Genomic DNA, 1,140,000 nt, shown 5'->3' with positions numbered 1-1,140,000 from the left:
TTGCACAGTTTTTACCCTGCAGCCATATCCATATTAAACACTGAACTTGAAAACCACTAAATACAATGCTGTGTTCTTAATGTGAATATTTATCATGTTCTTATATTATCTTATTCATTCGGCCTTTTATACAGTTTACAGTTCTTCCTGTGCCTGCGTGGATTCTCTGTGTCCACTGGTTTCCTCTTGCAGTCCAAACACATACACGTTAAGGCAACTGGTGTTACATTTGAACGAGTGTCTCTTTGTGTTAGCCCTGTGATGTCCAAGGTGTACGAAGCATCTCAAACTGTACTGAGACGGAGAGCCGTAAGCTGCTGCAACAGAATAGCGGCACACAGTGTTGCAGCAGCTTACAGCTAACTATGGCAGTTCAGACAGGCTGTTTAGAATTTTTTTTTTATCAGTGTTTCTCATTTCTTGGTATTCAAATTACATTATGCTGCAAGGATCCTAGCAACAACATTACCTACCAAATTTGGGAATATGTTACATTTATGTTCTAGAATTGTTACATTATTAAATATAACAGCATTACCCTGAGTATAATATCATAGTTAGCAAAATGCACTGCAGTCATATTGTCCATTTTAGTTCAGTAACCAATAACTGGCATTGCAGTTGTCCATCTGTTATATACAGTCTATGGATTTACTCAGCTGCTCCACACAAGTGCCCAACTATCCCAGTATCCCTCTGGCCTTCTGACTGACCTTAGACATCAGCACGTTCATGTCTTGGTGCATGATCAATAATCCACCTAAGGCATGCCAGAAAGTTAATTCATCTGGGTGCAGCATTTTCATTGGGGGAAAGCATTTTATCCCTCATCCAAGTGACTTCTTCACTCTCAGCAGGCGGCATGTTTCCCAGCTTTATACACAGCACAGATGCAGCATTGCCTACAAATGTGCCAAGAGCTCCTTCTCATGATCGTTAATATGCAAATTGTCATTTAAAGGTTTTTCCACTGAAAATGCTGCAAATCCTGCTGAACAGAAACTAATTAATGGGATCAGCATGTTAACATGCTACTCTAGTGCACAGCCTCATTAGGGTGACCAGAGCCCAACAAGCTAAAAGCAGGGAAAAGATTGTGTAGGTTGTGTAGTTTTACATTGCTGCTAATCTTACAGGTGGTTTAGCATTACAGGTTTAGCATGCTAAATGCTAAATATCAGTGATATTTAGCATTTAGCATGATAAATATACAGTGTTTATTAACCCTCGAAAGGAAACTAGGGAAAGCCTCACAGTCTTTACTGTAACTGTATGCCTTTTTCTTTGTAGTAGTTTCTGTTAGATTCACTGAAATCACCATCACTTGACTGACTTTAACTCACTAAAATGTTTCCTGGTGATCAAAAGATAAAGACAGCAAAAACATGATGAAAGCTTGTTTCACACCCTTTGGATACAGTCTGCTGTGCATTGTTGGCATTTGAAAACTTAATGAAAATGTGAGGCATTGTCTCAGCATGGGGGACCAGTGTGAAGGAGGACTAAAAGTGCTGAGCTGTGATGTAAAGAGGGACACTGGCTTTCATTTACCCACTGCTGTTATATTTGAGTGTTTATGTAATCCTTCACAAAGCAACACTCACCAGATGCCAGTGATGATGCATCTATAAGCGTCCATAAATCGAGGGAGGGGTTTGTGGACAGTCATTTCCTTTTTTTCAGTCTCTGGGAAGAGACAGAAAATGTGGATAAACAAACTGTAGACGGATGAATGGACAGAAATATCGATTGACACAAAAAAATAATAATTGTCTGACATGTGGATGAAAAACTGAAGCAAACGGGCTAAAACAGGTTAAAGGAGAGTAACCCGCTGCATCCTGTTGTCCACTTATTGGTGTCTTCCTTGCACCATAATGGATGAATGTAGGACAGAAACACACTTTGGGTGTCCACATGAATTAAGGGCGCAGGCCCTTCAATTCCCTGTGGGCTAGGGACATTTGTCTTTCTGTTTGTGCACACTGTCTTTTATTTATTTATTTGTTTGTCTCTATATCTCTACAATGTTTTATTGTTTAACAGCAATAAATCAAAATAGACATGTTTAATGTTGCAGAGAAAATAAGAGAAGAAAACCCTTCATGGTTAGGGTGAAACCAGAGTTGCAGAAAGCAAAGAAGCTCCGCAAATGTGAAATATAAAATACAAACTACTTATTTTCATGAATTTTAATTTTTAATCCCTTTTTTGTTGCATTTTTTTCACTTATTTGTAAATGAGTCAGCTTTACTGTAACTCTTCCATATATAGAGTATATGGCTGAACGCAAATATAGTTTCATATGGACTAAAGTACATAACCAATAAACACACAACTGTGCACATTCAACAATAAATAGCAAAACCAGACAGACAACAACAATCACGGGGTGGTTGATTGCAGTGATTGTAGAGACTCACAGTCTGACTCTTAATGCTGCAGAACCTTCTGCCTGATTGCAGAAGGGCAGCCAGGCTGTATGTGGGTTGGGTGGGGTTCTTCACAATAGCAGAGGCTCTGCAAATGCAGCATGTCTGGAACATGGATAAGGGGAAGGATGTTCCTATGAATGTTCTCACCTGCCTCACTGTGCTCTGCAGGAAGCTTTCTGCAGTTCCTCTGTTAAATGTTCAATTCAGTTTTATTTATTTAGTGCTAAATCACAACAACAGTCACCTCAAGGTGCTTTACATTGTAAGGTGAAGACCCCGCAATAATACAGAGAAAACCCAACAACCCTCTTTGAGCAAACACTTAGTGGGAGGGAAAAAAACAGGCTCGGGGAGGGTCGTCCATCTGTGGTGACTGGTTAGGGGTGATGGGGGGGACGGTAAGGATCGATGATGGGAGAGGTGTCAGAGATGTGCACAAAAAGAACTCTTTGCTTCTGACTCTACTTAAAAATCACTGAATTAGCAGTGAAGGCTGGTGGGCCTCTTTGGTTTTGTCTACCTTAAGAGACAGAGTGTTGTTGTGTTGTTGTGGTCCCAGCTTACCAGACGTTCCACCTCCTCTCTGTCTGATGCATCATCATTACTGCTGATCATGTCTTCAGCATACTTCATGATGAGGTTGAACTCAGACTTGGGGTTGCAGTAATGGGTGAGCCGGGTGAATAACAGAGCGCTGAGCATACAGCCTGAGGTGTTGAGGTTGAGCAGAAGGAGTTTTCTCACCAGCTGGAATTTTGACATGACGTTTGTCAAAGTGTGGTAAAGCAGACGGGTGTTGGAGATGTAGAGAGGTTGGGGAGGCAGGCAGTGGGGATGGAAGAGAGGATAGGGCTTTAGACCACTTCCTCAAAGCACTTCATTATAGTGGAAGTCAGTGCTACAAGGAGATAGTTACTGAGATAAGATTTGCTAAGATATTGATGATGTGCTCCTCAAATCAGCCATGGCCAGATGGAGCACCTGCTTCTCTATGGTGGGTGTAGAGGTAATTCAGACTCAAAATCCACCCAGCTGCCTTCCATTGGCGGTTTACAGGCCTGTCTAGCTCATAAAAGACCCAGAGGTGGACTTGAGATGTTAGCCATGGTTTCTAGTTTGGCTGACATGTGTGGTTACAGTCTTTTACTACAGTGATAGCCTTGATCTACTTCGCTGTGAACGGAGTCTATGTATTCCTCCAGACAGATGTGCTAGTCATAAGTGATTGCTTCCATGAATATATTGCAGCCTGTGCTCTCAAAGCAGTGCTGTAGGGTTGTGATGGCTCCACAGAGCAAAACTCTGATGGTTCTTTTTATTGGCCGGAATAGTTTGAGCAGTGATCTGTATGCTGGGAAGAGAAAAACACAAAGGTGGTAGGAATGACCCAGGTGGGGGACAGGGATGGCTTTGTGTGAGTCACAGATGTTGGAGTAAAATAGGTCAAACATATTCCCGCCCCTTCTGGCAATGTTGGGAAAAGTGTTGTGTGATAACTACTGAGGCATCAACACACCAGCCTCTGTTGATATAATAGACGAAGCCCACCACCACAGGCCTTATTCAGTGTTACTGTGTTCCCTCCATGATGGTGTTATCCCTGTATCTGGATGGCTGTATCAGGGATGTTACTGTACAGCCATATTTATATGATGATAAACATGCATCAGTTCTTTATTTCAGGCTGTGTATGAGACTTTGTAGTGAGATGGAGTCTAAGGCAATCCGATTTGTTTTCTAGAGAGTCTACACTGGCCAAAAGTACAAACAGTAGAGCTACTTAGTATTAGCTTTTAACCTACAGCAGACCTCCATCTGCTGGCCTCGATTCTGGGTCTCTTCGCACCTCTTTTGACACCTTGTCTTCCAGGCAGCCGAGTCAGGTGATGCTGCGGTGGACCTTGGTTTGCACAGATTACCTACACTAGTTTTCTTTGTTAGTGGTGCTGCCATTTGTATAACAGACCACAAGATCAGTTTGCATAGTGACTGTTTTTGTTTGATTTTTGTCAATAATTAAACTGAAGATTTTTTAAATGATCTTTCTAATTATTATTTCTTTTTCATAAATTTGAAAAATTGTTTTTAAATAAATGTTATACAATTCATTTTTCTATATCTTAGTCACTTTAACATCTCATGTACATTTATCATTTTATAGTCTTGAAATTATTTAAATCTCTTTTTGATTTTTGTGTTTTCATATTTATTTGTATTTTTATACCGCCATCTGTTTAGATTTATTTATTTATTCATAACTGTATGTTTTCAAAATGCATTTTCTCGTGCCTTTATTTTTATTTTCTGCATTTTCACATCATGTCACTCCTAATATGTTACTGCGCCTCCAGTTCCACACAATTTTACAGCTACATGGACAACACTAGACAGTTACAACACAATGACAGCTATTACTGTGCGAAGACTGCAATTCCATCTGTTTTGTTACCACGTTACACAACTGCCGCCTCTCTCCTCATAAATGTCAGGAGTGTAAAATGATGATGTCACTAAAATTGCCCAAACCAAATGTATTTCTGCTAAATGTGATTGTCGGGACGTAATCCTCTGGACAGTATCTGAAATTAAATGCTGTGTTTATTTCATCCTGTGGTGAAGAACACTTCTTCTTTTTTTTGCAAACAATAATCCGGTACTCTGTCATGGTAGCCTCTCCACACTGGCCTTACGCTACGGACCATAAATGTCACGGCTGTTTTGCATGTGGATGGAAAATGCTAATAAGTCTACTCATCGCTCTAAAAAAACCCAGCCTGGCTTCTTAAATGAACCTACTTGTATCCATCACAGGTTAGCGGTGCTTTAAGCCCTTCTTTGTTTGCGGCCTCATCAACATGCAGAGCTGTGTCACATTTGGAAGGTGCTACTACATCCGAGCCTGTCAGAAAATCAATACGCCATCTTCCGAAGGCTTCGGCTGTAACTCATATTGGCTTTTTGACAAACTCAGTTCAAGGACCGAGTCTTGAGATTGTTTACCACATGAAATATCTCAGAGCGTCGGGCGTGTGAGAGAAGAGCAGGATTGGGAGCGTGCACATCACACAGCGCATTGTCCTCCCTCAGTACAAAAGCAGAACCGCTGTTGCTTGTTCTCTCTGCAGCACGCTGCCTTTGTTTCTCCCTCACACACCCGTCCTGACTGCGCCTGCAGATTGTTGGAGTGTGTTTTAGACTGCTTTGTGTTTGTTATTGTTGGGAGGGCTCTTGAAGTGTTGCTCTGAATGTGCCGGTAAGACACAGTGCACAGATGTTGCAAAAAACTCAAAGCAAGAGTCAGCACGAGGATACAATGCCTCACACGTGCATGCGCACACACACACACACACACACATGCACACATAGAGCGACTGCTTAAATATGAAGGCGATGCCTGTTTCTAGGTCACCGTCTCACTGACTTGACGAGTTTTCCTCTCTCGGAAAGCTTTTGAAGTGTCTGCATTGATTTGATGAATGAATTCATGATATTTTCTTACTGACAACTGATGTATTTAAAACTTTAAATTTGAAAAAGTAATTTAAACTCAAGGCCTCAATCTTCACTTGTTCTGGAGCTGTCAGCAGTCACGCGCTCTCATCATTAGCAAATTGAGCTGTCATTTCTGACAGCTGTTCTCATCTGTGTTGAAATTTGACGGAGTTTCTGCTTTCTGTGTAGCTTTCGACCACATCGCGTGGTCCTCATCAAATGCTGTATCCACTCTGCCGGGGAACCTGTAGATGTTCAAACCTTTCCAATAATGGTTATCTGTGAATTTAGTGTTGAAAGGTGAGCTTTGTGGATCGTTCTTTTACTCAGGTGTTGACAGTCTTTTAGCCACATTGCAGGGTTTGCACAAGCAAGTAAAGTTTGCACTGCAGACCAGGTAGGAGAGTTCAAGTTCTAGCAGACACTTCGCAGGTCAGCAGAAGAGCCCACACAGGTGGGTGGCCCAGAGGCATCAACAGAACAACCCAAGGCTGCAGCACAGAGGACAGGCCATTTAGCTGGACAGGTCTGAGGCAGGGAAGACAGGTGGGATGGGTGGAGCAGGCGGTTGCTGCCTGAAGGTTTTGCAGACAGGAAATCTCCTGGCACCCAACCTGTAGGCTGAGTAGACAGGAGAGGACGATCCAGATAACAGCATGGAGGCAAAGCAGACAGGATAACCTGGGTCTACCTAGAACGCCGGCGGTGTTCAGTGTTGAGGTAGCTTACCTGGATGACCCAGAGGATGAGGAGACAGACAGGAGTAGTGAAGGCAGCGCTTGGCTGTGCAGAAAGTTGCATACAAAGGCAGAGCCCCTCGGGAGTCCGGACAGGAAGCCTTTGGAGAAGAGCAAAGCTCTCAGGAGGCCATGCAGGAAGTTGCAGATGTAAACAGAACCCCTGGGGAGGTGGTCAGCAGCAGTGAGGAGGCGGAGCTGAGAGGCTGTCAGGCAGGACAGGCAGAGGAGCTGTGAAGGAGCCCAGCAGAGCAGGCGGTAGCAGAGAAACTGAAGCCTCTGACTTGTGGAAATCTTTATAACAAGAACATGTCACACTGTTTGTGTGTGTGTGTGCTGTACATTGTGAGCTTTGTGTATGATCCTCATAAGGCACTGCATTTGATTCTATTGTAGGTGGCTTCAGTTTAGATTTTGACTGGTATCCCTGTACTGGTCAAAGTTTACACATAAACAAAATCCACACAAAAAACTTTAGAGATTTAGAGATGTTTGTAGCTGTAAACATGTTTATTTCTACTGTAAAGTTGTGCGTTTTAAGAGCTAGTCTATGGGAACTGATTCACAGCCTCAAGTGGCCATAAGAGGGAACTGCAGGTTGGGGCATTTGCATTGCAGCCTGTAGAGTGCCACTTGATCTCCACCCAAACAACATGTGCCAGGCTTGTTGTGGGTCTCTCCACTGTGTCACCCAGCCACTGTGAGCAGAGCTGAACCTTATAAGTTTCTGCTTACTGACTGCATGACCGAGAGGCCCACAGCAAAATATGAGCCGTGGGCCTCTATGGGTCCCCTCTGTGGATTGTTCTCTGCGAACATACAACCCAAGGCCTCTAGATTATATAATGAAGGCCTTTACCTTATTAGACCCTTGTCATTTCAGTTATAGACTGTTAGGTTACCACACAGTGTTATGGCTATATTAATCTGCATTTTATCAAATAACTTCCACACAATGAACCTTCAGGAAGCCAGAGGCTTGTTCCCCAACTGGTAATTCAGCTTTGGCTGATTGTTGTAGCAATTAAATTTTTCCTCTTCAGCAACACTTGTTTGCCACCAGCCAGTAGTTCTATTCTGCTGTACGTTTTCCTGCTGTAATTAAACTCAAAGGATCATCTCGATGAAGTTCGCTGAAGGATCAGAACACGTAAGGAGATCATTTCAAGCTGTTCACATGAAAAATATGTGAAAAATGAGGGTAAATCCCAGCTGAAAATTGAACTGAGCTAATAAGGGCTGTGTGATTGGGGTGAAAAGGTAATGTGCAAAAAGTGTTCGTTCACAAGCGCAGCGGTGGAGTCTGCTTGTATTAGCTAATTGGCATCAGGTGTTTCTTTCAAGCCTTTAAATCCTTTCACAGCTGTAGCTATCATCAGACTAACACTCACAATCATGCACGAGCTCCAACACGACATTTCTCACTATTCCTTTACGTGCCGCCATTAACTGTAATTTTGGTTCACACACAGGACTTTTACTCACGTGAGTGTTTATTAAATTGATTCGTTAAACCAGCATTGAGCTGTCAGATAGAGATGAGGCTCTTACAGGAAATCTGACTACTTAAATATCTGCTTTCAGTAATTTAGTATTCTTCAAGCGCTTTGATTGAGCAGGTAGGAGAGTCGGCCTTGATTTGGCACTAAGAAATGTTGACATCTGCTGACATTCAGTTTAATCGTCACTAAGACAAAAAAAGGTAAAAATCCTTGAGTTTTATTACAGTTTTTCACAATCCCTAAGACGCGTTTCTTGGAACTCACCATTTTTTTCTTAAAAGTCCAAACACAAACGCAAATATTTCCCTTTTGGCTCTCGGAGGAGGCGGACGCACTTTTCTCCTCTCCCTTATCTTCCCTGCTTAGCCTCTTGTGTCCTTGTCTTGTCTCGTATGTATTACTTTCCCTGGAACACTCTCTCACAGTCTGTTCTCTAAAACCTAAAAGAGAATTGTGGATTTGATCAACTGGTCTCTGAATGCTTTTGACACCCTTTTCTCAACAAGAAGTCTGGGCTCGGGAGAGCCTGAGTTCCCTGGAGGGACTTTCCCTGCCGGATACACGATGGACGGATGGCAGAAATGGAGGGTCGTGTGCCTGGCGGGACTGTCGATCGAGGACGCTGACGATATCTACCTATTCGGAACCATGATAACAGGGTTCTTGCTGATCGGAGCTGGCTTGGCCCTGGCTTATCGGAGAATTAAGAAAGTGGAACCGGCTGTTCAAACCCCCCCAAGGCTGCCCGCTGGGATTGAAACGATGGGACGAGGCGCGACTTCTCAGAATGGGCTCACTGAGTGCAGCATGGTTAAGAGCTTGGAGAAGCTTACGGCTGCCGTGAATACTCAGAATAACACCTCTGAGCGAAAGTTGGATCACATCTTGGAACAGCTGACTGCGGTCGTGAGTTCTCAGAATTGGCTCTTTGAGCAAAAGAATGACAACACCACAGAACTGAAGGTTAATAACATCATGGAAAAACTCGCGCCTCTCCAATGGGAGATTGAGAGACCAGTGTCGGAGTGTTAAAGAACAGCTTGAAAATTCTCATGAGTTGTTTGCAAAAGAAAAATTACCATCATAATGAGGCTACCCCTTCGGCGCCAGCTGTGGGCTCGAGGCTGGAGCCGAACAAAAACTCCCTGATAACGATTGTGTTGAGTCTGTTCCTTCCCATTCCATGCAAGGCCACCTGGGTTGGCTGGAAGACTGTTTACTTAGCCTGGCAGGGCGAAGGACACTGTCTCAGCTGAACTCTGGACACGCACACATACATATACTGATACTGATAAGCACTCACTGACGCATCGCCCTCCCTACCCCGGATCCAACGCCACTTCCAACGCTTACCTCCCCTCTGATGTGGACATCGGGTCAGTTGGAGGCGCAGTCGAAAGATTGCAGCGGTCCCAGATCAGATGTACACACTGGAACTCTTTCCCATGTTGCTGTCTGTGTTTATTGTGCTATGGTGTGTTGATATCTGTGCACTCCTGTATTATCCTTTTGTGTTACACATTTCGATGTCTTTTTTCCTCGCTACCTAGCCTGACCTGTCTCCCCAATGTGATGTTTGTGTATTGTATGTACGGTCGGCAAGGTCTTGGTCTGTCATCTCGGTTGTGGGCAAAAAACCTGGAACTGACAAATAAATGCTATCTCTCATCTCATTTCATAATGCATTCACGTGGACCTCTTACTCTTCTGGTAACATCTCAAAAAAAGATCATTACACAGCCTTATCTGTCCCAAAACTACACAAAGTCTCACAAACCAACCATTCAAAACAATAATGCTGCTGAACATCATTACACAATACATAAAAAATTGAAAACTCAGTGTTCAGGATATGCAGCTTGAGTTTTTGAAGCTGTATGTGGCTCGTCTTTAAATTCAACAAAAAAAGAGACAAAAACTTGAAATAAGAATAGAAATGGGTCTCTCACCGCCACTCACGCTCCCCAGCCTGCTTTATATTTCATGAAACATGAGTTTAAAGTAAAGACTTGAGAGTACGGTGCCAACAGATGATCTACTCTTTAACATACTCCCCCATTAACATGGGAAAAGAAATAAAACACATGTTCAGTGCTTATATTTTATACCATATTTTTTTCATCATTCATAATCTACTCACTTTTTTCTCATCAATTAGAATTATAAGAAGTATGAATCACGACATTCACAACATGAGTAACTCAACCGAGACACGTGGGTGTCATTTTATCCTTTTTCTATTCTTAAAATGTAGAAAATTTTAAGAAATTTTGTGCAAATGTTTTGTTCTCAAACCAATCAGATCACCGTATTTGGCAACAAGTGCACGCTGCTCTGGGCCACTCGGTTTCTCTGAAGTTATTTCTCTGCCTCCTCAGATGTGGTCCACACTCAGCCAAAAAGCTCAATCTGCCCCACTGGCGTCCTGAAATATGTACGAAAGCGGCCACAATACTGCTTCAACTCCTGGTTCAAACCATGAAATTCTTCCTGATTCTTTCTTCTCGTGAGAATCGATGGATCCAGAATCTCAGTTTCCTCCTTTTCTTGTTTAGAAACATTGGGACTAGCTCGTCATCGCTTGAAGTTGACTGTTTTTTTTTTCACAGTGCATTTTTTAAGGACAAATTATTCTCTAAACGCAACTCACTCGATATGTATGTACTTTACGAGACAAGTTTGCATCCGAAAAATTCAGTTTCATGTCATGTTTTCACAATGTGGCCTTTAGACAAAATATATAAAAACTGGATGTAACTTCTGGGTCTGAAGAGTTAAACTCACAGCGCCTTTAACTGGCATTCTTTTTTTTATGTCCAGCAGGGGGCGACTTCTCTGGTATCAAAAGACTTCCTGTTGTATAGTCTTTGGGAAATTAGCCGTCTCCTTTGATCTGTGACCTCTGTAAATACTTGCCTGATTAGTTTATGGGCACAATCAAAGGTTTTAGTTCATACTGAATATCATAAGAGGTCCATTTTATCACTAATGTTACTATTAGAGTAAGAAAGGAAGACTATCCAGTGCATGCTCACTGAGCTGATGAGCATGTGGTGCTCCTCGTTTCTCAGCCAGATCTTTCCCTTGTTTTGAATCTGGTTTGAAAAAGCCCAGATGGTAAGGATGAAAACACTCAGAAGAAATTTAATTTATATAAATATCTGTATATGTATGATATAAGGATGAAGTTGACATTTTGTGCTTGAATGCTAACAGCAGCAGGTATTGATTATTGCACATTAAGATATAAAGAAACCCCACTGTGTGCATGTGTGTATTCACACGTGTGCATTCACTGCTGCTGAGAGTCTGACAGCAGCTGGAAGGAAAGACCTCCTTCACACACTGTGGGTGCAGCAGCCTGTCACTGAAGGAGCTGCTCCGTGCTGTCAGAGTGACCTGCACAGGACGGGAGGTGTTCTCTAACAGGGGTGACAGCTTATCCACCCGTCTCCTGTCACTCACGACCTCCACTGGATCAAGAGTGCGAACCAGAACAGAGCTGGTCTCCTTGAGCAGCGATCCATGTGAATTCTGTGTATGTAGAAATGTAAATGTCAGCTTGACCTCATTCGACTGCCAACCAAGGACTGAAGACTGACTGCGTCTCATCGCCGTGTTAACGTCATGCTACCTCATCAAAGTTGCTTTAAAGATGGCAACTGGTCGCAGACGTGGCCCCTGTTTTCAATGCAACAATTTCAGCTGTTACATCATACGGTTGATGTTTCATAATTATGCATTAAGTGTGAACACATTTGAATGGCTGTATTTAACAAAGGGCACCTTTGCTGTGGTAGTTTTGAATCATTGTGCAAAAACGTGTTTGACTGAGTGCGAATATGTTTTGCAGAAAGGTGAATGAGACCTGAACACTGTGTGAAATGAGGTGACAACTTTGACAATAGCGATTCATTCAATAAATAAGCTTCCCAGACTGGGACACAATGAAGGCTGCTTCTAACAGCTTGGACGAGTTCACGGACACTGTCACCTCCTATATCCACTTCTGTGAGGACAGCATTGTGCCATCACGCACCAGGGTGAGTTATAACAATGACAAACCCTGGTTTACTCCTAAACTCAAAAAGCTGTGGCTGGAAAAGAGAAAGGCGTTCAGAAGCGGAGACAGGGACTGCTACAGAGAGGCCAAGTACAGGTTCACTAAAGAAGTGGACGTTGCTAAACATCAGCGCTCTGAGAAGATGCAGCAGCAGATCTCAGAGAATGACTCGGCCTCTGTGTGGAAAGGTTTTAGGAATATCACCAACTACAAGCCTAAAACCCCCCACTCCACTGACGACTTGCTCTTGGCCAACACCCTTAACGACTTTTACTGCCGTTTTGACGAGCCATCAGGCAGCCTTCACACCTCCAACGGCCCCAACAATAGAGACACTTTGGACACTCATTCCCCCACCTCTCCCCCCCTCCATAGAGCCATCACCACCTTCAAACTGTTCACCTGCAACACCCGCCCCCTCACCCCACACAAAAGAGGATTTCACACCACCTCCTCCGACCACAACTCTTCATATTCATGAAGCAGATGTGAGGAAGCAGTTTAGGAGTCTGAATGCTCGGAAAGCTCCCGGCCCAGACGGTGTGTCTCCTGCCACCCTCAGACACTGTGCAAACGAGCTGGCCCCAGTGTTTTCTGGCATCTTCAACTCCTCACTGCAGGCATGTCATGTGCCTGCCTGCTTCAAGTCCTCTACCATAATCCCTGTCCCCAAGAAACCTAGGATCACTGGACTAAATGACTACAGACCCGTGGCTCTGACATCTGTGGTCATGAAGTCATTTGAGCGCCTAGTTCTCTCCCATCTCAAGACCCTCACGGCCCCCCTCCTGGACCCCCTGCAGTTTGCATATAGAGCCAACAGGTCTGTAGACGACGCCATCAACATGGCCCTACACTTCATCCTGCAGCATCTGGACTCCCCAGGAACCTACGCCAGGATCCTGTTTGTGGACTTCAGCTCTGCCTTCAACACCATCCTTCCAGACCATCTCCGAGGCAAGCTTTCCCAGATGAATGTGCCTGATCCCATCTGCCGGTGGATCACTGACTTCCTGACGGACAGGAAGCAGCACGTGAGGCTGGGAAAGAATGTCTCGGACTCCCGGACCATCAGCACCGGCTCCCCTCAGGGCTGTGTTCTTTCTCCTCTGCTCTTCTCCCTGTACACCAACTGCTGCACCTCCACCCACCAGTCTGTCAAGCTAATCAAGTTCGCAGATGACACCACCGTCATTGGGCTCATCTCGGACGGGGACGAGTCTGCCTACAGGAGAGAGGTTGAACGTCTGGTGTCTTGGTGCAGCCACAACGACCTGGTGCTGAATGCCCAGAAGACAGTGGAGATTATTGTGGACTTCAGGAAGCACACAGCCCCACTCCCCCCCATCATCCTGACTGACACCCCCATCACCTCTGTGGACTCATTCCGCTTCCTGGGTACCACCATCACCCAGGACCTGAAGTGGGAGCCCACCATCACCTCCGTCATCAAGAAAGCCCAGCAGAGGATGTACTTCCTGAGGCAGCTGAAGAAATTCAACCTGCCAACACGGACGATGATGCAGTTCTACACTGCAATCATCGAGTCCATCCTCACCTCCTCCATCACCGTGTGGTACGCTGGAGCCACTATCAGGGACAAACAGAGACTGCAGCGTGTTGTGCGCTCTGCTGAGAAGGTGATTGGCTGCAGACTCCCATCTTTGCAGGACCTGTACACCTCCAGGACATTGCGGCGTGCAGCCCGGATCTCAGCTGACCCTTCTCACCCTGGACACAGTCTGTTTGACCTGCTCCCCTCAGGCAGGAGGCTCCGGTCCATTCGCACCAGAACCTCTCGCCACAAGAACAGTTTCTTCCCCTCTGCTGTTGGACACATGAACAATAACCATATGACTGTACCCGCCACTAACACATGACCCTACGCTGTGTCACTGCATCATTTCATGTTTGGCACTGATCACCACCTGCACTCATGTATATATCTTTCTACGTAGCACTCATAATTCTTATTCTCATGTATATATCTCATGTATATCTCATGCACATATCTTTCTTTCTACATAGCACTTTAATTCTTATTGTCTGCACTGAAGCACCGCAGCAATTTCCTAATGTTGTAAACCTCAACATCTGGCAATAAACCCATTCTGATTCTGATTCTGATTCTGATTCCCAGACAGCATTTTGCTGCTGAGTAACATCAGCTGACTGTCTGAAATGAAATGAAAGTCGTGTGGGTGTCAGCAAAGCGAAGTTTGTCTTTATTCATCATTTTATCGATTAGAGTCAAATTAAACTAAACACTTTTCATCAGAGAAGAGTGTTAATGAAAAATATTCACCATCACGACCCCTGAACTGCTCATCGCTGTAACATTTCCTGCTTCATTATTACCTCAAAGGATCATCTCAGTGGAGTTTGCTCAATTACAGGATCAAACACATAAGAGGATCATTTCCAGCCATTCAAAGGCATTTAAACTCATAAAAAAATGTGTTAAAGATATACACCACGATGAAAACTTAAACTTCTGACCTCTTGCCGGGGAGTCTATTTCCTATCCTCCGAGCGCACCGACACTGGTGTCAGCGCATCACAGGTTTGTAATGCTCACTCTGGTGGGGGGCACAGAGGTGATGGTTGTGACAGTGCAGACACGTTAGGTTCACATTGCAATTAATGAGACAGAATTTCACTGCAGAGAAACATAAATGGCTTCGAAGGCTCAAAGAACGTCAGGGACACGATTATAAATCGACACAATGCCGGAGTCGGCTATGAGAGAAGGTGACAACAGTCGATGTGATTATTTTTAAATAGAAGAAATATGAAAATCATCAGTTGCTCCTAGTCTGGAGCTCCATGCAAGATCTTTCCTCATGGGGTGAGGAGGATGATGATGAAAAAAGTGGTGGATGAGCGAAAAACTATACAGGAGGAGCTTGTTAACCTGAAGGCAGTAGGAACACAGAGCTCTACGCCATAATGGAGTGAAATCTTACATCGCCCACAAGGTCCCCTGCTCATGTACATACCCATCATAAGTTTGCCAGTGAACATCTACATGCTTCAGAGGAAGTGCTGTGGTCAGATGGAACCAAAATCAAACTCTAAATCAGAGGAAGAGAAATGCTGAGTACGAACCAAAGAGTAGCATCCCCACAGTAAAGCACAGAGGTGGAAACATTATGCTCTGTGGCTGTTTTCCTGCTGAGGGTTCAGGACGACTTCACCATACTGAAGGACCAGCAGAAGGGGTCGTGTACACTTCTGTCCCTCAGCTAGATCACAGAAGATCTGAAGTTGGGTTTAACAGCATGGTAATGACCCAAAACATATCACCAAGACAACAAAAGAGCGGCTAAAGAAGACTCACGTTAAGGTCATGGAGTGGCATCGCCAGACTTCAGTCCTACAAAAGATCTGTGAAGGGAACTAAAGCTTCGAGACGCCAAGAAACCTGAAGGATTTAGTGTTTCTGTACAGAGGAGTAGGCCAGAATCTAGAAATGTCTAGTTTTGTGGTTGCAAATCAAATTATAACTATTAGGAAATTTGTGTTTTTCTGGATTTGTGGTTTATATTATGTCTCTTTCCATTAAAATAAAAGGACTGTAAAAATGTGAGACCGTTCATTTAATGCTCGCGGTGCAGCTGGATGTTCAGAACTATTTCAAAGCAGTGGACAATCAAATATTGCATTAAAAAAACAAAGACGTGCATTTGTTTTCTTCACTGGAATAATGTGATCAAGATTTCTTACTTGATAAAAGACAGTCTGACGTGACCTCTGTTGCACAATCCACAGTGCAGTTCCATTTCTTCCAGTTCTGACTGAAGAATTAACATCAGTGTTTTAACCATGTTTTCTGGGTTAGGACGCCAAGACATGGATTCAGAGAACTGGAGTTACTGGTTTATCGAGAAAAAAGAGATAAATGATCTAAAAGATCTATTTATTTTTCTTCCAGCTGTCCTTTAATGTTTTCCACTCTGTAGAAAGAATATGAACAGCTTCATTAATGCAATTAGAAATAACTTTTTCACTCCAGACCATCTTCTGTCTGAACTCGTCGCAGGATTCGTCTGCAGGTTTTCACCGCTGAGTGCTCTCGTGAGAACGGGGCGTTTATCGGGACCTTTTACGGGGACCGGACACATGCTGATTACATAAATGTGTTACGCCTGCTTTGTCATCCTCCATGCATCTGGAATGACCCTTGGCACCGCTCTGCACACACACTCGCACACCGACACGCAAGCACACACAGGATTGTGTTGAGTCTCCAGCACTGGGGATGTTTCATGCCTTGATTGAAGATAAATTGTGTTTCAGATTAAACCAGAAGGGGGGGGGGGGGGAGGGGGTGGACTATATTGTGCTTGATGGTGAACTCCTCCAGCTGCAGGAAGAAGGGATTAAAAAAGACCATCTTACACAACCTTCTTGAAATAAACCCAGGTGGCCCCTCACAAAATCTACACTGAGAATAAATCACACGGCTCCACTGCAGCATGCACGGCACCTGTCAGGGATATTTTTTAGCACCTGACTGCTAGTCTCACAGACAAGCATGCATGCAGCTAGAAGCAGGCTAAAGAGTGGAAACAGTATCCTAACCACATAACCCAGTTTGTTATGGTCCCCCTGTTGCCACTACTGACACTTCAAGAGATAGCATACTCAGGGGAGGGCACTGTCACCTTGGATAAAGGCATCTTTTGATTAATGGCTCTCCGCGCGTCACTGGGTCTAAAGAAAGCTTTAGCGCACTGTGCATGAAGCATTTTGTGCACTCAGAGCCTCAGCGGTGTGGTTTTTGGCAGACATGGCATGAGAGTGTAATATCACATCTGATCATTTAATAGTTAAAATATGAATCAGGATCAGAATGAATACAGCCAGGAGAACTTCAAAACTAGTACAGGGCAGGAATTAACAGTTATTCTGACACATCATAATAAACCTGTGTTTTATGGCATACAAAAAATAAAGGGGTTAAGTAAATGTTCAGATTTGGCTGTTTTTGTCTACTCGAGAGATTAAAAAATGGACAATAACCAGAACATCTGAATATAATTATACCTGACAAGCTGGGATCAGAGGATATTTGACAGCTTTCCGTCATAAAATGACTTAAAATTGTTTCCCAACTTGTTTTGGCGCACGATCACTTAAAGTGAAGCAATGCGGACAAGAACAAGCGTTTCAGCCCAAGAACGATTTCCCTCAAAGACTGTTAAGTTTGAAAGGTTTCTCAGCTTTTACCAAAGAAGGTAAAAGCTGCTATAATTTTATATTTATGTTGGGCAGCTCGGTCTCACGACCTCTAATCTGTTTCTGGACACATTTACATCTGTCTGGTCTCATATGCTCTGATTTGTGTTAACGTATTGATAATAAATATTTTCCACTGTTGTAGAGTGAAAGAAATTCCACATTTGGAGGTTGGAAGATTTGATAGAGGAATAAATCATTTCCCCACTTACACCAGACGCCACAGCTGAAGTCATACAGCACACAGATTTTTAAAAATTCATTATTACATTACATTCAACTTAAAACTCATTATTTGTTTAACACTTTATCATTTTAACATGTTTTATTCTTTATTATTAAAAATGATTTAGTTACGTCTAGAGAGAGATGATAGTTTTGAGTAAAATACAGTGGTTACCACTCTTTTTGTGTTTTCCTGGGTTCCTGTTACAAAATCATGACTGCAATGAAAAAATAAACTCGATATCTCACAAATTAATACATTATTTTTTGAGACCGGCCTGATTACAGTGGAGCAAAAAAGTATTTAGTCAGCCACCGATTGTGCAAGTTCCCCCACTTAAAATGATGACAGAGGTCAGTAATTTGCACCAGAGGTACACTTCAACTGTGAGAGACAGAATGTGAAAAAAAAATCCATGAATTCACATGGTAGGATTTGTAAAGAATTTATTCGTAAATCAGGGTGGAAAATAAGTATTTGGTCACCTCAAACAAGGAAAATCTCTGGCTCTCACAGACCTGTAACGTCTTCTGTAAGAAGCTTTTCTGTCCCCCACTCGTTACCTGTATGAATGGCACCTGTTCGAACTCATCATCTGTATAAAAGACACCTGTCCACAGCCTCAAACAGTCAGACTCCAAACTCCGCCATGGCCAAGACCAAAGAGCTTTCGAAGGACACCAGGAAAAGTATTGTAGACCTGCACCAGACTGGGAAGAGTGAATCTACAATAGGCAAGCAGCTTGGTGTGAAAAAATCAACTGTGGGAGCAATCATCAGAAAATGGAAGACATACAAGACCACTGATAATCTCCCTCGATCTGGGGCTCCACGCAAGATCTCATCCCGTGGGGTCAAAATGATCATGAGAACGGTGAGCAAAGATCCCAGAACCACACGGGGGGACCTGGTGAATGACCTGCAGAGAGCTGGGACCAAAGTAACAAAGGTCACCATCAGTAACACACTACAACGGCAGGGAATCAAATCCCGCAGTGCCAGACGTGTTCCGCTGCTGAAGCCAGTGCATGTCCAGGCCCGTCTGAAGTTTGCCAGAGAGCACATGGATGATACAGCAGAGGATTGGGAGAATGTCATGTGGTCAGATGAAACCAAAGTAGAACTTTTTGGTATAAACTCAACTCGTCGTGTTTGGAGGAAGAAGAATACTGAGTTGCATCCCAAGAACACCATACCTACTGTGAAGCATGGGGGTGGAAACATCATGCTATGGGGCTGTTTTTCTGCCAAGGGGACAGGACGACTGATCCGTGTTAAGGACAGAATGAATGGGGCCATGTATCGTGAGATTTTGAGCCAAAACCTCCTTCCATCAGTGAGAACTTTGAAGATGAAACGAGGCTGGGTCTTCCAACATGACAATGATCCAAAACACACCGCCCGGGCAACAAAGGAGTGGCTCCGTAAGAAGCATTTGAAAGTCCTGGAGTGGCCTAGCCAGTCTCCAGACCTCAACCCCATAGAAAATCTGTGGCGGGAGTTGAAAGTCCGTGTTGTTCGGCGACAGCCCCAAAACATCACTGCTCTCGAGAAGATCTGCATGGAGGAATGGGCCAAAATACCAGCTACTGTGTGTGCAAACCTGGTAAAGACCTATAGTAAACGTTTGACCTCTGTTATTGCCAACAAAGGTTATGTTACAAAGTATTGAGTTGTATTTTTGTTATTGACCAGATACTTATTTTCCACCCTGATTTACGAATAAATTCTTTACAAATCCTACCATGTGGATTCATGGATTTTTTTTTCACATTCTGTCTCTCACAGTTGAAGTGTACCTCTGGTGCAAATTACTGACCTCTGTCATCATTTTAGGTGGGGGAACTTGCACAATCGGTGGCTGACTAAATACTTTTTTGCCCCACTGTATATACAGATGCAGAAGTGCTAAAAACTGCAGTGAGGGAATTTCTAGCATTTTACTCATCACACTAATTAGCAGATCTCTGCGTCTGCAGATGCACCATTACAGTTGTCACAGTCTGGCGGTGGCAGACTGTATTAATTGTGAAGAGTGGACCCAAAATGCAGACACGAAGAAACTTGGACCAAAGCTTGAGTATTAACAAAAAGCGAGCCGTTTAATAAGGCTGGTAAAAAAGGTACAAAGAAAGGGCAAACTGAAGTAAACTAACATCAACCTAAACTGGGAGAACTAAATAAACAACAAGAAAAACTTAGACATGAAACTTGGAAACATGACATGGAAACCTTGGCGTGAACAACAGACGACCTGACCAGGAGTGAACAGAAACACAGACTAAATACACACAAGGGTGATTAGGGGAAGTGGAAACACATGGGGAAACAGCTGACACTAGTCTGACATAAGGAGACAAAGGAAGCAAAGCTGACTACACTGACATAGGACACAGACCTTCAAAATATAACAGGAAACATGGGATGCAGACAAGACAATATAAACTTGACAACATAAGACACGCAGCATGAAACACATAAGGGGCAAAGGGAGAGGGAAACTTAAATACAGCGGTAGAAAACACAAATGGAAACTAATAAACAATTTAGCTACCCTAAAGAACTCATACATATCATCCAAATAAACTAACGCTGGGTCAAAACGCTGGGTCAACAGACCCAGGAACGTGACAACAGTTTATGGTTGAAGCCTGCTAAACGAGCTTCCTTCCATCAGATGTTAACTTGTTAAAAGGGGGATCAACAATTCTCATCCAAATATATTCACTACTAGATCTAGAGGGAAAAAACGCTAATGCTAATGTAGAGGCTTACGAGTGCCGTCACTGTTGCTGTAGCCAGCTTTTATTAAACACGTGACTCCCACACGCCACCTGTGACTCTCAAGTGAGGGATGAACGTCCTTCTTCAAATAGATGTTTTCTTACTTGGTGTTTGTTGATGATGGTTGAGAGTAATAACTGCTACCACATGAGTCCAAACATAAGACCACAGCATGACTTGCATTACTTTCATACTCAATGAATTATTTCTGACCATTCTGACCCTTGCATGGGGACATTGCTCTGGAAGAGCCTTGTTTCTTCAGTCGTGTTTTTAATGACCAGCAGGGGGCGACTTTTAAAGTCCCGTGTTTAGAAATGTACAGGAAAACATCCCTTTGGTTCACGTGCCCTGTGACCTCAGTAAACACAGTCCTGATGAGGTTTTGACTGTTTCAGGTCTTACTGAATACAACATGATATTAAACTTAAAAATTATGCTGACAGTTACAGTGATATAGATATAAAGCAGGACAACCGTGTGACTGAAAAGTTGGTTTTAAAAAAACCAACTCAATTACATAGAAAACCCTCATGTCAAGGCTTCATAAAAGGCGATGACACTTTATTACCAACTTTTATATATAGTTTATGTCCAAGCCTCATATGTCCTTGGCTAATACAGTAAAAACCCACCCAAGAGGAGATCTATTCAGAGTAATACTGACTAATAATAATAATAATAATAATAATAATAAGCATTTTTTTTCTTATCCTCTAACCTCTCTGGGACGCCCCACGCACACTAATGAGAACTTTAATATTAAGATTATTTGTAATTATTTTAATTGCTGGAGTCGCAAATTCATTCCCACTGAGATTTTATTTACAGTGATTTTGACGCTCATTTGTACTGAGTTGTATTTAAAAAGATCCCCGGGGATGCTTAACTTTATTGACACACTGGGAACCATCTGTCGATCTTGGCTCACAGCGAAATCTGTTGACTCTGCGCTCTGGCACTAATTCGTCTGGAAACGGGGGCACATGATAAAAGGGTTCCCTTCTCCTGGATGCTTGATAAGAGCACAGCGATGCGCGCGGAGCCTTTCACAAGCAGCTCACCCCGGGCTCGTCTGCTTTTAACTTTCTCGCAGCAGTGACGTCTAGATTGCGCGGGGGGGTTAAAGATTAGGGTCTGGAACACGGGCAGTCATTGCATAATTAACTCCACGCAGAGGAATCGAGTTATTCCTCAGTCACACTGGATACACTCGACAAAGTGGCACAACGTGGGGGCGTTGTGGGGACGCTGTGCACCACCGCGGCGGCTCCGCGCAGGAGTCAGAAGCTGGATGGGAAGCCGGGCGGACGTTAGGCTGTAGCTCGGGGAAACCTGACGTGAAACCATGCGTGGAAAAGGAGTTTTAGTTCGTGGGCAGCTTTAAAGGTGCGATAGTGTTTGTCTGGATTCCGGTCCTGTTCACGGAGGCAGCGATTTCACGGGAAACCGACCCTACCAGAGAGGTGACAGGCTGCTACACCCCAGCTCCGCAGCTCCTCATTAAATGATCCTGACAGTGTCTAACCTCTGACATTACCCGGACATCTACTCCCGGCCTAGCCACGCGGTTGTATTTTTTTTCTGGGTACAGTTCAGTCAACACCATCAGAAAACTGCGCTGCTGGGACTTTTTCCACTCCCAGTAACAAGGATAAAATACTTCAGTGAAGTAACAAGAAGACATTTAGTTCCACACATGGAAATTATGTGAAAAATAAAAGGCCTGGAAATGCGTCGCAAATGCTTTTATCTGCTGGGGGTAAGTTCTGCGTCTTTTTGCGCCTCCGCTTCGTCTTCTCGCCTTTGGACATTTAATTAAAACGTCCTAATAACAGCTCGGGGAAATCTGTGCTGTTATCGCTGATTGCAGTTGAGCACAGTCTTGGTGTGAAGGCTTTAACACTACCCCCCCATCCAGATGTCGGGTTTGGATATTGTCTCTGTCTCAGATTGCTATTTTAAATCAATTTTCATTAAAGGGACGAGAATCCGAGTTTGTCTGAGCTAAAATGTTTTAACAAGGACAATAATCTCTCTCTCTCTCTCTTTTATGTGTAAATATATAGTTATAGCACTTTGCATCCTATGACTTTAACTAAGCGCTGAAGCTTTGCTGAAGCGTGCCGGTGCGTTTTTACTTGTAAACACTGAAACTTGAACCAGGACTTTGGGTTAAGGTGGCATGAGAAAAACGATCCCAATGGCACGATTCCATACCCTCTGAAACCGGAGCTCAAGCACTGGTGAAGAAAAGGGGCAAAAAGCGGATCTGGGACACATTTCTGAGATGAAACTGGGTGTTTTAATGCAGCAAGTGCACTCCTTTAATATCGAACAAGAAAAGCGAGCGCGGTGATGTTGAAATTTCTCCAGCCCCATAACGCTGAGATCTGATATCACTCATGCTGTGACCCCTTCGTAGCAAAATGGAGAGCGAGCTGAGGCAAGAATAGGGACATGTGATTTGTTGCACTCACTTGCTGATGTTGTAGATGCCCGAGGTGAATTATTTCATCCACCTCCTGCCCATTGTGCAAAGTGCTGCTGCACTAAGAATAGTCAAGAATCCCGTGAGCCCTTTTTAAAAATCCCCCTGCTTTCTATTCGCGTCCCCATTGTTGTGATTTAAGACCCCACACTCACAGCAGCTCGCGTACTGAATGTCTACTGAGGTCATAAAAGAACAAACACCGGACTGTGTGCAGCTTTAAGGTGCGTGGATTTCTGTGCTGGAAATGGGGCCATTTAACGGTGTGGAAAGTAAAAGTCATGCGTGCAACATTTTATACAGTTAAGGAGTGAAGTATTTGCGTAGTGGTGCCTTTGCACACTCACCTAAATCAGATTAATGTCTGCATTATTGCATTGTTTGCACTGAATTATAGATGGAGCCGATCACATTTAGATGCAAAGCTGGGTGGCTGTAACTTCTCTTAAAATCTATTTTAATATATGTCACCACTTTTAGATACCCATCTGAGTTTGAGTAGGAAGCTGTTGGCAAACACACCTTGAACAGGATGCCATCACAGAGCGATGTCACAAATCTACTCATGTGTTTGGACTGTGAGGAGTGTAGGGAGAACCAAAGACTGTATATAAAAGATGGGATGCATATTAAAGCTTCCGCATTAGCGTTTTGGCTGAAACTATGTATTCAGGTTTTTGGAAGCACGAGTTACCATATTTGAATAAAAGTATGGAGTGCTGATTCATCAGCTAATTCTGATGTAAACATGCTTTTAAATCAGTTAATGTTAAACATTTCCATATGGGAGTCTGTGAGGATTAGAGGAACTGCACATTTGGCACCAGTTCCACTCAGTTTTTCTCCAGAGCAGGTTGTTGGTTGGGTAGAACCTACAAGCTTTCCACAGAAAATCAGCAGCCAATCAGGAGCTTCAAACCAGGTATCCTCTTACAGTTAAGGCTCTACTGAGCGCCCTTCAGCAGGTGTAAGTTTCACAATGACAGATCTTTACTAAATAATTCAAAGTGATGACATAATTATGATGTCTTTATAAGTAGAATGATAATAGCTATTTCACTGCTTTGTTTACTGTGTTTTGTCTCATTTGTGGATACTTACAAGTATCGAGAAATGGAGAGAGACCGAAGTTTGCGAAACACTGCATCACGTGAAATACAAACACGATCCAGAGATTTAAACGTTACGGTTATTGTAGGTACCTGTATGTGGCGACACCCTTATCACTGCGTGTTCTTCATAATAAAAACAATAGATTCCACATTATGCTGTGCCATTGTTCATATACACAAACAGTGTCTCCACCTGCTTTTATTTTGAATAGATTTTTATCATTCTCGTGCCAGAGCTGCCTCGTTCAGTCACGTTTGAGCGAGCAGCAGGAACGTTCGAGCAGAGTGACATTTCGCAGGTGAACCACACCTCAAACCTGCATCTGTTTTTTCCCGCTTCAGCATTTTTCCTCATGCTGGTTAATAAATCTCAGTCGAAAGCTGGTTTACGACTCTGCAGCAGATCCATGCCGGAGGACCTTTTAAAAGTGGAGACGGTTTTCAGCTGTAAATGCAGCCAAACTGATTCTCTAAATTAAAAGGAAAAGGATTAAAAACTGAATTAGAGTAAATACTGGAGGCATTGATCCGTCACTTTGTTGGCAAGAGCAACTGTGAATCATTCTGAATAGACTGTATGCCATAGCAGTAGATTGTTTTTATGTAGATACAATCTCAAATTTAAAAAAAAAAGGGCAAGAGGACTGTAAGCTGTAAAAAAGAAAGACTTTATTATGATCCGTATATGCATGAAAAGAGGCATTAAATGGCACATGGGACCCAGGAAAGTCTGGGATCAGCAGCTTTGTGCCCGTCCTCAGGCATCCATCCCGAGCGTGCCCACTTGGGAAGCCTCTTCCTCCACTGTTTTTATGCAGTGTCCTCATGTGATGTGGATCATGTGATTCAAACAAGAAGTGGAGATTTGTTTGTTTTATTTTTTTCTTTTGGGGTTTTTTTCAGTTCAGTATCTGATAGAGTAAAATAAATGCTTCTGAAACATCAGTACATCACTGGCGGTATACTCTTTCATGCATATGGTACTGAAATACTGCTTTTGGGATTTTGTCAATATGCACCTGTCCACAGTGAACCCTGCCTCTTGTTCTGTGGCAGCTGGACTACAGGCAGGGTAGCCACCCATTTAATAGTAAAAATACTTAAAACAAGGAGGCTTTGTCATCTTTGTCATGATATAGTATCATCCTGATTCTGTATTAAGTTTATTACTTGTAAAGATGCATTTTATTGGCAAAAATAAAAAATAAAAAATTTAAACTGCAATTCCTCTAGTGACCACTTGAGGCGCGGTCCAAAAGTGAGTCAGTCTCTATGGAAGTTTTCCATGTGACATCATACAGACATTGCTCAGGAGTTGTCTACCATGTTAGATGTGATATAGCCACCACTGATGGGGAAAAAGGTATATTTTTGGTTGCAAACCGGGGGCTTCTTGTTTATGATTGCTGGAGGATTGTAGTGGTTCCCTGTAGTTTGCATAGAAGATGCCAACTTGCCTGCAAAGGCGCGCTGCACACCAGTACCCAAGCTGCAAAAAGAAAACAAAAAAAGAGACAAAAGCAGCACAAACTGCAAACAGACAATGTTCAAGTTCAAAGGTCCAACTTTATTGTAAGGGAAACAGACCAGAGGTTACCAGAGGGTCACTGTCCGTCTCCAAGCCTGTGCAGATGAGTGCTGAATAATCAATTTCCCAGCAATTCCCCAAAGTCCAGCAGCAACTCATCAGCTGGTCAGGGAATACACATTTTTCCCGCTTGACTGGTGGCTGCCTTTGGCCTTTGTGGCATCATGTCTGATAATTTCAGTCACTGAAATTGACCTCGTGACTAAGTTTTGTGGTTTTGGAGACTTTTTAAAATTATGAAATAACAAATTATTATTGTTCTAATAATAACGCTTCCTGTGAGGTAAACAACAAGTCTGTGCTCCAGTTTTGGTTTTACTCGTCTGTTGCACCTGCACAGTTTATAGATGCATAAACAGCGTCCAACCCACAGTGGAAATATGGCCACTTCTGAATGCAAAAAACAAAGTGATGTTGATCCCAGATGACAAATCAAGGCTTTAAATCAGTCAGTGACTGAACCGTCTTCTGTAGCGCCCTCTGTGTGTCAAAGCTGGCATTACTTTGCATGTCTTTCTCATTAATGCCTAAGGACTACTGCTTAGTGTTCACCTTTTCCTCTTTTAGTTCCGTGTTTGTCTTTGATGTTTCTTGTGCCAGACTTATTGCCACTTCCTGTTTTATTTTGGAAAGTTTTTTATGTGTTGGTCTTCCTGTCTTTGTCTTTTTTCCCCACGTTTTATGATTGTTTTCTCCACACTTGCTTGTTTCACCTTTGTCAAGTTATTCCTGTGTATTAGTTGGTAGTCCTGCTTCTTTTCTGCCCACTCTTATTGTTTCTTTTTTTTTTTTTTTTTTGCTTCTTGTTTACAGTGTGCAAAAATCCACCAAGCCAATCTTTTTTTTGTTTGGGATACTCATTCCTTCATCCTGAACCTGCGTCCTTTCCCTGAACTTTGGATGAACATTTCACACCAGGTGTTTGGGACTAATGACCCAAGCCTGTCCTTTACATGAACCTCAACGATTTGACGCGGTTAAATCACACATAAAACGTGGAAAACATGCACACATGACATACGAGGTGTGGGCCAGAAGCAGTGTGACATTTATACACAGGTGAGTGCTGTGAATTCAGCAGTGAATCAGCTGTTAGATGTCACTGGTGCAGAACTATTTTTTTTCTTGTTGTGTCGCCAGCCTTCATTATTTGGATGCTTTCCAGTCGAGTCACTGGTCCAGGACGAAGGGATTTCAGTTGTGTTTGGATGAAATATTAATCCAACCACTGAATTCCACTGTGCTGGCATTTAACAAAGCCATAAATACAGGTTCTCCTGTTCTCCGTCCCGGAATAGAGCAGATGTTATCTAATGCTGTTATCAACTGTCGTCTCTTGAGACCCAGAGTCTGTAGTTTTAAAGAAAAATCTGCATTATTCAGTGTTTTCACCTCCTGCATAGCTGAAAAAAGGCTGATAGTAGCGCGATCCAGTAACAGAAAGACTTTAAATTTAGCATCAAAAGTCTTTAAGAAGTCATTTCTTCTTATCAGTGAACACAAGATTAGTGGGCTATGAGTGCAGATGATGAAATGCTCCAAATTTTGGGGGCATTTGCAGCTGTTAATTTATGCATCATCCACTCGAGGGACAGAAGGCAGTTACTGATTTTTAAAACAATACACAAATACCATAAAGGTCTTCCACACTGATATGATTTTGTTTTAAAAAGACCACCTGCTCTCATTCCTAATGCATCCAATACAGCTGCTTTCCTCCAGGCTTCTGGCTCTTGTGTTCAGGCAGTTGTAAGACACAATAAAATGTTCATAAAGGAACCCACGTTTAGGGTGAACTCACACAAGCTAATGATACACAAGCATGTTTGATCCCTAAAGTCCAGTTGTTTTTTCTGATTGGATCTAATGACAAGTCTTAAGGAACTTGTTACATACAATCCTGTAAAAAAGTGTTTTTCTCCTTCCTGATTTCTTAGATTGTTGCATATTTGTCACCTTATATATTTCAAATCATCACACAAATCTCAATATTAGACACAAATAACCCAATTTAATACAAACCTACCACACCTGTGTGAAAGAACAGCTGCTTCCTAAACATAATAACTGCTCGTCTCAGTTTTGGCAAGAACTCCAATCAAGCATGTGCGATAACTGGCAATGAGACTTTCACAGCACTGTGGAGGAATTTTGGCTCCCTCTTCTTTGGAGAATTCTTTTAATTAAGCCACATTGGAGGGTTTTCCAGCATGAGCCATACCAGAGCATCTTGATCTGATTTTTAAGACTTTTGACCAGGCTACTCTAAAACCTTCACTATTTCGAGTCATTCAGAGTGCTCAAAGAGTGGATCACTGTTCTGTTACATATCGAAGTCCTGAAGCAGCAAACAGCTCCAGGCCATCACACTTCCACCACCATGTTTGACCGTTGGTATGATCTTCTTGTTAGTTTTACGCCAATGCAACAGAATTGAAAGTTCAGCCTTTGTCTCGTCAGTCCACAGAGTATTTTCCTAAAACTGTGTGAGGGCTCTCACTGTGGTTCACTGGAGTACCTTAGAAATGGCTTTGCAACCCTTTACGGACTGACAGATATCAGTGATGTTGTTTCTCAGCTGTTTCTTTAGATCATCGTATGATGTGCCGCACTTTTGTCGGGCAGCTTCTGTTTAAGTGGTTTCTTGATTCAACAGGTCTGGCAGTAATCAGGCCTGTGTGTGGCACATGAAATGAAACTCAACCTCCAAAAAAAAAATGCAGTTAATCATACAGTGAGCGACGAATCAAGAATTATCTTTTTTTTCCTTTACACTGGACCAGCTCTGTTTGTGTAGCTTCTTTCCCTTTAAAACAGACTCGTTATGTTAAAACTGCATTTGTATTTAGTCTAAAATTTAAAATTTGAGGTAAAAACTTTTTCCCAGCTCTGTTAAGATTACTTCTTTTAACTGTTAGTAATACTTCATATTACAGAATCACCTGCTGAGAACGGCAACTTTTTTGTGCTTTTGTTGAACTTTGGCACAAAAGTTTGCACACTTTGGTTATCCTGACCGAACTGACATCACCTCGCTGCATATCGAGTTCATATTGGTAGCATCTCCACTATATAACCAGCAGCAAGCTTATTAATTTCCTTGGAGTGAAGCTAGCCGGATGCTGGTACCGCGGGTCTTTCATTCTTTGCATCCTCCTCCTCAGCACTGGAGCTGCTGTGCTGAGTGTCTGTCCTTGATCAGATGTGAAGAAGAGCTCTTTGCAGCTGACAGACACTTATTATCACCCAGGCACAATTTGCATTTCACTGCAATGTCGTTTTACTTTTCATCCACAAAAGCTTTCAGAGTGATGCGAGTGCTTCTGTGACGTAAAGGCTGTCCTTTCACTGACATTAGCACGCAGCTACCTGCTGAGGAAAAGGACACAAATATACGTTTTCGCTTTTGTTTTGTTTTGTTTTGTTGGACCAAAAAGACAGTGGAAGTGTGGGAAATATATTTCCACATTTCTTATGTGAACTATGTGGTTCCAGCCAGCCTTTAAACACTGAATCATTGTTGGCTGACCGTTTGTTGTTACTTGGCCGCCTGCTTGACGTCCTCCCAAGACTTTATAGCAACGGAAAACTTGATCATGAGAAATGTTAAAGTCATCTTTTTTTTTTTTATCAGAAAAGAAAATCTAGGATGAGTAAGAAACCCCAAAAACAAATATATCAAAAGCTCATACTCACAGTGTCTTGCTGTCATTGGAGGACTGATAAAAATAGTCTTTGTACACGGAGTGAACTTTGTGTGGATGTTTTCACTGATTATGCTGCTCTCTTGGATTTGCTTTACAGTGACTCTATTTGTGTCTTACTTCAGTCCAGGTTCATAGTTGGTTCAAACTTTTTACCAGTAATTTAATTGAATTCAGTTTTATTTACACAGTGTCAAATCACAGCAACAGTCGCCTCAAGGCACTTTATATTGTAAGGTCGACCCTACAATAATACATACAGAGAAAAACCCAACAATCATATGACCGCCTATGAGCAAGACCTTTGGCGACAGTGGGAAGAAAAAACTCTTTTAACAGGAAGAAACCTCCGGCAGAACCAGGCACAGGGAGGGGCGGGGCCATCTGCTGTGATTGGTTGGGGTAGCAACCAGCAGTATGTTTCTGCCTACATCGGGAAAAGGATGGCTAACGGCTTGGCTCGACAGAGATGGTTAAAATCTTAAATCACATTTTAAACTTAAAATTGGGTTTAGAACTTCTCACTCCTGTTGCAAGCTAGTAAAACTAGGCTAGTCTACACTTTCTCAGGGAGGCAGACCTCCGGACCTGAGTTTGTGGGAAGGTGCAGAGCTTCATATCATGAAACTACGAAATCTGTTTCACTCGGGCCTGATGTCCACATCCACACCCGTCTTTATGTTCATAAAGGAACCCACGTTTAGGGTGAACTCACACAAGCTAATGATACACAAGCATGTTTGATCCCTAAAGTCCAGTTGTTTTTTCTGATTGGATCTAATGACAAGTCTTAAGGAACTTGTTACATACAATCCTGTAAAAAAGTGTTTTTCTCCTTCCTGATTTCTTAGATTGTTGCATATTTGTCACCTTATATATTTCAAATCATCACACAAATCTCAATATTAGACACAAATAACCCAATTTAATACAAACCTACCACACCTGTGTGAAAGAACAGCTGCTTCCTAAACATAATAACTGCTCGTCTCAGTTTTGGCAAGAACTCCAATCAAGCATGTGCGATAACTGGCAATGAGACTTTCACAGCACTGTGGAGGAATTTTGGCTCCCTCTTCTTTGGAGAATTCTTTTAATTAAGCCACATTGGAGGGTTTTCCAGCATGAGCCATACCAGAGCATCTTGATCTGATTTTTAAGACTTTTGACCAGGCTACTCTAAAACCTTCACTATTTCGAGTCATTCAGAGTGCTCAAAGAGTGGATCACTGTTCTGTTACATATCGAAGTCCTGAAGCAGCAAACAGCTCCAGGCCATCACACTTCCACCACCATGTTTGACCGTTGGTATGATCTTCTTGTTAGTTTTACGCCAATGCAACAGAATTGAAAGTTCAGCCTTTGTCTCGTCAGTCCACAGAGTATTTTCCTAAAACTGTGTGAGGGCTCTCACTGTGGTTCACTGGAGTACCTTAGAAATGGCTTTGCAACCCTTTACGGACTGACAGATATCAGTGATGTTGTTTCTCAGCTGTTTCTTTAGATCATCGTATGATGTGCCGCACTTTTGTCGGGCAGCTTCTGTTTAAGTGGTTTCTTGATTCAACAGGTCTGGCAGTAATCAGGCCTGTGTGTGGCTCATGAAATGAAACTCAACCTCCAAAAAAAAAATGCAGTTAATCATACAGTGAGCGACGAATCAAGAATTATCTTTTTTTTCCTTTACACTGGACCAGCTCTGTTTGTGTAGCTTTTTTCCCTTTAAAACAGACTCGTTATGTTAAAACTGCATTTGTATTTAGTCTAAAATTTAAAATTTGAGGTAAAAACTTTTTCCCAGCTCTGTTAAGATTACTTCTTTTAACTGTTAGTAATACTTCATATTACAGAATCACCTGCTGAGAACGGCAACTTTTTTGTGCTTTTGTTGAACTTTGGCACAAAAGTTTGCACACTTTGGTTATCCTGACCGAACTGACATCACCTCGCTGCATATCGAGTTCATATTGGTAGCATCTCCACTATATAACCAGCAGCAAGCTTATTAATTTCCTTGGAGTGAAGCTAGCCGGATGCTGGTACCGCGGGTCTTTCATTCTTTGCATCCTCCTCCTCAGCACTGGAGCTGCTGTGCTGAGTGTCTGTCCTTGATCAGATGTGAAGAAGAGCTCTTTGCAGCTGACAGACACTTATTATCACCCAGGCACAATTTGCATTTCACTGCAATGTCGTTTTACTTTTCATCCACAAAAGCTTTCAGAGTGATGCGAGTGCTTCTGTGACGTAAAGGCTGTCCTTTCACTGACATTAGCACGCAGCTACCTGCTGAGGAAAAGGACACAAATATACGTTTTCGCTTTTGTTTTGTTTTGTTGGACCAAAAAGACAGTGGAAGTGTGGGAAATATATTTCCACATTTCTTATGTGAACTATGTGGTTCCAGCCAGCCTTTAAACACTGAATCATTGTTGGCTGACCGTTTGTTGTTACTTGGCCGCCTGCTTGACGTCCTCCCAAGACTTTATAGCAACGGAAAACTTGATCATGAGAAATGTTAAAGTCATCTTTTTTTTTTTTATCAGAAAAGAAAATCTAGGATGAGTAAGAAACCCCAAAAACAAATATATCAAAAGCTCATACTCACAGTGTCTTGCTGTCATTGGAGGACTGATAAAAATAGTCTTTGTACACGGAGTGAACTTTGTGTGGATGTTTTCACTGATTATGCTGCTCTCTTGGATTTGCTTTACAGTGACTCTATTTGTGTCTTACTTCAGTCCAGGTTCATAGTTGGTTCAAACTTTTTACCAGTAATTTAATTGAATTCAGTTTTATTTACACAGTGTCAAATCACAGCAACAGTCGCCTCAAGGCACTTTATATTGTAAGGTCGACCCTACAATAATACATACAGAGAAAAACCCAACAATCATATGACCGCCTATGAGCAAGACCTTTGGCGACAGTGGGAAGAAAAAACTCTTTTAACAGGAAGAAACCTCCGGCAGAACCAGGCACAGGGAGGGGCGGGGCCATCTGCTGTGATTGGTTGGGGTAGCAACCAGCAGTATGTTTCTGCCTACATCGGGAAAAGGATGGCTAACGGCTTGGCTCGACAGAGATGGTTAAAATCTTAAATCACATTTTAAACTTAAAATTGGGTTTAGAACTTCTCACTCCTGTTGCAAGCTAGTAAAACTAGGCTAGTCTACACTTTCTCAGGGAGGCAGACCTCCGGACCTGAGTTTGTGGGAAGGTGCAGAGCTTCATATCATGAAACTACGAAATCTGTTTCACTCGGGCCTGATGTCCACATCCACACCCGTCTTTATGTTCATAAAGGAACCCACGTTTAGGGTGAACTCACACAAGCTAATGATACACAAGCATGTTTGATCCCTAAAGTCCAGTTGTTTTTTCTGATTGGATCTAATGACAAGTCTTAAGGAACTTGTTACATACAATCCTGTAAAAAAGTGTTTTTCTCCTTCCTGATTTCTTAGATTGTTGCATATTTGTCACCTTATATATTTCAAATCATCACACAAATCTCAATATTAGACACAAATAACCCAATTTAATACAAACCTACCACACCTGTGTGAAAGAACAGCTGCTTCCTAAACATAATAACTGCTCGTCTCAGTTTTGGCAAGAACTCCAATCAAGCATGTGCGATAACTGGCAATGAGACTTTCACAGCACTGTGGAGGAATTTTGGCTCCCTCTTCTTTGGAGAATTCTTTTAATTAAGCCACATTGGAGGGTTTTCCAGCATGAGCCATACCAGAGCATCTTGATCTGATTTTTAAGACTTTTGACCAGGCTACTCTAAAACCTTCACTATTTCGAGTCATTCAGAGTGCTCAAAGAGTGGATCACTGTTCTGTTACATATCGAAGTCCTGAAGCAGCAAACAGCTCCAGGCCATCACACTTCCACCACCATGTTTGACCGTTGGTATGATCTTCTTGTTAGTTTTACGCCAATGCAACAGAATTGAAAGTTCAGCCTTTGTCTCGTCAGTCCACAGAGTATTTTCCTAAAACTGTGTGAGGGCTCTCACTGTGGTTCACTGGAGTACCTTAGAAATGGCTTTGCAACCCTTTACGGACTGACAGATATCAGTGATGTTGTTTCTCAGCTGTTTCTTTAGATCATCGTATGATGTGCCGCACTTTTGTCGGGCAGCTTCTGTTTAAGTGGTTTCTTGATTCAACAGGTCTGGCAGTAATCAGGCCTGTGTGTGGCTCATGAAATGAAACTCAACCTCCAAAAAAAAAATGCAGTTAATCATACAGTGAGCGACGAATCAAGAATTATCTTTTTTTTCCTTTACACTGGACCAGCTCTGTTTGTGTAGCTTCTTTCCCTTTAAAACAGACTCGTTATGTTAAAACTGCATTTGTATTTAGTCTAAAATTTAAAATTTGAGGTAAAAACTTTTTCCCAGCTCTGTTAAGATTACTTCTTTTAACTGTTAGTAATACTTCATATTACAGAATCACCTGCTGAGAACGGCAACTTTTTTGTGCTTTTGTTGAACTTTGGCACAAAAGTTTGCACACTTTGGTTATCCTGACCGAACTGACATCACCTCGCTGCATATCGAGTTCATATTGGTAGCATCTCCACTATATAACCAGCAGCAAGCTTATTAATTTCCTTGGAGTGAAGCTAGCCGGATGCTGGTACCGCGGGTCTTTCATTCTTTGCATCCTCCTCCTCAGCACTGGAGCTGCTGTGCTGAGTGTCTGTCCTTGATCAGATGTGAAGAAGAGCTCTTTGCAGCTGACAGACACTTATTATCACCCAGGCACAATTTGCATTTCACTGCAATGTCGTTTTACTTTTCATCCACAAAAGCTTTCAGAGTGATGCGAGTGCTTCTGTGACGTAAAGGCTGTCCTTTCACTGACATTAGCACGCAGCTACCTGCTGAGGAAAAGGACACAAATATACGTTTTCGCTTTTGTTTTGTTTTGTTTTGTTGGACCAAAAAGACAGTGGAAGTGTGGGAAATATATTTCCACATTTCTTATGTGAACTATGTGGTTCCAGCCAGCCTTTAAACACTGAATCATTGTTGGCTGACCGTTTGTTGTTACTTGGCCGCCTGCTTGACGTCCTCCCAAGACTTTATAGCAACGGAAAACTTGATCATGAGAAATGTTAAAGTCATCTTTTTTTTTTTTATCAGAAAAGAAAATCTAGGATGAGTAAGAAACCCCAAAAACAAATATATCAAAAGCTCATACTCACAGTGTCTTGCTGTCATTGGAGGACTGATAAAAATAGTCTTTGTACACGGAGTGAACTTTGTGTGGATGTTTTCACTGATTATGCTGCTCTCTTGGATTTGCTTTACAGTGACTCTATTTGTGTCTTACTTCAGTCCAGGTTCATAGTTGGTTCAAACTTTTTACCAGTAATTTAATTGAATTCAGTTTTATTTACACAGTGTCAAATCACAGCAACAGTCGCCTCAAGGCACTTTATATTGTAAGGTCGACCCTACAATAATACATACAGAGAAAAACCCAACAATCATATGACCGCCTATGAGCAAGACCTTTGGCGACAGTGGGAAGAAAAAACTCTTTTAACAGGAAGAAACCTCCGGCAGAACCAGGCACAGGGAGGGGCGGGGCCATCTGCTGTGATTGGTTGGGGTAGCAACCAGCAGTATGTTTCTGCCTACATCGGGAAAAGGATGGCTAACGGCTTGGCTCGACAGAGATGGTTAAAATCTTAAATCACATTTTAAACTTAAAATTGGGTTTAGAACTTCTCACTCCTGTTGCAAGCTAGTAAAACTAGGCTAGTCTACACTTTCTCAGGGAGGCAGACCTCCGGACCTGAGTTTGTGGGAAGGTGCAGAGCTTCATATCATGAAACTACGAAATCTGTTTCACTCGGGCCTGATGTCCACATCCACACCCGTCTTTATGTTCATAAAGGAACCCACGTTTAGGGTGAACTCACACAAGCTAATGATACACAAGCATGTTTGATCCCTAAAGTCCAGTTGTTTTTTCTGATTGGATCTAATGACAAGTCTTAAGGAACTTGTTACATACAATCCTGTAAAAAAGTGTTTTTCTCCTTCCTGATTTCTTAGATTGTTGCATATTTGTCACCTTATATATTTCAAATCATCACACAAATCTCAATATTAGACACAAATAACCCAATTTAATACAAACCTACCACACCTGTGTGAAAGAACAGCTGCTTCCTAAACATAATAACTGCTCGTCTCAGTTTTGGCAAGAACTCCAATCAAGCATGTGCGATAACTGGCAATGAGACTTTCACAGCACTGTGGAGGAATTTTGGCTCCCTCTTCTTTGGAGAATTCTTTTAATTAAGCCACATTGGAGGGTTTTCCAGCATGAGCCATACCAGAGCATCTTGATCTGATTTTTAAGACTTTTGACCAGGCTACTCTAAAACCTTCACTATTTCGAGTCATTCAGAGTGCTCAAAGAGTGGATCACTGTTCTGTTACATATCGAAGTCCTGAAGCAGCAAACAGCTCCAGGCCATCACACTTCCACCACCATGTTTGACCGTTGGTATGATCTTCTTGTTAGTTTTACGCCAATGCAACAGAATTGAAAGTTCAGCCTTTGTCTCGTCAGTCCACAGAGTATTTTCCTAAAACTGTGTGAGGGCTCTCACTGTGGTTCACTGGAGTACCTTAGAAATGGCTTTGCAACCCTTTACGGACTGACAGATATCAGTGATGTTGTTTCTCAGCTGTTTCTTTAGATCATCGTATGATGTGCCGCACTTTTGTCGGGCAGCTTCTGTTTAAGTGGTTTCTTGATTCAACAGGTCTGGCAGTAATCAGGCCTGTGTGTGGCTCATGAAATGAAACTCAACCTCCAAAAAAAAAATGCAGTTAATCATACAGTGAGCGACGAATCAAGAATTATCTTTTTTTTCCTTTACACTGGACCAGCTCTGTTTGTGTAGCTTTTTTCCCTTTAAAACAGACTCGTTATGTTAAAACTGCATTTGTATTTAGTCTAAAATTTAAAATTTGAGGTAAAAACTTTTTCCCAGCTCTGTTAAGATTACTTCTTTTAACTGTTAGTAATACTTCATATTACAGAATCACCTGCTGAGAACGGCAACTTTTTTGTGCTTTTGTTGAACTTTGGCACAAAAGTTTGCACACTTTGGTTATCCTGACCGAACTGACATCACCTCGCTGCATATCGAGTTCATATTGGTAGCATCTCCACTATATAACCAGCAGCAAGCTTATTAATTTCCTTGGAGTGAAGCTAGCCGGATGCTGGTACCGCGGGTCTTTCATTCTTTGCATCCTCCTCCTCAGCACTGGAGCTGCTGTGCTGAGTGTCTGTCCTTGATCAGATGTGAAGAAGAGCTCTTTGCAGCTGACAGACACTTATTATCACCCAGGCACAATTTGCATTTCACTGCAATGTCGTTTTACTTTTCATCCACAAAAGCTTTCAGAGTGATGCGAGTGCTTCTGTGACGTAAAGGCTGTCCTTTCACTGACATTAGCACGCAGCTACCTGCTGAGGAAAAGGACACAAATATACGTTTTCGCTTTTGTTTTGTTTTGTTGGACCAAAAAGACAGTGGAAGTGTGGGAAATATATTTCCACATTTCTTATGTGAACTATGTGGTTCCAGCCAGCCTTTAAACACTGAATCATTGTTGGCTGACCGTTTGTTGTTACTTGGCCGCCTGCTTGACGTCCTCCCAAGACTTTATAGCAACGGAAAACTTGATCATGAGAAATGTTAAAGTCATCTTTTTTTTTTTTATCAGAAAAGAAAATCTAGGATGAGTAAGAAACCCCAAAAACAAATATATCAAAAGCTCATACTCACAGTGTCTTGCTGTCATTGGAGGACTGATAAAAATAGTCTTTGTACACGGAGTGAACTTTGTGTGGATGTTTTCACTGATTATGCTGCTCTCTTGGATTTGCTTTACAGTGACTCTATTTGTGTCTTACTTCAGTCCAGGTTCATAGTTGGTTCAAACTTTTTACCAGTAATTTAATTGAATTCAGTTTTATTTACACAGTGTCAAATCACAGCAACAGTCGCCTCAAGGCACTTTATATTGTAAGGTCGACCCTACAATAATACATACAGAGAAAAACCCAACAATCATATGACCGCCTATGAGCAAGACCTTTGGCGACAGTGGGAAGAAAAAACTCTTTTAACAGGAAGAAACCTCCGGCAGAACCAGGCACAGGGAGGGGCGGGGCCATCTGCTGTGATTGGTTGGGGTAGCAGCCAGCAGTATGTTTCTGCCTACATCGGGAAAAGGATGGCTAACGGCTTGGCTCGACAGAGATGGTTAAAATCTTAAATCACATTTTAAACTTAAAATTGGGTTTAGAACTTCTCACTCCTGTTGCAAGCTAGTAAAACTAGGCTAGTCTACACTTTCTCAGGGAGGCAGACCTCCGGACCTGAGTTTGTGGGAAGGTGCAGAGCTTCATATCATGAAACTACGAAATCTGTTTCACTCGGGCCTGATGTCCACATCCACACCCGTCTTTATAAAAAAGTACTACACCAGCTGATATTACAGAGTATTATGTGGCCTTAATGGTAACAAAGTCGACTTGGATGTGGCAGAACAGGATTGCCAGATGTGTTGTGATGTTGATGTTTGTCAGATGAGATAAGACGCCGTTAGCTCGTGCTGCTCATTGTTGATGCTGGGAGTGGAGAGGGCATTGAGTCAAAGCCCTCCGTCTAAGTGTTGCATCCTTTGAATTTTTATGGAAGGTTCTTAACATAGCAGTCACTCCGAAGGCTATCAGAGGCAAGGCGGTCATGCCATGTCTCCCAAGTTACATCACAATTCGCCAAAGCATGCCCAATAAAATCTTCTCAATCACGAATAAAGTTGTATGTTTAATGTGTGCGTGTCAGACTGAAAGAGCAGGACGTATTTGATTGACCTCTGTGACTTTCCTCTGTTTGCAGGTGTGCGCCATCATGAGCCTCCTGCCATCAGCCTCGTTAGCAGATCTGACATGTGAAGCTCTGCTCATGCTGTCGGGGAATGTCTCGTGTAAGTTCTGGACAAACATCAGCTGGATTTTTATTACAGCAGCACGGCTACAGCAGCTGTTACAAGCTTTTAAAAGGCGCTCATTTCCCAGTACTGTCCAGCCAGTTTGTTCTAGCTGCCCCACTGTTAGTACACTTGAGATTGAATTGATTTTCAGTCTTTTCCATTTCATGGCCATAACCACTAAATGTCAAACCCTCATCCTCAGTCACAACTTCCCCCCTTGTGGATATTAGAAAACCGTTATTTTCCTACTATTCCGTTTCCTCGCAGACCTCTGCAGCACACCCAGAGGACTCACACAGGCACGCACAAATGCACAGGAATGATGTTCTTGTTATTTGCCCCAGGATACAGTCATAAAATCATTCCAGGTAGCTCTTAACAGAGTAATGATAACGCTCTGTTATCATGCTGTCACCCTGCTCAGCTGAACCGATTTCATTTGCTTCATAATTCATCAGAAATTATCTGCAAAGGAAATTAAATTATTATTTTTAATTATCTTTATTTGTTTTGGTAAATCTGTTAAGACGTTATTTAAATAAAAATGTTCATGACTCATTATCTGATGTCAACAGTCCAAAACCCAAAAATATCCAGTTTATTAAGCTATAAAATTATTAAACCAATAAAAGATCGCATTCTTAACTGGAATTATATGGGTTTCTTTTAATGGGGGCAAACCACAGAAACAGAAATAGTAATGAGAAGAATTTCTCATTAAGTCGACTCTGTTCCCTGTAGAAACAGTGTTTTTTTGTTTGTTTAAAAAAATGTGTTAACATAACATGACTACACAGTTATTTTCTGTCTTATGCTTCTGCTATTTATGAACTATGGATTTTGGCAAGCTGTCGCTCCAATCTTGGCCAATGGAGACATGTGTTACATTTTTAGTCCCAGGCCTTGAGATTCAACTCAGTGGCATGCAAAACTTGCGTCACATCCATATGTCACATGTCGCATTTATATTTAGTTAAATGCAATAAAATTTAGTTTGGATATGATAGTTACGTTCATGCAAATCTTTTTTTAATTGCAAGCATCGACTCTTTGGTTGCAGAAACAGGAGTTTTGCCTGTTGATTATCTAATTTTCAGTTCACGGGTGACAGACACAGGTGAAATCAAATGGGCCCAAGCAGTAAATCATATGTTAACCTGTTCAAATTTCCTATTTTCCATATGCAAAGAAAGAGAAGTAAATTCTGACACCAGCCTGAGAGGTTAATGTGTGATTTTATGTAAGTAAGCAAGAATACACTCAACTACTAAGCAGCTACACTCTATTACACTCTAATAATACTTACATCACAGCTTCACATCTGGAAAACTGGTACATTTTGTTTTTAAACTTCACCTTCCAAAGTCTTCCAAAGTCCCACTCGACCCTCTGGGCCCTGCGTTTGACATCCCTGATCGAAACAAAAGTACTGGGACATATTTCTGAACCTTTAAATTCACCTGTTTTCTGTCCCAAGGGTGCATAAAATCCCCAACAAAGCCATCTGCCTTTATTTGTGAAAGAATCTGTGAAATTACACCACGGCGTAATGGACAGAAATCTTGAAGCTGTGATCAGATGACACCCAAATCCACTTTTAGCTTTTCTGGTCGACCCGCCGTGTTTGAGAAATGCAGAGTATGACCCAAAGAGCACCATCCACACAGTCAAGCATGGAGGTGGAAACGTTATGCTTTGGGGCTGTCATTCTGTTAAGGGTATGGAACGACTTCAACACGTCGAGAGGGCCGTGTACCGTAAAATCCTGGATGAGAACCTTCCCTCATCCAGAATCATAAAGGTCGGAAAATGGGTTTTCCAGCAAGACAATATCACCAAGGCAACAAAGGGGCAGCTAAAGAAGTCATACAGTGGCCTAGCCAAGTCATATCATGCAAATCTATTTATAACTTTTACATAATATGTGTGTTTTTTCAGGATTTCATTCAGGATTCATCATTAAAATGAAACTAACAAAAAATTAGAACTTGTTCATTCAGCCGGGGATCAGCAGGAGATTATTATTTCCCTCACTGTACGTCAGCCTGTAACCTTTAAACGGTTAAAGCTACCCTGCTTTTAAAAATGTAAAACAAAATCCTTTTATGCATTTGAACAAATGACCAGTGGCAGCTTTTATGCACTTTTCATATTTTACTTTGTTTCATTCATTTTCTTGCCACACGTGGGTGTGAAAAGTGGTTTGGAAACCTCAAATGAAAGCATTAAAATTAAGTGTCACCTTTCCCCCTGCAGAACGTCCTTATCTCCGGATCCTTCTTATCTAATTCCTCTTGAGTTATTACAGAAGTAATAGTCTGACCCTCGGGGCATGTCTGGATTCATATTTGCTGCTACCGTCCTCTTATTGCTGGAGGAAAGGTCTGTCATCAGTGTTTACCGTTGCCCTTTCGTGCTCACCCTTTGTAGCTGTTAAGCTGAATCTAATGAGATTTTCATTGCCTCTTCTAAACTGAGCAAACAATGATTGAGGTTATTGATGAAGCTGTTTCTCTCTGGGTTGCAGTGCAGTCCCTGGCCGCCACCTGGAACCAAACCCTGAGTAACGCCACAAGCCAGTGGAGCGGTGAGTTGAGACGCGTGTGAAACCGATTCCCCGCACACTTACTGCAGAGCTGAGTTGTTGTTAGATACCCCGCAAGGGGAAAGCAAGTTTGATCGGAACTCAGATTATAAAGGACTAACATCAAAGAGGAAAACAATGCTGGAAATAGACGTGGCGTAGTGCCACAGGAGACGACGTTCAGCTCGGCAAAGCACAGGAGTAATCATTAAATCCTGTGTACACAAACAGCTCATTCTGATACCATATTTGTTGCCAGGATCTTTGGAGCATTATCTGGATTTCATGACATATATATATGCGGTTATGAAACATGACGGGAATGCGTGCACGTCCGTGTCTGACGCTTTTCTGTCCCCGCGCTTCAGGCTCGGGAATCTACTGTGAAACCTCCATCGATGGGATCGGCACCTGCTGGCCCAGGAGCAGCGCGGGGCAGCTGGTGGCGCGACCCTGTCCTGAGATGTTTTACGGCGTCCGGTACAACACCACCAGTAAGTCAATAAGCTGTCACCTCCTGCCCGCCTGCCTGCAGAAAAAAGCAAACCCAGACACAACTGATTCAAAACATGATTTAATACGATCCCTGCACCCTGCTTCGCCCTACCCCCACACTCAACGTCCCCTTGGGCAAACCCTGTTTGCGTAATTGTTTATACAGAAATTAGCATGAGCATACAAATTAGCAAAAGACGCAGAAAAGAGAAAAAAAAAGTGTACACAAGTGCAGATAACACACCATGAAGTGTCAAAGCTCAAAACAAAACATGACGAGGCGAGGCGAGGCGAGCACCCGCTGTGAAAAATGATGCTTTTGTATGAGGACTCAAATGATTCCAAAAAAAAGAAACGCAGAGAGAAAATCTAAAGATAAATCACCGCTGTCTGAGACGCTTAAGCCTATTAACTCTCCGGGACTCTCGACAATTGATTGTGTTGTTTCTTTCTTTTTTTTTCATCTTGGAAAATTAATAAAACGCTAAAAAATGAAACTACAATTTACTTTGTGGCCCATTTGCATAATTTAAAAGGCTTTTTGACAGTAGCAAGAGAGACAGGCGGGATTAAATAAAAAAGGAGGGGTTCAAACAATGGAAACATCGAGGAACAGGAGAAAAATTAGTCTTCATATATTTCCACAAAAAAACCGAAGCCTGGCTCCTAGAAGTGACTTTATTTATGTGTCTAAATCAGATAGAAGAGGTGGCTCATGTTTCTGCCAAACTATTCTTCAGCTCATCCTTAAAAAAGTTTCTTCTAAGGTCAAACTCTAAGTGCAGATAAAACACTGTTTGCCCTTAACTTATGAGTTAGGAGGTTGTTTATGTTGTGGCCCTTTGGGAGCTGTCAGTCAAACTCGTGCCACTCAGAGGAATGGAGCCCTCGCAGCATTCCTAATGTATCTTCAAAGATTTTTTTCAGCAATTTAAGGGTACAGAGCCCTTATTTAAACAGTGAAGCCTCAAAAATGTGAAGCTAGGCTTCAGCAACAATCAGAGACTAAGATCGTGAAACCGTTTAGTTATTTTCCCTGCAGGATCATTTTTTTCCCAGATAGTGTGAGAATACTTGCTATTATCTTCTTAAAACTCAATGTTGCATGTTTAAAACTGCTAATTTTCTGCTACAAAAAACCACAAACCACAAGTATATTCAGCTTTCTGTCATAAATGACAAAGAAAAATGTGTACGTGCGCTGCATTTGTACTTGTTTTGAAGTTGTGACTTGTTTTCTCAGAGACCCTTTCGCCACTAACTTCAGCCATAATCACTTGTTTTTAACACTTTATTGGATATTTTATCACCGCAGTGAAGGCATTTCTAGTGCAAACAAGGTCACAGTGTTTTCAGCTTGACCAAAGACCCTTTAGCATTCACACATATTGAAAGCTTGCAAAGCATTTTGCAATGAAAATAGTCTGCAGCACGTAGTGATTTGACATGTGTGTTCCCTTGTGTTGTGTGCCCAGGACCTTTAGTCTTACATCCTGAAGGGTTTTATAGTTTGAATCATGAGGCTTTGTGCTTTTTGTGCCTTTTTTTGCTATTCAAAGTATGACAGCAGGACCTGCACCGTTGGATACCCACCCAAATAATAACACAGGTGCCACTGAAGTTTCCCAATTTCTTGAATCAATGAGGAAATTTTGCTTCTGCGTGATGTGAAAAATCCTAAAATTGACGTAAATGCTCATGCTTCGGTCTCTTAAACATCAGCAGTGCTACCAATAACACTTCTGCGCTATAGACCAGGCGTGGCAGGGCATTGGTAAAAATCCATGTCTGCTTACTGGAGCCATCTAATGTCACCTGGAGGCAGACACAAAAATATGTGGAACAGCTAGTAATGCGGGCCACTCCTGTTCTTGTTTGTGTGGCTGTTGGCACAGACTGTATGTAAAAGACAATAGGAAACCTCTGGAGCTTAAAAATGAAGCCAAAAAGAACCACAGTTCCATTAATGACCACTTGAGGAAGGCTCCAACAGCGAGTAAGCGTGTCAAAATGTCCAACTTTACAGCAGAAACAAGCATCTTTATTGCGTGATGGTCCTCATAACAACTCTGAAAAAGTTGCTTTTTTATAAACGTATCCACCTGCATACTAGAGTTGATTGGTAGGTTTCCTGATGCCTCGGACTCTGCACGGTCTCATCTACTACTTCAAGTCATTAAACTGGCACTCTCCACAGTCTGAGTGCTGTTTGGAGCTAATACAGTGGCTCACTGGGTGGTACAGATCGTGCAAAAAGTTCTAGAAGGTGGCGACTTCTCTGGTTGGAAAAACGAAACATGGTTATGTAGACGTCTACGGACAACGTCCCCTGGCACCATCGCACTGTGAACTCTGTCTGTAACTAGTGTCAAGTTTTATTAAATTTAACATGAATTTAACTTTTGAAAGATTCAATTCAGAGCAGATTTTTCTGTGCTTGAATAGCTGCCTTTTCTCGATGTCTAGTCTTTGTTGAATAGCTCCAAGATGTAAGTTTGAATGTAACCTGGATAAACAAGATGAATCAAAGCATTCTTTATCTAGAGAAGAGAAAGAAAGGCAAGAAATAATATACCACTAGCTCTTAAGTGCATTTCTCATCCTGATGTACTAACTGAGCGTGACATTGACCTGAGCATAGTTTCAAACAATAATAAGCATTTTTATAGCACCATTCAAACTCATGCAAGGCTACTTGAGTCCATGAATAAAATATGGAGTTTGGATTGAATTCAGCATAATGAAAATTTATACCTTCAGAAGCACTATATTTTTATGATAAAATAAAGTACACAATTTAAGGGAAGTTATAAAGAATTGAACAAGTTTTATAATTAAACGGATCTATATTTATTTAATGTTGCGCTTAAAGACTGTATAAGAGCATGTCTCATAAATATTAACTATGATTTACTGGGTGTAACAATAGGCATCCCTGCAATTATCCTCAAGTGGATCAGCAGCCTGTGATGTGTGCCGGGACACTGCGGCACTGTGAAGGTAATGCAGACCTTCAGAGACATACAGTAAACACAAATAGCTAAATTTATGAGATGAAAGCCTGCGTGTTTCTGTGTGTTTCTGTGTGTTTCTGTGTGTTTCTTTGGTAATTTAAAGTCTAAACCTCCCCCAGGATCCAGACGATCCATTTGAGAGAGAAAGAGAGCCGCGCTGCAATTCAGGCAAGGCCCGCTGGTAATTTGACACTGCGAGGTTCATTTCACCTTCAGGATTATCATAATCTCCATTGAAGTGTAGCCTAAAAGCCTAAAAAAGACCGGCCATCAGCTGACTATGCCAGCGAAGGTCAACAGTGGAGGAAGCGTTCATGGATGAAGCTGAAAGCTGTTCGGGATGCAGGATGATGACACAATGCTGATTTTAAGTTTCATTAAATTCTCTGCGATAATATGAGCAGAACAGACGACAGATAAAGCCGGCGTGCTATAATTTGAGGTGTATTTTTAGCATGAATGCATTATTAATCAGTATTGATTGCTGATTTTCACAGCGGAGGTCAGCAGAGATACTCGAGCTGTTTGCTGTCCTTTCGTTATGCACAATGGGTTGTTGATTTGAGAGATAAATGCTCCCTGCGACCTTAAAGACTCCTGTCAGGCATCAGTTAAGGACGTTCTAACTCTCAATTTTCATTCAGGCTCGTACAGTCACCACTTTGAGCTGACGCTGGCAGGTCGCTGGGATGCTGTAACGCTGAGGCCAGGGCTAAAAACTTTCCTTCACTGTAACTTTATTCAGAAAACACAAATTTAAAATGTGATGGAGCTCAGTTATCAAAGAGCATACACGTTACTTATTTTATTCTTGAGTAGCTTTGCATGAATAGTTATTTTTTACTCCTCATTTTATCTACTATAAGCTTTTTTTAATACCTCAGATTTAATCTGATTGGCTGACCCTTAAGCGTTTGAACAGCAGGTGCCTGGTGCTCTGTAGTTTTATGTCATACAGAGCCAAAAGTAGAAAAAACTGGCTGAAACTGAGCATATGGGGCAGCCCGAGCTTTCAGCTCACAGGGTTAATTCTGCATCCATTCTTGCAAAAGTATAAATATGATGGAAAATAAGGAAAAGCATAATAGGTGGTTGTGTTATAAGGAGCAATGTATTATCCAAAACACAATGTTTTCCTGAACTGATAAAAGTAGTTTTTAGTACCCAAAAGCAAATAGTAAATTAAACACAGCATCGACTCTCTCTAGCAGTGGTCTTATCTGCAGAGGGACAGTAACTGTTGCCCCAGGACGAGAACACTGGACAAGCCTTTGTTTTTGCACTTGATGGACTCATCGTGAAAACCGTGGAAATCCATTTATAATACCAGCGTCACTAACAAGCACAAACACATTTACATGCTGTTGAAGAGAACTGCTTTGAATATGATAAAAATCTCTGTAATTACAGAGAAGATGAAGATGGTTTGAAACCACCAGTCAGAAATATACATGTTAGGTTAGTTTGGGATTCTAAATTGGCTGTAGGTGTAAAGGTGCCGAATAGTTTCTTTATGTATTTGACGTGCACCTGTCCAGGGTGTACTCCACCTCTCACAGTCATCTGGCTCTAGCTCCACGGTTACCGTGATTTGGATAAGCGGCGAGCACACAGAACAGCAAATGGTCAGTAACTGCCTGATAAACGCTTGTCACTGAGAAAACCAATTTTACCCAGCAACAGGAAGCAACCTTCTACATCCACTCGCCTACAAAACAAGACATACAAAGAGGTATATGAGGTTGCACTGAAAGGCTCCTAGCAGGTGCTCTGGCAGCTAGCACACTGCAACTTGTCTGCAAACACTTGCAGACTTCTCACTAAGCAGCAGTGAAACTGTGAAACCAGAAACATTTGCAATCACTGTGAAAATCACACGTTTTGAAACGCAGTGGTTTCAGCAGCGAGGCACAGCTTTTACATCAACTTTAGCCATTTCTGATTTGCATTGCTATTTTTTTTTTTAATTTCACTGGAGCTCATTGGCTAGTTAGCCAGCATTTTTATCTCCCATGGAAACCACAGGAAACTGCAGCAATACAATGACAGCAAGCAACTTCTCACAACTACTCACCAACCATTCAAGTACACAAGTCTCCTTATAGGTGTCCAGGCAGTGAGACAGTCTGTCTGAAATGGATGGATAACTTATCATTTGTCATCTATTGTCAGGATTTCCAGCTTCTAGACACAGCCAACTCTCATAGTAAAACTTGAAATAATAAAAGAAATTATCTTTTTGTTTGGACACAAATGTAGTCCAGGATCTTCAGGATGGACCTGATGTATCCTAACTCTAACCAAATCATTTATTTCATGGCAAGTAGAATATCATTAATTTAATTATTAATGTATAAAATAATACGAATGAAGTATAAAAATCTTTTACGTGTGAGATGCAAATCCACATCTCTATGATTTCCTCCCTCGCCAACATCCCCCCCAACCAGATGTGGACTTTTTTTCACCATTTAAAAGTGGAAAATAGAAATTGCACACACAGACACGAATCAGGACACATGAGACGAGACAAGTGAAAAATTGTGTTAAACGACAAAAACGTAAGGGTGGGAAATTTGCATTCACAAGCCAGATCCATGTCCCAAATAATGAATGAGTGGACTGGAGGTTGTGGCTGCTGTACGTTTTACTGAGAGGAGTGCATTTTGCCATGATATAAAATGCTCTCTGTTTCTGGCCACGAGTGTTGCTCCTCTCCTAGATATAAAGGTCAGATCTTTTCATTTGCCTGTAAGCAAACACTGACTGAGCCGTGATGGCACCAGTTAGCTTCATCTTCCTGGAGGTCTTAGTAGATTTCGGGAAGATGTGCGTTTTGATGTGGCCGAGCGCTCATTTAATGATCACTGTTGCCCCAAATCTTTTCACTTTTTCCAGCCATCATGAAATCATTCCAGCTGAAGATAGACAAGCAAGATCAGGATTATCCCAGAGCGATCCTTGGAGAATTACAAATCCCGCGCTCATGCATATATCACGGGTTTAGTGTCTAATGATAATTTCAGCACATTCCAGGGAGTAAATTAAGCGCCTTCTTTTAACCACGAGCACATGTAAGATGTTATGAATGGGACTTGGATTTCTTACAGGAGCTTTTACAGCCGAGAGAACGAGGTGTTTTGTGGAGGCGTCGGGAAAGCGTTGCCTGATATTTACAAGCACTCGGCGTGGCCGTGAATCAAAATAGTATCCGAAGAATGTGGAGATGCAGGCTAAACAGCCTGTTACAAATTTGTTCCACTAGATTTCGTAGTTAGATTTACTGCCACCCCGATCTCTATCAGTTCTTCTGTTTCTGTGTGCTGCTGTTTAACACGCTGTCCCGAGCTTCAGCCTCTTGTTGTATCAGAGGACACGACTGGGGATTATGCCTGACAGGAAAATGTCTCGGGGTTTGTAACTGTGACAAAGTTTAAGAGATATCAGATCTAAAAAGATCAGCTTGCACCATCTGTGGTCGATAAGGTCCAGTGCAGCTACGGAGCCTCTGCTTAAGCTGCAGGGTGTACAGCTGTTTATTCAGGCTTGAGACTGAATCCACGCTCTGCCTGGGTTACAGCGAAAGAGACACAAGTTTGTAGTTTTTTCATTGTTAGTCTTGTTTTCTGTGCTTTACAAAAAGAAAAGGATAAAGAAAGAAAAGTAGCAAAGGGTACAAATGTGCTTAGTTTGAGCAGAATGGAGCCAAACTGTCTTCTTTATTTTTCAAACTAAGCACGTGACTCGCAGCAAACCTAAACTCAATCTATGCACACGTAATATAAGGATCTCTATGGTTTCTACCCTAACCCTGATATATAAATAACTCTTAAGCTCAGTTACAGTGAGTTTTTTATACCCCGTTGTTTTGTATATTGTCAGTGAGAGCAGATATCACTAATATTATCAGGCGCATAGGCGCAATCGTAGAAGCCCCACCCACCTGCGTGTCAGCCAATCAGAATAACATTTGCTTAGAGATAAAAAAGAGTTTATTTCACACTGAAGAAGAGTTAGACGGCTCCACCATGGTCCAGTGTGATATAAATAAGGATTACTTTGAACTGTGAATCATGCAAAGCTGCTCTAGCAGAGTCCAAGTATGAAAGCACAGACTGGCACCTTAAAAAGGTTTCCACCATCTGAAACTTGACGCTTTGTGGTTTCAGATGATCTGTAATCAGGGTTAATGCTACTTAAAAGATGGCAGCAGATTTTTAAAAAATGTTTTTAAATGTTTGGCAGATGTTGTTAAAATTTACAGGGTATTTTAGTACATAAATTAAAATAATTAACTACCCAGTTGGTCAAAATGTGACTGAAATCATGCACAAGCCCACTTTGCACTCTTTGTTTTTGATCATTTTTCTAAAAGATTGTTATTTTATTTTTATTTTGTTCAAAGTGTCACTTCGTGTGATTCTAAAGAATGACAATAATAATAATAAAAAGAATTCAATGCATGTAAGAAAATAAGTCATATTTTCCAACCACCAAAAGAAGAAACGAGGTCTGAGTGCGATCACAGTGAAGTATATCTTGGCATGGGAAGGAGCAGTAAGTGGTATTGGGGCAGTAATAAGTGGCTTTAGGTGAGGACGAGGGCCACGGTGAGTCCTGAGTGGGCACTTAAAAGCCTGAGTGGATGTTCTGCTGGCCTCAGATCCAGAGGGAGATTATTCCAGAGTTCAGGTCCACGAGTGCAAAAGTCAGCTTCCCTGTTAGTCTGAGTTACAGGTACAAAAAAAGATCTTGGCTACATTTCAACCGCAGATCAACACCAGTGCCAGAGACTAATCCAGGAAAAGATTTACAGACAAGAAAAAAGGGTCTTAAACTGGAAGTTACAGCAGTGATGTGGATTCTTTTCTCTGCTCCAGTTACAGATAACACAGCGGGTCATGAACCGGACTCAAAAACCACAATATTAAGGCTGCTATGCAGCAAACTTGTCCTCGTCCTGACCCATTTGGATGAGACGATCAGAACAAAACTGTATTCAGAGCAGATTACCCAGAGCAGGCAGCCGAATGTGTGTGTGTGTGTGTGTGTGGCTGATCAACGGCGACAAAGTCACTACGCAGAAGTAAATGCGACATGTATTGTGACGCAGGGTTGAACATGTCCCTGCTCTGAATAGCAGCACTTCTATGAATCCAGGGCTGAGGTACCTGACTGGATTTCCAAAATTAGATGGTGACAAATCGCAGAGTTAAGTTGCTGAGCCAGACAGAAGGAGCGGATATGTATGGTTCCTTTCACTGCATCATTTTTATTCATCAAACTGATTATATTAGGCCAGATGAATAAATCGCTGGCAGAAGTCTTAACCCTTTCATTCTCAGTGGCCACTGTAGAGAGTACCTATTCTCTTATATACTGTTATAATTGTGGAAGTTTGTATTAAACAGAAATAATGTCAGAGTATGTAAAAATAGTGAGCCAACCATTCAGGTTTCAAACTGCTTTTCTGCTCGTGGCTCTGTGTGATGTCAGTGAGAGTGGATAGATCATGCAAAGCTACTCTGTGAGAGAACAGAAAACATGCAGCTAGGAATTAGCATAATGTGTGCACTTTAAATACTAATTTTAGATTTTTTTCACACACACACGCACACAAAGAAAGGCTGCAAGAGCTCATGCCAGCAGTCATGATGCATGCTTTTTTGTCCAGCTGGTCATTTTTCTGAGTCCCTACAATGCAAACGCTCGGTTGCAGTCATCCATGGAGCCACAATTAACAAAATAAAGGGAATTCAGCCAAAAACCGTACCAAAGGAGTTGTACCACCTTGTGTGCAGACACACAACAAAACAGAAATTATTGTGATGAGTTCCTGTTGGCTTTTAAAGGAACGAACATTTTAACTGTAAACACGAAAAAATGAGATGTGAGACCAAGACTGGATACACGAGATTCAGCATAGCCCACAGACACAGCCTTTGTTAATTTATCACTTAATTATTCCATATATATAGATATTTGTGGTTGTTTTTGTCAGTAGCTTAAAAAGACTAAATCTACATTTTTATACAAATTTGAGTTGTATAAAAGTGACCTGCTAAAGTTTAAACCCAGCATCAGAATGAGGAAGAAAGGAGATTTAAGTAACTTGATGTGGCTGTGGGTTTGAATGTTTCAGAAAGTGCTGATCTGCAGCACAAAGCAGGGTTTACATAGAAAACATCCACTGAGCAGCAGTTCTCTGGGTGAAAATGTCAGAGGTCAGAGAAGAATGGCCAGTTGGCTTCAAGGTGATAGGAAGGCAAGAGTAAGTCACATACCCACTTGTTACAGCCACGGTATGCAGAAGAGCATCATGTTAAACCCTACAGCAGCAGAAGACCACACCGGTTACCACTTATGTCAGCTAAAAACAGGAAACTGAGGGTACATTTCACACAGGCTAACAAAAAAATAGATAAGAGATGACTGGAAAATGTAGGCTGGCATCATAAACAACATCAAAGCACAGATCCTTAATGATTCAGGCTGCTGGCTGGTGCAATGATGTGTGGGGACAAGTCTCTGAGCATCATTTAAACGCCGCAGCCTACCTGAGTATTGTTGTTGACCATGTCCATGCCCTTTATGACCACAGTATACCCATCTAATGATGGCTGCTTCCAGCAGGATGTCACAAAGCAGAGATATTCTCAAAGCGAGTTCGTTGTACTGAAATGGGCTCCGCAGTCTCAGATCTCAATCCAGCAGAGCGCCTTTGGGATGTGGTGGAACGGAGCTTTGCCTGACGGATGTGCAGCCAACAAATCCGCAGCAACTGTGTGATGCTGTCATGTCAATATGGACCGAAATCTCTGAAGAATATTTCCAACGCGTGTGCCACAAAGAACCGAGGTGGTTCAGTTACTAGTGTGCTTGTACCTGAAGCAGTGGCTGGTGATGTATTTGTCATCTGGGGCATGGCTGGATATTTAGAAATCTACCACAGCCAACTGTTTTGGATGAATACTGAAATAATGAGAACGGCGGCTGTTTTGTAACAGGTTTTTTTCTCATCATCTTTGTGCAGGTCGCACTGTGACCAGGAAAGATTTTTATAGGTCCATCTTATATAAAACTCTTTTTTTTCACCCTTTTTCCTCTGACTGTATTTACCATGTGCTGCTGATCAGATGGCATCATGGTCCATTTCCTACAGCCTACATGACATTTGAGCTACATCCAGATGATGTCGCGTAACCTGTAAATCATATACATGTTATGTTCTGTCCCAGGTTGACGTGTTTGGCCTGATTGCAGAGGTGACTGATGCACTGCATCTGCACCATATCGAGACCCGTTTGCCTTAAGGCGCTCGTGTCACTTTATTACACGTCACGCTGTTCAAGATGGCTCTAATAAAATCTTGGTCTCCATCTTTGTCAGACACAAAATTAATTCAAGCCTGTGAGATTGTGAAAAGTGGAGCAATGCTCCAAACATGACGAGTTTTTATCATGTTTTGAAATCTGATGCTTGACATTGCCTCCATCATATACAGTTGAGGTCAGAAGTTTACGTATGCTCACTTTGGGCGTGAACGTCATGCTAATCTCTTTGAGCTGTTGTTTTTGACTGTGTCTGCAGTCATGACTGTACCTCAGATAAAGGTTTTTAACAATCTTTTATTAGTCACTGACTCAGGAGACTCGGCTGTGCTTTTGCATTTGGATCTGACAGCTGCCTTTGATACTGCTGACCACAACATCTTGATCTCGCGACTTGAGCATTGGCGGATCAAGGCCATTAGAGTGGTTCAGGTCCTGTCTGACAGGACTTTCTCTGTGAGCTTTGGAGATTTTATCTCTTCTTTAGCTCCCCTTACTTGTGGTGTTCCCCAGGGATCTATACTGGGACCAATTTGATTTTCTATTTATATGCTGATAGAAAATATAACATTTCTATCCATCTATACACCGATGACACTCAGATCTCTCTTCAACTGAAGAGACACTGTTGTGCTCCCTTACTTCAGTGTCTCGGTGAAGTTAAAGCCTTCATGGCCTCTAACTTCCTTAACTTTAATGGGAACAAAACTGAAGTGATAATTTTTGGACCAAATGGCAATTCCAGCACTTCTCATTTTAACCTTACCTTTTACCTTTTAACCTTCTCATTTTAGCAGTCTTGAGCCATTTATTAAGTCGCACACCAAAGATTTGGGGGTTATATTTAACAGCAATTACAAACTGAGGCTTTTATCTAAGGTGAAATCATTTTTATCTTTTAAAAACTGTGAACGGGCGATCCATGCTTTTATTACATATCAGCCGGACTATTGTAACTCCTTATATGTTGGAGTTAGTCGGACCTGCGTTGTAAGACTGCAGTTGATCCGTAAGCTGCAGCTTGTCTTCTGACACAAACTAAAAGACGTGAACATGATGCATGCATGCTTGCCTGTCTTCACTGGCTCCCTGTTTACTTCAGAGTTGATTTTAAAATTTTATTTATGACTTTCAATGCCCTGAATGGACACGCTCCTGGTTATTTGTCTAACCTCTTGCAGCCTTATGCGCCCTCTAGATCTCTTAGATCAAATGATCTTTTGCCTTTAGCCAAACCAGTCTGAATTTATTCAGCACTTTCTCTCATCCACAGAAGCCAAAATATATGCATATACTCGCTTAAACCTTTTAATGAGAGCTGAAAAGTTCTACAATGTGTTTTAACTTGATAAGGCCAAGGCCTTTTAACCTTTCGTTAGTCATGATGATTGGCTACAGCTAGTAGTTCTCTTTATAAGATAAAAAGGATTTGTTTGACAGCGCACACTCCTCTGACCAACTTAGTCAGGAACTTAGTGAAGATCTAAGAAGGGGAATAGATTTGTAAAAGTTACGAAGGTCTCTCTGAGCCATTTCTTGACAACCTTGGATTCCAAGATCATCAGATCAAATAACTGTAAACGGTCATCTTCAACTGTTTAGGATTTGTGGGAATAACCCAAGAACCACCAAGGCTCAAGCCTGCAATGAACTGGAAACTGTCAGAGAATGGGTGTATAGCACAAGCACAATGCAGGTCATAATATGTGTAAGATAATCCATTAAATAATGCTTCCCAAAGGTGTAACACCACAGACGGGCCCGGGTATACCAGCGTAGCTGCCCGTGTCGTCACCTGTCATACACCTGTCTGATTCTGCTGTAAAACTGAACTTTTAACATGAGAGCTTGTAGGTGTGACTCAATTTTGGAGACAGCCTCAAGTGGCCATTAAAGGAACTGCAGATTAATACAGTCTATGGTTTTACAACACATCGTCATCCCAACACCTAACATATCGACACTATGTGACAAATCGTCAGTATGTTACGCGTTGGAAATGATAACTCTGGGTTTTAGGAATGAACTTCAGTAAATCCAATCCTTCTTTTGCCTTCAACCCCAATTGTTTACCTGCATGCAACAAATTCCTGCTTAAACATCACTGTGCAATAACCCACGAGCTACGAATTAAAACCAGAAAACTCTTGTCTATTTCTACAGATGTTGCATGTTCAAATGCAGATTCGTGTTATTGGAGCTTATAACAGCTCCAACCAAGATTATTATAACTAAAACCAGGACTACACTTCAATATAACAGCTTACCTAATAACATTTTCTACTTGTACTACACTAAAATGTGGCATTAATGTGCACACAAAACAACAGATGTGAGATTGGTGTTTTGAAAAATTGTGTTTGTGTAATATGCATGTCCTCTTTCATGTAGCCTGAGAGCTTCATAAACAGGTACAAACCGCAGACAGATGTCACCAGCTGGTTTATGCAGTCTCATTATGAAGCCTCGAGCTGAGTGTGAAACACACATATGCACCGTGTAATTCCCATTTCTGACTGAATCACTGAATTCTTACCCAAATTTCCAAATGGACTTTTTTCCCTGAGTATAATCCAAAGTGAGTTACTGAGCCGAGGCCAAATCGAAGGTCCGCTTTTCTCAGTCACTTTTACAGCCCTGGAAGTCTTTTGCAACCACAGAATGCAGCTTTTCAACACGTCCTTATCTTTCAAACTATCTGTGGGACAAAAACCGAACAATAAATCATGTTTCACACTGATGATTGCTTTATGCATTTTCTATGAAAAAAAAGATAATTTAGTGTCTATCTCACTGCTGTCTGGACTACTATAACATTTCAACACACTTAACCCCATCTCGTTTAGTGTGACCTGTTGAAATAATCTAGCCTCATTTCTACGTGGAAGAAGAAGATGAAAAGATGTAAAATTAAATGTAATGAGTGGGAGCGGATGGGGGGGTCACGTCTGAAGATCAAAAAGAGCTGAATGCACTTTGGTTAACCTTCCTGCTGAGACTCGGCAGCTATGTGGAGTGATCAGCACGTTCTAATCATTACAAGCCCTTCACTATCTCTGATGTTCTCTCAGATGATTACAGCATGTTGTCAAACATATGCACGGAGGGGATGGCAGACGTCCGGCGGGGGTGTTGTCCAGCCCGCTCAGCCGCTGAGTTTGACAGGTGCCGTGGGCGCTGCGTGCCCTCCTCTCGGCTTAGAATAACTATCTTTGTTGTAGCCCGTCTTGCCCCACCCGGAAACCCCTTCAACATTTGTAGCCGAGCTTGACTTTCCCCTAATGGTCCCCAGAGGGAGGCCGGTGGATTTTAATATGTATGTGAGGAGCAGCTTGTGTGGCTTTATGTGGATGCTCATTTGGCTGTCTTGCTATAAGATGTCGGGTTTTGTCAGTTAAGAAAAATGAAGAGGAAAAGGAAGGCGGAGGGAGAGGAGGAGGCGGAGATGTTATTTAGAGCAGCGCTGGCAGTCGGGTGGCAAAGCCCTCTGCCCCGACTCATCCTCCTGCTCACTCACAAGAAAAACATCTTTTTGTTGAATGGGCTCGAGCTGGGCGGGGCGTTCATTAAATTTGAATTTATGAATGCATACGTGTGTCTGTGGAGGGGGTGACATCAAAGATAGAAAAGACAAAAGGGACGTGATGTGCATACATGTTTTCTTTACTCTCAAGTGGTCTTACACGCACTAAGACATGGAAAGTAAATTATTCTTCTCTCTGCAGAGCTTGTTTCAAAGCAGCCTGTGCAGTCCTCTGAAAACCCTCGAGGTGATTCGTTCCTCTGAGCCAGGATACACAGCCAGCGTGAAAACTGGCATCGGTTACCTTCAATAACAGGCAGTCTGTAATTTTCCATTTTGGCCGACTCGAATGTGTTTTATTTATGATAAAAATGAGGTGGCGGCAGACTTTTTCCAGCGTGTTTTCAGGTACAGCTGCTCACCTGAATACTGTGTGGATTATTTCAGAGTAGGCGTGTTGGGAGATTGTGGAAAGTTTAATCGATGTAGCTGCTGTGTGTTTGTTTCGGAAACGGTCTCACTTCTGGATTTATGAGTTGTTTGGGGAGAGATTTGTTTTGGTGGAGAGACTCAGGATTAGTTCCTCTTTTACTAGAGGAGGAGGGTGTATTATGATCCATTTAAAAGTACAAAAACCACAAAAACCTCACTGTAAAAACGCTCTGCCTGAAGTAAAAACATCGTTTGGCCTTATATAAGTATGGAAATAGGTTTGTGTGTTATTACTGTGTGACATATGCAATAATGTGTAAGCAGGCATAGCTTTTAGCTGTTTTATAAGCAGAAAAATCACTTTTGGTAATGAATTCATCTTCGTCTTGTGACTTTTTTCATTGTAACAATTCGACCCTTAAAATGATGTAAGTGAAAGAACATTTAAGTAAAGCAGGAATAGATTTTTTAAAATAAATCTAATTATTTGTGGTGATTTATTTTCTGCAATACTGTGAGGAAGTTTATGAATAACAAGCTTGTTACACACTCTTGTACTGTGTGTGCAAACTGGGAATATATGAGTAAATATAACTAGTGACTAAATATGGTCACATCCTCCACCTTTTACTCCAACACATGGTTGTGCGTGAGAGGTTGTAATTATGATGCATAGTTTGCAAATGGCTTTTAACACCTAAGTGTCTATTTTTGTTTTGGGATCCTCCCTGTACCTTTCGGCATACAGGTTGCCTGCTGAGCTATTCCCACACCCAAAACAATCATTCCTTTATTTAATGTAAAAATGATACCTTCACAGAGTTGTCCTGTCAGGGTTTCACATGAGAGAGAAACATGAAGGTGCAACTCCCCACTAGCAATTTATTTGACTTCGGACATGAGCTGTGCCCAAAACAACAAACAAAAAGGTTTCTAATGTTCCCTAAGCTTCCCTATTAAAACAAAAGCAAATAAAAGACAATTTTCTAACCTATGCTCCAAAAACATGAGAAAAAGGGTCAACAAAAAAAGGGCTTCTCAATCTGCTGCTCACTATATACAGTGAATACCAAAATTACAAGCAATGTTTAAACAACTATATACAAAGGCGCTCTTAACTCACACAGGGTATCTCAGTAACTGACGGCTCACACAGTCCAAAACACTACAGCTCAGGTTTTACACAGAAAAAGCTCAAAAACATGGCCAATGAGCTGGCACTTTGTTGGTGGTGGAGGAATCAAGGAGAGGGCGAGGTGGCTGTCTGCTGGAGGTTAAGTACTGGGGGTGATCAACCAACTATCCAATCCCAGGACAGGAACAAACTCCACCCAACGACTCAGCAGGCACACCCAGGTGTCCACCCCTGAGAGAGAGAAAAGGGAAAACCTACAGCCATCCTCTGGTGGGAGGAGTCACGCATAAATCACAAACACTGAATCATAACAGTTTGCAGTGCAGTAAAAATGAGTGCAAAGTGCAGGCTTTTATTTTTTGCCCTGATAATGCCCATTTAGTGATACTTGACACAATTTTGAGTTTATTTATTTTTATGCATGTGAATGTAGAATATGGGTAGCATTCATTCATTTTTAGTACAATTATTCTAAATGTTAAATGATAAATTTCAGTCGAATAAAGTATTTAATTTTTTGCTTTTCAAAGAAATATATTTTTTTTTAGGAATATTGTACATGTATTCAAATTGTTAGATATTTAAAGGGTTATAAACTGTAAAGTACCTAAAAATTCTAGGATATTTTATTTATATAACACTAAATATCAGTCACCTCAAGGTGCTACAGTAATAGAGTGATATTTAGATTCCATGTATATCTTCCCTATTTCCCTATGTGTTGTGTTGTCATTCCAAACAATGGCAGCAGGAAATAGTTCTATATCACCTTATTACAATTCTTCAGTAATTTAAAAAAAATACCTTCTCTGTAATTTGTTTTTTTGAAGGAAACCTAAATATTAACACAACAGCTGAGCGAAGCGCACTCAGCAGTGGGGTGCCACAGGGTTCTATGCTCGGCCCCTTTTTGTTTTTAAACAAAACTAAAGCACCATCATTCTCCCTGTTCATTCCTTAAAGTCCATTTTTGTGAACAACACATTTATACACAGGCTTTGACTCTTCTTCAGTCTGACCTCTAATTATCTCTTCGTAATCACAGACTTGTTTTAAAGGTAGGCAAGACCAAGTACACGATGCCAGCGACAGCTCCCCCACGGTATCTCCACAGTACTGAGTCATATAAAGCAAACTGTTATTTGTGATTCATATTCAACATTAGGCTGAAAAACAAAAGTTTTTAAAGTCTTGCACATAATCAAAGGTTGTTTGTTCTTTTTCAAGTATAAAACCTTTCTGCTGCACGTCGCAGCACTTTCCGATTTAACACTAACAGCTTGATAAAAAGATCTTAAGCTATTCATTTCTAAAGTTTTAGCTTTCAGTTTCCAATCTACCTCACATCAAGTGTCTGCTTAACCTTGGATGCTGCTTATGTACGTAAAAACCTTGGCAGAGCTGTTCTTTCCCTGCAAAGTAGAGTCCTTCACACCTTGTTTTTCCCTTTTTTATTTGATGTTTTCTATGCCACTCTTCACTGTTTTTATTATTACGACCTCGCATTAATGGTGTTTGATGATGGTTTCTTTGTCTGATTATTATGCTTTCATCTTCTCTGCACTCTGAAAATGTGATCTCAGACTACCTGATTAAACAAAGATTTAATATGAATAATAACATGGTAATATCTTACTGTAGCCGCAGAGGCTCTGAGCTGCGTGCACACCAGCACGGGCATCATGTTACTTCTGAGATTTTTGCAGTTTGTTTTGCTCTACAGCAGCACAGAAAACACAGTAGTTTGCTCTCAATTAATGCAAATAATATGTTCTTTTCTACCCTGCTGATGCTCGCTTTAATTAGACCCCTTCTCCAAATGCACAGAGGAGGAAGATGCTTCTTAGCGGCAGCCATTGATCTGCTAAGCCAGTGTGACTAAATTTGGGTCAGCATATTTGCCTGTGTAGTGGTGTGCAATTACGCCAACATTTCTGCTCTGTTATGCGTTTTCACCCGCAGAGAGGGCACGCTCTGGGTGTTTGTTACCGAGCTGCGTGTTTGTTTGGCCTGCGGTGTATGGAAATAAGATGAAAAGAGGATCATTTGGCCCCCGGGCGTGGAGGGATACCTAAAGCTCCTGTTTCCACTGGGAGGATTTATCACCTGGCTCAACCCATATCACTGTTTTTAACTCCCATTCAAACAACAATAGGAGGTCAGTGAGAAAACACAGAGCTGATATGTACGATGCACTTTACATCTCTTCAAGCGCTCAAATCGACTGTGAGCTTTCTAAGATGCTCCAGAGACGGACCTGTCCGCTGTTATTATAACTGCTGGCAAATCTCCAGTTTGGCTGAGGCCTCTGTGTGAAGTCAGCAGTTATTTCAGGACCTTGAGCTCGTGACCCGTGCAAAAGGCATTTTACAATTCTGTCGATGGCTCCCAACCCTTTGAAGACTGCAGGAGAATGTTAATAAAGTGGTGCTGCAGCAGTCTCAGTAATGTGACCGCTGTAAAAGAAATGAGAGGAACAACAAGGGTCTCATATTATCTTTAGTGTTTTTCACTAGTTTTTGTTTTTTAATGTTATTTTTAATTGAGTTTGAAGGGAGCAATTCAGTTTAGTTTTTATTAAATTTACTGTTTGCTTTATTTGGGTTTTACTATAATGTGGGGGTGTTTATCAGGGGCAACATTTAAGGAGTTGTAAGTGTGTAAGGTTAAAGCAAGATTTGGCAGGTGAAGGAATCCCATGATCCAGTGTAGCAGCACGGAGGGAACAATGAGACTAACTACCAGATTGATTTTTGTTTTCCTCTTTTTGACAGGCTCTGATCAGCTTACCTGACATTTACTGCTCGTTCTGGATTTGGCTAACTGCATCCTACAATATATAAGCAGATGTTACGTGATCTGCAGTGGCTGCTTTCCAACCCGTGGCCAGTACAAAGCTAGCATAAAGGTGAAATTTGGCAAGTGAAGCTAAAGAGCATCATCTGCTTAAATTCAATCCCTTGTGAGGACAGTGAGCACGGATACCACATGCTGCCCATCACAAGGCTATGCTCCATTACTCCATTCTCATTCTTCCTGTTAAAAGGGAGATTTTACTTCCCACTATCGCCAATTTCTTATTCATTTTGGTTTGCCTGATCATTGGGGTTTTCTCTCTTATTGTAGGGTCTTTACCTTAAAATATAAAACGCCTTGAGGCAACTAATGTTGTGTAATTTTGTACCATATGAATGCGCCACTTTGTCACATTCATGCATTAAGCTGTACCTCTGGACCATTTTTTTTTACTGCTCATGTCTTTTGGAGCACTGAATTTGATCGTCCAATATGTCTGCACTCTGCTAAGTGAAATTCTGCTACTTAAGCACTTAATGAAAGGTATCTGTGTCTTGCCTATACAAGCAGATGATACATGAGCTCTCATGGCTGCTGTCCAATGCTGAACCAGTTGAAAGCTAAAAAAGTGAAAAGAGCATCATCTGCTTTGCTGCCCTTGAACCGATCTTCAGCAAGTAGCCTGCCCAGCCAACATAGTGCATTGCTGCAAACATTACCATAGTACTGATTTTGTAACATAGCTGTTGGATTTATTACAGTGTTTATGAAATGTCACTTGCTGAGCCGTCCTTACCTTTGAACACGATCTCTTCTCTTCCTGTCACATTTCTCCATGTCTGAGAGTGAAGTGAAGTTCACACATTTACATTTTTTTCTCCCTGGAAAATAAATCAACTTTACAGATCCTGTGCCAGAATGGCAACGAGCCAGGTTCTGTGTTTGGTGGTTTCTGTTGAGCTGTTAGAAACGTTGCATTTGAAAATGACCTGCTACCTTCTGTAGCACCGAGCCCCTCAAACTTTAGAGGGTGGCTGCTGCCTTGCTTCCCAAGAAGCTAATACTTTTCTACTTAATAACAAAGGTTATAACTTTTACTTAAGTTTACAAAGCAGTAGTTCGCTATTTTGCAAAACCCTTACTTAACACAAAACAACCTTTAACCTCCTCTCCAGCATCATTTTTCATATAATACATCAGCATCATGGACACGAATGTTGGAGTTTTTTTTTCTTTCTCTTGGCTACATGTTTAAAAAAACGTCTTTAAGCCCCAGTTATAAGTTTTACGGTGCAAAGAAGACAACCTCATCATGTATCAAGGTCTCCTCACACACTCACAGTGTTGAACACATTGACAACAACTGTATTTTAAAAGCAAACTACTGTTTCGGTTATTTTCAGTCATTATTTCTGCTGTTAGTCTAGTTCTAGTTCAAATGAACGCGCTGACTGCACAGTATGTGTGTGGCAGACTGCAAATTTAATGAAGTGAGAAAAAGATCTGTCCAAGGAGCCACAAAAACTGGGCTCTGTCTTGACGTTACCACACAAGTACATTTTCTTTGTGGAAACAATCCCTGTGTTGTAACAGTAGTTTAACATTTTGGGAAATCCACTCATTCGCGTTCTGAAGAATTAGATGAAAGCTCGGTATGAATCTCACCTCTGTTTGTTGAGCGCGAGGCTGAAATCAGGGTATAATTGGTCAGAGGGCCCGGTGGCGCCAGTGTCCGGCAGCCTCGCCTCTGTCAGTGCGCCCCAGGGTGGCTGTGGCTACAATGTAGCTTGCCATCACCAGTGTGTGAATGTGTGTGTGAATGGGTGGATGACTGGATATGTAAAGCGCTTTGGGGTCCTTAGGGACTAGTAAGGCGCTATATAAATACAGGCCATTTACCATTTACCATTTATAATTAGCCCCGGCTTAGCACAGAGACTGTAAACAGGAGGAAACAGCCAGCCTCAATCTGTCAAAGTGAAAAAATACACCAATAAAGCTCGAGCTCATTAGGCTCCCAGTGACACTGTGACCTTTGTGCTTTCACTACGCTCCGTAGCAGGCGAGGGATGTCAGTGAGATCAATGAATCCATAAATAAAAACGCAGCCAATTCCTTCCTGTTGGGCTAATATGGATTTTGGGTTGCGGACTTCTTCTGTGAGTTTACCGGACGCTTGTCCATTTTAAAGTGAATCTCCAATTAGGAAATAGGTAATGACTTACAGGAGTCACCTGACGTGAAGCATCGCTCAGTCAGGCTTCAGCGCTTGAAGCGACGAGGAAACCTTTCCTGTTTCAGTTTGACTTTTAATGTAAAATTCTGCAGCATTTTGTGAACCCAGAAAACATTATTATCTCTCTCGGTGCTGTTTTCACGAGCATTTAAGAAAATCACATGGCTCAGGTTTTGATTTTTGTCTCTGATACCAAACACAAATTCTCATTTTTGCCTTAAAGCTGAAGTGAGGCCAAATGAAAGAGCTGAAATGTGTTAATTATTGAGCTTTAGAGGTTCTGCCATGTGTGTTTTCTCACTGCGGTCACAGCCCAGTTAGCAGCTTTGAGGAGTGAAACATTTTCCTCTCACATATCTGAGCCCATAAGGAAACAGGCTTAGTGCGTCTGCTGGAAACAACCAACAACAATACTGCTGCCTCTGTGTAGCGTGGGCGTTAAATCCTCCTTCATTTGCTTCGGCTTTTGAACTCGCTCATGCACACTGACAGCAAACTATGTCGGAAATAATGACACAGATGCATAGAAATACTTCTTTGTCATATAATAGTAGTGTGTGTGTATATAGATGTGGTCTATTTTTATAGTAGTTTAGCAGTATATCAGATACATCACCAGTAATCCCTCTGTGATGTAGTGCCTGACATGCTGTGTGTGTTTCAATAAGCCTTTTAAGTTAAACATTAAAGTGGGAATGATCAATAAGTGACAATGTGAAAACAACTTGCAAACCCCCCTCCCGGCTTAATGTTTGGCTTCTTTTATTTACTATTTTGGTTCGTTTCCTGCAGATAAAAGCAAAAAAGCTCATCCTTAGAGTTAGGATAAGGAGCTCAGTCATTCAGGGGGAGCTCAGAGTAGAGCCGCTGCTCCTCCACATAGAAAGGAGCCAGCTGAGGTGGTTTAGACGTCTAATCAAGACGCTTCCTGGACGCCTCCCAGGTGAGGCATGTCTGACCAGAAGGAGACACTGGGGCTGGATCTGGACCTGCTGGAGAGATTATGTCTCTGGGGTGGCTTGGGAACACCACAGTGTCCTCCCAGAAACTGGAGGTGGTCTCGGGAGAGGGAGGTGTGGCGATCCAAAACTTTGTCTTCCTGTCACATAATAAAATGCCACCTGCGCCTCCCCGTTATGTCCAAGGTGTCTTTTTGTGTCAGTGCTTTGATTCAGTAGTAACTGCAGAGCCTGTGTTAGGAGATCAGAGAGACGGCGGATGGTAAAAGTCACACTCACGGACGTAGTTCATATCCATTTGTGTCCTGTGTGTTTTGCACTTTGCTCTGATTGATTTCCTTCTTTTTTCAGTGCCTAGATTTGGGTACGTAGCTCAGCTCCTTGATTAGGTTTGGAAGAAGTTTGCAGGTGCAGTAAAAGATGCATTTTCTGCTGAGTCAGCTGCTCCTGTGACAGCGACTGAGGAACTGAAATAAAGTCAGGAGAGCAGAAAGAAAAGGAAGAATGGATGTGAGGCCCTCAAATTGCACTTGGAAGCTTCAGTCAGGAAAAAACAATTTAATAAATGTTTGGCTGCAAACAGGAGAAGAACAGCGGTGAGCACACTGGAGCAACCATCTTGGCACCACCACCTTACAAAATCAAGCCCTCATTTAAATTAATTGGGAAAGAACTACAACTTTTATTTTGATAGTCACCATGTAGTATGATTATTTGTTATTGCTTCAGATTTTTGGTGGCTTTGCCCCAAAATATGATTTCAAAAAGCTTTTCTCTGCAGGTGATACTTCTGCATCACATGCTCTCAGTTTTATACCATCACAGTTTCATGAAGGACTCAAACCACAAACTCATCACAGCACTGAAATCCACACGCTAGCTATGATGTGGATACAACGAGTGTAGAAAAACAGCAAGTTCACTCATTCTTAGATTGTACGTTTCCCAGTTCAGCCTTTGATCCGATGTTAGTTTTATCTAAAAAGAGCCAAGCACCTCCCTCTATTGTATATATAATTCAAGTTTAATGTATTATTATTACCAACACGCACACAAAAACACCACCATAATAGCATCATTTTAAAAAATGTCTCTATAACATACGCACATAATGAGACAATCAATGCAAATATTGTGAATGGAGGAGCAGCTGCAGAGAAGGTGTCTATATACATATATTGAACTTTATGCACTTCAAAATCCAAGAGAAGGTCTGCAAACATAATTTCTTTCTACAAGTTAAAAACAAAAAGGTCAGCATGATGTCATCAGGGGTGAAGTAAACAGTGCTGTGCTGCTGTTTATTTCACAAAAATCCAAATTTGGTCCTTTTTCTTATTTTTAATATTCGTAAACCAAAACTATTCCAGGTTTCGAGGCATTAACTGTCTCCTTCTTCTCGCACGTGTCAGAGAAACATTCAAAAACAAATCAAAGAGTTTATTCATTCTGTGTGACGGGGAAATATTTGCCAGTTGTGTATTTCAGCTTCTCGCACTTGCACACTGAAACAACACAAATTTTCCTATAAACGTACCATATTAACAGTGCCGGGCATTAAATCCACCATAATGTGCCTCCGTAGTAAAGCTCCCCTCACCTCTTCTCATGCAACTTGTCGAGCGATGCCAAGAAATTATCCCGAGCTACTTAATTCCCTTATTACATAAGAAATGCCTCCTGTGTTACTGAGGTTTAACAGTCATAAATCACTGTGTGGTCCAGTGCCAGAAAGAATTCATTTCAAGGTCATGCTGCTTAATTTGAAAGCTCCACCATTTCTACCTTTAATCTCTTGGCTCTGCATGAAGGTGATGTCTCAGTGCGGTCGGGTTTTCTTTCTGCTTTTACACACTTGCTTTGTAAATCTTTGTTTTTGTTAATGTGCATTGTTTTTTTTTCACAAAGTGACTTTATTGCTTTGACTTTAATAAATTCAGATTATGTGTGACCAAGTGCCCCGGAGGAAAGTTGTGCACTCATGCAGTGCCATGTAAAGAAGCTTTGTTATAAAAGAAAATGTGTCTTCAATGAGAAGATTTTGTTTGGCTGTGCAGTGAAAACGTGCAAAAAAAGCAAAAAAACTGATTTTTACAGGAATGAAAACACTGATAACCTGTTGTTTATGTGTCCACATCTCAGTAAAGGCTTACTTAAAATTTTAAAAACTATGAATTATGTGCATGGGCAGTCCATTAGGCAACTTTGTCGGTCTTAACTTTTGACATTGACGTAATCGTCCACAGACAGATTTTAAAGCTCTCTAGGATATTGCATTTGGGGTTTAGGGAATATCACAAGCTAGGTAATCTTGATTGGGGATGACAGTCCCTTTACACTGTCAACATCCTATTTTTAACCAGGTCATTGCACATTGTTGCCCTCAGGCAACCCAATCCGATTTTATCTCTTCCCCTCCCTGGACATTTATGATTATTAAAACATGCATTTAGGATTATCAGCCTCCATCTCAGGTGTCCGCATGCACACTGACGGGAACGCGTTTGATGTTTGTTATTTCTGTTTGCCTTCATCTTTCCTCTTTTTAGCTTATCTTGAGGATGGAGCTGATAGAGGGGGTGAAAAATAAAGCTTATGCTTATGTGCTTAAAACTGCAGTTCCTCTAATGGCCACTTGAGGCTTGCTGTGAAAGCAGGTTAGTGGCTTGTAATCACATGGGTGAGGGTCAAATTGAGACGTGTGCCTACCTGTAGTTTTCTTTATCCCTGCTCTGCTAAAAGTGGGATTTAGTATTTTAGTAGTAAAATCTAGTGTAGCAGAGCAAAGGAAAATGAATGAGCTCAAATAACTAAATATTAAATAAATACGATGTGATTTGTTTCATAAGTTCCAGTAAGAAAGATTAAATAAGATGTACTTTATCACAAAAGCTCCTCTGGAGCTTCAATTAAATAGGATAGTTCAATAAAATATAATATATGACAGCACAGAATATCTGAATAAGATAAGAAAAATAAACTTGGCCAGCTGTATCCTGCTGTGTATAAGCAGATGTTATATGATGATGCTATCGTGGCTGCTTTTCAGCCTAAAGCGAGAATAAAGGTGGAATTTGGCATGTGAAGCTAAAAAGCATCATCAGCTTAAATTCAACCCCTTAAACTAACCTAACAGTGTGCATGGATGCCGCATGTTGCTTTGCACCAGTCTAACATAAGTGACCAGTCATAACACTTCAAACTAACCCGCTCCGTAATCTGCAGAGGTGTTAACGGAGCTGAAGGCTTGACGGGTCACCCTGCTAACTTTAAACCTGAACAAAAAGCTGAGTTGTACAAGAATCGCCTGGTGTGCAGATGTTACGAGGGGCCTGTGTATTTACAGGGGTCCTGACCTCTGTAAACACTGTCTTGATGCCTTCATAGGCTCAGTCACTAGTTTCAGGTCATATTGAATAAGTCATGAAGTCCATTTGGGAACTTATCGTCATTATTAGTCTGAAACGAAGGAGACCTCCATGTCCAATGAGCATGCAGCGTCCAATAAAAGTGTTTGCCTCTGCGCTTTGTAACGGGAGCTCACCAACCAAAAAATTATGCCACGGGGGCTACGTCCATCTTTTACGCCGTTAATGATTTCCGTTAATGTCTGCCTTTGGGTGTCTACTAGTCCTCCTTCACCTTTGATCACCTGACTGGATCTCTGCTCTGTGTTTTTGACATCGATGCTTTTTCGAGCATTTGTGTGTGATTTTAGTGGAAAGATTTAGAGGAAAGAAGAAAAGTTCCATTGTTTATGGATGTTGACAGCTTTCTGACATTCAGTCTGAACAACAAAAAGTCCACTGTCACTGAAAAAGGTGTCCAATGACCCTTGGAAGCGACCCGCTCCGAGATCGGGGTCAGACCTGTCCATAAAAGTCTGGAAAATGTTTTGAAATGGGAGAAGTGACACGTGCATACGTGACTTCACTGCCAATTATCGCCCGACGGAAAGTCTGACCTGAAGATTGAGCTGCGGTCCCTAACAGCGCCCTAACGTGATTACGTGGCAGGCGGCATATCTAACTTCATTTCAACCATGATAATCATCAAATTAACTGAACCACAAGCGTACATTTCAACGTTTGATTCACACACTCGCAGCAAGCTCCTGCAGCTCCCCTGCAGGTAGCCCCGCATGTCAAACACCCACTCTAAAAAGAGTCTCCCTTCAACTTGAAATGGCCTCGTTTGAGGTCTTTCAGTTCCACGATGTCCCACTTGACGGATTTAATTTCCGTCATCTTTAGAGATAATAAATGTGAAATGACAAATGTGAAATTTGTTCCAGATTTACCGTGTCCTGTGCTGTGACACGGCGGGCCTGAGTGGAAAAATGTAATTTTACTCATCATTTGTCAGTGCCTCCATATCAACACCCCCTCCACTTTGTATTATCCAGCAATGTGGAGAAATCATTATTTGGGACTCGCTTTTGATTTTTACCCTCAAGTGACCAAGACTGAGTGACAGTCTTTGTGTTTCTCATTTCTGGATTGTTTCCTTCATCTGTGACAGATACTCTAAATTAATCTGATGCACATATTTTGGTTCTGTTTTACTTCCATTCATCCAGTTACATCCACTTCAGGATTATGGGGGTCTGGGGCTTTACCCCAGCAGTCATAGAGCAAGAGGGATTCACACCCAGCATCTTCATGCTGTGAGGCAGCAGTGCTACCCACTACACCACCACGCTGCCCTTATTTCCCCTTTGTTTGTGTCCCTGAACACTTTTATTTATCTCACACTGACTTGTGTCTGTGCAAAATCAACACATTCCCCCTTTAAAGGGGTGAAAACGTCTGAATTTGGATTCTGGCATCAGTTTGATGCTCACTCCAGAGAAACGCGTTCAAGTCTTGCACATCGAACATGTTTACACTTCATTGTTATTATTTTTTAACATGTTATTGTGTATTTTGTGTTCTTTCTGGGTACCCAAAAGCACACAGCATCATCAAGGACCACAGCCACCCAGCACACCAGCTGTTCTCCTTGTTACCATCTGGCAGACGTTACAGGAGTCTGTGTTTTTACCACCTAGCCGTACGACACCTCAACCACAATATTTAAACACACACACTACGCTCCACAGGATGCACGCAGACGCTGTCCTACAGTTTCACAGATACATACTACGCTCTGCACTGGTCACGTCATTTTTATTAGTATTTAAATAGAAATGACAACCCTTACTCTGTGCAGTCCTGCACTAACTGACACCGCTGACACTCAAACTTTGTGCTGTTCAGTTTGTACTGCTGCTCACTCCTGACACTTTATCTCATTTAAGATTTCTTTTTCTGTTTATACAAGTGTGCACATGTATTTATACTTAGTCTGTTAACATTTTTTACTATATTTTTTGCTGTGTTTTATAAATATTGTGGTTTTTTTTTTTACTATTTTTACTGTACTATACTGCTGAGTGACTGTCTTCTGCTCGTCAAATACATTTCATTGCAATGTTGACGCTGTGCTAACTTGCATATGACAAATAAAACTGAACTGAAACTGCTTCTAAAGTGTTAGCCCTGCAATTGGTTGGTGTCCTGTCCAGGGTGGACCCCACCTTTTGCCCTACGACAGCTGGGGCAGTCTTCAGCCCCGCAGCAGTTAAGAAATTGGACGGATGGATTAATAATTGTCATTAAAACCAGCTTTCATGTGTTCATATGCCATCTTGTCCTGGCTGATGAGTTTGGACACCATATATCTGCTGCAGACACAAAACATGCTTCTTGTTTAACTACTTTACTTTCAGAGTCGTGCTTTTGCAAAAAACGTGACAGCTGGTGTCCTTGAACACAAACAAACATTTTTTCATAACTGTCTCACATTTTCTTCTATGAGACTCAGCTGTGCAGTGTGCTCGTGTCAGTTCAACATCGAAATGTAGACGAGCCGAACCTCTGACAGTCATTACAGTCGGGCTCTCTGTGTGGGCTCTCAGTCGTCCCGGTCATGTTAGTCTGGAGTGGTTGAGTCAAAGGCAGCTTCTCAATCCGCCTTTATTGGCCTGAGCTGAAGAACTTCTGAATAAAAAGTGAAACATGTTCAAGAACCTAAAAGTTTCAATGCCTTTTAGTATTTAGTATTTAGTATTTATTTATTTATTGTCATTGTCAAGAACAATGAAATTGCGTTTGGGGCTTCCATACAACCCAAAAAAAAGAAGAAAATAATAAATACCCCTTAAAACCCAAGTGTACATATTTAACCCAGTGTGACTCCAATGCAATAAGACAATCCTTAGCAATAATGTTCGTAGAAATTCAGACAAAGACCTGAGAAACATGACAAAATACAACAATGCAACCCATTCAATATTATTGTACTGTGAGATATGATATCAGATATGATAGTTATCTATTTAAGAAAGGGGGGGGGGGGGGCAGGAGGGGGAAGAGAATAAAGATATGATGCACCAATGCAGACCAGTTCATTGCTATTAAGAAGTTGGATATGGTTATTGTCCGTGAGAGGGGGGCAGAGAGTTCAGGAGCCTCACAGCCTGTGGATACAGGCTGTTGGCCAGTCTGGATGTTCTGGCCTGTATAGACCTGTACCTTCTCCCTGAGGGCAGCAGATGGAAAAGGTGGCGCGCAGGGTGATGTTGGTCCCGCAGGATACTGTGCACCCTCCTCAGACAGCGAGTGGGGAAGATATTACTGATCTCTGGCAGACTTGTTCCAATAATTCTGCCAGCTTCTTTCACCACCCGCTGGAGTGCTTGCTGATCGGCCTTGGTGCAGCTGGGGAACCACACTAGAAATCCATACGTCAGAACGCTGCTGATGGCACAGTTGTAGAAGTTCAACATCAGAGATCTGGGAATGTGTGCGCTCCGCAGTCTCCTCAGGTAGTAGAGGCGCTGTTGGGCCTTCCGTACAACTGAGGTGATATGGTTGCCCCAGGACAGGTCCTCGGTCACAGTTACCCCCGAGGACCTGTCCTGGGGCAACCATATCACCTTTGAAGGTGTTACCAGTGAGCGGATCCTGAAGTGAGACCCAAAAGAGAGTGATTTCCTTTCAAATGGCTTTATTGTGCAGACTGAGCAACATGGGAGGATAACTCTGAGAGAGAAGGAAGGAGAGTCAGTCCTGACAGAATCGGACGCTGAGCTGTTCATGAAATGTTTCAGGAGGTGATAGTGAGACTTGGTCAGGATGTTTATTTGGGGAGAGTGAGCCAAATGTGAGAGACCGGGACTCCACCTGCAGATGGAGCTCAGATGAATCCAGCTCGAGAGATTTAGAGAGATGTTAAAGCACAACAGATGACCAGTGCAGGACCATGACAAACAGAAGTCTGGCTGCTGTTGACTCAACCATCTTAGTCCATAATCAGCGGCTCTCTCTGTTTCTAAATCCAAACATCTCGTTGTGGATGTGTAATTGTTCGTGTCCAGGAGCAGCTGGATTTAAGCAGGAGGCAGAGATGATTCAGCAACACGATAAAACAAACCGAACATTTCTGAAGTGGCACGTAGCCGATAGGACTGCACAGTTTGTGCTTTCAGCTAAACCTGTAAACTTAAACAGATCAAACTTTATTCACTTTATTTAATGATCTCAGACTGCTGTCACCTGCACCTTCGCACTCCTTTGGCCTGAACACCTTGGGGAGCAGATGGGTCGCTCATTAAATTCTTCAGTTTTTCTTACGCATCGCTTCAGAGATAATTGTCTAAATTATTATTTACTGAGCTTGTCATATTATTGCAGATTTTTATTCCCACCGCAAAGAAAAAACAACCACTTAAATATCCTCGACCTCCGTGTGTGTGTGTGTGCAATTCTTGAGTATTTATGACTATATCCACTTTGACCTTTGACCTATTTTAATCTGAAATCGTTTTGAGTGAAAAGTATGATCCTCATTATGTATTTTTTTTTTTTAATTTGTTATCTCTGACCCATTTAATTTTACATATGTGTGAATAGTATCATTATTATTTACTCCATAATCCTCAATTTTGCAAACATTAGACCAAAGGAAAGCTATTTTATTTTGTATATTATTAATAGTCACTTTATTTTAGGCCACATGGATGCTTCGTATATTTTATACCATAACACATAGACTGTTGACATGTCTGTGCTGACATTGCATCAGGAGTTCTCCACATGCAGCCCGTTTGACTTTGAGAGCAGTGGGAGACGGCGAGCACCTGCACTCTTCAGTGCCTTTCTCGTGACTGTAGGATGGGCTAATTGGCTTGGGATACACAAGTCCGCAGGGCTCTGCAGGACACATATCAAAGACAGATCCACATAGGAGACAGGAAACAGGGAAGGAACTGGAAAGTACTTTATTTTCTGAATATCTGCCAGAGTAGAACAGGCTGTGGAATTCGATGATTGGCTAACCGTGGTAGACCCTTCTCAATAAACTGAGAAGCTCCCTAGAGCCCAGCTGCTGCTGCTGCTGCTGCTGGCCCGTTCTCCACCGAGTTTGAATCTGCTCGTTACAACTTACCCCCCGGGGAGTGGTTTGTGTCTATTTTTTCTGCATGAATCCGTATTTCAATAAGTGATTTTCCAGAAGCTGCATCTCCGTTTTTACCTATTTTAAAGTTTTAAATAGTAATAAAACTGTAATTCAGGAGTACAGTTCTGTCCTCAGCTCCAGCGTCTGAAACAACAGGATGGACGTGAAGCGTACGTCATTTGCGGCTAAATCGTGGGCCTCAATTTAAAGAATAATGACAGTGCTTAGGCAGAAGGGTGGTAGACTGTTCCAACAGCAAACGTGTGAAAAATCACAGCTTGTGAGACTTTCTCTAATGATATCTCTCCCTATTAGTCTCAAAGCAGAAAAAGGTCACAGTGCCACTACGAATCGAGCACAAATTCCCATCTAGGGACACGAGGCCAAAAAGGAAAAGGCAAAAGAAATGTGATAAATCAAACAGTCTCCTCATCTGGTTTTTCTTCTTCTCTTGCTCTCTTTACAGATAATGTTTATAGGCGATGTCTTGCAAATGGGACGTGGGCGTTGAAGGGGAACTACTCCATGTGTAAGGCCATCCTTCACGAGGAGGTAAGAGTCAGCTGTCTGCACGTGTCTTGATTAATGTGGCCTTTAGGGAGGATCCTAAAAGTGTGGAGCCTACTGCATGGTAATCAGAAACACACAAAGGCAAGGTTAGTGGTGGAAGACGCCGCTTTGCTCGAGGCTTACTGGAATATTTATAGTAAATATGACTTCGGGGTTTGTTTGCCTGCAGACAAAAGAGCGAAACATCACTGAAAATACGGCAGATTGCCCGAGAGCATCTCTTTAAGGAATCTACTTGTTTTGATTTTTGCACTGCAGCGTGCTTTTAATGTCACCTTGCCCCAAGTTATTGAGGCGTCGCTGGTTTCAAATGTAGGTGGAAGCTTTAAATCAGCTTATCGACCTGCAGCTTTTTCTCTTCTGAAACACGGGTTTCATTTAAAAGAAAAGAAAACTTCCTCAAAAGAAACAACAGTGATTTTTCTAAACAGCATTGTCCTCCGGTGATGTGAGCGACTCGTGAAAGCCGAGAAGAAAACAGCCAGTCAGCACGCTGCTGTTATGGTCCTGCTGTGCTCTACATTTTAATCATTCACGTTTTTTTTCTTCCACTTTTTCTACTCATTTTTTTTTTTGTTCGTATCCGATGCGTCCTCGTGCAGTGTTTCGAGTTTTGTAAGTGCTCTTTTTCCCCCCTAAGGACTGAATGGTCCTGATAAAAATGCAGAACATGCTGAACCAAATCGAGCAGGAACAAATACACATTTCAAGTATCATTTCAGGGGGTCAAGTACTGCACTAGACCCCCTGAAATTACAGATACACGCGAGGCAGACAAATGCACACTAGGTGACCATTGTCATTGTTGCTTTAAAACACCACCTGGAGCAAAGGTAGATGGTAAGATTCAGCTTTTAGTTCCAAAGTCGACAGAAGGTTGTGTTTGTTCGTTTGTGGGTTTCGCCGCTGTTTGGCTTCACGTGCTTTTATTTACTTCACATACCTATTTTTTGTGCCTTCACTTTATTTCCACGATACAGAGCGCAAAAGATGGATGTATCCACTGTCACGTTAACTTGATTTATAAGCCTTTGTCCTATTAAGCGATCAAGTCCATGAAGTAAATCAGGAAACCATTACTGACGTCATATAGAGAGGGAGCAGAGGATCGTTTTCCCACAGAAATCATTCTGCAGCCACACCAATGTTCCCCTGGTGGCCATTAAAAAGAAGGCACTTATTCATTAGCTTCACTTTTCAGACCTGAAAGACACATCTGCTTTCCATGTGAAAATCTAACACCCAGTCCGTTTAAATGTGATGGAGGGGATCGCAAACAAGCATTTATAATGTCTTATTGACTCTATTTGCATAATTGCGTGAGTCCTCTTCTGTTTCAGTGCACCATGAAAGTGGCTACTGCATTTATGCGCGTGCTCCTCTGTCTTCTCTGCCATTATCACATCTTTCTGAGAGAGGACGGGCGGAGCAGCAGGAGAGAAAAGCACTGATAGTCCTAACTAACCAGAAGCTAGTCTGGCTGAGAGCAGTCAACCTGATAACTGACAAAAAGTTGGAGTCTAAATCCTAATCCTGCATTATGGGATAAGACCGATGCTCTTTTAAAACACCAAAACAATGCCGGCTCTGCTCTCAGTGCTGTCATCTCACTCTTTCAATCCCAATCCCACTGCTACTACAGAAGATTTTAAACCTTAAATTGGCTTAAAATCTATGATTCTTCTTTTTTTTTATCAGTGCCGTAGTGCTTAGAAATCATAACTCCATCACAATGAAATGTTAGGGAATAGTGTCAGCTGTGGATTAATATACATCTGCTGCTCTAGTGAGCGCTCAGAGCAGCCAGGAGGTGCCCGCCTGATTTAGTTGGCTTGATTCGGTGGTTATTTGATTGTTTATTTTGCTCAATCTCACCCTAAGAGAACGGGTGAGGAGAATAGAATGAATTTAGAAACAGGCGACAAGTCACTTTTTCCTCCCGGTGTACAAAAGTTAAACCAAAATATCTTTAGAATATCTCTGAATTTGCAGTTATTTATTTATTAACCTTTATTTAACCAAGAAGTGAAACTCCTCAGAGTGAGTAAGATCTGTTTTGTGAGAGTGAGCCCAGATTTGAAGCATTAATCTTGCATGTTTTTTGATGATGTAGTAGAGAACTAATTTCTGAGGTATTTCTGGCTTTGCTTTCCTCAGACATCTGGAGAGGCTGATAGTAGAACCGCTGCTCCTTTGCATTTAAAAAAGCGAGGTAATTCAGACTTCTAATCACGATCCACCCGGCTGCCTTCAGTTGGAGGTTTACAGGCTTGTCTAGCTCACAGAAGACCCAGAGGTGGACCCTGAACATCTCACTGAGATTATATATGCAATCGTCCCTGTAAATGCCTCAGGATCACCCAGGAGGAGCTGGGAAGTGTTGCCAAGGAGGAGGGCGTCTAGACGGACTTGTTTAGCCTTGGAGGGATTTCTATAATGCCATTCTTACTCTGAAATAGGGGCTCCATTAACACATTCGCCTTACACGTGAAAGATCCCCAGTTTGAAACTGGGAGCAGACACAAACCCAGCTTCAGTGCATCACAAGCTCAGCTAATTGGGAGGTTTGCATCAGGAAGGGCGTTTGGTGTCAAACCTGTGCTAAGTCAGCATGTAGATCCATCTGCTGTGGTGACCACTCGGGAAATAAGGGAGCAGCAAAAAGTACCGTCTCCATTCTTCCTCTTAAATACACCCGCCTGTTTTTCTATCCAGGGAAACGACTTTTAATGAGCAGAGCGCCATAAGATTATCATCACTGAAAGAATCAAAGACGTCGGCAACAGTTCAGGGGAGTGAAAAAGTCTGTACTGAAATATTGAGCTGGGAAAATTAGCAGCAGGTACAATAATTGGAAATATTGATTCAGTGTTGATTGAAAGGCGCTTTCTCAACATCAAAGTTGTGCCTGCTTTGACCCCGAGGCAACCTTTCCGACCTCAAGTCAATGCCGAGAGCAGAGCTGTTTGCCGAACACGATGTGTGTGAACGATTCAAATGAAAACGAAACAGTTTTAGTTTGTTGAAATTTAAAATATTACCTCACTCTCTGCAGGTTGTCAGCACAACATGAAACAGAGACACGCTTACTTTGCCGCTGCATCACCTCTTATTTTAATGTACCCTTTTTAGCATTTGGAAACGTTTGCAGAGTGAATCTTAAGCTGTTGTGACTGACATAGGCTCTGTCTTATTTTTGGAATATGTGCAGAATGTGATTTAGTAAATAAGTAAGACCATGCCTGGAAAAGAAACATGAGCAATATTACCGTTGGATTTATAAAACATTTTGTTCTAACCGCCATGCATAAGCTTGTGCAATCTGCATAACATCCCTACTTCTGTATATAAGGAAATAGTTGAAGCCCAGGTGACGTAGAGAAAAATGTGAGGATGTTGTAAGAGAGAAGCCTGCACCTCTAAAGCACGAAAGTCCAACTGAAGAAACTGAAATGATTGTGTCCAAAGAGGAAATCAGAGAAAGTTGAGCTGTTTTTTAAGATGTTAAAACATTTAAGAGAAGGTCAGATAAATATTCTTTAAATGGAAAGGTTAAAGCCAACACCTTTCCATTTTGGGAATTAAAGTATCCGAGAAAACCAAATTAATGACCAAAAGACAATAATAATTGTTGCACACTTCCAGGCGTGCATGAGTTCAGAATTGTTCTCTTTACTTGCTCATTTGCAACTGCAAATACAAAACACAAGCACTTCAGTTTAGTGTAGCTGCACTCTGCAGGCTATCTGTGCAGTAAAACACACAGGACCCCAAAGCCGCCCGATTCAGTGCCTGCGTGAGCACCACCAGTGGGAATCATCATTGACCAGAATATTCTAGCTGGATTGCCAGTGAGCACAGTATGTGTCAAAATAGTAATAAAGAACTGAATGCATAACGTAACAATGATAAGAAGGCCAAACACATGAAATTATGGAGGGAGGGAGGCAATATCTATTACAATACTTTCATCTTGTCCACCCATTACATGAGTTTCACATAATTCTAATAATAAATAGTAGTATTCATTTTAAAGACTTGTTTAAATTCACTAAAACAGCCAGGTCTTCATTTGTTCATATGCAGGCACCTCTAAATCTGTAAGTTAGTAAATGAGGCTCATTGTGTGGATGGCAGCTTACGTATGAACCAAATTCAAATTCAAATTCAAATTCAAATTTTATTTGTCACGTACACAGTCATACACAGTACGATATGTAGTGAAATGCTTGGACAACTGCTCGTGACCTAAAGAAAACAAAAAAGGAAAAGGCTATGAATAAGATAGGAAATAAATATGAAAAATTAAAAAGGGTAAATTTAACTAAGAAGTAATAAAATATAAATTAAGGTTAAAAATGAAATAACTGTACAACACAAATTAGAATGAAGGGTAAATTTAACTGGGAAGGAATAAGATAAAATATATAAATTAAAGTTGAAAATAAAATAACTGTACAACAAAATACACAATATAGAACTATATAAGAATGTATGAAGAAATCTAAATATAAATAAATATATACACAATAACAGCAGCTGTACAAGTATTAACCGGAAATGAAGAATATAGTGACCAGTGTTGTGCAAAAAAACAATGTGTGCAAAACCAAAGTCCAGAAAGTCCAGTGTGTGTGTAAGAACTATATGTGTGGGTCAGTACTGTGTGGTGGTGTGATTGAGAGACTGTATCGCCTGCGGGAAGAAGCTCCTCCTCAGTCTCTCTGTGTTGGTCTTCAGGGAGCGGAATCTCTTTCCTGACCTCAACAGAGAGAACAGTCTGTTGTTGGGATGGCTGAGGTCCTTCACGATCTTCCTGGCCTTGGTCCAGCACCGCCTGCTGTAGATTGAGTGCAGGTCAGGGAGCTCGGAGCGGATGGTGCGCTCAGCTGACCGCACAACCCTCTGTAGAGCTCGTCTGTCCTGCATGGTGCTGTTCCCGAACCAGGTTAAGATGTTTCCCGCCAGGATGCTCTCTATGGTGCACGAGTAAAAGTTCCTGAGCACCTTGGAGGGCAGTTGGAAGTCTCTCAAGCGTCTGAGGTGGTAGAGACGCTGTCGGGCCTTTTTCACCACGGTGTTGATGTGACAGGACCATGACAGGTCCTGCGTGATGTGAACTCCGAGGTATTTGAACCAGTACAGCCTCTCACGTCCTCGGCACCAATCTGATACTTATTCCAATAAGCAGGACAAAAATGCAGCTTTCAGTCTAAAAGTCCCAGACTGGACTCGGTGTCACCGGGAAGCGTTGAGATTTGAAAAATCTACCTCTCGGATTAATATTCACCTGTGAACATTTCTCAACTACCTTAAGTTTTGCTTTTAAAAGTATTAATTGTAATAATTATAATTAATATATGTTCATTCTTAATTAATACAGCCTCACAAAATCCCCATTTTCTTGGTTGCCATGAATGAAGACCCTCAAACAAAATATCCGTCTTATTAAAATACACAAAAACAGAATAAAACCAGCAGACACACAGCTTTTTGTTTTTTTGAAAGCAGAGTTGTGAAGACATGCTTTCGTGTAATTAGGTTGGCAGTTAGTCATTTGTACTTTATAGATCTGTGAGGATGAGAAAACAGAGTTTGGAGCGAGACCCTTCATTTACTGCCTTTTTTTTTCCACGGACTGACTGATCCATCGATCCCTTCAGGAGATGGATATAGAGCGTCTCACCTTTTACAAATATGTGTCTCAGTTTTTCTTCCACCAGGTATCAGCAGCGCTGTGATTGACATCAGAGGAGAGAGGGGGGACGTGAAGTAGCTTCCCTTTAAAGTTCAGGCTGTATTGAACCGGATATTCAGCGGTTCCACTGGGAGAAGAAACTGAGTGGATCAAAGGCTTATTAGAAAGTTTGTTTGAGGAAAAGAAGAATCCTCATTTCCTTTTGGGTCTTCCTCGAGGTTATTTTCTCAAATATAAGTGTCTTTGTTGTTTCTTATAAGGAGAGTGAGTCAGGTTTGGTTTTATGGCCCACACATTTTGTGAGACCCGAGGCTACTGGTGGTGGTGGGTGGGTCTTATATTATCTTCTTGCCATCCACCCCCTCCTCTCCTTTCAGGCTCAACTCGGTTCTCTCGTATCCATTTGAAAAACCTCCCATTTTCTTGATTTATACCTAGAAGTGTTAGCCTGCTCTACAGAAGTGCCTGTTGCAGAACTGATTCACGCACGTTTTTTATATCTATACACAAATGTCCATACACTGCATGCAGTAGAAATCAATGCACTCTTTGGTTATATGCGGTTAGACCTTTGGAAGAGATCTTTGTATTTTGCTCATTCACACTGAACGCATCATTGAATAGTGCGTGGAGCCCGAGGATGACAGCTTTAACAAAAGCTAACTGGAGTCAACAAACCGCAGTCAGATAAATGAAAGCACGTTGGAGGTGTGGTTTAAAGCTTCCTCTGATTTGTAAAAATACTCAGGGCTTTTCAGTCTGACGCATCTTCTTGAAAAAAGAGCTCTGAGGAGATTTGCATAAACCCAAAAAGTACCGTTAGAGATTTAGTCCAGCAGTTACTCTTCATAGAAGTTGACTTTAAAAGTTACTAAAGCCTTAAATGATTCACAGGACCTGGTTAACATGAGGTGACTGTAGACATAAATATCACAACTGCCTGCTGGAGTCTGAACACTTCTATCACGCTGCTGCCTGGGGAGATGTTATGTGGGCTAGTGCAGCTAGAGATGAGCTCTATGGGGAGAACGCAGCACCGTGACGCAGTGTAAGAAGGTCCTTCATACATCGTGAACTCGTCATGTACATGGTGAAGCACGGCGGTGGTGGCACCAGGATTTTGGCTGATTCATGGAGGGTGAAATTCATTTGCAAATTTTAACAAATTGTTTTGAAACACAGTGTCCAGGTTCTCAACAATGACACCGCTGGACTACATCTACTTAATGTCAATGTGGATGATGATCTTGGGGACTGTTAGTTATTGCCAATAGTTTGGAGATTTGTAGTTTGTTTTACCTTTAATGCTTTTAATTATTTTACAATATTATTAGATTTATATTAAAATTGATTTGCCCCACTCTAGTTATGACTTTTATTCAGTGGGGATGCAGAAAATGCATAAATGTTTCTGTGGTTGTTGCTAATCTGTTGCTAACTCTGTTTTATCCTGCTGGAAATGTAGTTAATAGAACACAGATTAGAAAAATGAAAACTGACAGTCAGTAATTTGTCTCTCTGTCACTGGTAACATTAATTTAAACTGAAATGATTTTCACATCGCCTTCATCAGAGTCAAACCTGAACATACTGAACATTTGAGTAGATTTTTTTTTTGCCAGGATTACTTTTTGGCTTTATTTGCAGTACCAACATTATATTTTTGCCTTTTTTATAGCTTTCTTATAAATCGACCCATTTTTTGTAGCACATTGAAATTATGTATCCAGTGTCTCTTGAAGAGCCTGATTGTGGATTTAGGATTTATTCAACCAGCTAATTCAAAGAAAACCTGGCTATGCTGAGCTGGCTATGTAGTGCACTGTTGTAGTGTAGTTGTGTTTGAATCACACTGTTTGCATTCTCTCCATTCCCTGCTCCACCTGGTGTTGACACCATCCGTAATTAGCGATCACATGGTTGGATCACCAGTGTGGAGTTGACTGCCCAACTCTACACTGACTCCAAAATTACCAAAGAAAATCCAACTTTTGGAGCAGTCCAGACCAAACCAAGGCTGTACATCCCACTGATGCTTCTGCTGTGTCTCTGTGGGTCATGCTAACTTGGCACTCTCAAACTTTGTTTAGGGGGAAACGATCCATCACACAAATCTGTTTATAACACTCTGATTAGTGCAAAGCTCCTTGCAGCTTTCCTAAAAGTGATCTTTGCACGAATCATTTTAAACATCCTCTGCACCCAAAGCGAAATGCAGATATTTGACACGTTGCATTAGCTGCATTAGTGATGTCCGGCGTGCTTAGCACGCTTGCTTTTTGTGACCTCGTCATTTCCCTGAAAAGGAGGTGGAAAGTGCGAAGTTGGCAGTACACAAAAAGCCACAATAGGCTTATATAATCCAAAATCATCCTTTAACACAACAGCAATACCATGAGCTGACCTCAAAGAGCTGCTCACATCCTGAGAATCTGGCTGAGCTGAAGCGGTTCTCTGAGGACAAGTGGTCCAAAACTCGTCCAGGACATTGTGCAGGTCTACTGGCAACACTTGTCAGAGATAACTGATGCCAGAGTTATTAAATTAAGATATTTAATCCAAGGATTCAACAACTTTTTTTACACCAGATTTGTGAATGTTTAATGTCATGCTCAAAAATTGTGTGTGTGTGTCTTTACTTGTGATTTGGATAAAGATCAGATCACATTTTATGAATAATTAAAGCAGAAATTTCCACACATACTCTTTTCTTGCCGCTAACCGCTCCTGTCGGTAATTACTCATTATTCCTTCTGTCATGTGACCTTTAAAATGTTCCCTTTAAACGATGGGAAACAAAAAGTCTACAGTCCTTTAACCGGTGCGCACGACATCCTGCTGTGAAGGAGGGATTTTTGACATATCTTGGATTTATCTTGGACATATCTCGCACCATCCGCTCCGAGCTCCCTGACCTGCACTCAATCTACAGCAGGCGGTGCTGGACCAAGGCCAGGAAGATCGTGAAGGACCTCAGCCATCCCAACAACAGACTGTTCTCTCTGCTGAGGTCAGGAAAGCGATTCCGCTCCCTGAAGACCAACACAGAGAGACTGAGGAGGAGCTTCTTCCCGCAGGCGATACGGTCTCTCAATCACACCACCACACAGTACTGACCCACACATATGGTTCTTACACACACACTGGACTTTCTGGACATTGTTTTTGCACAACACTGGTCACTATATTCTTCATTTCCAGTTAATACTTGTACAGCTGCTGTTATTGTGTATATATTTATTTATATTTAGATTTCTTCATACATTCTTATATAGTTCTATATTGTGTATTGTGTATTTTGTTGTACAGTTATTTTATTTTCAACTTTAATTTATATATTTTATCTTATTCTTCCCAGTTAAATTTACCCTTCATTCTAATTTGTGTTGTACAGTTATTTCATTTTTAACCTTAATTTATATTTTATTCCTTCCTAGTTAAATTTACCCTTTTTAATTTTGCATATTTATTTCCTATCTTATTCATAGCCTTTCCTTTTTTTGTTTTCTTTAGGTCACGAGCAGTTGTCCAAGCATTTCACTACATATCGTACTGTGTATGACTGTGTACGTGACAAATAAAATTTGAATTTGAATTTGAATTTGATTTTAACTGGTGTTTTTAATTAGTAATGATTCCTAATTGCATTGCATTCTGTAATTAGAGCACGCAGTGACGCTTTTCATAGCACTGCTGCGCTGTGCAGGCACTCTAACTGATTCAGCCACAGTTCGTAATCAGGTAGACACAGAGCACATGCTCGTTTTCATCATCAATATCGTATCAGGTTTTTTCTGCTTCTATTATTGCTGCATTTGTTTTCTTCCACCGTGAGCATTTTAATGTGAGCGCTCGCATAAAAGGGGGAATTTTACACATGATTGCACATTATTTCACTCGTATTCATCATTTCACACACAAAATAGACTGGTGCCTACTTTAGTCAGAGGCATTATCAGAGGAAAAGTAAAACATCAAAATCTTATATTTTTTCTTTTCCCTCTTGGAGCGCTCTCGGGGCTGCTGTTTATTTTTAACCTGACAGCTGCACATTAGACTTTAGTAAACTGGATCCATTTAAATATCAAAGGTTACTCTGAGTCCCACAGGCTAATCACACAGATGTGGACATGTTGAACTTTTACTGTAGTGATCTATCACACCAAAAATAAAGACAAAAATCTAGCTTTGCAGTACACCCCACAGCTCTGAGTCGTCTCCTCACAGCCTCCTGTTTTCTCGTAGCCTCGCTTGCTTTTTGATTTCTCTTTGTTTCACATTTTCAGCTGCTTTTGTTTGGAGGCTTTGATTTCCAGGTTTCCAGGTCTTTGGACTTTGTGTAGTTTAGCCACTGAAAGGCTCACTTTTATTTGACTTTTTCTTGCATCTGGGTGCTCTTTTGCATTTCACGACACTTAATTTTTGGTTATTTTGTTCTGCTTTTAGTATGTTTTTATGCCCTTGGAAGTCCTGTGAGCCTTTACATGTGATACTGAGCTATACAAATAAAACTGGAACAAAATCGCTGCACTTTTTGTCCGCCTGTCCCACATACTGAGACAGTGTCCGGCATTTTGACTGGATCTAGTTTATATAAACAAACACGCGAGTCAAACAGGTGTGCTAATAAACCTTAACAGACTGAACAGCAGCTGAAATCTCATTTTTGAGAATATTAAAAAAGAAATACTCAGGAGTGCATTTCAGCCTAAGTGTCCCACACAGTCACAATCTTTGCCCCGTGTTTAGTTTCTTAGGATCTGATGAGGCTGAATGTATTAAACTTCACAAATGAAGGATTTGTTGCCTTATATCTACTGAGATTTACCAAAGGAAGTAATCGGTAACTCAGTTTAAATGGCATTGTTTCAGACTCTGTTTAACAGCTGCACACAAAGAAACAGCAGTTCTGTAACCTGGTTTAATCTGTGAGAATGAACAGCTTCTGTTTAAAGGTAGAAATCTGACTGAAAAAATGTAGCAGGGTTCGATCTGTAGTGAGGACACAGTGTGTGGACTGTAGTCGTGTGTACTAATGAGATAACTAATGACTAACAAAGGCATTCATGGTGTAACTTTGACTGCAGTGAAAATGAGTGAAACTAGTTTTTAGTTTTTCTAGTTTTATTGGCACAAAGAACATTTCTCTTCATAAAGGACCCGATATGTGGCGGCCAGATAAAATATTAAATCCATGTGACAATGAGTGAAGTAACCGCCAGCAACACAAAGCCTCAACTTCAAGACAGGTTTATTGAAGCGACGGTCCTTTTGACTTAGACCTATGACAAGGTGCTGAATAATATTAGAGAGACACCGAGGCAGCCGAAGCCTGGAAGGTCTGCTAGCAACCAGCCATCAGCCACAAGTACCTAAAATATGTTTTAAAAAATTAATCTCGTTGGATGAATTTATTTTAATTCCTTTTTGCATAAAAATTATTTTAAAAAACCTTCAAATAGAAATAAAATATGTCACTCACTCAAAAAATATTTATCCCAAAAAACTGACTTTTCCATGTACTTTCTTTGCATAAATATAATGTTAAATGTTAAATTTGATGGAATTTGGTCAAATGAAATTTACTTGACTTGTATACAGTTAGTTTAAACCAACTTATTTTCCTTAATTATTAAAAAAACTTCTTTTTTATAAAGTTCATCTGCATTTTACTCAAAATTATTGCTTCATGTTCACGAGGGCAAAGAATCAGTTTTTTCAGTGTGGATAAAGGAAACCCTTTTGATAGTGTGATAAATGGCATCAGTAGAGCCATTTGTCTTTTAAATGTCTCTGTCTCATGAGCGACCAGAGCCTCGAGCTTTCCCAAACAATTCTTATTTGTTCCTTAAAATATGCCAACCTTTAACCGCAGAGGTGGGCGCTCAGAAAAAGAACTCATATGACTTCTTCGCATGGATCATGAGTCTTGTCACCCAGTCCTAGAAATATCCCTCCAAGGATCTATCAGAAAAACATCTTACAAAAAACAATAGAGCAATTTCCAATAAAGCAGCAGAGAGATGGCTGGCTGGCGCTTTTAGTCACAACAACATTTGTCCAGTACAGATTTAGAAGTTGAAGATTAGAGCTGTTGGACTAAAATATAGTGAATGGGACGCATGACGTTTTTCAGTGTGGATGAGGCAGGGATTAAACATGCCCACGCTTAATCTCGGCGTAGACACCAGTAGGTTACATAAATCCACTTACAGCACAGATTACTGTTGGTAGAGTGGGGGAAACCTGATCACAATGGATTTCTGAGGCACAGACAGTGGGCTTAGGCACCGATTTGCAGGAAGATGGGTCTGTGTTTGCATGAAATCTTATCACAAGGCCTCATGTGGATTCTCCATATGTGAGCGTGTGCAAAATCAAATGCTTCCCAGTATTCCTGTTTCCTAACCAGGAGTGGATCCAGTGGGGCGGCACAAGCCCCCATGAAATCTGGTTGGCCCTCCTGCAAGGCTCAGGGATTACTAGCCCCTGGACCACATCCTCTGTTTCCATCTCCTGTTGGAAAGTTGGCTCCAGAAAGTATATGCACAATCACTGCTGAGGAGACATAAAACAGCAACAACAGAACAACAAAGAGATGCAGAAATGCCAAAAGGAGAGGTGTAAAATAATAAAGCCACAGTGAGATCACCGGTGCCAGAGAGGCACCAAATGAACACAAATGTGGATAAAATGAACTGCTGAGAGACACAAACACACCAAAGAAATCCACAAAATGACTGTGAAGTGAAAATAATACCACGGAGAGACTCGGAACAGCAAATAACATTTACTAAATGCAAAAGCAATTCAAAACTCCCCCCAAAATGGCACCAAAGATGTGTAACACTTCCACTAAGAGACACACAAGTACCCTGAAATTACATAAATTGAATGCAACTGTATGAGCCAGAGTGCCAGAAGATGGACACACAAGATTAGGGATGACACAAAATGACTGCAAAAGACACCAAAAGAATAAAGGTCTAAAGAACTACACAGAGACACAAAAACAAGCAGAAAATAAAAGAAAATTTAGACAAAACTATGCTAAAGTATCACAAGGATGTGTTAAATAATCCACATGAGCACACAAACAGACCAAAAAGATGTCAGCAAAGAAATGTAAAATTATTTTAAGGTTATTCAAAATGATATGAGAGACACAAACATAAATAGTCGCAATTTAAAAATACATAAATCAGCAACAAATAGATAAATTTCTAAAAAGCCAAGCAAAATGAATATAAAGGGGAAACCGACCCAACAACATACTGAAGGGCAGCTATAAACTTCCACAAAGACACCAAAAAAAGCCAAAAGTGACAAAAACAAGATCAAAAAATAAGATTTTAGAAGAAGAAAAACTAAATGTACAGTACTTAGTAAGTAATTGGAAACTGGCACAAAAGTACCACCAAACAAAGTGCCTAAGATTGGAAAAGCACAATTTCAAAGAAAACTAGAAAGACTGCAGAAGGATTCTCAAATGTTGTGAAATATGGGCTGAGAGTGATGAGTAAACCTTCCACAAAGAGATCCAAAAGTTACATAAAAATACTCCACAAGTACCACAAAATGATCAAAAATGACTGCAAATGAACAGAAAACAGACAAAAGAGACAAAACAACAATAACGAAAATGATAGGAAAAAAGAGTTATTGCACAAAGGCTGAAGAGAGTCCAAGAATTCACAATGATTTGCAAAACTTGCACAAAAAAACTCACAAACATAAAAAAGTTTGTTTAAGAAATGTGAAAAAGAAAAGCCATAAAGAGATACAAAATCGATACAAAACCACTTCAAAAAGATGCAAACGTACCACAAAGTTATAGACACAAAATGACAAGAAAAAGCTGCACAAATATCTGCACAAAAAGGCCACAAAGAAAAAATGCAAACAGCATAATAAACTTTGCAGTTTTGTTCATTTTTTGTGGCATTTTTGCTGCGGTAACACAGTGAGACCTGTTACATGTTTGTGTTCGTTTAGACTCATTTTTGTCTAAATCCATCCACAGCTGTAGGATATTTAGAGATATTATTCCATATTTGAATATTTACCATTATTTTTGGGGTTCGATTATTGCCAGAAATAGACAGTTTAACAATTAATTATGAACAGCTTTGCATTCAGATTTAAATTGAGCCTTGACAGCCCTGTTGGGAATGCTAACACCCACTCCTGTTTAAAATCACAGCGGGAGTCATCCGTCAAAAATCGAAAAAAGAAAAGAGGATTTGTCACCCTTTGAAGTGTCCTGTCTTATCCAGAGAGAAGAAAATAAGAACTATTTCTGTGAATCAAAAGACTCATCCAGTGTTTCTCTTCTTCTTCTGCAGAAAAAAAGCAAGATGCACTACCAAATAGCCGTGATCATAAACTTCCTGGGTCACTGCATCTCCATGGTGGCGCTGCTCATAGCCTTCTTCCTCTTCTTGTGTTTGAGGTAAGTGTTGGTCTCCCTGCCACCAGTCCACTGATAATCCCCGATGTGACAGAGACGTCAGTATTTTCCAGATCCCAGTAGGTTCAAAGCATCTCTGGTTCTTATTCAAAAACCCATTTGGTCATGGGATGAAACCTCCCCTATCTCAATCCCGCAGATGTAAAAAGGGTTTAGACGCCCGCAAAAACTAGGGCACATTTCACCCCACAATTGGGAATAATAGACCCATCTCAAAACCGGGAGAAAACAGTCTCACGGAGGCCTGCCGGGACAATCGGTGGAGGCGGAAAAGGGTTTCTCTGGCAAACCGAAATAAGCCGTGCATTAACGAGAGAAAGGTCTTAGCACCCTCGACAGCCGGGGCTGTTATCGATCGCCGAGACACCCCCGGGGAGTGAGAAAAGCGTGAAAGGGCACAGAGAGACATAATAAGTAGAAGCTCTACAGGATAGCATTTATGCACAACCTGTGTTTGTGGGCCACAGTGGCATGAATAGAGAGTGGGGGAGGAAGAAGTGTCAGGCAGCTAAAAATGGCAGGAGAAGGAGTTTGGCATTTATTACTTACCTTCTTGACTTTGTAAAGAAATTGAGAACCATTTAAAGGAAAGCTGTTTGATGGAGGGAAACGCCGAGGCTCCTGTGCACTGGTGTGGATCTGGAAGGAAGGAGAGGAGCGCAGGGTAGAGCGAGGCGTAATGTTCATTATAAAATAGTGCAATGAGCAGTTTGGCGTATTTCCTGATAATCTTACTATAAAAGACAGTTTGAAGGGATTCTTTCCACAGAAGCTCACGAGTCTCCCGCTTAATCTAACAATAATGCAGATTTATGCCGTGGACATGAAGTTTAATAAGTTCTGACTGTTTCCAAGAGCTGCATTCATAATCTCCTGTTATTTATCAGAATAGCACATTCCTCGGGTTTGTGCTGGTTTTGAATTCTTTGTGAAAATATGAATTCGAGCTTCTGCTGAGTTTTTACTTTTATTCCCAACGGTTTGAAATTTAGGTTATTGTTTGGATTTTTTCTCTTTTAGTTGATCTTAGGCTTCATTTCCTGTGACATCACCAGGTTTTGATGGTTATTCTAGCGATCAGTCTCAGTTTTGGATCATGTATTTCAGTTCATGTGTTGGTTTAATTTCTCGCTGTCTCTGTTTGTCCTCCAGGATTCCTTCATCTCTGTCCCCATGTTCAGTTTGTTTTGGGCCGTTTTCTTAAGTGTTAGTACCCAGGTCTGTTTCATTCACCTTCGGTTACTTCTTGTTTTACTTTGATAGGGTTTTTATTTCTGCTTCCTGTTTGTCTCCCATCAGTTTTATTTATAAATCCTCAAATATCAGTAACAGTCGCTTCAAGGCGCTTTATATTGTAAGGTAAGGACCCATCAAGATTAGAGAGAAAACAACAACAATCAGACAGCCCCCTATGAGCAGGCACTCGGCGACAGTGGGAAGGAAAAAATCTCTTTTAACAGGAAGGAATCTTAGGCAGAACCAACCTCAGGGAAGGGCGGCCATGTGCACAACCGAAAGAGCGGACCAAAGACACGCTGTGAAAAAGAGCCAGAGATTAATAATCCCTGATGATTAAATGCAGGGAGCTGTATAAACACAGCCAGCAGCAACATAACTAAGGGAGGATTCAGGGACACCTGATCCAGCCCTGACTATATGCTTTATCAAAAAGGAAGGTTTTAAGCCCAATGTCAAAAGAAGACAGGGTGTTTGTCTCCTGAATCCAAACTGGGAGCTGGTTCCAGAGAAGAGGGGCCTGAAATCTGGAGGCTCCAAAGAACCAGAAGTAAACCAGCACTTTAAAGTGCTTTATTGTTGTCATGTGGTGCTTTGAGGTCATTAAGATAAGATGGGGCCTGATTAAAACCTTGTATGTGAGTTAAATTAGCTTCTTAATCTAACAGGGAGCCAATGAAGAGGAGCCAGCATGGGAGAAATATGCTCTGTCCTTCTAGTCCCTGTCATTCTCTTCACTTGTCTCATTACCCTCCTGCTGGTCCTTCCCTAATCAGCCCTCTTTGATTATCCCATCTTCCACTTCAGGCTTCCTCAAAAGTGTCTGTTATGTTTGGTTATGCTCCCTGTGCATTACCCTCCATGAGTGCCTGAATTTGATTTGGCTTTGTTTGACATTTTAGACTTCTGGAATTTGTTCAGTCCTAAGTGAAAGCCATGGGTAGTGTAGTGTAATAATCCACACAGTAAACTGTTTGATTACTAATGTCTGTTAATAAATGATTATCTTTGGATTTTGAGCTGTTGGTAAGACAAAAGAAGGAATTTTACTTATTCTGCTTAATGGGGACAAGTATGTGGCATGAACTATGCTACACACCACAGCATCTGCAGTGCCCATCCCTAGCTGAACTTTTACAACACAGGAGTCAATAAGCAACATAATCCGTGGAATAAATATACACATTAAGAAAGACTAATCTCAGAGCACAGCTGAGATATAGATCAGCGGGACAGCACAGGACGCAAGCTGCAGCATAATAAGGCCCCATTTAACAAGGCTGCACATTATTCATGACTGATCCCAATTTAAAAACAGCAAACAGGAAACTGTGTGTCCCGAAATGAGGATTTACATAATGCTACCTTTCAATTTCCAGTAGATGTTACTGAGCCCAGAGCTTTCAGAAGAACCAGGAGGTCTCTGAGCACCTGATGAGCCTGATTATCTGAACTTTACATATTTAATTTATTAAGAACAATTTTCAACTCAGTACAATTCAATGTTATTTATACAGCACCAAATCACAGCAACAGTCACCTCAAGGCTCTTTATATTGTAAGGTAGACCCTACAATAATACCTACAAAGAAAAACCCAACAATCATATGACCCTCTATGAGCAAGCACTTTGGCGACAGTGGGAAGGAAAAACTCCCTTTTAACAGGAAGAAACCTCCGGCAGAACCAGGCTCAGGGAGGGGCGGGGCCATCTGCTGCGACCAGTTGGGGTGAGAGAAGGAAGACAGGATAAAGACATGCTGTGGAAGAGAGACAGAGATTAATAACAGATATGATTCAATGCAGAGAGTCTATTAACACATAGTGAGTGAGAAACAATCCGTTTGTCATTAGTTAAACCTTGTTCGTACCAGATTAGACTCCCTTTTGTCAGTTGCTGCAAATCCATGATGAGAATCTCATGTTCCACCACAGCCCAGCCATGATCCATTCCACTGAGATTGGTGATTGTGGAGGCCGTCTGAATACATTAAACCCATTGTCCTGTTCAAGAAACCACCAACAACATTCAAATTCAAGCTTTGACGCTACCATCTGAATGCTGCAGCAGTGTTGCATGATGGAACGCTCAGACCAGCCCGTGCCATGTTCAGGGTCACTTAAATAACCGTTATTCCCAGTTCTGATGCTTAACTTAGCCTTCAGCGGGTCGTCGTGACCCTGTCTGCTTATCTAAATGCATTGAGTTACTGCCTTATGATTACCTGAGTAGTTCCACCAATCACTTAAAACATACACAGTTTGTTTGTTTGTTTGTTTTGTTTATTTTTAGCTGACAAACAAGGATCAGGCTGAAGTCATTAAGTAATCTGAACGAATGGAATATTTCTATCCAATTAAAATGAATGCACTTTTTCTGTGTACCTGAAAGCGAGGTGCCTTCAGGTACGCTCAAATGGACCTTGGGATAATTAGTTGACTGCAGTTTTAAATGAGGTCGTCTGTCGCCTTGAACCCTAACACAAGAACGCCAGCAGCATGAAGAAGTATCAATTAATGTGTTCAATTAACCACCACCACCCGAAGGCCTCTGTCTTTAACAGATAACAGATAGTGCCTGGTCTCGTTTTTATTAAAGACACAAGCAGTTTAAGTAACGCTACACAAGCTTTAGTAGACCACAAATCAAACCATTTTAAATGAAAGCAAGCAAAACAAAAAAGCCAAAACACAACAAAGTCTAATAAATCTTAAGAGCATGTAGCAAAAATTTGGGGTAATCTTCCTCCTAAACACTCAGTCGTTCCTTTCCATCATTTATCCTGTGCTACAAACTTGCAGAGCGTACTGTTGGTGTTACTGTGATTAAGGTGGATGGAGTATTTGTTCCTGTTGTTTCTGTAGACAAAGGTCCAATAACCTCACTGTTTCTCAAATATCTGCTCCAGTGACTGGAAAATAGGAAGAGGCGAGTGTTACTGAGGAGTGTTTCTGAAGTTAAAGATGTTTTTCCGAGCAGAAATGTCAACAGCAGCTGTGGGTTGTCCAACTTTAAACTTAACAAGCAGCATGAATGGGACAAAGCAGTGACAGGAAATTGGAAGAAACGCTGCTTAATTGGCCATCATTTTAAAATGTTTGGTGCTGACCAGCACATCCAAGTATCAGGTTGTGCAGCTGATCGCTATGCAGATGGACGAGTGCAGCATTGTAGTGGATTATTTCGTGGCACAAAACACACTTTTGCACCTAATTTGGAAAAAATGTGATAAAATATGAAGAGCAAATGGTAAAAAAAAAAAATACAGTCATTTTAATATTTCATACACTGTAGTACCATCAGGTGGTAAAGTTGTACAGAGGTATTGACCTATCAGTCGAAACGACCACATTCCCTAATAATTCACAACTAAAGAGCAAACGTGCTCGTTGGAGCAGGCCTCAAGTGGCCATTAGAGGAACTGCAGTTTGCATACTTTGATGTTGCCTTCATTTTACAGCCTTTGAAGTTGCTGCTTATTGTGAACATCTGACCTAAATTTAACTATTAAGTGAAGACTTATGAGATCTATACTGTAATCATAATGTTCTTTAATCTGGAGCAAAAACCGGGGAGTGAGTTGGAAAACAAATAAATAATAAGGCCTGCAGGAAAGCAGTCATTGTGTTTTGCACCTAACAGCAAATAGAAAATGTAATTTGTGTTAATGTTTCAAAGGCAAAGAAGTAAAAGTCCTGCACCAGCAATAAAAGTCAGGAGGAAGAGAAGTTGGCTTTCAGATTCTCCATCAGAAAGCAGCAGCTGGATGCCAAAATCCTGAAGTTACAGCAGGTCGTACCTCCTCATACTTCATTTCCTTTTACGTGACAAAGAACACCTCCATTTCTCCCCTTCCTGGACACATTTACGCACTGATCCCTGGCGATAAAACCCCTGTTATCACACAGCATATGGCACCTCTTCAACAGAAAACATTCAGCTCCCTGATTTTAGCCGGTTGACTTGTTTATATAAAAAAGCATGTGTTCATGTGAGTCTCAACAAACGTGACACGTCTTGCTCAAGGACCATTTGAGAGGAGTCAGTAAATAACCATCCCTGCGACGAGTGAACATGCAGCTCTACCTGCTGAGCAGCTGCTGCCCCACTTTGGTTGATGCCTATAAATACTCAGCTGTAAAAACTGTCATTTCAGTTCAGTTATTCATCCAAAACTGACCCAGAATCAGAAAGTGGAACTCATTCAGCCTCCTAAATGTTGTATCAGGTTTCTAAGAGTTATAGCTGTCACTGGTGGCGCATGTAACAGCATCATAAACCGGGTGTTTCTTATTGAAATGCACCTCAGGATTCGCACGTTTTCCCTACATGCGCGGACAAATCTATAACACCGACTCCTCGAGTTGATCTGACTGCAGTGAATCTTAGCCCAGCAGTGGAGCTCCTCACTGCAGACTGTGAGTGTGCTACATGGCATAATACTTACAGTGAAAAGCTTACTGTGCAATAATTCAGGTTAAAAAAAAAAATAGGCCACCCGGGCCACTTGGATTACCAGGGATCCATCTTCTTACCGTTCACACTGTCAAAACTGTGAACTGTGAACGCTGAGAAGCAAAGTTAAGTTTTGTGCTCCAAATATATCTGGAAGAAACTCTCAGAGAAAGCCAGAAATCGAAACTGTCCTCATTTAAGAGAGGGGCACAGCAGCGGCAAAGTCAGCAAATCTTCTAAAATGTCATCGTGATCTTACCTGCATACCAAACAGTGTCTGCAGCAGAATTACTGGGAACACAGTGGCCATGCTGAGCATAAATCCAGCACCATCTGAGCTGAGACCACATTTCTATTTTCAGCAGAAGACTGAACATCATTTCCTCTGGAGAATCTTCATTTTTCCTGGTGTGTCAAATGGATTATTACATCTGCCAAGAGGGTTATGTTCTTGTCGTCTGTCAGTCTCTCCCCCTGTTTGCAGGATTTGGGAAAACTACCCGGCAAACATTTTGACGTTGAGTACCTGCCAGATGACCATCTTTTCTCAACGCCTAGCCTCGGTGGAAAAGTAGTTCCAAAATGAAAATTGGGCCGACATCAGCGACAGAACGTCAATGACATAATGTCCGGGACAAAAAATGTGTACGATAAATGTTTTATTTAATCCTTTTATCAATAAATGGAGAAAGAACGTTAAACAAAGCTTTAAAAAAATCATGTTAGGACAGCTACCATGATAGCAACTCAAACTGGCACCCTCTGAGACCATTTCCTGTCAACAGAAAAGGAGGACACTGTGATTGGTCAAGGAGCCAATTCCTTTGTAGTGTTGACTGGTTATAACTTCATATTAGTAGCACTGTCACTGGCGTTTTATATTAAGATACTCAAAATCAATTGGACAAACTAACATGAATGTGAATCCTTTGCAGTGTCTGACTGTCTGAAGTCTAGCCTGTGATAAAATGCTGTTTCCTCCCTTGAGATGCTTTGCCTGCAGCTACCTTCAGTTGCTGCTTGTTTGTGGGTTCTCTTCCCTCTGTGCCTTCTGCTCTGTTTGGCTGAGATCAGGTAACTGATGTGTCCGTTGAAGAATGTCCCATTTCTTTTCCTTGGGTTGCTTTTGCAGTTTGCTTTGGATCTATTTGCACTGTGAAGGGTTGTCTGATCTAAGCAGAGAGTACAGCCCTGTGTACTTCACAATTCATTCCACTGCTTCTATCAACAGTCATATCATCAATAAATACTAGTGACCCAGTTCTGCTGGCAGCCGTGCACGCCCATACGATGCCCTCCATGATGTGGTGTGCTTCAGATTAGGAACTGTTTCTCTCCTCGTGTCGGGAAATGCATGGAGATGAGACCTAAATGCAAACTGCAGAGTCAGACTAGAAGAAAACAAAAAGTGAATCTTTACTGTGGCCAACGTCCAAAAACACAGAAGAAACCAGCAGGGAACACCCTAGGAACTTCACAGGGCTGAAACACAGCGTGACACAACTAAAAACACAGGCTATAAATACACATGAAACAGGAGGGAAACTAAACACAGCTGAATATGATCAAGGTAAACAACAGACAGGAGGTAAAACCAGAGACAATAAATGGGAGAATGTGATTAGCAAATTAAAGCTGAATGCGAGTAAACTGAATGAACGGAGGGAGACACTGAGAGATCAAACTAGCTAAAATATATACATATAAATGTAATAATCAAGCTAAGAACAAGCTAAGAACAAAGAAATCTTAATGAAGGAGAACCTAAAAGTCCAGAAACACCTTCTCATTTTTTCCCATCATTCTTCACCTTGTTTCATTTATATATTTATTTTTCCATAACTCTTCAGGCTCTTCTAGATGTTTTCCATTCAAAGTCTAATCTGACCTTCCTGATCTTCAGTGTAACCAGTGGTTTGCACCTTGTTCTGAAACCTCAGTAAACCTCAGTTCAGTCAAATAGTTCTGTCTAAATGCACTTCAGGTGTCGTCTGTGGCCTTTCGGGCCTTTCGGTGTTCCTCATTTTTAAGAATGCACCAGGTTTGTTGATTTGGCAGGTCCTAAGGTTTCTGCTCTGTCTCTAATAGGTTTATTTTGTGATCTCAGGCTAATGATGGAAACCTTTTTGTCCTTCATACTAAGAGTTACTTGGTTCAAGACTTGGAATCAACTCGAGCTCATTCATCTGCTTAATTTCTTACAAAATAACAACGGGAACAAGACTCAGACATGTAGCTGCTCATCAGCCGACTGATCCATTACTGTCTAAAATATGGGACTGTGTATAAAAATGGCAGTAATTTCTAAACAGAACTTGAATCACATCTTGGTTGTTTGATTTAAAATCTATTGTGGTGGCGTACAGATGCAAAGCTACAAATTTGAGTCTGCGGTTGTCGTATGATTCTGGACCTGTATGTTCAGTATCACATGAATAAAAACCCAGATCAAGTAAGATTGTAATATAAAATAATAACATTTTAAAAATTTGTGAGATTAGAAGAAAAGAAAAACAAATTTACTGTGCCTTTAACAAAGACTTGTTTGCAGGAGCATGTAGCCATTCTCTTAATTAGGTCCCATCAGGCCACACTGCCCCCACAGACAGCATGCCGAGGGCAGTGAGGTGCTTGCTGTGCTCCTGGCGTGGTGGCAACATTATAACATGATGTGGGGAAATTATCTTCTCATTTGTGGAACAACGGGATTTAAAAAACACAAAGTTATTTGATTTTTATCATCTCAAGGCTGCTTTTAAAACCTTATTTAAAATGACATTGTAATTAATCCAAACGGTGTTCGAGCTTTTTGAAGCCTGCTATGTTACTAATGGGGTAGAGCGTCTTCAGAGAGAAATAAAAAACATGATACAATTTGTACAACGTGCAATATAATAAATAAGTAAATACAATGCTGCTGGAAAATGCTGCTCATGCATCTGCTCAGTCAGCACAAAGCCAGTGAAAGTGACACCTATTAAGAATTAATGCATGCTGAAAAATAAATCACGTCACTCATGCTTGGCAGAAGAGGAAGCGGCCTTCGCCGGCTGATAATGCCGTCAGCTGGTGATAGCGAACGTGGCCGTCACTGCAGCGAGCGAGGATGGTTTGCTCAGTCCGTGCAGTCGTATGTTTCTATTTTCAAGCGCCCGCTCTGAGGCACTTGGGCAGATTTTAATTGTATCCCCGAGTGAATTTATTTACCGCATTTAAAAAAAGAAAAAAAACATCAGGCTTTCAGGGCATTACACAAACAAAAGAGTAGAGCGGGAATTAAGTCTTACTTCTTATTATATAAGTGAGGATTGATGGGAAATGTTCCTTTTGAGGCTACATCAACTCGTTATTCTTATCAGCTTCATTTTCTGTGTTTCCGATATTATAATTTGTAATGTTGGAGTCACACTGTAACTGTCAAAAATAGACTCAAACTCAGCAGGAGGAGATAATTAAATCAGATATTTCCTGCCAGCTTTCACATGTTTGCTTTTAAACTACATATATATTTTTTTTATCTTTCTTCTCAGAATTAAATTAAGCTCGTGACCTAACAACAAGAGAAATGTTGGAAAAGCAGCATCAGCAGTTGAGTTTTCCCTACTTCTGTTCTCACAGGAGCATCCGCTGCCTGAGAAACATCATCCACTGGAACCTCATAACCGCCTTCATCCTGAGGAACGCCACCTGGTTCATCGTCCAAATGACCATGAGCCCCGAGGTGCACGAGAGCAACGTGGTATGAGCCCATTTATGTGAGGTTTAATACAAAAAACCCCTAAACTTTGGTTTTAAAGTAAAGGAGATTTTTAACAGTATTTTTAATGCCTTAAAAACAAAATGAGATGAGCCAAATATATTTATTGGGTGAAATGTTCCTTCAGCGCCAGAACTCTCTAGCTTAGTTTGACTTAATCCCATAAACAGTCCTGCTGATGGAAGAAGAACATATGTATTAATCCAGGTGTGAAACTAATGCCGGTAGACCTCTGTGTGTCAGCCTGTGTAGGAAAATGATGTTTTTACTCTTTTTATTCAATTCAGTTGAGTCCAATCTCACTGATACATCACCAACAACAAGCACTACAACAGTCACCTGTTATATTGTCGGGTAAAGGTCCTACGATATTAGAGAGAAAACCCCACCAACAACAATCAAACGACCCTGTGAACAAGCACTTGGTGACACCAGGAAGGAAAAACTCCCTTTTAACAGGAAGAAGCCTCTGGCAGAACCAGGCTGGACCATGTAAATAATGGATATAAAGTCTATATGTTACAGTTAGATTGAAATATTTTTGTTTACTGAATTAAATTATTTGTTGGACATAACAAAAAAGAAACAAATTAATTCATTAAGGTATAAAAGTATGTCTTCCATAATAAGTTTAAGCTTGATTAGTTTAAATTGTTCTCAGAATGTAGAAATATTTACATTTTTGCCTTTAATTTGTCAGGTGAAAGTAAGACTAGAACAAGAGCAAGTACGAAGCCATGGATAACAGCTTGTAGATATGGCAGTTTTTAGAAGTATTATCAGTTTGTCTTGGCTGAATTTAATTCAGTAACTACACATTTAAGTCTGCTTAAATGCAGATAATTGTTTTCATTTTGCAGATATGGTGTCGCCTTGTAACCGCCTCCTTCAACTATTTCCACTCCACCAACTTCTTTTGGATGTTTGGAGAGGGCTGCTACCTCCACACCGCCATCGTCCTCACCTACTCCACCGACAAGCTCCGCAAGTGGATGTTCATCTGCATCGGCTGGTGTAAGCAGCCTTACTGCTTTTATCTTGAATTATCTGCAAAACACTTCTACAGTTATCAGTTAATATTTAACAAGGACATTTTGGGAAAATGGGAAACATTTACCAAAATTCTCTCTGATTAAATTGGCTCATAGTTACCAGATCAGTTCAGTAGATTTTTGGACCACTAAGAGTCTTTTTTTCTTTGCTTAAATAACCACTTAATGACAAATCTAAGAGCTTTTTAACAAATCTTATCTACTTACCAAACTAAGCCTAATCATCATTGACTAAAAACAAGTTACAATAAATCAGGACGGTGCAGCAGCTTGTAAATGGCTTAAAAGGTGATGGTGGTGTAAAATCCAGTTTTAAAGGGCTGCATTGCAGGCTCAGTGTCGTACTCCAGTCATCTGACGCACACAAAAATATATGAAAACAGCTTTTTTTACTAGTTCAGGCATATTAAAATATGTATAAACAGACAAAGCAAGGGAAAAACAAACAAATATCTGACCCCAGCTGACGCACGCAAGGATGCAAATATGATGAAACTCTGAAAGAACTAATACATTCACACACCATCAAGTGGCATTTTATTAGCAGTACATCAGTACTGGATTGAAGCCACACTCATGCATACTTTGAGAAAGATGGAGCGGAATTTTTTACAAAGCAAACCAACTGGTTTAATAACAGCAGTTTAGATAAATCTCATTAAGTGGAACATCAAACACTTCTTAATAGAGTGATAGAAAGGCTTAATACAAGTGTAACTAACAAAATTGTAGCAGTTCAAAATAAAACAGCAAAAGAAACCTGATGTAACCCTACTTATGGTTTATTAGCAAGAATGACCAAATTCCCACTAGGCCAGTATCAGATAATCTAGGACTGACAGGAGCCCAAGGTATAAGCATCAATAAGGAAGGACCACACCAAGGTAAACAGTGCACAGCTTGTTATATTTGACACAGCAGCTGCAAATAAATGTACTTGAAACAATAAAATACAAAATAGTTCCCCCCTAAAAATAACAAACTAAATAAAAGTGTGCGCATACAGCTTTCTCTGAGTCAAATGTATGAATGAATAATGTTGGATAACTGATGGATGTTTGGGGCTGTTCAGTTTGTTTAACTGTTGTCCTACCACACGCCGGTGAAGGAAGCTTCAATGGGAACGAAGCTCTGCCTTCAATAAAACCTCAGCAAATCCTACCCACTTTTGGGTTCCACTTAACTGGAACTGTGGAATCACTGCTCCTCGATGGAGGTTTGCTTCAGACTGCGTTCGTCTGTCCAGTCATCCTTTGACCAGATAACAAGAAACCTGACGTTGAACAGGGTGAAATTCGGAACAACCAAAAAAGCTGCAGCAGACTCCGTTGCAACTCCTAGCGATTCGGCTTCGGTAACATTAGTATGCCGAGCACATGGCACTGTATGAACAGGAATGAAAAGGCAACAAATCATCTGATTTGTTCACTTCTTCCTTTAACCCAAAAAAAGAAATGACTAAATCGTTTACATCATACACCCAAAAATTACTTTCTACTGCTCTTTTTTTCTAGCTGGGCTACACCGACATCATGACAATACAGATAAAAGATGGTGGCTAGCTTGGTTTGAGAGCCTGTATAACCTCTAAAGGTTCATCTAGCTTATTCTTCCACTGTCAGAGCTAACGCACAGAAAGACACAACCATTCAGTTAGAATCACCAATTAACCTATCCACAATAACTGCATGTCTGTACTGTTCGAGGATGGTGGAGTACCCTGCACACAAAGTCAAACCCAGGACCTTGTTGCTGTGAGGCAACAGTAAAGTAGTTTTTCCAGCATTAAACTAACCTCTTCTGGTCCTAATTTGAAACTTAAAGTCAAGAAAGTAGGTTTAATTTTCCTACTAATCTCTCAGAAAGAATTCCCAAAATGTCAAGCTAAGGACACTAAATGCTTTAGGGTTAGATTCACTTTGACTAATGGGAGTGTGTTGGCCCAGTCACACAGGCCTACAAATATATCGAAACTCCGCCAACCTGCCGGCCACTAGAAAAAAAGCCTGTAGGCCCGTGTGACTAAAACCTTATCAAAGAGATATCTCAGAGTCCAACTATGAACTTCAGAGCTGTGAGTTTCATCTCAAAAGACGTAGCTGAACATCAGATGCTATTTTATCAAACAGCAGGAGGCAGTTGACTTGATGGAGATCTCAGGATTTTGTGCGGCAGCTGGAAAATGCCTTGGTGTGCAGTTCACTGTCAGCCTGTTTCACATTGTCAAACTAAACTTTGAGTTGTTGAGATTAGGTGTATTGTCTAGCTGGATTACATTTCCCTCCGGGGATGATGTGAAGGCTCGGTGTGAAGGACAGACCGCAGCACATTTCATCAAAATAAATAAGGTCAGATTTTCTGTGCTTCGCTATATGTTGGATCACTGGCTTCGGGAGGACATCATTGCTTTCCACAAGTCAGGAGGTGGACAAGAGGAGAACACTGCAAGAAAAATGTAATTTATCAAGTAATCTGGAGCTGTGAGGGGAGAATTTCCTGCTGATGACAGTAAATTTCCCGCAGCGTGGAAATATTCCAGAGATTTGACTTAAATGTGTGACTCGTTGGCTCGTAGGGTCTTGACGCTCCTGTTAGTATCATTTAAAAGTGAGTGATGGCTGTTTTTTCTGCTTTATTAAGCTTTTATAAGTCGGTAAATCACGAGATCACGCCGCATTATCGTCAGCCAGAGTCCAGCTTTTTATTCATTCACAAAGAAACATTCAGATGGTGACAAGTCTTGGCTTGCATCTGTGGATCACGGCACACAGACAACAATTGCTCCTGACAGAGCTTGGCAGTCACTGGTGCTGTGCTTTAAAAAAAAAAGAAAAGGATTTCATATTCCAGCATGAAATCCCTGGAGTGATATTTTGTGATTTGAATAGCAGAGAAAGATGAAAGAACCACCTGTCATTTTGTGTTTTTTTGCCTTACAGGTATACCATTCCCGATAATCGTGGCGTGGGCCATCGGGAAGCTCTACTACGACAATGAGAAGTAAGCCTCTTTTCAAGATATTCAACAAGGAACTTTTTATTCTATCCGGGTAATAAAAGGACAAGGGCAAAGCGTTACATTAGGGAGATGAATGTCTATTAATAATCAGCCGTAATCACATTTGCATTGTACAATATTCTTAATTACACTCTAGCCCTGCCAGCATTTCATTGGGAGTGCTTGCTCTCTTTTCACACCTATTAGTGAGGTGAAAATTGATTCGGCAATTTAGAAACGGGCGCTGAATAATTGGAAAAGTCGGTTGATACGCTAGATTTCTCTAATTGTCACCAAATGCAATTAAAAGGCCAAAACCAGATTCTCCAAAGTCCTAAATCTGACTCCCCTGTGCTTCTGAGCTCTGCTGTGGTCCAGAAACTGTTAAAAACTGTGAGTGACATATTCCTTCATTACCACGAGCATACGCTGTAGTTTATTTTGATTCAGTCCCCCCACACAAACCATCCTGCTGCCAGAAATATAAAAATCGCTAGAGCAGTGAATGCATCGGAATCAATTTAATGGCCAAGTCTGATGACACATTCAAGAAATTTGGTTCCAGCTCCCATCAGCAGCAGAGAAAGTGTCTGCAGAGGGAAACCGTACACAAAGATAAGTAAAAAGTATACGCAACTGCATTAATGAGATTTTCCTGACAGCGAGTTGTCTATCGAAACATTAAGACTGCACAGACAGCTCATTTACACAGCTCATTTAAACCGAATAAAGTTTTATCCCACTGACCAGTGCAAGACCGTGGGTGTGATTGAACAGTCAAATATTCACACCATTTCTATGTTTTACAGAAAGCAGTGTTTCCCTCAGAAGTGATATTTGGGTTCCAAGGACCTCGTTAGCTTGCTTGGCACCATATTAGTGTTACTTAACACTTCCCAGTAAATGATGCAGTCAGGCTGAAGGTTGTTGACGTCTCCGGTCTAGCTGATGTCTTGAAACTGACTGTGAAGAATGAACGCAGACTTCAGAGGCACTCTTGATGAAACAGAAGACAAGCTGTTTATTTGGATGATAAAAACTCCAACGTGAATCCAAAACAGACCCAAAACAAAGTCCAAGATACAAAGTAATAACATCCAGGCAGCACAGCACAGTACAACTAGGTCTAAGTGAAACACGAGGTACATATACACACAGACGAACGCGCTGTGTGCTGATGAGGAGTGGAAACAGCTGGGGACCAAGAAACAGGTGAAGCTAATCAATGGTAACGAAAAGACAGAGGTCAAGAGACTACCGAGATAAAGCAGGAAGTGTTTTCACACAGAAGCACACATAAACTTGACACAGAAAGATCCAAGACTAGAAAGGTTACAAAAAACTCTACAAGCTTGCCTTAAACAGAAAACTAATGTAAAACACTGAAACAGAGAACTAAAGGCTAACGATACAGTTCACTCTAACCTTAACCAGAAGTTTTCAGGGATACAGAGCTTGTTCACTTCTTACTGGGTTACAGCATCATGCTGCATAACTACTCACTACTCAGAGAAGATACAACAAAGCATTTTGCATGGAGAGAATTTAAACCTTTTGGATTTCTCTGACAAGCATATATAGAAGACAATAGAATCTAGTCTGCAAGTTTCCTTGCAGAGAACCCAGAACTGGCCTTGATGCATTCATCAAGGTGTGAGTATTAGATAAACAGCACTTAGCTGTAGAAAGGAAGTGCTTGCGTGAATGAGACATGTTGCATAAAGCACTTTGAATACTCAAAAGTACTATACAATATAAGAACCAACCCTTTTACCTCAAGAATTACAGAAGAAGGCTAAAGTTATACTATCTATTATACTCCATGAAAAGATCTAAACAACACATAATTTAATGGAAGTCACCATTGTAATTCAAGTATAACTCTAAGCCTTTAAAAGTCATTTTGCAAGCTATTCTTTCCTTCTTTTAGTTTGTGACTTGTGGTCTTATAGTTGTTAAACGCCATCGTGTGAGCGCTTACACTGCTTTGCAGTTTTTAGGTTGAGACTAACATGCACAGTTTGAAGATATCCTCAGTATATCAACCTGCATCATACAGTACAGGGCTCAGCTGAGCAGCAAAACACACAATCCAAATAAGCAAAGCTCAAGGAAAGCAACAACCAAACAAAATGACAACAAAAAGAACCCAGGCTGCAAAGACCTGACAGCTGAAGGAGGGAACGCAAACCTCCCAGATACACGAGGCAGCAATCAGCTAAACAAACCCCGACAACACGGAAGCAAAATATGACACGTGAACAAATGAAAGTGCTCCGTGAAAAGAAAACAACAAATCAAATGAAGGCCAGTGATATACACAGATACAAAACCATGTCGACGGTATGAGGAGAGAGGGAACAAATGCAACCAGGCTGCAGAGATGATGGAGAGCAAACACACAAAATTCAAAAGAAATACAGCAAGACGCTAAGTTAATCCATTCCTCTACAAACTGATTGAAATCCTCCAGAAAAAGATTACCATTGATTTAACTCTTAGGCCTAAATCTTTGCCGATGATGAAACACAATCCCTCAGATAGAGACATGGGATTTTTCGTGGTAGGGGTGGGGGATACAGTTTTTTATTTGTGTGTGCTATTGTGCTTTTCCTTTCTTGAATGCCACAAATTTGGAGAACTTTTATTTAAAACTCATTATCAGTGAGGACTCAGACATCAGAGGGTTAATTATCGAAACAGAGTCACTCTGTGGTTCTTTCATTTTTAAGGGGTCAGTTTGTGCTCAAGGAGCATTTTTCGTAATTCATCAATGAACACAGACTTACTGGAGCCCCTGTTTACGCACGAATATCAGTATATTAAGAGTAGAGACTGTACAAACAAGGGTGTGGCACAGGTAGTGGAAGAGTGCTGTTTGTATTATTACACAGATAAAAATAGTCCCCAACAAATGCTCGGTTTAATCCTGTTTGAGTACGATTTGATGAAAACCGCAGGGGCCAGCTGCCACCAGCTGCCTTATTCCCTCTTGATTCATTTCAAGAAAATTACATAAGATCCTTTCTTCTGTTCTCACGAGGCTGGCAGATGTTTTCATTTATATTAAGGCAGAAGCCCTTAAATGTTACTTGTTTTAAAGGGTTAAAGTCCTGAGAGTATTTCCCACCTCTGGCTAAAATAATCTGGCTATAACTCATATTTTGGGTGAATCACTGACTGGAAAACACATGTTTAAACCCCTTGAGCACACATTGGGAAATGAATGCCAACACATACCGAAGGGGAGGAGATGAGTGACAATATAAATGGACCTGCTCGTTAGAACAAACCATGACTGATTGCTTTTGCTGACATTTCAGGTGCTGGTTTGGGAAGCGAGCTGGCGTGTACACCGACTACATCTATCAAGGTCCCATGATTCTGGTTTTAGTGGTAAGAGTCTCTTTTTTTGCCCTTCAGTAGTAGCATGTGCTTCAGAACCTGCTCGACATAATTTGCAGGTACAATTAGTCCTCATTATGTCTTTGAAATGCCTGACAGGCGTTGGAAAGTTGGAAAGTTGAACACATATTTCAATGATAAATGAGCCGGCCCGACGTTAGCTCTATCAAGATTAACGTTTAACTTGACAACCTCTGGGACTCATTTTGGACTTCAGGCATAAAAACATGAATAAAGTCCAAATATATGTTCAGTCTTGAAGGAATTATCTCTTACACTAGGCTATTTCCACCCCCTGGGGTGGGTGCCTTTCATCACAAATCAGCTTTTGCAAATCTGTCTTGTCACTTGAACTGAAAATATCTCTCATCTGCATCCAGTTTGCCGTCAAATCACAGCTGAGATTAATCTTCATTCTAAACTGTATGTCAGCTCCAAGAAAGACTTCTCCTTCAGCATTCGGATATGTGTTTTTGTGACTCACCCTCGCCCTGCCAGCCGTCCCTTGTGATTCTGAGCCCTTCAGCGGGGCTCATGTGAAAGGTCCTCGAGATTTTACAGAATAGCTGGGGACTCGTGTGAGCTTTGCTCAGCTCTCATCTGGACTAACCCTCTCCTGTCTGAGCATCCAAAATACTGTCCTCAGTCCCCTGTTGCAATGTAGATAAGTAGAATCGATCCAGTGCTGTGCTTAAATGTAAGAATTAGAGGAGTACGCTTTTTCTATTTTGTAATTTTACACAGAGGAACATGTTGCACTTTTACTCTACCACAATCACCTTTACAGATATGTCCTAATATAAATGCATTGTTTTTCATCTACATGTATTGATATCATTTGAATATACAAAATATTAGAATAGAGATCGGATTCAAAAGACAGATCCAGCTCAAACTGGTTATCGGTACTTCTGTAGAAGATGAGAGAGGGAGTTTTGACTGGCCAAGTTAATCTCTGAAGTATCTAGTACTCTGATGATGATGAGATGAGAGATGATGAGATAGCCTTTATTTGTCAGTTGCAGGTCTTTTGCCCACAACCGAGATGACAGACCTTGCCGACCGTACATACAATACAAACATCACATTGAGGAGACAGGTCAGGCTAGGTAGCGAGGAAAAAAAAACATCGAAATGTGTAACACAGAAGGATAATAATGCACAGATATCAACACACCATAGCACAATAAACACAGACAAGCAACATGGGAAAGAGTTCCAGTGTGTACATCTGATCTGGGACCGCTGCAATCTTTCGACTGCGCCTCCAACTGACCCGATGTCCACATCAGAGGGGAGGTAAGCGTTGGAGGTGGCGTTGGATCCGGGGTAGGAATGGGAAGGAACAGACTAAACACAGTCGTTATCAGGGTGTTTTGTTCAGCTCCAGCCTTGCAGCTGGCACCAAAGGGGTATCCACATAAGGGATGGTATTTTTTACTTTAGTGCGAACAGCTCATCTGAATTTCAAAGCAGTTCTACAGTCCAACACTGGTCTCTCAATCTCCCGTTGGAGAGCCGCGAGCTTCGCCATACTTGCGTTCTGTGACGTTGTCATTTCTTGTGCTCAAGGAGCCAATTTCTGAGAACTCACGGCAGTCCAATTTGCGCCCCGAGATGTTATTCCGAGCGAGCCCTTCCGAGATGTATCCAGTCTGCAGTCAGAGATCTTATTCTGAGTATTCACAGCAGCCGTAGCTTCTCCAAGATCTTATCCGTGCTGACTCAATGAGCCCATTTTGAGAAACTCACGCCTCTCCCATCGTTCCAATCCCAGCGGGCAGCCTTGTGGGGGTTTGAACAGCCAGTTCCGCTTTCTTAATTCTTCGATAAGTCAGGGCCAAGCCAGCTCCGATCAGCCAGAACCCTGTTACCATGGTTCCGAATAGGTAGATATCTTCAGCACTCAGGCTCACCCAAGCCCAAACTTCTCGTTGAGAAAGGGGTGTCAATTGCATTTAGGGACCAGTTGATCCAATCCATAATTCCTCTTTTAGGTTTTAGAGAACAGACTGTGTGAGAGTGTTCCAGGGAAAATACAAAAAAACCACGAGACTAGACAAGGACATAAGCAGGGAAGATAAGGGAGAGGAGAAAAAGTGTGTCCGCCTCCTCCGAGAGCCAAAGAGAGTGATGGAATGAAATTGTCTTACTTGGGATTATCTGGACATGAATAACAGGGGAGGTCCCAGGTCGACAGGCAGGTAAAAGAGAGGATCAGTGTACCCTTTGCACTTAATGTGTGCCCCGAATGTTCAAACAAACTCTGCACTCATTCCAGTCCTGAACCAAGCCAGCTTTCTTCTGATTGGTTGCCCCTCTGAAGTAAAACGTTTTAACAACAATTTGTTGGGGCAGGCAAACATGAGCCTTGGTCAGTGTTGGGTAGTAACAGAATACATGTGCCGGCGTTACGTATTTAAAATACAAAATATGAAGAATTGTAAACAGTTACCATTTAAAAAGGTAGTATTCAGAATACAGTTACTTTGTTGAAATTAATGGATTACACGGCGGTCTTTTCCTGTTTCATATGTTAGGCTGTCCCCTCTCTATTTCTGATCATTTCACTCCAGTGGAAACCCAAACAAAACACGCATTAAGAGGCTCTAATGTCTGTGTCTCAATCTCGCGGCCCATGTCACCTCTACTGCGGCATAATGGCATAGCATGTATGAAGCATGTAAATATAATAATAACCACTGCAGCCAAAAAGAGTGTCTGACAAGCCCAGTTGTAAGTAAGCTATATTTATATACGCGCGGAATAGTTTTCTACACGAGATCGCTGCAAAAAGTGCAGCCTTACCTAATGTCCACCTACTGTTACTCATTTATATTAAGATTTAAATGTTGGTATTGGTATGGCGAGTGTCCTTCAGTAATGGTAATAAATCACACAGCAATAGTACATTCATGTAGTTGTAAAAAAGCATGGTAATATATTAAGTAATCCAAAGTATTCAGAATATGTTACTCTCATTGAGTAACATAACGGACTACATGGGGCATGTAATCTGTAATCTGTAGTGGAATACATTTTAAAAGTAACCTTCCCAACACTGTCTTTGGAAGACATAATAGAGCTTTACAATAAGCATTTAGTAGACTGAACATTTACTAATTAAAAAACAACAGTTCACTTAAATATATATAAGTAAAAGTTAGCAGATCTTATGTACAAATGCAGATGTTTTAAAGGTTAAATCATTTTGCACCATCTATAACTCTTGAGAGTGTAGCGTTTAAAGATAAAACGTAACACATATGAGCGAGAGTCAAGTTAAATAGAAGTACAGGCTTTAAGCATCATGTTGCCTTTACTGGGTTGTTTTTGGGCAGTGGGGTTGTTTAGCATTCCTTGTAGGATGCTGCAAGCCGGACTGAGATGGTTTGGGTCGTTTTTTTGCCCATTTATGGTTTCGAGTATTCTGAAACCTGAGCTATGAGCTCACAGAGATGAGTTGTCCATTCTCAAACCTCCATATTTGAAACTTAACATTTTGGCCCTGTTGGATTTGAAAGTCCACTTGAACAGGATATATATGAGATAATATTAGGAGAAGCAGAATAGGTCTTGTTTAACTGAAGGATCAGATTATTTCCTCCCCCTCTACAGTCCACGTCTTCACACACTGTCACTGTTTGATCACGTCTTTGCTCAGTTTTGACTTTTTTGTCCCTGCTGGCTCTCGACTGGTCGAGTGACCTCCCCACCCAACATCCAAAACAGCACACCCTTATCCTCTCTTCTTTGAAAAAAAAAGGAAAAATCATCTCTTCAAGAGGCTCTTTACTGTGTTCGCTCCTGCTTTACTCGCCCCTGGAGCACATATCTGTCTGCTCTAATATCTCTCTGCTACTTTCCCTGAAATTTCTCCAGTCTTCCTTACAATGGCATGTTCTTGCGGGCTTTTATCTCTGTGCCCAGCACTTAATCCGACAGGGTGAACATGTGGTCACCAGGAAATTCGTGGTCTGCTCTCTGAGGGTGTTGCGTCGGTGGACTCTCCAGGTATCATCACCAGCGGCTCTTAATATCAGCAATAAAGTAATGTCCTGCCTTAATGAAGGAATCTGGTATGTTATTAAAAATTGCATGAGCTTAGTTAGACCAATAGAGTGCAGGGTCCCTGAGAGGCTGCCATACATCTGTTCGAGCCAAGGTCGGGTCAAACCGGCCCTGGAAAGTATTCCTATGTCTATTTTTACTCCCATGTGACATATTTCACACTTATTTCACAAGCTATTGATTTTGTCATTCGTCACACAGTGGAAAAATAATCTCAAGAAGCACTTTAGATACACAAAGAACATTTTTTAAGCAAGATTAAAGGAGAATGTAGGCATTATGTTAGATTTCTCTCTGTGCCAGTAAAGCCTCCTGTTTAACTAAAGCCTTAAACAGCTTAGTGCCTTATCGACATAGAGCTCCTTGTTGTACAGAAGCTGTTAACGTTGACTGACGTGTACTTCAACACCATCAACACGCACACTCTGTTTATTTTGAGTCATCTCCATCCTGCTGCCATAAAGGGTGGAAGAAGAAATCATTTTACTTGTGTGTAAAAGCAGCAGAAGCCCCGTATTGAAACACTAAAACTATCATCAGCTAAAAGTGATTAAAATCTATAATAAAAATAAAAATAAACTGTCAGTGTGTTTTAACGTGTAGCATTTCACAGCTGTGATGGATGGAGTTTAATTAGTATGTAGTTAGTGGGTACATTATGTAGCCGTATCATGTGTTAATGATAAAGGTCTACATCACCCAACAAGACTCCAGCTTCCCACATGATCTTGAAGTGGATAAGCAGAAGAGGATGGATGGATGGATGACCCCAACCGGTCGCAGCAGATGGCCCCGCCCCTCCCTGAGCCTGGTTCTGCCGGAGGTTTCTTCCTGTTAAAAGGAAGTTTTTCCTTCCCACTGTCGCCAAAGAGCTTGCTCATAGGGGGTCATATGATTGTTGGGTTTTTCTCTGTATCTATGAAGCGCCTTGAGGCGACTTTTGTTGTGATTTGGCGCTATATAAATAAAATTGAATTGAAATTGAATTGAATTGGATGGATGGATGATAAGGAGATATTAAATAAGAAGGAGATCTGGGAATCTGGGCGAAGTCTGATCTGCCAAAGGCGGCCGTTGACCTGTGCCTGTGCATAGTATGTTTTTCAGGAGGGAAAAACCTTTTTAAACCTTGTTTTGGTGCAAAGACACCAAACTTCTGAAACGCTTTTTATTGGCTCTTATTGGTGATTCTTTACTTTCATGTCATAATCCTACAGTTTTCTTGAGTTAAGCATTGGATCCTTTAATATTTCTCTGTTCGGGTTTGTACAGGATTTAGTTTTATTGCTTTTAAAGCCCTCTACGTTTCTGATTATTGTGAGGGTGAGGTTTGATTCATGTTCTGTTTTCATTATCATTGTAGTAACTTTACACTTTAGTTCCTGTTTTATTATGTGAGTTTTCAGTGCTTAGTGCTGACTGTTATATTGTTCAAGGGTTAGTTTGTGCAGCTTTGTGTGCAGTCTTGGGTTATTCGATGCCACTCGTGGTTATATAACAAACTCCATTTTGGACATTATTGTCATGAACTTCTCCTCAGCTTTTAAAACTCATCTTTTATTTCATTTTTTTGTCACCTGCATTCTGCATTTGGGTCCAACAATCCACATCCTTACAACAGCCCAGTGATCTTTAAAGCTAAACATATGCCCCTTTACCCCATTCACTTAGATGGGGACTTCAAAATATTTGTTTTTCTTCTAGAAGCACTTTGTCATCATCGGTGCTTGATATTCAGTAGCTGAAAAGAAAGTACTAGTGAAGGTGCATCAAAAAATGTACCAAAGTACATGACCTCAACAAGTATATGCAAGTACATTTGCAACTTGACATATTAATCTGTGTTAATGCACTGACCTGCCCAGCTACCATTCTTTCAATGGCACTAAATGTTTGTGTATAACTTTTAAATGTGAAATGTAACAAACTGCAATATTTAACTCATTCACTGCCAGCCATTGGCAGTGAATGAGTTAAACCCATTGACTCATTCACTGCAATTGACGGCTATAGACGTCAATGGCAGTGAATGAGTTAATCAGGAATTGAAAACCTGCCTAAAGTCCACAAACAGCATGTCGTGTCACGCTGGTGTCTGCACATTTTAAAGCTTCAGCTTCAGACCTTGCTTGGATGAGATGTTAGCATTAGCAGAGCTTGGTTATTAAGCTGTATTCATAAACTGCACAGGTAATGACACAGGTACAGACTTGTGATCATAACTGCCATATTATTGGACAGATAACTGATTATGGTACTACAAACTGGGAATGGGCCTCATTAAGCAGCTAGCACATCTAATACCCTTCTCCACATCCTTTTGGTAAACCCCATATCAATCTAGATATTTAAGCTTCTTTACCATGCATATGGCTGTTGCTGCTTCTGCAAGAAGCTTTGCAACCCACGTTCTATCAGGTCCCTCCTCTTCACACCATGCCTGACTACCTCAGTCTCATCGATGTCATTGTTGCTAGCTCTGTACCACCGCTGTCCCTGCCTTAGGCCTTCCACACATGTTTGTGGAACGTGATCCTTGCAGCACAGCCGGATATAAATTACCGTAGATGGAATAGCAATCATATTTTGACTCTACTGATATTGACAGAAATACAGTCAAGTGGTCCAGTTGAGTGACCCCAATTAACTGAGGTGAAGCCTAGCAGGCAAAGCCAGGCTGTAAACATGTTTATTTCTGCAGTAAAGTTGGGCATTTTAATACACAAGTCTATGGGGACCGATTTGCTCTTGGAGCCAGCCTCAAATGGCCATTTGTCAGCCCCAGAGTTGGCAGTTTGAGCAGCATGCCAAAGCACAAGTGAATTGCAACAACACATACTGTATGTTTTGAAGGAAACGTGATTTGCATGTGGGACATATTCTCTGCAAAACAAAAATTCACCACAAAAATGGCTTATAATCTTATAGGTGAGTCCTGTGTTTGCAAAGAACAGCTCACATTCCTTTGGTTCACCTTCCCTGACTAATTTTTAAATGTAAGGTTTTAATGTGGTTTTGTTTTTTGTTTTTTTAACTTTATTACCTTTGTGGTTTTTTCAATCTATATTAATGCAACACTTCTGTAGTTCTGACTCTATCTACTGCACAACAAGTATGCCCTGGGTGCTAATGAAGAAACCTTGAACCTCAGTGAGCAGCAGTCAATAATGTCAGAAAATGAGGTTTAAAATCATTTTAAAAGCCATTTAAAGGAAAACGAAAGGTGAAAGGGGTTAAGCAATATGAAGAGCACATCAATGAGGAGTAGATGGAAACAAAATAACCTTTCTCTGACACTGACACGCACTGTAAAGCCTTCATAAAGAGGTTCACATTGATTTACAGGACCTTTATTTATTTCAGATGAGATTAGTCCATATCATTAAAAAAAAAGAAAAACATTAAGGATGAAACTATCACAAAATATACAGACACTTGTTCCAGTATTTACCCACCAGACACCATATTACCCAGTCAGAATAAAAGAGATAAAATTCAGATAAAATTTCCTACATAATCAGTACCATGCTTACTTTGTTTGATTTCTCCACAGATCAATTTCATTTTCCTCTTCAACATCGTACGAATCCTGATGACCAAACTGCGAGCCTCTACGACATCAGAGACAATCCAGTACAGGTGAACTGAACGTTACCTGCTGTGAAAACACTTCCTCATTGTAGTGTGGGGTTTTTTTTTTTATACCACTTGCTTTTGCTTCTACCTGTTATAGAAAATGTGTTCCTTGGCAAGTCTGCCAACTACATTAGCCAGTTTTAGAGACACATTAGGAAGTTGGAAGTTTGAAGACTTAATTTGCAGGTTTTCCATTCAGGAAATCTTCTTTCATGTCCTTTTGGATCATCTGTGTCTCTTTCCTTTGCTTTCTTTTATTTGATAATTTATTTGATTTTTTTTTCACTTGTTTTCACTTTCGCTGTGAAAAACAACTAAAAATAATGTGATTATGTTTGGCTTGGTTTGGGCACTAAGAAGGATTTGGTTTGGTTTTGCCACTAAAACTGACTTGGTTAGGTTTGGTGCAAAAGCCTAAATATTTAGCCACTAAAAATCTGGTTGGTTTAATGTACTAAATAGTATTTAGTCAGGTTTAGACAGCAAAAACTGGGTAAGGCTAGGTTTGAGTGAATGGTTTGGGTTAAAACATGCCCCTTCACAATAAAACCCTGCACGCTGAATGTCTAGTTGAGAGTGACTTATTCTTCTCAGTAATTCCACTGGACAGTAAAGGACACCTTGTGTGTAAATGAGCCATGCTATTGTGAAAAAGCCACGAACTGAATGTGCTCTGCTGTACCTGAAGCATAGAGACCCTGGATCTTAGTCACGATTTACACTTAATCCTCAGTCAGGTAAAAGGATCCAAAAAGAGCCTTTAACACACAGTGAGCTGAGCCTGTCCGTCATGGTTGTCTGATCTGTGGTTTCTTCGCCTGCAGGAAAGCCGTGAAGGCCACGCTCGTCCTTCTCCCCCTCCTGGGAATCACCTATATGCTGTTTTTTGTCAACCCAGGGGAAGATGAGATCTCTCAAATCGTCTTCATCTACTTCAACTCCTTCTTGGAATCCTTCCAGGTACAATTTGTTTAAACAGTGGAGCCTTTCAGAGACAATCAGAGTATAATGACATTTGTGTGGGTGGATTTCTTTTTTTTGGGGGGGGGGATAAAGAGTAATTGTAATGATGGGACTGGGAAATGATTAAATGAATGTGTGTGATAAGCTGCTGTGTATATGTGATTAATCCAGGATCACAGCGCTGATGTTTTGGATGGCTTCCTCTTTGTTCATGTTTTGTCCTTTCTTTATCTCTCCCTTCCTCTCACACAGGGTTTCTTTGTGTCAGTATTTTACTGCTTCCTAAACAGCGAGGTAAGCAGAATCACACCGCCTTATTGATTTAACATTTTAAAGCCCCCACCCCCTTTTGCTTTAGACACTTATTTATATCTCCCCGTCTTCAGGCGGCTCCACTCGCCGTTTCGGTGGCTGCATGTTCCTATGTGTGTTTTTTTGCAGGGAGCAGAGTGATAAAGCTCGAAGCACTTATATTCAGGGCACAATTAAGACTTGTCATGTGCCGACATAAGTGACATCACTCGCTACACTTTATGACAGTGTCAGCCCTAATTTGGTTTCATGGCGAAATCAGGGGTGAAACCCTCTGAAAATAGAACTCCAGTATTAATATGCAAGCACGGAGGAATGCTACTTTATGTTTGATACGCTCATTGTTTAATATTAATATTAGTCATAGTTTTAGCATTTTAATTGGTATCTGCTCCATAGAAAAAATCACATTTAACACATTTAAGTCTTTGCACATTTTAAGCAGTAAGTAGTAACAAATGTATAAAGTGTTGCTCCTTTCCTGTTCCTTCCTTCCTACAAGAACAGTCCTCATTGCCTCTTTGCACCATCTGCAGATGTTTCCTCGCGGCTTACGAGCGTGCTGGCAGTTGTTTCTCTGTTTCTTTTACACGATACAAGCAGAACAAAATAGATAGCAGAAGTGAAACAGATGCTGCAGCTGAGGCCGGTGAGCTTTAGGCTGATGCAGATCTGTCAAATCAAGAAAGACTATATTTAGAGTGTGCAGCCCTGCTAGCAGCTATGTGGTGCTTTGCAGATCAGCACAGTGGTGCCTTACTGCTAACACCAGCATGCTAACCTGCTGATGTTCACTGTTTATTTCAGGGCATGAGCGTTAAACACAAAGTCTAGCTGTGGCTTGATGTTTTGAAGGTGAACTGATGATGAAACTGGCTTAAAGGGGGCGCTAGATGATTCCTATGGGAATAAAGAACATCTGTACAGATTAGCTGTATTTACTGTAATAGATCTAAATACTGTTTCTAAATAAATTTTAAAAAAAGCAAAACGCAAGTAGTTCAAACAGCAACATCCCAGCAGCTGTGCCTAAAACAGACACGTTAACGCCCAGGTCAAAACTGGTTGCTGTATATTAGTTTTGACAGATGCTGACCTTGTTTTCATTTACAAAAGAGGTTCAGCAGCAAATATCTGTCAGATCACTGCAATGAAGAAATCTTTATGTCTTTACTAAATGGGTGTAAATAGATGGCTACACAACGTGGACCTTGTTTGGTAGATTACAAACATGTCTGGGATGTTTTTTGCTGAAAAACATCAGCAGCTCATGCACGACTCCGACTGTACCTATTTATTGCATCATGACAGCTGTAACGTTTCAAGCACACCTGCACTTGATCAGACGAACTTTCTTGTGTGCACTGTCACAAACATCGCCCCCTGTGCCCCGATGTCAGCATTATAAACTCATGGTGTGGCTGAATTACTGTCAGGATCAGTTAGCTCAGCAAGTAAAAGACTCGGGAGAGAGGCTGACAGTTTAAGTTGCTCGTGTGGGGTTTTGTTCTCGACTTTCTTAATCTAAAGTCCAACATGGACATCGAGGCAAAGTTCAAGGAGCAGACAGCGAGGCTTCACGCCCAAACTTGACAGATCTTCTGTGTTTGAACTACTGCATGTTTTAGAGCTAATGTGACTTCTGGACGACCTCAGTGGGTTTTGTAATACTATTTTGGCAGCTACATGGAGCTGAGTTTTGCAGAGGGAGAGAGATGTTGGGTGGATAACTGTAGATATTACCTGAAAAACATTTTTAGATTGAACCACCACTGGCAGTTTCTCTGTCTTGTCTGAAAAACAGAATCAGAGATATTGTAGGCTCGACATTATAGTTGGTTGTTCTGGTAAAGGGGAATTTGTGTTGTTTGTTTGTTTGTTTGTTTGTTTGTTTGTTTTATTTTATTGCCTAGAATAAAACAGAGCAGACAAAGCATTCTCAGTCGAGCTTCAAGGATCCTGATCGCTTTCTCAGCCGACTGGTCTGTGGGGAAGACAGCTGATGAGAAGTGTTGTTTAATTTATTTATTTTTTAAACAGGCTTTGGTAATTCTATTCTATGCATGTGGAGTAGAAACCCATTTTGTAACCAATTTAGTTTTCAATCAGATGTTGCTTTAAAAAATTAAACCTGGCATTTTGTTTCTTTATTGGAATACTAGAGTAACTGGGCGATAACAACAATGTGTACAGTTCAAAATTTAAAAGCAAATAGTAAGAAGAGAGCTGCCCAAAAAATGAGTATTAAGTATTGAAATCTTTAGGTACACTCAAAGCAGTTTGTGGCACAACCTCTTCCTCTTCTTTATGAGAGAGAGGATAGCTAGCGTTGCATTATTAGCTTTTGATTTTGCCTTTGTGTCCTCAGCCCAACTTGAAACTGAATATTTTTTGTGTCATGCTGAACAATTTTAGGCCACTTCATTCTGTTTTTGTCCTCACTGTGAGCAGATCACCTTAAATTACCAGCACTGACAGGCATTAATAAATTGGTGGCTGTGGCTCAGGTGGCAGAGCACTTGTTGTTTGATTGCAGGTTGAGTGATTTAATTCCTGGCCTTGGACTCAATAGATGGCTTTTAGGCCGTTCACTTCTGTAATCAATATCGAGCTACGGTTAATTGAAAAGCAAACTGTAGTCTCTTCTGTCAGAGAATGCAGCTTTTAGCAACTCAGATTTTCTCTGGTTTTGTTGTAAATTTCCGTGTTTGCTTATTGAAGCAAAAGGTTGAACACTTCACACTTTTTTTCTGGCATTTTGTGAACTAAATGATCATTTATTAAGAAAGCAAGAGAAAAAAAATGACAGGTTAATGAAAAAAATATTTGCAGCTCCTGTAATATGAAAAGTGAAATGCGTGTGTGTGTCACGGGCTGCGATGGCAAAGACCGTGGAGTTGCAGTGAAAGTAGGGCCCAAATGCGAGACTCTGTGTGAAGGACAATGGATTTATTGACAGGGGGTGGAAAACACACAACTATATACAAAATCCCAGCACTGTGGTCCCGTGGCGATTCTCCCTGAATCCCACACAGTGCAGATGTTCATGAAAGGTGAAACAGTGGCGACTCCAAAAACTCCCACACTCCGCTCCAGATTCCTGGTAACATAGACACATACAGGTTAGCAGGGAATCTACGTTCTCAAAGGTTTATACCAAGTCCACAGCTGTACTGACGAGTTCTGACTCAAGGATGCAGTGTCGGCCTCAGCTCAGCTACAGTCTTAAATGCCGCTCCCTTGACGAGCGTAATCTGCTGCAGCTGGCAGAGGACGACGAGCGGCAGGTGTGGCTGTCTCTAGAGCAGAAACACTTCCAGGTTCGCAGTCTCCTCAGCACACCAAAACCTCTGGAAGCTCACACGGAAAAACATGGAGAGAAAACCAAAACACCACATGGAAAATATAAACATAAACATACACTAAAATACATGAGCCCTGGGTCCCTAGACCCAGGCCATGACAGTGTGGGTGTAATTTTTATCAGATTTGACTGATAGCTTTCACAGCAAAGACCATCATCACAATGTGACTGGTGCCCCAAAATGACGGGAAGTCCACACCCATTAGTTTAGTTTAGACTCCACATTATGAAGCCTCAGTGTTAGCACTTTGGGGTTTTTTGGAGACAGAAGTGACCATATTTGCATCCTGAAACTGTATGGATGTGACACTGACACACAGACTAAATATTTCAGTTTCACTCACCAAAACTGAAGCCCAGACTTCTTGGGCTATATTTATCACACATCAAGCCGGATCATTTCTTGCTTTTAGGCTCCACAAGGCAACAAAAGCACAAACCCGATGGAGAGGTCGAGTTCAGTGATGCAGATTAGACACATGACAGCCTATGGACCTTTGATGAACACACATATGGCTTATGAATGCTAATTAAGTTTGCTGTGGTGTGTTTCCGCCGAATGTTTGGTTACTAGCGTAACTGCGGTTCTCTGAAAACCAAGAGACTGCAGTTTGAAAGAGAACTCCCAAAACACCCTAAATTCAGCAAATACATCACGTGCCACCTTTTCATGTAAATAAGGTCACTTGGAAAAAATAATAATGCCAGTGTCAGCATTCAAAACCAATGGGTGATGTAATGGTGGCTATGCCCACTTTAAGCGCTAAAGTTGTTTTAATTAAGGAAGAAACTATCCAAAGAGGCCAAAGTGTATTTTTGTATGAGACTGTAATCATCTATGGGGACTGATTCATTTGAAGACAGCCTCAAGTGGCCGCTAGAGGAACTGCAGTTTTGGCTTTATTTTTTCAGCCCGGAGTTTGTAGTTTAAAAAGCCTACTCCTGCTTCCAAAATAGCAAAGAAATTTAGAAAATCTCATAAAATTTGTGTTCATGTAGAATTTCATCCTTCACAGCAGGAAGCCACCTGAGAAATGGCTAATGATTTGGTACGTCACAGTGTTTAGATGGACTGTTCTATTATGCTCTCCAAAGTCTCAATCAATACCTTTATTGCTGAAGAGACCATAGCCGTGCCACCTGAGCCACAAACTAGGCATAAAGGTAAACCTGCAGGATCATAACCTGATTTAGCTTCAGAGCCCGGCGTCATTTGACAGAACAATCATTACCTAACGAGTTATTCCTTGACTCGCTTGTAGATGTAATATCAGCTGACTGCTTGCCCTTTGGTACCGTCCCACACTGTGATAGCCGACTGAATGATGAACGACTGTCTCATCATGAACAGTGTTGTAGCTGCAATGAGGAGCTTAACCAGCATGTGCAGCCTACACAGGGTATTGATTTAGTGTTTTGTTACAGGCTGAGGGTAGCAGGGAAAAGCAGGGGGAAAAATGAAAGAGATGAACAAAGGATACCCACAGTCACATACAGGAGAAACGGAAAACATTTGGAGCAAAAACATCTGTAGAGGATTAAATGATCCTACTTTGGGCCACATGACCCAAGTGAAACACAATGGTGGTCAGTTATCTGACAGTCTGCCCTGTAAAGTCTAAAGTTGTGTGTTAAAGTAATGCTCTGTGGTTCACATTTTCGATTAGCGAAAGATAAGAATTGTGATTGTGGAGGTGGACAGAAATGGGACACATGGGGCGATTGATTTTTGGATTGATTGATTGATGGTCCCGTTTTAATCATCGTTAAAATAATTTATAGCCAGTTGTCACCGTATAGTATATGAAACATATGAGCTGAGGGCCATAAATGTGACTGTACAGTGCAGAGACTGCTATATGTATATGCACAGTACTGTCAAACAGTTTTTTTAATATTTTGGGAAAATGTGAAATATGTGTAGCAATGACACATATATAAACATACATGGAAACACATGCCTATAGATGCCTATATTAGGCAAAAAAAAGTTTTATTATTCTAGCCCTGCGAGAGACTGTGCAGGGTGTACCCTGCCTCTCGCCCTAAGTCAGCTAATTTCTTTAAGTAGTCTTCAGAAATGGTTCTCAAGGACGTCTGAAGGTCATGCTGAGCTCTTCTTTGGATGTTTGCTGTTCGCTGCTTTAATAATGTTGAGGTCTGGGCTCTGGGCTTTTTCATCCAGGTATGCTCTGGTTTCTTAGAGCCAAGTGCACTACATATGATTGAGTTGTTGAGTTATTGAGTTATTTTTTCCCCCCAAAAAATAATAAATTGCATGATACATTTTTAAGCAAAAAATGCAAAAAAAAAATGTCTGATGTTGCAAATAATACACAAATGTAAATTCAGATATGCAAATTATTAGTTCTTTTTTTTGTAATTTTGCAATTATTACATTGTTTAGTCTTTAAAGGGTTGACAGCATGTTTGTGATCGTTGTTTTCTGGAGAATGAAGCTGCTGCCAATCAGAAACTTTCCATGTTGTGTTGTATGATGTATCAAAATCTGATTTTATTTTTCTGCATTCAGAATTTCATCAATTTTGAGAAGATCTCCAACACCACTGGCTGGAATACAGCCCCAAACCATGATAAAGTCTCCACTGTGTTTTACAGATGGCTGTAGACACTCAGCCGTACCTCTGTTGTTGCAGCTCTCTCCTGATCTCGTCTGTATTTACTGGCTGTGATTTTAGCCAAAAATCTCCCTCAATAATTTCTGTCACCACTGATTTTCAGTCCAGATCTTATCAGGTCTTTTTCATATTTCTTAAGGATCTGACTTAGATACTGTTCGTCTGCTGTGGATAGTCTCTTGTTTTTTTCTTAGGTCACGTCTTCTTTTTCTTTTCTCCTCCACTTCTTTCTCTTGACAATTTTAAATTGGTTCTATGCTAAGTTGTCTGTTATGTGCAGACACAACAGTGGTGCTTTTTATCCTTAAATAATTTATATCAAATTTAAGTGGCTTAACAAACATAAAGACATTCCTGTGAAAAAGGTCAGGTACATAGACTGGAAATGAGTGAAAAAGAAAAACAAAACAGCAAACAAAATATAAAGAAACAATAAAGAAACAGGGGGTAGCTGAAGACTTTTGCACAGTACTGTGTGTGCATGTATTTAGACTCCTCCCAAAGAGGTCGGTTACCTTGTTAAAATGCTGCAGTCCCATTGCATAACACTGAATCCTGAAACTACAAATCACTGCAGTTTGACTCATTTCACTTCCTGAACGTCGGTCTTTCTGTCAAGTCTGTGAAAAAAGTTAAGGGTGAATTAAAAGGTAGAAAAATAGCCTATCACTCTGAAAATATTCACAGTATGAAGGTAAATAAAAATAAAGTCAGCTGATTCTGCAGCAGTCAGGTGGAGCGACCCACGAGGCAGCGTCTCAGTAAACAGCGTGAGCGTAAAAGAATTAAATCGGCTCAGCTGAACGACCAGTCGGCTGACAGATAATCATTCTTTGTTTTCTTTAATTCCTCGAGCTTATTGTTGTCGGTGTTGTTGTTGACAGGTGCGCTCAGCCGTGAGGAAGCGCTTCCACCGATGGCAGGAGCAGCACTCGATCCGAGCCAGGATGACCCAGGCCATGTCCATCCCCACTTCACCTTCACGGGTCAGCTTTCACAGCATCAAGCAGTCCACGTCGCTATGAAAGAGGAAACCAGCTTTGTCCTACATGCTCGCGCTTTGGGAGAAACCTCCAGCTGTCGTTGTCATCCTTTTCTGCCACATCACTGGAGTAACACTAAAACACTTTCTGCGGCTAGAGATCTAGAGAGAGGCTGCATCAGTCTCCTAAACCTCAGGAGGGACATTACACAGACTTTCAGGAGAAAATGGATGGGTACAGGCGGGAGAGGACATTGCAATGTTTGTGAAAATGGGAGGTTAGTGGATCAAAAAGATGCACGTGACCAAGCTGATGAGTGTGTACTGGAGTTTGAATGTACAGCACTTGTTTAATTGTCTGTCGTTTCCCCGCTGGCACTTTGTTTTTGCTAACATCGCCATCACGATTGAGGATTTATGCTCCTGGACTGCACCGAGCTGGATTCCATCTCAGCGGAGTCATGTGCTAGCAGGGGCCAGTGACTAAGTCGTTACTTATCCTGAGATTTTATTTTAAGTTTTTATTTTTCTCTCAAGCAGCTGTCTGCTTCTGGTGTTTGTTTATTTGATGTTGTGCTTTCTTCCTCTGTTCTCAGCTCGGTGCGCTCGTGCTGCTTTCATCGACTTTCCAGGAAGGTTAAACACATTCCATAATTCCTACCTGAAGAGTTTTGTTCCAGAAAAAACAGACACATTTACAGCTTTTACAGCTTTGAGTAACCTCCAAGTGACCCTCTGGGGACATTTATGACCCTACGTGTATATTTCTGTGACAACTTTAATTGTTTTCTGTAAGAAGTGGCCCATTGGGATGGCAGTGTTTGTCTTCTATTTACATTTTCCACCTTTTATCGCTGCATTGTGACAGTAACAGACTAAGAACAGCGTGATTTAGTGCTGCAGAAGCCCAATAATGCAATGAAAACAGCTCAGCTGATGGAAAAAATTCAGGTTAACTCCCATAATTTCTTACCTCTTAACACTTTAGAATATTGGTCATAGAGAAAGGAAACATAGTATGATGTTATAAAGATATAATCTAGCCTTTAAAACAATTTATTCCAGTATAGAATCTAATGGGGTCATAAATGACCCTACTCAGTCACTTTAGTGGTTATAGTAGCTCAGCTACCTGAGGTTTAAGGTTACTGTCAGTTAGTCTCACATCATTCATCTCCTTTCTGAGCTCAGGTGACTTCTTAGTCGAGCACAAAGAGTGAAAGTGGAGGAAATAGCCTTTTACTGCAGAATAATTACATGGCTTAACTCTCGCTTAAAGCACAAGCTATGATGTGTATGTTTCTATTGATGTACAGATTAAACAGGCGGGTCGATACACGATAATTAGGGCGGCGTAGGGTGGCTGTGGTTGAGATGATGGAGGTATGTCCACTAATTGAATTTAAAAACCTCCTCCTCACATACAAAGTCCTGGATGATCAGGCCCCATCATATCTTAAAGTCCTCTGAGCACCGCATTATCCCAATAGAGCACTTCACACTCAGTGAAAAGAACCTTGAGACGACTGTTTCTGTGAATTGGCGCTATATATGTAGGATTTAATCTAACTGAAGTAATTGCAGGGTTAGCTGTCCAGTCTTCAGCTCCCCCTATAATAAAACCCTGGACTGAAATGGCATGTGATAAAAATCTGCTGGATAAGCGAATTCCATTCAGCTTCATAAGTGCATATTTCTATATATAGCTAGCCTTTGCCCCTTTGACTACAGCTGCTGTGCCAAGTAAGGCTAATCACTTCCTGGCTTTAGCTCACATTGGGGCAAAATATGGTCAGAACGTCCCTACAGACCATTTCAATCTGACCCCAAACAGAGGAAAATTGAATAAGAATCAGCACTCAAACATCTCAAGGTGATTGTCTGCTATGACTGTGTGTGGTTATCAAATGCTGACACAACATTTAGTTGGAATTTTCTTTTATTGTAACCTGTAACAATGGTTTCTATTCAGCTACAGAGACGTGTAGCCTTTCTTCTAATTTATCTTACTGATCATTTATGGTGCCCGTCTCTGCGCCTGCAGATCTGCCTCAGTAATAATTGGTAGAGGGTTTTTTGTGCCGATTTGACCTACTTTGGCCTGAGAGGTTGGCTGCATTCAGACCATCTCTGAATCACGTGTGATGACCTGAATTTGGCTAAGATGTAGATCTGGTTCAGCTTCAGACTCATTGGGACTCTTGGGTGTCTCTTTGGCTGTGATTTTACTCCTGGCACACTGGTTCTGGACCATTTTGAAGCCAGACCAGTTTGGATACATGTGTACTCGGAAAGTGCACACATGGCATATTTTGTTTTCTATACACACACACGCACACAGTAACCATGCATGTATCTCACATATTCTCATCATCTTATCCAAACTAAATTTACCTAGAAAGAATAAACCTTTGTGGGCAGAAAAACAATATTAACATTAGAAAGTTAATGTGGCAACATACATTCAATTCTAGATATAAGAAAGACTTTTTTTTTAAATTAACCCACTTTCAAAAGATCAAATGTTTAATTATTTAATTTAGAAATAATTAGTATAATACCTGTGAAACTATTTATATTTTCTCTCTGGCACTTACCTCTAGAAAAACATAAGTCTAAGCATAAGAGAAGCAGCTACTAAATGCTTCACTGTGTTCACCAACTCTGTTTGTTTACATCTGAAAGAAACAAAAGAAACAGAAAAACCAAAAGAATCAGAATATTTAAAACCCAAAACTATGACCTGAAAGTTCCTCAAAAAGAGATTTTTAGAGATGTAACCACAGGACCAGTGTGAGTGACAGCATGTTTCACATTACTTGGACACACAATACATTTAATTTTGTGGCACTTTAAATCAAATTAAGTGTCGTGTTAGTTCAGGTCACGAAGTGATTAAAGTCTCTGCGGCATCCCGCATGGTTTTCTTTTACACATCCTGTTGGTTAAACCTCTCAGAGCCCACAGTTTCACTCTTTCAGCCTGCATGTAGTTGCTGTGAATCTGCAAGCCACTTTGCAACCAGTCATGTCATGGAAAGATTCTGCATTAGTGGTCCTTTTAGTGCAGAGACTTTCACAAAGTATAAAAACTGTGCAGTGAGAATGAGTGGACCACGTGTTCAGCAGTTCCTTTATTGCTTGTAAGTTAGTTAGTTGTTATATTTTTTACTTGTCAGGGACCAGGCACAAAAGGATTGAACTCATATGAGAAAAGATGCCTTATACTGGATTTAGCTACAAGCACTTTAAATAAATACAATATTAAACAAGCCTATACTACAAATGCAGATAAGAACTACAAGATAATCAAATGTACAAGCTTCTTCTTCTTTAGTGGATCATCTGCTTCCATTTCACTCTTTCTGTAGCATCCACCTCTGTCACATGACCCCCCTCACAACACCCATGAATCTTCACTGCAGTCTGTGCTGTTCGTCCTGCCTGGCAGCTGCCCTGTCCGGACTGTCTCGGCATTGCCTCACTAAGTTCCCATCCAAACACCTCAATCTGATGTACTTATTTCTAATCCTTTTCATGCTGGATTCTTCTAATGATAAGTACAGTTTCCACCGGCACCCTGTTAGCCAACAGCATCAGGGGTGGTCATTTATCCACCCCGGACCCTGACTCATTATGAGTCACGTGTTTGATTTGACTGCCCTTTCTGACGCAACCCTTCACATTTATCTGGGCTTGGGACAGGAAGTACGCAGTGTTGTGCTCGGCAGTGGCAGCAACAGGTATAAATGACCACAGATATGATTTCAACTGAGTCGAAAATAACAAGAAAGCTGGGAGAGAAGGTGGGTTGTAAAGCAGCTTTTACATGTCCAAAGTGCTATGCTCAAAGTGTCACCCATTTGAAAGCAAACCAAGTTAAAATTATCAGTCAGAATTTAGTTTAAAAAAAAGGAATAATCTTTATAGAAAGCAAATGAAATGATCAAGTTTTACAAGTTTTAGTCAGACCACCGCCGCCTCCGATGGTCTTTGTGGAACAAAACTCTTCAGCTGATCAAAGAGACTTAATAGATCGACTCGACCAGCAAGCAAAGGGTTCCTCCATTCAGGGTGGTGTTTATACTCATTCACACCTTTCTGTGGCGTTCGATTGACTTGAACACTTGCAGTAACTGTATTTACTGATGACCTGTAAATATATAAATATCAGAGGTGAGTGTGATGGGAGGGGGCTTTAAAATCCACGAATAGAAACCAAAAACACAAACCACACACTGTAAATCATATGGGCACATTTTCCATGTGATCAGCAATTCACAGTCCACATTCCTATGATACCAGTATGCCTAGCACCTGTGCATTTTTATGAGAAAATTGTATATGAACCTTTTCTTTTTGTCACCCTATTATTATAATTTTTTTACCCCTTGTAAGTGATGTGTGAGCTCTGGTTGTGATAAAAAAAAAAGTCAAATTATTTTAAGTAATTGAGTTTTACATGATGCTGATCATCACTTGTAACAGAGCAGCTGCTTTCAGCTTGATTCCAGCCTTTTGTGGTGGAGAAAATTCAAATTAAACGAAAGAAACGTGTAGTCGTCATGCAATTGTGCTAGGAATTTTCAAAATAAAAGTTTTACATCAGCAAGAATAAGAAATATAGAAACCATGCAAAGAGAATCTTCATCGTTTTGTGGTACGTATACGGTGGTCAATGAAAAATCACAATGTCATTCAAATTATTATTTATTGTTATTTATTTTCAATATTGTTATTTTCATACTTGAAAAAAATGTCAAGCGATAATAAACTGTCTGTTGCATTTGACTGAATGAAAAATTGAAGAGATTTATTTATAGACCAGTTTTTCTGAAAACAAGCCTGTAAAAAAAAAAAAGACACCATTACCCGCGATGGAGACTCCGGATCACACAGCCATTTGTCTCCACAGTCCCCCGAGACGAAAGCAAAGAAAGAAAACACATCCTGAGTATCGTGTGATCCTCTTAAGCTTTGTGTGTGAGTCTCGAAGGGGAGCACAGCCCAAATCTGGCTTTTAAATAAGATCCTTCTGCCCAAGTGAACATTCACCATTTTCTGGGTATGAGAAGGGAGGGGTCTTTGTGTGTGCACTAAAACACAAAGAAAGGACCACAGAAGTCGACTTTAACAGTATTCACCATGATGCACTATTGCTTAATTGAATGCAAACACTTAAAGAGAACAGGAAGGTTAGTCGTTGCCTGCGGAGCGGCTTTTGGGGGGACGATTACTCTGTCATCTCATGGATTCACTCTTCCACTCAGGGCTTCTAGCTTTGGGAGAGTTACTCATATTCGCAGTTCCAGATAAAACTGCAGTCAGCATGATTCAATTTCCTATTCTCATTACTTCTTGTCATGATTACATACTGACTGTTTATGTGGAGAAGCATCAAAGTGCTGTAGTAAACAAGTTTTGGCCTTTTTCTTACATGTGCACAAATTTACAGTTTATGGCATAAACACTGGAAAACAAATGAAATTCTGTGAAATATGAGACATGAGTACATTATAGACTGTATACAAAAGATGGACGTGGCCACTGTGACGTCATACATTGGTTTCTGAAATCCTGTTTTCAAACCTTGACTTTAGGATTTTGCTTAATAGCAGGTTGTTACTTCTGGAGGGTGGAGTACTAAATTATTAACTAATGCTAGTAAGGTTAGCAATATAGGCTAAAGAAAGAACATCACACACACAGCGGTGCTTGCTAGCTAGTACCATTACAACAAAAATAATATAATTTAACTCACTTATATTGGAGTAATAGACCTTTTGGACAGTTGGTAGAATTAGGGACACCACACAGTCAGTTTATTATTCACACTATTTTTGTCTGCATGTTTTAGTAAATGGTAAATGGCCTGCATTTGTAGCGCTTTTCTAGTCCCTAAGGACCCCAAAGCGCTTTACACTACATTCAGTCATTCACCCATTCACACACACATTCACACACTGGCGATGGCAAGCTACATTGTAGCCACAGCTGCCCTGGGGCACACTGACAGAGGCGAGGCTGCCGGACACTGGCGCCACCGGGCCCTCTGACCACCACCAGTAGGCAAACACGGGGTTAGTATCTTGCCCAAGGATATTTGGCATGCAGCGAGGAGGCAGCCTGGGATCGAACCACCGACCTTCTGATTAGTGGCTGACCTGCTCTGCCACCTGAGCTACAGCCACCCAGTATTCTTATTTCCTCTCATGTTGGTTTTTTGAAGCAAACAATACAAGTGGAAGTCTTTGAGAAAACAGCTTTCTGACTTCAAGTATGTTAAGTCCATTTTGCAAATGGTATCCTGCACAATGGTATCCTTGGTGCACAATGGCACCAAGTATCCTGCGTGTGCAGGATACTTGGTGCCTGAGAGTTTATTTGTGCTGTAAAGTTTGACATTCTAACATGGTAGTCTATGGGGATTGGCAGGCTTATGGAGACAGCCTCAAGTGGTTATTGGAGTTTTTCTTTAGGTATTTCTATAGGGCTTTGGAGCGTGATGTCACGGGGGTGGGCGTGGAAAGGATTTTGGCCCGATCCGCCATTTTGGGGGTCTAAGTAAGGAGCGAAAGCATAGCCATGGTTCGTACTTGCTGTGTGGTCGGCTGCAATGTTCGATCTTACGACCGGCACGGGAATAAGTTTCGATTGTCTTTTTATGCTTTCCCAACCTGGAAGCAACATGAAGGAGCTCATGTATCGGATATTACCAAACGAAGGCGCCGAGCCTGGATAGCAGCCGTGAGACGAGCTGATATCAAGTTCTGTTACGTCTCCAGATATCAGTTGGTGTGCTCAAGACATTTTCATTCCGGTAAGTTCTAAATATGTTCACATCACACTTTATAGCTGAATAATATTATCGTTGGTGGTCTCGGAAGTTATAGAAATTGTGATCAAACATCGAATGGAGTGACTTGATTGGTTGATGTAAAGACAATAAATGAAATGAGACAGGAAGGACACAAATTGGCGATAACTATTCTTCCCGCCCCATGAAGGACACCTGGATTGGCTGGAGGACTGTTTACTTAGCCTGATAGGCCGAAGGACACTGTCTCAGCTAAACTATGGACACGCACACACACACACTTACACTGATAAGCACTCACTCATCCCCCTCCCTTTCCAACGCCTTCGATGCTTGTGCCCTACCGGGGATGATAGCAGTCAACTGGACCAGCACAGATGCTGCAGGACCGGATGCGCTGTCTACGCCGGCTCTCTCTTACCCTTTACCCGCCCTGTTGCTTGTCTCGTGTTTCTATGGTGTATTGATAGTCATGTGCTTTTGTGCTGAGGTGTTTTCTCTTTTATCAAACTGTTCTCCCACTAGGAGCTCAGTCTGAGTGGAGTTTTTTTTCTCCTCCTCTTACCTCATGTAGTGTATTTTCGTTGTTTTTTTCCTATCAGCCTACCTTCTGACATGTCTGCCCAATGTGATGTTTGTGTAAAGTTGGTCAGAAGGTTCCTTTGTGAGTGCGCATGCGCCATTAGCGTGCTGCCTGCTGTAACCCCTAATTTCCCTCGGGATGAATAAAGTATTCTGATTCTGATTCTGATTCTGATAATTTACCCAATTATCAATGTGTTAACTTGCATGTACTTTACAAGTATGGGCATATAATATGATAACGATATTTTAGCAGTTAAATGATAAATGTGTAACATTAATTATGGTGGGGGGTGGAAAATGGCTATTTCACTCGATGCACTCCAGCTGACTTACTTTGACGACGTACTCAGAGTTTGGCGGCTTGAAAATAGCCAAATCTTACACCCAGCCAAATTCAAATTCAAATTTTATTTGTCACGTACACAGTCATACACAGTACGATATGTAGTGAAATGCTTGGACAACTGCTCGTGACCTAAAGAAAACAAAAAAGGAAAAGGCTATGAATAAGATAGGAAATAAATATGAAAAATTAAAAAGGGTAAATTTAACTAGGAAGGAATAAAATATAAATTAAGGTTAAAAATGAAATAACTGTACAACACAAATTAGAATGAAGGGTAAATTTAACTGGGAAGGAATAAGATAAAATATATAAATTAAAGTTGAAAATAAAATAACTGTACAACAAAATACACAATACACAATATAGAACTATATAAGAATGTATGAAGAAATCTAAATATAGATAAATATATACACAATAACAGCAGCTGTACAAGTATTAACCGGAAATGAAGAATATAGTGACCAGTGTTGTGCAAAAAAACAATGTGTGCAAAAACAATGTCCAGAAAGTCCAGTGTGTGTGTAAGAACCATATGTGTGGGTCAGTACTGTGTGGTGGTGTGATTGAGAGACCGTATCGCCTGCGGGAAGAAGCTCCTCCTCAGTCTCTCTGTGTTGGTCTTCAGGGAGCGGAATCGCTTTCCTAACCTCAGCAGAGAGAACAGTCTGTTTTTGGGATGGCTGAGGTCCTTCACGATCTTCCTGGCCTTGGTCCGGCACCGCCTGCTGTAGATTGAGTGCAGGTCAGGGAGCTCGGAGCGGATGGTGCGCTCAGCTGACCGCACAACCCTCTGTAGAGCTCGTCTGTCCTGCATGGTGCTGTTCCCGAACCAGGTTAAGATGTTTCCCGCCAGGATGCTCTCTATGGTGCACGAGTAAAAGTTCCTGAGCACCTTGGAGGGCAGTTGGAAGTCTCTCAAGCGTCTGAGGTGGTAGAGACGCTGTCGGGCCTTTTTCACCACGGTGTTGATGTGACAGGACCATGACAGGTCCTGCGTGATGTGAACTCCAAGGTATTTGAAGCTGTCCACTCTCTCCACTGGGCACTCGTTGATGACGGGGGTCTGGTAGTTCCTCTCCTGCTTAGTGCTGAAGTCCACTATCAGCTCCTTTGTCTTACTGACGTTTAGAAGGAGGTTGTTCCTCTGGCACCAGTTCTCCAGATTCCTAATCTCCTTCAGGTAGGCCGTCTCGTTGTTATCAGAGATCAGGCCCACCACGACGGTGTCGTCAGCAAACTTGATGATGGTGGTGGAGCTGGTAGTGGCCACACAGTCATATGTGTACAAAGAGTACAGCAGGGGGCTCAGAACACACCCCTGGGGGGCTCCAGTGCTGAGAGTGGTGGAGGCTGAGACATGTCTGCCCATCCTTACTGCCTGTGGTCTGCCAGTTAGGAAGTTGGAGATCCACTGACACATAGATGAGCTGAGTCCCAGATGCTCCAGCTTGGTGGTGAGTGTGGAGGGAATTATGGTGTTAAATGCAGAGCTGTAGTCTATGAAGAGCATTTTAACATAATTCCCCCTTCTAGTGTCCAAGTGAGTGAGTGATGTGTGGAGGAGATGAGAGATGGCATCGTCTGTGGAACGATTTGGACGGTAAGCGAACTGTAGTGGGTCCAGTGTGTCTGGTAGTGAAGAAATGATGAAGTCTCTGACCAGGCGTTCAAAGCACTTCATCACTACTGAGGTGAGGGCTACAGGGCGATAGTCATTGAGAGAAGCAGGGTGGGGTTTCTTCGGGACAGGAACAATGATGGACTCTTTGAAGCATGTGGGGATCACCGACTGAGATAAAGAGATGTTGAATATCTCAGTGAACACAGGAGCTAGCTGGTATGCGCAGTCTCTTAGGATACGACCTGGGATGCCGTCTGGTCCTGCTGCTTTCCTGGTGTTCACTCTTTTGAAGGCTCTCCTTACTTCATGCTCGGAGATGACGAGCACGTTTCCGGTGCTGGCAGTATCTTCCTGTCTGCAGCCGTTAGCGCCGCTAACACTAGCATTGTTGGAGACCTTAGCTGCAGCCTCGAAGCGAGCATAGAAAATGTTCAGCTCGTCTGCCAGAGTCACGGCCGCGTTCATCATACCGGTTGTTGGTGCTTTATAGTCCGTTATTGTCCTTAGTCCCCACCACAGGCTCCTAGAGTCACTCTGTTGGAGTTGTGACTCTAGTTTCCTCCCGTAGCGCTGCTTCGCCTCTTTCACCGCCCTCCGCACGTTATATGTATGCCATTTGTAAATTGGATGTGCGCCTCCAGTGACTTGTAATTACGAAACTGGTTCGCTGTGTAAGCGCTTACTCCACAAACAAGATACGTGAAGATAACGGGGTAGGACAGTGGCGGTAAGTCGTCTGGGTCTTTACTCCACTGCCGTATTTCAAATGGGTCCAGATTTGCGATGCACTCTATTTTTTTTCAAGTACCGCTGCTTCGCCTCTGGACGCAATCGGTCTCTATACCGTCCGTTTTCTTTTGAGCTGCTTTTAAGCATCTTTCTTGTCGTCGTCGTTCCAACACAGTGTGTTTGTTTTGATTCGTAGACCCCGAAAATGGAGCTGCGCTCCCACAATGCATTGCGGCGTGACGTCAACTCCAAAGCCCTATAGAGATTGACAGACCACGTGACTTTCGCACATTGCATGCCGGGAACTCGTGGCAAAACAATCCAAGTACCGCATCAAACGCAAGCATTTGCAGCACCGCAAAACATTCTTGGTTTTTCTTTGCCCCCCAAAAAAGTTATGTAGAAAACGAAGGAGAACAATGCCGGTCCGTACAAAGACAGACTCGACGAAAAGGCAAAGAAAAGATACGGGGGAAAAATCAAAGGAGTGAAAGGGTCAGACCCTTACGAGCACACAGAGTGGACAAAAGACGTTAGCGTGCTGCCCAACTTTCACCACGCTCAGATTTGTAATTATACGGTTCGTGGAGTGAGTGCATACACTCATGAAGTTTAGTAACTTCCGGTCACTGCAACAAGCCCAGGTACAGTTTACCGACGGATGGGTGCAGGACCTTGAAATGCACCGTGTAGAACGAAAGACCATCGTACGTATCATAAGTTTACCAGTCTCACAAATCGTCTTCATAAATACACATTCCTTAACCGTTTATTAATAGGACCTTTGAGCTCAACGGTAATTAATTAGTAGTGGAAATAATTTCTGGTTCGCATCACAGAAATGTAGCAGTGACAATAATACTGTATGCTGTAATCGCACTGGATCACAAGGTGATACAAAAAACCTGTTTTACCCTGTGAATAAAAGTATATGTTTTTGTCAATGTACCATAATAACAGAAGCGAAACGCAATATTGTGTCAGGTCAATTCACTATTTATGCACAATAAACAAAGGAGCATAGCGCGACAATTTCTGTTCAGCGCCAGACTTGCTTGTAATTGTATCACCAATTATGTTAAGAAAAATGACGCATTAACTACCACAGCAGACTGACCTTTGTGTAAATGCTTGGAGCAGACTAACCTGTGAGCTGGAGGGTTCTGAGACGTTATATTTGGTCTTTGAATGGCTGCAATCCAGGCCATCCGTCGGCTCTTTGTTACTTCGGAAACATGGCTCGAACAATTTCTCTTCAACGACGTAATCCGATAACAACCGATCTCTTTACCCGTCGGCTTCCCGTGGCTGTCATGCGACCGGCTATTGCAGTTAATAATACAACAGCTTCTTGACATTTTTTGTGTTTCTTTTTATCGCTGTGTGACTGATTTTAATTGAAAGCCTGCGTGCGCTAGTACCTCTTGCCACGAGTTCCCAGAATCCTTTGCGGTTTTAGCCCTGAATGAGGTCACATTTTCAATCTCTATACAACAGTGTGCATATTTGTACTAAAATTATATAACTTTTTTTTAAATTAAAAATACAGCCTAAAGCTTTCATAGTAGGAAGACTCCAAACAGACACAGGAAAAAGTCCAAAAAGCCAAATCCTCATTCCAAAAAATGGTGGTCATGCACTGTGGTCAGGTAGACAGCATGCACGGCAAACCAGCTGAGGAGCATAAAAAGGCAAACATCCATTAAGCCGGTTCAAAAGGACGTAAAAGCTGCTGCATATTTTGACTGCAAAGAAAACAAGATGAGTTTGGGCAAACTTGTGTGTGGATTTTCCCGTTTTTAAATAAAATTAAAACATCATACCTGGAAGAACTCTTTGGATCTGGAAGCATAAAAGTGTTCAGCAAACCAATGTTTACCCTGTTTTACTTGATGAGGTTTTGTGAGCCTTTGACTTAAGGCTCACAAGATCATCCATCACCTGGAATATTTCCATCTAACAAGTGAGCCTTGTCAAAAATTAGCTGGCAGGATTTCTTGACTTCTTAATTAGACCATTAGTCAGCAAAGAGCCCTGTTCTACTTCTAAAGTAATCAATGTTATGGCAAGAGCCACTCAGCAAAATAAAGACACGCACCAGTGCATCGTTACTGAAAGACTTCAGGGTAGGTCCATCCAGAAAATTGAATGCGATAATTTCTTCAAGTACAAAACGGCATCAAACTCTGTGATTCTCACGAGGACTGCTTCAGGAAAAGAGGACCAACAGTTCAGCACAGTTACAGAAATCAGCAGTTAATAACACTTCAAATGAGAGCCCTCGTCAAATGCTCCCCAGAGCTCAACATCAGAAAACTGTGTGAATCAGTCCTTCACGGAGGAGAGGAGCGAACTGCTGGGACCAGAAAGCACATAGACAGAACATCAGAGCAGAGACTTTGTCTTTCTGAGAGGCAGAAAGAGGTAAACCGATAATTACAAAGGAGTATTAGGGCCACGTTAAGAAAATAAATATATTATTGATCACGTTGAGAATAAAGTTGAAATGTGGAGATTAAAGTTCCATCCATCCATTCGCTACCGCTTATCCTTTTCAGGGTCGCGGGGGGTGCTGGAGCCAATCCCAGCTGTCATAGGGCGAGAGGCGGGGTACACCCTGGACAGGTCGCCAGTCTGTCGCAGGGCTAACACATAGGGACAGACAACCATTCACACTCACATTCACACCTAGTGGCAATTTGGATTATCCAATTAACCTATCCCCACAAACTGCATGTCTTTGGACGGTGGGAGGAAGCCGGAGTACCTGGAGAGAACCCACGCAAACACGGGGAGAACATGCAAACTCCACACAGAAAGACCCCGGCCTGATGGTGGAATTGAACTCAGGACCTTCTTGCTGTGCAGCAACAGTGCTAACCACCGTGCCACCGTGCTGCCCTGAGATTAAAGTTGTTGTATCAAATTGTCTTGGGTAGATGAGGTGGTGAAATCGTACTTCAGAATCAGTAACAAGAAAGGAAATTGTTTTTCCTTAAGCACATGAACACAGTGGTAAGTATGAGAACGCTGAAATAAAAACCCTCACAAACTTGAAACAGCTGCCTGGATTGATACAAAATGAAATGGCTGCCAGTGGACAGATGCAAGGATAGAGACGGTTGCACTCTTGTGCAATAAAGAGGGTGTATGTTGTATCACAAGACACGATAAGGCAGCTGATCAGTTTGCTTCACTAACTCATCTACACGGGACATTTTGTAGAGGCAGCCACGGCAGTTGATACACTTGAAACTTGAAGCCTCCTTAAATGTATCGTTCCACAATTTACCCCAAAATTCTTTTATTCTTGTTATTTTTTTCATTTCTCCTGAAACAAAACTATGATTTATACCTTTGCTTATTATAATCTCACATATTCAATTCCTACACTTTCAAATAAGCACAAGTGGGAATCTGTCTCAACCTTTCACAACAAAAGAACTGGAGGACAATCGATAACTCTGCATGTCTGCCACTTTCTGTATTTAAAACCGTGCCAATCACATTGTGGGTCAATAGGTAATTCTGTGCAGCCAGAAATCAATCAGACTTTGAGAAGTTTAATACCAATTGAAATGGAGTCTCGAAAGTCTCCATAGATGTTGGGATTTGTGTGAAATCATATCACATATGGCTCCAGTGAAAGGCTGGATAAATGATGTCAGACACTGTTTGCCGTATTGGAATGTGAAGAGTTTAGTCATCTTGCATCTTAAAGGAAAACAAAAGTGTACATTACCCAGATGACCCTGGGAGCTTTGTCCCATTAGAGCCAGCTGTCATGACAGCTGGCTCTCGGGGGTGCATTTATATGCATGAGAGGTAAGTTCATAACACAGTTAGGAAAAGCACCCGCAGTCCAGATGTAAACAATATAACTTTGTTAAGCTCATTTTCCAGTGAATGACTTCAGCTTAGACCAATATTAAAATGCTTCCTGTTGTGTTTAATCACCTTACTCCTGATGCTTTTGGACTTCACCTGTTAATAAGTCAAAAATATGGACCACACTTACACTGATGTATAAGTTCATTTCTTTAACCCTCATGTGACCAAGTTGTTTTAGTGACTGAAATTACTGAAGGAGGTCATGTATGAGCTCATTATAATTTAATTAAGAATGGCTTTTGATTGGTTCTGTGTGTGCATTTAAAAACAACTCCAGTGTGATGTAAATTCAACCTTTGAGAGCCTATAAAACCTAAGCCAAGGTACAGGTGCCAAAAACTGCAGTTCCTCTAATGGCCTCTTGAGGCTTGCTATAAAAGTGAGTCAGTCCCCATAGACTCCTGTGTTAAAATGTCCAAATTTACAGCAGAAATAAACATGTTTACAGCCTTGTGCAAAAAGCATTTTTGGCCTCCATGGATAGTTTTCACCCTCATAAATACTTTATAGCTGTAAGGGTTTTTTGTTAACTCACCCACATGGATAATGGTAAGGCTTAAAGTTGGGAATGTGGTTGCTTTCATTAGCAGTTAGCTGTAGCTGATCTGTGCTTTCTAAGCCCAACCTACGCTAACTGTAGCCCCCAAACTGGAACTTTTGACTGTGCTTATGCTGTTGGTGACCATGGTGACCATATCTGAGCATTTTAATTGAATTATCTGATAAAATAATGGAGTCTGGTGTGTTGTAAACACTTCAGTTATTTTAAGTCAAGCAAGCTATCTCCATCTTTTATGTACAGTCGACACTAAACACTGAAGTTGTTCAGCAAACTCATAATTCATATTAAATAAAGTAAAAGAGACCCATCGTCATCAAATATAGTGTTGCATCTCCAAGTAAAGTTTTAGCATTTTTCCTACTCTTTTGTGACTTTTTTAGGAATGGATGTGTTATCGGTATTGAGATGAGCATTTGCATAATGTTCATCTTTGCGCAGATGGAGCGGTCTGCTGTCTCATACCTGTATTACCTTCAGACTGAATCCACAGACTCTGACAAATCTAAAAATATCGTTGAGAATAAGAACAAGAAAAACTTTCATATCTTCCCCCAAAGGGAAACGTCTCTGTAACTGCTGGAAAAAATTGTGGAAGCTGTTCTAAAATTAAATTGAAAAGGATCTAATTACAATTTACAAATTAAAATTCAGCAGAAAAAAAGAGTACTGCTGATGAAATTGGACTTTCTGTGAGGAGTCTTTGACTGCTCTTCTGGGTGTGAGATGGATTTTAATGAGCATTTTTCTGTTCATTAGTATTATAGATGAAAATATCCTTTTAATGAAGAATATGCTGCAGAGCGGTCTGAGAAAAGTGATTATACAGAGTTAAATCTACCTAAAGAGGCGTTTAAGGGAGAAAAATGTGGGAATTTAATATATTTTAGCTCAATAAATACAGATTTAAGTAAAGGATTATATCACACTGTTTTGTAGCTGAATGCACTTATAATTTTTCCTGTGGTTAACTGTAACTGCAAACTGCTGTAAGTAAATGTAGATGCCGTTTTAATGGCATAAAAAGGTAACAGAACTGAATTTCATCCCCCTACACATGTTTAAGACTTGCCATGCATGCAGTAGGGCATTATATGCTTGGATGCTGATTATAAAAGCAAATTAAAAGTAGCACATTTGTGCATAGTGAATATCTGAGTGACCATTTTACAGGTTCTAGCTTCAGTCCGGTGATGTGTTATGTCTCAGCTCCATCTAGTGTTATTTCCATATAACTACATTTACATGTTGCTATCAGATGAACCACCGATGTTTAAAATGAGGTAAAGAAGGTGAACTTTCCAGAGGATTAAGTGAAACATCCTCCTCAGCATCAGAGCATTATGATGACAGTATCCTGAAGACTAATGGTGTTAATTCTCAGTTAACTCTCCCTAAGTTGGTGTTAAATGCAGATAGACAGAGCCCCAAACCATTTAAATGTCAAAACAAAAAGATTTTGTGACAGCCTCCTATTAGGTTTCCTGTTTCTATCACCGCATGAAGAAAAACTCGATTTCGTCAGCTGTTCTTACTTTGTTGAATTACTGTAACTTGCATTTTATGAAAATTAGGGGTTTTTTTTGGTGGGTGGCTGTAGCTCAGGACATAGAGCTCATGGTTTGATTCCTGTATCCCTGTACTGAAGTATCCTTGAATGTAATACTGATGCAAGTGAACCCCTGAGTGTGAATGTAAATGAGAAAAGCTTGTGTTAATGGGTGAATGTGGTCAGTTGTATAAATCACTTTGAGAACTCGAGTAGAAAATTGCTCTACAAGAACCAGCCCACTTACTAATGCATTATTTTGAGGAACATATTTTTATTAAACTGGTTTATTTATTTGACCCATTTAAATCAAACTGGACTTTATGCACTTTTATTACTTGCTATAGCACTCTGGTAGACCACCACTGTTCTCTGTATGCAGCTAAACGGTCATTCCTGTACGTCTATGTAAACCTTAGACTGATTTAGAATCAGTACAGCACTCACACATACGAGTTTATTTATTGATCTGATCATAAAGTTTCGCTGAAGTTTTTTTAATTTGTTTATCTGTTTTAACCCTGTTGAAATGATGTTAACACTGTATTTATCTGATTGTTTAAGTTTAGAGTTGTTACAATCTCTGCTGCCCTCTTGTTGGCATATCTTTAGAAAAATCTCCTGCACAAATAAAGGATGTGACAAATAATAATAAATAAAACATGAACTTCTTGTGCCACTGTACATAATCTAAATGTGTGTATGTGAGGCTGGGTGGAAGGATGAGCTGAAATGAAGGTGGAAAGGTTGCAGAAAAGACAAAGAAAAGGAAGAATTGAGAAAACTGAAAAGGTGAAAAAGACAAAAACAATGATAATGCAGCTGGAAAATGTGAGCATGTCATGTGAATAATAAAGTGTTTCATAGTGCAGTGAAGTCCATGTAAGGTCCTGTTTAAAATTTGGTGGATGATTTCAAGAAATTTGACTGGCCAGTAATGTATCCAGGCTGTCACACATCCAACACGGTCTCAGAACAGGACCTCTTCTTCTTCTTCTTCTTCTTCTTCTTCTTCTTCTTCTTCTTCTTCTTCTTCTTCTTCTTCTTCTTCTTCTTCTTCTTCCAGGTACTTCCTTTAGGAATCACCACAGCAGATCCTCTGCTTACATCCCACCCTATCCCTACCATCGTTTTCTGTGACCTTTCTTCATGTCTTCCTTCACAACATCCATTAACTTCCCTTGAGGTCTTGCTCTTCTCCTCCTGCCTGGCAGCTCCATCTTCAACATCCTTTCTCCACTATATCCACTCTCCATCCTCTGCACATGTCCAGCCCTTCTCAGCCTTGGCTCTCTAACGTTGTCTCCAAACTGCTCGACCTGAATCTTGTCCATCCTACTCTCTCCCAAAGAAAATCTTAACATCTGCTCGGCCTCCAGTCTTTTTGCCAGTGCCACCGTCTCCAAACTACGGTATCCATCGCTGCCTGTCTCGCTACCGTGTTGTAAAAATTCCTGGTTAAAATGTCTACTGCCCTCTCTCCTAGACATCCCCATACCCACACAGTTATGTCATCTGGAACAGCCACCTTTCCACTCTTCATCCTTTTCATACCTGCCAAAATTGGACCACTGAATGGCTTTCCACTACTACTTAAGAGTCAAAATGTATGGAAAGTTTCTAGATGTAGAAAGGTTTTTTGAGTCATAAAGACATCAAGTACTGCTGTATTCATTCTAAAGTTTAATATATGTCTCCATGTGATGACAGCAAACTCAGTGAATGCTCAGCTGAAATTGCACCTTTTCATTTGTTACAAGAAGAGAAAAACGTAACAAGAAAAAGATGCCTGGTGATATTATGTCAAATTTTCAAGGGAGAAGGTTAAAGGAGGTCTTGCTCTCTGGCTCAGGATTCCAGCTTCTTTTTTTTAATTAAATTTGCAGGTGCATTTTTTTTATTAAAGGATTTTCTGGGCCAGGCCCATAGTTTTGGTCTTTAGGGAGTTAATTTTCACCCTCATGCAGTAGAAGTATTTGATTTCAGAATAACAGACGCATCTCATAGGTGTGTAGATTAGTGAAACATGTGTGTCCCTGAAGTTTTGACCACATGACCATCAACGAGCACACAATATTCCAAATATTTCTCTTTCACCAACAACAGTGAGGTTGACCACTGATGTTGGCTAAGGTCTGCCTCACATTCGGAGCCAGATTATTAATTTACTGGCTTGAATAGAAATTCATATTTAAATTCAGTGCCATGTAAGAGGCGTAGAAGATATATCAATTCAGCAGCTGAAGAATGAAAAGGCAATGCGAAAAATCTCAAATACCTCCTCAAAAGATGCATTTTTTTTACATGTAAATGGTGACATTTGAATAAAAAAAGAGGGGAAAGGGATGCTTACAAAGTTCATACAGTGCAGTGGTTAAACATGTGGCCCAAGAGCCAGAACCAGCTGCCAAATGATCCCACTGGTCCCACTCTGAATCCATCAACAACTGTAGTTTTTCAGTAAAATGTGGTGATGTTCGCCTGACTATACAGAAATGAAAATGCATGAAAAGGTAAGTTTTTCAAATTGTTTGAACCACAAATATCTAAAATACTGAAGCTGTATACTTACAAAAACTCCAGATGTGAAGGTTTTTTCCAAGGTGATTTGCAAACTGTAACGCACATGTAATTACACTGTACTCAATGACTGTGGAATAACTTGGATATATTTTTATTTTTGCATTTATTTTTTAAATATTACCTTTTGTGGTTGTTTTTAACAGAGTGGGGTATGGAGACCTGCTTAACTCTTATGGTTTCAGCTTTTTAAAATCTTGCGCACAGCCCAGGTGCCCAGCCCAAAATCTGCTTCTTCACACTTAAAGAAAGGGGAAATTTGTCAGTGGTTTTACTGGCCTGGCTCGCCTAAGATCAAACTGGGCTGCATGTGGCTGCTGGGCTAAGATGAGTTTGACACCCCTGCTCTAAATGTTGAAAAGGCTTCACCCTCGGCCAGGCCTCTGCTCCTAAGTCATTTTCACTCCCCCTGCACGTACCTGAGAAAGGTCAGACTTAAGCTTTACTGACACAGCCCCACAGTTTGCCCCTCTGCGATGCTAACCGCTGGATATTCATGCAGCCAGCACAATGCTGCCTCACTGACTTATATATCCACCCATCCTGTCTCCGTTGCCTGTAAGTAAGCATCAGCAGCTTCAAGTGAATCTCCATTCTTGTAAGGGGTTTACCCGCTATTGTGCCTTTCACCGGTGAAATATCACCCCGCCAGCTCTTATCTGCTTAGAAATACGATGCAACAGAATATAGTAAACAAACTCACGCGCTGCCATTAGCTTTATGTTTGCGTTTTTTTTTATTGTGCAGTGAAAACCAGTGGCTCATTTCTAAGCAGTAGTCCCCAAAAGCAAAGCATCAAAATGGGAGACAGTGTAGTTACTTTGAGTGAGAACAGTCGCGTAATGGGGCAGTAAAAGGTGTGCTTCATAAATAACGGGTAAGTTGTGAAACATTTTCAAATAAAAACAATATATTTTGGGATAATGAAGTTTCATGCTATGAACTTTCGTCCACATTTCCGCTGTACGGGCATTTGCAAAGATTGACATCTGCAGCAGCCAATAGAAAGCCTCGAACTGGTCTCTCGACCAATAGCAGCGCAGGGGGGGCTGGTGTTATGGAGTCGTAAACGGTTAGTAACAGGACAAGCAGGTAAGTAAGATTTTGTCTTGTTATTTTCTTAAAATAAATGAACGCTCCGCTTGGCAGGAAAAAAACACACATTACGTTAAGCCCCCGGTTGTTTGGCTTGAGCTGGCGGAGTTTTTAAGCGCACTTTTCTGCTAAACGTGCAGCAGTCATTGAGAAGTCAGAGTGGGATCGGGAAGCAAACAAGCTAGCGAGCGTTAGCATCTCTTGCTAGCTCAGCTGGCTGCTATCTGGCAGCCTGGGAGTTCCAAACATTAGCCTGTTAGCTCCGCAACTGGAGAAACTACTGTTTGATTATAGCATAAATCTCCAGTGGCGCATTCCTTCACACAGCGTTCAGTGAAGGAGCCGCTTTTTGTAAACTTACATTTTAATTTCTACACCGTGGTGCTGACATTAAGCGACATTTAAAACTTTTTCATTATAAAAATTTGCAACGATAACGTTAGTGGATGTTAGCTTTAGCTAGCGTTAGCGTGGCAGCAGGACATTCAGATGAATAAATAAATAATAAATAATAAATAAACAGCTGGGGAGACGATACTCAAGACTGAGTCCTAGAAAAAAATAGTGGGGCGGGCGAAGAGGGTATAATTCAGAAAAAACGCTCAAATTCCGAGATTAAAGTCGCGCATTAACGAGAAAAATAGGAGAAATAGTGTTTATTTGTAGCCAATGAGTGACTTTGCTTCACTTTTGAACATTAAGTTTGAAAGAAAATCAGAAATGTGAACTCCTTGTAATAAAAGACCAACAACACCTCTTTCCAAGTATGTTGTTAAGGCAGACAACAAGCGACAAACTCATTTTCACTACGCTGCAGCGCAGGTCTACGTGCAGCAAGCGGTGGGAGGAGTGCACGGACCCTCAACAGTGTACAGCACTGGAAAAACGTCATGTATACTGACGTCCCGCTTCGCTCTCATACAGTGCCAATTTTATATTTATTTATTTTTTACGTACACTGCGCCTCGTTTTTCATATAACCCTGGCATTGTTTTTATTTTTCAGTTTTGTTTGTTTGTTACATTTTTTAATTGTGCCAGATTTGCAATTAACCCTAATTTTGCGTTTTTTTCCACTTAAATTTGCTATAAATTTTATTTGTATATATTCCTTTTTTCCCTTCTTTAATTTGCATTCGTTTTCTCAGAAATTAGCCCCACGTTTGTCATGTAAATTAGCTGTTCTTTATGTTAAATTGCCCCTAAATTCAAGGGTTGTTCTTTCCATTTTCCACTGGGCAATTTTCCAAAGTTTGCTATTTTTTTCCTCAAAAATTTGCCCCCCCCCCCCCCCCCCTTTTTTTTTCTTGTAAATTTACAATTTTTTTAGTTAGTGTAATGTGCTGATATCGATTTACTCATGTAATTGTTTTTGCCCGTTCGAATTTTCTTTCTCTATAGCATCAGGATTGGCAATCAGCATAAGAACTGAAGTAAAATAAAAAGTAAAATCTGCCAAATCAACAACATGGTCCAACAAGGGCCTTGTGAATTAAGGGAGCAGCTGATAGTAGCTTATATATCTGTAACTTGCAACATGTACAAACAAAAAATTCCACAAGAGTTACAGGCTTGCGCATCACCTAACCCTCTATCTTTTCCTACTACGCCATCATAGTTAAATGTATTGTCTGAAAATTTTGATTCAAGTAATCTTATTTTTTATTTTATTTGTTTCATTTTAGGTGTCATATTTTCATGTGTGGAAACTGGGAAAATGATCCCATGGATTATTGATTGGAGTTCACCGACAATGGAGTTAAAGGTATAATTGTTATATGCATTTACCTTTATTTTAAAGCCAGGGGGTGCTGCAGCCACCCAATGGCCTTGGAGAAAAGATCACATCAGGGATATAAGTAGTCTGGATTTTGAGCACCCGTGTGAAGAGCAACTGATTAGCATACTCTGTGGACATGTCCCTGTGGATGTATTTTGGTCAAGTGGGATGGATTACATATCCTTGAAGTCTGAAGGGATCACCTAGGAGGAGCACAAGGAAGTTGAGACATCTTTGCATCAGCTGTAACCTGGAGCAAGAGCAAATGGATGGATGGGTATTTGCCAGTTATAACAGTCACAAATCGGTTTGTTTTGTTTCTGTGATGTTTTTCGTTCACGTCCCATGAAGACCTGCGGGGGTCATTTTAGGTTAATACAAAGCAACAACAAAAGGAAAGAAGTAATATTAGGAGGTGAAAATCACACTTTTAAAAGTTACTGTGGTAAATCAATAAGAAATGGCAATCAAATTTTCAAGAAAAAAAATGCAGAAATTCTCAGAAATGAAACTAGCGACAAGACTGGTTCACTGAAAAAGTTATGTTTGTAAAAAGTGTAATATTCTTATAAAAACAACAAACATTTTTGAAAATGAGTCTTTAATATAAAAGAAAAGAAAATCCAGAAATGATCAGAGATTGAAGCCAACAACGTTTTTTTCTCTTAAGAAATGACAAGGTATATTTCTTTATTTTATTAAAGTAATTTGCAAGAGTTAAATGGAAGTATACCCCTGCTTCACTGTACAAGAGTTGGGAGTGGCTCAAGAGTTGGGACTTTGCCTTGTAATCGGAAGGTTGCCGGTTCGAGCCCCGGCTTGGACAGTCTCGGTCGTTGTGTCCTTGGGCAAGACACTTCACCCGTTGCCTACTGGTGGTGGTGGTCAGAGGGCAGCTGTCCGGCAGCTGTCTGGCAGCCTCGCCTCTGTCAGTGCGCTCCAGGGTGGCTGTGGCTGCAATGTAGCTGCCATCACCAGTGTGTGGATGACAGGTTGTGTAAAGCGCTTTCTTCCTCCCTCTGATTTCCACACACACAGATAATGAAGTGTTTATAATGCATGTCCTTTCTGGTAGTCTGATTATGCTCAGAGGCCATGCAAGACCTGTTAGAATAGAATTTTTAATACTTAACAAGCATCAGGAGATCAGAGGTACTGAAACAATCTAAAATCACATATTTTTTTCCATTTTCATTTAATAGTGGGCTTAAATGGTAGTGAGACAAGAGAGGATATAATGTAACTTTGTAAACATCTCAGCTCGGGTTTGTACCCGTTTCTAGACGAAAACACTTCTCAGTAGAGAACTACGTTGAATTTCTCTTTTAGTGTGGGAAAATGGCTGTCAGTGTGCAACGAGTCGTTTATAGGATTATCTTCTAGTGCACAGGATGTTATTAAAAGTTGTTTATTTAAATGTCAAAGAAGATAAACCAGACAAGCAAGAGACACTGGAGTAACAGTATGATCATCTAGTGATGGGCGAGTAGCTGCAGAAAAGTAGCCTCCCTTAGCAAAAAATAAAAAATAAAACCCATAAATAGTGTTTGAAAGAGAAACTTGAATCTGATATTACTTTTTAAACAATTTCAACAAAACACAGGGCATATTTTTCAATTAAAGTTGTGCCTAATGTAACTTGAAGTCCATCCAAGAAAATTAGGTTAACATACTCACTGTGCTAGAGCCGTGCTTAAAATACCTTCATATGATAAACAAAAATTCAATTAATTTGAAGCTACATGATGTTCAGGTTTATCATTCAAAAATAGATAAATGATATCTCAGTGTGTAGCCTCAATACAATTTAGACACAATTAAGCCTGGGAAAAAAATCAAAATGACAATGTAAATGTTTAGAAACAAGCTGTTCAGTGGCAAATATTAATTGTTTATTTTTCCATTGATGTGGATGTCAGTCAGCATCGCTGCAAATAGTAGCCAATAAGCTAGCCTTCAACCCAGCTGCTACTTCATCTCTTAAAAATAAAAATGAAAAGAAATTGTGCAATATGCAAAATTAGGTCAAGAAGAAGGAAGTACAATTTGTTAGATGAGATAAGATAAACTTTTAGTCCCACAGGTGGGGAAATTTGTTTACTTATTTGATCAGGTATATACCTGTTTAAATCTTACCTTAAATTGCAAAAGCTTTTGAAAGCAGAAAACAGTGGCCTGGGTTCGAGTCCAAACTGCTGACATGTCTTTCTTCACTATCCAATTTTTAGAAAAACAATTTTTAAAGGCAAAATAATAAAAAAATAAAATACAATAAAAATACTATTTTAAAAAGGGGGGCTTGAGTATCACTAATTAAGGTAATGCAGAGGGTTTTTCCTAGTTCAGAAGGGGCCTCTGTTGGGTTTGACTACACCCGTAAGCATGACTGATGCACATTTAGCTAAGGGAAGTAGTCTTTGTTATGTTATGTATGGCCATTTAAGAAACAAGCTCGAGTTCATTAAACCTCTGCAAAAATCTTCTTTAAGAAACAGAAGCTCTTTGGTGGGTGTCAGTATTTTGTTATTTGTAGGAAAATTCCTACTAAATGTGGGCCAGTCATGCTTGCATGTGAGGTCGCCCTCCAAAGGCCAATTTTGAGGCCTAAAAAAGAACTCATAGCATTTGAACTTAAAGCATTGCATGGATACAAAACACTGATAAGACTGACTTTATCTTACAATAAGATGATAACTCTGTTAGTCCCCACTCCCCTTTACAACTTCCCAGCAACCACATCCCCCCTCATTACTGAGGTCAGGGATTTGCATTTTTCCTTTAATTTGTCACCCATCCACATGATGATCTTTTCATTAAAAATCAGTCAGATGTGAACATTTTTTTTGGTCTGATCCCCTCAGAATCGGTTTTCCATAATACAAAGTAATAAGAGGTTTGTCTATAATAACAAAGACTTCCTGTGATCCAGGCCCTCCCAAATGCTTCATCTGCATCTGGACATCAGTCAAAATAAAATGAAAACGTCACTTTTTATTAAAAACTTTTAATAAAAGGTCTCTTTTTTTTTAAATCTATTAGGCAACAATTGAAAAATTTCACAGAAACACAGGTAGGAGTCAGAGTATATTATAGCAACTTTTTTAGCCTTAAACATGCTTGTATATATTTTATCCTGCAGTTTTGTTTTGCGGCTAATAAAAAAAGATAGCAGTATAAATGCAACAAAAACATGAGACCGTTCTAAAGAAAATGCTGTAAGTAAGTGTTTTAAAACATGCCATAGAAAGTACGTTTTTATAATGTTGTCAGACTAATTGATACTTAACAGGCTGTGTCGCCTTCATTATAAGGATTAAATATGTATTGTGGCTCAGTACAGAACTTTCTGGTCATAAATTGCTCAAATTAGATGGTGAAAAATAAAATATCTGCCACTAGAATGCATTATAATAAATCATTATAATGCATAGTAATAATAATCTAATTAGCACTGTAGATATTTATAATAAATATATTAATAAATAATAAAATTATAATAAATAGGGTTAAAATACACAAACTTTTTAGAAACTTTATTTCTTGTTGACCTAACATTTTGCTAAGAATGACATATTCATTAACTGAGTTTTGTTTCATTTATGCCTGTTCGGACATAGTTGGCGCTGTTTTTTGCACAATATGAAGGTTCACACGCGGCTCTGTGGGGAAGATCTCCTTCATGCGGCCAGTAACACTTGACACTAAACATAAACATTTAAGACTGATGAGTTAAATTGATTCCCTTATAGTTTTAGCTTAGTTTGTTCTTGTTTGGAGGTAGTTGGCGCTATGTTTGGGCACAGCGTGAGGCTTTTATTATTTTATTACACGCAGCACTGTGGAGAAGAGCTCCTTCATGTGGCCGCTGGCTGAACCTCGTCATGAAGCTTGTTGTGTGTAGTGTAGTGTGGTGTTTGTGGGCGATCCTGTTCCTGTTAAAAAGTGACAAGAGGCGCAGGCTCTGTTTGCACAAATTCTTCCAAAAAATAGCTGCTTAGGGGAGCAGATCCCGGCTGTAGTCCTCGTTCCTGTTAGTTATTGTTGATTTTCCGCGTAAATATTTAGCGCACAGGTGGTCTTTGAAGCATAAGGGGTATTTTCTGTGTGTACCGTTGGAGTAGGAGCATAGATATGGCGTGTTTAACCAGAAACAGCAGCGGTCGCGGAACCAGTACAGCAAGAAAATAAAAGTGTGTGTCCGCTGGTATCTTTTTTGGAAGACAATGCCCTCCTGTGGGATCTTCTTTTGAGCTTTTATGTCGTTTCTTATCTGCCCTTTACTCTAGTGGTGACTATGAGAAACGTCTCCCGCCTACCAGCTCTAGCACATACGCACACACTCACGCGCGCGCGCAGCACTTCTATGTTTGTCAGAGTCAAATCCGAGGGAGAGGAGCTAGCCGCCATTTTCTAAGCGTCTCTCCCTAAAACGAGAGAAAACGGCTCGCGGCAAACTGCCGTCTGGATTACCTCTTCCTCACCGGGAATCGGACTTTTCGGTAAAGGATTGCCGTGAAATCGCCTACGTTTGAAGTAATTTGGAGTAGAAAGGACGGTTTCGCGGCCTTGCCCTTATATTCGGCGAGGCTAGCTGGCGAGTAAGGTGTAGCTCGTTGATTCGCCCATTGCTGTATCCGGAACGAACCCGAGCGGCTCTGCGCTGTGGACCCGGGCCCCTTTTCCTCCGCTCTCTGGTTGCATTTATTATTTTATGGATATTAATTGATGGCTGAGTGATCGAGTCAACGCGCCACATTTTGTGCGTGTGTGTGCGTGTTAGCACCCTTGGATTTTTTTCCACCAGAAACTGCAGGGGATTGTTGCCGAAATTCCCTCGGATAGTGCAACCTCGTCACGTGGTAGGTTCCTCCTTTTTCTTTGTTAGCGAGCTAGCTAGACTTGGCTGGGTCTACCCCCAACTTCTCCGCTTTTGACACATTTCAGCCCCATTTGTTTGGCGAACTGAATGAGGACCGCTGTAGATTTAAATGTAAAAACAACAGGGCTGCCTCGCATGTGTTCCTGTAGGTCTAATTACAATGCAAACCATGTCTGCACCCTGCATTTAGCTCCCAGCGCGTTTTAAAATAAGTTCTGGGGATGGCCAGATGCTAACAAGAGGCCAGGATTCATTCTCACGCTAATTCTCCGTTTCGTTATTTATGCTCTCATAATACATGTCAGTGCTGGGCGTTTATGCGCCTCAAACTATCAGCCCGGGCGGTGCGCACAGGTTACGCAGGCTGGAAATGTTTACGTGCCTAACTGGGTTAGCTTAAAGTTTACGGCCGAGATATTGAAGGGAGAGCTTCAAAATAAAAGATCTAATGTGTCGCGGATGGGCAGCTTTTCACTGCAGCTGGAGGCTAAGCTTGCGGGCAGGTTGTGTTTCTTGCATCAGCAGCGTTAATTTGCACACAGTGTGTCTGAAGTGACAGGCTCCACGGAGGAGATATTTATCTGCCGAGTTTCCCTGCTGCGTGATCTCCTGCTCGCGTGTATGTTTTCTTAAGATATTCAGCCACGTCTCGATGCTACAATCGCTCTGCTCTTCGGTGGCTTCAAGGCTATGAATAGACTATTATAGCCGTGTGCTCTCAAAACGCTTTTGTAAACATCAGGAAGACATTTTGGTGATTGCGTTATGCTTTGCTAAACGTTGGATGTGGATATTATTTTTGTCGCATCTCTACAGAGGCTCACTAATGGTGCAGTCGGTCCGTAGGGTTGGTTATTTAAATTACCCCCCGTTCTATGCTCAGCGTGTTGCATGAACTCGCTCAGTGTGTTTAAAGCGGAATGGGCGTTTTTTTTTTTGTTTTTTTTTTTTTTTTAAGGTGGATGAATTGCATTGCATAATCTGCTTCGGAAATACCAACATGGCGTAGTGCGCGCTGACTAGAAACTGCGGTGAAAATACTGAGAGCCGCCTCCATTCATCTCGCCCTGCAGACGCTACAGCGTACATGCAGCTCGCTTTTTATCTGCTGAATTGTGAGAAGGGAGGCTTTTTATCTAAAAGTTTAACATAGATACAAGAGATACTTGGCACGTTTGACGTCCTTAAGGTTTTCTTTAAATTTGAATAATTTACTGACAGATGTAATTGGATAATAATTTAGGGAAAGGTGTAATAGCTGAAAATTAAACAAGAATCCAGTCAGGATGACATCATGTGTTTTGGGCTAATGCTGGGGCCTAAATCCACCTACTTACTGTAAGAAACCCTGCTGCATACTGACTTACCAGGGCACATGTAGGGCAGTGGGGTTTGGGGTAATTTGCATTGGCTTTTCCTGTTCCTCTCTCATAAAAAGATGTCTTCCAAAGCGTATTCTTTAAAGAGCAGCTTTGTTAAGTTAAAGACAATGAGGGCTTGTTCACACAGGCATGGGTGGAGTGGGAATAATAATTTATTAGCCTGGGATTTAGCTCAGTTGTCTGTTTATTCCATCTTTGTCTTTAGCATCACCAGCCCCAAGGTCAGTGTGTGCATTTTAATTTCTTTGTACTTACCAGATGTTGTGGGTCCCTCTGTTGACAAATTATTGTTGATTTCAGTGACAGCCAAAGAATGGTTCTGGAGTGAACGATTGTATTTTAAGAGACTGAAAACACTTTTGCCCGGGATTTTCTTACCCTTCAACTTTGCTTGTGTTTTATTCTTTAGCAGTTCACAGGTCAGCAGCATGTCAAAGAGTCAATGTCATGGAGTTTCCATTAGTATTAGTACATTTATATTGAACATATTTTAATAAACATTTAAGGCAAGAAACTTTCTTTTGGGGTGGTGGTAGTAATTTTCCACTCATTGTACAGTCTTACAGAACCTGTACAGCAAGTATTTCTGTTTAATGTTTTGTTGTATACAGGCACAGTCTGCATTCATGTTTTTCCCATCATGATATACAATTATTATGGAGAATATATTTTAAGTATATGGATGAAACATGGATTTTTCCTGGCTAACAGAGGGGCTGGGTGAGGGGGTGGGATACTACCAACATCAGCAAGATTAGTCGGTGTACAGTAAACACAAGGAGTTCCTGCTTTTTCCTGTTGCCTTGTTTGACAAAAAAACAAACAAATACAAATTCTCCCAGTATTTCTAACTATCTTGTGAAGAAAACCATTGTACATATTAGGGGTGGTTGATATAACCTCAGCATTAAATCTTGATAATCTTGAAAATACTGAATTCTTTATTCATGTTTGATTCTTGAAGCTTGTGGGTACACGTAAATGAAGGGCATGGCCCATCCTCCTTTTCTAATGAGCTAATATCATTGATGAGAAATTGCTAATTTGAAGTGTGAATCTATTGAAATAAAGTGTCAACAGCAGCAATAGTGTAGTAGTGACACAGCATTATATCCAGTGACACAGCAAAAGACAAATGTGGCCTTGTTTGCTTTTTCCCCAGGACATTTTAAGTATAAAATTGCTGTTTAACAATAGCTAAACCAACTTAACCCTGTAACAGTTCAGTAGCTGCACAATATTATCACATAATGAAACTGAAAAATATTTAATAACTTGTAACTTTGGTTGAGCTTTTTTAATCAGTTGCTGAAAGTCCTCCTTCACTACTATGTAACCGGATCAGTAATTTCCATCCACCCTTGTTTACATTTGGGAGCTACTAGTATCCCCTCCTCCATAGCCTTCTTTGTTTTTGTTTTTAAAGTTTATTTATTTTAATTATAATTTTTTCCTGAAGTGGTGACACACGTTTGTTTCCACCTTTAGAGTAGAACAATTTTCTTGTACGTTTTTTTTGTAAGGTACCGCACTTTATTGGAGATTGTTGAAATATTTCCCTTTTAGGCACCAAATCTTCATCGCTCTCAGACATGCCTGGGCTTGTTGCACATAAAAGCATATTGTTTTACAGTAATGATATTGTGATGACATTATTATGTCACCATACAAATTTATGCTGGTATGATGATCCCTGGATATATGATGTATCATGGCTGATGTATGACACAGTTGTAGTAATTTTGTAATAAAAAAAAGAATACAAAAGTCTTAGTATTTAAAATATTACTGTTTGTCTTTTTCTCCCTCTTCTTCTTCTTACTGTTGTTTTTATTGTTATATTGTTGCAATAATAATATTATTGTATTCATATCATTATTATAACAATAATAATAATCATAATAGAAGAAGAAGTGTGGACAACAGAAATTTCACTGTGCAAGCAGTGGTTTGAATAAAGCATATTTTTGTGTATACTTGGTTGCTGAACACAGTCACTAAAATACTGCATTTATTGCATCAAATATGGTTTCTCATATTTCAAGAACAGGTCTTATGGTTCCCTCACCTGAGTAATTTTGAATGAATGAATATAAATGACACTTATGGAGCTGCTGGTTTCAGTTTTAAATGAACATAGGTAGTATCTGTATGTTTGTTTACACCTTGTTATGAGGCACATCCCTGTATAAGGTTACTAATGTTATCTCTTAAGCGCTGATGGGAAATTTACCACACAACTCCCTCATGTGAAATAGTATCAGAATTTGATGATGGGTGGTTTTTGGTCATAAGGTGAGTCTTAACTTTTATTTCTTTTCTGTGGTTTTTTTTGTCCCTGCAGGCTGTCCTCAGGTGGGGCAGTAAGCGGGTGGAGTGGAGCAGGCCGCGGTGCCCGTCCCTCTGCACTGCATGGCTGCGATGGCGCCCGCTCTCACCGACGCCCCAGCCGAAGCTCACCACATCCGCTTCAAACTGGCTGCCCCATCCTCGAGTCTCTCACCAGCCAGTGCAGAGAACAACGGTAACGCCAGCAACATCCTCATCCACAGCAGCGGCCCCGCCAAGTGCAAGGCCACCTCCGAAGAGTGTCCCCTCGACTATTGTGGCGGAGGCGGTAACCAGGAACAGCAGCAGCCACAGGCCCAATCTGACTCTGTGTCCCAGGCCTCTGCCCTGGGCAAACTCCAGCCACTTGTGGCTTCTTATCTTTACCCGGATGTGACACCTGTCCCTTCAACTAAGGAGTCAATTAAGCTGCAAGGAGTCCTCATTAAACAGTCTGTGCTGAAAAGCCACAGAATACTGCCCAACTCTCTGCTCAACGGCAGCGGAGACTTCCTCAGGAAGAGGCAGGCGATTGAACTGTCGGGCGGCCAGCTCAAAAGTCTCATGAGTGGCGGCACCAACGGAAGCGGCCAGCCCATGGCACCCGTCAACGGCCTGGCCAAGAAGCTGGCCACCATGTCCAGCTCTGGCTGTGTGGTCGCGGTGAATGGCGACAAGCCTCCCGCCGCCACCGACTCTCAGCCCCAGAACCTGCCCTTTGACTCTGAGACCTTGACGGCGACCTTAACAGGGCACATCCCTTTGAAAGGAGCTCTCAAACGGAGGCATTCCTCTGGGGTTTCTCAAAACACAGATGGACAAAATGTCGAACCACCAGTGCTTCAGTCAGCTGCACTTTCTCCCTTTACCAGCAGCAACCCTAACCCAGTTGAACAGGCGAATTTGGAGGAAGCAGATCCAGATACCCCTACGAGTCAGCCACAGGGTTCTGATGGAGAGCGGCCAGGCAGCAGTCAGCAGGGCTCACCGCCATGTACGCCTGCACCTCCCATACCCTGCAGTTCCTCCTCAGATAGCCTCGACGTTCATGTAAGAGAACGCACTCTCATCAATAGCAGCCGCCAGGCTGAGCTCGAGAGCCGACTGCGACGCCTGCACAAACGTCTTCAGGTGGTACAGGCAAAGCAGGTTGAGCGGCACATTCAGCAGCAGCTGGGTGGCTTCTTGGACACGGCCTTGAATCGGCTACTAGGCAGCAACCGGAAATCAGAGACTGCAACCCCCACAGCTTCATGGAGGACCGGGCGCCACTCGTCAAACAACCGGGACGGTCTGAGTCGTTTCCTGAAAAGTGGCTCGATGCCCTTGGAGCTGGAGAGGTTGTATTTGAGTGGCTCAGCCAACCTTCATTCAGCAGAAAGCGCCTTTGACTCTGATGTAACAGAGAGTAGCTCTGGAGGGGACTCTGACCTGGAGGAGGAGGAGCTGTCCCGAGTGGACATTGAGCAGCGGCATGTCAAAATGTAAGTCACCCTCTGAAACGTCAGGCTATTAGGGAGTTTGTACACAAGCACACAGCTGGTTAGAGCCTTCAAAGACTGGAGGTGAACACTGAGGGAAAGACGTCTTATGTTGGAAAAAGGTTTTATACAGAAGCTCCACAGAAGGATTCATTCAAAATTTGGCTGCACTGTTTGGTAACGCCACAGTACTCTGACATTTCATGGTGCTGGGAGTTGTTCAGTCCCTATATTTCCAGGGAAAGTTTCTTGCTGCAGTTTTTCTGTTATGCCATTCCAGGTGCTAGTGACAATTGTAACCACATAGCCTGCCTCAGTAGTTGTTGGGTAAAACCCCAGGAAGGGGTAAGAGGTACGATTCACCCAGAGAGAGAGCGTGTGTAGTTGTGTGGGTGCTATCCTGTGGAGAACGAACCGGCTCGAATGGACTTGCTGCCTCCTGAGAGGGCCTGAGCTGAAATCAAGCGTTGTATTTATTTGCAGGGCGAAAAAGTGAGCACCCACAGAGCACGTCACTGTTTTGGTTTAAAACTGAAACCTAGTAGGAACGTAGAACTGCAGGGGTGGTGGTTTTTGCAGAAGGTGTGAGTTTTATATTTTAACATGCTGCCTGTTGTGACGTCAGGTTTCCCTCAGCCAGGAGGGTGGCCTGTGCATGTACTTCATGGGAAGTTCACATCAGAGAACGTGTTTCTGTGTCATTAGATTTGGGGAAAGTGTGTGTGTGTGTGGGGGGGGGGGGGGGGGGGTAGAGCAGGTGGTGTTAGCAGCATTAATGGAGTTACTGGCCTGTTGAAGATTGGGTAGATTATTAACAAAGCAGTTAAGATCACTGATTTTTATTATCCTTTCCAGTGTTGACTTTAGACCTTTGACCTAAATAACTCCATAACGTAACAAGAAACTTGTGTCCTTAGCATACATGACTGAGGGGTTCAGTTTTGGAGCAAATGGTTTTTGAATGTTTTCTGTGGAGCTCAATGGGGGCGAGAATATGTTGATTAAGTTATACTTTATACAATTTCTGTCTTGTTCAAACACGAAAAGAAGCAAACCAATTAAGAAAACTAAATAAATATGATACGCAAGATAAATAAAACATAAGTTAAAAAATTAAAGGGGAAAATAAATGTAAATAAAATAATTGATTCAACTATAGAGAGAATAACTAAAAATGTAGATCAAATAAAATAGAATGCCAGAGAAAATAAAACAAGACAAATAAAAGTGTTAAAAAAATAAGGTAGAAAATTGGGGAAAGTAACATTAAGCAAAATTGAAAATTAAATAAGATATGTTAAAACCCAGGATAAGAAGTTCTCTAATGCCTTTTAAAATGCCTGTATACAGTAGTAGTACTAGTAGTAGTCATTTAGGTAATAAGGGTGAATATGGCAGTTCAGAGTTGCATGTTTGTAATGAAAGTGAAAGCTGTCATGTCTGCAGGGGGTTCCCAAAGTTATGTTCTTAAAAATACTACGACAGGGTTTTGTTTTTTTGTTGTTGTTTTTTAATTCAGTCTCCTTTGTTTTCAGTAGTGGATACGGTTTGCCAGGAGGTCATCAGGGTCATGGTGATAGAAATGGGAAGTTGTGACATTTTAGATGGCTGTATTATTTGTGAACTCATAGCTGAGAGTTGCATCTTGTCAGTGAAAATGCCAGGCAGAGGAAACAGTATGGAAAGGTTGGTTTAATTAGAGGCCGTCAAGGCAAATTGGTGGATCAACTTAACCCTTTCTTTTAGCTCTAACTCAGCCCATTATAATGTAGGCATCTCTTGAATTTCCCCAAGTAATGATGATCAAAAGCACTTTTCACCAAGCACCTGAAGTACTTTGAGGTATTATTTGAGTTTACATGTTGGGCTCAGTTAGCTCTTTAGACATGATATAAATGACTCATACTGAGCTCATTACATTCAGTGATTTCTTTCTCTAAAGGGGACCAATCATCATGTAATAATCAGCTGAAATTCCCAACAGTGGCTTCATCTTTTCTTCATCTGCTTCAGTTAATCTTCTGTTATAGCCAACATGATATGTCTTGTTGCTGCTTTACCATGAAAGCTTTCCAGCCACCAGCCATCACAAGGCTTTTATTGTGAAGCAGCAACGGCTTCTTGGAGCCTTAGTCACTCTTAACAAGCACTAACTCTTCAGTGAATTCAAGCACGTCTCTGTGGAAAACTGTACACGTATTTACAGTTTTTTTTCCCCTCCACTCTGTGAAACGCTGGATTTTAACCTGTATGGTAAATGACGCATCAGAACTTGTGAGTGTATGACCGTTTCTAAATGTTGTTTTGCTCAGAGAAGATCACTAATCAATCATTGGCTAACAATGTTAACCCTACTGAAGCAAGCTTAGGGCCTACAGGTCAGGAGATGTGTTAAGCAAACAAGTGTCGTTTTTCCACTCATGTATGTGACCTTAACCTGAGAGCAACTAGTTAAGCTTTGTGTTTGAGGGCAGCAGAGTGCTCTTAGCCTGAATTACTTGAAATTTTATCAAGTTTCAACTTAACAAAGAATTGGTTTCACCTTGGATTGATTATAGATAAACATTCAAATTTCAGTTCTTTTAGATAAATCATGATTATTTAACAGATTGTGGAAATATAAATAGATTAATTGAACTCAAGAAACGTTAACACCTGTGGTTCCCAAGTAGTGTGCTCTAGGTAAGTATGAGTGTGCTACAGGATTTGTGACAACCATATGTTGCTGTGATATACAACAATTAAGTATTAATTCATTTGTTGCATCAGTACATGAAAGCTACCTGTCTTGCGACTTTAGTGAGAGGGGATATCAACAGGGCTCAACTGACGTGTGGCATCTGTAGTGAGGTGTTGGTTAATGCCACCATGATGTCAAGCTAGCTGACGAGGCATTTGGAAACGAAATATCTGCCAGTTAAAGAGTGTTGAATTTGAACCAGAAGGCACAAGACAGTTGGGTTGGGTTAAAGTATCAGAAGCAGGGATGGAGTTGAGGTACAGGTTGGGCTGTCAGAAGCCGCATTACAATATCAAAAAAGAATGAACAGCAGATAAGAGTACAGGTGTGCCTTGAAGTTTTGGTTTTGCCATTTGTGCGTGCACAAACCAGTGGACTACATGACTAAGGGTTGCTGCTCTCACTATTCAAAATGCTAGTTGGTTAAACTATTTGTTTTAATTGATAGTAGTTAGCTTCTTCCCTGACAGACAGAAGTGCCTCTCTTGAATGCAGATGAGTGGCTGTAACTTCACAGTAAACAGGTGTTTAAATACTGTTATATATTTGTAGTCAGCAATGCACATAATAGTGGGTTTACACTGAATATTAGTGTTTTATTAATGTCCAACACCAGTTAGCTGCTGGCTCTAAGGTGCTATGCAGCCACCCACCATTAGCCAGACAGGCAAACAACCGAAGTAAGAGGAATTATACCCCCACAAAGTAGTGTGGGTCTGCACTAGTTTGGTGTAAAATGTGAGAGTAGACTGATATCACTTAGCTGGAGCAATCGTTAGGCCTAGTGTGGACTCTAAACATGCTTATGCTCACCGGCCAAAGACAAATTTTGATCTTGGAAAAGCCCCTAAAATATACAGCTGGTAATTTGAAGACATTACACATGACAAGTTTTTCATTTTCAAAGCAGAGGAAAATTCTGTATTTTTTTTGTTCATGGTGATACCTGCTAAGAAAAAATGCAATATAAAACTTTTAATTTATCTGGCTCAAAATTGGCCTCTGGAGGGCGACTACAGGTGTATGCAATGTAATTGGTTTGCAGTAAGTCGGTGTTTTCCTAAGTCATCTGTGCATTTTCCTGTTTTTTGTTTTGTTTTGTTTTTTTGTCACATTGATTGTGAGTAAAATAAAACCACATAAAGTCAAACTTCTTTTAAAAAAAAAAAAATAATAATAATAAATATAAATATATATATATATATATATATATATAAAAAAACACCCAGCACGCCCCTGCGGGCGGTTTATCCTTCAAGCTCGGGTCCTCTACCAGAGGCCTGGGAGCTTGAGGGTCCTGCGCAGTATCTTAGCTGTTCCCAGGACTGCGCTCTTCTGGACAGAGATCTCCGATGTTGTTCCCGGGATCTGCTGGAGCCACTCGCCTAGCTTGGGAGTCACCGCACCTAGTGCTCCGATTACCACGGGGACCTTCACCCTCCACATCCTCTCCAGCTCTTCTCTGAGCCCTTGGTATTTCTCCAGCTTCTCGTGTTCCTTCTTCCTGATATTGCTGTCATTGGGAACCGCTACATCGATCACTACGGCCGTCTTCTTCTGTTTGTCTACCACCACTATGTCCGGTTGGTTAGCCACCACCATTTTGTCCGTCTGTATCTGGAAGTCCCACAGGATCTTAGCTCGGTCATTCTCCACCACCCTTGGGGGCATCTCCCATTTTGACCTCGGGACTTCTAGGTTATACTCGGCACAGATGTTCCTGTACACTATGCCGGCCACTTGGTTATGGCGTTCCATGTATGCCTTGCCTGCTAGCATCTTGCACCCTGCTGTTATGTGCTGGATTGTCTCTGGGGCATCTTTACACAGCCTGCACCTGGGGTCTTGCCTGGTGTGATAGACCCCAGCCTCTATGGATCTTGTACTCAGAGCTTGTTCTTGTGCTGCCATGATTAGTGCCTCTGTGCTGTCTTTCAGTCCAGCTTTGTCCAGCCACTGGTAGGATTTCTGGATATCAGCCACCTCCTCTATCTGCCGGTGGTACATACCGTGCAGGGGCCTGTCCTTCCATGATGGTTCCTCGTCTCCCTCCTCTTTCTTGGGTTTCTGCTGCCTGAGGTATTCACTGAGCACTCGGTCAGTTGGGGCCATCTTCCCAATGTATTCTTGGATGTTCCTTGTCTCATCCTGGACTGTGGTGCTGACACTCACCAGTCCCCGGCCCCCTTCCTTCCGCTTAGCATACAGCCTCAGGGTGCTGGACTTGGGGTGAAACCCTCCATGCATGGTCAGGAGCTTTCTTGTCTTTATGTCAGTGGCTTCTATCTCCTCCTTTGGCCAGCCTATTACCCCAGCAGGGTACCTGATCACGGGCAGGGCGTATGTGTTGATGGCCCGGATCTTGTTCTTACCATTCAGCTGACTCCTCAGGACTTGCCTGACCCTCTGCAGGTACTTGGTGGTTGCAGCCTTTCTAGCGGCCTCTTCATGGTTCCCATTTGCCTGCGGGATCCCCAAGTACTTGTAACTGTCCTCTATGTCTGCAATGTTGCCTTCTGGTAGTTCAATCCCCTCAGTTCTGACTACCTTCCCTCTCTTTGTTACCATCCGACTACACTTCTCCAGTCCGAACGACATTCCAATGTCATTGCTGTATAGCCTGGTAGTGTGGATCAGTGAATCGATGTCTCGTTCACTCTTGGCATACAGCTTGATGTCATCCATGTACAGGAGGTGGCTGACAACTGCTCCGTTCCGTAGTCGGTATCCGTAGCCAGTCTTGTTAATGATCTCACTGAGGGGGTTCAGGCCTATGCAGAACAGCAGTGGGGACAGAGCATCTCCTTGGTAGATCCCGCACTTGATGGTAACTTATATATATATATATATATATATATATATATATATATATATATATATATATATATATATATATATATATATATATATATATATATATAAATAAAACATGCCTGGTGATTTTCCTTGGGATAGAAGGCCAAAACCTCTTCTGTAATCAAGGAAGAACACGGACATTGTGTAGCTGTTCATTCAGTATATTTAAAAAATAAAAAACCCCAAAAAACTGGTTTCTTAGCTCCCAGCCCTGCGGCTCTGAAACCTTAGCTCCCTTTGTGAACATGTTCGTCTTCCTGGAAATAAGGTGTGTGTGTTTATGTACATATAACCATGAAGCCACATTTTCACAACTGGCACTTTGTCTCAGTTACCAATTACTGGCTTACAGCTTGGTACCACTCAACACTACACTCACAATGTAATGTTGTCTTCTTCAGGCCAGCAGCACCTCAATTATTTAATGTCAGCCGAGTTGACAGCGTTGTGTAAAATAACCTATTTGGATGCGTTGCATTACTTACAGCTAATCCCATCATCGCTGTCTTTACTGTAGACGTGGTTTCTCGTATCTCAGAGGATTGGGGGGCCAGCCAACTGGCCAGCATCTGGTGCAGGCTGTCAATGTGACGTCTGTCCATGTGACGTCTGTCCATGCCGCTTTCCTTTATAAACTATTTGCAGAATCACTTGGATGCATTAGATTAGGCCTGTTACACTGCATTGAGAAATGAGTGGGTACTTTTTTTTTCTTTTAGTTTCTGAGGCAACAATAAACGCTCATCAGGAAATCTCAGATGTTACATAATGCCTCGTAGACAGAACAATGAAAACGTCTGCGTATTTGCACTCAGGTTTGGGGGCTTTGCATGTTTTAGTTGATCAAACTGTGCTTCAGTGATGGAGTACATGTTGCTCATATGATACTAATGCATCGGGACAGTTAAATGACTGTCTGCCCACCTTGCTTCTGCTTGTGAATCAGGGTGACTAGTTTGGCCGGGACCACAGCGTGCCCTTCATGCTTATGGCTCAGCATTACTCTGCAGTCTCAGCTGCTCAGCTACCTTGTCCCCATACTCATTCCTCCATGTCTGTGTATTTACGGATGTATGCGAGCCCCTGTGTACGTTCCTGTCCTGCTCTGACACATCTGGATGCGTTTAGCTCGAGCTGAGTTCCTGAACACGAACCCACAGTCGTTACATAACCCTCCTCTTTTATGTAATGACTTGCTGCTGCTGCTGCTGCAGCTCTCTGGTTGAATTTGCCCTCTCTAGTTTCTCCTGCCCCACACCCTGCCTCGGCCTGCCTTGTTCAGTTTTCTTCCTATGAAAAGATGAGCCTGACCAGCTGCTAGCTCACCCCTGGCACATCAATTATATCTGAAGAAAATAATGTCAATGTTAGGATAGTTTTCAGCTCTTTTTATTATTTAATGTGTTTGAAAACCCTTCGCACAGGAGGACAAAGAACTAAAATGACAGCTGCTAACTTTAATTTCTCTGTTCTTGTTACATAGTATGAATGATGGCTTGCTGGTTGTGAAGCATAATTGAAAAAAGCGATTCAGAGGTCACACTTCAAAGTATCAATATAAGTATGGTAGAGAGTGGAAGTTATGGGAGTTTTAGTAGTGTAGTTTGGTTGGTTGGATTCATTTTCCCTCATAGTTTGCATACTTACACAAATACTGCAAGTCTTAAAAATGCTAAGCGGTGAATAATTGGATTTTATGATTAAAACAAAATAATAATTCACCATCCCTTTAATTCCAAAGAGAGTTAAAAAGATTGAGTAGCAGAGTCTTAAATCTTTCCTGCTTTGAGCTGTAGGATGCCTGAACTGGTCTGTTCACATTTAGATGATAGCTAACCTAAACTGCATTTGACACAGGGCTGGTACTGCAGCTTTAACCACCTTGTATAGTCCTGCAGAGATGTTTTGGAGGGTCCAACCTAAATCTGAGCTTTTGAAGTACAAATGAAGCTTTGTACTGGCTTTCTTTGTAGTAGTTACCTGTCTTGACAAAACTAAAAACCCCAGTCCCCATGGGCATTGCGATGGTGGTTCGCAGCTTTCAGTGTTAACTTGGGGTTACTGCTTCAGGCTGTAAGTGCATGGTGTGTTTGATGTGTTGTTTCACTTCTGTTTCGCACAAAATAAATAATTTGACTTCCATCTACATCAGTTATTATCAGAGGAATGTGTGATAATGATCTAGAAAGGATATAAACAGAGAAATGTAATTGTGGAGTATTTCTGCAGGAAGGTATTTATTTTTGTGCTTTCACAAATTAAATATTAATTTATTTTACCTCTCAGCAATGTAGTTTATTTGTAATTTGTACATTAGAGCTCTGAAACTTGAAACATGTGTCATTTAAACTGTCTTTTTATTAAGAGTTTTTCCTTTATACATATAAACAAAAAGAGAAGAAAAGGATTACAGATTATCTGTACATTCGGGGTAATTAGCCTGTACACTTAAGGCTGTGAAATATAAAAGGAAAAGAAAGCTAAATAAAGAAATATAAACATAAGTATTATAATAGTAATATTTCCCCAGATAACATAATCCCTGCAAAATAATCCGATTCATTCCCACCCAGGTCACTGCCCTAGACCTGTACACTGTATTTCCACTCCTGACATGAGGGAGTTGCACATAGACAAAAGTGAATGTACCTGAAAATCTGTGTCATTTAAATAGTTCCTGTGTTCAGGACTGACTCTGTCCCTTAGATCAATGACAGATGTGGAAATCACTTACATTTGTGGATGGATCAAAGTGAAATGAATTTGACTGATTTAAACCTCTTGGTTTTAAATACTTATCAATTTTATAATCCCTGTTCTGTCAGCTGCAGTTCCTGCAGTGTAAAACATACTTGGCAACAGATGAGTCCCAGCGTGAAAACATATTCATGCAAATTCTTGTGACAGTGCAACTCGTACTTGTACTACACAGCTTCCTTCTGCATTGCTAGTTGGGTTGCATATATAAAATGTATTTCTTCAGACACTAGAGCACACTCACGTTAAAGAGTTTTTAGTGTTAAGCTCAGCCTTGCTCTACTTGAACATAGGTCACTAAAGTTAAAGTAATCTCACTTATCCAAAAATCTGTGTATTTTCCTGTCATTTTAGACTTTGGAAGTAAGTGTTTTACTTTTGCATAAATTAACCAGTGAATTCTATTTAAAGTTTAAAATAATCCTCTTAATTAAAAACAAATTTTTCTCTTTTTTTAATTATAACAAACTCTGACATTTCCAGTTATTAAGTACTTGTTTTTAATCAGTGGTGCCAAACAATTTAACTGCAGTGGAGTTAATAATTAGATTTTTAAAAATAAGGTTAGGTTAGGGATTTCAGTGTTACTCCACTGGATTTAGAAGTATATGGAAAGTTAAAAGTATTTGTACCTCCTACATAGATTCTTTCACTCATAAAGAAGTTACTATTATTGTTTAGTTACAACAACAATTACATGGGAAGTTTTTGTAACCTTTCAGCCTGATCTTTAGACTCAAGGAATGACAGAAATGTTTAAAATTGCACTTTCCTGTCATGCCTTCAGTTGCCTGGCACATTTTATTTTAATTTTTTAAGGAAGTGAATTGAGGCAGATCTTTCAGTTGGTCTTATGGACCTGGTAAATGTTCTCCATAATGTACTTATTTAATGATAGAGAAACATTTGCAGAGGTATTTTTTGGGTTAAGGTTAAATAATAGTGATCCAAGTATAACAGCAGTACATTTAATGAATTTTTTGACCCGCTGGGTCAGATTTGACACTCCTGACCTGAACTGGAAGAAGTCTTCTTCCAGTTCAGCTCTAACTTGCCCACTCTCTTTATTGCCAGCCTGAGTAAAATATGAACATTCAATGACTGCTCTTTGGATTTGTGGCACATCTGTTGAGTATCAAATGTGTGCATTTGCTGAAGACTGCTTGAGAGGAAGGTGGAGGTAAAAAACGAGCCATCACTGCAAGTTGGAATGGGTGTGGGTGCACATTTTTAAACTGTCTCTCTCCTGGAAGATATTGATAGTGCTACATTTAGCTGTTCGCATGAAAGAGAGAGAAAAGTACAATGACCCAGCTCCTCTCTGACCTCCACACACAGCTTGCCAATCAGGCTGCGAGCCAGGAGCACATGTCAGATCATAAGTTTACGGAAAGTTACAGATTATGGGAGGCGCTCTGTCAAGGGTGTGTGTGACGCTGATGCTGTTAAATAATATGGCAATATGCAGTTTGGACCCGGATCATAAATATGGGTTAAGAGGAGGGAGAAAGTTAAGATAAAACCTACACTTTTAAACTAGCACTCACTGTATTTGTGCATCAGTGCCACAGAAAGCAGCTGATCACAGGTGACGTGGGTGGACATGACTTTTATTTACATGCACAATAGTTCTGTCTGTGCTTTGGCTGTGCAGTTAATCAAATTTTATATTAAACAAGATGATTAAGATAATCATCTGCCTTTTTTCTTTACTAATAGTCCAAAATGACACTTAGCCAGGCTTGTGGCAGTTTTACTTCAGTTCATATTTCTTTATGTAATTCAATTATATTTAAAGTGCATGGAAATCCACTTAATTCTTCTAAGTTGAAGCTGCTGTTTTTCCTGCATGTAATCATATTAATCTTGCTGTAATCACAAATCCCTAGTCTGTGTTAATGTCTGTCCTATACTAATTTTAAGTATTGTTGTGTAAGAGTGATAAAGTGAAAAAACAAACCTAACAATGCGTACTACAGTTGTATTAAGACTGTTGAGTTTCACTTATCCCCACAAAAAACAAACACAAAGAAGTAAATGTGTTTCTAGTTTTGAAACCTCTCTATTTGTGTTCCCTTCAGCATGCTTCAGGTGGGATGACTGCTGTCAGTTTTCAGCTTAGCATAAATACAGACAGCTTTTATTTTTAAATGCTTGTGTAACTTTTAAAACATAGTGGTGATAAAAGGAAGCATAAGAAAGGACAATTTTCATCACCTTTTACATTTCCTGATAAGGTGCTTCTCGAAGTACAGCATGAATGACAGCAGCGTCATCTTCACTGCTTTTCTGTTTTCAACCTTTTTGAGGAAAAATGAGGCTATTTGGGATGAATCTTGTAAAACATTCATTCAGTACCCTCTCATACTGCTTTTAATTTGCTGTTATGCTTCACAGGTGAATTCATGGCTGTGGTTGGTGGAAACACATTTTTGCTGTCCTTTGTGGCACCTTTTTCCCCCCTGTGGGTTTAAAAAGAGAATTAATTAGTGAGCTTCATTTCTAAAAAAAAAATGCCCAGCAGTCCAGTGTGATACAGTCGAAGCCCCTCTCATACTGCAGACATGCCTGTACACACTAGGGCTGCTCGATTATGGCAAAAATGATAATCACGATTATTTTCACTGAAATTGAGATCACGATTATTTGACGATATTTATTTAACCCTTTAAGACCTACTATAGAACCAAGTCCACCAGAGCTTATATTATTTTTTTTACATGCTGTAGTGCCATTTGTGGGAGCATTTCAAGTTGCTATACATCAATACAACTGTTATAGCCCATATTTTAATAATATGTATGCATTAAGTCCATAGTAATTACATAAATTGCAAAAAAGTGCAATAAACTACAAAAAAAATTGAAAATCGCTTTTGTTTTGTTTACATATATTTCTACTTGGAGAAATTTAAGAGGTTTATCCCTCAAAACTTTAAATACAATAAAGTTGCAAAAAATAGTTTCCCACCACAGGAAATTTATTTTGAGTGTCTTCATAGTTTTATTTTGGAGATGCAGCAATTTTTATATACTGCAGGAAAAACAAAAAACAATCCTATGATGCAAATTTGCAAAGAAAACAGCATGTGCATCATTTCACTGTGGGAAGTGTTACGAACAGCTGATAGGAACGGCAAAGCGTGTTTCTGGAATATTATGTTTTTGTTCCTGCAAGCGCTTTTTATGCAATTTTTGCAAAGCTATATGTGGAACGAAACCGTGACCGAGGACAAGCTGATGGCATAAGATGTAAGTACAACTCCTCCGGTTTCATATGCAAAACAAATTATTGCGCTAGCTTACGCGGTTCAGGTTCTACAGGGATTTAAAAATAGTTACGCAAAACGGAGCGTGCTGCTCTGACCGGCTTTAAAGGGTTAACAATGACTTTAAAAAAATAATATAAAATGGTGTGCAACACCACTGAAGTTTTTTTTTTTTTTTTTTTAAACTCTCTTTTCAACCAACGGCAGTCACTCTCCAAATAACTTCTGCTTAGCTTTCCGAGCTTCCCTCGGGTCCTCTTAATCAGCGGTCTCCAACCTTTTTTGCGCCACGGACCGGTTTATGCCCGACAATATTTTCACGGAACGGCCTTTAAGGTGTCGCGGATAAATGAGGGAGGGGCTAATAATCGGCTCAGTCATTTTTAATGATCGTTGAAAGCCCAGATCGTAATCGTGATTAAAATTCGATTAATTGAGCAGCCCTAGTTCAGCTTAAAGATTGCTTTACTTACTCTGCGCATAAAATGTAATTCATTATATTGGCATATTATTGCAATAATAGCTTCCCAGCAATTGCTCCACCAAATTGTCTTTCTACCTCCTGCCTTGTGTACAGGCCTGAAAGTAAACAAGTGAGCCGCAGACAAAAATGTCTCGCTCATAGTGTGAGATTTTCAGCAAAGAATTTGCTTCATTCTGCATCGCAAAAACCCTTCGCTGCTGTACAGGGAAAGCACTTCATGGCAGTATGTTGCATTAACTAGATTTCATCCATCAGTTGTACTCTTCCTCATCTGGTGGCTTTTGAGTGGTAGACTGTGTGATGCAGGACAAAAGTTTATTCATGTTCGGTGAGAACACATCATTATCTTTGGGTTACTTCATTTGTACGTCTGGGTAGATTTGGTCTGTAGCAGGTGAGTCATCTGTGTTCTCACACACAGGGCTGTGCGATATGACCAAAATCTCATATCCCGATATTAAGACATCTATCGTCCGATAACGATATAAATCACAAAAATGTAACATTTTCTGTAAATTCTGTGAATCTCGGGCAGCTCGACTTGCGTGAAGTGTTTCCAGCTGGGCGTCATGGACCTAGAGTCGAGTGTTTTAACTGATGCATGAAACTATACATTTTTAGACAGGTTGTAACGGCCACCGTTTTCTTTGTGAGTATTTATTACACGGCGTGCTGCGGGGAAAAGCCTGTTCTAACGTTTGAGTCTAAGGTTTATTTTTTTAGCACCTGGCGGCTCTTTTTTGCTTCTTATCCGTAAATACTCTGCATCTTTCACGTGATTCAGTTTATTTTGAAAAGTCTCAACAGGATCTTGAGCTTTATTGTGAAAGGTTTATGTGGAAAATAAACTAGCGGAAACGTTGTGGTTTAACCGTCGTTGTTGCTAACAACAACGCATAAAAACAAGCGCTTGCCTGTCTGTAGTGTGGTTATATTAAATATAAGAGAAAGGGAGAACTTTAAGAAATTAATATAGCCACTACAGTGACCATCAAAACGATGAAAAAATATTGCTGTAAATAGTTTATTTTGCGACACCACGAAACAAACGATAGCGTAAAATGAAACGATAGACGTTTTTATATCGTTATTCGATATATATCGTTATATCGAACAGCCCCACACACACACACACACACACACAGAGCAGTTAAGCATAATGCAATATAGTCAAGAAATAAATTGGTGACTTAAGCAATTTATACCACATCATGTATGATAAGCATTTTTTTCCTCTCCCATTTGTTGGCATCCTCTATGCAACGCTTGTGCTAGCTGCTCTTACCTCATGATGAGATAAAAGTGCATTGTGGAAAGGAATTAAACAGATCAGCCATTAGGTCAGTATGTTGAGTTCACCAATATCTGATCAGGATACTAACATCTGATTAAGATATCAGGTTGGTTCATCCTTACTAGCAGGTGAGAAATCCCTATGCACTGCTCATCGTTTTGTTACCAAACTACTGCACACCAAATCTGAATATCAGGTCTAGCCTTTTTGAGTAAAGATTGGACCATTGTCTGGTCCACATGTCGGGTTGTTGCACCCCTGATTAACATCCATAGGAAAACTGGTTGTTTTCACATGAGGCAGCGTCATGTGTCCAGCGGATGGGATATCAGGACCTGCTGGTTTTTGAGAGAGAGCTTTACTGAGAGGCAGCGTTACTGAGCGATTATGGTGGTTTTTGAAGGGGTCACTATGTTATAGACGACATATGTGCTGCATCCAGAGAAGCACCACAATGGAGAATCTGCTGACAGCCAGAAAACGGCCACCGAACCGGCTGCTGCTGGCACTTTGTGTGTGTATGTGGGAGTTGAGGGGGGAGGAAAATTTGTCCTGATTAGAGAGGAGGGGAGGAGCTCCTCGTTGGGAGAAAGAATGGGTGATAGTAGTGGGTTCTTTCTAACTGACCCCTCCTCTTTCTCAACCTCCTCAGTCACCCTGGTGATTGAGATCATTGGACTTGTAATGATCGCTCTGTTTGTGCTTTTGTAAACTGCAGCTGAAGCTCTTGCTGCTTCTCTTCTGTTATCTGATTTTAGGTTGTTCTGCACTTTCAGAGTGGATTATTTTAACTTACCTGGGATATTGTCTGTCAGTGCTGATGAGGTGTCCTAAGGACTGAAGCTCTTCATTCCCGTTCAGCCTTTCCTTATCATGTCTGTGATGTTTTGCTTCTGCTTTTAAGGAGCTGATGTATCCTCACTCGCCTTGGTGGTTTGGCTGTCTTTATGTGACTGCTGATCTTTGTATAATAACCATATTTAATGAACACATACCAAATTTTACTTTCATGCTATCAATATTTTCAAAGTTACAGACACTAGAAGAATAAAGGATTGGATAAGTCACCCATTATTATTATTATTATTATTATTATTATTATTATTATTATTATATTTAACAGCGCTTGTGTGCCCTCTTGAATTCTTGAGTACAGAAAATATCTGGAGGAAATGTTCTTTTATTAGGGCTGTTTAAAAACTGTATGTGAGAGGCCTCTCTTTTACATACATTACGTATCAGGCTCATCTACTAGCTGTGATGTCCTTTGCTCAGAGCTTAAAAACAAGATTTTGACTTTAGATTGTCACAGTTGGAGAATGTTTAAAATTTATTTGGTTGCAGTTTCTAACAGATTTTTATGTTGTGTAATAGTTGCTGAACTTTCACGTGGCTCAGAAATACCGTAGGAAATGACGTGGCAGTTTGACACACCCCTCTTTACCTTAAGTGCATATAACTTGATGCTTGTGCTAAGTAAAGCAAGACAGACAAATTATTTTAATGATTATAAGAGGACCAATTGTACTTGCGTGCAAGACTCTCCAGAATGTCAGTCAGTACCTTTACTGCAGTTGGACATCAAGTAGGCTGAATTTGGACCCTTTGGTGAGCTGGCTTTAGGTCCTGGGTCTCATGTTTGATACTTCTAATTCAAAGGGACTAAATGGAACTGATCTTGTGTGTGTGTGTGTGTGTGTGTGTGTGTGTGTGTGTGTGTGTGTGTGTAACAGCAACAGGAAGTAGTGCCAGCAGGAAACACTGCAGCTGTATTTACAGCATTGTCCTCCATACTATGTCGTAGTGAACGGGGACATAAGACTAGCAGATGTGTCAAGGAAGAAATCGGAATGTCTCTGATTGCACTGATCGGCTCCGTGATGGACGTCATCTGCCAGAGGAGCTCTGTTTCTGCTCAGCACCTCAGTAAGGCGGGATTCTTGGTTGGATTATTGGTTATTCCAGCGTCTGCACCCAGCCCCACCCCCCTCCTGCACCCTGTGCCCTGTAGATTTGCTTTTAAGGCCTGTCTGTTCCTCTCCAGACTGCCAGAGCGACCCTTCCCATCTCCCTTGTCTTTCTCTCCCATCTACCTCTGCCCTGGTGGAGGCTCTGGAAATTGAAAACAGGTTAGGGTGTGTGGGGAAGAGAGGAAAAAGAGGGAGTGCAAGGTCTATCTTTGTCTGCTATCTGAGTCATTACCTTCATTGTTCATCCACAGCCTCTGCGGCCCTGTCTTTGGAAGAAATGGCGCCCTCTGTGGTTGCTTCCGCACTGTGCAGGAGCAGACATTTTCCTCTCATGTCTGCCTTTGAAATGGCCATTCTGTGTGTCATACTGGTAAAATGGAGTACCCTGCTCTCAGCTGGCACTCGTTCCTTTCTCACAGAGCATACCCCTGCAGTGGAAACCCCCAGTTCTTTTTTTCTTTAATTTTTAATTTCTCCACATATTTATAATGCATGCCTAATCATGTTATTTTTTGACTCTAATGCTTTTCCAGGCTGCCTGCAGCTGCCACTGCTGGGAGCTCTGCTATAACGCTGATTCACTGACCTCTGCAGTCTGACAGCGGAAATGCTCCAAATAATCAATTTTAGTGTTTAATAATAGTTCAGTAAAACACCGGAAAGTACTTATATAAACTGGGAACAGACTAATAACTGTAGTTGAAGACCAGTTGCATAAATAAGTGGAGCTTCACTAAAGTCCACACTGGGTCCCAGCGAGATGAGGGCTGATGCCGACTGGTCGTTTTTTCTTATGAAGGTTGCTGATTGAAATGACCTGGAGGTGTCTGTGTGGCAGACACAATAAAAGCTGTTTGAATTCCTTAAATGCTAAGGAAGGGTGCTTCAGTGCTTCCTTTATTACCTCCTTTAGTAGCAGAGTGTACACTGAAACATCCTTTATAAAAGAAAATAATACTGTCCCACAGTTTCAGTAAATTAGGTGTGTTTTCTTTTTCACACAATAGTCTGTTGATATGTTTTGAGCCTTCATCAGCTGGCTGTGTTAAAACCTACATGTGACCTATGAACATCAAACTGCAATAATAAAACATGCTGCTTATCAAGTTGTTTCCTGGTGTGAGGTTGGGGGATTTTTACATGAGAAAGCTCAATAAATAAAGATTATGTGAGTTTGAAGTTCACCACAATTCAGTTGAGTGGACAGGATGAGTAATTAATCTCAGTGAGATAAATATGTTGTTTCACTTCATAGGCTGTTTAGTCCTTTTTATTTAAAATTACAGCCTTGGATATAAAGTTGTTTTTCATTGGTGTTTCTATTTAATTTGACCTTTGTGAAAAGAAATTAGTTTGTTTTTGTCCCCCACCCCAGTCCAACCTAAGGACAATTGAACAAGATAAGACCATGAAAGCAACTCGCTTGTTTCACAAGCCTGAATTAGACCTTGCAATCAAAGCACAATGATTAATCTTTAACTTTGATCTTGCACATATGTTTGTAAGGCTTAACAAGGTGTGTAGAAAGTTTCATTAAAAACAAAGTACTTAAAAAAAACAAAAAAAAAACTACTTGTACATTGCAGCCTTTTGAAACCCCCCTCAGCTCCTCCGTACTTTGATTTGACTCTTTTCAGTGCATCAGCTTCGAGACTCTTCCTTGCTATTGGTTGTTCCTTATCTTTGTGCATATGTGTGAATTTAAACACCAAAATAACAGCACATTTAAGACACATGGCTAACACAGGGCATTTACTCGCAGTAAAGATGTAGTAGTAAATAAGAACTTTATTTATATGATAGAGTCCTAAAAGGGAGATGAAAAAATGGTGAGAGATACAGCATCACATAAAAGGAAGCTTATAAGAACGTGGTTTTAGATTTCACTGGGTTTTTTTTGCCTGGCTCATCTCCTCAGACTGGTGGATCGAAATCCATCAGAGGTCCTGATGCCTCAGTTCAGATTGTCTGCCTGCAGCATAAACCTTCCTTTTTGTTGTATTCTGTATTAGCCCGTTGGCTTTTTTTTTTAGGTGTGCCTGTCTGTCTAGTTCAATGTGTCTGTGGAATTCAAACCATTGCTACAGCTGGTTTGGCTCAAATAAATAGAACCTAAAGTAGTGAAGAGTAGATTTGATCTGGACACACGTGACATAAATCACTATCACCCAGAGTATCTTCTGTTGACCATAACTTAAACACTCGTGTCATCCCCCCCTGCAGATGGAAGCGAGCAGAGAGCCGCTACACCGTGGAGAGAGCTGCCATCATCAGCCACTGGAACTGGCTCCAGGCCCACATCTCGGACTTGGAGTACCGCATCCGGCAGCAGACGGACATTTACAGACAGATCCGCGCCAGCAAGGTCGGTCCTTCCATTTATTAGACACGTCTGTGCATTTTAGTTTTTTTTTCTCTGATGTGCAGAAAAATCTTCCATCAAGTGTAATAAAATCAGAAAAGAGTCCTTTTATGTGTATTTCCACTGACACTGTAGGATGAAGAAGCTCTGTGATGCATTTTAACTTGTATTAATTTCTTTATCTTTGAATTGAAAGTATAACTCTCATCTCTCGATTTCTCAGGGCTCAGTAGAGCTGGGAGGTGTTTCGCCAAGTGGGGTGCTTGCAGGTGGGACAGAAGTAAAAGCAGAGCCTGTAAACACTCAGGTAAACAGATTTGTTTCTTTAAAAATTGTCTTTTTAATAGAACAGTAGCTGCTAGTGGCTTAAAACCATTGTTTTTATTCTTTTTGTTGACCTTTTTATTGTTTTTACATAATTTCTGTCACATGTATTGTTGCATTTGTACATGGTCACATGAAATAGGACAAACATTTAAAAAAATGAGGTCACTGTATGCACGAGTAATCCCTGTGAGTCAGTCTCATAAAGCAGTAAACAGTTCAAGACAGAGGTTGTCTTTAATCAACCTAGCCACTATCTTGGCTAGACAGACTGTTATCAGTTAAAATGGCAATTTTTACTATTTTTATATTCTTTTGATTTAGAAAAACATTTTGCCTGCATTAAAATACAACCGCTGACACGGTTTTCATAGCCCCCCTTTTCTTACTTAGCAAGGCTGATCCCATCATCTCAGGTACACAGCTCTGGCTGCAAGTTGCACAAGCTCCACCCACCAACTGTCCAAACCTTATTTTTGAGATGCACAACTAATCAGAATAAGTTGAAACTGTTTAAGACGGAGGATGAACCGAGATGAACTGAAAGCTTAACAAAGGGATTATTTTTGAATGAAGATGAGTTTAAAGATTTATGTAAGAGGCGAGCCTCAGATCAGTTTTTGTGAATACAAAGGGAAGAATACAAAAACAAAATTAGACAGCAGTAAGGTTACAAAATTTTCTTCTTGTTCTTCCAACAAATAGAAAATGGTGCAAGATAAAATCTTTAGCCTTCATCAATTCTTATAAATAACCCCATTCATTCTTGGCTCAAGTGTATAATGTAAAGATAAATAAATATTAATGAATGAATATTAGTTGTAGCCTTTATTCAGCACTTTGATCTTCGGATGCTGTGTTAGTGGGTAAATATAAGCAGCTCTGCTTTAGTCTATCCCTGAGAATGACTGAAATATTGAGCTTGTTTGTTTTCACACAGGTGGAAATGAAATGGTAAGTGTTCACGGGAAATTGTGTTCTTATCTGTTCCTCAGGTCTGACCGAATCAAAGCAGTTTAGAAAGGAAAAAAAGCTCCCTAACCCTCAGATCCAAATAATTTCTCTTGATGAGTCGGCCTGTCTGGGTGTTTAAATTGTTTATGTCTGTTCAGCTGCAGCTGTGCAGCCTCCCATTGCAGCGGTGTACATTTGCTCTACTGCATGTTGAACCTCATTAAATTAAATGTTTTTCTGTCTTTAAGGTAATCCGATTTGATAGCAAAGCTGCTATATAAATGGCAGTTGTTTATAGTAGCACGTTTCATTATACTTGACATATTTAACACAAGCTTTTAAAAAACTGTTTAAAATAAAAATATCAAAATGTTGCAAAGACGTAAAGTACAAATTAACACACGCTCAGCTATTGAGTTGAAATGATAGAGAAATGTGGAGCAGATGTTTGTGAAATGAGACAAGGTTGACTGGAATCATGAAACTGTTCACTTGTGTAAAAGCTTGCGGAAAAAGTGCTTCAGGTTTTTTATCTTGATGGTTTAAGCCTTGGGAGAGTGAAGGCCTTAGCCCAAATCTGGACTGAATAATTCAAGGCCACAGGACCAAGATGATTTAGTTTGTCTCTAATGCAGTTTCCTGAAATACCGCCGGCTGCCTGAGTGTTCAGCGTGGTCAGCCTGCCAGTTAACACGAGGTGTAGTCTAACTGGTTTTGGTCTTATCTGTCGATGCAGGACGCCGGTTCAGAACGTCTGGAGCACACGGGCACCGCCCATATCAGCAGCACAGAGCCGGGCCCTTGGAAAGGTCAAAACGGGCAGCCAGTCAACGGCGTCCTCAGCAGGTACAGCTGCTAATGATTACCTCATTTTGAGTTCTCGGAAAGGCTCGCTGCCTTTCCAGGAAACGCGAGAGGGGAGTCCTTCGTTTGGATTTACAGTTAGAGAGATGCTGATTTTAGCTGGAGTGATTAGTAGAAAAGTAATTAACCTTTTTCACAGCAGACATTTCAGCTGGAAAAACATCCACGTTAGTCATCTTTGCATAGTGGTGTTTTGCTGTGGTAATAAATGGACCCAACTATAATATTTGTCTCATGTGCTTTTCACGCAATCACAATATCCACTATGGACAAAGCTTTGTCTGTGACTTTTGTTTTTTGTAGTCTTAATACTGCATTTTTTAAAAAAAAAACTGGCACATCTTCTAAACATCAGCTTCCCTGAACTCATTTTTTTCTTAGCAAATGTGAAAGTGTAGCTGCTAGATGCCGCCTGATGAGACATGAAACAGTCTTTAACCTCCAGCTCAATAGTGCAAAGTTTGTTGAACTGCACCCGTGTTTGAATCAGGGATTTTTATTTAGTTTATTTTTGTTTCTGTTGTGTTTAGTTTTCAGGATGATTTTCTCCGTTTCGGTTTTGTTTTGATTATTAGTTTCAGTTATTTTTTTTCATTTCACGCAGTCAGTGGACACAGTCCTGTAGATATGTGTCAGTGAACTTCTGTACAAAAATCTACATAACATTTGTTTTTGTAAGTGTGCATAGGTTGTTTTTCACCTGGTTTTGGTTTTAGTTTCATTTTAATTAACTGTAATGACCTCTGTGAGAATGAAGTGAGTAATAATCGTGTGAGCTCAGCCTCCTACACGCTGTGCTCAGGCAGCTTCCTCATTGCTGATGAAGGTTTCTAAAGCAGGCCATCTCCTGTTGTTAGTGCCATATGAGAATAAGTCATTCTTTTTAAAATTACGGTAACCAAATAGGAAGCCACCTGACAGAATCTGCTTTACTTTCAGTAATGACTTCAGTGGATTTTAATGAAGCAGTACAGAATTTTACCTTCATGCTGTGAATAATTTGCTAAATACAGGCTCTTTAAACGTCGATGGGTGAATCGGAGTTTCCTCTTTTTCAAGTAAATGTGATATTTACAAGAAATTGTCAGCCCTGAAAATTACATTTAAGCTCTGTTAACACAAAAGAAATCTCCTATCACATACTGACCTGTGAAAAGTGTATTTTGGATAAAGTTTTCTGTAGCGAACGCTTGTTTATGTGCCTCTACATCATAGACATTAAAATTGGTGCAGTTTTGCTCCTGAACCTGTGGGTTAGAGTCACTTGGAGTGGGTGTAGAATTGATTTGCTCTGAAAATGCACCAAATTTCAACCCACTCGTATGGTGCTACAACCGCATCCCAAGGTAAATTTTTATTGTGTAGGTTCATGCTAAGGTTTCTGAAGGGGCACCAGTTGACTTTAATTAATTATAATAAAAAGGTGTCATAGGACAATGTATTGAATTGTGTGTCCAATGTTTGTGTGTGGAAACTGTTGAAGTTACATCCTGAAATATTCAGACTCTATAATACATTAGATTAAGTATTGTTCCAAACACAAGAAAGAGTGTGAAAATGTCCTCACAGATGGTTATTTGTAATCCTGTCACATAGGGTCAGCTCACATGTCTTGTTATTATCTTGAAGCCTGAATCCAGAGTTTAGGATGCTTGATGTGCTCAGTGATTTCGATTTTTTTAATTTTTTTTTTTTTTTAAATATTTGCAGTTTTTTGTTTTGCAAAGTTTATAATACTTTGGGCACTGTATCATACAGACTGTACAGCTGCTAGTACAGTCTGCTATCTCTGAGGTGTAGCACATCTGGCAGCTAAAGTCACATTGATGAGTTTTAAGCTAATGAGATGCACTCACAGCTACGAGCACGCCAGCTTTTAACAGGTGCTAAATCTTCTCTCCGTGTTGTAGGATGGCAGAGAGCACAGACGCCAAGCATCAGCAGCCGTCGGCCTACGACAGCACATGCGTGGCTGCACGTACGCGGCCGCTAATCAGCTGCCGCCGGCGGCGACTCATTCAGCCCAACACTGTGCCCAACCTTAACGGCAAGGTGAGTTTTCTGCTCTGTGTGATTATTCTTGAGTTTCACTTGAAAGAAGCTGCAAGGGCACACGCGTGTGAAGGAGTCTTTGTGGAAACGGCGCGAACATGCTGAATGTTCAGTTTCGCACATTTAAGAGCAGTGAAAGGGCTTTTTGTTAGACAGCGCCTAGTGTTTTAGGCTTCACTCTTCGGCTGGTGCGTGACCTAATAACTGAGTAAACGAGAGATGGGGAAAGTAGGGCATCTTTATTCAGAGTCGAACAACAAAGGGTAGTAATGGCCCCATGTGACGACTCACAAGTTTTAGTTGAGGGGGGAATAGAAACGTTTCTCTAATTGTTTACACCCCTCCCCACTCTCTGGGAGACTGAGTGTGACTTTAAGTCTCTAAATGTGTTGAGGCTTTTAAACTGAAAAATACTACTACTACTACAATTATGCAGTCATATTTCTCCTGCTTGTTTTTATAAACAATATTTTTAAAAAGGAAAAAAAACAGACTTTCAAAGAAACAACAAAAAGGTCCTTCAAATCAAAGCATGGTGAACCACATGATTCAGAAAGAGAGAAAATCCTATCAGTTCAGCAGGACATAAGAAGCTTAATGCATCTTTTACATTAAACAACTATTTACATTATAAAATCCAAATCGTTCACAGCTGTCGTTTTAAAATGCTGTGCCTCTAAAACAGCTTCTTTTTTAACATGTTTTTATGATGTAGTGAAAAATAATCTTAATCATTTCATGATTAGTTATAAATAACCCCACTTTTATGTTTACAGAGTGTCAGTATTTACAGTGTTGACCTGATTGGTTTATGTTCCCTCCTTATCGAAGCCCCAGGTTGATCACTTTGTGGACTCATCGTCTTCCACTGATTCAGGATAGTTTGGTGATGATCTGTTCATCATGGAGCACATCACAAGGCAAAAGTGAAACCAAGTGGCTCAGAGACCACCTGATTTTACACCAGGAAACTCCCTAAATCATAGCATAGAAACTTGAGGCACTACCACAGCTTCTTTAAAGAGTGTGCTGAAAGAGATTTAAATGTACTATATTAGTGTGTAATAATATGGTTGGTTTCAGTAGTGAGGAGGAAACACTGATTATTTCTGTGGGACGAAGTACAGCGAACTAAACCGGTGTCAGATACGTCCACGCGCGTTCATCTAGCAAAACATAATCAAAATAGGAGCTGATATCTCAGATGAGATGGAGGACATTTTCTGCAGAGGAACTTTTGAACACCAGTGATTTACAAATTCTAATAGGTATTGTCTGATTATATGGGGGGGGGGTTCTAGTAGGAGGACCAAACTCATTAAACACAACATGGCTTAAATAGAGTGGAACACAAACTGAAATGGCTCAGTATGAAAAAAAAAATGGCACAGCTAAATAGGAAAAAAATAGAATAAAATACAAAAGGTCAATGGAAAAGAAGAAAATCTAGATAAAATTCAACAAGGAGCTTAAGGAGCGGGTGCAGTCTGTTCTGTTTTTGTATCTATTAAAAAAGAGAGTTTCAGTAAAGTACCAGCAGAACTAATAATAGAGTAATTTTAAAAATGGGGGGAATAGACATAAAGCAGGCACACGGAGCATGACGTCAGCGGCTCTAAAGAGCAGAACATTTTCTGGCATGACTCACTCAATAAGTGTTTAACGGCCGTGTCAGTGAAGCCGCTGAATTATTAATAATCACAGCTTGGCTGTGAATGATTTGCAACCGCTCTCGTTTGTCCTCCTGGCAGGCCCCGAGGAGCAGCTGCATCCAGTGTAACTGCAGGGTTAACCCCACCTGTGTGATGTGCGGTGGCTGGCCCACCCCCAGAGAGGACCCTCAGTACGAGCTGCCCACCCTGGAGCGCCTGTCAAGGCTGGATCTTGGCGTCCACCCCATCCTCTCCTTCCCCGACGGTCAGTGCTGGTCTCAGAGCGGAGCTTGAGTTTACGCAGCCATTTCCTCCTTTACATTCAGAGGGGAAGACAAACAAGGCGTGACTGTGAGCTCAGCAGGAAGTTCTGCTGAACATATTTAGTCATTTAGAGTCTTCTCTCTCTCTGCGCAGCAAGGAACTCACATAAATGAAGACAGGAATTTCTGACTTTACTGCAAATCAAAACATGAACAGTTTTACACGACACGGACAAATGAAGCAGTAGGTTTGGCTGAAGCTCACAGAATAGATTATCTAAGGTTGCAGTGTAAAGCACACAGCCTGGTGCCAGATTCAGCCTATCAGGACGTCTGATTTGCTCCCAGAGGGAGGGCAAAACTTTTCAGGCAGTTTAGTGTTCTATTTTTGCTCTTAACGATAAATAAAATGTGTAACCAACAAACCAATAAATGACAGGAAATAAGTTTTATTTTTTAATTATACAGGGGGGAAAAGTGTAATTGTCTTAAGTCTGGGTTGTGGGCTGCTCGTCTGTTTTCCTGTAATTTAACTGGGTTATTTCTGAAACTCTGAGCCCAGAGGAGATGTGATGTCGTGTTTTCTTTTCACTGTTTAATCATTTTGTTTTTTCTTAAGCTATTTCAGGGTGTCTCATGGATGTAATTTTCACTGGGCACCTAAATTTGTTTACACTAAAACAAAGGGGGAACATTTTGGAGGTGACTTTAAAGGTTATTAGTGAACATTTGGACCGCTGCTCTGAGGCTTGTTTCATGTGAATCACTAAACTGCAGAAAACTCTTCAAGAGTTTATAGCACTAATTTTAGGAATATGTCTTTTGTATTCTTGGACTTGGCATGATTCATATTAAGGATGATAATTTCACCCACCCTCCACCCCAGACTACTTGAAATGCTATATTTGTGGCAGATATTTGTGTTTTTTCTCCTGTGAGTACAGCAGCATGCAATGTCACAGCTCCATACAGACCTTACCAGTCTGATCCCTGGTAGCTACAGCGCTTTCTTCTCCTGTTCTTGTTGCTTAATGGTGTCTGGCAGCCTGTATGTGCGTTACTGCTGCGTTCTTGTTCTAGTAGTAGTGCTTCAGTAGTGGATATTCCCTCTGGGGTTAAAAAAACAAACAAAAAAAACCCTGAGGGAATATATTTATTAGCTGAAGTTGGGCTGCACTGTGATGTAATATCAGTTTATGCTACTATGTGCTCATCTGAACCTCAATTTGCCTAAAAACGCTCAACACTTAACCCTCATTACATTTGAGTTTTAACACATCCACGGAAAACTTTGCCCCCTGGTGGGGGTAATGTGAGTGTAGTTACAGAAGTGCCCTCAGTTTGTCCTCCTGTGTGAAAAAAGTAAGCTCCTGATTGGCTGCCCCTTGGAAACATCTGGAAGGTCGAGATGTGTGCCTGAGAAGAGCCAAGTGTAGAAAAAAACTGCCCGAGACTGAGTCAGCATTTATCTCGTATGCTGACCTCGTTAATTTGAAAGTTTCACCGTGTTTAACGTGAACCTCCGTCACCATAACAAGAACGTATTTGACAGAATATGAGGGAAAGCATAAAATTTTCTTCAGGAAGTTGATTTTTCTGAGTCTCGTTTCCTCTGCCGCTGTCTTCCTCAGACGTTTGTATAGGTCTGCGCCTGCAGCAGGTGATGAAGAGCCAGTGGCAGACCAAGTCACTGGAGAGGAGCAAACCACTGAAGAAGCTCTCCCTCAAACACAAGCTCTCCTCATCCAAAGAGAAGCACAAGTTCACCAACTCGCTCATGGCAGTCAGTAAGTATGGGAGCTGTCCGAGCGGCAGCTTTCTGCCATTTGACGGCAGCACACGAGCACAGCGACGCCTCTGAGATCACATCACCCAGACTTAAATACGACCTCTCACATTCAAAATAAATATAAGACGTGAAGAAACAGACAAATGTGTACAAATGTACGATGTTACGAAATGTCATTTTTAAAGTCAGCACATTATTGGGACACAGTGTGATTGTTGTTCAGGTCAGGTTTCTGCTTAATTCCAGCTGTGTAGGTTTCACAGTTCACTCTGTCCTAGTAGCTGCCGTATTTCCTAATTTCACGCAATGAGACGCTTCTCAGAAAAGAATCTGCCTTCTGAGAAGGCCCGATCTCGATGTCATATCCACTCAGCTGAGAACAGAGCAGCTGTTGATTGGTTGTTATCCTAGAGGAGAAAATACGCATTTACTAATTCCACCATCTCACACGTGAAGATTTAATATCTGACATATGAACATAAGCCAACTAAAAACTTCAGGCAGTGGATTTTTAAACTCAACAAAAGTCTTGGAGTAAATTTTTATTATCTGAACATGTTTGTTTTAATGTGTAATGTAAACGTCCATGACTGTGGAAGCGCCGTCAGTTGTCCTAACCTGTGACATATATGACAGTAACCTGATGTACTCCTGGTGTTGCAGGATTGGGCCACAAGAGAAGCGCTGAGAAGTCGAGGACAGTTGACAGCAGCGTTGGCGGAGGCGGCAGCGGCAGCAGCGGCGTGATGAACGCGGCCAGGCTGGAGGGCCAGGCTGTGTGCAAGACAGAGCGGCTGCAGGCCATCTCGACCCCGTTAGGGCCGTACGACAAGAACTACAGCCGCAAGAGAATAAGGGAGCACTCGCTGGAGAGAGCGGACTGTGAGTTACACGTCTGCAGCAGGGACTGCTTTAATCTGAGGTCCCATCAGTGAACCCGCCTGACTTTTCCTTTCTTTCTTTCTTTCTTTCTTCCAGCCTCCCCCAAGCTCTTCATGGACTCGAGCACCCCCTGCACGACTCTAGCCAACATGCACTCGTCCCTGCACAGCCCCCTAACACGCCAGCTGTCCACATCTTCAGAGAACTCTGTGCCGCTGGGCCTGAGCAGCCAGAGTGTCCCGAGCACGCCTGTAAGGACGCCACCCCAGATCTCACACCTTATTTGGATGATTCAAATCATCAGTCCGGGGTTTTTAAAAATGCTTGCTGTGTTTTTTTTAAGCAGGCTTTACTGCAGTCATATATTTTATTAATGACATTCATTTATTTCAGTAGCTGCGTGGAAATCTGATGGTTTCACATGACACAAGATGACAAGCACAGCATTAAAAAAATGTGTTCCAGGGAAAGTCTTAGACGGGGTGTGTGTGGGAAAGCTGTGCTGTAGTGAGGAAGATGGGAAACAAACTGAGACTTCTGCGGCGGCAGCATGCAAACAAGCTGCGAGCGTCACTGTCTGATGCGTTTTTGGTGCCATTAATGCGAACAAAAGTAAAAGTTGAGGCTCGGTGTGAGAAGAACACTCCCTCAATAAACACTCATCACACAGTGTTTGTCGCTGGGCGGAGGTTCAGACGTTAAACTCGAGCTGAAACTTTTTTGTGGTTGCTGGAGCAGAAAAAGCAGCAGGAAACAAAAACACTCGGCAGACTCGTTGCGCCAGCTGCTGCCGTATCCGCTCTGTAACTCGTGATCTGTGACCCCGTTCGTGGTCGGAGCGCTTTAACGTGCTGCGCTGTCTGGGCTTGTTTTTGTTTTTGCTTTTTTCTCTCATTTTCATCATTATTATTTTAATAATTTTACTTTATTTTAATTCATTATTTTCACACTTCAGAATCAGGCTGTCTGTGTGGATGCTTAGCTTAGCTTCAGGACTTCTTAGCGAGTAATCTGAAACCATGAAGCAGCATTTTACTGATTAACCTGCTGCTGTGGATGGGCTCACTCCAGAGGTTCTCACGGCTGAAGTTCAGTCTGCTTTCAGCGTCTTCTTCCTGCCGTGTGAACTTTTGGAAGCAATTTAACTCGTCCTACGTCTTTTTTGTGCTTGTATTGAATTGCATGTACTCATCTTCACAAACTTGTTACAAGTCAATGATGTTTTGTCTTCATTTACATCCAAAGTTGAGTCTCTAAACCTCGTAAAGCCTCTTTTTCACGGATATTAAAGTTCATCTGGTGATTTTCTTGGAGCTGGATAAATCTGGAGCGCTCGGTTTTGCCTCGGTTTGTTTTTCGGGAGCTGAAGGAGTATTTGGACCTAGAAATGGTTAAATGCTGCAGACTCGACCAACTGATTGTGACCTGCAGGGCATCTTCAGCTCATTTGCACACTCACCCTAAAACATGAGCGTGTAATTGTTGCCTGCTGGTCTTTTACACCAACATGGACAACATTTATTAAACAAAGTCTCCTTGGATTAAGGAGGAAACCTGTAAATTGTAAATATCCAAATGTGTTTGTGAAGTGAGCTCATGATGACCTCAGTTTCTATTAACCTTCATCTTTTGGATTAACATGATGACACGTGTCATCCTCCCTGCAGGCTGTGAGAGCGTTTGAGCTGAAAGTGTGTCGGAGCCGGTCGAGTCGTTATTGTTTGCAGACTTCTGTGTAAAGTCTCGCTTGTTTACACTCCTCCTTTGTTCTCCAGCAGCAGCCAATCAAGAGGAGGCGAGGTGAAAGCTCCTTCGACATCAACAACATAGTAATCCCCATGTCTGTGGCTGCCACTACCCGCGTGGAGAAGCTTCAGTACAAAGAGATTCTCACGCCCAGGTAAACCGATACCTGCATGGAAAAATACCACTCTGCTGTGGCTGCTGGTTCCCTGCACTCACACGTTTTTGTCTTGTTTTCTAAAGCTGGCGGTGTGTGGACGCCTTCTCGCAGCCCATAACCGAGGAGGAGAACGAACGCGAGGTGAGAGAACCACCTCATCTGTGGTATTTATCAGATTTCACGTGTTAAGCTGGGATGTTAGGATCCGTTCAGGAGATCCTGAGCTGCTGAGCGAACAGCAGCTGGTCGGATCTGACTCGTACATTTTAACCTGTGAAGCAATCATGAAGGCTTTGAAAACCTAAAAACTCTTCTTTCAAATTCTTAGCGTGACATTAAAAGTTATAAAAACATCTCAGCGTCGTTGTTCGAGCTCAGATGGTCAAACTGCTTTCTCTCAGAGTGTTTGATGATTAAACTGAAGCAAACGAGTTTTGGGGGTCCTGATGACATGCGATGTTTCTGCAGGTGGAGGACCTGTCAGACGCAGCTTTCATTCAGCTCCATCAGGCCTATGAGGACCAGGAGCGCACTCGCTGGACTTGGAGGGCCCTGGCTCCTGCTAAGAGGCGGGGCAGCAGGTAAGAGCAGCATCATACGCCTCAGTAAGCGCCTCGCGTTTGTTGTCACGCGGCAGCCGTGACATTGACAACTCCTCCGTTTCTTCCTCAGGTCGTACAAGTCCGTGGACGGGCGCACCACACCTCTGCTGTGCGGGACCAACCCGCCCACCCCTCAGCCCGCGTCCCCCGACCCGGGCCACTGCCCAATGCTGCATGACTACAGCTACGTGCCGTCGCCCATGAGTCCCGCCAGCCCCGACACCGCCTCCAACCCCCACACGCCCTGCTCGAGGGACTCCCACCGGCTCCTGTCCAGTGAGGACACGCGGTGCTCCACGCCAGACTTCACCTTCGAAGAGCGGGTACGTAGCTCCACCCCTGAGGATCAGTCAGCCTGTGAAGCGTCTGAAACTTTCATTCGTTTTTAACACCCGCATTTTTTTCCCCCCCCCAGACGGTGGCGCCGTGGGAACGCCGGTGCTTCCCCCTGCCCGAAGACCCGACCCCAGAGCCCGAGTCTGAGAGCGACCACCAAGTCAGGCCCAGGATGCGCAGCATCTCAGGTTGCCGAGCGATGGCCTACGGACGCCTCGATTCGGATGACGCAGAGCCGCCCCTTGACGACGAGAACAGTGGCGGCGCCCTAAAACACAAGTCCTCCACCCACCGATGAATGAGGGCCCCCCCCACACACCCACACACACACAGCTCCTCTCTGGCATTAACAAGCAGAACCTCAGCGCAGAATAACATTAAATGGGTTCCTGTTGTTTGATATTCAAACATCAGTCTAATACTTTCACAGTTTTTAGTGAACATTACGGAGATAGAAGCCTTTCCCGACACTTGTTTTTTGTCACACGAAAGAAAAAAAAAAAAAAGATAAATGTTTAAAAAAAAAAAAGTATAAAAACAACACGTTACAAAAAAATTTCTGTAGTAGGCTAAACAATGTACATGGGGGCTTAGTGGTGTTTCATACGTCGCGTGTACACTCGTAGCGCACTATGTAGCGGACTCCTCAAAAATATGGCCAAAGGGTTTTTTTTGTTTTTGTTTTTATTGACTAGTTTGCTTGTAATTCCCATGTACATTTTTAGTGGAGTGACAAATAAAACAATAAAAAAAAGGAGAAAAAAAATCAGCCCTTCCTCTTCCTCCGCCCCCTCAGACCTTCCTCATCCAAATAAAACTGATACATTTGAGATGTGGTTCCCCCTCCTTCCACTAGAGGTCGCCTGAACTCACCAGAGCACTTCTTTAAACTGCCAAGTCTGGTTTGCTTCATTATGTTTGTTTTTTCATTCCTGACGTGTTTTTTGTTAGTTTTTCTCTCGTTCTGTTCTGACTCATCCTCTTCTTTTTTGTGCGTTCCTTTTAATAGTAAATCATTCCTTTTTTGATCTCCCGCCGCTGCCTCTGTTTTCAGTTCAGCTTCACAGAGGGCAGCACAAACAGACGCGGCGTTTTTAAGTTTGTTTTTTATTAGTGTTTTTTTTTCTTTTCTTTTTAAAGCACTTACCCCTCAAAGCGCCGCCGCTGCATGTCAGCAAACACGCTTGCGTCCGATCCCGACGGCACAAAGGCGTCCACTTAATTTAAAAAAAGAAAAGAGGAAATGGAAACGTCAAATCGCAGCGCGGCAAACAAACCCCGCCCTCCCTCCTCTCACATTTCACATGTAGCAGCTCTCAGCTGAAGCCGCCCTGAGCTCAGGTTCTCCAAGGGAAAAAATCTTCTGCTGCCCCCTCCGACTGATCGATCGATCGAACGTCACACTCAGACCGGATTTTATTTTCACCACATCCTCCATATAACCTCACACACTCCTCCTCCCTCCACCTTAAAGTAACTAATTGCTATGCAAAAAAAATCTATGGTTTTTCATTTTACACCTTTTTATCCCGCAGCCATTCAGTCACTGTTTGTTTTTTTCTTTTTTTGTAGTTAAGCGAGATGTCGATGTACCTGTTTGATTGTTGCAGCAGTTATAACCTAATCAAAAAGCTGAATTGTTTTTTCTTTTTTTGTAAATAGTACCATTAAAACATTTATGTTTAACTTGGTGCCGTGGTCCTGCTCTCAGCTCATTTTAACCTGTGTGATGTCACCGCTCGCCTCTCGCAGGTGTAGCGCTGCGTTTGTCCTCTGGCTCCGGGTGTTTGAATGCAGACTTTTCATAGGTGGTCCTGAACGAGCCAGAAATCTACATTTTTACTGTCAGATTTGATGAAGTGAAACAACTGTGATCAGCGTCCTGATTACACCACCACCTCCACCTGCTGCGTCTGGAAGTGTCATCCTCACTGAAGTGTCCTGTTTTAAATCCATAACCGAACAATCAGAACGCAGTAACATGAATGGTTTATGTAGAAAGTAAGATTTTCTTACTATGAAGCGAGGAGTTTTAATTCTGACTTACTTTGTCAGAGGTGTGAAAGGTTCACAGCTGGGGTTGAACGTACGCCCGGGCTCACGGGCACCCAGGCAGTGATTAAATGGGAGTTGAGGCATCTGCTGGAAAAATCAGCAGCGCTTTGAGCAGGTTAACAGGAAATGGAGCGACTCTTCTTTCAGGGTGTGAAACTCTAGATTAAACAGCTGAAAGGAGTTTCAATGCCACAACTTCTTTCAGTGGAGAGGTGACTGGTTTAAACGGTTTAGTGGTTAATGTGTCTGCCTCACCAGAGAAAGCTCCAGTTGACTCCCAGAAGACCCAGTTATCCTCTGGGATTATGTCAGGAAGAGAATAAAACATGAGGACTGACCTGCTGTCAGCAGCCTGAGGAGAAAGCTGCTGCTTTAAAAGTACAACTAGAAGTCTTGTTTGTACACACACCTACAATCTGCAGTTAGACCTGGATTGTGGGACGAAACTTAAACGCCACCTGGCGGCTCTGAGACGAGAGCGACCTTCCTGTTGTGACCGCTGCACCAATCCTCAGACTGCCGGCTCAGAAAGCTTCATTTCAGCTGAATGATGTCCATAAGTGTGCTAACCTGGCACTAAGTAACATTGTTTTGACATGGGTGACCTTTGACCTGTTACTACAGTTTAAAACTGAGTGTGAAAACTTTTTGGTTGGCTAAAACATTTATAAAAGTATTTTGGGCTTTAAAAACAAAACCTTACTTGATGAAATTGTTAACAGAACTTGTGGCTGTTTATTCAAACTTGGCTGTTTTTATGATGCCTGCTGTGAACTTTGAACTGAAAGAAATTAAAAATAAAGCGAACACTAAAGAAAAAAGCATAAACCTATAGCTATAGCACTGCTATTTTCTTATCGCTGACAACTTAAAGGTGCTTTTTGTTTCAACGTGTGAATGAAAACATTCACCACCAGTGGGCAGCATTTCACCAGTAGGTGCATTTTAATGTTTCCAGATGTTTGCTGCTGCTCGCGTCCTCTAAAGTCTAATCGTTCACCAGGCTGACATTTTAAAGTAGATCACTTACCTTATTTAAAAAACGTAAGCCTGCAATTTTAAAAACAATTAATCATAATTTTAAAAAAAAACCTCCACCTTCTAGAGCCTGAGAAAGTTCACACACAGTGCTCCATCTTGTGGTGCAAAGTGGTATTACATCAAAGTATACAGCTGCTTCAGAAATAAAATCAAAGCAGGTTTTACCTTTATTCACTGTTTAAGTGCCAGTGTTGGCCTCCAGTGACTGCTGAGGGCTCCCTGCTGCTTTGCTGATAATATTAAAGAACAGAATAATTTGGACAGATTGTGACTTTTACGTTTATTAGTGAATATCGATATAATTGTTGTCTGCAGGTCCCAGGGTTGATTGTTGTGCAGCTGCACTAAGAGGACGACCTCATACTGAACTCTGGATAAAATAAGACTGAAACAGGCCTTTTAAAAGTAATTTCTAAATTATTAGCTTAATCATTTTTATTCTTTAAATTAAAAGTGATTTTTTTTTTATTACAGTGACCGTTTCAGCTTTTACACACTAATAAATTTTCCCCCTCTTTTTCACAGCTGTTGCATTTTGCTCGTATAAATAAAAAGGAAAAAGTTTCTCTTATGTTTTATATTTCATAAATGCAGTAAAACACATCGTTACTGTAAAGAAAATGTAAAGCACCAAATAACATAAATATTTGAATTCCGCTGGAAACAGATGAATGAGTCCCGTCTGATCTGGGAGTGATTTTTTTGCACTCCTTCACCACCACGGTGACTTCATAGCATTTATTTTCAAATACACATATACAGCAACAAGAATCATCATAAACCAGTTATTGAGAAAATGCACAATAACGAGAACAATCACATTTCCACAACTGTACAGCGTCAGAAGTAACCCCGAAGAGAGGAAAACAAAAACGAAAGAAGGTGACGAGTTTTGTTACTGTGGAAACCTCTCGGAGATCGGCTCCCGTCCCTGGGTGCTCGCGTCCGTCCTGCACGCAGAGACGAGCGTGGAACTGGAACTAAAGAGGGTTTAGCATGCAGATAATGTTGCAAGCTTTTCGTGTGCTTGCTCGTTTAGGAAACCTTACAGCAAAGTCGGTGACCTTTTGACCCTTAATTGCACATTTTTTTATACAAAAAAAAAAAAAGAATTGGTACATCCGTCCAGTTCCAGAGCAAATATAAACAGGATATACAGAGAGATCGCTTTGTGAAAGGGGGGCAACAAGCAGACGGCTGTCTCTTACATGAGCTGCATGCAAGAAGCTGTTTCACTCATTTTAATGCGAGTAATGAATCAGCGGGGGGGGGGCACATCGGGACGTCTCTGAGCACATGAACTGGGTTTGTTTGCAGGGGAACGTCTTAACCTGGCTCCAGCTGGAGAACACAACAAAAACGTGACCACATATGCACCGCGTGGACAAAAGTAAGTGGACGCACCTGTCTGGCTCAACCATTTAAAAGGGATCATATTTTAATCTGATACTCGGGCACTTTTGCTGCTTAAAGGAAGGTCTATCTATCCTTTAACTTTGACGGGTTTTTTCCCAGTGCCAAAAACTGCAGTTCCTCTGATGGCCACTTGAGGCTGCCTCCATGTTCAAACAACAACCTCACAGTGGAAATAAGTGTTGGTTGTTAGGGCCAAATGATGCACCTGTGGCTAAAGCACCATGAAGGCAGTGAAATAATCACCTCCTCTAAATATTCCTGTTCTGGCCTTTGGTCAGAATTTACTGAGAATTTAGACACATTTTCTAAAAGTTAATTAAACACTGAGTCATAGTTAAATGTAACGACTCATCAAATGAATCCGAGAAAGTACCAAAACCCAAATGGCAAGTAATATCCGGCCCAAGTGTGAGGTTTCTTTTTGTTATCTGGGACCACTGTGTGCTGTGGCGTTCAGGTCTCCTCTGGCCCACCAAACACTTCCTGTGACGCTCATCAAGCCTCACTCGTGACTTTTGGACTACTGCTAAAAATCTGCAGCAGATAAGCTCTCATGCGTCCACAAACTTTTGCCACGAAGTGCACTTTTACTACTTTGCAGGGAGCGAGAAACACGGCCATCTGATCAGTCCTGTGTTTCAGGTGCATGTGTGTTGGATACAGACTGCCTAAGGAGGTCTTCACCGTCCGCCTGCCGTGCAACACTCACAATCTTCTCCGTACAAACGATCCATTAACAGTAAAACAGCCGTTTTCAGTGTTTGTGTCACCGCTGTGAAAACTTTAGTCTACCTACCTGTAAGTGCGTAAATACTGTTCTCAGCCTCCTCCTCGCAGTTTAGCTATGAAAATGTCACTTTAAGGTTAATTTTCCCTCCTCAAGCTGTAGCGCATTTACACAAAGCAGTAAAAAAAATGAACACTGACAGTAGCAGGCACGATACAAATGTTTCTTCATATCAAATACATGTCATATATCCACAGAGTACGATTATAAAACTGTGTCCAACACAAAGTCTCTACTCTAGCTCTTCACTTCGTCTTTTTTCTGTATTTTTTAAATCCAGGTAACGCTCCCCTGCCCCTCCCTCACCTACGACGCAGGGAGAGCGTCAGAAATGAGACCGCGGAGAGGCAGCAGCCCCTCGCTTCGTCACCGAGCTCAGATAATTGATCATTCTGAGCCGAACGACTCACACAGAGAACAGGAAACAGCGGGGAACAAAAACCAGCTTAAATAAGTCAAATAAAAACCGAAGAAGAAATGTTGACATTTTGTTTTTTAAATTTTTCCTCATTTAGCTTTAGTGTTCTTACAACACGTGACCGGGCCCTTTAACTTCCATATTTAAGGTGAAATATTCCCCAGCGTGCTGCTCACGTCTGCAGTGGAAGTTTGAACCCGTGAAAGTGCCACCAGGCTGTAACGAGGTCTCAGCAGCTGCGGGTCGCAGCAGACAGCACAGCTTTACCGTATCGTCGCCACAACAACGAGCCAGCTACTTTATAAGAAACTACAAAATCCTGATGCTTCAGTGTATTTATCGGTTAACAAATGTTTCAATGGCCGTTAGAACAAGATCACCCTCACTCGGCCATGTTTCTCCTATTAAGCAGGGAAGAGTTAAACAGCACAGCTGCCGTTGGTAAAGGCCTCTCTCAACCCTCCGTTAAGTGTAATTTCTCTCTTTCTTCTCAATCTCGCGGCTCTGAACGAACATCTGAGCTCGGCGCGTCCCGTAAAAAGTCGCGTGAAGGCGACGCGATCAGTCGCTGTTGTCTCTGCGGTCTCACTTCTGCCCCCTCCCACCCCGCAGTCTCCTGCAGTAGCTCGAGGTGCAGCACATGTCAGGACTACACAAAGCAAAGACAGCAGTGAGGTCTGAAAGCTTTTTCTTTTCTGCCTTGACGAGAAATATTTGCTACTTTTTCCTTCTAACTGTTCCTCCGCCCACTTCACCGGACCCTGTATCTGATCCCTCTGCTTTAGCGCAAACGGACCCCCACCCCCGTCCCACAAACAGTCTGCATTAACCTCCATCTTCAAGGTTCTGTTTTTTTTATCAAAAAATAAATAAATAAAAAAAAGAATCAGGGGACACCCGTCAAAGGTGACGCTGATAAGATACACTTCTAAAAGGGTTCACAGTCAATGTGACGGGAAACCGAGTCTTAGACGATTTAGCGGGATATGTACGGAGATCCTCAGAGGGAGGATTTCGCTCTGCTGGGGTGCTTTAACTCTTAAAGGGACACTTACAAAAGGTTCAAATTAAGTGTAGAGATCAAAGACCACAGAGAGATATTCAATACATGTTGGCCTACTGGTTAATCTGTTTTCTTTTTTAAGACCTCTAATAGCAACGCCTCGACGAGATTCAAAGGTTAGTGGAGGATAAACAGTGACGGGCAGCTAAAAAAATCAAATAAAAGTCCTGTGAAAGTAACGAGGAAGGCATCACAACTCCTCTACGTGGTCGTGCGGTCGAGGCGGGGAGTGCGGCGAGCGCGTTCACAAGCCTTGTTTGGCCAGGGAGGCGGACACCTGGTCAGCCAGCGTGGAGAGCTGTGGAGAGTCGGTCATGTTGATGCTGCCAGAGGAGGACACGGTGCTGAGCTGGTGAGGGGAGTCTTCCAAGGAGACGATCTCGGCGCCGTGGTCAGTGCGGGCCTTGGCTGTCTCGCGGAAGTTCAGTTTGTGGCTCTCAATCTGTGGCGAGATCGGAGGTGAAGGTCAGACATCAGATCAGCCATGGCCTGGATTTTTCTGATTTTTAAGGACTAATGATAGTCCTGCACTACGTAATCTTTTAATTTCCTGCGTTATGATTCGCCCTCAGCTGTTTACTCAAAAGTGTGTGCACATGAGGTACTGTTTGCATGCATGCAACAGAAATAAAGACGTTTACAGCTTCCATGTTCATAACATTTCTTTAAATGTTAAAGGAAACCGGTCAGCAACCAGCGAGCCACCTCCGGTTGATGGTTGCAGAGCGGTTGCAGGAGGTTTCTGGCTGTGTGAATGACCTCTTGGCCTGACTGATATGTTAGGTTAGCTTCACAGCACAGGCCTCAGATCCTGAAAACTCAAAATCAGCACTATCCACGTCATGTCTCATGTCTGAGAGTCTGAGATGAAGCAGCTTGTAGGTACTTACAAGAGTCCTCAATCTTTATGAGAGGGTTCGTCAGGATGGGTGTGATGGGTGCTGAAGGGACAGTCGGAGGTGACTGAGGGGGGGTGACAGCGGGGGAGAGGACCGAGGGGCTGTCTGAGGTGCTCCCCTCTCCGTCTTTCCCCTTCTCCCTCTACAGAGGAGCCCCAGCAAGGAAATAAAAAGGCATGCAACAAAAATACACGTGATGGTTTCAACAGAAATGAAAAATAAATAAAATAAAGCAAAACAATTGATGAGAAAATGCAGCACAGCGTCTCAGGGCCGCTGAAGGTAAAAAAAAAAATACAAATAAAAAAATGTGAGGAGCTTGGGGGAGGAGTCAAATTCAGAGAATATAATCAGAATTTTAAAGTTTGAAGAATTTAAAATTATTTTACAAGAAAAAGACAAAATTTCTGAGATTAAAAAAGACATTTTAAAGGAGAAAATTGGTAAAATTAGAAAAACTGAAATTTATTAGAAAAATCTGATGAATATATGAGAAAATTGTGATAAAATTACAAGAAAGAAACAAACCAATTTATTATTATTAAATTATTCACTGTTTTTCTCATACATTGCCAGTTTTTTCACATAAATTTTGCTAACTTTATCTCTTTAAATTGCCTTTTTTCCCCTGTAAACTTTTAGTTCCAGTGACCCCGAAACGCTGTCACAACAGTGAAATTTGACAAGAATGACAGTGAAAACTTTAAAATGAAGGGAAAATCAGCAGGATGAAGAAAATGGAAGCTTGAACAAAGGAGGGAAAAAGCAGAAAAACCAAGAAAAAAAAAGCTCTAAAAGCTGCTGTGTGTGTGACACCCTCACGAACGTCAGCGTGGCTGTTAGAGATCAGCTGAAATGTTCTCGCTGGTTTTAGTTTTGCTGTTTCTGTGTTGCTGAGTGTGTTTCACCCACAGAGACGCAGAAGAGCTGAAAGCTGGTTTTCCGAAGAAGAGAGCCGAGCACTGAAACATGCTTGAGGCCAAATGGTGCCAAACTTTAGTTAATTTAAATTGAATTTTAATTATATGTGTATATTGTCTATGTACTTTCAGTTCTAGAATTTTTATTTATTTATTTTTTCATTAGTAAATATGATGCTTTTGAAGTTTTTAGCTGCAAATTTTGTCTCGTTTTTTTTTTTTTTATCTTACTCTTAAACTGCATTAGCAGTAAACAAATAAATACAAAAAATCTGATGTTTAACTTTTAAGAGGAATAAGAGGAAAAGCTTGTAGAAATTTGAATGTAGTGAAGATCAAAATGTTTGTTTTCCGATTTTTTTCTTGGCACGGATTGGTCTCCATACAGAACTGTGACGAAGCGCCACGGTGCCCTGAGCGTTTTGCTTTTAGCCTGCAGAGAGCGCGTCGGTGGATTTTTACTTCACCTTCTTCTGCCCGCCTCCAGGAATGTGGCTGATGTTGCCCAGAGAGCCCACTTTGGACTGAACTTTAAACTCCAGCTTCTCGTTTTTGATCTCAATGTTTCCACCACCTAAAAAAAAAATTATAATCTGAGTGCAGCACCATTATTACAGAAGTGGAAGAACTTGTACTGGTACTTAGTGTAAGAACCAGCATCAGTACATTTCCTGCTTTTAAAATCAAACAATCAGAGCTACAGAAGTTTAACCAGTTTTTGTTAATATTAAGAAAACCATCATTAAAAAATGTTTTACTGAAATAATCACAGCTGCCTGAGACCTTCAAGCAGGGACCAGCTGACTGTTCCCACCCATCCGAAAATAAAAAAGGCAGACTGAGTGTTTGCCGTTCGGCTCTCCAAGCCGCTTTGCAACCCACCTCCACCCCAGCTTCTTAGGTTAATGCTTTTCATGGTATTCAGAGCAGAGGCATGGACATAAATTACTACGTGTGGTATTGCATTTACACTGAAGGTGGAGGAGACTTCTGCTACTAATTATATTGTCGTTATGTACTCTGTTCACAAAAGCTCGTCACCTAAAATTAAGCAGAAAGTTGGAATAATGTTTTACCCGGCTTGTGACGAATGTTGTCCTTCGAGCCACACTTAGATGTAACGTTGCTCAGATCGATCTTTTTGTGCACGATTTGAATCTGAGAGGAAAAAAACAGCACAAACAGAGTTTGAATGCAGACCAGCAGAGTCAGCAGCTCTGAAGTCGCCCTGCATGCAGCCACAGAGGAACTGATCCTATAAAACCGGCCTGTTAGTGAAACTGTTCCTGAAAGCAGGTTTAACGGTCTCTGAGTCGTACTTTAAAGTCGCGTTGGAGCTGTCTCTAAACGTGGGAGCTTTTAGTGAATCAACACCTTTGTTTTTAGATAAGAGCGACTCAGTCAGTCAATGAAATCAGATGATGATTTATGGGGGATTGTGTGGAGTCTTTAAATTTAAGGTTTCACTTGTTGCACGATGACCAATCATTTTTTAAATATGTATTAATAATAAATCTGTGATTTCCATCTTTCTCCTTACATTTACGACAGACTTGACTATAAAAACCTGCTTTCTGGAACCGGGTTATGGAAGGAAACACAGATTAACAGCACCGACTAACACACTGGATTAACACTTAAAGTTTTAATCTGAGCGGTGCGACCTTACCCCAGTGCAGAAAAACGAGTGACCATCTTCTGCACTAACTGATAAAAGCCAGATTTCAGCAGCCATGCATCACCATGCATGGATAGATGATGTCACTCTTGGCTGTTTGTCTGCAAACACAGAGCGCTCAGTCTCTCTGCGAGCTGAGGTCACCTCAGCGTGGACGACAACAGGCACTGTTTGGTGGAGAAGCCGAGGACAGCGGGGCTCTTTGTTACCCGATCGGGACACTTTGAGGGGACAATTAGTTCACTTCACATCAAGGTTTTAGGAAATAAAAATGTCCACAAACAGGATTCATGCGTGTGGCTTCAGGGACAGATTTGAGGGCAAAAACTCAACAGAGTTATCGGGCTTACGTGAGACGCAGAGCATTGCATAACACGGTAGATCCACTAAACTAAGAAGACTCTGATTTAGAAACTACAGAGCATCTAAACCAGTGAAAGAAAAGCACTGGGAGGGCGGTTTAGTGCTGTTCTAGTATGAAATGCTCAGATCTGTTCACGAGTTCAGTAAAACTGTTAATGGGAGAAGTTGACAGGTCAGCGTTTGGGAGGTCAGAAGGGCTGGACACAGACGGGAGGATCTGTGCTCCTTTCTGAGGATGCGTTCAGTGGAAGCACACCTCTACTCACATTGCCACCACCAGGTACATGTTTTATATTATCTTTGGAGCCACACCGGGACTGCACACTGCTCAAGTCCAACTTCTTATCGAGAATTTGCACCTGGAAAGTTGATACATGGGGGTGAAAAAACACAGTTATGGCGGCGAAAGCAAAGAGCTGCGAATGAAGACGATTACTGGAGAGGAAGATTAGATGTTGGAGGGACGAGTTTGAGGCTCGGGGGAGTGAGAGCTGACCGAAACCCTCGTGAGGAGATGTCCCCACATCCCCGCACTGGTGCTTTGAAGCCATTACAATCAGGTGAAGCATTTCAGAGGTTTTCAAACTGTACAGGGGCAACCATCAAGTTAGACCTCTGAGGGCCAAGTCATCATCGGAGATGACTCCAACTCTAACCTGCAGTAAAACTGGTTTTAATTTTATTTTCACTTAACTGTTTTCCACATTTTTGACAATCGGGGAAAAAATGAAACAATCAGAAAAAAGTTGAAGGTAATCCTGTGATGACTTTGACCGTACAGGGTTGAGACTTTTCATTAGAGATCGATAAATACACAGAGAGATGACAGCACCAGTTATAAATGCAAGAATATGACATTAAACACTCATCAGATACTTTTTTAGATAAATCTTCTTCAACTGCTCCTCACTGCAGGTATCCGTCATGGTTTGATGCTGAGTGGCAGGCTCGGTTAGAACCAAACGACTCTCAGACGGAAAACCGGACTCAAAGCAGCAGCTTTATTTTCTGGGAAAAATAATCCATAAAATAAATGGAAAACAAACCCAAACTTGAAGATAGAAACTGGAAACTAAGACGTCAACATTGGGAGGCTAGAAAACCAGGAGCACGGAGGAAACACACAGCAAAGAGAGGACAACACAGGGCTTAAATACACAAGGGAGTAACAAGGGAATGGGAAACAGGAGGGAAACACAGCTGGGACTAATCCGACATAACGAGACAGGGAGGAAGTAAAACCAATCACATGACAGCAACCTGATGCATTGAGGCATGTAGACATGGTGAAAGACCCGCTAAAGGCCATCAGACTGGGGGGAATAAAGGTGATTTAAGGGACTTTGAACATGGTGTGGTTGTTGGTGCTAGCGGAGTATTTGAGAATCTGTTCATCTTTTCCCCACACATCCATCTGTGGGTTCACAGAGAACTCTAAATGCACAACACGTCGAACCTTGAGGCAGATGCACAGTAATTAGACAAGAGAAGACCGAAGTCTCTGCTGCGACATTCAGATGGTGGGGTCAGAATGTGGCATAAACCCCACGAAAGCACGGATCCATCCTGCCTCTCATGAACGGTTGAGGATGGACGAGGTGGTGTAACGCTGTGGAGGATGTTGCTCACCATCTCTGGCATCATAATCACAGGTACTTTGAAAAAGATCGAGATTATTTACCACGACAGCTCTTTTTACAGAATTTGTAAAAATGGATTCAACATTTCCTCTTTTTATTGAGAGGATGTGCTTGAATTTGAACTTGAACTGATAAAGTTGTAGATTTAGTCACGTCAGACTCTGAAAACCTCTGAAATCCTTCAGTCTGGATGGAGAAGTGCACAGGTGAGGGGGAGACTGTTAACCCTTTGAGTCACAGAGCAGCGAGGCTGCAGGGGGAGCCTGGCGTATTTGGGTCCATGTGACATTTTCAGTGCATAATCAGTTGATTCTGATGAGGTCAGGTGTGAGGTACCTGCTGATTTTCATAGAATGGCGCTACTGTAATGACAGGAAGTTGCTTTTTTTTGTAAAACAAGCTGAACTGCACTTGTAAATGATGCAACAGGCTTTGTGAATAATCCCTTTGCTTGTGCCTTTGTGGAATTAGTGGGACTTCTTTTAAAGCTACAGTCTCTCTCACCTTGCCTCCACCAGGCGTGTGCTTTAGGTTGTCTTTAGAACCGCAGCGAGATTGGACGTTACTTAAGTCCAGCTTCTTCTCGAGGATTTTGACCTGCAACAAGACAGAAAACAAGTAAATTCTTCAGGAAATAAAAGGAGAACAGCTGGGGGGAGAGAATCAGCCCGAAAGGAGGAAGTGAGATGGTGAAAGAGATCTCGGCGTTAAAGCTGCCATCTGTAACTCTGCATAATTGTCACGTTTCGAGGAAGTCGTCAGTTTTCTGACGACTTTAGTGGAGCAGATTGCAAAAATAGCGATGTTTTAATGCAGCTGCAGAGTTTCAAACAGATGTTTTAGCAAGGATATTAAAGTTAATTAAAACTTAATTAAGTGTAAAAAAAAATCTCTTTAGAAACAGAAACATGAATAAAAAACAAAAAGCAACTAAGGAAATACGCTGCACTCACAAAATTACTTAAATGAAAAAGAAATACTAAAAATTGTATTAATTTTTTTTTAAAAATTGCTCAAATTTGTCAACATAACCAACTCGAGGAGGCTGTGTTAATGTTAACTGGGACAGACAGAGCTATTTGTTAAATATCAGAACTATATAACAGTGTTTTTTTTTCTGTGTTAAAAGCAAATCAATAATCAGTTTAATGTTAAAGATGCCAGCTTTAGCTCAGTACATCACCAGTTTTCAGTGAAAGAATTAAAATCATATAAAAACTTCAGTCTTATGTGCATAGACTGCATATAAATGATGGACGTAGCTTCTGGGTCTGAACAGTGAGCTGAATTAAACCTGCATTCTTTCTGTGTCCAGCAGAGGGCGACTCCTGTAGTAGCCAAAAGCAGTTTTTGTTAGGTACACCTGTCCTTCTGCTCATAATGCAATAACTAATTAGCCAATCACGTGGTAGCAACTCAATTCTTACGACTGAATGGACTCAACAGCTATTTTTCGTTTTTTTTTTTTATTTATTTGTTTTCTTAGATTTGAGCTTATTTTGCCATAAAGCATCGTCAGTCTGCTAATACAGTCTGATTGGTCTGTTAGGTCTGTCTTACAGGCGTAGAGACTAGTTGGCAACCACCCGGCAACCACCTGGTTGTTACAGAAAACTGTGTATTCACCAACTGGTTCCTGGCTGATGCAAAAAAGGTTCTGCACCCACAACCTCCTTGTTATTGCTTTAGTTGCTAGCAGACCGCCGTAGTCACCCACAGTTTGCACAGTAGAAGCCGACTTGTCTGTTTGTGGAGCCGTCGCTAAACTTGAAAAATTGCATCACAAACCGTTTCAAAATAAAAGTTGTGCCTTTTGAAACACGCTGGTTGCAGCAGCAGGACAACTTTTACTCTGAAGGTAAAACATTTCTGGTTGGTGCAGACAAGTTGCCGTCTTTCGTGCTAACTATGGGTGACAATCTGTTAATGGCCAAAGCAATAAAAAGGTGGTTTCCAGTGCAGCACCATATACCTCTGGGACTGTCAACCAAGTCCAGTAGCGGTTACTGGAAGAGAAAGCTCGTGATTATACTGGTGGCTACGTCTAGGGCTGTCCTTCCCTGTGATCTGGAAGACGCTGCTGCGTTGCATACCTCAGTTTCTCAGCCAAAACTAAGGCGTCAAAGACCAAAACAAACAGCTGGAAGCTGTTAAACGGGACTCAGCCTACCAGGGTGAGTGATGCCACAGTGGCTACATCCATCTTTTATATGCAGTCCATGCCAATTACGGATTATTGAGCAGATTGTGTTTCCACATCCAGTCCACCTTCTGATCGGATCATTAGAGGAGAGCACTTTGCTTTTACCAGGAGTTAGTTTCTGATGGTCATAACTGCAGAGATACTCAAGAGTCTGGAGTTGAGTTCATCCCCCAGTTACTCACATTGCCGCCACCGGGTACATGTTTGATATTGTCTTTGGAGCCACACTTAGACAGCACATTACTAAAGTCCAACTTCTGATCAAGGATTTGTACCTGGAAAAGTGAAAATGTCAGCTTTTAGATTTAGAGTTTAGACGATGGCTTGATTTGATTAAAGAAGTGGGAAGAAACTCGTGCGGGAGTGTGACCGCATGCGGGGTTGGTGAGAGTCAATAATTCAAAGTGTGCATTGGTCTTCACTTCTTCTCATTTCTTTACTTGTCCAACACTGGCAGGAACCAAAGACTGATTTTTCAGCTCTTCTATCATCTACCAGAATAAAAACTTTCTAGTTTGAACTCTGAATGGAGCTGAATTATTTATTTTGGTCCATAAATATCACAACACGTGATACTTTTGAGTTTCATCAGTAAAACATCGGACACGTGACTGCACCCTGAATAAAATTAGACCAACGACCTGCATGGCTTTAGCTAAAATAAACCTCTAGCGTCTCACACACACACACACACACACACACACACACACCGACATCACACTGCAGACTACACTCGACACACTGAGCTGCAGACTGGAGTTTTACTTCCACAAACATTTCTTAGAGACACGGCTGCCCCAGGAAGATTAGAGCTAAATAATATTGAAATAAAAAAATAACAATAATAATAAAATATCTTTTTTTTAAAAAGTTACATTGTGTCCTTATCAAAACTAACTTGATTAAAATAATCTTTAGTGTATTTGTCTGTTGAGACCTGAGGTGTGCGGATTATTGTGAGTCAGCTGCCTGACTTGTGTTTGTATAGTAACACCTGAACTTCTGAAATCTCACCCTGACAAATCGTCATCATCTAGTCTTCTTCTTTCGGTTCCTCTTTTTAGGGTCACCACACATCCCAGCATCCTCTTTTCCCACTTACCTTCACTACATCCTCCTTACATCTTCACTGTTACACCTGTCTCCCTCACCTGTCTGTGCTCTTCTCTTCAAGTTAAACTAACTAGTTAATCTGTGTGCTCTTCATTCTCTTCATAGCTGCTGGCCCCTGAAATAATGCCCTATATGTAATAATAAAAGTAACAATGGAGCAAGTAAAAAACTAAATGAGCAAATCCACTCTGGAAACAGACATGACAGGGAAATGGTAGGTGGAAGGAACAACAAAGGGTTCAGGGCCTTCTGTGTTGGTATTAAAACTCAAGCATGTAAAATGACCGAGTGGGGTCATCAGATGTTACACAAAACTGATTTGCAGTTTTTAAGAGGTGCTTCTCAGACCTGAAACCTGGACAAAACCTGAACTTCCTGCCTGGTCTCATCACGTTATTGTGCAGAAATATCAGCTGATTCTGAGGAACTTTGTCTCAGATTTGATCGTTTTTATAACTGGAACGACTCTCGAGGCTCTCGGTCTGTTAGCCACGGTTCACTGCAAAACATCACGTTTAATCACAATGCAGCGATTAAAAGAGGAAGAAATGATGTTAAAAACAGCTTTGAGGCTATCCATGATACACCAATAGGCCAAAATGAAACGCTGCAGAAACAGAGGGACACATTTGTGGCAGGAAAAGGTTTTATGATTAAAAACCCACAATGGCACATAGAAATATACGCCTGGATCATAGACGACTCCACTCGGTCACGTGAATGTTAAAACTCTGATCTGCAAACTCAGTGGGCAGTGTTCTGTGAGGGGGTGTATTCAGAGTATTTCCTGGGTTACCTTTCCCCCTCCGGGCTGATGCTTGATGTTTTCTGTGGAGCCGATCTTGGACCTCACGTTCTTCAGGTCTGGCAGCGGCGCCGCGGCAGCCAGAGGAGCCGGTGGACGGCTCTTCAGCGAGCCCGGGGATTTGGGGGTGGAGCGAACCACAGCCACCTTCTTCACTTTGTTGGCATCGGCCCCTGACTTTGCAGAATTTGATTGGCTACCGGGGGATTTGGGAGTGCCGGGGCTGCTCTGTCCACTCCTGGCATCTAGAGGATCCAGAGAAATTATAAGTTAGGAGGAGTGTGATGAGTCATGCATGTAGAAGAAATCATTAAAAAATAATAAAAAATAAAGCATACTAGGAGCTCTACTGGCTAAAAGCTGACCGAGTTTGATCCAGAAACAGCAGATCAGACCGTGTTATTGTGGCCATGCAAGGCTGGAAGCGATTTCTAATCATTTCCTTTATTTGATTTGATTTTTTTACCTTTTTCATTTTTTGGAGTGAGGGATTTGTTGGCACGAGCTAGATCACAGAAAATATAACACATCATTACCGCGTACTCCAAAAATACGGAAGCCTATATTAAAAATAATAATAGATTGCATTTATATAGCGCTTTTCAAGGCACCCAAAGCGCTTTACAATGCAACTATTCATTCACTCTCACATTCACACACTGGTGGAGGCAGCTACGGTTGTAGCCACAGCTGCCCTGGGGCAGACTGACAGAAGCGAGGCTGCCATGTCGCGCCATCGGCCCCTCTGGCCAACACCAGTAGGCGGTATGGAAAAGTGTCTTGCCCAAGGACACAACGACAAGGACAGAGAGCACGGGAATCGAACCGGCGACCATCCAGTTACAGATACGCTTCCCAACCCCCTGAGCCACATCGAGCTTTAAGAGCAGACTAAATAATTATTTTACCCGTTAGGTGCCATATTTTCTTTGAAGAGTTTCTCTGCACAGCTGTTTAGCCACCGACACAATTTCTGTTTTCCATTCACTTTGTTGCTTTTGGATTTTGGGGGGAGATTATTTCATGCCTGTTTCTGTGATTTAGTAAAGAATAATGACATTTCTACTGGTACATAAATCACATTTATGCAAAGAGTCCACTGATTCTTGGTTAGATGTGGGCAGTTTCCTAACCACAGATCCAGTCACACAGAGACTGGTCAGCGACCTCTACCAGCTGGTTTGCATGTGGTTGCTGGAGGTTGCAGGGAGTTGTGAGGTACTTACAACCTGCTTGTACCTTCTTTTTTTTTTTTTTTTTTTTCGCCTGTCCCATTTGGTTCTTTAACCATCAGAATTGTTGTCTGAAGACCAACAAGGATACCCAATGGATTTACTTTGCCAAATGGATCATCGTGGCATTGCCGTATTGGTCCATTTGGTCGATCTTTGTTTTTATTATTTATTATATTTTATTTTCAGATGTTACAGACGGGACAGACATGAGTGAGAGATAGGAAAGGGAGAAAGAAAGAGGAAGGAAAGGAAAAACAGAAGGGGAGAGGGACAGTGAGAAAGGGGGGGAGAAAAAAAAATTGCTTGTACCTTCTGAGATGGTGAGGCACAAGCACTACAGCACGGCCTGCGTTGCAGACAGCTCGGTGTCTATCAGGGACTACAAGTGACTGCAGCAACCTGCAAGCAACCAAAGCAACTACCACTAGGAACCTCTAACAACCACTCCCAGCCGGCGAACACATATTTTCCAGATGGATGGATCTCGATCAATCAGGATTTGGCCCAGAAGCTGATATCCAGCAGAGAATTACAGAAGGTGTGAATAAGAAGGGTCAACACTGTGAATATTGACTCTCTGCATAAAGAAATTACCGAAATATTTAACTGAAAAGGGCAATCACAGTCTGCAAACTAAAAGTAAATTTACAGCCAAACCCATTTGCTGTAAAAATGAGCGTGTTTCAGGTTTAAATGATATGGCTAATACAGTCCGCTTTAGGCTTCCATACTAAAATCAGTAAAATAAAAGTTGAGTTTAGCACAAAGTCCTCGGCTCGTACCTGGTTGAGCTGCAGTTCTGGCAGAAGTTTTGGCCCCTGGAGTCTGAGACTTTGCACCGCTCTGAAAGTCACCACAACACTATTTTAGTTTCCAGCAAAGAGACGTCTTGGAGATGGTTGAATGCAGTAACATTGCACACTAATCAGTGGGGAATTGATGAGTTGTTTCTTCATATAATGTTTGGTGATAATAGAGGGAGGAATCAGGTTCCAGTCCATGTTTTTCTTTGACCGTTTCAAACAAGATTCAGTCAGCGAGTGTGAAGAAAACTGAGCGAGTCAGTCGGCTCACGTCTGAGCTCTAAGCTGCATTCAGACCTGTACTTACTCCAGGCTGCCTGGGCCCTGTGCTGCTGACTTTAATGGGGATCGAGCTGTGGCCATTTCGGGAGGATGCAGGTGATTTGGCGCCCTTGGCGGTTATGGACGGTCTTTGAGGGGAAGAGGTCGGTGTGGTGGCAGTTTGAGTCTTTTTCATGAAGAGGAAGAAATGAATGAAAAACAAAAGGTCCAATGACAATGACCACAAAACAAAAGAATGATTAAAAATAACTGAAAGATGATAAAAATAAAGGATTTTTTTATGACATGAATAAAATGTTCTGGTTTATTATAACTTGGATCTTGTTTTTACACAAACAAATGTAGTGCCAAGAGAGGGGATAGTCCTAATATGGTCATCTCAGGCACAGAAGCCCCACCTCCCTGCTGTTTAGATAGGGCGTCCAATCCAATTTATTCTTATTATTATACTTGGAAGTTCAAGGGGGTGTGCTATTGGGCAAATCAGGCAGGTGCATGAACCAGCTTTTATAGAGTCGTTGGTTCAAGTCGAGAGGCATCATCCTGGGAAATGAGGCCAGTGCCTAAAAACTGCAATTCCTCCTGTGGCCACTTGAGACTTGCTCCAAATGTGAGTGAATCTCCGTAGACTTGCATGTTAAAATGTCCAACACAGGCAGGTGTAGCTGCTAGCTGCTTATTATGAATCACCTCCACTAATTGGAGTCCAGCAGGTTTTTGATATTGGTGCTTTTGCAGCATTTTGATGGGATTATATAATATATAAATATTATAGTTTGCAGTGTTTGTGCTCCAGTTTGAGCTAAACTGCAGTATTTTCTTAGTCTGATAATAAAACAGTAATTACTGAGAGCTCAACACTGTCGCTGGAAGGAGTTCAGTTAAATGTTGAATATATGTGATAGACATGGGTAATAATACGTCGTGTTTGTTAACTAAAGAAAATAAAACCAAAGGTTTTAATAAACCAGAATATTTCACAACAACTAAAAGGCATAAAGAAATGAGCGACTGAACCTAAAAAATGCCGTTGGTGACGTACCTTATCTCCGTTATCCATCACTCCTTGAGCTATAGAAAAGAAATAGAAGCAAACTTTAGCTTTTGGCACCTTTTTTTAAAAGCTTAATATCTATATTATTTTTTCATATCCACCCAAGTGCAATAAGTTAAGACTTTTGCTTCCATGAGCGTGCCAGAATGCATTCTCATGGAAAGTGAAATGAGTGATGTTGGGTATGCAGCATGCAAGAAAACACATAAAACAAAAAGGTGGCTTTTTTTAGGGCTGCATAACCAGCAAAGTGAGCAGAGATGGAGAGATGAAAGAAAAAAGCTAAAGTGGGGGGAGGGAGGACGACAAGCTTCTCCTCGGGTCAAAGTTAACGTCCATAGAAACACTTCGGAGGGAGAGTGCTGCATAACACAGAGCAGAAGCTGCGTTGGAAATCAAAGGAGTGGAAGGAGTGAACTGAAGAGGACTGGTTCTGAACTGGTGAACATGACAGCACACAGACCTTTGAAAACAGCGACCGGCACCAAAGACTTTCTGGCTCGGGTGCTTTGGGGGGGCGTTTTCTGGAGCTCGGCGGTGCCGGTGGTCTGAGCCACACCGCTCCTCATCTCTGAGTCATTAGAAATGTCAGGCTCTGAATAGCTGGCTGTATGTAACGATGAGTCACCGCTGTTTTCAGCTGCCGTGTCAGATGGCAATTTGTTAAAAAGGCGCTGCTTCTTGGAAAGGTCTTCACAATGAGAATCGGAGCTAGACTGGAGCGCACTTTGCGTATGAGGAGCCCGGGGTGTTTCTGACGTGATATTTTTGCTTCTGGAGTCACCGAGGGGCTTCGGAGCTGCTCCTTCAGCAGTCAGTCCATCGTTTGTTTCTTCAGAAATGAGCTCCTCGCCCTGAGGAACACACAAGTTTCTGTCCCCAATGGATGTCAAGTCCTCCAAAGCCGTGCTGCGGACTAAAGACATTCCAGAGAGGTTGCTCATTTCACTGAGGCACTCGGAGGCGTCGAGACTGATGGCCCTCTGAGGATCTGCAGCTCCTGCCCACTCAGGGCTCCCCCTGCTGGCCTGCATGTCCCGTTTAATCTCTGCCCCGCAGCTGAGGTCTTCAGAGACCCACGAAGACTCACTTAGCCTCTTCCCACACTCTCCCACTGCTTTGCTTCCTGGGTCCAGAGAGCAGGAAGCTCCCATGAAGTCAACGCCCTTCCCAGCGTCTCCGTGCAGATCGGACTCTGCAAATCCAAACTCACCACGGACTCCAGAACCAGGCCTCGCTAATTTGTTTGGAAAGCAGATTAATGGTGACATTCACAGCAGCACTTGTTATCCATCTCCCCAATGAAACAAACAAAAAAAAGAAAGTGGAGAAGTGATGAAGGAAAATAAAAGACTGTTTGATTACCCAGAACAAACACCAGACACTCAGAGAGCTGTGAGCGGTGATGATGCAACACAACAAACCCAGAAGTGATTAAAGGTGGAAAAGTGTGAGTTCACATGAAAACAAAATAAAAAATAATGCATCACAGTTGGGTGTCAGACGGAGAGATGATGCATTCCAGTGAACACAACACACAGACCAGTGATTTATGCTGTTACAGAATACGTGATTAAAATGTGATGTAAAGCCTTTCTGAGCCGACTCTAGCAGTGCAAAAATAACGTATCCCACCCCACAACGGACCTCTAAGTACACACACGAGTCTGGAGTGTTTCACAAGAATGAATTTGGACATTAATATCGTACAGTTATGCAAAAACGAATAATTAAATGATCACACAAAGAAGCAAATTTCCACATTCTGACATTAAATGATAAAAACCTTAAACAGTTATGTAGTTAAATACATGTATTATTAATCAATAAATTTATTTTTCCTTAAACATATAGAATTATCCATTAACTTATTTGATTTGTATTTAATTGTTATTTTAAGTAGTAGTATGAGCCACTGGATTCAGGGATGCCAGGTCATGATGCAGAGCGGACCACAGAGTCTTTATTATCAGGGACCGTTGTTAAAGCAGGTTTAGCCCAGTGCAGAGCTGTTTCTATTCAGTTTCATTTACAGGATCATGTTTAAGTTGAAGATTTGTCATTTTTCTTTTTCCAGTTTGATTTTTCTTTAGTTGGCTGCACTGCATCCAACACACTGAGCCACGGTTGTGAAGAAAGGAATAAATATTTATTTCTGCCTCCACCAGTCGGTCAACCTTCACAGTGACCTTGAGCCCGAGGACAGTTTGAGGGAAGACGCACTAGGCGATCACTGTGTGCAAGTTTCGTGATGAATACTCTGAGCCTAGAAGAAACATTTGCAAATTTGGACACCTTGCCGTGGCACGAGGTCATCAGTTCTTCAGCTGAATTAGCCAAAAACGTCATAAATTCCTTCGACTTTGATACAATACGGAGGCTATCCATGTACACCGACGTGTCAGGACTACGTTTACAGTATCTGGTCAAACGGTCAATATCAGAAAAACTATTCATTATAACACATTTTCCCTTTAAACTGAAAATAATGTTCAATTCCAGGAATCTCGAATTGAAAACTGCAGATGCTCAAATCTAAAAACAAAACAAAATAGAAAATATAAAAAAATGTAAAGACTGAATAATAATTATAAAAAAGTGCTTTATTGTTTCTTATTGTTACCGTAATGGGTGAGGGTTAGTGCCGTTTTAAAACTATAGAAATACTCTAAAAATAAAATAATGAAAAAATAATAACTTGTGCTAAATTATTATATTTACATATTGCGCAAGTTTGTTGTTTTGAACTTTTAAATGATGCTTGGTGTAATGTTTAGATGGAGGCGGATGATCTGCCGACCCTTACAGGAATCAGCCGAGAGGAGAAGGTGGTGTTTTTAACCTTTAATCCATAAACGCATCATTAAAGGAAACTGATGCAGAAATTTTAAAGATGTGCGTGTTTTACCATTTAAATAAACTGAAGTGACTGATTACATCTGAATTCAGGTGGAACACTCCAGACTCTTTAATATAGTAGCAGGAAAATCAGAAACTGTGGTCAGAGGTTTACATATGCAGACATGGATGCTGTGGTGATTTCAGCCTTATAATTATTTCCTTGAACTGTTTTTTTTCCAGAGGTGGAATGATTGTACAACATACATGTTTAAGGACTTGGGTAACACGAGTTTGAATATATTAAAAATATGAAATTGTAGACACAGGCTCAGATATATACATACATCCACTTAAATCTTTGAATTAATGGTGTTGAAGGTTCTAACTTGACAAAGCAGAGGTCTATTAACTTCTCATTAGTGACTGTGATTGATTAGAGCTGGTAGTTCTTCTTTGCAGCATTTGGAAGTTAGAAAGGTTCTTGGAGCCATTTCTAAAAAAACTGCAGTTTTAAGATCAGCAGTTTGAACAACTGCATGAAAGTAAAAGTTATTCTGTCACTGCTTTGCTGAGGAAGACCCAAACTGTCATCGTCAGATGAGAGTAAACTGGTTAGGATGTTCAGGAACAACCACCAAGGCTCAAGCCTACCACGAAACTGCCTGAACACCAGCATGGCTGATCACAGTGAAGCAAGGTTTACATCTTCAGGGATTGAGAAGATGCCAAAACAAGAAAGCCCTCCAAAAATCCAAAATCCAATGCTCCAACACCAACACCTTCAAGCTTGACTGAAATTTGAGACTTCCCCTTTACGGACAAGCCAAATGCCTTCTGGAGAAAAGCCTGATGACCAGGCGAGACAAAGATTGTTTGGTCACCATGATGTTTGGAGCACAGGTGAGTGATGTGGGTCAGGTCTGTCATGGTGGTGGTGCCATCAAACAAAGTGGATGGAATAATGAAGAAGAAGGACTATTCAATTCAATTGTATTTATATAGCACCAAATCACAAACAAGGCTGTCTCAAGGTGATTTATACTGTAAGGTAAAAACCCTACAATAAAGACTATACATGTATAAACTAATGGCCTCCCCAAAGCACCGACCTCTACGCTTTGATTTGAAAATTTGTGGATTACGATTAAAAGTCGAGTATGTGCCAGGAAACCAACCACTTTAAATTAATTCCACTGATTCTGCCATGAACAGCGGGCAAATGTCCAGACAGAATTATGCCAACAGGCTTGTTGATGGATACAAAAAACATCCGGCCGAGTTGCAACTTGCTAAGGGACATTTAAACTGATATTAGTGGGAGTGAACCTATCATTTTGACCATGTGTGGCTTAGAGAAAATCAAAAAAACTTTATTTGTTTTTGTTTTTTAAAGTCAACAAAGATGTATGTTGCACAATCATTGAACCCTGGAGAAAAAACAGTTTGAAGAAATCATTAAAAGCCCAAAATTACCACAATATTCATGCATGTCTGTAAACTTCTGACAACAACTGTAGAGAATAGAGGATCCATTTAATTTAACACTATATGGAACATACTAAAACACAACAGAGTGATCAGCTGCTTCCTCTCTGAGGTTGCTTTCATTGCACCTAGGCTCATTCATATCTATCTCCTGCAGTAAATAAATACTGTCTACGTGCAATCAATAAAACATACAACAGCCTACCTGTTGAAGACGCTCCTGCTGCTGATGGAACATAATGAGACAGATGGAAAAGATAGAGAGCTCAGTCAGTAATGGCTCTCTGTCACTCGTGTGTGATTAATACACCCACCCGGTGCAAACGAATCAATAAAAGCTTGCATACAGCATGTCTTCAGTCAAAGCAGAAAGCCCACAGCAAATACAGGTTAGATAAAGACATCATTCAAAATCATAAAGATGGATAAGCAGGCTTTTATTTTCTTGCCTCGTGCAGCAGTACCACACTGAACGCTGCTCTGTGTGGTACTTGAGCTGTTTTAAACATTACCCTGGCTTTCCCCGCAACCGTGCATCTGTTTAACAGATCACAGGACTCTTAAATCTGCCTGTGGTCTGGACGTTCCTTTCATTCTGAAATAGCCAGGATGTAACCATCTTTTTGTTTAAAAAAAGGGGGACATGTTTGCCTCTCGAGCCTTCTTACGATCATGTTGCAGTTCTGGAAGGGGCCGCATATATAACCGTCTGAAAGTAAGCATTGGAAGAAAAAAGCAAAGCCAAAACAGAAACCCAGAAACTCTGTTTTCCAGTGAAGATACTGAAAGAAACGCACAAACATACAGAGCAGCAGCAGGAAGCTTTGGTCACTTTGAAAAATACACTTATCAACTTTCTTCTGTGAGAGTTATCTAAGAATAAGAAGTCATAAAGGTTCCTCTGGCATCAGTGACGACTCACCATCAGCTTTTATGTCATTTTACAGCGTGCAAGGTTGAGCAGGGCGACTTTTAACCAAAATCATTACCCTTCTCTAAACCTCACCAAGTAGTTTTTGTGCCTAAAACTAACCAACTAACCAAACAATGTGTGAAAGCGAAAGAAAATGGATATGAAAAACAAAATCCACAGAAAAAAGTGAAGCTTGCAACAATCTTAACAACATTGGAGGAATTTCTGAGAATAACCAGAGTGTTTAATGGTCTGGGAAGAACGTGCTGAAACACTAACACTGTTCTCACGTCTGTACACGCAAAATAAAGACAATATTAGCTACAGTCAACCAGCTTAGCATATAATGAGCTATGTTATAATGGGTAACAGAGACAACTAGCTGACATGATAGTTATAGGTGCAAAATCATATAATTTTAACTTTGCTTTACTGCCGTGTCTCTTAATGCATATCTGTGGAGACAGAAGGTCAGTCCACTAATAAATTCATTAGAACTCCCCGAATTTTCAATTTGGTATCTATTTCCGATGGAATTTTCCTTTTTCTTCCTCTTCCCAAAATGGGATACCAACTTTGGTCTCCTGCATGCACTCAACCTCAAATTTTGTGAGCATTTCAAATGTGAATGAAGTCGACCTCTTCTGTAGTCTCAACCGGCAGATGGCCCCGCCCCTCCCTGAGCCTGGTTCAGCCGGAGGTTTCTTCCTGTTAAAAGGGAGTTTTTCCTTCCCACTGTCACCAAAGTGCTTGTCATAGGGGGTCTCTGTATGTATTATTTTAGGGTCTACCTTACAATATAAAGCACCTTGAGGCAACTGTTGTTGTGATTTGGTGCTATATAAATAAAACTGAATTGAATTGTAGTTCACATGAGAAAACCTTCTTTTAATAAATAACTGAGTGTTACAGGACTTGTCAGGGGGCCTCCTGCTTCCACTACATACATAACCCACGTAAACAAGTGGAGTCTCATGCTAAGCTAAGCTAAACTAACAGCTGTAGCTGCACATCTCATCGAGTAAGTGTATTTCTCAAAATGTCCTGCTATTCTTTTAACGATGCTGGGGAAACAAAAGGAAGCACGAGCAGCAGAAAAGAGGCAGCAGCTCAGCGTCTGGAGGCGTACCGAGTTGCCCCTCGTCTTTGCTCACGGTGCTCTCTGTATCTTCAGCTCCTGCTTTCTCTGCAGGCGCCTCTGCTGTTGGATAAATGGATCTCAGTCAAACATCAACAGGAATTGTTAAAGTCTAATCTGACACTTCATCAGGTTCACACAGCTCAGGCTAATGTTGTGTTTACTACCACACGTCAGCAGCTTCAGAAGCTGTTAAAGAGATCAAGGAGGTTTTTCAGCCCGATGACTTCCCACCTCGCTTCGCTTTGAAAAAGCTGTCAGTCTCAGTATTTATGATCAAAGCCTGCTCGACCCGGGCTGGAGTGACGCTACTGTGGCCACATCGTACAGGCACAGAGGGGCATTGTTTTCCATGTTAGTCACTGATCTGTTCATGTTCGCTGGCTCTTATTGCACTCTGTGTGGTAACAACACAACTCGCTGTAGAATCAGGCAAATCAAAAGGTTTTAGCAAGAAAACTCAAACTTGAATCATAAAAGTTTAGAGTTAGGGAGCAAAAGAAAACCAGCAAACCAAGACGAGCGTTTCTCTCAATAGAGCTCTAAATGAAGAAGATAAATCAAGTGATGATTTGCACACAAACTGAACCATGCTAAATAAGAGCTAAAACACGGGTTAAGCTGCAGCTCAGGCTTCATGTCAGAAGTGCAGGCGGGCGTACCGGGCTGCGCCTCGTCATCACAGTGGCTGCTGTCTGGCTGAGAGAGCTCAGACACAGAATTCACCCCATTCTCACTGAGTGCTGCTTCATCCTCTGCAAATCAAAGGTAAACTGGAGGTCAAAGCCGAGGTAATCGTGACAGAAACTTGGAAAAAACCAACCACACACGCTGCTTAGAGGTCAACTGTGAAGCAGAATTCAAAATGGTTAAAAGGCATCAGCGGCAGTCTGACATTTAAACCCAGAACCATGAAAAGTCTTCAGTCGGCTCTGTTTAAGGAGGTAACACATTTATTCACAGTCTACTCACCTTAAAACAATAAATACTGAACTACAGCAGAGCTACTGCCTCAATTTTCCAAAAAGGAAGACTATTTCTGGAACGATGCATTCAGACAGCATCGCCAGCCTCAGCTTGACTGAGGGCTACATGGCAGATTTGGATTATGTTAAGGTCCGGTTTAGAAAACTAGACATATATTTCCTGGATTATACTGTTGTGTGTTCATCAGGTCATCCTCACATACAATCTGCTTCATGTAAAGACTTCAGCAAATCACCAAAAATCCAGACAGCCTAGACGTTTACCCCATTTTGTTAGTCACAAGTATCAGCAGTGTTGGGAGAGTAGATAAAAACAATAGCCTAAAATGTTTGTGTTTTATTAATGAATTATTTATAATAAATAAAAGTCTGGCAGTCAGTTTAGGTCGTATTTGGTGCCCTTGTTTTGCTGTACACCACTTACAGGATATCAGACTATCTTAAATTAATTAGATAATTTAATTAGATAATTATGTTTTTCAGATTTTGACACTAACAAATTTTAACGGGAAGGTTGTTTCATGTCTGCAGCATCCAGACACAGTGGGGATGTGTCACCAAGGCAACCAAAAAACGCCTGGAGGCGTACCACGTCTTTGATGACACCGCCAAAATGTTAAAATCTGTCCCGTTATGGACTCGGACGGTGTAATTCTGTAATTCTGTAATAAATCAACATTATGGGATTAATTATGAAACTCTGTTTATAATCTCTTAATTATCTAATTTTAGAATTGTTATTACAATAATATTTATGAGGCATTAGATCAGGAAAGTCTCTAACTCTCTTAATTATGACATTTTAAACCCATAACTATGAGATTACAGTTGAAAACAAAATTAAAACACTAAATTATCTCTTGTTTGTATCGCACTTCCTTGCAGATCAATAGATACAGTTTTGAAAGCTCCAATTTTGTATGCATCACTCCAAAGAACTAAGCAAAGCACCTCTAAAGCATCAGATGGCTAAAAGCTCTAAATATCCTAAACGAACTAATCTCACTTTACAAATACGTCACTTTCCACACACCACATCTGCTGCTTAAAGGGATACTCACTTTGTGTTTCACTGCTGATACATGTGTTGTTTACCCCTGCAGATGGACCTGACTCTGTGCGCTGCTTCCTGTTAGCACATAAGATGATGGGAAATGGAAACGGGGAGAACGAATGCACTAGTGAGGGCTGTAAACTGGGGAAAGCTAGGCTACGTACTAATTAGCCATGTGGTTGATTTGGGTAGATTAGAAAAAAAGGGGAGAACACATTGCTGAGAGGTCTGACACTGATTATTCGCTCTGTGACGAATAAATCTGTCCAAACACAGTGAAGCAAACACGATGCATCTTTAGCCATTTATCTGCTCTTCGTTTACGTTTCAGGCATCAAATGGAGCTTTCTGAAAATGCTTTCTGTGCTGCATTAAAGGCCCGATTGTTTATGGACTGAATTGCGAGCGAACAGTGGAGCTGGATGGAGACGGGGCTCTTTCTCAGGGGTCTGACCCAGATGCCCGGATTACAGAGCACAGTGCAGCTGCAGTCGAGCATGTCTTCTATCCATTATGTAAGAGATTAAAACAAAGCTCTGTAGAAACTCAGGAGCTCGGCCTCCACCCAGACGACAGTGAAATTTGGTTTAACTCTACTTTTAAATTCTTCTCTTTGACATTCTTTGATGTCTATTCTAGGATTAAAGCTTTAATTAGAAACCCTTTACCTGTGAGCCCCACACACAGCTAATACATGCATTTCATACGTTGTTAAAACACATTAAATTGTAGTTTAATGTAATAATTAATATGAAGCATTTAAATCCTCTAATGAAGACAAACTGGATTTTACAATTTGGCAACTGTGTTTAATTAAGATGTCATAATCTGTTTACATAACAGCCTCTTTCCATCAGTGCTACAAAGGAAAACGACAAATCATTTACTCCAGGCTTTTATATGCTTATAAATGCTAAATAGGTAAGAAACTTAATAATAAAAGTGTTTATTGCACAAAAGAGCAAAGCTGTTTATTCTTTAGCACAAAGTTTCATTTATATTTAAATATTAAAACATTTTACATAACTTCCACTCAAACATGCTGTAATTTCAGAGACATTTTTACAGTTCGCTATAATTAGCAGCTAGCTCAGTCTATGTGATGTGATCATAGAGTTTGATTACAGCCTGCTAACGGCTCTCCTCCTATTTATCCACATGTAACATTTAGCCTCAGTGTTAGCAGTGACGCAGTGATCAATCAGTCAGTTTTATTACCGGGTGGGATCATGGTGGCTACGTCCATCGTTGATCCCTTTTCAGGAAGCTGTTATTAACACAAGGAAGATAATACCTCAGAGGTTTTATTGTTGTGGGCACCTCACAAACCTTTAGAGCTTAACTGCAGATGAAGAGCGGTTGACAACAAGTACGAATTTAGCATTTTTCACATTTCATAATCAGACGGATTTTTGTTGCTGGTGTACAAAATGAGTTTGTACTTCTGTAGGTCAGTTTTCATCAGACTAATAATATATAAGTCTTCGGGTATATTCAGAGACAACACGTTCTCACTCCAAAAGCGTAACATTTTACGCTAGGTGACAAATCGTCAACATATTACGTTTTCGGCTACCCACCACGTTCCTAAATATGAGAACCGTATGGACTCAATCTACACATGTTCGCTCTTTTTCTTCAAATCGCTTAGAAACACGCTATTTAACATCATTAAAGTCCTGGTTAAGGTCAGGAAAAAGGTTAGGTTTAGGGCTGGAATACAGGGCTGGAACGTCTATTACTGTGGGAGCGTCATTGCACTGGATTTCGGCCATAACCTGCCGCGTACCATAAGAACGCCGAAGGTCAAAACGTCGTGACAAAACGTCGGCATGTTACGCCTCGGGAGTGAGAACGGGCTGTCAGAGAACGTGTGGTACACACCAGCACTGGACACTCGACTGTGAGCCTCAGTGTAGGTGGACAACGGAGGGAAAATATGGAATGATATTAAAATGATTCATATTACACTGATTTTTACTTAAAGTTCAACTTAGCTAAGTTTTTACAGTTAATTATTTGTGGTAATAAAAGTAAGTGATAAAAAGGAGGTGATAGATCATCGATAGGCCTCTCCTGTTCCTACAGTCTGAGCTGAACATATAAAGCCCTCACACGAGCTGATCCCGGATATTAAACCAAAACCAACGCGATGGCTCACTTGCACAGTTTTTCCTCATACTACAAAAACCACATTTATACAAAAAAGTTGCCGTTGTCTCAATTTTTTCCTTAAAAATAATACTTTTCCAAGAGTTTCCAGAGGTGTTGTATCACGTTGGATCCCCCTGATTGCATAAACCCGCTCTATGCTTTTATACTGATGAAGAGTGGGGTCATGTAATTTCCTGTCTTCCCTCTACTAGAGGGGCGGCTAGCTACGATCAATGAGAAGCGTGGAATTGACAGATTCTTTGGACGTGCACCATCAGATAATCTTTTGTATCCTTGGAAACTGAACATGCGTAGGTCTAACAGCACAAAAATAGCATCATCTCTACTCGTGCTGTGAGAAATAATGGTTTGCAGACAGAAGAAAAGAAAGCTGCTCATTGTTTAATCCAAATCATCTGCCAACCAAAGTGCAGCAACATCTCACAGCTCTCTGTCATCAGACTGATTTCAGACCCACCAGTGGAGCTCAGAGGATTCACAAGTTGAGCTGAAGCTGGAAAAAGATCTCATTAAAGACACTTTCTTGTCATTTTTAGTGAGTTTGCATTTGTGTGTTGGGTCCTATTTTGCTTCCAGACTGTATTTCTAATGTCTGACCTTTCATTTTGACTCCGTTCTCCTGGTGGTGCTGATCCTTGATGGTCATGTTGGCTAAGGAGCTGCTCATGGTGTCTCCAGAACTGTAGCTGTTCGCGTTGTTCACGTACTCCATTGCCAGTCGCGGGTCGGGCTGCAGGAAGAAAAAAGCAAATTAATGAAGTACTGAAGGTCCAGGGTGTGTCACGTTACACATGTCAGCTGAAAGTAGCTGACAAGCAAGAAAATGGCTGTAATGATGGCGCACTTAACAGACACTTTGTCTTCCGGCCTGCAGAACAAGCCCGTCACCACAGAATGTAAACAGACACTGTGCCTGTGAAAACCTTGTTATTTATACATCCTGACGTGGGGTCAGCGCTTCAGGTTACAGCCTCACAGACAAAAATAGTGCCCTCTGCCCATGTGCACGCTGTCCTCGCTGTGACAGGGCTGCACTTCCTAAACACCCACTGACTAACTGCAACAACAAGTGCAGCCACGTCTCAGCCGTGGCAGGCAGGTCATCAGGATGCAAACGCTCCCCACTGTACAACACAACACTGACGCTCCTTCAACCGCCGAGATGTGAATTGCGTCCAATCTCATAAAAAGAGGATTACATGTCAGATTAAACCCGAGCCTCTGGTTACATCAGCGCTTTTCAGCTTGAATCATATTTTTTCCCTCTCCTCTGACACAAACACACACACGCGGACAGTGTGGACAGCTTATGCCGTAATCAGTCTGTGCATCCAAACTGCATGCCCCGAGTTTGTTTGGTGATGCAGATTTGGCAGCTTCTGGCCTTCGGTTTCGCCCTCATGTCTACTTTGGCACATAAACATGACACTTTAATCTCTGAGATGTACAATACAGCTTAAAGCGGCTATTATAGTAGCACATAAAATTGTCAAAGTAGTCACGGAAATAAAACAGCAAGTGCAAAAACTGCTGCTTCTAACTCAGCGAGGGAAAGTGGATTTCCTCAAGAATGAAAGTGAAAGTTTGGCCCATTTAATGCTTTATCCTTCTGGGCTTTTCTCTGTTACTGCATTTATTCAGCCGATACAGTTACTCGTTACTTTACAGATTAAGATTTATACATGAAAATACTATGAGCAGCTTATAAAATCGTAATAACCTCATGAACGCTTATTAAAAAAGAAAAACCTGCTCCATCTTCTGCTGCCCTTACTTTAGCTCGATGCTACCGAAATGTCCAGACCTCGCTCACACTAACCACCTCCCCCACTTCTTTCTGGGAGGTTCTGCCCACAGATGTAAGTTAGCTGAGAGACAGAGTGTCTCTATGTCCTGGATCTGCTGCTGGGCCTCCTCCTCATCTAAACACATCACCCAAGAGTTGTTCAGGAGCACGCCAGCCGCATACGGAAACACCTGAACTCTCTGCTTTTACTGAAAACAAATCTCACGAATTCCTGTGACGCCACCTGATGCAAACGTCGTCTTAAGAGCAGCAGCGCCTGAACTGTTGCTATAGTTACCCACCCTATAAAACCCACCCTAAAGGCACGCTCAGCCCAGCTATGCGACCTTCCCTCTGTGTACCTTCATGTCTCCTGACCTTGGGTGTTTAAACAGCGCTCCACATTCAGCACAGATGACAGAAAAGGGACAAGGTGGAAACAAGATCAGGCTTAAGCACCACAGAGAGGCTCGTTTTCACAAAGAAGCTCGATTCTCCTCATAGTTCAATTACACAGAGAATTCATCCAATCACCTGCTGTGAGTTCGTCAAAGCCTGATAGATATTGTCTGTAAAGGTTCTCAGTCATCCAGGTCATCGTAGTTACTTGTGAATAGTGAGTATTTCCAGCAGAAGAAGTGAGGCAAAATAAAGTGTGGCACTCACTTCTATAGAGGAATAAGATCTATCAGGTCTAAGGAGCTTGGAAAGAAAAGCATCTGAACTTCTTTAAGTTTCTTGTAGACGTTTCACCTCTCAACCGGGAAGCTTCTTCAATTCTAAGAGTCCCCAATTTTAAGCCCAAGGTGTGAAAACAGGCACGGGTCACAATTTACTGAGGTCAATCCTGGGCCATTTGACCTTAGTAAATCACATGATAGAGTGGGGCTAGGTTTCACACAGGTTCACCCACACCAGTTTTCACTCCTTGGCTCATGTGATTAGACAGAGGATCAATACGGGGTCCATGACCCTCTTGGGGACACTCCCATAGGGCTTAAAATCTGGGACTCTCCACATTTGCTCTTAGAACTGAAGAAGCTTGGGCTTTCTTTAAGTTATTAAAAACTCGGCCATGTGGAGCTGAGATACCCAGATAAGTCATTTATACACCGACGACGTAGCTGTTATGTTCATTACCGAATGACTAGGATAAACCTTGTTATAGGACAAAAACAGGAGAGATGGTTCAACAAAAAGAGTCACTAATGTGTGTGATGTACACACAGTATGCTTGGTGTTTACAGTTTAACAGTGAAGGGCTACTTAAACTGTTGTAGCTCACTGCCAGGAGCGAGAAAAGGTGGAGGTCAGCTGGAGCCATCCAAAGGCCCAATCCAAAGAGGGCAAACTCTAATGGGCCAATCACAGGACTCCACCTGTCTCAGCATTAAACACAGACTCGCACACTGTCTGGAGAAGCACACCTTAATTTTTCATGTCAACATTAGCCAAGTTGTTGCCATTTCACTCAGCTGTACAGTGGATAAGCTGGTTTCTCAGCTACAGCTACTTTGAGTAGTCAAATTGAATAGAAAAGCGCCAGCCTGTTTATTTGTACTTTAATGATAACAACAACTACATGGATTAAACAACAACTACATGGATTAAAAGCAGTTTTATTCTGACAAAAAAACTCATTAACATAGGAGGAGGTCCTAATACATTATATAAGTGTGTATCCCATAGGAGCTCTAATGAATAGTGCACTCTCCCGGTCCTCACACACAGTTCCCCAACAAAACCCTTCATTGTAGCGTTACACATGACAGAATCCAAACAACAAGGAGAAGGCAGCACTCGTGCCAGCAAAGACAATCCCTCCGAGAGGTCGTTCACTCTGCATCCGGGAACTCAGACGGTTGGAGAGCAAACAAACTCGAGTCTGATAAGGAGCAGATCCTTCAGATAATCATGTGTACACGAGCACTGTACGTTAGTGTGAATCATATCCTCTGCCTGAGACAGTAAGGCCAAAATAAAGAATCTATAGCTCAAATACATAACAGATTCACCACATCTAATTTTAAAAATAGAGGCGATCTTAAACCCGTTATCAGAAATGCTCGGGCGGAAGCAGTCCTGTAAACTCTCCTTCCCAAGAGCATTTCACTAATTTCGGTCCTCTGCAAACTTTACAACAGAAACACTTTAGATGGGACCAGCACCTCCTTAATGATTTGAACTGGGACAAAAACACACACACACATTTCACCTGCTGCAGAAAGGGAACGTGACAGCAGTCTTTGTCGCAGCTTCATAAGGGGGAAAAGCCTCAGAGGGCTGCTGATGCAGCTTGTTCCTCTCAGGGGCGTGTGAAAATGTGATCTTGGCACAGACCGTGCCTCTGCAAGGAGCTCGGTCAACAGGGATGTTGACACAGCTCCAAGAGCTCTGAGCACTCAGTGAGACAAGCAGTCTGAAATTAGGTGTGTGTGTGTGTGTGTGTGTGTGTGTGTGTGTGTGTGTGTGTGTGTGTGTGTGTGTGTGTGTGTGTGTGTGTGTGCATTTAGCTCAAATTTAGAGCAAGATGCACTTTATTTCCTGTGTTTCTGCTGTTTCCCCTAGTGCGACAATTAAGATAAGTTTGAATCCCTGCAGAATTCCTGATATGTTGCTCATAAAGATTAACCATAAATTGTATATAAAGCTGCAGCCGCACTTTGGCCACTGTCATGTTGGCTTTTAGGGCCAAGAAGGGACCATATTTAAATGTTAATGGGTTGCTAAGTCAGCAGCTAGCAGTAGACACAGGTATCTGTTAAGTGCTTCCAACTAACCAAACAGTAAAACTGAAGAATTTCATTAATCAAAAGTGAAACACAAACTACTTAGATGTGCTGTGCCATGTATTATTTCCCATTAAACACTTTAGCAGCACCAACAGCTTAAACACAATCGAGTGGTGAGGACACCTGCCAATCAAAGAAACCACGCCCATAACTGCAGAATCCAGAGAGACGAGTTATAAAAAGGTTACCCTGTCAGCTGTTATATCTGTAACAGGCTGCAAATGTTTATTTCTGATATAAAGTTGGCTACTAGAAGAACTCCAAACCTGCAAGTCATAATGATCCAGAGTTAAGTGGACTCAGATTTGACTTTACAAACAGTTTGTGCAGCTTCCTTTATAATCTGAACATGTAGAATTACAAATATGCAGCAATCTGGGGACACTTGAATAATGAAAATTATGAAATTGCATTATTCTTAAAGCCGGCCCAAAAAACAGAAAAATATAAAAGGTTTTAGTTGCTAATTATCCTTTATTGACAAATAATAATGAGGGTTACTGTCTGTATAAGTGGATGAGTGCCAGCACGGGTCCTTAGCTGCCCGTTACGGATCATCTCTGCTAATTTGAGTAACTGAGCTGTGCCTCTTAACTGTGTTTGTGCTTTCTGGAGCATTTTAGTGCAGCGGTCCCCAACCTTTTTTGCGCCACGGACCGGTTTATGCCCGACAATATTTTCACAGACCGGCCTTTAAGGTGTCGCGGATAAATACAACAAAATAAAACTAGTACCGGTACCGAAAAAAAGAAGATTTATTCATAACACACGTGAAAAGACCCAGGAAAACCGAGTAAACGATAAAAACGATGACAAAATAACGCTGAAAACCGATAAAAACCCTGAAATCCATACATTTCACACCTGAGCCTCAACTCTCGCGGCCCGGTACCAAACGACTCACGGACCGGTACCGGCCTGAGGCCCGGGGGTTGGGGACCACTGTTTTAGTGGACTTATCAGAAGTCTTTGCTCCAGTTTTAATGACTTTCTTCTCTTTTTGTATGTTACTTTGCACTAATTAACACTATCTCTTTCAGTATGATGCACAGATACAGCTTTTGAGCAGCGTTTGCCAGCGTTAGCTTTTATATTAGCACTCCATCTTCTTGTCCAAATATGGTCTTCATAACAGAACTTCACAAACCAGGCTATGTCCATCTTTTATATACAGTCTAAGGCTTATTTTGAAACCATAATAAGACAAATCCAGTTCAGTCCTTAGCATTTTTACAGATTAATTAAGTTTTATCTACGGATTAATCGAGTCATGGTCTCAGCTGCTATGTATTACAGAAGAAACCTGGGCAGATTTTCTGTTTTTAGTGTGCAAAAACAAAGATATTTCATTTACACTGACATAAAAGTAAAAACAAGCAGCAACTTCACATCTGAGAAGCTGAAACCAGATTATATTTAGCATTTATACTCGACAAATCCCAACAACTCTCAACCAATCTAATGTTATTGACCAATTCATTGAGTGTGTGACAGTTTTAGAGGTAAAATGGCTCACACTGAGAAACAAAGGCATTCGTCTGATGCCGTGTACGGGCCTGCCGCCTCACCAGCCCTGCGTGTAGCTCAGCTGAGAGACGAGGATGCTGCTCTCATGCTTGATTGCCTCTGTATCTCTGACCTACTTTGCTCACCACTCGCTCTCTCCCTCTCTCTGTGCTCTGGCCCAGCCTCCGGCAGCCAGCACACTCTGACTCTACCTTCCTAATGTGGGCCCGGCCCTGCAGCGGAGGAGCTGAAGGTGGAGCCCGTTTCCATTTTCCCCTCCATCTAAGCGCTGGAGGGGAAACATCTTGCAGGGCCGGTCTGCACACGGCACCACCCCGACGTCCCGCATCTACAAGCAGCTAATGTTTGCAATATTTCACCTTCAGGATTTCAGCCACGCCCTGCTCTGCTATCTTCACACGCATCCTCCTTTCAGTTCACATTCAAATAACTGGCACATAATCAATGCCAGACTTGTACTTCTAGGTTCCAAAGAAGTAAAAGACAAACCGCGACATTTCTGAGGCCACAATGTTGCATTATGGAATTCAAGATATGAGGAATTCTTCTCATGTTTGCACGGCGCAGACTGTTAAATAATCAGGGACTCCAGCTGCTGCTGTATGTTCACAATGAACACACACACACAGGTTTCCCAATGCAATGAGCCAGTCCTCAGTCAGCATGGTGCCAATTAAGTGTGTACAAGAATGCAGCTGAAATCCCGCTGTGGCATTTCTTCTTCTATTTAATGAGGCAACGCATCCAGAAAAAGGCCTGTTTTGTGAAACTGTGAGGTTTATCTTGTCCTTTATGTGTTCAGTAAACTAGAATCAATGCATAAAGTGATATCAAAAAGATATCTTTTAAATCAAGAGTGGTATATAAATGTGGGTTACAACTTTCAAACTCTCTTGATGACATGCTCAAACTTCTTGCAATGTTCAAATAATTTAAAACAGGGAAAGAGCAGCACACGGACATTTTTGAGGAGTTTGAGCCTTTTTAAAAATAATAAAGTAACTTAAAAGAATATTTCCTTAAATCAGTAGCTCAGCTGCCTGTTTGAGCTCTGAAGCCAAATAAATCTGAGTAACTTTTAGAAAAGCTCCACTCTGGAGACTTAATTGCTGTGGTGCTGTTTATTCTGCCAGCCTAAGCTCTGCAGGCGGGCCGGTCCAAACTGAAGCCGGCCGGCTGGATGCGGTCGCCTTTGGACTCGAGCCGACAGGGGCCAACAGTCTTTGCTAAATGGAGCACTTCAGTGCGGACTCATTTCATAATGCCCGACGCTTGAGGCCATGATGGAGTCAGCAGTCACATTAAGGAGAGTGATTGATTTATTTCAAAAGAGCTGCACTGCTCACATCAGCCTGCATCTTTAACTACATTACACACGTCTGCGTTTTCAGTTCTTTAGGTTTTCTTTCAGCTTCGTCGCCAGTTCTTTTGGATTTGCTCCGTTTGTACAGCATACACACCCGCATACCAGAACAAGTGTCGTGTGTAGAAGGAAAAGGCTTTAAAAGTAAAAGTGCCATCATAAAGTTCTGGACTCAAACCGCATTTAGCCAATCTCCCCTTCGGGATCTTCTCCTTATGCACTGCTGCTACTGTTTTAGGTGGACATCCAATTCTGACTTGACAGTTCAGGCTTGATGTTTTCTAGCCAAGTGATGACGTGTCTAATGCTTGGGACTGTAATAATCCTGTACGACCTCATTCTTTGTTAAATGATAGGACTGCTCCTAGCTACACTCCTGACCTGATGCATCGCTTTCAGGCTTAGACGCTGTTTGGTCTCATCGCCGCTGATGATTCCCAAAAAGGTTGGGTCAGTTTGAGACCTTTGGCTTTTTAACCACACCTTTTTTCACTTATAAACTGCTAATAGAGCAATGTAAAAATACATCATAACAGGTAAAAATACAGTCAAAATCAGAATGTAAAGGATCACAGAATAAGTCTCAGGGGTGGTCGGATGATTGATGAGTGAGTGCTTCTGAACAAATCTGCATATAGTTCCCTGTCTTACGAAGCCTCGGATGATTTTACTTCTTTGTTCCTCAAACAGCTACTTAAATGAAAACATCTGAGTGGTCTGGAGCAGAAATGTCTCTTTGGTGAAAACAAGAAACCACAACTATGGTGAGACACAGGCTGGGCAAGCTGGTCTTTTTTGTGGAAAAATGTCAGAGTAATACATGTTCCAGAGTAAAAAGCTTGACATGTTAAGCGACTAAAAGTAGGGATGTCTCGACTTCTTCTATGTTGATTTTGATGCTCACAAACTTTGTGTGCTGTGCTCCAGAAACCCAAAATACAGCCAGTGTACATGCGTCAGTATGTAAAAATAACCTTCCCAAAAATATATCATGTAGAATTATCAAGCTTATAATCACATATCTCAAAGCTAAAATCTGGACCCAACATATTTCTGGTCCCTGACAAACCAGGTGGCAACTTAACTGATATCAAACATTATTTCATCTACATGCATAAAAGCAATCGTACCAAATATGCTGCACAGTGATTTTTCAAATATAACAACACACTGACAATGTCTTTTAAGTTCTGCTATAATGGAAATATGAAACTTTCCTATTTTTATTGACAGTTTTCAACAACTCTGCACCGTCGTCTGGCTTGTCTGCAGTTGAAATTGTGCTTCATATTGCCAGCATTCAATTAATTATGCATACAGTAAGAAGTGGACCTGGGACCCCTGGCTGGAGATGTGTGCACTCAGTTGCCAGCTTTGTTGTGCTGCTAATCCAACTAGACAGGTTTGGATGCCCAAATCGAAAGCAGAGAATCAGCTACAGTCTAAAGGTTTTAGAGGATAGATGCCTCAAGGCTGATCTGAACATGTCCAGCAGTGTTTTTTGGGGGGAGGAGCCCCTCTCAGACCTCCCTGTGCACATACCAGCGTGTCTCTCCAGTCGTGCCCAAGTGCTGCAGAAACTTGCAGAAGGATGTCTGAGTTTATCAAAAAAACAAAAAGATGGCACTGAGATGTGTTTCACTGCTTTCTGCGCATCAGTTGGAATGGCTCCCAGCTGCGGTTACTGACTACAACATGCCCGCTCCTCTTCACTGTAATTGTTACAGAAATCGATGCAATGAGTGAGAACCAGTGAGGGTGGGAGAGAGGTGTGTCCGTGGAATGAGACGAGAGATTCTCACTCCAACATCCCTCCACCAAACCAAAGAGGGAAAAATGACATATTGTTCATGTGGCGGGCATAAAGGGTTCGCGTTAAAAGGCTTTCATGCACCTACTGTGGGTCAGATCGCGTCCGCTGACCCTGGGAGGATTACCCAAGAGCCCATATGTGTCAGATAAGCAGCCTGGTTCACTGCACTGGCCGTGTGACAGCACACGGAGACATGGGCGCTCTCCTCTGTTTATAATATGAAAAAAAGGCGAAAAAAAATGGGCTTGGCATTTGCGCACAAGCACTGCTTCATCCCGATTTCCAACACTATCCGCTCTCGAAACAATACAGAGACGCAGGGAAATCAATTAAATACACCAGGGGCTTCTCGTTTTTGCGTCTATTTACATGCCAGAATCTCACATATTAAAATCAAAGGAGCTGGTTTGTGAGGCAGCTGGTCTGGAAAGCATTTAGGCCTCAGATGCAAGAAAGAAGCGAAAGATCCAGAATAACGGGAGGGGAGGGGGGTGCATACAGCCATAAATTCACACTCAAAGCCGACGACACAAAGAACACAAGTGTTATTAAATTACAGTAAATCTTAGAGAAATAACACCGCTTTGTTGCCCCCATGGGATTCTTTATTAATGAGATTATAAATACTCTGGAGGATTAGTCTCGTTACTGCGCGCCAGCAGCAGAGTGGCAGTAACGAAAACAGGACCTGCTCCGGAGGATGATGGAGACATTTTTTTTCCTCTTGAGGAGGAAGAAAAACGCTGAATGTATCGTGTTTGTAGGGAGGTGACTGCACCTCCAGGGCTGGTGCGATGATGGCTGCAACAAAAACACGTTTTTCTGTTTATTGTAGGTCGATGGAGGAGCAGATCGCGCACAATGAAAAGCGTGAGCCCCGAAAACACGCAAAATGAAGCTGCTGCAGGAGAATCTGTGCTGTCATGAGATATAAGAGAAAAAAATACGCCTCGTGTTCAAGTGCACGAAATTTCTATACGTAAAACGCGCACAGGCCCAACCTCTCCCACCTCATGCAAATAAAATATCAAGTGACAGGCCGAATGCCGACGCAGAATTACGACGCGGGGTTTGAGCCGCACGTCGCCCGCTCTCCTGATGTTTCGGTGTGATTGCAGCCACACCGGATCGGTTAAATAAAACAAATATGTCTGGGTTTTCTTACCTGAGTGCAGACAGCGGTCTCGTCTCTTCAGCGGCAGTCGCTCACCGGGCGCGCACGGCTTCTCGTCGCAGTGCAGGCGCAGGCCGGAGCGGGGCGCTGTGGAGCGGGGATGACTGCATGTCATGAAATGCAACCTGTCTGCGCGCAGCAGCCTCCAGCCCATTTGCTTTCATCTAGGGTGTAAACAAAGAGGTGCAAAGACGGATGTTTTGCTCTCAGTTCTTCTGTTTATGCAGAAACAGCCCTGCACAGTTATATAGACAGCTATCTACACACACAAATAAGGACATTTTAAAAGGAATTTGAAGGTTTTAAAATGTCTCAGTCAAACTAACTGACTGGTAAATAGTAACTGTAACTGCAAAAAAAATCATAGGATCCTTTTTTTTAATCTTTGGCAATTCAACTGTCAAACAGTTGCCTCAAGGTGCTTTATATTTTAACCTCCTAAGACCCGAACTCTTCCACGGCATGCATTTTTAATTCCTCTTTGATATTTGGACATATTGGGGCCCGATGAATGTAAAAACAAAGAATTACCAGATTTTATTTTATTTTTTTACCTTATTTTTGTTTTTAAGAAACATGAGAGCCACATATGAGCATATTTGTTTAAAATTTTGAACAGTAGCAGTAGCCTATAATGTCCTCGTAAGTGGATATCAGGCCCTTGTAGAGCAAAATTGAGTATTTTGGTGTAAATAACCCAAAATGTGATGTCCACATATGTGGACACCAGGTCCTAGGAGGTTAAGGTAATGATCCTACAATAATACAGAAAAACTCCAACAATCAAAAAACTCCCTTTCATCAAGCATGGAGGACCAGGCTCGTGGAAGGGCAGTTGCCAGTTGTGCGTCCACGTGTGACCACTTCCAGGCCAGTAACATCTGCACAGTATCCAATCACTACTGAGGACATCATTTGATCTTTTGCAGCCTCATAGAAAGAAGGTCCTACCAGCTGGGGTCTTTCTGTCTTTCTTCCCCCCACAGTCCAAAGACAAGAATTGGTGATTCTAAACTCACCCTGTTAATGCGAGCCTAGATAAACCACCTCCTGTGTGTTAGCCATGACAGATGGATAGACCCCATGGATATGACCCCAAACTGGATAAGCAGTTTAAAAAATTATAGATATTTTCAAGACAATTTCAGAAAAAAGAAGAATTTTAAACACCATCTGACATACCCCTGGACCTTACTGTTGTTAAATCAGAGCAAATAGTCGCAGGAGGTTCAACACCTGTTAAAAAGGCTGAAACCAGAAAAACAGAAGCTGTTACACAAATATCTCTTTAAATCCTCAACTAAGAAATTTTAAAAAGCCATTTTTAAAATGAAGATTTTACTGAACCATCTGACAAATGTGCTTAAAAAAATAATTGCATTACATTTCATATTTGCTACATCTGGGATAAAAAAAATGCTTAAAAATGTATTGTGTAATATATTTCGATTTTTTCAGGAGTCAAAAAAACACACAGATGATGTTGAAGGCTCAAAAACTCCAAAAAACCTCATGTATCACATATGGTACACTAGGCGTTGAAGGGATATGGGCAAAATGCTTAGCTGTCCACATACTTGTGGACATATGTTATGACATATGATACATGTTATGTTAGTACAATACTATATTATTAGTATATTTGCCGAAATATCAAATATATCGAGTCAGTCTGTAACATTAAACATTATTATTTTCCATATTATCAACAGCAGCATACTTTTGTTCATATAAGTTCAAATGTGCGTGGATCATTGTTTTCTTTGTAAGCCTTTGTACAGTTTTCAGTATAACCTCCCTAAATACTTTGTTATTCTGTGAATATGTTATTTTTACAATATATAGTTGTTTAAATTAGGATTTATGCATTTGTGTATTTTACGTGTATAAAAAGGTCTTTGATCATTTTATTAACATAGATCAGTTTTGTGTGAATTGATTAGGTCCTTTAAGAAGCAGCAGGCTGATATACGGACTGTGGGTCATGGGGACAGGTCAAATTAGAACTTGAAGTTGTTTTAAATGGCTTAAAGTTAATTAAATTACCCTCTGCCAATCAGGCTCAGACAGTCAATAGTCTTTACAGTCACTATATCTAGCTTTGTTGTAGATGTTTTGCCAATATTATATAAAGGAGTGAGCACATATACGTTAGTTAAGTCAAATATTTCTAAAAATCCTCCCCTTTCACTGCTTTTTATTTTGCTTACATATTTCAAACTCAATTAAATTCTGAAGAATCAATAATTTTCTATGAGTTGTAAAAATAAAAAATATATTTCAATCCAAATATAGTTACAATAAATTCTCATCTGATGCTCTTTAAATAACCTTTCTCCATTCATTTTTAGCACTTTTTATATCAGCCTCCTAATAAAAGTGAGATGCAGGAGTGGCAAGATCTTCAGTAACACATCAGTAACTGTGAACTTGTATTCAAGCTACACCACTCAGTCCAGAACAACGTGCTACTGGTATCTTACACAAAGCAAACAGGCTCCTGATAGCACTGCTGCACTTAACTCCATTATCATTCTCTGGATTTTCATTTTCATTGGAAGTTGCAGTAGAGCTTAAGCATGCATTTCGTAACTGGATATATCTGGATAACAACTGTGGTCAGAGTAAATTAAGTAAAAAAAACTTGACAGAATAGCGCAGCAATAAGGACACATTTTCCGGTTTGAATATGTTACTGACTGTAACTATAATAAAGTTTTAATGAAGGTAGAAAGGTGGAATTTTACGAGTCTACAAAAGGAAAGTTATAAATTGATTTTTTTGTTTTTATCCATTTGTGAGAGGGGCTTCCAGACTGGACAGTAGCTACAGTAACAGATGGATGCGGTGGGCTCACAAAGGTCGAGTGTTGGCTCATAAAGCAGCTGAGACCTGCCAGACTAAACAGTGCACCCTTGTGTCACTCCTCTTTCACTGCCCTCCCTGTGGCCCCTCGGTATCACACACTGAGTGCCAACTTTTACACTGAGTCGAAAAACCAGCAGTGGAATTATTGACGTTCGAATTCATGCTGGGGCCATGATGTGTTGGCAAGACAAGTGCTTTCTTTCTTTTTCCTCTCCGCCTCTCTGTTTTGCCTTTCTGGAATTGTGCCCAGTGCAACAGCTGGCACTAGCTGTGTGGGTTAAGATGATTTGGTTATTATCCTGTGGTAGGAGTTCTCTGTGAGCCAGGTGCTGCCACAAGACCCTTCCCTACCATGTGGGCACCGGCCTGAAGGAGCTGCTTCACAGGCTCAGGGACTTTCCCTTTTCTTTCCAAGCATTCCAAATAAATACAGTTCAAATAAAGAAATGGTGTAAGACAAATATTTGAAGTTACAGGTTTTTATCTCAGATAAAAGATGATTTTAATATTAAGCTGGGGGATAACTTTTACTGATTGGCCGTATAATCATTCTTTCCATACTTTAAAAAACATGATGCTAACTTCAGGCATCCAGATTAATCAGGTATTCCGACTAAAGCTTATAACTTTCTCCGGTACTCTGGGAAAAAAAGTAAGATTTCTCCTTTTGCATCAACTTACTAGCAACAATCATCAGTAAGCTAGCAGCTCTTAATAACTAGCATCCCTGGAGTATTTACAAGCGTTCCTATGAAAGGGATTCATTATCCTCAGCTGGGAACTAGCATTAATTAGTTAATATGTTAACAAGTTAATATAATAGTTTCTAGCATTAGCATTAACTAGCATACCCAGCCTACAAACTTGCCTTCCTAGGCTAGCAACTAGCATTCCTAAGATAGCTACTATTAACAACCAACCTACACTACTGACTAGAATTTCTAGGCCAGCAACTAGCATGTTTAAGCTAGTAATTATTATTACCTCACATCCTTATAATACTGACTAACATTCCTAGAATGATAAATAGGATCCCTAAGTTGGTGACTATTATTAACTAGCATCCCTGCACTAGTAACTAGCATTGCTAGGTTACTACCTAGCATCACTAAGTTATCATCCCTTAAGCTCCCAATTAACACTCCTAGGCAAATGAGTGACAATATTAAACTAAAAGCGAGCATTAATTAATAGAACCAGGCCTATATTTCTAAGCGAGTATGTCTAAGCTAGAAACTAGCAGAACTAAGATAAGCTGCCCATAGGGTTTTCAACTTTTTAACTATAAAATAAGGGGCACTCTGGTGTACCAGAAGCGCAGTGCACAGCCAGCTGGGCATAGTGTAATAAGAAAAAAAAATATTCAAATAAAATACTGTAAATAGGGACTTCAATCACCCAGTTTATTATGCTACACAGACAAAACATCACCTTATTTTTACAAATCACGTATTACTCTTCACATCTAATGTGCATAATGGGCCGTCACTGAATGTTGTGACTGGGCAGAAACAATCATCTGATACAACTGCAGTCAAATCAGATTTAAGTGGCATTACAGGTAATGGTCAATATATACAGGACATCTGAGGTAGAATAAGAGACGAACCATTTTTGCTCATTATACAGGATGTCCCAGCTAAAACGGGCAGTTGGCAACCCTACCTACACAACAATGGTCAAAGAGAAGTACAAGTTCTCTTTAATTAAGAAATATTTCCATAATAAATTAAGATAATTCCAAGAAACCTTGGAATTATATTTTCTGTATTTTCTATACAGAAAATACACAATTTCCAATTTTTTTCTTCCAAAACACTTTGATTTACATCAGTTTCACAAGTTGCTTATCCGCCAATAATAAGGTATAGATTTTTGTCAGCATGCAAAGCTTAAAAAGGAAGTAAAAGCACATTTTTACACATATATTCTGTAGATAAAAGTAATGTGGAAAGACACTATGAGTTCTGTAAAAATAGTAGAGGTATACAGTTTCTTGCATATTACACTAATTTCTTTATGTTTCAGTTCTGGGACTCCACAGTAGCTTTGCATGACCTTTTGTATATTTATCTTATACGATCCATTTTTGTAGTCTTTTAGCTCATCATCCTTCTTAAACAAGACCTTTCAGCTCTTGTCTCTTTAAGACCCCCCTCCTTAAAAGTCCTCTGTTTTATGATTAGCAGACTTCTGGAAGTTTACTGAGGGGCAGCACTGAGCGTTTTTGAACTGTACTGATCATTCAGAAAAGTAAATATTAGACCATTGTGAAGCCTGAACATTTGGTCCACATATGTTCATTTTAATATATGTAACAAAAAATAAGAAAAAAGGTAACATCCATATGACGAGTAGAACTGAAAACAGAAAGAATGTTTGTTTGTTTTTTCTAGATAGAAATTAAATTTTAAAATAAAATAAAGACAATGATTAAGAAAAATAACACTGCGCTTAATGCTTTGCCTAAATATGAAAAATGACGTATGTGGTCCTTAAATCAACTATAGCTGCAGCCACTATTTTCCAGCCACTGTCCTCACTTTCTATACGTGAAGTGAACACATGTTATTCACCACATTATTTGTAACTGACTGGCGTATTTACTGGCCTGTTTTGGCATCACAATTGAATTTTGTCAGAGTTCCTCCATATTTGTTTATGTTTAGACTCTTGCAGGAAAACATTTTGTACCTTATGTAATCACGTCTTTGACCATGGCAGTCACAGCAGACGCCAACAGAGGCTGTGGTCTGCTTTTCAAAGCAGAGGAAAAATAATGGAACAACATTAGATTGCTGAAATATTTCAGCGCTGACTGTGTCAGTGCATTTAGACCAGAGTTTACCCTTCAAAGAGTGTTTGGGTTGTCCTCAGGACTGTCTGGAAAAATCTTAAATCCATGAAGACCATCTGCCTCCATCACTCTGAGGGAAAAAGGTTGTGTAACGGGTTTACCCAAATCAGACCCGCAAGCTGTGATAATTCCTTTAGATTACTTTCCAGTAACTTACATTACCCATTCAGTCAGCCATGTAATTCACTACAACTAACTAGAAGGTGTTATAGCTGCATGAAGAGAAATGTGTCTCAATACTCAAAAGTGTTTCAAATGCATACAATATGATCCAAAAGCGTAAACTAAGATTTAGAAACGTGTACATTTACTTGTGCGTCATTTTTGAGGACTCACAAAAGCATGGTCCAATCCACACAAACACAAAGCAGTCTGACCACATGTAAAACTATTTAACAAATAGGTATATCCAAACCCAAAAAACTATAGACCCCCTATGCTAAGCAAGCCTACCGCAGACATGAGCGAGACAGATAAATATGAAGGCATGCCGGTGTTGTGCCAAAAAGTGATTGTCTGCCAAAAACTGATTTCCGGTATTTGCCAAAAACTGATTGCTCGTATTTAAACTGCTATAAGTAACTTGTTGGGCTATAATATGTGAAACATATGTCAAATGCATCCCTCATGGATGACATAAAGTCATCTTGAGCCACAAACAACATTCGTGTAACAAGGTAGAAGCCGCAATCAGTTTTTGGCAGTGACTTTTATATAACCTTTATTTATGCAGTTAAAAAAATCTCATTAACATTAAAAATGTCTTTTGTAAGAGGTAAGTTGGCCAAGAGGACAGCAGACATGGCAGCAAATATTACAATATTTCTGTAAAAATATTTTAAGTGGGGATAAAGGACCGGATTGGTTATACTGTAAGTACAATAGCAGAGAGTTGTAAAGATACTTGAAAAACAGATATTGTTTTAATTCTCTATATAACCCCTTTGTAAACCCTGTTCACCGAAGTCTATTTACAAACATACGTAAAGATATTACACATAAAAAATACACAGAAACATTGGAAATCAGTTTTTGGCAGACAATCACTTTTTGGCACAACACCGGCTCGGTCAACAAGGTCCGCATCAGGTGTTGAGGAACCAGGGCACCCTGACGAGAAGTGGGCTACTGGAACAAGAAGGCATCGGTGGGCAAGAGACGAAAACAGGGCGTTGTTGGAATGCTACTATGCAAGTAACCCTGGCGGAAGGGGCTACATGAATAGGATGAGAGACCTATGGATTCTTCGATATCCAACATCCACAATGACGGCGAAACAACTAGTAGCTCTCTTCTGCCCTCAGCTGAATGTCTCTATCCAGCTTATGCAGTGAGCTAAACATAAAATGGCTTCAGTAAACACTCAGGAGACCGCGTACCATTCTTCGGAGCTTTACTGATCCTTATTTTCCTTTTTTTGGCTCACTGCATAAGCTGGATAGAGACATTCAGCTGAGGGCAGAAGAGTAAAAAGATTGTCCACGCATCAAGTGCACTGCCAGGATCCTGAGACACTCCAGCGACAGCAATCATGTCCAACCACGGGGACACCTCGCAGCTTTCACAGCTGGAAGTCAGGTCGGAATGCAGATCAGCAGCTTCACGCCGGTCAAACAGCTCAGCAGCTTCACGCCGGTCAAACAGCTCAGCAGCAAGCCTTGCTGCAGCACGAGCACGAGCTGAAGCCGAAGCTGCTCGAGCAAGAGCAGAATATGCCAAACGCCAAATAGACATGGAGGTCAAAAAGGCCCGGATGGAGGCAGCGCTAAATGCTCTGAAGCAGGAGGGAGAAGCAGAAGCAGCACTTGCAGCTGCAAGGGTCCTAGAGGCTGCAGTTCTGGACCAAGCAGAGTCTGTGAAGCCACCAGACATTCCTGCCACAATAGCTGCGGCTGTCAGCCGCACTCAAGAGTATGTAGATACCCACTTCCACAATAACACTAATATGGAAGGTGAGTCAAAACACAGTAGAGAGCAAAAATGTGACTTAGACAACACCCACACTACAGGGCCGGACATATCAGCAGCAGCTGCGCGTGGGTACCCCCCCAGTTCTCCACCTGTTTGGCAGCCCAAACTTCCACCTCCCCATTGGTCCAACTATGTTGGAGCAGCCAAACCACAACGACAAGCAGATGTATCAGACCTCGCTGCCCTCCTCTCGCGTCGTGACCTACTGACAGCAGGACTGACAGTGTTTGATAACAAGCCAGAGACTTATCTAGCATGGAGATCTACGTTTCACAATGCCACTGAAGATTTAAACCTAAAGTGCAGTGAAGAACTCGATCTGCTCACTAAGTGGCTTAGTGGGGAGTCTCTCCAGCATGCTCTGAGAATCAGGGCTGTCCATGTTAACAATCCAGAAACAGGTCTTCAGCGTTTATGGCAAAGGCTAGACAGGATTTATGGCTCATCAGAAGTTATTGAAGCTTCTCTGTTCAAACGCCTAGAGAGCTTTCCCAGAGTTACTCCGAGAGACAATCACCTTCTACAGGAACTTGCAGATCTCCTCCTGGAACTTGAAGCAGCAAAAAACGAAGGATATCTGCCAGGCCTCAGCTTTCTTGACACTCCAAGAGGCATAAACCCAATTGTGGAAAAACTCCCACATACCCTGCAAGAGTCATGGATCAAACAGGGGTCCAAGTATAAGAAAGAACACAGAGTGCACTATCCGCCTTTCTCCTACTTTGTCCAGTTCGTAAATAGCAATGCTGAAATGAAAACTGACCCCAGCTTTATCCTACAAAATTACAGCACTGGGCACATGAGGATAGAAAGGCCGCTGGTGAGACAATCACATTTTAGAGCCCCGCTAACAGCAAACAAAACACAGGTTGGCACACCCAGCAACAAATCTAACACTCACTCTCTTGATCCCGACAAACGGTGTCCAGTACACATGAAGCCCCATTCACTTGCAAAATGTAGAGGGTTTAGGATGAAAACACTGGATGAGCGGAAAAGTCTGCTCAAAGGGCTTTCGATCTGTTACAAGTGTCTCTCATCAACAGAACACAGGGCCAAAGACTGTAAAGCTGATATTCGTTGTCTGGAGTGCAAAAGCGATACCCACATCTCCGCCATGCATGCCGGGCCACCCCCTTGGAGAAGTGGGAGCTTTGATTCTACACCAGAGGCACACGGCGGGGAGCCAGACATCCCGAGCTCCACAGTGACTACATCTAACTGCACTGAGGTATGTGGACAGGGACAACAAGGACGGTCTTGTTCTAAAATTTGCATGGTGAAAGTATATCACAGCACAGCCCCTCAAATGAAAACGAAAATGTACGCAATTTTAGACGACCAAAGTAATGTGTCACTGGCTCGTTCTCCCTTTTTTGACATGTTTAATGTACATGGTGAAGCCTTTCCATACACAATGAAAACATGCTCTGGCACAACGAACAAAACAGGCCGTAGAGCTCACGGCTTTGTCATTGAGGGTGTGGACGGAAAAGTGTCCATACCACTACCAACACTGACAGAGTGTAATCAGATTCCTGACAACAGGAGTGAGATACCCACCCCAGAAGCTGCAGCTGCTCATCATCACCTAGCTCACATAGCTGCACAAATACCCCCTCTTGATCCAGAGGCAGATATTCTCCTCCTCTTAGGCCGTGATGTAATTCAGGCTCACAAGGTTCGACGCCAGGCAAATGGGCCCAATGAAGCACCTTATGCCCAAAAGCTTGATCTTGGATGGGTAATTGTTGGGGATGTTTGCCTCTCGGGAGCTCACAGACCCACATTGAACTCCTACAAGACTAACATACTGGATAATGGCCGCCCCAGTTTTCTCTCTCCCTGTGGCAACAGAATCTACACAAAAGTGAAGATCACAGAAGAATGCCCCCTTTTTGAGAGCACACAGGTCAAAGATGAACTGGGCAAACACATCTTTCAACAAACTACTGATGATGACAAAATGGCACTCTCTGCAGAAGATAAGACGTTTCTGAACATTATGCACAAAGAGTTTGCTAAAGATGATGCAAATAACTGGGTCGCCCCCCTGCCCTTTCGTCATCCCCGACGTCGCTTACCCAACAACAGAGAGCAGGCTCTCAACCGCCTCATGTCCCTACGGAAGACATTAAAGAGAAAGACGGAGATGAAAGATCATTATGTGGAGTTTATGAAAAGGATCTTCGACAAAGGTCATGCAGAAAGGGCACCCCCTCTCAAACCCCACCAAGAATGCTGGTATCTCCCACACTTTGGTGTTTACCACCCCCAAAAGCCAGCAAAAATCAGAATAGTCTTCGATTCAAGCGCCCAGTTCGAAAATGTGTCTCTGAATCAAGTACTGTGTAAAGGCCCAGATCTCAATAACAGCCTTGTGGGCGTGCTTCTCAGATTCCGAGGTGACCCACATGCTGTGATGGCTGACGTGGAGCAGATGTTTCACAACTTCACGGTCAGAGAGGACCATCGTGATTATCTGCGTTTCCTGTGGTTCCGCGATCACGACCTCGATGGAGAAGTGGACGAGTTTCACATGACAGTCCATGTTTTTGGGAATTGCCCGTCCCCCTCAGTTGCCATCTATGGACTCAAGAAGACTGCTGTGGAAGGAGAGAAAGAATATGGCAGTGATGTAAGGGAATTTATTGAGCGCCATTTTTATGTAGATGATGGGCTAAAGTCATTTCCCTCTGAGACCCAGGCGATTGACGTCCTTCACAGAACACAAAGGATGCTGGCTCAGTCTAACATCCGCCTTCACAAGATCTCATCCAACAGCCCTGTAGTCGTCAGTGCCTTCCCAAGTGAAGATCTAGCCACAGGCCCGCAGGAACTCCAACGTGGACAACACGCCCCACTCATGCAACGCAGCCTTGGGTTAGGCTGGGACCTGTCGACAGACCAATTGTCATTTCAAGTTGAAATCAATGACAGGCCTTTCACCAAACGTGGTGTATTGTCAGTCATCAACAGTTTGTATGACCCACTCGGCTTCGCTGTGCCAGTCAGCATCGAAGGCCGCTCCATTCTGAGAGAGATCTCTATGGACATTAGCGAATGGGATGCACCGCTGCCGAGGGAGAAACAGGACAAGTGGCAGCAATGGAAAGATTCCCTAAAGCACTTACAACAGCTCAAGATCTCCCGCATGTATACATCCATCTCACTATCTGAATCTCAGAGAAAAGAAATGCATGTTTTTTGTGATGCATCCACAAAAGCTGTTGGAGCCGTCGCTTACCTGAAACTCACAGCAGGCAATGGGCTCAGTGAAGTTGGGTTTCTTCTTGGAAAGGCCAGGCTGGCTCCAAAACCAGACATCACAATTCCAAGACTGGAACTTTGTGCTGCTGTGCTGGCTGTAGAAGTGGCGGAAATGGTCCAGCAGGAGCTTCACACTACTATCGATGAGGTGAACTTCTACACCGACTCGAAGGTGGTCCTTGGATATATTTTCAATGAAAAAAGACGCTTTTATGTGTATGTGCATAACCGTGTGGAGCGCATTAGGCGTTCTACCCAGACCCACCAATGGCATTACGTACCCACACAGCTAAACCCAGCTGACCATGCCACACGAGCACTGCCCGCTGAGCATCTGTCTCACTCTACATGGCTTAGCGGACCTGCCTTCCTTACAGATTCAGGCCAACGACAAATACAGAAAGAACCTTTTGACCTTGTTTGCCCTGAAAACGACACTGAGCTGCGCCCAGATATCGTATCCTGTGCCACCTTTCTGTCAAAAAAAGAGCTCGGGACCACAAGGTTCGAGAGATTCTCAAATTGGAGTCGTCTGCTAAAAACTATTGCCAGACTGCTGCACATTGCCGAGTCGTTTAAAGGTGAAACAGAGAGCACATGTCGTGGATGGCACAAGTGCAACAACTATGCTACAGAAGAACAGCTCCAGCAGGCCAAGGTTACTATCATTCGTGCAGTTCAAAAAGAGGTGTATGCGGATGACATCAAGCGCATGGAGCAGAGTGAGTCCATTCGCACACAAAATCCACTTAGCAAGCTGAGTCCTTACATAGACGCTGATGCAGTCCTTAGGGTCGGTGGCCGGCTCGCAAGAGCTCAACTGTCAACAGATGAGACACACCCCATGCTCATTCCCAGTAAACACCACATAACCCAGCTCATAATCAGACACTTTCACGCACAAGTATGTCATCAGGGCAGACACTTCACCGAAGGTGCAATCAGAGCTGCAGGTTTTTGGATTGTGGGTGGGAAAAGAGCCGTCAGTAGTGTCATCTTCAACTGTGTCATATGCCGCAGATTAAGGGGCAAGCAACAAGAGCAGATCATGTCAGATCTACCAGAAGACAGAATGTGTACAGACCCTCCTTTCACGTGTGTGGGCCTAGATGTTTTTGGTCCGTGGCCTGTTACAGTCAGAAAGACACGAGGAGGTCAAGCAGAGGCCAAGAGATGGGCAGTGATCTTTACGTGTATGAGCACTCGTGCCATACATATCGAAGTGATAGAAGCAATGGACACTTCATCTTTCATTAATGCTCTGCGCCGTTTCGTTGCCATGCGAGGTGCTGTTAAACTACTCAGATCCGACTGCGGCACAAACTTTGTGAGTGCTTGCAGAGAACTCCAAATCGACAAGAAGGGTTGTCATAACGACAAAATCAACAAGTATCTTGGAGACAGAAGCTGTGAGTGGCAATTTAACCCTCCACATGCATCGCACATGGCTGGATCTTGGGAGCGCATGATTGGCGTCAGTCGGCGGATCCTTGACGTAATGCTGCTGCAGCACGGAAATGCAAAGCTCACACATGAGGTGTTAGTGACATTCATGTCGGAGGTCACTGCAATAGTCAACTCAAGGCCACTTACCACAGTTTCTGCTGACTCAGAGCATCCTGAGATTCTCACTCCTGCCATGCTACTCACACAAAAGGTTGGTGCGCCCCCAGTACCACCAGGTCAGTTCCACGATCAGGACCTGTTTAGAGCGCAATGGAGACGTGTACAGTACCTAGCCAACATCTTCTGGGGACGATGGAGGAGAGAGTACCTCAGCGGACTACAGGGTCGTCGCAAGTGGAGGGCATCAAAGCCCAATCTACAAATTGGAGATGTGGTCCTGCTCAAAGAGGGACAAGAAAACAGGATTGACTGGCCACTAGGGCTAGTCACAAAGACCTTCCCCAGTCAAGATGGCAGAGTAAGGAAGATTGAAGTCAAGATCATCCGCAGTGGTGAATGTAGAGTGTACCTGAGACCCATCAGTGAAGTCGTCTTGTTGGTACCTAAGAGCTAAGTCTGAAAGACTCTTAATATCCTTTGTAATAGTGGGATTCAGCTTTAGTTGGTGTGACGTCCTGCAGACGTCAGGCGGGGAGTATTCTGTCCCTCCTGTTATTTCTAAGGCATGTTTTTTATAAGTTTGTTATATGGCGGGTCATAATCATTCGTTCTGTAATTAACTGTTGCAACATGTCAGAAAATATGTTTATTCCTGATCTTGTCTGGGCAAAGCCTGCCATCTAGTGGGTTGACAGGGTAGCACCATGTTAGAGCGCAAGCAGTGGTTTTCTCCCAGCGCTCGACAGGGAAGGTCCATTTGGCTGTGTCTCTGTAAATTCCTGCATCTGACGCCCTTGAAAAGGCATAATCTGTAAGTGTGGCAAAACGGTTTATTGTTCCCACTTATTAGTACCTTGTTCAGCAAAGTAATGAGCTTCTTGTGTGTTTAGCGAGTTTGTTACATTACTAGCACAAGCTAGCTGTTAGCCCTTTGTTTAGCCTGCTAACATGAAGCATACCAGCATGTGGTGTTAGCTGTATCTCTTACCATCTCTGTATCTCTTGATTGTGTAGTGACTGTTTACATAAGTCAACAATATTTAATGTAATCTTTGTGTATTTGTATGGAGAGTGAATACACTGTATTCTGTTTCTGTTATTACAGTTTTACAAAAAAGGAAAATAAGGATCAGTAAAGCTCCGAAGAATGGCACGCGGTCTCCTGAGTGTTTACTGAAGCCATTTTATGTTTAGCTCACTGCATAAGCTGGATAGAGACATTCAGCTGAGGGCAGAAGAAGCTCAGTGTTCCAACATTTTTCATCTGCAGTCTGGAGGTATTATAAAGTTGATGATAACAACATTGCCATAGCAAACTGTGAGATATGTAAACTTGGGAAAGCGACCCACTTCAGTACTGGAAAGAACATGCTAACCAGTTTCCCTCTATGGCTGCAACCCAATATCTCAGTGCCCCCTGTAGCTCTGTGGACAGTGAGAGACTTTAGTGCCGTTGCAAACGTCCTTGATGAGAACAGAAACAGGCTCAAACCTGACAAGGTAGAGATGTTCGTTTTCATTAAGAGAAAACACACATTTCCTTCTGTGAAACTTACTGCTATGATGACAGTAAGAGTTAGGAGTGCAGTTTCTAAAACCACATTACTAGCTTTGCAAACACTGTGGCACTTATATTTTTTTATTTGTTTACATGCCTGCCGGATATTTAAGTTGAGGTGCTATTTGTTGTTATATTAGTCTTTTTTTATATTTACTGTTGCACTAAAGTCCATAAGTGAAGAATTTATGTTATTTATTACTTGATTGTTCAAGCTACCTCACAAAAGTGCTTTGTTTGTTAACAGAGTTGTTGAACGTTAAAATAAAGTGAATTAAATAAAAAAAATGAGGAACATCCAGGATCTGTTTCTTCGTTCTGCTTCATTCTTTTTTTATGTATTATTGAAGTATTGGATCGGGACTCGGTATCGGTAGATACTCAAAATCAAATGACTCAGACTCGAGGGCAAAAAAACATGATCAGCACATCCCTAATTGACACCTTGCTCGGACACTGAGTGGCAAATAGCAAAGATTGCAGATGAGTGCATTTAATGTTTTTGTCTTGTGTAGCCATTCTAAAGCTAAACAAAGGACAGGCTTTGTGTATAACCTGTGGTATGTAGCATACACATGTAATATAATAGAATTTTACACATCAGCTGAAACAAAACCTTCTTGGATGGTCTCGTCGATTAAACATAAATCCATTTCATTTGTTAGATAATTGCACTAAAATGCTGTAAAGAGCAAAAAACGCACAAACATTGTCAAGTGAACCAGTTCGCAGACTTCAGAAGGCACTCACAGCAGTTGTTGCTGTCACGATTGAACTTGAGCTAATGCAGTAAAATGAGACACTCCAAGACCTGATGGTAGAGAGATGAACCAGAGCATGACCTTCAATGCAGACTGCAGAGTTCACAAGTTGCTTAGCGGTCACATTAGGGTCAACTTTTGAGATAAGGACGGTGAGGTACGTTGTCCTCCCATCATGGTGAATTGTATGTGTGGATTACATAGATTTATGTTTTATAAGACATTAAACCTGCAGTGTTCCGGTCAGAAACAGCACTGGACCATTTTTGTGTTTGGGCGTTTCGTCCAAGTGAAGCAATGAAAACTCACAACTGCATTTCTTAGCATGACAGGACAGGATGATCACACTGACGTGTTTAAGACGGGAAATTCACACACTTTAACTTTCAAAGAAATTGTGATGCATTAGTACAAACAAATAATTATTATAATTATAACAAATTAAATCAATTTCAGTGAAAGGTTTATGTGATATAAGCAGACAGGCGATGCAGGATGAATTATTCAGATTTATTTATTAATTAACTGATAAATTTAGATTGTCCAATTACTGTTGCTGCTAATTCCCTGATTAATACATTTCTTTAGATTTGTCAAATTTTTTGGTTAAATTGATTCATGAATAATTGATTGATCACTGATCAATTAATTATTGATCAGTGCAGCAATACAGGTTGCTACTATGCACCTGTATTTATAACTCAGGTTCATAGTAGCAACTCTTTTTAACCCAGCACAAGCTCTCTAAGAAGACGAGGAAAAACTCCTCAAAAACTTGAGAAGAAACCTCGGGAAAGGCAATTCAAAGAGAGATCCCCTTTCCACGGATTGCTGGGGGTGGGTGGGGTATTTTCCATTTATGGACAGAAACCATGTATGGAAAAGACAATACATGGAAGTTCCACTTCGATCTCGTGGTTTTTGTGGGGTGCCTCTACAGGGGCAGGACTGTAAAAATGACATAATTGTTAAAAACATACACAGATATGTGACATGGCTTCAGAATTTGACCAAATACTTCTCTGTTAGAGCTTATGCTCTGTAACCCTGTTGTGCTTGGAGTCGATAAGTCATTTGAACCAGGGATGATTTCGAAGTTCCTCTAGGGTGAGGCGGTCTTCATTTTTGGCTGCCAGGCAACCTAACAGAAAACTCTCGCAGTCTGTTTGGAAATATAATAGAGGGTGGGGTTCACGTTTGTCATACAAAAATCGATATGTGCGTTACCGATACAGATAACACATTAAACAGAATTTTCTGTTTTGTAACGCAAATCACGACAGGTTAACGAATTAACATCTGGCTTACTTTCTGAAATATCAGTACGCTTCGAATACATGTTCTTGGAAGAGGTGATGTTGTGTAACAGCCTATCCATCACTCTGCCCAGCTGCAAAACTGTGATGCAATCGGCTTTGGTGGCGTTAAACAGCAAGTTTAGAGCCGGTGATTTTCTCCCTAAAATCCAAAGAGAAATTATTAATGGTAAGAAATGAATGTGGACACAAGGCGTGTGGGCAGGCAAGAACATGTAAACAATGAGGCTGATGACCTACCATTTCTTCGAGTGACTGCTTCTGGTGTAAAAAAGACTCCACAGCCAAAATCAATGTATTTGACACGCGGACGTGCTAAACGTTCAGCTGAGTTTTCAATTATAATATTGTCTGTCTTAATGTCTTGATGGAAAACACCCTTGGAGTGCATTTCAGTGGCTGCATCTACCAACTGTCTCATTATGACCTGACAGACAAACGAAAGATACATTAAAACCATAAGATCTAAATTATTCATAAAAGACAAATATTTTATTCTTGCTACTCACTGACCTTAATGTCGCTCTCACAAATCCTTTCTCTTCTGTTTGACAGGTAAACGTCCAAGTCTATGTTGTTTTTGCCCCCTTCAAAGACCATAATAAGTTCTTTTTCTAAGTCATACCAGTCGAGTAAAACTGGGGTCACATTGCTGCTTGTAGCCTCTGGTCCTGCCCCCACTTTTATCAGCAATGCCACCTCCAGAGGAATCTTGGTCATTCTACCATTAAGAAGCTTTAGAAACAGAACATCCGGGTCAGTTGTCAAACATTAGGCTGTTTGAGGTACATGCTGCCCGAAAAACAACCGAAAAAGACAAACATCTCATACCATTGGCTGGCGGTAGAGCGACTTCTGAGGAACATGTTTTATTACCACCTGCATTAAAGAGAAAATGTGTTTGAGAAAAAGCACGTAGAGAACAGGATGAACTACAAGAAAACATGCGTAAAGTGCACACATAAGAAGCCATACTGGGAAGTTGTCTTCTCTACGTTTTCCAAAGAACACTTCCCCATACTGTCCTTCACCCAGCATATCCTGCTCGTCATATTTTTCTTCAAAGTCCTCTACAGAGAGACAAAACAAACACGGGGTTGTGATTAGTTGCATGTAGGAAAGCTGACATCGTCTCATTTTACACATTCGTACAGGCTCTGTTGGAAGCTTCCTAGTGATTACCAGATGGATGCCAGCTAAATTCTGAGAGCTTGGGAAGGGGCTCTCGTTTAAGGTGTGATTTGAACTTTTTCTTACCTGTAGTGTGACCGTTGTATGTGCTAGGTAAAGGATCATCTGTCTCATAGATGGAGTTGTTAGACTCCTCCTGTGAGCTTGATGTCCTCCTCTTTTTACTGCGTGGTTCTTTTGTTCCATCGCTGCTCTTTTGTTTGCTGCTCTTCTTTCTGGAAGCAGCTGCATAAACAAAAATCAATTAGACCTCTGAACTCCACACAGGCCTACAGATGATCAGAAACTATAAAACAAAAAATAATCTCTGTGAATGTCTCACTTACACTTCTCAAAGAAAACATGGCTGGGGCCTGGGGTTGGACTTTCGCTGTCCTTTCGTGTTTTGGAAGCTTTTTCCAATCTCTCTGTGGAACCATCTTTTCTTTTGGAGCTCTTGATTCGCCCATCTGACGTCCTGTCCTCTATCCTGAAGGACCAGGGCTCAGTGTGGCGTTCTGCAGTTTGTAAAAAAATCTGTTTGTTACTGCTGAATCAAAGCACCTGAAGTAAAAGCCTGTAATTTAAGATGAATTGACAGGTAAAGGAGACTTCACTCACCTAGATATTTACTTACACCCACAGCACGTGGCGTAGCAAAGGTCGGCCAAGATTTTGACGACATATCGGAAACTGGTTCAAAATTGTTCTCCCTGGACTAAACTCACTTTTAACTATTTGATTTTGTATGTAGTTGGAACTTTGAAAGGTCCCTTTTTAAAACTGTTTTGATGACATCACGGAACTTAACATTCTAATATATGCAAACTGTCTCTGCGTGGCTACACAACATCAAATTAAATCACAACAAAGGAGTAACAAGCAGGAGCAGTCTTACAGTATAGGTCACATGTTTGTCAGCATACAGAAGTGAAGTGAGCTATTCTGTTCATTTAGAAAAATTAACGCCTGCTTTATTAAAAGAAAACCAATAAATATAAAAATAAAAGAATGCAGGAATAGAGACAAAGCCCAGATGTCCAAGTTTTGCAATGGGACATGAAAGCAGCTCAGGGAAGTTGACAGTGAGAAATTTGTCTCAAAAGCTCACCATGCTATCTGTGTGTATGAGGTGAAGCACATACATGTAAGGTTCTGTAAACCAGCGAGAGAGATGTTACATGAAGTTTTAGACATTTCTACGCACAGAAAGGTTTTTGAACGAGAAGCTTATCCAATTCGTGGAGCTGAGCTTAATAAATAGTGATTATTTATGCACAATTTATTTAGGTTTGGATATATGCATTTGTAAAATTGTTATACATGTGGTTAAATTGCTTCGTATTTGTGCGTGGACTGAAGCACGCGTTTTTGAGTCCTCCAAGATTACACACAAATCACTGCACACATTTTTAAATTTGGTCATTCAGTGTCCCACTTGTCATTCTGGATAGCCCTGACCAACACCCAACGCACAATAATGTCACGAAAGCATATTTTTGGTGATTAGTATCCCATAGCTACTAACTGTTATCCTTAAGCTAGTAATTAGCATTAACTAACGTCCCGATGCTAGTAACAATCATCCTTTTTGTGCCAATCACCAATAATTAGCATTTCTAGGGTAAACCTTTTCCCAAACTATTAAAACTACCCATATGGCAAAGAAATAGAAAAAACTTATAAAAGACTTGCGTCAGCTTTAGCTTGCTAGTGAATCATATAAGGCTTAATATGATTTACTCATGGGGCAGCACGGTGGCATGGTGGTTAGCACTGTTGCTGCACAGCAAGAAGGTCCTGAGTTCAATTCCAACATCAGGCCGGGGTCTTTCTGTGTGGAGTTTGCATGTTCTCCCCGTGTTTGCGTGGGTTCTCTCCGGGTACTCCGGCTTCCTCCCACCGTCCAAAGACATGCAGCTTGTGGGGATAGGTTAATTGGATAACCCAAATTGTCACTAGGTATGAATGTGAGTGCGAATGGTTGTTTGTCCCTGTGTGTTAGCCTTGCGACAGACTGGCGACCTGTCCAGGGTGTACCCCGCCTCTTGCCCCATGACAGCTGGGATAGGCTCCAGCGCCCCCCGCGACCCTGAAAAGGATAAGCGGAAGTGAATGGATGGATGATTTACTCATGAAAGTGGCCACTTTCTCATTACTTTCATATATTGTTTTAGTAAGTATCCAAAACATACAAGTTTCATTTATATAAATGTTCAAGGGATCTTACATCTGTTTTCACTCTTGTATGCTTTTCATACAAGTTTCACACAAGACAGATACAAACCTTAGAAGATTTATATATATCTTTTCCATACTGACTGCATTTTTTTTTAATCCTGCCACCAGGGGAATGTTGGTCATTTTTCCCATTAAGAACATTCTGGTCAGTGTTCAAACATTACATGTACATGTTACAGGAAAAACAACAGGAAAAGACAAATCTCATCATTGGTAGGCAGTCGACTGCTGAGTAACATGTTTAACAACCTCCTGCATTATAGAGAAAATGTATTTTAGAAAAATCATGTACAAAATCGATGAACTAGAAGAACTGTAAAGTGAACAAATAAGAAGCCATACTTGCGTTTTCTAAAGATAGGCCAAAACCTTGCTGCATCCACCCCTTCATATTTTTATTCAAAGTCTTCTGCAGAGAGACAAAACAAACACGGGGTCGTGATTAGTAAAGCTGACATTGTCTTAGCTTAGAAGGGGCTCTCTCGTTGCAGATTTTAACAATCTCTTACCAATCCTGTGATAAAATGGAAAAATCCACACCGGGCATCGGTCTCATAGATGGAGTTGTTGGAGTCCTCCTGTGAGCTTGATGCCCTGCTCTTTTTATTGTGTAGTTCTTGTGTTCCATCACTGCTTGATTTTTATTTACTGGTCTTCTTTCTGAAAGCAGCTGCAAAAAAAAATATACATGTCTACAGATGATTATTTACTATAAATCAAAAAATAGTCACTTCAGTGTTGTCTGTCTGCCTTACCACTACATATTTCAAATACAACGAGGGTTTCTAGACAAAAACATGGCTGTGCCATGGGCTCCCCGGTGTCACCTATTGTAGCCAACCTTTACATGGAAGAAGTGGAAAGAAAGGCTCTTGGCTAAAGGGAGAGTACCCAGCCACTGGTACAGATATGTAGACGACATCTGGGTCAAAATCAAAACACAAGAAGTGGAATCCTTCACTGCGCACATTAACGCTGTGGATAAAAACATCAAGTTCACCAGGGAAGACACAAAGGACGACTGCTTGCCTTTCCTGGACTGCGCTGTGCACATTGAAGAGAACGGCAACCTCAACATTGAAGTTTACCGGAAGCCCACACACACGGACCAGTACCTCCTCTTTGACTCCCATCATCCTCTGGAACACAAACTTGGAGTCATTAGGACCCTACACCACCGGGCAGAACATGTTCCCTCTAAGCCTGAAGGGAAAAAGAAGGAACACACACGTGTAAAGGAAGCACTAAAAACATGTGGTTATCCTAACTGGGCGTTTATAAAGTCAGCAAAGATGCACAGAAAAGAAGACCAGACACCAGCGAGGGAGGATAAGAAGGACAGACGCAACAACATTGTCATCCCCTATGTAGCCGGTGTATCAGAAAAACTCAGGAGAGTTTTCTCCAAGCATGACATCCCGGTGCATTTCAGACCCAGCAACACGCTCAGACAGAAACTGGTTCACCCGAAAGACAAAACTCCTAAACACAAACTTAACAATGTGGTGTATGCTGTACAGTACAGCGAGGAATGCCCAGACCTCTACATTGGAGAGACCAAACAGCCACTTCACAAGCGCATGGCACAACACAGAAGAGCCACCTCCACAGCACAAGACTCAGAAGTCCATCTGCATCTTAAGGATAAAGGTCACTCTTTGAGGATGCCAGTGTTCACATTTTGGACAGAGAGGACAGATGGTTTGAAAGAGGAGTGAAAGAAGCATCTATGTCCACTGTGAGCGACCATCTTTGAACAGAGGCGGTGGTTTACGACACCAACTCTCTGCCATCTATAATCCAGTTCTGAGATCCTGTCACTACCCGATCTGTACCGGAAACCCGATCGGTACCCCGCATGCGCTAAAAGGTGTCTACTTCTGGTCGAAGCGTTTTACGATAGAACAGAGTATCTGTTAAGATGTTAAGAATAATAAGTATCTCTTAAAATGTTTCCAATAATGAAACATTTCAATATAATGTAGACAAAAACTAAAACTAAAAAGATAGTTACGGATCAGGACTCCCTGATCCTTACTGCGCATGTGAAAATTCTGACCATACAAATCGGGTCTACCCGATCCTTGCCACCTCCAGAGGAATCTTGGTCATTTCACCATTAACCCTAGAATACTATCGCTAAAAGTAGTAACACCATCACTAACGCCAGGTGATTTTATACCCAACAAAAAGTACTTCTCATCAAAATATGACAACACATGACAAATTAGAGTGGTCTTCTTTTTTTCTTCAACTGTGCCATGTCTAACAAAATGATGAGAATAAAAGAAAGAAAAATCTGTGTTGCTCTGGACTCCTCTGCAGAGCTGCAGTTTAAAAACTTTAAGCTGTGTTTAAAGTGTTTAAAAAACACTTTCTCCATAGCTTTCATCACTGGTAGATCTACAGTCTGAGGCTGGAGCCAAACAAACCTGCAATATTACAAAACCTGTTTTGATCAAGCTCACGAGCAGGATGAAGATTTGGGGAAGGAGGTACGGCTGCATGCAGGTTTACTGTAGCGGCTCAGTTCCATCAAAGGGTTTCCACTAATTTAAATATATTTAGCCAGCAGGGAGAAGCAGACTTACTTCTTTGTGCCTGCGTGTGATAAATCTTTCATGCCTTGCTCCAGAAAAACTACTTTGATACTCTGAGGTTGATGTGGAGTGTTGGATATGGAGCATCTCTTACTGCTCTCCTCATTGCTGTTGTGGTTTTCTGCTGTTTCAGGTTGGTTTTGACACCAGAAACCTTTTCATTAAAGGCTGAAAACGACCACATTGAAATGTCAGAATAAAACATTAAATATGCTTGTGAGAGTTTCCATGTTAGTGTAATTGTAATATATATATATTTACTTTATTTCTGCTGTAAATTTGGAGTTTTAAACAGAGCTGTATGAGAATTGACTCACTTTTGGAGGCAGCTTCAAGTGGCAACTAGAGGAACTGCAGTTTTTTGGCATTTGCGTTAGCTATTAAAAAACAAACAAACAAAAACACTTAAGCTAATGCTTGTTGATAATTGACTTTGGTTAATTGACTCATGTTGTTTGGATGAGCAGAGGTTCATAGCAAAGGCTGCAACCCACATCCTGCTCATTATGGGCAAAAATAGTCTGAGCATGCTCAAAATGTGCCCTTATAGCGGCCCTCTTCTCAAAACAATAACGTTATAGCTGTCTATAAAATCCTTCCTGGGTTACACTGTCTCCCAGGTGTTTCAGCTGCAGTACAAAGCAGCAGTGACCTGCTTCACTTCTTCACTTCTGTTGTCTAACTTTTCCTGGTTGCTGGTGAGGGGCCTGTATCTGCACACTGTGCTGCTCTTCAACTTCATTCAAACCAGGAAGCTGCTGTGGATGTTGGCTGGGGTCATTTTGGTCATTTTAAATAATTTCTTTGTCAGACACAAGATTAAAGAGTAAACAACCACAAATACTATTAATCATACTATGATCAGCATTAAAGCATTAAAGTGCTGATTATGTTCAAGCTTAAAATGAAGTTCCTGAATCTCGTGACCAAAATCACGAGTGTTCAGATTATCTTTCTTTTGTTTTATGGACCACAGATAAACTTTGTGATCTTCCTGAACATCAGCAGCATCAGTTTTCAGAAGATGAAGAGCACCCACGTGAACCAAAGTGAGATATGTGTGTACATGTTACATGGGGTTATTGATTATCTTAACATCTGTTTTGTAGCCCCCCCCCAACATGAGTGTTTTATATCTGTCTCCTGCTGATCTGCTGCCCTCTGTAGGAGACTCGTCCACTCTACTCGCCTCCTTATCCCTGTTTGGCTTCACCATGTTGTGTTCAGCACGTCACCATGGGTCCTTGACTCTACCTGGAGTTAGTTTTAAGCTCCTTCCAGGTAACGACCCAAAAAGTCCTAAAATATGTTGTCAGCTATTTACATTTTTCATGTTGTCTCAGGGTTTTACTGGAGTGTTGTACTGATTTCTAAATCGAGAGGTAACTTTGTTTTTTGCAAAAATGCATCTTCACAACATCAAGATTTGTCAAATGATCAGCAATAAAAAACATGACACTCTATTGATTGCATAAACGCAAAGAAAGACTAATGAGTATCGTGTGTTTTATAGCAACTTTGTATATTTTTATTCTTGGGGGGGCTAGCAGTCTAGTTCATTCATATTTTCATTCTTTTCATCATCTCTGTTTGTCTGAACTCGGAGTCAGCGAAGTGAAAAGGTCTCATTAGCAACTGCTTCATGTGTACACAGGCACGGACGCCCCATCAGAGACCTCAGGGGCCCCCAGGTACAAAGAAACAAAGGGCAGGCATGAATGGATAGGTGGAGGAGCCACACAGTAACCCTCTGATGAAATGAATTCCTCCTCTGCTCTCTGAGCCCGAGTTTGATGAGTGTGATAAAGTGAGACCATTCAGCACAGGGAGGGTTTAAAAAAGGTCTCCATGTTGAAAAAAGCATTCCCACCCTCCCCGTCTTCCTGTCTGAATGGCCTAACCCACATGGTTCACAGAGTGCCCTCCCCCCATGTGTATGTTGTCTTTTCCTATTATAGCGCAGAGTTATCCGGCTGCACGGCCGTAGGACTCTGGTGTTGGATGGCACCCGGCCTGTGCGTGTTTCTGGAACAGCTTTCATCAGAAAGACTTCACTCCTTCAGTCTGCACAGCCCTCAGAATGAATTCCACAGTGAATGTGAGCGATGAGCATACTGCTCATGACTTCATGTTTACGTCCGAATCTGTGGGAGAGGGACATCCTGGTGAGTAGAGGAGTGCTGCTCATCATGTGAGAAACTGCTTTGAGCGCTTCAGTGATCATTGATGGTTTTGAGGAATGCGCAGAAGCCTGATCGGTGCTGCATAAAGTCTACTTTCGTGGAGCCACACGGTGCTGATTTGCAGAGGAGGAATCCTGGACTGAGAAAACTTCCACTTTAGTTCCAATATAAGCAGAACTTGTGTTTTAAGCTGAACATCTGATGAGTCACTTTTTTGTCATGAATAATTTTTACATCTGCAGCTGCTGCTGGAGCCATTTTTGTGGTGCAGACATGTGACGTATGTTCTGTTAGGAAAAATGTGTCTTCGGCATAATATAAATTATGTCATTTATAAAGTAAATAGTGCAGCTTTGCATCTTTTCTTTAATTTTCTAACAAGTGCATGTTTAATGCACTGCAGATGTTTAGCTTAATCCCACCAGGAAGTGGTTGAAGAGCAGATTTAACCTCATCACACTTTGCATTTTTACAATTCTGCAGAACGCAACATGTGAGCATCATGTAAAATAATCAGGATAACAGCTAGATTTTATAACATCTTTGCTGATGTGTAAAAATGGTGCTGGTTCACAGATAATCCCTTATATCAGGTGAGTTTTGAAGACGTGTGCAGTGAAAGTGTCAGCAAATATAATTCATTTAAAATTACACATAAACATGTGCTTTAAATGTAAATGTGTAGTTAAAACAGCAGCAAACCAAACTTTACAGATGGGGAAAATCCATGTTTGTAATTTAAAAAAAACAAACAAACATGAAAGTTTCACCAACAATAAGCCGATAATATAATATTTCTACATTTTTAAGGGTGGTGTAAAAAATGTTCATCATAAAGCAGGAGAGTAAATTGAAGTTACAGAAGCTTCAGTGCCATAGTGCTGATACAGTTTGGGAGTGCTTTGATGATGGAGTTAGAGTGTACCGTGTCACGCTGGCGTGTATTCACCAAATCAAGGCTATTCATAGTCCTGTAACTGCCAGAGGGAACGGGGTGATATTTTCAGGCTCTGCCCAGATCAGGAATCTGGCATGTGCAGTAAAACGATCGCACGACAGACCGAACCAGCACACATGCAGATATTTATGCCTTTTAGACTTCTCCTTATTCTATTTTTTCCAGATAAGATATGTGACCAGATCAGTGATGCTGTGCTGGACGCTCACCTGAGGCAAGACCCTGATGCTAAGGTGGCTTGTGGTGAGTTTGAGTTTTTGTCCACCAGAGGGAAGCAACACACAGGGAAGAGGGACATTTAAGATGGATGCAAATGGTAATAGTGTCCATGACATTGGTTAAGTGAGACATTAAAAAAGGAGGGTGGGTTGCAAACAGGCTTGCATTTTCTTTTGACTGTAGTGGGAAAAAAATCGCCCATCAGAATATGTCATGTAATAAATGCAGGTGTGATAAGATAAAGCTTCCCACACCTCAGCATCTTTTGTTTGTATTTCTTTAAATTATATGTCTATTTTTAGTTTATGGAATGAAAAAGACGATATCGCTGGTTCTGCTGCAGGAAAACTCCGTGAAATATTCATTAACAGCAGTGATCCTGACAAAAGAACATCACTTCCCAAGCAATTCAATTCACTTTAATCCAGGACACCAGCAGTATTACATCAATAGTCAGGAAGGACATTCACATCTGATGGCATGAATACACATATGCAGTGTGATGTCCTGTGTGTGGATGAAACAGAGACGGTGTGTAAGACGGGCATGGTGCTGCTCTGTGGGGAGATCACGTCTCGAGCCAACGTGGACTACCAGAGAGTGGTGAGAGAAGTCATCCAGCATATTGGTTACGATGACTCGCAGAAAGGTGAGTGAAGTTTTTAACGTTTTGGCTGTAACTTCATCTACACTGGGATTCCAGGGAGGAGAAATGCTTTCAAACGAAAACATCCCTTTACTTCTTTTTCCTCTGTTTTTCCAAGGATTTGACTATAAGACCTGTAACGTGCTGGTAGCCCTGGAGCAGCAGTCACCTGACATCGCTCAGGGAGTTCATATCGATCGCACGGAGAGCGAAATCGGAGCTGGAGACCAGGTCATCTGAGCGCTTACATTTCAATTCTGGACTGAAACACCAGTTTTTTCTTCTTCAGAATATAAAGTGCTGCTCTTTGACTGTACTCGTGCTGCGTGGACAGGGTCTGATGTTTGGATACGCCACAGATGAGACAGAGGAGTGCATGCCCCTCACCATAGTCCTCGCCCACAAACTCAACGCTAAGATGGCCGAGCTGAGACGAAATGGGACGGTCCCCTGGCTCCGCCCAGACTCAAAGACACAGGTGAGGTCAGAGTAGAAAACTGTGTAGACATGCCTGAACCTGCAGTGTGAGGCAGCCAGGGTGGCATACTTAATGGCATGTTTGTTGTTGAGAAGAAAGCTGAAGATGCTTCCATGAATCCCCACGAATGAGGTCCAGCAGCCTTCATTCAACTCTTCATGTCAGCTTTGTTGGGCTCTGCTTTAACAGTGTTATTTGTGAAGTAGATTCAGTAGAAGTAGCTCCCTCGTGTGACACACCCGAGTCTCGTTAAATCAAAGTAAAAGGACTAAAAGTGGCAATGCATATTGTTTTGCTACAATAACATTAACATAATGTTCACCTTTCCGTAGGTAACAGTTCATTACGCCCAGGAAAATGGCGCTGTGATCCCCAAAAGAGTGCACACTGTGGTGATCTCCGTGCAGCACGATGATAACGTGTGTGTGGAGGAGCAGAAGAAGGTGCTGAAGGAAAAGGTCATCAAAGCCGTGGTGCCTTCACGCTACCTGGACGAGGACACCATCTATCACCTGCAGCCCAGCGGACGCTTTGTGATTGGAGGGCCGCAGGTAAAGAGCCGAGAACATTCGAAGTCCCCGAATACTGTTTACGTTGATGTCACGCAGCATGAGGATGCTGGCAGTGGCTTTTAGTGCACAGCTCAAGTATGATGGGGTTCAAATCTAATTTCATAGTTTCAAAGTTTAAAAACAAATAATGTAGTGAAGATCTTGCTTGCTTGTGTGCTGTGTGGATATAAATCTTTGTGATTTCTCTCAGGGTGATGCAGGAGTGACGGGCAGGAAAGTCATTGTGGACACGTACGGTGGTTGGGGGGCCCACGGGGGCGGAGCTTTCTCTGGAAAGGACTACACCAAGGTGGACCGCTCGGCCGCCTACGCTGCACGCTGGGTGGCAAAATCTCTGGTGAAGGCCCAGCTGTGCAGGCGGGTACTGGTGCAGGTGAGACCTCGTTCCAGTTTAATCTTCTCCAAAAGGTTTCTGAGATGTGTGCAGGATGAAAAGGCTCAGAAGTCTGTTTTCTGAGTCCTTTTATGTAAATCATTCTTTTGGATTTTTGTGGGACTTATTTTTCTACATATTTAAGGTGGAAGCTGTTATGCTTGTCATTACTTTGCGGTTCAAACCTTCTGCTTGTGAGGGGAAACAATCAAAAGGCTTAAATAGAGAGGGATGGTGGTGCACCAAGGTCCAATTAAAAGTAAATTAGAATGGTTTTAAACTGTGAATCAAGGAGTTAGTTTCTCCTTTTTTTGGACTTTATAAATAAATAATAATAAAATAATTGTGGAAAACCCAGCAGTACGTGGCACTATCACCAGTGGTATCACCATCATCACGGTGGTGATAAAACAACATGTTCATTAATCACATGCTGTGTTTTTCCAGGTGGCGTATGCGATTGGAGTGGCCCACCCGCTCTCCATCTCCCTGTTCACCTACGGCTCCTCTCCAAAGAGCGAGAAGGAGCTTCTGCAGATCGTCAATAAAAACTTTGACCTCAGACCTGGAGTCATAGTCAGGTCAGGGTTGCACCCACACCACCGCCTCAGTGTTTTATAATCTCTGTCCAAATCTGTTAGACTGTACTGAATCTATCTCGACTGCTTGCTGCTGCAGAGACCTGGACCTAAAGAGACCAATCTACCAGAAGACTGCATGCTACGGACACTTTGGCAGGAAGGAGTTTCCCTGGGAGGTCCCGAAGAACCTCAACTTCTAGTGTGTGTGTGTGTGTGTGTGTGTGTGTGTGTGTGTGTGTGGTGGAGTCCATATGGCCTTTGTTCATTGGTCTGAGTCTGAGGTGTGGGTGGGTCAGAGGTGTTCCAGCTGTAGGTGACAAAGTCCCTAAATGACAACTCTGAAGCATGAGAGATATTTACACTTTAAATCTAAACTGTTAAAGAAAAAAATAAACTGAGTGGATGACCAAATTTTAAAGGAGAAAAACCGTGCATGGGTCATGTCTTAAGCGTTTCAGTGAGTTTTTGAAGAGCCTGTGGGGATTCTGCACATGTTTGAGGTTTTCTCGCGCTCGTTTATGACTATTTCAGTGACAAACTCTGACAGTCAGCTAAACCTCTTTGAATAATTTTTATCACAAGCGTCTCAGTTTTGCCTGGATAAAAATGAACTTCCATCCACCCAATTAAGGGTCACTGGGGGGCTGGAGCCTTTTCCAGCTACTATAGGGCGAGAAGCACGGACAACACATTGAACTCACATTCACATCTATAGACAATTTAGAGTCACCCCGTAACCCAACTCTACTACCTGCATGTCTTTGGACTGTGGGAGAACGCCGCAGTATGCAGAGAGAACCCACGCAGACACAGGGAGAACGTGAAACAGCCAGATGGTGGATTTAACTCAAGACATTCGGGCTGTGAGGCCACCGTGCTCCCCTGTAAAGGAATTTATTTAACATGAACAACAACACACGTCTACCAAAGACGGATGACGTCAGAGGACATGGAAGTAGACAGTCTGAACTGCATCAGCTGATGACACCCTCACATCAGCTGATTTTTGTTTTTAAAAGACAACTTTAGAAGTCAAAATGACTCCGAAGCGTCTTTAAACCATACATAAAAACAATTTTTTTTAATCAACTTGCTATCAGGGGTGGGAAGGTGTACTAGTATCTGCTGCTCTTGGCACTTCCCAAGGTTTAGCCAACTTTCCCCTACATGGCTTGGATGTGGCATCCTGCTCCTGTTACATTGCATGGAAAACACCAAAATGATTTTGATGAGAGTTTGAGGTTAAAAGAACAGAAGCTGAATAATCTTAAAACTTTTCTGCAGGCTTCATGCAGTTTAGTACGATAACGTGAGGTTTTTAATGAGATGCAGACGACCAAAGATGAAATCCAAATGTCCCGAGAATGGCTTCATAGGTTAGCATTTATTAAAGTTTAAAGTTAAGATTTTTCTTCCTGCATGCTTACCAGAATATATATTTTTTTACTATCAGTGTAGAATTTTTTTGTTCGTTTGTTTTTCTGTTAGATACAGATGGGTACAAATTAGGGAAAAGAAACAAAACACTAAGTTACTTTGGCCACCGTGTGGCGCCAAAGGAGCTCCGATGCGCGTTGGTTTTGCTTCAGAACTCTGCAGGAGGGATGGAACAGTTCTTCTAAATGCCAGTCATCATTTTGGTCTTTTAATATGCGTTGATACAAAATTTCACAATTTCTGGTATTCATCTCATCAAACCAATATGTCTTCTGCATGGGAGCCTTTTCAGTTTCATCAGGATGGAAATGTTTATTCAATCAGAACAACTTTGTACTGATTTGCAGTGAAGCTTTCCTCTAAACAGACCTCGAGGATCTTTACAGTTTAAAGCTCAATAAACCTGAGTCAGTGGATTCCTGTATATCTAAAGCTAACCACAACCCGTTATGTGTGCACACACTGCATCATTTCATATTAACTGTTTTATTGTTTTACTTTCAGTGTACATTCTAAGAAATACAATTTGAATAAAGTATTTCCGCGTATGATGAAATTAAAGATGTTAAACATATCAATGTTTCACCGTCATAGTTTGGTCCCATTAAAGAGAAATTATACAGCATTTTTTTGGGCAATGAGCTGAAATGAGAAACAACAAAAGACAAAACAAAACTGAGCTTATCTGGGAAATATGAGAGAGCTACATGGGCAATGTTGCCTTAAACAGTTGCACCAAGTGTTGAAATTCAGCTTAGAATAACATTTACATCTTTAAGCTACTTTGATAGGAGAGGCTAGTTGTCGCACATGAAGCCCACCTGCTGTCTGATGTTTGTGGAAACCCTCATCTTGCGGCGGAGGTATGGAGAGAAACCTGATTGTGTAACAAAACTTCCTGAGTAGAAACAATGCAAGGCTCCAGGACTGACGGCGCGCAGCGAGGAGCGACATCTGAGGCACTTTCAGAGACCGATTGTTACTCTGAGACAATTAAACCAAACATTAAGGACTGTGGGTGTGCTCGTGTGTGTTTCTTTGTTGGTGTTTGTGTTCGCACAGGCATTGTTGGTTTTGTGCAACGCTTTGCAGGACAGAAGTCTGTCAGTCTTTGGTCACTGCTGAGGAGAGCAGCTTTGGCACTTTGTAGTAGTGAGTGTGGTGATATGCAGGGTGCAGCATCCAGGCTCTAGACTCTGTTACTCTTTCACCTCCAGTTTTTCTCAAACACACCATAGTTAAGTCACAGGATCGATAAGCTCTCTGGCTGGTGGTGGCCGGCTCCGCCGACCTCTGTCTTGTGGTCAGAGGTGGAAAAGCTCTGCATTGCCCCGCCTTTGGAGAGCACCATCAGGGTGTTCCCCGACATGCCCCCAAACTCAAAGGCAAAAGTCCCGTAGAAGAACATGATGATCGAGCAGTAGATCCACTCAAAGATGGCGGAGGCGTGCTGCAGGGCATAGCTCTCCTGGCAGAAAAAAACCCCACCTGGTGATCAGAGGGTTAAGGCGAGCAACGGCTGCACAGTGGTTCAGTTTGACATTGTTTTTATTGCTCACATACTGAGATGTACTGGTCGCTACTTTGAATTCGGTCCTGTGCTGTTAATATTAAGATGGCTTCACCATCACATTGACCTGTGGTCAAACCTGACCCTCTAACACAAAGGCCCACCTTAAAAAAAGTGATGGTTTACCTTTACCATTAACAGCCAGTAAAAGGTTTCCTGTGTCTGAATGCAAGCCTCACATAGACTCCAATCAATACCATCCATACATTGATGACCTGCCTTTTAAAGGTGCATTGCAGATGTTTTATCCCTAAATGTTTCCTTACAGACTTGACAGCAATAAACTCATCAGACACATAATCTTCATGACCAAAAACTCCAAGTGAGCATTTGGTTTCAGTCATGTTTGTAAGGCTGTGTGCTCTCCAGCAGGGGGCAATGCAACATACCATACATTATAAATGTGCTGGATTTTAAACACTATAAAGAGCGACAGTCACGTGTGCAGACAGACAAGAAATTAGTTTTATACTAATGTGCTGATTTATTGCAAAAAGCTGAGTTTCTCTGGATTTATGCACAAACAAAGCCAGTTATTGTGAAGCAAAATGACCCTTTTCTCCCTAATATATCCCTGCAACCCATTCATGCTGTTTTAAAGGTTTGATTAGCTACAAATGCATCTTTTAGTAAATTTAGGGGAACAAACTGTGTTATGTATAATGGATCATAAAGTAACTACTAAAGTGCTACCACACTTACAATTATGTCATTAAATATGTTAAAAAAAGGTCTTAAATTCTCTTCTTAATGCAAAAGTCATGTAATCAGTACTGTAACAAGTCACTTTCATTACTTTTAGGAAAAGTAACAAATAATGTGCAGTAATACATAACCTTTTTTTGGCTCATTTAACCATCATGAAAGAGAAAGAAAAACTATAGTTATTAAATCTTATATTGACCCATCCATTCACCCTGAGCTCCTTGTTCCTGTCTCTGTGGCTCCATAAATCTACAACTTACGCTGCCATAGGTCCTACAGCCACTAGAGGGTGCCATGTCTCGAAATAAATCTTTCTCATCCAGCTCTGACACAACCCTGCAGGGTATCTATGCCACTGAATGTGGTTTTAAACAAGCAAATAAATAAATGCAAGCAACCTATGTGTTAGGGAACTGTTTCACTAAAAATGTACTGTAGTGCTGGAAGAAACACAGATAAGCTTCAAGGATACTGAGCACCAGGGCGATGAGGGCCAGCAGGGCCATCCCCACTCGTATGTGACCTATCCAGTATTCCTCCTGGGTCTTGGCCAGTCTGTAGGTCAGAGCCGACTGAAGGCACACAAACAGCATGCTGGAGGGGAAGGCGACCCCAGCTCCCACGTAGTGAAGGACTTTAGCAAAATCCACCTGAAAAAAAAGAAAACAAAACAGGCGGATAAACAAAAACTGTTACACTGAGGATCTGGAAGTAGAAACACGGCACGGAAGAGAAAGACATAGTCCAGGGGTGGCCAACCCGCGGCTCTCGAGCCGCATGCGGCTCTTTGCCTGGTTTCATGCGGCTCTTACGTTCATATCAAAGTTTATGTTTGTGTTTTGATTTTTTTTATGTTGTTGTTTTAAAATGTGCGCGTTCGCTTCGCTTGAGTTCAATACGGTATTTTTCATCAAATGCGCATGTGTGTGAGATGAAAATACCGCAAAGTTTCCCAGTAGGAGCAAGTTCGCCCTTAAAATGGCAGGAAAAAAATGCACAGCAAAAAGAAAATATGAAGATGAACACAGGACGTTTTTAACAGAGTGGGAGAGTTTATATTTTTTTGTTGAACGCAATGGTAAGCCATTCTGCCTTATATGTCAGACGTCATTAGCGCATTTCAAAGCTTCAAATCTTCAGCGCCACTTCAGCTCACTCCATGCTAACATCGACCAGGAATTTCCAAAAGGGACTGAACTTCGCAAGCACGAGTTGGCCACTTTGAAAAGTCAGGCAGAAAAGCAGATACAGTTTTTCCAAAAATTTACGAAGCGGTCAGAGACCATAACGCTCGCATCCTATCAGCTGGCTTGGAACATTGCACGGGCTAAAAAGCCATACAATGAAGGGGAGTTCGTTAAAAAATGCCTCAGTGATGTTGTTGGAATCTTGTCTCCTGAAAACGACAAATTAAAACGCATGGTATCAGACGTCCAACTGTCCCGCCACACTGTTGAACACAGAATATCGGACATTAACACGGCTATTGAATCACAGTTGCACTCTGACCTTCAAGCATGTGAGTATTTTAGTGTCGCATTGGATGAGAGTTGTGATATACAAGACAAGCCTCAGTTGGCAATATTTGCACGGTCTGTTTCAAACGTGTGTGTGTGTGAGACAGTGCACACAATGTTCATTGTTGAAAATGACTGGCCTGTGGTTTTAGTACTGTAGGAGTCCATTTCTGTCATTATCATGTTGGTGTGTGACATTTACAATAAATCTGGCTGAGCAGAGGTGTGTGTGTGTGTGTGTGTGTGTGTGTGTGTGTGTGTGTGTGTGAGTGTGAGAGAGAGAGAGAGAGAGAGAGAGAGAGAGGGAGGAAAGGATGGGTGATGTTCATGTGTGCCCATGCGTATGATGTGGCTCTTTGCGGTAACACAGTAAAAAAAAAAGTGGCTCTTGGTCTCTGACTGGTTGGCCACCCCTGACATAGTCGGTCTTTCTCATCCACTATGAGAACTATGAGAGCACGGCGCTAACACGTTAACAAGCAACCCACGCTAACGCGCTGACGCCGTCCAGCCCCACGCACGGGGCGATCCACGCTAACTCGCTAACTGTGATTTGCAGCATTAATGCGGTTATGGCGTTAACGTCATTTTAACGAGATTAACGCTGACAGCACTATTTTAAATGCAACTAAAATCCTCCTCTTTTGTGTTTAGGACAAAATAAATTCATGTGATATCACCAACTGTCTTTCATAATGCTCAACATCATCATATAGCAGCCACTGTTTGACTGATGTGAGCTCAGCACCAGGCTTTATTAGATTTTCTGCACTGAAAATCACGTTAACCGGAGGATGAACACTGCCACCCTGTTGACTGGGTGAGGTTTAAATTTGTTGTGTAAACCAAAATATCTTAACAACTCTGGGAAATTTGTGTTATATTAACAAATGTAACATAAATCAATTACTGGATGTATTTCTCTCAAATACGCCTTCAGGCTTTAGTACAAATCTGGAGATGGAAGTTTAAACAAGTCCTTTACTCAGCAGAATATCATTTACACCTCACAGTCTTCTTGTGGGAACATCAGGACAAAACAAAGCTGATAGAAATGCAAACAGAGGTCATTGTGACCCAGCACTGTTACCAAATCATCTGTCACAGGAAGCTGTAATGATACTAATTTACAAAGGAAGCTGGATCATCACCATTATCATCTCTGGCACTGGAGGAGGCGACACGGTGTCAGCTCGAACTCCACACATAACAAGCCGGAAGATTACCCGTCACTGCCATGAGCTCATCTCGTCTCAGCATCACAGACGGAGGAAGTTCATTTTTAATATTTTCTCCTGCAGTCTGTGAGAGCACGTTTTCAAATACAGCAGCTGATTTTATGACGACACATCTCCTGAGCCTGGACTTGTGGTTTATTATGGAGAAAAAGCAGCGGTTTAAGCCGTCTGACCACAGGGAAGAGACCCAGAGAACAAACAAATACTCATTCAGCTTGAGTTATAATTGTGCTTACACCAAGCATCTGAAAGTTTTTTGTTCATGAGCTACTTTTATGTGGGTCGTATCCTCTCATATTCATCTCAGCATTAATTATAAAACTGATTCAAAGAGAAGGGCGAGCAGGAAGATAGATAAATCTTCACATACGAACAGAGGAAGAGGAGTCAAATGCAGGACAGTTGACAGGTAAGCTGAGGCTGTGTAAAATCCTAAAAACAAGCCATGTTCATATACCAAAGGGCAGTCAGGGAGGCCAAACAATCCAGGCAACAGGTCACACAGAAGGAAATAACTACAAACACAAGGAAAAATACTGAGAACACGAGGAATTGTGCGGCAGGAGGTTTATGTCCTGAGGACACTTATTAGAAACAAACAATTACCAAGAAGGGGTCACGAAGAAAGACAAGAAGTAAAACTGACAACAGTGTAAAGAGAACAGTCCAAAAAAGGACCGCCTACCTGCTTTTCCTAACCACTTTTCCTCGACCTCGACGGAAAACATCACGAGGCGAAGGAAAGGAGCGAAGGAGAAATGATGAGTACTGTGCACAGGGATTATTGTCTGCCGTACAGAAACTACAACACCCAGAACATGGACTACAAAATGTGTTTAACACAGCTTTATCTTTATTTTGTGAATTATGGTGCGTTATTATTCCCACGTGTTTTTGCACTACTGTATCGGCCTGCAGGGTTCTCAGGTTTCTCAGTCAGATCCACACTTTGCTCAGGTCATCTGCTCAGCTTCATGCTGCAGAAGCAAGTATCAGCAAACATTTCGATGGTGTTTCCTACGTCCATCTTTATTCAGTGTCTATGTGTGATTTAAACCTTATTGTTGGTGCTAACTTTTTGGGTTTTTCTGGTGATTGTGACGACTGAAATAAAGGTCATAAAACTCTTCTGACTAATAATAAAGAGCCTTCAAAGCTAAAATAACTCCCTGGAGGTCTTGAAATGATCTTGAAAATGTATATATGAATTACTGTGTCAGGCACTGTGGAATAAGACCTGGGACATGGGATGATAAAGGTTTAAAAATGCAGACATACCACCGATGAATGAGACCACAATAAGCTCTTTGTGGAACGATGCATGATGCAGAACAATGCTGCAGAAATTTTCCTTTTCCACGCAGACTCTTGGCCGCATCATTCGTGATTTCCTGAAACTCCAGTTCAGCATTCACCCTTCTTTCTCTGAGACATAAACAGACTGGATGAAGCTGTTTATCATTGTGTCAGAGCCATGCGTGCTTCTACAGTATATGAGCCCAAGACGTCTGCCATGTTTACACTGTGGGAAACACTGCGATTCATTATATAAGACCGAGCATAGAGGGGGAGGGAGGAGGGCGCCACGGCCAATCGGCGAGCAGGGGAGGGTCGCCCTTAATCGATGGTGGGCGAATGGATGAAAAGAACTGAGGCTGCACTGTGCAGTGACTCTGAGATGTATTTGAGGGGGCCCACATGTGCAGAGACAGGGCAGCAGTAACCTGAGACCCCAGCCTCCCTGCATTACTGTGACCTCTGGCAGCGTGCACACGTGCCTGAATATTATCACTTCTATGTCAAAACAGCTCAGACGGCCGCCACATGCACACGCACAGTAGAAGCTGAAGTACTCCGATCTTTTTAATCAGCCCACAGTTTGTCTACTTTATTCTATTGGGACTTTATTTGCACAAATGTTGCTGGATCTGTACTTTATTTAGTCTCAAAATCAGTGCAGACGTTGTGTTTACGTACAACCAGTACAAGATGACACACACTCACATTGCCCTGTGAGTTCATTATGCTATCACTAGTTGTGCAGCTATAGTCCCAGATCAGCTGATCATCAAACCACAGCTCATCCAACTGGTGAATCTTTGGCCTGCTATATTAGCCGGCCCACAGCTGCTGTGTCTCTGCAAGCCACTTTGCAACCCTCCTCCACCTGATCTGTTCATGATGTGTCCGACTGCTTCACCTCCTACCTGAACTAACGATATGCTCAATTTTGTGCATCATGTTAGCGCGTTTCAACAAAGATGATGCAGTTTTGTTTCCACTGCAAAGTGGCCACTTAAATATGTAAAACTGTTATATGGTGGTTGTAAAAACCGTCAGTTAAATCCCTGTTTGTTATTTTAAAAACAAATATTTTAAAAACAAAGGGGTGAATATGATGTTAAAATCAGGCTACATCAGTGCAGTTTACATGTAGTGCAGTGGAGCATTTAGCAGCTAATGGGCCTGATATATATATATATATTTAAATCAGCAATCACACAGCAAGAATCAGCTGGTTCTGAGCTCAAGGACAACAAACCTTCAAAGAACAAAATGGACCAGAGCACACTGATCACATTAGAGCCTTTACATTTGCAAACATTACTTTTGTCTCCCCTAAAGTATCTGAATCAGTGATTACAGGTTTAAATTAAAGTTAATGTAATGCACCTGTGTTTGCCTGCAGTGACAAGTCATAATATGTGATAAGAAGATTAGGAAAGGCAAAGAATGCAGAAATTATAAGGAAAATCTTTCATGTAATTTGTGTCTTTGAAGTGCTGTGAAGTAATATTAAACAATCCTCACATGTATTGCATATTAAATTGAGTGTAGGATACATCTAGAGCTGTAAAATAAATGTATTGGATTAAAAAGTCCAACATGTCTCAGTGACATGTTCTGCAGTAAAAATCAAGAAATCAAGTGACACAGTTGACTGCACGTAGTTTTCTTTTGCTTCCTATGCGTTTCTTTCCTCTGATCTGCAAACTAAAAACATTCATTATTATCGCGGTGACATTCAGACGCTGCACCGGTGCTGCATTCCTGGCAAAACCAAATCAGCACAGGTTTAACAGAAGATTTCGTGCAAGTCAGAACTTGAAGCACCAAGAAATAAAGGAGCTTGCGCTGTGACCCTAATGTACGCATGTGTGTCCTGAGCATCTGCTGTAAAAACCTACACGTTGGTGCATGTGTTGCAGCTCTTCTCTCTAATGAAGCCATCTTCTATGAATCAGAAGAAAAGGTGAGCCAAAGATTGAGCTTTTTTCTGAAAAATGAACGGGCGCTTTGTCGTGAGAGCGCCCTTACCACGCTCGAGTGTACCGAGGGAAGAAACACAGACGCACAACACGCAGCCAAAATTTTGTTTTTATGATCACAATACCACAGCGAGACAATTTCCAGACAAAACAAACAGAACATCAAAAGGAAATGTGCTTGGAAGCTCTACAAAGAGCTGCGAGTCTGCAGGAGCAAGGATCATCAGAGGCTCTGCAACCGCAACTCAGCAGAAACCCCGTATACGCCAATCCAACATTCACAGCGGTGCGAAAGGACATAATCCAGCTCGTAAGGTCGTAACTCGATTTTTCGAAGACTCGATTGAAATGGGAATGAGAGACAGAGTTGCAGTGCGTGCACGTAGCCACGTTTGCTGAACAATGGGCTGCACCGCAGGCTGAGGTGCACACTGGGTCATTGTGTAACTTCATGTCTTTGATGCTTGACGAGGCTGTGTGAAGCTGGAGAAGGGCTTGGTAACAGGTTTGTGAAAATAGTTATGAAAGTTAATGTTGCTGTAGGAAAGAGGTGTCAAACATAAGGCCCAGGGGCCAAAATCGGACCAGCAGACTCTCCAATCCACTGCACAGCATTCAAAAATGTGAAGGAACAGTAAAAGGACCGCAGCACGCCTCATTCACCGACTTATTCGCCTACAAGAACTTTTTCTACACCCAAGTCCTTTCAATCTAACACACAATTATTCTCTGCTCAAACAGCAGCTTCAGTCTCTTGTCCAAGATACTTGGATACCAGGGATCGAACCATCGGATGACCTGCTCTATGTCCTCAGCCACAACCAGCCCAAAGGTGTCAATTTTGGACTTTTAACTGTATTTTTATAAAGTTTTATAGCTTTACGTTTACTGATAAAGGCTGCACACATGAGTATCCATGTTACAAAAAGGTAGGTAATGGATGTAAGATTATAGATTAATAGATTAAAGAAAAAATGAAATAATGGAAAAGTTCCTGGTTTCTTAACATCTACTAAGGATTTTCTGTTTTTTATAGACAGATACACAGCGATGTACACATGGATACATTTTTACTAATCTTGACTATGAAAACCAACCTTTTTAAGGACTTTTAAGGACCCAAAATGATTTATTTGAAGCCAGGAAATCTGCCCTGAGCTTTATATAGAAGCTGACACGGCTGTTAAATATAAATTACATCACAACGATGTGATCGTGTCAGCTGCACTGATGTTCTTGGAACATTAACTGTATAAACAACGCGTGAAAATTACACACAGCTCTGAGTTTTTAACACTCGCTCCTGTTTGCTCCCCTCGCTGCCTTCTCTCCCCACTCTGGCCTTTCACAGCTGCCTTCAATCCACATTGGAGCCCATGGATGTATAAACACACCATAATCCCACCACCCAGGTATTAGTCAGTCCTTGGGAATATGCATTGGAGCCTCTACTGTAGGTTTTCTCTATTTACATGAGAGCCTTTAGTTGATACATGGCAGATCTTGCAGAGGAGAAACTGTTTAATAAAGGTTACTGCTAACTCAGTGTTTGCACAGACACAATGAGATATGAGCTTTAACATCAACTTTATGAATGAAAAAATGAAAGAAGAGTCTCAGTCAACTTCAGGTGCAACATAAGGGGAGGAGTTAGAGAAAAAATGCATACAGGTTAGGTCTTTTATCCTGGTAACTCTGTTTTTCTCACGTCAGGATAAAAAATCTGTCCTGAAAAGAGCGTTTGATTCCAAACAAATACGGTCCCTCATATCATAGTTTGGTTTACAGTGGACTTAAATGAACAAAGTGGTGATCCTGAATGGTATCTCAAAGTCTGGATGCAGGTGAAAGTTGTTTCATTCAACAGACTGGTATGTGCTTCCCTCTTCCCTCAGAGATTAGCTGCCCATTAGCTGAGTTTCTGTTCTGGCTGAGGGGAGGCAGGTCAGTCTGACCTTCTTCATGGTCATCACTTAAATTACCTCCATGCTGTTTGTTACATTCAGGCCTTCTGCTTTCAACTGACCCATAAATCATGAAGTCTTATCTCTGCTGTGTGGCCTGAACACGGCATCAAGCCCGTTCTACTTCCTACTTCACTGCAGTAAATGTGGAAAAGCACAAAGTTACCCAGGTGTTAATACATTTTCTAAAACCAGCAAATGTTGTGTTGCAGGAAAAAAAAAAAAACAGTGCACCCAGATTAGTTTGTTTTTAGGCTACACATGGATTACAAGCTTCCACCTCAGTTTCAAAGAAAGCAGCTGCACAATAGCCGGAGGTGCCGTGAATCACACACAGTGAGATTTCCATCTCTGATTATGTAACTTACTTTTTGCAGCTTTTTTTGCAGGATTTTTGCTTTTGTATCTTTCACGTATAAATATCACCCCTCAATTGATGTTGTTGAACGATTGCATAAGAATGATTTGGGGCCTGTCAGGCCCACTATCCCAGTTTCTCTCCCCTGTAATGTCTGTAAAGTCGATCAGATGGAAAATTGGCAGGATTCTGAATGAAACTGGGACAGAGTTCATAAAATTTGAGTTAATTTAACTGTGAGGATAAACATTAAGTCGTTTAGGAATAATTGCAGGATCCTATCCTCTGAACAGAGTCTGCCTAAAACCACGTGCGACTCTTTTTTACAGGGATCTCTCCTAAAAGAGAGGAGTTAAAGTTTGCAGAAGAATAAAAAACTTCCACTATTATCACCCTTGATTTACATGAAGTGAATGATTACACAGGCAGGGATGAGAGCTGTGGGAGAAGGTCAGCGTGAACAGATATTTACTGTCACTGCTGCTCGTGTGCTGTGAGTCTATGAAAAACTGGGCTGACAAACATTATCCAGACTTTTTTGATCTCATTGACTCTGACTGGATTAATTACCTGGAAGTTTCCCACCATGATGAGCCCCGCGGCGCAGAGCCACCCGGCGGAGAGGCCGGCGGTGTTGAGGATGCAGTTCTGGTGCTTCTCGATCACGTGAGCGTAGCGCAGCAGGCCGATCAGCATCACTGGAGGAAGTGAGGAAAAAAGGAAATGACAAATCGGGAAGAAAGGACCGTTTTTGTTGGTCAAAAAGTTATGTAACCACATTTTTTTCTCTTCCAGGAAGAGAAGCTCACACTACAAACTCTACCTGAGGTGTTTATGATTACTCCAGCGGGATGAGCTCCATCTCTACAGAGCAGAAAAATAACCTCAGGGCAACAAGCATGAAGCTTAGTCCTCTCTGAAACTGATTTGCTTAGGCTGCTTGGAGGCAGCAGACAGAAGGCTTGCATCATTTGTACTAAAAGGGTGACGCTGCTGGTCCATTCAATTCACTACAGAGTCAGATTAACAGCACAGATAGTCTTACAAAATTCTGGCATCACTGGATTACAGTTTATAACAAAGTACATGTCCTCAAGTTCTTCACTGAAGTACTAGTTCAGTATACTTGCAGCTTATTTAAGTATTTCCATGTTATGCTACTTTTTGCCTCGATTCTACTACGTTAAAGATGCAAATGTTGCGTTTTGTACTCCACACTGTTTATTTTAAAACATTAATTCCTTCTTATTTTACTGACAGGCAGTGTACGGACAAAGGTTTTAGCCCACACCTCTTAATCTTTTAATTCAGGTGTTTTCAGTGCCATTGTCACCAGTGTATAAACTGAAGAACTTAGCCATTCGGTCTGCCTTGACAAACATTTGTGATGTAAAGGGTTAATCTGAGGGTTAAAGGGTTATCCTCCATGTAAAGTTACAGAGCGGGGACACAGAGTGCTGAAGCATCTAGAAAAATCCCCAGTGCTCTGCTGAATCAGTAAATGCAGAGCTCCAAACCTCCTCTGGCAGTAACATCAGCACAACAGCTGTGCACCAGGAGCTTCATGGCATGGCTTTCCAGGGCCAAGTAGCTGCTGAAGGTGTGATGTGCAGGGGAATCAGTACTAGTATCCTTACAGTATGATTATAGATAAAGCTACTATCTCCACCTGCAACATTGAAATGATCACCAGTTAATTTAACATGCATATCTTTGGGACTGTGGGAGGAAACTGGAGTACCAAGAGAAACGCCATGCAAGCACAGGAAGAACATGCAAAGGCAAATCAAATTTCAAGGTGTGTACCAACTCAGGTCCCTGCTTTAGCCACACCATCATTTTTGCAACTATAAGACTTCCAATGCCCAAACTGCACAGAATAAACCTTTAGTCGTGCTCAAAGCTAAAGCTTGATGATTCTGCACATCCCTGTGTGAGCAGATTCCTGATGTCTGTTTATGAAACGTCGCCTTCAAAGCTTCGCAGCAGTTTCACACGGCTCTCCCACCCTCCTGTCTGATGATCATGCCGTTCACATCTGGCACTCATCTCCCTGCAAACTGCAGAGAGCGACTGTTTTGATGTTCCCGTGGGTTGTCCAGCAGCGAGCACAGTGGTCCGTTTGTGGCGATCGAGTGCACGCCACGATAAGACTCCGTGTTTTGGGTTCTGGGTTAGGCGTGCGTTTCTTGGGCTGCTGCACAGCAAGAGTTTGACATTTACCATTCTTCTAACCTCACACTACACCTTTGAATTAAACAAACTCCCCCACCAATATAAACTGAGCATTGTTTATGAAAGGGGAATAAAAAAAGAAGGAAAGCTTTTGATGTGGGAGAAATGAGCTCGCTCACAAACCCTAATTTTTGCAGACTTCACCGAAATCATCCATAAAAATGGTAATTACAGGAACGAACTTGTTGTTCCTGTATTCCTGCAAAGAGAACAAGAGGTCCTTCCTTTAAGTATTTATCTATTATCCTTCAAGTCAAATTAAGATGTTGTCATTCCTTGACTTGGAAAGAGCACTGCTCAGCCCGGGGTCGGGACACCACGGACCAGGACCGCAAAGTTACACACCAGGGCACAAATGTTTGATGCGCTTTTGCCAATTTAAGACAGATTTTGAGAGCTACGTATCAGGCATCTGTGGTCTAATGAAATAGAAAGTGACAAAAGCAAGAGAGCGAAAAACAAGAGAAGTAAAGTTTTCTATTAAGCTCTAAAGCTTATTTTTCTCAAGTCTTTGTCGCTGTTTCAGACTATTTTCTCTGATTTTCGTGTCTTTTGCCACAATGAAAAAACACCAAGATGAAGCCCTGAAAAACTTTTGTGCCCCATGGATGGAAAAACAGTGACTGTGTGTTAACAGCCAAGTTCTGAGATAAATCTGGTTCAGGGAAAAAGCCTGAGCTGGAACGGGTTAACAGGTTTTTAAACTTGCCCAAATTCCAGCATTTTCTCAGAAAAGCAGCATGAACCTGGTGTTCATAGGGGAGAGGTCACCTTAAATAAATGGCTCTGTATAGAGAGCAAATAGGCAGCTTCAGTCCAGGACACTCGGGTCAAAGGGTTGACAATATACTGCAAAATGTGTGTGAGTTCACGTTGGATCACAGGAAGCTCCCAACACCAGGAAATTGTGTCTGACTGAGGCTCCTACAGTCGCTTTCAAATCTGGAAAGAACTGCATTCCTTTGAGGCAAACTTCCATTTATGCATTTCCAAAAAGTTGATCAGGGTGAATTCCCTGAGTGTACATTATCAGAATCCTGGCAAACATTTTTAAAGCAAATATAGAAAAAGAGCCAATATACCCTCTGCACACCGGGCAACGAACCCTGAGCAAACCACAGAAAATCAATGCTTTTGGCACACAGAGTAGCTGTCCGTATGGTCAGAGGGTGAATGCTTGTGGGTCATTTTATTCAGAAAAAAGCAGTATCGATGGCCTAGATTGAAGTTTTCTCTCAGATTGAGGGCTGAGGCCAGAGCTGGCCGTGGATTCTGGGGAACAGAAAGTTGGCCGGAGCCTCTCCAGCTGAAAAAACAAGTCCTGTTCGACCAAGATGTTGGGTAAATATGTACGAGAGTAAAAAAAAAAAAATACTATAAAAGCTGAATATTTGTAGACCAAAACCATCCTGGTTCTTACCCATAAAGGATCCGGTGCTGCATATGAGGCTGAAAAAGCAGCTTTCAGGTGGCAGAGTTCCACATTTACTACAATGGAAACACAGACGAGAGGAGGGTGGTTAGTATGGGCTGTACTCAAACTACGACCCCCTGTGCTTGCTGTCATATACCCCCTTCTCCATATTTTACTTTTTTTTTACTGTGCACAACTGGAAAACCCATATTTGTGTGCTTAGCTGCTCTGTGATACTAAAAACCTGCCAGCATTTTTTCTATAAATATAGAGTCTTTGTGGGAGGTCAGAAAGAAGGACACACATCTGTATCTCCAGCTCAAAAGCATCCAAAACATTTTCCCATCTAGACACAATAAGCCGATTAGATTTTAATCTTGTCAGCAACACTTATTCAGCACCCTGGATGTTTTTGTGGGGGGAACATAAGACTTGTGAAGCACTTAACAAAAGCCTTTCTTTCTGCAGAGGTGAGGAGGAGCCTCGCTCGGGCAAGTGCGGACTTATCTAAGATCACGATCTTCACTGCAGCTGCTCGCCAAATATCACTGCAGTTTATCTGAAACCGGATTAGTTAAAGAAGCGGGCGACATCACTTTCTGGAGCTACATGTAAGACTTGCAAACCCTAAAGCAACAGTTTCAGCTGATGTTTGTAACGCTGCATGGAAACAAAAACTGATTTTCAGCCCCATGAACAGCTGCAGATCTCGTGGATTCCTGACAGTTCACAAGGATTTACAGGTTGAAGCAGGCAGGTTTTTAAACTCTGAACTTTCGTAGCTTGTTAGTCCCTATTTCATGGATGTCAGATGCTTAAATTGGGTCAATGAGCTTACACTGAGGGCTAGATGTGAGTTTGCTTTAATTTAATCCCCAAAATAAAAAACTACCTTGGATTTATTGGTTCATGTCCTATAAAAGCCTCTTTACCTGCACTTTAAAACAGTCATGCAGTAGCATTTCCTCTGCCTTATCTATCATGATGAAACTTTGTTTTTCCAGCTCTGACACTTTGATATTTGGCTTGCATAAATATATTCTGTGAGTTCAACGACTTTCTGAAGACTTTGTTTGATGTCCGTGGCTCCACATTTCTGCTGGTGTGTTTTAAAAAATGACAACACAAAGAGTCTCAGACTGTCTTCTTCCTTTTGCAGCTTTTCTTGTGTTATTTCAATTAGTAGTTTTAGTAAAACAGGAAAATTTTGTTTCTTTTTTTAGAAAAGGACCAAAAATCAAGCACGTGCTTGCTCCAACTGAACAAAAGCAGCCAACCTCGAAAATAAACCACTGACCACAGCAGGGCGGTTTGCTGTGTCACATCATCTGACATCTGTGGTCAGATCATGTGTACAGCATAACTTTTTTTGTGTTTCAGTGAAATTGTTATTACTGCAAAAGCAGAACTAGGACCGTCAGTCTGCTTCCTCTTTGTGGTTTAATGAAGGATAGGGCAGGAATGACTGCAACGTGCAGCCGTTCTGTTCTTTGAAGTTCCCAAATGCTACAAGAAACCAGGAGTTTAGCAGGTAAGCACACAGCAGCAGCAGCCAGCTCTGTTCTAGGATGCCCTCTGGACCCAGTGGAGGTGGTGAGTGACAGGAGAACGGCGGCTAAGCTGTCATCCCTGATGGACAACATCTCCCACCCCATGCAGCAGACTGTGACAGCACTGAGCAGCTCCTTCAGTGGGAGACTGCGGCACCCACGGTGTGGGACGGAGAGATTTCGCAGGTCTTTCCTCCCCACTGCTGTCAGACTCCATAATAAAGACTTTAACTGATCAAGCACACACATCCATACATATGCAATAATACTAAGTGCAATAATCCTTTCTGTCATCGTTGTATTTTTACTCAGTTGTATATAGTATTTGTATTTGTATTCTATTTTTATCTTATTGTATATTTATTTTATTTTATTCTACTGTATATAGTATTTTATTTTATTCTATTCTGTACAGTTGTGTACTGTATTTATTCTTATTGTATTCTAATTTTTGCCTCATAACTTTTGCACTGTCCACTTCCTGCTGTGACAAAACAAATTTCCCACGTGTGGGACTAATAAAGGTTATCTTATCTTATCTTATCTTAGCATGGAAATTAAAGTCCACCTGTAACACCCGCAGAGGTGGGCTCACTGACCTGATGAGTGGTATGTTGTCCAGGGTGCAACACAGTACAGGTCCCCTCTGTAATGGAAGCGGCTCCACACAGGACTCATTGTAAACCCTAGAAAAACACACATGTGCATCCATTTATTTCAGTTATTCAACATGATTCAGTGTTCGGAACAATCGTTATCTCTCAGAGCGCCGAATTTCTTGCGGTTGCTCGAATTTCTTAAAGTAGGATGGGAGGCCTTCAACTATCAGCCCCATCTCCTTTTTTAGGATTATGCTTCAGACTTGGGACAGCATGGTCACTGGTGTTGGGGTTCGAATGCACCACCTAGCCGGGACCTTTCTGCATGGATGCGTGAGTTCGCTACAGGTTCCAGCTTCCACCCACAGTCCAGAGACATGCAGTTAGTGCGGTTAGCTGAATGTGATTGGTCATCTGTCTCTGTGTGTTGGTTCAGCAATACAATGGCAACCTGTACACTGTGTCCCCCACCTATCCGAGATGGGCTTGATCAGGTGACTCCGGAGTATTGCTGTTATGGGCCCACACTGCTGGGGGATTTCCCATGATGCCATGCACTTCTTCTCCACTCTCATCTTTTTAGTCTCCATGTGTTTCCATTCCACTACTTTATGTCATTATGTTTATTGACTGACGTTTGCTGTTTGTGGCCTGAATCTGCAGGAGGTTTGTTCCTGTTAAAAGTGAGTTCTTCTTCTCCACTGTCGCCAAGTACTGCTTACATGGGATCATCGAAATGTAGGTTGTCTAACTCCCAGTAAAAAAGGTTGAGTAAAAATGTGATCTTAGTGTTTCACACGAGATCAATGTCAATTCAGGGAAACTGAAGTGACCAAACGTGTTGAAAACTCTGTTAATGGTTGAGCATCAGCTGCGACACGTTTGGCATGATAGCGCTCTTACTGTACGCAAATGACGGTAGAAAATTAACCCAAAATGTTTTCAGGTGAAAGGTCTTTTATGTAACACAGTTAATGTTCAGCTGCATACTTTGTTTTTATTTTGATTTCTATTCTCCATTTGTATGCAAGTGACTCAAACCGATGTCTCATTTAACTCAAATGCAAAATAGCAAACTACATTCCTGCATTACAAATGTTAAAAACTGGGTTTGTAACATTTTATCTATAAATATATACCTGTATTTACTAAAATACCTGTATATGCATGTAGACAGGGCCTAAATCGACATATATGTGCAGATACAGCACTATGGAGATATGTGTTCCCAATATCCCAGTGGCCATATGTTGAGAAGCAGGGTACACCCTAGACTGGTCAGAGTGTAACACTTAGAGACAGACGACCATTCACACCTATGTGCAATTTAAAATCACCAGTTAACCTAACCCCACTCTATGTCTTTGGACTGTGGGAGGAAGCCAGAGTACTCGTGGAGAGCAAGCAAACCCCGAACACAGCTTGAGAGAAAGTCTGTTTTATGTGTTTTTATTTGTTAAGGACACGCTCCTGTTTACAGGTAAACACACAGAGTGACTCTTTAACCCTCATTATTTGATTTGGCTGATTTTGTTTTTTACAAACACTCAGAGAACTTATCAACTTCTAATCTGATATGATGAAAATGTTATCCAACACTCGCTGCTTCACTCATTCAGCAAATAAGGAAACTCACTGTTATCATCCCTGGAGTTTTAGTTTGTAAATATAACTCCAAGATTCACTCTATTTATCTCTGAAGCTGCATTTTCACTCAAGGAGCCCTGATATTTCCCACTGTGATCTATATTAAAGGCCACTGAAGAAGAGAAATCTCAACTTCTGGTTTAAGTGGTGATGCTTTGCAAGTGGACTCATTAGTTAACATGTTTTTGTACATACGTCACAATGTTTTTAGCATCTTTAAGCTTTCTTCCTGTTGAAAGGACTTTTTTCTTTCCCACTGTGCCCAAGTGCTTGTTATTGTAGGGTCTTTACCTTGCAAAATAAAGCACCTTGAAATGACTGTTATGATTTGTGATTTGATTTGGCGCTTTTTAAATGAAAGTGAACTGAATTGTCTGGTTTAACCAAGCAGAGCTGAACAGTTGAATGCAGTCTTGAGAAATTGTGCAACAATCCTGCTTAAGGTCTGAAGCACTTTGTGTAGTGTAGACATCTCTGACTCTTTTTTTTTTAATCTAATCCACAGTCAAAAATCTATCTCTGTGAAAGTGACCTCTGGTCACTGCACTGGAAACAATTTGGAAAAAGTTTCCTCGTCTCTTTGGGAACATTCCTGATGCGGAGATGCAGCTTGTGTCTCTTTGGTGCTTTGAAGCAACATTAAACTGCTGACCAATACTATGGTCTTTAAAATGAACCTGATATGTGTGTTTGTGTGTGTGTGAGTGCTGTACCAGTTGTTCACAGGGCAGACGTGCTGGTTGTAGAGGGCCATCGCGTATCTGTGAAGACAAAGAAGAAGAAAATCTTTGGTCAAAGATCTGAACAGACGGTTAAAGAGGCAGACAGAAAATGATGAAGATTCAATCATGCTGTCAGGATACGGTCTGGAGATAACACTGGCTCTGCTCTCAAAACATGTCCAAAGCTCTGCCTCACTCGCTGTACTGCAGCATTTGAAAGTATTGTCACATCCAACCACACGAACGTCTCCAGGCTCTAATAATGTTTTCCACTAACAAAACACACATGAATCACCACACGGTTGTTTTCAGAGACGGAGACAGCTCCTCTTCATCACACATGTGCGTCGAGCCGGACGGCTGCATATTAACATGTACTGTTACACCACAGGGATGTTTAAAAAAATGTCAGTTACACAAAACAACCTCCACACACACACACGCAGAGCCTAACAGCCAAACAGAGATCATTCATCACACACATAAATGCACAGTAGTACATTTTAGAAGCACATGTTCTCTTACTCCACCAATTTGGTGCAGACTCCTATCTCTCAAACTCAATGCTGGATTTCCATAAAATTCTGAACAGACAGTAATTTCCTCCAGAGGATAAATGCTTCTGGTTTCGGTGATCCTCCGACTTTCTGTCTGGCTGTACCAGGAGATCTTACACACAAAGGTTTGGCAACTATCAAATAGAGATTTTGCACAAACTATCCAGATAGTTTTTGGGGGTTTTTTAATGCAAAACCCTCTGAGAAGTCCTTGAAAACAATTTGAAAGTGCTGTTTCTTTCCAAATATAACTGGCAGTTGACCAAAACTCTAAAAGATGACGCCAACACAGAAGTACCAAAAACTGCAGTTCCTCTAATGGCCACTTGAGGCTGACTCCCCTGTTAAAATGCTCAACTTTACAGCATTAAAAAGTATTAAAATCTTTGATTCCTTCTTCTATTTTTGGCCTCTTCTTTTTTCAGTCACCTTCATAAAACAGCTGTACAGAGTTGACCCTTTGAAGCCATCATTTCTACTTTTAGTCCTCTAATCTGAGTCGCTGAAGTGGAGTCCTCTATCAGATTTGTGCTGTTGGTGCATTTTTCTAGGAATTAACTTCTAAATAATATATTCTGCTTTGTGCTGCAGACCTCCCAGGAAGTCTGTCTGTGTCAATTATTTTACCACAATCTCTCAAACCTGATGACAATCCAGCTCCTTGTGAAGTAGACTGCAACAGAAATCCCTTCAGTCTTACTCTTCAACTCTTTTCTACTTAGGTTTAAGATCAAAAGCCTGCAAAATGCTTGACATTTCTACCATGATACTTAAGCACAAACTCATGAATCTGCTAATGAAGTTGCATTACAACTGCCAGTTACAACAAGTAAAGACATACATGGATTAAGTCACATGTGCTTCTTGTTCAAAGTGTGTGGCATAAAAACTCTACAAATACTCATTTTTACCACATTCAGACAAATTAAAACAGGTTGTTACCAAAATAAATAACCAGTGGACATAAAATCTCCCATATTCCACACCATAATGTTGGTGGTGCACTATCACTCAGGTTGAAATATGTCACAAATGGCCCATTAGCCTCTTTCAAAACAACCGTGAGGACATATTGCACCATAGATCAGATACACAGGACTCAAAAAAGCAAGATGCCAACAGACATGTGACCGCTGGAGCGTCTTTATTGATCGCTGATAACGAGGGAATTCTCGGGTCAGAAGAATTGATTTGCCCTTTACAAAGTTGATGTGGAGTGAGTGGCCTGACAGAGGCCGTCCACTCTCATCCACTTCCCTCCCTCCCACGACTCATCTTTTTTAGTCCTGCTGCATGTACTTGAAAACTGCATGCCGTGTAAACTAAAGTGAAGATCACGGTGTGAATGAGCCGTTAAACTAGAGACTCAGATACACCGCCTCTCTCATCCCATCAAATACTTCAGTGTTCTCAAAGCTGTCAGCGCCGCCAAATCACACAGAAGGTGACCTTTGGATTCAGTGCTGTGATGCATCGAGTTCAGGCAACAACGTGATGGATTCTTACTGCCAACACGTGAAATACGAACACTTGTAAAGCACTCTTTGTTTGACCGATGTGTTTCAGTCTTTGGCAGGGACCCTGGTGAATGGCTATCACCCGAAACATGCAAGTCTACCAGTAAAGTTTCTCTACATACAAGTGTTGCTGGAGCGTCAATCTTTTTGGTCTTCCCCATGCACCCTGGAAATAGGTAAAGTTTTACCAGCAATCAAACCAAATTGAAAACTGTGTTTTCTGTGTAAACCTAATCAAAGATTCTTTTCAGTGCAGCATCGGTCACTGCATGAAGTGTAACGTCATCAAACCTCCTATAAGCACTGATCCTCGTGCTCTGGCACGCTTGACTCGCTGCAGTCTTCTCCTGAATGGGAAAAGAAAATCACAGCTGTGGCACTGAAATAGAAGTTGAAACAGGAAATGGCATACTTCCAGTAACTTTCTGTTGGCACTGCCAAAGCACCTTTCACAGGATTCATACTGCTGTGTTAAATCTACCCCGAAGATCCCTGCAAATCCCTTTGAAACCTGAAAGCATAATCTACCCCATAACCTGATGTGCTCCTCCCTGTAACCACATGTCACATCAACACAGTCTGCAGCCACGTCCACACTAATACATTTTCATTTGAAAACGCATCTTTTTCTCTCCGTTTTGGCCTCCCGTCCACACTGAGACGGCATTTTTGTTCAAGGAAAACAGAGCTTTTTGAAAACGCTCTCCAAAGCAGATACATTTGAAAACGCCGTTTTCGTGTCACAGTGTGGACCGTGTAAACGGAGCCTTTTGGAGCTGTGACCAATTAAACTAAGATAGCAGAGGGCATTATATAGCAGCTGTTTTGTTTTCTCTCTATTTTGACAGCCCTATTAAAGATTAATATCAGTCTGCACATGCTCCAGAGAGCTTTTCTTCAAATCCCTTAACTCTCACTCGCTTTTGCAACTTTGTACTTTTGTGTTACTCGCAGCAACAACTCCGCCTCATTGTTAGTCCATTTAAAAAACTTGGTGCTTTTCCTCGACCTTTTGCCGCGACGTTTCAAAGAGCTGGTGTTGTGCCAAAAAGTGATCGTCTGCCAAAATCTGATTTCCGGTATTTGCCAAAAACTGATTGCTGGTATTTAAACTGCTATAAGTAACTTGTTGGGCTATAATATGTGAAACATATGTCAAATGCATCCCTCATGGATGACATAAAGTCATATTGAGCCACAAACAACATTCGTGTAACAAGGTAGAAGCCGCAATCAGTTTTTGGCAGCGACTTTTATATAACCTTTATTTATGCAGTTAAAAAAAAAATCTCATTAACATTACAAATGTCTTTTGTAAGAGTAAGTTGGCCAAGAGGACAGCAGACATGGCAGCAAATATTACAATAGTTCTGTAAAAATATTTTAAGTGGGGATAAAGGACCGGATTGGTTATACTGTAAGTACAATAACACAGAGTTGTAAAGATACTTGAAAAAACAGATAATTTTTTAATTCTCTATATAACCTCTTTGTAAACGCTGTTCACCGAAGTCTATTTACCAACATACGTAAAGATATTACACATAAAAAATACACGGAAACATTGGAAATCAGTTTTTAGCAGGCAATCACTTTTTGGCACAACACCGGAAAGTAAATAAACGGCAGACAGTCAAAGGAGCTTGCAAAGAAAAGCGTCTGGACTTCTTTAAGTTGCTTGAAGACGTTTCACCTCTCATCCGAGAAGCTTCTTCAGTTCTAAGGTCAAATGGTGGAGAGTCCCAGATATAAGCCTAGTGGGAGTGACCCCCCACAGAGGGACAAAAGGACACTCTTTCGAGGATGCCAATGTTCACATTTTGGACAGAGAGGACAGATGGTTTGAAAGAGGAGTGAAAGAAGCATCTATGTCCACTGTGAGCGACCATCTTTGAACAGAGGCGGGGGTTTACGACACCAACTCTCTGCCATCTATAATCCAGTTTTGAGTTTCCTCCCCAGACGCCTTAACGCCCACTCACATCCTGGGCCAGCTGACCTCAGGAATTCGCATGATAAGGTGGGGCCAGGTTTCACAATGAACACACCCGAAACTCTGGCTGATTGGGACCCACGCCCAGTTTCCCACCTTGGCTCAGGCGATTAGAGGATCATCAGGGGGTCCTTTTGTCCCTCTGTGGGGGGAAACTCCCACTAGGTTTAAATCTGGGACTCTCCACCATTTGACCTTAGAACTGAAGAAGCTTCTCGGATGAGAGGTGAAACGTCTTCAAGCAACTTAAAGAAGTCCAGACGCTTTTCTTTGCAAGCTCCTTTGACTACGATGACCTGGATGACTGAGAACCTTCACAGACATAAACGGCAGACAGAAATGAGGCAGGTTGAATCTTCTTGCGTTTCACGGATGAGCGTTTTCGGCCGTTTCAATGTGGACGCACAACTCTGTGAAAATGACTGAAAATGATATTGTGGAGCGGAGCGTTTTTAGACAAAAATGCCGTTTTCAAATTTATCCGGATGAGTGTAGACGTAGCCTGCGACTATTGTGATCGGCCAGTTCAACAATCATCGCCTCTACATCAGGACTCACACGTGTCAGTAAATTCATGGAGGGAGATTACCAAAACTAGATATGAGGAAAAGTACAAAGAAGTGAAAAAACTTGATGGACATTTTTGCCAAAAAAACAAAAAGTGAAACTGACCACAAACTGACCCATGAGGGAAAAAACTCACAAGATACTTAACACACAATGCATCAGCCCAAGCGTGAATGCTGGCAACGGCCACGTGCATGGATTCACTGCAGAGGTCAAAATATGAGCATAAACCACCACCCTGCCCACCTCCTAATAAACGTGCAGCATGCGACAGTCCAGCTCTAGCTGATGTTTTGGGAGAGCAAGTTGCTCAGTTGTGACCTATTACTGATTTTAATACAAAGAACGAGTTAAAGAAAAAAACAAAAATATTTCATTTTGGAAAAAGCAAAAAAAGAAAAGTCATTTCTCCCTTCAGATGTGACACATTTCAGCTTGATATAAATAATTTACTTCGCTTTGGTTAAAGTGTAAAACTCAAACTCCTCATGTTTTCCCGCAAAAAGCCTCACATGGCTGCCCAGAGCTGTGGAGTTTTTAGGTCATGACAAAAGCTGACAAAGCATTCAAAGGCAGAAACAGACAGGTGTCGACGTGCCTGAAAAAACAGCAGGAGGAGGAGGATTACAGATTCAAGCTTTAGAGGCCCGGCGTGAAGAACTCTCGCACTCATTTAACAAAGGACACTCTGAATCCTCTCACACTTTGAGAGGAAAAGAAATCAGCTGTTTCCCAGCATCCTAGTCTATAGAAAGTGCAAGAAGGCGTTATCCAGAGGTCATCCAGCCTGGGAGCACAGATGTTGGATAGCTTTTTTCCTCAAGAGATCATTATCAGGAGCAATAACTCATCTGTGCCACTCTTGATAGACTTACACAATCCTACACTGACTTTTATACATTAATTATTATTGACTGACCTTTTCATGCACAGAAATGAGCCTCCAACTAACCATTACATTTCATTAAAAGGTTACACCAAGAATCCAGTATTAGAAAAGTATTCTGGTCTCTTCAGGGACTCGTGTGTGGTGATCAAAGGAAACAGTTCCTTTTTTTATGCTTTTATTTGCTTTTTTGCTGGGAGCTCTGTTACTTGATGAGGTTTTATCAGTTTTATCCTGGTTTAAGGATCAAAACAGGACATTGCAAATCAAAATCCTGACTTTAAGTAATTTGATTACATGTACATTTTCCCTAAACAATTCTCCATAAAGTACAGTGAAAAAATGTTAAATTCAATGGACTCTGGTCAGTGATGATTTAAGATAAATGCAAAATTTGTTTTTAGTGGGGGACTTTTCGCAGTTTTGTTTAAAGAGAAATGAAATCTTAGATTTGATTTTTTTTAAAAACGATTAACTTTCATCACCTTCGAGAAAGTTAAAATGTATATTTAGTGCTAAAAATATGGATAAAATTCTAGAGTTTGACTGACACAACTGAAGCACAGACTTATTGGATGGTTTGTGACAATTAACCGCACAAAAAACACAAAATTTAGTGGCTGCATGTCGACATCCACCTATCGCCCAGCAGCCGTACCCTTAACAATGTCAAACTTTAAGCCTTAAAGCATTTAAATGGGTGAGCTATGAAGAAATATCCAAGCATGTTACAAGTGTCATTAGCAGGACAGAACAAACAGTTTTTCAGAGCAGTCTGCAAACATGCTGGTCATTTTAACATGAGAGCCTATTGGGATAGGCTCATCTTTGATGGCTGCCTCTAGTGGCTATCAGAGGAACTGCAGTTAACCACAAACAGAGGTTCTTGGGTCTCTTTTCAGGAGTTCTTACATGCCTGCAGGAACAAGCATTAACTCCAGCCGGGGAGGATTTTTAAAACATCTTCGATCTTCGCCTGCAAAGTCCTGAAATGAAGACTAAGCGTTTTTCTGGCTTCCAAAAAAGGAAAACATTTCACATGCATGAACTTTGCACCGTCAGTCGACATCATGGTGACCGCAGCAGGGATAACAGATAACATGTGTGACCACACTCGTGTGCAGACAGCTTGACTCGTGAGTTGTCTTTTAGAGGAAGAAAGATCACCTTCATCACTACACACTTATTGATTCCAAGGCTCGTATTTAAAGAGGAAGCAGCTGAATGTATTTACCCTAACGAGTCCTAATCTTATCCAAAAGAAGTAAATGTTTACGTGAGTGTTTCAAGAGCTGAACTTTAAATACATATTTAAACTTTGAGTGTACAAACAGACACGGGAACCTCCTGCAGATGCTGCTGCGCGGCTTGTTTACTCGGAGGTACTCACACCACCCATATTCCTGTGATGATGAAGACAGGCAGGCTGACGGGAAGGATCATCCAAGGCGACATGACGGACGCCAGGCGATCTCCGCCGCAAACGACACCAACGGACACGGGCTTCGTTACAGACCTGAAGGAGCGCAGACATAATCAGTCAGGGAAAACAAACGTACAAATATTACAATCACAAATCCTGAAATCAGGATTCCTGATTGGTAATTAGCTCTTTAATCCATCTATAAAACTCCCGCCTGTTCCAGCTCCTATACTGAACTTTCCTCTATACTTCCCTATACCACACCACTTTTTTGTCTTCCAATATTTTTGGTCCTTTTTTTCCACATTTACCGAAACCTGCACTGCTTTATATTCAGTTTCAATCAAATAAAACCTTTAGAGCTCTTTGCCATATTACGTGCATTTTTTTACATGATGATTTATTGTCTTTCATTTAGATTTTTACTCACTGGGTTCGTTTCTTTCTTGGTATGTGTGTAGTAGATTGCATTTTGTGTTGCCATACTGCACTTTAATTTCTCAAGCGATTCTTGTTTTACTAAAGCTGCTGCGTTTATTGTTTGCTGTAAGATTGGAGTTTCGCAGTTTTTAGAGTATATCTTATGTTAAAAGTGAGGGTTTGTAGCTTTTCCCTACTTTATGTTTCATATGCTGAACGTCTTTTGCATTTTGGAGTGTCGGTTGAACAAAACAAGACATCTGTGAGAGATGTGCAGTCCCCTTGCAGTGATGTAAGGGGGAGAATATTACATCTTGAACAACGTGTTTTGTGTCTGTCGTGCAGGTCCGATGTAGCGGCCTGCAGCAGAGATGACAAGCTGTCAAACTTGTACCTTCATCACTTTCTCCACAAATACATCAGTGCTTTCCCACACAGAGCGAAACAAACAGTAACCTGTGAAAACGACGGGCCAATGCTCAGACCTGCAGTCCTGCTTCTGTCTGTATGGCTATTTTCCTAAATAAACATATAAAACTATAGAGCAGCTCTCAGTCCACACACCAAACTGAAACCTTTTTATACAGGACACTGATTTATGTTTTGGCCGAGGTATCACAGTTTCTGTCCTTGGACATGTTATCGTCCTGTCACAGATTAAGCACAGTAAGTTTGAACTTTACAGAGTTCAGTGAATTACTGCCAGTCATTCATAAAAAATATGCACATTTAGGGCTCAGCACATAACTTGAGTATTACTATTTTTGTGACTTGTTACACAAACAATTCCTATAAAGTTGGGACACTGTTAAAAGAAAATCCCATAGAGCCATATTTTATTCACAACAGAACAAAGAAAACACATAAAATGTTGAAAAATGTTAGCTTAATTTGAGTTTGATGGCAGCAACATTTGGGACATCTAACAGAGCATAATGTCACCGACTGATTCCAAGAATCTGGAGGAATCTCTGTGCGCAGGGGACAAGGCTAAAAATCAATAGTGGCTGGCCGTGATCTTCAGCTCTCAGGCGGCACTGCGTCATAACCAGACCTGATTCTGTCATGGAAATCACTGGATGGGTTCAGGAACACTTCCAGAAATCTCTGTCTGTGAACTCAGCTCACTGTGCCGTACACAAACGCAGGTTAAAGCTCGATTGTGCGTAGAAGAGCAAACATGTTCGAGCAACATCACCAAAGCTAATTTAAAACAACCTGAGGAAAAGTGTGAAGATGTTCTGTGATCACACAAATCAAAATCCTCCAGACCAAAGAGGAGAAGGACCCTCAGCTCTGAGTATTTTCAGGTTTCAAACCAGAACGGGACAACATTCCTCTCCCACGAGCCCAGCAGCTGCTCCAGATGTTTATGAGCTGTTGTTAAAGGAAGAGAGGATGCTGCACAGTGATAAACATGTTGCTGGCATCACTTTCAGGTTCACCTTATTGTTTTATGAGATTTACAAATCATCGCTTCTTTTAATTTCACACTTAACAGAGTCCAAAAAGTAACTTTTACACTTTATCCTCAGTTATAACAGGTGTCGGCTTATTTCCACCTGTTTTAAGGGGGAAAATACAGATTTTCACATGCAAAGTATGCAATTATCTTATTAAATCCTACATTAAACATGAAATATTCTATATTCAATCTGCCTGTAAACGTTCAGCTTTACCGTTTTTGAACTCGTTTATCTGACGTGATAAATGTAAAATTTAATGTATGATAACTAGACTTGAAAACACAAGCTGAGTCAGATTTTGACATTTTGAAATTCATTTTTGGGTTTTTTCTTCTTTTTTATTTTAGGCGTGTTTTGTTAAAAATCACACAGAAACTGCAACACGTGCGTTATTTTTTAACACAGCCTTTCTAAGACTGTAATAAGGAATGCTTCAAATAAGTAGCCTGCATGTTGTGTTATATTAAAGTAAAATGTCTGGGAAACATCATAAAATTATAAAATAGTTGAGGTTACAGGTAATCACGTGCAATAAAAACTGACTAACATTAAGTCTTAAGTTATTATAAAATCTTTAATTATTGCCACAGTTTAGTCTGTAATTTCAGATTATTCGTGTTCCTGCTGTGCGTCTATTTGACCTCATTAACCCCTCTGAGCTTGATCAGCTGGCCTTCATGCTTTAGATGCATGACAACCTGAGATGCACAGCTTCAGTCCTCGGATCCTACCTCTGCCGCTCAGCGGGGGCTCCTCAGTCTCCGCGTCTCCTCCCAGCTCCTCCAAACTCGGGGAAAAGTTGCTGAAAAGTGAGGCCGAGCTGGTGTTTCTGATGTTTCATCGTCCAAACGTGGCTGCAGGTGTATCACTTCTTCAACGGGATCGGGAGAGGAGACGGATGAGGTGGCGTCGGTACGATCCTGCTCCCGAGGCAGCCCGCTGAGCTGTGGTGGGAGGTGAAGAAAGCAGCTGGAGTCGGTGACTGGTAGCTCCTCCCACCCACGCGGGTGGAGGCGAAGGTTATTCTAACCCGACAGTCATCGCTGCTTTAAAGCTCGCACTGCTTCTGGGAAATCTCTGCCACATTTTTCATGTTTTCTGAGTCTAAAACACGGGTGTGGGTGGGCAAACGGGACTTCTGCGTGTTCCAGGAAACTAATTTCACTAATTGATTGCAGTCAGACAAGTTGCACATCCGGGCTGCTGAGCCCGGAGTTTAGTCAGGATTCTGCCAAGTTTGTTCCAGATGTTTCACTGGGAAAACCTGAATGTATGAGAAAAAGTTACTGTCAGGTTGAATGAGCTTTAAGAAGTTCCACCTCTCTAAACCTCTTATTGAAATGAGCATTTGAGAGCTAAAGACTTGAAAAATTATCCATAGAAATCCGAAAAAGTCAAATAAAATGACGTCTCACAACTTTCTTCTGCCATTACAACCACTATAATATATTTCATAACAAGAAAACAGGGGAAAAATCATAGTTTAATTCCACGTTTTACTAAATTGAGTTCAAAACTAATACTTGTATCTGCAGAAATTTAGACCTTGTGTTACAACTTTGATCTAACCATGGATGTCAAACTCATTTTACACGGTAGACCACAAACAGCCCACTTTGATTCTGAGTGGGGCGCCACTGAAACTCCCCTTTCTGTCAGTGTAAAGAAATAAATTAGTGTATCTATAACAGCAACCCCTGAGATTAAAAGTGTAATTTCAACAGCATGTCGTGATTTTTCTATAAATAAAATTAGTCAAAATACAGAAAAAGCGCTGGTGAGCTCACTGGCCCGACTGTCCTGTACGAATATAAAACATAAAGTTCTGGTTAATTCACAGAGATTTATTTTTCTATAAAAATAGACATTTTTATAGGAGAAAGTAAAAAAAAATAGGAACTTTTCTACCAGTCAGTTGTTTATATGTTACTTAACTATTTTGGTGTATGAACGGCAGTGGGGGAGGTCTGAGAGCAGGAAAGGAGGAGGTCGAGTGGAGGTGGGTTGCAAAGTGGTTCGCTGACGCACAGCAACTGTGAGAAGGTTAAAGCAGCTTAAGAAATGCACCATATATGAGATCTGAGCTGAGCTGGCAGTGAGATCAGCTGATCAGAGTTCAACTTTGTTTATGTAAGGTAGTGACTGGAATAAGTCACAAGGTGTCGCTGTTGAGCTGCATATATGGTGTAAATGTTAGCAATTTTGGCCATTTGTCCTCTGCAGGACACCGTACTTTAGATTTCTTGTTCGCGCGGGCGCCATCTTGGGTCAGTGTTTGCTGTGATTTGCGAAGGGCCAGCAGCAGAGTTGGAGTGGTGTTTGCCCCTGCTTCCGAATAAACGGCACGGTCCGAGCCACAAATTGAGCGCCTGTGTCCGACTGGTCTCTCTGCGGTGCACCCCAATCCAACACAAACTAACACAACGCAGAGTCCGGGGTGTAGGGAGGCCCCTGCACTGGTTGGGTTACATCTTTGGTGCCGTGACCCCGGATTTGTGGCACTTCGAGACCGAAGAGAAAGCAATGCCGACACCCCCCAGCTACGCTGCCACAGTAAGAAGTGTTGCCATCTGATGGGGTGCTGAACTAAGTATATAACGGCCTGTGCAGCTGTATTACTGGGACCTTCATCTCCCCAGCCATATCCTTTGAAAGTGAAATCTTGGGGTGGTTTCATTTGAGGGTTTTCTGTCCCTGGAAAAAAAAAAAAAAAAAAAGACTCAGAGACTTGAATTGTAGCGAGAATGTTAAATGATGTTCCTTGTCCATAATGATAATCATCGGATACGGTTAAGAAATTGCTGATGATTTGGGTCATTCACAACCTCTGTGCTGAAGATAGTTGTTTAACTGCACCCTGAGTTTAATGCTGTTTTTTGTGAATTCTTTTTTTCTGCGTTATAGAATGATAGTTGTCATACATCTGTGTTGTGTTCTATTTTACTAGAGATATATTGTACTTACTCACAGTTAAGCATACTACAAGTAGCCCACACACATTTTCTGGTGCAGCTAAATTAGAGATACAGGACAGTGAAAATGTTGAGAGACTATGCAGACACTCCAAAGAGGGCACAGCCTCACCTTTTGAATGAAGGGGCAACAGCTAGCGCCAGTACAGTGGACCAACAGTCATCAGTGAAGTCGAAGCTGGTCACCCAGTTCCCCAGCTTCACTGGCCAGCGGTTACAGTATCACACCCCAATCAGGGACCTCACCGACTCTGGGCTGGGCACACAACAGACCCCACCACCAACCATGCTTTCACCCCAGACTGATCTTGGCATGGCTCCAGCTCATGCCCCACCACTGCCACCCTATGGAGGCCAAATGCAGGTGCCCTCACACCCATCTAAAATTCGCCCAAGTTCAGTGCCAGCCAACCAGACAAGCCAGTCCAACCACAGCCCTCTAACTACAGCCCCTCCAGTGTTTCGGCCAGATGTACAGATAACTATGCCCCCTGTTTTTTCCCCTCAGGCCAGTGTCCATGGGCCCACTGCTACACCGGCACCCCATGTTGCCTCATATCCCAACTACCCAGCGGTGCACAGTACCCAGCATCCCACCCTGAACCAATCACTTAACACTCCTTACCCAACGATGACCGTTCCATTCAGCCCCCAAGCATACACCAGCCATCTGTATTCCACACCTGCCCCCCAAGCCGCCATGCCAAGCCCCCTAACAGTGCAGGGAGTGGGCATAATGAATAATCCCTCTGCAGCTGAGCAGACCCTTGAAAGTTCAAAGCATGGGCTGACGCCCCGTTTGCCCCACACGCCACTAGCTGCTGTCCATGACTCTCGAGCCCCCCTCCACTCATCTGCTATAAGCCCCAACACTGTCATGCCCCCTATCGTGAACATGACCCATGGAGGTTTTATAGCCCCACCCGGTACCCATGCCCCAATGCACGTACCAACCTCTGCTTTAGACCCCCAAGTTAGTGGACACCCTGGCATACCCCCCCAGCAGGTGCATACATCTTTAAGCGCTCCTGGCGGGGCTGCAGCCAACGCTAACCCCCCATTAGCTGCCTACGGTGGTTTTATACAGACTCATCAAGTGAAAAATGTCCAAGTCTTCACTGGCAGTGCTGACAGCAAGGTGCTTGTAGAGGACTGGATTCGTGACATGCAGTATCTACTTGAGGCAATAGAGCTCCCCATTCACCTCCGCTTTTCCACGGTGGTGCGTCACCTAACTGGTGAAGCCCGAAAGCTGGTCCTGAATCTACCTCTCCATGACCAAACACCTGAGAGGGCATTCGAAGAACTGAGAGCAGAGTACGGCGACACACAGAGCTCCTCAGATCTACTAGCGGACTTCTATGAGCGTGTTCAGAGGTCTGGGGAGTCTGCCTGTTCATATGCTATAGCACTGGAGGCAACACTGCGAGCTGTGGAAGAAAACCAAAGAGGAGGCAAGCCTTTTCCTGACCGTGACAGTAAACTCACCCGGCAGTTCATACGGGGGATTAATGATGGGGATGCGTATGCGAGGATCTCGCCAATGAAGCCCCGGCTTTTGAGTTTCCGTGAGCTGCAGGCTGAGCTCCGAAATTTAGCAAAAGAAACAAAGAGATTCCAGCCTCAAAACAAATCAAAGAAAACTTATGCCCAGGTACAAGTGGCATCAGAGTGTAGTGTGAATGTGAAGGCAGAAAAGGCTAAACATCCCTCAGAGTGGTCAGAGCTAGCAGAGATGGTCAAGAAATTAGCACTGAGCCAGGAGGAGCAGATGGCCAAGTTGACCCACCTTGAATCGAGAATTTATGCTCCATCCTCTGCCACTCCACTGAGAGTCCGACCACCCCCTGGGGCTACAACCCCAATGTCAGTGGTCACATGCTACCGGTGTGGGAAGCAAGGACACATAGCCCGGGTTTGCAGAGCAGTCCTCCCAGGGCCTGAACAGACGTGGGCACACGATCCTCAGCCTGTGACCCCCATGGAGGGACACACTTACTCAGCTCAGCCTTTAAACAGATAAAGCCCATGGTCGCCGGGGCAACCATGGGCGAGCAGCAAGTCCCCACACTGCAGGTGAACAAAGGTGACGGAGGGGAGAGCACTCCCCTAGTTGGTCCCAGGAACGAGGGGGAGGTGGAAGTCAACGGAATGAAGTGCAGGGCACTCATCGACTCTGGCTCCCAGATAACCAGTATTACGCACCAGTACTGGCGCAGCCACCCCACCCTCCATAAACAAAAACTGCAGCCTTCTAAGATACCCATAGAAGGTGCAGGGGGCCAGAGTGTCACCTACCATGGTGTGCTACGCATCAACCTAAAATTGTTGGGGAGAGAGTTTAAGGGTGTGCCTGCTTTTGTTGTCACTAACACAGAGTACCGCTCCTCTGTTCCTCTGCTTGTGGGAACTAATGTCCTCCGTGCCTCCAGAAGTCACCTCCAGGCAACCTACGGCCAGCAGTTCCTCCTCCAGGTCAAGGAGACTCATCCGGAGTGGCACACCTCCCTGCTAGAGATTGAGAGCACGGAACAGTGTGATATGGATGACACAGTGGGCCCTGTTGTTTATACTGGTCATAAGGTGCACATTCAAGCAGGGAAAGAGATGGATTTAATGTGCAAAATAAAAGCTGGACCACAAAGAAAGACTTATACAGCCCTAATTGAAGGCCACCCCTCCCTGCGGCTCAGCCAAGACATCCTGGTCGCCAGAGTTCTTGCTGATGTAAAGAAAGGATGTGCCCCGGTAAGAGTGATGAACCTCTCCCAGCATGCTATCACTATCAAGCCTCACACGCATCTGGCCAAGGCATCTCTGGTGGAAAGTATTGTGGACTTTTCAGACAGGGTGCGGGGCAGTCATCACATTAGCGGAGGCAGAGGAGCATGCCTGGGTATGGACCACGTTGTGGCAAGCCAGGAAGTGGATTTAAGTGGAGCAGATGTTGAAAACGAGCACTAGCGTTCCCTTCTTAAAGAGCTTGTGGAAAGGAACATGGGTGTGTTCTCACAGCACCCCCTGGATTATGGCCATACAAAGACTGTGCAACATGAAATCCCTCTGGTCGACTCTAAGCCATTTCGACTGCCTTACCGTAAGATCCCCCCATCACAGTGGCAGGACGTGAGAAGGTTACTGACAGAAATGGAGGCAACAGGAGTTATCAGGCCCAGCAAAAGTCCATATGCTTCACCTGTCGTGATCGTAACCAAGAAAGATGGATCACTAAGGCTGTGTATTGACTACAGGAAACTGAACTCCTGTAGCACGAGAGATGCTTTTCCTCTCCCCAGAATAGAGGAAGCCCTGGAGGCTCTAGGGCAGGCAAGATACTTCTCCACCCTTGACCTCACTTCTGGTTATTGGCAGGTAGAGGTGGCGGAGCACGACAAACACAAGACGGCATTCAGCACCCCTATGGGGCTGTTTGAAGCAAATCGTATGCCCTTTGGACTGCAGAATGCTCCCTCCACCTTTCAGAGACTCATGACCTGCTGCTTTGGCGACTTGAACTTCACCCACCTCCTAATCTATCTTGATGATCTCATCATATTCTCCAAAACCTTTGATGAGCATCTGGAAAGACTGCAGCTGGTGTTCGATCGGCTTCGGGAGCATGGCTTGAAGTTAAAGCCTTCTAAATGCCACCTAGTGAGAAAGGAGGTTCAGTATTTGGGTCACTTAGTGTCTGCTGAGGGGATCCGGACAGACCCAGAGAAGATCAGCAAGGTGGAAAACTGGGTGAGGCCCACAAATCGCAAAGAAGTGTTGCAATTCCTGGGATTCGCTGGATACTATAGGCGGTATGTAAGTGGGTACTCTACCCTAGCTGCTCCCCTGTACCGCCTAACTGCTGGTGACCCCAGAAAGAAAAGGAGAGGGGGAAAGAAAAGTCTGGCTACCAACCCACCCTTTTTGTGGACAGATGAATGCGAGAAGGCATTTAAGACCCTAAAAGAAAGGCTGACAAGCGCTCCAGTGCTGGGATATCCTGACTATAGCTTGCCCTTCGTTCTGCAGACGGACGCCTCAGGGGAGGGTCTGGGCGCCGTTCTAGCTCAGATCCAAGGTGGAGCTGAGAGGGTCATAGCCTTCGCCAGTAGAGGTTTGAGCCCAGCAGAGACAAGGTATCCTGCACACAAACTCGAGTTCCTTGCTCTTAAATGGGCGGTCACTGACAAATTCTACGACCACCTCTATGGGCGTAGATTCTCTGTCCAGACAGACAACAACCCTCTCAAGTATGTTATGTCCTCAGCGAAGCTGGATGCCACAGGCCAGCGGTGGGTGTCTAGGCTGGCTGCTTTCGATTTCGATGTCCAGTATCGGAGGGGACAGAGCAACACAAACGCTGACGCCCTCTCTCGCATGTCTAACCAGGAGGTCATGCACATCCTACAGACATGCCCTCAGTGGGTGGATGTCGACGAGCAGGGGCATGGTGTGACACAGGTTACCCAGGATACTCAAAGCCTCACTGGCCATGGCACGCCTGCAGGGGAGGAACTGGAACTCGGGCCACCTACATCCACTAAGCCTTACAGGGATGTGGGGATGGAATCCCTGCCCACCATGACCAAACAGGAGATCCGTGCAGGGCAGAAAAAAGACCTCGTTATTGGCCCTGTCTTGCACTATAAGAGTATGAACCAGAAGCCGAGCCGCAGTGAGCGAATGAGTGCCGAAGGACACGTGCGCCTTCTCTTAAAGGAGTGGAGAAGGTTAGCGGTAAGGGATGGCATCCTGTACCGCTGCGTCCAAGACAGCCAAAGGGGAGTAGTTGAGCAATTGGTGCTACCAGAGGATTTGCGTATATCAGTGAAGACTGCTCTCCACGATGACTCAGGCCACCTTGGTTTTGAGAGGACATTGCACATGATAAGGGAGAGGTTTTATTGGCCACGGATGTTTCAGGAAATCAAGGCTTGGTGCGAGCAATGTGAGAGGTGCTGCCTTAGGAAAACTCCAACCGCAGGGGTCAGGGCCCCCTTGGTCAGTATCCACAGCAGTGCCCCCTTGGAGCTAGTTTGTGTGGATTTTTTGACTCTTGAGAAATCAAAAGGTGGTATCGAAAATGTCCTCGTGGTCACTGACCATTTCTCACGCTATGCGCAAGCATACCCCACTAAAGACCAAAAAGCCAGCACAGTGGCTAAGGTGCTGTATAAAAACTTTTTCTGTCGGTTTGGCTTCCCAGCAAAACTGCATGCAGACCAAGGGCGCAATTTTGAAAGTGCTGTGGTGAAGGAGCTTTGTAAATGCACCGGCATCACTAAGACCCACACCACGCCCTATCACCCACAGGGCAACGGGACAACTGAACGGTTTAACCGCACCCTCATGAACATGCTGGGGACGCTAGAACCTCACCTGAAACCCCGGTGGCACGAATATGTGGATGCAATGACACACGCCTACAACTGCACCCGCCATGATTCGACAGGATACACACCATACTACCTGATGTTTGGCAGGCATCCGCGGCTCCCTGTCGACTTGGTCTTTGGGCTGTCAACCACTAATGGGTCGGGGGGATATAGCGAGTATGTCCAGACCCTGCATGACTGCTTGTCACAGGCTTATGCACAGGCTAATCAGGCCTCTCGCCAGGCTAAGGGTCACCAGAAAAGATACTATGACCGACAAGCAAAGAGTCAAAGCTTCAGCCCGGGTGACAGAGTCCTTGTTAAAGTGTGTCATGTGGAGGGGCGAAGCAAACTAGGAGACAAGTGGGAGTCACGTCCATACATTGTGGTGAAGAAACAGCCAGACATGCCGGTGTATGTGGTGCGATCGGAAAATGGTGATACAGAGAGAGTGGTCCACCGCAACCTACTCACGCAGTGTATGTTTCTTCCCGTGGAGCAGGTGGGAGAGGAGGCAAGAGAGGAAATGGAGCTCGACGTGGAGGAGGTTCACAGAGGAGAGATTGAGGACGTAGAGGACAGTGGAGAGCAGGCTGGTGAAGTAATCAGACAGGATGACGAGTCGGACATGATCGAGGACGGGGAGACTGATAGCCTGGAAGGAGGTGTGGAGGGAATTTCACCTGAAGCAGCACAAGAGAGTGAAGATTGGAGGGGGAATGAAACTGCCAGGGTCACCCACTCACCTCCCAGACCAAGAGAACCAAGGAGGAACTTGCCGAGGAGTCGGCATCCCCCAAAGAGACTGACTTATGGGTTGAGAGTTAACGAACCAGGGGAGGATCAGGAGAAGATAGAAAGGGGATGGAAGCTGTGGCAGAGGGCCAAAGCAAGAAGGGCTGCAGGAAACACATAGGATACACACATAGACATTTTCACATTACACTGCACATCTTCCACCACCATTATTCGTGTGTACATAGTGAGACTGTTCTGTTTTATTTTGTTTTGTTTGATGACTGGGACGCCATCACTTAAAGGAGAGGCGGATGTAAGGTAGTGACTGGAATAAGTCACAAGGTGTCGCTGTTGAGCTGCATATATGGTGTAAATGTTAGCAATTTTGGCCATTTGTCCTCTGCAGGACACCGTACTTTAGATTTCTTGTTCGCGCGGGCGCCATCTTGGGTCAGTGTTTGCTGTGATTTGCGAAGGGCCAGCAGCAGAGTTGGAGTGGTGTTTGCCCCTGCTTCCGAATAAACGGCACGGTCCGAGCCACAAATTGAGCGCCTGTGTCCGACTGGTCTCTCTGCGGTGCACCCCAATCCAACACAAACTAACACAACGCAGAGTCCAGGGTGTAGGGAGGCCCCTGCACTGGTTGGGTTACATTTACATTCATCTGCTGCGTGTCTTTAACTTTTGTCCACTTTCGCTATGTTTTTTGTTTTTTCTCTTCTCTTCTCTTCGCTGTCCCTTCCAGTTCTGGTTCTGTTAGAGGTCTCTTCCTGTGAAAAGACAGTGTCGCCAAATGCTACTCGTAAATAATTGTTGGGGTTCTCTATCTAATATATAATATAAGCCAGTTTGAGGCGACTCTTATTGACACTGTAGGAATTAAAGTTGAATCGTTTGATGTAATACTTTTATCACTTTAGTCTGGCAGAGGTTTAATAGGTCCATAATTATTGGTTATATTTGTGCAAATGCTTTAACAAATTCATTCAGTCAGATGAAAGGCTCTCTGTATATACTTATTTCTTCTTTTATAATACCAGATTAAGTACATTGTAGGGACAAACTAAGACATGTCCACAAATTAATCAGAACAAAGTAACTCTTAGTTAAACCCCCAAATCACAGGGTTTTAGAAGCTTTGACTTTCTGTCCTTGAAAATGTCTTCAAAGTTTTTTTTTTTAATTCTACATGCAAAATAGTAGACACAGCTAAGTAATGGATGGATGGATGGATGGATGGATGGATAATAAAGAAATAAAAGCGATACCAACTGTTAAACGTCCATTGCTTTGTTTAGAAATTCATTTATAGGGATAATTTAAGTAAATACAGTTAAGCATACTTCCTATTTCTGCTGGTTTTTACCTTAAAAGGGGAAATTTTACACCTGTTACTCGGTTAGCCAACAGCTTCGGATTTTCACAGCAGATTAGGAACATCAGTGGGGGGTCGGGGAGAACAGATTGGTTGGGTCGTGGTCCAGATTTCATTCATTAGTAATGTTAGCTTTAATAGAAAGAAACAATGAAAGGAGAGAGGATGGCAAAAGTGTAAATGAAGCCTCTGTGCCTGAAAAGTTCGATAAAAATACAAGTCTGTCTTGTCTTGTCTTGTCTTGTCATCCAACAGAGGCTAAGTAAATAAAAAGACAAAATAACATCTGCAGCTGGTTGCTGTAGGAAAACAGTTTATCAGTGTGTCCCTTTTAAAAACACCCTGCAGGTCCCCTGCAGATGAATCAATAGTGAAAAGGGAATCTCTTCTCAATAAAAGCTTTTCATTTTACTAAAAAGCCATGAAATTGAAGGGGCTCTGGGGTTTTCTCAGAAAGGTTATTCCGCAGATTGTTCCAAGAAAAATCTGTGGTCTACGGTTGGGCCAAAGAGGCGCCTCGTGGGGTGAAACTTTATTGTGAAATAATCGGCCGCAAAGTAAGGCCAATCAGAGAAGATGCGTATTTTCATCTTTTACATGGTAAAAACAATCAGCCACAGGCTTCCTGAAACAAAGAACAAAGAGCTGTGACCCTATTTTGAATTAATACTGTACCCATATAACGAAAACTAAAAATACTCAACCACATGCCTGCATTTTCCCAACAAAACAAGCAACCAATGCTGCAAACCCTCACAAGGAAACACATGAAGTTCAGATTAACCAGGTTTGTGGCGGCACCTGGAGGCTGCCTCACGTGCTTCTTCGCGTGCCCGCCTGTGCAGAGGTTCGCACAGCTGTTCTTCGTTACATTGTGTGTTGTAGTGAGAAACAAACGCACCGCTGACGTATAGTTTGGAGCACATGTGGAGAAAGCGGTAATGACAGCCTCCTGCCACACGAGGGCGCCAAAGACTGCAATAACAGCCACAGAGCGTCAGGATGAAGAAAGTCCTCGAAAATAAAGAAATGATGGTTTTATATTGTTACAGCAATTTAAATAAACGTGGACAGACAGACGGAGTTTATTATTTAACATGCAGAAGTACTCGATTACAAATAGGAGTTTATTTATTGTTCTTAAAAAAGGGTTAAACATGTAAGTATGCCCCATTTAACCATTCAGGGTAATTTTTATCAGTCTAATCTCATGTTACAGGTTATAGTTGTTAATAAATATGAACACGATGATTAAAACATATGTAATTATACAGTTAGTCCGTCGTGTGTAATTACAGTAACATGTGCTGGATGTGTTAATGTGAAGGATATCTTTAATTACTTTAAACACTACATGTTTCATGAGCTCCTGCACAAACACAAACTGCTGTAACAGCTTGTGTTTGTACTGAGATGATTGCCCTCTTCTGCGCACTGCTCACATTCAGCTCCTAACAATGTGACTCGTTTCTGTAAGTTTCATAAAAAGTTTGCTTTCCATCACAGAGCCGAGCTGAACACGAGCTGGTGGTGTTCACGCAGAAAAATCTCACTGTTGTCGTGACCCTAACCCTCTGTGACGAGCTTGTTTAAAGCTTTTCCCTCTCGGCTCCTCCACTGCGTGTCTTTCCTCCCGGTCCTCTGGTGTCACCACCCACAGCTACAAGACTATAATGTGCTGAGCAGGCAGAGCTTTGTCTTCCATCAACCCACGACCTCCCAGAGAGCGCTCGGCTCAGCTTGGACGTTTGTAGGGCAGTGTGCTGCGAGCTGCAGAGCTGCAGGGGGCCGGTGTGGTTTAACTGTGTCAGCAAGACAAATTCCTCTAGTTTAAAAGCTTCACGGGGATTTAACAGCTTCTGATCATCAGAGACTGTAGAGCCACTGTGTGCTCTTCAGTCAATTTATCCTTTAGACTCAGTTTATACAGAAAATACACATATGTGTCCAATGTGAGTATAATGAGAGCCTTGTTTACATACTTCTGTACATTTTGTATCATATTTATTTTTCTTACAGAGCTCGTGTTAATGACTAGAACTGAAAAATCTATTATTAAGACCTAATATTTAGATTTGACATGTTATATATTATCTTTCTCTCTTTAAACATTTCCTTTCCTCTGTAATGCATGGTTACAATTTAACACAATCCTATTATACATTTTTTCCCATCCCTTAAACATGCACTATGACCGCAATAATAAATGAAACTGAACTATCACCTTCTTAGCAATGCCAATAAAACCAACACGAATACACAGGAACAGCGTGAGCATCATAAAAGTTTCATTGAAAAGCAGTTTCAGAAGTTTTCCAATAACGTCGTCGGTCAAGGAATTCACCTTATATATGATAAAATTAGAAATGTGTTTTAGCCTTAAATATTTTCTATTTCACATCTTCTGTATATATCTCTTTAAATCTTTGTTTAGTTGTTTTCCCACAGCTGTTGCAGACACCTCAACTGTTTATGGCACTTTCTGGGATTTTATTTGCGACCAATAAAGTGATGGGAGGCATTGTCGCATGTACACAAACCTTTTTTAAAAATTCTCTCACGGTCGCTGAGTTGCCACATTCAGGCCTGAATAACAGAGTAATGGGAGACTGCCATCTATACGGCACTTTTTCAGACCCGTGACCTTCAAAGGGCTTCACGCTACAACCTTTCACACACATAATTGTCACACCCTGAGGTCAAGGTCACTGAGAACTCATCACCATCTCAGAAATGCATTTTACATTAAGCTGTGTATGCTTGAGTTTGGCTCTCGTCTACGATTAAGACTCAACAATCTTGCAAAAGATTGCTTTTAAATTTCAAGAGCTGCTGTTTAGTTAAATAAAAGCAATTAAATATGTTTATAATGTATGTGCCAATAAAAAGAAAATAAAAGACAATCAGACTGAAGTCCTGGCTTTATCACACATGCCTGTCAGAGGCTTGAATATGTGCTTTATATTTTTTAAGATAATCTTAATAAAGGAAACTAAATCAAACAGCTGATGTTTGTGGCGAGTTTGTCCGTCTTCTATTTAAACAGATATTCTTCTCCACAGTGAAAATATTTCACCCCTGAAACAACAAACAGAGAAACTTTTATTATAACGTTTCGACACGAAGCCCTTTTTCCAGTAGAAACCACAGGGAGTAAAAATCAGTAGGAAACATAAAGCACAGACAACAAAACAAAGTAAAGCACGACAGAAAACAAACAGAAGCATGTTTGGCACACCAAGTTCAAGTTTTAACAGCGTTACAATGTGTCAGATTTTAAAAAGCAGGCAGTTTCAAACAGTGTTCAGTGCTCTTTATATTGAATCACATAAAAACAACTACGACTGGTTGATGCTGAAACAATAAGTGCATCTGAAAACGGTGCTTTTATCAGAACTACGTCGTTTCTCACAGAAGGTGCGTCAGCGTGACAAACTGTAATCCACAAAGTCCTGAACAATCGGAATTCAACTACAGACACAAACACAAAATCAGCTCCGTCACGCCAAGTCAAAAGTCTCCACACAGGTTTTAAACCACAGCGCTCAGCACACACGTTTCCAACCAGGGCGAGCAGCTTCTGTGGCAAGCACAGGCCCGTTAAACAGGACGTGGTTTGAGAATGTGCTGCACAACTTTAAACACGAACACCGTCGCAGTTCACCCTCCGAAGCGGTGTAAGCGCGAGCGTGGATGGAGCAAACTGAACTCAACCCGCTTCCTAATGTGACACCTGCCAAGTAAACCTCACACCTGCTGGAAAACGTAAAGAAAACACATCCCTCTCATCTAAAAACAGACACCAGCGCCCTGTGGCCTCCTCTTCAGCAGGTCATAAAGAGCAGCAGCACCACAGTCAGCAGCAATCGCCACATAAATTTGGTCCTCGTCATCTGCCGTATGTTTGGTATCAGTTTGTTCAAATAATTTAAAGCACAAAAGGAAAATAAATAACCAAAACCAACATGAGCACAGGGCAAAGTCACAAAGGATGGATCAAAATAAAGCTTTTTCTTCTAACTAAACAGGAATCAAGTGTCGGCAACAAGGCAAACGTAGTGGTCGGACCTCGTAGGAGTTGCAAGATACAAAAACCTCTCCTGTTACGTCACATTATGTTCAGTTTATCCTTTTTGTTTGTCTGCTAAACACTTCACACGAGACACTCTGGTTTAGCTCCTGCTGCTCAATCAGAGAATCAGTTCAAACAGTTTTCAGATGCTTTTTATCGCTTTTAATAAATGTGCACCATAGAAGTGGAATGTTTTTGTTAAACCTCTGAGTTAAAGCTACAGGTCTGCATCTCCATCACATCTACACGTCTCCTTTTTAAATCCATCGCACAGCTGCACAGAAGAAAAGGTTCGGGAAACTGCGTCCCAACAGTGAATCGTTCCCGTCATCTCTTATTAAAAACATTAAAAAACATATACTGTACAGCGCGTAAACATGTGAAAACAACCCAAACGACAGGGACAGGAGGACGTCTGGTTTAACGCACTTCCTGTCAGTTGTTTGAGCTGGAACGGCTTTCATCTGAGGAACGCGTTCCTCACTCAGGCCTTGTCTTACAGAGTGTACGCGTGGTGAAAGCGGCTATAAATATTGGCTATGTTAGAGGAAAGCTGGGTTGCATGAGGTACTTATTAGTGGTCAGTGCATAACCTGCAGTAAAGGGTGAAGCAAAGCAACGCAGCGCTGTGGACGGCATTAGCAGCAACACTAAATTTAACCTCTGTGTTCGTTTTATAAGAATATGGTCACTTTACTGTTGTGCTCTCAGACTCAGAAACTTCACCTGGATTCAAACCAACACCTTAAAAAAAAAAAAACAGAAAAAACAACCTAAGCTAACAAGTTGAGGCAGGTATAAGCCAGCGAGGTAAACTGAGAGGAGCAGACAGAGAAGGCTTTCTTTTTAGATGAAGGTAAAGAGGTGACAGCATTTTAAAAAAATTACACCGAACTGAACTTGCATTGCTTTTCTTCCTGCACGTTTACGTGCATGAAAACATTCCTCTGCCATTTAGTGCATTAGTCTTCACTCCCTGTTACCTGCTAACCTGCACAGGTGGACACAGGTGTTACAGTTTCTGCACCTGCAGGCGCCACGTGATGCTCATTTTTACGGCATCAGATTAGTACCTGCCCCCGGTGTCACTTTTAAAGGGCTAGTTCAACATTTGGTGCAGATTGTTTATCCTAGTCGAGCATAAAGACAGTGAGCAGGCGGTGTGTAAACGCTTTAACAGGATCCCGTCTGTAAAAGATGTTTGTTAGAGCTGGAGTCAAGAATCTGTTGCTTTTATGTTTTTGTTAATTTGCAGGTTAAACAGAAAGATGCAGAGTTTAAATAAGTCAGTTTTCCAGGGAAAGGAAAGTCTGCTTCCAGCCTTTATGCTAAGCTAACTAGAGCTAAACAAACCATTTCCTCACTCAATTAAAGTAAAATTAATTACATATAAATCAATGACTTCTTTAAAAACACAGGAACAAGTGTCAGTTGCCTCTGACAGTATTTGGCCCTCATATGGCTGTTTTTAGATAAAGGAGTTTAAGTAAACAAGGCAATCGTTTAAATGATGACAGCGCTATTTTTAGTCAAACACAGTTACGGAAATGCCCCTCAATCTCCTCGCTTTCATCGTGAGATCACATTAAAATGCTCCAAATCATCCTCCTCTCTGAGCTGCAGTCAGAAGAGGAGGATGTTCAGAGCCTTTAATACGACCCCGAGCACAGGGAGGCGCGCTACTCTTTCTTGGACCCTTTGTCCCTGGGGGAGCCTTTGAGGTAGGTGTTGTAGAAGAAGTAGGCAAAAAGGATCAAGTAGCTGAGGTACAAGAGAGAGCCCCAAACGATGTTGTCCTGGTGAGACGGACAGCGCAACTCGTGCATCCAGTGGTACACGAGGCCCTGCACGGCCAGGCCCATCACCATCTGCAGGATCTGCAAGGCCGTGATGACCATGGCGAAGGGACGCGGCACCTGCAGGCCGGCCGCTCGGGCGGTGTAGTACGTGTACATGACAGAGTGAACCATGTAGTTCATAGTCATGAACCAGCCGCCGCCCGCCAGCTGATCCTTGTAGGTATACCAGGAGTAAAGCAGCACGGTGATGTGGTGGTACCAGTGCAGAAAGATGAGGCGCTGTTTCCGCAGGACGATGAACACGGTGTCTCCTGAGAGAGGCGGCAGAGAGGAAATCGTTTAAATAAAACCGCACCCGAGCACCAAACCTCAACCCCTCAGCAACTGAGTCATGATTAATAACACCAGATGTACTTTAGTTATCACAAAAGATGGAAAATTGCTGTGTGAGAGCAGGAAAAATATTTTTTAAAAACCTACAGAAAAAGTGAAATACCTGACAGGACCTGACTGTGTATCAAGTTTAACGCAGCTCCAATAAAGCCTGACTTCACTTACAGTGTTTGAAGGGGGGGGTGTACTAAATTTTATGATGGCCTTACAGGTACAGGAGGAGCACAGAAACTTTCAACAAGGCAGCACAAGCAGTTAGCTTACAGCTTCGTGAACATCCATCACAGATTTGTGGGTTTATGTTTGATCTTTCAGGTGGATTTAACAAATAAAAGGGTTTAGCTTACACAGACAAACCTCCTCACAAAGCTTACTTTGATAAGTACAAATACAGATTCTGGTGAATCCCATGAAGTTGTTATAAAACAGAACAACCTGTATTTCTAATTTAAAGCTCATTTGAGTCTCTATAAAGAGTCCTTATCCTGCAGTAGGAAGAAGACGTATCCTTCCTGTCTGCAGCAGAGGAAACATTGCTTGTACATTATCAGCTGTGCGCTAATGGACTTTTCTTGCCAGCTCAGCATCTGCCTCCATTTCAGCTCTTAAGGGAATCACCTCCTGATGGATTTACTGCACAGTGGCGCACACTTTAATCTACACTGAGCAAATCATTTCATTCTTAAAGTAGCTGAGCAAGAAAAAACATCCAGTTTGAATTTAGATCCTTTTGGAACAAAGACTGAAAAACATCCAACACATTTACACTTTTACACGTTTTCAGTGCGTACAAGTCTTGCACCAACCCTCATTTCTTAACATTCTGCGAGGAAGGCAGGTGAAACGTGCAAACATACATGGAAATAGAAAGGTTTGCACAACTATAACAATAACTTATCTGGTACGATCCATGACCGATGACTGCCACTGTATGTGTGTTGTTGTTGTTTTTTTAAATTCAGGTAAACTTTTACTTTAGTGGCAGCGTGTTTGGGATCATCTTTTATTGAAAGAAGCAGCTGCTGCCGATCAGATGTGTTGCAGGCAGTACTGCATGGTGGGTGAAGCTCTGACTTAATATTCTTGTGTTCACAGTTACATTAATTTTGAAAAAAAATCCACACCACTCACTGAAATGCAGCTCTAAACCATGACAGAGCCTCCACCGTGCTTTACAGATGGCTGTAGACACTCATGTCATCGCTCCATCAGACCTGTTCTCACTGATCTTTTTTACTGCACATCATGCTGAAAAAATTGCCAAGTTTTCAGCTAACAGCTCTTTGGGAATCAAATTGTTGTTGCAAATAAACTGTTACCTTTGCATTTTGCACAGATTCACCTAATTAAATGGGAACAAACTACGTGGTTTTGCACGGTTAGTAGTAACAACGTGTCAAGAAACAAAATAAGGTTCATCCCTTGAGTTATATGCATTTATATTTAAATGATTCATAGGTCAGTGTTAAGGACAGAACCAAAGAAAAGCTTTGAGAGACCTTCAGAAAGTACTGATTAAGACCTTTTTAAAAAAAAACATTACAAGAAAGTCTGGCTCCTTAGAAGCAAAATACAAAGAGATGAGGGGTGGATCAAGACTTTTGCACAGCACTTTATGCCTCATCATGGTTTTAGCTAATGCTAACACCCCCACCCTTAATATGATTAAAACAGTTTTTTCTGAGTTGCGTGGAGCTCCTATAGTGTAAACAGGTCCTGCTTCACCTTAATCCAATAACAAAGAAATAAGGAATCTACAGCTGGTGGTCTTTGAATAGGTTAGATTTCAGTATGTGCTTCATTCATGTGAGTAATATTCTGACATTTATGAGATCAGATGAAGTCTCACCCAGCTCGGGGGCCTTGCTGAGGGCAAAGGCGTAGGCCCAGAACTTGGTGAGGGGAGAGCTGTAGAAGCTGTTGTCACACACCGACTGTTTGAAGCCGTCGTTTGTGAGGACGTGCAGCATGTAAGCTCCGGTCCTGACCGCTCCTACGATGCTGCAGAGGAAACACAACAAGGACATATTAGCCAACAGCTAGGATCACAGAGGCTCAGCCACTTCTTTTAGTAAATTATGTTGCTCTACTGGTTTCATATTTGTCACCACTTTCCTAGAACAGAGTCTGTTTTCTCATCCTTATAGTAAAAACAGGGATGGTCTCAACTGGCAGCCCTGATGTGTTAAAGTGTAATCATTCTGCCATGCCTCCTGTGGACAAATGAAGCATTGAAAGCAGCATTTTTATAATCCATCTTACTGTTTGTCATAAAATAATAATAATTAAAAAAAAGAAACCATAACTGAGCTGCAGAGATCACTGCTACAGTGCAGCCATAAAGGCTTGATGTCAAAAGGTTTATTGACATTACACTGATGGCAAAGAGCAACTTGCACAATGGTGCAACACTGATGTGGAGATTTCATAGGTAATCTCAGTCAGACCATCTTAAACACACCTCAGAGACTCCCTGTGCTTTTATCTGATGTTCCAACAATTGCAAACCGGATCGCAGTCAACAGGGAGCCAGCCTGTGTCATTTTCTCTGATGACTGATCGTCGTATCGGCCTTCGATCTGACACAAATCAAATGCAGGTCAAACAGGACCAAACTGTGAGTTTGATGGGGATTATGCTCAATCCTTTTCAGAGTATCAGACATAAAACGATGGTGTATGTAGCGTATGGATGCCTGTTTATAACTATAGCACTCTGCTACTCTTACAGTCCTTTTAAACTAAGCCACAGTCACTCATTCAAAAAGCACTTTTAAACTCTTTTTGCCCAAAGACTCTTCAATATATCAGTTGGAGAAGCCTTCAACTAGTAAATGAACTGCCCTGTTTCCATGCAACTGTAATAGTAACTATATGATGAATGAATAAATAGCAGTGAAAAAAAACCTGATTCTAAATCTGAAAACCTTGTGCGGCCCACTGCACATTAGCCTAAGAGGAAGTACTTTCTTTTTTTGTTCCATCATGAATATATTTTGAGCGCTTGGCAACTGGCTTGTTGAGGTTAAGTCTCCATAAACAGCTTTACCTCCACCTAATTGCATCGGAAATATTTCATCAGTAGTTAAATTAGTCAGAAAATAAGGGTTAAGGTCTAAGTTTTAAGCTCTTGTGCTTCTGCTGGCAGCCCAGCTATAGTAGCCTCATAGCTCATTAGCGATAGTTTAGTGCTAAACTGTCAGCTAAAGCTGGGGGTTTACATGTGGATTGCACTGATATCTGTTAATTAGCACCAAGACTAATAAAACACTAGAATTTAATTAATCAAAACTAAAGCATAAATGTATATTTGTCACATATTTGGGTTAAAAATGCTACAAGAGGCCTTAACACAGGCATGAGGTCCAGCTTTATGACTCTCACTTAGCTGCTACCTGTCTGCGTCAGCACCCACCCGCCACTCAAAGCTACCCCACCCCTAATTACATGAGGTTAAAGCAGTCACTCCCTCTCTTAACCAGTAAACCATCTCATCATGTCCATTTCTGTCAGGTTGTTTACTTTAACACGAGACATTCACGGTAAGCCCAAATGACAGCAAAGCAACAAAGCGTGCACGATGTTGTGTCATCATTCTGGCACACGTCTCCGAGGTTAAAAAAATATATACCAGTAATAAAAAACAAACTTGTCCTTTAAAGGACAACAGAGTTAACAGGGTGGATGTAGTAAAAAGCAAAAACTACCTACACTAACACCGTCGCGTCCTGTGTGCGGACAGCTAAGGCTGAAAGGAGCAGGATATACCCACAGCACTGGGATTAAGATTAAAGTCCTGCACACCTGCCACGTGGATCCTTGCAGGCTCTGGTGGGTTTGACAAACTCAGCTTAAGGCCTTTAAGTGACAGCAGCAGGATTTTAGTTTTTATAAAAACAGCACGCTTCTCTGGGGGAATACCACAGTCTAGATCTTCATAAACAAATCAGTAAATTAGATTGATAGTTGGTAACTGAAGGAGTAGATAAACAGAAACCTGTTTGGAGTTTGGCTGATGTCCTGCTCTAGATAATCTTCTCAGGTATTCTACTGCAGATGCTTTTTTTAAAGATTGCTTTGTAGAAGCCCCGATCTCCTTCAGCGTGTCAAAATGGAGATCTTTCAACTTGATTCAAGAAGATAAAGCAGCAGGGACATAAACTCCCACTACCTATAGGTGAAAAATGCCAAAAATCTGGCTCTTATCAACAGCAAGGATCCTGAGGTTGCTCTCTGCTCAGATTTGAGGTTTGTGGTGAAACTGCAACTCGAGTGGAATGTCCTATTTTGAAAATGCAGCTGCTCTGGAATCTGCCTGGAAATCTCAGAGAAGATGATCTCAAACAGGAGATTGGCAAAAATGTAAACCAGTTTTTTAGGTCAGCCCCAAGAAGTTTTAGATTCCACCCCCCAGATACCATGTGCAGATGGACATCAGGACTCTTAGTGAGTGAAATGTCTATAGTGTTCTTGAAGTACTGCTTTAAATCTTGCATTGAACCTTGAGGTGACAGCTGTTATCAGACTGGTTGTGGCTTCTCAAACAAACACTCAGAACACGTTCCTTCTTTGACTATCCCTCTTTCAGTTCACGTTCCTGTTTACCCAGAAAGGAAAAGGACCTTCAGAGAAAAAATACCAAACAACTTTTCTCTGAAACACTCGACTCTAAATGTTTGCTTGACTGAGCGTTAAGGTCACGTCAGCCGTCTCAGCTGCATCGACCTTGAGAGTCACTCACCTGAAAATGGCCAGACTGAGTGACCACAACACCAGCGGGCGACGCAGGTTCAGTCTTTGCCTTTCCCTCATGAAGTGCTGCCCTCCAAATACGATCGCAGCGTACAGGCCAGAGAATATAAAAGACTTGGTCCTGCAGAGAAGCACACACACAGTGATGCTTATTATTACTCATCCTCACTGTAACACCAATACTGATAATACTGTTACATGCACTAATTACAGCAGAGAGACAGTAACGGGGAAAAAAAAGCTCCCCTCAGACACAAAACACTAGATTGAGAATGTACTGGATCAAATTATGTAGTTGTTGCAATTAATATTTAATACTTAATTTCAGGGAAACGAATGTATGAAAATTTGGTTGTCGTCACTGTAAAAAGAAAATACGTAGTCTTGTAATTCTAGTCAGAGCATAATAGGAAAACCATTTTGGTCCTCAGCAGGTTCTATAATTATTAAATACAAGCGCAGGTCTGCAGGCATTCGTCCATGCACAGCTCTCTGCATATCAGTCAGGAGGAGGTCTGGACTTTGACGGGACCATTGCAGCACCTTGTTTCTCTTCTTTTCGGCCATTCAGTTGCAGATTTGCTTCTGTGCTTGGGATCATTGTCCTGTCAGGTGATCCGATTTAGCTTTAGCTGTCAAACAGATGGCCTCACATTTGAATCTAGAATACTTTGGTATACGAAGGAGTTCACGGTCGACTCAGTGACTGACAGTAAGTATGAGGTGTTTGCGCTGATATGCTAAGTTTGGTTTTGTGCATCGCAGCCAGACGTCTCCACTCCGGTCTCATCTGTCCAAAGGAGATTTTTAAAGAAGTCTTTTGGTTTTCCCAGATGCAGCTTTGCAAACCTAAGCTGTGCTGCCATGTTCTTTTTAGAGACAAGAAATCTTCACCTGGCCTGTTTGGAACGGTTGTTCCAAACAGGGACTGGCTCAGTCTTATTCTAATTGTCATTATCGTTAACATGCTGAGGCATGTACAGCTCTTGGGTTTTTTGCAGTTTCTCTGAGCATTGCATGGTCTGACCTTGGGATGAATTTGCTGAATGTTAACTCGAGAAACAGCTTTATAACCGTTCCTAGTCTGACGTGCAGCAGCAGTTGCTTCGCGGTGCATTAACACAGTGCATTTAAATAACAGCACCTGGCTGCTACTACACTTACCCTCTTAATCCCTGTAGGAAAAATATACATAAAATCTTCTCAAAATAGGGTGTACTTGTCTTTAGCCACAACCTCACGTCCCTGAGCCCAAATCTGTGGGAAACACTGATGTTACTTAACACAAAACGCCGGCCTAAAAGCTCCAGCATCACACAGATCTTTGACCTCTATCAGCTTTACAATAAAGAGGAAGTACCTCACTTCCCCTGACAAACAGCTCTATTAAACACTAAATCACCTCCTGAGACTTTGAAACAGGAGACAACTACACAGACACAGCACTCTTACATAAAGACATTACACAATTAGTGTGACTGAACCAGACAACTGCAATTAAAGACAAATACGAGCTGATATCAACTCTGTGGTCACTCCAGAGTCGTGTGACAAGTCGAAACATCAGGCTATGAATTACTACATGTCAGCCCTCCTGACACCAGCCAACTCAATTATTATACTCATAGTAGAGGATTAAGAGATTAGCTCCTGACACACAGACCACTCAGACTGCCAGCTATGGGCAATAAGGCCGTTTCCACTGGGCACCACTGCGCCTGATGTTTCAACAACAGCACACAGCAGGAAAGAAAAAGTCGATTTTTGGCTGAGCAGAAACAGCCGAGGAGAATACTAAACCCTGGAAACAGAGACTGCATGTGCACTGACACCGTATATTTTTAATTTCACATTAACCTGCTTCTCATATGTTATTAAAAGCTGTTTTTATTTAAGTAGGGAGGGTATGCGTGAGGCTGAGGGTATTTGGGAATAAAGCAGATGACTAATCCAGATTGGCAACATACATAATACACAGGATGAGTAGATACTACTGCTGCTGCTGCTTGACCCAGTTAGTGGTTATAGTGGATTCTGATAGCTGGTCCCAGTTTGCCCCTGTGGGAGAGGAAAAACCAGCAAAAAGCTAAAGCTGTTCCCGCTGCACAGATCTGAACCTCCGAGCATACCAAGAGTTCTTCACCAAGCTAATAACACATAATCTTAGACAAGATGCATATCTGTTTGTTCCCTGTATACCGAGATGAAATTCAGTAACTGAATAATCATCTAATCAATCAATTTGTCTTCCAGACTCAGTGGTCCAAACTTAAAACAACCAAGAAATCTCAGATTAATAACAGAAAGAAAGCGTATTATCCTACAGAGAGACTTGTGCACCCAGCGAGGAGCACGTGGTAAGCTTACAATAATTTTGATTTCAGAGGCATTAATCCTGAGATTACCTGAGTCAGCTTTAAAAGCACAGAGTCCTTCAGCTACAAACATTTCACTCAAACATCCAAATCTCAGTAATAATCTCAGGTCTATAACTTTTTGGACAATGACACACTTTTAATGTAGCTGTCCCTCTGGACACCAACACAATCAATTAAACAAAATGTGACTAAATTGTAAACCTTGAGCTTTACTTCAATGGGTTTTAAGGACCTCAAAAGCTGCAGGTTGAGGGGATCTCCCCTTTTTTTAATGTGTTTATAAACCTCTCTGCATTTAATCATTAGTTATTATTAATCTCTGGCTCACCACAGCCTGGTTTTGCTGTTTTTCAGTTTTCTTCCTGTTAAAAGGGATTTTCCCTTCCCTCTGTCACCAAGTGCTTACTCAAAGGAGGACAGTTGGGGGTTTTCTCTGTTTTCTCTGACTTTAACTGACAATAAAAAAGTACCTTGAGGCAACTGGTGTTGAAACAGACTCGTCATTATTGGGGTCTGATTGGAATTAGAAAAGGTCAGCTATGACAAAATGAATCAGAATTGTTCATCCAAACTCTTATCAATACTTCAGTGCTCGTACTCGGGAGCTGTGCCAAACTCACACCAGTGAGCATATAAACGCTCCAGGTTTTATCTCCCTGCACAGGGTGAGACACACGCGAGCTATCAGAGCCACAATCACCTGGCCAAGTGTTTTGTCTCCAGGAGTCAGTAAGCTAGTGGGTTTTTTCAGCAGCATTCCTTCCCGGTCTCCTTTAATAATTTGTGTCTCTGTGCAAGCGTCCCTCAGGAATTGTCTAAATGATCTGAGTCACATGTCTCTATCTTTATCATTTCTTTTTATCAGTTACTGACATGCTTTTCTGACAGTTCGACAGAGCACATACAAATGCTGTCAGACTCATGGGGGTGGAACATTTTGCACACCTGAGAAACTTTTTCCTGCTCTGTTTTTTTAGTATGAATCTGTTTTAATACAAAGTCCACTCCTAATAGATAGCTAATCGTAGGTGGCCTGATTTACAGTCAGCTACTGCTACAAGGTTAATTAATAAAGAACAATACACAGATTACGGATCATCTAGATAAGGAGCTACAACTTTAATTTAAACGTCTTTGTGACTGAAAAGAAGACATGGTATCGACACTGAGTTATCAGCACACGCAAACTCCTTTTAGCATTAATTAGCAGGCATCTGTGTCTGTGCCTGACAACCATATGGTTCAAGGAAAATGTGCACTTTGTCACAGACTGTGTTCCTAATTTTTTATGCACAGCATTTCTAGACACAGCTCACAGGCTTCAGGTTCAGAAGTCTCGTCTCTGCTTTTTGCAGACATTGTGGTTCTGTTAGTTTCATCGAGTTACAACCTCCAGCGCGCTCTGAGGGAGGTTTGCTGCCAAGCTGGAGGGAACTGGGATGAGAATTAGAACCTTCAAATCTAAGGCCACAGTTCTGAGCTGGAAAAGGGTGGACTGCCCACTTCTGGTTGGGAAGTTTAGATATTCCAGGGTCTTTTTACAAGTGAGGTAGGGTGCGACAGGAGATTAAACAGGTCTGTAGTGGGAAAGAGAGAGCTCTGCATCTCAGCAGTGGCTGAAAGAATGAGACTACAGAAACCAAAAGCAGAAATAAGCTTTGTGCTGGGCTCTTTGACAGATAGAGTGAGATAAAGTAAGAAGCTCAGTTCTTTGAAACGAAATAGAGCTGCTACTCCTCAACATTGGCAGGGGCCAGCTAAAGTGGCTCAACATCTCACTAAGATGCCTCCTTGGTGTTTCAGGCATGCCAGACTGTGAGGAGATATCGGTGTAGACGTAGGACACACAAGATTATGTCTCTCAGCTGGCTTGGTAGTTTGGGAATGCCTGAGTGTCCCACCAAAAGAGCTGGAGTAGGTCAGCGGGGAGAGATAGGTCTGGGTATCTCCCCGTCTACTGTGCAAACAGGCAGCACAAAATAGATGTCTGGTAAGAAGATGCAATTATCTTACTCTTAATTATTACATACAGGCAAGCTGAAATAGTTACTTCAACAAATGAAGCTTAAAAAAAATCTTTATTAAAAAAAATAAAATCTCCCTCCTCACCCCTGCAGGGGGGTGTCTTCAATCTAAAGCAATGAGTGTTGCACTTTGGTGTGCTCCACACAGCCCCTTTGACTTTGACACGCTGGATACGCAGAGCTGCAGCTGGGTAATGGCCTAAAAAATTAGATACCTCAAGTCAAATTTTGTCAAATACAAAAGAAAAATCACCAGAACCATAATTAAATATATTTTATTTTTTATTTTTTACCATTTTTTCCTAATGTTTTAAGTGACTTCTCTTCATAACATGGAGAGAAAATAACAGGAAAAAGTACATAAATCTGTGCCGCTGCCCAGCAAGGCATTACACACCTTCACCTTTAACTCATGCTTACTTAAACCCCAAAATAGTTCTTAAACTTGAATCACTTCAATTAACTCAAATAGGAGAGGAAACGTCGCAGGAACTCTTACATATTTTCAACTTGATACAACGTAACGTCTGTCATTAATCTGAGCAAGGCTGGTGTTTGTAACGTACAGATGTCACTGTTTGAGTCTTACAAACTAGCCCAAAAGTGAAAACGTAAAAGTGAGGAAGGCATAATTTTTGACCTGTTACTCAATATTTGTGCCTGAAGGTGAAGACGGGCAGCCGCAGATCCAGCATGAAGTCTTTAGGCAAGGCAAGGCAAGGCAAGTTTATTTGTATAGCACAATTCAACAACAAAGTGATTCAAAGTGCTTTACAGAGACATTAGAAACAAGAACAAATAAAAAGCATGATTTAAAATTGATTAAAACAAGCAAATAAACTAACTAACTAATTAACAAACAAACAAACAAACAAAACAGTATATAAAATCAAAACAGATAAAATCAGAACAGTAGATAAAATCAGTAGTTAAATGTAAGTTTTGAAATTTAAGCTTAAAGTGTGGATTTGGTGCTTTATTCAAATGCAGCTGAGAACAGGTGAGTCTTCAACCTGGATTTAAATAAACTGAGTGTTTCAGCTGATCTGAGGCTTTCTGGGAGTTTGTTCCAGATATAAGGAGCATAAAAGCTGAATGCAGCTTCTCCGTGTCTGGTTCTGACTCTGGGAACTGATAAAAGACCGGATCCAGATGACCTGAGGGATCTGGAAGGTTCATACTGGGTCAGGAGGTCATTGATGTATTTTGGTCCTAAACCATTCAGAGCTTTATAGACCAGCATCAGAACTTTAAAGTCTATCCTCTGACGGACAGGCAGCCAGTGTAAAGACCTCAGAGCTGGACTGATGTGGTCCACTTTTTTGGTCTTAGTGAGGACTCGAGCAGCAGAGTTCTGAATGAGCTGTAGTTGTCTGACTGATTTTTTAGGTAGACCTGTAAAGATGCTGTTACAGTAGTCAAGCCTACTAAAGATGAATGCATGGACTAGTTTTTCCAGGTCCTGTTGAGACATCAGATCTTTTATCCTTGATATATTCTTGAGGTGATAGTAAGCTGACTTTGTTATTGTCTTAATGTGTTTTTCTAAGTTTAGGTCTGCATCCATCACTACACCCAAATTTCTCGCCTGGTTTGTGGTTTTTAGGTGTATAGATTGAAGTTCTCTGGTGACCTGTAATCGTTTTTCTTTGGCGCCAAAGACTATTACTTCAGTTTTGTTTTTGTTTAGCTGGAGAAAATTGTGGCACAACCAGTCATTGATTTCCTCAATGCATTTACCAAGAGCCTGTACAGGGCCTCGGTCTCCTGGTGACATTGTGATATATATTTGTGTGTCATCTGCATAGCTGTGATAGTTTATTTTGTTGTTGTTTATAATCTGTGCCAGTGGGAGCATGTAGATGTTAAACAGAAGGGGTCCCAAGATGGAACCTTGGGGAACTCCACATGTGATACTTGTCTGCTCAGATGTGAAGTTACCTATTGATACAAAGTATTTCCTGTTTTCTAAGTATGTTTTGAACCAGTTTAGTACAGTTCCTGAAAGACCTGTCCAGTTCTCCAGTCGTTTGAGTAATATGTTGTGGTCAACTGTATCAAATGCTGCACTGAGATCCAGTAAAACTAGGACTGACATTTTTCCACTGTCTGTATTCAGACATATGTCATTAAACACTTTGGTCAGAGCAGTTTCAGTGCTGTGGTTCTGTCTAAAACCTGACTGGAAGGCATCGTAGCAATTATTCTGTTTTAAGAAGTAACTGAGCTGTTGAGAAACTGCTTTTTCAATGATCTTACTTAAAAACGGGAGATTTGAGATCGGCCTGTAGTTGTTCATTTGTGTCTTGTCAAGATTGTCCTTTTTCAGTATAGGTTTGATTACAGCAGTTTTTAGTGATTCTGGAAACACACCTGATAATAAAGAAAAGTTGACGATCTGTAACAGGTCTGACTCTAAAGTCTTTGAGACCTTTTTGAAAAAACTTGTTGGCAGGACATCTAAACAGCAGGAGGAGGAGTTCAGTTGACCTAAGATGTCCTCCAGGTCTTTGCTGTTAATAGGTTGAAACTGTTTGATGGTGTTTAAACAGTTTTTTGGTGGACACAGTACATATCCTGGATCTGCTGTTGATGTACCAATTGCTTGTCTAATTTTTTGGATTTTTTCAGTGAAGAATTTGGCAAAGTCATTGCAGGCCATGGTCGAATGAAGTTCAGCTGCCACTGACACAGGAGGGTTTGTTAGCCTGTCAACTGTAGAAAATAAGACCCGAGCATTATGGCTGTTTTTAGTGATGATGTCAGAGAAGTAGGACCTCCTTGCATTCCTCAGTTGTAAATTATAATTGTGAAGTTTCTCTTTATAAATGTCATAATGAACCTGGAGGTTTGTTTTTCTCCATCTGCGCTCAGCTTTCCTACACTCTCTTTTTTCATTTTTCACCAGTGTGGAGTTTCTCCATGGAGACTTTTTCCTTCCAGAGATAACCTTCACCTTAATGGGAGCAATAGTGTCCATTACATTTAACATGTTAGCATTGAAGCTATTGACGAGCTCATTGACTGACCCTCTGGGCAGGTCAGGTGTTAATGGGAAGACCTGGTTAAAAATTGCACTACTGTGTTCAGTTATACACCGTTTTGTGATCACTGTTGTTGATATATTTGTGTGGGCTGAGATTTTACTTTCAAAGAAAACACAGTAATGATCAGACAGGCCCACATCAGACACAGTAACCTTTGAAATGCTCAGGCCTTTGGAGATCAGTAGGTCAAGAGTGTGTCCTCTATTATGTGTGGCCTCTGTTACATGCTGAGTCAGCCCAAAGTTGCCCAGAGTGTTACTCAGGTCTTTAGTCCCTTTGTCCTGAGGGTTGTCCACATGAATGTTAAAATCCCCAACAATAATTACACAGTCAAAATCAACACAGATCACAGACAGCAGTTCACTGAGGTCATTAAAAAAGTCTGTGCAGTATTTGGGAGGCCTGTAAACATTAAGAAACACAACTTTGGATGGGGCCTTCAGCTGTAAAGCCACATATTCAAAAGACTGAAAAATTCCAGGAGATAGCTGCTTACATTGAAATGATTCATTAAATAAGACAGCAACCCCTCCTCCTCTCCTGCTCGCCCTGACCTCACTGATAAAACTGTAGTTAGGAGGGGTCATCTCGATGAGAACAGCTCCACTGTTACTTTGGTCCAACCAAGTTTCAGTTAAAAACATAAAATCAAGGCTGTGCTCAGTGATTAAATCATTAATTAAAAATGTTTTCCCAGCTAGAGATCTAATGTTTAATAAAGCCAACTTAAGTGTTTTAGAGGTATTACTTGTCCCCTCGTGTTTGGGAGCAGTCTGTGGCACACAAGGTATGTTTACTATGTTTAAAGATCTTTTAGAGTGCAGCTCTCTGTGTTTTGACCAGGCCACATGTCTCCTGTCACCTAAAAGTACAGAAATTTTAAAACCTTCTAGTAAACAGGGTCCCAGCTTCTCCTGGGAAAAGTCATCACTGCCATAATCCTCACAGCCCGGACCCTTCACACATCACGCATCAGACTGCGGAGACAGGGCATGAAGAGGAACTAAGGGGGGCGAGGCTGGGCAATGTGACTTCGATTGCTCTGTTGAGGGTGGGGCTCGATGGCGAACCTTTGGCCGCTCTGGTGGGGGGTTTATGGGGGACAAAAAGGGATTGGGACGGGGGGTAGATCTGAGCCCAGCATAGCTGTTAATTACATAATCAGGACTCCGTGCAGGGCTCGCCTCTTCTCCCTGAGGTGCATCCTTAACTCGAGTTTATTTGAACTAAAGCGAGGGAAAAACGATGTTCCTGAGGTTCTAAAGAGATTTCATGGGTTTTAGCCCGAACATGCAGAACATGTTACAAACGGCTTCAACAACAAACGATGGACAGAGCTGCAGTCCAGTGAATGACTTATTTACTGATATTTCACCAACTTCCTCGTTCTTACCAGTTTTCCTGCATCCATTCCATCGCTCTTCTCTCGTCGAAACGTCGCTCGAAGTCGTAAACTGTCAACGGGTAGCTGCTCGGCTCACTCTCGTTCATTTTGAAAAGTTTCTGGTTTAGTTTTGGAAGGAAGAAAAAAATGCAACAAAAGGCTGAAGAAGCAAACGAGAGGCGACAGTTTAACTGCTGCTCGGTTATCCTCCGCTTTGGGTCGTCTGAGGTGACAGCAGGATGACGGGCTGTCAAGACAATTTTTATTTAGCGCGAGAAAGCTAGCTGCAGGAACACGACGCTATTCCGGTTTAGGATTTCAAAATAAAACGCATTTTCCAAAAACTATTAACTGAAAACTCCTAATAACTTTTCTAACCTAGACAATGGAATATATATATTATCTGTACTTTTGAGTCAGAAGTAATCAGGAAATACAATAAACATGAGTGAAGATTGTCTTACTGATTTGTATTTTAATAATTTATTTCTATGCCTGCTTCATCTACCAAGGAAGCATAGTCAACAGTGATGGCGGTGCAGATGAACGTGGACCCAGCTGAAGAGAACGGCCCAGAACTGAGTCTGTTGGAGTGGTATTGTTGCGGACCTATGCTCCACCAGGAGTCTACAGGAAAATTGATTGATTTTTATGGCACTTATCACAACCAACATTACAAAACAACACAATAAAACACACACAAAAACTTAAAGTCTTGCTGCTTCATTTTGAACACTCTGAAGTCTGTGAATTGATCTGTGACAGTGAGAGGCATGAATAAAAGCATGAATAGGAGCCTAAGTGGCACCAAATCTCAGTGTGGATTGTAGCTATAGCATTAGAATTTGTTGAAATAGGTTTCCATGAAATAGCATGCACAGGCAGGGGTGCCTCCAGAATGTTTTCATATAGGGGCCCCTAAAAATATTGGGGGGTACACGAAAAACAGAATTTCCAGTTTTATTATGCTGTTGTCAAATACAGATTACTTGAAAAATATGGCAAAAAAGACAGAAACAAAAGAAGCGTCTGGGTAGTTAATTTCCTGCTATTAAAGTTAATATAATTGAAAATATATTTTCAATTTTATATGTACCTATAGGTACATATGAAAAACAAATAAGATTTCAATATTCATAAAAATCCGTTTTAAGCAGGAATAAATAACAAGTTTATGTTTTAACTCATTTAAATGATTTTTCTTCATAACATGGAGAGAAAATAACAGGAAAAAGTACAGAAATCTGTGCCGCTGAGCAGCAAGGCATTAAACGCCTTCACTCTCTCTTGTGCTCTGTCTTGTGCTCACGTTTAAGGGCCCACCAAGGGTGTCACCCAAAACGTATAAAGATGCTAATCACATACAAATATATGCAAATCCAGTGTAAGCAAAGAGCAACCAACTGCAACGAAACACAAAAGGGCAAAATCATAACAAGGATATAAAATGAAATCACTACAGTACTACATTAGCTATACTGTGAGAATAAGCAATGTTTATATCTTTATTTTATATTTATTTTGATATCTACTTTTAGATTGTTTGGGGAGAGATAGTTTTGATATCTCATTCAACACTAGAGTTAACAGTTCAAGTGCTCAATATCAAAATTTCCACCGGTTGTAGTCTCAACTTTTATTACGAAGGTATTTGCTGGCATTTCCGGTATTCCCTGCGCTGTCATTGGGCGATTCAATAAGAACACGTTTTTGTTTTTGTTTTTAGAAAGGCGGGGCTTGGGTGTGACGTTTTGTCATCAGGCGAGAGCGCTGCGAGTATCGACCCCATAAAAAGCACTGGGACCAGTCGGACCAGTCTGCTCCTGTCAGCAAGGCCAGGACCCCAGATATCCATACTTGGATTAATGCTGTCAGTCAAAACCAGCTGCTTTATTATGTAAGAGAAAAATATCATTTAGATTAACTGGGTCCTTTCATATACATTATTACACTTACACAGCAGCAGTGTGCACTCACATGATTTAATGGTTTTAATGCACAAAATTAGTTTAACATGCAGCTATAATTTACTGCTTTCTTCCATTTCTTTTTATGGTGAATATATGTGCAAAGGCTTAATCTCTATCAATCACAAAATGACTTGCAGAATAACTCATAACAACTATATGCAGTTTAAGCTTGGTAAAATAAGCATTACATTATTAAACAAAGTGAGGAACGAGCCTTTATTTGCATTTAAGTTTCCCTTTCACATGCCTGCTCAATGGATCCTTTTCTCCGCTGGCAGTCTGCAGTGCTCCTATCTGTAATAAGCTCACAAAAATTGACTTTCTGCATTGATCTGCTCTTTGATCCTGTACAAAGGACACAACGAGTCCCTTGAAGTACATCTGGAACAGCTTGGTGTACAGTTTCATAAGACATCATCTGTCAGCATCGGAAGCACTGCACATGAAACCTGATAAAGGAAGCTGGGAGAGTCTCAGCAATAATGTGGTGATGTGATAAGCTCTTATGTACTATTAATACACGCACAAAGACCAGGAAACTCTCTGCAGCAGATGCTTCACTTCCTGCACAAAGGTGTTTTTTCTATGCATCGTTTCAACCATTGAACACATTTCATAGGCAAAACAACTGACTGCAGAATAACTTTAGTATAAAGAAGCATGCAAAATATTACCTTCATACAGGCTTGTGAGGCGGGCTGGGTCCAAATGTTGTCACTTTTTCATTTAGCTTATTTTTCACAGCATTTTAAGCCTTTATGAGTACAGGAGATAGCCACTTGAGATTTTGTGGGATGAAAAACACATTTGAACAGCTGCAAACTGCATCGGATACCCTCGTCACCGTTTTCTTGCTTCATCACCCATTCAGCTTGAGGGAATTTTCTTTTGCCCTAAGATGGCGTGATCCTGTTACTCACTAGGAAAGATCCAGTCGCTGTGACGCTCTGTGTTCGTACTCACTGTCCAGACCCTTCAAGGGTTTCTGAAAAACTGCTTCAGGACTTAGATTGTTAGATCAGTGTGACTCTCCAAACCGTTTTCGCATACGAACACCAAAGTTGTTTCTCTATTTCACTGCAGTGCTAAAATATGACTATATTAGAAAAAAATAGAAAGAAGGAATCATGCAGTTTATTGAAACTATGGTTTCCAACCTCTCATGCAGTTCAGTAGTTATGGAGGGGCTCAAGCCTATTCCAGCAGTCAAGGAGAGAGACAGGGTACACCCAATCACCAGTCTGCTGCATGACTAACACATAAAGACAGACAACCATTTACATCCACACCTTTAGAACTGACATTTAACCTGACCACAAGCATGTCTTTGGACTGTAAGAGGAAACCTCAGTGACAAGGGTGAACATGAAAACTGCACATAAAAAGACCCAAACCCATGCTGTGCTTGTTGTAAGGCTAACTGTGCAAAACTATGGTATGTATCCCATCATACTGATACTCAAACTTGGTCACAAGAAAAAAAACTGTGCTGCACAAAACCTTTAAAGACTTTGGCTTTAGATTGTGATGCTTGGGAGTGTGTGTGAAATTGTTTTGGCTGTAGTTTTTAACAGAATTTAAATGTGTTTTTCAGCCCTCAAGATCTCGTATGGATATGTCCCACACATATGAAGTTAGAATGGGTGAAAAACACTGCAAGAATCCAAAAATTTTGGCACACCTTTATGTACTTCAACTCAGAAAATATCCACAGTGTTAAATTGATAAGTAAAAGGTTTTGCATAGTGTAAATACTTCTGTCCCTCATTACAATCCCTGCCCCCTGTGATGCTTAAAGACGGTGATGCCGTGTTATTTAATGTTTAAAAAGTACTAATGCAGTATAAAGGTGCTCATAAAGGTACAGAAGAGTTAAGGTGCCCAAGGACACACATCTATGAATTATTCCAGCTGAGTCTATGGTACCCACCTTAGTAGATCAATGAAACACGTGTTCAAACTGTCAATTTTCATATTTTAAGTAACCTAGCATCATATCTGTGAGATCACCAAAGAAAACAACTTAAAACATTAATAAATTCAGGCTCTGAATACAACTCAGCAAAGTGTGAACAGGATGAGTGCAGGAGGCCATCTGCTGGACAAACCATGAAGTTTGAACCAGCCTGTAAATATTTCTTCTTTTATACAGTATTTCTGAAAAGAGTAAGCTCATTATGTTTCCAATGGATGTTTGTACGAAAAGGTTTAATTGCATTTTAGTGTCAGAGCAGCTGGTGGTGACAGGAGAGGACACAGAAAAGAGCGAACAGCACAAACACAGAGAGGCTTCCAGAAGCCGTCTGTGCACAGCTGCTGCTCTCAGCCTGCCCGCTGCCCTCTGATGCTGCTGCTTAAAATATTTTACAAAGAAGCCATTAAACTACTGCATTCATTTTATATGAATTATTGGGATGGAACCGTTTCCTTCCCTCTCATAGAAGATGCTCCAGTGAATCCTAATAAAGGAAGCACCTTTCATTGGTATTTGGAGAATGAGGAACCTACCAAATTCAATGTGACCGCTCACCTGCACTCACGGGTAAAACCTGTTAATCCATTTTCCTTTTCTGGATGAGCTGGAGTCTTTCCCAGCTGTCATTCTGTTCTATCCTATGAGGGTGAACTAGTTGTGAAATGATAACCAGACTGCCTGAAAATTTAACTCAGCTCGACAACAAGTTTAACCCCGACATACTGTTCATACTTTATACCTTTACACTCTGCTGTCTGGGTTGAGAATTTCCTTAGTTTCCAAACTGAATTTTGATCTACAAGTCAGTTTAGTAACCAGTCCGTATGACAAGAACGGATGACTAATCATTAATTAATGTTTCAAAGAGCATAGATTGTATTTTGGGGGGTTTATAACACCCATTTTCAGAGAGGGACATCTACTATCACACAGTATCATGTCCTGTTTTACAATATAAAATGGTAAATGGCCTGCATTTGTATAGCGCTTTACTCAGTCCCTAAGGACCCCAAAGCGCTTTACACTACATTCAGTCATTCACCCATTCACACCCACATTCACACACTGGCAATGGCAAGCTACATTGTAGCCACAGCTGCCCTGGGGCGCACTGACAGAGGCGCCGATATAGTACGATATACTTTGTTGTCCCCTTAGGGAAATGTGTTGTGGAGTCAGGTACTGTCACAGAACCTGACTTCACGGACTAAATAGACAGCATTGGCTACAGTATAGACACTGTTACACACACAGCTTATTTCAGTTCCATGTGAGGATTGGGTACAATGCTGCCCTCTGGTGGTAGAAGTACCTATAAGCCAGTATTAAGAAAGAAACTAGACAGTGCATTACATGCCAGCAAGCTAGCAGTGTTGCATTGTGTGATAGAGATGGTTTTCAGAATGGAGGGATTACATGGAGACCTGCAGTGAAGACAGACACACTAATGCCTTAGATCAAAGATGTCAGCAGGTACAATGCAGCTGATCTGCCTCCCACTGTAGATATCTCTAAATAATTCATTTTTCTGTCACAGCTCAGACTTCTTTTATGGCACAACAAGATCCAAAGGGATTAGAGCAGGAATTCAGGCAATCAAAATGCCTTTTAGATCAGTGTACAGTAAATTGGCATTAATGCCTCTGGCAGGAAATGATGTTGACTATTTAGACAGGCATGAACATCTCCTACAGTCTCAGTCGTCACTGTGGTCTGAAAGGAAGCAAATTTCAGAGGGAACAAATATGAGTACACTGTGCTCCCAGGCTTTAACGGCATTCAGATCACAGTGACCTGAAGATGAGTGCATTTCTAGTTCAGCCAAACAAAAGCAAAGCTACCAGAGGACAGTGTGATGATGCTCGTGATGTCCTAATGTGTCTAAGCGCTGCTTTATTTTTAGAAATCTTTTTGATGTCATTTTTGGTCGAGAGGCACCAGAACAGATTTGCCTGTGTTTGCTGTACAAGCCACGTACGAAGGATGATGAAGACAGAGCTGCCAGACAGGAAGAAAAGACGAAGCCCGCAGAGAAGATTCGTGGATGTGGTTAAGGAGGACGTGCAGGGGGTTGGTGTGTGTTAGCGATAGGGAGAGATGGAGGCAGATGATCTGCTGTAGCAACTCCTAAAGGGAGCAGCCGAAAGAAGAAGATGATGGTTGTACATGCCAGCGAATTTCACTGTACTGTCTATCAACTTGAGGCTAAATATGAATGCATAGCTGGCCCCTTAAAGATGTATTAACCGCTTTCTGCAGTGCTCTGTGATGTTTGCATGCAGACAGCTTGAGTGTTTACATAAATGCCATTATTTTTTTAATCAAAGACTCCCTGATATGCTTATTGCTCACTCTTTATTCTTGGACTCTGCTAGAATAGCTTTGGATGATTCACTGCTAAATACAGTAATTCTACATTACACTTTGCCTTGGAGCAGCCTCCCCTGGTCTGAAACTATAGCCGTATATAAAACATAGACATGACTTAAAAGTTTTTATCCTCTTCAGACTCTGATTTAGTCTGCATAATCCTCTTTAGGATCTTTTATTAATACTTGTAGAAAAGTAAAATTGTTTGCAGAAATAAGTGAAAAACTTTAGACCCTCCTATCTACACACAGAATGGTGGCGCTTTTTCCAAGATAAGTGATCGGCCAGTAGGTGGTGATTTTATACTTGTTGAACATAATCTGTTCCAGAGCAGGTTAGGTTTGCAGCATAAGCTACTGTGGCATCTTATCCAGGTAATCCTGAAGTTACATGGATAAGACAAAATCCTGCTTTTTTACTTTTATTGCAGACCTCTGTATTCAATACGTTGAAGACTTTGCACTTTTTTCAGTTCAAATAAATTTTATTTATATAGCCTCGAACATGAGGTGACTGTTTTGGACAAGATGGGTGAGTGGCAAATTATAAGTGAGCAAGAAAACGTTTGGTCAGCAAGCAACAGGTGAACGATTAACAACAACAACAACAACAACAACGGGACAGTTGCAATGAAGGACAAAACTATCCATAAATGCAAAATCTGTCTCTTTGCACCAGGGTTGAAACTTAAATTCTGCAAAGTTGGACATTTTAATTTAGGCATCTGTGGTTACTGATTCCCAGCCAGCCTGAAGTGGTCATTAGGGGAACTGCAGCTTTTATCTGATGGGCTGAATATAAAAAAAAAACACATTTTAGCTGCAGTTAAGCCAACCTTTAATGTGTGGTTATCTCAAAGAAAACAAAAGGTTTGACCAACAGGTTGATGAAATGTCTGTGCTTACAGTTGTGTGCCAGAGAAATATATTAGGGAAGCCAAGTATATTATCGTTACTGTTAAAACCATATTAACCAACAGCAGAAGAGGAAAACTGTATGAAGCCTTGGCCTTTGGTTCACAGAGATACAAACTCTGTCCTCTTTATTTGAAATTTTGACCATATTTAATAAGAATCCACCTCTGTAACAGTGCAGATATGACAGAAAATAAGCACTATTAAAGACTCTTAACAAAATTATAAAATAGTGTATGCAAAACTATTGCCTGTGAGCCAAAAGTGCACAAAAGGGTTTTTTTCTGTCTTTGGCTCTGTGTGACGTCATGAAGAGAGGATGTCCCTAATATGGTAATCTCAGAGGTCCCACCCACGAAATCCTTTTTCAAGGACCAACCAATCAGAGAGCAGGCTTAAAGGCAAGGTGGTCTCAATGGTGGAGGATGAACTGAGGAGCTGCTTCAAAACTGAGTATTTGATAAACAAGGATTATCATGAACTGTGAATCATGCAAAGCTTCTATAGCAGAACTCAAAAATACAAATATGGAGCTGGAGAATGTGCGTAACTCCCCCATTAATGATGTCATATACTTAAAATGTAACTTTACCAGTCACACCGTACTACTGTTAAAGCTGCATAAAAAGTTCAGATTTTGTATTCTACAAATACAAAAAAACAAAAACAACTGCATTTGCGCTGGGTTATTTATTTTTGAACTGGCCACTTTTAGGATGTAAGTGCTTCTTCTTCCACCACAGCTTGCAAGTCATAAGTTGGTGCTCACGAAGAGGCACAGACTGGGCATGCCCAGCCTGAAGGGGAGGGAGAGGAGAGGAGGCTGCCTCGCAAAGACGAAGAGAGAGGCAGAGAGTGGAAGAGTTGAGATGTCTGACAGAAAAATCCCGACGAGGAGGAGATGCTCATTTCACAGCAACGCGTCAGTTTCCACCTGACGTGAAACACACCGAGCCTCTCTTCTCTTCACGCGACACACACACGCACACGCGAGCGCGCGCACACAGAGCGGATAAATGTGGACCGCAGTGGCACTCTCAGCGTGCCGCCTGCCGCAGACAGCGATGCAACAGCGTCTCATCATCTCCTGGACCGGGTAGACAAGAAGCTGCTCCGGAGCACGTTTCCTGGTGAGTAGACGCTTTCCTGTCGGCTATGTCTCACCTTCGTGCAGGATACGGAGCAGCTCTCAGCCCTGCTGTGTGTGTGCGTGCACACATAAGTTGAGGCACTGCATCACTGGCACATCGACCTGTAGGATACGGAACCGCCGGAGAAAGGTCACAACAGCGCACTGATACCTGTGTCATTGACGCATCTGTGCGTGCCATTCACAGCTCCAGCCAAGTTTTGCCCTTGGCACGAAAAGTTGGCGCTGCACTGTTTTAGCTAAGGTGAGTGTGGACGTGAGAGGATTCCAGATAAGTTGGTCTGCACCTGGAGACACGCAATCGAATGCACCTTGGTCCCGATTTCAGGCAGATGAAAGGATGAGGTGATTTTTTTGGATATGCATCTTTCCGCCCAGCCATGAATATTCCCCCAGATCTAAGATTTAAAAAGCTAAAAACACTGAGATGTAACAGCAACAGCTTAACCCGTAATGATTACTCAACGTTTGTGTGGTGCAATCATTAATCATTGAAACAGATTTCAGATTGTTTTAAATTCTGATTTTCTTAATTTCACTTTTACAGTAAAAAAACAAATGTAATTTTACAATAGAGTAAGAACTTGCACTTTACAGTACAATGCCTCAGTCCAGTAGGCTGTGTATACATTTTATGTACTGCACGGAGATCCTATAAAAGATGAATCTAGCTTCCTGGTCTGACATAAAGGAAAACGCACAAGTGCTTAAACCCGCATTTTATTAATGGCCAGCAGGGGGCGACTCCTCTAGGTGTAAGAAGACTCGTGGCACGATGTGATGTCGCCATGTTGGTGTTGTTCCTGGATCATCAAAACTAATGTAGGTCCAGGTTCAACATTGCAGGTGACCAATCAGGTTATTGTGTTGCCAATGATTTGGACGTGGAAACACCATCAGACCATGTCTGTGAAGGTTCTCAGTCATCCAGGTCATCGTAGTCAAAGGAGCTTGCAAAGAAAACCATCAGACCATGCACCAAGGCCTAACTCCAATCCTGTTCAATCTGTAAACATGGTCCATTTTAAGAAAAATACTAGGTCATGTGTCAAAAAAGCTGGTACAGGGCCACGTTTGCCACCACTAGCATCTGCTTTTAACAACAGCCTGTAAACATCTGGGAACTGAGCAGAACAGCTGTTGGACGTTTGGGAGAGGAAGGTCGTTCCATCCTTGTCTGATGGAGGATTCTAGCTGCTCGCTGTACTTCAGTAGGAAGTATATTTCATGCCTGCAGCATGTATGTTATCCAGACACTGCGGGGAGGCGTTACTGTGGCAACCAAGTAAGCTTTAAAAAAAAGTGGCAAGTGTTTTTCAAATCAAAAAATTACAACTGAAGTGCAGAAGTCTTTGATGTGATGGATTCACGCCATCATCAACCAATCCAAATGTGGAATTTTGTCACCCTTCAAAATGTTATGAGCATGAACACATATCAGTACACACAAGAACAAATAGATTAGAAAAGCTTTCAGCTGTGTCACATGCATGCTGCTGTGAGACTGCATTTTAATATCTGCAGAATTTGCAGAAATTTCTTCGCTCCTGATAAATTACGCTGCAGAAAAATAATGTCGTCTGCTCTGCTGTTCAGAAAGGACAAAGCTGTGTGGCCAGTCAGAGACCCTGTCAAACGTCCCTCTGTAAAGTCCCAAGAGCAGATCCAATCCTTCCACTAAGGGCAGCTGGAAGCATTTTGTCTTCATTTGTTGCAGTTTATAAATCCCCTGTGTGGGGCTCAGTCTAGACCCAGCTTCTGGGTTTTAGGGAGTGGATGGTGGGGGTAGAAAAAGACTCTATTCTTCCCATCTTTCCTGGTTTCCAGGAGGAGTAAAACGCACAGCTACTCCATCATGTGTGCAGGACTGTTAGTCAGTGCGTCTCTCTGAGGAGGCTGGAGCTGCTGGTGTATGTTACCCTGCAGCCCCATAATTTCATATCACTTTATTTCAGGTATTAGAAGCTGCTGAATGCCCTTACAAAGGCAAAGGGCTAATTATAGTATAAAGACAAGGATTTCCAGGATTTCCAGAACTTTCTATGCAGTCTGCACCACGGTGTGCAAGCCCCAAGTTCAAAAATACTAAAAAAAAAAAGGGCTCAGTAATTTCCTGCAACAGCACTTTTCTGCAGACTTTACTATAGGAAACACAAATAAAGTATTTGTTGGGGACTATTTTTGCTGCAGATCAATACAGACTTCAACTATATGCAGCACAGTACATGCAGCAACCTGCCCTTTAAATTCAAACTAAAGGACAATTTTGTTTTACTGTTTGGATTTATTTTCTTTAACCAGCAGTATGAAAAAAGTTCTAAAGCTTTAAAAGACATACCTGCTGAAGAGAGACAGCAGAGGAGCATCCAGGACGTCCTAAACATAAGTAGCATTAAAATGACAATAAATAAATAAATAACCTGCAGAGTGGTGTGTTTGATTATTGCGTCCTTAATTCTAATTTTAGCTACTGTTGTCAGGTGAATTTGATGATAGTATTATATATTGATTATCCAAATCTGTAAAATAAAACAGTGGAATTAACACACTGGATATTTACTTCTAAAATGTGTAAAAATAGAAATGTAAGGTGATAAATAAGCCCAACTTTTTATTCTTCCTCTTATCACCAAGTAGTAGGAAACAATATCTTCTAAATGTTTTCAATACATGTACGTTTTATTGAAAATATTAATAAAATATTTCAAAAACCACAAACAATCATGATGTACCTGCCAGAGGTGGGACCAAGTCATTGTTTTGCAAGTCTCAAGTAAGTCTCAAGTCTTTATCCTCAAGTCTCAAGTCAAGTCTCAAGTAATGTCAGGCAAGTCAGAGTCGAGTCTCAAGTCACTGGTGTAAAAGTCCGAGTCAAGTCACAAGTCTGAAACTTTGAATTTCAAGTCCTTTCGAGTCTTTAAAAAAAACAAACGAAAAAATAATGTTGCAGTTATATGCTAAATGTAAATATTAGACCATGTAATTTTAAAATCTGTGTTTTTCTCAACACATACAAAATAGTGAACTTAGAAAATATACACAAATTGTGAAATTGCACCTCTTTAAAATGCAGCTCAATTAAACTTAGCTCCAAGAATAATTTTCACCGACAGTTCTGAGATAAGCTGCATGTTATTCTTGGATGCGGTTGTAGGACCGGCTTTAAAATCGCATGACAAAAATATCATACACATTAAAAAAAACTGCATCACCAACGTAGCCTGGACAACATTTGCTAGTTAGATGAAGTCAGCTATCTCATCTTAGCATATTTATATGCATATTTATAATCATACGGTTCTTGGAGTGAGTGCATACACTCATGAAGTTTAGTAACTTCCGGTCACTGCAACAAGCCCAGGTACAGTTTACCGACGGATGGGTACAGGACCTTGAAATGCACCGTGTAGAACGAAAGACCATCGTACGTATCATAAGTTTACCAGTCTCACAAATCGTCGTCATAAATACACATTCGTTAACCGTTTATTAATAGGACCTTTGAGCTCAACGGTAATTAATTAGTAGTGGAAATAATTTCTGGTTCGCATCACAGAAATGTAGCAGTGACAACAATATTGTATGCTGTAATCGTACTGGACAATTAGTGATACAAAAACCCTGTTTTATCCTGTGAATAAAAGTATGTGTTTTTGTCAGTGTACCATAATAACAGAAGCGAAACGCAATATTGTGTCAGGATAATTTACTATTTATGCACAATAAATAAAGGAGCATAGCGCGACAATTTCTGTTCAGCGCCAGACTTGCTTGTAACCTATATCACCAATTATGTTAAGAAAAATGACGCATTAACTACAACAGCAGACTGACCTTTGTGTAAATGCTTGGAGCAGACTAACCTGTGAGCTGGAGTGTTCTAGGACGTTATATTTGATCTTTGAATGGCTGCAATCCAGTCGCCTCTTTGTTACTTCGGAAACATGGCTCGAACAATTTCTCTTCAACGACGTAATCCGATAACAACCGATCTCTTTACCCGTCGGCTTCCCGTGGCTGTCATGCGACCGGCTATTGCAGTTAATAATACAACGGCTTCTTGACATTTTTGTGTTTCTTTTTATCGCTGTGTGACTGATTTTAATTGAAAGCCTGCGTGCGCTAGTACCGCTTGCCACGAGTTCCCAGAATCCTTTGCGGTTCTACCCGTGAATGACGTCACATTTTCAATCTCCATATAATATGCATGTTAAATTTTATATTTGGGGTAAAATATCAAGTCTTTTCAAGTAAACCGGTTCAAGTCCAATTCAAGTCCCAAGTCATTGGTGTAAAAGTCCAAGTCAAGTCACAAGTCTTAGAACATTTTTTCAAGTCAAGTCTAAAGTCATAAAATTAATGACTCGAGTCTGACTCGAGTCCAAGTCATGTGACTCGAGTCCACACCTCTGGTACCTGCTGCACATAAATAAATAAAGACATAGACGATATCCTGATAAATACCATCTGTCTGCTTTGTTGAATCTGTAACTGCATGTGAAGGTCGATCTTATCTCTTAACAAAAACTCTAAAGTAACTACACCTTCAGTTATGATGCATATTTTCATTTAAATGTCTTCCAGCTGCAAAATTAGTTCAAACGAAGCCTTTAAAGTCACCAAATTTTGGCCTTGCTGTTGTGTTTTTTAGCAACTGATAGAGACTGGTCTGGTATTTAGTGAGTCAAAAATGCACAGCAGTGGCAGTGGAGGTTAAAAGTTTAGTTTTTTTAGTGTTCATATTCATTGCTGCTATCTTGGATTGCTAACTCTGGCTATGTTGGACGGCTCCAACTTTCTGAGTAGGAAATCCAAGTTGAGGGGGTGTTCCATGAAAAATTTCCAACTGCGAACTGAGTTTTTGTGTAGGTGTCCTCAAGACCCTAATATCTCTGAAAAGCACAGAGTTGCTGCTTTCAGGAACCTTTGGAATTGTGCGATTGCGATATTGGTTCAAGAGTTGCTCAATCATCCGGGTAAGGAAATCCCAAAACGTTGATTCTGTTCATCTGAACGTAGTCTTGATCAAAGACGTCAAGACTGAGGTCACATTACGTCAGGCATCTGAGTGATGAAACGTTTCTCCCACTGAAAACGCTACATCCAGATAAACACAATCAATTGTTGGGGGTTCAAGAGTTACGGTAGTTTGACTTAAAACTGAGCTAAAACAGTGGTCCCCAACCCCCGGGCCATGGACCGGTACTGGTCCGTGAGTCTTTTGGTACCGGGCCGTGAGAGTCGAGGCTCAGGTGTGAAATTTATGGTTTTCAGGGGGTTTATCGTTAACTGGGTCTTTTCCCATGTTGTAGTTGTGTGTCTTATTTTGAAAGAAACATTACCATAGCGACCAGAGAGCATTAAGAGGCAGAGAGGAGGATGTTACTCTCAATGTTGTTGGTGCATTTCAGGAGGACGCTCTAATAAAGTTACACAATTACACAGTGAATTTGCGTTTATTATTATATTTACAAAATACCACAATTTTTGTCTTGGTCGTATCATTTTATTCTCTTGTATTTATCCGCCACACCTTAATGGCTGATCCGTGAAAATATTGTCAGACATTAAACTGGAAGTGCCAGAAACTGCAGTTCCTGTAATGGCCACTTGAGGCCAACTCCAAGACCAACGTGTGATGTCATGGTGGCCACGTCCATCTTTCATATACAGTCTCTGATTTCAGGCTGTATGAAGTAAAAATGTATTATTCTCAAATCCAGTAAAAGAAAAGAATCTTAATTACAAAGTAACTGTAGAATTCACATTTTTGACATTTTTCTAGCTGCTAGAGCTGCATTTACAATTTCCTACATTCCTTTCCTACGTTTTTGCTCACAAAACACTAAATCGATTTTAGAATTTCTTCTGAACAGAAAATTGTTGTAGTTTTGCAAAAGTCAAGCCAGAATAACTGTTCCGTAGTTATTACTCTCTCTAGTTGATCAGCAAAGTCAATCTCATCCTGTTTGTTTTTCATTTCAAGCACAGAACATCAGACACACTCTGTGAAAAAGAGATGCAGGCAGGGATTCAGGCTATATTTATGGAACATGTTGTTCAGTACGGCTCATATTTGCTGACAGTTAGCAAAAAATATAATTAATAACAGCTCGGTGCTTCGGTTAGTGGATAACAGGTTATATTGATGCCTCGGTGGCCTGTGTGTGAGCCACGATAACAAAGTAGTTAACGCTAACAATGTTTGTGTTCCCATCAGTTCTTATTGGAAGATTGAACTGGTCAGCCCTGTTGCTGTTCTCATGCTGTTAATGGTGCTGAGAAAATAGCATTAGGGACAAGAGCAGTCTTGAATTACAGTTTTTTCTCCTTCCCACGTCTGTTTTTATTTCTTCCTACACTCTCCCACTCCTTGCTCTCTCCAGCCCATGGTTACTAATGTGTCTTTTCTTTCTTTTCTTTCAACGAATGAGCAGTAAGTACGTCCACCCTTGAAGTAACTGTTATGAAGAGCCGTAAGGTGTATTTTCTACTCATAACAGGCCCAGGAATACGTTTTGGAGGTGTGGTACTAGTGGGAGTATTTCAGAGGCGACAGTGCTGGCAATGTAAGGGGCTTTTTAGCATTTGGATAGCAGCAGGCTTGTGTGATGATGGAGAGTATTAGCATTTTACATTCCTGCTGTGTTTCCCTGTAATGACTGGTCATGTGCTGCTCACCCCTCCAATCTCTATAGCTTTTTCTGGATGTTGGCTCCGGTGCAGATGGAGCGCTTTGCAGTGTCCTGGATCCTGTGTGATTAATGAAATGCAAATCTGTTGTAGAGTCGCTTTCGGCTTGTTACATGCTGAAACGCCTCCTTGTTTGTGTCATGCTGGCCACTAAGTAACGGTGCAATATGAGTGTGGGGATCATTCTTGGCTGTTTGGTCACATTTCACTGCCAGTAATTGATTTTTCCTGATGCTTGATAGCCCACAGCACCCTGCTAAAGTGTCCGGTGGCAAGTGATATTGCTGTTTATCTGATTCTAAGGGGCTTAATTGAGCAGTACAGTTGCATATATCACAAGCTCCGTTACACACTGTTTTGATTGTCGGTATACTCAAGTTTTTATAGTGCACTTGATTGTAAGGAATCTGTTTTACAAGGCTGCTTTTATTTTCTAGAAGATTTTATTTCCTGTACAGTGTACATAATGATTTCAGTAAATATTTTGCATAAAATGTAGCGAACTCACAGGGAGTTTTGCATTACGTGCATCACTTAAAGGCAAACAAACTGTGACTTGAATTTCCTGCAAATATTTATTATAATTACAGTTTTTATTTTTCAAGCAGTGTGAGAAACCTCTTAATTTCCCCATTGCATTTGGAGGATCCAGCACACACTCTTCTGTATCACCTGACTGCCCCTGGAAGTTTTGGTGGAGTATTTAGAAACCTGGACATGTTGTATGTGTGTGCATTAATATTTGCATGAAAAACAACTTGTTGCACCTGTAGCAATGAGTCTTATCAGCATACACTCCAGTGAGATGTCTCCACACGCTTGAACATTTAGTTTCTTTGTTACTAAGACCAAGGTATCTGTGTTTGTGTTTGACTGCACGGTGCTGCAGCTGTGCAAAAGACAGATGCCTCACACAATCACTCAGAGACAGACCTGGCTACAAAGTGCACCTCCTACCTTCACAATGGTACACGATTGCCCCTCCCTGCAATTTTAGGGTGTTTTCACACCTACAGTTCGATTACTCTGGCACGAATCAGTTAATGAGTTTGTAAACTGTGGTTTAGTTTCTTTTCACACAGGGAAAAATCCAAGTGAACCAAAATATGTCACAACGGAGAATGTCACTTACCCCCAGATGTGTCCCAGGTGGGAGAAACAAAAACAAACAGAGAATTTCAGTTCATTTCACAGCTAGTTGCTAGCCCGTGCATACCTTTGTACATCTATAGTAGCTTGCCACATTCCTGAATACAAACCATACACAGTGTACATCTGGTAGTTGGTTAAGATCAAGGTCACATTCATGCCATGAACAAACTTCTCTGCAGTTAATAGACCTTTTGAAGGAGGTGGTTTCGGTGCGGTTGTTTTGGTCCACATCCGAGTGCGATTACTGCATTCACATCTACACAAATGAACCCCACTGGGGGAAAAACAAACCAGAGTTCAGTTTAAACAGACTAAACACCACAGGTGGAAAAACACCCTTAGACTGACTTACAGTTTACGTCTTGATGCATTCTCAATCATCCAGGAAGGTAAATATCATGACCATTTCCTGGTCATGAGAATTTGCATAATTATGATTAAGGAACTGACCTCCCAGCCCATTCTTCCTTCAGTGGGCTGGTTTCAGTCATTATGCAAATGTACTGTTTATAAGATTGGGGAAACCTGCAGTCAGCTGAGACTGAAGAAGTCACTTGGATGAGTGACGAAACGTTTCTCCCACAAAACGCTACGTCCAGATGAACAGAATCAACTTTTGGAGACTTACAGTTTAGTTCAGCTCGTGCCAGTATGAACGAAAGAGACAGCCTTTGGTCCAGAAGTTCTCTCTGGAGTTCTAGAGATCATTAGTGGTTTCTGCTGTCTTTATTTCTGGACTTGGAGTTTCTGACCCAGTCCTCTTTCAGCTGTTGTGTAACTGCTGACTTTCCCTCACTCCCTACATGGCTACTGTATGAATTTCCAAGTCCACTAACACTTGGGTCTGTCGTTGCTTGCTATCTCCCACAGGAACCGACGCTTGCCTTTGAAAGACAGATAAAGTGAAAAACACTGAAACACTGGGTCTAATTCCTATGAGACAAACCTATGTCTATTTATTTATTTGTTTTGTGCACACAGGTCTTTAGAATTCCAAAAATTGTACTTTTACAGTTGATTTCCTTGATCTTTACTCTAAGGAATCCACAGAGTAAAGGAGTCTGAGTATGAAGCCTACTCCAGGGTAGCTGGATGGGACGGAAGCTAAATCCATCTATTTATAAACAGTTTCATGGTCTAAAAAGAAATTCCCCCCCCACGCACACAATAACTTGAAAGCATCTTTAAAACAGGGTTTAGAATGCAGTCCATTAACATTTGTCTAGGAAAGTCATTTGATTATTTAAGTTACAAGCCAACTGGAAGTCAGGTGTGTTACAGAGGGGGAGCTTGGATCTCTGCATGGCCGACAGTGAAGGATGATAATGAGCATGCTCTAGTCTAAGTATGTTAAATTAGCTCTGAGACAGACTCAGAGATGAGCATTAAAAGTGATGTATTGTTTGGATTAAGCAGCTTGCCTTAGTGTATGTTGTCTTGGTGATTTTCATTTCCTTTCATCATTTAATAAGCAGAAGAAGTCACAGATGCAAACAGGTGCAAAGTATTTAAAATAGTCAGTCACGGTTTCCCAGAGCAGAAGAAGATGTCTTAAAACTGCATTACACTGCGAAAATAATAGGAAAGCAAATTCTGGAGTCAAGGACATCCAGTGTTGATCCTCTGCTTGTCACAACAAGGAGTTTATTTTTACAACCCCATCGATCAATGAGTGCCGTTGTTCCCAAGATCACCCTCAAAGATCGTCACTGGCCGGTGGAGACAGTCGACATAATCTTTTAATTTGATTGTCCTTAACATTATTTGTCTAAATTAGGACAGCGGTCAAACACGAGAGAGCTGTTGCTTTCCTGCAGGCTCGCCGCTTTTCAAAACTCTCATCCGCATCTGCCTCAGGAGTGCTGACGCTGCTGGAGGGCGAAAGCTGGCTTGGTGTTGGCTGGTGCAGTCTGCAGAGAGAGAAAGAGACATAGAGGGAAAGAGAGAGAGAGGATGAGGTGGGCTGGTGCTGATTTCTGCCTGTCATTTTCACCTGTCTCACCTCAGAGGAAACCAAGTGAAGTCTCTAGATTTTCCAGAAGGAATAACACCATGATGTCAGAGGTACGTCACTTGCAAACATCTCCAAACTTTTTGAGGTATTAATACATTTAAGCTGCTTTAGCTCCAAGTTTGTCTTCTTAGAGGACTGGATTAGCCGGTATTGTTACTCAGAACCAGACATGATCCTTGTGCTTGGTGGAGGAGGATGCATGTTGACTGTGCTGACGTTTCATAGAGCTGTGGAGCTTTATCTACATAAACGATGAGTCTGCTTCGAGGGCTAAACTAGATGTCAAAGCATAAAATACCTCTGTGTTTAATGAAATTACAACAGGAGTGCTAGTTTTACAAGTTTTCTTCCCTTTTCATCTTTCCTGGCTGCTTTTCACTAGTTTTGCATTTGGCTAGGGTCAGTGTCTCTACTGGTTGCGTGAAGTGATACCTGGACCCTGCTAAGGTTGCACAGGTAGTCCAACTTCTCCAGGATGCCATTGCCAGAAGGTTTGCTGTGTCTTCCTTTGTCCAAGGAGGAACAGGATGAGCACTGTCATAACTACAGAAGTGATGGGAATGTCTCTGTCCAAACAATCAGAAACATGACTTCATGAGGGTGGTTTGAGGACCCAACATCCTCTGCTGGGCCATGTGCTCACTGCCTGACACTGTGGAGCCTAACTGGCATTTGCCATAAAATACCAGAATTGGCAGGCCCACTACTGGTTTGGTGCTTTTCACAGATGAGAGCAGGTTCACCCTGAGGACATGTGACAGACTTGAAAGGGTCTGGAGAAGCCGTGGAGAACATTATTCTGCCTGTAACATTGTTTGGCATGACTGGTTTGGTGGTGGGTGAGTGACACAGACACAGTCCTCTACAGACAAGGCAATGACACCCTGACTGCCATTAGGTATTGCGATTAAATCCTTGGACCCAGTGTTGGACCTTATGCTGGTGCAGTGGGCTCTGGGTTTGTCTTGGTGAACCACACTGCCCGTCTCATGTGGTGAGACTATGCAAGACGTTCCTGCAGGATGAAGAAATTGATGCCACTGAGTGATGTCCTGGTCCAGACCTGCGTTCCCCCAGAACACGATCTGTCGTCTCATTAGGAGCATGTCCCAATTCAGCCCTTTGTGGCTTGATACCCAGTCCAGTATAGACATCCAGCAGTGTTTATTTTTCTAAACAGTGTACTTTTGATATGTAGACACTACTAATATTTCACACTCCATCTCAGCTTAGAAACTTTTAAACTCACTTTGATGAGTTAAACTTTCATTTGAGCGTCTTTTGTGCTTACGAGCTGTCCAGAGGCCATCTGAGAAGACCGGAGAAGGACAAAGTCTTAGTTGAGAATGCCACAGTGTAAATCTGAAATGTTGTGGGTCAGTCGCACTGGCATTAAACATCACAGAGAGACAAACAGGTCAGACACAACTGCAAACATTATTCGCTTTTGAGTCTGAATCAAATATCATGCAGTGTATGTTACGACTTTGATGTATTGACTGTCTGATGACGACCCGGCAGGATCAATGCTGTCGCTGTTAGTCGGGATAAAATTGATTCTCATGACCCAGAGCTGACTTAAATGACGTCGGGGATTGTGCATGATCATTTATTGTTAATTTAGCCCACCAAAAGTGTTCTCGTATTATATTTCCTTATTGTTGTAAAGTTAATCAATTTATCTAAAATATTTGTAAGAAAATAAAGTGAATGTCACAATAAATGTCCACCCAGTGCAGCATGTTATTATATACTGTGTGTAAATTTAAGAACATCTGTTTGACCAGTTCCTGTTTTATTTTGTAATTCTTTGCATGTTGTTACACTGTTGTCATATATAATATTGTGCTGTGGACTCAACTCAGGAAGAGTTTTTGTACACATAACTAATTAACCATCATATGCAAATTTCTAAGTAAAGATTTAAAAGGTTTAAAGACCCACAAACATGATATCATCAAATGAGTCTCTGCAGATGGAAACGTGTTTTTTCTTGTACCTGTTACATGTGGAGGTGGCGAGTCTGGTTCCTGCTATACATGGAAAGCTCTCTGTGACATCTCACTTTGTGCTGATGGGAACGCTTTTTATGGCCCAGTGATATAATATTCAACAATAACTCGATCTGCTTGTTAAAAAGCAGATTTTGCTCGTGGATTAGGTGTCTGATATTATTAAAGGAATGCACTTAAATGTTTGTATAGAAAGAGTCATGTTTGTGTGGGGAGGAAAAAAAGTGAAAAATGCTTTTTCTCTTAAATATTTCAGGGGAATGAGAGCGTACTTTTACCTGCTTTTATATCTCTGATGTGTTCAGCTCACATGAGAGGACTGATTTAAGAGCTCACGTGTCATTCAACTTCCTTCATGTCACATAAATTATTGAACATCTGTTATATAGTGTCAGCATCCAATAAGTCTTCTCCAGCAGCATCTGTTTTGTGGTCACTGAATTATTTAAAAGCTGCTGCAAAATAAAAGAAAATGCTGGTATTGCTGTATGTTCCAAATATACAAGCTGTTAGATAACACGACCCAGATTAGCTAAATATTAAGTATAAATGTGAATTTTTCAGCTTGTTATGAAGTAACTGTGGAGAAAATTAGATGAGTTGTACTGTCCTCATAGACTGTATATAAAAGTTGGAGGACAGTGCATTCTTTTTAATAGCCAGCAGGGGGCGTAACTCTTTTCTTGATGGGTTTATGGACTCAATTGCTATTTACACATCGTACTGAATAAAGCATGTTTATCTGTCCTTAATAGTCAGAAAGAAAGATAAACCAGTCAGTGTTCATATTTTAATCACCTATTGTTATCCAGTGAATGTGGAGTAACGGGGTATGCACAAAGGAAGAGATGTAGGGACCATAGATGTGGAAAATTAATGACATTTGGCAACTTTTAGCAACTAGAAGCAAAAGTGACCGTTTGTGCCACAAAATTAGGCCTGTCTCAAGGACTAACTTTTCTCAAATTTGAAGTAAAACATGAAGGATGCTGCTGGGTGGCATAATAGAACAAAACTAAACAACTAAAAGTAAAGGATCCAGCTAGTGAAGAGACAAATACTTAACTGAAAATTAGCTTTTATACACCCACCTTTACCTGACATATTTTATCTTAATAACCAAAGGCCGAGGGTCGCAGATGCCAACAGACTTAATAAACTAATCCGTAAGGCCAGCAATGTTGTGGGGATGGAGCTGGACTCCCTCAAGGTGGTGTCGGAGAGGCGGATGCTGTCCAAGATAAAGACAATGTTGGATAACACCTCCCACCCACTCCATGACATGCTGGTCAGTCACAGGAGCACGTTCAGTGAGAGACTGAGATTACCGAAAAGCACCACTGAACGACACAGGAAATCATTCCTGCCTGTGGCCATCTCCCTGTACAACGCATCCACTTAACACACTGTTTGCTGCTACAACTACACATGTTTCTTTTCCAACTATTTATTTATGAGTGACTTATGTATGTATGTATGTATATATATGTATATATTGTACTATTCTTAGTTAGTGTATTGTCTGTCTTGTCTTAATGTTGGTTTAAAATGGAGCACTGTAACAAAAAATAATTTCCCCCAGGGATCAATAAAGTATTCTGATTCTGATTCTGATTCAGATGCACCAGATTTATATAACAAAACAAATGTCAGTTACTTACATAACTTTTCAGTATATTTATAACTTCCACTCTTCTTCATAGTTTTCCTTATAACTGCTTTGCTCCTTTGCTCATACCGAGGCTGCTGGTTTGTAGCTGGCTCTAAACCCTGCTATAGCCTTAGCAACTTAGCTTTTTTTTTAGCTTTTTATGAATCTCTCTGTTCAGCTGGGTGAGGGAGATGTCTAATTAGACTTATTGTTACAGTTGCCAGGAAAAGGTGTATTTCATTGAGGGGTTGTGCAAGTTGCTGGCAGTCACTGGTGTCATATTGGTTGCAAAGACGTAGACAATGCTGCACTTTGGAGCTTCACCACAGCTTGGAGGGTAAAGTGAGTGTTTGCAGACAGGTTGGCGTCTTCCATACAAACTATGGATGATGACAGCAATATGCTAGCAACCAAAGCAATTGCAGGGAGGATTTTGATGGAGCACCATGTGGTGTCAGCCAACAACTCCTAGCAACCGAGTCACTGAACGGTCTCTAGGCCTGTGTAACTGAAGCCTCACCTGTTCACCTGATACTTTTCCTTTCATAAAGGTGGGTTAAAATTTGGTGGATGTATTTAAAGGAGGTTAAATATAAGTCAGTGCTCTCCTGCTGGTTTTTATATAGGATGCCTGAAGTGGGAATTAAAACTCCCTGTTGTCGCTCCTAATGTCTGCTCCTATGAGCAGAGCTGCACTTAGGCGCAGTCCTGTCTGTCTCACCTAAGGATAAGAAAAAAAGACTGTGCACAAGGACATACTGAAACGTGAATCCAACACCGACGTGTCTTAAACCTGCATTTGTCCCTCAGACCTGACCTCGGTAAACAGTTTACATATGTTAATGGGCTAAGTCACTAGTTTCAGCTCATACTGAGTAAAACATTACATTAATTTTAGTCTTAATATGCTATTCTTAATTATTTGCACCTGCTTGGTAATTTTTTTTTTCTTATTTGTATTTAAGGTGTTTAGGGTAAGGAACTGTTATTGTGCTGCTAGAACCATCATTTCCCTAAGGGGACCTCCCCAAGGGCTTAATAAAGTTCTATTCTATTCTATTCCATTCTCTGCTATTCTTTATTAGAGTCACAAATGAGAATTATCCAAGATATGCTAATTCAGTGGTTCTTAACCTGGGTTCGATCGAACCCTAGGGGTTCGGTGAGTCGGTCTCAGGGGTTCGGCAGAGCCTTCGCCATGGCTCATTTTGTGCACCAGTAAAAAAATCACATTTTATTTTTCACTAAAGAGGGGTTCAGTGAATGCGCATATGAAGCTGGTGGGGTTCGGTACCTCCAACAAGGTTAAGAACCACTGTGCTAATTGGTTTAAAAGCTTTTAGACAACCATCATGCCAAAATACGAAGATCTCAGCAGAAGACTTCATAACAGGATGTCTTTACCTGTGAGTGACATTCCAGCAGCTAGGTCCATCTTTTATATACAGTCTGTGGCGCCACTATATAATTACAGGTTAGCAGCAGAATAGTTTTATGTGAATAAAAGATGACAACGTTTGTTTTGAACAAAGGATTTTTAGAAATCTGGTCTCAAACTGAGGATTTTTAACATTTTAGGCAAATGCATTAACCACTACAGACACATCCAGAAAAATGTACCACAGAAGCTGCTTTATATGTATAAAATGTATCTTTTCTCATTAGAATATATAAAACGCTTGTAGTCTCAAAATCCAAGGTGTTATACATGAGCTATTTCCATCTTTTTGTGAATAATCTCACTTTGATTTATCTTTAAAATGTTTTATGTGTCTAATGTTGTGACGTCAGTGGATCTTTTCCATTTACCACCATATTGTTTCAGAGGAGAGGTTCACACCTGCTCGTGATGTCACTACCCTGCAGAGGATACCGCATGCCCTTGCATCTTTTCAACCTCTTACATCTGCCACTTTTATTTTGAACTGCTTCCTACGTGGAGGTGGGGGTGGTTGTAGCAGTGCCTTTAAACACTTCACGCCCCCGCCGTCTTGCACGTTCCTCCTCGCAGCACCTCCCAAGCTCCATAAAAACACTCCACACTGACTCAGCATGTGTGTGACAGGCAGAGGGGCGGGAAAGGGGTAGGACTGTGGGTGTTTATGAGTGTGCTAATTGGCTGAGTGTGAGCATGTAGCTGGTTGTGCTGGTTGGACAGGTCTGCACTAACTGCTCAGCTGGAGAGAAGGAAGGAAGGAAGGAGGTGAAGAGGAGAGAGGAGAAAGGATGAGACGAGATAAACCATGTGGGAGGTGTAAATCCTGTATGGATGAAATGGCTGTGAGAGGAGGAGAGGTGAGTGTGAGATTGAGATGGAGGGGGGAGGAGGACAGTGGAGAGGAGAGGCAAGATTTTGTGAGTCTCTGTAGTACAAATGTAGCTGTGAGTGTCTCAGGTTTCTGCTGACAGCGCAGGGTGATAAAGAGCCACTACTGAGGCAGCTGGCAGCCCTGCACAATGATGCCGATAATACAGATGTGCATGTCATGCTGTAAGACTTGCAGACAGATGACTAATGCACGGGAAAAAGTGGCGCTCTACACTATATTGTGTGTGTTTGTGTGGGTGGATGAGAGGGTAAGTGTGAAACCATGAATGACATTACATGTGTGAGAAGAGGGACTGCATATTTTTGTATAATCAGTTTGTGTGGGCATGTCAATGCGTGCAGCCCCTCCTGGACTCGTGTATACCATTACTGAGCTGCTGTACTCTAAAGCATGGCGACCGTTCAGGGTAAGTAGTTACTTATAAATCATATATTCACGATATAATCATTTTCTAGCTGTAAAATTTTGAATGTGGTCAAGTGCACTTATCATTACACTGTTGTCAGTTTTTTAAAAGTTAATTAATACAAAATAAATTTAAATGTTGTCGAACATGGATAGAAGACCTAAATACTTAAAGAAGTTGTGACATTTTTAGACTGTTAAAGAGCCCTTCTCTGCTGTGCTTTGCTTTAACTTGCATCATAATGGATAAATATTTTTTAGTGTTGCAAATTAATATTATTAATATTGGAGAAACCCAAAGGTATCGCCTCTCTCTGCTGCTCAAATCAGCATTATTAGCCATTTTTCACACACGCACCATATCTCTGCAACTTTCTTTCCACCGAGGGATGTGGATATCCAGTGCATTAGCTGCTTTTTAGTCTGGCAGCTCCCAAGTGCAAGAGCTGCATTACACGTGCAGCTGTAAAGTGTGAAGTTGTAATTTCCCAGTTCCCAGATGGAGATTTCAATGGGAACGCCCCCTCAAATCAGACTTTCCACACCAACCCAGACTTCATAATTCAAGATGGCAGCAGCACTTGTAAACATGAGCAAAACTGCAGAACTGTTGTGCATTTGTGACTCACAAAACAGGCCGGGCTCTATGAATGAAGGCGCTGCAGTGGTATTTTTAATGTAAAAAACCAAACAGGCGGGTTGTGTTGCAGCCAGTTGGGGCTGAGAAGAGAAATACTACTACTAGAACATAGCAGTCATCCATTATCTGACTTCAAACTTAAAAGGAATGCAGCGATGTCGAATTGCACCAAAGTGAGAATACGCTGCATTTACTGCCAGTGCGAGAAAAGCGAGATAGTCATGAAAAAGGGACTTTTCTCCATATTCATGTCAGAATGAAAACAGAGCTTTATAAAAAAATAAAAAAAAAAGGTAAAAATTATATTTTAAATAAGTTTAAAGTGAGTGACCTACAGGTCTCAAACTTCTGAGTTCTTCTGAGTGAGTGTTTTTTTTATTATTTTATGCACACTTAGATCGAACAGATAAAAACTCATGTTCAGGGACAAACGTCTCTTACCCAGTACGCTTTCACACCTCCTTGAAAGTTAAAAGTCTCTCACAGTTTCATTCAGTTTGAACTGTTTACTTTTGGAAACAAGCTCCATCTACCCCAGTGTGTCTCCATAGCCTAGTGGTTAACATGTTTGCTTGGTAAATGAAAGGTCACTGATTTGATTTCAGCCAGAGACAAAAGTCAAACATGCAGAGGGATCTGCTGTGGAGAGCTAAAAAAAAGTGATCGTCGTCTGATGGCGAAAAGCCCGACTCCAAATAAATGCTAATGTTGCCCCAGATGTGTGCACATTGTCCACTGTTCCTTCCTGTAGACATGAGACCTTTTTATTGTCTGGAGGTTTGCAGTCAAAGTTTGCTTTCATCTTAACCTCTCACTATGGATGTGCAGTCCTCCCAAGTCCGTTGGTTGGCATGGGTAGTTTTGGTTTATCTAGAAAATGGTTTAAATCTCTTTGATATGAAAAAATGCTTTTGACCGAGCTGCTGCCCTCTCTAAAGTCTGGTACATTTAACCATTAGATGGAAAATGACTCCTCAGCGGGGCAGAGCGTGCAAGGTTGAACGCTGGCAAAATTGGCTTTGGATTAGCTTTGATGTGGGAGTTGTTTCGTGAGATTTCAAAGAAGTTGGTGGCTCGAAAATGCATCTGAAAACACATTTCATAAAAACCACAGTGAGCTCAGAGATGGGCACGACAGACATGACTGACTGAGGAGCAGCTTCAAACTGATGGGTCTGCGATCCCCACAGGCATGAAATTCTATTAATACCCATAATGCTGTTTGGATCGATACATGAGTACTACACTTTTAAACCACGCTGGCTTTGCAGATGCTAATACGGCTCTGATAGTCTCTAGGCAAAATATCTTGTCATAAATAGTCATGAATGTGGTAGATGGATCCATTTACTCTCTAATGTCTCTGGGAGGTTGTCTTGTAAAATTGCTCTAAAACATTTGCATGGATTAGTGTGAGCTTTGCAGGTGTTTTTTCTGTTTCAAGTTGATTTTTAATCACTTCTGCAAGCCCATAAAGTTTCATTTACCGTTATTACTTTTGATACCAATGAGCAAATCAAGGTGAGATAATCAAAAAGTTCAGAAACTGGTGACAGCACACAGTGGTTGTGTTAACCAAACATATGATGTTGCATGCGGTAACTGTTAGTGGAATAGTGATCTTGTTTAATCTATGCATGCAATCCATAGATTGCTTGCATAGATTGAATGCTGTTGTAGTGTAGCGTTGAGTTTGAATCCATGATCTGTCTGCTGGTTCTTTCTGAGTACTCCTGCTTCCTCCCACAGTCTAAAAGCTGAGGGTCGTTAGGTTAATTGGTGATTCTCTCTGTGTTAGCCATCCTCTTGCCCTATGACAAATGGGTTAGGCTCCAGCACCACTGCGATGTAAGAAGATGGATGGGTGTTGTCAGCTTACTCTAGCAAACTTAGTTAGAAAGCTGAGTCCACACACTGTGCTGGTGCTCATTAATTCTAAAGAACAGATTCATCAAAGTATCAGACTTTTACTCATTAAAGCGGCAATATTTTTTTGTCAGAGAATTCTTTGAAAATGCTTCAAAGCGCCACTAACACGTTAGCAAAGTCCAGTTCAATTACTGAAATTGGCAGAGATGAGGCCTAGCTGACATGTTGGTAATTTAAGCTAAACGGGTTCATAGAAATAAACATCCATAGAAAACAAAACCAGGCTATAAAAATGTTTATTTTGCAGTGCGCTTGGGCATTTTGACAGTCACTGGGGGAGTCTGTGGGCACTGACTCAGGTGGCCACAAGAACAACTGCAGTTTTTCTACACTTGTGCATTTTTCCTTCATTTCTCTTACCTGAGAGGTTGCAGCAAATATGCAGCTATATGAGACATGAGCAGGTGAAAGCGGCACTCCATTTCTGTCACTGTTGCATAACGCAACATCGTACTTTCCTGCGATTCGAGGAAAGAACAGTTTGTTGTCTCGTTACTTGTTTAGTGTTTTGGTCTAAGTGTGGTTCTTCATTCACTGAGTCAAGGTAGTGAGTGGAGGAGTTGTAGCAGCAGCAAGGTCACGGCCAACGTGGTGCTGATTGAATGTCTCCCCCTTCTTTTCTTTACCAATAAGCCTCTCTGCATCTCCTCATACGCACTGCTGCTGCCTCTGCATGAGTCAGAGGACCAATCAGCTTTTGTCTGAAAATGCCTTTGAAGGCACCGTGAGAAGGAAAGGAAGCGATCCGGCCTTGTATCGAGTGCAAACAACAAAGTCGTGCTTCGAAGAAAGCTCTGGCACAGCTTTCTTTCATTTTGGTTCATCCTCTTCAGTCGCTGCTTGGTTAATTATGATTCAGCAGAGTTCACAGGGTTTAAGCGACACGTTTGTGGTGTGACGGTGAGCTTTCAGCCATTTCTTGGGAATTTATAAGAGTAGGCAGTTCTGCCAGATACAGTACATGATGTAACATAATAGTACATGCGGATAAATCGATAGTCCATGAGTGAGAGAATGATAAGGGTGCTTCGCGTTGCAGTGTGAATGCCTCTGAATATCCCTCACCATCCATTAACTTAACACAAACCTCCAAATCTCCCCTCGGGTTTTTAATGTGCACAACCTGTCATGTTGCTGAAATCATAGCTGCTAGTGCACAGCGCCGGCAACAAGCAAGCTGAGAGCTAATATTAGCACCAGCTCCCCCATCATGTGCAGGGAGCTAATATTAGAGCTGCACTCTTTGGCTTGGGTTTAATTACCTGTGTGATTTGACTCATGAAAGCCTGGTCCAAGGACCCAGAGGAGTTTATCCGTGTGTGTGTGTGTCCCTTGTGTCAGCATTATAACCCACAGGAACAACAAGAAGATGAGTCATCTTGATTGAGCGGCTGTGGCTTTCTGTTTATTGAGGTTTGATCAAAGGTGCGCCATCCTTCAGGCTCCCCATCGAGTCTGTCGCTATTTTTAAAAGCAAAGAATATAAACAGCCTTCGCCAAACAAGTATTGAAAAAAAAAAAAGAGTATGACAGTGAATAAAAGCTGTTGACATCAAAAATACACTCAAAGATTTTCAGTAGAGATGGATAGATATGTCTGTGATTTGCTGAATTCTTTGCATTCTTTTTGCTGCCATTGTTGTTTTCAGTATTTACTGGTAGTTATTTTGTGACCTACCTGTTACTCTACCTGTGAAAAGCAATTCAAAGTATGCTAATATTTTTATTTATTTGTATTTTAAGCACAGTCCAATCAAGCAGCAACCACTAATGAAGGCTTAAGGTCAAGGTCAAGTTTATTTTTTATAGCACATTTCCAACAGCTCATCCTGCACATATAGTCACAGGTTTAATCAGGGGCCTTATCACACGTACAGCTTTTAAACTGTAAATATTGTTTATGAACTTAACCAGCTGTTTCTGAAAAGGTATAGCTGAAGCATCGACATCATAAACTTTAAATGTAATGTGCTGTCTTTGGCCACTTTGTTCCATACAACTGCTTTTTAACAAAAAGCAGCAACTCAGTGTGTTTGAGCAAGTAGACGTGACTGATATGATCTGACGTTCAAACTGAGCATCAGAATGGGGAATAAAGGTGATTTAAGTGACTTTGAACGTAGCATGGCTATTAGTGCCAGCTCGGCTGGTCTGAGTATTTCTCAGTATCAGTCTGAGGAGAATTTGAGCTGATAGGAAGGGAGGACTATCTCACTAAACGCTCGCTACAGTCAGGGTATGCAGAAGAGCATCTATGAATGTACAACACATCCAGCCTTGAAGCAGATGGACGGCAGCAGAAGACCATGCTGGCACATTAACAGTGGCATGAAACAGCATCAAAACACGGCGCCATCCTGCCTCGTCTCAAAGGTTCAGGCTGCTGGTGGTGGTTGAGCCCATCGGTACAAATTCAGCATCACAACACCGCTGAGTATAGTTACTGACCATGCAAGATAATATGCTAGGTCACAAACTGTTTTGAGGTTGTTAGTAAAAAAAAAAGTAATCTATTACACATTATTGTTACCTTTCTTAAAAGTAATTTTATCAACAAAAGTCCTTATTATGAACACAAAGCAAAAATGGAAAATCAGTCTATTAACCCTTTAAAGTCGGTCGGAGTGGGCACGCTCCGTTTTGCGTAACTATTTTTAAATGCAGGTAGCACTGCAACCACATAAGCTAGCGCAATAAATTGTTTTGCATATACAACCGGAGGAGTTGTACTTAAATCTTATGCCATCAGCTTGTCCTAGGTCACAGTTTCCTTCCACATATAGCTTTGCAAAAACTGCATGAAAAGCACTTGCAGCAACAAAAACATAATATTCCAGAAACACGCTTTGCCGATCCAATCAGCTGTTCGTAACACTTTCTATCGCATGTCCGCCACGTCCTGCCCGAAACCGGAAGTGACGTCATTTTGCGGAAATGTAGTTTTTTACCATCAGGGCCTTATGAGCCTATACTTGTGTTTTTAAAAGTTATGTTTGACTTTATGACTTTCTGTGTTGTTTCTGGGATGCTTAGGACTCATATTGCACTGCTGGAAATAGTTTATTTTGATGCAGTACAATATGAGTTCTTTTTGCAAATTTGCATTATAATATTTATTTTCGTTTTTCCTGCAGTGTATAGAAATTGGTGTATTTCAAAAATAAAACTATGAAGACACTCAAAATAAATTTTCTGTGGTGGGAAACTATTTTGTGCAACTTTTTTGTATTTACAGTTTTGAGGGATAAGCCTCTTAAATTTCACTAACTAGAAATATATGTTAAAAAAACAAAAATGATTTTAAATTTTTTTGTAGTTTATTGCACTTTTTTGCAATTTATGTAATTACTATGCACTTAATGCAGACATATTATTAAAATTTGGGCTATAATGGTTGTATTGATGTATATCAACTTGAAATGCTCCCAAAAATGGCTCTACAGCATGTAAAAATATAATATAAGCTCTGGCGGACTTGGCTCTATGGTAGGTCTTAAAGGGTTAAGACTTTAAAGTGGTGATTGTACTTTGGAAACATGTACAGGAAGAAAGGAGGCGGTGCTGCAAGCCTGACTGTTCATCACTGTCTTTATCAGCTGCTGAAGTTCAGGCTCTGGCTGCCGGGCTGGGGTCAGCACACGCTCAGCTTTATCATCACTCTGGGGTCTTGGCTAGCTTAGCGTTAGCATGCCCCCTGGGCAGGTGCTTACAAAGAGCCAAAGTTGTCTCACTCCACCATTTTCCTCCTCCTGACATACAAACTGAAATCAGCTGATTGTGGCGCAGGTGTGCTGGAAGAAAAAGGCGTGTTTGTCTGACATTGTTATTTATTTGTATCATAACTAAAGAACAAGTAACTACATAATAGTAGTCATGCACTGCATTACTTACACCCAACGTTACACTGTTACACCCAACACTGGTTACAAAGATTTAATCAACTAATTAATGTTCTCAGATGACCTCCACAGTCACCAGATCTCAATGCAGTAGAGCGCCTTTGGGAGGTGGAACAGGTGATTTGCTTGTTGTACAGCTGACAAATCTGCAGCAGCTGTTTAGTCGTATATTTACAAAGAATTAGGGCGAAAGGTGGCCACACCTGTAACCTGCAAGGTTTGCAAACTGTCCACTGTGTCCAGTCACTGTTTCATAGAACAGTGTACACCCTCGGTTTTTTAAAACCTAGCTATCTGCTTCACATGAATAGTGATACTACCATATTAAAACTGATATAGTTAGCTAAAAGTGAATCAGCCAAGTGACATATCTACTAAAGATAAACCGTAAAATGGGATGAATAATGCTTGGCTAAATTTTTTAGAAAATCAGAATGTAGCTAAAAATGACTTTTTCATTTGGATAAGTGGAAATAGCTTGATAGTCATAATAATAATAGCTTGAGATATTTAGCCAAAAAGTAGAAAATGGCAAACATCAGGGACATGTTTGGACAGACTCACTCCGATCGCACATTCAGGCGTCCTGCAAGAACTCTCATCGCTTGGTCTAATATTTTTGGCTTTATCATAGTGCAATGTGTGACACTGACATGACTACAGCTAATGCTAAAAATGTAACAATAAGAAACGTTTGTCAAAATGTTTTATTTCAGTCCACATTTTGAATCTCAAATATGTTTTAAGGTGTAAAAGTGATTCCCTATTCATGCAAATAATAAAAATTAATTATTTAAAACAGGCTTGCTGCACATTTGCATTCTTCTGAATTTCAAAATGTAGTAGTGGTAAATAGATTAAAAATCATTTTAAACAGTGTGTTCCTAGTACACAATCTAAAAGTAAAACATGTCTCTATTGACCAAAACCAAATCAGATTTCTCTGTTTTGCTTTTTAGCCAAACTGTCAGTAACGATGACTCAGTCAGTTAAAATTGCTGTGCATGCTGCATGTCCAGACACGCCTGCAAAATGCACACCTGAGCTTGTATTTGGGCTTAAAATGTTTTAACATTGTGGGTAGAAAAAAATTCGATTAATATCAATCTAAATTTAGCCAGTACTAAATGCAGTAGCTTGAGATTTTGCTGGGACACAGCTGATTCCCAACCTAAATGCATTCCAGTAACAGACAAAGCAATGGTTAAGTCTGAATTGCTGAAATAGCTACTGGATAAAAAAGTTTGGCTATAAAAGTAATTAATAAAACTAAATTGTGGAACAAATCTCATGTGACTGTTGAAGAGGTCAGAAACCTTTAGATGTAAAAGCTTAAAAATAAAAATGATGTAGTTTATCGAATAGTTTCTGATGCAAATAATCTGCAAATAAACAACACAGTACTTTGCCCCAAGCACTCGTCCTACAAACCTCTTAGCTATGAAGCAAAAACCCCACATAGTGCATCCACACGTACTCTCTGGGTGCAATCAGTTGGCCAGTGAAACTTACCCCTCAGTGATGCTGCCAGCTTTTCCATTTTTAGCTTGTGGTTGATGGATGGTTTCTTGTCAAGCTAGATGAGTTTTTATCAGAAGTTTAACCAATCGATGCATGAAATCTGTTTTTTTTACATGCTAATCTAGAAGTTGAAATGATAGGAAACATGCAAAGCAAATAAGACTGAGTGTGGCAGGAGCTGGTAAATGGATTGTTCCTCTTGTAACTTCTGGCACAGCAGTGGCGCTCCCACCAGACTTCATGCCAAATTGTCCAGAAGTACTGGCAAGCTGGACAGCTGAAAGGAACCGGAGCACTCGAGAACAGCACTGCTGCATCCAGGATTTAACATTACAGTCTGGATACAGGAAGATCTGTAATAACTAAACCACTGTTTACTGTGTAGTATTTATTTCTTCTTATCTCAACATTAAAATTGGGAAGTCACATTTTTTTTCACACATCTTTTTTATTGTTGTTTTTTATTACATTTGAGCTGATATGCGTAGCTTACAAGTTGTTAAAGATTTTGATGCTGGCATCCAGACACGGTTGGTTAAGCTTAGGTTAAAGCTGCTTTTTGGGACTCGTGATGAATGATGCGGTGTTTGTAATTAGGTTCAGCTGTAATGTTCCTATATGATTGTGACACTGTGATTGTGGAAGGTTTTATTAAAGTAAATCTCCACTAGCTATCTGTATGACTAGATGCCAGCAGGAGTTGGTGGGTGGAAAGTAGCCAAGCAGTGTTTGTCTTTGTGTTTTCTGGCAGAAGAAAAGTGGGGTTGTGTTACATTAGCAGTTGTGTTACTGCTTTTAACTCTGGCCTTCCTGTAACTCTACACTCCCATCACTCTGGTTTGCTGCCAGCAGAGCTCTCTCCTTCACTTACACGACTCCCTCCTCCTTCTGTCTTTTATCTATTTATCTATCTCTTGTGGTCTTTCTCTCATCGCCCGACTTCATCTCACTCGCTTCCATCAGCTCCCGCCTCAGTCAGCTGACGAATAACTGGATGAAAGAGGTCCAAATTAAGTTCATGCTCATCTGCGCTCTCTCTGAATCAATACTGACTGGCATACTTCAACCTCTTCGTGATGACAAATCATAAGCACAGATGATCTCTGAGGATCTGTGCCTCAAACGGATATTTACATTAAAAAAGAGCTCAGCATTTTTATGTGTTAGTTACTGAAAATCTGTTTAATGAGGTTTATCATGTGTGATAGTTGTCCGCCACACTGATGTGATACAGCTACTGGTTTCTCGGGAGCAATAATTTCCAGCTGGTTGTCAGTGGTTCCTGCAGGTTGCTGACTCTCATTATGTGAACTGTCATAGGAATTGCTTTGTTTGCAATTGATTGCAATTTTTCGTGTTTAAGTGCTAGAGACCAAAGCAGGCGGGCTGAGGTTTTTGCCAACTGGTTGGAGAATACACATTTTGCCAGGGGCTCACTGAGCAATCTGTAGGTGTGAGTGACTGAGACTTTAGGAATTATTTTCCCAACAACTGCCATCAGCCTGTGGCAACCACTTGCAACCAATTGTCCAAAACAAATTTCCCCCATGACTGGTGGTTGCCAGATGGTTCCAGACCAGTCTCTAGGCTTTAGCCCTCAAGGATAAGGTTCTTCCACCTTAGGCTACGTCCACACTAGCCCGGATAGATTTGAAAATGGCGTTTTCGTCTGAAAACACTCCGCATCCACACTAACGTTTTCAGTTGTATTCACAGAGTTGTGTGTCCACATTGAAACGTTTTCCTTCGGGGAAAATGCCGTCTCAGTGTGGACGGGAGGCCAAAACGGAGAGAAAACGATGTGTTTTCAAATGAAACATTAGTGTGGACGTAGCCTTAGTCTCAGCCAGTTCTGTCATATTTAGAGCTAAGGAGCCACTTTGTCTTCCTCACACCTTTTTACAGAGGCCCCTGGGGAGCTACCAACAACTGGACAAAGGCCAGTTGTTGGCGGTGAGTAGTGTAGCTGTGGGAAGACTAGCTGCAAAGTGTGAAAATGACAGATAATGTGACTAATGCAGAGGCAGTGAAATGCACGAAGACAGAGACGTTTTATTGTGGATGAAGCTTCATGCTGCCATCCGCAACAAATAGTAAAGGATTTATCAAATATTGCACATAAGGGCTCAAACCTGCTGCAAACATCCAAACAAATGTTGCATGCAGAAATAATTAAACGTCACAGGGAGAATTTGTCAGCTCGGTGAGACTGATGTCTTTGAAGTGAGGGCAGAATGATGAGTTGGGGTTAAGGGAGGGAAAGTTTGGTCGCTCGGCGTGCCAACTTACAAGTTCTCTTTGTTCTGTCGGCTTCAGTTATGAGCGTGCACGTTCTCTCCCACTGCTACCATAAGGCAGCTCCAATCTGTCACTGCTGGCAGCTCACCGTCCTCATTTGAGTGACTTCTTTTTTTTTTTTAAACAAGAGTTCTGTTGTCTGCGTCGTCACTGGCGTGGAAAGTCGTTCTGCATCAACGTTAAACAGAATGGAGACGACTGGAAAGAAGTCAGCTCGGCCAAGATGAGTAACCGCCAGGAGATTTAGCTCGAAAGACAAAACGTGGACTATAACAAAGAGAATAACAAAGAGATTTCTGTGCTTAGGGTTTAGCTTCATGTGCATGTTATGGCTGAGCAGCCAGCTGGATCTGATGGTGGACTTGTCAGTGAACAGACAGGAACTAAACATTACTTAATTCAATATCTTTGCACAGAGAAAGTCCTCTTCATCATCGCTGCATCAGTGTCATGGTGATTCCTGAATAAAATCTGATCACGCTAATCCGATTAGAGTTTCCATGAATCATTTGAACCTGCCTCATTTTCTCATTTTCCCCGTGAGTCCAGACCCTTTAATTGTTTTATTCAGAATGTAAATCGATCCCCGTCACCGGCTCTTTTCAGAGAGTGGGAGAGGACATGGTGGGATGATTTCCTGCTTCCTCTACAGGATGAGCTCATTTTCTCTCTGACATCATAAAAAAGCTGCATTATTTACTTTTTATTAGTATCTGTCATTGGAAATAACAGAGGCCTTTGATTTTGATTTTGATTTCTATCATTTGTCTCCAATTGAAAATTTGATTTATTTATTTGCCTTTTTCTTTGGCTGAGATTTTAGCAGTGCAGCTGCACCGTACAGTCATACAAGCTCTGCCTCCAAAACAACCCAGGAACCATGGCATTGTTTTATGCATATTTACAATAAAAATCAATTGCATAAAAAAAGAAAATATTTGAAAAAGAAAAGAAAAACACAACTGCCTGAGGTGGAAAGCTTGATGTAACAATAAAAGCAGAGCGACAAAGTGTAAAGGGAACAAAGTTAGCAAATAAATCCTGCAGCGTTAATATCATCAAAGTGTCCACTGAAGATAAAGTTCAACTAATTCATGTAACACCAAATCAAAACATCAGTCACCTCAAGGTGCTTTATATTGTAAGGTAAAGACCCCACAATAATATATAGAAACCTCAACAATCTTGGCAACAGCAGGAAGAAAAAACTCCCTCTTAACAGGAAGAAAGCTCCTGCAGAACCAGGCTCAGGGAGAGGCAGCCATCTGCCGTGAACGGTTGGAGTGGAGAAGGGAGATGATGAGGACCTGATCATGAGGAGACTCCATCATTTCTTTCCACTTAACCATCAGAGAACTTTGGTTTATTGCAGGAGTGTGAGCTCATGGAGCCACATACAGTCTTCAGGTTGACTATCACACCTTGCTGTAGTTTTCCTTTCTTCCTTTTCACTGAGCTTTACATTTTATATTTCTGCATCCCCACATTGTGCTAAATTTGAGGTATTTCAGTGTTTTTAACACACACACCATACATTTCTTCTTCGACTGATCCTGTTCACAGCACAGCAGATTATCTGTGTCCGTCTCACCCTGTACCCAGGATCCTCCTCTGTCACACTAACCCTCCGCATGTCCTCCGTCACTACACCATGAATCTTCTCTGAGGTCTTCCTCTTTTCCTCCTGCCTTGCAGCTCCATATCCAGCATCCTTTGTCCACTGAATCCACTGTCTTTCCTTTGCACATGCCCAAAGCATCTCAGCCTTGCTGCTGTACATTTGTTTCTAAATAACAACCTGAGCTGTCCCTCTGATGTACTCATCATTACTAATCCCAGTCTGCTCACTCCCAATGAAAATCTTAACATCTTCAGCTCGGCCTCATGTGTTTTTGTCAGTGTCAGCATCTCCAAACCTTACATCATAGCAGGTCTCACTGCCATCTTGGAAACCTTCTGTCACAAATCACCTCTGACGCTGGTTTCCACCACCCACACCACCCCACATGCACTCTCTTCTTCAACTCTCTTGTTCATGAAGCACGTGTTTAGGAAACGAGTGTGCACACTTTAAACATATTATTTGTATTGACTTTATATGAACCGATGCAGTCACTAAAACTATCTGGGAGACTTAGTTGTGTGCACTTGTGCGTCATACAGTGGAAACTATTTTAAGGTGCCATTACCACAGCAACAGTAGTTTGTTGTACACAGAGTACATTTCTCCCCTTTTTGTTCACTGTATAACTTCAGCAGCTAAAATACTGCCAAGCTGTGTCTATACTGTTCGGCATCAGAACAACAGTTTGTTATTTCTGTGTGTGTGTGTGTGTGTGTGTGTGTGTGTGTGTGTGTGTGTGTGTGTGTGTGTGTGTGTGTGTGTGTGTGTGTGTGTGTGTATTTAGATTTTATCCAGGTAGTTAATGGTTCTCGGTTTGCCCGTTTTTAATTGATTACGTTCACAGGCCTTCACCAAAGAGAGCCACAGACAGACTCATTAAACTGAAACAAAATGCATACATGCATTTTCCATGTAGTTTTGTTTTGTAACATTTTAACTACAGTGTAAAATGTTACAATGAATTGAATCTGATCAAATTGTCTGTTTACAGGCACATTTTCCTTAATGGTTAATTATTAATTAATAAACATTTAATTTGTTATAGTTTTTCATATTTGTTTCATTTTACTCAGAGTTGTTGCTTCATATTGATTGATTGTGACAGTTATATGCCATGGGCATGTATGGCTGCCAGTGGAAGCAGGTCACTACTGTTTATTGATGACGTGACTGCTGATAGAAACAGCAGCAGGATGAATCCTGAAGGACAGAGCTTCACAGTGCAAATGGATAATGACCCAAACCAAACTGCATAAACAACCTAAGATGGCCAAGAAAGTATAGAGACCCACAAACAATCAGCAGCTGAAGGTGGCTTTAGTCTCAAAGGAAGATATGCAGCAGCTGGTGTTCTCCATTGGTTCTAGACTTATTTTCCCCAGTTACTTTAGAGCCTCTGTAAATTGGGTACTTTGTATAGCTACAATGTTTTTATTAAAACCCTTGAATCAAAGTTCAAAGTCTGTACTTCAGTCACATCTTAACTCTTTCAAACTCCACGAAAAAAAAAAAAAGGAATTTGTTTCATTTTGTTGTCTTAAACTTCTGGACCTAACTCTGTAATTGCACCACATAACATCACTGACTTTGAAGAGTCTCTTTTAGGTCATTCAGTGTTTTAACATATAGTTTTTAAAATAATTGGGAATGAAAAAAAAAATGTTCAGAAAGAAGCAGCAAATTAAAACGTGGATGAAATCACACTGGAAGCAGGAGGGGAAAAAGCTGGCCACCATTAACACAGGAGAGGCACAATATCGTGGGAATTTGTAGAGAAAACAGGGCACTCATGGAAGATACTCATTATACTTGCTCCAGTGTTTACATGAATAATGACAGAAATAGCTGACACAGTTTAGGAGTGAACTGTGTCTAGATGGCGGTTACAGAAAGCATCGAACACAGCTGACAAATTGAGACTTCCGAAACGTGTGAGTAGGTTTCCAGAGAGTAAGCTGATGCTTGGTCCCTTTGGGCATCGTAAATACTGAATCATCCAGTGTGTATCGGGAGTCATCTGAGGATGCATAAAGATAACAACAGCTCCTCTCTTTCATTCACAGGTATGAAGAATAGGGAGCTGCTGGAGTCGTCGCGCGGGCATGTTTGTCCTCTGGCCGTTCAGCCTGTGTGTCTCTGCTGTGCACACAGGAGGGAGAAGAAAGACCGTCTAAAAATAAACTGACACCCACCACCAGCAGGAAAACAACATCCAAACTGACAAAAACAGAGAAAAAGAGCAAAGAAGAGCCCTCTTTCCACCCTGTCTGCCTCTTTCTCTGCTCCATTTCTGTTTCTGTGTCCTCATTACGTGCTGAGAGGAGGTCATGTCCCAGTCTGGAAAAGTCCTTCATCTGTATGTGGAAGTGAGGTCTGCCCCAGATCAGAATGGAGGAAAGAGGGAGAGTGAAGAAGGGATTGCTCAGGGGCATTCGGTTCAGGACAGTCCCGCGGAGCTCCTCTCTCAGCTAACGAGCCAGACGACACGCCAGATCGTCAGCAAAGCCTCCACGGCTCGCCACCTGGCTCTGGACTGCACGCACGGCCAGTCTCCCTCTCGAAACACCGTTAGCTTTCAGCTCCAGCAAACCAGCAGCTCACCTACGATCAGCAAGCGTTGGAGCTCACCCCTCCACTCTTCACCAGCGACCTCTTCGGGAAAAGTCAGTGTCCCTCACACCCCTCCTATTCGCAAGAGACTTAATGAAGAGGAAGTCAGCGACGGGAAGCGGAGTGTGGTCACCTTCAGTTACGTCGAGAAGTCAAATGTGAAGAAAGTGGAGAGTCCACGCAACTCTGTGTGCGAGAGACGAGCCAAAGAGGAATGGTCCACGTCTTCCAGCTTTCGAAAACGCCTCAGCGACCCAGTTTGGTTTGGGAGTCCCGATTCATCGTGCAGCTCCAGTCCCAAGCTGACTTTCCAGAGTCCAGGAAGTCACCAGCAGACGTTCTCCCCCGGCCTTTGCAAGCCACACTTTGACCCCATCGGCAGGGCAGCTACCAAGAGGGCTGTAGAGGAGTTTGGATCCCCCTTATTGAGGATTAAACTGGCCCACGCACTTGAGCACACCTCAGCTTCATGCTACTACCAACAACCGCGCTGTCAGTCCTGGGCTGGATCTCCCGTTCAGCGTCAGAACATCAGCGTAAACCCCAAAGATCTGGCTCCATGTGGGCTGCCTTGGAGCCCAGCCTCAGACCAGCTATCCTCGCAGTCCAAGCAGTCCTCGCTTGAGAGATCTGGGCCCCCTGAGCCCCAAAGCCCTCTTCTGACTGGAAGTCCAGCTGTCAACAGACACATTAAGAGGACCTGCAATATGAGCACTTCACCGCAGGGCGCAATCCTCCAACTTGGCAATAATGGAGTCGACGGTTTGAACCAGTTAAGCAACAGCAAATCTTCCTCTCCAGCTCACAGTCCTGAAGAGGCCACCAAAGCATCTTCAGTTCTCACAGAGGCGAGGAGGTCCTCGTTGCACAATCCTTTAGGAGAGCTCACAAGCAGCTCAAACTCTGGAGAACCCGCTCCAAATGCACAACAGTTTAAGCAAACGCTCAGAATGAACATCCCTTTAAACGACCAACAACACACGCCAGCAACCGACAACACAGACTCACACCAGCCTGAAAACTCACGATCACAAGAGACAAACTGTCACACTAATCATGACACAATGCAGCAGAGCTCCATCTTATCAGCCACTCAGAATTCCCCCGCCCTTCCTTCACGTGTCCTTCGTCCCTCTCATCCTCCCACAGAGCTCAGCTCACCCATTAGGGACCCGAGGCTATTCCAAGCTGAGCTCCGACCGCCAGATACCCCCACCCTGCATCGCCGTCAGCCGCCACAGTACACTGGAGACTCCTGGTCCCCAGGCCTGGACAGGAGAGGAGATCCAAGCTGTTTCGAGAAAGGGGACTGCACAGAGCTCGCTCGCAGACTCTTTATCAATCAAAGTGTTGAGGAGGCACCGGTCAGCTGGACTTCCAGGCAGGAGTGGGGGAATGGCGTGGAAAACAGCCCCAAGCCAAGCCCCGACCCCGTATTACAGTCTAAAAGGGTCCAAACATCTGATCAACAATCCAGGCAGTGCCGCAGGCCTCTCAGCCCGACAGCACAGCAGAAGCGGGCTGAGCAGAGGAGGAGGGAGATCCTTCTTCTGGGTCCTGTGGTGCTGGACTCTGGAGAGGAGGATGAGGGCTGTGATGAGGAAGAGCAAGGTAACGAGAGGGAGGGATACGGTGCAGCACTGCAGCCTCGTTCTCGAAGGGCCGAAGAGCCTCCTGAGGGGGAGCAGAATGGCGTTATGGGAGGGTCGTCTTCACGGAGCTCCAGCGGGGTGACGGGGAGCTTGGGAGACAGGGACTGTGTGTCCCCAGAGTCCAGCCAGTCCAGTCACCAGAGCAATGAGACTGGGGCTGCCACCTCAGGAATACAGGTGGGTTCTGCTGATAACAAAAAAGAAGGAAGGAAGGCATACTTGGATTTTTGACTGTATGCTAACCACCTTTTCCCCTCCTGCCCATTAATGCTGCACTGCAGAGTTAGCCTCTAAGCTAGTGTGTGTCTCTTGCAGACGGACAGTGGATGTGCAGCGCCCGTGCCCTCGCTGCACTGTCAGAAGATCGCTCGTGCTAAGTGGGAGTTTTTATTCGGGACCCCTGCTGAGGAGGCTGCTGGCAGGGGGGAGAAACGTGAGAGCATTTCTGTCTTACTTATATTGAGTTTCTGCACGTTCTGCCTTCATGTTCTTCCTTCCTCTCATGGGAACATTTCACACAGAGATAGAGAAGCTAGTGAAGTAGCAGTACTGCTTTCAATGTCGCAGTTTGTCGCTCAGGGAAACATACTCAGGTGTGATGTGTCAGCTGATACAGGAACAGCAGCAGGGATTTCTTCACAAAAGCTTTTCTGTTTAACTAAGGAAAATAAAATCAGGGCGCTTCCTAATATAATTCTCCCATTTATTGTAAACATTTTAGTTTCAACAAGGATATCTGTGAATTTTATTTATTGTTATCATCATAGAAATATTTGAAAAAAGTAAAAAAAAAAAAAAAATTTTTTACCGAACTTGCAAAGTAAACCATAACATTCACAATTTGAGAAAACGGTGTTTGGCAGCACGATGCAAGAAGGCAGTGTTCTACTCCCTACCATTTACAAAGGGGAACCAATCAGAAGAAAGCTTGCTTAAACGAAGGATGGTCTTAAAGGGGGAGGAGCAAAAATAGCTTGCTTCAGACATATGATCAGCTGCAAAGCTATGCTAAGAGCTAGTAGCCCTATAGCCCTGCCAGACTGGCGACCTGTCCAGGGTGTACCCCGCCTCTCGCCCTATAACAGCTGGGATAGGCTCCAGTGCCCCCCGTGACCCTGAAAGGGATAAGTGGATGGATGGATCATCAATTTAACATGTAACTTGATCAATCAAAGGTATATAAATTGACAGTAATAGAATACAAATTTGATGCTGTAAATATTCTGATGTTATACACTGAACAAAAATATAAACGCAACACTTTTGTTTTTGCTCCCATTCCCCATGGGATGGACGTAGAGACCTAAAATTCATTCCAGATACACAATATAACCATCCCTCCCAAACAGTGGTCACAAATCAGTCCAAATGTGTGGTAGTGGGCACATCTGCCATATTGAGATAATCCATCCCACCTCACAGGTGTGCCACATCAGGATGCTGATCTGACATCATGAGTAGTGCACAGGTGTACCTCAGACTGCCCACAACAAAAGGCCACCCTGGAATGTGCAGTTTTGTCTCACAGCAAAATGCCACAGATGCCACAAGCAATGAGGGAGCGTGCAATTGGCATGCTGACAGCAGGAATGTCAACCAGATCTGTCGCCCGTGCATTGAATGTTCATTTCTCAACCATAAGCCGTCTCCACAGGCGTTTCAGAGAATATGGCAGCACATCCAACCGGCCTCACAACCGCAGACCTCGTGTAACCACACCAGCCCAGGACCTCCACATCCAGCAGGTTCACCTCCAAGATCGTCTGAGACCAGCCACCCAGACAGCTGCTGGAACAATTGGTTTGCACAACCAAACAATTTCTGCACAAACTGTCAGAAACCGTCTCAGGGACGCTCAACTGCATGCCCGTCGTCCTCATTGGGGTCTTGACCTGACTCCAGCTCGTCGCCGTAACAGACTTGTGTGGGCAAATGCTCACATTCGATGGCGTCTGGCACGTTGGAGAGGTGTGCGCTTCACGGATGAATCATGGTTCACATTGTTCAGGGCAGATGGCAGCTGAGAATGTCCCAGTTCTTGCATGGCCAGCATACTCACCGGACATGTCACCCATTGAGCATGTTCGGGATGTGCTTGACCTGCGTATACGACAGCGTGTACCAGTTCCCACGAATATCCAACAACCTCGCACAGCCATTGAAGTGGAGTGGACCAACATTCCACAGGCCACAATTGACAATCTGATAGACTCCATGCGACGATGTGTTGCACTGCATGAGGCAAATGGTGGTCACACCAGATACTGACCGGTTCTGGGTCCCCAGACCCCCAATAGCGCAAAAAACTGCACATTCCAGGGTGGCCTTTTGTTGTGGGCAGTCTGAGGTACACCTGTGCACTACTCATGATGTCAGATCAGCATCCTGATGTGGCACACCTGTGAGGTGGGATGGATTATCTCAATATAGCAGATGTGCCCACTACCACACATTTGGACTGATTTGTGACCACTGTTTGGGAGGGATGGTTATATTGTGTATCTGGAATGAATTTTAGGTCTCTACGTCCATCCCATGGGGAATGGGAGCAGTAACAAAGGTGTTGCGTTTATATTTTTGTTGAGTGTATATTGAAAAGGGGAAGAACAGACTTTTGGTCATTGCAGTCATAAAAATTCATTCAGTCATAACGATTAAGGCTTTAAACTTATGAGGAAAGTGTTACTGAGGTCGCAAATAAAGGCGCTTCTGGGCTGTTTTTCCATAGACTTCTATATGACCCAGTCTTTGTAAGCAGGGGAGTGGCACACTGCTAATCACCTCTACATTGTCCTCAGAAACCACATATGCCTTTTAAGTGATCATAATTGATTTTCTTCCTCTGCAGATTCTCCAGAGGGAACCTCCACAGCTCCTCCTAGTGGTAACTCCAGTGAGTCTCCCACCCCTACTCCGCCATCCTCCCTGCCTCTGCTTTCAGCCAACCACGAGGTGCAGCACGTGGAGGTAGAGCTGGTGACCCCTCCCCCAGCCGTCATAGGAACATCGCCCAAAACGGGCATCATTCGCAGGACACTCAAGTATTCAGAAACTGACCTGGACGCTGTCCCGCTTCGATGCTACCGTGAGACGGACATAGACGAGGTGCTGCTGGCCGAGCAGGAAGACGCCGACTCTGCATTTGGGAGCAACCGCAGCGTGCAGGGAACCTCAGGGACGGGCAGCAGCCCTCTGGGAGGGCTGGCTTATGGGAGAACAGATGGGGAGGAGGAGGCGATGAGGGAAGGAAAAGCTGTGGAGGAAGAAGGAGAAGACGATGAGGAGGAAGAGGAAGAAGAGGAAGAAATGGTGAGCTGGGCAAGTGTGAGGATGCAGGGAGACAGCAGGAAGCAGCAGTGTGCAGCTGAGGAGGAGCCTGAGGTGTTTGGACACCTTCTGAAGAGGTGAGCAGACGCCTCGTGTGAAGCTGTAAACACAAACAGGAGAATTCTGGTGATGCGGGATGTTCCCCTGACCTAAATGTAGGGATCTCATCCCTAACCTACTTTTCAAGTTGGTCATAATCAGGAAGTAAAAGTCACACCTTTAAACAGTTCAGTAAATTACATTCTGGCAAAAGAAAAAAAAAATCTTATCAAAAGTCTCTTTTTCTTTATTTTCTATCCTGTCTGTTCAGACCAGTGGAAACCTTTTTCGACAACCACCATCCAGCCTTGAAATCCCCCATCTTGGTATCCGGACCCCGCCTCGCCACAGAGGACACCTTCAGCCGCCACTTTGAGAGCATCATGGAGTCGCACCGAGCCAAAGGGACGTCGTACAACAGCCTGGAAAGCGAGGAGCTGCTCACCTCCAGCACCCACACTGTCCTGACCTTTGACCTGCCCACACTAACACCCGCTATCCACGGCCCCGTGTGCCAGAGCGCCAGGCAGATCGTCCAGCTCAGCTTCGCCCCGCTGGCGCACGATGAGAGGCCCAGTCTGTCTGACTCTATCTTTACTGTGACGGGGGACTCGGACGCCACCCGAGCTCCCTCCAGCGAGAGGCTGAGCAGCGGATCAGATGATACCCCGCCCAGAGGGCAGGAGCGTTCACAGCTGGGGAGCAGCTGGTACAGCAACCCCTCCTTCTCCTTACCCAGGTGAGATCACCTGTCAGGTGGAAAGTTCACTGATTAGTATTTTTGGTGAGTCTGAGATGTTATTTACGTATAAAAATCTGGGGGAGGATTCTGAAAAATTCTGCATCACTTTCAATGGGATCTTAAGAGGAGGAGAGGTGCAAAAAAAGCTATTGATTAAACCAAACTAGGGAGAAAATTACTCTAAACTACAGAAAACAGCTTCACAACAAGATGCCACCTCCTCACTGGGTCTAACGCTTAATCAGAGTATAAAAAGTACAGCTGGGGGCTGTGGCTCAGGAGGTAGAGCAGGTTTGGTGGTTCGATCGCTCCAGTCTTCATACCAAATGATCCTTGGGGAAGATACCAAACACAGTTGCTCCTGATGCATGAATGTTAGATATAAAACACTTAGATGCAGAAAAAGTGTTTGTATCAATGTGTGTGAGTAGGTAAATGAGGCATGAAGTATAAAGTGCTTTGGTGCTCAAGTAGAGGAGAAAAGTGCTGTTTAAGAACCGGTCATTCAAACAGTGCCAGTGGTTACAGAAAACCCCTTTCATTTTCTCCTGCACTGCTACTGTGCTCCAGGCCGTTACTACTCAGGAAATAATCATCCAAACTTGTCTTCACTGCCATTATTATCAGCTGATTTCCAGGAAACACATGTAAAACACATCAGAAGAGCGGGAAATACAATCCCCCAAAACATCAACCTTATTCTGACTAACAGAGCACGTCACAAACCCACAAACAGAGAACAGAAACTTGATAACGATTAGGCTTATCGCCGTTTCTCTTTGAGATCAGGGTCTGATGAAAAGGGGGAAGGATCTATTTCACATGTTAAGGTCAATGTGTCCTGAAGGAGCCGTAAGGGGAAAATACACCATCGTCACAGGGTGTGGGGGCCGATTTTCATCTGTTCGTGCTCCTTTTTGCTTCTCTGAAATGACCTCACCTTCCAATGTCAACATGAGCAAAAGCTTTAAATTTAGCTCTCGCTCTTGACTGGCGATAAATTCGCCGGTCGAAGGCCATTTTTTTATGAGAAGAAGTGACACATACCGTAATGAAATCTGAACACAAGGAGACTCCTTGGACACACAGCTGTAAACGTTGACGTGTCTCCAGTGTCCACTTACGATCCGCCCGCACAACATGTAACAAGTGCAAACAGAGTTAATATGTCAGCATAGTGATACTAAAAGTGCTCCATTGCATCTCTGTATCTTAATTCTTTCACTCTGCTGCATCAACTTTGTAGTTCAAAGCCTAATTTATCATATAGTGGGCTTAGTACAGCCCATCAGTTCATCTTCTACCTGAAATAAGCTGTTGTAGCGTTCTTTCCATCTTCTTATAAGCCAACTTACTGTATCAGGGAGGGATCCCTCTTTCTATGACGTTATGCAGAGCATATATATATATATATACTACACTTGAGAAATAATAATCATATAAACCTCTCTGGACAGGCAAAGCTACAGTATGTAAACAGGACCTTATCTTTTGTATTTCTGAATCCTTTTCCCTTTAAATACTAATTCTACAACACACAACAAACAAATCCAGGTCCGTCTAATATGCTTAAAGTTGACTTTTTCACTGAGTCGAACCCCGACCTGCCACCCAGCCTGGCATTATGAGCCAACATCAGTGCCGGACCTCACTAACGCTCCTGTGGCTGAACGGCGGAAAGTCCCTGAAGCCAGGATCTGGCAGAGAGCCTGAAACCAGAAGGCAGGGGAGGCTGCTCCAGCAGGAGATTAATCTGGGTTTTTGGAAGGAGATGTTCCAACGGTCATAAGCTGTTTTCCCACACGGACAGATTCAGATTATTTCAGGAGAATCAGATCCAGATATTTTACAGTTTTTGTAAAACTTGTATCACACAGCAGGAAATAGTTCACATAAAAGTAAAAGGTCAACACACCACACTATTAGCTGAGCAGCTCATTCGCACATCGGCACAATAGGACATCACACTGAGTTTAAGAGGGGGCTGTCAGGTTATAGCAGACATTTACATTTCTAACATGCACTTCACATGTCTGGAAGTTCAAAATCAAGAACCTTTATTGTCACACAATAAAATGACAGTTATAGCAACCTTAGATGGTGTGTGATGTGCCACAGATATGAAACATAAAATATCATAAATATAAAATGCGTTTTATATATATATATATATATATATATATATATATATATATATATATATATATATATATATATATATATATATATATATATATATATATATATATATATATAAAAACACCCAGCACGCCCCTGCGGGCGGTTTATCCTTCAAGCTCGGGTCCTCTACCAGAGGCCTGGGAGCTTGAGGGTCCTGCGCAGTATCTTAGCTGTTCCCAGGACTGCGCTCTTCTGGACAGAGATCTCCGATGTTATTCCCGGGATCTGCTGGAGATTTGCCGTGTTGTGGCGTTAAGGTCATTTCAACGAGGTTAACCTGAAAGCACTAGTGGGAACACAACGAATATGACTGCACATTTACGCCGACATCATCCTAGTGCAAAGACAAAAACAACAAGCATGCTACTAACTTTAGCCGAGTCATTTAGACAGCTGTTAGCACATGATTCTCCTTATGCTGCTGAGAATATAGCCCGGAAGAAGCGGATAGTATAGCTTTTATTTTGGAAAGAGACATTTCTCTGTAATAAACTCTCTTTTCCAAAGATGAGTGATTCCTCAATCAGATACAGGGCTTGCAATATCGCTAGCCCGACGTCCCGGAGCTAGCGATTTTTCCAGTCGGGCTATTGTAGGAAGAAAAATATATGTCAATGCTTTTGCATTCTTTCAGAAATGTAGCTGGGTAATTATGTCATTGGCATCGGTGAGCCACTGTCAATATGTGACATATTGAAATCGCGTTTGAATTTGCACTTGTTTTTTTGCTTTCACTTTGCAATCGTGCGAACTGTGTATAGAGAGCGACAGCACTGATCTGTGAGTGATGATAATTTGTGCACCAATTCCTCTGACATCGTCTTATTAATCGTTAGCTTACTATGCAAACATGACAAGTGAAATCTCCCGCAGCAAGCTTAAACATGTGAGAGGTTGATCGCGCAGAGAATCGCTGAGCTTATGTGAGTGAGTGTGTAAAAGCATTTCAGTTCTGCTGAGCCAAATAAGACAGGTCAGGGTGAAGAAGTGACAGCCAAAGAAAAGCTTACCACAAAACGGAGAAGTTATGACAAATCAGACTATGAGGCAAAAAGAAAGTGCAGCTTTATGGTTTCATGGACAAAAGAATTTCTGTGGCTGCAATATGACGAGCTAAATAACCAGGGCTGCACATAAGTGGTCCGCAGGTGCGCATTCGCTGTCAAAATAAAAAACACGCACAAGGGTTAGGGTTAAATTTAAAAACTGTACTTTTGAGTTAAAATATATATTTATAATTTTAATAAATGACAAATTAAGAAGGCATGAACATTTTTTTTGTATCGAAAAAATATCGAACCGTGACACCAAAGTATCGAACCGAACCGAACCGTGAATTTTGTGTATCGTTGCACCCCTAATAAATATATATATATATATATATATATATATATATATATATATATATATATATATATATATATATATATATATATATATATATCTCAGGTGTCCGACTTGGCCATGTAAGAATGTTCCACTTCTTTGCTTAAATAAACTCCTGGGTTGCTTTAGCTGTATGTTTTGGGTCATTGTCCATCTGTATTATGAAACGCCTCTCAATCCATTTGACTGCTTTTAGCTTTGAGTAGACAGTAAGTCTCTGAACACCTCAGAATTCATTCAGCTGTTTCTGTCCTGTGTCGAATCACCAGTAAACACTAGTGTCCCAGTGCCGCTGGCAGCCATGCACACCCAAGCCATCACACTGTGTGTCTGCCATGTTTTACAGATGATGTGGTATCCTTTGGATCACGAGCTGTTCCACACTTTCTTCATACTTTTTTCTTACCATCACTCTGGTAGAGGTTGATCTTGGTTTCATTTGTACAGAGAATGTTTCTCCAGAACTTTTTTTTAGATGTTTTTTTTTTTTTTAAGCGAAGTCCCATCTAGCCTTTCTATTCTTGAGGTTTATGGGTGGCTTGCACCTTACAGTGAACCTTCTGTATTTACTTTCATGTAGTCTTCTCTTCATGGTAGACTTGGATATTGATATGCCTACCACCTGGAGAGTATTATTCACTTGGTTGGCTGCTGTGAAGGGGTTTCTCTTTACCATGGAAATGATTCTGCGATCATCCGCCACTGTTGTCTTATGTGGATGAAAAGTCAGAGTTGTTCTCTCTGAATGGAGTTTTAAATCACAGAGTTTCTGAAGTAGATTCAGTTCTAATGCAGCGTTGATTGTCTCCTATCTGAGGTCAGAGCCCTGTTAATGGACTGTTGTCAGGTTCCAGACTAACGAGCGTCTCTGCCTCTGTCTGTCTCCCTGCACAGAGCACTGCAGCAGTGCTATTCTGGAGAGTCGAGTAGGCTAAAGTGAAGGTCGTTAGAAGGCCGCCTGTGGTCCCTCTGCTGTCTGCCAGCCGTGTATGGGTGTATCCATCTGTCTGTGCGTGTGTTTGTGCATGCACATGCACCCTTTTCTTTGGGTTTGTGTGTGCGTGAAGTGCATGCATGGATGTGTGATGCACAGCAGATGGCGGCTGCAGCAGCGAGAGACTCACCTTGACTGTCCCAAAGACTTCATTTTGTCTCTCTGCAGAGTGTTTATCTGAATGCAGATAGCCCTGACACGCACATGCCGGTATATGTGACAGATTCCACCTGTTTCTGCTTTTCGGTGTCTCCAACTCTGCTTATGTGTGACTGCTTTGTGAATGTCACCCTAACTTAGTGTGACAGCACTGCAGAGGTGGAGTGAGCGCACTGCTGCTGCTTTCGCCACAAGATGGCGTAAGAGGACAGCAGTCTTCCTGCCGAGTGCTGTTTGGAAAGAGTGAGCGTAATATGTTGCAGGTGTGTGACTTGCAGCCCGATCACAGTGTGTGTTTTAGTGTGTTTGTGTGTCCAAGGAAGGAATCGGTCTCAAGTTTCAGCGGATTCATAGTCAAAATCTTACAAAACAAAGCAGCTTCATTTTGTCTCATTTTGTAAACCTGAACTCGTACTTTAGTTTCAGATTTTTTCCTGATGAACTAAACAGTGAAGGCAAATGTTTGCTAAGTGCTGATCTTATCGCACTCTTGCTGGCCTGAAGCTGTGGAATCCAGGAGTGAGACGGCCAGGCAAATATCCCTGAAGGCTTGTCCATACTTTGATAAAAGTTGGAATTTCGCTCCCCTCCTCCCTCTCCTCCTACTCCTCCTCTTCCTCCTTCCCTCACATCACCCTTTTCAGATGCTCTGTACCATTAGACAGTGGCTCATTGTGTCGAGCTGCCCAGTGGACTGAGAGGGGGTTCAATTATCCGTGGACACCGTTAAAGCAGAGGTTGACACTGGGAATTCTCTCAGGCCCTCTCGGCATTGTGCTGGCTCTCGATGGGACAATGCTAACAGGTGGCAGAGCCTAAGCTACAGTGCTGGCGTAATCTCATAATTATGAACACTCCTGCAGGCCCAGATGAAGCGTATGCTGTAAACAGATGTAGACAAAAGGCCACCTTTTCTTTGCCCGAGGCAGCAGAGCAAACCGTTTGGGCACACACACCCAGCAGTTTAAACCTGACACTTCACACTTTTGGTGTTCTGTGTAGGTGTGTGAAAAAAAAGCTTACATCACAAACAAGGTAAACTACAATTTGAACAACACTCAAAGGATGGACATGCCAAGTGCGTGTAATTGGAGATGCGTGTAGACGGAGAGAGGAATGAATGCAGGAGGGTGATTTTTTTTTTTTAGGGAAAAGACAAGCCAAGTCTCATGCCATGCTTTGAATCCAAGGTCAGTAGGGGACAGTGAGAGTTTACACAGTGGAACAGGGAGGGAGAAAGAGAGAGGGAGGAGTGAAAAGAGGGAAGAGAAACAACAGCAAACAGACTCAGAGGGGAAAAGATAGAGTCCGAGAGGCATTGCAGGACAAACAGCTCTTTTACTTTGGGGGGGAGAGAGGAGGCTTGCTGAGAGGATCAAATGACAGCAAACACAGGGGGAGAGTGAGAAAGTGGACGGAAAGAAAGGAGGCACCCATGAAGTCTCAGTCAGCCTCGAAACCCGGGAGAGGAGCGTCAAAGCCTGCTGGCCTCCTGGGAGAGAGTGCAGGTGTTCTCCTACATTAGGCCTGCCAAGTGCACGGCGATGCGTTCAGGGTACGAGGCGAGGGGGAGAAGAAGGTTCAGTCAGGCGAGCGGTCAGAGGAGAGGCGCCGGCCATGTGACGCCAGCGAGGACGCCGGCCGTCTTCTGTTGTCAGGGCTCGTCTGCAGCCGGGGAGGAGAGGTACTTAGAAAATAGGCGGTCTTGCCACAGGTAGGTCAACACCCAGGAACCTGTCTCACCTGTCTGTCGTGTATATGTGAACATTTGAATATCATGTTTGTGGAACAGACGTGCAGATATGCAGATAACAGTAATTCTGGGAAAATTGTCTGACTGCCCATGTAGCTCTCGTGAACATCGAGACGTTTGCCCAACTTTTTCCTTCGCTTTGGACTTTTAATTTCAAGTTAGTGATGACGGCTGATAGGGCTGAACGATTATGGAAAATAATCTAATTGCGATTTTTTGCCCCAATATTGCGATTGCGATGCGATATGCGATTATTTTTTAAGGTCTTTGTCTTCTGTATTATTAAACAAAGACAAGCAATACATCATATAGTATGGCCAATACTATATTACATTAATTTTAAACTGTTCTTTCCTGGAAGACAGACCTCTGTTATGATGACATGAGGTGATGCATGAATTGATGACTGACATTTTTATTTAACTTCTTCAATCACAACAGTATATTTGAACATACACAATAGTTTATTTTTAGCTTACAAACATCTGAGCATAAAGTGCTGACAAGGAACCCTGGTGTAAACATTAAAATGAAAGTCAGTACAATGTGCAGATTGCAGAAATATACATAAAAAAAAATCAGTGGCTTTACCACACTCAGTTTTTCGACATCTGTGAACTACTAGACAGTCATTCAATTAAAAAATAATATTAAATAAATAAAACTAATAAATAAAAAATACACACATCTTACTGATCTCTGCAGTCAGTAACATTACACATAAAGTGCAAACATAATAGCAATTGTATAAACACACACACAAACACGCCTTTAAAGTTTAAAGGCGTGAAATTGGACGGTCTAGTTCTGATTAGCGTCACCGCTGTCTCGGTGGAGTTTAATAAACTCGGCCGTCTGCTTCTTGCTATCTAAAATATAACCAGGCACTGGTGTAAATTCTCGACTGTCTCATACTTCTGTTTAATAAGTTTTCTGTTTGACGTTTAGTCAGCTGTGTGAAAACCAAGGAGGAACCCACCCGGGGGATTAATAAAGTTTTATTTTATCTAATCTAATAACTTTAATCTCAGCCAAACCGATTTACTCACGAACAAACAAAACACTGAAAAAAGCCCAACAATAACATTTTTAGGTTGTCTAAGTGACTTATATATTACGTTTAACCCGAGCAGCGAAACTCCGCGGTGATCTGAAAATGATGTGCCGGGAGTTGTGCCGTTCTCGGCCGCATCAGTAACCCTCGAGCTCCCGGCTAGCTGTCGAGCTGGTGGGTAGCAGACGCCTCTGAAAACGTCGAAGCACTTTTGCAAATATGGGATATCTTGATAAACCGAGCAGATATTTGATGTTTACACAACTACTTTCTCGCCTGAAAATATGTTAAAAGTTTATTTTGTGACCCAGAAAGATTAGTATGAGTAATTTTAAAACTTAGTAGCGGCCGCCATTGCTGGAAACTGGAGTTTGGCTGGGCCGCGCTATGAATTCTGGGATATGGTAGTAATTTGGACAGCCTTATAATCGCAGTATAATCGCAGCCTTTGCGGTTAGAAAATTGCACTTGATCATGTCGCGATATTATCGCAAATGCGATATATCGTTCAGCCCTAACGGCTGATCGCGGGATGGTTCAGAACTTTATGTCATTGTAAATTTCTGGCATGGAGGGCTATAAAGTTCCAGACATCCATTACCATCAGGCTTTGAACAGTCACGACTCCCAGATGTTATATCAGCACAGTGGAAACAAAAAACTCAGTTTTAACAGGAAGAAAGCTGAAGGCCCAGGGAGAGGCTTACTTATATGTGCCATAAAAAGTATTAGAACACTGCATCTTGTTTTAAAAACATCTATTCAACCGTTAGTGAACTTCATTCTTATTTAATTGTTTAAATAAATCTAAACTAAATGTTAATTAACTTTCAGTTAAAAAATACATATTTCTTTCCACTTTTGCTTCAGTTGCTCAATTGTTGGGTTCACATTTGCACTTTTTATCGGATGTTTATGGGTGTAGACATTCCTGAGGTTAAAACCTCGGTTGATGTTTTTGGTATTGATGAAAATATGTTGGTGCCTTGTGAAGAGACTGTTATATGAAAATGTGGTGTGGACTAAGGTATTATAGTTAACTAAATCTAGCTGTGAAAAAAAAACATTGTAGTTAACACAAATACAAAATAGACTTTTTAAAAATTAAAAATAGCTGCAATCAAATAAAGAAATATCCTTATTTGTTTGGTAAATTAGCTTTAAATTAGCTTTTTAAAAAATCGGTTTAGATTGTAATATCCATTTCTTGTAGGGATTTTGAGTTGTTGGGTTCACGTTTGGATTTTTATTTAAACTTTCCCATAAATTACTCGATGTTTTGTGGATACATGCACTTCAGACATCGTGGAGTCTGAAGTCTAGTGAGAGAGGACTTCACTCTTCCTCAGCTCTAGCACCACCAGCAGGTCATCACTTCTTTTACTATTTCAGCATCTTCTGGGACATTCATGGTCCCGGGTCGTGAATGCCCACGATTCCTGTTGATCCCCTGACCTTGTATCTAAAGCTAGCAGCAGGCTGACATGTTTTGGCTTTTAGTGGATTGTCTTAACAGCTGTTGAACTCATATTATTTAAGAGACCCCCCGACTTTTCCTCTAGCAGCCTGTACCAGCAGGCCACATCAGAGTATCTGTTTGAAGCATTGGTGCACAAATTTCTGCAGTTAACAGATGGAAAATTAAACAGTAAAAAAATCAGTTTTGCTGGGAGATGGTGGCCTAGTTTCTTTTTTTTCCAATAGGGTTAGATTCACTCTGTATTTTATCCAACACAGTGTCACAAATCTATTGATCATTCTTGTGATTTTTATGACCCCCGTCCCTGTCTGCCCTCATATGCACTGATTCTTGTCCACATTTAGAGGTCGGAGCAGAGCACATCAGAGATCCAAGTTTGAGTTATGACCACAGATGGGGTTACTTTTCAGCCACTACTTCACATTTTTCTACGGCGATGGGCTGATTCTGTTCATTTTCTCAACATCTATTGACTCCATTGCTGTAGAATTTACAAAACAACAAGAGATCTGGTGGACTGGTCATCACTGACCGCTCAAAGAAAACACAAATGGTATATTTTCCTCTATAAACCCATTTATTCTCTTTCCAGTACCAACAGTTACCAGCTACGCTCCTCTGAGCGGTTGCACTTTGAACATGAAATAATTTAAATATTTTATGTTGTATTTGTAGCATTTTTTAGACGTTTCAGCTTTTATGGCTCCTATCTTGGTTAGGTCTTTAATGTAAAAGAGATCTCAGTTGGACTTCCTGTTAAAATAGAGGTAATGATAAATAATAATAAAAGACACACTTTATTCCAGATTTGGGAAATTCTTTCTATTTTAAAAGTAATGAAATAATAAGGCATTCACTCCTCCCACTTGTAGTCATCCTTCCACTTTCATCTTGGATCACAATCTAGTAAAAATGCACACTTCTCCATTATCTTGTTTTTTTAAAACTCAAAATAAAAATATTTTCAAAATAAAGGCGCCCATCTGCCAAACTGCACTGTGTTTACTGCAAATTAGCATGCTAACACAAGGACCTCAGACTCAGTCTCAGTAAACATTTTACCGGCTGATCCTCTGTGTGCTTTGTGAAACCACAGTTTACCTTTGAACCCTTGTGGCTTTCTGTTTTTAATCCCTGTTTGCTCTGGTGTGATTTGCCTGACTCATGTACAGTATGAGAATGTGTGAATGAGCGAAGCGAAGCCTGTGGGTTTTCTTGGCTGGCTCCTCATGCCGAGAGATCCAAGTGAGAGCTCGCCTTATTCAGGAAGTGTTTTCGTTCTTTCTTTCTTTCTTTTTGGATTACATCTCTGGGCTGCTGGACTGTCTTTGTTTTCTCTGGCGTGACCAGAATGGCCACGCAGCTCTAGATGGCACAGACAAAAAACAAAAAAGCCAAAGTCATGTTGAGTTTTCGGCAAGTGAACTCAGAGACCTCATTCATCTTTAAGCAGAGGATGGAAAAGTAGTTCTCTTTTAGCTCAGTGTGACATAACATGCTTAAATTATTATCACAGGAATAATTCAGATGTAATAAGTTTCACACTTCTGAACTGGCTAATGCTTTGAAGGGGCTTAATTAGGATGTGATAACAAAAGTGGGAAAGCTGGCAAAAGAGGAGATTCTGAATGCAGTTAATAAACTACATAATCATACGGCATGCTGTGTTTGAATATAAAATTAAAGATCTGCATATGTTCTGATGTATGTGATGCTCAGCTTGTTTATTCGGTTGTTTCCAGCACATTCAGGATTCATCACGTGTCTTTACTCTTATTTTATTTCACATTTTTACATTTTTTTTGCTGCTTTTCCCCGATCAGGCTCGCTGTTTTCATCTCTCTTTTATCTGGTCTCGTTTTCTTTACTTACACAGGAAACATTAATATCATTAAATTATTGATAAACTGGATTTATGGGGTTTATTATATCAGCGTCATTCTTTGTTCCCCCTTTTATCCTTTTTTGCACTGTCCCTTTGAATTATTCACCATTTCTGTTAACCATAATGTTCTTTATTTCCTTCTCAGCACCTGATTTTAATAACTCTTTCCACTTTGTCTTACACCACCACCTTCCCATCTTACCCCTTAGCAGGGAGAAGGCCCGTCTAGCGACCGACTCCGAGCTGGACCAGGACCTCAGCGACAGGCTGGGCCTGGGCAGCAGTGACACCCTGACCAACGGCAGCCATCGTGCCGATGTGGCAGCGGCCAAACGCCTGGCCAAACGTCTCTTCAACTTGGACGGCTTCAGGAAGTCGGATGTAGCGCGTCACCTCAGCAAGAAGTAAGCTGCTGCATTCAGCCACAAGGCTCTATCAGCCTTCACCTGCAGCACTTTGGATCAACTAAAAGGCTTCTTATGGAGCTCTTAGTACAAACTAATAATAATGATGATGATGTTTAATTACAGTAGTCCAGCCAAGAAGTAATAAGTGCATAAACTAGTTTTTCAGCATCATTCTAAGACAGGATGTGTCTAATTTTAGTGATCCTGAGATGGAAGAAGGCATACATACCCTGGTCAAACATGATTGGAGGCCAAGGTTGGGCTGCAAGGCAATCAAACTAATCCATTGTAGTTTAATTAAGATAGTTCAATGCAATGCACCAAGCATTTATGTTATATTCATATGCATCATGAATTATTAATAATAATTCAACAAAATCAACTTCTACAGTATTACTACTGCCACTAAAAAATCAAAAATAACAATAAGAGGTTACTGCGTGTCATCATACTGTAAGATGAATGTAAAAATCTCCTTCCTGCAGCATCTTATTTTTATTTAATGAAAGCCATTAAACTGTGACCCATGTAAATTCAGTTTCCTGCACATTTATTACTCTGCTCCCCTTTAAAAAGCGCCGTGTTACAGCAGATCTGCATTCCTCCGCTGCTCGATCAGCCCGTCAGTCTGTCAGCTGCTTTGCTCGTGCTGATGAGAAAGAATTTGGGATTAAAGGGTTTTCTCGTCTTCTGACAGCTGCACCCTGGGAATCTCCTCCCTTTTTCTTCTCTGTGTTTCTGGCCTCCGGTCTGCATCTCAATCTGACTGTGCCAGTGCACGCCGACTGACTGACAGCCCAAACTGAGCCCATTCACCGAGCTGAGAAAGCTGCCATCCGAGTGTTTGACTGACACTCTGAGTTTTAATGATCGCTGTAGTTTCTTTGCATCTTCCCGCGGTTATTTTCTCTCCTAATAAACCTGCGTATAATTCTACTGTGTCTCTGTTTGCTTATTTGCAGCAATGACTTCAGTCGCATGGTTGCAGAAGAGTATTTGAGTTTCTTCAATTTCACAGGCCTCACTCTGGACCAGGCGCTGCGGTAAGAAATCACAGTTAAACCAGTTTTTACTTTGACAGAGACGCCTGATGTTAGATTACTGAAAAATGGCCAAGAGTTCCCCTAAAATCAACAAAGCATTTGATTATTGGTGTAAACCTCTTCTCTCTCTGTGATGCTGATCCCAGTTAGAGAGAAAAACGCACATTTGATGTCTTTGTTTTCTTTTGTGGTTGCCCTCCTCTGGTAAACACTGCTCTCTAGAGGCCAGCTGTGAAATTGCAGTGAAAGACTATTGACAGCATAAACATGCACGCTGTTAAAGAGGTTTATGTTTGTTATCTTTATTTATTAGATTTATTCATTCTGGGCATAAACTGAAAAACAACCAATACTGTGAGGTTTTTTGTTGTTTTTGTTTCTTTATGAACTTTGCTCAAGAAAAAGTAATAATCTACAGGATTTAAAATCAGTGTAACATTTTTACTGTGTAAAAATGTTCCATTCAAGAAAAAAGTCAAACAGATTACTCTCTGTACAAACTCCTTGTACATTACATATACAAAAGCTGGGACTTTAACATTTAAGCTTCTAATCTTTCAACACCCCTGTTTTAAGGAAGTTCAATGTTTTACATAGTGTTGCTTTAATTAATCTGCATAATAATAATTGGCATAAGAAATGTGGCAAACTGAGAAGTCTTAACAACAGAGAAGCCACACAGAGATTGAGCCTGTTGTTCTACTCCAAACAGATAGGGGGAGCTCTTTATTGAACTTACTGAAGCTATACTACACTGTGCTTCAGAGGGTCGCCTGAGCTCACTCATGGTACTACATTCTTTCCATCAACAATAACTGTCGCTGAATTTATTCTGCAGCATCAACAAGAACAGTTAGAGTCATGTAACCATAAACAATAAACATCTTAAACAGCCACACATATCCCCAAGGCATGATGGGAGATAACTAGCTGCTCCCAACACGGCACAATAATAACAATTTATGTGCCAGAAATGACTCATTCATTTAACCTATCTGGATTGCCTGAAATATTAAGGCAATGTTTGATTCAAGACAAACAAAAGCATATTAAATATGTCAGACCTGCAATAAAACATCATTTCCAGGCTCAGGGACTAATATCTTAATTGAAACATTAAAAGCAAGAACATCCTGGTGTTAAATCTCTTGGAAATATTATGAACATATGAAAGTATGTATGGTATTTTTTAAACTTAAAAAAGACATTAGGATTATTTTAAGTCAGTTTTTAAATTGTCACATGACTTTGTACTTTGTATTTAAGTAAATGTAAGAGGATTTTACACTAAGATTTCAAAAATGTAATTAAAGAACATTTTTCTGTTTCTTGAGTGAGAGTGTGGCGTCATTGTATGTTTGGCTTTCAGGATACAAACACAAAGACAGGCTGCGTAAGAAAAAGCCTTTGATTACAGATTATCCAAAGTTCACTGAAGAGTCTGCAGGCAAAACTTGAACCAAATCCAACAGACACGATACCAGCACAGGTTAACAGACATTACAACTAAATGAAGACAACTCTATGATACACACACACACACACACACACACACACACAGGGTAATCTGGTAAGTGAACACAGCTGGGAAAAACTGTGGCACAGGCGAAGGTCATCAAATGACAAACAGGAAGTAAAACTACAGTAAAGGCACAGCAGACACACACTATCAAATTAAAACAGGAAGTACGTAATAAACATTCAGAAACATGAAGTAAGAGAAAATAAACTCACCAATCATTTTCAATCAGAGAAAATGAATTAAAATGTTCAAAAGGACAAAATCTACTTCAGAAGCATGTGACTCAGTCATTCCAGCATTTTCATGTGTTAATATATTTTGGTGATGTGGTGGAACATGAAAATGATGAATTTCAGGAACATAAAGCGTCCGATTTAAAAACAAAAGAAAAAAGAATTTGATTATTTAATTTCAACACTTCTAATAAAGGACAACAAAAGTCTAAAATTAGACTCCAAAAATACATGAGATGACTACGGTTTAAAAGAAAATACTTAAAATATAAAAAATCCAATTATATTTAATCTTATTTTACTTCATGCTTGAATTAGTACCTTCAGTTGCTGAAAACAATGATGAAGCTTTAAATGACTTTGTTTTTCCCTGCAATGTTGTTTTTTTCATGGAAACACTAAAGCTAGAAGTACAACTATCGTGTTTAAAAAAAAAAAAAAAAAAAAGAGTCTAATAAATTTAATAGTAATGTAACACTACATCTGTTATTTTACTGCACTTTAATGGTAAAACAGTTTAAAACGGGTCATCTGTAACCATTTTGGTGTTTAGCAACCATCTGCTGACTTTGTGTTTGTGCTGCAGGACTTTCCTCAGGCAGTTTGCGCTGATGGGGGAGACGCAGGAGAGGGAGAGGGTGCTGTCACACTTTTCCAGGCGTTACTTGGACTGCAACCCAAAAGTGATACCATCAGAAGGTGAATGCTGGTATAAATTTATTTATGTATATATGTGTCTATGGGTTGTTGTTTGTTTTTGCTTCCTATAGATTTAAATAGTCGCAGCATAAATAAATGAGAAGAAATCAGTAGATCAATAGCATAATGGGTCCTTTTAAGGTAATTTAGCAGGTGTAATAACCAAGTAAGATCATTTCATTTCTCACAGCAGCTGGTAAATTAATATGCATTTATTCAGTTAATGATTACTACATAAACAGGACTAACTGTAGTACCTGTGGTGTTTGTTTTGTGTAATGACTGCAGTGGCAGGCTAGTAAAAATTAACAGCATATATGAAAGCAGTATTGTTCGCCTTAAAACCACATTAGAAGGATGCACTTGTATTTATGCAAGTTCCCAGTAAAACTAGTTTCATAATCGCAGATGAGTCATTTTGCAGAGAAAGCTAACGCAGTGTTTCCACGTTTTAGATGCAGTTCACACTCTCACCTGTGCCCTGATGCTGCTTAACACTGATCTGCATGGTCAGGTAGGTATAATGCTCGAGTGTGTTTCAGTGAAGCTGGAAGTGTGCAGCAAGTGTGTAGGTGCTCACATGATAAACAAAGAAAGAGAGCTGTTTAAGAGCTGCGTTCTCCTCAGAGGCCCTTTGGATTAGCTGTGCGGAGTTTGTTTTTTTTTAGTATAAGACTCGGTTTGATCACCATCTCATCTGGGTCTGCAGGTCTGCCTGCTGAGCTCCTTTCTCCATCATTAATCTGCTGCTTTTATAATCAGAGCCTTCCTTTGGAAATCTGGGCCATTGGTGGCTCTTCTGTGTGATAGTGCAGCTCAGTGGATGAATGATTAATTAAAGTGGCTGCGAGGTGACAGGATCGGGGAGCGGCTCTTCCATGGAAGAGCACATCAGGAAAGTCTCTACATATTTTAACAAATTTAACTGTTAACTCTTTTGCGACTCTACCTGTTAATATTGGCGGTTCTTTTCTATAAATACCCTCTAATAGTGATTATAATTGGATTTGGTTTTGATTGGCAGGTCGGGTGCACAAGTTTTAATTTATTTTGGATTTTTCCAAATCAACATAGAGTCAGAAGTACACACTCACTTAAATCTTTGAATAAATGATGATGACGGTTCTATAAATGTCTTTTAACCTGGCAAGCCCAAGGCCTGTTAACTTCTCATTAGTGATCATGATTGACTACAACTGGTAGTTTCTTTTTACTGGAATAAAAAGGATTTGTTTGAGAGCACTCACTGGATCGACCAACACTCAAAAGAATGGGAAAGTCCAGAGAACTAATAAGGAGAACCACAGAGTTGGGAAGGTCTCTGGGAGATGTTCCCAAATGTCTGCAGATTCCAAGAGCATCAATTCACATTATTGTTTCTAAGTACAGGTTATTAGGACGCGTCACCACTTTGCTGAGTTCAGTAACCACCAAGGCTTAATCACTGTCCACAGTAAAGCCAGTTTTACATCCCCATGGACTGTGAAGTGATGTAAAACTTCAACACCTTCAAGTGACTGGAATTTACATCTTCCCACATGGACAAGCCAGATGCCTTCTGGAGAAAAGCTTTATCATCAGACAAGACAAAGATTGTGGACCTTGAACGTAGTGAAAACCTGTGGATTATGATTAAAAGCTAGTTTTGTGTGACACCCTGACCAACCAACCAAATTAAACAAACTCTACCATGTCTGCCAAGAAGAGTGGACACATATCCAGCCAGTATTATGCCTGAGGCTCATTGGTGGCTACCACGAGCATGTGGCCAAAAAATTAGGGGACATCTAACTAAATATTAGTGGGGATGTATGTATATATTTGAGCCTGTATGGGTTAGAGAAATTACAAAATAAGTTTATACTTGTGCATCTTGTTTTTTTTAAACTCATTAAACATGTATAATGTACAACCATTTCACCCTGAGCGAAAGAAACAAAAGAAATTATTTAAACCCGAGAATGAGCGGATGTAAGACTCTGGCCACGACTATAAATACGGTCTATTCACTGAACTGTCAGAGAGACTTTGCCTGAAAAGTATCTAAAAAGTAACCATTTAAATGAGAAGCTATCTCATCAAACACTAACTCAGCAGCGTTAATAATTTTGACACCTGACCAGTGATTTAATGCTTTTTGCATTGACAGCTTCTCCATAACTTTTCATAGTCAGAGGGACACTTACAATAAAAATTGACATTAATTAAGTTGAAGGCACTTTGTGTGAAATAAAGAGGTAAGGAATGTGTGTTAGCATGAAATAATAAATATTAAATGTCTATTGTTTTTTCCAGAACATTGGCAAGAGGATGTCATGCACACAATTCATTGGCAACCTGGAAGGACTGAACGATGGCCAGGATTTTCCCAAAGAACTGCTCAAAGTAAGCCAGTCTGAAATAGCACAAACGCACATGCTGTCATACGCAAACACACATCCCACATGAAAGTGAGCGGGCTGCCTCTGCCAGCGCTGTATTGTCCCTCAAATACTGCGCGACTGAGCCTGGCTGTCTGGCTCGCGCTTGTTGCCAGCTGGCATTCACCTCATCTCCAGGGGCATCCAATCAGAAGGCAACCCCAGGCCCGCCACTTCCCGGTATGCTCCGGCTTGGAACCTTGGGGCTTGACAACTAATTGTTTCGTGGTCTGGAGACGAAGAGAGTGACACACAGCCGACCTCGAGGCATCTGTGTGTGTGTGTGACTACAGCAGCATTAGATTAGCCTGTTAGCTTAACCAAGTTGAGCTCGGCCTGTCAGACAGAGGCCTGCAGGCCACATGACAGGGGGAAATAATCCAATCAGAGCTGGTTGCTTGTCCAATGGTGCTCATAATGATGATGCTGTTGATATAGTTTTGTCTGCAGAGCGGTCCATCAGCATGCCACGGGGCCCCTTAGTGCGAGTCAACAAGTTGCATTGCAGTATTAATAATGTATGAGGGAGCAAGTCCTTCTGCTGAACTGGCGGGAACCCTGAAATGAAAAGCCGAGCCTGTTATTAAGGGCAGATAGTATCCACGCTGAGGGCTTGTGACTGCAACAAAACCAGTCATGCATTATCTCTTTTATTTATGCTTGTGGAAATCCAGGAACTGTCTTTTTAATCATGCATTCCACTTTCCACAGCTTCTTTTATTCTCTTTCTCTCTCAATGAGACTTTTTTTTTACCCTGAAGCCTCTGCCTCCCATCCTCTGACTCTCTAAATGTTCTGCCTGCCCGCTCACTGCCCTGCTCCTTATCTCAGCTCCGTTTAGCTCCCGTGCAGTTTAATCTCTGCCTCTAGACTGAGTCTCACTGCCACCTTTATCTGCTCGCTTTCACCTCCATCCTGTTCTGCTCTGTTTTCTTGCCTCCCCTCTCCTGACCGGTCATCTCTGCATTTGTTCTCTTCTGGTTTATGTCATTGTTACCTATAATTTTACCATTTCAAATTCCAACTCAACAACTATCATTCTCTGTAACCATAAAAAGATGCAGGTTAGGGTTAAGAGATATTTCACCGTGCTTCTTCTTTGCAAAGTGTATTGCAAACTAATTCAGTAGTTTGCCTTGATCAGACCAAGCATTTATATCTGCTGAAGTTAATGAAATCTAGAACTAAAATTCAAAGCTGCTCTTTTAGCTTATATTTCTTTTTGCACCAAACCCCATTCCCTCAAGAGACTTTACTTTTTACATTATACATGCTTCCCTTAAATAGTATCATTAGAAGGCAAAGCATACATTTCCACTGCTATGCAGATGACACCCAACTTTATCTGAGAGTGAAGCCAGATGATATAAATCAACTAGTAATAACTTTATAAAGACTTAAAACCTGGATGACGTCTAATTTCCTGCTTCTAAATTGAGATATAACTGAGGTTATTGTACTCGGCCTTAAAAACTTAGAAATATGGAGTCTAAACAAATATTTATCTGGATGGCATTACTTTGGCCTAAGGTAACACTGTGGGGAATCTTGGAGTTATTCTATGTCCCTAAATCCACATATTAAACAAACATGTAGGACTGCTTTCTTGCACTTGCACAATATCTCTAAAGGTCCTGTCTCAGTGTGATGTTGGAAAAGTATGTGCATTTATTACTTCCAGGCTGGACTACTGTAATTGATTATTATCAGGATGTCCTAAAAACTCCCTGAAAAGCCTTCAGTTAAAATGCTGCAGAAAAGTCCTGACAGGGACTAGAAAGAGAGAGCAGATTTCTCCTATACTGGCTTCCCTTCATTGGCTCCCTGTTAAATCCAGAAGTGAATTTATAATCCTGCTCCTCACATACAAGGTCTTGAAAAATCAGGCCCCATTTTATCTTAATGATCTATAGCACCATATGACTCCATTAGAGCACTTCACTCTCAGACCGCAGGCTTACTTGTGGTATTTAACAGTAGAATGGGAGGCAGAGCCTTCAGCTTTCAGGCCCCTCTTCTGTGGCTCCCAGTTTGGATTCAGCACAGACACTATCTCTACTTTTAGGATTAGGCTTCAAACTTTCCTTTTTGATAAAGCTTATAGTTAGGGCTGGATCAGGTGACCCCGAATCCTCCCTTAGTTATGCTGCAAGAGGCCTAGCCTGCTGGCGACTTCCCATGATGATGATAAAATATATGTATAAAATGTACAAAAAGCTCAACAGGAGGAGGTGTAATCGCTTTCTGTCCTCAAAAATAATCAATAATATTCAGCCAATCAGCTTCCTCCACAGTATTTTGAATCTAGCAGCTTTACATAATTCACACTTCAAACTAATCCTTCTTTTTCTTACACTGGGACATCTTTGCTCCTTTTCCTCGTCCCACTGACCAAACGTTCCTCTGGTTGGCCACTGCTCTTAAATTGTTTATTTGAACATCAGGTGGGTGAGCCGTAGATGACCATTATGGGGGTTACCCCTCTCAATGACATCATACAAATCCAAGATTAGAAAAGCCAGTCTGAAACAGAGTTATTAGAGCCGTCTGAAGTCTGTGCTTTTGGCTCACAGGGACTACTGGTGCATAGGCTGACCTCATGAATTAAAAATGTAGCCATGTTTAATAAGAGCATTCACCACAGTACACTGTGTATCACGTAAAATAAGAAACACCATTGGAGGTCTTAATTTTGGTGCCACCGATTTTTTTTTAGTCAGTGCATCTCTTACTAAATAAACACTGTAACTCGTTCAGGTTTTGCTCACAAACAGTTACTGTATCTGTTCCCGGTAGCCTCTCATTCCTTTCTTGTTTTTTCCTGTCCTCCCTTTTTCTCTGTTATCGCACCATCATTTCCTGGTACAAAATGACCTTCCCTCTCCCTCCCCACCACCATCTCTGTGTTCCTCATTTCCTCCGTTTATTTTCTTATTTTCCCATTTCCCCATTTGTGCCTGGTGCTCGTGTTTGTATTTGCTGTAAATACATTAGAACACAGCTGGAGATACCCCTCATTCAGTTTAATTTTCAGCATGCACACGTGCTGTATTCCATTTGGTGTTCTAGGGTCAGAGCTTGTTTCTATTTTTCCACAGTTTTTTATTTTCCTGGCATCTTTTTCTCCTTTTGAGCCCACCTTTCCTTGCTGTATCTTCAGGTTTAACTGGTTTTTCCATAAAATTGTTTGTTAGTTTTGTTTCTTAGCATTTAATAGCAAAAAATCTGTTACTGTGTGTTGCACCGGGTCAATTTATGGATGCACCTTTCTAACCAGGCTTGCTTACTTTTGCTGATAACTTATCACTCCACCCTCTCATCTGAAGGTTAAAGTGGAATTTGGCAGGTGGGGAAGCCAGTAGATGGGATGTAGCAGTGCAGTGCGGAGGAAAAATTACTTAGAAATAAGTCACAATCATTTGTATAGTGAGCTGCAGTATATATAGTATTCTGTGTGTATAGGTTGTGACCAGAGATTTGCTGCTCTTTGTGGATTTAGCCAATAGAATTCAGGAATATTTAAGCAGATTTTGTGCAAGCTACTGTGGCTAAATTTCAACCTCAAGTCAATATAAAGCTGGTATCAAAAGTAGAACTTGGTAAGTCATTGTAATCCACGCTGCCTTAATTTTAATCTCATGTCTAATTTTACTCTCACTTCTTTTCTGTAGGGCTAGCTGCATGCTGAAGTACCCCAACCACAAGTTTATAGGCATCTGCACCATGAAAACTCACAGGGATAAGAAGGAAAAAGCTGTGAGCAAAAATGTACAGGGGCCAGACCTTTAACCATTTCTTGTCAAAAAATGGTCAGCTGTAGAAAACTAACACGGCTAAAGATGCAGAGTGCCAAAAAATGTAGGTGATAAATTACAAATTGCATAAATATGTTTAAAACTTTTAGATGTTACTGAGTTCTGAAATTCAGCAAGAATGAATCCTATAGTCATTAATATACTTTGTGCATATTATATGCAAATCTCATCCTGATTCCACAGTACTTTGTGCAGTGAATATGGAAGTACCTAGCTGCTAGCTACCACAGCTGTTGGATCTTAAACTACAACTTAAAGCAACCTTTGCACAGATATTTTGTCATTTGTCACATTGTGTCTCTTTATCATCATTTAAACAGCTTTCCAATAAGAAATACTGTCACCTCACAGAGATCAATATTCTTTTTTTAGCACAAAGAGCTGAATTTTGTACCTTTAATTACTTTTAGGCAGTGGCATACACATTTTAGATATGTTGGGAAATATAAGCAAAAAGAGAGCCTTCATAAAGAGCAGTACAGTGTGACTCTTTAAAATGGTGCCATATGTCGCAGCTTTACTCCGAGGGGCAGAAACACTGACGTGGCACTGAGCCACTTTAGCCCTGTGGCTGAAACAGAAATCAGCTGCCTGGTGGACTGGAAAATAATGAGTGAGGCTTTGCATCCCCCTGACACCTCTTTCCACCTCTCTCCCTCAGGTAGACTACACTCCCTCTTTCATCGTCAATTAACTCATTTCTTCCTCTATTTTCTTTCTTTGTCTTGTTTTGTGGCTCTGCCTTCCCCAGTAACTGTCGCAGATTCTCCCTCTCTCTCTCAATTACTCCTCTCGACCCTCCCTCGCTTTCTCTCGTTTGATTAAACCCTATGATATGTTTCCTCATTACCACCACAATAGAGGAGCAGAATAGAGCAATCTCCTGAAGTGAGTGTGCGAAGCCTCAGCTCCACTGCCCGCCCTTACACTTTCCAGCACACCAATAACTCCCCGAAAGCCTTTTTATGTCAAGATATTTTATTTTTATTGCATTTCAACAGTAATAATGACACAGAAAGAGGCGAGATAAAGAAGGAGATTACGTGAAACAAAGGCATTAACCAGGTATAAAATCAGGGGGTGGTGTTCCCAAACTGCAGTGACTATCAGTGGCACGAGTAAAGCTCCCAGACAAATGTAATGCAAGGTTTTAATGAACATATAAATATCTATTCCTGCATTAAATAAGCTGCTTACTTTGGTTGATTTCAGTGCTTTTACAGCATTTAAAAGTATAATGGAAACATGAGCCAATCCTTTTGAATGTTAAAAGGCTTCAGGCAAATATCACATCGTTAGGTTGGGGTTTTTTTTAGCATTTACTGTATTTTTTTATTATTATTATTGTTTTGATTGGTTGAGGCCTTAAGCAGAGCAGCAGTAATTCACGTATTGGTTTGCAGGCCGTATGTCTGTGCAATCTGATAGAGTAAAAGAGTAAAAGGCTGAGTTAAATGTTTGGTCGATACGATCTCTGGTAATATGTTGATGCGCACACGTTATTAGATCCAACATGTGACACGGTGGATGAATGCATTCAGCTTCAGCACACGCTTCTATTGCAGAGCTGGTGCTCATTTGTCTCAATCATTGTGGTCTTGTTCTGGGATTCGTAATGAGCCCATAAACTATCTAAATGTAGTCCAGAGGATATTTCCTCGCCGAGTTGCCCGCGCTGTGCTATCAGTCAGCGGGCATGTGACAGCTTGACAGGGTGCTCGCAGCTCGAGCACAGAGGCCGGTCAATTTAGTCAGCAGTGTTACGAATAAATTTTTTATCACATGTAGTTGCAGGAAAAACTTGGACATTCTGTATAATATTATTATATTATATGTAACATATCATATATATTTCATATACATTAAATATATCATATATATTTATTCTTTTGCATAAATAATAAAACATAAAAATAAAACATATTATACTTTTCCCTAAATTAACTGATATCGTTCTCTGTGGGGGGGAAATGACAAACTGCAGGATTAACAGTAAATTTAAAGTGAAAGTAGAATGAGGTGTTTCTGATCAGTGAGATAACGATCCGGTGTTGTTTGAGGATGGGAATAATGGTGTGAGTCAAGTCGATTGGTGAGGAAAAAGAGAGTTTAGAGTTCACCAGGCAACAGTTAGACTGACTGTACAATTGAAGGGAATTCCACGGAAAGGGTCGACCAACAAAGGTTTTCACAAGAGCAAGGTCAGAGTCCGCGAAGGTCACAAAGGAGCTCGGCGCAGCTTCCAAAGAAAGGCTTCAATGTAAATGGAAGTCAATTTATTGTTGAACAAACTGATTGGCCAGCTTCAGGCTTCATTCGGGTCAATGATGGTTTTTTCCGCCAATCAATTCACCGTGAAGCAAACTGGCTGACACCTATAATAAGTGCTTTCCCCTTAAAATACCAATAAACATCATAAAGTTGGCTGTTCATAGCTCCATTTAAATTTACTAATAAATTGTGCTACATATTTAAAGATGAACCTAGCAGTTACATTTTTGTAGGCCAGTAAAAGTCTGATGTACTTGTTTGCGAGTCCAGTGGGGAGTCCACCATCAGCAGCAGCTATGGAGCGCATGGCAGGGCTGCAACGAGAAACCACTGCTCTCCAAAACAACACAGCAGCCAGTGTGTAATTAGGTAAAGTTCATATATAGACTTTTTTTAACAGATAAGACCAAAACAGAACTTTTTAGGATAAATGAGCAGCATTTTGTTTAATAGCCTGTCTCCTCTGTGAACATGGTAATTAAAGGGATGATTTCTGATTTTTTTAATCATTGATTGATGAATTCATTCTGAATTATGCATACATATTTTAAAGGAAATATCAGAAATGTTTTTGTTAAAACCGAAATAAAACCTGAAAAGAACAGTTGTCAAATCAAAAAGATGCTTTACCAACGAACGGTCAGAAAGAAGAACGAAGGTGATGTTTGGGAACGGTCAAATCAATCGGACTTCAGTTGAGCTAAAATGTTGCAAAATGACTTGCAGTAAACATTTTTGAGGAAACACACCAACAGGCCGGAGTTTCTTGTGTTTTGAGCTGTGAAATAGGCTAAAATAGGAGAGCAAAACATTTTCCCTGTGAAGGGATCCTCCTGGAAAACACCTGTTTCTTTCTGTTAAAGCCAACAGGGTTGATGCTAAGCTAACCAGCTATTGCCTGTAGTCTCATTAATGACCAACAGCAAATAACAAATCATTGCTTTACCTAAAAATTGAACTATATATTTTGGCTCCTTCGTATTGGTATAATTTGTTCACATTTACACCTAATTAATTTACTCGTTTTGATCAGGGGAGACAAGATTAAACACGAGTATATGAGATTATATATATCACAACTCATGCTGAGGCAAGGCTAAGGTGGTTTGGATGTGTGCAGAGAGCTATAGTGGATGTATTGGACAAAGGAGGAAAACAGTGAAGGAGGACTGATGTGACGGAGGAGGATGCTAGGAATAGGGTGAGATGGAGACAGATGATCCGCTGCAGAGTCGCCTTAAGGGAACAGCTGAAAGAAGAAGAAGACTCATCTCTGTTGAATCTTTTGCCTTTGTTGTTGTTTTTGCAGTTCTGCAGTATTTGGACTACTTGTGCTCGTGACTGATAAGTGGTTTGTATTTGGCCCATTAACACAAAAAGAAATGATTAAGACTTGTGCTCTGAGTGCCACAGTGAGAACTCCATGTTCCCTCTATACTAGCCTGCATGGAAGCATAGCGGCTCTGTAGCTACTGTAGCTCCCTGCAGATTTTGAAGCTCTGGCTACTGGCCCAAGCTTGTGCTTCAGAGGAAGCTTTCTTCCTTTATTGTGAGGCTCAGAGATACATAGGTTTGCACTCCCTCTAAGTCTCTCTCTCTTCTCAACACTGCTCAGGGCGCAAAGCTTGAAGTGGGAGCTAATGATGCACTGAAGTAGGTTACCAGCCCGCAGATACAGTGGCTTACAAATTCTGCTGAAATGAAAATGTTGTAGAGCTCAATCATGCAGCGAGCCACGCTCTTCAAACAGTAATTAGGTACACTGATGTTATCGATTGCATGGAAGCATCGATTGCGGGGAGGAAAGATGGATGGTTTATTTGTTTTTGTAAATGAGGGAGAAGAAATCTTTCTCACATGTCCCCGCTGTCGGTCTGGCTCATGGATAAATGTGTCTGAAATCTGCACAGGAGCGCCGTAGTGCCGGCGCTCGGCGGCTGAGCCAGCCTGGCGAAGACAAACAAGTCCTTTCTGAGGACAGATGCTGCTGTTTGCATGTGCGACTACACGTCTGGACAGGGTGCACGGGGAGAAAACAGCAGTTTTGAAATTGCAACACATGTGATTTTGTAAAAGCTGTCAAGAATTTCAAACCTGTGTAACTTTGGAGCAGGTTGTCCTCTTCTATTTTTAACTACACACCCTTCAAGGATGAGCAACCCCTAACGCTTGCCCTCTTATTTTCCACATACTCCCTGCATGTTTATTAGATTTCAGTCGGACTCAGAGGATTCATTATGGCAGCAGGATACAGTTAGAATCTGGCATCTCCAACCTCATCACTTCCTGCAAATATGGCACACATAGCTGATGGAGAAGGATGAGTAAATATCTACTCTGAGTGATGGACAGTATGAAAAATAGATGCAGCTTTCAGGTCTGAAAGTATCTCAAACCTGCATTATTTCTAATGACCAGCAGGGGGCGACTGCTCAGGCTGCAAAAGGATTCGCAGGTTTATAAAAGTCTATCATTATAGATGGATTTCATGGGCTAAATTGCCCGTTTCTGATTATACTGAATAAAACATTAAGTTTATTTTGTAAATTTTGATCACAATTAGTGTCAGAAACCCAATTAGCTGGAGAGTTATCCAAGCGGTAAGCATGAAACCGTAGCTCATCATCTGCGGTTTCAGGGAAAAGCCTGAAGCTTCCACACAGGACTACACAAACCAGCTGATGGCGTCACGGTGGCTACATCCATCTTTTATATGGTCTATGGATGACATGTCAGAGAGAGAGACCGACAAATGTTGGAGGGTGTGTTCGGCACACTTTGGTCTTTGCTCTGTGTGTAATACGAGGAAAAGCTCGAGTTATCTGCCTGAATCAGCTCACAGGCTTTGTTCCATTCATGTTGCATTACTCTAAAAGAACAACTACATTGTTTATAGATAGATAAATAGGCTAAATCATTATATATGAATACAGAAGTTATTTTCTCTAGGCTGGAAGTGACGAGTCCCTGGAGTGTCTTTGTCTCCCTTGTGTGCAGAGCTATGCATGTGCAGCCTCCCTCTTCTGTCTGTGCAAAAACATTTAATGTTTAGTCCTCCAGAGTTGGGCAATTTTAGATATAGGGTTATATGCATAAGGGTTCATGTTGCAGTTATTCATGTTTAATTTGTGTAGGCTGTAAAGGTGTCTGCATTTTTTTTTTTTTTTTTTTTTTTTTAAGCAAATCGCAAAGTAAGTTGAAATCTCTGTCAAAGGTGGTTTCCAGTCCAGTCCATTGCTCTGGCACTGACGCTGGTCCCAGAGCGCTCTTCATTCAGTTTCTATCATCTTATGTCTTTGCTTTCTTTTTATCTCCTGGCAACAGGACACTGTTTGCTGTTTTAACTACCTGGATAAAGTTACTTATAGCAAACAGGAGGGGAAAAAAGCTTTTGGTGAATTTGCTTCTCTTTGTTACATCATCGAGTCTTTATTTTCAGAGGAATTTATACTCAGAGGCAGAAAGAATTGTCCAGTTGTGGAAACAACAGTTAGCTCATAATAAAGGTTAAAGTAAAACTTTAAATGATACATTTTCTGATAATCTGTGCTGCTGTCGTCAGACTAAAACTCACTAAATCTGCTGCTGTTTATTTTGACTCATGCACCATCCTGCTGTCTCAAACACACAGTGGAAAGAAACGCTATGGTGCACACATTTGTCTTTTTTTTTTTTTTGTATTATTTTGCAATTTATATAGTACATATTACTTTTTAAAGACTTTTATCATATCTCTGTATCAACATCACGCTGTCTCTCTTATTAAAAATGCAGCCTACTGCTGTTTTAAGGAAGGTTTCCAAGTGATGCACACTGTAAGTGACAGGCCACATGGTTTCACTGTGATTAAAATGAATGCAGCCGTGCTGTGCTTCAGCTCTGATGCAGCACATCTGGTGGAGTTGCATGTTGAGAATTTAACCACGCCAGTGTCACTGACACACTGATGTTGTTTGCTTTCTTATTTAGCATTTCGATGTGTCAGATGCAAAGAATTTCAGGTTTCTCTCAGTTGGTGACAGATTGGGTCCAAAGTTGTGGCAGAAATCAGCAGCTGACTTTGAGACATACTGACTGGTTTTGGACTTTGTTTGCAAGAACAAACACATAAAATATTGTCGGTCGTCTCTTTTTAATGTGAACTAATCTTATTTTAATGGCTCCATCTCTGCAGCCCTGCTCCAAGAAAAGCCTGTGGGAAGCCTTAGAAATTTGCTTGCAGTCAGTAGTTTGAGACCCTTGTGTTCGGTGCTTAGCGCTGCACTATTTTTACTTTTCATTGCTAATAGATCAGCTGCAAGGAAAATAATGCAGCTGTCTTTTTCTAGTCTGTAAACAGACATATGTAGGTGCTGCGCCCGAGCAGGACGAGTAGAAACAAAAGCAGTCTGCACATTTATTCTTATTGAATACAGATAAACTGAAGGAGATTAACCAACAGCATCAATGTGAAGAGAAAAAGGAAGGAATACAGTTTAGCAAGTGTGAGTGCGAGCAGTCAGCCAAGATGGCAAGAATCGCAGTTACTAACATACCTGCTGTACATATAGCAAGATTGCAAACAGTTGACCTTAGCTTATGTTATTGACAAGATACAGTGGCTTGCAAAAGTATTCAGCCCCCTTGAACTTTTCCACATTTTGTCACATTACAGCTACAAACATGAATCTATTTTATTGGAATTCCAGGTGAAAGACCAACACAAAGTGGTGTACACGTGAGAAGTGGAATGAAAATCATACATGATTCCAAACATTTTTTACAAATAAATAACTGCAAAGTGGGGTGTGTGTGTAATTATTCAGCCCCCTGAGTCAATACTTTGTAGAACCAGCTTTTGCTGCAATTCCAGCTGCCGGTCTCTGCAAAGATCTACAGCTCAGGTGGGGGAATCTGTCCATAGGACAACTATGTTGGCCTTTATGGAAGAGTGGCAAGAAGAAAGCCATTGTTAACAGAAAACCATAAGAAAGAAAACCATAAGAAGTCCCGTTTGCAGTTTGCCACAAGCCATGTGGGGGACACAGCAAATATGTGGAAGAAGCTGCTCTGGTCAGATGAGACCAAAATGGAACTTTTTGTCCTCAATGCAAAATGCTATGTGTGGCGGAAAACTAACACTGCACATCACTCTGAACACACCATCCCCACTGTCAAATATGGTGGTGGCAGCATCATGCTCTGGGGGGGCTTCTCTTCAGCAGGGACAGGGAAGCTGGTCAGAGTTGATGGGAGGATGGATGGAGCCAAATACAGGGCAATCTTGGAAGAAAACCTCTTGGAGTCTGCAAAAGACTTGAGACTGGGGCGGAGGTTCACCTTCCAGCAGGACAACGACCCTAAACATAAAGCCAGGGCAACAATGGAACGGTTTAAAACAAAACATATCCATGTGTTAGAATGGCCCAGTCAAAGTCCAGATCTAAATCCAGTCGAGAATCTGTGGCAAGATCTGAAAACTGCTGTTCACAAACGCTGCCCATCTAATCTGACTGAGCTGGAGCTGTTTTGCAAAGAAGAATGGGCAAAGATTTCAGTCTGTAGATGTGCAAAGCTGGTAGAGACAGACCCTAAAAGACTGGCAGCTGGAATTGCAGCAAAAGGTGGTTCTACAAAGTATTGACTCAGAGGGCTGAATAAATACCCACACCCCACTTTGCAGTTATTTATTTGTAAAAAAATGTTTGGAATCATGTATGATTTCTGTTCCACTTCTCACGTGTGCACCACTTTGTGTTGGTCTTTCACCTGGAATTCCAATAAAATAGATTCATGTTTGTGGCTGTAATGTGACAAAATGTGGAAAAGTTCAAGGTGGCCGAATACTTTTGCAAGCCACTGTATACCTGTGCAACAGATATTTACCTGAAACCTGCTAAATACAATATAATCTTATATTCTGGTAATTTAAAAAAACATATGACAGAAAATATAAGCTTATGAAAACTTAACTTACGACCACATGATCACATGATTTATGATTTGACTGTGATTTTAAGGGGGATTTGGAAGGTCAATCAAGAATAACAGAGAAGCACATCTGCTTTTTGCTATTAGCCAGGTGTGGGTCAGTTTCATTTCTTATTTTGTTAAATATAAAGCAACATTAATTAAGATTAATTAAAATTTTCACCTTTATTTAAGCAGGAAACAGCGACTCTTGATGTTAAAAATAACCCTCTTTTGCAAGAGTGTATCAGCTGAGATAAACAGCAAAGTACAACTTAAACTTATACTCCATGACACCCATCACACTCATGTCAGGCCAAGCAGGCATTATTGTTCGGGCAGAACATTTGCAGCCCCCAGATCGCTTAAAATCAACTAAATTAATTCATTTAGTTGATTTTGCAGCTGATTTCACGAGGAGGGAACCCTTGTTCCACTTTCATTACAGGCTTTAGACAGAAGAGCGAAGACAACAGCTTCCAGTGAGCAGCATTGTGCAGAAAAAGAATGTGGGGTAATTTGATTAGAAATGCTGCTGTCACATAGTTTGTGGTGCAGAATAGCATCACAGCTCAGCAGACAGTGGAGTTAAGCAGCATTTTCATGGTAAATTGTGCATGCAATCATTTTCTCTTTCTGATATTTGGTTTCGGAAACTGAACAAAAATCCACTACTGGACAGGTTCTGTATATTTAACTGGCTCTGCTGAGCTTATTTATCTGTCATATACATACTTCTGTTATGGCTCATATTCAAATTAAACACGACCAAAGCTTCCACTGAGGTCTGCGTGTGTGCAAGTAGTCCATGTGAGGCAAAAGCTCGGGCTTCAGACTGCTACAAACACTTAGCTTTGCACAGTTTATTGGATCTCAGAAGCCCCACCCCACCTGCTGTTCTTCTGTTTGTGAGGGGCAGCCAATCAGGAGACAGTTGGCTTAAAAGGATATGAGTGAAAACAGCTTGTCGGGTCCAAAAATAAAAATATATCGCTGGAAATGAGCTGAATAGATCTCTTGTAATCTTACGGATATTTGTCAACCCCCCCTGGTAAATCAAGAAAAACAAGACAATGTTTTCAAGCTCGTAACGTCCGGGATAAACGAATGTTCCTTTTGCCAACACCTGCCACACTCAGCCTCACATTCGACAGCAAAGACACACTGATCGGTACAAATCTCTCACAGTTTTTACTCCAAAAATAACTTTGAAATGTAGCGCTGCTGAGGGAAAAGGGGTAGAGAAAGATGAAGTGGGAAAAAAGAAAGGCAGAGTGTAAAGAAGAGACAGCTGCTTAGGTCAGAGGAGGCATGTGGCTGAGGAAGCGCTCCCCCTCTCCCTGAGCTGTCTGGACTCTCCGTGAGGGACAGAAGGAGAGATTTAGACAGGATGTGAAATATTGAGTGAGAGAAGGAGAGAAGGAGAGGGGGAGACTGACAGCAGGCAGGAGAAACGGTGAGGAGGGGATAAGGTAACTAAAAATACCACATTTGTTTAGATGTTTACACAGTTTGGTTTGCTTTCGGTAAGCAGGCGTTCCCTTCTTCTTTAGCGTAAAGTCACCTGACAAGACCCGCCATCACTGGAGTAATTCAAGGTTGATGGTTTTCTCAAGTTGCTCCCAACCATATACAGCAAAAAGAATGGATAATAGTCAGAAGGAGGTCTGCAAAGAGAAAATATAGAAGCTTTTACCTCCTCCTGCAGCAGGCTGTTGTTTTGATGCAGGGTGCTTGCTTTCTGCAGGCAAAGGTTAGCTCTGCTCCCCCGGAGCTCCTACCATTCCTCTTCCTCCTGATCGAGCTGCAGGCGCCCGAGGGACACCACTCACATCTCAGCTCACCAAAATGTCCACCCTGATGTCAAAAGACAGATGCTGGTCATGAGAGAGGAACAGTCTTTTTTTATTTGTGTCCATCTTTGTTCATGCTTGGTATAAGAAGAGAAACAACCACAGCAAAAGTAAGAGTTTTATTGTAAAATTTTAAATTTAACAGAGAGCATGAGGTAGAGAAGGGCAGGAGGACACAGCGCATTAAGTATTTAAAACAACAAACACAACCGTTTCATCCAATATTTTCTTACCTGTCTTTCTGGCGACGAATGCAAGCTGTCTAACAAACCTGTCCATCAGAACCTAAGTTTGTATACCTGACTGTTGCGATGTGAAGCACGGTGGTGCTAATCTGTTGTGCCAGATGCTCCAGTCTTCTCAAACTCAGTAATAATCTAAAACACAAATAGATTAGGGCTGTGACCACTGCCTAAAAAATCTAGTCCTAGGGTACGTTCAACCCAGCAAATCAGCCATCCATTCATGCATTCATCCATTGATTATCTTTGGTTTATGTGAAGTCACAGTGGCAGCACACTAAGCAGATATTCCAGTCGTCCTTCTGCCCAGCAGCACTTCCAGTTCTCAGGGCCTCCTTCCAGTTGAGCGTCCAGGAGATTTTTGAACCAGCTCATCTGTATCCCTCTGAATCTCTGAGCTCCTTATCCTAACTGTGAGCTCAGCCATTCTTTACGGGAAGCTCATTTTTCCTGTTTATTTACAATCTGGGCAGCATGGCGTCTGACCTACACAACAAGAAAATCCTGGGTTCGAATCCACCATGGATTCGTCCAGGAGTTTGTCTGGAGTCTGTGCAAGTTTTCATGTTCTCTCCATGTTTGGGTGGGTTCTCTCCGAGTACTCTGGCTTTCTCCCGTAATCCAAAGACATGCAGATAGTGGGGTTAGGTTAACTGGTGATTTTAAATTCTCATAGGTGTCTATCTGGGTGCAAGTGATTGTCTGTCTGTCTTTGTTGACTCTGCGACAGGAAAGCAACCAGTCCAGGTCATACCACCTCTCACCCTATGGGAGCTATAATAAGCCCCGCCCCCCACGACCCTCAATTGGATAAGCAGAAGAAAACAGATGGATATTTGCACATCGTCTAATGTTACCGAACCAATGGCAGCTCTTTTTTTTTTTTTATCAGGTGCAATTCTTGGGTTTACTTTCTATGCTGGCAAGCATTTGTCTCCATACCAGAGATTTTGCACCCATTTGTCGGGGTTTCTGTAATCCCCATGAATGGGGATCATCCCAATCTGACTCCACATCCCTCTTCCCAGGCATGGGACCCACTCTCTCACCCATTCTGCTTCCATATCTTGACTATTGTACAGTCTTTTGTAAAACCTCACTCCAACAGTGGACGCCCTCAATCCCAACTGTTTTGGCTGCTTAGTTACCTGAATCAGGCTGCAATCACCACAATAAATCTAGCAGATCGGGCCGTATGTAAGCCAGATGACAACCTGTAAAAAGGTAATTACTGACCCAGTATTCTGCCTGCTAGCCCGCTCTGTGCCCTTGACTGAGTAAGGCCAGGGATGGATTTAGGTTGAATGATAAAGAGGCAAAAAAAATACTCACATTGAAGTTCGGTTGCATGAAAACTGTCTTACTGTAAATTGTAACATATGGTTATATTTGTGCTTAGTTTCCTTATGCTAATGTCGGCGTCATCTTCCCCTTTGTTTCCCTGTTCCCTGTTTGAAGTGCGTACTTCAGTTGACAAATCTGTCTTTAGGAAGCGCTTAATTAATTTGTCTTTTAAGCAAAGGTTTTAGTCAGATCCTCAGTTTTCTGTGTCACCTCCTTTTTCTTTTCTACTTTCACTTGGCCTAAAAACAGTACGGTTTATGTTTGTCTTTTTTAGGCCTTCGGAGATCACTTGTAGTTGTCACTTGCCTCCTGATGTGGCACTTTTGGGGTTACTGCAAAGGTTATGTTTGGTTGCTTTAAATATTTTATGTTAGCTGAGGTTAGTTTTCCTGAAAGCAGGGACGTTTGGCAGTTAACTGTGACAATGACTTCGAAATGCTGAACCAGCATCAGGAATAACATTACGACCACTGACAGGTGAAGTGAGGAACACTGGATCCAAGGAAGGTATAGCAGTGAACGAGTGTTGCAGGTGCATAAATGTTAAAAATGAGCCCATTTAGCTCATTGGTAGGTGGTTGCTAGGCAACACGATGATGGCTTAATATCTGATATATATATATATATAAGAACGTACCTGATTTGCAGGGATTGTTTATACATTCACTGACCTCATTATTGGAACTTTGGCCATGATAAAGTTTGAGTAACTCTTATTATTTATATATCAGAGAAAGTCTGTTCTGTGGGGTTCTTGATGTTCATGGATAGACATAAAAGAAGTATTTCTATCCATCCATCAGTTTCCTGCTATTTTGCTAACCGGTCTAAGCTGATGCTCTTCTGGGACACTGAAGCCAAGACATAATCTTCCGAGGCATACCGTCGGCATACCCTGGGTCTCCTCCATTTAGGACAGGGGTGGGGGAACTCCAGGCCTCAAGGGCCGGTGTTCTGCAGGTTTTAGATGTGTCCTTGATCCAACACAGCTGATTTAAATGGCTAAATGACCTCCTCAACATGTCTTGAAGCCCTCCAGAGGCCTGGTAATGAATTAATCATTTGATTGAGGTGTTCTCACCTAGGGTTATATCTAAAACCTGCAGCACACCGGCCCTTGAGGCCGAGAGTTCCCCCCACTCCTGATCTAGGACCGGCACCTTATCTGGGAGGCATGCAGGAGGCGTCACGTTCAGATGTTGAACCATCTCCATTGGCTGTTTTTGAAGAGGAAAGGTAGCACTACTACTACTTGAGTGCCCAGCTCCTCAGTATCAATGAATCACAAGCTTAACATGGTGGAGGGCGTACACAAGTGTTCCCAGGATTCAAGGGAACACTTGTGAACAAGGATTCAAGAAGCCTGGTGCATACCAAGACACCGGGAGCCAGGCTCGTTGGAGCGCATGGTGGCCGAGCCTTAACTGATTTTCCTGTGGGCGCAGCACCTGTAGGAGGAGCTGAGGAGGTCTGGTGCTTTGTGGATTGAGCAGCTTTCAAAGGCAGAGGTCGTGATGCTCGAATCCCCTGTTATTAATGCTGATTTCAAGGACGCGGAGCCAAATAATTATTTTTCTTAAAAATCCTGAACTCCTCACTGTTTTGTGCACCTGTTCCTCTTTTCTCTCACCTTACCACCACTGCATACTAATTGCCAGACCAAACATATTTTTAAAAAGGTGTCTTTGTGTATGACCTCGCCTGCTAGCGTGTACGCATGGAAGAGGCAGTAGGAAGACTGTGATTTGCTGGTGATGACTGAGAGAAGGAGGGAGGGAGGTACGCATTGATGAAGCAAGAGCGAGGGAGAGGCAGAGAGAGAGAGAGAGAGAGCACTGTCCCTATCAGTGTCTTTTTCGCTCTGCGATTCAGGCAGCCAGCCTTCCTCTCCTCCTCCTCCTCCACCTCCTCCAGCGGCAGTGGCAGCAGCGGCAGCAGCAGCGGGGAGAAGGGAAGAAGGAAAGCATTGGATGAAAAGGACTAAAATTGGGACTCAACAAAGAAAGATAAGGAAGGCATGAAAGACATCAGCAGCAGGAGAGCTGCGTTTTTTTCCACTCAGACACCCACACCCGCCGAATGTGCGGTGGGAAGAGGCTAAAACCAGCGCGAAGAGAGTGTGAAAGAAAATACTGACTGAGAGAAGTGGATCGCAGACAGCAGAGTTGGAGGGGAGGGGGGGATGAAGGAGTAAAGGATGACAGCGGACCTCTACTCATGGACAGAGCAGGAGGAAGAAGTGAGAGAAAACCTGAGAGTCGGCACTGTGACTGTTGAACCGACGGTATCCATTTTACAGCGGGAGCAACAGGACCGTGCCGTCTTCTCCCCGCTGCGTTTCTGCCCCTCGATTCTGAATTCTGAATTTTATTCTGTTTGTATCGCTTCTCCGGACTTGTGACGAAATCGAGGGCTCTCTTTGGAATCCCTGCTCTGAAGTCCGAGGGCGGCCGTCCCCCCCTCTCCCTCCCTCGCATCCCTCTCTGTCTCCCTCTGTTGTAGTGTGTTTGCGTTCCCGTGAGCAGAAAGAGCTCCTCGTGTGTTTTCTACCTCCACATTTTCCACATTTTGCGCCCATCTGTTTCACGCTGGCTGTCCGTTCTCACCTCTGCCATCTGTGAGAGTGTCAGCTTTGGTTTCTTTTGTGTGTGTGGTTTTTTTTGTTTTGTTTTTTGAGTGCATGTTTAAGGATTCATGCCTGTAACCTGCTGCCACTGTCTTGTTTGCTGCAGAGAGAGGCACTTTATGTCCTTGGTGCAGCTTTCCCTTCAATCTTTAAAAGACAATCCAGGTAAAAGTTGTGACTGCTTCTCACCTGCATCAGGGAGCCTGGTTTCCTCCTCACAGGATATATAATACATGGCTGTCTTATCAATAATTCAGCATCAGGTGGGCCTGGCGAGTGTTGATCAAGACATCCAGGGATGAGACCGTTGGGGCTGAGAGCACGGTCTGCCGATGCTGTTGACTCACTTGACAGCAGCTTGATGATGTGTTGCCTCCCTCCGCGGCCTCTGCTGATCGCCGGCTGCTATCTGTAATAGCTGAATTCGCTCCCAGCTGTCTGTTGGCACTCGCGGCGTCTACTGGACTCCATCCAGCACCTCATTTCACACTCGGATCAACTTTTTTACTCTTTTTATTTTTTAAGAAGCGTGGTTTCTGCAAGACTTAAAAATAAGAATTGAATCATCTGGGTTGGTTTCCACTGATCTTCAGACACTTCTGTGTAATCCGTCACCATGATTGGTGTCAACAGCTTGCACTCGGCGGGGCGCCTGCGCTCACGCTCTCTTTGCACCGTGCGATACGGCAGGGACTTCCGGATGATGGACCCGTTCCGGTATCCCAGAACCCCGCGCTCGCGTTCACTCAAACCCCTGGTATTCCCAGACCTGTTGGGCAAAGCTCAGGACGGACAGAACCACCCACAGGCCAGGAAGAGGAGGAAGGTACTTAAAACCATGCTGTTCATTTAAAATGATGTATTCTGCAGCACAAAAGAGATGAATCATTTTTCCATTTCATGCTCATGTCACAAGTGCTCAGTGCCATTCAAAGCCACACATCTGTTTACAGCCTAAACCTGCACTGTACAGCAAATATCGGTAATAACTTTATTTGTCTTTCAAACATAGCAGATTTGAGAAAACACATTAAGGATGTGAACATAGAGTACATGCACACACATGTTTAAGCAGAAGAAATGGTCTGAAAGTGGGAGTCGTTACAGTTAACCTATAAAATACATTTTAAGCAGTTGTTTGAAATCTGATTAATTCTGCAGCTGCAAAAGCTCGATTTAAAGTAAGAAAGTGAAACATTTAAAGGGCCCCAATCAGCTGTTAGAGAGGTCGCTGGAATAAGGTCTCAGCAGGTATATTATATAAACAAGAGCTTGGCTATGTAGGGCTTCGTATGTAATTATACTTGATGGTCCAAGACCTCAATCCTAACCGTCAGTTCAGACAATTCGAATATATAACTTTTGTTCTATTAAACTGTTCTCAGAAAGAAATTATTTACTCTATCTGGGGTTAATAACAATCTAAAATGAAGTCTAATTTTCTCAGAAAGTCGATGACAGGAAGCTCAATCAGGGCCGATAGACGAACACTGGCTAGTTTATAGCAGCCTTGCTGATTATACATTTCGAGCACAGCAGCTTATTTAACTGTACCCAGATTGTTTGGAACTCACAGAAATCCTGAACTTTTGATGACAGTTTTGCACCTTGATGTCCAAAATTGGGCACGTGGGTACCCAGGAATGTATGTCTTTATTTATTATTTCAAGTATTTTTTTCTGTTTTTCTCATGATATATGAGCTGGATGAAAAAATCCAGTTTATGAAAGCTGATAAAAGCCTAGCTAATTGTATATCTGACGGGGTAAAACTTCGCTATAGCCTCTAAGATACTCCCATTGCACCCTTGACTGGCGTACTTACTTGTACCCTTGTGGTTTGTACCTTAATGGATGGATTAAAGGATGGACTGCATTTGGCCCAGGGATTCCTATTATTTTTTTTTAGATATATTTTTGTTCTTATTCATTCATAAACTTTTAGTTGCATACGACTTTTTTTAGTCGTACAGACAGCTCAAACTGTACTAGAAGTTATCCAAATAGATATCAAGGATTTTATGCCTATTTCTATACGTCGCCTCCTGATATTACACCTTTAAATCTAAAGCAAAGTGTTCAAATATGTACTTGAAATGGTAAGAAATATGTGTGTGTCCTTTTTTTGCCCTGAGAAGGTCTGGCAATTACCTACAGAGTGTGTATATTTATGCAGATTGCACCTGTAGGGACAGAAACGGCCTTTTATTGTACCCCTATATCTGAGAGAGCGTGTGTTTACTGTTTGATTTACCACCTGTGCTGCTTGTATACATGTGGAGTGCAGAGCGGTTGATGAAGGCGGCTGGATTTCTGCCAGACCCGACAGCACGTATAGCATGGCTCAGTACAGGGCGCCGCTTAACACCATCACTCAAGGCTAATGGCTCTCATCTGTTGCCACTTGGTGACGTTGATGGAGCAAGTAGGTGAAGGTGACGAGCATCCATCTTTGTCTGAGTAAGCCTTCAGACTCAATGACTCTCAACACCGTCGATCCCTCAGGATTTACAATCAGGGGAAATACAAATAAAACATATTCTTCAGAAATAACTCACCAAATAGACTCAGCTGTGACACAGTTTCTGCACATGCAGCATGCAAATCAGAGCTATGCTGAAGTGGAGGCAAATGTAGAATATTACGCATACTTGAAGCTCCAGGCTATTTTTGAAATTTCTTCAGATTTACTCACTAAAAGTTCCACAAGCGTGACCCTAAATGAGAAATCTTGGGATATTATAATGAAAAATACTTTAAAATCTCCTTTTCACCATACTACACTTATTCAGAACCAAATGAGAGGGTAGATAACAGCCTTATATGTTACTGAATAAGATTTAAAAGCTCATCAGAAGTGAAATATTGATATGAAATACCTCTGATCCAGATCTTTGAGAAAAACAGAATCATTTTACTTTTTAATAAGAAAGTCCAAACCTGGCTCTATTACTGGCTAAGGACAAAACCAACAAAACTCTTTGTTGAGTGATTGAAACCTCTAATTTTTAGTATTTTGTAACCATGGGAATGACACATGCATGTCCTTTTGTTGTCAGCATTTTGAATCTTTTGAAAACAAGCAGTTTTCCTCAGTTGTACACGTAAACTTCTGCAGTCACATCACTGCACTTTTACTGCTTACAAATTCACTGTTAATATTTGATGTTGGTCGGATTTTTGCTACCGTAGCAGTTTGTCTCCTACTCGGGCATCCCAGGAAGATCTTCCCTGTCTGTCGTGACTATTAAAATGCATGAGCGCAGTTAAGTTTGAAACATAACTCGAGAGTTTTACAGCAGCAGGAGCAAAACAGACCTAAATCTGTAACGGTCTCCTCTGGGTGGTCATCAATATTCATGGCACTCTGGAAGTATTTGTGATTAGGCCCAGTTTCAAAGCTGCGAATGAATCTGATTAGATCACTGAATCAAACACCATCATTAAGTCGGTTTAGGTTGAAAGTCTAAAACGTGAGTGACAACCAGCGGCTTAATATGTGTAATGAAACTGGTTTTAGTTTGAGGTTTCTTAAGAAGACGCGTGGTATTGATCCACGAGGAATTCAGAGATGAACTGCCCGTAAGTGTCCTCTCCATCACCTCAGCCGGCACATCTGTCTTTCAGCTGCACTCACTGCCTTAAACTCTACAGCCCGATGGCCTCCTGCTGCCTCCTCTGACCCCGCTCCTCTGCAGCAGCCCGGCTGTGAAACTAAGCTGCTATGTGTCACATTCAGCTGGCCGAGGCCGATGTCATTGAGGTGTGTGGGGAGCTGAAGGAGAAGTGTCTAATGGTCCTGACTGTCACTACAGATTTTGAGGAAACTAAAGCCAAATGTGCCAACTCTCAGATCAGAGAAGCAGCAGCTGACCGCATCCCTCATTAAAACCCATCTTTGCCTCTGTTTTTTTGTTTTCATCTTGTGCTGATCATGATGATAATATAAGTAAAAGACTGTGTTTGCTGTGAGAGGAAGTAATGACCTAAAAATGATAACTGGTGCAAAGGATGTGGAGAATCAGCAAGCAAACGGATACAAAACACTTCTCTGGATTTTTTTTCTCTACAATTTTTGCTTTGATTTATCACATTTATCAGGAAGGAAAAGGACCTAAATCCAGGAAATGTAAAATCCTAAACCCAAAAATGTAATCAGGAAGAAACAGAAGTTTTCAGGTAAACAGTTAGCAGGGGCGTCAAAGGTCTGACAAATTTGAGAAAACCTAGAAGCCTTTTTTGAGTAACACCAAGCTTTAATAACATTTCTCTATTTTAACGCGTACTCGCATACATTCACTAGATACCTAAAATGGATTAAATAAGACATGTTAAAATTCCTGCCCTTATTTTAGGAGCCCATTAAAATAAGAAAGTAAGCTAATGAAAGTCTTCCTGAAGGAACTATGAATAAAGACTGGGGAAGAAAATGGGAAGAGCTACACAGTTTGTGTATTTACACTGACTAATTGAAAAAAGGAGCGACAATAAAAGATAAAAGCAGAGACGGGAAGTAAAACTGATAACAGGGTAGAGGGAGCAGAATGAAAAATAAACATAACCACATTTCAAACCCATGACACATCCCCAGTGCAAATCAGAGGTGTGAGTCCCTGCTAGGGTACTGTTTGTCTGTGATTTTAGCTCATTGTTAGATGGTTGCTAGGCACCTTCATTATGGATAATGATGTATCATGATGAACACTTAGTGGATATAAATTAGTTAAATTGATGCCATGCTTATATAAGGTGTTACAGGTGCATAAATCCTACAAATGAGTCATTTTGGCCCATTGATAGTTGGTTACTTGATGTGATGTCATTACAGTTAAAATACCTGTGCTCAACTCCTGTTTGTGTAGAAAGAGTTTGCGTGTCACTTATTATGTGAGTAAATAAAATTATTTAGTCAAGAATTTTGTTTTTTACAACAATAAAAAAATAAGAAAAATTGTAACCAGTAAACATTTGAAATATGTGCTTATAATTTATTTGGGTTTATTGGATTTTATTTGTTCGCATTGCCTATGCTCCTCTTTCCCAACAAGTTTCATTATGTTGAGTTTGGTACAAACTCTTTCCAATAAAAAGAGAAATTCCACTCATCACATTACAAATACTGAAGGCCTGGTTAGTTGCGGTGATCTAATGTCTTTGTTATGCTTTTTGCTCCCAGACTGTAACTTAAATTTCCTCCATGTGGGTCGATGCATATGTCTAAATTATTTATTGGCTGATTGATTTGCCCGTCCATTCATTGAAAGGCCTGGGTGCTTGGCGAATAATGGCTTTGTTACTGATGCAGTGGTGATGGTGGCTGACTGATTGGATGATCGATGGATTGTGTGGCTAAGAAAATGAGTAAAGCTCATGCAAAGGGAAGTTTGAGCAGCATGAAAAGGGATGCCATTTCTCTGACCACAGTTTATTGAATAAAGCCAGCTTGCTTACTGCGCAGTTTTCACAGAAAACCACCACAAACCTGCCTATGTGTTTTACTCGCGCGCTGCATTATCTGATCAATTGTCCACCTGTACACTGCTAATATTTTTCCTAAATGTGATTTTCTTGTTTCCTCTACAGGCTCTCTACAACTCAATCAAGAACCAGAAGCTGCAGTGGACATTGTAAGTCTTTTTAAATTGACCTAATGTAAATATTATTATCTTAAGCTGTTTTTAATTCATTATGGTTTCCCATCTGTGGAGGACCAAATGTACCCAATTTTTAAAAAATAAAGAAATATATAAATTGGTTAATAAATCATTCAGTATTTCAGTATATTTGGAATTGATATGATTAAATTTACTGATGTGCAATTTTTTTATAATTACCTATTTATTTATTGGTTGCCTCAAATGGGGAGCTAAGCTGTCGGTGATGTCTTCTGTGCAGATGTAAATGCATGAAAGAATAATAAAATAATAAATAATATAAAAAAATAATCATTTTTTAAAAACAAATGACCTTATTATTAACTTTATTATTGTGTTGATAAATTGAATAAATTGAACATTAGTTTATTTATTTAAACTATTTTAAAGATATCCTTTTAGCTTATATTTTTAATACAAAAATATAAATCAATATAAATCAATAATAATATTATCATGTATAATTTGTTTTGTTTATTGTTTCTGATACATGTAATGGCCTGTCATTTTTTTAGTAAGTCATTTATCTTTGAGCTAAATACTAATGAATAAATAAAGTAGAGTCTTATTTTTAACTCACATCTTCATTTCTTTTCTTATTTTGTTTACAAATAATCATTTATGTAGTTGTTTATTTTTTTCATATTGGCAGCTTTAGGCCCCCATACTGGGCCTCCATACAAGGCCTCAAAACAAAAAAGAAACAAAGGAAATTCATAGATAAATCAATTTGGAGAAAATAATGGAAAGACAGAAAATAATTACGTTTAGAAAGTTACAAAAATATTTGTATTAATAAAATTGAAATGATAAAAACAAATGTGGAAAAAATCTAATTTAAAACACAAAATTAATATGAATTTATTCCATGTTTTTAAAATGAATTAACAACTTCTTTTGTTTTTTATTTTTATTCTTTATTTATTGGCTTTTCCAATTTCGATTTTGGTAGTTTGAGTCTTCCATACATTCTGTGCTTTTTATTCTCACACACAGACTGGAGGGCAGGAAACAATACGGGATATTGATCAGCTTGTTTGCATCCTCAGTGATGACGCTAGTGTTGTTTGGCATGTGAAGGAAACATTAGTGTGTCAAGGGTTGCTATTCTGGATCACAGCTCCACGGCGCCTCAGAGATGCCAATTAAGTCGCCAGCTTTCCAAGCTTTGTTGCCATAGTTACGGCACCATGGATACGACTCCATAGCTACCACGATGCTCTTTCCTCCCTGCATTCTCTCGGCAGCAAACACACACAGTGACAGGCAGATAAAATGCACACATTAGTGTATGTATAGGCAGAAATCACATGTATGCTTGTGAACATGTTGCATTTTGGATGCATGAAAAGCAAAAGAAAAAAAATTCAAAAGAGAACGAGAACAAGGCAGCTCCATTTCAACGTCTCTTTACCTGCATCCTGTACAAAGGTGTGACCACAGCCTCCCACTACCTTTCCAAAAATAGCAGCTGCAGCGCTCCCGAAGCAGCTGAACAAAAGTGGTCAGAGGAGCAGATTGCGGAGGAGATCCGCAGAGAGGCAGGCAATCCAGTTCAAACATCTCCGCTGACATATAGACAGCTATTTAAACACTGCCACCGCACAGGAGGCCTCGCTGGGATAGAAGAGATGTCATTTTTAGACACGTAAACACCACAGAGCGAAGGAGAATCCACCTCCAAACAAAACCGGTTACAGATGAAGAGATTCAGCCCACAGAAGTCTGTTGTTCATTTTTAATGCTTTAGCCGGCAGAGATCTTTGCAATGGAATCTGCTTTGGAACTCTGACACTTATGGACAAGATTCATCCGCCTTAATATTCAGGAATCTTTCTCGGAGCCTGGCTCATTGATTGGTAACCTTCAAACTGCGGTTAAACTTAAAATTAACCAAATTTTTATTTATTTTACAGCTCTGAATCCATGTCATTGTAAGCTGGTGTGTCTGCATTGCTCTGCGGTCACAAATGCAACTGAGTTGTTCATGTTGAACTTGGGTCTAATAGATATTTAACAACTCTTCCTCAAAGGCAGGAAGAGGAGAAGCCTTCACAACAGACCGAGATTGTCAGCGCTATAAAAATGAAGAAAAAGCCACATGTCTGCACAGGAATACTAGCTGTTGCATTAGCATAATCAGCAAGCTGGATAGAATCACATTTACTTTCACTGAGCATTACCCTCATTCTAATCAGTATACTCTGTTTACATCACATATTAGGGCCAAACAGATGTGTTGCAGATGTTAAGGTCCGTGTGGCTGTGTGCTTATTTACATTTCTGGGAACTCAAGCATTATACTTAAGGTGAGCTGAAGTCGCTGCAGTCTTGTCCTAAATGATAAAAGTGTCGCTGCTCAAAAATAAAAGAAAAATTGCCTCTTTAACCCTTGAATGCAAACAGAAGAAAGCGAAGCAAGAAACTTAATATTCATGGATCTTTTCTAAATGTTTGCAGCAATCTCCCTCTGCACCATCTGTGAATCTCTGTGCTCCTGCACAGACCTATCAATACATACAGAAGTTTACATCCACTCATAATGGACATGAATGCTGTTGCTAAGGGACATTTAGCCACATGTTACTGGGCCTCCACGTATATATTTGAGCCTGTGTAGATTAGACAAAATCAAAAATGAATTCAAACTCATGCACCCAGTTCTTGTTTTTTTAAACTCTGCCATACAAGCACTCCAAGAAATCATTAAAAGCCCAAAACTACCATGACATTCATAATCATGGACTTGTGACCACAACTGCATAAGACGGGCATGAAATGACCTTTTCATATAAACATGGTCAGCATTTTTTAAACCAGGTGTGACAAGGAGCAACATCAAAAGCATGTTTTACTTGCTAATTCTTAAAAATAGTGACTAATATCATAAACTCATCAGGAAAGTGTTTCCTGAGGTCACTGATTGACAAAGCTGAGAGCCCCCTGCTGGCCATTAGAAAGAATGCAGGCTTAAAGCACACCATCACTAGCTTCACAATCAGACCATCTTTTGTGGAGAGTTTGTCGCTGGACCCGCAACAACACAAATAAAAATAACATAAATAACATCAAAGTTTCCCAACCTGCCATCCCTGGAAAGATTTGGAATTTCTGTTAACACATTTTTAGGATAAAACTAGCTCATGAGCCATGGGTGTGTCCGAATTAGGATTATATCCGATTATCTCTGTGCTTTTGATAAATGGACTGGTTCTTATATAGTGCTTTTCTACCTGTAAATATGCCTCATTTATATAAACACATTTCCCATTCTTTTTCTACCTAAGTGCTTTCTAACATTCACTCTCGGATGGATGCATCAGAGAGCAACTTGGGTTTAGTATCTTGCCCAAGGATACTTTGGCACGCAGACCGGAGCAGCCAGGTATCGAACCACCAACCTTCCGATAAGCAGATGACCTCCTGAGCTACAGTGACACCTTTTAAAGCTGCTTACTGAGCTCACAGCGTAATGATCGAGCCCTGGGGGCAGAACCTTGTTCCTGTTTGTTCTTATACAGGCTGGTTTGTGTGTTTGCAGTTCTTTTCTATATTTAGCTTGTTCCAGTATCGATTTACTAATTTACTCCCTTATTTTAAAATAAAACCCTTCTCTGCGCGTGATATTCACACTCTAAAACAAACCACTCGCTGCGATTATGTGAAATCTAGTGTCCCATCACAGGTGTGTGTTTGTGCTCTATTCTGTTTTTCTTTTCTTTTGCAATGGATGTTATTTCACACCCCCGCAGAGAGAGACGTGCACATGGCCACTCTCAGCGGTGCAGTTGGATGCACCCACATGTTCTTCACTCGCTCGCTCACAGATACAACACAGACGTATACACATGGTTCCTCATTCAGTAGCGGGGGTGGATAGAGAGCAGAGGGAGAGGCGGTGGGCATTGTGCTGTGAAAGGGAGACGCAACAAGTCGGAGATATGGGGGGAAGTGGATCCCTGGATAGAAAAGAATGGCAGGATAGTAGGATATAATGAGCCGGGGGAATGAAGCATGCTGTACATGAAGTGAGGCAGGGAGATGAGACCTTCCTGTTCTATTATTCCTTTTATTCTGTTAATCTCAGCTTTCCTATGTCCTCGCTGGCTCTAATCATCGTGTCTTATTATTGTCTGCAGCCGTCACCGCTCACCTGCATACACCTGATGCTGTGATACTGAATGAAATATGTCTGTAATTCCAGGCGTCTTGTTTACTCTAACAGTTTAGGCTCAGAACCTGAGAAAGCCTTTGTCTCCTCCCGCTTTTTCCTTTTATACACTTAAAAAAAAGCTTCTCTTGCATGAAAGTGAAGACTTTTTGGTAGTGGAATAAAACTTTTTAAAGGCCTTGAATTTGAATTGGGGAGTATAATACACTTTTATTAATGCAAAAAGTCGTTTTATCTCCAACTCATTTCATGTATTTGTCCCATCTGGAGTGGGGAATACCTACCACTTAATTTTTTTTATTTAAAAAAAATGTAAACAAGCTGTAAATGCAGACATCCACACACCGGGGGCGCTGCAGGAAGGACTGCATGTGTCTGTCAATGTCTGTCTGTCAAAGTAGAAAAGAATGAAGAGGCTACAAAAACTCATTTATGGTCAGTCCCATCTTTTCAAAATAAGACTTTGTCTGAGGGTATTGCACAGGTAATTTAAAGCCTGTGTGAATGAGGAAATGCTTTGCCGCCTATAAGAGTGTTTTTTATGAATTATTGTCCTTTTTCACTTGACTGTGTTTGGAGTGTTTTGGTACAGTGACTCATAGTCAGTGAAACACAGCAGATCTCTTTCCTTTTCCTTCCTTCCCTTTCTAATTTCATGTCTTCCCTTTACCTCTGACTCCTCCTCCTTTTAGACTTTTTTCCCTTTGTTATAGTTTTTTATTTATTTTCCTTTCTTCAGTTTTCCTGTTCCGTTTCTTGTCATCTCTTCATCTCTGCCTTTTGTTCTTTCCCTTTGTTTTTGTTTCTGTCTTCATTCATTCATCTTTCATGTTGCCCTTCTTTTGTCCTTCCTTTGCTGACCTCTGTTGTATTTTCCTTCTTAAATACAGTACTGCTGTATTTCCTTTTTTTCTTACCCTCTCTGTTCCTCACCTCCTCTCCTGGACTTCTTTTTCCTTCACTGTTATTACTATATTTGCTTTGTTTCCTTAAATTTTCCATTCTTCGCCAGAATTCCTCTTCTTGTCATCTTTTTACCTTCTGTTGTGTTTCTTTCCTTTCATCTCTGCCCTCAGCCCTATCCTTTGTCTCCCGTTTTCCCTTTCATCTTTTCCTCTCCTCTCTTCTTTCTCACCTTCTTTCTCACTCATGTTAAATGTTCTGCCATCTGAGAACGATCAGCTTTGTCTTTTCTCCCCCCTCCGTCTCTGTCACTCCTCTATCTTTCTCCTCCACTCATCCACCCCCCTCCACCTCTCTCTCTCCATCTTTCCACTTTGTCTCTGTGTGGAGACGGATTCAGGCAGGCCAGCAGTTACCAGGCAACAGGCTACATGCTCATTGGCTCCGTCTCTGCTTCTCTTTCTCTCTCCGGCTCCTGCATGGGGTTAACTGCTGTTATGTACTGTTGGTTACTCATAGCGTGGTCTCGGGGGGGTTCGGCACACAGCCATTTTCTATTTTCAGGCTGAACTTTTGCATGGGTGCCGCCTGGTGAGGTAACAAGTGGAATTGCCATATTACCTTGCTGGGTGGATGCAGAGAGGCTCACTGCTGCAGCCTAAAGCATCTATCATCTCTTTAATGTGACAAATCCACTTAAAACACCAAAAGATGCATGCAGTGCATTGTCAAGGATTATTTAGAAGAGAATGGGATTATCGCTGCTGTAGCAACATGCATTGTTGGGTTTGTTTACAAACTGAATATTTAGAAAATAGTAATTGTCTGTCATGAACAACGATAAACAAAAAAAACAACAACAACAAAAGTGAATATGACCATAAAAAGTTAGTTTTTTTCATACTGGCAAAAAATATTCTAACCTGTCAAATGAGGAATTAAAAATAGGAAAATTCAAAATAAATTGTATTAGAATTAGAAACAAATGACACACAAGACGAGAGGCAAACTGTAGGAATTCTGTTCAAAATAAAATGTGTATATAAAAATATTTTTAAAAAGAAAATAAAATTATTGTTTTTGTTCAAAAAAGGGTTGAATTACATTTTTTAAGTATTTTATTTGGATAACTTCTAGCCCTTTTTGAATAATTTTTTTTTTTAAATATAGGAAAGACGATACAGACTATATACTATTTGTTTAACTGGAACATAAGTAAATACAAACATAAATACAGTATGTTTAAAAGAAAAGAGGTATACATGAAAAAAGTAGATTAGAAAATAAAATGAAACAGAAAAATGTCTTAAAGCAGTAAAAGAAAACCAAATAACACATTTTAAAAAAGGTTGGTGGGTAGTAAACAGACCTGATCTTTTTGGGTGAAGAGTTCAGTTGTTAATCAGACTGAGACTCTTTTTTTTCTGGGAAGTTCAGCGCTCAGAAACACATTTCACACGAGGGTAGTTAGAAAGAAATGAAGCTGCAGTCGACGACTCAGCAGCTTCTCAGGTTTCTCATTTACAGAGATGGCTCCTCAAGGCCTGTTCCTAATGAGCGATGTGCACCCTGCACCAAAACTTCAAATCCACCAAAAACACTCCGAGCCCATAAACTCATTTTAATAAAGGGTGGAGTAAGCCTGGTGTATGATACAACACTCTGAGACAACACAGTGCTTCCAGTTTTACAATAAATTTGGTCTACATTTGAGGTGTTTCTAAAGGTTTGGATGAAAATTATTATTAAATAATAATAATTATTAAAACTTCATTAAAGTAACATGAGCAGTTAAATGAAAAGATGGGTTATTTATATGGAAAATGGTTCCAATTTAAATGTGTGCTTGAGATATTATAAGCTGTCCATTTGGGAATGACGGCCATGGGAAAATATTCTGCATAAAAGTGCCGCTAGAAAAGTCGTTGTTACTGATGTAACCCCAGTTCTATGAGTATGTGTATACCCCAATGGGCTTCAGTGAGTTCTGTAGGGCAGCAAGAGGCAAGAGACCCTTTGCTTTCATCCTTGGCAATAATAAACATATAGTAATGTGGACTAGAGAAATATGGACCAAACCTCTAACTGAAAACGATCAAAGTAGTAACAGCAATAGGAGGTCAAACAACAGAATCAATGTCTGACAAACGAGGCTGGTAGCACCAAAACCTGCAGCTCAGGCTGGTTCCTGTAGGAAGTCTCTATAGACTCCAGTGTTAAAGGGCCCAAATTTACAGCAGAAATAAATATGTTTACAAGCCTGGCATTTGTTATAATTGTCATATTTTATTGGAACTTTAATAGGATTTTGTACTTTGTATTATTACAACCGTAACGGACAAGACCGGGGGACGGAAAAAGGGCAAAGTGAGGGGCGGCGGCATGGTGCAGACGACCCACAGCTGCCGTCAGCACAGCCCCTCAATGTTTAATTCATCGAATAATCTGAAACTCTTTAGAAAGAGTTTATTAATGTCATTTTCTCAGAGAAAGTGGTTTGTGAATCCTGAAGAAAAAGTAACACATCATCCAAATATAGATTTATTATTACTTATCTACGTTCTTGCATTTTATGCTAACAGTGAAGCAGAGCCTGGTGCCCCTTTGAAGACAGAAGCTGGAGGATGTTCTGCATCTAGAGACAATATTGTAGTTTCAGTGTTTTTACTACATGAATAGTCTATCAGATTAAGTAATCTAGGTGTACTTGTTGATAAGTGCCTACCTTTTATGAAACCGGTTTGGTCAGGATGTATTATGAGGGGGGTTATGTCTCTAATCTCTTTGAGAGTGCTGTCCAGACTCTTTTAAGGTCAACGTTAATAAAGGGTTTGGGCGACAGCTGGTGGGAAATACAGGGTCTTTGCCTGGTTTTAGCAGGAGACTAGTGTTGGCAGAATTCATATTTGGTGGTAGTCCGCCATGTTCCTTGATTTCCTGCGATGTTCTTCAGAATACTGCTGCCAGAATTGTCCAGAATAGACCTCTGCTAGAAATCCATCTGCACCTGGAGCCTTATTATTGGGCATACTTTTCAGGGCTTCCTGGAGTTCACCTGATGTCAGCAGTGAATCCAATGCTAGCGTTTGATCTGATGATTTCAGAAGCGTTATGTTGTCGAGAAAGTGATCGATTTCGTTTTTAGGTGGCTTTATCTCTGGTGAATATAAAGATTTGTAAATGTCCCTGAAAGTGCTGTTTATTGTTTCAGGGTCACATTGTTACAGTCTGGCTGACTATGTGGAGCGAGAAGGAGGACCTGAGTGCAGACACGCAAAAGGAAACTTTGATTTAACTAAGTACGAGCTGCTTATTTAAGGCTGGTTGAACAATACAAAAATAAAAGGGCAAAGGCGAAACTAAACAATAACCTAGACTGGGTGAACTAAGATTAAACATGGAAAAATAACCTTAAAGTGAACATCTGGCACGGATACATGGGGAAAAACCCAGAAACATGACATGAACATAGCAGACGACCAGACAAGGAATGAATGAAAACACACAGACTAAATACACACAGGAGGTGATCAGGGGAAGTGGAAACACACGGGGAAGCAGACTGACTGGAATGAACATAATGACGCCACAGGGGAAGTGAAACTAAACACAATGAACATGGGACAACCAGCCTCTTCAAAATAAAACAGGAAACATAACGAGATGCAGACATGGCATCGCGAACCTGATGACACATGAAAGGTGAGGGAGACTTAAACACGGGGAATCTAATAAACAATGATCTATAACAGGGCAACCCAGGCAAAATAAAACAAGCTTAAGATAACTAAGACTTAAACATAAACAATGAATATCAAAATATAAGAAAGCTCAAAGCACTGGGTTAAACGACCCAGGACCGTGACACATATACTGTTTTCCCAGACCCAGTTTAAGTCTTTATTCAATCTTTCTTTAGTTTTAACTGGTTAGCTAGAAATTTCATTTAAGTCTAGTGTTGCTTTACATATTTTGCGACAACACGTATGCTTCTTCTAAGGATTTGATGATTTCTTTTCATTCCTGAATATATTTGTTTTCTCTTTTCTTTTTTATGATGTGAATGAAATTATTTTACCTCTCATCACAGCTTCCCCTGCTTCCCAGAGAACAGATGCTCATGATCCAGGCAGTCTAAATATAAAGCCCACTCTTTTTAAAAATATTTAATAAAACCTTCATCTTTAAATCTCTAGTTTTTACTTGGTGACCTCTTTATTTATTTGAATTAAAAAAAAACACAGGAGCATGATCTCTGACAGCTATAGGGTTTATCTCAGTGCCTGAAGTGTCACTCAGCAGTGAGCTGCTGACTAGGAAATAATCAAGACGAGAGTAGAAAGTATATTCCTTACGGTGAAGGATGAAGGAAACACCATGCATCTCAAAGTCCGAAATCGCACACGTACTGTTTAATTATATTTGTGGATTGCCAACAGAGCTGTTCCTGCATTTCTTCATTTAGTCCAAAATTGAGGTCGGCCCTGAGAACAAATGAGCAACCTTGGTATTCAGAGAGTGCACTAAAAAAAGCGTGGAAGAACAAGGGGTCATGAACATTTGGGCCATATACACTGACAGAACAAAACTTTTTGCTACCTATAAATGATGTAACTATTAGAAATCTACCCTGTGATTGTAAAATTAGCATTTTTATGTATTAAAATTGCTCCTCCCCTTTGCCTGGGGTTATAGCAGGCTGAGAGCACATGAGAAAACTCAGGTGTTTTAAGTTCATCTGTAGCTGTGACAGGTCTATGAGTCTCTTGTAATAAAATAATATCTGCCTGAGGTCACATGGAGCCAGCACCATGCACATTCCATGTGATAAACCTTAGTGTGCCCATAGTTGTGTGTGTGTGTGTAGCTAATGTTGAGCGCTGTGTGTGAATGAGAAAAAACACACTTCCATTGGGTGTAAGAAAGTGTGTGGTGAGAGTTTCCATTAAAGTGCAAATACATAGATCCGAGTGGTGCTTGGTGTTGTGTGATCACGTGTGCACATTAACTTATATGAGCGATATTATTATATGTGCACACCTGTGTGTGTGTGTGTGTGTGTGTGTGTGTGTGTGTGTGTGTGTGTGTGTGTGTGTGTGTGTGTGTGTGTGTGTGTGTGTGTGTGTGTGAGTCCTTTATGTCTGTGTGCACTGTGAGGCTGTAGTGCGTATCTGCGTGATCGTGCAGATGAAATAATGATTGTGTAATGACAGAAGGTGCAGAAGCAGTAAAAAAGAAAGAAAACTAATTGGAAAGGGGTTGTGGGTGAGAGGGAGTGCAAAGATAACAAACAGCCCACGATCTTAGAGGAAAGTTGTGTGTGACTTAGTAGGAAAACAGCTGATCTGTGCAGCGAGAGGAGGAAGAAAAACATGCAAAGGGACACAAGGGAGGGATGAAAGAGAAAACCCAACATATCTAACAGTTTTATAGCAGTTATCTAACAAGAAATATGGCTGCTGTGTGGCAGAGATCAGTCCAAAAAGTCTGTATTCTCATTTTAATGAGTGCATATGTGTAGTTTTTTTGGTCTGTGACAAAAATACCAGATATTTCTTCCCTCTTTGTTTTACAGTTCATGGATGCAATTTGAAAAGCAAGCTAATTAGCTCCAACTTCAGCTTGGCAGCAGGTAAAATGCTGATGCTGAGACTTGAAGTTGCTGACATCAGTGAGTGACACCACTAGGGTCATCTTTTATATACAGTTTGAAAAAGAAGAAGAAGAATGATACAATTGGAATTTTATTTTTAGTAACAGAAAAATTGTTCTCAGACTTGTATAGCAAGGAAACTTCAGTTTCTTAACGTAATTATTTGTTAAATATTTTGCACTAACATTTATTTTTAACTGATTGAAAAGAAATCTGTTATTTAAGGGTGTTTTCAGCCAAACAATAGGGTGATATGAATAATACTAAACAGCAAAAACTGAATGAAAATCTTTTTTTTTTAAGAACAAAGATGCAGTCTTCCAGAGATTAAGTGTAAAAAAATCTTTGATGCTCAATCTTGAATTTGAATGACTTTGCAGCTTGATGAGATTTTTACATTTTAAAAACAGAATAAGGGTTTATGCTTTCTTAGCTTTTTGAGGAGCCTTTAAAGCCTCAGCGTTTTGTAGCATCCTCTGTGTGATGTGTCGGCATCTCTGAGAGCAGCTGTCCCTCTGGGTAAAGATGCCCCTGTTTTTCACCTCAAAGCAGGAGCAAGATAGATGGTGTCACTCTTTTCCTGTGGTATTTTTTGATCAAGGAGAGTGGACTTCTGTTCTGAGGAGAACAGGAGCACAGCGAGAACGCGAGAGGAAAACACACAATTAAAGCTTTGAAGAAAACTTTGTTCGCTCTGGTTTCCCCCAGCGAGATGATGCTTTGTAAATGTCTTGAAGAGCAGAAGCTGTGCCAAGACACCAGCAGCGGACAGCGATATTACTCATGTGTACGTGTGTGAAATCTCCGGACCTCATGTCCTGTGCTGAGTGTGAGGCAAATGGACAGGATGCATGATGATGTGTTTATTCGCGATGCTAATGAGACATGACACATAAGTGTTGATCACCATGGAGTCTGAACTGTTTTTTTTTCTCCTCATAGGGATGAGGAAGAGCTGCGGAAGTCGTTTTCAGAGCTCGGGGACAGCCTGTGTGACTCCAACTCCTCCAGATCGATGAAGAGGGTAGGCAGCAGCGGGAAGCCCCTGTCGGATGAGTTGCAGCCCACCGGAATGCTGCTGTACAAGAACGGATTCCTGGTTCGCAAAGTCCACGCCGACTCAGACGGAAAGAGAAGTACGAGTTACAAAGTTCAGATTTAGACAATGCTTTGAAACATTTGGCTGCTGCCCAGAGCATCATAAGTGAAACTGTAGGTCATGTCATGTAGAGCACATCCTGTGTGGAGTGTTTGTACTCCAAAGCGAGATGGTTTTTCTTCAACGGCACAGACTAACACATGCTGAGGATTTGGGATTTTAATGCTTTAATTCCAAGAAAAACAACCAGCATTAAATGTCACATTAATCACTCAAATGTCTTTAAAATAAGCTTTATTATTCAACAACATTTAGGCTGGTATTTGAATTTAAAACAATGAATTGATCTGAGGAAATACAGAAAGCAAAGACCTCCGTTATTCGCTTCATTAATGAGTCACAATCAGATGAAATCATTTGCACATATTATGAATATATATACATAAAAAGTAACCAATATTGACCTCCGTTTAAGTGCGATTTCCCCCCAAAGCATGTACTTTGCTGCTAGTCGTTGGTGCTGGTGCCTTGATGCACCAGGTTCCACATTAGATAGGTTTTCACTCCAAAACCAGTTGGTTAGGTTTAGGCTCTCCCTGTAGGGAAGAGTGTGAACATGAGAATTAGGGTGTGCGTTGTCCAGTGCAAGCGTCCTCCACCTGGACAGACACTAGTCTTTTTGTACCTTACTGAGTTGAATGAGCCTGCTGCTGAAAACACTCAGTTTGATGACAATTTACTGCATACATTAAAACATCTAAGCTTCCTCAAAAAGTAGAGTCTGCTACATTTTCAGTGCAGGGATCTGGCAGAGCTTAGTGGCAGATTTTTGGAGGCATATCTCTTTAATATAGGCTACGTTTCAGGAGGAGGTTGTTATTACTGCACCACTCGAAAACAGTGGAGTTCACCAGTTTCCAGTCTCCTCACCCCTGTTGACACACCCCACAGAGTCTGAGAATTTCTGCGGGTGATGCAGATGTCTGTCAGATCACAGTTGTCAGTGATCCGGCAGGTCATGGCTGTGTCCACCTGCATCCCTATCAACTTCTCTGAATTGTGTTGAAGGCACCTGATATTGGTTAGGTCTAGGCACTAAAACATGTCAACATATCAGCAGTTTGCACCTTTGCCTCGGCAGGAGGCTTTTATGTTTACCTGGGTTTTCTCCTGGATCTCTGCTTACTCCCACTATTTAATAATATGCTAGCGTAATGCCACCTATTTCAACACTGAGCACTCGGTCAGTCACTTTCTGGTTAAATAAAGGTTAAAAATATTTAAAACTAGATAAATAGGTCAAATCAAATATGGGTGGGCCCTCAAAACACAAATCAAATCCATATGAGATGAGATAGGACTGGGGCCTCTCACTACAGTGAAAAACACCAAAAATACAATATAATATATAAATTATACACCAGATTTAGTTGAGGGAAATCACAGATTAGTGATTAGAGTGCATTACTTTCAGCTAAGTGTGGGTAATGTGGGGTGGCTGGAGCTGTGGTTCAATCCCAGGCTGCTCCAGTCTGCGTGCCAAGTATCCTTTGGCACGCAGACTGGATAATAACCCCTGATGGATGCTCTCCGATGCATCCATCAGAGTGTCAATGTGTGTGAATGTTAGATAGAAATCACCAAGTAAGAAAAGGCATGGAAAAACGGGCTTGCATGAATGGGTGTGAATGAGGCGTGTTGCATGAAGCACTTTGTAGCACGCAGTCATAAAGATGTTTATGAGAGTGGCACAAACAAGATTTTCAAATATGTCAGTAATAGACCAGATGAATGTGAGACTGATAACTGTGATGTTCTGGCAGGGAAGTCTGTGTGTTGGATTTAATTATGCGGACAGCCACTACAACACAGATAGCAACAAGTGTGCCCCAGACTGGCAGTTTTCTGTGTTGTGTGTTCACAGTATAAGGGTTAAATGTTAGGTGTGTCAGCTCTCCCCAAAAGTTCCTGTAACTCAAGTCGAGCCCACCTCATGACCTTTAGGCCACAGCTAGCCCAAACAACGAAACAAAATCAAGTGCCATAAGTGGCCCAGATTATACCCTAATGTGTGGACTATCTGGGAGCAGACGACACTGGGTTACATGTGCAGTTTTGATTGAAGGTTTCCTGGATGCACCTCTGACTTAGTGCTGCAAAGCTAAGAGCACGATGTAACTTTGTATCTATGACTGGAAGTCTGTAATTAACATTTAATGTTTTCTGCTCCTCGCAGCACCGAGAGGGAAGAGAGGGTGGAAGACTTTCTATGCCATCCTTAAAGGGCTAATCCTCTACCTGCAAAAAGTAAGTTTCACACAGTAGACATATGTTTAGTTATAAAAACTAACTAAATAAATAAATAAAATCTAAAGGGCTGAGTGAGAAACAATTTGCAACAGCCACTGTTTGATATTCATTATTCAACCTTTTAAAGAACGGTTGACTGCATCTCCATAAACATCCTGTCTTACTTTCATGCCAGCAGCAGATTTTTAACAGAAGGTGGATCTTTATCCCTGCGGTGAACGTCTCTTTAGAAACCCAACAACAACAAAAAAGTTCTGCACCAAATGTTACCTGCCTGCCTGCAAACGAGCTCTTAAGATGATTTATTGATTTATTTAAGCAAAATATCAGCAATGAAAAAAGCAGCAGCTTTGCACTGACAGCTCAAGAAGCAATCTGTCCTTTAGAGTCACGTTTTGGTGCCTACTTCCTGTTTACACGAATACATGTTGCTGTGACATAATGTCCTCGTGCAGGCCGGGCCTTGGCACCGTGCAGAGGACCCATACGGAGCGGCGGTGGGCCTGGGTAACCTCTGCCAACATAACAGGCCACTGCTGCTCCAAATTCCCCCTGAATGCAGAGAAAATTGTGCCTGTAGGGATGCTGTGGCTCTGTTCTCTAAAATAATAACTGAACTTTATTTTTACGGAGGTTTTTTCACTAAGGTCTTCAAGGTTAATTCAAGGCTCATGATTCTTGTGGTGTGTGTTGTCAACACAAGTCCTGTGTAAGGATTTACAGTGACCTTTGACCTCTCCTTCAAGATCAATAGACTAATTTGAAGGTCAAAGTGATAATAATGCTTTATAGAGTTATTATTTTTTTAGACAATAACATAAACTTGTAATTAAACACTTTTTTGACATGTGACTAATTATGCTATATGCAGAGCTATTAATTATGTTTTCATGCCATTGTTATAGAACTAAAAGTGTGGAAATATTTACTTTTTATAAAGGTCACATATGTGATGTGGAGGAATAATATCCATTAGCACGTTTAGGCCTAGGGCGGTGCGGTGGTTCAAACCCACAGCAAGAAGATTTCAGGCTCAAATCCAGCAGCCAGGTATTGAGTTTGTTTGTTCTCCTAGAAACATGGATGTTAGCTTAACTGGTGGGTAAATGTTGGCTGTAGGGGTGAATGTGAGCATAAGTAAATACAATAACATCTAATAAACCTTTGTGAGATCCGCTTTATCAAATAAAAACTTAATGGAGAACGTGACACTTTGTCAGTATATTTTGGTTATTGATTACCCTGTGATTTGTAGACGTATGCATTCGAATCAAAATAATTAATTTAGATGTTTTTAAGTTAAATTAAATTGTTTCAGACTTTGTCGTGGTAAAAAAATCTTCCACTAGTGCTTCACTTTAGATATGAGAACTGTCAAAACTCAAGCCTTTAAAGTTAGCTGAGGTATGAGTCAAGTAATATTTAAAAAATAACTTTTTTTTATCAAATTAAAAATAATTTGAGAAGTTTATGTCCACAGCTTTGTTCTTCCTTAACGAAAACGTATACGTCTGTCATGAAACCAAAATATCTTCAACTCAAATAAGGTATCAAATATATATTTTATATTTTTATTCTTACTGTTGAACGATTTTTTAATAATTAACTAAACTTAAAAAATTAAAACTAAAAGTTAAAACACATATTGTTTACCAGAAATTTAAAAAGAAAAGAAAAGAAAACTAGACCTTTAAAGAAAATCAAAACTAAATCGAATGGTGATTGTGTACATGCAAAACTAACCATAATAAATAAAAATATGTAGGAAATAACTACTTTAAGTATTAATAATAATAATAAGGTCAATACAACCTGCCTGAGGAGGCACTGATCTCTGCATAGCTGCAACAAACAACAAGAAACTAATTAAAACTAGACTAAAAATTCAAAATTAATAAAACTAATAAAATAATAAAACTAATAAAACTGAACCTATTCCATACCGTCACTGTCATTATATTATGCTGCTATTCATACTGTCATCATATTAATGCTGCTATCCTGTATATATTGTACATACTATTGTTTGAGTACTTACGATTGTTTTTTTTGTACTTTTTATATTTTACATTTATATTTATTATTGAAACTTGCACCAAGGGAGTGGCACTCCAATTTCGTTGTACTCTGTACAATGACAATAAAGGCTATTCTATTCTATTCTATTCTAAAATTTAAAAAAAAACCTGATGAGAGACGCCTACAGAGCTCACATTCAGAGCAATATCAGTTGCTTCATGTAAATGTGTATAAGCGTCACCCACTCCTCCAATAAAATATGATCATAGTCAGCATCTTTAATGAGCGTTTGCACCGCAACACACCATTCTCCTTTATACCTGTCGTTCCAGGGGGAGTACAGGCCCGATAAGCAGCTCTCTGATGAGGACCTGAAGAACGCCGTGTCCATCCATCACTCTCTGGCAATGAAAGCTTCAGACTACAGCAAGAGACCCAACGTGTTTTACCTGCGGACGGCGGACTGGAGGGTGTATCTCTTCCAAGCGCCGTGAGTCTCTTTATGCTCTTCTCGCTGAGCTTGAACAAACGCACACGCTGTACGATTTATAGCTCCCACGCTGAGCAGCGTGGACAGCTGTGCAACATCTGCAGCAGAGCAGAAAATTCAGACAGCTAAAAAAAGAACAAATAAGAAACACCCATGTTTTATTCCACTCTTCTCTTAGTGCTGACTTGCCGTCTCTGGCAATGTTACACTGAACAATCAAAAGTATGTGGACACCCCTGTTTTTAACTACATGAGCCCACATGAACAGATACTGGTGGATGTTGGGGTGGTGGAGGGGTTGACTCTGCAGGAAGCGATGCAAGCAAAGAGCTGCGCTGATATTCCAGAGGGGGGAGGAGGTTTGGTATGTGACACAGCACAGCTCAAGCTGCAAGCCTGAACTTGCTTTCAGCCTTTGTTCTGTTTCACTTCATGTCACGTGGAAATCTGAACTGCATAAAGTCATGAACTTACGTGATTAATTCTGGAGTCTATTCCAGCTACCATAGTGCGAGAGGTGTCACAAACCCTGCACAGTGAAGATAAGTGCCAATCGAAAACAATACATAAATGGTAAAAAGGGCTATAAAACATGATTAAAAGGAAACTCAAATGCAGTATCACATAAAATAGAAGTCAGTAAAGGTGTGTTTTATGAGGCAAATCATTCTTCAAGCCTTTGCTCCTCAGGTAGGTCCTTTTAAAGCCGGGGACCCTGATTACACCCTTGCCCAGCCTTTTGGAACAGACAGAAAGATCCACCTGAAGAATAAGGCTGTGCACTGGCTTAAAAGGAGTCAACATTTCTGCTCTGACCCAGATGCACTTTAAAATTAATCAGTAAAATCCAACCATCCTACAAAACCAAAGCTGGGATTTGGGGTTATTGAACCGATGGCATGAGTAGAGGCTGTTTCGGTTCACAATACTATGGTGTCCACATATTTCTGGCCATATAGTGCTGCTGATAACAGCTGAATGTCCACCCTCAGCAGCACTCATGTGCTTACAGATTAGTGATACATGGAGAGGATGCGCGATGAAGGTGAAGGTGTGTGTCTGTGTGTGTGTGTCTTAGCAGGATCCAGGAAGTGGCACATGATTGGCCACATGTTTCAGGCCCCAGGAGGACCGGCTCTGTGCTCCAGTTGCAGCTTGCATTTGTCCCAGATACTGTACCCCTCTCTGCGCCTTTCTCCTCTCCTCGTCTCTCTCTCCGCCCGTCTCTCCCTGATGATTTAAGCGATGCTGTCTGATTCGATCTGATATTACTCGGGCTCTTAATGGGCCTGTTAATGTAAAACAGGACTTTTTTCTCTCTCTCATCTGTTAATTGGCTCCAAAATAATTTCTTTGTTAACAGCAGCGCTGCTTTCTCTGATAATTATCCCTTTGATGTTGTAAACCAGCCATGAGCGGATGTGAGCAGGCATCGCAGAGGAGAAGCATTTGTACTGTATGTGTTTTGGAGTTTGTAATTAATCGTGTGTGTGCGTCTGTGTTAATCATCTCAGGAACGCGGAGCAGATGCAGTCTTGGATCACACGGATCAACACAGTGGCCGCCATGTTCTCATCTCCTCCTTTTCCAGCAGCCATCGGCTCGCAGAAGAAGTTCAGCCGGCCACTCCTGCCGGGGACGATGTCGAAACTGTCCGAGGTATCCTAACTTTAATGAGGTCTGACAGGTGGCTGATTCCACTCTGAGTATATCAAAGTAAATAAAAGATGGGCGTAGCTTCTGTTTAAGTGGTTTAAAGTGGCCTAAGCCTCCATTAATGACCAGCAGGGGGCGACTCTTGAAGTTGTAGAAAAAGAAAAGTCTGATTGTACAAAAGCTTAAGAACTCCATGTGGAGTCACATGGTCTCTTAGTTAAACCTTAGTTCACAAATACAGGAGCAGACTGTACGCTGTCTTCACCTTTCACAGGTGGAAAACGTAACTTTATAATTACTGTCTGTGAGAAACAACAGGGGTATGAAAGCAGTTCCCTTGTTTTACGGTGGCAATAGAAAAAAATACAAGTAGACCCAAACCATGCCAATAAAATGCTCAACCAGGAAATCAGTTCCACCTCTGGGTCAGGGTTTTAAGTTTTTCCTCTCATAATCTTGGTTTTAACTCTGTGCTCTCAGGAGGAGCAGGTCAGGTCCCATGAAGCTCGATTCAGAGCCATCTCCACTGAACTGGCTGAGCTGCGCTCTTATCCACCTGACCGCAAGGTGAAAGGACGCGAGCTGGAAGAATACCGCCAGCGAGATGAGTACCTGGACTTTGAGGTGAGCTGGATTCACGAATGAGGAATCGAGTATTTACATGAAACTGTCTCGCCTTAAATTTAGATTTTCTTCTTTTCTTTTTTTATAGAAAACGCGGTACGGGACCTACGTCATGTTGCTGCGAGCTAAAATCCGAAGCGGCGAGGAAGACCTGTCTGTATTCGAGTCTCAGCTTCTGGAGGACAACGGGCTGCAGAGGGCTCACTCCAGCCCCACGCTGCAGGACAGCAGCCAGGCCAGCCTGGCCAGCAGCACCAGGGACGGCGGCAACAGCAGCAAAGCCAGCGGCTGCAGCAGCAAGCAGCGGCAGGAAGGCCAGAGACACAGCTACCGACAGGCCGTCAAGAAGTGAGACGAGGCGGGGGCGCCGGGAGCGGCACGGCGTTGCACTGCCAGCGGCAGGCTGTCTCCCTGCAGAGGTTTTGTTTGGAGCTCTGCTTGAAGGGGGGAGCAGGAGTGAGGGTCTAACCCACGCCTTCCCCCAAAACACGAGGCCCTACCCGGCACCCCAATCTTCTCATCTAACCGAGGAGGTGCAGATCCTGTGACTGGCAGACAGGCTAGTGCAGGAGGTGGGAGGGAGCGCTGGGAGGTCACGGATCTGCAGACGAGGTGTCTTTGAGAACGTACGCTGGGTGCCGCAGCAGACTGTGAGGCAGAGAGGCTGCTTACGGATCGGACGGGGCAGCGCACAGGGACCTACATCCAGCATCCTTTCCTTTTTTCTTCCCCTTTTGTTCTTTCAAGGCACCTCCGGCCGCGTTCTCACACCTTTTTTCTTGACCTTACACTCCGTTTTTTGGGACCAAACATGTTTACACACACTTTGAATTGTCATCACATTATAGACGACTGATGATTTGATTTCTGTTGAATTTCTGCCGCTGCTCTTGAGGTGAAGCGCTGTAATAATAATTAAAAAAAACAAAAAACTTAGGAAACATCACCAGGTCTACGGAGCCATTACATTCCAGCTCCTTTTTTTTCCACCACGGTGTGTTCACATTCCACACAGGAGCTGCAAATTCCAGCTTTCAGCTCCTGTATGTTTCGCTGAAGGTGGTTTCCAGTTAAATAAGTGTGTGGCTGCAGTATGCGACGTGGCCGCTGCGTACAGCTCGTCTTTCCTCCTTTCTCTAGCCGCTGACGGCCAACTAGAGGTGACGACGTCAGCAGGAGTTCACAGTCCTCCTGATATGCAGCCAAACACTGCATGACACAAAGAGAAAGAGGTCTTTTTCTTTTTTTTTTGCTCTACTTGAACTCGAGCATCTCTTGCTTTTTGCTTCTGTCCTGTGATGTGCTTATGTTCTCTTTCTTGGCCGAATGTTGTTTTCTGCAGTGATCCGCATGCCTGCATCCAGCACTGCTTCTTTTAGGGCTTTTTACTACTTTGAAGGCAAAAATCTGAGAGCGGAGAAGCTGCTCTCGGTGAGGGGTGGGGAGCAGGTTCGTTCAGTCACTCTCCTCATGCCAGTGCCATACCCAACACGTGTAATCTTCATCTGTGCTTATAAACCCGACTCACTGGACAGACCATGAATGTTCTTTGTTTTTCGATATTTTTACAGTATTTTACAGTCATTTGTTGGTGTTGAACTTCATGTGTATGTCAAGTGTATGATGAAATATCTCTTTGTAAACATCCAGGATATGTTGTATATAACGCACCATATATTGTAGTATATATGACAGTATATTTACAATATATTCAGCACACTCATGAGAAGCTGCATTGGGTATACACACACACAAGTCTGGAAATCGCTACTTGGTAATCACATTATTTTATTTTTTCTTACAAACTTTATGAATATTATCAAAATAAGTCTATCAAAGATTAGTAAGGGGGAGTTTTTTGCAGGATTTTAGTGTAAAAAGAAAATTCTTGTGAGGATTTAAGCTCCAGTGGGAACTACTCCAAAGACAGATCATGCTCGAGGTTCTTTGAGAGTCAGCAGCCAGCTTGGTAACACCCCCCCGGGCAGTTTAATTAATCCCCCCAAATAAAATGAATTAGGGAGAGAGCCTTAACTCTGATTTAGTGGTCTCTGAGACGCATCAACTGGACTTTTAAAGAAACCGGTCAAAATATTAGGTTTAAAAGTTACACTCCTTCTACCCAACACTGTTAACATCTCTGTTTAACCCACCATAGACTTACGCTGTCAATACCATAAGCCAAGAAAAGTACTCTCCTCTTTTCTACGATGAAGAGTACGGTAGATAAACTCGCCACAACACCGATGAAATTTTGCAGATCCAAAGATCTTCTAAATACTTGAACTCATAGTCTCTGCACTTCCTGTTTCATAGGGGCACTTGTGAGATAATCCATGATGATTGGGGATCTACGGAGGCCAAAACAGCAAATTTTGTGGTGTAAACATTTGTTATTGTTATGTTTTTGAAAGAAGAGATTAATCTATAGTTCAGTTTTTTACTATTTTTATCTTATTATTATTTTTTATTAGAGATGTAAAAACTACCCTGAGTCACTTTATGGAATCTGTGAATTTGATTTCAAACAGGAAGCCTCTAAAATGGGTGCCGTCAGACTAGAGTGACTGCAGCGTGCCTGTGGTGAATCCTTGTCCCACCAATCAGCATGCGTTAGCAAAATGTCAGCAGTTAATTGACAGTTTTAGTCTTTCTGGAAAAATAAATTGGAAGCATATTTTATTTGCAGACATGTTATCTGTACTATATTTCTAAAAACTAAAAGAAGTGTGTTTTGTATTTTCCTTTGTCTAGAAGCAAGTGTACATATTAATTTTACCTCTAATTCATTAAGGACTTTCTCAAGAGTGCCCCTTCTGCATTCCTTCCTGAATCGCATCAAATTTCTCTACAGGAGTATTAACAGAAAGTGGAATAACTCCCCCAGATCAGCTCTGCAATCTAAATGAAAGGATAAAGGGCTTTAAATTTAATAATTGCGTCACAGAGACAGAAAAACTGGATATTTAGTCAAATCTCATTTTGAAAAAATGCTTCAAAAGTTTGGCGACTTTACACTTCACTTCAAAAAGGGCTCAATCCAAAAGTGCAAAAACAAAAACAAAAGTCTTTGATTATCCTAACAGAGCACTGAATAGCACTGCAAGTGCTCACACATTTTTCTACAATACATAGAAGATAAACCTCCTGCCAGGATACAGCTGAAACAGCAGCAAAACTTTACCGTTAATATGTGTGATGCAACAAAACGATTGGCTCGTATCTCTCCGGGGACTCTGAGTGCCACGGCTTCTCTCTCTTATAATGTCTCATTGTTTGCCATGAGCTAATGGCACGATTCAAACTGGATCAGGGCTGATACTGTTGTAAAAGATGCATGGAAAAAAGAATGAAAACAGAATGTAAAAAAGAAGAAGACAAAGAAACTCCTTATTCAGGAGTGAGTGTGATTATGTGTTTGTGTGTGGGCGGACTGATCTAATTATGGAACCACATAATGTTTGGTAGCCATATACACTTCATAGCATTATTAATGCACAGCCATTTATTACTCAGGCTTTAAAACGACACCTTGAGCAGCTGCAGTGCCAGCGTCCAACCAGCAGGGAGAGCTGTCAGCATTCACCCATGTTCTTTCAGCCATAATCACACCTGCTGCACCTGCAGTGAATATGCACGGCGTCACCCGCTCGCCTGAGCAGGTTGGTGGGGGCGGGTATTGCAGGGCTAAATGAGATAGGACCTGTTTGTATTGTAACTACGGATGTCAAGTCTGAGTGTGTTTTGGGAGTGTGTGCTTATGTGAAAGGCTGCAGAGAGCCTTCCAGACCATCTGACTTTTATCCAGCGCCAAATGTGTTGTTTAAAGCTGTACAGTTTCTAGAACAGATGATTGAATATTCAGGCTATTCAGAAGTTAAATAGTTCAGAAAACCTGAGCGTGTCACGGTGTAAGTCTGTTAATCATGTAGATACCTGCAGCGTAAAGCTGAATCTACCCAGAATTTTTGGTTATTGACTGTCATGTGAGTCATTTTAAGGCAGCATCCTCCCCAGAAGTCATCAGCCTTTATGTCTTTTCTTTGTCTTATGTGACACTTTTACTTGCTTTGGGGGCTTTTTGTAAGACAGAAGAAGCAGTTTAAAGACATTTATGCCCAATTTTCAGCAGCTTATTTCATTTAAAGCTCATTGCCTGCTTCTCTTGTCTGCACCTTTGCGCGCTGGTGGTATTAAAAGGTTTTATGTGTATATTGTTGCCATAACTGACCTCCTGTACATTTCGTGTAACTTTACAGACTTTATACTTGTGTGTTATTAGTAATGTTTGCTGTCTGTTATGTGGCCAAACTGTTAATAAGCAGCCAGACTTACAATGAGTACCTTAACACTGACCTATTCTGCTCATTTAAAGCTATATATCTTCAGTCTTAGACTTAACTAGCGTAGCTTTGCATGATCCAGAGCTCAACAATAATCCTGGTTTAGCTGATACTGGGCCCTTGGGGAGGAAGGCATCTTCTGTCTGAAAATAAAACAGTTTTAGACAGAGGATACCTTCCTCCTTATTGGTTGCCTGTCGTAACACTTTATGCCACAGCAGGTGGGCGGGGCTTCTGTGCTCAGATCACCTCATTAGGAATCACAGAGTTAAGAGTATCAGCAGCCACTTTGGATTTGGTTGATTTATACAAATAATGGCCGAAATATTTTGAAACTATGTCCGTGTTTGATATGAGCATCTATCATTCAAACAGAATATAAATAACAGTAAATAAGGAAAAGCATAATAGGTCTACACAGATAAAATGTGAAAACACTTGTCAGATTTTATCTTGAAAACCTACATCTCTTGTTATTGCATACACAAGAAACTGTTATCTATGTTACCCTAAAAGTAAATGTTTTTTGTGTGTGAGTCTGTGTTGACATCGTACGTGTCTCATAACAAGCAGCCAAACTGCACATGAATTTTGTGCTATTTTTATAAAGATGTATTCAAATTTCTGTTTTCTCTGTCAACTGCTGTTTCTGATGTCTAGGCTCAAATAACAGGAGAGCTGAAGGAAATTTCACTTTTTAAATGTGAGGATTTTCTGCTTTGGAAATCTCTTTGGGTTTTAGAGGGAAGAGTTTTCAATAGCTTTTTCGTACCTTTATGCTAATATTTTATGATATGCCCTCAAATGGTTGATCAGAAATTCAATCAGAAGCTCTCCATTTTTTGCTTAGAGGCCAGATTACCCTGTTAATGGTGCAAATTCTCCAATATATGAGTATAATAATGAAACACCTGGAAGCTCGTGGGTTTGGGGACTCTTGGGGCAGTGGCCCATTCAACCTAATTTTGGTAATCCAGCACTGCTGTCTGCACAACATAACAATAAATATCATCTTTTTCAAGTTTTAGGGCTCCACAGACTCGATGCAAAAACATTTATATTTTTAAATATAAATGACAACATGATTTGACCTGTTAGAGCAGCAGGGCCCTGGGCGGTCACCCAACTGATCCTAAACTGGTTCTGGCACCAGATTTAAACCAAAATTAACCCTTAACCAAGCAACATATCAGCTGCATGCCTCATCTGATGCCTTAACCCGGGCAGCCTTTCATTCAATCAACAAAAACAGTGCTGACATTCAAAAGAGTTTAATAGTTGAAAGGTAACTAAGAATTAAACTCGGTTTGATTCAATGTTAGTTATATAGTACCAAATCACAACAACAGTGGAAAGGAAAAACTGGCAAACGTGGCAAGGAAAAACTCCCTTTTAACAGGAAGAAACTTAGAGGGAGAAGAGCATAGGGAGGGGCGGCTATCTGCTGCAACCGGTTGGTGGTGAATCTTAAACTCATAAAATCTCTTTCACAAGAGTGTCCTAGGCCAGCTTTGACCTCAAATATTAGCTCAATGTTACTTTACTGAGGTCGAACTCCTCTATCAGCTGCTGTGTTTTGCTATCGTTAATGCAGTTATCGGTGCACATAGCCTCCATACTATTGCCAACTCTGTGGCCAGATCAGTTTCGCCATTTATTAACCGACTGTTTGGGGGATATAAAGAGCTGCACTGAAGTGCGATCCATAAAGTGCCAAAGCCAAACCAACAACAGCAAGAGCAGTCACTTAATCGTCTGTGGCTTTATATGCAGTACAGATTTAAAGAAGTTTAGAGTCTTCACTGTATCTCAAAGTTTTCCCCTTCCCACCGCCTCTCTCCATGTGTTCTCACCACTCACATACATCACAGAGCAGCAGCTGGTCCTCCATGGCACTGGTTAGCATAGAAATGCCTGGTTCCCCTTGATGACGCCTGCGTGATACTCATGTCAAAGTGTTGCACCGTGTTCACAGACGTAGGATATCTGCAGCTCAAACTCTCTTCAGCGTGCACTTGTACATCACAGCCTCATTTCTGAATGTAAATAAAGCATGAGATATTACGGCCTGCTTTCATTTATATTATGATTAGAGTATTAAAAGAAGGCTTAATATATAAGGTAGGTCAGCATTTTTTCCTGTCCTTGAGCTCATGGTCATTTCTCTCTTTTTGTTTTTAATCAATGTGAATGAAGGGAATGGCTATATTTAATGCTGTTGTATGCTGTCGTGTTTTAGAGACTTGAGCCAGCTCATACGAATCTTTTTACATGTAGAGGTCTGGTCTGATCCGTCTCAGTGTTTTTTAGACTGGTGCAGATAAGGCGATGTTCATTTTATGCTATACATACAGTGAGCTACATGTGTCACTGCCTTGTTATAACTCACCAAGGAAATGTTGTTTGTGAGCTTCTCACTTTGAGAAGCATAGGAGATAAAATAAAAGTGTTTTGAAAGGTTTACTGCACGTGTGAACATCATTGCGTGGAATGTAAAGTGCCGTACTTAAGCGCTTTAGTCGTGTGCATTAGTTGAATGCTTCTGTACAAATTTCACATGTGAGACTTCAAAAACATGTGCTTATAAAATAGAGTGCTTTAAAAATTTGCTCCACCTTGACCAGCTGCAGTATTAAAAGACAGCGTACATGTTAATATATGAGTTTGAATGACCCATTAATATAATACAGCACTAAAACAGGTGATTCTTTTACACAATGAGTAGAGTTTATGTTGATGTACTTTTTATCTTAATTATGGTATTAGATCCATCGCTGGTGTGCACAAGGAGCTGATTATACTGTTATCAGCTAAAATGTACTGTTTTTTGCCTCTATTAACACATCTCCAGGGGAAAATGACTGAAAAATCTAGCCAGTTGCCATCTTTTATTAACAGTCTATGCAACCCCTCTTTTCACAGGGGTTTAAGTGTTATTAAAACCAGCTGGTCACAAAGTACACATTTGGGGCTCTTGGGGGAGTTTGCCATTTTGGTCCAAGTTCCACTCTAATGCACAAGATTCAAATTAATGTTTTAATTCTGCAGCTGAGGAATCTGAGTGTCCTCAGCTTACTCACAAAGCAGATTGGGTCTGGCCCAGTAACATACGCAAAAAACAAACAAAAAATCCTCATATACACAAAAATAAAACAAAATAAAGAAAACCGTCCTTCATGTGTGGTCCAAAGAACGGCTGGTAGAATAAGACTGGTCACACAGCCACTGCTGGACCTGCCTGGGTTTATGTCAGGTTTTAGTTCTGGCACCAGGTGTAAGCCTCATAAAACAACTGTCTCACTTACAGCTGGAATATTTATTAAATCACAATGTTTCTGTCCATCCAACCTTCATTGGTTGTATATTCTTACCAGACACCTTTCTAGTGCTAAAAAACGTAACTCAGAGATTTTGGTCACAGATAATTTGAGATCAGACTAATGAACACCTTGCACATGTATCAGTAGTCAGCTAATATAACTGGAAGAATGACCAATATGGCAGTATTATTTTAAAAGTAATTTCACAAGCACTCCACTGTAGGCTTCCGCAAAATCTGCCAATCAGGAAAAAGTGGGCATTAATGGGGCGGGCTTTAAGAGCCAGGAGCTGTTCGGGGAGATGCTGGACAGGGGGAGCTGCATAGCAGACTCTGGGGCAGTATAAATATGTATTTTGTTTAACTATGAATCAACAAAACTCTATTGGACCCCAGAATAAAAACACACGACTTAAAATAAACACAATGCCGCTTTTACACAGTCTTGACAGTGTTTTGAACGCAGTGGGCGTTGTGTTTTTGAACGCACCCTCGTTTCATTTTCAAGAGACACAGCCGGGCTTTCTGGTGACGTTTATGTGGGGAAGTCCAGTGTCGCGGTGCTGCGTTGACCTGAAAACAAGACACACTCCAGTTACACCTTTCTACTGCACACGGCTCATGACACTTCCATAGAAACCACAGGTAAGTGTCAAAAAGCGCCGAGAAGCCTTCATATTCTAACGCAAGGAAGCTAATAACCGGCTCCGTCTATTTCCTAGTAGGGCTACCGTTGGCTGGCTGGCTGGCTATGCTGTTAGCTAGCTGCTTGTTTGTTGACAAATATGAAAAACAAATGTGTATCTTGTTGTCTGGTATATTGAGTTGGGTATGTCTTGTCTATGAGTAGGCAGCCCACTTGTGTCACACTGCCACAAAACGTCAGTGGTAGCGTTTTTCCTGCTAAGTCATCGAGCTGACATTAGCCTAGCAGCCATTCCAGTATGTAGCCCTGCCCCTGTGTTTGATAGGTTTATGTGATAATCCAAACAGCGCAGTCACTTAATAAACTGACAGGGTCTGCTGTGTTTCTGTCGCGTGACTCAAATATAATTCCCACACTCCGGTACAGGCTGCGTGAACAACAATGGAGAGACCTCCCTTCAGGCAGAACCAGAACTTGGGGGACTGGGAACTGAAAGAGAGGCTGGGCATGGGAGGCTTTGCCCATGTTTACCTCTATCAGCATATGGTGAGTGTCCAGCCAGGAGAGTTCCTAACCCTATACGTAACTTAGGAAAGGAGGATATGGGTGCTGGAAATTGAAATGGCCTGTTTTGAAGTAATCACCACCTGCTTTTCCTTGACTGTATTTGTATAATAATGTGATGTCTGCTGTCTGTTTTGCAGCAAACACACGAAAAACTGGCTATAAAAATGTGTCGCCTGGAGCTTACACCAAGGAATAGGGACAGATGGGGCAGAGAGATCCAGATCATGAAAAAGTTGGTATTTATTTTTTGTTATTTTCCTTCCTTAGTGGCTTTTATTTAAACGTGTCACATCTGTATGTAACACTTCTTAGTGTCATAAAGGTGACACAAAAGTGCCATTTGAATCAAGTTCAGCTTTCTTGTTACCTGGCTTGACAAAACCTGAAAACCCAGTCAGAGATAATGAAGATCGCAGTGATGATTTAGCCAGAATAAATTTCATTCCTCTTGACCAATGAAGCGATGGCTACTAAAGTCAGATGTTGTTAGATGAGTGTGGGATAAAGATCTAGAAAGAATACTAAAAATAAAGTGGCAAAATGCATCACTGGTTGTGCAAATAGGACAAGAGAGAAGTTAATATATATTACCCCAGTTGTGGATAAATGGCACTGCTCCCAAGAGGCAAGGGAAATAAACCCTGGCAGAATATCTAGAATGGGGTTTTGGCCCTCCTGCATTCTGGTGTATCTCCAGTTGTTCTGACTATGTCCTACACTGGATCCAGGGTGGGCTCATCCGAGACAGTGAGGCGCTCACATCCTTACTTTAATCCAAGTCACTTGCAAATCATGACTACCAAGCCTGACCTGTGGAGTGTCTGCAAGAGCCTTTCTTTGCGCACATATTTCTAATGTGCACTTTAGGTCTTAGAAGGTTAAAAACACATTATTGCAAAATGAGGGTGTTCATAACAGTCACGGCTGTTGTGGAAATTATTTTATTTTGTGTCAACATTAAAGTAAAATAGAATAATCTGTGTTCTTGAATTGTAAAACAGATGTATGAGCAGATGTTTATAAAGCATAAAAATATATTTATGCATTATCTCCATCATCAAATAAATACATGCTATTTTTTTTCAGTGATGTCAATGAAATACAGCTCAGCAAGTTGCATACTAATACTCTAAAACTAATCTGTATCATACTCATCATATTGAAAATTGGAAAATCTGTGAAAATGTGGTGCTGTAAGCTGAGTTTTAAACCGAAACTCAAGGGTATATGTTCAGCTTATAACCATAGTGAGCATTGTTACCATGGTGATCTAACCAGGTAAAAAGAGAGCCAGCTTTGCGACAGTGAACGCGACACACCTTGCAAAGCTGGCTGGACTAATTTTTTGGCTTCCATATCAGGTTATGCTCAAAGTTTTGGTGTATAATTCACTTTAAGCACCACATTTTGTCTGATTCATGTAATTGCAGTACGCTCCAAGTGTGATACAGATTCTTTGCTGAGGATCACCTTTTGGATATGAAACCTGCTAAGCTGGTTTTCGTTAACACTGCAGGATGAAGGTGTGCAGTATTTACAGCAGCTCAAGCTGTGCATCAAAGGAATTTAAATGTATTGTGTTGTTGATGTAGCCTGATCCTCATTTGCTTCCAAGTCTGTTTTACACTGAAGGAATTACAGCTAACAAAGCAAAGACAGGAAGATGTTAAAGGCAGGATTAGAGTAGAGTACATCAGAGGGACAGCTCAGGTTGAGCAGTTTGAAGACAAAGTTAGAGGCGAGGCTGAGATGGATTGGACATGTGCAGAGGAGGGATAGAGGATATATTGGAAAAAAGGATGTTGAAGGTGGAGCTGCCAGGCAGGAGGAAAAGAGCAAGACCACAGAGAGATATGGATGTAATGAAGGAAGACGTGCAGACGGTTGGTGTGAGAGAAAAAGATGAGGGATAGTTTTAGATAGAGACAGATGATCTGCTGTGTCGATCCCTAATGGGAGCAGCCGAAAGAAGAAGAGTGCAGATTGAAAAATTAATAAGTCTGCTTTTAGGATATTTATTACCAAGAATATTAAATCATTTGAGATGTCCGCTTTGATCTGGCAACAAACAAAAGTGATTCAACCCTCATCTGACATCTGCATGGTGATAATGTGCTTATATTAGCCTAACTAATCTGTAGCTGGAGCAATCTGGAGCTGAAGGAAGTTTTACACAAGGAAATGGTGAATGACGTTAGACTTAACAAGCAGACAGCATGACACAATGTGTGTACAGATAAAATTAAGTTTGCACTAGAGCTTTCTTTCCTTGTTCCTTGTTGTGGGCCTTCTGAGAACTCTGGCTTTATACAGTGTGATCTTCTTCACAGTTATTGGTAGTTATTAATCAATTTGTGAAACCCACAGGCTTGCAGATGCAAGAATGAGTTGCACTGTTATGCAGACAGTGGATGACTGTGCAGAAGTCTGTCTGGATGTCTTTAAAAAGTAATGTGGTTCCATATCTCTCACTCAGGTTAAATCATATCAATATCGTGACAGCCCAGGAGGTCCCAGAGGAGGTGGAGCCCATAGCCTTAAATGATCTTCCACTGCTGGCCATGGAGTACTGCTCCAGAGGAGACCTGAGGAAGGTGAGGGGGGGGGGTCATTTAGATGGGATTGATATTATTTGGAGAGTTTAGAAATCAGAAAAAATATGCAGCAGACTTTGCCAGAGAGCTGTAATATTTTCTGTCCAATGATAGTTTTGTGGGGAGTCATGGGTGCACAGCGAACAAGCTTTTAGTAGGAAATTCAGCGTGCTTTCTGTGGCTCCAGTGTGACAAAATGTGAATAAATTCAGGCTAAAAGTAAGGATCAGAAGCCTTTATTGGTATGTGGATTTAAGTCACTGACCAGGGTCATATTTCACAAGCCCTGACCACAACTCAAAATATAATGAAAAAAAAAAATGTTTAAAGATAACAAAGGCAACAGATTAATGAGAAACAGTGAGCAAGACCAGAGCCTGGCACCTATAAAAGAGGATGATAAACAGGTGTGTGAGGCAGGTAGTGTTTGGAGTGTGGTCCCGCTCCTGAATTTCACATAAAGTAAAATCAAAAGTGTGAAATATAGAGGCCACTGCACACAGTGACCAATATATAGAAGGTAATATATGGAGTGATAGTGTGAAGTTAGCTGATGTTATCTATATAGCACTTTTCAACAAGATTGTTTAAAGTGAGTTATATAAGACATACATTTCATTAAGTACACACACAAAGATAAATAGAATTTGAAAATAAGCACATCATATCAGACTTCTTAATTTCAGAACATTTCTCACCCTTTGGTCACATGTTCTAAAAAATACCGCAGCTCTGATAGGATTTCTTTTTCCTGATTTGCAGGTGCTGAGCAAACCTGAAAACTGCTGCGGTCTGAAAGAAAGTGAAGTGCTTTCATTACTTAATGATGTTGGTATGTGCATTGTTCGGCTTATTCATTCAGACATTTCTTCTTTTAACATGTCATTGGCTTTGATTAAGTCTGACTTCTGCTCCAGGATCCGGTATCCAGTATCTCCATGAAAACAAGATCATACACAGAGATCTTAAACCGGAAAACATTGTGCTACAAGACATCAACGGGAAGGTAAACCAGCTACTCTTCCCTTTTTTTGACTGCTCTGTTTGACTACTACTTCTTTCAGCTGCTCTCTTTAAGAGTCGCCACTGAAGATCTGCCTCCATATCATCTTTAGCATCTTCTCCTGTCACACCAACCCTCTACATGTCCTCCTTCACCACATCCATGAATCTTGTCTGACGTCCTCCTCTTTTCCTCCTGCCTGGCAGCTCCATCTTCAGGATCCTTTATCCAATATATCTACTATCCCTTGTCAGCCTTGCCTCTCAAACTCTGAGCTGTCCTCTGATGTACTTGTTTCTAATCCTGTCTATCCTGGTCGCTCTTAACATCTTCGCCTCGCCCTCCTGTCTTTTTGTCAGTGTCACAGTCTTGAGACATCACAGCAGGTCTCACTACCATCTTGTAAACAAACCCTCCCTGACACCCATCTCCACCCACTCCATTCTCTTCTTCACCTCTCTTGTGCACTGTGTGTTTTTCTTGGATGGTTGACCCCAGGTATTTAAACTCCTCTACCTTCACTATCTTTGCTCCTTGTATGTCCACATTAAGACCCGTCTCCCTCTCATTCACAGCCCGCTCTGTTTGACTGCTCATCTGAAATATACTCTTTTTTTTAATTTATTTTTTTATTCTGCAGTTGGTTCACAAGATTATCGACTTGGGCTATGCTAAAGACCTGGACCAGGGGAGTCTGTGCACTTCATTCGTTGGCACACTTCAGTACCTGGTAAACACTTAAAGCAAACATTTATTTATCCTCAGATAGTGTATGTTATGTGCTATGTGTTATAGTAATTATAGATTTTAAATCCTTGACTTTACTTTCTACCTTTTTATAGAAATGACTGAACAGGGTCATTCTGAAAAATCAATCTGTGCCTCCCACCTCACCTCTTTATAGGCAGCTTGATTTCTATAATAACATCAGTATATTGATCTCGAGACACTAGCTCTATAATTTTAGGCCCTTTGATTTGCTGAAAGAATTGTGAAAAACCTTTTTAGGACTAAAAGTTTTTTAATAAATTAAAAATGTGAACACCTGTATTGGGGGTTTTTTCAACTCATAGCCACGGGCTACATTCAGGAGTGTTAAATAATTGAATATGACTATATCAGAAAATTATCTTGACTTAGAACACATCATGGCTAGAAGACAAGCCTGTAGGTGAAAAAGCAGACCTGTCATATGATGTAACTTGTTGACCAACCACATGGTGATATAACCCTTAAAAAACTCATTTTTCTCCAGTGAACTATCAGAAAACATAACATACATCCAGGGTGGCAATGCTCGTCTCTTGTCTGTGTCATAAACATTGAATTGGTGCAGTTTTCTTACAGATATGATGGTATCTCATGATACTGATGCTCAAAGGTGGCTATGGAAAAAAAACCAAGATTGTAGCATTATAGATTGTGATACTTGGATCAGATGTTAACCTGATATAGTGGCAGTTTATTTATTTTATTTTTTATTTATATTTTTACATCTTGTTTCTTTCTCTGAAAAAGATGTCATGAAGGCTCAAAAAGTAAAAACTAATAAAAATGGTAACATTTCAACTCACCCCTACGTACAAAGTCAGCCTGTAACTCTGAAATAATATTGAGGGTGTAAATACAAAAGATAACACTTTGGATGGCTTCATTAAATACATAAAAATGACTGTATTAATATATATATTAAAAAAAATAGCCAATTTGCAGGTTCTGGGCTCCACTACAGTTTACCTGGATGAGTGGCTGACCCACGGCTGCTGCAGGGCCGTGGATTCACGTTGAGATCATTTCTTGTGGGTCATTCCTTCCACCCTTTTCTACTTTCCTGTCGACTCTACTGTCACATAAAGGATGGAAATGCCAAATAAGTCTTTAAAAAAGATCACTTCGTGTTTTATGAAAACACGAAACACTGTTGTTGTTTTTTTTCCTCTCTCCAGGCTCCTGAGCTCTTTGAGAATAAACCGTACACTGTGACTGTGGACTATTGGAGCTTCGGAACAATGATCTTCGAGTGCAGTTGCGGTTTCCGTCCATTCCTACACAACCTGCAACCTGTGCAGTGGTAAGTTGATCCTAGTCTGTGTCACTAATGTATGCGCTACTGGAAATTAGATGAGTCAGATGTCTGAGTAGAGTATGCAGGAGCCCAGCTCTGTTCTCACGTCAGATTTTATTCTACATCACATGTTTGTGCTTTAATTCGACTGAGGTACATTGAGAACTGCATCTTCTAAGTACTTCTAGTACTTTGTATTGAAAGAATTTGGTATTGATCCTTTCTGATCTTGTCTTCAGGGCCAGCAAAGTGAGGAATAAAGGTCCAAAAGACATCATGGCAGTAGAAGAACTAAACGGAGAAGTCAAGTTCTCCACACATCTCCCCTACCCCAACAATCTCAGCAGGTCAGCTGCAATCATTTTTACTGAGACATTTCCTTATTTTATTGAGCTGTTTGTCTCCTGTGAGGACAAATTAGTTTCTTCATGGTGTTGTGCTATAGTAATTTAAATGGAACGCAAAATAGCCGAGAGCATGTGAACTGTGGTTGTTGTTAATTACCCTCCCTGAAGACCTGTTTTAAATGTTTTAACCGGTTTTGTACAGGACGCTGTTGGAGCCGATGGAGGCGCTGCTTCAGCTGATGTTAAAGTGGGATCCAGTGCACAGAGGAGGCCAAGTGAACCATGAAACCAAGAAACCCCTGTGCTTTGAACTCCTTGATCAGATACTGATTATGAAGGTGAGGCACTGGAAGAGCTGGCTCTTCAGTCAGTAATTTGCAATGACACGCAGTGCCCTAGAAAGTTTTAGTGTTTTATTTTTCTCATCTTAAAATTATAAAGACAAGAAATACTAAAGCTGCCACCGAAGCTTTCACTACTTTTAGGCATTTTACTGCTAATCTCACTGGACTGATTGTAGCGTTTGTATGTTTGGTGGGCCAATCTGAAAGAAAGAAGCTGTGCACCATCATTGTCACTCATACAGGAATTATTGTCATCTATTTTTCTTTTTAAGATTTATTATAAATCGAAATTCTTTTTATTGTTATGCTCTCTGTTTGTTTGCATTTGTTCCGCACGTCACATTCAACATGGGTCACCTGTACGTAACTTAACGGTCACCACCCACACGGCAGGTTTTTGCAGTTTACACAAACACAGGTAAAATCCAAAGTGACATTTAAAGGAGGCCTAAACATGCTAAGAGATACGCAGCGTTTTTTAAAAATCTGTCACATTTTTTTCTGTTTTGTTAGTATCAGAAATCATTTTAAAACTAAACAATATTGATTATTGATGATGTTTCAAATTCCAGAAAAACTTATTATAGATATAGAAGTACAAGTCATGTTCAAAGGTTATTTAGTCATTTGAATATGTTTTATAGGTCTTTACAGATTTGTGGCGATAAATGTTGATAGTAAAGCTTGCAAACTTGTGATGTACATATTTAGACCCATACTTGAGGACTCGGATCTTCTTGGGATTAACTCTATGCCAACCTTTTTTAAGGGAGTTTGGTCTGGAAACTTCTGTTGTCTTGTTAGAAATATTGAAATAGAAACCTTGATTGTTTGTTTGTTTTTTGTTTTTTAGCCAATGGGGAAATGTTTGTTTTTGTTTTTCTGTGCTCAGGATTACCCATATTTTTATATACCCATCCTTTACTTTCTCCCACTTAGTGTCTCAGTTCCTGTAATAGGGAAAAACTGACTTAGGAACAGTATTGATGAGGTGATGCAGAGTCTGTACATTGTCCTTCACAAACGTCATTATAAACTGTGCAGGTAGATAAACCAGACCAGAGGATTTCACTTGTTCTGGTTTCCTTCTCGCTACTCTACCGTAAATATGTGATTAGTGATGGGCTGCTTCTACGCAAAGGAGCTCCAGGCCTCATTCACAGTGACCACTGGGTTCTTGTTCAGTTTGGTTTTGCAACAAAATCTCGAATGTTTCAGTGCTGTGGAGATTTTATATTCTTCCCCATATCTGACACAATCCTGTAATCCTACCTCATTTAAAAGCATCTTCTCTGTGACATAACAGAGGCCAAAAGTCTCAGTGGAGTAATGCTGTCAAAACACAAGCACACACATGTATTGTACTGTTTGTGTAGCAATTCTCCAAATCCATGTTCTGGTTTCTTTTGTCTTCTTGTGGGAAAGTGGTGTAAGTGTGTTGGGATGAGTGAGGGTTGTTAATAAGAATTCCAGTATTTCCAGTTTATGCTACACATTAGAGCTTTCACCAAACATAACATTTAACAACTTGAAATCTTTATAAAAATGAACTGGCTGGCCTCGGCTGTCACAGCCCTCCCCATCTGCCAGTTTTTAGTAATAAATTAATTCCAGCTCTTTGGTGAGGCAGCAGTTAATCAATATTAAGAATAATTAGATTCTTGCAGCCCTCTGCTGGCCCATGTACCGCGATACATACTGCAGAAAATGATAGATCACGAAGTAGTTTAGTTTATACTGACGGGTTTTCTGTTTTCAGGTCGTCCACATCCTGAACATGACCACAGCGCAGGTCCACTCCTTCCAGCTAACTCCTGACGAGAGTCTCCACAGTCTGCAGAAGCGCATCGAAGCTGAGACCAAGATCGAGGTGGTGAACCAGGAACTGCTGCAGGAGACGGGAGTGTCACTGGACCCCAGGAAGCCCGCTGCACAGTGTGTCCTGGATGGAGTGGTGCGTTGATTTAACCACTGTTTAGATGAATGAAAGGATTTTAAATCTAAAATCACACGTGATGATGTACAATAACTTATTATTAAAATAATCATACATAACAGCTTTGAGTTTTTTGATGAATTAAAAAATCATCATCATCTTCATCTTGTTATCCAAGGAGCTAAAGTTGCAGCTTATTGGCGGTGTTCCTCACTGATTGTTATCCCTGGCCATGCTGTCTTTATATTTTGGGATACATCCATTGGCCTGATCCTGTCTCTCCTACATCGGGTGTCCGTGACAAAGGGCCGTGTTGTCCATCTGTTCACTTAATGTTATGTAGCTGTGTTTTATCTGTGCACCAACAGCAGTACCAGTGGTGGAGGGTCACTAAACTGAAAGTATTTCAGGCCTGTGACACCAGTGGCTTTACCAAAGTTTTTTTTTATTAAATAAATAAATAATCCATACGATCACAGCAACATGAATATATAAATATCACATGATGTAGTCTTGAATCACTGTGGGGTTTGCTAGGGTTTTGTTTACGTCACTATATGACACCTATAAGTGTCTGCTTCAGCACCTGTAAATCAGTTCGATCTGTCACAAATCACAGGGCTGAAAATCTTGATTGTTTGTTTTACCCATGCATGATTACGTTCTGTTACCTGCAAAAAAAAAAGAAGCAAAAAACAACCTGTGCTATGTTTTGGTTTGCTTATTGGAGCATATACAACATCAAGCAACGGTGTTTAGAAAAATCTACATCTATCAATAATCATGACTCATTTCCCTCTAACTGCATCTATTCTGAGAGACTTGAAGTCACTCTCTTGAGTTGTAAAAACACTACTTGAGATCTTTGTAATGGTTTTCTTTCCTCCTGTGTAGAGAGGGTGGGACAGCTACATTGTCTACCTGTTTGATAAGAGCATCACCAAGTACACCGGCCCCTTCAGTGCCAGACGTCTGCCTGAGAAAGTCAACACCATTGGTGAGTTCATATGAAGTGACTCCAGTTTCTGAAATGAAAAGGACTGTTACATGACAGTGTTGGCTCTCTTCTGCTCTGTATAAAAACTTTCATGGTTTTTATTTTCCCAGTGCAAGATGCCAAGACGCAGCTGCCTTTGGTGGTGATGAAGAAGGTGTGGGGTGAAGCTGTGAGCTACATCTGTGGCCTGAAAGACGACTACAGCAGACTTTTCCAGGGGCAGAGAGCTGCCATGTGAGTCCCATAACAATCGTGTGTGATGTGCTTTAGCCCAGATCATGGTTTACAATGTGAATCCATGACAGGATTCAGAAATAACATCAGCTTTATGCGTCTGTGCTATTTAAATATTAAACAGTGTAAGTTGAGCTTTTTCATTAAGAGTGTTTTATGTTACATCCTAGCAGCGTACAACCAGATGTTGTGGTTTTGGTGAAGAATAGTTATTGTCAAACACAGAAATAAAACGACCGATATTAGTTTCATATCAAATTAATAATATTAGTTTTTCTTTTCTGAGGAGGAAATAATACTCTGTGTTTGCTACGGATGAAAAGACACCATACTTCATCAGTATCAGTAGTGCATCAGTAGCTCTGTTTATATTAGACTTTAATTTTAGTTCATAATTTTAAACAATTATGTTCAGCACCAGCCAGAACAAAAAAGCAGAAGCAGAAGAACTGAAAGTGGTATAAGGGTACTGTGCGTGAACGTGTGAGTGGACCATTAATGGTTGCATCCAGATTCCTTTTACTCTTGCATAATCCACTTCTGTACGTGCTGTGTGAGGTATTGGTTGACTCTTGGTTCCTTGTTTCTCTCAATGTGGCTACTATGTTGGTTTTTCAGTGCACGTGAGCCTACTGCCGTTTGGGCCACATGTTGCTCCCGTCTGTCGGTGGTTGCCCTCAAAGGATGGGCCGTACGGTCAAAATTATGGTTTTTATGTGGTGTTTTTTTATTATTATTTAAATTGAGTTCCAAGAAATCTCCTTTAAAAAGATATTTTTGTGGACTAAGTTATGAAGTAATCCTAATTACTAATCAAGATTAACCAAAATAAAATAGATTATGATTTCTGCTCTTATCCAGCAGCACACTTACACAGGCTTTAGATACCTGCATTATTTTCTGAGTGTGGACAAAGTGTAGAAATGGAGCAGGAAAGAAATTAACTTCCTGGTGACTCATGTGTACAAAAAGCCAACTGTTATTAGGCTGACATCATTGTTTTGAAATGTGACACACCAACATTTATGAAAGAAAGTGATAAGGCGCTGGGCACCAAGTCTCAGCACGGTGGCTCACTTAAAACGGGTTCAAAACTGAAACCGGTTCTCAATTCTGTTTATGCTATTTAAATCATTTCTCTTTGTTACACTCACGACTTCTGCTTAGTAGCTAGGAATCCCAGCATCTCCTTATTTATCTGCAAGTTTTTGTAAACAAAAAAAAAAAACATTTAATAGTTTTAGTAATTGCATTTGTTGGTCCAGGTTTTATTATTTTTACCTCGAAGCCTTAAAGTTGAGCCCTGAAGAAACCCATCTAAACATTTTCTGTAAATTTTATTCCAACATTTAACTGTTGGTTGAATATTTAGAGCAATGATTTAGTTGTCAGCTGAATATAGTTGTAGTGTCGTACACACCCTTCAGCTCTGCTTATTTTCCAGTGTAATTCTTCCCGAGTCCTAGTTTGAATTCAACTTTCTGTTGTGTTGCTCCTCACACTCTGGTGCTTGTGACTGTTGCTCCTCTGGAAGCTTTAGCTGTGGCTGGACTGTCAGCCTGTCTTCTTCAGTCCTCCGCCTTCCTCTTGGAGCTTTCTGATTTTACCATCTCCTCCTTCCCCCTCAAGGTTGAGCCTCCTCCGCTACAACACCAACCTGACCAGGTGTAAAAACAGCATGTTCGGCTTCTCGCAGCAGCTCAAAGCTAAGCTGGATTTCTTCAAGAGTAGCATCCAATATGACTTGGAAAAATACAGCGATCAGATGCATTATGGCATATGTGAGTGTTTGCTGGCAGCTGTTTGCTCTTTGTTTCAGTAAACATGTTGTAGGGTGCTCGGTGAGCTCACATTTGTCTGATTTGTCCAAAGCCTCAGAAAAGATGCTGAAAGCCTGGCAGGAGAACGAAGAAAGAGCTGCAGCTTTTGCTCAGGTAACTCATCTCTTAAAAATAAGATACAGACTGGTAGTTGCTAACCAGCTAGTCCAGGCTCTTTCATGTTTTTTGTTTTTTCCTACTGGTTTACTGCAGTAGGTTTACCAGGTTGCTCTCATTTTGGACTGCAGCTGGTGAGAGTAGTTCTTCTGGTTCCAAAGTCACTTCTTAGGTGATCCCCTGACCTACAGTGAGGGCTGCAGACCAGAACAAGGACTACCTTCACCTACTGCAGTCCAAGATGGTGGAGTTGATGTTCATCTGCAGGATCACAGTCACTGAGGAGGCTCAGTTCGAAGCACTTTGCTAATGAAAACATTTGCCTGGATAAATGTATTAAATTCAGTTTAATAAAGAACACGTGTAGGAATCACTGTGATGTTTACCAGTGCAAAGGCTTCCGAAAGCAGCCTTTGGTTGATCCGTTGTCTGTCCTGCAGGTGGCAGAGGTGAGCCATTTGGATGATGAGATCATGGCTCTGCACTCTGAGATAGTAGAACTACAGAGGAGCCCATATGCCCGACGCCAAGGAGACAAGATGGAGCAGCTGTGAGTATTAAAAGGGTTTAACCTGAGATGATTTAATCTGTGGACATTTATCAAGAGCCATCTAAATCCCACATTTCACCTAATTTAAAAGACATAAGTAACAGTCACTTGTTGGCCTTTGATTCTTTTTGGTTGGTGTGCATAATGGTGTCTACAGATGATTTTGACACTTTTTGGTTGTCCCCGCTTCACCTGAGGAAATGACCGGACGGTGCCAAAAACAATCCTACATCATGAATACATTTACATGCACACTAAATATTTCAAATATGACACACACTTTGGCTGTATACTGATGTACTTTGAATGTTTGCAACATGCTTTGGACTTGTGTACAGAGCACATGGAAATGCATCTAAATTTGACTCCCGGCTTCTTGCCTGTTTACAGTCCACTCAGTCACCAGTTTGTAAGGATGGTTGTGTGGTGTGCATAAATGTCATGATGGAGAATTTTTCCAGAAGGTTTCCAGCTCTGTTTGGACGAACAAACAGATGTATAACATTGAGGGAAGAAAAAACCTTCCTTCATGACTAAGAGGTCGAGATCGCAACAAATAAATGTGGGACAAAGAGGACAATTGTGTGAAAGAATATGGGACACATTACTAATGCTGAAAGGCATTTAACACGTGAAGGACAAATATGTTTTATTTCAGTGCGATGCTCCCAATTGCCTTACCACAGTGATCATAAAGGAAACTGACATCTATATTTAATTATACAGAAATCTTCATATTTTTATGTGTTCTCCTTTTTTTCCCCAGTAACTTTTTTAACGTGTTTACTCCGATTTTTTTGTCTCTAAAAATCCTCTATCAACATGCACGTTTGTTTCTGAGCTGTGCGCTTATAACTGACGAAATAACTGGGGAAAAACAAAAGCCCTGCATACGTTCATTACCTTTATCTAGTTAGTGGAAGTTTCCCGGTCTTTGTCATTGCGGCAACTTTTATTCGTTTTATTTAGTTTTAGGACGTTTTAGTCATTCCACAAAAGTTTGTGTAAAGCTTGTGACTTTATACTAGCTTGGAATTTCCTCATAGGCAGCAAAAGACGGTGACGTGTTAATCTAAACGAACCCCATGATGACAGTATTTCCTAACAGCAATGTATTAAAAGTCAGACTATTTACAAGCAAATTTGTACGTCTGCGTTAAATCTGTACTGTAGGTATATTGTAACCACAACCTGTTCTGATGTCCTGTGCTATAACTTACACTGTAACCTTACATCCACCTTCGTAGAGATGTAACCACATGTTGCATCTCTAAAGAGAGAAAATGCACATCTACATGCAGAAATGACAAAGGATCACTTTACAAAGACTCTGTAGCGATTCAAAGCAGTATAAATTAAAGTTTTGACTTTAGATCACTGTGTAAGTTCTCAGTCATCACCATGGTAATTTAAGGACTTCTTTTATTTCTCCTTTAAATAAATCCAGTCGCTTTTCTTTCCAAGCTCCTTAGACTTCAGAGTTTTAGAGCCAGTCATGATGTGAGACTTTATCTCAGTAAAAAAAGCTGTGCTGACTCATATAAAGGGGGCACGTGAGCTCCACGGTCTACACCCAAGTCCAGTAAAAGAAAACACTAATAAACTTGGACTGTGGAGAAAAAGCATGCAGGCACAGGGAAAATGTGTAAACAGCACTTAAAAAGGCAAGAAGGTGAAGAATGAGAAGCTGACCAGGAAGTTTGAGTCACGAACCTTCTTGCTGTGAGGCAACTTTAGACCACTAACCACGCCACCATGAGCTTGGCAGATTTTTGTCAGTGAAAAAGTTCATTTACTTTGAGATCTTGAGAACACGCGCAGAGAAAAGGTACAGCAAACAGTTCGATGTTGACTGACCATCAGCTGGCGGACGTTTCTCTACGGTTGGAAAAATGCCTCCAAAATAAAAGCTTTGCTGATGCGAAGACACTAAGCTTGTCACATCAAAATTTATAAAGATGAGGTCGGGAGCAGAGAGGCAGTGTTTAAAATTGGCTTAAAATCTTTTATTTATACTAAAAATAAACAAATAAATTAATTAAAACAGGTTAACCCGGAGATAACATCATCATTTCAACCATGTTCAGCCAAACATAAAGTGAAGTTTATGCAGGACTACAAAGTCTGTAGCAACGTTAATGAGAATACATGTCAGGTGATGTAAATGGAGGCAAATCCCCATCCACAGCTCAAATATCCAACTTCAGTGAAAAATCCACTTCATGCTGTGTCATCAAAGCCTGCCACCTCAGAATCTCTCACAGAGTGGACTCTCCTGACTCAGTGGGAATAAGCATGAAGTCCTAGGATTTCATTTATTTTCCTCCAAGCCCTCTCATTGTCTTTTCCTTCTGTACATGAGTGTAATCGTGTCTGTAGATTCTCCAGACGCCATTGCTGATAATAAACGAAGGCCAAGCTTGTTGGCTCCATTTGTGGACAGAGCTGTGTTATTCGAATTTTTTTTATAAGATAGTAGCAGGGAAAAGGAAAAAGGAGATTGCTTTGGAGAAAAGTGAGTGAAATTATTGCATTTTGTGGTAACTGCTGAAAATATGTGACTGTAACTTGATTCCAGCCGTTGGTTGTACTCCTCCTTGTTCTCCTGTCGACTGTGGGAAGGAAATATTTGTGTGTTTTGAACACATTTGGTCTGAACGCACGTTAGGAAGTACCAGATGCAGTAACGAGCCCCAGCTGAACTCTAACTGGGGTCATTGCAGTTATGTGCAGCTGTGCACAGTGAAAGCTTAAAGTGCCCCTTCTTTAAAAAATGTGTTTTCACCAGGTTAGCCTTGGCTCTGTGGGAAAGTTTCTGATCCTGGTGTTGACTGTTGACAGTAGAGACATAATGATGGGCTCGGTGCTCTTCCTCTTTTTAGTAACATAGGGTCTAAAGACCCGGTTCACCACAGCCTCGCTGTCCTCCTTCAGTAAATGATACAGCAGAAACCCCCATGTAGGCCAGACCTCAACATATCACCAAGTTAATAAAGAAACATAATCGCAGTGAAGATAAGGGATGTGGCTGAAGTTTCATACAGCTTAATGAAGTGCTGAAGTGCTGGTGTAACCTCACCTGGATGTATGCATCTTGCTTCACTCCACAGGGAAAAGACTTTGCTCTACATTTTAGTCGATCAAACTAGTTTGCTGTTGGGTAAAAGTTTACTACTTTTTCTTTTGTAAATCCTGTGAATTGCTGTCACATCATGCACTGGATTGAAAGCGTGCCACTTTAAATTAAAAACCGTCCTTGGTGCTGCTGTGAAAGTTCTGACCAGTGCCTGTCTTCAACACATATGGAGAGGATACCAGTGGTGTTTTTAAACATGCAACTTCAGAGAGTAATCTGATCATGAGCTTAGCTTCAGAATTCAAAGAAGAACATTTTAATGTGATAAAATAATTTTTTGCAGGGAAGAAAAGGCAATCGAACTTTACAAGCAACTGAAGATGAAATGCAAAGGTAAGAAACGTTGAATGGATCATTTAAAACTCTGAAATCAGAAGAGAAATTAATCCATTCTTTAAACTGAGGTGTTGTTTAAACTCCCCCCCCCACCCCCTTTGGTTAGTACCTGACTCTGATGTGAGCTGCGACAGCTCTGAGATGGTGAAGGCCATCATCCAGACAGTCCAGAACCAAGACAAAGTCCTCAAAGATCTGTTCACACACCTCAGGTGAGGGTCCACCCATGCTTGACAGTTTGATTTCACCCTGAGCTTTACACCTCTGATTACTGTTAATTATCTGTGGTCTCATACACTTTTATTTGTTCTTAAGTGCCACGGTACTAGTAATGCATATTTGTAGTACTTTTTTATTTTTTATTTTATTTTTTTAACCTATCTCGAGGAACTTATATGTTCTCTCAGGGCAGGTTAATGCTGAATCCACAGGTTCAGATGTTTTCCTACTCATCTCCATCCACATGAAAATGCAAATAACAGTATCAAGTGCCGCCAAAGCAAAAGGTGACACTATAACCCCAATTCATAGATTCATGTTGACCAGTCAAAAGCCTGCAAACAACAACACAGTGCACACCCTTGATATTGCAAGAAAAGTCTTCATGTTCCTCGCCCACAAGTAAGCACAGAAATAGAGATTATAGAAATCTTGACCCTGGAAGGAGTTTATCTAAAGTTCAGTGACATGAAATAATGTTTATGTGTAGATGAAAATCCCGTGTATGTGAGGACAGGGCCTAGATTAACCCACTGATTTATAAAGAAGTGACGGCTCTTAAACACATAAAACGTCTGCTGGTATTAAGGAAAGTTTAAGCTGCAGACTTTACCCCCTGAATTTTCAGTTACTCCCTCCCTGCTGAGGAGGAAACTTTTGGAGCATAAATTACTCCAGAACTTGAATCCATCCCCGGTGTGAGGTCTACACTGAGTCTGTCTAAAGAGTCACAGTGACGGTGGAAAACATCATTTATGTTTTCCCTGATTTGTCTCACCCCAACAGTAAAATCCTGATCAGCAAACAGAAGATCATTGACTTGTTTCCCCGGATTGACAAAACTCTGGAGAACATCAAGGACGCTGACAACACCGTGATGCAGATGCAGATCAAGAGACAGAGGGAGTTCTGGCACTTACTTAAGATCGCCTGCGTGAGTAAATCTACATCAGTCGTTAGCAGCCCGGTCTACTTTTTCCAAGTTTGTGACTTCATTTGTCTTTGAAATGTAGTGTGGGGCATGATGCAAAGAAGTGGGGGAAGTTGTGTAACTGCTGGATAAAACTATTTATGTACAACTAAGAATAAAATGTCATCAGCTTTTCTCTGATTCTACAGAATATCAGAAGTTTTGTCTGATCAGCATCCAGCTCAGATAAATTTAGTGTACTGGTGTATAAGAAAAGAAAAAAGGAAGTCCTCTAATTGCTGGAGCTGGATCCTGGTAATATCCTGGAATAGGTTAAGTTCACTTATTCATTTTCTGATTCCCTTTTCTGCAGTTGTCGGACCCAGTGGTGGTGAGCTTTGTTGTACTTTCTGTGATCTCCTCAGACTCAGCTGCTATAAAGTACCAAACACAGAGTGAGCGGTAGGGTGTGCCGCCTGCATTCCTGCTGTAGGAGAGGGGAGGCGTGTTTTTTACTGCTGCCTGTAACGGTGTGTTTCTGTCTCTCCTTCAGGCTCAGAACTCGTCACGGAGCTCGATAGCAGCCAGTCCCGAGTCGTCCAACCTGCTGCAGGTTTCTCAGTGGTCCCAGTCGGCACAGCCCGTCAGCTCCCCGCACCCCCTGACCTCCCTACCAGGGCCAAATGACAGGTAACGTCCACTCAGCCGTGTTGGGACTGGGGTCAGCTCTACAAGTGAGATGTTCACACTCCTTTAACATAGAATTCAGCAGAAGCACCTTCAGCATTGATAACAGCTGGTAGTTTATTTCACTTGGTGCCAAATTACTAAGGAAGTGTCGACACGGTGAGGTACCTGTTTGTGAATGTGGATGTGTATATGTGAATAAAAACAGCTTAGTAATTTCCTGTTCATATACAGGAAATCTCACATAAAACAAAAGACTTCACAGACATCTTCCTCTCTCGACAAATGGTCATGATTTGACTCACTCAGCCAAATTGTTGAGTGGTCTGACGGGCTGATTGTTGAGCCACAGCTGGACTCGGTCGGTCTCAAACTGAGAAGAGAACGATACAAACAGCTTTGTTCCAGTAGCTATTAATCATATCTTTCATTTCCTACATGATGTTGGTATGTTTTCCTCATTATGTCTCATATTGTTGTCTGATTTTTTATTTTTTATTTTTTTAACTGCATTTGAGGATGGATGACTCGCTGAGTGCAGGTCATATCTGCCCATGGGTACAGCTAAAGTAACCTGAAGCTAACCAGCTGTGGTGCTGGAGCTTGAATCAATGCAGTCGATCAGATCGCCATGTCCAAAGTGAACGTGTGAATCCTTCCTAACTGGTGCATCAACTCCCTGTTGATGTTCCAGAGAGACTGAAGCTTTATTCAGTCTCTCTTACCAGTTGCTGGCTGGTTGGGGGTCATGGTTGTTTCAGGTCTTTAAGCCCTATGAACTGTTTATTAATGGATCGTTTTGGCACTTATTTGGCACACCAGGTCATTTTGAAGCGTTGGAAAAGCTCTAAAAACGCGACACTCTAAAGGTTGTGACTAGCTGTGCAATGCAACAGAAGATTCCCAGGAGTTAAGACGCCACAGGCAATCTTTGTTCCTGTCATATGTCTGTCACAGTTCCAGGAATGACTCGTGTGTCATGAAATCCCTCCATCCTTCTTTTTTTTCCTTCTGCTTTTAAAGTTTGGGCTTGTTGGCAGCTGACTAAGCATGTATTCCTGCCAGAGGTTCTTTTCCCCAGCAACATTTTCCAATTCCACCTGGGGCGATCCTGAGTTATTCCTAGGTCTACCTTTATTAGAGGTCTGAGGTCTCCACCCAGCTGGCTTTTCCCAGATAATCTTCAAAGAAAGATGAAGAATGATTCAAATGACCCACATGACTCAAAAAACAGAGCTGCAGCACCTGCCAGACCTGGGAGGAGAGCTCACCAGCAGGGAGCTGTACAAGCTGGACTGCAGGCAAAAGCTGGACTTAGTTTTTGGGACCTGGAATATGCACAATAATTGAGTCATAATAGTTTTGTTTTTATGAAGCATTAAAAAAGACGCATGCCTGAGGAAGATCCTGTGCATTGGAGCATTGCATTTGGAAAAGTGTTTTCAGAATGCTCGTAGTTGGTACATTATCTTTTTCATTTTTCTAAATATTATTTCAGCCTGTTCTCTTCATTACATTTCCAGCCTGTGTTAGCTAAACTGTTAGTATAATAATAACTGTGCACATGACTGAAGCATGAACATACTGCCATATATATAGTTTGTAGGCCAGTGCTTTGTGTTTTGCCCTTGGGCGTTCTTCTTTCTGTTGCAAGATAGTAAACACATTGTGCATATGAAGGAGGCGTCATGTGACTGAATTGTGTCTGAATTGTGTGCGTTTCCTTCAGTGATGCTGCCCCACGACTCCTGCAGGAGAACCAGAAGTACCTCAGTCAGCTGACCAGCCTGATGCAGGAAGCTGCTGACGAACAGGCCAACAGCATAGTGGTGAGTTTGCTGCTTTTTATCTGCTGCTTTTAAGGTTTGTTTGTTATTGGAGAGGGCTGCATTTAAATCAGCCATAAAGTCTTAATTTATTTTTATTTTCCCTTTGGGAAACTAGACGCACTAGGCGTCTCCTATCTGCATCTGTGAAGGACCTGAGGCCTGTCAGCATGTCTTTAATCTCATTTAGGAGAACAGGACAGGACCTCGCTGTTCTTTTTTTTTAGTCTTGTCATGAAGGAAGGAACTTTTTGTTTCTTTTAAGCTTGCAGATGTGATAAGAAAACAGAATCACACAGAGTTTTCAGTTTCCTGTATATTATATAGTAATATTTATTAGCGTGATAAATATATATTATACATTTTGAATTATATTTTTATCAGTTATTAAAGATGATGACAAGCTAACACTTTATAATAACCAACATTTAAAAACAAATCATAGTTAAATTGATAGTTATTTAAACGGTAGGGATGCTATTAATCATATTTATTCATGTCTTCATGTTTTAGTTATATATTGAGTTATCCTAGCTGATAATCAATTATTTGAGGCTGTTCTCATTACCAAGTACTGCTGTTCATTCGAAGCCATAATGCTTGATTTATACTCATAAATCTGACATTTGACTCCAAAATTTGATCAATACTTTAATAACGTCTTTCAGTAAAAGTCACTTTTGTTCCAAGCTCATCACAAACAGCTCAGTTTGAGCACAACATGATGCACTTCACCAGGTGTTCTTCCGTTCTTCACTGGTCTTCACGTCACACCAGGAGCATTTTGGAAGCAGGGGTCTTTTATTTTGAAATTCTCTCTGTAGTTTCTGTATGCATCTTGAGATCTGAGGTTATTTTCCAGAGATGCAGTACAGAACGCTGCTTCTGAAACGCACCGCAGTGCACCAGGTGGAAGCCGGTCATGGTCATGAATGCGTGCAGTGAGCCGTGCATTTCACGGGGTCACTCTAAACGGCACTCTCAACACAGTACTGCAAGTTATGCTTCAGGTTTCCTTTAGCGTCAGTTCCATGAAACACATGTAGCGTTTATAGTCCGACTGGTCTCACGCCTAACCGTGAGAATGCACGGGGCGCCGCTGGGTCGCATTTCAGCTCTGACGCAGGCGCTGAAGCTTATCCCGCCAACTCGCATTAATGCCGGCAATTCTAACTAATGTGCTGCCGCGTGTTTCAGAAACACTCCAGTGGCAGCTTCTCAACAGAAGTTGTTTGAAGTTCAATAGAGCAGGTCACACAGAGAAAAGCTTTTCAAAATAAAAGACCTCACTCTAAAATGCTCCAGGTGTGATCTGAAGCCTTGCAACAATTGGGACAGAGCACACCCAACATGGTGCATCTCTCTTTAAAGTTGCCACTTCCAACTTATGTTAGCAGTGATTTTTTTTTTAACCATTTTTAGTAAAGTTTTATCAAAGACTGTAGATGATTGTTGTAAAGTCAAAATGTTAGACCATTAATTGTTAACAAATATTAGGTTTTTAATTATAATAATATTTAACTGTAAACTAAGGTGTCATATTATCTTTTATTAATGATGATTGTTGTGAAGCGTTATCAAAACTCTGTAAAACGAGACTGTTTGCAACTAACATCCAAAACTTATTAAAAACTCAGAAATTAAGATATATTTGCACTTCAGCACGTTACATATTCTCGGTTGTCTTTTACTAACGCCTCCATTTCCATCTTTCAAGGACCAAGACTGGAGCTGGACGAAATACGAAACTTTAACAACAAAACTAAAAAAGCAAAATTCGTAAAGTCCACCTTCCACCCCCCGCCTGAGTAACACTAAGGACTGTGAGCTGATAACGCGGCTGAGTGGCGTCTAACAGTACAGTAGTACAGTTTGTACATGGACTCGGGATTTTCTCGTGAAAACGACTTTCCTGCTCATCTTTAAAGAAAAAAAAAAAAAGCTGAGTTCACGCATGCTCAGCGGCGTCCGTCTCCTCCCATCGTCTCACATGGTGGAAGGTTTGATTATTGAGCTTGTTTTTTATGACAAAACAATGAAGCTGTCTCTCTCTCTCTTCTTTTCTTTATGCTGCACAATATTCATCACACTTTGGTTTTTACTATCACTGCAAAAATGGAGCAAACTATAGCACCACATTTGAGGGCTTGACGTGGATCAGTCAGGTGGGAGAGCGTTCGACAGGAACGTGGGAACTCGTTTGACCCCGTGGCATGAACGGGAAACGCAGGAAGGTGTCGGGGGTCGCTGGAAGGCGGGTGTGGGGAGGAAATAAGAATCAAGCAAAGAGCACTTTGATACTCCCATGTGTCCTCTCTGTGAAGAGGTGAAACGTTCCCAGCTGCCAAAAATGTTGCAGAATTTAAAGCGAGCAGAAACTGTCAGCGTCGGTTTGATTGATTTACTAGAAACGTTTGAGGGCGCGTGTTGAATTCTCTGTATGTACGTTTTTAAAAAACAAGTGTTACAGGCAGAAATCCCATGGCTGGCCATTATGTTAATACGATGTGTATATTGTATGTGTGTCTTTTTAACCGTCATGGATGTAAGGCGGGGTTTTCTCGTCTCGTTCGGGTGCAAATAATGTACGCTAAATTCATAGTCGTGCAGAGCTGAAACGATCAGTCCGTAGTTTCCACAGAAATCTGAGTAATCCTGTAATCAATTCTGCATCAAGACGAGCAGGTGGTGGGGCTCGTGTTCAGACTGTGCCGTAAAACCACTGCAGAAGAAGAGGACGGGGTTAGGAGACCAGAGGGCTGCAGGGCGGAGGCAGATTTAATGGGACGGTGAAGGATGGCGAGGCTTGCTTTGTGCTGCACGCATGAGCTGCTCCAGAGGAAGTTCTTTTCAGATTTTCAGATTAAAATGTAAATCTAAAAGTGCACGTTTCCAAAGAGCAATTTATATCGACGAGGTTACCTGCCGAGCTGCATGTCAGTAAAGTTCGCACAGGAACCTTTGCACATTTAGTCACCGTTGCAGAAAATAAATTGCATATTCATGATGATTAAGAATAAATAGCACGATTTACACTTGGCCGACCTCCCACTTTAAGATGATCTGGGCCGTCTTCAGCACAGCGGCCGTGTTTGCATCTCTGAGTGAAATTGCCGTTATTCCTCCAAATCAGTGAACACGTTTAATTTTCTGCAAAAGCCTCGTGATGCCCGTCTGTCTGGGAGTTTAGGTTTTCTCGAGTCCAGTGAAAGCTCGGTTAACAAAAACATGAAAAATCTTTTTCACTGCAGATCTGATATCTTTGTCTCCCTGTCAAGGCTGAAAACAAATATTTTGTGCACATCATGATTTATTGGGTAATTCTGCTCATCTTATTATGGATTTGAAAGATCTGAAAGTCTAAAACCTTGTTGGTGTATTTTTGACAGATTAAAGTCAAATTATTTATTCAAAAGAAAATAAATCAAGTGTTTCTGATCTCTCTGAGATGATAATTTATCTTTTTCTTTATCAAATACGGCCAAAAAGAAAACCATCTCAAATGTCAGTGCCGTTTTTGAACAGTTTTATATTCAGACTTTTTATTAAGAGAGATTTTTAAGGATTTCAACTTTTTCTGAAATCAGAGAGAAATGAGTGATAGTCAGTGATAACAAATGTGCCATCCACCAGAGTCTGTCATTCAAAAAATGAGGAAATGTAAAACAAATGAGTAATCTTACCCTCTTATCCGGCTCAGGCTTGCAGGGGTGAGTGTGGAAATCATTTCCTCTATTTTTAAATAATTGCATGTGTAAAGCTCAAGCCTTCACTGAGTCACATCGCACACCTCAACACGTTTATCAGGTAAAGAAAACAGGATCCAGGTTCAATTTTATTTCATTAGCCGTCGGCTCAGTGGGATAGTCTGATGCTCTGCGTCCCACCAGTTGGACCCACTCCACAGTTTGAGAACCAAAAGGTAAAACTGGTGTAAACAGAACCAGAGCTGCTCTTACTTTCATTCGTTCCTGTAGGAGGTCACGACTGAAGTTACTGACAGTGAGAAAGTTACATTTGGAGCCTTTCAGTGATAACAAATAATGTCATCTGCCAGAGTCTGTCATTCAGGAAATGAGGAAATAAAAACAAATCGGATGCATTTAGTTTGTTTGGATTGTCTGCGAGTCTCAGCTCGAGTTTTCCCCTCATAACAATCAATCTGTCAAAAATTAGGGGTTTTTGTCCTTATTTTTTAAAAGTCCAGAATTGATTCATCCATGAGTAAAGCAGTGATTATTATAATGTTACACGGTATATTGATGGTGCTGAAGAAACGCTTCCTGTTTCTCCGCTTTCTCAGATCTGAGTAACAGGAAGCCGAGAACGTCTCGGGCTAATTTGCTTGAAAAACAAATAAAGACTAGCCGGCTAATCGTTTCAGCTCTCACCACAAACACGAGTCGTTTCTCTCTGACATCCCATAATGACAGGAATGCAACAACGTTGGTGCAACGCGGTCGGGCTTCCTCTAATCGGAGCGATCGAACCCGTGAGCGATGGGTTGAATGTGCTGTACGTCGTGTTTCTTTGGGCCAGAGAGAGAAATGAACTTTCTTGTATTTATGAAGTTAAAGTGCAATGGCTAAAATAATATTTTCTTTTTGTTTTGTATTTAAATAACTCCGTTTGTTTCTTTCCATTTGAGTTTTGTTTCCGTCTGCTGGTTTAAGTATGTTCACTTTTTAGAAATGTAATTGTATGAAGATCAAATGTTTACCTGGAAATAAAATAAATCACTTTGGCACGATTCCTGTGTCGATGCTTCTTTCAGTTACTCGGTGAGGAAAAGCTGGAGCCCGGCCAAACACTTGATTGCGGGCTGAACCCAACATAACAAGAAGGTTGTTATTTCCATCTGCGGTAGTTTATATTTGATTGGGTTTGTCTCAGCTCCTCTGCCTCGCACTCTTGCAGAGGTTTATAATTTCATCCAATTTGTGGTTTAATCTGATCTATTCAGTTCAACTTTATAGCGCCAAATCACAACAGCACTGCTCTCAAGACACTTTGAGCAGCCAACCTCGACACGATTCACTTAACCGCCCCTCGAATACATCACGCAGCGATCACAGCAGTGAAACAAGCTGGATTTTGGGAATCCGATGAGTACACCTAAAGTGCATCTGTGACGACAGACGTGACACACTGATTAAATCAGAAGCATGATGCAGGTGGTCCCAAACTGTAGACAGGCTTAAACTCATCAGCTTTAAAAAATATTAACAAGATGAATATGGAATTTATGAGAGATGTACAATGCCTTTTTCCTCTGAGGGCTTTGGCTGCCAGACTTAGGATCAGTTGATTAGTTTTGTGTTCAATTGTATTATTCTGTTTTTGTTTTTACATGTACGGATTTAATTTCCTGCTAATTTCTTTCCCTTTTTTGTACTGCTGGGATTCTTCTGGTGGTCCCCGCTGACGTAGCAGCGTCCATATTATTTGCTTTTTGTAACCACGGACTGAAAATGCTTCCCAGATGTGCTGCTCCTCAGCGAGGAGGAGAGCGGATCGTATTTGTTTGTGCTGAAACTTGAGTCTCTAGTCACAGTAATCATGGTCATAGTGGGTCATTGGCTGTGACACTGTGACAGCATGTAGCTCACTAACTGTAATGTTGTGCTTTTACGTTTAAGCTGACTAATTTGTCCTCAGATTTGACTCATCGAGAGTTGAGCTGCTTTTTACTGCTTGTCCATTTCTCTAATTGCAGCATCACTGATAAAAGGAAGGAAACGTCCTGACAGGACTTCCTGTACACGTTAGTGTTCTCTCGGTGTTTCTCAGGACTTCATAACAAACAAGCTTAATGCAAACAGTTTGATTGCACTCAGTGCGGTCACTGCTCTGTAATCGTGACTCAATAGAGGACTTTTTTTTTTTTTTTTTTTTTTTTTGGTCGGTATCAAAAAAGGGGAAGTTGGTATCATTCGAGATAACTTGACTCGGGTATTCAATAATTTTATCTGAGTCTTTTAAGAGTGAGTCAGTGCAGATGATCATCTTATTCACTCTTCTTCTCATGACCTGGTTTAAGTGTTTCTGGCTCAGCATCAACTGTTTTAGCACACGTCAGGAAGTGATTTGTCAGAAGTGTTACAAGCACGAAAAGTCATGCCAGGTCACAGCTGTCGGCCTCCGGATAGGCTTAGATTACAATCTTATCTCTGCACACTGAAACGTTTAGGACTAATACGCTGTTATTAGTAATAGTCTGTTATTTTACCCCGAGTTTAAAATAGTTATAGGCAGGAAACGTAAACGTGGTTTGGGAGACCACACGGAGGTCACTCTGAAGTATGTTACCCTAGAAAGTGTTGTGGTTTTGTCCTGCAAAATGAGCTCAAAGCAGAGTAAACACACAGCTGGCTGCAGGGTTGAGTCGACGCCCGGATCTCTTTGAAGAGAAGGCTTCGTCATCGCGTATCAACTCGTGCAGAATGCGCTCGTTAAGTGGGCAGCAAGCACAGGCGAAACGTTCTGCTGCCAAACAAGCCACGCTCATTGTTAACTGTTGTTTTATTAGCCGTGAATCAGAGTGAATCAGACGAGCTCTCGGAGAGAAACCACCACCAGCACCCGCCCCCTCTACTCAGTCCCACATTCCTCCAGGCTCGACTCCCATATCTGATTTACAGCAGAGCTTAAAGTCACATTTCCCCCCCTTTTTACAGTGAGATTTACACATCTGACATTAAATATTTGTGGGAGTTTGTCTAGCAGAGAGTCATATTTATGCTTCTCTTGTCTTCGTCCTGCAGTTTGCTGCTTCAGCTACTATGATAGTTTGGACAAAAGCGAGAGGGTTGCCGGTTTGGTGTGGAGGTCCTGAGGTCAGAGTCCTGACCTCAACTCCATCAAACACCTTTGCCAGAGCCGGTATCACAGAACATCAGTGTTTGATCTCAACAGAATAAACGCCTTCCAGCTCCTTTCATGGCCACTTGAGGCCGACTCCCATGTTAAAATGGTTTAAAGCAGAAATAAGCACGTTTAGGTTTGCTTCTATGGATATCTTCCCCTTTCATAACAAAAATCCAGAGGGTGAACTGCTCACTTACCCCTCCGTTTTTGTTTTTGAGTCCTGCTCTGCTTGTACGTGTAAACCTGCAATCAGCCAATCGCACGCATATCGCATGTAGACACGGTCAAGACAACTTGCTGAAGTTCAAACTGAGGATCTGAATGGGGAAGAGTGCTTGCTGCCAAACGTTGTGGCCTAAATATTTCAGAAACTGCTGATCTGCTGCAATTTTCCCACACAACCATCCCCGAGTTTACAGAAATTGGTCTGAAAGTGGAAAATGTCCAGTGTGTGGGAGGTCTATGGGGAGAAAAAGCCTCGCTGATGTCAGAAGCCGGTGGAGAATGGCCTGGCTTCTTCGAGCTGATAGGAAGGAGGCAGAAACTCAAATAACGACTCATTACAGTCAATGTATGCAGAAGAGCATCTCTGAATGCACACATCAGACCTTGAAGCTGATGGGCTACAGCAGCAGGAGGCCCCACGAGCATCACTCCTGTCAGCTAAGAGCAGGAAACTGAGGCTACAGTTCCCACAGGCTCACTCTAATGAGACAACAGCATAATATACATTGTATGAACAGTTTAGGATGCTGCTGGTTTAATGGTGAGCATCATTTAAACCCCTCAGCTTACTGACCGCAGTGTACCTGTCTTCCGATTGCTACTGCAGCATCCTGAACCTCAGATCGTTCGCTGTACTTGAATGGCCTCCAGTCGCCTGATCTCAGTCCAGCAGAGCACCTCTGGGAGGTGATGGAACCCGAGGAAGGCTTCCAAGAATTAGGGAAGTTCAGAAGGGAAGAGGGGGTCCAGCATGGATGTTTGTGTTTTCTGTGCTGCAGTAAGACGTCACTTGAGCCTTTTATTGATTCACAGTGAAAGTTCTTGTTTCTCCAAAGAAAAGTGAGCAGCATTTCAGTTAACAGAAGACATTAAAAAAAAAAATGTCTGGATGCCAAACAGGAAACTCAGACGATAAAGTCTGAGTCCTCGCAGCTGCCTCTCAGACCTGCTTCCTTTAGCCGCTCATTAGAGACCAGTAAAGACACTGTTTGCTGGGGAAGAACAATAGAAGGCTGCTCGGTCAGTTAATTAAATGTTACACAAGGAAAACAAATCCAATGTAACGGATGTAATTTCCCTCTCATGTTTTGGACCACACCAATGAATTACACAGTCAGCTGATGCAACATGATCACACTGTCGAAATAAAGTGCACTTTATTCATTGCAACAGAAAGCGCTTCATGGGAATTCAAGTTTTTACATCTGATCATACGCAACTGATTACAAGAAAGAGGACCGTTATCATGTGAAATCATACGCTGTAGTTTTGGATTAATGACTACTTTGCAGTTCAACATATGAAACCTTCACAACTCTTCCTAGAAAAATATCAGTGCAGTTTAAGAGAAAACAAACAAAACAGTAATTTCTCCTCAAGGCTCCATTGCATCCACCCATTCCCCACCTCTGTGGGACTGAACGAACAATGGAGCTTAAAAAGGTTTAAAGCTGAACCACAGTAACACACAGAGGCCACGTAACGGACGTACCTTCAAGTACAGTGCAAAGTAATGTAAAAAAAACACTTTGTAGAAGGCACAAAATGGCTGCGAAGGCACTGTAAGGACTGCATGAAAGTCAAAAATCCAAAAAAAGAAGGAAAAAAATACAGTTTCCCAGTGATCTCTCAGTATCAACTGGAACTTTGTTTAATTTAAAAGAAAAAAAAGGCACAACAATCACAAACCAACAGGTAAAAAACATTTGAGGCTGCGTTTGCGTGCAGCTATTAGTGAAACCTCACCAGTCGCTCTGTTTTTGGTCTCAGCTGTTCATTTGGCTATTTTTACAAGCTGGTCTCCAAAGAAGAATTTAAATAAGAACAATTAAGGATGCAGACGAACGCTGTCTCGTGGTTGGTTCAAAAAGTTTTGAGTCCAGCATTTAAATAAAATAAAGGGTAGCACATCGTTAAAATTTTGAATAACGGCATTACAAAACCACTCGAATCAACATTTCACACCACTTAGAAACATGTTGGGATTAGTAACAGGTTTACAGACTGGCTGTTGTCACTCGCAGTTAGATTCTTCTACCTCTTTCTGATATTTTGGAGGTTATTTTGTTTTTCTTTCAGGCTGCTGGACTCAGAGTTCCTCCCTAAACCTATCATTTTGCTCACCAGGACATAGAAATTACACAACTGATCAAATTTGATTAAAAACAGTTTAAAACTTTGCAGACTTTCCCTAAAATATACTTTCAAAAATCTTTTTAACTGGAAGTGAAACATTGCTGGCATATTTGCTGCTGAAGAATTCTCCCATACATTTCCTGACTGTCTCCTAAAATGCCTCCAGCTCTTTTCTCACATGCAGTCTGCTTGAGATGAGTTTTCACTGCTGAATACACTCAGGCTAGTTAGGCTGAGAGCTGCCCGAGCTCCTGCCCATTGTTCTTTTACTGGAGCTGCAGCTTTTTTCACATTCATTATGAAGTTACAGATTCTTTTGTTTGTGTTTTTACTGCTGAGTAAGCAACAGGCGTTTGCCGTCTCACACAAATCTCCATCAGGTAAGTAATAGGAAAGTTGATCACTTCTATTTGTTGGTGATCAGGTATTGTATTAGTATACACCATCAGTCAACGGTCTGATTTACTGTGTTACACAGCAGCCGTCTTTGATTCTGCATGGCCACACGGACATGAACCTAACAGGGCGTATTAGGGCCACTAAAATTTGTTGAAAAAAAGTCAAATTTACAAGAAAACGTACCAAATTTAAGAGAATAAATTTTTTACTTTACAAAAAAGAAAGTCTACAAGCAAATTTGTGCACAAAGACTGGAAAAAGTGGCAAACTGTCTTATAAATGTTCACCTCTGAAGCTTGAGTTTCCCCAATGCTGTAAAAAATGTTAAAAGTGCTCTGACATTATGCCTGTGCAATTTTAACAATGCAGGGTGGCCCATGATTTAGAGACCTTTGACATATAATTAGGATTTTCTTTCTTATTATGTTCAGACTAGTTGCTTAGTTTTGCTTTGCTCCTGTTTAATTACGTCCTAAATGAGTCCCAGCAACATTCAGATCTCTTTATATCACAGTGGAGCTGCAAGCTCAGTTCTGTGCAGGTATCAGGACAAGTGACCCTTTGACATGGACACTTTTTCACATTATCTTATAAAAAATACTGATTAGAGCTGCTTGTAGAGGCACAGAGTGTGTGAGTGTCCCAAACAAGCTACAAACTGAACACATTACCATTCACGAAAAAGATAACTGCCTAATCATTTTCATGCAGTCCCTGAAACACTCATTAAATAAATACTGTAAAACAATATCTTATAAAAGTGCTTTACACGCGTTACACAGGAGGAAAACTGCAGCAGCAGTTAATTTAGAACGAACCCCACCACCAGAAAACAGCCAAGAAAAAAAAAATCAGACTTTTCCACAGCAGCTGTGCAGCTGTTGGTCTCGTGTCATTAAAGATACTCTCAGCTGGTGGAGCCTCGGTCTGCACAACATCTTTACCGGCTTTGAAGCGTAAACTTTTCCACAGAGCCGAGCGTCGGCGAGTCACTCGCTTTTAAAAAGTAAAACTACACCCTGGATGTCTCTGCTTTGGTACAAGTCGATACTCTTGATGAGGATTTCATGCGAGTCTGTGAACACGAGGCTTCGCTGGGGGCGGAGGAGGCGCGAAAGGCTTTATTCTGGTTGCCGGCGAAGGGCTGGGCTTGACCGGAGGTACGGGAGGAGGGGTTGGTTTCACTGCTTTGTTCTGAAAAACAAAAAATGATTCTTAGGTGAATTTATGAAAGCAAATTAGCAACTTCTGCACCTCAACACTGCTTCCTGTCATCGGGGTGGATGCTCATGTTAAACTAAAGTTTCAAATAATGATGGCTCTGCATGATGTCATGGAGATCCCTTATATTGTCACGTATTCCAACTCTGTTTTTAAAGAGGCACCCAATCGGTTTGTTTGAGACAGCTGATGAGCTCTAGCTTCACGAAGGCCCAGTGTGACATGCATAAGGATTATTTTGAGTTGTGAATCATGCAAAGCTACTCGAGTAAGTCCAAAAATAAAAAACGTAGAGCTGGAAAATGTTTGGGCAGACCAGTTGATCCCTATTGATCCCCAGAAAGAACATCTAAATATGAATGAATCAATGAAAATAAATAAAACGAGTGACCTTTATATGACGTCCTGGGGAAAAGTGTTTAAAATTCTCTGCCTTGGCGCTCACCTGTGTTTTATTCAGAGTTGGTAAAGGTTTAGATGGAGGTAGAGGTTTCATCTGTGGTGAAAAGGAAGAAGACTGTTATTTAACTGGGATTTAGAGCAGATGCTGACACTTTACAGGCTCCTAATGAACATTAAAGTCCAAGTTTGATCACATGGAAACCAAAAATCAACAATGACATTATTTCATAAAGCCACAGAGCTACACTGATGTTTATCAGTCCTCTGTGACTGGCTGTTCCAGTAAAGTCTGCAAAAATCAACAATCCTAAGCTGTTTTCATTAAACAGCTCAACACTGTAGACTAAACTACGTCCAAAAAAGCTGAGTTTAAAGCTGGGCTCAGTCTACACGATACCAGCAAAGAAACAGCTGACAGTTTCTTCTGATTGGCTGCCCCTCATAAAGATAAGATTGAGTGAGGTAATGAGTCACACAAAAAAAATGAAGCCTGAGCTTTTAGCTTGTAACCACGGTGATCTCATTATAATATTACACAGGGCAGAAAGTAAGGAAAAAAGATGGCAGGTCTCCTTTATGCATGTTATTTAACATAGTTTCATTTTTAAGCTTTAATAGACGCTCAAGTTGCTGCGATCTTCATTTTGCATTATGTCTTTAAAAACAAAAGTCTTACCGGCTCAGTTTCCGACGTGACTGACGATGAAGACGGTTTCAGCGGTGGCTGGAAAACAAAAAGCGGTTTGTCAGCATTTCACAGTAAAACTGAGACCTGCGTACACCTGGCTGCTCGGCGTACCTGTGGGGCGGGTCTGCAGGGGGTCACTCGACCCATCAGAGGGGTGCAGGCCTGTTTTGCTGTGGTCTCCATGAAGGTGGGCTGACTGATCTGAGGTCTTTCTTTACCACTTCCTTCTTGGAACGACGGGTTCAGCTTCCCTTCAGCTGAATGCACTTTCCTGTGAAGACAACATTTATTTATTTAGCCGGGAAGAAGAAGGAAAAGATGAAGAGTCCAGACCGCAGAGGGGGAAAACTACCTTGTAGCGATGTAGCGCTCCATGTCGTCCTTCTTACAGCACATCAGCCCAGCAATCAGCAGAGTGACGACCAGCAGGATGGAGACTGCTGCGCACACACCGGCTATCAGCCCAACCTGATCTGCAGGCAGAGGAAACGTAAAACTGCACTTAAGTACTGATGCGTCCTTTTTTGCACTCTTTATGTCTAAGTGCAATTAAATTCTGAACAGCATTGCCTTCAGAACTGCGTTAGTCCTTCATGGCATAGATTCAACAAGGTGCTGGAAACGTCCCTCAGAGACTTTGGCTCATATTGACTCTCTCCGTTAGCCACAGAGCTCCTGGAGTCATTGAGTCAGATGATGAAATCTGGTCATCTTCTGAGCAATAAAACTGGGTCACGTTTTCATTTTGTTCAGTTTAATTTAAGCTCTAACAAAGGGTCTTAAAGTTCTGCTAGAGCTCTCGTTAAAAGCAAAAACCAGACCCGATTTATATTTGTCCGATCTTCCCTTCAAGGTCAGCTCCTTGTGCACTCTGGACCAACTTCTCCAGCTACTTTGGGCTGCTCCCTTCCTCACCAGTGGGTATCTGGTGTGGTTTTACACCAGATGCTGTTCCAGATAGATTCCCAAAGGCATCCGTTTCTGCTCCCGGGGTCAAACCATGGATCTTTCGCTAGTTAGGTGACTGCACCAAACCACTGCACTATGTTGTGTGTCTTTGCCCCGTCTAAGTCCTGATCTCTCCACTTGAACTCGAGCTTTTCTTTGGCTCGTTCAGTAAGTAAATATTTAGTCTGGGTTTCATGTCGGTTGGTTTAATGGTTGAATGAGGATGCAGGAATCCTAATCCCCTCATTTCATTACTGCAGAACTTCATGTTGAACGACCACAGCGACCACACTTGGGTCACAGTTCTTGCTCTCTGAAAACAGCTGTTTGCTCCCAGCTCTCTGAGTAACAATGATCCTCGACACGAACAGTTTGTGGCCCAGGGTGAAATCACAAAAGAGCTCCTGAAAGTGGTCGGAGCAGGATTTCCACGGAGCGTTTTACAAACGGCAGCCACGCTGGAAGAAGCGATTGAAGATTATCTAAAAGCTAAATTTAAACCAGTCGCGGTTTTTGCTTTTTCTTTGGCCTCAGGAGCAAAATTTTCTGATCACGGCTTTTAAGTAACAAATAAAAATGAAGATTTTAGTTTAAATTTTACAACTAAATCGTGAGGAAGCTCTTGAACTGTGGCTAAAAACTCAATACGAAGCATCTTTTTCCCGTTTTAACAACTTACCAGCTTCTGATTTTGCAGAACGATTAGACTATCAAATCTGAAAATGTTATTTTCTAAGAGCAACATGAAAATGTCATGTAAAAGGAATTTTCCACACAAACAACAAGAGCAGTGTTCAGAGGAAGTTATGTCATCCTCTTATTTTCTTAATTAGCTTTAGTTTCACTAAATTTTTTGTTTTGTTCAGAGGAAAGTGTGTTTTAGAGTCTCTTCTTCCCCTTTTCTTTGGTACTATGTGGACAGAAAGTTGCACAATCATGAGGCGCAACTCAAGTTCAAGCTTCATGTGCAGAATGTAAATACATTCTGCACATGAAGCAGAGACAACCAAGTCTTCTACAAAAGAGTGTTGAAACTAAATTAGAGCAAACGGGGTCAGTGCTGGGAGGCTCTCATAATGAATCACTCATGTTTCTTATTCACTGGAAAAATGATTCAACAAGCAGCTGTGACCTGTTTTCATCTGAAAGTCTCATTGAGCCTGTAGATTACAACAGCAGCTGAACGTCTCTAAACGTCGTGCTTCATAGTTTATCGTGAACGTTAAATGCACCGCAGCGTCTGTACCTTGAGGTAAATCCGCGTACTGGACGTTGCATTTGGGAGGAGCCCAGCCGGGATTACAGTGGCACTCGTTCCTGTGATTACACACCTGCGGATAAAAAGCAGTTAAATGATTAAAAACACGAGTCGTGGAAGTGGAGCTCATGTTCAACGCGACTGGTTTGGATCGTGTTTGAAAGGCGTTTGCAGTTTTTTATCTGATCGTTTCTTCATTTTATTCAGTCAGTGTTTAAAGTCATTTATAGTTTCTTCCCCCGTCGTTAGGAGGCTGTTACATTCCTTGAGACTAGCTGCATTTGTCCAGTTTTAGTCTGCTGTGATGGCTAAAACAACATAAACAGTGCATTCCTCATCTCTTTTCTCATACCTAGCACCACTTTTAGTTTGACTTATTTGGTAATACCAGCTCTTTCTTTCTCTCTCGCTGCTTTTTCATCTCTTTTTTAATAATTTTTGGCTCTGAAGCTGCTATTGTTCCTGCCCCGTCTGCTCTCTGCTGTTTCTTCTACATCCCTCATTAAAACATCTAAGTTTATGGCTGCCTGTATGTCGCCTGACAGACTAAACTCAGGGCAAACATGGAGCTCGGGTTCAGTTTAACACCAGATGTTGTTTCAGGTGAGGGGATGAGGTGAAGGTTCATGTTTAATGGTGTGAAAATTACGGTTAGTTCTCTGATTTTGAACTTACTCCGTTGTTGTTGCACTTCTTTGCACAGTCCTCCCTCTTCCCGTAGGCTGACACATCCACACATCTGTTATTGAGGCAAACCTGAGCACAAACGTTTGATTCTGAGTAAAACGGCCAAAATATTCAAAGAAAATTAATCGTCCTGCAATGTGTCTCCCTGTGACAGTTTTACCTTATCCGGCGCACATTTCGTGCCACTCGGCACCATGTCCAGGTTTCTCCTCTTATCGTCGTCCACGGCGAGTTTGCACTCTTTGCCGTACATTGTGTTGTAGCTTGCCCGTTTCCCTGTGATAGACTCGCCTCCTTCCTCACAAAACATCGATCCGCACTTAACATCCCTACACAAAACAAAAGCATTAATCCAGAGCTTTGTGGTGCTTCTTCATCACTCTGAATTCAGGGTGAATGACAGATGGTGACACGTACTGTGGAGCACAACGAATGAAGCCGAATTTGTTCTTCCCACAGTTAGCGCCTTCCTCGCCACGCTGGTTCAGGTTGAAACATAAATCTGGTGCCACCTGGGCCCCTGGAAGAAGGCACAGAAGGAAAGCTTCATGTTAATCTGTCATTTATTGTCGGTCTGAGACTCTACATCCTTGCGTTTGCTATACTAATGCACCTCCGAGCACATGGGTTCAGCAGCGTTTTTAAATTCTAAGCGTCCAGAGATGCCAGAGTGGGATCGATGTCAGAGTTAAATATAACTAAAGTGACGAGGCGCCTTAACTGCACGCTGCTGAACTCATCAAAATGGCCAGAAAAGTACTGATCTAATGTGTTAGTCTTGCCTTTTATCAATGGACTGTATTTACAAACCTCTTATGAGACTTTCTTTGCAATCGCTTACATAACAAAATGTATTAAATATTTAGTTGGACAGATATCTTAAAGTTATTTCCACCACATGACAGTAAAATCTAAATGTTTGTAGACCAATGGCTAAAAGCTCCTTGAGGCTTATCTCATCTACTCAAAACAGTGCTGATTTATCCCTAAACGAACCAAGAAGTAACGCCGGAGGGTGGGGCGGGGGACAAGCTAAGGCCTGCAGTTCCCCTCATGGCCACTTGAGGCCCCAAAAGCCAGTCAGTTCCCAAAGACTTCCCTTGTTAAAATGTCCAACTTTACTGGAGCATTTTTGCATGTTTCGGTGTAACAGCTGCAGGCTGGATGATTATTTTTAAATAACTCATTCATTAGGATGCTGTTAAGCCTCAGAGTCAGCGGTGTGGTGCTTTGGTTCACAGGCAGCCTGTTAGAGCTCACCTACGCTAACCCGAGCCACTGAGCTCAACCTGTTCTCTGTGTCTGTGCTGTTGGAGCCTTTCAGGACTTTTTTTAATGGAATCACAAGCTGTACAGTTTAAGCGTGCAGCTTGCTAACCACCAGGTGATAACCTCGTGCTCCATCCTCGTGTCTGGATATGGTCAGCGAGGCTTCAAAATGCACAGCCAAAAACCAAAGTCACATTTTTATATACAAACCCTGAGGTGCACCTTTCTAACTGAGCGTGCAGATATCAGCCAAGAAAGCAAAAGAGCCTCAAACTGGGACTTCCCAAACCAGCAGCTGATGTCTTCGATAGCAGCATGCTGAGCGTACCTGGTCCAAAAAGCCTCCAGCAGTGATGCTCCTGGGTGGGACACTGGCCGTTGTAGCAGTATCCCTGGACAGTGCCGCTGCCCTGGAGCGTTTTGTAGCAGGGCTTGCCGTTCATCTCGAAGCTGTCTTCAGGACAATCCGACGACAGTCCGGTGCAGAACTCGGGCAGGTCGCAGGTCCCGGCTGACTGCCTGCACACGCTCCCAGATGACTTCAACTGAACAAAAATAATATTTTAGTGTTTTGACCTTCTGTATGTACCAGATCTGGACAATAATTCGCTTGTAGGTTTTTGTAGCACTGTTCCAGGCCTTGAAACTGTCAGTTGAGGAAGGATGTGGTGAGTTATAAAAAACTGAAACAGCAGGGTGTTATCCTCCCTTTCCTGTTAGTGCTGAACAGCGGGTGTAAGAGTAACCTTACATTTATTAGCCAGAGGCGGGGTGTGTCTTTAGGAAAGGTCCTGAACTTCACAGAGAATGGGGATTGTTATATCCCAACAGCTACAACAGAAAATCGGCATTCATTTCATTTACTGGACAGATTGTCAAAAAATTCTGAAATATTCATAATCCTGAGTATTAATCTTGATCTATTTTAGTGACGCGCTGACTTTCCTGCAAATTTTCAGTAAAATATCTCAGCAGTTACCAGAAGGCGAGCCTCTGATCGTCCTCCAAGGCCTTCATGAAGATATCTTTTGAAATATTTTTGCAAAACATGGCATACTTTGACAGTGCCTGACTTTTTTTTTTTTAAATATAGCACATCAATATTTCTCAGTTATATAAAAAAGATATTTCAGTATCTACTCAATGTAGATAAGAGGATTAATGTTCCCAGGAGAAAAATCTTACTCATTACAACATCCAGAACCACCTACTGAGAAACTAGCTGCTGGTGTGTGCAATCGTTTTTGTGACACAGTGACGTTAATGACTGTTTTTCCATAAAACGTCCCCGGTGGGAGCCAGCTCAGCACAAAAGAGGTGTGCTGGGAGCTTCGTGGGTTTCTGTGGCTGAGCTGCTCCATGCACTGCATGTTTTACAGATTCTGGAAGTTCAAATCATTGACAACTTTCACTACCTCACTAAAGTTGGCAACTATCTGTGACACATGGCAGAGAAGCTGCACATATGGCTCGAATTATCATTATTTATTCTGGTGTGCTTTACAAAATGTGTCATTGCATTAGGCAGAGCAGGAGTTGAGAAAAACATAGCAGCTTCGTTCAGAATCCAGCTGATGTGTGCAGAGATTAGCAGCACACACACACACACACACAGCTGTGTGTTGCATTGATATTTGGGATAAACTGTATACATAATGTTCTTAAAATTCTGGAGAAAGCCCGGGAAATTGCTGAGTGAAAAGCATCTCCCACAGCTTTATTTGGAAATTACTCTGAGGAGAAAAGAGAGTCTGGGGTTTGACGTTTTCAGCCAACACGTCGCTAAATTTGAGACTCGGATGTTTTTGTGAATGTGAGCTCTGTTAGTTATCAAATCACAGACCGGCTTCAGAGCCAGATTCCAAAAATGTGTCAGGGAATAATTTAAAACACATGCTGAACGTATTTTTGTCTCCAGAGAGTTTTAAACTTCATCGAGAACTCGATTAATCACAGCTGGACCTGTGATTAGTATTAATGTCCTCGCAGCACGCTGACGCTCTGAATCTACATTCAAATTTAGGTTGTTTTCTGCACCTTTGTTTAGATGCAACGTGCTTTGGAATGAGGCGTCTTATACTGTGTAGGTACGGATTAATATAAAGCCACATTAGAAGGGAGCAGAGCAGCTTCAGTACCTGACACTTCTCACAGCACTGTCCGTGAGCACACTGGGATCCTGCAGTCAACCGACAAGTCGAGGCATCGCAGCAGGGATTGTTGCATTCCTGCAAAAAACACAAAGACACACAACGTTTGTTTCTGTGCACACACTTGATCCTCAAACATGGCTGCAGCGATGAAGGCAGTGACCTCACCCAGGAATTCTCCCCCTTCTGATGAGGTGTGAGCACACTAGAAAGCTATTTTAAATTTGAACTCTTTAAGGCTGCAGCTCTGCACACGCTACCTGCCCTAACCTCAGACAGGAAACCACAGCAGTGGGATAAAATGGAAGAACCTAAATAGCATCTCCCTTCAGCAAAGGACATATTTAAACGTAGCTGGGGTTACCTCCACCGTGCCACAGTCGCACTCCTCTCCGGGCTCCATCATGCCGTTGCCGCAGCGGGGGCCCACGGCGATGATCCTGGAGGAGGTGGGCTTTTGCAGGCAGCTGGGCTGAGCTCGCTCCAGGAATTCAGCGAGCTGAGAAAGACTGCAGCTGCTGAACAACTCCGGGAACATTTGATTTCCTGCCCTGTGGGAGGAACAAGGAGATCTGGGCTCAGCTTAAGGTTCAGCGCACCCCTGCTCTGATTTTAACGGTTTACAAATGGGAAAATGTTTGCAGATGCAAAAAATTCTACATCTGCTCTGGTCTGCATTTTTACCTGAGCTTTTCTGCCATGACACAATCCTTCCCGCTGAAGGTGGAACCGCACGTGCAGTCTGGAGCGTCGTGGGAAAGGCCAAAGTTATGTCCCATCTCATGGGCGATAGTGGAGGCGAGGCCTATTGGGTTTTCATGGTGATCCTGAAGGAGAAAAAGGAATCAGTATCACCTCCATCGTCCATCCTGATGAACGAGAGTCAGACGCCATTACTCCCACCTGATTCACGCCTCCTGAGTTTCCGGTGCACATGGCGAACTTATTTGCCAGTCCGACTGTTTCTCCGTCAAAATCTCTCCAGCTGTTAAAGACAAAAACGCACCGTCAGGTCAAGCCGGCGGCATCACTGCAATTAAAACATCTGCACAAATGTCAATCCTCACGTCACAAACTGGGCGTTGTCGTGCTTCACCCTCAGCAGGAGGTCGTCCTGACGCCACGCCAGGAACTTGTCCAGCGTGGCTTCTGAACTGTGGCTGACGTCGATGAGGTCTTTGTTCGACCAAATCTCCAACCCCACCAGCAGGACGCGGATGTTCAGACGCCGATACAGCTGCGGGCGGAGGAGGAGACCGTCAGGAACAGATGTGCTAAGACACGTCAAACATCTTAAACAGCTGGACGCAAACTCACCTTATCGATGTGATTCACGACTCCGAGGATACGGGATTCAGTATTGCTTCCATATTTTTTATACTGCAGGAGAAAAGGAGGCGAATGTGTCAGATTTACTCAGCGATGAGGGTGAAGTTTTATTTAAAGTGAGACGTTATTACCTCAGCGTTGTCCACCACAACATACAGCTCGACAAACCTCTGAGGACCCGGCGTGGGATTCGATTTCTGAAAGGAAACACAAAAAAAACTGTGAAATACACGCCAACATGACACATCAACCTCATTATTTATTGATTATTTACTCACTTATGTGCTTTTACTACACATCTACACACATTAAAATGGAACAAGGGGACAATAAAAGAGGACCACTTCTCTGCAAATAAAAATGTGAGCGAATGAATTCAAGTCCTGCATTCCAAATATATTTACACAGAGGTTCTAACTGACTTCATCGGTGTGACCCCTTCTATTTGGAGAAATCTAACTATTAATGGTGTTTCTGCTACCCGGTGGAGCTCAGGCAGAGCTGAGCTGCTAGCTGACGGTGCAGAGACGGACCGTGTTTCCTTATCCGCAGAGCAGACTTTAAAGTAAGGTTTGCAAAGCTCTGTGCGAGAGAAGATCCTCGAGATGGGATGAACACACAGGATGAACATGTGTGTTCATCTGTTCTCGATATCAGGAGACGTCTGAACGATCATTTCTGTCCCAAGACGAACCCTGACTCATCGTATGTAACAGAACAGTGGCTGGAATTCACAAACACGCACACAAAAATCAAACTAAGTAAAGGAAAGGTCCCAGCTGACCTCCTCGGGGTCAAGTTTCGATTTTACAGCCAATCTGAACATTAGTATCATTCATGGGATGGATGTTTGATCTGCTTTCTTAAAATTCACTGAGGAAAACGTGCCTATCTTCTAGCTGTGGTTCCTTCAGTGTTATAAAAACTTTTGTATTATATGAAGGTGAAAGAAAACTACACTGGCACTAGAGCATACCCATGATCTGGACCTGAAGAGTCCAGCGACCTGAGGGCCCTGGTCCTGGTCGTAGAGTAGGGTGGTGTTGGATGAATAGCCACAGCTGGGCCTGCCGCTGATTTTCAGGTGCTCCTGTCTGTAAACGGCATGATCGCCATCGTCCGTCTGCCCCAGAGGCTCGATCAGGTAAACCTGCTGCCGGGCTCTCAGGAAGCCACTGCACATCGACATTAAAGAAATAACTTTATTCGTCTGCCAAGAACAGAAGAGATGTGACTTTGATCCTTATAAAAACATAAAAGCTTTCAAACAGACGTAATGGGTCGTTAAGGGGCATTAAGGGTGAAACGGCGGTACCCGGGCACAGAGCAGCAATGCGACGAGCAGAAAAACAACCAGGTTGCTAAATATGAAGCAAGGCGTTTCTCAAGAACCTGAGAAACTTTCTCTACAGATGATGTAAGTGATAAAACAGGAAGTCCTATGTTGTAAAAATATCTATCGCTGCTCTCTTACCTCATGCCAGAACAAATCCCCACGCTCACCGAGGAGTCATCCATGCCTTCGATGTGACCGTGATAGTAGCAATGATCCTAAAAACACGGATCGGTCAGTGAGGCCGGCTGGTACAGACATCGCTCACGCAGAGATTCTTTGTTTTTGCTTCCATAAAAATCACAATTAGAAGTCTAAAATGTTCGATTTTTATCATTTCTGGGGCAATAAAAAGTTTTTGAAACAGCTCCTTCTCCTTTAAAACAGGACTCGAGGCTATTTTACATAAATAAGTCAAATTTTTTAAACATTTTTTATGTTGCAAAAAGTGAAAAACATATCATTTGAGATTGAACAAACAAGATTTTACTTAATCATTTAAATAAAGTTAAAACGCACTTGTTTCGGTGATGTTGTCACCCGTTTGCCATCTTCAGTATAATGTGTTTCAGTGTAGTCTCTCCCAATAAGGTTCCTATAAAATTGAAATTCATTTTCATGTATTTATATATAATAACATATATATAATATTTGCATTTGCTGAGCAGAAATGAAACTCACCTGTTTTTTTCCAGAAGAATTGTGTGATTTCTCCCTTCGATGGCCAACTCGTACCGAACTGTATCAGGATAAAGCTGCAGAGAAACGTGCACAAGTCACAGGGCGGCGTTTAACCTCCTGAACATCTTTCACTTGTGGGAAAAAAGGCAAGGAAGGAAAATACCTGTGCAGGTAAAAGTCCTGCACCCAAACATGTGCTTCTGATTTATGATAACACATAGTTTGCACATTTTTAATCTGCAAAGCAGCTAGTGAAACTGCACTGATAAATTAGCTGTTATTAGGAAAACATGTTGAAATGCTGAGAACACAGAGGTTGGTTTTTCAGTCCCGGGTGTCGCTAATCTCATCCAAAATGACTTAAAAACACAAAATTAAAGGATGCTTACAATATGCATTAACACAATAAAGATCAGCTTGATGTCAGAGAACTATTGGAAGAATATTCCTATCTGACATGGAAAAACCAGCACAACGATACTCAGTAACGTATGCAGATTCCACTATTTTTAATAATGAATCACATGAGAAATATTTTAGAGAGAGCACCGGTGATGTGCAGCTGAGGCGTCAGTACCTGCGGGTGGTCCTGAAGGCTCCTCCTGTGTCTCTCCTGGAGTCTCTGAGGTCGGACCACCTCGTAACGCTCCACATGAGACAACGTCCCCGAGCTGTGCACGATACAAACTACACACCACAAACACTGAGTCACCGTCTGTATATGATCATGAAGGAGTAGTGCAGATGCCAAGCAAATTTAGGCAAATTCAGCCCAAAAACAGACTGTCTGATGTAAAAAGAAGCATTCAAGAATACAGAGTCTGCAACATCTGCTCACATCTGACTGCATCAGTGCATGCATCTAGGTTTCACTCATTTGAGCTCTGTGGGAGTCACCCCATAACAAAATCTAGAGCATACAGGAGAAGACAATCATGGTGGCGGAAATGTTCGGGCGTGGAGTTGCTTTGCAGCTTTTAGTAAAATCTGCAACAGTGCTTATGTTTAATATGAGGCCATCAGTCCAAAAGTTAGAAATGACCCAGAAACGGACCCTTTAAATATTGCCTAACGTGCCCTTTTTTTTTTAAGTTTTCTCCAGTGAATATTCTGAAAACAGATCAAACATCCAGGTTTCTGTTTAGTGAAACTATGACTTTGGCTTCAGATTGTGACACTTGGACTGGGTGTAAAATTTATTTCAGAATCAGAATCCTTTATTGATCCCTAGGGGAAATTATTTTGGTTACAGTGCTCCAGTATAAACAGTAACATAGACAGACAATATATACAATATATACATGATTTATATACATATAAGTCACTTATTGATAAATAGCTGAATAAGAAGAAGAGCGTGTAGCTATTGCAGTACAGTGTGTTAAGTGGATGAGTTGCACTTCTTCCAAATCAGAAATTTTTGATTTGACTGTTTTTTGTTTTAATGTAATTACACATACATGTGTAACTGGGGGCCAGACCTGATTGGTCTTTAAAAGTGTAAACTGCAGTGAGATCATTAAAAGCTGATGTTGTGATGCCAGCTTTACTGCAAACAAGTGAAAAAGTATAGAAAGCTAAAATAGTTTCCAGATCTAGACGAGCTCTTTGAATCCTAAAAACAAAAAATGCCACAGCTGTGACAGAAACTGTTGCATTAAATGTGGCATCCCTCAAGGATCGATTTTAGATCCTCTTCTATTGTCGTCTTTGCATTTCAGAAGCACAATATTTACGTTTAGTATCATCTACCTGCCTCACCTCACAGCGACTGATGGCAAAAAAAACTTTTCTCAACTAAAAATTAGGCAAAACAAGTTATTTTATTTCCATTATTTGACTTAATTTCCAGGTCCTACGTATTTATATTTTTGGCTTAATCATTTTAAAATCTTATTTTATTTAATGATCATATTTTAAGAATTATTTAGATTTTCTTTTGCTTTGTGCTGATTTTTATCATGTTCTTCTGTGTGTTTTATTTTGAAGACCTCCCGGTATTTTAAACTGAATTCACTTGCTCTTTTTAAAAAGCATTTTTTCTTATGCCAGGATAATTATGTGATTTTTATAAAATTTCATATAAAATAATAATAATAATTTAACTAGAAATAATATCCCCTGTTGAACATTTTTAGAATATACTTGTTTTTACACTTAAAGAAAGGGAAACATTAGCGAGGGGTTTTTATTAATGCAGTTGTTTTACTAAACCTGCCTCAGCTTGATCAAATCGTTTTTCTTGGTCATGACTTTCTTACTAATAGATTTTAAATCTCAAATTTCTTCTTAAATAAAGGGCAAACATATCTAAGACCACACGTGTCTACCTATCCATCACCTCAGATGATCTAATTGTTTCATGTTTCCTCCTCTGTACTGCTGAGAAGTTAGATGTATAATCAAATACTGTATTTTAAAGGCACATCAGATCTTTTAAGAGCGTTAATATTTATTAGTAAAGCAACATAACTTGTAAATAAAACAGTAAATTGGTTAAAGAAAAACAACATTTGCGTAAATAAAGAGGGAAATACTGTTATAAACTGAACCATATGTTTTCTTTTACAGGGACTTTAAACCCTTTTTAAACCACATAAAGTTCTGCTCGCCTATTAATAGTTCGAAGCTTCTCTGCCAGACTTCATTCACTTTTCTGCTGATTTAGCGGCAGCCTGTTGCTCTTCGTAAAACTTTGTTGGAGTTAAAAGTCTTACCGCATGTGAGCCACAGTAAGAACAAGTCCTCTCCCATCATGATGCGCTCTGCTCGGGCCCAGCCGATCACCTCCCGTTACTCCGTCGTGAATCAGCCGCTTCCAGGCAGCGACTCCCCCGAGCTTCGTTCTTATCTCCGCCCCGCAGACTTACCGGATACCCAACGTTAAGCCAACTGTGGCTACACTTCCGGTGTAATAAAGCTTTAAAAAATAAAGTCAAATTTTATTTATGTGTCGCCAAATCGCAGTTGCCTCAGGTGGCTTTAAGGTGTAAGGTAAGAAATCCCCAGACAACTCCCTATGAGCAAGCACAGTGGGAACACCCAAAATATGTGTAGATGTAGAAATCATACATCGTACTGTAGTATGACACGTGGGAGTCATGTATACGTGGAAACAACAGCTTAAGATTTAAACTAAAAATGTTAATCTTATTATCATAAAAACTATGAGACCTTTAAGCTATGATTAATAACTTGGGTCAGCATAAACCGAATAAAGCTTTTCAAAAAGTTCAGACACCAGTGAATTGAGATTATTTCCCTTACAGTCATTTCTGTCGACCCCAATATGGAAAATTCTCTAAATTTACAGTATATTCTCTGTATTCACAGACATTTCTGTTAATCCCCATGCAGTTAGGACTGTTTTAAAAGTATAATATCTATTTATATATATATATATATATATATATATATATATATATATATATATATATATACACATACATACATATATAATGTTTTGGTCCTGGTTTTCGCAAAGAAGGTTAAATTTTTTAACTAAACCTTAGAAAATCTTCAACAATCATAAATCTAAACATCACCTGATTTATTTTTATTTTACCTTTTAATGTATGACATATTAAAAAGTTCAAATAACGTACCAAGAGTAAGAAAACATGTTGAGTTGACTGAAGAAAGTTTTTAGCTCAAAAACATCTGAAGGGTGTTTTTTCTGATCCACAAAGTTAATCAGAAAAAAAAATGATTGTCTGTTTTTTTTTTGTTTTACTTTTTTGACACTAGTTTTTTGACTTTTTGAAACACTGAATGATGAGTTATTCAGACATTTTAAATCTATTCTAGATTTGTAATAAAAATTTCCACAGAAGGTTTTATTGTGAAGTTATCACACTTCCTGTATGACTCATGTTTCTCTGGCTAACATCATCAAGGAGTGTTCATACTGGTTTCTTTGTTGCTCACTGCAGATAAAAACCAGTTAAGGCAGGGGTCAAGAGACCAAAATTATTCAGTACATTTTTGTTTTAATTAAGTTCAATACAAACATACATTTTCATAAATTTACAGGTACAATAAGTTACCCATAAATAGTGACGACTCACATTTTCAGAGCTGAAGCACTAAAATGACACTGCAGACATGAATGACTCTACAGGTCATACAGAAATGTCATGTATATATATGAACAAACATACACGTCTTAGCTCTTTGAATCGTGACTGTCTGGGCGGTTGGACTGATGAGCAGGTATGATGAAACTTTTATTTTTGCATATTCACACGAAGCGACGACAGGCTACGCTGCTGCCTTCTGACTGCGCTCGATGGCCATCCTCTCCAGCCGCTCAGTGTAGAAGCCGTTAAAGTCCAGCCTGAGGAGTCATCAGAGGAAATGTAATGATGCACCTTTTGTTTCAAATAAAATTCATTTTATTACAGTCCAACAAATTTGCTATTCCTCAAAAAAGCAGATGTTATCACTGAAAAGTGTTTAAATGGTACTTTAAGGTACATTTCTGTTTTTAAAAACTTAACTGATGATATCAACAAGATGCAAAGAAATAACTATTTTGCCTTTAAGTTCATAAGCCCTATGTATCGTGTTAAAGAGACATGACCTGAAGTTGAACTAGTGTTGGGCTGAACTTTTGTGTAATATGATTTTATATCAGAAGATGTTGCAGTGAGGAAAAACTTTTTTTTAAACCAGATTCATATTTACAGCCGAGGTCCAGAGAAAGCAAATCTCATGATTTGTAAACGCTGTCCCCTGGTGGTGAAAGCTTAAGTATAAATTTAAGGTACCTTCTGTAATTATTGTTGAGCCTTCAGATGTGTGCTGCTGTTAGCTTTCGACATTCTGCATTTTTTTAAATAAGCGTGTGCTCTAACATCCTGTTTTTACTCCGTCTTTAGCATTTTCCAGAGTAAATAAATCGATAGAAAGTTAAATAAACACAGTAAATTAAGTTTTTAATTCTTGTTAAAAATCCAGATAATGAGCTGCTTCCTGTAATATTACACATATATTTGAGAGTTAACCCCAGGACCTTTACTGACTGATTTAAAACAGCAGCTTTTCTGCAGGAAGATGAAACCTGAGTTTTATGCTCAGCAGCTCTGTTTGATTCATGCTTTCAAAATACATTTAAACTTTTCTACACTGAGGGGAAGGTTCAGTCGTCCGGCCCACTGAAGATCAAATTATAGTTGTACGTGTCCGAAGAACTACGCTAGGCAACGGTGACTCACTGCACCATCTTGTGGTGCAAAGTGGTATTACAAAAGAAGTGCAACATCACCTGATGTCTCTTCGACACAATACAGACATAAACCCAGAGTAGATGTCTTTTCAAACTCTGTAGTTAGTTCATACAATATTTTTTTTAACTATTTTTAAAGAAAATTATGATAAGAACCTTTAAGGTGATCACATGACCCAGAACCTTTGTTTTTAAATGGGCAGGATATTTTTTTAATCCCCATTGGAGCAGGATAGGAGTCTAAAAGATGCTATCTTAACAAAAGCCACCTACAAAACTGTTCTGGTTATTAAATGTTAACAACTGTTAGTGAATGCAAAGAGAAAATTGACATTCAGCTTCATTTCCATGCAAATGAATAGTGCAGCAACTGCTTTGAGCCTGTGTGATGGTATGAAGAAAAAAATTTAAAGCCTATTACAAACGTCCTCTGTAATGCTGACAGGCGTACCTGTAAATGATGCTGATCATGCTGTGCTCGCAGTCGTTGGTGCTGTAGATGCTCAGCTTGTCCAGCAGGTCCAGCAGCAGCATGCTGAAGTTGCTGTCAAACTTGCTGATGGTGGCTTCGAAGCTGGCGTCGGTCTGGAGGGAGTCTGCGTGATCAGCTAAAAACTGAAGCAGCAGCCAAGAGGAAAGGACGACAAACAATCATATAATGAAAATTTTAGGAGGATGAATGAACAAAGCCTGATTTAGTAAGGTTTACAGCCTCTCTATTCAGTACGTGTTTCTCAGAGGGGAGGCTGTGGTGATGGATGCTTTGTACCTTCGTGGTCAGCCTCTTTTTCTCTGGCTCGTCGGCCTGCTCGCTCTGAGCGGAGGGCTCATCCATCGTCCCCTGCTCCATGGAGAGGCGCTCCAGCCTCATGCTCTGTGTGAAACGCTTCATCAGCAGAGGAGGAGAAAAAAGGGCAAAAACACATCTGTTTGTTTCATTTTCAGGTTTTTCGAGGCTTAGTTATAGCAGAGCTGTAAAACGATGTTCAAATAAAAGGAAAAATGAACATTTATCCGACTATGAAAATGAACAACAATCTGAGTACAGTGTAGGTCCCGTAAATGCTGCACAATAACCACAACATTTTTATCAACGCAACATGCCTGCTGAGGCTTTTGTGCAATTCTGCATCCAGATTTTTAGGCTCTGCGTCGATGGTCACAGAAAAGCTGCAGGCGCCCAAACTAGATTTGCAAAAAGCTATCTCATATTCTTCACATGTCTGGGTTTCATCAAGTCTCCAAAAAGCATGTGGGAATATTTGTTATAGTCTGACGAGATCAAGAGTGATCTCTTCTCCTATTTACCCACACAAAAACTTCACATTTTAACAGAAGTCTGCAGACTTTATTATCCACCGTGTCTAAACAGCTTAAAGGCAGACGTGGCTCTTTGAATGAAATTCAAACTATGAGCGCTTCAATTTAAAAATGTGTGTGCAGCAGTTTTTTGCAGGGTTTAAGCTTAAATACATTGATTCATGAAACTAAAGTAAATTAAAGAGTGCTGTAATCAAATACTACATTATTGAGGCTGTGACTTCATTATCTCTGGTTTTATGCAGTCGTGGAAATACCTGCATGCAGTTTGTGAACATGACGCAGACAGACATGAGCTTGGAGAAGATCCTGAGCAGCTCGGGGTTGGTCAGCATGCAGTCCTTTAGGCAGTTGTCCAGGAAGCTGGTGTGATGACAAAGCACATCATCGATGTTTGAAGCCTGCAGAAAGAAGAAAAGAAAAATAACTTAAGATCACATTTTCCCTGAAACCAGCACGTCTCCTTCTCAGTGCTCCTCAGGGGTCCTTCTTCAATCACTCACCATTTTCAGGTTGTTCTCCATGACGTGCCAGGTGGGCTCCATCACCTCAAACATCATGTAGTACTGAATGTTCTGCACAAAGTTGAGCATTCGCTGTCGGAGGGCGAACGCGGTAGCGAACCTGCACACAGGTGGTAAGAACAAAAGGTAAGAACGTTCTACTGGTTGAAACTTTTACAGGAAGTCACCTCAGATTCGTGGCGGCTCACCATTTGGCAGAGTGTAAGGAGTACTGCCTGAAGTCTTTGTTGCTGATCCAAACGTTGCACAGCAGCCGCTCAACATGTTTGCAGTAAAACATGTGTCTGAACAACATCTGGTACCTCGTCAGTGCTTTCCTGGATAAATAATGCAAACATTAGCTCTTCTAAATAAACAGGTTGGTTTTGTGATTTCCCACTTTTAACAAATTTAATTTAGTCAAACTAAAACCAATATTTTTTTGTCTTTTTTTGTTTTAACCATCTCATTTTTTATTTTTTTTTATTTTACAGCTTGTATTTTTTTTTATATTTTATCACAATTCACAGATTAATAAATATCTTCAGATGTATTTATCTAGAGTAAGATCCACTGGAGCTCTGAACCTGTTGATGATGAGCGAGAGCGGCCATTTGACAATGTAGTCGAAGGAGAAGGCCTCGAGCCCGCTGAGGGCCACGTCTGGCGGATCAGCGTTGATGATGGCCTTCTCTTGTTTGGTCTCGATGGCCAGCACTCGCAGCAGCTGAGTGATGACATCGTGAGGCATTAAGTCGATCTGTGGAGACAGGCGAGGAAGGTCAGACCAGCTAATTGTTCACATTTTACAATCCAAACTAAACAGACACGCCTTCCCCCACCTTCAGGTCATCCTTGAAAGGGTCCGTGTTGGCCGTGCTCATCCTCAGAGCCAGCTCCAGGAGAGCCTCCAGTCTGGGAGGAACGATGTCGTCCACCGGCTTCTTCATCTCCTCCTCCGTCAGGTCCATGAAGTGCACAAAGAAATCTCCTTTGTCCATCAGGAAGTAGTGCTTGATTGATCTGACACAAGAGAGAACAGACATTTGAAAATGGTCAAACCACTTCATAAAATAATCATAGGCTTAAACATAACATAAAATAAAAAACACAAAACAAAAGTGCATCAGGAAGTTCGACTGGCTTTGACTTCACATCAAAAGCAAACAGACTAACGTTAATGTCACTATGGTAATTTTGTCTTGGTACCACAAGTAAAGAAAACGCATGAATGATGAAGGAAGAAATCCTTCATCAGACTGTTTAACAAGCTTAAACATAAAGAAAAGTGAACTTTTCACCTGCTGGTTGGTTTTACAGAGCAGGTTTAAATTAAAGCCGTCTTAACTGCTTGTTTACATTTTTACAAATGTGACAGATTTAAATTGTTTACACTTAAATCTCGTACATTTGTAAAAATTACTGAAATCATATACAGTATAAAAAGATGAGATAAGAAATTCTTTTGTCATACACATGCTGAATGCAGCAAGAGGGACAGAGGAATAAGATATACAATATATACAATAAGAATAGTAGTATACAGTAATATACAGTAGGATAGTGCAGAATATAATATCAAATAACTCTAAGTAACTATATAACCTGAAAAATAAATTGCTTAGCTATCAGTGAAAGTGAAAAAGTGACATAGTATTGTGCAATTGAATAAAAGACAGTAGCAGCATATAATAGTCATCTGCTCTAGCAGTGATATCAGCAGCAAGCAGGAATCAGTCAAAAATTTATTTACATTTAGATTAAGATCAAATCTAACCACTTGTATTTTAAGTCATTAAAACTTGAGCATCTATAGAAACCTTTGCAGTAACCACACAAAGAACAATAGAGACCCAGCAGAACCTCTGTTTAAGACTTGTGTTTTCTAGAGGGATCTTTTTTGACCAAAGTATCAGTTTTAGTCATCTTAGCATAAGCTGAACTAAACTGTGACTAAATCTGGGCTGAAAATGCACCACGGCGAAGGCAAAAGGTATATTTGAGTTATTATAACGAGACAAAACAAGCGATTTGAAACAAAAATGGATGCAAACAGTAACCGCCTCATCCCAGTTATCTTGTTTTCATAATCACTGGAAGCTACAGAAATAGCCCAGCCCTAACACTAGACGCTGACTTCAAAATTTACAGTTTTAATCTTGACAATAATTGTGTGTGTGTGTGTGTGTGTGTGTGTGTGTGTGTGTGTGTGTGTGTGTGTGTGTGTGTCAAATATAACAGAACAAACTGGTCACACAGCATCTCATCCTATCTTCTCACCACAAAATATCCAATAACCATTAAATATTCACCTCAGACGTGAGACCAGCTCCTTCTCTTCCATGAGGAAGTCCAGAAGCACTTTGCTGGCGTAATTGTAGGCTTTCTCTATCTGCTCCACGTAGGCCCTCTCCTTCAGGGTGTATAGCACCTCCTTAGCATCAGGACACGTCACGTCCCGCCCGCACTCCCGCACCACATTGAGATATTTCCCTGCACGATAGCACGTCTCAACATCGCCGAAAGGATTCCCATTTTATGTTCAACAAGTCTTAAATGTTCTATTTTTACCTGTGCTTAGTATTTTGTCTGCCATCTTCTGTAGAAAGGAGGGAATCCGATGCTGCACAATGGTGTATCTCTGATCCCAGTACTTGTCATTGTAGTCTTCCTGAATCTTCTCCTTTTGCAGCTCGTGCTCCTCCACCATGAACTCACTGTGGAGTCACAAAATATGAGCTTTACATTTTACAACACACATTTTTCAGAGTTGAAACTCTGGGAGCAGCTGAACCTGTACGGATCCTTGATGATGCCCCTGTAGATCCACTTCTCCAGGATCTCAAAGTACGGGACGCTGGCTGCTTTGGTGAGGTACAGACACAGCTCCTGAGCCTGGCTGTCACCGGTGTAATTGAAGGTTCTGTCATGGAGAAGGCTCAACGTGGACCCTCCCATACACTCTCCTTTGTCCACGGAGGACGCTGTGAACACAACAGAAAGCATAATTTAACTAAATATCTGTTTTATAATAGGTGAGATTCCACACTAATCAGGCATTTTCAAAGTGTTCAGTGTTGTTTGTGATCAGCGTTGGTTAATCTAGACCCAGTTTGATGTGCCATGTTCTCTTCTAAAGTGGGTCAGATCACCTTCCAGTCAAATTAACTCTCTGGTGCTCATTTAAAGAAGCTTAGACTGCAGGTCTTCTACGATCTGTGACCCACAAACTAACGTTTATAAAGTGAAAACATTCAGAACTCCTCCTCACCACTAATCTGCAAATTCAGCTCTATATCTCTACAACAGATCAACATTTTTTCTTAATATTTGCTTTGTTAAACATATGTTTAAACATTTTAAGCTTATTTTAAACAACATCTGAAGACAGTTTAGAAGCAGATGAAATTTTAGGGCTTGTAATTCAATAAACTGTGCTGGTATGCAGAAGCAGAGATAAACAACTTTAAGTTAGAAATCTAAATCAAGTCCACTCTGGCAAAGGAGAAGTAGCACTCTATTCTCAAGAGACTTTCTCCACCCTCTGGTTTGCATTTTGTCCTCCTTTTGCACCAGGATGGTGCCAGAACTCCAGCAACTCCTGATCACTGCGCCCCTAACTCATCCTTCTTTCCATGTTTCTTTGACAACTTTTAATTCATCATGCCTGCAAACAACGACCATGTGTTATCTTTAGTTTCTTACCGATTGATGACAGTATCTCCATGGTGCGCATGGTGGGCTGGATGTAGAACCAGAGCTTCTGCAGGGACAGCAGGCCCTGCCGCTGGAGATGCTCCAGCTGAGTGACCAGGATGAGATATTCCTTCATCAGCGTCCTCATTGCCGCTGTCAGGGCGTGGTTCACCTGGCCGTACTCGAAGGATGACTTCTCCTCAATGAACCTGGAGGGCAAATGCAACACGTCACCTTTAATTATCTTATAACATATAATCTCTTTTAGACCCTTTAAGCAAAGATCATATGATTCTGAATTATTTGATATTTATGTCACTTTTTTCAAGCTCTAAATCACTGAGACTCCCATTGATATCGATCATTAAATATGAATTTAATGCGAAAGAGCAACAGAAAATAGATAAAAGGTTTCAACAGATAAACAATTAAAATATATACTTTGTGTTTAAGGCGCACATATAAATCATACATAGGATCAGATGTCTAAATAATATATATAAATAAACCTTTCAAAGATAATGCAAAAAAATCTGCATTATCCTGTGCCTGCAGCACATTTTAAGACATTTGGAAATTTTACCCATGCAGAAATCTGGAGGGCTGAAAAAAGACTTTAATGTTAAAATTCCCAACTTTACAGCTACAAAAACTGTTTGATCTCTAAAACAAATTTCCTCATGTAATAACCTAAAAACTTTACAGTATGATTTTCTTCTCTTTTCTTTGTATATCCATTTATAGTTTAATAAAGCTTAAGGTCAGAGGTGTGGATTTTTTGAGTGCCAGCTGAGTCACTCAGCTTTGTTAACTGCAGTCACGTAACTGAAGCTTCCATTCAAGGTTATTCTAAAAACTCAAAGCTGATGTGAAATAAACATTTTAGTTACAAGAGATGCTGTTGGGTTTTTCTTTTGCATTGCATCAACCTTGAGGGTCCCAGTAGTTCATCTGGAAAACTCATTAGTGATTATGTGCATTTGTGAACTTAAGCCTGTTAGCAGTAGCTCATACCGGGCACAGTCTACGCTCTTACCGTGTTATAGTTGAGTAGTACGAAGCGACCGGTAATATTCTGTTGACCAGCTCTTTGACAGACATGTCCAGTGTTGGATCAACGATGAAGGAGCGGTTCTGCCGCCCCAGCACCGGCTGAGCGGTGATGTCTCGCCCGTCGACTCCAATCAGCACAAACAGCAGATCCTCCACCAGAGCTTGTTCCTGCGTCCCCAGAGGCAGCATACCTGACCACGGACAGTAACCACATCAATACGCACAGGGGGACTATATTCAGACTCCATGCTGCACAGGTGAATGTGTAAATTTACCAACTTACCAACAGGAACAGCTGGTTCTCCTTGAGGGGTGGGGCTGGTGATGAAGTCTCCGATGAGAGCTGGACGATCATACACCCAATTGGGGAAGACGGGGTTGGGCTGGGTGGGGTTCTTCTTGTTGTGTTTGTCCCTCAGCATCTTCCGTGTGACTTCAGCCGGCTGTAGGCGAATTCCAAAAACAAAGAAACTCAGGATTTAAAAGCAGCAGATGGTAAACTGAGTGAAATTTAATGTAATTTTTATCAATAGCAATAGACTGGCCCTTCTAACCTTCAGATTAAACTATTGATCAAGGCAGCTTTTTATTCACAAAAAAATGCCAGCAGATGTTTCTGTAAACAGTGACATACTGCAGGTAACCTTTATATGATAACATGTTATTATTATACCTGATCTACAGCTTCATGATGTTAGTTCACTGTTTAGTTTTTGTTCCCTGTCACATCCTTATGGTGGATTCACACCAAGCCTGAAATGAAGTTTTTCATTACAAATAAAGTACATGCAATGAGGCAAATTCAGGTTAGTTAGCTGTGATGTTCTTTCTGCTGAGCCCAAGTGGCCAAAAACAAATCTTGTGCATGTCTAATCACTCCTATGTGAAGTACACTGCGAATCTAATGTGAATGAGAGCTTCTTTTAACCTCTTTATCTCCCTTATTAACCAGAGATTCGCCATCTCTGATCTGATCTACTTTAAGAAGAAGAAACCTGAATAGCTCTATGAACAAAAATTCTGAAACTTAAAAAGGACCATCTCTGTGAACCTCCAACTCATCTTCATTGTAGGACTCCAGAGAGTAGCTTTGTATGACTCACAGTCCAAAATAAGCCTTCTTTATCTTATACTGGGCCTTTGTGCAGCTTCACAGCTCATTAACCATTTGAACCAAACTGTTTTAGCGCCTCCATCTTCACACCCACTTTCCTCTGAGTGATTGCCCCTCATAAATTATTTGACAAGCAGGTGGTTGGAACTTTGTGCTCTCTTTGACATCACACAGAGCCAAAAGAACAAAAATTGTCTGAACCTGTTTCCACATATAAAATAAACCAATAAATACATCCTATCTTGATTAAGTTTCTAGCTGAACTTATTTTAGCTCCAAGCTGTCCTGTAGAGTTTCACAGGCTAATCTAACCTTCAGACCAGTAACATGATCTGAAGGTAAGAGATGCTCACCAGAGGAGCGTTGGAGCTCGCTGTTACATTGCCAAGCTTCTTACGCAGCTCGTCCAGCTCCTGCATGGACATTTTGGTGCTGGTTTGAGGCAGAGAGTAACTGGTTGTTGTGGTTGAGGTGGTGTTTGCTGAAGACTCCGACCTCTCTTTAGCATTCTGCTGCAGAAACTGGAGGGTCTGCAAAAAAAATATCAAGGCAGGGATGCAAAATTAGATTCAAGTATTTTATCAACCAACTCTCTGATGGAGGGACATAAATCAGCAAGTTTCTTAGTTCATAGAGTAGATTACATTTTTTAAACTACTTTTCAACATTAATAATAAGGAAATAATTGTGATTTTAGATCAGGAAGTATAGAAATATTTGGACTCAATGACAAAAAGAACCGGATGAAAAGCAGCATGTAAATGAGGCGTTACCTCTTTGTCCTCACAGAGTTTGGAGAGCAGATACACCAAAGGGTCGAGGTTCCGAACATTTTTGGACTTAAGCTCCTCATATTTCCTCAAGAAATCCTCCGGGGTTTTAGAAAACTCTGCTAACTTGACCTGAAAGTGACACAACATGCAATATGAAGAAAATATTCAAAGAAACATATCTGTTGTGAACATTGGGTATTTAACTACTTAGAGTAAGTTAGAAAACTTTAGCGTTAGGGAAGTGATGAAGTGATGGCCACTGCAAACAAGAAAGGGGCTCAAGGTGGTGGTGGGATTACATCCCTGACAGACTTCTCAACCAATCCTGACTTCCTCATGCATTACCACAAATTCTCTCTTAGTACCTTATCATATACGGTCTCTAGATCTACAAAAACACACAGTTCAGTTCTTTCTGAACTTCTCTATACTTCTCCATCAACATTCTCAAAACAAGCATCCCATCTGTACTGCTCTTTCTTGGTATGAAGCCATACGTTCCATTCCCCAGGCATCCTTTCACGCTACAAGATTAACTTCAATACTCTGTCATTGGGATGTCAGGTATGTCATCTGAACCAAGAGCCTTGGTTCAGATGACATACCTTGATCCATCCATTGTTGCCTTCACTTACTCCTTACTAATCCTCTGCACTTCCTGATTTCCTACCTGTCCCCCATCTATCCCATCATTCTCTCTCCTCATTTTCTTCATTCATAAGAATCTTAAAGTACTCCTTCTGCCTCCTCACCAAACTCCCTGTACTCATTAGTACATGTGAAATCTGGAAGGACTACTGGTCATAATGATGCATTTGGAAATTTTGCTAAAGTTAATTGCGAGATGAATGTCTCTGGGAGGAGTTAACAAACATTACTATGGTGCCAAGTGCAGAAAAACACAGTCTGACTGGGTGTCTGATAAGAGGACAGATGCAAATTAAAAACTAAATTATCAACTGATGAGCCATGAAAAGCACTGCAGTTAAACACAGTGGAGTACAGTATAGCCCACCTTGGCACTGTGCGCGGACACTGTGGTGGTGACATAGGGGGTCCTGTGTTTCTGGAGCAGGTCTATGTAGCCCTCTGCTCCGTCGCCGCCTCGCACATGAAGGAGGCTCAGCAGTTCGTTCACGTCGTGGTGGATCCTGAACTCGCTCATGGCTCCAGCAGCTGCTATAACGACAAAGAGGTTTTATTTTGTAGGAGAGGGCAGAAAGAAAGAGAAAGAATTTAGCTCAGGCGGTCACAATGGATATGAACATCAGAGCTGCCGGCTCACACTGACAAATATCAGCTGAAGCTTAGTTGAGGGTTTAACGGCTGTATGTTTATGACATCCTGTCTTTCAGTGGTGATGCAGAGCTAACAGTTGTTTACGCTAGCTGGCTAGTTAGCCTGCTACAGAGGGGGATGGTATCTAGTAGCTCTCTGAGCCAAATGAAACATGAAATGCCATAAAAGCAAACAATAACGTAACTCAGTAACATGAAGCCCCGTTACAGGTTTAACTAGAGTCTGAAGTCATCACTCTACCTGGCACTCGCCTTTCTGCAGCGTTCACCGGGGCAGATAGCAAACGCGCCCACTACTATCAAATTCTTCTTCTTCTCCAACAGCGCAGTGACGGCGCCACACTGACCCCTACAGGTCAGTGACGCCTGACCATACAAAAATAGCCAGAAAATTATGCATTTATTTATTTAAACCGGAGTGTATATTGAATATTCTGACAAATAAAAGAATAAATTAAATATAATTTCACATATATTAGTTAAAAATTGTAACATTTTGGCTCTTTTGTGCAAAGTATTGCTTATGAAATGTATTGTGCGAGATGAATGTCTCTGGGAGGAGTTAACAAACATTACTTCTTCAAACATTACTTCCTTCATGTTTGTCAGGAAGGAAAAAAATCACACTGATAATGCAGAAGTTTCAAAATCTTACAAAAATAATATTTCAAATAAGATTAGGTTAATAGGTTAATAATATCTTAATGCTGGGGCTGAAAGTCAAATTGTAATACAAATAGGAATATAATAACTACTTTTAAAAATCAATTTGGCAAAAATCTATCAATCATAAAACAGGCATTTTCTCTAAAATCACAATACTGCTTTTGTTACTGTACTTGAACCCGGGTAGATGTCTGCTTATGTATAAGTTTTGTGAACTAAAAGAAACTAATTAAAATAAAATAAGAGGAACTAGCTTTAGTTTTAGTATCTGTTATTGAAAAATTAATATAAATCAACCTACTGTTTATGATAATGTGAAAACAGCAGAAAACATAATTTATTTTAATAAACGCACTAACAATTTAATTCTTTAACTAATGGAAGTAAATCAAATATTAGGGTCTCTAGTTCACTAAAATATCATGGGGTCGTGTGTACTTCTTTCACGCAGAAGCGGAGATCCACGACCAAAGAGACTTCCTCCACCATGGGCATTGTGGGCTGAATGTAGAACCAGAGCTTCTGTCACTGGAGGTGCTCCAGCTGTGTGACCAGATATTCCTTCATCACCATCCTCATCACCGCTGTCAGGGCGTGGTTCACCTGGCCGTCCTGAAAGGATGATTTCTCCTCAATCAAACTCGAGAAAAAATGCAACACGTCGCCTTTAATAATCACTTAATAATCACCACTTTATGCAAAGATCACATGATTCGTAATTATTTTATATTTATGTAACTTTTCGGGCTGTAAATCGCTGTCGCTTACATTCACAGTATCAGTTAATCGTTAAACATGATGTTGATGTGGATGAGGAGCAAAAAAAATGATAAACGGATTGATACCTTAAAGTTACCATAAACTGATAACCTGTAAGTAGGCCTACAAGTTCACAAGGCAGTGCTAATCCTCAAATCCGCCAAAATCCTGTACAGACCTCTGCTGAATGATATGACCGTATGTATGCCCTCATAAGAAAAGATTATGGTCCCAAAGAAATTTTTAACCACGCACATGGATTCAGTAGTTTCGTGTTTTTCTGTTTGATTTGGCCTCTTCCGGAAAATTTAGTCTATAACAGAAAAAGGAAACATGAAACCTCTCCTGAAACCAAACTGATTTTCTGAGACTTACTGAAAGAAACCCCAAAAGTTGGTTCTGTTCATCTGCACGTTTTGTTTTCAGTGGGAGAAACGTTTCGTCACTCACCCAAGGGACTTCGTCAGTATCCAGCTGAATGCAGGTTTCCCCAACCTTATAAACAATACATTAGCATAATGACTGAAACAAGCACCACTGACGAACAATGGGCTGTGAGGTCAGTCTCCTGATCATTAATATGCAAACCGTCATAACCAAATAGGAACAGAACCAAGTTTTTTGAGATTTCTTTACCTGGACAATTGCGCATGCATCAAGGCAGTCTATGTGGTTGTTTAGGGTCACAATCACTAGGAGGTGGGGCATGATTTTCTGTGTTGCTAGCACGCACTGTGGTTGAAGCGCTTTTACATGTAAATAAAAGTTCTGCTACATTTAAGCCCTTGTCAGATGAGTTCACACAACGCTAAATAAGCCTATCAGCACCTGTTAAATATCTGTGTAGTTTACATGGGGAGATTTTAAATCCCAAGTATCTCCCGACTAACTTCCGGTTAGCTCTAGCGTCTACGTAATTGAGCAAGATCAGAACAGCGCCATCATAACTCTACATCTCGATACAGATTTGCCCAAAGTTTCATAGATGGCTACTAAAAAAATTAGGAGTGGGCCTCAAGGACGAAAACACACACACACACACATATATATATATGTATATATATTTTTTTTCTTTCTTTTTTTTTCGAGATAGACAAAAAAGGTATGTATGGATTTATTTTTGAGTCTACCTGAATGAATTTGACAGTTTTGTTTCCTACGTCAAAGTTATGTTTGAACATATTTAACTGCCACAGTTAATATGAACCCGGTCTGCTGACGTAATCATTGCTCGTTTTTGTCAGCTTGCTAGCCTACCCAAGAGGAATTGTAAACATAATTAATAACCAAATAATCTGTTTCATTGTATGGCTAGTTTTAGTTGTAAGCTACTTACTTACTTAGCTATTTTGTATGTGTGTCTGTGCGTGTATATGTTTGTTCGTTTGTTGTTTGTGTTGTTTTACAACTTAGAGTAAGCTATTAATTTTGGACAAATGAAATTAAATATAGCCACAGTAATTTTCAACTGCAAGCAGTGGCTAGAACGTCATGCATTTATTATATGTTTATTATTCATTCATAATGTGTTTTTTATTAGAACAAGCTTTACTTGCTATTTTCTTGCCAACTTAAGTAGAAGTGCAGCATCATTTATAATTTATAATAGCTAGCTTTTGTTTGTTACTTAGAATTACATTTACATTTCATATAAACCTATGAAATGTTCAAATTGTCACAAATTCTTCCAGGTAAACATTAACTTTCTAACTATATTTAATTTTAGATCCTATTTGAACATACTAATATTCATGGCTCATTTGCATATTAAAAATGCATTTGTTTTGTGGTTAAAGTATAGACCTAATTCATATAATGTACCTATTTAATTTCATCCACCCTATGTATAAAATAATAATCTAATGTATAAAATTCTCAGGGTCATTACTGGAGTATTTTGGACCTTCTTCTGATACAACAAGCACATCTACCACAGCTGACATGACTGCTGACATCATCCAAAACTTCAGAGTCATCTACTCCCTCCCCGAACATAGCTGAGGACTATACTGAGGCACCACAGGCTTCTTTAGCTTTCTCCGACATAACTGTATCTTCAGAGGTAGGTACTGGGGTCTTTGCTGTTTCTAGTTTGTGTGTATGTGTTTGTCTTCATCTAGTTAAAAGCAGTGTGCGTGATTTGGTGGATCTAAATGGTAAATGGACTGGTTCTTATATAGCACTTTTCTATTCTACCTGAGCACTCAAAGTGCTGTGCGTGAAGAGTTTTGGGGCTACATATAAAATCTTGTTTAGGACCACCAAATCCTAGAGCCAACCTTGGAAAGGGGTCAGTGCAGCATAAATGGTTTAGGACTATTGATACTGAACAGAAAGATGGATACAAACATTGTCTACTTTTTCAAGGTAGTTGAGGACCTTCTCAATGGTGTCCAATCTGACTAACATTTGTGAAAATGAAAATGTAATGCCTCCCCGTCGGGGAATCGAACCCCGGTCTCCCGCGTGACAGGCGGGGATACTCACCACTATACTAACGAGGAAGATGCCCAACGACTTTTATGTTGCAGTACCGATCCTGGCCACAATAATGTCCACTATGGGATGTTGTCGCTGTTTCCCCGTTTTGATACGTTAGGTTGTGCAGACCTATTTGTGTGTATTAAATTGACGCCTCAACGTAGAGTTCTTTGCCATCAACGAAAGAGGCAACCCCCCTCACCCCCTCCAAACCAAACATATTTAACGTATCATTTATTAATCACAACAGCGCCAGAAGACTAAAGTGGACAAAAATATAGCACTCCCATAGAGAATGAATGGGAAACAGTTTATGGTAAAGGGTAAGGTAAATGGTAATGGACTAGTTCTTATATAGCACTTTTCTATTCTACTTGAAAACTCAAAGCTCTGTTCTTGGAAAAGTTTTGAGTCTGTGAAAAAAAACCCTAAAAACATGAAGGTAGCACATCTGGGACATCATGTTTCACTCCATCCACCAACGCCACGTTGGACCACAGACTGTGGTGGAGTTGGCGGATGCTTTAATCCAGGTCTGGGAGGAGATCTCTTCAGGAGATCATCCGCCACCTCATCAGGAGCATGCCCAGGTGTTGTAGGGAGGTCATACAGGCACGTGGAAGCTACACACACACATCACTGAGCCTCATTTTGACTTGTTTTAAGGACATTACATCAAAGTTGGATCAGCCTGTAGTGTGTTTTTCCACTTTAATTTTGAGTGTGACTCCTAATCAAGACCTCCATGGGTTGCTAAATTTGATTTCCATTGCAATTTTTAGTGTGATTTTGTTGTCAGCACATTCAACTATATAAAGAACATAGTATTTAATAAGAATATTTCATTAAAGGAAAAAAAAAAGAATATTTCATTAATTCAGATCTAGGATGTCTTATAATAATAATAATAATAATAATAATAATAATAATAATAATAATAATAATAATAAATTTTATTTGAGGGTGCCTTTCTAAAACCCAAGGTCACCTTACAAAGAGAAAACGACATCAATAAAACAGTAGATTAAAATAGATTCTAATAAATTAAAATACAAAAAACAGGAAAATACAACCACAAACAACAAAAAAACAAAAACAAAACAAAAACAAAAAAACACGATTTGACAGTTAAATCTGTATTAAAGCGAGTAAGTCAGTTTAAACAAGTAGGTTTTGACTTAAATAAGGGAAGGGAATCTATATTTCTTAAGGCTAAAGGAAGTGAGCTCCAGAGCCGAGCAGCAGAGCAACTGAAAGCTCTGTGGTCCATAGTGATAAGGCAAGCAGAAAGAACAACAAGATGAGTGGCAGATGAAGATCTGTTCTTGTTTATATGTTCCGTTTATGTTTTTTGAGCCGTGTTTATGGGGCTTTCCCATCATGTGCAGTCTAACTTTTAACATTTTCCAAGAATGAAAATGTAATGCCTCCCCGTCGGGGAATCGAACCCCGGTCTCCCGCGTGACAGGCGGGGATACTCACCACTATACTAACGAGGAAGGTGCCTGACACCCTTTATGTTGCAGTATCGATCCTGGCCACAATAATATCCACGATTGCTGCATTTTGTATAAGTTCATACTCAAGTTTAAAACAACAACTACACTAAAGCTATTCTGTTATACCTGTATGTTAAATTTTTTTTTTTCATATTTCAGCAATACTGATCAATCTAATAAACTTAAACCTACACCATCCTCCCTATTCTGGTATTTTAAAGAGTACTTAGCGTAAATATTAAGCAACCTAACTAATAGGGTTCCAACTCCCAGCAACAACAAAAATAAAAAAATAGGGAACCACCCCTCACGCTCCACCTCATGATGCTTAATCGACGTAATCAACCTTAATTTGATGCAGTGTGAAAAAAAATGCACAGAAATCAATTATTTTTCAAGAAATATTAAATAGATTCAACTTCTTTCTTCAACAAAATTGCAGACTGCACAAATGATACCTTCCCAAAGGAAAAAGTACTATAGCTTACTAGGGTATATATATTAGACTTAATAGTCACTATATACAGTAATTGACTTCTATTCATTTTACATCAAATTAAAACTTTGGGTGTCAGATAATTATTTATTAAAAGCTAGACATTTTAAATGAGAATAAGAAAGAAAAGTATGTCTTTGTGCCCCCTTTTCCCTGTTAATGCCCTATCGGCCCCCCTGGCTAAACTTTGCTAGATCCGCCCCTGCACAGTTACCAGCGTCAGCTACGTAGAAAAAGATCCTGGTGTAGAAAGTAATATTAAATAAATTCTAACAACAGCTTATCAAGCTTAAACGTGCTGCTGTTGTTCAGCTGCTGGTTTCCTCTTTCTGGTGCAAAGTGGGCCAAAAACAAACAAGAGAGATGGACTCGCGACAGAAAAGCCGATCAGCTGATCATTAAGCAGTTTCATGATTGAAGTAGCAGCAAGAAGAGGCAGTCGCTTGTTAAGCTTAACGCAGGAATGCTTTACAAACATTCAGAGATGGACTTACACACTTGCTTTACTTCTCTCGGGGATAACTTTGTCGGAGATGAAATGCTGGGTTGGTAGCGAAGCTCCAAATGCTATCCAGACCAGTCCCGCATGCCACAGCCGCTCTATCACGTGATGCATACTGCTCCGACGTGCTAACGTTCTGAGGTGAGTTACGGCGTGTCGCAAGTTATGTGAGCTGCTTTCGTGATATTTAATGGATCGGATTACATTTTTTATTTTTCTCCGATATCCGATCCAGTAATTTAGGTCAGTATCGGACCGATACCGATATGTAATATCGGATCGGTCCATCTCTAGTATGGACATTGCTTGTGGTATACCACAATGGTCAGTTTTGGGCCCAAAATTCTTCAACTTATACATTAATGACATTTGTAAAGTGTCCAAAGTATTAAAAATGGTACTCTTTGCTGACGATACAAACATCTTCTGCTCTGGTGATGATCTGCAACATTTATTGGATGATATGACTAATGAAATAAGTAAAGTGAAGTTCTGGCTTGATAAAAACAAACTATCATTAAATTTGAATAAAACTAAAATTATGTTATTTGGAAATAGTAGTTTAAATAAATAAATGGTGTTGATATTGAAAGAGTCAGTGAAAATAAATTTCTGGGGGTAATAATAGATGAAAAACTTAACTGGAGAGCTCACGTAAGATATATTCATTCCAAAGTATCAAGAAGCATTGCAATCCTAAACAAGGCAAAACGGGTATAAGACGGGACATCACTTCATATTCTCTACTGTTCACTGGATTCACCATACTTAAGCTATTGTGCAGAGGTCTGGGGCAATAACTATAAAACTGCATTACATTCACTTTTTACTCTTCAAAAAAAAAAGCAGTTCAAATCTTCCACAATGCAGGTTATAAGGATCATATAAACTCACTATTCTTGCAATCTGAAATGGTGAAATTTGCTGATCCAGTGAAATTCCAAACTGCACAAATTCTATTCAAAGCAAAAAATAAACAAATTCTATTCAAAGCAACAAATATCAACTGCCAGGTAATATTCAGAGTATGTTTTTTGGAAAGAAGTAAGTTATAATTTAAGGGGTTTTTGTAACTTCAAAAAAGTGAAGGTACGAACTACCAGAAAAAGCTTTTGTGTTTCTGTGCATGGAGCGAAACTGTGGAACAGTTTGAATATGGAATTGAAGCTATGTCCAAACATAAAGCAGTTCACAAAGAGTTATAAAGATATGACCTTCTTGAACTATAAAGAAAGGGAAAATGATGAATTTCCTAAATGTACCTGTGTATTGTTTACATGATCGAAAACGTTAACAAACAGAACAATGAAAAACGTAATGCCTCCCCGTCGGGGAATCGAACCCCGGTCTCTTGCGTGAAGGGGGGGATACTCACCACTAACGAGGAAGGTGTTCAATGATCTATATGTTGCAGTACCGATCCTGGTCACAATAATGTCCACTATGGGATAGTGTCGCTGTTTCCCCGTTTTGATACGTTAGGTTGTGCAGACCTATTTATGTGTATTAAATTGAAGCCTCGATGTAGAGTTCTCTGCCATCAACGAAAGAAGCAAAAAACCCTCCAAAAGAAACATAATTCTATACAAGCACGTGTAGGCCACACACACACCACTGAGCCTCATTTTGACTTGTTTTAAGGACATTACATCAAAGTTGGACCGGCCTTTAGTGTGTTTTTCCACTTTAATTTTCAGTGTTACTCCTAATCCAGACCTCCATGGGTTGCTAAATTTGATTTTCATTGATAATTTTTGTGTGACTTTGTTGTCAGCACATTCAACTATGTAAATAACATAGTATTTAGTAAGATCATTTCATTCATTCATTCAGATGTAGGATGTCTTATTTTTGTGTTCCCTTTATTTTTTGAGTGTACATGGGACTTTCCCATGGTGTGAAGTGTAACGAAAAAGAAATGCCTCCCCGTCGGGGAATCGAACCCCGGTCTCCCGCGTGACAGGCGGGGATACTCACCACTATACTAACGAGGAAGGTGCTCAGCAACTTTCATGTTGCAGTACCGACCCTGGCCACAATAATGTCCACTATGGGATAGTGTCGCTGTTTCCCCGTTTCGATACCTTAAGTTGTGCACGGCTGTTTATGTGTATCAAACGCGTAAACAGCGGGCAAAGAGACTAGAATGACTAGATACCTCAACATAGAGTTCTCTACCATCAACGAAAAAGCAAATAAAACAAACAAAAAACCTCAAAATCAGAAATCGTTGGAGTGTAATGATATTGATATGATAAGTGGTTAAAAGAGTCATTGAGGGCATTATAAAACCGTTTACACTCATTTCAACAACCACCAAACAGCTGAAAACGGAAATGAGAGCAGGTACATGGATTCTGCACAAAGACACAAACACAAAGTGCAGACCGCCTACGCATCGGAATCAGTGATTCCTCACCCAAACGCCGTCATGGCTGAAAGCCGACAGCTCACAGATTCTGTTGCTTTGGCGGTCCGCGCTTTGTGTTTATCTTTTTTGTGCTAGATTCTGCAGCTGTAGGCTTTGTCTCTCTCCAACCAAATTTGACTGAACCAGCAGCAAAAGAAGATCCAAACTACGCTTCATATTTCGCTTCACATAGACATCGTCATGTATTCCTTCTTTGCTGTTTTGCTTCCACCATGGTAAAATGACGCTTCATGCACAGCTCTCTTCCTTTCTCAGTGTACTTCAAGAACAGTTTCCCCATTTAAAAATCTCTGTTTTCTGCATTATTCGCTTGCTTATTACGCACAAGTCTACCGTTATGTACAGCGCTGTCCGCCGCTGTGTTTTTGTTTTTAATTTAACTGACTTCCCACAAGAAAGTCTCAGTTCTGCTGTTCAGTACTGAGGAAATTTAAACTTTTTAAAATTATGCGAAATTGCAGAATGCTTAGCTGTGTCTCTAATCAAACCTCTGTAACTTTGCTCTGCTTCACTTCAGCAGCATAATGTTTATATGTTGATTCGTGGTTTTCTTCAGTTTTTGTTCTACTGCAGAATATTTTTAAGGTTATCTGCTATAAAACGACCAGGCCAGGAAAATCTGCTTCATGTTTTTCTGTGTTTTATGCTCTGTTACTTTGACTCTTTAGCACTTAGCAATTTTCTATCCTACCTGAGCACTCCAAGCGTTGTCCAGGAGGAGTTTTGAGGCTACAGTTTAGAAAAGATCACTAACTGTCATGAGTGTTAATATTATTTTATTACTTAGTCTGTTAAAGGAAACCCTGAAACATTAAAATAGTTGAGAACCTTTCCAGTGGTGTCCAGTCTGACTAACATCTCTAAGAAGGAAAACGCAATGCCTCCCCTTCATTCAGATGTCTTATTTTTGTGTTCCCTTTATTTTTTGAGCAGTGTATATGGGACTTTCTCATCATGTGCAGTCTAACTTTTAACATTTCCAAGAACGAAAAGGAAATGCCTCCCCGTCGGGGAATCGAACCCCGGTCTCCCGCGTGACAGGCGGGGATACTCACCACTATACTAACGAGGAAGGTGCACAATATTCTTCATGTTGCAGTATCGATCCTGGCCACAATAATATCCACTATGGGATAGTGTCGCTATTTCCCCGTTTTGATACGTTAAGTTGTGCACGGCTGTTTATGTGTATCAAACGTGTAAACAGCGGGCAGAGAGACTAGAATGACTAGATACCTCAACGTAGAGTTCTCTACCATCAACGAAAAAAGCAAAAAGAACAAACAAAAAACCCCAAAATCAGAAATCGTCGGATTGTAATGATATTGATATGATAGTGGTTAAAAGAGTCATTGAGGGCATTATAAAACCGTTTACACACATCTGTAATTTATCATTTCAAACTGGTCTATTTCCAGACAGAAATTATAATGGTAATAATAATAATAAAATAGTGGCCACAATAATGTCCACTATACGTTTTAAGTTGTGCACGCGTGTTTCTGTGTATCGAATTTAACGTGTAAATAACAGCGGGCAAAGAGACTACAATGAGTAGACGCCTCAACGTAAAAACAAACCCTCCAAAACAAACATAATTGACGTATAATAGATAAACTCTCAACAGCGCCAGAATATTAAAGTTTAGAGTTTAGAAAAGATCAGTAACTGTCATGAGTGTTAATATTGTTTTACTCCTTAGCGTCTTAAAGGAACCCCTGAAACATCAAAATAGTTGACGACCTATGGTGTGCAGTGTAATTTTTACCATTTCCAAGAGTGAAAAGGAAATGTCTCCCCGTCGGGGAATCGAACCCCGGTCTCCCGCGTGACAGGCGGGGATACTCACCACTATACTAACGAGGAAGGTGCTCAGCGAATTTCATGTTGCAGTACCGATCCTGGCCACAATGATGTCCACTATGGGATAGTGTCGCTGTTTCCCCGTTTCGATACCTTAAGTTGTGCACGGCTGTTTATGTGTATCAAACGTGTAAACAGCGGGCAAAGAGACTAGAATGACTAGATACCTCAACGTAGAGTTCTCTACCATCAACGAAAAAGCAAATAAAACAAACAAAAAACCTCAAAATCAGAAATCGTTGGATTGTAATGATATTGATATGATAAGTGGTTAAAAGAGTCATTGAGGGCATTATAAAACCGTTTACACTCATCTGTAATTCATCATTTCAAACTGGTCCATTTCCAGACAGAAATAATAATGGTAATAATAATAATAAAATAGTGGCCACAATAATGTCCACTATACGTTTCAAGTTGTGCACGCGTGTTTCTGTGTATCGAATTTAACGTGTAAATAACAGCGGGCAAAGAGACTACAATGAGTAGACGCCTCAACGTAAAAACAAACCCTCCAAAACAAACATAATTGACGTATAATAGATAAACTCTCAACAGCGCCAGAATATTAAAGTTTAGAGTTTAGAAAAGATCAGTAACTGTCATGAGTGTTAATATTGTTTTACTCCTTAGCGTCTTAAAGGAACCCCTGAAACATCAAAATAGTTGACGACCTATGGTGTGCAGTGTAATTTTTACCATTTCCAAGAGTGAAAAGGAAATGTGATTTGTGTGATTTTGTTGTCAGTACATTCAACTGTATAAAGAACATAGTATTTAATAAGAATATTTCATTAATTCAGATCTAGGATGTCTTATAATAATAATAATAATACATTTTATTTGATGGTGCCTTTCTGTATATGGGGCGTTCCCATCATGTGCAGTCTAACTTTTAACATTTCCAAGAACGAAAATGCAATGCCTCCCCGTCGGGGAATCGAACCCCGGTCTCCCGCGTGACAGGCGGGGATACTCACCACTATACTAACGAGGACTGCTACTAATGGACGTGACGCTGTTCTTTTTCTTACTGCATCACGCACACTTTAGGACATATTCGCTTGAATTGTTTACTTAACACTAGATTTACTAAACGGCCCTCAACTGTTTCATATTCATTCTCTATGGGAGTCCTAAACCACTACGGATGCAATATATTTTTGTCCACTATGGTCTTGTGGCGCTGTTATATAAATGTATAGTGATGACTCTCCCCGTTTGTCACGCGGGACATCGGGGTTCGAATCCCCGACGAGGACGCATCACTCCTTGACCTTCAGGAAATGCCTTTAGCTACATGTGAAAGGAGTTTTTGTGATATGTGCCTTGCTGGTAGTAACAGTGTGTTGAGGAGTCATTTCACCCCTTGTCCCATACCATTCAAGATTAGCCGAAGTTAATACCATCATCAACACTATGAGAACCTCTTTCTCCCTCACTCCCATGGACTTCATCCATATCTCATAATCTCAATTCCTTTTTTTCCCATGAAAGCTAGTTTGCTGAGTGAGCAGTAAAAGCACTCCCAGCAGAAAAAAAAAACAAGCCATGTCTTTGTTTTACTGTAAAAAAAAAAGAAAGAAAAAAAAGTCCTGAATGGTTGCTTAAAGGTCATTACAAATCCTGTGTGGTTCATGTGGTTTTTCCATTTCAGTTCCTTTTCTCTCATTTGTTTGACAGACTTGGACTCTAGTTGCGCTCCAAGTTTAATTTGACATCGTGTTTACACAAAGAAACCTTGGTCTTCTATGAATCAGAAATACTCCACTTATCATTACAGAAAAAACGTTCATAAAATGAAAATAGTACATATAACACGTATGTGTATATAGTCATGTCATGTTAAGATTTGTATTTGTTTCCAGTTTCCCACATTGTTTTTGTCCACCCCACCCTAATTATTTCCACCTTACCAAGTACACCTTTAGTGCTTCCATAGCAATTAAGAGAGTAAATGAGAGGTTCAAGTTAAAAATTTAACTCTTTAGGGCTTTCATTTGTACTTTGTGATTGTTTCATAACTATTTAAATATAGTTTCCGAGTTTAACCTTAGATTTCGTATTTCATATTGCTCCTTTTTAAAGCAGCAAAAAATGTTCATAAAAGCCCCATTCTTGCACATAAGTATGATTGGTTTGTATATAATTACGGCTAAGGTCTCCTTCCTTTACATAACAGAATTTAAAGCGATATTCTGTTGTTTATGCCCGTTCAAGGAAAATAAATAATTTGCCTAATAATTCTATAATAATAAATAATTTGCGGACGACACTACAGTGGTGGGTCTTATCACCAACGGTGATGAGACGGCTTACAGGGAGGAGGTCAGCGCCCTGACCCACTGGTGTCAAGACAACCATCTCACCCTCAACGTCGCAAAGACAAAGGAGTTGATAGTGGACTTCCGGAGGTGCAGAGAAGTACACACCCCCATCACCATCAACGGCGCTGCTGTGGAGAGAGTGAGCAGCTTCCGGTTCCTTGGAGTACATCTGGCTGAGGATCTTACGTGGTCAGTACACACAAACAAAACAGTGAAGAAGGCGCAGCAGCGCCTCTTCTTTCTCAGGAGACTGAAAAGATTCGGCATGAGCCCCCGCATCCTCAGGACCTTCTATCACTGTGCCATTGAGAGCATCCTCACTGGATGCATCACCACCTGGTATGGCAACAGCACCGCCTACAACTGCAAAGCTCTCCAGAGAGTAGTGCGGTGCTCTGAACGGATAATTGGAGGTGAGCTTCCCTCCCTCCAAGACATCTACAGGAAGCGCTGCCTGAGGAAAGCGGGGAGGATCATCAAGGACTCCAGTCACCCCAGCCATAAACTGTTCAGACTGCTTCCATCAGGAAGGAGGTTCTGCAGCATCCGGTCCCGTACCAGCAGACTGAGAGACAGCTTCTTCCACCAGGCCATCAGACTGCTGAACACGTCATAGACACCTCAGCTTCACTACTGGAACTTTAACATTATGCACTCCATACTGTATATAAATGCCACTTGTTTTGCACATATTCAACTCTGTATATTTTATATATTTTATTATTATTATTATTATTTTTTTTTTTTTTTTTACTATTTAATTTGTAAAAATGTGTATACACACACACACACACACACACACACACACACACACACACACACACACGTAGGAAAATATTTAGTATACACATCCAGAAATGCATACACTATTATATATTGTACATATATTTATTAGTTTCAGGTTGGCCATTCTTGTATTTTGCTCGTTTGTGTTGTTGTGTTTGCACATCTCTGTTGCTTGTGGGGCTCGCACACAAGAATTTCACTCGCATGTGCTGTGCCAGTGTGCCTGCACATGTGATGTGACAATAAAAGTGATTTGATTTGATTTTTGATTTGATAATTCTGCATGCTGAATTCGCTTTTATTTTGAAAAGCCGTGACACGGCGGAAGTAAACAGTAATCACGTTACAACCCGGAAGAAATGCCTTTTCTCTGGATAACATTTGAATAGATGAGAATGACCAATTTAGCTTTTGGAGAAACGGTTAAACGCGATGCTGCTCCTGTTGTGCAGCCTCTCATAGTCATTTTTGTGTCCTAATCTCTTGGCCTGGAGGTGGAGGCGGTCGACTACGAGCAGCAACGCCCCGATGAGAGCAGGCAGCCCGTCAGAAGGAGAAAAATATCCTCGGTGTGTTTACCAGGCGGTTCAGGGAGGCTGTTTCCCCGCAGTGTGTCGTTAGCTCACCGTGCGGCTGTGCGACTGGTTCTTCAGACGGAGAGGAAACATGGCTGAGCTGCATGTTGTGGAACCTACCGGTGCTGGCACCATAGAGCAGCCCGAGCACCGCGACATCCGGGGCTCGGTGCGCCTGGCGTCGCCCACCCTCATTGTTCCGCCGCGGAGCAGCCAGCTCAGCCCGGGTGGGGTGTCAGGCTGTAGCGGCGGCGGCGGAAGGTCGGTGTTTGGGTTCCCGGTGAAGAGCAATCCCAGCTCCCCGTCCGAGCCAGTGGACAAGCCGGGCTCCCGCTGGGTCCGGCTTAACGTCGGTGGTACCTACTTCATTACCACCAAACAGACGCTGTGCAGGGACCCCAAATCTTTCCTGTTCCGCCTGTGTCAGGAAGACCCGGACCTGGACTCTGACAAGGTGAGTGGGACGCCAGAAAAACACAAATACATACAACACAGGTTCACACAGCAAAGGGACGCAAAGAACACAAAAACCGTGAACACTAAACTGTAAAAGCACAAATTAAAAAGTGAAAAATCAATTTCCACAGTAGTACCCATCTGCCCTGTACAAAATGTTTATAGACTACTGCAGGTAAAAGCACAAGGACGATACGCTTCAGTTTTAAAAATTTAAATTTTCTAAATTAGTCCCACATTTGCGAGAAAAAATTACACGAAAAATGGCAAATTTTACATTAACGAACTTCAACGTTAAAGAAAAAAAATATGGAAATTTAATAGAAATAAACAAAACAAAACATGGAACTTGCTCCTCTGTTAACATGGAACTTGCTCCTTGGAACCTGTTAATTCTTGCAGGACGAGACAGGAGCATATCTAATCGACAGAGACCCCACGTACTTTGGCCCTATCCTGAATTACCTTCGGCATGGAAAACTGATTATGGATAAGAATCTGGCAGAAGAAGGTAAAAAGCAAAAGCATAATGCAGAGCTGTCAGTGAGCAGCATCTCAGACACCAAATAACACATTCATTCGATTTGTGTTTCAGGCGTTCTGGAGGAAGCCGAGTTCTACAACATTGCTTCCCTGGTGAGGCTGGTGAAAGAGAGGATACGGGACAACGAGAACCGGACATCTCAGGTAAACAAAACGAAACCAAAATAAGTCTTAGTGGCTGACTTTCTTCCAGTGCAAATATAACACAGGTAACTTGTAAAGTGTTCAAACAAAATGTGTGCCTGCCTGCAGATTGTTGATGCTTTTTCAGTAATGCTCTGCGTGCCTTTGCTGTGTCCCTCAGGGCCCTGTGAAGCATGTGTATCGAGTACTACAGTGCCAAGAGGAGGAACTCACGCAGATGGTCTCAACTATGTCGGACGGTTGGAAGTTTGAGCAGGTGCAGAAAATGCAGCTTTTAAAATATATGTCATCTTTTAGTTCACGCTTTAGTTGATTCGACGCTGCAGTTTTAAGCTCCGCTTGCCCTGAGATGTATGCCAGCACATTGTCAGGTATTTATTTCCACACAGGAAAGACTGGGGCACAAAATGTTTTAATCATGAGCAGGAATGGATACTAAAAGTACTTCATTTGGTCTTGACCTGAATCTGTATGCATTCAGACTCTGTCACCTTGTAGTTTCCTCTATATTAGTAATCATGTATTATCAATATGAACCTGTATCAATTTTTTGATCTTCAAAAGACAAAAAAAAAGAAAAAAAAAAGATCTTTGAGCCTTATAATGAAAGTAAGTATGAATTAAACCCCTGACATTAGTAATAGCTGTAAATAATTCTAGTCATTGCCACATGTGACTACTCCGCAAAGGTCTGATTATGACTATTTGGTACTTTTAACTTTAATAGAAAATACCACATTTGTTGCATTTATTAAATTTAAAGAGCTAAAATAACACAACTCATTTGCCTTTTTTAAATTACCAACAAACATGACAGAACTAGTAGCACTTTTAGGCCTACTGTGAAGCAGTTGCTATGAAGCTCTGCAGGAAACTTTGAGCTCTATCCATGTTTGTGAAAAATAACCTGAAGGCCTCAGTCACACTCGTCTAGAGACCGATTGGCAAACCCTTGGCATCCTCCAGTTGCTAGGGGCAAATGTTTAATCTTCAACCACCCTCAAGCACCGGCATGTCACAGTTGGTGCTCAACAAAGCCAATGTGGTCACCATAAACAAAGCATAAGCCAGCGGCTTTGGCTGTAAAGGCACACCTGCTTGTCCACAGACTGCTGATTTATTTTGTTTTTGAGTTTCCCCAGTGATTTTAACATCTTTGGAAACCGTAGCCAGGGTAAGTTAAATAAATAAAAAGTTAAAATTCCAAAATGATATCCATCAAGTCTTTTGTCAAAGCGAGAGTGAGTCACAGGAGCTGAGTTGCAGGGTGGCCATCCTTGCTGTAGGGCAAAGAAAGAGGTCATGAACAGACTACAGAAATGCAGTGATATATGTGCTGAAATATCGCTGTAAGTCTATATTGGCAAATAAAATGTCATTTATTAATTGTATCTAATCCCTTTTTTCAGGCTGAGTATTCAAAATAGGAAAACTTAAAATCATTCAGTTGTTTTTTTGTTTTGTTTTTTTATATAATGAATATTTCTTTGTTTGATTAGGGGTTGGTTTTTTTTTTATGTTGTTGTTGTTTTTCTGACATTTTCAACAGTTTCTCTAAAACGACAACAACCAAAAGTAAATAGCATGGTAGAACTAAATTAAATGGAAAAAACACAAGTTATTGACTGAAAAGGTGCAGAGTGTGAAACGTCTTGGAAAAGTAGGCTCTCTTTTAACTCCGGATCTTTTGTTTCTTTGCCCATCTCCGCCCTCAGCTTATAAGCATCGGCTCCTCATATAACTATGGCAATGAGGACCAGGCTGAATTTCTGTGTGTAGTTTCCCGGGAACTCAACAACTCCACTAATGGCATCGTCATTGAGCCCACCGAGAAGGCCAAGGTAAGTCGACATTTCATACCGTTGTTCAGGCTGTCTGAACATCTCCTGCAAACTGCAGCGAAGGACCGTGTTTGTGTATTAAAACCCAGTTTATAAGCCACAGAAGCTACAGGATCCATGTGTAGGAACCAAAGCTGCACTTGAATCGTCCAAAACACTAAATCCTACTTCCTTTTGCCCATAAGTTTCCCATGACTCGATAGAAAATGTCACAAGGTCACTAAAAGATCTGAAGAGGTTTTAATGAGCTCAGAGAGAAGCTAACTGCTCTGACGCTAGACTCCTTAATAATGTGGCCAGATGTTGTTGATGTGAGTCTGCTGTGTTAAAACCACAGTGCCCCAAAGATGGGCAAAAAATGAGCGCATCGTGGATACGTCACCCCATGAAATGTTTCATATAAAAGAGGATCACTGGTGGAAAATTATTACTTCATTATCTAGTTTGTAATCTTAAAGAACAGGGAGTGAAACAGCTTATTAAGTGGAATTAAATGCATCCCACAATACGTTTGTGTTTTTAAATGGATGTTAACGACCGGCAGTGCAGTAAAGCTGTATGCAAGACACTTATTGCGAGATACAGCCTACACAGGTGTCTGGATGTGCTGTTGATTCTTTTCTCTCCGGCATGCTGCCAGCATCCAGCATGCCAACAACCTGGGCTCGGTCAACATCAGTCAGTCTCAGCACGGTGACCTGATGGTTTAGGGTCCATACTTGAATTTCAAATTTAATTCCGATACCCTGGAAAATGATCCATAATCGATGCTATTTTCAATACCAGGGCAAGATTCTTAGCCCATCCTGTGGTAACAGAACTAAGAACTAACAGAAATTATTTTTTTAAAAGCTGGCTACAGCAAAATAATAAGAAACATATTTTTATAATTATTATCTTGTTTACATACAACGTCCACACTGCTCCACCTTGGTCTGTAGCGCTTTACATCCACAGTTTTCTCTTCAGGCCTGAAACCATCCTTGACTAAACCCAGAGACAAAAGCTACTCACAGTGTTGTCTAAGAGATTAAAGTTATGTGCTGGGAACTTAATTTAAAACATCCATTCTAGACATGTTTCATGACATAAAACTTGAATAGTTTATTTTCACTTCCTGCTGAAGAGATGCGCCAGTATAACTTCTGCCTTTATTTTAGGTTCAGTGTGTAAAATCTCATATTTTTCGGTTTGGTCAACTGAATTGTGTAATCCTCCCCCTCTCAATTCAAGTGCTTAACCCGAACTACAGTAGATACAACATGGGTAATAAAGGTAGCACTGAAGCACCTTCCTTAGTGTTTGTAGAATTTAATTATACTTCCATTTTACTTGACTCAGTGAGGAACCTTCCTAATGAAAATATTTGACTGTTGGACCATAAACCAGTCCATGCTGGATAAGACTGGGTAGAGTGGACCTTACCATCTCATGTGGCTTCTGCTCATTTGGGTGTTTTTCACAAGCAGCCTCTCTGAAAGTCAAAATGCATCTGTATGAAAAATGCATTTTCTGAAGTTTGAGACCTTCACTTGGTGGAAAGTTCATGTTATACTTTTACCGTAGCTCAGTTTATTGTGCTGTATTAAATACTTAATGTGGAAGCTTACGCTACAACAAATACAGGAGCTAAATATAACCGTATGGATGAGCTCAGCTAGAAATAGTCTGTGTGCTGGCAGCCAGGATGCCACAAAAGTCAAGAACCTTCTGAACTTTACTGACCCACTGCTGTTGTGTTCAAATCATTTGGTATCGCTTATCTTCGTAGTTCTTACCTGCTTAACAGTGAGTTAACAAGATCTGCAAGATTATTTTCATGTATGCGATCATATCCATGAAATCAGTGCAAAGACTCGGATTTCATTCATTCCTCTTGTGTCTTTTTTATGGAACTGAGTTGGTTTACCAGATGTTATTTATCAATGAAAGCATGTTTTCTCAACTATAAAGCATTATCGACCAAGTATTCATTATAAACTTTTTTTTTATAACATGCACTCTTGCAAATGACCAGCAGGGGGCCACTCCTGTAGTCTACGTTGTATACAAGTCTTTCGGGAAACGATTTCTACTTCTCACTTGATCCACTAACTTTCCAAGTAATCTAATGCTGTTAATCATTAGTTTCATATTTTATTAAATCCAACATGCTGCTTTTTTTTGAAAATTAGTTCCTGTTTTAGACAAAAATAGGTGATAAAGCAGGGTATGATTCAGATTTACAAATCTGTATCAGGATACTGGCGTGCTGCATCCTCAGTTTCACATCCATAATTATGGTGTCCAGGCTTTTCCCTCAGCGAATAACAATTTAAATAATTTCCTATGCTCTGGCTGAAAAAGGGAAGCTAATGCTAAAAGGAAACTCAGATTGCTTTGACTAATTGTTTGTTTTGGACAGATTTTAGCTGGACGAAAACCCCAAGCAGTGATTCTGCATCTGCATTCATTATGAAAAAGTATGCAAGGAATGAAATTTTGTTACAACTGGCTCAACAGAGGATTAAATTATTTTAAAAATATGTTAAATATATCAGTAAAAATACTATAGTGTACTGGATAAAGCGATGGCATAGAGAGTGGAAAGTTGTAAAAAGTGGAGTACAGCACACTGACTGCTGAAATATTTACTGGATTACAACATTTCAGTCTGTCTGACCTTCTCTTTGTTCTCCTAAATGTCTCAGCAAATGTGACACATAGTTTCTGAAGGGAAAAAGCAAAGATTTGAGAATGCTGTCTGTGCAGGAACCTGAACACCACTGCTTTTTATATCAGTTTAATTAGTGTACTAAATTACTTTTATCCTGTGACTTCATCTGGAAAAAGGGTTTGCTAACACTGCCTTTTTATTGCAAAAAACCCTCAAAATTCAAAGTGTTGTTTTTTTTTCTTGCTTTTTCTTAAACGTCTTGTTTAAATGTTTGAAAGTGGTCTTTTTCCTGTCTGCCTTTCGCAGATCCTTCAGGAGCGAGGCTCGCGGATGTGAAGAGATCCTGAGCTTAACAACAGTTTATCAGCAACAACCACGTTGTTGTCGAACATTTTCTTCACTTTTCATAAACCCCCTTCCACCTTTTACTGTCATCATCATGATCATCCGCCCCTTCCCTTCTCCTCTGGTGTGCCTTTCCACAGCGGGTGCTGTTGGCATCCCCCACAATCCTTCAGTGCTGCAACGTGACCCTGGCTTGTCGTCTCGTCTCTCCTTCTTCACTTTGGAAGAGAGACGACAGGTTCAGGGCTTTTCCTCGTTGCAGCTTTTTGTTGGACAGTGTGACAGGAGCGCAGGCTACGACGCTGATATTAGCCTCTTGTTGTTCTCAGTTGGACGGACAGAGCTACCAGGAATCATCGTCTCCATCTCCACCTCGATTCTGGATCTCCATCATCGTTATCAGACGGGATATTTCCTCTTGTCTTACACATCTGGCTCTGTTGATTTAGCAGAAACCTCCTCAGGACTCTCAAAGGACATAAAGGAATGAAAACACTCCACTTACTGACCGAGAGAGCATCGACTCCTCTGCAGGTGGAGCCCGAGACGGAGCAGTCGCAGGCGGATGATGCACGGACCGATCACTCATTATGAGCTAACCTGGAGCGGCATCTTTTCCGCGAACCAAGAAGTCTCCAGTGGCTCCTTTTGATCTGTAAGAAAAGAACATACATGACTAAAAAACGGACTTACCTACACTAGTGTACAATTTGTCAAGGCATGTGAGGAATCTATATAAATCTATATAGGCTACATGATGAAATTATATGAAAAATTGAATGCAAATGGTGTAATTATTGATTTCTGTATCATAGTTGTGATATATTTACATATTCTGGTGGTTGAGTCTATTTAAACAATGGAGAAAATATCAGTTTTCCCACCCGCTTACACGGGTGTGAATTTGTGTATGCAGTGCCTCTCTGCTTTCTGTTCATCCTGAAATATCACCAGTTTTTCAGCTGCACGTTTTCTGTAGTGTTCCTCAAAGAAAAAAGAAGATAACACCGGTAAGTTTTCTCTTAAATATCCAACTTTAAACTATTGCATATCTTAAAATTGTAATTAGGGATAAGGAAAACTACTGTCATTGTCATTTGTCCAAGTAAAGCGTGGCGGAGGTTGGACTGTGGCCAGACTGTATGCTGCCTCAAAACCCTGAAGCACCCCTCTCCTCTCGGGCCTCGTGCTATTCTCTTTGCCAATATTCACTCACTTTGCAGCTGCCTCTTGTCGCCACACCAAAATGACTGTGTTGTCTTACACTCTGCAGCACTTGTAGCAACCGTGGCGCAAGCTAAACTGTACCGCTCACCGCTTAAAGCCCTGAGATACCTGAGTTTTATACGCTGTGTAAACAACGCTGCCAGCCGGGAAGTGAGTTCAGTTTTCATGAGCTCGAGAGCGAAGCCTTAGTAGTTTGGCTAATGTGTGTTGTTCTTGTGCTTAACATTATGTTGATATGTTATTGTGCTGTTTTTGACACTTTCAAAAACACTGCAACAACATAGAAATCTTCTGTACACAGGCCAGGATGTGAGCTTGATTTATACTTCCACACTGTAACAGCTGCTTGGTGGTGAATAATAGAGTATATTACTTTTGCAAAGGTAATGCATATAATGGGGTTATGGGGGTTACAGGGCTAATCTAGGAGCAAGTAACCTGCCTGAATAATTCAGTGTCAGTTGCCTGCTTTTTTAAAATTTTTTAGTAAACTATTAGTGGCATAGAAAGAAACCACACTAGCTGTGAATGCTAACAACAGCTTAGCAAAATTGTAATGCAGAAGTATAAGTCAAGCCTTAATCTGTGCACATGTGCAAGTGAAGTGGCTCGTACTAAAGCGAAAACGGTGATTTGTCAGTTGACAGAAAATAAACGGGGATCTGTTTTGGCCATTTTAGCTCTAGAGTTTTATTCTTGAGCTCTGCATGAGTCACATTTCAGACTAATCCTTATTTGTCCTACATTTGGGCCTTGGTTCAGCCGCTTAGCTCATCATTGAACTGAAACAAGCTCCTTTAGCTCCCGGATCCTGGACTCTAGTCTGATTGGCTGCCTCTCGTAAAGACAAACTGAACTTTTGGCTCCCTGGGATTACTTGTACATAAGCTCACCTCATTTCATGAAACTTTAACTCAGCTTGATGATAGAACCCACCACTGTAGCACAGTAGGTCCCCTTTAATCTGACACAATTGGATATCAAGTCACTTATCAAGCAGAAAGGACAACTGATCTTTCAGTTTTCTGCTTTTTCTTTTTCATATTTATGTAAATTGAATATAGTTTGGTTTGGAACTGGATCGGTGCTTCCTTAATTTGTAGTTTATCACATAATGAAAATTTTAAAACATTTCTGGAGTCCAGATGGTTCAAAATGGGTTCATGGGCCTTATCAAAATTGGGTAATTAGTCACATTTATTTTAAAAAGAAAAATCCAATAAAATAGCAAAATACCTTTTTCTTCTTCTTGGTCACACATCTCACTTCTTACATTTTGGCTTCAGATGGCCCACCTCTCACCTTTGAGCCCATTTTCAATCCTTTTTACTCAAATAATCAGTAACTCTTCAGCCAGTATTCGTTCATTTGCTTATGAGCAAGAAAATCAATTTTACTAACAGGTGATGAAGAAATGCACCTAATTCTCACACTGAAAAGCGATATTCTATTTCTGCTCCATCAGTGACTCACATTTGTTAATTAATTATTATATTTATTTTATTCTGTCAGTGACTAATCATTTCACCATCTGGGGTAAATGCAGCTCGTTCATGTGAGCAACTTGATGCAAAGTTTGAGCCATATTTGCACATATCAGAAGGAAAACTGAGAATCATGTTGTTCACATTTTAATCAAAGCTGAGGAGCGCTCTGTCATTATCGCAGACACCTATTACTGGCATTGACCCCTTTGGTAATCCATCCTTTGTATAAAGAATTTATTTGATGCAATTATGTTGTACCAAGCATGGGGAAAAATAATTTATTGCATTGGGGAAAAATGGTACCTTAGACTTGCTAAAAATACTGCTAAAAATGCCCAAACATGTCATTCAGAAGCACTTTTGTTTCCTCCCTTGTGGTTTTCTTGGCCCATTCGAAACACCTTGGGTGTTGATTCCCTTCGTTTTTGTCCAGTGTTGTGCCTTTGACCTGTGTTGTGCACAGTTGTACTCCCCTCTTATCATAATGTGCCTCTCATACCTTAAAAAAGCCAGGAGGCACGTATCTGAGGTATCATGTATACTGTGGTCTTTTTATCCTGGTTTTTATTGTTGGTGTTTCCGTAAGAGGCGAACCAAACGGAAACACTACCCTTGGCGTTATTTTATTATATGTAAATTTTACAAATTGCTGCTTTCTTTGTGCCATTGCGTTCCAGCTCAATCCAACCACAATCTCTCACACTCCTGGAGGTTTTACATTTCTGTTGTGGTGGTGTGTTGGCATTGTTGGTGGAGTGGACGACAGGAAGTCCAGTCCAAGCTGGTTTCCCCTTTTTTTTTTTCTTTTTTTTTTTGGCTCGTATCTTAGTAAAACTCCAAAAATGCACTTGGCAATTAATTTGATGTCAAACTTATTGTATTGTGGCAGCTTCTTTTCTCCTTGACCTGCATGCTGACGCTACCTACAATGGCCCCACTTTTAAGTGTGTGTAACCAATATTTAAAGCACTTAACGTACCCTTGTGAACCCCGGTTTGGTCTCACCATGGTTGCAGTTTGGTGGTTCCCAACTTGATTTTTTTTTTTTTTAAACTTTCTTTCAATGTTGCTTTTAGCCCAGGAGCTTAGGAGTATCAGTCAGTTTATAGACTGGAAATGTTGGTATTTAAAATGACAAAAGAGGTGATTACTTAGCAAACGTTCAAGTACAGAAGCCTGGAAAAAAAAAAAGCATCATCGCAGATATTTTGCTAGTGTCGTTAGCTTCCCATTAATGCAACAAAATTTTATCTTTTAATTCATTAAATTTTTAATTCAGCTAAGTTAAAATATAAAAATATTGTAAATAGAACTAAATATATCACAGACTGGTAGGGTGGGAGTTTGGGCTAGCTACTGCTATAAAGGAAAAAGATACACGGGATTTATGAAACAAGAAGAAACATTTTTAATGATAAAACTGCCAATTGAAAGTTTGTTTAGTAGATATTAGCATTTTAAAGCCAAAGTTAGAATTCTAATTATTCAGTGTAATGGGTTTAACACATTTTTATTTAAAAAACACACAATCAGAAGATTCTTTTGGAAATATCAATTTTATTGTTAACTGCCACCTCTGTGTTAAGCTAATTAGCTTTTAAGTTCTTGTTAGCATCGAACTAGCCACACTATCTTCATGTAGTAACTAGCAAAGCTTTAGATTAATTTTTTTCCCCTGAATTTAAATATAATTTAGTTGAAAATAAACAAAACCACCCGATCATCATGAAACAGAATGTTATACAATAATTTATTTTTTAAATTGTCCTGCTCTACAATAATAATGTCAGCATTTTGTTTAGCCACTGTGAGAGTGTTAGCGTGTTGATGTTAACTCTTTGTTTTATTTCTTGAGGAATTAAATAAACTGTTCAGACAAGCTAAAATGTTTTTAAAAAGTAGAAATATGCAACCAAAAAAGTTGGGAACCTCTGACCGAGCTAAACTTGGCAGTGTGTTTATCTCAATATTTTCTTCAAACCATATTTTCTTTATACAGAGAAACAACTTTTGACCTGTTTTTGTTTTTTGTTGGTTGTTTTTTTTTTTTTTTTGGGGGGGGGGGGGTTGTTTGTTTGTTTGTTTGTTTTTACGTTCACCTGTGCTAGTTACTCAACAAATAACATGCAATGTTAACAAATCTGCAAAAAATTACTCGTGAAAACATGAGAGCATGCATTGTACTAGAGATGTCGTGTACTGGATTTTGTCTGACCTCTGTGTTAGTGCAAACTAAATGTGATGCATGGTGGTGGGAAGCAGAGGGACGGCATGGCTCTGTGGTTTGTAGGTGTAGATTTTTTTTAAGTGGAACAGTTGGTCTACAAGTCGACGTATTCGCCTACTCACAACTTCTGTTTCTTTGTCGTTTTTGTATCTTTGAAGAAGAAGAAGAAGAAGAAGAAGAAGGTGTACTTTATTGTCACGTCAGTTGATCTTAAAAGTAGAAACAAGAGTTAGCTTTAATCACATATTACCCTACTGATGATATTGCAGACGTTTCCACCCCCATAACCTTGGTTTATATAGCATTTATGTGACCTGCAGGTCAACACAAAACTAAAAAAAAAGAGTTTTTTTTTTAATTGATTGATCATTTTGCCAGTTAACCTGTAAACACCTGCATGCGTTTGTGGACATGCACACTTGTACACTCATTTAGACGTATTGATAATGTCACCTATTAACTTACTTTGTGTTCATTTATCAACAGTATTGATGTCAAATGTGAATATTGTTAACTGAGACTGTGGAGAAATGTCTGGAAGCCGACAAAACATTTTGTCTGATTGTTTGTTTCACTTTTATTTATTTCATATTTTCTGAATTTTGTCTACCATGTAACAATTTTAACAAAAACCCAGTCTGGTTTTTATTCATAAAATGTGTCTGTGTTTTAAATTGTGGCTCACTGACTATTTGTTGGTTCCTTTGAGTGTGGAATAAAAAAAATAAACAAAGTGAAGTTCATAACAAAATATACGTTTTGGAAATGTCTGTTTGCAGCCAAATTTGAATTCTAGAGACAAAGCTTTAAGACCTACCACAATATTAAAACCATCTGACTAGCATTATCTAGGTCTTTGTGCCTTTAGAAACACTTTAATCAGTCTGGGTATGGACGTGGAACCACGATCAGTGGTCCCGTGGTGGTGAGTTTCCATCACACTCTAACAACAGTCCTTTGATATGTGGAGTCTGCATGTTGAAGCCTCTGGCTTAGATTTTCACTCATCACTGCCATATATAGCACAAAAGATGGATGAAGCCAATACAGAAGTGCCTTAAACCTGCATTCTATTTAATGACCAGCAGGGACCCTTATAGTTGCAGGAAAACTGCCCTCAGCTCCCTCTCTGTTACCTCAGTAAATACCCTTGTAATGATTTCCATGTGTTAGTCTCCAGTTTCAGGTCATATTGAGCTTCTCATTAGCAAATTATGGTCATCACAGGTGTGAAAAAGTAGGATTGTCCAGTCTAACAACTAGCCAATCAAGTTGTTAGTCAATGAGCTTGTGGTTTCACAGCCTTCCAAAAGCTCAAGATGTCAGGATCAAAAACGTTACCTTAAGACTTCACAACAGGACTTCACTCACCTATGGGTGGTATCATTGTGGTGGCATCTGAGCCTAGGAGGTTTGGTTATCAAGCTCCATCCATAAACTATAAGTGGATATGATAACTGCTAATTCGTGCTGTAATACTGGACGTACTTCTTAGATGCTATGTACCACACAGGAAGCCATTATATATTTATCAAAAGCAGCGCCAATACTGTGGTGAGATTCAATTCAGTGACTCCATTTAGCACTGCTTTATCCCTTGCAATGAAAGCAGGTATTCCCCCTAACATTAAACCTTAACACCAAACAAACGGGTGTTCAAAGATCACCCACTTGAGAGCTGGTGTGAGTAGTTGTTTGGTGAGTGAAGCCACAACGTCAACTAGAAGTGTGAACACTTTGGTCTGCAACAATGTTTAGGTGGGTAGCAAAGTTGGAATGCCAGAACTCAAGGTTGTATCAGCTCATTGCTACATTGTATAGCAAACCAGGGGCAGATCTAGATACATTTTCTAGGGTGGCATTGAAATCAGATGGGGTTGATTTTATGTACTGTATAGCCTATACGATGAAGATTCCTTCACAACCACCAAAAAAGCCCCAGCTCAAGCTGCAGCTCTTGCCTCTCCTGAATATGCTGAATTATTTTAGTGGTGTTATGAAGTCTGTCCTTTTTCAGAAAAAAGGAGGGAGGACGACATGTACTGATGAAGTACATTTCAAGACGGGACAACATGGAAAAAAAATCAGCAACATTCCAGAAAAACCAAAGTCTCCAGCATTTTGACGCAGCTAAACATCATCTATGGAACAGAAGGGATCAACATGGCAGCTGGAATGACCTCCAAACATAGCTGGACTGGCCATCGGTATGGAAAGGGGAGGCAAGAGGAGGAGAGACCGAGGCGGCCGCCGGTCATAGTGGCAGAGGAACTGAACTTCAGGCAAGAAGTTATGACCTGCAGTCCATCTGTGTCAGATATAAACCAAGTTTAGTTGTAGTTTGTTTTCGTTGTGCTGACTTTTTACAGTCGCTTAGAATAACTGGTACTGCGTACTAGCTAGCATGACGGAGCTTATATACTGCTGGGCGGGTGCTATGAAGTTACTGATAGTAAATTTTATTTTATGCTTAAGGTTAGTTTCTCAAAGTCCTCAAAATCTTAACAAATTGTGCCAATCCTTACATGTTGCACCAGGCTGATTTATCACCAAAAGTGGAGAAGTCCGTGACAGAGGAGACAGAAGAGCAGGAGAGAGAGATGACTTTATGTCATCCATGAGGGATGCATTTGACATATGTTTCACATATTATAGCCCAACAAGTTACTTATAGCAATTTAAATACGAGCAATAACTTTTTGGCACAACACCGGCTATTGCAGTTAATAATACAACAGCTTCTTGCCATTTTTTGTGTTTCTTTTTATCGCTGTGTAACTGAGTTCAATTGAAAGCCTGCATGCGCTAGTACCTCTTGCCACAAGTTCCCAGAATCCTTTGCGGTTTTACCCCTGAATGACGGCACATTTTTGGTGGGCCGGTCTCTAGTCAAAATGCCCGGGCCGATTTTTTGTCCCAGTACAGCCCTGCCTCCAAAGTACATGAGCTGCATGACTGTGCTGAGGTGGGAAATGTGACTGAGACTCGGACTAGACACTAGGGGGGGCAATCTAACCTTGCAAGTCTAATAGATTATTTTAAAGCTTAGAATATTAGTAACAGAAACTGAAAACATGCACATAAATTAAAATGCTGGATTTAATGACACTAAACCCAAAACAAAAAACATCAGAGTGTGATGTGTAATTGTTCTAAGAAGTGTCAATATACAAAATAGGATGAACTGAAAGCGTTTTCAGATTTTTTCCTCAGTTTTTTTTTATTTTGAAATAATTGCACTTTGGGTTCCTGCAACTGTGAATTTCTTAGCCCCATGTTGGCTTCTGCTGTTTTAATGCATTGCAATAGAACAGCATGTAAATGTTGGAGGGTCAAAATGTAGGACTGTGACAATGGACCTTGGTTCAAGCAATATCCCTGTCACTGAAATCTATCAGCAACATTTAAATGGTGCCTTATTAGTTTTTAACGAATTTAGAAATCCTGATTTGATTTTTTTTCTTTAGAGCTAAAGATTGCAATCTTGTACTTATATATTAAAGAAGTGAACTTCAATTCTTAGAAAATAAATTACTTGAATTTTACCACAGATGGCCTTTGCTACAGGGAATGAATATCAGTTCTGTTAATCATCAGCTGATTTATTAGGTCAGATCTTGTAATATTTCTTTATACCTTAATCATTTGTAACTCTGGTTTTGCACATTATAGCAACATAATTGTCTTGTTGATCCTGCCAGACTATTGCTGAACATTAACATTACCAGCAATTGCTATTCCAGTGTTCTATAAATCCTCCATAAATCCTATATAAGTCCTCTCTCTCAGGTCTGACCAGAGGACAAGAGATGGTTGCCATGGTGAAGTGGGAAGAGTTGCCTTAATATTACAGTGAAAAGTTCACGCCATACAGGGCGTAATATGACCTGAGGGAAAAATCCAAGACAAATAGGAGGAGCCAAGTCTAAAGCCACGGTCTTCTCTCGACTTTCTGACCAAGCACATTGGTATTGAGTTTTTATGGCACATAATAAACTGTTTACTATTTGGGTGTGGCATCATTTGTCTCTAGGATTCCTTGAACGACAGAAAAGGTCTTTTTAGGAATCGTAGAATTAACTTGAAATAACAACTATTTAATAATAAATTTTGAACACTTATACTTTGAGCACTTTTGTCTTTTCACAACAAAACACAACACGACAGATGCCATCCCACAGCAGCGTGTGACCAAGCTGGTGAAAGGAAGCATTAGGAGGAGATGCCAGGCTGTTGTGGCTGTGTATGGCTCTTCCACGTGCTACTAAAGCTCCAATTTGTTAAAGGAATACATTGATAAATTGCCCATATGTCTTGTTTATCCAGACTTCAATCATCCGATTCAATAAACAGCATGAAAAAAAATCACGATATTGTTTTTATATTAAAAGCTCACTTAATATTGATCATTTTAAAAAAATGAAATACCTTGTGTTCAATATGACGTGTTCAGGATGGTTACCTCACATCTTAAAATGAAAAGCCTGGTCTTGTACCCCTGTCTTTCTGCAACATAAAGACATTTTCCCAACGACACCACCAATCAGCTCAATAATAACCACAATCGTTTTACAGACGTGACATTATGTACAGCTACTCTCAGTACCATTGATATTTATTTAGAGCATTAATTAATGTTTCAATCTTAAATATTATCAACCTATCTCTAATAATTGTACCACAGGCCTTCAAGGTGGCAGTGGTTAAACTGTTACTTAAATAGCCATCACTGACCCAGCTGTCTTAGCCAGCTCATCATCTGCAGAGGAACTGAAGAGTTTCAGTCAGGTTTCAGAGCTCATCACAGCACAGAAACGGCTTTAGTGAAGGTTACAAATGATCGTCATATGGCTTCTTACAGTGGACATATCTCTGTGCGTGTCCTGCTTGACCTCAGTGCCGTGTTCATTACCTTCAACCATAACATTTTATTAGAGCAGAGATTAGATTATGACATTTTAAAGGTATTAAAGGTACTGCAATGCAGTGGTTTGAATCATACCTATCTGATAGACTCCAATTTGTTAATGTAAATGGAGAGTCCTCTTTACACATTAAGGTTAATTATTGTACTCAGCCCTATACATCTTGGAGATATGGTTTCTCACACTGTGAACCTTTGAGCCATTTTTGACCAGGATATGTTTTTTAAATGCACATATTAAACAAATCTGTAGGATTGCCTTCTTCCATTTTCCCAATATCACTAATATCTTTAAAACCCCTAACCGTACAATATCCTTTCTCAGAGTCATTCCAGAAAAATAGTTCATGGATTTATTTTTAGGCTGGACGACTGTAATTTGTTATTATCAGGATGCCCTAAAAAATCCCTGGAAAACCTTCAGTTGATCCAAAATGCTGAAGCACTTGTACATACAGGGACTAGAAGGAGAGAGCAGATTTATTCTATATTGGCTTCCCTTCATTGGCTCCCTCTTAAATCTAGAATCAAATTCAAAATCCTGCTCCTCACATATAAGGTCTTGAATAATCAGGCCCCAACTTGTAGTTCCTAGAGCAGGAATGTCCAACTCCAGTCCTGGAGAGCTACTGTCCTGCATTTTTAGATGCCTCCCTACTCCAACACAGCTGAATAAAATGGTTGGATTACCTCTTCAGCATGCCATCAAGTTGGGCAAAGGCCTAATAACAAGTATTCATTTGATTCAGGTGTGTCAGAACAAGGATGCGCGTAAAAGCTGCAATACAGTAGCTCTCAAGGACTGGAGTTGGACACCCCTGTTTTCAGGCTCCTTTTTTGTGGAACCAGCTTCCAATTTGGATTCAGGACACAGATACTATCTCTACTTTTAAGATTAGCCTTAAAACTTTTCTTTTTGCTAAAGCATATAGGGCTGATCAGGTGGCTGTAGCTCAGGTGGCAGAGCAGGTCAGCGACTAATCAGAAGGTCGGTGGTTCAATCCCAGGCTGCATCCTGGCTGCATGGCAAGATACTACTGGTGGTGGTGGTCAGAGGGCCCGGTGGCGCCTGTGTCCGGCAGCCTCGCCTCTGTCAGTGTGCCCCAGGGCAGCTGTGGCTACAATGTAGCTTGCTATCGCCTGTGTGTGAATGGGTGAATGACTGAATGTAGTGTAAAGCGCTTTGGGGTCCTATGGACTAGAAAAGCGCTACAAATGCAGGCCATTTACCCTGAACACTCCATTAGTTATGCTGCAAGTGGCCTAGGCTGCTGGGGGATTCCCATGATGCATTGTGTTAACAGACCTCTCTGCATTGAATCATTCTTAATCTCTGGCTCTCTTCCACAGTGTGTCTTTTGTCCCGTCTTCCTCCCCTCACCCTTAAAATAAAGAGCAGTTTGGAGTCCATGGAGTTCGTTTTTCTTCTCACATGTTTACAATGATTTACTTGTTGCTGTGCAGGTTACCTGTTTGAATAACATGCACAAAGACTGCTTGTGTTTTAAAAGATATAAAGAAAACTTCTAGGCTTTTTTGATGATGTCAGTGATGCATCAAATCAAAACACAGTCATGGAATGTGGAAATTTATTCCCAGTTGTTGCTGTTGTGGCTTTAACAAAGCCTATATTATTAAAACCTTTCATTCATAATAATAATCACTGGTTCAAATTCACAGTGTGTTCATTCCTAAACTTATGGATGTCTCTATCTGAAAAATAAATGGTATTGTTACGACCTGTCTAGGGCCAGGCAATAACATGAGTGAGGCACTCTCTCTCCCCCCCCCCAAGACCTAAGCAGCCACATGAAACAAATCCGTCGTTATAATGTGATTTATTTACAATGTGGAAAAAAGGAACAACAAAACGGGAGTGTCAACACTTCAGGGTGAGCCAAGGCCAAAACAATAAACAAAACAAATCTACACAAATCCTGCACCCCTGACCTTACCAAAACAAAGTCAAAAATAAAGACAGAGGCTGACCTCCTTAACTAAGTCAAAACAGGAGAAAACGGGTGATCAAAAGAAACGGCAGCTCACCCCTACCCACTCCACTTCCACAACTTTTAAGCGCACTGCAGCCAGCGGCTGCCACAGGAACACCGCTTGGTCATGAGGAGAAACGCGAGGACCTCTTCCGCTGTAGCGCTCCAGCCTCCTTTTAATGGGCGGGTCCTCCAGCTGGAACCAGTCACATCGGGGTGGTGTATCCACGCACCAATCGGAGCAGGGCCCTGGCACAGCAGAATTAACATAAAAAGATATAACACCTGCACAAAACAAACACATGAACATGCAAGTTTGTAACAGTATACATTAAAAAAAATCCCCTTAAAGTTTGTCAAAGGAATGTTTATTGAATGTTAGATTTGTGTTCTCACGAGTTTATTAATATTAATTTTTCTTGTGTTGTAAAAGATGTTTTCTGATTGTCATTTTATTTTGGAAATGATTTTATTTTGGTGATTATAGGTGACTTCACTTTCTGTTCCGTATGTTGTGAAGCGCGAACTGCTAAAAATGAATGTATGGTTTTCCCTCCGGTGTTGCTGTCAGTAAAAGAAACGGGAAAAGTAAGCAACAAACAAAGTGTGTGCATTATTGAGAGAACATGGCCGAAGAAGAAGTAAACTCTTTGAGCTCAACAGGTTATGGGCCCAGACCTGACACAACAGGAGGAAGATGGCAGAGGTTAGTGTTCAACGGAGACGAAAACAGTTACGAACTTTGGGAGGCAAAGGCTACGTCCACACGTACCCGGGTATTTTTGAAAACGCAGATTTTTCTATGCGTTTGCACCTTTCGTCCACACGTAAACGGCGTTTTCGGTCACTGAAAACGGAGATTTCTAAAAACGCCGGCCAGGGTGGATAATTTCGAAAACTCGTTTTTGCATTTATGTGTGGACAGAAAACTTAGCGTCAAAGGTGTGCGCCTTTTCTGACGTCACACTGTGCGCCACGTTATTGTTTTGGTGAAATGAATTTCTACAATACTTTTACTGTTAATTGTACTCTCTGCAGTGTTTAAATGCTTACATATGCACACACAGTTACTGTCCCTCCACACAAACGACTGTGCTGCTTCTATGCCCCAGCTTTGTTTACTATGAGGCTTCTAGACTTCTGATTGGCCAACATATCGCCACCTGTTGCTTTGGCATGTTCCTAGCAGCATTTTCCTTCATTTCTGCGTTTACGTGTGGACGGAATTATTTTTTTAAAACGAAAAAGGAAAATCTCAGTTTTCAAAAATACCCGTGTACGTGTGGACGTAGCCAAAGTTTCTCGGCCACATACGGATCATTGGTCTAAAGGACACTATATTATCAACCACTAACCCAGATGCAGAGAAGAATTCTGAATGCTACGCTGAACTGATTCATTTTCTCGATGATAAAAGCCTTTCACTGGTAATGAGAGATGCGACTGACGATGGAAGAAAAGCTTTAAAAATACTACGTGACCACTACGATAGTAAAGGCAAGTCCAGAATCATCGCACTGTACACAGAGCTGACGTCTTTACAGAAGAAACCAGATGAGACAGTGACAGATTATATTATCCGAGCTGAAAAAGCAGTGACCTCCCTAAGAAATGCAAAAGAAGTTATCAGTGATGGACGACTTATCGCTATGATTTTAAAGGGGCTTCCTGAAGCTTACAAGCCATTTGCTATTCACACAACTCAAAGCAGTGAAGATTTAACATTCACACAATTTAAAAGCAACCTACGAAGAAACAGAGAAATTTGATAACAAAGGAAAAGCGGAAAAGCACTTCTCGTTTGACTCTCGGCGAAGGCAGTCGCACTTTTCTCCTCTCCTCCTTCCCCTTATCTTCCCTGCTTAGTCTCTTGTGTCCTTGTCTTGTCTCGTGTGTATTACTTTCCCTGGAACACTCTGTCACAGTCTGTTCTCTAAAACCTAAAAGAGAATTGTGGATTTGATCAACTGGTCTCTGAATGCTTTTGACACCCTTTTCTCAACAAGAAGTCTGGGCTCGGGAGAGGCTGAGTTCCCTGGAGGGACTTTCCCTGCCGGATACACGATGGACGGATGGCAGAAATGGAGGGTCGTGTGCCTGGCGGGACTGTCGATCGAGGACGCTGATGATATCTACCTCTTCGGAACCATGATAACAGGGTTCTTGCTGATCGGAGCTGGCTTGGCCCTGGCTTATCGGAGAATTAAGAGAGCGGAACCGGCTGTTCAAACCCCCCCAAGGCTGCCCGCTGGGATTGAAACGATGGGACGAGGCGTGACTTCTCAGAATGGGCTCACTGAGTGCAGCATGGTTAAGAGCTTGGAGAAGCTTACGGCTGCCGTGAATACTCAGAATAACACCTCTGAGCGAAAGTTGGATTACATCGTGGAACAGCTCACTGCAGTCGTGAGTTCTCAGAATTGGCTCTCTGAGCACAAGAATGACAACACCACGGAGCGCAAGTTTGATAACATCATGGAGAAGCTCGCGGTTCTCCAACGGGAGATTGAGAGACCAGTGTCGGAGTGTTAAAGAACAGCTTTGAAATTCTCATGAGCTGCTCGCATAAAAGAAAAATCAACAACATCAGCATCATAATGCGGATATCCCCTCAGCGCCAGCTGTTGGCTCAAGGCTTGAACCAAACAAAAACTCCCTGATAACGACTGTGTGTTGACTGTTCTTCCCACTCTGTGCAAGGCCACCTGGGTTGGCTGGTAGACTGTTTACTTAGCCTGATAGGGCGGAGGACACTGTCTCAGCTGAACTATGGACACGCACACACATACACTTACACTGATAAGCACTCACACATCCCCCCTCCCCTTCCAATGCCTTCGATGCTTATTGGCTCCTGGGAACATGAGGCGGGTCTGGGCCCGCGCTGGAGAGTCGGCGCAGTGGCAGGATGGCTGCTGTGTTGCCTGGGATTACTCCTTATCCCCTACCCAACCCTGTTGCTGGTCACGTGCTCTATAATGTTGTGTGCTTTCTGTGCAGAGGAGTTTTTTTGTTTCCTGTTCTCATGCTGTCCTCTATAGCCCAGCATGAGTGGAGGTCTCTTTTGTTCCTCTTGTACTTTCCCATTGTAGTGTACATTTCAGTGTTTTTCTGTAATGCAACCGTTCTCTGACTTGTATCCCCATGTGATGTCTGTGTTGTGTGTGTAAGGTCGGGGGGCGGGTTCATTCCACTGCAGGGCAACCTGCCACTGCATGTGGCGAATAAAATTTGAACTTGAACTTGAACATTGGTCTTGCAACCACTACTCAGGAAAGCATGTATTTAACCCAACTGTTAAATGGCATGGACAGAAAAAGGTACACATGTACTAAACTGTTTGGGGATAACCAAGGGGCCATTGCTTTGAGTAAAAACCCAGTGAACAGACAGAGGTCGAAGCATATTGATGTGAAATATCACTTCATTCGTGAAGCGGTAAACGAAGGGAAAATCCGCATTGAACACTGTCCCTCAGAAGAAATGGCTGCAGACATACTGACAAAACCAGTTACAAGAGCAAGACTCAGAAAGTTTAAAAAATGGTTCTTTGGAAATGCATAAGATGCTATGGGTTAACAGCATGAGAACAAGGGGGTGGTAGATTTGTGTTCTCACGAGTAAATATATTAATTTATCTTATGTTGTGAAAGATGTTTTCTCATTGTCATTTTATTTTGGAAATGATTTTATTTTGGTGATTATAGGTGACATCACTTCCTGTTCCGTATGTTGTGAAGCGCGAACTGCTAAAAATGAATGTATGGTTTTCCCTCCGGTGTTGCTGTCAATAAAAGAAACGGGAAAAGTAAGCAACAAACAAAAGGTGTGCATTATTGAGAGAACATGGCCAAAGAAGAAGAAAACTCTTCGAGCTCAACATTGAAGGATGTTTCAATTATCAGCAATTCGTGCAAGAGCAAAAGGTGTGATACAATTGCATTAACCAGAGTTAGGTGATGTAGTGCAGTTAGAATTTTTAAGGTTTAAAAAGTAAACAGAACGTCATAAGTAAGGTGCAGCACAGCCAGAGTAAGCAATCTCCTGTGCCAAAAGATGATCATTTGCCAAAAAAAAGGTGATTTCTGGTTTTTAAACTGCTATAAATCACCCTTTGGCCTGTAATATGTGAAATATGTCTAATATAGCCCTCATACGTGAAATCAGCAAATCCCCTGAGACAGGTAGAAGCCACACCGTTTTTGGCAAACTGACTTCTTTATTTATCCATTTTAAAAATCTCACTGACATTAACCCCCCCCCCCCCCTTTAAGTGTGAGGCCACGAGGGTAGCAGAAATATAACAAATATAACAATCGTTCCATGAAGATATTTTAAGTGTCCAAACATGGACTAAATTGATTATAATTTGGGTACAATAACGCGGTCATGTAGATAATTCCAAAACAGGTAACTTCTTTATTGTAGATATAGCCCCTTTGTAAACCCTGTTCACTAAAGTCTATTAACAATATAAATAAAGACACACATTACACATAGAAACACCAGATATCACTTTGGCACAAACATCGGTGTAGCAGCTGGGGCCTGCGCAGCTCGCATCCCACCCTGCTGCTGTCTCCGCCCACGGACTGAGGATCTCCGTGACGAGCACACCCGCGGACTGCTGCTGCTCCTCCGACAGTCACCGTGGAGAGACGGCGCCCGTGGAGCTGCCGTAAAAACCCGGACACGGACGACCAGAATCGGCTCAAAAACAAGGCGAGTAACGGCTTTTATGTTTGTGTAGAAATTCACGGGAGAGGCTGATGTTTAAATCGCTTCCTCCTTGCTGCGAAAGTGCTGGATGTTAGGAATATTCGCCTGTCTGTTACACAGAAGGGAACAAAGCATATTAAAGGAACATTTGAGCCATTTCGATGGGGTCTGAGCTCTAGATATGCTTTAGAAATGCTTTCCTGCCATAAATAAGACGAAAAATGACGAGCTGCCACGTGGGTGAATGTGTGTGTGTGTGTCGGGGGGAAGAACGCATTTTAATGCAGATGAAATGTGGAGCAAGGGGAAATTCAATTTGAGTCTGATGAGTATATATACAGAGATACGTTAATATTAAATGCACTGAGTGACAGTTAGGAAGCGCTGCCATCCTCTCCGTGGGCTGTCCCACATGAAAGATCAGCTGCTCAGCATCTCTAATCAGCTGCTCAAAAAAAGGGAAAAAACTCCAGATTATTCTCCTAATATTTGCTTCCCCTCCTTTCAGACACCTCCAGCTACAGTCATGAGATGTGTAGAGTATCTGCAGGCAGCTGTGCAGTGTGCAAAGAATGAAAATGGGGAAACAGGATGTCAGACCTTTCATTTTCACCCACTCAGAAAGAGAGACATGTACACTTTATAGGGGAAAACACAGGAGGAGATGTAAGGAGCTGAAGCATGTCTCCCTCATAATAAAAACAAACAACAACATATGTGTGTTAAATTGTTCCCTGGGGTCTGATTTTTGTTTTTCTTGACATACATTTTCATCATAAATTAAGTGACAGAAGCTCTGAATTTCCCTGTGGGTGACTTCACTACTCAAACAAAAGCTGCATAGACGCCGGTTTTGCATAGTTGTTCAAAGCATGCCTAACTTTTAGCTCCGCGTCACAGAGCTAAAACCAAAGTACAATAGTACTGAACTCTAAAAGAGCGATGTAGCTTCCTGGGTTAAAAAAAAGGAACCGCTGTGTGCTAACCCTGAAAGTGATATTAACAATAAATCAAATGTCTAACTGTCAGAGTCAGTTATTTAGTTTAAGGTTTTGTTATAGTCGAGAAGTCAGAAAGCTACCACCAAAGTTATTTTTGACTAAGGTAAATCAGTGGCAACTTTATCAGTAATAGTTGTTATTAAACCCGTTTTATCCTCAGACACGAGATTTGACAAGGTGCTGCAAACATTCCTCAGAGATGTTAGTTCATGTTGACTCGATAGCATCACACCGTCGCTGCAGATTTGTCGGCTCTGTGATGCAACTTTCCTGTTTCACCACATCCCAAGGTGCGTTTTCCAATTGAGATCTGGGGACAATGGGGACGTCATGGTACAGTAAAGTCCTTGTAATGTTCAAGAAACCAGTTTGAGATCTCAAACTGAGCCTCACTTTCTTCCCTAGCAAGCGTGACAACAGGGCAAATTCTCCCAGAGAAGTACCACTCACTGGCTATTTTCTCTTTTTGGGATAATTATCTGTAAACCTGCAGATGGTCCTCTTGAAAATCCCAGCACATAAATCACCTTTCTTCGCCATTCTGATGCCCAGTTTGAACTTCAGTGGTTTGTCTTGACCTTATCTACATGCCTATTGCCACATTCCAGATACCTCGGAACTTGGATATTGGAACTTGGGAGTGACGCCACTCCCAAGTTTCAGGAAACTTATAGCATAATACTTATTTTTTTGCACGTAAAAATCAAATTCACAGATAGAGCCTGGTCAGTGCTCTGCATATGGCTTAGTAAGTCAAAAATACACAACAATGGCTGTACAGATTCAGAGTTAACAGTTTTGGCACGGTTTACACTGTTTACGTTCAGTGCCGCCATCTTGGAATGCTAACTATGTGTGCTAACTATATGTTGGTCTGCTGGTCTCTTTACTAGTGGAAAATTCGAGTGAAGGGCATGCTCCACTAAAATTTTCTGACTTATCCAGAAACACACTGTTAATGCATTGCATATCTGTCAACTGATTGGCAGATTAGATATCTACATTAATGGACCATTGTAACATTAATTGAACATTGTAACTTAGCTGTAATGTGAATACAGCTAAGTTTAGCTATTTTGCTACAATTCTTTCTTTCAAAGTGATCATTTACCCAATGGAAAAAACATTTCAGGTGTCACCGAATAAAACAAAATGTTCACTTTTTAAAACATTGTCCACATTAGAGTGACAAAGGAGAATAAACCTTTTACTGGCTTGTGATTGAGTTGCTGTATGAGTGTATAATGTCCTGTTGTTTTACAGTTATGTGAAGGGGTTAGAAGGGTCTCAACAAACCCTTTAGTCTTTACCTTCACAGAAGGTGGCTAAGCAACATTTAATGTTATTCTTAACAGGTGCAAGGTCTGGAATAATGCTTAGGTGGGTGGTCTGGGCATTATAACAAGCTGATCAGGGTTACCAGTAGGGCTCGGTATCGTCACTGATTTCTAGAATCGATTCAATTCCGATTCACAAGGTCCCGAATCGATTTGATCCACGATTCGATTCAATTGATTCGATTTAAATCTGGGAAATTTTGCCTCAGACAGTCAGAAATGTTATAATTCAGATCAGTACATTTACATATTTTTGTATCTATAAAAAGGAAGCTGACACTCGCAAGACTTTATCAAAGGTGTGAGCATCACAGCACATGCCTTTGTGTCAAAGCAGCTGAAGATAAAACACAGAAAAACATGAAGGTGATTTTCTTTGCCTGGGATTTTATAAAAAATATTCTGCAGTACATCAAAAACGAAAGAAACACATTAATCAACTTATGAACATTACCTCTGAAGTTACAGAGGTTTTATCAGAGACACTGCTAAGCATTTTGCATAATTTTAAAAAGTTTAAATTTGTTCAGTAGCCCATTGAACAGCAGAAATTAGGTTTTCTTTTCGGAAGTAAGTAAAAGGGAAAAAAACAGCGGCCGACAGCGCTGTAAATTACGGTAGACTTGTGCGTAACAAGCAAGCAAATAATGCAGAAAACAGATTTTTAGACGGGAAACTGTTCTTGAAGTGTACTGTGTGTGTGAGAGAGAGAGGGAGAGCTGTGCATAAAGTGTGATTTTTATCGTGGTAGAAGCAAAACAGCAAAGGTCAGAGTGAATTCATGACGATGTTTATGTGAAGCGTAGTTTGGATCTTCTTTTGCTGCTGGTTCAGTCAGTATTGTTTGGAGAGAGATAAAACTAACAGCTTTAGAATCAGCGAAAAAATGACGTAAACACAAAGCGCGGAGCCGCCAAAACATCAGAATCGGCGAGCTGTCGGCTTTCAGCCTCGACCGTGTCCCTGCCGTCGGGTGAGAAAGGCGACATCTCACTGATTCTGATCTGCGGATCTGCGCTTTGTGTTTACGTCTTTGTGCAGTTCCTGCTCTCATTTACTGTTTTAGCTGATTGGTGGTTGTTGAAATTTTGTTAGGTTTCACCTGAGATTCTGGCATTTTGGGCAAAATAAATTTATATTAAAAAATCGATTCAGGATTTAATGAATCAATATCATGTTATCCAAGCCAGAATCGATTTTAATCGATAAATCGATTACCAAAACCCACCCCTAGTTACCAGCTTCAATGGTAAGTGGTTGTAATGTGCAAATTTCTGTTTGCATAGCACACTGGTGGTTAGGCTAGTTATCATGGCTTATTAAAGCGAGTGGAACCAGAGGGTGATGACTTTCGATGCCGTTGATGCAGGGATGTCAAACTCATTTTAGTTAATGATTGACACCCCTGCCTTTAGGTAACAACATCCACTTAAAACTTAAAGTTATAGTTGCAGTACTGTAAAGGTGCAAAATTGTGTCCACGTGAGTTGGGAATACAATCCGTGAAGATATTTCTCTGCTTTGTAGTTGACACAGCTGGAAATTGTATCTTTGGGAAATGTTTTGCCAGGGTACTTACAGTAAAATAGGGCTATTCATTCAAAGGTTTGCGTGAGTTCATGTTAGTGTAAACTTAAGTCTCCCTTTCCACGCCACGTTTGTCCCTCAACCTTTTTGACCCTTCTTTTGTCAGTGCGCTCACAGTCTAAACTTATTTTGAAATGCTGATAAGTGAAAGCCTTTAACTGGAAATGTAGACGCTGTAGTCCCGTGGGGGCTTTCATTCTGCACACAGGAGAAATCATGGGATGATTCATGACTGCAGCTAAATCATTCCTAATGATTGTGGCAACACAACAGTCACCCGTCTGTCGGCTGGTATGCGTTGCCAAGTTTAATTTCCTTTATTTCAGGATGTACAAACCTTGATTCCAGCCAGTGAGGTTATTATAACTCGGACATTCCCCTGGTTTTCCGTAACTGATTACCTGTTTTAATAAAGAGTCATTGTCTGATTTCCTTGTGTTTATAACCTTGGCTCTGCTGGCATTTTGTGAGTCCTTTAGGGTCAGAGCAAAGTGAGTAAAATTACAGCAGACAGTTTACCTTTTTACGGAGCCCTGCAGAGGACATGGGAGAAAAAAAAAATTAAGACGGACTTTTGCGAGATCTCGCAAAACAAACTCGGGATCTCGCAAAAGATCTCGCAAAACTTTTTGAATTCCAACAATGGCGGCAGCTACTTAGTTGTAATATTACTCTTTCTGGGTCACAAAATACACTTTTAAGATATTTTGAGGCGTGAATGTAGTTGTGTAAACGTCAGATATCTGCTCGGTTTACAAGACATCACATATTTGCAAAAGTGCTCCGACGTTTTCGGAGATGTATGAAACTTTTGCGAAATCTTGCAAAAGTTTTGCGAGATCCCGAGTTTGTTTTGCGAGATCTCGCAAAACTTTTGCGTCTTAATTTTTTTTTTTCTCCCATGTCCCCTGCGGGGCTCCATACCTTTTTCAACAGTGGTTTGAGGTAAATATGGGTTCAATTAAGTTTTAAAAGCACTAATATTGATGAGATTTAATTGGCATTTTGTTTTTATTTTGTGTTGGTATTTAAATTTTGTTTTTAATATTTTCTTTTTTATTCTCATGTATTTTTATTTCTATGCTCCCCACTTTGGTCAGTGTTGCTGCTTTAGAAATAAAGATGACTTGGCTGAACTTTAAAACCTCTGGAACAGTGTTCAGTTAAAATGCGATGAACAAGCTCAAAACCCTTTGTTAAAACTTTACCAAGGCTAAATTTGTTTGTTTGATGTTTGTAAACATGCCCATGTGTCCTGTAATGAAGTTTAACTTTATAAAGGGATCTTAATGAAAGCTGCTTAGCTTGCTAGCATGGTGGTTACCATGATAATAGGGCTATTAATTAAATTCAGTATGTTTAAACCACCAACTGAAAGAAGCACCTTAGCTTGCTAGGATGCTCGTCAGCATGCTAATACAAACATAACAAAGAGGGTTAGCTTGTTAGAACAAACTCAATAAAGATGCTTAGCTTTTTAGCTGAGAGGCTATTAACAAACAAGACACCTTCATTTATTTATTTTGACTACTGTTTCAGGTTTTGACTTGTCATTTAATTAAATAGCTTTGTTATATCTTAAGTATAGTACAGTATAGCATTTTGCTGAATGATATTCAATATTAGACCTGTTTAATGTTTGAATGTTTTCTTTTTTGTTTAGCTTGTTAGCATGCTAACATGTAGTAATATTGCTTGGACTTTATCCTGAGGTGAACATAAATGCTATATTTCTTAATCTCTCCTGTCATTTCACTTTAAACTCTTAAGACTTTGTTTAAAACATGGTTGGAGCCACTATAAAGTGTGGACTACTGCATTTTTATTGTTTTTTTGTTATTAACCAAAGTGACCAAAATTGAGCTCTAGGGTGGAGTGCTGAAGTTATCAGATAATGTTAGCTAGCTTAGTTAGCAAGGTGTAAAAGGTGCTGTTTGCTAAAATCATTTAAATCATAGCCTAATAGATATTTTGGACACCAATAAATCTGTATCGGCAAATAATTTTTATTTGTTGCCTGATAAATGAAAAATTTAAAAGTAAGAAATATGAGCATCTCCCTGTTAAGGTGTTTAAGAAATCAGCCGAGTCAATTTAGGCTAAACATAAAGGTGTAATCCACAACTTGTTGTGATTGTAAAATTAATTGATTTTTAAATGCATTATCGCATTATTTTAGTAAGATAAAAAAAATACAAGTATCCGATTTATAAAACACCAAATATAGGTATCGAGATTGAAAATTATGTATCAGTTGGGCTCTGGTTTAAATCACATGGAGATCAGCACAGTATGTCTGTCGGTTATTTAGATAGTCCAACTAGTGCCAAAGTTTAACATTACTTCTAATGAAAACCACTCACAATTATACCTGACATGTTGTTTGCTTTTTTTGATTATAGGGTCTATAAAGGTTACAGCAGTTTCAGTGACATGGACAGCAAGTGCAATCACACACCCTCCAGAACTAACACAGGAGCCTTGCCTGAACTGCCAAGCAGAAAATGACTCAGAGAAATGGAATCAGCGGGACGAGTGATCGCATCCTCCACTCGGAGGCCTCCAAGGTCTTCCAGCAGGCCAATGGTATGGACCATGAGAAAATCCAGGAGGCTGATGATTGTGAATTGGAGGAGAGGGGACAGGAAGGAGGGCGCCGAGTATCCGTGGCTGTAACAGGAGCAGTCGAAGCTCCAGATGGCGGCTGGGGCTGGATGGTGCTGGTTGCCACTATACTTGTCCTGGCTTTGACACTGGCATTTCCCTCCTGCGTGGGAATCTTCTACACTGACTTGCAGAATGAGTTCCACGCAACCAACAGCGAAACCTCCTGGGTGCCCTCCATCATGACGTCAGCGCTTCATGCAGGAGGTAAAGCTAGAAGACCAGGAAATAAACCAGACCCAAGTTTTTTCAAGCCTAATTTACTCATTTTGGTGTAATTGAAGAGAATAATAACTAGAATTTACCATACTACTGAAGTTGCCCTTTAATGCCCCCTGGCTTGAGGGTAGTTTTAGTTTGCAGTTGCTGTTATTGTTCAGGGAAAGTATGAAACCAGATAGAGAGAGAAACAGAGGATGCTTTAACCCGTCTTGCTGTGTGATGTTGATTTAAAGGTTATTCCATGAGAAGCTGCAGTCCTGTCATTTCCCACAGCCTTAACTGTTTCATTCACAGAAGAAATAATGCAAACCTTAGAGCGGCTATTTTCCTTCTGAAGTCTTCATTCCTGTGCTGATGAAAAGTAAAACTCAAAAGAAGCTCATCCTATCATAAATCAAAACTTTCAGATTTATTAGATTAGTTTAAAATAGCTGATTTAGCAATAAATTGTCACTTTTAATAGCAGTTAAACAAAACTAAACTGACATACTTAGTCTGGCATGATTATCTAAGGTCTAATGTTTCCTGACTTTCAGAAGATATTACTGTTGACTTATTATTTACCGTGATCCTCTCTGTACTGTGTAGGGTCATGATAGACACTGGTTACCAAGAATAAAATGTACTGTATATAAATTATAAATATAGCCACAGTGACATCACCCACATTTTACATTCTCTTTTTGCACCCCCAGGCCAAACGGGTCAGAGAGGTCCAACAAAAACTCAACAGCGAGGTACTAGAAGTATTTTCTAGTACCTCTAGTACCATATTCTCCATAGGGATGTTGGTAATAAGCCATAATGTTGTATCCATCCAAAGTAGATTTACTATGAGTATGACATTATAAAACTATAGAAGTCTGTATATATCATCCTTAATCCTGTATACAGATGGATCGGGTATAAAGCAAATCAACCCACAGCTGTTAGGTGGAGGAATCCATCCACAGGGGCCAAAACTGAGAGACAGAGACTAAAATCAGGGACCAAATTATAGCACTTTTTTTATTTCTGATCTTCATATCTTCATCATTTTCATATCCGCAGATTGTAGATTTATGACAAGAAGGCGTCACACAATTATTCTTATTCTGTTGGCTTCCTTTTAAATCCATCCAAAAACGGAGATTAGTTTGGAGATTTAACCCCTGGAAACACAAGTTGGAAGGATTATGGTCCTTTATCTATGTCCAAGAGTCCTTTCTTCATTAGAAAGATTAGAAATAAGTTTTATGTGATGAGCGGGTGCACATAGTGCAACTTCTTATCTGTCTTATAAGTTTTGAACTGTCAATATTTAAAATGCTAGAATAAAAAGATAGTGGAAATCAGCCCATGGTTTATCTCAGTGTTATCGCAATGGTTGGATAAAGTTCCTCCTCTTTACAATTTCTTCACTCCCAAATAAATTTCAACAACATTTATCAAAAAAAAGTAATAAGCACCATAGTTTTTATTTGAGATGAGGGAAGAGTTCACACATTCAGTATAAAATGCAATTATATGCGAGCGTTTGATCAGAAGCAGCCTGTGGCCTACAACACCTGAACAACTGGTAACTGCCTGTTTAAGTGCACTCCTATGCAACTTAAGTTCCTCTCCTTCAAACTTCTTCCTTCCATTTTCTGAAAATACAGCACACTATTAGCAAAAACCCTTCATAAGGGCCATTTAAAGTCCTCACACGTTTACTGTTTACTCGAACAACATTACATCACGATGACTGTTAAGTATGAACAGGCGACATGCATTGAACAAAACGCAGACACAGAACATAACATCCCTTTCACGGGGGGATAGTAAAATGAACATAATATATAAGCTAGTCAAAATAATCGGGATTTATAATGAATCTTTAAAAAACCCATACAGATAGTGATAATTGTTGTATGTGGCAATATTAGATTGACCGATAACAACGAGATCAACAATACAGGAGCTTTTGATGAAGAGGAAATTAGCTTTTATGTTATTTATGAAATGTAAAAGCAGAACTAGAGCATAAAAATGCCATTTGATACACATCAGAAAAATATGGGCTTGGGAAAGCTTTAACACAGCAGCACTTCAAGTTTATTTTTTAAGGTTTACGATGAGGATGTTATGCAGTAATGTCAGACTCATCCTTTAATGCTGCTCTGAACAAACCAGAGGTAAATGTATGTTTTGGTCTAAGATGTACACAATAATAGTTGTTTTGTTTTTTCGCATCCATTTCTATTCAAACAGTCAAGATGTGACTTGTGCAGACTTTTAGCTTTTTTAGAGGCTCAGAGCTAATTGGACAGGCTTAGGTTTATCTCCAGTAAATTGCATGAGGGAGCCTTGTCCCAGGCCTGATTTGTGAGCTTAAGAAGTGATTCATGAGTTATTAAAACTGTAACTTTAGAATAAACACAGTCTAAAAGATTCTGATAAAGAATAGCGTGATTAAATGTTTTTTTTAATGGCGCAAAAACTGAAGTTTTAAACATGTTAGTTCAGTGATTTTCCCCCATTAATATCTAGCAGATCTGTTGTTTAACAACACAGATAGGCCGTGTTAAATTTGACACCCCTGTTAGTGACCTTTAAACAGTGTACACTGCTGTATTTGCTCAAGCTTTCAAGTATACACAGTGAGATTTTTTTCATGGCAGGCAGGTGAGTCAGGATGATGTGTTAGAGATTGAGAAATCTACACACAAAAGGTAGTGTAAGATGAAATCTAATCTCACTGGCAGGCAGGTGAGTAAGAAACAGATGTGTCATCTTGTGCACAGTGTAAATGAATGAGCAGACATATTTTCAGTCATATGTTCGGTTCTTTTGAAGGTCATCCAGTCGGTGCAGATTACAAGTTATGTGAAATGTGCTGGAGGATTAAGGCCTTTGCCCACTCGGGTTCTGGTATTAAACTAAGAGCATTAAATTTGATCCACAGGTCCCTTTTGTAGCATGTTGGTGGAGAAACTTGGCTGCCGAGCGACAATCATGTTGGGAGGGGTCCTGAGCGGGCTTGGAATGGCTGCCAGCTCATTTACCCAGTCAATCACTGAGCTTTACATCACCGCCGGGGTCATTACAGGTCAGCAAGCACTCAGTAGATTTATTATCCCAGCACACATTTCATTGCCATGGGTACACACAGCTACCTGCCGAGCATCAAAGGGCAGGCACAGGGAGAGTTCAGCTGTGCCGAATATTTGTTTGGTTGTTGTAGACCAAAGCAGACAGATTTTGGACAACTGTAAATGCATCATTACATCTTTTATATCACTTAAATTTGACATACAGACATTCAAAAGAAGTTAAAACTCTAATTTCACTTCATAACAGCCTTGGTCTAATTTCCATAGTTGTGGCTGTTCATTTTTGTGGTAAACTCATAAAGATACAGATACAAAAATTTTACTGCTTTATCTTATTTTTTTAAAATGTTATCATTGGTACTCCCTGCATAAAAGGAGAAGCCTTACCCAAGGTACCTCTGGACTACTTCCATGTCTTTCCTCTTGGACTTATGCATCTGCAAGTGTTTCAAAATATAAACCTTTCATCATGATTTAATTTTCTGGGAGTGGACGAATTCGCAGTAAGTCAGATCTGTATAGTAGCACAGATGTTGAGTGACTTGTCTGGGGCCAGAATATGATATAAGAGGTTGGTGGACCATCTCTGAAAGTATTTGTCTTAAATTAAATAAATGGTCTAAGATAAAACATGCTTTCCATAGTGGAATATGGTTTCATAGAACCGAGGTTGCTCATGTAACCATGTTTCCTGGTCATGTTTCTGTCCTAATGAACTACACTTCAAGCTTTGTCATAGCTGGAGTATAAGTTCTCATCACGTGCCCTAATCCTAAAAATGAAAGCTAAATGTTTTAGTTTGAGGTTTGCAGTTAAATCACCGCACATGGTCTCACAATGGTCAGTACATGACTTCTACCAGCTGTTGTCCAGAGGTGCACAAGGTTACCTTGAAGGGAGGTCTGACAAATTTAGAATAATAAATAATAAAAATAATAGAATAAAAATAAAAGCATTAGCAAAAAACATTTAGTGTTACTCAGGATAGATTAAACATAATAGAACTTTTCTACATTTATACTTTATAATCCATTAGCACTATCGCTGATAATAAAAATGTCACTCATCTTTCATTGTTTCAGGTCTTGGTTTCTGCTTCAGCTTCCAACCAGCTGTGACAATCCTGGGACACTACTTTGTGCGTCGCCGTGTATTTGCCAACGCCATGTCCTCCACGGGCACCGCCTTGGGACTGTGCGCTCTGCCTGTCCTGGGAAACTACCTCCATACAGAGTACGGTTGGAGAGGAAGTTTTCTCATTCTGGGGGCCGTCCTGCTGAACTGCTGTGTGTGTGGAGCTGTGATGAGGCCCCTCCAGCCCAAAAGGCATCGTGGCCAGCCGCTGATGAACCACGGACCTCCTCCGCCAGATGAGAATAGTGAGAGCAAGAAAAAAGGGAGGGTGAGGACGATTTGGAGCTCCATGTTAGCTTTCCTGAGCAAACACATGGCCTTCAATCAGTTCTGCAATAACTTGCGCTACCGCGTGTACTCCATCGGCATCACGTGGACGATGCTCGGGTTTGTGGTACCTCTGGTGTATCTGGTTCCCTACGCCACAGCAAATGACATGGAGCCGAGTCAGGCTGCGTACCTGCTGTCCATCCTGGGGATCGTCAACATCGTGGTGCGGCCACCGTTTGGCATCGTCTTTAACATGCCATGGTTCAAAGGGCGACACGTTTACGTGTTTTCTGCAGCTTTGCTTGTCAATGGGCTCAGTAACAGCATCTGCTGCATCGGGCCCAGCTTCCATGTACTGCTGGCTTACGTGGTGATCTACGGGCTTTCCATGAGCGTGGTGGGCTCCCTGATGTTTACTGTCCTCATGGATGTAGTGGAGATGAGCTGCTTTCCCTCAGCCCTTGGCCTCCTTGCTGTCATGGAGAGTGTCACGCTGCTCATTGGGCCTCCACTGGCAGGTAAAGGAAATATAGATATTATCATGAGTGAGAGATGTGAAGAGAATGTAGGTCACACTTTTTTATCCCATGAAACCATAACCATAAAGCCAGTAAAAACCCTGGAGGTATAAATATGCAAAATAATTTTTGCCTGTAGTCTCTCTTCATGTTTTCTGCATCACTGGCTTAGATTTTGCATGATGTATGGGACTGGGGGAACAGCTAAAGAGCTGCTTAAAGGATTGGCTTAAATTTTTTCAGGGACTTCAAGGCAACCTCATGAACTCTGGAACAGGTTTGCTCAGGTTTATACTGGCCCTAAGGAGATTCCATCTAAGAGCACCATAGTATAAGGGATGGGGAGAAAATCCAAAGCCCTGTTAATACAATTAAACCTTCAGACTGAAGCTAATTTATGGTCTCAGGTAGACAGAAAGTATTTCCTCTTTGTGTTACTGTGAACTTTGTGTAGTATATATTCCAGACAAACAAAAGGAAGGACTCTGACACCTTTTTGTTTGGCTGCTGGAGCCTCATAACAACTTGAGACCTTTACCAGTAAGAGTCTGAGTGATGGAGCAATGCCAAAAATGCATGACTGTTTACAAGTTGCCAAAAAAGGGGAAAATACTTTCTATAGAAGTTTATCTTCAGTGACTTAAAAGTCCTTTCATACCCACTTTGGCCTTTCTCAGGACTTCACGTCACTTAAAGTTATTGCTTAGTTTAAAATGGATTTCGAGAAAAAAAAAAAAAGACCAACAGGCTACAAAATCAAACATATCTTTCTAAAACTGACCAATCAACAGTGGGCCGCTCAACAGTGGCCTAAATGTGACCTTCCTTTTGAAATTAAAAATGAAACTGTTAGGGTTAGATGCAACACATGACGAAATCTGAATCTGGTCTGTCTGGAAAATGTGACATAAAAATCAGTTGGTCTTAACCTCCTAAGACCCGAACTCTTCCACGGCATGCATTTTTAATTTCTCTTTGATATTTTGGCATATTGGGGTCTGATGAATGTAAAAACAAAGAATTACCAGATTTTTTTTTTTTTTTACCTTATTTTTGTGTTTATGAAAAAAAAGAGCCACATATGGCTAAAATTTAAAATTTTGATAGAACAGTAGCAGTATAATGTCCTCGTAAGTGGATATCAGGCCCTTGTACAGCAAAATAGAGTATTTTGGTCTAAATAACCCAAAATGTGATGTCCACATATGTGGACGCCAGGTCCTAGGATGTTAAGCAGGCTCAGTTATTCCCAGGTAACCAGTATCATAGTTCAGACAGGGCAGGTGTAACAACAAAAGGTGCGTTTGATGAAGTAAATGTGTTGCTCAATACAGGCATGGAAACAATCCAAATGTGAAATGACAATGAAGCTGGGTAACGGCAGAAGCATAAAGAGAAACTCTAACAAAGGTAAACATAAGATTAGATAAGCACACTCAGATTAGAAAAGGTGGAGAAACCAGACACAAGAACCAGAAACGCCACAGAAACATCATCAAACCCCGATCTGAGGGGTGAAGCAAATTCAACATAGCCAGGCTTTCCTGGCAGAAGCTGATTTGACAAAAAATAAAACTCCCGTAAGAATGAGCGATTATCATGCCGACTGCTTCACTCTATATTCACATAAAAGTTTGTAATTCAGGCATCATTTAGCTGTTTTCTTTCACTAAACGGACAGATTCAGCGCCGCCTACTTCAGTCAGAGAAATGATCAGATAATGAAGATCTGTAAAAAATATAAAATATATGATGGGTAGCACAGGTGCTCCACTCACACAGGTGCGTGATGCTGCGGAAAAGCATTAGTGATTCGTAGTTTGCCGATGATTTTAAACCACAACTCCAGACCAGGTTAACAGTTCAGCTTAAGATCAAGCCAGGCTAAAAGAGCACTGTACTGAAAACTCGTCTCTCTAATTAGTTAATCTCGTGGCAGAAATACTTTCAAAATAAAAGTGGAGGCCAAAAGAACGCAAACTCAAACATATGACAAAAACATGATAGTTTGAGTCTTTGGTGAATTTTCATCCATTTTTTGCACCAGGTTGTTTCTTTATGGTTATTTTTTTCATCTATCCTCATGTTTCTTATCAAGTTACAGTGCACTGACCTCTATTGATCAGTGGCAGAGCTTTGTTGCTGTAGATAAGTCAGTTTAAAAGCCAGCAAGTCAATATTAATCCAGCTCCATCTAAATTCCTGCTCCATACTCATCTTTTCCTTTTATCTGGTTCAACCTATAAAAAAACAAAAAAGTAAAGCCTTCATGTGTGATTGCATACGCTTCAGTGCACATGTTTTCACATGTGTGTTATGTGAACGGCTGAAATGAAGGAGGAGGCGGCACTGCAGGGTGTTGAGGCCGTTTAGCACAGAGAGAAAAACAGTTTGTTCTTCTCAGTGGAGAAGCGAGCTCGAGCTGCAGCAGAGTGAGAAAAGGGCAGAGGGTTCCTCTCCCTCTCAGGGCTGCTTCCGTCTCAGATGACAGTTATGCTTAGACTGTTTATCTGGCTGCTTCTCCAGCTGAACAGTGACATAACCACAGAGACAAGTCACGGCAGGATTATGTTGCTTGTACATCTGACCTGATGTGCTGCTGATTATAACGGGGAAAAGGATTTTCCGAGGTCACGGTTATGGAAGATAAACACAGTTTGAAAAGATGTCTTTTTTTTCTTTTTCTTTTTTTTTTGGTGGAGTCAGAATATATTATGCTGATTTGAATAGAGAACTTGCCTGTGAACAAATATCACACTGACCTCTAATAATAATAATAATAATAATAATAATAATAATGGATTGCATTTATATAGCGCTTTTCGGGGCCCTCAAAGCGCTTTACAATTCCACTATTCATTCACTCTCACATTCACACACTGGTGGAGTCAAGCTACAGTTGTAGCCACAGTTGCCCTGGGGATGACAAATGTAAGCTCTGGGTCAGTGATTTTCCACAGGTTTGCGCTTATGAGGACTGCACTATGAAGCAAGATTAGTACAACAGATTTAGCCAAGAAAAACCGCCAAGGATTTCTGGACGTCTCTGACGAGAAGCTATCATGAGTCAAAATGCTGACACTGTTGATGTTTTCTTTATTTCCAGGAATCCTGGTTGACAGAACGGGCCACTATTTCCATGTTTTTTTTGCCTGCAGTGCCGTTGTTGCCTCATCCGCCGTGTTCCTTATGGTGTCGTTTTGCTGGCTGGATAAAAAGGAGAGGAAGGCGCTGAATCAGGTGAAGCCACCCACGGCTCCCGACCCGGCGGCACCCACGATTGACATCGTTCCTGGTTGCCAATACAGCAGCGTGTCCACAGAGGGAGATAAAGACAAGGCCTCAGCTAACGGGGCGGAGTATATCACCAGCGTCTGAACCTGCTTACACTGTGTGTCACCTTTTAGCACACGTCACACCTTCGGTCAGACTGTTCTGCAAATGATTCCTAATATTTGCGGCCGCTTGCCTGGTGCGTCAGATGTGTCGAGGTTTATTTTTCTGAAAGATGCCACACATCCTAACATCTGGAGCACCATAAAAGTCAGAACAAATAGTACGAAGAGTAGGGATGGGTATCGTTTAGGTTTTATCCGATACCGGTGCCAAACCGGTACTTTTGAAACGGTGCCGGTGCTTAAACGGTGCTCAAACCGGTGCTTAAAGAATGGAGAACACAAAATTGGTCCAAAAACCTCTCATGTTTAGCTGTTTTTTTTGTAAAAAGATAACAATGTTAGCCTTTTCTGCAGCTATAGGGCATATATGGTATCACTCTTGGCTGGAAGCAGTGCTTAAACAATGGAAAAAACACAAACTTTGTCCAAAAAAATGTTTAACTGTTTTCCACTTTTTCTTTGGTCATTTTAGCCTTTTTGGCCAGGGTGAAGGGAGTATCTGCCATCAAACAAGAAGACAGCCGCATGTAGCTATGATGATGTTTGCTAGTTCACCTTACATGCATTAATGTAATAACGTGGTTAGCCTACTCAACGTAAATTACACACGAACAACGTTAAGCTACTCACGCAGAGAAGAAGTGTATCACAGCTCAGAAAAAAAAGCACCGAAATGTGCGCTGCTTTTCGGTCTGGTTACTACCGTTTATGTCAGAACCTACCGGTACCCATCCCTAACGAAGAGTTTGCACTGTTTGACCAAGGTTGCATCAAGAGATGTGCACTTAAAAACCACGACGTGATTGTACTGTTTATTGTCAAATGCTGCTGATTTTATCTACACAATCTATCACACATGAGGTATATCACTCTAATAAGCCAAGATACGTACATAATCCCTCATTAGAGAAATCAAATCTTTAGTAGTTGTTTGCTGGAACAGTTTTTTTTTTTTCAATGGTGTGTTAGTGTACGATGAGCTTAGAGACACAGAGAGTAGATACTCTTGAGCTTTGAAACAGAAAGGAAGGGGACGGTGCAGTAATATCAGTGGGAAACATTGTGGTGCAGCAACCTAGTGAGGCCTTATCAAGAGGGACATGTTATGTTTTTTTCTATTTCCTGTCATGTTACAGTGGTGAATAGTTGTTAAATACAGCCGAAACCAATGACCAAAAGATTTGAGTTTCATCCAGATCTTTCGAACAGTGTTTCCCACACCTAGACTTCACTTGGGTGTGCAACACAGGTATATGTTGCAATTATTTTTTTTATTTTTACAGCCATCTAACATCACTATCAAGCCCCTCACTCTTATTTTGACATTTCAATCGCTGTTAAACAGCTAGCTCTAGTCCTTTCTCTACAGGCAAGCTGGTCAAAGCATTATTCTGACAGGAGGTTGGTACTAGTTCTGCTCTGGAGCTCTTTCACAGCCCCGAGGGGCAGCTCTAGTCGACAGTTGGTCACTAGAGGACATTCGCTCTGTTTGCCTAGGTAACTCTCTAATGTAGAGTTTATGGGCCCTGCTTTGCCACAGGTGCATAAAATCAAGCACCCAGTCATGCAGTCTGCTTTCACAAACATTTGTGAAAGAATGAGCTCAGTGCACTCCAGAGTTGTCCTGTAACAAGATTCCTTCCTAACTATTCCACAGTCAAGTTTAGGTGATATAATTGCAAAGTGGAAAACTTTAGGAACCACAGCAGCTCAGCCATGTGACCACGTACAGTTACAGAATGGGGTTGCTGGGTGCTGAGGCATATACTGCGAGCTCCAAACCTCCCTGGCATTAACATCAGCACAACAGCTGTGCACCAGGAGCTTCACGGCATCTAGCAGCTCCTGTAGGTATAATGTGTAGGTGGCTCAGCACTTCTGTCCACCTACTGCGTCTATCACCTCTCGTATCAGTCTATTCTGCATTCTCACTCTTGTCTCAGCAGTTGCTTTAATCATTGACCGCAAAGTTAAACTTCACAAGAAGTCGCTCGACGTCACTCAATTTCTCAGTCTCTGCTTTCTGTGTGGGCGCCTCTTTGTAGACCATTCCTCCGTGGGATGAGGAACTTTCTTGAGAGCCAGGTGATGGCTCGGTATTTAATGTCTCAAAGTAGGGCTGGGCAATATGGCCTAAAATTCATATCGCGATATAATTTGAAGCATGTGCGGTAACTATGTATATCACGATATATTCTTTTCTTCTGTATAACGTATTTTCCACACTATAAGGCACACTTAAAATCGAGAGTGTGCCTTATGTATGAATTCTGGTTGTGCTTACTGACCTCGAACCGATTTTGGCTGCAGAAATCTGTTAAAAATGTTTTAGTACAACTTTGGTAAGCCACACTGCTTGATGGATTGTCAGAGCATTACGGCTGCCGTAGTGAGGAGCTTCGCGGAGTAATCTGGGTCCAAAACTCAGCTGCATCCTACATCTATCGTTGGCCAAATTTATATTGTTTCTATCGTATATCGTTTCTATCGCCCACCTCTATCTCAAAGTGTGATTGATATTATTTATTTATCAGTTTAGGACGGCGTCCTTTCACCTCTTTCTCAACAAAACCAAGAATAGATTTTTATTCTGTGGGAAACACCATTTCTACTTTAAGTATGATGTTAGAGGGGATAGCCTGAAAGTAGTCTCAAGAACTGAGTTGCGGTTTTGAGCATAGAAGCCCCACCCACTTCAGTTTCCAGCCAATCAGTAGAAAGTTGGCTTACCAGGAGAGGAATTAAAACACCTGGTTTGAGACAGAGGATGAGCTGAGGGGCAGCAGAAAAGCCCACTAAGATAAATGAGGATTATTTTGAATTGTGAATCATGCAAAGCTACTCTGGGAGAGTAAAAGAATAAAAATAAGGAGCCAGAAATGAGCAGAATAGGTCCCCTTTAATGGATCAGGGTTGTTTTTATTTTGTACTTATGACATTATAAAGACATCTTAAAAGACCAAAACCAACAATTTGTTATAGCCTGAGGATTAAGCCAGCAGACTGCACTATACACATTGATGTTAACAATCATAGAAAAGCTTTTCACATTTGGACTTCATGTTTTTTCGTAAAGTACCCACAGATTACTGAACACCGTGTACTTTAATGGCAATGTGAACAGCACAGTCAGACCTGTCGCTCACACATTTTTATCACTGATACCTAATCCAGAGTAAACAGGGGCGTGAAGCGCTTTAATGCCCTTCCGTGTCAGTGAAACTAAGCGAAAGCTGCACAGCAGAGTGTCGTGACACTTTTATGGTTTAAGGCAGATAATTTCAGGGGTGTGAATACTTTTAAACATGACTGGTGCTAAATAAAAAAAGGCTGTAGCTCTGAATGTGAGTTTGTGGTGACCTGTAGAAGGTGTACTTTGATAAGTGATTAAGAAAATAAATGAATGGATGAAAATTTAAACAACACCTCAGTTTAATGCGTTATTGGTTTGCGCACGCAACTGTTTTATCAGTTGCCACTTTAGCTATATTTCAGCTGTATTGAAAAACTCCATCTATTCTCCTTCACTTATTCACTGGAAACTATCACAGGAAAGGCAGGAAGTCAGGATATTTCCACAGCATGTGAAGTTTAAGAATTTTTGAAATTTATGTGCAGTTATTCAGTTTACATGATGTGCAGTGCCTGACATGGTGTTCATGTGTCCTGCTGTAACTCCAGCCTTTCATTCATCTAAATCATTTTAAGGTTAGACCTTTGTTGGTGTTGGCTGTGCGCCAAAATAACTCTTGAGAAGCCGCACCTGTTGGTCAGTGCTCACCTGATTTATGTCTGTACAGCACAAAAACACTGATAAACACACAGTTCCCAATATTAAAGCCTCTGCCTTATTAAATTTAAGTTCAATGCATCCCGTACTCAGTCTCGTGTTTGATAACAACTGATTACTTACTGCAGCATCACATGCCGGCATTGCCAACCTGGAGAACAGCCATACCGATTATGTTCAGCTTGTTTAAAAGCTAATTACCAGGAGCGGTCTGAGCGAAACTCAAAATTTATATCTTTTAAAATAAACCACAACTATACTTTACAAGTCCGGTTTTGTTCGTAGAAAGCGCCGAATCACTGCTGTCGTTTTTTTTTTCTTTTCTTTTTAATGAAATGTTTGTTTGTTTTTTTGCGGGAGTAAGTACCGTATTTGTTTGGGTCTATTTTCAGCTGCGGATGAATACATACTCGTGGCAATGAATGAACTGTGAAACAGTGGAGCTATATCAGACTTGTAGCATGAATTTATTGTTGCTTTTATTCTTGTTAGTGGTTGGTTCGTTTCAGGAATGATAAAGATGAAAAGGAAAGCAGACTGATAGCCCTGTGAGGTCTAAGTCATCATCGATGGTGAGAAATGACCCAGATTCTGCATTTCAGGAATAAACAGGAGCTTTGTGTTTAGAGGTGCTTAGACCTCAGAGGGAATTTTAACAAGGTGTAGTAAACGATATATTACTTTATTATTTTTGGCTTCTTTAAAGAAGAATCATACATTTTCTTCCCACCTTGCTGAGCTGTTTGGTTCACTCAACATGGACCTAGAAAATTGTTGCCTGCACTTCAGAGTCATATATAGCAATTTAACATGTACTGTAATAGCAGTGAATTAATGATGTTTTTCTTTTCTTGTGCTTGCTTTTCATTCCTCAATGCAACAGTGCCTTTTTACATAGCTGCCGTGTTTCGTAAAAATTACCCACACTGATAATTTCACGTGCTTTCAGAAACAAAGAAGCAGATGGTTTCGCTTTTCATGTCAGACATTTGAAACATTTCTTCGAAGGAATATTTCAAAGGCGCTGATCACAGCTCACACTACAAGTACAAGCTATTATAACAGAGTATTGAATACACTTTTCAGGTATAAACTGTATTGCAGTAAACAAAGATGTAAGCACCAACAGAGGATTTTAGTAATTTTTAGATGCTTGTCTTGCTTTAATTCAAATAACTTTATTATAAATTCTTTATTTATATATTATGATTCTGGAAAATAAATGTTTGAATATCAGAGATGTCTCTTGGGATTTTTTTTTAATTTTTTAATTTTATGTATTTTTACGTGCCTCGGTTATTATTGGAGAATAAAACACAGCCTCTCAGACTGAGAACTAATGTTCTTCTTATTTTTTATTAGTACACATAATATTGGTGCGTATTTATTTGAAGTATACTGAAAAAGGTTTGAGAGGGATTTAAGCTCCTGAAGCCCAGCAGTTGTTGGTAAGTGCCCAATAAATTAGTGGAAACAGTCAAAGTTTGATCTTACTAGGAAAAAAGACCATTTGATTTTATACCTAATAAAATTATAAAAATGGATAAGAGACACTTGGGAGAAACTCTGTTTCTCTGCTGACATTTTTACTTTGGCCCAATCAGTGACACTGTGTGTTTACACACTATAATACCCTTAATATAGTCCTTAGGGCTCCACAGCATATGATACCTGCTGAACTTGGTCCTCTCTCTATGTGCAAGAATCATTGAATGTCATGCTGAGGAGAAAGTAAAACTATATTATATGTGTTCTCTTCAAACTTGTTTTCATAAGTGCTTGTTTAAAAACTAGAACAAAAATAACAAAAAATATCAACATGGATGTAATACAAGGCTTTATTATCAAATATAAGCCTGTATACTGTTTATTTTTTCTTATAGTATGAAAGGGTTGACACTGATTTTATATTTTCTTATAAGAATTAATAAATTCCACAAAAAAAAATTTTCATGGTCAAAAAGTTTGGTGTCAACATTTTATGATCAACTGTTCAAAAATGGTTGATCGGTCTCTGCTGATGCTGGTAAAATTGCACTAGTGTCTGTCTGTCTGTCTAAATTAATATAAAAAACTGGGATCTGACTTGTGCTGTAAAGGCCAGGCAATATGATAAGAAAATGACATCCAAGTGTCCCCTGTTATGCTACAAGAATCATGTGTAATGTTATTATTATGCTTTTATGTATTATACTATTTTTAGAAATTGCAAAAATGGGAATTTTCACCAGTAAACTGTCATATGAAATATATAAAACCTAACTTTCATGTAAAAACATTTTTTTAAGAGTTTTTGCCAAAATTAGTGTCACACTGTCAAAAGGGTGTAAATCTTTCCTACACAGACAATTAAACAAACCGCCGTGCCTTTATTGTGAAAGGGAGGAAGTAGTTTCCAGCAGCATAAGCAACGACGCAAACTGCTGCCATCTTGTGGCCAATGTGTGAAATGAGCCGTTTTCTTAGTGTAAAACTTTCCACAGCTGTCCCACAAACGTTGATTCGTGGTACAAAAACGATAGTTGAACAGACATGAGGACAGAGTTTGATATTTTGTGTAATGTCGCTCTTTTTTTTTTTTTTTTAACGTGGTCTGAGCCGCGCAGGTGTCAGCTAAATGAAAGTGAAAGTAAAAGTGAAGCGGGTGCTGCAGACACTTAAGCTAGCTGTGCTCTGTGGAGGAGAGAGATATACGGTAGGTAATCTAAATCAATCCCGATTAACTCAATTTTAAATACATTTTAATGCGTCACAGGTGTATACACAGGTAAATGTGAAACGGCAGGTAGGAGAGCAGGTAACCTAAACGGCCTATTACTGAAGTTACCACCTCAATTAAGAAAGCTACAATGAGAACCAGCAGCTGCAGATATATTTTATGCTCCAGTTGCATTAAATATCTGTAAGGCTTTGTTAATATAACTATAACAGATATTAGTGTTAACGTTTTGCTCATATTTTCCATAAGTGTGATGTAGACAGTTTGAAAAACAGCACCGTTTTATCCCCGGAGTCACAAAATGTGTCTCTGTGGTACTTAGAGTAGATTAAATTAAAAATGCAGGACCTATATTTTTACTTTTTTGCATATTTTATTCAGTGATTAAGGATATATTTGTTGAGAGTAACCCTAATACTGCGAGAGTGGGTGTAAATAAACAAAAACTGAAACCAAAAAACGACACAAAGTATAACAAATAGAGAGGAAATGTGGTTATTTTTAGCCTTTTATAGTTTGGTCCAGTTTGTTATTACACCGTCTCAGGTGAGGTTTTGGTCCAGATGTTTGAGGCTTGAGGATGACCTCATGATCGTGAGCCAAATGCTTCACAAAGCGCTGTGTTTGTACTGTAATCTCTCCTCTGAAGTCATGAAAAATTAGGCTCCTGACTAGTGTTATTACAGTATAAAATTTCATATTACTTTACCTTTTTTTAATTTAAAAATTTTAGTTTCAGTTTACGCTAGTTTCACTCTGTTGCCAGATTTGATCCTTCCATTTTGGAATAGGAAAGGTTTAGTTTCAGTTCAGTTTTACTTTTTATTTTCTCTGATATTTTCTATCGATATTTATGTTCTTATAAAACCACTTAAATGAATGTTGGGCCACAGTAGCAAAAGGTCCTAAATTAACCAAAAGTAATTCAGGCACACACACAGTCATACATACACACATTAAACTTGCGCAAATTATGTACCAATGAGATAGAATATCTTAAAACAGAATTACATGGAGAGATGTGAATTTAAACGTACACCTATGAGATCTAGTTTCCAGCTTCTGTGTGTGTGTCAGGCTTTACAGACCGATGCATGACCACTGATAGGAAACTTCATTTGCGGAGAATGGTTCCTTTTTTATTTAAATGTTTGTGATGAAGATTAACAGATTAGATATGTCCTCATCAGCCACTTGTATCGAAGTAGCAGAGGAGGCAGTTGATAACTGGCAGGTTCTGAGTACTAAAGACTGTAGAGGAGCTAGAAACACTAAATATCATGTAAACATCTCATGCACATGAGCTAGTTGCACACCAACTTTCTGCTGCTTGTTGGAAATGTGATCACATTTACATTTTTAAATGCATAAAGTTCTCGTTTTCCAAATTCTAGTTATTATTTTTATTCCACTAACTAAAAAAATTTTTTTCACTACTAGTTGCAATTTTTTAGTTTGTTTTAGTTAACTGTAACAGCTTCAGTGCTGACAAATACCCTTCATACTACAATAATTAATTAAAAAAAAAAAAATAAGAAGATGAAACAAATTAAGCAAACACTAGAAACTAAATGAAACTAAACGAAACCAGATAGAAATTAATAAAGAAAATGTCTATTTAGTGTTTACGTTTCTATTTTCATCTTCTTGTGGAAGGAAAAATGTTAAGGACCATTTACACAGGGACCAATTAACTCATCATGCATTGCTTTGCAGATGATGGTTGGCCACTAGTGGACAGTCCGGGCTCCATGTAGTATTTACTACCAGGTCATATGCCAGTCAGTGGTTTCCTGTGCACTCCTTGTTAGTCGCTCACCTTGAAGGTAATGGCCGTTTGCTTCCTGTATGAACGGTTTTTGGTTGAAGTAGAAGCTTTTCAATCTGATTTAACTATTTTCCTGAGAGAGAGAAAAAGAAGATACTCAAATCAACCAATCAGAACGGTGAAGTTCAAAAGAATCACCTTCCCACTATGAGCTGCTCACACCTGCAATAGTTAACTCTGAACCTTAAGTCCTGTTTGCCCGATTTTCCCCCTCTGGCAGTTTCCACTGTCATTGAGATGATTGGGATTAATAGTTAAATATTTTACAAAAAGACACACGTTTGGGAAATATAATTGTTTTCCTGATAAAGTAAATCTAGATTTTAACACATCTTTTCTGAGTGACTGTAATACTTGCTGTTGTAGGATCCGATTGAGCCTCCTGCGTTTTCACCGCCAACCGAGGGTAAAATGACGGATGTGGCAGCCTCAGGATTTTTCGTCCTTGTTTTCGATGCAGTTCTGGGTTCATCGATGTGGACCGGGCTGCTGCTGCTCGACTGCTCCAGCTGTGGTGGACTGGAAGGCGTGTGGGCCTTTGGAGCTGTAAAATGGGTTTTCCTCCATGTTTTCACCTCTGTGTTGACTGATGGAAAGCCCCAGCCTGTCCTCCACAGGTTGGTGGCGCTCCTTTGCCTTCTTCCTCCCGTGTTTGAAAGTGGACGCTTCCTTAAAGCATCTCCATCTGAGCCTTACTCGGGCCCATCTCCCAATCTCAGCATGCTCCTCTTGGGCCCGATGGCCTCATCTCTGGCCTGTTTAATTTGGGAAAAGGGTCTCAGTGGGAATGGAAAAACAAAAACGGACAGCGTCAAACTGGATACCAGTGGGCTGCTTATGAGGACATTAAAATATTTCAAACCAGACACTCTCTACCTGATCGCAGCGTTCGGTTTCCTCATCTTAGGAGTCATCTGTAAGTATAAAACATTCCCATTTTATAGTGTGTTAGATAGAGCACATGTGTTTATTACAGTGTAAGACTTATGGATCAGAAACATGCAGGCAGAAGTAGCCGTGTTAGGATCAGAGGGTGGAGGGCAAGCTTGTTAGCAAGCACTCCCTCATAAAATATTTCTAAGAGACCGGACTTGCTGTTCTGTGTGCATCAGAGTGGAAACAGAAGCTGCAGAAGTTTGTTTATAGGTTAGGAGGCCTTGAATGTATGTATTTGTCTTTTTCTTCCTGGATTCCAAATCCTGTTAGACCTGAAAGGTCCTGCATGTTACTTAATTCAGAGAAGTAAACAAAACTTCTCTTTTACTCTGTTTAAGGTTTTTTTCTAATCAGCTGGAAGAGAAGGGACCTTTGAGTCTACAAATCCTCTCTAAAACACAGTATATAAGTAAAAATTAGACTGTGAGAGCAGATTTTCTCCTATCATTGTTCACTGATAGAGTAAAACCATCGATTCCTGCTGCTGAGTCTGTGTGCTGGGATGGCAGAATTAGCCACGTTGGAATATTTGTTCCAAAGACCAGCACAGATTTGAACCATTCGTTTATGTCCACAAAAGGGCAAATCAATACGAGAGACGAGTTATGTCAACATTAGCATGTTTTATAAGGTCCACGTGCAGGTTTTGGCATTTTAAAAAAATAGGCTGGGCAAGATGATTTCACCATGACAGCACTTTTCGTGCCTGCAGCATGTCCCGGCACCTGTACACTGACTCCACCTGCTCATCCAAGATTTGTCACTTCTGCTAAGAAACCCCTACAAAGAGGGGGCTGGCTTAAAAATGCACAGTCTGTCCTTTATATACAGTCTATCATCAGCACTCATAACCTAGTCAGTAACAAATGTGATTTCCACCACACACTACATGTCCTTAAATACTCACTACGGTTTAATACTGCTTTCGAAATAAGTTTTTAATAAATTTGTTGACTTTGTCCCTGTTTACCTTTGTACCTGTCATTCATCTTTCCTCACAGGTGATACGTTTATCCCGTTGTATCAGGGGAAGGTCATTGATATGCTGAGTGGTAAAGTACTTGAAGCCGGCTTCGGTTATGCGCTCGGAGAGCTGGTTCTCATTTCTCTCGGAAGGTGATGAACCAAAACTGTTCCCACCATTTCTTTGTCTCTCAGATATTTGTAGGAAGAACATTTATTTACTTGGCATCTCTCTGATTTTTTTTGTCTTTCCATCTTAACAGCGCGCTCTTCTCTGGCATGAGAGGTGGTATATTTATGTGCACCTTGGCCAGACTGAACAAGAGGCTGAAGCATTTGCTGTTTCACACCCTCCTGAAGCAGGAAGTGCAGTTCTTTGATGATAACAACCCCGGTGAGAGGAGCACGACATGTCTATTAAGATATTTAGGGACTGCATGAATTTGCAGGGTCAACAATGCCAAAGGTTCCCCTAATGAAAATATTAACGCTGATTTAACCTTCGGTAAATGGAGCGTCATCTTAAACTGCAATTGGCCCGACAAACTAGCGTCTAAAAAGCCTCATAATCTAAAACAAACATTGAAGCTGTGCAGATTTAAGCGGTTACTGAACTCTGTCCTTTTCTCTGTTTCACCATCCAGGTCGTCTTTCCTCCCGCTTGCACTCTGACGTGGACAGGATGGGCCGCACGGTAGCGCTGAATGCTAACGCCGTGGTTCGCAGCACAGTAAAAACCTTCCTCATGTTGGTAGTGATGTTACGCCTGTCCTGGGAGCTCACTGTGCTCACCTGCATAGAGATGCCACTCTTAGCTGTAGTGCAAAACAAATACAGCACCTTGTATAAGGTAGGTGTAAAAGGAAGAAAAAACAGCCAGACTTTTCTTTATCTTTTTTCGATGACAGGAAGAAAAATGTTTGCAGCTGGAAAGAATCAAGGATATTAAAAGTGGGAGTCATGAAGACTTTATTTGTTGATCCTGATTTGTTGTCTGACAGGAGCTGAAAGAGCAGATTCAGGACTGCCAAGCTCAGAATGCAGACCTGGCTTCCCAGACGGTCAGCGGGATTCAAACCGTCCGCAGCTTCAAGGCCGAGAAAGACGAAATCAGGAGATATCAGGAGGCTCTGGCGCAGATGCGCGTAGTCAAGAGACGTTCAGGAATCTACAGTTCAGTCTTTCTCCTAGTGCGGAGGGTAAGGCGACAGTCATGTTACAAGCAAGGGAACATGTTTCATTCTCAGCTCTAACTGCATATGTGCTAATATTTAAGCACCAAGAAGAAACGGTACCCTGGTTTCTTAAAGCATTTTAGTATTTCCCCAGTATTTGATATGTGCTGACATGATAATGGATCCTGCTTTGTTTGTTTTTTAGCTCCTTCGCAAGTAACCCTCCTCTCCAAACTCTCTTTATTTAGCTGGTGTCTCTGGGGATAAAGATACTGATGCTGTTACAGGCCCGCACTCTCATCTCGTCCGGAAAGCTCAGCATCGGCAGTCTTGTGTCCTTCTTCTTGTATCAGAAGCCCATGTCAGTCAATTTAAAGGTAAGCCGAATCATTCTGGATATTTATTAACATGTAGTGCCTGTTTTTGATATTCAACGGGTTATTTATGTCGCAGGAGATTTTGTACTGCTATGGTGAAACGGTGGCCACAGTTGGAGTGATTTCCAAAGTGTTCAGCTACCTGGACAGGACACCCAAGTGTAAGGAGGAGGGAGATTTAGCTCCTGACAATCTGCAGGGAAGAATTGTTTTCCAAAATGTCACCTTCAAATATCAAGAGAAACTTGCCCTGAAGGTAACAGTTTCCTAGTGTTACAGTGATGGTTGTGTTCATCCTACAGTGTCACTGTTGGAATGGTGTTAATCATTAATTTGTGAGAGGTGGACAGATTTATGAATGCTGCACTGACGTCTTCTCTCCAGTCAGTGTCGATGGAGCTGCAGCCAGGGAAGATGACGGCGTTGGTGGGTCCCTCCGGCAGTGGAAAGACCACCTGTGTCAGCCTCCTGAAGAGGCTGTATGAGCCCCAGGAGGGTGAGATCCTGCTGGATGGAAAGCCGCTCCACCTTTACAAACACAAATATTTCCATCAAAAGGTACAGACGGCTCATTGTACAGCTTAAATCATTGTACTAAATCAAATAATGTAGGGATGCTCCTGGTACATATGATCTCAGTACTTAATGTGTCTTTAATTGATGCAAACATGTAATCGTATGTTTGCATCTTCAAGTCACAGACCTCGGTTCCTCAAATGAATGACACAAAGAGGTCGTCAGAGGGTTTCTGTAAAGACTTTTCTTGCTTGGAAAGCTGCCGTGTCTAGTCTTGTCTTCAGCTCAAACACTCTTCAGAGTTTTGAGGCTGGAAGATTTTTGTTTGACTGGAGCAGCTGGACCAGTTCTGGGGACGAGGGTGTAAGTGTATTTGATTTACTAGTAGGTCTAGATCTTAAAATAGCACGTGGACAGTGAACCTCCTTCTTTCCACATGTAGCCCAACAAAACTTTGACTCTCAGGTTTTGTTCTTGTGAGACGCGTCAGCTTATTTACTTTAATTGTTTAAATGGTGAAACCACATTAATCCTTTCTTCGTGCAGGTAACCCTGGTTTCCCAGAATCCCGTGCTGTTCTCTGGCTCCCTGAGATACAACATTGAATACGGCCTGCAGGATTGCGGCATCGAGAAGGTGAAAGAAACTGCAAATAATGTCAACGCACACGACTTCATCTCTGAAATGGAGAACGAGTACGACACAGGTACAGAGCCATCTGTGGTATTGTGCCTCACCTCAATCACACGGGTCTAGAGACCACTTGGCAACTGTCTGCCAACCACTGGTTACAGTGGAAAAATGAGCATTACCTGACCAGTTCTGAGTTGTTGCTAAAGCTAATCAAAAGCCTAAAGAGCTGTCAGTGAGCCCCTGGTAACCGCTGGCACTGTGAACCTCGAGCAGGTTGCTTGTCTTTTCTATATGACATAATTGTCTGTTGCTCCTTTTGAAATGTGTCATTAATGCACAACTTTTATTTTGAAGACAAATGTCCTCAGTTTCCAGGAATGTGGAGTAGAGCAGAAAAGTAATAACAGTAGCTTTTAAAGAGATAAAATTAACATTGAGACGAACTGAGTTCAGCTTATTGGTCCACAGCAGTCCCAGTTTATCATGTGACCCCTTGGGAAAACGAAATCCCACCCCTGAAAGACCAGCACGCTTCTGCATATTAACTTTGCCCACAGCGGTGAAAATAATCACTGAAATTTGAAGAGTGTTATTAATGAGTACATACCTACAACATGGAAAAATTCAGATTCATGTTGTTTACTTTTGCTTGATTGCCTTTCTTTACATTACTTCTCTATCTACTCATACTGCATATTGCAGTGAGATATTTCTCTTATAAGCCCCTCGTGTGTGTTTTTTTCTTTTCATTACATTCATTACATCAGGAAATAAAAATATATGACAGCTACAGAGGTGATCTAACAAGGAGAAAATGCTCAAGTCAGTTGACAAAATAATCAAGTACAGAGGCACATGTTTAAAATAGATCATGGTGAGCTGCAGATAGGTTTATGAAAGTTAATATTAACTTTTTCTGACAGATGTGAAGTAAGGAAAGTCAGATTTTACAGTTGTAAAATATCCAGCTGGAAGCTGGTAGCCAGGTAAACCACGAGCTATGTTTCAGTAATGATTAACTGTAAAGTTGTGATGGAAAAACCTGAAGCAGGTGCATGTTTTCCACTGTAACCTTGGTCTGTGTTGTTTGTCCTCTCAGATGTAGGAGAAGGTGGGGGTCGTCTTGCAGGAGGACAGAAGCAGTGCATCGCCGTGATCAGAGCTCTGGTTCGAGACCCGCAGGTCATCATTCTGGATGAAGCAACCAGTAAACTGGATGTCGAGGCGCAGCATTCAGTACGTATATAAAAATAAAGCTCAGAAACTTCCATACGACCCTCAGCTTTCCTCACGGTGACCAAACAAGGAAATCCTGCATGCAAGAAGCGTGAATGGGTTTTCTCTGTGTGTGGGTGTGAGTCAAGCAGCTGCTCTTACATATCTGGCGATGAGAAAGTTTGGGCAGTGGGCCAATAACACAAAAAGAAAAAGCAAACCTCCCCTGATTTAGATTTGGCTGGTCTCCTGTTCCTCTCAGGCGAGTCTGGACCGCTTCCATCATGATTTTTAATCTCTTTGATGAAGTGCACCTGAACTTGTACCTCTAGTATGTGTCAAAATGCAGATCCTTCAAAGTTATTTTGTTTTGGAAGTGGACAAAGTCACGGGGTTGCAAATCCATTAATCCACACAGTGGCCCACACCTGATGTGAGTATGTTCACCCCAGATGACTCAGGACAGTCTCACCCTGGTCCCTCTCATCACCCGATCCACCGCCTCCAGAGTCGTATCAGTTGGTGTTTGCTCTGTAGGTGTGAGGTTTGTTAAGAAATGACAGAGCTCATAGTGCACGTGGTCAAAATAGGGGTTACAGGAAGTGATCTAAACATAAACTCAGGGCTGTGCTCAAAGCATCTCTCCTGACCTGTGGCTCGCTCATCGAGAAGATGAGCGAGCCACATTTGAAACTAGAAAAATTTGCATTTCCTGCGAAAATGCTGTGTGGATGCCTTAACGCTGAAGATGTATGCCGAAAAAAGCTGAAAAAGTTGAGAAAAAAAAAAACTGCCCTGAGCAGGATTCGAACCTGGCCCTCCTGGTCTAAGGGCTGCTATTTAGCTCATTCTCACAAAGAAGAGGTGGAGAGACTGACAATTGTGCTGAAATGAGCAGAAGCTGCTGAGAATTGTGCTGATAAAAGGTGGAAAGGCTGAAAATGTTTCAGAAGAGGTGAATAAGCAGAATTTGGGCAGAAAAGAGGTGAAAACTCTGAATATTTTGCTGAAAAGAGTTCAATCAGCAGAATTTCTTCTGCATAGATTTCAATCAGCAGAATTTCTGCTCAAAAGAGTTTTTTCTGAAAACAGCTGAGATTTGTGCTAATAAGAGGTGAAAAGGCTGAAAATTTTGCAGAAAAGAGATGAAGCAGCAGAATTTCTGCTGAAAATAGTTTTTTTCTGAAAACAGCAGAAAAAACTGAAAATTTTGCTGAAAAGAGTTCAATCAGCAGAATTTCTGCTAAAAATAGGTTTTTGCTGAAAACAGCTGAAAAAGCTGGTATTTGTGCTGAAAAGTGGTGAAAAAACTGAAAATTGTGCTGAAAAGAGTTTAAAAAAAGTTTAACTGTTAACTGAAAGAAATTTTGCCATAAGCGGGACTTAAACCCGGGCCTTCCAGTCTGAGAACGGATGCTCAACTCACTGAGCTAAAACACAGGTCAACCCGGCAAGGAAAATCAGTGAGGCCACTGATAATATGGCAGAAATGGGCAAAAAATATTGCAAAAAAAATTCAATATCTCAAAAAGTATAGAAGTTATGAGCACCAAAAGTCATAGCCAGAAAGAGCAGAATTTTTTAAAGTTTGAACGGAGAAAATTGGCTGAAAACTGAGGGAGTAGTTAACGTCCAAAAAAACGTACGGAAGCAACTTGAAAAAGAAAAATAAAGAATAAAGAGAAACAGGAACTCAATAGTGTGGATGCCTATTACTATAAGACAGTTTTCTAATTTTATGGGCCTGTTGCTGGAACTTGAATGAACATAGCTCTGGCTGTGAGTGCAGAAGCCCCACCCATCTGTTTATGAGTGGCAACCAATCAGATGAAGGGGCTAAACTTGTAACTATAAATTAGAATAGAAATAACACAGAAGCTTAAAGCAGCAACACCCCCAGTCTTGACATGGAAAACAATAGCCCAAAGATATCTCTGCACACCTGAATCAGAGGCAGGTCGAAGGGAAACCTAAAGCTTTTTGGAATTTTTTAGGGTTTTATGAGTTTAGTATTATTGTAAAGTTGATTTTTTTAAGACTAACCAGTTAATCCAGAAAGTATTTAGCTGATAAACTGATAATAAACACAACCACTACCTGCAGCCAAAGAGGGGAAGAGGTCCACAAAAGAATTGTGTTTGTGAAGTGGCCTCATATTTCTGTGTTCAGGTGCTGAAGGAGATTTTTGCTCGTGGCCGGACGGTGCTGGTCGTGGCTCATCAGCTGAAGACTGTGGAGCAGGCTGATCACATCATCTTCTTGGAGAACGGCGAGGTCGTAGAGGAGGGGACGCACAGTGAGCTGATGGCCAAAAAAGGGCGTTACTATCGTCTGAAGGAGGAGCTGTTCTCTCAGGACAGCCAATGACCTGCTCGTGCTTTCGTCGCACAAATACTTTCGTTTCTAGACAAAGAAGAAGTGATGTTGTTTACCTGTTTGTATCATGAGAAATGAACTGTTCATCATCAGAAAACTTCAAACGGCAGAAGTGTTACTGCAATGTTTGGTCGGTCAGAGGAGCTCAACTCGTCCATCCTCGTTTATTTATCTGGGAGGAAACGTTTGAAGTGGAGAGAATATTATAATCATGACCTTTAGCTACCATGGGTAACTACATTTTGAGAGTATAGTTCATATATGCAATTTATTGGCAGTATTAGAGGAAAAATGTGGGGTTTCCTGCCAGTAAACAATGCAAATAAATATGAATACTCCACATGGCAGCAGAACGGTCATGACATAAAGTGACTCAGATTTAGAGGTCGTCCTCTAAAATGAAGTGTTTTCTGATTCTGTTGTCTCTTTATTTGCCTTAAAATGATGGAGGGCTTCAGTGTTGGTGTGCTCTGAATGTCAAGGACTGTTTTTCTCACTGCCTTTTGTGCTCCATGTGTTAAAGCTTTGCTGTGAATCACGGGTTAAACTCCTTAAAGAAGCCCTCGCTCTAACAGAAGCTCCTGTTAAGGTGAGACTTTGTCACTGACATTCGTCACTCCTCCTGTCAGAGTTATCATCACCTGTGGTTTCCACCGTGAATCATGGTGTCTTTTCCTGAAACTCCAGAAATATTATTTTTAGTGGATTTTGTTCACTGATGTACTTTTTTAAACTATACTTATTAAAATTGCTTTTGAAGAAAAATTGATGGAAATTTTTGAGTCCTGATCCGTTCCAGTTTTTTACTTCGGTCGTTTCTCTTCCTTATTAAGACTTCCTCATTGGAGGTCAGCTTCATTTAATGTTGAAACCTCATGTATACTGAAGGATAACTTAGAGGATGTGTTTTTATATAAATCAAAAACTGGATTTTGTTCCTTACGAGCTCCACAGTGCAGAGGAGACACAAATCCCTGGGACTGTTATGGCAGGAGTCCACTTAAATGTTAATATCTCCTCCTGCTGCTGCCTCCTTTTCTATCCATGGATGATCACTGACAAGCTGATTTTTGCCTGCAAACTTTTACTGGAAGATGGAAAGAAAACAAAGCTGTATAGACCAAATAAGTGGAATAAGATACCAAAAAACCTGGCTGAACAGAACGAGGTTCAAACACTGAAAAACAAGTATAAAATAAACAGATTAATTTAAAAACAACAAGTGTTTTCATCCAAATTCCCTCCAGGGCTATGAAAGGATATTTCCACATTTTTGACTTGCAAATATGTTTCTATTCTTGTGCAGATAAGCCTATTTTGGCTTCACTTCCGCATGTTCTTGGCAGGCTTTTACATCTGCTTTCTTGTTTTTATGTTCATGGGAAGACTTTCACGTTTCCTGTTTTGCCGAACCCCTCCTTTATCATTTTATTTAGCATCATTTGTAAACGCCGAAAAAATCTTAGGTCTTCAAAAACAAATTCTAAAGCTTTGAATAGTTCCTCTGTGTAGAAAACATTAACACTAGTTCATACTATGTAACACAATTTAATGGGCTACATGTTTAACTTCCAACACCAATAATAGAGTTGCTATTGTAACCGGTGTAATTATAACAAGATGTGATTTATGACCCTGTTACACTATGACACTATCAATATTCGGATCGATCCACCTACTTCGGCAGGGGTTCAACGTCCGAGTGAGAGAGTGTAAGCGGGTTGAGCCTTATCAGAAGAGGAGTTAACAGCCTGTCGCTCAGTTCTCTGCTGGAGACGAAAAACCTCAGCTCAAGCTTTGTGTCCCGGACGCGGCCAGCTGCACACAATGATCCCCACCGTTGCCTTCTGCACTCCAACTATGCGCAATTGCGCTTTTTTCAGAGGTTTAAAGCTTTTTCAGAGGCCATGGACACGCCAGCCAGGACTAACTACATCCACTCGGTGAGTGAGCCGTGGAAGGTAAAATAAGAGAAAGCGCTTTCGCTTTAAAGCAAAGCTCCTGGGCGGGGGTCTTGGAATTGGAAGTGAGTAAACGCTCCTCAAAATAGCATCAACCGCAGAAAAACTAATGCGCTCGGTGGTATGTTAAATGACCGTCTTTTCTACCAAGAAACATCCGTTTGTATCGACTTGAAAGTTTTGTTTCCGTCTGCAGAACTCACCCCCAGGATTAGTGGTCTCGGGTCTAGCGTTGCGCTGTCTCAAGCTCGGATATTTTGTGCGCAGACTTTGCAGCTAAAACTGTTAAAATCAGAAGGAAATCAGAAAACTTCACAAATCCCTGAGGAAATTCTGTGGTCACAGTCGCGCCAGGATTTTGGAAACGGCGATAATACAACCCATAGCAAAGTGTGCATTATTGCAGTGTGTGTTGTTGTTGTTTTAGATGGAGGAGTTGTGTGGAGAGATCAACAGGCAGGAAAGTTTTCCTGTGGCTCGGTGGTGCAGCACGTCAGGGAGATCAAAGAAACTGAAGAAAATCTGTTTTCACAATCACGGATATCAACATTATTTCCATTGTGTAGAGATGCAGATCACTGTGTCCACCTCTTGCATCGATGTGATACTTTGAACAGACACAGTAAACATTGATTTAATCAGTGTGCAGAAAGTTCTTTTCTTTATCTTTGGGAATTTTCACCCATGCTCAGCAGCCCTGAACCTTCCTTCCTTCATCTCTGCATGCAGTCAGAAAGTATGTAATGCAGTAGATTCATAAAAATCAAGTCAAAGGCAGTTTTTAAATAAAACAAAACCAAACCTGCGTTGTTGTGATTATAATAATAATAATAATAATACATTTTATTTAAAAATAGCGCCTTTCAGAGCACCCAAGGACACTGTACAACAAATACACAATATACACAATTATAAGAGTAACAGATAAAAGTTAAAAGGATGCAGAGGTTTAGACATAAGCAATTTTATGAAGAGAAATGTACCTTGTACTGTCCGGCTCTGCTTAACTTGTACAGTCAGCTGTTATGTTACATCCAGAATTGATTACATCCATGAAAAACATGATGTAAAACTAGCAGATCTGTAACTTTTTGGGTTGTGACACATTCAGCTTTGTTATTTGAGGCCACGTTTCAGTCAATCTTTCACCAGTTTTACCCTGTCCCTCCAAACTCTTCAAATGATTTGACAAATAAGATTTTCATGTGAAATTGTTTAATATTTAACATAAACCAGAAGTGAAAAATACAATATATAGATATAAGGGGTGCAAAAACCAAAACAAAACTCCAGTCTTATTGTCTTACGATGCTTCAGACCGATCGATCCCGTCACTCTGTCAGTAAAAACTCGCCACACAATTACCGCATGCTTTGGCACTCATTTAGGTTGGTTTTAATTCTTCTGCCTGAGCTTGTTCCATCTCTGCTTGCCAGTAAATTTTGTCTTTTGGTATCGTGCCTTCATTTAAGCACCTGTAAGCAAACACAGTGTGCAAAGGCAGCCAGGGAGGTCAAAGGTCTAGAGCAGGGATGGGGAACTTCAGGCCTCCAGGGCTGGTGTCCTGCAGGTTTTAGATCTTACACACACCTGATTCAAGTGATTCATTCATTACCAGGCCTCTGGAGAACTTCAAGACATGTTAAGGAAGGTAATTTAGCCATTTAAATCAGCTGTGTTGGATAAAGGACACATCTAAAACCTGCAGGACACCGGCCCTTGAGGCCTGGAGTTCCCCCACCCCTGATCTACAGTCTGAATCAAATCGGTACAAAAAAGGGGGGAAATCCTTCAAGTTTCCTAAAGCTGACAAAAACAGCTGCTCTGGAGCTCTCCAGGATTTGAGGCCCCCAAAAGGTTCTCTGTGTTTCAGCTAGTTTACAGTAATCTAGTGCCAGTAAATCAGAAACAGAAAAGATGAAGGTTTACGTTGTTGAATCAAGAGGCGTTTAAAACACAGCTGTAAGATTTCAGGCAGTTTGTTTTTTTACACACATTTTACAAGTGTTATAAATCCTGCTGTGGTTCCTCGGTCAATCATTAAAAGTTTCACAAAGAACATGCACCTTTATTTGTATAAAAGCAGGCAATTAATTACTTTGCATGTTTAACCGTTTGATTTCAGTCTTGTGTTTATTCCTAATAGTGTTTGGTTTTTTGGGGGAGAATACTGGAGCTCTGGGCCCCAGACCAGTGTGGATTTGTTTGTTGACCTTTAGTCTTTTTAGTTTTTTTCCCCCTTCTCTGTCTCTGTACACTTTTTTTTTTTTTTTTTTTTTTTTAAAATTGGTTGAACTGGGATTTAACAACCCCGAGGTTAACTAACATGTAATCAGCATGCAGGGCTCTGTGGGGACTGGTGAGACACACAAACTGTTACTTAGTTTTCAGATCACTGACTGAACTCATTTTGTGACTCTGGTAAAGAGGGTAATAAGGAGAGATCTGCTAACCAGTGATAAGCAACAGACAAATAACTGACCAGAATTTCACTCAACACAGCAAAAACTTCTTGGACACTCGGTGTGGCACAAGAAATCTTATTCTTTGTCATTTAAATACTCGAAAGGGACCATCGGCTCATACATGGTCAGGAAGTCGAGCTCAGTGACATCTCTTTAAACCTGTGGAGTGTATGGTTTTCACAAGGAAGGGGGGGGGGGCATCCATGGAGGCCATAATGGCTCTTGTAGTGTGCTTAAAACGTGTATTTCTTTTTTCTTTCTTTGTTTTTTTTTTTCGCCTGTTCCGTTTGGTTCTTCTGTCATCAGAATTATTGTCTAAAGGCAAAGAAAGATGTCCAACATGTTTACTTTACCCGTAAATGGGCCTCCATACCTTGGAGGGCCTGAGATGTCCCTAGACATATAGACACAAACAAACAGGGGCACACACAGATACAGACATCCATTCCACCCTCATGCTCTCAAATGCAATTACTCAGCACAAAACGTGTATTTCTGCTGTAAAGTTGTACATTTTAACACTGGGTCTCTGTTGGGACTAGAGGAGTTGTGGCTTTAAGTATTTCAGCATTGGTTTTATTTTTCAGCCCTGCAGGTTTCTGCTTGTTCCAGACTAAAAACTGTACACAGACACTTGAACTTCCTGCTGTAGTTTGCCCCTATGCTACATATTTCACCGTCTATCCCTTTTTTTTTTCTTTTTTTTTTTGCTGCCTAGCCTGACCTGTCTCCCCAATGTAAGTTTTTATATTGTATGTATTGTCTGTATGGTCGACTAGGTCTGTCATTTCAGCTGCAGGCAACTGACAAATAAAGCTTATCCTTATCCTTAGTCGTAGGTTTAAAGTGTTTCTAAGCGTCCGAGCTAATAATGTCAGATGAGACCTAAGAAGATTAAATGTCTAACTCATTTCATGGGTCAGTTGGCTTTTGGTTTTTATTAATGCATGTAGATAATAATCAAGGAAAAATCCAGAAGAAGAATTAATAAATCTGATGATGGAGACCAATTAGTCTTAGAGGTCATCCAGGTCTTTGTCTTTAACTTTCTGCTTCCAAATTCAGATAAAACTGAGGTTATTGTACTTTGCTCTAAAAAATCTTAGAAATATGGTATCGAGCCAGCTGTTTACTCTGGATGATGTTACTCAGGCCTGCAGTAACACTGTGAGGAACCTTGGAGTCATTTTTGACCAGGGTATGTCCTCAATGGAAGCCATCAGTTGATCCAAAATGCTGCAGTGAGAGTACTGACCGGGACCAGAAAGAGAGACCATTTCTTTCCTATACTGGCTTCTCTTTATTGGCTCCCTGTTAAATCCATAATTGAATTCAAATCCTGCTGCTCACATACAAGGTTTCGAATGATCAGGCCCCATCTTATCATGTCCTCTAAATTTTCTTGCAAAGCTTCCAGTGTCTGAAAATCTTACTCTTTGCTTCACAGCGGCCTCCATGTGGACGGTCCGCCCATCATCCCGACTCTCACCACCAGCTATGTCCATGGCACGTCTTCCACTTCGCTGCTCCACATGACGGTAGCAGAGAGCCTGCAGAGGTCGGTGGAGCGCTGGCCCGACAGAGAGGCCGTGGCTTTCCTACAAGATGGAGTCCGCAAGACCTTCGCACAGTTCCAACAAGATGTGAGTCCTTTACTTTAAAGCACGTAGAGCAAGTGTGTCGAACTTATTTTAGATGATGGCTCGCATAAAGACCAGTTTGAGCTCAAGGTTGATGGAATAGTAATCAGCTGCTTAATTATTTAATTTTCAATTATTAAAAAAAAACTCTGACTACTATCTGGGCCAGTCAGGTGACAGACATCCCTGTTCTACCCAACAACTGGAGATGCCATTTCCTGTTAAATTGTTTTTCTTGTTTAATAAACTAGAACAGCCCCTTTCTGCCTTTTATCAATATCTTTTTTTTTAATGAGTCAAAGTACTCGACCAGAAGATTTGAAACATTGTTGCAAAGAAGAAAACAGAAATCCATTGCATTGATAAATTGGGGGATTTACTGAAAGCCATCCAGAAGAACTGGACCCCCTCGTGATCTGTTCACTCTTCCCTCAGTGTCCATAAATAAGAGATCAAACAGTACTGTTGCCCGAGCATGTACTAGTTGTTAAATGGGACCATAGTTCTTTTCTTCTAAAACCAAATCTGGACCCTTGATCACATCAATCTAAAAGGTCCCTCGTGACCTCATGAAAATTTTCATGGTGTTGTCAGGTTTACTGTTCTTCCACATGATCGAGGTGATCATCAAATCAGGTCTCAAGTGGATTCTGTGAAATGTCTGTGAAGGTTCTCAGTCATCCAGGTCATCGTAGTCAAAGGAGCTTGCAAAGAAAAGCGTCTGGACTTCTTTAAGTTGCTTGAAGACGTTTCACCTCTCATCCGAGAAGCTTCTTCAGTTCTAAGGTCAAATGGTGGAGAGTCCCAGATATGAAATATCTTGACCTTAGAACTGAAGAAGCTTCTCGGATGAGAGGTGAAACGTCTTCAAGCAACTTAAAGAAGTCCAGACGCTTTTCTTTGCAAGCTCCTTTGACGATTCTGTGAAATGTGCACATATGGTTAATGCAGAGATTCATTTTCTTGTTTAGAAAATCTGCACATTTGCTCTTTGATTTTTTTTTCCCCTGCTTTTTCACTTCTTTTAAAGACTACATCTTTAGATTTAGAATAGAATAATCCTTTAAATCCCCACAAGGGGAAATTTAAACAGGCACATTTGATTGCTGAGTCATCACTAGCTACATAAGTCATAACAGGAGCTTTAAACTGACACTTCACAGCAAACTTTGACTCCTGCCTGAAAAGCACCTCCGCCACTGATGCCCTCACCTTTTATTTCATCATGTTTAGTGTAAACATGCAAGCCTAAAAGTCACTGGTCAAAGTCACAGCAGCACCACAGACTGTTTGCATTAACTTGGCACACTACAATCCCAGTATGCCTTTTATGGCGATACCTCTGCTCTACTTGGCAGCTCTGCTACGCTCTCCCTTCATGACATAAGAGAGAATGTGTTTGAGTTTCTGATATCTTCCTATGCCTGGCTCTGCCTGACTGCTTTATAGCAAAGCTAGAAAGGCGTTTTGTTAAGTTAATATCCTCATGACAGGATCTTAAATGACTTATGAGGAACATTATCCATTTAAAAAAGAAAAACACTCTTTAATGTATGAAAAGTGAGGGTAGTTCCTGTATGTTTCAGCCAATCAGGTGTTGGCTGTGGCTCTTTCAGTCGTGCTGAGTCTGCATCTCTGCTGCTGCTATCAGAGGAAATGAGGACAGATCCTATTTCAGAGCTGAGCTGCCTACAGTGTCCCCAAAAACCTGACTTTACATAAATTACTTTAAACAGCTGTTTTCTTTATTTGAAAGGGAAGAAAACTGTAGTTGTCACATGGAAATGTTGCTTTGCTAACACTATCGGTGCTTTCTCTGTAGCTTTTCATTGTGACGTGTGTGAAACATGGCAGACTGCTCTGTTGCTGGAGTTATGTAAAGCACAGTAATCTTTGGACCTGCAGCATCCCCTGGATGTTTGATGGTCTCACTGCACAGAGTTGTTTGTGTCTCTGCAGGTGGACCAGGCTGCAGCCGGGCTGCTGGCGCTCGGAATGAAGAAAGGAGACCGGCTCGGCATGTGGGGACCAAACACTTATGAGTGGGTCCTGTTCCAGTTTGCAACAGCCAAAGCTGGGATTATACTGGTGAGTTAAAGCTGGGCATGTTGCAGTATTGAGATTTGGTAAGGTTGAAAACTAAGTAGGGGCTGGTGACTGGCTAGAGTCGTGTAGATGCCTTCAGATACCTCACAAATGTCACTTATGTGTTAAGGAAATCCTGTTCAGTGGGTCTAAGTTGTGGACCCCGATAAGCAGGAAACTAGATGGATATCCAGGTCTGCAAAAGTCCTGCTGTGTGAGCCAGACGCCAAGAGGTGGCGTGGTCGGCCAGCCTGACCCTCAGGAAGTTATTGACGAGGACACTGGACTGCAGATCAATGCTTTCTGTCTGCCATGCTTCAAAGAGATGCCTGGACTGAAGATGATAAAGATGAAACTTAGTTTCTTGAAAGCTCTAGTTTCGTCTTCTTCCTAATGTTTACCTTCCACAGGTGGCTGTGAACCCAGCATACCAGGTGCAGGAGGTGGAGTTTGCCTTGCAGAAGGTGAGCAGTTTTCTTTTCAGCCTGATTATGTTTTCTTTTTTTTAATTCTTGGACACAGAGACACATGCATATGTGTGACACGTGAAAGTTTAACTTCTCTGCTCCTTTTTTTTTTTCCCTCGCAGGTTGGGTGCAAAGCTGTAGTGTGCCCTACGCAGTTTAAAACCCTGAATTACTGCGACATGCTGAGGAAGATCTGTCCAGAAATCGAGACGTCCAGCCCAGGAGACATCAAGAGCAGCAGGTACAGATCACCCGTCAGCCCCTCAGGTCGAAATGTGATGTTCCCTCCAAGCATGAAGGCGGCAGGTTTAACGGTTTAAAGATTATTGTGACACTAACACTGGCCATGAGGCTGATTTGTATCCTTGGAAGAACCAAAGATGAGCTTTTCAAATTCGACTGTGGAGAGACGTGGTGGTTGGAGGCTTTTAAAACAGAAGGTTTTGCATTAAAACTAGTGCAAAAACATACATGCTTCATATGCTGATAGCTTCTTTACATTGGACATTGCAAGGTTTGCTGTTAATCCTTTGGTTGGTTCAGTTCCTTTAAAGTTAACTGATTTCTTCAGAACACGTTGCTATTGTCTGTTTACCTGACTGATACTCTTTACTTACAGCTTTGCCAACCAACAGATCACAGCCTGACCGTCTGATTGTTTGCTTTCCTTCCACCAGACTCCCTGAACTCCGCTCCGTGATTGTTTTGGACAGCCGACAGCCGGGCATGCTTCACTTTGAGGATGTGATGCAGGCCGGCGGCAGTCAGCACATGCAGCAGCTTCAGGATCTGCAAAAGAAGATCTCGTTCGATGACCCCATAAACATCCAGTTCACTTCAGTAAGTGATGCGCAGTCACTGTTCTCTTCTCACTGTGGCTGGATGGCATGCAAAAGATTTTGTTGCCACAGGAAATATTTCAGAGTTCAACAAGTAATTATTATAAGACCTTAAACGACCTGCTGCAAGGTCATTAAAACTTTGAATGTTAGTAAAGTTTAAACTGGTGAGTCAAAGATTCACACACTGTACAGCTGCAATGAAGGGGGAAACTATCCACAGAGAACAAACTGTTTTTGTTAGAGGTGGTAAAGAATTTTTTTTCATGTCCAAAGTTTGATGCTTTAACATTCACGTGTGTGGTGCCTGACCAAGAAGCAACCTCCTGAAGAATGGAGCTGAGATTCTTGTTGACCAGATCCCACCCACAAGGATGCTGCAAATAATCCATAGTGTTGTAATCTCCCAGGGACGATGGGAAAGGATGGTCTGTGTCCCTCCATGGATATGCTTCTGCAGACCATCACTGACCCACCACCACACCAGTCATGCTGAACAGTGTTGCAGGAGCCTAATGTTCTCCACGGCTTCTCCAGAGCCTTTCACGTCTGTCACATGTGCTCAGGGTGAACCAGTTCTCATCTGTGAAAAGCGCAGGGAACCATTAGTGGACCTGCTAACTCTGGTATTCTATGGAAAATGTCAATTGTGCTCCACAGTGCTGGGAAGTGAGCACAGGGCCCACTAGAGATCCTCAGGTCACCCTCATGAAGCGTGTTTCTGATTGTTTGGTCATGCACAGTCACACCAGTGTCCTGCTGGAGGTCATTTTGCAGCTCTGGCAAGTCTCATCCTGTTCCTTCTTGCACAAAGGAGCAGATACTGGTCCTGCTGAGGTTAAAGGCCTTCTACGGCCCTGTCCAGCTCTTATAGTGTTGCTATCTCATGGAATCTCCCATATGCTCCTGAGACTGTGCCGGGAGACGCACCAAACCTTCTTGCGTTGACATGTTTTGATGTGCAATCCTAGAGGATCTAAACTACACCGACCCTTGCCAAATGCAAAACTAGTGAAAAACCATTAGAAAAGATGAGGAGGTAAAAAATGTCCATGGCGTCCAGGTGTAAAACTATTCCTGTTTTACTGGTTTGTCTCATTGTTGAGCCTCTAGTGCACATGTTGGTAATTTCATTAACACCAAAGCAGCTGAAACAGATTAACAACCTGCTAAACAACACAGCGAAACACCTGCAGTCATAATGAAGACAAAATCAATCATATCCATTTGACTGTTTCTTTCTTTTTTCTAGTCAGAAATTGTGAATATCTAATCTTACAATCCTAAACTCATTGCATAATTTCAATGTATTATTATTTTCTTCAGTGTTATCTGGTAATAAGGTATCATGCTGTCTGATAAACGTCTGCAAACACAAAGACAACAGATTAAGTCCTACTTTATGGCTTTATAAGTGCAGTAATGTGAGAATAATATTTTACCAGGGTACAACTGGAGCTCCAAAGGGTGCCACCTTGTCACATCACAACATCATCAACAACTCCTACTTTATTGGAAGAAGACTGGGATACCACTGGAGAGTAAGTGAATTAATCAGGAATTCACACCATTAAGACCTTTTTAAATAATTTACTGATTTTAATTAATGTCTTTGTTAAAGTTTGGGCTTTATTTTATTTCAAAAATCCACGAAAGGATTCAAACTAACGAAGAACTGATCCTGTTATAAACTACTGTGTTTTTGCTTAAAGTCTTTTCATTGCAAAGTTGTTTTTTTTCCTAATTTTGACTCCTTTATTTCCTCGTTTTCCAGCCTCACACTCGAGTCTGTGTGCCAGTGCCTCTGTACCACTGCTTCGGCTCTGTGGGTGGCGGGATCTCCATGGCCGTGCACGGCATCTCCACCGTCTTTCCTTCCAGGGGATACGATGGAAAGGCAAACTTGGCAGCTATCGAGAGTGAAAGGTAATGTCAGAAGTTCAGGCTAGGATTTAAAAAATAGGACACCTCTAAGCCTACAGGGCTGTGTTGTTGTGCGAGTTAACAGAAAGATATTTGATCTTTAATACGCTTGAACAAAAGGTCTGAGACTATAATCGCCTTTAAATCTGGAGCAGTGTTGTACCTTTGGGTTCCAGGATACCATCAAATTAAAGCAACACAAACTGGTTTCCACACGTCTCATGTTTCCCTGCTTAACGATGATTTAAAAAAAAAAAAAAATTTTGTAACTGTAATCTGAGTGCATCTCATTACTAACACAGAGGTCTGTGTCTGATCCTTTCTTACGGAATAATGGAGATTGTCTTGTGTATTTGTGGCATGTCTGCTGATTAAAGAAATGAGCTTTAGTCACCATTTAAAAACTTTGTGTTCATCTGAGTGTTGATCTCAGAAAGTCAAATATTGTTTTACTGCATGAGGCCGGTGAGCCTTAGTCTCAGATACTTCATGAATGAGATCAGATATTTCCCAAAAGCACTTCCTGTGGCCTTGTAAACTGCCCCATTAGGATAACATAAACTGTGTGTGTGTGTGTGTGTGTGTGTGTGTGTGTGTGTGTGTGTGTGTGTGTGTGTGTGTGTGTGTGTGTGTGATGTCTCCCACGCTTGCCAAAGCGCAATGGATCCATGTTTTCATGTTTACAGCAAATTCTGAAAATTTAACAAATGTTGTCTCGTCTGACTCTCAGTTTCTGCAGTGAGCGAATGTGAAGTGAAATTTAGTTATATTTATAGAAAACAAATTCAAAACAACAGTCACCTCAAGGTGCTTTATATTGTAAAGTGAAGACCCTACAATATTAGAAAGAACCACAACAATGAGATGACCCCCTATGAGCAGCGCTTGGGGTTAGCAGGAAGAAACCTCCAGCAGGACCAAGCTCAGGGAGGGGCGGGGCCATCTGCTGTGACCGGTTGGGTGTGGAAGAAAAGAGGAGAGATGTGAAGTTTGATAACTGCTATTTAAAATGTAGCTTCAGTTTCCTGATATTAGGTGACGGGAGTTGCGGCATTCCTTTTTTTTTTTTTTTTTTTTCTTCTTCTATTGACAATTCTCTATAAACCTTAGAGATGGTTTACAGAAATGCTCAGTCCTGTGTATACACTGCCACCCCTCTTGTAAACGGAGTAGAATTTATAATTTATATTAGTATAGTATTGTCTTGTTTATTTTTGTCTATTTTTTTTCTATCGTGCTTACTATGACTGGGAGAGTTCTGCAGAAGAATTCCAGTATGCCTTGACTGCTGGTTTATGCACAAATGGACTTTGAGGCCTCAAAGATAGAGCTGAATGTGTGACATCACCGCGTCTGTGTACATCATTTATATACAGTCTCATCTGTGGTTACAGTTCTGCTTTCTCTGCAGTTGTTGAGTTCTTCTCAGACTCCTGTAGTCACCTGTTTGATAACAAAAGTGCATCATAACCTTGGATACAGCTAATTTGCACTTTTGGTTTTGGGGCCATTTCACACAGTTTTGTTTTTTTGTTTTTTGTCCAGTTGTTATCATATGCAGATATTACATTTATATAAATACGTAATCAGTAACAAAAAGTGTTTTTTGTTAACGAATATTTTAAACACTGTCCAAATGTTCTCTTCTCAGGTGCACCTTCATCTATGGCACGCCCACCATGTATGTCGACATGCTCAACCAGCCGGACCTCACTAAATATGACTTGTCATCAGTGGAGGGAGGTGAGAAAAGAAAATGATTTTTAAAGTTCATTTTCTGATATATATATATTTTTTTGCATTTATTTGCTTCTGTTTGTTTACATCTTTGAACTTTAGGCATCATGGCTGGTTCACCCTGCCCTCAAGAACTTGTGAAGAAAGTTTTCTCTGACTTGAATGCGAAGGAAATAACAGTGAGTCTTTTTTTGTTTTTTTCCCCCCCAGTATAAGGTCAATGTTTGATTTATGAGTGATTTAATGGTGCAGTTTAACCTTTGCCCACTAGGGGGAGACAAATCCTCAGAAAAACGACATAATGGAGTGAGTTCTGATTTTTAAGGTAGAGACACAGGAAGGAATCTGTAAAAAGTTTATTGGATGTTAGCACTTCCAAAAGTCCAGGCTGAATATACATGAGCTATGTCTGAGGAAACCCTCTGATTTGCTGTTAGATGCTTGTTTAAAAAAAAAAAGTGAAAAGTGACAATGTCTCACAAAGAATTTGCTACAATGATCCTGCATTCATCTTCTTATTGACCAGGGTAGAAAAAAAATGACGATTCACTGATCTTGTCCTCACTTTCAGTCTTTTTGGCCACTCTAAATGTCAGTGAAGGTGTGCATGCAGAAACGAGGATAGATAAAGTGTCGTTGTTTGTGCAGCTCTTCACGTTATCCTCTGTTTGAACTGAGCTGTTTTCAGCTCCTCCACCTTTTAAGCCAACTTTTGCCTGATAGGCTGTGTCTTGCAAACAGAAGGTTGAAACAGGAGCTGAGCGGGGCTTCCTCAAAGAACCACATTGAGGATATCAGCTCATCTGCTGGGGCTGAACTCGAGGCTCTTTAAAAACGTGGTTTAACATGTTGAAGAAGACACTTTTACCAAGAGCTGAACAGGAAGAAAAACAGACAAGCAAGCAACCACGCACAGGTGATTTTTGGTCAATGGTTGATGGGTGTTTCCAGTCTTTCTTTTTAAAGCTTTAAAGACAAGAATGGAAACAATCTCCTTGACACATGAGCTTATTTTAAGCTCATGTGTTTTGTTTTGCTTAGACTGATTCACGGTTTGTCCATTGTGCTGAAAAATTGAATGCGCAGGGACGGGATGGCGAATCTCTCCTCAACATTTTCCTCATTTACTTAAAAGCATCCCTTTTTTCCATCCCATCTGCTTCCACTTCATGCTGAAGTCTTCATCTTTGATATAAATGAATGAGAATTATATTTAAATCAAGTCGATGCGTGTTTGTGTGTAACTGAAGCAGACCAAGGGCGATGTGTGTGTCTGTGTTTATGCTGCTGACAGCCTCTGGCAGATGAATAGATGGAGAGTCTTTAAGTAGAAACAGTTAGCATTGCTTTCATTGTAGCCGGTCACCTGGACGGGCTCCTGCTCGGCGTCTCCTGTGGGAGAAAAGACACAAACTCAGCAGCCAAGTCAAACAGTCGGCCCTCCAACCAGAGACCCCGCGACCTGGACTCGGTGTGCTGGACCCCAGGGCCAAGATGGAAACGTTCAGTCTGGGATAGAGGGGGAGCACACGGAGTTCTGTGGTCAAAAAGAGAAAATCATAACAGTGCAACGCCAAATCTGAGCTACTCCAAAACCACCTTAAACCTCATTTGGGAAGCCGCTGTCACAATGCACCAAAGTCCAGCTGAAAACCTTCCATCACAGCCGAGATGAGACTTTATACTTGCACAAAACTGCACATCAGGCGTTTGTAAAGGCCAGCGAGCGTTTAACTGTCATTTAACAGTCTACAGTTTCCAGTTAATTATCGCTCTTTCAGAGATGTTTTCACAGCTATTTGTTTATCTGTCAGTAAGGCTGTAGAAAAACTACAGGGCTGACTGTTATGAAACTTGGAGAGGTGGAGCGGAGACAAAGAAAGAACTCATTAAATTTCTTCATGTCAGAGTGCTCTTCTGTTTTAAAATAAGCATCGTTTCACAGCCTGTGTGGGAAGCAGATTCCTCTTTAGATGTCTTGTCTTTAGGAGCTTTTAAAGATGGGAAATTTGCTGAGAGTTGACACTGATCACATGTTAAACGTTATGATCAGCTTGGCATCAGACACTCAGAAGCTGCTTTGCATACTTTGCATTCTCTAAAATGATTTAAATACAACCTCAAAAGAGCCACACGTGACAGATTAACTTGTAGTAATGACTTTCTCTGTGACTTGATCAGACTCTGTGGAGGAATTTTGGAGCACTCTTCTAGTGTTGCTTCGGTTCCCACCAACGTATTTTAATCAGTTTGAGGTCTGGTTCATTGCAGTGTCTTGATTCTGTTGTAGATTTGCTGCTGTGCTTTGGATCGTCGTCCTGTTTCATGTCCCACAGCTAAAGCTCGGCTTACAGAGGTCCTCACATTTGACTCTAGAATACTTTCGCGTTCAGATGAGTTTATGGTCGACTCGAGGACTGCAAGGTGCCCAAATAGCGACTTCTCAGCCACTGTGCTGACAGTTGGTACGAGGTGTATGTGCTGATGTTCTCCAATCTGTGCATTATAGCCAAACATCTCCACTTTGTTGCAGAAATCTTTCTTTAGCTGCAACTTTGCAAACCTGACCCAACTCCTGGCAACCTTTGCAAACGAGCCATCATTGTTCAGTCTTTCTATCTGTAGTGTCTGAGGTCTAGCTCTTCTGCAGTTTTGCATGCTCTGATCTTGGGATAATTGTTAAAATAAAGGACGACACAATTTAATGTGTCACTGGTTGAATTTTCTGCTGAGTTTTTGTCTGCAAAATATAATTAATTTCTTTATTTTGTTTTGCAAATAAAAATGTTAGCATTTATGTCTAAGTTAAATTTGTCCTCACATATAGTAGTAAAAAACGTTGTGTTTTCTCAACTAGAGCAACAACATCATCACTGATTTGTTATCTTTTTCTCTTATTCTGGTCTTATAGAAGGCTTTGAGACCTGATTTGTTATAATTTACATCAGAAAAGCTCAACTTAAAGTGGCGGCTGCTCTCCCTGGAGTCAACACAAGAAAACAATCAGATAATTACAGAAAAGCTCCCTGGTATTTCCTAAAGCCCAAGTTAAAATGTTTAGATCTTCTTTTTACTTGGCAACAGGAAAAACAGACAAAAGAAACAGAAAAGAAAACCAACAAAACCGTCTTCAAAACTACTTAAAATTGCTGACATGATCATTTAATTTATCAACTACTGTATTGTGTATAAAAAGAAAAATAAAAAAGCCCCTGGAAGTCAGTGATCCCAAACCCTCCCAAAAAGTCAGAATATTAACACCTAAAAACCAAAAATAGTTTTCTTTAGAACTTTTTCGATATTTTAATTGGTGATCTTTAGAGGTGCTGATGCTCCAAGCCCAGGTTTCTGGTCTTCATGCACCACTTCCTGGCTGCAGCTTCATATTCTGAGTAGTAATCTACATTTCCTCTTCTCGTCATGGCTTGTTCGGTACCTGTGGGCCGTGAGTTCATTGGCGCATGCCCTTTTTGGCCCTCGCTGTCTTCGGTCTGCAGCGCTTGAAGCCAGTGATGTCTCTGACCTGCTTGCCCTTATGCTGATTCGGAGATGCGCACAGTGCATCTGGACGGTTCAGGCTTGGGATCGAGTCCATCCACCTGGAAGAAGCCAAAATATGAGAAGCATGAAGGAGCATGTTTCTTATTTAATACAGTGTGTGAACCTGAATAGACACTGTTTCCTGTTCGATAACCGTGAAGCTGCTCCTGTGTTTGTAGCTGTCAGTGATGCTGCAGGAGTTTGCTGGTTGGCTGAACAGGCTGATTCTTTAGCCTCGACAAATGCTGGATGATTTAGCAAAAAACGTCGTGCAGAAAGTTCCCAGAGGAGAAATCATATGGCTTTAAAGTCAGTGGCGCTACCAGCAGAGTTTAGCGTAAAATTACATGAACGATACGAATGGATTGTATGTTACAAATTTCATGGCAATCAGGATGAAGAGAAGCAACGTTATTAAAGTAGCACAAAGACTTCATGTGAGAAACGGATGTATCCACCATATCATCTTTATGTGGGAGATTTAGCTTTTTGGGACCTCAAGGTTTTTATTTGTTTTTTGAAGGGACCATATTTAGGTAATATTAAAGTATTTTTTTTAATGCAGTTATTTTATGCAAAAGAAACCTTGCATTCTTTCCAGTGGCCACTAGGGGGCAACTGACTGAAGGTTGAAGAAATCTGAGAAACTCCTTTACATTTCTTGATTTTATGACCTCGGGGGGGGGGGGGGGGGGGGGGATTCCTAATGAGTTTATTGTATTACAGAAATCTTATTCAACCCAGCATGATGTTCACTTTGTGACCGATTGGCTCGTGTAGAGTAAAAAAACAGATGTGAGATGTGAATTACTGCTAAACTGAGTCACTGTGAGTAATGGTTGTTTGAAGCACAGTATAAATGTGCTTTTTGTGTTGTCTTTAAAAAAAAAAAAGGTGAAAATTCTGAAATTAGAAGAATAGTTGGATTTTTTTACAACATAAATGTGCAATTCTGCCACAGTTTGTGTTTATAACATTTAAATATATCACAGTTATCATCACGTGCATATGATGACATTGCTGCTTTATAATCTGAGCTCGTTACAGTTACAATATGCATGAATTCTTTTGTGGCTTTTATTCTTTTTTTTCTAATTTCTTTAATTATTTTTTTTTTTAATTAAAAAAAAAATTTTTTTTTTTGGAATGGAAAAATATCAAAAGTCAAAATATTTAAAGATCCCCTCATTCCAATAATCCTACTCGATCGTTAGTTGAAGATCAGCTTTGAGTCTTACTTGCGCAGTGGAGCTATCTGGCAGCTGCAGTTCCACGGGTTGTTGAAGAGGGTGAGGTTGGTGATGGTGTTGAACTGGAGGCTTTTGGGAATCGACTTTAGCCTGTTGTTTTCCAGGTGAAGCACCTTGACCGTCGTCACACCGGTAAATGCGCCGTCGGTTAACTAGAAAAATGCAGAGCAGCACATGAGCTGTATTTTATTTCTGTTTTTTTTTAAGGGAGTGGAAATCTACCTGAAACTTGCGTGAAATATTGGTAAAAATCTCGGGATATCCTCCATATCTGTCCAGGGTGTGGGGGGTAAGGGCGGGGGTAGAGCGAGGGAGTCGTGCCAGCGTTTTCCTCTTTGGATAAGTGTTGGTGCAGGAGGAAGGATGAGAGGTGGCTTTCATCCCAAACACTGACAGTCTGTGAACTCTTTCTTTCCTTCACGGGTGCTAAAAGCTTCAGAGAGGTGCTACATGAGCTGACGTACATCAAGTGTCGTCTCCACCAGCAGGAGGACACGGGCGGATGAGAGGGAAGCAGAGCTTTGCTTGTTTTATGTAAGACTGGAGGAGAAGAGGTCGTTTGGAAATTTCCACTGCAGAGTGAGAAGTCGCTGAGGCGCTGGTGTTTTGAAGGAGTGAAAGATGGATGACTTCCAGCCTGGTCGAGGTGTGTTCACTCCTGTCGTCTCAGTCTTCGGGATGCTGCCATGAAGGCTCGCAAAGGCCCCAATTGTCCATTCAGCTGGGCCAATGGCAGGCTAAAAATACTCCTCTTTCATGCACCGTGGAACACCCTGCCTCTATTTACCTGTCTCCTCAACCCTCCTGACCTGTTTACAGGACCCTCACAGCCAAAGCAGAAAACGCCTCGCTGAAAATAACACTTGTGCAATAATTAGACTCGGCCACGCTTGGCCATACTCCAGCAAACAAAAACAAACCAAAAATACCAGCATTTGGCTGGAAATCTGCTTAATCTGCCCCGGCCGTGTGTGCTGGAGTCGGCGCCTCCTGCTGCTTCCACCTGGCTCGCGCACAGCCTCAGCGTGAGAAGCTTGTTATTTTACAGTTTACCTTTCTGGGATGCCTCCATATTTTGGCACAGGTACACTCAAATATTGGATTAACCCTGGAGTATGAGGCAAACATGCTCTCGAAGAGCTTAAACTGTACGCGCTCCTGCTGCAGCTGATGTGGAGGAACAGACGGGCGTCCCACAGGCTGCTGTGAAAACATCTGTCTCATTAGGTTCAACTCACTTTCTCATATGGGGCATTAAAATGGTTTGTTTTAATCTAATTTCTGGACACGTTCCAATTTAAATACAGCAGTGATGAGTAAAACTGCACTCCAGGGCACAAGGGAGGATCCACAGTTGGAGTCACTTCCTCTGACATGTTTGTATTGTACTTTTGACCTGCCGTCATTGAAGAGGCTGATTGGAGCGTGTTTTTAAAGGCACTGTTGAGACCATAAATGTAAAGTCCAGCTGGAATAACCAGTAAATGCATTTAACTCTCATTTCCCCTTAAAAGCTACAAAGAGGTTCAAGTCTTACCTCTTTGCTGACTGACAGGATTGGCTTGTTCCACCCTTTAATTAAATCTGTAATTGGATGCCAGGTGCCAAAATACTGAGTTTGTGCTTAATGGATGACACTGAATTATTTATCCAAAACAGTTTCTCAGTACCTGGTTACAGCGTGAAGAAAAAAATAAATAAAAACTAAGGGCCTGGTTGAAGCTTTAATGCACACCCCTGCTCTCAGATTCTGTTGTTTGACAGGCTGAAGAAAAATCATTCTTTACACGCCTGCATGTCACAAACTTCTGACTTGTGACTCCTCAGATTAAAGTAAGCATCTCAAATTCCCCTGATTATGCAAACTGTTGTGCTCCTTGTCTTTGAAAAGACCTGTTGAATCACAGTTTTGATCACCACAAATCAAATCTCGTACATTTACCCTGACACCTGTCCTGCTTTATAAGTTCACTTATGCATCTGTCTGCATTTGCTAATTCACTTCAAAATAAAACTGAAGCTCAAGGTCATACTTGTAGAACGTTTTAAGACCCCACAAATTGAAATGTAGTACAGTTAGGTTTAATACGCACACGCTTCTCAGTAGATCAACTCTTAGAACTTCACAGCTTTTTGCTAAACTCCTGCTCTGATCTGCATCCGGAGAAAGATCCCATTTGGTTAAGCACATGTGTACCCTTGAGCATCAAACATCTGCTGTTTTCGAGAGATAGAAAACTGCAGCAGCAGCTTTGCATTATAAGCATGAACTGAGACACGTGTGGAGGAAGTGAGAACGCCCAAGAACACAAGACTGGCTTAAATCTCACTCTTTATGTAAGCTGTAATCACGGGATTAATGAGAGAAGACTATTGTGGGGGCGCTTTTGTTCTTACCTGTTACAAGGAGGATGGTTTGGAAACTGCACTCATATAAACTTGTAGTTTTTTAGGGAAGCAAATATTAAGTCAGACATGCAGAGACCTTATTATGACATAACTGTTTTAGTTGGGCACAATGTTTTCTTAAAGCTGAGCCAATTAATTCAAAAGACCTTTACAAAGGCTGTCTTGTACGTTTCTTCTAAATAACCTGAAGATATTTAAGAGTCTACAAGTAGTTTGAAAAAGACCTAATTTCAACAGGTTGTTTAAATTTCAAGCCAAAACTTCTAGCAGTGACGTTTGCCAGGCTTGATGCTTTGCCAGTAATAAGCCCAGTAAAACCACAGACTGACCTTCTCCAGACCCATGTTGTCCAGGTGTAGTTTCTCCATATAGCGCCCAAAGCTCTGGAAGGCGTTGTCAGGGATAGTCTTCATGGGGTTCTTCCCCAGCGTGAGCTCCTCCACCACCCGCAGTTTGCTCATTGCCACGCTGGGATAAGTGGACATCTTGTTGCCGTCCAGGTGAAGTTTGGCGAGGTTCTCTACGTCGTCCAGAGAGCTCGCGTGCAGTGTCGTCAGCTCGTTGTTACTAATGTGCAGCCAGCGCAGGTCTTTGGCGCCCGAGAAGGTCCCCTGACGCAGCTCCCGCAGCTTGTTGTCGCTGAGCTGCAGAACAAAGAGGTTGATCATTGGGGAGAAGATGCCCTTTGGCAGGTCGCTGATCTGGTTCCCGTCTAGGTGGAGGTAGGTGAGCTCAGTGAGATCCTCAAAGGCACCGGGCTTGATGGTGCTGATGTCATTGTTGGACAGGTAGAGGTAGACGAGCTTGTTCAGTCCCTTGAAGGCCTGGGATCCGATCTCTCGGAGGTGGCAGTGTTGCATGTGCAGAGAGATGAGTCCCTTGCTTTCGCTGAAGGCTCCCGTGGGTATGCTGCCCAGGTTGTTCCTCTGCAGGTTCAGCAAACGGGTGGCCTCCGACACCCGAGGGATCTTCTTCAGCCCCACGTTGTCACAGATGACATGCTGAAGGTCACCGTGGCAGTGGCACTGGCTCGGGCACTGGGCCGGGGCGCCCCGCACTACGATGCCCAGCATCAGGAGGCAGGTCCACAGCAACAACCAGCTCACACAGCGCATCCTGAAAAGCTTGTAAATGTAACTCGGGTCAGTTAGAAAAATCCTGCAAAAGTCTCAGAGATCTGCAGAGAAATGTGAAGAGCAAAGGCGAACGCTTGATCCTGTTTGTTTGTGCTGAGAAACAGACGGACAGAGGAGGAGAGAGGAGGTGGGCAGAGCTGAGAGACACTTTGAGAGGAGGATGGACAGAGCACACAGCACTATTTATAACATTTACTTGAGGAAAAATACTGAGGAGGGCCTGCCAGGGTGTTGGACTGAGAGATCTGCAGGAGGAAGTCAACTGTCTGAGAGTTTAACCCTAAATGAGCAGAAAGGTGAACCTCAACTAGTCTTTTTCTTTGCAGCTGGCTTCGTTTTTGCAGGATTTGCAATGAGCTTGCTGCAGGATGCACACCTTCAGACAGTTGATAAGAGTTTGTAACGTTTGATTAACTTCCAGGTGCATGTTAGACAACGTGGCACGAGGTCAGCTTGGCTCTGTGCTCGCTCCCAGACATCGCTATTGTTTTTTCAGTCTGCGGTGGCAGGAAAGGGAGCCACTCCTGTGTAGCTGTTTTATAACCTATAATAGTCTCCAGATGGCTTTTAATCCTATTGCAAAAAAAGATACTTCCATCATCACAGCAGTGAAAGTTTTAGATGCCACTTTACATTCCTGTGTGCATTCCTTTGTTTTGTGGTATCATGCAGTGGTATTTTTCCAGACCTCTGTGCAAATGATGGAGTGGCTTAACTTTTTTTTTTTGTAATGAATATGATTGGCTCAGGTTAGTGGATGGTTTGGCTTCAGGTGTGTGCGTTTATGAGATGAATGAACCCACCCAGGATAAACGGAATGTAGAGTTTACTTAACAAATCTAACATTTTATTGGCAATATTGTTTCCTGTGTGACTTTCCAGGTGAACGTTCTCACTGTAGCTCCTGTAAATTTCCCTAAAAGTCCCGTCTCCAGCAAAGTTGAACCTTTTTCTAGTGCACCTCCCGCTTCTTATAAACGTAGTAAAGAAAGTTAAATACATGATATATACCATAAACCAAATTTTAGAGGGTAACATGGTCAGAAATGGATGTAGTGCATGGCAGTAATTGAGTGAATATAAAAAGAGCTAAGAGCTCACATGTGTAGTTAAAGTAGAAAAATGACTCCATTAGTTTGACTTTGTAAAACTTTATTTTTCTGCCATGATGGATATTTTATTTTGAAATGTTGAATAATGAAGTACATTAGCTGTGTAATATGCAATAGAAAATAAAACACTGACTATGATAAGAATTTATTACTGCTAAATTATTTTTATTAATTCATTTTTAAGTAATAACATCAGATATTTTCCATTTCCAACTTTGCCTCTGAAAATTTTAAGCCTTTTTCTCCTTTTATAAAGCACTGAGAACTGCTTTATTTTAGATCAGTGTGAGTTTTCTTGCTTTATTATTTTAGTTTGTATGTCTTTATTGTTTAACTGTGGTGGTGTCTAGTTTTATTTTTCCTTAACATTCATTACAAACTGTTCTCTTTGAGTGTTTCATTCATATACAGTATGATACTATGATGCAGTCATGCGTGTCGTCATAGTATCATAGCATTATGTGATTGGTCAGATCAGCCGTGTTGGTCCACTGTGTGCTGCCAAAAACCCCTCTGAGCCACTGGGGCATGGCTGGATACAGGACCTCTGGAGGCGCCCCCTAGTGTCTGACACTGGCACTTTCTTTGTTTATCTACAGGATGCATCAGAACAATTTGGTTTTTATTGTGGAGACTTTTGGCGTTTGTTTGTTTGTTTGTTTGTTTGTTTGTTTTTGTTTTTTAAAGTATTATTTGGACTCCACTGTGTTTCAGTCCCACCTGCTCATATCATTGCTTGTTTGACAGCTTGGATATGGCACCACAGAGAACAGCCCCGTGACGTTCCTCGCCTCCCCACTGGACAACGTGGAGAGAAAGACTGAGACTGTTGGCTACATTACAGATCACTTGGAGGTAATTTGGCATGCTTCTCAATATAAATACTGAAATGCATTAAAATAAGATTTATTTTGAGTGCAAAAACTCATCCAAACAAAACAATTTGGGGAGGGCTGAACACTTGAATAAAAATCAGCAGGGAAGAAAACTTTTATTGTGACAAACAGTTATCGATGAAGGTGAATATTGGGGGAATATAGGGCAAAAAAACAAAGTAACGGTTTCAAAGAAAGCTTGTACTAGCCTGATTCACTCAAGGTTCAAGGTAATAATAAAGAACCTTGAACCTTGAACCTTGAGTGAATCAAAACTTCACTTCTTTAACTCTGTGCAATACACCAAAAAATGTTTGGTGAATAAAAGTATGAATCATGAGTCACCTGCTCCACAGGCTAAAATAGTGGACCCTACAACCGGGATGGTCGTACCTGTGGGTACCTCAGGGGAGATTATGATCAGAGGATACTGTGTGATGCTGGAATACTGGAATGACAGAGCAAAAACAGATGAGTGCATCACTAAAGACCGGTGGTACAAAACTGGGTAAGTTTAATATCGTTGACCATAGTATTTTATTACAGCGATGAGAGTATTCTGTTACAGGTACTGAACTGTGGTGGTTTGAATCATATCTTTCTGATAGACTCCAGTTTGTTCATGTAAATGGAGAGTCCTCTTCACACACTAAGGTTAATTATGGAGTTCCACAGGGTTCAGTACTAGGGCCAATTCTGTGTACATTATTACACATGCTTCCCTCACCAGTATCATTAGAAGGCATAGCTTATATTTTCACTGCTATGCTGATGACACCCAACTTTATCTGTCCATGAAGCCAGATAACACACACAAATTAGTTAAACTGCAGGAATGTCTTACAGATATAAAGACCTGGATGGCCGCTAACTTTCTGCTTCTAAATTCAGATAAAACTGAAGTTACTGTACTCGGCCCTGAAAATCTTAGAATACGGTATCTAACCAAATGCTTACTCTGGATGGGATTACCTCAGCCTCCACTAACACTGTGAGGAACCTTGGAGTTGTTTTTGACCAGGATATGTCCGTCAATTTCTTATATTAAAGTTTTAGCTTTTTTTTTTCCTTTCCATTGTCACAAAGCACTTGATCATATTCTGATTGTTGGGGTATTCTCTGTATCATTGTAGACCTCATAATATAAAGCACCTTGAAGTGTTTCTCTGTGACAAGTTTGAAATAAAAATATAAATTAAATCTAATTGAAGTCTTTAGTTAATCATCACTACTTTACAGCTGTTAGTATTGTCTGCATTTTCAGGCAGATAGGCTTTAAATATAACATCTGATTCTGTTAAAAGGCTGATTCTCTCCCATCCTTGTTCTTGGGCATTTAACTGTTTCTTTGTCCTCTTGGCCAGCGACATCGGCAGCATGGATACATACGGCTACTGCAGGATAGACGGCAGGATTAAAGACATGATCATCAGGGGAGGAGAGAACATTTACCCGGCAGAGATCGAGCAGTTTCTGCACAGACACCCCAAAGTTAAAGAGGCACAGGTGAGCTCAAACAGCAAGGGCTGAGCAGTAAACCTAGAGGGTGTTATAGGAAAATGAGAAGGGAGACTAACTGTACTCAATTATTCACTAGAAATTCTGTCGGTGAACTTCAGAAGCGCATAGAGTAAGTTTTATTTTAACATCAGACTGGCGTTCACTAAGATTGCTACAGCAGAAATTAAATTTTACTGAACATTGCTGCTTCCACACTTCAGAACAAGTCTTGTTAAAACTGTGTTAAGAGTGTGGCTTGATATTGTGTGTCATCAGTCTGAATTTCTTAACTTTTCTTAACGCCTATTGTGCATTACTTACAAGTCCAAAAGGCAGGGTGACCCCTCCAACACACCACTCCCCCCATCGATGTGGCTAGGTGCATAATTGTTGGAAAGACACAAGTTTAGTCTCTGTACACCACCTCAGTGGATTTTAATCCAGCGGTCAAGAATGCACTTTCACCTTTTTAATTTGGTGGGGAGTTTTTCGCATTCCAGTTTCAGTTAAAAGCCAACAAGAATGAGAGCACACATGTGATTTAGATTAAAAAAAAAAAGTGTTATAAAGAACACGTTTAAAGTCGCACGAAAACCATAGAGTCAGTGGAACATGCAAAGCGGCCTCCAGACTTTGCCAGGTTTTCAGTTAGGACACCCCCAAGAACATTTTAAGAAAATGTTAACATTTAAAATATTTGTTTTTTTTCCTTTAAATTTTTTTTTATTATATTAACCCCTTAAAGAGTGTCTTGACTTGGCTTAATCTTTTGGCCCTTCATGTGATGTCTAATCCTCTGTATTTGTCTTAGTTTCAATCTTCGTGTGCAGCGTTTGAATGTCCAAAGTTCTGTTCAGATATTTAAGATTTTGTACTGCTGACTGTTTGCTGTGTGATTCTAAATGTTCCTCGTTTCCTGCTGTTTTTCAGGTGGTGGGAGTTAAAGATGAGCGTATGGGTGAGGAGATCTGTGCCTGCATCAAACTGGTGGATGGAGCAGACTGCACTGCAGAAGAAATCAAAGCTTACTGCAAGGGACAGGTGGGGCACAGTTCCCGTCTTATATTTCATAATGAGCTGGAATTGTGTTGCACCATAATGAGCGCTGTTCATTTGCTCCTTTCAGATCTCCCACTTCAAGATTCCTCGTTACGTACTTTTTGTAACCAGCTACCCACTCACGATCACTGGAAAGGTAATTTCCTCAGTCCTGGCTCCTCTACCGAGTTCATAAAAAGCAGGAATTTCTTCCAGGATTCTTACAAATGACATAAATTAATCAGCAGGTTTAATAAAATGTCATTCATCCTGAGTGAAAAACATCTGTATTTAGCAGCTGCTGTAACAGTCTGCAATAATTTAGGGGAAGGAGAAATCCAGGATGAAAACACAAACTCCCCTCTGGTTCTTGTATTTCTCTCGTGGGATGCTATTTAATATCATTTACTGTAGACTTGGCCCTGTGTTTGAACAGGCCTGCCCTGAATGCTCTCAGACAGGAAGGACAGGAAGCTATTAGCTCGTCTGCACGTACACTATGGCCTGTTAGATGAATCCCAGAGGGCTGGCAGGCCGTACTCGACCTGGACCATCAGATCAGATAAAACCAAAACCTTGATTTGAGATTCCTTCTAAACGGAGCAAGTACGATATGATAAAACTTTCAGAAAAATGCAAAAAATGTTCTGCATTCGTGTTATAATTATAACTACTCATTTGTGTCTGCTCAGATCAGCGGGTGATTGTTTGTGGCATTCAAACACATGGAAGTTGCAGAATGCCCTCTGATGGACAGAATATGCGACATCAATGCAACGTTGATTGAATGGTGTTTCTCTTGTCGTTTGTTTAATTTTAAATTTTATTTATCGTGGAATATTTTAGTTGAGCTCTAAAAATGAACGTCACTCAGATAAATATGAAAGTTACTGGTGCATTTTTGGTTTGCTTGGAGATTTCTGTGTGAAAAGAAAAGAAGCCAAACCACAGGAAAATGCTAAGAGTTCACAAACTGGGGTAAATCTGACCACAAGGGTGACGTCAGTAGTTTGTATATTCTGCTCTGATGTAACTAATGCATTGTGTCGGTTTAAACTGATTTTTGCCATTTAAGAAAAAAAAATACTGTTGGTATTTACGTAGAGAGCAGAGTGACAAGTTGCATGTAAGAGACTGATCCTTGCATGTGTATTTCTGGGAGTTCCTGTCTTGAGGCATAAAATATGGGGGATAATTAAATCAAGTGTGCACACTGATTTACGTTTACCACACGCTATTTAGCACTAATTCTGCCAACATTTAACGCAGAGAAAGAGCACGTCTTATTTTTTTATTTTTAGAAAACTGCACAACTTCTGTAAATCACCCGTAAAACTAACCACACCCATTAGCGCTATTTGGGGTTTGCATTCACATGTTGTTTTGTCCAATTTAGTAAAACTGGCACTTGTAATCCAAGCTGACGCACCAAAAACTTCACTATCTAGTTGTTGGATGAGTTGTTACGAGGTGGGAAATTATCCATAGAGGTCAGACCAGGCTTGTAAACATGTTTATTTATGCTGTAAAATTGTAACATGTAACATGGAAGTCTGTGAGGACTGACTCACTTTTGGAGGCAGCCTTAAGTGGTCATTAGAGGAAGTAATCGAATTAGATTCACTTGTAGTTTTGGCAATTTTCACAGAGATGCATTTGACATCTGAGTGCTCAAAGCTGTTATGAAAGACTCTTAGATTGATTTAAAATAATTATTTATTGTATTGACCCCAGTAAGTGACAGATTTTAATTTGCGTTCTGATTTCTTACGAATTAAATGGAATCACCAGCACACAATAAAACACTCGGCCCCATTTACTAATAGGTTTTTATATATTCATATACTTTGACGCTGCAGATTTGTCCATTTAGTGCTCCTGCAAAAAGTTGTTGTTGATTCGTGTCATTCTTCTTTTTGTCTTTCAGATCCAAAAGAACAAACTGAGTGAACAGGTGGAGAAGCAACTGAAGGAGTGAAAATGAAAAGCTACAAACTGTACAGAGGGAATTTAATTAATACGTGTGCGTATATCAGATACCAAAGATACAAATTGGGATTGTCAGAACTGGCCAACAGAAAACGCCTCAAGATCTTGTAACGAGTGGTTACAGGGACAATGTAACCCCCCCCCAAAACAGTATCCTGTACCTGCTGCAGAAAATGGTCCCACATAGAAACACTATTTACTTGTAAGGGCCCTTTTTAAGTGCTTTTGTCTGTATAGGCAGGACAAAGGTTGTAAGGTTTTTAAAATGTTTTTTTTAATGATTTTTAAAAATTTATAAAAACAAAAATCTTCATTATATGAACTTGAAATAAACCTTTTTACAAATTATTAAAACCAGGCATGCAGGTTCCTCTTGTTACGGAAAGAATGAAGGGGGTTTTTTTTGTTTTGTTTTTTTTGTTTTTTATTGTCCTCGATGGCAGGTGCAGGCCTCTTAAGCCTGCCATTCAGAAATATGCACATGTTCCACTTTAAAAAATATGAGCTTTAAAGTGAGTGAGCATTGTTCAGAGCTGTAAAGAATTTCCTGACCAGGCTACATGTGCAGTTCACCTGACGCTGGGCTGCTGGATCGGATGTCATCTCCTGTCTAGACCTGAAGGACTCGGCCCAGAAATAGCCCTTAAGAGCCCAAATGAAAACAAACTGTGCTCCTGGCTCTTAAGAGAGAACCTCAAGGTTTATTTAGCATTTTTTATTTAACATATTTTGGGTTTGGATTAAATGTTTCAGGACATGGTATTCCTACCATGCGCCAAGTACAGGAGGTGGTTTTAACAGGGAAAGGCAAAGGAATGCACATTTCAAGGAGGAAAAATGGGATTTGAGACAAAGAGTGAGTTTGTTCTCCTTTTAGACTCGAGACTTTTGTTTTCAAATTGTCACCATGCATTCCTTTGACTGGGAGGTTATTACAGGTGATACTAATAACCAAACTGTTCTCCCAAGAGGTGAATGCATTGGTGGAGCAATGCATACAAAAGTATCTTGGACTCCCTCATGTGGCAGGAAAAAGCACACAAAAAGGCCAAAAATTTGTTGAGCAAATTTATTTTGGATGAGGAAAAACATCACTTGCGTTCTTGTGGCATTGAGTTAGGTTTGTCTTTTTCCTGCTTCAAAATGACAACGCCTCAATAAAGAAATGCTTGTCCCCACTTTGGTGTGGAAGAACTGCACCGATCTCTGAACCTCAACCACATCCAGAACCTCTGGAGGAGTCGGAGCAAGTTCAACATCTGGGGCCTGATGTATATCAGAATCAGAATACTTTATTGATCCCTGGGGGAAATTATTTTTTGTTACAGTGCTCCATTTTAAACCAACATTAAGACAAGACAGACAATACACTAACTAAGAATAGTACAATATATACATATATATATATACATACATACATACATAAGTCACTTATAAATAAATATTTGGAAAAGAAACATGTGTAGTTGTAGCAGCAAACAGTGTGTTAAGTGGATGCGTTGTACAGGGAGATGGCCACAGGCAGGAATGATTTCCTGTGTCGTTCAGTGGTGCTTTTCGGTAATCTCAGTCTCTCACTGAACGTGCTCCTGTGACTGACCAGCATGTCATGGAGTGGGTGGGAGGTGTTATCCAACATTGTCTTTATCTTGGACAGCATCCGCCTCTCCGACACCACCTTGAGGGAGTCCAGCTCCATCCCCACAACATTGCTGGCCTTACGGATCAGTTTATTAAGTCTGTTGGCATCTGCGACCCTCAGCCTGCTCCCCCAGCATGCAACAGCATAGAGGATCGCACTGGCCACAACAGACTCATAGAAAATCCTCAGCATTTTCTGGCAGATGTTGAAGGACCTCAGTCGCCTCAAAAAATAGAGACGACTCTGGCCCTTCCTGTAAAGTGCTGTGGTGTTTTTAGCCCAGTCCAGTTTATTGTCAATGTGTACTCCAAGGTATTTATAGTCCTCCACAATGTCAACACTGACCCCCTGAATTGAAACAGGGGTCAAGTGAATAAATACGTACACAAAACCATGCTTGGATTTTTTTTTTTTCCCTCTACACATAATGTGATATTTAAAGAGGAACAATTTGCAAACGACATGCAACCTTCAGGCCATGTCTACGTGGTAGTTTCAAACCTGAAAACTATTTTAGTGGGGAAGGTTGTGTTGGCTCGCATGTGGTGCACATTTATGCACTAAATCCAGAAAGCTGATCTGGTGACTTATCTCTTCCAGTCAATGACTGTTAGATTAGAAAAATGCAAGCCATTATTATACAAAGTCAGGCAATTTTAGATTGAGAAGACAATTTAATCCTCCTCCCTTGTTATTTCAAGTAGATGACAGATTTAGAATCAATCTGAAGTGGTGTACTTACGTTTTGGTGGACCTAACTGTATATAAATGATGCATCATCTTGGTATTTTCACCGCCTTCCAGGAGATAAAACACAAGATCCGAACATAAGCCAGTAACAGACAAATACTGAGATATTCTTTGATGTCACATGTTAAGCAAAGAAATAACATGTTATTAGTTAAGTCTATTCTTGGTTTAGTATACAAGACGATGGTTAAGAGGGACAATAGCATTTCAAGTAGCAAAGGTGGAGTTTTATGTATTTCTGGATGTAGCAAAAGACTTGAAAGAATATGTGATGAGTGCAGTGATGTCAGGCTTTTGATTTAAAACGTATGATATAATGTATGTGCATTTCAACAGAGCTTAGGTTGAGTGTTTAGAATACAAAGCTAGATGAGATGGAGGCAGATGACCCCCCAGAGGGAGAAGTGGGAAGAAGAAGAATTTCCTGATCTTACTGACCACTGACAGCGCTTCAGACATGAAGTCAAATTTAACCACACGCTTTCATTTTAATCCAGATTTACTTAAATAGCACAAAATCACAACAATAGTCACCTCAAGACATTTAATACTGCAAGACCTTACAGTAATGCAGAGAAAACCCTAACAATCAAACTGCTGCCTCTGACCAAACACCTGGTGACAGCAGGAAGAAAGAACTCCCTTTAAAGAGAAAGAAACCTGAAGAAACCAGGCTCACAGAGGGGCAGCCATCATGTGACTGCTGTTTTGGTATTTTAAGGTATCTTGTTGATGCCTTAAAGACCTCAAACTGGGAGTAAACTTTTCATAATGAAAGGTTTACTCACAGTTAATGAGAGAATTACTTTATTAATTCCAAAAAAGCAGCATAATTTTTGTCAAGTGAATCCATTACTTCTTACCAGCGGATGTCCAATATGTTTTTTTTTTTTTTTGAACAACATTTCAAATTTTGGCTCCAGCGGGTGAAACATCTGTGACGCTCTCACAGAGAGTGAATCACAGAGAGAGCAAACTTATAAAAAGATAAAGGTCTGTGCTGTGTCTTTAGTCTTTGGGCAGCGGGATGCCGACTGCCGTCTGCTGCCCCTCCATCTGCTGCTGCGCCTGCGCCACCTGCTCCTCGCTGCAGGAGTCCTGCAGAAACACGGTAGCCAGGTTGCGCAGACGCGGGCTCTCGGAGAGGGAGAAGCGCAGCATGCACTGCAGGATGGCGGGATCGGTGATCTGAGAGCGTGACGTGGGTGTTAGGAGGTTCATGAGGGTGGTGATGGCTGACAGGACAGTCTCTTCCCTCTGGCTCGACAAGCAGTTTGTGACTAAGCGGATGCCGTCGCTCTGCAGGACGACATCTCTGCACTCAGGGTCCATGCTGAGGTTACAGAGCCCTCCTGAGATCACGAGAGACAAAATCAGAGATAAAGGCTTGACAGTTGCTGCAGACAATGAAGGAGATGTCACTGTGACACCCACCCATCCCAAACTCCACAAAGTTCTCATTCTCCTCAGTCAGCATGTCCAAGAAGAGGTCAGTCACCTGCAGCTCTCTCAGATACTCCACGTTCTTTGGATCGTATGCAAAATTGGCCAAATTAGCCAGAACTTGTTCCTTTGCCTCTGAGGAGGAAAAAAAATCATCACATGTAATGTATGTAATCACATAAAATGAGAACTATGGAGTGCCAAGATTAAATAGGCAAATATTTAGTTAAAAGTCTAATTAATTCATTCAAATATTCATTTCAAATTATTTGTGGCTGGTCAACAGACCTTAAAATCTGATTGGTTACCCTGCACAGCAAGTTAAGACGATTGATCCCAGATAATGCTGCAGTCCATGAACGTCCTTAGCGTACTTGCTATTGAGAAACACCCACCGAAATAATCGACTCCCGAAAAGGTAAAGATACTGACCAGATCAGCATTAGCCCCGCCCCTGACTTTGACAGGTGAGGTTGACAGTAGAAATAAATTCATGACGTGTTGAAGCCCATTACTATGAAATAATAACAACTGACATATATTTTAAATAAAACGAATTATTTCAATTTAATAAATGTGTATTTAATAATTTCAAATTTTGAATAATTATTTGATGACGTACGTCTCCAAAGAGGAGCACCTAGGCTTTCTGTAGGCACCTATTTTTTATGTTTTTGTTCTATTTACTTTATTTTATGATTCATATTATTGTCTTGTGGATCTTGAGTTGGAGCAGAAAGACGAAAAGGCAAGATTGGAAAAAAGATAACAGAAGAAAGCAGAGTAGTGAGTTTAAAGTTGAATCCAAACACAGCTGTTCCCACCGTCGCTGTCGGTGTCCTGAAACTCTGTGACCAGAGTTTGTAAATACTCAAAGCGGTCAGAGCCTCCGGACGAGCCGCTCCTCCACATAATCCACCACCAGCTCCGCTCTCCGCTTTATTCTTTTCAGTTCGTTCCCGGCGCGGTCTGACCATGAAATGCCTCCGTGTAGCTGCGTGGATAAGACGAAGGTTCCGTTTAATAGTTTTTGTTTTAAAAAAAGTTTCGATCTGATAGCATACGGTCAAGCCGCGCTTACACAGAATCAAATCTAATTTACATTTTTCATACGCAGTTAAAGGTCTTCTATCATAGTTTTTTGTTAATGTGGCCCTAATACTCCCTCACACAACATGACACAAAATAGAAATACTGTCAAGCGGAAGCTAGTGTCACGTGGTACCGGAAGTTCCTAATAACTGTGGGACACGAAGGGGGTGTGTACAGCACCTCAGCCAACTGTAGGGGAAGGTCAGTGTTTAAAGTTCAAAATAAAGCCACGAAAATGAAGCAGCACAAACTGTCAGCCGGGAAACGGCTCGCCAAACCGATCCTGTTCGGGACGATCATCGTTGGACTCGCTGCTGCTTTCATTAACAGGTAACGTTAAAGCGTGTTTACAGCTCAGCCACCTGTACGTAACAGGCATGTTGTGCGTGACATTTGCACATGCAAGTGTTTACTGCACACCTTATTAATAAACATGCAGCTCCGAAAGAGCCGATCAGAAGTGAAGATTATAAAAGCAGCACGACTTCGCTGTTAAAAGGTACTGCAGGGGAAGCAGTACGACTGCGTATTAGGCCCATTCTGCAGTCCTTTGGAAGTCAAAGAGAAAAAGCTCAAAATTTTAGAAATTCGGCGGACTTACGAGAAAAATGGATAATTTACAAAAAAAAGCAAATTTTTGATGAAAGAAATGGGCAAATTTACATGGAGAAAGCATTTAAACTTAGGAGAAAAAATGAAAAATAAATAGCTAGTTTATTGTTTTAAAATGGCAAACGATCAGATTTTTTTTTTTAACCAGAAATAATGGAACAATAATGAGAAACAAGGACAAACTTATTTGAAAAAAGGAGCAAATTTATAAGGCAGTAACATGCTATACATACATACATACATACATACATACATACATACATACTTTATGAATGTCAAATTTCTGAGGTAGCAATGAGCAAAGTTCAGACGCATTAAATTACAAAATCAAAAAAGGTAAACTTATTAGAAAAAAAATAGGACATTTTAAAGAAGAAAATGAACATATTTCAAAGAAATTAGCAAAGGATACATTTAAATTTAGTTCATTATGTTTCCAAGAAAAAATGAGCAAAGTTCCAAGATAATAAATACCAAAATCTGAAAGAAAAAAAGACACATTCCCAAGGGGGGAAAAAAGAGAAGAATACATTTCAGAGAGTCTGGTGGAGCATTTGCGAGCGAGGAAACTCAGTATGTGGTGATGTCCATGGGCTCCCTGACTGACAAATACATTTCTAGTTCCCGTTTCCCAGCTATGAAGATTTGCTTCAAGGTTATTACGAGGTCTCATTAAGTAAAATTATTGTCAGAAATGCCGACAACGCCACGAGTAAGGTGTAACAGGACCTGGAGCTGCTCTGTCCCCTGTGCAGGAGCGTTATAAAATCAGTTTATGTGATATATTTCCTTATGATTTTGTATATTTGGTGTATTTTGAATGCAGATTTATTCTGCTTGTTGTTTTTGTATTGCTCTTTGTGCATGATTTCTGGTAAGCCTGTCTGTAAGCCAGCTTTAACAGCGGGAACAATCTGTGTTGGGCCTGCAGCAGACTGATAACCTGCTCTGTAACAGCTGAGATGGGCTCTAACCGCCTGCCTGGCTGTATCTAAAATGCCTTTAATCATATTTAAATCATGTTAAAGGTATTGAATTTGCAGATGTTGTTTTTAAGACCTCTAGAAAAGCCCTGTTAATACAATTAATTTCAAAGGTTTTTTCATTAACTTTTAGTCCCACTAACTCGTTCGTGCTGTTAGTGCACTAGAGACTTTACAGCACACTAGAGAAGCTCTGCAAATTGAACAGCTGTGTTTTGTCTGACCAAAAGTCCAAAGAGAAATCTTTACTGTTCAGTGCTGTGTTGTACAGACTGGACATTGTGGCACAGCTGGTTGTGTCTTTTTAATTGACATCCCTAAAAGCTTTGAAGGAGCCCTAAAATAACCTCATTATTGAAACTCCTGAAACTATTGAAATCACCGAAATCATTCTTTGGTCAAAATTCAACAAAAGAGAAAGAAAAGATGAATATTTAGTTACAGTGGACAACTGCTTGTTTTGGGGTTTTTTTTATTGTTAGAAAAATGGAAACAGAGTAGGTTTCCATACACACTCTGGAGACTAATTGAAACAAAACAGAGAAAGTGAATATCCAAAACATTTTCTTTGGTAAAGCTATAGTTTAATATTTTTCCGTGAAAGTAAAATCAAAATCTGTTTTTTCACACTGAACCACCTACGTCACATTAGAAGAAAGGTTGTAATCTTACCATTAATCTTTTCTGGTTCTCTAATTAATTCTCACTTGTCATTTGTTTTCATTCGGTACTTCCTCTGTTGCGCAGACACAGGTTTTTTGAGGACGTCGTTGAACTCAGGGCTCAGGAGCGAGCGCGTAACGATGCCAAGAGGTTGGAGGTCCTGGAGAGGCGGCAGAAGCAGATCGATGATCTGACCGAGAAGAAGCAGCAAGGAGGGAGCGGCTGAAGGGGGCAGCAGCCTGAACCTCAGTGCCTCTGCAGCAGACTGTAATACAGAGCAGGTCTCCACAGGTGGACGCTGCACATGTCCACATATGCAAAGATGGCTTTGCTGAATATTTTTACTGAGGCCTGCTTACAGTAATGGATTTATTGAAGTAACCCTCACAGATTTGTATAGACATCTGGGCTGGACACAACACTGTCCAAGACGCCCAGTAAAGGAGCTTAAACAGCATCTTTCTTGTACTTGCGTGTTTTTCCAGCAGGGGGCAGAATTGACTGCAACCTAATGGACTGTATGAATGAAAATCTCTTTAACTATAAATTATTTGTGATATACATTGTTAAAGATCATTTATTTAAAATGCACGCCACAGAGGTTTTCATGTTTATTTTATTGGTGTGAGTTTAGTTTAATCAGGATTAAAAATCAAAGCACAGACGTTAATGCCGTACAACAAACATCAGCTCTGCCTTCAGTTTTTGCGCAATGAAGCAGGAAAATCAGACTCCTTAGTGTTGGGATGTATTCAGTCTGATGGATGCTAGAAAGTAATAACTGATGCTGATCTGTCAAAATAAAGGTTTTAAATTCACTATCAGTGTGACATGAAATAATTATTCACTCAAATATAAGATCTGTAATTTGTAACTAATAACTAAACATTGTAGATAGAGAGAAAAGGCCATTTAGAGCGAGTCCAGCATTCTACCGTAAAGAAGTACAAAATTTTTAATTCTCAAGTAAAGGTTTCAAAAATTGTGCTTAAGTTCAGTACATGAGAAAATGTGCTTGTTTGCTTTTCTCCACTCTAAAATAAAGAAAGCTACTTTCAGTTTTTCCGTTATTCACAAGGGATCAACACAGCAGGTAGCGCCGCATATTTGATTTGGCAGATTTTTTTATGCCAGATGCAACCCGCCAAGGGATTTGTGTCTCCTCCCGGGATCCAGCAGGGTATCTTTCGCTTGTGTACATCAGCAATTATGATAGTTAACAATAGAAAATAACAGATGCAGTATAACCACAGACTGTAAATATAAAACATGGATGGGTCTGCCTGTGCAGAAATCCCTTGACCAGCAGGCGGCATCTCCTCTGAGATTGTAATGTGCAATACCACCGATTTCCTTTGTGATCAGACACCAAGTCAAATTCAGGGCGGTATGGACGTTACCGATCCGATGTTGATACTTTGTACAAAAACATAATGTGTTATTGTATTTCAAATTATAGCTTCATAATGATTACAGGACATCAGACTACTTGTTCTTATTGTTTAATTATGAAGAATTATCATATAGAAATAAAAAAAACTAAATTTGTGTGTTAATTGATGCTATTTGAACACACTTTCCTTCATTGTCACTGTGCCACACTACAAATTTTGGTATTGATCCAATACCAAGCAAATACAGGGCCAGTATTGCCGATATCAGTACCAATAATTCTAAGTTACTCAGGCAGCTAACTGGGGGAGAGTAGCGTGCCATGACTTATGAGATGAATTCTCAAGTTTCAAATTCTGAACACATTTTAATCACCACTATGTCACTGTGATTATTACTTTCCACAATAATTAGTTAACACAGCAAAAAACACCTTTCAGCTTTTCATGTGTTTTGAAACTTGGTTTTAGTGTTGGTATCGATACTATCGATATTTGGATCGATCCGCCCACCTCTACTGCATACAAGTCTAATACTCACTGTGATGATAGTCATCAGTGTTCTGAATTTCAGTCACTAGTGTGAATTCTTATTGTATTAGGGTACGTGCAGGGCTTTCCCCTGGTGTAGTGGTTAAAATAGTTGCCTTGCATGCAAAGAGCCCCAGTTCAAGACCGGTAGGATACATGACATTCCTAACTAGCTAGTTAGGAAGGTTGTTAGGAATGTCATGTGGTGCAAAACCTGTGTGGCCAAACTTTACCTGTGTTTTCTAGTCTAAAAACTTTTTAACAAGCCAATTGCATTTTGTTACACAGAGTTCTGCTATTCAAGAACACTTTAACACACAGCCTGGGGGGTTTGAACCAATGACCTTCTAACTAGCAGACAACCCACCCTACCTGCTAAGCCACAGCTGTCCACAGGTAGATGCAAACACACAGGCCTTATTTGTCCATGAACTCCTCTTACACGATGTGGAGTTGCACTACCAAACTTGGTACGCTATAGCACCCTGAAGGTTCTTATCTGCATCAGATGTTATGTCATCATGTTTCCTAAGAACAACCTAGTAACCAGCTAAAAGGACCTATTTTTAGCCTTTACGCACATGTCACACATTTTAAAAGCATTGTAGAATTTTAATTTCATGACATGAAAATTAAGTTTCAGCCACATAAGTTGAATAATAAAAACACTAAATGGTTCTTATATTATAAAGCCATCACGTTGCCTGTCAGCCACATAGCAAGAGGCCAAAATGAAACATTTTCAGCATAAAAAAAATATATATATCTACAACCTTTTTTTTATTTTTATTCATTTTTTAAAATCTTTTACCTGAGAGATTAAGCAGAGACGGACCAAATCACTATTGTAGCACAGGCATGTACTAGTAGAATAAAGCAGGGTAAGATTCAGGGCGTGGCTATGAAACCAATAGGTGACATCACTGTGGTTACTTGTATCTTGTATCTGAAGTTCATTAGTATAGATATATGTAAGAATCTTCTTAGAGTATTTCTAGTAGTGGAACAATTTAAATTTTTTTTTTTTTTTAAATCCACAGAAATAATTTCCAGTTTTCAAGTCTTCTACAGTCTTTTTAGACTGACATAAAAATATAATTTGACAGCATCAACACATCTGAGAACTGGGTATGGGTGTTTTTCCTGACGACGGGGCAATCGTGGCTCAAGAGTTGGGAGTTCTCCTTGTAATCGGAAGGTTGCCGGTTCGAGCCCCGGCTTGGACAGTCTCGGTCGTTGTGTCCTTGGGCGAGACACTTCACCCGTTGCCTACTGGTGGTGGTCAGAGGGCCCGGTGGCGCCAGTGTCCGGCAGCCTCGCCTCTGTCAGTGCGCCCCAGGGTGGCTGTGGCTACAATGTAGCTGCCATCACCAGTGTGTGAATGTGTGGATGACTGGATATGTAAAGCGCTTTGGGGTCCTTAGGGACTAGTAAAAGCGCTATATAAATACAGACCATTAACTTATAGATTCAGTCAAATCTGATTTAAATAACATCTTCAGTTTTCTTGTTATTTTTCTGGACTACCAAAACAACACTAATATGAAAAGCTCACCGTATTCTAATTTCTAAACTGATACAACAGAAAAACAGCAAACATTAATATTTGAGAAGAGAATGAAAAGTAGTCTTTGCCTTGAGAATAACTTCAAGAACCAAGTAAAACATAATCAGTGTGGTATAATTACATATTTTATTGAAACATGCTATAAAAGAAATTTAAAATAAATTAAACCCACAAACAGGCAATATTGCACTCGAATGAAAAAAAAAAAAAAAAAAAAAAAAAAAAAAAAAAACCCAACAAAAAACAAAACAAGGTCAAAGTGCTTCACTTGCAACTGAGAAAGGTTTGTGCATCAATTCAAAGAACAAAATGTGGATAAAACGTTTCGACTACAGGCTGTAAGAATGCTGGTTAACTGGTCCGAACACTATGACAGCACTACTTTAACTGGCTGCCTGTCAATAACGATCAATATGACCAATACTGTACACGTCATGTCACACGGTTCAGAAGTTACATGGTGTGTTTGGCTCACTGAAAAACTCCCGACTCTGTGGAACTAAATAAGAAGTCAAATACAAGCGCATGAGGATGGCGCCAGAATCACCCAAAAATCACTACCTGGAAAGGCTCTTGGAAACCTCAATAATTGGTGGAGTCACAGGCCACATGGCACAGTTATTTAGGACATCTGCATCCAATAAACCTGCTGATTTTTATAATTAGAGGGTTCAGCAGTGGTTTAACTGAAGTAATTTAAGTTAAAGATCAGTGAAGAGGCTGCTTAGATTTAAAAACAAAAAAGCAACTCATCATCATTTCCAAGACTAACTGCATAATATTTCCCTTTCCAGATGATATGCCATTCTTAGAAACCACTTCACATGTCAGGGGAGATCCTTGAGGTAAAAAAAAAAAAAAAGCAGAGGGGGGGCTTTAACAGTCTTTGTGAGCAAACAGTGGATACAGTAACACATCATATACAGACTAATTTACAGCAAACGAAGCACAAGTGAGGACAGACAGAGAGAGAGGCAGCGCGGGAAGATGAGGAGATGAGCCACAGTAACAGTAAGTTTTACAGTATTAGCCTTTCGTGATCCCTCTTTTTGCGCCTTCTCTTCCTGTTGTGTTTCATGTTGGCATCACAAAGCCAGGGGCACTAAACCGTGGGAGGAGGCGGCGGGAGGCGCGGTGATGGCCATCCGGGTACCAGCTTCGAGTCCGTTCACGGTCCTGCTGCGAGAAAACAGACTTTTGAAACAAAAGGTCCCGGAAGCAGATACACGAACCCACCCGTTACCAGCCACCAATCAAAGCCTCCACACAGTTAAAGCAGTTTAATTTGAATGCAAACAAGGTGGTCAGTATGGAAGCCCATTGGTGCCAGATTATGAAAGCCAGGAATCGGATATAATAAAAATGATCAGTCATGAAAATAAATAAAGATAGATCAAATATATGTTTTTAAAAGCAGCTGAGATAGTCGATATAAATGTGTCCAATAATCTGTATGTTCTCAATCATAAACATAAAAGTAATAATCATCAATAATCAAAGGACCACCTGGCTGGCTGAAAAGGTTTTTAGCTTTCACTTAAAAATGGATAAAAACAGCTAAATTCATGACATATGTCAGCTGGCACACTTTCTATGCCAGGAGCTACAACTAACATAAATACAAAGATATAAATTTGGTAGAAATGTAAAAAATAATAATAGTATCTCTCATCCCAGTACAAATATTTAATGTGGCTCTAAAACACATGATTACGATTTCTCTACATCTACCTATTATATACCCATCCACCTATACTTTCCCTCAACAGCTGTTTTTAAGATGCACACAATTAGAAGAAAATTGGCTCAAAGTTATGGTGGCCCCAAAGGGGGAAGATGTCAAATAAATAAAGAAATAAAAGCTTGTTTGAGGCAGAATGAACAGACACGCATCAATACTCTGTATAAAATAAAGACAAATTATTTTCTGCTCTAGTAGAGACTTAAGTATATACTTACTAAACTACTGTATTCAAGTAAAAATTTATCTACTGTATTGTAGATACATAAGGGAAAATGAGATCAGATAGCTTCAAAGCTTTGGTCGGTTTTACTTTATCAAAAACTGCCAACACAGGTCGAAGCACCGACCGGCGCAGCGGGAGGTGGCTCTGTCCTCATTATCAAACGCCCTTCATCTCACACAGGACAACAGCTGCATAGCAGACATGAGGCAATATTAGCAAACACAGGCATGTGCCGCTAAAAATAAAAGTTTAATGCAGAAACTGGGAAGGAAGCAGGAGAGTCACCCAGAGTTATCCAACTGGTTTCACCGCGTTCTTTTGTGGGTCACAGTTGGGGCATGAAAGGCATCCTCTGTGTGGTAGGAGTTTGAAAAGCACAGAAATATGAGCTTTGGAGGAGTGCCAGTGAAACTACATTTTCAAGACTGGGCTGGGCATTGTGTGGAAGTTTTCTCGAACTGGTGTTTCTGTGTATCCAAATTCCTGTGCCGACGGAAAAGCACATTTCTCAGTGTTACAAAGTTTTTCCATGAACGGTGTGAATAAAGTTACAAAAATCTGTCTGAATTAGGCCAAAAAATAAAAAAATAAGTCTACAACCCTAACTACGATGTATTGTCAATTATACTACCTGACACTTTTTACTTGTCATTTTTAAATAGATCTTGAAACAAAATTACTTTTATTGCAGCTCTGGTGATTTCTTGGAACTTCATTTATTGAAGTATAAAGTCATTTTTTCTTAATAAATGGCCAGACATAGCTGAATGTGACTGTACTCTTCATAAGACCTCCCTGCTCTGAAGTCACCCAGACAATGCCCTTGTTGTGCACACATACTCTGCCTATTTATATTTCTCTCGCACAGCAGAAACACTACACTTCCTCTGGCTGCCAGTCCCCACAGTAAGGATCTGTTGGCAACATAAGCATGAAGAGCAAAAAAATTCAAGCTGAACAAAACCGTTGTCATCATATACAACAATAAACCAACACCTGGATCCTGTTAGCAGGTGTTATTATATACTCATATTAGGTAGTGCTTACTAATAAGGTTCTTGAGCCACTTGTGGCTATATTTCCCAACTTCATCAGGACGTTGGTTTTCATTTTATGTTTGTTGTAAATTAAATTCATAAATATGTACACATCCATGTGGGAGGTGTTAGCACCCTAAATAAATCCAATCCGACTGAAGATTCTCTCGTGAATCATCTCCTGAGGGACTTCCAGCCATAAATTAAAACAAATAAAAAGGTATGGCAAAAACGGACTTTGTTAATAGCATTACTGGTTAGATCTGGAGCTGAAAACAAACACTTTATACTAGTATAGACAAGAAAAACATGAATCAGGTCACTTTAGAGTTGAGAGATTATTTCAGCAGCACCACGCCACCACCACTAAATGGTTATCCAGCCCACACTTATTTCTATGAGATGGGAAAAGAGGCTTGTTAAGGAGCAGCGGCAGCATGCATGGCCCTCTACACACTTGCATAACAGGTGAAGGAGCTACAATTACCCCAAATTAATGCAGGGAATATGACCATCTCAGTCCTGCTGGGGGGAAAAACAAATGCACACCATCTCAGATACTCGTCCTTATTCACGCAACAATACAACCATGCTGTCCACACTTACATGTGACAGTAATGGGCAATAAAACTACAGACTGAATGTGCTTTCACTCACGCTTTATCAAAATATGACGTATGGAGCGCTTGGGAGTAGTTTGCATTCAGCGCGTTGCTGTTGTCGAGAGCGAACGTCTTCCGAGCTTTCTGGTCTTTGGCAAAGTTCCTGCAGGCGGCGAGCTTCGACTCGAGAGCCTGTGAGGACACAAAAGATGAAGAGGAAAGATAGAGGACTTCCGACATGAAGCCAGAGGTGGAAATGAGAACCAGAAACAGGGAGGAGGAAAGACTCACCCCAACTTTCCGGAGCAAATCACTGACAATGTTGAGGGCTGATATTCTGGCCGAGGGGGTCAGAGGCGAGTTGCTGCCATAGCCATTTGATAGCACTAGTTAGAAAAAAGTAAAGAAACCAATTTATTCCTCCAATTTTTATTTTATTAAATCTTTTACAGAGTTCAAAATCATTATTCTGTTTAAGCAATTAGTTCCCCCTGTTTAATAACCTCTTGGCAGATTTCAGACACTTATTTATGAATATTTGTTAAATTAAAGACATTAAAATCAACTGTTAATCTGCTATATTTTTATAATTGAGCCAAAATATATTAAAAGGTTTTCATGGGGTCTTTGCTGCACTTTAACTGCACAAGAACTGATTATACAGCTGGGTCATTACAGAAATAAATGTTTTCTGCATGCAAATATACGCGCAGCACAACATTTAAATAAAGAGCTACATGTCTGTACTTGCATGTTGAGGGGAAAGACGTTGTGCAGCTACCTGTTTGGTTGGCAAAGGCGTTGTCCAGACCTTTGCTCAGTGGGGTAGCCGGCAGGGAGAGGGAGGCCTGCACAGCCGTGTCCATCTTCACGTTATCCTGTGTGGGTGAACTCGGAGCGGACATCCTGGTTACGTCTGCCTGCCTCTCTCGCACGGCGAGCTCCTGCCGTAAATCTTTTTTTTTAAAAAAAGAAAAGATAATTGTAACAAATATATATAGGAAAACCCAGATTTTAACCTTCAGAGGAGAAAGACTGCAGCAGCTGCACATTAATGAGCTCGAGTTCATGAGTGAGTAATCACCTCTGGCTTCATCCTTTAATCTTTGCACCGAGACCAGCAGCGACTCCTTCTCATCCAGCTCGCTCTCCAGGAAGGCATTCCTCTCAATGGCCTGGTTCAGACGCTGCTCGAAGTTCTCAAGAGACACGATAGTTGCTCTAGAAGAAATATTTTTAAAAAGGAAAAAGACTTCAGTAATTATGTGCAAATAACCTCAGAGGCATGTTCTCTGCAGACACTAGTGCTTGAATAATAATGAGTAAGTAATCAATATCTGAGGCTTATCTATTGATTTTAATCCAGCTTTGTCCAGCAATCAATTGACTTGAAGCCATTTGTTAATTGCAATGAGATCCTAGAATTTTATCTCTTGCAAATTTTTATAAAAATGTAACCAACATCACAAAGTAGGCAAGAAACAGAAGTGTGTTTGCACTTACTTAAGGTAGCGTCATTTGTTTATTATGCTGAATATTCTACATGATCCCAGCAACAAAGCTAAAACCTAAAAATCAAGTTGAAACTTTCAGAGGCTGAAAACAAATTAAGCCAATGTGAAGTAGCTACAGCTGCAGTTCCTCCAAAGGCCACTGGGGGCTGGCGCTGAAAGAGTCATTTTCTTGGCTATGCTGAACTGCTCTGCTCTTTGCAGCTTCACCCTTTACTGTTAGATGTGATATATTATCATCATATACTGTACACAAAAGATGGATGTAACTATCACGATATGACTTAACTTTCAGGATACCACCATATTATTGTTGTTGTGATTTTTGTTTTGTTTTTTTAGCTGTAGTTACCACATTTGGAGAAGAGGGTGGAGTTAGAAAAACGATGTTAGCAAGCTGTACCAGAGATAGATTACTGCTTTGACTCTTGCTCATCAAAACTGAAGCGCACATGACTGGGTGGTCTAGTAGTGCACGTAAATGCACAGTGATCTGTATTGTTTGTCCGATATTTTCATTAAAGGTGCATAAACACCACAAACATGGTCAAATGGTTCACACAGCACAAAGGAAACTTTGAGACTGTTTTATTTATTTAGTAAGTATTAAGAGTCCAAACAGACCTTTTGGCTCTTTCCAGATCATCGTTGGACTGCTCGAGCTCTCTGACGTATTTGTGAAGCTGCTCCTTGATGCTGCGCGTTTGGCCGAGGTCGTCCTCCAGCATGGAGATCTGCTTGTAGCTCTGAGAGTACTGCTGCTCCATCTTCTCCTGAGGAGGAGAGCAGACAACATGTACTGAACATCTGACTGCATGCATTTAAACACATGATTGAACAGCTCCCAAAGCACGCCGCCATACATTTTTCAGTGCTCCATTCATTTTCCCTTTCCATTTAAAAAAAAAGCAAAAAAAAAAAAAAAAAAAAAAGCAGCAGTGTGACCCATTTATCCACCAGCTCTGAGACAATTGGCATGATAAACACCACCGGGCCTGTCTGTGTGTCTGACCTACATCTGCTGATAAAGTAATGACTGAGCTGCAGCCAGCCGCAGAAAGGCCAGACAGTCCTCTCGTTCAGCAGGTCCAATTAACAGAGTTTAAAAGCACAAACGCTGAGATAAATCTGAAGCTCTGATTCTCGTCCTTTTAGATCTGAGCTCAGCCTTTGACACCATTTCTCACTCTGTCCTTCTAAGCAGACTTTCCTCTCTCGGCATCTCTGACACACCCCTCGCCTGGTTTCAATCATATCTCCTCGACCGTTCCCAGTTTATTCAACTAAGATCATTCCGCTCTCGTCTATTCCCCGTCACCTCTGGTGTACCCCAAGGCTCAGTTTTAGGCCCTCTTCTCTTTATAATATACATCCTCCCTCTAGGTACCATCTTCCGCAAATTTGATCTTCACTTTCACTGTTTTGCTGATGACACCCAGTTATATCTCTCTTGCAAACCTGATTCCTCCCTCCCACCTTCTTCCCTTACAGAAGGTCTATCCGAGTTAAAATCCTGGTTTACCTCTAATTTTCTAAAGCTCAATGAGGATAAAACTGAGATCCTCCTTATTGGCACCAAATCCAACCTTTTGAAGGCAAACCATTTCTCACTCACCATCGATAACTCCACAGTTCTCCCTTCTCCTCAGGTTAAGAGCCTTGGTGTCATCCTAGACAGTTCACTTTCTTATAAATCACACATCAATAACCTCACCCGTTCTGCCTACTTCCATCTACGTAACATTAACAGATTGCTTCCTTCTCTTTCCACCCAGTCTACGTCCATTCTTGTACATAGTCTTGTTACCTCCCGTATTGACTACTGCAATTCTCTTCTGCATGGTCTCCCCCAAAAATCCCTCCATAAGCTTCAACTGGTTCAGAACTCTGCTGCTCGCATTATCACCAGAACCCCCTCCTACCAGCACATCACCCCTGTTCTTCAGGAACTTCACTGGCTCCCTGTGAAATTCCGGATAATTTTCAAACTTCTTCTGCTCACCTTCAAGGCCCTTCATAACCTCGCTCCTTCTTACCTTTCTGACCTGTTAACCACCACTTGTTCTGCCCGTTCACTTCGTTCTTCTTCTTCTGTCCAGCTTACTGTACCTTCCTTCCGCCTCACCACCATGGGAAGCAGAGCTTTCAGCTGCTCTGCTCCCAGGTTGTGGAATTCTCTGCCCCCTGAAATAAGAAATATTGGTTCTCTCCCCCAGTTTAAATCCCAACTCAAAACTCATCTGTTCAAATCTGCATATTCACTGTGAATCCACTGTTTGTTCATTTTATCTTGTGCTTTATTTTATTGTTCTTATTCTGCCATTGTTTTACTAAAGTGTTTTATCCTATTGTAAAGTGTCCTTGGGTGACTTGAAAGGCGCTCATAAATAAAATTTATTATTATTATTATTTTGCAGCAGTCTACATGCACAAACACAGCACGAGAATATTACTCACAAATCAGAAAATAACACTTAAGATTAGGTTGTGTTTCATGAACATCTGTAAAGGACTGCTTTCTTAATCAAACGTTTTCAGAATGTTAGTATATTTTCTGAGATGTGATGCATTATGAATGCTTTTAGTTCACCATAAAGAGTTTGATAAATGTACATTTATAAAAAAACGTACTTGGCCCCTCACCCAGGACCAATTTGCTTTGAGATAATCTGTGGAAAATGGATGGACGGAAGGAGAGAGGAGGATTATCCAGGATATGTTTGTTGACTTGTCCATTAAAGGTTTTTAGCCATTGAGCGTGTGCTCTCACGCTCGTAACGGCTTCAAACTCCAACATGGCACAGACATCTTTTCTTACAGTCTACGATAAATATTCACAACTTTATTCAGTTAGTTTTGTGCAGTTTATCTTTGTGGTTTGTTAGTCAGTCCTAGGCCATTTTCTTTGTACCCGTGTTATTTTATAAGGGTGCTGTTTTGTGTCCTTTTTATGTTTTAGGAAAAATTCAATTCCTACATCCTGTTTCAGAAATTTTTCCTTTAAAGCTTTGTTAAGATACAAAGCTATGGTGTGTGTAGTAAAATTAGAACCATGAGACATGCCCCAGTGTTGCGCCAACATCTCACCAGTGCTGCATTTCCTCCAAATCAAAGGTGTGAAGTCAGCACTGCTGAAAGTGAAACCTGTCAGACACCTTGGCACAAACAAGTTTTCCCTGCAGGTGGCTCGACTCACCCGGCTTGAAACATGGACTCAGAAATGAGCCACTTGGATTTGGTAATTATGGAGCGAGAATAACAGCGAGACACAATCCGATGCATTATTTATGAGTGTGGCACAGATCAGCTGCATCAGTATACAGCCAGATTAGGGCAGAACAGGTGGTGAGATTGGAAGGATATACCTCAGATTCCCACTGCAGCGAGATTACCATTTAGATTGCACTTTAAAACATCTCATCTCCAGGACTGTACTCAGTTTTCAGGCCAGTAAACTACAGGATAAGGTTACAGCTAGAAATCCAACAAAGGCAGGGCCACAAAAATAAGAGGTGTTGTTCTTTGAGAAGGCAGCCAATAAACATTTATTCTGCAAGACATCGCTTCTACAGGAGCAGCAGCTGTTACAGGCCCACTTCTCTTCACTCCCAGGAGACTACACTCAAGGGCAGCAGATGATAGATGGCGACGAAAAAAAAAGCCCTCATATTTATTTCAAGGATACGTGTGAAGACACTCGCCTAATGTCTTGTTAATATTAGAAACATATATACATAATGCTGGCCTCATCATAAATGCAGAGTGAGAGAGAAAGTCACAGTGAAGGTCTTCTTTAGGTTCACCACATAAATCTGAGAAGCTTAATGAGATACAGTTGGATTGTTAAAATAAGCCATTATGGCTCAGTAGCAATTATTCTATCAGGCTTTTAATTAACCAGTTAAAATCAGCTTGTTCGTAAAATGCCAGAAAATGGCACGAAAAGCTCACAAGGATTTTCCTGACCACATGGTGGCACTGACATGTTGATCACCTGATTCTCAGCTCTTAAATCTAACCCATCAAAAACATGTTAAAAACATTCAGGATGACTAAATTAACTTAGAACATGACCATTTATGGTTTAGGTAAATTAACTAGATTAAGAAAAAGGTCATTAGAGAGGCTTAGAGGTGCTGGTTATAGCTAGCTTTTAGCATGCTAAGCTATGCTAAACTACCAGGTGTTCTGGGAATCCATCATACCTGTTGTTTCTGCACATGCGCACAACACAAAATTCAGTGCCAAACTGTCCTACCTATTGGAATTTATGCTAGAATTATTGTGCGACAGCGGAAATGTCCATAAACTACAAACGGTAGGACGGTTTGCCAAAGTGCGCAAACTTAAAATAATGTATTCTAGCATGCAGGCCTCACGGTGAGCACAACGACCTATCAGATAAAGCGGTTACTCTATATAGATATTAATTACGTGGTGTCATGTATATATTGCTGAAGTGTGGTCGGTCACATTGGACATGATTACAAGGGGAAATTGTGCATTTCCTGATGGGTTGGTGGAACAAAATTGGGAGCACTGCACCAAAGCTTACAGATTGCAAACCAAAAAAAAACAAAACACTGCTTTGCCAGATTAGGCCCCCAGGGCTTTAGTTTGACACCAAATAATGGATGTAGCCCATACAATGCCACCCACTAATTAGTAAAAATCACATTATGATGCCTCAAAATATCTATGATGGAAGTCATGTCCATCTTTTATAGAGTCTATGGTCAGCTTTCCACAGACTGCAGCAGTTACCTTGAGAGTTTCAACCTCATTCTTGAGTCTGTTGTTCTCAGACTGCAGGTCCTTCATTCGATGCTCGGCCTGGCCAAGCTGTGCTTCCAGCTCAGCCTCCAGCTCCCTGCTCCCCTCCTGAAACTCCAGCAGCTCCTCCTGAGCCTCCTCACAGCTGTGGGCAGACACACAGAAAGCCATTAGACGACAAGTCGAGACAGAAAGAGGTAGACGTGCAAGCCTGGGAGACACGGCTGGTGGATGCATTCATCAAACTTTACAGCTGGATATGGTTTTATTTTTATCGCCGTTGCATCTCCTCTGGGCGCTCGAGATCTGACCCAGATACAATTCCCCAAACTCGAATGCAATTTGTCACCTACTTTGTAAAGGGGGTGTTTTAAGGGTTTTAACCCTTTAATTTCTCCTAAGAGATGAACTGCTATAAAATATTAACTTAGGAATTAATATTTAAAGACTAACAGTTGCTTTTGTGCAAAATTTACTTCTGCAAATAGTGACCGCTTTACCCCACATCCACACACCCGAACTACAGCGTCACTATAAAAACTGATTTATTCCCTGTACTTTGCTCCTTTTCTGAAATCTCAGATTCAGCTTTTGTCTTCAAGACTTTTTAACTGGGCCGGTTTTTACTCGTCTTTATGTTTATGAGACAAGGGTTGAGAGCAAGACTGAAGCCCATCCATCATCTGGATGGAAACTGCACAGATTTCTCCTGATGGAGCATGATTTTTCAACAGAGTACAGAAATTCTTGCTTGTCAAGTCAATTTTTTGATGTAATCTAACACAACATAATTTACCAGAGACGCTCAATCAGATTAAGATCTGAAGAGCTTTCAGGCCATGGATCTGAAATGTTTTTGATGATCTCTGAGTCACTTAGTTATCACCTTCTCTTTGTGACATGGTCCTCGATTGTGCAGGAAAAATGCAAAGATTGTCACCAAATAGCTTGAGGGTTGTTACAAGAAGTTGAGGATGTTTTTAATATAGTCAATCTTTAAACAGCAGGTCGGACAAGAAGAATCCACAAATGCCAACGAAACAAACCCTGGTATGCTTGGAATTGACGTCACTGTTGAAGCTGCTGCTAACTTCTTACCATACCTTGCGAGTCTGTAACAGTCTGTTATGAAACAGTCAATGATTTACCATCTTTACAGCTTTACAGGCCGCTGCAGTCGATCTTGTCTAGTAAAAACAGCTGACACTATTGTGCCAGCTGACATGCTGGCAGTGAGGTCAAACTGAAATTTGTGTTTTAACCAAGAAGTGCGTCTCTGACTCTCCAATGTAACCTTCGAAACATACAACGAGCCACATGATCCTGGACCAGCTTTACCGCAAAGTGCTGATTATGTAAGTGTCTGCTGATGTGGTCACTGAGAGACTGATACACGGACACACACACACAGCTGTCTAAAAATGGCATCATGGGAGCTGAAGTGCTCGGGGTGGCACCGAGCCAAGGCATCCATTTGTTTTCAAAGCCACCGCGGTAATGTCGAGCCAGGCCGGGCTTTGAACTGGTTTCGCTCTGAAAAGGTTGGCTGTCACACATTTGCACACTGGTGCCTCCTCTTTCCCTACATTCAAAACCAGACAGCATGACAAGGGAACCCTTTGTGGGCCAAACACACTCATGTCATATTGTTTTGCTCATTCAAAGTTCAAACCCGAGGTCCTCTGTGTTATCGCTGTACAGTGGTGAAGAATCATGGTATTGCTTTGCTACTTAGCGCACAGGACAGCACTGCTGGGCTTTGTGAACAGCTACACAGAATAATACAATGTACCTCTGTACCTCAGAGACACAAACTGGGAACTGTCCTTCACTTATATGACCCCAATAAACATGGCCTCCACTCTGAAGGAAGCCCATTGTCTTACATAATCAGGCGTAGGCCTGAGCTTGTTTCCTGTAGCACCTATTGTTGACATTTCAATCAGCTGATCTTAATCAAGCAGCATATAGAGCACAGAAATAGGTTTCATACAAATGCAGCAATCTTTACACGATGAATGAACAACAGTGAGAATCTGCACAGAAAAATCATTCAAAGATGGGACAAAGAGACGTGGGAGCCTTTTATGTTTAATGTGAAATATGAGCTGCCGCTGTGGGAAGAAATTGAGAAGGAAGATTTCACTGCTTGTCTCACAAGTGTCACCGGAGATGCCAACAGCGGCTGCTAATTGAAAGTCTAAGACTGACAGATAGCAGATTAAGCATTTCTCCCACAGACACAAAGAGCGGACTGGTTACCATCAGATCTTGTGATTCAAATGTCGCTAACAAAGACATCTCTCAGTTCAGAAGTAGCTGCACAGAGATCATTTACATAGGTTAAAGGTTGCAGCACCAGTAAGAAGTAGTAGGACTTCAGCTAATGACTGCATTACACTTGACACAATCACACGCACGTTTATACAAAAAGCTTTTTTCTATACTTAAGTGCTCTCAGCCTAATTTTAACACACTCACACTCTGATGGATGTGTCAGGGGTAACTCTGGGTTCAGTCCCTTGCCCAGAGATCCTTCAAAACAGACTAGAGGAGCCGGGGATCAAACCCCTGACCTACTGACTGGTAGACGACCTGTTCTGCCTTCTGAGATATAAAGGTGTATGTATAAAGATAAAATAACCAGTGCTAATCAACTGTAAACTGAAGTTTAATGCTCATTGTTTTACTTTTAACAATAAAACTCTAATCAATCATATTAGCTAAACATGTGTTGTATTACCAATTAAGTTTGTCATTTTAAAATGTTAAAGAATTATGAATTATATACATTTTACTGTACAGCATCGCCATGCTGGTGATCTCAAAGATGTGGGGTAGGTTTGAAATACTGGGGAGATATGGTTACTTTATGGTGCCTGCTTTGTGTACAGGGGAGTTGTCATGTTGAAACAAGGATGGGCAAAAACACCATAGTCTAAAACATCACTGAACTGCACAATGCAGCTTTGTTATATAAAGAATCAAGATCAAAACAACCTCCAACCTAAAGCAGAAGTCACATAAGGGGATCTTTATTTAAAGCAGTAACAAATGTATACTGTACTGGAATAAAAATAATGCTTTCATTTTAGCTCACATGTTCCAGTTTTGAATGACAATACCTCTGAAATGAAGGATGTATTGCATATCTTACCGATTACTGGGAGGAACAGTGGCACATTTGAGCTTTTACTTCCCATTAACCTTCATTTCAATGCTGTGCACGAGGAGTTGAATACTTTATGCTTTGGTCGCCTCTGAGGAGGATTTTTCAATTTCCCCAGGTACCATATAAAAGCTTGGCTCACCTGAGTTTTATCAGGTTCAATGTGCATGAAAGAGACAGTGGTACTTGAGCATCAAGGTGCACAATAACCAAATGTACCTACAGTTAAAAGATTAAGTTTGTGCATTTTTTCCTCCTGTCAATGCATCTTCTACCACAAGTAACTCTTGACCAAAGAGAAGTTAAAGCCCCAAACGCTGAATTAGCAGAGGAAGAAGATGGGAAAACTAGGCTGGACTTCACCAGACAATCTTTTCATGAGATTTGTTGATTATGAGTAAAAAACACAAAACTATACCTGCATTATTATTTAACTAAGTGTTTCCAAAGGGCTGAGGCACTGATGTTACTGAAGGAGAAACAGAGCCTGCACAGTGTGTATTGTACATACCTTTTCTTGTACTTGAAGGAAAGAGCCTTCCAGAAGTCGATTTCCTCATCTTTTGAGGAGAATTTCGGTATCATATCCATTTCCATGGCAAAAAAATCTACACAGGAGGGAATCGGGAAACAAGCGTGATTTCAGTGGGATAAAGACAATCCTACAAAAGACGAAAGGTTAACAGATGAAGTATAAACATTTGAGAAAAACCCATTTTCTTCTCATAGTCGTTCTTCTAAGCCTTAAAGCTCTCTCAATCCCCAACAAGGCAGCAAACATCTAAAGACACAACATCAAGTGAGAACTAGACTCACAAATCAATGAGTCAAACTACAGCTGGGAGCTAATCATCAAAAGGACTCCCTACAGACTGCAAGAAACCCAACAGAGGCAACTGCAGAGCACACAGCATTCAAATGTGCTTTCCAGGCTTTAAAAAATAAATAAATAAATAAGAGCAACCACTCCTGAAAAACAGCATTTTTAATTTGATGTAGAGCCTTCTGTATGATTAAATATATCATAGATTGGCCCAAATAAGACTCCACAGGCTTGTTTAGGCTGTGTATAATGCCTCCTATGCGTAGCACCCGATGGGCCTAGATGTTAATGCAAAGCACAGTTCACAGAGGTAACAATGAGACCGGGAGCCTCATTGATAACTTTTAGGGGGAATTTAAATCCCCAAACACCAAACCAGTTGTGAGCAGGAGCGGATGGGAACACTAGGCTGCAGCAAGAACTGGACAAATGATTTTGGAGGATAGTTTTGCTCTCGTGAGATCTGCTGAGGTCTAAGTTAATCAATAGGCAAAATCAGTGAAGGTACCAGTCCAATTCCAACTCTGTCTCACCTTCTCTTAGAACATGAAGAATACCCGATGCAGACAAGAGAACACAGTGATAGTATGAAGCCTGACATTTTTCACAGGGGTAGCACAGCTTCTCTTTGGTGCTATGGATGTAATAGCTCCCACAGTGGGTCTACATTTCTAGTTTATTTGCCACATAAGGGAACAGGAACTGCTAAATGAGCATCAAAGCTCAAATTAATCTTTAATCACTCCTCTGTGCTCCACCACTGGGACTCACTCCTGAGATTCAAAACCACTGCTTTAAGCTACCCTTCTTTTTATTGGCTGCCGCTCATAAATAGAAAGGTTGACCGGTGAGTGGGTGGGTGGGGCTTCTGTGACCATATTAGCGACATCTGCTCTCTTTGACATCAAAGACCCAAGAGCAGGAAATAACTGTCTGAAATGAAGTGTTTAGAGCAGTGTGAAGTCTGGGCCATATCATATCTGGGCCAGCAGGTGGTTAGCTTAACTGAGGGAAACATCTGGACGAATTCCACTAAATCTAACAAATTAGCAGTAAATTTCACATTTTGAGTAAAATAACCGAATCTAATCTTGAACTAGGGGATGAAAAAAATAATAAAATAATTTGAAGGCCATTCAAGCAGAAATCCTATTAACTTTTTATAGCACAGGATGCAAAAATGTATTCTGTCATCCTTTGATTAATTCAGCTTTATGTTATAGCCAACACTCACGGCTCGAAGGAGAAATTATAGCCGGGGAACAGCAGTACACACTGGAGCCGCTGTTTCCCAAATTAATGGGATTATTATTTTTCCATTTAGTTTTTATGAAGTCTGTCGATTTAAATAGGCGTAGGTGCAAACTAAGGGTGGTTTGAACAGGCCACATCACTGCAGGGTGAAATATTAATCTTTAAATAACCTGATCTCAATTCCTCACTCAGAAAAATGACCCTGTTGAACACGGACCATATGTCGAGCCAACCACAGCCCCGCCGAAGGTGATAAACATTTTCACTACAAGAAAAGCAATTAAAAAAAAATCCACCTCAAATTAAATAATCGGGTTAGCGTTGGAAACATAACACAGGATTGGAGATGATACCAAGCTTGGCGGCTGAAAACGTGCAGATGATGTTGAGGAGGATGATGATGATGCGCTCAGCTGTCAAAACTGGGTGTGCAAAGGAGCCGAACGAACCGACGACACGCTGCTCTCAGTGTTTCACCTCCATTTGTTTTCCACTACAAAAATAAAATAAAGGATAATGAACTCGGTACCTGAACATCGCTTCGAACAGAGCTGTTTATCGGTCCATCCTGCACGGCTGCCGAGGCCGACCGTCCCCTCCAACGTCTGCTGATCTCTGCTGCTCACAGGAGCGTTTAAAGGGAAACACACCCTCCACACAGATCCTTCTTATTTCCGCACCTCAGCTATAATTTGGATCCTTATGCCAGAATATTCACAAGGCTGAGAATATGTGGAGAATATTTTACTGATAATAACAACAACAACAATAATAATAATAATAATAATAATAATAATAATAATAATAATAATAATAATTATTATTATTATTATTATTTTGTCTGAGGTGAAAGATCCTCATAGTCAGTGAATAATGAGTAGATCAGCTCAGATGATAAAATTAAATATTTAATTTCTAATACAGTAAAGAGCTCTGTGTTTTGGTTGGCTGGTGTTTATATAAAGAAAAGAAAATGCAATAAAAAATAAAAAGTAAAATTATGGTTAGGAGTGGATTTCATCAACTCGTGCCTTTTTTGCTCGCGAGCTTCACTGCTGCTCACGAACTGCGCATAACACTCAGTTAATGTTAAATTATCATCACCTGGCGGCAGTGGGCTAGAACAGCAGTCTGTGTAGCCTTTGAATTGTGCCTGAAGTCATCTAAAAATTAATGCGTGCATATAATTAAGTATGCTTTTCTTTAGAGATATAAGTTCACCTCCTACATCGTTCCCTCGCTCACCTGGAGACCGCTGGAAGCACTGTGAGAATCATGTTCTTTGATTTCTCCAGTGCCTTCAACACCATTCTTCCCTCGGTTCTAAAGGACAAGCTGGTGAACTCTGGAGTGGACCATCACCTCACTACCTGGATCCTGGACTACCTCACCGACCGACCACAGTATGTGAGGACTCAGGGCTGTGTGTCGGACAGGGTCGTCTGCAGTACGGGGGCCCCACAGGGAACGGTTCTGGCTCCGTTCCTCTTCACCATCTACACTGCAGACTTCTCCCACAATTCCACCCAGTGCTTCCTGCAGAAGTTCTCTGATGACTCTGCAATAGTCGGCCTCATCACTGATGGGGACGACAAGGAGTACAGAGGTCTGACCCAAGACTTTGTGGACTGGTGCCAGCTGAACTACCTCCAGATCAACGCCAGTAAAACCAAGGAACTGGTGGTAGACTTCCGCAGGCACAAGCATTCTCCACTGCAACCACTGAACATCCAAGGTATGGACATTGAGGCTGTGGACAGCTACAGGTACCTTGGTGTTCATCTGAACAATAGACTGGACTGGACTCATAACTCAGACGCCCTCTACAGGAAAGGGCAGAGCAGGCTGTACCTGCTGCGGAGACTCAGGTCGTTTGGGGTGGAGGGCCCACTCCTGAAGACCTTCTATGACTCTGTGGTGGCTTCTGCTATCTTTTATGGCGTGGTCTGCTGGGGCGGCAGCATCTCTGCTGGGGACAGGAAGAGACTGAACAGGGTGATCCGAAGGGCCAGCTCTGTTCTAGGATGCCCTCTGGACCCAGTGGAGGTGGTGAGTGACAGGAGAACGGCGGCTAAGCTGTCATCCCTGATGGACAACATCTCCCACCCCATGCAGCAGACTGTGACAGCACTGAGCAGCTCCTTCAGTGGGAGACTGCGGCACCCACGGTGTGGGACGGAGAGATTTCGCAGGTCTTTCCTCCCCACTGCTGTCAGACTCCATAATAAAGACTTTAACTGATCAAGCACACACATCCATACATATGCAATAATACTAAGTGCAATAATCCTTTCTGTCATCGTTGTATTTTTACTCAGTTGTATATAGTATTTGTATTTGTATTCTATTTTTATCTTATTGTATATTTATTTTATTTTATTCTACTGTATATAGTATTTTATTTTATTCTATTCTGTACAGTTGTGTACTGTATTTATTCTTATTGTATTCTAATTTTTGCCTCATAACTTTTGCACTGTCCACTTCCTGCTGTGACAAAACAAATTTCCCACGTGTGGGACTAATAAAGGTTATCTTCTCTTATCTTATCTTATCTTATCTTATCTTATCTTATCTTATCTTATCTTAAGTTATGTTGTAGGAATAACTTGGGGGCCCATGACCCTCTTACGGGACACGCCCATCTGGGACTTTACACCAGTTGCACCTAAGAACTGAAGAAGCTTCTGGGATGAGAGATGAAACGTCTTCAAGAAACTTAAAGAAGTGCAGACGCTTTTCTTTCCAAGCTCCTTAGTCTAATAGTTTACAGATTAAAATGAGAGAGAAGAAAATAACTTACAGATGCTAAATTACAACACAGTTCCTCAAAATTATTGCATGAATCAACGTTTTGATTCTGCAAGGTTTTTTTGTTTTTTTGTATTTTATTTTATTTTTTTTACAAATAAATTAGTTATTCATTGTACTAAAACATTTTGAGATAAAGAAATAACAAATAAGAGCTGTTGAATGTAAAATCCTAAAATAACAGCTTTTTAAATGTACACACATCTAAACGCTGGAAACTATGGTGGAGGGTAGCTCACAGACTCAGCTCTGCTGTCAAAAGGAAGCTTACAGGAAATAACAGCTTAATGTCTGCAGAGTCCACACGTTAGTTTGTTACACTGAGACATTTGAATGTTTTCTGGCATTTGCCTTATTTTAGTAAAACATTTTTATTTAGTTTTATCTAGCTTTAATTCACATGTTGAGCTATTTTTGTACGATTTTTAAAATATTTTGCTCACATTTTCACTTGTTTTATTAATTTTCTTTATTATTTTATTCTTTTTATTCTACCCTATGTATATTTTCATTTATGTTTATGCTTATTTAAAACATTGCATGTTAATTAATGTGAGCACTTAAACATAAGCAACATTTTAACTTTTTATTTTATTTTGTCGACATTTTTGTTTACATCCGTTTCCTTCAGTTTTTTGTTGTTGTTTCTTTCTTTTTCAAATTCAGGGTCATATTTTGGCTGCTCTAACGGGAAGCTTGGGACAAATAAAGTGTATTAATAAGCGAACAGACTCTAGTAATTAATGACTACGTATGTACTGACGTCAAACGTATGCTGTAGGAGCGTGTTGCGATGGTAACGGACAACACACCGGACAAGAGCCGCTAAACAGGGTCGAGATGACCATGTCGCAGCTGGATGTCGACGGTTTTCCAATTTCGTGGAAAGATCCACAGGATGCAGACACAGTATCCATGTTTGATGTGATTTACGGCAAAGTGAGAGAGGTTTGTGTTTTTAACGGACACGTGGGTGATGTGTGAGTGAAAATGAAGCTGAAAGACCCCAAAACATAAGCAGCAGTATATATACACGCGTTGTGTTATGAAATGTCATTTAAATGACATCACACAGATGAGTGAAGAGTTAGCTGGACAAGATTTAGGATCGAAAACGAAAACAAAGATTTAAATAAAGACATTTTACTATTTCAGGAAAAATATGATCTAATGGCAGCAACAGGTCTCAAAAAGGGAAGGGGGGGAACAAAAGACTGGACAAGTAAATGGGACTAAAAAGAAACAGCTGGAGGAACATTTTACAAGTAATTAGGTTCATCAGTAACGTTATTGGGTATAAAAAGAGCAACTCCGAGAGGCACAGGCTCTCAGAAGTAAAGGTGGGCAGAAAACTACATCTACAAATTGTGGAACAGTTATAGAATATTCTTCCTCAGTGATGGAGTCAAAATGAAAGAGTAAGTTACAAGGAAAGAGTATGAATATCTCATCATCTACAAATAATACCATCAAAGAAATCTCTGTGCATGAGGGACAAGGCTGAAAATCAACTTTAGCACCAAGGGAAATGGCAGCTTGCACATCTGGAAAAGCAGTGCTGGAATACGTATACAGGTTTTAGTGCAACATTTACACCCATTCAGAATATTGCAGTATGACAATGCATCATCAGCATCATCATAGTATAGACAGTAAGAGTGTGTGTGCAAATCACCATGTAGACACCTGCCATCCCTACATGCACTGTCCTTCTTCCTGTTGGGGTTGAAGCACCCTGATTATGAGGCTGTGGTGCTCTGCGATTGGCTGCTGTGTTAATCGCACCAGTGTGTTTTGCAGCAGGCTTTGTTTAATAGGACCTGCAGAACAATAGGTTTCTAGGATATGCGCTTTTATAAACAGTGAAGGCGGGCAGCTCGCTTAGCCCTCACTCAGTCAGTGCTTCAATCGGACGGCGAAAGAAGTCAGACGGAGATTAAAGCAAAGAGATGGAGAAAAAGGGTTTTGAGGAAAAGGAGGAGGAAGAAACTAGGACTAGTTTATTTCACCACTTAGTGACACGGAGGAAGAATCTGGGGGATGATGTGGTTTGTATTTAGCTTAATATGGAAAGGAGCTCAGGTTGTAAATATTGGCACACGGCCTTAAATTTTAAATGCGCACCTGACAATGATCCTCCTTTTGTGCCTGGATTGCATGTCAGAGCTTATTCTGTTGTCACTCTGCAGGCTTTCTAAGTCCCCCCCACCTTCTCCCCACAGAAGATCATCCTGCAGCGGCTGATAATGATTTCTCGGCTCCCCCACGACCTTGCTGATAGGACAGACCTGGGAGGTCAGCCAGCAATTACCTTAGAGCTACAGAGACTGAGGGACTAATCACCTGATGCCAACTGAACCCAGTTTTTCTTTAGGGGAATGATCCTGTTATACTGGCAGGACAAATTAATACTCCTACTTAATTTGCTGCCCTGAAATACCGAGGCTTCTTGTTGAATCTTAACAAAAGCAGTGAAAGACTGTCTCGCTTCCTGTGTTTGGTGCTTTTATAGCTTTCACACCTCCATGTGTGAGTGAGTCTGCAGGCCTTACCTGTAAAAAAGAAATAAATTCTTTGACTAAAGTTAGAATAGAAAGCCCACAGGAGCCCCCAGGAAAAGCTGTGCCTGTGTGTCGAAAACAGAAGGAAGCCTGAATACAGAGTTTTTAAAAACTGTGATACTTTAAAAAAAATAAGGTCTTAATTTTTTTAATGATTTTCCAGTAATGAAACAAATAAATTATAGCAAATAAGATTCTTTTTGAAAATTATTTTTTTTAAATTAACCTCTTAACCCTCACCAGAAGTGTGTGCTATGAAACAAGATGAATGGGTTTGTTGGATTTGTTATGTTGCGATTAAAGTCAGACTTCTGTGCCGTGAAGGTGGCTCTCTTATTTACCTGGCTAGATCACCATGGCAACTGATTCTGAACACATAATTTGGTTCAGAGCAGGTCGTGTTCAGAGTTTAAAATAATCTGAAAGCGCCATATTTTCTACTACACTTCTGGAATCGCAGCTAAGAGAACACAGATAAGAAGTTTAATTAGTCTGTCTGATGGATATTTATCTGAGAGAATATTAATCAGTAAAATCAATTTCACTTTGATTTGGCCAAAGACTCACCCCAGATCAAAGGGACTTCTTGAATCTCTGTTCAGTGGCCTAAAAACTGAAGAAATATGCCATGTTCGGTCTTATGCTTAGCTAGTAGTTGTGGCTCGTTTGTAAAAGGCTGAATATAATACACAATTCTGCAATTATTAGGTCTTGAAAAGACTTTAAAGGCATTCATTTTGCTTTTTAAAATGATGAACACTAAAACAAGAGGGTTTTGTCTTCTGTTGTTTCCACGCAGCTCATTATGAAAATCTCAACTTTCAGCTGAACAAACAGTACATATGGGATCACATAACAGGCCTGCTGCTGATTTATCCATCCTACCTGCTGCACATCATTGAAGTAAGTTCTCCTGCACAGAAACAACAAATGTATGGCTGAAGTTTGTGAAAGTGTGTGCTCAAAGTTTGCTGTGCCTCTCTCTTCCAGTCGTCCAGGGATATTCTGACTTCTGTTTTGAGAGACGTCAAAGTCATGCAACAACAGCCACACCGGTAATCTTTCTCATACTGCGGGTGACTTCTATATATATATTATACGCTGAGATACGGTGCATCCCATTTCACTCATATTTATTGCTTGTCTGCTGTCTGTTAAGAAATTCATGCCACAGAGCCCACAGAGAGGGCAAATATAATCCCGTGGTTGCCTTGCATCAGTTCAGATTCACAAAAGCTTATGATGATGTCTGAGCAGTCGACTCCTTGCAGTGTGTTTTAGCATAAAGACGCAAAGCTGTTGCATCTCTGCTGCCGTCATCTCGCTCAGAGTGTCTGACCATTCCATACTTTTGTGCTTCCTACTGTTCTAACATGTCAAAACTAAGCTTTTGGTATGAAAAACAGCATTTGAACCTTAACTATCATAAATACATGTCTGGCATCTGTAATAATTCAAGCTGCATGGCAATTAGTAAAAAAAATTTAGAAAGTTCTTGACTGAAATGATGAGGCGCTGTTGCCTCGCTCCAAAACGGCCACCACATTGACACATCTTTCCAGTCAACAGCAGTGGACCATTGTGGCATTTTTGTGTATATTTCTATGAAGCAGCTCTAGCTGGTCGGCTGTTGCCAGTGTGGCAAACCCCCACAGTGCTTTTGTTGCTTTAGACCAACAGCTGCTCGTTCTGGCTGCAGGCAAATAAATATTTAAGCTTTCACACACAACCTGCTGTTGTGTGTTGTGTGAGCCATAATAATTATTAGCACATCCTTTTTAGCACCTTGCTGGAAGTAAAGATTGTGTTTTTGGATCACAACCCTCAAAGAAGGCTGTTCCAGCAGTGGAGCTACAAGGTTAGCTGTCTTTTATCTTTGCACTTGATTGCTTGAAGTACTTTAATGCATGAGAGGATTATGAGAATACAAACGTTTTAGTACATAAATGAGACATAATAAATACCTTCAGTTGTAGCCAATCTCATGTTTTTAAAGTTCAAGACATTGGATTCTCTGATTGTCTCCTGTGTGTATGTATTGCTGTGTGACTGAAGGTGCTGGGTGCAGATCAGGTGATCAGGGATCCCGCAGTTAAGGTACTGGAGGATGAAGATGTCAGCATAGAGACCCTTGTATGCAGCGTCCTGTCAACGCTGCAAAATCTGAGCAAAAAGCTTGAAAAATCTAAGGTGTGTTTCTTTGCAGATGATCTTTTTCTGTTTTGAAAACCAAAACTTTCTCAGAGTTTTTCTATGACTTCATGATTGCAATCTAAGGCTCTTCCTGGGTCAGTGTTGGATGAGACACCGCAGCTGATCGTCCATCAGAAAATTCTGGAAAGGCTTTTGGGTCGAGAGGAACTCCTGAGCCTGCAGCAGTACCTAGATATGTACAAATCCACCTTAAACATCAGTATTGAGTTTGGTAAGTGACAGCTTCCAGTTGGTGTAAAGATTTATAAGAACATTTCCAATATGAAAATATTGGAACTTAGTAAATACGCACTGATCCTTGTGTTGGATCAGATACATATGAATGGAGATATGATACATACGTAACTCTGTCAATTTTCTGATGGTTTAACAGGACAGCTGAATCCAAGAAACCTTTTCTCCGCTGTTTAACCCCTGAACAAAATGTCAAAGGCCAACTGTTTCCTGACTGACTGTTTCCCTGTAGTGATTTTGGTTCCTACACTGAAAATATTTGCTGCACTTACTGTTCACTTATTCTAGTGATACTTGTGGTCGTCAGACATCCTCTGCCTTTCCTGTCTTTTATGATAAATAGTACGTGTCCAAAAGATCCATTCACTCTTTGCTTCCCCTTTATTGTCTGTGTACCTAGCCATGTATTGCAATCTAATAGTGTGGCATTGTTTTCCCATTCTAAAATAAAGACATATTCAAAAAATACATCACTTATGTCTTCCAACAGGTTTTTGTATTATAACAAGTCACGTGCAAATTGTCATCTGTCACAGTACAGTGGTCCACTACATCCTCAGTTAATAAATGCCAATAAATGAATAAATGCTAGCATTCTGCTACTGCTAACACATACTTGTGCTCAGTTAAAGATTTATAAGGGCACTTCCTTGAATCTGGATTAGTTAAAACAGATTAGAAGCTTTCATGTGTGTATAAGAAGCTGGTGGTTATGCAGGTTAACAAGGACAGTTAAGGCTTGATTATTTTCCTGCTGCTGTGTCTGCCTTGGTTTGAATGACATTGTGAAACTGATCATATGGGTTCGTCTGGACTTCTATGTGCCGCCCATCAGAGAATTTACTTTAAAACACAGCAGCTGCAGGTGGTGGAGTTCATGCTCGGCTGTGGTGTCTGCAGCTGTCCACGTTCCTTAAATCAAAATGACAGATGCTGTAAAGAGGCTCCTGATGCTGTGGTGTCCCGAACACTCACAGGAAGCTGTTTTACTACAGTCAAAGGGGTCTTCATGTTTTGTCTTGAGCTCTTCTAATAAAAACATGAAGAAAAAGTTTACCTACAAAGTTTTCAGTTTTTGTTCTATAGTTCAGTATCTTACAGGCTCCCTAAAACCGAACATCGGTGAGCAGAAGTGATATTAGAAGTTCTCTGAAATACCCCGTGAGGATTTAAATGTCCTTTTTCACTGTTGTACTTGCCGGAAATATTTTTTGCACTCCTGATATTCCAGAAGCCTTTCTGTCATCAGTTACACCGATTTAAATGACATTTATTTGGAACAAAAAGCACAGAACATCCGAGTAATATAAAAAAAAACATTTTTAATAGTTTCAACATTCGGATGAGGATTAATTTAATTTTTTTCTCATTTTATCTTACACTGTGTTCCACTTGGTGACTGAGAGAAAGCAAGTCCAAGAAAAGGCATTTCATCTGTACTCCAAACTTTAAAGAGTCCACAGCATCACTACAGTTTGACACAAAGAACTTTTTAAAAAAAGATTCCTTGATCGATCACGTTTTCCCTTTTTGTTTTGGCCCCCGTTACTTGGAACTTAAAGTTATGCAAAGAAAAGGATGAATGGAGATGGCTGCATGCACCACAGTGTAATCTACAGACTGCGCGGGTCCACGTGACCCTACACGTCACAGTTTTTTTCTCATTTGTAGTTGATTTTAGCAGATGTTCAGTCCTCTGAAAGTGAATTATTCTGTCTTATCCTCCATGTTGTTTCGTTGTTGGTCTGTTTGGAGTCTGATGTGCTTTTCTTGATTTGCTATAGATAAAACCGGTGGAACATATGAGGATACGTGGTGAAAGCAAACAGGAAATCATGAATGATTTAAATAAACTCTTAGCAGAACTGACGGGGGAGCTTGACTCAAAAAGGTCAAAGGGCAGCACTGAATTTTCTTCTTTTCTTGCAAAGGTCGATCTATTCACTTATAAAAAATAAATACAAGCACATTTAAATAGGACCAAAGATGAGACGCATTTCATAGGCATGGTTAAAAAGCATGCTTCCGACTTCCACACAGCACAATGTCGATATTTGATACCCCTGCACACTCTTACTCTTGAAACTATGTCACAACACACACAATCCGCCTTTATCACAACCTATGTGGTGGACATTGTCTATCAGTACATTCCACCGATGTAAAAAAAGGCCTTTGAAGTTTAGTGCTCAAAGGGCATGCTTGCAAAAGCTGCAATACTGAAAACTGTCTCTGGAATCTCTTGCCGGCTGTCTTTGCTCGACTGGGTTATTGTTAATAAAGTCGTGTTTGACGTGTTCTGTATGTACAGGCTTTGATCTGAGACCCTTTAGTACAAAAACGAAGAGCAGCACATTGTAACACAGAAACAAAGACAGGACAGACCATTCACCTCAGCACAGCCTAGCTGCAACAGCAAATTTGAAAAAGAAACTTTTTTCTAAATATTAAATTTATATTGTAAAACCATGCTGCATTGATTCAAAATCAGCATTTCTTTTATGGCAAAAAATAAGAAGTTGGTAGATTCAAAGATCATTTGAGTACCAGGAAATAATCTGAAACTGTTTTTATCAGTAATTAAATGGATTTTCCAAACATAACAGAGAAATCTGCTCAGATTTGACAACTTTTCTTGGTGCTAAGTGATAGAAAGCTTTCTTTTTCTACAGTTTTTGGAGGAAGCTTAATTTATAGTCCTGTGCTGAATCTGCCTATGCTAAAAAAAAAAATCAAGGCCCTGAAAATTTAAAATCCGGGCCACACATTTAAACAGGTTCTTAATGTTCGGCCTGGCCAGTGTTCTTTGTGGTCTGCACAGCAACAAGCGTCCCATCAAAATGACATAGACAGGCAGACATCCACAGCACCTGCAAGCTAACAAGCTAGCCAACGAGGAAAGCAAGAAAGGGCTCGGTCTCGTAGTAATAGAGCTGCTTCATTCACTGTTATGTGCATCCAGAAAGGCTCGGCTATGGTACAGGGAAACAACACGATCAAAGATCATGATCAATCTACGTCTCATGACGGCTTTATGTCCACAAAGTGAGGAGGCTATATGAGTGATACATTATTAATTAAAACTACAAATTAAAAATGTCTGGATCCTCGTGTGATTTCTCTTTCCTATCATGGTCCTTTAGTGACTCCCACGCCATAATGAGTGGCGTGGTTTTACAATCATACTTGTGCGCTGTTGTGTCTGCAGTGCTCTGCTGTGTTGGACTTGGAGCTGATAAATGCGGAACAACGGGAAAGAGAGAAAAACACCACACGATTACGGTGGTAAATCAGACCCAACGTTGCTTAATCTTACTGCTCTCATCAGCGTTGGTTCAGACTAGATCTCAGGACCAGTCACTATGAGATCACAGTGGAGCATTTAGTATCTTGACAGCCAGACATTCCTCTGAGGAGGTGGTGGAAAGCGAAAACACAGGTAAATAGAGAGCAAATAGATAAAAAGGAGCCAGAAACACCTGCCCAGCTGAATGGCAATGTGGCTCCGCAGCTACTGGATGTGTAAAAACCAACTGTTTAAAATGTCCTTGTTGGAATTACAGTCGTAATATAAAAAAAATAAACATGAATGGAGTCATTTCCCCAATATTCAATTCTATTAACTGTCAAAATGAGTTGTTTTTCAGTGTTACATCAACACTGGGTAATGAATTAGCACTGTGAGCACACTAAATGCAACTAGAGCCTATTACACGTTGGTTCACAGAGGCATTATCCTTGTAATAATAAATATACATTTTTGAGCATATTACCGCCACTGTAGGCTGCGTTGCCACAGCAGCAAGGTGGATGCCAGACTATGCCAGAGGATATAGGGTCTCTACAGGTTAATGCAGCACTATAAATTAAGCTTTAGTCAGATAAAAGAAGCATCTTGATGGTTTGGATGACCTCTGGTATTTCTTTTTTGTACCAATTTAAAATTTTCTGCTTGTAAAAAAATCTGTTCTATGCAAACTGTTGTTTAACGTCTGTTTTCTCTTAAACATATAACCTCTGTTGCATTGCTGTCTGGTTCTGCTGTCTAAAAGACAGTAATGCAGCAGTTTTCATGCAGAGTCTGTTTAAACCTTTCAAACTGTGATCGATGTGTCACTGCAATTGCAGCACCCCACAGACACTTATTTTTATTTCTAAAGAACACACAATCACATTTCCACGAATCTCAAATATACCAGGAAATGTGCTCAAAGCTGCACGAGACGTCTTGAATTTTCACGTAGCTGCAGTGATGTGTTGTTGTTTTTTTGTTGTCTAAAATCAAATCTAAAAGTTCAAGAGGTTCATTCTGAGGTCAGAAACTGCAAAACAAGCACTAGATTTGACCTTTCAGTCTGCTGTACCATGTTAGGCTTGTGCTAGTTCCAGCAACATTATAATATTATACATATAGTATGGATGTTCATCATCATTTATCCTTTTCAATACAGTATTTGTATATATCTATATATTTATATATATATATGAATTTCTCCCTTCAGTATATACAGAACAAACTGTATAGAGGCTTCGGTATTTACAAGAGTCCTGTGAGTGATATCGCGCTTTAAAGAAAGACACAGGTAGAGCAGCACAGTGACTTTGAGGCCATGTGTAGTGGATGTTTTCAGGACAAAAGGAAAGTCGTATAAATCTGGATAGGTCACAACAAAAACCCACCGCAAGGCAAATAGCAAACTACTGCTGTCGTACACAAACCTTGTTACTCCAGTTTAACTGATTTTCAAGTTTCCTCTTAAACTGAACCTGCGATTCCTGAAAAGGTTTTGATACGGCAGCAGAGCAATTCTGGTCCCACGTTTGAATACTTGAAAAAAAATTCCTCGGATTCATGTGCAGCGGAAACGACCACAGCTCCTCATACCTAGTAAAAAGTATTCAGAAATATATCTGTATAAATACTCTCATCAAAATAAACACATATACACACATATCTTTGCACTTGCCTCTGGTTCACTAAAATAGACCAAAAATATCAGCATCATCAGGCAGGGTTCCTATAAACTGTAATGTGAATGTGGCTGAAAATGACAGAAAAACTGTGCTTATTTATAAGAGACCAAGCACCTTTTTTCTGAAAGTGTCTCTAGACTGTTTTCTGGCTTTGCTACGATATGATAGGATGTTAAATGTGTCAGGGCTGTTGCTCTTTCCCAAGAATGGTTCAATATGTCAATACAAGTTTGCACTGTATGAATCCTGGAGTGTGATACAGCAGGTTCATAATCTCTAAAATCTTTGTTTTTTAGCATCTTTCCACCTGTTGTTTGCGTTCTGTGTCAGTCTTACTGGTTTCATCAGTGTTGTTTCAAACAACATCTGCTAAGCTAACAGGAAACACAAAGTTAGCAGCTGGCCGGTGCATTTAATGGAGTGTTGGGCACCTAAAGAGCCAGATATGTCTCTCTCATCAAGTGGTGGAGACCAAAAACTGAGCTAAAAAGAGAAAAAGTATAAAGAAAAGCAGATGAATTGAATGATATTGCTTGCTAAGGGTGTACGGCAATCACACATGCCTAAATATGACTGCCTAGCAACCACTGATCGCTAAGGAAAAAGTTATATTGGCCGAATCGTTGGAGGTGAGTGACGGGTGAAATTGGTCACAAAGAGGGTGTTGCACCAAGAACCTCTGATCTAAATTATTATTGCATGGCACAAGCATGCAATTGGGTTTCAGAGTGCAGTGAAGCACATGCTACTTCCTATGTGGAAAGGAAACTAAGACTGTTCACCATCAAAGTAAAAGTCGTGCCTTACAACTGCATCCAACACCTTTCAAAACATGAAACTTTTTTACTTCAACTGTTTTTAAGGCGAATGATCTCCATTTCCACTTTGCATCCCACTTTCCACAGTTTCATTACTGCTCAGCAACTGTGGCAATCTGCAAGCAACCAAAGCAATCACAAGGTGGTCTTTGGTGCATTACCGTATACCGCTTTCTGACCAATTTCACCTAGAAACTGCCAGCAATTTCTAGCAACCATTTGGCAACCAGTACAAATTTTCCCTAGTGACCGGTGGGTACCATGGGATCACTGACAGGTCTTTAGGCCTGTGCGACTGGGACCTTAATCTACAGAGTCAGGATGAGGAGGTTAACCATTTAGGAGTTCAGAGTAGATCTGCCAACTCAGGTGGTTTGATTATGATGCCTCCTAAGTGAAGTGTTGTCGGCATGTCTTACTGGGAGGCGACCTTAGCCCAAAGCCAGCAGACGCTATTCAGATTTGAGCTCTCGGCTGGCTGCAGAATTCCCCGGTTTCCCACCAGAAAACCTGGAAATTGGGAGATCTGGGCATCTCTGCCTACCATGGCCTGAACCCAGGTAGGCAGCAGAGAAATAATGGATGGGTGGATAGCAGGTCCAAAAGTGATACAATATAAATTAATTAGGTTTGCCAAATTATTTAGCATAGTGTTTGAGGACAAGCATCGAATCGCTATCGAGCTAATGCGCTGACCAACAGTTAGTGGGAACAGCACAGCAATGAGCCCAGCAAAAGTAAAGAGAGGACAACTACCTGCCAGCAAACTGCCAAGTAAACAATGCAAAATGTTTAATATTTAATAGGTTTCTGTCTAATGTCTCGTGACAAAGGAAACACACAAGAAAACCCCACAGGGCACCCCACCCACAGAGCTGGCCATTCAGAGGCTCCGCTACTGCTATGTGGATGAAGTTTATTTTATTTTTAAAAAATAAACGATGTGGTTATGCACTCCAGGCTTCACAGTTACAAACTTGTACATCCTTGAAACTGAAATGACGCCTAACTCGACAAAGAAAAATGAAAGATCTCATTCGGCTTTGCGTCCTGCCAAAAAATATTTCTGAGTAAACACAATTGAGTTTTTCATTTTTCATACTGGTGGACGTTTCATAAACTACAGCATGTATCTCATATACTTTATAGCTCCCTGACAGCATCAACTATATAGCTCTCCCATGGATACAAAATATGATCTGGGTTAGATTGTTAATCGTATCATACACTCTGAAAATGTACAGTATAAACAATAAATATCCAGTGACTGATATCCTGACTGAATGCCTTGTTATAAAGAGAAAGGAGTGATTGGGCGTTTAACCGCTTCCCAACCTGCTTAGTTAACTTCTAAACATCTAAAACATTCATTCCTGTTTTTGCTCCACGACACCGACAGTGCAACATCATATAATACAATTACCACTTCACTTAACACGTCACACACACTAGCAAAACACACACGCGCGCGCTTTCCAAAACGACACACTGGCACACTCAAAGTGAACGCTCAAGTGGGACTGAAATTCGGGGCCAGAGGCGTTTCAAGCCAAGAGGAGATGAACGGTGAGAGAAGGAAGTTAACAGGACAGATATACAGCACTGTGTTAGTTTGTTCTGAAATTCACTCATGAAAAGCAGCAGCAGCAGCAAAGAGCACTCATCCTCCCAGCAGCCTGTTTCCAGTCTCGTGTGAGTGAGGTTAAAGGCAATATTGCAAGTGAATCAAATAAGGCAGAAAGAAAAAGAAAACATTAAGTTAAATTAAAAAAAACAAACATCCAGCCAATGCAAAATGTCAAATCTTCCCCTGACAACACTGTCGCCAAAACCGTGTGTATGTGTGTTCACCAGATTTTTTTGTTTTACTGTATAGAAGTGCTTTTTTCTTTTGTACGCGCTGGCCCCTCTGGATCGAGCACAGGTGAGGCGTGATGAGGAGGTCCAGAGGTGGCCGCTGAGGCCGAAGTTAATGCAGCTGGAGAGGTGAAAGGTCAATGAATGATCGAGACGGCACAGCAGTAGCTTGACGGAGAGGGTGGGGGAACTCGGTGGCGTCATAGCACTGTGCTCTCAGACTCTTCCTCCGAGTCCTCTTTGCTGTTGGCCGACTCCAGCTGTGCCACTGAGTTCCTGAAGGGGGAGATGTGGGTCAAGTCAAAAATACTGTCCAGTTCCATGTTAATGACGGGGATGTCCAAGTTGCAGAGGGAATCTGGCAGAGCAGAGAGAACAAGCAGAGGATAAGCAGACAGATAAAAACCGTGCAAACAGAGAAAAAGATCCTTCCAGATGTGATTCATCAGCGCTGAATGATGTCACACACAGCAGACGTCCAAACCAAGGTTGGAAGCGTGAAGAAATAAATTAAAAATGCATGACAGGGATTCACAGTGTAAAAAGTGTATGTGTCTGTTGAACATCACCATTCCCTAATGGTGGGCAGGGGTGTCAAACATGAGGCCCAGGGGCCAGAATTGGCCCAGAGAAGACTCCAATCTGGCCCGTTGGATGACTTTGAAAAATGTGAGAGCTTGTGTCTGTGTGGAGCTAGCTCTGTGTAGAGGGGACAATGACACAACAAACACTAACTATCGATAAAGTTAGATCATTTTGACCAAACTAGCATTTTATGCAACACAATTAAGATTTCCTGTCACTGAAGGCTATTTGTCAAAATCAAAATCCTGCTGATGTACCACATGGACTTAATATATGCAGGCAAAACAAAATCCAAACAATATCTGTGCAGTTTACAAGCTCTTTTTATCCACTGCAAGCAAGCAGGCAACAAAGGGTCATGGCTTCTGAGGCAAGGCAAGTTCAGCGTACCCAGGATCTCTTTCTGTTATCTGGATTCACCCTAACGTCAACAATCAGGCTAAACCCCGGCATGCATCAGTCTAACTATGAGAATCTGACCAGACACTTTTATCAGTAAGACTGGAAAACAATTGCTAAAAAAACAAGGTTTAGTCTATATTAACCCACAAAAGAAAACTAAAAACTCAGACTGTAAGGCTGACAGTAAAAATTTGATGGTTTACAATCAAGAGGCTCAAGGAAACATGATGCTATTTTACAGAGAACTGATTGGTCAGTAGGTGGTGACTTCATAACTGTTAATGTCTAATTTTAAACATTTTCTGCTTCGATCCAGGTTAAGTCTACGCCATGTTACCATGGTAATATACCTAGTAAAGGCAAACAACCTACATAATACTGAAAACCCCAGGTTAGACCTGAAGTTACCTGGATAAGCTGAGCTCTCCCTTCATATATTACAGACCTTTGGTGCTTGTGCTTACCTACCTATATAGAAATTTGGCTAGTATGCCATGCAGTACATGTGTACTTATATAATATATTACCATAATATTGACAGTGAAGACATCTAGTGTACAACATGTGATGGAAAACTGGTGCAGACAGGAAGTGCGCTGACTGAGGGGCAGAGGTGGAGTCGGTGGGAAGCGTGAGGGGTGTGTGGGTGGGGTGACAGATGAAGCCAGGGAGAGGAGGGGCAGCTGGAGCAGGGCATTATGGGTGGGAATCCTAAGCGCAGGAGAGGTTGGGATCGGTGGACAGTCCGGTATGCACGCCCATGTAAGCCATGCATCAGTCTCAGCCACCATGCAAAGGCCAACAAAATGAGTAAAAGGTGGACTGAACACAGCGCCTGTATGGTCATATGAGTGAGGCTGCCGTAGAGCAGCGGATAATCTTAAACCTGCATCTACTGGCAGCTTCACTGTGTTGTGAGCATGTCAGCGGGCGGCTCCATGTTTGGGGTTTGAGGGTACCGAAGAGGAGGGGAAGGGAGGCTTTAGCACAGAAACTCCTGCTTACCCTAAAAGTCCCTCTCACACACAGAATCACACTGAACCTCTCGCCTCATACCGCTGCAGGTGAGACGATAAGAGGGGAAGAAATTACATGAAAATCATGATTAGAACCTGCAGGTGATGGAGAGGCAAACAAATGCATAATACACGACTCCTCTCCTGATGGAGAAGGACACCAAAGGATAGTCTGCTGTTATCCTACATCTATCATTATTGCCAATAAATGTCATGAATAGACCAAAAACAGTGCATATACATCCAAGTACATGAACTTAAATAATAAGAATTCATAATATTTGTCAAACTATGGCATATTATTTATCAAATCTACATATAGCAAAAAGAATTACGAACACAAAGTGCTTTAAAAAAAACGGTCAAGTTTAGCATTACCAGTGGACATGCTTTCCCCAGGAGAAAGGCCGTCCAGGAGCCCAGATGAGTGCTCCAGAGGCTGGGGACTAGTGCCAGGTGTGGATGGAGGCTGAGGAGGAGGCAGGCTGGGTCTCTGCCGGGGCGGCTTGGGGGTCGGTCTGGCCTTGGTGAGAGTCCCAGCCAACGAGGGCGGAGAGGACAGAGACGGGGTGGTGACCATCTGCAACTGACCCGGGGAGCTGATGGTGGCATATCCCTGCGGGTAGCTGAAGCCATATGGGGAGGGGGTGCTGGGAGGAGTGGGAGACAGGCTGACTGGAGACGGTTGACCTGTGGACTGGTCGGACATGGCTCCCGTTGGGCAGTAAGGGCCTTTAGGCGGGATCGGAGCCAGCTTCTTTGCTGTAGAGAGACCACCAAGAAAGAACACAAGATGATCGGGGTCTGCAATATTTCCAAAATAAAAGGCATTTAGGAGTCTGCTAGCATGTCTGTTTGTCAAATTAAAAGTGTTCAATTTTTATAGAAATCTGCGGTGATGCTTTAAAGTACCAGATTTTCAACATAAAAGAAAAAAAAACAACTTTGACATGCCCATTTTTCCAAAGTAAAAGAAATTTGCTTTAATTTGCCAGATCTTCAATATAAAAGCTGACAGTTATAAAAAAAAAGTTACCATGATAACAAATGTCTCTATATTTCTGAAATAAAAGCAACCAGTTTGCTTTAAGAATAAACAAATGTTTTGACATGCTATTTCAAAGTAAAAATCACTTTTTAGTCATCAAAGTTTAAGTGTAAAAGAGATGCTTGTCTCGTCTTCAGTCTAATAAACTCTGAAGTTCCCCAGACAAATTTACCCATCAAATTGCTCATTAATTATAATATCTGCCTTAATTAAACCCTTCAATCATACAGCATCAAGTCAAGTTTATTTCTTCAAACTAAACATCGCCCTCTTATCCTTCGAGTCTGAGGATATTTTAGCAGATAAAACTCTACTGCAGCCGTCAGTCAGTTATTATGTGGTTTTCCAAGGACCTTTTCCCCTCTTTTGTGCAGCAACCAGAGTGGAAACAATGAATGAAAACACACTTTTGCAGATTTACATCCTCTCCACACGAGAGGTTCCACTGTAACTTAAAATGACCTCATTCACAGCACTGACTAATAGATTAGACAGATTCTATTAGAGCCTGAGAGACAGCTAAATGAACACAGCGTGCTGCATCTTTTTTTGCTGTCACAGTACTGGGCAAGGTGCAGAGTTTTTAAATCCCCAAAAGTAATTACTTTTACTATTTTTACCATGTTTTTGAGACAAGCTGAGATCCCTGTCATACACGCCCAGTTAGTTGTATTACCTCTCCTCAAGGTGTGCGGACTGTGGTCAGAGAGCTGCGACTGTCCACTAGAGGTCACTGCTCCCTGGAGCCCCTTCTGTCCAATCACTGGAGACAGCTCCTTGTTCTTCAGAGTACTGAGGAGAGAGTGAAGGACAAAACACACAAACACACACATTACGATATACTTTCTTCTGTAATTTACTAACCCTGCCTCCATAAATCTCTTTGTTTTATAAAAAAAAAAGGAAAATATATGAGAGCAGCCATAATTCCCGGTGACCACTGTTGCAGATGGACATGTAGCTTATACAGTTGAGCAAAAAAAGAAGGAAAGAAAATTCAAACATATCCTGACAGCTTAATACATTTTCCTTACTCCTACAGCCCAGTGTAGCCAGAATGCCAATGGGAAGAAGGTCTTAAGGTCAAAACATAACCAGTTTACTCTCTGATCGACTGACTCTCCTCAGCTACGCCTCAACACACTCTCACTCTTCAGCAAACGAGACATGGAAGGCGACTGAAGCAGCCAGCATTCAAAGGGAAGCTATTATGCTGATACGATATCTGGATTTTCATATTAAACATGGCTGAAGTTTCAAATTAATGAGGTCAGCATATGTAAAAGTAATATCTGTGATACTACTACTACTTACCTTCTGCCCTATTTCAGCCAGTTTTTCCTGCTCTTAGCTCTGAATGATGTCAGAGAGAGTGGACAGACCACCTGCTGTTCAAATCTGTTTATAAGCGGCAGAAGATAGCAATGTTTTCTGATATTTACTAAGATGTATTTGACTGTTCAACACCTCCAAACATCTCTTACAGGACTGTGACCTCATCTTTTTTTAAAGGACGCTTTATGAGACTGTGGTTGTCTTTGGTTTTGTCTGACATGTGGTAGTTAGCAGTGTGTACTTCCTCCCTCTTTTAATGGTTGCTGGTAATCAGCTTGTAGATGGGTAATGCAACCTTACATAAGGGGAAACTATTTATTCTCTATCAGTGCAAATATGTATAAAAAAAAGCAAAATAGGTCCCCTTTAAACTCATATGAACATGTTGCTGTAAACCAAAGCAGATGTTTTTTGGGGTTTCCTTAAATATCAAACAGTGCTGTTTTGCTCCTGCATACATCATTGCCTTCGCATTCAAAATCTCACTGACTCATTAACGCTGACTTTTATAATCATTGACTGAAAGCTTTGGATTTCCTTTGTTGCCTGGCAACAGGCTCCTGAATACCCTGCTCACATGGAAAGTTATGGATTGCATACATGGCAGCAAAATTAAAGATGGATGTGATAATGGAATCCTTAAAGCGCTTTGATTTCTATAAGTGACAGCTGCAAACCAAGCGAGTTAATAGGACACAGAGTAGGGTGGCACTGAAGGGAGTTTCTTTTTTTCTTTTTTTAAAAAAATCACCCCTCTCTTGTGCTTCCTTGTCCCTGCGGGGGCCTCTCCTTACTTGTGTGTGATTTGTGTTAGTGGGAGCGGGTTGAGCAGGGCTCTGTATTTACCTCGTCAGCTTGGCTCCTCTCTCCCGGCTACAGGCACAGGCTGCCCATGGAGGTGGAGCAGGGAGAGGGGTGCTGGGGGTTTTCGGGGAGCCAAGGAAGAGATCGTGACGAGTGAGAACGAGCGGGGGTTTGATGTAAAGGGAGGAGCCATTCGTTTCGGACGGGGGCCCATGCGGAGCAATAGACGGGGAGGCCGGTTTGGGCAGATGCAGGGAGTTAGGTTTGGGGTTGGAGTTGACGTCAAGCTGCTGAGGGGACGGGCACAGGGAGTGAGGGAGCGGGGGCGGGCTGTACCCAGTGCGGCGGGGTGGAGGGGACGGGCCAGGGGGCACAGATTCGGGGCTGGGGGCAACGGGACGCATACCCGGAGGTGTTCGGGTGCGGAAATGGTGGTGAGGGAGCGAGTAGGAAGAGCAAGAGGAGGAGGAAGAGGAGGAAGAAGAGGAAGAGGGGTAAGGGGGAGGCGGCCTCTCCTCCTCTGGGGAGGGGTAGGCGTAACAGGAGTCCGACCAATTGGAGGATGCATCGTCTGAACTGCAATGATAGAAATATCAGTGATTCAAGCGGATGAATTCATTAGTTCTAGGACGAGGGATGTGTGGATTTGAAACTTTACGTTTGGTCCATAACGAGGGAAAAATCAGGGGAAAAATCAGGTGAGGAGTAATCGTTGTTGGGACAGTGAAGTGAAGGCTCCAGGAGGGGAAGAGCACAAAGAAAACAAAATAATAAAACAGAAAATCAGCCACCTCATCCATTGCAGGCTCCTGCGACAATGGACCGTTATGCTGCTAATGATGCTCGGACTGATGGCAAAAGAAAAATAGAGATGTGATCCATGCACATGCAGCAATAAATAGTTTTCTACTGAACTGTGGATGAACCTTTCAACACATTTTGGTTAAACCCAGCCCTAAGTAGAAGTGAAATCTTCACATGATATGCAGTATCACCACTCAGGCAGAAAATTAACTCCACGCGTGACTCAGGAAATTCAGGGGGTGAGGAGATGTTGAAATGAAAAGAAGTTCTAAATGACATGCCTCATCAGGGTGGGTTCACACAGAGGTGAGGATGAACGACAGACAAGAAAACAAGGGGTGGAGGTGGGGTGGGTGGGGGTTGGAAGGGGCAGACAGCGCAGTTCGGGTGTCATTTGCAGGGCGCGGCAGCAGACGCGGTGACGAGCGAGCAGCGGCAGCAGGTGTGTGTGCGGGCGTGGAGCAGGAGTAAAGGAGGGGTGGGGAGGTGAAACAGGAGGACGGGTGGGGCCACAACTGCCTTACCTGGCTCGGTCGCTGCTAGTGGGAGGAGGGGTGGGGGAGGGGGAGGCTGAGAATTCCCCAGGCTGCTCGGGGATGAGCGCGTCAATGGGTGGGGTGGGGGGGTGCACACTCGGTGGCGTGGACAAGGATTTACGCGTAGACGACGATCCCCTGCGCGACACCCAAGTAGTGTCCATCACCCTGACACCCATGCTGCAGTGGGACAGAGATGCACAGCCAATCAAGTCAAAGGGCGTGTTTGTCTGTGTGTAGTTCAGGGGTCAGGTTTCCACACCCAAAACACATCATCCGGGGGGTAAAAGGGATCGGCTTTCCTGTCTCTCATTTATATCAGTGCATTTAAAAAAGGCCGACCCCAGACGAGCAGGTAGGGTCGCTCAGCTTCACTCACATGATTCCCAGCATGCAACAACACACATTCTCCTGCAACATGATGGAAAATAACTAATATATATTTTAAATAACTCAACAAACAAAAATTAGTTTGGATGAAACAGGATGTGCGTTTCCGTCCTTTTCATTTTAAGTGCAAATCAGCAGAATTAATTGATGGCTGCATGCAAGTGGAAACGTCCAGGACTAAGGAAATGAGGCCAGAGCAGGACTTCACGAAGCAGTGTGTGACATCACAGTTGCTACATCCATCTTTTCCACTGTCTCCTGATGAGAACGGTATGTTGTTTCAGGGCTTCAACTTATATATAATTCAGACGGCTGGTGCTAATCCAGTGAATTTTGCAGGGTTTTTAATGCATTTATCCCACTGTGGGCTTGATTCTGCTAACTGAAGAAAACAGTCATTGTCAAACTAATTAATTACACATGTACTTTCCTGTGTCATTAAAACAGAATTGATCGATCTCATATAGGTCTCTTGGCTGTCTAGAGTTTGAGGAAGATTGATGCCACACTTAAGGTTTGTCAATTCTTCTTAGGGTTTGAGGTAGTTTAACTTAATATGGCACAAAGTCTGTTGAAACAGCAGGCCCAAGGTAACTAAATCCACCCACCACTCCCTTCTTAGCTGCTCTTCTTCTGTATAAAACCAAATGTGGTTTTATGTATTTTATATCTAAGGTGACCCTTGCCTGGAAACAAATGCCTATAGAAAAAAAAAGAAAAAAATGTAATTGAATTCAAAAAATGAAAGAAATCTACACAAGCCAAGCCAATACAAACAAACAAAATAAATAAATAAAAATAAAAAGATGGATATGAAAAGATATGAAAGTGAAGCCAATGCATCAGACCTGCATTCTTTCAAATGGCCAGCAGGAGGCAACTCTTCTGGATCCAAACAGAAGTCAGATTCTATAAAAGTAAAACCTTTCCTCGCAAGTTTATGCTTTGAATCACTTTGTTTCTTAGCAAATACAGCATTATGTTGTAAATGTTGGCCCTATTTAAAGTAAACTAGAGGAAAACCTTGGTACATTACCTACTGTACTACGTGTGATGTCAAGGTGGCTACTTTAAAGTCAATAACTGTCTCAAGTTGGATACTTTGTCTATACACTTACCATAAGCACACAAGTATACTACTACTAGTGTAGTAGTAGTGTTGTCTTAAATCAAACACAAAAGTAAACTTTTCAGGGCGATGCTGCAGGTCATAAATCACTAAACCTCCTGAGTTTTCCTTTGTTTAAAAGAAGTATCCTCTAATGAGTCTAAAATGCGTTTTGGACAAATGAATATTAGAAAGAAAAATTCCATCACATGTAGACAGCTGACTCCGGCTGATGGAGCAGAGCTGTGCTGGAGGGCTGATCTAATTCGAAAAGCTTTTTATTTAATTACTGAAAGGCTGCACACTGTATAGATGGTTGACCACAAGCAGCAGACATCCCCCTACACAATCTGCACTTAGACAATAACACAGATAATGCAAGGTCAGTAAAAAGTATAGTGTTTTACCCCAGCTAAACTAACTGGCTTCCATTTCAAACAGATTACCACAAAAACCCCTCAATTAGTACGATAAGACAAAAACAGTAACTGTAACTATGCAGTCAGGTGAGATAAGCAACAAGAGACTATTGTATCCACAGGCTGAACGAGTCAGTTCAGTATCAGAAACTGCAAAGATGCCTCTTACTTATGTAAACAGAGAGAAACAGGCCTGTTTATTCATGTCCCCCCACTCTGCTGAGACACTGAACTACAGGAGTCCAAATATATAATTTCACACACACCCCTATGAAGCAATACACACTCAGACACATGACAAATGAGAGACAGCTCCTTTCAACGTGCAGCTGAGACGAACAGATGATGAACAGAGTGACATGAGGATGAGTGGAGGAAAAGGAGCTATACCGTACCTTTGTATCTTCCTAATGCTGCAGTGTTAAAACAGAGACAAGCACAGTGAGGACACGAGCAGAGACCACGAAAGACTCATACGCTTGGACTCGATAATAGCATTGTTATCAAAGAAGTGAAACAGGATAACGCTTTAAGAGAGGAGAACAGTGAAATATTGAGGCCATGTCGAAAACTAAGGAGGAATTTAGCTATAATCAGGTCAATGTTTCCCTGCTGGATACAGTAAAATCCCCCAAAACATGCGAGAGGTTTCCTGCAGCTGCAGTGAGTCTTTAGTAAGTGTGGTTTCTCTGCAGTGGTAGAAACACAAAGTAAAAATGACTGGCACTTTGTCTTGACATTCCTTTTTGTTGGTCTCTGATTGAGCAATAACAAGCATTTCTACTGATATTACCAAGCGTGTACACACAGCCTGGGAAGAAACAGGTTTTATGAAGGATCTTTCAGTGAGTTTTGCACAGACTTTCACTCCCAGTCACAACCAGCAGTGATTTAGTGTAGTTCACGATAAAGGACGTGTTTCAACAGGCAGCATTTCTGAACTCTCAACATCTGTTTTCTATAGAAATCCAGCCTATAGTCAGACCCTTTGGCAAGTCTTTGAATATCAATTCTTTCATCAAAATCAAGAAGTGAACAAGATTTATATTACCAACATTAAATATAAGGGTGGCAGAGAAAACCTTACCAAAGATGGTTTTGTAACCCATAGCAATGATTTGCTATAGGTTACAGAGATTCTAATGAGGCATCAGTCTTTCTTATCGGTTTACACGAAATACAGATGTTATTTTGAGATTTTTGTAACAGTTTTCCTAAAAATGAACAACTTTCCCAAAAGATCCCAACAAGTCATCAAACATCAGTAGGGGTTAAAGTGGGATTTGGCAGGTGGAGGAGTCCTAAGATCTGCTGTAATAGGGCAGCAGGAGACTTAAAAAGGCATAAAATCTCTATGGATTTAACCAGCTTCGTCATACATTATATATAAGCAGATGTTAGAAGAGCCATCATGGCTGCTCTCCAACCCCTGGCCAGTATGAAGCCAGTATAAAGGTGGAATGTGGAAATGTTGCTAAAGAGCATCACCAGCTTAAAGGACTTCAAGTAGTTCTTCTGGGAGCAAATCCTGCAACTTGGCAGATAGCATGAAGTACCTCTATTTAGACCTCAGGAGAGTGAATGAGTCCTAAAACCTGGAATGAGTTAGCATTTTGCACTTCAAGTTCCCTGAACTCGCAGGCAGTGGGTTCTAAAAATGTTCATTTTTTTTTAATGCTTTAATACATTCTGTAGTAGTTTTTGTAGCTCTGAACATGTTTTTGTTCTATTGCAAAAGATTACGTAGTAAATACCTGACTCATGAAATTTGAAGCTTTTACTTCAGGAGATAAACGGCTAAACAAGCAAAATTAACATTCAGGATAATTGCGGTGCACATAGAAGCTTAGTGGTGGTGATTTAGCATTAGCGTTGCACTTCTTGTGATTGATTCAGTGATTGAGTGCTATCAATCAGGTTGTGTTGTGTAACAAAACATAAGTATCATAAGTCTAACTAGTCTAATGGAAGCCCCACCCACCTGCTGTTCAGACCTTCTGTTTGTGTGGCTCAGCCAATCAGAAGAAAATGGTTGGAGCTCAAACTGTGAGTTTCAGACAGAGGATGAAGAGAAGGGCTGTAGCAAGGCTGAGGTAAGACATACTAGGATTGTTTTGAATTGTGAATCATGCAAAGCTACTCCAGGAGAATCCAAAAATAAGATTACAGGGCTGGAAATGGCCGTAATAAGTGCCCTTTAAACTTACACTTTTAACATTAAGTGAATATAATGATTGTTGCTTTTTAATCCAAGCTGGGATCTAATCTGTGCTATCAGTGTCAAAGAAGAAGAAGAATGTTGGGCTATTTGTCTAATCATCACCTGCTCTCCCAGAGTTGCAGAGAAGTGCCGCAAGTTTAGTATCTAAATATTAATTAACTTATTAGACTGACATAAATTAAGTAAGAAATTAAAGAGGACTCATGTAAAAGCAGACTTTCTTTTGGTGGAGCAACAGCCTTTGGTTCTAAGGACTGTTTCTACTGAAAGTTGAGCTCTATTGATCCGACCCACACAGTCCAGGTTTAATTAGTCGGGCTACTTGTGGCCCCTGGGCTGCAGAGCTCAGGCTCCCCTCAGGCCCTGATAAGACCATGGGTGTATTAAAGCATTAGAGAAAGACACTCAGATTCAGACAGTGAAAGAGAAAGAAAGCGATTGACTGGTTTTCAGCTAATCCCTCTTCACAGTTTGAGGATTGTCGGATTGCTCATTTCACAGACTAAATGTCAGCTCACCCTCAGTCTTTTTCTTTCTCACTTCCAGATGTCTCAGTGAGCTGCAGAGAAAAGTTATGAGGGCAGGTCCTGTAGATAAAGAGTGAAACTGTATCGTTTTCTGTCCACCTCAGAGTGAAACTGAGCTTCTCACTGAGGTCACTTCTCACGGCAAACTTGTGTAATCGTTGGGGAATTTTCCTTCTCTTACTTCACACGTCCAACCCTGTCAGGAAGCAGTCGTGTGGAAAGTTTATGAGCCTCAATGTGGCCTTGTGTAGAAAAAATGTCTCTAGCTGTCAGTCAGCTGGATGACAGTGTACGCAGAGAAGACTGCTAATTAATTCAGAGACAGGTTTAAACAGGTGGAATCAGTGGAAGTTTTAGACGAGAAAGTTTTATTTAGGGAGTCAGTCTGTGCACATATAAACCGTTTATATTTGCATATTAAATTCATGCTGCAACAGACACCCACCAGCCACTTTATCAGGCACACCTGTTTAACTGCTCATTAATGCAAATTATCTCATCAGCCAATCATATGGCAGTAACTCAATCTATGCAGACATGGTCAAGATAATCTGCTGAAGTTCAAACCAAGTATCAAGAAGAAAGAACAAAATTGTGACTGGCTGACAGAGAAGCTGGTCAGAGTATTTCAGAAACTGATGATCTTCTGGGATTTTTCCACACAACCATCTCTGGGATTTACAGAAAAAGACCAAAGACAAAAAATATCCAGTGAGCGGCAGTTCTCTGGGCAAAAATGCCTCGTTGATGCAAGAGGTCAGAGGAAATCGGCTAAGTTAGCCTGAGCTTATAGAGAGGCAACCATGAGAGACACAGAAGAACATCTCTGAACTCACAAAAGGTCAAAGCAGACTGACTCTAGCAGCAGACCACACCAAGAACAGGAAACTGAGGCTACAATTTACATCAGCTCATCAAAATTGGCCAATAGAAGAGCAGAAAGATGTGGTCTGGTCTGAAAAGTCTTGATTTCTGTTGCAACTTTGCAGTAAACAGCACAAAAGTACGGCTCCATCCTGCAGGTCAGGCTGCTGGTGGTGTAATAGCGTGGGGATATTTTATTGGCACACTTTAATTCCCTTAGGACCAATGGAGTGTCATTTAAACGCCACATCATACCTGAGTATTGTTAATGATCATGTCCATCCCTTAATAATAGATGTCAGGTCACAAAGCTCAAATAATCTCAAACTGGTTTCTTGAACATGACAGTGAGTTGATTGTACTTAAACGGCCTCCACAGTCACCAGATCTCAATCCAGTAGAGGACCTTTGGTGTGCGGTGGAACGGGAGATTCACATATTGGATCAGCAGGAACTGTGTGACTCTATCACGTCAGTATGGACCAAAATCTGAGGAATGGTTCCAGCACTTGGCTAAATCTATGCCTTTAAAAATGAAGACAGTGTTGCAAGAAAAAACAGGGTCCAACCAAGTAGTAGCAAGGTGTACTTAATAATGTGGCTGGTGAGTGTATATTCTGTACTAACCTACACTTTCATAACTTGCCCAAGCCAATCTTTCCAGATCTGCAGTGACTAAAAGTACACTGTAACCCTTCTCTCGCTTGTTTCTAAGATTATGTGCATTCTTACTTTAAAAACAGTATTGGGATTAGGCCTAATGTACTGATACTTGATTTTAAGGCCGATATCAATATTTGGCGATTTAAAAATCTAATATATTTGTTATGTGCAGTTATCTATGAATCTATGACAGTACAGCTTAAAAGTAATCTTGTTCTGTGAATTATTTGTTTACGTTCTGCTTGGATCTGCTGATTGTTGTGTTTCAAACATATATGCTGCCAGTGGGAAGTTGCAGAGAGCTTTCTGAAACAAATCATACAAGATCAACTCTCATAATTTTCAGCCGTCATAAATGCCAGTACCAATATCCGCAAATAGCTAATATCTGCCAACATATCGGTCGGGCTCTGAAATGCATCGCTAAGAGACACAGAAGAGTCATACCCGTCCTTCTTATAAAACTCCAGCATCATGTTGTCTGTGGCGACGCTGAGCGGCCGCCGGCTCTGGTCGTTCTGCTTGCGATCCATCTGATCCATATCTGGAGACGGCATCGAGCTGTAGTTGGCGTTGTGGTTGGTGTGGACGGGGCTGCCGTAGTTTCCTGTGACATTGAACTCGATCTCTAACGAAGACAGAAGAAAACAGGAACAACTCAGTATTTTATTTTCTAAAATGCCATTTTAAGACTTCAAGAACAAACAAAGCAGGGCTGTTTCCTCTTCTTTTTCCCTCCTCACCTCCTGGGAAGAACCAGTCGGCGTGCTGGATGATGGGCTCGATGATGCCGACGATCTGTAGGGAAACTGTCGTCATCATCTCCGTGATGTTCCTGGAGCAAACGGAGAAGACACACTTTTTTTTAATTGGGGGGGGGAGAAGTGTCTGTCTGTCTGTAAGAATTTCACACAGAGGGTGATTAGCACATTTTCATGATATTACCAAAGCATTAAAATGAGAAAATTAAAATCATTTCAGAACTGTGGGCTATTAAAGTACTAATTAAAAGTTAAGGGGGATGACGAGTTTGTAAGATTTACACAGAGATATAAAAGGAGACGTCCTTCACCCTTCACCCTATTCAAAACTGCCAAGTCATCATCTTTCTCCTAAATATATACGGTATAATAACAGCAGTCTCCTATGGATGAAGTTGTGTGTCTGCAGGCCTTTTTGTTAGTAGCAGCCCATGTTTTTTGATTAAGGAAAAAGAGGAAGAGAAACTGAGCTGCAATGAGAGAATCCCTTTGAGTCCCTCCATTCGTTGTCTGCCACCTTTAATCATCAAGTTACTGCATGAAAAAGTGATTTTAAGGGCCGAGCAGGAGGCAGTGCATGATAAAACCTGCAGCAATTACAATAAAACTAAAATGACTTCACTCGCTTGCCTCTAATTAAATCTGGCCCTTGCTTTTGTTTGTTTAACTTCATAATTAAATTGTAACTGCAAGTCATGGTATAGAAGGTATCTCAGCACATGCATAATTCATGATGTGAAAATATTAGGATGAGATAGCAGGATGAAATAAGTGCACAATAATAATCAAATCAAACACACGGCACAACTCTTCCTCTCATCATGAGCTGATTTGTTTCCATGGTTCACTGGTACCAAGATCCAGCATTTTGTGTTCAGTTATGATCACACAGAAGAGGATAAGGTAACAAGCCACATGTATATGCATCTGCTATAACTTACCCATCATTCTGAGTCCACAGCAGGTTGGGTCCGAGGACAATAGCAATGTTTCCAGGCGTCATCTTGTTCACATCCTGGTAGTCAGTCAGTTTGGACAGGAATTTGATTAAATACCTGTTAATTAAGGTGCAGAAAACAGATTATTCAATAAAAACAGAATTTAAATGTACATTCAACCTCTCTATCTAAACATTTAGACCATGAAACTGTTACTACTATAAATATTCTGATAGCTGTCATAGGGCGAGAGGCGAGGTAAACCCTGGACAGGTTGCCAGTCTGTTGCAGGGCTAACACACAGAGACAGACAACCATTCACGCTGGCATTCATACATATGGGCAATTTGGATTAATCAATTAACCAATCCCCACAAGCTGCATGTCTTTGGACGGTGGGAGGAAGCCAGAGTACCCGGAGGCAACCCACGCAAACACAGGGAGAACAAACTCCACAGAGAAAGACCCCAGCCTGATGGCGGAATTGAACTCAGGACCTTCTTGCTGTGCGGCAACAGTGCTAACCACCGTGCCGCACGCATTTGGAAAAAATGTAAAACAAAAATTAAACATTACTAAAGCAAAATTATTATTTAATCGTTTAATTTAAAATAAAAACACCATTTATAAATCAACATTTTAAAATGAATTATTAATCCATTAATAAATACTTCAAAAATGAATTTCACAAAAAAGTATTAAACTCTCAATAAAAACCTCATTTCAAATTCCAAATTTAAAAACTGATTTTCACAATCTTTTTCCAAAATCTCAAGCAATCCAAATTAGCCACGAGGTGTGACTTAAGGAGCTCACTGATTGGCTGGCTGTGTCGATTTTTCTACACTGCTGTTTTGTGCTCATAGCCTTGCAGCGCTAAGAAGTGTGTGTGCTTGTATAAAGGCCATTCAGCCTCAGTATTTACACTCTACCCAACACGGATATATGATGAACGAAGGGTGTGCGCCTGTGGACTCACCCTGACCACCTGTTTCAGGTAACGTGCTAACACGGCTAACGCTAGCGTCACCGCATGTTAGTGAAGAGTTAGGGGCGTGGCTGTTTTGACTGATTGGTGCTACTTGGTTGTAGTGATGGGATTTCCGACTCTTTTTAGAGAACCGATTCTTTCGGCTCGACTCACTAAAAAGAGCCGGCCCTTCAGGTTGTTTTGCTGCTTTAATTAATTTATATATGTTTATATATAAATATATATGGTGGCCCCTAGAGACAAAGCACGTACAAACTCCAAAACACATTTCTAGCGTTAACTGAACTTCCAAAACAGAGCTACCTAGAGCACTTAAATTACACAATTGAAAGCATACGTGTATTGTTTGTGTATTTATGCACAAGCATTCATATATACTCAAATAAAAAAATAAAAAAATGTTCATTTACCTGTTACTACCAAACACCAAATCCGGTAGTTGGTACTTCCTGGCTTGTGTAGCCACTAGGTAACAAAAGCTCAACACTGCCCCTAGCATCCTGGAGCACTTCTGTTGTGTTTGTACATGTTTTGGAGTTTGTACGTGCTTTGTCTGTAGGGGCCACCGTAAATATTTATTCACTCCACATAAAATGTAAAATGTAATAAATAAATCATATAATACAAAAACCAATTATTTACATTTCAACTTTTAACTATTTAAATTTTCAGCTTTTTCCTTTTAAACAAATTTAAACACTAAACACTGCAAACCACAACACAATTAAATATAAATATGAAAAAATATAAAAACAAAAAGAAGATGCACATTCTCTTTCATATGGGCCTGCATCAATAAACTTTCTGAATCCTTTATCATCTGTAACTGAAAATAGTTGTGGATGATTACTATACCTTTTTAATATGACGTTGTTGTCCCTGGCTCCCTCCCGCTCTGTTCCTGTGCTACTGAGTGTAACTATTGCCCCTCCCCCCTCTTCCCAGCGCAAAGCACAAGGCTCGCGTGCGGAGTGAAGCGGAAAAAAAGTGCGAGAGAGAGGGCGAGAGAAAGAAAGGAAAAAAAACAAAACACGACTCCCAATAAGGAGCCGGCTCGCGTCGTTCACTTCAAAGAGTGGGCTTTAAGAGCCGTTTCATTTGCGACTGACACATCACTACCTGGTTGTGATACAGGCAGCTGGAGCCAACTGAGATGTGCTAACCCCACCTCTCCTTCAACTTTGTAAGCTGGACCTCGTTTTGATGCCTTTTGGAGCACCTTAAAGAGTTTCTGTGCGGGTTTCAGTTTTGGTGTATTAGCATTATATTAGCCTATATACATGTTTCTGCGCATTTATGGATACAGCTGTATCCTGCATGCTGGCATTTGCTGATAAGTTAGCAGTCCACGCTCTCTTCCAAAATATGATCACTTCTGGCTCAAAAAAACATAATGATGGCTACATCCATCCCAATATGTTCCGGTCAGTTTCAAACAGCAGATACTGTAGTGTTACAGCTGCAGTCTGAATGATAACTGCGTGCCTGCTGAATGCACGAACCACACTGAGTCAAAGCTTATTATTGCAGCCAACCATTTCTGTGTCTGATGTTTTCAGAAATGGATGGGCTGGTGGATGTCTGTAGCTGAGCTGAATGACTCATCCAGAGCTGAACATCAGGCCGCTCATCACGGCAAACAGCAATCATCTGGACAGGCCTGACAGGTCTCTTCAGAGGAGCACCGTCTAAAAATACGACGCATTTGTGCGATTCGATGATGATGCTGACAAGTGCCGCTGCACCTCGCTCTCCTCATTTCTGTACCATCACTTCCTCTCTTCCCTTTCTCTGTCAGGCCTTTCCACTTTCTTCTTTTGATCAGGAGACAAGCCTTTCAGCATTCTGCATTTAATCCAGCAGCCAACACCTGGGATGCAACGCCTCTTTCTCCACACTGTTTCATAAAGGTCAGAGTTTCTCTTTTCTGGCAGGTGGTGATAAGTAGCGCACAATGAATCAGCCTCCTGAAAGCTGGAAATCATTTTTCAGCTTTCAGGAAGCAAACAGATACCAAGAAGTGACTGAAAATGAAAGAAGAAAAATCCTCGAGAATCAATAGAGGTAAAGCGATATAGCTACGAGTTATTATCTCCCGACTCCACAGCTACCCTCTGATCTACAGAATGGTATTATCTGTATTGTTTTTGGTTCACGCTCAAGTTTCTGAGGAACATTATTCCAGTGTCAAAATAAATAAATATTGTTGCCAATAGTGAAGTGATAGAAGGAGGCCTAATCACAGATTGTTGGTTTAATAGTCTGGCTGCCACCATCTCGGCTTTCATTAATCTGAACCTGACCTTATTTGAACCAGTACTAAAGCTGGCTAGTTCAGGTAGACAGTGATATTAAAATAGATGCTAATCACGGCTAAAAAACAGGTGTGAAACAAAAACCTTTGCATCTCCTCTGAACAGTTGACTCCTGTCAGTGTTATTTAGAAGAGAAATAAGCATATTTCACAGCCTGCTACAAAAATATATTTGGTTTTGCCTCTTTTGCCACAAGCGTACTGAGGATGTATGTCATATATCTCTAGTTTAGAAACTACAGTGCCCCCACTTCACACACTCGCGCTACGTTCCCATATCACGTTTTTTCGATTTCTCTGTAATCTAACAATAAAGTTTGTTAAATCTTATCACTGTGTCCACTTGAGTCTGCTTGTGGGTTCACTCCCATTTACTGGCCACTGTGACAGTAAACTAGGTCTGGTCAAAGAAGAGTATAGTCTAGTGTACTCTAGTTTAGTCTAAACAAAATGCTCCCAACCTGTTATCCTCAATAGTGCATAACTTAAAGCCTTAAAACAGCAGTAAAAGAAATGTGTTACTGGCGGCAAAGACACTTATTTCTGCTCTAAATTTGGGCATTTTGAGGGGATTGATCTTAGACTGTACCAAAAAGATGGGCTTAGCCTCTGTGATACATTGTGGAAGTGTTTGGTCACCATGATGGTGATTTGGAGCCAGATGTGACCATATTTAGACAATAAGTTGCACTTCTAAATTATCAATAACTAGCTTTTTTATGCAAACTGCAATCATATTCATAAAATCTACATAAATATGTGCAACACATAAACACACATACCTGCTAATTAGCCTAAATCACATAAATATACTGGAATTTCAGTAACTATATGTGAGTCACAAATGTCTTGGATGGTCTATTCTTCACAACAAGTCAAACAGTTTGTTGGATAATAAAAAAAGGCATAAACCAACTGTAAAAGTCCAGTTCATTGACTAATTAGCAGCCATGAGGCTAAGGAGAAAACAACTGGCAACAACTCCTCACCAATTAAAACCACTGAGCTGCCCTCATACAGTTTTTATAACTGAGGGAAACTGTGCCCTGAGACCACAGCTGATTGTAAACATATTCCTGCTTTAAAGTTGGGCATTTTAACATGAGAGTCTGTGGGGACTGACTGCCTTTTGGCATTTGCCTCAAGTGGCCATTAGAGGAACTGCAGTTGTTGGTGCTGGCTTATTTTGCAAAGCAATTTTGATTTAGGTTTTTCTAAAGATTTCTCTTTGAACTTATTTTACACACTACAGATGCAACAGAAACACTCAGGGACAGTCAGCAAAGATACAGGTGACAGACTGGGGGACTCAATGATATGAACATTTTGGCCCAGCTATTTCTGACCATCAGGTCACTTTGTCATGTCTTTGGTGGTTTCCTTCAGTTAAATGAACTCCTCTTTATAGGCAGAGCCAGCCAGTCTTATATGCAGTTATATAAGGAGGTAAGGCGGAAAATAGACCTGATTCCTTCGATATGCAGTTAAAAAAAACCAAAATGAGACTGACTGGGATGTTTCAGCTGGTTAACCAGATTATTTGGCCAATATATGAAAAAAGAGAGAACCAGGAGGGGAGTGAAACATGGAAATGCTGACTCACTTAAAGTTGGTGTTGTTGGCTGAAGGGAGTTTCTCACAGGCATTGAACAGAGCCTGCAGGCGCTTGTCTTGATCTTGAATGCTGCAGGACAACATGAAAGATTGGTTGTAAAACAACAGTAGGTCGAAGAAATGTCTTTAACACGAAGATGGCAACATTGGTCTGAGATGATACACACTTTGAGGCTTGGATCCAGTCATTGTAGAGTTCAAAGGTCATTAATGGTTCAGGGAGCTCGCGCAGGTAGGACTTCAAAGCACCTGGAGAGAGCACAGCAAGAACCATGGTAAATACATGTCTGCACCCGTGTATTTCAGCACATAGAAGCAACCGTAGAAGGAAAGAAAGAAAGGGAGAAAGATGGAAACAAAACAAGAAAATAGAGAAGCAAAGAGAAAAAGCGGGAAAGAAAGTAAAAGGAAGCAAGTAAGGAAAGAAGATCGCAAACAGGCAAGGAAGGAAATGAAGAAAGTAAAGACGTTTATCAAGAAATAAACAAACCACCAAACAAAGAAATAGAAACAAAGATGATAAACGTTTTGAAGCAACCATCTGCTCCATGATTAGTGCTTCAGCGTGGACTCTGTCTGATCCAGCCGAGCCCAGATCTGATCGTATGTACTGCATGAGAGTGAGTGTAATTTCCTGCAGCTCACTGCACAATGGCATTAGATTTCAGATTAAATCACTTTATATAGGAGCACATCTTATGTGATGTGTATATATTCAAATTCCAGGCTGAAAGGCCTTCCTTGCCAGCAGTCTCCATTACTCTGGTCCCCATGACAAAAAGCCAGAGGGATTTTCCATAATTACAAACACAAGTATGTTTATTCAGAACAGAAAATCAAAATCAAATGATTGTTTTCATGACTAGAAAAAGTTTATGTGCCTGTGAAAAGTCTGTCTGTGCACGGTTTGTCCCATCAAGTGCTCAGAAATGAGTCCCACTGGTCTACGCAGCTATCCTGTAAAACTACACAAATCCACATCGAGCTTCCGTCTGACCAGAACTGAGTTTTCCTTTGCTGATGAGGAAGGACACAGCTGACCGGGTTTCACTGCGACGTGTCGTCTTCTCTCTTTGGCCTGCCGCTTCCATTCCCCAGAGGGATGGACGACAAACAGCTGTGTATACATATGCATATACATATAGGTGGTGCACTGATGGTGCAAAATAAATACCTGCAGTTACACTGAACCAGGGCTTCCACCTCCTCCTCCACAGTGGGACGAATTAAATTTGCTGGTGGAGCTGACCCAGTTTAATATGGGACCATTAAAGGGGAATAGAGCGCAGAATAGGACATTTTCTCCACATGCTCCGGTGAGCTGTGAGTTAAATTGAGATTTAATGCTGCATTATTCTGCACTGGTTGAAAATGACTCTTTTTTTCTGACTTTCATACTCGGCTGAGAAATTAAAATCTTCACTGTGCATCAGAGAGGTTTTCAGTTTGTTTGTAAAAGCAAAGATTTAATAGTTTGGTCATGAAACAATTAAGACACATTTTTCCAACAGTAGTACGACAGCTAGGCGAACAAACACAGGACTTAAATGATCTGGCTTATATACAAAAAATAAAAAACTGCGTTTTTGCTACAATATTCTGTTGCAAAAAAACAACCCAAAAACACAAGGACATCCGTAAAGTACGGCGGTTTCCTCAGCAAAGAAAACCAAAGAAGCCACTGAACATAAAACAAATGTTTTTGAAAACACACTGACAAATAATTTACTACAAATGCTGCAGATGATTATAACTGAGAGCCTCGTCATTTTAGAAATAAAAGAAAGATTACTAGCGAGACACCTCTCTGTGCTGAAAGGATGCTTACCATTAAGTTTTATTTTTCGATAGAAAAACAGCCGGTGTGATAATTTTAAGAAAAATGCACTTGTTTTTAAGATAAAAATATTTTCCACAGCTTGTAAAAAGCTTTTCATTTGGAGATGTATGGTTTTCATCTGACAACAGCAATATGCTGCTGCAGTAAAAAAAAAAAGGATCAATAACAGCATCATAAAAGCTTGAAAGCTTTTCTTTCTTTTGTAGTTTGTCACAGTGCAGCTTTAAAAGCGAATACGTGACAGAAACAAAAAGACGTTTTTTGTTGCATCCTCTCCAGAAGATGAAGAATCTGTCTGACACTAATCCCAGTTATATTTGGAATTTATCACTGGGCATTTCTTGGATAGTTTATTGAAAGTGGAAGAAAAACACTTTGCTTTGTCTGCAGACACGCGAGCAGTGACCACAGAAGCAAGGTGAATCCTAATCGAGCCTCAAGTTCCTGTGTCACACCAGCAAAATAACCTTTAAGAGGAAATTTACTGCAAACAGCAGCAGGAGAAACAAAGACAGGCAGCAGAAGGGATTAAAAATGTTTCTTTGATGCGAGCAGCCTGATTATGATTATATTCATTCATTGACAACAGGAGGGTAGCTCAGCATAAGGAAAATAACAGAAATGTACAGAAACTAGACTCGAACAAGCCAACGGGGGCCAACTCATAAATCTACCCCTGTGAGGCAAATTTCAATGGATTATCAGTTGTCATGGGAACACATGATGTACAACCAGGAGGCAGGGAGGAGGTCTAGGTATGTGGCAGTGTTGTTGATAGCTCACCTGCGATGGCGTGTGGGTCTGCGGAGTATTCTTGCACGTCTAAAACCCCGCAGTCCAGAGACGCCTTCAGCTTTTTGAGTTTGGAGGCCGAGGGAGCGATTCTGAACAAACCCTGAGACACAGAAACGAAGCCAAGGTCACTTAACTCCAACAGCAGGAGAATTACACAGGCTGAATTTATTTTGTGTTACAAATGCCTGATTCTCTTAGTAGCAGAAGAGTGTAAAATGCTACATTAAAAGTCCAGCTTTCAGAATTAAAGGTGTCATTTCCCATTTCATCCATCCATCTATGCTCTACTTCTTATCTGAGTCACAGGGCAGCACTCTGAGCAGTAAAGGCTTCTTCCATTTGATACTGACACCCTCCTAAAACACCCTGGTGTGGGGTGGTTGACCCATAGTTTTGAGTTTTGGGCTTCTAAGTTCTGTTCTGTAGTCACTTCATGTTGTTTCTTAGTTGTCGTGTTTTTCTGTTTTGTTCCAGTTATCTATGTTAGTCCTCCGTTCAGTTTACTCTGCCTCCCTGCTGTTCCTCGTGTATTGTTAAGTATTCGTCTGTTCCTCTGTTTAGTTATTTCCTGTTTTATTTTGGTAGCCTTTGTCTTGTGCATTGGTATTTTGTTGTGCTTTTCCTGTCTAGTTTACCTGATTTGTTGCAGCTGGGCTCCCTGGTATTTCCCATCTCCCTAATTACCTGGTGTGTTTTTAATGTTACCCTCTCTGATGGTTGTGTCTCCTTGCCTTGTGTTCACTGAGTTTTTGCGTGGTTTGAATTTCCTGCTCTGCATGTAATTTGGCTTTCCCTGTATTGTAAAACACCAGGATTAAGGATGCATTTTGAATTCATTTCTGGATTTGTGAGTGCATTTGGGTCCAAATCCTGGCTGCTACACAACCAAACCTTGTGCTGGGGCTGCTGCGAGGTCTTCTGAAGCTTAGACATGTTTGAAAGACCTTGTCGAGAAGGTGTCCAGGAGGCATATTAGGAAGTTACCTGAATCATCTCAGCTGGTTCCTTTCAATGCTCCTGACCCTAATCTCTAAGGCAGGTTTGAAATGTATGTGTACACACAGGCTTTACCCCTAACACCTGATATGTAATTAATGGGTTACCTGTAGAATTTTTGAGTCACGTTTTCACTTTGTTTCTAGTAGTTTTAATGAAAAGTTAAACTTTTCAACCAAATCACGTCATGTCATAGTCAGGAAGTGACGTGGTTGCTTGTGCAGTTTGCCATCAAAACGAAGGAGAAATTGATCGTAGTGATATGTGATCACCTCGCTGTACAGGAACAAATATCGTAACCTGCAGCTAGCATGGCTCAGTTAGTTTGTCTTGTGAGTGAGTGATTGTCTGTATCACTTTATTCTCACTTTACTCTTTTCTTTCACCCTCACCATCCAGCAGGTCACAGCACATATTTAACCCTCCATGAGCCTGGTACTGCTGGAGGTCTCTTCCAGTTAAAAGTGGGTTCTTCCTTCCCACTTTTGCCAAGTGCTGCTCATTAGGGGATAATTTGATCCTTGGGATTCTCTCTGTAATACTCTATTTACCTTACTATAACAAACACCTTGAGGCAGCTATTGTTGTTAGTTAAATAGCCCTAATCATCTGGCATGTGTGAGTACTGCCCAAGTGAGAGCCCAGACATCCTTAGCACCCTTACAAAGCCAGCCTCTGCAGTTTCTCTTGTTTTTTTGAGTCACCCACCCACAGTTTATGGTCATAGATGAGAACAGGAATGGATATTGACCGGTAAATCCACAGTTTTGCTTTCATGCTCAGCTCGTTGTTCACAACAGCAGATGGATACAATTTCTGCTGCACCAATCCATCTGTCAGTCTCCTGCTCCACTCTCCCTCACAAGACACTGAGATCCACTTGGTGCAGCAGCACTCGGAGTGGGTGCTACATCCTTTTCCAGCTGAGAGAACCATATACTTGGACTTGGCGGCGTTAAACCTTGTTCCAGCTGCTTCATGTTGGGTTTCATAAAGCCAACAGCAACACAAATTCTGCAAAAAGCCGATCCTGTAACCACTGAATCAGTTGCTTTTCAGACATATGACATTACTCAATTATACCTATGGATGTATTAATGTGTGAGCATTAGTTTAATGTTCCAGCTGATTATTCGTTTCAGGCTTGGCCCCCGATTAGATTTCCCTCTGGTAATTAAGACTGACTTCATCTCTGCGGTGACCTCTGCAACATTTCACACCCATAAATGTGTTTCTTGTGTGTCGTGTGAAAAGCGACCGGTTTGTTTACCTCCTCCTGCATGCCACACTCCAGCAGCATGGTCACACAGGCCTCAATGGGAAAGGCAATATCTCTCCCGCTGAGCGCTAAGTGCTCCTCTAATGGCTTCCCGTAACACGGTTTCTCCACCCAGGTCTCTGTGAAAACACACACACACACACACTTAGAGTTATTCACAATCAAATGCCCAGATCATTCTGCAGCAGCTCTGCTTTTATGATCTTATGACTGCAGCGATTCAGAGTTTATCAAATAATTTTTTTCCAGACTGCAAAGCGATGCCAAAACAAATGCAAGGTTTTCACTATATGCAATAGTTTCCAACCATACCATTACAGAGTTATACTGTGAATGCCGTAGTTAACAGAGACAACAGTTATTTGACATATTTTACTGGTAAAATGACAAACTGCGCTAACAAAAACACATTCATGGATAACATGACTCAATCACTCGGTCATCCACTCTATCAATATATAAAGATTTAATATGATGTTGCAGAAAACAACACAGAGTTTCACACACAATTACTGTAATCACATTACATTTTCCTGTTATGTAGTAATCAAGTGCATTACAGTACTAATTTAAGTTATTAAACTACACCTGATAGTCACAATTATGTTGTTGCTTGAGTTTTACAAGTTCTTTTCCCTCCATTGAGTCGTTTAAAACCAGACTTATTTTACCTTTGATTCTCTCTGATTTGCTCATTTCGTCTCCTGTGACTTTTCAGCCACGACTGTATATGTTTAGCACCTACTAACACGTAGTTGACTTATTTCTTATCTGTTCTGTGTTTTGTGGAGCAAATTTAACAACAGAAACTACTCTGCTCAAAATAAGTTAGGGAACACTTCATCATCGCATTACAACACAAAGCCAGTTACACTTCAGGGACACCAATCTGTCCACTTAGGAAGTATAAACCACTGTGGACCCATTTCCGCTGCTTTGGTGCAAATCAAAGTGACAGCAGGAAAATTTTCCCTCTTTATCCCTCCTGGCTGATTTTTGTCTAGTTTTTGCTTTTTGTTAGTTTCTTGTCTCTATGTCTAGGGCTTTTATTGTGAAAGGAAACACATGCATATCATCAAATCAGGTTTCTGCTCCAGATTGGACATTTTGGTTTCTATTAAAGCAAAACACTGTAAAGTGTATCATCAGAAATGTAACAATTAACAATTAAATGTAACAATTTAAAAAAATTTAAATTCTTCATGTTTAGTGGTATATGTGAAGTGAATGGGGCGACACTACAACTTCCATCAGGCATGAAATAACTTCAGTTAATGTTATAAAGAAATTCTCAGCAGCGTCAAACCAGAAAACACAATGTAGGTAAATGGGTGATAAAAGCACTTGAAAGGATAAAGCACCACTTTCATTTGTACAGCCCGACACATTGTGTTTACCCATTGTCGCTGTAATATGGACTACAGCAGAGGCAAATGTAAGCAGTTAGAGAGAAAGAATAACAAAATAAGACTGCAGCATGTTGGTCTGAGACTCACCCTGATGAGCTTTGATCTGAGGCAGAACACTCTGAAGCAGCTCTAATGACTTCCTGTGGTACTCTGCCTGGACTTCTATCAGCTAGACAGAGACAGACAGAAAAAGGCAATCTGTAGAGTGTGTTTCTTTTTCTTTTTTGTCTGTTTTAGAGACGTGAGTGCACTTACTGTCTGGAAGTAGCTTGCATAGTCAATTTCTTTGGCCACAAAACTGTACATGTCTGCTGATAACTGATCCTGAAAACACATTTTGAAACATAGAACGCATGAAAAACAAAAAGAGACACAAGGCATGTAACAGTCTGAAAAATGTGTTTTTGTAGTTCAAACTTTTGTCTATTTAGAGCAGGTGTATTATTATTATTATCATTTGATATACTGTCACATTAAAGAGTCCTTAGAAAGCATGGCAACTCAATTAATGTAGCTGAGAAAGAGCCATTATTAATGCCATTAGATACACTGATACAAATCAAAATATATGCTTCAAAAAGTGTTTAAAATAATTATTAATATAATCAAAGTACTCTCATATTTTTGGGAATACCTAAACCCAGAACTTCACACTAATTTATGGCTACTTGAAGCCAGCTAATAGCTAAAAGTGCTCATATCTGTATGTATAGAAGTTAGGTTAAAAAAAATCTCTCCTCTTTCTTCTATTTGCTCAAAGTTTGAAAAATTTTGTTCTATATTCTTCTGCTGAAAGTGGAAAGTTTGTCTGTTCTCACCTCATATCAGATTCAGTTACACACATTTGTGCAGCGTTAGAATACCAATCAGGTAAAGCGCCAAACTGTGCTGAGCCAAAAAAGCCCAAAAACTCTATTTTGGTTTTGTAATTTCATAAATGACAAATTTCACAAAACTTTTGCCTTTCTTGTCTACGAGAGATAACATATCATGGCTGACTAGGATGCCTATAATGACGCGAGTCATTGCTTATTGTAGTAATTACACATGATTTCCTTGTTTCCTGTATATTGTGCACATAATAGGTCAAACGGTCCGTTAAAAGGATGTATATGCACATGCAGGATGTGGAAGCTTGAACACTCTTGGAAGCAAGAATGGGCTATTTCAGGACATTTATAAATATCCTTGTAGGTTCACTTTACAAAAACATCAACAAAAGAAAGATGACAACAATCTACTTGATACATATAACAACAGCCTAGATAGATAGATAGATAGATAGATAGATAGATAGATAGATAGATAGATAGATAGATAGATAGATAGATAGATAGATAGATAGATAGATAGATAGATAGATAGATAGATAGATAGATAGATAGATAGATAGATAGATAGATAGATAGACTATGACTGGCGCTATGTTAGTTAGTTTATTGGGATAAAAAGTGATCACTGACTCGACAGATCTCCATGCGGTTGGCTGCCTCCTCCATCTCTTCCCTGAGGTGGTCGGCCTTGGCTCCTGTTGGCTGCAGGTTGCTGGACAGTCCAGAAGATTTGGTAGACTGAGTGTACCTGTGAGCAGAAGGTAGGTTTCAGTAAGAAGTGAATTTGAGTCACAAAAGTATTCAGGATTTTTTTAGGGCAGCATGTTAAACTGTTAGAAGGCATTTTTCTTTGCCTTTAGCAGATCTAGACTTTTGTTCCCGAGTGAGAAAAGCGTTGACAGCGAGACCTGACAGCTACTTTAACAAAGTGACTCACATAAACAAATCAAACTGTTGAAGGCAATGGATTAAGTCTGTGGCTGACAAAATACTAACACTTGTCTTTCTATATACCCTCATTTATTCAGCTTAAGCTGTTTTGTCTTTTAAGTATTGCTCTCAGACTCTCCTCTTCCCCCTCCATCCATCTGTCTGTCAGTGTAGATAATGTGTAGAACTGCCAGAGGAGCTCAGCACACGGCAGCATAATGGGAAAAATTGCTTTAGATTTGGGTCACTAAAGAACTGGCTGGCTGGACCGCAGTGAGGAAAACAACATTTCTGCATGTCACTGCTCAAAATGGCAGTGAATCAGCTGAAAGAAACTGTGGCAATTGCACGTTTCAAACAGGATCAGGCACTACTGACTTTATTCTGCATCAGCTAGACACCATTAAAAGTTAAATTTACCTGAAAGTTAACTGAAGTTAAGAAATAGCTGCATAAAAACCCTCAAAGTTACAAAGCCAGTGCAGCTGTGAGACATCAGACCGATCCTCTGCAGAGTAAAACGGATTATGTGGTGAGTTATTAATGCATGTGTATATATTAAAGCTGGATGCAATCGATTGGTTTAAGAGGCCACATTTGCGAAGCCTCGAACAGCTGCCACCTTAGCTTTTTGAAACCAAACATCACGCGCAAGAAACCGCGGGACAGTCCATGCTCATATCGTGGACATACCTTGCTTTACTGCCTTTCTGGACACTAATGGGGACCATAATTTAAAAACTGAAAATGATGTTGTTCTTATTAAGACAGTAGTGTCAAAATGCATCAAGAGCCCAGAAGATCATCGAAGTACATGGAGGACATTTACAACACACGCCGCCTCAGCAAAGCCATCAGTATCTGTGTGAACCCCACACGTGCATCACACATCTGAACCCCTCCTCGCGAACACCCAGAGACATACGAGCGCTTAATGAGCCCATCATGTTTGGACTATCTCACTGCAGCCGATAAAGCTCACAATCACAGCCTCATCTTCAACAATTTACACTAATGAGCTATATTGGCAGATATTTTATATTTTTTTAAAATTTTAATTAGTTTACCAAGTTTCTAAGGAGAAGTTGCTTTTGTATCTCATTGGACTGTAAATAAAGGAATTATTTAAATCCATAAACTAATCAGGAAAACAATTCCTGAGTCACAGATCAAGGGAGTCTATGGTTGCTTTCCCGTAGACTTCTATACAACAAATGTCTTTTTGTGACCAGGGGAGTCGCCCCCTGCTGACTATTAGAAAGACTGCAGGAAGCTACATCCGTTCTCTAATTTTATAATCTGATATAAAGCACTCCTATGTCAACACAGCCATAAAATCAGGCTTAGAAAGCCTCTATCCAATTTTGTCCTCTAGCATTTAGTTCTAGTCAAAAATAATAAACAGCACCCTCAAAATAAAAGTCCGCTTCTACAGCAGCTCAGGAAGTAAAGGTTTCATTTCAGTGTTTGAGCCTATTGCTCTAAACACCTTCACACTGATACACAATCTGTTTAGCAGGAAGTGTGAGGAGGAATCAGCCAGTGGTCTGTGGTATTTGAAGCACGAGTGTAACAGCTACAGACATCAGTATGAAGGTCCACACTGAGTGTGTTCGTTACAGAAAAAAAGGACAGTCTGGTTTAAAGTGAGGTTTTCACACACGGGCAGCAGTCTGCGGTGTGAGACAGACGGCGGCGTCACGGTGTGCAACAAAATCCCAGTGACATTCAGTGGGAAGCTGCACAGCCAGTCCATTCACAGCTGATGGAGTTTCTCCGATAACAGCCAAGCCTCTCTCTCACACACACTCACACACAGAGAAACACACTCACCGTGTGCGTGCAGAATCCATGTCCAGGACCAGCTTCGCTAAATGTTTCCTTTGTTTCTGGATATTTGGGATTTCCACCTGAGAGGACAGAGCAGAGATTTTCCTTCAGTCTGCTGTGTTAGTGTGAAAGAGGACAACAAACAGCCTCAGTATTGTGAGGCTTTGCACCTGTAGCAGCAGAATCAGTCTGGGCAGCACTTTCTCATTCTCATGGAGATTAGCTTACTGGCTAATTTGCAGAGCAATAAGTAGAGTTCATCAGAGAAGTCCCGTGTTTGGGGACTGGAGGCAGGAAGCTCCAATCTTCTTGCTATCAGTTTCTAACTTTTTATCACTTCAAAGTATTTTATTCATAGATACAGGGCACCTTAATGAGCAAAACTACACAACAGTCCTGTCATGCTGAAACAGCTCATACCTCGTGTGAATTAGTTGTCGCCCCCTTTCCTTCTTTTCTATTTTTCTATTAAAAAAATAATGAAAAATAAACCATTTTTATAATGTTTTTCTGCCCTGTTGAATTTCAGATGCTCTATAATCATATCACAATTATATTTCCACTTTTTCTTACCAGGACGCATTTTGGACTCCTTTTCTAATCAGATGCTTGCTGTTACTGCTGTTAATGTGACTGGAGCTCATTTATTAAACAGTTAGTCGCACGGCATTGTTTCTGTACCTCTGCGAGCTCGTACAAGGGTTCGGTCACGTCCCTCTCGATGGTGAGCTCGAACAAGATGAGCTCCTGAGCGAGCTTTTCCTGCGTGTCGCCGCAGAGCTTCAGCATCTTTCTGCAACAGGAAATATCACAGCGGATTCACCGAGTGCAACATACGCAGGTCAGTCAGTGTTACAGCTCGCTTCCTGGTTTGTAATATTGAGGTTTCTCTTGAATCACTGTGAAAAACTCATTTCTTTATAGTTTGCTTCTATAATATCTGTAGTTGGACACTGGCTGCTTTTTCACTCATGCTCAGTACAGTTCTTGTACCTAACCATTTTCAAATTGTTGTTTTAAGTCACTTAAAGTGACTCATGACTCAATCAAGCAATAAAAATGCAACTCAGACATTAAACCAGTGTTGTATCTGCACATAATAAACAATTATTAACTAGCAAAGAACCTTGTTTGTTGCAAAAGCACATAATTTCTTCCCATTTCTTTAGTTGAAGCCGTCTGACAGGCATAAAATACTATTTTTGCACCAACGAGGTGACTTCTAAAGAATGTCATTATATATCATTACAGATATTATTATTATACTCGGGATGTGAAAAGCAAATCAGTTCTGGGTCATAAAAATGTTCCTCTCTGCATCAGCCTTTCCAAAGAAAATGTTTCCAATCTCATCGATGAGCAACAATAATGTAAATTACTGTGTGTGTGTGTGTGTGTGTGTGTGTGTGTGTGTGTGTGTGTGTGTGTGTGTGTGTGTGCGCGTGTGTTTACCCTAGCAGAGACTCGTCTCCGAGCACAGCTGCCCCCTCCACCATACATTGTGCTAGCGTTGCGAGCGGAAGCTTTTTCTGCACAGAAACACAAACAGTCGATGAATCAGCTGCAGTTCATAAATAAAACCACAAACACAGAGAAAACATCATAAAAGCATACGAAGATTATAAATTATCTTTAATATAAGTACCAGAAGTTAAAACACGTGCTCATGTCACATCAGTTCATCACTTTTTCAAACTTTTATTTTATTTTTAATTAATGAATTTTAAAAAAGCTTATTTTTCTCTCTTTTTTTCCTTGGCCTTCTCACGAGTTACTGTCTTGGTTCCATCTTAAAACATCTTCATCTCAGGCTCCTCTAAGCTTTAGGATGAAAACATTTTTAATCCAGTGAAGGATTAAAAAGATTAACTTTCCACAACACAAATGGCACATTATTGTGCAGCACTTGAATATTTTGTCACTCAGTCTCTTGGTTTGCAGGAAAATATTTTCTCTGTTTGTTTTTTTAAACATTTACTGGAGGATGAAACATGCTTTCCAATATCGTTGCTAATCACCTGTCAGTGTCCTTCTGTCCTCTCTGAAAGTCTTAAAATTTAATTTGTCATTAGGAAAACTTTTAGTCTGAGTTGTTATGAAATTACTGAGAGCACAATGAAGAAAAACTGGATAGGTAGAAAATGATTCATTTTCATTCTATTCCATTAAAATATAACAATAAATATTAAGTTGTGGCTGCTGCTGATTAGCATGCAATGTTTTTAAAACAAATCAATAAGACAAATGAAGAGCAGCAGCATGCTCTGACTGTAGAAATAAAGCGTAAAACATGCCCAGAGGGCAGATAAGTCTGCTGTTTACACCAATCCTGGAACATTTTACTTTGTATACTAAGATTTAACCGCATAAACTTCACTGCAGTATAACAACTATTGATCGATTTATTCAATTCATTTGAGCGTACACACAGGCCTCGATTTGCTTTTCTTGTGTTACTAACCATCGGTCACTAGTGGACATTCCAGACCCCCGGTTGCCTAGGTAACCCTCTAACGCATTTACCAACTTGTCATATGTCCGTCAACAGTGTTCTTTGCTGTCACTGGTCAGTGATACCCAAATTCTTACCACCTCTCTGCCCTTTCATATACATAAATGTAAAGCCAGAGGCAGAGAGACCAGCAGCAAGACCACGACACAGAACAGAGCAGGCATGAATGACAGCAGATGTGCCACTGAATTAACCAGCATGAAAGGATGAGCTAGGTAGAAGGTGGAAGTGGGTTGCAAAGTGGCCTGCAGATAACCATTAAATGTATGCAGACTAAAGCTGCCTACAGAAGCTGCCCTACGTGAGATTCGTCAGTAGGATATGAAGAAAGGTGTCAAATGAGCAATCAGTTTCTTCTTCACGTTTCTTCTAAGTCCCGTCGTTGTTGGACTTTTGGATGAGTTATAAAAAGATTCACGTCTTCTCTGAGGATTGGACCTCCCAGTGATCGTTTATTGGTTAGACAAATGTGTAAACCTACCCCATCATATTTATGGCTCCAACCTAACATGGCCAAAATACTAAGGCTGTAAAAAAAAATGTATATGGTTGTAGATCATGTGATTTGTACCTTGATCAGCACACAAGCCCACACTGGTACGGTACAGCTCAGCTAAAATACCAGATGACAGAAAAGGTTTTATCAGATTTGTAGTGTTTATTTTCTCTCACCGAGGGTGACCTGACAGACTTCTTGTCCACGTCCACGCCCTGCTGGCCCTGCAGACAGGCGGTCAGCTTCTTGTGTGTGCTGTGGGAAACCTGCTTCACCAGCTCCAGACGTTTCTCCACCTGAAACACACACAGAAGGGAAGGAAGACAGAAAAGTCAGGGCACAGGCCTCAGCCAGAACCATGCACACACTGTGAGCTCCTTCCACTAATGCACAGCTTGTGTCAGCTTCCGTTACAGACATGCACTCAAACCTCAACCCAGAACAGGGTTAGATTTAAAAATAGAAACTCCATCTTTCCATCAGAGCTTTTCCCCCAATAAAACAACATCATTCTCAGTTGGTGTGAATGACGCCGCACCATTACCTGTTGGGCTTCAATGCGTCTCATTTCATTATTAAACCAGCTGAGTGGAAGCGATGTGTCTGCCACTCAGAGCATCATTAATCTGATCAATTACAATATCGCACCCCAAATCAATCAGCGAGGACGTTTCGCTTTTTGTCTCGCAAAGAGGTTCAATTTCAGCGTTCGTTAATGTTGCCCGAAGGCAGTTCAGAAAGCCATTAAAAATAACAAAATATATTAAAAAAAAATTCATGCATGCTGAATATTTTGCTCCACTAATGATTTTTCTTGTGAGATTTTTCTTGTGAGAAGCAGTGACTATCGAGCCAAAGAGGAAAAGCATTCGCACAAACACACAGATTCGATGAAGACTCATTAGTACCTGCAGCAGATCTTCACTCAGCACTTCTGTTTTTTCAGCCCTGGAAGAAAAGAGAAGAGCGGCTGTTAGGATGACAGAGAGAGGGAAACGTTAAAATTACAGAACTTGTTATTGTGGGAACTTGGCAAGTAGCGCACAAACCACTCAATCACTGTAATTGCATCATTTGCTCGACTTCTGTGCAAGAAATATAAAATGCTGCAGCTGCCTGGAGCTAATCGTGTAAGAGGAATGTTTATTTTCACAGTTGCACAGGACTCACGCTGGTCTGGTTTAATTACAAAGTCTCAAGTTGGCAATGTGACAGAAAACAGAGACTGACTGACACTTACAACATTTTTAAACTCTTTGACTTATCTTCCAATTATTTTATGGGTTGGGAATTTTTCTATCCTAATAACTAAATAAACAAATCTAAAAACTATCAGAATCATCTGAAAACACACAAAAAAGCTTCTTTTAGTTCATGGAAAACGTCCAAAAACTCTGCTCCAAAAGTGAGTCAGTCTCCATAGACTCTCCCAACTTTACAGCCAAATAAACATGTTTATAGCCCGCTGCAAAGAAACGTTTTGGTCTCTATAGCTAAAGCTCCAGTCAGATAGTTAGCAACCAGTTGGCAACTGCCGGGCAACCACTGGTAGCTGTGAAAACCTCATCCACACAGGCCTAAAGACCAGTCAGTCCCCTGATGATAAGCAGCTGCTAGGAAAAAATGTGTGTCCCTAGGGCTGGGCGATATGACCAAGAATTCATATCTCGATATTTTTTAGCTGGATGGCGATATAAGATATATATCTCGGTTTTTTTTTTTAAAGCCATAAGTTAAGAACAAAAAGAGAGTTCTAGTCACACTGTGTCCCAGATGTGGGCGCTTTTATTTACATACAGCGTAGATGTACATGAAGAAATTATTCAAAAATAAATTATCAGCATTTATTAAATAATCATGGTCCATAAATAAAAGAAAACAATGTTTTTTTGTGCATAACAAAAAGCTCACAATTGTGCAGTCAAAATGTAAACTAATAGACGCTGAGCATAGTAACAAAGAGACAGATTTCACAGCTGCACCACGTCTCTGAACAGGTGCCGTTTGTGGTCCTTATACACACACAGTACGGTAATATTACGTTGAAGCACAGTACGTATCACTCCGCGAGGCTCCTCCCCGGTAGCCCTAATCCTCCAAGACAATCCATCAAGTGGTGCAGCTCCGTAGCTTAGCAAAGTCATATTAAAACATTTTTTGACAGATTGCTGAGCGCTGTATACCACATAAAATCGGTTCGCGGTCAGTAAGCACAACCAGAATTCATACATAAGGCGCACTGTCGAGTTTTGAGAAAATGAAAGGATTTTAGGCCGTGCAGCCCCTCCTGGCTGCATGTCGTTAGCGCGGTTAGCTCGTTAGCGCGGTTAGCTCGCTAACACGTTGACGCCGTCCAGCCCCACGCACGGTAACTCGCTAACGGAGATTTTCCGCTTTCATCTTGTCATTGCCTGCAGGTGAAGCTATGGGGGAGGCGGAGTTGTGTTCAGTGAAGGAGAGGCGAGGCCGAGTAACGTTGCGTAGAGACAAAAGTGGACGAAAGAGAGGCAAACCTGCGGCTCCACAAGTATAATTATAACGTAACATAGACTATATCGATATAAACGATATTGTCACATCTTATATCTCGTATGAAAATATATCGATATTTTTAAAAAACTCGATATATCGCCCAGCCCTATGTGTCCCCCCAACCAGTTGGTGAGAGCTTGTTTGCTGTCAGTAGGTGAGATTAGTTCCCAAGAGGTTCTGCCCCAAAAGCCTCTTTAGAGTTGCTTTGGTTGCAACTGGTTGCCACCGTCCCCTGTAGTTTGTATGGAAGACACCAACTTATCTCCAACTAAAAAAAAAAAGTGCAACAAATTCATCCTCAAAGTAAAACTGGCATCTTTTGCAGCACGTTGCTCTCTGAGATAAGACACAGCTTTTATTTTGCAGGTGAGCAGTCTCGCCTTCCGGTCTGTAGCAACCAAAGCAATAACAAGGAGATATTTGATGCAGCAACCTTTTTTGTGACTGATCTCATTTACAGTAGCAACAGCCAGCAACCTCCATCAACCGCTCGCCAGCAGTTTCACTTTCGTGTAACTCCACAGGGTGACATTATTTAACTCACAATTTCAGCGTGTATTTAGTTCCAAAACTATATTTTTTAGCGGGGCTTCTGCTTTGACTGATAAGTGGATGCTGAGTCAGGTAACCAGAGCCTATAGCTGTCTGCTAGGCCTCACCTCTGTCAGTTTAAACCACTGAATGTGACCTTTCAACCACATTTGTGCTGTTTGTTATTATTATTTAATACGTTTCTGTCTTGGTGATGCACCCATACAGCTTTTCGATTCAGCTTGCTTGCGTTAGCTGATAACTTAGCACTCCTCTATCTGGATCAACAAATATGCAATAAAATATTATAAAGACACTACGGTGGTGACTCAACAGAAGAAACTACCGGGAACTTCTAGTGACAACAAGAGAAATAACCCTTTACAGAGGCAAAGTGGGCAGTTCCTGATATTCTCAACCGTAGAGTGCAGGACTGAAGTGACTGATATTTGAAGGGGATCTAGACAACTGCACACCTGGCATGGCCATCAGCCAGCAGCCAGCTATGAAGCAACAATTACAGTGTATGTGTGCCAGGGCTTAAGAGTCAAGTCACAAACCGAAATGCCAATGTTACCATAGAAACATGCTCCCAGTGACAATGCAGTGTTACTGATATTAACTTTGTGTACTGTTGATTATGTTCAGTGAAGATGAAAGGATGTAAGGAGCAGAGGTAGTGAAGGTGGTGTCAACCATTCAAAACAGTTCAAAGAAGAGATGAAGAAGAGAGTGTAGGCTGACAAAGACAGGATACTGGATTAATTTTACATTTCCAGAACTAAGTATGAAAGTATTACCCCAATAAAAATTTATTAAAAAATGTTAATGTTGCCTCTTTCAGAGTCAGACTTTCAGTTAGTGTGCATCAAAGTAGTAAACATATGTATACATATAAGAATGTTTCTTATTTATCTTTTCTTATTGTCAATAAATCCCACATTGACAAGAAGAAAGAATCGCCTCCTCAAGCTGACAATGGTTCATACTGAAGACGCAAGCCTTTAAAAACAACCCACAAATATATCATTTCATTTTCCAGAAAAAAAAGAGCTTAGTAGCCCTAAAACAGCTGCTCTCCGCAGGTTTCAGCAAATGTTTCTCAAACAAGAAGAAATGGAGCTTTTGTTGGAGACTATTATCTGCATCGCATTAATGTACACATGGTACTCTAGTGAGTTTTTCAGGCAGCAGGATGGTGTGTTTGTGAGATTGAACCATTATAAACCAGTGTATGTGTTCATGATAATGAAGAAACATGTCACCCAGTGCAACACTGATGTGTTTTTAATAGTTTCTGCACAACAATGAAGCTCGATAGCACGCAGGAATAAAAACTCTCAAGCTTTAAATGTGCAGACAACACATGGGTGTTGTTGTTATTCATGGGTGTTGTTGATATCAGGCTTTAACTAATGATGAATGATTTTAATCATACCAACGATGTAGCATTTAGAAAAACATATTCTACTCCATTATTTGATCACCAGTTCCTTCAGGAAGCCAAAGCGCCATGCACTGAAATAACACTAACAGACTGCAGCACTGCCTTCAGCAGCAGTTGAACAGCTGATGGAGATCAGTGTGGATATTTCGGATGCTAAGATGACCTGTAGGTTAATAACAAAGACAGCCTCTGGAGGAAAACGTTGCCTGGAGTGTCAGAAAGCCTTTAGACAATAGATCTGATAAGATGCATAACAACAAGCTGCAAATTTAAAATAAGGCAAAACCTGCAATTACTGGTCTTATTTCACCTGGCTAACGTTTGCAGAGATATTTATCTATTGGCATCTTCTTTTAACGCTAATAAGGAAGTTTTATGCATTTTTTAATTGTCCATTTCTTGAAAGTCTCTTAACATTTATGTCTATCTGCTGGTTTAGCATTGCTTACTCCTGCTTTAAAATCACGGGGGTCAGACAAAGACATCTGTGTCCAGTAAAGATGCACAAACCTACCCGTTTGAATTTCAAAATCAATCCAAACACCTGCTAAAACCAAATTTTTGCTCTTTCAAAGTTGACATGAATGCACGACAATTTATAAAGTTTCAAACATCAATCCTGAGATGAAAGACATGAAGGTTACAGTAAGTTTTTTCCCCCACATAAGTATTTCATTATTTTTTGACAGTTCGAATGCGTTACTGTTAAATTTCCTCTGATGGCTGTTGCAGTATTCCTCTATTGTTGTTCATAAGCAAACACAAAAAGTCCGAGTGTATAAATAGCCAAAATGCTCATTTTTTGTTGCTTGTAAAACTAAACAATGATGAGAAATAGATCCAGCAGTTAAAGATGAACCACAGCATCCTCACCGCCATACAGGTTCTTTCTTGGGTTACCTTTCCTTCTCTCGCTCTCTCTTGCACATTTCCCCCTGACAACCAGTTAGTTTAACAAAGTTCAGAGAACAGTTAAAACAAATCACAATGCAGATACTCGGAGCTGTAAATAGAACAGATGCAGGCAGATGAGTGGATATAAAAACAGAACCAACAGCATTGAAACTACACACACACAGCTACAGCAGACATTTCTTCTCTCTGTCTGCTGCGATTCAGCCTCACTCACACGTCGATTATACATCAGGCATCAGTTTCCTAAAAGCATCTTAAGACGGTCTTTAGAGCGCTGTAATGCTCAGAGAGAAAATATGTTTGGGAGCTCTGGTTTCAGACTGAACTGCTGCAGACAGAAATGATTGTAACTTGAGGAAAAAATCAGAGTACAGCAATGAACTGAGGAACGACTGAGTGGCTTATCTGTCACTTATGAGTAGCAAAGTGCAATTTGGTGGGACCAGCTTAGCAAGTGGTTTCAGGTATCAGATCACCATGTGTCTTAATGGATATTTTCACGTGTATTTAACACTGTGCACTTGTGATCTGATAACCACGGATGCACTTGAAAACCAACTGTAAACCGGGCCAAGATAAAAAGACTAACTCTGTACCTTGTTAAAGTTTTTGTTCTGCTGAATTTTATCAGCCCTGATGTTACGCTCTGCTCTGAACAGCCTTTAGCAACTGTTTCAGTTTGTATTCAAAATATCAGTAGCAACACTGATAAACAGGTAAGTGTGAATCACCTGCGGTGCACTTCCTTCACCCTCGCAGACAGAGAAACCTGTTATTAAACAGGCAGATTAGGTTTTACAAGGTCACCTCCAGAGCCTGGAGTCTTAACTACAAGACTAATTCATTTATTTTACAAGGTCATTACCTTAATGCCTGATGTATCATATTTGACAAGTTGAGTTTTGTGAATTTGACATCAGTGTCACAAAAATTAAAATTCAATGTACTGAATGTAAATAGTTGGAACGTACTTACAGACCAGATTTGTGTGACTAAGGTCTTAAATAAAAATATTATTTACAGTTTTCCTTCACAGCAGATTAAAACTGTGTCAAAAGCATCCGTGAATAAAATTTTAAATAAAGCCAACTCTGTCTAAATGCTGGATTAGCAGAAACTCTTTGATGAATAGATGAAAATATGTTATTTTCAGTGTAACTAATATAATATATAAGTTAACACATTCAGCAGCCCTTTGCTTTCTGACCGAGAACACGCACCAGACCAGTCACACCTACCTTACCTGCCTTTCTGAGCAGCACAGACACATGTTCCCCTCTAAATGTGTCATGGTCCTGGGTCGGTGACCCAGCGCTTTTAGTTTGTTATCATTTTCATGATGATGATTGTTTTAGTTCTGTGTTATATTCGGTCTGCCTCTGAGTCTGCGTCTGGATCTGTCTGTCTATGGTGTCACCCCATCTGTTTGTGAAGCTGTCTGTTTAAATCTGTGTCTTGTTTGGTTCCCCGTGTCTGAGTTTCCTGTTTTATTGTGAAGGTCTCTGTCTGATGTGAGTGTGTTCAGTTTACATTTCCCCTGTCCCGTCAGTTCTGATTTCTCCCAGCTGTGTTGCCCTCCTGTCCCTCATCCCCTGATTACTGGTGTGTATTTAAGCCCTGTGTGTTCTCCTGCCTGTTGTCGGCTCGTCTGCATTCATCCGTCTACCTCTGCGTTCTATGGTGTTCCTGTCTCTGCGTCTCTCTGCCCCGCACCCCTTTTGTATGGTCTCAGGTTTGTCACTTAGTTTCTCCCAGTTTAGGTTTCCGTTTGTAAAGTACTCATACCTCGTTGCCTGTTTTTGTCACCACCACCTTTGTAAATAAAACATCACTCGTATCATCAGTTTGCTGCATCTTGGGTCCTCCTTTTCCTCCACACCACACGGCTCCCTCCGCCAGCCGTGACAAAATGTACCTACTGCCACATACAGCTATACATTTCACTCAAATTTAGCTCAAATTCAAAATAAAAAAATAAAACACAGAGTGAGCCTGCTGTGGCCCAGTGGACTTACACAACAATTCTTTTTCTGCTCGACCTCTTAGTCTTGCCAGAAATCTGCAGCTTTCTCCTCCACATCCCCCCTGCTCACAGAAAGGAGATCACCTGTTTTCAAGCAGGAGTTCTGTGACCACAAAGAGCAGAGAGGAGGTGGCGAAAGTGGGAGGAAGAGAGGGAGGGGAAGGGCGGCGTAAAGAATGAGACCTGACTATCTGGTCCTTTCACTCACTCATCGTCACCAGCCTCTGCTTTATGTTCCCCTCTGTGAACAGATTGGACTTTCAAATATGTACACATTATGTGTTTATGACTGAACAGACACACATCTCTTTCTCCCCAAAAGCCAACATTTTACATTTTGTAATATATTTAAATTCCAAGGGTGTCCTAATAGTTTTTTAGCCCTCAGTACTGAGTAAAAAGACCCATGCTCTGCTTGTATAAGCTGCGCTCTCAGATTCGTACCAGTGGAAACAAATTTATTTTTTCAAAGAATGGGCCATGGAATTTTCCACTGCCAATAAAGTCCAGTTTATCTAGCCTTAAGTGTTAGATTTAATCCTAAAATGTGAGTTGTAGCTTTCACTGTGAGGTGTTATCATGTTGCTTTTTTCACTCTAAAACTAAACATTCAGTTTGAGTCCAGATGAAATATTAAGTACTTCACTTTTCAGTTCAGCACATGGAAACTCGTTATTCTTGTGAAAACATGAATAAAGTTTTCTGTTCTGAAGATGATTCAGACCGTGTGGAGTGGTAGAGGAGATCCCAAATGCAGAGATGTGAAAGCAGACTGAGTGGAACTGAAAATAAACCCTTTATTGACTGGTTTCAAATTCTACAAGAGGCAAAACATAAAGTCCAACAAGGAAATACTGAAAACTACAAACATCTGAAATATAAAGCAAGAAACTACACAGGGGCAAGTCGGAGCAGCCACTCTCACAAAAGACAAGGGGAGGCAGTGACTATATATACACTGAAGGGCAATCAGAGAGACAGCTAGGGAGACTGAGACGGCTGAACTAAATCACAGAAGATGAGACCAGGGAAGAAAAACTTAAAACAAAGCACAAAGAACACTACGTTTCAAAATAAAGCAGGAAGTGTGATAAGTAAACTGGGAAAATACAGACACATGAATGAATTTGACACAAGAGGATGAAACAGTGAGGAAATAATTTAAGAGGAATAAACACCAAGAGTCAAGACTATGACAAGAGCAGTTCTGTGAGGCTGTACTTAAATAAAGTAGCACTATTAAGCCTACCCTTATCATGCTAACATGCTCACAGTGACAGTGCTAATATATCTTATGTTTAGCAGGTATAATATTTATCTTGTTCCATCAATTACTATGTTAGGATGCTAACATTTGAGCCACAAGATGTAATCTCTCCAGCGTGTCCTGGGTGCACCCTGGGACCTCGTCCCAGCAGAACATGCCCAGACACAGGAGGACACAGGATGTCTGAATGTTTCACCTCAGCTGGCTCCTTTTTATGCAGAGGAGTAGCGACTCCACTTTGAGGTGATTGACAGAATTCATCACCCGTCTCTAACGGAAAGCTAATTGCTGCTTATATTGGTGATCTTATTCTTTCAGTCATTACTCAGACTCGTGACCACCGGTGAGAATAAGGGCATAGATCAAACCGGCAAATTGACACCTTTGCTTTTATGCACAGCTCTCTCTTCAACCCATCGCCCTAAACTCCCACTCCCCTAATGCTCCCCTGTGACTCATCACCTCAGTGTGGTGGAAAGGTTTGTGTGTTTCTGTCATTCCATGGGCTTTTATGTTGGTCCCCGTGAAAGCTAAAATAACAAGGGACCAGTTTACCCTGCCAAGGAGAGGATGCCCCCACACTGGAACAAGACCTGGGTAGGAAGCTTGAGGGAGAGTGCTTGGTGGTCTTAGCCCATGGGGCCTGGCTAAGCACAGCCCAAATGTGTATCGGACAGCAGTCAAGACCGGAGGCCCTGATGGTCCAGTCCCCGGCTGCTGATGCTGGCTACTGAGGTTTACAGTTGGGATTTAATGATGTCTCCATGACATTGTGGTGCTGAATGACAGTGTTTCTGTTTGCAGTCACAGTTTCCTGCTTCAGTAACAAAACTGAACTCATTTCTGACACAATATGTACAAACCGCTGCTCTTTCTCTCCCTGAATTCGTCTTCTCTCTGGCACTAAAGAAGTCTAAGCAAGATTCACAGTCTCTGGATTTAACAACGAGATAATGATCCTTATGCAAACACAGAGATACACGCACGCACACTAATGATGAGGTTAGCAATTGCTCACCCGTCCTGGAAAGCCAGTTGCTGCAGAGAGATGGAGATTAATGCACGCGCACACATTGAATCCAAGCATGCTCAAATTCAATGCACATTGTCTCGTTCCCTTTCCTCAGTGACAGTTTTGTAGATTTCACCCAGGTACACACACAAACGTACACATCCACTTTGTCTCTTTCCAGGTGTGACATAATTAATGTGAAGGCTAACACAAGCAAAACAAACTGCTGTCTGCTGTCACGGTGAGTTTTCACACCCAGGAGATAAAAATTCAGACTGTGTGCATTATGTTTGCAAAAGCACCTGCATAACTGAGAATAACAATGTCTAACGGACAGTTGAATAAGTCTTCAGTTTGAACTGTCCTGTCCTCAATTACCAGAAGGAGGCAAGATTCCATAATACTTTGACCACACTTATCCCAGATGGAAAAGGATGTATTATTAACTGTATATTAAAGCTATAATGTGCCTGCAGTACGACTGGACACATGAATTTGAAGGTAGATTTCTATAATGTGGGTTTGGTAACTACAGCAGCAGCAGAGCAAGCATATGGACATACACCAGTCACCTTTCTGCAAATATAGGGGAAAAAGAGACATGTTTGCACACAGTTCATACTACTGTGATCAGAAATGCCCTTTGAAGCATCTCCATCTAAAGGTTTAATTCTCCAGTTAAAATGTTGTAATTCCCAGGAAACGTGTGCTGCTAGCAGTTCCTGATGCTTGGCTGCGACTCTGCATATCTGCACGTGTAAGGAGAAGGTCAGCTGTTTATGTTGTGCTGACGTTTCCACTCGGGGGATTTGGGCCTCGTAACGCAGCATGACTGGGGTCACAGCTGAGGAAGGGAGAGGCTAACAAACACATGGTTCATATTTTGGAAATGCCTGACTCAATGAAATAAGCAGCTACATGTTGTTGACGGCCGTGTTTGCTCCAGGAAAAAAAAAGTGGGCAAACAGGAGAAAGAGAGCCACGTGTGATGAGTCTAAACCGCACTCGTGATTCAGCTTGCTCTTCTACCCTTCTCACTGCAGGTTTTTTTTTGTTAATTGTTTGACACATCAAGGGCACTACAGCATCCTGAATCAAAGCCTCAGCAACAGAGTCGGTGCTTTACTGCGGCATCAGCTTCTGGCGTCACAGCCGGGATTCCCACCGGCACAGAGAGGCAAAGAGGGGGAGGCAGCGAGAGGTGATGAAGAATACAGAAGCAGAAGAAGATAACAGATGTGTAAAAGGGATTTTTCAGTCATAAATCTTGTGAGGGGGAGCTGAAGTGACAGAGGTTGGGAATACAGAGCGTTCTCTAAAATGACTCAATTCTGTTTCCCCCCATCTCGACAAAAAAAGTCTGTCTGAAAACTTTTTGCACAGGTAGTGCAGTAAAAAGAGTTTCTCTGAACAGCACTTGAGTTAAGTTATATCGCTAATAAAGTGCAATAACAGAAAAAGGGGTTTTTGGTATGAAGCAAAATGCTGATTTGTTTGAGGGAGTGAAAATAGAAGCATGTGGAGAATTCTGCACAATCCACATTTTTCGAGTTATAAGCAAAACATTTGCAATGTGACATTTTTTCTCGCTTTCCTGGAGTTGTCTTTAACTGCCTGAAAAATGTGAAAGCCCAATCCATCAGAGTCATTCAGAACATTAAAACTGTAATGAAACAACATAAGCCTTGTTTCTTCCTCGATTTTTCTCCAGTAAATGCTTCCAGGGGAGCTTTTTTATTTAAAGCCATTGTTTCTCTTACTGAAATATGTCATGGTCCGGGTGAGCACGGGGTTTTTCCACTCCGCTGGGTTCTACCTTCAGGCAGAGACTCCAATCAGCTTCCACACCTGGTTCCAATCAAGTCACCTGCATATAAGACCAGCATTCACAACAGACCTCTGCCAGATCTTCTGCTAACCCATGTCAGTGCTAGGCTGCGAACCCCTTGTGAGAACCCTCAACTACTGCTTTTCCCTCACCGTGTTTTTCTTTGTCATAGGACCCACCTGGCAGTCACGTTTCCCGAACTACTCTCATCTCCGCCTGGACGCTGGTTCTGTCATCTGGTTTCTTCCTCTCCACCATCGGACTACACCTGCCTGCCTCCCTGCCAAGTCCCTCACTCCACGCATATTCTGGATCCTCTCTGGACACTCCTCACCCGGAACCCCCTGGACACCCCTTCCTCGCATGACACTTTAAACCTGCAACGCGTAAGCCCTAACCTCCATAGCCTAATCCTGCAGCTGTGATTCACTGGACTGCCACTGACTACTTGTCTCTTCTCATTATAGTGACTGCGTACCTCCATCCAAGCCGCTGCCCCTTTTTTCCATCCGTGAAATCCAGCACCTAGCCATAGCACTCAGTTTCATGTTCACAGTTTGGCCTCACAGTTCACAGTTCATAGCATTTCATAATTCATAGCATTCATAGTCTCCTGTTGTGTAATTTCACTAGACACTTGTAAATAAAGCACTGTGTTCACGCCCGTTTGCCTCCCTCTGTGTCTGCATTTGAGTCCACACCCATAGCCGGGCCCTCTCGGCCGTAACAAAATATCTGTCAACACGCCACAGCAGCAGTTATGTGTCAGCGCTGCTCTTAAGTTCTTCAATCAACTTTACACAGCTTAACACTTGATGTGTTTTCACTGGTGCCGATCTAAACCTGCTCAGCAAACCAAAGACCTTTTTATAAACAGCCTCAGTGTTGACATATTAAACAGTAATGCACGTTGAAAGAGAAGAGAAAAAAAGGAATTCAAGGTCACATTCAGCGGCTTTGACTCATAATGCCAAGCCACACCATGTTTTCATCACTGGATTATTAAATTTTATTAAGGTTAATGTTTAAGCTACTCAGATCTTAATTATACCTGTTACAATAAATAAATACATTTAAGATTTAAAAAAGCGATGTAACGGAGTAGAAGTCTTAGGCTACATCCACACTAGCGCGGTTCTGTTATCCATTTGAAAATTTAAGATTGATTATTTTGTGTGATTATTTTCAAGATGCTTTTTAAGGCAAAGTCAATCAGACTTACATTTTTTCGTCAATTAATCAAGTGCATATGATTTCCTTCACTTTTAATTCCTATAGAAGCAGTAAGGCTATACTTAGTTTTTCACAGGACTGCGCAGAGTCCTGTGAGGACTATAGAGTGGAAAACATAAAATTATCAGGATCTAGAGTCTATCCCAGCTACCACTGGGTGAGGAGCAGGGCACACCCTGGACAGATCATCAGTCTGCTGCATTGCGAACACAGAGAGATAGACAACCATTCACACTCATAGGCAATTTATCATTACTAATTAACCTAACCCCACTAATAGCATGTCTTTGTACTGTGAGAGGACACACAACATGATGCTAACGCCACAAGGAAAAGCCAGATGATGAAGTCCACCTTACTGTGAGTCAGCATTGCTGACCACTGCACTGCTTCCTCGTTTGCTGTGGACAAGTGCTCTGCTGCTTGTGTTTAGACCCACAGACCCACAGCTAAAAGTTAGAAGCTGCTTATTTGTGTGGATTAGTTTATAAGTGTAGCTTATAATTATTAAATGTTTTCCCAATAGAAAACAGAAAAATACTACACTAACCTTTGTTGTGTTCTTATTGAAAATCAAGAAACTATTGCTGTGGTGATTTTGTGCTTTCAGATCAGTGATTCAGAATGAGACGATTTTATTCAAAATACATCAGCAGAATTTTCTCTGTAACCACCAGCGAGTGTTAACGAGTAAACAGGTGAACTGAGCTGAGAAATTCAAAGATTAGATTTATAAACTGAGAAAACACATCAGCGATGTTTTGACAGTTTGTGTCCTCAAAGGTGCTTTTTTTGTTTTGCTTCTCGCTCTTCTGCTGCCGGGGAGTTTCCATCAGTGACACAGAGATCCGACACTCAGAAGCTTCAAAGAAGAAACTGAACAAGTCATCAACAGAGATTATTGTCCAAACTTTGCCTGTAAATAATTCACTTTGCGAATGTTATAAGACAAAGGAAGTGCATTTGGTAGGCCTTGAGGATGTACACGGTACTTTGTGAAAAGAAAACTGAACGTGGAAAATATAAATACTTGTAGTTCCTCGACTCTTATTGTAAAGGTGTTTCTAACACAGTGTTCAAATTCAGGCTCTACAATACACACAGTGAATACTATCAGCTAAACTACACTTCATATTCTAGACAACTCTATCAAATAAACCACATTCATCATTGCAATTAGACCTCAAAAGGCTACTAGGCAGAGACAAGCCATGTTTCTCTACTTTTTTGTCTATTATGAATAACAGCCATATATATGGTCATATGCTTTATCAAAAATGAAAGTTTTAAGCCTAATCTTAAAAATAGAGAGAGTGTCTGTCTCTCAAATCCAAACTGGGAGCTGGTTTCACAGAAGAGGGCCATTTTTACCTTGCTCAGTTTTTATATTTGCTTTTATACTTTTATGACTGTTTATGTCTAAATTTTATCTTACTATGTTTGCTATATATACATTTTTCTTATGTTTTTATGGTATGTTTACGTGTTACTGTAAGGTGACCTTGAGGGTCTGAAAGGTGCCTATAAATAAAATGTAATTATTATTATTATTATTATTATTATTATTATTATTAAAAAAGCTGAAGGCTCTGCCTCCCATTCTACTTTTAAATGGTCTAGGAACCATAAGTAAGCTTGCATGGGGCCAGATTCTTCAAGACCTTTCATGTGAGGCGAAGGATTTTAAATTTGATCCTATATTTAAGAAACATACGATGAAGAGAAGCCAATATTGGAGAACTATGCTCCCAGTCTGCATCGTGGCTCAAGAGTTGGCAGTTCGCCTTGTAATCGGAAGGTTGCCGGTTCGAGCCCCGGCTGCAACAGTCTCGGTCGTTGTGTCCTTGGGCAAGACACTTCACTCGTTGCCTACTGGTGGTGGTCAGAGGGCCCGGTGGCGCCAGTGTCCGGCAGCCTCGTCTCTGTCAATGCGCCCCAGGGCAATGTAGCTTCCTATCCCCAGTGTGTGTGAATGGGTGGATGACTGAATGTGTAAAGTGCTTTGGGGTCCTTAGGAACTAAGTAAAGCGGCATACAAATACAGGCCATTTACCATAATATCTCCTATATGTGTATACAAAGCCCCTTTTATACATAATACCATGAATAGTAACTTTCCAGCTTTTTATTTAATATCACTGCAAATCATAACTGTACAAATATACTTATTCAAAACCGCAGACTGCATATAAAACACGGATGGGGCTTTGAGGTCAGGAATGGAAGTCCTTAAAAGTGCATTCATTCTAATGGCCAGTAGGGGGCGACTCCTCTAATCCGCCGCTTTCTTAATCTTTAATCTTGAATTTTTACCTTAGCTCAAATGGGAGGATAAAGCAAGTTGTGATTTAAAAGGTTTAAATTGAGTCTTCGCCAACTATCTTTTATACACAGTTTAAATTTAAACATATTCTTTAGTCCATTCCCTGAAAGCATCACATAGTAAATATGCACAAATGTCTGAAATTTAACAAACTTTACGTCTGTAGATATGGGATCCTTTAACACGGTCCAAACAGATGAGCTTATATTTGAAAACGTCTTATATGCTAAATACTTAATTCAGTCCACCTCGGGCAGGAAAATTGGTGCATGATGAAGGAAAAATGGTTCAAGGACAGAAAAGTCCCCGAGGAGAAACGTTTTAGGTGAAGTCAAATTACCCAGCATGCTTCTCTCTCACTGCTAACCAGGGTGGGGGTGGTTTTGGGGTTACTATGGAAACGGCAGAAGGATCAAGCGTGGAAGTGAAGAAGGAGGGTGAAGATGAATGAATAGCTGGAGTAAAGCGGAATCATTCCTCCACCGGCAGCCCGAGGTGCGGCGCCGGCGGTCGAGCTGTCGTTTGTCACAATGGCAGAACCAGCCGAGATGAGATCTGTATCTTTATGTCTATCACACACACACGCTCACATCTTCTTTTGGCTTCAAGGTCATTGCCTCTACTCTTTTGGTGACTGTGGAGTGGGGGTGGAATAATAAACCTTTGAACGACGAGTTCCTGGTGAGCTGACGTCTCACGAAGATGCAAATCTGTGAATAAAATGCGGGCACATGTGCCGTACGTGTGTGTGTGTGTGGATGAATAATAAACTTGTCAGAGAGATTCTCTCTCTGCAGATGAAAGCAATAAAAAGATCTTTTTCGACCATATTGTATTTATAGATGGCTCTATTTTCAGCTATTTGATCCACACTCAATATAAAACACTACGCGAGACAGATATTTCAAATTCAGCAGTCTTCAGAGCACAGTCAGTCTCTGAGCATTAAACATGCTGAACGTTATCCTCTGATTATTCACCGCTCCTTACTGCACGTTCATTAAACACAGAACTGCATATGTCAGCCCAGTCAGGCATGAACTGCAACAGTACTGCTGGTAAAAACAAACAGTTTGTTTTTTCATGATGAATTTTAACATTTTAATTTGAAATTTAATCCTCTTGAAAACTCTAATGTCAGCTAAACCCCGTTAGGACTTTGTGAAGTTTGAAAACTGAAAAGCTGTCTTCTCAGACTGTGGATATGACATCCCTTTACATCTAAGAGGCAGAATTACTAAACGGGGTGTGACTGCAATCCCCAAATGAAGCCTGTGTGCAAGTTCACTAAGGAAGATCTGCATTCACTCATCTGTCTTCTTGTCCAGGTGTTTGGCTGCTAGTATGTTAATTACATCACTTCCACTTTCCCACACTGTAAAACTCAACGACGACATCATTTCTGTATCTTCAATCAGTCTCCACGCTATAATCCTGCTCCTCATCTTTCATTCTCCCTTGCAGTGTGCTTTGTGCAACCCACCTGCTCACTCCATCTTATCTTCATCACCACTGGCATCTAGACTACAGGGGGGTCTTGCAATTCCCATCACCGCTGGGATTTCATTCTGCTGCGATGGGCCATCCGAGTCTAATCGCCAAATAGCATAACTGAATTCTGTATATCAATAAATGACAGTCAGCTCCTTCTAATGATCTCTCCGTATTGAGACAGCACTCATAGGTGTGGTTAGTTTTACAGGATTTTACAAAAGTTGTTTAACTGTTGGATGAATCCCTCTGGGTAGCTCATCATGATGAAGATCAGGTAATCCTGATTCACATATACTGGGATCACTGGTTTTGGGGATAATTATTACCAGGGACAAGAGATTTTTTTAGATTAAAATGATGTGACTATAGTGCACAGATACAAAACAAGACAACATGGGTAGTATTGCAATTTATGCTGCAAAATCTTTTAAAACCTAAAACATTTTCGGGCTAACTGAGTAATAAAATTTAATTCTTAGTGGAAAACAAAACAAAACACATGATGATATTCAGCCTTGTGCTGTCTACACAGACCACCTTGATTCAGATGTCCAAGCAGTGTTGCATAGTAATCAGCGGGCACACAGCACAGGATAACAACACATAACCGAAGGGGAGGAAAAGCCTGTTCCTAAGAGCACAACCCATCAAAATGCTGCTCACAGCCAAAAGTTTCGAACGCCCAGGTCCAGCTCTCCGGAGAGCTTTCTATTTTTCTCAAGGAGCACTAAATCCCTCCAGCTTCTCTCCGATGAATACAATGAAATGGCCTGACTCATTCCAGATTCACCCGGAGTACCTCGGCCTTGTTGGCCCTCACAATTGACAAGCCAACAAAACAGAGCAAAGCCTGGAAAAATAAAATCCACCGCAGGAGGTTGTGAACTGCTTTAAAGCTGCCAGAGATTCACTTTTCACCTCCTCTTACTAAATGTTTTTGCTTTTAAGTAGCACAGAGCGTACACACCTCTACTTTTAGGGGTGAAGGAGCCGAAAGCCTCTTATACACAGCACACAAAGATGGATTAATGTGGCCTGGAAAGTGAAGGTAAACAGAAAACGTATTGTGAGTGAACAGGAAGGAGGCTGAAATTAACATAAAAACCTATTATTAAACTAAAGGATGTGTTTGTGAAGGATTTTCATTCTTATTTCCTATTTCTTGCATTCTTGTATGTTCAAATTAACTGTGTAAAGAACAAATAATTAAAAATAAATGTTGGCAGAATAACAAAGAACAGAAATATACTGTAAATCACTGCATTGTAATCCTTATTTCATCCTTATTTTGGCATTTGTGATTATACTTTTGCATAGAAGGACCTGGTCCACTGTTTATCACTGATTAATGTTAAATTCAGCCTTATTTTTATGGTAATACAGGACAATTTAAACCTTTTTTTCAGACCAAAGTAATATCTGCACACAGCTCCAGCAATAAGTCTGTATAAGAGGACAAATTCAGGGGCAAAATAAACCGCACTGACTAGAGCTTGTAATAACTTAGATGCTCATTTTTAAATTATAAAAGTTAAGAAAAGTAGGTTTGTGGAAACTGAAGGGGAATTTTAAACTCTCATCCACCCTTCCTACATGAGATTTAAAGGTCTTTATAATATGATCTTTTTAAAAATGATTTTTTTTAAAGAGCAGGAATTGCTCAGGCAGAGCAGACTGAAACTTTAATGCTCCATACTTTAATGATATCAATATTGCAGTACAGCTAAAAATACAGTCATTTTAACATAGAAGTAAAAGGCTGGGAGCTGTAAGGATAAACCTCTGATAAATTGCTTTCTCATTAACTTACCTATTTATATATAAAATGGCAGAAAAAAAATCTCCAAAGCCCAAAAATAATTCATTAAGGTATAAAATAGAAGCGGGAAGAAGCATAAATATGTTTGCTGATGATTACTGATTACGCTTTTCAGCTCTACACATGAATCACAAGCTTTAATCGCAGATAAGTTTAGGTTACTTTTGTAACCCTGGTTCTCCGAGTTGCATAATTGAGACGTCTCATCAGACAGCTCTTCTTGCTGGAGCAAAGTGATCAAAGGAGTTTATTTTGATTAATAGTAACACAAGTAACACTATGTTACTATTGTGTTAGTAACATAGTTACTAACACTAGTCATGCTTTCCAGCTAAGTCCGTTTCAAAGAAAAGGAGCAGAAAATAAACTCGATGGCTCTGTGGATCTCTGCCAAGGACCAACAGTCCACTCTTCTATGAAAGTCAACAAACAAATCATTGGAAACATCAAAGCTTTTTTTTTCTTACTTAATATTATAGTAAATTCCCCCCAAAATGTGAATGATTGGGTGATCGCATTTCCTGTTTTTTGACTCTTTGCCACTGATCAACTTTTGAAAAGGAAAAATCCACATACTCTAATATTGCTCAGGAAGCTTTGTCTGACGATCATCCGAAGCCAAATTTGGTGAAGTCTGGAAAAACTTTTGGTATGCAAAAAATACATATATGTCGTCCTAAAACGCATTTGTGCCAGAACACTGTGATTGAACTTGTTTTGATGTGAGAAATGCAAAAATAACTTAGTTCAAACATTTTTAGCATAACCCCACCTAAATTAGTCCTACTTGCTCAAGGCAGATAAGCCAAAATTTAAATGAAAAATGAAAAATGTTATGTTGTGTTTACTTGATGTTAATTGGCAGCTCAGTGGTTCACAGCAAGAGAGTGTGAACCTGCCCAGAGCACGTCTGTGTGAAGTTTGTGAGCTTCGGGTTCCTCCTTGGTGGAGGTGACAACAGTAGTAGATAAAAGACAAATAAAATAATTAGTATATTATTAGAAAAAAGTGTTCTTTTTCACATTTCCAGCTGTTCTCAGTAAGATTTCAGCAATTCCTGACACAACAAATCAACCTACAGCCTTGACTGCAGTTGACACACCATCTCCTCACACACGCATGAATGTGATGTGCGAACCTTGCTGTCACTGCGGCCACCCTGCTTGAACTCTCCCACACTCTGCATCTCCTGAGCTGTGAAGAGCTGATGCACACACAGAGACAGCGAGCCCTCCGACCCCATGGTTTTATTTTCATGTCTTTACACAGCTGGTCTGAACAAGACCGGTGGTTCTTCCTGTCACCAGAGACCCTGAAATATGTTGAAATGAACAGGCTGAGGACACTGACTACAGACTGACTGACTGGACATCTGTGTAGTGACGTTCTCAAAGCTTTTTCTAAAACACAGAAATCCTGTCTATTGCTAAGAGTTCCCAATGTGTAGATTTCAGGATGTTTTTTTTTTTATTTTGGCTGAATGTGTAGCACTGTTTTATCTCTCTATCGCCTTTCTTTGCTAGTAACTTACAAGAAGTTTTTATTATGTATCTACTGACAGTGTTGCAGACTAACAAGAGTGTTTGGTGGCATGCAATGTTGGGGTGTTTAGACACACGTGTGCGAGGTTTAAGCCAATATCATACATGTAGCCCAGGACTTATCTAGACACCAAGTGTATAATAATACTGGTTTATCAAATCTGCCAGGTCAAGGTTGAGTTTTTGAACTCAAACCCACAATCTTTTCATAAACCTCAATCAAGAGATTTTTAATGATTCAACCAAATAAAACCAAATGGGATGTGAACCACTGGCTCTTAGCATATAAACCTACTACAACGGGACCGCTCCAACCAAACGCAGGCCAGTATTGCTTCTGCCAATGCAGCTAATTATGCTTACTGTTATTATTATTAATACTATTAAACCCGTTTTTAAAACGGTAGAACCATTGAGGTCAACTATGTAACAGGCTTATGATCAGCTCAGTTCAAGAAAATTGGGAGATCCAACCAAAGACTTAAGTATCTTCAGCTTTATAACCATGTAGGGTTTGAATATAGACCATGAGTTGGATACTTTTAGGTGACCTTGTGAGAGATTTCTGAAATCTAGTGGAGACTTTACCTGAACTCTTTACACTCTACTGTCTAAGGCCTGCCAAGTAAATATGAAATCAATTAAACAACTGATGATCTGAACTGATTGCTAATGCCGAAAGACAAACTGATTATTTGACAGCCCGAATTGAGAACATGTTTTTCTGTAATTCAGGTGCAAAAAATACGTTTCATTAGAGGCCCTTTGATTCGTTGGCCCCTTGCTGAGAGGTGCTGCTTCAGAGAAGCAAAAGCAAACCTTTAAAATGTAAGACTAAAACACTTTGTATCTGATCAGGTGAAACCCCACTGAGCTATTAGTCTGCAGCTTAATTTGATGTTAACAGATCCTCCAGGGCTTTTCCTGGATAAAACTGAACATCTGGCGAAGTGGCTGTTCTTCAGAGAGCTACAGACATGTTTTGTTTATCCTGCCCCCCTCCAGCCACCAAGTCCAAAAGGAGTTGGGTCACAGCCAGCGATGGGTTCCACAAGAGCCTTGCATATTTTGGCAAGCAGGTCAACGCTCTGCTCTGTTCACTTGTCCTCTTTCGCTCTCATTTTTTTAAATTTTGTTTGTTTAGTTTTTTGTCAGCTCAGTCCCTCCCTCCATAAAATCAAGCCATTTCTCTCTGAGCCTCTCGTCCCTCGTTGTAGCTCAGGAAACACACAGCCGGGTCTGGCAGCCGGGCTGAGGACAGCCCATTGGACTGGTCTCTGCAGGAGTGCTGATTGAGCAGGGGAGGCCTCTCTCCTGCCAAGTTCTCATCATACTCAGCACTTACAGGGAATGACTAATAGCTGTGAGAAGAGGACTGAAGAGGGAGGAGAAAGACAAGACAAGCACCCAAAAAGTTAGAAAATGCACTAAGGGTGAGAAATTCCTTGCTTGCAAACACGCCTTTGTATTAATGCTGCCATTGCCAAAGCTGTGAAATAACTCAAGCAGGTGACAGGCGGGACGAGACAATATGCTGCAGGGGCCTGGAGCAGGAGCAGCATTGTCAAGCTGACGCGAGGTTTACAGTTTTAAATGGAGTGTTTTGTCGTTCATCCCACTGACGGCTAACAATAACGATGATCTGCGAGAGAGCAGGGATGAAAGGAGTCGGACGCTCCCTGAGCTTCCCTCCCTCCCCTCTCATATCTTCAGACTTTCTGTCTCTGTGAGGTTAGGCCGTCGCTGTGGATACCATTGACCTCGCTCATCCTCGGTCAGGCTCAGCCTTTTGCGATTTCACATTTCTCGCAGTGACATTTTATGATGAAAATCACTTCTGAGGACAGCAAGCTCTCGTGCAGGACCACAGTCCTAGTTTTCTGCATGCAAGCTGTGAGATCACTTCCTGTCACTGACAGCTCTGATACTTGTGAGCCAAGCATGAGCATACAAGGGTGTTGCATGGCTGGCAAATGTATCTGAAATGTTGCATCTGAAATGTTGCCAGCACTTGTAATCTAAGCGTGAGCTCACAAAAGGCTTTTGGCAAATTGGCATCTCACAGCATCCAGACTCATGAGTTCAGAAAAATAAGAAAGAGACTGGTGGAAATCTATAAACCTGTGCTGTGATAGGATTCCCCAGTGGCTCTCTCTGATTTTTAAACACATTAAAATCACCACAGAGGATAAATCACAGTCACTGCAGTCAGATACTCTCTGAGTAACAGCTTTTTCTATTTTCACAGTCAGCTTCTGGGACTTTATCATCACTCACACATTTTAGTTTTTAATGTTATCAAAATCGAGCAGCGCAATAAAAAATCTGTACCATGTTATTTGTAACATATTAAAATAAATCTCTCAATCTATTTGTGTCATTTCATCTTTTCATAGTAAAACAATAATTGCTGGCAATGGTTAAGCATCCTTTATCTGTAAGCCTACTAACTCAAGGAGTGGCAACGCTGTGGGGTCTAAAAGTGTGAGAGCACATCAAAAATATGAAATATTTTCATCTAAACTTAGAAATTATCTGAAACTTGTGAGAATTAAGAAACATAAGCTCTGACATGTGGAAAATGGAGGACTGTGGCTCACATCAACAAGGCTCTGGGTTCAAACCCAAGCAGGTTCACCTGTGTGAGGTTTGCATGTTTATCAATGGAAAATGCACTTACTTAAACCATTCCTTGCCCAGGTCCCATCATTGCTCAATTCCAGCTCAATATTTTTGTCCTTGGACTCAAATAGAGCAGATTTTATGATTCATAGCTTAAAATATGTATTTTTGTTTTGTTTTGTCTTTTCTTCGACCTTGGTGCAGCCCTGAGTTCATGCTTTTTCTGAAACATCAGCCCGATCTCATGTGGATGAACAACAAAACACTCCATTTTAAAAAACTCTGTTTCTTTGTGTTCATGAACACAAATCTCTGCAGTGTGTAAGTAACGTATTTAGAAATGAGGCATTTTTTATTATTTTGTCCAGACAAAGTGGGGACGTGTTACCACAGCAACCAATAAACCCATACAATAAACCAAAGAAGTGGCTACCATTGTATGAGATTTTTCTAACCTTATCCAGTGATTTTAATGCTTAAACTTAACCGAGCAACAGTTTTTTAAAATAAAATAATGTATTTTAAAAGGTATTATACAAATGAAGTGTTAAAATCTTTGACGTGTATACATGAAATGTGCGTCTCTGGTGTGAGCTTTCAAATGATTTGGCCTGACACCATCCCCTCCAGCCTCCAACCGAACACCTTTGCACCTTTAAGAAGTGGAAAATATAGGGACACACAAGAAAGGTGTAACTTGAGTCCACAATCATGGATCAACAGACCAGAGATCGTGTCTAAACTATGAAGCAGCCAGGCAGGAAGAAAAGAGGAAGACCACAGCAAAGGTTCATGGATGAGGAAGAGATGCGGATGAGAAGCAGGATACAAGGGAGAGATGGAGGCTTTGGTAACCCCTAAAGGGAACAGCTGGAAGAGACGGAGGTGAAAGGTGAAAAAGAAGAAGGATGAAGAAGAACAGTGACAAAGAAGGAAGAAGAAGAATGAAGAAGATTTTTGCCACGAGAAAGAAGATATTTAAACTCCTTCCTCTCAAACAGAAGGGGTGGAAGCAGGTGGGTGGAGCTTCACAGCCAGACCTGTGTGCCTGAGATGCCACATTAGGGAATATTCACTCTCTGACATCACAAAGAGCCAAGAGCAGAAAAAACGATCCGAAAAAAGGAGTACAAAACGATGTGTTTTGTGGTCAAATGTATGTGGACACTTGAACATCACAGTTAAAACTCTGCTGCTCTAACAGCCTCTGCTCTTCTGCCTGCAGACTTTCGAGCAGATGTTGAACCTGCTGCAGGGATTTCATCCACAGGAGCTTTAGCGAGGTCCAACACTGATGCTGGGTGATAAGCACCGACTGGCTCACAGTTGGCGTTCCACTTCATCCCAGAGCTGTTGGACAGAGTTCAGGTCAGGGCTCAAGTTCATCAGCACTCCAATATTATCAAACTGAAACAGGAAACTACTACACAAAACAGCATCATGAGCACTTGAGCCAAAAGCTCAATGAACTGATTAATCATCAGAGATAAAATCAATCTGCAACCATTTTAATTAATGTTGAAATATGTCAAACTCTTGCAGATTTCAGCTTATTGCACACCATAATTTTCTGTTTTCTTTGATATTTATGTAGGATGCATATGTCATAAAACATATATGTGGGAAAAAGCTGAAAATCTTTGGGATTTGGGGGAAACAAATGACTTAGAGATGTCAGATTGGACATTTACCACTGAGAAAATAGCTTACATGCATAGCTTACAGTGAAAGCAGCTCCTGGCTGTGACCCTAACTTTGTGCTGCAGCATGTAGATTTCCCTTAAATTCAATTTAGCCTCAGGCAGCCTCAGACTAACAAAAGCTTTTTGTACAATACAACTGTAGTAGGAAATCAGCTCTGGCATATTTTACTCTGGTCTATTTTGAGGACACAATATAAAACATATAGAAATAAAATGTAATTCAATTCAGTATTAAGTGAGAAATGTAACTGCTATCTTCTCATTTTTCCTCCATATATGATGTCAAGCCTGTTACTGAGCAGAAATAGATCTGAAGGCAGGGATCAGGAGACACAGATGCACATTTAGAAAAACTAACACACACACACACACACACACACACACACACACACACACACACACACACACACACACACACACACACACACACACACACACACACACATATAAATTATGTTTAGTATGCAGTCTCTGAAATGTCCTTGTGTGCATCGGACTAATAGCCGCCTTGGGAAATCCTCCACTCTCACAAAACATGAATCTGTGCCAGCAGCTTTGTTAGCACTTAACCAGCCCCTCAGTAACAGCTATGCAGACATCTATACATATGCATGTATACACACAGGCTCAGAGTCACACACACTTCACACTCATGCACACCCAAGCAGCAGAAAGCTGCTGGGGATGAAACTTAATGGATTTACAAGGCTCTTCACAGGAATGAGCAGTTTGGCCAGTTTGTATAAATACAGATCAACGTATGTTAGCAACAAAATAATATTTGTAGAGCACAAAACAAGTCTGCTCTCTCAGCTTTTTCCAGCTGTTTTGGCAGCTTCTGAACACCTGAGACTGCAAGCTTGACTGTTTCTAATAGGACCCGCCCACACCTGGAGGCAGAATCTGTATAAAGGACAGCATGCGATTTACAGGTGACAGGATGTCTCTTAGTTTAGCTTCAGTTGTTATGGATCTGCACTGTCCACCAGCATACATATAAACAATCATCAATAACACTGGTTTCAATCAGCTGTGTAATCCGCTCTTCATCAAATTAAAAACACTCACATTTAAAGCCCACAGAGTCTTTGAATTTGTTTCAAGCGTCCACCGAGAGAAAACTATGTGTTTAATACCAAATCTATGAATATGAGGACAATTTGATTTGAATTTGGCTTTTCTGTTCTGCTGAGTTCTCACTCTGCTCATCTGGATATGACTATTGTCCATTATTATTGATGTGCGCAAATTTATTATTATTGTATTTATTAATTTTGTATTTAATTTTATTTATCTAAATATCTAAAAGCAGTATTCAATTCAGATGTAACTGGGTAAACTGTTTTGACTTTATAAAGACAAAAACTTTGATTTTATTGGATGTCAGACATTCTCCACCATCTTGAAGCGGAGTACCGGCTGTAGTCCTCCTGTCACCAGCTGTAGTCAAACATATGGAGCTGTAGAGCATCCTCAGGCTGAGAGACTCACTGCTCAGTTATTCCTCACAAATTAATTGGTAAATAATGTCATTTGGAGGGGAGAGACTTGTAACTATAAGAAGAATTAACCCACCCCACTATCGTTGCACATGAAAAAAAACGACACTCAGTGCACACGTAATGATACATGAAGAAGAAGAAATGCCCGTGTATTTGCTGCTTTGGTGCCACATCCCTCCTTAAACTGTCATCTTCCTCAATGCAATAAATTCCACCACGGTGAATCATGAAGCTGCTAATTTTGACTTTTTGAAGTGTTAAACACCTGTGTGTGTAAATAAAAACACCGATATCCAACTGCATTGTATCGATGATTGCTCAATCACAAGAGAAAGTAATAGGAAGTATTGCAATAAGCAGTACTTCAACCAGGATCTTTGAACATGTTTTTAATCTCATGCTATTCATTCCTCTCTTACTGCTCTGTCTAAATTATGTTATTAAGTATTAAAATGTTTCTGTTTGAATTTTGCCAGGTGTCATTATACCCTCCCCTCATCTTCATATTTCAAATAACACAAGTAAACATCCGACTAATTGAAATATTGAGTCCACAGGCTTCTTGAAAACAGCCATTAGTCCTCTCAAATCTTCTCTGCCACAGTAATTACTGTAGAGAGAATTTAATCTCTTTCCATTACTGCCACCCTGACCAATGGAGACACGATCTCACGGCATAACCAAACTGAATTGGTTTGTCCTGAGAAACGGGAGACTTATAACGGTGGTGTGTTTTGTTTGTTTGTGTTATGAAGATAAGGGGGAGGCTTTGCCAGGGCCTCGATTTACTATGTGCAAATCAGAAATGTGCCAGCAGGTGAGCGCGACACATTGTGTGAGATATGGCAACCACGCAGGTAATATTCCTGCAGGAAGCATGCGGTTATACATCCCGCTGATGGAGCCAGAGATGTGTGCGTGCGGGTGTCGCTCGTCCATCCAAAGATTTAAATCAGCCGTCACAACAAACACAAAACAGTGGGTGGAGCTTAACAGCAAGCTCTTTAATAATCGTTTCATCTGTGGCTGTAGTCCTTTAAAAATGTGGAAAATGGGCTTTTTGATTAGTCAGAAGTACAAACCAACGTGGCTATAATATCATTTTGACTGTTATAAATAATAATTACATGTGTCTATATATGTATATAGCCTCTGTAGAAACTATCTACACCCTCACTTACCTTAACTGCACTACTGTATAGCTCTGTGTAAATAATCATTCTGTACATACGATAATTTTTAATCCTACAACTGTTTACAACTTGCATAGTTCCCATTTCTGTATAGCTGTATATCTCAGATTTCTGTAAAGTTATTTATTTCATATTCTGTGTAGTTTTTCATATTTATATCCTGTTCATATCCTGTACATAGCTTGTACTCACTACAGCCTGTACATACTTAGTTATAGAATATTCACAACATACTTCATACCGTGTACATTGTAACATACCATAATAGACCCATTTCTGTAATATACTTACATATCTATATTATTGCTAATATATATTGTAATATATCTACCGGTATATCACTAAAGCACTTCTGGATGGATGCAAACTGCATTTCGTTGCCCTGTACCTGTGCATGTGCAATGACAATAAAGTTGAATTCTATTCTATTCTACGACTTCAGAAATCTAACTGTTGCAGATTTCCCTTCCTGATACAACCCCAAAGGTATTTGCGCCTGGGATCAAACCAGAGATTTTTTTTCCTCTTTGAGCTTACATGTAAACCACTACACTATAGAGCCAATTACTCTAGTCTAGTTGAAAAACTGATCCCAAACCTTTAAGTGGGATTTAAAGTTGCACAATTGTGTGTAGAGGCATTTTCACCCAACCTAGACGCACTCCTGTGCAGTCCTTCAAAATCCTAACCGCGCATTGATGTCAGCAGATGATGTAAGCATCTTCCAAATGCTGATTGGTTGACTAGTGTGCCAGAATAGAGCAGTGAGCAACAACGGAGTTCACTGGGAACGAACAAACTGTGAAAAAAAACTTCAAAGATCAAAAAATATAGAATGAAAACAGAGACGTGACTGCAGTGGACGCTTTTCATTGGCTTTCACACTCAGTTTGTAACCCAGACCGCCTTCACCACGTCATTTGTACACTGCCTCCATCTGACATCAGTGCTCACTTCATCCCCGGAGCAGAGTGGACAGCAAACGTACCATCTCCGCTGGACCATAAGTCCCACTTTACTCACTCTGACGGACACAAACAAGAAAATGAAGCTTTTATTTTTTTAAATTTCTTTCCATCTTCTGATGATTCACTCGTTCAATGTGATTCCCCATCAACAGCTTTGCTTTCTAAAATCAAGTTATTTCCAAATAATCATGAGATATAAGTTCAGGATCAAAAATAGCTGAGAAAAGGAAGAACAATAAAAAGAAAATAATTTCTAAAACAACACAGATTTGTTTCATTAGTTCAGTTTCTTAAAGGTGAATAATTGTAAACTTTAATCCAAAAGGATTTTCTCCTATAAAATCTGAAGAAAGCTGTGTCTAAAAAAAGAGACACAGACACACACAAACACACACACAAAAGGACATGAATTAAGATTTAGAGTTAAAAAATAGGCCTGTTAAATGTACATTTAAGAAGATGCAATTCTTTATAATTATAAGCAACACGTACCATCGTATGTGTCGTAGTGCACAAAGCACCAAAGACATTTTCTCGAGGTGCAGAAGTGGATTAATGAGCTCGCCACACACTGGCACAGCTGGGGTCTCCGACTGCGGGTGCGGAATAAATTCGACACATTTGCTTTAAAGTTGGCCTCAAACCTGATGAATGACCTCTTTTTACGTCCATGGAGACACGTGGGGAACTTCCCAAAGTCTGGCTTTCACAACCTTACACGCTCCCAAATCAGCGTTGCCCTGAGTTGTGCTGCAGGTGCACTAACCTGTTGTTACCTGAATAAGTAACGCAAGCTTGGTTGTTACTGCAGTTACTTATCAGCAATGTGGGTGTTCAGCTTTGTCATTACTCATGTATTTACTTATAGTTGTATGTCAATGTATGTCAAACTCAGCTGAGGCCAAACCTTTTTGGATTGGCCTGCATCCCCGGGGCACGCCAATAACACTGACGCCGATTAAACTAGAGGTCATCCATGATATCGATACCAAAGCTGGTATTGTTACTAGCGCAATAGGATTGATACTTTATTTCTATCTTCAAAGTTCAGTATGTAGCTTAGTTGAACTGTGTTTTTTTAAATGTCTGAACCTTTTTGTGTTAAAATAGCACGTCTATTTTATTTATAAATCACACTTAAACATCAGAACTTGATCCAAAGTGCTTCAGAGACAGAAACATTTACATTCCAGGTATCCAAAAAACAAAACAGCTTAAAAATACATGAAAAGCTGAAAGGTGTTTTTTTGTTGTATTAAAGTGAAAAATGTGATTTAGTGGTCATTAAAATGTGTTCAGAATTTGATAATTAATGATTATTCATCCCATGAATCATGGCAGACTGCTCTCAACATAAGCTGCCTTTGTAGCTGAAAATATCAGTGTTGTTATCGGCCCTGTATTAAAATTTACAGTATCGCCAGCTCTGTTCTAGGATGCCCTCTGGACCCAGTGGAGGTGGTGAGTGACAGGAGAATGGCGGCTAAGCTGTCATCCCTGTTGGACAACGTCTCCCACCCCATGCAGCAGACTGTGACAGCACTGAGCAGCTCCTTCAGTGGGAGACTGCGGCACCCACGGTGTGGGACGGAGAGATTTCGCAGGTCTTTCCTCCCCACTGCTGTCAGACTCCACAACAAAGACTTTAACTGAACAAACACACACATCCACACATGTGCAATAACACTAAGTGCAATAATCTTTTCTGGCATCGTTGTATTTTTACTCAGTTGTATATAGCATTCGTATTCTATTTTTATCTTATTGTATATTTTTATTCTATTTTATTCTACTGTATATAGTATATTATTTTATTCTATTCTGTACAGCTGTGTACTGTATTTATTCTTATTGTATTCTAATTTTTGCCTCATAACTTTTGCACTGTCCACTTCCTGCTGTGACAAAACAAATTTCCCACGTGTGGGACTAATAAAGGTTATCTTATCTTATCTTATCTTAAAACCAGATTGATTAGGATTATAAGTACATCTTATCTGGTATGTTTAGCCTAAAGATTAACCCATATAAAACTTTAAAATATGATATATTTCTAAGTGAAATTAAGAATCGTTTTTTAATAAATTTTTGTAAATAACCTTTTGTAGCCCAAATTCTTGCTGTAACCGAGTTAAAACTAGTTACTACCAAAAATGAGTGACCACCAGAGGTCATTGTGTCTGTTCATGTTCATCTATTCATATTACGATTTATAAATACATATATATGTAAACATATATATAAACATAAAATAAACACATATAAAAATGGACACAGCTTTCAGGTCTGAGAAATTAAGCTGAAAATGAAAATGTTCATGATGACTAGCAGAGGGCGACTCGTTGCAAATAGAAATTGTATTGAAGTTTGACCTACGACCTCAGTAAACACTTTCCTGATGGGTTTTTGGTCTCAGTTACTAGTTTCATGTTTTATTGAATGAAGCGTAGATTTATTTTTGTGAAATATTGTTACATTTAGACAGAAACAAACAAAAAAGCAGGGCTTGCTTTGAGGCATGGGGTTGCAAATCCCCTCTGTTTCTCTGTCACAGCCTCCCCTCACTTCAACAAACAACTTCACTAATAAATGACACCCATCTTTTCTATGCAGGCTATTGTTTCACCTGGACTCACCTTTATAAAAGAAAGAGGCATGACTAAACCACTTTCAGCTCTCCGCAGGCAGCACTATCAAAGGAGTCATGTGTGCCTTTTACACAAGAACAGCACAGCACGAGTCTTCCCCCTTTATATTTTCCTCCCTTTCTCTCTTTGTATTTTTTTGACACAAAGGTTTTTTTTGCTTCTTTCTCATTTTAAGGAACTCCACAATGCCTGGTGAAACAAAAACAAGAGATTCTCTGCAGATGAAGTAACTCCTCGCCTCGGGCTCCTCAGAGCTCCTCTGGGTTTCCTTGGACCTTTTTACTTGTGAGCTGCACAGCCCTAATAAAGCACAACCATTAAAAACCAGAGAGAGGGAGATATTTATGGCGCTCCCCGCAAGGCCTCGCTTCCTCGCTGCGACCCACATTCTGTAACGGTGAAATATTCATCGGCGTTATCGCTGCCGATCAGGATGGAAGCCTTGAACAGCAGCGTATGTTGTGTTTGGCGAAGCCGCATCAGGCAACACTGAATATTTTAACAGATAGCGACCAATGTGTTTGTTCCTCTGGATTACGCTCTCACGTCAACGTGATAAATTTTCAGCACGATCTGCGAGAGACGTGAACGTTGTTAGAAATCCATTTACGAGGCAGAAAAGGTCGCTGAAGGAGGAAAGAAGTGGAAACAACAGCGTGGAGGAAAGAAAGAGGCAACGATGGAAGGAAAGGGTGAGAAAATTCAGGGCAAACATAATCCTTCAGTTTACTTTATGCTTCCTTTGCAGGGCGTGGGGCTTTTTTTTCTTCTATATGTCAGCTGTGATTAGATCAGACGCCGCGAGGCAGCAGATGCCTTCTGAGGAGAGGCCCTCAGGCCGCACACACAGACTCCATCTTCATTCAACACTGCAACAACATGAGCCAAAAAGGTGAGGCTGCTGCTGTTCTGCAACCCAGTGCCAATGCAGAGCTTATTATGGGTGGAGGCATGAAAAAGAAAAAAAGACAGACTGCATTACAGTCTTGGGAGGAAGACTTTGAAGAGTAACACACCACAGAAAGCCTGCTTCTTTGCATGAACAGAGAAGATCACCTGCTGTGTCATTCGGGAACATATGCTGCCGTTCTCAGCTATAAGTCAGTCAGGGAGCGTCGCTGCAGGATGATTTGACAACAAGTGTTTCAAGCCAGAGGAAGCCTTCAATCACTATAAAAAAGAAAGTTGTATGTTCGAAAGTGCTGCGTGAATACAGACATTTAAGGTGTGCACAACCAAACCATCTGCCTGTTTTTGAAATGCTGAGCAGATTTATAAATTTGAGGACTGTTTGATTCAAAAAAAGAATTGGAGGTCAAATAAAAAGCAGCTTTAAAGAATCCTGTTTGTAGGTCTCACATCACCTTAAACTTGCCCTGTTTTCCTGCTTCCTCTTCTCATCCAATGGCAGTGCAGAGAAATAACCATGAGCCGCTTTTTAATGACTGAAGCGAGGCAACACTTAATATCTGATCAACTGATAAGGACCCAACAAACAAGCCTGCAAGTGTGTCGCTGCTGCAGAACAGCAAAGAGTGCCGGGAAATCCTTTACATCGGAGCTCAGAGTCATGATACTAGATAAGATTCTATGAAGAACCACTAGTACAACGCTTTCTGCTGAAGTTATGTTTGATTGCCTTAGATGCAAAGAATATCCCACAATTTGTTTAGGAGACATTTCTACAGCTCTAATATACATTTACATACATAAACTCAAAGGAAAATAGGTTTGGCCTAAGTGCAAAGGCTTAAATCACATACTGGGATCACAACATTTTAGGTTTCCTCTCTGTCTACACCGACTAATGAAGGCAAAAAGCTGTTAAAACATCAAAAGTAACAAACTTAGACACAGTGTTGAGTATGTGGACAACTTAGAATCACTAATTAACCTAACATGCATGTGTCTGGACTGTGGGAAGCCACAGAACCCACAGAGAACCCAAGCAGGCACAGGGAGAACCGGGACAAAAGGAAAGAGGACCAGTGAAGTTCCTAAGTATCATCCCGAGGAGAAAATGAATGTCTGCACCAAACATTATCCTAAGCTGGGAATCCATCAGCTCAGGGCAGGGGTAGCTCAGTAGGTAAAGTGGTCGCCCCATGATCGGAAGGTCGGCGGTTCGAATCCACTTAACGGCTACCCTGAGGTACCCCTGAGCAAGGTACCGTCCCTACACACTGCTCCCCGGGCACCTGCTTGGTGGGCTGCCCACTGCTTCACTGAGTGAATGGGTCAAATGCAGAGAAAAACAAGTAATTTCCCCATGGGGATCAATAAAGTATCCATTATTATTATCTCATGGTTTAGCATCGAGGGCAGCAGCCAATATTTTGGGGTTTCAGGACCAGCAAAAACACATGGTTCACACTTCCTATTCTGGTCATTCCTCTGTTCCAGTCACTGGTTACCTCATCCTTTCTTTTTTTTAAAACACCAGTTCCCCACCTGAAATAGGGCGAAAGGCTGAGTAACGCCAAACAGGTCACCCTGCCACCATCACAGGGTGCATTTCAGCCAGACTGCATTTCCTTTTGCTATACATACACACTGTTTACCTGGTGCTCAAACATGATTAATCAATACTCCTCAGATTTCTGTGAGCTGAAAGCTGAAAGCTTTTGATACCTGCCTACAGATGCTGCATCTGTAGAGATTACAGCATATGGCATCATTGATGTTTTAGTGTGAAATATGAACAGAAAGGCGAGCTGGTTTAGCTCAGCCGTTAGCCCACACCGAAGCCCTTTTTTCACAGGATCAGTTTTACAAGGAGACCTCAGGTTATTTGAAAATGTCCCCATAACATTCATGTTTCATGCAGAGCATTCACACTGCTTCAGTGAAGTCTGTGTTTTACTGACTTCTGCAGTCAGCAGTTACAAATCAGATCTTATTATTAAGAGGCTGCAACATAAAAACTGTGGAGACAGCAGCATGCTGCTTACCAAATGCTGCCATGCGTGTCATCCATCTCATCTCAGCATCCTTTGAGATTTCACTGTGCTGATACATTTCACTTTATTCTTCCTCAATATAAATTCATGCCCTCCTAAATGTTAGTCAAACCTTCTTTTATGATTTCCAGTAAAAAAGCTGAAATCACCAAGATGCCTTTATCACAAGACCTGTGTTTCTGGCAAAATATGGTGGGTAATGTTTAACTATACATATATTATGATCACAGGTGACCTCTGCAGTTATCGCATGGGTGGATTTCTCTGAGTTTTAAAAGTAACACGGAGGAGAGGATGCAAATGCAGGACACTCAGAGATTAAATAAAACTCCAAAATGCAATTCTTTAATCAGAAATAAGCAGTGAGGCAAACAATCAGCAAGAAGTTAGGTCATTAAAAGGTCATGCACAAGAAGACAATACTGGAAAAACAGTAGTGAGGGTCAGATACACATGGACGGAGACACAGGTGAAGCTAAAGAAGGTGTGTCAGACAACACAAACTTGTCCCTTGCACACTTAAAATGCAAGCAAGTTTCTCTTTTTGAAAACAGGAAAAAGCTAAATGAGGCAAATAATTGATCATCTAACACGGACATGCGGCGCTTCGAATAATAACTCAATTTCTTCTGCAAGAAATCTCACATTGTTTTAAAAGCCTAGATGCGCATGTAAGCGTGCGACAACAAAAACACACACAAGCCGAAGCCTTTTCTGTCCTTTTAATCAAAGGAATTCCTGATGATTATGAGGAGGCAGATAAAAGGGAAGTGCTCCTCTTATCTGCCAGATAATCAATTTACACTTTCCAAATGTTCGCCTCTGTCACTGGCCACCTCACAGAATGGATGTCATTTAAATCATTTTTAAAAACTGAACCGTGCCAGTATCTGAGAGCAAGCCTCCACCAAATCCCCAGCATTCAGCTCATTTATGTAACTTCGATGCAAACAGGATACTGTCATTTACCTGCATACTGTAAATACCAGCCGTGTGTGTAAGTGATGTGCTCCAACGTGAACTCTAATTTTAGCTTCGATGCAGGAGAGAAACCTGCGGCGAATGTGCAGGAACCTTTCTTCTCCGGAGCGATGGAACTAATTGCTATTTACTGTGTTACATAAATGACATTTTCCATTATGTGTGTACGCCACTGCTTGAGCCAGCTGCGTGGGACGATGCAGCTCGAAACACGCTGCAGAAATCCATCCTGAGATGTTAAACCGAGGCAAGATGTAACGGGAAAGGGGGGGGGGGGGGGGGGGGGGGGGGGAGCGGGGAAGCCTGACCGGGTGAGTCATCACCTGCATCATTTACCTGCAGGCGGCACCGACACTGAGACAGTCTGAGACTTAAAGACACCGTCCAGGAATCCTTTCAGGTCTGATTACGTGCATAAATAAATGCTAAATGTAAGATATTAGGAGTTAAATGGACATTATATGAATTTAGGTGAAGGCAGTTTAATAATGTATCACTGAAACAACAATCATGGTGTTCAGTGAAAGTGAAATAACAAATGATGATACTCAAGATCATGTGTGATTCAGAGGTTACATTACAGTAAAGTACCAACATACAGCGCGCAAGACAGACGGGTGGAGACGGGTGGAGACGAGTCTCAGGGGATTTGTGGCAGAAAGTGAAAGGGAAGGTTTACGAGACGACTGTGAGACCTGCGATGATGTACGATTTGGAGACGGTGGCTGTGACGAGCGAACGACAGGAAGCTGAGGTTTTCATTGAGAGTAGAGACGATTAGAAATGAGGACATCAGCGAGACAAAGTTGGAGAGGCAAGGTTGAGATGACTTGGACATGTGCAGAGGAGGGACAGAGGACTCCCTGGACAAAGGAAGACGGAGCTGTCAGGCAGGCAGAAAAGAGGAAGACCTCAGAGGTTTGTGGATGTAATGAATATTAATTGCACATAAGCGTGTGTGAGCAGCTCTGTAAAAGCAGGATTTTACCAGTGTGCTGGTCTGGAGCGTTCAGGTGTGTGTTAACACAATGCCACAATCTTCTCAGCAAATTCACCCAGAGGTCAGACCACGCTGTCAAAGCCTAAGTTAGAATGTTAAAGGTTAAAGTTCATCACACTACAGTGGAAAAAGAGTTGCTGGGAGAAAAAAAATCTCTTAAAAAGACAATCAAACACAGGATATCAGCGTGAACACCTCGCACTAACTGTCAGCACAGGGGTGATGATCTGAGCACTTTACAGTCACTGAGTTGACCATGAACTCCTCCTCCTCTACACCAAAGTACAAGTGAAAAGTGAGGCCGATAGATAAAGCTTTCCACAAACTGGATCCTACAACAGGACAATGATCCCAAGAACAGCAGCAAATGTACAACAGCGTGACTGAAAAAGAAGTGACTGATAGTGCCGCAATGAGTCTGCAACTCCAGAGAGCAGTATGTAAACAAATGTCTGCAAACTTCAATGGAATGAAGCAACATAATTCAAAAGAGTCATGAAACAATTGCTGCACAACAATGCGAGAGTCCGATAAAGTAAAACAGAAAGACATCACTTTAATGCTGCTAGAGGTGGTTCTGCAAGCTGCTAAATCATGGGGTGACGCCTGTGAGACGTTCTTATAGATTATTTTTAATATTTGCTGATCATTTTTTTTAATTTGCCAAGTTTTTTCAGATGCATACAGGATGTGATCTACATCAGTCACGCAGTAATGGCATAAGCATTTCCCCCCTAAAAAGTGCTTCCCATCTCTGTTGGTGCACTTTAAAGTACTTAATCTGGAGTTCTTCAGGGATCTGTTCGAGTGAAGAGCTGCGAAGGCTGAGTACATGTGTGAAAAGCTGGAAACCAAAAACAGAGAAACCCACTTAGCCGCTCATCAAAGTGGGTCAGAGTTTTGTTGATTGTGACAAAGAAGCTGCCTCGAACCCGCACAGGGACGCTTTACGTAGACAAGAACAAGGTGAAACAGAAAGTGAGCAAACTTGTGATTAACACCATTTCCAACTTGATGACTTATGCTTCAGAGATGAAGCCGTCACGTATACAGAAAGACCTTGAAGCCAACTTCTGACGACAGACAGAGACAGTAAATCAACAGCTGCTGTCACAGTTACAAAGGGTAGACAAAGAGCAGGATGGAGTGACATGAAACCTCTACGCATGATAAACAGACTAGCCCAGCAGCTACACTGGCATCAATGAACCAGAGATTTGTCACTCCTGAAAGGAAGAGGAGAGCCTTTTACTGCGAATAATGAGGGCTGAGACTCATTACACAGCGGGGTGTCTTTAACAGCCGAAATACACTCTTTGTTTTGTTATCTTCAACTCAAAGCAAAGCCGGTGCTGCAGCACAACCAAGGACAAAACTCACAGCGGCTGTCGGCTGAACGGGCAGGTTTGAAAGTTGGAAGTTTTAAGGTTTAAAAGCACATTAAGAGGCACATTTGGTGTGGACTTTCGTGGTTTATTATCAGGCTAATTATATGATGTTTTCATATTTGCACCATGTGACAAGTGGTGTGTGATTTAAGGTGGCGCGCATAAGCGTTACCATCTGATAAAGAGCAGGTGTGCTTGAGATGTTACGTTCTTTGTTGTGCCCGGTAAAGGTAAACCTGGTGGCTGCAGTGTGAGAGTCACTGGTCTGTTTCTTTTGTTGTGTTTTGTTTAAGTTTGCCTGGAAAAAACAAGGAAACGTGAACATTTGAGCTACAAGAAGAGGCCTAATGGAGAAGCTTAGGTGCTGGTTTGAGCTTGTTTGAGCAGAGTCCTGCACCACAGAGCAGGATTTAGGTTTATGGCTCACTTTGTCTGAGCATACATCACCATGGTAACCTACCTGCTCTAGAGCAGGTTATGTTCAACATCAGAGATCAGCAGGTATGAAATCAGCACCTGAGCACTGAAGTCTTTCACTGATGAGAAATATGTATTCATAGATTCAGTGTTTTTGTTCTATCAACCTCATTGTATGATCCTAAGACGAGTCAGTTATTCTGTTTTTATAGTCAGTCTGTGCTTGCTCTCACACTGGTTAACACCACCAGGCCTGCAGCTGAAAGAATAAAAACTAAAACTGCCTGACACACATTTAAATATTGAACTTAATTATGTTTAAATAGCTTCAAATAGGCTAAAATTTATCCTTCGGAGCTTTTTTACTGTCTCACTGACCAAAGCACTTAAAGCAAACACACATTCATGCAGCACTTTTAATACTTTAACTCTCACGCTGCTGATGTTTCTGCAGTAGCTGTTGCTTTCCGTTTTTATTATTTCACAACATTAAAGCTTCATCTTTATTTCCTGTAAAATCAGCTGCTCCGCTGCTAGTCAAATACTGCATGTCTGTGATTGGTCAGATAACACTCATAGCTAGAGGGAGAAATCCTGCTTTGACTATGAACTACAATGCTACAGCTCAGGTTTCCTACAAAAATGACCTGCACACACAAAATTGTTGGTCGACTGTCTATGCAAATCAGCTTTATCTCTCTGATTTCCACAGTAATATAACTGAACCAAGCGATGTAGAAGAGCCAAAGAAACACGTTCAGAAACTCTTAAAGTGATAATAGATTACTGTTAATTTGGTGTTTCCAGAGAGAAGTTTGAAGTTTTCCTTTTCCTCTCTTCAGCAGGGCTGGGGTGTTTCCCAGTGATGGCCAAGTATTATAGGAATTCCCTTTTATGACTCATCTACTGAGTCATAGAGTACCTGCCAAACCACCTGCTCGAGGTTTATTTTTATCCTTTCATGGATTTAAATCGCACAGAAGACTATGCATCCATGTAAATGCTCTGTTTATCAACATTCTCTGCATTAGTGATAATGCTAATATAATAGTGTTGAGCACTCTGGGCAAACTGTGGACTAGAGCAGCAGGTAAAGGCTTTTACTCATTTATAGGGAAGTCTTTCAGGGGGTTAAATGCAGTTTTAAGATTCAGGTTCAAGTAAAACTGAAATCATTACTTAAATTGTTTAATAATCTATATTTTTTATTACCAGAAATTCACCGCTGCGTTTTCTTAACATGTTACCTCACGTTCTCCACTCGTGTCTTTTTGCGCTGTATGAATAATCTTGCCTATAAATAATTTTGTAGATACATCAATAATCAATAAATATGACAAAAAAGCTCATTAGAGTCAGTCCCATGTTAAATTGTCTGACTGTACAAACCTACTACAAACAAACAGTGCTGGTCTCTGGACCAGTTTTGCCGATACTGTTAATACAAGTAAAGATTTTAAGATATTTCTGTTGTTTAAATGTGCTGTGGGCTTTAAAAAATAGATGTGACAGTAAACACAGAAAGGTTCAGAAACTGCGTGGGCCAAATACTGAACTGAAAGATAGAAATAAGTATTGGTCCTATTGTCCGAGTATGAGTCTGATACTGATACCAGCATTGGTATCGATACTATGGATATTTGGATTTATCCGCCCGCCTCTACTTTCAACCAGAATATGGTGACTTCTGGGAAAACCAAACTTCAAAATGCAGGATGGGGATTCATCTCGTACTGGCTCCGAACTTTAGGCCAGTATAATTAAAACGTGAAAATGTTAAAAACCCCAGCTCCCATATTAAATTAACTACAGCCCCCCCCCCTCCAAACCATTCTTTGTAGCCCCTTATAACCATGTTTAATGTTGCTGTTGGAGATTTTACATGTCCTGTCTTTTGGAGCCAGCCTCAGTTCAGCTGTTAAAGAAACTGCAGCTTTTGGCTTATTTGTCATCTCAGGAGGTTAAACTTACCAGCAGACTAAAAAAAGCTTCTTTATTTTTCTCAAAAAATCATTATTATATTTAATCTACGCCTTAATATATCTGATAATCTTTAGCCTTATTATCTACCATGTATTATAATACAGACATGTTTTTTTTTTCTCCATCTGATCTCAGCCGCTGCTAAGAAAAAGCTGGCCACCATGTGAAACTAAATGGCAGCAACATGGAGGCACATTAATTTCTGAGGCTCAAGAAGCGCTAACATGGGGGCTTACCGCACCCCTGTAGTGTGACAGCTTGTTTCAGAGGCATCGCGCTATCAGCAGTGACATCTTCATGCATCTTATCACGGAGCTTCTCTGCTGATTGCTCTCAGATAAAAATTAGTTTTTGAAGAGAGGGCACGCAGAGTGCATCGAGCTAAAATAAGAGGTTAGCTGTCAGCGAGGGGAACGCTCACGCAGAGGGGAGTCCATGATGGGTGTTGCACAGCCTCTAGTGCTATCTAAGGTTCCCCTGTGTGTAAAAACACCCTCCTGTGGGGAGCAGTGTCTCATCAGCTGTGTGATGATACACCTGAATCACTCTTGAAGTGCTCGCGTGTTCTGGTTTGAAACTGTATTTGACTCCCTGCAGCAGTCTGGGTCTGGAACCTGCAAATGTGTGATTCACGTATTTCATAGTTCAGTCACATGGAAACAACCAAAGATGCAATGCATTTAACACACGCAGCAAATTTTGGACAAAAAAAACACTCATTTTAGTTATTTATTTACAGCAACACAAGTCTGTGTAAACTAAAATATGCAGGCAGCTATCTGTGTGCTTCACTGAGCAAGCAGTGAGAGTATGCCCGCCTCTCAGTCTGCGCTGTCCTACTATAAATGACTTTAATTATTAATTACTTCGAACAAGCCATGAAATTGGATTTCTACTCCTTTAAAGCGACATGTTTCTTGACGATGGACAGGCCAAATTATTTTAAAGATTAAACAAGAGGAAAAGTAGTTGGACAAAAGCTAGAAGGTCAAATAATTTTTAATTAAGGTGGTTTCAGCTAAGTCAGGAAAATTAATGTCTTAGTAGTAGAAAGGTGATTTTATTTGTAAGAGACACATTAGAAATTCATTTAATGGGGCTAAATATGGGCAAAGCTTCAAATAAGGGCAGTGTACATGTGTAAGTAAAGTATAAAGTATAAGGATGTCAGTGAGAGGGGAAGTCCTTATATGTTCAGAACAGAAGCCCCACCCACCAGTTGCTCAAACCTGTTGTGTCTGTGAGGGGCAGCCAATCAGAAGAAAGCTGGCTTAAAATAAAGCTAATATTTTAGGGTTAAGGAGCTTTGACAGCTTGTTTCAGATATTCAACATAATGATATAAATAAGGATCATTTTAAACTATGAGTAGATATGGAGCTGGAAATGAGAGTTTAAAGGGGAATGTCAGGAGCATCCTTCCAGGATACACAGATAGGCGACATAATAGTTTCACATTAACATGACAACATTTTTCATCTTTGTTCCTCAAAATCTTAAAATGTCTGGCAGTTTGTGGTTGAAATCAGTCGCAATGAGGTATACAGTATGATGCTGCAGAGGCAAACTTGTCTGCTAACACTCAAACTGCTTGCAGCATATCTGCACCCTAATCCTCATCTGTTCCTAAACAAAACCAGCAGTGTTTGGTGCCTAAACATAACCAACAAGTGAAAATAAAAGTGAAGAATAAAGTGGGTGAAAATAAAGCTAAACAAATCTGTCTCCTGACAGGCAAACCCGTGACTCATGAAGCTGTTTCGCATTGCTTTCATGTCATCAGTGTTCGTATAACAATACGAATAACAGCAAAAATGTGAAGCACATTGTCAACATTGCCATCCTTAAAAAGAAAATCTTAATTGTACTGTGGGTCCGTGCAAGGATGCCAAATCCAGTCCTGCATGAAAGCCTGTTGTGCTGCTTGTGTTTGTCCTCTGGATGTTTATCTGCACAGGTTTGTGCAGCTTGTCAGCTTTATATAAAAACAATGTTCAAGCTTACAACACGGGCCATTAAAGACACATCACTGGGTAAATAGCTTCAAAACAGTTAAGCTGTGATATGAAATTAAGTAATTATATCTTGCACTACAGTAATGGCTTACTCATTACACAGAAATTATTTAACAATGAAAAATGCACTTATTTTTAGACTGAGTGGGGCTAATTTAACAAAAGGGGAATGGCTCAATGATAACTGTGTCCCTCTTGTTTGCTTTAACAGTAATAAAGTTCCATAAAAGCTGCAGAATACATTTGCATTTTGTGTGAGGGAAATCAGCTCCATTCACCTGCCTCTGGCCCATAATCACGGTTACGGACAGCTGCTGTGGTTTGGCGTGAAAAGCTCGGCTAGCACATTAGCAGCTTTGGTGTTTAAGAGGTGAGCAGAGAGGACCCCTGCAGTGTGGAGGGAAAAAAATTGATTAACTGCAGCTGGTGCTCCTGAATAACTGCACAATGAAAGCCTCAGAGCCTTAATAAGCAATCAGCATCGGGTCCAACTGGCGTTATTATTTTATTTCAGGAGCGTGATAACACGAGGAAGGACAAAAGGCAGGAGCTCAGGTGTATGAAAAGCTGTGCCACAGATAAAGCCGAGGGCAGTTTACCCCAGACGCCTCAGCCTCCGTTATCACTACACTCACTGAAGTTGCCTACGCTCTCAGTGTGTTTACATCATCACCCCAGCAGCTCCTCGAGTAAATGACTCAACTGTTGCCATGGGATTCCTGCGTGGAAACGAGGTCGAGTGGGCGGCGGCCTGTTAGAGTGATCTATAGCTGATGAGGCTAATGTGAGGCAGAGGAACAGATGCTGGAAATGAAGGTGAGAAAATGAAGAAAAAGAGAGAGCAGATGCTTCTGTAGATCATCACTCCTCTGTTTCCCTCAGGCAGACACAAACCATGTCACCCTTCATCCACAGTGCTGTGGAGACCATCGTGTGCCATCAGCACAGCTCTAATCCATCATAAAAGTAGACAAAACATAACTTGAGCAAACACAAAACAGTTCATTATAACAGAACATGCAACTTTTTTAGCTCAAAAAAGCTTTAATCCAAAACGTGCCTCTTTAATGTGGAGTATTTCAAAATAAAACACTTCCTGGTGCTGCTGCTGTGCATAGGGAGGAATGTGCATGCTTCCCAGCTGACACACAACATCCTTGTTCCACCTGTAATGAACAAATAACAGGATTACGTCCTGCGACAGCATCCTGCTGCTGTATGTGGATATCAGCAATGTGATATATATGTGGATAAATAGCATCAAATTTGCATTTCAACAGGATTTTTTACATGATAATATTGTTTTATTGAAAAACCAATCAGCAACATCTGTCACAGTCAGCAAAAAACAGGTCACATGTGTATAATATTACATTTTTTGCAGTTTTTCTTTTAAGTTGGGACTATTTTCAGCTGTGGATTAATACAGCTGTGGTACTCTGCTGTGTACCTGGAGAGAAACTGTGCATCTCTCGGTGTTTTAAACAGTTTTTGCATAAAGCAGAGCCCTCCATCAGCCTTGTAATTGGATTTGCTGAAGGTGAGAAAAGAAACTAAATATAGCCAGACATGAAAACGCACGCAGGTGAAAATTTCCTGCTCTTTGTGTCCTCTTCACCCCTGCCCCTCGTCTCACACCACCGACAGTGACACCTGAGCTCCGAGGGTTTGACTTCCCATTAAAGTTTAACAGACATAGATAGGAGTGGTGGTAACAAGGCAACAGGTACAGTGGGAGGAGGCAGCACGGCTGCTTGTCTGACCACACCTTCAAACAGTGTTAATCTGTTGATTCCACGTGGATCAAATGGTCAGGCGGACTTTACTTATGAACGCCGAGGAGCCTTATGGAATCACACAGGAGCCAGTTATCCCACCAGACTGCATGGAGATGATCCTTGCTGACTGGCAGGTGACACAGCAATTTCTCCACCTTTCTACCCACTGATTCAGGGTATTTGTTTCATGTTCCACAAGCACATTTTATCCAGAATAAAGGAAAATCACCAGAACTGTAATTAAAAACAATTTTAACCACTTTTATTAGACTGAAATGGTTTCAGACAACAAGAAAATGTGGAGATTTGTTGGGAATGCAAACTCATTGCTTTCATTATACGATCATACAACTGGAGTCCCTCCTGTTCCTGTTCTTAAGTTCAAGATTAAAGAACTATTCCCAGTACACCAACTTGCAAGACAAACAGTGTGATATTTGTGTAAATATTGCAGGGATTACCGTCTCAGTTTGCATTAGGTCAAGCAAGACACAAAGTGCAGCACAGCCATAAGCCCGACAGAGTTCAATGCCAGCCTACATCCACCGATGGCTGCAGATCTTCAAGCCATTCCAGATCCTTCTTTCCATTCTGCATTTCTCTCCACATCTGCAGTTTACATGAACGTGCAGGGAAGGGTGGGGAGGTCGCAGAACACGAGCTGCACGGCCTGAAGCTCAGCCACAGTCCGAGCGGCTCCACTGATCTCAGCGTCAGCACACATCAGCTGATGGCTCAGCTAATACTGTTTTACAAAATTTCATACAAGACGTGTTATTTAAGATACGTCATGTGGACACAAGCATTTAGCCACACTTTAATCTTTGAATTTAGGTGTTTTCATTCTGCCTCTCCAAAGTTCTAACCAGCATCTACTAATTGTCCCACACTGAGGTTAAAACCAGAAGCAATCGTGCTTTTGAGGTTGTGGTGCCCAAACTTCAGGTTGGCTGATTCTGCTTTCCCTTAATCTTTTCCCTTTATTTTGGGCCGCAGTCTTCACCTAAATTATTTGCACGCATGGAAGTGTGTATGTTGGGATTAATATCTGACCGTATGGTTGATTATGTGTTGGAACATTTATACTAATCTTTAATGTGTGGCTTTAATTCAAACTGTGAGACGATGTCAACAGCTGTTCATCTGCGGTGACCAGATTCGACCATGATGTCGCAGATAGCTGGGAACGCGCAGATACTCTTTAAATACTGTCGTTTTAACTGAAATCTATTTTGAATGAGTAAATAAAATCATGGCCGCTGTGTCTCTCATATGAGGCCAAAACCCTCTCCCTGCAGGGAGGGGAAAAATCTCTCTGACAGCAGGGCGAGGTGCAAAAACCTCTCCCCATTAGACACAGAAATGAATGAATGAGTCTGGCTCTTTCTGGGAGAGCCGGCTACACAAGATAATGTGTAAATAATGAGGAGGGTTTCTCTACTCCATCAGCCCGACTGGTCTTTTGAGATGGTCGGCTCTGAGGTCCATTGTTTGATGTGAGCACGGCTGAGAGGGAATGTGCTTGACAACAGAGGAGAGCTCAAACAGAGCCGAGGTTCCAGACAGATCCACACAGATTTGTTTACATTTCTGTGCCGAATAAAGCATGTCAAATTAGCTACTGGCAGTTTTTCGGTTTTCTTCTGCAATGCACCCAAATGTATACAGACAGCCTTTGCTGGATTAGGCTGATACTGATGAAATATAAAATAATTTGAATATTCTGAGGCAAATTCTGGGGTTAAACAGCGTGAATGAATACTGTCTGCGTGTTCAGCTCATGGATGTTTGTAGAGAGTTAGTTAGTCAGTTATGTTACCTTCAGCCTTTCTTGAAATGTCCCTGACCCTTCCAACTTCTGAAACATTTCGCCTTTATAAAAGAAACTTGTCATCCCAGAGGGTTTTATCAAAAGCTGCTGAGGGTCTCAAAAGGTGCTGTGATGCTTATAGTACAGCAAAATTGGAGAGCAATAATCTCTCCAGTAAGAAATGATAAGATTACAGAGAAATCGAGACAAAGGAAAAGTTATACAGGCCATATCACAGTCCATCAGGCTCTGATCCTCTTTTACATAGTTACAAACTTCTGAGGTTAACTGAATGTAACATTTTCATAATGTGTGTATGATGTATAGTGCAGGACGTGAGGATTTGTGAGATTATCCTCCCGCACCTACAACACAGGAAAGAAAAACTACTTTTCAGGTGAAAGAAACAAAATTAAAGCTAAAGTTTTAGAGTGACCTGTAGAGGTCCACGAACTTGGAATCAGCTTCAAAGCACTTAAAAATGTTAATCTCTTTTTCTGTCTTCAATCAGACTTAAAGTAACATTTGGAACTAAAATATGTTTGATTTTGAACACTGAATGGTGAGCATCTTGCAAAAGCTCTCTATATGAGATTCATACTATTAGTTTCTCTGCTACTGTCTTATTTATGTGTTAGGATCCTTGGGATAATTTTAACTAGTATGATGATGTGTGTTGGGAATTATATGTGTCTTTGGTGCACATCATCTGATGTTTGGGCAGCTATTCATATGCTTTGAGTATCTTTTCCACAAATAATTATTTTATATATTCACCAGTTGGGCCCAGGCCCTCATTTTAGGGTTGACAGTGTTTTAGTAGGTAAAGGTGAAAAGCTCGGACATGAATTGAGCTGTGGTTTGGGGAAGGCCTCGAAGGGGACTGGGCCTGGCAGATCCCCATGTACTAAACAGAAGTTAAGAAGGGGAGGAAGGGTGGGGCACGTAAACGAGAATAAACAGGTTGTAGAACTGGGGGAACCTATATAGATGAGAATATGAATTTGTATTTTAACTGATTTGTGAATGAACTAAAACCGAAGGAGGGTTTGGAGGCGTGGCACCGGTGTGAATCATTCTTAATGACCACATTATCTTCTGATAGCGGCTTCTAGCAGGATAAACCGCCACGTCACAAAGATGAAATCGTCTCAAACTGGTTTCTTGAACATGACAATGAATTCACTTTGCTCAAACATCACCAGATGTGGTGGAACAGGAGGTGACATGGCAGTCGACAAATCTGCAGCAACTGTGCGATGCTCTCGTGTGAATACGGATAAAAGTCTCAGAGGAATGTTTCCAGCAACGTGTTGAATCTGTGCCACAAAGAATTAAAGCAGGAGGGAAGGAAAAAGGGAGTTCAGCCTGGTACTGGCAAGGTGTCCCATGAAGTGGTTGGTAAGTATCGCTGAGCTGCTAATAAGGGGGAATTAGTGCATATGTTGAGACTATGTCTGTGTTTGTGTAATATTGCATGTTCTGAACTTATTATATCTCTCATTTGATGAATTAAAAAACTAAAAATCTAGATACACACTGGAAAACTTGAGCTCAGAACAATAAAAACTTGTGTAAACTATAATAATGATGTTAATCATGCTGCAGTGTTTGAAGGCCTGTGAATAAAAACTCTAAAGCCTTTTAATCTGTGACTGTGGCCTATTTATAAAACGTTCCCACGGCCTAGAAAAGCGAATTTCATCATCATGATGTCACTTCCATGTAGATTAAATTGGCTCAGTGGGAACTCGTAGCTGGGGCCGGAGGGGAAAGTGCTATTCTGCACTTACAGTGGGCTCCAAAGGGCTGAGGCAAACCTCGAAGCTACAAAACCTTTTAGGCTCGTGCTCGAAGCAAAGTGCTTCTGTCCCGGTCGTTGACTTCGAGTGCAATTTTTGATCTAAATTGCAGAAATCGAGCACCGAGGGGAACCGCTGCAGATGCAACTGACTTCTTGTCCCATTCACCTCATGCTGAGTCAATGCATCACAGGTCGTGGCACAGAGAAAAAGACAACAACCTATCTTCATGCTGCACTCTATCACAGTTCAGAAATGTTTACTTGTGGGCCCCCTCAGACCGTCCCTGATCCACATGAGCCCTCCTGTTTGCATCAGCGGGTGACAGGATGTTGACGTGATGTATTTTCTCCAGGACGCTGCTTGGCAGCTCGGCTACGCTCAGCTGCAGAGCTGTGAAAGAGACATCAGCGTGCCTCCACCTCCTGCAGCCACTTCAGCGGATTTCATCTCACAATTAGGTTCAATTACAACTGTGAAAATATTTGAGGAGCTCTGGGAGTACCCGCTCCGTGGTGACGTCGTTTCCTGTTGTGTTGAGGCTCCTCTTGGTGTGGATGCCCGTCTCTGGTTTCAGCTGAGAGTGTCTAATAGTCCGCAGAGGCTGCAGGCTGTTTTTAAGAGCGGTGGAAACCGGTGTCAGCTGAGCTAATGTTTCCAGGATGAGTCAGCTGTGCCGGGTGCTCGTCATCACACAGGATAGGTGGAGTATGGTCAGAGCTGGGTGGATAACATCGGTGTCGACAGAGCTGAGGCACCCCAGCTGTTTAGGCAACATGGGTGTGTCACAGAACGCCATTTGGGCGCTTGCACCCAGGAGTTGTGGGGAATTGGTTTCTGTGCTGCCAACTGAAATTATGTGAAAACCCATCCTGTTGTTTCTGATGCTTTTAGGACCCTTCAGTTCTTTTGAAAACACTTTTCCAACATGACGAGAAAGACAGCCCGCACAGAGCCCCGACATCAACCTCATCAAACCTCTTTGGACTGACTGGAACACCAACTGTGAGCTTTATCAGCCGACATCAGGGTTAGACCTCGCTAATACCCCGGCGGCTGATAAGGGAGGAAAAATCCCTGCAGCATCTGGTGGAAAGACTGAAACCAGAAGAGCGGAGCGGCAGATTAACACCCGCGGTTTTTCAATAAGATATTGAACACAAATCTCTCTATGGGTTCAGGTGTGTATGCACAGATAGTCCCAGAGCCTGAGATGACGGCTTAAGCTGTCAGGTTTTGTTCAACCAACAGTGCCACCCTGAATATATTCTATCCAGTCTGATAGAAAGCATGAGAAAATCATTTTTACCTTTGCTTTTTCCATGTTTACTGGACGAATTAGGGAAGTAAATATGAAATTAAATATCCACTGAGAACTACTGGACTATTCATCAAAGATCACCCTAACTCTTATAAAAGACTTCTGACTATCTGTCTTGGTGAGGTGGACACCTTTTTCTAAATTCTCACCATCTCCCGTATCCACAGAGCCAAAAGATGTTCAGATTAGTCAAGCATCAGCATTATGGAGGGCCTCAGGGGTCCAGCCCACCCAATAAAGACACCTCAGCTACAAGTTACAGCTATTAATGCAATCTGGTAATGAAACACACCCATATTACTGAATTCAGAGCAGCTAATGTTTCTCGCAACTGTTGTCAAAACAAACCGCTGCCATGGTGTGCTGTCATCCTAAGGTGTCAAGTACTGTCACTGTGCCAGAGTCTGACCAAAACACAGAAGGGCCCTTTGGTAGCGTTCACTGACTCACCGACCACGACAATTATTGGACACAAAGAGATACTGGAATATTTTTAAATGCTAAATACTCCACAATGCACCAGCGTTACGGTTTCCACACAAAGATGAATGTGGATGTCTTCATGGCTGTCCATTAGTTATCACCACTGCAGTATTCTCCTTAACGATAAGTATCACCACTCAAAGTCTCCACATCCGCACTGGTACAGGAGAAGAAGAAGTCAAACCCTGAAGCCAGGAAATCGCAGAGTTTTTTTCCAAAGTCAAAAATGTCTCATCTTTTCAAATATGTGAATCTCTGACCTCCTGTTCGTGTCATAAAAGAAACCAACACCATGATTGTACACTCTTGTCTTCAACTAGGGTGCGGCGCCAACGTCAAAACGTGCAGGTAAAGAAATTGAGGGCTGCATAACCCTTTTCCCACACACACATTCATACAAGCACTTTTTTCTAAATCTAAATGTGTGCTCACATTCCAATGACATTTGGTATCATTAACTTTAATTTTAACAAGCGAGGTCATTGTTGTAAAGCAGTGTAAACAGAAATCAGGATCCTCATTCAGTTTTGATGCCTGAACTTAAATTCAGTTTCATTTGTATTGCACGAAATCACAACAAAAGTCACCAAGAGGCACTTTATTTTGAAAGGTAAAGACCCTACAACGATACAGAGAACAGCCCGACAATCGGACCTCCTCCTATGATCAAGCATTTGGCAACAGTGGGAAGGAAAAACTCCCTTTTAAGAGGTAGATCCCTCCTCAAGGAGGTGCAGCCATCTGCTGTAACTGGTTGAGGGATTAATAATGACTAATAATTAAAAGAAATGTATGAACATTTAGAGGGTGAAAAGAAACACAGCAAAGAGACAAGACATGTCATCACTGCCTCACCCTGCGTGTCCTTACGCCCTCGCCGCACTCTACTGCTGAAGGACAGCTTGTGCATTTCTGTGAGGCTCCGACAGATGTGACACAACAGCAGTATCCGACGTTCTGGGAATGAGAACTGCTATGAATAAAGAAAACACCACAGCAGCAGTGTCATCTGCAGTCTTCTCCTATCTGTCACCTCTCAGATATCTAATAAATATCCAAATGAAAACAGCAACTGTTCTCAGTCAAACCTCCCTGAAGGTAAAAAAGATGTAAAACCTCCTCCCTGCTAAGCTATTCGAATAACTAAGCTGGCATCTAAGCAGCATGCTGGTTGATTTCCAAACTTTGTAAATAAGAAAAACAATTTTCTAAATGCCAGCTTGTGTTCAGCAGCAGAAGGAGCAGAGCTGAGGAGGTTGGGCATCTGTTTGTCGGCTCCTCGGTGGCTCAGCAACAACCCAGAGCAGCGTCTCCATCAACACACTCCAGTGATTTCAATAACGCTCCACTGGCAATGACATCTCCCCAAGTAACTCCGTCAAATTCACCCAAGTACCTGGCGTCTCAGAGGAGCATTGACAGACAGGACCAGAGAACGTGTCTGTGGTTCTTTTTTTTAACTCATATTTGAACCTAAAATCTTCACTTTTTTTTAAAATCGCAAGTAATTAAAACTGATACACGATCCAGTTCTGTGAGCTGGAGGAGAATATCTAATCAGCCGTCGTGTCAGACGAGGCTATTTTTGTCAACAGTCCCACCATATCATCTTCTCTCTCTCTCTATGCTAATTACCTTCAGGGCAGAACTGTCAAAGCAACATTTCAGAAGGTGCTGCGCTTTCACAAAGTAAAGTTTAGGCTAGAGGACTGAGGGGCTGCAAAGGATGTCAAACTAACAAGATGGTGAAGACAGAAAGAGACGGGGCAGGCATGGAAATGAGCATGAGAGGCAAGCAGAGGAAAAATACAGTCAAGGTAAGGAAAACCAGGAGGGCTGGGAATGCTTCTGTATCCTGACGTTAACCACCTCTTTATTAATAAAGGTTTAGTTGTGTTGAAGTCAAAGCAAATTTTTCTAAAACTTTAATAATAAAATAATCCTGAAATAGTAATGTTTCAGTTTGAAGCATTTTTGCATTTCATGTAGAGAAATAAAGCATACTACTTAGAATACTGTCTATAAATGACAGCTGTAGCTTCCAGGTTTGAATGTGAATGCAGTTACTCAGCCCCCCCCCCCCCCCCAATAATTCGAAGGGCTCGATTGGTAGTTTCAGGTCACTTTGAACATGCATGCCTTTTGTAAATTTAGTTCATACGCTGTTCGTACGCTTTTTAGCCAATGAGGATGCAGTCCTCGGTTTCACAGTCAGAACCACCACCTCGCTCGTAAGGTAGTGACGGCGAGGACTTTGGTACATAGACTGTCTCAAATAGTTTCACCACGAACGGAGGTGGAGTCATCATGTTAGCCCAGTTAAACAGAACAGATAAAAGAACCATGAGAAAACCGCTAGCCTGGCTCACCTGAGTTTAAAAAATACAGACTCCAGCACTATCACAGTGAGTTACGACCTTACTGACCTAGATAGGCAGCAATAGCGTTAGCTGATAGCTACCCATCTCTACCGTCTTATCTGAAAAAGGTCGCGTTTGGTTTCACAAAACTCAGATGGCCCAATGATGCCAAACTCTTTAAATTGGCAGGCAATTTCAAGGTGGCTACATCCATCTTTTATATAGAGCTGGTATATGGTAGCATCACAGTAAGATAACAGAATCACCCAAACACGCTCCCTGAGCCCCTGAGTTTAAAAATATATATATTAGATAACCACTTTTCCTTAACTAGGTTTTCATCCAAATGTAGATCAATTTTAACTGAATTTTCAGAAAGCTGAAAAAAATAAATGTACATTAGGTTAAAGGTGCTGACAAACCCAGCTGTAAGAGTCTCACCTCACTCCCAAAACAAAACAAAACAAAAAAAATCTGTGCATTTCCCAAACTGCTCCTTTAACTGTGTTCTGTTCCCTCTGCAGTGTCACAGCTGCTACTGTGTCTCACAAATTTGTAAGCACTGTGAAGGTAGCAAAACGGGTCAGTTTCCAACTATTTGTAGGAAGCCCTCATTAATAGACTTTCATCATGATCAGTGAGGAAGACTTGGACAGGTACATGAGCCCACACACACAGATTTTTACGTATATGCACACACACACACACACACACAAATGAGCCCACACATGAGTGTGCACTGGTAGACAGAAATGCCTCTAATGATGCTCATAACAAACCTCTCCGAGTGCCAACACCTCAGAGGAGCCTGGAGAGATGCAGCGCTTCACGCTGTAAACATAATGCCACCCATGTCCGTTCCTCTTTACGCCTTCAGCTCGTAGCTACCATCAGCGCTAACCTTAATTATTTCATTTTGCTTTCAGGTCAGCATATTTCCACTGTACACACTCTGCAAAGCAGCCTGAAAACTTAATTCTGTTCAAATTAAGGGCGATCAATTATCAAATCCAGAGGATGATACAGCTCCGTGTTTGACAAATGGGCTCATTAACTTTCAACTGGATGATCTGGCATGTGAATGGGATGGGAGGGAGGCATTAGCATAATTTATGTTCAGCTCTATGGAGACATTTGTACAAACCCAACATACACATGCAAGATAGGAACGCTCTATTTGCACAAACAACAAAACACAAACTGTAAAACACGTTTTAGAAAGTGGCCAATAAAACACGGAAGTGTACACAGCTGGATTTAGCAGCCACGAGGAATCCTGCAGCCGCTTACAGACACATGGAAGTCCAAATAGACAAATAATCAATTGTTGGGGCTTCACTGAGCTCCTCGCAAGTTTCCCAGACATTGCAAAATAGATCTGACAAGATTCTGTATATTAAGAAACGCAAAACAAGAAGCAAGCCTTTCACTGGCTGATGGCAAAAACATGAACAGAGCACAAAAATTCCAAAACAACTCACAGAGCAAAGGTTTCAATTAAGAAAATTGCCTTAATGCAGCTGTTTTGCTGATTTCGGCGCTAGATAAAATTCTGGAGAACAGACCAACTGTTTGAGGAGAAATGAAACAAAGATGATGGCGGGATGAAGAAATGATACAAAAGCAACAAAAAATAATTATTGAAAATGAAAAAGGACAGCAACGTAAAGACACAGAAAAAACAAAGGTATTCAAGGACACGTGATCCACCGGTTTATTTGCAGGAACAATGTGCTGTATATCTATATATTTATATCTTATACCTGCATCTACCTGCAACAAGTGCACAGATATACATGAATGGATTTTGAATGGATTTATTTCATAAATGCATTTGTTGTGTGTTGCACTGAATTACTATGCAACTATGAAACAGCCTCGTGTGTGTTAACACCACAGGGTGACAGCAGTATTTGCTGAAGCACACTTCATTACAGTCACAGCATGCTGTCTTTAACAGACTCTGCTCATGTGTTGATCATAATTATTGATAGCTTGGTATAATAAGTTGCCTCGTTTGCAGTTGCAATGTTGTCTGCGTCACTGTTTAGATTTCTCAAGGTGTGACAACAACAAAAGTGGCCAGTAGGTGTCCCTGTGGAGAAAACACCTAGGTCACATGAGCATGGCTAACTGATGTTTAGCAAGTGAAACAATCATGTTAAAACCAGATCAGTTAAAATCAGTTTTGTTTATATAATGCTGAAACAGAACAACATTAAGGTTTGTTTTGCTTGTGCAATACTTGTCCGTAAAATAGCATTATCAAAGTATGATGACAGCAAGAGTGGCCAGTAGGTGTCACTGTGGAGACGACTGTCAGATTGTTTTAAAACCTCGATAAAATTCATTTCAGATTTTCACAAAGCTGCTGAGGCACTAACAAGTGATGTAACAGCATGAGGCGGGAACAGGGTGTATTTCTATTTTATATTCTGTTTTATTTTATTGTAACTTCCCCTCATTCAGTTTATAATGGTTTGATCCACTCGTATATCGATTGCTCTGATTTGGTTTGGTCAGTTTTGAAGTATGGAGGCTTGTTTCTCCCACTTGGGAAGAATGTTTTTTTACCATCAACAGGTGGAAATTTCAGGTTAGAGATCTCAAAAAGTTGACCTGGCGATGATTCAATTATGGTTCAAGCTTTACAGTGTTAAATAGAAATTTTGAGATAATAGCCCAAAATTTTTGACTTATGGAAGGCAGAAGATTTTTTTTTGGTTTCGGCTTTTTAAGTAGTATTTTTTGATTTGCAGGCTTATTTGTTTCTTAGAAATATCCCGTTTTTGAATTGCTCTGTACCTGCAGTAACATTACACCTGAACCTGTGTTACAACCTCATAAATATTTTGATTGTGGCTTTGTCTGCAATCGTTAATATAAAAGATCTAGTTTCACACTGATGACAGTGCAGAGATCTAAAACAGACGGGAGTATCAGAGGACAGCACATAGATGAAGGGAGAAGAAAATGACTCGCTTCTTTGATGAATCTCAGCGTCAGGCTGTTCAGCTTCTTGCTCCGACAGATCAAACCGTGTCACGGGCAGCAGCAGAGGTCTGCGAGCCTGTCAGCATCACCACGGGGCGGCACATCGCGCCATCCTCCCTCCTGCCGTCGAATAAAACCTAACAAGCGTGGCCGGGTACTTTCTCAGGTTTCATCAAAGGGAGAACAACAAAGCACAGACATCAACAGCGTGCATGCAGTCCACAGAGAACAACAAGAATCACTGGTCACACAGGTTCACCCATCAATCACAAACTCACTATTGTGTCCTGCAGCTCAGAATATGTCAGGGAAAATAACAATGCATGAAATGAATAACCAAAATAATAAAGGCATTAAGGGCATGCCTGTTTTTTATTTTGGGGTTTTTTTGTGCTGTGAAAGAAACATATAATTTACCTGGGCTGACGGGAGGTGATGGTTTGGGGACAAAAAAATAAATAAAATGGAACAAATACAAACAGCAGTTTCTGAGGTTTGGTGAACTGAAGCCTGAACATTACACAGTGACCAAAGGAAACAATTTCCCTGCCTGTCGATGAAGATTGCGAATCCATTTTTCCACAAGTCTTTAATAGATTTTTTGCGGTTTTTAGTCTTATCTCGCCGTGACATTCTTCAGCCTCCTCTGCAACGCCTCAACTGAATATATTTCTTTTTCTGAATACTATAGGGACAAATGTTTTTACAGAGTGACCCCACAAGGCAAATAACCAGTCGGATTCATTTATCACCGACACAAAAATGTGAATGAGTAGATGAGTTAAAAATACTCTGCAGAAGAAGTGACGGCGCCAAAAGAGGATTAAGCCCATCGCCTTCCTGCCATAACCTCGCTGTGCTCACAGAGAGTCACACATTTTCATTCAGGCACACAGTTTACGCAGCATTACGCAGGATTAATGGTGCAGACTGACTGTTTTAGAGATGATTTTAACTGTGTCTGAACCTCTCTTGACCTATATCCTTAACTGGAGCAATGCAGCAATGTCATCCTGGAGGGAGATGCTTCATTAGTTCGAAGATGCCAGTGTGCCTGTTTCCTGCGGTTTTTTTGGAAGCTGCAAATGCCACTCTAATGCTGAAGACAAGCAGAAAGGAAAAAGATAAACTACATATTCCATACATAAGCTTAAATTGCACTACAAAGCAGATACATACTTAAATAAAATGCAAAGATATATGAATAATACATACAAAACACATTAGCCAAGCTTGTGAGAGGCTCACTGTATTGTGAAGTAAGTCTATAGACACAAAATTGACAAATAAACATGTTAGAAGTAAATTAATACTAATAAATAATACATGGTATGAGCTTAATCTTTCTCGTGGTTACTTATGTTGCACCTTACTGAACTGTAAAGGATGAAAAATTAAATTCAAATGCTTTACGGGGTAAAATATGCATTCATATCCAGACTGAGTACAAACACAAATGAGCGTGCTATGTGTAAACAAAGTCTGGGATCAGATTTCCAGTAAAATGTTAACATAGAGAGACAACAAGGCACTTTCACTTCTGTTTACATGAGGCGGGAAAGACTGAGTTTAGGATTATAGACTCTGCATAAAAGATGGAAGCAGAGAAGTCATTGTGGCAGGGGCTTAAACCTGCATTTTTTTCTGATGGCCAGCAGGGGGAGAAAACAGCTCTCCACTCCCTACTGCCTGAATAAACCCAAAGCAGACACATTGGAGTTTAATCTGGGTTACTGATGGCTTTCTTAGGCAAAAGTTAAGGTCAAATTTGGCCCAAAGAAACCACAAACATGGGCCAAACAATTATTTTGTGGGAAAACCTTCCAGTTGACGTCTCAGTCGCTTCAAGTCCCACTGCGTACAAAATGTTTGCTTTATAAATGATGGTCACTACTGCAGCTAAACGAAGATTAAAGCAGAGAATGCAAGCCTACCGTGTAACTAACAGTACCCCCAGTTTCACAGTGACATCCAGCCCTGCTCATGACACCAAGAAAAGCTTGTAGCCTCAAAGTAGCAGTTTTCACTTACTCAGAACCAAACATCTTTTCTAATTGGAGGTAGCTTATCTGTCATTTGTTGTGTCTGCACTGCAGGAACTGGGGCCTGTTGTAGTTCTTACAAATCTGTATTCGGGGTGTTAAGCAGCTCCTGCTATTGAGTAGGTCATAATAGCGTCTTGGAGTGACGCGGGTAAACTGTGATTGTTCAAACACACTTGACGCAGCACAAGCAAAAAGCCACCTTCAAAAAATATTAGTGTAAGATTAAGCAAGAGCTCTTTACGTTACGTTATTGAGCCTCTATGCAGCAGAGTAAATACACAACACAATGCAAAAATCTTTGCTAGCTATTCTCCTCAACTTGCTAAACATTCACAACGAAGAGAGAATTATAGCGCTGACTGCATTTCTCCACCAAGGATGAAAAGTCCCTCCATGCATCCACAAAGACATCTGAATCCAAATCAGCCTGCGATATTTTCATGTCAAGAAAATGTCTCCCAATTTCTACATCATTTCAGTGTAATATTTGTCAAAATGGGATTAGAAATGTCCAGATTTTTTTAGCATTTAAACAAGAAAGCTAAACAAAAAACAAGCAGGAGCGACATGATAAATGTAGATAAATAAATAGATATGTGACAGTTGACCAGAACTGAGCAGCGTAATCTTCATCAACAGACAAAAAACAAACAAACAGATAAATACAACCAATGAAATGAATTACCAACCTCTCGCTGGCTATGATTGCGCTTCAGATTTCTTATGCAGCATTCCATTTGAAGTCGGAATTGGAATTTCCAAAGTTGGAGCTGCCCAACTAACCCTGATTTAACAATCCCATGTGGCGGCAGATAAAACTGAGAAACTAAATAAGCCATAAGCAACGCACTGACCAGGCTCTATCCATGAACGTGCTGCAAAAAAACAAGCACTGCTCTGTATTTCTGGCGATGCATTGATGGCTCTACCTTACTAATTAGCAAAAAAAAAAATGCAACTTTACTACTGGAGTGCACTGACCTTGGGAGTGACATCACTCCCAGCTCCATTGGAACGCAGTATTATCAGCAATGCCAATGCAAACAGAAAACAAAGCTTTGAATTATTTATTACCTCTGCAGTTTGTACTCACCCCCAGCTGGTCCCCAGAACTTCTAAAACCAGCGTAACTGCTGTTGTATATTGATTGTTGAATACTGAATTGTTTCAAATGGAGTTAAACTGAATATTAAAGGATCTGGAAAGCAGTATTGGTCATACTTTCCCTTCCTAACTGTCTTTTTACTTTCTCTTAGTTAGTTTCGGAAGCTCATACCTGGTTACGAATGCTAACAAGATGTTATTTAGACCCTCAAGCAGCATGTGAAAAAAGCTGGCCTCAAATCTGCAATTTCACAGCTGAAGAATGTAAAAAAATGACTTGTCAACATTAGTGCACGTTTAGGGGATTTTAGAAGCACTAATTGTGAAATGATAATTATGAAGCGGACAAATTGTCCGTGTAGTTTATGGTCACTGAGGTCAGCAGCAGCTGATGTCTGCAGCCGTCAACACAAACCGGGTGATGCAGGCTGCCAAGGTCAAGGAGAAGATCTCAGCAATTACCTGTGTGGCCAGCCGTCGGGCAGCGTGTTGAGTCTCTACCCTCTAAATATGACTAATTGCCCCTGCTGTTCTGCTTCTTATGATACAGGTTAGAACTCATTACCAGGATGTTCCGCCTCACTGGGCTCTAGAGAAGAAGAAGAAGGGGAAATAAACAAGCAACTAACCTACCACACAGGCCTTTTTGTGTCTGTAATACTTACCAATAATTGTTTGGTTTTATTTGGTGAAGTGCATTAAAGCTTTTGTCCCCTCAGGCCCAAGTAGGGCATAATTCCCGTAATTTTTTCGTAATGGGAAAATGTTCTCCGGGGATTTCTGATACCTCTACCAAGCTCACTTTGCTTGGCATTAGCTGCAGTAATACCTTTTTCATTGATTTGTATCAGCGCCTCTGCCTGCACTCTGCGTGTAGCCGAGTAAGATGCTGCATAAAAACGTTTTAGCCTCCAAAAGTAAATTGAGGATGCTCATAACAATTTGCCTTAAACCGGCTGCAGCTTAGTGCAGTTTTTCAAGGCACGTAGCACTTGGTCCCAGAATCTAGGGGAACTTTTTGTAAGTTTATAGGGATTTAAGTTTTTCTTCATGAAATCATTTATGATCAGGTGGTTTGGGGCAGATTTCAGATCTCTGGTGTCTTCTGTCACTTTAGGGAACCTCAGACTCACTGCATGATGCTAAGCTGGGGATTCTGGTTTTAGACAACTTTCAGGCTCTACTGGTTTTGGACTGAATAAGGAGCTGGGTTGAAGACTGATTTTGAGGTTAATCTCGGTCATCATTGGTGGCTGGTTTGGACCTGTTTTGGCTTTGGTTAATTTTGGACTTGGTTTTAGAAGGTCTCTTCACGTAACCCTGTAATATTCAGATCTGGTTTCTGTGGGGAAAAACTCATCTGCTGGGGGACTGTATATTTTGGTACTCTGCACTGCTAGAGAAGAAATTTAGGATGATGAGACAAATGTATTACTGTATAATCTGAAGTACTAATCTACTGTAAAAGTTTTGCATGCCATGAAACCTTGTCTGCATGCCAGCACTGTCAGTTAGTGCTGTCAGCCAAGCAAAACAAACAGGTTTTACAGTACTTACATCACCTCAGCAGTGCATACCATAATGCTTTATAATAAACCTGGTGGAGCTGCAGTTAACAACAGGCTACAAATCACTCCATGTCCTTATTAGACAGGTCCTGTTTGCATATACGACAGTCTTTCTGTTGTAAGGTTATGTAATAATTTTAATGGGCTAAACAACACGTCAGAACACAAGACAAACTGCCAAGGGTGCAGTATTAACATATGACATTTATTTTCAGTTCAGCTATGGGTGTGGTGGGAAAACAGAAGCAGAGACAAAGTCTTCACAACACCTATTTACAGAAAAGCTTTAGCTACACCTATCTTAACTGGAATTTAAATATGATTCCTTCCTCTCTAGGCTTGGCCCAAAGGCTTAAAGAGGCTACGACACCCGTGTCCTCCTACATGGATCAAATAGCACTTTACACTTGATTGAGGAAGCATATTGAGCATGTTTTCAAACAATGAAAGCTAAAATGAGCTATATACTTTCAACAAGACTCAATCTTGACTGAGAGCTTAACAAACTCCAGAGTTATCTGCAGCATCAGGCCTGGCAGGAAGAAAACAGATGCACTGATAACAAATAAATCACATAAACCTAAACACATTAATCCTAAGTATTTTCACATTTGCGTACTATCTGATGCAAATTTGTGCAGTCAGGATTTACTATGGATTAATCACTTCTGCATTCTTCCACTGGGTTTGAATGGTGAGGCACTTCCAGGATTAAAAAAAAAAAAAAGCTCTTCCTGAAGCTTGACACCAAAACACTGAAAAGTAATTTAGACAATAGGGACCTACTCTGGGATTTCACCATGAATTGGATATATAGGTGAAAAAGGTGGAGTTACAAGTTATAAGCTTTTGCACAAAAAGGCCAACCTGCCCCACCTCAACAAGGACAAAAAATAGAAATGGAGCAAACACTTGAACTCTGAAAGACTCAAATGTTGTTTGAGATATTAATCAAAGACGAAACAGCAAGAAATTTTCCCAATTTCTAATGATTTCTCCCGTTCTTAACTGAAATATGCCATTTAAAAGCAATAATTAGCCAAAAAAAATTCCAATACAGTTAGTGAAAATACTGTATTTTACACACCTGTTACAGACACTTGTAAAGTAACATATACAAAAGGTTCTATAATCATGTATTAACTTAGTTACTGAGTTGTATTAGTATTGGAGTTCCTCAGGGCTCAATATTTGGTCCTCTTTTTTATTTTTATTTTTTTTTAGCATCGATATGTTTCATTAGACCAAACTACGTAAAACAGTCCCACTTTGACTACAAACCCTCGGGTTCTGTTTCCAATCTTTATGGTAAGCTAAATGACCTGTTTTTGTTTTATCAGCTGTTTTGGAACCATTATATTGTATTCAGGAACTTTTCAAGATGCCAAATCTTTCTTAACTCGTGAAAACACAGATGATGAACTCGATTTCAGGATACTGCAAGACAAAACAACATAATGCAAGACTGAAGAAAATGTAAGGTGAATTCTTGCCTTGTCTGACCAATAAAGACCAATCCAGGCACCAGAGATAAACATCTGATCAAATCATCTGTTGGTCCAGCTGTCGCACCACTGGGGCAAATGGGCTGTGTGGGTAGGTAGAGCAACTTGGTGAGATTATGTGAGGCAGCACTGGTTGCCATTGTGATAATATTGTGTAGTCCGAATGACTCACTGGGAATTCCCATCTCGAATTCTTCCTACTCAGCCCATCTATCCTAGAACTTCTTTTGAAGCTCAATAGACACAGCTGCAGTTTTAAAAATATAACTGTAAAATGTTGGGATAAAATACTCAAACGATTAACATCACTGCAAACCCCACCCCAAAACTTCCTGCACTTTTATATAATATTACTACGCCCTAAGCAGGGACTTGGACCCGGTTACATCAGGGTTTTAAGATTGGTCTTTGAATGCCTCGTCAAACATAAAAAAAAACATATTTCACCAGTTTACATCCCACAGATCACCCGCTATGCCACACTAATTTGATTAAAAGGCGCCTTGAGCATCTTCACAGAGGCTGTATGTTGACTCCCCTCCAGCAGCAGGATGCCTTGAAGCTGCCCTCTGCTTTGATTTCATTGGTCAGTGGGCAGTAGCCCAGCTTCTTGGGTACCATGTCAGTTCCCCGCTCGTCTGCGTGCGGGTACGCTCCTTCCTGCTGAGCTCAATCAATCACACCCCGTTCAAGCTGCAACTGTGACCTACACTGACAGTTAATGCTTTGTGCAAATCAAACCAGCTGAGCAGCAAAAGCCCGACGCGTGAATGACTGAATACTGTACACACATACACACACACAACCGACGAATTCCTGCTTTGGCCGCTTGACCCAGAGCCAATTAAAGCGGGACGCATGCAGCTCGGTGTGGCCAATCTAACGCGCCGTTTCACGCTTACCTGCCCACTGTTTGGTTGGCGAGCTGTCTCATTCGGTTGAACTGCTTCTTCATCTTGTGTTTTTCTGCGTTACCACCGAGCGGTAGAGCCACTCTACATATCTCATTGATGGGATAAAGTCAGATGTCCGCGCTGGTCTACAGCAGGCGAGGAGGCTTTAAACATCCACGGCGTGCATCGCGGTGGGAAACACACGGGAGACAGTCGGCGCGTTAATTCCTCCTCATTTTGCTGATGAGGACTGCGCGTCTCTGTATCCGCTCCGCTCCGCCGCTCCGGAGATGCTGGACCAGTTTCTCTCTCCCCCTCTCTCTCGGCCGTGACAGCTCGACGTTTCCAACCAGTGCATCCTGGGAAATGTAGTTTACCTACATTCCTCCTACTGGAGAGCGCCATACTAGTGCTAAACCATCACATTTATAATCCTGATTCAGGAAATGTCCTTGCACTGTGAAAGGGGGACAACAGGGACTTAATTTTTGCCTATAAATAAAATCCTTCATATTAAATGAAAGTGTTCTACCTAAAACTTCTCCTCAACAGCCTTGATTGAAACAATGTTTCCCTTCATGTCATATATACACTGACCTGATACACGTGCTCCTTTTTACAAATATCCAATCAGCCAATGACATGGCAGTAAACTCAGTGCCTTGTTGAGAAGACTCGCTGAAGTTCAAACCGAGATGTTGGTGCCAGGTCTGAGTTTTCCAGAACTGGTGTTCTACTGGGATTTTCCCACGCAACCATCTCTAGGGTTTACAGAGAAACATTCAAAAGAAGGAAAATATCAGGCGAGCTAATACAACAACATGACCATCATAACCACTCATTACAATCGAATCATGTAGAAGAGCATCTCTGAACGCACAACACGTTGAACCTTGAAGCAGACGGGCTACAACAGCAGAAGACGACACCAGGTGCCACTCCTGCCAGCTAAAACCCAGAACATTTCAATTTCGTTTTAACTGTGAGTACTTTTTCATTTTTTTCAGCAGTGGTGGTTTGAGGGGAACATGTGTATAAGTAATCCTCATGAGGAAAAACTTCAGGCTTCAGTCTTTTAATGCTCATTTTTTTCTAGCTTACGCTTTGTATCATGTTAGAGAGAGCAGTTATCACTAACATGACGATCCCAGGGATCCAGCACCAGCTCTGAACTCAGAAGCCCAACCCACCTGCTATTGAAACCTTCTGTTTGTGATGGACAGGTTAGGGGTTATAAACAATATTTAATAGAAGATCTGATAAATATTTACCTGTGTGGTTCTGATTTGGTTCTGATGGGAGGCTTAGGGAAAGGCATGACCTCAGAGATATGTGTGAGTGAAAGAAAGACGATAAGAGAGATAAAACTGTATCAGTTGTAGCAGCTCTGGGGAGCTCATTAATGTTTTAGTTTCAGCATTTGATGTGTTCAAATCAAGATAAGAGTCTTAAATAAGGATGTTGTTGAGAGTCCTGTAAGCATACATTTTCCCACTCTTTATGTGGAAATGATCTCATCTCTGCCTTTGCTGTGTGTCTGTGAACAATAATACAGCAAATGTTTTTATTTCTACAGTCACATTTTCGGTGCAAGTATCAGGAATGGACAACTTTACTAAAATTCAAGGGACAAAGATAATGTTAATGTTGGATAGTTCATTGACTGAGTGTTTTTCAAGCCTGACACACACTGATATGGGATGACAAAAATATGGCTAGGGGGACTTTACAGAGTGCAATGAGTTCCAGAGGACTGATGAATAAGTAATCCCAGAGCCAGATCCCAGGCTGCTCTAAGCACTAGACATATTTTTCTTTTTCTCTTGTGGTTCTCAAACTTTTGTCTGAGTCTGAGAAAAAATAATTTCTTGAAAATAAAAGTCATATTCATTCAGCTTAGCTTCATCTCATGGACCTGTGTCCATGTTCCACCTGTAAGTTTCTCCACACACCAAAATTAGAGATCCACTGGCTTAAAGGAAGGAGGCAAAAGGCTAGTTTTAACTTGCATCGTGCTCTAAAATAAGATCTGTTAATCAAGCAGAGTTACTTTAGCAGAGCAGTCAGAAATAAGCATAATAGGACACCCTTAAAGACATACAATGCTAAATTGGGTTCATTCTAAGGTGTAATATCAGAGCCACTTATTTCTTATCTGAACTGAATTGAACTGAATCTAATTTTTGCATCTAAAGCTGCAGTATATTGATTTCTTTTATATTTAAGGTAATAAGGATCTAGACAGCAGAGCTTTGCAGAGTGCAACTTTAGCCCTTTTACCAGGAAGGACTGAGTTGCAAGACATCGAGACTGAAACGTGCTGACAGAGGATGTCCAAAGAACCATGACAAGCATCTATAGGTTTCTTGGATTTGCCAAAGATACATATATTTCTAATGATTATTGATCATTGTGGCTACTGTTCTCGCCATTTTTAAGAAAGATAGACCTATCATTATATTTTTTTAAATTAATGAACGGTTCCTTGGGTAGCAGCTGATGTATGTCTGACTTAGATTCAAACGCTGACACTACTTTTCCAAAGTCGTTAATGTCGTCAATACACTATCCAGCACAAGCTTGACAACAATGTTGTACCAGGGGCTGAAGGAACATCTGGAGTAGAAGGAAGGTAAAGTACAAAGTGGTCCCAGCGGTAATCGGAGCATTAGGAGTTGTAACCCCAAAACTGGGAGGGCAGCTCCAGCAGATTTCAGGCACCATATCAGAGGTATTCAGAAGAGTGCAGTCTTACATATACCTCAGATGCTGTGCAGAACCTTCAAACTCCTAGAGGGTCCTACAGTACCTTAGCCCAGTTCTTCTCGATCACCAATGGTGGTGTCTCCTAACGGTACATATGCAGCACAGATGTTCTATCCCAGTCATTCGTTTGTGCCTGTCTGTGTACGCCAGAGGTGGACAACTTCAGGCCTCAAGGGTCAGTGTCCTGCAGGTTTTAGATCTCACCCTGCATCAACACACCTGAATCAAATGATTAGTTCATTACCAGGCCTCTGGAGAACTTCAAGACATGTTGAGGAGGTCATTTAGCTATTTAAATCAGCTGTGTTGGATCAAGGACACATCTAAAATCTGCAGGACACCGGCCCTTGAGACCTGGAGTTGCCCATCCCTGGTGTACGCAGTCCAATAGTCTAGAGGGCACCTTTGGACCTCCTGCAACTTTGGTCCTGTCAGCCACCTCTGGTCTCTTCCATCATTATGTCCATACTGCTCACCATTGTTCCCAGTGTGCTGTAACCTCTGGATCTCCAGCTTCAACAGTAACCATCTTCTGCTGATGTTATTGCACTGAGCTGCCAGGTCCTTCTAGCTCATTGTGGATGTTGGTTTTCTACTGATCCCACATGTGCTGCACATAACCTTTTTTTGTGTGTCAGCTGGCATAGTAGCATTCCACCAATTCCAATTTTTTCAGTCCTTCTCCATGTTTGCATTGTTCCAATAGGCAATGATATTTAAAGGTGGGCTTGAGGCGCTGTACTAAAGCTTTCCTGTATGAGTAACATTTGTGTTTAGGTTAGGAGATTGTGCCACCCTGTGGACAACCAGCAGTCATGCAGCTCAAAGAACCAGCTGCTGCAAGTTATTTTACTCATTCAGCTTATCAACCATATCTTAACAATGCATCTGCATGATAACAGTTGGTTTATTGATATAGCAATGTTTACTTTTATGAGTTGTTTTAAGATTTTATGATAAATTAATGTGAAAGCAGTGCTCTACAATTTGACTTAACATAAACAAGTTTCATTGTTGAGGCGGAGGTCAAGTTAAGGCAATCATTTATGCCCTTTTAAAAATCCAGCAGAATTTTTTTTCCTGATTATTTTTTTGATTACTGAGATTTCATTACTCTGTTCATCAAATCATGAGTCAGTCACTCACTTTCTGCTTCAAGGTTCCTACAAATGCCGCCCTCGTCCTGATCAGTGCACAGCTATGAGCCTGTCCTTCTCCCACAGGGATCTTTGTTCTTGAAGGTTTCTTTGGTGTTGGGTGTCGTAGAATTTTGTAACTAAAGTCTGCAACATGGAAAGAGCTGTGATCAAGCTATTTATTACTGTACGCAGGAGAGCCAACACACATCAAACTTCATAGTTCACAGTCATGCCAGCTCTACCCTTGGGATGTCTCTACCCCCCGCACACAACTCTGATTGTCTTTTAGTTACAACAGGTTTCTGTCCCATGGGCTGTGGCTGGACAGAGGACAACTCCCACTATCTTTTCATGGGAAGCTCCTGGCACTGGAGTTTCATCCTTCTGAGCAAAACAGTTAGCAGATAACATAGTGAAACATCGTTAAGCAAAGCTAAGCAGTTTTCACAAGGTCACGCTGACATATACACATACTTCATCTGAGCATGCAAAGGTTATACAAAATCATACAGTGAAGTTCTAACCACCTAACTCTACACATGAGGATAAACTAGAATTTTTCCATAAAATTGGGCCAGCTCTGCCTGGAGTTTGGTAGTTTCCTCTTAGCGCTAAGAAGTTCTCAGTATTATTTTTCTTTTCTCTTTAAATGCTGAGACCTGTTTTTAGTTCATCCAATTTTTGGGAAACATTTGTGTGCAACTTCCCCTTTCTTATAAATTTCTACTTGAAGAAATACCCTTGCTTTTTCTGCCTCATCTCTTTGAGTATTACGCAGTCCTTTTCCACTGCTCTATCTCCAAGATTAAGGCAGCATGCTTTTCCTCTAGGGCTGTTATCTGTTCTGCCTCATTGCCCAATGTCTGACTGAATTCAAAGTTCTCAGAAACATCCTGTAAAATTCACTGCTCGTGTTTAGTCTGTATAGCACCCTGTGGTTCTTTCACTGTGGTGTCACTCAGCTCAGGGTGAAGAGTTGGACCAGTTTGGAGAATGTGTGGTGTTTCTGCAGGCAGTGGGCTTCAGTGTTGGTGCCACAGGCTGTGTAGATATTTCCAGCAGTTAGTTTAAGAACTGCTGCAGACTCTTGGAGGATCACTGTATACTGTGGTCATGGAGCTGCAGCAGACTTCAGTTTTGATGCTCTTGCAGGCTGTTCCATAATTTCAGTTCTTGATTTTCAGCAGATATTAGAGCTGTGACCTAAACTGAAATGTTTGAACTCTTCACTTTCAGCAAGGATCAGGTGTTTCAAACTGTCTTTCGGGATTTGTAAAGCAAACCTTTCTTGTTCTAGTGCAGTTACCTCCACATAATTTGGATCTGAATGAAAGCACTCTTCAGATTCAGAGGCTGCACTTTTCACACCAACTCAGGAGACAGCTGATTTTACAGGGTTTTACTTTCAACTTGTTTGGACTGCACCAGTAAATTCATCACTTATAGCGAAATCTGATTTTTTTTTAGGCATTAAAACAAGCAAACCATGGACTGAATTGTTTCTGCCTCTGTGTGTAGTTTCTTTTTTTATAGAAAAAGATTTTGATTCCTGAGGTAACAGCTGTTCTCCAGTCGGTAGAAACTATTAAACAGCAGTTACAGGCCGACTGAAACAAATCAATGTTTTTAAAATTAATTTAGTCACACTGTTTATAATGCTGCCACAATATGACCCACATGTAACTTTTGGTGCCTAGGTGGCACAGAACAATGAAAATAACATTAGATCTTAAGTCGACATATCAACAGCATCTGCAAGTACGAGAGTAAGAGCAATATTACTGACCATATAAAACTGGCATAATTTTAAAATTTGTAATAAGTTCTGAGGTCTGAGGTCTACAATTGCATTTTATTACATTACAACACCCATGACCAAAATATTGTTGTTAGTCTTTGTTTGCTTTTCCTGTTTATTTTTTTCCTCTTTTCCTTTACTTGTCCACTAAATTATCTATTCTCTTTTTCTGTGCCTCCTTAATCTTAATATCCTAAAGTCACGACCTTTATATCTCCACTGTATCTACACAATATGTGTTTATTTATCTATATAAATATTCGCACATATTTTTTATTTATCTTTATATGCCTAGATTATTCTACGTAGTGAGTATTTGGGAAGAAAGCCTACGATTAGAGCCTTTCAGCAGTTCCTCCTGCTATGACAGGGGCGCCAGTGAGTCGATGAGTTGAGTGGGCCGCAGAAGAAGACGCGCTGCCGCTGGAGTTTACTAGTTGAATGACAGCGGCGGCGTGAACTTTGCGGAGATTACGCTTTGGGAGCGGCTCGCTTTATTTCAGTGCAGCGTTTTTTACTTTTGATTTCTTCCCTTCGCTTTTGGAAAAATGAGGGACCGGACCAAAGAATTAGGAAATGTGAGTTTCAAAGTAAAGTGCTAACATTAGCTCTAGCTCCGCTAGCGTGGCTAAGTTAGCCCAGTTCACTACTTTACCCGAGTTAACCTAAGAGTCTCCAGGGACAACTTAGACGAGCAGAGGGAATCAAAAAGTGGTTAAGTGGGATTTTTTTGCAGATATTTCTCTTTATAAAAGTTGACTTTATTGATGTTTTACTTCCAACTTCCGTTTCAGTCCTTTCTCCTTAAAGGATAGGGCAGGCCGGGACAGGGCAGGGCTCATGATTCACATCCTCGGACAGCGAGAAAGCACTCACTGTTTTTCTTCTGTTTATGTTATTTAAAATCAATGTGACTTCAGACCGCAGAGGCTTCGGATGACGACGAGGAGGGCAAAGCGCTGATCAGATCTGGAGGCTCAGAGAAGGAAAATGAAACCTTTTTCAGAAAGGTGAGGCAGAAACATCACGCACTTCTCTCTGGAAAATCCCCCAAAATCAAATGATCTGCACTGTCCTCCTGTTACTCATTCACTTTGGTAGTTTGCACACACTTCTGAATTTTACATTTGTGCAAAAGAGAGACAAAAATGCACTACAGAGGCTTAAATATCACAGACTGCTGCTGATGCGTTCTTAACCTGTTTTGTCAACAAATCGTAGTCTGCTAACTCCCAGTCTCCTTGTACCCGAACTGTCACGAGTAAGGAACCAGAGTTATTCACCTAATATCACAAAATGTGACTATTCTCTGCGCTGATCTTAGGCCTCTATAGTAATGTGTTTGAATATCTTTTGGTTTTGATTTTAAATGGTTTGAAGAAACTTATCAATTTATGCATATCCACATTTTTGTCCTTGGAGTCTTATTCTTGGTATGGAAAACTCCCTCTAGAAAGTATTTTAAAGGTCCAAAAAGTGTGACTAATATTTCAGGAATGCCTTAGATATTCTCATATTTCAAGATTCAAGACGTTTACAAGCAAAACACAGTTTACAGGTTAATATAAATGCACAAAATTGCAAATGTACAATTATGAATAATTAAAGTTCGACAGTTCATCAGTGATCCAGCCTGATGGCCCGTGGATAGAAATTGGTTTGTTCTTTGTTTTTATTGGTCCAAAGCAAAAACATGGAAAATATGAGGCCTGATCCACTTGACCTTCTTGCCACTATAAATTTTTAGAAAGATGTTTGTGACACCATTCACCAACAGGAGGAGAGAAGCTGGAGGATAAGGACCAAGGTTATCTGGGGAGAGGACACAAGGACGTAAGGGCAGGGAGCCATAGAGGCTGGACATCCAGTGTCAGGTTAAATAGATGAGGAGTCAGAGCAGTTTAAACTGTCCTGCATAAATAAGTGGGTTAACGGTGCTGTATGCAAGTGTTTTATTTTTAAAAAATCAGTCAGTTTCAACTGTCATGAAGGTGGCTTTTTACTTGGCTGGATCACTATGGCAACTTAGACTGAACACATGACCTGGTCTGCAGAAGGTTATGTTCAGTGTTTTGGTTAAAAATCATCTGGAAATGTGCTTTCACTGATTGAGAATATGTTGTAAGTATGCTTATATTTTTCATGCTGAGGAAAGCTGAGCAGCAGTGTAAACAGGGTTTAATCATGGAAGCTCGCTCACTAAAGAACTTTTTTCTTTTTCCATCCATAAGTCAAAATTTGTAGCCGGCATCTTAAAATTTTGACTTTAATTTGGCCACAGACTGAAGTGGTTTCCACACCTTTGTCATCGAGCCATGGTCCATTGAATATTATGATGAATCAAGTTAAACATTTCACAGCTTTAACTTGCAGCTGTCTCATCAAAAACCTTTGTTGCTTCGGCAGGAAATAAGAGGGCAAGTAGCAGCCAGGTGTTCCTAATCAAATGCGTAGGAAAGCTGCGTCATAACTGACAAAACTGGAACCTCCTCTTAACCCTACGCCATAACCTTCCACATGTTGTGTGCTGCATCGACCCAGCATGTAGTTATATTTCTTAGGAGGTGCACGTCAGGTTACGGCGTAGGGTTAAGAGGGGATGTGGTTACGCTGCAGACTTACTACTTCTTACAGAACTGCAGAGAGTCCAGTGGAAACTTTCTTTTTTCATGTGATGGTATATTAATATATGAATTCACAAAACAAACACTTTTCTGCAGCACTGCTTCTCTGAATTATTTGCTGCACCAGTAGTGCCTTGTTTTTGTAAGTGCAGTCAGAGCCTGGAGCAGAAAGCCTGTGTGATACCCGTTATTGTCTCTGATGGGGGACTTTAGGTGTTGTTGAGCCAGCTAACACAAAGAAAGCTTACATATGTTGGCATTGCTTCATAGATATCAGAGGGAGCTGCACCCATTTTAGCTATAAGGACTGATAGAGGGAATAGGATGAGATTTGCTTGATATATGAGATAAATTGAGCTAACAAAATAGTTCTTTTGTTCCCTAAAATTCTTTCCTTGTTATCGTCAGACCCAAGAAATTCACCAGGGGCTCCAGCAGCTCAAAAGGATGGTGTCTGACCTCGAGAACAAACAGAAAACTGTGCTGGGCGAGGCGCTACCGAAGGAAGGTGCGTAATATATCGTCATATATAAGGTGTAGTGGTTCACCGAAAGTTGCAGACAGAAGCATGTTAGTAAACTGTCAGAGGAGAGGGGGCGATCAGGTTGTCCTATTCAAGGGTTTTGTTTGCTAAATTTACTGTTTTTGATCTTTTGCACAGATATGAAGAAAGAGCTCCAAACTCTTCGAGACGAGATCAAAACGCTGGCTGGTCAAATCCAGAGAAAGCTGAAGAGTGAGTATCTTTGAGCTGCAGGGGGAAAAGATTTATTATTTTGTTCAGCATGGCTTGACTTATGGCCATCTTTCCACAGGTATTGAGCCCAAGAAGGGAGAGGATGATGGGAAATACATACCCATAAATACTCGAATGCAGCGCACACAGGTAGCACCCGAGACTTTTTGTAATCAGCTAAAAACATAACGCCCCTCTCTTTCTATTTTCTCTGTAAACAGCATGCCATCGAGGTCATGTGACTGGCGTATGATCAGTTTTAATGCTCTTTATAGCCTTAAAGTGGAAATGAATGCTGTGCTGATAGTTTAGACTGCGGTTATTGATAACCATTTTAAAAGCAGCTAAATCGTAGGTGTTATCTGTAATGGCCACTCATTGTGAAAATGACAGCTGGTTTTGGGGAAATTTTGAGGGAAATTACGACTACATTTGTTTTTTCACTCTGCTTCCTTTTTCTTTCGCTCTCCTTTTGCCAGCACACTATCTTGTCCAAGGAGTTTGTGGAGCTCATGGGCCACTGTAACACCATCCAGGCTCAGTACAGGGATAGAAACGTGGAAAGAATACAGAGACAGCTGAAAATCAGTGAGTAGCACGCAGCACCGAGGAGATATATCTGTCACCTTGTCAGATTTTTGTGGTCTGTGGTCTCACTTGGGGAAATCAGTTTTACCGATCACTTCCACACTACGGCAGGAGGTTTAAAGTCGGGTGACAACGCCATGCCGTTTTCTTCTTTCTGTCACTTTCTGTTTTAAAATGACACAACATATGTTTAAAGGGGGTGAGATGGATATTTCACACTAATGTGCAGTGTGCCTCTACTAGGGTAGCTTTGCATGATTCACATTTCAAAATAATCCTTTATTTTATTTTTTAATCTTGTACTGTACCAAAAGCAGTTTTAGCTCCTCCCCCTTTTTAAGACAACTTTCTCCTAATTGGCTGCCCCTCAAACACAGAAAGGTTGGGTGGCCAGTGGGTGGGGTTTGTGACCATATTAGAAATATCCCCTCTCTGTAACGTCATACTGAGCCAAGACTAGAAGAACACAGTCTGAAGCCTGAGCTTTTGGCTCACAGGGAGTACGTGTACATAAACTGATCACATTATTTTAAAATTTGATCATCGACCTTTAAAACTGGACATGAATTAAAGGAAAAGCACAAGTTCACTTTAAAAGAATTCCGACACCATGCTGGTGCTTGAAGCTGATTTGACCAAAGATGAGTCAAAGGTGCTCGGCTAGCAGCTCTGCACAGCTTCATGTGTGGTCACGAATGACTAGAAAGCACTGCTGTAATTTCCTGTCATATCCTGCAGTGGTGGTCGTTCCTGTTAAATGAAACCATACAGTCAAATAATGAAGTCAGTTTAGGTACAAACTAAAAAGCTCAGGCCTTGAACTGCTCTAAAATGTTGATGTATGGATTAGAGATGGACCGATCCGATATTACGTATCGGTATCGGTCCGATACTGACCTAAATTACTGGATCGGATATCGGAGAAAAATAAAAAATGTAATCCGATCCATTAAATATCACGAAAGCACCTCACAAAACTTGCAACACGCCGTAACTCACCTCAGAACGTTAGCACGTCGGAGCAGTATGCATCACGTGATAGAGCAGCTGTGGCATGCGGGACCTGTCGGTGGTCTGGATAGCATTTGGAGCTTTGCTAGCAACCTGGCATTTCATCTCCAACAAAATTATCCCGAGAGAAGTAAAGCAAGTGTGTAAGTCCATCTCTGAATGTTTGTAAAGCATTCCTGCGTTAAGCTTAACGAGCGACTGCCTCTCGCTCTCCGGCTGCTACTTCAATCGTGAAACTGCTTAACGATCAGCTGATCGGCTTTTCTGTCGCGAGTCCATGTCTCTTGTTTGCTTTTGGCCCACTTTGCACCAGAAAGAGGAAACCAGCGGCTGAACAACAGCAGCACGTTTAAGCTTGATCAGCTGTTGTTAGAATGTATTTAATATTACTTTCTACTCGAGGATCTTTTTCTAGCTGACGCTGGTAACTGTGCAGGGGCGGATCTAGCAAAGTTTAGCCAGGGGGGCCGATAGGGCATTAACAGGGAAAAGGGGGCACAAAGACATACTTTTCTTTCTTATTCTCATTTAAAATGTCTCGCTTTTAATTATTTAATATTTATCTGAATCTTACACCCAAAGTTTTAATCTGATGTAAAATGTATAGAAGTCCATTACTGTATATAGTGACTATTAAGTCTAATATATACACCCTAGTAAGCTATAGTACTTTTTCCTTTGGGAAGGTACCATCTGTGCAGTCTGCAATTTTGTTGAAGAAAGATGTTGAATCTATTTAATATTTCTTGAAAAATAATTGATTTCTGTGCATTTTTTTTTCACACTGCATCAAATTAAGGTTGATTACGTCGATTAAGCATCATGAGGTGGAGCGTGAGGGGTGGTTCCCTATTTTTTATTTATTTATTTTTGTTGTTGCTGGGAGTTGGAACCCTATTAGTTAGGTTGCTTAATATTTACGCTAAGTACTCTTTAAAATACCAGAATAGGGAGGATGATGTAGGTTTAAGTTTATTAGATTGATCAGTATTGCTGAACTATGAAATATTTTTTTTTTGCATACAGGTATAACAGAATAGCTTTAGTGTAGTTGTTGTTTTAAACTTGAGTATGAACTTATACAAAATGCAGCAAGATATTTAAAAAAACAGTTTTGTTGATTAAAACACACTATATCGGATTCATATCGGTATCGGCAGATATCCAAATTTATGATATCGGTATCGGACATAAAAAAGTGGTATCGTGCCATCTCTAGTATGGATATTACAGTGACCTAAATGGGACCTCTTATCTCGAAGCTCACCCACCCTGCTCCACCCGTCAGTCAGAAGAGGGCTGGCTAAAAGGGGAATGGCTGAAACGCCTTCAAGTTTAAGATAAAGAGATTATTTTGAACTGCTAATCATGCAAAGCTACTCTAGTAGAGTGTGAATAATGCTAATGGGAGCGCTGTAATCAGCTGTAGACGAGGACAGAACAATATCTTCACCGTTCTGCGCGTTCCTCTAAACGCTCTGATTCGATTTTCTCCTGTCTTCAGCTGGCAGCAACGTGACAGATGAGCAGCTGGATGCGATGCTCGAGAGCGGGCAGACGGATGTTTTCACCCAAAATGTGAGTACGTGCGAAGTTAACAAAAAGCAAAGTGTGTTTCAACATGAGAAACCACAACACAGACTTCCCTGCAGCAGATGCAGGTGTTCTGTGGCTGCAGGTTTAGTAACTTTCACACACCTCTCTAACTGCTCAAACAGGACTACAGATATGGTAAGAATATCCTGTGCAGCCCTTAGCTGTGCTGTAGTCTAACTCAAGTAGCTCGTGCAAAGAATCCTGCAGGTTTTGTGCTGCTGTTCATAGATGACCCCCTGAAAAGTTGTGCCTGGTTCTGCTGTCCACGATTTCCCTAATAAATATGGTGTCCAGATCCTGAGTGATACTAAAGCTACGAGGCAGGCTCTGAATGAGATCGAGTCCCGGCACGATGAGATCCTGAAGCTGGAGAGCAGCATCAGAGAGCTGCACGACATGTTCCAGTACCTCGCCATGGAGGTGGAGGCTCAGGTAACGCAGCGCCAATGAAGTCGGTGGAGCTGGTTCGGGCTGCGGATGGCGTTTGATTGTGATGTTTTTGTTCACCGCAGGGCGAGATGGTGGACAGGATTGAGAACAATATCAACAAGTCTTCAGACTACGTGGAGAAAGCAAAGGGCGAACTGGAGAAAGCGGTCACGTATCAGCATAGATCACGCAAGGTACGCACAGAGAAACCCGAATGACATCATGAAAAGGACAGTTTTTTAATCAGTTGATCTAAGCGTCACTTTTACTTTCATTACACTCACAGCAACGACGAAGCCAAGTTTTCTCGCAGCTCGATTACACACACAATCTAAACAAGGATGCAAATCGATGCGAAGCCTCTTAGCTAAGAGACTGTTTTCCCACATTCACATTAAGGTGCTCGTTTCTGCAGGTTCTCACTTTTCTCTAAAATAACAACACAAAGAGTGAACTTCAGGAGGATTAGTCTGTCCAGTTAGGAAGCAGAAACGTTTATGATTTCAGCTGCTTTGGTGCAAATTAAAGCAACAACTGGTAGAAAGGCAACAACAAGGCAACTGCCAAATGGTTTTACAGTGCGTGCTCTCTCCTTATCCCTCCTCTAGTTTTGTTTCGCTGCTACTGGCATGAGATAGTACCTGTACCCCTTTCAGCTCCTCCAGGGTCTCCACAGTGTGGAGGAGAGAGCAGGAGCTGGTCAGAGCCCTACATGTACACATGTCAGAATCAGACTCAGTGAGGGTGGCATGATGACCTGAAGTCCTTTAGTGGGACTTGTGATCAGAAATGAGAGTGTAGAGAGGCCTAACCAACTGTCATCAAGCATGATTGTTGGTTATTTCCATGCAGACATTACCTGATGTTAATACATTGGGGGAAAAAAAAGGATGAGAAATACTTATTTTCCAATTTAGAGGTCAGAGTTACACAGACTACACTCAGTGAAACTGTAAAATCTATGAAAATACTTCCTTAAGCTTGTTATTAAACAGTAATTAATTTAATGGTTATCATTAAATTTGGAAAACCAGAATGTGTTGATGAAGAGATGGAAACACGACTCACTGTTTTCCTAATATTCTCTTAGTGCCTTTTTCTATAAATATACCAGCTTTCCTAGTGTAAGCAGTTGTCCTAAAATCTCCTAAATTAAAAAACTAAATCAGAAACAGCAGAGATGCATAACAATAAACGGACACTTTGTGCTGCAGAGAGTCCTATCCTCTTTTGGTTTCATGGGTACTTTACAGGGAAAACGAGGAGAGGGCTCCGATCCTCTTTGTTTTTCTTCCTCCTCCGTGCTGTTATGAGAGAATAGCTCTGCCCTGTATTCACATGAGTGACGCAAGGTGAAACTTCCTGAAACGAGTTTCCTCATTATTCTGCTTTGGAAAATGCTGCCTTGCAGAGAAATGCTGTTTGGATCGCCACTAAAACTCGATCACTGTGCTAAACGTGCAGAGCGGCCTCTGTGTGCTTAACGGCAGCACGCTCCAAAGTCGGAGAGTTTGTAAATATTGACACTGGAAACTGCTCTAATGGAGGAGAACAGCAAATAAATTAAGCTTCTCAAATATTGTGGTAATCCCATCTGTCTGGTTCTATCAGACTCTCGTTAAAAAGATTAAAAATCCTAGACTGTGTGATAAGTGAAGTGCTACTTTCTTGGCCAGCAGGGGGCGACTCCTGTGAAGTGAGGATGTATGGGGAAAAAAAGCCTTTAATATATAACCTGAGCAAACACTTTCCTGATCAGTTTTTGCTCTCAGTTTGTAATTTTGCACATTAGGGTCTCGTGTGCATTTTTAAGCCTTCATAGCTCTTAACTACACAATAAGAGATGAGAGCCAAGCACCAGGACCCTTTTTTTCCCCTTATAATTCATTGGACAAAACTTAAAGTGCTTTTTTGGTAACTTTGAAGGGTCATATAACCATGTGGGAAAGGTGTCTGGTCGAAACAAGCAACAGCATGTGAACGTCTCCTTTTTGATACCAGGCACATCTTCTAGCTGTATTTCGAATGCTGGGATGCTTTAACACTCCTGAATGTTGCTTATGGTTATGAAATGGAGCGACTTTAGTGTTTACATGACACATCGCACTGATCAAACAGCTTCAGGTCAACTTTAAGCTCAGAAATGAGACCCTCTGGATAAACAAGATCCAGATTTGTCCCACCGGGGCAGATGGCCACCCCTCCCTGAGCCTGGTTCTGCTGCAGGGTTCTTCCTGTTAAAAAGGATTATTTTATTCCCACTGTCGGAAAGTGCTTGCTCAAAGGGGATGGTTTTATTATTAAATACTGATTTCTTTTTTTTTTTTTAAATTTTTAAAGTAAAAAGCACTTTAAGGAAACTGCCGATGTGATTTGGCGCTATGTAAATAAAATTAAATAGAAGTGACTAAATCTTGGCTTGAGGTTGAGCGCTTTGCAGGAAAACTGCTTTAATCTTGAACACATCATCCCATATAAAATCAGTGAGCATCTCCCACCTGATCCGATCACGATCAGCTGATTTTTATATACAGCAACTTTAGTTTGTTTATTGAAGCCATTCAAAAGTTGTGCAAGTTACAGGCCCTGAAAACACAATAGCTTGTCTTTGGGTGTTGACTCTTTGAATTAAATCCCCATCTGGTCAGACTTTATGGCACCAGCTAAGCTTCACAGGCTCATGATGATCAGTTGGGAAAGCTCTGGTTTTATGACGTGATTGGAAAAAGACGATGTGTGTTGCTCATGCACAAAAGAAAGAAAAGGAAACAAAAAACAAGGTTAACTTTACAAACCACGCCTTTGTTAGCTAGAAAACAAGCCTGGTATTACATGTTGGGTTAAAATGAGACCTCTCATATGCTGTAACTTATTATAACCAGCGATCTATCCCACAGAAAAAGGGGCCGCTGTACTTGTTTCTGTGTGTCGGAGACTATAAATTGGCCCCACTCTGAAACCATGATGGGGTGGGGGGGATTGATTTTTCTTTCCTGGAATGACTCTAACCTGTGTGCTTATCTCCCGCTGCAGAAAAAACTCTGGATTGGAATCTGTTTGGCCATCCTTCTCCTCATCATCATCATCGCCTTGGTCACCACCTTCTCATCCTAGCAACACCCTGTGGTGCAAGTTAGCAGAAGCACATTATGGATACCCCCAAATCCACACATTCATGCATATACATCAGCTCACAGGATTTACAGCTGAGCGGAGTCAGTGGATTTCAGTTTGATTTTTTTTTTTTTTTTTATTCCTCTAACCCTCCTGTCTGCCTAACGGTCCTACTCTCCACTTTTTCTGTTGTATGGAAGAGATGTGCTCTGTCGTTTAATCTCACAATCTGTGCTGCGCGCTCGATGCCAGCGCCGCACGTTTTCTGTCAGTTTCTGTTCTGCAAAAACAAACAGCGGGACTCACTGTGGACTGTTACACCAGTCGATCCTTCCCCTCCTATGTTTAAAAAAAAAAAAAAAAAAAAAGAGGAATTAAGTGACCTTGAGTGGGGCACAGAGCAGTATTGATCAAACACTGGCACTCGTCATACTGTACTCAGGAAAACTGTGTTGTAACGTTGATGGTTCTGGATGAATTGGAGACCTAAAGAACAATTTTATAATGTAGGCCTTTTATAGTCGGATACAGGAAATAGACTAATATAATTGTACATAACCGATGTTGCTGGTGATAAAAAATTTATGCAGATGATTTTTAAAACTTCAAAGTTTTTGTTTTCACATGTAACAAGTGTAAATACAGTTGTTTTTTTTTTGTGTGTATGTGTGTGTGAAATAACCCCTACCCTCCGCCCTTTCCTCCTCCTCTTCACATTTGCATAAGGTCTCTCAACAGTACAGGTCCAACGCTTCCCCTTTCCTGTGTCCTTCCAGTTTGCATTTTTGACTCAAAACGTTGTGCAAGCGCCTGCTTAAACAACACACACATCTTCAGAAATGGTGCCTTCTCCTTTGCAAATGTGACGTCGTGCATTAACAAAAAGGGATGGATGTATTTTAGACTTCAACGTGTTTTGTTCTGTTTTTTTCTCACCCTTTTGTCCCATTATGCAGTTTTTTTGCTAAATTTTGGAGTCAGAATACACCAAGGGGACAAATGAAACCCATTTAAAAAAGAAAAAATTAACCAAAACTGAGAGGCGGCTTCTCACTGACGCCTCGTTCAGAAGCAGAAAAGTTGCTGTGAAAAAGGCTGGCAGAGGATGGAGGGGAGTGACACTGCTACTGTGTAAAGTTATGGCTGTTTCAATTTTGCATCGCTCATTTATTTTATTATACATTTGTTTTTAAAATAAAATACCGCCATGTTCCATTATCCTCAGTCTGCCTTGTATCTTTTTAAGATTAGCAAGTCTTGAACTATCAGCTGGCCCTCTAAAGGAGCCTGGAAGCACCTCGGGATCCCCAGGAAGAACTAGAAAACGTTGCTGGGGAGGACAAAGTCTGGAATACCTGCCTAACCTGCATTTTTGTGATCCGTTTAATGCACAGGGTGTACAGTGGTTTGAAATAATGAAGAACACTGTACCTCACAGGAAAATGGAAAACATCCCTGAAAGCTTTAAAGTTGGCGAGCTTGCTGAACACTCAGCTGTGGGGTGTTTCCATCCTGATTGGTGGGAGGAAAAAAAGTCAGTGGGCAGTTTTCATTAAAATAAAGTCAGGGTCTCCTCCCTTCCTGTTCTGTTAAGAGAGCAGCTGTTGCCTTTGTAGCCACAGGGACAAAAATGCAGGTTAACACAGACCAATTTTGGATTTTACCAAACATTTCATTTTTATGATTGAAAAAAGCTGATTTGAAACCAGACATGAGGTCAGTAATTGTGACACTGAAACTCTTTAGCTGATTTATATTTAAGAGCTGAAACTAGTGATTGAGCCAATAAACTCACCGCAAAAATGTTACCGATGAGGTCATGAATCAGGTGAGCCGAGGGCAGTTCTATTCTCTAGTTAATTTTTATTCTATTTCGACTTTGTTTTAATTCAGTTTAGTTTTCATTGGTCTTAGTGTTAAGTCTGTGAAAGTATGGAGGGCAAATATCAGAGGCAAGATTTAGGAAAACAAGTAAAAGTATTACAATAAAAACAGAAGCGCGTCATAAAAGCAGTTGATTCTCTGTTACAAATACAGAAGATGTTTCAGACCTGCCAGTTTTTCATGCTTCAGGATTTAACCTCAGCTAAGTTGGTCTGTTGGCTTCAACTGTTTTTTCTAGCTCCAACTGCATTTTTGGAGCTAGAAGTGATGATATTTGGAAGCGAAGGCATTAAGATTACATCTATAAACAAACTAATAACCTCTTGGATGACTTCTGCTACGCAGCAAACCATATTTGTCAGATACTCCATTAAGAGTTGGAGTTCGGTGAGTCGCACTAATAGAAGGTGAAGCTCAGCAGACGGTTGCAGAGCTCCAGCTCTTCTTTCTTGTGTTGGTCACAGAAATAAATCTTCATTTGGGGTAAAAAAAAAAAAAAAAATTCAACTAATTTTTGGTCTTTTTATTCAACTGTAATTGCCATAATTTTCAAGTAAAACAATGTGGAATTACAAGGATCAAAGGAATACAACAAAAAGAGACAGAAATCAAAGTAAGACCATCACCATAAACTACCCCCCCGCCCCCCCACCAGATATCATCTTTGCTCAAAAGTAAATCGACAATTTACAGTCATCTCAAACTGTACCAGTAATTTTATTCACATATTTTTTTTTTTATTTTGTCCAAGTATACTTTTTTCTTTTTTTTCTTTTTTTTTTTTTAAACATGAACCAAAATCGATGATGTGAGAGAAAAACAAAGTTCAGGTGAAAAATGAAACATTAATTCAGTAGCACTGATGCTCGGGGTGTTTTTCCTTTCTTGTTTCATGTAAGGGGTGGATTTTTCCCCACATCATTTTTTGGATTAATTTGTTTTTTTAATAACCGAATAAGAGAAATTTAACACCCCTGCTTCAGGTGCTTCACAAGGCAATCTGAGGTTCAAAACCATTTGGCCACAGAGGCACTCTTAAATTCAGTTCTCAACATTTACTTGGCTTTTTGTGACAAGTAATTTTTTAAACTGCCTTTAGGACGTTTTGGGGGGATGAAAGCTGGATTTTGTGGTGTGACTAAAGATAATACATTTTCCAAACTGGAGACAAACATCGTCAGGTACCAGGAACCAATTCATCAACTTCAGTTGATGAACAAACGCATCACAACACCACGGTGTACTGAAAAAAAGCCGAGGGCCACGTTATTAAAGATGTGCAAAAGAGAAATGCAAGGCTGGATTTTCGAATCCGATGAACAGAAAGTGACATGGAGAAAATAAATTTTTTTAAAAATAAACAAAGAGGGGGAGAGGAGGGGCCAAACAAAAAGACGAGCTCCAGCATAGTGCAGCAAAGATCACATTGACAGATCTGTTCTCTTCCTAATAACCTGGAAGAAATAATAAAATATGCATAACTTATCAACTGACTACAGAGAAACAATAGTCAGGACAGAAAATCTCAAAACCAAACTTTCTAAAACCTTCAACTTACAATACAACCGCTCACTCGAGACTTTTAGATGTCACACAAATTACTTTTCATGGGTAACCCCAGCAGAGGGCGCCGTTTAACCCTGTCTTAACAGAGCATCTGAGTGTTCCAGTCTTTTAATGATTACAGTACATTATGTGAACTAACAACTTGCACCTTTTGTCCCACCCACGCCCCACCCCCTCCGAGTCCAAGTGGTGAGTTTTATCCACGGCATGTCCACATATCTGGACGCTCGACAGCGGCGCCACCTGTTTACTGTCAGTCCAGCGTCCCTGAGCCTTCCCCCAGCGCTCAAAAGCAGAGCTGGCGTGCCCCGACTAGAAAGGGAGAGGGCCCGAGAGGCGGTGAGGTCCCTGGCTTGTGCAGCACTCAGTTTGCTCTTGTTTTTCCTCAGAGTGCAGACAAAGCAGCAACCTTGGAGATCACGTCATGCTCTCGTATCACGCTCCGCCACACCCTCGCTTCTGGTTTTTTTTTGTTTTTTTTAATTCTCCCCTTTGGCACTCCAATCATGTCTTATTGTGACGCTGTTGGCTTGAGGAGGAGCGGGTGCTTGCGGCCGGTGAGCGGGCCTGCACTGCAGCGAGTGCAGCAACACTCCGTAGCACCCTGTCTGGCGTTGACCCCTCGGTTCCCGAGCTGCTGGTCACATCCTGCGAGAGCTTCTGGGACCTCCTGCTCTCCTTGCGACTCTCTCGGTGTTGTTTCTCCTTTTTGTCACGGCTCTTTGCCCGCTCAGGGCTACGGTCCCTCTCCCGCTCGCTGCCGGAGGAAGTGGCACGGGAGCGGGAACCTCGGTGCTCCGTGTTCTGGGAGCTGAGGGTGCGCTGGCTGCTGTTGCTGCTGCTGCGGCTTCTGCTGCTGCGTCCGCCGCAGTCGCCCTCGCCATCGCTGCTCATGCTGCTGCAGGCGCTGTGGCCCCTTGACGACGATCGCGTCTCTCCCTCGCCTTCCTTGCCCCTCGAGGACTTCCTGCTCCCTCTCTCTTTCTCCTCTGGTTTAGGCCTCTTGTACTCCACCTCTAAGGGTGGAACCAGAGAGCCAGGGCACTGTCTGGTGGAGCGTGATGTAGATCGGCTCGCCTGATTGGGTGTTGAAGGTTTGCTGCTTTTGTTATTGGTCACAGAGTTGCTCTGAGGAGAGGCTGGCACACTTTTACTTTTAGGCTTTTGGTTTTTGTCCGAAGGGGCAGTGGTGGAAGTCGCAGGAGCTTTAGGGGTGGAGTCTTTCCGAGGTGTGTGGCCTGGGGTGTCCACCCTGCCTTTCATAGCTAAAAGCTTGGCTGCTGCATTGAGTGCTGAGCACCTTTTCCCTAGAACCTCTGGCTCAGGAGGTAGCGAGGGCGTGCTGTTGGTCAGCGTTTTAGTGTCCTGTGGCGGCTGTGATCCCACAGACTTCCTGGTGATCCTAACAGAAGACGTATCGCTGCCCGACTCTCCTCCTGTGGACGCATTGGCGTTGTTTGACGCATTTCTGTCCGAGCTGCGTGCTGGTTTGGCTCCCTTCCTGTCCTTGGTGCACTTTTCCTTCTCCTGATCTTGGAGCCTGCGTTTTGCTGAGCGAGTGAGCCGGTGCTCCTTCCTGCTGTTGCTGCTGTCAGAGTCGGAGGAGGAAGAGGAAGGAGACCTGGAGCGCCTCCTTCGAGAGGCAGTGGGGGGAAGGTCCGTCTCACTACCCTCTTCTATCTTCTCCTCCTCCTCCTCGCCATGTTCCTCCTTGTCCTCCTTCCCTGCCTCTGATGTAGGATCCACTCGCCTCTTCTTGGTAGGATGTCTGTTCTCGTAGGTCCTCTTGTGGTGGGCATGGCGGGTGAGGGTGGAGGTAGAGCACCCAGACGATGGCGAAGAAGAGCAAGCAGACTCCTGGCTACTCTGGCGACTAAGTGACCTTTTCTGGATAGCAGGTTTCTGATCCTCAGTAGTTTTCTCTTCTTCCAGAGGGTTAGCTTCATCTTTCGGAATGGGGGTTGTGGTTTTTGTTTCTCGTCCCACTCCTTGGGGCCTTCCTGACTCTTTGGTCTCAGAGGAACTCTCCACCTTTCTTCTTTTAGGCTGAGACTGGCTAATGTCTGAGTTTTTGTCGTCGTCTTCCTTACTCATCGCAGCTTCAGCCTCCATTTCTGTCACCTCTTCTTGGTCGCTTTTAGAAGCTGACTCTTTCTCTGTTGATGGCTCTAAAGATGGTGCAACGAGGGGAGTGGATGAGGGAGCGGATATGGGAGCAGGTGTGGCTTCCTCGGTCTGAGATGGTGCAGGAACACTTGTGGATGAAGAAGTTTGTAGCTGAGAGGAAGTGACTGCAGAGGTTTGTGTAGTGGACACGGGTGGAGCTGTTTTGGTTGTGGATGCTGTGACTGTAGCTACTGAAGCAGGGGTGATGGTTGTGGTTGTTGACCCTAGGGAAGCAGACTTTTCTGGTGATGATGTAGCTATGGTGACAGACAGTGATGCTGATGTTGTAGCTGTTACCGGAGGTGTCTTGTCAGTCTTTTCTGCAGTTTTGGGAGGAGAAGAAGAAGTGAGGACTTTGGAGGGCGCTGCAGTTGAAGGTGTTGTTACTCCTTCTGCTGGGGGTGATGAAGCTGCTGAAGCCTTCTTTGCCTCTGCAGGTGTAGCAGCACTTGTGGAAGTTGTAGTTGGAGGAGGCGTGCAGACTGGACTTGATGCTGAAGGCTTTTCGGGCTCTACATGTTCCTGAACCTCTGCAGTTGGTGATGCTTGTTCGGTCGGGCTTTTGTTAGCAGTTTCAATTGTCTTTGCTTTGGCTGGAGGGGAAGGTGGAGCTGTATTACCAGAAGATGGTGCCACTGTTTTGACCGGTGGTGATGTAGAAGTCTTGTCAGACACTGTCTGGATTGAGTCTAACATACTGGTTTGTGCTGTTTTTACTGGAGCTGTCACAGTCGTAGCTGTAGCTGGAGGGGTCTGCTTGGGCGAAGGTGGAGCTGGGGAGGTCTGCTTGGGCGAAGGTGGAGCTGGGGAGGTCTGCTTGGGCGAAGGTGTAGCTACAGGGGCTTGTTTAGGCGAAGCTGTAGCTTGAAGGCTCTGCTTGGGTAAAGATGGAGCTGGGGAGGTCTGTTTGGGGGAAGGTGTAGTTGGAGGGGTCTGCTTGGGTGAAACTGTATCCAGACTCGATACAGGATGACTGGAGGGTGTGGAGGCTAGAGAGGCTTGTGGCAAGTCCTTCACAAGAGAAGTAGTTGGAGGTGATGTCATTGCAGTGGTGACTTGTGGTGTAATACTAACTGTTACAGACGCTGTGGTAGCAGCTGTTGTGAGTGTTGGGGTGGGGTCTTTAACAGCTTTGAAAGATGACGTAGTGGGTGGAGTGGAGTGTGTAATTGGTGTGGTTGTGGTGGTGGTTGCCTCCACAGCTGGTTGAACAGCAGCATCTGAAACTGTGGAAACCACAAGTGTTGGTTTAACACCTGGAGGAGGAGGTGAGACATCGCTGACAGGTGGAGACGGAGCTGTGTTGCTGACGGGGGTGGAGGTATATGTGGAAGAAGAGAGGACTGGTGCTGGTGCTGGACTTGGAGCTGGGGCTGAAGCAACCACTTGGGGAGAGGCAGTCTCAGAGATCAGTGAGGTCACCTGGGTTGCAGGTGAAGTGGGAAGTGAGACAGGTGTGGAAACTTCATCTGACTTTGTTGAGGAGGCTGGATTTGGAGGCGGGGCCAAAGCCTCAATTTTAGTGTCTGTCTGATCAGCTTTGGTCGACTGTGAAGACCGAGTCATTTCAAAAATAGCAGCAGGAGGCGGGGTCTCTGAGATCGTCAGTTCTGTCCTGGAATCACTTTTAGATAGATCAGTGTTCTGACTCTCATTAACGGTCTCTAGCGTGGTCGTTGAGTCCTTGCGGGGACGACCCCTCTTACGTTTAGGGGACAGTGGCGGGTTTCCTTCCTCAATTGCCGAGATGGGATGTGGGCATGTGGTCGATGCGTTGTCAAGTTCAGGTAGTCTTGTGGGAGTCTTAGGGGGCCGGCCCCTCTTTCTTTTCAAAGGTGGCATGAGAGAGTTCACGCTGGACTCCGCAGCAGAGGCGGAAGCAGCGTCTCTGCCTGGTGGGATGTCCGTTTTCTTGGACTGGTTCACTCCCCGTCCTCTCCCTAGATGCTGCTCTCCCATCTGGGCAGCCATACGAGATTCGGTTTCCAATCTGCGCCGCACGGGAAGATTCCTCAGCACTGGCATGTCAGGAGACAGATGAGGAGGGGAATATGGAGGATAGCCTCTGACAGGCTGAGGGTGCACAGGCGGACTTGGGGTAGCGTCTTGGTCCAGAGGGGATTTGGTAACAGTCTCTTTAGTTTTGCCGTCTGGGCTCTGTGATGCGTCCTCTTTGTTCGGCTCGTCAACAAATCCAGCACCGCTGTCCTCCGCCGTTGCCTCTTCTGAAGAGCAACCACCTCCCGTCCCACTTCCTCGCCGCCGCCTCTTTCGTGGCTCTTTCTCTTCCACCACTGTGACTAGCCGGCCCGGGAGCTTCCGCAGAACTTTGGCTGATGGTGAATCTTCAACCAGTCCCCGCAGCACTTCACCGTCAGCTGACTGCCGCTTGCGAGGCGACCGTGAGCTGGTGGAGGGAGGAGACATGGCGCAGTCTTTACTGTCATCATCCTTAGTCTGATGATCCGCCGGACAGCTGGACTCCAGCGATGACTCAGACGCCCTCCTCTCCTTCTCCACCTCCTTCTCCTCCCTCCCCGTTTTGGAGATTTTACTGTCCGTCTCCCCAGCACACTGCTGTTTCCCACCAGGGGGCGAGGCTGTAGGAGGGGAAGGCACTGGGCTGGGATGGGAGCGGTTTGGTTGAGTCCTGGTTTTGGCGTTCTGGTGATCTCTGGCGGGAGATGACGCTTTCGAAGATTTGGAGGAATCTTGAACCCGGGTGGATGATGACGTTTTGTGGTGGTCTGTGCGGGATGGGATCGTAGACGCAGAACCTGTGTCTTTGGCAGCTCCTCGTCCTCTCAGACCTGAGCGGGATCTTTCAGGCACTTCTCTGGGAGTCGTGGGCTCAGGCTCAGTTTCAGGCGAGGCCCCACGGAGTCGGCCGCTAGTCCTTGTAGAGGTGGCAGTCTTGTCCTTGGGTTTACGACCACGACGGGCTGGAGCTGGATGGGCGGGTTCAGCAGAAGTTGGTGTTGACAAAAAGTCGTCCTCGTCATCATCAGATGATGTGTGGAGCTTCAGGCCCTCCTCCTTTGCCTGGTCCAGACCCTTCCTGGCAGCCTCCACCTGTTCCTAAACACACAAGAGGAGAAGATTTTATTTAAAGTTTTATCAAGTTAAAAATGTTTGACTTAAACCGAAATCAAATATTTTCTAGTTCTCGTTCCTGCTTTTCCCTTTATTGTCTAAATTACTTTCAAGTATTAATCACTAATTATTAAGCTGAAGTTGAAAGTTGTGATTTTACCTCAGCCTGCTTCAACTCCTCTTTGCACACATCTTCTAACGAAGCTTCCAGGAAGTTCATGGCGTAGCGCTCAATGGGAGTGAGCTAAAGACAAGCAGAGGAAAAGGTGCGTTTAAACAAACTGTAATTCAAAGATTCAGCAGAGCATTAATATTTTATTATATTATACATTTTTATAGCCGATGTGTTTTTACTCACCTGCTCCACCAGTGCGGCTATTTCCTGCTCGGCTTTAGAGAGCTCCTCCACTTCCTCCTGCTCCCCGCCGTCATCAAGCGGTATGTTTTCGTTGAACTCCGCCAGTTCGGCCACCTGCTCTGCTTTGGCCTGAGAGGCCGCCACTATGTCCTCCTCATCCTCGGCACGACACAGCGCCTGAAGCAAACAGATGGAGATAATCAGGTAAATGTCCACAAGCATGATAAATGTGGCAGGAGTTAAACTTTTTCCTGACTCTTGGATTATGTCTGCGTACAAGGGGTGAAATAAAGTTCAGGTTTTAAAAATCAAATAACTTAGCCTAGTCAAATTGGTCGAATCTCCGAAGTTATTCTATTGTATTCTTTTCAAACAGTGGTCCAGGTTAGTGAATGGAATTGGAGGAGGGGAGAAATAGCAGCTACAACACCCTGACCAGATGGAGGAGTTATTATAAATTCCGTCTCCTGCAGAGTTGGAAAAGGATGAAACTATCCATAGAGTCCAGAAATGTTTTTGTACTGGTCTATAAATGGGTTTAGTCCTGCTGTAAATTTGGGCATTTTAACACCATCGCCATCCTCATATACATGTTTACATGAATATGGGGATGGCTTGCTTTCAAAGCCAGCCTCAGATGGTTTCATTTTTAAGCCCTGGGTGTCAGCAGAAATTATCTAAACTGTGGTGCGTCCCAGCACACGGCACAGTGCAAGAACATTTTTGAAAATGTGCATTATCAAGGATTTGACACGGTGGAGGAGATCAAGAGTTCAAGTACAGCCAGGGCACAAGTAGAGGAGGAACACGACAGGAGTTCTCGTGTTAGATCAAGCGACAAAACTGGGAGCCATTAGGGATGGGAATCGAGAACCAGTTATTGAAGAAAACCAGTTCAATTACGGTTCTTGCACAATCAGCTGATTTCAGTTTGTGTCAGAGGAGGAAAATAGCGAAGCAGTCTAGAGCATGGATTTGAACATTTACTTTTATTGTACAAAAGGACGAGATGAACGGTAAAGTGGAAACTTGCATACCCAGGACAGAAACAACTGCATTATGGTGCTAACACAAAAAAAACCAACAACGGTTCTTTAAAAGAATCTGCCCAGACAGCATGCTAACGCTAAGCTAGCCAAGAACGCAGAGTGAAAGTAATGTGACAAGTAGTATAACAAAGTACTTTTTCCCAGGAGTAATTAAGTCATGTACTGCATTACTTTTGAGAAAAGTGTTCTGTGTAATAATTACTTTTTTGAGCAAAGTTTGAACACTGATCACAACAAAGACGGGAAATACCTCAACAAACATTTGACCCACAGTATACAATTGATTTGCATGAATGTAATTTCTTTGTTCCTGCTTAGATGTCAAAACAGAGCCAATGAGAACCCAGTGTTGATCAAGCAAGAATTGAATCGATGAGTAATGTCAATAAAGGAATCGCTAAATTCTTGAAAAGTCCTTGAAACAGTCCAGAAGTTCATAAGAAGATCACCTTTAACAGGAGATCTTTTTTTTTTTTAAGCTTTTCATTTCAATAGGCTGAGAGCAAAAACCTGATTCAGTTTATATTGCATCTAAGACTTTCAGTAAACGTACATTTTGTTCCTGGTAATCACCAAAAGGTGGGTGGTAAATATCCAGTACACCAAGTTTCTAACCTGCTCCAGGATGGTGGTGCTCTGCTTGTTGACGGCTTCCTCCTCCTCAGCCTGGGGCACCGACAGCTCCACCGCCGCCTCCCTCTTCTCCCCCTCATTCACATCAAACAGCTCTCTGATGGTTTGCTGAGGAACAAAGTGACAGTCGGACACATTTAGCAAAGGCAGAACGGGTTATGTGTGCTTGATGAGACAGAGAAAACAAGAGGCACTTGAACTGCTTAATGTCATCAACACACTAAACTCAAAAAGACCAATTAGAAGAAACTCCATTATACTTCAAAAAAAAAAAGAAAAGAAGAAAAAAAAAAGCACAAGTAGTATTTATATAAAAGACAGTTTGAACAAATTTAATTAAAAGGGGGATGAGGTCTCGGCCTGTCATCCAGCACTGGAAAAACATCCCTTCACATGATACCAGTGACTGTATTCAATTATGCACCAAGCACCCACCCACATGTTTGAGCGCCTTTCAACTATTAATCATGCACAGATGAATCACTGAGCTTATCCAGACACAAAAGAAGAAAGAAGGAAAAAAAAGGCTTGACTGAAGGGCATTTATTTTACAAAGAAGGCCCCGTGTAAACGTGATACCTGTTTAAAGAAGGCCGTGGTGAAGTTTCCTCCTTCGATAGCCATATCTCCCAGCATCCTCTTCTGGTTTGCCTTCTTCAAAATGTTCTCCTCCACCGTGCGCTCACTGATCAACCTGAGGAGGAACATAAAACGATTTAGTCTTTTAAAAATCACATTTCTATTTTTCACTGGGCCAATGATTATCGGGTGTATAAAACCTCCCCCCTACACCCAGATGGGTTGGTGCTGACCAGGTGGTGTGAAGCGTTTAACCAGATTCTGCAGATCTTTTAAATTCAGAGACTACTGAGCTCCAATTTCCATTTTAAACTTTAGATTTTTATTCCTACTTTTTTTTTTTGTTGCTTTTGCTTCTGAAATTATGCAAAGAAGGTAGGAGATGCTCATCAGTTTAAGTCAAACAAGATGAACGCTCGTATGTGTCAAACAGATGTTGACAACATTTCTTTTTTTATGTTCAATGCAGCGGCTCTGTGCTCTCAGCTTTTTGTTTCTCTTTGTGTCTTTTGTCTGTGAGTCCTCTATTGTGTATGCTTATTTATTGTATGTCTGTCTCTGTTTTATAGTATTGTGTCTGACTTTAAGCTAAGAACTACCACACGGAATTTCATTATGTGACTACATAATGACAACAAAGCATCTTAAATCTTAGCTAAGGGAGTGAGCTTTGATTTGGGAAAGTTTTTATGTGAGGATTTTTTTTTTTTAGTAAAAGCAGGGAAAAAGAAAGTCACCTATAGATGTGGACGTCGCGGGTCTGGCCGATTCGGTGGCATCGGTCCTGAGCCTGAGCATCCATGGTGGGGTTCCAGTCACTGTCGTAGAACACCACAGTGTCGGCCCCGGTCAGATTGACCCCGACGCCGCCGCTGCGGGTTGACAAAATGAAGCAGAAGATGCGTCGATCTGCATTGAAGCGCTCCATGAGCGCCTGGTGGTGGCGTGCAGAAGACAAACAGAGGAAATGAGCATCACAGACAGACTACAGCTTTCTCGTTCTTGCCTGGAAGCGGAACAGGTGAAGATTACGCTATCAAAACACCATCACTGCTGACCTGTCTCTGCTCCACCCGGGTGCTGCCGTCCAGACGGAGGTAGATGTGTCCGTGGTAGTTGAGGAACTGCTCCAGCACATCCAGCATTCGAGTCATCTGAGTGAAAATCAGCACCCTGTGGCCTCCCGCCTTCAGCTTTCGCAGCAACGTGTGGAGAGTCTGAAGCTTACCTGAAAACAGGAGACAGAAGACACAAAATGAGCCACCAGCAAGCAAAACAAGCTGCAGGAGCATAAAATTATTTAATAATCGCACATGGAGTAAACTCTTTGAAGCAGCCTTTTATGCATAAAACACAGTGGTGGAAAGAAAAGACTAACCAAATACTATTTCAAGAAAATTTAGTGCCAATTTTGCAGTACAGTCGAGAGTTTTGCTAAAGTTGTTGCCAGTGTGCATCTGGGATCGAGTCAGTGATGAGGGATGAATGGGATCTAAGCTGTGGGTGACCCCCACCTTAGTAAATGACAGTCTTATCAAACATCCTGTCAAAGGCTTATAGGTGAGAATGGATACTTAGACAGTCCTGGATTTTCCTGCTTTGTGTCACCCCTGCAAGTCAACACCGTTTTTATTTAAACCTTAGATTTTGTGATTAGGAGTATCTGATGTAGGTGTGGATTGCCACAAGGTGCTCCATGGTTTTCTGTAAAACAAAACAAAACAAAAAACCACACTGAGAACTCACCACAGTCGTACTGTATGAGCCTCAGGTCAGGGAACTGTGTCCTCATATAGGACTGGACGTGGTGGAGGCTGCGAGTGAGCGGCGTGACTTCAGCTGATAACATGGAGGAGAAGACTGCCTGCTTGTGGTTCAGAGATGGCGGAGGATGGCAGCAGTGCATGGAGATGGGTGGAGCTTCCACTGGAGGAATTGCAAATGTGTACCTAAACAAACAGCAAAGTTAGCTCCTTCTCCTTAGCTGAAGCTTTGTAATATCAAATAACCAAACGACTGTTAAGCTAAGTACCGGTCTATGATGTCACTCAGCAGCTCCAGCCGTCCTTCGATGCTGTGGATGGCCTCTCTTACAGCGTGACTGTGAAACCAGTAGTCGTGCTCGTTTTGCTGCTGTGCATACAGACAGCTGCTCTGGCCAGAGCGGCCCCACTCTCCCTGAGGGTTCAGGGCAGCAGGTGATGGACGACGACCGGGCAGGAAAGTCAGGAAGTCCAGAACCTCCTGACCGTACATGGGCTTTGCTCCACAGTGGAGTTCGTTGACTCGAAAGATGAAGTCCAGCCGGCTGTCGTGCTGCTGTTTCTCGGAGTCTGCAAGCCATGACTGTTGAGGTAAAGAGATACAAGTAAATGGAGGCTACAGAAATCAGGGCAGTGTTGACAGCATATTTAAGAAAAACATGCTCGTATATCAGGCTCAGTCTTGTTTAAATGTACAATGGAGAAAAAATGATTGTAATTGATTTCCTTTACCAGTTGGGGGCAGCGGAAATAAACTGGAAAAAAAAAATCTACTTTGAAGTTCACATGACAAACTTATTGTTCATTGATAAACTTGACCACCGTCTGCACCACAGGAGAGGAAAAACGCTGACACTTACACTTTATTTCAACCTGATAAACTGAGCTGATCTGTTTTCTGTTCTGGTGTTTTACTGCACTTTGTCAGCTTTTTTAATCCAGTTTTATTGAGCCTGACATTTTATTCTATAAAACCAGTTTATTGTCTACTAAACAAGGTAGGCTAAATCATTTATTGCTGTATGCCGATGGTGATGAATGAATTTCAATTATTAAAAAAAAAAAAAAAAAAAAATTGCCAAACTGGTAAACTGGCATCAGAGATGTATATAATTTATTGACATGCTTCAATTTAACCAATAAAATTTAAAGATCATAGATTATGGTTTTTAATGTTCCCATACCGCCTTAATCTAAACATTGTGATCCACATAAAGACTTCAAAAACACTTTTACAAGTCGGCTACTGAAGTGCAAAAACCTGTTGGAACAGTTTGGGTATGGCAGCTATGAGTATAACAAACTTATCCTGATGTAAAAGCAAAATAATGAACCTTTAATTTTCTTTGTGGAAGCTTTTCTAAAAGTCTCACGGAGCCAGTATCACAAGCCGGAACATGTCAAATCCATACCTGTGCGTAACAGTGAAACCTCTTTGATTATGTAGTTTTATTTTAGTGAGCTGAGCCCTGCTGACTGAATGCTATGATCAAACTTGTCTTTACAACTCCATCGCTCTGAGATTTGGCACACATAAAGTTTGGTTTGTTTGTTGTTGTTTTTTTAAACTGATGTTTCATGCATCTTTTCAGTTTAGAAACGTCCCGGTTCATGTCTACATAGCGCTGATGCATGGTTCCAAAATAACAGGACATTAGATTGTCTCAGTACAGGGGGGCATTTATTTTAACTAGGTGAAGAAGTATTGGGTAACACCTCAAAAAAAATGATTGCAGATGCTTTAAATATCTAAAAGGTGAAGTCCAAGAGGGACAAACTGCTTACCATGTAGAAAGGCGAACGGGGAGCGGGACGAGGCACCTTCCTGGGTGGAGGGAAGGCTTTTGCACCCAGATTGGACTTTGACTTTGTGCTAACTGCTGTCTGACTGCTGCTGCTACTTTCCCGCGGTGTTGCTGAGGTCTTTGGAGCAGAAGAAGAGGCGCTCACCTGAGCTGGAGCTGCAGAAAGACAGAAGAGAAAACAGCCTCCTGTAAAAAACTCAATACGGATTTGCTTTAAAGTCAATTTCACTTTTATTTCTTCTTCTTTTGCATCTCTGTGTTATTCGATTTCAAATCCAATTATTTTCATTACTTAAAAATACCTTTTTGCATGCCTGTATGTTTCATTATACATTAAATTTTATTAACTTGCAGCAGGTTGTTAGGGAAAAGAAGAAATAAAGCTTAAAAACTGGACCCAGCTCGGTTTGTCATGCAATCTTCATTTCATCTGAATTCAATCTGAATTTCAGCTCAGTGAGAATAACAGCTCAAGCCCGTTCTCTCACCTGGCTGTTCTGTGCTCGATGGAGGAGGAGGCTGCACTACTTTGAGGACAGGGCGAGGGGGTTGGGGCTGGTTCGGGGCTGAGCTAGGGTTTCTGGGAGGAGCTATGGTGTAGTGGGCGGTAGCAGGACCAGGGGTGCGCTGGGCAATTTGCAGTGGAGCGGTGTTCCTGACGGGGGTCGTGTTGGCGTGTGGGTGCAGGGAAGGGGATGGCTGGGGAGCGACACGAGGGGAAGGGGCCACAGCCAGGGTGGGCACAGGCCCGCCCTCCTTGCCTGTTGACTGACGCACAACGATCTTCACGACCCCAGGGCTGCTCACCATGGTTGAGGACACTGAAAAACATTAAATATACAAACATGGGTTACATATATCCAGCAGGAAGTCTCATACTTAAAATAAAAGGAGGAGGGAGAAGGATTTAACACCTTGAGAGGTGGTGTTGTGTGGCAGGCGATTAGCAGGGGGGGCAGCAGAGGGATTGTTTGCAGGGTGTGTGCTGACTGTACTCTGGACAGCCACCTGTGCAGGTTGGCTGATGAGGTGATGCTGCACGCCACCGGGGACCAGGTTTATCACATTACCTGTAGAGTGACAGTGAACCAGACTGTTATAAGGACTTTAATTATTCCCTAATTATGGGACGGGATGGGATTTATGTAAATAAGAAATCAATCACAATTATGGGACAATAACAGTCATCAGTTAAATGAAGCAGACCAATGTGGATTATCTTCTGATTGAAGGATTAAAAGACTTTGGCATAACTGAATATAAAGCAGTCCAGCTGCAGTGGGATTCTGCAAAAATCCAAAAACATATAATATCTTTAATCTTTAGTCTGATTTCAAATCAGATAAAAATGAGGTCAAAGGATATCCTGGTCCCATTTAAACTATAACCACAATAGATAAATGCTATCAAACTTCCAGGGCCTGTATGGCTAAATTTAGTATATTTACATGATTGCACCCAAGTTTTCTTGTTAATTAACATGCATAGAATATTTTGACTCAGAAGTAATCCTGGCATCAAAATGTAGGTAAAAATGATAATACAACTTGTTTTGAGCAGCCCCCTATCCCAAACAGCAATATGACACTTTGAAGTTCAAACAAAACGAGGTATTACACCTTTTACTAACCATAAAATCTGATCGGTGAAAACTAGAAAACCCACAGTTAGTGGGAGACACCAACCTTGAACTGGGCGTGAGGAAGCTGCTGGAACTTGGTGGATCTGTGCTCCAGACAGAGTCAACTTGTTGCCCTGAAGCTGGAAGGTGACTGGTTTGCTTCCTTGACACGACGACACAGGCCGACCTGCCAGAGAAGCCAGCTGGGCTATACTTACTACCTCCCCAGCTTAGGAAGAAAAATAAGAGACACGTAGGTAAGAAATAATAATTCATTCACTTTACCACAAATTAATTTAATTATGAATGAATGACAGAGACCTGTACTGCATTTAGTTAATAAAAATCCCCCAAATACCTTTTGTTTTCTTACTGAATGGTCGAAAATAACAGAACACACAGACTCCTGTAACTAAAAGTAGACTAATCTCTTTCTTGTATGTTAATGGTTGATCCATTTTTAGAAGTTGCAAAGTGTGTTTGAGATTTTCTAAGCACTGCCATCTTTATTTTTCACCTGCACCTTAAGAAACAACCTGAGGCAGAGTACACACTGTGTTCCTGTGTGGTTTTTACCCAGCAATGAAAATGAGTAAACAATCATTAAATTGAAATCTAAACCGAGACGCTCAAAATATGCTTCATCTAAAGAGAGAAATGGACGAGACTTACATTTTGAACAGGAGCTCATGAAACTGTCCCCAGGCTCAGAGTTTTAATGAGATAATACTTCAACAACATCACAGCTTATCTGCTTTGAAATAAATGTACTTACAAGGCAACCTAGCTTGCATATCTGGACTAAGCAGGACCCTCTGGGGCATGACATTGCTGGGGTTTGGACTCGGCTGAGCTGGGATAGTGGCTGTGCAGGGAGCAGTGGGAGGCCGTACAGTCAGCATCGCTTTTGGAGCATTGGACCTCACTGCAGTTTGAGCGGTAGGATGAAGAGATGGGCGAGGAGGAGTGGATGCGACTGAACAGACCACTGAAATTTAACAAAAATGCATTAGAAAAAACGTGCAAAATTTATGTTTCACCTTTTTAAGGGTGTTTCATTCCTTGCTTACCCTGCTGAACTACAGGAGCGGGTGCAGGAGCTGAGGTGACTTCAGTGACTGGAGGTGGTTTGGGGGTCTGTGCTGCAGGGGGGACGGAGCAGGTAGGTTTGTTCATCAGGAGAACTGGGCGATTATCACCTTTAGGAGGCGGCTGAAACATTCTGAAAGAGGACACACATAAAATATGGGAACTACTGCACTTAGGACAATAATTATATCATGTAATAAATGTCACAGGTATGGTAACACAGGTAACGTAGAAAACCAAAATACATGTAAATTTGCAAGTATCCAAATCTGCATTTTTCTTTTCTTTCTTTTTTTCCCCCTTTACCTGTTGACTTTCATGCGGACTGGTTTGGGCCTTGGAGGAGGTTCGGGGGACTCCATGATCTCCTGGATTAGTTGGCGACTGGCCCTGTAGCGTGGCAGGAAGACATCTGCCTGGTAACGGGACACGCGGCTCTCCAAACCAACAAGGTCAAACATGGAAACGTCGCAGCGCTGAGAATGCAAAAGCAAGTTAGAATAGATTAAAAATCACGCCATCAGGCTCAACTTTCTGAACAAATGAAAGCTTTTTATTTTCAGGCTTACCTTCAAAGGAGATACCTCCAGGGCGTCATGCACCAGAGAGGCTGTGTGGAAAATAATGGGTTGCATGATGAAGGGAGACTGGATGGGTCGAGGGTCAAAAAGGTTGGGATGATTGCACACTTTGCGAAGCTGCATGAGGATGTTAATCACAGACATGAAGTGACCACTGGCCAGCGTTTCCCTGGTCCTGTAAATCAGATGGTTTAGGGTCAAATTCAATTACATTTTTTTTTTTCAGTTTCACCTTCTTTTGGTGACTACGTTTCAAAACACAAACTAAATTTACATTAACTTTGAATTCCTCCTGCTGAGTCAGTAACTTACGATGCCTGCGCCATGAAGTCATCGTAGAGGAATCGCTGTCTCTTGGACAGACGGCAGCGCACCACATGCTCATATTTCTTGGGCATCTGCTTCTCCACGTCAGCCTTGATCCTCCTGAGCAGGAACGGCCTCAGCACCTTGTGAAGCCTCTTAACCAGGCCTTCGTTGTACTCCTGACTGCCCTCGATCATTCCCGTCAGCGGGTTGGAGAACCACTCTTTGAACTCGCGGTGGGACTGGAAGACGTGGGGCATGAGGAAATGCATGAGGGACCAGAGCTCCATCAGGCTGTTCTGTAGAGGGGTTCCTGTCAGCAGCAGTCGCCGGTGGCTATGATCAGCACAGACACGAGGAGAGACGTAAATAAAAAAGTCGTATCATTCAAGCTTCAGGTGAGTACGAAGAGGAAAATAAGAGTTTTCAGCTGCTAAAGATATCAAACATGCTTTAACTCATTTTAGCCACATGGGTGCAGCAAGCTGAGAACGCAATCTTCACCCCATAAAGAGTTTATAACATCCATCAAACAAATAACATAACCATTTATTTGGAGTCGTGTTTCTGTCTGCTGGAATAGTCTAAATCATAAAACTCTTTTTAAAACCCAAATATGCCACAGCATTAAAGCCACTGACAGGTGAAGTAAATAACACCACGTCCTGCTGGGAAATCCTGAGGTTCATGTAGAAATATTTTTGCGGTTACACCGTCGGCATGGCTACGCTCATCTCACTGGGGCTGAGTATCAATTTAGATTATAGATTATTTTTAAAAAAGCTTTTAGTGCACAATCCACGCTGAAGTGTGCATCTTGCAGCACATCTTTATTTGCTTTAAAGCTCACAAACCAACATTTTGATGCTGAACATGAGAGGCACTCTCAAACTTCTAACGGATCTTTTTTTTTAATATGCTGTGCAAGTATTTCTCTATTCAGCCGGTACTGTGAAACATCCTCATACTGATGATGTTGTAATCTTGATTTATCATCGGAGCGAATCGCTGCAGCCTGTATAAAGGTGTGCGTTCTCAGAGCGTGCATCTATTCATGTGCACAAGCGCCAGGCTCTTTGGAGCGCCACACAACAGTGAGAAATTACCACCAGCTGGCCCCGGCCACCAGCCAAATGATGACAATCATTTTGAAAAGAACAAACACTTTTAAATGTGAAGATATTTACACACAACTGTGGCCTGTAGATTAACAGTTCAGTGCATTTCAAATACATTCAAAGTCAAATGGTACTGAGTGACACCATGTCTTTGAAAGCATTATAGAGAAAGGAGGATGATTTTCTTCAATAAGAATCAGAAGTTGTACATACAAATATTCATGTTTGCTGTCCATGAGTCTAAATACCCCCAAAATATATCTATAAATCTTTTTTTTTTTTTTTCATTAAAATGCAAAAAAAAGATTTTTATTTTATTTTATTTTTTTTAAACAAAAAACTACTTTGGAATTTAGTGTAAAAAAATCCATAGGCCATGCCTCATCCACTGAGCCTCAGGTTTCACTCTCTGATGTGGGCCCATATACACAAACAGTCTCCACTGACCTGTTGAAGTTCAGCAGACTCTGCCAGCGCTGGGACTTGAAGTTCTTGATGTTCTGGGCCTCATCGAGGATCAGATAGCGCCAAGACTTTCGCCTGAAGGCCTGGTGATCCTGCAGCACCAGCTTGTAAGAAGTGATGCAAACGTGGAAAGCATTTGGCTTTGTCCAGCCCTAAGAAGAGAAAGTGTAACAGAGTGGCTTATTATTTTCCAGCACTCAGTTTTTCACTTTATACAGTATCTGTCAAACATGTCAACAGTTGCTGGAAATGCAAGACAGGAATCATATCGGTGGGAAAAGTTAAACAAATCAATCCATAACTGTATAAAGTTATGGAACTGAAAATACCAGAAGACCCCAGTGTATGATGTCAGGTTTAACACTTGTTGGGAAGCTTTTAGTTCTTTATTTTAAGTTAGCATAACCAGTAGTCGCAAACTTGATTAATACAATCTTTATGTCGCTCTGGCAGGAGGTGCACAGACTCTAAATGACAACAATATGCAGTAACGTCGCTCGTGTTGCAGTTACGGGTGACGTATTGGCATTAACACAGTAACCAGTAAGCATTTTAACTTGTGCCTCGCTGTAGTCTACCCCTAAATATAGGCAAATATAAATAAATACCCCAGTCTTAGTGCTAAAAAGGAAAAGGAAGAAGTGTGAACAAGAAACTAATTGACAAACTGCTGCAGTATCTGCACTCCTGAAATTTAAACAATCACTGAAACATTTGTGTTGTGGCTTGTATCAAAAATGAAGACAAACTGTTGAAGCTGAACTAAAGAATGTAAATAAATTAGGTGGATAAAATAAACAGTCTTAGTTTAGTTCCACGCATCATCTTAACCATTTATCAAACTTGGGGGCCTAAACCTGCTGCAGTAGAGAAAAACCTGAACAGGTCAGCAGTCTATGACAGGACATTTATGCTTACATCCTCATCTACGACCAATTTAGAATCAACAATTAGCATGTCTGTCTTTGGATTTTAGGAGGACCATGTTACTAATGGTCCCACCCTGGATTATTTTACTAATTAAAACCACTCCAGTAAATTTAGATTATTTGACATTTTAATTTATTACATTTTGGTTTTTAAAGTTAGGAATCCCTGAATCTTCTGTTGGATTTCCTCATTAAACTCCTTATTGGATTCTAGTTAGATTTTGGTTGATTTAGAGATTTACTTTATTGTGCTAGGTCAGGGGTAGGCAACTCCAGGCGTCGAGTGCTGGTGTCCTGCAGGTTTTAGATGTGTCCTTGATCCAACACAGCCTATTCAAATGGCTAAATGACCTCCCCAACATATCTTGAAGTTCTCCAGAGGCCTGGTAATGAACTAATCATTTGATTCAGGTCTGTTGACACAGGGTGAAATCTAAAACCTGCAGGACACCAGCACTCGAGGTTTGGAGTTGCCTACCCCTGTGCTAGGTTGTTTTTCATGTTTTGGCTGCTCTGAAACCTGACTGAGGCAAGCATAATGTTGTCCTTCACATAAAAGAGCAATTGCCGAATCTCTTTCTCACAAAGAGAAACCCAGCTTATTAATTTAAGACTGGTATCAGATCAGTGCTCGTATCAGCAGAAACCCCAAACCCCAGATATCCAAACTTTTAAAAAAATAAATAAATAAATAATAATAATAATAATAATAATAATAATAATAATAAATAAATAAATAAAAATATATATATATATATATATATATATATATATATATTTTTTTTTTTTTTTGGGGGGGGGTGCAACGATACTCGTATCGATATTGAACCGTTCGATACAGTGCTTTCGGTTCGGTACGCATATGAATGAACAATACAAAATTTGTAATTTATTTTATCAACTTTCCTTCTGACGATGCTGTCTGTGTTGAGCGCTCAGTGAATCTGCGTTCGACTACTCCGCCTAGGCTGCACTGTCGAGCGCAGATCCACTGAGCGTTCAACACAGACAGCATCGTCAGAAGGAAGAGCGCAGGGCAAGCTAGCGAGACAGAAGTTAAGCTCTCCTTGCAACATGGCAAATTGAACCTCCCCCACCCTCATTCAGATCTGGCGTTTGGAATTATTTTGGTTTTCATGTGAGGTATGACCCTGAAGGTAAGCGCGTCATGGCCTAAAGTAAAACAGTATGTTGGATGTGCCACGCAATCCTCAATTACATGGGTGGGGACTAGTGTGTTAGCGCAGTTAGCTCGTTAACGTGTTGGCCGTCTAGCCCCATGCACGGGGCGATCAAGGGTAGCTCGTTAACGGAGATTTGCCGTGTTGTGGCGTTAACGACATTTCAACGAGATTAACGCTGACAGCACTAGTGGGAACACAACGAATATGACTGCACATTTACGCTGACATCATCCTAGTGCAAAGACAAGTGGAAGCAGACAAAAAAAACAAGCATGCATGCTACAAACTTTACCCGAGTCATTTAGACAGCCGTTAGCACATGATTCTCCTTATGGGGACCTGATATGTTTAATATTGTGGCGAGCTCAGACAAGGAGGAGACGGAGGTGTCGTTTGGTCTTGCTTCCCGTGAGCTAGCCAGGGAGCACAGCCGTTTGACATCTGCAGAAGAACACTGCCGCTAGCTAACTGCTCATCGCGGCAACCGCACAGCAACAACAACAACACACAGGGCGCCCTCTGACCCCGGAAGGACACACCGTCGCAGCGAGAGGGCGTCATCCGTCACTATGGCAACATAAACAAAACATAACTGTACAAACAGAACCCCGAACAGCCCTGACCCAATACATAGCCCCCACCTAAGGGGTCAGTCGTCCCCGACGACCCCATTACCCCACACAAAGTCCTGCAAATGTCCAGGTGCCTTCTTTTGGCGCACCGGCCGGTCACGACCGGCGGGGGAAAAAGTCACTCGGGTCAGAACATGGGGTGCCACCATCATCCCACTTCTGACACCAATGTGGCGAGCTCAGACAAGGAGGAGACGGAGGTGTCGTTTGGTCTTGCTTCCCGTGAGCTAGCCAGGGAGCACAGCCGTTTATTGACATCTGCAGAAGAACACTGCCGCTAGCTAACTGCTCATCGCGGAAACCGCACAGCAACAACAACAACACACAGGGAGCCCTCTGACCCCGGAAGGACACACCGTCGTAGCGAGAGGGTGTCACCCGTTACTATGGCAACATAAACAAAACATAACTGTACAAACAGAACCCGGAACAGCCCTGACCCGCTACAATATGCTGCTGAGAATATAGCCCAGAAGAAGCGTATAGTATAGCTTTTATTTTGGAAAGAGCCATTTCTCTGTAATAAACTCTCTTTTCCAAAGATGAGTGATTCCTCAATCAGATACAGGGCTTGCAAAATCGCCTGCCTGACATCCCGGGGCTAGCGACATTGTAGGAAGGAAAAATATACGTCAATGCTTTTGCATTCTTTCGGAAATGTAGCTGGGTAATTATGTCATTGGCTTCGGTGAGCCACTGTCAATATGTGACATATTGAAATCGCGTTTGAAATTGCGCTTGTTTTTTGCTTTCACTTTGCAATCGCGCGAACTGTGCATAGAGAGCGACAGCACTGATTGGTGAGTGATGATAATTTGCGCACCAATTCCTCTGACATGGTATTATCAATCGTTAGCTTACTATGCAAACATGACAAGTGAAATCTCCCGCAGCAAGCTTAAACATATGAGAGGTTGATCGCGCAGAGAATCGCTGACCGTTGTGTGTGTGTGTGTGTGTGTAAGTAAAAGCAGCAGGATATATATTTTAGTTCTGCTGAGCCAAATAAGACAGGTCAGGGTGAAGAAGTGACAGCCAAAGAAAAGTTTACCACAAAACGGAAAAGTTGTGACAAATCAAACTATAAGGCAAAAAGAAAGTGCAGCTTTATGGTTTCATGGACAAAAGAATTTCTGTGGCTTTAATATGACGAGCTATATAACCGGGGATGCACATAAGTGGTCCGCAGGTGCGCATTCGCTGTCACAAAAAAAACAACAACAAAAAAAACAAAAAAAAACGCGCACAAGATATGAAGTTGCAACGCGTGTTTGCATACATAAGATTTTCTGGAGGAGGACAGACATCTGTTTAGAACTCTTAAAGATGTCGAAGAAGCTCCTTTAAGCAATTACTTTGGTGTTCCTCCACCTCCAAACAAATGTCAGGAGTCCGAACCACAAAAGAAGCACGTATTCTCGGAAAAGTGGTTGCAGGAGGTGAGCTGGCTTCAAACAAATGATGAACGCACAGAGATGTGGTACAGAGATGTGGTGCGGAATGTGCCGTGAAAATCCCACTCTAGCGGACAAAAACAGTGCTTTTTATATGGACGCAAACGCGCGTTGCAACTTCTTATCTGGTGTGCGTCTTTTATTTTGTCAGCGAATGCGCACATGTTCTGCCGGGTGTGTTGTTGGTTTTCTCTCGATTTCTGAGTCGACAAGCGCCTTTGTTACTGGGACCAGTCATTTTAAGAAAGGCCCCCATTAGAACCCATGAGAAATGCATTATTGCTCAGTCTGCAATATCTTTCCCAGAACAAACACCAATTGCAAATAACATACTAAAAATAAACCTAAAAAAATCTGTTTAGAACAACGTACTATGTTGCAAAGAGTGAACTACCACTGGCAAAATTTAGCAGTCTTTGCAAACGTCAAAAAGCAAATGGCCTCAATCTTGGTTCCACTTGTCTCTTACCCGTGACTTCAGTGGAAATTTCAAATTCAGGATCTGACACAGACTGATTCATGTCCTACACAGTTCTTACAAGTTCATAGAAATTTCTGTTCAATTAGAACCAAGTATTTGAGTTGATGATTGTAATTTTTATACAATGTTGTAATTTGTTTTTCAACAATTTTTTGATTAATGTTTTGTTTCCTTTACAATATTATACTTTAATGTATAATATTGTAAAGGAAACAAAACAGGAAACAAAACATCAATCAAAAAATTGCTCTCTTTTTTATTCAGGCTACTTACATTTATTTTGGGCTACCAAAAACTGAAGAGTCCCAGCCCGAAGAGCTACCAGGGATTTTGAAATTTTGAGAGCCCTGAGATTTTTTTTTTTTTTTTTTTAATTACTTTTGTTTCAGCAACATTAAATTTAAAAACTGTACTTTTGAGTTAAAAAAAAAAAAAAATATATATATATATATATATATATATATATATATATATAAATAAAAGCTGGATCAGTGCCTCTGTTTTTCCTGGGATACACACTAATCTACATCACTGTAAATAAGCCACAGTCAAAATTAAGACAGCAGTATGTAAGGAGAAACAAAATTATTAAGAGTAAGTCAAGCAGCAGGCAAACAAAGAACAAACAATTGATAAACAAGACGACTCAGCAGATAAGTAACACGGGGAGTTAAAGACTGACAAGAACAATCTGCAGTATATCACAGATGACAGCAGTAAAGCCAGGAGGGAGAGACTAAAAGTAAATGAGAGCAGACAAAGCAGCACATCACACTCATCTAACAAAGGAAAATGAGCCGCCTGCAGAACCAGCAAACTGAGTACCTGTCTCTTTAACTTTCTCTCCTTTTGACTGCCAAAATACGTAAGGATTTTAAACCCTGGACACCAGCGCTTCAGCTCCATCTCCCAGTTTAACATTACGCTGGTGGGGACGATGATGAGGTGAGGGCCCCAGTTACCTAATAACACCAAATGAAACAGGACAGTGTATTAATCACAAATAACACTCCAACAACCAAAGTTTTGTAACTCTGTACATATAAGAAGCCGCAGTCTGTTACCTTTCTCACAGGCGAGGTGAGCCAGCAGAGCAATAGTCTGGATCGTCTTGCCGAGGCCCATCTCATCAGCCAAAATGCCGTTTAGCTTTTTCTCATACATGGTGACCAACCAGTCGAGACCGATGTGCTGATACTCTCGTAATGTGCCATGAAGCAGAAATGGAATGGGGGTCTTGACCTTAAGTTGTAGAGAAAGTTGAAACAACTGTGACTCAGATCTGCAGAAGAGTTTAATCTACACTTTTCCTCCATCTGATAAAATGACTGAAATATACATTTTTAATATTTAAAGACTGACCTTTGTGGTAGCTAAAGTGTAGCCTTTGGGCTGCAGGCTCTCTGCAGTAGCAGCAATGTGACTGATCTCCTTCTTTGGCCGCGAGCCAGAGGAAGACGGGCTGCTGTCTCCCTCCTTCAGCAAAACCTCCATCCCTTCATCTCCACACTCCTCTTCGTCTTCCTCCTCACTCTCTTCCTCATCCTTCTCGCTCTCCTCATCTTCAGCACTGTCGCCTGGTGAATCTGAGAGGAGAACATTTGAAATGATTAATGAATTAATAATAAATTAAAGCAGCAAAACAAACTTGAAACAGACGTAAGAAGGAAAACATTTTCTGAAAGCTTCTGCTCAGAGTGGAGGGAGATAAACAGTTTATTTTGGGTCTTTATGAGCAGTTTAATACCTGAGGAAGAAGTGTTACTTTCCACATCACTCTCATCTTCTTCAGTCTCCACCTCCTCATCCCCAGACACCTCCGAATCAGAGCTCGCTTTAGAGCCAGAAGCAGACGGGACCTCAAAGTCTGAGGCATACGCTCCTTTGTACTTCTCCAGCAACTCCTCCATGCTCATATCGCCTGGAAGGGAAGTAGAGACACGTCAAGGATCCGGTCTGCAGCCTCTTATTTTAGACCAGGGAGCAGCTAGTAATGAATGAAATTTCATTCATATGTACAGAATTTTAAAAAAGGCAGAAAGAGAGCAGCAATGCAGAGGTGTCATCAAGCTTGCTTTCCTCTTTAAAGAGACAGAAAGCTCTTCAAACACTTCATAAAACCTCAGGTCAATGCAATGAATTAGCACCACTTCCAGTAGAAAATAAAGCCCTCACCCTCTTTGGCTAAATCATCGAGTTCCTCTGCATGATCTACATTTCCTTCCACCTTCTCCTGAGCTGCTATCGTGTCCTCCTCATCCTCAGCTGTGAACACAGAAGAAGAAAAACAAATTCTTGACAATTAAAAATGAACTTGGATAAACAAAAAATGAGCAGAAAAAAAATCCAGTAAAAGGTCTCATTCTGTTTTTATGGAGGTTATATTGGGAGCAATCTCACCATCCTCTTCGTTGGCAGTGAATTCCCCGTCTTCTTCCTCCCCCGCCTCTGATGAAGACGTTTCATCAGAGCATTCTTCGTCCGAGCCCTGGTCCTGCGTAACACCGTGATTCAGTGATACATGAAATCTGTGGTCAGTATTAAAAACATGTGCTTTTCTTCAGCTTTTGCACATTATCAGCTAACCTCGTTTTAACAGAGGTGTCAGCGTGTTTACTCAGGTATAATCATCCCATAATTAGACTTGTATGAGTTATAAAAACACATAATAAAGCTCAATAAGTCCTCAGTGAGATGACAGCATCTGGAATTAATTTGAAGTGAAAATGAAGATGAATAATTATACAACACATTACTGTTAAATCAAATGCACAGCTACAGCTCACCAGCTTGTTTATGTGGGTGATAATGTCAGTGTTTACCAACTGTTTCGAATCTTTCTTAAATGAATTCAATCATTTAATTCACGTTTCCTTTCTGAAAATACTGAACTGGCCAAGCAGTTTGTGACACGTAAGAGAGCAATATGATCAGCTGCTCTCCTACAAATATTCCAAGTCCAAAGTCTCAGACTGCAGCAGGTAACCGTAGTCCTTGAACCTCCTCTCCACCTACTGCGGGTACTCAGCGGAGCAGGAGGAAGACTATTGCTGGCAGCTGTAGTCCAAGAAAGTGGAGTTTAAGGATGTCCGGAAAAACGGGACAGGAACTTTCAAAATAAAACAGAGAAGGCTGTCCACCTGCATTAATCACCCACGTGAGAAACACTGAATCTCAACTGTTACCTTTTTTTTTTTTTTTATTTAATGACTCTTTAGATCCAACAATGGGATGCAGCTCAAAATAAAAGTGGCAGGTCTTTAAACAACAGCAGAAACTCAGGTGCTATACTTTGACTCAGCTCACTTTTTACGTGGTCCATAATTTCAGCTGTTTGTGGAGGAAAAGTTTCCAAACTGCCTGAATTTGTACCAACACTGAATCAAATTAACTTACAGTATGTTTAAGATTCAGTGTCATTTTTACATAAAGAGAAGATCATCATAGTAGATCATTATTCTCGGTCCATCATTAGCTACTCACAAGTTTGCTTGGAAACCATGGAAACTTCTTAAAACGTTTGTCTTTTTCAAATCAGTCTAGTTGTTTAGTAGTTGTCTGTATATCCACTAACAGATTAAAAACTGGAACTATTAATAGCTCATTTTTACTCAAATGTGAACAAAACATATACAAAGTAGAGATGGCACGATACCACTTTATGTCCGATATCATACATTTGGATATCTGCCGATACCGATATGAATCCGATATAGCGTATTTTGTAATCAATAAGACAGTTTTTTTTATAAATATCTTGCTACATTTTGTATAAGTTCATACTCAAGTTTTAAAAAACAAAACACTAAAGCTATTCTGTTATACTTGTATGCAAAAAATACACTGCACCCAAAATAATTTATAGTTCAGCAAAACTGATCAATCTAATAAACTTAAACCTCCACCATCATCCCTATTCTGGTATCTTAAAGAGCACTTAGCAGAAATATTAAACAACCTAACAAATAGGGTTGCCAACTCCCAGCAAAAATATTAGGGAACCACCCCCCACCTCACAATGCTTAATCAACTTTAATTTAATGCACGTGTAAAAACAAATGCACAGAAATCAATTATTTTTCTACAATAATTAAATAGATTGAACATCTTTCTTCAACAGAATTGCAGACTGCACAGATGGTACCTTCCCAAAGGAAAAAGTACTATAGCTTACTAGGGTGTACAGTGGGGCAAAAAAGTATTTAGTCAGCCACCGATTGTGCAAGTTCCCCCACCTAAAATGATGACAGAGGTCAGTAATTTGCACCAGAGGTACACTTCAACTGTGAGAGACAGAATGTGAAAAAAAAAATCCATGAATCCACATGGTAGGATTTGTAATGAATTTATTCATGAATCAGGGTGGAAAATAAGTATTTGGTCAATAACAAAAATACAACTCAATACTTTGTAACATAACCTTTGTTGGCAATAACAGAGGTCAAACGTTTACTATAGGTCTTTACCAGGTTTGCACACACAGTAGCTGGTATTTTGGCCCATTCCTCCATGCAGATCTTCTCGAGAGCAGTGATGTTTTGGGGCTGTCGCCGAGCAACACGGACCTTCAACTCCCGCCACAGATTTTCTATGGGGTTGAGGTCTGGAGACTGGCTAGGCCACTCCAGGACTTTCAAATGCTTCTTACGGAGCCACTCCTTTGTTGCCCGGGTGGTGTGTTTTGGATCATTGTCATGTTGGAAGACCCAGCCTCGTTTCATCTTCAAAGTTCTCACTGATGGAAGGAGGTTTTGGCTCAAAATCTCACGATACATGGCCCCATTCATTCTGTCCTTAACACGGATCAGTCGTCCTGTCCCCTTGGCAGAAAAACAGCCCCATAGCATGATGTTTCCACCCCCATGCTTCACAGTAGGTATGGTGTTCTTGGGATGCAACTCAGTATTCTTCTTCCTCCAAACACGACGAGTTGAGTTTATACCAAAAAGTTCTACTTTGGTTTCATCTGACCACATGACATTCTCCCAATCCTCTGCTGTATCATCCATGTGCTCTCTGGCAAACTTCAGACGGGCCTGGACATGCACTGGCTTCAGCAGCGGAACACGTCTGGCACTGCGGGATTTGATTCCCTGCCGTTGTAGTGTGTTACTGATGGTGACCTTTGTTACTTTGGTCCCAGCTCTCTGCAGGTCATTCACCGGGTCCCCCCGTGTGGTTCTGGGATCTTTGCTCACCGTTCTCATGATCATTTTGACCCCACGGGATGAGATCTTGCGTGGAGCCCCAGATCGAGGGAGATTATCAGTGGTCTTGTATGTCTTCCATTTTCTGATGATTGCTCCCACAGTTGATTTTTTCACACCAAGCTGCTTGTCTATTGTAGATTCACTCTTCCCAGTCTGGTGCAGGTCTACAATACTTTTCCTGGTGTCCTTCGAAAGCTCTTTGGTCTTGGCCATGGCGGAGTTTGGAGTTATACAGATACAGATGATACAGATGATGAGTTCGAACAGGTGCCATTCATACAGGTAACGAGTGGGGGACAGAAAAGCTTCTTACAGAAGACGTTACAGGTCTGTGAGAGCCAGAGATTTTCCTTGTTTGAGGTGACCAAATACTTATTTTCCACCCTAATTTACGAATAAATTCTTTACAAATCCTACCATGTGGATTCATGGATTTTTTTTTCACATTCTGTCTCTCACAGTTGAAGTGTACCTCTGGTGCAAATTACTGACCTCGGTCATCATTTTAAGTGGGGGAACTTGCACAATCGGTGGCTGACTAAATACTTTTTTGCCCCACTGTATATTAGACTTAACAGTTACTATATACAATAATGGATTTCTATACATTTAATCAGATGACCACTTTGGTTGTAAGATTCAGATAATTATTTATTAAAAGTTAGTCATTTTAAATGAAATAACAAACAAAAGTATTTTTGTGCCCACCCTTTCCCTGTTAATGCCCTACCTGGCCCCCTAGCAAAACTTTGCTAGATCCGCCCCTGCAAAGTTACCAGCTGTCAGCTACGTAGAAAAGGATCCTGGTGTTATTTGTCTCTCAGAAACAGTTCATAACTTCCCTTCAACTCATTCACATAAAAGGTAATCCTGTTTGTCCATCACTGTTCAGCTGATGATTCAGTAAGAACATCTCCTGGATTAATTTTTATGTTTCCCTCTCACCACATATCCAAACGGTGGGCGATAAATAAACAAGAGAGACGGGACTTGCGACAGAAAAGCCAACCAGCTGATCATTGATCAGTTTCATGATTGAAGTAGCAACAGGGGAGGGAGGGGGAGAGAATGAGAGAAGAGGCAGCTGTGCAGCAAAGACAGAATAACTCCAGCTTTGTGCCCTTTTTTTTTTTCCCCCCATTGTAGCTGAAGTAATGGACAAATTGCTTCCTTTTCGCCTCAATATGGAACTCCGATGGTCAGTCCAGCTATGGCTCAATATATCAGTTGTTAAGCTTAACGTGGAAATACTATGCAAACATTCAGAGATGCACTTACACACTTGCTTTACTTCTCTGGGATAGTTTTCTCTGAGATGAAATGCCGCGGTTTGGAAGCATGTAGCGAGGCTCCACATGCTCCACCAGACCACCGACAGGTCTCGCAGACAACAGCCGCTCTATCACGTGACACATACTGATACGATGCACTGAGCTGGGTTATGCCAAGTAGCGCATTTTGTGAGGTGATTTTGTGATACTTCGGATTGGATCACATGTTTTATTTCTCTCCGATATCCGATCCAGTAATTTAGGTCAGTATCGGACCAATACCGATACGTAATATCGGATCGGTCCATCTCTAATACAAAGTAGCTCAAGTTGTAGGCTGTTCAACTTTTCAGATATAAATATTTAAACCACAAATTTAGATAACCAAGTTAAATTGAGGACATCTGTGAAGTTGGTCTGTTTCTGGATGGTTGCAGTACTTTTGTTCTTTTCAGAAAACAATCACTGCCCTCTGGTTTGTGGACCTACCTGAGGCAGATTGAGGCTGCTGAGCAGCTGGTCCAGTGGCAGCATGCCCTCTTCCTTCAGCAGTTCAATCTCCCTCCGGTGGCTCTCAGCATCATTGCCCTCCTGCTGCTCCTCCACCTCTATGGTCTCTTCATCATCCTCCTCTTCACAGGGAGGTTCAAAGTCTCTGTCTGCATGAAAACAAAGGGTTTGGTATTGGAAAAAGACTGTATTCTGAAGAACACAGTTAGACAAACTGCAAAGTCAAAAAGAGAAAAAAAAAAAACACCATCTCAAACATACACACTGAAAAAGACTGAATTTCCTCTCATATACGCTTAAATATACTTTTTAAAAGAAGTTTTTATGGATTATTTGCATTTTACAGATGGTCTGTGAGGATAGTTGATGAATGGGAACCACGCAGTCCAAGCATTTTGCAAACTGAAACAAGGATTTTACTTTTTTTTTTTTTTTTTTTAAACCCTCAAGCAAATATATTTCATACAGGAATACTTGTTTTCAGTGGCTTTATTTGTGTATCATACCCACTTATACAGTTTCCTCTGCTTTGAAGCTTCTGCAGCAGTAAATATTGCTACTCTCAGCCTGTTAGTCATGCAAAACATCACAACAGATGTTTAACTAATCTAAATACAAGTCTGCAGAAAATACTTTCAGTATTATAAATCCAAAAAACAGAAGTTTGATTTAGACTAAATTTGAACAGAGGCATAAATGTGTCAAATGGTTTTAAAAAATAAAATAAAATAAAATAATATGCAGCCATTTGAACTTTTTTTTTTTTTTAAACATAAAAATGATTGACAGCATTTTATATACATTAGATATCTTTCAGATTATCTGTCACAGATAAAAGAAACAGCAAAAGTATGATAAGCACACACTGTTTGAAATATAACATGTTATTTTAGTTTCTAGAATAGGCTGATGTAAATCCATGTCTTGATTAAGAGCAGCAGTTTGTTGTGTCTGGTGGGGGGGTTTTGTTGTTGCTCAATTCCTACCTACCTACCTACCTACCTACCTACCTTTTTTTTCTCTTTCTTAACTAAAGACTTATTGGTTTGTGTCTCCTATTTTGATTTTAACACACAAAAGCCACAGCTGGAGCTACTGCAAGGCTTCAGCTACAGGCAGAAGGAAAATTTAAGTTTTGGTCTCAGTGCTGTGAGCTTCTTCACAGCTAAGCAGACTGTGTTCGCACTTTAGCACCAACAAACCCGTATTTGGTAATGAAATGAAGGTGGGATCAGAACCACTGCTACGTCTGTTCCTCCTCTGACTGAAACACAGCTTCAGATTAAGCTGCTCACCTCAGTGCTTCAGGAATAAGCTGCCAACGGTAATACTGGCGGCAGACAAGTCTGACAGGTTTGATGGGTCTCAAGTCTGACGGTTGCCAAAGAGCATTAGGTACAGCGCTCTGGATGTGGTCCACCCCCCCAAAAAAAATAAAAATGTGTAACTGCTGTGACAAATGTTTGACTTCTCATCATGTTAAACCAAGCCGAGGTGCATCAGCCAGAGAGGGCTCGCAGAAAATGCGGTTTAATCTTACAAAGATGTAGCGACCTTGACGGTGAAGAACGCCTTTTGTTCCTATGAAACAGTTTACCTCTGAACGCTTGAGAAGATTCGCTCACTGGTGTGTAGCTATGACAACGTCCCAGTCTGAACCAGTGAATCAGCTCTGAAAGCTGTCTGCGACATGGTGGCAGTGAGCACTAACGATAAGAAGAAGGTTTTCTTTAAAGGGAAAACTTCTCACCATCCTCCTCGACAGGATTAGGCAGGGATTTCTGTGGAGACACGACGGTCTCAGCAGGCCTGATGGGTGCCAAGGACTTGCTCAGGAGGTCCGAGTATTTCTCCGTCTGGCCAACAATGAAGTCCAGCTGAAGGTCCAACGCCTTCTTCCGCTTCTCCTCTAGCCTGGACTGCTGCTTGTACTGTACCACCTTCAGGTTCAACAAATAAGACAGCGTGTGAGAACAGCTGGGAATTTCACATGATTTTTAAAAAGTAAACAAAAAAAACCCACATAAGCAGAAAAGTTGCGATGCTGGGTAAAACGGCATAAAATCTCAAATGGGTCTCGTATTTTAATTGAGTTTACAATATAAAAAGTTCAATTCAAGGTTTCAAGCTGCATGTTTTAACATCAAGAAGAGCCGTGTAGTCGGATTACTCTGGGTGAAATTCAACCGAAATTCTTGATGACTTAGATTTACATACTGTATTTAGTTCAAAAATAACAAAAACTTTTTTTCTTTTTTTTTTAAAGGGCAATTATGAGCTCTGTGGGGGTCTTTTTGTTTGTTGGTTTTTAAAAACCAACAAACAAACAAACAAACAAACAAACAATTAGACCATTAAAATAATGTCAGCAACACACATTAAAGTTTTTTTTGTGTGTGTGTGTGTGTGTGTGTGTGTGTGTGTTTTTAAAATTAGAAAAACAACACTGAAAAAAAAATGTAATACTAAAGAAAACACGCACTAGATCAGTTCACAACTAACAAGGTTGAACATCCCAGAAAAAGATGGAAGATTCACAAGAGTTTATTCCAAGTGTTTGCAAACTACATCTTACTTTACAAAAAGATGCATCTACTATAAATTAAAGCTTTGCTTATTTTAGCAAAAAATACCAAAACACATTCTGCATTTTTACAACGACAATAGCTCAGCAGGAAAAAGGATCCAGGTGCTGAACTGACCCAAGCGCACCAGTGAAAATATTAAGCTTGTTCTGAACCAAAGAAAATATGACACGGGACGAGCAGAGCGGCTGAAATCATGAGATAGCGAGCATAGATTAGAAAACCCGTTGGTTTTCCCCTACTGAGGTAATTGATATCCTCCAAAGGTTCCCAGAGTGTTGTTAAAAGAAGAGCCCAATAAAAACTAATCACTTCGTGTGCCATTTTCTATCGTATACGTTTGTTCTGAAGTTTTATTTTCAGTTTCAGCCAGCTTTCAGAGCGAGTTTTGCTCATATGAAAGGGTTCACTTTCAGTTTAATTTAAATTATTTTGGGTTTTTTTTTTTGGGGGTTTTTTTTTAAAATGTGTGTCCAAACTGTCCAGTGTTTTTTTTGTTTTGTTTATTATTTACACTTATTCTTCATTTTATTACTAAGTTAAGTTACTGTGTTGCGTCGTGTTGTATGTAGTGCCAACGTTTTATTGGAGACACAGATGAGCATTTTGCAATTTAGTATAATGTGTGAAAGTTTACATTTCTTCAGTACTGAAAAACAGAAATTAGGCTGTCTTGTCAGGGGCCATTTTTTTGGAGGGGGGCAGCCGACAGCACTGTACACAACGGTAGCTGGGTGTGTAGCAGGCAAACAAAAAAATACCGAAAATAGAGGTGTTTGATGGTAAATTGGCGTCAAAGCACGCTGAGAGATAGAGCTGTGCAAGAGGTGCAATTTTATCGTGGTGGAAGCAAAACAGCAAAACTAAGAGGGAATTTATTCATTACGATGTTTTTCAAAAGTGTAGTTTTGGTCTTTTGCTGCTGGTTCAGTGAATTTTGGTAGGAGAGTGACGAAACCTGCAGTTTCAGAATCTGTGCGCCAAAGCCTCCTGATCCCCACCTCGTTTTAGTTTTTATTCAGCTACAGCCTTGAACATTACACTGCCACGTTTTTGGAAGCAGGACTGCACTTCATGTGAAAAGTGGATGTTATTTCTGTCATAAACCCGAACAAACACGGGCGCTGAACAGAGAAGCAGAATGTTCTGTTTGCTTGGTTTCAGGGAATCATCTGTACCTTCTCTACACTGCTCCAAAAAGCCCGGACTTCCTTTGCGATAGAAGAGGCGACTCGTCTGATTTTAGCATGCTCGTCCCGCTTTGCTTTTTCTTCCTTTTGCCTCAGCTCCTCATGGTGCCGCATCACCATCCGCACCACCTAACAACAAATCAACAGAACACATTTAGAACATATACAACATCCACCATCAAAAATACAGGAGCGCACTTTTCACCCCTGTTCTTAGCATCATGAATGTGTGAAACTTCAAGCAAACCTCTGTGATGATTTGCACGTCCTACCTTTCTGGCCACGCCTCTCTTCCACCGCCTCTCTTGAGCAAAGTCAGCCGAGAGCCACTGCATCTCCTCACACAGGTAATCCCAGTGAACCTTTGGCCGCGGTGGCTCCGTCAGGCGGGTGAGTCGCTTCATTGACCAGAAGCCCTCTCGCTTCAGTGCCTGTGTTCGATGCTCGATGTCAGCTTCCTGCAGCACAAAGTGAAGAACAAAAAGTCAGTAAACTCCTGGCTCTGAAACAGTAAGGTGGGGGTTAGCTGATTCAGAAATGCCAAATACTGATCTCCTGCTACACTGCATCGTCAAAGGTGCTTTCAAACTGGAGGAACCTTTTCCTAGTTCTTCCGACTCTTAGAGGCGGTCCCCACTTTTGATGTAGGCTCACTTGATAGAAATGGGTCTATCAAAGCTTTGAGAACCCCATTTTCAGGTCTTTTTAGATACTAGTGCCATATATTGGCATTATAAGGAAAATAGAAAGATTATATGGAAAGAGAGCTGAACAAAAGGCAGTTTGTTTGTGGCTTTTATCTCAAAGGATTTCACTTAATGGCATCAATTTGTGAAGATTATCTTCACAAATTGACCAAAACATTTTTTTAACAAAGTTTTATGCAATAACACCAAAACAACCTTGAAACAAAAACAGAAAAGAAATCCCACTTGGTGTGTGTAGAGGGAACCATGGTGGTGCCAGCCTCCGGGTTGGCATTTAAAAAAATAAAGGTTCTCCTTGCACCTCTCATTTAGGTACACTCTGAATTCATTACTTCATAATTATCTGTCTCAGTAACAAAAAAAAAAAAAAAATAGTGGCACTCTGGTGAACGGCTCTCATCGGTCGGAGAAAATATTTGTTTAATTTCAAAAGAGCTGCACCTGTGCAACATTTTCGATAACAATATCCCTCCCTAGCACTCAAACTGCAGCAGAGAAGCTGTTCCACACACCTCACACTTTGTCTCACACAGTCACAAGGCTGCAAGATGTTCCATCTTTCTTCTCCTGCTTTCAAATCCACACACTTTGTTGCCTTGTCCTGTTTGTCATATAGTGACCTTCATCAGCAGAGCTTCACTTGCTTCACAAAAGAGGAGCTGCTGATTGAGACGTTTCTTCTTAAAAACCGTGATGTTCCCAAAAAGTAACGCAAGTAAACAGTACAAAGGACAGAGCTCTTTATATTTAACACTTGAACACAACAGTTTTTAAAGGTTGTTCAGCAGAGCGCTCCAGCATAATCATGTAAAGTATACCATCAAAGTCAAAAGGATGTCAGGGGAGTTTTTAAAAAGTGCTGCATTTCTCCTGAGCTTTTCTTAAATTACTCAAAGCAGACATAAAATAACAATTAACTACTTAACTGCCCGACAGCTAAATAGGGAAATGGATCAAAAGCTGCGTCTATTCACAAAACTGAAATGTCTTTTTAGTAAAAAAGGTCCAATTTTCTCTCCTTTAAGAATCCAGAAGGTTAAAAAAATGCATGCTGTGCCATTCAAAGTGATTTGTTTTGATTATTTACATTTCAGACTCCTGGAGCAGCCTGTTAAAAGGCATCGGACATGAGGCAAATAATCTTCGGATGTGCAACTGCTTTCGTCAATTTGAGGATTTAGTGAGAGGCTGAGAAGCAACGATTCATACACAATTCATAAGATTTCTGCCTGGCACCACTTACTGAGGGACAAGAAACAACCTACAGCAAAATAAAAGTTAAGATTTTACTTAGATTACGTGGAAGAAATATAAAACTGTAAAGCATGATAAACAAAAAAAAAAAAAACTTTCATATGCAGGACGGTTACAAAGATGAAATATTTTATATAAAAATATCAGAGCCCGGTTTGAAAAACAAAAAAAACAAAAACTGAATTGGGAAATTTGAAGATAGATGAAAGAGGTAAACAGAAGGACAAGCAGTCAGAGAGATTGATAATAGATCGATAGATATAATTAGATAAAACTGTATCTAGACAAGCAGAAAGACTGCTAAAAAACACAGACGGAGAGACAGACTGGTTGACTGTCCCGCGGACGTGTGGACGAAATGCTGAACATCCTGAATGATGCTCACTCACATGTTTAGCCAGCTCTGCCATGTCGGTGTGACGCTCACTGCGGGACCGCTGAGAGGAGCCCTGGTCTGGCGGCGAAGACGACGAACTGTAGGCACCGAAAGAGGAAGGTGAAACAAACTTTCCGTGGGGACCCCGGAGAGGCGAGGACCTCTCCCGCCGTGGTGTGGACCAGTCAGGTGTGGTTGAGGATCCGGGGTAGGAGAAGGTTGAGGGTGATCCAGGAGAAGAATTCCCAGTGACCCTGTCTGCAATCCACTGGCGTACCTGAGAGTGAAGGGGACAAGAATGAAGAGGATTTTTTTTTTTTTTAATTTTTAGAAAATGAAACAAACTAAGGTGAAAGCCTAAGCTTCACTAAGACAAAAGCATCATGCATGAAATGGATTAGAGCATTTAAGTGTTTAGGAAGCGTGGCAAACTGGCCACGAGCGAGTCTGTGGCAGCCGTCTTCTCATGCAATCATAAAAGAGCTGAAGTCAAAGAAATGCCTGCTTGAGTTAAAATTCTCCTGCCTGGGATATGCTCATGAATGCCCTGTTAAAATGAGCCTGTCTGGGTGTCTGACAACCAGCACTTACCTTAAGAAACAGTGCTTGTCTGTCTGTCCTGCTCTGTCCATGCTGGAAAACACACATGGCTTAGCATGCGGCCAACTTAAAAGAAATGAATCACTGTATACAAGAACACCGCGCACACACGTGTTGCATTAAAGATGGACTACATGCGGAGTGACGTCCTTTTAAAATAAAATAAAAAGCATGCCAGCGTATCTGATTACCATTTGATAACTAAAACTGCTTTTTGTTCTTAGCCAAGATAAAATATTAACGCATCTCTTCAGGACTGAATTACAGCTCAGAAAAATGATTTCAGCAACAGTAACAGTGTTGCACATCACTAAAAAATATATATATATATTCTGTCATACCCAGTTAGGAAGCAAACCTCTCTGAAACTCCTAAGCTCCTCACTCGGATAAAAAGAACAAAAAAGATCCAATAAACAGTTCATCTCATCTTATTCACAGCGACAAGATGTCCGGATGCAGATTTAGCATTTATCAGCTGTTTTGCTTCAGTTGTGCTCGTGTTTTGTGGACGCCTCTTATACCTTGGCATTCAAGCAATAACTCATGACTATGAGTCTTAATGCTATGTCTAAGCTATGGTTTCTTTGGTTTCCTTTTTTTTTTTTTTTTTTTTTTTAAATGGATCAAATACCTTGTGTGGCGAGCTGGGGGTGGTCATCTCGCTTTTTTCGCCGTCGGCTTCGTCGTCACTGCCTTCTTCTGGGCTGCTAACCTGTCCCGAGTTGCTCTCCTGGACCTCAGTTTCTCCCGCAGGGTCGTCATGCTCAATGTCCTCGCCATCTTCCTCCCCGTAGATGGAATCGGGTTGGCTGGGGAAGTCGCCGGGGCTGGTGGATGCTGAGACTGAAGCTGTGAGCATGTTCGAACTGTGCAGCGTAGCGGCTGCTGTGGAAACATCTTGGGATAAAGTTCTGCTAACGGTTAAGGCCTCAGGTTTGCTTGTAGTAGTCGTTAAGGGGGTGGCAGGTGTAGCCGGGTCGGGTTCAAGAGAAATATTACCACTTTCTAGCTTGACAGAAGCTCCTGCTGCTGCTACCACTGACAATTCATTGACAGCCCGCTGCGTCTGATCGCTGCAGCTGCTAAGAGCGGAGACTGTTTGGGGAAGGCACTCCTCAGACACCGTGCCAGACCAGGAGCAGGAGCCGTGGGCATTGGCCAGCTTGCCGTCTGCATTCTGTTGCTTAGACAATGAAAAGGAGGGTGGGTGTTTCAGGAGAGGAGTTTCTCCCGGTTTGAGAAGGAGCAGCGTTGGATTTATAGCCCCAGGAGCGGCACGCAAAGCCACTGGCTTGCTTACTGAGGGCATAGCGACATTCTGAACAGTCACTGATGCCGTTGTGGTGACAGCGGGGGAATCTTTGGTCCCGTCACAAGCAGAAACACAGACCTCAGGCTTTGTGACACTTACAACAGTGACTCCTGGGGTCTGATTTAGGGAGGGTTGGTTTCCTATATGAGAAAGTGTAACAGCAACAGGGGCCTGCATCCCCAAGTTTCCACTGGTAATAGTAACCACTGGGGATAAGAGAGATAACGAAGCAACTGTTACTTCTGCTTCCTGTTTTGGGCCAACAGTCTGAAGCACAGCAGTACCGCTCACCTCCGTCTGGTCAGCACCGACCTGTGTCCCGATTTGCGCGCTGGTGTCCGCCTGTTCAACAGTGAATGAGTCAGCAGTAACGGCTGCTACTTCAACTAAACAAACCGCACTTGAGTGTGCCACTTCAACAGCTTGGTTAGCATCTAACACCAAATGCTGTTCAACTCCGGCCATGCTTGTGTTTCGTATGGATAAATTACTGCTAGAGCAAGCCTGATTTATATCACTTGTTGAACGCAAGGGCTGCTGGGAGATTATGATGGTGTTGTTTTCACCAACTGTGTGGATAGATGCTTCGAGGTCCTCAGAGTTTTCTAGTAAAGCGTTGAATAAGTTCACCTCATATCCAGGAGAATGAGGCATCTGTGCAGCACTGCTGGCACAGACCGTCTCCTCTGCGACCTCCTCCACCAGACTGCAAAACTCGTACACTTCCACAGGTTGAGAGCCCAGCTCCATCTGCGTCTGAACGCTTCCTGTGTACAGCTTCGGCTCCCCAGCGGAGATCTCCGAAGTCAGCTCGTTGACGATGGCGGCTTCGCAGACGCTGCCATCCTCTCGCTGCAGAAGGTAACTCTGATTCAGGTGCACGGTGGGCCAGGCCCCGGTGATATGAGCCTCCTCCCCGACAACCACAATTTCCTGAGTGTCGGCAGAATGCACAATCTCCGCGATGAGCTCTGTTGAGGCGACTTGGTCAGAGGTGTGAGATGTTTCAGCTTTTATAACCTCCCCCGCCTGAAGTGAGACAACTAGGCCTGTGTCAAACAGAGCAGGTCCGGTGGAAGGTTTTGAGGAAATCTCTTGCAGCACTGTGGGGCCTGACGAGTCAGCTTGCTCTTTGCTCGTGCTACTCTCCACCTGCGCTCCTTCAAGGGGACCGCAGCTGGACGCCGAGCTTCCTTTTCCAGTCGAAGTGTATATTCCAGGGAGCAGCTCTCTTGCCTTTGCGGCTTCGAGTATTTCAGCTGAATGAGGCTGCGTTTCAATGTGTTCAACTGACTCCGAAAAAGCCGTTTTCTGCACGTCTCTAGCATTAGCTGAGATCCCCTTGATAGTTTTGGGTTGAGTTTTTGACAGGTTAGTTTGTTTAATCTCTCTATTTTCGGCTGAGGACAGAAGGAGTGCAGGCGATGCCGAGTCCTGGAGACTCCCTGCTTGCTCTGCAGCACCTGACGGAGGTATATGGCTGCTTTGATTTGTTTGGACAGATGGAGTCCTGTCGGACTGCTCCACAGCCCCACCCTCCGTAGCGTCTTGGACAGAGAGAGATGAGGCTGTGAAACAGATCTGAGATTTGGGTTGTTGTGGGAGAATATTCCCACCTGTGTGCTCTTTTCCACCAAGTTCCATATTTGTTCCAGTCTCTGGTTTATATTCCAAGGTGATGGACCGTTTTTCCTTTGTTCCCGTAATAACCACAAGTCCAGCACCTTCTCTAGGAAGCTGGTTTGTCTGACTGTTTGAGTGGCTTTTCTCTTTATCAGTTTGTGACCCGTATTGCAGCTCTTGCACTGTTTTGTCAATCTGTAAGGGGACAGGAGGACAAAGGGAAGCTGGAAGCCTTTGCATCTCAGCAGAGGAACTGCAGTCCTCAGTGAGGGACGCTGGCAAAGATCTTGCAACTCCGACGGCACTCTCTTCTGAGATGATATTACCACTGATTGGTAGAGTCTCAGGCAAGGTGGTCGGAGGGGCGTTCTCCGTGCTGGCGAATGTTGGGGTGTTGCTCTCCAGCAGGGGCACAGTGGACGGATCGGTGAGCGGAGGGACTGGGTGCGGGGCAGCTGCGACCGGCTGCGGGGCATGCCGAGGGGACTCCCCAGCCACATTTTGTGCAGCCTGGGGGTTGCCACCCAGCACATCCACAGCCGGAGAGGCGTGCTGCCGCGCCGCCTCCTCCCCAGAGCGTCCTTCCTCGGTGCTGCCCCGGCTACACACTGCACCTGCAAGGGAAGAGACACAGGCTGTTAACAGGGGTGTCAGGCATGAACTGGTCCAATCGGCTACTGGATATTTTGTAAAGAGTGAGAGTTGCAGTGAAGTCATAAATTACTCAAATTTTTCGATAAAACTCATTTTTTGTGGTATGATGGTACTAGCTTTACACAGAAGTATACATCTCTCTCTATAAGTGTACTTTAATCATTTTATTTAAGTTTATACTCACTTAAATTTTGATTTTACTTCAGTTCTTGTATTTACTAATGTAGTTGTTTTACTGTGATGTATTTTATTGAACTATATAGCACTGTACTTATCTTATGTGCTTATAGCTTGTATTTGCAGCAATAAAGGGATTTCCCCACTTTTGAGATAAGTAAAGCAGAACTTTATCTTATATTGTCACTATGATTTATCAATTTTAACAAACACATGATGTAAGGAGACAAAAAAAAAATAAGAAAAAAAAAAATGAAAACAAGATCTGAACACTCCGTGTCTGGCTCATTTTGAATCCAGGGATGTCCAGGTGAATGTTCTCTAGTAGCACTGGTTTTACTAGTCAAACTGGGCTAATGGGCCAAACGTGGCTCATGAACACCTCTGGTATAACTCACTTAACAGGTAAAAATGAAAGTGCGACCACATGTCCCTCTTTAAACAGGACATTTTCATCCCCCATGTTTTTTCTTTTAAGTCTAAATATAATAACAACAACAATATAATTGCAATGCACATTTGTAAAAATCTCAGGAAAAAAATTTCCACAATTGTATGTATATCTTTAAAAAGGTCATTAACATACATACACAAGAAAGGGAAAATAAAACACCTGAAACCAAAAACCAAAATAAACAAATAAAAACGGGGATCTCTGGATGCTCCACAGACTAAATAGCATTTATACCAGCTAAATAACATAGTACCTTAGATTCCATCTAAAAGAAGCAAGGTAAATTTTAATGCAAAAACATTAGCTGCACAGCTCATCCGTGTTTACTTTTTAGACTAAATATATCAAAATAAAAACCAGTCTGTGCACTATATTTTGTTTGATGAGTTTCTTTTCATGGGGACTAAGTACAATAAGTTTTTGCTAACAAAATAATAACATAAAGAAGTCTATTTAAATGTCTAAACACTGCTGACTGCACTAGCAAGTCACAAATAATTACTACACATATTACAGCCACTTCTGAAGCGATGTGTGTGCAAAGCAGGAGCCTCTCACCTGTCTGTCGTGTAAGACACAGATCTTCAGTGCTTTCTACTTCCAGGATGCTGAAATTAGGGTCCCCTCCACATATTCTGAGGAAGTGAGGAACAGAAATCGGGTGGTAACTTTATTTTTAAAATCAAAAAAGCAGTTTAAACTCACTATTAGGAACTCTACTGCTGAAACTGACTGGTCTTACAACTCCAACAGCTATAAAAAAAAAATGAGCTGTGGCAGAAGCTTCAGTTGGTAAACAGAGATATATGAATGTGTGGGATGATGAGTAACATGTCACGTAAGGAGCGGACAGCTAGGCTAGCAAACTCCTGCTAGGACTGTGGTGTGTGTGCAGCGGTAATAAAAAAAAACACAAAAAAAAAAAAAAAAAAAAAAAAAAAAAAAAAAAAAACAGCCAGCTCCTGGTTGCATTTGCTGCAGTCGCCCACAGGAAGATGTTAGGATTTCTGCAGCACGCGCTCTCTCGCGCTAAAAGCCGGCGACCAAGCGCGCGGGCCTCCGGTCAGTCATTCAATCCGTGCTCTCGTGACTATTTTTTCTTTTTTTTTCCTTTTAAATTGTGAGTACCTGTCGCCACATGGGGTTCAAGACGACCAAGAAATTATGTGTATTCACTAGTGATGTGGCAGCGGTGATACCTTGAAACATGAGCCGTACCCATATGAGAACTGCAGCTCAAGAAGCTTCATAAAACACAATTCAAAGGTTAACGCCTAACGTTGCCGGTTAGCTCTCTGGCAGGCTGGCTAACTAGCTAACGTTAGCTCCAGCAATAACAGTTAAATGGAGGAAGCCTGCTGCTAACTAGCCAGCTAGAAGAGTTAGTTAGTAGGGTGCGTTCATTTGACGCGCAGGCGCCCCTCATCCCACCCGCAGTTATGTAATGCTCAGGCTTCAAAGAAGCCAGTTTATGCCGATACATTTTAATGCGTTACTGTACGCTGAGGACCCAAAAATACCCCCAAAACATCCGAAAAGTCGCATTAAAAGCCGCTTCTGCATGCACTACAGAGGGAGGGGGGGGGAGACAATCACTCGTGACGTCATTGCGTGGGGTCAAATCCTCTTTTGCGAAAATAAATGGGTTTAAATTATTCAGTTTTAAAAATAGATAGTGATTACTTTTTAGTTAAATATACGAAATGTCTAAAAAAAAAACAGTGTTAGAAAGTTCCATATAAATTTTGCAACGATTACACGGGGGACTCAAGGGGGCTAACTACGTCCCCACGGACCGCACTTTAGAAACGACCGCACGGAAGTGACAGTTTATCACTCCTTTTTTCTTTTAGAGTAGTTAACATCCGAAGATATCCCATGTCACTGTCTACTGTTTTGTCATCTTGGTTTAGGTCAGTGTTGTAGGTAGGTACATATTTCATCGCACGCCGCAGAAGCAGCGTGAACAAATGAAACGCAGTCTGATTGTGGCCTTCCAGTTGTCTAAAACCCCCCTTGAATCCCCCTTTACTTCCTCCTTCGCCCCCCTCCCTCTCAAGGCCGCCATCTTAAGTTCCCACCTACCTGAAATTTCCGACCAATTTTCTTTTACTAAATTCTCGTTGAAGGAGTCGTCATCCGCGAAAAATCGCACTCAATCCGTAATGCCAGTAATCCGAACTGTCTCCCGGTACCCAACGAGGTACCCCTAGGTCTGTGGGAAGAAGTTAAATTACGGACCGGGAGAGACTGGGTTTCGGCGCAGAATGTAGCGGTCGCGGGGAGGAGACTTTACGCAGCGAAATGGTGGAGGACCGCTGCTGACAAAGTACAGAACGCACGAAAATCTCGCGAGAAGTCGTCAAGCGCGCCACTTGAAATGCTGACATTTGTGATAGTTTATTTACCGGCGTTGGCGAGCGATTAATATAAAGACGAGTTAATTTAATTGATTTACTGCGGTGCGCTTGGAAGAAATAGTGCATGTTGAATCGTTTTTTTTTTTCGGGATTATTCATTATATTAAAGAAAATTATATCAACGTGACAGCAAAACTATTTTAATTTCCCTGTCGGGGTTTGTTTACACTAAGTAAACGCTATTTCGCCATTTTCCTGGTGATTTAAATGTTGGATTATTTATAAAATATAATCGCAGCTATTTTTAATACACATATATTTTTAATGCACTCTAAGTTTAAATGATTATCTGTATGATTGTAAGTGATGTTATGCATAACATGTTATATTTGATGTACCTGAAACTTGTTGAATGGACTAAAATTATTCAATGTTACTATTAAAAGCTTTATGTAAATATTAGGTGGTTTTCTTTGGTTTAAAGAATGCTGCCCTATTATTTGCCAAATTTGAGTTGGAACAACAGTGAGCCATTTTTAAACAAAAGAAATCTGATGGAGCCACAAAACCAATGTAATCCTTATAATAACAATAGCACAGCCTTTTAAGGACAGATTATCCTTTGAATATTATCAACAGGTGTAAATAAATACTATTGTTACATCCACGTGTTTCAGAGAGGAGCATTTATGACTATTTGCATTTTAATTACAATAACACTATATTTTTTGTTACATATGTAAAATTATAGAACAAAAATACAAAAAACTATCATTGCAAATGTACAACAGAATTGTGAAGAAAAGGAGAAAAAAAAAGTCTATTAAGCCTGATTTGAAGTATATACTGTAATGCTACACTGGTCACTGATGGGTACCAGTGTTTCTGCAAATAACCTAAATTAAAAAGAGCCTGTTTTGATTATAAATATCAAAACCTTTTAATTTAATTTTTTCCTAAGGTCCAGCTACACTTTTAAGTAGTGAAAATAAACAAATCTGTCCTCTGTCTGAAATTCTTAATTTTCCTCCATGACTTCATTTCTGGGCCTTTAAATTCATAGCTCAAGGGATTCAGGACTAAACGTTTTTGCACATATGTCCATGCTCGCCACTCCAACTGAGGTTCAGAGAGATTAAGATAATATGCTGATTGTTTCCACGATTGCTCCATTAATAATGAATTGTTTAGTTCGGGGGGTGTGAACCTGGACCATCTCCAGTGGCTCCCTGTGGTTTTGACAAAAAGTATATAAAGATGAACAGTGGTTATTTTTTTATATAGTCATATTTTAAATGTGATTACTGTAAGTCACTAATTATATTTTCCTATTGAAAAAAGTATGTAGCCTGTATCCTTTTAAATAACAATCACTGGCTATTTTTTTTTCTTTTTTTTGTTACATACACCTGTCCCGACTGCTCGATAATGCAAATATCTAATCAACCAATCACATGGCAGCAGCTCGATGCATTTGGGCATGTAGATATTGTGGAGACAGCCTGCTGAAGTTCAAACCAACCATCAGAATGAAGGATTATTTGACTGTGATGATGGACTGGTCTGAGCATTTCAGAAACCGGTGATCTCCTTGAAGTTTTCCCCCCACACAACCATCCCTTTAGACCATTCACTGTAAACCATAAAGAGCTGCACTGAGCAGCAGTTCTCTGGGTCAAAATGCCTTATTGACAGCAGACTGCTTCAAACTGATAGAAAGGCAACGGTAACATCAACAGGAAACAGGTTACAGTACATTTAGGCTCACCAAAATCTGACAACAGAAAAATATCTCAACTCCTGCTGCAACATTCAGGTGGTAGGATCAGAATTTGGCATAAAAACAAAAGCACGGAGCCGTGCTGTCTCGCTGTTCACCTGCTGGTGGGGGTGTAATGGTGAGGGGGATAGTTATCTTGATTAACCTCTGCCACAAAGAAGCAGTTCTGAAGGTAAAAGGGGGCGAGGTGGTTCCTACCTAACGAAGTGTAGAGCAGGTGTATTTAAAGATTCAGGACAAAAGACGCACACAACAGTGTAAACAACAATTCATTTAATAATTATTCTTTGTGGTCTCTAGGGGAGGGGTTCGAAAGGTATAAAACGGTCATATTAAAATAATCGACCCAGTCTTTTCCCTCTCAGGATACCCACTGCTAGTTGTCTTTTGACAGTCCTTATATGTTTTTTTTCCTTTTCAGTTCTTCAGCACACGTCCCACTTATCCGTGTATATAACTTACTTTTGTTGAAGAAACAACTCGACAGTTCAATGTACAAGGCTCCCATACTCCCAAATGGATATAACACACACAACCAGTGAGACGCACAGGCAAACCTCTCTCTCTCTTAGCATTATAGTCACAGATGAGATTCTTGAAGAGGCCAGAGGTTGCGATGGATGCGGCTTTAATGTTCACAAGCACTGAAGAATTTTTTGTGAAGCAGGCCTTTCTGGATGATTTGAAACATTACTACCCGGGGACAGAGTACTGGTTGATACCCAAAACAATGACAAATAACATAACAGTGAATATATTTATTATTATAGAAGATAATTAATGTTAAGAATAATAATTACAAAGGCAATTTCTCTAGACTACTATAATCTGGTCCTGCTCGTATATTCAAGAGGAGACTGGGAAACACTTACAGGAAGCTCTAAAGACACTGTGTTCACAGTGTAGCACAGTTCATTTCGCCATTCATCCTTTGAAAACCAACAAAGAAAAACAAAAAGTTTTTTCAAAACAATGTCAAAATTGAAGCTGAGGGGTCTGAAGTTGGATTTTGGGGGGTAAAGCAGGAAACTGAGGTACGATGCTGAATGATCTTCGTGAAATGGTCTCATCGGTAATCTGTCTTTGCGCAGTGACACACCAACAAAAACAGAAGAGAGGACCACTTTACCACTGTATTTCCAAAATAAACCCTCACCCACAACACCTAAAAGCAGGGTTGATACATGTAGCGGAGGGCTTTGAAGTATCCCATAAATTAACCAAGCCGTGGACAAACAAACCCCTGGGCATTTATCCCCTCTGGAAGTCGTTTCCAAATCCACGTGGAAAAGGCTTGCTTAAGAAAAAAAAAAAAAGTATGGAAAATAATTCACCTGACAAATGAAAAAGCTGTCCTCTGCCTCTTCTGAAAACTTTCAGTATAAAATAAAAATACACCAAGGATGCACAGAAACCATGTACCTTTAAATTGCAATGATAGAACCATTGGGCTTATTCCATGCCTTGCTTTTTCCCCTTCCTGCCATCACCTCCTTCCTTTTTTGTTTTTAAACATTGTTTGGAGGGGTGCGGGGGTGGTTTGGTTGTGTAATTGGAAGGTCGGGGTTTAGTAGTCTGCAAGAGGAAAAGGGGCAGGTTGAGAGCAGCACAGTGATCCTGACATTTCCCTTAATCTCCTCCAGTGTTGTCCCTGTACTATCTGGATTCTGCGTCTTTGTGGGCGCTGTACAGTGCCAGCTCACCTGGACCTGCGAGTCTAGAGCTGCGGGGGGGTGTGGCCGACCGATTGGTGACGGACGGAATGAGCGGAGGCGGCGCCCCCACCTGAAGAGGTCCCACCAAGCCCGCCGTGGTCTTTGCCAGGATACCGTTGGCCATGTGGGGTGGGATGAGCGGGGTGAGGCGGGAGTAGAAGCCCGGGTGGTGCTGGTGAGCACCAGAAGCTCCCGGAGGGAGAGAGTGGGCGAGAGGGTGAAGCTGATCCAGGTGAGGGGCAGTAGCAGCGTGAGAGGGGCTGGACAGGTGAGAGCCAGGAGGGAGGTGCAGGTGCATTAAATTACGATAGTCTTCCCTAAAGATCTGGATCCGCTGCTCCTCATCCATCAGCCCACCTCCTGGGGGTCCGAGCTGAGGATGGCGATCAAAGGGATGCGCCATGAGGCTGAAGTCGGGGCGAACAGCAGAGGAGGAGGCATTAGAGGTAGAAGGCTGTGGGTGGGGCACCACTGCTGCGGCTACAGCGGCCCTTTCTGCCTCAAAAAGGCGCTGATGCCGGAACAGCTGAGCCAGGTGATGTTCAGGTCGCAGGGCTAGGTGATGGTCTGACCGAAATGCTAAAGCCTCCCTACGATGCTGATGTTGCTGCTCCCTCCACGGGTCCCAAGGGAAGCTATGTGCGCCCTGTGATGGTCCTTGAGGTGGACCGTGGGGAAAACGTTCACCACCAGGACCGACTACCAACCCTCCAGGACCCACTGCGCCCCCCAGATATGCTTCAATGGTTCTTGTGCGTTCCAGCAGGGACATCTGCTGGTGCGAAGGTGGGTTTGGAGTAGGTGGTGGGAGAGGGACACCTGGAGTAGGTGTCAGAGATAAAGAGGAAGAAGAAGGGGTGCCAGAACTGGGGTGGTGAGGATGGCTGTTGGGGCGGTCAAAGCTGTGGCTGGGTGCTAGGGGATGGTGGGAGATGGGGATGTGCTCCGGCTCCTCCTTCCGCTCCTGTTTCACTTGAATTTGCATGGAAGGTTTGGACTGGGGCGTCGAGGTCCGATCAGGCTTCTTGGTCTGAGACAATGAAGAAACAGAAGAGGAAGCAGTGGAGGAAGAGGGAAGGCTACCGTCTCTTTGGGAGTGCGAGGACTCGTTGTGGGAGTTGTGCGGTGTGGAAGCCACTGAGCGGGGGTACAGGTCCAAGGGAGATTGGGCAGAGCGGTTAGAAGGTGGGGGAGGAGTGAGCACAGAAGATGAGGAAGACCGCGGCCTGTCCCTGTCTGCTACTAAAGAAGAAGATCCAAGAGGAGGCCCCCTTGAAGACGTAGACAGCACTGGCCTCTTCTCCACATCTCTGTCTCTATCGCGGTCTCTGTCTCTGTTTAAGCTGCGTGTCAGGTCCTCAATAGGTCCAATGGTCCCCCCCAGGGTGCTGCTGTGGCCATTGATGTGTGAGACTGGGGTGCTGCTGCGGGGCTTATAGGAAGGACCGACTGGAGATATCCTCACAGGTGGGCCGTACAGCATGTCTCTGCAAAACAAAAAGCATACAAAGTTCAGGGGATGCTAGATTTTTAAGCAGCTGGAAGATATTTAAACAACATTCAAGCTCCTGATATTTGTATTTTTAATATTAAAACTGGAGGCCTGAAGCAGTAGAGCTTAATACCTGCCACACCAGTTTTCCACATAGATTACAATTTAATTCAGTTTCCAGTTCTGTGAACGTTACACTGCAGCAAGTTTGCTCACTTTAAAAGAAATGAACTGTCTCTAATATTTTGATTCTTTTATTCTAGTGGAGGGAGACACAAGATTGGAAAAAAAGTCCAGAAAATACGCATTCAACAAAAAGTATAGATTGTTTAATAAGTATTTAATCCTCAAGCAAAATATGACTTAGTACTTGGTGAAGAAACCCTTGTTGACAAGCACAGTGGTGTTTCTTGTAGTTCGTCACCAGGTCTGCACACATCTCAAGAGGAATTCTGGACCACTGCTCTTTACAGAAACTGAATCCAATAGGTGTCTTGGCTGCTGCCTGAAGCTTCTACTCCCTCCACAGGTTTTCTATAAGACTGAGGTCTGGAGACTGGCTAGGCCACTCCATGACCTTAATGTGCTTCTTCTTTGGCTGCCTTGGTGGTACGTTTTGGGCCATTGTCATTCTGGAAAACCCATTTTCAGTCTTCTAGCTGAGGGAAGGAGGTTCTCGTCCAAGAATTTACAGTACATGGGTCCAATCATTGGCCACTAAGTGAGGTGAAATCGTCGCATACCCTTAGCACAAAAAACAGCCCCAAAGCATAATGTTTCCACCTCCGTGCTCAACTGTGGGGATGGTGCTTTTTGGGTCATGGTGTACTGTGTTACCAATGGTGTTCTTGCTAACTGGTCCCAACTGCTTTCAGATCATTAACAAGCTCCTCCCGTGCAGTTTTGGGCTGCAAACGTATTTTATGTTTCTGCCATTTCTGAATAATCGCACCAACAGTTCCCACCTTCCCACCAAGCTTCTTGCAGGACTACAAGCTTTCCCTGACATCTCTTGACAGCACTATTTTCTCACCAAAATAGCGTAATGGAAGAAAATCAACGTGTGGACACGTGTGCTTTATACATAACAAGATGAGGGCAGGAGTATCTGTAATTGATTGACTGGGATTACAATCTATGTGAGCCAGTATTCTGCTTGGGTAGTTGGAGATCAAATACTTTTTTCACTCAATGACATGCAAGTCAATTTGTAATTTTTATGTAGTGTGTTTTTTCTGGAGTTTTGGTCAAGTTTCTGTCTCTCTCCGCTAAAATGAAACGACCATAAAAATTAGAAGCTGCTTATTTCTTTATGAGTGAGCAAACTTACAAATTCAGCAGGTGATCTATAATTATTTCCCTCCCCTGCACCTGCTGGTAACGGTTTACACTTTTCTCGAGGTAAATAACTTGTCTAACACAATAAGAGAGACTCCCTTCCCACAACCTCAGCTGTTAAAGGGCGCTGTGTTCACCACTGTTAGAATAAACAGCTGTCTGTCTGTGGTTTTAATGCAAGCTCAAACGTGTTCATTAATTTAGTAAATTCACACACTCAAAAGTTTTTCCTCTCTGTTCCCTTCTCTGCCTGCTGCTGGCTGGTCTGCAACAACTCACGGTCAAGCATACAGATATTTTTTTTAATAAGTAGTTTAAATAAAGGCAGCATTGAAATGTATTAAACCTCTGTGGATCTCCTGGTAAGTCAATATATGCAACTGTAACTTGACTCAAGGTATCGGCTGTACTGTTTCTTGTTTGGTTGGTTGTTAGAAGCGAATATTTGTGGGTTTCCAACATGACTGTATTCATGCATGTAAAATAAAACGACTGAATGAATCTTTCAGCCATCGTCAAAGACTTAATTGTGCATTTGTATCTCATGTCATAGGCATGTGTTTGGGTTTGTGAGTGAAAGCCAAGCAAAACAAGCAGGACACCATGGAACAGGGAAGTCCAACATATGACCCACCATCCAATCGTGCCCAGTGGATAGCTTTGAAAACGAAGGGGACATAACTTTTTGTACTTGCACTGCATTGATCCCCCTGAGGCATCTTACTGCAAGTCTTACAGCCTCCTTACCATCAAAGGCATTACCTACAGACTACTATACCCAACAGGGGTAACACAGTTAAACCCAGCAGCTGTCCTATCTTTGTAATGCTTTACTGTGGAATAAAATGCTTTTAGTCTGGCCCAGAGTGATTACTTTTGCATTCTATTTGCAGAGACGAGATTAACACTAAATAATGCCACACAATACAGAAAAAATGTATTGTTTTATTTATAAATTAGCCTTAAAGGCTTAAGTTAAAGACAAATGAACTTTTAGTTTCATGAAGTCGACGAGCCAACCTTGCCATCAAGTAAATGATGTAAGAATAGATCTCAAGACTTGTAGATGGCTGGTAGTTCAAAGTCCAGCTGCCTTAACTCAAGCAGTTAAGATTCCCATGACCCGGATGACTTAGAACCTACACTGACTTAAAACCAGTTTAATTTCATACCTGTCCTTTTCATCCTTGATGTGAGGGATGTCTCTTCTCTCGCCTTCCTTCACTCGTTCCCTCTCGTCCCTCCTATCTGCTCCTTTAGCCCAGCTGGGTCCGGCGGAGAATCCAGGCGGGCCACCATGGAGACGGTTCCACGGATCATGATGGTTTGGGGTAGACAAGCCCCCGACTACACTGGCTGGTGAGTCTTTAGGACCAAAGACGGAGCCGGCTGCAAATGAAACACATTTTTTTTTATGTTAGAAAACACTACAGGCAAATCTTCACCTTTGACTTTCACATTAAATATTTGATAATCTACTGGTTGTAAAAACACATGCTTTACACCAAGTATTATTGTTAGCATCTAATATTATTTTAGAAAGTAGCAGTTCAAACTGAAAGCAGTAAAAACACCTCTCAGTAACAAGTCCAGTTATTTAACGCTTAACTTCCTTCAACACCCTCTTCTGCAGCACATACAAAGGAAATCTTCAAAAGAAATTGACCCTTGCTAAACAATCAAACCTCTTGTAACCCTTTAATTGATATAGTTTAGTACTGGGTACTTTTATTAACTCGCCCAGCTTTGTCTAGTTGATCAAACACAACTAAACAATGGGACAACCTCCCAACAAACCCTGATTGTTTTCCAATTGGACAGAAATCCATACGTTCATGGTGGACTTGACTTTCTCGTTACTCAAATTAATGCATCCAACCTTTTATTTGTATATCAGTGACAAAGCCCAGCACAGCATGTCTCTGTGACAGTGACTGCTGAGCTGTAGCTGTGCTATGAGACAGGAAAGAAAAGCATTAAGAGGGGAGAAAAGCATGATGACAAACACCTCGGCCCGAGCTCGAAGACTAGTTTACCCTACTCACAAGCAAAAGGACGGCTCAGGGTTTAAACTCTAAACTTTTGGCTAACATCCCAAAACCTGTACCAGTAATGAAAGTAAAAACATAGGGCTGGGGATGTAATCTCTAAACCAACCAAATAATATCCAAATAGTCTGGTATCTAAAGCTGATAAGATGGATTTTCAGTTAAATTCTTACTTAAAGCCAGGGTAGGTTTTGTTTCATTGGATAAAATGTCCAGAAATATTTTTTTTAATTACTTTAATTCACATTGTCTGAGAGGGAACAAGGCTCCTGCACCTCCTCTGGACCGTGACAGTACACTTTGGCCAAGCAGGACAGGAAGAATATAAACTAGAGGAAGTTGTGTGAACTTTCCCTCTCCAACCTTGTATGAAGCCAGAAGTCAGCAGTGACTCAGCTGTAGCACATGTAAAGCTTAGTCTTATGCCTAGTCTCAGCAAGCTTGTTTTTCCTTTTACATTTTCTACAGCTTCAATAATAGATGTGGTAATATCTAATAGATATGAGAGTGTTCAGTAATATTATTTGGCCTTCCTGCAGCCAAATCCACACAATATATGGGTTGAGTCAGTCAGCCAGTCACCGTGCGTCTCTCTACAGTCTGTTTGGACGCTTACAATAAAGTTTAATCAAAAACAGATGCTGAAAAACATTTGTGCATCTCTGAAGCTATAGTCAACTTAATTTAGGGCATTTCTAAATGGATCTTTCTTCAAAGTTTACCTTAATTTATCTGACTTTACAACCCCTCGGGTATACTAACAATCTTTACATTTTGCACAAATAATGAGCCTAAATTTAAGTTAAATACCAAACTGTGACCTTTGAGTGTTAAAAATTCAAACCTGGTCAACACTCAAAGCTGTACAGACAGACAGTAGTAATGAGAGGCTGGGTTACAGGAGCTCAGTTCCCCAAATTATACCGACTGGCTTCAGGGAAGGTAACCAGGTACCATCATAAATCTCTCTTATGAGTGTGTCAGGCTATGCTGAATGTTTATCAGCCACCTCCTCAGTTTCTGTTTTTACTGAAGCTAACGGCTAGCCCAACACCCACACCACAGGAGCAGATAAGACTGTTAAATGTAAATCTAAAAGAAGTAGCAGCTGCAGATCAAATCAATCAGTAAAACTTTAGGCAGGGGAGGCCACCTCAGGTTAGAAAACGCAAGCTTATATGCATGAAAACACAATTATGACATAAAGAGAAGCTCCCAATCAGAGTGAACCAGCAGTCGTGCAAATCAACAAGTCAAAACCATCTCCTCCTCCTTTCTTCATCATCATCATCATCGTCGTCTCACTAGCACAGTAAATGCCCCAACACACCCAGACAGATGTTTTTACAATTTAAAGATTAATTTAATCTTACGTGTTGCAGTAAGGGGTGGCACGATAACGTCACATTTCAAAATCAAAACTCAAAATGTGACTGAAGTGTCAACACTGCACAGCTGATCTACTGTCAGTTATTGTAGGCTCTACTTTACAATATAAAGCGCCTTGAGGAGACTGGTGTTGTGATTTGGCGCTGTATTAAATAAAACTGAATTGAATTAAAACTGGCCACACATACCAAGCAACCACGACTGTGCCACATGTAGTTAAAGCAAAGAGGTCTTTGTTAAGTTGTCTGGGCATTAACCTGATATTTTTAGATTTTTGATAGACCAAAAGTATTTATGCTTGAGCAAATTAAAGCCCATTACACCCAAAAAAAAAAAAAAAAAAAAAAAAAGTATAAATAAATAATACTTCTGGTTATTTTCCTCAGAGGAAAGATGCCAAGCATCTTGGGTAGTTCTCAGTTTTTTGGAGGGTTTTTTGTTTGTTTTGTTTTTTAAATATACACAGATACAGGAAAAAAAATCCAGTATAATTAAGTTGAATTTGTTGGGATTAAAAAAAAAAAAAAAAAAAAAAAAGGTTTTTTGTTTTTAATTGGAGTTTCACTTATATCAGAATAAAATACATTTGTTTATTAAACAGTCAGAAATAAGGAAATACAGAGACATCTGGTAAGTAAGGTTAAAAAAACCCACTCAGTTCTTTAAAGTAAAAGTAATTTTAATATCTTATTTTATACAATAATATTAGTTCATATTTTTGTTTAAATCTGTGCTTGTTTTACTTCATTGTATTTATTTTGATTCCAGATTTGTTTATTATTACCATAATATATAATACAGGTGTTTTATTGTATTCCATTTTATTGATCTTTATATAATTTTAATCCTTATTTAAGCCATTTTGTGCTATTAGCTTGTTAGAATTTCAGTAGAATTTTTCCCCCAAATTCTGATAGCACAAGGTTAGAATAAAAACTTAGACCTAACAGCATTAACAGCATTCAGGCCAGTCGTGCTTTCATTTACAGTCGTCCCTCATCAGGCCAGTTTTCAGCCTGAAAGGCTCTAAGCAACATTACAGATCAGTGTGACTGATAGAATTGCAATGATTTGACTTTTTTTTAAACTACAATTGTCCTATAGTGCTTCACATCCTTCAATGGGAGACCTCCAGACTCCTCGATCCTGTAACTTTACCTCTAGCTGACATCAAGTATCGTGACAGCCCCTCGCTGCACTACATGAGTGAAGACTAGTTTGGTCTGTCCTTAAACTAAACAATTAAGATGTTTCTTTGGCAATTAAATTAAATCATTACAGACTCCAAAAACTCAGTCACCCAGGTGGAAACACTCCACACACCATTAAGAAAGCTCACGCACTGAAGCAGGACTTAAAGGATCAGTTTGGATATTTAAATACCTGTTTTAACACACATGTCACACATATGCTGAATTGCTGCTGACTATAATTATCCCACCTGTCTACATGAGCCATTAAATGTGAGACTACACTAAAACACGAGGGGGCAAAATCCACATGAATTTCCAAGTTTATCTTCAGTAGTTTGAGATAGCCAAACAGATATTTGGCAGTTTCCCCTCCACATGCTTCCCCAAGCAGCATTTCCCTGTCGAGGCACAGAGCTGAGATACTTCCTGATAATTTCATCAGGTTATTAGCACACAGTACCTGTTGTACAACAGCCAGGGAGAAGACATCCAATTCATTATATTCATCTGACTGCTGAAGTGTTGTTCGATGTTTGCACAAACTGTGGATTTTGAACCTTTAGGAAAAGATCACCTACTGGCCTGTGTGGTGAAATGGAACGATTACGGTGACCCAAACGCAGCTCAGAACAGTTTAGCTCAAGAACTTATTTAAGAGGCCAACATGTTGTCAAAGGAATCCAAGAAAAGCAACACCAACATCATCGAGTTAGTGTTTTTGTTTGTTAGGTTTTAGACCATTACTGAGCATCGGTTAAGCCAACACTACCATTAGTGAGGTTGAGCCCAGCTGTATATGTCAATGTTATAAAGGTTCAAGTGGTGTCAACAGTAAGCCACGAGAGGTCAAAGAAATCCAGCAAAACTATTACTAGTGACGGGAGGAGGGCAGGTCCCAACGATCAACTTTGAGGTGAGTGACTAACGGGACAATGACTAGGAGTGAAGAATATTCCTGATTGACGTGAGGGGTGGTGAACACATTCCAGGTTACCTATGTAGTTAGAGACTAAAATGTCTGCTAGTAGCCAAGCTACAAAGCGGTGTGCGATGAGCTTTGTGTTCGGGGGTTTTAGTTTGCCAAGAGAATTATAAATAAACGCTCCTTTGGTCTAGTTGGGGTTTTAAGGTTGATCTGACTGGATAGACTTCCTTTTTTATTCAATACGATCTGTAACATGACCTGAAAGGACCGTTTTCCCTCATAGACAATGGCAAGGCTTCTATTGGCCCGTGAGAAAATGTTAACTGTTGTTGTAATGTTGTTAGACCAAGCGTGAACCATCCAAAAAACACTTTCTCCACACTACAAGGACACCGAGCTGTGGTTCAGTTTTATCTGGACTGAGCCAAACTGTGGAGCAGAGGCACTTTTACACCTTTAATTTTGATTTGGAAGTAAGAACTAAGAAGCCCGCAGAAACTCTTTCAACATCCGTGTGACATGTGAGGGCTACATTCAGGTAGATTTGAAAGACTCTGAACTGATCCTTTAAGCTTTGCACATCAGGCGTAGAGATGCTGAGAAACTGACCCAGTGTTGGACTCCCAAGTCCTCCAAAGGCACCAGAACCCAGAGCTCCCAGCGGGGTGAAGGACGGCGATCGGCCATACAGATCTAAAACACAACCATTAAAAACAGTTTTACAACAACAAGCTAAAATCCTGGTTTCATCAACTAAACATTTATTAAAAAACGTTACTGTCATGAGTTAAAAATAAAAATCTTTCAAGTTTGAACTGATTTTACCCAAGTGTGGAGTCGGTGCGAGGAAAGAGGAGTGTGGTGCTGATGGAGAGATGAAAGGAGCCGAGGGTGGATTGACTGGACCTGAGGGAAAGAGATAATAAAACAAAACAAAAAAATATGTCAAGAATATTCAAATCAAGCTCAACATGCTACTCACACACCAAACAGCAAAGCTACAGAAGGACACAAAGTCCAAGAGTGATCAGAGACATCAGAAGAAACCGATCACATCTTTGGCCCTGATTCGCTGATAAGTTCGAAAAAGTATTCTTAAACTGACCACAGAATCACCACCATCAGCCTAAAGCTCACTCTTTTGGTCCCAGTTATAACATTTAAAGCAACAACTACTAATAACGCAACTACAAAAAACAAAACCTTAAAAATAATAATAAAAACTAAACTGAAATGAGGAAACTCATCTCAAACTGAATTTAAAAAAACAAACAAACAACTTTTGGTTGCTGCTCTGGTTGCAAACAGTGACGTCATTCATTTAACATTTCATATGGTATACTTTTAATATAATTGTATTATCAATAAGGAATATAATATTGATATTATCTAGGAAAACTAGTAAATTTTTCTTTATTCATTTTAAATAATTAAATGCACCAAGCTTTGATTGTTGTTTTCACTTTTAAATCTTTTGAGGGGTTTTTCTTGATTTGTTTTATTCCTCTCCAGTGTTCGTTGTCTTGGACTTATCACCGCTGTTTGTGTTTTTTGCCATCTTGTGCAATTCTAGAGCAGTACTTGCAGATGTTGCACATACTTTGTTGACTAGCTTCAAATCCATTAAACACCAATACAGCTGCAATAGCAAACAAGTTGTAGTATTAGCAGTATTTACTTAGGGATGTGACGGCTGGGATTTATAATTTTTGTTTATGTAGTTTTAAATTTCTTGGCAGAATACGAGAAATTCAGTTGTGAGGATACTGAAGAAGCCTGGATTTGTAAATGCAATGTTCACACGCTAGTCTAAAGCACAGATTTGTATTTGTTAACCATTAAATCCACAAAGAATTATGATTTTAAAGACACTGACAGCCTGAATCCTGTTTGTCTTGTTGCACATTATTTACAGCAACAATCTGTGCACAGACATAAATAAATAAATTACATTTTACCAGCTGGGACACCGAAACATTAAAAGGCAAGCACCTGCAGCTGAGAACAGACTGGGAGGTCTGGTCAGGTCATGAGCAGGAGGTAAGGGCATTGGACCCAGTCCGCCAGCTCCAGAAAAACGGGCCAACGGGTCACTGCGGAAGTCCAGTTTGTGAGGATCAGCCTGCATGAGCTGAATGAAGGGCAGAAGAGTTAAACCTCATACTGTCATCTTTGCATAGTGGCAATTAAATCTCTCCCCACATGATGTCAGTAAGAGACACTCACCTTTACTTTTCTCTGATGGTTGTGGATCATGTAGGCCACCTGAACATGCATAGCACACCATTTTCCTGGTTTCTGCGCAGCACAAAAAAGACACTGTGTTATTCTACAAATCTTGAATCTACAACTTTAAAGCCTTTGTACACAGAGGCAGATCCTGCAGTTCAAGAATATCTTTTCTAACCTCCATACAAGCTTGAGGTTTTGCAGCAGGAGAAAAAGTTAAAATCTGGGGCCCGGCTCAAGTTTGGTTATGTATATATTTTTAAAAAAGGAAAGGCGGTGAAAAGAATAACCGCATACATCATAGCATAATTTCTAGGTCTGAAAAATCTAACCGAGTGTGCAAGAGCAGAAAATAGACCAGTAGTAGTCAAGATTACAAGTGAGATTAGTGCAAAGAGTGCGTGAAGTTGTGAGACAGTGATGCAGACTAAAGAACTGAAAGGAGCAGAGGGATTCAAAAACATCTGTTTCTGCTTACATTTGTGATTTTCAATGTTGATGTCCCAAAGTGTTCAGTAAGCTACAAGAGAAGAGAAGTGTAAAACCACTTTTAATCTGCACATCTTGCTCTTTCTCAGGAGTAGTTTCTGCTGTAGTGACTGTGCTGCAGCACATCCTAGCCTATACTGCAAATTTGCCATCGCGAGAGTAAAGCGCAGTGTCCTTACCCTGGGGTCTTTGGGCTGCAGGTGGGAAGGCACAACCCCAAATCGTTGTATATCAGGACCCGTTCCCTGAGGGACAAAGAGGCTATCACTGACACAGCACAAACACATGAGCCACAGCCTACACCTGGCGTTATTCTTTGCTCTCTTAGCGCTAACATTAATGTATTTTTACTCTAACTAATGCAGCCAGGTCAAACCCAAGAGACACTGCAAGAGCCTTAGGAAGTCAGTTAACTAAAGCACCCATGCTGTTAGATGAGTGCCGCTCATTCGACTAGCCTCTAGTCATACCTGTCAACATTTAGATTTGAAAATCCAGGATTTGATGTGACAGATAAAAACGCACTGATGCAGAATAGGAACGTGCCACTTTAAAGAAATATTTTTTGCACTCTGGTCTGGTCTGCCTTTTCAGCTGCTTAATTTGGTAGAAAAATTGGCTGCAAATGTTATTTTTTTTCTACATCTAGTTTTATTTGAAATATAGTTCAAAACCAAAATTGTTTGAGTGGCTGAGACACAAATTCACAGTGCACTGGATTTACTTCATTAACACCACCTGGACGTCCTTGGTAAGGTTCAAATTAAGTTCAAGTTGTTTCCTTCTCATAAAAGGAAGATTTAGATTTGTCAAGTACCCGATCAACATTTGGCAATGGTTGCAAAAAGCCCGTTAAGCTCAACAGGCAACAAATACACATAATTTACATGTAAACAGAAGAAAATGACCAGAAAACAGGCTTCAGGCATTCCTGATTAAATTAGCAAAATGTCAATCAACATTATTAAAAACAAAGGCACTTAAATTTTATTACTTCATAACAAAAATTTGACATTTCTTGCTTTACAGGAAATCATCTGCCTGCACCTCTACGCTATGACAAAACATCCTTTTGCAATTCATTTTAGCGGTTGTACCACCACCAGCTTCAAATGGGGAGATGAAGTTGCCGTTTCCCTACTGGGACGTGGCACACATCAAACACATCGCACATATGGGTCAACAGTGAACTAGTTTATTCAGCATCTAACTCTTCTGCCTGCGCAGAGGTTAGCTGCACACGTGCCATTTTAATCAGGTTATGGGTTCCCAGGTTACACTGAAAGTGTTGAATTCTATCAAACAAATTCTGTCAAATAAAACACTTAAGGACTCAGTCACACACTAGGGACCTATCTGTGACGCTCTGGCTGCAAAAATGTGCATCTGGCCAGTGGTTGCTGGAGAGGGCGAATCACCAAAAACCTGGCACCTGTAAATTGTACAGCTGACGCCAAATTATTTGCACTTGCTTTCAAGCAACTCTCCAAACAGTAGGGATCACTCACACAGACCTCTAGAACCGGTGTGACTGAGCCCTAAGGCAAACGGATGCATTTATTATAGTTATTCCAACTTGAGTGTGATAGGTTACTGGTCGAAATTACTGGAGTTTCTGGGAGAAACAACAAAACGAGGAACTTAAAATATAAGCTTCCTCGTTTAAACCTGCGAAAAACTGGATTGTTGGCAAATTTGCCTCTAGTGCTTGTGACACTGTGACATTGTCATCGCAGGGAGCTCAAATAAACCGTGACGTGGAAGTTATCGCCTGAAAAAAAACAACAAAAAAAAAAAACAACATCATGCTAACACACAGACACAAGGAGAGTTTTCCTCACCTTTGGCTGAAATGCCCCTTGCAATGAGCTGAAATGCCCAGGAGGAGGAGGAGGAGGAGGGGGAATCTGAATACCCTGCACTGAGGGCGGCGTGTACGTTGGGTAGATCTGGCACAAACACAAACACACCTTAGTGGCCGGTACACGACTTTCAAAATACGCCTACAGTTTTAGTTCCCGTTTCCATGCACTATTCTCAGATACTCACAGTGTGTCGGTACAGCCCGTCCATTTTGCCTGGGTACTTATCGAACTAAAAAGACAAAAACAGTTGAGATGGGTCAACACATTCCAGCTGCAGTGGAGTTTAAAACAGGAGTAAAACAGCAGAGTCTCTCTCACCATTGGAGACGCCGTAGCTGGGGTCAGGAAGGGCGTGAAGTGTTGATGCGTGTGCGTGTGTTGGTGCTGGTGGTTGTGCTGATGGAACTGGAACGCCATCGCCGGGATGCTCGTCTGGTTCTGAGACGTCCGGCTCGATGAGCCCTGCGTGGAGCTCGGCGCTGCTGGGCCTCCTGGAGTGGAGCGGCCTGCCGGGTTATTTTCAGCCCCGGGGACGCTGCGTCTGCCCTCACGCTCTGCTGGAATAACGAGGCAGTAATTAGTGGAAGGCAACGGGAAAATAAATTAAAGAACATAAAATTCTGTTTACACTGGCGGTCAAGTTCAGAAATTCAAACAATGCTTAAAAGGGATGTGTGGAGGTAAATCTTCTGATCTGTGAATATTTTGTTTATCAAGCACCAAATTATTCATTACCTGCTTCTTCAGGGAGTCTTATCTAGCAGAAGAACTAACTACACCACCACAACTGCATCTGGCACAGGTAGCCCTTATTCTGCTCTGTAGCTGCTTGCAAGTTCAGCATAGACGCACACCAACCAGTCATCCACAAGTTCAAGCTCCAATCAAGCTTATTTAGACTTCTGCCTTGAATCTATGCGGAGCCTACGACGTAGCTGACTCTTAAGGGTCTTTTGCGTGAGCTTGTGCATCAAGATATAAATTAATCAGAATTTAAGACACTAAATTTCTTCAGTTTGAGTGGACTAAAGGTCATAAGCTTATAGTAGACTAAATATAAAGTTTATTCAGTTAATATAAAGTGTAAAAGTTTGCTGTGTTTTTAACAATGAGAATTCCTCCATAGAGTTTCTAAAGTCTTATTTTCCTCAGCATCAAATACAAAATGTGTCCATGTGTCATTTTGTTGCATTTTCGTGAGAAACAGGGAGCATGGGCGCTAGTTGAAAAGATTTCCTGAGGGCAACTCAAATGTACACGTCTAATCTTACCACACAAGCAGATTACTTCTGATTGGATCTCATCTCTCTGCCACATTTCGTGTTGCATTTCGTGTTTTCGTGCCATCATAGTTTTTGTTCTCCTGCCTCAGTTTTTATTTAGATATTTGTCTTGTTGATGTCAGGAAAAAAAAGGTTGTTGATAAAAACTATAGGTGGAAATAAACACTTGTTACAGCCCAGGTTTTCTCAAGGGTTTGCACTTATATCACAGAGTGGACAAGATCCTCTTTGTGGAAGCAGCTAATAGATATTGATGAAAGCTGCAACAGCAGTTGCCCTTACGAATGGTCGAGCACACAAAGAGTGACAAAAAAAAATTAAAAATATGCAGGCGTGCACCAGGCTTTGGTGTTATATTACTGCTAATTTTTACCAGGCTGAGACAAGTGTGCAAGTGGGTCAGTCTCTACTGTCATTTGAATTCTATATCAAGGCAGGAGTTCGGAGAGATTATAAGAGGGGCAGATACTGAAACAACAGCTTTGGGAAAAGAAAACAAAACAAAAAAACCCCTCTAATCATTCTGCTTCCTGTTTTGACTTCTTCTATTCCTGTGTCAGTACTGAAGTTGAGGTTTTCTCTGAGTTGTGACACCCATCGTTTAGGAAAAGACTGCCAGGTCTGTATAAATGGTTACAGATCTGTGAGAACAATGATAATTGGTGTGCACCACAACCAACACAGTGGCCATAAACAAAGCTGAAAACATGAGAACCAAAGGATGGCTCAACTTTCAAAATAAGAGCTGGTTGCTCATGATTTCCTTTTGCCAGATGAAAAGAAAAACAAATCCTAAAATTGTTGCCAAATACTCATAAAGGTTAATAAACCAGGTATGTGTGTGGGAAACATAAACTAAAGTTAATCTCACAGATACATGAACAAAAGAGTTACAACTACTGAAGTGATACTTACATGCAACTTCTACTTTATGCAACACATGCTGTGCTTATGAGACCCGATCTCAGTTCATCAATACACAACTTCCTCAACACCCCAGACAAACCCAGACAACCGCCTGGGGAAGTCTGGGTTTGGTTTATTTTTGCAACACATTAGTCATCACATTCCCATAAACAACTGAAACGGTGAAATGAAGCATTTCTGTTTTGCTGTACCCGCTTCTGTCGGGTGAGCTGTACCTTGCAGCAGAGGTGGAGGCGGAGGAAGGCCAGGTGAGGATGTGAACAATGCTCCAGAGCTGGTTCGGGATGGGGGTCGGAGAGGCCCTGAGGATCCTGAGCCCCTTGAGAAGGGCAGAGAAACACTGGCGGAAGGAGGTGGGGGAAGAATGGAAGATGAGGAAGTCCCGACAGATGAAGCAGACGGTTGAGGCTTGACTGGGGTGCTGCTGCCGCCGAGAAAACACAAACACAAAACACAACAGTTGAGCCAAAGAGATGTAGAAGACAACATCAGAGGGATGAAAGAAGAAATTGAGCTTCAGTTTTCAGTATGTTTCATACCTGTTGTAGATGGATTGAGTTCGAGGGGGCAAAGAGGGCTTGGGTTTGGAGAGCGGGGGGCTGCTGTTGTGGCGGCTGCCGCCGTTGACTGGGCTGGACCGGGGCACCGTGACCGGGGAGTGGGAAGGCAGGCCGGGGAAGAAGGGGGAAGAGGTAGAAGAAGAAACCGGCTCAGGGAAGTGTGGCTCCAGGTTTTTCTCCTGACTTCGCTCCAGCCCAGACACCCGTGGAGTCACCATTAACCGTGAGACGCCACCAAAGCGCACCGGCAGAGACGGGCAGCTTTTGCCCACAGATGAGCCCATGTTTGAAGGGGCGGGATCGACAACTGAGAGAAGAGAAAACCAGTCAGCAATTTCTCAACTCCTGCAGGAAGGACAAAGGTCTTCCAAAGCAAAACACCCTCAGAACAGCCAAAACTGGCTTGACCACTTGAGTGTGATTAAACCCAAAGTTAAAAAATTTGGACGCAACAATCCGATGTTCCAACCTGATTAAATACTTTTTTGCCCCCACCTCCACTGTCAGCATGAATTCCTGCAAACTAACTGCCATCTCAGTGTTTTAGCCTCATGTTCCTTAGAAGTCAAAGACAGAGTGGTACACAGTTTTTAATAACCTAATCAATTAACCATAAAAACATGGACCTGGATCTGAGTATGCAGCAGAAAAAAAGATGATCAGCCGTCTGCCACAGGCGGGTAAATGTTTGAAAATAAACAGTCATATATTAAAAATCTTTGCTGCGTCTCTAACAACATTTCAGTGCCATTTATGGGAACATCTTTAGGAGATGGCGTTTGTCCTGCTTGCTGTTATGTCCATGTTTAGTCAAGTTAATTTAACAAAACTGGTTAAAAACATAACCGTTTTCTTGGCTTTTCTTTAATTCCTGTCCAGAACAAGAATTAGCATGGTGTCTCTGCCGAAATAAGTCATGTCATGAAACTAAACACCAAGTATAAGTTATGACAAAATGATTTTTTAAAATCATATTTTACTAGTGGTTGCAGAAATGCAGTTTATTATATCCGAATGACCATTTAAATTAAAGTTAATTTAAATAAGGCATCTAAATAAATGTACAGAAGGGCTGTCAGGGTGGCTGAACTTGTTTCTAGAAGGACTTTGGATGCACCCCTTTCTACCTGTGACTGTGATACTGGGAGTGAAGGAGTCTGATCTGGACCACTAAGCTTCTGAAAGGTTTACAAAGCATACACATTTATGTTTATAATTGTTTTCATAATTGTTCCTTTGATGAATACATCCAACAAAACTGAATAACCACTGATGGGTTTATCCATCCATCCATCCATTTTATATCACTTTTCCAGGTCCGGATCAGAGTCTCAGTCTAACAGTCTAAGACAGGCCCAGACCTCCTCACCCAGCCACTTCTTCTGGTGGGGGATAAGAAGGCGTTTTCTGGGTCTCCTCCACAGCAGGCATGCGTAAAACGCCTCATTTAGGAGGTGTTGTCTGAGTCAGATACCCAAACCACCTTAAGCAGCTCCTTTTAATGCAGAGTAGCAGTGGCTCTTTGTCTTCTTTAGTTTGTATTTAAGATGGTATTTTCTTATCTTAATAAAATAAACTGAGGTAAATGAAACAAAAAGCAAGTGGGTTCTATTTTAAATCTAACAATACTTTTGCTGGAGATTAAAAGAAGTCTCAGACAGTGACGATACCATCTTCTGTACCCTCTCCAGGTCTCCAAAATATTTTTCTAACGTTTCCTTCCACCTCATGTTTCCGTATGCAGCACATGTCTGTATTCTCTCATTTCATTATCTGCAGATTTTAATCAGCTCCACTTTGTGTAATAACTAAAAGAACGAAAACAATTGAGCCTGTTTAACTCGTTTTCTGTTAAGATCTAAGTTTAGCCCTGTGGGAGCCCACTGTCTGACACATCAGTTCAGCGTTTCCTGAATGTAAAGCAGCAGGAAAGAAATGCCAATAGTAAATTTCTCAAACCTTTCCTAGTGCTGACTGTGAACACTGGATCCATGTCATTGTCGGAGGCCTACACGGGAAAACAAGAGGAGGATTTTATTAGAACGAGTCTCCATTTTAATCAACACATTTTTTAAGATTACAACTGAAGAGAACATGACTGTGGTAGGATCCCTCTAATAATAATAATTTTATCTACACAAACATAACCAAACATGGAAACTCTTGATAAGAATATTGGTAAACAACACACACCTTGTCTCCTGTGTCACTCTCTGTGTCACACTGAAAGAGGAAAATAAGGCAGAAGAAAACATTTATGTTTATTACAATATGTCAGCCAACGAATGTAAACCAACTTCATCACAACAGTGTTTCCCCACAGAATTATATTTTAAAATATTAACCTAGTGGGGTTTATTCTATTCTTTTTCTTATTAATATTTTGCCTTGATTCCTCATATTTTAGATTCATTTGTTTTATTTCCCACCATGTTCCCGGTTTTACATTTTCCAATTCATTTACCATGTTTTCAGATTAACTTTTTAAATCACAGTGACATGACTCGCAAAGTAAACTATCTGTGGGGCACACATTTTCTTAAATAAATTAGATTATGTACACGTTATGATAATAAATAGCAGAGTGATAATAAACTGCCTCTCGTCCCAGCTTCACTTTCAAGCCAAACTCCAAAGTCTTGTTATCTCAGGATAAAGACATTAATCATTCTAAATGACAATTCTTCTTATTTTGGCTGCTGCTTTTAAGGGTTGCCACAGCAGATTATCTGCCTCCATCCACCCCTTGAATCCTCCTGTCACACCAACCCTGTGTGTGTGTGTGTGTGTGTCCCCTCCTTTACATGAACTTCCTCTGAGCTCTTCCTCTTTTCCTCCTGCCTAGTATATCCACTATCCCTCCTCTGCACATGTCCAAACCACCTCAGCTTCACCTCTCTAACTTTGGTTTCCAAACTGCTCAACCTGAGCTGTCCCTCGGAAATACTCGTTTCTAATCCTGTCCATCCAGGTCACTCTTAGCATCTTCAGCTCTGCCTGTTGTATTTCTGTTATAGTGTCACATCATAACAGGTGTCCAAAGAAAACAAACATGTAAAGTCGTTTCTGCCTTTCTTGTAATACAGGGACAGGAGCTAGAGTTGGGGCTGTCACAGATGATGATTTAGACATCAGAGGGATTAAAATGAGAGCAAGCAGGATTGTCCTCATGTAAATCAATCATCCCATTCTCTCAGCGCAAGTCTATTTTTGGCTGCTCCCCTATTCACAAGGGACCCCCCCCCCCCCGAGCAGGTAGCTCTGCATGTTTTTAACACTGTGGCCTTCCCAATGCAACCCAGAAGGGATTTATATCTACTTTAGTAGATCAATAAATCTAAACCCTTTTTTTTCCAGGGGAAATGCCTCCAGTTATATCTCAAGTTTGAGACAAGCTCAACTATTTAGACTGATCTTAACAGGAAGAGATTAGATCAATCTAATGGAAACTAAAACCTGCTGGGCATGCTTTGCAACACATCAGCGGACACAGTCTGCACATCCACGTATGCCTGTGTGCATGCAAGCAGAAATACATGGATTCCAACTTTTCTTTGCTTTTTCCATTTATATTTTTTACTTCACTATTTGTTCCATCAAGTATTATTGTAATAGTTTCAGAAATTTTAAATTATTTTGTCTCCTTGTTACCATGTGGACCACATGATTTTTAAGTCTATGACATACAGATAATGTTTGTCACGAATGATAAAATTGGATATTTTCATAACATTTAATATGTTCTGTGTTCTAAACAAAGCGCAGCCTTTTCCTTTACAGCAGTGCACTCATGGACAGAGTAGAGAAAGATTGTTATGTCGGATTAGTTAAACAAATGTTATAATTATGACACTGTTAATACGCTAAGAAATAAAAGTGTGCAATTTAAGTAATGGCAGGCTATACTGTGTAGAGCTTCATGTCTAGTAAATGAGGCATGCCCAAATAAAGTCTGTGTGGGAAACACTGGACATTAGCAGAAAAGAAACTTACAATATAGCCAGTCTCCAGAGGTTGCCCCTAAGGGGGGAAAAAAGGAATAAAATAAGCTTCAGTGAGTTTCAGTTAGCTCTAAACCTTTCATGGATGTGATTAATCACTCTGGACTGCCTGGACGATGGGTGTTGTCAAAATTCGTGCAAGAGCGTGAATGTGAACCTGTTTTACAAGGTCATTTTCTCAATAGCAGGATATACAGGTGATTACCGCTACAGAAGTATAAACATTGTGTGTTTGATTAGGAATTATCTCAGTGACATCTAACATGGTAGTAAAGTCAGTTTCACCTCTATCTTTCTTCTCTTATTTCTACTATTATTCCAATAGCTGCTGGGCGGGGCTCCTTCCTCCGGCTCTGACAGCGGTCCTCCGCCGTTCTCCTCCGGCCCTCTCTTCCCCTTGTTCCTCCTTCCCAGCATATCAGTTCGCTGACTGGGCTTCAAAGAACAGTCCATCTGATAAGGAGGAGAAAAAATATGTGGATTTAAATGTGGATAAATAAGCATTAATGTGTAAGCCTGAGGCCAAAGACCCAAAGGCAAGCTACAGGCTTATTAGTCCTAATTTTTGCTGTTCATAAAAATAGAAGAAAAAAAAAAAGATGAGCCAGCATGAGGATATTACTGGAGCTGTTTGTGTGTGGACTCAATTATATTGCTTGTTTTGACAATATATTTAACTGAAGCATTGTACATGACCTCCCTTTCAAAGGGCGTCTTTTACCTGTGGTGTCCAGAGTTTTTACCAAAGAATATAAGGTAATACTTTTTCCCTCTTTATTACATGCGACCCAATCATATTTAGGTATGCAGTCACCCCCCAACAGCACATTTTAAGCAAATAAAAACTTTGATATGCAATAAATAAATATGTATGAGATTTTTCTTGGCTCACAATAAGTCTTTGAGGAATAACTTCAGGTAACAACCTTATTTGACTGAAATATTTGGACCATTTAATGAAGAAAAATGTCCAAATTGCTTGAGAAAAAGAAACTGATTGTTAAACTGGTTAAAAGAACTTAACATGTGTCTTTAAGAGCAACCAAAATTTCTCTATAGAGGATAAATAAAATTGATATAACAACTTACAGTCTAAACAATTACTCAAGAGTTTAATCAATACCTTTCTGAGAAAAATCTACAGTAAGGAGTGTACATGGTTTCTCATTTTTCTGGCCATTTATCTTCCCTACTTATATACCCCCAGCAGTGAGAAGAAAAATCAGCGGAGCGGTGAGACGAGTAACGCATCTCCGCTACAAACAATCATTATTCAGCCTTGTCGCCTTTCTTTGACGAACTGCTGGAAAGTATCAGCCCTCAAGGCAACGACAAATTACAACAACAAAATTATTTAAACAGGGGGAAAAAAAAAAAAAAAAAATCACTCTTTCAGAAAACTGCTGATAAATTTAACCAGTTGCTGGAATGTCACAAACAATATAAAGGTCAAAGAGAGTAATGGTGAAAAGGTTCAATGGAGCAAATCAATCAAATTACATTGAAAGTTGATGTTGATTTTGCTTTAAGTTGACAATTTTTTTTAATCTTATTTGACAGAAATAACCATTTACAGTGAGTCCTAAAATACAGGAAAATCTGCAGACTTCTGTTAAGTATGGTCCCACAGACTCTTTGCCTTAACTACATCCGGACTGATCACTGTTAGTCACCACCAAAGGCACGTTTTTCAGACGGCACAACTCTGATATGACACGCATATGCAGGATATTTCTCGTCTTTCAGGAGTGACTGCAAAAAAAAAAAAAAGCATGACTGGTTCACCTACGCTTACCGCAAAAGCTATGCAGTATGTGATTTTCAGCTATTTGAAAAATAAAAATGCATTTTAAACTGGAGTAAATTGAACCCACTTATAAAAGTTTAGTTTATGCTGATTTTCCTTCACCAAAAAGAGCCACATTAAATATACATTTCCTTATACCTGAGATCTAAAAATTGCTAGTTTTTTGTTGGTTTTTTTTTAAACATTTGACTGGCATACAGCACTGTATGTCCCACATTTAAAACATTAACGAGTTTTATTTTATATTAGGCCCAACTTTTATTCAAGTTTAAATATATTTGTGTTTTCAATGGCCAAAATTAAAAAGAAAACTAACATATTAGTTAGTTGATTAGTAAAGTTACACAAACTGTGTGCCTTAACTACAGACCAATCGTTATTAGTCACTTCCATGGGGTCATTTTGAGCAAAACTACTTAGATTACACTTAAAAAGGCAAATAAACTCAGCATGACTTGCAGGTAAATTCATGCAAACTAACACAGTCTGTTTGTCTAATTTGGAAAAGTCCCTTTTTAAAAATGTTTTACAGAAAAACTACAGACAGGATATGGTTTCTTTTTTTTTCTTTTTTTTTAACAAAAAGGGACTTACGACGTTTCATTGGTATAGAGCAGTAAATTTTTTGGCAGGTCTCTTTCCTTTTTCTCTGTTAGCAGTTTCTAATACTTCATGGGTCCATTTGACTGTAAAATGAAGTTACCTAGAAGAACAGCGCAGCTGTATGTGTGTGAATGGGCAGTTTTACTGTGGGACCTATTGGCAAATAATTTGCTTCCTCAAACTGATGCAGATGTAAGACGCACGCAAATGACATCAGCACAAAGGCAGATTAAACTACTATCAAAGATTATCCACAAATTACCACATGCCAACATCTTGTAAATAATTAAACGTAAAATGTACTTTTTTTGCTACGTACATACAAAAAATTGGTCTTCCACCAAAGGGCCAAAGCAGTACAGTTTTTTTTGAAGTTGGGTTTAACTTGATCTACCTTTGGCACATGCTTTTTATCACATAGGGAAAAATCAGGAAACACATACACTTTTTATGACTATATGGGAATCAGTCATGCTTATGCGTGTAGTCACCCATCAAAGGCCTAATTTTGAGCCAGAAAACCCATCAAATACATATCAGGGACTGTTCTTCTCCAAATGGGCATTTTGGGGTGACTTGGGGGCATAGAGTCAGTATTATCTGCATTTACTGGTTTATTTAACACCTTTAGAATCAAAACTGGATTCAATATGAGGTACTGACATCGATATGCGTCCTGACTTTAAATCTTGAGAGTCTGAAGAAAAGCTTTGTGACAGCGCAAACTCAGAAAATAGTTAAACGATCTTTTCTTAATGTTTTTCTTGTTCTTGCTTTATCTACAAAGGTCACTTCACAGCTCATCAACACCTCTAAAAATTAGATCATGAATAATTGAGGCCTCTCCAGGAGCCATCAGAGGATTGGGGAGTGGATTGTTGTCACGCTTTAGGGGCTCAATCTGCATCCCTTCACACCCTTGGATGATTTAATTTACAAAGATGAGTATTAAAGCAACCACCTACGAGGATGGTGATTATTTAATAAATTAGAGGAAAGGAGGGTGCCAAATCCCCACCGAACACTAACGCTGAAAGTACACATGAATAACAGCTGATTAGTGGGGTGTAAAAAACACCAAATTATGACAATCACCTCCAGAGCCTCCAAGCTGATGAAGCTCGCAATAGCGAAGCCATCAATGATTTCTTCCTCGCAGGACACAGACTCCCTCTTCCTCCGGCGTGGAGGCCTGTGTCTGCCAAACCCTGGTCGGCACTCTCTCCCACCGGGACCCAGCACGCTGTTGGTCCCACATGCCTCCCGATCGGAGCCCGAGGACAGGGATGTGGCCCGCTCCTCGGCCAGATCCACTCGCCTCCTCCGCCGCTCCCTGTCGCGCTGGGAACGGGATCGCCGGCTCTGCCTGAATCCGGTGTTTCGGCTCGGGCCCTCCATGTTCAAATGCCACCTCCTTTTCGCAACTTAGGTGAGATTCCCAAAGGCACTTTTTTACGCAAGTCCCGGCCCGGTTGAAGGTACCGAACCGCGAATAAAAACACCACCACACAGGCCCTCTCCGAGAACCTCTGTTAAAATGGCGTTAATGGAAACCAGTGGCTATTATTTACCGTCCTCTGACAGCAGTATGCTGCTGGCATCAGTGCCGTTCTCTCGGCGAAATGTTAGTGTCATTTCTGAAATCTGAAAACAAACTTACATCCACATGGGAATTCAAAACATCGGCGACATTAACGCGAATGTCAGGACATCGCTGATTGTGTGTCGTTGACGGCTAACGTTAGCTAGCGTGCTAGCTAGCAGGAAATCCAAGCGATAACCACACAAGTTGTAAACATGTAAACAATAAAACACAAGTCTGGCTGTGTTACACCCAAAGCAGGGCGAGATTGCCTCCGCAGGAGTAACAGATTGAAAATAATGCTGTTTTCGGCACAGATTAAATCAACAAACTGTTTGTGATTTCCTTAATTTCTGCACACGCTGACAAAATTAGTAGCAAATTGATTAGCTAGTTAGCCAGGCCTGATAACGACTATTACGAGACGTTGCATATTACTGTGAAACTGAACGTTTAATACTGACAGTTACTCTAATTTACGCCTTACGAGGAATAAAAAGAGCTGTCTGCTTTACTTTAAATAGTAAATGGCTGCTGTTAGCGAACGTCAGTTAGCCTATACGCGGCTAATTCAATTTATAATAATATAAGCCCGACAAACTAAGAATACAACTTTATTCTTAAAACGTTTCTGTAAACACTGATAAGCCGGGCTGTGGAGTGTGAATATAACTAATAATCAGCAGCCAAGAGGGCAAAATCTTCTCCTGTCGGGTTGTTGATGGCCGATAGTGGTAGCTGAGTCGCATCAAAAGAAAGACGTAACATTAGCATGGATGCTAGTCAGCGTTAGCCAATCCAGCTGTTAGCAACAACCAACTATCTCTAATTTTTTAAGAGGAAGCAGGAAGAATACGGAAGCGGGTTTTTATTCTACGAATTATCCACGAAATAATATCCCTCTCCTTCACATAAAACTGTTGAGTCGTTCCACCTCCATCATAAAGGAAAAAAACCGAGGCCCAAGCATCAAAGCCTCGGGGTCGATTTCCATAAACGAGGGTGTCGGCCGAGCCCCGTTGGGCTGGGCAGCTCCTTCATGCAGCCTCTGTAATCCAATGTTTAGGAGAAGCTTGACCAATCGCCGTCGTTTCCGGTCACCGAATTCTTTTTTTCCCTCGATAAATCCAGTGTGTAGGTTATAAAGAAAGAAACAGGTCGGTTCCACTGCTGCCTCTTCGAGAGTTTGTACTGAACTGGAGATTTATCGCGAAAACCAGGGAGACACAACCCTTGTCAACCGTGCAGTGCATTGTGTGCTCCGCTCTTCTTCCTCAGTCATCAGGCAGGCTGATTGGTACCTCCGCTGCTACTGCTACTCCGCTACTGCCACCCTATGGAGACCGAGATGTCCTGTCAGGTTTTTAGTTTTCATAAAGAAGCTCCAAACCCAGAAGATTTTTAAAGAGCCAAATTATAATATATAATATTTCTTTCAATGTCTACAACATAACATTTTTGCACATAAAGAGAAAAAAAGCGTCTTCTAAGGACAGCGCGAGCCACCTCTTTCCTATTGGTGGAAACGGCAACACGTGGGTTTCGTATGATTAGGAAGAAGGGGAGGTTTTGGGTGTGATGGTGTCGCCTATGAATTTGGACACCCTCATAGTGATTTTTTTTTTTTTTTTTGGTGGGGGGGGGGGTGTTAAGATTTTTTTTTTTTTAGATCTTAGAGTTAGGGTATACTTAGTGTGCAATGTAAACTGTCTCCAGGTGGAAAACCAGAGAAGTGAAAGACCTATTTAGAGGCCTGCAGGGTTTATCCCTGTGGTTTTCTCCTCTGTTTTTGTACTGGCAAAAATAATTTCTGGGACATTTTATCGTAACACCTGATTGTTTTCTCGTTTTAGTTATAGTAGTATTTTTAAATGGCTGTACAATTTTTTTTTTTTAAAAACAAACACCAGATGTGTTGGCTGCATTTTTAGATAAATAGTTGTATATAACTTTATTGTTTACAAAATGTATGCATAAGTTTTCAAAATGTACAATTTATATTTGCATTTGAAGTTGTGAAAATAATTTACTAAACATGTTTGTGGTTTTTACAGTTAAAAAAAAAAACTACTACTAGGATTTTATGTTTTTTGTGTGATTTCAGATCAGTTGTGTTAATACAGTATGTCAATGAAAAAATAACTGTAAATTCAGACACGTGAGGTTGTGCTGAAAAGAATGATGCCAAGCAAGGCAAGGTAAAAAATAAAATAAAACAATTTGAAGGTGAAATACAAATTTAAAATCTTGTTCCTGACAGTGTAATTTTTTTCCAAAAGCGAAACTTAAGTTAGACCTTTCCTTGTAAATGAACCGCCCCATGTTGTGTTGCTTTCTGGATTTTATACGTATTGGGCTACATATTTATTTATTATACAGGCTGTACAGTGCATAAACTCAAAATTCACATGTTTTATGTAACTGAATGTTTAACTATGTGGTCTACATAACATGTGTATACTTACTGCATTTGAATCATTTTAACCATATGTAAAACCTGCGTTTTGGTTTTTTTTTTAAAAAGCTTTGATTTTGCCACCCAATCTGATTTCCATGCCACCCTCATGCCACCCTGAGACAATTTCTCTAGATCCGCCCCTGACGCTTATTTAAAAGGAGCTACAACAGCAGGTCATTCCATGTGGCGGTTATGACAGATTTTTTACACTAGACACACTTCCTGACACAACCCGAAAGGGACTTGTGCCAACTCCTGTGATGAAACTGGGAATCTTTCGCTTATTTGCAAATGTGTTAAACCACTATTTTATTATGCGACAGTTTTAAACATTTCATCTGTCCCTGACAAATGCCACCCATTACATAATAAAGACAAGCTAAAACTACCACTGAAATAACAAAAAACACAATTAAAAAAATTTGAAGCACTTAAACTAAAATGAGGAAACCCACACTGGTGACTAACCTGTGTTTAAGTGAATTGGAAGACAAAAATTCTAATAATAGAAATTAAAACTGATAAACTGTGATCATATTCTGAAATTTGACGTTGAAGAAAAGCAGAAAGTATAAGGGTGAATGTTAAAATCCTAAATAAGATTTACCAAACTAAGTTTGACCTCTTAAGAGTGAGGATTGGTTTGGATGTAAATAGCTGTTATAGTGAAAGCTTGGAAAGCTTTTAGCTTTCTGGAAAAAATGTGGATCTTGGTGCAGTCCAAAAGGACTTAATTACCACCTGATGAAAAGTATCATTTAGGCACAGGTCGAACCTCCTGAGTAAATCACTGATGTGTGTAACTGATATGAAAGCCATTATATGAAAATAATAATAAAAAAATACTTTATTTATATAAAAATCTAGGAAATGACTGTGTCAGAGATGTCTGACAGCAGTCAGAATATGAAAAATTAACTTTTATGTATCTGTTTTGTTCTAGCTTTCATTATATTCTCTTCAAATGCTATTTTCTTTGCTAGATAATGAAAGTTGGTTTGTATTTGCAGTTTTAGTTGTAAAGGTTTAAACAAAAAAAATTAGTATATTTCCACAAACTTTTTATTTTTTCATTAATTTGTAAATGTCACTTTAAGTTTTCAGTTTCTACAAAAAAACGAAAAGTGTTTTTTAAATGGAGATCTTATCTCAGTAACATGACCAAAAGTATGTAGACATCTCCTACTGTCTTTCCTTTATTCTTAGGATTCTTGTTAATAGAAGTGTAAGAACTGCTTGTTTTTCCTGATAGTAAAGAAGAAGACAACACTCATGGGAACACACCTGTCACAGGAGATGAGCAAAACTATGAGCTTACAATCTGACAACCAATAAAAATTGTGCATTTGCCCTGGGCTTCAGTAAATAGTTTTACAGTTTGGTGAGGAAGAACCTGACAAGCTTGCATGGAGCCCTGACGTCACCCTTATTCATGCCTCCAAGATAAACTAAAGCAGCAGATGTGATCGACACCTTATCAGCCAGTATCAGTGCTGCACGTCACTGATGGTCTTGTGACTGATAAATTCCCCGCTGCTGTGATCATATGTTCACAAACCTTTGGACACGTAGTGTTTGATGTGAAGCGTAACCGCAGTCTTCTTTCCTCAGCGGACAGTCGGCATGTCTCAGCAGGAAAAGCACTGGTTTATTAATCAGGGCTGCATTCCACTTAGGGGAGGTCCTCCTACTGTGCTGTGCATGTCTACTCATTGTCATGGTGTACTGGGGCAGTAAATGCATATGAGTCATTATGGTGTCACTTATTCCACAGGTGTTTCTTTTCTTTGGTCAAGGGTCAACATGTGTACAATAAATAATGTGTAAGGCGAAGACAAAAGACAGCAGATAAAGAGAAAATTGAAATCAGTTGACTTAAAATGTAAGTTATATGCTGAAACATATATATATACATACATATATACATATGCACATTTTTGGAGGAATAGTCCGAAAAGTTATCTGCCATTCCCTACCCGCCACTTATCCAACCTAAAGTAGCGGGTAGGGGTTGGAACCTATCTGTTGTGATGGGAGACACCTCTGAGGTGGATGAGAATCTTGTGGGATACACAAGCAGCTGCTGGCCAACCAATCAGAGATAGTGGTGATTGCAAAAGAGCAGAAGACAGCAGCTGTGATAGATTGGGCAATAGCAGCTGACAGTAGCATTAGATAGAAGGGATATGAGATAATCAAGAATTCCCAGTGGCTCAAGGAACAACTGGAAGGTAAAATCAAAGCGTCCCACTGGTAACAGGAGCTGGAATCATGGCTCCAACAGTCTCTGGGAACAACATCAGAGGTCTCTGTTCAGGAAGGTGCAGCCGAACCATCAAATCCTCAAACATCCAGGCCTCTGGAGGAGGACCAAAACTTAAACAAGAAACACTGTGTTACCAAATATTTTTTTGCAAATGCAGAAAAATCATAATTAGATTTACTGTATCATCACACAACCAAGGGTCTGTGAGGAGGACAGCAACATTTGTGAGGGGGATAAAAGAAACCTTGTGTGGAGCAAAACACAGTAAAAGTGTAGCTGTCACGCTTGGTCCTCATGCTTCAATTGTGCAATCAAAAGTTCCTCAAACTGACATGTGGAGGACATTTTGCACCTTGAAACTTTGGCGTACCCAAATCCATGTTTGATTATACAGAAACCTACCTTAAAATGTGAGCAAAAGACATAAAAATAATAGACACTACACAGTCCTGATGCTGGGCGACCAGGACGTACTCCGGTACTGAATCAAAACACACATGGATAAGGTTTGAAAATGTGGACGTTTACCTATGTTTAGTTTATTTATATAGCACATTTAATTGCAACAGTAGCGTTGACTAAAGTGCTGTACAAAGATACAAATTACACAGTAAGATGACTTAAAACATTGATATCAAGTAACAAGTATCAAATAACATCAATGCCAAATAACAGATAGCAGAGAAAATATAGTCAACAAATCCCAGGAAACAATCACGCAGAGACTTGGCTCAGAGCCTGTTGGTTTCCACTGACAACATCAATCTTGAAAATAGGCAATAAATAAATAATGTGTATTTATTTTAAAGGCTACGTAACTTCTTGAAACAGGTGGGTTGTGTTTTTTGTTTCCAGCAAATGCTACTCAGTCCTGTTTTCAGGAATAGTCGTTTTTAGACACAACAGCAGAGAAGAGTATGAGGGCTCTGGTTTGGTCTTCTATGAATTTGTACTCAAGATTACACTGAACTATTTATTCCTGTGGTTGGTTGTGTTGTCAGTGACCTTGCATCTTCATTTGGGAGGCTATTTGAGGTGGCTGTCATGTGGTCGAGCTCCTGGAGGACAGCAAAGAGTGCAGCAGGATGCCTGTGGCTACAGAAACGTTGAGAGACTCGATGCCAGGCACCAGCTCCCTGCCCGCTGGGATGGTGAGAAGTGTCTGACACGTGGAGAGCAGCTCCTTGGAGAGTCCTTCTCCTTCTCCTCCCATCAGCAGCAACGTGGGTTTGGTCATTTTAAAGTCTGAACACTTGGTGATGGGCATCTGCGACACTTCTGCTTCCTGTCCCACTGTGCCAACCACCTGCCAGCCCTGCTCCATCTTCAGCTTCAACATCTCTGCAAGGTTTTCATATCCATACACCCCCATCACCTCCATAATGCCCGAGCTCGCCTTGCTGACCACTGGAGACAGCGGGCAGGTGTAGCGAAGACTGCTGGCGACTCTGTCCACCCCGAGGAAATAAGCAGAGCGCAGGATGGCGCCGAGGTTCATGGGGTCGTGGATTCTCTCCAGAACGAGCCACAGTGGAGCATCTTTCCTGCTGGGTGCAGAGTCCTCGGTGAGGTAGCTCAGGGGACTGGCAAGCAGGCACACTCCCTGATGGACTCCCCCATTGGACATCTTGTCCAGCTCCTTCCTGCTGACCCGATGGACTCGAACTCCTCGCAGATGAGCCTCCTCGCACACCTTCAACACAGACGCCCTGTGAGAGGCCTCGCCATCTTTTACAAACAGCTTACGGACCCTCCTCCTTCCCTGAGTGAGAGCCAAGAAGCAGGGAGCAACGCCAAAAACAACCTCGCAGTCCTTAGATTTGGCTTCAGGTGCAGGTTTCTGCTTCACCTGCCTCTCCCTCTCTGCAGGGAAATCTTCCAAGCACAGTTTCCTGAGTTCAGGTGACACTCTGAAGTCATCTCCCCTCATCTGCTTCTGCAGCAGTGAGATCTCACTTTTAAACACTTTTCTTTGAGTTGACCCCTCATGCTCCTGCCCTTCTGCAGGCTTGTGCTGGACCCTGGAGCGCCCCCTCGCTACAGGGCTGACCTTGCTGTCCTTTGGGTTCAGGTGTGAAGCTGTTACGTAGTAAAAGGCAACCTGGGAGGCTGATAAAGGTGCGTGAAATCTTCTGTTCAATACAAGCAGCAACCTGTGCTGATTTGCAATAAATCCAGCCATATTTATACAAGGGGCAGCCTCTGCACTGGAGAAACTCGAATCAGCTTCCCGAGAAGTCCATCAATCCACAGATGTGTCAGAGACCTTCACTGATAATCTGTCACGATGAGTTAAAGAACCAACTTCCTATCTCAGCAGACATGCTTGTAGCCTTTACGCACATGTGCAATCCAGTCTCAGCAAGCAGCGGATATTATGACCTGACGTGGAGTCATTTACCCTACAAAATAAAAGCCTGAGACTGCTAGTCTGATGACAGGCGTCACCCAAAGCTGGAAATGTATGGAATTAAAATAATACATTTCGCATAAATAACATTTTTCTTACGGGGTCAAGTCTGACATGTACTTTTGTTGCTGTTGTAATATTTAGTTTCATTTTCGTACTGGTCATTAAACGTCTATTTCTATGGATAAACTGTTATTTAATTACTTTTCTGTTGTATTATCTATTTGGTTTTATTTGTATAATTTTATCGTTATTGCATGTTTTGCTTTGCTTTAATTTTAATCAGTATATTTTTCTATATGTTTTATTTCCCAACTTCCCAACTGTGACAAATATTTTTAAAAAGACAAAAATCAAAAAGAAAGAATTAGGGTGGGGCCAATAGCTTTATCACAGCACTGTATGGCTGTAAGATTCCTTTGTTACAGCTTGTTACAGCTTCCTTTGTTAAGAATTAAGTTAAACGCAAAAAATAAATAAATTAAATAAATAACAATAGCTTGTAGCTATCTTTTTAGCTAGCTTTACTGTATAAGAGTTCTCTAGCTTTTATTTTGAAATGTATGTCTGTCTTTCTCGGTGTCGACTGTAGGCACGTGACAAATGTGACGCCATGGTAAAACTGACGTCTGCCTGGGTGTGCGCGATGGCGTAATTTCCGGGAAGTAAAAGTCTAGCAACACGGAAGCGTAGGAAAGAAAACAAATAACCGTTTAAATTTGTTTCGAGCAGAAGTCTTAGCTGACGCCTCTTCGCGCCGTGTTCGCCGTCTGGACCCCCGTCTCCACCGCACACGGTGAGATTTAACCGCCGGCCTCACGCTGTGGTGGGGTTACCTGTTGGTTTTTGTTGCCCTGCCAGAGGGGGAGAACAACCGAGCTAAACAAGGCTGGATTTAGACTTCAGGCCTTTGGTCACATAACTGACTGCTGAGTAACCGTCCAGTAAACAGGGGCTCGTGACAGCCTGAGACGGTCTTAGTTTATATGTGTAGAAAATGTCGCTGTAAATTTGTTTAGAGTGGGGGTTTTATTTGTACGGAAGGCAGAGAAGTTCAAATACAAACCCCCCTCCTCGTATTCTCACATCCACCAAATGACCAAATGTCAGGCATTTATTTATCAATTTATTGACACAGTAATGATGAAAAGCGATTTTAATAATTAATAATGTGTTTGTAAGCCAATGGAGTGAGCTCAGGTTTGAGTTAGGATTATGATGTCTGATATTTCAGGCTTAAAATAACCATTAATGTCCACAGTTATCGGTGTAAGTTTTAGTATTTTTAATTTTAATTATTTATATATTTACTTGGGGGTGGGGTGGGGGGGACTGGTGATCAGAATACACACCACAATATAAACACAGGAGTTTTTGAAGGGAGCTGATTCATAGTCATGTGGTCATCTCAGGTCTCAGGAAATGTGGAACAAAGCCTCACCAGGCTCACCTAGACTAAAACTGCAGACTCCATTGTCCATATTTTCATGTAATTTCAGTCTGCGTTTATCAAAATTTCAGTTACTTTTATTTTTCTCCATTCTAATTTTAAATTTTTATTAATCTTTTGTTTTTGTTACCTGTTTTTGTTATCTTGACCCACATGGATTTATTTTAACTCCATGTGTGACAGAGAAGCTCATCAGAGAAGAAGGGAAATCCTTGACATTTTTTGTTTTGTGGAAGACTGTTACCTGTTGACCAACTGATTGATTAATCGAATAATGAACCAGATAAAAACGATTTAAAGGCACTGGCGTATTCGATAACCTATAGATAGATAGATAGATAGATAGATAGATAGATAGATAGATAGATAGATAGATTAATCTCACTTTATAACTGAAGGTAGAGGGTACTTTCAATGGTTCCTGTTGTTTCTTACTCAATCACCACATCATATGGCTACTGATCCCAGAGGACTGCAGGAATATAAAAAAGGAGCCATAACTGATATTTGTTTGATCAAATTTGATCCTCTGCTTATATCCACATCCAGATGGATTTCCTGTTTGGAAGGAGGAAGACTCCGGAGGAGATGCTGAGGCAGAATCAGCGGGCACTCAACCGAGCCATGCGAGAACTGGACCGGGAGCGAATGAAGCTGGAGCAGCAGGAGAAGAAGATTATCGCTGACATCAAGAAAATGGCCAAACAGGGGCAAATGGTGAGGCCGTGGGGCTTGTGAGCAGAGTTTCGTTTGTACCGGAAGAATGTTCACAGTGATTTTATCGTTTCGGTCTTTGCAGGACGCCGTCAAGATCATGGCCAAAGATTTAGTGCGCACTAGGCGCTACGTTAAGAAGTTCATCATGATGAAAGCCAACATTCAGGCGGTCAGCCTGAAGATACAGACACTGAAGTCCAACAACAGTATGGCGCAGGCGATGAAAGGCGTCACCAAAGCCATGGCCACCATGAACAGACAGGTCCGATAACCAGCAAACATTCTGTGATCCAGCTTTTAAAAAATAGTAATGCACCGTGCTCAACGTGCTGACAGACTCTCATTTATTCATCCCATCCCCACAGCTGAAACTGCCTCAGATCCAAAAGATCATGATGGAGTTTGAGCGACAGAGTGAAATCATGGACATGAAGGAAGAGATGATGAACGACGCCATCGACGACGCCATGGGAGACGAGGATGATGAGGAGGAGAGGTGAGGGATTCTCAGAGCATCGGAACATGACCAGACCAAAGTACTGAGCTGTTCAGTCTCTTAATCTTGGATCTCAGGTGTTTTCAGTCTCAATGCTACAGGTGTATAAATCAATCACCCAGGCCTGTGATTTATTTTTTACAAATATTTGTGAAACAAAGAGCTCAATGATTTCCAGCGTGGTACTGTAATAGGATGCCAGCATGGCACCAAGTCATGTGTTTAGGAACCAGAGAAACTCAACTAAAAAATGAAGCTACAGAGCGGGTCTAGAAGTTGCCAACGTTCTGCTGAGTTCATAACTGTAGAGCTCCAAACTTCCTCTAGCATTAACATCAGCACATAAACTGTGGACGTGGAGCTTCCTGACAATGGATTTCCAAGGCCAGGAAGCTCCTGTAGTTGTGATCTTTCTTAAATTTTTAAAACATTAAAAACAAAACTAATAAAATATGAGAAAGGTGTAATATTGGACAACTATCGTTTGGAATAAACAGTTTAAAAGAAGGGTGCTGGTATATCAACAGCAGTATAGTACAGCATTTAAATCAAAGTATAAGATAAATTATGTGGAAGTAGAACCTTTGCATCTTTTAATTTCATCATATTTCCCATCATCTTTCGCAGCTGTGTAAAAATGAAGCTACAATAAGCAATTTAGCTGCTAATTTACATCCGTAGTGCCCGCCCCGACAGGTAGCATGAAACGAAGCTGACAGATATACAACAGAACACACTTACGGACAAAAGACAAATATGAGCTAAAAGTGATCACAGATCTGGTGTGTTTGAGATCTAGAACACTCTTTTATTCTATTACTTTTTTTTTTTTTTTTTTTTTTTTATTGACAGTAGTGAGATACCCTCTCTGGTGGCCCTGCTGTCCTTTGATTTGATTAGATGATTTATTAAACAGTCTTCTTTAAAATCATTTAAAGAAGAAGTTTATCTGGCACCCAATATCAATACGACTGGCAGACTTCTGATTTACTCTCCATGTCTGTGCTTCCTACACAGCGACGCCATTGTGTCCCAAGTGCTGGATGAGCTGGGTCTGAACCTGTCCGATGAACTGTCAAGTAAGAAAAAAAAAAAACCCTTTTACGTTTTTTTCTTTGACTCTCTGGATATTTTCTTTTAACGCCCCGTGTTTATTTCAGGCTTGCCGAGCACTGGCGGAAGCCTGTCGGTGGCAGGAGGGAAGAAGGCGGAGCCTCAGGCGACCCTGGCCGACGCAGACGCAGACCTGGAGGAGCGTCTGAATAACCTTCGGAGAGATTGAGCGCTGTGGCGAAGCCTTTAATACAAACATACTCGAATCTCTGTGTCTAGATTCTATTGGAAGTAGAGCCAGCGGTACGCTGGTTTGTTGCAGCAGAACTGGGGTGTATGACAAAGGTGTATGGCTTTCTGTTTGAGGTGTTTTCTCATTATGTGTAATATGTATTTTATCCAAAAAAAAAAAAGCAAAAGGGTCATTATCCTTCATAGGTTTGGCAAATTGTTGCCTCATTTACGACTTTGCCAAATGACACAAGCTGACTTTATGTCACAGTCTGTAAATACTAACTCCTCCAGGCATGACGTTTTCACAAATTAAATTAACACTAATTATAAAACTGTTGAAGGAAATCCAAACGAAAGCTGGTAATATCACAAAAAATGACATTTTATATGGGTGACGTGAAGTTTTTCTTTTTTTTTTTTGTACATGAGGCTGTTTTGGTGTTTGTATCACCATAATCATAATAATAATAATACACTTGTAGCCTTTTTTGTTTAATAGATGGAATCTGCGGTTTGTCAGGGTTTACCTGAAGATGCTGTGCAGGAAGTTGAAATATCGGCATCTTTTGCAGCTGCATTCACAGATTTTACAGATTATATTTGGAAAGAAAGGTGAGGTCAGCTGACTTGGCACTCTTAAGATTTATTTCACCAAAATGTTAATAAAGAGTCAGTGGTGTTTATTTTTGACAAACTGTCCTGTTTTTTTTTTTCCTCTATTCAATAAACATTTTTTCCAGATTTAAATAACTGGCTGTGTGATCAGTGTTATTTTTAGCAGATTCTACCTGAACATCTCAGACAAAATTCCAGGGGAAAGATAAACTTCTTAATGTGAATTAAATCACAGCTGTTATTCGTTTATTTCAATTATTCAGTTTTCTGAAAAACTGCTTGAGATAGGTTTTCAATATCTGCTACTAAGGTTCTATGAACATGTGTAGTTAGTTTAGAGAACTGAGAAGAAGTCTGAAGTCTTGAGTCACGCATCATTTCTTTATATTTTCCTCAGCCATAAAAGGCTGATGGGGTATGTGCGTCACCCCACTGGGACACATTAATTTGTGAAGGCGATAACTCGAGAAGGAAGTCACTTAGGATTTTCAAATTGATACCACAGGTGCATCTACTACAAATCTTGGACAAGTTCGAATCTCACTGAGCTTGATGGCAAGGACAGAAAAGGCTTTCTGAAAATTACGTGAATGTGATAACTTGAGAACAAGGCAATGTAGGATTTTGAAACTGATACTATAAGTGTGTCTGCTGTGACATTGAGAGGCAGCACTGGTGGTTGCCAGTATTTTTTAAGGTGTTCTTCAGCACCAGTTCTCCAGGCCTTTCTCGATGTCTTTTAAAGTTTTTCTTTGGACATTGGCTGCTTTTTCACTCATTTCCCATCCAGTCCTTGTACCTGATCAATTGCAGAGGAATGTTTCTTCCTATGTTCACCCACTTAACACTGACCTATGAACCATGCAAGCATAAAAAAAGTCTCCTGATTCAGTGTTTACACAAAACACACAACAAAGAACCGGTTTTAAGTTGTATATTTAGGTACTTTGTTACTAGCAGTCATAAGATCAAAGACTTTGGTCCCATTTCTTTAGCTGAATCTACAAAGTACCAGAAACAACAGTTTGAGTGATATAAAATTTTATACCAACAAGGTGATTCCCAAAGAGCTACCAGCTGAAAACCTGGCATATCTGGGCATGGTGTGCAGCGTGTCTGTAAGAACAATGAGGAAAGTGGACAAGCGGTGCACAAAAGATGAAGTGGAAGGCCTAAAAATATCTGGCAGATAAAGGGAAAAGTCCACCTGATGCCAGACCTGAGAAATGACTCTGACCCTTCAGTTGATCCATCTACTCCAAGGGAGAAAAGGCAGATTACACAAGAACTGGGCTCAAAATCAGCAGGTCGTCTTACAGAGCGATTTTAAATATCTGAAGTTTTAGTCCAGACTGAGGTACAACTGTGAGTCTACAGTCATCTCTGAAACATGGTGGAGGCTCTGTGGTGGTTTGGGGATGAATTTCAGACAGTGGCGTTATAGATCTTGTGAAAATTGATGGAATTAAAAAAAGTACGGTCATTTTTTGATCCATGCAATATCATCTAGAACAGCTTCATTTGTAAGCATGACAATCATCCCAAACACACTGCTGGTGCAGTAAAAGGACCAGCCAGGGGTGGGATGATCATGAGAACGAACAGCCCAAAACTACATGGGAGGAGCTTGTTAATGACCTGTTAACACCTGGAAATTTTCAGTTATACTTCCTCTCTACTCCAGTCATCAGGATCACAGGCACAGATAAAGGAGATGAGGCTGAAGTTGTACACAGTTAAATCTAAACAGTTTTTGTGCTATGTATGGAAAAAATAGCTTTATGTATTTTTCATAAACAACCTCCTAGTGTACATTTGTACCCACTTCATCCCTATCAAATAACCACATCCACATATGATAGACATATTCATTTTATTCCAAAAAAAGTTTTACTTTCAAAACTGTCAATTTGTCAACTTACAATCATAGAACGATATTGATGTACTCAACACTTCCAACATTAAATAATAAAAAAATAACAGCAATGTTTTATGTACATTTGTTTCTGAAAGCTATGTACAGAAAAACAACAGGAAAAAACAAAAAACAAAAACTGACTTTGTATTTCCAGAATGTGCCGCATATGCAGGTGCACACTGAGCAGCTGAAAAAAATTGAAGCTGCAGAAAGCTGTTGCATCAAATGTAGAAGAGGCTGAGAGAACACAGCGAAGAGGAAAACCTGCAGAAACCAAACACTGCGACTGTGACTGAGATGAACTCGCAGAGGGAGAGATTAACTGGCAGCGTGTTAAAGAGCGCGCACAGACTACAGCTAGAAAGCTTCACTTTCTAAAACGGCTCCCGTGAACGTCAGGAGTCTGATGCGTACACCTAAATCGTATATTTACTGGACACAAGCTTTTTTTTTTTTTTTTATTGGAAACAAAAGAGAAAAATCAAGATCAAAAATCAAACTTTGTTATTATCAGATCGGCCGAACTGAGCGGCCAAAGGTCATGCTTTCAAGACAGTATTTTTGCAGCCCAATGAGCAGAGATTATTCTCCATTTTGGGGCAAAGCCATGCTAATACCTTTTTATTTTTTATCATTTGGAAACAGCTAAAGAGAGTCCATGCATCTCACATAAAAAAAAGGAACTAACAGAAACAAAACCAAAAAAAACAAAAAAAACAAAACAACAACAACAAAAAAAGGGGACAGGTTACTGAATTCGACGCCAAGTTTACCACCCGAATAATTTCCTGTACCTTTGTTCTCAAACCCAATCATCTGATTGTTTACATTTTTCACCTTACATTGGATTGGCTCGATTATTTTATATATATATATGCATATATATGAAATCATGCTGGCTCAAAACTCCCAATAATCACACCTAACATCGATAAAATCTTAATGCAGTCGTGTGCAATCGATATAGGCAACACACAGCACAACATTGATGCGGGGAGAACAGGCGCGGTGACACGACCCAAGCGAAAAGGATGCAGCTGCATTGCTCGCGAAGCTCTATTTTCAGTCAAAGTGGCTTTAAATCGTTCCCTCTACACGTATGCACAAAGATTAGAGCTCCTCAGCTTGTCCCTTAATACTACCGACCCCATATAACACGACAGAAACACCACATCTGTTTGATTAAGTCTACGGGTCTTTTTTACGTCTGTGGTGCAGATCCACCAAAAAAGTATCAGGACATGCATGTAACTCTTGGTAAATGTGTAATTATGAACAGCTGCTGACTTGAGGGCTGTAATCTTCTGGCATGGAGGGCTCAGCCTCTCTTTTAAGAGACCGAAAACATCAAGGACACCCTGCCCTGCAGATATCGTCCATCCTTTACCAAAACTCAGGAGAGCAAAAGCAACAGTGACAGTTAAACAAAGCGACTAGTGATGCGACTCCCTGCCACACCAGCAAATTTTTTTGTTTTGTTTTTTTTAATCTGGGTGTGGAGCATCATCATAATCATCTTCTTCTCCCACCACTGCTGCTGTTTTTTAAGGGCTTCACTTCCTGCAGGTCCGGTGAGGCGTGTGTTTCTTGGGAACCTCAATGCGGCACCGGCTGCGGTCATCCAGCCAAGGCAGCTCAAAGTTCCTGGAGAGAAAACAACGGACAGTCGACCCTCAGTTCAAGAGTAAAGACGAGTGAAAATAACTGGAATGCTCCTGCTGCTTTTTCTCATTTTATATCATATATATGCTACACACACAGAGTTACAATGACAGATGCTGATATTAAAAACAGCTTCAGGTTCTTATAAAAGCATCGGCGTATACCAAAACTTCAAACCTTTTGTTTACGAAGGCCAGACAATATAGTGGTAAAACTACAATATTTATTAGAGACTAAATGTTGAAAAGATGAGATATGTGAGTGAATTGCACATAAAACAGATGCTTAATGGCCTTATCAACATACCATCACTGAATAATAATATTAAACCCTCTGGTGTCTGTTCATTTTTCACTGGAGTGGGGTGAGTGGTGTCCTTTAGCAGCTTTATTAAAATATAATTTATTTATTTAAAGTTTGTTTGTTTTGTTTATAATAATTATTTAACTCCTGGCTCAAAGGGAGCTTGTTTCAAACTGATGGGCTGCACCAAAGCACCGTATAAGATAAGGATATGTAACTGTTAATCATCAAAGCTACTGTGATAGTCCAAGGACAAAAAAAAATATGGACTGCATTAGGTTCCATTTAAATCATTTTATCCCAGCTTTAAATGAATACAGGCCTGCAATAAATTACAGAAGAAATACAGCAGGGGAAGAGGTGGACTGTGAAAATGGCCTTCACTTCATTTGATGTTTTGTCTTAAATGAAACTCAGACTACACAAAGATTTTAGCTATGATGTTTGTTCAGTTAGAGGCAAATTTCTGTTACCATGTGAGCCAAACAGGCAGGTTGAACAGCAGGTGAGTGGGGCTGCTGTGCTCACTCAACCATATTAAGGATATATGGCCCTACTGACACAGAAGCAAAGTAGTGCCTGAGCTTTAACCTCACAGAGAGCACTTGTACATATGCTGAGCTTATTATTGGAAGCTTTGGCCATATATAAAGATAATCCACCAATATTATTAACAATTTGTATATTAATAAAGGAAAAGCCCAAAACAAAAAACTTTTAACTTACTGTTGTGAGAGTTTAGGCAGAGGCCGACCAAATGCAACCACAGGCAAGAAGGGAGTGATCACTATACTTTCAACTGGAAGAGAATTAAGAATTAAAATTAAGAATGAAAATCTCCTGGTTTGATTTAAGAATTACACTGCTCTAATACTGAAGATGTACCATCTTCGGTGTCGGGATAGAAGGACGACAACTCCGGCTCGGTCTCCTGGACAACTTTCTTCCTGTTCATGCGCTGCTGCAGACGCTGGAACATGCGCTGCTCTCTGATTCGCTGGATATCCCATCTAGAAACACGCAGGATTCGTTTACATGACAGGAAAAGTAAAGAGTGAGAGACAGGTGGTAGTGGGGCTGCTCAATTATGGCAAAAAATAAATAAATACATAAAAAAAAAAAAAAATCACTATTTTGGTATGCAGATTGACATTATTTAATTTGATTTATATAAGCATTAAAAGCTCAACATCGCTGATAATATCACACCTTCAGCTTTCATTCATTAAAATGGGGTGGGGGATACTTTGGCATTCTTCAACAATGAGAGCAGAACAGACCTTGATGTTTATTCATACTCTGGTCTTTAATATTTAAATCCAGGGCTCAGTTTAGACCAAGTCTCCGAAAATGCTCATCAAAACTATTTAATAATCAAAATTTAGATAAAATTTATCCAATACAGGTTGTTGCAGTTTACTCCAGCACCCATACCGCTCAACACTCAAGAAATGCATTTGTTAAAATGTTAAACCAAGTTTAAGTCAGCGACCGGTACCTTTTCCTCCTCTTCTCATCCAACTCGAGCTTTGAGTGACGTTTCAAAAACACGCCGTCGTCTAGCGGCTTGAGGGGAAACAGAAGTGAATTGTGAGTTAAAAATTCATTTGGATCTGATGTGAGTTCATTTTAGGAGGTACAAGTTTCTTTTCAGATGCGTCTCTCACCTCAGGGGGATTAAAGGAGGAGTCTTCATTCAGCGGCTCTATTATATTTTCCCTCCAAGATGGGACTAGGAGGTGAACAGAAGCAGGGAGAAGAGTTTATTCATAGATATTTTGTTCAGGACACTTTGAAGGATAAAGTGATTGAAGGTGGGATATAGGTTAGGCTTACAAACAATCAGCATATCATGTACTACATGAGGAGTCCACTCACTGGCCACCTCTTCCTCCTTTTTCGGGGAAGTCTCACGCAGGGGGGACAGAGGAGGTTGGTTCCAGCAACACAGATACATCTCTGTCGTTGACATGAAGGGGAGATCCTCCATCTGGCAGCTCAGTTCAGCCTCCTCTTTGCAAAGGAGCAAACCGTCCCTTTCTGCCCTCACGGGAACAGTCTTCTCTGGGGTTTCCTTGCTGCGTAGCTCTCTCTGATTAGGAGAGCCAGGCTCAATTTCGGGCTTCTGCGGGCTCAACTTGGCACTTTTACCTCGAGATTTTTGCACTTTTGTATCACCAAAGCAAGATTTCCTAAAAATGAAAGACATAAAATGGAAATTGGCCTTTGGAAATGCAAGTGGTCTACATACAGTGCAGGCAACAAGTCTGCGGCATCTTATCTAACAGTATCAATTCCCCATTATTTCTGGATATTTAGGAAATAAATAATGGCAGTTTCCCTTTGGAGGACGGTTAAAATCTTTATGGTCTTTCGTATGCAGAAAAATGTCACCTCATTTTCCTTTAATAACGTGGACAAAGTCTGAATAGACCAAATTATACAGAACATTTTTTCACTTTATTATGTGGAACAGGAACAAACACTTGTGCTGCCTCTGCTGGCGTTTATTGTACCTTTTATGACCTTTGCCACCCCGACTGAAGATGAGTGGCGTGGCTGGGTCAGGCTGTGGACTCTCGAGCTCCAGATCCCACATGTCCTCTTTGTCAGGGGTCCATGGCTCCAAGGGCTGGAAAAGGCGCTTATCACGGGGTGGGTCCTTCCTTGTGAGCTGAAGGCGGCGCTCCATTCGCTCAATACGTGCAAGCAGCTGCAAAAGAAGGAAGACATGAGTGTGGAAAAAAGCAACATTTCTGGGATAAAGAAGGAAAAAGTGACAGAAAACACATTAAGACGGGCCAAGACTTTAACGTACCGTCTCTTTGTCTGCTTTGAGCTCATCTATCTCCTTGTCCTTGGACTGGAGCTGTTGTTGCTGTTGTTCAATGAGGTCCAGCTGGAGGAGGAGAATCTGACGGAGGCAGTTGGCCTGTGTGTGAGGGTTGGCAGGGGTCTTCCTGATGTTCCTCCACTTACCCTCAGATGAGAGTTCGATGGATGCGGTGCCAAGCACTCCAGGTACAACCCCTTTCGCACTTTCATCAGCACCGGCATCCTTTGAGTTATTGTTCACAGCCATCTGAGGGTTTTCCATATTGTCAACAGAGAGGGGTTTACCTTTCACCGGGGTTCCCTCACCCCCCATTGGTCTGACAGGGGACAGTACCCCCACAGGTTTAGTGTCTCCTTGAACTACCTCTGCAACAGTGGCAGCGAGGGCAACCTTGCTTGTCATGTAATTCTGGTCTAAGTCCTTTGATTTGATTGGGATCTCGCCCCTCTGCACGTCTTGAACATCTATAACAAAGTCGCAGGACTCCCTCTTGAGGCTCACGGGGCTAACGGTGACGACCCCGGCATCAGCGTGCTGCCTGAATCGCGTGTTTGGATACAGCGTGGACCTCAGAGTCATGGCGAACACAACGACGACTTTTCATCCTGAGATTCAACCAGCAGCAACTTCACATGTGAACTCGAAGCTACTGTCCTGCAAAAACAAAGGACAAATTCATCCGTCTGGCTCCTCCTGTGTGTTTATTTCATAGAGTACACAGTCTTTGCGCTTGGGGTAAAAAACATACACGGGCTTGTAACGGTTGGACAAATCAAAGAGGACTACACGGTTAAACTGTATGATTTGGGGGCACATTTTACAAAAAAAATGCTCGCCGGGTTTGAAAACTGAAGCTAAGCTATACTAGCACAGCAGTGCAAACACAGACACGCTGATTTGGTAACAAACTCGGGCGTTTGATGGGAATTTGACCCATTAATAATGCACCTGGGTCGACATTTCAGTGTGGAGGCTTCAAACAAGGACTCGGGAGTGGCTGTGTAGGACACTGGCATCAGCCATCTCCTCCATTTTGGTTCTCGCGGAATCACGAAAAAACAATAACAGCTAGCTAGGTGGCTAACGCTAACCGGTTAGTTAAACGGACAAACCGCGCGCCCGCAGAGGGCCGGCTGTAACGTACGCATTGTGATATTCATAATTCACACGTACCTGCTTTTTACCAACACGCTTTTATACGTTTTCAGCTTACATCGACTATTATTCAAGTCCACCTGCAACTGTCTTCACGTTCCCTCCTCAAGACTTGTTTTAAAGCGCTGACTACTGCGCATGCGTAATTTGTTGGATGGCCATTTCTTATGTTTTGGAGGTTTCCATCGGAAGGGCACCAGTAGGGGGCGCGAGAAAGCACAACGACGCTTTATACATGCATTAAACCAACATTAGATAATGAAATGGCGACATTTCGAGACCATTGTTAAACATTTTTCAAGTAAGTCGTTATAGACGCCGAGTATGTATTATTTGGAAGTGCATTTAGTCAAAGAGTAACTACTCCCTTTAGAGCTGCCTGAAAAGTCCCCCTGGATATTTAAAAAATGCAACCGAGTGAAGCAACCGGAAACAACGACTGAAGGGGCGTGTTCTAGTGTTACGTTGTTGTCACGTAAGAGGTCAACGTGTTACCTCCGTGGTTGGACGTCAATTTTTCAACTTTGAGCTGATAGAAACACTATGGACTTACATGAGAACTGTCTTTTGTTAAAAACTATAAATAAATAATTCATTTTAAATGTAAATTACAAAATAAATATAGATTACAGTTGAACACCATTTTAACCATTGTTTCTAACAGACAAAGGCTATTACTTCGAGGTTCAAATATGTAAAATACATAAGAAATTCCTGTCAGCAGATAGGCTGCTTTTTGCAAACGGACATCATACAGAGCAAAGAGTAGAAAAAATGTCTAAAACAGAGCTTTCAGAGTACTCTGAAGCCGGAGTTTTTGACCCACATGATTACCTACACAATTCAGCTTTTACACCACTCTGCATGAGTTATTATTAATCTCTGGCTCTCTTCCACAGCATTTCTTTGTCCTGTCTTCCTCCTCTCACCCCTAACTGGTCGCACTAGTTGGCTGCCCCTTTCCTGAGCCTTGTTCTGCTGGAGGTTTCTTCCTGTTAAAGAGGAGTTTTTCCTTCCCACTGCTGCCAAAGCGCTTGCTCACAGGAAATTGTCTGATTTTTGTGTTTTTTTTTTCTGTTTTCTCTGTATTATTGTAGCATCTGTACCTTACAATATAAAGTGCCTCGAGGCAACTGTTCTTGTGATTTGGCATTATAGAAACAAAATTTAAATGAAACTGAATTAACTATCTTAATATTTGAAAGCATCCACCCTATATATGATAGTAATGGGTCTTCTTTAAGCTATAATTTCAGTGTCACTGTGTGAGGGTTGCAATAGCTGAGGCTAAGGTGTTTTGTGAGAGGAGCAGTAGGTGTCATTACTTTGGAGAAAGTGTCATAGAGCAGAGGTTTCTCATTTTACGATAAGCATCAGTCAAACATCTTCACCGTATTTTCAACATGCTTTAATTTTCACATTGCCACTTTTTCATTAGTTTAATGGCCCACGCATTTTCCCATTTAAAGTTTATTACGTCCCTCTTTATCAGTAGTCACCTGTGTGTGTATGTGTTTCATTAATGACTTAATGTGTTGGAACTAAACTGTTTTTGTAGCTTTGGCTCATATTATCTCAGTGAAAACTATATAAAAGCCCATTTTCTGAAAGCAACACATCGTAGTAAGCAGTCTACAAATTTCTCTGGAAATTTTCCCCCTCTGCCTGCTTTAAAGACGTTTTATTCAAAGGTGAGAAAATATACTTGAATGGATTTCATGTAACTGCTCACACACTTGGTTTGAGCTGCAGAATATGCTCACCTTTCCTCCAGGTTGCTTAAAGTTGTTGAACTAAGTGTGGACCTTTCTCCAACAATCTCTGTTTTTGCTTTCAGGTCATCATGAAGGCTTTGTTGTTCAAACTTCTGATCATCTGCCTGCTGGTAGCCCTGCATGCAAAAACAGAAGAGATGGCGTAAGTCTCATTGTATGCTTTACATGCTTGTTTCCCCTGAATATACTGAGTGATAATTGGATTTAACGGCAATATTTATAAGACAAGGTGGCTCAAAATTCCAATGATTTTAAAACTTTTTTACTTGCATTTACTTTATATATTTAATTTTAGAGAATTTTATAACATTGAATGCTTATAAATTAAACTTTGGAGTGAACTGTAGACTGTGTACAGTCTACTGTTTTGCTGTATTTGAACCTCACTGTTCTATAGGACAGTGAGGTTCAGATACAGCAAAACTCATATTTAGCTTGACTTAAAATGTAAAAGTTGGGATTAATAAAAGCAAAAAAGATATGATTATAAAATTGTAAAAATATTCATATATGTTTGTGTTTGCAGAGGAAAATAAATGTAAAGGCTTATAGTGGGGGATTATTTATCACAATATAGTGCATGGCAGGTCACAGCTGTGAAGACAAATCTTAAATGTTAGAAAATATTCTGAAAAAAAACATCTTAAATTGGAATTTATACTTTTAATTGACTTGTGGGTTAAACATTTTAATGAATACAGTCTGAACGTAACAGTATGGGGTAGAAATGGGTTACTGTGGGGGGTACTTCAATCACAAAAGATTGGAAACCTTGCCTCAGTGCAGCAGGAAGTCCTTTTATCTGCATAATGAGCTTGAATTTAATATAATTATTTAAATGGCTTCCAAACTTTTCTCCGTGTGCTTAGCTGACTATTTTCCCCCCAGTATGTCAACACAATTTATAATAGCGTGACTCCTTAAATACATAATAATAAGTACTTTATACCACATTTTATTATATCTTTGATAATTCAGTTAAAATCTGTTCAGATTTATTTATATAGTGCGAAATCACACGAACAGTTTCCTCAAGGTGCTTTGAATTGTAAGGTAAAAACCTCACAATAATACAAGAAAAATGGAGAAAACCTAACAATCATATGACAAGGAAGCTATCAGGGTCCATATTCTGCTGCTATAATACAGTACACTGTAATAATGTGGCTGATGTGGACAAGTTAAATGGCTAATTGGTTAAAACTACAATTTTTATGATTAGTTGAGCTGCTTATTAATCAAATCTACAAAAAGGAAAATCCTCTGCTTCTTGGATGTGAGGATTTGACTCTTGGTCAGATAGAATTACACGTCTGGAAATCTTTTCATCATTTTCTTTAATTTTAGCAATCAAAAGGTTGAACAAATAACCCAAAAAATATAACAATAACAAAAGTCACCTTGAGAGGCCAAATAGTGTGAGACAAAGATCCTGCAATATTAGAGAAAAAGCAGGCGATCCCCTGTGAGCAGAGCTTGGTGACAGCGGGGAAGAAGAATGTGTATCCCAAACTGGGGAAATTCACTTGTTTGAGCAGCAGAAGGATCAGGAAGTGAATTGCAGATATATTAGAAAAATAAATATGTTTCTACTAAGCACAAATGGTTGTATGTATGTATGTATATATATATATATATATATATATATATATATATATATATATATATATATATATATATATATATATATATATATATATATATATATATATATATATATATATATATATATATATATATAGGGAAGAGCTCTGTTTGGATTATAAGTAGAGGTGGGCAGATCGATCCAAATATCGATCATACCAGTGCTAGTACTGGTATTGGACTGATACTAGCACGAGAGGATCGACACTGTCGCGTCTATTTTATTTATAGCCTACAGCACAGTTAAACAACAGAAGTTGACCCAAAGGGATTTAGAGACAGGCAGATTTACAGGTCTCTAAAAACAAAAACAGCTTCAAAGTACATGACAAGCTGAAAGGTGTTACTGGTATCAGCAACACTGACTATGTATTTACTCGCTATCGGTTCGATACCAAAATTTCCAGTATCACAAAGCACTAATAATAAGATACTATTAAGTCTTTAAGATATGACAGGATCTGACCACTATTGAGTGTGAGGAGAGGGAATAAGAGGGTCAAAGAAATAATCTGATTTTTATATTTGTGTCTTTGTTGCCTCTCAGTGAAGACGAGCAGAACCCGAGGAAGAGGTACGCTGAGTCTACCATCGCCAGCGAATTCAGCAAAATCATGGATTCAATGGTGCAGAAAAACTTTATCAAGTTCTTGCTCAGCCAAAGGCAGAAGGAAACCAAGTGAGTCAGTGAATGAAGCACCAGATTAAAAGCAGAACAAAAGAACAGATTTATTTGATTGAAAGGTATTTTCTGTTCTCTCAGGTCTGCTGATGCTGGGAAGGATTTAGAGGAACATCAGTACAACGACTTGCTGAAGCTCAGCCTGCAGGAGAAGCAGGGGAGAAACATTTAGGTGTGCTTAAACTTATTCACGTGCAGAGGCACTACCTGTATTCTTTTCAAATGATGATGTGGCACAGACAATTTGAATATCTGGTTAGAAATAAGCATAATTCTATAATAAACATAACAAGGCTCAATGTCCCAGAGCCTCGTGTCTTCATGAGGACACAGGGCTCTGGGACATTTGAAGCAGCGTTTTCTCTCTATTTTGTGATAGACCAATGAATTAATTAAAAATAAAATCCAAAATCAATTTACTTTGCTGTGTTTAATATAAATAATCTGTCACACTGTTCTCAGGTTGTGAGGATCCAGAAGGATGCAGTGGCACTGTGGAGACCTCATCTCAACTCTTCTTCATCTTTAACTCTGTGATGGACAATCTGTAGGTCTACTAGTGTAAAACTGTGAATATTTGTCCCGTGCAAAAGCTCTATTTGTGTAATGCAGTCTTCACATAAATGAATAAAATTATTATCTAAAAATCACTGAATCACTGAATTGTACTTCTCAGAGTCTTTGAACCTGAAATGCTGGAGATACTATAACTATAACCATAACTATAACACCTATATAACAACTATAACTGTTTCAACTCCGTTTCAAAATAATTGTAGTCCTAAATCAATCAACACACTACTAATATCACGCTGTAACTCTTTACACTGCAAAACCTGTCACCTAACACCTGCTGATTGTTTTTTTCCCCCACGTTATTCAATAAATTTTATTTTTTCTGTTTTATTAAATGTCATATATTTTATTTTCTATGTTCATTAAAACATCATTAAAAATAAATATGTGTGTGTGAACTTGAAATAAAGCTGGTAATCTGTACGGTGTATTCTTTCTACATATCATTATATTGTATTGCTTTTAGAGTTTTACTTATTTAGGCTCCTTATTTTTTTATTATTATTATTTTGTTATTTAATTAAGCTTATTTTTAATTTTGTGTTTTATGTTGTTCAGATATATGTCTATATAGCTGCTTCTTTAATTTTTCTAATGCTATTTTTAAGGTTTTGTCTGCTGTAACAGCCGGAAATTCTTAATTTATAAGAATTTCTAATAAATAAAGTTAATTCTTCAAACATATAATATAAAGGGATCTCATGATGCAAAAAAGCAATTATTATTTGCTGATGAGGATAATTTTGATAATATATTCATAATAACTTTAAACGGATTAACGGCAACAAGCTGCTATATCCTCCCCAACACCAGGGGGCAGTGTTCAGTACACTGTTCAGCTGTTTACTTCCTTGTAAACAAAATGGAAGCAGTTGCAATCATTTAGCGTGAAACATCCCAGAAAAAACCCAGAAAACTTCACTTTTCAGCCGTTAAAATCGACAGGAGTTACAGATCGGTGATGTAAGAGCTAAATTTGTTCTTTGAGGTGAAATCAGGAAGAATTTATGAGCGACAATGCGTTAAATTAGGATTCGTTTAGCTTAGGTTAAGATTTTTACCTTAAATTGTGCAGAGGAGTCATTTTTGTGCCATAACCTCGTAGTTTCGAGTTTTAACCTTCCTCTTACAGTTTGGGACAAACATCACCAAAATGCGGAGAGGTGTCGGCGCCGGGGCGATCGCCAAAAAGAAGCTGGCTGAGGTAACGCTGTAACTCAAAGCGGTGATTCAAGAGGAGTTATTGCCTCACATTAGCCATATGTGTATTATCTTTATTCCAGCTGGCAGGAGGTATTTAAAAGCCAACGTGAGCCGCAGATATTTTTTATTGCCGTGGTTTAATTTTAGCAGAATACATCTGCAAAAGCCATTTACTGCTGCTTCATCATTTAGTAATGATGATACCAGGAATTAGTTTGTAATATGCAGGTTAATGTGGGCAAAAGTATCATAAATATCTCTAAATAATGTCAGCCTTTATTTAAATGCACTTGGTAAGCAGTTAACCCGTATTTACACACATTAAAACCGCCTGCCAATGATGAGTGTAGAAACTGGAGCAACATTTTTCTTATCTCACTTGTACTTTTTTTGTTTGTTAAGGCCAAATACAAAGAAAGAGGAAATGTTCTGGCTGAGGATCAAATAGTGCAGGTGAGTTTCTGTGAGTTTTGTCTGCGAAGTGAAACCATTGTCCGTAAATTAAACCATGAATTGTGTGATTATTTGTTTTCACCCTTGTGTTAAATTTAGTATAATTATTTATCTTACTGGCTTACTGACACACTCCTTTAATGCAAATTGGTGGCCTCAAATAGCAATAAATGCACTTAATTTATTCTAGATTGTCGCCTTTTGCTTACTGATTAATCAAAACATATATAATAATAATACTAAATAGTTTTTATTCTTTCCATTGAAAAGTTTTGCTTTGTCTTTTTTAATTTAATATTTTTGTTTTGGAGTTTTTGTTTCATTAAAATCAGATGGTATTGTAATTGGTTCAGATTCTGTGACCTTGTGGTGAGCTATTTTTTAATGTTTCAAAAATAAAATATTTTGAATAGGAAATTTGCTATCAGTACCAATAAATTATGAAAATAAGTCCCAATTGAAGCCCCAGTTTTACAACTGAACATTTTTTCCCTTTTTTGCTAGATGTCCAAGCAGCTAGAAACTTTCAAGACCCACCTGGAAGAATTTGCCAGCAAACATAAACAAGAGATCCGCAAGAACCCACAGTTCAGGGTCCAGTTTCAGGAAATGTGTGCCACCATCGGTGTTGACCCGCTTGCATGTGAGAATGATTTGGGATATAATCAGCATATGTTTTGGCATATTAGTGGCATTAGAAATAAATAAATAAATAAATAAAGGGACTGGATGGGGATCCATTCAGAGAATATGGTCAGAACTTTAGAGATCAAAGTTGTAAATCTGAATGAAAAAAAAGTGAAGTTCACGATACAAAACTTGGAAAATTGTGTTCTTTTTCTACATAGACCCAAATTAATTCACTTTACAAGTTAAATTTGGAAAAAAAATCATGCTGTATGAGAGCAAAATTTTCAGGCTGTTTCAGGTCTGTTTTCTTCTGCTTATCCAAGTGACGTAACCTTTTCTGTGCTGTTTTTATTTTTTGTTTTCCACAGCTGGTAAAGGGTTTTGGTCTGAGATGCTCGGAGTTGGTGACTTCTACTATGAACTCGGTGTGCAGATCATTGAAGTGTGCCTTGCCCTGAAACATAGAAACGGAGGTTTGTATGCAGAGTAGCTGTGAATAGTCCCCCCAAAAAACGTTTTTCTCAGCCTCAGTAGAAAACATAAGGTCAAGGAAATATCTGAAAGAGAACTTTTAAGGACTGAGAGAATCAGACTGCACTTACACAAGACTCCTTAATTATGTTGGGCCTGCTTTCATAAAGGCTAGTTCAGTGTATCCTCTGCTAAATGCGGTAAATAAGAAACACAGAAGCACCTTTTCCCAGTATTTAGAGGATTCTTATTACAGCTGCAGATACTCCTGGGTCACTCAGTTAGGACCCTTCCTATTCAACAGTAACCTGCATCTTTATTTACCTGCAGCAGTCTGCTGGCATTAATATCTTAGACATCAGAGGTAACAGTGAATTGCAGAAAATCAAATCATGAACTGAATCCGGTAATTATAACCCAGCTCTGAAATCACTAAATAAAGTCCCAATGTGTGTGTTTTCTTTCAGGGCTGATTACTCTGGATGAGCTCCATCAGAGAGTACTGAAAGGACGCGGTAAATACGCTCAGGAGGTTAGCCAGTAAGTATAACCAACCGAACGTGTTGTATAGTATAGAAACATGTGCTACTGATCGACATAAAATGCCTTAAAGATGTTTATTTTTGGATTATTTAATGCCTGGACATCAACTTTAAATCACGTGGCTGAATATGTGCTTCCCAGGGATGACTTGGTCAGAGCCATAAAGAAACTGAAGGTGATGGGGAATGGGTTTGGGATGATTCCCGTTGGTGGTTCTTACTTGGTTCAGTCAGTCCCGGCTGAGCTCAACATGGACCACACTGTGGTTCTTCAGCTGGCCGAGGTAAGACGAAGCCAGAGTTCAGCATAAAGCAATCAGCAGCCTTGAAAAATAATCAAGTGCTTGTTTTTACACCATCCTAAGGACTTCTTGTACTTTATCCTCTATCCTGAGGCCTTTATTACATTTTGGTTGTGTAACTTTCATGCCATTACATAATTCTTTTGGACAAACTCTACTTTGTTGCATAGTCCCATTTTTTTATTTCCATGAAGGCAGTCCGCGAATGTGATGCAGTAAAATAAACTTCGAGCCTTTATTTTATTGCCACCATGTATTGAAGGATCACAGTAGGGAGAGGTAAAAGGACAATGTTGAGGATTTTGTGTCTGAGATAAGGGCTTTTATTCTGAAAGGTGAGATCCCAGCTGTTTCTGGTGCTCTAATGTCAGTCTTCTTTTTGTTTGCAGAAAAAGGGATACGTCACAGTGAGTGAGATCAAGGACAGTCTAAAATGGGAGAAGGAGCGAGCGTGTCACGTGCTGGTGAGTACACAGGTCACTTTAACTGTGTGAAAGCAGCCAGGATGGAGATTATATATCAAGGTCTGTGAGGAGCAGGGTACAGCCTGGCCATTGGCTGTTTCTTAATCATCCTTTAATCCTGCGCTACTTCAAACCGATCCGCTGTTTTCTTTTATTTGGGTTCTAAAATAACTGTTTCACTCTCCTTTGTCCTTTTCCCAGGATCACCTGCTGAAGGAAGGCCTGGCTTGGCTGGACTCTCAGGCAGCTGGAGAGGCACAGTACTGGCTGCCAGCGCTCTTCTCTGAGCTGACTTCCCGTGACGTCACACCGGAGGAGGCCAATCAGATGACACCTTAAGCTGTGGGAGGCCCCGGACCTGCAGCTTGAGGCTTGTTGGTAAACAAAATGTGCCCTGTGGGAGGAAGGTGGCTCATGTGACGGAGTTGGCTGAGGCTCTGGAGCTGGCGTGCAGCATGGACTCCCTCTGAGATCAGATTTTGGACATGTGGAGGGGAAACTTTCCAAAGAGTGCACTAATATTACCGCAGAGTCAGTGAAAGGGAGCTCCAGCCCACGGCAGAAGAATTCGGCTTATACTATCAAGGTTTTTGGGTGATTAGAAGAAAGTTCTTCCAAATGTATAAACGAGATAATTCTGTTTTGTTGCACATTTTTTATTATTCTGCAATAAAATGCACTTACATTTATTACTTGATATGACTTTTGACTCAAACTTGTTACATGTTCAAATCATCAGAAACCTGGTTAAATAAATGACTTTGTTATAACTGATCATAATTTCCTCTTACAGATAAGTGCAAAGACAAATGAATAACTCCGGATAATATATTTAATATTTCATCAAGTTTCGATATTAACCTAAAATGCTATATCCATCAACTTCAAGGATCATTTAATAAAATCACACATTTTTCTGATGGCTATATTCAAAAGTAAAAACTTTAAAACTGACTTTCAATGTGAGAAACTAAAGACTACTAAGATTGAGACAAAGATGGGATCTTAAACTGCTAGTGGGGTCATTTTTTTTAAGATTATATCACATCCTGCTTGTGCTGGAAAGAAAAACAGCTTTTGTTTTTTTTGTTTTTTTTTTTAAATCCTCCCCGATGATGTTCAGGTCAGGTAAACTAAGGTTTTATCATCTCTTCAGCAAATATGACAGAGTGGAGTCTTTATCTTAACTATACTTCTTCCGTTATACATGACTGATAATCTTTCCTGATTTCAGAAACTTAGGAGAACAAAAACGACATACTCTGATAGCACAATGTTAGGGTGACCACCAATGAGACCACTATCTGCTTCGAGGCTTCTGCAGCAGTGAAGCATCACATTATGATTACTGATTAGAGGACCGTTACAATACAGTTAAAGCCTATAATATTAAGAAACTTGAATTTCCACACAACTTTCCAATTTCTTCACCAAACCAGTGCCTGTGGAAAAACTTAAGAAAAGTGGGGGGAGAAGTAGACTCAAATTTGTGGTGCGAAACATTACATGTTTTGCATGTGGCAGGGGTTCAACATCAGTGTTTGTGTCCCTAAATATCTCCCATATTCATAATGTTTAGGATTTATTCACTAACCAGCCTTTAAATTCATGTGAAACCACCACGGGTGTGTCTTTATAACGCGTGTGTGTGTGTGTGTGTGAATTTTTCAGCGTGCATTCAGAAGTTTGCATGTCCTAAGTAGGTTTTAATGAGGCGTTTGACTGTAGTCTAGTTTAACTGACTTGTTTGACACTTCGTGTGTTAATACCAGCAGCAGAGCCAAATATCTGTGTGTGCGCGCATGTGCCAAAATGTAAGCAGAGAAGTTGTGCCGTCTACTTTTACGTTTTTAATATTTAAATGCAATAACATAGGCCGCGAAGGATTATGTAACACAGGCAGGTTTCCAGTGTCTGCAGGCCAACATGTTGAAGCCAAGAAGTTACTTTTAAATGTATAACCACCCATCTCTTAAGACTTATTCAAACCACGCTGCTGCCGCTCTCTCTCCTAATGGCTGTAGACGTGATCTTCAAACGTGGCCTGGTCCATGTCGTCACAGATCATCGTGCAGAAGGGGCAGACGCGGTGACACTGCTCGTGCTGATCCAGTTCGTCCTGGGTGATGCCGGGGAAGCTCTCGCGGCAGTGACGACACACCAGCGACTGAAATGGAGACGGCAGCACATCAGGGGTCGTAATGGAATAGCGAGCGGATTAAGTTTTAAATCCGCTTCAAAAATAAACCCTAAACAGCCGAGTCACTCGAGGGAGGGGCGCTTTTCTCATTAATGTGTTTTGGAGGGGAGAGATGCCACGGGAGTCACTCTGTGGCAGCTTTAGTCAAGATATCTGCACCAAGGCTATCAGGAAAAAATAAATCCTAAACCAAAACCACTGTAGGTGTGAAGCTGGACTGAATTAAATATAAAAACTTAAATAAAAAGGAAAGTATTTGACTCACCTCCTCGTCCTCTGGTCCTGCAATGAGACAGAAGAAAAGCAGTGAGCGCCATATAAGGGGAATTTTTCACCTACACAGTGATACGAATCTTTAAATGAAAGCACGTTACAGGCATGAAATAAGTGCAGTTTTGCAAGATTGTTAAGAACTGCAACCAAAACAGAGTTTCATGATTTCATGCACACATGTCCTGTACACATGAAATTTTGAGTGCTTGGAAATGCTCGACAATTAACGGGAAGAACCACACTCCAAGTCGCCCCTCAGTACTTAGAGGGGCTGTAACATCAAGGTAAAAGTTTGTGTAAATAGCTAAATATACTAAATTTAGTATTTTCTTCAGATTTGGTAGGTTTTAGACAGTACATGTGTGAGACAGTTTCCCACCTATGGTTTCATAAACGTGGGTTGAAGCAGGTGGTGCGTCGTCATCTGGCTGCAAGTACAAAGGTTCTGCAGGAGTCGTAGGGGGTTCTGTGTAAAGTCTGCGCAGGTCCTGAATAGTTTCTTTGAGAGTCTGGCAAAATAAACACAGTTGAGGTGTCAACATTTTTTTTAAAGTGATTCTGAGTCTGAACATCTACCGAGTAGAGCCAGCGTTATTGTGTGTACCTGGTTTTCTCGAGCAAGCTCCTCCTTCTCTTGTGTCAGGAGTGTGAGCTGATTGTCTTTCCGATTTATGGTCGACTCCCTTTCATCTATGGCGATGTTCTTATCTGCCAACACTTCATTAACTTCAAGGATTTGCAGCTGAAAAATCAAAGAAAACCAAGTTCAATTTTCAGAAACGTCCAACAGACAAACTGCAGGTCAAAAATTCCAAAATGATAATAAACCACAGAATTAAAACACCTTAAGTCTAAAGAATTTCCAGCCTGTGTCGAACCCGCTGAGAACTTTAATGAGGTCCAATCCAAAGGTGTCATATAGAGTCAAGTTCAGGGGCTCTTGGGGTTTGATATTTGCACATTTCTCACAAAGTATCAGATCAGCTAAATATTAAAAAAATAATAAGCTGAATTTTTAGTCTGTACCTTTATATTATATCATGAGTTTAGGCACTTAATTTCATGCACTCTGGACAGTAGCTCAGAGTTCAATATGCACATGATAAATATAGCATCATTTAATTTTCTCAGCTTTTCTTCTGTTTTTATTTAGTTATATTTATTTTAATGATTATCAGCTGATTTTTCTTGCTTGTTCTGATTTAGGTGGAGCTTGAGCAGGAAAAAAGAAAACCCAAAACAGATAAGAATTAAATCTTAAAATTTCACATCGATTCACCTCAAATTTGCTGCTCTTCCGTTTTTCGCCATCCAATGCTTTGCACACGCTCTCCAGCTGATCCCGGATTTGTTGCATCTCCGCCTCCAAATACTCATTACGTCTCTTGGCATTTCTGGTCTCCTCCTTTTCAGCTGCCAGCTTGGCCTGAGTCTCCTGTAGCTGTCTGGTAAGAGTCTGACACTGAAACTAAGAAGGAGACTCATCTTTAAGACATGAAATTAGGTACTTTTTAGGAGGTTACGATCCCCTTTTTTTTTTTTTTTTTAAACCTGTTCGCACCTTTAGGTCATCCGAAGGGCTCTGCTGAGTCTCCTGCACTGAAAGCCTCCTCTGTAAGTCCTGGTTCTCTCTCTGCATTTTGTCCACGTTGTAGGTGAGGCTCTGCAGTCTTTGCAGCTCTGCAGCGAGCCTCTCTTTCTCTTTCCTGCTGCTCTGAAGGTCCACCTGCCAGCATGCAATATATATTTTTGTATTTTTCTGGTTCCAAATAAATGACAACTGAATGAATGAACTCTCAGGCCAGCCCATTTAAAATGATCACAGCAGTACATAAAGTTAACTAAATGGTAAATGGCCTGTATTTACATAGCGCTTTACTAGTCCCTAAGGACCCCAAAGCGCTTTACATATCCAGTCATCCACCCATTCACACACACATTCACACACTGGTGATAGCAAGCTACATTGTAGCCACAGCCACCCTGGGGCGCACTGACAGAGGTAAAGATTTACCTCGATGAGCTGGATGCCGTCCTTTGCTTTAAACAGCTCCCGTTCACCTTCTCTGACCTTTGCATTCAGCCTAAAACGCACAGATTTGAGCATCAGTAAGCAGATGTGTTCTAAAAGTTTTGGTTTGAAGTAGAAAATGACTCACTTGGAGATCTCCTCACTCTGGGCCTCAATCGCCTCCTTCAGCTTCTCACGCTCGTCTTTCAGCTGGTTGATCTTCTGCACAGCTCGATCGTATTTCTCCTGTAAAACAAGGAAGAGGTTTGTGGTGTGGGTGTGGTCTCTGGCCAGCTGCAGAGGAGGGGTGACGCAGTGAGCTCCCGGGGCGGCGCAGGGGCGGGGTGAACAGGTGTGCTGGGATCTGACAGTTATTGTGTCTCTTTATATGTTGGCAATGACAGTCGGAGGAGGGAAGCGGACGTGACAGCAGAGAGAGAGCGGGAGTGTCTATGTCCCAGTAAAAACCACAGTATTAAATAAAAGTTCTGCTGTCATCATATTCGCTCCAGCTTATGTTTCTTGGATCCAACGTTACAAGGTTACTGTAAGATTCAGATCAGCAGTCATAGGAGAAGGGTTCACTTGACATGTGAAACTGAGATTGAAAATGATGAAAATGGGAAAAAAGGAAAGAAAAACAACAATTTTACAAAACTATGACTGTGGTATCAAGATTTTTTATATCTGCCATTAGAGTGAAGTGTGGCAGTTTAAAAAAAAAAAAAAAAAAAGTTTGTTTGCACACATAATTTGCACAAACACGGCTTGCATTGAGCAAACTGGCTCTACAGACTTCTTTATTTACTTTAAATTTAACCGGGAAATCACACTGAGACCTTTACAACTCAAAGCATATTAAAAATGCAACATAAACATCAAATATTACAGCTTATCACTTCAAATCCAGCATAACGCGATTTTCCTTTCAGCACTTTGGGAGCTGGACAGTGGATTAGTCCACATACAGCCCAGAACCAAACATCGGTGGTGTTCAAAGCTCCCACTTAACAAAGCTCACTTACTTTAGACCGTCTAACAGTGAGACAGAATCCATCTTACCTCGCTCGTTCTCGATGAACTCCGCTCCCTCCTCTCAGTGACGCTGTCCTGCTGTATCTCCATCTGCTTCGTCATCTGGATCACCATCTCCTCCTAACGTCAAACATAAGTTTTTACACAGATGTCAAAGTGCTGAATTTAGATGTAAAATGTCAAGCGAGGGCAAACCTTCAAGCTGTCATTTTCTTTCAGCTGCTGCTGCAAAGAGCTTCTCAGGTTTTTAATCTGTTGCTTGGTTTGATCCAGTTCAGTGGCCAGTTCGGCGTTTTCTTTCTCTTTTTGCTCATTCTGCCCCTGTGAGAGAATCAATAACACTGAGTCAGCTTACCAAAGTTCAGCTTACACTTTACTATTTTCTCTGTTGCACAAGACAAATGGCGGAGTGGAAAATAAGATAAGTGGACCTTTAAGCCGGCAGCTTGCTGCTGCTCCCTCAGCAGAGCACTCTTCAAGGTTTCATTTTCAGCTCTTATCTGATCCAGCTCTTTCTGCATTTCAGCTTTTTCACGTAAGCTCTGCTCAACTTGGTCCTGGAAAAAGGAAAAACCAAATATGTCAATAAAAAGCTCTGTTTACTTTTCAGACACTGCGACCTGCTCTCATGTGTTATTGAAGAGACAAAAGTCAGAAGCAAGCACTGCATTTAACCCCTCTGAAGTATTAGAAGTATAATGGCGAGCAAAGACCTCTCAGGGATCACAGATACTTTTTTTTGGCTAAAAACAAACATCTTCAGAAGCTCTTCAATAGCCCAGATGCTCACTGACACGTGACTGCGAACAGTGTTTGTGATCTATTACGCTCACTGCAGAACTAAGCACTAAAGACCTAACCCTCTACGGACACTGAAAACAGTGGAATAAAATATTACAGAATCTGACAAAGTATAAAGACTGAATGTACACAGGGTTGAAAGGGGTGCAGGTGGAGATAAGGTGGGGAAGACGCTCACACAGGCGAGAATTCAGACAGGCAAAGATGAGACTTGGGGTAGGGGAAAACAAACAAACAAAAAAACCACAACATCAAGGAATTAGGGGAAAAGACAAGTCAATTCACAGGAGGAAAGCAAGGCAAAACAATCATCAAAATAGACCGGAAGTGGAGTGAAGACAGGGGATACAGAGACAAAACAGAGGTGGACAAAGTCAAGAAAACCCTTCAAACAGCAGGAAAATGTGAACACATGAAAAGGTCTAGGGGATGAGGGGAAGTAACAAAAAGGTTGAAAAAGGAGAGAAAGAGGTAAAACGGTTAAATTAAAAGGTTTTATTAACATTCCAACAAAACTCAGAGACGGTCAAGCTGCTGTCACCATTAAAAAAAAGAAAAAAAGAAGTAAACACAACTCAGTAGTTGGTCAAAACCCTGAAAAAATTAAGCAAAACAGAAGGTTAATCACCAAACCCACTCCTCTTCACTGAGCAGGAGTCAAGCCACCCACACACACACACACACACACACACACACCAAAAACTTAAATCAAAGCCTGATAACTTTTATTCTCCGACTCCTTTTGCAATAACTTAATAAGATCCAATTTCATTTTCGGACCAGTTGTCTCCTCTCTACCTTATACTTCCAACACTGCAAAACAACATGTGCTAAAGTTTCCTCCTCTCCACAATAACCACATTTCCCTGAATTATGTTTCCCTATCAACAATAGTGTAGAATTCAATCCTGTATGTCCAAATCTCATTCTTGACACCACCACCACCTCCTCCTCCTCCTCCTCCTCCTCCTCCTCTCGCCTACTCCGTCCTGTGGCTCTCCTTTCTCCTACCCCCCTTGGAATTTTATAGAACCACCTTCCCCTCTTTTCTTCTTTGTTTTTGCCATCTAGCCCTCATTTCTAACTTTAAAATACTCTTAATCCGCTTGAACAAAACTCACCGCCAGATGATCTATCCTATGATAAGTGGCTTCCTTTGCCAACCTATCTGCTTCTTCATTCCCCCTCGCCCCATACAAACACTACTAACAGACCCATCATATGTATTCTGAAAAGACTTTGCCGAATCTCTTAAAATATCTGATCGACCTTCTGAATGACCGCTCTATGGACTGACCAAGGATGCTCTTGAATCTGAACAAATAATTGCTTTCAGTGGCCTCATCTCTTCCGCCCACTGAACCGCTAATAGAATTGCTATCATTTCTCCTGTAAACACAGACAAGCCATCATTTATTCTCTTCCCAATTTCTACCATAAAATCCAGAATCACCACTTCTACCCCCACTTGACTAGCTGGATTCGCATCTGTATATACTTGCACATACCCATAATACTGTTCAATGTAACCCTGAACTGAATGGGAGTACAGACCACCTGCCTATCCTTACTCTTCTTGTCCAATAATACAAAATCTACTACTGCTTCAGGAAGTATCCATGGAGGGATTGCAGGCCACGGCACTCGTTGACATGACTAACTGATCCAAATTAAATTCTCTAGCTCTCTCCCCCCCCCCCCCACCCATCCAAAGCTCTTTAATTCCCTCCTTTCTCCCAGCAAGGTTTAAATACTTCTAGTGTAGGGTGATCCTGCCCCTGTAAATTTGCCCAATAATTCAATCTAAGATGTTCTCTCCTCAATCCTAGTGGCATCTCCCCCATCTCCATCTGCAAGGCTACAGTAGGCGTTGTTTTAAATGCCCCTGTACAAAGTCTTAACACCTGATACCAAATAACATCTGATTTCCCAAGAGTAGTGTCTGCTACCGAATTACATGCCACACAACCACAATCTAACATTGACCTCACCAACCCAGTGTATATGGCCCCCAAGGATTCGCTATTCGCTTCCCAATCCCTCCAAACTAAACACCTCAAAATATTTAAAACTTTTACACTTACCCACCAATTCCTGAATGTGTGCACCCCAAGTTACCCTCCCAGCCAACCACAAACCCAGAAACTTAAACTTCCTCACTCTTTCTAATTCCACGCCATATAGCTTCACCCAACTTCCTCACTAACCCCTTTGAAGCCCCACTTATACGACCACTCTTCAACTTTACCAACTGCTTCCTGCAGCTTCTTTACAATAAGTTCTACATTCCTCTCTCTCCTCCATAAGGCTCCATCAAAAAGTGAACATCCCACCCCACGCTCTATATCATTAAACACATCATGAATCATTAGAGAAAATAACAAGGGACTCACTATGCTCCCTGAGGAGTCCCATTCTCTACAGAAAACCTCTCCTGAATAACTCTGTCATGTGAAGGCTGTGTGCAGGCAGGAAAAAGACCCAAAATCCAGACTCACGGAAACAAAAGGTGAACTTAAATACAGATTTAATGCTGGACGGCAAAACAAAAAACTGGCTGAACTAGAATACAAAATAAACTAATGCGGCAGCCTGGGAAACAGACCATACAGTACAATATGATGGTAGATTGCGACACTGACACAGAAACACAGGGCTTAAATACACAGAGGAGGCAATCAAAAGATGAGACAGGAGGGAAACACAGCTGGGACAAAACAGGGCTGACGAGACAAAGGAAGCAAAACTAGACGCATTAACATGAGATACGGACTTTCAAAGTAAAACAGGAAACACAGACTGAACTTATAGACACAGACTCACAAGCAGGCACTGTAACAGAGACGTGGGGCAGGCACAGACACTGACTGGACACAGAACAGATGGAGTATGGAACCAAACTTAAGAACTACAAAATCACACACCAAGAAGAACTGGGGGAAAAAATAGAAATGTAAAACAGAAACCAAATCCTTCACAAAAATAAACTAAGAAGAGAACACAAATAAAGGGTACAAAACAGAAACCACTGGGTCAAAGACCCAGGAACCCTAACACTTTCCAATTCTCACTTGTATTTGCGTACCCTTTAAAAAAATCCAAAATCCACCTATACATCCACCCCCTAACACCCAATTTATGGATTTTAATTAACAAACCTTCTCTCCACATCATATCATTAGCTTTCTCCATATTGAAAAACACTGCCACCGCACACACTTTATTTATCTGAGCCCTCCTAATTTCATGCTCCAAACACAATACTGGATCCATAGTACTTCTCCCTCTTCTAAATCCACTTTGATAGTTAGATAAATCCTCTACTTTCTACATAATATATTAATCTTACATTTATCATTCTCTCTATAACTTTACATATATGTGATGGTAAAGCTATCGGTCTATAGTTACCTGGCTTGGTTCTGGCCTAGAGCTCACCTATCCCTGGCCTTAAGTACCTCTAACTGCTGATGGGAGTCAGCTGTACCAAACGGACGGCACCTAGGCAGGGGGGCGAGAGACCACACCCACTCCAGGACAATGTCAGGAAGAGACCCTGCTAGGGCCGTAAGTCTTTTTAAAGGCTTTGTTATTAGAATGTATAACTTGTTTTTACCAGCTTAGACAGCAAAGCTTGTAATGCTTTCACTTTGAGTCTGTGTATGCATCATCATAACAAAGCACCTACTGCAGCAGAAAATGCCACAGAACTGGTTTAAATACTTCTGACGCGTTCATACTGCACGTTGGGCGTCTGTGGCTGGATTTTGTCAGTGTGACGGCGTTCCAGATGAGTCTTTTACATTTGTGAGGCTATGAAGGCGCTTTGAAGCTTGAAGAAGTAATTTGAAAGGTGGCGAGTGTATGTGGGCAAAAGGCTTTTTTTTCATGCCGTTTTAAATTTTTGATTCATTAACGTGGCATATGAGGCGTCTTTATTTGCTGTACAGTCACAAAACTGAGCTCCATATTTTAAGATGGTTTTAAGGTGGTCCTGTTTTTTTGTCTTGCAGCTTCATTTCTGGATGTCAGAAAACTTCCTACAGCTTAGTTACTCCAAATATAGGTACTTTTAGCTTTGTTATTTCCCACAGCAGATGGATTCACAAAGATTTGGAATAGCACTTGTGAACCTCTGAGGCTGTAAACCTCTTTTATTTGGCCTTACATACCTGACCTGCAGCTAGGAAATTAAAACAGGCCCTTCAACATCAAGCTCCGCCCACCATCTGGGTGTGATCTGTAACTCTGAGCTTTGCTTTGACATACATATCAACAAGGTGACGTTGCCATGCTTTCACCAAGTGAAAAATATTGCACAATTTATGCATCTTTTTCCTTGTCGTCATCTGCTGTAATACCCTCTAATCAGAGTCTCGAAACCTATCTCCAGCTTGTTCAACACCACATCACTCCTCACTACATTATCCTGGCTACCCTGCCGCTTCCTTTATGTCAGGTTTAAGTCACTTACCTGTGTTGTGATAACCAGCAGGTCGTCGTCTGGGCTGATCTCCAGGCTTTGCTCCGCAGGGCTTCTGAAACAGAAAGGAGTGCTGGCTCCTCGCACCTGACCGGTGCTGTCGACGTAGCAGAACTGGTAGAACTCGATCTCATCTTTGGGAAGGTAGTAATCTGAAGGAAACGGATAACGAGATCTTGATGTCATGATGACTCAAAAACTCTCACTGCTCTTTGAAACGTTTATTATTTTGTTTCTCAATCAATAAAATGCTAAAAAATGTAAACAGATCCATATTACATTTTAAACTCCCCCAATAAACTGAACACACAAAAACCCTGAAGATGCCAGAATGATAGATTTGTTTTTACATGTTCTTGTAAAATTGGCTAAAAATGGTTTCTGATTGACAAGTTCAAAAAAAATCTAATATCAAGAAAAGTTTCATTATTATGAAAATAAGGCTCTCTAAAAGCTTAGATTTTGGTTATATAACATATTGACTTTCTTGTGTGCAAAACATGGGGTACTTTCACCTCTTTGAGTCATAAAATATGTGGATACTTTATTGTAAATCTGAAAAACCAGTGATGGATTGTTTGAGCTTCTGCCATTTTAACTGGACAAAAAACAAAAAGAAAAATAGGATTCTGTGGGTGAAACCTGGATATAATCATATCTGTCTGTGCAGATCATTGACACAGCAGCTCAGGAAAAACAGATTTAATCCTAAACTGTTTGCATTTAAGACACAACTAGGGTGTACACTACAAACACAGCCAAACACATTCACCTGGAAACAGAAGTGAAAGCATTTCTTACCCTTAAAGAAAGCTTGCCTTGTCACTGTCTGTTCCCCAACTACATCTATACATGGTTCCACCCACACAAAGGTATGATAATCCTTTGTTGTGGTCCACCCCACCTGGAAAAGGGTAGAAAAGCTTAAGAAGGACATTCTTTGATTTAACATTTATAAAAAAAAAGTTGAGGATTTAATTGATCCAACCCACCTTAAAGATGCCCACCCAGTCCCTAGGGTTGGGCTGGAAGGCCGCAGTGAGGGTGTAGCTGCAGGTGACGTGGGTGGACGGTGGGTATGACTGAGGGATGTCGATGAACACCACCTGGGAGAAGGTGCGCGCCAAGTGGTCTGCTACCTCTGTAGCAGTGTTGCTCTCCATGCTGAGATGCACTCTGCCAGAAAACATATAAAGGTCGATGATGAAACATTTCAGGACGCTGACAGATGAGAACAGGTACAGCAAGCTCTCGGTGTCAGGACAGAAAGCAGCAGCGGTGTTACAGGCCTCCTCCTGATGTTGTTGCTTATTTGCTTTTGCGCACTTACCATTGTTCTATTCTTTGACTGCTTACGCTCCAAAAACGATCTGAAAATCAACTTTCCTACAACTAAAATGACTTAAATGCTATTTTTAAGACATCCCCCTTGTCAGCCGATGACCTCAAATGTGTTTTATAAACTTTTGAAGGCCGTAAACTCACGATAGATCATTAAAAAAAAAGAAAGAAGAAGAAATCGAAAGCAAAACAGCCTAAAAGACCGCACCCTGGACTTAACCGACGTCTTCCACGCATACAAGATAAAAACTACAACAGAAACTCTTCTAATAATCCTAAAATCGCAGTCAGATGTTCGGCTAAACACATGAAACTCACATATTTTCTGTCAGTACCTCGCTCCGACGTCTGCTGCTCAGGGAACTACCAGCTGAGTGCTGCCTTCACATGCTCGTCGGATATTTGTTTTGCATGCACGTAAACGTTACAAACCTCAGTGACGCAGAAGGGGCTTTTTTCGGGCATGTCACGTAAGAGCTGAAAACAATCTTTTAAAACCTCATGCCTGGGGGGGAAACTCAGAAAAACTTTTAAAGCTCTTTGCAGATGTCAGATATGAATGATTATGTTATATTTGTGTAGTCCTGAGAACCTGAATAGTGCTTTAAAAAAAACAACATTTATTTAAACAATACATTTTAAACATTGTTTTAACCCTTCCCTTCAGTTTTTCATATTTTGTAATTTGTACCTCCTCCAGGCTTTCTGAAGGTCGTTCAAATTGGATGCTTTTGCCCCGATTTTAGTCCAGTCCTCGTACTTGATCATTCCTCATTTAGAGGAATGTTTTGTTTATTAACCCACTTAACACTGACCTATAACTCATTCAAGCTTGAAAGAAGCATGTAGCTGAAGTGATGAAACCATGTTGTCTACACATAACAGAAAACTGAGCAAAGAACCAATTTTAAACTGTATCTTTAGGCACTTTGTTACCATCGCAGAAACACATAATTTCTTGATATTTCTTTAGTGTGAGCTATGAAAAATACCAAAGATAACACAGTTTAACAGGTGTAAAATAGTACTTGTGCATCGACAAGATGCATATCTTATTGTAGTTTTCTCTATGTCCCTTAATTTGAGGAACGTGGAAAAGTGGAGGGTAAAGGAGACATAGCAGGTCTACACAAAAAAGATCTTTCTGACCTTTCAGTTGATTCATCTACTATTTACCGAATCCTCATCAGAAATGGTCTCAGTGTAAGGATGGCTGTCAAGAAGTCGTGCTTAATAAAGGGAAAGTGGGAGGAAGGGCAGAGGCATGCCAAATTACACCAGAGCTGGACTGAAATTCAGTGTTGACAGGTCTGATGAATCTGAACTTGAAATTAATGGACACAACCATTTGTAATACACAGTGGATGCTCTGTCATGGTTTGGCGGTGGTGTTGGGATTTTGTCATCATTGTTGGAATTATGAATGCAAAGAAACAAGGTCAGATTTTGACTCACCATACAATACCATCTGGAAAGTGTCTGATTGGCAATAGTTTTATTTTTCAGCATGTCAATGGTCCCAAACACACAGCCAATGCAGTAAGACCATACAAGGAATGAAAAAAAAAAAAAAAAAAAAAAAAAAAAAAAAAAAAAATCACAGAGTGGAACACCATCACTCATGGACTGGCCTCCATGATTCATGGCGCCCGGACCTCAGCATTATTGAAGCAGTGTGTGATCATTCCAACAGAGAACAGAGCTAAAGGCAGCCAACATCCAAAGAAGAGCGTTGAATGTCCTTCAAGACATCTCGAAAAATATTCCTGAAGACTCCTTAAAGAAATTACAAGAAAGCTGCATAAGTGTGTCAAACTGTGTGTGTATGTATGTATGTATAAATATAAATAAGTTATTCTTTTATAAGGTTGCAAGTTAAGATGAATAAAAACTACGGGCAGAATGCAATAAAATTCAAAATACAAAACTACAGAAACAGTAAGACATATAACTTATAGTCAGTATGCACAAAGGCTTGGACCTCTTGTTTCAGATTATCTGTGAAGGCATTCTAATGATGGCTGCATCTTGGGAAATGTAGTCCAATTTTAACACTTTGCTTACAACTAGAGATGGAAACACAAGAGGGAGCCAGGCTCTTTTTCTGTAGTTATGACTTTAAAACCTGCAAGACTCCCAACATTTTTTACTAGCTCTTGTCATACTTTTTTTTAAGAATTCAGTGGGTTTTCTTTTTAGCTTTTGCCACACTGAAATGTCTGTCTTTTACAAAATAACATCTCCTTCAAAATCCTTTTTTGCACATCTCTTTTTAAAAAACAATTTATTCGCTTTGAATACCTAAAACGATTAGGAATATACCGAAAATCTTCTATTATGTATTGTGACTGAAAACTTTTCTCTGAGTTCTGCAATAAAAACAACAACAAAAGAAAGCAAAACAAAGATTCCCAGTATTTCACGCATGGGATACGTGGTGCACCTGTTGATGCAGTTTTCCTCATCGGTGAAACAAACAACCAATCAGAAACGAGAACTCTCACACCCCGACTTGTGATTGGCTAAAAGTCTTAACAGGGTTTTCGTCTTCTTCTCGACTTCATTCATGTTTACATTTGTAGGTTATAGGGCTCCTCGGTCCTCCCAGCCAAGACCAAGAGCACGACACGCCAGCAACATTAACAATACGGAAGGCTGCTCGTTTAGTGTTACTCACCGATAACAAGAGGATACCACATCCATCGGTAAATTCACATTTTGTTTCCTTTTTAAAGCTGACCGAGCTGGGGAGAGGTCGGCGTTCTGTTGCCATAGAAACAACACGTCTAGCGTCAAGCTGTGCGGTCAGTTTTCTTTGCTAGACGTTTGCTTGATTTTAAAAGCACAGATAAACTTCTTTTGTTTTTGTTTTTTACTGCACTGGGAGAAACACTCGCAACCTATCACTGAAATTTAAATTTAGAGACGTTTTTGCTTAAAAATGGCTTGAGGATGGCTCCGAAAAGAGAAGCTCTGTAAGTCTGTGCCTCCTTTCTGCGTGAGCTTATCTTCACATTTCAAGTTAGCACCTCAACACCGTGGGTAGCTTAAATTAGAGAATAAACTTGATAACATACAATACTGTACCTTAAAGAAAATGTCCACCAATGCATTTTCTTTTGAATACTTTTTACTTTTGAAAAAAAAAAAATAATAATAATTTGCGCCCTTTGTTTCATGCTAACCTTCAAAAAATACTTTCTAAACGTTACTGTGCCCGATCCACGCTTCTTTGCTACAAGTATAATCTAGGTGACATTTGCCAGTGGCAGTGCAGCATTTAAATGGTAATTGAAGGAATCAAAATAGTTACATTTGATGTAATGAAGCAAAACAAAAATATCTGTATCTGCAAAAAGAAGCTAAAGAAGATGCAAAATTAACACAAACGACTAAAATTTAATTATAACTAAAAAAGAAACCACAACAAGATTAGACAGCCTAAAAGGAAGTGCAAAATAAACATAAATAGCTTCAAAGAGAACAGGAACTGACTAAAAGTTACAATAAAGAGTTTGGCGTGTACTTGGTCAAAATATATATAGTCCTTATCAAAGCCACATTACAAAAGTGCTTTACAGGAGCAGCATACTACAGCAAGCATTGTGGGGAAACAGTTTGAGGACTAATCAGCTGTATGAAAAATGTACAGAAATTGTTTAGGGAATAAAAGATGGAACTTAGAAAGAAGTGACTGGCTTTTTTGATTTGCTTTTCAGATTGTTCCAGAGACTCTTACTCTCATTTAATACATAGGTCAAATCCAGCCCAGTGGATGGAGATTGGTTTTTACTGAACATCGTGTGGGTTATTGCTAGTTTTGCAGGCCCTTTTACTGACAAACTGAAGTAATATGTTTCTGATAAGGAATCGCCCTAAAGCTTTTCATTGTGATAACAGCAGGCTGACTGAATATGGAAAAACTCTTTATCCTTTTTGTATTGTAAATGTATGGGCCATAATTTATGTATATGTATTTCTTTGGTTTTATTGATCCACTAAAATTGGTTCCATGTGGCAAACAAACAAACAAGCAGCTCGTCACCCCTGCATTAAACTATAATTTCCCATGAGGCTCACACACACACACACATATCAGTTAAATACCTTGAACAGCATGTGCAGTCACGACTCGTCAGTTCAGTCGCTTGAAGCTTAGCAGTAGATCTTTAAAGCATCATAACAAAGATAAGTGAGTGTGGAAGGGAGTAAGATGTCAGCTGATTATTAATTAATGTTGATTGACTGATTAATCAAGGCGTCTGATCAGTGCCAGCTTGTAGCCTCACCAGATTTTGTGCTACTCTGTCACCTCATCATTATTGTCCAGGCCCGTTATGTCTAATTAAGACATGTTCAGTAGCAAGGTACAGTGTCGCGTTTCTACTTTTTATTCTTCTTTGCCAAATGTTTGGCCTACATCTTCTCTTCTGTCTTCATGCTCCGGCTGAAGGTGCTTCGTTTCAGCTTGGCCAGGAAGATCGATGTCCAGCCTGTTCACTTACACCACACACTGCTGCAGCTCTTTTCAGCACAGATTTAAATTTAACAAGTCGAGGCGTTGAAAAGCACTTCTCCTATTTCACCGAACAAATGTCAGGGATTATACCTCTCCACTTGCTCCCCACTAAGATCTCTCAATCTTTTCAGGAGGGATTGGGTTTTTTATTTTTTGTCCCCACTGTTTCTAATTGGTCACCAGATCCACTGCTTGAGTCAAACTAAGTAAGTCAATCTGAGCTGATGATACAAATCTGCTTTTTTTTTAAGGCTCCAGAGGTACAGAGATGTGGCTCACCTGTTTGCTTGTTGAGGAGTGTGGCAGTGTCTTACGAAGCTCTTGAAGCTGAGATCCGTGATTCAAAGAGGTGTGGACAAAGGGGGAGCAACACCCTCTAATATCGATGACTTCACCAGTGCAGGTAAGTAAGAACTTTATCAAAGGATGATGAGACACTATTGAGCTGTCAGTTTATCAGATACACTAGCATAGAACTGAAAACGGTCAAATGCAACAGGTTTTGAGTGCTAAAAGCCCAAATATTAGTTGTCATTCAACAGAACCACAAACTTCACCTTAGAAATGACAAAAACTCAGCAGATTGTGTCAAGATATGTCCAATCATAATCAGGAAAGGCAAACTGGGGCGGTAGATTGCCACTCTCAAGGCTTCAGGTCTATGTCAGGGTGACGGACAGAATCATATGTCCCTTGGACAATCCTTGGATTCACGATTGCAGTTTTGTCCCAGCCCTATCTCCTCTCAGGGCTGTCTGAGGGCACATAAGAGTTTGCCCAACCCATCTATGTGAGTTTTGTAGGAAAAGACATTCGACCACATGCCTCTTTGTGGGTTGTAGTTTTCATGAGGTATTCAACCCCTGTTCCACCACAGTAAGAGCTTGGTTTGGATTAAATAAATCAGACTCATTACTGTAGATGTTGGACTTCACCAGGGCTTCCCTTTTTCAACAATTCTGTTCATAATTTTAGGATAGAATAGGTGCAGCCAAAGGTTGGAGGGTCTTGGGGTTTTATACAACGATGTTCTGTTGGTTTCATAGAGCAACAACCTGCAGCTTGTGCTGGGGTGGTTTATGAATTGGCTGGGATGAGAATTAACACCTCCATGTGCTAACAGGATGGAGTGTCCACTACAGGGCTAGAAGGAGTTTATGCTTCCAGTAGAGGAGTTTAAGTATCTCAGGGTTTCATTCACAAGCGAGAGGAGATGAAAGCAGGAAGCTGACAGATGGAATGACACATTTGCAGTAATACAGATAATGTACTGATCTTATGTGATAGAGAAAAGTCAGAACGTGAAAGCAAAGCTGTCGACTTACTGGTCAGTCAAGGTCTGGGTCGACACACGACATAGTGGAGAGATTATGTCTCTCAGCTGGCCAGGGGAGTACTTGGTATCCCCTCAGGAGAGCTGGAGGAGGTGGCTAAGGAGAGGCAGGTCTGGGTCTTTGTTCAGTCTGCTGCCCTCATGACCTGGATAAGTGTCAAAGTGTCTGAAAATGGATGGATGGCTGGATGGATGCACACGTGAATTATCCCAATACTGCTGAATTAAACTGGGTTAGTTTGAGTTACCATTCACCACCGAAATCAGTCAAGTGACAGAGTTCCTCTTTGAATCTTTTTGAACTGTTAGCAGTTTGTAGACTTGGATTTATTAGCTTGTGCAAATGATATAGACTTAATTTTGCATTTTTAATTAATTGAACTGAATTGAATTTACTTTATTTAAACAACTTGATACAATTGAGAAAGGGTTTTGCAGCCTGGTGCATGTGTATATGTGAAAAAATCCATATGAAGTTGTATGTATGTTTTTTTTTCTATGTATACTTTTTCTCATTTGCATTGCAGTACCTGCTTTTGTTGAACACTGAAGGAGAGCCTTGGAGAAATCCTTCACGGGGCTGTAACTGAATCTGGGCTGAGGTCAGTGGGGTGTTTCAAGCCAGTGTAAAGCTCACAGTTCAGGGTCAGGATTATCCAGATCATTGGATCCGAGTGCTGTTACCTGGCACCGTAACCTCCCACTGTGTGTACCTGTGGTGTCCCTTTTTAATGCCACCAACCTGCAGTATTCTGTCACGATCATTACCAGGAGTTCACTTGAACTCACCTTGACCCTGTAAGACACCAGACAAGAGTCAGAGGCGAACGGCTGAGACGCTGCTGTGACAGTGACTCAGTTTAGGTCAGAATGCAGAAAGATGTTTACAGAAGAACACGTAAATAACCCGAGTTAAGACCTGTATATTGTCTTTGTGTATTTCACACAAAGCCACACTAATAGGATAGAATTATCCACGCTAAATGAATCGTATATTGTATACTGAGGACTAATTATAGACAACAGAGGTGTGTACTATGAACCAAGTTCAACATAGTAAGGCTTTCTTTTCATTGGCTTTCTTGACAAAAACAAGTCAGAGATAAGAGGTTATCAACAGTGTGTACTCCTCCTGACTGTTTCAAAATTGTGATTAAAGTCATAAAAACGACAATCCTTTTGCTATCAGGATGCGTCAGAACACTCTTCCTTGAAGAGATAAGCTTTTCAGAGTCAGTAAGTTTAAATCACCTCTGATTGTCTGATTTTAGTCTTATATTTTTAATCTTTATGTTTTGTAGTTTGTTTGTTTTTTTTAATATATGTGAATTGACATTTGGCTGTCTGGTTAAGTCTAAACTATCCTGCTTTCCGCTTCCTTCAAAGCAAGTTGTAAACCCCTTTAAATGTACTGCAGGAATAAAGTAAATTATTATTATTATTATTATTATTATTATTATTATTATCTTTTTTATTGTTATTTTAGATATAATGAAAAAACATTCAAAATGTTTGCTGATTGCTTTTAATTAGTAGTAGTAGTAGTAAATAATTTTCCTCTAAAAGTTATGTTTCTATGCAGCCTCTTTGCTTTTATTAAATTTCCCCCATATATCTCAGTTCAGGATTCTCTGAGTGCCATGTCTCTCTGCTTATACTTGCAGTGATACCTGCTACTTATATAAAATTACAAATAACTTGTGTGATGTTTATCTGGAAGAGTGTATTGGTGATCATTTCAGTGTGGTCATTTAGTAAAAGTGCTTTTAGGCTCGACAGTTTCCTGTCAAAAAACTTGATGATCAGGGTGATCGAGACAGCGAATGGTGCTTTGTGCTGCCTTTCTACTCCCAGTCGAAGGCAGGATGTTGTTGAGGAGATAAACTGTATAATATAAAAAGATAAATCTGTCACTTCAACAGGGAAAATGGGGAAGGGATACTACTAAAAGACAACATCTGAAGAATGAATAGACTGAGATATTTTCACTGGTGTCCATGTATTGCTTCCTTACACCACTTATGTGTATTTTTAATTTACGTTATAAAAAGCAGTAAAAGTAAAAAAGTGTCACACTTTAGCACTTCTGCTTGGTATTAGGATCATTTCCCCTCACTGTGGCTGTAGTATTACCCACTCCCTGTATCTGTACTGCCACAATAACCCTTGAATGCCAGCCTGTGACAGCACGCTGACAGCCAGAGCACTCACCTGATGAGAGAGATGGAAACAGAAACATGATTCCACGCGTGCACTTACAGCATGTAGTTTGTTCTATTTGATTGAATTTCATTGTGTGGCTGTATGGCACATACCATTCAGAATGAGAGATATGAGTGTTGGAAAATTGATCATTTTTCTGTTTGTGTCACAATTTCATGAAGTTTTTGGCATGCCTTGCAGGTCAGCTGAGCACATGTTTCTCATTCAGGATGGGTCTACCTCTGGACAGCCCAGAAAGAAACACCGACACACATAAATGTGAGCAGCGGGGTGAGGGAGAGGAGAGCGAAAGCCAAACTGAATCTTACAAATGCATGCCGCAACCCGTCAACAAGCAGAGAAGGAAAAGCAAGAAGAGGTACTTTACTGCAAGAGCTCGTCCATACGATGGCAATTCTGAAAAAGTTTGAACGCTGTATAAAATGTGAATGCAAGCAAAATGCAATGTTTTGCAAAGATCATAAACCTGTATTTTATTCACAAAAGAACATGAACTGAGAAAATGTGCCATTTTTTTTATAAAAATATTAGCGCTTTCTGAATTTGATGGCAGCAACATGTCTCAAAAAAGTTGGTAAGGGGCAACAAAAGGCTCAAATATATTCTTAAATTGGTAATCTTTCCAGAATTAAAATATTTATTGAATTTATTGACTATAATTAAAACAAAAGAGAGAAACTATAAATTAAAAATTAATCTAATATGTATACAGATCATAAAATGATACCTTTGAAATGTTGGGTTAATTCTTTTCAAAGTTTTGTTAAGTGGGTGTAACTCACTATTCTGTAAAATTGGCTGCTTTGGCTCCTCCAACCAGACAAAATTCTTTCAAAAGAGTGTGTCCATTATTCAAATTGCACTTCCAACCTTACATGGGTTGATCGTGAACCTATGAGTTTTTAAGATGAGAAAAGTAATAATTAAGAAATGTCAACTTGGTAACTGAAGTTAAATGTTAATTTCCTTATTTTTGTCATGTGTTAATGTGTAGCTGCAGGGTGCAGACTCAGAGGCAGGACTGCACTCAAAACAGCTTTTAATACAAAAATACCAAAACTCAGACTAAACAGGAATTAATTATATGGACAATATATGCACAGGAAGGAAGCAGGGCAGAGAGGAAACACCTGGGCAACCCGGGTGAAGAGAATCTAACTGATGAGAGACACATGAGAAAAGGGACTATCAAAATAAGACACGAACCATAACAAACTCAGAGACAGAGGCCCAGACAAGACACACACACACTTGACACAGGAACAGAGTAACAGAACACCGAGACATGACTGAAAGAGGACACAAGACTAATCTGAGAGAACAGACAACCACAGAGCGAGATCACAGATGAGGATAACCCAATATTACAAACTAAACAAAGAAGATAAACAGATACACACTATGACCTTGACATGAAACTGGACACAGACCAAAGGCAAACAAATACAGAGACAAAGACTGACTACTCACAGATACAGAACAAGGGTGACACAAGAGTGAAACTAACACTGATACAGAACTAAGGACCGGAAATATAAATAGCAAAACTTGGAAGTACAAGGAAAGCAACATTAAACTATAAAGACAACATGCCATGGAACAAGAAAAAATCCAAAAATAAACCAAAAAACATAAAACACATCACCTAAAAACTTAGGATGCTAACAGTTTTGAGTGTGGAGTAATTTAGAAGGATGTCACGTGAACTCAATATAAGTATTTGATGCTAAAAAGAAACATTTTACAAGTAATTAGCTTAATTAGCAACAAGTTGTTAACATGATGGGGCTGTAGAGAGAGGCTCACCTCAAAAAAGCGTGGTTATAAATTGTGATACAGATATCAGGATATTGTTACGGTCAAAATCAACATTAGATGCCTGTGTGATCTTTGAGCCCTCAGGTGGCACGGCCTTAAAAACAGGCATGGTTTTGTCATTGAAATACACAGACTACACAGGCTCAGGGACACTTCCAGAAAACACTGTCTGTGAACACAGTTCACCGTATCATCCATGAATGGGATTAATCCATATGCTACCTATGTCCATTTAATTCTGGATCCCTTTTTGTAATCACCCAGCTGTGCTTGAATTAGAATATCCCCAGAAATGTGCTCTTAGATTTCCTTCCATCTTACTTTGTAATTTGAGTTGCAACAGCAAAATAGAGCCCCTAATTGTGCCAGAGTATAATAATCTTTTAATCACAGTAATGTAAGCTCTCCCTTGCTCTTTGCCAGTATAAGAGTTTGAAATCTTATTCTGGGTTTTTCCCTTGCCAACTGTAGCACAATAATAATTTCTCCCATTTACTGAACTGTTTGTCATTTATTTCTGTTGAGAGTGTTTGGAATAGATATAACACGTTTGATATGTTTTCAGTGTTCTATTGTGAATAAAATATGTATTTATGAGATTTGCATATCATTGCACTCTGTTTTCATTTACATTTTACACAGCATCAACTACTTCTGGGGTTGTACTTTTGCTGTTATCTCCCTTTGCAGGTATATTAACTGCCAAGCACCCTGTCAGTTATGATTCTATAACTCGTCCTGGAGGCTCTTAAGGTCTCTTTTCTCACTTATCCTCATTGTTCAGGAGAGCAAAACGAGGCACTGTGCAGCACAGCAGATGTCTGTCCCTCTTTCTGTCTCTCTTGTCTTTCAGATGACTGTGGATCAACCTCACCAACTGCAAATATGAAAGTGGTACGTCTGCTAGAGATCACTAAATCATATATGTCCAATTTTAAGTTGTTTCTAGCTAGACAAGGCTGAATACAAATACTACAGATGTCAAATAGATAAAAGCATGTGGACAGTGCTTTTTCCATTTGGATCTCTGCTGTAAATCCTTATTTTCATCATATATACAGTATTATAGAGATGTATGATCATATTGAGCGTGGGCAAGTTTCAAATAATGAAGTCACAATGCACTAAAAGCTCACCCTGATTTCATCATTGAGTGTTTAGTGTTTAATGTTTCAGACAGCTCTAAACACTCAGTTTCATATTTTATATTCCTCCTCTCAGCGTGAGCAGGAAACTTCAAATCTGCTATTTACGAGGGGCAGCCAATCAGAACAATCATGGCTGAAAGGTTTCAGGAAGTTGATTAACTGAGGGGTCACACAAGGCTCGATATAAAATAAATATATAAAATCCCAAATGTGAAATATTCACATGATTACTTAACAGACTTTGTAAAACACATCAAATTCACACAATACAAAACAAAAAGGTTCAGTAACAGATAAAGCATCTAATAACTGCACAGTAAAATACCACCAATAATCCAGTCCTACTTTTAAAACTGCCAGGAATAAAACAAAACAAAACAACAACATCTAAATAATAACGGTAATTTTTATAAAGTTTGTCTCACTCTATGTATTTCATTTAAAAAAAACAGCTTCTTTTTTTTTACAATACACTTTAAAACACTGTACAAGCAGAGAGGGGCCTCTGGTTGCCTGTGGGAAACAGATGGAGCGCTGTTAAGATGCTAAATGCTTGATTTGTCACAGTGTGGCGAGCTGCTCGTAGATACGGCCTCAGAGAGGCGATGGACGGTGAAGATTGGACGCTGTTCTGGACCGACTGCTCAGTGTCTCTAGACCGTGTTAAGGACATGAAGCGTTACCAGGTAATCAATGCACCTAACTAACCTAACACCTCCATCACTGCCATCATCAGAAAAGATTATTGATGCTTCATTTGATTATTTATTGATTAAATGTGTGATTGTATTTGTGAAGCGGAAAATTCATCAGTTTCTTCAAACTATGACATTTTTCTAAATATCTTTACCAATGAAATGATGATGTACATGTCCTTTTTCAGTCCATGCTTTCAATTTGCCATCATACTGGGTAATTCGATGCAGTCAGCCTGACTCTCTTTGACCATGAGTAATTTATTAAAGTAGATTTGTTCGAGATCCTATCTATCTATCATACATTAGCTAGCCTACATTAATATTATTTAGGTTTCTCTTGTGTTGTCAAAACACTTCTGGCCTGTTGCAGCATGGATATTACACCACTGGAGTTGTGCGCTGGTGTCTAGCACTGGGACTTTGGTAGCGGTTGTGGGGTGGGAGCTCTGTGTATCAGACTTGTTTAAAAGATGTAACTAACTACTGTGATATCACCCAGTGTTTAGTGAAGTCTTGAGCTGAGTGTTTTTACCATCAACAGCGTGGTGTTTTTAAACCAGATGTTACAAAAAGCCATGGACATCTACGAGCTACTTTGGGTTGTTCCTCTATTTACAGGGGGTCACCGCAGTAGGTCACTCTGCATGTTTGATTTTCTAGATTTTTTTTATTTATTTATTTTTTCTTCCTGGTTGGGTTTTGCGTCTCCGTTTGGGAAACCTTTCACTTGTTTAAACCCATCCCAAAAAGAGCGATGAGGCCAAGGACTGTCTTCTCATAGACTTCTGTTCATCTTGAGCTGTTTGCAGTGCGAGTCATCACTCCCTGCTGGCTGTTAGAAATAATGCAGGTTTAAGGCACTTCTGCACAGGGTTCACTATTCAGGCTCTGGAGCTACATCTACTGCATCTGCTACACTGTTAGGTGTGTTCTTCTGTTGCTCAGTTGGGATCGGGGGAATTTGAAGTCTAGATCACAGATGTGGGCTCTTTGCCATGTTCCTCTTGATATTTCTGAGCAATATGTCTGAAAGCAACAGCAACATAAATGCCAGGACCTGAAATTCCAAGCAGAACACTCCATGATCAGTGCTTGTGATTTTAAATTGGTGACTGATTGTTTAATATATATTGTAGGCGACTGTCCTGTAATGCCGTGTAAACCTGTCTTTGCAGAAAATAAACCATTTCCCGGGGATGAGCGAGATCTGCCGCAAGGATTCTCTGGCCAGAAACATGAACCGCATGCTGAAGCTCTTTCCCAAAGATTACAACATCTTCCCCAGAACATGGTGCCTTCCTGCAGAGTCAGTCTGCACTTTCCACTCTGTTTTATTTCCTCCCAAAATCTATCTACCACATTTTTGAAAACTACAAAATAAAAATAAGAAAGACAAAAAACCCTCTAGTGCACAAATTCAACAAAACAAACAAAAACAGAAACAGGAGTTTTGTTTTTTTAATTATTATTCTGGCTCTAAATCTTCCACGTATTTTAAAAAGGATCACTAAACCTTTTCAAACACCTCTTATGTAACCTTCAGTATTAATATAATTCTTTCTCATCCAGTGCGTGACGTTAGATCTGTGAGGTTCCCCCCCCCCCCCCCCCCCCCCTAAAACAATGTTGTTAATATTTAGGAATTAAAAAGATAATAGGTTCACTCATCTGTGTTCATCCTCTCTATCTCACTGCAGTTACAGCGACTTCCATGCTTACACCAGGGCCAAAAAACACAAGACGTATATCTGTAAGCCTGACACCGGTTGTCAAGGCAAAGGCATCTTCATCACCAAATCCAGTAAAGACATCAAACCTGGAGAACATATGATCTGCCAGGTTTACATCTCCAGGGTGAGCAAACGGGTGCAACACATAAAACACCTGCAACAAAATGCACAGTGTATGATGCTTTTTCTGTTCTTTATAAATGACCTCTTCAGCCTTTCATCATTGATGGGTACAAGTTTGACCTGCGTGTCTACGTGCTCGTGACGTCATGTGACCCATTCAGCATTTTCATGTTCAAGGAGGGCCTGGCTCGCTTCTGCACCACAAAGTACAGCGAACCAATGCTCAGCAATGTGGTAAGAACTGTTAAAGATGGACTGACCGGTGCCTGGGCTGACTTATAGAGACACACTTATTTAGGTCCAGTTAACTCTGCATATATCTCTGGAAGTAAATCTATGGAGAATTTTCAGAATAAAAGCCCCAAGTTAGTGATAGGAATTTGGCAGAATAGTTAAAATGGTCAGTTTATCTGTTTGTTTTTGGTTTTTTTTTTATATTTTGTATCATATTTTATTTGATTTTGATTTTATTGATTGTTGTATACGTGTTCCTGTGAGTTTAATTACTTAAATAAATAGTAACTAGTCTCTCTAACATTAGGATGACGTGTGTATGCATCTCACCAACTATTCCATCAACAAGCACAGCGAGAATTTTGTCCGTGATGAGGATTCTGGGAGCAAACGGTGAATACTGCTCACACTGAAGATGGTGCATGATGCGGTACATCGCCAACGCTCTTTAAAGAATCCGTGTTCATTGTTGTTCCGTTCAGAAAGCTGTCCGCCCTGAACAAGCTCCTGGAGTCCATGAACTACAGCACAGAGAAGATGTGGAGCGACATCGAGGACGTGATCATAAAGACTCTGATCTCGGCCCATCCCATACTCAAGCATAACTACCAAACGTGTTTCCCCAACCACACCACCGGCAGCGCATGCTTTGAGATCCTAGGCTTCGATGTACTGTTGGATCACCGGCTCAAACCCTGGGTGTTGGAGGTGACAGACCAGTTACACAATACTGTAAAACAAGCATATATGTGATTGTTACTCATTCAGCCTCACTTTCTCATGTTCTGGAAAGCCGTATGATTCTTGACTGAAAGGTTAGAAAAACATTATGGTCTATTTTCTCTGTCAGCTATCTCCAGGTCTTTACTGAAGCTTTATTCCATTAACTAAAATATAAGCCTAATGGAAATATTCTGCATGTGTTGTACCAAATATACCATTAATTTGTTGTCTTTGGGTCTTTGGTAGCCTGATTCATGGACATGTTTTAATCCACAAATCAATACAGTCTCTCAAGTAGTCTATTGGGATGCTTTTGGGTTTTTTACTACTCATATTATTTTCTTTAAAAGTCTGTCTTTTGACAAAATAGCCTTTATTTATTTTTAAATAAAGGCTATTAATCCCAGCTTTAATCCCAGCCCATTCTTCAATGGTCTCTCTCCCAAGCTTCTTGAGATTTGTTTGTCTTCTGGGGACAGACCTTGGTCTTAAGTTCACTTCACAGATTTTCAATGTGACTCAAGGCTTTTTTCCAGGCCAGTCAATAACATTCCCTTTGGTCTTCTGAAGGTAGTTCTTTACCAAGATAAGAGCCAGATGAATGCCGGGACACGTATAAATGACACAAACACATCTGATCCCAAACAAATAATAACAGTCAAATTCTGTAATTAAAGAAAAAATAAAAGTTAGGGTATGTTTGTATTTTTGAAACAACAACTGGGTGTGAGGTCGACATTTGCATTGTGCCCTTTATAAATCTTATAGATCTTGAATTACAAAAAAGTTGGGTAAACATGAATTGGTGAATGGATTAAGTTAGCTTGAATTCAGCCAAATTTGTTCAGACCTGTGTGTGTGTGTGTGTGTGTGTGTGTGTGTGTGTGTGTGTGTGTGTGTGTGTGTGTGTGTGTGTGTGTGTGTGTGTGTGTGTGTGTGTGTCTGAATATATTTATGTCCAGGTGAATCACTCCCCAAGTTTTACCACTGACTCCCAGCTGGACCGCGAGGTGAAGGATGCTTTGCTGTACGACACTCTGGTTCTCATCAACCTGAGCGCTTGCGATCGTCGTAAGATTACTAAAGAGGAGAGACGCAAGGTGAAGGAAAGGCTGCAGCAGCACCGCTCCAGAGAGGCCAGGTACGGTGAACAGATATGGTGTGAAGTTTTCCCAAGGTCACACACACCACACATCTGTAGTGAAGGTTAGTGTTTCCGTGTGTGTATTTTATCGGCAGGTCAGAGGAGCTGCGTCAGTGCCAGGCAGCCACGGTGAAGCAGATGGAGAGGTACGAGGCCAAACACCTGGGAGGCTTCAAGAGGATTTATCCCAGAGAGGGAGGGGAGAAATACGACAAGTACTTTAAACACAGCAGCTCGCTCTTCCACGAGACGGCGGCATCAAAGGCCAGAGAGGAGTGTGCCAGGTACCTCCAGCGTGCTGTCAGTACACTCAGTACAGTTCAGCAAAGAGCAGGTGCTGCGAGTTACGCACAGACCGTTTCTGAAGTCATCCACACAGACACAAAGAAATAAGTAAAATAAAAAAGAAAGCAGAGGGAACACTCCAGTGCAGGGAGAACTGAATTATTCTGCCTAGTTTCCATATAAATACAGACACTTGGGTAATAATAATAATTTTTATTCATACAGCACTTCTAACATTTATGCAGGAGAACTAAATTAACATCTCTGCTGTTATTTAAAGGGATAGTACAGTGAGAAGACTTTATAAAATAATATTTATCATAAAAAGACCACAAAGATCGCAAAAAACTTAAATTTCTAGCTTAACCTGTGCGAGGTAATAATTTCTCATCTTGTGACAAGTGGTAGAAAAACTTAGCTGATTAGCAAGATGGATGATAAAATGAACATAATAAATAGGAAAATATAAATAATTGGGATTTATCATAAATCTTTTTAATCACTGTATGTGTGACGATGTCCGTGCAAAGTTTTTGTTCAGACTGGCTCGCTCAGTAACGAGGTATTAGGTTACATACAGGCATAGATGCATATAGGCTACAATCATTATAACAAGATATTTACTCCTTACAACTGATACATTTTTATTAATAATTTACATTAAAAAATGCAAAAAGAATCTGGATCAAGTTTTTGTAATGTGAAGATCCAAATCATAATAAGTTTAATATTTTGTGATTTTGAATTCTTTGCTGGTAGATTTTTATGAGCTCTGTGAATTTTAATTTACATTTCAAGATGTAATCTTACAAATTGCTTGACTGATAAATAAAAACACTTACATTAAATACAAATATTAAATATTTTTGCAAATGTGTTTGCTGATTGGTAATAAAACACTGGACAAATATTCAAATATGCAGTGTGCTTACTTACTAAAATCTAAATTAAAGATAAATTGTGATTTTTTTTTTTTTTTTTTTTTTTCCAATGAAGGAAAAGGAATAGACGACATTTTAAATATTTTATTTGGAATGTTGCCTAAAAAATGCATAGCAATTCATTTATCTATTTTCCGCACTATAAGGCACACTTAAAATCCTTGAATTTTCTCAAAAATCGGCAGTGCACCTTATAATCTGGTGGCCTTATCTATGAATTCTGGCTGTGTTTACTGACCTCGAAACGATTTTATGTGGTACACGGCGCTCAAAAATCTGTCAAAAAATGTTTTAGGACTTTGCTAAGCTATGAAGCCTGATGGATTGTCTGAGCGTTATGGGTACTGTAGTCAGGAGCCTTGCGACTCATAGTAATCTGGGTCCAAAACTCAGTCGCGTCAGGCCCCAAACGAACACTGTGTAAATTATTTTATCTTTAATAAAAATGATCAGTGTCGCTGCTTTACCAGGTGTAACAATTAAGTTTAACATCCAGGCATCCATGAAAACAGAATTTATTAAATTTAACGGAGTTAGAAGTTAGCAGGAAGGTAGCAGAAAGTTAGCTCGCTAGTTACCTAAACATGTTACCAAGCATGTTCTGACTGAGAGATTTCTGGGCAAAAATAAAACGTACAGCTCTGCTATCACTTCCAACATGAATGAAAACAGAAAACTAAACAGCAGTGACGTTTGTAGGGTTACTGAAGTTGGACTAGCTGGTATATAATGCTGTGCTAGTGATCGCTAGCGACACAGCTATGTTAGCATATCAAAGCATAACACAGTGAACCTGGAGAATGAATGCTAACTTTTTTCCACTTGCTATAAGTTCCCGGTGTTTGTTTGTTTTGACAAATGCAATCACTTGGAAAATTGCTGTATACCAAATTTCAGTAGGGGAGAACAACTGAGATAATCCAGCCACAATATGAGGTTAGTCATTAATGTAAAATAAGATAACCTTTATTAGTCCCACACATGGGAAAATTTGTTTTGTTACAGCAGAAAGTGGACAGTGCAAAATTACATAGCAAAAATTAGAAAAACACTGGAACAACATATACTGTTGTTCCAGTGTTTATAGAGCAGCTACCAGAGAATTCAACATTAATGAATCAATGGCATGGAAGTGGAAGAAGCAAGAGGAATTAGTTGAGTAATGTTTGACTTATCTGACTGTTTTGTTTTGTTTAATGCGCTTTATAATCCGGCTTGCCTTATGTATGAAAACGGACCCGTTTGTCGACAGTGCACAGATCCCGTGCGCCTTATGGTCCGAAAAATACGGTACTATGATTGCAGTTCATTTAAAGAATTTTTAAATAATCAAATGAAAATCTTATAACATGAGACTAAAATGTGCCCCTAAGTGGTTCTCTGGTGACCTTTTTAAGAAAAATGTGACTTCATTTACATAAACATAACCTTTTAAGAATGTAGCTTCATATATTTTTGTAGCTTGCATCAAAGTATTTAAACCCAAGTTTTCAGAGTTCAGTGTGAGTAATGAGATACAGCTATTGTTAGAAAGTCGTGTATTTAAATGCAAGTAGAACTAAAGAACAAGACATCAGTGATTTAAAAAAAAAAATAAAAATAAAAACAGCAGACTGTGATAGGTGGATGAAAAAACATGCACATAAGTAGTATCACTAATAATTAAGCACAGACTAAACTGTACTACAGTACAAAAATACAGTACAGTACGAAGACTAGTAAAAGAAAAATGCGATTATTGTTTTCAGTTTTCTTAGTAGATGTTTCACATAGGTCTTAAAATATTCCAGATTCCAGGATCTTTGGAAGCCAGTTCAGGTGGTTGTGATCCTCAAATCATGACCTTGTTCTAAATCCAATCATTTTTATTGATGATGATGATGATGATGATGATGATGATGATGATGATGATGATAATAATAATAATAACAATATATGAATCAATAATGCAAATATGTTCTTCCAAATGTGGATTAATTTTGCCTTTTTAAAAGTGGAAAATATTCGTGTTCTGTATATAGACACAAATCAGTCAATCTATTACATACAGGTTGTCATGGCACCAAAATTGAAAGACAGCTAGAGAAAGTAATGACAAAGTGCTCAAAGTTTTTTCTGAGACCATTAATGCAATTGGGTCCTAGTTTCTATTAATTTTGGTTCCCTATTGTATTACTTGTTTTTTTTGTTTACTTATAAATTAGTTTAGTTGTATAAGTTCCCTTCTTGTTCCCCAAGTCTCTTCTCTGTGTTTTTTTTTTTCTCCTTTTGTGTCTGCTTTGTGAAGTCAGTTGTGTCTTTGTGTTTATCTTTTTGTGTGTTTGTCTCAGTTTTAGGTTTCCTCTTTTATTTTTCTAGTCCCTTGTCTTACGTGCATTGTGTGAAGTTTTGTTTCCCTTTGTTGCATTATTAGATTCTGTTCACCTGTGTCTTTTTTACCCCAGATGTTTCCTCTCTCTTTACCTCATCTGTGTTTGTCTGTAAGTCCTCAGTTTTACTCAGTTCTTTGCCATGTCCTCCTTATCCCATGTGTTCCCCCTGGCGACTCCGTTGTGAATCCCTCGCCGCTGCTCTACATTAGTGTGTATTCTGTATTTTTGTCCTCAGCACTTCCTTCCTTAGGTCACATCTCTGTCTTAGGAGCGTTTGGGTCTGTCTCTTACCTCCCGTACAGATAATCCATGAAAGGCTGATGCAGAAAAAAGTTGAGGCCATCTCAGTTTTGATGTGTCGCTCCTGGAAATGATACGTAGCCAGTCGCTTCTTTGCCGGTAGTGTGATCACACTCAGCTGTACATGCAGACATGCCTCGGGGTGATTTAATATGTGCAAACATTATGGAATAATTGAACAAATTGAAGGATTTAAACCTGTCCTAATAAAACAGAATTTAATAGTGCGTAATCCTGCCACCAAATTATGTGCAGTCATGGAATAAATTTCCCTTTAAGACGCTGATGACACTCCGCTGCATGTGCCTGTAATTCTCACGTTATTAAATTAAAAGGCCCCTGTGTCTGCCATGAAAAACTGGGTGTCACATCGTTTCCTGCTACTAACTATGATTAGCCAACAGTTTAGATAGCAGTTTGATCAAATAGTAGAGATTCTGGACAACTATGATTTCTCAAAGGGCAAGTGTTTGTCGTCGTGTTCGATCCTGCTCTCTGCTGTGATCGTCACATCGAAGACCACCTGTTTCCACCTACACGCTTAAATCTGCTCTGCTGTGTGCTCACTTTCATGCAGACTTCTCAGATATTTCCTAAAACAGTCTTCACTTGTCTTCATGACAGTTTAGTTGTTTTTGTACAGCAATGCCATGGTCTTTTTAGTGCAGTTTTCTGGTTTCTGTTTTTGTTAATACGCTCAGTCCCATATTTATCTCTCTACGATAGATACACCTTCAGCTTTCTTTGTATTTTGGGTTACTATTCCAGCCGTGTCTCCATGTGAGTTTTTCACCTCTGTGTGTGGTTTGGTTCTTTTGTTATTTGGTGTTTTATTTTGGTAGTCATCATTTGTCATCTGTGCTTTGTATTTTTATTCCTCCCTTGTGATTGTGTTAATTAAGTTCCTGTTTCCTGCATTTCATGATAAAAAGGAACCAAATGCACGATATATATAAATATAAATAAAGCAAAACATTAATGGCTGATTCCACCTAAAAACTAATTTAAAAGTTGAAAACAAACATTCTGTCTTTTTATTTATTTATTTTTTAACAAAATAAAAATGGAAGATGAGGAAACTAAAATGTAGAGACAACAGAGTGCATCATGGAGACAGCAGGAAAATGTGAACAGGCAAAAATCTGTTTCAAAATAAAATACAAGACGGGAAACCAAAATAAGTTGTTCTCTGCATTAAAAAAAGAAAAAGAAAACAAACTAATAATAATACAATTATAAGTAAATGTGGATGAGATTTATCAGATTTAACTGGTTATTTTACAGAAGTGATCACTGGAGTTTAAGTTTTTATTTATTTATTCAAATTAAGATTAATGGACTTGCAGAAGGATCCGAGTTTCTTTTTCTACACTCAATATTTGTCCTCTGTGGGTTTTTAAAAAAAAAAAACATCTAAAACAAGAGTACCATAATAAAGCTAAAAAAGTGATTTAATTTGTTTAAATACTTTAAATTATTCTCAAAGTGGTTCTGAAATGTGTGCTTTTATTCTTTTAGGCAACAGCTGCAGGAGCTGCGTCTGAAGCAGGAGCAGAATGAGCACTACCAAAGGAGAGGCCGGAGGAGAGACTCGCAGGGGGAGACTGCAGGGGAAGGAGTCAAACCACGAAGGGCCCCATCAGCCCCGACCCCCATTTCTAACTGCGACCCAGCATTGGTGAGGCTGTGTTTGAAGATGCAGTACCCAAATGTAACCACAAGAGGGAGACACAGCTTCAGTCCGTGATGAATGGCTTTGACTCTGGCTGGTCTTTCTGTCAGAGTATTCTTTAGATTATCTAAATAATATTCTTGATCATTTTATTTAGTTTTAAATAAACAGATTTTATTTTCAGTACAGCAAACCAATGATATTCTCATATATTTTAAAAACCTGCATATACATCTTAGCAATAAAAACTATTTGATTTAAATGTTCTTTCCCCTCCAGCCTCCTGTGTCCGGCCTGTCAGCAGCTCCGGAGTCTGCAGAGGTCCAAGAAGAGGAGCAGGAGCATCTGGATAAGGAGGAGGAGGAGGAGGAGAAGGTGGTGGAAGAGAGGGAGGAGGAGAAAAAAGTGGTATTAATAGGCGACCACGAGCAGCTCGGCGTGCTGTACCAGAGGCAAAAACTATTGCAGGACCTCGGGGTGGTGAGCCAGATCCAGCAGCTGCTGCAGGGCCACAGAGAGGGAGGGGGAGCAAACGACTTCTGCTCCCAGCAGCAGAGAAATCATCAAAGGCAACACAGGAAGGTAAGGCCTGACCACCAGTCCATGCAAAATAAACCATTTCTCATTTATTGTGAGTATTATTAACTGACAGTTGCCATCATCCTTTTTTATTTCAGTTGGATTCACTGACACATTTTTGTCAAAGGACTAAAGAGCAGGACATACCTGTGCAGGTACTCTCCAGCCAAATGAATCCACTGCTCTTCTTTCTTTATTTTAAATCAGTGCTCATAATCTTAAGAAATTAATCATGTCAGCTGCCCTGTCTCTTTAACTTTCAACTTTAATAGGTGGTCAGCCTTTCTTCCTCAGTCTTAATAGAGAATTAAAGGAAAAAGAACATTTTCTATGATTGTTTTGTAGCTTCTCATTCCTCACCAGGACTGCAACAGCACTTATTTTCACTGCTTATTTTCAGTTTTTATTTTAAAGATTAATTTATTTGTCAGTGTATTAAAATATTAAAAAGAACACTTTTAGTTTATTATTATATATGATTAAAACCCCCAGCAAATTATCATTTATGAACAGCCTGAACCAGTGAAAACGTTTTATTTTTACTCTTATAATAATTAATAGTTGATTAAAATCCATGATAATTAATGTTGTTTTGAGCAACAAGTTGATTTAATCCGTTATTCTTTGCATGTCTGTTTGTAACACATAGTGTTATTCAGGCTTTGCTCTGGATTTTGAGTTGAAGAAACATTTTCCTCGGCATGCAAAGCTCAGGTTGTTTGTAAATTTGATGGTTTTTACCTCTGAAAGTGATGAAATCCAAAACACATCAGCGTCAGCGGTTCAGCAGCGGTTTGAATATATAAACAGCCAAAAATAATCATCAGAGGAGAATGAATGAAGTGGGTTAACAGTTCATAACCCTGACTGATAATTCACTGTGCTGAATAATCATTATGGCACAGAATCTAAACGGCATCGTTTTATCGCTGTGTTCGCAGCAGCTCGGGTCCGTCATGACTCAGCAGCGTTTCCTCCGGCCCACTGTGCACCGCAGCTGCCCGAACGGCGAGTCCAAGAGCCACGGCAGAGCGGGAGAAATACGCCGGATCGTCAGCCCCCAGCAGGCGTCCTGGCCAGGTAACCATACTGAGATCTCAGGTCAGCCACAGAGAGGTAACGCTGGTTCATTTTCAGCCTAACAGCCAGCTTCTGCAGGCTTTTCTCTCCAGCTCCTGCTTCCTGTTTACTAAGGAGGCTTTGGTACGACTGTAACACTGGAGATGTATAAATAATACTGAATTTAATGTCTTTTCCCCTCCTGCTGTTTTCTGTTTTCCGAAACATGAACATCACTTGAAGAAAATGTAGAAATACATTTTTTTTTAATCACCAAAAATGCATAAAAAATTAAAATACACGGGAGAAGTGTTTAAATCTACATAAAATTACCATCTACCATTAAAATTACCATGAAAATATTAAAACATTTATTTACTGTGTCCCATTTTGGGGTTTTTTTAAAAACATTTTTATAAATAAATAATCAGGCTGTGCTATTAAAACATCAGAAAACACAATGGGCTCTTGTGGAAATGGTAATAGCATTTATACAGAGATTTCTTTTTTTTTTATATATATATTAACTATTCAGAGTGGTGTGTGTGTGTGTGTGTGTGTGTGTGTGTGTGTGTGTGTGTGTGTGTGTGTGTTTGTCTCAGACTTCTTCTTTCTTCTGTTTTCAGTCAGCGACTCTCTGAGCAGCTTCTACACCGACGCCCGGTCCCGTCCCGGCATCCCGACCATAAACTGCATCTCCAAAGGAGGCCCTCGATGCACCAACGACGTGTCCCACGACCCCGACGCCCTGCGCAGCCTGCTCGTCATCTCCACGTGCGTCCCGCTGCTCCGGAGGCCTGGCTTCCCTCACAGAGCGACCCAGCACGGTAAAGGGCAGTGAGGGCAGCGGGACCGCCGACCTCACGAAGCCCCTCCGAGTCCAGACCTGCAGCTCTCACCTCACACTGAAGCTGCTCCACAGAGAAATACAAAGAGCCTTGAAGAGAGAAAATTCAGAAATACACAATGCCTTTGATGAACATGGATGTTTGTATATAGCTTTTATACCTGCAAACCAGCTGCCTGCCACTGAATGAGCTCCAGCTCAGTATTTTTTTTAAATACTGACTCTTTGTACTCAGATTTATCCATTAAATCTAACCTGATGCATAAATCTGAGATAGATGTTTAATATTTTTGCTCTGAGGATGAATTATTTCAAACAGAGTGCCAAAATAAAAGCATGCTGGGTTAACATGATATTGAAATCTTTTACTCTGGAAGAAAAAAATGTGATTCTAATAAACTCACTGATTTATATGAACATAAACTGGCTCAGCTAAACTGAAACTATTAAAGGTTAATTATTTAATATTAAATTTAGTTTGAAAAGCTTCACACTGGGGGACATTAAGGATAAAAGCCAGCTGCTCTCATGTTTGTGCAGTCAAGTATTGAAAATAACTTTATTTGCGCTGATGATCAATAAAATGTCTTTTTTTTCAAGTGATTTAGTTTAATCGTCTTTATTGTCACTTTCTGCAAAAAATAAGATTAAAAAAATCTACTTTTTAAAAGTAATAAATATTCTTTCTGTGATTACATTTTAACACATTTTTTTCTAAATAGTTTTAAATTTCTTTTTGATGGTGATTGCCTCCTTTCGTCTCGACGGCTTTCAGATAAGAGGCCATAAAGTTTTACAGCTTCTCTGGATCCGGTTTCTTTGTAGCTGGCTGAGAGCAAGGTACCAATAAACTAAAAAAAAGAAAAAGATCAAATGCGTTGAGAAATTATTCGATATTATTTTAAAATGTGAGGAAGTGTTTTCATTACTGATAAATATAAATATTTAGTATCGAGTCCACTTGCATTATAAAGCGCCTGAGCTATTTTCTGCAAGCTCCTGTGAAACTCGGGGGTTTACAGACGAATTTAATTAATTATAATTATATTTATCTTTTTAAAAAAATTAAAATCTGGGGGGTAAATTTAGGAGTCAATAAAGGATTAAACTATGGCCTAAATAAGACGGTACCTGTGGAAGTGTTGGGTTTTTTTGTTTGTTTGTTTTTTGTTTTTTATTTTAGACTTTAATGAAATGAAAACGTTAATTCATATGTTTTAACATTTTGTGTTTAAATCTTAGCCTAAATTTTAATGAAAAGGCGCTATTATATTGGACTTTGCGTCTCTTTGAGGGAGAAAAATGAAAGCGATGGGGAGAATGTTTTGTATTTCAGGAATTTATGGTTTTATTGCGTCTATAAATGTCGGAAATCCTCTCTGTCAGTGTAAAACACCAGAATACCGACTGAAAGAATACTTTAAAAAAAATAACAAATCAAATCGGAAATGACTCATTAGAAACAACAAGAAAAAAAGATGAATACGTTTTTAAGGCCCAAACGAGGGAAAGTTTCATTCTGAAGTTGGGCTGTTTCAAGTTTTTCTGACCTTAAAATCCGCCTCAGGATGGCAGTTAAGCTCATTCCCATCTTTGGCCAATTTGATCTGGAGGAATTTCTCCACATTTGGAGAGATTATAATAGTCTTAATGCAAATAATCTTCACGCCTGGAGCCTTTTTATTTTAGAAAAATAAGAAGACTCAATCACCCGCGTCTGCGGTTTGGAGATTACATGATTATTTTTTCCTGAAAGTGACACATTTGACAAAATGCAGGAGGAAGGACTGGAGCCAGATTCACTTCCTGTTATTCGATTTGAATTTTTGGGTACGCGAATAAGACCACTGCCGTGGTTAGAGATCAATAAGAAGCTACAAACCTTTCTCCAACCAGATGGATCAGAACCGAGAGCGCATCCTTCCCCGCAGACCACCCTCACACCTCCACATCTTGACCCGTTTCTACCATATTGACGCAAAATTTAAACATTTCATTCTTTGGGAGAAAATAAAGATGGCGGTGAGGAAAGCGCGTCCAAAGCACAAAAACGGCCGCTGTTTATGAAAATTTACAACTTTGCCTTGGAAGTTTACGACTCGCCTGGCTCGGGGATTGGTTGCTGAGGGGTCATGTGGACAGCAGGAATGGGAACTTATTTCCCATGAGGTTATATTGCAGCTGCTGTTTTCCAACCGCTCGTTCACTTAACACTTACTAACACAAGCTTTTTCTGGGCTCTTTGCATGTGCAGTGAGCGTTTGGAGTGTTGGTAAGAACAGCCGCTCGCGGTTTCGTGCGTAATTACCCCCCTCTCCCTAAAAAAAAAAAAACAAAAAGTAGGCGATGGAGGCTCTGCGCAATTCCTGCGCCGTGCGCGCCTCGTTAATGTGGCTGTACTTGTGTGGCTTTATGTTCGTGAAAATGAGGGATCACCACATTCCTGGAATAGTGGGATTACTTTCATGAAATCACTTAAGCAAAGTGGGGATTTTTTTTTCTTTGTGGGGCTGACAGGAAGCGAAGAGGAGCTGCTGCGGAGTGGCACCCACACTGGAAATGACGGATTATCAACAAAGGTAAGGGCACCATGTTTCTGATATTCCTGCTGGTGCTGCTGCTGCTGCTGCTTCACTGTCACTGCAGGCCTGATGTTTACAAAGCTGGAAACGGGGAGATCTGTCTTTAAGAAAGGGAAATTACCCTCTCCAAAGCATTTTATTATTCCGCTTGCGCTGTTTGTGCTATTCACAACCAGTTGCTGCACTCTCTGTTTAACCCCTGAGGTGCTGCAATTCCTTCACACGCCAAATATTTTCCCTAAAATGGTGAAAAAAGACTCTTTTGCCGAGTCTGAGGCCTGCTGGCGACTGGTGTTGTATAACCAGGTGGCTTCAGGCCAGGCAAGCTTGACTTTGATGATGATGATGGTGATGGTAAAGGGCCTGTGCTACAGCTGAGTCATGTTTTTCTTGGGGGTAAAAAACAAAAAGATCTCCGGCTACACGTTTTTCACTCTGCTGATTGATTTATTCGGATTATTGTAATTCATTTTTGTGCTTTTATTCTGAAGAAATCGATTTATGCTGATATTGCGCACCGTGTCCTAGTTGTATCTTTTCGCCTTTCTGCTCCCCCCCCCCCCCCCCCCCCCCCCTCACATTTTTGATGTAGCTTTAAACAAATATTCGCTCTGATGCATCCTCGTCCTGATTTTGCACAAAACGCGGAGTCAATAATCACCGCTCTTCTCTTTTATCGATTTATTTTCTATTTCCGGCGCCTCTGCAGGGTGTTCTGCGTCCTTTTTGATGCTGGGAGTTTATGGCTGAGGCCATAACGTGACGGGAAAACACGGGATTGCCTCTTTGTTAGTCAGTGTTTCTCCAAATGTCCAGCAGCTGTCCAGCACCGGGCTGCAGGGACTGCGGCCTGGCGGAGAGGCGCCAATCCAGCTAAAGATTAAGATTTGATTTCATCTCAATTCTGATCGAAATATTAAAATATAAAATGTTTTCAAAGCAGACATGACGCAAACAGAAAATCTGTGGGCCAAGGGCGCAAAATCAAAGACAAGAGGCGGATTATTCATTCCTGATTATTATTATTTTCCCTCCGTCTATGAAGCTCTTATACAATTTATGTGTTTTATACTCACGTTAGAATACTTTTAAAACTGCTTTTTTTCTGGGTTTTATTCAGAGTTATTGGCTTTTTTTAAAAAGGGAAACTAACTGAACAGAAGGAAATAGAATAATTTATTATAAATGCATTTTCCTTCCTTTTTGAACGAAATTCTGCAAACTTTACATTTCGAAAAGCGACTTAGCTTCAGAATGGAAGCAAAATTTGTATTTTATTAATTATAATAATCAATCAATACGAGTTAAATGATGGACAGAGAAGAAAAACACAGAAGACTAATAACAGTCGCCTTAATTTCCCTCCTCGTTTGCTCTTAAATACAAATTAGTTCATGGGTGAAAACAAAGAAACGAAAAGCAGGCTCCAGGCACCTGAGACGTCTTTCAACCCTTCATACTTACCAGTTTTTTTTTCTAAGTGTGAAATTGTTGTCCACTTCATCATGGTGTGTTAACGTGATGATGATGATGATGATGATGATTATGATGATCCTGAGTGCCGGCGCGTGTCCTCCCCGCTGCTCTCTGCACGTCTTCGTGGACTTCAGTCAGTCAGGGTTGAATCAGGATGAGGTCTCACCTTCGAAGAGTGAAATATATGCATCACTGACGCAGGTTTCTTGCGTCCATGTGGATCAGTTGGTGCTCGTTTTAAAGGGTTTACTGGCAGAAGAGTTTTATTCCAGACTTTGTTGGCTTTAGTGAATTATTAAAGGAGATGGAAGTGAAGGTTAGAGGCTGAGCGAGACTCAGGCTGTGCGTAAATGTTTTGCTTTTTTGCACCGTGTGTTTGTGTGTGACAGAGTGTGGGAGAGAGGGGGCTGGATTGCATGAAACAGGGGTTATATTTAGGCTTTAAAAAAAGTATAAATATATTTCTATGAGTCTTCGCGTCTGTGTGAGCGTGTGCGCGAGCGACAAGCTCGAGCGCTTCATTTCGATTCACCGGGGACTCCTGCGCGCAACAAGAGCCCCCCATGGGTGCAATAGTGCAAGCACAGACGGCGGTGATTGGCCAGAGGTTGATCAGATGGTACACTTCCCCTCTGTATTCAGTGGCACCTCACAACCCCCCCTTTCAGCAAAAACCAAATCTCCGATAAAGTAATGGCAAAACCACTTGGACTATAAAAGACAACAAATCATATTCCTCCGGAGTATATACACCCCGTTGTCCACCCAATGAGTTCCTATTTTGTTAACTCAACTTTTCCCGTGTCTCTGCCGGGAGGACAGGACTCTCTCCTGGGTCAGATACCGCTTTATTCCTCGGGATACACCGATCCGTTAAGACACTACTCCAACGCGGCCACATATGGAGCAGCCAACATGCAGGAGAAGGTTTACCCGGCGTCTTACTACCAGCAGACGGGCGCAGCGGCCGCGGCCATCTACGGCCGGGCCGGCGGCGGAGCGCCCTGCGACTACAATCCGGTCGGGACTTTCTACAAGGACGCGGAGGGCTCGTGCGCTTTCTCGAGCCGCGAGGACCAGCCGCTGTTTGTCACTCAGGAGCATCAGCAGCGCAAAGCGGAGTGCCCGGAGCAAGCTGTCAGCATGAGCAGCAGCATCGACGACAAGTCGTCCACGCTGATCTACCCGTGGATGCAGAGGATGAACGCCTGCTCCGCCGGTGAGTACTCACGGCCGTTAGAAGAGGCTACCTGCCAGGTGTGGAAAGCCTTTCAGATCATTGCGAGCAGCACAGCGCGCGGAGACAGAGCCGAGCGGGAAGTTTGTGTTTTTGGCGATTGCACACGGAGATTCGTGCGCCTTCGGGGCTTTTGGCTACTACTACATCATCAGCACAACACAGGCACGGGCTGCATACTCGCGCGCACACACACACATTCACTACATTGCGCGCACGCACACGCACGAACTCAGTGGGCCTACACCACCCGAGCTTCAACCCAAGAGCTCCCAGCTCGCGTCACATGGCCCCTTTTTGGATTTTTTAACGCGCCTTTTGGCTAAAAAACTTAATTTAACGTCCCAAACACGAACAAAAAAATATGAATTTCACTGCAAATTAAAGGAGAAAACAAGCCTGCCTCTGACTGCACGTGCACAATGCGTGCTTTAGATGACACAAGAGAGCCAGTGCATCATTTATTATACAGAGACTGCGCTGTACTAATGACACTTTTCTGAAAGGCTTACTGTAACAGGCGCCATGTGGGAAGTTTAAGAGATATAATGGGACTACTATCGTAATATCACATATATATGTGAACATTTTTTTTAAACAAGATAAATCTGCACCTACAGAAAGGAGAAAATATAAAATAAAAACATACATTTTGATTTTTTTCGGACTTTTGCGCAGAACGGTTTTATTTTGTTTATTTGTATTTACTTAATTATTTAATTTGGATGCATCACTGCACACAGTGAGTGCGTTTTCCTCCCACACTTAACATTTAATTATTAACACATGACTTCATTTTCATTGCAGGCCCGTTTGGCAGCAGCGGCCGCAGGGGCCGACAGACCTACACCCGCTACCAGACTCTGGAGCTGGAGAAGGAGTTCCACTTTAACCGCTACCTGACCAGGAGGCGCCGGATAGAGATCTCCCACGCCCTGTGCCTGACGGAGAGACAGATCAAAATCTGGTTTCAGAACCGCAGGATGAAGTGGAAAAAGGAGAACAAACTCCTCAACCCCTCAAAGACGCCCGAGGAGGAGGAACAGGCGGAGAAAAAGAGCTAAAAGGACACTTAAAATAAAAGAAAATAAAATAAAAGGCATGTGTGTGTGTATGTGCACACTCCTGACATAAAAAAACAATGTATTATTCCTTTGTAGATACAAAGTGCTGCCAAATCACATGTTAGAGACGTGTAGAGTTTATTCCAGTATCTGCACAGTGACTGTGTCCGCATTAGGTTAAAAATCAGAAACCAGGTCCTCCTCTGTTTGTCCTGTGTGTGCTCGTGCGTTTATTTAGGGGACTATGCAAAAAAACAAAACAAAAAAACCCCCAAAAACAAATAAAATCAAATAATAATAAAAAAAATCCGCCAAAATGTAAATAATTTTTAGTGTTTGGTTCATGTTGTTACCTCATGATCGTGTAGGCCTACTGAGTTCCTTTCTTTGTTTTAATGTTGATTTTATTTTGACATTAAAAGAGGAGTTTTCGTCCTTTTAACTGTACATCCTGTGGCTGTGGTCGCTCTGTGATAGTCTGTAGGCTTGTTTTGTGCCATTAAAAAAGAAGAAAAGAAAGAAATTTGTACAGATGTTACATGTTATTTATTGTTGTCTTCGATGCACATCTGGATATTGTGTGCAATATTTTGTTTAGGAAATTGTACATAGAAATAAAGGCTTTTTGATGTATATTGGAAATTCTGGTTGTCTATTATTATTATTTGTACGAATATTATCAGCAGTAGCGGTGCCATTAGTAGTTTTAGTAGTAATGGTAGTGGCTCAGCGTCTGCTCAGCTTCTTAAGCCACAATAAAATCATATAATATGGCGTAAAAGTGAAAATTTCCCCCTTTTTTGGATACTTTTGGGTAAAGTGCGCGAGTTTGGCTGAGAGCTCGCTGTTTTGTGCTACCTGAGCCTTTTGTGGCCTGCGTTATGAGTGTTACATAAATGATGGATGACTCCGGGGGCCCTGACAGCGAGTCCCGGCGGGGTGCTACCGCAGCTGTCCGGAAGATGGCGCTCTCTGCCTGCGCGGCTCTCGGGGCGCAGCGGGGAGGCACCATTGACTGGAGCCCTAACGACCATTATTTCGTCATCATTTGTAACCATGGAGCATGAATTACCTCTTGAAGTCATCAGTGAGGATTTACGACTGGTCAACAAAGGCACGTGATTCCCGAACGCTCTCCCATATTTGGCCGCATACCTGGCAAAGTACAGTAGGGCTTCATTGCTTATAATTCATGATTGCATCCATAAATCGTGCAAGCACACAGGATTATAGCGACAAAGATCTACAAATCGAGGCTTTAAAAATCCAAGCAAATGAGCTCTTACTTTGTAAACTCGTTCTCAGGGCGCTATCCAAATGGCTCCGACTATCAGTTACTAAATTATGGGACTAACGGCGCTGTGAGCGGCTCCTTCAGAGACCCTGGCACCATGCACTCCGGGTCTTTCGGCTACAACTACAATGGCATGGACCTAACCGTGAACCGCACCAACACCGGCGGCCACTTCGGGGCTGTGAGGGAGGATGCCCGGGGATTTGGGGCGGACGCCCGCTACAGACAGACGCCCAACTGCTCGCTGTCGTCTCCAGACCCGGTGCAGCCGCCGCCGCCGTCGTGCGCCACAGCCAGCCGGGAGCAGCTGGAACTAAAAAGCCCCTCTCCTCCCTCTGACCGGAGCGCGACCTCGGGCGGCAGCAGCCTCAACAAAAGCAACAGCGCTCATTTCACGGAGATAGAGGACGCCACGGTCGCATCCGAGAGCGAGGAGGGCGCGCATAGCAGCGGCGGCGGAGGCGGCGGAGGCTCCTCCGGCACGGCACCGCGGGCGCAGCAGCAGCAGCAGCAGCAGCAGCAGCACCAGGAGCCCAACGCCACCTCCTCCACTCCCACAGCAAACGACTGCCAAACGCCACAAATATTCCCGTGGATGCGGAAGCTGCACATAAGCCATGGTAGATTTCCACCTCTCTTAATATTTAGTTTTGAAGGCTGTCACGCTGACGGTGTGCCATAAATCTGTCAGGTGTTGCATGAGTGCGCAGGCTGGCGTGGAAGGAAGAATTTAGAGGCAGAATCAGTAAGAGAAAAAAAAAATCTTTGTGGGGTTGTTTGCTTTAAATGCCGCTGGAGCCCGGAGGAGGTGTGGGGTGTAGTGAGCTGTGCTGGCCCAGAGCTGCAGAGGGAAGGCTGATTGTTGTGTTGTGTTATGTGTCGTGTTGGTTGCATGCTTCCACCCATTTCATGCTGTGTGACCCCCCCTCTCCGTCCATTAAATCACAGCGAAAAGCCCCCCCACATTAAAAAAAAGGGAGAAAAGACAGAAAAGAAAGTGTAGTTGTTGGTGTGCAGTGCGGTTGCTAATTTTCTGGATTTTCTGTAAAATTGTAGATATGACTGGACCTGATGGGAAAAGGGCCCGAACTGCGTACACCCGCTACCAGACGCTAGAGCTGGAGAAAGAGTTTCACTTCAATAGGTACCTAACCAGACGGCGGAGGATAGAGATAGCCCACGCCCTGTGTCTTTCCGAAAGACAGATCAAAATCTGGTTTCAGAACCGCAGGATGAAGTGGAAGAAGGACAATAAACTGAAAAGCATGAGCCTCGTAACGGGAGGGAGCGCCTTCCACAACTGAATAACTTTTTGGTGGAGTTAAAAAAAAACACAGAAAGAAAGAAAAAAAGAAAAACATAATAAGTTAAAAAAAAAAAAGAGAACCCATGAGTACTGTAAAGCTATTTAAAGCGCAGCACCTTCCAGCATGCCATTGTGATAGAAAAAGAAGTATTCTGTGGTCTTAAAATGCCATTTTTAGTTCACTGTTGTTGTAGCTTAGATGTGGAAAATAAGATGTAAATATCGCAGGGCTGGGGAGTTATCTGTCCATCTCTCCTCTCTCTTTCTGTCTCTTTCTGTCTTTCTCTTGAAGGTGTTTCAACTTGAGCTCTTTATTGTAACTTCTCCGCGGTCTAACAGGAGTAAATTCATTGTACAGTAAAAACAAAACAAAACACACGTTTAAAAAAAGGAAAAGAAAAGAAGAAGTTTCCAAACCACATGCTGCTCTTCATTGAATGTAATGTATTCCGGGGGCCATTCAAAGCGCTTTAGTGTAACTTTTACTGCTATTTTTGATGGTTAACTTGTGGCCAAGATCCATAAACTTTCAAGCCAATGTGTAGCTCTAGGATATTTTGTGCATCTGTTATTATTATTATTATTATTATTATTATAATTATTATTATTATTACCATTGTTTAGGACTAATTATGAGCAATGCAAATGTATTCAACCTGTCAATGTGATAAATTTTTAGTGCAAAGGGTTATTCTGTGGATAGGCAGTGATGTAAGCTTTTTTCTCCAATAAGCTTTTTGTATTTGTAAGTGAACTCATAGCGCTTGAAAATAAAGTTTCTCTCAATTGCTTTGAACGTGTCTCGACTGTCTCATCGATTAGAATAAAAACAGATTAGGTTTTTCTTTTAAAAAAAAGGCAGGCCATATTTAAGTGGAGATGCGCAACTTTTTCTGTGTGCGTGCGTGTGTATGTGAGTGTGTGTGTGGCTGCTTTTCACCCGCATTTAACTTATTAATGATTAACCTGAAGTATTTGTTAAAATGTCCCACACACAAACAAGATTTCGGGTCAATTTTTGACGCATTGTTTTTGGCGCAGACACAGTGAAAAAGAAGACTTTTTAAACACTTACCTCTCTGCAGCGAGATGTTTGCCATGTGGGAAAATATGTTGCTGATAAAATCCACCTTTAAAAAAAAAGAGGGGGTAAAGCTTTGGCTTTACAGGTATATAGGCAAGGCTGAAGTTGGTAAAAATCCCCCTTACCAAAGATTGTATAGGCCTATATTACTTACAGACTGTGAAAAGTCACGTGAGGTCCATAAAGTTGGTTTTATGGTTTTGGGGAGTAGACAATGTACTATATAATTCACAACCTTGAATGAAAGTGACGGCTTAACTGCGTGGATGGGACTGCAAAGGCTGGACTGGGGAAGGAAGTGGTGTCCACTCATGTTTAGTTAGTTTAAGCTGCTGCGCGAAAACTTCCAATAACTGTTACGCATTAAAAGAGTGTGGCTGCTAAAATGTTATTTTAAAAACAGTCTAAATATTAAGATTTAATTGCGCAAATTTTAGTTCTGATTTTGAGCCACAGAGCCACATTATTTGTCACTTTTATCATGAAAATCCTAAACGTTTTGCTGTTTGAACATCCTCATTTAGAGGCCCCTGTTTCTGCTCAGCGTGGACACATACTGGCCGATTTTCATACTTAAAAGAAAGTAATCCAAAGTTTCTTTTTCAAACACAAGCTGATTTTTTAGGAGGGAAAATAAAATCTCTTGAAGGCTAATGAGAAGCTTTATAGAGCTGCCATGCAAAAACGAACTTGAGCGAGGTCCTGGAGTGATTTATCCGAATCTGTCAAGTCACCGAGCGGCCAAAGGTGAAGTCTCGGACAACTCTGAGCTGGACACAGGCTTCACTGACTTTACATAAAGAAAAGCCAGGCTATGTGGGTCCTGGAGTGCATTGTCTAGCGGCCACTAATAAAACATAATGATATTATGTGCAGGAAAGCAAAAGACTGCAAGAGACTTCTGCAATATTTCCAAAAGTATTTCCAAACTCATTTCAGGTTTAAGAAAAAAAAAGAGAGTAAAAAAGTAGTGGTGGGCTATATGGGTCCCAGACATTTTCCACATATTCATAACTATTAAGTGGCAATTTAGCCAGCGTAATGAGTATTGCATATTGATAGGGGTAATCTGTACCCGGATCTCATGCATAATTCATGGCGGCGGGGATCATCGCTGGGTCAGGAGACGGTAGAGACTGCAACACGCAGATGCGTCAGGAGGAAGACTTTGCACTGTCACCACCGAGGCTCAGGAGCGCAATAACACGGTGCTTTTGCACAGGAGAGAAGAGGCTTCAATGCTTATATTTCTCATATTTTTCACAGTTTATAATCAGGGTTTCAATCACTCCAAAGCAGCTGCGTAAAATTAACAGAATTCAGCTCCACTTTGCGCTTTTGTTTGCGAGAAAACTGAGTTTAAAAAATGTGGCGATGCACGCTGAGTTATATATCTCCTGTATACATTTACAGAATTTAGAATTTAGCACAAATATTGAAGTCTTAGTTTCAAAATCAGCGAATAGAAATATATATATACATATAATGTTGTATACCTAATAATAGAGAGCGTAAACATAAGGAGTTTGTATTTATTTGCACATAAATGTTAAAATCAGCCAGTCACTGTGAACGACTTTAATCAAAATCATAAAATGCATGAAACCACCTTGAACATTTTTGTTTGTATGGGTGCTCAACATCTGGAAGGCTGTGTGTGACTTCACAGCTGCTGCGGTTTGTTTGTTTGTGTCCGTGAGGTCTCTGTAATGAGGCGGCTGTGCCAGCAGAGGGCGCCTCAGACCGAGCAGGCTGATGATGGATGAGGTTTCTTTCTGGGGTTTTTGCCTCCAGCTCGAGCTCTTATCATCGGGGGCATGTAAGTTACAGAGAAGAACAGAGAAAAAGACGAGCTTTGTTGATCTGTTATTTCTTTCGGTTTGATCAGGTCGAGTGGAGGGAAACACATTTAATCCTGCGCGCTCTGGGAGTGAAGCTGCTTTTTGATTTAAAAAATAATAATAATAATAATAAAAGGTTGGGTTCATTTTTCTTTACGTTAGCTGGAGAGGCAATAATCAGACTGACTTCATGTACTTTGTACTAGAGTATTTCTACTTTGTGTTATGCTCTAATCTGTATTCCATGTTATTCCAAAGGTATTGAGGCCTTTTTTACTGCACCATTTTTATCTGTATTTAAGATCCCAAACATTTTATAAAGTTTTATAAGGTGTTTTAAAAATTACTTTCTTAATGTGAAACTTCTCCTTTGTTTTTAGTTTAAATAACTTTTTAAAGCTCAAACCTGTTAAATTATTTTACATTTTACAGCAAAATAAGAAAAAAAAGCTTCTTTTTCTTTCTTTTTCTGCCGTTAATAACCCCATGGCCTCTCATGCTTATCTTATGACCCCTCTGAGGTCACACAATAACCTTCAATTAGGAAACACTGCCCTAAGCCAGCTGTGTGTCATGTAGTTACACATTTTAAGATGCTTTAATGCCAGCTGATGACCTTGCAGGATTTCTAGTGGTGAGTTCAAACTTCTAATGGAGGACTTTTTGTAATCTTTTGGTATTTACTCTGATTTGAGTGTCTGAGTTTCTCAAAGAGGAATCTGTAGCCTCTGACGGTGAAGTGCATTCAGTCATATCACTGTTATAAATGCTCACAATATTTAAGTCTTACTTCTTATTAGAGAAAGACAGCCATGAGGTCACTGCAGCTGTAAAACATTTGCCCAAACTCAAACCTCTGTGGGCATATTTTACAAAAATGTTTAGAGTTGGTGGCTTTCTAGCTAATAGTTAATAAATCATTAAGTTACTCTTATAGATTTATTATAAACCATAAATAATAACGTTTGGGTGTTAGGGCTGTAGAAGCTTCTTCGGGCTGGTTATAAGAACTGAGTGGATATTTTTTAGAAACTCCCTGCAGATGGTACGGACACAACATCCATTTAGCAACAATTTGTTAGCGTGTATAACTGTAGACCTACCATCAGAACCCATTTAATAATAACTCATTAACATTTATATCTCCAGACCTGATTCATCAAATCCTTTATTATTTGCACATTTCCATCTATAGTTTTTGGCAGTTAAACACATTTATTAATGAGTAAAGAAACCCTTATAACTCCAGGTGCTGTAGTCAATACTCCTTATTAACTTATATAATCACAAATACATTTAAAAATTACTTTTTTTTAGTGATTTACCTCCTTTTTTAATGACTTATTACTTAGTACTGTTACTTTGAAACATCAATAAGTGCAGATTTGGTCACTTGGTGATCTGAGCAGGTTATCAAAACACCATAACAATGACTTATTCACATCCATGACTGCATGTGTTTGCTTTCAATGAATCTTAATAACCTTTTTATGTTTATAACTGGATACCTGATGTAATAAACCCCTAAGTGTTTGCATATTTCCATTTATAATCACATTCTTTGTGGTTTAACACCTTTATTAATGACACATAAACACTTATAACTGCAGGTATTGTGGTTAATGCTCCTTACTAATGACATTGTTGTTACTTTACTCCTTTAAAAAACGTATTAAGGTGTATACCTGCAGATTTTTTAACTAAAAGTATTTTAATAATGTAGTAACATAAAGTGTTGTTATGTCCAACCTTCTTCTAACGATAGCGTTCATCATTTAAAAGCTCAAACTTCTGTCTAATTTATATATATCCTCAGAACGGGTTATTATGAGCCCATATTAATGACTTATTAACTTTTATATCTGTTTTTAATGACTCGTTGAGTGTGTAACGTGTTGTATCATACCACTTGTCTCAATATTCTTATTATTGCAATTTTTATTATTTTAAAAAAATTGAAAACATCTTATTCATGTCTTAATAACAGCTGCTGGTTTTGCATTCAGCAAATTCTAATAACCTTTTTTAAAACTGGAAAGCTGAGACATTAAACCCCTTATTAATTTCTCATTTGCATTTATAATTCAATTCTTGGAAATTAACCTACCCCATCAATGAGATATAAACAGTTACAACTTCAGATTTTCATACAGTAATAACTTATTGGCATTAATAGCAATAAACTTTATTTTCAAACTTTATATTAAAACTAATCTCATCTATAAATGAATTTATAAGTTCTGAACTAAAGACTTGTTTTTGTGCATAAATTCCAGCAACATGCGTTGACCTTTATAAATCTACAAACATGTTGATGTTGTTGTTGTTGTTGTTGTTGTTTTTAAAAATAAATAAATAATAATAATGACATATCTGGCTGTCAGCTGAATGACTTGTTGATAATTAAATCTTTATCAGTAAGTCAGTAACATTAATAATTGCAGACTGCATGTATTACATTTCCTGTAATTGAAGACTTTGTGGTTTAAACACTTCCAGTATTACATATAACTAAATATTTTATAAATGAAGCCTTTTATCAATAGCTTGTTAACCAAATTTTCATCTTTATCTAATTAACCTGCAATTAATTGTACAGTAGTTTTTTTTATTGCAACCTTTTATTAATAAGTTACTAGTATTAAAAACTGCAGACTGCATGTATTAATCCTCTTTATTTGTGACTTATTAACATTTAACATGCTGCTCCATGTCTGAAACATTTGATAAATTACTTGTTAATGACTTATTAAAATCTATGAAGTATTTAATGTGGCTTTAATAGCCTGTTACATACATGACATACATAGATTTCCAGCATGCGATAGGGATAAACATCATAGACCCAGGGGTTTTTTCACAATCTGGCTTTTTTTTTTCTTATTGATGACTTAAACAGGTCAATAATATTTATTAATCACTAATGAAGCCTTTAGTATAACTTATGAAGGGTTTTTTTTTTAAATTAAAAATTGCTGAATGTCCAGAAATATCCAGTGTCACGGTTCACAAAGTGAAAAGATCATGTTTAGATCTGATTTTTAAATTAGCTGACTTCATTCTTCCAGGCTTTTGTCCAAACGCCCGCAGAGACGGAGGATCTGTCACCTATATCCACCCTGTAGATCCGAATTTGTGTAAATACAGCAGCAGCCACAAATTCGCATCTTGGGGAGTATGTAGATGATGACACATCACCTAGAAGGGAAGAAAAACATTCGTCTAGAAGACAAGAAAATTCCTTTCTGTTTGTGTATCAGTGCAACATGAGCGCTACATTTGATATTTCGTGCTGGTGTGTGTGATTTTTTTTTTTCTTTAGAGCTGCAGGCCTTCTGCTCAGTTTGGCTGGCTGTTTTCTCTCCTCTTTCCTCCCTTTTAGCGCCTCATTGTTGGGGAGGGTGGAGGGTAAAGAATATGACATCTGGGAAAGTTGCCGGACGAGCCTTGAATGTGGGCATTGTTCCGCACATCATTTGTCACGTCTCCTTTTCACTGCCACTGTCCGTATAGTCAAGGAGGAGTTGTAGTTTGCAGCCAGGGGGAAATGTGAGGAGGAGGACCTCAAACAAACATTTCCAACGGACCTGACTGGATGGAGAAGCCGGCCTGGTGAGGAAAAGCATGAGGCACCGGAGAAGGAAAAAAGTAAGTTCACCAAAGTTGGATTTTACGCACTCGCAGTGTGAGTTTGATTAAAGTTTTCGGGAGTAACGCGGTTATATTTAGCATTTCTAAGCAGCAAAGGCAACAAATGAATCAAAGGCGAAGACAGGAGGAGCTTTATTAATGCACATTATTTTTAAAAATCCTCCCGTAAAGACACATTATATATTGCGTAACATCTGTTCAGCCTGCGCTGTGCAGCTGTTGACAATTACCCAAACAAACACTTATACATATATATCTGCTGTTTGTTTACTGCTTATAGATGCCAAACAACATTTTTAAATCACGGTTATTTATGAGTATTTGTTTGGTTATCGACTCGCTCGTGTTGCCTGCGTGGGGAATCAAGCCTCTGCCACCGCCGATTCAAGAGAATTAATTCGGGGCAATAAATCCCCTCCTCTGCGCACACGTGGTTCCTGCAGCTAATTGACAGGAGCGGTTGCAGTGCGCTGCATTTGTCAGCAGGCCTGCAGACTGAGTGGAGGGTGGCTGGAGGTGGAGGTGGTGGGGGTATGTGGAGGGTGTGTGTTTGTGTGTGTCCATCAAACACCAGACAGAAGAAGAAGAAGAGAGAGAAGACGATGAGGAAGATCGCGAGTGATGGGCGTAAAGTGCAGCTCGGGGATGTTGTCATACATGAGTGATAACGACATTCCACGAGGATCAAACCTATTTGTATTTATATTTATTGTGCATGCGTTATTCAGTGGAAACTGACTTATCAGGTCAGTCCATCTGCACCTCCACCCCCATCACACACACACACACACACACACACACACACACACACACACACACACACACACACACACACACACACACACACACACACACACACACACACACAGCCTCCACGTCTCATATATCAGAGGGCAGTTTTTGTCTAAACAGCGCACTTATTGCTGATTTTTCTTTGTGTGTTTATGGCGCTTTTTATAGGCTCTCAGGAGGATTTATGTTTATATGTGCACCTGTGTGCACCTGCAGTGCTTTACTCAAGTATTTCTGTCTACTTTCACTACATTTCAAAGGCAAATATTTGCTATTGTTTCTCTGATAACTTTGCAGAATAACAATAATTGTGTTAATGCATCCTATTAACAGAATAAAAAACTTTTTTATTGTGCTATAACCATATGTGTAACATTAAACTAATGCTTGCACGTTAATGCACCATCAGTTATAATCCGGTATTTTTTCTTCCTATGCCATCAGAATGATTTTTGTCTTTGAAATTCTGTTTGATAATGAGACGATAGTTCTAACAGACATAATCTTTTCTTTCTCAAAGGCACACATTAGGGTTAGACCTTACTTTGGGCACCTTTGAGGGTAATACTTTGCACTTTAGCACAAAGGGGTTAAGCAGGGTAGCTGCATGCTAGTTGTTAAGCAGTTATGGCTGAGGACTAAATCTCAGAAATTCAGTGCCACACAAATTGCAGCTTCGACTGATGGGAATGTCTTAGCACAAAGGCAGCTTGTAGTTGAACCTTCCAGGGCTATAAGCTACATCTGGTCGGATCCATCAGCATACATGGAGAGCTGTACAGCTGTTCAAGCAGACGGCACTCGGCAGACTTTCAGCGCTGACCAAAGCCACAAAAAACAAAAACAAAAGAAAAAACCTACATGTGGGGCACAGAGAATGTTTTGCAAGACTGAAATTTTGATAACTAACTTATTATCAAAATTTCAGCCGGGATAGGCTCAAGACCCTGAATTGGAGAAGCAGGCGAAAATTCAACTTAAACAAAATAAACCAAAACTAATCAGGTTAAAGATATGGAGCTGATAGTGTGAAGGGCAAGTGTGATATTTCATTCAAGTGCATTTAATCATCTGTGACTCTCAGCATGCATGGATCAACACATTTCCTGGTAAACTAGAGCCAATCAAAATGTGGAAAATGGTGGTGGTGGTGGTGAGGGGGGTGGTGGTGGGTCATCTCTTCTGCAGGTCTGCATGTTTTTTTTAACATTTTGGAGCAAACACAACACGTCACGCTTTTTTCTCCGTCTGCTAAATTCCACTTTTAACGTTTATTTTAATTCAGTCTTTGTTTAATCAGTAAAATGCGACTCGTGGAGCATAAATCTGGTTTCTCAGAGCGCTCTGGCCAAATATAGGAAGCAGTTTAATCAACGGTGATTGCACAAAATAACTGCACCAGTGTGCGTGAGGTAAATCAGACCTTTTGGACAGAAGGCCCACGGCTGCCATGAGACATTTTTGTGGCACGCATCAAAGATCAAAGACGTCCATTTGCATTAATTAACGCCACTGAGTTAAATATTACCCTCAAGAGCCAATCAAAGAGATCGAGCAAAACGTGAAGACGAGAGATCAAAGCACCGCCAATCGATCCGCTGCAGCGGTCACCAAAAACCAAAGCCAGCACAAGCCAGGCCTCGTTACACGATTTTCTTTTCTTTTTTTAATGGATGCTGCTGTGCTGACCGCGGTCTGTCTCCACTTTGGTGCTTTGAAATGAACCTCTCTGATCTCTCTTTTAAATTAAGGAAGAAAGGATCCATTACGCAAAGAATGCATTTGGTATAAAGACTAAACACTGATAGCTTTCTTTGGCTGAGTAATTTACGGCATCTCTGGCATCGGTCCTGAACTGGATGTCTGAATTTATTGTTACAGCAGCTGGACGACTTCCCAGGATTGTTTAAACAAGACGTGGCTGCCTGTGTGTTCATAGAAGTGTGATTTCTCTGCGCCCCGAAAGCTTCGCGGTGGAATTAAAAACTGGTAGCCTTTGGGTGTTTTTAATGCATGACAGTAGTGGTGGTGGAAGAGGTGGGAAGCATCTCCTTAACAGGCCATTTTCTTTATCTAAATCTACTTCAAATCGACTTCAGTGCCAAAAATATTTCAGCTCCCCCTGCCCTCTGCTGAGCCAACTTAATGTTTCTGGGTTTTCATTCTGCTCTAATTGCCGCAGAAACGTAGAGGAAGTCAATTTGCCATATAGAAAGACGTAAAAATCCCCTTTCTTATCTTTATCGCAGGCCTATTACCATACATGAAACTGAGCCTGCACGATCAGCAGAAAGGCTTCCTTTTTACGCGCACACACAGACACACACACATCCACACACACACACACACGCCGATCCTGTGTGCAGAAATGCAACGCAGGGCGGTCTGCAGCTGCAGAAACACTGTCCACTCCTTCACCACTCAAAGCCACGTCGCGTGCACCTTAACGCACGAGAGCCGCGTGCTTCTGCTGGGATTATTCACTAATCCGGGAGGTTTTCCAAAGGTGAGAGGAGCCGGTGTGTTTTGTTTGCGTGCAGGATTGTTTCAGCAGCGGAATGAATGTAGGTTGTGAAGGTAAGGCAGCCGAGCTGTTGTGCCGCGGACTGGGTTATGTGTCTTTATGATTTACGAGCCCGACTCCAGCCGCGGTTCAACCAGAGTTCATAAAGCTGCATGCCTCCAGTCTTATTCTCCCTCTCTCCCTTGTTCACTCCCTCTCCTCGTCCTTAAAACTGCGCCTTTAATAATTTCATTCTCTTTAATTTTGGAAGAAAAGTGAATTAAATTTAATTGCCCGAGAAGATGCGCACAAAACAGCCGCGGCGCACAAAGCACTTTTCTTTTATTTTGCGTTTAATTGATGGATTTTTCTTAGCAAACTGTGATGTAACGTTTAATTTTTTCCCCCTTAAAAAATGCCCAACGCAGGGCTATCCATTAACTGAACAAAGGCTGCTATTTATTAGCAGTCATACAGGCCTAATTTAATTTCCCGCAGCACCACTGAAAGCATGAATAAAAACACTGTTATTTGCTATATTTGTATTTAATGTATGGTTTTATATTTTAGCTATTTATGTCTGTCAATTAGTATTATTTTTTTTCTCTTGCCCTGAATCTGAATCAAACAAAAGACTGCCTCCAATAAAGCTGCCCCTTTAATACTCTGCAATCCTTATATATTGCTTATGCTACTTACATAATTAAATGACAATAAAAGGAATTTGTAGGCTACTGAGGTCCATATTAATTGCAAAGGGTGAACAAGAGGATAATAATTGAATTTCTGCAGAGATTTTACAGGATTATCCTCCTCTTGGTGTGTTTTTTTTTCTTTCTTTCTCCAGCACACTCTTCATTCTGCGTCGCCTCTCTGGCTTGGAGAGGCTTGCTATTCATGTCAGCATACTATTGAGTTGATAAGATGGATCATTTAGTCTCCTCCCTGATTCTGTCTCCGTCTTTTTTCTTTTTTTGCTGGATCGTCTCAGGCCAAGAAGCCCTCTGTGGAAACCTGCCATGTGACATTTGGCTGCCAGCGCTTCGCCACAAGGTCAAAAAGGGAGGGGAGGAGAGGAGGGGGAGGAGGAGACCCTGTGCACGTTTAATGGAAATGCAGAAAACCAGCAGCGCTTCACACAGCATCCACCATCATCACCATCACCACCGTGACCTCTTCAGCGAGTCTCCGGATGGTGTGAGCGGCTTTGAGTGTGCTCCTCAGCAGCAAGTGGAGGCGTCTGAGCATGGCACGTTTCCCCGGAGGTCAAAGCAGCAAAACCCAAAGTTTGCAATGAGCAGAAAGATTTTCCCCTGGATGAAAGAGTCCAGACACTCAAATCAGAAACCCGGGAGGAGAGTCGCAGGTCTGTATGACATAAACCAGCAGCAGCAGAGGATTTTAAATGAAGCCGTTTCCAATCATTTTCCCTTCAACGTAGCTCCTAATGTAGCGTATATTCCCTGCAGTTCAGCATTAAAGCTGCAATCAGGCATGCGAGGGGAAGGCCCTGGCTCAGGATTTAGGATGACATTTGTTTTAAGAATAAAACAGACCAAGCAATATAATTTAATTTCACATGTCATGTTTATTACATAGAAAAATATTCAGATTTAATCGATTTTGGGGGGACAGACGAAGCCGAGAGTAACAGGACACAGACAGAATGACTCATCAGCGCAGAAATGCTGCTTATTAAAACAGGAAACACACAGATATAGATGGCCCTCCTTCATTTAAACTCACGTTTTTATTCTTTGCAATTATCTTCCACTTTAAATACAGTTTCTCTGAACCTAAATCAGAGACTTTCATGATTTATGACAGAAAAAATATTTAAATAAAAGGCATAAGACAGTCAAATGTCCAGTATCAACTGACTTACCGAATTTCCCAGAGGAACCCACCCGAGGGATTAATAAAGTTTTATCTTATCTTATCTTATCTTACTTATTTGACATCAGACACACATAAACCAAACGAGAACGAGCCTGGACAGCACTTCTTCTTGTATATAAAAATGTATTTTTATATTTGGGTTTCATTTAGTAAATCATTAAACGCATAGAAATTGCCCCTCCCCCGCCACACACACACAAATAGTTAAAATCAACATCCTTGAAATGCGTAGACTTCTAACACAAACTCATCACCTGCATTTTAGCCTTGGAGCTTGCTGACTTTGCCCTTTAGCACATGCGTACTAACTTGCTCACAGAGCACCAGAGGCACCGCGAAGCTGTGGTAACGTTATGTGTCCTCTGCGCTGCTCCTTTATTCTGTTCTGCTGTTGATTTTATTTACTGATTAAACTTTAATTTGCTGTTTTTACTTTTGATCTTTTACTTTTTGCTTTTTTTTTATAATGGGGGTGGGGGGGTGGGGGGTCATAGCAGGAAGAGCAGGAATGAGACATAAGACTAAAACTAAAAGATGTGCAAACTTAAAGAGTTATTGAAGGGGAAGCTTCTAATTTGATCACGTTCCCGTGCACATTATTGTCTCTACAGACTGCCCCGTGAACGAGAAGAGTCCAAGCAGCGCGACCCCGGCCTCCAAGCGAACGCGCACCGCGTACACGAGCGCGCAACTGGTGGAGCTGGAGAAGGAGTTCCACTTCAGCCGCTACCTCTGCAGGCCGAGGCGCGTGGAGATGGCCGGCCTGCTCAACCTTCACGAGAGGCAGATCAAGATCTGGTTCCAGAACCGGAGGATGAAGCAGAAAAAGGACCAGCGAGGTCAGGGCCTCCCTCCAGCCATCACCACCTCCTCTTGCTCGCCCTCGTCCTCCCCCTCCGCCCCGGGAAGCCCCACTCTGTCGAGCCTGGGTTATGTCCATCTGGGAGGGGATTACCAACCGGCCTCCCCTCCGCTCAGGCCCCAGCTGCAGCAGGAGCAGCAGCCTGCGTACCCGGCAAACTACTCTAAATATCCAGTTTCAGGCTTCACGCATGGCCCGCAGTTTGATGTGCAGTACAGCACCCACACAAGCTCACACACACCAAACCCCAACCTGCGAGGAAACGACCTGAGCGGCTCGTATTTCTCACAGAGCTGCAGTCCTCAGGAAAGAATCATGCAAGCTCCCAAACTGACCCACCTGTAGCGCACGGTGTGGATTTATAAAGAAGCGCAATACTGATATATTTCCATGCATGCGTTATTTATTTATTTATTTGACTAATTAATCAGAATATTAGTCTCAAATGTTGTTGTTTTTTATCTGTATTTATAAATCATTTGCTGTGTGTTTTAAGTGCAAAGTTTCGGTTATTTTCTTTTCGACTTTAACTTTCGTTTAATAATTAAGACCTTAAATTAAAAAGGTTCACTGCTGTAATTTACCCAACATAATAATAATAATAATAATAATAATAATAATAATAATAATAATAATAATAATAATAATAATAATTTATTCCACCAGATTTGATCTCCAAAATAAAAGAGCCAAGCGCAAATTTCTCTCTTTTAATTAGAGCTTAGTTAGCGCCTGAGGTTTATAACCTTACATTAACTCTTATAAGAGGAGAGTGGAGCTTGTAGGCTTTGGAGGATTTTACCCTGTAAGTGTGAACAACTTTTAAGCAGAAAAAGAAAGACGCGGTGGAGAAAAAAAAGACTGTATATGGTTCTTAAACGTGTCTTTGTTCTTTTATGGGGGAAATGGGCCAAACAAGCTGTCAATCGTTTAAAAGGAGCCATGATGGATCACTGGAGTCACTGCAATGCCTTTCCCCCCTTGCCTGATTCGGTGTCTGTCTGCAGGGTTCACTCAGTCCGAACGTGTTTTAATAATAAGCCAGTTATTTAAGCAGCTACAAAAAGTTTATTTTCAGTATAGAAATTAGCTTCATTCATGTCATTTAGAACAGAGAATTAAACAAAGTGCATGAAAAACAAATGATATCACAATTAAAACAGCTGCAGGCCATAAATCAATAGAAAAGGTTATTTTATATTATTTGTTCAAGAGTAAAATAACTCGAAAAAAGTAACTTTTTTGTTATTATCATTTTTATTATCATTTTTTTCTCATATTCATTTATCATTTTTTCTTCCTGTAACACTGTGGCCTGAAAATGTGTCCTCCTGTTTGCCTTCCTATCAGATGGATGAGCGAGTTTGATTGAAGCATTTGTCATGTAAATGCGAGGCCGTTTGATGGACGAGTCTGCAGACTTGACAGAGTGCTGTAGGTCCCTTGCCATTGGCGTTTGGCGGGTCACATGGTGTGTCAGGAAGGTGATATGAGGGTGGAAGGCAGTTTTACAGCTTTGACATACTACCTAGAAGGTTAGGGCAAAGGGAGCACCGATTAATGACTGCACGGTCTTGATCAGTTCTGAACAAACGGCAGGCCCAGGTTCAGGATGAACTCATACTTAGATTACCCCGTATGCAACCGGGGAGCAAATATTTTCAGCGCAAAGGCCGGATACCACAACTTAAACCATGGATATACATCCTCCAACTCTTGCGCAACAAGTGATAGTTACGCACCGGACGGACGTGTAATGGTCGCAACTTCGGCGCCCCACCAGACTCCGAGCCTCCCTCTGCACCACCAGAACCACGTAGGCTTGGACATGCCGTTCGCGGGACCGGGCAACTCCGTGTATGGCTCACCTCTGGAGTACGGACATCACCAGTACGGCCTCGCCCCCGAGCAGGACCGGAGCTTTATCCATGCACAAGTCTCACCCCTCGCCACAAACATGGCTCCCTATACCGGGGACAGTTGTGGGCCTGGGGTTGCACCGGGAGGCCAGTATCTGCATTTTGGCAGCGGGGATCAGAGGCAGCAAGAATATTCAGAAAGTGTTTACGCAAGGTTACCGCCTCCATGTAAGGAAAGGGATTTGGAGCATGTAGAGGAAACTTCGAAAACTTTCGACTGGATGAAAGTGAAGAGGAATCCTCCCAAAACAGGTCTGTTATGAGGAAATCAGAGCTAAGAAATGCAGTTTAGAAACCAAACGGGATCTGTTCCCCGTGCGTAAAACCCCCATCCAGCTGATATAATTAGACCAAATTGTTTTAGATTGTCCTCAAATGATTTGGCAGCTAATATTTCACGCATTTCTTCTGTTCACGCTGACATTTTCATCGTCATTAAAGCCCACTCTTTAGCCCCACGACTTTCATTTTCCTCTATCATCCCATTCATCCATTTCTCTCCACAGCAGTCGTGTCGGAGTTCGGTGTTCCCGGCCAGCACAACGTGATCCGCACTAACTTCACCACCAAGCAGCTGACAGAGCTGGAGAAGGAATTCCACTTCAACAAATACCTATCGCGGGCAAGGCGGGTGGAGGTGGCGGCCAGCCTGGAGCTCAATGAGACGCAGGTGAAAATCTGGTTTCAGAACCGGAGGATGAAGCAGAAGAAACGGGAGAAACTGGGCTGTGTTTTAGTCAACACCCCGGCACCAACGGAGAAACTTTCCACCTCTGAAGCCTCCCCAAAGACACAAGAGAAAAACTAAACCGTGACTACAAATATAACTGGAGGCCCGAGCAGAGTTTTTCACATTTTCCCCAAAGTTGCACCATTCCAGAAAAAACTGAAAATTGCTTGTGGACTTGTGAACTATACAGGGTAGGCAGTGTCTGCTTGTAGTCATTTAATCTTTCTATTACACACCTCCATGCTGTTTTTTCTTTGTTTGTTGGCGCACTGATGTACTCAGTGTTACCGTTTGCACTATTTATTTACAGGGTATTTTCCAACAGTTGTTGAAACAATTTAGCTTAATAAAGTCTATAAAATGCAATAAGAGTTGTATTTGTTGCGTGTGTGAGTGTGCAATAAAATAAAAACAAAAAAAGAGTATCCAGATAATTCTGATTCAGTCCAATCAAACTTTAAATTCTGATAAAGAATTTGTTCTGTTTCACTGTGTAAAATAAAGTTATGTGTGGTTTTAAAAACTTATTCCCCCCCCCCTGTATGTTTACCTCTATTATTAGTCCCCTTGCATAATGTGACAAGAGGAATCTTTCACAACACATGGGGTGGTTCTCAGTGACCTTTTCACCTCGAAATACCTCCAGGGGCTCTAAACATGACAACAAACTCCAGGGAGGCAGGTCTCAGGCTCGATTTGTTACCCAAATTCTGCCGGGACACAGGTTGTCACAGGTTGTCACTGAAGTCCATTTGTATCTTATAAAATTTAACAATCTTTCTTTTAAAATGATGAAATCAATTAACCTCTCAGCGCTTACTCTGGTTTCACCTTGAGCCAAAGGCTCGCCGGACCTGACCGCCTACTTTCTTGTGATGTTGAAGGGGCAGCAGTTTCAATATTTGCACTGGGTGTTAGGTTTGCACACAGTTTCTGCCCCAACAGCACTGGCCTGTTGCTGCCCCTTTCCCCAAAGCTAAGGTTCACACAGAGTTCAGGCACAAATGAATGCAGAGTCAATCTGTCAAGACACCAGAGAGGCTCAGAGAAGTGCGCTCTAAGTCTCTCAGATCTTTGCAGGTATTGCTTTTAATATTGAGACTAATAAGGTTGTAGGTCATTTAGGTTGTGCTCCAGATTGTGCAAACTTTAATCTCTCCGAGGCTGCTCAAAAACAAGTTTTAAGGAAATGGAAATCATTTGAAATATATCTGCATGAGTATGCAGTCCTCTGACAACTATATTAAAAATTTATACAGTCCTACGAATAGAAGTTACAGTTGAAATACCATACGGCCCATTACTGTAAATTAGAAAAGGAGCAGAGAGGTTTGGTGACATGCATTTCTTTACAAACCAACAGCCTGCTCTTCAGATGAGTCGCAAGGCCAAGGACTGGGAAGGCGATAATCTATAAGGTGAATAGTGACAGATTCAACAACAAAAAAGGGGGACGGTGTGGAAAACAAGTGTGGGACTTCATTCCAGAGGTGCGATCTCTGCCATCTCTGTAGGTAATACCTCAGCGCTCCCAGTGGGCTCTCCATCTGGAGGTGTCAGAGTCGGTGCTGCAGCCAACACCACGGAGACAGATGTTCAGCTGGGGGAGAGGAGAAAGGAGGAGGATGTTTTTCACCTTCGGATCAGTTCAGCCCTCTTCGCCTTCGCCCGGGGAATGTAGGACAGCGAGAGGAGAGGAGCACAGAATGGTTAATGAACACAAAAGGAACACAAAGAAGAAACTGTTACAGGCGCAAATATAGTCGAAACTATTAATAGCTCCAGCAAAAACAGCCTCCTTTTCTTTCCTCAGATGTCTTTAGCCGGCACGTCCGCCCCCCTCCCTGCACTTTGCTTGAGGTCAACCCAGTGCTGTTTGTACCCCATGCTGCTTGCAGTTGTTGCAGGCTCTTTTACAAGTCTATTGCCAGGCTCACTTCCTTGGTTTTCTACCAGTTCCTCTGTCGCATGTCACTCTGCAGGGTCCCCGGGCTTCAAAGGAAAACTAGATACAGTATTCATGGCATAACCGGGGGTTGGTCATCCAAAAGATACCACAGAGGGAAGATATCAAACACAGCTTTGAGGGATAACACCATTTTATCTTGTACTGTAAGACACAGACATCAAAATAAATGGATGAAAGAAATTTGGTTCTGTTCAGTTTCTTGAAAACTTCTTAGAATATTTATCAAACCTAACAAATTACAGTTCAAACAAGGACTCATTTTCCATCTTTGTCCTGTTTTTTTTTTTTTTAAATGCTATTGACCTTTATTAAGATCGAGACCATAAATTAATGTCTAACCAAAGAAATGGAAGAACTAAAAATAGGTGTATGGAATCAGAAACTTAAGGGGAAACAGCTCTGTGCACTGAATCTTCTTTTATTTATTATTTGAAATAAATATAAACATCTTCAGTTTTAACATTTCTTAACTTTCTCTGTCAGTCTGGCACTACAATGAATTTGTTCGGCTTTTGTGCTGCTGGCTACACAAAATAAGACATTTGATGTCATCTCTGTGGGATATGTGAAATTAGAAAAAGCATTTTTCTCCATATAAAACGTCTGTTTGGTTTCCCATTGGCTCTGAGAGGGGTCTCTCCTCCTCCTTAGTTTATGAGGACTGTTTGGGGGCAGTTTCTCTCTTAAGCTCATCCATCCTTGAAACTTATTAATTTACCGATTCAAAAAAAAAAATCTACAGCTTAATAGATTGTTTGCATATGTAATTTTCACTTCATGATTGTATCAGTTAATGGTGTTGTCACAGTATCTTTAGCATCAATGCAATAAGACAGATTTGTTGCGTTTTGTATTTTCTGGCAAACAATTAAGAATGAAAGCATTACAGAGGTGGAACTATAACTGTAGAAAGAGCAGATAAAAATAATAATTACACAGTTATTAGCAGTGTTATATGTGCATTATTAACACAGTGTTTCACCCCTAATATGAAGCACGACTCTTGGACGCTGAGGTGAAATGCTTTGATGACATCACTCCGTGTGCAGATATAACTGGGTTTAAATGTAACACGCATATTTTTATAATTAGCAATGATGAGAAAAACAGACTTTTAAACACTTCTTAAAAAGGTGTTTAAAGAAATTAAAACCAAACTTGCATATGCATTTTTTTTTATTGTTATCAAAATTCATTTGAGGTGTTTGGTCTGTGAAATTCAGTAGTTTTTTTCCCTTTTTAAAAAAATTATGTTGGTGTTTATACCCTCATTGCTGTAGGAGGGAAACAAAACTATGATAAACAATTACATTTGAAAGTCTTATAATCTGAGTAGATATGGGTTGGTACCAGTGTACTGCCGTACCCCTAATTCTTTTTATTTTCATGATTTCTTTCACAGTTTTTGAGGTTTGTGGAGAGGGGCTGCCTGGGTATGAGTGGCACGCTCTTTGTTTTGGCACTGAGGCTCTTTATAGCCAAGCCTGAGACATTCTTGACAACCATCCCCCATCCGAGTCAGGCTCGATTGGATCTGGAGGCGCTGGCCGACCTGAAGCTCCCGTCTCCCGGGTCCCACTGCGACTGCATCCTTTCCCCACTCCATCAGCATGGTAACTGAGAGAGACAAGTGACTTGGCCAGGGTTAACGTCTTAATACTCCCCGGGATTGCCTCCAGGATCCAAATGGCTACCCCTAATAGTTTTCCTCCTCTGTGTGCCTGTCAGACCGCCATGACTATATGCCGTAAGAAAAACAAGACTAGCTGAGAGGCAGCGTAACGAGGCAGCACGATGAAATAATGAGGGGTGGTGAGGAAGAAGAGAAAGCTTTGGTGTAAAGACGCAGGTACAAAGCGCTGCCTGATACTTTGCATGGAAAGCTTGCACACTTGAAATTAAACCAGCTCTTTTCCTTAAAGCCCAGGAGGGGGGAAACCAGAACTCAATCAGTGTCACGTCACATGGTTCAAAGCGGCCAATTCGATGCTGCCAGGAGGCTGAGAAATGCAAGGTGACAGTTCATTTTACCAGTGACAGTGTGTCGGTCTCGCTTGCTGGTTCCACAGTCAATTCCCAGCGAGCAGTGAAGGTTGAGTGTTGCTGTAGACAGACAGCAGCTTACCACCCTCCCCTCACACCACCACCTTCCTCCTCCTCTTCCTCCTCACCGCCGCTCTCTCATCGACCCTGCTCTGCTTTGTATTCCAATTAACTGGACAGAGGGAGAGGCGGCAACGTTGCCGGATCACAAGCAAAGGCAGACACATTCTTCTGGCGTCCTTCCAGTCTCTCAATCCCACCATATCAATAGTGCTGTGCTTCCCTTTTTCCCCCTTCACTTTCCCTCTCCTCTCGGCTTATGACAAGGGCCAGTTGTTCCAGAGGGGTAATTCATGGATTCTTCTTTAACAACTGCCTCTAGGGACAAAGTCCTGGTAATGAAAAATAGGTCCCTCGCTCACACATTCATACATCACATGTAATAGAGGTGTGCAATCACTCAGTCGAGTCAACGCACTGCTAGCTGTAACTGCTGTCCTTAACAGACACCTCAAATAATGCTGAATTAATATTTTGAAACGGCTCATATATCCTAACATAATACAATTTGAATGATTTTCTATTCAATGCTCTCAGGGCTAACATTGATTGGAGCACAAGCTGAGGTAACTCTCCGAGTCAGTCAATGTGAGGCTGACTGAAGGTTGTAGATTTAGCACAGCACATTTGCTCTCTTCTGTCTTTCGTGTCCTCAATCTATCATCACTTTTTTTTAACTTCGCCCCCCCCTGCACTGACATATGTTTGAGCAATGGGTGGGTTGGGAATTCAATGATTCGGAGGAAATCTGAAGAGTAAACTACATCTTTTTTTATCTCCTTGAGCAACACAAACATTTACAAGAGACCGTCAAGAATCAGGCCAAACACCTTTTTTTTTTTTTTAAATGAATGCATTTAAATTTGCGCACCATCTTGAGATATATTCTATTTTGAAAGGTGAAGGAGTGACTTTAAGCTATTTTTGTGGCCAATTTGTTTGAAGGTGAGTGTCGCTTTCTTTTTAAACTACTTCCTTTTCCTCTTCTAAACTAAAGACAAACAGAGCTCGACAGACAGGTGTGGGTGCCTCTTTATTTGCCCCTCTGGACTGCCTATCTGGAGAATGCAGTGTTGTGTGTTTGCAGGACAGGATACACACACACACACACACACACGCACACACACACACACACACACACACACACACACACACACACACACACACACACACACACACACACACACACTCAAACACATACCCTTCATGCCCTGAGGAGCCTCCTGACTCTCTCTCTTCTGGCTCTATCAGATCAGAGAGACCTGCTGTCCCTCCCCACACCGCAATGCAAATGAAAAGGAATGCGCTGATAAAAGGCCAGATCCCGGAGATGAGAGAGGGCAGAAGGAGGACAGAGGCAGCAAATGCTGAAGGGGGTGAGAGCCTCTTGGGGAGATGAGAGGCAGCAGAGGAGTCAGTGTTGGTAGTAGTGGGAGATCATAGTCTTGCTCCCCCTCGGCGGCGTTTGATACAGGGCTTTTGTCGCTCTTTCAGTGGTGCATTGTTGGGTGGTGTAATCCCCGTTGGATTACAAAGGGCTTCCCTTTTCATATGGGGCTGACCCAGCAGGCAGGTGGCTGGGGCTCTGTGGAGCTGTCAAGGGGAGGGAACCTCTTTTCCAGGGGAGGGGACCCCCAGTTCCTCTTACCTTCACAGGGGCTTTTTGCTGGAAGGCCAGTCAGGCACAGGTCAGTGTGGGGACAATCCTGACATGGGATTCAACTCGCCCTGACCCCACGGGTTCTTGTGGAGAAGTGACAAGGAAGGACTCCATCATGAGACAGAATTTAACATGAAAACATGTGAAAACACGTGAAAGTATTGTTTGGTGATCAAAAAAAAAGATTTTTAAATAAAAACAGGATCATCGCAGCTGCAACGATTAAGATTAGAGTCAACATGCTGCATTAAGAGTTAAAAAAATGCAAGTTTAAGATCTGAAATAATAAAAATCTTGTCTATAGTTTAAAATATGGTATCAGCCATACATCACTTGATTGATACGTCGTGTTTTCTGTCAATGTGAGCTGTGTCTGATTGAGCTTTGCTTATTTGATGGCTTTCCTCACACGCTTTCAGTAATAGAGGATCAATAACACAATAGCAACAACCACCAATATTTCTATTTCTAATATAGCTACTACCACAGCCTCCTCTGCTCATTTCAGCTGAGCCCAGTCCAATCCAGGTCATCCTCTGCTGGCAAACGTAACCATTCATCCAGGCCCTGTCAAATAGTGAGGGGCCAATTTAGTGAAGCTGCATTCATTTATTGTCATAAATATACTAATTAGTTTTTCAGCCAAAACCAAAGACCCATGAAAGTGTCATATTTAAGCAGTGAAACTGAGAATTTATGATACCCGCTTTGCCAAGATGTGCTATTTATGCAGAAGGTAATGTTTAACCAGTTAAATTCAGATTCAGTAACAAAGCTATATGTTAACTGCATCCCTGTTGATATTTATATTCTCATCTTAAAAAGAAAAGAAAAAAGAAAGACAGATTCAGAACTCAATATCTACTAGAGGGAAAGCATTAGACATCCCCATTAGGTTATTACTTCCTAAAAAAATCTCTCCTGCTACAAATTAAATTTACCATTTTAAAGATTGAAAGACTGGGCGTACTTGAACTCAGCATTTGCACAAAAACAAAAAGCGGTCAGTAAAATAAAACTTTAAAAAATTATCTTTCTGTGAAAGGTCGAGGAATTGTAGCTCACCTTTATCAGAATATGGTTCTGAAACGCTTTTATAACCACATTGGTAGTTCAGGATGAGGTTCAGGTTCAGTAGCAAAAACGGAAAACATACGCACTTGAAAGCCGCACGCAGGGAGAAGACTTACATAAAGATCGCTATCTAAAATCACATTTAAAATAGCTTCCCACCTTTATTTCCACGTTAACTGGTAAGTATATAACCTTAACAGGAAAAATGATAGAAGATAAACATTGAAGGGCCATTTAGCTGACTTTAAAGAAGCCAAAATTAGCTAATAAACGCCTATCAACGATTGTAGCGAAGTTAGGCTAACTTAACTTAGCCTAGCATGCTAAATTAGGCTAATATAAAACTTGCATGGACAGCTAGACAAATTAAACAGCAGTTACTTTCATTATGAGAATAATAGTGCTAAGTTTTAGTTCTGGCCTGTGACTCCAGCTGTGCAGTATGTGCACTGAAGGCGACATAACAACAACAAGGTTTTCTAAATACTTCCTCCAGTTAATTAAAAAGCCAAGCACTGTCACCAGACTTTATTTAGCTAAATTAAACTTAGCTACTCTGGAGGTATATCATGATACATTTTTCATGTGTGTATTATCAATTTACCTAAATATTTTTTAAGGTAAATTAATCGGTTTACAGAGCTACGGTCAATGCTAGTAAATCCTATCACGATTAAAGTACACACAAGCTGTACTTTGGGCTGTAAATACCACAATTACAATCCTGTATACCTATAAGCCACAATATAAAATGAAGACTGACACCAGAGTTTTTAGAAACATGGGTTTTATTTTAATTTACAAGATAACCCAAGTAAGTCAAGTGCACAATTGCATTCTTGAGAGCACAAACAGGTCTGGCAGGAAGTAGCCTTTACTCTTACCTTACAATGTGTGGACAAGACCCAACAACTCTTTCACTGCCTCTGTGAAAGAGGCCAGCAGAGGTTGCAGAGCAGTGTAACACAAGTTATTGAATCATGTTACCTTGATATTTTGAGTTTTCTTAACTGTTGGATCAAACATCTAGGTTACCAATGCTTCCTTTAAGTCAGCTGCCTTAAAATGGAGGAGTTTTGCTGCTGACACTGTGATATATAAGTGATGTAGAAAAAATTTGTGTAGAAAAAAACCAAGAATTTTGCCCCAGATTGTGAGACTTGGTGTGGGCGTAAAAATGTGTTAAGTTGCAGTTTCTAGCAGAGTTTAAATGTGTTTTTTCAGCTGAAAAAAATAAGGCAAATTAAAAAGTGCTAGATTTTGATAACCCAGATGCACTAGGAGGGCCTGTAATTAAAAAAATATTTGTAATATGAAGGTAAAGTTTTACATGGTTTCATTAAATATGCTAGAGCAGGGGTGTCAAACATAAGACTCCAGTCTGGCCCAATGGGGGGCTTTGGAATTTTAACTGTATTTTCATTTGTTTCCACTGATAAAGACCTCACCTGTAGCCATTCATATTACAACAAAGTAATTAAGTAACCAATAAATAAATATGAATTATTAAGAGTTTTACTAGCCTGGCCCTCTTAAGATCAAACTGGGCTGTATGTGGTCCATGATGGTCCTGTGCTAGAGTCTGAAAAATAAATGCTTATTCTGAGAGGGTCAGGTGGGAACCTTTTCCAGATTTGTTGATTTCTATGTGGAATAACTTTGCATTAGTTTCTAGTTTGCTTGTCTAGACGTGGTTGTGCATTTACCACATGCAGTTTTGTAATAACACCGGCAGGCAGCAGCTCATGTACATGACCTACTAAGCCTTATAAGCCAGACAGCGGTGGGGTTTTTTTTTTTTTTTTTGTCTCATTGTCAGGCAGAGCTTCTTTGCTCTCAGCTGAGAAACCAGAATGCAGAGGAAGTTGTCATTTGTGCACCTGCTCCTCCCCATTTTGTGCAAATGTTGATGCATGCACGGAAGTTTCATTGCAAAAGGCCACAGGTGGTGAGTTGATCTACAGTGTATGTGTGCCGGGTTCCTTTTTAAGTCTCATTGAGCTGTAACGGTACGTTAAAGACTGGAGCTACGTAGGCTACATTGTGGAGTAAAACCCAAAGCCTAAAGGAGCTGAATAAGTCTGATAAATCATCAAATTGAAGTTTTATTTTTTGGATAGGTGAACCAAAGGGATGGGGACAAATGTGGACGACTTCACGAGGCTTCTGTATGGTAATATCTTTATTTATTTTTTTACATTTAACATATCTTTCTTTCCCCATAGACAAGTTTAACTTTAAAGTCAGTTTAAGTAGGCACTCTTTAGAGTTGAGCTCCCACCTGTTGAGCACACAGTGTTATAGAGAACTTTTAACACTGCATCTTAACAATTTTCATAGATCTTCACTGCTGCCGTGACATTTACTACATTTGCATCCACTGCTAAGCCAGCCAACAGGCTTTTGGAAGAACATTTGCATGGGCCAGAACATCTCTGTAGAATATGAGTGGGTGCATCATGAAATTGAATCAGATAAGTGATGTTGACCGACCTGTTCTGGCCTTCATTATCATAAAGATTGGTGTCACATTTCTCTGTAATGTTTCCACCTCATCAAATCAAGTTTGCAGTTTACTTTAGAGGGATATGATAGCCTTACGTGTTTGCCCTTTTTTTTCTTTTAGTAAGTAAGTAGAAGGAAAGCATAAAGTATTGAGGTGCAGGTGACTAGTTGAAGGAAATCTCTAAACTCTTGACCCAGACAGAGATGGCATCTCATGGTATTGTTTTGCTGGCTTGGTTTGAGTCACGTCTTTACTTAGAGTATTGCTGTTAAATATGCAACCCGGGGGCCAGAAGCAGCCAGTCAGAGTGTCAACTCTGACCTCGTGGATGGTTTGTTACCTATTGAGGTGAGATCAACATTACCACATTACCTAACAGGACTGAAAATGTATAGAAACCTAAATGTATTTCTAGATTTGGACAAGTTGTTAAGTGAGTTTCATTACATGACTAATCCAAGTAATCCAAACCATAGCGACATATTAATTACTAACCTTGTGTTACTGATGTATTGTCTCAGACGTTCTTCTGGATGAAATTTTATCCATTTTCGGCGTTTTCTTCCTGCCATGTGATGGCGATTGTTTCTGGCTTTCAGGGACCCACAACTTTAATTGAGAAAAATTTAACGCTCATTCTACATCTTAATTCTGCTAATGTGTTTGTGTTATCCTAACATAGCTTTGAGCTAGCCAACAAGTAGTGGATCATATGTCAGCTAACCCAACTTCACAAACATTGCTGATATTTAGTTTTCTATTAGCCAGCTAACTTAGCCAGCTAAACCTTGGAAATCCTTTCCTTCATGGATGTCTGCATTTTAAGCCTGTGTGAACACCCCGAGTGATCATTTATATTAAGTTCAATGTTTAAACTCTCAGTGGTTTCTCCCCATTTGTTTGACTTGGGGAACTGAAGAATTATTTGGACCTGAAAATGGCTAATGACATCAGACTTAACAGGTCAATAGTTTTTTCGTTCCTCAAAAATCTACATGTGGAGTTTCCGCAGCAAAACCAATACAAAGTTTTTCCTGGGTGATGATTTGCATTGTGATGGGAGTGGTCTCTACCAGTATAAGAAGTTATTAAAGGCTCACCGGATGGTTTGATAAGGTGAGTCATATGCTGTGGTCTTTGCAGTAACGATATCTTAACCATCTCACACCTGTGAGATTTTGGACTGGTGTTACAGTATTTGCACTGTCCTCCATTAAAACACCAGTGGGTGAAAGGCTTTTTGGAAGAGCTATGCTCAGCCCTCCTTTAGAGTTCCTAAAAAGTGAAGATTTAAGGCATACTGAAGCTGTTAGCACGTGGTGGTTTTTCCTTTAATGTGTCAAACATCTTCATGAGCTCAGCACAAAGAGAGGACTGTGAAACATAAAGCAATATTTTATAAAAGAGAAAACTTGATGCGAGATTTGTGAGTGATAAACTAGGAACAAAGATATGAAAGTACCAGATAGAAAGTATTCTTAAAGTTTATTGTCTGGATGCCAGTTTGGAAGCTAGCGTAATTGAGGCTCCCACATTAAACACTTTCAGTTATTGTTTATAATGTCTCTGTTCATCAGATGGTGGTTTATGCTGGTAATTATCATTTTTGTGCTGGTTTATTGTTGTTTAACCGCATGCGAGATGGCTCTTGGCATTTCTTAACACCAGCTGTATTTGTCAAAGTTAGGAAGGTTTAATCTGCCATCATGGCTACAATAAAAGTGTTGAAATTGCAGAGAAATGCTCCCTCGGTTTCATTTTGCGCTGTTATATCACAGTATGCCATGAACTGTTGCGTTCCTTTTTTTTTTTGTTACGCTCCGGGGCCACGTAAAATGCTCCCGAGGGTCGCCTCTGCTGTGCAGGCCGCACTTCGAGAGTCATGGAGGTACGCTAACACAGACTGCAGGGTTTGCTTTGTTTGAGTGCATTGTAGTGCATTATTCTGTGTAAGCGCTTCATGATCGTGACCCTTTAGTCACTCATAACCCTCAGTGCTTAATTTATTTTTTTTTATTTTTTATGTTCGTGGTTATTTAACAGGGACAGTGCATGCTAATTAGCACAAGGATAAAAATATAGCATGTAAACATGTCAGATTGAAGCAAAACTGCTAATTTACATCTGTAGTTTCTGTTATATATACAACATGCATAACAGAAGACTGAAGAACAATACAGGAAATGCACAATGCCAAGGTTGCTTTAATTTAGCATAAATGGTTTGCTGCCCTCAGACTGCGAGCTGTTTGTGACAGAGATTCTTCATGGTGAGAACCTGAGTGAATCTGCAGAAGAGACACGAGAGGTTCTGCTGAATAACTTCAGGGTCGTCCATTCAAGGTATGATTTTATCCTTTCGAAGAAGCTCTAAATCTGAGGCCCAGAAACCCACTTTTAAAAGTAATTTCAAAGACTCCGTTATCTAATTTTAGCTGATAATGCCACACAAAACCTTTAATTGTTGCTGTAATTGCTTTAAACACAGTTTGCATGATTACATTTGAAGGAGCTGATTAAGTCTAATGGTGTCACCTTCGAGACCTAATTCTTGCTCTTATTGTTAAAACAGCTTTTAAAGATCTCGTGCAATAATCTTTTCTTGATTGAGACAATTAAATGTGATTTAATTCTTGAGCACGAGCCCAAAAAAGTCAACCTCTTGTATGAAGTACTGGTGACAGCTTACTCCGGAAGTCGGCACTGCCTGCACTGCATGATAAGAGACACAAGCTCTGCTATAGAATCCTTGTGGTTTTGTGGTCTTCTGCTTAAGAAACAATTACTGAATTTCAGAAGTAATGCTGGAGCGAAGCTGTCTGAAAATGAAAGCACAGAAACCTTTGCAAGTCACTGCAAAAATGTAGTTTTTGATTTGTACCTGTTTTGGTTTTGCAGAAACCCCGAGGAGTTTCCTATAAGATGTAAGTAACAATCTCTTAATCTCCATCACATACTGTGTAGTTTTTAAAGATGAGGCCATAAAGTCTGTTGTTAATTATCTCTCTTAGTGACATTTCCTTTATCTCTCTGTTTCACACAATCACTACCACCAGCGGATTTAAGGGAAGATGAAGGCTCTGATGACAACCGCAGTTCCAGCCTGGGTCGCTCGGCCCCTTCAGACGACGCCTCAGTAGTGTCTGACTACCAGGAAGATGGAGTGGCTGACTGTAAGTTAACAGCAGTCCTGATGGCTGGTTCCTCCTTTGTGTGGGCTATTGTAGGTGCACTGCAGAGATTTGTCTGTGCACGGCAAGAACAAAACAAAACAACAACAAAAAACTGTTCACTTTAGTTTATGGGCCACATACAGCCCAAGTTCATCTAAACTAGACCTGACTAGTAAAGTCACTGAATAATAATATATTATTTTTGTTTTCTTCAAGAAACATTAAAAATGCAAAATGTATATATTTTGCATTTCCCTTAATTTTCTAAATAATGGCTGTGCAACAGAAGGTAGGCCAAACAGATACCACCTTACATATCTTAAAAATAGATTTAATTTAATCGCAGTCATTCCACATTTGTTGGGTCTACTCTTTTTATGTGTACATTACAGTTTACAGATCATAGTATAAAGACATAACACCTTCACAGAGGGTGTTTTGTCTACGTTTTAACAACCACCAAAGTATTACATTTCACCCTGAGCGTTACGTGACTATTTGTGTTTCTGCTAAAAGGCTATAAGTTGCTTTAAACAAAAGGTAAAGAGGAGTTGTCACTGTGTTGTGCCCTTCTTTGTCATGAGTGCAGGCGTTCCACAGGATTCATTCTTTGACCTCTTCTACTGACCATATTTAGCATAAATATTGACATTATCATATCTTCCACCCAAATCTGTGACAGGTATTGGGGGGAAATTTGGACTATTGGGAGTAGTCATAGCAAGCCTGAAATGAGAAGTTTGTCTTTGTGTGTCTATGTAATTATTGCATGAATGAATCAGTCGAGTGACTTTGGTTACAAAAATATTGCTGAGGCTGCTGCCACTTCTACCTTTCACTTTACAAACGATGTAAAATTGTTTAGTTTGCTCAGACTCGCTTTTTCAGCGTAGCTAATTTATTTCATGTGGCCAATGCAAATGTGCACCTTGAATCATGTCTTTCCTCAAGAAAGCGTCAAAAAAGAAAAGGAAGAAAGGAGAGGGAGCAAACTGAGGAAAGTCTGTTGTTAATGCATTTCTTTCAAAAGAAAAGTGAGCTGCACGACTACCAGGTTAGCAAGGGTTTAGCTAACAGCAGGTGGTAAAGACAGCGAGCCAGTGTTAGACCGAGCACAAGTTAAAACCATGAAACTGATGGCCCTTAATTTCAGAAACGGCCAGAAAAGCAGCAGCAGGTGCGTCTCCAAATGAAAGCTTAGCAGCACTGACATCAGGCAGCATTATCCTTTATTGTATGTTGCACCAATGGTTCTCATGGCGGTGCGCCATGGGGTGAGCAGGGCATTTTTGTACAAGCCTGTTTGTTTCAGGCTGATGAAATATAATTTTAGCACAATGATAATGCCTCTTAATTTGAAAATTTTTACTTGTGTTGCGATGGGGTCATTTATTCAGCCTTTGCAGTTCTAATGAAGCACACCATCAGGCAGCACACCAACATACCTGTGTACACTCTCAGAAACATTTTCATGTATTATTAAATCACCCAGTTTATATCAGCCACCATTAGAGTGCCGTATCTCTAACTTTCGTGTTTGATCATTTAAAAAAACGTTAACAGAAAACAGCTGTTATGTCAGTTCATTGCACATATCATAAATCTAATTTATTCTTATTAATTTTAGCCATTATTAAGCTTGCTCAACCACAAGCTGCTGCAGTTTCAGTGTTACAGTTATATAAACATCAATCGGTTTGGACTATTAATTAAACTTTAACAATTATCAAGATAATTGCATTACTTACAATTATTATGATGTGCCTTGAAGATCTGGTTTGACCTCCGAAAGCAAAACTCATTTAACCATAAAGTAATCATAGACTAAAGTATGGAGAAATGTGTGGAGATTTCAAACTATGCATGAATGCATCATACGGACAGTTCATTACAGGCTAGCCTAATGACCACTAGACATTGTTGTAAATAGCCGTCAGCTCAATTGTTTATTTAAAAAATATGCACGAGAGATACGGATGGCCCACAGAGATCGCTTATGAATAGTGCCTGGAGTTCTGCGCGCTAAACCCCTGAAATGTAGTGTTTACACAGACGATACCACTTTATGTGTGTAACACTGCTTTAAGAGCACCTTTATCCTGCCATTGTTATTTTGGTACCCTGACTGACAAATACAGTATATACAGTATTAAGCAGATGGAAGAGAGCAGCACTTCATGGTGTTTAGTTATAAGGCTCTCATTCTCATGTCTGATGCCTTGTTGCACTTAAACACAGTACTTGTTATGTTGGATCACGTGGACGTTTAGTCACTAGCTGTAGCTCTTTTTCACACTGTACTTGAAAAGATGGTTTAAATGCTTTGCAGCCTACAAACAGACCGAAGCTACGTTCTTACAGCTACAGTGAAATCTTAAAGATGATTTAATAATAACGGTGACAGGAAACAATGCAATTTTAACACACTATCCCCCGGCATTCTCACTGACACACCTACACCTCACCACAGGATGCGTAGGTTTCTCTACTTTGGCGCTCGCCCTTTTTAATTAGAACAGAATAGACCACATGTGTAAAATTTTCCTCCTTGCTGGTGTCCTACCTCTCTGCCAGGCTCCTTTAGCTCCTCCTTCCTCTGCTCTTCCTCCCTTGGTAGTGTGCAGGTAAGGCCATGCTGATGCTGGTGAAAAAAACAGTGTGGGGGGTTGTGGTGGCTGCAAAAGCCTGAATGGTGACCTAGAGCTCCCTCCAGTGGCGGCTCCTGGGCTCCGCTCCCGATCCTTGCATGTGTGTACTATGGGAGGTGTTGAGGCTGCCCACACAGAGAGGAGGCTTTGTAGCTGCAGGCTAATGCAGTGATTGATAGAAGCTGAGCCCCTCTATTCTTCCACAACCGGGTTTGAAATACAACACTGTACCTGAGGGGCCATGAGTGTTCCATCCCTCTCTCCCTGCATCAATCTTTCTTTCTATCTTCCCTTCTCTGATTCGCCTCCCTCCCATTCAGAGTTTTTGTATTTCTGACGCTATGTGCCAGCTAATAGCCCTTGACATGACATGCCGCAGGTGGGCATTATTGCCTCTGCTGCCTCAGGTGCCCATCTCCGCTGCTGTTTTAGCGTCTTTCTTGAGATAAAGCAGGGACGCATGTGGAAATTCCCAGTCGAGAAACAGGAATATTTCCAATCATTTTGGCGATACCGGTATTTAATGCCAGCTGGATGAAGTCGAGCACAAACCCCCCCGTTTATTTATTTGTAAACGGCTTAATGAGCTCTTCTGCTCACAGAAGAGTAACCGTCGCCTTTACTGGGCAACTTTGGAAAAATCGAGAAAACAAATCACGGCAGATGGCGCGAAGATAGCCGACAATAAGACCGCGATAATTCATTTTTTGAAATTGTTCATTTTACAATAAACAAGAGGACATTTGCTTTGTGGGAAACAAACAAAATCAAAGTATGAAATGCTTAAAAAATTTTTCCCTTAAGGCTATAATTGTAACACACCAAACTACAAACGGCACCGTCTGTTGCTGCGGAAAGCGATAGTTGTTACAGCTCGAAAACGCAGTCACGCCATTGTCTGTGTTGAATGTGAGAAGGAGCCAATTATCCCGAATTGCCGTAATCAGTTTTTTAATCCCCTGTTTGTATTTTGCTTTGATTTAAAAAAAAAACAAAAAAAAACGCACACACATTGTACTGTCAGATCGATAATCATAACATTTGACTTTGTAAGACAAATGTTCACCTTGCAGCGCTCCGTCTTTTATTGCTGGGGGACGGCGACCATGTTAGCATAGTGAATGGCCTGTGTCCTCAGTAAAAGGGCATGCGGAGTTCATAGTTCATTCTCTGTTCACTGCCAGCTGAAAGAAATGGTTCGCACTTCTCTGCCGGGCGGTCTGAAATAATGGCGCTGGCGCTTAATGAAATCAGCCACATTTTAGGAGGAACAGTTAACCATGATATTCGAACTTTCTTTTCATTCAGAGGAACTGAAAATTAATGATAATTTTGTGGGATTCAGAGAGTAGCGATAAGGAGAAGGGAAGGTAGAAAATTGAGTTTTCTCTCTTGAGTTTAATTGTGTCATTCTTTTTTTTCTTTTTCTTTTTTTTTAAATCCTACTGTACACAATGGAGACTTTGTGACTTGGAGGATGTATTATCCGTGGTAATCGACTGCCTGCCTTCGCCTCTCTGTGTTCCCTAACCAGAGAGTGAGTGAGTGTGAAGTCGATGGCTGCTTCTACACGCAGGAGGAGCCTGTGCCGTTTGATTAGATGCGGTGGCCTGTTGTCTTCAGCGGACTGGGTGACACCAGATTTGTAATCGCTGACAGGAACAGATGGAGCCTCCATTGTTAGCCCGGGTTGTCTGCATGGTAATGTGAACTGAGTTTCACCCGCCGACCGCACCGGTGACCTGACCGCGCCTGCAGCCTCACCCCATCTACGTCTGCCCGCTTCAGCACCCTCCACCCTTCTCTCTCTCTCGATGCTGTTTGAGGCTCAAACACCATTCCAGCACATTATGCATACATAAACAAATATAGGCACAAAATTTCCCCCTCTGGCGTGCAAAAATCTCTTTAATACACTCACTTAGACCCCAGGAGACGGTGTGTGATGTGGGGCTTTTAGCCCTGTCATGCTGTTTGCAGGTCAAGTTTACGAAGTCGAAATCGCCTGTTTGTTTTTCTTTGATTGGGGAGCACCGCTGGGCGCTCGGGGATGTTTGCTGGGAAGCTGCTGCGATGACAGAGCACTGCAGAAAGAGCTTTGTTTCAGGAGGCGTGCAGGAAAAAGATGGCGCTTTTGATACGTATCCCTTGTCTTCTTTGTGATTGTGATGATTTTAGTTTGATGTGCCGTACAGCCTGCATTATCTCAGGTGTGGCAATAAACATTTTAAATTTTAAGATTATTTAATTTGAAATGTAGGCAGGAAGGGCGGCAGCTTGTTTTCTAAAGAAAAAAAAATAGGAGGGAATTAGCTTTTTTTTGATCAGGCAGCTAAAGTTTTCAGGTCTATAGTCACATTAGACGAAGAATGGGAAAGCTGGAACAAGAGGAGCTTCTGTTTTCAGTCGATAAATTGATTCATGAACTGATAGTTTTGGCTGCAAATGCAGGTGTGCTCTTATGGCCAGTGTTAAGAATGAAGGAAGGTGACTCGTGTTAGCGATCGCTGCGCTGGCCCAATTTCCTAAACCAATTACTGGCACAAGAATGCGGTAGGATAACCAATTTGAAGTTATGTCTCGCTGCTGTCGCCTATTTCTCATTTGAATATGAGGAGCCAAGTGCACAGTAACAACATTATTACACGGTGCCAGTAAATAGAATATTAAATCTGAATTCGGTCATTTTGGCCGAAACTGGAAAAAAGCTGTGTAACGTGCAGTGTGTTTGAGGAGGGTGCCCTGCTCGGTCCCTTGGCTTGTGAGGTAGAAGAAAAGCGATGCCAGCTGACGGATTGATGCCCCATTAGGGGGTTAATCAGCAATGTTTAATGTGCCAACTGGCCCTTGTCTGTGTTCGAAATGAAGTCACGGGGAAGGAGGAGGTTTGTGGGCAAATGTTGAAATATGGCTGCTGAGCTGCTTCATAGCAGTTTCTCTTCTTTCTTTTAAATCCACCTGGAAAGTATTTCGGGTCTGCATACGTGACCTGCTTGCAGGTTTGTTGGCCTGTCTGCCCACTCACTGAACTTTTGACCTTTGGCCTCTTTGCTTGGCCAACCCGTGACCCGTCTGCGCGTGTGAATAATCGCCCACGCCGTCTCAGAGCACACAGAGTTTCTTCAGACGTAGCCGTGCGCTGTCTGTCCGTCAGAATATCCGCCCGGAGATCCATTTTTCAGCGCGTTCATCGGCGTATGGATTTTGTGACATTTGGGTAGCGGCTGCTCGTTTGCGAGGAAGCGAGGAATATGCTAATGACCCTCCCCTCTTCCTCCTTGTTCTCCGTCACTCTCTTTTCCTCTCCTTCAGTTGGTGTCTGTGTGCTTTTCTAGAAGCACACACACTCACACACACATTACGAGGCAGGCGCAGGCTCTGTGCATCGCTGCGACTGCTCGCCATCAGGGTTCAAAAGTTCACGCTATTCCCCGAGGGCTACTGTGCTGCTGCAGATGCTGATAGTCTTTTCTTTCTCCCTCTCTCCTGGCTGCCTTTCTTTCCCTCTCTCCCTCGCTGTTTACACTATTAATCTTGTACACTCTCTCTCACACACTCACTCACGCTGCCTGGCAAGAAGAGAGCGGCTTGAAGGGGGGATTTGGACGTATTTAACCGAAGGGCATCCATCACTCTCATCTCCGGCTTTAACCCCCCCCCCCACACACACACACATCACCACCACCAAAAGCCTCACGGTGTAGTTTTCTGCATCCTCCTGGTTTGAAAGCCCTGTGATGCAGCTCTCCTCTCATTTGCTTTGTTTTATTGTCGCACGGCATATAATTACATCCCTTCGTTGCCTCTGGTGCGGCAGTGCCGTGCTGAAACCTAGGGAAAACAGGCGAAGGTAAATGTGCAGCAGTCCATCTGTAAAGAGGCGCATAGGCAGAATGCAAAGTGGGAAGCCGGGGCAGGGTGGCTCCTAATCTCCCCCAGAGCTGTCAATGTCACAGACAAATAGCAAAACTATCAGATGCGGCGGGTTCACCCAGAGGTTAGCGTTCCCAGGTACCTCCTGCATTCACTCCCTCTCTTTTTCCCCCTTCCTTGCAAATGAGAATTTGATTTTGCCCTCCACTGGAATCCATTTCTGGAGATGAATGAAGTTTCAATGCCAAGCCCAGGTGGCCCCGCTGATTTCTTAGGGAAATAAATGGGGATGGGAGAGATGTGTTGGCCTGTACACAGACAGTGACACGGCGGCTCCCGGTGCCTCTGGGATCCTTGTGTTTAATTGTTGCTGTAATGTAGCACTTTAAGGTCATTAACTTGCCCTTGTGGAGTTATCCGAGCATGTCGAGGATGCATCCCTCTTTACTCCGAGCTCTGCGCACGGCTGGGAGAAGTCACCGCTCTGAGCGTGTGCCAAGTGGGACAGGGGCTGCTGTGGGCTTGTATGCTGTTTTAAGATCGCTTATCTACAATGGTAATTTTTCACCCCTGAGTTACAGCAGCCTTTCCCGTGAGTTGGCTCATCTGAAAGAAATCAGGAGTCGAATGGAAACACATGTAATTACACAGGAACTTGGTCCTGTGTGGCAGTACGGATGCAGTAATTACTTAAATTTAGTCAGTTAACTTTAAAATATAAATTCCCTCCAGTACTAATCACAGTTAAAATGAAAACTTTTTTATGAGATGTAAAATAAACATAATTTTTTACGTTTTTAGGCTGTTTTGCGTAATTTAATATGCTGAGTGTAATTTTGGTTGTCGCTTGGAAAAATAGCTAAAAACTGAGGGCAAACATTATTTTAAAACTTGACCAATACTGCAGAAACATTCGCTGAATAATGATCATCCTTACTGTTTTATATTATATTATTTTTTTATGAGTTCATTTGTATATTGTCAAAAAAATTAGTTTTAAATGACTTCCGCGGCAGTTACTGTCACGGAGGCTGATTTACCGTTTCCCTGCTAATGAAGCTCGACTGACGTGGTTTTGGCTTTTTTTTTTCTTATTTGGTCTTTTTCTTTCTTTTTTTGGTTTATTTTTTTAATATTACAATATTATAAAGAAATTCAAAAAGATAAGAGCAACAAAAAAGTTTTAAAAAGTTTGTAAATGATTTAAAAAAAAAAAGAAATCTAGTTGATAGTTATATAATTACTTGGCTTTGTTTTTAAGAAGCTTTTAATGTTTTAAATAAATTTGAATCATTTAGCTGCTGCCATGATAAATTATTTTTTTTATTATTATTTGTTGTTTTCTTCAGCAAAAAAAAATGTTTTTAATCCTTAAAAAGTGTCAAAATCCTTCAAAAGAAATCTTCATTTATGGGTCATTCTTCTTTATGAAAGACTGAATTATTGAAACCCTAAAACATAATATATCAGAGTTAGGTTTTGCTGTTCATCAACAAAATTTAAAGGATAACCCAAACTAAAAAAAAGTTTCTGTTTGAAAAACCTGCTCATTATTATTAATAAATAGTAGTATTAATTTCATTATTAATTAATGTGAACAGTTGTTTTGATTTAAATGAATCCACATGAGCTAGAACAATCACTACTTTGGTCCTCTAAAATAATTTAAACTAAAAAAACATTTTTATTTTAATTATAAGTCAATAAATCAAATTTGATTAAGACGTTTTTTAACAAGCGTTCAGTCTCATTTTCCTCCACAGAATCATTTTTCCATCACACCTGTTGCCAGCTGGATTTGCCGGTGATTTATGATCGGAAATCATAAAATATAACTTTATTTATTGACATGGTGTTTAACAACAGTGGCTATAAATAGGAGTGCTTTATATAAAATGGTAATAGGTGTGAGATATTGCTCTAAAATCGTGGTCCTTTCTTTAAAATTACATTTAAAGCATTTAAGCGGCGATTACAGGAGCATTTTAAAGGTGCAATAACTGTACATTCAGAGGGCAAGTGTGCTGATTTTTTTGTGAGTGTTTTTCCCTCCAGGCTCTGCCTTTGATTGCGCTGTATCCCATTTTTATCACTGAGACGCAGGCTCCTCTGTGGGCCCGAACTCCTCCATTGTTGGTATTTATATTCTTACGACTGTTTCTTTCTTTTTCTTTTTTTTTTTTGGTCTCTGTCAGCGAAGCAGCTGAAAACCATCCCCAGCGATTAGAGGATCATTGTATCTGCAGTTAAGCATTTGAATAGTGGTAGTAAATCTAGAAAAGGGAAATTCAGGGTCGCTGTAGACGCTGCTTATGGCTGCCCAGGGGGAAGCCGATGTCACATAGTAAATTTAGCCCCTTAGTGTCTTTACAGTGGCCGGCCCGTGATGTTTGAATGTAGGAGTGGAGCAAAACCGAGAATGACTTAACATCTATTCCCGAGTACGGGCAATACATAAATATAAATATATATTTTTTTGTTCACAGTTACAGAAAAACAGAAACAGTAGATAAGTCTCTGCAGATGCAGCCTAAGCGAATGTCCTGAATCAAAATCAGTCAAGAAGTGCAATTAAATATTTGCAGGAAAGTTTTTATTCTGTTCTGTTGCTCAGATCTCGAGTCAGATTTTTTTATTAAGACCTGACTCATATAAAAAAAGAAAACCTTGATCACTCCTGCATACATTTCTGATCCTTTTAAGTATTATTAGACGGTGATACAGCTGTGATATAATGATCTGTGTGTTTTCTTCGGTTCAAACACATGCATTAGGAGGTTCTAAACATGGTTTATGTATCGATGACTGAAGTCCTAATCAAATCAGGGGGAGGGAAGGAGGGCAGGGAAGACACTGTGCCCTTAACCTCAGTGCCTCTCAGTTTCTCTCCTCCCTTCTGACGGCCGGCTCGCTGGAGGGATGTACTGCAAAGGCCTCCTACTGTAATGAGGAAAAATGTATCAATTTAGCCTGGCGTGTGCGCAGATTGAGCGCCAGGCGGGTGAAGGTGCACCGAGTGAATCCTTTTTCCTAATCAAGGACGGTATCGAAGAGGTTGCGGTCTCGTTCGCTTTCGTCTGTGGAATCAGCAGCATTCCTCCCCGTAGCCCCCTCAGGGCCGGGGAGCCTCTCTCTGCCTTCTGTTTCACCTCATCAGCAGAGTTCACCCAGGGGTCAGGTCCTGCCCCCCTGATGCTGCATTCACTGCAATACCTCTTGCATCGTAAGGCGCTGTGAAAGCACCTCGTGCTCAAGGACTGAGTGGAGGAGAAGGGAGGCATATGACAACTTTCTGCCCTTATTTTACACCTGTGCTTCTAGGTGGGTCATCATGCACAGATACGTATTAATCCCAATGTGACAGATATTTTACCCCAAAATAACAAGTAAACACTGGGATTTTCAGGCAGTTTGTTGTCTCTGTACCTTCTGTTATTTAGTTGTAAGGGATGAGATGTATGAAATCACATCAGGGTGGTGTAAAAATGACCGGATTTGAGCAAAAGTCTATGATGGGAAGCTGATGTTAAGGATTAAAAGCAGATGCCCATTTCTTAATTGTAAAACAAGTAGATGAATTTGTAGAAACCAGTAAAAGAGCTCGCATTGAGGCATGAAAAAGAAAAATACATACAGTTATAAAAAAATATGTAACAAAATTGAATATTTTTGTGCAATGAAATACATTTTACAAACAAAAGGAAATGATCAGTAACCAATGAGCAGATGTTAATTAATTAACTGTTCAATTTAAAGCTGAAATGCCACTTGGTTTTATCGGCCATTTATAATAGCAAAACTCATTATTTTATAATTGTAATACAATAAAAAACACGTTTTTCACTCTTTTATTACTCTTTTGTTTTATAGGGTAATAACCGACAAGCAAGAAACAGTCAACAAATGAGTCAGTAGCAGTGAATCAATAATTTTTTTTAGTTATAGGCAAGTTAATTAGATTAAAGGAAACAAGCAAGTCAGTAATCAGATATTTGTTTTATTAACTGTCTTGTCTGAGGTAAATAATAATAATAATACTAGTATAGAAACTGAAATTTGGAACAGTATGAGAATCGTTTTACGACGAGGAACAAACAAGTCAGTGAGCAAATGTAAGAATTGAAACACCATTTGGTTTTTACCGGTAATTTATAATATCAAAACTGTTATTTTTCAAGCACATAAGAAGGATTTTGCCTTGTTTTAAAACATTTTATAGTCTGAAAATCTAAATCTATATAATAATCACCAATAATCACCAAATTAATTGTAAATGGCAATATTTATTAGTTGCAGACAAGCTGATGTTCAGTATTAAAAGAAAAAAAAAAAAACGAGCCAGTGACTGGAAATTGAATAATTAATTAATTTGTTGTTTATAGCAGAAAAGCTGGACTGTATAGGAAATATTTTTAGTATTTTATGACATCATATAGACCAGAAATGAATCGATATTGACAATATTTGTCAGTTTCAGGCAGGACTAACGTTAGGATTAAAGAAATGAACGAGTTGCATTAAGATTAATAAATAATTGCCATGTTTAAAGTGGAAACACCGCCTGGTTTTATTGCTCATTTAATAAAGCAAAAATTACATCTTTGGACAGCGTAAGAAGCTTTTTTTTATTACCCAAAGTATTAATACAAAATCTACAAATAATCAACAAATTAATCAGTATTGACAATGTTTGTTAGTTGCAGACAGATTGATGTTCAGGATTTAAAACAAACAAGCTAGCAATCAAACAATTATTCATTAATGGCCACATTTAAAGCTAAAACACTACCTGATTTTATTGGTCGTTTTTAATACTGTCTTGTAACGTTATACATCATGGGGTTTGATCTACAGTCAAGAAATAATCAACAAGTTGATCAATCAGTCAAGCCAATAATGATAGAATAATTGATGAACTGGTTGTTTATAACAGCAAAGATGCATTTTTCACTATTTCATGATATTGTATTGGCCAGTATTTTGCAATCAGACATAAATGAATAATTAATCATTAATGACAGTTATGAGCTCACACAGTCAAATACAACAGAAATGGAAAGAAAAGAAAATCCCCATTAGAAATGTAACAGCCACAGATGTACAGTAAAACCTCTGCAGCACGAGGGACTACAGTAATAAAGCCCACGCATGACACACACCCTCACTTAAATAAAGACAGAGCAGGCACATAAGGCAGCCATTATTAGACATCACAGGCATGCAGTATTGATGGACAGGGAAAAATATTATCAGTTAATTTTTAATTCCACGTCTTTCCAAACGTTTTTAGATCCCACTCTCAGTTACAACACACTGCTTCCACGTGAAAGTAAGGCATGTTTTTATGTGCAAAAAAACAAGACTGAATAGCATTTTGCCTGATTTAAGGCTTTTCCCCCTCATCTCACTGTGTTTCTCTCCATGTAACCGGCCATTTTATAGTAATGGTTAGAGTGGAGCCTCTGAAGTACACGTCTCCGTGCTGGGACCGAGTCCCGCCGCTGCCGTCGCCGATCCCTGCCACCCAGCACTCTCAGAGAAGAGGCGCTAAGGGGACCTCTGGCTTTGCTTTCCATCTTCTGGAGCACCATCAACATCTTCAGAGCATTTTTGTGTTTTCATAGCATCTTTGGCGCATTATGACCACCGTTAGATCTAATGTAACGTATTAGTCCTCCCACCCGACCATTTCCCTTCATTTTGATTCACTCTCTATCCAGGCTTTGATTGACTTTCAGCCTAACTAAAGTGGATTTTAATGAGAGAATACATTAACTCCCTCTGGTCATGCTAACATAAATCAGCCTTTTCTTGCGGGATCAACTGCTGAGCTCATAACACCATGCTGGGAGAGTGTGAATAACCAAATGAGAGATTGTGGCTTTGGCAAACCGCTGGCAGCTTGGATGCATTGTTATGTATTCATGTATCCCCTCTGAGTTTTAACACGACTTCAGGAAGGCAGCAGAATGGAGCACTTATCGGCACGCAGGTCGGCTAGCTTATGGAAACGTTCCTTTGTCGGAATCAATTAAACACATATCTCTGGTCAATTTTCCATTGATTATCTCCTTACATTTGGATCTTTTCATACTGATGACCGCTGAGAGCCGTTAGATTCAGTTAGCGCGGCCAGTAGCAACTCCTCACCTTGATTTACGAAACACGGGATGCGACTCTAACGCCACATCTATCTGCTTCTCTTTGTTGGTAATTGCACTCAGCTAAATAGGTTATGCTGAATATCAATAAATTGCCATCAAATTAATGTCAATACCAAAGCTGTGGATGGTGCTAATTAAAACGCAAAAGGGATGAAAATGAAGTCATGGCATTGCCCTGAATAATTGATAACGCAATTTATGATTTTTATGAAAGAGTGCCGTCTGTCTGCGATTTTGATGAGGCCTTAATTAGATGCATTAATGTGTCTCTCTGTGCCTGTACTCAAACTCAAACACCATGATGATTTTGGAGTTTTTTTAACACCCTAAATTACACATTTTCAAATAACATTACCTCAGAATATCCTCTTAAAAAAAACACAAAAGAGGTGTTAGTGTGTAATTCTCATTAAAGGAGGCATTGTTAACTCAGGACCAATCAGAGTCTGCTTATTTTAGGGTGGGATCAAGCGGCATTGGACAGCGAGAGGCTTTTAGGTTGTGCCGCTACCCTGTGGATGAATCTCGAGCTATTGTTTCGCCGCAGTCGATGTTTGCAGCCGTGTTCACGATGCATGCAAGGATAGTCAAGTGGAGGTCAGGTCACCTGGCGTTAAAGTGTTAAGCACGCACGAATGTGTAATGTTTATTGACTCAAGTAGATCAGAGTGATCCTGTGTTGATTTTGCACCTCCTCATCTATTAGCCGGGCCGACTTTGCAGATAAATGAAGAGCGAGGGAAGCAGACGGATGAGGGGATTAGAAGTGGGCCGCAACAGGGAAGCAGGACCAGAAAAAAAAATGGACGGACTGCCGGCGGATAGATGAGGTGGAGGAGCATAATGACCGCTGTTTGTTATGATGTACCGAATCAGGTTCTCTTTGACAAAACAGTCCTTAGCACCTCTGTATTTATAGTGTCACCGGTCAGTCCATCCACAAAGGCAGGCTGATGATATGTGAGCGTGTTAGTGCTGTGAGGTGTCTGGGGCTCAGCTCCGGAATGACCCGCTCATCTGTCAGGACCGCAAACCGAAGCCACGAGGGGTTATCAGATCACACACAGGTTTGTGGTGAACTTAAATCTCAGAGATGTTGGCCTAGCAAAATGAATAAATAAATAAATAAAACAGTAATAGCTCTATTTCGCTCTCTGGAGCTGAGTTGTTTAGATGAAACTCGCTGCGAATAGATGGCAAATAATAAGTTCAGGAGTGGCCATTCAGCTGGGCTAATACCCACTTAGTTTTCTCCTTGTTGGTGATTTTTATGAATGACACAGAGGTTCCTGTTTGTCTAACGTTGGGGGATGCTCTTTGTTTGACCCAGAGGAGCCAGTTGTGGGTTGACATGTTTGGTTTTTCCCAGCAGTTAAACAGGCCCTCTCTGAGGGGGATGGACTCCAGGCATTCCCCCTGTCATCGCTGCTCTGAATGGGGGTGTCACACGGACTCGTGTAAATGGTCTTTGAATTGTTCCTGTGTTTCAGACTAAAAAGGGAGCTCCTTCTCTTCCTCTGCTCCTCCAATCCCCGTTGACTAATGAACTCAGAGGAAGCTGAGCTTTGTTTTTGACATGTAGAAAAGCCAGGTACTCCCACTGAAACACAGGGAGGAGGATGGTCTATGAGGTCGATGTAAGGTCAAGTTCCTCTCTAACAGCTAAAGGCTAGAAAATGGGAAAATACTTTGATTTTCTTCTGACAGGTTCAACAATAACTTCAACATGGAGCAGCTGGTTTAAATTGCATCTCTTCAGGCAACTTGCTGTGGAGTGTTTATCTCATATAACTGCAGCATTATAACAAAGAGAAATGTTAAAGCTACTCTCACTGTTCTGAAAAGGTTACTATTCAGTGTTAGTCATGTTTTTTACCTGCAACAGAAACATTATTTCAGATACTTCAATAGTTGTTTGAGTGGTTTTGATCAGGCTTAAATTACCAGATAACATTTTATATATAAAATTTCTCTATACTATTTATATATCTACAGATAAACTGTTTCTAATGGGTATCTCATTGTGTGGTGCATGTCTCAATGGAAACATGTTTCCTACATGCTGACACTTTTTACCCACATTTAGATATAAAGTCTTTTCAACAATCTGAGAAAACAGCCTTTCACTTTTCACTCTCCAGTCAAATCTCAACGTTGTTTAACCCTCCGGAGTGAATGTCCAAATCACATGACTGATTTAAAATGACCCTGAGCAAGACACAGCCGGGCCGAGTCTTCATTTCAGCTTGTGTTGAAAGTGCCGACTTCAAACTATATACCAGTTTTTACTCCTAACGGTGCGGAGATCTGGATTTTATTGACAGACTGATCCTTATAAGTCCTACAACAACAGAAATGGACGCTAACAAAATAACTATGCTTACAATATCTATGTTTTAAATGTAAATAACAGAAGCTTTCTAGATATTTTATGATTTGATAATGATGCGTTAAACTATGTAAAATAATGCATACATAATTAAACGTGTTCTGAAGCACGTTTAGTGTTATATTTCAGATCATCTCAGTAGATATTTGGGGTTCAAGTATTTATTTTAGTTTGATATTGCAAAGGTAATTGATCATAACCTAACTATCATCCTGTCATGTTTAAATTTTGACTCTGCACTCTGACGAGAGGTTTTTAATCCCCACAGGAAGTTTCCTCTCATTAAAATGCAATGTGAGCAGATGAATGGAGTGCAGTGCTCAGCAGCACTGTAGAAGTATTGATCCCAGTTTCCTAAAGACTAGCAGGGATGTATTTGATCCACGGGGATAGAGACTTTATATTCTGATGTGTGTGAAGTGCCTTGAGGGAAAAAGGGAAGTGTATGTGTAGCTTATAAGGAGTTAGTGAGGAAACAATTAGTTGTTTTGTCAATTAGCTGATTCACTGGAAAAAAATGTTAACAAAGCTTGAAGTCGTTTTTCAAGAAGGAAATTCTCAGATTTCAGCTTCTCTCATGTGAGGAACTGTTTCTTTTTCATTTGTGATTATAAATTGATTTTAGACAGACATAACAAGATGTTTCACGTCTGGTTGCTCTCACAGACGATGAGGATATCCTTCCAGTGGCAGCCTATGAGCTCACCAACATCCTGAAGCAAGGTTACTTGGAAAAGAAACGAAAAGGTACGACAACAGATAGACTATTAACAGTCTCTCTTTCATTTGTCCCGCTTTTTGATCTGTTTACACACAGAGAATTGGTTTCCTGTGAATAATTTCCTTTTTTTGCTTTGTTTTTTCGTTAGACCACAGCTTCTTTGGACCAGAGTGGCAGAAGAGATGGTGCATCCTGAACAATTCGATATTCTACTACTTTGGGAGTGAAAAAGGTTTGTTTTCAAATGCCACCATGTGGAAACATCGCAGCTGCATAATTTTAAATTGGATTTCATCCCACTGCGTGTTCTCCTCTCCCCCCTACAGATAAACAGCAGAAGGGTTCATTTTATATCAATGACTACACTGTACAGATGGTGACCAACCTGAGAAAAGACTCCAAAAGAAAAGCCTGTTTTGAGCTCAGTGCTCCCGGAAAACGGCCCTTCCAGGTCTGTATTATCTCTGTATTATTATTATTAAAGAAATAAACTCCAGTAAAATCATGTCTTATTAAGAGCTGACATGATTTCTTCTGGCAGTTCTTCACTCGTCTTCTAGGGCTCAGAAAAAAAAAAAATAATTATATATACTATAGTTTGATGGAGTCCTGCAACGATTTTGCAAAGGTTTTTGTAGGCCAATCCAAAAATTTGCATTGCCCTGGTTCCTTAGACAATAGGCTGGTTGGATTTTAACATTAGTTTTTTGGATTATTTCAGAATTTCAGTGGGAAAGAAAAAGCTTATATAAATAAGCTTAAATAAAGCTTTATGTCACCACCATCCTTTGTCCAGGATATCCACTCCTCCTCTGCACATGGCCAAACCAGCTGGTTTTAACCATCTAACCATCAACCATCATGTAACCTGTTTAAAAGACCCCATTGACTTTTGAGTTCAGGAAACTTGAAGAGCAAAATGTTAATGTAATTTCTGGGTCTTAGGATTCATTCTTTTGGCACTTTATCGAGACTTTTGGGGATTGTAAAAGGGTGCTTAAACATATTTGGTCTCTGAATTAAAACTAAACTGCAGTAAAAATACATTTTACTGAAATGATATCGTCAGAGCATACTTAGTCCCCCACAAACTTCTGAAAAGTTTATTTTTCTCCTGTAAAATGTCACTGTGCGTCACATTGTCTGTGCCTATAAAAGGTTGACATTCATCCTCTCACGCACACTAAGACCACTAAAACAATCGGTGAGACCCATGAGGGCAGGTATCGAGCTGCTGACCCTGTAATTATTGGGCATCCCACTCCACCATCAAAGTCACAGCTGCCTCAAACATTATCAGATTATCTAGACTAATACAATTTTGCCTTTTTTGCTTTTTTATTGTTGTATCCCTGGTTCTGTTTATTAGGTTTTTATTGTAATCCTCAGGTCTTGATTTTCCTTCTTCTGCCTCCTATATTCCCATCGGTCTCATCATCTCTACATCTCTTTCAGTTTATTTCCTGTTTTATTTTGAAGGTTAGATATTCAGGTGATTTTCTGTAGTTTTACTTCCTTCCTTTGTTCTTTTTCCTGCTCTCGTTAGTGTCTGATTACCTGTTTCTTATTACCCTTCTCTCCTTGTGTCTAGTCTGTCTTTAAAGTCTTACGTTTTCTTATTTGAAGATTTAAACTATTTAGTTTTTTTTAACCTCTTATTATCGTACAGACCTCTAAGTTTCTAAGTTTGAATTGAAGAATGTCGCCCCAGCTTCAGCCTGGTTTTCAGTCTGTGTTTGGGTTGAATGTGTTTTTTGTGACATTTATAAACTAAAGATGTAGTTTGATAAATGTACACGTGGAATGCGTTTTTGTTTTCCCAGTCATTTAATTTTTAGTTAGATTCAGATATTTTTTTTTAACATTTCACAGCTATTTTAAAAAGAGCAATATCTGTTCTTTCTTTTTCTCTCCTCTTATATGGCTAGAAATAAAAATGAATAAAAATCCAGGCACATAAATGCACGTTTAAATTATAATCACAGTATTATTATCGCCGCTCTCTCCTTCCAGTTCACTGCCAGCAGCCCTCAAGAGGCCAGAGAATGGGTGGACCAAATCAATTTTGTACTTAGAGGTAAGCCAGCTTCTCTCTCTCTTTTTCTTTTTTCTTTATTTTACTTTTTCTGACTTATTGCATATGACTCATTATGGAAAACCACTCCCTGCCTTGTTTTCCTCCTTTCTCTCTGCACTGTTCAATGATAGCCCATTCTTAAGACAAATATATATTGTTATATATAAATAAAATTGACTTGGCTTTTTAAAAGTCACATAGGTTAAGTGGAAAATACAGTTAAAGCAGTATAAATGTTCTAAAAAATGTTCTTTTGTACTAAAGTTTTCTTGTGTTTTCGAGGGGCAGAAAGGTCAGAAGTGCAAGGGAGTTCTTTGTCATCTCTGACTCATACGAAAACCGCCCCATCCATCACTAACTACACAGCTGAACACAAGAGTCCTGAATCACCTCATTCGACATGTCACCCACCATGTCATGTGCACCATCGTGTAGCTCTGGTTCTCCTCCACTCCTCCCCTAACCCTCCTACCGAATTCCAACTTACAGGAAATTGATTGGTAGATGTTCTGGTTATCCTCCAGTGACATTGATTTCTGCTTGGCTGCTGGTGTACGGCAGAGGACCTGATACCCTGTGTTGCAATGGCCAGTCGCCTGCAATGAGACAGCTCCTCCATCTGAGCGAGCAGTCGTGCCTCGTCTACGCTAAAATGGGCTCGGGCCGGGCCACTGATTTGCGGGAAGTAACGGACACTCGGCAGTTTGTCTTACTTCCTCCCACCCCCCACGCCTTTTTTTTTTTTTACTACAAAAAAAACAGAGCATGCAAATGATTATTTATCCTCTTCACCTTCAAATTCATCTGAGTGCATCGGCACGCTTTCCAGAACGTTTTGCCTTAAATGCAAGGACAGAGAAAGAGAGAGAGAGGGGGCGTATGAGATGCAACAAAAGAATGCAGTTAGATGGGATGCGTCTTCATCTGTAGGACGACCCAGAATGAATATGATAAACAGATGGTAAGCAGGAACCACAGGGATGATGTGAGAGGGAGAGGCTTCTTATTGGATTGTGGAAAATTATAAAGTGAAAATCAACAACAACCGATAACGTATTAACATCTGCTAGATCTGACCTTTCAAATGTGCTTTCCCCTTTGTGTTTTATCCTTTTCCTCTAGGTCTGAGCTGTCAGACAAAATGGAAATTATAACCGCTTTTTTTCTCTGGCGTTTTAACAATAATTTATTGCTTAGTTGAAAACAATATAAAGGCTAACAGCTAATGAGCATGATAACGGTTTGCAGCATGTTTCGGGGGCACCAGTGTTTGTCACCGCTGCTGTTTGGCACGTGTCTCGGCCCCGTTGTGCAGCGAGGACGTGGCGGACATTTCTCTTACTTTAGCCCTTAATGCATGTCTCTGTCTTTTTTGCCACGCTGTGACGCTAACACTTTCTATCACATTGTTTCCCCTTCCCTCGTAGATCTCAGCTCCAACTTCATCCCCGTCGATGACGAGGAGGAGGACGAGGATACCTACGATGACATCGAGGGGGTGGCCAATGAAACCCCAACTCGGCCGACCCTGGCCTCCCGGGGAGGAGGAGTAGGCAGAGGACAGGAGATAGAGGAGGAGGATGACGAGGAAGAAGATATCTACGAGGAGCTGCCAGGTATGAGGATGTGGTTGGACACACACTTGCGCAGATAAATAAACAGAGAAGTGACGCACACACACAACCCCTCATGATACTCAGTCAGACAGACGCTCAAACCCTGGGGGATTTTTGCAACATGAAATATCTGCCATCTTTCCCTGCTGCGAAATTTGTGTTGCCAGGTTCCTCCAGACTGATCGCTCATTTTAAATCAAGCAACACTAATAAGCTTGTCAGCACCGGGGTGGCTGCTGCAGGACAGGAAGAGGAAGATTCACTTACACCTACTCCAAATCTGCTCCCTCCTTATCTCTCTGAACAAGTTATGTTGTTGAAATCAGCGAGAGCTGGCTAGTTTCGCTCCGTCATAGACCGTCCAATTAGCTAATGTTGCCAGGCAACAAATGGCCCACAGTTCAATCCACTAAGCAAGAGTTTTGGCTAAAATTGCCTGGCAACAGCAATTTAGATGAAAGGAAGTAAAAACTGCATCTCGCAGAGCTTAAAATAGATCTGAAGCTCTTAATGTCACATCTTTAATAGAAATTAGAGTTTGACCGACGAGACCCCATGACTGTGTGTGTGTGTGAGTGTGTGTGTGAGAGACAGTCCCATGGCTACAAGATCCCAAGAAGGACAAAAGGGGGTGATCCGATCTTCTCAGGGCCGTCGTCCATCACTCGTTCTATTAGATAAGATACATCAAGATTCAGTTTCACTCAGTGAGTACATTACCTTTGCCAAAATCACTGGTGAGAGGGGAATCAGTCTTCAAACTGTCACGCCGGCGTTCAGAGCCATCTGGGAAGAGGTACCGACCCTGACCACAGATGGCATATCGAGTGACGGGCTCTTTCGTTCACTTTCTCACCCCTTCGCTTATCAGTCATGCTGCACCTCCCTCTGCTCGGCTTTTACACAGTGATTACAGACTGTTCAATAATTCAATTTGGGAGTAATTTTCACTGATCAGCTGCCATGTTTGCATTTAGGAACCTTTCTATCTCTGCAAATAGAAGCATTTATTCCATTTGTAATTAGTAAAAAATGTCTTCATATAGCACACGTTTACTTTTAGGTTTTTTTCCCCCTGACCTTAAAATAAACAAATTATTGTGACACTTGTGAAAGCTGTGTATGATTTAAAAATAGTGCTGTTTAATAGTAAATTAAAGCAACTATCTAAAACAGAACAACAAAACATTACAGCTTAGAAATAACATGATAGAGGGTTAAGAGTGATAAAAATTACGGTAAAACCACAGTAATAACCTAGCTTGGTATCATCAACAGATAATATGAAACTGAAATCTATATTTCGGGATAAAAGCAGGCAAAAACAAAAGGAGGGTGAAAACTGCCTCTGCATAATGGCATGAATTAAGTCCCTGCATCCAGAAAGATCTGTATCTGGATTAGTTTCTGACGTTGGATGCATTTGTGAGGGCATGGCCCCAAATTTCCATTTTCTTTACAACCACATCCAAATCTGGATTCCCACTGACTCTAGAAGTTAATCATTAACTTCATAATTTCTCAGTTGAGCAAAGACCCACCTCAAATCCTCTCCAAGTAGTCCTACTAAAAACAAACAAACAGAACAAACAGAAACAATCTCACAACCTCCTTCCTGAATGTAATAATAAGGAAACACATTTAAGGATGGCTTAATAATAATTTAATGATCCAGTTTTGTTACCAGTCTTGTATATTAAATGTAATATTTGATTAATCCATGCTTTACCCTTTGTTACATACAGACTAATACAGCTAGATGTAGCTTTTGTTAATATGATGCTATTACCTGATTATTACTGATATTACTATGATATGGAAACACTTGTGGGTTGTACTGATTATTCATGGGTCACTTGCTTTAGTATTATTGTAGGCTCTTTACCTTACAAGATAAAGCACCTTGAGGCAGCTACATAAATAAAACTGAATCCAACTGAATTAACCTTGGTGGCATGCATTCCTCGTGTGCCATCCTCATCGATGCGCTCGGGTTCGATACTGTCTGCCCACCTTCCTGTCATCTCTTACTGCCTAATAAAAGCAAAAAAGCCAGAGATGATTCTAAAAAATATACAATTTTATTCATTTCTAGTCACGTTATTTGTTCTAATATGGCCGGGGCTGCAGCTCCAGCAGATGGAGGCATGGTTCTCCTTTTGTGTGATGAAAGTTATTAAACGACATAAAACCAGCGCTGTTCTGCTGCACTTTGGTTTAGAAAATGCCGTCTGCGACCGAATAAACTGATGTATAACCACTCAACCTGAGCAACATGTAACCACCAGCCGGTTTTCGTGGTGCTAATGTTAGCAGCAGGAAAGAAAGGAAAGAGGTCTGAACACGTTTCAGCTCCAGTTTTGTAATCTAATTCTTAAAATGTTTATTCAGAGGCAGCTTTTGGATCTGTAGGCTCTTCAGACTTGTCTGTGCAGACCTGACAAGAGACTTGACAAGTTTTGCCTAGATATACTCGCATGCTTGCTGTAGTAGTAACCTCAGTTTTTTTAATGTTTTATGATTGCTATGCTAGCTGATTATTTTAATTCTATTCTATTCTATTTATATAGCGCCAAATCACCACAACAGTTGCCTCGAGGTGGTTCACATTGCAAGGTAAAGACCCTAAAATAGTTACAATAGATTAGTAACCTTTTAGTGACTTTAACCAGGAAGAGAGAGGAAGAACGTCCTGTGAGAGTGTCCTGGGTGGAGAGGATAAACTGTCTCCTGTAGGGCAGGAGAGAAAAGGCGCTCCTGGAGAAAGCCCTGTTAGTGCTAACCGCTGAGCCACCAGGCTCCCAGCTGTCACCGGTGTCGTAACATGGTACTACCGATGAAGTTTTAAAAGGGACCTCCACTCGTGTTCTTAAATTGGAATGCAAAGGAAGTCTCACAATGTCTTATTTGATAGTTTCCTTCTGATGTGTTTCGAGTGCTGACGGCAGTGAAGTTTGCAAACTTGCAAAATGACATCCGTGACTGCAGCATCCATTTTTAGGCGATGTCAGTTTTGTCGCAGCAAAACTCAGTTGCAGGCAGAATGCAGAGCAGCGGCTGGTATTGGCTCTGATGCTGATGACTGATTTTATTGACTGGAAAATTAAATCACTTTGATATAGAAACCGTTGGCCCATAGCGGTGGCCTCTCGATGGAACGATGCTCGCAGTCGAAGAGCACCAAACAAATGTTTGGACCCGCTGCGAGCACATTTAAAATCTCATTTTTTTATCTTTTGGATCATTTGGTGTAGGAACAAAGTGCCGCAGTTTGTACTTTTTTAAATTTATTATTATTATTTTTTTTTAAGAAAGCTGTGATTATCTGTTTGAAGAAAGAAAGCAACGGGGAAAGACAAAGGCATCCCTCATGTATACATAAACTAAACTTTTTACATTCAAGCTGGACACATGGTGTGTGTCTGTTTGTGTATGTGTATGCATGTGTGTGTGTGGTTCGTGTTTCCTGCTCTTCCTGGAAGCAGAGGTGCAGCCTGTGCTGGAAGGTGGATAGTGTTGCTGGGTTGTGGCGTTGCTGTCAGCTGGTTTGTGTGGAGGATGGATGTGGGAGACAGAGGGCAGGCATATCACCGTGTCACCTCTCAGACCACCGGGTGCCACGCCCCGCAGTCAATGACATGTCCGCCTCCGCGTGGCTTAAAAAAAACTCTTCTTCTTTAACATTTCCCGCCTGCGGTTTAATAGGCTGATCCTCACGCCAGAGTTCATCCTAGTTAAAGAAGAATTAACAGCTTGTGTCATGCTGAGATTCATCAGGGATTTGCAAATGATCCAGTTTATTAATTTTTCTGTTTGTCTGGCTCTATCATAATTTCTTTGCTGTTCATTTCTCGTTAACACGTGGGACAAATATAAATTATTTATAAACTATAGTTGTTAAAGTCAGGCCACCAGCAGGTAATGCCTTTTATTATTATTAAAAATTAAATGTATTTCTTTTAGACACTGATATTAAAATATTTAGGTTCTGGATAGGGCTGCACACTTTGTCGAATTTTTAATTTAAATATCAATTTTGGCTTCAAGCAATTAATAAAACAAGATGAGCAATATAAAATGTTTAACACGGATTCTTTGGTTTTGCCTTTCAGCACATCTGCCTCTGCAAAGACTTGGTTCAGTTTTGCATTAATTTATTTAGTTTTTGGTTGAAGTTAAAATTCAAGTGGCTGAGTGGGGTCAGTCATGTATTTTAATGCACTGTTGTGATGTTTTATTCATTTAAAATGTTTGCTACTGTAATTCTGTTGGGGGAAAACTCTGTAAAAAACCCAGGAGAAATAAAGACACAATGAGACAAAGTTACTTTCTTTATCAAACGTGTACACGGGTGAGCTGCTAAGAACAACTCACACCATGCACAGTGGCTTGGTAATTTTTATAGGCACAGAGCACAGAGACAGTGAGAACAGGATAACAAATAATAAACAGATAAAATAAAACAACTCCATATATGGTGCTAGTCTCGTCAGCAGAGAGCTAGGGAAGATAAAACAATCTAAAACAATATGTCCCAGAAACAAGATGTGTTTGCTGGGAAAGTCTAAAAAGATAATTCTAAACTAATCTAACCATAGGCAAAGGGCAGACAAAAGGCATCATAGAACATTTAAAAGAAGGTAAAGAAACATAGAATCATTTTTCCTGTAACATTCCCTCCTGTTTTAACTTATTTTAAATGTATACAACAATTGTCTGTGAAGGTTATTTATTAAGTATCTTAAGCAATTTTTTAATTTTCAAAATGTCAGCATAGCAGAAATGGAAGTCATTTGGTCTAAAGAATAAAACAAAAGAAAATAATAAAAAGAAAAACATAGTAAATGAAAATCATAGTAAATGAAATAACAAGTGGAATAAACAAGAAAAAATAATAAAACTAAAACTACAAAAAATAAAGGATAAAAACCTTATATTTTAAAACGAAAACTACAAAAAATAAAAGGATGAAAACTAAAATGAAAACTTTGTATTTAAAAATGATGAAAACCAAATATGTAAAATGAAAACTTCAAAAAATACAAGGATGAAAACTTCAAAAAATAAAAGGATGAAAACCTGCATAACCTACTAATGTTTTAATCAGTGCGTGATCACTTGACAAGTCATTTTTAATCACCACGTCATTCATTAGCAGTTATTACAAGTTCTCCTCTAACAGAATTGCAACGGGATGCTGTTCTTCTTGAGGCATGGCAACATAAGCAGTCATTGTAGTTGTTATCATCTTTGAAATCATTACTCTTAGACATGGCGGTGTAGCTGCTCCAGATGTGTGGTCAGTGACATATTTCTGCAGAATGGTCAAATTCTGCAAAGCTTCATAAATGTCTCCGCTTACAAACTCCTCCTTGTGATGCTGTTAGCAGGTCTAGAGTCAGTCTGTTCTGCAGCACCATCGTTCTGATGGCCTGCTGTTCTCCTGCTAAGGCGGTTCCCAGGGTCTTAGTCAAGTTGATGTGTCGTAGCAGAGCATATCGGTTGATTTCCACGTGATCCCGCACCTCGGCAACTCCAATGCCGGGGATCAAGCTCTGTAAGAATTTCACTCCTCCTCAGATGCGAAACTCTGGTTTTACTAAACTGGCAGTTGAGTTCTATTCTTCTGACTGTTTATATTTTGTTTTCTTAAATCTCTCAGTTTACAGACACTGTTTTTGTCCGGCGTCTGGACTTTTCTTTTCTCACCACTGCTCGTCAGGAGTGAGTTTTAATTTCACTTGCTTGATTACCCATCTTATTTATGTATTTACTTATTTTTGTTTAAGTAATATATACACAATACAGCTGCTATCACCTTCGCTGGTATTAGAGACGAGAGTGGTTGCTCACACGCCCTTCTACTTTCGGACTATTTCCAAAAGCGGTGTGAACTTTACGAGACGGAACTCGACCGTTCTCTCAACTCACCAGCACGTCAGTGAACAGCAGTAAAAGAAAAAACACAGGAGGAGCAGCTCAGTCTCTTATTGGACCGTGAAAATTCAGCTTGCTCCGTTAATTAAAACAATACACACACATACATTCACATTCACACTTATTCGCGCGATCGGAACCCTTATCATAAGGGGAGCTGCCAGTCTTTCTGTAGACGAGCTACTTATTCCCTAGACCCAGCTGGGGGAGCTACCCAGAGCTCCAAACCTAACCCACAGAAGTGGGGAGCTTCCAGTCGACGAGCTCCAAGCTACCAGCCGACGAGCTACTTTAAACCCACAGAGGTGGGGAGCTTCCAGTCGCGACGAGCTACTTTCGCTATTTTAAATTCCCTGAATTTAAAATGCGCTTTTACGCAAGATTGTGTCAGTGTGTCTGTATCTACCTGGTCAGTGTCGCCGGGTCTGGTCCACCTCGATCGGGCCCCACCACCGTGGGTCGCTTTCTAGAACGTTGGCCAAGACTCGAATTTAACGCCCTTGGTCTTTGACCACACACCTAGTGTGTGGGCTGTCGACAGACGAACAACGTGGACTGGTCACGGAGATGGGACACGATGGAGGCGCTCCGGCTCCGAAGGACCAAGAAATGTTGGGGGAAAACTCTGTAAAAAACCCAGGAGAAATAAAGACACAATGAGACAAAGTTACTTTCTTTATCAAACGTGTACACGGGTGAGCTGCTAAGAACAACTCACACCATGCACAGTGGCTTGGTAATTTTTATAGGCACAGAGCACAGAGACAGTGAGAACAGGATAACAAATAATAAACAGATAAAATAAAACAACTCCATATATGGTGCTAGTCTCGTCAGCAGAGAGCTAGGGAAGATAAAACAATCTAAAACAATATGTCCCAGAAACAAGATGTGTTTGCTGGGAAAGTCTAAAAAGATAATTCTAAACTAATCTAACCATAGGCAAAGGGCAGACAAAAGGCATCATAGAACATTTAAAAGAAGGTAAAGAAACATAGAATCATTTTTCCTGTAACAAATTCTGTTAATCTACCTCTCCTGCTATTAATTATTTACAGTAATTTTTTAATGGAAGTTTCTGTTCTGGTGATTTTTAATATTATAAGCTTTGATTTTAGTGTAACTTTCCCCTGCACTGTCATGTTTTCCACGGCTAATGGCCTAGAACAAGATTCAGAGATAACCTGGAGTACTTGGGGTTTGACCAGCCAGTGCAGACATGCATGTGGACAGCCTTTCAGGGATATTAGGACAGTGTGTGTTTCAGCTAATAGATCCCATCCAAACCAGACAAATGTCACATACATACTTTGTTACATACAGACTAATACAGCCACATATAGCTTTTGTTAATATGACACTATTACCTGATTATTACTGATAATTAGATCCCATCTAAACGTGACATGAAGAGTAGGTGGAACTGCAATCTCTGAACTTCTTTCAGCAAAATAAAATCTTATAAAACACAATTAATTACATTCAATTTGTAAAATGTCTTTCATAGGTAAAGGAAGCCATACAGGTATAATATACACTAAAAAATAATGTCATATTTTTGTTACGTGAGGGTTAAAAAGACAAGTTTCTTCTTTGATGATTAAATCATGATTTGAGCATTGACCAAAGTAATTGTGATTATGAGTAATCCTACTTCTACACCTGTGATAAATACTCTTGTTCTTCCTTTTTTGTTTGTTTAGACGAAGAACTTGGAAATCCAGGTGATGAGAGCGACGAGAAGAGCAGCAAACAAGGTTTCCGCCTCCGTCTAGTAACTTATTTATTCCAGCCTAAAGTTTCCCTGCATCTACGTCCTGCTTTCTTCTATTTAAATGTGTTCCCTGTGCTTCCTTTCAGTTTGGTCCTCAGATTATTCCAACTACTACCAGGGTTTGTGGGATTGCCAGGGCGACGAGTCAGACGAACTGACCTTCGAGAGAGGAGATCTCATCTACATCATCAGCAAGGTCAGCATCGCCATCAGCACAAAATAATCCGAGGGCTTATTTAGGCTTTTTTCACAACTCTTTGTTTTTCCCCTCGATCGTCCCTAATGGAAATCCGTCCCCGATTGCACGCTTGACTCGTAGATATAATTACTGGACCAATTACAGTAGTTTAGGATAGGATGCAGTTGTGTAAAACGTGCAATTATTTAAGGGTTAAACAACATCAACTCCAGTAATCACCTCGTCCTCATTTACTTTCTGAACATGCTGATATCTCCAGCATCTAGATTTGTCCGTTAGCATCTTGGTGCAGCACCAACAGCGGTGCTGTCTGTTCGCGGGCCACTAGGGTGAAGTGCCATTCGGGTGCTGCGTAATGGTGCTGTTGTTCATTACGGCGCCTCTATCACAGGGGTTAATTGAGTAGGCAGCCATGCGAGGCTCTTCCTTTTCTGTCTGACGTGAAACTGCAGGTGAAGCCATCCTGCATCTCAGCTCTTTTCCTTCAATCTATTTCCTTGTGTTTTATGGCCATCGTGTAGTTACATGCGGAGTATCTACCAGGAAAAAGACATCCTACTGGAAATCGATGGCTTGTAATTTGGGTACTTTTACTCTGCTGCGTGCAGGGACTTGTCTCCACACTGTTGCTATTGGTTGGTTTCAAATTGAATCATCATGTTGTGTGTTTAGACTAAATTATCTGAAGAGGAGAGGCAGGAAGAAGGAACTCTTTTTTTTTTTCTTTTGTAAGTAATTATGAGCTTAGAGATGAGGAAATTATGTATTTAGTGTCATGATTTCTTGCATCTTTAATCACCAGTAGATTGCGGTGAATTTTGAGTATTTGTCCTTTTTTGGTTAACAACAGTTTCAGTGCAACAATCCTTTCAAAGAGGTCAGGGTTTTGGATTTTGATGTATGAATTGTGTCAGCTTGTGTTGAAGGAATGTGAGCCTCCTCTTTATAACAACAGATAAAGCACAGGTGAAAAATGCCCCTCGCAGAAGATGGACTTATAATTGCAGTTCTTTTGGCAGTGGCAGATTAATGAGATGCCAGGCTCGTCTGTCTGCGTGTGCTGCTTGATAGGGGGAAATGTCAAAACAGCCACATCAATTTTTCACAGCGATGACAAAAGCACTGTACTCGGGGAGACAAAGGGGTCCTGGCTCTGGGCTTCAGATCCGCCTCAGATGGCCTCGGCCCCACTCGCCGTTATTACTTTTCACTGTATGCATCAGATTACTGCCTCGCCAAAGACCTTAAAGGCAAACTAAGTCCAGGTTGGAGGCAGGAGTTTGCTGTTGTATCTCACAATCTTAATGACAGGGATTACTCTTGTTTTGTCAAACTGGACGCTGGAGTCATAACAAGGTGACAGACCACGAGAGAGCGCCCTAACTGCCTCCTAATAGACTTCAAGCGAGCATTGTAAATTATTTAAAGGTGATGCCCGCACGACTTCCGAATGTTTGGTTTACTGTGACGACACGACTCCACCCGTGTCCCATTCTGCGTCCTAATAGCATCACATTCACCTCATGAATAGCATTATTTGGATTATAGCCTGTAATCGCCTATTCATTTTAATGAGCCCTCGGGGAGGGCTTCCCTGTGCCTTCTGTATGTACACGCAGACCCCCAGCGGCATTCAGTTTTACGGGGGGAATTCCTAAGGACCCTGACCTCGATGAGTGAAATACGGGCCCTTGGCTAGAACTCAAGCCCGTCGCTTAACGGGGGACCCAGGCACACGAAATGGCCGTAATAAAACCAGGGCCCATAAATTCTCTCAGAGGGTGGGAGGCCTGGTTGTCTGTGCTGTTATGTCAACACTGACCATAATTACAAGGTAATAAGGACACACTCTAAGTGCTAAATCAATGTTGCTAACAAACTGTTATTTTTAAAGCTGCGATGTGATTGACTGCTGAAGTGCAGAATGGGATAGCCACAGGCGTGGTGTCATATGGCTGTGAACTGAGGAGAACATGCCGATTGTATAAAAGGCCCTCATCCATCATTATTGATCTCTCACTTACTGTAAAGTGGGAGCATTTTTACTGTATTTGTGTTTTTCCTCCCTCTTGTGTGTTGCTCTGTGTGTGTGTGTGTGTATCACTGACAAAGTAAATAAATTAGAAACCTCACAACTCATATGAATCCCATTAGTTCAACAGAATTAATCTCGCAGACCGTGCCACCTGGTTTCAGCGATGTCTAACTCTGCCCTCCGCCGATGCTCAGCCCGCTGAAACATGAGGTAGAAACGCACGCTGAAATCCATCATGTGATTTTTTTTTTTTTTTTGCTCTGGCATTTCATTTCTGAGAGCTTGCATTTTTCTGATGCACATTATGGCTTTACGCTGGCATTTTAGTGTGTGATGACAAATACGGGTGAGCGCAGTTCTTTTTTTTTTTGCAGTATCACACTCTCCAATTTTAGATTTAAATTGCAAAGATGTTTCAGCCACATCAGGAGCGCTGTAACGGCATCATCGCCTCGCCGGCGTCATGCAAAGGGATATTATTTGTAGTAGGATTTAAAATGTGTTAAATTTATTGTTCCACTTCCCGCTGACACATGTAGTACCTGTAGTGCTTTGTCTCTAAAGCCATAAGGTGCATTCTTGCCCTCTAATTTATGGATCCACAATCAAAAGACGTGGGCTCTACAGGTCAGCTGTCACATTCCTGTATTCCCACAGGCACTCATGGAGAACGGCGGGATGGAGTGGGAAGAGATTTATGGCACAAACCCATCCAGGGTCCTTAAAACTCTGGCAAGTGCTGCCCCTGCTGCTGCTGCTGCCGCCGCCACCACCACCTCTCTTCCTCCATCCCGTCCAACCAAAATCCAGAGAGAGGGCGGCCGGCCAGCCAATCCGGTGCGGCTCCCAAAGAAAAGCGTCACTGCACATTTGGCCAAAGTGTTCAGCTTGTTAGAGACAATGAGAACGTGGACACCACTGACACCTTGTGGTGGTTTTTAATCGCTTTTTTTAAATGAAAACTTTTACAACCACTGAAAGCTGATTTACGTCCTTATAGATGTACTTGTTGAGGGGTATAATTGCGTAAAACTCAAACTCGGATATTCACAATTTAAATTATATATTCCATGTTGTGTCCTTGCTAGCCGGGACAGTTTTTCGTCATGTTGCCTTCATGTTCTCTTTTGGCCCTCTGCGTGCAGGCCACACCAACTGAAAGCAAGTGAAGAAAAGGAAAAGTGGTCAAATAATCAGATGGGAAAAGTCAAGCCAGGGAGACAAAGAGGAGGGGATCCCTTTATTCTTTTGTGTGAGCCCTGTCCACCCCCCCCCCCCCCCCCCCCCCCCCTCTCTTTCTCCTTTTCGCTGTCACACAGCCATTTAAAGACCCCTAGCTGCTATTGTGGCCATAGACACCAAGACGCTATAGACAGGCAGAGACATCCTATTTACCACCCAAAGTAGCAGGGGGTGAGTCTGGGGTTTGGGGTCATGCAGGAGGCAGCGGTCATCCCCCGGTCAACTACAGTAGGTCATTATTCAGCCCAAGCCAATAGCCCAGAACAGCGTCCGAGCAGCCCACCCCCCAATCCATTCTGCTTAATTATTATAAATGAGGGGCGGCGTAAACAGCCATCATTACAGACACTCAGTGGCATACACAAATCCACTTTAAATTGCTATTAAGTTAAGGAGCTATCTGTAATCCCAGGCGTGCATTAGAAAGGAGCGAGTAGGTTTTCTTTTTATTAAATCTCATCGTCCCTGAGATATTTTCAAACGTTCTCATGCTCTGTCATGTTTCCAATTTGAAGCCAATGCGCTGATTTAATTAAAAGCCCACTTGGAAAAAAATGGACACCAAGTAGCCATTTCCATCTCTGGTTAAGCCGAGTTATCATCCGTGTTTCCGAGTAGATTTCGACCTCCCCACCCCATCAAAATAAAGAGAAGATCCTTCTACCCTGAAGTTTCAGGTGTTATCAGTTGTGAAGTGTACCTGTGTGAGCGGCGAGGAGGGCTTGCTAACCTGATAACAGGTTACAGATGGTGTGCTTGTGCCTGGCTGAGGTGTCCATGTTTCTTTATTAGGGTCAGCAGTGATGGAAGAACTGCAGAGAGCTGCAGTGCATGTGGAGGAGAGCGGGGAATAAAAACAGAGAGGATGCAGGCGGAAAGGTTGCTACAGGAGAGACGTGGAAGAGAGGAAAAAGAGGAGGTGGAGGAGGGGGTTGGAAATGGGGAAGGAGGGAGGGAGGGAGAGATTGTAACACCCAGGCGGCGGGTTCAGCGGCAGGGCAATGAGAGACTTCCTGCGCTCCATCATGCCCAAGGCCTGCCTCAGTCAGCTGGTGGCCGAGGAAAGATGCCTCATGTGTCAGGCTTATTAGCACTCCCCCTAGTTTGTATGCATTTGGGATTGCACGAGTGTGTGTGTGTGTGTGTGTGTGTGTGTGTTTCATGTGTGTGAGGAAAACATGTGGTCAGGATCCGTGCAGATTTTTACATGTGAAAAAGGTGATTTTTTTCTTACCTGACACGAATATTGAAGATGTGTTTTGTTTAGGCGGATAATGGTGGCGTGACACGACACCTGCCTTCGCCCACCGCCCTCTGTCTGTCTCTCTCGGTCGCCACATCCAGCCAACCTCGACTCACCTTCTCCCCGCTTCGAGGCTCGGGGTAGCTGTCAATCTGTCCTGCGGGTCGGGGAGCCGTGAGCGATGGGCCTATCAGAATGCCACCATTAGCCAGCCCCCTGAGTGGTAAATAAACGATTGCGCCGGTACACTGCAGGTGTTGTCATGGCAACCCACTCTCAGTGCCAGCCCCGCCCACACCCGTTCTCCCCCACCGCCACCCCACCTCTCCTCTTGGTGGAGGAGTCACCGGGAGGTCAGCGAGTCAGCGTGCCGCAGCCGCCACGACACGGCGCTGTTTGCCCCCCACCACCACCACCACCTCTCCTCCCCTTTCAATTTGCGCCCAGGTTGCAGCAAACACAGCCTCGGATACGTGTCACCTCAGCACACGTTTCCCAGAAGTCAGACCCCTCAGGGAAACCTTATTTTTCCCCCTCACAGGGAACATCTTCCATTTTAGTCCCGAGCCCAAACGTTTATCTGTGCCCCGTTTGTGAGTTTCACGGCCTGAAAGCCAAAAAAACCAGAGGAAAACAAACAGAAGGGTGGGGAATGGGGGCATTGAGGAGCCTAGTTTTTGTCATTTGGATAATTTAGTCTGCAAGCCTTTTGGAATGTCCCTATTACAGCAGGTGTACTCTGGATGAACCCATTTCAAGTGTGAGGAAGATGGACTCTGCACGCCTGACAGACTTCTACCGCCATTGGCACCCACTCCGTGATGTAGCAGTTGTATTAAAATGGCGACGCTGATAATCCAAAAGACCTTTCTCAGGGAGAATTTGAGACCGACTGCACAGATGGGCCGCGGAGATAAATAAAACTCTCTGTCACTACGGTTGGTGGAATAGTGCTGCGACGCCCCCAAGGGAGAGAAAAACTGTTTCGCTCCCTCTCTCCGATGCCTCCCCCCACCGTCCGTCTGTCTGCCCTCTCCTCCTCCTCTCCTCACGTTCTCCGAATGGGAACCGGAGCCAGCTTTCCGCAACCGGGCTTTTCCCTGCACGGTCTTATGGGGAGCATAAAAAGGCCATTTCGGCCCTAACTTTCCCCTTCGTTATGAGCTCAGACACAGCGAACTGTCAGTTTGTCAGAGAGCCAAGCACACTGGAGCATCCCAGTCAGAGCTGTCAGAGAGGTTTGCAGGGGGAAAACGATGAGGCCTGGGTGGACAATCTGCTTATTGTGGGTACCTGTTTGTGCTGTTAGAACACTTGAGCCTTGTGGTTTATTACCGTCTAAGCGGTTCATCCATCCTCGCTGTCCAAACACCGCTCATTAGCTGCAGGCCTCATTCCTCTGGCTGCAGAGAGGTGTCAGGTCCGGATGATCGGCTAAACCTCCTACACGATGCTTTTCATCATGTCAACAGAGTGCGCGTGAACCAGAACCTGAATCTGAGGCATGCACTCAGCGGAAAAAACCCACCAATTTATTTTACATATGTGTCTGCACGTGTGTGATAAACTGTCCGCACAATCGTGTCGGGTCTGAAAAAGAGGAGAGATGAGTGGCACTGGGGTTTCTGCTCCAGCAGGGTGGCTTGTGCCCCCACTGCCAAGCCGATCGCTTTCCAAATATTGATCCAGTACAGATCTACTCATAGCCCGGCTGCTGTGATCAGATCATCATGCAGCGGTTCAGTCATGTTCGTTAAATGCTTGAAGCAGATTAAATAAGCAGCTTCATTATTTCAATGTACAGGTCTGGAAGCAGTGCAAACTGCTGTGTTCCCTGTATAAGTGTATATCAATTAACTTACTTACATTTGATTCGGCTTAGAGTTAACTGCGATTCTTTCAGCTACAAATAAACACACACAAAAAAATCCCTGTTTTCATAGAGATTCTAGTAGATTTCCTCCATGATAACCAAAGCATATGTTCAACCTCTATTTATTAATTTTTAAAGCCAAATTTTAGCCTCAAATAAATTTGTCTACATTATATTTTTAGGGTTTTTCTTCTAGGATGTTTTCTTTCAGTTCAGCAGATGAAAAATCAACATTTCTGGGGTTTCTTATCTGCACAAAGACTCATATGGTTTTCAGTCACAATACATCCTCCAGATCGATATTTATTGTTTGTTCTTAGCTTGTTTCAGGTTTTTTTTAAATCCCCATTATTATGCTTCTGAACTGTCCCAATTGTAAATAAAAGCTGTAATCATAAGTAATGAAAAAAACTGGTGTTTATGGGATTTTTTTTGAGGCACAGTGGATTTAATCGGTCACCTTCAACCAGCATTTATATTTTCTCTGAACATGCGCGTGAAATAATCCGTCTTTTTTGTGTTGTTTTTTTAATCACAGTACAGAAATGAACCCTCGTTATAATTAGTCTGGGGAAACGGGCCAGCTGTGGCGATGGCTTTGGAGCGGTTAAAAAAAGCTGTTTTATTGTAGACACTCGCTGTCTCGATAGCCTTGTTTACCGTTTGCCTCATTTTTTAATGAAAACCCTGGAGGCTAATACACCAAAAGTGTCCATTAGGAGTGTTGCGCATGGCTCTTTGTGGACGGGACCACGCTCGCCTGGATTTCCTGCGCCAGAGTTGACTTTAAGCATTTGTAACCTGATAGTTTTTCTCTGGGTTTCTGTGTTAAAATAATTCAAATGTCTCCTCTTGTGTTCAGTGGTGTGTCAAATCAGTATCAGTATCAAAGTGCAGGTTTTATGCCTGATCCCGCTTTGTTTACCTGTTCCTAGACGCCCTTTGAGCCTCACCGCTCTGTTTCTTCTTCTTTTTTGGGGCCCAGGAGTACAACATTCACGGGTGGTGGGTCGGCGAGCTAAACGGCACCGTGGGCATCGTCCCCAAGGACTTCCTGCAGCCTGCCTACATCCTCTGAGCTCCAACAGGTACCGAGGTACTCTCTTATCATCAGCATTATGGACCATTACTGTGGCCTAATACACAGAAACGGTCCCCCTGGTACTCATCCAGATTGCCACTGAGGTATATGCAGTCGTTGACCTGCCATTTATGGCATCTGCTGGCTGGAAGAAGTACTGCACAAAGCAATCCGAGTGCTGCAATGGGCAATGGGCGAGGATAAATATATGCAACAGAGGCATGATTACAGCGTCAGTTGTCCTATTTAAGAAAATGATTCCCTAATGCAGTCAGATAGGTGCAGCTTAAAATGAACACTGAATTATTAATGCGTCCTTCTCTGATACGGTTTCTTTTTCTTCACAGCGCTGCGGCTGCCAGCACGTCCTGCCATGAATTACTCTTGACACATCTGTCAGATAAGCGTTTGGCATTTCAAAATTATTCCCCTTTTATACCAATGTAAATTATTATATTATCACCTAAACCTGCTGCAGCTGTACTTACTCTTGTACACTATAAGCCATTTATAAAAGCCTGTTTAAAGAAAAAAAAATCTAAGTGCACACTAGAGCTGGAGTAATTAGTCTGTTTATCAGTTTTGATAAGTGATCAATCGTCCTAAATGTGAGATTTCTCATTTTCTTTATAAGTCTCAACCACTGTGTAGAAATATCAGAGAAGTGCCAAACTAAACAGTGAATGTGTTAATTCAAATAAAATGACAGACACATCAATAATTAAAAGCACCATTAGCTGCACTTTTGAGTGATTAAGAATGTTGCATGCATGCATTTATGAATCCACTGGATAAATCTGAAAACAGGACGTTGATTGTTAGTTTATAAATAATTTTCTCATAACTGACATAAGAAACAGTAATGTAAAGTATTTTAATGTAAACTCTGCTCAGAAATACTAAAAATAAAATATTGTGTGCGTTTGTTTCTGTTCTAAAGAAAAAGGGGGATTTTTAAAACTGTTTATTTGGAGCCACTAGGTGGCAGGCTTGCTTCAATGTCTTGAGTCATGTGTAAAAAGCTGTTTAATAACATGTCGTGACAGTAAAGAGGACAAGGTTTTATTGAAATAAAATAATCATGTGCACATGTACATGGATACCATCACTCACATTACCCTCGTACTCTTTGACATCCGTATTTAAACAAAACTCAAAATAAACCCCTGTAGTTATTACCAGGAACAAAACCAGTGAAACGTTAAAATCCCTCCACAGCTTAGATGCAAACAGCTTATTAAAATAAAGTCTGATTTCTGTGCGAAACCTCACAAATAGAACCTGCCGGTCCCTTTTAAATGCAGCTTAAAAGAAGCAGAAGTGTTGTGGGAACAACGTCGCTGCCAAGATGCAGACAGGTTACAGGCAAGACGACCAGAATTTCCACAGCAGGCATTCAGGATGTGTTTGAACTCGCTCATTACGATGCCAGAGGACGACGGCACGATCACACTGGACGTTTCAGTGATCAAACAGGCTTAAAAATTTTGATATAACTGATAAATTACAGGATTTCTTTTAGTGATAACTCAGTTATTGTACCTTTGTATTTTTAGCTTCCAGATTAGGTTTGCTTTGTTTTTCCTTTCTTTTTTTTTGTTAATTGAGGTTAAGTAAAATAAATATTAATTTATATAAATAAAATTCTATATTCATATTCTAATCATATTCTATGATTAACCCAAGGTTGTTAGTTTTAACTAAAACTCTGTGTAATAAAATCAAGACTAACTGAAATTATATTGATAATGATGATTAAAATGAAATAGAAATAAAAAGAAAATTACTTTAACTTCAGTGTTTGTCTGGTAAACTTTTTGTTGTTTGAGATTTAGGATGTCTAACTGCCTCAAAAGGGAAAAGTTTGTACTGTAAAACCAAAAAAAAAATTTGACCAATGACAAATATCCTTTATATTTTAATATTTAAGTAAACTAAAATCAACACTGACACTAATAAAAACTGAAGTGAACATTTTCAAACCCACTCTGGGAATCAACAAATTGCACTGAAAAGGAAAGAAAATTGAAATAAAAATGAATTCGAAAATACAAAACTGCTGTATTTTAAGTGCATTGTGTAGCATGCAATAATACTCTTTACATGCAGATAGATGGAAAATCCATCATAAAATCCAGTGCATACAGAGTAATGAGTGATTTCAGACACACCGAGTTGTGGAGAGAGGAAAACACACGGCTACATTTCACGCAGGGCAGGTCCTCTTTTTGGATGAACCTCAGTTGACGTGTTTCACAGGTGTCTGCTGTGGAAAAAGGCCCGCTGGAGTTAAAGCTCACATGTGTGAGGAAGAGTAAACTATTCTTAAAAATAACCTGTGCCCATCTTGCCTGAATGGAGTGTATAAATTATAAGTAAAAACTCTTAGTGTGTGTAAAACCATGTCATGGCCCTAAAGGTGCAAGGCATCCATTTCTACTTCATGAAGCTGTATAAACACAAAACAGGAATCACATTGTTACAGATCAGAAGTTCAAACAGGAGCCTCTGTGCATTTCACAGGTTGACTTAAGTGTGTTTTTTCCCCTCTCATCCTTCAGTAATAAATACCAGTTTAACACATGATCAGAGACGTGTGTACGGGGACTGAACTATGCGTATGCTTGTTCTCAGCCCGAGTATCATCCTGCGTTAGTGACCAGCACAGTGAAAGCTGTGAAGAATTAATATAAGCCGGGTATAACAGAACTATTTAACAGCATGTGAAGCACATTTAAAGAGCAGTTAGGTCTCATTTGAGGCTCCAAATGTGACGAGGAACTCTAGATTTAGAGAAAAGTTCACTTCGTTCAATGTCTGTCGTGAAAGAAAAATGTGTCCACTGATTATTTATTTTAGTGGCTTTCACCATTCCTCCTCTCCTTATTGGGAATTTAGAGATCCCCTTTTCAAAGAGATTTAAATAAAGGTTTTTCACATTGATCTTTTAAGTGCTGAATTTCCACTCTCTCTGTCCACTGTAGGAAGCAGTGTTGTGTTTACAAGTTAACCCCCTCCAGGGTTTTTCTAGGCTCAAAATGGGCCTCAAGAGTCAAAGTCAATGCAAAGACTCTGTGTTAACATGCTTTAACTTACAAAAAGAAAGAAAAAAGTCACAGTTCTGGTGATTTTGCTTTAGTAGAAAGCCAAAATCAATTTAGTGGGCACTAATTTTTTCATATGCAAGAAAAACCCCGACCTTGTGTTAGCATTTTTGGTTGTTTTTTTCTTTAATTAAATCAGGAAAATGTCTCTTGATGGTCAGTATGAACAGGAACCACAAATTTCACTAAGTTTCAATACAGACACAAAGGAATGTGAACTTATCCTTTAATTTAGGTGGATATTTTTGCCTAAATTCAGCCCCAGCTGTTTCCTTACTGAAAGGCCTCAGAGTATGAACCTAAACTTAACTCGAGCACCTTCTGCTGTTCACTGAAGCCAAATGGAGAAGTGAAGCAGTCAGGAGGGAAATCAGATCCGGTACATAACAGAGAAATTCTAATGTTAGATTCATGCTGTTTTGGAAGTGTTATACCTACATGACTGAGAGTGTGAGGTGTGTCTCGTAACCCTGACGATATGAAGACGCTGTGTACGATGGGCAGAGTTTGGAACCGAGCGTTTGATTCAGTGGATCTATATTAGAGGAAGACTTAACTAATGCACCTCCACCTCCTGAGTCTCCTCTGAAGGTGAGAGCGTGGCTTCCTCCTCGGTACATCTACCGTCACCCAATCCACGAGCGTGGCTGGTTGCTAAGATACTAAAGTCTCCATTTTCAGTCAGATATCCTGCAGTTACAGCAGAGTTAAGGTCTGCAGATTTACTCAGGTCACTGAGGGTGTATTGCAGGTCCTCATCCTCCTGGGCAGAAAGGTGCAGTTTTTCATCAGGATATCCGTTCACCTGCAGGTCCATGATGTTCCTGCTGGATGCCTCCCCATCTGACCAGCGAGTGGCGTCTTCAGGAGGAGTCTTCACAAAGTCGTTTGCAACCTGGATCGAGTCGTCTGCCTCCTCACAAACGCTTTCCTCATCACTGACCTTCACGATGCTGTCGTTGGAAGATGGCAGAGAGGAGCTGACCGTGTCGCACTCGTCGCTTTCATCTTTGTTGCCAGCAAAATCCACTTCCTGTGTGTCATCACCATCCTGTACCACCGCAGATACACCGTTCAACATGTGGGCCTCGTCAGTGATTTCTGATTCGAGCAGTGTTTCCTCGTTACCTCCTGCTTTGTTGCCTTTTTGGTCGTCTGCGTTGACTTCTAGAACATGAACCTCATTAACCTCAGAGATGACGGGATTCTCGGTACAGATGTTTTCCATAGCTTCCTGAGATCTGGCATCACTTCCTAAAATGTGTTCATCACAGTTATTTTCCTTAAAATCTAAAATCTTCTCAGAATCATCACATTTTTCAGGCTCACAGTTGACTTTTCCTTCATGAGCATCCTCATTACTCTCCTGCAGCTCCACCTTTTCTTCTTCACCTGGAGGTAAAACAATCTTCCCATTGATCACACTGTCCTCAAAGCCGATCCCCGTGAACGTGTGCACCTCCACCGGAGTCTGTAATCTCTGCTGGATCTGCTCAGCAGAGCTAAGACTCTCTGGACTGTCCCCCAGATAAAAGGTTGCCTCTGATGGGCCGCTGTCCTCAAGAACCGTTTCAAGAACGGCCTCAAGATGGTTGCTCTTCTGGGAAATCCTTACTGAGCATTTCTTCCTATGGTCCTGATCATGGACCTCCAGTAAACCTTCTAGAGGGTCAGCGTCACCACATGAGACGAGCTCCGGGCTGATGGTCTCATTAGGTTGTTGGCAAGGTTGATGAGGAGCCGGGCTGTGGAGGAAAACGGGAACAAGGGTTTAGAAATTGTTCAGTTTAAACATTTTATACATTTAATGAGGAGTTGATACGTTGCTACTAAAGGGGAGAGGTGTAAGGAAAAGCTCTAGAATACGGAGACTATGCTGGTTAGCTCAGCTTAGCACAAAAACTCCAGAATGGAGAAGTAATCATCCAATAAATAAATAAATAAATCACAAAATCAATCATCCAATCCCAACAATTTCCATCTTTTTTTTTTGTAATGTGTTAAACAAGATAAAGAAGAAAGGGCTCTATATAACTGCCAACATTCAGCCGAATTAAGAACAAGCAGCAACATGTAGGGCTAAAAATCTGCAGTTCCTGTTATCCGATTGTTCAGTCTGACGTCACTAGCCGTGTCTGGGTCTAAACTCCGCTGCAGGTCCATATATCAAACGATCACTATGGCATTACTGAGAGTTGAAAAACTGTCTAAAGTCTTTCATCTTTAATAAAATGATCAGCGTTCTGCTCTACCAGGTGTAACAATTGAGTTTAACATCCAGGCATCCATGAAAACGGAATTTATGACATTTAACGGAGTTAGAAGTTAGCAGGGAGTTAGCTCGCTAGCTTCTATCTAAATACAATATAGCATGTCCTGACTGCGGGGTTTTGGAAACAAATTAAAACGTACAGCTCTGTTATCACTTCCAGCATAAATGAAGACAGAAAACTAAACAGCAGTGACGTTTGTAGGGTTACTGAAGTTGGGCTAGCTGGTATATAATGATGTGCTACGTGACCGCTAGCGACACAGCTATGTTAGCATAATATAAACAAGCTAACTTTTTTTCCCACTCGATAAAAGTTACCGTGAGTGTTCTCGGTGGTCAGGAACAAATGTAATCGCATGGCAGGATGCTGTAAAAGGACCAAACTTCAGCCAGGAGAACAACTGAGATAATCCATCCACAATACGAGGTTAGTCATTCATATACTGCTGCATGGGCTGGGCTGTAGTTACATCCTAAGGTTTTAAAAACTGAGCTTAAATAAATGATTAGTGGTAATAAAAGCCGAGGGAGGTCAACAGTGATCACTGACTGTTTTAGGAGCTTTTTGAGATCAAATAGAAGAAAATACAAAACATTAAACATGTTAACAATACAAAAGCCATATTAAACGCAGACAACTTTAGGCCCGGAAGTAGGATTCGTCACGTCATCACTTAACAACCGGATGGCCACTTGAGGCTGGCTGCAAATGAGTCAGTCCCCCATAGACATTGTTAAAATGCCCAACTTTACTACAGAAAAAAAAATACAATGGTCTAATACAAAAAAAGGTTTTGGCCTCTTTGGGTAATTTTTTTTTTTTAACTCATCGATTTGGAAACTTCTAGACTTCACCTGGCCTTCTCCACCATATTTGTAGTACTTTTGGAGTATTTTTAAAGTGATCTGTTAATATTGTCTGCTTTGTGTTTAACTGAGCTAATAAGTTTGTGACTTTTGGTAAGTGAAATTCTGGATTTTTTTATTGGTTATTTAGGAAAACTTAAAATTCAATCCTCTTGTGCAAATATGGATGCTGCTGGCTTAAAAAAACAACAACAACATCAACGATGACAACACCAACAACAACAACAACATGGTAGCTGCTAAATGTTAATGCTGAGGCTTCAAATGTCTCAGTTGGTGAATATAAATAGTCTATTGTTTACAATCATAGACTGTATATAAATGATGGACAAACATATAGACATGTTATATCTACTCTCAGGTTTTAACATGGAAGTCTATTAGATTGGCTCACTTTTGGAGTGAGCCTCAAGTGGGCATTAGAGGTACTGCAGTCATTGTTTTTAGCAATACACCCGTATGCATAATCATCTCTGTAGGTACCGTTCTGATCTTTTTCACTTACCTTTCCATTGATTCGTAAGAAATGGTCAAACATGGCTCCTTGATCAAATCGTCCTCCTGTGCCTGAGCTAGTCCCTGATTGGACGAGGCATACGTGAGGATGGCATCTGTCACGGAGTAAGGGGTGTGGCCTTGGACACAGTCCTGGATGTGACCGACTGGCAGCTGGGTCTGTAGAAAGAGGTGGAGCTGGCTGTCTGACAGACAGACGGTCATGTGCACCACTCTACAAAAAAACAAAAAGAAAAAAAATGACAGAGGTAAAACAAGATTAGAAAATGCTTGTTTAGACGATCAAATACTGATTTTAGAAGAAGGAGAACTGACTTGTCCAAGAAAATCTGAAGTCCCTTTCTTCTCTTCTCCAAAAAGTCCTCATTGTTGAAGGAGAAGAAGGATTTCCCTGGAAGATCTGGGACTGGTCTGTAAGGATAAATAATAATAATTATCCATGTCTGTGGAGATAATTATGTTAAATCTGGCATAGAAACACTGCTCCAGAGGTGCATCCTCATATTTGAGGTCACTGTTTCTATAAGCAATCCCAGTGAACCAAAGCACTCAGTCGCACTTTTTTTTCTGGTTGGTTCTGTGTGTCATCACTGAAGAAACCTGAGATTAAAGGATCTTTCAGACATATCTGTGAATCACACAAAGCTTATCTCATAAAGTCCAACAATAAAAACATGGAGCTGGAAATGAGCAGAGTAGAATCACGTTAAAGCAGATGAGTTTCCTGTTCAGTCCCGTTTTAATTTTGTTTCAGTAAATATCTGGCTCTTAGCTGCTAAATGCTCCACACAGAGCAGCTAATGTACATCCATTTATTTTCTTAACCGTTTAACCACTAACATGGGCTGAAGCGTATCTGGCTATCACAGAGAAATAGGCAGGTACACCTCAGATAGGACTCCAGTCTATCACAGGCCTAACCCTCTAATCAGAATCACCAGTTAACACATGCAAATCCAGTGAGTGTACAGTCAGAGGAAAGGAGGAACATGCTTCACAGAGCTAAATGGAGTCTTGTTTCAGGCATCCCTCTACTAGATGAGACACAATTCATCTTTGTAAAAGACAGCCTTAGATCACTAACAGACATTTACACAAAATGTTTAATTGTTGTTGCTTTTTGTTTCTCCAGACTTTTTTTTTTTTTTTAAAGTCCCAAATAAGTCATCCACGTTGATTCCATGTCCATTTCTCTAAATAAGGTTTGTACATCTTGTTATAGAGAAGGGGGGTGGGGGTTAACTGACTCTGTTGTGTAAAGCACTTTAAAAGAAACAACACAAATATTCTTATTTTAAGCATTCTGGAAATCCAGGATGCTTAAAAGTCTTTTCCTGATTGTTATTTTGGGATTAATAAACCCTGGGTGGCGACCTGCTTTCATCTCCATCTTTGTCATATCTCGTCTATAATATCCAGACAATAACTTGAACCTGGTATTCAATACCGCTGCACAATCCACTTTGTATTGTCTCTGTCCTGTCTTTGTTTATCGTACAGTTAATATTGTATAGTTATCATTATAGTATTGTATAGTTACTAATTAATACCTTTTTAATCCCTTTATTGTACCGAAATTTAGCACGTTATTTATTTTATAATGTCTAGTTTTATATCTCTTGGAGATATATCTTTTATATACTAATAAATGCACCGTGGGAGGCTTGAGGTGAATTTCGGTACACTGTACACTGTGTATACTTCTGTATTGACAATAAAGCTCTTGAATCTCTATGAGGACCAAAGAACAGAACAAAACTGGACCAGCTGACTTACACCAAACCGGCGTTCTTCTGCAGCTTCTTCTTGAGCCACACAAACTCACTGTACCGCCGCCGCACACAGGATGTCTTGGCTGTGAAGGCTTTACTGTTGGTCTGAGAAAAAAAAAAAAAAAAAAAAGTATTAAAAATGGGAACGTTGGTGATATTTTGAGGGCTTTTTTCATAATATAATTAAAATCAAAAGGCACAATAGCCTGACGCCAATAGAAAGAGAAGGGGGAAAGAGGTGTTGTTCTCTGTGCCGGAAATATTCAAAACTACATGAAATGCAGATTCTTTCAAAACAGAAAATAATAATCCCCAAATATTTCACTTAGTCCTGCCTAAAAACATAATAAAAAGTCAGATATTTTTAGGCCAGTGGCTGGGTTACATACGGGCCAGGTTTTTAGTAAACTCATGCCACTGATGATCACACTCATGCTGTGACTTTAGTGAGTCATGTTGCAGCTGGTGAAACTGCTGCTGAGCTTATGAAGTTATCACATGTCTGATTTGTTCCAGTAACATGTGACACTTTCTAGTCATGTCTACATAACAACGAGGTCCGTGGTTTTTAAAGAAATAACAAATAGAATCCAAATTCATGCTTTTTAAGATGTAAAATAAAATTGAATTAGGAGCAAACAATGTCAAAACTACAAGTTTAGAGAAAGAAGAACGGAAGCGCTACAAGGTCCTGACATCTGATCCCACAGCACGCTTTGGTGATGCAGGTAGGATTACAAAGGTCATGGAAAATGTGATAAATATCATCTGCAAGTATACCCTCAGGGAAAAAGAAAAAGCAAAACAAAACAAGGTATTGTGGTAAAATGATATTTTAACTTTGGTCGTTTCTTTAATCCAAATTAGTTAAAGAATAATGTGTTCGTCTTAAAAATGTATTATTCATTCATTCATTAATAAGCAATCTACCAACACCTGTGACCTGGTACATTCTAATCACCTCTGTCAATTCTTGATATATATTATGATGTATTTTTTATATATTGTGCTATTTCTTAAATGTGTAAATCTGTAACATTTTGTAGTGTTAAATAGTCGACTCTGTTACTGTTACTGTACTGGAGCAACTGTAACCCACATAATTTCCTTAGGGATTAATAAAGTATGCTGATTCTGATATAAAACACCGAGGGTGATCAATGGGCTAAAATTTTTAAATTTCAACCAACAGGTGAACAAAAGTGCTGCTAAAGATCTAAACTTCTTAAAGATGATAAGAGAAAGACTTTAGAGCTTTCTGCCGCCTGCCTAACAATAATGTGTCGCCTCCTGCATCTCCCCATTAGGTATCCTTTATATTGGCCTTCTACAGATAAAGGTCGTGTTTAACACATGTAAAGTCCTCACGCTTTCCAGAGTTAACACCCAGAAGACCCCTTGGGACCTTAAAAGTAATAGTTGAGCGGGGAAATTATGAATTATGCATGAAATTAGGACAAAGAATGCGCTTTGTCCACTTAAATTTACAGAGATCTGTGCATTCGCTTTTACTTTCAGCCACTTGGAATGTATTTCAAGCGTCTACTTAAATTAAATCCCATTTATAGAAAAATGCACAGCACTTGTGATTTCCCTTTGTTGGAAAGTCAGAACCTCTCTGGTGGGTCGCAAAAATGTTTATATGCAGGAAAACCCCTGGTTAGATTTAGACACAGAGAGAGCTTAGGCAGTTACAGTGGGGCAAAAAAGTATTTAGTCAGCCACCGATTGTGCAAGTTCCCCCACTTAAAATGATGACAGAGGTCAGTAATTTGCACCAGAGGTACACTTCAACTGTGAGAGACAGAATGTGAAAAAAAAAAATCCATGAATCCACATGGTAGGATTTGTAATGAATTTATTCGTAAATCAGGGTGGAAAATAAGTATTTGGTCAATAACAAAAATACAACTCAATACTTTGTAACATAACCTTTGTTGGCAATAACAGAGGTCAAACGTTTACTATAGGTCTTTACCAGGTTTGCACACACAGTAGCTGGTATTTTGGCCCATTCCTCCATGCAGATCTTCTCGAGAGCAGTGATGTTTTGGGGCTGTCGCCGAGCAACACGGACTTTCAACTCCCGCCACAGATTTTCTATGGGGTTGAGGTCTGGAGACTGGCTAGGCCACTCCAGGACTTTCAAATGCTTCTTACGGAGCCACTCCTTTGTTGCCCGGGCGGTGTGTTTTGGATCATTGTCATGTTGGAAGACCCAGCCTCGTTTCATCTTCAAAGTTCTCACTGATGGAAGGAGGTTTTGGCTCAAAATCTCACGATACATGGCCCCATTCATTCTGTCCTTAACACGGATCAGTCGTCCTGTCCCCTTGGCAGAAAAACAGCCCCATAGCATGATGTTTCCACCCCCATGCTTCACAGTAGGTATGGTGTTCTTGGGATGCAACTCAGTATTCTTCTTCCTCCAAACACGACGAGTTGAGTTTATACCAAAAAGTTCTACTTTGGTTTCATCTGACCACATGACATTCTCCCAATCCTCTGCTGTATCATCCATGTGCTCTCTGGCAAACTTCAGACGGGCCTGGACATGCACTGGCTTCAGCAGCGGAACACGTCTGGCACTGCGGGATTTGATTCCCTGCCGTTGTAGTGTGTTACTGATGGTGACCTTTGTTACTTTGGTCCCAGCTCTCTGCAGGTCATTCACCAGGTCCCCCCGTGTGGTTCTGGGATCTTTGCTCACCGTTCTCATGATCATTTTGACCCCACGGGATGAGATCTTGCGTGGAGCCCCAGATCGAGGGAGATTATCAGTGGTCTTGTATGTCTTCCATTTTCTGATGATTGCTCCCACAGCTGATTTTTTCACACCAAGCTGCTTGCCTATTGTAGATTCACTCTTCCCAGTCTGGTGCAGGTCTACAATACTTTTCCTGGTGTCCTTCGAAAGCTCTTTGGTCTTGGCCATGGCGGAGTTTGGAGTCTGACTGTTTGAGGCTGTGGACAGGTGTCTTTTATACAGATGATGAGTTCAAACAGGTGCCATTCATACAGGTAACGAGTGGGGGACAGAAAAGCTTCTTACAGAAGACGTTACAGGTCTGTGAGAGCCAGAGATTTTCCATGTTTGAGGTGACCAAATACTTATTTTCCACCCTGATTTACGAATAAATTCTTTACAAATCCTACCATGTGAATTCATGGATTTTTTTTTTCACATTCTGTCTCTCACAGTTGAAGTGTACCTCTGGTGCAAATTACTGACCTCTGTCATCATTTTAAGTGGGGGAACTTGCACAATCGGTGGCTGACTAAATACTTTTTTGCCCCACTGTAAATGTTGGACAGGTTTATAGTTCCTGTGAAGTAAGAGGCAATAAAAGTGCTAACTTTTGTCCTAAAAAAAGTATTCTTGAGGAAACTGTCTCACCTATGCAACACAATAACATGTCGACAACAAACAAACCCATGTAAGATCATGTGAGGTTGCATAGTTTTAGCCAATATCATGAGTCAGCTCCCACAAACACACAGACACAGAGAGGAAATCCGCCCAGGCATGAAGCCTTGCTGCTGAAACCGCATTCCTCGGCACGGCTGGTGTCTCCATAACAACGTGAAACTCCTCCCCCCCTAAAAAAAAAAAAAAACATTCAAGGAGCGGTAAAGCCCCGACTCTTTTATACTCTTATCTGTTAAAAAAGTTTGAGGAAATCCTTGAGGTGTTGTTTCAGGGAGAAATGTCTTTATGTGTCACAGACTATTTAACATTCAAGTCTGTGTATTTTTTGCATTTTATCTGCACTGTAATCACTGCAAACAGTTAGTTTGCAGTACTCCATCCATCCACGCAGGCATGCATGCAATGAAGCCAAAACCTCCAAAACTCCTGGGAGGACTCATGCATGTGTTGAGTTTGCCTCTTCATTGTTGGACACCAGCACCCAGGAGGCATCCTAGTGAGACAGTGCACCACCTCAGCTGGCTCCTTTCAATATGGTGGAGTAGCGGCTACATTCTGAGTCCTTCTCAAATGACCGAGCTCCTAACCCTAGCTCTAACGGAGGCACTTGCAGCAACAACTCATCCCTGACCTGTAGTGGGTTCTGTGAACCAGCTGAGAACTATGACCTCAAACTTGGAGGTGCCAATTCTCATAGCTGCGACTTGGCTACACCCAGAAATCCTGTCCATACAATTTTGATCCCAATCAGTGAAAAAAATTAAGTCCAGTGAAGTCCAACACCTACCGGGAATGAGTACAACCTATTACCGGCAATGAGGACCAATGGATTCAAACCAACAATTTTCCTGCTCTGAGGCAGCAGTGCTTAAACACACATTCACTTTGAATTATGACTCTGGTTTAATTAGTTGATATAACCTAGTTTAAACTACACATTTCTGCTTATAAATGATTATCAAAAGACAATTAATTTTTTTTAATGTGTTAACAGTCAAACGGAGACGTATGTTGACATAAAACTACTTGTAATGCTCATCTGTTATCTGCACTATAATCACTACTACAATTAAAGTGTGGAAAGAAAACCCTGTGATGTCCCAGAACTGTACGTGTTCTCTTCAGGTGTTTATGTTTTTTGGTCCAAAACTTTAACCTGAATGAAAATCTTTAATCACCCACAAACGCTGTGGCCAAACATTTCTGCTGCTGGTTCATTTTCATACTCACATGCAGGAATATTTTATAATCCACATAGGAGTTCCAGGAGCCTTCGTTCTGAATGCGGGGATCTTGAACCCGCACTGCCACAAACTCCTGAAAGATAGACACACAAAGCGTGTCAGCAGTGCTGTTTGCATGTGTGTTGTGTCATTATTGTGAAACCACCACACTGTTGGCACGACACAGGCCTCTTCTGCAAACTTTGTTTTTTACAGAGGCTTTTACCCATCAGTCTGTTGTTCTCCAGTTTAGCTAAAGGCTAGTGTGAACATGTGTAGAAAGCAGAACTTGTGTTGAAAATTAAAACATTTAAATAAGAGAGAGAGAAAAGGTACTTACATCTTCTTCGTGATTACTGATCATCCTACCGAGTGCTGCACTGCAAAGAGAGGAGCAAACAATCAGATCAGCTGCGTCAAAACCTTTTGAACATTGAGAAAGTTTCACCAGTGGCGTCATGAGCTCATGAATCACCCTTTGAAAGAGAAGCTGGGCAGCTCAGCCTAACTGAGTCACTCTCACACTCACACTTCTATTTACCATGAGTAGCCCGCAGCCACTCTTCCACAGAGGGGAGCATGTGTGAAGTGAGATTAACATGCAAGCTTAAAGTCACAGTTTTTTTGCTCTCTTTTTACCCTGACAGAGAAATGAATACATTAACTGGTTTAAAATAAGCTGCAAGCACCACATTTTCACTGATTCTTTTAATTTACAGTACAATCCAAGAGTGATACAGATTCTCCACTGAGGAATACCTTTTAAATGCAACCTGCTGAGTTGCATCTTACTAACAAGCCCAAAGGAAGCTGTGGAGACATGTTACAGCAGCATTTCTATTCCACTGCTGATGCAGAAAGTGCATCAATTTTTTTTCCTGCTTGCTCCTAATATAGATGCCAAGTGCATTTTACACTGCTGGGAAATGCAGATAATAGTACACCCATAATTTTCAATTAATACAACTAATCTCACTTTGATCTAATCAAAAACTAAAGTGATTTCCACGTCTTCTTTGTTAGGCTACATGGCAGTGCTGGAGCTAAAGGTGCTAAGCTTAAAGCGATCCAGTTTAACCAGCTGCAGTGTCAATGTGCAGATGTCATGTTAGAAATGAATGCATAACCGATTTGCAGCACCAATGTTACCTTTTGTATTTTATTTTATTTGTAATAGGCCATACTCAGTCGGTCCAATTTGTGCAAAAATAACACCCTGCTGTTTACGTGAGAGAGCTCACAGCCTAAAGCAGGCAGCCCGAGTTAACCAATAACGCTGATAATCACCATCATGACACCCGTTAACGCCAACTGGGGTTTCAGGTTTTTGTTGACACAAGGAAACCCCAGCTATGTTGAATTTTCTTCATAGTACACCTCACAGGACTAAAAGTATGCTGTTTAGTCTGTTTCCTGCTTTGCAAGCTTCCCTGTTATCAGTAACCAAATACTGGAAGTTGGTTAAACCACTGTCAGTTCAATTCTTTAATTTAACTTTGACTGACTGGTTTCTTCCACCAGTTCTTAAAACTAGTCTGAAAATGACATAACACTGTCTGAGTGACACCTACACGAAACCCAAAAGTGTCCACGTGTATTGAGTCTTGTGAAAGTTCAAAGCAACTGAAAAAGGGTATTGATACTCAGCACAAAGTGTAAACTATGACTGCATCCAAATATCAGCTGAATATCAGGACCAAAATCCACCACGAAATTGGTTATTGGTCTAATTTAGTATTGATATCACCTCAGAATTTGCCAGTCAGCGCTTCCTTATTGTAAACAATATGTACACGGGGGTTTTCAGGCAAAAATCAGACAATATGTGACAAAGAACATGCTCTTAATTTTTTTTGGCCTAAAAAAAATTTCCCCATGTAATGGTGGTTTTGTGGCCAGTCTTAAATATAGATTCCTCTTATAAAGTGCACTAGCAAATAAGCTATAAATAACACACAAGCAGGATGCGTGAGTTCAGCAAAAGAAAAAAAAAAACGATTTAAAAAAGCCAGGATGATCTACATGTACATAGCTAGTCTCAAAACAATCAACACAACAGGGACAATCACTTTAAATCTCCTTTTACTGTTACAGACACTTTTAACAGCTATTCTCCACCAGAAACACCGCGTAAATGTGTTTTTCTCTGCTTTAGCTGGCATTTCTTGAACCAGTTTGATAACAATCGAAAACAACCACATATGAGCACCCACTTGGAAGAGGTGAAGACTTAACAACAACGTGTTTCGTTTAGTTTCCTGGCCTGACTAATTGTACTTTTCAACAAGGTGGCTAACAAACAAACACCAGCTGAAGGGCTAGCTCCAGCTAGCAGGTACTTACTTTCATACGTTGGCTGCTGTGGTCTCGCCCGGTCGGCTGTGATCGACGTTGCTGGTTTCGTTTGTCGATATTTCTGCTCGATTTGGCAACAAATTCTTCAAACACAGAGGACTGTGTTCACCGGTAGCTCCTATCTCCATTTCGCAAGTCACAAGCTCCACCCCTGCGCGTCACGTTTTTACGTCACCGCGTAGTGCAGGGTAGCACGTAAAGAGGGAGGGGCGTGAACAAAAACCCGCTGGCTTTGAAAAGCTAGCGGGGTTGTTTTCTTTTTCTGTTTATTAGTAAAAACAGCAAACGATGATCAAATTGTTTTAATGTAATGCTCAGTTTGCTTAAATATTATGAGTAAAAGTTTAAAGCGGGTAAATTTGGCTCTGTGGATGCGGTACTGTCCTGAGATAACTGAAATACTGATTATATGTAATTCTTTAAAATATTTAATACCTCTATTCTTAAACAGTTTTTTGAAAGATATTTGTCAGGCACAATAAAGTTTTATTTACATCTCAGTCAGTCAAATAAATGCTGCTTGACTGTTGTTGTTGTGTGGTAGGTATGGTCAAACGGAAAATACTTTTTTTTATGGAAGCATTTTTTTCCACCACAGAAATTTTTTACCACATCAAAATTACTCAAAATCTTATTATCTCGACATTTCAACTTAATAATTCAAAGTTAGGGTTAGTGATTAAGATTAGGGTTGTCTGGGGCTTACTAACTCTTCTCAACATTTGAGAAAATAACTCAAAACTTACCCAAAAAAAAGGGTAAAACTCCGACATTTAAAGTTCTTGACTCAAAATTTAGACTTAAAAATGGCAAAAAAAAAAGGAAAAAAAAAAGTCAAAATACTGTGGTGAAAACACACTTCCACAATTTCTGACATCTTTCTAAAAGCACTACTTTTCATACTTTATATAAACGTAACTAAAATACTTATTTCTTATAATTGGTAATTTATTTCAACATGTGAACAATATACAAGTACATTTAGTAAAGAAAATAAGAGAGAGAAAAAAATACTATACAAATTACATAAAAAAAAAAAACAATCAGTACTTGTGCTCAGTGCTGAGCAAGAGCCTGGATCCACTGCTCATTTCTTTATATATATTTTAATTCTTTAATACAATCTGAACTCTAGGAAAGCGTTTAATATAGTTTTAAGTAGTTTGCAGGAACAGTTCCCTAATCTTTTTTGAGGACTTTCTAAGCTCATCTTTGGATGCTGGTTGGTTTTTCTTCTGTTCTTTGTCATGATGATGCCACACTGCTTCACTAATCAGAAAATCTGGATCTTTTATTATGATTCTGCCAAAAGCACATCAGAATTATATGCTGTCCCATTCACTGCAAAGAAAGCACTCTGACCATTCAAAAAATACTAAAATAAGAGTTTCTAATAAATACAGTATAAAAATATAAATGTGTACAAATGTGTGTGTGTGTGTGTGTGTGTGTGTGTGTGTGTGTGTGTGTGTGTGTGTGTGTGTGTGTGTGTCTGCCTGAGTCATTGTAGAGTGCACTGTAAAGTGTACTGTTTGTTTCAGCTTTTATTATCCTGTACTGCCTTCCTGATGCTAATAGCTGGAACAGGTGATGTCCTGGGTGGGATGCGTCCTTCAGGATGCTGTGGGCTTTACTTTGGCAGTGGGACCTTAGAGATCCTTAAGGAGAGAAGAGCACAGCTGATGATCTTCTGTGCTGTGCTGATGACCCTCTGGAGTGCTGTCTTTTCTTGAGCAGTGCAGCTGACAAACCCCACTGGCATGCAATATGTCAATACACTCTCAACAGAACATCTATAGAAGGACATCAGCAGCTCCTTGACTATAGGGTGTTGTTTTAGTACGAAGCAGAACGCCTGCTATTCCTTCAGTAAGATTGAGGTCCGTGCTTCCAGGAGGCCAGTGCATGACTGATAGAGTTGCATTGTGTGTTTTTCTATCCAGGTATGCTTTTACTGCATTGGCAGTGTTTTGGGATGATTGCAAAATGAAGCCATTGCCTATCAGATGCTAGATGGCAGGACATCAAAACCTGATGGTAGTTTTCTGCATTCATAATTCCATCAGTTTTTAAAAGTTCCCCAACACCACTGGCTGAAGTACAGCACCAAACCATGACATAGTAGTTATGTTAGCAACCCAGTCCCTAAAAATAAAAAGCAGCCAAAGGGAAAATATATGAAAGACCCCCAGAAAGCCTGGAGAACTAATTCTAAAAATTACAAGACAGTCTGGGTCCATGGAAGCAAAATATATGGATATAATCAGTGGCACATTAATGTGTATGTACATTTATTAATAAGTAGAAACTAGTTGTTTTAGTTAAAATTAGAATTAGTTAGATCACTGAAGTGTGTATATTAAAAATAAATACATTTTAAAAAGGGCAATATAATGAATAACAATAGAAATAAATAATTAATCATTTTAATTTTTTACAACTGTGCTTCCAAATAAATAATAATAATAAAAGTAATAAATATTTAACTTAACAGTTTAATTCAGAATATTACCTTTAAAAAATCAAATAAAATATGAGGGTAAATGAATAATTTTGTTCAGTTCTTCTTCCTAGATTAGCTGTCAAACAGTCACACCTCAGGTTTGTGTCTGAAAGCTTGAGTCCTCCACTAAGTGGAAACCAAACAGAAATGTTCAAATCATACTCATTTATTTGTTGTGTTGCGCATTTTGAGGATGCCTTCTCCATTTGGATGCCGTTGCTATGAGTAACTACATAATCCAAGACACAGCTGACTGGGTGCAAGCATCATTTCCCACACCCCATGTTTAAAGTAGTTATAAAAGTCTTTCCCTTGTTTCAACTTGTTGAGGCCATGCTTTCTTTCAATGAGCCACAGGCCACAGCTAGTTAAGGTCTGCAAACACTCCCTGTTAACTGTAGACTTTAGTATATCTATATATCTATGCAAGGTGTATATATGCCTGTACTGCAAATTTAGCTTTTTAAAATAATAAAGTAAAAGTATTTGATACGAAAAACACACTCGTTGTTATAGATACATTATTATATATGAAATGATTGTATTGCTCATGTAGTCATGTTTAAAATTAAATGCAGTTAACCAAAACACAAAGAGATGTAAACATTTTTCATGACACAAAACTATAATAATTTATGGTCTTTCGCGCTCAATTTTGGTCCCTTATCGTTGCAGTTTTATTTGTCTAATCATTTTTCATCTTTATCTTTTTATGTATTTATTTCGTGTATTTTTCTGTGATATAAAGAACACTGTATTTAAACAGGGTTAGCTCAGGACGCCCGCCGCCTCCCTGGGACCCCGGCAGTACCGCTTGGTAGTCCTCCCCGCCTGGGTATTTATCCAGCTGTGCACAGATTTATAAAGCACCTCGAGCATCTATAACCTGTGTTTATAACGCAGGGAGGTCCGCTTCGTTCATCTCCAGCCCGCCGTTTGCGCGCATGCTGCTTCCGTAGATCTGTATATCGTCCGCACTGAGCGCGAGTGGCGCGTGCTGGCGCCGAGCGTTCCATCCGCGTGCTTCGCGGTCTGCGGAGGGGCTCCTCCTCGCGCTCCAGCGGGCGTTCCCTCCTCCTTCTTCTGCTCCCTTCACACCAGACGAAGGGGCGGAAACGACACATTTCGCCGTGGAGAAGGTAGCGGCTCTGTGTTTCGACAACAAACCGACACAAACGTTATTACCGTAAACCTGCGATAGCCGTAGCTGTTTCATTTCGGCTCGGGCGGAAGTTTTAAAACAAACCGATTACACTGTAAGTCATCGGTGAGTTCCATTTTTTCACCCTCCTCCTTCCAAAGGTGCTCTAACGCTGGATTGTGCATGAGGCTAACGTTAGCTAGCTGGGAGGTTTATTTTAAGTCAGTATTAAAAAGACACCTGCTCAGGAGACTAGCTCCGCATACTGCGCGGTTATTCGCGGTGTTTACATCCGACAGGCATCCCTGAGCCGCTACATTAGTTGCTACCACGAAGGCAATATGGAGGAATCGCCAGCTAGCAGTACACTGTGGGTCCCTGCAAGGCTTTTGTCGTGCGCTCTTTTCTTCTGCCTCTCGCTCTCTGCTAACGTTAAAAATAATCCCTTCTACACTGAGCACAGAGGAGTATTTTACACCGCGACGACGCCCCTTTCCCCCAAAGTAGTCCAGTTTCTTTTTTAATTAGCCCCTCCACGCTGTTGCTCAGCCGCCGCCAGGTGTTGCAAATCTCACGTTGTTGATGCTGATTGCTACATGTACGGCCATAGATGCCTCCCTACTCTGCCTCCGCTTTATTATTAATCGACTAAATTATGAATAAAGCCAGAAATGTTGGAATCGACATACTGGGAGGATGCATACTCATTTTTTGTTGAACCTAGAATAAAATATATAACACATATGGTAAAATCTATTGTTCTTTAATAGCTGGACAACCTGTTCTCATGAAGCACACACCAAACACATTCAATGGGATTATTTTAATCAATGGGAAATGAAAAATGTGGAATCAATAACAAAAACATCACAATTTTAGTACTCTTAATTCTTTGAGGCATGAGTAAGATCTGACAGATCAGCTTTGCAGAATGAACCATTACTTCCTTCAGTTTCCACCATACATTTGATGTACCTCGTCCCTGAAGTGAAAAACCTTTAACACTCTTTCCTCAGTGGCAGGTTGCACACCTTATCATTACCAAAACCTTTCATCACGGAATGAGAAAAGTCCCAAATCTGAGCATACACCTGTCCAGTTACTGTTACTGCCGCCTCCTCTTGTTCTCCACCTGTCCTCCAACCCCATACCATGAATGAGTGGGGATATTTGCTTGTTTTCTTCAGGCAAAAGTTCCAGCATCACCTTCTCGACCAGCCCAGATTCATCACTGAACATCTCTTTAATCCAATAATCCACCACCCATGATTGTTTTTTTTTTTGTTAGCCCACTCTGAGCTTGTTTTATTTTCCTGTATGGAAATCCCATTTCAATCAGCCCCTCTTCCACTTCTGTCACAAACATTAAATAGTTTTTCTTCTTTTTTTGCTTGTTGCTGTGCATTTCTATCATGAGTTTTCTGTTTGAATGATCCAAATTGTAGACACAACTGAGAACAACCTCTTTAGTCAGATTCCCTCTTTAAGCTCATTAGGGTCACGCTTCACCATCAACAGCTTTTGCAGACTTTTGCATATGTACATTTACTATGGTTATGCTACTTGAGCTGGAAAAAATGCAATTTATTAAGGTAATGAAGCCAGAATATCAGAGATTTGTTTATTTGCAGCAAAGTGAGAAAAGAGAGAGAAAAAAAGCTGAATGAACATCCTCCAAGTGTGGTGATTCCATCATTTTTGCTGGGGCTTGTATATGCAATTGTCTTACTTTGCACTCGGCAGAAGCACATGGAAATACCATTCTGTGAGCTTATATCATGTCATATAAGGTTATAAATCATGGTTAACATGAGGCAATGTAGATTAGACAATCACTTCTTTGACAGAAAAGCTCTTAAACCTTTAAAAAAAACCCACAATCATAGGCTGATTGTAATAATCGGCATTGCCTCTCATGCTTCTCGTCATTGAATCCCATTCTCCAATGCTGTTTTTTTCCAACATGCAACAATCTTGACGTTGACCAGGCACCTGCGGGTCCCCAGGTCTACCTGATGAGTATGAGCCTGACTACAGAACCCTCTAACGATGGTCCCACTGTTACAGAAGGTTTTAAACATCATTATTTCCTAACATGAATTTCTGTTTCACTTGTCGTTGTGCGATTAAGGTGTCTATCAAGAAATGAATCGTGTACGTGACTCTATAAGTGTTTGTGATGCCATTTGAACTCGGCAGACACATGTCAGCGTCTTTAACTCTGCAGGCAGTAAGAGTTCTCAGTTTCAAGCCACTGAGGCATCTGGGGCCACAGATGTGTTCTCATTTCCCCTGTTTGCAAACCGACAGAGAGCAAAATGACTTCGGCTGAGAAGAAGGACAAGAAGCCAGATGAAGTGGCCGAGGAAGAAGAAGAGGAGGAAGAATATGTGGTGGAAAAGGTTCTGAATCGACGGGTGGTGAAAGGCAAAGTAGAGTACCTTCTTAAGTGGAAAGGCTTCTCTAAGTAAGTGTTTAAAAAATTAATTCATGGGTCACTGGTTGGCTCATGTCAGCTCATTCACACTTTTATCTTCACCTGACAACCCAGATTTGCCAAACAAACGCCAGATGAAAGATGCACTTCTTAACATGAGCTATGCAAAAGTTAAGGTTCCTGCTAGGGCTGTTCGATATAACGATATATATCGATGATGATATAAAAACGTCTATCGTTTCATTTTACGCTATCGTTTGTTTCGTGGTGTCGCAAAATAAACTGTTTTCGGCAATATTTTTTCATCGTTTTGATGGTCACTGTAGTGGCTATATTAATTTCTCTCTTTCTCTTATATTTAATATAACCACACAGACGGACAAGCGCCTGTTTTTATGCGTTGTCGTTAGCATCAACAACAGTAACAGCATCGCGTGTCCGCTTGTTTATGTTCCACATAAACCTTTCACAATGAAGCTCAAGATCCTGTTGAGACTTTTCAAAATAAACTGAATAACGTGAAAGAGCAGATTATTTACGGATGAGAAGTAAAAAAGAGCCGCCAGGTGCTAAAAAATAAACCTTAGACTCAAACGTTAGAACAGGCTTTTCCCCGCAGCACGCCGTGTAATAAATACTCACAAAGAAAACGGCGGCAGTTACAACTTATGTCTAAAAATGTATCGTTTCATGCATCAGTTAAAACACTCGACTCCAGCTACATGACGCGCAGCTGGAAAAACTTCCCGCAAGTCGAGCTGCCCGAGATTCACAGAATTTACAGAAAATGTTACATTTTTGTGATTTATATCGTTATCGGGACGATAGAATTCTTATATCGGGATATGAGATTTTGGTCATGTCGCACAGCCCTAGTTCCTGCTGTTGTTGGTTTTCTGTAAAGGGTTTTTAATGTTTTTCTAGCATCATTAAAGGTTTCGAGTATCTGGTACTACGGCAGCGCGGTCTGCTAGATCTGATTCAGATCTAACAGGTGTTTTTAATGGAGGTAGAGTCATATGTGCCTCAAAGTTTTAATGAACATATTTGTTTCAAAGGTTCACGTCTGTGGTGTGGGAACGTGAACTCTAAGGAGCCACATGTTGACTTTGAAAACAGCTGCTATAAGAGTTAGATGTCATTACATGCAGCTTAAAATCAAATCATTTAAAAAAAATGCCAAAGAAAACACAGTTTTACTCACATTAGTGTTTTTGTACCAACAAAGAGATTTCTAAAGAACTATTAGCCAGAAAATCGGCATATATTGCCATGGGTGGGTCCTTAAAAAGTCTGATCTGATCTATCTGCTGTTCTCTGATGCCTTCATAGGAGGCATCAGAGAAGGGAAGCAGGCCGACTTACCAAAATACTCTAAAACTGGACTGAAAATCAGTTGCAACAGGTGTTGTGGAGTGATGAATCCAAAAATTGAAATTTTTGGATCAAATTGATGTCAGTATGTACGGATAAGTGTCTACAGCCCACCGTTAAAACACGGTGGAGGTTCAGTCATGGTGTAGGGCTGCATTTGAATCACTGATGTTGGGAATTTTGTCAAAATATCTGGACTCAATATCTGCCCCCACCCACCCAAACATCAGATCTTTGATCTGACATGCAATCTGACTGGCAGTGGCCTAATTTTTCAGCAAGACGATGCCAAAAACACAGCAAATACCTGTATTAAAAATGGACTGGCCTCCCCAGAGCCATTGTGTGAGGGAAAGTTACTGTATAGCTTGTGTAAGTATCTTTGCAAAAAGTGAGAAAAACATCAGGACTCTATGTTATCAGACTCCAGTGATACTCAGCTGGACTCTGGAAGCAGCTTTCGCATGATGATAGTGGAGAATATTTTGACTGTAAACATCACAAGCAACTAAATGAGGAGTTAAATCATATTTTCGTGTATTTAAATCTACAGTGAAGATAACACGTGGGAACCAGAAGAAAACCTGGACTGTCCAGATTTGATTGCAGAGTTCCTGCAGTCCCAGAAATCAGCACATGATGGAAAAAGGAAGGCAGCCGGAGAAGCAGAAGGAGACGACAGTAAATCAAAGAAGAAGAAAGATGATGTGAGTCCCAATTTTTCCATGAGTCTCGTTTAATGCCAAGTTATCTAAAAATACACTTCACTGTTAAGAAAAAATGAAAGGAGCACTTAACCTGATATACCAAAAAGTCAGGATGTTGTGTAAAATGTAAATAAAAACTCAATGCCGCGATAAAATTCAAAACAAGCTAATTTTTTTTGTGTTCTGTTGTCAATAAAATATAGGTTTGTGAGATTTGCAAATTACTGTGTTTCATTTTTATTTACATTTTACACAACATACCAACTTTTTAGGAAATAGTTTCTAATTTCTTGAGAACAAAATGATGTGATAACAGTGGAAACCAGGATAACCAGTGATGACAGGATTAGTTCCTGTATGCATTCCCAACAACATCTGGGCATGCTTCTTCACCTCCTCCTAGACCTGAATCATCAGTCTGTGGTGCTGTTTAGCCCCATTTGATGTACCAATAGTGTCCCAGAGGTTCTCTGTTGGATTCAGGTCAGAACATGAGGGGCTTTCCGTGGCTTCCATGCCTTCAACGTTTAGGACTATGAGGCTGGGCAGGACAAACCCTGGGCTCTCTGCACCAGCTTAAGGTGGTTTGACACCAGATGTGAGGATTCCATTCCAGTACCTTTAACCCAGAAGTCCCCCCTATAATCATTGTTGACCCACTTCTCAAGACTCTCACATCTATCAAACATGCTCAGTGTAAACCTCTTCCTCTTATCTGTGAAGAGAGCAGGGTGCCAGTTGTGGACCTGCCAGTTCTAATGTGTTTTTCTTGTGAATACCAGTCAAACTGCAGTGCTGGGCTCTGAGTTAGGTCAGAGCCGTGTACATGAGTAACCAGCTGGAGGTTGTTTTGTTGGGCTCTGGTAGTGTTCCCCCTGTTCCTCCCAGGACCTACCAGAAATGTCTTGTATGATTGATTAGAAATCTTTTTGTCTCCGATTTGACGGTTTTTCTGTGGGCATCCTGTATTAGGATGGATTTAAGTTTTATTTTGTTTCTTGATCCTCAGACAGAGAAGTTAAGGGGCTTTGCTCGAGGTCTGGATCCAGAAAGGATTATCGGTGCCACAGATTCCACAGGAGAACTCATGTTCCTCATGAAATGGTGTGTAAGTGTTGCCCCACACGTTGGGGAATTCAAATGTGCCATTAAATGCGTTTCTACAGTAGGTTAAATGACTTTTTCCTTTGCCCTTTTTAAAGGAAAAATTCAGATGAAGCGGACCTTGTGCCGGCGAAAGAGGCCAACGTCAAGTGTCCGCAAGTGGTCATCTCTTTCTATGAAGAACGGCTCACCTGGCACTCGTACCCCTCCGAAGACGAGAAGAAGGATGAGAAAAACTAGCACAGGGCGAAGGGGCAGGAGGAGAAGAAATGTCATTTTGAACTTCTGTGTACTTTCCATGAGGGAGGGGAGGGGAGGCGAAGAAGGGGGATGGGCCAGAGGCAAGCAAGACATCCTGGACTCATTAGTCTTCTTGGCGTAGTATCACTCATTCGATTCTACTTTTATCCAGATCAAATCTCCATGTAAATATCCTTCAGATTTGCTTGACAAAAACCAGCTCAAACAAAGCAGTGTTAATTTTCCCTTCACCAGGCTTTCGATGTCCTTTCCACATCTGGCTCATCTTGCAATGACATCGTATCAGTGAGGTGATGTTTTCATTTCTTTCGCGTGCCATTGTTTTTACTCCGTTTATCAGCGCTCTCCGGGGCCAAAACTGTGTTCATTTTAGGCGTTTCCTTAGCATCCGTATTGATGTACGGTTATGAACAACTTCTGTAATATTTTGTTCTTTGGTAATCTTTGTAGTGTTTGTCACGTCTTGCTTGTCGCTTTTGGAGAATAAACCACTTTTTGTTACAGTGGCTTTGTGTCACTTTAAATTTGAAGATAATTATCATCTTTATATTCTGGTTAATTTATCAGACTGGCTAAAAATGTTGTTTTATTTCAAGGTAACGTGTCTGTCTGTAGTTTAGATGCCTGAATTTTTCTGATTTTCTTTATCACATGCAGGTTAAAAGTCACTGTTGAGAGAAAAAGTTGGATTGCATTTCAATAAATGCCACGATGTAAAACTGAGACCAGAGCAGGAAGTCAAACAGCGTTTCTGCTGTCTGGATAGCCGGTTACTTCAAGGTAAACCATTGTTCGAGGTATAATAACTGAAGGGGACCGATTAGGGCTTTCTTTATTTTCTGGCAATTATATTTGCATGACAAGCATAAAATTGCTGGTTTGACTTCGGCTGGAGACACAAATCCCCTCTGGGGTTGAATAAGGAAGGGCATCCGGTGTAAAACATGCTGCAGCGACCCCTTGTGACGAGGAAGCGGCTGAAAGTAAACATTGACCGACTTTCTAACAATATGTGAGATCTCAAAGGTGAGCGCGTGCACGCACCTCAGCACCATTTCAAGCAGGTTTTTCCCTACTCTTGACCATTTATGATGTCAAAGAGTAAATATTTCTAATCTGATCATCTCAGGCACAGCAGGAGTCCCACCCATGTGCTGTTCGAACAGGGCACATCAAGCTGCAAAACCAAACTTGGAATACAAGTGCATGGAAATGTTGAGGTAATCTGTCAGCTCTACAGAAGCATAAAGAAAAAACAAAGGAAGGCAAAGTTGGTGATTTACATTCCTACCTCACCTATTGCTCTGGGTAGTGTCCGAAAGAATGAGATCGCAGATACAAGCGGCCAAAATGAGCTTCGTCTGGAGGATGTCTGGGCTCAGCATTACAGATCAGGAGAGGGGCTCAGAGCAGAGCTCGACACTGAAAGGAGCCAGCTGGAGTGGTTCGAGTATCTGACCATGCCTCTTGGATGCATCCCAGGTGAGATGTCTCAGGCATGCCCTACAGGGAGGACACGCTGGTGAATGATATCTCTCAAGAACACCTCGGTATCTCCCTCCAGAAGAGCTGCGGGAGTTCCCTGAATTATTGATGTTTTAACACGCCACATCCAAACCTTGTTTGCAAGCAGCAGAAAGGTGGTTTAAAGGGAGGAGATGACCTGAGGGGCTGGTCAGTATTAGATAAATAGGGGTTATTTTGAGCTGTGGATCAAGCAAAGTTACTCTAAAAGAAACCAAAAATAATAGAAAAAAAGGAAGCTGAAAATAAACCTTTTTCAGGTTGTTCATGGTCAAGGTATCTAGTGCCTTCGCCGACTGGAAGCCTGAAACATGGACAACTAGAACACAAGAGTCACAGGTGAAAATAAAAACACTTTATTAATCAATAAAAACAATTCTTGATTGCCAGCAAATACCTCAAAACGGAGGGAACTACATCCAAACTCAAAGCAGAGGGTGTGACCGTTAATGGAGACGTTTTTAAACAGACTACATAAAATCATAACAAACACAAACATGAAAATATTTACAGAACAAGACAGACAAAAAAAGTGCACTAAGTAGTAGCAGTACTAAGTAGTTGGTGTTACACTGAAGTGAATGTTAACCAGAGGTTCATGCCTGAATATCACATTTAATGAGGACACTTCTCCGTTCAAAACTGTTTTTTTTGGACATCATCTTAATGTTGCGAGTTCTGTTCAGCCTCTTGGAAAAAGATCTAGCCTATCTCCTATCTCAGCTGACACAACGGACCTATTTTATTTATTTTTTTAAGAAGGTGATATAACACATGTACTGACAAACTTCATTCAAATAGACAAGTAATAGCACTTCTACTTTGAGAACATTTTTTTAAAATCCCTCCTCTCTTCGGTTCTCAAAACCCATAAAAGTGACGGAAACGTTAAATAAAGGCATTCAGATCAAAGTGGCCACGACACGTGTCGTCATTTCACACATTCGAGTTGCTTTTGCGTTATCAGTCGCGTGGCTCGCTCTGTTATAAACACAAAAACTTGATTGAAGCCAACACTTTGGCTTTACAGCAGTTTAAAAAAAAAATCCTCAAGTGGTTTTTCGTACAGTCGCAACGCCGTACCAGGGTCGTTCAAAGTAAAACAAAATCTACAGGGCGAGGAGAATCAGGCAACTCGATTTAAACTGCAATTATAGAGAACTCTAAAACATTTCCAAGAAAAAAAATTGGCAAATATGAGTAGAAACTGAATAGAAACTCGCAAAGTAGTTTTTTTGTTTTTGGTCATTTTTTTAGTCAAGCAACCTTATCTAACCAAAAAAAACAACCTGTTTTCTTGTTACAGCTTTATGTTTTTGAATTGATCTTTTCTTTTTCTTTTTCCACAATTTCCTTTTTGCTTTGTTAATTTACATATTCTTTTCTCATTCATTTGCAACTAGTTTTCTATGAAATTTGCATTTTTTCTTGTGAATTGCCTGTTTTTTCTCATAAATTTTCTTTACAACAGACTTTTTACTTTTTTTTTTAAACTGTGAATTTTCATTTCATTTTCTTGATAATTTTCTGCAGTTTTAATGTAAATTTCCATTTTTTTCCTCATGAATTTGCCTGTTTTGTTTTCCTAAAATATCTCTTTCGACTGTAAATATTCTCCTAATTCTTTTTCTCTTAAATTTTTCAGGTCTTCTTCCCATAAATTTGCCAGTTTGTTTCTTGTTTCTGGTTTTGAAATAATAAACAGGTTTTTTCTCCTCAATTTGAGGTTAAAGCAAAACAATTCTGAGAAAACAAAGAAACAACAACAACAACAGCAACAAAAATCTCTATTCTTTTGTCTCAGGCCTTCACCTCAGCTTCGCCAAGCTTTTTAAATTGTTTTCGCCCTTAACCGGCCCTAATACACTGTTGTATTTAACATTTGGCGCGTATGTTACTTGAAAAGGAAGTTGCTACACCCCAGCGTCAACTGAGCCTGCCTTCTGTTAATGCTAAAAATGGGGCATCCAAGAAAACTGAATGACTTTGACTCAAGACTGCCTGGAGTTGGTTTTAATAATGCACTACTCTCTGGAGCTCCTGGCCCATCACCGTTATCTTGAATTCTTCCTTTAACTACAGGCTCAGAATTTAGAATTCAACAAAAAGGGTGTAGGCGTCTATGTAAAGCTGATGTGGCTAGACCTATAACCTTGCTTATACTACAGATTATGAACAGTTAATAAGAGCCTTCCTAAACGCAGCTCCCGTATTTAATCCTGCAGCGAAGGAATAGCGACAGACACGGCAAAATGCATACAGCCAAGCCTTTTAAAGACAAATTACAGTGCTATGTATAATTTATAAGGAAGTCGATACATTTTGCAATGCAGCGTGCCTCCTCCCTAAATCTGCTCCCCTTCAAAGACTTCACCTCCAGGCCTCTTTCAGCAGTGACCAGCGCAAGAATGCTCTCAGCCTCCCACTCCTCTCATCTCAACATCCACCTTCCACACATCAAACCCGATCTATTTATGGCCTTCTAAACTTAGATGCCACCTGACTCGAAAACTGGAACCTACAGAATTAGAGTGCAGTGTTGGAGCATTTAAGATGTATACAGATCATGTGATGTGCACCAAATACAACCTTTGGTTAGTATAGGTGTTAATTGGCATCCTAAAATAATGGACTTCCTTTTGGCCTTTGGTATCTAAACTCACAACCATCGATGCATTTCTTTGCAACTTAAAAGCCTCAGTGACTATGAAAATCACCAAAAGTCTCCAGGGTGGGATGTGATCTGATAGTCCTTTAAAACCTTCGGTGCATAGGTATTCCAAACATCCTCGACAGTGTTCTTGTACTCCCCCAGTCCCTTCTTTCACCCTGCGAAACTCCTCCATCCTCAGTGGTTTGGTGCAAAAGGATCAAGAGCAGCTAATTTTTTTTCCTTCTTCCTAATAGCTCGTTTTATGTCCTTTTATATCCCTCTTCTCCTCGTCTAAATAATTAAATCTCAGTACTCGAACGAAGAGCTACTTCTGCGTCAAAGTTGTTTCCAGGAACAAAAATTGTAGGAACAGAATGAAACGGGAGAAACTAATGCAGGAAGAGTAGTCAACAATGCCATTTTTCTACTCACCACAATCTTCTTAAAGGAAATAAGGACATCTCTCTCGTGTCTGCAGAAATCTTTCTTACTGACTTAGCAAAGTTATAGAATAAACAGCAGTTTGTGCTCCCTCACTTCTTTTTGTCCTTCTGTTTTTTCTCTGGCTTTCGGTTCTGCTCGGCGGTCGTCACGCTGCGGGGCATGATGAGCACGCTGCCGTCGGCGCTGTACTGCAGCGAGTACTCGCTGGGAGGATAGGGCCGGCCCTCCTCGTCCCGCAACTGAGTGAACACCTCTTGGTACAAGCTTTGCATCTTCTGCTTCATTTGCCGGATGGAGCGAATGAATTCCATCTTCTCCTTCAGCAGGCGGGCCTTGTCGCGCCTCAGATCTTGGACGCCCTGCTCCAGCTTTATGATGGTGTCCAGCTTGCGTTTGCGGCAGTTCTGGGCTGCCATCTTGTTCTTCCCGCGCCTGCGGATGTCACGGATAAGGGCCAGCTGGGCTTCGCTCAGGTGGTGCTTGGCTAGCAGCTCGTTGAACTCTTCCACAGGCAAGTTGATGATCTTTTCGTTGGAGAAGGGGATTTTCATGGCCCGGGCTCTGCGCTCGTCGCGGCTTGAGTGCTTGTCGAGCAGGTCCTGAGGAGGCTGAGGCTTTGAGTTCTGTTTGTCACGGACAGTCTTCTTCCCGACCGAAATGGGGAGCTCTGGGTGCTCAGAGAAGGCAGAGGAAAGCGGCAGGTTGTAGGTATGATTATGGCTGATGCTGTCAAGTTGAGGGAGAGTGTGGAACTGGGAGGGGTCCTGATAGCTCATACGGCAGAGCTTGCTATATTCAGGCTGGTAACCTCCAACAGCTCCTTCCTCTGTCTCTACAGTGGCCACCTCAGAGTCAGTGCTGTAGCCCACAGCTCCTTCCTCCGAGAAAGTGGCAGACGTTGAAGAGGAGGAAGCTGCAGATGAGCAGGAGGTTTCTGAGCTGCTTGGGGAGGCCGGGCTGTGGCTGGAGTCCAGGGAAAGACCAGAATCTGAGTCAAGCTCATCCTCCAACTGGGACGCCTGGGCCTGACTGAAGCCCTCCTCCATGGCGAGGTCCAACAGGCTGATTTCGTCAAGCATCGACTCCTCCAGCAGGGTGCTGAAAGGATCGGGGAGGACAGGGGTGGAAGTAACGTTGTTACTGGAACTGTTCACGTGTGGCGGGAGAAAGATCCCAGTTAGGTTGGTGGCTCCGAATGTGGAGTTGATGTTAGTGGAGTTGCTGGAGGAGGGTCTAAGTGTGGCGGTTCTTGGGGCAATGCTTGCCGAGTCCAGCTGAGGGTTAAAAATCTGGGGGAAGTCTTGGCTGCAGCTGGGGAGGGAAGCCTGATGAAGGCTGACATCCTGGTTTATTGGTGTCGAGCGAGTAGACAATTCAAAGTTTCCCGCAGTACTTGACTCAGTTGTCCCACTTATGGCACTTACGCTGCTTGAATTGGTGTGGAGAGAAGTGTTGTTCACTTCCATTGCCTTTAAAAAACGAGTTTAAAGAGAAAAATGCATTATTTTAAAACAATGTTAAAATAATTTCAGTATTTTGAATTTAATGTAGACCTGAAGGTGTCTGGTGTTACAAAATATACTTCACAAGCAATCATGAGGACAAAACAAAAACATCTTACTTGTAGCTCCATGATGGCCATGATGTCTTGCCACTGCTGCTCCAGGTCTAACTGTGGTTCTGCTGAGGGCAGCTGTGGCACCAGAGGGAGGCCCTGAGATGTAGAAGGAACTTCTTCATTGGAAACGGCAATTTCTGGGCTGACAACCGGGGCTGGAAACTGATTAAAAATATCACATAAATTAAAAAATAACTTGATTTTACATTATATGTAGCTTATTGTGCCAATTTATCCAATTTAAAATATGAGACTGTAGGTCTGATTTATCTTTCAGCTGCACTAAAGTAAGAACTGCTCAAGTTTTGAGAAAAGGGGAGTGCATCGTATCTCATCAGTCAAATCCAAGGCATCCTGCTTAGGCTGCTCTAGCCTGCCTTGAATTACTGCTTCCTCCACCCCAACTCCTCACACTTGTCAATATCATATTTGCTTTTCCTGATGGCTGGTCTGTTCTGTTCCCTAGTTAGTGGTTTCTGCTGCTGCTCTCACTGCCTTAGGCTTTCCGCACATGTATGTGGGGGGGAGGGGAAGGAGCGATGCCACCAAAAAAATAAAATATGTGGCCATGACAATTTCAACAGCAGATTTTTCTTTGTTACCTCAGTTTCTTCTCCAAAAGGGAATGTGGCCTCCAATAGCCTCAAGCATTCTTGTAGAGACAGTGAGGTCTGTGTGCCGAGAGCTGGAAGCTGGTAACACCGAAGAAAAAAAAAAAAAGAAAGGTAATAATCTTAAAGTGTTTTCACAAGAGAAGCTCTTATATTTTATTTGTCCAGACAAAATGGCTTTTTTTGTACACACATGAAGAAGTTCATATATATGAATTGGTATGGGGGATTGCTGCCTAAATTTGAATAATTATCCAGGGTATAAACCAGGGCTTCCCTCACCAAAGACATTCCTAGTTGACAAGTAGTTGCCATTTTAGGTCAGCAATTCTTAAACTGTGGGGCACACAACCAGGGAAAAAAATATGGAGTAGAACTTAGTTAATTGAAGGTCGGCTTTTTACTGCATATTCAGAACTCTGGTGCTCACTAAAGTGGCTGCAGCCATCCCGTCAGAGGAAAATCACCAGGACGATTAAAAAAAAAAAAAAAAAAAAAAAAAAATCAGATACAAATATTTTTAACCAGCTATTTTTACAAGGGTTTTTACTGGGGCTTCTGAAAAGCCAGAAAAAAAAGGTGTGAGAACCACTGTTTTAGGTCATTTGTTAACTCTTTGTTACATCTTTTTAATTCACTTACACATATGCTTTTTGGGGGGGAATCAAAAAATGTTTTTTTTACTTAATTAATTAATAAATTTTTTACTTCCAGGTAGGAGAAGAAAATCTAATCAACACTTACATTACAAAGAAATACAACAGCGAAGTTTAAAAGCAAAAATATACATTTTACAAAAACATGTGCACCCAGCCAGGACAGCTCCTAATCTAAGAGTGGTCCATTGTGGCTAACATTAGGCTACATGCACGTTTAAACAGTAAATCAGTGCTTGAGGTTAACAACTGACTCACCTGAGGGGTTTCCGGGCACATTATTGAGGTCATCCTTTACCGTCTTTAAATGATATCACACTTTGGATTTATAGCCCAAAAACTATGCAAATGATTTTGTCAGTTTGTGAGCGGTTTTATTTTTTTTAACGCAGCCAATCAACCAACTCAAACCCGATCATGGCTTCTTAGTCACTAACTTTGCCAATAGAAATCAAGACATTGCTTTCTTAACAGTGCTTGTGATTGTTTCACATCACAAGCAAACTCCAGCAGATTCTGCTTGGAAGCAGACTTGAGACCCTCCTTTTTTGAGGGCTCTCCTTTGGGCTTTCACACCCTGCCCATATTAGCTCAAACAGTTTAAGGCTGTAAGCATCAGTCATTCCGACAGTCCAGCTCAGGGGTGTCCAACATGTGGCCCAAGGGCCAAAAATGTCTCCCAATGTGGGGGTTTAAATTATTATTATTATTATTTTTTTTTTTTTTTAAGGCAGAAATTTGTGACTTTTCACTGTATTTTTCTCTTTAAGGAAAGATAACCTCATGAAAGTCTGAACTGTTAACCTGAGGCAGAGATCTGAGTAATTGTCATTTTTACAACCTTCTTACTAACAAAGAAATCACCCATAGCATACAATACTAGGCCAAAAAAGTACCGGATAAAGAAAAACAAAACAAAAAATAAACCCAACAGGTGGGGTTTTTTTGGGTTTGTTTTACTATTACTTTCATTATATATCAGAAAAAGTGTGTGTGTGTGTGTGTGTGTGTGTGTGTGTGTGTGTGTGTGTGTGTGTGTGTGTGTGTGTGTGTGTGTGTGTGTTGGGGAGAGGGGGGGGATTTCTGTGAATTAACAGAAAACTTCTGTTTTATTTTACAGGACAAAGTCCAGGAAACGAGCTGTCAATACTTTTTCTGTAATTTTACCATGCAGCCAGTTTCCTTTGATTTACTGCAGCAGCATTTCTTTGTAATGTGGAAAAACAGACAGTCAGAAATGCACTTACTTTTCTAAATACGTCTCGATCTGGGCATAATTGGTTTAAAAACAAACAAACCCCAACCCCTTCTTTTAAGTCTAGCTGCTGAAATTTTAAGGCCTAAACAGACAAATTCCTGTAATCTCTCATTTGTTTCTTGGACTATTAATGCAGTTAGTTAATACTCTGTGTATTTGTCAAGTCAATCCCCAGCTAATGTATCTAATCAATATTTAACACAAATTTCTTTTGCTTTTGATTTCGTTATGGGTTTGTATAAACCCTGTGCTTGACACTATGCGTCTCTATGCAGTTGTACTTTTATGGTGGGTAACATGATCTTGTGATTCTGAACTGCCTCTGGTTCGCTGGAAAATTCTCTTGGATGGGAAGCCTTAAAATAAATGCAATACAGTCATGTGTGTCTCTGTGAAATGAACTTCTACCTTAATCTAACTGCAACGGCTTGATGTGCTTTATATTACCGGCTTGTGTGACTCAACAACGAGATGATGCTATTACATACATGCGGAGCAATTTTGATTTTGAGCACAAATTTTTAAACTTGCAACATCTTGGTCAAATGCAGCAAAGAAACTAAGTGGAAAGTCTCTACATTTATAAAATTAATACTGAGCAGAGAAAATTTCCTTTTTATCACCAGTGTACAGCTCCTATTTTTAAGTTTCCTTTTTATGTCTTAAAAGGCAGGCGTCCGACTAAAAACAATAGCATATAATGAAAGGCTTGGTGTTAACAAACCTGCTCAGGAATGCTCTCTCCAGTCTCTCCATCCACTGGTGGAGCCCCTTGTAAGTTCACACCATTTCTCCAGCTTTCTTGTTCCTCATTCCTGTCTTTGTTCTCCTGTGGGCTGGGCTTCTCCTCCTCGTTTTCCTTCTGACGGTTGCTGTAGTTAAAAACTTCTCTTCCTGCGCCAAGATCAATGTCCTGTCGCCATAGGATGTCAATCAAGTCAATGTCCTGAAAAAACACAGAGCAACCATTGAAAAATGGCCCTGTATAGAGAGGAAAGGTACTTTAATAGCCACATACTGACTATCAACATATTTGGCATGTGCACAACTAAAAATATGACCTAATATATGATAAATCGTCACTTTTTATTAAACCTTTTATATGGGCCGTTTTCATCTGAGAGTGGATATAACACAAATCAGATGATGTAACCGTGACATAAACACTTGGGCACGGTAGTTATCATGTGATCAGAAAGAAGTCTTGCTTTATTGCAATCCAATAATGACTGTGAACTCGATCTCCACAGTGTCAATATGGCCATTGTGTGTTGAGAATACTTCACATAATAGTTAATGTGAGAAATAACAACACATAAACACTAAACGTAAAAGAAACAAACAAAAAGATTGTATAGTTATCATGTCTTTCGCTCCATTTTAAGGTAAGGAAGTAAACTTGGGGGGGGGGCTGCTCGCCATGCATTTCAAAGTTGGAGAATGTTAAATATGGCCAGAACCACAGCTGTATTAAATGTGACTCAACTGGTTCGACTAAAAATATCACACACTGATAAAAGACCTAGGGTGGAGGCTGTTTTTATTACTCACCGTAAAGCTATGTTGAATGAACTCTTTTGTATTTATTTTTAGTGGAAACGGATACTAAATACTGGATTTATTAATAAATACATATATACAATGTTTTCAGGTAACAAAAAAAGCATTTTTTCCTCTCTTCTTTCTTTTTTTATATTTTTTTTTTTACTTTGCTAGGCTAGACTACTCTTAAATCTGCCATTCACAACATAAACACACATTCACACACACACACACATATATATATATATATATATATATATGTGATTTTATATGGCCTATATGTATCATAGTTACTGTAATTATTTAAATTATTTTGCTTTATGCTGCGTTTAATTTTTGGCTTCTGTAACAAACAAATTTACTCATTTGTTGAAAAAAATTCTCTTTTAACATAACTCAAATCCATAAATTCTGCTAAACGGAGAGCATCTACATTTTGATTGATGCTCTCCTGGTGGAAACATACCTCTTTTGTGAGATCATCATTGCCATCCCTGTTGCCGTGCTCCTGGTTGCCCTCGGGGGCCACAGCTCCCAGGCTGCTGTCCGCTGTGTTCAGACTGTATGTGGATTCAGGCGCTCCACTTCCTCCCCTCATGGCCGGGGTAGCGTCAGGGTTGTTAACGTCCTCTAGGCCGGCCCCATTGTCCAGGGTGATGGTGGGGCTGGACTGGCTGCTGGCGGACACCACAGTATCAGAGTCACGATGCACTAGCCAGGTGTTGAGCTCTGTACTGGGCACGAAGAGGCGATCCAGCTGGCGCACCTGGTTTAGCAGTCGTCTAGTGGTGAAGAAACGATCGAGGTCCACACTTTTTGGATGGATGCCATAGCCGTCCAGCGTGTTGCGCAGGTTGTGAAACTGTGTCTGGGTGTAGGCTGAGCTAGGCCCCAGGATGATCTCTCTCAGTGGGGGCAGCTGATTGTTTAGGTAGGTGTCAACGTCCACCCGCACCCCAATGAGACTCAGAAGGATGGTGAACTGAATCAGGCCCTCTGTGAAGTACTTTTTCAGGTAAAGCATTTCTTTACAAAGGAACAAAAGGTGAAAGTAAAAAACAAAAACAAAAAGGGGGCCAACTTTCTTGGATCAATAGTTCTCCACTACCACTAAAAGACTGAGATAGATACATGAACATAAAAACCAGTTAAATATAGCAAAAGGGGAGGGTTGTCAACAGGATTATCTATGTCAAAAAGCTGTATAGGATCCAAGATGAGGTTTTCACTTTTTTAGAGAGTCCAGTTTAAAGTCAAAGCTCTGCTCTTCAAAAGAGTGTCATCATCCCATTCCTGGCAAAAGTGAGAAATAAATGTGTTAATGCTCTTTTGCAATAAAATTAAACATTACAATACATTCAGCCCTGAAGCACGCCAAGCCTTACCTACCTACATTTGCTTTAGGCACATGTTAATGAAAACAGGACTTGCTAGCCCATTGCAACCACTCCATCCTCTAAAGACTAAATAAGTGATGTCGGTTCGCAACGCGCAATGCCTCCTCATTGCTGGACATTCAGCAGCCCAGAGATGGTGAAGAGAGAGCTCCAGGCATCACCCCACCCTTGACAGGACAACTACTTCGTGTGGGTGCTGCTGAAGGTGAATGAGGGAGTCCAGAAAGCTCGCTGGGCTGCTAGCATACGCACCAATGTTAGGTGGATGGCACGGTCCCTCCCTCCTTTCGTCCTTACGACGTTAGCTGTTAGCTGCCCTGTCTCTTAAAATCCGGCTATCGGTACTACGCATTACCTTATTACACAAGACAAAGTAGCTGTGATGCGTTTTATCCACTTACCCTTAAATAAATGACAGCTTTCTCTGTTTATATTTTAATTTTAGGACTGCCTACTTCCGCTGTAGCTAGCATCAACAATCTCCCTAGCAACAAGTGGTGAAAAGGTGATTGACAGAAAGTACAGCCATCCACATGCTTTGGGCGCAGCGACGACACATGACTCCAGTTACTCCCGACCAATAAGAATAGGGCAAGGGCGGGGTTGACAGAAAATGCCCAACTACTATTGGAGCTCAAAACGTACACTGTGCTAGCCTTATGAGCTAGTTTTCTTCTAACTACCTAAACAATTCAGTTAGTTTTAAAAGTAACGTAAACAAGATACACCACTATGTTCATTGCCCTCCCGTAAACATCACTTTTATTAATTTACGTGTCTGCTAACGTTAGCTTGCGCCGTAAGTCAATGCGGTTTCGCCGCACAGTATTACTTATTTAATTTAAAACCTTTTGATTGCAATACTTACGCATGAAGATTTTGCAAGTGTGCCTTCATGCCTCAAAGTCAGCTTAGAATAGTAACAAGTCCTTTTTCATTAAAAGTTCCACAGTGATGCCAGATACAGCACTCTCCAGCCTTTCCTCATTGAATGGCCCACCATGACTTGCAAAATTGCTAGCTAGCCCGGCTAGCCTAGCAGCGCCGCTTGACACCAAAACACGCTTTCACACAGAGCATGCGTAGAACATTCTAGTGGCAAGCAAGCTTTCATCAGCCGACTGAAAATTCCCCCGCTGGTAATCTTCCACAAGTATACGACGGCAAAATAAAGATAATAATAATAATAATAATGATGATAATGAAAAAAGGTCAAGGGTGAGGACATGCATGTAAAATTTCGAAATAAAAAATATTTTGTAATGTTTTGATTTACAAGAAATAAAAGTAAATATTACGGGAAAAACACGCAAAATTACGTGAAAAGGGGGAAGTTAGTTTACTTAAAATATAATTGGAACATTTAGGAAATCTTGGATTTCCTTTCTTTTTCGTTTTTTGAGTCAATTATCGGCAGCTTTACTTTTCAAGGTTCAAGCTGGGGAGAAATTCAGTGCATTCTACAATTGCAGGCCATTTTCTGGCCCAGCCATGAATTTGAAAACAATATGCACAAAATATTTTAAAAAACATCTGTCCTGAGACTAAATGTAAACCTAGTTGTTGAAAAGTGGTTTCAAAATATAATTTTAAATACAAAATAGCTCTCCAGAACCCAGAAAAAAAATCAGTGTTAAGTTATAAATCCACGTTTTTGTTTTGATTTTATTGACCTCTCTTGGAACTTTTAAACCATTTTTATTTTTATTTTGTAATTGTCCATAGCAGGTTGTGCCTCACAGCATATGTGCAACGCTGTTACTGAAACCTTTTTAGCCTGTTAAACAAGAACTAGTGGTAACACTGTGTCATCATTCATATGCTTTGTATTTTTCCGACCCTTTTTTGCATTGGGACAGTCTAAAAAGTGCAGAACGGGAAAGCACATTGCATGCATATTAAGTAATAACTTTACAGCCAAAGTGTCCTTTTCATAAAACACAGCGGCCCTTTATTCTGCTGTAATATTGTTGGAAATATTGAGGGAATCACTTTGTTACAGTTGGTTACTGCACTTTTCAGCTAAACAAAGTGGTAATGTTGAGCTGAATTAGTCATATTTTAGTCATATTTGTTATGACTAATGTCATTGACTAATTTTCATTTTCCGTTTTTCCCCTCATATATTTATGAGGACTTTTTTTTTAGGTAAAAATATTCATTTTTATTTAGCTAAGTTTTGACATAAATTTGACCTTTTTCTTAGTGTTTTCTTGTAAATTTACAACTTAAATATTGTAAATTCTTGATTTACAAGAATTTGTAAATCAAGAATGATGAGTTGGGGGTGATTTAATCACCTTCACCCAGTCTTTTAAATTTCAAATATTTAGTTTTTTAATTATAGTGAGTCTTGAAAGCAATGACAATGCTTTTCAATGATAATAAAATGAAAATGTATTTATATTATAAATATATTTAAAGAGGTTTGTAAGGTTCCTTTGCAGTCATAATAACATATAGAAGTCAAAGTATGACATTCATATTATGGATGCATAGTCTAAAGAAACAAAACACACATACGGAAAAACAAAATAAACCAGAAAATTCTGGCAAACATCAGCGACAAAGAAGATCTTGTTCTTCAGCCAGTGGTCATGAAAAGTTTTCATCATTTCCGACGCGGCTTCAGTGAATAGTACATGGCTCAGCTGAAGGTCCAGATGCATCTCTCAGGTCTTTGATGGATTTATTCCTATTTCTTAATGACATGACCTTCAGATACTGTTCATCTGCTGTTTTTCAAAAATGTTTGCAAGTCTGTCGCTCCTTTTGCCCCAAACTTGTCCAGTTTCCTCAAATTTCTTAAGGTCACACTGCACGCTACGCAGTGTGTTTGTTTTTTGGCCAATAGCTTTTTTAGAATCACCTTGTTGGTGCAAATATACCAGTTTATAACTGCAAATCAGTGTTGTCTTTGGCATTTTTCAAGCATTCCTCTGAAAATGGTTAGGTACAAGGACTGGACTGAAAATGAGTGAAAAAGCAGTCAATGTCCAAAGAAAAACTTCAGAGGTCCACTTTAGAAAAATTTCAAGAAAATCAGGTTTCTTGGAAGCGAAATATAAAGAAATGAGTGGTGGCTCCGGACTCTTGGACAGTAATATATTTTGTTTTAATACAGGGGCATCAAAACTTGAAACCTGCTTAAAATCCAGTTTTATTCCCTGGTTTTAAACCAATCCTAACAATACACAAGTTATTTTTATCACGTTTTAGTATTTTCAACATTGTTTGTTTCTTTATCTCTACAGCAGTTATACAAAAACGCAAAGAACAAAAAAAAAAAACCCCAACAAAAGTTTACATTAAATATCACTTTTTTAATTTCTGTTGTAGATCATGACAAAATATTTTCAGTGACTGTCTGAAGTTCACTAAATATTAACCCCCATCAGGTTCACAGGCCTGTTGTGGTATCGCTTTGAAATGTCTGCCTCGATCTGTGAAAACAAACATAACAATCATCAGTTACTTCTGAGAACATTGTCGGCGTAACACTTAGAATTTGTACCGTTTCCATGTCACATAGAATATGAATACCTTTATGTGTCTGCTCATATTTAAACAGAGATCTCACAATGACAGTTTTCAGTATTTTCTGCTTCCTGCAGCCTCCTCATTTGACATAGTTAGTAAATTATCCACCGTGCCAACAGAAACAAATACAAAAAATAATGCTGTACCAGCTTCTGGAGTTCCCGGGTGCATCCTGCCAGCAGGTCAACACGAGGCTCCAGCCTGGACTGCTCCTGCAGGGCTTCCTGCCTCTTCTCTGCCATTGTGGCTCCTTTCAGCACCAGAATGTCAGCCTGCTTCATTTTCTGTCTCAGCATCTCTGACACGCGCTCAACATACCTGAACACGCACATCACATTAAAAATAATGAACAAAAGGTGCAACATTTCTGATGCATACAAAGGGGTTTTTCCACTTTATTTAAAGACTGATGCTCATGATAGAAATGATTTATGTCATTTATACTGAATAAGTGGCTCTGTATTGTAGCGGTTAACTTATTTGCCTAACAAGCAAAAGAGCCCCAGTTTGAGCCCACAAGGAGTCACAGAGGGGTTTGTGTCAGGAAGGGCATCTGGTGTAAAAATCTGCCAAATCAAATATGCAGAGCTACCCGCTGTGAATAAGTGAGCAGCTCAAAGTAGCTTATATTATTTATACAGAATAAAATGTATTGTCAGTGTACTTTACATAAAAAAGGACCTGCTACAAGGCAATTAATTAAGCATTCTATACTTTAATTTCCCTTCTACAGAAGAGAGACAGAATAATAAAAGTTAACTGTCTCTTAAATCACAGCCAGTTATGGTAGAAATGAATCACAGAGCTAATCACACTAACCACAGACATGAATGTCAAGGTAATATCAGGCTTGCAATTGTTTATCTGCAAAGGTTTTTTCTGGGTCTGATTGGAGAAAGGGGATCCTTAAGAGTACAGAAACTCCAGATTTTGTGGCACAAATTCTAACTTTCACTTTCTGAAATAAGCACAGGGATGGGGAACTCCAGGTCTCAACGGCCGGCGTCCTGCAGGGTTTAGATGTGTCCTTGATCCAACACGGGTGATTTAAATGGTTAAACGACCTCCTCAACATGTCTTGAAGTTCTCCAGAGGCCTGGTAATGAACTAATCATTTGATTCAGGTGTGGTGACGCAGGGTGAGATCTAAAACCTGCAGGACACCGGCCCTCAAGGCCTGGAGTTCCCCACCCTTGCTCTAAGCTATAAACTTGTTAAGCTATTATATACAAAAGTCACAATAAAGTGCTAAAAGAGAAGTTTGAAATGATAGTTCTTCATCTTATGTGTGTTATTTTACAACAAGGTTATGTATTCACATTGTTTCCTGAAATAGAGCTCAGTGGTGATCATGCTGATATTCTGGCGACCATCATACCGTGGAGAGGCGTGAATCATGAACAGGTGCTGCATCCGGAGAGAGGTGAGCCTCCCCAGAAGGTCCTGCACCTCAGACAGCATCGCCTGGATGTGTTCGCAGGTTTGGCCTTGGATGACCGAGGGGGCCTGCTGGAACTGGCTCATAGCTACCACATCGCCCTCTTCTCTCATCTCACTCAGACGCTGAGTCAGGAACACCTCCAGCTGCACCAACAAATGAAGCCAGAGTCATGCGTTAGTGACAGAAAACCAAATCTGGCATTCAAACACTTATATATAAATATCACAGTAAAAAATGCAATTGCACCTCAACAGTGGGAGCATTCCTTCAGGTGAAATATTGTTAAACTGAGATCCTAATCTTCTGTTATGTCTGAATGCATAAGACCATATCAGCTAAACATTTATCAGGACCAGATTTTTCTATTTAATCCACGTAAAAGATTATGAAATCACACCATCTGCCTTTATTGCCTCTTTCCTGAATTTCTGCAGTTCTCTCTGTGCAGAGGTCTTCCTTATCGCACCAGCAGCTGTTTAACCATGCAGCAGAGACACTCCTGACTAGTACCAAACACCGAAACCATGACCCAATTCCAATCCTTTTCACTTCATCTGGAGTATAAAGTGGCCGCCTCTGCATTTCACTGTTGCTATGCATTCGTCTTGATTCAGTGCTACAACTAGAAACTGTTTGACCTCAATCTTGGCGTTCTTTTTTCACCATTTTAACTTCATTCTTGCAGCTTTGTTGCCATCTCTTTTGAGCTTATCTAAAACTTTATAATGACATGTAGCCGCTGTGCTCACAAGAACGTCAGGCTGCTTGTTAGTGGTCTCAAAGCCTTCACCTTGATAACACACTGCAGCTACTTTATTCAGCTTTCTTGTTTTCTTTCTTCTTGGTTTACTTCGTCCTGACTGGATTGCTTACCTGCCAACATATGTATGTTTCTACAATCTGAAATAACCTTCTTAAAGGCATTTGAATTACATACACCAGCAATTTTCAGCTGCAGCTGTGTCTTTATTCTTACTTAGCCACTGCTACAGAGAAGAGACACACAAGGAGATTCTTCAAATCTGAAGTTATACTTTGAATACTACATTACACTTTACTGCACTATTATTCATGTTCAGTAGTACCTAAAACATGTGAATTACTGCAACCTGTTTGCAGTGTGCTCTGCCTCCAGACAAAAATCAAATGAGGCAGGCTTCAGACACCCCCTGTACCCACTTAATTAAAAGTACAGATAGATGTGTGCTGCTCTGATGGCCTTGGGAATAAAATGTTTTGATTTGGATTAAATAATAAGTATGGTGCACACAACTACATGGATTGACTGCTAAAAACTGAGTCAACTCTTGAGTTTGGCTGTTAACGCAAACCTTGGACATTTTACCTTTTGTTCCACAACATGAAACACATGTAAATAGCTCACTGGTTAATATATTATGTGTACTAGAGAAGATGCTTACTGGCAAATGGCTAAATAAGACTGCAGATAAGTCGTCATCAAAGTGAATGCAGGAGGTGATGGTGAAGTCATAAGACTATGGCGTACTTTATTTGTAGCCTAATGGCAGAAATACCTTTGGTGGCTACAGTCATGTTTCAGACATCAAGATTTTTCTTGCGTCATCCCAACATTTACAGTCCCTCCTCTCACCCTCCACACTCCCTGCCTTTCCTTCTCTCTCGCTGCCTCCTAACATGCCTTCCCCCTTTCCTCTTCCTTTGCATTCGCCAACAGTAGCAAAGCTTTCACCAGCACTCTGACGAACATTCAGCACTGAAGGTGGTCTTCGTTAACCTGGGCTCTGACTGATCCAGTATGGAAATCTCATTCTTCATGATCCACATGTTTGATTTTGGCCAAGATTTTATGCCAGATGCTCTTTCTGACACAACCCTTCCCATTTATCTGGGCTCGGGACCAGCATTACACATACACTGGCTTGTGGACCCTCGCACAGTTGTGTTCCAACAAAACCTGTAGACGACATAAGCTTTAACCTTCCAGGAACAGGGTGTTCCTAACTTTTTGGGTGGCCAAGAAAAAACCCCAAAAGCATTTCCCCGGCACTTCTATCTGAAACTAAGCAGTTCAATTAGACCTTTTTCCTTAATTTAAATAGATTTAATGGCTTAGTGAGGAGACCTGTGGGACTAAATGATATTTACAAATTTTCATCATCAATAATTTTGTCCAGAACATTTTACAATCATCACACAACCTTAAGTTAAAATACAAATGTTCAACCTAAAAAACTGAGCAACACTTAGCTAGTCACTGAAAGGTCACTCCTTCTATCCTTCAAAATTTTAGTTTTTAAAAACTGCAATAAATATAAACAACAACAAAAGACTAAAACCATACAAATACAAATAAAATAAAAAATTACAAAATGTCCTCCGTGTCAGTCTGTGGAACTGTTACCTTACACGTTTTTGTCTGAAAGTTAAAACTGATGCTGTTAAATGCTTTTCACTATCATTCACTCCAAACACACCAGCAAACCTGGTGTGTTTGGAGTAAAACAAAACGTTTTTAACAACACACTCTCCCTCTAAGCTGCTTAATGCTCCACTTGTGTGTTCTGCCTATAGCTTTATATCATTAGGCTATATACAAATATATGTGGGTCTTCTTGAAGTAATTTGAGATCGAATGACTGTAGTCTTTACCTCCATCAACTCGTCAATGAACCGGCTGCGTGACTGAGGGTTTTCCAGTATAGTTAGAGCATCTTCACCCCTCGCCACTCCCTCAGGGCCTTCAAAATAAAATGAGTCTTTTTTAGCAAATGGACATTTCAGCAGCTGAGCATGTGACAGCTGCAAACATAAAAAGGATTAGAAGGGGGAAAAAAAAAAGTTTCTCACAGTCTGTGCCCACATCCACAATTTCAATTTCAATGGGAGCTTCTGCGCTGTCACCCCAGTCGATACCGCCTGCCCCGGGGTCCTGATGAGGGAGACGGAGAGAGAATAGTTCAGCCTTTTACCTCCCATTACTCAACTGACTACCTTCTCCCAAAAAGTAATCAACACTGTGGTTTATTACAGCTTTTTCTGCCTGGCATAGCTCTACAGTACTTTTAGACATTTTCACCCAATATATTCTGTAGTTCCGCAATCATGTAACCATATACTTTTACTTTATCCAGCAGTTCTCAAACTTTTTCTGGCATATTCCCTTCAGAACCTGAGAGATTGCACCAAACAGAACAAAATGTATTATCAAGCATTAACAATTATAATGAAAGAACAAAAAAACAAACCAAATTTAATTTGACTTTATTAAAAGTTAACAAAAATGCCATTAAAGCGTTTTTAATATTTTATGGTGCAATGTTTTTGACCATTCATTCATAGCGCCTGTATATTCCAAGCAACTATACAGTAAGATATCTATTTTGACCATTTATCCATTAATCTGAGGTTATGCTTGACTCAATGGCCACTTCCTACACACACCGATGTTGCAACACAATACATCACCACAACATTGTATACGTCACTCACTGCAGTCTCCTGAAATTAATTGTGTCTCTGCAGGGAAAAATATACCTGGTAGTGCGTCACTCAAACAAAAACAAAAAAAGTGTCTTTTATTTTCAATTTTTTTCTAATTTTCTTGAACCCCCCACCCCACTCCCAAACCTCTCTACTGGTTCTGTTCACTTGCAGGACCCTGCACTGATAGACTGTGGAGATGCAATTTTCCACACCATTGGTTGTGCCAAAGAGCTGGAGTTGCATGCCGTAATGGCACAAATTATGTTGCAAATTGCTGCACATAAGGGGGACAATAGCGAGCAAGCAACTTTGCTTTAGTGGAACCTACACAATGAAAAAAAGTTTTCATTATTATTGTTGTTATTATTTTACCAGGCTTCATATGTACAATTTACCTTGTAGTTTTAGCCAGTTATTTTTGGCCATTTGTATGTTAACTTGTGACCTATTTGGTGTTAATCAGCTTGCTAACATGTTTTCACACACACTGAATTTCTGCTGCAAAATTCAGGCACTGCAGCTGGTTTAAGATGAGGATGTACCTTTAAAAAAAAATCACTATATCATATATCATTGTTTTAGAGAAAAGGATGCAACGCAGACGTGTTCAGACGCCCTACCTTGGAGTTCGGCTCCAGGCTGATTCCCCAGTCTATTCCATCCTCGGCTGTGATGCCTGAACTCACACCCAGGGAATCTGATACTTTGCCAAAGTCGCCCCAGTCGATCTAAAACAGATTTTAGAAGACGAAGCAAAAACAGCGGTAAGAAAGGACTCCTGCTGTGAGTGGACATTTGGAATCACTTTGAAACATGCAGGCATTTACTGATAATTTCAATTATGGCCCAGTTTACATAGTGAACTGCATTAAGATAGAATAATGAATGGTTCTTACTAGTTTTAATTATATGAGCACAACAACAAGAATACACATGCAGTAAAACTAACCGTGTCCTCTGTGATGGTATCAGGTGGTGATTCACCCACAACTGGCCTTTCAACAACTGTGGGGACTTTCCCCGTTCTCCACTCATAAAATGTTGCATTCCCTCTTTTTTGGGCAAATGTCAGCATAGGGAGTACTGGCTCAGACCTACAAATGACAACATGTGAGCTCATGTGACCCAGCACAAACATTATCTATGGTTTATGTAGTTAAACAGAACAGAAAGTGTTTCTTTCAAGTTTACTTTCTTAGTTTTTTGTGAACTGCTCTAATGGATATACACCGATGTTTGAGCTGTATCTGCAAAAATATACATTTGAGTGAAACTGCGACAAAACAAAACATAATATTTTAAGTCTGGATGATAAACTGGATTTCAGTTACAACTGAAAATAATTTAGCTTCCAATATTATGAAAACACAAAGTTTTTACACTGAAAGCTGCAGTTGCCCAGTCACAGATGCATTTATAAAGGCCTTTCATGCTTTTTTGGTCCAAGCACACATCAACATGTGGACTGGAAGAGTCAACCACTTTACCTCTGATTAGCAAAGGAGCTGCTTTAACTCATGAGTGAGCCTTTGGACAACCTGGTCTATCTTGAACGAGTTAGGATCATGAAACTTGAAGGATCATTAACAGTTGCCTGCAGCCGGCTTTGTCTTTTTAACTCAGATTGTCTCTCATCCCATCTGTTTTTGGCTCACTCTTCACAGAATGGCCCACCTTTTATAACTCAATTATTAACTTGTTTTCAGTTTGAACGACATTTAAAGTTCAAGGAGATTCCCCGTGAAAAGTTTTTAACCATTTGTTAAGTTTGTAACTAACCAATTTTAAATACTTAAGATTTCAATATTGCCCAAAATAACAGAAATTATGTTTTTTTTCCCCCATAACATGGCATCTCTACTGTATCCCTTACTCACCAGTCACAGACAAAGTTTGTAAAGGCAGCATAAAGTTGTATTTGCTCTTCGAGCCTCGCAGCATCCTTCCCGACTTCGTCAAGAACCGCTGGCAAGTCCTTCACCAGAGCCTGAAGCTCTCGAGGAACATTTTCACCCTGTAAGAAGCAAATAAGTCAATCAAAGGCTCAGAAATCCTCACATAGCACACGATTGTTAAAGCTTTTCCACCAGCTTCCTGTGAAGTTTAGATTTGAGTTTAAAATCTTTGTTCTTACATTCATGGCCTTACAGGGTGAGGCCCCCGCCTAAGGTTACTGCTTTCTGTTCACATTCGCATCAATCAGTTAATAAAATGCGTAACTCTGAGTGTTTGTGTCTGAATATTCTCCTAGAGGTGTGCACGTTCTTGCACGTACTGTGATGCCATACTGTTTGCAGGCAGCATAGTAGCGTTCCCTCAAGTCTGCAGCTGAGCTCTGGCACTCCACCTCCCGCCTGCTCAGCTCCTGCTGCAGCTGCTGAGCTTTGGCCAGCTGCCTCCTCAGAGCCGGGCCTTCGTAGCTCACGTTGCGGCTCAGCAAGCTGGCCAACTCCACTGGGACACACAAACACATTTTTTATCATTCAGCACATGCAATTATTTTGTTTCTTCAGCTGGATTTTGTGGTCGATATCCTAAGCTACACAAATGCAGCAGCAAAATTAACACTTATAACCTTCCTGCTTTAAAAGAGGGAGCCTACAGGTATAAGCAAGTTAAATCTTGACTTAAATCAAGACTTCAGGAACTTTAACATATCTTAGACTAAATTTAAGGGCTGGAAAAATACACCAAAAACCACAGACTGTATAACAGATACAGCATAGCTTCAAGATCTGAAACAGCAATGGGAAGTGCTTTAATGCTGCATTCTTTCCATCCAGCAGGGGGCGACTCCGCTACAGCCACCAATTACATACAGTCTATGGTGAAAATACACTCTTTTAAAGTAAAGTTAAAAATAATCACCAAGACAAAATATAAGGTGGTTCATGTTGCTAGATGTCAGTTTTAGCTGCTAATTTAAAGTTTTCTAACCATAGTGAAGTGACTTCTATATTCCTCTACATCAGCTGTATTTGATATTCACGTGTTAGACTTTGTACATCCACGAGGTCCTACTTGGGAAACTTGATCATTAGAAGGTGCACATAGAGCTCTGGAATTTAAAGAAGTTCTCTTGGACTTGCTTCGTGCTGCTATATAAGCAATCTGTACATGGAAAGTTTTACATTTTAGTCCCCAATGATTAATGATGATTAAACTGTTTTTCTGTTAAGGCAGCAGAGTTGTGAAATTTGTGACCACAGAACATCAGAAAACGCGGTTGAAAGAGTCGCAGTTCTGCAGACAGCAAACTGTGTGAAAATGAACTTTGGTTAACATGGTTGAAATTTATTTGCACTAAAGAATGCTTTTATATTTACTGATCCGGTTCATCTGTCTAAAAACTACAGATGAAAGTGAGCTTTTAGGTCAAATATATGCCTTGTTTATTGTCCCTACAAAATAAACAAGCTAAAAAAATAAAAATAGACAATATGACATAAAGTGACAACAAACGGTCTCATAAGCACTTTGTGTAAACAAGTAGACTCGTCTTCTTTGCCTTTTCCACCAGTATGTTACAAGGTCAGCATCCAACTGGGCCTAAACCAATTTCCCACCTGGACCCAAGTACAGGGGTCCCTATATTTAAGACATTCTTTTAGGCATAAGCTACAATAATTAGGTTAACCAGATACATTATCTCATTGCTAACTGGTTTAAAGCATATTAAACAGCATGAAAGTCTTAGCTGAACTATAAAGCATTAACACATGTTTGTACACAGTCGCATTTCACGACCTAAATGTTTAAATGGGACAAAAATAGCAGCACTGAGAGATGGAAATTTGCACATTAAGAAGACAAAAAACACTTAAAACTCATCCATACTGTCAGTAAATATGAATTAAAGATATTTTAAGATTTATTTTCAAAGGAGCCAAAGATACGTAGCTGTGTTCACAGGTGTTTTTATACTATAAAGAAGACATATTGATATGTCTTTCCCTTATTTTCCTAACACACTTACCCAAATAGACATTATCTGCTTCATAAAGAGACACAATCTCCTGCCAGTCCTATGAAAACAAAACCACAAGGGAGAAAGTTTTACAGCAGAAAACCCAAATAAAAAAAATCCCCTTAACATGTGACATTGACATGTATGAATCCTCTCACCTTCATCCTCTGTGATGAGTATCTGCCAAAGATGTTCTTGGAGGAAGCCTCAGTTCCCTTCAGGATCTCCACGATCCTCAAGCAGTGAAAGTAGTGAATGTCTGTCAGTGAAAGTAAACAAAGCACAGAAACAGATGAAGATTTAAAAGCAGTGCATATTAACAGCTGCTTAAAATACAATAAACACCAAAGCCATGCTCCTCTGCAACCCCTGCTGGTGTTGCAGTAGCAGTGCAAGAGTCTTTGGGAGTTGCCTGAGGTTAACTGCTAGTTGTCCAAAAGTTGTGCAAAAGCATGCCTGAGGTTGGCTTGGGAGGGACAGCACTTATTGCTAAACCCTGTGATGCTCTCCTGACTACCATTATTAGCTTAGATTAGACAGTATTTTAAAATAAGACCATTAAAAAACTCCAATGTTAGTCTCCACTTTGTTGCAGTCATTAGCAGGGTTGTAACACCACCTTAAAATAAGAATAATGATAACAACAAGAAAAAAAAAACATTAATAAAGTTGTGAAGTGGGGTTTAAGCCTGCATTGATGATTATAAAGTAACCCAAAACCTATATCTGGTTGGAAAGGGGAGTCCCTGAGAAGAGTAGAAATGGTGCTAAATAGCCTGCTGGGTCCATAATAGATTCATCTCTCAGAGAAGTGGAAGGATGGGTGGGTGTATTGAGTTGTAGGGGACCTACAAGAGCCGGAGAGGAGCGCCTTGATCTCCTCGTTCTCCGGCATGTCCTGGATGGCAGCATTGATCTTCTCCCTGATCACCTTCACTGCACTTTGCCATTTCAGGTTACAGTGCCTCCGATCCACCAGCCAGTCTGCAACCACACAGAGCAAGTTTACGTCTGTAACATCTGTTTCAGCCAGCAGGCTAAAGGACTACAGGGCTGTATTAGCTGCTTGTAGCTCAGCTGCAGAGGAACACATAGAAAAGCAAGTGCTTGTTTTAAATGTGCGTGTTTTTGTCTTACCTAAAAGTTTGCTGGTCTGTATGTCGATGGGAAGGTTCTGAATGTTCCGCTGAAGGGAGACAGCCAATAGATTTTGTTATTTACACCTTATTTAACTAACGTAAAGGACAATATCACATTAAACCGTTAGGAAGACATTGTGAATAAGTATCTTAAAAAATGTCATAGGACAGACTGTTTTCTTTGCTAACTTAAACTCAGTGTAAAGTGTTCATTTCTCTGTCACTTAAGTGGACTTTTGACTGTGTCAGCTAGCTAGCGTTAGCTCGCAGGCTAGTTTTTAAAGCCAGCTCGGAAAAAAAACTAAATTTAATCTCACCTCCATTATTTCCTTTTCTTTTTAAAAACGTTTCCGACCATTCAGGGCTTCATTATACGATTATATTCCGGTTTATATCCAGGATTATCATCACCATCCGGAGCTTTCCTGTTTATGACACGTTAGGAGAAAGAGAGCCAATAGGAGGAGGCGATGTTGCCATGTCGATAGCTGCATTTGGATTGGTGAATCGTCGTGGCCCCTGATTGGTGCAACTAATGAGACTGTCGCTAGAGGGCGGTAGTGTCACTTTACTTAAGGTCAGTTGTTCCCAAACTAAGAGTAGCCCATGAAAAATGTGGAAGAATACCTGGAAAATGTTGGCCATTTCTTGTTATGGGTCAGTCATTTGTTAAAAAAAAGGTCTCATGATATTTCTTGCACAGTTAAATAAACATAAATGTAGTTTACCTTCAGAAAAGGAAATCTACATCTATCTATCTAGACAGTTATTACCTGCAAGCCTGTTAAAATAAAAACATTTGACACAGTTGTAACAAATGTGCTCCAATTTCTTTAAAAATGTATTTAAATTATTCTGGTTCTGTGTCTACATCTCATTTATATCTCTCTTTATTTGTTTATTTCATGCTTTCCTATATACTTATTACTCTATTATCCAAGCACACTATTGTAAGTATGCTATTTCTTTGCACTTAATGCTTTGCATGTTTAAATTCATGCACAAAATTGAGGGGAAAAGAATCAGAACATTAATCCAAAGTTTTATATCCACAAATAGGAAATTTTGAATTCTAAACTTAAATTTATTGTTTAAAAAAACTTAAAAAATGAAATTTGTTGAAATGAGACGATGAAATGATGAGAAATGGGCTAGTGGAACAAGAAGCTCAGACGTGGACATGGGATGAGAACATGGCGCTGTTGGAATGCCACTATGCAATTAACCCCAACAGAAAGGGTTAAATGAAGAGGATGTGGGACCTCTGGACTTTTTGATGCCCAACATCTAGACCAACGGTGAAAGAACTAGTAACTCAGTGTTCCAGCATTCGGAAGAAGCAACTGCTATCACAGCTGGAGATTGATGAGGTACAACACAAATGCTACAGCAAGGGGGAGCCAGGATGTCAGGTCAGGAGGGAGATCATCACCCCCACCCGAGATGTGGTACCAAGCCCAACAACTGGTGTGTTGAAGTCATTGAGTGAGACCTCAGCGATTAGTAGATCTAAGACCACAGCAACCTTCCTGAACAGGGTTTATAGTAACCATTACAGTGGCAGACATCCCAGAAAGGGTCTCCAGTATGAAGAGTCGGACAGGCCCCCGACATGATTCACTCCTGCTAGCTGAAGAAGCTAACTGCACAAAGGAACCAACTGCTAATAAAAGAGGCACAAGATCCCTGAGGATCCCCAGAAGGGACCAGTCCCATCCAACTACCAGCCAATAACCTGCCTCAGTACCACATGGAAGCTCCTGGCGGGCATCATATCGGCTAAGATGAACAGGCATGTGGCTCAATACATGAGCGGGGCACAGAAAGGAACTGGCGGAAACACCAGACACCAATTAACGTCACATTTTATGTCCATCTGTTATATTTTATACATTTGATAAGATATCATTATCTCATCAAATGTATAAAAAGGTTGCTCATAGGGGGTCATATGATTGTTGGGTTTTTCTCTGTATCTATGAAGCGCCTCGAGGCGACTTTTGTTGTGATTTGGCGCTATATAAATAAAATTGAATTGAATTGAATCATTATTAATACTTATTTATTTATGTTTGATTTTGGCCGTTCAGTGATCAATAACTAAACATTAAACTTTGTTAACTAAACTATTAACAAAACATTTATTTACTAAACACGTTTTTTAAACAGTTAAATGTGTCGTTACAGTTTTATTTTGTTCATTATGTAACATAATTTTAAATATGAGAAAACAGAGACTGACACAGTGTATTATTGTTATTGAAAAAAGTGATATGGGTGAAAAACAACAGTAATAATTCAACAATTTGGCTTCTTGTGAACTCCAGACTGGACAAACCTGAAAACACAAGCATTAAATCCCTGCAGCAACAGAGTTTCTGTAGTGGCCTAATTTCAGTTCATTTGAATGGTGACCTAACTTGCAAATTCAGCGTCTATTCACTGTCTGTGATTTTAAACAAGCCATGCAAAGCAGCTCGATTGCTCTCGTTCTCTCCCTCCAGCTTAAAGCCATCACAAAGACTTATGTAAGAGAAAATGCTCAGTGAAAGGTGACTTTATTCTGACTCCAAAGTCCACATTAAAACAATACTTGGATTTAAAGTGAGACTGATAACGGGGGTTTTATTTACAGTTTGGAAAGCCAATCACCTCTCAGGTTCACATTAGCCCTGATGTCAGAGATCTTGATATGGGACTGAGCTGAAAATCACATGGCTGCAACATTTACTCAGTCATGCACTCAGCTGGGCGGGCTCTAGGTGTGTGTGTATGTGTGTGTTTGAGGAGGGTGTGTGCTAAAGAGGAGTGCAGAGGGACAAGGTAAGAGGGAGAGGCAGAGGGAGAGAGATGCTGCACCTGTGCACGCTCACCTGAGGAGAGGAAAAAGATTCCACAGAAAAACAAAGAGAGGAGATAGAAAGTTTGTAAGCATGGTGAGACAGTGTCGCATGTGAGAGAGTCCCCTTTCAGCCAGCACACTGTGAACAAGGTAAGAGAACGAGCGCACCTGAAAGCCTCCAATGAACTGCAGTGGAAACTAGACTTTTATCTGTGCAAGAAATACACATTTAACTCTAATTACAAAAATCAACATGCTACTTCCATCTTTTTCGCTGGTATTTCCACAGCTCAGCAACCCTGATCAACATATTAGAACTGCAGTACTGTATTTGTATAGCCAAACAACAGCTAAAGTCAAATTTCCAAGTGAAAATGTCAAAAGTTTTTTGTTTCTAGATCCTTAAGTTGGAGAAACGACTTTAGTTTTTCACAGTATGTAGATGCAAACTGGATATTTTTGAGTTTTTCAGGGACAAAAACAATAAATATGGAGACATTAGCTTGGGTAACTTGAGGTGAGTGCTGTGTTTTAACAGTCAAATTATGGCTGAAGTAAAATTCTTTGGAAAAGAGGCCTGACTTTCGATGATTTCAGCCTCTCAAAAGTGAAAACTTGGGGTTTTTACTTGTCTTATATCAAACAAATTCAGAGTTTGAGAGCTTTTGATTTACAGAAGAAAACATTGGAAGAAATCAGCTTGAGCTGGACAAACTGTGACACATTTTGACCTTTGCCACTGTTTTTAAAGACAGTTAATTGAATAATTAAAAAGGGTTGAAGCCTGAAGGAGACACTAATGCATTATCTTACATCAGAAAATATTAGGAGGCCCACAGGGTTACTATGCATGCTAAATAACATAGTGCAGATATGTTTTAACATGATTTTATTTGTCATGTTTGAGCTGGTTAGAATAACACTAAGTCATAAAAGAGCTACAGTCACAAATTAACCTTTTTGGACTTTGCACCTGTGTGAAGTTTACAATTCAATCAGCCTGTGGATTTTTGTGACCTTTGAGAAGGCAGGAAGGCCTCTGGAACAAATGACTAAAAGACATTTTTATTAATGGAAATAATCAGACGAGCCAAAAAAACTTTGCTGCTAGGGGTCAACAGCAAGTCTGGTACAAGGGATGAAACCTGAGAATCTAGTGAACCTTCAGTTTAAGTTACGAGGGCAGCAAAGCCCTCGGTGCCCTTGGAGGCTCCTCTCTGTCTTTCTGCGGCTCAAAAGTTATTCTTTTCAAAGACTTTGCAGGTCGTTAGTGATTTCTGATTGTGCGCCACAGTTCCTGCTGTGATCTCTGAGGCTTTGCTTGGGCGGCTCACCCACACATAACAGAATACATGGTAACTTATTAAAATGGAGGGCCTCCTTTGTGTCAACAGGAGTTTTTGTCTCAAAGGTCATATCTAAGTCAAACACGGCATTCTTTTGGAAATATGTGTGCATATCGACAAGCTGTCTTACTTAACATGGTGTGAAAGTGCCGAGAAGGTATTCTGTCTTGTAGAAGCTGTTTTGATGGAGAGTCAAGAAAATTATGCAAATGCTCTGTAAATGTTTGCTATGAAGAAACCTGTCCTTTTTGTGTAGGAATAAACAAACAGATGATGAAACAGAGAGAAAAAATGCTAAAATCTGAGGAATGTGACATAAAAGAAGCTATGGAAACCCAAGTAAACACATTGAAGTGGTTCAGACCCTTGTAAAAGCTCTTCTTGGTGAGCAACTATCTGTTACCTGAGCATCTGTGAAAACCACACACCCAGGTTATTAAGCAAAGAGCAACCCCGGGTCCAGAGGAATAAATGTAAAAGGTGCCTGCATTGCTGTTTCCAAAACTTAAAATCAAAGAACCTTTGCACTCTTCGTTCGTGCCATTTGCCAAACATCACATGGGTCAGATAAGAGTAGGACGAGTGTTTCTTCAAAGTGCATAGACTCTTTATTTGCATAGGTGCTACATGATAAAATAACCACACCAAAGGGCCTGACTTCCTGTCAGCCATCATAAAAGAGAGCGATATGGCTGTGTTTGTGAAAGTCATAAAATCTGGTTTATGAGCCACGCTTTTATCTAAACACTTTTTTTAAATGTTTCATCCCAACCTTCAAGTTTAAGTTTTAAATGTTGCAGAGAGAGGTGGGGTTAATCTAAAATACTTAATAAACTGCTCACTATGTGTTTATCGCACATTCACGTTTTCATTGAATCTATTTGGTCCCCGCTTTAGTAAAGTAGCTCAACAAAATTCCTCTAAATTCTGGTAAAACTAAAATAAAAAGACCTCAGAGCTGGACTTACCATAATAGTCTCACTGATTGTGCTTACAACTACAGTAAAAATGCTATTATTTACAAGTTCACAGCTTATTTTGTGGTTTTGAGGACATGATGCACTGCTTTAAACGTGAAACTTACAAAATTCAGTTTAAAATATGTAAAGTAATTTCTGACTTTTTGTATTTTGGCAGTTTTACTTGGAAATAAACCATCAGAACAGTTGCAGGTTAGCTTTCTGTCAAGCAAAGGATCAATTTGAAAACTGTAAAGCCAAGCAAACACGCCTGCAGTTAAATGCAGTAAAATAATAATAAAAATATTCCTCAGAGATTTTGGTTCATGTTGACATGACAGCATCACACAGTTGCTGCACATCCATGATGTGAATCTCCTGCACCATTGCATCTCAAAGATGCTCTAATAGATTGAGAACTGGTGACGTTTGACATCATTTGAGCTTTGTGACATGGTGCGTTATCATCTTCCAACAACCAGCAGCAATATTCAAGCAGGCTTTGGCTTTTAAACAATGCTCAGTTGTTACCAAGAGGCCCAAAATATGCCAAGAAAATATCACCCACAGCATTACACCTCCGGCAGCCTGAGCCATTGATAGACTAATTTTGCTGCAGAAATTAAGACTCATCAGACCAGGCAAAGATTTTCCAGTCTTCTGTTTTGCAGTTTTGGGGATCCCTTGTTAACTGTAGCCTCAGTTTCCTGTTCTTAGCTGACAGCAGCGTTACCCCGTGTGGTCTTCTGCTGCTGTATCCTATCTGCTTCAAGGTTTAACATGTTACATAATCAGAGATGCTCTTCTGCATACTTTGGCTGTAGGAAGTGGCCATTTGAGTTTCTGTTTTCTTCCTATCAGCTCAAAGCAGTCTGGTCATCCTTTGCCCTCTGACATCATAGGGATTTTAATTATGTGGGAAAATCCCAGCTGATCAGCAGTTTCTGAGAAACTCAGATCAGCCCATCTGGCACCAGCAACCATTCCACGTTCAGTGTCACTTGAATCACCTTTCCTTCCAATTCTGATTATGGTCATCGTGACCAAGTCTAAATGCTGCCATGTGATTGGCTGATTAGATACTGAGGTTTAGGAGAAGCTGAGCAGGTGCACCTAATAAAGTGGCTGTAAGTGTATATTCTTTACAGACATAAGAATATATTAAAAGAAGGTGGAAGAAATAGAAAAATAAAGACACAAAACATATTTTCTGTGTGTATTCAAGATGATTTATGTAAGGCATGATCCGACCCATGAACATGTTTATGACCTCTTTGATACGATAAAAGAGTTGGCATGAAAGAGTCAGCGATTGCTCCATAAGGAAGTTATTTGACCTGTTTGGTTACCAGGTGACCGAGGACCACAGAGACCTGGGTGTATTATTCTGTTATCGTTACCTGTGTATGTATCCATACACCTGAAATAATACAGATGATATCACTTGATGAGAAAACCCAGAGGCTTTTGGTCATGTTGTGATTCTTAAGTGAACAACAGAAAGACACCCTTTGTCATTATGTAACACGTTTCCAAACTCCTGGTTCAGCATCGGGACGACAGCTTGCTTCCCCAGTATTTGCTTTCCTGACTTTATATCAGATCACATGCGAGCGATAGAGGATCCTGTGCAGATAATCATTAATTTATCAGCTGAGAGCAGAGTGTCAGGTGTTGCTCCCCCATTGGGTTACACCTCGTAATCACGGAGATGTGCACTGGATGAAGTAAGCCAGCCGTAGTATCGTCTGCTTTCTACAAACTAGTCCTGCACAGAGCAGCGGAGTAAACAGTGTTGTTTGTCTTTTTGAACTGGTTCACCAACAATGAGAGAATGATATAACATTAAAGGCATGATGTTCAGTGCAGACTGAGATTAATTTGAATGCAAATCTGCAGCAGAAAATTTGTACAAGTGAAAAATTTGCATCTACTTTTTGACATTAAATGTAAGTAATTGGAGCTATAGTTATTGTAAGTTAGCAGAACTTCAAATATTAATGCATTTTCCCTTTAAAAACCTTATAAATGAATTTCAGAATTTAAATCTTTTGATTACATGCTATATGTATAATTTAACTTCAGATCAATTAAAGTTCTTATCAAAGAACTTCAGTCACAGTTTTACAGCTTTGCTGTTCTCGCATGAATGTAAATAAAGGACATCCTGAGCAAATGAACTAAAACACAGAGGAACAAATATAAAACAATGAAGTGTGGCAGAGCATGTATAAATTTAACTAACATCCATAAATGACTGTTGCAAATCTCTGGGTTTTCCTACACTGTAATATCATTGCTTTAATCTTTATTAAACCCGGAAGCAAAACTGCTGAGATTAAAGGAGAATGCCCTGGGGCAATAGAGGTGGTACTAATTTAACATGTTTTTCAATAGCAGGAGAAACCAGAGCTACCTGGGGAAACAAGCGCAGCAGCATAGACAACACTCAAAATTCACACAGAAGCAGCTGCTTGGGGGCCCCCACATCAGCAGAGGGCCCCCAATTAATTTAATAAATATGTTAACTGACCGGTTTAATCATTCACTGTGAGCGCTGAGCTTTTGCAAGTTATTTATTATTAACATTCACTAACAATAACAACAATAACAGAAATGTCAAGGGGTGGTGAGCTCAGGGGATATTGTATGGAAACAGCAATTACAGTGTTAACCTATTTTTACTCTCTAGACAGTTAGTTTCCATTTAATTTATTTAACACTGTTTTTAAATTTGCGCTGTTACATAAAATAATATTTCGGTCTGCGGTAAATTCTTTGTGACTGTGCTGCCCTTTTGCACAATTTAAAAAAAATTTAAACAGTGAACTTGTTTTAAAAATCATCATCTGCTTGTTTATTGTATTTCTTTCCAGCACAGAATAACTAAGCCATTAGAATTGTTGTGTTAGATGCGTAATGCAGAAATGGTTTGGCAAGGGCAATATAGCTAATAGTGGCTTTGCTGACGTGGGTGGCTGAGGGCCTTTAATCAAATCCTGCTTAAGGCCTTGTAAAACTTTAGGCCACCTCTGTGTACGAGGCTTTGCAATTTACCACATAAAATCACCTTTAAATTATTTTAATTAATTCAAAATGGAAAAAAAAACAAGTAAGTGGAACTGGAGTTTATTTTATACAAACTACTGAATTACTTCTTAAAGTACATTTTGAGTTATGATAATCTAATCCAATGTTTTGTATTTTTATATTAAAACCTGAATTTTATTGACGTTAGCAAAAACAATTTGACAGAAAAAACATGGCTGATAATGGCGTCTCTCAGGGATCAACACCGGGCCCACTGTTAATTACTTTCAAAGTGCATTTATTCAGTGTAATTTCCCACTCAGAAGTGTAATGTACATTTTTATGCTGATGATGCTGTCTTGACTGCCACTACCAAACTTTCTCCAGCTTAGCCTTTCATGATTTCAGACCTTTAAATTAAAACTGGTTGCAAGTGATACATTAAAGTTTCATAAATACTTGGCTATTCAGTTGATTCGTAACACTACAAAGCTCTTATTTATATTGTTGACCAGGTATGAATAAATGTAAATGTTTGACTGGTTTCAAATCTTCCTCTGGTCAAATGATAGTGATAAAGAGACTCGGTATATTTCAAAATTCTACCAAGTTTTGATCTAGCTGTACATACTGTAGTTTTTTTGTGGCCTAGACCCTTTCCTGACTACATTTAGATATGCATTTATAGATGGAAATAAAAAGACTTTTTGTATAGATAAAGACTGACTAACATGTCTGCATTAAAACTGACAGAATAAATGCTGTTTTGAAGTGTACAAAGTAATGCTAAAACACTTTATTTACCTAGAATTCTTTGCTATTGCTCACCACACGCTAAGATCTCTGAACTTTACAGGTCGATCCTCCAGTCTCTGTTGGTGCCATGGCTGACTCAAGCTGGTGGAGGCTGACCTTCTCACGCAAGAAGAAGTCTGAATCCAAGGTTCTGTATGAAATCCCAGCAGAGCATGGCAGTAACACTGGGAACAAAGACCACCCAAGTAGTAACGGCTCTCCAGAACTGGACAGCCAGTTGAATGCCAAACTGGAGAAAATCGTCGATAAATCTGCCACCAAAGGACGCCACGTCAAGGTCTCCAACTCCGGCCGCTACAAGGAGAAGAAGAGGGTCCGCGTCACGCTGGCCGAGAACCCAAATCTGTTTGCAGACAACAACCTCAGTCAAGAGAATCATAAAAAGAAGACAGAGAAATAGCACAGAAAATGCACATACTTGATCAGTAATGTGTCATATACACATAAGAAGCTTCAAAGATGGCTTGAATGTATGCAAACACCACCATGTTGTCCTACATGTACTACTACTGTGCTACTATTCACCACACACAGGAAAACACAAGAAAAAAGACACTTAAATAAACAACGAGGTGTCAAAATTTAAACATCCACCCGGCAGACGGGAACTAAACACAGTCCTGGACACATTTTTCTCCAGATTTTCTGTCTTTTAACTTTTATATATACTTCCTTGTGCTCACGCTGTTGTTTTATATTTTCAAAAATGACATGAAGGAAAATTTGGGGAATTCTCGCCTCATGATTCAAATGTAACATTGGTGTCATTTAAGTTTTCATTTTTTAATGTTGTAGATGTAATGTTATGTTTCAGGTTTTTATGTTTTGTTAAATGTCAAAGGAAATTTTTATTACATTTTTATGACCAAAGACTTGACGTCACTGATTACATCTGAAACATTATGGTGGATGCTTTCAAATATAAAGGCCCCCAAAAGTATCAAGTCATCATTGAAAAGACTTGAATTTCTCAGCTCTAAGAAACAAAATGTTAAAGTAAATGTATTTATTTATATATCTATATACACTTGTCAAGTAAAATATCCCCAAACGGGGAAGGACAAACATCTTTCGTCCATCCTTGTTTCCACATGTTCTTAAATGAAAATTATAGATTGTATATGAAAGATTAATGTAACCATTAACGATCACCATGTTGATCTTGTCATCCAAACATGCAACAATGTCAACTTTTTCTCGAGGCAACAGTCAGTTTGACAACATATTTTGCAGCCACAAATATTAAACGTTTACTTGTGAGGAATACATGTGCAAATTACAGCTCTCATTGTCATGAATTCTAAGTTGACACCCTGAAAAATGCTCTCATGTTTCACATATGAAAACATCTAAATTCACGTTGGTTTCCTTGGATGTAGAAGTTGGATAAGAGGGTGGAGTTCTAAATTATCAGCTAGCCCTAGAAAGCCTGATTAGATAGGTGCAGTCATAAACCGCAGAGTTTCGATAATGTTCAGTATCGGTCAGTACAGCTGATCACACAGGAAGAAAAGTGGCAGAAATTCCTTTAAAATGCTCTAAAAGGCACCAACATGGTTTAGATGTTTTGAAATGTACATGGCAAGCTACAGTTGCCTATATCAATGTCTGTCACTCCAGCCACAACCGTAATAATGCAAGCTTTAAGCCTTAATATGCTTTAAAAAAGTCAGTTCTTTAAAAGAAAATCATCCTCTCATAGTTGCTGTTAAGGGGGGAATTAGCTACAGGGACAAAATTCAAGCTGTAAATTCAGACTGACTCATATCTGGAGCCAGGCTTTTAGAGGAACTGCAGGTTTTGGCTTTATTTTTCGAGCCTGGAGGTTGCCCCAGGTGACCGCGGTACAGTTTATGGATACAATCATATCAGAAAACATGACTTGGGTATGCTAATTGTGCTTTTGTACGAATCAAATATCTGTTTATGTCATTGTGAAATAACTTCATGCTGTTTTGTTGGTTTAACTGTCCAAATAACTCCTGCAGCCATTGCATGTGACACATCAACAACAAGAAATGCTGTCTGTAATTTTTTTCTGAGATGCTTTTTTGTTTGTAATAAATATAAAAGTTGTTAACATGTAAGATTTTCTTCTGTTTGTGCTGGAGTCTACAGCGAGGAGAGCTTTTAACATGCAGATGGTGGCCTGTTTAAACGCGATGATCTTGGTGAGGTCGTTCTTTGGGGTTAGTGAGCTGTTCAGCCTGTTCAGGGTGATATTTGACACCCTGTGGTCTGCTTCTGCATTTTGTAGTGGAGCTGCCCTGCTGTTAGCTGAGAAAATGACAGATATCATCGAGTGATTCACAGAAATCCACAAGTCAACAGTTAATCCATGAGAATATTGCATGTTTCTAGTGATTCTGAGTGATCGTGTTTCGCTGAATCTTGGTGTTTGTGTTAGCTGTGCTACTGACATCTGCTGGTCAAACGCACACTCTGTCCTCAGTTACAAATTAAAACTTTATTAATAGCTATTTTCCCACAGTTACTTCAAGCTATATACCACAATTTCATCCTCAAACAATACAGGACACACAACAGTTGGCACAAATGACATCACGTGCTCTTTTAATCTCACTATTAAAAGGCAGTCACTGCCATAGATTTAAGCCTGATACAATCAATTTAAATTAAGTTAACCACCAGTACAGGTCACATATTTTCCATTTGTAAGTGTAAAATCATATTTGTCACCAATTAGAAGAAAAATATACTTTAGTTGTTCAGTTAACAGACTTGTGATTTTTTCACGAGTTGCTAACACGACTGAGGCAGTAAACTCTGTCTAGAGACAACAATGAATTTGAAACAAATATTAGTTTTCTCATGAGGAACAAGCTCTCTTTGTCATAAATTCTAAGATGACACATTGAGCATGCTCTCATATTCCCCATATAAAAGCCTCTAAATTCATTTTTATATTTATTGTTCAGGTTATGGCCAAAGATGATGTTCTGAATCCATAATTAGCAAAACAGTCACACTTTTCTTTCTTTCTCAAGCAATTGTCTCAATTTTCCATATTTTCTTTAGAAAACTACACACCTGTACAGAAATAATCACACCAATGGAGAAGAACAGCAGCTAAGTGTTGATGAGTGGAACAGATTGTAATTTTTAAGAAATAAGAAACAGTTTTCATGTCCTAGAAGGTCAACGACTGCACTGTTAAACAACCACAGCCATACTGTTAATCATTATTTTGAGTGGGTAAAGTTTGCTCCACTTTTTCAGGCCAGTGCCCTTTTTCCATTACAAAGCATGGAAAACTCAAAAGTTGCACAGTCAGATTGTGCCACGCTGCTCCACTTATCCACTTAGCACACATGGTTCACCTCAAAAACAGCACAGTGACATTTGGCTTGTTGATAAACTGCGCACAACAGCACCTATGCAAGGTTATTAATGTGAGGTAAAGATGGTGATCTTTTTAAATCAGTGATAGTCGAGATGAAACATGTCCTCTCCTTTATTTCACAGCCTGCTGATGCTCCTCATGGGGACAGTCGCTGGTACACCCAGCCTCCCTCTGCAGCGTGCTGAAACTCTCCCAGCTCGGACTCTCCGTCCTTCAGCTTGGTGAAGACGATGCGGTCGTGAAGTCTGTTTGTCTGTCCCTGCCAGAACTCTATTGAAAAAGGCTTTACGATGTAGCCGCCCCTATTGGAAAAGAAAATCATGGGACAGTTAAAGGCAACGAACCGAAAAAGCTTTAAGAAGCCGTACCAACATGTTATTAACTTTAATTAAGAGCAAAGGTTTACCAGTAATCAGGCATAGGCACCTCTGTGTCCTTGTACTTCTCCTCCAGTTCTGCATTTTTCTGCCTCAGATACTGAAAGAAATTGTGAAAACTGAGACTTAGACATTGTACGCATTACCTACAACGTGCAGGTGGAGCAGCTTCGGCGCTTACATCTCTGTTAGGCACAGTAGTGCTTTGTCGGCTCACGACAGCGCCGACCTGGCTGCTCTTTGGCCGGGAGTGGAAATAATCGCAGGAGCTCTGGTAGGGGATCCGCTCCACGGTGCCTTCAATGCGAATCTGAAAATCAAAATTAAATTTAACTTACATTTACTATGAAAATAAAAAGTTTAAAGAAGAACGTAATATTAAAACGTAATAGTAAAATTAAGGTTTCTGCACCTGTCTGTTCAGTGGTTCCCAGTAGAAGACCAGGCATGCATGCGGATTGCTCTCCTGTGGAGAAGAAAGTGATCAGAGGACCCGACAACACGGAAGAAGCCTTAAAGATTCATGGATGAAGTGAAGGAGGACATGCATAGGGTTGTTGTGACAGTGGAGGATGCTGGACACAGGGTGAGATGGAGGCAGACTTTATCAACAAGGGGCGACAAGTGTCAGTATTTGATTTAAGACAAAAAGGAGACAATGCATATCAAAATTCATGCAAAACATTTGAAACCTGATGAATAAAAAATTCCCGCGATATAATTTTTATTTAGAATAATAAAAACAAAGTCTTCAGAAAGCAATATGTACTTATCAGTAAAAGTATCAGTAAAAGCCAAAGAATAAAAATGCATTTTCAAATGTTTTTTTTAAAGATGTCTAAAATCAGTGGATCACCTGCTTCCATCTCACCCTATAACTGGCATCTAACATGAACCTTCTGTGTGGTCTTCTTCTCTTCTTCCTGCCTGGCAGCTCCATAGTCATTATATTTTGTCCATTATATCCACTATCCCTCGTCTGTGCGCGCTAAAACCATCTCAGCCTTGGCTCATGAAGGCATCAAAAACCCTTTGAAACTCTAAAGCAAAGAAATGGCTTGATAACGTGTTCTGCATAAATTATGGGCAAAAATCCAAAGATAAAGAGTTTATTGTCCCCAAAGTCATAGAAATGTATTTCCAAAGCTCAAACCAGTGAATTGGTGCCATTTTTGTTTGTATGACTGATACAGATGTTGATTTGTAATTTTTTGTGCCTGCTAACTACTCGCTTAAGAAATACATTATTGATAAAAGCAAAAGAGCTGGACTCAATAATAGCATTTAAACACAGTAATGCACTATCTGTGAGACAATAACACAGGAAACAGGAAGAATTACACATTTATTCAAAACCACCTGAGGGCAAAAGAAGCAGAGCATGGATGTAGACGGCTGCTGACAGAGTCAGCGATAAAGATGCTTCTTACCAGCTCGCAGCCCTTTCTGCTCTCATAGTTGGTGAAGAAACGGAAACCTTCACTGCTGTAACCTTTCAGGAGGACCATGCGAGCGGACGGACGTCCATCCCTGAGTACACAACAGATACGATTAATTGTACAAAACTGTGAAAAGAAATCAGCTCCAATCTGTTCGGGGGGCAGCGTTTCTTACTTGGTGGCAGTGGCGAGGCACATAGCATTGGACTCTCCTATTTCAGGACACTTGGTGGCTTCATCAAACCAGTTTCCAAACTGCTTGATGGGGTCGAGAGACACGAGCTGACTCTCCTCAAAGCACTGGAAACAAAACAACCGATACAGATGTAAAAAAACACAGGAAAACAGCCACTTTTACATAATGCAGGATTCAAATGATTCACTGATGCTTTTGGATTATAGTGAGTACAGGCTGTAGGCAGTATAATTACGATTTAATTAATTATTCAATTGTGTTTATCACTTTTAAACATGCCAGAGAAATATGTCCTATTTAGAGGTCAAAGCTGAGGTGTGAAACATCTGGGGAACACCTGCTTTCTCCAGCTGTATACAGCGTGACCAGATGCAAACTTCCTAAAAGTAAATTTGTGTGGGACAATAATTACACAGCCTTTTATCTGAATGCAACTTTCCAAACAATAAGAATAAAAGGAAGATTTTTGCTTGATAGTATTCTTAAATCCATATTATTTCACAGGCTTGACCCACTCAGTAGTTTTTCCTTCTCTTTTTGGTAGTTTCTATACATCATATCCTGCAGAAATCTGCAGAGCTCATGACTTTGTAGTGACTTCCCTTGCACTTTTCCCTGTTAAGCATGGGATAAGTGAAAAAAACTGTTAACTGGCACTTTATCCGGGAAGATATAAGCCAGATTTTATGGGTAATGGTTTTAAATACTAGAGCCAACCAATATGTGGGATATCATCTGAATATGTGGGATGAGGGACAAAGGATAAAAGTGTGTGGCATCATCTACAGCTACGATGTCCCATTTTAATGGTGGTGACAGCACACCATTCATCAATTTTTTGTTGTTGTTGTGGTCATTTTTCAGTACTACTCAGGGGTGTGTGTTTCATTAAATGATATCAGTTCATATGAATCTCACACGAAACGTGCTTAAAAACAAATACAAGGATAGCAGTGTCCCTCACAGCACTAACTTCCCTGGTTTGAACCTCCTGGGGCTTTTCTGTGTTAAGTCTCAATGACCTCAATGTGCCTGCGTGGCTTTTTATCCAGGTACTCCGGTACTTCACTGAAGTAAGACGCAACCCATACGGAAACATTTAACGCAGTGGGATCTGGTCACAGACTCTATCCATGGCAGCCAGATTAGATTCCAGCTGTGCACACTCACTGTATTTTTTTTGCACATCTAATTCTGGGTTCATATCGTGACCTTGCATTTGCACAGCACTGACAGAGTGGCTTCAGTTACATGACTCAATACACTGTATCCCAACGCAGGTAACTCAGCAGTTTCTCACCTCCAGATCTCCTTTGTACCTCTTCCTCATGTTACTCAGGTCCATACTGGTTCCGCTGCAGTATTTCGAGGTAAAAACGCGCGGCAGCCCTACTATCCTAGTGGCACGAGAGGGCAGATTTCCTCCAATAAAGCAAATATGTCTCAATATAATCGTACTGAGTATGCGCCTCATGCCTGTAAAACACACGCTGACGTAACGCTCCCTTACGTAAAATGTTACGCAAAAGAATGCTGTAAGAAAATCATCGATTTTAAAAATCATTTTACTCTACTTATTTAGAAACTATGTAATCTACGGATTTATTTTCATATGAACTAAAAATGCAAACAAAAACAAAACAAAAAAAACACGAACGTCGGTAATTGTGCGTCATTACGCTAGGACGCGTTCGCGTACAAGCCCACTCGGAGTCTCTTCTCCGGCATTGCAGCAATTTGCTTATTATTTTAGCCAAATTATTTAGATAATACGTATATGGATACAGGTTATCGGTTTTTAAATGTTTTCCGACGTGTTCGTCACAAAGCACAGCTTCATTTAGGTAATTTTGTTTTCTTTTTACGCTTAAAGTTTGTTAAATATGAGGAAGGTTTTCTTTTTGCCGACATGTCAGTAAACGCAGCACGCATGCGTTCGTCACTTTCCTGAATAACGACGTTTTCCTGTGAAAGATGGCGGCGACCTTGTGTTCGAAATTGCTGCCAAAACATGGTAAAGTACTATACTTATACCATTACTTTTTCTTTTTTAAACATTGCGGTTCTGGTTAGTCTGTCTAATTTTCAGCAACTAGCTACTGTTAGTAGCGTTAGCGGGGACTCCGTTTTTAGCTGTTATTACGCTCAGTTAGTCGATGTTAGCTCCGCAGCGCTCACTGACAGGTTGTACAGCAGACATTTACCTGACATTTGTGGCTTTCAGGATGGCTTCCCCTCACACAGAGTGTCCGACACGGGTCCAAGGCTGTGACCCGCCACAGGAAGCCTCTGCACATCCAGAAACAGAAGCTGCTAGCGGTTACTCAGTACATCCCCCCCGCACGGGAGTTTCCTCCAGGCGCTTACCCGTCCCAGACCAAACACGTCCAGGAGGTAACACACCAGCATGTTCAGCCTTTTACTGAAAGCCTGCACGATCGGAACAAGTCTCACTTCATATAGGACTGCTCAGCATTGTGTGCTTATTTCTTGGATTGGCTTAGGTTTACAAAACCTTTGAAATATGTTGCTTAAAAACAGGCATTTGGCATTGCATCCTAAACAACTTTTACCAGGCAGTCAGCAGCTGATGGAGCAGTTTAATAACTGTTGCAAAAGAAATGGGAATATACAACAGTGTTTGTACACGTGCTTAAGGACATGATAAACTTTATCTTCCACATCTGCACTTTGTATTTAATTTGCAAGGTAATTGGAAAAGTTGGTTTCATTTAAATATTTGCAATATTGTCATATTTATTTTTCGCTTGGTCATTATGAAACCTTTAACTTGCACGGTTACCCTACCCTATTCCATGATGTGACAGAGCATTCTCCTCTGTCACACCAACCCTCTTCATGTCCTCCTTCACTAATTGTCTCTGTGCTCTCCCTCTTTTCTTCTTGCTTGCAGCTCCATCTTCACGATCCTTTGTTCAGTATATCCACTATCCCACCTCTAAACATGTCCAAACCTTCTTACCCATACCCCTCTAAGTTGTCCTTCCCATGCACTCATTTCTAATCCTGTCCATCCCGCTCATTCCCAATGAAAATCTTTACATCTTAAACTTGGCGTCCTGTCTTTTTGTCAGTACTATAGTTTCCAAACCATACATCATAGCAGGTCTCACTAACCTCTTTAAAATCTTACCTTTTACTTGTACTGCTATGCTTCTGTCACCTCGACACATGTCGCTACCCTGCCTGCACTCTTGTGTACTGTCTGTTGCTTTGGATGTCTTTTTTAAAAAGTAGCATAACAACTGTGTATACAACTCTGATAGATGTAAAGCTTATTCAGAACTTTAGCTACTCTTACCATTTTCAAAGATGAGGTTATTTTTACCTGAAAGCTTCATCTTTTACAGTAAAATACGATATATTTTCTGCTGCTCAGTAGGTAAATGATAAAAACATTTTTTGGAACCAGAATTTTACACATTACAGAATTAATTGGGCTTTTATTTTGTTACTTCAAGCAGATTTTGAAAGTATGCACTTATGTCCTTTTGTTCAAGTAGTAGTCTTTTTTTTCCTGGTTTGGTCTGCAGGTCTCGTGCTTTACTGAGTGTCAATCTCTTCCGTCTCATTCCTTCAGGATAATGATTTGACCTTACTAATGAAGAGGGAGTTGAAGAAGTTGTTTGAGGATTGTAAAATGATCGCCGTGGTCCAGAACAGCAGCAGCAGTGCTGAAGACATGATGACTCTCAGGCACAGACTTTATAAACACAACATCACAGTCAAGTTCTTCCCCAACAAGGTAAGACTGACGTTGTTGATTCTGTGACATTTCCTATTTATCGGGAATCAAATACGTTTGAGATGTTTCTGAATAATAACATAATAAAACAGCTTTCATTAATCCAAATCTAAGTAATAGACGGTGTTTTTGGTAACATTTTTAGGGTCAGAAAGGACAACAAAGTGTGGATTATATTCTCTTGAATGTTGACAGCTGCACACTCCATGGATGAGTAGTCCTGTAATACTTCTAATGCGTGATTTAGACTTCTGTGGCGAATCTATGTCATAACTTACTTAACCACGCCTTAACCTTCCACGTAACCTGATGTGCAACTTCTGAAAAGTGTAACCAATGTCAAGTCGACGCCCAGCGTAACGACTGAATTTGTTCACTGTCTGATGGCACCCAGGACCATCCCTTATACTTTACATAAACTATAACAGCAACAATAAATCATTTTCTGATGATACATAAGACGATAAACTTTGAGTTGTTGTTTCTGTCTGCAGCTTTTTAGCTCACAGCGTCCTTCATATAGAAGAACATCCTGCTGCACAATTTCACATCAAGGATCATTAATCTTCTAATTCACAGTTGTTTGTTTTCAGGTCGTGCGGTCGTTCCTGAGTGACTCCATTTACTGCAACATGGGTCTTCTGTTCGTCGGCCCAACGGTTATGTTTGTTAGCAAAGAGCCGAAGGTGAAAGAGATGCTGACGACTCTGAGGGGCAGCCCACAGATGACACTACTGGGTACGTTTATCCACGTGCGAGGAATAATTAGCATTGGATATTGTTATGATGCCTCGGGAACCATGAAATGAGTTCAGGAAAAGTTGAGCTAAATTGTCTTCTAAATTAACTCGTCAATCTTCTGCTGGTGACAGTTTGGGGCTGTGGGTTGAGATAAGGTTCCACATCCTGCTTGTGTCTAACCTTGGAGCACAATCGGTTGGTAGATGAAGTTAGGGATCCAGTTAGATGGGATAAGCAGTTACTGCCTCTCATCTAGAAAATGCCAAGTGTACTGTGAGTGTACACAAGGATACTGTGGCCCAAATTCAGTCTGTCCTCTACAGACGTTCGCTTTGTCTGCATGTTCACTTCCTTAAATGGAAGTGTGTTTTCAAACCCTCCAACACTGAATCTGCACCAAATCACGCTTATTAACCCAAGTTTGTGAACCGGTGTTAAAAACTGTTTGTAAAATTAAACAGATAATATTTTGCCAGCTGAAGCCTGTCTCTGTAAAACAGATTTCAGATCAGTCCAGAAATGGAAGGAATCCACTGCAAATATCTGTAATGATCTTTGCTCTTCTTTCATCAGGAGCCTGCATAGACAACACGCTGCTGAGTGCACAGGGCATCGTGAGCTACTCCAAACTGCCGTCAATGACTGTCATCCAGGGCGAGGTGGTGAGCGGGCTCTCCATGCTGACTTCTCACACAGCTTACCTGCTGCAGCGCCACCCGGCCCACCTGTCACAGCTGCTCCAGCAGTATATCAAACAGCAGAGCTCGGATGGAAGCGCAGAGGCAGCTCCTAAAGCAGAGGAGGCCACGTAGAGCTACAGAGGACATTACTGGGACTGGTGACTTTCAGATCGAGAGCCAAGTGGAACAGCAAACGACTGTAAATGGACTGGATGCAGTCTTTGTTTTAATTTGGCATCAATCAGACTTTAAAGATTGAAAAGAAAGTCTTGAGTGAAAGAGATAAATTGGTGACACAGTGAGCGTCCACCTTTCGGACACCTCAGCCTGGAGATGTCTGGAGTTATTGGATAAATAATGCTTCAAATGGCTTTATTTAAGTGTTTAATAAATGACTTCAGCGCTTACTTTGGCTCATGTTGTTTCTATGAAGACTTTCTGTTACTGAGGGAACAGTGCGAACAAAGAACAGTGTGAGATAGCATACTTCTGCCACGGTTAAAAGCACACTCCACACCATACATCAGTCAAGTCTTTGGATTTAGAAGGACTAGGATCGCTTGTGATATTCTTCCTATTTCAGGGTGACGGGCATTTGTGATGATATGGTGCAAAATGTCCAATTATTGGGCAAAATCTTTCTCGCACTTTCATGCAAATCTGGGCAGAACTTTTTCACAGACACTACCAATCACATATTCCCATTGGTTGGGGTTATAATGCTTCTGTTTACATTTCAGGAGATTTTGTTTAGTACAGTGCCAGATGGAGTTGTGACCAAGTGGCATAATAAAAACAGCTCCAGCCATAATAAACACAACTGGTCACAGATCTGATGAGTTAATCTCCATGTTACAGATTACAGCATGCTAATCTGGGTCAAATGGGAGAGATGCATATTACTCATTTTCACTTCAACAGTATGCACCTCTGCACAAGATCAGGCAAACAGTAGTACAACAATGTAATTTAGAGTGCAGAAAAAAAGGAACCGTATTAAAAAAATTTAAGATTTTATTAACAAAACGACAGAAGCTGCAGAACTGAATCTATTAAAATAAGATATAATATTAAAGAAATGGTAAATCATGGTTTATTGTGAATTATTAAGAATTAAGAAGGCCATATCAAGACATTCTGGTGTTCTCCTGGAAGTTATTAACATATAAAGGTCATTAATATCCCCTAAAATACTGTATTAATAAGTTTGTGTGAAGAGGCTTCAGGTTTTGTCCATTTAATCTCTGCTTCAACCTAAAAATGAGTAAACCGAGTGTTCAGAGAGAGGAGCCTGCTTAGATTCACTCTCCACTACAGCCCTAGACTCTCAGTGTAATTCCAGCTAATGCGGATAATGGGCAGGACACATTGCGCATGGTGCGCGCCGCCTGCGACGCACGGCCCTCCTTGGATTTGAGGGAGCTGCTGTCACCCGCCGCAGAGAGGGCACGGTGGGTGAGATTATGTGATTGTCTCTGGATAAAGCATGCAGTCTGACTTCTTTTGTTTCAACGTTTGTCGCTATTTTTTCATCGAAATGCTGAGTTTTCACAGATTATTAAACGCCAAATGAGACTTTTGTCGGATTAATCAGACGCGGAAGGACAGACGATGAGAGTCGGAGGTGGATTTCAGGTGGGAGTTTTTAAAAATTGCTTTTCCAAAATAGATTTGAAAATACCAGACAAGCAATGTGAAAGTTTGGGCTAAATCTTAATGGAAAACACAGAATATAACCACCAGTATTCTGTGTAATTCAGCAGTTATGTGTGGTCTAATCTGGACAGCGAATGCGTCATGGGAATATGTTAATCTGCACATACATATATATATGTATGAAACAACACTAAAAGCATTTGATTAAAATGAAAGTAACCTTTACTTGTCGTTGTGCTGAGGCAGTAGTATATTAATCCAGATTAGACCCTATGCAGACTTCAGTAGTTTACAGGTGAAACAAAGGACTTGTTAACCAAGGATGTGAAGTGATCAGGACAAGAATCTACCTTTAAAACTGTTTCACTGCCCTTTGTAATGTTTTGTGTTTTAAAAAAAATTCCCTCTGAGTTTGGAGTCCAAAAACGTGCTCAGCATTTAGTCTTTTTGATGTAAGTTGCACGTTTTCTTGTATATACTAGCGTCCTGAACACTATTGGTAAGAGTATTTTATTCCACACAAGAGATTATAACAGTCATAATCTGTGCATCTTAACTCCACCCTCAGGCATGATGCATGAAGTCTCCACCTTGGCTGACTTGTTGTGTTGACCACCATTCCCCTCCCCCGTGAGCTCATTAAATCACTCATCCATCTGCATGCACATTGTTTTAGAATCAGAATCAGAATACTTTATTAATCCCGAAGGAAATTATAGGTTGCAGCAGGCAGCACGCTAATGGCGCATGCGTCATTAGCGTGCATTATCTAGGTTTTCTGGGTCAAATGAGGTCAAACAGTAGTCCAGCAAATAACCATTCATCATCTTTGAGTTATTTATTGTTTTATTGCAGTTCGGAAGTTGAGTTAAATGAACTGGAGTGTGAGTGGTTTAAATGTATGCAACTATGATATTTACACTGTAAGGATAACTTCTAAACATGGGAGATACACAGAGGTTTTTTATTTTTCTGTGTCTAGAACATGAAACCAAAATAAAATGTGAGTGGAAATCATAATCAAACTCAGTGCGGACTATTGTGCATGAACCTTTCTGACTAAGCAAGCTCAGAAACCTGCAAATCCTTTCATCCTGTTTCCACCACAGGCTTTCAGTACTGAGGTCAGTTACTCTCATCCTCTCTTGCCCTTACATAACAGCAAGGCAGGCTGCTTCTGGATAGATTTAGACAGAAATCAAATTGAATGCACTGACTTAGCATCCCAGTACTGGCAAAATTACTTACTACAGTGTATTGGAAAGATTTGTAAAGCATTTTGTTGCACCCGAGAAACCTTCTTTAAGTCAGTCAGGTCAAAAAATATAAATATGAAAGTTATATTCCCACAACTGTACAGTGATTCTGCAGACTGACACTGTGATGTCTGTGTTAAAATGCAAATTTTAACACAACGAATATTAGTAGCTTGTTCTCAGACTCACAAATTAAACGCAAATACATAAAACACACATAAACACATACACATAAAATACGACAAATAGAAGAGTTTTCTTTGGAAAAAAAGTATTTCTTTTCTGCAGCTCTTGAAAGTCATAAAACATTCTAAGTAAAACAAACCATGGCATATATTTATATTAAGTGTATAGAAGTGTTATTCTGTGGTAATCAAGATTAATATTATTGTGTCAGTGCTCTCCGTCTTCAGATCGAGTTACTCTGTGTCCAGGTTACTCTAAGTAGCTAAAAACATCTCTTGAAAAACCAATTAAGAAGAGGTAATCCTCTCCTTGCAGACGGTATTGGCCATGGTGCCACACACTGCACAAGAGTGGATTACCAACAAGGCAAACTGCACGGGGATTCCCCAGAAGCCACAGATTCACCCACCTCCAGTAGTTTTAGCAGTTTAATTAGCTACATATGTGTTAAGTTGCTTAAACAGCTAATTACCCAAAATTAATTAGGCTAAATATTTGGAGATCCTCAGTCCATCTGAGAGTTTTTCTAAAGATTCATATTGCTAAAGAGGTGTGTCATCAAATGACTCCAAACTGATGCAGGATTGTTTGATGTGTGGTTTGTATTTAGATTAAGGGGGAGGGCCAGAAGGAGCCCTTAACACAGGGGTGGGCAATTCCAGGCCCCGAGGGCCGGTGTCCTGCAGATTTTAGATCTCACCTTGGGTCAACGCACCTGAATCACATGATTAGTTCATTACCAGGCCTCTGGAGAACTTCAGGACATGTTGAGGAGCTAATTTAGCCATTTAAATCAGCTGTGTTGGTTCAAGGACACATCTAAAACCTGCAGGGACACCGGCCCTCGAGGCCTGGAATTGCCCACCCCTGCCTTAACAGATCAATCCAGTCATAGTCATACAGTAGCTGTTAAACCAGCCCGTGCAAATAATTACGTCTGCACAGGCTGATTAAAATGTCAATTAAGATTTTCTTGGCCTATTAAATATCAGCAAATGAAAGCTTAAAAAACCATCAGCCTCAAACCCAAAGTAATAAATTTACTGCCACAGATGTCTAAGGATGTGCACACATTTAAAGATCTGGAACCAGGTACATCTGCTTTTTTAATCAAACAAATTTAAAATGTTGCATCTGCTACAAAATAAACTTGTTAAATTAGAAATCTGCTTTCGCTCTTGTGTCTTTGTAAATAAAATAATAAAATAATAATTTAAGACATATAATGTTATTTTATTTATATTTGTACAACTAAACCTGCCTTTTGTGAAACTTAAAAACTTTGATTTAAAAGACAAAATTAAAATCATTTTGCTATAAGAACAACAATAAAAACATGTCAGGAATGAAGACCCAAATATAGACTCAACTGGGACTATATGTATATACACACACGGACACACAGAGGGCGATCACGGGAGGTATGGAACGCCAGGACTGCCATAATGAATTAATTAAATACACCATTAAATAATTAATTAAATGTGGCAATAATTAATTAAAATTGGAATTAATTAATTAAATAGTTATGACACATGTAATTAATTAATTATTGACACATTTAATTAATTATTTATGTATTTCACATTTTAATTAATTATTGACACATGTAATTAATTAATTATTGACACATTTAATTATTTATGTATTTCACATTTTAATTAATTATTGACACATTTAATTAATTATTGACACATTTAATTAATTATTTAATGATATATTTATTTATTTCATTTTGGCAGTCCTGACGCCTGGCTCTCGTCATGAAATAATTTTATCTGTCAGCCTCACCCATCAAACTCAGGGGGCGGGGTTAACGCTGCTCATGCAGCTTCTCTAACATTTGATTGGTTGCCGTGCAAAGTAAGTCAAAACAGGTCGATCCTAGAAAATCGATTGCTTGTGTAGACTTGGGGCAGCCAGGTATCCCAGAATGCAGATCAAATCACAAGCAGCAATGGTGGTGGTGTAGTTTTAAAATACCCCGTTTTTCTGTCACCAGCTACACTTTTAACAGTGTTTTAGCCGCGAATGTCGCGACGTATGTCTGGTCAGGTTGTCAACATAGAACATGTTTGCAAAAGTGCTCAGATGTTTTCAGAGATTTCACTAGCTCTGCTAACAGTTAGCATGCAGAGTGCACCGAGGGGGTTACGTTAACCGGTTTGTTTACATATTCCACTCTCCGTGTTCCACATGTTGCATTCGCAGATTCTCATTTTCACCGAACGATCGTCTCTTTCCGCCTGGTCTTGTGTCTCTGTGCTTCTGTAACATAAAGAACGAGCTGACATTTTTCTCACGAAACCAGCGATCAGCTCAGCAGACCCTCAGTTTACCTGCATGCATCCTCCTCCTCCTCATCTGTCAGCTGTTTAACACCTGCTGCTAATTCAAGAAACACGCCTAGTTACCTGGTGATAGTCACAGTTTAACTGGGCAGCCGGTGCTCGATATAACGCAATGTCAGCGCATTTTTCTGCACAAGATAAGTAAATATAGTGTTTTCCCCGAGCGCAGAGCTGCTGGAGCTCGTTTCCTTACAGAGCACTTTATAGGCGAACAGCTTTATCAGCGGCTGATGTCCAATCACCGGCACACAGCTTTCAAACCTCAGCTGAGTTTTAGCTCTCAGTGGTTAAACGCTGGACTTCATTCACTCAGGTTCTGTCTGTCGGGTCACGTTTACTTCGCTGTTTTATTTACAACTGAGCAAATCGGTTTGGCTGAGGTTAAAGTTACGTTTCATAACTGCATAGTTTCACAGACGTTTAATGGTTCACTGGCACATGTGTTAGACTGAACTATCATCTAAATATCAGCTGTCTGTTAGAATGTGATTTTTTCTCTCTCTGTTGGCAGAGGTATAAAAATGCGCAGGAAAATCTGACATGCATGGCGAACTTCACCGACGATATTTAGGGAGGAATAAACACACATCAAACATAAATGAACCATTTGTCTGTCTCCATAATTGAGAGAATTTTCTCTTCTTATGTCAACACTCTCTCTCTTTTTTTTTTCTTTTTTTTTTTCTTTTTCGGTCATGTTATGTTTACCTGTCAAAGGCTTGTTACAAACTATGAAACACATTGTGCAGACTTCTGGATGTTAGAAGAAAACTAATACTGCTCATGAATGAGACTAAAGGCAGGAAGGTGTCCTTTAAAACTAAACATGTTAATAGGACCTCCCTGTTTATATCATAGTTTATGATATAGCACGTGTATTTCAGTAATAGCCTGCTGAGGCCACTATACGTGCTGGCCTCATATCAAATGTGAAGGCAGACTGAGTCTATGTTTGACGTTTTTTATATCTAATCTTCCTTTTCAAACATTTAAACAGCAGCGAGTCTGCAGCTGAGGGAATACAAATTCAAATTGTCGGAACAGGTTTGCTCGTTTCTTGGATTCATTTGGTGATTTATTAAATGTATAACTGTTATTCTAATCTGCTGCTGAGTCTCTTACACTTTTCTTTATGCTGTATATTTTCACGTCTCTGGAATAGTTGGCAGTTAGATAGTCAGCTGGGAAACTTTGTGTTAACTCATGGAGCTGAGGATATCGTGGATATGCTGACCTCGCTGCGTGGTGTACAGAGCGAGGTCAGCATGATTAATATTCACAATAAAAATATTAGCCGAACATCATGAAGTCTGTATGTGTTTCATAGTGTCGAACAACCTTTGTACAGTTAAAGCCAGCAGTTACTACATGACGGAAACACCAACGTTATCTCTTTTATGTGTTTATACACAGGTCACGCTGATTACTGAACAAAAACCCAAAGATCAGATGTTAAACAGATTTATTTGCTCTCTCTCCTCCTTAAACATGTTTTTAATGTTAGTTATAATTCAGAATTGGCGACTGAAACACGTAGGACACATAAGAACATCAGGAAATAAAACATCGATAAATATAACCTCAGTAAAAGAAGTCAGCGGGGGTTACTACAGCTGTGTACCGGGGCCTGCGCTTTGTCGGTGGGATTGCTTGCGAGGCGAGCGGGTCTATCCCACGCTTTGCCGTGAGACTGGGCAGACATCTCCGAAATCATCGAAACACTTTTGCAAAGAGGCTGTATCTTGACAAACCGACCAGACACATGAAGATTAAACCACTACATTCTCGGCTAAAAAATATTAAAACGGTATTTGGTAACACACAAACAGGGTTTTTCAAAGCTCAGTTCTGTTAGCTTCCACATGCCGGTTGTTGTGTGCTAGAAACAATGGCCACCAGGCCAAAGCAATGGTTTTGACTCGATCAGCGTTAACCCCGCCCCCTGAGTTTGATGGGTGAGGCTGACAGATAAAATTATTTCATGACGAGAGCCAGGCGTCAGGACTGCCAAAATGAAATAAATAAATATATCATTAAATAATTAATTAAATGTGTCAATAATTAATGAAATGTGTCAATAATTAATTAAAATGTGAAATACATAAATAATTAATTAAATGTGTCAATAATTAATTAAATGTGTCAATAATTAATTAAAATGTGAAATACATAAATAATTAATTAAATGTGTCAATAATTAATTAATTAAATATGTCAATAATTAATTAAAATGTGAAATACATAAATAATTAATTAAATGTGTCAATAATTAATTAATTAAATATGTCAATAATTAATTAAAATGTGAAATACATAAATAATTAATTAAATGTGTCAATAATTAATTAAATGTGTCAATAATTAATTAAAATGTGAAATACATAAATAATTAATTAAATGTGTCAATAATTAATTAATTAAATGTGTCAATAATTAATTAAAATGTGAAATACATAAATAATTAATTAAATGTGTCAATAATTAATTAATTACATGTGTCATAACTATTTATTTAATTAATTAATTCCAATTTTAATTAATTATTGCCACATTTAATTAATTATTTAATGGTGTATTTAATTAATTCATTATGGCAGTCCTGGCGTTCCAAAGGGAAGAGGAAGCAGGTGGGGAAATAGGAACAGCTAGCCTTATTGAGCTAAACATACAAACTTTAAAACTGTTAGTTAAAGTTAAAACTGTTGATAATAAATTGTCACATATTTCCCCCCAAATCTGTGCACCTTAAAGCGTGATGTATTCATTATGATAAGATAAAACATAACATATTCTTAGATAAATCTTCCAACTTTGGCTTTGGTTTTTGGTCAGTAAAATGCTCTAAATCAGTGTGCTTGACTCTAGGATCCAGAGTGATCTGGTTGGAGGATTCAGGTGTGCTGTGCTATATCCAGGTAGCATTTATGATAGCAGGCTTGAACCAAGAGCTCAGCTCTCACCTGTGTTAGGTAACTGGATTACTTCGATTCCTTCCTTGTCTCCTGCTCTGCTCAGTCTGTTAAACACTTTCACTTGTTGCTCATGGAACTTTCTCACCTTTCACAGCTCTTCATACAGGACTAAATTAAACTGACCTAATGCAAGATTTGGTGAAAATAAGACATCAAGGTAGAAATGTATCAATATATTTAAAGTTTTTGTTTGTTTGTTCATGCAGGATTGTTTGCCAACTTATTGTTCACTTAAGTCCTGACTTTTTAAAGGCTCATAATTATGTTTATTTTTATTATTCATAGTGCTAGCGGGCATACAGGCAGGAAACGGGAAGGTGTCAAAGGAAGGAATGATATGTGACACAGTTAATATCACAGGTCTCAATGAGAAGTTTAATAATCAGAGGAACATATCAGTTTTCACCTGTCACTGATTAGTTGATCAATTATATTTTTTAAACCACTGGAATTTAAATATGTTTTAAGAACAGAGTTTAAGCAAATGAGCTTCGTCAGCTGATGGTGTTTGAGGTGCCAGAATCTTAAACACTCAAATGATAATTTTTCTCAGATTTGTTTAGATTTGTCGCCCAGAACATTAAGGTTATGAGAAAAAAATTGACCTTTTGTCTGATATTTAGAAGACTAATAAAAAAAATAATTATGCACATCCAGTTAAGAGGCTGTCTGCCTTACTTTGGCTAAAATAGATTTTTGTTGCAGCTAAAATAAGTGTGCACTAACTCTTTGCTAAAGGGCTGGTGTTACCTTTTAAAGGCCAGTTTGGATCAGGCGGAAATAAATGGGAAACAGGCTTATTGTACATGGAAGTGTCTCCAAGCCCAGTGTTCACTGATTTGGTTTAAAGGTTTGGTGCCGTTTTTTGTTTTTGATATTATAGGATAGTAGATTTTCTCTGGCAAGTGAAAATGTAAATGTTTGAGAAATCACTACTTAAGAAGTCTTGTGATGGTTATTTCAGTTATTTTTTGATTAGACTTTGACTGCTGTGGATGTGTGATGTGCTTTTCAGTTTTATGTTTATGTGGCTAAGAACAATGGGCCTGCATTGATTCATCAGATGTGGCATTCATTTCTGTTTTAAATTCTGCTTTATAACAGCTTAAAAATGGAAATAATTATAAGGAAGTAGGCACTTGTACTCTCAGAATAACCATCATCTCCTTGGTCTTCCTTTGATTTCAGGGGGATTTTGGTAGATCGCAGCAGAACTCGCTCACAACAAGAAGGGGAGTCTGAGGTCGGCGCTCTGAGATGGACCTGTCTGGATCTTCACTCAATCGCAGCCAATCGCTGGCAAGCGGCCTGGAGAAGACTTCCCACACCTGGAACAAGCCAGCCCACTCTCAGAGCAGCAGCACTCTGTCATCTCGCCACTCCAGACAGGTCAGACAGTTCGGTCTATGAAAACATGAAAATAAATAATATTCATCAACTCCACATTTCCTCTCGATCATCCCCATCCTCCCAGACGTTTTGAGACTGCTGAAGTTATATATATGTTTAAAAAGTCACATAACTTAATCAGTCTAATAAACAATCAAAAAACAATCAAAAAAGAACAGTTTATATGATCAGATGCAGCAAAAAAGCCACAAATCTTCAAATATATTTGGAATTTTTGCCTTAAAAAGTATTAAAGCGGTTAATCGGTTATCAAAATAGTTGCAGATTGATTTTCTTCAATTTACAACTTTAGGATATTTCCATTCATCCATTTAACCTTTCATCTTTATCCATTTATTTACACTGTAAGCAAGAAACGACAATTTTCCTGTTGAATCGGACACTTAATTTTTCTTCATACTTTCCACAGATTATCAAAGACTGGGAAGTAATTGACGACCTTCAGGTTGAAATGCAGGGAGCAGGTGACGATCCTCAAGACAGGACCGCCCCGGGAATCTGTGAAGGATATCTTCTCAAGAGGAGGAAATGGCCACTTAAAGGCTGGCACAAGGTGAGAAGTCAGTGCACTCATTCACAATGCTGCTCAAACGTCGGGTCTCTTTAAAATCCGTCAGTTTCAAAAAAGATGATCTCTTTTTCAGCGGTACTTCGTCTTGGAAGGAGGGATCTTACGCTACTCCAAAAATCAACAAGATGTAAGTGAAATTTTATGTTTGTCCAGACAATGCAAGGATTGACCTTTCAAACTAAACCACACCACCTCTAACCCAACTTTAATGTGATGTCTGATTTATTCAGTGTCAGTAAATAATCTTAATAACAAGCTTTCATATCACTTTGTTTTTGACAGGTGGCCAGGGGACGAGTCCAGGGCTCGCTAGATGTTAGCCTCGCAGTAATATCGATAAACAAGAAATCAAATCGGATTGATTTGGATGCAGAGGACATTCTGTATCATATGAAGGCAAAGAGTCATGAACTCTTCTACATCTGGGTAACCAAGCTACAAGCTCACCGCCTGTACAAGAAGAATGAGGCGGCTCATCTTCACAGCAGCGTCCTCCACACTTTGTCCCTTCCCACTGCGGCTGAACAAGCTCAGAGAAATGGAGATTTGGTAATAATGGAGTAAGAAAGTGACGTCAGACTGAAAGCCACAGTTGTTACAGGCCACCGAGAGTAACCCGGTGTTCTCTTGCCTCTAATTTATCAGAGCACCACGGGGATGGCAGATTCAGCTGGAGTGTCAGGCGTGCTGCCGTCAGCTAACACAGCCGTGAACACGAAGGTGTCTGCCTGGCTGCAACAAAGCCACAATCCAGACATCTGTGTTCAAGGTATTTGTCTAATAATCCTAGCTGCAACGACAAAACTGAACAGGTGATTCTAAAAGTGGCAGTTTGTTGAGTACAGTCTTCAAGTTTCAGCATTAGGTTATATTGCCTGACATCCTCTGTTTTTCAACTTGGTTTTCTCTTTTTGATAATATATAATAATTGAGTGTCCATATAAAACACCCACAAATAGTATTTACAGAAAAGAAGACTTAAAGTAGGTGACTTAAAAATGACCAATGTGTCCTATGTGACTATTATTAGATTATTTATTAGGTGTGCAAAATGTCTAACTAACATTTGCTTTTGAGGTTGGTTGGAGTTCAGGTATTTTTCCGACTGTTCCAATAAGACAAGTGTTATTTACTAAATTCATTGAATTACTGATTGATAAAATGGTGAAAGAAACCTAATACAATTATCCAGAGTTTCGTCAGACCTATTAAAATCACATTCACATCTCAATTATTACAAATGTTGAAAAGAAAAAGCTGGAACATTAAAATTAATATTAGTTATCATTAATAATGTATGTACTGTTGGATAGTTTGATTTAAATCAAAGTATATTGTAAACTTTTTATATCTTACATTTTGTATGCAAATTCTTTAGGCAGTGCAACGGCTATTTCTGTATATTAGCTCTGTGGCCAGCAGGACTCTTTTGTGATTAATTAGTTAAAAAAATTTGCTTCCTTGATATTTCCTGCCAGAGCTGAACCGTTGTCATCTGGACCTTTCTGAGCTAAACCGCTTAATCCAGAGGCTGCAGGCACTGGAGGTGGGGCAGGCCTTTACTAATGGAGACCTGCAACGGATCATCAGCATACAGGTGCATATAGGCTGATCATTCAAGCATGTTGTACATACTGCATTATGTCTCCAGCAATAATCACATGAGAAAATAAACCTTTTTTGGTGCAGAATCTGTCACTGGAGAAACCGAAGAAGCCGAAATCAGGGAAGATCTGGGGTCATTCCCGCACACTGTCCAGAGTGGAGGCCCTGGGAATGGTAAGAATGGTCTGTAACCTTCACTTTCTTAAAAAGGACACGATCAACAAGATTGCTAAATGTTCATGTTCAATTTGACATATAGTACATCTTGGTTTTTGAATTTATACATTGAGTCAGCATATTGGGTTTATGAAATCCCAATTCTTCAGTAACATTTTGGGACCTTTCTCTAATCTAATCCAAAGCCTATTCGTGGGATTACTAAATCGGTGAGTCACTATTAGTACATGAGACAACTTCATGCTTAAAAATGTTTGAATGTTCTTCAGTCACACTCTACAGCAGACTTCCTAACCATGAATTATAACTTCATGAATGATGTTTTTTTTCCAGGGTAAAAAGGAAAACAGCACTGCCAGTGTAACCCATATTCTCTACTGTGTTGAGACTTCCTTAGTTATACATATGAGGACTAAGGTGCTGCTTGTGCACCTCTCGATTTTTGTAATCTGGCGTATGATCGTCGTGGTTTTTGCTAACATTTTAATGATATAAAAGTACAAAAGCTCAAAGATGATATAGGAGTTGTTGCAACTGCTTGGAAAGATTTTGTGGACAAAATGTTGAAAAAACCCCCCAAAAACTCAGCAATTTCTTTGATCCTGGTTTGGCCTCCTCTCCTTCTATACCAGCGCTGATATTGAACTCCAATTGTTCAGGAGAATACTGCAGTTACCTGTGCTGTAACATAACGTGAGCATAAATGGGTGTGACTGTGTGATGTCATCGCTGTTGCTCAAAGCGACCAATGCAGCAGGTAGCGGCAACCGAAGATGCAGCAGGTAGCGGCAACCGAAGATATGGTGTTCACGCTGTGGCTGTATAAGCACAATGTATGAGTGGTTTCTTGTGTTAATCTTGACTGGAACATATTTCTTAGAGCCCTGGAGGTGGAGAAAGAGTCTCTCCACTCTAGGTTACAATGTAATCAACCGTTTTGCACAAAAAAGAGCATAACAATGGCATGACTGTAAGATGTATGAACAAACTTGTTTACAGCAAATCTGCTTTTCCTGTCTCCAGTAATGTCAGCTGTCTATTCTACAGCTTTGTAGGTTTTCTTTCTTACCAAACAACAGGAAGTGATCAAACTAAAAAATGGCAAATTAATGGATTTGTAAGCAGCTTGTAAGACAGACTGTGGTAGCAGACATCCACATTTAAGACATTAATATGTCACTGATTAGAATGTTGTAATTTTATAGATTACACTCCTAGCCATGTCTTTATATTAGCCAGAAGCATAGGAGTATTTAATAACAATAATAAAAATTCGGTGCAATTCAGCCATCATCTTAACTAACTAACATCATGTGTAACACCCAAAAGCTCCAGATTTTATTCTAGTTTGTACAAATACATGTTAATGTAGATAAATAGGCTCAATAAAGAAACAAAAAGCAAGCTTTATTAGGAACAATTACAGAATACTGCAAAAACCTAATGTATGAAATCCACACAATCACAGACAATCAGACAGGGAAAAGGATACAGAGGGAAAAATGACTATATATACACACAATGTGGACAATTACGTAAGAAGACTTATGTAGCGAAATAAGACAAAGGTGTAAGAAATCAACAGCAGGTGAAGACAATGATGGGAGTCTACTCATCCAACTCATCTAAAAGAGCACACATTTCCCCAATATTAAACTATTCTTTCCGCTCCGTTGTAGGTGCTTTTGTAGTCTCTGTTAACCCCTAACATTAGAGGTCTTCACAAACCCAAAGAGGCCTAAAGGTGACATGCAAATACAACACACAGATGTCCCAAATAGACCCAAAGATCATTTGGATCCTCTCAGATGTTCTGTAAGCACAAACCTGAGATGGGCAGTAAAACAGGACTCCCACTTTCAGCAGTACTAGTAAGATTTGTGAAGATCTCTGTATGTTGGTGGTGCATTCCCATTCCCTGGTATAAACATTGGGACTTCCCTTCATAGTGCTAGTTAAACCTGTGCTGGATAACACAACACAACAGTGACATCTACTCACACAAAGATAGATAGCAAGGGAATCAACCACAGTCCTTCCTCTGTTCACTTCACAGCTGTCCTCAAGTCACCTGAGCAACTCGGCCCACCTCGGTGCATCGGTCCCGTGTATCCCCGACTACGTGTACTCTCAGCTCTCCCCTTCCACGGTCAATTCGCCCGAAGGGAAGAAAATCCAACAGGACATCTACGCTATGTCTCAACGAGGTCAGAGAAACATATAAACACAAATATGTCATCTACCGGTAGACAAAAGTTAATTTGAGCACATTTATCCTGGGAATCGCTTTATTGCAAAATATGTAAATGCCACAGATACCTTCCTGTTCAACAGAAACTGTTGTTTAATGCTCCTTTAGTGCTCAACTCTCTGAAGTCGGTGCATGAGACTCTGTCCCAGGAGAGGCAGAAGCTGCAGGCAGTCTGGGACGCTAACAACATGCACCAGTCTAACACATTAGCTCAGGTTAGATTTGTCATCTGGACTCTCTGTCCCACTTTATCCTGTTTGGTTTTTTATACTTGGTGGCTGATTTTCTTTGTTCATTCCTTTTTTTTTCTTCCCCTGGTGCCAGCCTGAGGCAGTGAGGCATTCATCCCAAGGACCTCCTTCAGTGGCAGACTCTGCTGCAGAATATTTTGATGCCAGTGATGACATCCTGTGGGGCAGCTCCTCTGAGGTGTCTGATGAATCCGGACTAAGTGACGGAAGCACCACCAATTCTGAGCCGGAGGAAGGACACAGTGGGTACACCAGTATCAGTGACCAGGGTTTAAAGTGTATAAAAAGTCAGTGGGTTTTTTTTATATCCTAAAAAAAAATAGCTTTAATGTACTTGAATAGTATTGCTGAATAGTTCTACCTACTCTTCTTTCTGTATCTACTCTTTGATGTGAATATTGTACTAACTAAAACAACAATTCACACTATGTACAACCTGAAAACCACTGGCACTGATGCAGACTCTTATTCTTGTTATTGCCTGAATAGAAACATCCAGCCGTACTTTTATTCTTGATAATAATAATATTATTTTCTTTAATCAACATTGCAGCATCAGCTACCCGGAAGTACCGTGCCAGCATTTCCAGGACTCCCAACAGTGTTGTTCCCAAGAGCACTGGACGTCGAACAAAACTGCCTGTTCACTGTCCTGACAATAGCCACGTGGGGCTCGTGGCCATACTCTATAACAACATAGGTAAGAACCAGGAATCCAGACTTACTCAGTACTCGAATTGATAATATGCAAGAAAAGAGTCTTCGTGGCAGTTTTCAGAGCCCTCTGTTTTGTTTCTTCACAGGTAAAGACTTGGCTCGAGTGTCCATGCCAGCTGTTCTCAATGAGCCCATTAACCTGCTGCAGAGGCTGTGTGAAGAGCTGGAGTACAGTGAGCTGCTGGATACTGCCAACAACACATCAGACCCCTACCAGAGGATGGTAAGTCTGTCCACACTTAAAACGAGTTAACATACCATAAGATATACGTCCAGCTCAATGTGTGTAGTAAAAGATTAAAGGAAGTGCCTTAAAACTGCATTCTTTGTGATGGCCAGCAAGAGGCGGCTGTTCTGTTTGCAAAAAGACCTCTGCCTACATATCAGCCTATAAAAAAACAGCCCTCAGCTTTCTCACACTGTGACCTAAGTTAAAACTCTCACTTCGCTATGAACTGGTATTTTCCACATTAACACAAGCTTTGTATATCACTTACTCTACTCATCAAATCGAACTTTCTGTCAGTTACCCAAAATAAAATTTTGACAGAGTGGGGCAGATCCAGCATGCACTCCAGGTGGACAAGTGCAGGTGGTTAGAACTTACAGGGGCCTTTGAAGTGATCCAGAGATGCACAAGGAGATGACCTTAAAGGGGAAATATTTAAAATCGCAAGAGAAAGAAAATATAGCATAGAAAGCAATAACTAAATAAAATTATTTTACATGGGAATAAACAAAGCGACCTTTTATGTTTTGTGTTTTATCTCGTTTAGGTTTACATTGCTGCCTTCGCTATCTCTGGCTACTCCACTGCGACGTTCAGGAACCGCTACAAGCCCGTTAACCCGATTCTGGGGGAGACCTACGAGTGTATCAGAGAGGACCGAGGTTTCCGCCTCATCAGTGAGCAGGTATCTTAATCAGGTGTATCATGGTTATCTTTATACGTGGAAAACACTCAGTTACCTAGAAGGGATATTTATACAGCTGAACAGATATAGAAAAGTAGGAAAAGATGAATTAGGAAGGATAATCTAATTAATTAATAATAGATAATCATAGAGCTAATGATTATTCTTTTTAATTTAGAGAACTCCAGTGTTCCAGCTTATATTTGGGTATAAAAAATGCATGCAGTTTGTCTAAGCCTATCAATAATAATTTTTTACTTTTGAACAGGTTTTTGACAGATCTCTGAAATATCTCTTTAAATATCTTTGTAAAATCGAATAAATTTGTTATGCATCGTACGGTTGATACAAAATCCCACCGCATACCTCAACTTGCCTCAGGTCACACCGTTTGGGAAACGCTTTCTTAGAGCATGAACCATACCATGAAGTGCAGCAAATGAAAGGCTGATACTAACACTAGTGCTGGTGCGGCATTAGTTCTGCCTTGGTGCTTTTTAAGAACCACATATTCAACAGACAGTGTTAATTAGCAATCCTAATCTGAATTAGAAATCTAGGTAATTTCAATGGTAAGAGGATCGGGGTAGAGTCTTTAGTCTGGGCTGTCAATTTTCTAGTTTTTTGGATTGAATGCATGGAACCGGCTCTAGACTGGTTGGTGGCAAAGTGTCGGTGGAATAGGATTTGGTTTTGTAGTGCATACAGGTAAAATTGCTGCAGGTAAATCTGTTGGTTTAATGAGGAAGATGTATTAAATGGACACAATGTTTCCTGCTTTTTTAACTTGGGAACTTTGTTTCATTGTTGAGGATGAAATAGTTAAGACATAATTTTGTGATGAAGTCTCTGTACTTGCCCAGGTCTGCCACCATCCTCCCATCTCTGCCTGCCATGCTGACTCAGAGAACTTCTCCTTCTGGCAAGGTGAACAACTTCTTTTATCAAACCAGCACACTCTCTTTATCTGTTGTAACTAGCTGTTTCTGTCTTCTGACTTAATTATGCTTTTAGGAAGGATGTGAGTATATTGTATAGTGTCACCAATACTTTCTTACATCTGAACAGACCAGCGATGGAAAAATAAATTCTGGGGAAAGTCGCTGGAGATCCTGCCAACAGGAATGGTAAACGTGACTCTGCCGAGGTAAACGATCTGGCTTTATTTTCAATTTTTCCTCTCTGGCTGACATATTATAAAAGAACCCAACCAGCGATTGTTGATATTTGAAAATTTTGTTGGTAGATTTAAATGTTTAGCTAAAATGAGATGCAATGAGAAGCTCCTGATATAAAATACAAAGATAAGATAAGATAACCTTTATTAGTCCCACACATGGGAAGTGTGGGTGGTGTGGTGTGACTTAGACATCTGGGCCCGTATCCCTAAAGAATCTTTGTGCAAAAAGTGGCTCCTAGCGGCCAAATTCTAAGAAAATTCTCAGAGTCATGACGTTTTCTTAGAATTTCCCCTAAAAGTGACACGACAATCCCAGTTAATATAAAAGCTATTCCTCAAGATTCCTAACGCTTAAAAGGGCTCCTAAGGCGAGATCTGCTAAGAGCAGGGAAGAGGACTTTTAGTGGCTTAGGAGTTCCCCTAAGCAGCTGCACAAAATGGCCAACAGAAGAGGCAGGAGAGATGTCCTGCAAACACTGGATGACAGGGAATTATTGAGACGCTACAGATTGGATCGTGCAGGAATCATGTTTGTGGTGGATCTCCTTAGAGATGCAATTACTTCACCAACTCGACGCCACAACACTATTACACCGGAGACGAAAGTAATCACAACCCTGAGGTATTTGGCATCCGGGAAAATGCAACAATGCAGCAGTGATGACTTGGGTCTGCAATCACAGACATTGCTAAAAGCTGAGCCGTGTTACCCTCGTTAAGACCACACTGGACTTGTAACGTTGTGATTTCTACTTCATTAAGGACAGCCCCTTGAGATAGGCCATCTTGTTTTCAACAGGGTCCATATGGGAGTGAAAGTACAAAATATGTCAGCTAGGATATTAATATGAGCAAATAAGACACGAATCATTATTTGAACAGGGTGTAATGAGTTTAAGTTTTCACATATTTTAGATTCTAATGTTAGGCTATAACCCCTACAGCTTACTATTCATTTTCCAGATATTTTCTTGAATGTGAAATATTATTTACAATTACAGTCAGCATAAGATTAGAGTGTATAATTATGTTTATTGATTTGAGGGTATATCCTTTGCTCATTATCACCAAAAGCTCATTTCCATCAAACTTGTAGGATCAACCAATCACGGCTTTTGAAATGATGACTCATACCTAGCAACGGGGTCAACCACACCTCCTCACTAAGATAGGATTTTCCATCCATTCCTTGCTCAGAGTTCACTGAAAATGTTCTGGAATCACTTCTAAGCTAAAACTCCTGGCAAGGAATTTTTAGGTTAAGTTAGGAGCTCTCTGAGAGGATTCTCAGAATCTTTAGGGATACGGGCCCTGGATGCTACCCACTTCCAGGTGGGGCATAGCAGCTTTTTGTGAGACCATTTACACTAGCACATCTGCGTCTTTCCCACTGTGTCAGAAAGGTAGCTTTCCAACTAAAATTCCATTTTAGGGGCAATAATATAGCCAGAAAATCGAATGAGTAGAGTATTCAGTGAACAGCAGTTGGTTTGGCTTTGTAAAGAAAGTGATTTCAAAGCACTGAGCTGGCACACCATCTGAGGTGCCATAATTCCAGTGGTTCACCCTCAGGGCCACACCTTAGGATGGTAGTTAAGCTTTACATTGCCATGAGAAAAACTTCTTAAACGAAAAAGAATAAAACACTTGGTCATACCCGTGAATTGTTTCGCCACAGTCTGGATACTGTGGACTCCTGTGCTGTGTCTAAACTCAGTGTCGCTGCTGGAAACTGATTTTTTTTTTTAAATTACACATGTTCAAAACCTTAAAAAACCCAAATAAAAGTATGAATCCTCACTTTTGAAAAGCTGCAATCAGAATTATTTGCCATCTTTTTTTTATTTAAAATTGACCATCTGTGTCAGTGATGACCAAATATTCTGCATTTGTGGGTTTTCCTCAGGTATGCTGACCACTATGAGTGGAACAAAGTAGCGACTTGCATCCATAACGTCTTCAGCCAGCAGCGCTATCTGGAGCATTATGGAGAGGTCATCATCAAAAACCTCAAAAGTAACATCTGCACATGCAAGATTACTTTTGTCAAGGTGAGGGACCACTCAGCGCTCGTGTCTTACACTCTTTAGATGCGAGATTAACAGGTTTTTCTTCTGCCGCAGTCTCGTTATTGGGGTTCAGAAACGAATAAGAATGAGGTTCAGGGTGTGGTGTTGGACCAAAGTGGGAGTGCCATTCACCGGTTTGGAGGTCTGTGGCATGAAGGCATCTTCTGTGACACTCTGCCGACTCCAAAATGCATCTGGAAGCCAAGTGAGTCCTAAATAACTAAGACATGCTTCCTTAAATGTTGTCTGTTTAGTTTTGACCATCATTTCTTTTTAGTCTGAGTCACGTGGTGGGTGCAAAAACGTCTCTTTAGAAGTTTAAATGGAGGTTAAGTGAGATGATTAGGTACTCTTTCTACCAAAATAGCTAATCAGGATAAAGCCAAGTGTCACGTTTGTGCCTCAGTTCACCTAAGAGGCTTCTATCACCCCACAGATCAACAGCCAAAGGATTACCTGCTGTATTATGGTTTCTCCAGCTTTGCCATGGAGTTGAATGAACTCCCTTCAGACTTGAAGCCTCTTCTGCCTCCTACAGATACGCGCCTGCGCCCAGACCAAAGGTCAGAAATCTTTCCAATGCAAAAAATAAAAAGGGAAAACCAAAACAATACTAGATGGGATTTGAACACAGCTGTGGTCCATTACAATGCTCTGGAATATTATCTATCTACAAGTAGATAGATCCATGTACTGCCCACTTTATTAGGCATACCTGTTCAACTGCTCCTTAACAGAAATAAATATCTAAAAAGCCAATCACATGGGAGCAACTCGGGGCATTTAGGCATGCAGTTATAGTCAAGACGACCAGCTGAAGTTCAAACCCAGCATCAGAATGGGGAAGAAATGTGATTTAAGCACTGGGTATTTAAGAACAACTCTGTGACACTGGGTTCAGAAACTGACTCCTAGTCACAGAGAGTATTATACAAATTGTTACAACCAAGGTAGGCAGAAGTGCATCTCTGAAATCATAACATGTTTAATCTTGAAGCAGATGGTCTACACCACAGGTGTCGAACTTCAGGCCTCGAGGGCCGGTGTCCTGCAAGTTTTAGATGTGTTCTTGATCCAACACAGCTGATTTAAATGGCCAAATTGCCTCCTCAACATGTCTTGAAGTTCCCCAGAAGCCTGGTAATGAACTAATCATTTGATTCAGGTGCGTTGACCCAGGGTGATATCTAAAACCTGCAGGACACTGGCCCTCGAAGCCTGGAATTCGACACCCCTGGTCTACAGCAACAGAAAACTACACTGGGTGCCCCTCCTCTCAGCTAAGAACAGGAAACAGATCACACAGACTCCCCAGAATTGGACAACAGTAGATTGGGAAAAGTTTCCTGATCTGATGAGTCTCATTTTCTGCCGTAACATTGAGATGTTCAGGTTCAAATTTGGCAGAACGGTATAGATCAGGGTTGGGCAACTCCAGGCCTCAAGGGCCGGTGTCCTGCAGGTTTTAGATCTCACCCTGGGTCAACATACCTGAATCACATGATTAGTTCATTACCAGGCCTCTGGAGAACTTCAACACATGTTGAGGAAGTAATTTAGCCATTTAAATCAGCTGTGTTGGATGAAGGACACATCTAAAACTTGCAGGACACCGGCCCTCGAGGCCTGGAGTTCCACACCTGTGGTATAGATCCATCCTGTCTTACATCAACAGTTCAAGCTGCTGCTGGTGTGGGGGATATTTTCCTGACACACTTTAGGCCTGCTGACCATCATTTAAACACCACAGCCTAAACAAGTATTGTTCCTGCCCATGTCCATCCCTTTATGACCACACTGTACCCATCTTCTGATGGCTGCTTCCTGCTGAATAACACACCAGGTCACAAAGCTCACAACAATTTAAAACTGGTTTCTTTAACATGAAAGTGAGTTCAAATGGCCTCAAGTGGCCTTCACAGTCACCAGATCCCACTCCAACAGAGCATCTTTGGGATGTGGATGAAGAGGAGATTCAGATCAAGGATGTGTAGCTGTTGTCACATGGCAAACAGAAAACTCCCCTAGCACTTTAAAGTCCTTCTGTGCATTCAGGGGAAAGAGAGCAATGGCTGTAAAGGCCATAATGGTTGTTTTCACAACTACGTAGAAGGAGCCAGGTAAGAATGGCTTTGTATGTAAAAGTCAGCACTCCTCTGCAATACTGTACAGACTATAGTGTAGCACAAGCTAAAATCATCCAGAAACACGGAGTAAATATGGTGTAAGCTTGATGTCACCTTCTTGCAGAATGCTGGAGGATGGAAGGGTGGATGAAGCTGACAAAAAGAAGGACGAGATTGAAGAAATGCAGAGAGAGCGGAGAAAAGAGCTCGGCAAAAGGGGTGAAGAGCATGTTCCTCGTTTTTTCAAGTAAGTCAATTCCCTTTAAAATCCAGGTTCATTGATAATTTCCATTTATCTTAATTGTAGTCTTCCAACCTTGATATTTGGTTATATCTTTGTGTCTGTATATTTGAAGTAATTGTACAGTTCTGGTTATTTGTGTGCCACATTTAAAAACAACTGCTTTTAGAGGAAAAAGCAGGCAGCTCCATAGACTGAAATTTGCTTTAGTACATGGATAAATCACAGAGGTGGGACCAAGTCATTGTTTTGCAAGTCTCAAGTAAGTCTCAAGTCTTTATCCTCAAGTCTCAAGTAATGTCAGGCAAGTCAGAGTCAAGTCTCAAGTCACTGGTGTAAAAGTCCGAGTAAAGTCACAAGTCTGAAACTTTGAATTTCAAGTCCTTTCGAGTCTTTAAAAAAAAAAAAAAAAAAAAACGAAAAAAAAAATGTCGCAGTTATGCTACATGTAAATATTAGACCATGTGATTTTTAAATCTGTTTTTCTCAACACATGACGAAATAGTGAACTTAGAAAATATACACAAATTGTGAAATTGCACCTCTATAAAATGCAGCTCAAATAAACTTAGCTCCAAGAATAATTTTCACCGACAATTCTGAGATAAGTTGCATGTTATTCTTGGATGCGCTTGTAGGACCGGCTTTAAAATAGCATGACAAAAATATCATACACATTAAAGTTAGTTGACATCACGAAGTTAGATGAAGTCAGCTATCTCATCGTAGCAAAAGAGAAGCACCACCTACCGTTCTTTATGCAACTTCAACTGTCGGACAAAGTTGGAAGTTGTTCCATCGCTGTCTGTGATTCTCTGCTTGCATGTTTTGCATATTGCATTTCGTTTTTTTGTTGACTACTTCATAGTTTATGTACCTGAAAATAATAACTCCTTGCAGCATTTTTGAGCGTTTGTTTTCTTCTTAAAAAAAAATCTGGTTAATTTGATTTGCTGTGCTACAGCTCATGCACACATACGTACGGAGTGTGGTTGGAATAAATGAATGAATGAATTGAATTAATGGTGCACACTTTCTATATAATATGTGTGTTAAATTTTAGATTTGGGGTGAAATATCAAGTCTTTTCAAGTAAACCGGTTCAAGTCCCAGGTCACTGGTGTAAAAGTCCAAGTTAAGTCACAGTCTTAGAACATTTTTTCAAGTCAAGTCTAAAGTCATAAAATTAATGACTCGAGTCCAAGTCATGTGACTCGAGTCCACACCTCTGATAAATCATTCAGTAAAAATACTTACAGTCCATTCAGTTCTTGCAGCTTTATATGGTAACTTTGTAACTTCAGTAACATTATTTAAACATTTAAAATTTCTGCCATCAACAACATGCAAATTCATGAACTGTAGAAATGCCGGTGTGCAAATTATTATTCTTTATGGTTATTTTACATCATCAGGAGATCCAAAGATTCCTCTGGACGGGACGTGTGGTTGACAAACGGGACTTACTGGAAACTTCGAGAGAATCCAGGGTTTGCTAATCTTGAAAACTTAACTCTGTGGTGATGAGATGAGACTGCAGAAATGAGTGGACAAAACCACATGAAAGGACGAGATCATGGATATTCAGCCGTGGATATTCTGGACAGCACGTATGAACCACTCGGAGAGTGAAGATAGTGCTGCGGATCTGTTCTTGATTCTTCTGCACACCCGTGACTGGCTCATGGGAATCCTCAGATACCCAACAAACATTAATGGAAATACAATAAAATCTTATTCATTTAATTTTTTAGATTACTTAAATCAATATGCTGTTTTTATGTGAATTTTTTTTTTCCCCCAACAAACTCTAAACTCTTTAAGACTTAAAAATTGCTTTTCTCTGTGGTGTTTCTATCAGGATGCTGCTTTGTGATAGTTTGATCTATTGCAATTGAGTTTGAGAAAAAATTTGGTGGAGTGGTGGAGACCAAAATAGAGCAAAAAGAGTGTAAAGAATATATACATATATATAGTTCTAGAAACTGGAAAAACACATGACTTTAAATATAAAAAACAGTGTCCTTAACTGCTATGTGTGCAAATGTTCTATATTGAGTATAGAATTTGATTCCAATGGTTCAAAACTTTTGAACATCTAAGCAGACCTTTAATTCAGACACACCTACACACACACAGACACAGGGACCACCTACAAGGTGCATTACTATCCATTACAATCTAGGTTTAGATAGTAATGGACAAAAACAGCTGGTTCTATTGATTCCCATCTGTGCTCAGTTTTCATTGACACTCCACAATTTTATGGATAATAGAAAAATACTGTGTGTATCCTTTGGCACACCCTGACTCCACTGGAGAACCACTGTGAAAAATCAGTTTATATGTTACAACAGACTCTTTATCCAGGCAAATCTAACTTCAGGCTACACCAGGGGTGGGCAACTCCAGGCCTCAAGGGCGGGCAACTCCAGGCCTCAAGGGCCGGTGTCCTGCAGGTTTTAGGTATCACCCTGATCAACACACCTAAATGAAATGATTAGTTCATTACCAGGCCTCTGGAGAACTTCAAGATATGTTGAAGAGGTAATTTAGTCATTGAAATCAGCTGTGTTGGACACATCTAAAACCTGCAGGACACTGGCCCTCGAGGCCTGGGGTTGCCCCTGGGCTACACTATACAACATATATTTAACTGTCCAAAAAATGAAGTACTCCAACTTGATATCTGTTGCTTCCTCTTTATGAGAACGTTTGCCTATCGTGGCTCAGGACATTCTGGCATAAGAGATTCTTGATTGAGAATTTCAATTCCTTTTGCCTAACTAAAGTCAAAGACAGAATTTGTCTGCTTTAGTTATGTTATCATTGAAATTTTTTTTTTCCAAAAAATATATATTATTAACATTTTTGTATGTGTTTTTGACCTGTAATCTAAATAAGAGTTACAAATGTTCAGTAATCACATATTTAAAAGAGGAGATAATATATTATCCTTTGTTTATATGTCATTAATAGGAAAATGAGTATCCAGCTGGTTGGAAATCTGCACATACTGTATTTATACATTACATTAAACTGGTGATATCATGACTGTGTTTTTACTGGGACTGCATTTATTATGAGATGCCCTTTCTTTTAAAAGACCACTGGAAGTTTCTGGACATAAAAGAAGAAATAGACTTGAGATTGTTTATAATTAAGCAAGGCTTTTACTGCACTTCTTTTGCAGCAGGGGAAGGAGCTTAAAAGATGCTTTCCATAATACGACTATACCATAACACTTGGAAGATGTGTGACACACAGCTGGAATATTTCCTTCTCCTCTTCACTTCTGCTGCCCCCTGAACACGAAGGATGTTATGAGCATAAAAGAAAACATGCCGCAGTAGGAGAAACTATTTTCTCACCTTAAAACCAAGTGTTTACTATTAACCAGGTGTCTGAAGGGGTGTGAAAAAAATATTGTCTTTTATTTGTGCCTTTGGTTTCCTGTGATAAATGATGCAGTTTCCTTCTTCGAACCACTCATGTTGAATGGAGAAAGTTGCAACCTATAATCAGCATGTTCTGCACATCTCATTAATCAAATTAAATGTGCACAACCTGTAGGTCTCCTTAGTGTCTCCTTATAGATGCCCTGTTTTTGAAACACTGTACTTTAGCTATCTGAAAAACTGTCCATCCAAACCACTTCAAACTTGGCACTTGTACAGCTGGGGTCATAGTGAATTCAGCATTACACACTGCACAAACATCCATTCTCTCGTGTTTCTGGAGTCTAGCCTGGCTATCAAAGGACAGGAGGGTACACCCTGGTTGCATATCGTTTTACTGTGGGAGGAAGCCGGAGTACCCAGAGAGAACCCATGCAAGCAGAGGGAGAACATGCAGAAAGGTCCCAGCCAGATGGTGGAGTCAAACTCAAGGCCTTAACTTCATCATTGTGGCTGCAGCTCAGGAGGTAGAGCAGGTCACCTACTGATCAGGTTAGTGGTTTGATCCCTGGCTCCTCGTCTGCATGGCAAGTATCCTTGGGCAAGAAAAAAATGTATCTTTTTTCACTAGTTTTGCTTTTGGCTAGGGGCAGTGTCACTACTGGTATAACGAGATGATACCTGGCCCCTGCAGAGATTACACAGGTAGTCCAACATCAATATGTGCCACTGGCAGAAGATTTCCTGAAGGAGATTCCAGGAGATAAGCAGCTACTCTACGAGGGCTGGACAGGGCCGTAGAAAACCCTTAACCATCAGAAGGACCAGTATCTGCTCCTTTGTGCAAGGACGAACAGGATGAGCACTACCATAACTACAAAGCAGGACACTAACGTGAATGGTTCTGACCAAACAATCAGAAACAGACTTCATGAGGGTGGCCTGAGGACTTAACGTCCTCTAGAGGGCCCTGTGCTCACTTCCCGGCACTGTGTTGCCAGACTGGATTTTGCCATAGAATACCAGAATTGGCAGGCCCACCACTGGCGACCTGTGCTTTTCGCAGATGAGAGCAAGTTCACCCTGAGCACATATGACAGACGTCAAAGGGTCTGGAGAAGCAACATTCCTGATGCATGACAATGCCCAGCCTCATATGGCAAATAGGCAGTTCCTGGAGGATTAAAGAATTGATAACACTGACTGGACCCCACAAGCCTGACCTAAATCAACAGAGCACCATTGTGTTTTGGTCCATTCTACACTGCCAGGTTGTGTCTCAGTCTCATCAGAAGCTCAGTGATGCCCTGGTCCAGATCTGGGAGGATATCCCCAGGACTAGGGATGGGAATTGATAAGAATTTTGCATATTTGAAAAAGGGGAGACACTATTTAAATAGCTGTGCCTGTTCAAAACATGACTGTGGAGGACTTGCAAACTCTAGGTTGCAGCTTTCTCAACATGAGTGAGTGACTAATATCATTTGTCACAGGAAACCAAAGAGAAAAAATAAAATATTTTTCACACCCCTTCAGACACCTGTTTAATGAACTTGTTGTTCAGGTTAGAGTTAGAATGAGGTTCAGGGTAAGGTTTTGGTTTGACACTTACACTTAATTTAAAGCACACTGTGCAATCCCTGGCAAAGTGGAAAACTTCATTGTTTAGTTCTTTACACATGAAAGTTATTGCAGACCTTTTATAGTTGTTAAAGTATGGATTTCTGCAACATGCCATTAGACTTCTGGGAAGGTGGATGTTAGACTATGGCCTAGATTTAACATAGTACTATAACTCAGACTTTAGTTGCTGTGCTTAAACTGACATTTAAGCATTATGACTGCTTACGTTAAAACTTTCAATAGATTCATATCTGTGACTGTCTTCTCAGAGATAGGGAGAGAGGTACACATGCATACAGATGCAGGCATGTATGTTTGGCTATCTCTGACATAGACGATGGTCTCTCGTAATAAAGAAAAGCTATTACGAGAGAGTCCTGGTAATAGCTTTTAGGACCCACTAATCCAAAGGATCCCAAGCTAATACTGTACTTCCTCAGACCCTGGTAGTACAAGTGCCAATTTCGAAGTGGATTGGAAGGACAGGTTTTGAGGTAGAAAAGAAGAGATGTTTCAAAAGATGGCAACTTTAGGGAGATACTAATGTAATGTACAGATTGTGCAGATTTGATTTGATTTAAAAAAAAAAAAATGTGTAAATTGTAGGTTGCAGTCTTCACCATTCAAAAATGAGTGGGTCATAGGAAAAAGCTGTATCATTGGTCACAGGAAACCAAAGAAACAAATAAAAAAACTATTTTTCACACCCCTTCAGACACCCAGTTAATGGTAAGGAGTTGGTTTTAAGGTGAGAGAATTAGTTTCAGGTCAAGGTATGGTTTGGTCAATTTATAGCGGTGCATACAATCTTTCCCATAGTGGGTGACTTCAGTGTTTGCATTTATACTTGCAGTGGATCTGCGTCACAGAGCTGTGAAAGTGAGCTGAACACGTCGGTCACATTACTTTCACTGACATACAGAGAAAAGGCCTTAACTGACACTCAGTTCATATGCATATTGTCAGAACTATGAAAAGAGAAAGCAGCATATGTCTACACTGGCAGAATACTAGCTATTGCATTAACTTATGAACAAGCTAGATGGACTTAGGCCCAATTACTTTGTGATAAAGTTATTATCTTAGTGCTAATCAATTTACTGTGGATACACTGCATATTGATGCCAAATCTGCTTTTCACAGGTCAGGTCTGCATCTCTGTTACATGTAGTTATAATTCTGGGAAGGTGGATGTCATACTATGGTGTGAATTTAACATCTAAATCAGGCATTAGTTGTGATTCTTAAACTGAAAGGTAAGATGTCTATTAAAGATATTTAATGTCCTCTTAAAGATAGTCAAACATGTCGATGTATCCGTCTAACAGAGATAAACTTTCAAGTGAAATATAAGACCTGCTCATCTAACGTTCCTGAATGTTATCATGCTGTATATCTATACTGATGTGGACATGGCAATGTGTTAGAAAGGAGAGGAAGTGACATCATTTGATAGAAATGGCAATTATCCTATGGCACCCTGATGAGCTGAGGACTCATATACACGTGGTTTTCGACAGTGGCCCTGACATGTATGCAGAAATGTCAACACAGCGGGTACACCGAGAAGTGCAATCAGCGAGCAAAGCAGATGTCGCCAAAATGCGATCAGTGCTATTTTACGCAATAAAATATTTGCGCTTTTCCAAAAACAATCAAACAGTTTACAACATGCGTGTCACACCAAAAACAGCAGTTTCTTACCGAAGACGATTGGAAACCCTAACATCCATTAGCATTTCCGCAAGGGAAAAAAATCTCCATGTTACAATCTCCTTCACTTACATTTGGGCTTTGCTTCTCCTCACTTCTAATATGAAGTAATCCGCTCAGTGAGATGATGGGAGAAAAAAAACACATAAGGTCCCCAAAATTGTAGTAACTTTTCCTCGGAGAGTCCGCCCCCCCTTCGCACACATCGACCTACTTTCCCTGCATGGGGTCTGATGGGATTCCCGATCCTGCTTCGGTAAGAAACTTGGTTATATTTCTGGTGTGGTGTGCATGTAGGGGGATGTTATGTTGTGAACTGTCTTGATATGCTTGAGTAGAGAAAGATTATTTTATTGCATAAAATAGCACTGATCCTCTGCCAGAGGAGGAAAAATCCGTTTCTGTGGGTCCGTGAACCACCTGTCACCTGGCTCAAAGACTCTACACACTCTTCTTACTTTTAAATAGCTTTACAACACAGAACATTACGGCTAACAGCTGGATTTTCCCGTATAGGTGCAGCTAGCCCAGAGGTGGGCAATTCCAGGCCTCGAGGGCCGGTGTCCTGCAGGTTTTATATCTCACCTTGGGTCAACACACCTGAATCACATGATTAGTTCGTTACCAGGCCTCTGGAGAACTTCAGGACATGTTGAGGAGCTAATTTAGCCATTTAAATCTGCTGTGTTGGTTCAAGGACACATCTTAAACCTGCAGGGACACCGGCCCTTGAGGCCTGGAGTGTCCACCCCTGACAGCGACCAGCCACTTACTGCTGAAGAGACAGTTAGTGAAAGTGGACAGTATATCCTGGGTTTTAACACAAAACTCATTGTTGCAGCACCAAAGTGATCCCCTTAAACTGACTTTTCATTTTAGTGTCTTTATTTTCCTCCGAGTTATCGATTCTGCCACTAGTTAGCTAACATAAGCACAAGTTCTTTTTCCTCCAACTTTATTTCAAGAGGAACAATAACAACAAATGTAATACATGGAGGAGCCAATGTACAATTTTACTGCAAAATTATTATAAACTAATGTAAATCTATTAGCTGCAACCAACCACGTGATGTCATGTTCCATACTGACAGAAGATAGCACTAAACATGTTTTTAAAACTTTAACTGTAAGCACTTATTTTTTAAAATCTGGCTTCACAGACAGAGTTACATGTATGTCATCTTTTGAGAAAAAAAGTCATTTTCCCTGTTTTTCTGTCTGACTGTAAAATTGTAGTTGGTTAAATACTTACTCTCTGATCGTCTACAGTGCTGTACTTGTTTACTTATCTCAAAAACTGTCCACTCAATCTACTTCGTACCTGGATGGTGTTCTGCTGAGGGATCGGGTAACCGCAGCACTGCCTCTGAGATCATTTGGATGAGTGCGTCTTACATTTTACCTGAAAGTTGTTCTCAGTTTGAGGGACAGACATTTTCTTGGGAGAGGGGCACACATACACAAAGGCATGCATCTTTGTTAACTTTGAGAGGACATCCCATGACATTAAAGCACTCACAAATATCTTACCCCTCAATTTATTATTTGCTGAATCTGCTACAGAATCCACCTTCCCAGAAATGTAAATCCAGAAACAAAGACCTTATTAGCCTGTGATAACTTTCGCTTGTGATGGCAGAGCAATGAATACACACCACACGTATAAATGCAAACAATTAAGTTATCCACTATTGCAAAGATTGTATGCAGCATTCTAAATTAAGTTTAAGTATATCAAACCCATCTCACCCTAACCCAGCGGTCCCCAAGCTTTTTTGCGCCACGGACCAGTTTAACGTCAGACAAACCGGCCTTTAAGGTGTCGTGGATAAATACAACAAAATAAAACGATATGACCAAGACAAAAACTGGTATTTTGTGGTTTATTTTGTTTATTAGCAGCGTCCTCCTGAAGTGCGCCAACAACATTGAGAGTAACATCCTCCTCTCTGCCACTTAATGCTCTCTGGTCGCTATGGTAATGTTTAAATATTTCTTTCAAAATAAGACACACAGCTACAACACGGGAAAAGACCCAGTGAAACTGAGTTAACAATAAAAACCCCAGGGGTTGGGGACCACTGCCCTAACTGAACACTAATGCTACCTCTGACACTGACACCAAGGTCATTAAACAAACAGTTGGAGGGGTGTGAAAGAGATCTTTTTATTTATTGTCATTGGTTTCCTGTGATAAATGATGTTAGCCACTTACTTGTGTTTTTTGAACACGGCATCCTAAAGTCTGCATCTTCTGCACAGCCAAATTTAATTAACGTCTCTTCTTTTGTGAAGTACATAATTCATTATTGTTCTGCATTTAAGGGAAGTTTGTAAATGATAGCGACCAAAAACATTTGTTACACTGTCCCCAAAAAGTTGCTGCATCAGTTGAATAAAAGGACAACATCAACACGGCAGAGACTGTTCATGTATAAGCTTTAATTTTAATTAATTAAAAAACATTTACAATAAACCTATTCGACATTTAATAAATAAGAATTTCCCTAGCAGAAATCTTTCTTCTTATTTCTTCTTGTATTGCAGTTCAAAAGCTCTTAAATAAAGGATGATCGGTTCAGTGCACAGGGGTCACACTCAAAAATTTACATGCTTGTTGCTTGAGTTGTCTGAGCTCCATCCTTCACACCATTGCATTACAGTAACATCTCTGGAAATACAGTTCCCAAACACTAAGAGAAATGTGCTTTCAAGGTGAACGCGGACTGAGGGGAAACAGAGGTATGAGTGGTCCAACACCAGGGGTCAGGGTGAAGCTGGTTGTAATATCTGCAGTATCCAGCAGGGGTCTTTCCTTTGCCACCTGAAAGCATTTCTCTGCTGTTTGATGTGAGATCATACACTCATGTGGTGCAGTAGCATTCAGTGTACTATATTAACAAGAGCTCCATAACTCAAACTGTCAACATAAAACTCTTCTCTCGTTGTTCTCGCCACAACATCCTTAAATCTAAGCTAATTTTTGTTCTATTAATTGCACTTAAAATATGAACTGGCGATTGTACAGCTTTGTTAATGTGAGAGCACCCTTTTTCTGACAGATGTCAACAAAAACATTAAATACTACATCTTTTGGAAATGCTACACAAGCTACTTTTTCTTCAGTTCATACCGATTCAGTTTTTAGCTCTTCGTAACCAGTTTTTTAGTTTTGTTAATGTCCTGGTGAAGGGACGATTTGTTCTTGAACGTTATGTGTTTATTATTGTTTATGAGATCCGGTGGATCCAATAAATTTCAGGGGTCAAAGGCAGGATTTATACAGCAACAGGCCTTTTCACAGTCACACTAGGAAAAGCAAAGGTGCTCCCAGGGACATTAATCACCTTAAAGATCTCATTTTTTACATCCGCACTTATACAGCGACATGTCTCCTGAGAAAGAAAGCCCATATAAAGTCAGGAGTCCAACTCATCTAACTAATAATGATGATTTTACATTTTATTATCAGCTAATTGAACTGTTTCTGCAGACATTTATGTCCCAATACAGTCCACAAGGAAAGCACATTTTGCTGTAAGTTTGCCAAACATGCATATATATAATCTATATGCATGTTTCAAAGTCTCTTGCAGTGCAATTTTTTCTGTTTTTTGCATCAGTTAAACATGATTTACACAAAACACAGCCTCAGCATCGGCCTCATTTGATTATTTTACAGTCAAGCTTGGCTCGTGTGAAAGAATTGGCCTGGATTTTTGGAAATATAAAACTTGATTAGGGTTAAGCAGCTTCTGCATGTAGTCGGCCTGGTGCTGTCTGAAGGTGAAGAAAATCTGACTAGTAGCTCCTCTAAGCACACTTTTGTATGTTCGTTAACCTTTACAATAACCTTTACAATTCATTTATTAAAATAAATACGTTTTTAACCCCTGGAGGGTCCTAGAAAAATGCATACACTATTGGGCTTAGAGCCACAAATCGACCCAAGACCCTCCAGGGGTTAATTTAGTAGACGAAGCTTAAACATTGTAGCACACATGCCTACATTAGTGCAGTGCATGTGTTTTGGTTTTGAACTTTTAGCTAAATCTAACGAAACTGTGCCACTAAGAGCCTTAGTGCCACTCTCTTTGAATAAAAACTAAAAACTATCCAAATAGTCTACAAGGAAAGCATGTTTTGCTGTAGCTTTCTTGTTCAGTTCAACAAACTTTTTTTAATGAAATAAATGTTATATTCAGTTCAATAAAACTACATGCATTTTAGAGAGGCTACAGTTAATGGTGCTCTGCTCTGCTTTGTGTAATTTGATGAAAAAATAGACAATTTTGTTTATGAGGTGAGGAAAATGTAGAAAAAAAGCCAGAATCAAGTCTGAATATTCATTAGACATAAAGGAAGTGACTATCTGTTGGTCTCAGGATGGTAAACCGAGGACTTCATTTTACGTATTTAAAGTCTTTTCAGATTCAGTCACACATATGTAAAGAGACTCAACTTCATCTCTCGATCTGTAGAGACTTGTTTGACACCGAGTGCCTGCCTGTCGCCCGTAGTGTTGTCTGAGGCCATTAGCACACCTAGTGAGGAATGAGGAGCAGACCTCTGATCAGCGCCGACTGGTGCCTCACTCTTCATTTCTGTCACCAGGGTGGGAGCCGGGCCTCTGTCAGCCGGCGTCACCACATGATAGGCCCAAAGACTAGGGGGGAAATTCAGAGTGTCTGTCTGGTCACTTTGTGCTTCCTGTTTATTGTGGTCTGAAGGTGACAGCACCTTGTCTCTTTAAGTACAGGTGCGTGTGGTCATCCTCTATGACCCACTTTAATGGTCTACTCCAATTTATGGCAGCAGATTGAGGAAAACCTGGAGAACTACGGCAAGAATCCCCAGTCTTACTACTGAGGCAACAATACAAATTCTCATTTAGAATTTTGGAGCACACTAAATGTCTGCTGTGTGGTTTAAGTGCTCACGTTTCCCCTCACCTGGTCCTGTTTCATCAATATCAGTGCTGTTATTGATTGTGGGCTGTAGCCATGTGTGGATAGGAGCATTTTGAAGTCAGCTGAAGGAAGCAGGGTGCTCGGCCTTTGTCATATATATTTTTTAATCCAAGCAAAGTAGGGTGCAGCTGGGTTTGTGTAAATCTGCTGCTGAAAAGTTTAGCCTTGCTGAAATCACTCATCAGTGCTTCTAAATCGCCCAAAAGCTAAAACTAAAAAAAAGTGATGTTGATGGAACTGATTAAAACGGAGGGATTTTCCAAACGCTATGACAAACCGTTGCAGCTATGAAACTGCTGCTGAAAACAAACTGATACCGAATAATTTGCTACAAACTTCCCTTAATGCGAACATGTTGCCACTTTTCTTTCATATTATCTATAAAAACAGCAATAATTTTCTGGATTGTGACGCTATGATTGCAGCGAGGGACTTTTCTGACTGATGCAACGTCGACACATTGTGAGGTAAGGACTAGCTTCACGCTTAAAAGCTCTTGGTATGCTTCTTCAGAACAGTCAGATCGCCTTGGAAACTCCCTCCTCCTACATGCCCATCACACATCAGATCGAAGGAGTGCTGTGTCCAGCAATTTCAGTAACTTTCAAAACCAAATCTGATGTTCAGATTCATCACTTCACATAAAAAAATGCCCATTTGTATGGAAGTGAAACTTAAACAATCTTAACAAATGTATTACTTTGAAAGCCTACATGTGCACACCAAGATCTTTATTTCTATATTTAAACAAATACCAAAACTTGGAGCTATTAAATTAACCCAGATCCTCAAAATTATGACACTGTTATATGGAAAACATGGCAATTTGTTTAGTTAAACATAAAGAGTTTAATGCTTATGTACCTTTGAGGTTTTTCCAATATGCAACATAAGCCATAATGGAGTTTCTGGTATCATTTAAACCAAAACCCTTGATGGCACTGTTGTGTTGATTGGTTTCAGGGGAATAATTTGAACCGATTGGAAATACCCTGCAATATGTGTTCCCATGAGCATGCTACGGACAAAATATGGCCCCACTTATTAGAATATTGCTTCACAGTGCATTGAGAGGTCAGTATCTTGCTTTAAGACCTACATGCACACTGCAAACTCAATAGAAATCACAAGCACCATCCCAAATGAACTCATGTGAAAAATTCAGCCAGAGTCAGTACAACACTTTGTAAACCATGCAGATCTCTGCTGCTACATCCTGCGAAACCCTCAAAACAGTGTTTGCATCAGCAGGAATTCCTCAAATTGGAGAATTTTGTTAACTAGGAGTCAGTGTACAGTGAGAAAACAATACAGGACAGAAAACATCTCCATCTTAATTGAGGAATCCAACGACTAGGAAATGAACTGTGGGTAGTGCAGATGCATGAGATGTGACTGACAGATTCAAAAGCACAAACTCTTTTATAATACTCCCCCCAAAATTCAGCTTACTAATGTTTGACAAAGTGAACCACATCCTGGTGGGTTGATCAGTTTTGATTAAAACCTGACTGCGACAGTTACTGAAATTGACGAAGGTGGTTCTGTATTACCTGCGTCTGGGTTTGGACTTAGAGTGGCATACAGGGTTACAGTAAAGTACAAAGAGGTGTCACAATAAATTGAATAACTTTTAACATTAAATATTACTCAAACAGCTTTGCTTTCAAACCAGTAAGATATGTTGGATTGCCTGCAGGCGTGTGGACCTGCGATTTTTGCTGTGGTTGGAAAAATCTCGGCAGATGTAGAGGAACACACAGAAAATGTCGGGCTAATATGTATGAGGAAGGTTCCCCTTCTAGAACACAAGCCTGCTGTCACTTCATGGCCTACAGCGCTTCACTGTGGCCGCTAGGTGGTGTTGCACTAATTAGATAGAGGACACTGTGAAAAGCCATAATTTCTGCTCAGAATTGTCATGGGAAATGAACATGAACATATTGCAAAGATGTGTGAATGATTGATGGTGAGAACTGACGTAGATGAGACCAAAGGAGACATGGTGAGAGTGTTTGATGCAGAAAGAACAGACAATTGCTGCAGGCGTCTGTCAGCAAGCAGATATGCACATCTTTTTTTTTTTTGTTTCGTTGTTTTTTTTACAAATCTCCAGATGTTTCAAAGGCCTAAGCCACAGGTCTTTATGTCTGTTTGGTGTTTATGTCACTTTAGGCCAGCGTTCCAGTCACTTCCACTCTGTTCGACACCAACCTTGACACTAACTTTGAAAGTTCCTGTAGTCGTCTGACACTTTGAGGGGCTGGTCACTGTCCTTCTCTACGTTCTGCAGTTTGTCTGTAGCAAAACCAGAGACTGTTCCAGCCCGTCATCGTTATCCTGGACAGACAGTAAATGTGTCAATGAGGGCAGTGTGGGAAGGTGTTGGGAGACACTGTGGCAACCATGATAATGTGTGAGGTCTTCAGTGGGTGTAATAACCATAATAGTCTGCATCGCTGTTGCTGTCTTTTTCACAGACCTCTCCACTGCGCGGGGGTGGGGAGTTTTCAGTGCTGGACGTATATGGCGACACCCTCCTCTTCTTGTTTTCACCCACACCTCCCTCAAACAGGCTAGAGTCGCCTGAGTCCGCTGATTTCACAGAAGGTGGTTCGAGCCAAGGCTCCTCTTGCACTACGCCCACAGTGTCTTTGGGCTTGTCCTGCAGCAAGGGCGGCTGAAAAGAGTCCAGGAGTGGAGGAGGGTGCAGCCTGGGGTTCCCAGGGGATGTCGAAGATGAGGAGGAGGAAGAGGAGGATGATATGGGTCTAAACCACCCAAGAGTGGGGCCGGATTTAGTGGGGTGACCGAGGTACTGTGGGGTGGGCCGGCTGGCGCTCCAACCTGCTGAGGCGGCTCCTGATACAGACACGCTTGTAGACGCAAAAGGATGATCTGAATAGTAGCTGAGAGCATGGTGAGCAGATGTCTGCAAGGGGAAGGGCTTGTAGAAACCATTTCCAGAGAAGTCCCCCTCATAGGAGGAAGTGAAGTCAAGCCGATTTGGGGCCACGCCTTGCTGAGGTGACAGGTACCAGCGGCTGTGGGGACCGGGGGTTGCGGATGGGTCTTTGTGCTGCTGGCCCATACCAATGTGCTCGCGGCCATAGAAGCGGCTCTGGGGCAGGGGGCTCATGTACTGTTCAGAGAGGTAGCCTTGGGCGTAGCAGCTCCCTGGCAGCAGCTGCTGGCCCTCTGTAGGGGAGGGGGTGAGGCGATCAGAGTCGGGAGGAGCGTACAGCCTAGGCAGGAGGGAGGAGGAGGAGGGGAAGAGAAGCGAGTGTGAGAAGAAGAGGAAAAAAAGAAGGTGTTATTTCCTGCCCAAACCTCAAACAACTATCAAACATCTCACAGCCCCTCACACCCTTTCACTGCAGCATGCTCAGCAGCAGCAAGTAATTGCATCTTTTCCAATATTAAAAGGCTGACACGAGCACTCAGGACATTCAAGTGCCAGCAGTGACCCAGTCTCATTATTAATGCTGAGAGAACGCAGGGTTCACACTGAGAACAGAAGAGGATTTGCTTTTTGTAAATACAGACATTTTTGAAATTACTTACGTGTCATAATTGTCACGGAAACCTTTAGCGAACGGGTTATGGTCTATTTTCAGCTGAGTGATCTGTGTAGGGAATAAGAGGAGGGCAATGAGAGAACGTAGGCAAAGGAAAAAAGAGAAGGAGTGAGTAACCACATTGAAGAAACAAGAGCGCAGAAAGAGAACTAACCGACTAATAATTAATGAGGCTACACTGCAGTTTTATCTCTTATTGGAAAGATTTCATCTTAAAAACCGCAAAGGGGAGGAACACAAATGTAAAATTGGGAGAGTATATCTTGCATGGAGTAACTGTTCCACAGTTTATTTGAACAGCCGTAAAAAATACACCGCACACAAGAGAGATGTGAGCTACGGTGCTCAGGTCAGCCGAGGTGAAGCGACTCTTGAAGGTTGCAGAAATGTAAGTTGGTGTGTCTGCATTTTTGATGCATGCATGCATAAATCAGTAAAACATGTCGCTGACATGAATCATTGATCTCTCAACATCATTAAAGCTGTGCAATCGAAGTTATAAGAGGTGTTTTTGTGGGCCAGTTGTGGAAGGTTGTTGCCAAATACAATACAATAAATATGCAAACATGGTAGAATAGCATGTCAGTGGTCTGCAACACAGGCTGCGGTTCACACCTTAAAACATATTTTTAAAGCATACAAATCTCATCTTCATCTTTGTGTCTGAGGTGACTTACATCTGCATTTTGATAAGCAGTAACAGCGATGAACTGAGTCTCCGGGAAGATGAACGTCTGAGCTTTAGAAGAGAGGAAGGGGTCCTCCGTGCCATCCTCCTTTACCTGCACGATGTGAAGACGAGGCTGGTATTTATGGAGGGACTGGAGAACTATCATCTGGAGAAAGGGAGATGTAATATTATGGTCATTTGGCTGCTAAAGATTAAGAGCAGGAAACAAAGATACCTTTATTTTACCGATAAGCGAGAAAAATAAAGGCAGGAAATGAGCAGGCAGAAATTGAGTGTTTGCAGATGGTTTCCATCGCGACACTCATAATGTGGTTAATGTTTTCATATATCAAGAATACGAAAGGAAATTATTAAAGTAGTGTAAAATATAAGCAGAAGGTGACAGTTATTGCATTCATCGATATGTTTCAGCCACTCACTGACCACGCGAGCGTATTCACAGACAGATTTGTAGATAGAAAGCAAATTAGAGGCAAAAGCACGGTACCTGTGCCACATTGTTGGTGCTTCCCTTGTTGTTGGTGAGCTTGAGCTTGCTAAACGACACCTCTTGTCTCATCCAGTGAGCTCCTGTGTTGGGAGAGTCGGGGTGCATGTACATCCTGTTCCCTGCAATCACCGAAGCACATGGCGAGCAGCGCATGTAGTTATGAATAAGGGCTGCACGCTTTGTTTTATTTATTTATTTTCACAGTTTTGGCTTCAAGCTATCACAAAAACAAGAGAACAGGAATATCGTGCTGCAGCGAGTTTTGCTTTGATTCTCACTTTTTCTCTTCTGCACCATTTCCTTTACAGCTGTGTTTTATTCAGCTGGTTTTTTTTTTTTTTTTTAAAGCTCTCAGTAATGAACAGACTAACTGTGATTAGATTTCTTCCCATAACTCAGCAGCTTTTCCATGAATCCTCCACCTGTTAACCCAGACGGTCAATGCGCTGAGACCAAGCAGTTTCAAAATGTAACCTGCCACTAACACTATGACTAAAACAGGTGCATCATGACACGCTTCATTTCTGTAGCGTCGAATTTGGTAAATTTTGAAATGAGACTTTTTAGGACAGTTTCAGTAATATCAGTGTTTTCTGAGTCATTTTTAAAATGCTGCTATTCACTTTCTGTTTTGCTGATTAGGCAGAGGGAAACAACATTTTGCTGGAGCCCCTCAGGTGTAAATTTACAAAAAACAACTTTGGCTTAAGGACTTAAAATCTTCTCTGATCTAAAGTCAATTTTATAGAGATTTACATGAATTCAAGTTGAATTTGATGCGATTAAAAATTATATTTTCTGCAAATCATCAGCAAGCACTATAAAATATTTATGGCACAAAAGTTAATGGATATTAATAATAAGTTACTGTCTGTAGGCCACTTCAGTTGAATACAAGGGAAGATGAAAAACGTCTTAAAACGCCACTTTTCCATCAGGTATTTCCCCTGCAAACTGGGATGGCTCTGTTTTCCTTCCTTTAATATTTTAATATATTCCTAGAGCAGCCAAGATTTCTCACAACATTACCACAACAACCTGCTAACCTTATTTTTGCACACCACATAAGGGTAATATTAAATCTAATTGAGTGAAGTTGTTTCACCACAAATTCCACAACTGTAGCACATCAGCAGTCACCTTTCCACAACACCTGGCATATGTGTGACAGCACCTTGCAGTTTCTCTCATTTATATATTTGTGGTTTGTCTATCATCAATCACACATAAAATGAAATCTCGGTTAACTTGCTATTGTTATGCTTAGTTTTTTCTTTTTTTTTCTGAAGTGTGAACAGGAGGAAATACTGAATGAAAGGTTGTGGAGAGAACAGGGCGTAGAAATGTAAATGTAACGTGTTAAATAATTACTTCTATGCTTGATGTTGAACACGTCTTTACAAGAAAAGACGAGAGAAGTGGCTGAAATGAACTCTGATGTATAACGAGATACTTGGGGAGAAGCACGATTGGAGGTACATCTGGTGAGTAATTCAGACACTCTTGGATGCCACGGAAGATCAAAGCGGGACCCGGAGAGCTTTGATAGGTGCTGGAGAAACTGTGAGTGCAATTGTTAGTCATATTCAAAGTGATCAAATTACTGGACATGTTTTTAGTGGGTTTAAAGAGGGGTTAAAGATGGCATAATATTCCTAAAGATTTTATTGTCGTACTTTGTAGATGGAGGCTGACTAAAAAAAATACTCCAAATTTCCAAAGTACAAATTTTCCGCGTCTTAAAAATGTTTGAGTGTATTTTTCTGGTAAGTAAATTGGTTTTTAGGATTCGTCTCGGCTCAACAAAAATGCATTCCTGTTTAAGTCAGTTATTATAGCTCCTTAAACCAAGGAACATCAGGCAATCTTTGAAAAAATTGCAAAACATGTTGTGAAGCTGCTGACTGAAAACCTCTCAGACCAAGTGTGCATCTTAATGCACGTTTTGGTTTCCCTACTGTATGCATCTAGGTTTGCTACAATACTGCTAAATAAACCACTTCCTCAGGCTCTTCCAGGCAGCACACTGAGTGAAGTCTCCTGCTTGACTGACCCAAGTTTATTTTCGATGGCGGGTTTAAATCATAAACTTCGCATTAGAATCTAGTGTAGGAAGCCCCAGGAAGATTGTGGGTTTGAGCTGTTTACCGGCTACTGGTGGTAAATGCACGATGAGAAGAAAATAGCTATTTTCAATGAGTAGTAGACATTTTTTTTTCACAGGTGGAAGAGCTGTTCTTACGTATTAGGAGTACTAGTAAAACTCGTGAATCCAAAATTGCAATATTTGTCGTCCAGAATAGCCGGTTTCATTATATTACATGCATTTATGTATGTATCAGTGCAAATGCTAATCCAACTACGTTCCTTTGATATAATGCAACAGTTTATTTTAAGGTTTTAACTATAGTGGAGTTAATATAAAGCATTTTAAGTGAAATCGGTCAAGTAAAGTACAATTACTTTGGTGGTGTACGTCATCCCTTTTATATCCTTTTGCATTTTTACATGTGCTATATATAAAAGTTATAATCTTAGTCGCTTATCGTTTTTATCAGTGTGTTCAAAGTCTTTTTCAATAGACGCTGCAGCACTCTTTTTTTCTTCTTTTTTTAGTATTTGTGAATGTAAATGTAGTTGTTTGATCAGCGTACCAAATCTTGGTTTCTAACAGTCATAAAGGCAGCCCCAGGGTTTTACATTCTGTGCTATAGTTTCAGTGTACCTGGCATGTTCCCTTCTGCCTTCCCACACTGGACCCACTTGCCGCCCTGGTATCTCCAGTGGTGCTGATCAGCTAGAACGACGTCCACATAGACGTTATAGTGGGCAGTAGGATCCAGAACACTGATATTGAAGCTCAGAAAGGGGAACATCCTCCTGGAGAGACATAAGAGAAATTTATTTGTTAAAAAAAACAACCCAAAAACGTTGTTTATACCTTTGTTCACATATTGTAGAGGTTTATGGATCAACTACGCCCACGTCCAAGGTGCACAGAGAAGCAGATAAAATCTCGAGAGGTTATGACTTTTTTTGTTATCACGATTATTCTGATGACAGTTACAAAATGCATCAAAGTGCTGACAGATCTCAATGTTAAACACATCTATCTATAATTGAAAATGTCTATCCAGCAAACATATCTGTCTTCAAAGTTAACAGAAAACAGCCATGTGAGGCTGCTGCCCCTGAGTTTTTAAAATAATGTGCATGTGAGTAGCGACTGAAACCCATATTACACTTTATCCATATTAGCCCTGCACATGGTTAGTGTGTTGAAAAAACAGGAGATGAGTTTTTATTCCGTATAAAAGGTTTATGTTATATTTCCAAATATTAAAACTTAGACTCCAGTAACTTGGATCACTATTCAAAATCAGCTTTATTGGTGTAGACCATTAGTTCATCCTCTAAAACAAGCCACTTTGGCTCCTCTTGCTTTAAGTCAGCTTTCTTCTCACAAACCGGAGATTTGAACAGCAGGTGGACATACAGAGCTGAGAGTGGAAAGTAGACCCTGATGTCTGTTGATTACATGCATATACACTGACATCATTGCATGAAACTTTATGTAACAGAATAATAATAATAATAATAATGGATTGCATTTATATAGCGCTTTTCAAGGCACCCAAAGCGCTTTACAATGCCACTATTCATTCACTCTCACATTCATACACTGGTGGAGGCAAGCTATAGTTGTAGCCACAGCTGCCCTGGGGCAGACTGACAGAAGCGAGGCTGCCATATCGCGCCATCGGCCCCTCTGGCCAAGACCAGTAGGCAAGTAGGGTAAAGTGTCTTGCCCAGGGACACAACGACCAGGACAGAGAGCCCTGGGATCGAACCGGCGACCTTCCGGTTACAGATGCGATTCCCAACCCCCTGAGCCACGGTACAAACAGTACAAAATAAGTTCAGCTGTCAGAAACAACTGACATTTCTCTCTTTTGAATCACACAGCCTCTAAAAATTATGGATTCCATTAAAATAATCTGTTGTTGAAAACTGAACTATTGTAAATTTTCTCAACAGTGCATGTACGTAAGCTGTTGAGATGATTCATGTTTGGCCTTTCAAACTGTAATCCTCGGTTTCCTAAGCAGCTAAAGGAGTCATGAGAGGTGGAGAGGACAGCTGACACTTGAGCTCAATATTTAATGCTGCTTTTAATAAAAGATGCCCCAGAAGATGCTCTTGATTGCTGGAGCTTTGCATGTTCAACTCGTTTTGATCACTTCAGTGAGACGAGGTAACTGGGAGGTCAGGTTGTCCCCTGGCTGGACGACCCGGGAACGGAGAGGGAGAAGCTGGGTTAAATTAAAATTAAAGAGACACACACAAACATATAAGAAATGGACTCTGAACACACAACGGCAGATAAACCCTGCTGACATTCACGTGTGCGCCAAATATCCGGAGTGCATGTCGACGCGAAACACTTACTGTAGTGATTCAGAATTACTAACCCTACTGAGTTGTAGTTCACACTTTACATTATAGCGCAACATGTAACACACAAATGTTAGTCATTCTCTGGGGGAAATCCACTTAAGGGAAATTAGTTGGACAATCATGTCCTTTAATATTCATTTTCCCAAATGACTGATAGGTGAGAAAAAGTTTGATGGAGATTTAATCGACAAGGCTTTTATTAAACTGATTTTTTCCCCCACCTAGTTTCATATTATTTCCTGGTTAAGTTAGACATCAACACGGCTTCGTGAGCTTTAGGAAAAGACCCCTTTCACAGCCACGTTAGAGGCCTGTCCTCTGCTTTGTGGCTTGTAATAATAGTTTACTTGATGAGGTGCTAAAGGTAGACTATAGATAGCAAAGATGTGCTGCTTGCAATGTTTTTGTGAGCAAATGTTCTCAAGCAGAAAAAGTATTTCCTTGAGATTTAACTGAGAATGCCCTTTAATATTATGAGACTGAAGAAATGCTCAAACTAAATGGTGATATTAGCTGTACGCGGCAAGCATCTGAAATGACTCATGTAGGTGTTTCTAAAATGCCATCTAGCAAATGACTGACTGACATCATATTAGCGTGCAAACTCAGAAGAGGTGGCATGAAAACTTTAAAGAAGCCTGGAGTTTGAATCTCATCTCGATTTACTAATTACTATTACGGATTTATTTGGTTAGGTTTAGGAAAAGCTTGTGGTTTGGGTTAACATGAAAATAAAGATGTGAATAACAGTTTGCAAAAACCTAATCTTTCTTAGAGGAAGACAGTCTAGCGATATGTAAATTTTAGGAAAGATGGCATTAACACATTGCAGAACTCCGTAGGATGTGGCCACTCGTGACCTTGAGCTTCTCTATAAAACCAAATCATTACTGAGAAATTTCAGACTGAACCACAGAGTCCTTCAAGAGACTGAAATTGACGTTTCTGGAGATATAATGACTAAAAATTTGCCTCACAACTCACCTTCCCCTAAAGATCACTGCATGCAAAAAATGATCTCATTTGTTTTATCATTACAGAAACTCAGTGATTTAAAGGAAGACCTGAGCTTTTCCTGATAATGCCACCAAATCTCATGTTCATTCATTTCTGTCTCTTTATTGCCATGGCATGCTTATAAATACCCCTGCGATGAACTCTGGGTCCATATGAGGTCACCAGAGTGTAGCTGGTGTAAATAAAGGCATTGTGTTTGACACCAGCTAAAAGCTCCTCAGGCTATGGAGCATTTGTAATGACTGACATTCAGCTCCCGCTGCCCACCCCTGCCACTTAGATTTGTTCGGTATTAAAAGTGCACAAGTGGTTTTAAACCTACAAATGTAAATAGAATAAAAACATGCCTTTGTCTATTTTTCTTCAAATAATAGATTTGGCTAAAAAAGAGCTGAAAGTGTGTAAAAGTATAGATGGTTATAATGAGTTCTATGAAAAGCATGTCGTAGTCACTTTAAGAGGGCAAAGTGCGCACAAAAACAGAAAAAATAGCTCTTCGAGAAACACCCTTTACTTTCTTGTCTAAAACATTTTGATGTGGGTGGAAAAGATAGATAAGGTCTCATGTCTATTTGATCACCGCACACTGCGCAAACTGCGCGCACACACACACACACACACACACACGTTAGAAATGAAAGTTAGACATATAGCCTAAATATAATTCAGTCAGTTAAAGTTTGTGCCGAGAACATGATACTACATGTTGGCAGCATCGTTTTGGTAAACTACAAAACCTGTTATCTCTTCTCGATCGAAACTGACCTCATCTACAATCAGCTGGGTGATTTAGGGGTGCAAAAACAAGACAGGTGTGTAACGAGACAATGAGTAAGAGGCTACTGTTAGCGACGGCCCGAGGGCCCGTCCGTGCTGATGAGGATTTCATGTGTGTAGCCTGAATCTGCGTACATCGTTTGTACGGGAAATTAAGAGATGCATAAAGTTACTTTTACATTTGTCACATGGTATTACGATGGGGCACTTTACTTTGTGTTTAAACTGTATAATATACAAAATGAGCAACAGTGCTAGAAATAACTGTAAATAACTAAAAGCTGTGATACTGTGGTTCACTAAGCATAACTGACAGCTGAGCATAATCGTTAAGAATAAATCGATTAATCAAAACTTTTAGAAAATTATTCAGCCAGTTTTGAATAATCGATTCACTCTTAATGATTGTTACAATTATGCTTAGTGAACCACAGTATGACATCCATTTATCCCAACTACTGACTTACTGTTCTAACCAGTAGTTCACTGCTGTTAGGAAATAGCCCAATCTATTAATAAAAAATAGACAGTTCTATCTACCAGTATTTACACGGTGCATATATTATGTTTAAAATAAGAGCAAGTGTGTGAGACCAAAAAGATCCATATTATTTGTGGTAAAAAAAAAAAGTGACTTTCTTTCTGCAGACTTTTATTAATAACTTTATCGAGCTTTATTTTAAGTGTTTATCATTTTTAATCTGTTTTCCATACCGTTACTGAACATTTGTAGCTGTTAGCCATATTCTTATCTAGCGGTATCAACTATTTGTTAAATTTCTTGTTACAATGAATTAAATTACTTTAATTAAACTGTAATTTCTACTGTTTCTTTTCAGATTAGTGTGGTTCAGATTTCCAATTACCCCCCTGGCAATTGCAGAAGCACCCCCTGGGCTACTCGAGCTCCCGGTTTAGGTTCACTGGCTTATGGGAATGCTCTGCAGAGAGAAAGCACAGATGCTGTGATGTTTCACATTATGCATTTATTGCTCATTAGACCTCTCAAAAGGCTGAGCTGCAACATACAGCCACTGGCTGTGAGCACAGCTGCAGCTCCAAATCAGCTTTGGCAGTGGTCAATGAGCAAACTGGTACACCAGCTCCTCTGGTTATCTTTCTGACTGTAAGGCTACAGACTTGCAACTGAGCAGCCACAGCTGAGGGTATGCAGACTGGCTGTGGCCACAGCCAACGGCAGTGTGTGTATCATAATACAGCTCAGCATTTCTTTATGAATCAGAGGAAACGCAAAAGTTATTTTCGGGTAGTGCAAAAGAAGTCTTGAATAAATTCCTGATGTGACCCTTAGGGGGCTCTGTACTGCTCACATATGTACCCATATTGTTTAATAACAATGCTGAAGGGTTAAAATTACTACAAAAATCGTGGTAATTCGCATTTGCATTGATTTGTAGACTAAAGGTACTTTACTTTAAATTTGGATATATAAATGCAAGCTTTGTGTCCAGTTTTCAAAAACACATCTCTATTGATTATAAAAAGAACGGCAAAAGCTGGACTTTTCCTTAATTCATGTAAAGAAAAAGTTCAGATGATCAAATGTTTTCCAGTTTGTCTCTTTGACTGCTGGCTCTTTAAGACGGCAGCACATACACACGCCCTCCTTGCTCACTAGTAAGACAAAACCCTACGCTGAACCATCCCAGTTGGGGTTTTCTGGCTACAAGGCGAGTCCAGTTTAACAATCAATCATAGTTCTCGGTGAAACACAATCGTGGCAGCAGCTCTTTAGTGGCTCGCAAAGAACAGGTGAAAGGGCTCTTCTTCCGCAGCAGTATTTAATACAAGCGAAAACAGAAACTTGGCTGTTGAGCTCATGAATGGATTGATCCACCTACACTGAGTGAGAGTAATCTAGAAAGAAGTAGAATTGTTACAATTTTTTTTTTACCCCATTCATATTATCAGTTTACTTATAGTAGAGCCTTTTATAGGAAATCAGAACTTGAGAAGGGGAGAAACCAAAGAAAACACAACACAGAGGGGTATTTGCATGTGTGGGAGGCTCTTTGTGTTCAAAGTTCACTCAGAGACGCTGAAAAGCACTACATACATACATGATAGTGTGCAGTTATTTTCAGTGTGGTGGCGTTGTGGTAATTAAGGGCATGGTAGCTGTCATGTCTAGAGTGTCACACAAACATGATTTTACTTTTACATGGCAGATACAGTCACAAGGAAAGCACCTCTGTCTGTTGCAGTTTGGAAAATGATGATACACAGACACATGAAGTCGCTTTAACACAATAGGAAATCACAATTTCAGTTACCCAGCTACCAGACAGGCTAACTAATAAACCTGCCAGCGTGCCACTGAATTATAGAAACAGTAACGGCAAATGTCTATTTCTGAGCACGCCGTGTACGAACATGAAGAGTCATAACTGTAGTCGTTTTAGGCAAAATACCATAGAAGAAGATGAGTGTGGTGAACCAGTCACTAATATAGAGACAGTGACATTTAAAAGAAAAAAAAAATCAAAATAAACTGTGTGGATGTTGGAGAGCGAGGAATGGGAGGGCACGGGAGGGGAAACTGTGGGGGGGGGGGGGGGGGGGGGGGGGAGATGGAGGTTGGAGAAAGGGAAAAGGAAAGAGCAGAGGGTGGAGTGAAGAGAGGGAAGGAGGGAGAGGAGAGGAGAGGTGGGGTGGGGAAGGGTGGGGGTTTTGTCCTGGGGATGCGAGGCAGAAGCTTGAGCGGAGAAGAGGAACTGGGTATTCACCAGGGAGAAGACTTTTCCACATGAGCGCACCCGCTGATTCATCTGGACAGGAGTTCAGGTCCAGTTTTTGTCACCGCGCGTACGCTTGATCATCTGTGACGAAAACATGCCAGTCTACAGCTGCTGCCGGACACAAGGACTCTTTAGCACATGGACACCCTTGTTTGTGTATTGACTTATGGCAGAGGAATTCAGCCACTATAAGTGCTGAAATGTCCATTTTGGGGGGTAGTAGTCAGGGGTAGTCACCTGATACTGTGGACTTCATGCTTCAGACCTCATAAAGGATAATGCTGCTGTTAATCTGGATTTTTATCATAAACAAAGCCTTCGGACAGACTAAAAGCAGTTGTAGTTTAGTCTGCTTTCCAACACATCCAGCTTCTTGTCTATCAAACACGACACAAGGCCATTAGTTTCTACAGTGAGGAATTAGGAACAAATTTCAGGAGCACATTAATTCCCATTTGTTGGGGTTGGTGTACTGGTGTGTGCTTGTTTATGCTTGGGCCTCGCTAATGTTTCTTTCAGTAGCTTTTGGACAATCAAACAGTCTGGTAAAGATCCTATCAGCCACAACATTATAACCACACACTGTACAGAGAAGATAAATGTAGACACGCCCTAGCACATCCAGCTTTATCATCTATTTCACTCTAAAAGGGGCCACACTTTAAAAAAGAACATAACACTGCATTAGCGATTAAAAGTGATAAAATTAAAGGAACATTTTCGCTGAGGTCAGAGGTCAAATGAGTAGTAAAGTCATTTTTTAAAAGACCTCGGTATGAACGAACTGAGTAGCCCCCTGTTGGCCATTACAAGAAATGCAAGTTTACCGTGTTTTGACATTAGCTTAACTTCTCAGATCCAGAATGTATAATTAAAAACACATGTTTGGAGATCAGTCGATGCTCCGGGTTCGGTGTTGTCTTCCTCGTGCCATTCCTGAGGAGTTTTTGGATTATCCTGCAGAGGGAGGCTGCAGCCATCAGGGAGCATCTGCGATAACGTTTAGGTGTGCGGTATGTGTCATTATGCCAAGTAGCAAAGTAGCATCGCGATGAATAGTGATACTGACTTCACCTATCAGTGGTTATAATGTTGTGGCTGATCAATGTATATATTAGTATTTATCAGTATACAGTCCATTTATAACAGTGGAATCAAATCATTGTTAACAATGAACTTGCCAGCAATAGAAAACAAATAGGGAAGTAGATACAGTTTATATTTCTTTATCTAATTAGTTCCACAACCAGTCAGCAGCCTATCTTCATGTTCAATTAGTAACAGTATTTTTTAATCAAACTTTTTGGGAACCAAATATAGAGCTATAAAGTTAAAAAATATATATCAAGTGTGTCAGTAATAAGCCTAAGGCTCCAAATGCGGTGGACATTACTCACTTTGAAGAGGAGCTTAATTACACGGTATGAGGAAGTACTTGTATAGCTGTCTAAAATATTGGCACTAGATGTTTCTGCGAAAAGCTACATAGGCACACATAAACAGCTGAACAGGAAGTGACAGGTCATACTGTCAAAACCTTGAAATAGTCCCACTTCTGCTTTCAGAGAGAGAGAGAGAGAGAATGCGAGCAAAAACGAATACATACGACTTCCAAACATTCACCAAAAAGGCAGCTCGCGATGCAATTCTTAAATATGTTTTTCTGATATGTTAATTTCAGCATTAACTTCTTTAAATTTCTAGAGCAAGCTGCCCTTCTAAAGACACCCACTCTTATTTCCTTGGTGATGTGAAGTGATAATTTCCACAACATGAGAAGCCTACTTTGGAAATAAAGCTGGTTATTACCTAAATCATTTGATGAATTCATAGAAAAACAGCATTTTCACCAATGGGCTGCAGTATATTAGAAGAATAAAAACCACATTTCATTTTCATTGTGTGTTAATAAAAAAGCACCAGAACGGTTTATTAAGAACAGATACAGGAACCTAAAACTCATCATACGCGGCGATTACCGTTTCTGAGCGCTCATTCTACTCAAAACACAGCAGCACCATCTATTCTTGGGAACAAAATAAATCAAAGGATTGTTTCCTCTCAAAAAACTACAGGATGTCAGACTGATACAGTTTACAGTTTGCAGTCAGTGGAGCAGAGAGGGCAGATGAGCATGATTCCTCCGAGTCTGAACTTTAGTTTTACATTATTTCCCTAAAAGGTGTTTTTACGCTGAGAACTTAGTCAGTACTTTCTCCTTCCTAGAACACACACTGCATGGCCGAGCAAGACTTTCTTTGTAAGTTATGTGCTGTAATTAAAGCGAATTATTTCCTCTTTGAAAACTACCAGAGGATCGTTCAATTAGAGGCACATTTCGAGGTGATTTCCTACAAATTCAAACGCGGCCTAACCCTTTTAACAAAAAATGAAGCTGCTTTCTACTGCAGTTTCCCAAAAAAAGTCCCCACGAATGCATGTACTTCTTGGAAACAGCTGCAGGGAAAAGTTTGCCTTTTTGACTCATATCTGCACCAAGAGTACCACAGGTGTAGGATCCCTGGTCAAACAAATGAATAAGGAAGAAAGCTTCACTTTCTCTTTTCAAATTTAGTCATTTGATTTCTTTTAAATCACAAAATATCCCCTTTTTCCCATTTTCTACCACAATTTGTTCGACCCCTTGGATCATCGCGGTAACACGGTTGCGCTGACACAAACTTCGTCTTAGCCGAGGACAGCCTGTGCCATGGTATCAGCTAGTGAGGTGAATCTGAATTTAGCTCATGAGAAGTGCAGATGAATTCGCCCCCACCCTTCGCTACAGGCCGAGAAAATGTGTCTAGATTTCAAAGCCCAGGTGTGCTACATGAGCTTCTGAGAGATCTGTCAGGCTGTACACCCACCGTCTAGTGGAGGCTGAAGAAAGCAGAAAAAAAAGAGAACCTAGTCTTTTACTTCCTGAACATCAAAGGTGCCTCACCTCCTCAGTGTGGCCATCTAAAGCTTCAGTAATGTTTGACCCTTCACTTCATTTCTCTAGAGTTTCTTTCACCCTTTCGCCTACTGATACCGAGGTTTTGATTAACATTGCAGACCCCCGGACTCCTCTCTTAAAATCACACCAAAATTATTGTGGAAGCCTGAAACCAAGATGAAAATTTTAAGAAGGATATTGCCTCTGATATTGAAAGTTTTTTCTTCTTTTTTAGTGTTTCTCTGCTCACCTTCTTCAAAATCTTGTAGGATTTTTTCTTTTTTTATGTTACGAAAAAGTGTGAGTGTCAGAAACAGGGGTAAAGATAAAAGACAGAACATTTTCATCGCCAGGATTTCACATTTTCACAATATGAGGTTTGTGGTTTTTGCACAACAAGAAAATTTGCTTTTTGTCACATGTGGAAGGATAACACCTCTGCACTCACCGACCCTATTATTATTGCGGGTAGTCTTTGACTTTTTCTTTGCTCTGAGGGAAGCTGAAATTAGCTGGAGCAAAATAAAAGTGTACTGCATGCATTTTAATTACGTGACCTGATATATGATGCTACTTACCACAGTGAGTTTGTCTACAGAGGAAACTGCCAGGAATTGCTACGTCAAATAATAGAAGATGCACGCACACACACACACACACACACACACACACACACACACACACACACACACACACACACACACACACACACACACACACACGCACACGCACACACACTTGGATAAAAACGTAATAAAATACTACATTTTTAACACTAAAATCCCCAAATCATTGGCTAATTCTGCAAAACCTGTGCACACCATAAAATGAATTACAAGGCATTGAAGGGAATTTCTAAAACGATCCATTTGTGAACCATGTGAACAGTTAAATGTGCAATTTGTGATCAGGTTTAGCAGATAAAAGGCAAGAAAGTATATCAAAAGTCTATCTAAAAGGAGCATTTCTTACCCCCAAAACCGTAAGTGTACTGCACTCAGAATAACTTTCAGTAGTAAACCAGAAGGCAAAGAAGCCATGCAGGTCAAAGGGGAATATTTTGCAAGAACATAAGCTGCACCTACCAAACTGAAATTCATCTGTTTCAAAAAACCACAAAACGCCACATGCAACAACAACAACACCACACACACAACCTTAGATATATAGATTAAAATGGCTTGAGTAAACTTTGTGAATTTTTACTCAAGCCATTTTAATACAAAAATTTTGAGTTTCAGCCGACAAACCGAGTGAAGCCACTGGAAATATCAGTCATATTATGTGACAGCGCAATTGTTTCCCGTGCACAGATCCGAGCCATGAGAAACCTATGGCCTGAAACCTTGTGTCAAACACAAGTGTCGCATATTAGTGAATTAATCCTCATCGACGTGACTGCATCTTTATGCTCGGTGACCTATCAAGAGAGGCCCGGCAGCGCCGTCTCTTCCCCTCTCAGGCCATGAGCTGTGTGCGCTGCAGAGAGCTGCCTGCGCGAGCCCACATGTTTTTTTAATCACAATTTCGATATCGTCATTTTTTTTAAAGCTTCCCACTTAAGAGTATCGCTATGAGGGTTGTTTTTGACTCTTGTTTTAGATTTCTTCCTCGCTGTCTGCACGAACAAGAATTTGATTAGCTCCCAAATTGAGTTTTGTAACGTCGATTATTGCCAATGACGGATGGTCAAAAAGATGACGTAACTTTTTTTTTTTTTTTTTTTAAAGATTACTGCTTTCTCTGATGGTTCGAAAAACTGTAAAATTTCCTTTTTGGCAGCTGAAGAGGTGCTGATATAAAGTGAAGGCACCCAAGAGACTTTATAGGTCAAAGAACAGCTCAGCCTGCAGCTGAGACTCCACTTTGCAGTTTGTTTGCCTCTTCAACAACTTTTTAATTCGGTTGTAATTCCTTGCATAGTAACAAACCTTTGAGATGCCTCTCAGTAAAATGACATAGTGGCCTTCTGTGCGTACCCTAATAAATTTAAAATTTAAAACTCAATTCTTTAGAAACTGTCGTACTTTCACATCCTTTAAGTAGGCAACAGCTCGGATGAGGCAAATTTTGCGCAAAACTTTGCACCTTTCGATCATTATCCCAGAAAAACTCCCAACAACCACGTCACCTGAGCAGAGACGTGTTGGTGATGCCTGCACAGTCTGCAGAGCTGGAAGACGACCGCCATTCAACTCTCGGAAACAGAAAAATAAAACTGGTTTTAGACGTGAATTGAAGTGCGCTCTTGTGGCGTAGCGGAGGCTGCTCATGGTAAAGATAAGACAGGTGAGTGAGTAAATTAGAAAGTGTAAAAACCAAAGGGCAGCGGTGTGAAATTCACGCTTTCTATGACCCCCTCTTTGCTCCATTAAATGTGCTAATCGACAGCGGAGGAAACAATGTGTAGTTTTTCTGTGAGACTCACCTCCCCTGCTTGGTGATTATCATCTCGGTTTGGAACTTGTGGAACTTGGCCCACAGCGGGTAGTTATTGAGCAGAGCCTGAGTCTTCCCGCACACCTGTAGCCCAGGTAAAGGGTAGAGAGGCTGCCGCTGGAACCCGTGCTGAAAGCTCGCTGGGTAATTCTCCGGAGAAGGGGAGTACACGTCTTTACCGCCCGTGGGAAACCCGTCTCCTGCCGTCGGGATGTAAGCCTGCCCGGCTCCGCTTCTCGGCGGAGAGCGCACGCTGCCGTACGGGCAGCTGCTGAGGGTCTGTGCGTAAAACCTGCCGGGTTGCGCTCCGTATCCTCCTACCGCCTGGTCCGAGTGGTAGGGCAGCGGCAGCGCGTCCTGCCCGCTCTGAACAGAGTCCGAGTAGTAAAACCTCGCGTCCTGAATCCCCATTTTGAACTCGGCTAGATCCTTGCCGCCGCGGTGGAAGTGACTGCTGATGTCGGCGTTCTTTCCGAAAGTTTGCGTTTCAGTCCCATTCAACATGCTGAGGTAGAGGTTGCCACCTATGCCGCCCATTTGCAGCCCCGCTCCCAGGCTGTGTCAAATGTCATAAGTTTGCGCTCCGTTTGAGTAAAAACATGTACGATGATAATCATAAAAACCAAGACCAAAAAACAACAAAGTCACTTGCCCTCACCTACGACTCAAAACGCACCGACATGAATTTTTAACTCGGTGTCTCCGCCGCTCAGAGGTTCAGATATAAAAACATCCCTCACGCCTCATTAGTCTGTTCATCGATAAACTTTTATTATTGCCAGAGTTGGTGTTTGTCTTTTTTGACGTGTGGAGTCGCTAGCAGTAACTCAAACACATGCTCGCTTTTCTAACCTATGATATATACATTTTGTAGGTGGTCATATTTTGGAGGTGTGTCAGAGGCAGGGGAGGGCGCGATAGGCTCCAGATATGAAAGAGAACATCCCCTCAGTAGAGACACGAGATTACACCCACACACACAGACACGCACGCAGAGACCTTTGGGGAAAAAGAGGAGTAGAGTGTAGTCTTCTGCTTTAAAATTAAAATATGGACACAGCAGAAATGTTTTAGAAGTGACAGCAAATAAAAAATTTATGTTATAATTTTAATTGTCTCTGATGCTATTTTGCGCCTTTTGGTTCATTTGCGCACATTAAAACCTGCTGTCATGATTTTGTTTAAGAGAAAATAGGTAATAATAATTTAATGAAGTTAGTCAGAGGTGGAATTCAATTAAAGGCCTGCAGAGGTTTTTAATAATTAGAGTAATAACACTGATAATTTTGACAAAGCAACAATCATTCGCAGATGTTAAGTCCCACACGTTAAATTCGCATTTAATTTAGCGATAAAATAAACAATGGTGCAGTCGGTTCATATAAGACGAGTTTATTAATTTTATGTATTTCTACTTTTTAATAAGACTGAATAAAACTACTTAAAATGTACTTTTATCTCCTACCAGCTCGACACACCGTGCTTCTTTCAAACGTTAAAGTTTATCCGTTAACGTGTGTGATTTATTGTAATTTAGCTGAAACATATATTTACAAAAACAAGTCTATTAAAGTATTACTCACTCTGTGTCACAGGGTTTCAGGTTTTTTTGTCACCATAAACTAGTTCACATTTTGAATCAGCAACACGATTTTATTTTCATTTTCAGTCTCAATCACGAAACACGTCAAAATGTACAAGTTTATTTTTTATTTTATTATTTTTTACAGTAAGAAAAAAAAATCAACAACGAGACTGACTGTTTTAGCAGCTTCAGAGAGCTCACTGTGTTATAGAAATTATTTAAAAATAAAGCCCAGTGAAATGTATCATATTTTATAGGAAATTGATTATATTTTTATATTTTTTAAAATAATATTTTGGGTTATTTTTTATGTTAAATATATTTGTAATCTTAAAAATGATTTCCAGTACATAAAAATACATTGTACCCATTATTTGAGCAATAATCTTAAAAATAATACACTTAAAAAAACAAACCTGTGTCTATATTCAGAATATAAATAAAAATCTATGCGTTTAAGTCAAGTGACAACAAAGAGAGACTCTTACTGAGGCTAAAAATGATTAAAATTTACCTTTAACTCGAACCATTCCCCCTCCAAGCAGAGTCTTGTTTAAGGCCCTGATAATGGCATGTTTAAATGGGTCTTACTGCTGGACTGACACTACATTTTCAGTACTCAGTATGGGTATTATATAATGTTGTTATGACTTGGTTTTTTAACATGTGCGCCCTGTGGCGGCAGAACACCTCAGACAGCATCAGGTACAGTTTCAGTCCCAATATGCAAAATTAACTTTCACATATGTTTCCTGAAACTGTCAAAGCGTCACCGTTTGTAACCAATCACACATCATTTGCTTCCAAAGCTGGATGAAACAGGAAGCTGGCTGTCACACAGCAGCAGGCTCTTCTATTAAATAAGACCTCTTAGTGTTTGTGTGTCACTGGTCAGCGAGCCCGGCCTGCACGGGGGATCTGCTTTATAAACACAGATGAAAGAGATAACCCTGGGGTATTAACAGCTGCATGTGTGTGACCATACACATGCACACACATTAATAGATGAAACCCCCCTCCAGTGCAGGTATGACACAGTTATCCCCATCGACGCTGTCACTACTCTAATCCCACTTCCTGCGTCTCTCCTAGCAAGGTGAGCTCACAAGGGCGCACGCTGAAGTCATCAGTGTTGACACGGGTGGTGAGAGGGCCACAGTGTGAGCGGCACCCCTCCCCCCCCCCCACACACACACACACACACCTCCACCTCCACCCATCTCGCTCACCCCTGGAGTCACCACTTCCTCTTCTATCCTCTTCTTGCTTCCGGTTAGAGCCTCAGGCCATCACCTTCTGTGGCACAAATCAGCTTTCATTTTCTGTTAAGAGCAGGTCAGGTGGCCCTCATGTGCTCATGTGCACAGGAGCATAACTTGGAATATATTGCGAGCAGGATAAAGTGTTTGTAATCCTGGTGGAGCCCGTACAATATCAGCCTTTTCTGCTGGATTCTAAACTTTCCACCGATACCTGAACGTAAGCCAGTGGATAAAAGTGGGTGAGAAGGAGTTATAAATAGTGAATTATAACCGCGCTCGTACTCAGAGCTATGCGGTAACTGGAAACTGAAGTAAAATCTTGATGACTTCAAAAGAATGCAGTAAAAGCAAGTGTGGTTAACTTGTCCACGGCTTCTGTGGGTTGACAAATTTAGAGGTGATAGACGGGCACATCATCAGATGTCTTCATTAAAGGAAGGTGATGATTATGAGATAGCTAGAATTACAGCATGAAATAATTCGCTGTGCTTTGAAATATAACTGAAATATGAAAGTGAGATGTTTGATTTGGCCTGTAATTAATGACACAGTGGCTCACGTTAAAGGCCCCAGTATTATCCACATTTTCAGATGATTTACAATCTTTTTAAAATCTTGTAAATGTCCAAGACATTTCTGTTTGAATTTTTCTACCAATTAGGTTTTTCTAAACCTAATCAAACCCTGGATTATGTTGCCAAGAACGGCTTTAAAGAAACAAAATAAAATGTCACACTTGGGGGCACTGATATGTAAATATAGGTATTTTTCTCCAATTTACAGTGTTGTTTAACCGTGCATGGTTTGGTTAGATTAAGGCAGACAAAAACTTAATGAATGACAATGTGAAAAACAATATGACACTGCGAAAGGTGTTGCTTGTAAATGAGCCTACACAGACTTTTCAGCTCCATTATGGCACTCCATAATGAGTTTCAGGTCCTTGTTAAGCTTTGCTAGTCAGGTTCACCGCTCATTGTGCTGTTTTCAACCACAGCACGTAGTTGTTTTGGTGAAAAAGTTGTAGAAAACTCTCTATACCATAAATGCTCTTTGCTGAACATCAGAAAAACATGGTTAGTGAGAACAGTAGTGCAATCATCATGTAAACAAATGTGTTATTGCCCCAAGAGAAACCAAAAATGACAGCGCATATCTGATAAATCAAGCCAAAAATGAATCATGAAGCTCCAGAATGATAACGACATGTTTTCCGTAGCCACTTAAAAGATGATGACATATCAGTGTTGGGTTACTTCTGCTCCTCCATGCGGCCGTTGCAGGCTTACAGTCAGAGAACCTTCAGAACCACTTCATTAAGATTAGAAATAAGAAAGCAGAACAGTGATCTTCCAAGACAAAGTTCAATATTTTGTTGACGCATCCATCCACCCCCATCGCTTTCCTACATAGAGTTTGCCATTCTGTAAGAGCAGAATAACCAACAGGTGTTCATACCAAACCTAAAGGAAAGAATTATTCCATTCCCAGTGGTTCCTAAATTTACAAATTGTCAATTTTAAGCCCAAAACAGGCAATATCAAGGCCAGCTATCAAGAATATGCAGCAAATTTAACATGGCTTTAATTCAAAAATTTGTTTTAAATTTGTGCCCCATGTGGAAGCAGTGTTCACTTTCTACTCGTGGTTTTCTGTTATTACTTTGCTTTACAGTCGGGCCTAAATCACACTTTGAGAAAGACAGAAGTAACTTTAAGGCGTAAAGACCAGCCTGGAGTGCCTTAAACTTGCATTCTTCCTAATGACCAGCAGTGGATGACTACACTGTTTGCAAAAAGAATGCAATCTCATAGGAATCTATGGGAAAATGATCCTCCTGCTGTCTTCATTAAATATCACATTAAATATTATGCTAATGGTGTCATGGCCTTAATCTTATTTAATACAGCATAATGTTCGATTTGTATGTTGTGATTCAATTGAGACTAAAAGAGACAGTAAAGTAGTGTATGCTGTAAGCTGTGGTTGCTTTGCTGCACTCCTTACTCGGCACATCTGTCTTTAAAATAACAAGATGGTAATGGAAATACTCCTCAGCTCAAGTCTTTTTGATAAGACTTCACTAACCAGTGAGTAGCTAGATCGATATTTCACATATGACATATGAAAAGGTTTTACAGGTAATTCAACGAGGTAATTACTCAGAGAGCCGCAAGACGTCATCTACTTTAACCATATGGTAAATGGTAAATGGCCTGTATTTATATAGCGCTTTTCTAGTCCCTAAGGACCCCAAAGCGCTTTACATATCCAGTCATCCACCCATTCACGCACACATTCACACACTGGTGATGGTAAGCTACATTGTAGCCACAGCCACCCTGGGGCGCACTGACAGAGGCGAGGCTGCCGGACACTGGCGCCACCGGGCCCTCTGACCACCACCAGTAGGCAACGGGTGAAGTGTCTTGCCCAAGGACACAACGACCGAGACTGTCCAAGCCGGGGCTCGAACCGGCAACCTTCCGATTACAAGGCGAACGCCCAACTCTTGAGCCACGATCGCCCCATGCTAAAAATATCAACGGCTATTGTAGTTCTTCTCATGAGTTCGGGATGGGATTAACATGCAAACATATGGATGACTCTTTCTCCCTTTTCATGTGTTCAAATGAGATTTAATTTATCTTAATCGCACTGAAATCCTTAAAGCAGGTATAACACTTACGAGCGGACACCACAGATATAGTTTACAGTTTGCTCCCGCTCAATCTGCACTGGAAAGGCCCACCCTCCCCCCACCTGAAACCCAAGGAGGCTTCATGTTGCTCTAACTCATGACCAAAATGTTCACTATGTCAAACTCCTATACTTGTCATTAACATCCACTTCCTACAGTATTTGAGCCACATCTGTCCAAAACTGAACCTTCATTGGAGCTTTGAAATAATATTGACTCTAGAATGACTGTGTCATTTATTTTTCTTCCTTCATTGTTCTAAGTCAGCTTTGTTTTGGGTGCTTAACCCCCTCAGCCATAAATATCTGGTCTTGACATTGTGCCGATGTGGGTGGGCAAGGCATGCCTGACACAGAGTTCACAAATCAAACCCACTGTACAGGCTGAGCCGCGGCATTCATTTCATTTCAACTCTATTTTCAAGCAGTTTCAAGCATCTCTGCATATGTTGTCATCACATGGAGAGATGAGTACGAGATTATTGTTTACCTACGATAAAAATTTACTTGACATGAATTTGTTGTCATTTAGAACATTTATGAGCAAATGTTTAAAAATCTGAAATTAGACAACTTTTTAGTTTTTTGTGATGATTTAGGACCATCAGTGCTTCTCATTCGGGTTTCCTTGGAGTTCTGAGCAGTGTGCCAGAAAACACGTTGTACCATTCAAATAGTCTGAAGAGGTAAAACTGAGGATCAAGCAAAGGTATTTTGATTCAAAGAAAATCAGCAGAGAGATGTGTTTGGAAAATATTATTGGTCAAATAGCACAGACGGTAAATAAAAGACGGACATGACCATAAGAATTTGTGACTGGGCCAACAGAGGACCGGAAAAGTAAGTAACATTAAAAAGAAACAGCTGTAGGTACATTTGCAAATAATCAAGTTATTCAGAGACGGGTCAGTGATATTACTGGGTATAAAAAGAGCATAGAGAGGCAGTATTTGTCAGAAGAATTTGAACATATTAACATCTACAGTACATATAAACAAATATCAAACTATTCAGAGAATCTGTAGAAAGGTCTGTGTACAGGGTGTAAGGCCAAAAATCAATATGGGATGCTCACTAAGCACACTATGGAAATCAGAGCATGGGCTCATGGACACTTTCAGAAATTATTTTCTATGGACGCAGTCTGTCATTCTATCCACAAATGCAGGTTTCCAGAGTGAAAAGAAGAAGCCATATGTGAACATTGCTGTTTTCTCAACACCAAAGCTCCTTTAAAATGCACTGGGGCAAAGCAGGAAACGATACTGTGGTCAGATAAACCAAAATCTTTTTGGAAAACATGGAGATCCAATGCACTAAAGAGGAGAGGGACTATTTAGCTTGTTATCAGCACTCAATTCAAAAGCATGTCTGATGATATGCAGGTGTGATGGAAATGCCAGCTTGCACATTTGGAAAGGCTGAGCGGCATTGCAGGCAATGCTGAAAGGTAAATTCAGGTTTTAGAGCAACATATCCTCCCATCTAGGCAATGTCTTTTTCGGGGAGGACCTTGCATATTTCAGCAAGAAAATCCTAAAATGTATAATAGATTTCCAACAGCATAGCTTCACAGAAGAGTCCCGGTGCTGAACTGACCTGCCTGCAGTCCAGATCTTTCACCAACTGAAAACATTTGGTTTTCAGCAGCTATGTCAGACAAGAATGGCACTACTTATTGGTTTATGAGATGTGCAATTTATTGCATTTGACTCTTTTCTGGAACTGGAGTTGCACTTTCCTGGTACACATTAATAAGACTTATTGCATATGTTATAGAGGCTGTACTATGATAGGCAGCTCTTTTCCTACACGACGCTGACAAGTTTATTAAGTTTGTAATAAAAATGAATATTGTGACGAAGCTTGGCTTTAGTTTTGGCGAGCCTGTGCTGGGAGCAGGTGTTTGGGAGCTGTGAGAAGCACGAGTGAGGACATCCCTCATAATCACTGTGCAAACGTTTCTCATTAGATCGACTTAGCTGGAGCTCAGACCCTCCATAGCAGCTTCTAAAAAACGCCTTCCTGTCTGAAGCACCATGGCAGTGGTTCATAATTAACGCAACATATGTTTATTCAAATCTCTGAACAGGGTGTGAAAGAGGGCTTCAGGAGGCACCACCCACAGAGGCTGTGAAAACAGAGGGTGGTGGAATTAAGTGAGGAAAGAGAGAATGGAGAGATCTTGTGAAGTCAAGACAGAAGTGAGACAGAAAAGATAGCACTTAGTGCTCAGCGGAATTCGCACCCGATAGCTCATGAACTCTTGGTGAAGTGCAAATGTATTCCTCAGCAACCCAGAAACAAACAAGCTGCCACTTCCTTAGTCTATAATTAGCTGGTAATCAATGCTGGGTGGTTTTCTGTCCTGTCAGACGTCCCCAGCCATCGTGGGGCAACATTAGACCTGCAGCTGTACTCTCAGGTCTCAGATGACGATCCAACATAGAGAGCATTAAGCCTTGTTTTCGGAAAGTGTTCCCAGCATATTTGGGCTACCTGACAAAACATGGAAACAGGATGTTCAATTTATAATTTTGATGCAAGTTCAAGGGTGAGCAGTGACCTTTCCGAGGGTGTTTTGAAAAAAAGAAAAACCTAAGGGGGACGAAGAGAAAAATCAAATATGTCTTTGAAATGATGCCATGTCCCCAGGGAGTTCAAAAACAGCTCTATTGGCACAAGCTGTGTTGTGACACTTCCCACTTTCTCTTACCAGAGCTTGCTTGGGATGGGAGAGTGTTGCGGTGGGAGAGTAATGGGATGGTTATCACTCTGTAGTTGACCTCTGAACTCTCTCTAACCCCTATAAAGTCAGAGAAAGTAAACCTAAGATGACAAGTTGTCAACTTCTCAGTCCTGGCTTTATACTCCACCGCTGAAATTAAATTATTTAAAGCTATCATAGTTTTCAAGATCAACACATGATCGTTTTTACTGAGAGCTCCAAGTGGTTGAATTTAAAATTTACAGACAAATGTATTTTTGCAGGACCTTTGCCTTTATGGTGCTGCTTTGCTTTAACAGTGTTTTTGACACCCATCATATTGTTTCCATGACTTCATATGAGTTTTGGATACAGTGTTGGTAAACAGTAACCAAGTAACCCAAACTTAATGACATATTGTAGCTGTCATGAGTTTCTGGAGAATCCAAATATATGATTCTCCAACTTTGATGATTTAATGTATCTACCTGGTGCAAAGATGGGTTGGCCATAAGATCAGGCTTGATTATACAGGAGTGTGTGAAGCTAAACCTCTATATCAAGAAAGATTAACAGAATACAGAAAGGGCACGCTTTTAGGTGACTCAAAGATAAAGTTTATACAAAAATGCATTTTTGATATTCTGAAATATTATTTAAACATTAGAAAAACGATTTTAGGCAACTACTGCTTGCTTAAAGGAATCCTTTAAATTATATAAGAAAAGGAGAGATGGTAATGTGTCCAAGGTGACACACTGAATTAGCTAATAGAGCCAAAACTGAGGTGTCGCTCAAATACATCACATACTTCAAAACCTACATTTTACAAAGACTCTTTGTTTTTAAATTTGAGAGATTAAGCAAGTGTTTAATTATATTTAGAGCTAAATACAACCAACTATAGGAAGAAAAGAGGTCTGTTCTGTTCGTATACGTACTGCAGTACTGTTGTTATCTGGCTATATTATCCACCCTGAAAACACCAGCCACACATCACACTGCTTGTGTTGGTTTCATTGTAAGCACAGTGATAGATCTGACAGCGTGATGAGCCACAACTAAAATAAACTATGACTGATGGCCAGTGCTGCTTTCAAGCCCAGACTCCGCTTCACTGGCTGGTGCCCTGTATATGTACGCTCGTGCTGGGCTGTGCATCTGGGGCCTGCAGTTCCACGGGAGGTCCTGCACATGAACACACAACACTGGCAGCTTTATGTTACTCAGACAGCACAGCGCGCAGCTATGACAAAACTGGGCAGCTGTGCATTTCCCCCACATTCCTCTGGCCTACTCCATGAACACAGATCAACCCCAGGGCGCCCCTCAACCACCTCCCCTTACGGACGCCATACCTCCCAACTTGCGCTCTTCACCAAGACCCAACGTATACGGAGACAGTCTTTCTGTCTCTGCCACTGTTTACTTGCTGTGCTCTGCGACTACATTCAGAAATCATCATACTTCTCAGGGCAGGGCTGATCCCGCTATGCCAAATGCTACTGTCAGGGTCAGCTGGCTTTAGGTCAGCTACACGGCTGCAGCTATTTGGGACTTAATTCCAGGCAAAGCATTGAGTTTACAGCAGATTAACCATAAAGACCTTTATGGAATCTAGTTGCTGCCTATCAGCGTTTTAAATTTCATCTCCAGACATTTTCTATGCATTACTGAAATTGTGAATGAGTTGTGGTTCTGTGGTTGTGTCTCTAGTGGCGGTGGTCCCTACAGTATATTCCCGGCACATTGCCAAGTTCTGAAACTTATATTTATGAGTAATATCGAGATTATGGAAGTGAAACTGCTGTTTCTAATACTCAATTTTATTTAGAACCTAAGCAAGCAGAAGCTACTGGATAAAGCAGTTTTTACTTTAGGTTGTATATGATAGAATGAAGGATTAAAGGATACAGTTGCGTTCCTAAAACTGAGAAAAAAGCAGCGCTTCAATGGGGACACAGACTGTGCAAAGCCGACAAACAGCATCTATTAGCCCTTTGAAAACTTGCTGATTAAGATATTTTATCTTACTTTAGCTTAAAGAATGGAAACAGTACGATCCAGGTCACAAAAGTATAATGTGCTTTTTTCAGCAGGCCGTGTTATTGATGTGTGGAGGCAACAACTACTACATCTACTAAACCAACTCATCCTGATTCCCTAAATCTAATTAGCAAGTTTAAATGAAAATAAAATTTGTGAGGAAAAAAATAAAAACTTTCTCCTTTCTCTGTTCCCCCAGCCTTCTAATGTTGAGTTTGTAGCTATCTTTAAAAGATACCTACAAATCAAAGTCCAATATTGACATGGTCGGTCCATTGATGCACTTAAACCCAGCGTCATCATGTGGGTCTGTGCAACACCTGCAGCATGCACACTTTTGGGGGTGATAACTGGTTCAATGGTCTGTAGGTGCTGTGTCCAAAAAAAATATGTGGCTCATTTCCCTCTACACCTCATTTTATTAATTAATTTTAGAATAGTGTTGATCAGTGTAAATTTGTGAAGACTTTCTACAATATGTGAATAAATAATAAAAGATAATAAAATAATGTAATAAATTTAACATAGACTGAGACAAAGTAGAAAACCGTTCTGTGAACAGGTGACTTAAGATTTGAAATTCTTTTTGGAAAACATGGACATGGTGCATCCTGTGGACTAAAGATGAAAGGGACTATCCGGCTTCTTTGCAGCACTGAATTCAAAAGCCTGATGTTTGGGCCCATCAGTTCATACAGAATTAGCTGCTTGCACATCTGGAAAGGCACCATCAAAGTTTAAAGGTATATACATGTTTTAGAGCAACATAAACCCATCCAGGTAAAATCTTTTTTATTTATTTATTTGTTTTTTCCCAGGTCAGTTTAAAAAAAAGCTAGAAAACAGGGATGAGACATGCAGGGCAAAGATTAGCCTCTTTAATAGCCTTAGCCTGAGCTAGTTTTCTCGCATATTTCGAAACCACATACCTCATATATTACAACAGCATAGGTTCATAATAGAGGAGTGTGGTTCTCGCTGCAGTCCAGAAGTTTAACTAGCTGAAAGCATTTTGCACATTATGAAATAAAAAAGACAACAAGTCAACAACAAGTCCCCGAACTGTTGAGCAGCTAAAATCCTACATCACAAAAATATGGGATAACCTTCCTCCCAGAAGTCCAGCAACTGCTCCCGGTTCCCAGACATTTATGGATTGTTGTAAAACACACAGGGAATGCCACACAGTCATATGAGCACATAGTTGTGTCCCAACTTTTTTTTAACAAGTCGCTGCCAACCAATTCAAAAAGAACAAATTTTATTCTGAAAATGGTACTTTTATTCTAAACATTTGATATATTTTCTGTTTTCTATTGTGAATAAAATATGAATTTATGAGATTTAAAATTCATTGCATTCTGTTTTTATTTCATACGGTGTCTCAGTCTTATTAGAGTTGGAGTAATTTTGTTGTGTCACCAGTAAAAATGCACAAAGAGAACTAACATATTTTGCATTTAACTAAACAAAAAAAAAATGTAATTTATGCTGAAAACTTTATCTAGGTTTTTGGGTTTTTATTTATAAGATTGTTGTTTTTTTTCTGATGTTTGGCTCACATTTAAAGGGCATGGAAAAAAACCCTATGTCTTCCTTCAATGACAAGCTTAGCTGTTTCTGTCTATCCAGAGTAGCAACTGTACATCAGCTGCCTTTCTGGATAGGCTCTCCTTTTAATGCCTAATTATGAGGCTATAAATCCTCCTGAACAAGGTGTCAGGTGCTGCCAATTCAGCCAAGGATTTCCACTGGCTTGAGACACGTCTCCTCACAGAGGCACAGTGTGTTCATTTAATAATTGTTCAGCTCTCATAAAGGGTCGGGGCATGCAGACGGCCAGCATGGTTTCTGTTGTGTCTCAGTGCCTGCCCAGCTTTCTAATCCCACACTGACACTTGAGGGATGGCTTCATTATCCTTGACGTTACTGTAACTTGAGAGGAATTTAGCGGATGTCCGTGAATACCGCAGCAGAAATACGAGATGAAATCTGGCAGTGGAATATTTGTGAATTTAACATGCTTCTTTCTGTTGAGTTTGCCTCGTATCAAGCATAACCAACTGCCTTTTCTCCCACAGCCTGTGAGTTGAAACACTTGAGCCATCCTCACTCTGACACTGACCCACTTAGTCAGCTTCCCTTGCTTCTCACTGTCTACCTGGCACTTCTTGGTTCTTGTGTTTGGTTGCAGCAGTGATGAAGCACTGGAAAGTGGCGCTTTGCTGCTGCCGAAACAGTAAAAAGATCACATAAATATGAACCCACGGTTTTAAAGTTTTAAAGAAAATGAAAAAAATTATTTATATATCATGCACTTCAAAGAACGACAAAAACACTAAGTTGATTGCATGCTGATGTGCTAGTGGGCCATGTCATAGCCCAGTATAAAAACTCCAGCTTTATCACCTTCCAGTCCAATGTCCACTTAAAACCTCATGCCTCTCCCACTCTAACTCAGGCTTTGAAAAACACTTCATAAGAAAGTGCAGCAGAAAATTACTTTTGAAGGAAATTTGATCTGAATGGTGTATTAAAATAATCCTGCCCCCTTACTCCCCAACATCCTGCAATCTTGATGCTGGCGGCCTTGATATTACAATCATTGTAATGAAGCCGCTATTGATTGAATGATTGGCAGCTTAAGACATGTGTAATGAATGACCTGAGCTGCAGATTTACACAGTGATGGACACGGTGTTCCGGGGGATGTGAAGCCTTGGAAAGTGCAGCAGAATTAAAGCACAAGCGGCTGAAGTCTGAAGTGTGTATATGTGTGTGTGGGAGGACGCTGGAGTGTGGTAGCCCCTGTTTGTTTCACTTGCTCCTGGGTGAGTGCTGGCATTTGTTTGCAATGTGTGTGATGTGAATGCGGATATTTGTGTCTATAGTTTGATTGGCAGGGGGCAGAGGGGCGCTGCTAGGGGTGGTCAAACACAACAAGTGCGGGGGGGGGGGGGGGGGGGGGGCGCTGGCATCGAGGTGGTACATCCATGTGTGTATTGGGATTCAGATGAGACACGTTTGAGCCGGACACGCTGGCTTTAAGCGGCGTTTCAACTGACAACAGCTTGCCAACCACAGGTCTTGCCTGCCACCGCCACCACCTAAGCCCTCTGATTCATCTGGCCCTATCAGTCTGCTGCTATCTGTATCAATCATTAAAAATCATTTATTTTTAGTGGGATGTGGCCTCTCGCCCTCCTCCGTGCCCTCTTGCCCCCTGCGGGCCCTCTCTGCCTCGGAGCCCCTCACTAATGAGTGTCAATCTGGAGGGCTGTGGCACTTTTACTGCAGACACCTCCCCTGACAAACGCAGGGCTTCAGTCAACATGAATCATGTGAATGGACACCAGCTAAAGTGACAGCCATGCCATCCACTGACAAACCCCTCGCTCGTTTCCTCCCTGGCCTTTTAAAAGTTTGATTATGAGTAAGAGAACTTCTTTTTGTTTTTCCTTTTGATGCTTTTTTACTGCTTGAAGTTTAAAAGATTAAATGTGTCTGAAATCAAACCCCACTGACTACAAAGTGCAATATTTATAAGCTTTTAATCATTAAATTCTTGCACAAAACAGTGTAAACACATGTATGCTAGTTTCTAACAATTCAGTAGTTAAATGTGTTACTTTAGAGAGATGTGAAAGTCACCTATTAGAAATGACTAGAAGTCTGAAATCTCATTATACTGTTTGCTGGAATTTCTAAGCAAAATGCAAATGCTAACATACCCGCAGTGCCCACACTGCACAACACTGTAGCCTAAATCTATGCAAAGGCACTGGGACAATAATCTGAGGGAGTCATGGTCTTGTGGTTTTCTGAGACTTTTAAGATAAGATATTTGAATTAGTATTTCTGTTTGACTATTTTTCTAGTTTTGAATGACATCTTTAAGGTCATAACAAAGCATCTTAATCTGATTTGAGTCATTGCTCCACTCAACAACCTTTATTTTCTTAATTTTTTCTGAGGCATTCAGATCTGGGTGCTGGTGTGTTTCAGATCATTGTCCTGCTGCATAACCAAAGTGAGCTTCAGGGCACAAACTGATAGTCGGAAATTTGCCTTGTGGATTTTCCAGTAGAGAGCATAATTCAAAGTTCCGTAAATTCTTCCAGGTCATGAAGCAGCAAAGCAGCCCCAGACCATCACACTACCACCACCATGTTTGACTGTTGATGTTCTCTTCATGAAATTCTGTTTTAGTTTTACGCCAGATGTGATCTGACACAAAGCTGCCGACAAGTTCGCTAATTTTTTTCACCTTATGAAATTGAATCATGATTTTAAAACTGCATTTTGCATTTACTTGAGTCATCTTTGTCTGATATTAAAATCTGCTCAATGATCTGATCCCTGTTTTCACTGTATGTTGTGAGTCTTAATTTGATTTTCAGTCTTGTATTCCCGATTTTACTTCATGCTTATTCTAGTGATGTGTTTTCAGCGTTGCATTCTGCTCACGTGTTGATTTATAGTTTTAGTTCCCTCATTGTTTGCCTGTTTATTCCTGCATCTGTCTCTTTTATCTTGTCTAGTGTGACATTCGTATCTTTTTTTTTTACTTACTATTTTACTTTGAAGGTTGGTTTCCTTTCACACCTTGTATTCAGTTGACTTTCTCCTGAGTGTCCTGATTGTCTTGATCTGTCTGTAATCACTTTCACATGTCTTGTCTTGTTGTTTCTGATTCACAGTCAGACCTCAGTATATAAAAGGCCTGTTTCCCTCTTTTGTGCTTTTCAGATTGTCTGTTATACTCCCTGTTTGGGTCTCCCTGTGTTCAGATTTTTCTGTTTCATTTTCATTTATTAATGTTTCACTGTTTGCATTTGCCTAAACCAATCTGCTGGTGTCCTCCCTTTGGATCCTACCTCTCCTCAACCCAGCCAGCCATGCACTGACTCTGGTTACTGGACTGGTTTGGGACGAATTCTTGGTGTCAATCAATCCAATAATTCAGGAGTGGGAAAGTAATTTTCCCCAAGAGTCTAAATGAGCAGCTGGGATTGTTTCTGACGGCTGCACCAGCAAACAGAGATAAAAATTAATATTGAGCAGAACTGAAGTCAAGCTTATTGGGCCTCAGTAACTGCCCACCCCTGCAACAGATACTCAGACTAGAAAACTTTGACCTCCTGGTGGTGCTTTTAAAGAATTAGTAGCTCATCAGTGTCATTAAGATTCATCTCATGGATGACATACATATTTGTTCTGGATTTCATGCAATATTTACTGAGACACTTTAGTACCTAAATAAAAGGAACTACCGATGCTCTCACTGGAATCACAGCGGCAGGCTACAATAACATACAGAGTTGGTCTTTCTTTTTATAGACTATGATGTGTGCTTTTATATTAGCGATCAGAAAAACCAGGTTAACAGCTGTGGAAGATATTGGCTGACGTACAGTAGGCCATCCACATCTTTAGATGAGTACTGTTGCCATTTGTATTGATAGTATTGATATGGGTAATTAGCATATGGAAGTCAAAGTCTGGTCACTTTTCAGACCACAGTCGCTCCCTTCCCCCACACTCAGCTCTTATGTGTGACATCGCTATTTAAAGGCTCCTTTTCTCCGTAATGTTGTCATGTACCTTTGAACACTCTTTGTCATGGCCGCATACATATGTATATCTCTCTGTGGTTCTTTTGTATAAAGAAATATGTCTGTGTTTTATTTATGTACACCTTTCTACGTGTCTATTCTGCATGTTCCTTTGATTCTTGGGACACTGGCGTATTCTAGTAATCAGGCGGACGTCACAGATCTATTCTAGACGTCCAGCGCAACAGCCGGCCAGCAACAGCAGCAGCAGCAGGGGGAAGGAATGCCGTCTGTCCGGAGTCCTGGGCACAGTGAAGGCTGATCCTGGGGAGGAAGCCGAGATGGCGGTTCTCCTGTTTCATGGGTTGTAGAAAAGAGAGTGAGAGAGATAGGTGGGGGGGGGGGGGGGGGGGGGGGAGTAAGGGTAGGAGAGGGGTGCTCGTGGTGCTGGTTGGGCGGGGGGCTGAAGGGATTTGGTTTGGTGCCAGTCAAGCCAGCTCTCTGGCATGCTGCATTCCAGAAGATCAGCACCACAGTGTTTCCTTTCACCCACATCCACCACCCTGGAGCTCACCACAATCTCTGCACCAATTCTTTGTAATAACAAGACAATCAAACCAATAACGTGTTGTCATTTGTGTAACAAACAAAAAACTAAAAGTGAAACAATTAAGGCTGTCGTTTTATGTGTGTAATAATGACCTAATATTTACTCAGACCTCATGAAATAAGACACACAGGCCCAGAATACGACAGTAAAAACAAGAGTCAGGATGTTAAAGTTGGTGTCCTGATATAAATCAGAAACAGAAATGATAAATTATACACTCAGGTGTTCTGATAAAACAAGTCAATTTGCCATTATGAAGATATTCTACCGTTAACCCTTATATTTGATTTATGGCAACATTTTTATCTACTCTGACTTTATCTTGGGATAAGCTAGAAGAAGACCCCTGTGAACTCTAAAATACTTATTAATATAGTTAATAAATATAGTTTCCTCAAAGGGCTCTGTGAACCCTCCTCAATCATTAAGTAGCTTTTCTGTTATGCTTGTTAGAAATGCTGGCTGCTCCTTATGGTGCTGGCTTTTAGTAGGGTGATGAGACAGAGGATGATCAATACATCAGCAGATGATTTTCACTCATCCAAACCCATGTCATGGAAAGATGTTAATCTTACAATGACATAACTAATGTCACTGACATTAGTGTTGGAAGGACTTTGGAAGGACTTGGAAATTGTTCAAGACTTGCAATTTCTTTCCTAATTTACTAGTTGGCACATCTTGTGGATCTCACGGCTGATATGAAAGGAGTCCATGGTCAGTCTCTGTCGCACGCCAGCCCACCCACACTCCTGTCTCTCTCTCCTTAATGGATAGAGTCTCCAGTCATGCTAACAGTGCTAGAAGCTGCACAACAGTGCTTAGGGCTAAATGCAAATGTCAGCATGCTTAGGATGACAACATGCTAACATTCTTATGTTTAGTAGGTATAATGTTAATCATGTTTACAATTTTAGTGTAGTGTGTTAACACGATAATTAGCACAGTTTTCAAAGTACACTTGAGACTGTTGGGAATGCCTTTAGACTTTCAGGTATTTTATTATAAATCAAATCTGTACATAAGGCGTGTGGAGTCCTTACACATGAAACCTCTTACTTATGGTTCACTTTTCAGACCCTAACACTTCTAGACCCTTTAAGGTCTAAATGTGCCCCATTAAAAATAAATTAGAATTCAGATACATTGTGATTGACAAGGCCTTACTGTATGAGCATCGGAGAAGGGCAGTAACGCGTTACTGTAATCTGATTACTTTTTTTAGTAACAAGTAAAGTAAGGGATTACTATCGCAAAAACGGTAGATTACCGTTACTTTCCTATAGGAACGCTGCGTTACTGCGTTACTAAAACCGTGATTTTTTTGTGAGAATGTCTCATGACAGTGACGTAAGCGAGTGCGACGTTCGTGACAACAGCTGTGTGCAGATCAACAATGGATATTAAATCGATTGTGGGAGAGAGTATGAGCGTGCAGCGTTTAAAGCGTGGAAGTACTGACCTTACTTTGAGTTTGATTCCATAAAAAGTGACAAAAACATTAGTGTCCGTTGTGCGTGGGAAGAAAACTTCTTTTTACAGCGGGAAAAAAAACCCTAAACAAGCACCAAGTGCGCAACGAGGTAATGGGAAATTCACAGAGAAACTCGCGGATTCTTCCACTGACCGCAGCACACCTGCACCAGGGCACACCTCCGCCTACACCACTCCTGCTTTACAGGTGAAAATAGAGCAACAGGACCGCTAGTCTTTGACTTTATTTATTTTCTGCTGTGTTTTACTTGCATCTATTTGAAAGAGTGAGTGTAAACACACAAAATATTTTATTTTATGTGCTGGAATGTGCAGAAAATAAGTTTAAATGTTAAACTAATTTCTTCCAGTCAGAGAATGGTGCATATAATTTAATTTTTACTTGATGCATAAAGTTAAAAGATTAAAACTGATAAAACAAGTTTAAAAAAAAAGAGACTTTTCCATTTGATTACATTTTGTATGATGGATTATGGAGAAAAAGTAGAATTGGGCTGAAAGATCTATCGCTTTATCACCTCTTCAGGTTGTAAATCATGTTTTTTAAGTAACTAAGTAATTAATTACTTTTGAAAATAAGTAATCAGTAAAGTAACGGGATTACTTTTTTGGGGAAGTAATCAGTAATTAGTAACTTGACCAACACTGATGAGCATGCATATAATTTCTCAGGCTTGACCAAAACATTTAAAACGTTTTAGTCAGATAACATCTGGAAAGTCTAGAGAAGTCTTTTGATTTGATTTTATCCCTTGCGGAGCATGTGGCATCCTCCACAATTATATGGATGTACTTTCATTATTTGTTGCCAGTATGCTCAGCTTGAGTTGATGCTCAGGTTATAGTCAGTATTTGTGAGTTAAAATGTTAGAAAGAAATGAGTTGAGCTGTTGCAATGTACAACTTTAATAGCAGTTAAACATCACCTTTCTCTTGTTGTACATTGTTAATAGCTGTTTTGGTAGTAGTCAGTAGGTTATTCACAAAGCACCTTGGACAGATCTTGTTTTGCTTAAATATAGTATATGATCTGGTTGAGGGTACATAGTATTTTTAGTTATGATAACACTGAGATGTTAACATGTTTAGGATCTGTTTTACTTAACGTGACTGGCTTAAATGCTGCAAGGTGTTGCCTCAATAGTACTGTATGAAACATGCTGGAAATGCCACCAATGATGTTAGCATCAAAACAGCTTTAGACAAGGTTTTTATTCATGTGGAACACTGATGCCCACTAATGACTCAGATGGCTTGATCTGAAGTGACATTTTGAAGTGACATTTTAAACTTCAGGGAACATTATGCTCCATGCGCCTGCCTGGTGTTACACCTTTGCCTTCCACCATCACTGCCTGCAAGCGCCCTTGAGCAATGCACCGAATCCCAGCCTGCTGTGGATTTTATCATGGCTGTATCTAAGGAAATGTGTGTCCTCAGCTGGACTCTGTTGATTCAAATGTGGTACTTCACAGTTAACACTGTCGGGTTTATATTAAACTGTAAATATAATATAGGATTATGTCATATCTGAAGAGAACCATCCACTGTAAACCGCAAACAACAGATGAGATGTTGATGTTGAGGAGTTCTTAAGTTCTCAGATTTAGAAAAAAAAAGCAGTGCACTTCAGTAGAGTGAACAGTTTCCACTCTGTTTCTAATCTGGTTTCTAACCACATGATGCTCACATGAACATGCTGGGTGTGAAAACCATCACATCCCCTCAGTCATTTGCCCCTTTTTATTTATGTCAATGTGAAATGCATTTTACTGTTGATGTAAACAGCAAGGCAGTAGACGGAGCAAAATGCACAGTGTTATATGTGCATATATTTGCCCTTACCTGATTACCTAGATTTAATTAACTTCACAGAAGAATATCAGCCCATCTTTCTGGTGACTCAAAACTGTTGAATAGATTGGTGTTAAGGCATTCATATTCCCAGCAGTGGGATGGGTTGCAGTGGATAGCATGAGTGGGGCTTTTCTGTGAGAAGTTTGGATTTTCTCATGTCTGAGCAGGTTTCTTCTGGGTGCTCTGGTTTCCTACCACAGTCCAAAGTCATTCATGTTAGGTTAAGTGGTATTCTATAATGGTTTTAGGTGTGAACTGCTGCCTGTCTTTATATGTTGGCACTGTAATGGTGACCTGTCCAGGGTGAACTCTGCCTCTGTGCAACCCTATCTGCATAAGAGCATTAAGAGGATGGATGGATGGATGGGAAACAGACACCCTCTCAAATTGACTGGGGCTGAAATTTTCCTTTTTAATAAAGCTTATAGTTGGGGCTGGATCAGGTGACCCTGAATCCTCTATTAGTTACTGTACTGCACTGTACTTTCTCTGTGTTTTTACACCACTTTGCATTTAATTATTACTTATTATTAATTTCTTGCTCTCTTCCACAGTGTGTCTTTTGTTCTGTCTTCCTCCAATCACCCCCGAGGTGGATGCAACTCCCTACGCCTGGTTCTGGTGGAGGTTTTTTTGCTGTTAAAGGGGAGTTTTTCCTTCCCACTGTTGCCAAGTGCTTTCTCATAGGGGTCATCTGATTGTTGGGGTTTTCTCTGCATTATTCAAGGGTCTCTACCTTCCAATATTAAGCACCTTGAGGTGACTCTTGTTGTGATTTGGCGATATATGAATACAACTGAACTGAAATCTCCTGGCACCTCTTTGAGACTGACATTGGTGATTTTAAGTAAGTAGTAGTAGTGGCTATTTCATGGCTAACTATTGGGCTAAATTATTTTGGACATTATTTCTTCACTTGATAATATATTTTTTCATCACTTTGGTTTTTATAACCAAATACTTTCAAAATTGAAAGTAAATTTCATTTACTAATGAAATTTTAAAGACCAGAGGATTTTGAAGCAATCAAGTCACTGGTCACAATACTGCAGAATTTTAACAGATGAAGGCATCAAAGCTCAATAGTAATTTATAATATGAATAATTTGTCCAGGTGCAGGTCAGGCTGTGGTAGCCGGGATTAGTATCAAATCAGGTCAAGAGTAGAAGTTATCACTTAAATTAAGCTCATTTTCAAGTCCAGATTCTTATTCTTCATTTCCTGTACATACACACAGACATCATTATGTTTGCCATAAGCATCCATTACTGGAACATTATAACATTTGCTGATTTTTTATAGGATGCAAGTCGTTTTTTCCCCCATTGCACCACTACAGTGGATTTTATGGTTTCCCACCTCCCGATCCCACTTTAGCCAAAAGCAGTTTTTTTTCGTGTTGGAGAGTTTTTGTATAAACTTTCCTTTTTATTTCAGTTTGGTTCTTTTATAAGTTTCAGCACTCAAGTCTTATTCACAGTGGAACCGTTGTATTTTTAGTGTATATGTGTGAACCGCCCGTTGGTCTTGTTTTTTTGAACTACTGAGTAAAAAAAATCAAAATATTAAGAAAGTTAGCACAACTTATAAAAGTAATATAAGAATTCAAATGTACACATATGCTTTATTTTTTTTTCTAATGATCATTCTGGCTGTGTGTGTGTGTTTGAGTTAGACTGTGCTTTTCTGTATACAAGAAGGTGGTTTTGTGTGGCTTTGGGTATTTTTATGAACTCATGTGTGTGTATTCGTATGTGCATGTGTGCATCTTTATGAACTGGTGGGTGTGTGAGGACGTGCACGCTTCTGTGAGTGCAGCTTGGTGGACAATCTGTCAGCTCAGGTTAACCTGATGCTGAGTGGCCACACCTCGGGGGTGTGCAGGCCTGCGAGGCAGGCTCTCTCTCATCAGCAGCATTAGGCCGCCGTGTGTGATGGCTGCTGACCCCCGGCGGAGCATTGGCCGTGATGGTCGGCCGGTGTTGGGCACCAATGATGCCAGGTTCTGGGCTCACTTCCTGCCAGGAGCAGCCCTCACTCTCCTGCTGTCAAATAGTAAGTGGCGATGGGAAAGATGGCACTTTGGGTAATATTTGCTGGGCCTCATCAAGGACACCTTGTTACAATGGATTAGAGGGGGGAGTGGGAAATAGTTTGCAGAACACTTTGAGGGAGAATTAAAAGATAATTAAGGCTCATTTAATTTTCGGCCCTAACTTTTGTAGGTTTGGGGATTTTTGGATTTTTAAAAAAGTAGCTTAGCTTAGAAAAAAAGAAGCAGAACTAAAATTATGACCCATTATGGTGTATTATAAACATCATTAAAAGGCCAACTTCCTTCAACTTTGTTCAAATGCCTTTTTTGTAGCTGTGATTAAACCTATAAATAAAGTACTTTAGATAATCTTACTAAACGGCATCACCAGAGATTTTTTTTAAAAAAAAGCAACAAATATTGCTTTAAGGTGACTTTACACATGATTCCTTTTATTGGTATCATTCTCTAGCAGCACTGAAGGTTTGCTAGATCGAGCTCAGAGCTATAACCTGTGAATGGAGACGTTTGGCTCCTTGTTGTGTGATGGTCAACAACGGCAGCAGGTGCACCATAGGGAAGAACAACAGGGAAGCAGGGCCACCATCAGGAAATGACCCCTGCCACAGAAACAACAATGAAAAATCCAGGGTTTTGGAGCTTTGAAAATATGAAGTGACAAAGGGTGCCCTTTGTGTGGGAATTGACGTGGCACAAGGCTGACACTGTGCAGCCTCTAGGGGTTGATCTTCCAGTCAGGATCAAATGCCAAAACTAGGTCAGGGGGAAGAGAGAAAAAGAGACAGGGTGGGGGGATTGGTAATATTGAGATATTTAAAAAAACAAAAACAAAAGAAAAATGTGTCACATTATTTAAGTTTTCAACAACTTAAACAAAAGAAATTGTAAAGTGTATCAAGTTCGTCTTTATCACCCACTCATCTACCACTGTCAAGCATTTCTACTGTACCAAAAGAAAACATGGCCATTTCATCAGACAGACAACATCAGCAGTCAGTAGACAATCACAGACTTGTGGTTTCATTGTCAGTGCTGGTTTGGTCCTAACTGCTGAAGACACCTGTGGTTGCTACCGCAGGATCTCCACAATCTCGCAAACAGAGGGCAACTGATAATGACACGAGCAACAAATGAACTTTAAAGAGTTGCATAATTCAGATGCTTTGCGGGAAGGTATCCAGTAGCCGTAATGAGCAGCATCTGTCACTGCTAGTGCTGAATATCTCACTTCAGTGCTATTTTGGGACCCTATTAATATGGAACAGAATTGGCATCAGATATTGGGGATGGACCTTACTTGCTTACTCTTAAATTAGATGATTTCTGTTCCTGGAGCGGCCACTTAAGGCTGGCTCCAAAACACAGATGGTATCAAAGATGGAGCAGCTTCCAAGTCTAAAAAGTGAATCTAGCGCAGAACTTGCACCCTTTTTAGTGGCCACCAGTGGATATAGTCTTGTTTGCAGAAAGACTTCTTGTTCTATAGAAGTGTAGGGGAAAACAGCCCTTGAACTCTGTAAATGGTTTCCTGGAAGTCTCATTTCCCGGTTTTAAAACAGGAATCAGTGGGTGATGTCAAGGTTGTTGTGGCCATCTTCTTTATGGTCCATCCTGTGGATTGATCCCTGTGGACCCCCATGTTAAAATATTGAATTTAAGGACTGAAATGAGAATGTTTGACTGCCTTAAAAAGCATTTTGATCCCAGGTTGTGGAAGGAAGCCAGGCAGGCACAGGGAAAATGTGCAGTAAGGCTGCAGCTGCCTGGCAGGTGCAAACCAGGAACTGTATGCCACCTTTATAATATCGATAAAGGTGGCATACAGCGATAATATCACTTACAGTGGCTTGTGGAATATAATTTATCCGATTGACTTCTTGCATCGATGTTCTCTCCCCTTTTGCACAGTCGAGGAGCGTGTCAGGATACATTTCACTGCGTGTTGTACTTGTATAACTATGCATGTGACGAATAAAGAATCTTCAATCTTGAAAAATGCTCGTGAAGTCAGACTGCATGGCTAGGTGCTTGATTTTACAGACTTTTAGAAATGGGACAGAAAACTCCAGAATTAAAAAATTAAGAGTCTGTGTGGCCCAGTCCTTTCTCCATACACTTTATGTTTTTCCTGGTGCTGATTTAATGTACTCATTAGAAAGTGGAGTAAAAACCAAAAACCTCTCCAATCTGCAAAATACTAAAAAGATCAATTTTAAAAATCTCTGTATTTATAGTTATTTTTATTACATTTTTGTCAGCAAACAATAGACATCTTGTATTTAGCCAGTAATCTTTATCAAATTAATTGATATCACAGCAACATAAACCATATTTTCAAACATTTCCACCTTAAAACATGGCTTATAGTCCATATTAAAAAGTCATGCTAACAAGGCAAGAAGACAGCCTCTTTTTTCCTTCCTCTGCATTTCTGCCTACCAGCCATCACTTGCCTGCAAATTTCTCATTCTGGAATGAGGGGATTTAGCATTGTGAGATGAACAGCAGTAGTATTAACAACAACTGGCCTGATATTCCCCTCCAGAGGAACGGGGGTCTGGCTGGTCCAAGCGCACCAGCACACCGACCCTCCCTCTGGCCCATGTTTGTCACAAGCTGACCCTTCCGTTTAATTAATTAAAATTAGCATCTGTCCCCTTGGCATTGACTTGTTACGTCAGATAGAATCAGCTTTTGTACCAGTGGGTCCCCGGGGATGTTGGCCTTAACGAGGCCCAAGATCCTAATTAGACAATGCAAAAGGGGAGGGGGGGGGTAAGAGGGAGCTGGACAAGGAGGGCTGGGGAGGGAGGGTCTGAGCAGGGGGGCAGAGAGAGTCCTGCTGGGCTGAGCTGGCCCAAAGGGAAATGAGGTATTTATACACCCGGCACCTACACATGATGGAGCGAGGGAGGCGGAGGAGATGAGCAGCCCTGATTCTTTCGCTGTCTGTTGTACATCCTCTCCCTTTCTCTGTTTACCTTCCTCTGTCTTTGTCCGGTATGTCTCAGCATTTGTCTCTTTCTGCCTCCCACTCACTTGTTCTCACCCCCGTAGTCACAGTAAAACAAGAAATATAGGTACAGACAAGAATCTGCAATCACAGATTCGACAACAAGCCCATCAGTTTCTTGCAAGCCCTCTGATTTACAAAAGAACATTTTTCAAGCAAATATATATAAGGAGATTTTAGAGTTTCATGAGAGCTGGTATGAAGGGAATTAAGATTAAAATGTGAACAAAGGTGTGCAACTTTTGAAACATGAAATAACACAATTTTTACTTTAAAATGAGGCTGTGGAGTGTGAAATAGTTTTTGTTTGGCGCTGTAAGCTTATTTATTTCTGGGCACTTTAACACAGGAGTCTATGGGGACAGTCTCAGTTTAGAAACCAGTCTCGGGTGATCATTAAAGGAATTGCAGTCTTGCCACTTCCTTTTGCAGCCATGCTGCTGAATTTCAGTGAATTTTACAAGGATAAATTTAACCAAAGTCTGAACAAAGCAAATGCCTGAAACACAATATGAATGTGGCCAGACATACATATATATATATATATGTATATATATATATATATATATATATATATATATATATATATATATATATATATATGTATATATATATATATATATATATATATATATATATATATATATATATATATATATATATATAGTTATAAATAAACTAACTTTAAGAACTTCCTTGTGATACGGATACATTCGAAAGACACAGAGCGTGACCTGCTGTCTATAGCTGTTGCTCGTTGCTTGGATTGCTGCCAGCCCCTGTTGTCTAAAACCACAGCCGTATATCTCAGTCTCACTGCACCGTCTTAAGCGTCAGGGGCTGGTGGCTCAGCCTGTGTTTTCAAGCTCGTGTCATATCCTGATCCTCTCACTGTCCGGGGGTCGGTGGAGACAGATGCTGGTGCTCGGTGCTGACGAGGGACCAGCCAACATGTCAGACAGGATGTGGGCAGCAACTTGTCCCAGATAGACGTGTGTCAGTAAAATAGTGGGTGACATGGGAGGATGCCCATGTGGTGGGTGATGTTAAAGCTTCCTGAAAGTGTAAGAAGGGGAGGGTGCGAGATGGACGGAAAGTGAGACTGAGAATATATCAGCTTTAATCCACAGCAGGGCTGCAAGCCTGCATAAGATGCACGTACACACACACACACACACACACACACACACACACACACACACACACACACACACACACACACACACGCACGCACACATATATATATATATGTATTTATAGATTCATACAATTCACCATGATGATTGGCTATCTCTTATCAAACTGTCCATCTTTGCTTTTCTTCTCTCTTTATTCTTCCTTTTCCTCTTCTGTGGTTTGGTTTTATGCACCAACCATGACTCTATTTTAGCTTAAAAAAAGAAAAACGCACCACAATCCAAACTATAAATGCACACGATCACCCCTCCAGCAGCTTGATCAGTGTAAGGTTAAACAGACGGTTAAATTCTACCAATTCTCCGTTCCTCTTCACCATCTACACTGCAGACTTCTCCCACAATTCCACCCAGTGCTTCCTGCAGAAGTTCTCTGATGACTCTGCAATAGTCGGCCTCATCACTGATGGGGACGACAAGGAGTACAGAGGACTGACTCAAGACTTTGTGGACTGGTGCCAGCTGAACTACCTCCAGATCAACGCCAGTAAAACCAAGGAGCTGGTGGTAGACTTCCGCAGGCACAAGCATTCTCCACTGCAACCACTGAACATCCAGGGTATGGACATTGAGGCTGTGGACAGCTACAGGTACCTTGGTGTTCATCTGAACAACAGACTGGACTGGACTCATAACTCAGACGCCCTCTACAGGAAAGGGCAGAGCAGGTTGTACCTGCTGCGGAGACTCAGGTCGTTTGGGGTGGAGGGCCCACTCCTGAAGACCTTCTATGACTCTGTGGTGGCTTCTGCTATCTTTTATGGTGTGGTCTGCTGGGGCGGCAGCATCTCTGCTGGGGACAGGAAGAGACTGAACAGGGTGATCCGAAGGGCCAGCTCTGTTCTAGGATGCCCTCTGGACCCAGTGGAGGTGGTGAGTGACAGGAGAATGGCGGCTAAGCTGTCATCCCTGTTGGACAACGTCTCCCACCCCATGCAGCAGACTGTGACAGCACTGAGCAGCTCCTTCAGTGGGAGACTGCGGCACCCACGGTGTGGGACGGAGAGATTTCGCAGGTCTTTCCTCCCCACTGCTGTCAGACTCCATAATAAAGACTTTAACTGATCAAACACACACATCCACACATGTGCAATAACACTAAGTGCAATAATCCTTTCTGGCATCGTTGTATTTTTACTCAGTTGTATATAGCATTCGTATTCTATTTTTATCTTATTGTATATTTTTATTCTATTTTATTCTACTGTATATAGTATATTATTTTATTCTATTCTGTACAGCTGTGTACTGTATTTATTCTTATTGTATTCTAATTTTTGCGTCATAACTTTTGCACTGTCCACTTCCTGCTGTGACAAAACAAATTTCCCACGTGTGGGACTAATAAAGGTTATCTTATCTTATCTTATCTTATCTTATCTTATCTTATGATCTTCAGTGTTCCCATATTTAGCTCTCATGTCTTTGATTTGAACGATGCAATTATTTATTAAATATTTGTAATGATTGGATGTGTTGCACCAGTTTCAGTTCTGCTTACGTGTGCGCATGTGTATGTCTTTGAGGATCTGTTCATATTGTATCCGTACGCGGCTGTGTGGGGTTGACGGTGGGTGCCTGGGTGGGGTCAGTCTCTTCACCCAGTTTTGCAACTAAGAGGAATGCACCTATTTTAACTGCGTCAAATTGAGGTTGTGTCTCCAAATTATGCCCCTATCACACACATTAAAACACCGCACACACAGCCCATCCCCTGTTTCATCTCCAGTATCATGTTTATGATTTCATTCTTAGTTAGTTTCTTAGTTAGTAGCTTAGATGGGAACTTAAAAATCTTAATAAATAATATGCTTCTTTGAAAACAGGCTGATGTCAAAGGAGGATAAACCAACTCAACCAGATGATGAAAAAATAGGAGATGCTAGGGAGGTGTTGACTGCTGGCTGTTGCTTGGTGTGTGTCTGTGTGTGCGCCTGTCCAGCGTAGCTATGAGGAACTCCTTCAGCCAGTCTCCCTGTTTGTCAGCTGGCAACCATTCTCAATATAAGCTCTCTAATTGCTCAGAAAATTAGAGCTAACAGTGATTCCACTTGACACGGGCTGACATTACGGTGACACCGCAACGCCTTGTGCGCCCCAGCCCTCCCTTCCCCTCACCATCATCCCCCTCCTCCCTTTCTCTATCCCCCCTGCCCAGCACCCTCCTCCCGATGCTGTGCCAGCCCCCACTGACCGGAGCCGTGCCCTCTGTGACCGCTGAGTGCCCCCTGCTTGTTGAAGCTGTCCAAAGCATACAAAGTTCAGTGTGATTTGGTAACGCTTTCTGCCACCTCTCATATGTCATCCCAACCATGATATAGTCCTCTGTATATCATATGAGACCTATGCTATGGATGCTTGTGCTTAAAGACTGCTCAAGTGTAAATACGGCTGTTTGACGTCTCTTGAATGCAACTTTTTAAAAAGTGGGATCTTAAGACCTTGCACAGCACATAAAGTTTTCCCTTTTTCTTTATCTAATGTTGAATATTAATATTAAATGATAGATTTTTCAACCTTTCATGCCAACCGCATGTATGCATATATGAATCTGAGTAAATGCCACGTGGATGGATGTGTTCATATATCTTGGCCCCTGCAGGCCAAGATGTGTCACCTCTTTGTCCTGTCACTGTTAATGTGAGCATGGCCAGCCAGGCGTGGAGCTGCTAGAGATCAGCAGGCGAACCCCTTTGCTACACCCTTCCCCATCCGCCACCCTGCCTTCAGCACCACGATTAAATATCCTTTACTGTCCAGGCATCGCCTCGGGCACTTGGAACTTTTTATTTAATTTCGGGTCAGAACCTGTCCGTCTCTGGTGCTCGGGGTACGATGCATCACAGCGCCAAAGGATGCCCAGTGGGCGCCGTCGTGGTGGAAGAGAGGATCAGCAGTGATAGCTGTGTACGGTAGGCACCTCGCAGGTGTTACACTCGTGGCAAGTCGTAATTTCGCAACAGCAGTCTGTCGCTATAACCTGCAGCATTACCTCTTACAGTAGCACATATATGGTGGGTATAGGGGCAGATTGGTGGTTGCAACATGCAGGTAGGATATGCTTCACTTGTCACGCTGTGTAAGAAGCCCTTCCATTAATATGGCCTTTTTGGTTGCATGACTGTGTGCAAAACGCCACATACACAGTAAACACATGGCTTTGTGGCTGAGACTGTGTGAATGTGAAAATGTTTAAAAAGCTTTAGCAGATGCAGACCTCAGATTTCACCTTGATAAGATTTTATAGATTGAGCCTGTGCCGTAAATAAGGCGATCACGTGTGTCACCAATATTAGTATTGGTAAATGGGTGTAGCGACTCGATTGGGCCTCTTATCAACTGGAGTCATCCCATCTTGTGGCACTTAAATCTGAAAAAGCTGAACCTGCAGCAGCTCATCACTGATATGAGTCTGAGTTAATCAGAGTTTGCTAACAAGTAAAATCTCCCATCAGAGTAACTGAACTATCAGTGTTGAGATTTTTTTTATAGTCAGATAAGGCTCTTGGTGTCTCTTTTTATCTTCCACAAATATATTCCCAACTGGGGACAAACACAAACTGACATCCCTTATTTGAGAATAAGTTGGATTATTCCAAATTGAACATGTAAAATTAAAGAATATTCAATTTCCTTTGATGAAAATTATATACAGACTCATTTCCTCTTACTGTAAGTTTTCTACTTAACCACAAAAACATTGTGGGTGGATCCCCACATGCACTTGCATGCTGATATACTTGTGGTCTGCTTTGCTCAGAGTTAGTCAGTGGAAGCCTCATGACTCAAAGCTTCACTAACTAAGACAGAGACGACCACTCATTATCGGGTCCACATCCAGGCAGAAGAGCCGAGCTGCAGCCCGCTTTGTCATCCTCTGTGTCATGAATACAGAATGGAAATGATTACTTAGAGTGCGAGTCATTAATGGGGCAGTGGCCCTGTCTTTCCCATTTGGCAGTTTTTGTTTCTGTTTCTCCAAATGTGCTGTTTTTCCACCATCCTACGACAAACCTCACAGCTAACTGTTCAGTTCAGAATAGCTTCATCCATTCAAAAAATATATTTCCAATGCATACGAGCAAAGAAATATGCAGTGACTCTTTTTAATAGTGGTTAAATAATCTGATAATCATATTTTTCGTCATTCATTTGTCTGAATCACTCTACAAGTCACATATGTGTGCGGGGTTATCAGTCTGGAAACAACTCTTATTTGTTTTAGAATGAGAAAGCTGTCTGTAAATTAGATAAGAATGGTTTTGTTAGTACTGTGTGGTTTTCATGACATTATCAGCCAAACTAGGGCCAGCCATGCTAGGCACGCAGTTGCTGTTTTCACAATCCATCTTCCTCCATCTCTTTGCTTTCCTATCTCATTCTCACCCTTCCTTTCGAGTATTTCAGATGAAAGGTTCTAAATTTCCTGCTAACCTCCCAGTGCAGTACACTGGTTAAATGTAATGTTTCCCTTATTGCCTCCCATTTAAGAAAGTTTATTTGTAGGTCAGACTAGATCAGAAGGGGAAGATTATGTCAACTGAATGGTGCATTTAAACTTTTAAATTTAGATTTCCCAGCTTGTCACTATACCAGTGACTACCATTCGTGCACGCACTCATGAGCAAGAATACCAAATCAACTATTTGGGGTTATTTTTGCTTAAACTGGATAAAAACACCTATCGTCACCCATGGTCATGGCTCTGGGTGTTTAAAAAAGAATGAGAAGGAGATATAAATTTCCTCTGAAAGGTTTCTGGAAACTCCCCTAACCTTAACCCGCCCTTAAAGTTGAGGAGCTCTGGGATTTGGGAGAGATTCATTGAAAAGAGCCATTTGATGTGGTTTGGACATGTCCTTCCAGGAGGAAGAGAACCTGGGGCAGACCCAGGAAACACTGCAGAAACTACATCCCTTAAATGGCTTGGGAACTCCTAGAAGGGGCAGGAGAGAGGCAAATAGGGGCTTCTCTGCTTAGATTACTGCCGCTGTGACCTGATGGATGGATGATATATAAAACAATCAAATCTATCCATCCAGCCATCCATCTGAATACCTTTCAACCTTCTAAGCAACAAACAGATGTTGATGACATATACTAAAAGAGGATCATGATGCATTTTGTTAGCAGTGTTGATGAAACTGCACTGAAATGGAACCAATAATGTACTTGGCGTCTTTGCCTGTTGTGGCCTCTGGAACTTCATGCTAGTTCAGAAACATTACCCGTACAATACCAGGTCTACTCTGAGAATCTCCACCACTATTTAGGTCAACACAAAAAAATGAAGGAGGCCTCAATTACTGGCTTTAGTAATGATTTAGTAAGTTGATTTGTCAAGGAGGCAAAGGACGGGTAAATCTGCCAAGTTAAATGACAAAAATCATCAAACTCTCCACCCCACAACCTGATTGTTAATATATACTCACCTAATCCTGTTTAGTCCCAGGACCCTCTCCATTGGGTCAACAATATCAGCTATCTGGTGAAAGCTACTGGGGAAAACAGATGTTTGTTGTACATTTTAGCCTTAATTTTCTCCAGTGGCTTACAGTGTAAGCGAGGCTTATAGGCAGTCAGCCAACATTTACTTCATAATGACCGGTGAAAGCAAAAACACGCCTCACTATTGGCTCTTTAATCTTATCCACTGGTAACACGTATCAAGTGTAGACTATGAGCATGATATTCTCGCATGTGGGATCTCATATGAGCCCTCCACTGAACCAAACACAGTTTTTCTTGTTAATTAAAAAATAGACCACTTGAGCTGTCCCCTGACTCTAAAAGTTTTTTGTTTATATTCCACCCAGAGGACCCTTGGCTCTGGCTGTTGGGCGGTCCTGTCACTCATTCAGCCGCAGTGATGGAGGTGTGGCGGAAGAGGAGGTGGTGGCGGTGGTTTCTGGGGATGTGTGATGTGTTGTGACAGCGGGAGCCAGGGCTGGCGGGCGGTCACCATGCGGCACCATATTGCCAGGCTCCCCGGGGATGAGGGATCAGCATGCCAGGCTTGCCAAGAAGTGCTAATAGGCGCAACACGTCTTGCTTTCACACATTAAGGCAAGCGAAGGGTGACAGATCAGAGCTGTGATACTGCCGCCTGAAAAGAAAAAAAAAGGGGCCACGCCACCCGTTTGCCATGCAGTGCAGGCTAATGATGAAAACTCCCCGAGTCGAGCAATATGCCCACCAATCACTCGCTTGATATGTTTGCAGACAGACATACCTCCATCTTGCATGGAGACCAGTGCAGCCTCACTCTTCACCAGTGATGCTCAACTCCATATTGTAACTGACAATAAAGCTACAAGTGTTGAAATGGGATCAACACTTTTCGAAGAAGACATCTACGTTCTCACCCAAAGCAGTCGAGGTCAAGTGGGCTGCTCCGGGCTGCAACACCTTTGTCACATTTGTTACCAGAACCCACAGCTTGAATGTACTCTGCTGAGCTGAACATTTCAGTGTGGAAAGGAAATGAGAGCTACTGTGCACCAACTCTTTTTGCTTCCACCTTAGGGACCATATGGTTGATTTGGCAGATTCTCAAGCACCTGCCTCCATTTGTTTGCCTCAAAGATTACTTGGAATGTTGAAATAGCAGAGAAAGTCTCGTTGCTTCAGTCGGAGTAGCTTTCATTTCTTTGGGTTTCATTAAACAATCATTAAAGGCTTTACAGCATGGAAAAAAAGACATTTAAATAGCATATTCAGACTATACTGTGATGCTTTACTCTCCTAGTTAAGCTTCTGCTTTTGGAAACTTGGCACATTTAGCTAACAGTGTAGGCAGAAGAATAAAGTAAACTGGAACAAAATGGAACAGCCTACACAATCTATTATATTAAATGTGTGCAATACTTTAATTCAGCTCATTTTCATGCTTTTAATACACTACATGGCAAAAAGTGTGTAGATGATAGGGGTTCCTTTTGCTTACTTTGGGTTTGGGGCTATTTTTAGGCCTCTTAGATTCAATTAGCAGAAACCTGAATGCTTTTCAACACAGTAGTAGCAGTTGACCTGTCAACATAATGTTGCCCCATGTACAGCAAGTGGTTCTGCTGATGTTAAGGGAACTTGACTGATCTGCACCGAGTCCTGACCTTAACTCCCACTAACACCTTTGGGGTGAACTGAGAAAAAACATGACCCCGGTGATAAGCCTCACTAATGAAGATATGCCAAAGGTGAGTCTGGAAGACGATGCTTATATCCACTGTACTTGTTTTGATAATTTCTTTTATGCTAAAGTTGTTTTAACACATGACCTGTGGATAATGTTGGAATACTGTCCCGAGTTGTCAATTTTTACAGGTAGCACCTAGCGGAAGATGGCGGTGCTTCAGACTAGGTGAGGGTGCTGCCTGTGGAGGTTGTGCAGGACATAGAACATATGTGATGCCCTCTGAACTGGTGTGAATTTACAGGGTATTAAGCTGCCGTTTTTATGTATGGGCACACATTACATAGATTTTGTACTGGTGATATGAAAGATTAAAAACTATTCAGTGGCCAGTCCACCTGATTAAGACATTTGCGTTCTCACACAGTTTCTTTGAGTAATGTCCGGAGAGATTCATGGCAGCAGTCCATGCAGAAAAACAACACTTAAAAACGTATGCAGTTTAATTATCTCTTTTATCAATAAGAATCCAACACCATGGCTTTTTCTTCACATCATCGTCATCACCAGTGTCTTTTGACTGCATAAAAATAGACGTCCTGATGGGGCTGATTTTGTCACTTGATATTGTGAAAAGGGGAAAGGTCTGCACACATTGAGCTCCAAGTAATAATTCAATTCTTAAATCATTTACACAAAAGAGATTTTTTGATTTGTAGGATCTTCCTCAGGCATTTGTCAAAAGAAATTTTTCCTGGATGTGCACACACTTCCTCTTTTCTCTGAAGTCATGGGGCGTAGTAGTAGTAGACCCACACATATCGGTTTTTCCTGTTTTTTACATTAAGAGAACAAGAAGATGGAAACATTTTTCAAACATTATAATTAGTTCCTTTTTACCCCTTTCTTTTTTCTTGGAGTGATTTGAGTGCAGTGTGCATTTAAAAGGCTATTTTTTTCTGTGTTAGTGGGACAAAGATGAACTTAGCTGTACTATGTACCAGACACCTGGGCAGATACCCTGATGGAGAGCAGCCTGTTCTTGATCAAATATTAAGGCAGAAGGTGGTGCTGAGAGTAAAAGCTAGTACTGTGTGGGATACATTCATTCTGATACTGACCACAAATATCCTCTAACATCCATTACTTATAATGTGTCATTGATAAGAACATGCATTCATATATGCACTATATTAAGATACTGCACGAAGCTCAGTGTATCACACAGCAGGGTAGAGGAAGTCCCTGGCTTAACAGGCCGTTGTGAATGCAAAATTATAAACATAACGTGAATAATTTATGGAGACCGTGGCTCACCTCTTTGTCACCCCAAAGGTTTGTAGCAGCACCAATCTGTGCTCCAGGATAGGTCACATGACTGGTCAAAGTCTTATCCTCAACAGAATTTCTGTATGTGTTCTATATAATGTTTACCTGCAAATGCAACATGAACAAGCAATGTTTTATTAATGCTTAATATAGTAGATTGTATAACCAGTGGCATGTAGACAAGCCTGCTGAAATTTAAAGAGGTTGGTTTTTTGTTTGGGGATCATTTCGTATTACAGAGATCCTTCGAGGTGGGAAACCGACAATTTGGAAAAGAAAAAAGAAAGTACAGGATAAATCCTCCTCCTCAGTTGTGTTCTTAAAGCATGGGATTTTATTGAATGCTTGTGCATGACAAGGAAAGTACTTTCCATTCATCCACAGTTCATGTCATATTGTGATATAAGTGCACAAAGAGACCATGGAAGCACTACTTTTGCTGCAGCCTTTATGTCAGAATAAACTCAATTTGTGCAATTGAATACAAACATGCTCACAGTGCTCACAAAGGGAATAGCATTTGGCTTTTCCTTTAATTTACACCCTCACTGTCTCTAAGGCCAGTGTAGGACAGTTAGTGAAAAAGACTCTCCTCCTCTTTATCTCTTTAGCACCATTCATTAAACCTTCCTACTGGGGATAACATATTTCACTCTCCCCTCTTCTATCTTTCTCTTTGTTATTCCACCATAACACCTTGACAAATAAACTTGACTGGCAATGTGTTTGACTTGTCTGTGAACTCCGCCATTCATCCATCCATCCATGCTTCCCTCTTCCCTCCCCCTATTGACGCCTAGAGTCCCTGGAGCCATGCTATGCTTGCTGAAGCGCTGTGTTGTGAGCGAGTGCGCTGCCTGCCATCAATATGGGTGAGTTACAGAGGTCAGCGGTTCAAATGCAGTTCACTGCTTCACGCCGGCACTAGCTGTGCCTCTACCCGTGCATATTATGTGTGCTGGAGTGTTGGAGTGTGTAAGCATGAGTGCTGGGATACATATATGTGGATGTGTCCTCGTCCCTGCATTAATATTCTGTATGCGTGTCATTGGACCGTGTCGATGTCTTGGCTCATGTGTTTACTCACTCGGCCACAGCACGGAGGGTTTCGATCTTTGTCCTGGGCTCCCTGCCAGCCGGTATAATGAACATGTTGCCACTGGGGGCATGTGGAACACAAGCGCATTATTGCCTCTTGAATAGCAGGTGGTAAATCTGTGTCTGATCAGCTGTATCACTGAATACATCTCAGTCACTGAGAGGCAAATGCCACAAAGATCTATGGAGTGGTAGCAGTCATACTGCATTGGCTCAGAGAGTATTTGTAAGGTTTGCTCATATTCAAAATCCAAATTGTGGAAGCATATTCCAGTTTGGATTCAGGAGACAGATATTCTCTCCACTGTTACAATCAGACTGAAAACTTTCCTTTTTGATAATGCATATAGTTAAGGTTGGATCAGGTGACCCTGAATCCTTCCTTAGTTATGCTACAGTAGGTCTGGGCTGCTGGAGGCTTTCCCATGATGCACTGAGTGCACTTACTTTTTTCACTCACTATGTTTATACACCACTCTGCATTTTAATCATTAGTTCCCAAAAAGCTGATTCTGTTCATCTGGATGTAATGATTTCAGTGTGAGAAACATTTCATCAGGTTTCCTTATAACAGTACATACAAGGCTTTCTCTGGCTCTCTTCCACAGCGTGTCTTTTGTCCCATCTTCCTGCACTGACCCCATTCAGTCGTGGCAAATGCTCCTGAACCTGCCTGGACCGTTCTTCCTGTTAAAAGTGAGTTTTTCCTTCCCACTGTTGCCAAGTGCCAGGTGTTGTTTGATTGTTGGGGTTTTCTCTGCATTATTGTATTATCTTACCTTACGATACAAAGTGCACTGCAGTGACTGATGTTGTGACATGGTTACTATATTAACCATATTAATAAAACTGAATTCAGCTGATTGTAAGAAAATGCCTTTTACACACAGTGACAGATAAGAAACTGCCTTTCTGCCTTGTTTCCTATATATAGACTTACAGTTGTGGGTACTTATATAAGAAATGGCCAGAGAGTCAAATAATATCAGTGTGTGTGTACAGTAATGATGGATTGCATTTATATAGCACTTTTCCCTCACATTCACACACTGGTGGAGGCAAGCTACAGTTGTAGCCACAGCTGCCCTGGGGCAGACTGACAGAAGCGAGGCTGCCATATCGCACCATCGGCCCCTCTGGCCAACACCAGTAGGCGGTAGGGTAAAGTGTCTTGCCCAAGGACACAACTTCCCAACCCCCTGAGCCACGGTCGCCCCGAGTAATCCCAGTAAGCCAAAACCTCAGGATTCAGAGTCCTCTACATGGTCAGTATCACAAAGGTTTTCTTATCTTTTCTTGGCAGGGAACGATTTTGATCACAGGCACACAACTGTGAATGCCAAAGCTCCGCTCACCTGCTGTTAAAACCCTCTCTTTGGGAGGGGCAACCAATCAGAAGAAAGTTAGCCTAAAGAGAGAAGCAACTTTTAGAAAGCTGAGGGCACCAAGTCAGTTTAATATACTTTGAACTATAAATCACACAAAGATACCGTACTAGAGTACAAGAATAATAACAGAAAGAGGAAAATGAGCGTAAAGCCCACTTTAAGGTTAAAACTGTTACCAAAAACAGTACACTACATACTATAAATCATGAAACAGCTACGAAACAGCTGTGTAGAACCAATTGGCTCATACAGCAATACATTTTCTCTCTTATCAGTTCTTCTCCTTCACCCTTCCTGTAAACACCTACTTTTCTGTTTTTACAGTCACCTTCATGTACTTTCTTGCTGATTGATTTTTTTCAGTTCTTAGCCAAAACCAAAACTGTGATTTTATGTGCCTCGTGAATACTTCCTGTTAACAAGGAAACAGTGACTCCTGCACTGCTGAACAGACTGTGTCAATCAAAATGCTCTTTGAGGATCAGAGAGTTACAAACCAGAACCCAGCGCTGCAATATAGGTCAGTTTTGGGGCCCACCCTTCCTGTGTATTATATATATATATATATATATATATATATATATATATATATATATATATATATATAAAAAAAGGTCAGATGCAAAATAAATAACCACATAAAATAATAATAATTAAAAGAAGTTGAGACTGCTTGTGGAAAGTAAACTGTCTATGGTTGATTAAAGACATTTGGACAGTGGGGACTACTTTTGCATCAGATAGTGTGGATATATTTGTAACATGACAGCTGTTTCAAAGATATTCTGGATTATAGACAAACTCAAAAAAAGTAAAAGTAAAAAAACAAACCAAATAAGGACATTTTAGAACTATGAAGACATGTTCATGTGGACATTGTTGCTAAAAGATTTTCTTCTTGACACTTGTGGATAATTTTGCATTTTAAATCAAGAGTATATTTAATTTAGACATGATCTGATTAAAATTAAAATCCAGAAAGTGTAACCATAAAGTTAACAGAAGATGGGACAAAACTCACAAACTACCTTCTTGCGTTTTGATAAATCTTTCCTAGCAGTGTCTCTGTGTCTCTAATCATCCACTGCTCTTCAAGACAGTAAACTGAGTTTGTTCCTGCTTTTCTTTTCAGCTCATGTAAAGACAAGCTGTGACTGTTTCCCCATGCTTTGGTGGAAAATGAGGTAGGATAAAGCTCTGTGGTTTGTGTGGTTTGTGTGGCCATCTAGTGGACTTGTAACACACTTCCCATATGGATACAAATGCACTGGATTTTCCTTGCTTGGAAAGTTACTGTCAACTCACTTTCAATGAGTCAAAGCTCTTAATGTGAAATGAAGTTTTCACTTTCTGTGCAAAACCCCAAATGCTGAAATTCACACAATACACAGTGTTTGAACATGAACACAGATGTGTAGCATAGCTGGTCTGGCTGAACCCACTGTGGATTTACTGTAAAAGTACAATGTTTACAAGAATTTGGCCTCTTTGGGCTTGTACCAAATATGCAAAAATAGTAGGTGAGGGAAATTGGAAACCTCAGTGACTGTCAGCGTTTTCGACTCCCACACAACTCGAGCGCTTTCTAATGCAAGTGTTAAAAACTACCCAGCAGCTGAAAACAAATGCCCGGTGTTCAGAGTGCCTTCAGGTTTGTTGTGTGATGTAGGAAAACCCGTGCACCTGTTATACTGCATCATTATGTCAACATCTTCTGGTGTGTTGCTGCTATTAAAAAGTATGCAAAAGCCCGCTGTGCAGACACAAAACTTTTGTGTTTTATGTTTTCCAGACCTGATATTTTTAGCACTTCTCTTGATTGTACGGTTTAGAATCCATATGATTGCATTTAAAGGTGACCTATCATTCTTTTCCTGAGTCTAAAGGTGAGGCTGCAGAGTTGTACTTGGTTTCAGACACTTTTTCTTCTTTTGAATCTGTGTGATGTCAGAGAGAATGGATACCCCTAACACCATCATCATAATTTAGCTGACCACAGAAGTCCACCCACGTACTACCACCCGGTGCTTACACAGGGAAGCCGGTTAAAAGAAGATTTTCAGACAGTGGATTGACCGAAGGGCTTCACCAACGTCCAGTATAAGATACAATTATTTTGAACTGTGAGTCATACAAAGCTACACTAGCAGAGTCCCAGAAAAAAAAAATAGCAGGAAATGAGCACATGAGATAAATTTAAACCAGGTTTATTTTTCAGTCCAGAAAATGTCACCTCTGACATCAAAGGCGCTGGATACCTAAGCTGCCAGTATGAGATCATCGCAAGCTATCAAACTACCAACAAAGCCTTCATTTATTGCTACTGAATCATTTTCTTTTTCATATAACCCTGTTAGGAAGATGGGGTCAAAGTGCAATTTGAGTTTCAGGTCTAACCCTGCTCACAGGTCCAGCAGCTTCAGCACAGTTAACCTCTTTACCTAAAGCCAAATTCAGCAAAGTATTGAAAAAGAAAAGGCTTCTAAGAATCATGTGTCTCTCTCTATAATGCGTATATGTATAGATCTATGAGAGGCATGCGTGCATGTCGGTGTGTATTTAAACTATCTTGAGGTGTGCTCTTGTTTGAGAGCGTCTAAGTACAAAGAGAAGTTGTTGTGTTTCTTATCAGTGAACAGAAAGCGCAGCTTTTCATCGCTTATTGACAAAGTTCGTGTGGTTTTTCTCTGTTACTTCTCTCTGCAGGCCTGCTGCATATATAGCTTCTCAGAGTTTAACAGAGTTTGTGGTTTTGTGGCCCGGATGGGTGGGTGCATTTTTCTTTTTCCTGAGGTAGTCTAAGCATTGAGGTTAGCGGCGCAGAGCAAAAGACGTAGGAAACAAACTTGGTAAGAGAGCTGGCGGCTGAAGGATGGAGGCTATGATTTAAAGTAAACAAAACGACCTCCAGTGTTTTCATATCTTAAAAGCGTCGACGTTTTCTGCGTCAGAAGCGCTTCCAGTAAACAGATTGATCTGTTTTAAAGTAATGACGCCTGACGTGCAGATAAACTCTTGAAAAGTCGCTGCTACTGATTTTCTGGGTTAATAAAAACGTATTCATGGTTTCCTTAACAAAATTCTGTTCTGGCATTTGTGAAAAACTGACATCAGTTATCAGTAAATAGCTCTCAGCCTCCCTCCCGTAACATTAAACCCGTAACATAAAAATATTTGCCTAAATATTTATAAAGGCTGTAGTTACATGACTGGACATGTATATTTTGTGATGTTTTCTAACACATCAGTTGCTTCAACTTCATCCTCTTTTAAAACATATAATTAAGAACGATTAGATGTATCTCAGTGACTCATAGCAAACACAATTTATCAGCTGTCATCACATTAAGAGACAGAACTGTTTGAGGTCTCTGTCAGTGTATTTCTTTTTAAGTTGATCCTCTGCAGCGTGTCGTACCCACAACATCAGAGAGGTCTTACACGGTGATGAAGGTGCGATGTATTTTCGCAATGATCTCGGCTCACTCTGTAGCAAAAACAGCTTCTCTGCTGACTGAAACTAACAGCATAATTTCTGCTCTCAAGGACTCGTCAAGCACAACAACAGCACAGCTTATGTTTGTGTTTATGCACCTTTTGCATGTTTCAAGGATATAAAATCATTACAGCGTGCATCACAGGCACAACATGCACCAAGAGGTGAACGCGGTCTTTCATGCTCAGTAGGTTTGCGTTATTCTAAAACAAATATTCATGCTTCCTTTTACATACTTGTTGGAAATCTGTGTTCTATTGCAAGAAATTAAAGCTTTAAATACTAATTTCTATTCTAGTTTAGCTGCATTCTTATGTAAAGCCATAATTTACACTTTTGTGTCTACATTTTAACTGCTTTTTACACAGAAAACAGTTATTTTATCATAGTTTTAAATTCCAGAGCAGTATTTGCACCTCTGAAGGTTTTTCTGTATCGCAGAAAAACATGCAGTTTATCTTCACAACACCTGTAGCTCCAATGTGCAACTGGAGCTCTAAAATTAATACTGGTCAACGAAAACAGGATGTGAAATGGAGCTGAGGAAATGACATCACGGTGCGAGCATAAAGAAGCACGATCACACTTCATTTCAGTGCAAGTTTCAGTTTATTTAGTGGAATATTTACAAACAGAGAGATTGAGATGGAGAAAGAAAAGCAGTCTCTTTGTGTGGCTCTGTGGTTGTTTTCTTTGTGTTCATTAAACTTGTTGAATGCCAGCAGTGTTGCTCCACCACACATTACTTAAACACATAAATATTAGTTCTCATTAGTGTTGCGGAGAGTTCATTAGTGCCGAGGTCTCCATGTGCAATGAAGGTTTCGCATTTAGACAGCCTGACTCACATAGTTACTCATGGGCAAGTGGAGCTACACGAGAACAGAAAACTGACTTGATTTCAGCTGCAGCTCTTTGCTGGACCTAGCTATGTGTCTCCTGAGTAAATCTGAAAGAAATTTAGACTGAGATTTCATGACAAAGAAATCTATTTAATCTTTAATGCTGGCAAAGCTGATCTTTTTGTCTGTCTTTGTTAGTCTCCTGAGTAAACCAAAGGAGCCAGTTTGCTGTTAAAACACGAGAAATAAGAAGAAAGCGCTATGATTTTAGCTTTTGACGTTGACTTTTTAAACCATGGCAGCTGGTGGAAACAAAAACCAGAAATTAAACATTTAAAACCCTGAACCAGCGATCCTAAACTTCACTCGGTGGGCCTCGGGGCGGCTCGTACATGCGCGAATGTGTTGTTGTGTGAACATCCGTGTGCATCGCATTGTGAACTCATGCAGGGTGTGATCATTCTGCACCGCTGCTGCTGGCCAAAACGTTTGTGGTTGAGCACAAGACAGCATGAACCACAGTGCAGCATCTTCCCATACATGACATGAACTACCTGCCAAGCAAACCCTCAGTTTTTGAAACGACAGGAAATTATTTTCTTTGGTTCTGAGCCAACATAGGTCCTCAGTCGTAAGAAAAAGTACACATCTTAGTGATTTAATCATGTTTTAACTAAAAGGGGACATATTATGCTATTTTGGACTCTACTGGAGTAACATTGCATGATTGACCCTTCATTAAAATTCACTTTATACTGGACTTCTATCTGAAACGATGCCATTACATCCTGTCCTGCACACTTTAAAGCAGCTTTCTGTTGATTGGCTGCCCCTCAAAAACTAAAGGTGCCTTGCTGAAATGCCTGAGCTTTCGGCTCGAAGGGATTTCTTGTACCTACACAGACCTCATTATTTGAAACTTTGGTCACGTTTAAAGATGAACATCCACTATCCCATAAAAAAAAAAGGATAAGCATAATAGGTCCCCTTTACATTAAAGTTTATCATGTACTACTGTACTGGTTTGCAGTTTTCTACTGCTGCACAAATACTTTATGATGCAACGTCGCATCATCTTCCTCCACAAAGACAAACAGCTGTGCATGTTTTGATTCTCGTGCCGTTGCTGAATTATCAGTCAAGTCGGAAAAAAATGTGTCAAAAAGTTTCTGTAAGGACCGAAACTTTAAGACAAACACAGGTTTTTCTCTGAAAGCTGCAACCGTGTTTTTGGATATCACTTGAATATAGAAAGTACCGCTACTTAGTGAGTAAAAGTAAGTAGTGAGTAAAGTTGTAGGGTAGTACTGGCATGTAACTCACATATAATTCATATTTAGTGTGGTGTTGATTAGGATTATGTGTATATACTGATTTACAGACACTCCAATTTGAAGTTGTTGAGTAATAGAGTACATGTTTCATTAGTATTACACACTTGCAAAAATTCTGTCTATACACAGCTTTAAATATTGTACACAGAGTGATATAGTTACAAACTGTACAGACAGTATATAGAATACTCTGGAGCCATGAAAGCCCTCTTCGATTTAATGGTCAAGAACTGCTCTGAAGTTACTGTAAACCTCAGGATGCAGTTTTAAAGGACAATTCTGGTTTATTTTAATTCAGTTCTTTTTTTAGCATCAATAAGTTTGTAATCACCTCCCGGTTCTTAAGAATCAGACTGGGCAGGAAACACAAGCTGTCATCAATTTTATGCAAGAATTAAGGAAATCTGCTACATGCACTCATTTTGAACTTCTCTGAACCTGACCATTTTCTTGTGAAATTCTTAATAGTTTTTAGGTTTTCCCCCAGGAAATTGGTTAGCAGAGGTGTTAAATAGAGCTCTCTTCTCCCCCCCACCTTGCTCCTATTTTAAAAAGAAAAGAAAGAAAATGAATCATCCATGGAATGCATTTGAACTACAAGATGACAATGACCTCGTCGCTGAAAGACCCCTGTTAACACCTCATGCAAACGACACAACAACACAGAGCATTTAAAGTAAATCAGACAGGTTTTTTTTACATTCAGTTTTAGATCAAGAAAATTCAAAAGTAACAAAGTTACAGAACCACAGCTTGTAACACACTCACGTCAAATGGAAGGTAAGGTTAAAGTGTAATAGATTCCTGTTTACGACAAGCTTTTAGACAATCAAGATGAGCTCAGACGACAGCTTGTGTTGCCGCTCGTTGGAGATTCCAGATGTGTACTATATGCATGCTTTCTTTATTTAAATACATTTTGAAAAAGGTGTGATAATGCTGAGTGACTGTTATCATAATGACTTTCTAACCTTGCTCTGCTCTCTTGCAATGCCAATAATAATAATAATCAATAAATAAAAATCTTCAGCACTACATTTAAAACACTTAAGCATTTTAAGTCTGTAGCAGTGGATGGTGACTTTTTCTGAGTTATAATTTCCACTTTAAAACAGCAAAAAAAAGCATCATGAGTCACCCGATGCAAAAGTAAGGTGTGCTGGTAGATGTGTTTGAGTCTCATCTGGTGCAGTTTTTAAGGTTTGCTGGCTTGTTGGTGAGGCTTAGGCACCAGATCCACTTCATTTGGATTTGAAAGATGTGATTGTTTTGGATCAAATTTCTAATTTTACAGTGCTGAAGACGTTTATCAGCACAGTGACCGGCAGATTAGAGTCACTAACTAAAACATTTACATCCCCAGATCGATTAGCGAGTGTATGCAGGACGTTGCTTGCTGTTGTCAGTGGAAGTCGATCACAAAGAGGGTTTTTCAACAAAAACCTCCCTGTGATTGCTTTGGTCACTAATATACTGCTGTGGTCACTGGAGGATGCCAACTTCTCTAACTAACCACTTAGCAGTAACGAAACTTGAAAAAGTGCGACACAAAACAGAAACGGAGAACGTTTGCCTTCAAAGTAAAAGCTGTACTTTACCACTGAAACCGACACGTTTCAAATGACGCAAATTTTACTTTGAAGGCAAACAGCCTGATTCTCTGTTTTGCATTGCAGTTTTCAGTTCTGCTACCAATTACCAAGTAGTTGGCAAAGCTTTACAGACAAGTCTGTGTCTTCCATCCAAAGTAGACGAAGACGGCAATCTCCTGCACTCCAAGACAATCACGAGGAGGCTTTTGGTGTAGCGCCTTATATACCGTTTTGCAACCAATTTCACCGAGTGACTACCAGCAAGTACCTTTGATTTAACCTCTTCAGTTAGAATATGAACTTTGCAGAACTCAGCAGTGCAAACACATCTGTTAAAATTTAAACCTGGTGGTATGCTAATAAGTTAACTAGCTTGCTAATGCCTAAGAACTTTACTTTTGAGTCCTTCGCTAACGTTTTAAAAATAAATTTCAGTAATCAATTGAAGTCAGCTTATTGCATGCAACATTTAAAAAATGCCAGTGTTCAAATTATTGAGAAAACTGAGAGAGCTTGATTGATTAGTAAGATTTTTTGAATTTTCAGCAGTGAAGCAGATGATTGCAGGGTCATCAGAACCAATAATAAATGTTAAAACCTGATAAATTAAGAGGCAGGTGGTAATAAACCAGAGTCATCCTTTAAACTGGTACTTCTTTGATCCATTTGGAAAACTCTTTCCTCTAAACATTCACAGGAAACTCAAAGCATCCAGAGTTTGCAGTGATTCAGTGATTTGCTCAAGAGTGCGTCACATTATGGTACACGTCCATCATCATCCTGCGGTCACAGTCACTGCCCTGTGTGCTCTAATCTGCTGCGTTCCTCTCTTCAGTAACTTCAAACCGGTTGAGATGCATGGTTGGCTTTGTAGGGACATCCCCAAACGTTAGAAACTGCACATGTAACTGAAAGCCTCGGATTAGCTGACATCAGTGTAACTGTGTTTTTTTGTTTTTGTTTTCACTTTTTGTGTTCAAAAAGTTCAGGTCCCACAAAGAGATCTTGAGTTCCCTTGTGGTAAAAATTAAACACATGTATCAAAAGAAGAGTCTCGTCTTTGCTTAAACCCTGGAGAGATAACTTTGCTGATTGGCGATGGTGTTTTTGATGTCAGATCTCTGAGACAGTAAAAATAGTACACTAAAAAGCCTGCCACTTTTTCTTCAAAGCAGGTCAGATGTCTTGATCTCATGCAACCAGCTGTGTGTTTTAGTTTTTTGTTGGGCGGTCTGGGCAGTCGTGACATCAATCTTTTACGAAGGTCAGATCTCGAGGAAGACTGAGAAGAATCCCAGTTGATATTCTTTGTACAGAAAGTATCCCATTCGGTGGGATTTTGAGCTTTGAGTCTGCTGTATGTAGCAGCATGTAAGCACATGGGAAAGATTCTTTTTCACCAGCATGAGACATGTGGTGCGTTGACATTTGCAAAAATATAACTTCATATTTTTTGCCTTACAGATAGACAATATAAATAGTAAATTACATATTGAAAATATATATAGGGACTGAAAACTGATACATTGTATAGACTATGCTAACTGAAAGGGCTAATATACGATTTGAACAGGCTGCAAGCATAAAAGGTATATACTGACTAAAATTTCCCTCCTCTTAAAGTACCTTCATCGGTGCCCCGCCCTGCAGGGCAATATCAAAACACAAAATTTGGAGCTTTCTGGCTCACTCAGACATCCTTTCTGATTCATGTTCTCCAGTTTGTCAGTTTTTTTCTCAGCAGATGCAATGAAAGACTGGAATGTTTTATACTTTCTTAACTGCCATACTTCCTTGTTTCAGAGAAGTGAAACTGGCATTTCCTTCCTTCGGTGTCAGAAACTTAAAACGACTTTCCCCGCATGCTTTCGTATGGCCCTCTGATCATCTCATTAGACCAGCTTCTACCAGGGCATTGTCCTTGGCACTTACTGCGCAGGGTCCTCTGTAAAATAAACTGCAGTGCGCGTCTGTGTGTATATGTGTGTGTCTGTGCGAGATAGAAAATTTCCAAGCAGGAATATTTAAAGCTAAGTGGTGAGAATAGTTGCACCATAGCTCCCTGAACTTTTACTGCTGGACAAACATTTTGGCATGCAGAGCCCCTGAACCTGCCAGTGTGCCTCTCACAATTTACTTTGCTAAATCAAATCCACACTTTAGCGGAAAAAGAAAAAAGAATAATAATAATAATTTAAAAAAAGACAACACAATACCCTAAATTGCCTGAACACTGCACAACAAGACTTTTAAACAAATAGCAGCAACCAGAGCCAGTGATTATACAGGCAGATCTGTCTTAAGGGCAATCAGTAAGGGACTCTGCATGTAGACTTATTTTTAAATTCCTCCAAAATAAAATAAACCTCTGCGCCACTTTGCATCTCTACCTATAGCGTCACACATACAGCAGCTAACTGGTTCACACCCTAAATGGATGGCTTGTTTGTGTACATTTGACTTCCTCTCTAGCCAGGTCTGCTAATCTCTTACATAATCTATAAGAAGAGAGCGCAGATGTGCGCGGGCTGGTTGCCATGACAATCATATCTTGCTATTCTCCAGGTGGGAGTCGATGTGCTTGATGAGGGCATCGTCAGGGTAACCGACCGGGAATATCAGCTGGCAGAGAGGGCAGCTCCTCATGTCACTCTCTTCGGTCTCCATCCAGAGCTGCAAAACACACACACACACACACACACACACACACACACACAGAGGTATGGACATGTAGTCACTATCAGGTCAAATCACATGCAGTCCTCAGCGTACTCACTTCACAGGATAGTATTAGTAAGTCTGTGGGAGGCAGATTCACAGTTTCATCATTGCAGGGTAAGCGATCAATTCAGGCTTACGCAAAATGTTTTTAAAAAGAGAGAAACTTGTAGTAAACCCAGGTGGATTTAATATATTAGAAAAAATAGTTCACAATTGTGAGAAATATGTGTATTTGCTTTCTTAATAAGGGCGACTTAACATCAGTACCAGCTTCAAGTTTCTTTTTTTGTTGATTTTGTTGCTTAAGTACATCGTGATCCTCATGATTTAACGCTAAAGAGGACCTGCTATGAGTTTTTTCTCTGATGCACTCATACGAAAAAGTACTGAAGTACGCCCTCTTTCAGTACTAAGGTTTTGCATATTACCACATAATAAAGAATTCACTGGGGACCAAAATTCCTCCACAATGATGTGAGAAACTGAAAAAGTCATACACAGAGCGATTGCTTGACGTTAAAGCTGCTGTATGACTTGCTAACGATCAATTAAATACCTGTATTTGATTACTTGATTAGCCTCTTAATTCTATGTAATATGGAAACAGTAAGCGTGTACTTAGTTTTCAACATACTACTTTTGTATGTAGAAATAAATAATGACAGTTGCTCATCTGAGGCTGTAGTACCTGGGACTGTATATATACACTGCTACAGCAGTGAATACTGATATTATATTTCAAATAATGAGGCCAGCAGATTTACAATTAATCCTAATACGCCTAAAGCTCAGACTTTAGTCTGCTCTCAGTGCTATTATTGGCTGATTATGATTTTGAAGAGAAGGGATATCCTTAGCTCAGGCTGCGAGCACAATAGTTCCACCTACCTGCTGTGCAAGCTTGCCTGAAAGGGCAGGGGGAAGGCAGTTACAACAGCTTGTTTCAGGAAGTGGATGAACTGAGTGACTACACCAAAGCTGGTATGAGATTTTTTGTAAAATTGTGAGTCATGCTACACTAGTAGAGTCCAAGAATTAAAAATATTAGCATAAGAGCTCCCCTTTATATTTAGAGCTTTCAGATCATATGTGGTGTGTTTCTAAGCCCATTCTCTCTCTGCTTGTCAAAAGTACCCAGTGAACCCACTGCAATCCAGTGATGAGCCACAGTTTAGGTGAGCTACGTTAAAAGGAGCTTCTGTAGCCAACATCCCATAAACTGTCGAGAAGATGGATGTCGAAAAACAGGCAAATACTTGCAAATGTGGAAGTGTAGTCCTTTTTATGTCCAGCAGGGGGTGACTCCTGTGATATTTTTTTTTCAAATAAGAAGTGTGATTTCATAGAAGTCTATGAAAAACAACCTATAAGTTATGGTCTCCGTTGCTGGTTTCAAGTGCTGTTTAGTCAGATCCACAGTTTACTCATGATGACTTAGAACTGGATTTCATAAAACAATGAGTGACGTTACACTGGTTACATCTATACTTTAGATAGAGCGTACTCTTTGTCCTTTACCCTCAAAAAGGAAGTAGTTTCATCTTCACACCTAGCCAACACTGACTCATGTGACATAGTTTGAGGTAATTTTTTATATTTTTGTCCCACTGAAAATGCAATAATACAAACGTGGAACTGTAAACACTCTGTAGTCGGGGGGGAAATCAGTGGATTCCCTTTAAAGGTTAAGGAACGTGCATCATCATGGTTAAAGAAAACCAAGATTGTCAGTAGGAAATCGGAAAAGAACTGCGGCTTCATGTGTAAAAGTCTGACTTTTCACTGACTCATCTATTCTCTTCAGCCTTCTCCATCTGAGGACTTTGTGGCTTTATAAACACCACAAATACGCCTCGGTATAGTCAGTTTATCTTAAAATGTGGACAGAGGGGGAAATAAGCAGACTTGTGCTATCATAAATTAAATACAGTCACCAACACGTCTAATTGAATGTCAATTAACCAAAATGTAGGGTGTCTTTCTTCTCTAACACAAATGTGACATAACTGTTGTTAGGACTTGTTCTGCCAACAACACATGAACACAGTTTGTTTTGGTCTGTTTTGGTGAATAATCTTTCTAACCTGGAAAATATTAGAGGAAATTGTTTCATTTATTCAGTGGCTGTTGCTCAAGGGTAGAGCGGGACATCCACTAAGTGGAAGGTTGGTGGTTCAATCCCTTGCTGCTCCAGTCTGCATGCCAAAATATCCTCTGGCAAGGTACTGAACCTGGAGTTGCTGTTACAGTGTAACAAAGTGCTTTGAGAGTGCAAGTAGAATAAACAGCAGACCAGCTCAGTTACTAATTATCAGGACAACAATAAAAAAATAATCTGGTACTAAAATTATTTAAATAATTTCAGAAGAACATCAGTATGTGACATTACTCCATGTTATTATTCATTCAAGAAAAACTATGTAAGAAGTATATGACAAACCAAGTATAACCTGAAACCTTATTATTTTATGCATGACTTCATATTTTCAGAGGGCTTTCCCCCACTTTTATAAAGAACAATGATTCAGTTAACTGAGTCTTTTGAGTATTTATTTATGCACAGCTCTGTTAAGGTCTTGCAGGTCTTAAGTTCATGTTAAGGTCATTCTGTGTGTTAAGGTCCACAGCATTTCAATTCAGTTAATTTTGGCTCGACCACTGCAACACTATTTTTTTCTTTTTCACCCATTCCTTTGTTGGTTTGCTGCTGTGATTGTTCTTTTGCATGATCCAATTTTAGCTAAACTTCAGCTGTTGAACAATTGGCCTTTTATCTAGAGTACTCAAGCATGGAGAGGACATGACTGCAGGTTGCCCAGGTCAAGTCTAAATCATCATGCCTCCACTTCCTTTAGATAAATAATGACATGGTGTAATATAGCATGTGTTACTGTTCATCCAAGTTTACCTGGTAAGGATTAGATGACTTTATTATATCCTAATATGGATTTGTGCATTTGTTTTTTTTCTGTGTAGGTTAAATAATTAAAATATGTACATTTTCATATCTGAAGGATTGTTTTTAGGCATGTGGTTTAACTTCACACATGCCTGGGTAAGCTGTTTCCCCCTTTTTGCTAAGTTTGTCTAAGCACATCTTAACTCCATCTCTGTATTAAATGCAAAGTCATAAGATTGGTATCAAACTTCTAGTCTCTCACAAGAAAGCTGAGAAATGTATTTCTCAATATTTTTTAAAATGTTCATTTAAAGGAACTATGGCACGGACTTTAAGATGATTAAGCATGAGCAAGCTACCCTTAGTGGAAATTTTAAAAATGGGTCTGCAACAACTGCAGCACTGATAAAATTGACACCGAGTGCTAGTTAATGTTTTTAAAGTAACGCAAACATGCATCAGGTTGAATGTTTATGGTTTACATATATGTAATAAACTTTATTTAAACTCACATTGATTGAAGGCCAGGACTGAGCATGCTCTGCTGACATGTACCCTGGCTGCGGGTGACAGGTGAGGGTGTTAGACCTCTGAGGGACGGGAAAGGCTGAGCAGGACGCTGGGCCCCTCATGACACCGCTGGGCACTGCAGCAGAGAGCACGCCCAGTGTCCTCGGAGGGCTGATGGGATGCGGACAGGTCCACTCTTCCTCATCCTCTGAGGATTGTGGTGGTTGAGGGGCTGGTGTGGAAGGAGGAGGGGGCTCAAAGTGAAGGTGGGCCACCTCTGACAGTGGAAATGGCATCTCTCTGGAGTGGCGCATGGAGCTCTCGTCATGGCCTCCGTCTCCCCCTCCGCCACCTTGATGGGGAGATGGGGACCCTCTGTGCTGCAGTCTACTGTGGGGAGAACCTATGTGTTGGGACTGCTGTTTTGCGTAGCTCTCAACGTAGGGCCGAGGTTTCGGCAGGGTGGAAACTGGGTCCAGAGAGAAGCGGGGCGGGCACTGGTAAGCTGAGGGATCGGCAACCTCTGAGTAACTACGACGACCCTGAAAGCTGGCTCGTAGGTGCTGGCTGGGTGGTCGGCAGGAGTAAGAGGCTGGTCCATCGTTCACGTCCAGCAGGGGTGAGCGGCGGTGCATGTCCGGGGAGAGGCGCTGCAGCACCGGAGAGCGTCGCTGCTGAATAGGAGAGTGGTGCGGCGGAGGCGGGACTGGAGAATGGCGCTGTGGAATGGGCGAGTGGCGCTGCGATACTGGAGAGTGGCGCTGGTGGTGTATGGGAGAGTGAAGCTGAACTGAGGAAACAAAAAGGAAAAAAACCCAATCAAGATTTGCATGCATCTTAGCAACATGCTATAATTCATTACACACTATGGACAAGAGTTAAAACATACTTCAGCAACATTCTTTTAAGGCCTGTTCAACCGGTGCACAAAGAAAGAGATGAATAGTGTTTTATCTCATGAAGCTCCAAAACTGTTCACACAGAAGGCATGATGGGAAACACATTAGCTCTACTTATGCTGTTACTTATACAGGACAAAACACAAATCAATACACAGAGCTCAGTTGTACTTTGCAGTACACACTATATATTTATTTACTGGACGTTCAACCAGTGCTTCTTGCAAGTCTGCTGTCAGATTACTTCATGTCTGGCATGTAGGAATAAACACTCAAACAGTTTTCATGTTTTGTTTTTCATACAGCACTGTGCAAAAGTCTTAAACCACCTCTACTTTCTTTTTATTTTGCTTCCAAGGAGCCAGACCATGTTGTCCGGGCTTTCTGGAAGTTTGGAAATTGGCTGCTTTCTGCACTCACTGTTAGTCCAGTCCTTTCTCTGTCCATTTTCAGAGGAATGTTTTCTTTCTTTATTTTGGTTTAATGTTTTAGCTCTGATCTATGAATCGGTTAAGCATATAAAAGGCACCAAACTCACAGCACGAACCATTGTTGTGTCTACATGTGACAAACAACTTAGAATCAATTTGTAATTTTTTTAATCTTTAGGCACTTTGTTACTTCTAACAAAGTAAAAATCTCCAAAAAGGCCAAAGGTAACACAGTTTGACAGACATAAAATTCTAATTTTGCACCAGCAAGGTGATTCTCAAAGAGATATTAACTACAAGCCAGGCATATCCTGGCATGGTGTGTCGTGTGTCCTTAAAAAAAATTACCTGAAGCAGATTAAAAGCATCTGAAAACAGATCACGGAATAGGTACTATAGTGAGCATCTACAGCCAGCTGTAAACCACAGTTTTATGGCTGCATTTCAGTCAGTGGTGTTGGAGATGTTTTCACATTTGATTATGTAATGAAATTATGAATGCAGAAAGGTATTTTGATCCAACATGCATTAAGTATGGCAATCCCAAACACACTAAAGCATACCTAAATAGAAAAACATACAATGAAACACTATCAGTCATTGATTGATCTCCCCAGACTTCGACATTATTAAAGCACCCTGACAAAGGATGAAACAAAAAGTAGCCAACATCCAAAAAACCATCTTTGGGATTCCTTTGAGAAGCCTGGAGAACTATTCCTGAAGAATACTTCAAGAAATATTAAGAAACCAATAGTTCATGCTGTGTTGAGGAATAAAGTTAGTCAAACCAAAAATTGCTCTAAAGTGTACAAATTCAGCTTTTGCCTTCTGTTCTATATTCCCATGTATGTTTGCACGTGTCAGTAAATCGCTTTATCCATGTCCCATTTTCCGAGTAAAGCCCAAAGAAATGAGGGGTGACTCAAGCCTTTCACAGAGCTGTATTTCATACTTAGATCTGCTTTTGGATTTATTAAACAGATTGCTGGTTGGTAAAAGAACTACATTGCGCAAAAGGTGACATAAATTACAGATTTTGACTGGTTATTTGTGTCTGTCGACCTCGAGGATCTTTGCCATCTGACCTCGCTACGACTTTTAAACCCCAAAACAGACACACATCCACAACAAGTCAGTGAGGTGACAATCCAAAAAATATTTTAGTAGTGTTGAATCTGTCTGCAAGCTAACATTCAGACCATGTGCGAACAGTAGTTTGCTAGCATTTTTGCTAGCGAACAGTGGTAGCCCCGTTTTTGTTTAAAACACTAGGAGTCCCAGGCTTCTACCTTTCTACCTTTAAAACCCACCACCAGCCAAATGGCTGGTAGGCTTTTAGCTAGGCTTTAGCTTCAGCCAAGTGGAAGCTAAATTGGCTAGTCATTCATATGTAAATTAGGTTGTTAGCTGGGAATTCTGGAGGGAGGGGAGTGGGGGTGTGTGGATGAGGGGGTGGGGGAGCTGCTAAAAGCTGTGAACTTCCTTTTGTGTTTCATCTTGATGCATTCTCAATCATCCAGGGAAATAAATCTCCAAAAGTCACCAACTTGGAGTGTTTCAGTTTGCCATCTTAGGGAGAAATCAACACACATGGGTGTAGGTCCTTTGTTGCTGAGATTTATTGATAAAAACAGTACAAAAAACCAACCATTTGTACACATATTTACAAATAATAATAAAAAGTGAGTGAGTACATTTCAACATTTTCAGCAATCACTCACAATCCTGGCACTGCCATGGTATCTGTAGTCTGCATTTACCACATGTGTATCTGTAGCAGTGAACACATCGCACAGTGGCATGATTGTTCTTGCATTTGTGTTTGACCTGACACATGGCTCTTTTTCCAGGACTAGGTGTGGAGGGTTGTGTCCAACTGTTCTTTTCTTGCCTTCTTCTCAGCTACATGAGAGTGAGCCAACTCTCTTGCAAGCTCCACCACATTTACATATGAATGACTAGCCAATCCACTAGTGGATTGAGGAATTTCACTGCGAATCTTGTTGACTGTGCCGAGGATGGTGGTTTTCAGTCTAAGACGTTTTTGCGCAAGTGAAAGCGATGTGAAAAAATTGTCCGTGGTAACATTTCTGCCCTTGTCTAGGAATGGTTCCATCAGCCTCATTACTACATTTTCAGAAAGTCTCTCCCCAGTGGGACGATTGGGGTCCTTGCCAAGATATGGGAAGACATTGCAAATGTACTTGGATTTTAGGTCGCAAGCCACCCAAAACTTGATCCCAAACTTGTCAGGTTTACTTGCAATATACTGCAGGAAACAGCACCGAGTCTTTGATGGGAAAAGCTGTTCATCAACGGTGATATGTAGACCAGGGTTGTAGCACGTGATGCAGTTGGTGACCAATGATCCCCACACACTGGAAATTGCAGCGAACTTATCAGTCTTTGCTCGATTTGCTCCATTGTGGCATCAATCAGACCACTGGTATAATGTTGAAATGTACTCACTCACTTTTTATTATTATTTGTAAATATGTGTACAAATGGTTGGTTTTTTGTACTGTTTTTATCAATAAATCTCAGCAACAAAGGACATACACCCATGTGTGTTGATTTCTCCCTAAGACGGCAAACTGAAACACTCCAAGTTGGTGACTTTTGGAGATTTATTTCCCTGGATGATTGAGAATGCATCAAGATGAAACACAAAAGGAAGTTCACAGCTTTTAGCAGCTCCCCCACCCCCTCATCCACACACCCCCACTCCCCTCCCTCCAGAATTCCCAGCTAACAACCTAATATACATATGAATGACTAGCCAATTTAGCTTCCACTTGGCTGAAGCTAAAGCTTAGCTAAAAGCCATTTGGCTGCTCTCCGGGTTTTAAAGGTAGAAAAAGCCAAATGGCAGTCCGTGGTGATGTAAGTGTTAAACATGAAAATAACTGTTTCTTTTTGGACACCGGGTACACATTGTTGTGCAAGACCTGAAGTGGCGTGCATAGAACCCTGACCCAAACCTCATGTAACACCTTTAAAACGAACAACAGCTGTGAGACAACACGTATCACTCACTGGTGTGTGTTTCTTGTGGCTCTTGTGAATACAATAACCAACACAAGTCTTCAAGTGTCAATGCACATTTAGCCTTGCGCAATAATAGAGTACACACTTACAACAGCTTTTGTTCCCAAACAGTCACTTATATGATTCTGTTCCACTATTTTTTCGGTGCAATGTGAAGAAAAGGAAACTGATTCGCCACTTTAATTATACATAAAGATAACATTTTCATTACAGCTCATTATTTGGCAATGATACCATTATTTTATTAGATGACATTTCTGTAAGGCTCTAATCCTTTCTTCAGATGATATGACATGATAGTCACTTAATAGAGATGCACATTATGTTCCCCTATATATTCATAAAAAAAGATTTATTTGCACAAGTACAGTTGTAGTATTTCCTGTAATTACAAGATATGCTGATGAGTCAGTCAGCCCTGTAGTCACCACTTCAGCTCCACTTCCCATTTCAAAGAGGAAACATCATTTATGGCTGATTGGTTGAGGTGTAAAAAGGGAGGGGGCGTTTGTGCTCTCAGGCGCTCTTTGAATGAGAAAAACACAGTCAAATGGGACTACTTTCCTTAACTCATACAACACCCAGGTATAAATTAAAGACAAAGGGAGAGAGGGCGTTTGCTGTGGCTGCACCCAGACTGTGGAACAGTTTACCTCCTCACGTCAGACTCTCCAAAAGCCTAGAAACTTTTAAAACCGCTCTTAAAACTCACCTCTTTTCATTGGCTTTTAGAAAGGTTTAATTTATTTGTTTTATATATTTTTATTTTATTTTTATCAGCGAGGTGTTATTACGAAATTGTGTTCTATTGTATTTTTATCTGTATTTACTGTACAGCACTTTGGTCAGCCTTGGTTGTTTTTAAATGTGCTCTATAAATAAACTTGACTTGACTTGACCCAGGAGAAATTTAATGGCTCCTCACAAATTCCCACCTCCCTGAATATTTTAACAATTCATGAAAAATATTTGTTTGCGTTACAGATATCCAGGAGGAAATCATATCCCTCGCACAATCCTGCAACTAATGAAACAGAAGTGGCATATAAGACGCTTTTTCCAGCTTTGCGAGAGTTGCCCCGGGTTTAAGGAGAACTCAGATGAAGCTTGGGGTTTTCTGTGTTTTCCCCGCTGCTAGCTATGTAAAAATGTGCACATATTCATTGAGGCTTTTTTTTTTAAACATTATTTTCCAGTTTGTAGCATTTACAAACTGTCAGTCTGTGTGGTATTTTTTGGTTTGTGGTAGGTAGTAGATGCACAGTTGCGAGACATTAGCTATGTGTGTGAATATGCGCACAGGAAGAGAAAGGTGTTGCCAGCGTTTAGCACTTTTAGGTTTTACTCCACAACGTGTCTGTGTGAGTTCCTATCTTTACTTGTTTTAATGAGAAAACAGCTGCAACAAATCACAACCAGTAGTTATTTTCTGGCACATGAATGGAACGAGCAAAAATGTCCACGTGATGTGTTTAAATAGATTTTAGCTAGGTGTTTCAATGTTTAAGAGCTCTGATTATATAAAACTTTTATATCAATTATTTGTGCTTTTACGCGCACCTACACCGAAGGACATTTATTCCAATGAAATAGCTAAAAACTTTACTTTAGGATTTAAACGTAAATACTACTTTATCATCCATCTCATTGTAGTTTCATGTCAGTAAATGTACTTTTTTATATTTACTGTCTGCTTCCTGGATCATTTATAAACATGTCATTTCTACGTAACTTTTGCTGACGGAAAACTTACATGACAGCTCTTCTAAAAAATTTTCTACATGAACCGACTACCATAGTGGTAAACTGCAAACTGTACTTTGACTTTGATGCATCAGTGATAACAATAGCACCCTTAAACACTCACAGGGGAAATACTTTTGAAACGACTGCTTCAAATCGAGAAGGCTAGCGCCATACAAGAGCACTCTGCACACTGTTTTTCAAGCACTAAGTACTTTTTTTATTACCACAGTGTGAACAGACTTAGAAAGAAAGCTAAAATGTGAGACCTCTAACAGCTATAGTGTGTGAAGGCCTTTGTACAGATTTCCTATAAGAATTCAAATGAAGTGCTGAAGTGCATTACTATTGCCAAATATGGCTATGCTTAGCTTATAAATGAATGCAGAGTCCGAATAAAGACAAAAACTGTATTTTCTGGTTACAGTGTTACAAAGGAAGCTATTGATAGCCGGCAAGCTGCTAGGTTGGGTAGCTTGTGTGACTGCACGACTTGTACCGAGAACCCCGCGTGTTCTTTAAATGTGCTAGGTGGCCTCGCCTTTGATTTGGCTTTTAAGATAAAAGCCTTAGGCAGAAACTCTGCAGGAATGCTGTACTTCTGCAGTTGTGTAAAATTGGTTATAAGCAACTGACATTACAAAAGTAGACTGAGACCATTTACTTCAGATTTAAAAAAAAAATATTTGTAATTACTAGAAATAAAATAAAATAGTTATTACTGTTCCTGTTTATTTAAATATTATCTAAATTATAAGCATAATAAGATTATATTTATCATATTAAACATCAAGTCATTCTTGTTTCTGGAACGATGTAAATTAAGCTAATTTTGTCATCCACAAAAAAGCAAAAAAACAGCTGTTAAAATCCTTGCACTAGTTATAAAGCAACAGCTACAAAAACAAAATAATTATATTAATTATGTGAGAAATTAATAAAATTGTGATCTATAATCTGTCTGTTCTTTTGGTAGTAAAATAAAAGCTAAACTAAAGATAATTAATCAATATGCGCTTCTAAAGATTTGCTCTTGTTAACCTAAAATGTGACTTAGCTTCAGTGTTTAAAAAAGGATAAAACACACCTATGGACACAAGAAGACAACTGACTGTAGTGCAATAAAAAACATAAAGCCGACTTCAACAATATATTGATATTAGCGTGACTCAAACATGTTGAATCGTTTTAATGTGGAATTCCATTTAAATGTCAAGGTGACAAGAAGCGCGCACATTTCTGTACACGCACATTTCTGCACACGCACATCCGTTACAGATAAGGCCGTGCAGCGTAACAGCCAGTTATCTCAGCTGAAGAGCTTCATGTGCTGCTGTGCTGTGGGTTTTGCTTTTTTACTGTCGATGCTAACCTGGACTAGCCTGCTCCTGCGTGGCTTTCCTCAGGATCTCCGTCTGCTTGGAGCTCAGCGCACGGAGGCGTCCCAGCTCCTCCGTTAACTCTGTGTACGCCAGAGCCAAATTCACCCTGAAGGAGAAAGCGAGGCAATGTGTCATTATCGTCATCGTTTTTAATCATAGAGGATCACAATGTTAACAGAAGGTGTTACAACTCCGCACGATTGCACACACATAGTAATTTCTGTCAAATCTCTGTCGAATATACACCACTGATCTTAATTACTTTGAACCATTTTTTAAATGAATGCATGCAACTTCAATACAAACGCATCTCCTCTTTAAACTCAATGAATCCTGCAGCTCTGACATGGACCTGCAAATTAGGAACTGACAGGCTTCTAGGCCTGAATTCTTAGATCTCATGTCATGGTGTATAATTGAAGTGCATAAAATCACACCATTTCAAGATGTGTCATGGCTCTGAGAGGCCATACGGACTACAGCATCTCTATTTCAAGAAGCGTAAACAAGGCTGTGTGTCTTTTAGCCCTAGCAACAAGATGACTTTGTCTTTTTTGTTAGTATAAAAACTGATCTGAACCCTGCAATATCAATTCATGTGAGGCCATTTAGTATTAAGCAAGTGGATATGAAAAATAATCACTTTACAGACTGTAAGCATTTATCTGACAGTTTAGATGCCATGATATAAGGAGTTTTGTTCAACAAGAATGTAGCAGCTTTAGTAGTTAGTCACTACCAATAGCCCCAGATCTGATAAGACTGTTTATCTCACCAATTTTTATAAACTCTACAGTCTTGATCTGAAATTGACTCATTTCTTCATGTTTATTGCAAGACAGAAACCTTAATCTAACGTGAAATCCGCCAAGATAATCTATTTAATCTACTAATTTGAGTAATTTCTTATATGAAGACTTGCATTTAGAGGAAATTGCCATTATCACTAGTTCCACAAAAGGATACGTGAATTTGCATCTTTTAAAATGTCGCAGCGGGGCACATTTATCAGTCTTTGCTTTGTTCTCAAAACTTGAAAACAATAAAAATAAAAAATTCAAACATCTCGTGATTGCAAATATGAACAGTCAGTTAGACAGGAAAGCGTGAAGAAAGATGCTTGCTGTGCTCGGGCACCAAATTGTTGCCAGGCTCAGATCTGATAAAGCACTGCAAATTTAGCCCCTTGATGAGAATCTGACTCAGTTCATTCCTCCATAGAGATCGTGGCAGATAAAAAGTTGCAAACGACACATCTGTATGTACTGGGGATTTCTATTGCATGAATAGGAACAGAGTTGAACTTCAACTGCAGCACCAACACAAAAAAAGAAGCAAAGAACAAACATGCATGCGTCCTACACAGCTAATAAAACACACTGTCAAATTAAAAATATGTTCTCTGGCACTCCCGCGCACTAATTTAATTGAGCCCTCCCACTTGCATGCGTAATCCTGCTACATGGGAATGTATTAGAGAAACATATGTTTGTGCTGATATCATCCTCTGAACTGCTATATCTGTATTCTATTAAAGATATCTGCAAAAAAGTGTACGCACAAACATGCTTTCCATGCCAACAGAGGACTGCATCCTGGCATATTTTTAACACCTGGCACAAAATAAGTAAGGACAGGGAACTCGGTTCAGTTAAGCTCACAAAAAAATAAAAATAAAAAAGAAGTCATAACTTCCACTGGGTAGCTGGCTTTGTGTTGGAGGCCCACCTAGTTTTCCAAAGCTGTGACTCATACAGAGTGGTGGTATCAAACCCCTTCAGCCCCCTCCATGTTACAAATAACGTCTTCTTTGTGGTACGAGTTGGTGGAACCCGATACTAATGCTGAGCTGAATCAAGGTCAAAGTTCACCCTTATCCTAATTGTGGCTTTGGATAAATAACGGCCACAAACACGCAGATACATTCAGTGCATCCGTAGGAAAATAACAAACATTTACGCTACTTACTGGCATGGTGGGTGGAGCGTGACGTACAATATCAATATTGCCAAAGGGCTGATAAAGTGTATTCGCTTCCTCTCCTCGGTACTCTCAGGTGGCTCTTGGCTCTCAGGCGCTTTATTTCTAAATGCAGATGTATATAGTGAAATTCTCTCTTTAGATTGGCATACCCCTTCCTTTTCACACTTGTGTTATCGCACGTTTCAATTTTGTGCGTTTTGAAAATCTTTGTCTTACGGTTTTGGTGAGAATGCAACACCTCTAAGTCACGCGGCCATGTGTGAACACCTGCACTTGAGTGCAAGGGTGCACGAAGCATTTAATCACTAATAAACTGCGTCGTTTTTTTCTGTGAAACCAGGACCTGTGCGTGCTTTTGTGTCTTACTGCACATGTTTGCCAGCATACGTCTCTCCTTTTGGCTCGCACCTATATTTATTTCTCTCTCCACTTTGCATGCAAGTAAATGTGTGCATACTGTAACATGTACACTACAGTACGTAGGAGGGGTGTGATAATGCTGATACAGCATTGATAAAAGACTCGTGCAAGTGAATAGATCAGGAACAGAGGTATGTACATTGTATATGTTTGTGTGGGAGACGAGTGTGGGCTGATTTTCACATCTGATCTTGGATTAGACATTTTCGAGAAAAAAGACATCACCGCACGCGCCCGTGGACGCCGACCCTCTCTGTTTGGTAGAAAACGTGTTTTTCAAACCTGCTGCTACTGTTCAACCACTCACAGAATGGACCTGGCGTGAGGCGGAAGGTAACACGCAGATACCTGGTAGTCCACGTGATGTGGCGGTAAACTTCTTGTCACTGTGTGCGGCCAAGTTTCGGGGAAAGATAAACAAATAAATAAAGATATTTATTGCGCTTAGAAGAAATGGGGAAACTAGAATTCGGACCTCGCTGAAGGGGTGGGTGTTTAACAGACACTGAATTGTGGTGGGGGCTTTTTACACTCTGCAGTCCACACACACACACACACACACGTACTTCTGCATTATGTTTCAAGCACTTTCAGCTAAACAAAGAGAGGTGTCAAACAGTTCTCACGCCAAGCTGCAGCGATGCTAACAATACAGTTTGCACCAGCAAACACTTGTGTTTCATGCGTCTAATTTTTCATTAAGAAATTAATAAACAGATACCCGCAAGCTGTACTAAAAAATATAAATATCCAGTTTGAATTCATTGCAGAATTTGGTTAATATTGTTTTTTTACTTGTTTGAATTTCCAACAAGAAACGGGAATTCCGCTTGAATTTAAAATCATTATGCTGTGATTTATTGGAAACAGCTCTCACGTTTTCAAAGCTGAAGATGAATTAGTCATTCTCTCTGTGTACATTAGCATAGTATAGTATAGCATAATGTGTACGTGTGTATGTGATGTGTAGGGGGGGGGGGGGTTACTGCCAGGTGCCTACCAGCGTCTCTGCAGTGTGGCTTGTGGTTGGTGAGGCAAGCTGCTTCACGTATTATCAGTCATGAGTGAGGCAAACGAAAGTCCACAAATGCGATCATGAAAATTTTGACTTGGAAAAGATCAGAAAGGTGAGAAGTGGTTAAAAAAAAAAACGAAACATGACAAAAACAGATACATCTTGTAACTAACGGATGGCAAAATTAACTCGGCTGCACTGCCGGAAGGTGATTTCATAACTTTTCTTGCATTTAAAGGTGCTAATTAATTTATGGAATCGTTCACTGGTTACAACAACTACAAAAATATCAGGGAAGCTAATTAAACTCAAACACATGCTGCTCTCTAGATTATAAGAAGGCCAAAGATGCTGTGTTAATATCCTCCGCAGCACATACAAAATTCTATTCAGTTCTATTCTAAAATTCTTCTATCAATCTGTGCAGTTTACACTAAATGAGCCCAATTACAAGAAAAAGCACAAGGAAACCAAGTAGCGGCATATCAGTGGGAGTAGGTGATATTGTTGAGTAAAACCAAAAGGTGACCAAGGTTTGGAAAAAGCAGTAGGCTTCTACCACACACTTGTTAAAAGCTAAAAACTAAGACTGTCTTCGCTGGCAAACTATTTACTTTCAGTTTGAACCCCATCGAAACACTTCTGGGGTTTCGCTGTGTGGGAGTCAATTGCCCAACATGATGTGGTTTTTTTTGTCATTCTTTCTCGTTCTTTTTTTCTTCCTTACCTCCTCTATCTTGTAAACATGCAATGCCTGGGACAATCTGTGGGGGGGTTATTAAAAAAAAGAAAAAAAAAGCTACTTTGTTGCCCCCTCAGTTGCAAACATATTTCTCTCATTGGTTGTACACAGGCAGGGCCATGAATACTCCCAGCTGCATTTATCACGATGGCTTATGTGAGGAAAAATAAAATAAAAATAAAAGAACAAATGCAAAGATAAAACTGGGTCTCTATTAAATAAACAGGAGGAAATGGACTGAAAGGAGTCTTAACGCTGTGCTTACACTGCCCCCTGCTGCTCAGGCTAATTTCATTCCAAACCTCCTTGATTAAATGTTAACTCCACTGTTTGTGTGTTTAAAGTTTCATGCACACACAGCGGAAAATACATAACATGCAGTGTTCGTGTCCAAACGTGAATACCCTTGTATTAATGCTGTGCTGGAGAGCTCATCTACTGCCTAACGAGGCCCCCGGAGGTCGGCCTGAGCGCATCACGGCGGGAGAGTAAAAATACAGATGAGCAGCAGCTCCTGGTGAAAGCATTCTCCTAATCCTCGCATCAGTCTTCTTATATTCACTGTTGCCTCCTCTGAGTTTCTTAACCAGTATCCTTCCTTCCTCATATGACTAAGTTTCCTCCTTTCCATCCATCTCTCCTCAGATTTACTTCATCAGCTTTAGTCCCCCCCCCCTCCCCTCCCAGAGATCTGCCGTGGTCACTTACTGCTCATCTCCCACCTTCTTTATCCACTCCACATCACACTGCTTGCACGGAGGAGTCATTTCCTGCCGAAGTAGAGCATGAAATTAGATTAGCATGCAGGTGCTGGTAGAATATTGGGGAAAAAAATCTGACAGCAAGAGTCTATTTGAAGCCTGTTTGACACTAACACAGCTAAGAGAATGTGTACCCATAAAAACAAAAGGCTTGTGCCATTATTATTTATTTATTCAAGCACTACATGTGGTGGTTTTCTTGGCTTATATTGCATGTAAGATATGGACACCGCTGCCATGCCATTAGTTTGCAAAGTTCCTTTCTTCTTAAGCATCAAACTGAGCGTTATCGACCTCTGGACACTAATGGGGACCATCATTTACAAAATACATATCAGCTACTGAGCCCACAAACTCCTCAAGAAATTGTTTAGCAGGGGGTTGAATCAAGGGATTATGGGTAGCTTTTCCATAGATGTCTTTGTATACAAATAGATTTCTCATTTAAAATCAGAGGAGTCGCCCCCTGTGGGCCATTAGAGAGATTGCAGTTTTAAGACACTTCTGACTAGGCTTCACTTTTCAGACTCTGAATCTAAGTCCATTTTTATATACAGTGTGTGGTTTATGTGTGGTACCCTTTACAGCTTCCGTATGTGGAGGATGCCACCTTTTTAGCCATGCTGTTCCATCACAGATATGACGCAGACAGAAAGTTGACTTTCTTTACTCTTTGATAGAAGAATAGCATTCTGTGATGCGGTCTTGGCTGACACCAATAACAACTGAGGGAATTATCTGACTTCTAAGCTTCTAAATGCTTTACTGTGTTCACCAGCTTTCTGTGACTTGGCCCGATTGCTCTCTGGTCCGGTGGTGAAGCCAGACAGTTGTTACAGCTTTGATTAGGATGAGAGATTATGTACATTGGCATAGCACAGACGCTGATGTCCTTTGGATTTCATTTGTGGCCAACTGCATGCTTAATTTTTGTCTCTCGCTGTTTTCATTGGATTGTGCAGACACAGCTGACATGTACAAGCACACCGTGAGGCAGTAGATATACAGGTTATTCTCTCGCAATTGTTTTTAAAGGTCATGAGAGAATTTTAATGGGTGGTTGCACTGATATGTCAGCCATGGAGCAACTACTTAGTGAAGAGACGGTTCGCTAAAATGACTTCAGCTAGAAAATAGTATTTACCTGTTGTACCTAAGTAGACTCCTAATGTCTAGCAACCCAAACCCCCTTGACTCCACCCCTGGTTGCCACTAAACAGTGAGATCTTTACAGGGATCTCTAAATATGAGGCAAACTGCAGATATGGTTTATTTTTATGTATATAAATCATGCACATTGCATTTAATACACTGCGATATATAAATATCAATTATGGACACTCTAATTAGCTGTAGATATGCATTATTTAAAGACAAAATCGTGGCATTAAATGATAAAAAAAATGACTGTGTTTAAAGGTCATGGGGGATTTTGATGAATTATTCAGCAGGAATCTCCTCTAATGGACGGAGAATAGAGTTTTCATTTCTCTTAATGCTTATCACAAATCTCCAAGGACATTTCAGGGGATGCATGACCAGAATGTATTTTTGTTTGCTGCTTCTCTGACAGTGCACAAGCCTCCTAATGCTTCCCTAGCAGATTAAAACAAGCCAACACTGACCCTCTGGCTATTCTGCAGCTGTCTCATCTCGTCCTTTAGTCTTTCGCACTCTGCCTTCAGCTCCTCCTCCCGCTGACACGCCCCCTGGGCTTCGTGCCGCGCCCCTTCTAGCTCGGCCTCCAGGCGCTGCAGCTTAAGGTCGGACAGGGCGTCAAGGCTACGGGAGCTCTGAAGGGTCAACGCCGGGCAGTCAAGCACTGGGAGAAAGGAGAAGAGGTAAAAGCGCTAAAAAACACAGTGCTTTGAGTGGTTTTCGCCTGACTAATGCAGCGTGCTGCTGTCCATGGCTGCTGTACAATCGATGAGTATGAAAGAGCAAAAGAGATGACTTCTTCCAAGGGCAGCATCGTTCAGTTTGTACCTGGGTGATGTGATCTGTGTGGGCATGCTAGTGATTCAGCGCCGCTCACACAGACTCAGTCCTTGAGCCAGAAGACAGTAACAGTACAGCAGTATCATCTTTTATCCCTGCTCCTCCTGCCTCCTCAACAGAGCGCTCGTATGTGCAGTAACAGGTTTTCCTCATTCATATGCAGCTATTAATCATCACTTCCTCACGTATAAATTAAGGGAAAAAAAACCCATTGTTTACACTGTTTTTTCCAAATATTCGTTAAGGTAATTTGAAGCCTATGCAAAGTAGTACCTCCTCCTCATGAAGGTATACTATCAGCAGAGGCATCTGTTGAGGTGGCAGTGACACATTTCTTCCATCTTTCAACCGCCCACATTGTTGGAGAGGGCAGAGTTTAGCTTCTACTCACTCTAGATCAGTTTAAGTCAACAGATCCTCCTCCATGCAGAAGTAGACTGCGTGTCCTATCCTGAATTCGATGCTACAGTCACATAATGTACTGACTCGCTGAGACAATTTGAATTTAAAATCTAAAATCCTACGTTTGTTCACAAACTTTTTAAGAAGCACAGTGGAGTGCTCTGCCATGTTTGCAGAGTCTATAGAAATGCATTGTAATAAGTCCTGTTGTCTCAAGGGTTTTCCAGCATTTCGTAATGCACACTAGTCACAAAACAGATCACTCAACAGTACAGATGGAAGCAACAGCTGAATAATACAGATAAATCCCCAAATTTACAGAGCAAGTCACTTTACTGCAAATGTTTCTGAAGCCAGAATGAGTGAATTTCAGTCACCAGCTCACGCATAGATTACAGGTCTCTTTTCTCTGTGACTGGGGAGTAGGAACAAAATGTCCAGGCTGAGTCTTTCTGACAGGCTGCGGTCTAACCTGACCTCAATTAAAATGCTTTTCAAACAGACTGTTGGATTTGATCAAAGACTCCATGAACAGGAAAATGCTGAGCAATATTATAGAGTGATAGCTGTTTTCTTGTTTTTTTGTTTGTGTAAATAAAATGCACAAAAAAACTCTTTTACACTTTAAATCAGTAAGAAGAGCCAAGGGTGTACTCTGCCTCCCCACTGATGGTAGCTGGGATAGGCTCAAGCCCCCCCGATAAGGATAAGTTGAAGAGAATAGATAGATTGATGGATGGATGTATCAGGAAGAAGTCAGGCCACACTCCCTGTAAATCAGCTGATCCCTTTCTATGCATCCTACTGGCAAATTTTACATCACGTAGTCTGTTTAAGTTGCTTTAACCTTTAGCCTACAGTTGGGCTTATAGCGGTGGAGTTCCATTTCTATCTCAGCACCTACTGTGTCTCACTTAATCAGGGCCAGGGCCTGTTGTCACTGCCTCTTGCTCTACTCTGTTCTGTCCTGTCGTGACACTGCTCTCCCAATTACTGCAACAATATATCGTGACTAAAATCAGCAGTTGTTCTGAATGGCTACACTCAGTGGCGGGGCTATAAAAAGGAGTCCTTAAAGGTGACTTGAGCGATATAAATATTTCAGCACCTTTCTAGACGATAAGCTACACTTTGATTCAAATACAGATGCTATAAGTAAAAAGGCAAATCAACATTGCTTCTGTTTAAGAGAGTTGCTTTCATTTTTTATGATTTGCCTCAACAGGCTTCAACATTTGTACCAACTGAGGGTCAGCAATGAAGTTGGGTCAGCAGCACAGAAACTCCAGCTCCTCTCACCTCTGCACAGCAACCCAGACAAAAAACATTATGTGAGTTTGAATGCTGGAGTTACATAAATGATCAGGCACAAAGCATCCTAATCCAACTTCAGAAAGCTATGGGGGCATATTCTTTCCAGAGCTACTTAGCCATTCACTGAGCACTTTTGGAGAGAAATTAGTGCACTCCCTGCTTTATAAGCACGGTTTTTCACAAGCTTGCTGAATCATACCAGGATGGTTTTGTAATTGCCATAATTGGGTCCATAAACTCTAGGTCAGAGTTCATAAATGCATCGTGATTTCAGCCTTGGTTTGTGGTGTGAGTGGTTGAAACTGATCACCATATTGCCATTTCTCTCTATTGAAACATTTGATGCACACCAGTGCTCATATGGTTTATTCAAAATCAGATATAAAGATGCATAGTGAAGATATAGAGAGTAAGATTGCTGGATCACTTACTGTGTGCGTCTGGGCCAGCATGGAGCTGCAGATACTGCATGTCTTTGCTGTGCAGCTGCATGTTGAGTTTCTGCAGGGAGTTGTCCCTCTGCCTCAGAGCTGACTCCAGGCTCAGGATCCGCTCAACATGTTTCTCCACCAAACTGGTCTGTAATCAAACGCATATTCAAATCTTTCTTTAAAGTCACCGGGATTCAACTATTTACTTAGGTTAAAAATGTTACATAGTAAATATGGATAGAGAAAACACCATTTAAATTACACTTCCAGAGTACCTTTCAGAGCTGAGATTAAAGAAACATTTGCTTTTTTGGTAATCTTAGTTATCACTTGTTTGCATTTGTATCATTACCCAGTGATGTTTGCAGATAATTCCTCTGTTGTGTTGATGCCACAATTTTAGTTTTTGTTTCTTTTGACATCAACTAGTTGGTTAGAAATGGGGAAGCAGGGGTGGAGCTGAGCTAAGGGACTGTGTGAACTTAGGGAAGACTTCTTTGTTTGTTCATGTGTTTTAAAAGTGATTTGCATACTTCCTTGCAATGCACATGGGTGGTAAATAAAACAATATGTGTTTAGCATTGAGGCATCTTTAGAAATATAAAGAAGAATGACTCCTGCGGTGGATGTTGTCAGCACAGAGGCCTCAACTCGACACCAAAAACATCAAAATCCACAGAAGAACTCTGACACGTTCTTTAATATGCTTTAAAAAAAGCATCCCTAGATTCAAAAAACGCCTTTGAAATTAACTTGTGAAAAAACTATTAATGGTATTATGCTTCTGAATCCTCACTTTACTTTCAGTTCTGTATATTATGTTAGTAAGTGAGTGAAAGGATGGAAGATAAAGGTCAATGAGGCCCAACAGGTAGACGGAGCTGAATTAACAGCGAGCTGCAGCTTCAGGTGACATTGACAGTGTCTCAGCTGTTGGCAGGAAGCAGTTCCAACATCTTTGGTGCACTTTATCCCTTAATCACTGAGACCTCTGAAACTGCTGAGGCTTCTCTGTATGATGGACTTCACTATCATATGAGATGGTTTATTAGCATAGAGGGCATTTAGGGGAAGACCAGCCAGCCAATCTGTTCAGCTGGCAGCTTCGGGCGGATCTGGATCAACCTTGATTTGCTGTGTTTAAAAAATGAGATTATTTTCTTTGGGGAAACACTGAATAGAATCTTTTCAAATATGATTTTGTTTCAGCTTAACGCAGTTTTGTTTAGCGCTAGAGGAGAACTTTTGAAAAATGACTTTTTCACACCAAGGACAAATCACTCACTATAATAATTCATAAACATGTCTGAGGACAGTTACGTATTAAAGTAAAGTGAGCTTTTGGATTTTGCTTTTGGTGATGGCTATTAGTTTAAATAGATGTCTTCATTTAAGATGAGTGCAAACACTAAAGTTTTATTTTTGTAACTACATGTGTTCCACATTCAGTCATATATTCATGTCCGGTTTGGGGTGTTTGCAACATCTTTGGATCTTACCTTTATTTTGTAGATGCACTCTTTTATATTTCCTTGTGTTTAATCTTTTTCCAAATTTCCTTGCAAGTCTTTGTTCTTGTATTTTTTTGTTTTATTTTGGTCATCACTCTGAGCTTGTTTTACTTCCTGTCACTTTTGTCCCACTGATTAGATTCACCTGCCTCCTTATTTTATTCCTTGTTTATTCGGAATCCTATCTTCCCATTTTTCTGTTGTCGGTCTGTCTGCTCTCCTATTCCTATTCGGATTCTGTCTGCAAGGTACATTTTTAGTAGCAGTAGGTTTCTGCTTCTCATCTGTCGTCCAGGGTGCATTATCCAATCAGCTCTGAACGGCTTTGGTTGCATCCAGGTAAGAGCCGATTAGGAATCGCACTTACTGAAGTGTAATCTAATCTCAAAACCACCGGGAAATGTTAGGCAACAATTTCGCTTTTTTATTAACTCATTAAAATTTATATCCATTCATAAACAATGACCTCAAATGGAACTGGGCTGGGATAGATGTGGACAAGACCCAACCAGACAAAGGGTTTCCAGACATTCCTCCTTCCTGTCGTCATCTTCACCAGCAGATCTTAATGTTTTTCAATGACTCTGCTTCTGCTTTAAGTTTAAATCTCAACCTCATCTGTTCTGTTGGATCATCTTTTGTCGGGACTGATGCTGATTAACTGTTAGCTGATTAACATCCTAATCATTGCATTTCACACACGGATGATCATTCTTTAAAAGCTTAGAAGTATGGTATATGATGTAGTAGAGCATAATCAATGCAGGACTCCAGAATCTGAGACATCTGCAGTTTTAAAATAAAAGCTTTCATAAAAACAATGAAACTACACACACAAGTCAGCGCCACCATCCACACACTTTACTCAATTTTGCAATTTGTCTGTTGTCTTAGTGATGTCAACCATGAAGAGTTTTACTTTTTAAATTTGGTCCCGATTACCAGAACGTGAAGCTGCGAAACTTAATGAGCCATATGTCTCGCAAAGAAAGCTACTGCAAAATAATGAACTGAATAATGCCTCTGACCATCTTGTCGAGATCCCTCTGGAGGTTGTTCTTCTCCATGTGAATCTTCTCGTAAGCCTTGATCACATCCTCCAGCTGTTCCTCTCGCTCCTTTCTCTTCTGGAGCTGAAGCGAGATACAGAAAAGGAGAAAGAAATGTAAAAAGGAAAAGGGTTACTTTTTTCCCTTCATTCCAACTTTTAAAACTTCTTCACAAAGAACAAACAAAACGGGGGTACAGCTTTCATTTTGAGAGGCGTCAAATGCGTTGGTTGAGAAACTGTTGTGTAACCAAGCAAATTTGGGGCACAGAAATCCTGAAAGCTCAGCGTTTGCCTCATCTCCAAAACAAGGATGTTCAAATGTGTTAAAAAGAAGGATTTCTTGACATGTCGCTGATCTAATCTTCTTACAGTGTGGCATAATACGAGGGGTGAATGCCACTGGATGCCATAAAGACAGACAGCTCTGAGGGCAGTGACATGCACCAAATTGAGAGAAATGAGTTCATTTTCAAAGCAGATGAAGGCACAGAAGTGAGCCTTTTATTGAAGAATATGGAAAAATATGGTCACTTTGGACTACGCAGAAAATGAGAGCGGGAGCAGCAGCAAGGGAGTGAGATAAACAGAGGACAAAGGTATATCACTGCTGTGTGGTGGAGCACTGAAGCCTATTCAGTGTGTCTATGGTAACATATGCCTGGGGGGGGAAAAAAAAAAAAAAAAAACTGGCACCAAGGCGTGTGCGGCTTGTCTTTTTTTTTTTTTTTGCCTGTCCCGTTTGGCTCTTTTGCCATCAGAATTGTTGTCTAAAGGCAAAGAAAGATGCCCAACGGATTTACTTTACCAAATTGACCATCCCAGCCTTGCCGTAATGGTCCATTTGATTCACCTTTTATTGTTTATTTTCACTTACTGAACATGGGACAGACTTGACTGGGGGAAAGAAGGGGAGAAAGAAAGAGGGAAACAGAAACAGCTGAGAAGAGGGACGGGGGAGAAGGGCAAAAAACAAAAACCAACAGAATGAGCAGAAAAAAAAAGGAGAAAAAAAATGCATATATCAATCACCTGGGTCACCTGCTGAGAAAGAAAAAAGAAAACAAGCAGAAGAGAACAAGAGTAATAGAATAAACAACATCACAATGATATATGGGAATATGACAGTAAATACTAAATATTAAACATTATTGTGCAGCACATAAGATCAACAGAACACAGTGTGCTTTGAGGTAGGAGCCAAAAAGGGTGTAGTTTGTGGGTGTGATCACCCGTGTGTACACCTGTGAGCATGGACGCGCTTGTTTTTTGTTTTTTAAAAGGTTCCTTCATGTAATGATCTGCTAGAGGGTGTGGGGGGGCCACAGCCCCGTCCTCCAGGGCGTGAAGCAGGTATGGAGGAGATCAAAACTCCAGACATCCAGAGGCCCCCAGAACACAAGAGACCAAGGAAGACCAACAGAGGGGCAGCCGCGCCACTGTCCCAGAAAGAGCTGAGGAGAGTCCCAGATGAGGGCTCACTCAGCAGCCGCGGAGCAGAAGCCAGGGGGAGTTGCAGTGACGCGCCCGTGAGCTCCGCCGGCAGCCAGCCGTGCCTGAGTGACCGAGCCCTAGGCCGAGAGGCCGGGGGCACCCCACCTCCGAGTGCGGCTTGTCAACAGCATCGTGACGGAGGCGAGCAGAATTACTCCAGAGCTGGATTTCTGTCCTGAGAGGCCCACAAACGCACGGTTTCCTAAAATAAGGAGATATATTCATTATCACGTTTTACATTTGCACTTCAGTGTAGATACTGTGGGCGGGATTGTTTGTTTTCCATAGTTGGTATCCCTTCGTAATTAATAGTATAAAAGAATCAGTTAGCAGTTATTAGTAGTACTTAGCGCTAAAGGAAGAATACAATACTCTGAGAATCTCGATGAAAAGGTGGAAGATTGTTTTTTTCTTTGTTATGAATGTGGAGTCCTTAAATGGAATAAAAAACTGTATTACTGTACAGTAAAAGAAAAAAGAAAAAATCCATCCATAAACTCAAAAACGTTTTTGTCAGCTGTTTAATAAACGTGCTTTTTGTGGTGCTATGCGGTTCCGTGATATTTAAAAAAGAGAGAGTGAGCGCTACGGGCCAGAGGAAGATCATATATGTTAGTTTTTTTTAGGTGTGCTGTGGCTTTAAAGAGCAGAAGCCTTCTGTGGTTAGTTTGGTTTGTTCAGTAGCTGAAGGCAGTGCTATCACGAGAGAAAACGCTGAAAACTCTGGTTACCTGGAGAGCCGTACAGTTGCAGTTTAAAGGGACAGCATCCTTAAATCAAACATACTCACAAATATAAGTTATCTCTGCAGTCTGGTGGCAAAAAAACAACAATGTAGAAGCACCTTTAGCAGCTATAACTTAAAGTAATTATTTTCAGTATGACTTTGTTGGTCTCTCACATCACTGAGGCAGAGTTTCAGTCCACTCTCCTTCGCAGTGTTGCTTCAGGTTTGAAGGCATTTATTTTGCAGCTTTCTTAAAGTCCGGTGAGGTTGAGGTCTGAACTTTGACTGGGCCCCTGCAACACTTTCCCCTTTTTCAGTCTTTCTGCTGTGCTTGGGATCATTGTCCTGTTGCATGACTCGATTTGGAGGACAGAAGGCCTCACCTCTAACTCTAGAAAAAACAAACCTAACTCCAAAGATTTGGGATGCTGTGTAAAACAACTAAAAACCTAATGCAATGATCTGCAAATCTCACCTATGTTATATTCACAATAGAATATGGAAAAAATGTTTAAAATGTCTAAACTGAAATGTACCACAAGAAAACTATCAGGTATTTTTGAAGTTCATGGGATGTGCATAATAAGATTCAGATTTTCTGGAGAAATATCTGTGCAGGCTGACATTCAGTATTGGATCCCTGTGATCTTTGGGCCCTCAGGCAGCATTGTATTAAAAACAGGCATGCTTCTGTCATGGAAATCACTGCACAGGCTAACTGTGCCATCCACTAATGCAGGTTAGCAACTGCAAGGTGCCCGGATCCTGCAAGAGAAGCCCAAATAATCATAGAAAATGGACACGCATTATGATTTGTTGTCTGCAAAACACATTAATACACTTCTTATAGTGGACGAAAGTGACATTTTATTAAAGTCCACTTAAACTAAGTCAAAGGATCAAACACAGGACTTTAACCCAGAGACTCGGGCCTGTGTCCCATATGAAACCAAAAATGGCAAAAGCATAAAATGTATATTTTCAGATATAGCTTTTCATTTTGCTTTGACACTAAAACTGCTTATTTATGTTTAGGAAGGGGTGAAAGTTCAAATAAAAATAGACTAAGTCAGAAACAAAAAATTAGGAACACCAACACAGAAATTACAGACCTTGTGATGAAAGTACAGTTATGTATATTTGGTTTCAGAGGTAAAGGACAAAAAATTCCTCACATCAAAGCAAAGGTGAAATAAAAAGAAAAGATTTTGTAGGAGTTTGAAAAAACCCCTGATGTGTCTCAGAGCGTGCGTATGAGGGTTCACTGAGGAAATAGCTGAAAAATATTATTATACGCAAAACGGGGGCAGAAAAAATGAAAAAAGCATAAGAAAGCATCATTATGTTCCCAAAGCGAGTGTTCACATGATTGTGTGATGATACATGAAACTGTAAATTTATAGGCTGTACAGTAATTCGATTTTCTCTACCTGCCTTTGATTATTGGAGGTCACCACTTCATTGAAAATATAAGGTTTGTGCCTGTCAGCATGCATAGGTGGTTGTGGTCAGGGTCTTGTACCAACAGAGCATGCTCCTGCAGCCATGAGCCTTTTAATCACTCTGACTGCATGGTATCAGCGCCCCATGACCTTGTATGTCCCACGCTAATCGTTTATGCTGCTCCCATAAACCATTTCCTTCCCTTTGTTCTGCTGTGTAGTTCTTTTTACCGCTGCTGCTACCAGTTTTACCACGGCCTTCCTGTGTCAGTCGTTTCTCACTTGTATTTCCCCACGCTCTTGTTCTCACAGACTTTGAAACAGGAGAGTTACAAGTGAGGAGAAACAAGTAGTCCGAGCACATTTCGGGCACAGCCATTCATCAAGGTTTTGGACAGCGGGAGCACATAAAGTCCACAATTAGTGCTTGTGTGCAGCGTGCACACATTATGCGTGCACTAATTTAAAAATGTGTGATGCCTGTGTGTTTGTAAAAAGGCGCGCCTTCTTTAGCATTTGTTTTCTGAAGGTTTACACGATAAGCACATCTGTAGCCAGGTTTAGACCCGGTTATGCCGCGCCACCAAAATAGAGCACCAGCATAAAAATCCTGTGTCTTGTCTGTTCTCTTACCTCGTGGGTCAGGGCGTTGACTCTCTGCTGCAGGCTGCCGTTTTCTGAGTGCAGCATCGCCGTCTCTTTGCTCTCAAATGAGCAGTAGGAGTTAGTGTCCTCACCAAACTCATTGATCATGGGGAACTGCAGAGGAAAAGTAAACAAGACAAAAGTACATTGAGCTTGTTTATATTTTTTGTTTGCTTGGTTTTGATTTTTGTTTTTGCTGCTGTATTCTGCAATTTTTCATGAGTCCACACTGTGATCATTAATGATTCATCTTACATCAGCTGCAGCTTCTGTTTGGCCCAGATATCACTCATAGGATTGGGGAGTAGGGGGGTATTTTTCAGAGCTTTTAAACTAATTAATGAATTTCCATGTCAAGTTGTTCCAGTCATATTTCCTAATTTCGTCCCACACGGTGAAATCTGGGGAGGGCCTATTACTAAGCTTTGTCGGTCAGCCTATCCATCTCTAAGTTTGTCCATCTTCTCGTGTTTTGCGGCAAAACGTTGGAGAATGATGAAGCGCTTTTTAAAAATCACCCTTTCAAAAAATGTCATTTAAGATCCCTCAGATGAATGCAAACAGCAGCCGGTGCCTAAATCAGAAACACTGCAGTTCCTCAAATAGGCACTAGATGGTGACTCGGAAAGCAAGTCAGTCCCCATAGACTCCCAAGTTAAAGTGCCCAGCTTTATAACAACAACAAACAAGTTTACAGCCTAAAAACAAAGTTTTCATCTCTGTTGCTAACTTTCTTCTTGATAACAACTTCTGAGGATGTGAATTTATTTATAAATCCAATTATAATATAAATTCAACTTCCGTAAAAAGTTAAAGTTACACATCGTTAGAGTGGCAGCTTTGAAAAGCATGCCCTACTAGCTTTCTATTAGGCTTCACCTAACATGATTGAACAAACTGCAGGTCCAAGAAGGTTTTATTCCTGTTTTGAGGGCCTGTTGCTTATTAACCAGTCTCCTGTCCTTACAGATGGCTGCCTGGTTCTGCCAGACGATTCTTCTTGTTAAAAAGGAGTTTTTCCTTCCCACAGTCGCCAAGTGCTTGCACATAGGGTATTGTCTGATTGTTGGGGTTTGATATCTCACCTTCAATGTCTTCAAATATCTCTAAAAACCTAAAAATGTAGTTAATTGAACACTTTGTTATGCATAAACTACAAATAATACATTGTTTTGTGTCAATTCCACATCCAGTAAACCTCTCGGGTATGAGGGAAAACCCACACACACCTCTGAGGTGGTCAGTTAACCACTGAAATTTGCCCCATTAGTGATGCAGGTGGCTTGTTAGTCTTTAGCCTGTGGCGTTAACACTGTGTGGACTACAATTGACAGTTTCTTTATCAGAGGTTTAATCATTTATGAGCAGGCTACAAGTGACTATTTATCTGTTTCTATCATTATAACAATACAGTAATTTAACAAATGGACACAGATTGACATCTACAAGGTAAAAAATGTATAAAAAATAAACAAAGACAGATTAATGACATCTGCTTCTTGGATAAAAGTAGGTTTTCACATTCTGTGTCTCATATGGTCACTTTTAGCTCCAAAAAAGTCTTTTTTTTTTTAAACTTAAAACCATCAATTTCCTATATTTTTATGTCTGTCAGAAAGATCAAAAGCCACCACGCTCAGTCTGTCCAAGTGCTCTCGTACTTAACCACTGTGAAGCCCACAATTTCCCACGCACTTCTACTAAAGAGCTATTTTAAAAAATGAGCGACAAACATCTAGTTTCATTTAAAAGAAAAGCACAATAATTATTTAAAACACCTGTTTATTGCAGGTTTTAGTAAGCATAATTCAAGCAGGAGTAAATTGCTAGTGATTGGCACTATTTTCACCGTTGCATTAATACACATTTGGTGCTATAATGAGTATTTCAACTCTCAGAATCGTGTATGCGAGACTGACTCGAAATAAACTGCAGAGTGTGCTCATGGTAATGAAGGAATATGTCACCCAGTGCAACAGCGAGGCTCACTGATGTGTTAGTAATAAATTCTGACAACAATGGAGCTCTTTAAGAACAGCAGAATCAGGCACAATACTTCTAGTTGGATCAGTGCTGATTTGTCTTTGGATGTGATTTGTTGACAATCTGAAAAACATAGAAATTGCTAGTTTTATTACTAAGACACAGGCAAGGAAATAATAAAGGATGGCAGAGAACCGGCATTTTAGCAAATACATCGCTTACATTTAAAATATGCTGGAATAATTTCATTATATGTAGCTGAATTTATGCCGGTGTGATTTATTACATCATCATAACTTTAGAAAAGGAGTTAATGGACTTTATTACATTTACTATTGTTTTCTAGTGTCGGCGGTCATGGTCCTGAACTCCTGTAGTTACCAGAATGCTTTGATAGAAACATACACGTTATATAACTGCGTGTGTCGTTCAACCTAAATGAACACATTTACATTTAAAGTGCCTACCATAGGCTCAGAGGGCTATTCATTTTCTGTGTGAAGTCATTGTTTTGCTGATGCAATGTCTGTTCGAGGAGCAAACAACCCTTTTCCATTTAGTGCAACACCTCTCTCTGCTCAGTTTAACAGTAAATGTTCCCAACGTGGGCAATCCCAGAGGGCATCAAGTATTCTCACGCCGCTGAGCATCAGGAACGCCGACAACAACCTTGATTTACCCATGAACAAAGCAACAAAAAAAAAACCCACTTCCATTTGTATCACTGCAGCAGCTGTGCTGAGGAACCTTGAGCTACACTTAGGACTACTAAAATGTCTTCCATTTGTAACTGATAACAGCTGGATAACAGCTGGATCAGGTGTTAAACAGTATTCGTGCCATGGTTTTTGGTTTCCGCTCTGTTACTTCCTCCTTTCTTTAGTAATGCTTGGTTCTTGTTCATTCCAATTTTCTGCAACACCTGATACCAAACAGATAATCATATTCCCCAGTGTATACTTTGCTGCATGTGCAAACATACATAGAAATACAGCATATAAAGCAGAAAGCAGGCACACGATTGTCCCAAGCGGACCTATGTGGATAAAACATTAAATGCATTAATGTATTGTTTAGGAGTCAGATGCTCTTCAGATGGCACTGAATGGTGGATCTGAACTCAAAGTCTAATGGTACTTTATGACAGATCCTCCACCATGTTTCACAGATGGCTGTAGACTCTCACCTCTCTCCTGCCCTCCATACATATTGATGGAGTTTCAAAATTGGAGTCATCATGCTGTAAAACCAGGCATTTTAACACGGGAGTCTGTGGAAACTGACTTCCCTCAAGTGTCCATTATAAGAATTTTTGGCACTTCCACATTAGCTTCACTTGTCTGCTCCGGAGGGGGATGCTTAAATATTCAAAGCTGAAAAAAGGCACATGTTCTATTTACATAGGCACAGGTGTGACAGCTTCTACTCCAAACAGCAAACATCTGCACCTGCTCTTCCAAAATCAACATCTGTCTCTGGGAGAGGGCCCTGAACAAACCACAGTTTGAGAGTAAGTCAACAGCAATGTGGCGGCCTGAAGCCTCGAACAACAGCTGCTCACTAGAATGATGCAGGACTTCGGTCTTACTTCTCCATACCTGCCACCCCTCTCATGCATTTCCAGCACATGTTTTATCTCTTGCAAACAATAAATCATAGAAAAGCCAACAAAATTCATTCAGAATCTCACCCTGACTCTTCAACCTGGTATCACGGCAAAATGTGTAATATACACACAATCAGAAGTAATCGTGGGAAACAGACATTATTACCACATTTACATGTAAATACATATTAACCGCCTAGCTTAATTGTTTCTGGTAACTTAGGACCCGGGAATGCACTTTTTTGCTCACTACCGCCTTCTTGGCTTTAAATGTATTATCTCCCCCTGCTGGAAATGCAACATCTGCACGTGTGCCCATTTTACGGGCACGGTTAACCGGCATGTCTGTTGCACCCTTTGTCGTGATATGGGGTTGGAGTCGTTCTGGTTGACTGTTTCTTTCACAAACAGTCAACTCAAACATAGCTGAAGCTTAAAATTCTCCCCGGTAGCTCGTAATACTGCAACAGCTTGCATCTTTTTGGAACTGTCTTCATTATCACAGCAGCCTCTTTCACAATTTTTCAGTCATTTAAAACATTTTGTTCTCTGTTCACATGCAGCAGAACAAGAGCTACACTGTTAATGATGCTCTCCAATACTGTAAGCAGTACAGCTTATTAAAAGTCCTTGTGTACCTGAAGGAGAATTAGGCAGTGAAGGCTGAGGGAAATTCAGATACATCACTACTTCATAGCCATATTATTTCTAGAATAAGTAGACCACAGACTAATGATGATCACAATGTAGGAGTGATTTTTCTCCAATCCTTCTGTGTTCTTAATTTGAACCATTTAGCTCTCCCTTGCTCCGTACATCATTATCTCCCTTCACTCCTTCATTTCTCACCCTCTCTCCGTGTTTATCAACGCATGATTCCGCCCATGTTGCTCCTTCTTTCCACTTCTTTTCCCATTTTTCCTCATTTTCTGTCCTCCCACGCTATTTCTTTACGCTCATTTGCCTTCCCTTTCCCCGTTAAATCAACGTGCTGGTCCAACCACTGCTGCGAGGTGGATTTCTGCCTCACCAGCTTTCTCACCCAACCAAGAACTGCTTTGATATCCACCGACAAAGTTGCAGGTCCAGCTGTGCAGAAATATTTACTGTCGCTGACGTTATCTTTGGAAACTAAGACGTTTTTGCTTGAACTCTTTGTCACAACCCTTCTGCTGAATCCCAGTAGATTTCAGTGCTAATAGTGTACATTCATGCACTTAATCAACCCAGTTTTGTCAGTGACAGCGAGCACTTAAACTGAGGCATGGGATATGTTTTATATGCAAACCTGTAAAGCCATACGTTAGTGATGTTATTCAACGAAGCCTTGCAGCACACACTATTTGCGTCACGTTGACACGGGGAATTTACATGCCTTTACTTGGTGGCACAGAAAATGCATGAATAAATATGCATAAATATGCTTTTATTCTCGGTTCAGATTTACTGCAGAGTGTGTTTTATGCAACTCATCGAACAGAACACAGATACGAGAATCAATTCGATTACTGTAACCTATCAAAGAAAACGCAGTCAATAAAAATAAATGTGTGATTTCCACATCTTTCTTGCTTGTGAAGTTTAAACATATCAAATTTAACAACTCTAATGCAAGCTGTCACCTTAGAAGTAAATGCCAGCACCGAGAGCGTATTGAGTGGGGAATTAAAAATATAAACTTAAAAATACACAAAATTGACTGTTTTCTGCCAGCATTGCTTTCATGCCTTATTTGTAGCCATAGTTTCCTTTTAGCTCCCGATGAAATGCTCCTCTGACTGACGTCCATTTTGTATGCAAAAAGTGAAATGATGTATGAAACACAGCCTGAAGCAGAAAGCCTGAGTTAATAAAGACACCACTGGAAGCGTGAACGTGCAGCTGAACATTTGCACCTAAAAAAGTATCCGAGTATGCATATGAGTTTAATATCTCACTAAGTTTGTTGAGATGTGAGACAAACTCCTGAGGTCTTCAGCTCGTCTGGTCTCCTGTGATTTTTTTGACACCTCTGCTAGTTGAGTAACTTGAGTGGATTTAGTCCGGGATTACGTAAAAGTTGCACAAAACTGCTTCATTCTTGGCTTTAAGCCTTTAACTTTTGGATTTAAGTTGAATCTCGATCCAAAAACCTTCGGAAGGACTCCTTACAAATAAAAGAAAAAGCAAAATACATATCAAACTGACATTATGTTGATGTCCTCAAGAAATGATCACAGACTAATCTGGATCGATATAACCTTCTAGGGTCAGTGCATACAGACAAATATTTGGAATTAATTTCAGGCTCTGATACATGTTTACAAATGTCATTTAGTATCATTTAAAGGAAAAAAATTTTGGCTTCTGTGCCATATATCACAGAATAATTCCCTCCTTTCAGGTTAATGTTCATTCTCCAGCTAGCCAAGGATCAAAGCCGACCAATCACAGAGCATGAAAGCTCCCTCTTTCATCTTTTTTGTGCACAATCTCACTACTTCAATAAAATGGAAGGTGAGTGGACAGCAGTCTCCCCTTTTGAGCAACTTTCAGTAAATAAAATAAAAAAAAAAAAACACATTAGCCTCATCCTCTCCAGTACTGCAGTTTTTCTGTCTGATACCAACAAGGTCAAAAACAACTGTGCGAGTCTGAGTTTGCTGTAATGTTTGACATTAGGAGTGAAAAACTCTTCACCTTGATCTCGTAGATCTTCAGCTTCCTCTTGATACTGGTGTTCTCCCGCTCCAGGCAGGCCAGCCTGGTCTTGATGTCCTGATAGGCGGTGATAAGGGCGAAGTGGGAGGTTGAGTAGACTTCATCATGGGGCAGCGGCGAAGACCGCCACGCGACGCTGCCACAGCCATCCTCCTTCAGGCCTCCTGCGTCGCCGCCTCCACCGAGCAGCCCCAGCTCCCCTCCGCCTCCAAACAGAGATTGCATCACTCAGAGCTTCAAGCTGAGGGCACACAGAGACAGATATTTGCTTATTAATTATTAAACTGCCAGATTGTTTCCATTCAATTAAATGCACCATCCAAAAATAAAGTAATTAAAAAAGAAACATTTCATAACTCTGGCTGGGGTCGCCTCTCGGTGCTACAGCAGCAATCCAAAAAACATCAAGCACTCAGCTACTCGCAACAAACAAAAAAGAACAAAGCAGTTTTCTATCGAGAGCAGTCGGACTGCTGGCACACACAATGTAAAATATTCAAAAGCACAGTGGGTACCGAGAGACACGGGAGGATGACTGAGGGGCACGTGAAATTTAGAGATGGCTTACTGTGTCTTAGGAGTTCAGATGTACTGTAGGTGCAATGATCCAGTTAGCCACAATATCACATCGGGTGTGCTTACGCATAAGCTGCCCCCCACAAAAGAAATGCCAGTACACACAGAGCTACCTGATTATTCACTGCCCCATTCTGACAGAAGGGAAGCAAACTCGAGAAGCAGCGTGACCGCATATCAGGTCAGTGCAGCGGACACAAAGAGATGCAAATTTGCTCTGGATAACAAGGTGAGGGAAAGACACAGAGATCTTAACGTGTTTTAGCTTGAACAAATCATTTGTCTGCAATCAGAAGGTTTTGAAGGTACAAAACAAAGAAACAGAGAAATGAAATAAAGAGAAAGCAAGCCGTAGACGGTTTTTAGATAAGTCAGAGCACAGCTTTAGATCATGAGTTCGAAAGATTTTTTTCTTCTTCTTCTGTAAAATCAAACATATTTCAGCATAAAAGCACCCTATTTGAATATGATTAGACTCCGTAGTGTTGCCAACAGATAAAGACTTCAAAACAATCCACTGCACTGGTTCCCAAATATTTCTGAACCGCTGAGCCCATCCATGTATGTGTTTTTAATGGCACTTAGCTTTCAGTGTTCACCCAGACTTTGGGTCTCTGGAGGGCTGAGATGGATCAGTGTTTCTTTGAGCCTGTTTAAAATCTTTCCATCACTTCCATTTAAAAATAACAGCTTACTTTTGTGCTTTTTTTTTTTTTCCTTTTGTGTGCCTGCTTTGTTATTGCCTGCAAGATAACTACACAGTGTTTTAATATGACTTCTGCATTGTTTTTAATATTGTGATTTTGGGTCTTCGTTACTTATATTTTTCATTTAATATTCTGTATTATATAATGTAAGTCTATGAAGCAAACACTGCCCTTGTTCTTGTCTTTTATTTCCCTTTTTTTTTCGCTGTGATTTATGGCACTCAAGGTTCATCTCTGGATAAAACGCCGTGCTCCTCGTTGTCTCTTTTCACTTAGCTCTCCAGTCACAAAGAAGGGAAGGGTGGGACACATCAATCATCACATCCCACTCAACAAAAAACGTCTGAGAAGTTAATGCTGCCGCTCTCCCTGCACGGAATAACGTGTCAACATTTTAATTTATGAAGGGCATTTCTGTTGGGAACATTTAGATTGCTGTGGGTCTGGAGGTTAAGCAGCAGTCGGCTAGGGCCAGAAATTTGCAGTGAATTGCTTTTGCGGATATTCTTTAACAAAGCAAACAAACACCTGTGGTGATAAAATGTTTTCAGAAGACAGCCTGGTGTTTTCAGCCTATTCCGCCTCCCAAGTTCTCTGTATCTCCTGAGTTCAATTAGCCACTCACAGCAATATAAATACACTTTTCTGAAGTCGGATTTGTATCTTTTTCTCCAGGCTTAACCAGGATATGATGCTTACATGTACAAAACTGTGATTATTAGCAAAACAGTAAAGCACACGTAATCTCGTGAACCCTTTGGCCTTCATTACCTCGGCCTTTTGCATTTAATTTTTGGTGAGAAGTCCCTCACAGGTGCATGAGTAACCAGTGCATGTACTGTAGCTGATATGTTAATCAGAGTATGATTTGCATATGAGTTGGGTTTGCTGTCTTGTTCCATTTCACAGTACTTAAAAAAAACATGAGCTCTGACAGCCTAGACTCCTTGAGTGGCATGATGAATGAGCTGAGTAGCTAGCTGACCACGCTGGCCTCCCTCCCCTGCCCCGAAGACTCCGGGCTGGGCTGTCAAAAGTGATAAATGGCGCCTGTGATGTCACTATCCTCTTTTAATTCCGCTACAAAGGGCACAAATGCACAAAAGTCATACTAGACGTAGCAACAGCGGTTTGATTTACTGGTACTAGAGGAGTTACACAACAGCTAGTTGATTTGATGTATACTGGAATGGATGCCTTCCTGACTCCCAGCATTGCCTTGTGAGTCAGCGATTGCCCACTGAGCTATTTTCATCTGCTCCCTTCCTCCACGGTGCTATTTTCCTTGTGTTTCAAGAGAGAGGGGAATAAAGCCTCAGCCAATCTACGGCTCTTTTCCTCGCTGGTCTAACGGGATGATCCAAAAGCACTCCCACGAGCACAGGCACGCACATACACACACACACACAAAAAAACACTGAGTAAAATGCACGCGTGGACAAAAATGCCTGTTTGATCAAGCAGTGCCCATCACCTGCCAACTGCCTGGACAGTAGTGTTTAAGCTGGGAAGATATTAAGGCTCCGTGATGTATACTGTGTTGACATCATGCTGTCAAGTCTGAGGCAGTTTACTCTGGCAAACACTGCGTCACTATAATATCATATCTTTGCACATGGTGTCTCATATAGCAGGAGGAAAGATAAACAGTTTGTACAAAAAAAGGGAGCAGAGGGAGAATAACACTGAATACCATTAAAATGGAAATATTTGTGAGACAGCGATTGGTTTCTTTTAACCGCGACAGAAATGTTTTTACAACTGCAAATCTGCAATAATCAGTGTTGTTTTAGCAATAAAAATTCTAATGAAAAAATGTGACCTCTCATGTCACATTTCTTCATTAGATGATTTCATTAGATGATTCTTATATAGTGCGTTTTATCCAAAGAGACGGATATTTTTCTTAAAGGTTGGCACAGACAAAAACAGATCTAATTTAAGAGTGTACATATCATGTGTATTAAATGGACTCAGACATAACTTCAGGTGAGTACTACGTTTGCTATATGTTTATATTAAAGTAGGTAAGTCTTTGTTAACAGTCACGTTGTGTTGTTCGGTTTCTGTCACTGGTGTCCCAGACATGAGCGACAATGCCAGAACCTCTTGGCATCACTATTAAATGCACTAGATACTGTTAGGTGCCAAATGTGAGCATGCAGGTTTCATTTTGGAAAGGGGCACTTTTCAACCCAATCCTCTCTCTTCTCCTAAGCTCATACATGGAACGCTGGAGCCTAAGCACAATTTTCTGGCTAACAATCTTGTGGCTAACTCATGTGTTATTAGCTTCTGTTGGTGCTAAAATTCTGTTCACATGCACAGTGACAAAATCAGCTTGGTTTTGTAGTCTGAAGTATACTTCATTATGTGTTCTCCTTGGAAACTATTGTTGTCCCGATGCGCTCTGACATCCTAGTGCCACCTGAATCTGTTGTTAGGAATGTTATATTTATGTGTATTTTCTTCTTATTGTAGTCTGACTGCCAACAACTGAGCTATTTATGTCATAAATCTGATGCATATCTTTTGGATTACACTACAGCTTCTAAAGATGGACGTAACTTCTGGGTCTGAAAAATGAAGCAGAAGTGCCTTAAACCTCCAATTCTTTTAGTAGCCACCGGCTGGGATACCGTGGCTCCAAAAACAACTTGCAGTCCTTTAGAAATCATGACGAGTTTAAGGCCTTGGTCATTACACTTGTCCGTTATGTAAATTTTTTGTCCGATTATCTAGGCCATGCCCATTGGTTGATGACTTGCTGATTGGCAAGCCATTAGCCAATGAGTGTGTAGTTTCATAGCCAGTTAAAATACAAAGATGGCAACGTTGAAATTGTTTGTCCCAAGGATTAGAAATGGGGCGTCACAAACCAATGGGCAATGTTACGGTAGCTACTTGTATACTGTCTATAGTTTAAAAAGATCTGTTAAAGAGTTAAATTAATTCTTGCTGTGTCCATAAGTATATATGAAATCACAAGTCGTTTTTATTTGCAGTTCTGGACGGCAAGAAATGAGCACAAGATAGTCAATAACAGCGAAATCTGATGATCTATCAGGACAACACAACAG

At 41.0% G+C, this 1,140,000-nt stretch overlaps 45 protein-coding genes across 104 annotated transcripts in view; 24 read left to right on the top strand and 21 right to left on the bottom strand.

Moving 5' to 3' along the window:
• Nucleotides 1–21,507: 21,507 nt before the first annotated feature.
• On the top strand, nt 21,508–123,798 carry LOC308390505 (corticotropin-releasing factor receptor 1-like). Of its 2 annotated transcripts, none has more exons than XM_080872580.1 (14): nt 21,508–22,242; nt 38,331–38,418; nt 40,952–41,011; nt 41,377–41,502; nt 71,898–71,983; nt 86,045–86,151; nt 95,480–95,600; nt 96,479–96,632; nt 99,610–99,670; nt 102,991–103,063; nt 110,697–110,782; nt 111,604–111,739; nt 111,995–112,036; nt 118,942–123,798. In XM_080872580.1, exons 1-14 carry the CDS (start codon nt 22,213–22,215, stop codon nt 119,080–119,082), a joined length of 1,311 nt encoding a protein of 436 aa, XP_080728706.1. In that variant the 5' UTR covers nt 21,508–22,212; the 3' UTR covers nt 119,083–123,798. The 2 variants fall into 2 exon arrangements, with proteins under 2 accessions (XP_080728706.1, XP_080728707.1); XM_080872581.1 differs by lacking the exon at nt 21,508–22,242 and adding an exon at nt 26,684–26,730.
• Nucleotides 123,799–144,953: 21,155 nt separating this feature from the next.
• On the top strand, nt 144,954–181,150 carry LOC308390976 (KAT8 regulatory NSL complex subunit 1-like). 2 transcript variants are annotated; one of them, XM_080873384.1, is made up of 15 exons: nt 144,954–145,451; nt 149,198–150,665; nt 168,255–168,396; nt 168,617–168,700; nt 170,408–170,517; nt 172,446–172,587; nt 174,339–174,504; nt 176,134–176,289; nt 176,955–177,173; nt 177,270–177,424; nt 178,952–179,073; nt 179,160–179,217; nt 179,545–179,657; nt 179,749–180,001; nt 180,094–181,150. In XM_080873384.1, exons 2-15 carry the CDS (start codon nt 149,266–149,268, stop codon nt 180,310–180,312), a joined length of 3,339 nt encoding a protein of 1,112 aa, XP_080729510.1. In that variant the 5' UTR covers nt 144,954–145,451; nt 149,198–149,265; the 3' UTR covers nt 180,313–181,150. The 2 variants fall into 2 exon arrangements, with proteins under 2 accessions (XP_080729510.1, XP_080729509.1); XM_080873383.1 differs by having other exon boundaries at nt 178,949–179,073.
• Nucleotides 181,151–183,591: 2,441 nt separating this feature from the next.
• Nucleotides 183,592–220,945, bottom strand: LOC308390898 (microtubule-associated protein tau-like). 15 transcript variants are annotated; one of them, XM_080873242.1, is made up of 15 exons: nt 211,235–211,259; nt 210,979–211,111; nt 206,829–206,921; nt 206,158–206,229; nt 204,321–204,341; nt 199,778–199,806; nt 198,761–198,901; nt 198,433–198,493; nt 196,407–196,660; nt 194,680–194,772; nt 192,799–192,891; nt 190,921–191,013; nt 189,690–189,771; nt 189,081–189,187; nt 183,592–187,236 (listed from the first exon to the last, which is right to left on the bottom strand). In XM_080873242.1, exons 2-15 carry the CDS (start codon nt 211,091–211,093, stop codon nt 187,039–187,041), a joined length of 1,452 nt encoding a protein of 483 aa, XP_080729368.1. In that variant the 5' UTR covers nt 211,094–211,111; nt 211,235–211,259; the 3' UTR covers nt 183,592–187,038. The 15 variants fall into 15 exon arrangements, with proteins under 15 accessions (XP_080729368.1, XP_080729377.1, XP_080729375.1 ...); XM_080873251.1 differs by lacking the exons at nt 194,680–194,772; nt 211,235–211,259 and adding an exon at nt 220,828–220,945; XM_080873249.1 differs by lacking the exons at nt 206,158–206,229; nt 211,235–211,259 and adding an exon at nt 220,828–220,945.
• Nucleotides 220,946–236,757: 15,812 nt separating this feature from the next.
• LOC308391011 (serine/threonine-protein kinase pim-1-like) lies at nt 236,758–238,858 on the bottom strand (the record flags this gene model as incomplete). Its single annotated transcript, XM_080873425.1, has 9 exons — nt 236,758–236,849; nt 236,996–237,145; nt 237,244–237,430; nt 237,517–237,738; nt 237,835–237,882; nt 237,979–238,073; nt 238,261–238,419; nt 238,521–238,691; nt 238,795–238,858. The coding sequence occupies 9 exons, from the start codon at nt 238,856–238,858 to the stop codon at nt 236,758–236,760; spliced, it is 1,188 nt and encodes a 395-aa protein (XP_080729551.1).
• A 6,098-nt stretch (nt 238,859–244,956) lies between these two features.
• On the top strand, nt 244,957–249,259 carry LOC308391408 (S-adenosylmethionine synthase-like). Its single transcript, XM_080874040.1, has 9 exons — nt 244,957–245,179; nt 246,321–246,398; nt 246,901–247,023; nt 247,139–247,251; nt 247,355–247,498; nt 247,831–248,049; nt 248,261–248,443; nt 248,891–249,024; nt 249,122–249,259. Exons 1-9 carry the CDS (start codon nt 245,095–245,097, stop codon nt 249,222–249,224), a joined length of 1,182 nt encoding a protein of 393 aa, XP_080730166.1. The 5' UTR covers nt 244,957–245,094; the 3' UTR covers nt 249,225–249,259.
• Nucleotides 249,260–251,695: 2,436 nt separating this feature from the next.
• On the bottom strand, nt 251,696–279,113 carry LOC308391409 (transmembrane protein 150A-like). Its single transcript, XM_080874041.1, has 8 exons — nt 278,810–279,113; nt 276,160–276,285; nt 269,241–269,288; nt 266,881–266,967; nt 264,738–264,805; nt 261,653–261,780; nt 253,209–253,386; nt 251,696–251,949 (listed from the first exon to the last, which is right to left on the bottom strand). The coding sequence occupies exons 2-8, from the start codon at nt 276,222–276,224 to the stop codon at nt 251,705–251,707; spliced, it is 819 nt and encodes a 272-aa protein (XP_080730167.1). The 5' UTR covers nt 276,225–276,285; nt 278,810–279,113; the 3' UTR covers nt 251,696–251,704.
• A 12,508-nt stretch (nt 279,114–291,621) lies between these two features.
• LOC308390975 (very long chain fatty acid elongase 6-like) lies at nt 291,622–308,637 on the bottom strand. The gene is made up of 4 exons (XM_080873382.1): nt 308,390–308,637; nt 299,537–299,668; nt 296,646–296,797; nt 291,622–294,714 (listed from the first exon to the last, which is right to left on the bottom strand). Exons 1-4 carry the CDS (start codon nt 308,485–308,487, stop codon nt 294,284–294,286), a joined length of 813 nt encoding a protein of 270 aa, XP_080729508.1. The 5' UTR covers nt 308,488–308,637; the 3' UTR covers nt 291,622–294,283.
• Nucleotides 308,638–316,599: 7,962 nt separating this feature from the next.
• Nucleotides 316,600–419,986, top strand: LOC308390896 (uncharacterized protein). Of its 2 annotated transcripts, none has more exons than XM_080873238.1 (17): nt 316,600–316,739; nt 346,991–349,366; nt 349,505–349,622; nt 352,038–352,593; nt 352,827–353,294; nt 364,399–364,593; nt 365,559–365,639; nt 367,981–368,093; nt 368,549–368,607; nt 370,389–370,478; nt 394,196–394,239; nt 405,936–406,129; nt 408,329–408,399; nt 410,754–410,911; nt 412,426–412,570; nt 413,048–413,191; nt 413,280–419,986. In XM_080873238.1, exons 2-17 carry the CDS (start codon nt 347,255–347,257, stop codon nt 413,541–413,543), a joined length of 4,812 nt encoding a protein of 1,603 aa, XP_080729364.1. In that variant the 5' UTR covers nt 316,600–316,739; nt 346,991–347,254; the 3' UTR covers nt 413,544–419,986. The 2 variants fall into 2 exon arrangements, with proteins under 2 accessions (XP_080729364.1, XP_080729363.1); XM_080873237.1 differs by lacking the exon at nt 316,600–316,739 and adding an exon at nt 332,454–332,576.
• Nucleotides 419,987–421,157: 1,171 nt separating this feature from the next.
• On the top strand, nt 421,158–445,596 carry LOC308390974 (inhibitor of nuclear factor kappa-B kinase subunit alpha-like). Its single transcript, XM_080873381.1, has 22 exons — nt 421,158–421,498; nt 421,926–422,045; nt 422,204–422,298; nt 424,543–424,660; nt 425,423–425,492; nt 425,578–425,666; nt 426,304–426,393; nt 427,610–427,734; nt 427,968–428,075; nt 428,278–428,413; nt 430,179–430,373; nt 431,250–431,352; nt 431,463–431,586; nt 433,216–433,367; nt 433,459–433,520; nt 433,964–434,073; nt 437,493–437,542; nt 437,652–437,757; nt 438,551–438,698; nt 439,228–439,364; nt 441,091–441,190; nt 442,905–445,596. Exons 2-22 carry the CDS (start codon nt 421,941–421,943, stop codon nt 442,968–442,970), a joined length of 2,289 nt encoding a protein of 762 aa, XP_080729507.1. The 5' UTR covers nt 421,158–421,498; nt 421,926–421,940; the 3' UTR covers nt 442,971–445,596.
• A 3,794-nt stretch (nt 445,597–449,390) lies between these two features.
• adam8b (ADAM metallopeptidase domain 8b) lies at nt 449,391–465,822 on the bottom strand. Its single transcript, XM_080872891.1, has 23 exons — nt 465,498–465,822; nt 463,358–463,467; nt 462,781–462,854; nt 462,619–462,694; nt 462,241–462,317; nt 461,743–461,941; nt 460,898–460,963; nt 460,755–460,817; nt 460,505–460,674; nt 460,341–460,422; nt 460,122–460,264; nt 459,802–459,988; nt 459,426–459,515; nt 457,616–457,832; nt 456,436–456,538; nt 456,179–456,347; nt 456,007–456,087; nt 455,320–455,404; nt 453,478–453,598; nt 453,237–453,396; nt 453,114–453,161; nt 452,481–452,531; nt 449,391–452,008 (listed from the first exon to the last, which is right to left on the bottom strand). The coding sequence occupies exons 1-23, from the start codon at nt 465,535–465,537 to the stop codon at nt 451,880–451,882; spliced, it is 2,541 nt and encodes an 846-aa protein (XP_080729017.1). The 5' UTR covers nt 465,538–465,822; the 3' UTR covers nt 449,391–451,879.
• A 927-nt stretch (nt 465,823–466,749) lies between these two features.
• Nucleotides 466,750–478,101, bottom strand: tubgcp2 (tubulin gamma complex component 2). Of its 2 annotated transcripts, none has more exons than XM_080872745.1 (18): nt 478,006–478,101; nt 477,482–477,645; nt 476,467–476,595; nt 476,047–476,223; nt 474,863–475,022; nt 474,563–474,770; nt 473,536–473,735; nt 472,625–472,814; nt 472,402–472,547; nt 472,143–472,323; nt 470,673–470,853; nt 470,418–470,590; nt 470,040–470,168; nt 469,831–469,951; nt 469,585–469,728; nt 468,777–468,893; nt 468,459–468,622; nt 466,750–467,116 (listed from the first exon to the last, which is right to left on the bottom strand). In XM_080872745.1, the coding sequence occupies exons 2-18, from the start codon at nt 477,629–477,631 to the stop codon at nt 467,041–467,043; spliced, it is 2,646 nt and encodes an 881-aa protein (XP_080728871.1). In that variant the 5' UTR covers nt 477,632–477,645; nt 478,006–478,101; the 3' UTR covers nt 466,750–467,040. The 2 variants fall into 2 exon arrangements, with proteins under 2 accessions (XP_080728871.1, XP_080728872.1); XM_080872746.1 differs by having other exon boundaries at nt 477,482–477,642.
• Nucleotides 478,102–490,944: 12,843 nt separating this feature from the next.
• On the top strand, nt 490,945–499,117 carry kctd2 (potassium channel tetramerization domain containing 2). Its single transcript, XM_080873546.1, has 6 exons — nt 490,945–492,603; nt 493,008–493,116; nt 493,201–493,292; nt 493,453–493,548; nt 495,008–495,133; nt 498,096–499,117. The coding sequence occupies exons 1-6, from the start codon at nt 492,241–492,243 to the stop codon at nt 498,123–498,125; spliced, it is 816 nt and encodes a 271-aa protein (XP_080729672.1). The 5' UTR covers nt 490,945–492,240; the 3' UTR covers nt 498,126–499,117.
• Nucleotides 499,118–514,593: 15,476 nt separating this feature from the next.
• On the top strand, nt 514,594–534,940 carry slc16a5a (solute carrier family 16 member 5a). Of its 2 annotated transcripts, none has more exons than XM_080872289.1 (5): nt 514,594–514,712; nt 521,037–521,505; nt 524,447–524,590; nt 525,677–526,516; nt 529,623–534,940. In XM_080872289.1, the coding sequence occupies exons 2-5, from the start codon at nt 521,139–521,141 to the stop codon at nt 529,892–529,894; spliced, it is 1,623 nt and encodes a 540-aa protein (XP_080728415.1). In that variant the 5' UTR covers nt 514,594–514,712; nt 521,037–521,138; the 3' UTR covers nt 529,895–534,940. The 2 variants fall into 2 exon arrangements, with proteins under 2 accessions (XP_080728415.1, XP_080728416.1); XM_080872290.1 differs by having other exon boundaries at nt 529,675–529,896.
• Nucleotides 534,941–536,146: 1,206 nt separating this feature from the next.
• On the top strand, nt 536,147–547,193 carry tap2t (transporter associated with antigen processing, subunit type t, teleost specific). 2 transcript variants are annotated; one of them, XM_080873100.1, is made up of 13 exons: nt 536,147–536,399; nt 538,140–538,249; nt 538,618–539,167; nt 540,189–540,303; nt 540,414–540,544; nt 540,795–541,000; nt 541,152–541,349; nt 541,574–541,702; nt 541,779–541,958; nt 542,087–542,260; nt 542,765–542,924; nt 543,951–544,087; nt 546,236–547,193. In XM_080873100.1, the coding sequence occupies exons 3-13, from the start codon at nt 538,663–538,665 to the stop codon at nt 546,431–546,433; spliced, it is 2,133 nt and encodes a 710-aa protein (XP_080729226.1). In that variant the 5' UTR covers nt 536,147–536,399; nt 538,140–538,249; nt 538,618–538,662; the 3' UTR covers nt 546,434–547,193. The 2 variants fall into 2 exon arrangements, with proteins under 2 accessions (XP_080729226.1, XP_080729225.1); XM_080873099.1 differs by lacking the exon at nt 538,140–538,249.
• A 962-nt stretch (nt 547,194–548,155) lies between these two features.
• On the top strand, nt 548,156–577,760 carry acsf2 (acyl-CoA synthetase family member 2). 2 transcript variants are annotated; one of them, XM_080872706.1, is made up of 16 exons: nt 548,156–548,385; nt 552,316–552,511; nt 554,468–554,596; nt 555,004–555,057; nt 555,183–555,301; nt 555,738–555,900; nt 557,345–557,440; nt 557,674–557,825; nt 559,474–559,565; nt 559,662–559,738; nt 569,754–569,861; nt 570,238–570,389; nt 571,246–571,387; nt 572,312–572,422; nt 572,508–572,576; nt 574,347–577,760. In XM_080872706.1, the coding sequence occupies exons 1-16, from the start codon at nt 548,270–548,272 to the stop codon at nt 574,395–574,397; spliced, it is 1,827 nt and encodes a 608-aa protein (XP_080728832.1). In that variant the 5' UTR covers nt 548,156–548,269; the 3' UTR covers nt 574,398–577,760. The 2 variants fall into 2 exon arrangements, with proteins under 2 accessions (XP_080728832.1, XP_080728833.1); XM_080872707.1 differs by lacking the exon at nt 574,347–577,760 and adding an exon at nt 572,856–574,324.
• Nucleotides 559,804–568,022, bottom strand: chad (chondroadherin). 2 transcript variants are annotated; one of them, XM_080872716.1, is made up of 4 exons: nt 567,088–567,924; nt 564,338–564,501; nt 562,996–563,158; nt 559,804–560,951 (listed from the first exon to the last, which is right to left on the bottom strand). In XM_080872716.1, the coding sequence occupies exons 1-3, from the start codon at nt 567,871–567,873 to the stop codon at nt 563,011–563,013; spliced, it is 1,098 nt and encodes a 365-aa protein (XP_080728842.1). In that variant the 5' UTR covers nt 567,874–567,924; the 3' UTR covers nt 559,804–560,951; nt 562,996–563,010. The 2 variants fall into 2 exon arrangements, with proteins under 2 accessions (XP_080728842.1, XP_080728841.1); XM_080872715.1 differs by lacking the exon at nt 559,804–560,951 and having other exon boundaries at nt 562,749–563,158; nt 567,088–568,022.
• Nucleotides 577,761–577,808: 48 nt separating the features above from the next.
• Nucleotides 577,809–579,230, bottom strand: armc7 (armadillo repeat containing 7; the record flags this gene model as incomplete). Its single annotated transcript, XM_080872736.1, has 3 exons — nt 579,068–579,230; nt 578,235–578,378; nt 577,809–578,152 (listed from the first exon to the last, which is right to left on the bottom strand). The coding sequence occupies exons 1-3, from the start codon at nt 579,153–579,155 to the stop codon at nt 577,809–577,811; spliced, it is 576 nt and encodes a 191-aa protein (XP_080728862.1). The 5' UTR covers nt 579,156–579,230.
• A 5,977-nt stretch (nt 579,231–585,207) lies between these two features.
• On the bottom strand, nt 585,208–600,858 carry ndel1a (nudE neurodevelopment protein 1-like 1a). 4 transcript variants are annotated; one of them, XM_080872724.1, is made up of 10 exons: nt 600,748–600,858; nt 598,653–598,749; nt 594,964–595,117; nt 590,824–590,972; nt 589,773–589,909; nt 589,470–589,643; nt 588,980–589,074; nt 588,744–588,880; nt 588,574–588,608; nt 585,208–586,258 (listed from the first exon to the last, which is right to left on the bottom strand). In XM_080872724.1, the coding sequence occupies exons 2-10, from the start codon at nt 598,736–598,738 to the stop codon at nt 586,251–586,253; spliced, it is 975 nt and encodes a 324-aa protein (XP_080728850.1). In that variant the 5' UTR covers nt 598,739–598,749; nt 600,748–600,858; the 3' UTR covers nt 585,208–586,250. The 4 variants fall into 4 exon arrangements, with proteins under 4 accessions (XP_080728850.1, XP_080728849.1, XP_080728848.1 ...); XM_080872723.1 differs by having other exon boundaries at nt 585,209–586,261; XM_080872722.1 differs by lacking the exon at nt 588,574–588,608 and having other exon boundaries at nt 585,210–586,258.
• A 2,930-nt stretch (nt 600,859–603,788) lies between these two features.
• On the top strand, nt 603,789–608,490 carry tex47 (testis expressed 47). Of its 2 annotated transcripts, none has more exons than XM_080872733.1 (8): nt 603,789–603,977; nt 605,252–605,324; nt 606,390–606,493; nt 606,581–606,645; nt 607,373–607,448; nt 607,646–607,780; nt 607,868–608,015; nt 608,178–608,490. In XM_080872733.1, exons 1-8 carry the CDS (start codon nt 603,870–603,872, stop codon nt 608,213–608,215), a joined length of 747 nt encoding a protein of 248 aa, XP_080728859.1. In that variant the 5' UTR covers nt 603,789–603,869; the 3' UTR covers nt 608,216–608,490. The 2 variants fall into 2 exon arrangements, with proteins under 2 accessions (XP_080728859.1, XP_080728860.1); XM_080872734.1 differs by lacking the exon at nt 603,789–603,977 and adding an exon at nt 604,938–605,077.
• Nucleotides 608,491–609,383: 893 nt separating this feature from the next.
• LOC308390554 (rho GTPase-activating protein 44-like) lies at nt 609,384–709,236 on the bottom strand. 2 transcript variants are annotated; one of them, XM_080872691.1, is made up of 22 exons: nt 708,964–709,236; nt 648,856–648,895; nt 648,124–648,243; nt 646,392–646,468; nt 645,621–645,732; nt 644,943–645,019; nt 642,810–642,927; nt 641,602–641,670; nt 641,434–641,515; nt 639,929–640,056; nt 637,651–637,762; nt 635,195–635,276; nt 635,017–635,097; nt 630,112–630,225; nt 629,153–629,244; nt 628,857–629,037; nt 624,530–624,547; nt 622,206–622,397; nt 620,920–621,453; nt 619,415–619,530; nt 618,069–618,452; nt 609,384–616,045 (listed from the first exon to the last, which is right to left on the bottom strand). In XM_080872691.1, exons 1-22 carry the CDS (start codon nt 709,014–709,016, stop codon nt 615,888–615,890), a joined length of 2,940 nt encoding a protein of 979 aa, XP_080728817.1. In that variant the 5' UTR covers nt 709,017–709,236; the 3' UTR covers nt 609,384–615,887. The 2 variants fall into 2 exon arrangements, with proteins under 2 accessions (XP_080728817.1, XP_080728818.1); XM_080872692.1 differs by lacking the exons at nt 620,920–621,453; nt 622,206–622,397.
• A 5,811-nt stretch (nt 709,237–715,047) lies between these two features.
• On the top strand, nt 715,048–724,884 carry stx4 (syntaxin 4). Its single transcript, XM_080872727.1, has 10 exons — nt 715,048–715,235; nt 715,578–715,667; nt 717,690–717,789; nt 717,943–718,017; nt 718,097–718,167; nt 718,497–718,605; nt 721,121–721,194; nt 721,507–721,644; nt 721,725–721,835; nt 724,675–724,884. Exons 1-10 carry the CDS (start codon nt 715,206–715,208, stop codon nt 724,753–724,755), a joined length of 879 nt encoding a protein of 292 aa, XP_080728853.1. The 5' UTR covers nt 715,048–715,205; the 3' UTR covers nt 724,756–724,884.
• A 2,376-nt stretch (nt 724,885–727,260) lies between these two features.
• On the bottom strand, nt 727,261–770,067 carry srcap (Snf2-related CREBBP activator protein). 2 transcript variants are annotated; one of them, XM_080872684.1, is made up of 33 exons: nt 769,522–770,063; nt 767,995–768,071; nt 763,848–766,765; nt 762,628–762,891; nt 760,550–760,735; nt 760,266–760,406; nt 758,253–758,442; nt 756,482–756,651; nt 751,912–752,005; nt 751,687–751,776; nt 751,259–751,432; nt 750,874–751,097; nt 750,576–750,753; nt 750,337–750,473; nt 744,814–744,983; nt 743,255–743,584; nt 742,931–743,117; nt 742,668–742,837; nt 742,343–742,494; nt 742,048–742,260; nt 741,337–741,501; nt 740,566–740,721; nt 740,140–740,472; nt 739,632–739,807; nt 738,116–738,429; nt 737,830–738,032; nt 737,142–737,311; nt 736,821–737,017; nt 736,084–736,198; nt 735,487–735,612; nt 733,823–733,999; nt 733,625–733,708; nt 727,261–733,449 (listed from the first exon to the last, which is right to left on the bottom strand). In XM_080872684.1, exons 3-33 carry the CDS (start codon nt 766,389–766,391, stop codon nt 728,710–728,712), a joined length of 12,570 nt encoding a protein of 4,189 aa, XP_080728810.1. In that variant the 5' UTR covers nt 766,392–766,765; nt 767,995–768,071; nt 769,522–770,063; the 3' UTR covers nt 727,261–728,709. The 2 variants fall into 2 exon arrangements, with proteins under 2 accessions (XP_080728810.1, XP_080728811.1); XM_080872685.1 differs by lacking the exon at nt 740,566–740,721 and having other exon boundaries at nt 769,522–770,067.
• A 1,769-nt stretch (nt 770,068–771,836) lies between these two features.
• Nucleotides 771,837–798,394, bottom strand: fbrs (fibrosin). 5 transcript variants are annotated; one of them, XM_080872688.1, is made up of 18 exons: nt 796,536–798,393; nt 793,316–793,483; nt 793,023–793,049; nt 791,223–791,252; nt 790,989–791,037; nt 789,009–789,336; nt 788,685–788,893; nt 786,578–786,813; nt 786,444–786,488; nt 786,236–786,343; nt 784,574–784,639; nt 784,384–784,425; nt 783,903–783,974; nt 783,669–783,807; nt 782,502–782,582; nt 782,286–782,369; nt 777,294–777,510; nt 771,837–774,778 (listed from the first exon to the last, which is right to left on the bottom strand). In XM_080872688.1, exons 1-18 carry the CDS (start codon nt 796,836–796,838, stop codon nt 773,233–773,235), a joined length of 3,750 nt encoding a protein of 1,249 aa, XP_080728814.1. In that variant the 5' UTR covers nt 796,839–798,393; the 3' UTR covers nt 771,837–773,232. The 5 variants fall into 5 exon arrangements, with proteins under 5 accessions (XP_080728814.1, XP_080728812.1, XP_080728813.1 ...); XM_080872686.1 differs by having other exon boundaries at nt 786,578–786,816; nt 796,536–798,392; XM_080872687.1 differs by having other exon boundaries at nt 786,578–786,816; nt 788,685–788,890; nt 796,536–798,391.
• Nucleotides 798,395–802,236: 3,842 nt separating this feature from the next.
• On the bottom strand, nt 802,237–804,102 carry mrm1 (mitochondrial rRNA methyltransferase 1 homolog). Its single transcript, XM_080872714.1, has one exon. It carries the CDS (start codon nt 803,926–803,928, stop codon nt 802,789–802,791), a length of 1,140 nt encoding a protein of 379 aa, XP_080728840.1. The 5' UTR covers nt 803,929–804,102; the 3' UTR covers nt 802,237–802,788.
• Nucleotides 804,103–804,793: 691 nt separating this feature from the next.
• On the top strand, nt 804,794–808,856 carry chmp2a (charged multivesicular body protein 2A). The gene is made up of 6 exons (XM_080872735.1): nt 804,794–804,952; nt 806,156–806,323; nt 806,406–806,585; nt 806,689–806,819; nt 807,837–807,898; nt 807,980–808,856. Exons 2-6 carry the CDS (start codon nt 806,156–806,158, stop codon nt 808,099–808,101), a joined length of 663 nt encoding a protein of 220 aa, XP_080728861.1. The 5' UTR covers nt 804,794–804,952; the 3' UTR covers nt 808,102–808,856.
• Nucleotides 808,857–810,575: 1,719 nt separating this feature from the next.
• msl1b (MSL complex subunit 1b) lies at nt 810,576–816,987 on the bottom strand. Of its 2 annotated transcripts, none has more exons than XM_080872712.1 (9): nt 816,614–816,987; nt 815,423–816,094; nt 815,121–815,317; nt 814,441–814,796; nt 814,272–814,336; nt 814,103–814,170; nt 813,490–813,614; nt 813,331–813,403; nt 810,576–812,283 (listed from the first exon to the last, which is right to left on the bottom strand). In XM_080872712.1, the coding sequence occupies exons 2-9, from the start codon at nt 816,017–816,019 to the stop codon at nt 812,193–812,195; spliced, it is 1,572 nt and encodes a 523-aa protein (XP_080728838.1). In that variant the 5' UTR covers nt 816,020–816,094; nt 816,614–816,987; the 3' UTR covers nt 810,576–812,192. The 2 variants fall into 2 exon arrangements, with proteins under 2 accessions (XP_080728838.1, XP_080728839.1); XM_080872713.1 differs by having other exon boundaries at nt 814,483–814,796; nt 816,614–816,986.
• A 205-nt stretch (nt 816,988–817,192) lies between these two features.
• Nucleotides 817,193–821,587, top strand: gip (gastric inhibitory polypeptide). The gene is made up of 5 exons (XM_080872737.1): nt 817,193–818,286; nt 818,433–818,512; nt 820,562–820,693; nt 820,778–820,868; nt 821,159–821,587. Exons 2-4 carry the CDS (start codon nt 818,439–818,441, stop codon nt 820,866–820,868), a joined length of 297 nt encoding a protein of 98 aa, XP_080728863.1. The 5' UTR covers nt 817,193–818,286; nt 818,433–818,438; the 3' UTR covers nt 821,159–821,587.
• Nucleotides 821,588–822,110: 523 nt separating this feature from the next.
• snf8 (SNF8 subunit of ESCRT-II) lies at nt 822,111–826,026 on the top strand. The gene is made up of 9 exons (XM_080872730.1): nt 822,111–822,235; nt 822,405–822,476; nt 822,878–822,928; nt 823,433–823,571; nt 823,927–824,031; nt 824,497–824,569; nt 824,714–824,855; nt 825,263–825,337; nt 825,539–826,026. The coding sequence occupies exons 2-9, from the start codon at nt 822,426–822,428 to the stop codon at nt 825,674–825,676; spliced, it is 774 nt and encodes a 257-aa protein (XP_080728856.1). The 5' UTR covers nt 822,111–822,235; nt 822,405–822,425; the 3' UTR covers nt 825,677–826,026.
• A 132-nt stretch (nt 826,027–826,158) lies between these two features.
• On the bottom strand, nt 826,159–841,691 carry calcoco2 (calcium binding and coiled-coil domain 2). Of its 4 annotated transcripts, none has more exons than XM_080872710.1 (15): nt 841,589–841,691; nt 837,133–837,316; nt 836,942–837,044; nt 836,132–836,292; nt 831,288–831,413; nt 831,052–831,177; nt 830,884–830,976; nt 829,970–830,067; nt 829,825–829,894; nt 829,372–829,536; nt 829,090–829,278; nt 828,415–828,552; nt 828,190–828,319; nt 827,803–827,819; nt 826,159–827,504 (listed from the first exon to the last, which is right to left on the bottom strand). In XM_080872710.1, the coding sequence occupies exons 2-15, from the start codon at nt 837,301–837,303 to the stop codon at nt 827,349–827,351; spliced, it is 1,743 nt and encodes a 580-aa protein (XP_080728836.1). In that variant the 5' UTR covers nt 837,304–837,316; nt 841,589–841,691; the 3' UTR covers nt 826,159–827,348. The 4 variants fall into 4 exon arrangements, with proteins under 4 accessions (XP_080728836.1, XP_080728835.1, XP_080728834.1 ...); XM_080872709.1 differs by lacking the exon at nt 841,589–841,691 and adding an exon at nt 837,817–837,905; XM_080872708.1 differs by lacking the exon at nt 841,589–841,691 and adding an exon at nt 837,800–837,904.
• On the top strand, nt 840,052–861,223 carry ttll6 (tubulin tyrosine ligase-like family, member 6; the record flags this gene model as incomplete). 10 transcript variants are annotated; one of them, XM_080872698.1, is made up of 18 exons in its annotated part: nt 840,052–840,186; nt 842,252–842,403; nt 843,861–843,935; nt 845,765–845,914; nt 848,231–848,268; nt 849,090–849,208; nt 850,396–850,526; nt 850,918–851,074; nt 851,164–851,307; nt 851,615–851,700; nt 851,790–852,015; nt 852,993–853,171; nt 853,270–853,458; nt 858,591–858,750; nt 859,024–859,326; nt 859,422–859,478; nt 860,265–860,403; nt 860,985–861,223. In XM_080872698.1, exons 4-18 carry the CDS (start codon nt 845,766–845,768, stop codon nt 861,221–861,223), a joined length of 2,316 nt encoding a protein of 771 aa, XP_080728824.1. In that variant the 5' UTR covers nt 840,052–840,186; nt 842,252–842,403; nt 843,861–843,935; nt 845,765. The 10 variants fall into 10 exon arrangements, with proteins under 10 accessions (XP_080728824.1, XP_080728829.1, XP_080728831.1 ...); XM_080872703.1 differs by having other exon boundaries at nt 845,737–845,914; nt 850,396–850,511; XM_080872705.1 differs by having other exon boundaries at nt 845,737–845,914; nt 851,251–851,307.
• Nucleotides 861,224–863,372: 2,149 nt separating this feature from the next.
• Nucleotides 863,373–868,654, top strand: hoxb6b (homeobox B6b). Of its 2 annotated transcripts, XM_080872731.1 has the most exons (3): nt 863,373–863,808; nt 866,110–866,506; nt 867,332–868,654. In XM_080872731.1, exons 1-3 carry the CDS (start codon nt 863,695–863,697, stop codon nt 867,586–867,588), a joined length of 768 nt encoding a protein of 255 aa, XP_080728857.1. In that variant the 5' UTR covers nt 863,373–863,694; the 3' UTR covers nt 867,589–868,654. The 2 variants fall into 2 exon arrangements, with proteins under 2 accessions (XP_080728857.1, XP_080728858.1); XM_080872732.1 differs by lacking the exon at nt 863,373–863,808 and having other exon boundaries at nt 865,276–866,506.
• Nucleotides 868,655–868,697: 43 nt separating this feature from the next.
• On the top strand, nt 868,698–870,273 carry hoxb5b (homeobox B5b). Its single transcript, XM_080872725.1, has 2 exons — nt 868,698–869,502; nt 869,939–870,273. Exons 1-2 carry the CDS (start codon nt 868,863–868,865, stop codon nt 870,184–870,186), a joined length of 888 nt encoding a protein of 295 aa, XP_080728851.1. The 5' UTR covers nt 868,698–868,862; the 3' UTR covers nt 870,187–870,273.
• A 6,005-nt stretch (nt 870,274–876,278) lies between these two features.
• Nucleotides 876,279–883,173, top strand: LOC308390562 (homeobox protein Hox-D3-like). 4 transcript variants are annotated; one of them, XM_080872718.1, is made up of 3 exons: nt 876,279–877,510; nt 881,051–881,425; nt 882,570–883,173. In XM_080872718.1, the coding sequence occupies exons 1-3, from the start codon at nt 877,480–877,482 to the stop codon at nt 883,163–883,165; spliced, it is 1,002 nt and encodes a 333-aa protein (XP_080728844.1). In that variant the 5' UTR covers nt 876,279–877,479; the 3' UTR covers nt 883,166–883,173. The 4 variants fall into 4 exon arrangements, with proteins under 4 accessions (XP_080728844.1, XP_080728845.1, XP_080728843.1 ...); XM_080872719.1 differs by having other exon boundaries at nt 876,280–876,761; XM_080872720.1 differs by lacking the exon at nt 876,279–877,510 and adding an exon at nt 878,740–880,062.
• Nucleotides 883,174–884,432: 1,259 nt separating this feature from the next.
• On the top strand, nt 884,433–885,981 carry hoxb1b (homeobox B1b; the record flags this gene model as incomplete). Of its 2 annotated transcripts, none has more annotated exons than XM_080872729.1 (2): nt 884,433–884,991; nt 885,249–885,981. In XM_080872729.1, 2 exons carry the CDS (start codon nt 884,433–884,435, stop codon nt 885,545–885,547), a joined length of 858 nt encoding a protein of 285 aa, XP_080728855.1. In that variant the 3' UTR covers nt 885,548–885,981. The 2 variants fall into 2 exon arrangements, with proteins under 2 accessions (XP_080728855.1, XP_080728854.1); XM_080872728.1 differs by having other exon boundaries at nt 885,246–885,974.
• A 4,234-nt stretch (nt 885,982–890,215) lies between these two features.
• On the top strand, nt 890,216–935,016 carry skap1 (src kinase associated phosphoprotein 1). Of its 5 annotated transcripts, none has more exons than XM_080873792.1 (14): nt 890,216–890,486; nt 894,396–894,448; nt 897,018–897,123; nt 897,679–897,704; nt 897,837–897,953; nt 913,694–913,774; nt 913,897–913,980; nt 914,075–914,199; nt 915,762–915,825; nt 917,253–917,441; nt 925,082–925,135; nt 925,239–925,348; nt 932,730–932,832; nt 933,173–935,016. In XM_080873792.1, the coding sequence occupies exons 2-13, from the start codon at nt 894,409–894,411 to the stop codon at nt 932,820–932,822; spliced, it is 1,089 nt and encodes a 362-aa protein (XP_080729918.1). In that variant the 5' UTR covers nt 890,216–890,486; nt 894,396–894,408; the 3' UTR covers nt 932,823–932,832; nt 933,173–935,016. The 5 variants fall into 5 exon arrangements, with proteins under 5 accessions (XP_080729918.1, XP_080729916.1, XP_080729919.1 ...); XM_080873790.1 differs by lacking the exon at nt 890,216–890,486 and adding an exon at nt 892,096–892,454; XM_080873791.1 differs by lacking the exon at nt 890,216–890,486 and adding an exon at nt 893,595–894,223.
• A 6-nt stretch (nt 935,017–935,022) lies between these two features.
• On the bottom strand, nt 935,023–948,511 carry snx11 (sorting nexin 11). Its single transcript, XM_080873788.1, has 7 exons — nt 948,353–948,511; nt 946,350–946,389; nt 946,017–946,103; nt 941,361–941,461; nt 939,900–939,995; nt 939,574–939,798; nt 935,023–937,674 (listed from the first exon to the last, which is right to left on the bottom strand). The coding sequence occupies exons 2-7, from the start codon at nt 946,371–946,373 to the stop codon at nt 936,486–936,488; spliced, it is 1,722 nt and encodes a 573-aa protein (XP_080729914.1). The 5' UTR covers nt 946,374–946,389; nt 948,353–948,511; the 3' UTR covers nt 935,023–936,485.
• Nucleotides 948,512–951,950: 3,439 nt separating this feature from the next.
• cbx1b (chromobox homolog 1b (HP1 beta homolog Drosophila)) lies at nt 951,951–958,392 on the top strand. 5 transcript variants are annotated; one of them, XM_080872396.1, is made up of 6 exons: nt 951,951–952,006; nt 953,997–954,078; nt 954,319–954,475; nt 956,373–956,526; nt 957,536–957,630; nt 957,729–958,392. In XM_080872396.1, the coding sequence occupies exons 2-6, from the start codon at nt 954,024–954,026 to the stop codon at nt 957,868–957,870; spliced, it is 603 nt and encodes a 200-aa protein (XP_080728522.1). In that variant the 5' UTR covers nt 951,951–952,006; nt 953,997–954,023; the 3' UTR covers nt 957,871–958,392. The 5 variants fall into 5 exon arrangements, with proteins under 5 accessions (XP_080728522.1, XP_080728520.1, XP_080728523.1 ...); XM_080872394.1 differs by having other exon boundaries at nt 951,959–952,134; XM_080872395.1 differs by having other exon boundaries at nt 951,965–952,123.
• Nucleotides 958,393–960,285: 1,893 nt separating this feature from the next.
• On the bottom strand, nt 960,286–970,658 carry nfe2l1b (nfe2 like bZIP transcription factor 1b). Of its 2 annotated transcripts, none has more exons than XM_080872391.1 (6): nt 970,463–970,658; nt 968,664–969,490; nt 967,380–967,601; nt 964,733–964,822; nt 964,134–964,292; nt 960,286–963,981 (listed from the first exon to the last, which is right to left on the bottom strand). In XM_080872391.1, the coding sequence occupies exons 2-6, from the start codon at nt 969,219–969,221 to the stop codon at nt 962,602–962,604; spliced, it is 2,409 nt and encodes an 802-aa protein (XP_080728517.1). In that variant the 5' UTR covers nt 969,222–969,490; nt 970,463–970,658; the 3' UTR covers nt 960,286–962,601. The 2 variants fall into 2 exon arrangements, with proteins under 2 accessions (XP_080728517.1, XP_080728518.1); XM_080872392.1 differs by lacking the exon at nt 970,463–970,658 and adding an exon at nt 969,587–970,073.
• Nucleotides 970,659–972,747: 2,089 nt separating this feature from the next.
• Nucleotides 972,748–983,624, bottom strand: cdk5rap3 (CDK5 regulatory subunit associated protein 3). Its single transcript, XM_080872393.1, has 14 exons — nt 983,464–983,624; nt 983,145–983,193; nt 982,860–982,991; nt 982,166–982,266; nt 982,017–982,065; nt 980,316–980,494; nt 979,918–980,054; nt 978,990–979,134; nt 978,661–978,768; nt 977,405–977,486; nt 977,207–977,295; nt 974,513–974,718; nt 973,281–973,452; nt 972,748–973,037 (listed from the first exon to the last, which is right to left on the bottom strand). Exons 1-14 carry the CDS (start codon nt 983,467–983,469, stop codon nt 972,972–972,974), a joined length of 1,521 nt encoding a protein of 506 aa, XP_080728519.1. The 5' UTR covers nt 983,470–983,624; the 3' UTR covers nt 972,748–972,971.
• Nucleotides 983,625–985,968: 2,344 nt separating this feature from the next.
• Nucleotides 985,969–994,200, top strand: prr15lb (proline rich 15 like b). Its single transcript, XM_080873424.1, has 2 exons — nt 985,969–986,138; nt 992,180–994,200. The coding sequence occupies exon 2, from the start codon at nt 992,207–992,209 to the stop codon at nt 992,537–992,539; it is 333 nt and encodes a 110-aa protein (XP_080729550.1). The 5' UTR covers nt 985,969–986,138; nt 992,180–992,206; the 3' UTR covers nt 992,540–994,200.
• Nucleotides 994,201–994,596: 396 nt separating this feature from the next.
• Nucleotides 994,597–999,181, bottom strand: pnpo (pyridoxamine 5'-phosphate oxidase). Its single transcript, XM_080873379.1, has 7 exons — nt 998,816–999,181; nt 997,495–997,619; nt 997,311–997,410; nt 996,293–996,346; nt 996,062–996,190; nt 995,910–995,980; nt 994,597–995,805 (listed from the first exon to the last, which is right to left on the bottom strand). Exons 1-7 carry the CDS (start codon nt 999,077–999,079, stop codon nt 995,640–995,642), a joined length of 909 nt encoding a protein of 302 aa, XP_080729505.1. The 5' UTR covers nt 999,080–999,181; the 3' UTR covers nt 994,597–995,639.
• Nucleotides 999,182–999,372: 191 nt separating this feature from the next.
• Nucleotides 999,373–1,003,109, top strand: mrpl10 (mitochondrial ribosomal protein L10). Its single transcript, XM_080873380.1, has 5 exons — nt 999,373–999,529; nt 999,740–999,909; nt 1,001,117–1,001,281; nt 1,001,875–1,002,019; nt 1,002,596–1,003,109. The coding sequence occupies exons 1-5, from the start codon at nt 999,490–999,492 to the stop codon at nt 1,002,832–1,002,834; spliced, it is 759 nt and encodes a 252-aa protein (XP_080729506.1). The 5' UTR covers nt 999,373–999,489; the 3' UTR covers nt 1,002,835–1,003,109.
• A 9,271-nt stretch (nt 1,003,110–1,012,380) lies between these two features.
• On the top strand, nt 1,012,381–1,026,159 carry osbpl7 (oxysterol binding protein-like 7; the record flags this gene model as incomplete). Its single annotated transcript, XM_080872762.1, has 21 exons — nt 1,012,381–1,012,512; nt 1,012,943–1,013,086; nt 1,013,178–1,013,231; nt 1,013,387–1,013,653; nt 1,013,750–1,013,873; nt 1,014,583–1,014,701; nt 1,014,794–1,014,883; nt 1,015,072–1,015,095; nt 1,016,943–1,017,093; nt 1,017,246–1,017,352; nt 1,017,462–1,017,630; nt 1,017,942–1,018,088; nt 1,018,192–1,018,328; nt 1,018,882–1,019,019; nt 1,019,883–1,019,946; nt 1,020,088–1,020,166; nt 1,022,106–1,022,250; nt 1,022,323–1,022,473; nt 1,022,705–1,022,831; nt 1,024,519–1,024,641; nt 1,026,051–1,026,159. The coding sequence occupies 21 exons, from the start codon at nt 1,012,381–1,012,383 to the stop codon at nt 1,026,157–1,026,159; spliced, it is 2,601 nt and encodes an 866-aa protein (XP_080728888.1).
• A 12,605-nt stretch (nt 1,026,160–1,038,764) lies between these two features.
• tbx21 (T-box transcription factor 21) lies at nt 1,038,765–1,056,282 on the bottom strand (the record flags this gene model as incomplete). Its single annotated transcript, XM_080873276.1, has 6 exons — nt 1,055,476–1,056,282; nt 1,043,824–1,043,978; nt 1,041,096–1,041,217; nt 1,040,595–1,040,753; nt 1,039,904–1,039,965; nt 1,038,765–1,039,584 (listed from the first exon to the last, which is right to left on the bottom strand). Exons 1-6 carry the CDS (start codon nt 1,056,021–1,056,023, stop codon nt 1,038,765–1,038,767), a joined length of 1,866 nt encoding a protein of 621 aa, XP_080729402.1. The 5' UTR covers nt 1,056,024–1,056,282.
• Nucleotides 1,056,283–1,096,613: 40,331 nt separating this feature from the next.
• Nucleotides 1,096,614–1,140,000, bottom strand: part of tbkbp1 (TBK1 binding protein 1) — an 80,575-nt gene continuing 37,188 nt past the window's right edge. Inside the window, exons 3-11 of the mRNA XM_080873875.1 lie at nt 1,135,617–1,135,878; nt 1,129,337–1,129,462; nt 1,125,021–1,125,125; nt 1,122,482–1,122,629; nt 1,119,962–1,120,158; nt 1,118,284–1,118,345; nt 1,113,406–1,113,521; nt 1,105,912–1,106,699; nt 1,096,614–1,102,452 (exon numbers count right to left, since the gene is read on the bottom strand). Coding sequence (XP_080730001.1) covers nt 1,102,324–1,102,452; nt 1,105,912–1,106,699; nt 1,113,406–1,113,521; nt 1,118,284–1,118,345; nt 1,119,962–1,120,158; nt 1,122,482–1,122,629; nt 1,125,021–1,125,125; nt 1,129,337–1,129,462; nt 1,135,617–1,135,862 — 1,917 coding nt within the window. The 5' untranslated portion in view covers nt 1,135,863–1,135,878 and the 3' untranslated portion in view covers nt 1,096,614–1,102,323. The remainder of the gene's footprint in view (nt 1,102,453–1,105,911; nt 1,106,700–1,113,405; nt 1,113,522–1,118,283; nt 1,118,346–1,119,961; nt 1,120,159–1,122,481; nt 1,122,630–1,125,020; nt 1,125,126–1,129,336; nt 1,129,463–1,135,616; nt 1,135,879–1,140,000) is intronic.

The sequence above is a fragment of the Rhamphochromis sp. 'chilingali' genome (genome assembly GCF_963969265.1).
Source record: "Rhamphochromis sp. 'chilingali' genome assembly, chromosome: 22".
In the NCBI taxonomy this organism is placed as follows: Eukaryota; Metazoa; Chordata; class Actinopteri; order Cichliformes; family Cichlidae; genus Rhamphochromis; species Rhamphochromis sp. 'chilingali'.
This window is presented reverse-complemented; position numbering and strand designations above follow the sequence as displayed.

Coding starts and splice junctions, on each gene's coding strand:
- LOC308390505 (XM_080872580.1), top strand. CDS start 22,213: ATGCGTCGCAAATGCTTTTATCTGCTGGGG. Junction 103,064..110,696: donor CCATGATTCTGGTTTTAGTG/GTAAGAGTCTCT, acceptor ATTTCTCCACAG/ATCAATTTCATTTTCCTCTT. Junction 112,037..118,941: donor ACTGCTTCCTAAACAGCGAG/GTAAGCAGAATC, acceptor TGTTGTTGACAG/GTGCGCTCAGCCGTGAGGAA.
- LOC308390976 (XM_080873383.1), top strand. CDS start 149,266: ATGGCTGCGATGGCGCCCGCTCTCACCGACGCCCCAGCCGAAGCTCAC. Junction 172,588..174,338: donor TGCCCAACCTTAACGGCAAG/GTGAGTTTTCTG, acceptor TCCTCCTGGCAG/GCCCCGAGGAGCAGCTGCAT. Junction 179,218..179,544: donor AGGAGGAGAACGAACGCGAG/GTGAGAGAACCA, acceptor ATGTTTCTGCAG/GTGGAGGACCTGTCAGACGC.
- LOC308390898 (XM_080873242.1), bottom strand. CDS start 211,093: ATGGAGTACGTGAACAACGCGAACAGCTACAGTTCTGGAGACACCATG. Junction 204,342..206,157: donor CAAAGACGAGGGGCAACTCG/GTACGCCTCCAG, acceptor ATGTTCCATCAG/CAGCAGGAGCGTCTTCAACA. Junction 187,237..189,080: donor CTGGAGGCGGGCAGAAGAAG/GTGAAGTAAAAA, acceptor ATCTCGCCACAG/ATTGAGAGCCACAAACTGAA.
- LOC308391408 (XM_080874040.1), top strand. CDS start 245,095: ATGAATTCCACAGTGAATGTGAGCGATGAGCATACTGCTCATGACTTC. Junction 246,399..246,900: donor TGATGCTAAGGTGGCTTGTG/GTGAGTTTGAGT, acceptor TGGATGAAACAG/AGACGGTGTGTAAGACGGGC. Junction 247,024..247,138: donor TTACGATGACTCGCAGAAAG/GTGAGTGAAGTT, acceptor TGTTTTTCCAAG/GATTTGACTATAAGACCTGT.
- LOC308391409 (XM_080874041.1), bottom strand. CDS start 276,224: ATGTCGCCTTGGATGATCCTTCCCGTCAGCCTGCCTGTCTTCATCATC. Junction 266,968..269,240: donor GTCTGCCCTGTGAACAACTG/GTACAGCACTCA, acceptor GTGTTTTTCTAG/GGTTTACAATGAGTCCTGTG. Junction 251,950..253,208: donor CCTCATCGCCCTGGTGCTCA/GTATCCTTGAAG, acceptor TCTGATCACCAG/GTGGGGTTTTTTTCTGCCAG.
- LOC308390975 (XM_080873382.1), bottom strand. CDS start 308,487: ATGAACGAGAGTGAGCCGAGCAGCTACCCGTTGACAGTTTACGACTTC. Junction 296,798..299,536: donor CTCAGTCTGGCCATTTTCAG/GTGAGTGACTCT, acceptor TTTCCTCTGCAG/CATCGTAGGAGCGGTCAGGA. Junction 294,715..296,645: donor CAGCAAGGCCCCCGAGCTGG/GTGAGACTTCAT, acceptor CGCCTCTCTCAG/GAGACACCGTGTTCATCGTC.
- LOC308390896 (XM_080873238.1), top strand. CDS start 347,255: ATGTCCCAGTCTGGAAAAGTCCTTCATCTGTATGTGGAAGTGAGGTCT. Junction 364,594..365,558: donor GCGCGTCACCTCAGCAAGAA/GTAAGCTGCTGC, acceptor GCTTATTTGCAG/CAATGACTTCAGTCGCATGG. Junction 408,400..410,753: donor TAATCCTCTACCTGCAAAAA/GTAAGTTTCACA, acceptor CTGTCGTTCCAG/GGGGAGTACAGGCCCGATAA.
- LOC308390974 (XM_080873381.1), top strand. CDS start 421,941: ATGGAGAGACCTCCCTTCAGGCAGAACCAGAACTTGGGGGACTGGGAA. Junction 422,046..422,203: donor TTTACCTCTATCAGCATATG/GTGAGTGTCCAG, acceptor TCTGTTTTGCAG/CAAACACACGAAAAACTGGC. Junction 428,414..430,178: donor ATCAGATACTGATTATGAAG/GTGAGGCACTGG, acceptor TTCTGTTTTCAG/GTCGTCCACATCCTGAACAT.
- adam8b (XM_080872891.1), bottom strand. CDS start 465,537: ATGATGGGAGAGGACTTGTTCTTACTGTGGCTCACATGCG. Junction 463,468..465,497: donor CTTACTGTGGCTCACATGCG/GTAAGACTTTTA, acceptor TGTGGTGTGTAG/TTTGTATCGTGCACAGCTCG. Junction 460,818..460,897: donor TTGTGGTGGACAACGCTGAG/GTAATAACGTCT, acceptor TTTCTCCTGCAG/TATAAAAAATATGGAAGCAA.
- tubgcp2 (XM_080872745.1), bottom strand. CDS start 477,631: ATGAGCGAGTTCAGGATCCACCACGACGTGAACGAACTGCTGAGCCTC. Junction 476,224..476,466: donor AACTCTGTGAGGACAAAGAG/GTAACGCCTCAT, acceptor TTTTTTTTGCAG/ACCCTCCAGTTTCTGCAGCA. Junction 469,952..470,039: donor TCCTTACACTCTGCCAAATG/GTGAGCCGCCAC, acceptor ACCTGTGTGCAG/GTTCGCTACCGCGTTCGCCC.
- kctd2 (XM_080873546.1), top strand. CDS start 492,241: ATGGCTGAGCTGCATGTTGTGGAACCTACCGGTGCTGGCACCATAGAG. Junction 493,293..493,452: donor ACGAGAACCGGACATCTCAG/GTAAACAAAACG, acceptor TGTGTCCCTCAG/GGCCCTGTGAAGCATGTGTA. Junction 495,134..498,095: donor AGCCCACCGAGAAGGCCAAG/GTAAGTCGACAT, acceptor TGCCTTTCGCAG/ATCCTTCAGGAGCGAGGCTC.
- slc16a5a (XM_080872289.1), top strand. CDS start 521,139: ATGACTCAGAGAAATGGAATCAGCGGGACGAGTGATCGCATCCTCCAC. Junction 524,591..525,676: donor CACCGCCGGGGTCATTACAG/GTCAGCAAGCAC, acceptor TCATTGTTTCAG/GTCTTGGTTTCTGCTTCAGC. Junction 526,517..529,622: donor CATTGGGCCTCCACTGGCAG/GTAAAGGAAATA, acceptor CTTTATTTCCAG/GAATCCTGGTTGACAGAACG.
- tap2t (XM_080873099.1), top strand. CDS start 536,322: ATGAAAGTGAAAGTAAAAGTGAAGCGGGTGCTGCAGACACTTAAGCTA. Junction 540,304..540,413: donor GTTCTCATTTCTCTCGGAAG/GTGATGAACCAA, acceptor CCATCTTAACAG/CGCGCTCTTCTCTGGCATGA. Junction 541,001..541,151: donor AATACAGCACCTTGTATAAG/GTAGGTGTAAAA, acceptor GTTGTCTGACAG/GAGCTGAAAGAGCAGATTCA.
- acsf2 (XM_080872706.1), top strand. CDS start 548,270: ATGATCCCCACCGTTGCCTTCTGCACTCCAACTATGCGCAATTGCGCT. Junction 548,386..552,315: donor GGACTAACTACATCCACTCG/GTGAGTGAGCCG, acceptor TTTGCTTCACAG/CGGCCTCCATGTGGACGGTC. Junction 554,597..555,003: donor CCAAAGCTGGGATTATACTG/GTGAGTTAAAGC, acceptor TACCTTCCACAG/GTGGCTGTGAACCCAGCATA.
- chad (XM_080872715.1), bottom strand. CDS start 567,873: ATGCGCTGTGTGAGCTGGTTGTTGCTGTGGACCTGCCTCCTGATGCTG. Junction 564,502..567,087: donor ACAACATGGGTCTGGAGAAG/GTCAGTCTGTGG, acceptor GCATTTTTCTAG/TTAACCGACGGCGCATTTAC. Junction 563,159..564,337: donor CAGATAGCTCCACTGCGCAA/GTAAGACTCAAA, acceptor GGCTTCTTCCAG/GTGGATGGACTCGATCCCAA.
- ndel1a (XM_080872721.1), bottom strand. CDS start 598,738: ATGGAAATGGATATGATACCGAAATTCTCCTCAAAAGATGAGGAAATC. Junction 595,118..598,652: donor TCCTTCAAGTACAAGAAAAG/GTATGTACAATA, acceptor GTCTGCCCACAG/CTGTGAGGAGGCTCAGGAGG. Junction 589,644..589,772: donor ATTAAAGGATGAAGCCAGAG/GTGATTACTCAC, acceptor TTAAAAAAAAAG/ATTTACGGCAGGAGCTCGCC.
- tex47 (XM_080872733.1), top strand. CDS start 603,870: ATGACCATGTCGCAGCTGGATGTCGACGGTTTTCCAATTTCGTGGAAA. Junction 605,325..606,389: donor TGATAGGACAGACCTGGGAG/GTCAGCCAGCAA, acceptor GTTTCCACGCAG/CTCATTATGAAAATCTCAAC. Junction 606,494..606,580: donor ACCTGCTGCACATCATTGAA/GTAAGTTCTCCT, acceptor TCTCTCTTCCAG/TCGTCCAGGGATATTCTGAC.
- LOC308390554 (XM_080872691.1), bottom strand. CDS start 709,016: ATGAAGAAGCAGTTCAACCGAATGAGACAGCTCGCCAACCAAACAGTG. Junction 635,098..635,194: donor GACTGGATCCAAGCCTCAAA/GTGTGTATCATC, acceptor GTTGTCCTGCAG/CATTCAAGATCAAGACAAGC. Junction 629,245..630,111: donor CTGTGGACTCAGAATGATGG/GTAAGTTATAGC, acceptor CGTTTGCTCCAG/GAACATCACGGAGATGATGA.
- stx4 (XM_080872727.1), top strand. CDS start 715,206: ATGAGGGACCGGACCAAAGAATTAGGAAAT. Junction 717,790..717,942: donor CGAGGCGCTACCGAAGGAAG/GTGCGTAATATA, acceptor TCTTTTGCACAG/ATATGAAGAAAGAGCTCCAA. Junction 721,195..721,506: donor CGGATGTTTTCACCCAAAAT/GTGAGTACGTGC, acceptor TATGGTGTCCAG/ATCCTGAGTGATACTAAAGC.
- srcap (XM_080872684.1), bottom strand. CDS start 766,391: ATGCAAAGGCTTCCAGCTTCCCTTTGTCCTCCTGTCCCCTTACAGATT. Junction 760,407..760,549: donor AGAGAGGCGTGGCCAGAAAG/GTAGGACGTGCA, acceptor ATTTGTTGTTAG/GTGGTGCGGATGGTGATGCG. Junction 742,838..742,930: donor TGGAGGTATCTCCTTTGAAG/GTAAGCCTGAAA, acceptor TTGCATTCTCAG/CGCTGCGACGTTTCCATGTT.
- fbrs (XM_080872686.1), bottom strand. CDS start 796,838: ATGGAGGGCCCGAGCCGAAACACCGGATTCAGGCAGAGCCGGCGATCC. Junction 782,583..783,668: donor CAGTCTGTTCTCAGCTGCAG/GTGCTTGCCTTT, acceptor TCTTTCCCTCAG/GTCCAGTCAATCCACCCTCG. Junction 782,370..782,501: donor CGCACCGACTCCACACTTGG/GTAAAATCAGTT, acceptor GTTGTGTTTTAG/ATCTGTATGGCCGATCGCCG.
- mrm1 (XM_080872714.1), bottom strand. CDS start 803,928: ATGGCTGGATTTATTGCAAATCAGCACAGGTTGCTGCTTGTATTGAAC.
- chmp2a (XM_080872735.1), top strand. CDS start 806,156: ATGGATTTCCTGTTTGGAAGGAGGAAGACTCCGGAGGAGATGCTGAGG. Junction 806,324..806,405: donor TGGCCAAACAGGGGCAAATG/GTGAGGCCGTGG, acceptor CGGTCTTTGCAG/GACGCCGTCAAGATCATGGC. Junction 806,586..806,688: donor TGGCCACCATGAACAGACAG/GTCCGATAACCA, acceptor CCATCCCCACAG/CTGAAACTGCCTCAGATCCA.
- msl1b (XM_080872712.1), bottom strand. CDS start 816,019: ATGACTCTGAGGTCCACGCTGTATCCAAACACGCGATTCAGGCAGCAC. Junction 813,615..814,102: donor GATGAGAAGAGGAGGAAAAG/GTACCGGTCGCT, acceptor GCGTGTTTCTAG/ATGGGATATCCAGCGAATCA. Junction 813,404..813,489: donor CTATCCCGACACCGAAGATG/GTACATCTTCAG, acceptor ATTCTCTTCCAG/TTGAAAGTATAGTGATCACT.
- gip (XM_080872737.1), top strand. CDS start 818,439: ATGAAGGCTTTGTTGTTCAAACTTCTGATCATCTGCCTGCTGGTAGCC. Junction 818,513..820,561: donor GCAAAAACAGAAGAGATGGC/GTAAGTCTCATT, acceptor GTTGCCTCTCAG/TGAAGACGAGCAGAACCCGA. Junction 820,694..820,777: donor CAAAGGCAGAAGGAAACCAA/GTGAGTCAGTGA, acceptor CTGTTCTCTCAG/GTCTGCTGATGCTGGGAAGG.
- snf8 (XM_080872730.1), top strand. CDS start 822,426: ATGCGGAGAGGTGTCGGCGCCGGGGCGATCGCCAAAAAGAAGCTGGCT. Junction 822,477..822,877: donor CCAAAAAGAAGCTGGCTGAG/GTAACGCTGTAA, acceptor TTGTTTGTTAAG/GCCAAATACAAAGAAAGAGG. Junction 822,929..823,432: donor CTGAGGATCAAATAGTGCAG/GTGAGTTTCTGT, acceptor CTTTTTTGCTAG/ATGTCCAAGCAGCTAGAAAC.
- calcoco2 (XM_080872710.1), bottom strand. CDS start 837,303: ATGGAGAGCAACACTGCTACAGAGGTAGCAGACCACTTGGCGCGCACC. Junction 836,293..836,941: donor AAGGCAAGCTTTCTTTAAGG/GTAAGAAATGCT, acceptor CGTTTCCTTCAG/ATTACTACCTTCCCAAAGAT. Junction 831,178..831,287: donor AGCAAGCTGCCGGCTTAAAG/GTCCACTTATCT, acceptor ATTCTCTCACAG/GGGCAGAATGAGCAAAAAGA.
- hoxb6b (XM_080872731.1), top strand. CDS start 863,695: ATGAAATCACTTAAGCAAAGTGGGGATTTTTTTTTCTTTGTGGGGCTG. Junction 863,809..866,109: donor ATGACGGATTATCAACAAAG/GTAAGGGCACCA, acceptor CCGGGAGGACAG/GACTCTCTCCTGGGTCAGAT. Junction 866,507..867,331: donor GATGAACGCCTGCTCCGCCG/GTGAGTACTCAC, acceptor TTTTCATTGCAG/GCCCGTTTGGCAGCAGCGGC.
- hoxb5b (XM_080872725.1), top strand. CDS start 868,863: ATGAGCTCTTACTTTGTAAACTCGTTCTCAGGGCGCTATCCAAATGGC. Junction 869,503..869,938: donor GAAGCTGCACATAAGCCATG/GTAGATTTCCAC, acceptor GTAAAATTGTAG/ATATGACTGGACCTGATGGG.
- LOC308390562 (XM_080872717.1), top strand. CDS start 880,984: ATGGATCATTTAGTCTCCTCCCTGATTCTGTCTCCGTCTTTTTTCTTT. Junction 881,426..882,569: donor ACCCGGGAGGAGAGTCGCAG/GTCTGTATGACA, acceptor TTGTCTCTACAG/ACTGCCCCGTGAACGAGAAG.
- skap1 (XM_080873792.1), top strand. CDS start 894,409: ATGGGGACAAATGTGGACGACTTCACGAGGCTTCTGTATG. Junction 894,449..897,017: donor CTTCACGAGGCTTCTGTATG/GTAATATCTTTA, acceptor TGCTGCCCTCAG/ACTGCGAGCTGTTTGTGACA. Junction 897,124..897,678: donor TTCAGGGTCGTCCATTCAAG/GTATGATTTTAT, acceptor TTGGTTTTGCAG/AAACCCCGAGGAGTTTCCTA.
- snx11 (XM_080873788.1), bottom strand. CDS start 946,373: ATGATCAGTAATCACGAAGAAGAT. Junction 941,462..946,016: donor ATTATAAAATATTCCTGCAT/GTGAGTATGAAA, acceptor TTTTTTTCTCAG/ACCAACAGTAAAGCCTTCAC. Junction 939,799..939,899: donor CTTCAGATTTTCTTGGACAA/GTCAGTTCTCCT, acceptor GTTTTTTTGTAG/AGTGGTGCACATGACCGTCT.
- cbx1b (XM_080872396.1), top strand. CDS start 954,024: ATGAGTATGAGCCTGACTACAGAACCCTCTAACGATGGTCCCACTGTT. Junction 954,079..954,318: donor TGGTCCCACTGTTACAGAAG/GTTTTAAACATC, acceptor GCAAACCGACAG/AGAGCAAAATGACTTCGGCT. Junction 957,631..957,728: donor CTCATGTTCCTCATGAAATG/GTGTGTAAGTGT, acceptor CCCTTTTTAAAG/GAAAAATTCAGATGAAGCGG.
- nfe2l1b (XM_080872391.1), bottom strand. CDS start 969,221: ATGCTTTACCTGAAAAAGTACTTCACAGAGGGCCTGATTCAGTTCACC. Junction 967,602..968,663: donor ATGATGATCTCACAAAAGAG/GTATGTTTCCAC, acceptor GTGTTTTTTCAG/GACATTGACTTGATTGACAT. Junction 963,982..964,133: donor TGGCCATCATGGAGCTACAA/GTAAGATGTTTT, acceptor CGTTTTTTAAAG/GCAATGGAAGTGAACAACAC.
- cdk5rap3 (XM_080872393.1), bottom strand. Junction 980,055..980,315: donor GCAAACAGTATGGCATCACA/GTACGTGCAAGA, acceptor TGCTTCTTACAG/GGTGAAAATGTTCCTCGAGA. Junction 977,487..978,660: donor GCCTGGAGCCGAACTCCAAG/GTAGGGCGTCTG, acceptor CTCCCTCATCAG/GACCCCGGGGCAGGCGGTAT.
- prr15lb (XM_080873424.1), top strand. CDS start 992,207: ATGGCTGACTCAAGCTGGTGGAGGCTGACCTTCTCACGCAAGAAGAAG.
- pnpo (XM_080873379.1), bottom strand. CDS start 999,079: ATGATTTTTAAAATCGATGATTTTCTTACAGCATTCTTTTGCGTAACA. Junction 996,347..997,310: donor GCAGAAAGGGCTGCGAGCTG/GTAAGAAGCATC, acceptor TCTTCTCCACAG/GAGAGCAATCCGCATGCATG. Junction 995,806..995,909: donor GTGCCTATGCCTGATTACTG/GTAAACCTTTGC, acceptor CTTTTCCAATAG/GGGCGGCTACATCGTAAAGC.
- mrpl10 (XM_080873380.1), top strand. CDS start 999,490: ATGGCGGCGACCTTGTGTTCGAAATTGCTGCCAAAACATG. Junction 999,530..999,739: donor GAAATTGCTGCCAAAACATG/GTAAAGTACTAT, acceptor TGTGGCTTTCAG/GATGGCTTCCCCTCACACAG. Junction 999,910..1,001,116: donor AGACCAAACACGTCCAGGAG/GTAACACACCAG, acceptor TCATTCCTTCAG/GATAATGATTTGACCTTACT.